Below are 929,339 nucleotides of genomic sequence, written 5' to 3'. Positions count from 1 at the left end.
AGTTTTGATTTAAAGAAAAACAAAAGGTTAAATAATAGGATGTATCCTAGTTTTTTAAGTTAAATAAATATTGAGTGTTATCTAATATTTAATTCTTGCTCAAACATGTTCACCGGACATCTTTAAGCAAATTATGGTAAAAAACATATCATTGCTTTCCATCTTGATTTACAGACTAACAGGCTAACAACTTGAGTTTTAGAAGCTCTTCAGGTAAAAAATAAGTGTAAACAAAAAGTTTTATTTCCACTCTAACGCGTTGACTAGACTTTAACAATCAATGCATTGTTGAAAACATACATATAATAACCATAAATTTTGATTTACAGGCTAATAAGTTTAAAACTTGGTTTTCTTGTAGTTGAGCGGTTCCACAGAAAATGACGACTTTTTTTTCCCAAATATTATTTTTATATTTTTTGGTTTGGATGAAATTTTGCACATGCTTTCTTTATTGACTGTTTAACGATAAACTTGCGACGATCGACGCGCCACCATATTTCATATAACGGAGGCACGGTGCCCCGACAGACCGTTATTATGTAAAAAAATTGTCCATCAAATCTGAGGACAGGGCTCGATTTCTAAGGTCATTCTGCACCTCTGGGCCAATTTTAAAAAAAAATCTCTAGGAGGAATCTCGAGAAATCTTGATTTGAAGTTTTTTACTAAAAAAAATCAATATAATCCATATAAAAATTTTGCAATAGCATTGAAAACCCTACAAAAACACTCAAAAAGTAGGTCAAACTGTTCTCAACTCGTATACAATTTTTACCTTTGATACAATTAGAAATATTTACAACTGGCTTAACTTGAGCCACTCCTTAAGGTGAAGATGAATTTCATTTCAAATTTTCAACTTTTTTTCATAGTTTACTGGTTTAAATATCATTGATTGTTGTTTTCTATGTTAAACCGATTGAAAAGTAAACCAAATAAATTAATAATTAACAATGTTGTTATTGAAAAAAAGGATCTGAGAATAAATGTAGCACAATAATGATTAGCAGATAAATCATGTAAATACTTTTAAAGCCAATTAGAGCTAGTATTACCGGTTGTTTCAAATTTTGAATGATTTGGGTACTCTGCTTTGCTCACGTTAATAACAGAATGATTATACGCCGATGTCCTCCACGGGGTCACTGAGCTTCACCTGATTGGTGCAACTTTTTCTTTCGGCATTCGTACTAAATGATTAACTCACTGAAGTTTGCCTATTTTATTCGCTCAATAGTTTTCGCTCCTGTTCTCAAATAAATGTGCTAAGGGAGCCAAGAATAAGCGTTTCATACATGGCAAATTGACATTGATGTTTCTTTTAGGCATGCTTGCATTCATCGTTGCTCTTTTTGCATTATTATTGAAAACTGATTTGGCTTTCGAAACACTTTTCAGTGTTGTACAATAAAGGATCGCGAGGTGTTTTAGCGAAGTTGTTAATGAAATTATGGATCTATGAAGTTAGATATGCCTTTATCAAGGAACAGTGTAGAAATGTTGTTTCCCTTTGCAAGTTGCGGTTCTCTAAGCTGGTTACGTAATCCGTAAAAGGAAATATTCGTAGCCAGAACACGTGTTTTTACTACAAGGGAAACATTATTATCATACGTCACAAGTGTTATATGGCTCTTCAACAAATTCATCCAAATCTTAATCAAGCACTGCTTCAGCACCAACACATCTGAACCTGCTTTTTTCTCTACATGCAATAATATACGTTTGGGTAGAGTAAATGGCATTACAAGCTTATCCTAGTTGTCCATGTTTGAAATAGTGAAACCCTTCTTTACTGAACTGCGATCGATTCCAATAAAGTCATGGTCTGCAAAATCAAGAAGTATATGCGACAAAACGCAATATTGAACAGTAAATTCAGAAACTCATCTCTTCTTATTTCATGTAAGTTATCAAATTAAAATAAGCTCGCTGTCTATAATTCTTATACTTGATTGTATTTGTCAACTTAATCCGCTTTAAGTCTTATTTTTAAGTCTTTGATACTACCTGCAACAGCTATTTTTTTTGGTACTGAGTCGAACGCGACTTTGAAGTCAATAAACAGATTGACGATGAATCCTGAAAATAATAAAACGAAGTAAATGGTTGCAGGTATATAGAGTGGAAGTACTAGTGATGTTGATACTAAAGTAGTACTTATTGGGGATTTGTTTTAAGTTGTTAAAGACTTTGTTAATCGTCCAACACTTGCTACAGTCAAACCTCCATGAGTCGATGTTGTAGGAACCATCGACTCATGGAACAGCTATTCTTTGGAAACCTGTTTGAAGTCATCATAGTCACCATGATTTTATGTTTCTAGTATGGTTCCATGAGTCGATATCGAGTAATGAAACATCGACCCATGGAGGGATGACTGTCGGTGTTCAGACAGAACTGACTAGATGACATTTTGGCCTTGCAAAGGTAAGTTAAGGACTCTATCAATTACAATATTTCCAATTCTATTTTGAAACAGATGTTTCTGCAAATAGATAAGTTCCATTATAACAGCAAAAAATGCAAATAATTAATAACATTCTACATTTAATAATTCACGTTTATCGAATATGACATCAATTGTATATTGACATTTATTACTTAGATTTCATTCTATTATACTAAGCTTACTGGCCTCAGCCTTGTAAAAATATACTTAAGCCACTCTGGTAAGTTAAGCCAGTTGTGAATATATCTAATTGTTACAATGGTAACAATTGTATACTTATTGAGAACAGTTTGGCCAACCTTTTGAGCGTTTTTGTAGGTTTTTTCAGTGCCGTTGTAAAATTTTTATATGGATTATATTGATTTTTTTGTAAAAAACTTCAAATCAAGATTTCTCGAGATTCCTCCTAGGGATTTTTTTTTAAATTGGCCCAGAGGTGCAGAATGACCTCAGGATGCGAGCCCTGTACTCAGATTTGATGGACAATTTTTTTACATAATAACGGTCTGTCGGGGCACCGCACAGTGCTTCGTCCCTTGGACAAAAGTCGAAAAATCAACTTTCATATTCGACCGAATCAAGTAGGCCATGATGTTAACATATGTTTTGAGCGTGTAGTACAGATATTAGAAAGTTCGTGCAGTTTTCAAAACAAACTAAAACACCACGTGTAGACAAGTTGTTTCATCGTTCTATATTATTCATTGATTTCGTGTCAATCCAGTTCCTCTACAATTCGCTTCATTCCCATCCTTATTATATTTTCAAAATGAAAATTGTTATGGACCGTATTGAAACAAGTATGTAGGAGTCATTCCATTCAATTCTCTATGATATATTTTAACAATTGTTGAAAAAGATGCTTCTGAGCTACATGCCTTTTAATACAGAAGAAAATTAAAACACCTATCTTCTTTTTGCCCATACAAAAAAGTACCTCAAAGTACCTTTCTGAAATCCACTTAAAATAAAATTTGAAGTATTTTTTAAATTCTGGAAGTGATTCCAGCTGCATATGTTTGCCAATTGTATGTCATCTTATGATTTTTAGGATATGCTGCCACAACCAACAATAAAGATTGTTTCGAGCAGTAGTTTTCTGCCGCTCCACCCAATCGGAAAAATCATGTTCTGAATTTCATGTACAGTTGCTATGGCACTGATTCTTTCTCCAAGATATTTGAGAACGAGCTAAAGACGTTTTGCAAAATAAACCAAAAGTGGGCTAAATGTGGAAGATCATACAAAATTTTCGTGAAGCAAAACTCCGACTGGTTACAAAAACCAGTTCAGCTCCCGCGCAATCAGGAAACTGACTATGCAGATATTTCCAGCTCGGCTGCAAAGGCTGGCATAGGGCCTCACAAACCGTTCAGTTAATGTTCAAGAACAACTAAAAAGGGACGTGTTATAGATCTTATCAACGAAGACCTCGCATTTGCTGACAATTTATCAAATTCTCCGAGTGGGGATCAAGTACAGGTCATGACTGCAGCACAGGCATAAGCTTTGAACATTGATTAAGATCTGTCGGAACGAAAGTTCAATTTGCTTCGAACCACTTTGAACGAATTACATCCGAACTTGATTCCTAGCCTTTATGCGTAAAGCAAGAGAAACAAAAAATAATTCCGAAACCGATTTCTGCATCAGAAACAGCTGCTACAGTCGATCTACAACAGCTCATGAATTGTACTGCATCCAGTATCATGAAGGATATCTCGTTGGAAGCTTCTACTGCTGTAGAACTGGTTTGCAAGTGGGGCTTCGATGGAAGTTCAGAACATAGCATGTACAAACAAACATTTTCGGAAGCAGGAAAATCCGATGAAAATTTGCTGATCGGAACCATTACGAATTTCAGTTGAAAATGATCGAAATAAAAGAAAATAAAACCCTCTGGTCAAACGACATTTCAATTTTCTTTTGAACCAATAATTCAGTTCTCGGATAATTAATAGCTCGTAAATGAATTGTGTTGCTTATAAAAAGAAACTTTATTCAACCTTTTTATTGGATTTCATTTTATTCATTGGAATAATCCCTACTTCAATATTTATATAAAAAGTTGATTATTGAGACACTTTTATGGTTACGCATGTCACATACATCGTTCATGCAAACAACTCAAGTATTTTTTCATGAATTTTTATTTTGGACATTTCTTCCAAGCGAGTACTGTTCTATGGTGTCAAATGTAAAATTTGACGTATAAGCCACTCATGCCATTACTGATGTAATATGTGTCATTTATGCCAATAATGAGTATTTTTTGTGTATAACGAGATCCTCCTCAACATCGTAGGGCAAAACCGCATAAAACATCCCGTTATGACTTTTGTCCCCAAGTTCCATACGTTCGAAGCACTGTGCACCGTGGGAGGCTATTAGAACTAAAGGCCCAAACGCAATGATAGCGGAACGGCAACGGAATGCGGTACCGGTTCGCCAGCATGAAGCACACCATCTCGACTGAGCTGACAACGAATAAAATTGAACAAACACTGAGTAGACAAGCTTGTTGTAGTTCAAGCTGGCGAACCGGTTCCGCTTTCCGTTGCCGTTCCGCTATCATTGCGTTTGGGCCTTAACTTGGAGGTGATGATTTGGAGGTTATTTGGTAAGTTGGAGGTAAAAATCACCTCCAAACACTAGCGATTTTGCGGTGGGATGTTGACGTTTGATCACGAATGCCCAAAAATGCCTTTTTGCATCATCGGTTCGCCATTTTGACTCTAGCCTAGAAAAAAATCCTTAATAATTTTCAAAAAATTATAACCCAAACGCAATGACAGCGGAACGGCAACGGAATGCGGAACCGGTTCGCCAGCATGAATCACACCATCTCGACTGAGCTGACAACAAATGAAATTGAACAAAATCTGGGTCGACAAGCTTGTTGTAGTTCATGCTGGCGAACCGGTTCCGCTTTCCGTTATCATTGCGTTTGGGCCTTCAGAAACGGTTTGACCGATCAGTTTGGTGTCTTCCGCAAAGTTTTAGGTTATTGTTATCTGGAAAAAATATACACTGTAAAAAAAAGTTGTATATTTTTATATTTCGAAAATAAAGCTTAAAAATCAATTTTCTCAAAAATCGTATTTTTCATTTTTTTTTATATGTTAAAGTAGACAAAAAATGGAGTCTTTTGCACAGTGGGTCAAGATGGAGAAATCATGGACAAAAAAGTTATGATTTTTTAAAGAAAGGTGAATTTTTTAAAATTGTCATAATTAACTTTTTAAATGTATTTCAACTCGATTTTACGTACGCAAAATTTACAACAAAAACGGTTTACGGGAAAATCAGCTTAACTTTTACCGTTTTAAAGATACAGTGATTTTAGTACAAAATTATGATATAATTTTCATTTCGAATGTTTTTAGAGGCTCATAAGCCTAGAAATTTGTTCATTGTCTAAAAGAGCAGATAATTTTTGACTTAAATGTTTTAAAACATATTGATTTGGTATTTTTTCTTGGTATGAGGCGAAATAAAAAATGTGTCCTGTAAAAATGATTTATTTATTTTTTTTTAAACGAAACACAACTTCAACATTCAACAACGCATGGCTACAAGGGCTAGTCTAGCTAAAGAGCGTGAACATCCTATAAAAACTGCCAAGGAATTCTTTGATTGGGCTCAAAAGCGAAAGGAGGAGCAACTAACACAAATTTTCTCTTCTTATGCAACTACAACAGAGTATGAAAAAATCAAGGAGCAGTTTAACGAACAATATTCGAAAGCAATAACTATTCAGGGAACACAAAAATACCATTCATTTATTCCAGTTTCCGTAGATAAAATAGAAGTTAGGCAATTTTCGAACTGTAATGATAGTAAAAAAATTGTAAACATTATGAAAAAGTAAGAAACCTGTATCAAAATAGGACGCTTCATCATTGTAGAAGAACATGAAATAAAATGCTTTCAGAAAAAAATATTCTTCATTTTATCAACTCGAAAAACATCCGAAAACAACCAAAAGTTGTGAATTTTCAGTAAATTTAATTTTAAAATCGCTGTATCTCGGAAACGGTAGCAATTAGCAAAATTTTCTCATAAACCTTTTTTGTTGCAAATTTTGCGTACTTTCATAAAATCGGGTCGAAAAGCATTCGAAAGGTTTATTTAGACCATATTGAAAAATCAACCTTTTTAAAAAAAACTTTTTTGTCCATATTTTCTCCATCTTGACCCACTGTGCAAAAGACTCCATTTATTGTCTTCTTTGAAAATTGAAAAAAAAAATCAAAAATACGATTTTTGATAAAATGGATTTTTAAGCATTATTTTCGAAATAAAAAATAACATTTCCAATAACAATGTCTTCATAATTTACTATTTCTTTCCAAAGATGGTCACTGAATTTCTACAAGAATGTTCATTCCAAAACTGTATGTCATTGCTTTATATATTGATTTTTAGACAAAGAGGTTGTAAATCTAGGGTTTCTCGTAAATTTTTGGTCAAAAATATTTAAGTGTAATCCAAAATAACTATGTCTGCTCATATATGTTCGTTGGACATGTACAAACAAATTGATATTGAAAAAGCTCGATATCATCGCTATTAATTTTGATATATATGCAAATAGATCGGAAACCTATAGTGTCTTGTAGGTTTCAGAGTAAAACAAATTTTTAGTGTAATATATAATTTATATTTCTACCTAATAATGCTCACTGGACTACTTCAGTCAAATTGATGTCAATAAAATCACATGTTATCGCTTTGAATTTTGTTTTATAAGCAAACAGTTTCAAATAAGCAGTATGTATTATAATTTTTTAGTAAAATATATTTTGAGTGTATTTAAAAATATCTATTTTTGCTAAAACGATTTCACTGCACTTCTACAAAAACTTTCATGTCAAAAAAAACTACACGTCATCGCTTTGAATTTCGTTTTAATATTAAATGCATTTTCTAAAAAACTAGGAAGTGTCTATTGCTAAATAACTTTGGGTAGACGCATTTATTAAGAACCAATTAAAATGGACGTTGATCTCGCATGATGCTTGGTTCCATTGCTGAAAGAATTTTCGAAAGCGCTTCAAAAACAACAAAGATATGCTTCGTCAAAGTTGGATTTCCGACTTTTTCAGGAGGCTGGATGTGCACAAGTAAGGTACCGTTTTGATTCATATTACGGACACTTAAGGCCTCAGTGAAGTATAACCCAGCAAAGAGCATACAAAATAAATCATTCTATATGATTGTTTAGCATTATCAAGCGTCGGAAACCCTTAACTTTCGAATGGTGGGTAAAGAATACACTTCCGCAACATGAATAATTTTAAATAAATCAAAATGTGTGGCCTTTTCATGATTCTTATTCCGGACGCTTACTCACTTTTGCCTCATATTCCGGACACTTTGATTCGAATTCCGGACTGCTCATGATAATCATTAATGGAAAAGTCAAATCATCAATTGGAATCGTCAAACCACTGAAGAGACATCTAAGGTAGTTGGACATTATAAATTTTCAAAGATATTTATTGAAAAAGCTTACTAAAACAAGTCTTGAAATAGAGAACTTTTGAGCGGCAAAAATTGAAACATTTCGTGTGAAATGTTTCCCATACAAAGTAGAGTGTCCGGAATTTGAAGCTGTCCGTAATATGAATCAAAACGGTACATTTAATCATGCTGTGGCGCCATCTGGTGAGTGAATTCCAAAATATAATTATCACTGAGTGGATGATATCAGGTCTATGAACAAATTCTCCAAACAAAACATCATTATATTTTGAGTCATTTTCAAGTTATTTGCGAAAATCACTGTCCTCAATTGAGGACGCTAGGTGTTCAGGGCATCTGTCATCAAAATAGGACGCTGGGCGTTAACAGGTTAAGTGACCAAATAGCGTTCAGCGCTCCATGGTGAACAATAATAGCAAAATTAACCCATATAGGCCTGAGTGAAAGCAAAAATACTGAAACCCTCACCGCTCAGAGAATACTTAACGTATTCAAATGATTTTTTGTCAGTTCACTGGCCCACATATCTAGTTCCTAAAAGTGGCCAGAGGAACTCGGAAATATTCCTGTGGCCGGAGTTATTCCGGTGGGTCACTGGGTCAAGTCGGGTAAAAAAGAACGATTTTTTTGGGACAAGCCAAGTTAGCTTTATTTATTTGTAATGGCAAACATTTTAATTTGCATAAATCATTAAGATCTGATAATCAACATCTCAACTGGAAAGTGTTTCACCGTTTGGATTGTACCAGATGTGGCTACTCGGACTCAATGCCTTGAAGAACCAGCTATAGATTAGTTGGATATTAAACCGTTTCAATTCTCTTGAAGTAGAGATCAAACATAGTAGTTAACTGAAATGCGTTCCCATAATCTTGAAACAGATGATTAGATACAAATTGGCCACCTGACCTGAAAATGGTCATTTGAATGATTAAACAAATGCAAGACAAATGGTTATCCAACTCAATTATTTCTCAAAAATTTTACGCGGATGCGTTTTACTTAATACTGCTCGATATAGTGGCCATTTTCGAGACGTTTCCGGAAATTATCTGTGACTTGAAATTTGCCTACCTACAGGGGTATAAAACCACGGCACCCTTATCACCCGACCTGACCCAGTGACCGGAAAAACTCCGGCCACAGGAACATTTCCGAAATCATCTGGCCACTTTTAGAAACTAGATATTTGAGCCAGTATACTGACAAAATATTATTTGAATTTTTTTAGTATTCGCTGAGCGGTGAGAGTTTTAGTATTTTTTCTTTCACTCAGGCCTATACGGGTTAAATGAACTAAAATATCCGTAATGCAAATATGAATATTTGATTTAATTTTGAAATTGCCAACTATCCCTTGCACTCAAAACCATAAAATCGAACAATATGGTGCGATTCACTCCCACCATGGCATTAGCCCTGAAATTTGTGACTCTTCTGCTGTTCGCCCACATCGAAGGACAACTCGTGCCTCATATCAACTTCTCCGATTACATCGCTAACATTATCACTCACTTTGCCCGTCTGGAGTCATCGCTGTTCGATTGCTGGTTCCTCGATGTGAACCATCAATTCGTAGGTGACATCGTGTCCTCACCCCGAATTGCTCACATTCCTAAAGTTCTAGCCAGTCTCCTAACGTTCAACGTGACCAGAACTATTGGAAAACCATCCATGGTTGTGCTGTATGCCAACGCCTATCTATCCAATCCCGTGGATTTAGTTGTGACATTGTACAATTCTATGATAATAGAGCATGACACCAAGTTTCTTGTACTAGCTGATTTTTCCAGCATTCCCGACGTTATAGCAATTTATTCGGCAATGTTCGCAAAAGTCGCGTGGAACGTCGTTTTCGTTCACATCATCTTTCAGCTCGCCTTGGTATACAATCCCTTTAAAAATACCGTCGTTTACTCCACCGAAATGAGCCCGGGAATCATGTTCGTCGATATGACCAGCAACCTATACGGCACCCAGGTCCGATATACCCTGGTCAGTAGCTCCCCATGGTGTGCCCTTCGAGAATCTCGCGTTGAGAATGGACTGGTCCAGGGATCGGTCGGTAATTGGGTAACGGAAACGTTGCGACACATCAATGGAACTTGGTACGGCGTACAACTCTATTGCAACCCAGCTATGGAAAGTTGCACGAAGCAGTATATATTCGATGAAGATGGGACTCCGTACGACTTACTTCTAACAACCATCTACTTGAGGAAATTTTTGTTGACCACACTTGATCTCACAGAACCGGTACGATTGGTTATTCTGGCACCTCGCGGAAGAATGTTAAAAATGTTTGAACTTTTCACGTACCCATTTGAGGAAGAGTTGTGGATACTGATCTTTGTTCTGCTAATAGCGTGCGCTTTGCTATCAGCAGTTTTTCCGAACCTTTTCCAGAATGACCCGTTTATGTTGTCCGTTTGTGGCTTCGAACGATACAGTTTACGTCTAGCTAAGCCTCACGAAAAAATGGTCCTCTTTTCGTTGGTTGTGCTATTCTTCTTCATCAAATGTGCGTACGAAAACAAGTTCATATCGCTGATGACGAGTTATCCGCGAGTACGTGATCCCCAAACTCTGGATGATCTTCGTCGAGCCGGAATCAACATCGCCGTTGCCCTTGGCAAGAATACCAATTTGGTGTATCATTATCCTGACCCTGAACTACGATCACTTATTGAGTTTGTCGATGACCTAACGATTCGTCCGAAAAAGATGGCCATAATGGCTGAGGTGCAGATGGCTCGTGTAATACTGCACGGGGATGACTACATCGATGAGACGACTGGAGATGTGTTCTTCATGCCATTGAAAGGATATTCAATAAATTTGCGAGTAAACTCAATTGTAACCGTTCCGAAGTGTCCGTATCGGAGCAAGCTCCGTGATTCGGAGAGAAGGTTTTTTGACGCCGGGTTGATGCAGTATTGGTTCGAAGAGATGCTGTACGAGAATATGGAATTCCGGAGGGCTTACGACTTCGCCAAAGTAAGGCGAGATGTTGATAAGGTCATTGCCGTTTCGGAACTGCAACCGGTTTGGATACTTTTGGCTGGTGGATGGATGATTTCCGTCGTTGTTATGGTTATCGAAACTATTTGGAGTTATTGGACGTATTCATTTTAATTGTGGGTTATAAACAACGTTCGTATTTATTCTCTAATATTCCCACTTCTACTTAACAACATTTCTACGCTTTTCCTTTTTCTCAAATGCAAAAAACGCCTGATTATAGATAGTCATGTCAGGTGCTAAATGATGCTACATACAAAACTTTCGTGATTAGGGATAGTGAATACCAGAAGAAATACCCTTGGCCTTATTCCTGCCTCATCATCGCAGTATCGGCCAAAGAACAAGCAATCCTACGAGATATTGGATCTACTACCCCGGTATTAATTCTGATTGCTTGCTGACAAGGAAGAGTTGTTTGTTCTTGTAAACTTGAGCATCTATTCCCCAAGTCCAGATGTCAGTGAACAAGTCTAAGGTAATTGGCACACTATGGCCATCCGAAAATCTACGGTACTGATATCAGTCCCAGCAAGCCAGTCGTTGTTCAATATCAGAACAGAAAAATAAACCAGCGAATACGAATTGAATAAAGAGCAAAGTTACTAAAATGGCTCAGTGAGTGTAACTGCAAATCTACATTGTAATGATGGTCTTGTTTCAAAATTGAAACGCTACAGGAGGTTAGCCAGGATCAATACCATCATACCATCTACCAGAACTGCGGCAACACACGTGAGCTGAGAACAGATTCCATAATACTGGAAGATAGGCAGAGGCGTCATCGGACGGTAGTCGATCATACAGAGAATGTACAAGTTGAGGATTTGAGAACCATGTTGTAAAAATAAAAACTGGATCTCATATAAGTTACTGGACCTTTCATCTAGGTGATCAATATCCTTCAAATGATTCCCTATGACCATTTCTGAGATTGCTTGATAATGAAGTTGATGAAGTATAACACTCAAATTTGACAGTTTATACACACATAAAAAAATACGGATTACGGTGAAATTTTACCGTAACCTCAACAGCAGAAGGTTCTGTGAAAAATCACCGGAGAATCTGCAAAATAATTGAACATAATCATTAAAAAACTCAAAAACGGTCCGACCGGGAATCGAACCCTCGACCTAGCGATCAGGAAGCAGGCTTGCAACCAATGAACTAACTTTCACTGTTTATAATTAGTGTGCAAAAACTGAAACAAAAGGAGCTCATGCCTGCCAGAGCAGCTGTCAAATCATTTCACTGCAGTTCGGTTAAAATAATGCTGTTATTTTTGAACTGATTGTATTTCACAGGGTTACAGAAAATGTGCTTGTAGAATAGTTGGGATTTGTCGGTAAAATAGTAGATTTCACAGAAACATCTGTGTTTTTGGTGTTTACAGTTTAAATTCGGTGATCTATTCCACAGGAAACTGCGATTTATGCAATTTATTTATTTAGAAGTGTGTAAGACCAGAGGCGCGTCCACGTTCAAAACCATGGGTAGGACAAACGCAAGCATTTTTTTGTGCACAGTTAAGCTGAGAAAAATCTTAAACCTGGGATGGAAATTGAAAGTTACTATATTTTGGGCGCCCAAATGCATTTTGGTCGGTTTTGAGTTGAGTTGAGGAAATTCTACTGTTTTCAAGCATTATAACGATATTTTCAGATGACTTTTCCGCTCAACCAAATAAAATAACAAAACTCTTGCAAGACTGGTTTGTTTTTTGGCTCCCATGCAATTTTTATAGAATGAAAAATTGCTGAAAAACTTCAAAGTAGGTTATCACAAAGCAAGGTTTTTGTCTCTGACACCTCTATACTTCTAACCCGTCATTGTCATGCCAAGAAGAAGAAAGACTAAGAAAGCTTTTCGTCGGGCTGGTAGCGACTGAGTGCCTTAAAAAAGGAAACTGAAGACCACTTGCCAAAATGAGACTTGAAAGGGACCAGAAAGAGGCAGAAAAGAGACCAAATAGAAATCAAGAAAACAAATTGAATTTAATAGGAGCCAGGAGATAATAGTTTAAATATTCATAGCATCAGAGCGGACATTTATCAAAGGTCTAAGACTTTCTTTTTGCGAATTGCTTGGGATATTACGACAAGTATTTGTGTAAGATGTGTTTTTTCATTTTTTTTCCGAAAGAATATTTCAGAAATCATCTGAATTCCTCCAAAAATTCTTGGACAAATTTTACAAGAACGTTATTACTTTCCAAGATTTCCCTGAGACACCCTCCAAGATTCCCGGTCAAAACGTCTTCTAAAATTCAATCAATAACTTCTTCAAAAAAATATAGGTATTTCCTTTAAAATTGTCTCTCAGGATCTACGTAGAAAAATCAACTAGGGATTTCTTTTAAGATATTTTAACAATTGCAAAGCAGCAAAGTTTTTTACCAAGATATCCGGTAAAATAAATCCGTGAGGTATTTCTAAAAAAAAATCCTAGAGTAATATCTGATAAAACTTGGGTGAGTTTTGAAGTCATCCTTAATGAACGAGAACCTCTGAAATAAATCCGGGACTCTTGAACAAATTTTAGAAGATTTCCTAGATAATTTGCTAAGTCAATAAAAACAAATCAATCGAATCTCAAGATAGTTTTCCGCAGGGTTTTCTGAAAGAATTTCTGGAACAACATCGGACAGAAACTCCATAGACATTTGTAGGATTATCGGAGGAATTATTGTAAGAATTGCTGTAGTATAAACTTGTGTGAAAACCTTAATAAACTTTTGAAGATTGCATGCGATTTTTTTGAGATACATTCAAAGAAATATTTGGTATAACTGTAGGAGTAATACTTGGATAAAAAGCTGGAATAAATCCTAGAAGAAAAAACAAAACATATTTGTTCGAAGAACATTTCAAGTAATTTTGGATTTCAGGGAAGAAAAGTGGATGAATTCTTGAAGTAGGTGTAAAAATTCTTGCAGGTTGTCTTGAAAAAAATAAAAAGAACCCTTAGGCTATACCAGATACTCTGAAATAATACTTTTTGGATTTCCTCGGAGGAAATTCTGTAGAAATCTGTGGAATATTTTATAGAGTAACAAGTGGAGAATTTGGTAGAAGGATTAGTGACAAAATATCTGGAGGAATTTCTAGGATAGTTTTGGAAAAAATCAAAGTTATATCTAAGAAAATTACTGAAGGTACCGGGTAGCTTTGAGTTCTCTAGGATTTCCTGGAGCAAATTTTAGAGGAGTTCTTCTAAGTATCTTTTGAAAATCGTAAAAAGAATTTCTAGGAGAAATAGTAGAGAAATCTCTAGAAGACGCTGGAAGAATTCTAAACAAAATCACTATGTTAATTCCTGAAGCTTCTTCTTCTTTCTGGCGTTACGTTCCAACTGGGACAAATCCTGCTTCTCAGCTTAGTGTTCTTATGAGCACTTTCACAGTTATTAACTAAGAGCTTTCTATGCCAATTGACCATTTTTGCATGTGTATATCGTGTGGCAGGTACGAAGATACTCTATGCCCTGGGAAGTCGAGAAAATTTCGAACCCGAAAAGATCCCCGACCGGTGGGATTCGAACCCACGACTTCAGAGACAATTTTGGTTAAAATAAATACTCTAAAGACCTTACATTAAAAGAAGAGACTCTTTAGTGACTTGAATAAAAATAGAGATCAATTGTATAAAAACAAAATTTAATACCAGTCCTGCCCTTAGGATCATTCAGTAGATCCACTTTTTTCTTATTAATATTAAAAATATGAATATCCTTCACATTTATATTCCTTCCAAATCAATTTGATTGAACAAATTTGACAAACATAGACCAAGCTGCTTGCCTTTACTACCAGTGAGTTTGTTCTGATTTTCTCATTTAATTCTAGATAAAAAATGGATGAACAGCAAACTTCAGATAGATTTGTGTAGTTTTTTTTGTTTGCACCGTAGTGATCCATCCAATCGTAAAAGTTTTAAGGAGAAACTGAAGATGCTTGAAAATGTTTTGTCACGCAGAAGCTCCACCAAATATTTTGCTGCAACTTCTTGAACAATTCTGCAAAACAAATCTTTCGAAAACATCGTTTTATTCTGCTCTAAATATATTTATTGATGATGCCACAAAATATCAGTAGGTTACTTCCAGAAATTTCTACGGTCATTTTGAATCAATTAAGAACTTATTTTTCTAATGGTTGAAGAAGTTTCTTGAAGCAATTATTACAGTTAGTTTCACAGGATTTCCTTTATAGATATTCTTAATCGTTCTTCTCACGAGCCATAACTTTTGGGATCATATACAAACATACCATACTTTACTTGGCATGAGAATACAATGAAAAACCTTATCATGTTTCCATCCTCCATAAGAATAAGTACGACGTTGATCCAGTTTCTGTTGATCTAGTGTTTTTGCTTTATTGTATCGTGGGACAATCCTTTGACTGTCCTACCCAGGTGTTTTCGTGCGTAGTACATGTCTTACCTGTCCTACCCACTTTCCGCGCCACTGTGTAAGACATATATTGGGCTGGTTTCAAGGAAGTTCCATACATAAACGAAATAATACACATCCCGCATAGAAAAATCCAATTTTCCGTATTGTCAAAACTATAAACTTCTTCCAACTGAAAATGTTAATATATCGCAAACTGTTGTCATTTTGTTAAACAATACGTAACAAAAATCAGTATACAATTAAGAACAGTTTAATTAATCCATTTCAAATTGTGACAATATATTAAACTACTCATATACTGTTGAACAATATGGGGAAGTAAATCTTTTAGAAATGGTGGAAACATTTATCGCCCTTTTGTCAAATTGTTTTCGCATTTATTCGGAGAACCACACTTACACACCTGCATTTTACTATTTAATACCAATACTTAACAGTTTGGCAAACTGTTACACAGCACGCTTAGATATTGTTATAGAGGATATATGGCTTTAACAAAATCATGAATTGAACATTATTTTATGCGTTCGTACATTTCGACAAACAATGTGAAATAACTTGTTTTTTTTTTTGTATTGCTGCTTATGTTTTAGTCCCGATAAGGGCCTGTTCACAAATTTCATAACGTTGAAGGGGTTGGGTGGGTATCTACAAAATGTTACAACTAATATAAAATTTACAAAATTTTCATACAACAAGTGTTACGAGGAGATGGGTAGGTGTCAAAAATGGTAATTTTCGTTATAAAATTTGTGAACAAACCCTAAGTAAAACGGAATTATGTGTGTTTTTTTTTTGTAAATTTAATTCGTGATGGTTCTGTGTACGTTGTTTTTAGCGTCCGATTCGATTTTTGTTTTGACAAATCAAACCGGTGTGAAAAAAAATCCGTCACCGAAATTTCAGAATTCAGCTATCTGAATGGGTTTGCTTGACCTCTGCATAATCGTAATCCATTGGTAAGTGCTTGTATTAATTGCCTTTAATTCTTTCGATTTTGTAAATTCATTCTTCTTCCCCAGAGCATTGATGATGCAAAAGGAAAGCAACATACGGGTGGTTCCTGAACAATCGCTTTCAAGTCACGTTAACTTGGCAGCTGCAATTACGGTAAGTAAATAACTTTGTAATATTCGAAAAGATTCTCAAATAACAAGTATCGATTCAACAATATCCATAAAAGGCTACGGAAAGATGTCACGGATGAAACCAACGCTGTATTTGGTGTCTATTCCAAATGTCCATATACACGATGATGGCTGTTCCGGTGAAGCGTTGTTAGCGATAGGAACGAAGATAACGATATGCTTAATGAGGGTAGGTACTTCAACTTTAATTTGTAAACTTCTTATATATTAACAAAAGCTCATTTTCATTCCCTACAGTGGTTTGCGCGAAAGATTTGCAATGTAGAGTCCAGCAAAAGCAGTTCAATACCAACAGAAAATCATCCGGAATTCGGATTCAATCATCGAACCCATCTACAAGCGCGAATTTCGAGCTACATATCATTAACATATTGGCGAAAATTATTAAAAAGATTTTGAAAGTAGTGCAGGTAACTCTAAAAAACATGTAATATTAAATCTTAAATTATTATTATCAGAAATGGACAAAAGTAAAAACATGGAATAAAACAAATAAAAATGAGTACCTACTTTCCTATTTTTTCGTTCCTCCGTCTATAGTTTTAATGTAAAGCAACAGTACAATATACAGTGTCCATACAATAACGCACCGTAAACATATTATTACACAAACGTTATTTCTCTTCATTCAATCTTATAGTTTAACTATTTTGAAACTGTTTCTATTACTGTAAATTTGTCGAAATATGGATAGTATATCGACCATTACGCAAATTGTGATGGAAAAAAATTGTTCGAGAAAATCGGCGTTTTCAAATAGTTACATAACTTAACCGCCTATTTCCCATATTGTACTTTTTCCAAAAACCATTCACCGAACTGTCAAAACCGTTCATGGTAAGGTGGACATATTGTTTTTTTGGGTGTTATACGAAATTATTCAGATACTGTAACATATGGTTCTGGATAGTATTGGAAACAGTGCAATTATGGTTCATATTTATGCGGGATGGCCAAAGCTGATCTCAATATATATTTTCGTTCTAATTTGACGTCCGTGGTCAGTTGAATTTGAGTCAGAGACGGGGTTGGTGGTCTGATGGCTACCGCTTCTGCTTCATATGCAGAAGGTCATGGGTTCAATCCCAGGCCCGTCCCTTTCCTCGTACTTTGTAGTTGTATATCTCTCACTTGCTTCTATCTTCCATTCTAAATATATCACACTCAAACTATTCGTTCATAGCAAACGCTAGAACCAGAGACGGACAAGAAACTGTTTCCCTAACGCTTCCTACTTCCACGCGCACGCCTTTCTTACGCCTGATACATAGGCAGTCTGCTAACCACAAAAGCAAACCTCTCTGCCATGCCTTTCCCCCAATCCATACACTCCCGCATGAACTGACGTGGATGCAGTGGAATATACGGTCTACGTGGGAGTCAGTTCAATGCATCATCAATTCCTCCCCCTTCCCCTCATTGGTCTGCATTCTGACGTGGCAGGTGCCATTGTTGCCTAAAAATAGAAGATCACCAGCACTTATACACTGAGGATGCCTGTTAGTCCCAAGCAGTCATTCGGTTGGTTCCTTGTGTAAGTGCAGCTGATCTGGCGATACTGGAGTGCATCCACGGGCGGCCAATCAAGCTCAAGCTCAAGCTCGTGGTCAGTTGAATTTGAGTCAGATTTTTTCTAATTACACCCGATTGTGTTTCTGCACATTTTTTTTTACAAAAAAAGTTTCCATACATTTTTTCTCGCCAAAACCATATTTTTGCATGAAACGTCGAGATATAGTGTTACTTTTTTACACGATTTTTGAAATTTTGAACTGAAAACTTTTTTTTTTTGCACGGTACGCATCTCCCGTGCAAAGACAGAATCGGGTGTAGTTGGGTTCAAGTTGATTCAAAAAGAAGTAAATGCCATTGTAACCCTATCTGACTCAATGACGCACTGGAATAACTCCGAACTGTTGAACATTTCAAAAACATGCATTGATTCTTAAAAAAAAAAAGATTCCCATTCGAGCTAAAATTAAGGTAAAACTGGCCGAAATGAATTTTTTTTTTCATTTGCTGGGTAGATGCGTGTTAAACTACCGTTCATCTCCAAATTTGACCGATTTTTTGTTCATAAGCCTATATGGATAGTGTAGTAAATAACCCAAGTAACAATATTAGTTTTACGAATTACTTCCAGGGCGCTATAAATAAACGCCCATAAAACCACGGTCAGGTACTTCTACCTTTATCGCATCCCCCAAAACCTCTTGTAGATTAGAACGTGACTAGTTGGCCCACTCTGAAAGAGGCTATGAAGTGCATATTTATGTCACACAAATAAAGCAAAATAGCATTTGTGGTAGCTCTGTTGAGGCCACCTGTTCTAGAAGAATGTAGCTTCATCTTGAAAATGATTTTATCGTAACGTCGATCTTGACGGATTTATTCCAAAATAAACAAAACAAAATAAGATTGAAAACACGTCTGTGATACTTAATTTCGTAGTGCTAGTTAAATAATTGAAGTGAATTATTTTGATATAGTGTTCAAATCATTAGTGCCGAGTGAGATTTACAGTGAAATGTGATGAAAAAGAAGTAAAATTGCGAGTGCTTCCTCTGAAAGCGGTATATTTCTAGTTATTTAGCAATTGCTAAAATAAACCGCCAGTGAGGAATAAAACATATTCATCATTTGTTGGTTTGATTGGGCAGTAATTGTGTGGTAAATTATATTTAGACAGTTTAATAATCATACCATAGCATCTTATGAGCGAATTCATGGAGATAATGTGATTTGAAAAAAGTGAAATTGTGGCAACCGGAGTGAAATTAATATGGCGGGACCATAATTGATTGATTCATCGACAAATGCTGTTTTGTCATCATAAATACACAAATAAGGGCACACTGTTATGATTCGGCATTTGTGGATGTAAAATTGCCTTAATAAATGCTAATCGACGATGATTCAGCTTTTTTTCGCATTTTATGGTAACTAAGCAGCATTCAACAAACTTTGACAGTTTGAGGGTGCTGTTTTGAAGAATCTATGCAAAAACAATGAAAACAGACATTCGTTTTGCGTTTTTCTATTCGGAATAAGTGTTTTAGAGTAATAACGCAATTTTTATAATGTTATGTTGGTGTGGTAAGTGATGAATTCGCAATGCTGATGGTGTCATCGCATCTTACGAGCCCAAATAATGATTTGGGAGGCATAAATAAGGTAAGTTCTCAAGATTCAAGTGGAAGTTAATCAGTTTAAAAGCAGCTTTTATGACAACAAGCTGTATTATATAAGTCTTTTATCATAGCCGTTGCAGGTAAGGGTTGTTCAGCCACGGCAAGCAGTTTAAATAAGGTATTTTATGCTGCAATAAAGCTGGTTTTGTAGCCACAACATTTTGACTTTGTATTTCGTCTCTAAAAGGTTTTGAAAACAACTAAGAGCTGACTTACAAAATATCATCTTTTAGCAACGTTAAATGTCGCCTCTAGTTGTTACAGCATTCACGTAACTGTCATAAAACATTAATAAATCCACACGAATGCCAAATTGCTGTGGAATTGTTACTTGGGAAGGCATGTTGAGAAATGCATTAAGCGTGCATTTCAACAGTTTATAGCTACCTCAAAATGTGTTAGAGTGTTAGATCCGTTTGAAATAGCGTTGAATAGAATTGATGATTATGATGACGAATGACTATAGCTGTGTGAGTGCATCTTGCATTGCAGATGAATGACTCGGTGAATGGGTCGTTAGAAGTTATAACTTAGAGAGAAAGAGGGAGGCGATTAGCTGTTAGTGTTCGTTTGGGACGAGATGTAGCAGAAATAGTTTTAAAAGTAGTTTTGTGAAGAGAGGTTTGCAGTGTGCGACAATGATTCATCGTTTTGAACGCGGTTGTTTGTGAATCAATTCGTTCTCTACAGGTAGGAATGTGTTTTCAACCCCCCTCCCCCCATGGTATGATTTTTGGTATGAAAAATAAAAATAAATTGTATGGCGCGTAAGAAATCTAAGACCCCCCCCCACTCCCCCCCCTAAACCCTTACGTTATTAATGAACAGTCCCATACCAGAAACAGATGAGAACGGCATCATCAACGAAAATGTGACCACCATCACTACAACAGCAGGAACACATAAATGTTAAAATGACCAAAACCAAGTGAAGCCTGCATTCAAAATGTACATACATCGCCTACATTGTTTTACTCTTTTACCCGATCATAAGCGATCGTGTGTTTAATGAGTATTATGCTTGTCCGCAAGTTTCCTTAATTTCGTTTGATGTTTTGAAAGCTTGTACCGTACACCCCCGCTAATTTGAACGGTACCTCATGCAAACCATCGGGGTTCATTTTTAATTTGAACATCTAGTCACCCTAGAAACGTGGTTCTGGTTACCTTTTCCCTGTTTTGTTTTGATTCTGCGTTCCGTTCCACAGCGTTCCATCTCACTTCACTCCGTTCCATGAGCTAAATGACGTTTGAACCATTTTTAATCTGAACGAAGTGCAAATTAGCGGGGTACAGATTAAAAAGTGTTCAGATTAAATGTGGTCAAACCAACGGAGGTATCCGGCACTACAAAGAAGTTCTTGGATTTCTAACAAGTCATTCATTGAACTCAAATATTGATGGTATACTATATACTATATACTATAGTATACTGAAAAAAGCCCGCAGTTGTAACAATTGTTATCCATAAAAACACCACAGGTTCCGCTTGTAAATTTGAAAGCTTTTATTTAAAGGAGTACATGAATATTCTTTAGCGATCGTTGAATTTAAAACCTGGCAGACATTATTTGTAAGACCCTATGGGGATATATGTATTTATTTTGTTTTTTTTTTTTTGAAAAAGCGAGAGACTTGTTTCCTACGGACGCCATTGTTGACTTTAAATACCGAGGTAAGTAAGCATATAGCTGACATATTTTTACACAAGCAAGTCTTATTTCTAGTCTGTTTCATATTTATTAGAGTGTCCATTTCCTGACCATTTTGCTCGTCCAGGGATTCAGGACAAAAATCGAAGCTTGTCCGAAGTATTTCTTAAATTTTCAATAAAGCGACATTTAACCAGTATTTTTGTTGAATTGGAAATTGAAAACTAACAGTACAATGTTTTTACAATGAAAAAAAAACAAAAGAATATGACTTTCCAAGATGAAATATTAATCATAACATAACTTTGATTCTTTTTTTTATTCTGATTGAGTAATCCAACAAAAATCAAAGCTAACCTTGGCTTATTAGCTAGGTGTTCATATTTTTCATATTCTCTATTACATAAATGAAAGGATGGTATAAATTGATGATAAACAGTCATGAGTAGTTGATCCGGCAAACGACGTATTGCTATCCAGTAAGCCGTTTAGAATGCTATGATGACTCCAATACAAAGTGACAGTTTTATTTTCATTTGTTTTTTTTTTTATACTTTCCCGGGGAATTTCTTGAGCTATTTTTTTCACACGAGCACGTCGGAACACTTGACGAACAAAACGGAGAAATAATTATTCAAATCCATTGACCTGTTCTCAAGCCAACACTTACAAACACCATTCTATTTATATTTATATAGATTTAAAAAACAAAACAATTTGCTTCAGACATTTATGAAGTGAACTATGAAGAACAAAAGAAACGATTTAAGATTTTTGAAGGTATTGTTGTTCATGATGCTAATAGTTAATTACTAAAAAATATTGACTGAAGTATAGATGTACATTTAGATTGGCTTTCTTAGCTTAGACTTTATTATTATGAAAATTTATTGGCTTTTTTCGGTGAATAACAATACCTATACTCAGAGTGAAAGGGAGTAACGAAAGTAATAAAATGACAAGATGGATAGAATCGCAAGCGAGCGACGAGAGAAATGCATAGAAGTTGAAAATTTGTTTTAACAGAGGGCCATATGTGTGAACAACACAATCGAAACGACAAATTTCAAAATGCGACCAGTTGAGGCGCGTCGAAAGTCTCACTGGCGCGATCCGGTTTGGTGGCGGTGCGACAATATATGGATAAAAGATTAGAAATTCATGAAGAATTTTGTGACGCTGCGAATTCCGGTGACAGCGATGAGGTGAAAAAACATTGTTGTGTGTAATAGTGCGATCAGCGAAGAATCGTTAGTGCGTGGTGGAGAATCAACGTATTTTGACAGCTACTAAAGGTACACAAAAACACTCACACAAATAATATATGTAGTTATTAAAATCAGTCAAATTTGTACTGAAATCGAAATAATAATTCAAATTATTCAAGTCGAGAAATTATTTAGAACGCGTTGTGAGTGAAAAACACTAGCAGCAAGTTCAACGATTTCCGCAGTGCCAGTTTTAAATAGTTTCTAACTAAAAAAGTGCTTAAAACCATCAAAATGCCAAAATATTATGTTCCGAAATGCAGGAGCAAATAATATTCGTATAAACCCTAAACAGAATGATGTGAGTTGGTTACATTCCATAGATTTCCAACAAATGGTTTGCAGAGAAAGCGGTGGCGTACATTTTTGGGCCAAATCGTAGGGTGTGAACCGTTTCACCGATTCGTTCAACTTTTAGTTAAAATTTTGACATTTCAATAATTGGTTTCCCCTGAAATAGTCAAATCGAACTTCGCGGTCGACCCATTTGAGCTTTGATAGTCGAGTGGCATTTTAGAACAAATTTATTATATCTGAAATATTGAAAAGTATTTCACTGAGAATGTGTCTGCGATCAATAATTATTTATTTTATTAACTGATTGCGAACCAAAAAACAAGCCAATGTTTTACTAGTTATTTTATTTATTTTATAAGATCAAAAAATATTTCATAAACACTGTTGTAAAACTTGAATTTATTGAGTATACTTAGCTCAATTCCGACCTAAATAATACTCTCACTTCTTTGTATTTGGGCCCCTCATGTGACCTGGGCACTAGCCTGGGACACGGTTATATGAAAAATTTAGATTCTCGCTCCAGTCCACTTTTTGGATTGCATTTAAGCCCCATAACAACTGTGTAAAATTTCAGCTGAACACAGATCTCGATAGGTATTCCTAAGATGGACAATATTGTCGAAGACCGCAAAGCAATCCGATGCTTGTGAAAAAAAGCTGTTAAACAAATATTATTAGGAAATTTTGCCCAATTTTGTTATAATTGTTATTCCTTCACGTGTTAATCAACGTCGCCTTGCTAATAGGTTTTCATTGAATAACTTTTTTCACAAGTTTTGGATTGATCAAATTTCCAAATTTATATCAAACTCAATTCCTGCATTCCGTATAAAAAGACCATCTATGTACGTATATTAAATACTAGTGGTCCCGGCAAACTTCGTCTTGCCATCAAGTAGGCTGTTGAAAACAACTACGAATCGTCCCATACAAAATGACAGTTCCGTTCACTCTCGTTATTCCGACTTTCCCGGTGAATATCCTGCAACTTTTATACACACAAACACGTCGGAACCCTTAACGAACAAAATGGAGAAGAATTATCCAAATCCGCTGACCCGTTCGTAAGCCATTTCGTGACATACAAACACCATTCCATTTTTATGTACCGTTTTGTCTCAAATTCCGAACAGACTCATATTCCGAACACTCGATTTTTGTATGGCAATTTGGCTGAAATGTTTCGCTAAAATATATCATCAAATTACTGGGAAATGGCAGTCAATTGCAATTCAATTTAAACGTCTTTCAATCTTTTTTCAGCCTCGGGAATAGTGATGATTCTCTAGTTCGAGACTTGTAGAACGAGCTCAGATGGATTTATTTGCGAAATTTTTCATTTGAATAGGATTTATTCGTGCTGTTCGGAATTTGAATCAAGCAAGGTGTTCGAAATATGAGACAGAATGCACACAGTGTTCGGCATTTGAATCAAAATGTTGTTGCATACTTTTACGTAAAAACAATAGTAAGCAAGTTTAAATAAACAATTTCTTCAGCAAACCTAACAGCTAACAGTCAGACTTTGTGAAGGAATTAAAATTTTCACATATATCAGCTAATTTATGCCTACCAGATGCATTTGAAGTCACTGTTGGCCTTAAGTGTTCGGAATATGAGTCAAAACGGTATATAGATATCCTGGTATATAAAATAATAAAAAAAACTCGTGGCTAGTTATTAGCTGAGAGAGGTATCGATCGTGATTAGAAACACGAAAAAATACTCCTCCCAAATAAAATAAATTCATCAAATGACCTCCCTCCCGGATAAGTAACAAATTATTCTGCCAAGCTATATATATTGTGTTATTTTTTATACCTAATTTTACCGAAATTGCATTAAAATATAGCATATGCCATACAAATTCGGAAAAAGTTCAAAACTATTTACTAATACTCATGCACAGCCGTTAATAGCATACCTTCAATAGCTGTCAATATACTTAGGTGGAGAATAATGTTGTTGTGTGTAGTTGTAAACGTGTATTCATTAAATGATGGCGATGATTACTAATAACACAAAAAGCTTAGGATGAAATCGTGCGCGTAATACGATGTAGCGTAGGTTTTGATTTGTTTATCATTGAATCAAAAAATCATAATCTTGGGTGCTAATAAGTGATGGGTTTTATATACTGCATGTTTATGAAAGTATTTATTGTTACCGGAGTGGAAATGACCATCTAAATCGTAAAACAGCTCGGCTGAATGAATGATGATGCAAAGCGATGATAAACTTTATGCGTTATATTTGCGTTTGTTGGTCAAGCGGAGTGGAGAAACCAAAGGAAAAAACAGAAATCAGGATGATTAACATACATGATGACGGAACGAAACTGAACTGTTTTTTCGGTTTTCAGGCAGTACGACAGATACTTTATAGTAAACGGTGGAATAGTTTGACGACATTGTTTTGAAGACCAGCTTCAAAACGCTACAAAAGGATAAAAACAAAACGGTGAGATCTTTCCATGATGGATTGTATTGTTCGATTTAATTTCCACACAGAAAAAAAATCTTAAATTTATGTGACACGTAAACTTTTATGACAATCATGTAAAACGAGTTATAAGTGAATATTCAACGATAAATATTGTAAACTGTCTCATTGCATTCGAAAATGCTTGCAATCTTCAGTAAAACTGGAACATTTTATGATCTTCTATCCAACATTCGCCAATGTTGCATGCTTTCTTGTATCTAGAAAGTGAAATTGCAAACAAGAATGCTCGGTTTACATGATTCTACGCTGAATATTCTGTCATATATAATGCACATGGATAAATCGACGGCCCGTCATATGATGTTGATTACTTATAATTGAATTTTCCGCGTAAAAATCATGTAAACCGAGCCGTTTTGTATGCAACATTCTTTAAGAGAAGACGTTTCGTGCTCAGTATTAAGGATTTTGCTAGCAATGTTGGATATAATAGATGTGTTTGTAGGTTTTATCATTGAATAATACATGAGAAATGGCTTTGTATGATTGAAGCTACAATTACGTTACGTGTAAATCTAAGATTTTTTTGATGTACAATATTGTATGCATTTTGGGTTGTGGTCTCACCCAAAAAGGGTGAAAAAAGGAGAAGAAAGGGGCACCGAAATAAAATAACTGACTCGGTTGATAGTAGCACAAATTCTGATTCGTTTATTATCTGCTCAGAGGTTTTATACATTTCGTTTGAAACTCTTTCTCTTGTTCTCACTGTTTATTTTCATGCAATAGCTCTAATCTCCTCACTAACATCATTTCACAGGGCACCCGATGGAAGCGAGATGGATAGGAAGAGTAAAACTGTCAACTTTATTCGCTAACATTTCGTGGAAAAAGGCGGGTTCTTTTCCCCATCTATTGTGTTTTCTGACAAGCCAAAGCTTGATTATACGACTTGTGTGAACTTACTTCTGGAAGGAGATGCCTTTTCCCTTGCGGGTTCTGCTTAAGTAGCCTGTACGTACGTATGGACCGTATTTAACGGGACAGTACCGTTTCCATCCCCTCGACGGACTGTCCCGTCGTTTTATGGAAAATGCTCGAATTGTTCCGTATTTTAGGAAATAGAGAATTGGCACATAATTTTCAACACCAGTAAAAAAATGAAAATAACAACATATCAAACAATTTAAGGAAATATTTCAGAGTTTATTGTCTTAGGGCCGATTTCTTCACTTTCGCTTAAGCCGTAAACCACGTTTACCCATACGATTAAACCAGGTTTAAGGCCTAAGCGATGGTGAAGAAACCGCTTATTACTCATCTATTTTCCAAGCAATTATAAGTTCCTCAAACAGAGTTAAACTTTATCCGTACATGCTTCTGCTTAACTTTTTGCGTTTTTTTACTCATATTTATTCCAAATTTTGGTGGATTTCCAAAATGCGGATCTTCATAAGATTATTATTCATACAATGCCTAAAATGAAAAAGAACAACTACACTCAAAATAAATCGGATGGCGGATTTCCCTCCTAGCGTATTAGGTGCTAAATCCACCTATTGATGGTAAGATTCGCCTCCTAAGCGTAGACGGGCAAACCCGTCAATTGAAATCGAGCACATTGGACTTGAAAATTCGAGCAATCTAAATGTTTACGCCCGACCCACACAATTGCACAACCAATCCGAAGCCGAATGATGGCATCGGAAACGCACACTTAGGCAAATGGTCACGCGACAAATGGATGGTGGACATGTCAGAGGAATGGAATGAATATTGCAATATAAAACGCTTTATATATTGCTTTTGTCACTACTCCCGTCAAGCCGTCGATAGGTGCGTAGAGATAGTACTGGAATGTGGATCTGGAGGTTCTTTGTTCGATTCCGAATAAGCATGGGCATATATTTTGTTTTTATATTTTGGTTTGTTAACAACATATTACATTTCCCTGGCTCATCACCCGAAAGGCTTTGGGGTTTTACATATTTCGACATATTGAATCCAACAAAAATAGTCTGGTTGAAAACCCCGTGTAACACCATCGTGACCTTCCCTTGTTAGCTACCCCATATACCCGATTGCCCCAAGGCTCCGCCACAAGAAATTTGCCTTAGACACCAAAATATGAAAAACAAAAAGAACCAAAACTGGATTCGAAACCGCAACCTTTGGATCCTCAAACATAATCCCACATTACACGCCCATCACAGCTTCTCATTTACGGAGTGCTCTACATCACACAACATGGAACCATCTTGTCACAGAGGACAACCTGCCAAAGGAGCAAAATACAACACCCGTATGAGAGCCAAGTGCGAGAAGGGGTGAGATGATATGTTCTATAAATATATTTAAAGTACCAACCCGGTGCTGCGGGAATTTCTTACTTATACCAGAGTCAAAATCTATATGTTTGTATATCTATATTAACGACAATGACTTATACATTTGCAGTGGAAATAGAATTTCATGCCGTGCGTGTTGGATTGGGTAATATATTAGGGAGAAACAAATAAACACACTTGACTTTAACAGTCGGGCGCTTTGTAAGCAGAATTTTATCGTTGACGTTTGCTGATTGATTTACTTTTCATTTATTTACATTTTGGTCTCCTATTAGTCGCATGGTTGGGGACGGTATGAGACTCCTCGAAGTAGGAGACCCAGGGTTTGTGGGATTCGATTCATTTGACGATGTAATCATTTTGTGCGGCCCGCGGAAGGTTCGAAGATTCTTTCCGTTGGCCCGTTCAATATTCTACCAACCCGAAATTAGAACATACTAAACCTACCGCCGTGCGGGGTGACATTGGGCCTAGGGGGTGACATTGACCGCCTCTTTCGATGCATCTTATGGCTAGCAGGAACGTCAAAAAACTAATGTATGACCATCTATTGGTTATTTATCACGTATTCTTTAAGCTTGACATATTGTTTACATTGTTCTGGCATTAGCTTGCTGTAAAAATATTGGCCCAAAGTCACCCTTATGGACCAATGTCACCCCGCCTTACGGTAATTAATTTTTAATTTAGTTTCAACCTAATATTTTGGTATAGTAATTATTTATATTGTTTTGTTTATAAACCTTCTTAGATACTAAATTAATTCTAATTCTCAATCTAAAATTATGAGTGTTCAACAATGTTTCTACCATGGCTTCTTTCGACATTCATTCATTTGTCCTTGAACATTTGATCCTTGACGGGATTATAAGAAAGGCAGGATTTTTTACAAAATCTTGAACAGGATTTTTTAAGAATTGTGGACACGATTTTCACGGATAACATTGACAAGATTCTCACTGAATGTTTAACAGGATTCCATAAAGGATGGTACACAAATTATGTCACGCTAAATTTCAGCTTTTTTGACCCCCTCCCCCTCCTTTGTCACACTTTTTGTATGCGGCCTCCGAAAATTTTGTAAGGCTTGTCACGCTTGGATAGACCCTCTCCCCCCCCCCCTCTTGGAGCGTGACATAATTTGTGCATGACCCCTAAACAGAATTTTCAACGAATTTAATACATAGGATTGTAAAATCCTGGGCAAGATTGCAACATAACGTTATGTAACATTTTGCCAGAAAACTAAAGGAATTTATAATAAAATTATGAGCAGGTTAATTTTGAAATAATTTTAGGCATTCCAGTTGGAACGGAACACTTGAAGAAAATTACTTAGTAAAAGAAGGGAAAATTTTGAAAGTGTACATCAAAAACATTATCGAAAGAATGGAAAATTGATTCAAATAATATTTTTTCAACATATCTCGAATAGATATCATGTGTTTGTTATAAAATTATTTATATAGAAATATTAGCAGGTTCTAAAGTAATGATAATTCTAAATGCGTTGCTTGCAAGATTTGATAAATCAGTAATGTATAAAAATGTTTATGTCTTAGCTTTATTAATTTTTGTCTAAGTGTAAAAGCCACGTAGGAAATTGATTGAAGTGAAATTATGAAATCTAATTAAGGAAGATTGGATTGAACAAATGTGTAGTGAAAATAAATCACTTTGTTCAGCAGAGTGTGCTACTACAGCCTTGACAATCGAAAAAGTGTCACGCTGTCGGCCGGAAGGTGAAAAATTTGATGCAATTGATTTTGCTCAACACGTGTGTTTCCAAGGAAACTGACTGTGATGACTTGTCGGCTTACTAGGAGAATTAAATATTTTGTTTAAATGCTATGGCCTGCTATGATACGTACATGGTATATGAAACCTTGTGAAGACAAAACTTAATATAATAATAAAATATAAAGCTTTGCTTGATATGCTACGTATTTTCCAAGGGGGAGTATCAGCATTTGTGACGAAACGGTACGAGAGGGGAGGGGGGTGTAAAAAATCAGTGAAAAATGCTACGTTATTTATGGACGGCCCCTAATAGAAAATTATAAACATTTGTATGAGAAGAAAAATTTCAAAGTTTGAGCGCTATTTTCTCAGTGCCTACTTTTTTCAATATGGGCCTTTATGGGGAGCATAAGTTGCTCTTAGAAAAACTTTCTTATCGAAAAAGTCTCCATCATGAAATTTTGTCCTGAACAACTAATTCCTATCACAATTCATAAATAATCAAAATTAAAAATGATAAAAAAGATTATTGCGTTATATAAAAATGTAATTTTGTTTTCATTTTTTTCATGATAAAAAAATCAGTATATATGTTCTATTGACTTCTCCAAACGGTTTATTACAATATCCCCACTGAACGTTCTGTTCTAAAATCAACATATCGGTGCCATAATTCTTAAAATAAATTGCTTGCAAAAACTCATAGTCAATTTGCAGAAGATGTTCTTGAGTCAAAATGATCGATTCATCTATAGAAAACTCTTTTACTATTATGCTAAAACCATGGTTAAAATTTAATCCCATATATGGGGCACGGTTTCTTATAATCGACTCATTCTGGGTAGCATTCATCAGCATTGGATCGATATATTTTTATCAATGTGAAAGTAGAACCGTGATCTTGTTTTCTTTGAAGAGCACCAGCAAAAGATTCCACAGAGTTTTCATGTTTTAAAGACTATTCATTTTATAAAGAGGACACCTTGTTTATGCTATATCTTTTTATCATGTATATAAAATTCCAGAGTTTTCTGTCTGTCAGTAACGCTTTGAAAAGTTTCATTGAGCAGCATACAACAGCAATTTAAGAGCACACTGTTGACTGTTGAAATTAAGAGCACTGCAAAAGTCCATTTGAATGTTACAACATTACAATAGGGTCCTAAAGCCCTGTCCCATTTTTAGTGCCAAACGCTTACGTTCAGGCCAAAAAAACATGTCTACTTAATTTTTTAATGTTTTTCATTTGTTTAAGTGAAAAAACATTTTTTTTATGTTTTCATAGATTTTGTCACACTCCTTGACTTGAACTCAAATTTTGGGTGTATTTTGTTTTCCGTGTCCCTTCCGAAATGTCAGATAGGAACAACCCCAGTGTTAAAAGTAAAACCCCTGTGATATTTTTGTCGACTAAGCAAACGTCAAACATGATCTCAAGTGTCAAGGTTCATTTATGGATCCAATTTTGAAATTAAAGTTTTAATGTGATATATTCGTTATTTGAGCGAGAAAATTTGCTAAAGTAGTTGCAGTAATATGATATTTCGTGTTATTTAATGAAAACAAGATTTCATTAACCATTTTAGGACCCTATTGCAAATTCTGGAGCACTATAACAGCTACTGCACAGGGTGTTCTAGAGTATTCCGGAGCTTTGTCCTTCCTAATTCGTATGCACGGTTAAATAATTAAATACTAAAAGGCTTAAAGCTTATACTAAAACCATATTCGGTCTATTCACCCCATGGAATGAATATAACTAAATTATACTCCCCATAGTATAAACGATTTTTATGAATCATAAAGCATAATTGCGCAATATTATTTAGCTATCATGATTTTTTGTTTACATTCAAACCCAATGGCCGGCCTGGAATATAACAATCAAATGAAGGAAATCAAACAAGTTGATAAAAATATAACATTTATTTCGTCAAAAACACATGCACCGCGTTACGGATTACCTCTAGCAGTCTACTACACGCAAACTCATAGATGCCATCTCGTTCTGTCACCAATGCCGTCCGGTAACATCCTGTAGACTACCGTCGTTACTCCATCCGAACACGTACGGAACCGGTTGTGGAAAGCGTCGAACAACGGCATCCACACAGTCATACGGCCAGATAGAATGTCCACCGGTATCCATCGTTTCACCGCGGAACGACCACTTCGTTCCAATGAATTACTCAGCTCTCTCCGGTCACTTTATGGCAAAGTTTGTTCGATTTCGGTTGACTGAAAAATCTCGACGTGGTCAGCGAGGAATAGACCTTATGTTTCCCAGTCAGGCTGTTCTGCCATTTTTCGTTATGGATCCTCGAGGCATCTGAATTTTCCAACACGATTCAGGCACACGGTTAGGTGGCTGAAATTTATACATTTTTTTACTATTTCTTTATAAACCTATTGGTTGTAGTTTTTATTACTTACTATAGGATACTATAGGTCTGAATTATCAATCTATTTATCTTAACTCCAACGAATCCAAGAAAAAACTCACATTGAAAGTTATTTTCTCGATGCCAAAGTTTGCAGCTGAAACTAAAAAAGAAAAATCGCCAAGTTCCAAGTATAGCACACAACAGTCAAAATGTACTGAAAATAATAATTTTCAAAAATGCATGGTAAAGCATAAAACATATGTTGATGATGCATACTTCATACGCTGAGCAATGTATAAAATTAAAAAATGCAACAGATGTGTTATATATTATCCTAAATAGTATTTCCAGAGTTCTCCGTGTAAAAGTCACGATCTTTTTATCATTGTAGTTTTTCGGTTTTATGAACTTGGAAGGTAATCAAAATGTAAACAAACCAACTTTATGCTGTTCGATCGCACTTAAATTTCGATGCATTACGGGTTTCGTCATTTCAATATAAGGTTCAAAAACAATTAAGATATATGCAAAGGAAAGATAAACATGAATGTGGGCCGAATATTCTAGTTATTTTAGTCGATGTTCCATGGTTCAATGTCGACTTATAAAGGCAAAATAAAAATATTTTTTTATGGAAACTATAATGGTCCCCTAAAAGAGCTTTCCAAAGCATTCCTGTTCGATGACTCGATATATTCATTAGTCGATAGTCCCCTAATTACAATTCGATTCGTTTTAAATCGTTGACGATCGCCATCGCAGCACAAAGATCTATACAGAAATTGTAGCACTGGTTAATCGGGATTTAATAGAATATTCCAGAATTTTCGCCCTGATTCTTCTCTCTAATTTATAGAAGCTTCTGGAACTTTTGAAATATTTCACAACAGCATTTAAGGCTGTAATTATTTCAGATCAGAATAACGGCACTATAACAATGGAGTATGGTTATAGCATAAACTTGGGCGATTTTGCGTTCATAAATATCATGCGTGTCTCAGCTTATTATTCATACACCAATGGCATATTTATCAACAGAGAAATTTCTCTGTCCATGTTATCATTTTGCAATTGAACATAAACATTATTAATCTTTGAAAGAGGTTTTTTCTTGAAAATTCTTATGGAACGTGACTAGCCACGCTGGGTTAGCTAGTTTATCAATGAAATCATAATCGGTTTTCTGTGCATCGTAAAACTATTATTTTCCTGTTATATGGAAATATAAGATCTTACAAAGAAGAAAAAAGAAGTTTCGACTAAAACTTCCTAGACAAGATGTTCTTCAAACTTAAACAATATTTTCCACATACCAAAAATCCGAATTTTTATGAATGAATTGTGTTTTGGTAAACTCAACTATTATATTTGGCTCCAGACCTACCAATCTTTGACCATTCTAAACATTGTTCCTTATTCGTGTGAATTATAATTATTTTGATGGCTTTTTTGTTATAACACCATCGTGCAATAATATAATAATCGAACGATACTGTATACAGAAAACCAACCCGGGAGCATCATGACAGCTGCAGTACAACGTCAATGTACCGAAAAATTTTGGTCCGTGGTACTGTCAAACTCAATGAAATCATGGAGTGCGCTCGAAAAAGGGCGTAGATTAGAATTACACTTGATAAAAAAAAAAATTATTTGGCATTTGTACTTCTTCTTCTTTCTGGCGTTACGTCCCCACTGGGACGGAGCCTGCTTTTGAGCTTAGTGTTCTTTTGAGCACTTCCTTAGTTATTAATTGAGAGCTTACTATGCCAATGACCATTTTTGCATGTGTATATCGTGTGGCAGGTACGAAGATACTCTATGCCCTGGGAAGTCGAGAAAATTTCCAACCCGAAAAAATCCTCGACCGGTGGGATTCAAACCCTTGCTTGGTCCTGCTGAATAGCTGCGCATTTACCGCTACGGCTATCTGGGCCCCTTGGCATTTGTAATATCATTATTATAACCCAGTGGTCACCAAACTGCGACGATCGGGAAGATTTTTAACGGTCTGCGAGCGGTTTTTGAGTAACCGTTCCTTTGTTTTTGAAATTATTTTTGAGTACTTAGTCATTCGAAACAAGGCAAATTTGTCTGCGTTCTTCTATGTCAGATATTAACCCCTCTACCGACAGCTACATTTTTTACCAAAAAAAAATATTCAAAAAGCGATAACCTTTTTTGTTTTTCAACATTTTTGCACCATTTTTTCACAAGCCTTCAATAAACTTTTTCATTTTTTTAATCTGTATCAGTATTGATCATTGGTCACATGGTTTTGACGATATTCAGATGTTCCTTGGGGGACCGACATTCCCCATATAAAATTTCTTCGACCGACATTTTGTTTTAGTCAATTTGTCAAAAAACTAAAATGTGGGCTTTACAATGTCAGGCTATAAGGAGCTCCTTTGAAAAAAACATACAAATCGATTGAATCATCTCCAAGAAGTCTGAAAATTACAAAATGATGTTTTTTGAAGTTTTCAAGATCTTCATACGGCCTGATTATTACCAGAAACAAAAATGTTTATTGCTCAAAAACGGTTGCACCAATTTGCTTAATTTTTTCACAACAGACTCTAATTAAAGTGTTGTTTCGAACGGTTGTGCTACTTTTCCCCGGATGTCAGTTCCCCGAATATCCCGTTTCCCTGAATATCCCACTTCCCCGAAAAGATTTTGGCACTCATATTTGTCATATCTTCATACCTATCAGGGCGGTGAACGTACTGGTCATCTGTTATGCACCTTCTTTATTCAATTAGCGGTTCTTACGACTTTTACCGTCTTCAGCATTTTTGGCAACATGTGTATAGTCGAAAATGACCAAATACCTCCTTCTTTTCATTGCTTATCATCCTTTCTAATTCACCATCCTGCCACTGAAAACTATTCTAGCACCTATTTGAACTGCAGCCACTTTTCGGGGAAATGGCATTCGATGAAACAACATTTGGGGAAAAGTAGCACAATTCGAACGGCGAATAAGCGATAATGAGAAAAAATCTATAGACTGAGATATTTACGTAAATTATGGCAAATGTTGGTCCCCCAAGAAATTTCTGAATACCTCCGGAGTTAGATGCTCAATGATTAATATCAACACAGATTCTTAAAATAGAACAAATTTTTGAGGGCTTGATGCAAAAATATCGAAAAAAAGTTATCGCTGTTTGAATATTTCTTTTTGATTAAAAACTGAAGCTGCCAGCAGAGGGGTTAATGATTATCAGTTATTTACGGGAAATTGACTGCAGTTAACAGTCTGAGATAATATCCAGCTTTTAATAACAATATTACATGGCGCAATTTAGGAAACTTGTACATTTTTCAATTTTATCTTAGAAAAATGGACTGCAGAGAAACTTGTACCCACAATGTGAAAGAAAAAAAATGTCCTCTTTCAGCACTAAGTTCCGATAACAATTTATGGGATTAAATTGAATAGCTCTTGTTGTACCTCCGGAGCGTCAATCTTACAGATTTTTAGTTGCTTAAAAAATGTTACAGCTCATACAAAATTTAAAAAAAAATATCATACAAAATGCATTACGAGTGGGTGGGTGGGTGTCAAAAATGATCATTTTTGGCGTTATGAAAGTTGTGTATAATGCGTAGTTCCTTACGAGATTTTCCGTTGGTGCGAGTGCTTTGTGGAATCTCTTTTTGCTTCGTAGTCACGAATCTTGTATTAGCGAAGTGTCACTTTTACTTGCGGAATAATTGAGTGGCACATTTTTCCGTACGGAAAAGTGACAGCTCCCTTTGATTTGTACAGCAGGCGTTACCGACGTTATGAAATCAGCTGTACTTCTCACCAGCGTACAACTCAAGTAATTTCGGTGGAGGAATCATTCCTTGACCGTCTCTTGTCCTATCCTTTTGCACAGTACTTATGATCAGCGTACCGGCCATAAACCCTAAGTCATGAAACATGTTCGCCAAAAACAAATGTAGGGTAACTGGGGGTAAAACGCGCCCTCTAAGGAAGCAAGCTATGAAGAGCATTATTATAAGCCATTTTTTATTCATTATCTCATAGACAAACATGTTTTCTATCAAATAGTGGAAACAGTCATCTATTTTTTTTTTCTGGAGTTAATAAATTAATTTTTACAAAATGCTTGCTTATCTGCATTTTTATTTTTTGCGGGGTAAAACGCGCCACCTGATCTCGGCGTTAGTCGTTCGCGCGCACGCATGCGCAATCATGCTTGCAAATACGTTGCATATATTAGGGCGTTTGATCAGATGTTATTGTTCGATTATAGTATACATGCTGATTCGAAAAATGTGCATTTGTAAGGTTCGAATTGGCACGTAACTACAGCGTGCCATTACATTTACTGGAATTTGAATTCAAACGGCTGTTTTGGTGTTATGAAATAGGTGTGGCCGTTTTGCCCCACGAGTTGATTGAAGTTTAAGTTCTTTAATACGCTTTTTAAGGTTGAATTCAACACTTTTTTCGCATGCAATACAAACTACGGGAGTGAACAAGTCGATTCTCGGTGATAATTTCAAAAGTTTTGTTGTTTATCGGCCTGAAAAATGGCCTAGAAAATAACACAAAATTACAACGGAAACAGCGAAAAACTTTTTTTCGAGTTTTTCACGATTTATGCCAGGAAAACACTTAAAAATATATCAAGAGAAGCATTTTAATACATTTTCCATTATCTCGGGTGAAAAACAGCGTCCCAAAGCACGTCGTTCGTTCAAAACAAGGGTGGCGCGTTTTACCCCAACGGCGCATTTTACACCCAGTTCCCCTACTATTTTTTTCCCGAAAAACAATACTAATAAGTCATTTAGTCCTTTCGTCGAACGAATTTTTGCGTTGTTTAGTTCATTTGGTGCTAAAACATGAATTTATTTTCGTTGGAAAAAGAAAATTTCAGACACGCTCTTATTTCATATCATTCCATTCGTTGTTTTGCATCCGTCAACAACGAAACAAAATCCCGATCTGCCATAGTGAAAAATCGTGCCGGCAGCGGTGGATGGCCCCATTGTTTACGTTGAGAATAGGTACGTGAAAATTGCTTTATCTGTCACTTCGCGGGGGGGTTGCAGAAAACCGATTACGATTCTATTGATATATTATAAAGATATAGCATGCACAAGGTGTCCACTTTATAAAATGAACAGTCCTTAAGTAAGTTCTACAATAGAGAATGTGGCTACTCTGGTAGGTGATAAAAATATACATTAAACTTGTTCAACATACGATGATTAACGCTTTACAGGAGACTTGGCTGTATATCTTTATTTTGCTGGGGATAACACATGTTCACATGTTTATCAATAGCATGAGCAATCATGCATATGAAACGTAAAACCAGATCGACTTTGGTTACAGTTCATTTCAGTAGGATGTTAGAAGCAGTAGATACATAATGTGCTAGTCAATTCGATGATCATGGTTCGAATCTGGCTTGCACCCTCTTGGTTTTTTGCGTATTTCCTTACTTCCAATACATGACTAAAAAAGGCATATGTGCGGAAGTTTTATTTTTTAATACATGTGTTGGTGATGCACGCACATGAAAAAAAAATACAGATTTGATATCAACCAGGATCAATCCATGGTCATGAGCGTGAGTACCAAAAACTATACCACAGAACTAAACCCGCTTGTTGGTATGCGTGGTGCAAAAAGCATATCAAGTTGTACTTCCCCATTTGTACCGTAAAAACTGCTCGACTCAATGACCGGATTACCTGCCTGTCAATAGACGCTCAAAAACGTCATGTCGCTCAGAAGAACACTTTTCCGCCATCAATAGACGCAGAAAACGCCTATAATGACGGTTTCAACTTTTGGGTGTATATAACTTGTAGGGGGAGATCCCCCAGTACCGGACACTTAAGCCACTAAATTCATAATTCGAAAAATATTGATTTGATGGGCTCGTGTTACCCATTTATGATAAATATTATCATTTTTATAGTGTACAAAAATAAATTTGCAAATATCAATATGAATTTTGACATTGAGTTTTGATGATGTACTTCAGTACCAAATTGATCGATCTTGAAAGGTGGCACCCAATACCGGACACGGTCTGGAAATGCCTCGAATTCTGTAAATTTGAACATCATTGAATGTGTACACTATAGAAATAGTTTATAATTACCAATTCAATGCAATTGCAACATTTACAAAAATAATTCGAGTTTTTCTTAGTTTGCAAGATGCCTATCAAAAACCTCTTTTATATATGATGAAAAATAGCACATTTTACGATGTTGTTATGAATGTTCATTCTTCTTAATTTTATTGCATGTTTGATACCATGGTCGACGGAACCCATGAAAAATGAAAGTATTTTGAGACACTGATACAATAATTACAAAGATATCATATAACAAATCAAGCTGTCCGAAACTGAGGGACAGGAGGTGCTTAACCAAAATTGTCATTTGTCCATATTTACTTCAATTATGGTACAAAATACATTCATACTATCAAATTAGGATTATGTTCGATCATGCTTGCGGGATCCAAAGTATTTTTTCATATTCAAAATAATTACTAAATAGGCTCAAAATTAAGAAGATACGTCAATTTTTAAAAGATTTCCAAACTTTTCTACTTTTTTAAAAAGGGATGCATATTTCAAGGATGTGTTGTTCTACGCAAACATTAGTCTACATAATAGCTTTCTTTTCTACTAATACACCATCTTGATTGGACCATGATTTCTCAATGTTTCGACTTTGTCCGGTATTGGGTGCTGTCCGGCACTGGGGGATCTCCCCCTATTTATAAAGCATTTTGTTTTAATTACGAGTTGAATAGTTCATATATTTTTTTAACATGTGCAAAAATATTATTGTTTCAAAATTATTTAAAAAATGTTGACAAGTCCTTTCCAAAGGTTTATCAAATGAGGAAACTTTAAAAATTTTAAATTAATTAACTCATAACGCGTGGTAAAGATGGACAAATTATGGGTGAAATTATGAAAAAAAAAAAACCACGTGCTCGGCTGGGATTTGAACCCAGGACTCTTGTATGCTAGACGAGCGCTTTACCAACTAAGCTATCGAGCCACTTAAGGGGGAAACATTTGGAGTAAACTACTTTTTATTGAAACTAGTTTTGATTTTACACAAATTTGATATTCTACAAAGTCTTCATAAATTTAGTTTTTAAGATAATGGTGCTGAAAGTTTCAAAATTTATTTAGAAATTACCGAAGTTATGGTGACTTCACTGAAGGCCATTTTTTTATAATTTGAAAATTTACCATCAAGACGCTTGCCCCCCTCTAAATCTTAATATTTTTGGTTCAAACTTTGAGGTTTCTCTTCTAATATGATTCAAATTCATAAGAGTACAAGAATGTTTGGTTTTTAAAGGTTTTGAAAAATAAGTTGCACCCTAAAAAACAGTAATGTGAGTAGCGAATAGGGGCATGTATGTTACCCATTCAAACGCAACTCTGAAATTCAAGTAATTCGATAATCGTGTTCCGTGGATTTTTCTTGCAAAGAACAATATTATGAATCAATTAACCATGACGTAACGCTGCAACTTCTAGGCTGGATTCGCACTTGCTGCAAGAACATGACATGGCACTTTTTATAGCCGAAATACTGCCATAATGAGATTGAATACAAAAAATATTAGATAAAATAAATGAAAACAAAATTAGGCAGCGTCTATTTATGACATAAAGTTAAAATGTACAATTTTTGACCGTTCCCTCCTCCGCAACGGTCTTTGCATGAAAAAATAAATTTTGTGTTTGAGCCGCAACGTTTGAGCCTACTCCCCCTACCCCTAGAGTGTAACGTAATTTGTGGACGGTGCCTTAGTCTGCATAAACTTAGTGGCGTTGTGTATTCAATTTGACTCTCTGCTATTCTATTTGTAACTGCAATTCTGTTCTCAGTGTAGTCTGTGTTTTTCTGCATTGGCCCTTTCAACAAGTAGAACATAATGAGTGACATTAAACGTCAGGGTTTGTCAACAAATACGAAATGTTACCAATACATAGAGGTCCCCAAGCAAACTGCCACGAACACCAACGCACAATCAATCTTACACAAGTCGATTTCCTCAGAATGAAAACGTATCGATGTTTGTTTGACGTTATTGAGCTTTTGGTCAACTACAGGCCAACAAGGAAGTGGTTGTTTTGCAGCAATTCTGTTTATATTTGGATTCTCACAGCAAACAAAAGCAATGTTGTGACAGTTCTCACAGCAAACAAAGAAATTTTTGTCAACATTGCACTACTACGCAGGCAACTGGATTGGTCTATAAACTAGTTTTTGCGTAGTTTTGGATTGCCGAAGTGAACTTTTTTGTTGCCGACAATAGTAATTGCATTGCCGATAAAAGAACAAGTGCCTCGTGATTTTCGTGAGGAAAAATAGAAGATTAAGAGAATAAAATAGTGTTTTGTGTATAATAATGAACAAATGAAGAGTGCTCAAGTGTAGTTAAGGTGTCTGCTGCTAATTGTTGTGCTCTATTGTTGCGTAAAATTGCCCTCTTAAAAGTTCCCCTACTTACGTTTTACATTTTTTTTCTCAAAACACTCCTTGCCTTTTGCTTTTATTTTTGAAAATAAAAAACACTGACACTGCAAGTGTCTTGCAAAAGGTTCACTTTATTTATAAAAAAACTCTGAATGGTTCGCCACTGTAAGTGTCGGCATAAATGTGCTCTGTGGTGAACCAGCCAACCACTTTTTTTTTCTTTTCATATGAGTAAAATATGATAACACATCCCAGATAAACTTCTAATATTCCATAATTATCATGACAAAGCGAGAATGCCTATCAGAATCCCAAAATTCCTACAGAGATATTGGAATACCTAAGAAAATCTGAGATTGTCAGAATTCATACGTGAAATTAAGAATTGTAAATTCTGTAGAATTATTAATACCTGATTTCCCACCGACACACAGGAATTCCCACGAAACAACATAAATATCCTAATGCCAAAATGGTTCTCCGACATTACCCGGAATGCAATTTACCGGAAGACCATTACCCGGAAAACCATTTACCGGAATGAACCATTTACCGGAAAACCATTACCCGGAAGGACCATTTACCCGAAAATTATTTCTCTATTTATCACCTTTTTCATTAACGTCCTTTTAACCGTTTTATGGTACTTCAGGTCAGTATTTTGACTTGAAATATTGTCAATGATCACCAACGATAATGAACAGGGGATGTTCTTCCTTCAAACCCATAAGTATTGAAGAGGAGTCTAAGATACTTCGTACTTGATCATGTCAATATGCACCATCTTCATATATTTGCATTTCATAGATGATTCACCCTTCTTTTAAAAATAAGCTTTTCTTTCAGCTTATCTTTCAGCTTGTCATAGCTAAACTGGCTAAATTGGGCTACAACTATGTAACTTTACTTTCGACATTCGACCGTCTAGAAGGTACTCCAAGTGTCCAAATGTTAATTAATAAGCAATGGTTAAAATTTTTAACACGATTGCCCGACCAGAACCACATAACATAATTATAACACATTCCTATCAGAAGCAGTTAAAAATAACAGAAGTTGATAAAAATTCGTTATCAAGATGGCTTTGTTCTCAGCTTGTCATATTTTTAGTAACACATTTATATCAAAATTTGTTATATTTTTGACATCGCATTAATAAGTTTGCTGCAAATAACATCCGATGTCAAAAACAGTAACGTAGTCTGCAATAATTTTGTTATTTTGTAACATCCTTGCAACACAGTCTGTAATAATTTTGATATAATTGCAACAGGGTTTGTTATATTTTAGTTTAATTTGGTGCAAATTTTGTTATTATTTTTGTTATTTTAACTACTAACGGTACATGTTTTAAAACAACTGGTGATATAAAAAAAAATTATATCAGGGAAACACATTCTGTTATAATCTTGTTTCTTCCGTCTGGTTGGGTGGTTGTGCTACTTTTCGCCGAGTGTCAATTCACCGAATGTTGTTTCTGTAAACGTCAATCAACCAAATGCAAATCCTTCGTATATCCCTTCTTCTAGAATAACCCATTTAAGGTCATCTGATATTCACCCTTCTTTATTTGGTTGGCGGTTCTTTCGAGTTCCACCGATCTCGGCATTTTTGGTAAAATGTGTTTAGTCGAAAATGACCAAATACCTTCTTCTTATGATTGCTTACTATTCTTTCTAGTATATTATACTGGATTCGGGGTACAGACATTCAGAGTTATGATATTCGTAGAAAAAAAAGCACAATCAAGGAAATTCAAAGGAAAATTAGATCTATTGAGGTTCAATATCTCGGAATCCAGAGATGGACGTCACAATGACTTTAAGTGTCCCTACTCTCGATCACCATGGCACTCTTAGTTTCGTCGTGATTTTTTAGATTTCCTCAAACCTAAAGACTCCCCTAAATCAAGGCGTTTTTCTTATGGCGACAGTGACATGCGCTGCATGCACAGTTTGATGAGCGTGTCTAACCCACAGCGACGCAATTTTGCAGCGATTTTCGTCGTGTCAGTCTAGATGGTTCCATATAAGAGTGCTTGCAACGACTCAACAACGAAATCACGTCGATTTTTTGTCGAATTCGCTTAAAAAATCGTGTTGATTTGGGGGAGCTTTAAAACTAAAATTAGAATTGCACTGTGCTGCACAGTTTTTTTTAAATTTTTTGATGCAATATTTAAATTGGATTCTAAACTGTTTCAACTGAAGGGGATAAGAAAACTATCATAAATTCAAACATTTTCAAATGCTGGGATGTTCCATTTACTCCAATGCACCCTACCTTAATTGATAGGCGATTTTTTCGGTTTATATTGACCTCGTTGATATTTGACATCATATACATATATATATATATATATATATATATATATATATATATATATATATATATATATATATATATATATATATATATATATATATATATATATATATATATATATATATATATATATATATATATATATATATATATATATATATATATATATATATATATATATATATATATATATATATATAATATATATATATATATATATATATATATATATATATATATATATATATATATATATATATATATATATATATATATATATATATATATATAAGTTAACTCCTCGAGCGGGAAGGAGTTCTTTTTAAAAAACTAAAACACTTCTAATTCTATGATACAACTGTCTGTATTCCTGATTTGGCAAATGGTTTTTATAATCTTCAACTGGCCCTTGACCTTGAAAGCATACTAATGTGGTGGCGTCGCTTCTGCTGATGCAATTTCCCACGCGTAGTCGTCAAACGGTTCTGCTTTTCGTCTCGAAGAACAATACTTTCTTTATCGTCACTTGTTGATCTGCCTGTTGATCCGCTTGCGATGATGATTCATGGTCACGGTCTTTCTATGCTGGGATCGATGGTTTGATGATCGGGGACTTGCGAATGTGTAAATAAAGTGTCAATCATTGTTGTGAACCATATTGCCTGTGATGATTACCATTCCTCTTGAATGTTTCTTCGTAATATGTCACATGGTAGATTATTTATGGGTTTGATCTGGAATTCGATCTAGGAATCTGGGATGTTTACTGAAAGTGTGTCGCGTAAGCGCATAATGAGTTATTTATGGTTTTGTTTACGGACAATCTCCAGATTGCGCAATTACGCATCTGCTTTCATTTCATAAGTGATTCATAAGTGAATCATTAGGTTGTTTATGATTTAATGCTAGGATACATGAGTTGTGGTAATCCTTTACATGGATAAGCCGTTAACTTCTCCCCCCTTTGAAAAGATTCGTCTCGAATCTTCGGTTGATTTTTTTCATTTTCAGTGTTATGTGATGATTTTGGGGATTCTTTTAGGCCATTCATATTTAATTTTATTGTTGTAGCATTATTTTTCTTTGATGAGAAATACATCCAGACTCCTAAACTGCATAATATTATTATTAATATTGTAAATCCACTAATTGCTGTGTTCCTTATGATGTTTTGATTAAATTGTATTTCATCGATGTGTTTGCGATTTTTGACATGGAACTTATGAAGTTGTAAAATATCAGGATGATCGAGAAATGATGTTTCATTGATAGCGATTCCAATGGTTGGAATTAACTTTGTTTCATCATAACCAATAGTTTTTCTGGAGTCATAATTTCCATTATTGATTGTTATCATGCAGTTGTCGAATGTTATTAAAAATGTTCCTGAGATTGTTCTGTTTGCCGTATCGCAACTAGAATATACCGTAATGGGATTCATAGCGTTTATTACTAACAATGTATTGGTGTTGATTCGTCGAATTTTTAAAGAATCTTCCAATTTTGTATATGGGCAACTTGCATTATATCCCCAAAGTGCGTTATGAATACATCCATCTTTTGTAATATTAATCAATGTTTGTTGATTGCAAATACGATATTGTTCGATGATTGGACAATGTTCTTTGGTGACGAATGTTGATGTTTCACTCGTAATGGCGATGTTGTAGTTTGATGCGATTGATCGATTTTTATATGGTATGCTTTCATAATAAACATAATTGAAATTTCCTTGTATAAATAAAGGTATTTTAACTATAAAGATTATCCTTGAATTCTTATGAAAAACTTCTATTTCTAAAAATTCATATACTTCATCTATTGTGGATATAGTAACATTTTGTGATTCTAACTTTTCTAATGCAAAATTAGTCTCGTTTGGATTAAGAATTATTTTTGATAAAATGCCTATTTTTGCAAATTGAATTGATTCAAATATATCTCTCATTTTCCTTTCTAATGTTTCCATATTAAATAAAGTATCATGAATGTGTTGCTTTATATAAATGTTTCTAGATTTTTCCTCCAAATTATTAAATTTTGAAAGTTTTCTTAGAATTACTGTTTGGTGATTATTAATTCTGTCGATCATTTGATTCATTTTATTCTCAAATTCCTTATTAATTTCAATTTGCCTCTCATTATTTTTTACCAGTTCATTTATTTTAGTCTTTGTTTGGTCCAATGAATGATGAATGTCTTTTAAGTCATTGTCGTCTAGATTTCCGGTAATTGATTTTATGAGTGTTCCGAGAGGGTTTAAAATTCCTCGTTTATTTCGTTTTATAGGTTTCAAATTATGAAATGATTCTAAGAGGCTTGCCATTCTTGCGTTGAGAATATCGTTGTATTCAGTAGTTGTGTCATTATGTTTGAGAAGTTTCAAAGTGTGCGTAAACATTTTTATATTGCTTTGAATTTTCTCTATGTCAATTTGATGAATATGAAAATGATATGATTTAATGATTTTTGTTTTCCGTTCTTTGAACGCAGCTATACCAGAATGCCGTGTTAAGTCAGTGATAGTTAAGCTTCCCATCGCTAACTGGATACACCTAAAATGAGAAATAATGTTACTAATTTGTTATAATAATTATTATAATATGATTTGTTTTAAAACGTTTAATTAATATTTTCGATATATCATCATTTTTATTGATGATGTTTTATATAATGTATCATCATTTTCATTGATGATGTTTTATATTATAATGTATCATCATTTTCATTGATGATATTTTATATTATCATCATTTGCGTTGATGATGTCCTCTTTTTAACCTAAATAAAGATAATTGATTAAATACTTAGAGATATGCATTTTCATAAACTTAATATTTTAATTTGTTTCGTACTTATTATGGTTTCCTTCTTCTTTTAATTTTTGTTTTATGTAATTTTCTCTGTTTTATATCTTCAAATGTCTTGGTTCTATCTTTTAATACTTTATCTTCAGTGAATGGATTTTTAATTTTACTTTTAACACCTTGTCGTGCGACATAAATTTCATCATTTGGCTTAAGATTAGGTTCAATTTCGCGTGTTCTATTATGATATGTTAGATCTGTGTTCTGTTTTTGTTTTAAACGAACGATTGCTTCATCATAAATTTTATTTCTTTGTGTAATAATATCATCAATATTTAAAGGTGTTTCTTCATTTTCTTTAATTCCAAAAAATATTTCAGAAGGTTTTAAATTTGTACTTGAATGAATTGTTTTATTATAATGTGATAAAGCTATTCTAAATAGTTCCTTTTTTGTAATGTCATCATATTTATCTTGAATGCATCTATAAATTTCACTTAAGGTCGAATGAAATCTTTCGACTATTCCATTCATTTCGCTTTTATTTGATGCTGTGAAGTACATGTTGGTTCCTAGATCTAATAGCATTCCTTGAATTTCAGGTGATTTTAGTGCTGGTTCGTTGTCACACACAATTAATTTCGGACTACCATATGTCGAAATAAGTTTTATAATACCTTTTCTGATATCCGGTATGGATCGTGATTTAATCGATATGAGCATTCCAAATTTAGAAAGTTTATCAACTGCAGAAAGAAAGATATTAGGCTGACAAATAAAGATGTCTATATGAACTATGTCCATAGGTTTCTTAGGAATAGGGGTTTCAGCGAACATAATTTTATAAGGATGTCGTTCGTATTTTGCTTTTTGACATACTTTGCATACTAAAATAAATTGACGAATTATATTTTTCATCTTAGGGAAATAATAGTTTCTTTGTATTTCCGCAAGATTTTCATCTATTCCTCTATGTGCTCTATTGTGAATAGTATCAATTACTTCATTTTGTTCCTCAAAGTATCTTAAATCGGTTAAAAACTTTTGAGAGATAAAAATTCTTAATTTTCTGTTTCTACTGAAATAATTTTTGTAGACTATTTGTAAAGTGTTTATTAAATTTTCTGGACAATAAATGCAATTAACTCGTGAATAATCAAGTTTTGTTTTGAAAATTCTTATCAAACAAGGAATTCCAAAGTTGATTTTTGTTATAGTATGACGAAATACTTTTGGAAAAACTTCTTCAAAGTTTTCATCTTCATTGTGGTCAATTTTTAAAATAATTTGGTTTGAAAAAGCATTTAGAGGTTTTTCTGTACACGGAATGTATTCTGAATCATCAGTATCAGCTGAATGTTGTGTAGTTGAATTAGATGATATTTCGTTGTCTTCAACATCATCATGTGCATTTATTTCATGTGGAATTCGTGATAAGCCATCTGCAACAACATTTTGTTTTCCGGCTTTGTATTGAATATCATAGGAGTAATCCATTAATGCAATCATCCATTTAGCAATTTTAGTTGATGGATCCTTAAGGTTCATGACACCTGTCAATGGTTTATGATCAGTAAACAGTGTAAATTTCTTGCCGAAAAGATAAGGTCTAAAATATTTTGTTGCCCAATAAATAGCAAGTAACTCTTTTTCAATAGTTGAATATTTTTCTTCATGTTTATTTAGTGTTCTAGAAGCAAATGCAATAGGTCTATCTTTTCCTATTGGGCCTTGAGATAAAACCGCGCCAATTGCATATTTTGAAGCGTCAGTTGTTATGTTAAATGGTTTATTGAAATCAGGATATTGGAGTACAGAACTACTGGTTAATATTTTCTTACATTTTTCAAAGGATTCAACAAATTCTCGTGTATGCACGATCTTTTCATCTTTTCTCAAACATTGAGTCAAAGGTTTTGTAAGTCGGCTAAAATCTTTTATAAATCTTCTGTAGTACCCTAATGTTCCTAAAAATGATTTAATTTCTTTTTCGGTTTTTGGAATGGGCCAATTCTTAATTGCTTCTATTTTATCTGGATTAGGTTTAACACCATCTTCATTGACAATATGTCCCAAAAATGCAACTTCTTTTTGTAAAAATTCACTTTTGTCTAACTGAACCTTTAAATTCGCTTTTTCAAGAGCTGTTAATACCGCAGCTAGATTATTGTAATGTTCCTGTAAACCTGCACTATAGACGATAATATCGTCCATGTAAACAAGGCAATTTACTCCAATTAAACCTTTAAGAACGGTATTCATAAGTCGTTGAAAAGTTGCAGGTGCATTTTTAAGTCCAAACGGCATTCTAACAAATTCATAATGACCACCGTCTGTTGAAAATGCTGTTTTTGGTATGTCTTTTGCAATCATTGCAATTTGATGAAAGCCTGAAGCAAGGTCTAATGTAGTAAAATATGTACTTCGACCTAATTTATCCAGAATATCTGTGATGTTTGGTATTGGAAATTTATCATCAATTGTTTTTGCATTTAATTTTCTGTAATCTATAACTATTCTCCATTTTTGTTGACCAGAAGCATCTATTTTCTTAGGTACTATCCATACTGGAGAATTCCATGGGGAACTTGAAGGTCTAATAATTTGTTCTTTTAACATTTTTTTAATTTGATTGCTAACTTCCTCTCTATGGCAATGGGGATAGCGATAACTTTTTTGATATATGGGCAAATCGTCTTTAGTGTAAATTGAATGTTTAACTTCAGTAGTGTTTGATAATGTTTCACCTTCAACGTAAAATGCTGATTGATGTTCTGCTATAATATCTAATAATTTTGTTCTTTCTTCGGAATTCAAGTGATCTAGTCTCAATTGATCGATAAGTTTCCTATATCTATTACTAATAGTTTTTCCATTTAAAAAATGCATGTTATTATGTATGTCAATTTGTTGAAAATTGTTTATTTCTACTTTCAATGGAAAGTCTAATGAAAAGAATTGTGATGCAATGGATCTATTTTCGACTTGTATAAATGCTTTATTTTGATGCACACGATAAACTCCTGCACAGATGAATAAATTTGGTAAAATTTCATAATCATATTCTATATAGAAGTCTCCATTTTCAGCAGTAATTGGGACTTCAATAGTACATATGCTTTGACCAGGAATTTCGATTGAAATAAGTTCTGGATATTTTTTATACAATTTGTATAGAAAGCCTGAAATATTCAATATGTTATTTTGTGCATCAATTAATGCTCCTACTTGTTGTAGTGTTTCATAGCCAATTAGGCCATCAAAAAATTTATGAAATTCAAATACATGAAACATAAATGTAGATTGAATGACTTCGGGAAATGGATTAAAATTTACATAATTGTTTATTACATGTTTGCCTGTAATATTTGTTATAAGTGCTGGAAAGGAAAGTTGTTCTGTTCTATTGACTAATCGAGGACTTAGATAATTTTTATTGGCTCCAGTGTCAATAAGTAATTTCACGTCGAATCCTTGTATTGTTTTCAATCTTAAGTATGGTATACAATTCAAGTTATTGAATCTTGATTGGGTACCGTCCGAAAATTTAGATTATCAACTAAATTTGGTTTCTGATCTGAGGTTTGTTCTAAAGAGTTATTAGTTGGTTGTTCAATTTTCTTAATAGGTTTTTCATCATTGTGACAGCGATAAAACTGTTCATATGGATTTTCATCATTATAATAGTGTTCGTAAGGAATATTATCATCCCAATATCCGTCGTTATTTTGATGATATGTTTCATATTCTGAGGGATCTTCAGTATTATGAAGTTCTTCAACATGAAATTTAGGAGGTCCAGTTTGTTGGAAAAAATTTTGTCGATTTTGTTGTGGATATGATGGTTTGAAATTATTTAAATTGGGTCGATTCATATAATTTACTCGTTTAGTTCGTATTGAACGATCTACTTCCATTGGAGCAGGCTTAGGTTGATATATGGGAAAAGGTTTTGGGGCAAAAACGTTTCTGTTGGGAACAGGCAATTTGGGAATGTTATCGTTAAAATTTCTTGTTTGTTGTATAGGCATTCTAGGATTTGGTGGTTGAGAATATGAAAAAGTAGGTTGATTTGTTTGCTTAGGAAGAGAAGGATAGAAGGGTGATGATTTTAATCCTTGTTTGGCCTGAAAATTTCGTTCTTCAACACATGCATCAAAAGCTTCTTTTAAAGTAGATGGTTTCCTTGCTCTAACATTTCCACCTATTGGCTCTTTTAAACCAGCAAGAAAAACTTGCAATGCGTTTTCCTTATGTGTCGCAATTCTGTCCGTTTTCAAATCATTATCCTGAATTAAAATATTTGTATTGTTGATTAAAAGGGAAAGCAAATTTTGAACCTGTCCATAAAATTTTTCAATAGTAGTTATTTGTTGTACCTGGAATAATTCACGCGTTAAAGTTACACAGTCTCGCTTATCGTTGTAGTAAGCGATTAAATTTGCTTTGATATCATTCCAAATTAATGGAGTTCCATAAATTTCAAGTATCTGATCTGCTTCACCAATAATTTTTGCACGAATGGATTGTAACCAAACATTAAAAAATGGAGTATTTTCTAATGCAGATATGAAAGGAAATAAATTATCTACTGATCTTATGAAATTATGAAGTTTCACGGGTTTTCCATCAAATGTTGGCAAATCTCTAATTGCTTGAGGAGTTTGCATAGATTTTAAAACTATTTCTGCTTGCTGAAACATTTGGGCTGTTTCTGCAGCATCAAGTGTTTCTCCGCTTTGAGCCATTTTGAATTTCACAAGATTCGAAGTTGATTTACAATCACTTGATTCACAAAACACAAAATTATAATACTATTCAAATACAAAATTATTTTTGGTTCTCACGATTTATTTTTATTTTTTCTTCTTGTTTAATTCGAGCCCACCGTTCTGTTTCACGGGCATAGAATTCTTTTTTCTGTTTTTTGGATAAATTGGCTGGTGTTTTACGGATTATCTTTTTATTTTCGATATCTGGAATGTATTCTGGTTGGTTCATATCATCCCAATTTTCTTCTTTCATAATTTTTAAAATTCACTCACTTTCTCGCTTAATTAAATAAATTCACTTTTCTTTCTCTCTTAAAAATATCACTTTTCTTTCATTCACACAACTAACAGATCACTGTTAATAAAAAATAAACATTCACTTTTTTGATTATATTTGGTTGTTAGAAATTATTTGGGTAACATTTAAATATTCAAAATTACTTACAAGAGTAGAAGAAAATGTCCCATGTTCGTTGGGGTTTCTTCAGTTGGTTTGTCGTTAGTGGCAGCTCCAGCGATTTGATACTTAATTTTCGCTTAAGTTTTTTCTTCACTTTCACTTTCACCACACTGACCGGTTACTACGCGACTGCGCCAGTTAACTCCTCGAGCGGGAAGGAGTTCTTTTTAAAAAACTAAAACACTTCTAATTCTATGATACAACTGTCTGTATTCCTGATTTGGCAAATGGTTTTTATAATCTTCAACTGGCCCTTGACCTTGAAAGCATACTAATGTGGTGGCGTCGCTTCTGCTGATGCAATTTCCCACGCGTAGTCGTCAAACGGTTCTGCTTTTCGTCTCGAAGAACAATACTTTCTTTATCGTCACTTGTTGATCTGCCTGTTGATCCGCTTGCGATGATGATTCATGGTCACGGTCTTTCTATGCTGGGATCGATGGTTTGATGATCGGGGACTTGCGAATGTGTAAATAAAGTGTCAATCATTGTTGTGAACCATATTGCCTGTGATGATTACCATTCCTCTTGAATGTTTCTTCGTAATATGTCACATGGTAGATTATTTATGGGTTTGATCTGGAATTCGATCTAGGAATCTGGGATGTTTACTGAAAGTGTGTCGCGTAAGCGCATAATGAGTTATTTATGGTTTTGTTTACGGACAATCTCCAGATTGCGCAATTACGCATCTGCTTTCATTTCATAAGTGATTCATAAGTGAATCATTAGGTTGTTTATGATTTAATGCTAGGATACATGAGTTGTGGTAATCCTTTACATGGATAAGCCGTTAACTTATATATATATATATATATATATATATATATATATATATATATATATATATATATATATATATATATATATACAGGTCGGACTCGATTATCCGGAGACTCGATTATCCGGGGACTCGATTATCCGGGATTCGATTATCCGGAATTTTAGACTCGATTATCCGGAATTTGGTTTTTGATGTTCTTGTTTTTCAATTTTCATGCATAAATCTGAGAAAATTTAGTATTGCCGTATACAATATGAATGATTTTGCAGTTAAGAACGTGTTTAAGAAGAGGGGGTTTGAAAAAGTGTTTTTTTGTGTATGCTGGTCAAAAATTTGTTTTTCTTGTAAAGGCCCGTACTGTTCCTAGAAAAAAAATTCTGCCTAAACCACCGCATCATATAAATAAAATAACGAAAAAGATAATATTTTAGTTCTTTTATCAAAGATTTCAATATTTTTCTTAGTGATTCGATTATCCGGAAAATTCGATTATCCGGAGTGAAAAAAAATCGACACTCCGGATAATCGAGTCCGACCTGTATATATATATATATATATATATATATATATATATATATATATATATATATATATATATATATATATATATATACATATATATATATATATATATATATATATATATATATATATATATATATATATATATATATATATATATATATATATATATATATATATATATATATATATATATATATATATATATATATATATATATATATATATATATATATATATATATATATATATACATATATATATATGTACATATATATATATAACACAAAAAAATGTTTAGTTTTATAGCCCAAATTTGAAGACATAGTTTTTCGATCTATAGGTAGCCGGATCCTATTATTGACATTTTTGATTCACTTCGTCAGTGTGGTTTTTCGAAAGCTACCTAATTCATATTTGGCTACTATGTGCGTCGTACTGTAGTGCTTCTTTTTGCAAAATTTCTGATAATTCTATTGAGAAAAACCTCCCTCCCATGTCAAAGTGAATCATGGAAGTGTCCAAGTAGCTCTGCACCATATCTGGCGATTCTTTTCTAATTTAATCGCAAATAAATGACATGTACAATTAAATTTTGGTATCATAATGTTCGTTGCGGCAAAGTGAGGCTATTCAGAAAGATCAAGCTGAAGTTGGTAGTATTGAATACCGCCGGTTCAAAATTATTTCTGGTTGGCAAACTTGACGACGTTTCAGAGCTGGAGTACTTACATACTTGTCAAACTATGAACGAATGTAAAAGTGGTCGATTGACATAGGCTCTCAGTTATTAACTGTAGAAATGCTACTAGAATAGCTTTGTCCTAGTTGAGTCTTAACGCCGGCATAAAGAAAAAAAAATTTTGGTCCATAGCTGTTTGAAGATGACTTCTGAAAAAGTGTTCATGGAAACCGAGGCAAGAATGTCCATGGTTAGCGTGACATAATTTGTGCTCAGCACCAATGAAAGAGAATAAATATTGTACACAAATCTAGAGGAATTCGCGATTAGGGCCTATCTGACAAATCGATAACAATGAGAAAATAATCAATGAAATTTTCATGTGCAATTTTAAATCCCAATTGGAGAAAATATACTCTAACTTTAACCTTTTCACATTAAAACATATTTCATAAACCAAGTTTTAAAATCCTCATCAATACCACACACATCTCCTACAATTCCCCTAGCTATTTCGTACTCAAAAAATCTTTAAAGGTTTCGCCTAAAACGTACTCGAGAATGCCAGTATCGCCCAATGTTATGAGCCTGTAATCGATATTATTTTCAGTGTCGCCTATTACTTTTGCGCCGTGTTTACATTCTGGTTTCAATTAAGCCCGCCATGTACGCCTTGTTTATTTTTTGTTTGCAGTGTCGCCGTTTACTCTCGCCGTGTTTTGATTTCGATTTCAGATGCGCCCATCACTTTGATAAACAAAAACACAGGCGTAACCAATAAAGTGTGTGGTTTGGCATGAGGTGAAGTTTCGTCTTCTACAAATTTGCGTTTTTTGAATAGTTAAATTATCGATAGGGGAAAAGTTCAAGTGCAGTGAATAGACAACCGACAACGCTATATTTTCCTAAATTGTGTACATTTTGTCAGTTTCGCCTGATTCGCGAATCTTTCTAGAAATGTACTGAAGAAGGTCGTCGAAAATGGGAAATTTGGCAATCCGGTAAATGGTTTTTTCGGGCAATGGTACATTCCGGTAAGTGGTATTCCGGTTAATTGCATTCCGGGTAATGGTATAGAATCGCCAAAATTCACGCGGAAATTACAAATTCCTACGGTCAGAATCTCAAGATTATTTTCAAAACCTCATAATTCCAATGGACATTTCAAAATACCTTTCGAAACTTGTCGAAATTCACGAAACTCGTTTTCCCATGATTTTTTTTTTCATTTAATTCATTTAAATTACGCAATCTCGAAATATGAGTGGCAACCTCTGGCAACCAGTAGCTTAGTAGTAAATGCTACCTTTATTCATACCAACGCCTTGTTTGTTGTATGTTCTAAAGATGTAGTAAAGTAAAATGGCACAGACATGTTGAGCATGAGCATGAGCATATATGACCGTACAATTCGTAGTTGCTACTCCATGATTGACCAGAGCAATCGAAGTTGCACAGGGATTTAGTGAATGGGGCTTGGGATTAGCTTACCATTCTTCAATGTGCACAAATCGAGAGCTCAAACTTTAGAAATCAATAACGGCGCCGGCCACGTCCTTACGGTCATCGGGGAAGGGAAGGAATGTTAGTAAGACAACCATTGGTTTTAGAGACCGAAGAATCTTCTGCATCTCCATAGTTGTCATGGGAAGGATATTGGGTTAGTGGGATAAGGTAAGGATCTGGGAGTCATCTTTAGTTGATGATGCGATCCTTGATATATTCACGCCTGACCGGATTCACGATATTACTCGATAAATGAATTGTATGCCGAACAAGTGTTCATCACCCGCCCCCGCAAGAGCAAGCAATGCGACCAAAGGATCAAACACTACTCTAAAGTAAAATGGCACAGACATGTTCCACATGAAGCATTTACTACCGGAAATGTGGTAAACTTAACTTTACTATATTTTATTCACATCACCCATTATTCTCAATATACTAGGTTCAGAAATGTAACAGAAGTGATTTCCCAATTGAGACTATGAATATTTGATTCAATTTTACTAAAAGCATCTTTAAAAGGTAAGAATTCTCACAGCAGTTAATGCTTTGATAAGACGCAACTCATTCCAACCATGGCATCCGCCCCATACTCAATGGTTGCTCTACTGTTCGTTCTTTGCAACGGACAAATTGTGCCACACACAAACCTCCCAAGCGCTATCGCTGACATCATCATTCATTTTGCCAGCCTGCAGTCATCACCTTTCGACTGCTGGTTCCTAGATGTGGAGTTAGAACTGATCGGGGACATAGTGTCCTCACCTCGAATCGCTCATATTCCCAAGGTTTTCGCTAGAATTCCAAGTTTTCACATGAACAGTACCAGGAAACCATCGATGTTGGTGATGTATGCCAACGCCTATCTGAATCAGTCGCATGATTTGGTTATGGCATTGTTCTTGTCTTTGTCGATGGAGCACGATACTAAATACCTTGTGCTAGCGGAGTTTTCCAGCCCTCAGGATATTGTAGTAATTTACAGTAAGATATTTGCACAAGTAGCTACAAATGTCGTTTTCATCCATACCCAAGTCAAGCTTGCTCTCGTTTACAATCCCTTCAAGAAGGTCGTCATTTACTCCGACAAAATGGACGTGGGAATCATGTTTGCCGACATGACCAGCAACATCTACGGCGTCCAGGTCCGATTCACGTTGATTGGCAGCTCTCCTTGGTGCGCCTTGCGAGAGTCTCGCGTTGAGAATGGACTTGTCCAGGGATCGATCGGTAATTGGGTAACTGAAACATTGCGACGCATCAATGGAACTTGGTACGGCGTACAACTCTATTGCGATCCAACCGTTAAGGACTGTACTCCGCACTACATTTACGACGAAGATGGCACTCCGTTCGATTTGATCCTGATCAACATGTACTTGCGACAATTATTGTTGACCACACTCGATCTCACAGAACCGGTTCGAACGGTCATCCTGGCACCTCGTGGTCGTATGCTGCAAATGTTCGAACTGTTCACGTATCCATTCGAACCAGAATTGTGGACTCTGATTATTCTACTGTTGATTGCATGCGCATTATTATCAACGGCATTTCCGAACCTTTTCCAGAATGACCCGTTTATGCTGGCTGTCTGTGGCTTCGAGCGATACAGTTTACGTCTAGCTAAACCATACGAAAAGATGATTCTCTTCTCGTTGATTGTTCTGTTCTTTTTCATCTCGTGTGCATACGAGAACAAGTTCATATCGCTGATGACGAGTTATCCGCGAGTGCCCGATCCCCAAACTCTGGGAGATCTTCGTCGAGCCGGAATCAAAATTGCCGTTGCCCTTGGTAAGGATACGGATTTGAACCGCCGTTTTCCGGACCCGGAACTGCAGTCGCTCATTGAGTTCGTCGATGACCTTATGCTGCGTCCGAAAACGATGGCCATGATGGCCGAGGAACGAATGGCTCGTGTGATCCTGTATGGCGATGATTACATTGACGAGGCGACCGGAGATGTTCTCTTCATGCCCTTGAAGGGATATTCCATAAATCTACGGGTGAACGCGATTGCAACCGTTCCGAAGTGTCCGTATCGGAGCAAGCTTAGGGATTTTGAGAGGAAGTTGTTCGACGCCGGGCTGATGCGTTACTGGTTTGAAGAGATGCTTTATGAGAATATGGAATTCCGGAGGGCTTACGAATTATCGAAGGTACAACTTCAAGTCGATAAGGACATTTCCGTGTCAGAGCTTCAACCAGTGTGGGTACTTTTGGCCGTGGGATGGATTGCATCTGTTGTTATATTATTTGTTGAAATTTTGTGGAGTAAGTTAACGAATAAAAACTACTCTTTTGCAGCATTTGAATAACCCGTAAATTAGTCTTCTAATTGCACAATATGCTCACTGCCCTAATATAGTGAACTGATTGAATAGCTCCCTCAAAAATAGCTAAAGCATTGTCTCCCAAAAGTTTTCATATACACAATACGTTTAAGTTTCCGTGCATCTCAATTTCACGAACCTGCTAAGAGAGGCGAGTATTTTCGTAAGCTACCAAACTGTCATCTTCAGGGGGTAACAAGAACAAATAATTTGCCAGAAACTTGCACAAGCAACCGATGAGTCGTATATATTATAGCGCACAGCGGGTCAAAACCTGCATTTAGGTAGCATTTAAAGCGCATAAACAGCAGTACAAGCGCATATCCTACCCAGACAACCAGAAGTCGCATGAAAGTTTACGTTACAACTCGTTTATTCATACTAATTACATCAAACCCGCAAAACACCGTGGATAAACTCGTCAGATTGATGACCTTCCTCGCATAAAACACTTCTTTTCTGAGTTCACTTGTACATTTTGTTTCGTCTCGTACACTCGTACAAACAAAATCGGATCACTCCGTAGCAGCTGTCAAATCAATATTTGTAATCATAAGTTAAGTCGGATAAGATCACAGGTTAGTTCGGTAGAAAATCTATACACTCGCATTGTATATTATTATTCATCACATAATGTATGCACGCATATCGCCTCCACTTTTGTACGTAGAAGGCCTTTTCGCGACATCTTATAAGTGAAATGTTGCACATATAAAGCCTCCAGGTGATTTCGTTATACATACATTTTGGTTGTCTGGGTACTGAATAAATGCTCTTTTGGGTGCTTATGTATTCGATAATTTTCACATCAACTTAAACCCACTAAAATGGAGAATTTCCAAAACAATGCCGAAACAATGGAGTTTGATGCAGCAGCAGTCGAGAACGCTAGCGCGTTCCAGAAAAGCGGTAAGGTGCCACGATCGCCGGTGCATACCACGGAGAATATACCGACGGCTAGCAGTAGCTCGAATCAATGTGAAACACAGGAACCACAAGGAGGATTAGGGATTCAGAGTCCAGTGTTCACAATCCAGCAACAACACTCAAGGAGGCCAACTACCTGAAAACTTGAGGTTGACTGAGGTGAAGAATAAGGTCGATGAACTCATCCAGTTCGTTAAGGACCGGCACAATGTGCATACTGTGATCAAGAGCAAGCTGACGAGCATCAAATCCGCTGTCAACGCTACCATGAAGGAGCAGGAAGCGCTGATGATGAGGGCAGAGTTTGCCGAAAAAACACTGAAGAAGGTTACGGAGCAAGCAGCGGCTGACAAGCTTAGGACCCCAAAGGTACGTAGTGACAAACCTACGAAGAAGCGAGATAGAGAGTCACCAGGAGAAGAGGAAGACCCAAAAAAGCAGCGCAACGATCAAGGAAAAAATGTGCCGAAAAAAGACGGGAATGGTGATGGATGGCAAACCGTCGTAAACGCCAAAGATAAAAAAGGAAACAGAATGAGAAGGTGGAGAAGAAAAAGGACGGGAAGAAAAAAGCGAAGCGACGCCCGCAGTGGCCGAAAGGGGATGCCAAACTTGTTAAGGCAAACGACCAAACAACGTACGCAGATATCCTTCCAAAAGTTAAGGACGATCCGAACTTGAAGGGCCTCGGAGAAAACGTGGTTAGGACGCGGCGCACCCAGAAGGGGAAATGCTGTTTGAGCTGAAGAGTGACCCAGCGATCAAGAGCTCGGACTATCAGGAGCTAGTCGCGAAATCTTTGGCGAACGAGGCGGCCGTTAGAGCACTTACTCAGGAAGCAGTTGTTGAGTGCAGATACTTGGACGAGATTACAACTGTGGACGAAGTGAGCGAGGAGCTGCGTAAGCAATGCAGCCTTGGTGAGGAGGCCATGGCAATCCGTCTGAGGAAGTCGTACGACGGCACACTGTCAGCGACAATTCGGCTACCAGTTGACACGGCGAACAAACTGGTGGAGAAAGGCAAGATAAGAATTGGCTGGTCGATATGCCCACTGAGACTTGTCACGCGAGCAGATAGGCCACCGATGCGTTGCTTCAAGTGCATGGACTTCGGACACCCGGCGGCGAGCTGTAAAGGCCCAGACAGAAACGAACTGTGCAGGAAATGTGGAGATAGAGGTCACTTTGGGAAAGACTGCAAGAATTGACCAAGGTGCTTGCTCTGCTCATCGGAGGAAGGAAACACCCATTCGACGGGTAGCTTCAATTGCCGCGCGTACCAAAAGGCGATCGCAGCCCAACAATAACGGAGGTAACGCAGATCAACCTGAATCACTGCGACACCGCACAGCAACTGTTTTGGCAGTCGACAACAGAAAGTAAGTGCGACGTAGCGATAATAGCTGAACTGTATCGAGTACCACTCAATAACGCCAATTGGGTGGCGGATAGCACAGGCGCAGCGGCGATACAAGTGATGGGTAGGTTTCCTATCCAGGAAGTGGTTGCCAGCTCAAACGCGGGGTTTGTGATCGCCAAAATCAACGGAATCTACTTTTGCAGATGCTACACGCCTCCAAGATGGACGCTCGAAGAATTTGGTCATATGTTGGAGGAGTTGACCGACGAGCTAGTTGGTCGAAAACCAATGCTGATTGGAGGTGACTTCAATGGGCCGTGGAGTGGGGTAGCAGGGTAACCAATGCCAGAGGTTACAACCTACTGGAGACTCTAGCAAACCAAGACGTAGTTTTGTGCAACGAAGACACCGTTAGCACATTTCGGAAAGACGGACAGGAGTCGATCATTGACCTAACATTTTGTAGCCCATCACTGGCGGGCAACATGAACTAAAGGGTAAGCGAAGAGTACACCCATAGCGATCACCTGGCGATACGCTACAGTATTGGCCGGCGGAACACTGCGGTAGTGCAGAGGAACACAATTGGCGACCGGCAGTGGAAGATTAAGGCTTTCGACAAAGATCTCTTTGTTGAGGTGCTTCGCACCGACAGCGATGCCCTGAACTTGGATGCGGTAAGGCTGATAACAGCGATAGCAAGGGCATGTGATACAACGATGCCACGGAAACGGGAGCCCCGCAACGATCGACGTCCCGCGTACTGGTGGAACGTGGCACTCAACGAACTCCGAGCTGCTTGCCTTAAAGCCAGGAGGCGTTACCAGAGAGCAACGAACGTAGAAATCAAAGAGGAGCGAAAGGTCGTTTTCCAAGCAGCCAGAGCTGCTTTCAAACGCGAGATAACACTGAGCAAGTCTGAGTGCTACAAGCAGCTGTGCCGAGAAGCTGACGCCAACCTCTGGGGGACGCTTATCGAGTGGTCATGGCAAAAGTCAAGGGTCCATCAATTCCGGTTGAAACGTGTGCTGAAAAGCTGAGGGTTATTGTCGAGGGTCTCTTCCCAACGCATGATCCGACACCGTGGCCACCCACACCGTATGTCGACGAGGAAGAAGCAATCACTGAAGATCGTCAGGTTTCCAATAACGAGCTTGTAGCAGCGGCGAATGCATTGAAGGTGAAAAAGGCCCCAGACCGGATGGAATACCGAATGTGGCACTTAAAGCGGCGATCCTAGCGTACCCGGATATGTTCCGGAAAGTGATGCAGAAATGCCTGGACGAAGGTGTTTTCCCAGATATATGGAAGATCCAGAAGCTGGTGCTGCTACCGAAGCCATGAAAACCACCCGGTGATCCTTCATCATTCAGGCCTATATGCTTGCTGGATACACTGGGCAAACTCTTGGAACGGGTCATCCTAAACAGAGTGGCTAAATGTACGGAGAGCGCGAACGGATTATCAGAAAGGCAGTTCGGATTCCGGAAAGGAAAATCGACGGTAGACGCAATTCCGACCGTCCTGGAGAGGGCCGAGAAGGCATCGAAGCAAAAGCGAAGAGGAAATCGTTACTGCGCCGTAGTTACGATAGACGTTAAGAACGCGTTCAATAGTGCCAGTTGGGAGGCCATCGCCACAGCGCTGCATAGAATGCGGGTTCCTGACTATCTGTGCCGAATTCTGCAGAGTTACTTCGAGAACGGCGGGAGTTCCGCAAGGGTCCATACTGGGTCCGACGCTGTGGAACGGGATGTACGACGGGGTCCTATCATTGGAGTTACCTAACTGTAATAGGCGAAACGCTGGAAGAAGTGGAAGTGCTAACCACGGAGGCAATGGGTACGGTTGAGAACTGGATGAATGCAGTCAAGCTGAAAATAGCCCACCACAAAACGGAGGTGCTACTAGTCAGTAATTGCAAAGCGGTTCAACACGCTGAAATTACCGTCGGGGGACATGTCATAGCATCACAGCGGTCACTCAGACACCTGGGCGTGATGATAGACGATCGGCTAAATTTCAACAGCCACGTCGACTATACATGTGAGAAGGCGGCAAGGGTGACCAACGCACTCACAAGGATCATGCCGAACGCTCATGGTCCGAGAAGCAGTAGGAAGCGTCTTCTGGCTAGCGTATTATCGTCGATACTGAGATACGGAGTTCCGGCCTGGGGTGCAGCACTGCAAACTAAGCGCAATCGGGACAAGCTCAACAGCACGTTCCGGCTCATGGCTATGAGAGTAGCAAGCGCATACAGAACAATATCGTCGGAGGCGGTATTTGTGATCACCGGGATGACTTCGATTTGCATCACCCTGGGAGAAGACATCGAGTGTTATCAGCGGAGAGGCACTAGACAGGTGAGGAAATTGGCGAGGATCGGCTCGCTGGACAAGTGGCAGCAAGAATGGGATGCCTCTGAGAAAGGTAGATGGACCCACAGACTCATCCCGAATGTGAAAGACCTGGGTAGACTGGAAGCATGGCGAAGTAAACTTCCACCTGACACAGTTCCTGTCGGGTCACGGTTGCTTCAAACAGTATTTACATCGGTTCGGCCACGCGCCGTCACCGTTCTGTCCTGTGTGTAGTGAAAGAGAGGAAACGCCGGAGCATGTTGTTTTCGACTGCCCGAGGTTCAACATGGAACGAAGCGCGACGGTGGCTGCTTTTGGACAGGACTTCAATGCAGACAGAATTGTAAGCAAAATGATAGGCGGAATCTGGTGGAAAAAATGGTGGTGGAGATAACATCTATCTTGCAGAGAAATTGGCGGGAAGAGCAGCGAAGCGAGCAGTGCCTGACATCGGGTCGTCGGGGCGCTAATGAACCGGAAGTCAACCCCCAACCGGAATCGTTTGACCGACCTCGGCACTCGAGTCAGCCTGACGAAGAAAGAAGAAGAAGATCTCCCCTGCGATAGCCGCCGGTAGTCGGGGCACCATCAGTGCGGACGTCTCCCCAACCGGTACTGGTGACAACCTCCGACGCCGGGGGAAGTCAGAAGGAGAAGGAAGTGAGAAGAGATGAACGATGACAGGAGACAGAAAAGCGGAAGAAGATGGAACGGCAGTCTGCTCAACATGCAAGAGCAAACCACTGGCAGACTGCGCAGAGTGCAAGAGCACAGAGCGGGCAAACGTCAAGAACGTGAGAGAAGTGCTGATGCACAGCCCTCCCGACGAAGTCGCATCTAGTCAACCCCCCCGCGAAGTGACAGATAACGCAATTTTCACGTACCTACTTTCAACGTAAACAATGGGGCCATCCACCGCTGCCGGCACAATTTTTCACTATGGCAGATCGGAATTTTGTTTCGTTGTTGACGGGTGCAAAACAACGAATGGAATGAAATGAAATAAGGGCGAGTCTGATATTTTCGTCTGCCAATGGAAATAAATTTAATAAAATCACCAAGTTTAAGCACCAAATGAACTTAAGAGCGTACCAATTCGTTCGATGAAAAGATTAAATGACGTATTAGTGCTTTGTTTTGCGGAAAAGTATGCTATAAGAAATTACTTAAAATACAGCCTAACTGATTTGTGGATCGCTTTTAAGAAGCGAAAAGAAAGCGCTGGCCGTAAAATAAAATAAAATAAAATATTGTGGGCCTCGTGGCCGTGCGGTTAGTGTCGTTAGGCATTTAAGCGCATCGTGTCATTGGGTGTGGGTTCGATTCCCGCTTCAGTCATTGAAACTTTTCGTCAGGAATGTTTCTCAACTGTGCCACTGGAGCATCCTTATCCATTGTCTAGTGTTAAGTTACATTCCGTGCAGCTAAATGGCTGAAGACGGTGTCCTTATCTTTTTATTGGAAATCGAATCAAGTCGAAAAGTGATATTTTTTTATTTGCAGTTTTTTTTTTATGCGGATTAGAACACTTTTCCTCATACTCACCACGAGAGGTCTAAGTTTCAATCAAATAAGCCTATGAACTAATATACGATGACGTCACGCTGCAACTTTCAGCGTGAAGAAAACCTTTACAGCGGGCGATGTATACAGAAAAATAAATGATTTCGTTGCACATTCATCCACGCATTGTTCATCCGATGAACATTCGTGTTGGTGTGGATGTCATTTTATGTAAACATATTTAGATCGGAAAAAATCAACAAGAAAAGTAGACCGTGGATAAGTCTATTGGCTGAACTATCCAGCTTTTTAAAAGCGGTAATGGCCGCCAAAAGTTAGCATACTTTCTGGTAGGGATCCAACATATTGACGTTTGGCTTTGTTCCGGTCAATAGGCAAATTTAATGCGCCACCATCATAGAGGTCGCTAGGGAAGAAGGAGAGAAATGTCATTGAAAATGTTTGTTTACGTCCAAAATTCAATTTTTTTACCCAAAAATTAGCTCATAATCAATTAATTATTAAACTATTTTCCATAGGCTAATATTTTCAAAGCTGAACGATCACTTCGACATCTGGTGGCTAGTAGGAGAACCGTCATAAAAGAGGTTGGGTTGAGAACGCACCATGTGCAGCATAGGAAGAAGCACACATATTACACTTTTTCTCAGAATAGTTATGCTGTAGACGATCAGAGAGCATTGAAAAACATGATAAACTTTTTTCCTTCCAAAATGTACAGATCCGGTCAGGGCTCATGTACGATTTGTGGGATAAAATTGGAAAATTGGTGTTTGGCTACATAGGTTATAAACTTCCGGATTCTTTGTTTGTGGCTAATTTTGTTGTGAAATCATGCGTATCGCAAGAACAAAGGGTCAAAATGATTACGCCAATGGAAAATAGTTTAATAATTAATTGATTATGAGCTAATTTTTGGGTCGAAAAAATGAATTATGGACGTAAACAAACATTTTCAATGACATTTCTCTCCTTCTTACCTAGCGACCTCTATGCTGATGGCGCATTAAATTTGCCTATTGGCATAATCATTTCGACCCTTTATTCTTGCGATACGCGTGATTTCATAACAAATTTAACCACAAACAAAGAATCCGGAGGTTTATAACCTATGAAGCCAAATACCAATTTTCCAATTTTATCCCACTAATCGTACATGAGCACTGAAGGATCTGTACATTTTCGAAGGAAAAAAAGTTTATCAGGTTTTTCAATGCTCTCTGATCGTCTACAACATAACTGTTCCGAGAAAAAGTGTAATATGTTTGCTCTTTCCTATGCTGCACACGGTGCGGTCTCAACTCAACCTCTTTTATGACGGTTCTCCTACTAGCCACCAGATGTCGAAGTGATCGTTCAGCTTTGAAAATATTAGCCTATTGACTTGTCCACCGGTGTGATAAATTCACTCGGTTAAAGAATTTTGACTTTTAAGCGGGTCACGTATCTACGTGTTTCGGTCAAGTGTAAAAATTCTTGGACTGAGTAAATTTAGTGCACCGGTGGATAAGTCCATATCAAGCGACCCAAGTCAAACGCCAGATCACTAGATCCCTTTTTGTAAATGTGGGCTAATTTTTGGTGATATTAGCGTTCGTAAAAGCGGGATACTTCATCCAATAAGCTTATCTGATTGAAACTTAGACATCTGGTGGTGAGTATGAGAAAAAAAGTGTTCAAATCCACAAAAGAAAATGTACTACGAGTTGATATAATCTCAGATTGATTTCAAGCTTATAACTACAATTTCCCATAAATTAATGATTATCGTAAATATCTAAGGGATGATTCAAATATTATGTAACGAAGAAATTTGCCAATTTAAACCCCCTCCTTCCCTGAAGTAACAGGTTTTATATGGAAAATTTCAATTTATTGTATGGACCGAAACACTACAAAATATCCCTTACCACTCCTTGTTGTGTTTGAACGAAATATTTGAACGATCCCTAACAAATTTGTCTTGCTTTGAATTGCCAAGTGGTCAAAAAATAATTTCGTAAACAAAGGAACGGTTACTATAAGCTACTTACAGCATGCGGACCACATCACACCACTATTCAAAACTCGCTCGTGGGCCATACAAAATCTTCCCGATGACCGTACAAATCCTTTTAGAGAATCGCTATTTGGTGATCACTCGTTTATAATGATGTTACAAATGCCAAACAAAAAATGTAAAACTTTTTTTATGTCCATCAAGCATGATTCTAGTTTACGCCCTATTTTGAGAACACTCCATGATTTCATTGAGTTTGACAGTACCACGGACCAAAATTTTTCGGTACATTGACGTTGTACTGCAGCTGTCATGATGCTCCCGGGTTGCATCTAGTGGAATCCGGGGGGATCCAGGCTACCGCCGAAAGTGAGGACTAGGTTTTAGTGGATAGGCACGCAAGTGAATCCCACACAGTGCCAATAATTAACAGGCCAGGTTTTTGAAACTTTTTTGATACCCCACTATAATAGAAAAAAAAACATCAACTTAAACAAGGCATATCATTTGAACTTCTTATCAATGATCGCGAAACGTGACTTGCGTTGAGTTATTAATAGTTGCCGACCGGTGCTAACTGGCGCCGTGACTACCTCTCTATCCCACGTTTTTTATTTATAAATTGCGGCAGCTAATTATATGCGTGTGAGGAATCAGCTGCCTTTACAAAACAGAATAATGATATTAGCACAAAAGTAAGCTTTGATAGTCGATTGAGTAGATCACCAACAGCGGCATTAATTGCACTTTAAACACCGACAAAGATGCTGCCTTCAAAAGTATCTTTTATGTAAATTATTCACAGAGATGAGTTAATTCACACACTCCCATAATCATTAAATTCGGAGAAATATAGCTTGAAATTAATTAATGAATACTTCAACGTGAATTACCCCTAAAATATGTTTAAGGTGGAAGGATTCTAATCAAATCATTGGCAAGCGAGTAGTAACATTGAATTGATAATCATCATCAAATTTATCGTAAATTTAGGGAAGATCTTTTGTTTTTTTTTTTGCTAGAGATGAACGACAGCCTAGCACCTCACATTTGATATCCGACCCCGCCTTGGACGAGTTGTGGAAGGAGGTACCACTTTTGTTGAAGCATTCCGCAAATCCAGCCGCTCGATTGCCACGTAAACGATACCAGCCTCCAACAACTTGCCCATCGTATCTAGTAGACTGGCCCAACTCAGTATGGGAGAAAAATAAAGTTTTATGATTCCACGAGGCACCCTCCAGGATTATTTTCTTGAGTTAGGGGAAGACTTCCTGAAAATTTCAGCTCATTTGGTTGTTCCATGAGCTGGCGCATTTGAATTGAAGTTAATATAGGATTTTCAGCTCAAACATATGGGAAACAACACATCATCTACTGTTTGGTTCAGGAAAATTGTTGATCGCGTTCAATTCAACCCAGAATCTCAAAAACACTACTTGATATCATAGCAAACAATATTGTAGAAGATTGTATCATGATTAAAATTGAAGATTTGATAATCTCACTCAATACTGCTTTGTATTTCTTCAACATTGCCTCTAAGCGCATCATAGCCACCTACGACGTAGGGCGAGCTGCTGCACGAGGTGCATGCATATAAGTGACTGTACAGGAGTGCTGCTCTAAGGCTTACATTCAACAACTGAAAAGGTAATGAAAAAGAGATTGAATCCAGATACAACCTTCTGCAATTATGTTCATTAGGGTATCAACTAGTGTATTTGTCATTCTGGGCTCCATAGAACGCTTTCAACTAGTATACGGAACAAGACAGTGACATAGGGTCAATTTTCAATATATTTGGAACGAATATCCCATACAAACTTCAAACTGAATGCGCCAGCTGGTGGAGCAACCAATTGAGTTGAAATTATGAGAGAGATTTTTTCTTACCATAAGACTCATATCAAGGGGGTGCCCCGTTGAAATTTACAACTTTTTTGTATAAGGGCCAGTCTAGTATCTAGTAGACAGATCGGTCTAAACGTCCCGTCTTCGTTAGTAACTCAAATTTCTGTCGATTCCACACATACATTGACCTAGGGGAACTTACGTATTGTCGGCAGCCTAAGCAGCTGAACTTTTAAGAAGGCAATTATACACAACAACAGAGCACAACAATTCGCAGGAGACACCTGACCTACACTTGAGCACACCTCATTTATTAATTAATATGCACAAAACACTATTTTGTTCTTTAAATCATATATTTTCCCTCACCAAAGTCACGAGGCACTTGTTCTTTTATCGGCAATGCAATTACTATTGTCGGCAACAAAATTGTTCCTCTTCGGCAATCTAAAATTGTACAAAAACTAGGTTATGTATTGGTAACTTTTCGTATTTGTTGACAATGCCTGAAATTGAACATCACTTATTATGTTCTACTCGTTGAAAGGGCCAATGCAGAAAAATACAGACTACACTGAGAACAGCATTGCAGTTATAAATAGAATAGCTGAGAGTCATATTGAATACACAACGCCACTAAATGTACCATTAAAATAACCAAAACAGCCGCTATGGAAAGCATAGATAGCGCCACCGTAGCCGTGTGTGTTTGACAGAACAGCAATGCTCTCACAATGTTAAATCCCATATACAGTGGCGCCTTTGTTTTGATGCGGTGAGCACTTGCAAAAACTACCTTCAATGGTCCATTTGTGCAGACTAAGGAGCCGTCCACAAATTACGTAACGCTCTAGGGGTAGGGGGAGTAGGCTCAAACGTTGCGGCTCAAACACAAAATTTATACCGTAATTTCGGGTGAAATTGATCATTTTTCACGGTTTTTCTAGTCTGTTTTCTAAAATGTTAACAATGCCAAACAACTAAATGTAGGAAAACAAGTACGATGATAAGCCTTACCGACTCATGTACCGAAATTTTCTAACAAATGTCATTTTAGTGTTAACAAATATCTCTAAAATAAAAAATCAGGGGATCACATTTCGGGGTGAAATTGATCACTCGTCAATGACATTATTGTTTGTTTTCAAAACAACTCTACATGATAAAATTGAGCTTCCTGAATCAGAATATGCTTGTCAAATTCTTAACGATGCAATATATAAATAAATAACGAATAGATAAATTTACAGAATTTCGCGGAAAACGCCTAAATGCATGCAATTTTCTAAGGAATTCAATGATATCTAACAGAAATTCAATTATTTCAACCATTTGAACTAATTGGTACGAGTTTTAGTTATGAAATCTGGTTTGTGGATATATCTCAAGCATCCTCACAAACTTTCAGGTTTATACCATGTTCAAATCCTTGCTTAGTAATAAAAGTTTATAGGTGTTTGTTAATACTGCACCGTGCATGATTTTAAAATTTTACATTATTTTCATAGTAATAAACATTCTTCAATGCAAAAAACTTCACAACACACAATTTGACAATAGTTACGACAAAAAACATTCATTTACTGCAGCTTACATTAATATTTATGCTCCATTACGTGTGATACAGGGTGTCGACTGCCTGGAAAAACCTGGAAAGTCAGGGAATGTCAGGGAATTTATTCCTGACCTGGAAAGTCAGGGAAAATCAGGGAATTTCACTTGAGGTCAGGGAAAAAATATCAATACTACAACATCAAACGAGTTTATTGTCTGCCAAGTAATTGATTATGCTGAATCAATACACCTTCAGCATGGCTTTGATTTGCAGCCGTAGACTTTAACCACTCGACTAAGGAACCAGGACCCAGAAAACTCTCCAGAAATTCTGAGGATGGTTCTCAAAGTTCCTCGATTATTTTTAGTAATCCAGAAAATCATTGAAAAGCAGAAATTTCAGGAATATCATTTGAAATAATCTTGATAATCTATTGACCAGTGGTAATAGTAGTAGGCTTGAATTTCACGAAAATCAAGTGACTCTTCCCAGTACAGTAGTTCAAAAACGTGAATCTCATCAAGTAGCCTATGTTGGGTGCATGCATTTTCTAAAACGTTAGTGTCATTGAAGGCTCTAAATGCGGGAAATGCAGCAGGAAATAGAACATTTTTCTACAGTAATTTTGGGTTGCCCTTAGCAATGGGTGTTTTGCAATTTTCAAGGCTTTTTGCAGTAGAAGCATTAACCTTAGAATGCTAATGTCGCTACTGTTCGTGTTACCAACATCTAGTTTGCCAGTTTGAGTACTGGTCCTCAAAGTGTCAAATAAATTTTAAAATCATCCACTATAACATGGCATCGAACAAACCATGAAAAGATACATTTAAAGGTGATAATAAACTAATTTAGTTTTGTGAGAACAGCGCCATTAGCGTTCTACTACTAATATTTCTATTCTCTTTGCCTACATGGGTTTTCATTGATTTTACCAAACCGGAGGCCGCCATCTTGGAATTCAAAATGGCGTCGAACATCGATTTCTGTCATCCTCTCGTCGCACCCGTTTCGAAAATACCCATATTGCATAGCTTTTCAACGATTGTCCTTAACCGGAGGCCGCCATCTTAGATTTCAAAATGGCGACGCGCATCGATTTCCGTCATACCATAATATTATCAATTGATAAAGATAGCACCTCTATCATTGCTATATGAGAGAATTCATGAGAATTTTTTGGGATAGGGATACTATCACTCTATCCTCTATCTCTGATAGATACCATTCTCTCAGTGATACTATCAGGATAGACAAGAAGTGATAGTATCATCTGATAGATAGATGATAGTATCATCGTCTATCGGATAATTTTGAAGCCTGCCTGAGTTCGCCGTGAAATATATTTTTGTTTTCAAATTTAGTTTTATAACGTAAATTTATGAATTTCAATCCTTTTTCTTGTGGTGAATTTTCATAAGGGTTTCCTATGTTTAATTAGGGCAAATTTAACGTCTCCAATTTAAAGGAAAATAATCAAATTTCAATTATATGTTCAGAATTTGCAATGAGAATACATGTTATTTTTTTTATTTAGCCGAACACGTCAAGTCAAATTGCGAAATTCGTTCAAAAATAAATGAAGACTTACGCATTTTTGGCCATATTTAACCCCCAACGGCGGTACTTGCACATTTGTTTTCAAATTCGAAAGGTAAATAATTTCACCGTGAATTGAACTATTCGCTGACACGCGAATGGCTCGACATGGTTGTGGTCTGTAAAGGTTGCTGCTCTTGAACGCTTTATCATCAAGTTATTACCGAGAGAATGAATGGTAACATTAAAAAAAATTCCGATTGCGATGTTCCACGATTTTTTCGGATTCGGATCAAAATCCAAACTTTGCCAGTAAAATTTATTTGCGTTCCTATAATTTTCAGTGTATTAGCAAATCAGAATAGGCCCTTTGCAAATAAATTGACTTATGACTTGACACAAAAACATCACGCTCTGATTGCCTGTAGAACAACAGGAGTGTTGTCAAAATAGTTCAACTATTAAAAGACGTATATTTTATAAGTTTCTCAGTATATTGAAGATTATGCACTACAATCTTTAAATAAGAAAGTATTAAAAGGCTCAATTGTTACCAATGCATGCTTTGTTACCTAATTCCAATAAATTAATAAGTAATGTTCGTTTTTTTCTGTGAATTTAAATCGTGAATAATAAATACACCGCAATGGAATATGGTTTTCTGGCAACTTGTTCCCGTAATAAAAAGTGATTGCCGAGGAAATCAAAATGCATTTATTTTAATTTGTGATTTAAAGCTTATAAATTAAGTATTTTCGAGTGCTTCATATACAAATCAAAAGTTCAATAGTGCATAAGTGATCGGTGCGTAGCTTTTGTGAAAAAATCGGCATTGGAGCGGAAAATTGGACCTTTCAAAGTGATGAGTTATTCTTAAGCTATTCTTGTGTTGTTTTTTTCGGCAGCTCACGAATGACGATAATTTCGGAAGCATTTGTTTCATTTAGTGATAAAACCCATGTTACATAATATTTTTGTGAAAGGTGGGATTTACATGGAAGATTAAAGTTCAAGGAATATATTGAGTACAGTGAAGGTAACTCTTCTTCCGTGGATAAGCTTTAACAAGGGCGATAAGTTAGTGCTGCCGAAAATACCCTCAGGGTGCCGAAGCCATCATTTACCCTATGTAGCGTTGCATTTTTGAACATGTACGGATCCGCATTGATTACTGTTTTAAGGGCAACATTCGGGAAGCCACAATTGTACATCATGTGACATCTACAAAAGTACTCTTCGCCCTGGAAGGTCGGGAAAATGTTCTACCCGATAGAATCTTTGATCAGCGGAATTTGAACCCATGATATTAAATATGTGCTTGCAGAATAAAATGTACGTTTATCGCCATGACTCATATAAAAAATGTTTTTTTTGTTCCAAAGTAACTGAACTTCATTTTTATTGCATCTCGGAAAATTGCATTACTAAGAGTATTTGATTTAGCATACTTCCCAGAACATAACCATGAGCCTGTGCCTTAAGGCAATTAACCATATTGCATTACAGGTTTGAACAATGGTGAATTTAATCCACTTGATATAACTACCCCCAATTATTGAGGTTGTTGAGAAATATGATCATCTCTACACCAATTATTCGGTTGGCGCCGCTGGACTTCGAGTGAACGATATGCCTATAATCAGTACTCGGATACTGATCGCTATCCGTTTATGACTTATTGTAGATGCTGTTTAGAATTAGCAGAAGATCACAGCCAGGAATTTGTTTCTTTGATCTAGTTGAGTAAATTACATTGAGAACTGTGCGAAATAGTCATACCTTTATGCGCCAAATCGCGCTTCAACATCGTGTTCTAATTTTTCACAAAACCAACAATAATTACTGATAATTGTCGCTCCGAGATGACTATAAAATACCAGGAATCTAGTCCGAGGACAGGATAGTTTGTAATCCGTCAGTGATCCGAGATGTCCAGACAGTTGGTTCCTTGCTTGGCTATTTTGACCGGCATTCTAGGGGTGGTATCGGCCCAGGAGGATTACTGCGATTCATCCCTGTGCGATCCGGGAGTGCAACATATCGGCTGCAACGCTAAGAACGAACTTTCGCCGGATTGTAACGAAGGCAAGAAGATTGAGCTGACCGATGAGCTCAAGAAGCTGATCCTGGACGAGCACAACAACTACCGCAATCAGGTGGCCAAGAAGGAACTGAAATGGTTGCCGTCGGCTTCCAATATGGTTGCGATGGTGAGTATTATCTGAGTTTCTTTGGATAACACAGTGGAACAAAAATATCATTTTGGCGTGTCTCAAGGATCAAATCATGTCTTCTTCTTGGCATTACGTGCTCACTAGAACAGAGCCTGCTTCTCAGCTTAGTGTTCTTATGAGCACTTCTACAGTTATTAACTGAGAGCGTTCTTTGCCAAAGTTGCCATTGTTCGCATTCGTATATCGTGTGGCAGGTACGATGATACTTTATGCCCAGAGAAATCAAGGACATTTGCATTACGAAAAGATCCTGGACTGACCGGGATTCGAACCTAGACACCTTCAGCATGGCTTTGCTTTGTAGCCGCGTTTTGAAAACGACAATGGATTTAGCAACCCTAAATTTTGTAATTAGCTGCATATTGGTGTTTAAGATTAAAAATGTTCCTAAAAGTAATCTTGAAAATTTAATTAATCTAGGACTGGGACGACGACCTGGCCTACCTGGCGGAGTTGAACGCGGATCGGTGCGAGTTCGAGCATGACCAGTGCCACAACACCAAGAAGTACCCCAATTCCGGCCAGAACATCGCTTCCTGGGCAACGACTGGCGATACGTACGAGGTGAAGGACACGATCAAGACGCTGATCCAGGAGTGGTGGGACGAACGTCACTTTGCTGGTCCCAAGCTGATCAAGAAGCTCTGGGGCAAATACAAGGCGTTGCACTTCACGATGTTGGTTCGGGCGAACGCCAGTCGAGTTGGATGCGCAATGGTCCAGTACAAGCAGACCGATTACCTTTGGGTTCTGCTTATCTGCAACTATTCGTACACCAATATGATTGGAACTACAGTTTATAAGGCTGGGGATGCGTGCTCGGAGTGTAAGTCGGGATGCGATAGCCAGTACGATGGATTGTGCAAGAAGGACGAGGCGGTTGATGTGGCTTAAAAATGAGGAAGCTCGCATGACATCATAATTGAAGACAGATAAAATTTCGGCAATGGGAGAGGTTTATATTCCATTATTATAAAAGAAAATTCCCCTATGCAATATACACATACTCTCCCCTACTCGATAATTCGTATCTCGATATCGAGTAAAGTAGAGAACCACAGTGAAAGCTGGGTTTTATGGATAATTCGATAGTCCCTTAGATCGCAGTTGCACTGATTTTATGTTCTGTATCTCGATACCAACCTAACTTGAAGGTCTCTTCAATATCAAACTACGGAGAGTTGCCTATATAGTGAACTGATTTAAGCTATTTTCAACCATTTCAAGCCATTTTTGGCTATTTTAAACCTTTTAAGGCATTATATCCATTTAGCCATTTTAAGCCTTTAAGGGCCGATTCCTTCACCCCGCTTAGGCCTTGAATCTAGTTTAACTATTGATTCTGATTTGTGTGATTCTGAAGAAAGCCATGGAATTTTGAAGACAAATCTTTAAGAGTTTTGATGAGAATCCTGATAGAACTCATATCGTGGGCCCTGTTGAGATTCTTATGATGATTCTGGAATGCTTCTGGACCATTCTGGAAAAATTCTAATGAGTGTACACTAAAACCTCAATTTACGAAGTCTTTTTTTACACTACCTCAATTTAAGTCACTTTTTTTACGCAGTGCGTAAATTGAGTTTTGACAATTCTGTGGGAAAACCGTTGGAACCCCATACAATATTGGTATTTTTGGAATAGGCACGATGAGGGGATGACGAAAATCGATGTCCGACGCCATTTTGGAATCCAAGATGGCGACCTCTGGTTTGGAGAATATTGTTGACTAAAATCGATGTCTGACGCCATTTTTAAATTTAATTCACCAAAACTTCTATCAACGAAGTCTGTTTTTACGCAAATTCAATTGACGTCACTTGTTTAACGAAGTAAATTCATGAACATCAGTACATTGATCAATTTGCTCATATTAAGGTGAAGTAGGCCGTCATTGAAATTTGTACCGGGCATCGATGATTGTGGCCAATCCGTCTCACGATTGCGAATTCAAGAAAATCACTAGGTTTTGCACTGACATTGCTGAAAATGTATCAGCATACTTTCTATATGTAAGCGCAAGTAGTGATACTTTTATGAATCAATATTACACGGTGCTCCCCTGACCGTTATTATCAGAAAAAAATCTCCATCGAATCTGTGCTCACCAGTCGATTTCTATAGCTAAGCTGCATGTCTGGGCTAAATTTAAAAAAAAATCGTAGGGCCCGTTTTTAAGTTACGCCCTTTTGAATGTGTAAGTCTTTTAATTCTAAGGAAATCTGAGATATTTAAACGAGTTTCCATTGGCCGTGATTATCAGAATAGATATAATATTAAAATTTAAATCAAAGTTGGTTTATAAAGTTATTTTTAACTTCTGGGAGGAGTTTTGAATGAGAAGATAGACGCTATTTGGAATTAGGTCCTTTTGGTAGCGTAACCACTGAAAACACTAATTTCCAATTGATTAATCAGGCATTCTTATACCTTTGAACATATTCAAATGTTTTCAATGGCACATTGCACTTATATGCCGCCAAAGTGTTTCACAATCAACTGATGTTCCTTAGGCTCAAGTGTTTTCAGGCATTACGGAGCTAATTTCATCATATAACCATATTAGTTCTTGTGGCACAATATTCTGGCTAGCTTGGTGAAGCCATGTACTCACGATTCAGATTATTTTACATGCAATTGATTGTTACCTGTTGTACACCGAAGCGAAGTACACGTCAACAAATACTTTACGAGCTAAGTTTTCGGTTATGAGTAGCAGTGTATGGAACAAAATAAAACTAACAACGTACAAAGCAGCGATACAAAATGGAAGAAAACAATGCAGTTTAGAATATCCGTTGTTATTTAGTTTAATGGAGTTCAAAATTGTTGCATTTACAGAGCTTAATTTTAAATGTTTGTCTTTGTCAATTTGGAAAACTTTGTGAAACTCCCAAAGTATGATTTTTTTGTGATGGGTCATAGCAGCTGGTGAGTCTTTACCTCACAAGCACAATCTGCGATCGAAAACAAATAAAAATTTACATGGAAATCTTCAGTTTGTGTAGGATTGAAACCATATTCTGGTAGGTAGACCAGCAGGTTATCAACAGGGTCACAAAACAATTTACGATTTTCCGGTAATCAATTTACGTAAAATCCATGAACAACTCTGTTTTAATCATATTTTATATATCTTTTCAAAATTATACCCCTTGACTTTTAATTCCATTACCCCGAATACACAAAGACCATCTCCGCAAGGTCCAATTTCCAGAATGGCATCACCATTATAACGGGACAATGTCATGCAAGGTAATTATATATTTGGGACAATATCATTCAGCGTAATAGAGCGTTCAGGGTGATGACACTCGGGTTAATGAAATTCGGAGTTAAGATCTAGAATCTTCTCAAGAGAGTTTGATTTTCAAGGGAGACATGTAACATGAAGCTCTGAAAGTGTAATGATTTTAAATTCAATGAAACCAAATAATGTATGTTTCTTACTTTTCTTAGGCGTATTTCAAGTACTGAGGCTTTCTCTTCACGAGCTAGCATGAGAATGGATTGATTGATTTATACAATTCTTTCACTATTGCATTTGTCAGAGCTCTTACATGCTTGTGTAATCGAAAATACCGGAGAAACCCAAAGGTAAAATTGTAGATTTTTGAAAAATATAAACCTATTAATGTATGCTACAAATGATCACAAAAGTATGGACAGTGGTCTAGAGTTATATAGTTTGGCCAATTGTGCATTACTCAGCAGTTGAATTTTATGCTCTGAGGCAGTACAAAATTGGCCGCAATAGCCGGTAGCTTCTGCTTCTTCTTATTGGCATAACGTCCTCACTGGGACAGAGCCTGCTTTTCTACTTAGTGTTCAATGAGCACTTCCACAATTATTAACTGAGAGCTTTCTTTGCCAAATTTGCCATTTTCGCATCGTAAATCGTGTGGCAGGTACGAACATACTCTATACCCAGGGAAGTCAAGGAAATTTCCATTACGAAAAAAATCTTGGACTGACCGGGAATCGAACCCAATCACCTCCAGCATGACTTTGCCTTAAAGCCGCGGACTCTTACCGCTCGGCTAAGGTAGCTAGTTGGGCCATAACAATATTTTATGATAATGACACGAAAATTGCTCCGTAATGTCTTACAGCGCTTGAGCCTTTGAAAATTGTGAAAGACTTTGGCGACATGTAAGTGCAATGTGTCATTGAAAATATTTGAACATGCTTAACGGAATGCCTGCTTAAAAGAATGCCTTTTTAATCTATTGGAAATTAGTGTTTTCAATGGTTACACTTCCAAAAGGACGTAACTCCAAATTTTGTCTATCTTCTCATTCAAAACTCCTCCTTGAAGTTAAAAATAACTGTATAAACCAACTTTGATTCAAATGTTAATATTATATCTATTCTGATAATCACGACCAATGAAAACTTGTTTAAATATCTCAGATTTGCTTAGAATTAGTGGACTTACACATTCAAAAGGGCGTAACTTCAAAACGGGCCTGACGATTTTTTTTAAATTTTGCCCAGACATGCAGCTAAGCTATAGAAATCGACTGGTGAGCACAGATTTGATGGAGATTTTTTTCTGATAATAACGGTCAGGAGAGCACCGTGATATTACTAAAGATGACTGAGTTTTATCACTATGAAATTGCAATCTTGATACAGAGGCTACCAAAATGAATGACGGACTACTTAGCCTTAAGAGTTTAGATTTTATGCTATAAATGAGAATCATCAATGTACAACTACTTAAGTTTGTAGATACTCAGGCCTATATATCGTGGAGTCCTCGGAAGTACAAAATCATCGACATAACTCAATACAACATTTCGTTTGCTAAAATGGACTGTAAGAGACCTTTGCAATATTGAAGAACTATCTATTGTTGATTGGTTGCGCTTGTATATCTTAATGCCCATATTCGATAGAAATCTTGGAGGACCAAGGGCATCCACACATATTCATACAATACAGTCAGTACAATGTCCCTATTTTGTCAGCCCAATGCTGCATTTAGGGTTGACAAAATTGGGAAAGAGCTTAAATCGGGGAAAAAAAATTCGACAGGTTTCAAGTTTTATTTTAACCTCAGGACTTAGCTCTATGATTTCGTTAATATAAACATTGTTTTTTTCTCCCATTTTCTATGTACCGTAATCCAAGGTAACATTGATGAGTTTCTTGGATAATCATTCAAAATTTCAAAATTTCTGTCTATAGATGATTGTATAAACGTGACCATGGTCATAATTGACTTTATGCACCCAATATTGCCAGTATAGACGTGTTTGCTTTTGTAGTATATTACACAACCTTGCTACTATGAGTACCATACCATAAGTATCATTAACTTTGCGCTCGTCGTCCATGATGCTGCTGTCACACACACTGATAAACAGGATTCGGTACCCAGGTCGGTGTGTGATCTCGTTCGTGGGAAGAGACACTTTTTGTTAGACTACGGGCACGACGAGACGTATTGTCACAATCTGGCGACGAAGATTTTGGATCGTAAATTGAAAAGCGTGGAAAATGTAAGTATAAATGGCGGAAAAAACTGGCTGATATGAAAAATGGAGATAAATGAGGATAATTAACGACCGGGAAATAATAATGAGTTTGTGAAAGATGGAAATAATTGTGCACTAAGTGGGGTTGGCGGAAAATTGAGGTTATGCATGGCGTGGGTTGGAAAAAGTGAAAATGTGCATTTACGCGAGGATTGATTGAATTCTCCAGATTGTAGGGTTTGTGGCGGAAGCTTGTGTCCCCCGGAAGAAGCAGAAATCGTGAGGATTTCTCTAGAGCATGGCGGAAAATGTAAAGTTCCCCTGTATACAAAGCAGAGACGCGAGGATTGTTCGAATTCTCCAGATGGAAGCAATTAATTGTGGCGGAAGCAATGTGGGTTTCCCTGGAAGTGGCAGAAATCATTAGGATTTCTCCGGTGCAGGCGGAAAATGAGAAGTTCCCCTGAAAAAAAAAGCGAGGATTAGTTGAATCCTCCGGAATAATTCGTGGCAGAAATCAAACATGGAGTCGACGGAAATTGAGTTTCCCGAAACGGCGAAGGTTCGAATTGGAATTTTGGAGAAATATTGGCTGCTGTGTGGAAGTGCTACTCAATTTCTAGCGTTGTGTACATATACAAACAAATTATTGGACACTGAAAAAAAAAATACTTTTAGTTTTCTAGTTCATTTAACAAGAAAATTAAAACGATATTTTTCTTTAAATCTTGCTTTCCAGATGCAAGACTCACGACCAGTTCCAGCATTCCGGTGCGACCAGATCGAATCTGGTAAGCTTGCCAAGGAGTGGAAGATTTGGAAGACAGCGCTAGAATGTTATTTTGCGGCGTACGACGTTACCGACCAGTACGCCAAAAGAGCTAAACTGTTGCATTTGGGCGGTCCGGCACTGCAGGTCGTGTTCAACAATTTGAAGGATCATGACCATGTCCCATTGGTAACTTTGGAGCCAAGGTGGTATGATTCTGCTGTAGAGAAGCTGGACGAGTTTTTCGAACCTCGTCATCAGAATACATCGGAACGGCGGAAGCTTCGCCTACTGAAGCAAAAGCAAGGGGAACGCTTCGCGGATTTTGTGATCCGACTTAAACAACAGGTCTCGCAGTGTGGATTCGAAAAGTATGGCACTGAAGTGAGCCACATCTTGAGCGACATCTACATGATAGATGCAGTGGTTGAGGGATGTTCCTCCAACGAAGTTCGACGAAGAGTGCTACTGATGGATTTGTCTTTCCCGGAAATCGAAGCTCTGGGAATTGCGCAAGAGAGTGTAGATCAGCAAATAGCGGAGATGGCGATCGGTAAACCGCCGGAGAAAGTTTTCAGAATTGAACAGCAGGGAAGATTTCGAGGAAAATCCACGGGGAGAACTGCGAAGCCAACCGAGAAGTCTTGTTTCAACTGCAGTCGGTTGGGACACTTCGCTGCTTCACCTGTTTGCTCAGCCCGCGGGAAACAATGCCGAAATTGCAAATGCTACGGCCACTTTGAAAAACTATGCCGGAAGGCGAAGCGATCGGCGGTTAAAGATACGGACAAACTCATCAGGGTCGTAGAAGAAACACCGCAGCAGGAAACGCTGAAAATGGAACAAGAGAAGCACGAAGCGAAGGTGTATTACGCCTTCTACTCGGGAAATGAATCTAATGTCATAACATGCATGATTGGAGGAGTTTCCTTGGAGATGCTGGTCGATTCCGGCGCAGATGCCAACTTGGTTAGCGGTGAGATGTGGGAGAAACTGAAAAACGAAAACGTGGCAGTGTTTTCATCGACAAAGGGAAGCTCTCGTATCTTGCCCGCTTATGGAAGTCAAGATCCACTCATGATCCTCGGTTCATTCGTTGCGGATATTGAAGTAGGTGATCAGCATAGTCGCGCGGAGTTTTTTGTGGTGCACGGAGGACAACGATGCTTGCTAGGCGACAAGACAGCTAAGCAGCTGGGGGTACTGAAGGTCGGGTTGGACATCAACAGTGTGGCGGTAAGTCCTTTTTCGAAGATGAATGGCATAAAAGCAAAGATCCAGTTCGATCCGGCGGTAGTTCCGGTGTATCAGCCGATGCGTCGAATCCCTGTGCCTTTGGAAGAAGCGGTTGACAGGAAACTGGATGAAATGTTGAACCGGGACATAATCGAGGTGAAAACTGGACCGACAACGTGGGTATCGCCATTAGTTGTAGTCGGAAAATCAAATGGAGAGCCTCGACTGTGCCTGGATCTACGAAGAGTCAACGAGGCTGTGTTGAGGGAACACCATCCGATGCCATCGGTTGACGATTACTTGGCGAAACTGGGGCGGGGACAGTTGTGGAGCAAACTCGACATCAAGGAAGCATTCCTTCAGATTGAGCTAGACGAGGATTCCAGAGACGCAACAACTTTCATTACGCGACGGGGTTTGTATCGCTTCAAGCGATTGCCGTTTGGCTTAGTTACAGCTCCTGAGCTGTTTCAAAAAGCAATGGATGAGACACTATCCGGTTGCGAGGGAACAGTCTGGTATCTCGATGATGTGCTTGTCGAAGGCCGAGACCTACAAGAACACGATCAGCGCTTGGAGCAGGTAAAGTTGTAATTTGATAAATCATAATAAAATCTCTTTTTTGTGATGGCAAATCCTGTTGTTTGACCTTTACTGAGCTTCTTCCCTAATACGCATTGTTGTTATTTCTGTCTTCCTGTCTGCAGGTCATAAAACGATTGAAAAACCGGGGCATTGAACTTAATTGGGAGAAATGCCAACTGCGAGTAACCGAATTGGACTTCTTGGGGCATAGAGTTTCTCGGGACGGAATTATGCCTGCAAAAAGTAAAATTCAAGCAATTCAATCGTTCCGTGAACCACAATGCGAAGCTGAAGTTCGCAGCTTTCTGGGGCTTGCGAATTATCTCAATAAGTTTGTACCGATGCTAACTACCCTTGATGAACCACTGCGCAGGTTACTACACAAAGATACTAGGTTTGAATGGACACAGGAGCAATCCAAATCGTTCAACGCCATAAAAGAAGCTATGGGAAGAATTCAAAATTTGGGTTTCTACCGAGTTGAGGATCGCACAGCTGTCATCACTGATGCGAGCCCGTATGGACTAGGTGTCATGCTAATTCAATTTGATGAAGCTGATAGACATCGAGCCATTGGCTTTGCTTCCAAAGCTTTAACCGATACGGAGCGTCGCTATTGCCAGACGGAGAAGGAAGCCCTGGCAATAGTCTGGGGCGTTGAACGGTTTCAATATTATCTCCTGGGAAAATCATTTGACATCTTCACGGACTGCAAAGCATTAAGTTTTCTTTTCTCAAAAAGATCTAAGCCATGCTCGCGAATAGAAAGGTGGGTGCTGCGCCTACAGGCTTTCGACTATAGAATTGTATTCATGTCAGGGAAACACAATGTGGCTGACGCCTTGTCTCGGCTGCCAGTACAGGAAGCAACACCATTTGATCCGTCAGAGGAAATTTTCGTGCGAGAGGTAGCCACACATGCAGCTAGTTCTTCGGCTTTGCGCTGGAGTGATATTAAGGAAGGTAGCCAATCAGACCAAGAAATTCAGGAAGTCTTGGAACTACTGGTCAGTGGAGAGACACAAAAGTTGCCAATCACATATCGCGTGATCGCTAGCGAGCTTTGTGAGCTGGAAGGGGTTCTTCTTCGAGGAGATCGGATCGTTGTTCCGGTTTCTCTCAGAAATAGAGTTTTGGTAACTGCTCATGAAGGTCATCCAGGCATTACGATGATGAAAAACCACCTGAGGTCTAATGTATGGTGGCCCAAAATGGATGCTCATGTGGCACAATTCGTGAAAAACTGCAGGGGTTGTACTCTCGTTGGTGCTCCAGAACCTCCGGAGCCGTTGCTGCGAAGCCAGCTGCCTAGTTCTCCATGGCATACGATAGCGTTGGATTTTCTTGGTCCTTTGCCAGAAGGACAGCACCTCCTAGTAGTAATCGACTGTTATAGCCGATTCATTGAGGTATGTGAAATGGATACAACCACTACCAGCGATGTCATAAGGGAATTATCCATAATGTTCAGTCGTTACGGAATTCCACTTTCCATGAAAGCCGATAATGCCCCTCAACTTAGTGGAGAGTGCGCTGAGTTGAAGGAGTTTTGCGACGCGAACGGTGTTAAACTCCTGAACACCATCCCCTACTGGCCCCAATCTAACGGGGAAGTCGAACGGCAGAACCGTTCGATTTTGAAACGGCTTCGCATAGCTCAAGAGCTTGGACGAGATTGGCGACAGGAGCTGTATTTGTACCTACTGACGTACCACTCTACCAAGCATACGACCATGGGCAAATCTCCAGGAGAGATTATGTTTGGCCGCCGCATTAAAAGCAAATTACCCACAGTTTCATCTTTTCAAGAAGATGCAGGAGTGAGAGAGAGGGATTTGGTAATAAAGGAGAAAGGGAAACTATACGCAGACAAAAGACGTGGGGCGATGGAAAGCTCTATTCAAGAGGGTGACCATGTACTGGTCAAACGGATGAGGAAGTCTAATAAACTTGATGCAGATTTCAGCAATGAAGAGTTTATTGTTCGTCGTAAAACAGGTACCGATACAGTGATCCAGTCAAAGGAAACTGGTAAGCAGTATAGAAGGACTTCAGCTCATCTTAAGAAGATTAGAGACCGTTCTGATTCATCTTCCTGTGAAGGACAACATTCCAAGCCATTGATGGATGTATATACCAGCCCTGCCAAGGACGAGGAACCTGTTGATTCATTTCCTGCACTAGCCAAACGATCGAGACAACCACCAATGAAGCATCGCGACTACGTGCCACACTAGGACACCTACAGAAGTTTAAATGTGTGTAAAATCCTTCATTAAACATGAATTCGATTACATGAATGAATAAAACTGTTTCGTTTGAACTAATTGTTAAAGCCCTTGTAAGGTATTCAATTTTCTTTATTCAAAGGGGGGATTGTAGTATATTACACAACCTTGCTACTATGAGTACCATACCATAAGTATCATTAACTTTGCGCTCGTCGTCCATGATGCTGCTGTCACACACACTGATAAACAGGATTCGGTACCCAGGTCGGTGTGTGATCTCGTTCGTGGGAAGAGACACTTTTTGTTAGACTACGGGCACGACGAGACGCATTGTCACAGCTTTGATAAAATTAATATAAATTTTAGGCTAACAAAATCGGGCAAAAAAGGATGCTAAAATCGGGGGTAGACAGAATCGGATCAAAAAGGGTGCTAAAATTGGGGGTAGATAAAATCGGGGGTAGAGAAAATCGGAGGCTGACATAATCGGGTCATTACTGAACACCCACAGGAATTGTAAGGGGCCTTTGGAGCATTTGAAAACTATCTTCTAATCACTTATTATGGCCGTAGATCCAAAGGCTTTTTTTCAATGGAGTCCTTGGAGCACCAAAAACATCCGTATAAATCAATAAAATATTTCGTTGTCTTAAAGGAATTCTTAAGAGACTGTGCTATATTAAAAAAATACCTATAGACCATTGATTACGTTTGTAGATTCAAAGGCTTATATTTAAAGAAGTATTTGGAGAACCTAGGATATCGGTACAAATTATAACAATATTCATTTTACTGCTACATATACACACTTAGATTTTTTTCACGAGCTCGGCTGTGCGAATCTCGGTTTCCCGAATTTAACCGAGACTCAGCTAACAAATTGTCCGGTTGCTTAGCAACGAAGCACGATTTACTGATACTCGGCTTTTATTTGCTGAGATCCCAGGAAATTTGTTTGCCAACTACTCGGCTGTGCGGATCTCGGTTAAAATTAGCCTAGATTCGGCATTCTGAATTAAGTGTGTAGATAAGGACCTTTGCCATATCAAAAAAGCATCTATTGATAATTGGTAACGCTTGTAGATCCTAAGACCTATATTCGATACAGACCTTGGAAGACCTAGGACATCCACACAAATTAATACAATACACTGTTTGCTCAACCATTCATTAGGGGTCTGTGGAGTATTTGAAAACTAACCTCTGATCTCCTATTACGGTCGTAGATCCCAAGGCCTATATTCAGTGGAGTCCTTGGAGGACCTAGGATATCGGCACTAATTATAAAAATACTCATTTTACTACGATGAATAGATAAGGACCTGTGCCATATCAAAAAAACATCAAAGGATCGCTAAATATGCCAGTACATTGCCGGTATATATTCCAGGAAGTTTTTGGATGAACTAGAACTCCAGTTGTACTCACTTTATTACCAAAACTTGGATCTGACAATACAAACGCTTCTTAGAAATATAACAATCTTCTAGGGTTCAGTATTGTGAGATATTCTTCTACATCAAAATGATAAATTGATCTCCGTTAACTCATGTAGATTCATGTATGTATGTAAGGGTTACCACTCATTGTTGCATGGCACAGCCGTTAGACAGTAGACTGTCCGTTTTATATGATGTTATCTAGTTGATAGTTTCAGATCTTTGCTATTATTTAAGGTTTACCTAAGGCATTCCAAAAATTATAACCTAGATACTGGTCACCGATCTACCGGTCATTTCATCATACAAAAGGATGTCTCAATGAGTGGGGTTTAAGGACAATCCCTCTATCAACAGTATGTTAGCGAAAAGGAGTTGGCAATTCCACTCTCTTCATCCATATTGCTTCAATTGGGTGTCCTGTTTGATATATGATATATGAAAATAACGATTGGTACTATTGATTATGTTTTGTAATAATTAATCTTACCATTAAATAAACCTTCCCAGTATAACGTATACTTGTTTGAATTCCATTTTACACATTTAAAACATTGATTTGTACTTACAATACCTTTATTCTGGCAATGCACAATATGGTGATCTTTTCTCATCTCTTCGTCAAGTCCAGCCATTCTGAATCGCTTCATTTCTCATTCCTTCTTTTCCATTTCCAATGTTTGTATCTCGAGTTTTGGTCCCCATCTGAAGACTCCCTATCGGAAATTTCGCTCTCCTCATTTTTATAAATTTCATCAAGCTTCTATTTAATCTTTTCCCTGTCTTTTGATAGCTCCTCCCAACTACTTCTATTCATATTCTGATACCTCTCAAAATCCTGATCTAATGATTTCAGCCATGTAAAAGATGGTCTGCCTTCTTTCTTTTTATCAAACTTCAATTTGTATGCTAACTTCAGCGGATGCTTTTTTTCTCTACGTCTTACATGACCAAAATAACTTATTCTTCCTACTCTAATTCTTCTGTTAATGGTTTTTCCGTCTAATAATTTTCTTGCATTGAATTTTAAGTCTTTTGGTTTCTTACAATATTGATAAATGTTCCTGAGTATAAGTTTTTCAATTGCCTATTTTTAACCTGCTTTTCTTAGTCATAACAGACACTTTAGTTCCGTATAACAACGACGGTGCTATCACGGTCTTATACATTAACTTTCCTAATCCCCAGCTTGGTTTAAAAGATTTGCAAAAATCTACTATTATCCTCGATGATTTTACTGCATTCAAACTTAACTCATGTAGAGTCATATGCCCAAACTCCAAAGAGTTCTTAGAAGACCTTAACTACATTTTGGCCTGATTTAGAACCCAATGTATTAATAATATGTTAATGATGCTAAAAGAGCATATTTTTTTTCTAAATAATATAAATTAATTTCATACAAGTAGACTCTAAACGCCACAACCTCGTTTTACGAACTGAGCTCCCTCGTTTTACGCACTGATTCAATTTACGCACCAACTCAATTTACGCACCCCCGATCTAGTTCGTAAATTGAGGTTATAGTGTATTGAAAGGATTCTGATGAGAATCCTGGAACGATACAGACGAGTATTCTGCATCGATGCTGATGAAATCCTGGAAGATTTTCGAAGCCAATCCTACGAAGATTCTGACAAACACCCTTAGAGGATTCTGATGAGTCTCAGGATACTCAGCATTCAGATGAATTTTCTGAGAGAATTTTTATGAGAACCTTGAGATGGTTATGATTAGAATCCTGAAAAAAAATCTGAGTGGAATCCTCGAAATTTAACCCGTTAACGCCCAAGGTATCTCACAATTGGAATTCAGCTCCGTTTTTGTTACTCATAGTCGTATTCCCATAAATTAAATTTTATTTCACCAAAAAATTTCAAGTCTATGGTGGGGATCCGAAAAAATTCTTGAAAGTGTGTCGTCCATATCTAGCTGTTCTATAAGTTTATTTTCGAGATTAATCAAATATATTTTCATGCAGTTCGACCCATTACAATGTAAACAAGTTGGAAAAAACTGCTGGTGAGGGGTAATTCATACATTACGTCACGTACAGAAAAGGAAGGAGGAGGTTACAATGAAACGTGACTACCCATATAAAAATTGAAATCCATACAAAAAATGTGATACAGAGGAAAATTGAGGAGGATAAATATGGCAAAACTTTGCGTGACGTAATTTATGGACGTACCTTGATTAAGAAATTGCAACATAAAGAATAAAAAAATCAGAGGCGAAAGGTGCATGTCAGAACTAAATCATTTAGTGACTTCAATTCATTTTTTTGCTCTACCACGTAAGTAAGATACAGACATACATACATTTCCATACATGTACATGTACAATAATGCACACTTAAGCCATTTATACCAAAAACAAAATAAAATCTTACATCAAATTTAGAATTTAGAAAAAAAAACCTACAGATGTTTCAGAATAGTCTTCAAAAAGATTATATAATTTGATTTGACCATGTCGCGAACGAAGCTTAGGCAATATTTTAATTCCCTTAGATATAATACAACATAGTATTAAGCAAACATGTAGTCTACAATTTGATTGACGAAATAAATAAATAAATAAATAAATAAAACTTGCCAGCTGATAATGGAAACATAACTATCAATTTTTTTTCTGGCTCAAGTTATCAGTATACAATGTGACTCTGATCTGACAATGATCGAAATTTATATTTGGCAATATCAGAATTTCGTTAGTGCTGATCAAAAGTTAGTCCTTCAGTCCAATGACAGTCAAATATTGGACTCCAACTATTACATGCTTTACAGTGAATATTTGAAGCCAACATTATTCGGCTATAACGTTTAAGTTACTGCATCACTGATGCATATAGTCTTATTCACCGATAGAACCGAATCCACGCGGTCCAAGCTTTTTGACACTAGAGCTGACCAGAATACCTGGGGAGCATACGGAAGCGTTTTTGTTTGTCACAATTTTTGGACCGAGTGAGTTCAGCAAGGAAGGCTCTTTACTGCTACCTCAACGCGTCGCTGGTTCTAAAAGGTAAACAGCCATACAAAACTACGACCAAACAATGGTGAAGCCGTAATCAATTTTCAACGCACTGCAGTTTATTACCTGTAATTTTGCGAATAATTATTTTAACTTTTCCACGTTTAAGTCATAAAACTGGTTCTGGACTTAGGTTGGCGGCTATTCAATTTTACTCCAATTTGACAGCCGCCCTTCACCATTGGAGTTCAGTTCATAGATGGATAAGTCAATTTGCCGTTTGTTTCGTTCTTCACTCCCTTCAAAAGATCTAAATGGTGTCAAGGTTCATCTAAAAATGTAAGGAGCATTGCATCCGAAATAAGCGATTGTTGCTCGAATCGATAGTAAGTATCCATTGTTTTGATCTAGGCAGACCAATTTCTTATAGGTTGTTTCCTTGATGTTTCGCACATAAAAGCAATTCCTAATATGTTTTTTTTTTGCGAAAATATCTCCTTTAGTTAATCATCGTTTTCGAAGATAGGGGAAGTCAGGGTAAAACCGACACTGTGGGTAAGATCGACACCCTTTGATTTTTCATGTTTTGAGCAGATTTTCATACAGTTTCCACCACGCTCTATCTTAACTTGTGAAATGTTGTGTTTCGAATGACATTACAACTTACGCTACCAATAAACTGCCGAAATAAACAATAAAATCATATTGGATAACATAGAAGCAACAGCAGTTGCAATATTTGGCTGTTATTCTTTAACTATTTCGCATGTGAAATTTTTTAAATGTCATTATTTGTTCTGCGTCTACATCATCATTTACTATTATTACGTTGATACAACATGAAGGAGAAATTATTTTTTGGTTTTACGACAGCTGAAAACGCTATTGAAAAATAAATGTCCACTCGGGGTAAGATCGACACTTTCATTTGGGGTAAAATCGACACCTTTCTTTGCTTCATAATCTAATTTCAGGGAATCTTTCTAATCGGAGGACTATCTCTGTAGTTTATGTGAGTCTTTATTTTTGAATTCCAGTGAAGTTCATGGATGACGAACTTGTTAACATGTAAAATATGACACTATGTAACTTGTTACAAGCTATCATTAAGTATTAAAAAAATATTTTTATGTTATCACGTTTCAACTTCTTTGATGAAGCTTGAAGAAAAATTTCTCATTTAAAATTGAAGAATTAACAGAATTTGAAATATTTTCACATAAATTAATCTTATTATTTATTTACAAAACAGTTTTTACTATCTAAAAATAATTACACTTTTCCGTTTTGTAAAAATAAAACAGTATTTATTTTCACAACTAATTATTCGCTACAACTTTATCTACGTAAACATTACATGAACACAAATTAATAATATCCATGTGTATTGACCCCAACTTTATAATCTTAGCATGAAACATTTGAGATTTTCACATTTATTTAGTGGATCTTTGGCCTCTCCTCAATAATTTACGTAATATGTGTATGATCCTTCAAAGGAAGGGGTCATAAATGTTGAAAGTCATGTTTAAAGCATTCTTTCGAATATGAAATGTGATGGTGATACTTACAACGTATAAATTTTACTCAAAGTGCATGTGTCGGTTTTACCCCAACAGGGTGTCGATCTTACCCGCACTCTCAATTGTCTCACCTAAAAATAATGCAATATCAATTTGTTTTAAATCACTATATAACCTTAATATATCATCCAGCGATTGCAAGGATTGATAGATTTATAACCAATATGTGATTCTACAACAATTTTGGGTTCGTTTAACAAGCTAAAGTACATAAATTTTATCAATAAGCTTAGGGTGTCGGTTTTACCCCGAATTCCCCTACCAAATTTTTCATCACTGGACTTCAATCATGACAATGACTTCCGAACTAAGAAGGTTTTAGGCGAATAGCTTTCTTTGGATTTAATCAGTAGACTGATATATAAGCGAAAAAAATGTGTGCCCAGCAGTGACATTTAGGTGATTTTCAAAGTAATAAGTTTCCAGGCAAATAGGTCTCATTCAGTTCTCCAACTTTGTCAAAAACACTAACTTTGTATCCAATCTCTAGATTGAGATAAAAGTAAATAATGTGTTTGTCTACTAGCGCCACCTTGGGAGAATTTTCCAAACTACTATGTTTCTGGGCGAATAGAATGAATGAATGAATTTTCTTTATTAGAGAGACTTTCAGCCCTTGGCTGGCGTTGGGCGAATAGATCCCATTCAACTGAACACTTTTGACGAAGATACCAAATTGGAGAGTTCATTTTTTTTCAGTTTCATCGCTGGACTGATATAAAAAAAATAAAATATTTGACCACAAGCGCCACCTTGGGAGTGTTTTCCGAACTAATATGGTTTTAGGCAAATAGGATTCATTTAGTTGTTCAACATTGTCCATGACACAAACTTTGTATCTAATCACTTAACTGAGATATTAGCTAATAAAATCTTTGCCCACTAGCGCCATCTTGTGAGTGTTATGAGGTTTTATGTGACTAAATATCATTTAGTTGTTCAACATTGCCGAAGACAACAATTTTGTATCTCATAACCGAACTGAGATGCAAGCAAATACAATATTTGCCCACTAGCGCAATCTAGTGAGTGTTTTCCCAACTAATAAGTTTTCGGGTGACTAGATCTCATTCAGTTAAACACATTTGTCGAAGACACCAACGTTGTATATCATCACTGAACTGAGATATAAACAATCAAAATGTTCGACCATTAGCGCCATCTTTTGAGTGTTTTCCGAATTTATAAGGTTCTATGCGAATAGGTATTATTTAGTTGTTCAACTTAGTTGAAGACATCATTTTTGTATCTCATAACTGGACTAAGATATAAGCAAATAAAGTTTTGGCTCACTAGCGCCATCTTGGGAGTGTTTTCCGAATTTGTAAGGTTCTATGCGAATAGGTATTATTTAGTTATTGAACTTTGTCAAAGACACCAATTTTGTATCTCATCGCTGGACTAAGATACAAACGAAGGAAATATTTGTACGCTGGAAAGTTGTTTCATATGTTGCTTATATATGCGACATTTGTTGGCGTCTGTGCGCCACCTGGCGAGTTAATTCTGAATTAAAATAGTTACCAAGTGGAAGTCAGCAGTCCTGTGATTAACTTTGCAGAAGACAGTTTTCTCCTAAACCTCTTTATTTTCAAGATATTTGCTCTACAAGTACTGTCCTATTTATAGGACGCTGGGCGTTCGGGGCTTCTGTCCTATTTTTAGGACGCTGGGCGGATATGGGTTAAAGAGAATTTTATAGAATTCTTGAGACGATATTGATGTAAATTCTGTGAGCATTTCAAAGAGAATCCTTTAAGTATTCTTATGAGAATTCTGATGCGAATTCAAGAGAGTTCTGGGGTGAATCAAAAGGAATCTGATAATAGAGAATCGTTAGAGGAATCTGAGGATTCTGATGAGAGTCCTAGATTTCTGATGCCAAACCTAAGTAGATTCTTACAAGTATCTCGAGAGGATTCTCCGAATAATATTTAGTTGATTCTGAAGATAATTCTGAGAGGATTCTGAAGAGAAGAAGTCTTTTTAAGCCATTTTCAGGCCATTTTGAGTTTGGATTTTTACTTCTTAACCGTTTAAGTCGTTAGGTCGTTTTTAAGTTTTTATGTGTATCAGCCATGTTATGCCGTGTTTAAGCTGTTTTGAATTTTGATTTTCAATTTTCGGATTTTGAGTTTTGAATCTGCTTCAAGCCATTCTAAGCCGTTTCAACCCATCTTAGCCATGTCGTGTATTTTTAGCCTTTTTAACCAACCCAGATTTTAACATTGTGAAATCGAATTTCGAAAATGGTTAAAAATGGCTTTAAATTACCTAAAACGGCTTAAAACGAGCTCAAACGGCTTGAAACGGCTAAAACCATTCGAAATGGCTAACAAAAATTATAATTCAAATCCCAAATCTGAAATTTTTAATGCAAAAATCGAAATTTGAAATTTAAAGCCGCCATTAACCATTAACGATTTTTGGCCACTTTTAAGCCAAATTGAATTTTGATTTTCGATAATCGAATTTCAAGCCATTCAAACTTTTTTGAGCCATTAGGGATCATACACAAATTACGTCACGCCCCAAGGAGGGATGGGGTCAGGCAGAGCGTGACAAGCCTTACAATTTTTTTTTTTGAGGTCTTGTATAAAAAGCATGACAAAGGGGGAAGGTCAAAAACGTTTTATATTTGTGTACCATCCCTTATAAACCGTTTTAAGTATATTTAAGTCATTTTTGATTTAAAATTTCAAATCTTTTTTTAACCACTCTTGAGTCATTCTAGCCATGACATTTTAAGCCATTTCAAATTTCGAATTTATAAATATAAATTATTAAATATATAAATATTCGATTTAACAAATTTAGATTTTATAATTTGAATTTCAAGCCATTTGGAAGCCGATATAGCCATTTAGTCGTTTTTAGCCATTTCATGCCATATTTATCCATTTTAGATCATTTGGAAGTTTTAAATTTCAAGCCATTTTAAGTCGTTTAACTATTTAAAGCTTTTTCTGACGTTGATAGTAGTTTTCAGGCCATTTTAAGTCATTTCTAGCCATTTCAAGCCACTTCTAGCCATATAAGAATATATCATGACAGTTTGAGAAATTTTAAGTTTATTTGAAATATTAACTTTTAGTTTCGAATATTTAATTATGAATTGTTTTTCTAGGTGGTCGATGATTTCCTTTTAAGCCATTTTAAGCAATTTTCAAATCTCAAGCAATTTGTATTTCGACGGAGAATTTATTGCTCAATGCAAATTTATGATTTTCTGCCTGATTGATAACTAATAAAACAATAGACACTTTATAAAAGGTTTACAGCAGTGTTAATGAACATTTGACCATAATTTGGTTGAAATCAGTGATAATCGATTACACGTGCTGTGGACACTTGGTAAGGAATATAATTTTTTTTGTCTACCCTTGTCTTTCGAGATGGTTGATGATTTTATTTATCTGTGACTCTGCCAGACGACTGATAACAACCTTATTCGTGGAAATGCTTCGGGTCTCATCGTACTTGGTTCAAGTACAAAACAATTATTAGACCACTTTATTCTCGACATGTATGAATAATTGAATATGGAGCTCGAAAAAGCATTACAAGTACTTGGAGGGATGTAATGATACAGCTGCGAACCGAGTTCTGAGGCGTGAAAATGTTGATTCCGTGTTATCTGTACAGATGCTACCGTAAAACAAAAGGTGCCTTGTCAAAATAAATTGAGCACACTTTTTTCGCATTAAATTTCATTAGCATCTGCACTTAATTACACCTGTTACAATAGGCTCAACTTATTAAAACAATGCCATCAACCGGATGGTCACAAAAAATGCACTCACTCAAATCATATGCATCAATTAAATTATTCCGACTGTTCGAAGCCGACAGTATCCTCTCTTCATCGAAGCCCTCAATCCAATAACATTAATATTGGCATCAGTGAACTCCAACAAAAAAAATAACAACAGTTTCCTCACACCCATCAACGATCAGCGATCAGAACCCAGTAATTAAATTTATCACGTTCAATCTACTGTATAGCTGGAATAAATATCATTTTTTTATGTTTTTCACGCACTCCCCTCATACACCACTACCACAAAACAGCGAGAACAATGATGGCGATTAATTCAAATTAATATCCCTTTTCCAGGCTGAACCCCTTTCCTCCCCTTTTCCAGCAAGCGTTAGTTTTTCATCAGTAAACCAACTCTTGATGTGCTTTTTCTGTGCGTGTTTTGCTCTCGCTCGTTATATGCAAATACGGCACATTATAATTTGTTCAGTGTTACAATATGTGTCGATTTAATAATCATTTGTAAAGGCAACTTTTTCCCTTAGTAGCGAATCATGATTTTAATCGATTTGGTAGCCGGTGGCAACTGGTTACCTAGAACTAGCTCACAAAAGTAACCAGGAGGTACTGTAGATTTGATACTCTACTCATTATGTTTCTCTCTCTTCAACCTAACTTCTTCTTCTTTGTGGCGTTACGTCCCAACTGGGACAAAGCCTGCTTCTCAGATTAGTGTTCTTATGAGCACTTCCACAGTTATTAACTGAGAGCTTTCTTTGCCGATTGACCATTTTTGCATGTGTATATCGTGTGGCAGGTACGAAGATACTCTATGCCCTGGGAATTGAGAAAATCTTAATTACGAAAAGATTCTCGACCAGCGGGATTCGAACCCACGACCCTCAGCATGGTCATGCTGAATAGCTGCGTGTTCACCGCTGCGGCTATCTGGGCCCTCAACCTAACTTAATCTAGGTATATAATGCTTTTATCGTGGCAATAGATAATTGCAACGATTTATGTATAAAATTATTAATAATTTTATTCGACATTTGTTCCAATATTTCAGCAATCGATATTCTATGTAACTCATTTGCACTATACCTCCCTCCCTAGCTTCAGAATCATTTTCAAAATTTTATTTTGAATTCTCTGCAGAGCTTTCATCCTGGTATTACAACAGTTAGTTCAGATTGGGGGATTTTTTTTTACTACCGTACAAATTGGGCCGAAGGGTCTCAGATTTTCACGAAACTTTTTCCACAGGCAGGGCTCATGGATAAATGAATAAAAAAAAAATTGAGAAAAATTCAGGGTCGCCTATTTTTCCGGAAAACTCAGGTGGAAATTTTTTGTTTTCCCATGACTTCCTTACTTTGAAAAATCATAACTCAAGAACGAAACATTGTAGAAACAAAATTTTTATATGAAAATTTAAGCAAATTTTCTCAGAAATCAAAAAAAAATTGAACTGGAAAAGTTTTCTACAAAATTTTCCACCGTTAGGGAAATTCATAAAGAAAAGCTGGAAAATCTATGCCCGAACTCGTGGAAAATTTTTATTAAAATATTTTTGAGAAGGAAACTTTATAAACTTCAGTTCTTGTAACTTTTAGGATGTACTTTTTTTTGTTCCTGAGTTATGGTCAATTTTGTGAAAAATGAGCACATTAGCCTTTTCTTTGAAAACCCATATTTCAATCGGAGCATCAGAAAAACAAGGTTTTTTTTTATCAAAGCAATTGCAAATTTTCTAAAAGATCTGAAAGAAACGATATGGAATTAGTTTTAATGAAGTATAAGTCGGATTGGATTGTATTTTTCATGAAACATTACACCGTTAAGCAAAGCTGAAAAAACTGTTTCTTTTCCATTCCAAGGGATTCTTTCTTTTCTATGGAACAAATAAAATTCTTTTTATATTTTTCTTTAATTTTATTTATTCAATTATTCAGTACATAACCTATATTTTAGCTTAAAACTATCTATTTTTTCAACCGGGAAGATTGCTTTTGGTTGCTACCACCAGAAGATTTTCGTTTCTTTGTAGTATTAAGATCAAAGCATGCTGTTTTTTCTTGGTTTTCATGTGCATCTGAGAATTCACTCGCAAAAATGCTTCGTTCGTCTTTTGGAATAAATGAATGATATTTTTTTGTCCCAGGAATTGGAACAAGGTTAGAAAATCTCTCCTGAAGTAATTTTTCAGCTTCTGAATAGTCATTTTCAGTTGCATAGATGAATTCCCAATCTTTTTTTAAATTGGGCTTTCACCTTTTGCGACACAGCCTAGTCAAAAAATTGTTTGGCGTTATTAATTTCCGCTGACTTTCTAATACTAGCATCTCTAGCCATTCGCTTAATATTGCCACCGATACCATCACATGGACCTTTTCTATGTGAGATTGGGAAAAATAATGTTAAAATCATTTTCATGGTTGCATACATTTTTGAAATTTGATTTATTTTTGTACTCTCTCCGCAACCATCAGAAAGATAAATGATTTTTTCAAGCTCAGGAAATTTATTTTTCAATCTTGAAATTAGTTTTGTTTGAAAAGCATAAACTGATGTCGTGTTATGCTTTTTATGTCAGCAATTACAACAAAATTTAAGACTTTGATTGAAGATTTGTCTTTGTAATAAATTACAAATGGATGTATTGTTACTTGAGGTCGTACAAGGTAATGGCTTTGAATGGAATCTTGTATCACGCACGAATAATTTTCCGCGAAATCCATCTGGCACATTATTTCTTTGTTTTCAACTAGTGATTCCTTTTTAGCTCTCAATAAATTTATTTTGTTTATCTACTTTGAATTGATGCACAAGAAACTTCTCTGTGAGATTTTTCATGTTTTCTATAAAATCATTTACATTTTCCTCTTTGTTGATAATTTCACAACGAGGAGAAATAATCCATAAACAATACTAAACTTCTTCAACGTTGTTTTCATCTAAGCGATTGGCAACAAAATCTAATTTCTTTAAATTACAATCCTCACAGGACCTCAAGTAACAATCATCTGTACTATCTGGACATATCATTTGACTAGTCAAAAAGGTGTTAAGTTTTTTTCTGTATTATGAACTTCAAAGCATTAGTTTTTTTTTCAATGCATACACCATGAATTTCATATTCTCATGTATCATGCAAACACAAACATTCATGGCCGATGAATCCTTTGTATAAACACATTGTTTTGGTTTAAGTTTCCAGAACGATGTGAATGAGACAGATTCCTGTTCACTCTTACAGGTTTCCAAATATTGTTTATATAAAGAATCCAAAGGGTCAAGCAAAAGGCGTTTTTGAACATTTTAGCGCACTCCATTGGGTAACTTAATAGATATGGTTTCTTTCAAGCCAGGAAATTACCGACTGATCTCATCCCTTAGGTAAAAATTTGAAACTATGTCTTGGACATCTGATCCATGCGAGGGTCGTCCTACTTTTGAAACTGGTTGAATCCCTAAATTGTATTTTTTTTTGATTCAGTTATAACGTGTTGAGACACGTCAAAATGAGCTTTAACTTTGACATATGACCAATTCCTAGGAAGTAATTTTAGAAGTTCAATTTGCTTGTCAGGTTCGGCTTTTGTAACAGCTGAGTTCAAATTTAATAAAACGGAATTGAAATCCTCTGTAACATCGACAATATTAGGCGGAAACCAAGTCTTTATTTTACTCAAAATTTGATTAAACATTTCGTCCATAGAAGCATTGCGATAGTTACTACTAGAAGCATCTAAACGTGAAGATTTTACTTGAAAAGAAATTTCCAAGAATTAATCAAGCTCTTGTATTTTTTGTACATTATTTATAGAACCAACTGACTCACCCGAGGAAGGAGTTTCCTTCGGCGACGCCAATGAAGATAGTGGTGAAACTTGTTCCTCAAACGCCATTGCTTCTAGAAGATCCGTTACGAGAGCCTTCTGGTCACCGGTAATGGAGCACTTCACGCAAATTTTCATCTTTTCCGTAATCCACCGAACTCCATTCGAATGAAGCTTACTGATGAGGCGTTGGCTGATCGATCGTAGATTTGTCCTTACTGATTTGTGGTCGTCCAGTCTGAAGGGGTTACAGCATAAAGAATTGTATTCGTAATATTGAACTTTGTCCATTTCAACAGCTCCGGGATAACTTTTTTCACTTGCACTTTCTCACTGCTCTTTGTTAGTTTTTGGTAAACTTATGATTCTCAAGCCATTTCAACGCTTTAAACTTAAATTGGTAAATACCTATTTGTCATATTGCCTACCCATTTATTGAACTGCCAATTTTGTAGTTACCTAACAGGAAATAATTGCCTACATTCTGATTGAAGAAAATTTTGTTTCTATGTAGTTTCGTTCTTAAGAAATTTTGTTTATGAACTTATAAATTTGTAAATATATGGTTCAAACAGCTCATCCTATCAATATTTGATCATGTTTTAGGAACGAAAAATGAGCGTATTGAAAAATATTGTAGAATTGGATCTTATTGATCGCTCTTTTCAAATATACTTTGTTTGAAAGCTGGAATAGCTAATCGGGTTTTCATTATTTGTTTCCATAAACAGTGAAAAATGTCCTGGGAAACCGATTCCATTTCAAAAATTTCATATTTTTGAGATAATTTGAATTCGGTTCGACAAGTCATGATGAGTCTTGATTCATGATTTTTAAACGAAAAGGCATCTATGGCAAATCTTTGCATTTTTTTACAAAATTGACCATAGATCAGGAACTAAAGAAAAGTACATCCTAAAAGTTACCAGAATTGAAGTTTATAAAGTTTCTTTCTTAAAAATATTTTTTTAAAAAATTTCCGCGAGTTCGGGCATAGATTTTCCAGCTTTTCTTTATGGATTTCATCAACGGTGGAAAATTTTGCGGAAAACTTTTTCCAGTTCATATTTTTTTGAATTTCTGAGAAAATTTGCTTAAATTTTCATATAAAAACTTTGTTTCTACAATGTTTCGTTCTTGAGTTATGATTTTTCAAAGTAAGTAGTGTCAAGGGAAAACAAAAAATTTCCACCTAAGTTTTCCGGAAAAATAGGCGACCCTGAATTTTTCTCAATTTGTTTTATTCATATATCTATGAGCCCTGCTTGTGGAAAAAGTTTCATGAAAATCTGAGACCCTTCGGCCCAAACCCGTACGGTAATAAAAAAAAATCCCCATTGGTACAGCATTCAACATGGCAGGCCTGAAAATTTGTTTGAAAATAAAAAGCTTATTAAGGAAAAAGGTTTGTCTTGTTTATGTATAAAGTGGATAAATAAATTTTATATACAGTCGCCTCTCCACATCTCGATATCGAAGGGACCATCGAGATAGGGAGAGATCGAGACATAGAACAAATTTTTAACGAATACTAGATTGAAAATCACTCCGTTGCCAGGAAAATCAATGACAAACAGATGTCATTTCGTCTTCGCAAATTGTTTTGAATCTCTAAAGTCTAGTCTAGTTACCTTTGCTAATGGGCATATCGACATACGGAGAGAAAATTGGGAACGAAAATCACATCGAGATAGGGAGGTATCGAGATAAGGAGGATATCGAGATATGGAGAGTGAAAATGTATGCAGAATGAAGGGACCGGAAAAATCATCGACATAGGGAGAGATATCGAGATGTAGAACATCGAGATGTGGAGAGTCGACTGTATTTGTTACATTTGGCTTGAATGCCCTCAATGTGATTTCTGAAAGTTGAATATTTTTATGTAGCATGAGCCCTAAATACTAAACTTCATCTGACCAACTTTTTGGAACTCCGCTCATCGTGATAACATGTCTTCTTAAAGGTTTCAAATAAAAAGCCCTTGATTTATGCGGGAATATTATATGTTGAGTTTTGGAAGCATTAGGAGAAATCTTCCATTTTTGTAAGTATGAAGAAAAAATATCCAAACTTGTTTGCAATCTACTACAGATGACACGCAGACTTAGTCCTTTGGCGCTTGTGTCATCCGCAAACAAAGATTTTTGTCATCTCTACGGTAACTCAGATATGTCTGATGAGAAAATATTGTATTAACGATAAATCTAACGTTCATCATAAACAAGTAATAAAATATTACAAACAAATCTCCACCTAAATCTACCTATAATTCACAACCGCAGCCGGCAAAAGTCAGTTTTCATTAGTTCGGAGTGCTCTTTATGCAATTGCTCCGATTTCCACACCAGTTCGGCATCAATTATTAAAGGATTCAGAGCTTGTATCAATGCTATCGTTAAATCAATCTCCTCGAGTAACAATTGCCGCGCCACACCACCATTCCCTCTGTTCGATCCCCATTCAGCGCCACAATTTATCATCGATCATCATAGCGAACTTTTTTTTTCAGCTTAGCTGCGGCAATATCAGTAGGCTTTGAATTTCCCGCCACACCCGGGCGGTTGCTGTGATTGAATCTGGAGCAGGGGTTTCTCAACCGTTCAGTGAGTGAACGTTATTTATCGTAACTATTGATGAATTATGTGTTGTGAAATTTTTTTTGCGTTAAATAATGTTTATATGAAAGTAATGTAAAATTTCAAAATCATGTACGATGCAGTATTGGTGAACATCCATTAACTTCTTGTTCTAAACAAGGATTTGAACATTGTATGAACATGAAAGTTTGTGAGGATGCTTAAGATATATCCACAAACCAAATTTCATCACAAAAACTCGTATCAATTTGCTCATTCGGTTGAAATATTTCATTTTCTGTTACATGGCAGGCAATTCCTTAGGAAATTGCATACCTTTAGGCATTTTCCGCGTAATTCATTAATCGCATTGACAAGTGATCACTTTCACCCCGAAAATAGATCCCCCGATTTTTCACTTTAGAGAAATTTCTTATCATTAAAAATATGTTATAATTTTGGATGGTTAGCATCCAATTCAACAAAAAAAAAAAAAAAATAACACAATTTCCTCTACGCTAATCAAAAATGAAACAAAATATGTTATTATTCAATAAAAAAATATAACTAATTATGGTTAAATCCAAAAAAGAAATAACCCATTTTACATTTTGTTATATTTTTTGATATTTTAACCAGGTCCGTCACACTCGGGCTCAGATTGGGTACCACTTCTAGTACTGCATTTGGTCCCTCGGTAGTGCAAAAGGTACCCAAGTTTGACAGATCGCAGTACACTTTGAACGGCATTTTAGATTACCTTATGAGCCATAAAATTTTGAGCAACTGCAAGGGACATGGGGGTCTTTAATTTGTCTTTGTTTTACCTACAAGTCAGCGTAAATTATAACATATTTATGAGACTCACCTTCGTGCTTGTTATCCTGCATTCAGTTGTTTGGCATTGTCAACATCATAGAAAACAGACAACCGTGAAAAATGGTCAATTTCACTTTAAATTACGATATCCAGGTTCTTACATATTCACGTTTGAACGAAGTATTGAACTCATTTTTGAATCACCCCTCGGCAAACTTTACTTCGGGAAAATCTGTCATTATAGTGCGTAGAACTATTGGAGGTTGTTGCAGCTATTCAGCAGCCATTCAGAATAAATCTGGACAAACATTTCAAAAGGGCACATCGACATTGGTAAACAATGGCTTTGCAAGACGCTGTGGGGCCCGATTCAAGTCGATCACACTCACCAATACCACTATCAGGAAGAGCTAACACTAATCTTCTTGATAGTGGTGTTAGTTTGCGTGGGCGGGCTAAGATGGACTCAACAGCAACGTTTCCAAAAAAAGGCTCAAGTCCTCTTGAGCCCTTTTCAAATGTTTGTCCAGAAATGTTCTTTTGCTTGATTGAAGAATATATCAGAGAAATTAACTTTACTTTGTCTTACTTTGTTTGTTACGAGAGAGAGCATTTGTCTATATATACAGTACTGGGCTTCAGCATCAACGAATTAAATTATTCAACCCGTAAAAGAGTGAGTGAAATACTAGAACTCTCCCCGATCATCAAATAATACAATACAGTGAACCACCGGAATAATTCCGGCAACATGACATGAACATCCTTTGGCCACTTTTAGTAACTATATCTGTGTACCAGTATACCGGCAAACAATATTTGCAATCCGTTAAGTATTTGCTGAACTGTGAGATTTTTAATTATTTTCTTTCACTGAAGCGATCGATTATGATGAAATTTTCAGGAAATTTCACTAATTGTTGTTCTAAACTCGCACCTGGATTTTTTTCCCGAAAAATCTTAAAATGATGAGTACATTCAATAAAAATCTCAATACTAATATATTTCGATATCAAAAGGTCCATATCAAAGATATGGAGATATCGAGACAAACAACATGTTTTGAATGAATACTAGATTGAGAAAGGTCTAGTTGTCAGGAAAGTAGGAAAAATAATAAACAATCAGACGTCATTTCGAGTTTCTACATGATTCAGAATTCCAAAAATCTGATCTCGTATCCTTCATAGCATATCGACATATGGAGAGAAAATCGGGAATAAAAATCATATAAAGATATGGAGATATCGAGATAAGGTGGGTATCTTGATATGTAGAGGGAAATTGTATGCAGAATGAAAGGACTGAAGAAATCGTCGACATGGAGAAATTGAGATGTAGAACATCGAAATATGGAGAGTCGACTATATTGATAATTAAGAAATTATGTAAACTAAACTACAAATTCCACACTGTTGAATTCAAGCGTAGCTTTCTTAAACTGTTCTGTTTCAACATGAGTTACTCCATTTATAGCAAAATGTTGTTTAGTTTTAATAGCAAAATGTATTTTTAAATATTCAAATCAAATTAAATTAAATTAGATAAATTAAAAAATTTGAAATGTCAGTACTTACGATAGAATAACACAGACAAACAGACGTGACACTCAGAACAAATTTCTTTAAAATCCATCGCCCAGTTTACACCATCGTCATCTGGTGAGCATGTTGCATGAAACACTGTGTCGTACAACAAGACCTGCATCTGGTGGTAACGTGTGAAACGTCAAATGCGAAGAAAAACGATACGTGTGCCTCTTGTTGTGAGATTAGTAACATAGCGAATTAGAAATAAACATTAAATGAGTGGTCGACGGAAATTTCATCAGTGTTACGTCTGTTTGTCTGTGGAATAACCATAACTTCCTAAATTTTCATCCAATTTTAGTCATCGACGAATCGTTTAATTGTATTTTCGTGATACTTTTAGTGTAGCTTGAATAAACATTTGGGAAGGAAATTACTTTTGCCTTAAATCGAGACTGAATGTTAAATTTTCGTACAAAAAAGCTGAAAAATTGTTAAAATAGTCAAAAATATCATCAAAACTATGAACCAGAAATCTTATATTCTGATGTTCAATTGCAAATTTAGTTGGTTTTCATTTCATTTTTTTTTTTTTTGCTGGCTGCTTGGGCACGTCAGGAGTTAATCATCAATATTAACCTCCTTTTCCCGAGCAGCCTAGATAGCCGCGTAGTGTCGGTAGCGGTTGTTTCAACTGGCTAAGAATTAACACTACGGACTGCCTGTTCCGGTGGTAAAAGTCCACCTCACAGGTGACCCCTAATTTATGGTGTGATGCGTACCGTGCCTAAGAATGAATGGTTAGGGGGGTCTAAATAAAACCTAACCGCAAACGGAGCCTGTGGGGTACCAGGGCGCCCTCCACAGTATTGAGTCCTTCCTGTGCTACCCGGAGCAATGGTGCAGGTGACCTTGTGTTTCTCCGAGATAATCGGCTGCCCTTCTTCAGTCTCTATCTTGAGGCTTAATAAGGGTGGGATTATGAATATGTTGACATTTAATTTAAATTATCACCTATATGGATTCGCATTATGCGTTTTACACAGTGTATTCTGTGCTCTTTTGCCTTTGGCGACTTTAAATAGATACCGATCTGGTTTTTTCGTTGCTGGTCTTTTTCGTGCTGAGATTGCAAAAAGCTTTATCCTGCCTAGTTTGGGTAGTGGCTACGGCTAGGTTAGCTCAGATCAATCTTCAGCATAAAAGAACAGCAACGATCAATCTTTGCAGACTCATGCAAAATGGTGCAGCCCAAGTGGCGCTAGTTCAAGAACCCTACTTTCGTAGAGGGAACTTCTATCTAGGTAACCTTGTGGACCCAGTTTTTGCTACTTTTAGCAAGCTTGAAATGGCAAACTCGCGCTCCATGCCCCGCGCATGCGTGCTCGTAAATAAAGCAATCGTTGCTACACTCATTTCTGAGTTGACGACCAGAGATGTATGTGCTGTCACAATTGATGTTTCTGTTGGTGACCTCAACAGGAAATACGTCTATTGTTCGGTATATTTACCACATGATGAACCATCCCCAACGGATGACTTCAAACGAGTTGTCGTATACTGCGTAACAAAAGGCCTTCCGCTGATTGTGGGCAGTGATGCCAATGCTCATCACATCATCTGGGGCAGCTCAGATATCAATTTGAGAGGCTCCAGTCTGATGGAATACTTAAGTAGTACAGACCTTGGATTACTTAACATAGGCAATCGCCCAACCTTCATGGTTTCTAATAGAGAAGAAGTGTTAGACATAACGCTCTGCTCGAATAGAATCAGTCACGAGTTGACGAATTGGCATGTATCAGATGAGGAATCATTATCTGATCATCGCTACATCTTCTTTGAACATTCAAATGTAACTGCGCAGACTTTGCGTTTTAGGAATCCCCGGTCAACAAACTGGGAACTCTACATTGAATTGGTTGCGACCAAATTTCATGGATATTCTCCGTCCATTGAAAATCCAAGTGATCTGGATGATGCCGTTGATACTACAACATCCTACATTATGGAAGCTTTTGAAGAAGCATGTCCTCTGCGGTCTGTAAAGACTACAAGAGGGACCCCTTGGTGGAATTCCGATCTGACTAGACTCAGGAAACAATGTAGAAGGAGTTGGAACAGACGCCGTTCAGCTGGATCAGAGTCGTTCAAGTCAGCTCGCAAGGCTTACAAGAAGGCTCTTCGTTCTGCTGAACGATCCGGCTGGAAAAACCTTTGTACAAATGTTTCCAGTTTGAGTGAAGTCAGTCGGTTGAACAAAATTCTTGCAAAATCTAAGGATTTCCAAGTGAACGAAATTCGCTTACCTAATGGTGACTTTACTTCTTCCGATGAAGAAGTTTTAGAATGTTTATTCAATACACACTTCCCCGGATGTGTGGACATAGCATCTACGGATGAACCAAATGTCTTTTCATGTAGTTACGAGTCTCTGGCCTCGGCTCGCAGTATCGTAACTACTTAATCGATTCAATGGGCACTTAATAGTTTTGCTCCTTTCAAATCTCCAGGAGCGGATGGGATTTATCCTGTTCTGCTCCAAAAGGGATTTCAGTCTATCAAACATGTTTTGAAAAAGCTACTTGTAAGCAGTTTTGCTACCGGGTACATTCCCAAATCCTGGCGTGATATTACTGTAAAGTTTATCCCAAAAGGAGGACGTGCGTCGTATGAGGAAGCGAAGAGTTTTAGACCAATCAGTCTGACCTCTTTTCTTCTGAAATGTCTGGAACGCATTATCGATCATCACATCCGTGATGTTTATTTGGCAAACATGCCTCTTCATGTGAATCAACATGCTTACCAATCTGGAAAGTCCACTGTGACTCTTTTACACAAAGTTGTATACGATATCGAGAAAGCATTCGCTCAGAAGCAATCGTGCTTGGGTGTTTTCTTGGATATTGAGGGTGCCTTTGATAACGTGTCTTTCGATGCCATATTGGAAGCCGCACGAAACCATGGGCTACCTACAATGATTACCAATTGGATTCATCAAATGCTCAAACACCGACATCTCTTCTCGACATTGCGTCAAGCAGCGATTCGAAAATTGAGTGTTTGCGGATGCCCCCAAGGGGGAGTCTTGTCACCACTTTTGTGGAATCTCGTAGCAGATACGCTATTGAGGCAACTCAATAATTGCGGTTTTCCAACATATGGATTTGCCGACGACTATCTAGCTCTGATAGTTGGTATGTGCATAAGCACCCTATTCGACCTGATGCAAAGTGCTCTTCAGGTAGTCGAGAGTTGGTGTCGCCAATATGGCCTTTCGGTTAACCCGAATAAAACATCTATTGTTCTTTTTACGGAAAGACGAAACCGCGATGGAATTCGACCTTTACGTCTTTTTGGCACTGAGATTAATGTGACTGATCAAGTAAAGTATGTCGGAGTCATTCTAGATTCCAAACTTTTATGGACAGCTCACATTGATTTCAGTGTCAAAAAAGCTTGTATGGCCTTCGGTCAATGCCGGCGAACCTTTGGTAAAACTTGGGGCCTCAAACCCAAATATATCAAATGGATTTACACAACAGTCGTTCGACCAATATTGGCATATGGATGTCTTGTGTGGTGGCAAAAGGGCGAAGTGAGAACAATCCAATCAAAATTGGGCCATCTCCAAAGGATGTGCTTGATGGCGATGTCTGGTGCGTTCTCTACAACTCCCACAGCAGCGCTCGAGGCCCTTTTCGACGTTGCGCCACTACACATATATCTTAAACAAGAAGCACTTTCTTGCTCTTACCGTTTATGGGTACTGGATCTACTGGAGAAAAATCCAATGAATCGTAGATCTACACACACTTCGTTGTTTCCACTTTTGGTGAATTGGGACAAAATTGTCCTTGCTCCAAATGATCTCACAATTGCTTGTAACTTTCCTTACAGGACATTTACCACACAATTCCCTTCACGGGAAGAGTGGACGTCTGGCTATTTGGAAAGAAGTATATCAAACAATATAGTATGTTACACTGATGGCTCCCTTCTTGAAGGTAGAGCTGGTGCAGGAGTATATTCTCGTGAGCTAAGGCTGAATCAGTTTTACTCACTTGGTAGAAACTGCACCGTTTTTCAGGCGGAAATATTTGCTCTTATGTGTGGAGTGCAATCAGCACTTCAACAGCGCGTAATGGGTAAAGCCATATACTTCTGTTCAGATAGTCAGGCTGCTATAAAAGCTCTCGCTTCGGTCGACTTGTTATCGCATGTCGAACTCAAATTGAGGAACTGAATTCAGTCAACTCTGTAAACCTTGTATGGGTACCTGGCCATTCTTCCATCGCTGTAAATGAATTGGCTGATGAGCTAGCTCGCGATGGAGCATCGCATGACTTCATTGGCCCTGAGCCGGCTATTCCAATTTCGAAGTGCTGGGTGAAGCTTCAGATAAACTCTTGGGCGGCAACTCAGCACAAGCAATATTGGAATAGTTTGGAGTCGTGTCGTCAAACAAAATTGTATATTACTGAGCCATCTCCAAAGGCGGCGAAGTATTTAACAAATCTGTCAAAGCAGAATTGCAGTCTCTTGGTCAGAGCGTTGACAGGCCACTGCCGACTCAACTATCACATGGCAAATATTCAGCGTGCTGACTCATTTGTGTGTGATAGTTGTGACTCCGATTATGGAACTTCGTATCACCTGATATGTAACTGTCCAGTTTTTGCGCAAATGCGATTCCAATTACTTGGTAAACACTTATTAAGTGAAACTGAATACAGGAGCCTGAATCTTCAGGACATCCTGTTATTCTTAATCCGCTGTGGTAATGAGCTATAGGCTCTCTTTACGCTCATGCGTTTTGCAGTGCCCTTTTTAGGGCGCTGTTCGAACCCATTGTGGTATGGAGCTACATGCTCTCATTTCGCTTATGCGATCTTCCCTCTTCAAGGGACCCCACTCCTATTTCCTCCCATCTTTCCCTTCCCTTTCCTCTCCCATCGGGTAGATGATGAAATAGGCTCAAATATGGCGATGGCACAAATCTCCCAACTGGTGGGGAACGTGCCTTTGGAGCCGGCCTTCTGATACCTGCATGAAACACTGTGTCGTACAACAAGACCTGCATCTGGTGGTAACGTGTGAAACGTCAAATGCGAAGAAAAACGATACGTGTGCCTCTTGTTGTGAGATTAGTAACATAGCGAATTAGAAATAAACATTAAATGAGTGGTCGACGGAAATTTCATCAGTGTTACGTCTGTTTGTCTGTGGAATAACCATAACTTCCTAAATTTTCATCCAATTTTAGTCATCGACGAATCGTTTAATTGTATTTTCGTGATACTTTTAGTGTAGCTTGAATAAACATTTGGAAAGGAAATTACTTTTGCCTTAAATCGAGACTGAATGTTAAATTTTCGTACAAAAAAGCTGAAAAATTGTTAAAATAGTCAAAAATATCATCAAAACTATAAACCAGAAATCTTATATTCTGATGTTCAATTGCAAATTTAGTTGGTTTTCATTTCATGTCAAAAGATTTAAAATTGGAGCTGTAGGTATCAGCATTTTAGTAATAAAGGTTTTTATTACAACTTAATATTTCAAAATACAAGTGTATCTCGATAACGGGTCTACTTAAAAATTATTGTACGACTTTTGTGGAATCAGCGAACAATTTAACATTAAAAATAGAGGTCGAATGGTACAGTTTATTAAATTTATTTAATTTTTAAACAAGTGTATTGGTGGTTCAACTGGGATAGTGAAGCATATCAACATATAATTTGTTCATAAAAACAAGGATATCTATTTTTCAAAAAATAATATTTGATTCTTCTATTGAAAGCATTTTGTTGTATCATATATTTATTAAATATTGTTGAACAGTAGTTGAACGATACAAAGTAAACCGTTTGCGATTGCGTTGATAAATAAGGCAAACAAGGTATTTATTTTATGAAATGAACTGTCAACTTTTAAGATTGCACTAAAACTTCAAACCCAAGTAACAATTTCAATGCTTTCTAGTCTTAGATGTTATTTATTGAGGTTTTATTAAAGATGCATTCAATTCTAACAGTTTTAATGAAGCATTGAAAAGAGCTAAAAGGTTTTTTCAGTAAAAGCCTCTCTAGAATGCTTTGTGTACACCTACAAGTGTTTATGTTAAAAGTTATTTGCCGGTCAGAATTGTTGATGACAAATTGCATTTTGAAGGAGCCGAAACCTGTACTTAAAACTTCATCTGGTTTGTCTTACAGAAGTCAATGATAAAACCCCTTAGGACTGCACTTAGTCATGTTAAAGACTTCTTAAAACTCAACTTTCCGATGCTGTGGAATGCGGTCTGCTTGTGATTACCAATTTCATTATGTCGATAATGATAATAAAGTAGACAATTATGAGTAAATCAGAACACGAAAATATAAATTACATATATCCTTCTCGTAGAATTATCTGACTACCGTGTGTAGCATTTTTTCCGTGATTGCTCAAACTTCCCGTTCCAATGGGATAAGTATGCTGCATACAGCAGCTGAGTTACATGGAAAAAACCTCCATTTTTCCGGCACTTCAATCACTTACCGTTTTCTGCATATATTCAACCGATCAACCACAGGTTTCAGCCTAACAATGAAATATTCTAGTAGAAACATAATTGGACACACAACGGAACGCATTGAGTTAATTAAATTGCATCACCGGCTTGCACTTCCGATCTGGTAACCTTTTTGACAGCACTGGCTTTATAGAGTCTATTAAGTTTTAGTCAATGCTCCCAAAAAAACAACAAGTTTTAGAGCAAAACAAATAATCTTATTTAAGAATATTTTAGCCAGTGAAGGACTTTGTGTAAGTTTTTTTAAGATCAAAAGCACTCGTTGATGATTTTATTGAACGGAATTAACATCAATTGATCTTAAACCGTCGCAAACAAGACCAGTAAGGTTTAAATAGATGAAATCCATTTTTATCGTCGCCGTTTTGGGTTCATAATTACATGATGTTTGGGAAATTTACATTTTTCGATTGATACGAGCATGAAATCATTCTGAAAATGTAATAGAATGGAATATTAGATAGGCAATTATGATGTCAAAATTGGAATGCGTTGTTGTAAATCAAAAAAATTTATGTCACTTCATCAGTTAATTTTCTTTGGCATGAATTTTACGTGATTGTAAGGAAATTAACTGCCAAGCAAAAAATGATTATTTTAATTTATTATTATTAATCGACAGACATCTTGATGGTTTTAATTTTAAAAAAGGTTGAGATTTATAAACAACTTATTTGATGGATCATAAGCTCTTAGCAATGGTTTTTTTTTTCCGTGTTTTAAGATATCGCAAGAGATTCATTACCGCTATTTGAACTTAATAAAACTTTATAATAGCTCTTATGGATGTTTAGCTGTTAAGACTAATAAGTTCTAAAATGAGTTTTAACAATATGGTGGTAACAACAGCTTGTAGTAAGTGAAAAAACTAAAAATGTTACTTGGGAAGGCACAAATCTGGCGAAAAAAGTATCCAACAACAGTGCACTTTTTATTTTGAATTTGTGCACTAGCAGAAAGCTCAAAATAAGAAGATCAGAAACGTTTGACAACTATTTCTCCAATTTAGTGCATTTGAACACGTGAGTAGGGGCACAAGTCGGCCATTGTGACAGCCATCTTTGGATTCCGAGATGTTTCACCTTAAATGATCAAAAATTCCTCGGGAATGTCAGATGACCTTAATATATTTCAAGTTTTTTACTGTTTCCATTCAACGTTCTTGATATTTGCAAAGTTTCATGGCGAAAATTTGAGGTTTTGAGTATAAGAACGACGTGAAGCTCCTGACTATTTTTTCAACGAATTCTTCCCACGCAAGAGAAGAAGAAGGCTTCGAAGTAACTAGTTAGTAACCAGATCAGTGAATTTAAAAGAAAATGTATCTTAATTTTATCAGAATTTGTAACAAATAACAACATTTGTTTTAATTTTTTTGAAGAAATTTGATTTTATGGAAGAAATTATAACATGATTAAAACAACATCAGATATAATAAAAAAGCTGTTCAAAAATGTGCTTCACTTGAATACATAATTATTACACAATTTGTTATGAAGGATTTGAGAGCAATTACCTACACGACAGAGTTGTTACAGATTTTGTCAGTCAGTTAGCGCGTTGTTTCTAACAAAATATGTTATGATTTTGGATGGTTAGCATCCAATATAACAAAAAATATAACACAATTTCTTTTACACTAATCAAAGTTGAAACAAAATATGTCATAATTTATTAAAAACATAGCTAATCATGGTTAAAGTGAAACAAAAAATTCATTTTGTTATTTTACAAAACTGAATTATAACAATAGTTATTCTCTCAGATTTTCAATAACAATTTGTTTTAAAAAATCTCATTGAAATCTAGAAAATATTTACCGACATTCAAAAGGTTCATAATAAAGCTTTGCTTTGAAATTCCATCGGAACTGGAGATCAACGGAATCTTAAATTTTTTTACAATGATTACAAAGATTGATTTTCAGAATTACAAATATTCACACAATAATTCGCAGGAATCCCTTCGAAATCTCATAGATTCTTACACAAATACCGTCTCAAAGATACCACAGAATTCCTATCGGTTCCTACCTGAATTCCAGAATTCCATAGGAAGTCTGAGAATCTAAGATGTTAGAATTCACACGTAAAATTCAGAATAACATTGTAAATACCTAAATTCCTTCCATATTCCCAAAATTCCTAGAAAATAACATAATTGTTTTTTTTTCAACCCATGATAAACATTTGTACTCACTGATGGCATTTTTGTTCTCTAGTTAAACGACGCATCTTATTACTGACATTTTTGTTTCCCTTCGGCAGGAGGTTTTCTGAAAGCAACAATTTGTCTCGTTTATAAGTGTAAAATGCACTACAGGGTTTCAGACAATTTGACTTTGAAAAACCCCTAATGTCAAAGTGGTTAATTCTACTCGTGCCTGAGTAGCTGTTTACCATACTTGCCCTATATGATTTTTTGTTGAATTCGGTCAAGATCCCTTTTTAAGTTCCTCATTGGACTATTAGAGGTGCATTTGATAGTTTCCTGATCAAAGAACTTCCACAAGTTTTTAAAAAACTCTTCTAGTTTCACAATTCGTGCCGATATTGATCATATTTGAAATGGTTTTGGAGATATTCCGATGTTGCTTGGGGGACTGACATTCTCCATACCAAACCCGGTTACCAATAGCATTAAGGACGAGATCATAAGTTATGCGAGAAACATTGATTTCAGGAACATCCATTTATAGGGATCCATCCACAGGATGTTTGTAGAATTTCGAAAAGGTTGGGAACCTCTGATCCAGAGTTCGGTAGGATGTGGGAGAATCTGATCCAGTTCATGCACGCGTTCCCGCCATCTTCCCATGATTTGGTTGAATCTGTCGAACGCTGAACACGTTTCGATTGATTCAAATGATTCTAATTCAGCCCCAGAATAGGGCGGGCATGGCGCGCGTGATGGAAACGTTCGAAACTAATTGGTCATCGTGAGATATTCGGAGCGGCATATGTAAAGTATACTCACACACACCGAGGACCCATTAGTGCATCGTTCGAGGATAATTATGCATATTGTGTGAGGTTAGGAGAAAAAAAAATGAAGATAACGTATCGCACCAACCATCACCAGTGGGAGTGTTTCTTCGGAAAAAAAAAGTTTGCGCCCTATAAAACAAGATGCTTTCTGATGAATCGGGTAATTAGTTCGGTGAGGGTGTCCCGAAGTGGGACAGTGCTGTGATTTGAGTCCTTGCGGTGAAAAGTGAACGGTCGAAATGATTGGTGTGGTCAAATGTAAGCAGAAGTGTTGTGTAGTTAAATGTTGATCCGAATAGTTTATTAAAAGATAAATAACACAGAAGAACAAAAATGACATTTATACTTGTCTCAAGGATCGTATTATGTGTTTCTAGTAGATTTGGGGTTGCTGAATCTGATGCCGTTCTCAGAAATGTTGCAGCACGTCACAATTTTTAGCGACAGGTCGCCAAAGTTGTACAAAACACTGGTTTAATTGATGTGTACATGAAATTAAAAGTATGATTTATCACATTTTTTTTGAGATCTAATCCGCAAAGCAAGCAAAATATGACTACAACTTTAATTTTAGATATATTTTGGTTGGAATTGCACGATTTATTACAGATTAAATCGATTTTTATAACATGCTTTTAATCTTCATATAAAATTGCTCACATCTCCTGCATGGAAAAATACATACTTTTCTAAACCATTAAAAAATAACTTTAGAGAAACGAAAGAGTTATGAACCTTGTTGATAAGTATTGTTATACACATGAAGTTTGAATTCTGTGGAAAATTAGGGAGATAAATTGCCATACAAGCTGGCAAACTTGCATGCAAGCTAACTGAAAAAAGTCAAATTTAGCATTCCCTTTGTATGCATGATTTCATTGATTTTAGGCTACACTCTGAAAGGATTTTTTTACATTCAGCATCAGTTGACAGCTCACTGCTACAGCTCATGTTCGAAAACAGTACGTACTACATGTTTGAAAAGTTTTTTTTATTCATATCATAGTATACATAACTTTGTTATTTTTCAACCAATTTTGAAACGTCTTACATCATTCCCTCCAAAATTAAATTTATGAATACTTTGTAGAACACTACATTTGTCTAAAATCAGAACTAGTTTTAGTTAAAAATAGTGTACTCCAATTTTTTCCACAATTTATTCAACAATTTTGAAAACAAAATTTTTTTGCAGATGATAAAAAATGTATGCATTGTTTAACTCGTAATTTAAATAAGATGCTTTATTAACTTTAGTTTCAAAGAAAAACATCAATTTTAAGCGAAAAAACTTAAATAATCCAAAGAAATCTATAAAAATCATGTTTTTCGGTAGTTTTTGTGTAATAATTTATTCAACCCCATATTTTAGAAAAACGTATTGTATGAACAGTTTGAAAACAACTAAATCGGTTGAGTATTTATGAAGTTATGGTTAAACATAGATGATTTTTTTAGTAAAACTGACGGAAAATTTGCAGAAAACTATTTTTAACTAAAACTACTTTCGATTTTAGGCAAAACTGATTTTGAACAATGTATTCTTAAATTTAATTTTGAAGATAAAGGTGCTAAAAGTTTCAAGATTGATTCGAAAATAACGAAGTTATGGTGACTTCACTGCATGCCATTTCTTATAACTTGAAAATTCACCTTCAAGACGCTTGCGCCACCTTTAAATCTAAATATTTTTTAGCTTAAACCTTGAGGATTGTCTTTAGATTTGATTTGAATTCATAAGAATACACGAATTTTAAGTTTTGAGATTTTATTTTTTAACGAGCAGCACCCTACTGTGGAAGTGCTCGTTGAACACTATCCTGAGTAGCAGGCTCTGTCTCAGTGTAGCCAAGGAGAAGTAGAAGATTTCATTCAAACATTTTTCCAGTAACACTTTCATAGATTTCTGCAGTTGTGACTCCAAGAGATCTTCCAGAGAGTGTAGAGTCCTGTCAGTTTGATCGGACACTTGATTAAAATGAAACTAATTGTTCAGACTGAATTCTTTCCATTATCACATTGCTGTTGTTATTTTTTTAATTACTTAGAAATTCTTCAACACATTTGTATCGGATATTTCTCAAAGAGTTTCATTAGCGATTACCATAGGATTTTGCAGATTGCATAGGATTTTGCAGATTCTTTGTAGACATTTTCCAATATATACAAATGTAATTGATTTTCCATAGAGAAACTCCTTAAAAACTTTTGGAAAGAATTCCTTGAGGGTTTCTACGGAAAATTTATAGAAAAATCTTTTAAAGGATTATAAAAGGTGTCTCTTTAATAATTCTTGCAGGTTAAAAAAATTCTGATTGAATTATCAAGATATGTTGAACAACATTTTTTAATGAATTCCTGGAAGAACCGGTGGAAGATAAGGTAGATTCAATTATGGAGATATCCTTGGAAAAATCATTTCATGAAGTAGAAAACGAATCCCCGAAAAAAACTCTTTTAAATTATTTCTGAATAAATCCATTGAACAATTCATGGTTGTACATTTGGAGTTCTGAACAAAAACTTTGGAGGCAATCCTTTCGATCATCCTTTAGAAATCACTTGGTGATTTTTCTATAACAGAGCTTCTGATGCAATCCCCGATGACATTGCTAAAATAGTTCCTGAAGAAATCTCTGAAGGACTGTGAACCGTTAAATATAGGTCGAATTATAAATAAATCAATTTAAGCAATCGTTAATTACAAATTCGTTTGTAATTTTTGATAGCTTAGTTCTAAATTACAAAGTTTTTAAATGTGAAGCTTTTCCTTAAAACGAAATTTGTTAACGGTTTCCATATATTTCAATAAACATTCGAAGGGTAGAACTTCCGTTTCAAAATGTTGAAATCAAAAGATCAACTCAATTCACATGTCACATCGAAAGATAGGATCATTTTAAAGATCGCTAACTTCTTCTCAAACATCTAGAAGAGAAAAAGCACAAATTTTTCACTTATGACGACAAAACTGGACGTGAAAGGTCACTCGAGTGAATATAAGCCACCTGAAGAGATCAAATATGGAATAAATGATTCACTCGGATTTTCCCCAGTACAAGTAATCATTATTAAAAAGAGAACCCAATCTGGCATTCTTCTTTTTCAAGAACATTATTTAGTGCACTTTAACAAAAGTGATCTAAATAATATGAGAGCTATGGAAAAAAAAACAAGACTTAAAAGTTTATAAGCGCAAATTGCAGTGGCATTCATAAGTATAACTTTTGGGATACTGCACTTAAGAATAATCCACAGATTCGTCCATGAATATCGCCAGAAATACTAACATGAGCCTTCTAAAACCTTCCAAAATATTAACAAACCATATGATTTGTTTTCACTGCATTAATTCTAAAATTAAAATTATTCAGCTAAACACTCTTTCGAAAATCCTTCAAATATCTTCCCCAGTCTGGATTTGGCCACTGGTGGTCCTGGCTGCCCTGAAGGAAGTCTACACGGCGGACTATTGCGACCCGAAAATCTGCTTTGGAGGAATGCAAAATATCGGATGCAGAAACAACGGCAAACTGAGCAAGTCCTGCCCGAAGGATGCCAAGATCATCGAAATGACGGACGAGCTGAAGAAGTTGATCCTGGACACTCATAACAACTACCGGAGCACGTTGGCTACTGGAGGGGTTAAATGGTTGCCCAAGGCCGCCGCTATGCCCACTTTGGTAAGTTTTGACATTTTACGATTACTTTATGATTATTAACATCATTTTTACGATCAGACTTGGGACGATGATCTGGCCGCCACGGCTCAGATGAATGCCAACCGTTGCGAAAGAGGACACGACAAGTGCCACAACACCCAAGAATACCTTAACTCGGGTCAGAATTTGAACTACATTGCGACCAGTGCTGATACGATCGACGTCAAGGATCAGGTCCCGAAATTGATCAGCAGCTGGTGGGATGAACGTCACGACGTCAACAAGAACATGGTCAACACCATGTACGATCCGGGCAAGAGCGTGATGGTGTTCCACTTTGCCGTTTTGGGCAGCGATAAGGTCAACAAGGTTGGATGCGGTATTGCTCAGTGGACCAACGAGAACGCCTGGCTCCAGATGTACTTGGTCTGCAACTATTCGTTCAACGACTTTATCGGCATTCCCATCTACGTCAAGGGTGCTCCGTGCTCCAAGTGTACGACGGGATGCAACCCCAAGTATGCCGGTTTGTGCAATGAGGACGAACCAGTTCCACAGTTGATTGATTATCCAGCTCCACAAGCTTAAGGAGGACCTGTTGAACATCAAAAGGGTACAATTTTTAGAAAATCATAAACGTTGTAATCAAAATTACTGACCCGAGGCACAACGCCGTGTGTTGAATAACAAATAAAATATTGGTGATTGGGACTTCCCTGTTTGATTGCAATGATTGAAGACTTTCAGGTTTACCTCATACATTGATCATACTGCAGTTTGTGGCATGATAAAAAGCTCTGTTTATGGTGAATAATTATTTATTACTAGTGGTCCCGGCAAACTTCGTCTTGCCATCAAGTAGGCTGTTGAAAAACGCTTTTGATCGTCCCATATAAAATGACAGTTTCGTTCGCGCTCGTTTTTTCAACTTTCCCGGTGAATATTCTGGGATTTTTATACACACGAACACGTCGGAACCCCTGACGAACAAAACTGAGAAATAATCATTCAAATCCATTGACCCGTTCGTAAGCCATTTCGTGACATACAAACTTCATTCCATTTTTATTTATATAGAAGATAAAGTGATCAAGTGATGCACTTCCGCACTGCTCTTCTACGCCTACTTGTCCCATGTTCTATGTAAACCTAAAGGATCGCGGGGCATCTGATGGAAACTGAAGCAGCCTAAGTGAAAAATGAGCGAAAACCAAAAGCATGTACTTTGATGAGGATTGGTTCAGCTGATCGATTAGTACGTCTATATTTTTGCTGGCAGCCCATTTAAGATGATTCAACAATCATGTCGAAACAGGACCATATTTACGCCTACGAATCTTATTACTCATGCTTTTATTAAGATACTTGCTGAATCTGCAAGCACAATTTGGCTTGATTTTGTTTGAGTTATTGGAGGAAAATAAGCATTGGTGTTGCTAGGATTTTTTTGGGGTGGTCTAGGGAGGGCCTAGTAAATTCTTGTTTTACGGAAGAAATGTTGGTCGCAAATTACTTTTAGTTTTGCAAACTCCGTTTTCGCATAGATTTGTATTGATTTCATTTGTATGTGATTTTTTCTCATATCGTTGCACTTCAATGATATTTGCAAATTTTAATTTTCACTACGGCATGTATTCATTATTTGTTAAATCCAAAACAAAATTTTTGGAGAATTCTTCCAAAAAACTCACGAGGAATATCTCTTGTGATTCTTTCACGAACTATTCAGGTATTCAACATCGTGCATTTAAAAGATTTCTCTGAGAATTGCTACGTTGGTTTCTTTATGAATTATTTCCGTACTTTTTCAGTGCTTCATTCAAGCGCTCCTTTACTTATAAACTCATGTTAAGATTTTAGATGAACTTAGCTTCAATTTTAGACATATTTCATCATAGTGCCACTTTTAAATGTTTTGTGAATGCCAATTCTGAGCACTTTTATTGCATTCAATGTTTGTTCTTCAAATGTACATCCTCTTACATTCGTAGGTTTTACAGATGTTCTGTTAATACAATTTATAATATTGATATTTTTGAAGCCAATTTGTAATTGTTAAGAAAATGGTCATCAGTAATAAGTAGCGTTGTATATTAGTAATGCAATACATGATTTCTGGTACATATACTCCTCACCATCTTATTGGAAATGAGCATAGAATGACCAGCCTGTCCAAATTATATGCATGTCAAAATTATATACGTTTCCCTAATATTATCTACTATCTCTCTCTCCTTCTATTACTCTCCAGTTACTTGTTTGCATGCCCTTGACAACCTCTATTGTACCATAGACTACTTTCAACACACAGTGATTCCATCTGTGAGTTGATAACTACTTTGTCAATACTACGTATACTGTAGTACAACAACCAAGAAGGGTTTCAGCCAGCAAAACAAATTCCGGTTACGATTGCTCGAGATGCGGAGCGATGCTGTGGCGACATTCTTTTACTTCATTCACGCAAGATCAAGCTGAGGTGGGCGTCGGTACCGTTTATCGTTAACGACAAAGAGATTTAAGTGCAGTTAATCAGGTAGACGGTAGAGTAAATGTTAGCATTACGATAGATTCTGACGTTGATTATGTCGGAGATGTGCAATCCATCAATCAACCCCTGATCGATTCGAGATTCCGTTTCATGTTCGACAGTCGGAGGGCACTGATCTTCCCAATCGTCCATCTCAGTTCCTCATCTTGGCTTTCTAATCTGCTATAATGATCTTGACGTGTGGAAGTTTTGGTGAAGGTCCTGTTACCTAAAGTGACGTGTTTATCAAACGCACATACCTATGAGCGGTTCCACGCCGTTTCGCAAACCCGATTATTTTTGTATTTTTTGAATCGCCTGAAAAGTTGCATACAGATTCTTTATGATCAAAAATGCCATTATGCACTTTCAGACCGCCATTTTGAACCTCGCCTTGTTTTTGAGAAGGGCGCATCGGGAAATGCATGGCAAATCTTTAAAAAACTGTAACTCGAAAACGGTTTGTCCGATCGATTTGAGATCTTGTACAAAGTTGTAGGTATTGCTTAGGACTATATGGAGAAAAATATGCACGGTAAAAAAAGTTACAGATTATTTGTTATTTCAAAAACAAAATTTTAAAATCAATTTTCTCCAGAAACGCAGTTTCGATTTTTTTTTATTTTTGGATATGTTTTAGGGGACAACTTATGTGATTTATTGCACAATGTTTCAAAATGGAAGGATTTTGGACAAAAAAGTTATGATTTTTTAAAAAATTACAGATTTTGAAAAAAATCGCAATAGAGGAAAACAATAATTTTTTATGTGATTATTTGAAAGTACAGAAAAATTGCAATCGAAAAGTACCTAGGTAATTTTTTTTCTAGGTTGCATCAATTTCGAGATATACTCATATTTATACAAAATTTTCAAATAAAAAAAGAAAAATTGGTCCTTTTCAAGCATATTTCGTGTTTCTCCATTCCAGAAAAAAAAATATTTTGATTGAGCGAATCGTAGCTCACGGTGTCTTTGTGGAGTAACTTTATTACAAAAAAATAGGGAAGTCTGAAATTTCGAGCTAAAAATAATTAGACTTTGTTCTTTCATTTGCGAACAAAATCAAAATAATCGGTCGGGGGGTCCAGAACATTTTTTTTATTTTGTGTGAAGTATTCATGGATATGTGTTTTTGTACCGACACACATTGCGTTGAACATAGATACGGGACAAACTGCAAGATCAAACTATTTGAGCACCTTGGCTTGGAAGGTAAAGTTGTTCTTGCTCAAAAGAGATGTAATAAGCATATATGACATATGATATACGCATAATTGCAAAATTGTCTCAAACGTCATTTTAGTTATTGTCCACGAAAGACCTTGAAAATCGTACTTAAATTGGTCATAATGATATAAGAAGTTATTAGGAAATATTTTTAATAGGTGAAGATGCATCGATATCAAACCTCAAATTTTCAAGAGCTTGTTAGTAGATTTGTATCTTGAGAACCTGACAACCTTTTGCGTTGAACATTTTATTGATTAGTCGCCACCAGCGAGTGACCAGTGAGTTACCGGTTGTCTGCTTCTCCAGACTTGTGCTTTTGAAAATTCGAGGTTTTGCTTCTATGTATATTCACACTTAAAATCATTGATAACCGAGTGTGTTGCTCGTTGTTATTAAGCACATAAGCGGACCAAAATAAAAACTGTCACCGCTGGGAGACAGAGGAGGATCTTCTCTTCGTCGTAGCATTGTGAAATAAAGTGAAAATCCATTCGTTTGCTCAGTAATAACACACTATGGCTTTTGGGACGAGATCATAAATTATGCGAGATTTCTCTTTTTACTCATAGGGGAAGGTACACAAATTATGTCACGCTAAATTTCATTTTTTTTTCGACCCCCTCCCCCCCTTTGTCGCACTTTCTGTATGAGCCCTCCGATAATTTTGTAAGGTTTGTCACGCATGGCTTAACCACCCCCCCCCCCCCCCCCTTGGAGCGTGACGTAATTTGTGCATGACCCCTAGATACAAAAGTGACTTATCCGCCTTTCAAACAACACAATTTCAATTATTCGAATTAACTAGTAGAGGGCTTCGCATGTGATAAACCTTGTTATAAGGCATGTGCTGGTTATAAGGCATGTGCAGGTGCTGAAAAATACGCTGATTTGGATGGTATTTGAGAAGTTTCAAATCTTATATTTTTTATGTTATTTTCTTAATGGCACAGTGCTTATGAAAAGATCAGAAACTAACAACATGAGGCTAAAATGGGTTTGGGGTTTTTGTACTTGTTTGCAGTAGTATAACCCCATATTAACCCCTCTACCGGCAGCTTCATTTTTTCAAAATGTTCAAATCGCGATAACTTTTTTGTTTCTCAATATTTTTGAAAAAAAATTCCACATTTTCTCAAAAAACTCTCTTATTTTCAGAATCTGTATCGGTTTTGAACATTGGTCATCTATATTCGAAGATATTCCAAAATTCCTTGGGGCACCGACACATAGCCATAACTCTCCTAATTATCTCTGGCTACAGATTTTTTCTCATTTTCGGTTATTCGCTTTTTAAAACTAAACTTTGATGAAAGTCTTTTGTGAAGAAATTAAACAAATCGGTGTAACTGTTTTTGAACAATGAGCTTTTATGTTTTTGGTACCACTCTAGCCGTAACGAGATCTAGAAAACTTCTTAAAGCATCATATTGAAATTTTATATGGGAAGTGTCGGTCCCCCAAAGAACACCGAAATATTTTTAAAACCAGTTGACCAATGGTCAATACCGACATAGATTCCAAAAGTAGAAGAGTTTTGAGAAGTTGTGAAAAAATGGTGGAAAAATATAGAGAAACAAAAAGTTATCGCGATTCAAATATATTTTTGTGCTGAAAAAATGAATCTGCCGGTAGAGGGGTTAAGCTAAATAATAGCAAACAAACTCATGAATATCTCTTCTGCTATCTGTCGAATTGAATTTCTTTCTTCAGCAAATGTCTTTATTATGGTTTGAAGAATGAGCTTTTACAATGGGATAATAAGTTTGTACTTACATTACAGTACAAGCGTGTTTGGAACATACCTCAAAATTTCTTCATAGTAATTTCCATATAAACCTACATTTTCTTCGGGCCACCTTAAATCACCACCTAGAAAGCTGCGAATTTCACAGAACACTATTTTTATAGTAAGGATAGTAAGGAACATATGTGAGATTGAATTCTCAAACAATTTTAATTTTGAACCGCCCTAATGTACATAAACACATAGACAGGCAAATTCAAACAAATGTGCAAGTCTCTCGAAATCAAACAAAAAAAAATTACTGTGGACCCCCCGGCCGATTATTTTGATTTGAGCAGCAAATGAACGCGAGAAACCTAGACTTTATTGTGGAGAAGTTTCAGACTTACCTATTTTTTGTAATAAACTTGTTCTACGAAACACACCGTGAGCTAAATTGTTTATCGTTTGATCAAACCATTTATGCTTAAGTATTGGAAAAAAGAATGCACGGTAACAAATATAAACGATATTTTCAAATGAAAATTTTAAGTTAATAATTCTTAAAAACCGCAACATTGATGGTTTTAATTTTTGGATATATTTTGCGGTTGTTGTAGGTATTGTTAAGGACTATTTGGAAAAAATATGCACGGTAAAAAATAATGACAGATTTTTTTTTATGAAAAAAATTAAAATCGATTTTCTATGAAAATACATCTGTGATTTTTGTTATTTTTGGACATGTTTTAGGGGACAACTTATGTGATTTATTGCACAATGTTTCATAATGGAGAAATTATGGACAAAAAAGTTATAATTCTATAAAATATTACAAATTTTGAAAAAAATCGAAATAAAGGAAAACAATATTTTTTATGTGTTTATTTGATAGTACAGAAAATGCATTAGAAGAGTACTTGAGTAAAATTTTTCTAGGTTGCATCAATTTCGAGATATACTCATACTTATATAACATTTTCAAATAAAAAAAGAAAAATAGGCCCTTTTCAAACATTTTCGTGTTTCTCCATTCCGGAAAATTTTATTTTGATTTCAACAACACAAACCAATTCAAGTCAAGTACACAACACTGAAGACGGCTTTACAGTTGAGGTTGAAATACGCGTATCTGTCGAAGGATACAATAGTAGAATTAAAAGGAACAGTACTACTCATCTTTTTGTATATTTACAGGCATTCTACTAAACAGGCTCCACAAGGGTTTTCATCACTTTTGCCTGTGTTAGTAGGTATGATGAACAAACACGTTTTTCCCATACCCATACATTTGGACATGGTAAATGAATAAAAGAAAAACGATGCTTTTTTTAAACGTACTTCATGGGTACAAAAATAATGCGCTATGTTGTCAAGTTTTATCACTGTATCAATCATCATTGAAAAAAAATGCGGTACAAAAACTTCGTGGTGTGAAGTACCTATGTAGTATATAAGGTAAGTCTGAAGCCGTGAGAGCATTAGTGTTGTATCAACAGTGATTGTTCAGGTGACGTTTATTTGCCTGTGAAATTGACGTGCTACGAAAGAAGATACAGCATTATATTGTGGATTAACAAGGCGTTTTACAGAGGTATATATTTTTGTTGTGCGTGAAATTGTACAAATATCATTTTTTCGCAATGAGTTATATCAGTTCAAGATGTAATAAAGTGTTCAAACAAAATTGTTCTAAACATTGTCGAAATCTTACGGAATATAATATTCAGAAATTCATTTTGTTGGGATTGCACAAAAACTTAACCAACTATTTTCAAGTGCAAAAACAGTTCAAGGCACTCAGAAATATCACTCGTTTATCCCTATCTCTGAAACACAAATTGAAGCAAACATTTTTTGAGCTGTGACGATAACAAGAAAGTAGTTGATATAATTAAGAAATAAAATTGCAGTTTATATATATATATACAAAAAAAAAACAAAAAAAAAACAAACCAATAAAAAACAAACTCCTTCTCCATGGTTGTACGATCTTGCCGCGATGAGAGGGCTTTACCCATTAGCCAGGCTTAGCCCTGGGGACCAAAGGCACACCGTTGTGATAGAATCACATTTTAAATGCCACGTTTAGATTTACCGTGTATATCTCGGAAGTGATGCATCGCAGCTAAATTTTACTTGAGTATTTTTCGATAGAAATTTTTCATATTTAAAAATATATAGTTATTTTTCTGTTCTCAAAAAAAACGCACCAAAAAAATCGTTTTAAATAAATTCGTTTTATTTATTTTTTTAAGTAATTTTTTTTACCCAAAACTTTTCGTTTTGAGGCATTGTGCGAGAAATTACAAACAATACGCTGCAAAACATATCCAAAAATTAAAAACATCAATTTTGAGGTTTTTAATAACAATGAACTTCAAATTTTCATATGATAATTTCGTTTATATTTTTTTAACGTGCATATTTTTTTAAATACTTTAGTATATTGGTTTTGATCAAACAATAAACAATTCAGCTACGATTCACTCAATCAAAATAAAATATTTCTGGAATGGAGAAACACGAAATATGTTTGAAAAGGGCCTATTTTACTTTTTTTATTTGAAAATTTTATATAAATATGAGTATATCTCGAAATTGATGCAACCTAGAAAAACTTTACTTAAATACTTTTCGATTGCAATTTTCCTGTACTTTCAAATAATCACATAAAAAAACATATTGTTTTCCTCTATTTCGATTTTTTTTTCAAAATCTGTAATATTTTAAAAAATCATAACTTTTTTGTCCATAATTCTTCCATTTTGAAACATTGTGCAAGAAATCACATAAGTTGTCCCCTAAAACATATCCAAAAATTAAAAAAAATCGAAACTGCGTTTCTGGAGAAAATCGATTTTAAAATTTTGTTTTTGATATAAAAAATAATCTGTAACTTTTTTTTACCGTGCATATTTTTCTCCATATAGTCCTAAGCAATACCTACAACTTTGTACAAGATCTCAAATCGATCGGACAAACCGTTTTCGAGTTACAGTTTTTTAAAGATTTGCCATGCATTTCCCGATACGCCCTTCTCCAAAATAAGGCGAGGTTCAAAATGGCGGTCTAAAGGTGCAAAATGGCATTTTTGGTCATAAAGAATCTTTATGCAAATTTTCAGGCGATTCAAAAAATACAAAAATTAAATTAAATAAAAAATCGTCGTGTTCGGTGGAGTTGCTCCTATATATTATTTTTTTTCTCCGGGTGTTTTAAGTATTCACATTGTAGCAACTCAAAACGTCCTGAAATGTAAGTCAAATCACAATATTTTTAAAATATTTACAATAAAATGAAAACATACATAAGTACATACATAAGCACGAATTCAAAACATTTCAAAACATTTGTGCAAGAAAATATTATTTAATAGGAAACTGTCCAAAACATAGCCCTTCTAGAGCAATTCTAAACTTTTGTCTCCCACGACGAACATTTTTGGCCCCATATCAACCTTTTCTTGTCTCATTTAGATCTTTCAAATGATATGAGTCATCCGTGTACACTCCGGGACCAAACCCCATACATTTTTGCCCAATCTCCTTTAAAACATTATATTGCTTTTTGGAAAAAATGAAGTTAAAAAACTATAAGTTTATAATTGCTATATTAGGCAGATATAAATATTAATTTTCTTTTATGTCGGAGATCACTTTAAAGCTACGAGGGGGGGAATTAAGTAAAGAACAAAAAAAAGTTTTTTAAGTTCTAATGTTTAACGATAGTTGTCGTCAGGAATATGATTTAACCTTACAACCACAAAAATTGAAATACTTATTAATGTCGAAAAATGATGAATATTTTTTTCTCCCCTTCAACATTTGTTGATTTTTGAAGGGGGAGGAGAGGTGACATAAAAAAATAATATTATTTGTATCAGCCTTATTTAACATAATGGAAGCAAAACTGGTCGATTTTGTTAAACTTTTTCACATCAGAATAAATTTCTGGCCGGACATTATACGTGTTGTAGTTAATGTAAAAATTTATCTAGTGAATTCTTGTCGCCAAACACTTCGAGTAAATTTGGTGCTTTGTGCTAAAAAAATAGAATTTTTAGAAATCGAATTTTGGGAAGTTAAATAATTGACAGTCATATAAATTAGACAGTTTCACAACAATCAAAATTTCTGGGATTCAACCAGTCACCCCATAGTCCTAGTTGCAATACTAAAACAAACTACCAGACACATTTTCATCCGATTTGGAGAAGATTAGGAGGTGCCTCAAGTCGAATTTGTGTTTTTTGGCTATTTTTTACATTAAAAATTTTTTAACGAGAATTTGGAAAAACAAAAATCAAAATAAATACCACTAGTTGAACGTGTTATTAGTACTTTACAACTTTTGAGAACACTGTATGCCGATTAGAGATGGTTTTGACCTCATAAAATTGATTTCTGTTCATTAAAGTACCTGTAAAACATACATTTCTCTACAGTTTTTTTTCTACAAGATTCTTAACCTCAGGCTCAATCATAAAAGTTCAACCGTAGTATCATTTTTGTATCCGAATTACAGATAAATTGCAAAAAAATCGTTGAAAATACGACATTCCTCATTCCCCTGCATTTAGAGCTGCTGCCAAATGGCGCAATTGCTGACATGCTACAAAATCGAACATAGTAGCTTTGCTTTTTCAATGATGGATGATGATTGAAGAAAACAGCTATCAAATGTCATTAACGCAATCGAGTTTCAAACAACATTCGCATTTGATGCCAAGCAATTACATATGTGATATAGTCCCGAGGTCAAGCTTCTCGACTACCGATCTAGAGGATCGGAGTTCAATTATGATTCTTTTTTGGAGTGAAACCAATGTTTATTATATGCAGCATAGAAAAAGGACTAAAGGCGCAAATCACTACTTGAGCATTTCTCTTCATTCACTTAGGAGTGGGAGATTTTTGTGAGTCCTATTGATTAAGGCTAAGTAGCCCGTCATTCGTTTTGGACGCAATGATGACTTTTCAGCTTGGATTTCAAAGTGATTAAACTCAGCCTTGATAGTTTATATAGTAGAAGCATTAACCTAAGAATGCTAATGTCGCTGCTGTTCGTGTTACCAACATCTAGTTTGCCACGAACTGACAGCGTGAGTACCGAGCCTCAAAATGTCAGATTAATTTTAAGAACCAAAACAACATCATGGTATAGAACAAACAATGAAAAACCATAATTTAAGGTGGTAAAAATTGAAATCAGTTTTGTGACAACTACGCCATTAGCGTTCTACTACTAATAATTCTATTGTTTATATTGACTTTAAAAAGTATCACTGTACGCGCTAACATGCATAAAGTATGCTGATACTTTTTCAGGTGTGTCAGTGCAAAACCGTTTGATTTTCTTTGGTTTGAAATCGTGAGATGAATTAGCAACAATCATCAACGGCGCATACCAATTTCAATGACGGCCTACTTCGCCTTAAGCCTCAGACACAAGATGCACTTTTGAACAATGAATCGTGATGAATTTTTTTGGCCTCAAGTCATTTGGTCCATGGCAAAAAACAACACTCTAAATGAACTCCCGTAATCAAACTCTAATCCTCAAGATCAGTAGTCGAGAGGCTTGACCTCGGGGCTATATCACATATGTAATTGCTTGGCATCTAATGCAAATGTTGTTTGAAATACGACTGCGTTGATGACATTTGAAAGCTGTTTTCTTCGATCATCATCCATCATTGGAAAAGCAAAGCTACTATATTCAATTTTGTAACATGTCAGCAATTGCGCCATTTGGCAGCAGTTCTAAATGCAGGGGAATGAGGAATGTCGTATTTCCGACGATTTTTTACAATTTATCCAGCCCTGTCGTCCTGCTTAGTCGCGCTTAGTCGACGACTAAGAAGCTTTTCTCAGATTTTTTTTTTACAATTTTCGCCCTGATTCATGAAAAATATAGGAAGATTGATAAATCATTGCGAGATCATTTGCATCCCTACGCCCTGTAAGGCATCAATAGACATTTTCAAGCTATATCAACGCCCTGTAGTAATTTGACTTTATTATACGTAGACATTTAAGACATTAGCCCTGGAATAAGCTGACTATATACGTGATAAGATGTACTTCAACGCCCTAAGGACATTATTCAACAATTTCAAGATGTATGAACGCCCTGCAGTTATCTGACCTTATCCTTCGTGGATCAGGTGAATCAGGACGCCTTGTAGAACATCAGTTTAAAATTCTATGCTGTATCAACGCCCGAGAATAATTCAAGCTAACTCTTCGTAGTTTAGGTGCATTTTGACGTCTTTTAAGATATCAATGAAATTATAAGCTGTATAAACGCCCAAAAGTAATTCGGCCTTATCTCAAGAAGACCATATGTACTTAACGCCCTGTATGACATCAATCGAAATCAACGCGCTGGAGTTATTTGACTTTGTCTCACGTAGATCATGTGCATCTCAATCCCCTGAGGACATTAATTGAAAATTGCAAGCTGTAGCAACGCCCAGGAGTAATTAATCCTTAGTAGATCAGGTGCATCTTAACGCTCTGTAAGACATCAATAGAATATTCCAAGCTGTATCAACGCTCTAGAGTAATTGTACATTATCCCACCAAGATCTGATGCATCTTGACGCCCTGTAGTGCATCAGTTGCAAATTATAAGCTGTATCAGTAATTTCACCTTATTCTACGAAATTCAGCTGCATCTCAACTCCCCGAAGACATTAATTGAATGTCCAAGTTGTATCAACGCCCTGTAGTAATTTGACCTTATCTTAAGTGGATCAGGTACACCTTGTCGCCCTGAAGGCAACTATTGAAAATTCTAAGCTGTATCAACGCCCTGGAGTTATTCGACCTTATCCTTCGTATATCAGGTGCATCTTGACGCCCTGTTCGACATCAGATCGAAATCATAGGGTGCATGAACGCCCTAGAGTTTCCCAACCTTATCCCACGTAGACCAGGTGAAAATAACCCCCTGTATGACATCAATGGTAATTTCCTAGTTCTTTTCACGCCCTGGAGTAAGTTGACCTTTTCTCCCCCTTGACCTCCTGAAGACAACGATAGCAAGTTTCAAGCTGTAGGACGTCAAATTGAAAATATGTGATATTTTAACGCCCTGGGGTAATTTAAATTTAATCTACGTAGACCAGATGCATTTGAACGCCCTGTAAGACATCACCTATGGAATAATTTGACCAGACATCACGTTGATCAGATGCTCCTCAACGCACTGAGGACGTTACTTGAACATTCCTACTTGTATCAACGCCCTTGAGTCATTTGGTTTTATCCCTTGTAGATCACAAGTAACTTGACGCCCTGTAGAGCATCAGTTGAACATTATAAGTTGTATCAATGTCCTGAAGTAATTTAATCTTATCCCACAAAGACCAAGTGTACTTAACGCCCTGTATGACATCAATCGAAATTTCAAAGCTGTATCAACGTCCTGGAGTAATTTTATTTCGACTCATGTAGATCAGATGCATCTTAACCCCCTGAGGACATTAATTGAAAAAATGAAAGCAGTATCAACGCCTTGGAGTAATTTATCCTAAATAGATCAAGTTGTATCAACAATGGAGTAATACAGTAATCAGGAGTAATTTGACCTTATCCCACGACGATCTGGCGCCTCATGACGCCTTGTAGGACATTAGATGAAAATTAAAAGCTATATTAACGCCCTGGAGTAATTTGAGCTTATCCCACGTAGCTTAACTGCATCACAACCCCCTGTAGACATTGATTAAATGTCCAAGTTGTATCAACATCCTGGAGTTATTTGCCCTTATCCTAATTGCATCAGGTACATCATTATGAACTAAGGACAACTATTGAAAATTCTAAGCTGTATCAACGCCCTGGAGTTATTCGACCTTATCCCATGTAAACAACGTCTAGTTGGCGCCATGTATAACATCATTTAGAACTTCTGAGTATTCATGCCCTGAAATTATTTGACCGTAACTCAGATCGCCCTGAAGATATCAATTAAAAAATTCCAAGCTGTAGCAAGGCCCTGTAATTATTTGATCTAATCCTGTGTAGACCAGGTGCATCCTAACGCCCTGAAAGCTATCAGTTGAAATTTCTAAGCTTTATCCACGCCCTGAAGTAATTTGGCCGTATCTCACGTAGATCATGTACATGCTGTTAAGCTGTATCAATGTCCCTGAGTTATTAAATATTACTTCACTGATTCTGCACAGTTCTACGTAAGATAAGGAAATATGATTCCAGTGCGCTGATATAGCTGAATATATGATTGTTTGTTGGACAACATAATGTACCTGATCCCTTGAATTTATCATAATCATTTAATAAATTCATGGTTCAATTATCTAGATAGATATTTGGAAAAATCACGTAGTCATTAAGACTACGGTTGAAAAATGTGTGGACAAAAACCAAATAACGTGGTTTATGTCAGAACTGATTTGTAGGGCATCAAGGAGAATTTCTGGTCAATCCAGATAAGTCCGCGACGGTGATAATTGAATACAATTGAAGGCGACCCAAATTCGTACTACAACGCAGAAAACAATAAACTCCTTAGTAGGAGTTGGTCATATTTCAGGTATGATTTTTTATCAAATTGTGTAAAGTAATTCAATACTGTATTGACAAAAATTAAATTGAAATAATTTGCAGAATGGGTCCGGAAATCTGGAGCCTTCTTGAAGTAGATATGCATTTTACCAACTAACTTTTGTGCGTGCCAACTCAAATAAAGGCGGAAATTATAACGGTTTAACCTTTAAAAAGGGGTTTTGGGGATTAGTATTATGAAAATATACGATATCTTAAAAAATTCTTAACTGAACTGAATAATTGATAGTTATCATCTCAGTTTTATAACAGTATTGTTCAAGTAAAATATTGCCCATATTGAAAGTTTCAGTGCCTGCTAGAATTGACTTTTGAACTGATATGAGGAATGACAATTTTAAGTGTTTTACCTCTAAAACTGTTAGAGTCGATGTTCCAATAGCCGCATAGCTAAGAACAAATATTCGTATAAACACTAATGCATTATTTTTAGATCATCTGAAAGCTTTTTATCTTGGCTTTGTGGAAAAAATATGAAAACTACGAAAACTCATATATTTATATTAATTATCGGTTGTGCCACTATAGGAACACATGTGCCTATTGTAGCATTATTTCTAATTTCTGTTCCTATAGTGGCACTAGCTTCACGGCGTAGGCAAAATACATATCAAAACCGTATTTTTGCAAAACTTCTATATTTTCCCTTTAAAGTGTGGATCAAAAACTTCTTTTGATGTAAAAAAGTTCTTAAATCATCAATTATTTTGTTTAATAAAAATAGTTTATCTTAGTAGTGCTACTATAGGAACAATAGGCTTACTATAGGTGCAAGAGAGGGGACACCGACCCTACATTTCTTTATTTTTGCGGGAATAAAGCGCCAGATGATAACAACAAGTTGGTTGAGGAATAAAAAATCACCAAAAAATAACGGAAGGTCGATTTTCATATCTGAATACGACATTCGAAAGCTATTCTATTCTATTTCACGTAAAAAATAATCAATGGATGATAAAATCATTGAATCTTCTAAAAAACCATTTCCTCCATTACTGGAACAGTGGTATTTGCTAACTTGTGTTCCTATAATAGTGGCTTACATTGATTTCCCGTTGAGACTCACTATTATAAGAACGTCCCACTATTATTGGTGCAAAGGAGCAAAAAAGTTAAGGTTTTTAATTGTTTTCTACTATTTTCTTACTGAAAAATCTTGGATAGATTTTTTTGTACGCATTCATATTATTTTAACAAGGGCCATGTTAGAAAAATACACAAACATATATAAATTACCTATAACACGTTTAGAACCACACTACCACTATTATTGGTACACACACTACCACTGGATCAGCCACCCTGCCATAGAATTGTATGGAAAAAATAATTCAGATGGCATAATTTGGAAATACTAAAAATTTTACAAGCTAGAAGAAATCAACATGGCGGAGGCACAACTTTCATTTTATTTTATTGGCAAATGCTATTTCTTCCATCATAGAGACATAAATAGGAGCATTACGTTGCGATTCCGTTTGGCATTGCCTTTGTACACAAATTAAAAAAAAAACCGCAAGCCTCGTTCAGATTTTTTTCGGTTCTTTTCATTATCTCGATCATACTTGTAAGTGATAAAGTCAAGAAAATTAGTATGATAAGATATCGGAATGAATCGGAACCCAGTATAACTTTAATCAAATTTTGTTTGTTGTTTACCTGTTGAGAATTTTGTTTAATGCTATCAGAGGATTGTACGACATTTCCCAAAAACCCATTCCCCAGAATAGGACATTCCCCAGAATGGAACATTCCCCAGAAAAAAAATATAGGAAATTTTTTGGCTGTTAAAATCCAGGTAAATGGTAAATAGTAAACACAAATAACTGGAAAATTTATGGAAAATCAAATTTTAGTTTTCATAGCTAAAACTTTTGTTTCTTTTTTTAACGACAAAACTTCCTGTTTGTTGCAGTCTTTTATTAACTAAATAAAGAATCTTCGAATTCATAAATCAAGAAATTCCAGTTCATTACAGCGCCACCTATGGTCGGAAATATTATTAGAACCGTTTGGTTTCATATATTTGGATGACTTTCTCCTTACAAACTTCAAGCTCGTAAAAATCCCTCCCCTGCTCCGCATCCATCCTCTATTTGATTAGAGTAGTTTTCCGTAAAAAGGAATCACCAAAGACAAAGGAAAATATCTAGTGTATGCATGTTTCATTATTCTTCATAATTACGAAGACAATAAACCTATGGAGAACAGCTAATTTTCAAAAGAAGGGAGAATATGCTATGAAAGCAAAAAATAAACACAAATTTCGCAAAAAATAAACACAATTTATTTCGTGAATATAAAGAATATTACAGTAATACAAATCACCTAAAATACAATAAGAAAAAACAGCCAATTTTAAAAGAAGGCAGAATAACTATGAATACTAAACAAATAATTTTTGAATTGCTTGGCTAAAGTTTGATCCTGAAACATAGTATGATATATGTAAGAGCAGTTTATCCTAAAGTTTTGCTACTTTTTTAAGAATGTCTGTTCCCCGAATGTCGTTTCTCCCGAACGCCAGTCCCCCAAATACTCCGTTTTCCCGAATTGCACAATTTCCCAAAAAAGTTTTTAGCTCTCATAATTGTCATAACTTTTTGTGCTTCAAGGTGATGAACGAACCGGTCATCTGATATGCACCCTTCTTTACTTGATTAGTGATTCTTCCGAGTTTAACCGTCCTTGGCATTTTTGGTAATGATCTTATAATCTATCAAATCTCCTTCTTTTGAATGCTTATCATTCTTGCTAGTTCAGAACCCAGCCCCTAAAGTCTATTCTGGTACCTGTTTAAACTGCATCGCTTTTCGAAGCAACGGGTCATTCGGGGAAATGGCTTTCGGTGAAACGGGTCATTCTGAGAGCTGGCATTCGGGGAAAAGTAACACAGTCATGTTAGACAGCTTTTAAACAGCATATTCTCGTTAAGATTTTGGTCGGGTCTGGCCATGAATCACGTAGTCAATTATTTTATATCTTCAAGACCACTTCATTCTCGCTGATCTTTTGGGCCGTAAACTTTGGCCAAAACCTTCCCACCCCATAAATGACCAAGTAATTTATGGGCGGCTTCTTAGATGGTTTGCCTGAGACAAGCAAACACTTAGGAGATTTTTTTGGACTCAACTTGTATTCGCTTATGATCCATAATGATGATTTTAATCAAATAATATTCTGCGTGAATTGATGTCAATGTCCGGGATTCGAAGCGTCTGGGAATTCAAATCAATTCGGTAAGTACATTTTTTTAACGACAAAAGACTAAATAAAACCCAATTTTTTTTTCTTCCCGCTCTGTAAAAATGTATTAAAATAATTCTGGGGAATGTCCTATTCGGGGGAATGGTTTTCTGGGGAATGTCCCTTTCTGGGGAACGGATTTCTGGGGAATGTCTCATTCTGGGAACGTCAATCTGGGGAATGGCGTTCTGGGGAATGCCATTCTGGGAAATGTCCTACAACCTATCAGAGAAAGCATAAAAGTACATATTGATGTTCTAATCAGTTCTAGTTATGTTTAACAAGTTCAATTATCGAATTATTTTTGGAACCAGTAGATTTAAACAGGATTAAGCTTCAACTCCAGGAACACGTGCAGAGGACGAGAGACTTCTGGCTCCACATCCCTAGAATAAAGAAAGGGAGATTGGTAGGTTGCAGAAGTACCGGGTGTGCAATGTATCCACACGTCATTATACAGATATTGTTCATCGATTTAAAAACTGCCTACGATGCATAGATCGAGACCAGCTATGGCAGATTATGCAAAAATACAGTATTTCTGGGCAAACTGATAATAATGATCAATACGACGATAGATTGAGTGATGTGCGTTTCTTGAATATCAGGGACACAGCCTCTCCGAATCTCGCTGTTCAACATTGCCTTAGAGGGTGTGATAAGAAGAGCGGAGACAAGCATTTTCATGTGACAGGTCCGTCTATGCAATAGTTTACATCGATGGAGCTGCGGTTCAAACAAGCTGTCATCTCCATAGAAGAACTCTAAAATGTTTTCGAATAGAAGGCTTTGCAGACCAACTACGGAGGAGTGTAGATGGAAGAAATAAGTAAGTTACAACGCATCGATTTGATTGAATTTTTGATTGAACAAGTAATGCATTACAATTGCCCATATAAAATTATGTCTCTGTCCTAGGAGGGACGATGCGCTAGAAGAATAAAAAATGATTGAAATTATTTATTTTGTCTGTTTGATAAAGTTAAACAGCTTCATGTTTCTTGATCTGGTATTGGATATTACAAACGACGTCATGAACACCTGGGAGTAGAACGGCCCTCTGAGCTATAGTAACGCCCTCCAAAAGAAATACGACTAAGTAGCTCAAATTTTACGACGACAGGGCTGAATTTATCTGTAATTCGGATACAAAAATGATGTACTACAATAATGTTCAGAAATGACAAAGGAATTATACTACGATTGAACTTTTATGATTAGGCATGAGGTTAAGAATCTTGTAGAACAAAAACTGTAGAGAAATGTATGTTTTACAGGTACAGTGGGATTCCGTTTTTAACATGCTCCGATTTTGGCAACAAAATGGATCCGTTTTTGGCAACATTTTTCAATACTATTAAAATTTGTAATTTTTTGTAAATATTATCGTGTTTGTTGCTTTAGTCACTTGAAAAGCATGTCAACTCCACACCAATTACATTCCAGATCTCCATTTTCGTCGTTGTTTCCCCAAATCTCACCAACTACTAAGGACTTGCGTACGCGCTTATTTACTTCAGAATTGTCATTGGTCATACATAGGCAACGTTTCATGACACCAATAGTCTCCACCAGTATCTCAACTTTAGACCAACTTCTTTTCATAGGCATTCATATTAAGTGACCAGCCCACTTGAGTCTGCCAGTAGGTGATACAATAAAATAAACACTGTTCTTCAGATTTGGAACAGCTTGTTCGAGCAAAGCACCAGCACCGACATAAGAGCAACGAAAAATCTATGACTAACACAGAGTTACAATCATAAATTTTGTCTCGCTGTATTTATTATTTTGGATTTACATACATTGCGTATGTAAAAACACACCGCAATAAAAGATACAAATATGTACAGCAAAATGTCGTGTATCATAACTTTTTTTTAAAGTTCATTAAATAACATGACAAATGCAAATACAGTCCAAACTACAATTTATTTTCAATAATACCATTGAAGCGTGCGATAAATACGACTGAGAGTGTTTTTACTTTTTGTTTATGGTATTTTGTGTGTATATTGATCTTTCTGCGTCAACTATTTAAAGCTACGTTCTCTTTTTTTTCTTTTAAGGCGTTAGATTTGTTATGAGACTATCCAGAATTCTGTATAAGATAATTAATCAAGGATACAAGTCTCAACATCATCAAAATGTTCCTTACGAGCTGAGTCTATGAGTTTCCTAACTGTACCCTGGAGAATCCTTAAGGGATTCTTCGTTCTTGTGGGACTTTTCAGAAATTTTAACGAATTCATGAGGATATCTGCAGATTCCAAGTGGACACTGAGAGCTTCTTGAGGGATCTTTAGAGTGTATAACTGGTTATGGAGGATTATGTCCATAATCTGGTGATTCCTAATAAACTCTAGGGCGTCCTGTAAATTTTAAGCGGGATAATGTGAATTTCTAGTAGTATTTTTAATATTTTCGGCGAAAGCTTGAGGATTTTGAAAAGATTCCCAGAGGAATTTGAGGTGTGCTAGTGGTAGCCTAATAATAATAAACTTTTATTTTTTTTTTTTTCATCGGATACTTGAGAATTTTTGGCATAATCGCAGCGGAATTCCAAGATGTTAACTCATAGCAAAATCCTTAGCAAGATCCTGAGAATGCTCTGCGAGATCCTACGGATGCTTGGCAAGATGCTTCAGACCTCAAGCGTTTTTTCTGTAGATTTCTTATGAGAACCTGAAGATTCCTATAAGGTTCTTGAGGTTTCATAACAGGATCCTGTAAATTTCAGTTGATTTCATAAGGCAGGTGTAAAACATATATCTAGCTGAATTAAAAATTATTTCAAGTAAAAATTAAGGTGAAGATGAATCGAAGCCAAACTTCAAATTTTCAAGAGCACGGATCTGAAGAACCAAACATCTGTTTAAGCTGAAAACTTAATCGATTGATCACTAGCTGGTGGTAAGCATAAATGGATGTTGGCTTCTCCATATCCGTGCTGTTAAAAATTTGAACTTTGGCTTCGATTCATCTTCACCTTAAATTTTACACAATTACAAGACATTTATGCATCTTCTCATGTTTATGTTTGCCCTTTTGATACTGTCAACCATTCATTATAAAATGCTTCACTTTATTAGAAACATAAATTGAAGGAGCAATTCTAAACTCACCGAATTTTTCAAATTTTACGCTAAAGTCCAAAAGTTAAACTGATTTTAAAGGTCATGCCGTTTTACAATACCCAGCGCTTTTGATTCGCAAATACATCTTTAACAGAAAACATTTTTTTTTCGTTTTCTCTCATAGTTTTTAGAAAATGTCCAGTTCTTCAATAAAAGTCACTTATGCGGTTATTGGTTTTACAAGGCCCTCTTATACAAAAATTATGCATAAAGCTTTAAAAAAATTGAAGACGTTGAGGCGTCAAAACGCGACCAGAAAATCGTTTGCCAGATTTAATACTACGGAGCTATAGATTCATAGCATAGTATAACCTCCCGAGAAAATGCTTCGAAGTGAACCTTTTCGAAGTCTCAACGCCTTATGATTCCATAAAAATGATGTATTAACATTGTAATAATGCTTTCAAAACCAATATTTTAAAAAGAAAATTTGAAATATGGGTTCCGATTTTGGCACGGTTCCGTTTTTGGCAACTGAAAATTTCAACTTTGTTGCCAAAAACGGAATCCCACTGTACTTTAATGAACAGAAATCAATTTCATGAAGTAAAAACCATCTCTAATCGGCATACAATGTTCTCAAAAGTTGTAAAGTACTAATAATACGTTCAACTAATGGTATATATTTTGATTCTCGTTTTTACAAATTCTCGTTAGATTTTTCTTAATGTAAAAAATAGCCAAAAAACACAAACTCAACTTTAGGCACCTCCTAATCTTCTCCAAATTGGATGAAAATTTGTCTGGTAGTTTGTTTTAGTATTGCAACCAGGACTAGGGGGTGACTGGTTGAATCCCAGATATTTTGTTTTTTTGTGAAACTGTCTAATATAAATATAATGTAACAACGATTGTACCCCGCTTGGCATTAAAGCCGTTTGGCGTCAGGGCATTAAAATTGTCAGAATGAAACACACCATATTACTGTGTTTTCTGCTTTTTGAAAAATTTGCATCGGATTATTTCATATCTAATAATGTGGCAATAGAAACGATATTAGGCTGCGTTATTCCAAAAAGGTGTAATTCCTCTCATAAGAAACACATTTTTACGTCGTATTTAAGCCAACCAATGTACTACTCCGGCACTATTAATAAAATAAATTTGTCCTCTATCCGATAGTGGGGTTAGGCTGTATGCAAGCACTCATAACTTAGGAAAAAAACGATTCATTAAACCAAAGAACTTTCATAGCAGTATTTAAAAGATTCTACAGTTGAAACAGTAGAAACTAATATACAAAATGTTATAAGGGGAAATTGCTAATAACAACATTAACAGCTCTGAGTGCGCATCGTACCTTCGTGCTGTGCGTACACGAATTCTCTCTGCTCTTGGAAGTTTTCTTAAAAACTACCTAAAGCAATAAAACAGTACTTTTCAGTGCTACATAAACAGTACTTTTCAGTGCTAAAATTAAAAACGGTACTTTTCAGTACTATTTTTTCTACTATTGATCCCTTTACGATCCTTGTTTGGACCCGTGCCTTCGATTTTTCGTTGGACCCGTTGGCGAAAGCTAGCGGTGGTAATCCTTCTTGGACACCGTATTGGGAAAAAACCTCTCGAAGGTCACGTCTTTCTCGTTTATTAACTAAACATGGTATCAACAACTAACAAAAGGAAGGGTGAATCTCTGAATTCACTACTTCCTTCCAAAAAAGTGGGTTTTAAAACTGTCACTACACGTGGCAAGAATGGAAGAAAGGACGTTTCCCCGGAATGCGAACTTTCTTCCAAGGGTGAAATGAATAATTGTATCGAAATGAGCAATCAGTTCGAAGCTCTAGACAAATTTTCCGAACACCAAATCGAAGCAGCCTCTAGCCCAGGCTCTTTGATTCAAGTGAGGAAGCAAAGAGTGCCGCCTATCGTGGTCAGTTGTTCCGAATTTGGGGGATTTAGGCAGGAGATCTTGAACTCCATTAGGGGAATCAAGGTTTTCTTCCAAATCGCAAAGAAAGGAGACTGTCGCGTTTTGCCGGAAACTCTTAAAGATCGTGAACTTCTTCTCAAACATCTTGAAGAGAAGAAGCACAATTTTTTTACTTATGACGATAAAACTGAACGTTTGTTCAAAGTTGTCTTGAAAGGTCTCTCAAGTGACTATAAATCACCTGAAGAGATCAAAAATGGAATAAATGATATACTTGGATTTTCCCCAGACCAAGTAATCATTATGAAAAAGAGAACTCAATCTGGCATTGTTCGGAAAGGGCTTTCTCAAGAATATTATTTAGTTCACTTTAACAAAAAAGAACTAAATAATATTGAAGCTTTAGAAAAAGCAAAACTTTTGTTTGATGTCCGTGTGACATGGGAACATTTCCAGAAACCTGGAGGAAATTACCAGAACCCCACTCAGTGCCGTCGGTGCCAAAAGTGGGGTCATGGTACAAAAAATTGTCGCATGGATGCTAAATGCATGATTTGCGGAGGTTCTTCTCACGCCAAAGACGTCTGTCCAGTGAAGGAAGATACCACCAAATTCATATGCTGTAATTGCGGGGCTAACCATAAGTCCAATTTTTGGAATTGTCCTTCACGCAAAAGGGTCATTGAGGCTCGTGCCAGGCAGATGAAAGATAATATCCGTTACGATAACGGTCGTTTCCGGAATTTGCCTGGTAGAGTATCGAACAATGCTCATTTTTCAGTTAACGATCGCTTGATCATGAATCATACCCATCAGGAAGATCATGCTCATTCACAAACTAATTTTAATCCGTCGGGTAGCCGTTCGAATCTTTCAATTTCGAATGTATCTACCCACGGTAAATCCTTTGCCGATATCGTAGCAGGAAATTCGAACTCCTCCCCTGTTCGATCCATGGGTACCCATTCTACTTGTTTTCGTTACAATCTTCTATTGTCACGATTAATGCGTTATATGTTTAGGTTAAGTTAGGTTAAGTATATTAAAAACGTTTTTTTTTTCTCTTATAAGCAGATGAAATCAACTCACCTGTAAAAAAACTGAACTGCTACGGCAAATGAAATGTAATATGTTGTTAACAAAATGTTAATTAAATCTTAAATTTGTTTTACCAAATTAGGATGATAGTGTTGTCTAATAACACAGAACACCTAGATATAAGAAATGAATGTAATGTTTGGAATGATACTAATAAAGAAATTAAAAAAAAAAAAAAAAACATTAACAGCTCTAATGTCAACAATCATTGAAGCAACGTCATTCAAAACATTGTTTAATTTATAAATAAAACATTATACATATTTCTAAAATGGAAGCTTTCAATAACATATATGTAAGGGCCATCCTTAACCGAGTAGTTAGAGTTCGCGGCTACAACGCAACGATCTTTTCTCAACGGAAATTTCCTTGAATTACCTGGGCATAGAAAATCATTGTACCTGCCACACGATATACGAACTCGAAAATGGCAACATCGTCAAAGAAAGCTGTCAGTTAATAACTGTGGAATTACTCATAAGAACACTAAGCTGAGAAGCAGGCTCTGTCCAAGTGAGGACGTAATGTCAAGAAGATGAAGAATATATATTATTGTTACAACTTCCCAAAAGCTTACAATTTTATAATCCATATGTTGATTGCAACATTGCAACCAATCATGAAGCAGTGATTACGAAGTGTGCCGTCAATCAATTCCAACCTCAAGCTCTAATCTCATCTGAATAATTTTAGAGCCTGATGGCGTTACAACATGTAAACCATCATATCAATGCAGAATGTTATCGTAGCACAGAATGATGAACTCGTAGGAAAATCTAAGCTTCTACCCATAACACTTTGCAGCCGTGTAATGATAGTAGCACTGAAGGGCGGTGTTAGCAAATCGAAAGCACTCTCCAACCGACAGACAATCAATCAAATTCTATAGTTCACAATTATGACACCGGCCGGTTGAATTTTCATTCCGCCGATTGGCCGGAGTTTGAGGGGGAGTGTTGTATGTAAAAGTCTCAATCACTACATCATCGTGTAGCATGGCAGCTTCAATTATTGAAGGATTAACACTCATTTCCATGTTATCGTTTAATCAATCTACTCGAAAAACAATTGTTTCGTTTTCATTCCCCGCTGCGGAACCTCTTGGCCCCTTTCACATGGGGAAGATCATCTGACGTTGGCGTCATCGATCATCACGCCGCGAACGACGCATCTCACTCTCACTCATTTTTCACCCCCAACAGCGATTGCAGTCAGTTTTGATTTTCCCACCAAGACCCTCTCGGATCGGCACGGTGCACAGTGGGAGATTTCGTCATTTTAGTGTTTTAAATTAATAGTGGCCAAGCGTTATGGCGTCTTTTAGAAAGTTTTTCAGTAAGCAAATGCGCTTTTTTGGTGTTTCAGTAGTTAAATGAATCTAGTTGAGTGTTTATCATCTTTTTGAAATTTTCATTATTCAAGGTTGGTGTCTTCACAAAAGTTCACATCTGTAAAAGCCACTAGACTATGAGGGACTGTTTACTAAGACCACAACGACCATTCGTCAAGAAAAGCGCATTTACTTATTGAAAAACTTTCTAAAAGGCACACCATAACGCTTGGAAGCATAGTTATAGCGCTACTAATTGAAAGCTCAGAAATGAAGAATTTTTTCCACTGTGCGACGTTGCATTTGAATTGAATGTGCACCGTGGGAGACTTTGCTCCAGTTCATGCAGCAACATACACACGCGTCACTTTTGCTTACACGCCTGGGGGTGGCGCTGGACGGAACTGTCGATCATGTAAACGACGAGCACACAGTCGTTGTGATTTGCATTTATGCACATTATGCGTGCGTGAGGCAGCGGCGGGCGTTGATTGATTGAAGGGGGCCGGTCGGAAGATGCGTGGAGTTACATTGATTCGGGCTAATTGGTCAATGATGGGTGTGGTTGCGGGGGGAGGCGGACCCTAAGCCCTGGATCACTACTAGCGGGGAGGGAAATAATTTCACATTGTTCAATGTGAGGAAAACGCACCGCCCGAATTGCGAGAACTCCTTTACGCGGGACGCTTTTTATTGGCACTATATAATGGGGTGAGTTCTAGTAGGTGGGCATCTTGTTCGGCGCGGGTTCCCCGATGTGGAACACAGTTCAGTGAGATATTTTTAAGCTTGGAAGAGTAAAAATTGTTTGTTTTGACAGTGAAATTCGGAGTTCATCAAAATGTTCGGAGTGGCCAAATGTAAGCAAACTTGGATTCGTCTTTTAATTGCAATCAGAAGCAAACTGATAATGTGACAATAATTTCGTAAAAAAAATAATTCAACTAGTGGAAGTGGAAATTTTCTCATCATACACAGTGACGAACCCATAAGCATATATAAAGCTTAATATTTTCGGTGTATAAAAGAAAATTTTACGACAACCAAGAATATTAAAATAAATTGAACATTTCAATTGAAAACTTTAAATCGAATCATAAGGAATGTGCAAAAAGCTAGCGATATGGCTCCAACAAGTGTCAAAAATATGTTGCATGGATTGATGATACGAAAAATACGATTAATATTTACAACTGAAATTGGTATGGATAAGGAATAAACGAGCTCACCGATTTTTTATTGTGTTTCTTTAACTGTTTGAAGCAGTGATCAACAATTTATGCCTTGCATGAGTTCGGCAAATGATACGAGAAAGATAAATGCTTTTTTTAACAAAAAGAAATGCCGAAAACTGTCAAACTGTAAGTTTTGGTTATAAATTTGTTCGAAACAGAAGAAAATATAGAGTTACAGTAAAAATTGCAACAATTCCGTAGGAAATTGACTAGGTATATTTAGGCTTTTTAATGAAACCCGTACAGTATGTATTAGGGTTTTGGTACCGGGAGTACCGATAACGAAAGTACTGGTAATACCGATCATTTTTTGGTACCGAAATACCGGTACCATTTTTATCTCCGTATATAAAAATGTTAGAAGCACGCTTATTGTTTGCATCTTGTTTCCGTTAAAAACAACATGTTTTGGAACATTAAGGAAAACCTGAGGGAGAAGTGATTGAACGGAAATGATTCATTGGATCATATGGTTACCAACAGGATTTACGAATTATCGATTATTGAATACAAATGACACTGCTGATGGCGAATATTCACAAAGTTTTCTGAACAACTAGGGATACAAATAAAGAAAGGTTAAAGGATATTGAAACATTTAAAGGTGCTTTATAGTACAATGATTGCATGAAATTCGAATTAATTCATGTATTACAAGTCTGTTGAAAGCAAAAAATTTATTGGCATTTCACGATGCAACATGTGCAACAATTCAAGCAACAGCCAGATGAACCTAGAAAGAACTTTCTCCGTGTCTAGATGTTTTGTAATAAAAATATACACACGTATGCAGTTAAACGTGTAACTTTTAACGTGCTTTGCATGGTTAACTTATTCAATTTGAACGATTTTCCGAACCACATTTGCTACAAAACGATCAACTGTGGATGGTTAAAGGATAGATTTGATGTGTTCCATCACGTCAGACAATGAATTTCAACACATATTTCTAGGTACTTCATGAGTTACAGTTAGAAAGGTTTACTCATTATTATTTTAAGCCCATATTTTATTAGTGTCAAAATTCATAAAAATGAAGAATAAGCTTCAACCAACTTGCGTTTATTGTCGACTTCGAAAAATTTACAATTTTTTTGTTCAAAACTGTATGCTTTATATTTATTATGAAAAAAATCTTCCAGTATTGGTATTTCACCGGTACTACCGGTACTGAGAGTGACAATACCGTAGACAAAAAGGGGTCGGTACTAGGGACCCTAGTATGTATTTCATTTCAATATAACTTGGAAAGTTAATGCATTGTGAAGAGTTTGACCATCATTTTTGGATTTAGAGTTCATGAAATTGATGAGTAATCTTATTTAAAAAATAAAATAATATTATTCTTACATAGGTGATCAATGTTACTACATATCATCAAAGTCAAAATGCCATTCCACACGCTTTCAGAACTTTCAAAAGCTTCCTGAAAACAAACTACAATAATTATGCATTAATTCATTTATTTATTCATTTATTTTAACCAATATATTTTATATATTTTAACCAAAATCCCCTTTGAGTGATTTCCTCTCGAAATCTTTCTCGAAGAAGTACAAAACCTCTTTATCTTTTCTTATAACGTTACAAAAAAAAAACAAAACTAAAACTAAAGGCTCATACGGTAGAGCAAAAACCATAACAGAGCCATATACTGCAACATAATGTAGATTTGAGTGTGTATTGATATCTTAAAAAATGGAATTAGGGAGGGGGTTAACTAACCATCATCGTGGTATCCAAACACCATCTTGATATCTGAAAATAAAAAAAAATACAAAAAAACGAGTATCAAACATCATATAAGATCTCAATAAAAAATTGATATAAGAGTTTAAGTATAGGGTTGTACTTGTACCCAATATACCCCGAATAGAAATTGGAATTGAATGACAAAAATTGATTATATTTTTAAATATTTTTTCTCTCTGTTAAACATATCTTGAAAATTGAAATACAATATGATCAATGTCTTCATACAAGATTCCACACTCACACAAATTGGAATCTTTAAACCCTCTACCGGCAGCTTCATTTTTTACTGCAAAATTCAAATTCAAATCGTTATAACTTTTTTGTTTTTCAATACTTTTGCACCATTTTTTCACAAGTTCTCAAAAAACTCTTCTAGTTTTAGGATCTGTGTCGGTATTGATCATTGGTCATCTGGTTTTGAAGATATTCCAAAATTCCTTGGGGGACCGACCCGTAACCAGAACCCCCCGTGGATTTCTCAGGCTACAAAATTTTTATCGCATTCGGATATTCACTCTTCGGAACAATACATTAATGAGTGTATGTTGTAAAAAAAATAAGCAATTTGGTGCTGCTGTCTTTAAGTAATGAGCATTTAGGTTTCTGGAACCACGCTGGTCAATTAAATATCTTACAAACTTCAAAAAACAACATATCGCAATTTTTAGATATCTCCAAGAATTCTTAATTGATTTGTATGATTTTTTCAGAGTAGCTCCTTATTACTTGGTATTATATAGCCCACTTTTTATTTTTTTGATAAATTGATCAAAAACAAAATGGCCGCCAAAGACATTTTATATGAAAAATGTCGGTCCCCCAAAGAACATCGGAATATCTTTAAAACCAGATCACCAATAATTAATATCGACACGGATTCCTAAACTAGAAGAGTTGTTTGAGAACTTGTGAAAAAATGGTGCAAAAATTTTGAAAAATAAAAAAGTAATAACGATTTGAATATTTATTTTGCGGTAAAAATTGAAGCTGCCGGTAGAGGGGTTAATATTGATACGATATAAATGAATGTTGTATGTATGTATGTATGTAGGTAGCCACCACCTTTGCTTGAGTCTTGCTCTGCTTGCGGTTCCACTCAACAGTAAGGTCAACATTTCATTACCAACCTGATTTCAACATAATGCTGTATGAAGGGCCAAAAGGGGGGTGGCGGACCCGTAAGCAGAAACACTTACGCGAAACCCGCGGGAAGTAGAGAATCTCCTTCCAACAGTGTGATCCAACAGATTGAGTATTGGAATTTGCAGTACTTGTCGAGCTTTCCACGGGATGGTTTGTTAATAGAAGGGCGCGTCAAATCGATTACAACTGTTGGAGAGAAAAGTGTTGATCGCTAGCGACTAACATTCTTCCTCCTGACTCCGATTGGCACTCCACTTCATTGTCCAGTTGCAACTTCAATGATGCCCTGATGCTCCCTCCCTTCCCCGTATATTGTCAATGTTATATAGTATAATATAATATGATATAAAAATAATATGATATATGTAAAACATAATAAAATATAATATAATAAAGCATAATATAATACAAAGAAACATTATGTAATATAATATAGTATTTATAATCTGCCAACCCAGTATCCTGAAAATGATTAAAGCTGTAAGTATACGCTGGACAGGGCATTTAGTAATTATTCCATATAACAATAGCGTAAAACCAAAGTTCACGTCACTTTCAGTAACTCCATTTCATTGTACTGTTGCAACTTGAATGATGCATTGGTACTCTTACTTACTTATTTGGCTTTACATCAATTATCTTGATAAAGCCTCGCCAACAATATTTCGCCAATTCCCTCGGTTCATGGCCGCTTCTCTCCATCCTCGACTGTGACCCACGCTCTCCAGGTCCTGGTGTACCTGGTCCATCCACCTAGCTCGCTGCGCCCCACGCCTTCTTGTTCCGACCGGATTCGTGGCGAACACCATCTTTACAGGGTTGTTGTCCGGCATTCTTGCAACATGCCCTGCCCAGCGTATCCTTCCAGCTTTAGCTACCTTCACGATACTGGGTTCGCCGTAGAGTTGAGCGAGCTCGTGGTTCATCCTTCGCCGCCACACGCCGTTCTCCTGCACGCCGCCGAAGATCGTCCTTAGCACTCGGCGTTCGAAAACCCCAAGAGCTTGCAAGTCCTCCTCGAGCATAGTCCACGCCTCATGCCCATAGAGGACTACCGGTCTTATGAGCGTTTTGTACATCGTGCATTTGGTGCGGGGGTGAATCTTTCTTGACCGCAGTTTATTCTGGAGCCCATAGTAGGCACGACTTCCGCTGATGATGCGCCTTCGTATTTCCCGACTAACATTGTTGTCAGCCGTCAGCAAGGATCCAAGGTAGACGAACTCGTCCACCACCTCAAAGGTATCCCCGTCTATCGTAACACTGCTTCCTAGGCGGGCCCTGTCGCGCTCAGTTCCGCCAACCAGCATGTACTTTGTTTTCGACGCATTCACCATTAGCCCGACTCTTGTTGCTTCGCGTTTCAGGCGGGTGAACAAATCTGCCACCGTTTCAAATTTTCTCCCAATAATATCCATGTCGTCCGCGAAGCAAACAAATTGTCCGGATCTCGTAAAAATCGTGCCTCGACTGTTAAGTCCGGCTCTCCGCATGACACCTTCAAGCGCAATATTGAACAACAGGCACGAAAGTCCGTCGCCCTGTCGTAGTCCCCGCCGAGACTCGAACGAACTGGAGTGTTCGCCCGAGATCTTCACGCAGTTTTGCACACCGTCCATCGTTGCTCTGATCAATCTTGTGAGCTTCCCGGGAAAGCTGTTCTCGTCCATGATTTTCCATAGCTCTATGCGGTCGATACTATCGTATGCCGCCTTGAAATCGATGAACAAATGGTGCGTAGGGACCTGGTACTCACGGCATTTCTGGAGGATTTGCCGCACGGAAAAGATCTGGTCCGTTGTCGAGCGGCCGTCGATGAAACCTGCTTGATAACTTCCCACGAACTCGTTTGCTATAGGTGATAGACGACGGAAGAGAATCTGGGATAGCACTTTATAGGCGGCGTTTAGGATGGTGATTGCACGATAGTTTTCACACTCCAGTTTGTCGCCCTTTTTGTAGATAGGGCATATAACGCCTTGCTTCCACTCCTCCGGTAGCTGTTCCGTTTCCCAGATTCTGACTATCAGCCGATGCAGACAAGCGGCCAACCTGTCCGGGCCCATCTTGATGAGTTCGGCTCCGATACCATCCTTGCCAGCGGATTTGTTGTTCTTGAGCTGTTGAATGGCATCCTTAACTTCCCCCATCGTGGGAGCTGGTTGATTTCCGCTGTCCGCTGTGCTGACGTAGCCATCGCCTTCGCTGTCCTGACCTTCTGTGCCTGTGTTCTCTGCGCCATTCAGGTGTTCATCGTAGTGCTGCTTCCACCTTTCGATCACCTCGCGTCCGTCCGTCAAGATGCTCCCATCCTTATCCCGGCACATCTCAGCTCGCGGCACGAAGCCTTTGCGGGATGTGTTGAGCTTCTGATAGAACTTCCGCGTTTCTTGAGAACGGTACAGCAACTCCATCTCTTGGCATTCCACCTCTTCCAGGCGGCGCTTTTTGTCCCGGAATAGGCGGGATTGCTGTTTCCGCTTCAGTCTGTATCGTTCCACGTTTTGCCGCGTACCATGCTGCAGCATTGCAGCCCGCGCTGCATTCTTCTCCTCTAAAACCTCCTGGCACTCCTCGTCGAACCAATCGTTTCTTGAGCTCCGTTCCACATATCCGACAACGCTTTCGGCAGCGTCGTTAATGGCTGCTTTGACTGTCCTCCAGCAGTCCTCAAGAGGGGCCCTATCGAGCTCGCCCTCATCCGGCAACGCTGCCTCAAGATGCTGCGCGTACGCATTGACGACATCCGGTTGTTTCAGCCGCTCGAGATTGTACCGGGGCGGGCGTCGGTACCGTACATTGTTGATGACGGATAGTTTTGGGCGCAGTTTCACCATCACCAGGTAGTGGTCGGAGTCAATGTTGGCGCCACGATAGGTTCTGACGTCGGTTATGTCGGAGAAGTGCCGTCCATCGATCAAAACGTGGTCGATTTGCGATTCTGTCTGCTGAGGTGATCTCCAGGTGTACCGATACGGGAGGCTGTGCTGGAAATAGGTGCTACGAATGGCCATGTTCTTGGAGGCGGCAAAATCTATCAGTCGTAGGCCGTTCTCGTTCGTCAGCCGGTGGGCGCTGAACTTTCCAATCGTCGGTCTGAACTCCTCCTCCTGGCCAACCTGAGCATTCAAATCTCCTATGATGATCTTGACGTCGTGGCTTGGGCAGCGGTCGTACTCGCGTTCGAGCTGCGCGTAAAATGCGTCCTTGTCATCATCAGTGCTTCCGGAGTGTGGGCTATGCACGTTGATTATGCTGAAGTTAAAGAATCGGCCTTTGATTCTTAACTTGCACATTCGTTCATTGATCGGCCACCACCCGATCACGCGCCTTTGCATATCACCCATCACTATGAAAGCTGTTCCCAGCTCGCGTGTGTTGCCGCAGCTCTGGTAGATGGTATGATTACCTCTAAACGTTCGCACCAATGCTCCTGTCCAGCACACCTCCTGCAGCGCTACGATGTCGAAACCGCGGGTCTTCAGTACATCGGAGAGTATGCGAGTACTTCCAATGAAGTTGAGAGATTTGCAGTTCCACGTACCGAGTTTCCAATCGCTAGTCCATTTTCGTCGCTGTGGTCTTTGCCGATTGTTCCGGTCCGTATTCTCTCGTTGACGTTCCTGTGCTGATGTGTTTTTACGGTTGGCTTGCAGGGCCTGACACCAACCCCCTAGATTTCCGGAGGACCATTCCCCCTAAATGTTCGGAGGGCCATAGTGCGCAGTTTAGCTTAGAGTCCTTCTCTGGCACTCGGACGATGATCAGCCGCCCCTGACATGGGAAACAGACGCTGTTGTGAGCCGCTCCTAACGTGGAGTACAGACGCTCCAGGTTTGCAAAAGCAAACCCCCCCTTCCCTGTCAGCATACGACCAAAGTTCCCACCGGGGGTTGGTTACCCGATCTTCCCCAAGGTTACTCGTACCCCGGCCAGTACCACGAGGAGGTAGGGATAGGAGTTGCTGGGCAAGAGGCTAAGGACCGCACAAAGGGGTCTATTTTATTCCTGCAGGTACACGAGGTACCAATGGTACGCCATGCCCAGCCATTTACCGCGCATTGGTACTCTGTCCCTTCTATTATATTGTCAGTATATTACATATGTTATATAGTAAATAGTATTTTAATATGAAATAACTTAATACAATATAATGTAATATCATATATAAAACATAATATATTATAATAAAACAAAATATAATATTATAAAATACACCAACCCCAGTATCCTGAAAATGTCTAGTGTACGCTGGGCAAGGCCAATATTAATAATTCCAAATAACATTCTTGTAAAAACAAACCTCTTTCACTGTTTTGTTTTGATTCTGCGTTCCGTTTTACAGCATTTGTCCGTGTTCAGATTAAATGTGGTCAACCCAACGGGGGTACCCGGTGGAATAAAATAATATAATAAAATATAATGTAACATTTTATAAGATTATACGCCGACCATGGTATACAGACAATTACTAAAGCTATGGAACGCAGTGGAATATGAGGATTGACAAGGCGCAACTGGTTCTGAAGAATGTATTATGTGGCCGAAGATAAAGGATGGCTGCCAAGATCCAAGTAAATTGGCTAAATATTGTGTATGTGATAATAAATCTTCGAGCTGTTTAGTAGAATACCTATAAGTAGATAAAAAACCGAATTTAGTACTATACCATTTAATTCCACTAGAGTTTGTATCCTTTGACAGATACGCGTATTTCGACCTCAACTGTAAGGCCGTCTTCAGTGTCTTGTACTAGACTCGACTTGAAGAAAACCATCGTATGCACACATTATATATTAACACTAGGTATAAACGTATTTCCCTACCCATTATTTTTTTTAACTTAAAATTTATGAGCTTTAGGTACATTCCATCCCTCTTTTGTTGAAACTTTAAATGCTGAAAGGTACATCACGGAAACGATTAGTAGGTACCAAGTTGAATAGCCATGTATTGCCGTTGCCGTTGTCTCTGTTGAGTAGCGTCGTAGGTACCTGTTTGCAAATTTCCAGACTCTCCGCCACATCCAGTTTCCAAGGAGAAGAAACATTTCTCAAAATTTTGATATCGGCCGTCGTAATTGTATGTCCTTCTGAAAAGATATGTTCTGCCACCTTAGATTTGAAATCGTATGTCATCCCCTTGTCTATCGTCTTCTGAGCTTTTCCTATTTCCGCTAAGTGTTCCTTGAATCTAACCTCGAGAGACCGCTTTGTTTGACCAACGTAGACCTTGCTGCAGTGGGAACAGCTGATTTTGTAAACACCAGCCTTGTTTAGTGTGTTTACCGGATCCTTGGTAGAGCCTAACGAAGTTCTAAGTTGGTTGTCTCTGCTGGAAAATACCAAATCGATTCCGAAATTCCTTAGCTTTGGGCGGAGCTGTTTGCTGATGTGTACGTCGTATGGGATGGAGACTCTCTTCATGGGTTCGGTGATAGGGGTTAGTGTCGTCAAAGCATTCCGAATTCGCTGTCTTTCCTTTTTGTCGATGATAGCTTTTATCGTCCTTTCCTTGTATCCGTTGATCCTTGCCGTCTCGTAGATATATTCCAGTTCCTTGGTCTTTCCGTGTTCGCTGAGGGGTAGAGTCTGCATCCTGTGGATCATGTGGTGAAACGCTGCCATCTTATGCTGGAACGAATGATTCGATGTGTAAGGGATAACTCGCTGGGTGTTTGTAGGCTTCCTGTAGATTTCGAAATTGTAAGTTGAACTTTCTTCCCTGATGACAAGTAGATCCAAAAATGATAGTTTTCCATCCTTCTCCTCCTCGTGGGTGAACTTGATATCCTTGTGTACGCTGTTGATTGTATCCAAAATTTTAGCCAGATCGTTCCGCTTGATAACGCTGAAAATGTCGTCGACATATCTCCACCATTTATCCGGTAATACTCCTTGTTTCTTTAAATTTTCCTCAAAATTCGCCATGAATAGTTCGCACAAAAACGGGGAGAGAGGGTTTCCCATGGGGGCTCCTGTCGTCTGTTTGTAGAAATTTCCTCGAAATTGAAAGTAGTTTTCGTCCATGCACAATCTTGCCAACCTCATGTATGTCCTGACTTTTCCTTTCCATGCTGCATCCGTCCTTTGGGGTAATAACCAGTCCTCGAGAAGATTTAGGGAATCCTTTACTGGAACGCTGGGGAAAAGAGCCGCTACGTCGAAAGAAACCATCGTCTCGTCATCCTCGATGTGTCCTGACTCTAATAGTTTCTGGGAGAACTCCTGGGTGTTTTTAACTGACCTAGTGGGGAATGGATTCGGCATACTCTGGAATTCCTTGACTAACCATTTCGCCAGTTTATGAGTGGGGGATCCGTCGGCCGAGATGATTTCTCGCATTTCCTTTCCTGGTTTGTGAATCTTCGGTAGTCCTTTAATCCGTGGAAGAATGGGGTTTGACTCTTTCAAACGAGCCTCGCCAATAATTGCCTTGCAGTCCTTCAGGGTTTTGTCCGTGAGCTTGATGAGTCCGGGTAGTGGATCCACTCTCAAATGTCGGTAGGGGCCTTCGTTGATCTTTTTCGCCACTTGTTCGTCGTAATCCGTCTTGTCTTAAAATTGGCTCAGGAATATCCGGAAGGATTCCCATTATTCCTGACCAAGGTTAAACGAGCGGAAGAATGCGAAGCCGACAGGAAGAACAGGCTACATCGGAAAAAACTAGCCTCCATGCGATCCAAGACGACGGAAGTTAGCTGCGTTCCTGCTCCGATTATAGAACCCATTGAAGATTTCGTAGTTAACCGTTCGACGCAGCAGTTCACAGTAGAGCAATTGACACACCTCAACAAGGGATTAGGATATGCGGTGACTACGAAGCCTGATGTGGAGAAAATAATCATAGACATGGAAACAGCAATCATCCAAAACGTACCAATAAAGGACCAGAACACAACGAGGAACATCGTAGCAAAGGCCATTACAACAGGACAACGAAGCAAGGCAGACAAGGACGAGACGAGGATCGTGAAAGAACTCAAGGATAAACCAGTATTCTACATCAAGGCGGATAAAGGCAACGCAGTCGTCATCATGGACAAGACGGATTACGACGAACAAATGGCGAAAAAGATCAACGAAGGCCCCTACCGACATTTGAGAGTGGATCCACTACCCGGACTCATCAAGCTCACGGACAAAACCCTGAAGGACTGCAAGGCAATTATTGGCGAGGCTCGTTTGAAAGAGTCAAACCCCATTCTTCCACGGATTAAAGGACTACCGAAGATTCACAAACCAGGAAAGGAAATGCGAGAAATCATCTCGGCCGACGGATCCCCCACTCATAAACTGGCGAAATGGTTAGTCAAGGAATTCCAGAGTATGCCGAATCCATTCCCCACTAGGTCAGTTAAAAACACCCAGGAGTTCTCCCAGAAACTATTAGAGTCAGGACACATCGAGGATGACGAGATGATGGTTTCTTTCGACGTAGCGGCTCTTTTCCCCAGCGTTCCAGTAAAGGATTCCCTAAATCTTCTCGAGGACTGGTTATTACCCCAAAGGACGGATGCAGCATGGAAAGGAAAAGTCAGGACATACATGAGGTTGGCAAGATTGTGCATGGACGAAAACTACTTTCAATTTCGAGGAAATTTCTACAAACAGACGAAAGGAGCCCCCATGGGAAACCCTCTCTCCCCGTTTTTGTGCGAACTATTCATGGCGAATTTTGAGGAAAATTTAAAGAAACAAGGAGTATTACCGGATAAATGGTGGAGATATGTCGACGACATTTTCAGCGTTATCAAGCGGAACGATCTGGCTAAAATTTTGGATACAATCAACAGCGTACACAAGGATATCAAGTTCACCCACGAGGAGGAGAAGGATGGAAAACTATCATTTTTGGATCTACTTGTCATCAGGGAAGAAAGTTCAACTTACAATTTCGAAATCTACAGGAAGCCTACAAACACCCAGCGAGTTATCCCTTACACATCGAATCATTCGTTCCAGCATAAGATGGCAGCGTTTCACCACATGATCCACAGGATGCAGACTCTACCCCTCAGCGAACACGGAAAGACCAAGGAACTGGAATATATCTACGAGACGGCAAGCATCAACGGATACAAGGAAAGGACGATAAAAGCTATCATCGACAAAAAGGAAAGACAGCGAATTCGGAATGCTTTGACGACACTAACCCCTATCACCGAACCCATGAAGAGAGTCTCCATCCCATACGACGTACACATCAGCAAACAGCTCCGCCCAAAGCTAAGGAATTTCGGAATCGATTTGGTATTTTCCAGCAGAGACAACCAACTTAGAACTTCGTTAGGCTCTACCAAGGATCCGGTAAACACACTAAACAAGGCTGGTGTTTACAAAATCAGCTGTTCCCACTGCAGCAAGGTCTACGTTGGTCAAACAAAGCGGTCTCTCGAGGTTAGATTCAAGGAACACTTAGCGGAAATAGGAAAAGCTCAGAAGACGATAGACAAGGGGATGACATACGATTTCAAATCTAAGGTGGCAGAACATATCTTTTCAGAAGGACATACAATTACGACGGCCGATATTAAAATTTTGAGAAATGTTTCTTCTCCTTGGAAACTGGATGTGGCGGAGAGTCTGGAAATTTGCAAACAGGTACCTACGACGCTACTCAACAGAGACAACGGCAACGGCAATACATGGCTATTCAACTTGGTACCTACTAATCGTTTCCGTGATGTACCTTTCAGCATTTAAAGTTTCAACAAAAGAGGGATGGAATGTACCTAAAGCTCATAAATTTTAAGTTAAAAAAAATAATGGGTAGGGAAATACGTTTATACCTAGTGTTAATATATAATGTGTGCATACGATGGTTTTCTTCAAGTCGAGTCTAGTACAAGACACTGAAGACGGCCTTACAGTTGAGGTCGAAATACGCGTATCTGTCAAAGGATACAAACTCTAGTGGAATTAAATGGTATAGTACTAAATTCGGTTTTTTATCTACTTATTGTGTATGTGGTTTTATATGGATAATGATGCAAAACTAAGTCAATAATAATTTTAAAAAATTATATTAACTAAAAACATAACTAATTATGAAAAAAATACCAAATCAACCGAAAATAAATAATAGTAAATTTTGATATAATATAGTATATCGCGTCCAACGTGTCCATACAACACGTGAGTTTGAACGGCTATTTAAATTCCACATTCTGTTTTATTAAAGACATTTATACAAACTCCTTCCAACGTGGTGATCCTATACTATGAATGTTGAAATTGAGAATACTTGAGAATATCATTGTAATTCAAATGGTATAAATATTATTATTTTGTTTATGGTGTATAAAAGTGTACCTTTTCATTAAAAAAAAAGTTCATATATCTACGCATAAGCCTGAAAATCTTTCTTCTCCATATGCTCCTGAAACAGAAGTATTGTGAAATCTGGATATTTTAAACTTTATAAAACAAACATTATATGTAATATAGATATGTGGCATCGTTCCAAATTACGAATCGCTAACACTGATCTATTTTGCCCCATTCCTCCCTTACGTAATATATTTTGTTCTGATTGTAGTGCCACCGTAAATTGTATACGATGCTTATATGAACTAATCTACGATGACGTCAAGCTGCAACTTCCAGCGGGAAGAAAACCTTTACTGCGGGCCGTGTTTACAAAAAATGAACGATCCACTCAATGTTCATCCTGTGAACATTCCTTCACAGGATGTTGGCCCGCATTTAGAGTGGAAAAGAAAATGAGAATCGCTAATACAAGAGGACCGTGGGTAAGTCCATATGTATTCTACGCCTCTCCGGCCGACAAGGTACCTAAACATACAAAAATGCTGAAAGAATGAAAGCGATATTAGCTTCCCACCACCATCAAACCGACAAAACAGAGAGCATCACATTGCAGCAACTACCTACATGCCCTACATGCATCAGCTCTGCAAAAGAAAAAAGATATTCAGACGAGCAAACTATCACGCACACCAATTGATTTTCTGTTTATCTACGTTTTAGCGAAAAATTAATGACGCTGATGATGATGATTATGGTGATGTGCAGGCGCAATCGTTGCGGGGGTTTGTCGATATTATACTAGTCATTTGTAATTTTGCGACACGCTTTGGAGATGTGCCCGCTAATACGTAAAAAAAATATGAAAATATACTTAGCTTCGGGCCTTCTATGAATTGACTGCCGTGCCATAAGCACTCCAATTCCTCATCTCCTAGACGCCAGGTACAGGTTTCGTAATCACGCTGCATTCATCGTGATTTCCACATACTGATACTTCACGCATACCCCCTAATCACTTCTTCCGTCATCTCTCAACCCAAACGGCGCAATATCTATGGATGATGAAGATGATGATGATCTCGCCACTGCACACATACTACAACCGTCACAACAAATAGCTTATATCCGCGGATGTTTTTTTCACTCTCACTAACAGCGCTCTGACGCCTTCAACCTCAATTTTTTCTCAACTTTGTTTATCACTTTTCCACATTTTAATCACGTTTATCCACACAAATTCGGTTATTTTCAAAACTTTTCATCTTTTTTACTGCTATCCAACTATGTTACACTATTCACAATCATACAATTAAACTTCATCAAAGCGAAAAAAATTGCTTTGAGGAACAACACGCACACACGACTTGATAGGTTGAGAGAACAAACCGAACTGTGACGATATAAATGACTGTTACACAAATAATGATTTGATATCAGTCGTGAAAAAGAGCAAATAAAATTTCTACTACCTGGTATATTCTTAAACCAAGGAAGTGACTGACCTTAGGACAAATTGAATAAGACCATCTTCCTTTATCGCTAGAATTCCATGTGTTAGATATGAATATTCCAATTTACAGTCACCCCACAGTTATGGATCAGCTAAGGATCATATTTTAGAATAAAATATGATTACAAATCATGGTGACCTTGTACAAAACAAAATTACCCGCCTGGCTATGCCGAATATAGTTGTTTTCGAGAAAACACATTAAAAATCTCGATTATTTACGAGGAAGTGTCGATTTCGATAGAAATTTCAAACGTTGTCCATCCCACAGATGTGGATCAGTGGAACAGGAGGGTCCTTATTATGGATCAAATCGACTCATATTATGGATCAGAACACTATAAAAGCAATTTATCTGTGAAGTAAACGAATGGTGTGTTAGTGATAGTATACGTTCCGGCGTTTCTTTCGGAATCGTCTTATTGTTGATTCATAACTGTGGTACGGGTTTCAATGCCCCACAGTTATGAATCAACGATTCTATGAATACGGATAACATTTTATTTCATACGAACGAATAAAATATGCTAGAAGATGTTATGATTGATTGCAATGCTGTACAGATTTATGGTTCACGTAGATAAAATATGTTCTGCGTAATTGCAGCTCTATTGGATGAGATATTCTCCGTTTAAGCCAACTTTGATCCATATCTGTGTGCTATCCATAACTGTGGGGTGACTGTAGTTTGAGTTCAAACCATATGAGCGGTTCCACGAAAAATCGGTAAACGATGAAACTCGACTACCTTGGATTCAAATGGAATTTTGCACATAGTTCCGATATGATAGAATAAGTTTTTTCGACTGGAGAGAACATTTAAAATCAAGAGTAACTTCTGATAAGGGCGTAAGTATTTTTAGCATCACCATTTAAAAAAAAAATTACCTCGTAAACCGTTTGTTATAGAGAAATAGTGTCTGAGGAGGGATGGTAGACAATCAAATAGGCTTTGTAAAAAAATATACACTGAAAAAAAAATACTTTTATTTTCATGAAAAAATCGAAATTAAACCTTAAAACACAAATTGCAAAAAATAGGTATCTTCGATTTTTTTTCAAATTTTTTGTGTAAAATTTCAATGTAAAACCAGATGTTTTAAGCACAGTTTCAACATGGTGCAATCTAAAATAAAAAAGTTTTTCTAAGAGCAACTTTTGGTGCATTTCTGAAAATTCAATTTCTGGCCATAGGAAAGACGTTTTGATGCTGTAATATGATTCTTCATCCAAAAACAATTCAAAATGCTTACAACAATGATCTTCCTTAAACTAGCCGTTTTCTAGATATTTAGGATTCAATTATATTAATATCATAAAACTTAAGAAAATACGCCCGTTTCATAAGTTACTCCAGATGCTCCACCAACAATGTTATGTTTATCTCTTTCCACATTAATATCCCATGTTTTAAGGGCAGTTTCAACATGGTGCTATTTAAAATAAAAAACATATTCTATGGGCAACTTTTGGTGTGTTTCTGAAAATTCAATTTCTGGTTATAGAAAAGGCGTTTTGATGCTGCAATATGATTTTTTATAAAAAAAAAAAAAAAAAAATCAAAATTCTAATATCAATGATCTTTCTATAAGTTACCGCTTCAAGATATTTGGGATTGAATTATATTAATATCATAAAACTTAAGAAAATACGCCCGTTTCTTACATTATTCCAGATGCTCCATCAACAATGTTACGTTAATCTCTTCCCACATTAATTTCCCATCTACTTTCTCTTTGACATTTAGACGGTTGGATGAACTGTTCGAAAAATACAGGATGATTGTTGGAATATTGTTGAGAATTAATATAAGTATTACCACAGACAAACAGACGTAACACTGGATAAATTCCCATCGCCCACGAATTTAACGATCAGTTTAAAATACAACAGTTGTCAAGTTCACAACCAGAGCCGCGCGCGTCGCTTTCCTTCGTGTTTGACATTTCACACTACCGCCACCTGTTGGACATGTGGCACAAAAAGTTATTCCGTTCAATAAGCTCACTAGATGGTGGTAGTATTTGTGGTCGAAAGAATTTTGTGAAAAATGTTCTAGGTGTTATTTCTGTTTGTCTGTGGTATTACGATGGAAGATGATGATATGAATGATGTTAAAGAAGGGAAGAAGGAAAAACGCCTTTGAACTTCTTAACCTTATTTATTTATTCTCACGATTATTGTACATAATTTTAATATTTTTATTTGTTTTAATATATATTGGTATAAAACAGATTTTAAATGTCAACTTATTTGATTATGTTTTTACTTTTCTATAAACATTATAATAACTTACTGCCTGCAGGATGCAGGATCGCACTTTTATTTACATTCTCGCACTTATGAAAACTGACTGCGCAGTCCAGTGGTGAACGAAATACCCAATAATGTGGTAAGAGATTAACGTAACATTGTTGATGGAGCATCTGAAATAATGCAAGAAACGGGCGTATTTTCTTAAGTTTTATGATATTAATATAATTCAATCCTAAATATCTTGAAGCGGTTACTTATAGGAAGATCATTGATATTAGAATTTTGAATTGTTTTTGGATAAAGAATCATATTGCAGCATCACAACGCCTTTTTTATAATCAGGAATTGAATTTTCAGAAATGCACCAAAAGTTGCCCATAGAAAAAAAAAATATTTTAAATTGCACCATGTTGAAACTGCCCTTAAAACATGGGATATTAATGTGGAAAGAGATAAACGTAACATTGTTGGTGGAGCATCTGGAGTAACTTATGAAACGGGCGTATTTTCTTAAGTTGTATGATATTAATATAATTGAATCCTAAATATCTAGAAAACGGCTAGTTTTAGGAAGATCATTGTTGTTAGCATTTTGAATTGTTTTTGAATGAAGAATCATATTACAGCATCAAAATCACCATCCTAAACGCCGCCTATAAAGTGCTATCCCAGATTCTCTTCCGTCGTCTATCACCTATAGCAAACGAGTTCGTGGGAAGTTATCAAGCAGGTTTCATCGACGGCCGCTCGACAACGGACCAGATCTTTTCCGTGCGGCAAATCCTCCAGAAATGCCGTGAGTACCAGGTCCCTACGCACCATTTGTTCATCGATTTCAAGGCGGCATACGATAGTATCGACCGCATAGAGCTATGGAAAATCATGGACGAGAACAGCTTTCCCGGGAAGCTCACAAGATTGATCAGAGCAACGATGGACGGTGTGCAAAACTGCGTGAAGATCTCGGGCGAACACTCCAGTTCGTTCGAGTCTCGGCGGGGACTACGACAGGGCGACGGACTTTCGTGCCTGTTGTTCAATATTGCGCTTGAAGGTGTCATGCGGAGAGCCGGACTTAACAGTCGAGGCACAATTTTCACGAAACGGTGGCAGATTTGTTCACCCGCCTGAAACGCGAAGCAACAAGAGTCGGGCTAATGGTGAATGCGTCGAAAACAAAGTACATGCTGGTTGGCGGAACTGAGCGCGACAGGGCCCGCCTAGGAAGCAGTGTTACGATAGACGGGGATACCTTCGAGGTGGTGGACGAGTTCGTCTACCTCGGATCCTTGTTGACGGCTGACAACAATGTTAGTCGGGAAATACGAAGGCGCATCATCAGCGGAAGTCGTGCCTACTATGGGCTCCAGAAGAAACTGCGGTCAAGAAAGATTCACCCCCGCACCAAATGCACGATGTACAAAACGCTCATAAGACCGGTAGTCCTCTATGGGCATGAGGCGTGGACTATGCTCGAGGAGGACTTGCAAGCTCTTGGGGTTTTCGAACGCCGAGTGCTAAGGACGATCTTCGGCGGCGTGCAGGAGAACGGCGTGTGGCGGCGAAGGATGAACCACGAGCTCGCTCAACTCTACGGCGAACCCAGTATCGTGAAGGTAGCTAAAGCTGGAAGGATACGCTGGGCAGGGCATGTTGCAAGAATGCCGGACAACAACCCTGTAAAGATGGTGTTCGCCACGAATCCGGTCGGAACAAGAAGGCGTGGGGCGCAGCGAGCTAGGTGGATTGACCAGGTACACCAGAACCTGGAGAGCGTGGGTCACAGTCGAGGATGGAGAGAAGCGGCCATGAACCGAGGGAATTGGCGAAATATTGTTGGCGAGGCTTTATCAAGATAATTGATGTAAAGCCAAATAAGTAAGTAAGTATTACAGCATCAAAACGTCTATTCTACGGCCAGAAATTGAATTTTCAGAAATGCACCAAAAGTTGCTCTTAGAAAAACTTTTTTATTTTAAATTGCACCATGTTGAAACTGTGCTTAAAACATCTGGTCTTACATTGAAATTTTACAGAAAAAAATTGAAAAAAATCAAAGATACCTATTTTTTGCAATTTGTGTTTTAAGGTTTAATTTCGATTTTTTCATGAAAATTAAAGTATTTTTTTTCAGTGTATATTTTTTTACAAAGCCTAATTGATTGTCTACCATCCCTCCTCAGACACTATTTCTCTATAACAAACGGTTTCCGAGGTACAATTTTTTTAAATGGTGGTGCCAAAATACATACGCCCTTATCAGAAGTTACTCTCGATTCTAAACGATCCCCAATTATATGAGATAATTTTCGTCTCATATACTTAATACATCTGCGCAGTTTCATCCAAATCGGAATGGTACATGTCAGATTTCAGCATTTTATGGACGATTTCGCGTGGAACCGCTCATATACCAAGATATTGATACTCATCAACTTGTTCAAGTTCAATTCCATTAAGGTACAAGTTAATAGTTATATTAGAATGTTTTCTTGAAAATATGATGTATTTAGTTTTTTGAACTGAAAATGAATATCCATTCTCATGAGCCCATGAATCAATATTATTCAAAGCACATTGCATAAAATGTCTAATAACTTCTCTATTTTTGACGCTAATAGAAATAACATTATCATCGGCAAAGTGAATCAATTAACAGCCATTTGGAATAATTGATGCAATATCCCTGGTGAACAAGTTGTATAAAAATGGCCTCAAACTAGATCCTTGAGGAAGTCCAAAAAAAAACTATATCTTGATATCCATTGCGAAAAAAAATTAATGATTTTAAAAGAAAATAAATTGTTAATGAAATTGGCTATCAATTTTTGGAAGTTTTAGATGATTCATTTTTTCGAAAAGTAATTCAATAAGTACAGAATCATAGGCTCCAGAAACATCAAGAAAAGTGGAAACTACATCCTGTTTTTATTGAAAGATAATTGAATTTGTGAAGCCAAAAGTGAAGCACAGTCATGAGTACCACGACCTCTTCTAAATCCAAATTGAGAAGATGAAAAAATGTTATTGTTCTCTGCCCATAATTTGAGACGATTTGATATCATTCTTTCTAAAAGTTTTCGTAAACATGACAACAAACTTATCGGTCTCCTACTATCAGCTTATGAAGGATCTCTACCAGATTTAAGAATACTGACGACCTTGATGAAACGCCATTCGTAGGGAATTATATTTTGAGATAAGAAATCATTATACAGTTAAAAAGACACTGACACGTAAATAAGTTTAACAGTTAACTCTCCTTTATTCAATATTGAAGGGACCATCGAGTTAGGGAGGTATCGAGTTATGGAAAACAAAACCAGTGCAACTGCGATCCAAGGGGCCATCGAGGTAGCCATGAAAACCAACTTTTACTATGGTTCTCTAACTCGATATCGAGATACGGAATATCGAGTATGGGAGAGTTAACTGTATATTGAAAGTAATTGAAGTTTTCCTTCATCAAATAAATATTTCAAAATAATATATTTAATGTTATCAATTTCTGGAGCTGTGTTTTTAGTAATTGATAATGTCAAATTAAATTCAGCTAATGAAAGTGGATAACAAAGTTCAAGAAAATGATTTTGACATCTATTTTTAAACTTTATGGATTTAGGAACAAAATCAGGGTAAATTTTTGATGCAAACTCCTCTATCCATTTTGTCTGAATATTTCAAAGCAGTAGGAACAGGGGCCCAGATAGCCGTAGCGGTAAACGCGCAACTATTCAGCATGACCATGCTGAGGGTCGTGGGTTCGAATCCCACTGGTCGAGGATCTTTTCGTAAAGGAAATTTTCTCGATTCTCAGGGCATAGAGTATCTTCGTACCTGCCACACGATATACACATGCAAAAATGGTCAATTGGCATATAAAGCTCTCAGTTAATAACTGTGGAAGTGCTCATAAGAACACTAAGCTGAGAAGCAGGCTTTGTCCCAGTTGGGACGTAACGCCAGAAAAAAAAAGGAACAGTTGAATCATAGTTTCTTAAATTTCTTGCATCTGACCACAAAGTAGATAATGATGTGTCCTGATCAAGATTTTGAACAACATTTTTCCAATATTTTTTTTTCTTGGATCATGTTAGTCGAATGAACAATGCTTCAGCTTTACAATTTAAAAAAAAAATAATGATTTCTGGAGTCTGATCTGCGAAATTTTTCAAAAGCATCTGATTTTGTTTTCAGAGCAATGGAACATTCATTATCTCACCACAAATATGGACGCTTTTTTTTTATTATGACCCACCAATTTTTTGGTTTGAGATTTACGCAAGCAATCAATTAGTAATTTTTAAAAATAAGAGGAATCTTAGAAATATCTGTGAAATTACACATGAAGAAATGATCAGAGGATTCCATAAAACAAACACATGACAGAAAACTTAAAAAAAAACTTCTTTGGCAATAATTCCTAGGCATACATTAGCTACAATTCTTTGATTAATTTATGATGGAACACCTATAAAGCTTACTTGGTAATGTCTTGGAGGAACTCCTGGAGAAATTTTGAATTGATTTTTATCAAGGAATCCTTCGAGATCCGTAGAGTGATTACTGAAGGAATCTATGTAAGCATTCTTAGAGTTATTGCCAGTCTTTTAAGCATCCCGAAGCTATATTGAGGTAACATCTAAAGGGATTCTTGCAAGAAATTTCGAGTTCATGGAGAAATCCGTGTATGTTTTCCAGGATAAATCTCTGAAGAATCTCTGGAACGTTCCGAGTTTAGTTGGTAGAAAAACTCCTGAAGTCTCTAGAGAAATACATAGAAGAATTATTGAATGAATTTCTGGATGAATTTCTGTAGGAATGCCTATAAGAATTCCTAAAGCAAGACTGAATTATTTTGTAAAACATATGTTTTGTACATATGTAATCGGCAGCTGATCGGTATATGGGGAGCCGCCGATACCTCAATCGGTGTCGGCGTGACGTAAAATGGATCGACGCCTCCAAGTTTTTTGAAAAAGTGAAATTTTTAGACACTGCACTATACATTAACAAAGTTTTTGTGTTTAAAAACATAGGATGTTGAACGGAAAAGCCGATAAAACGGGAGTGCATGGTAAAGTAAGGTGGGGCAAAAGTTCGACCTTAGTGGTATTATCAAAGTTTCCAAGAAAACAAAAGAAAATCTAGGAAAACAAAAGAAATGAAACAAATCAAATAACATACAGTGAACTTTCGAAATATTGGCTAAAATTTTGCTGAACAAACTTGTGTCAAAATATTTACCCATTTTTAGTTATAATAGTTTCAAAACTGATTGTCTTTGCCCCACCGGTGGGGCAAAAGTTCTATCTAGTGTGGGGCAAAAGTTCGCTGGCTAAAACACAAAATATCGATCTTTTTATGATAGACATACTTTGTACCAGCCGCAAACTTATGTTTGCCGAAAAATACACACTAAATTTTTAGCAAAAAAATTGCCCATAACAGGGTTGATTGTGATATACCCAAAAATAGTAGTTTTTCACAAAACAAAGTGGAAATATAAAATTTTGGTAACTTTTTTCGCACGATCAGGCAAATTTTGCTAATTTTGAAGATTATATGTGGATTTCAGACAATTTGCATATTTTTCCCTGAGTTTATACATTTGTCGAACTTTTGCCCCGCTGATTCGAATTTTTGCCCCACTATGGGCCAAAAATTGTTTCCAAGAATTTATGCAAAAACTAATACACTTCAAAGCATCCTTATGATAGGCCTAGAAGCGCCCTTACATCAAATATTGAAAAAGATTTTATCTTCATTTTGTTCCACGCATCGAAAGTTTGACCAAAAATTACAATATTCACGTTGAAAAACAACAAATAGCCATAACTTTTCCAAATCTCAATAAATTTTTATATTTGAAGCGAAAGTCTCTTACTTGAATAGCATTCCAACCACCACAACATTTATACATTTTGCTTTGAATTGAGCTAGAAATCTTAAAAAAAAACTCTTGCCCCACATTACTCTACTGTCATTTTGTACGGGGCGTTTCATGGCCTTGTTGAACAGATTGCAGTACCACTCGTAAAAACAAAATTTCCATGATCCCGATTTTTTTTTTAATTTAATAAAACAAATTTTACGTTGAGTCTTTCGTGCACTATCAATATTAAATCCTTATGGTTTTTCTTTAAGTATCTGCTGCAAATGACATCTATAAATGACTTCATGAGAACCCTCTTTATTTTCCCCAGTTTGGATTTGGCCATTGCTGGTCATGGCCTCGCTCAAACGAGCCTACACGGCCGACTATTGTGACTCGAAGATCTGCTTCGGAGGAGTGCCAAACATCGGATGCAACAACGATGGCAAACTGAGCAAGTCCTGCCCGAAGGATGCCAAGATCATCGAAATGACGGACGAGCTGAAGAAGTTGATCCTGGACACTCATAACAACTACCGTAGCACGTTGGCCACCGGAGGAGTGAAATGGTTGCCCAAGGCCGCCGCTATGCCCACTTTGGTAAGTTTTGACATTCTACGATTACCTTATGATTATTAACAGCATTTTTTCCGATCAGACTTGGGACGATGACCTGGCCGCCACGGCTCAGATGAATGCGAACCGTTGCGAACGAGGACACGACAAGTGTCACAACACACAGGATTATCTGAACTCCGGTCAGAACTTGAACTACATTGCGACCAGTGCCGATACGATCGACGTCAAGGATCAAGTTCCGAAATTGATCAGCAGCTGGTGGGATGAACGTCACGACGTCAACAAGAACATGGTCAACACCATGTACGATCCGGGCAAGAGTGTGATGGTGTTCCACTTTGCCGTTTTGGGCAGCGATAAGGTCAACAAGGTTGGATGCGGTATTGCTCAGTGGACCAACGAGAACGCCTGGCTGCAGATGTACTTGGTCTGCAATTACTCGTTCAACGACTTCATCGGCATTCCCATCTACGTCAAGGGTGCTCCGTGCTCCAAGTGTACGACGGGATGCAACCCAAAGTATGCCGGTCTGTGCAATGAAGACGAACCAGTTCCACAGTTGATTGATTACCCGGCTCCGCAGGCATAAGCAGAAGCAGCCGGACAGAACAGCATTTTAGTACTAGAACTAGATTTCCAAGTTATCAGCATGCCAAAAAAGAGACCACTGACCCGACACGTGGTAGCAATGTAAAGAAATACAGTAATTTCGGTGATTGGGAAGTTCGGATGATTAGTTTTTAATGAAAGAAACACCGCGCAAAATTCTGAAGATATGGTAATCGTTCACCCAAGAAAGCAACTCATCCTTCATCATTAATTAATTTTCCATAAAGAACAATAAATCGCGCTCGATTTGGCATTTGCGAAAACTTCCTCCACTTGAAATTGGTTGGAGCAGTTGATTTTGGCACTCATTATAAAACTTTTCTGATATTCCATTGAAAAGGAGCATCCGGTTAATTACCATTCTTCCATAAGGCAAGAACTCGAAAGCCGTAAATAAACAGGCTGAATTTTTATTTTCCGCTCAACCGAGAAGTGATTATAGAGCATTGGGCTTAATTGATTTATAATGGTTTGAACCCTGACCATTATCGTCAATTTCTGGACGGACTCGTTATTTGTTTGGAGCTGGGATAATAGAGCCAAATTAATTGACAAGATCAGAGATGTTATTCTAGCAAACTGCAAGAATGACAGAATACTTATGATTATCTAAATAACATTGTATTTTCTTCTTTACATAACATCTCTACTGGAACAATTCTTGCGTCTTAGCTCAGTTTTTGATGAACACTTCTACAGCTATTTACTGAGAACATTCTTTGTTTAAGTTGCCATTTTGATCTAGTAGGGTAAATGATGGCTTCGGCACCCTGAGGGTATTTTCGGCAACACTAACTTATCGTCCTTGTTAGAATTTATCTACGGAACAAGGGTTACCTTAAATGTACTCAACATGTTCCTTGAACTATAATCTTCCATATAAATCACATTCTTGACGAAAATATTATATAACATGGGTTTTATTATTAAATGAAATAAATGCTTACGAAATCATCGTCATTCGTGAGCTGCCGAACAGAACAACACAAGAACAGCTTAGGAAAAACTCACCACTTCAAAAGGTCCAATGCCAATTTTTCCACAAAATCTACGCATCGATCACTTATGCACAATTAAACTTTTGAATGGTCTATAAAGCACTCGAAAATACTTAATTTTTATGCTTCAAATCACAAGTAAAAATTAATGAACTTTGTTTTCCTCGGCAATCACTTTTTATTACTGCACCAGGTTGCCAGAAAACCATATTCAATTGCGGTGTAATTATTATTCACGATTTAAATTCACAGAAAAGATCGAACACAACTAATTAATTTATTGGAATTATGCAACAAAGCATGCATGGGTAATAATTGAGTCTTTCAATGCCTTCCTTATTTGAAGATTGTAGCGCATAAACTTCAAAATACTGAGAAACATATAAAATATACGTCTTTTAATAGGTTAACTATTTTGGCAACACTCCTGTTGTTCTACAGGCAATCAGTGGATGATGTAATTGTGTCAAATCATAAGTGAGTAGATTTGAAAAGGGTCTATTCTGATTTGCTCATACACTGAGAAGAATATGAACCTTAAAAATTACTGGCAAGGTTTGGATTTCGATTCGAATTAGCTGATCGAACCATATTCGGAAAGTGATATTCAAAAACAAAAAAAATAAATCCTGGGACATCGCAATCGGATTTTTTTTAATACACCCCAACCTCTTTTTACGACCGTTATCGGGGGGTCGTAAAAAAAATCTGGGTAATAATTATGTTTTTGAAAAATGCAACGTCTATATGCGGAAATACTGATTCGGGATATTCGGCAAAGTTGAAGCATGGGTTGAGAACTTTCCAAAATGGCCGTTCAAGTTTTCATATTTTGGTAATAGATGGCAACACTGCTCGATTGTTATCAAAAGAGCCAATTTTATGGGGGTGTGATATGCAAATATCAAAAAATTTCAAAGATGACGGTACCGAATGTTGACCAAAGTTGAAGGAAGTGTTGCGTGCTATACAGTCGGCCGAATCACAAATGTTCATGTGGCTGGCAGCACTGTTCATGAAGAATAAAGAAAAGATCAAAACCATAAAACTTGAGCGGAACAGAAGATTAGAATGCTTAGCAACATAGCAATACTCTTCAACTGTAATCCAGTTTTTCATGAAGGGTTCAAAATTTTGTCGTAGCTGGCAACACTGCTTAAGTGAAATTGCGTCACCGGCAGTACAAGTGTGCATGCAACTTTTGTTTTGCGGATATCTGATCACTTAGAAAGATGGCGTCTTTGGCAAAGTTGTTCATTAGCTCAAGCGCTATCATTATTAAAGCTATGAGATTCAAAATTTTGCCACCAGGCGACGCTAGTGAGCGTAGAATTTTTGTTTTGCGGATATCTCAGGATCCTGACCACTTAGAAAAATAACGCCAGAAAATGTTCAGAAGCTCAAGCGCTATCATTATAAAAACTATGCGATTCAAAATTTTGCCTCCTGGCGGCGCTAGTGAGCATGAAACTTTTGTTTTGCGGGATCCTGACTACATAGACATGGCGTCTTGGGCAAAGTTGAGCTTCTCAGCAAGTTTATCGAAGACGCCATCTTTCTAGGTAGTCAGGATCCTGATATATCCGCAAAACAAAAGTTTCATGCTCACTTGTGCCGCCTGGTGGCAAAATTTTGAATCTCATAGCTTTTATAATGATAGTCCTTGAGCTACTGAACAACTTTGCAGAAGGTGCCATATTTCTAAGTGGCCAGGATCCTAAGATAACCGCAAAACAAATGTTTCATGCTCACTAGCATCACCTAGTGGTAGAATTCCGCAATTCAGTGATGGTGGTGCTAGCCCTTGAACTACTGAACAATTTTGCTGAACATCATGATCCTCTATTTTGAATACTTTGTAAGATGTTGGTCATTTATAAAAACGGTCGTTAATCTAAATTTCGGTCGTTAAAAAGGGGTCGTAAAACGAACCGTCGGTAAAAAAAACGGTCGTAAAAAGAGGTTCATTCTCTCGGTAATAACTTGGTGATAGAGCGTTCAAGAGCAGCAACCTTTACAGACCAAAACCATATCGAGCCATTCAGCTTGTCAGTGAATAGTTCAATTCACGGTGAAATTCATGACATTAAAAAAAATGAAAACAACTATGCAAGTACCATCGTTGGGGGTGAGATTTGGCCAAAAATGCGTAAGTTCTCATTTATTTTTGAATAACTTTCGCAATTTGACTTGATATGTTCGGTTAAATATGAGAATACGTTGCAAATGCTGAACAAATAATTGAAATCTGATTATTTTCCTTTAAGTAGGAATCATTTGAAAATTGGCCCAAACTCACCCCTTCGAGAAGGTGACATTGGGCCAAACAAACTACACTCAGGAAAACGGACTATCGATAAACATAGGAACCCCATATGAAAATTCGCCACAAGAAATTGGATTGAAATTCATAAATTTACGTCATGGAACCGACAATTGAAAACAAAAATAGTTTTCGCGGCAACCTGGAATCGAACCAAGGACCTTGCTTAGTATTGTAACAAAAACTGCCCAAAAACATGATTTTTTTAAAGAAAAAATCGAATTTCTTTGGATTATTTAAGTTTTTTTGCCGAATGTTTCATACAAAACTTATGTTTCTAAAGCATTTTGTTTGAATTACAAGTTGAGTAGTGTATTTTTTTAACATGTGTAAATATATCATTGTTTCAAATATATTTAAAAATGTTGCCAAGTCCTTTTCAAAGGTTTAACAAATAAGGAAAACCAGTTTCAGCTTAAGAATGTTGTTTAACTGATAAAAATTAAAATGTTGAATAACTTGGTCAAAACAGTAAAATGCGGTGTATGCAAAGTTTGAACACAATTAAATAAGCTTCAAAACCATGCAAAAAGATTTGGAATCGGTTGAGTATTTATGAAGTTATGGTCAAACAAAGATATTTTTTCAGTAAAATACAAAAAAAAATGGAGTAAACTACTTTTTATGGAAACTAGTTTTGATTTTACACAAATTTGATGTTCTACAAAGTTTTCAAAAAAAAATTTTTTTTAAGGTAATGGTGCTGAAATTACCGAAGTTATGGTGACTTCACTGAAGTCCATTTTTTATAACTTGAAAATTCACCTCCAAGACCTCTAAATTTTAATATTTTCGGCTCAAACTTCGAGGTTTCTCTACTAACATGATTCGAATTCAGAAGAGTACACGAATTTTTGGTTTTGAGAACTTTTGAAAAATAAGCTGCACCCTAAATAGACTGTAGCGCGTGTGCGAGTAGCAAATAGGAGCATGCATGTAACTCATTCAAACGCAACTCTGAAATTCAAGTAATCCGATAATCGCGTTCCGTGGATTTTTCTTGCAGAGCACAATATTATGAATCAATTAACCATGACGTCACGCTGCAACTTGTAGGTTGGATTCGCACCTGCTGCAAGTTTATTACCATGACATGGCAATTTTTAAAGCCGAAATTCTGCCATAGTGAGATTGAATACAAAATTTATTCGATAAAATAAATGAAAATGAAATTAGGCAGTGTCCATTTATGACATAACGTTAAAATGTACAATTTTAGACCATTCCCCCTCCGCAACGGTCTTTGCATGAAAAAAAAATTGTGTTTGAGCCGCAACGTTTGAGCCTACTCCCCCTCCCCCTAGAGCGTTACGTAATATGTGGACGGCGCCTTAGTCTGCATAAATTTAGTGGCGTTATGTATTCAATTTGATTCTCCGCTATTTTATTTCTAACTGCAATTCTTTTCTCAGTGTAGTCTGTATTTTTCTGCATTGGCCCTTTCAACGAGTAGAACATAATGAGTGACGTTTAATTTCAGGAATTGTCAACAAATACGAAATGTTACCAATACATAAACTAGTTTTTGCGCAGTTTTGGATTGCCGAAGTGAACATTTTTGTTGCCGACAATAGTAATTGCATTGCCGATAAAAGAACAAGTGCCTCGTGACTTTGGTGAGGAAAAATAGAATATTAAGAGAACAAAATAGTGTTTTATGTATAACAATCAATAAACGAAGAGTGCTCAAGTGTAGTTCAGGTGTCTCCTGCTAATTGTTGTGCTCCATTGTTGCGTAAAACTGCCTTCTAAAAGGTTCAGCTTCTTAGGCTGCCGACAATACGTAAGTTCCCCTATATCATAATCATAAAGCAAACACGGTAATGCGTTAATCCCAATTTAGTCAAGGGAGTTACCATTACGAACTTTTCTGGATTGTTTGGGAATCCAACCTGGACACTTCATTGCTAAAGAGTCACTTACCTTATCATAATGCTAAGGAAGGTCTTAAAATTCTATGTAGGTATGCTAGCTGAAACCTTAAATCCTTTTTATTGATTGTATCTCATTTACAATGTTAATTTATTGCACCATAGTAAGTTAATTTATTGGCATAGTAAGCTCTCAGTTAATAACTGTGGAAGTGCTCATAAGAACACTAAGCTGAGAAGCAGGCTCTGTCCCAGTGGGGAAGTGACGCCAGAAAGAAGAAGAAGTTATTGCACCACAAATTCCCCATCAGCTTTACCAACAGTTTAAGAGTGTAGTTTGTTACGCTCTAGGAAATATGAGTATCGATGTTTATAATAAAATGAATTGCTTTTTATGTCCATAAATGGCTAGAACGCCATCGAACAGCAAATATTAAACGGATACAAACATGATAGGTTTGATGTTGGTATTTGCGGAACAAACAAATGCTGCCTCAGTTTGTTGTGATGAACAAATACAAAAAGCAAATCAACACCACAAACCAGTTGTATTATCATTTCTCTGACTACATTAAACCGAATCATGCGCCATGCACCAAAACGGTGTGCAATTGTTGCTTTACTAATGCACCGTGGTGCAAATGAAAAAAGTTTATGATGCAAAAACTGGAACAGATATCTTTTTGGACAAGAATGTAATGAACTTAAACCTACTGCTTCATTTCAAATGAATTACAGAACCGCCATCTAGTTCAATTCATAATTGAATAACGTAATGTGTCTGCCGTGGAAATCGTCTTAAATTTTGATCAGTGACAACCTGCTACTTTCCCAGCTTTGCAGTGAATGATGCTGAGACAAACCGATGCTAAACATTTTTTTCCCAAGAAGGCTTTCACATTGTGCAATCGAATTTTTGTGAATCTTGATCGTTTACTAAAAATAATGCTATGAAATTATTACTAACCGTTGCCTATATTCGTTTTATCCATTATCATTTCGGTCGCAGTCAGTTTTGATTCCTCTAACAACTATCGGCTCACCGTGATATAGTGGGTAGTCAAACTCTGTAATACTTCAACGTTATAATAGATTGTGCAATATTTGCCAGAAAACCATTCGCAAAAAATAACTCTGCACCAGAATGTACCGTTTATCAGAACACCATTTGCCAGAATGTACCATTCGCTAGAAAGTACCATTCTCCAGAATTATTTTACTTGTCGATTTTGAACAATTGATTTATGGTTAAATATCCTGGCATAAAGCCGTTTGGCATAAAGTCGTTTGGCATAATGGTCGTTTGGCATAATGGCCGTTTGGCATAAAGACATTAGGCATAATGGATGTTAGGCATAATATACGTTAGGCATAATGGACGTTTGGCATAAAATAACTTGCGCGTGTGTCATTTGAAACTCGTCTTATATCGAAAAATATTCGGGCCCATTTACAAATTCAATTACGCTGATGGGCGTGGGTATCTGTCCTTAAGGTGTGACAGCTCATAAAAAAGTGCGATGTTCATACAAAAAGCGTTACGAAAGGGTGGATTGATTGGCTGGTATTAAATGACTTTTTTCGGTGCTATGAAATGTGACGGAATGTTATCATTCTAAAATCCAGCTCAATCAATTTTTGTAAGTATCAATTTAAATTTGCGATGTGCAATCAAAGTGTTATTTGTTTCTAAAGATGTTTATTTTAATGAGTATATGACATTTTTTTGTTATATTTCTATTACATAATTGAGTTAATTCTAAAGAAGAGAAATCAGTTCAAATGAGTACCTTGAAGACAATAATCGAGAGGCAAGTCAAGAATTTATGTTACGATAGGTGACATTATCTTCAGCTATAATTTTCTGGTACCTAGTATGACAACTATTTTCTTGGCGTTAAATTGCTACTTCTAGTCTGCTCGTCAATTAAATGTAGTGAGAACGGTTCCTTTGCTACTGGTGCAAACAATTTTCGATGATTTTCAATAAATTTCCTCGATATTCGTCGAGTTTGAAAATTAAAATTTGATTAGATATTTATTTTAATTACAAAAGTCAAATTCAAAATCAACATAGCACAGTATCCAGCATTAAACATGGCGTGCATTTGGGAGAAAAATGATATTCCCAATGTTATTGCATAGAGCTCCAACAACTTATTTGATTACCCAGTGTTACTCATAATCAATCAACAGCAAGTCGAAACGAAAATTTCGGATGCAATTATTTACATCTACAATTCCAAAAACTATTAGAAAAAAAAAACAATAACAACATATATTGGAAGAAGGTGATTTCTCGAACAGTCTTTTCCTCCAACCATTAAATTAACCGTATAAGTATAAAGAAAAGCCTATGATTTGATGAAGGGAAAATGTATGATGGAAATATTAAAAGCAATAATGACATTAATGTCTCGAAAGAACAATAAGCTGTATAATAATAATAGAAGAAGGGAAATTTACTGATTAAGACATTAGAAGCACTAACTCCAATAATTTTGTTGACATCAAAACTATAAAGAACAGCCTTCAATTTAAAGAAGGGATAATCTCTGATGAAAAATTTGCCAGTTATATGTGTAGAACCAAACCCAAAAGATAAGCAACAGATCATGTACAGCGTCGTTCTTATTCTTGGCTTTCTCATTTGTGCACGATACACGATTATGCTTCATGGCCAAGAAAGTAGGAACCGAACTAAAATACCTTCAGCATGGCTTTGCTCTATGGTTAGAACTCACGCCACTCACGCCGAGGACCTGGGATCAAATCCCAACCCCGTGGTGACTATTATGACGTGAAAGTCCTAGTTACGACTTCCTTCGGAAGGGAAGTAAAGCCGTTGGTCCCGAGATGAACTAGCCCAGGGCTAAAAATCTCGTTAATGAAGATAGGAACAAATTATCAAAAAAGTCAATACACTTTTCCAGTAAACGATTTCTATTTTCATTTTGAAAATTATGCCTATCGTCCATTATGCCTATCGTATTTATGCCTATCGTACTTATGCCTAACGTCTTTATGCCTAACGTATTTATGCCTACCGTCGTGCACCCATAATGAATATCGGCGTTTTTGAAGCTTTTACCGAGATCAACACCACCGAGCCCATAGCAAACTTTTTTGGTAGGTTCTCTATAAGCGTGGTTTTCGGAGATTTTCCAAGCTATGAATGTCAAAAATTGGATAGCATTAGTAATTACTAAATAAAATTCGTGACGGGTCTGGTGGAAGATCTTTTCGGAATATTATTTTTTTCTATATCCCAGAACATAGAGTATCTTTGAGCTTGTTGCGATATACATATTTGAATATAGTAAATTGGCAAAGTAAGTTCGCAGAAATTAATAAAGGGAACGCTCATAGAATATTTCGCTGCAGATCAAGCTCTGTCCCAGTTTGGACGTAACACTTGATGAAAATAACTTGATAAAAGAAGGGAAAATTTATTTGCAAAATATGAAAAGCTCCAAAGATCTATTACTGCAGCATAATGAAAAAAAAAGCCTATACATGAGAGCAGATTTTTTTTTCGTTTAAAATGTTTAAGGCTCTAACGCATAAAACAACTTCTCACAGCATAACTCCAACAAACAACACATTTTTAAAAGAAAACATTCGTGGCAAAACTTTTCAACCATTCAATGTAAATTTATTAATTTTTGAACATCAAAAACACCGTCTATTATCGATAGAAGGGGAAATTTGTTATTGAGATAATATTTTTCCAGCATATTTCAAAAGGATATCATGCGTTTGCAAAAAAAAAGTTGAATATTGGCAGGTTCTTAAGTAATTATCATTATAACAGCACGTCTTGCAAAAATTGATAGACCAGCAAAATATAAAAATGGTTAACATTTAACTTAACTAAATAATAAAATTTAAAACAGTATAAGTATAAAGAACAACCTATTTTTAAAAACCTATTTATAAAGCGAAAAGACAACAACAATTGCGTTCAGAATCATCGAAGTGTTTGTGCTGCTCCAAATGTCGGTTCCCGTTATGCCTGTTCATCTAATGACCCTTTTCCCATGAATGCCATTTCCCCGAATGAGCGGTTTCCCTGAAAAGTGGTGCAGTTTAAATAGGTGCTATAATTGTCTTCAGTGGCTGGATAGTGAACGAGAAAGAACGTTAAGCAATCAAAAGAAGGAGGTATTCTGTCATTCTCGGTTATACACATTTTGACAAAAATGCTGAGGACGGTAAAACTCGAAAGAACAGCCAATTAAATAAAGGAGGGTGCATATTAGATGGCCAGTTCGTTCACCACCCTGAAATGTATAAAGTTACGACAATTATGAGTGCTAAAACTCTTCGGGAAACGAGATATTTTGAGAACTGGCGTTGCGGGAAACGACATTCGGCAAACCGACATTCGAGGAAAAGTAGCACAACCCATCGAAGTAACTGCAGTGAACGATGTCTCCATTCGCTGATAACATGAGCACAAAAATGTTATCGAATACCACCCTTTTGTCACTTGGAAACAATAAAATATTTTAAAAATATAGCTCCAAAGAACAGCCTATGTATATAAGAAGGTGGAATTTATTTGAATTTGAAATCAACGGTTTTTATATACCTATAATTATAGTTTCATCATATTTAGAAAAAAACAATCTAGAACGTTTGAAAGAAGGGTGAATTTGTGCTATTAAAATCTTTAGTGCAAAAATTTATTCCAATAGAGAAACTGATTGTTGAATAAAGTATAATATTGTATCATGACTCCATAAACAAGCGTGATATCATCAGAAAGATTCAATGGAAACGTAAAAAACGAATGTCATCTTAAGAAATTCTTGATTTCAGACTCATTATGCCAAACGACTTTATGCCAAACGGCTTTATGCCAAATGACTTTATGCCAAATGCTCTACCACCTCAAGTAATGTCTTGATAAAATGGACATACGGTGCATAAGCGGTTACCACCAATCTGGTCGCAAATGGTTGCAGCTGTTTTTATGCGCAAACAGGTAAGTTTCATAAAAGAACGCATGGAGGGATTTGGAGGAGAAACATTCTTTTCGGCTTAGTGAATGTTTCTATAATTTCGAGTTTTTTGAAATTGAGGCTGTATATCAGCGATGTAGCATCCAAACAAAACATGCAAATTTTTAATTTTATTTTCCAAAGAGATCAATTAAAACCTTATTAAAAGCCAGTGCCATCGATAGCGTACTTGCAAAGTATCGTTAACATTTCTGACAGCATAATGAAAGTGTTAAAAATGTTTAGATTTTTATGATTCATTTTGCCACTTAACTTATCTCACTTAGGTGACCCATATCGGAACGTAAAAGCAAGAGTTCAGCTAAAACAATCATAGAACCTTGTTCTATAAATATTTAACATGATATAATTGAAAAAATATCACGATATCGTTGAAGTCGAATTTTTGGATTTATGACCTATGGGGGAACCATTGTGCACCGCTTTGAACACTTCCTAAGGTGCCATTCAAATACCTGTTTTTCCTATCAAAAAAAAAAACGCTGAAAAGTTGCAAAAATGTTGTACGTAACTCGTTGCAGAACTCGATGTTTACAGCACTCGTCGTAATTACGACTCGTGCTGTAAAAATCATCATTCTGCAACTTGTTCCGTAAACTACTAATAGGAATGCTCTTAGATATATGTGGAAGTATTTTGAAAATCCTTGTATGAATTGTTTTGCAATGCAACCCATCTTATCGATATTACATACATACTTTTTTTCTTGAATTTTTCAAACCGTTAAAAATTACTTTACAAAATGAATCAAGACGCATTTCGGACTCCACCGTAGAAGAGAAAAAAAATGGAAATTTAATAGAATTCATAGTTGAACATTTTGAGCAAAATGGTGCAAATGCTGAGTATACTGCCCATAACTGCATATTTGTAACATTCGACAAAAGTAGGCATTGAGGATGTGGAATACCAAGTGTGTGATGAGATGAAACTAAAAGTTTCAAAAATTACCCTGAACTCAACAATACTTATTCGGGGCTGAAATTTTGTACAGAAAATAAGTCTGATAGAAATATAAGACCCATGTACAATCTTAATGTGACTGCTTTGCGATTACAATTAGCAATGTGACAAAGTTCATCCTTTTTTAATTTTCTTGAACAATCTCACAGATTTGAGTGAGTTGATCAAAAGTGCATATGATTTGATGGCTCTTCACGGTATTAACGCGAAATTGTCAAAAATGTCGATTGTGACAAATATGCCGTTATGGGCAAATATTGATCGTTTTTGCATGGAATTCATGAATGGTCTTTTGAGGCTGATCTTCTCTCTCTCTCTCTCTGATGGAAATCTTGGCTATCGGAGTTGAAAAAGCTTACAATTTTGAAATTGTTTATCGGCATATCGGTCTATTTTGCTCGAAGTAAGAGGGAGCATGGAGACGAAAGCAATGAATACTAGATGGATAGGTACCGTAAGGGAACGGCGAGACAAATTGGATTAGATGTTGAAGAGGGCATACCATATGAAACAGTATTACTTGAAACGTCACTTCCTTGTGGCTAACGTCCCCTATGGGAACGGCTTGGGTGTGTTTTGAGAATGACACTACCAAGACAGCCAAAAGGAAGGAGGTCTCAAGCGCCCTAATACTGTTTGGCGATCAAGCAGGTTCTATCGATCGATGGCTTATATTATTGGGGAATCATTACACAATCATGGATGGTTTGTCCATATCATGTGTATTTCTCCCCGATAAGCCACACACATGATCATTATTTATGAAAAAAAGATAAAAACGCAGTTCATAAATAATGATCATGTGTGTGGCTTATCGGGGAGAAATACACATGATATGGACAAACCATCCATGATTGTGTAATGATTCCCCAATAATATAAGCCATCGATCGATAGAACCTGCTTGATCGCCAAACAGTATTAGGGCGCTTGAGACCTCCTTCCTTTTGGCTGTCTTGGTAGTGTCATTCTCAAAACACACCCAAGCCGTTCCCATAGGGGACGTTAGCCACAAGGAAGTGACGTTTCAAGTAAAACTGTTTCATATGGTATGCCCTCTTCAACATCTAATCCAATTTCTCTCGCCGTTCCCTTACGGTACCTTTCCATCTAGTATTCATTGCTTTCGTCTCCATGCTCCCTCTTACTTCGAGCAAAATAGACCGATATGCCGATAAACAATTTCAAAATAAAATCATCACGGTCGATACCTTTGTATGTAAAGCTTACAATATTATGCATTTCAAACCACGGTGCAGTAATCACAATGTTAACTTTATTTCCACATCTTTCACTATTTCCTAATCTCCTCTTCTCTTTCCCAGTGCCAAAACACAAACAACAAATAGCAATAATTGAATGTGTTTGCTTTGCCGCTCTGCCATCAGGGATTAGGGTGAAGCAAACTTCTTCGATAGCTGTTGGGCCTATATGGATGAAATTTCTTCATCGAATACACGGAAGCGATCTAGATTCAACAAGATGATAGATAGGAAAACAAAAGTCATTCAAGCAAAGCACCCCACCCTGGCACGAAGCTGTGAATTACAAACCAAACACGTGTTCCGATTCCCAGGTGAGTCGTTGTTGCCTAAACATTATCGCGGAAAGTAATTTATGTACAATGCTCGGGCGTAATTAAAATGGGAATTTCCCATGCACTTTGATGCTTACTCACGCGGGATATAATTGCGTGGGGCGGCTAACTGTCGACGAAGGAAGTTCTTTCGAAATAGAATGAACTATAGACGTTATGTTCAAAGGGGGTTGTTATGCAGCTTTCATGTACCTCAGAGTTTCTTTCTCAAGAAATTGATCTTGGTCATAACAAACAAGATAGTGAAAATCGCAAAATATTCAACATGGGATCGATAGTTGCCATATTTGTTCATAAGGGAAGTACAACGAATTGTTTATCGTTTTTGTTGTCTCGGAATAATAGATATCACCTTTGACCTTCATATAAAGTATTTATGATTCAAATTCAATATATCATTAGATCGTTTTTTACCTACATGATGTGAAAACAGTGCTTCTTACGAATACGAAATTGAGAACTTCCTTTGAAAGGAAATCTGAAATACTTGAAATCTACATAATAACTTCCTTTGAACATATCGTGACTACATTTAACTGAGGTATCACACATATCTTTATATCTGCACCGATATTGACTGACCGTCTCGCGTCAAATTGACGAAACGCACTCTTCCTCCCTTAGATCTCCTTATCGATAACATCGCCGATTCCCTCACACAGCCCCGGATATTTAGTGCTGCATTTGCCTTCGCCGCATTTCGAGCACGGTTTGCCCTTTTTGTAGATGGGCTTCCCGAGCACGTTGGTGAACGAGTAGTTGCACACGTAGTACACGTAGTTGCGCTTGTTCTCCGGGTTCCAGTACTTGGTCGCGGCGCAACCCATCCTCGTGATCCGATCGTTGGCCATCAGCGAAAAGTGACCGATGTGGACGCTGCGGAAGAGAAAAAAAAATGGCATTCATGAATGAAAAGCGAAATGTTTGGTGTCTTTGATTTCTGCCTTCAGGCTAGTTGCTTTTTGGAAAACGGGATTGGAAATTGTGGGATGGCAAAAGTGTAGGGGAGATTCCATGGCAAAATTAATCGTAATTGATCACAGAACGGTTGTACGACCAATTAGATGTAAATAATTAGTCTGAACCCTATAAAAAGTTACTTTGAATATCAGGTCAGAAACAGCATAGATGTTCTAAGGCTTCAATACAAATTAAAGACAGCCCTCCTGCATCTGGTACACACATAAGCCATAAATCCATACTTGCCGATGAAGAGAAAACCAATATGAAATTTTCAAATTCATCGTTACGTAATAAACTAACGCTATCCTATTTCTAAAAGCTATAATACAATATTGAATTTTGTGCCTCTTCTCTTCAAGATGTTTGAGAAGAAGTTCGCGATATTTAAGAGTTTCCGGCAAAACGCGACAATCTCCTTTCTTTGCGATTTGGAAGGAAACCTTGATTCCCCTAATGGAGTTCAAGATCTCCTGCCTAAATCCCCCAAATTCGGAACAACTGACCACGATAGGCGGCACTCTTTGCTTCCTCACTTGAATCAAAGAGCCTGGGCTAGAGGCTGCTTCGATTTGGTGTTCGGAAAATTTGTCAGGAGCATTGAACTGATTGCTCATTTCGATACAATTATCATTATTATTCATTTCACCCTTGCAAGAAAATTCGCCGTATATCGAGTCAAAACCTGCATTTCAGTAGCATTTAAGGCACATGCACGGCTTTCTAGCATTAAACGACCTGCAGTAAAGACGCCTCTACTGCTGAATAAATGCTTTTTAAACTTATTGGTTACCTGGGTATTCTATCGAAATTTCAGTTTCTGTACTAAATCATGACCAAATCTGTTCCAACCGGTCTACACCCGATTCTGTTTTTGCACGGATTTTTTTTACACGGCCGTGCAAAAAAAGTTTCCATACATTTTTTTCCGCCAAAACCTTATTTTTGCATGAAACGTCGAGAAATGTGGTTACTTTTTTTGCACGGTTTTTGAAATTTTGAACTGAAAACTTTTTTTGCACGGTACGCATCCCCCGTGCAAAAACAGAATCGGGTGTAATTCGAAAATACATACCGTAAAACGGGGTAACTTTAATAGATTTTTCGAAGAATACTTGAATTTTTATGCATGCTATATCAAAGAATTATATTTTAAAACGTTAAAACCTTGTAACTGCATGTTATATCAAATAATCAACAGTTTTAAGTGAGAATTGAAATTTTGGCCAGCATTTGCATGGAGTGCAGCCACTGGGATCGTAGCAAACCGTGCTGTTCTTCAAATTTCCTGTCACGGTTTTTTCTCGCTGACGCGTTTTTGATTCGGCTGATGCCACTAATTTCGAAGTATGGACCGATGCACGAGTTCACTATTTGACGTTTGACCGGTGCCGAATTCACTGGTTTCCATGGTCACACAAATACACTATAACCTCAATTTACGAACTAGATCAGGGGTGCGTAAATTGAGTTGGTGCGTAAATTGAATTAGTGCTTAAAACGAGGGAGCTCAGTTCGTAAAACGAGGTTTTGCCGTTTGGAGTCTATTTGTATTAAATTAATTTATATTATTTAGAAAAAAATATGCTCTTTTAGCACCATTAACATATTATTAATACATTGGGTTCTAAATAAGGCTAGAATGTGTGCAAGTTAAGGTCTTCCAAGAACTCTTTGGAGTTTAGGCCTATGATTCTACATGAGTTAACGAAGATCAATTCATCATTTCTATGTAGAAGATTAACTCACAATACTTACAATACAATGTTTTCAAATACTCCACAGGCACATAACCATTTATGTGAGTTAACGGTGTATTGTAATAATTTGTGTGGATGTCCTTGGACCTCCAAGAACTATATCGAATATAGGTCTTAGGATCTACAAGCGTAACCAATTATCAATAGATTACCCATAACGCGGGTAGATCACCTTTTCGTGGTGCGTTATGGGGTAAAGATCTACCAATGAACCCTAGTCCTGACTGATTCAAACGAAGAGAACAGGATGCTATAGTAATCAAAGGAACACTATTAGTCCTTGTTACATTTTAACCCTTGTTAAAAGTGACAAGTCTCGGTTTTCCAGTAGCTGAGAATGACCTTGAGACAAGGATAAAAATGAGTCGAAATCAACAAGTTGTTTTCTAATCTTTTATTTATTGTTCTCTAGTTTGAAGAAGTAAGGACTAGGATTCTGATGCATGGACAATATGGGTGTCACTTCCCGACTTTATCAAGGGATCCGATTTTGACTGATAAAGGGGCGCGCCTGCGGAGAGTGTACCCACCACACCCTTCGAAGGGTTTAAAAAGCGGAACCTTTCAATTAGAATCCTTTCCTGTGATCAAGTTAGGAATGACAACTGTAAAAAAACCGAATACTTTATCACTTCTCGATAGTGACAAAGTAACACGACATGCACTACACAAAGGACACGGGATATACTACAATAGATCAAATATTGGTCGCAGTGGTTTATGTTCCGAAAAAAAAAATTATCAATAGATGCTTTTTTGATATTACACAGGCCCTTATCTATATGTAGCAGTAAAATGAGTATTGTTATAATTTGTACCGATACCCTAGGTCCTTCAAAGACTTCATTGAATAAAGGCCTTTGAATCCTCAAACGTGATCAATGGTCTATAGGTAGTTTTTTTTAATATGGCACAGTCTCTCAACAATTCACTTAAGCCAACGGTATATTTTATTGATTTATACGGATGTTTTTGGTGCTCCAAGAACTCCATTGAATAAAAGCCTTTGGATTCCCCCCTCCCTTATATTGGTAATATCGATTTTTAACACTTAATAAAAGGCATAGTCATTGCCCCCTCTGGCTATGCCCATGCGTGCATGACATCAAACATTATCATCAATTTTAATGTTTACGTGGTGAAACATAACGATAACAATTTTTTGACAAATTCAAAATAGGCTGACAAAATCGGGTCAAAAAGCTGACAAAATCGGGGTAGACAAAATCGGGGGCAGAAAAAATCAAAGGCTGACAAAATTGGGTCAGTACTGTATTGCAAAGGCCTCTTACCGTCCATATTAGCAAACGAAATGTTGTATTGAGTTGTGTCGATGTTTTTGTACTTGCAAGGATATATAGGTCTAAATATCTACAAATTTATATAGTTGTTAATTTATAATACTTATTTATAGCATAAAATCTAAACTCTTAAGGCTAAGTAGCCCGTCATTCGTTTTGGTAGTCATGTTGATTTTGCAGATTGCAATTTCAAAGTTATAAAACTCAGTCATCTTAAGCAATATTGATTCATAAAAGTATCACTACTTGCGCTAACATACAGAAAGTATGCTGATACATTTTCAGCGATGTCAGTGCAAAAACTAGTGATTTTCTTTAATTCGCAATCGTGAGACGGATTGGCCACAATCATTGATGCCCAGTACAAATTTCAATGTCGTCCTACTTCGCCTTAATATAAGCAAATGGTTCAATGTACTAATCCGTACTGATGTTCATGAATTTACTTCGTTAAACAAGTGACGTCAAATGAATTTGCGTAAAAACAGACTTCGTTGATTGAGGTTTTGGTGAATTGAATTTAAAAATGGCGTCAGACATCGATTTTCTTCAACAATATTCTCCAACCGGAGGTGGCCATCTTGGATTCCAAAATGGCGTCGGGCCTCGATATTTGTCATCCCCTCGACGTGCCCGTTCCGAAAATACCCATATTGTATGGGTTTCCAACGGTTTCCCCAACCGGAGGTCAATAATTTCCCACAGAATTGTAAAAACTCAATTTACGCACTGCGTAAAAAAAAGTGACTTAAATTGAGGTAGCGTAAAAAAAAACTTCGTAAATTGAGGTTTTAGTGTAACACGGCACCGCTCAAACGTCAACGAGTGAACCCTTGTATTTGTCCATAGTGAAGAGAAAATAGTGAATATAAAAGAAAATAGTTAATGGCTGAACATCTCTTCTCGTCAACACCTGGGACATTGGCAGTATTTCGGGTGTTATAATTAAGTGTGTTTTCTAACATAGAAACATTTAGAAGTCTCTATGGGCGCAAGGGTCTGAAGGCCATAAATAACTGATTTCGATCATTTTTCCCGTTCGTCGTTTTATTATTCGATGTTCTGAGTTACGACGTTTTTTCATTCGACAGTGGGTAGTTGCAACTGATGGTAAAAACCTCAGACACCTCATGCATGAAAAAAGAAACTAAAAAGAGATCAAACAGGAATTTAAAAAGAAATCAAAAAGAAACCAAAAAGTTGAAAAAAAAAAACTGATCTCAAAAAATGTCTTTATGTTAAATTCAGGTATTTGTCAAAAGTTTTCGTCAGGAGGCACTCGAAGATTTCTTCAATAATTCCTTAAGTGATTGTTTTACGATTTCTTAGGAATCCTTAAGATGACCTCAGAAAATACCAATACCAATACCAAAATTCCATTTATAATTTCTGAGGAACACATTTAAATATTTTTTACAAAAATATTCTCGAGAAAATTCTCCAGTCATCCAAAACTTTATATTATGATTTTGTGTTGTGTTTCCTAATATTTCGTCCAAAATCTACGTTAATACATCGATTTTGTTCTTCTTAATTCTGACATTACGTTCCTACTAGAACAGAGGCGGCTTTTCAGCTTAGTGTTCTTATAAGCTCTTCCACATTTTCCCATTCTTTTGGCAGACACGAACATACTTAATGCCATCAGAAGTCAGGAAAATTTCCTACCCGGAAAGATCCACGACATATGGGATTCAAATTCATGACCCTCATCATAGTTTTACTGAAGAGCTGCGTGTAGACCACCAATTCTGAATTCTCCCGTGCTAATTTAATACATATGTATCATCAAATAGATATGTTCCATTATCACAGCAAATAATGCAATTATTTTGATATTTCGAATACTTTGGGTATTATTCCTGAAACTATAAAAAACACTTGATCCAGTCAGTCTGAACACCGACCAATTTATTTTAGAACTAATTGCACGATTTTTTCAGAAATTTATCGTACAATTATTTGATAAATTTCTCCAGAAATTCCCGAAACAGTTATTCTGGGATGTTTCTAAGACACTTTCGAAAAAATAAATAAAAAAATTTGAAGAAATTTTCTTCAGAACATCGATTGACTGTGCAGGAACATTCACAATAATTAATTAAAAAATTAATTGGAAAATGTTTGAAAAACAACAGGAGTAATCTTTGTGTGAAATGCTTAAGATTTGTTTTTGAAGACATTAAATAAGGATCCCTTGTTATTGAGGAATTCCTGGAAGTGTTTTTATTTCCTGGAATAACCCCTGATCAAATTGGTTCAGGCATTGCTGAAATAAAACGTGGGTAAATACTTTCAAAAATCCACACGATGTGAGAATAGCATGCAAAATTGGCATAGGCACTTCTAGAGGAATTCTTGTAAGGTTTCTTGGAGAAATCCTTCAACCAATTTCTTCAAAAAACTGGATATTCTTGAATGACAACTGACAACTGAAAACAAGACATTTTGATTGTTTATAATAATTTAGAAAAAAAATAGCAATGTTTAGTCCAGGGACGAAAAAACTCATGCTCACTATACTCAATTCACTGACATTTATGCCACCATCAAAGCAACCGCACCACCACCAATATGATTGTACCAATGAAGATAGCACAAAAGTAGATGAAGAAAACAAACAACGATGCTCGTAAGTCGTTGGTGTTTTTGATGATCAAAAGCAGAAGAGTGTCAGTTTTAGGAAATTGAATATCAATGAAGTTCATATTAATTGAAAAAATATGCCGCTATACGGGTAATGAACGATCCGATGCGCGGAATCGATGATTTTGACGCGTCTTTAGTGTGCTGCGTGCAAAAATTATAACTTCTTGAAGCGAAATGTAAAAAATTCAAGCTGGTTTGAATGAATATCATTTTTTGTTTCCGATAATCACAAAGCGATTGAGTATCAGCAGGTTAACAGGATATGGGGCCCAGATAGCCGTAGCGGTAAACGCGCAGCTATTCAGCAAGACCAAGCTGAGGGTCGTGGGTTCAAATCCCACCAGTCGAGGATCTTTTCGGGTTGGAAATTTTCTCGACTTCCCAGGGCATAGAGTATCCTCGTACCTGCCACACGATATACGCATGCAAAAATGGTCATTGGCATAGTAAGCTCTCAGTTAATAACTGTGGAAGTGCTCATAAGAACACTAAGCTGAGAAGCAGGCTTTGTCCCAGTGGGGACGTAATGCCAGAAAGAAGAAGAAGGTTAACAGGAAACTGAAAATTTTGCGGCAAGCGCTTTGCCAATCTTTGTTGTGTTGTCAAGGTGAGGATAAAAACAAACAAAAATCAACGAAGATTCTACCGAGCAAGTGTCAATAAAGGCGAGATTAGATTGAGTATTTTCGTCCCTGGTTTAGTCAAGTAAATACATTCTCTTTTTACTGTTCCAGTTCAGGATAAGCTGTGGTATACCTACCCGTGTCATTTGTTTAGTGCATGTAGTTCTACTCCATTTCTTTTGAGAAATAATGAAGTAGTTGTTTTCAATACAATTATCATTTTTTTACCATTTTGAGTAGAGCCTTTTTAGAAAAAGATACCGCAATTTATACATTTTGATTGTTACCATTAAACTTTCAAAAACGCGCCCCTTATTCAGGTTCAGCCTTGGCTGGTTGAATGATACTGATTTTGACTATACATCGATACTCTAGCAGTCTAGCGTATCAAATTATTTCTTCAACTTATATGGTACAAAGAAGTTTTTTTTTGTAACTGTGAATAGGATTCAGCGCTTTTGACATTTAGATTCCTTGAAACAAGAACCTTATTTTAGAACTCCACTCATTCAGAATCGTTTACCTCCTCGATATTGAAAGATAAGCACTTGAACTTGAAAAGAACTTGTCTCATGAATTAAAGCCAGCCTCAGATGCTGAATGAATCAATCTTCCACCTCAACCTCCTCATCATCTAGGACAAATAGGTGGGTCTTAGTGGCTTGTTACTCTTATATACTCTTTCAACCGTAACTTAAGTATTCGCAAGAACAGATACATCAAGAGTACAATATGATAGATCTTACCCCGTAAAGCACCTCGAAAAGGTGCCCAGACAACCAGAAGTCGCATAACAGTTAACGGAAAAAGTCGTTTAGTTACACAAATTTCATCACACCCGCACTACATGATGGATAATATCGTTCGACCGATGAGTTTCCTCGCATAAAACGCTATTTTATGAGTTCATACGTACATTTCGTTTCGTTCCGTATACTCCTACAAAACAAATCGGATCAATCCGTAGCAGCTGTCAAATCAAAATTGTTATCACAAATTAAGTCGCATAAGAGTACAGACTAGTTCACAATAAAATTTACACACCCGCATTGCATGTTATTTTTCATCATATAAAATATGCACGTATATCGCCTCCACTTTTGTATGTATAAGGCCTTTTCGCAACATCTTGTACGTGAAACTTTGCGCATATAAACATCGCATAACGCAAAAGGTGATTTCGTTATGCGTACATTCTGGTTGTCTGGGTGATCTATACCTGCGTTAAAAATAAATTCTTATTATCTCAAACAAACAATATATGTTGAGTTGAAAACCTTGTTTTGGTTTTTGTCTGTCATTGTTCAAAACTGAACATGAGTTTTTAACTACAACTTCACAATTTTATTGGACTGGACTGTGAGGAAGAAATGAAGTGTAAATTATCATTTATTTAAACAATACTGAGCAATTCTCGCAGAAACCAGGCCGCCATCGGCACCCATCGTTAGAATTCCAATTTTATGTCACTGATCGCTAGTTCTCGATAAAACTTCTACTTCTCCTGTCGAATGATTCAAGCTTGGAGAAACGCACAAACAGCTGCTCCACTCAATATAGTTCTGAATCCGGACAAGTACCCATCCTTGCGGTTGATCATCACTGTATTTTGTATATTTTTTACACTAATTAACACAAGTTGTAAATTCTTCAGCCAGTCAATATGGCGACGATTGCTGATTTCAGCATAGACTGCCGAAGCTGCGTCAACCTCAGTCAGTGCTTATCGTGTAAATTTGTGCTTTTTGGGCTTGAGTAGTAATGCGGCGAGTGTAATTTTAATTTATTTATACGGGATCATGCATGTGCATTATACATAGCACAAATTTACATTAAAATCAAGACTACGCGTCACAACATTCCACGATTGGTCAAATTACGCTTTTGTTATTAGTAAAAACTTTTTTCTGTGTATTTTCTCAAATTGGTGTACCCCTCGTACGCCAGCTGGCTGAACAGTTTGCGAAAAAGCCCATTTTTCGATAAATCTTGGGTGTTTCTTCACGGGATATGTCCCATATTTTGCTTGGAACACATAGCAGACTTAGTGGCATCGTATAGAGAAAAGATATAGCTAGTTTTGAATTCTGAGATCACCATCAGAAAGCTGAGGAAAAATTGCGTAAGATAGGCTACAGAAACTAGGTGAACAATGGTATTTATCCTATCAAATGGACGATTTTCTAAATCATGTTATACGATTTTGACGTATATAGCGAGTGCAATCAATACAAAAATCTTTTTTTGTACTACAAAGAAACAAGTTTTCAACCTTTGGTGTTTTATTCGAGTCGAGTGAAGAATAAGAATATTATTTTGAGTGAAAAAATCAGGCGGCCATCTTGGATTTGACGCCATCTTGATATTAGGTAGAAGAATGAATTTTTCACCTTGATAGCACTCAGCATGTTGAAATTAGAGGTTATCAATAAAAAAAGGTTACGTATACTCTTCTTCTTTTTATTCTTAATTTTCCTGACGTTACGTTGCTACTGGAACCGAGCCAGATACTCAGCTTTATTGGTCATAAATCCAGGTTATTAAATAGGAATTTTCTTTTACAATGCGATTTCTGACAACAGAATAATTCTTCGACATATCTTTGAATTCAGTAATAATGAATAAATAAATTCAATAAATGAAAACCGTCAAAAAACATTGATTGTATTAAACAAACATTTTTTTTTTTACCATATGCATTGTTGTTCATTGAATGAAGTTTATAGATAGCACGTCGGGACATTAGTAAGTCTTGTGGTAATAGTTTTAACGTAAAACATTGACAAAAATACATTCATTCAGAATGGAAATCTTAAATTTTGAAGCAAAAACAACATCCTTGATTTTCTGAGCCATAAAGTACCGTTTTGAGTACCGCCCAACATGCATGTGAAATATAGCGAGATTGAAAGATGAGAAGCAGGTTTTGTTCTATGTGGACGTAATGCCGAAACGCAGGTGTATTATTTCGAGGTTGTAAAATCTGGCGGCCATCTTGGATTTCGACGCCATCTTGGTTCTTAGCAGTTGAATGATTTCTTACCATCTCAGTGCTCATCATGTTAAATTATGAGGCCTGTTCCGTCTTCGACCTTGGCGCACTGGTCAACTACGATTGAAACGACCGTTCTCAAATGGTATATTCCCAATTCGCGACTCCAGGGAGGATTCCACTGTCAGGATTGCACTTATAGGCGATTACACTGACTATTAGTCTAGCACACCGAATGGGAACTTCTTCCACCACACAATTGAACACCGTTTGTACAAAAACTAGAGCGTTTATTGAGGCGACTGGTTTACTCGCGCACTGACATGAGACTGACCATACTATCTATATCATACTGATCGTATACCTACATTCTCCTATCCCCGGGTGACCGGAGAGATGGGATGAGTGATCTGCTATCCATCTCTGCTGGATGGATGCTGCGAGAATGAGTGACCATCTCGCGAACATCAGTGTAGCTGATGATCGTTGCAGAGTGGGGTAAACTACTGTTATCGTGGCTTAAATTATACAATATTTTACAAGGCCTCCGTTAAAAAAACAATCAGATTCTATTTTTCTTATCTTATCTCAGCTGTTCAGCTGATTGTTCATTTCTATCAATGGTTTTAGACCAAATAAATGAAAGAAATAATGCTATTTTCAACTCGAAGATATGCAGAAGAATCATTCAGGTAGCAAATAAGCGTTAAAAATCATATTTGATAATTTGTTTTCAAAGCTAGTTAAACTGAGGGGCTGGCTCTGTTCCAGTAAGGACGTAACGTTAGGAAAAAGAAGAACAAGAAGAAGAATAAGAGTAACGGTAGCATTAAAATTCAACATGTTGAGTGCTGTCAAGGTGAAAACTCATTCTACTACTTAAAAACAAGATGGCCGCCAGATTTTTTCACTCAAAATATTACTCCTATTTTTCATCTGTCTCAAATAATTCACCAACGATTGAAAAATTGTTTCTTTGTAGTGCAAAAAATGATGTTTACATTGATTACACTCGCCATATACGTCAAAATACTAGAACATGATTTAGAAAATCGTTCATATCATAGGGTAAATACCATTGCTCACCTAGTTTTTGTAGCCTATGTTACGCAATTTTTCCTCAGCTTTCTGATGGTGATCTCAGAATTGAAAACTAGCGGTGCGCTAATGGTGAAAAAACGATTTTTCTAACAAAATCCAAAACGGCGGCCAAATTCAAAATGGCTGTCAATTTTTTTTCAACTTCAAATGAAAGCTATATCCTTTCTCTATACGATGCCATTAAGTTTGCTATGTGTTCCAAGCGAAATATGAGACATATCCCGTGAAGATATACCCAAGATTTATTGAAAAATGGGCTTTTTCGCAAACTGTTCAGTTAGTTGGCGTACGAGGGGTCCACCAATTTGAGAAAACCGAAAGGACCACCCTTAAGTTTTATCGAAAACTAGCGATCAGTGACATAATATTGGAATTCTAACGATGAGTGCCGATGGCGGCTTGGTTTCAGCGAGAATTGCTCACTGCACTATAAGCAGGCTTAGAGAAATATCAGTATGGAAACCAAAAAACAAACATTCTGTCAGTTATTGGTCCAATCTTGGTTCGCAAAGACGTCCCTCAAGTTACTACATGGACTACTGTATTATTCATTATGTACTGACTAATAATCATTACCAAACATTCAAACACTAATCTACTATTTTTGTTAAAAAAAAAGAACAAAAAAATGATTTATTTTTATAACAATTTAAAACAATTTCAAACTTGCTTTCGTTCTCTAGTAAAGTGATTACATTCTCAAATAAACTTAAGAAAAAAATTAGAGCATTAAAAACAAAACAAAAATGAATTATTGCTGTTTGCATTTGACGTGCAAATTTTGACTAAATGTCCTCCAAATGCGGTAACACAAACCAATCAAAGGACTCCTAGCAACGATTATCTAAATCACCGCTGACCTAGATAGAAAATCCTATCTTTGACATCGCATTTCTTGTGGAAAATCTTACCGCGTTTGGTGTTCCCGCATTTGATATTTGCATTTCAAACGCACATAGCAATAAAAACATGGTATTCACTTTCGTTTTTTGTGGTTCAAAATTGAACATGAATTTTCAAACTACAGTGAAACCTCCATGAGTCGATATTGAAGGGACCATCGACTCATGGAAATATCGAGTCATGGAACAGCAATCCTTTGGAAAGCTGCTTCTAGGGAACATCATAGTAACCATGAAATTTTGTTTTTAGTATGGTTCCATGAGTCGATATCGAGTCATGGAACATCGACTCATGGAGGTATCACTGTACATCTTTACAATTTTAGTGGAATGAACTACTGTATAGCTAAGAGCAGTAAGAGTCATCGGTACTAGAAATTTCGCCCACTTGCAAAGATGAATTTCATACATTTTTGTCCTCTTGGACCTAAAAATCACGAATTGGCCCACTTTTTTAAATAACTGCTCTAGAGACTACAAAGATTCCTATGCGATTTTACAGATTTTTCAAGAATTTTTCACACACTCCATGAGGAAGAGCTTCAGGAATGGTATACATTCAGTGACTCCTTCCAGGTTTCTCCTCTATAATTTTTCTTTCAATTCAAAAAATTCTCCACAATTTTTCAAGAGATGCTAGCTTCTGGTCCAGAATTCCTCCTGTAAATATTCCATCAACTTCTCAGCTTATAAATTTAAGACATACTAGAACACGAATTATTTCAATAAAATCACAATGGTTGATTCAAATTTTCATAGCCGCTTCTAGTAAACCAAACAAGGGAGGGGGTAGTGGTGATGACGTATGATTTTAGCTGGTTGTGAACCTCATCGGCTATTGAGGCTCCATAAAGTATGTAGTACTTCGAAAGACAGAATGCCAACTACAATCAGTATAATGCTGGTGTCCTTTAAAATCATTCGCATCCAAAAACTTCACATTGCTTCGATAGAAACCACCAAATTCAAACCCCATTCAAGCATGGAACGACCTGCAGAACCCCTCTCCCCCAACCGATACTCACCCCTCGCCCACCTTCCGGTACGAGTCCACCACGGTCTGATTGGTATCGACGTACTCCTGCCACCATTTGTTGGTCAGATCTTGAATGGCACGCGTCACTTCCACGGTGATGTTGTTCGGTTTGGACTTCCGGGCGATGTTCTGCCCGGCATGGCGATACTGTTCCGTGGCCCGACACTCGTCGTGGGAATACAGGCAGGTGCGCGTATTATACTCGGCTAGCTTGGCCAGTTCGTCGTTCCATTCCTGCCGAGAGGGGTAAAAGATAATCCAAATCAAAAACCATCGATACGGATTGGTTGGGGAAAAAGTGCAATGGTACCACTAAGGTGGTCCATTTTGTTTGGAAAAATCGACTTGTTAAAATCTTAAGTAGAGGGGTGCCCACTTTGCTCATTTGGACTACTAGAATCTACACATAAAATTTCAGTGGAAATCCTCATTTCTAAAGAGGACTAAACGATCATGAAATTTATGTTAAGATTTTATAACCTATAAACAAGTAAAAGGTACTAACTCATGAGATGGAATAAAAAATATCGCTTAAGATAGGTAGACACAACAGAAGAAAAACTACTAAACATAGGTGAAAAACGGTTCTAATTACAATTTCAGCCACCTATGGCTGTCACGCCGGGTGAATCTTCAAATCAATAATTGAAAAAAAAAAAAAATCATCGACTACAGTGCCATCTATGGTCAATAATGTGATTAGAACCGTTCTTCCCAAATATTGGGAAGACTTTCTTCATAAAATAAATTTGGCGGGTATAACTTAAGATTTTTCTAGTTTGATGATCATGGACCACCCTAGGTCCCCACCTACCAGAACGGCCATCCTTTCGGCCGAAGCGAATCCTTCCATCGTTCCATTGGCCAGTTCGCTTCTCAGACTGTTGTGCAAATCGAGAATCATTCCCCGCAGCTTGTCGTCCATTGGAATCACTTCGGTGTTCGGGGGACATGCCGCACCGAAATCGTCCGTGGCATTGCAGCCAATGTGCAGGTGATCGGTTTTGCACAGCAGGGGATCGCAATAGTCCGGTATCGAAACGGTCAGACCCAGACAGGAAACGACCATCAGCAGCACCAGACCTAGAATTACAAACCGATACACTATTGGACCATTTCAGAAAAAAAAAAATATCAAAAGCTCTATGGGGTTTCAGATGGTGTTTAAGAGCTTCGGTATCTTCAAATACTGATCTTCAACATCTTTTCACTAAAATATTTTGTGCAAAAATAAACTGTTTTTCAGGGGTTTTATCAGAACGATTTTTAATTTTGTTTAATTGTTTTTTGGAAAAGATAATGTATTTTAAAATTTGTGCAGGTGTTTTCAAAAACTACTGTGTTGCTTTTATTTTTTATGAATATTTCTGGGATTTTTTGCGATATTGGTTTTAGCAAATATTCAATTTTCTTGTCTACGAAACTTTTTGGAACCTATTGAAAATGAACATTAATATACTCAGTTGAATATTGAATCATTTCCCAAAATGTTGAAAATCACTTAAAAACAGATAAATTTGAACGATCTTCAACAAAGTTGTTCAGAAGTTTGATTAGTTATTGTGTCACAAAGGGGCGCCAGTGAGCATATAAAAATGAACATTGTATGTCAGTTCTATCTTGTGATCCAGATGAGATATAATCCTCGAATCTTTGGCAAAATAATTCAGAAGGTCGAGGACACCTTAAAGGTAAACTTATCAGTTGCTTATTTTCCCACTAGGTAGTACTAGCGAGCATGACAAATTGAGTTTGTTATACTAGTTCTATTTTATTATCACCAGGAGCGCCACCCGACGCATTAGGTTTCAGGCCAGCAACATCCTACTACAACTACGGACCACGCAGAGGCACGGTGTCTTTTTCATGTAACCTCATAACAAAAAAATCGGCATGTCTCAAATTTGGACCGATGAAAGGCAAGACCTTCCTCTTTCATTTGCTGCTAAAATCAAAATAATTTATCGGGGGGTCTAGTGCAACTTTTTTTTAAGTTTTGTTGATTGTAATATCATTTTACATGCACCGTAAATTGATAAATTTTGATGAGGTGAACTGTTGTAATGGATTTAGATGGAAATGGTGTAAAAATCTAGTATCAATAAATTGTAGATTATATTCTAGACAGCTCTACACCTAGACATTTACAGGCATGGGTCCGAGTTGCCTCTTCTTTGCTTCATTCATTGTTGAAATTTGCATTGCTTTTACAACTAAGTATGTCAAACAACCTTTTTTTCAATTTTAATTTGTAACTCAAGAGCAATATTCATCTTTCTGACTTGATTTAGGAACAAACGATCGAAAGACAAAAGGTCGAAAGGACAAAAAGTCGAAAAACAAAAGGTTGAATGACAAGGTCGAAAACGCAAAAGGTCAAAAGGACAAAAAGTTGAAGTGATTTGCATAATCGAAAATTTAATCATCTTTGAATAAAGATCTTCGACCTTTTATCCCCTCTTTATTCCTCTTCGATCTTTTGCCCTTTCGACCTTATGCCAATGACAGATGTAAAATAACACTTAATAAATCCAATATTCCAACCCAAATGCAATAGCAGTACAATGTTGACACTATTGTCCATGTGTTGGTTATGATGATTGACAGAACATTTCTTTTGTTTGCGATGGAAAAACAAACAGGATTGCTGACAAATATTTTAAGATTAGCCAGTCTAGGGCTGAAAATCTATTAAATAAAGATAAGAATATTAATAATAATGTTGGCATACATACACTTCCTTATTAAATTGATGGTAGAAAAGTGCTAATGAATTCAAACAAACATCGATAGGTTTAATTCATAACAAATCTACCTGTGAAAAAATGATGGTGTGATCGTGGCATTTTGCTTAGAGATCTCAAAAAATGCTGTAATGTTCAGTTTTAGCATAGTTTTATTAGAATTGTACGGAATTCTATAGTAATACATAAAACAAATAAATTAAATCAGCTTTGAAAATGTTACTTAGTAAATTTACGATTTTACTAGCTTAATAACGAAATCATACGAAGCTTTAACAAAAATCTCAGGCAAATCATAAGAGTAGGGTGCAAAACCATTTGGGCACTTTCATGATTCACGTTGGCATGGGGGGGGGAGGTTTTCGGCTGAATTGTCTGAAACTTTACAGTAAAATGCACTTCAGTACAACGCATGTGGTGACCAAATAGGAGCTCTGTAGCTTCCAAAAAAACCCCACTGTCCAAGTGAATCAAAAGCGCCAAGAATAGGATCCGGCTCCCTATCTGATTACTCCAAAAACGTTATGAGTTGGACACAACCCTTCCGGATCTCCTAGGGGTCATTCAAAACTTTTGTTTTCGTAAAAATAAAATCCCACAAAAAATAATAAGTTGTTTCAATCAAAAGTTACAATGATTTGAATTTTTAAATGGGTTGTAAAAGACCCTAGGTGCATACTAAGATAAAGTTATAACCCAAACTCCGTAAAAAAATATTGAAAAAAAAAAATGCTCCAGACCCCCCGACCGATTAGGGGGAGATCCCTCAGTACCGGACAGCACTCAATACCGGACAAAGTCGAAACATTGAGAAATCATGGTCCAATCAAGATGGTGTATTAGTAGTAATGGAAGCTATTATGGAGACTAATGTTTGCGTAGAACAACACATCCTTGAATTATGCATGCCTTCTTAAAAAAGTACAAAAGTTTGAAAATTTCAAAAAAATTTACGTGTTGCCTTAATTTTGAGCCTATTTAGTAATTATTTTGAACATGAAAAAAAAACTTTGGATCACGCAAGCATATTCGAACATAATCCTATTTTGATAGTATGAATGTATTTTGTACCATAATTGGACTAAATATGGACAAATCACAATTTTGGTTAAGCACCTCCTGTCCCCCAGTTTCGGACAGCCTGATTTGTTATATGATATCTTTGTAATTATTGCACCAGTGTCTCAAAATGCATTCATTTTTCATGGATTCCGTCGATCATGGTATCAAAGATGTAATAAAAATAAGGAAAATGAACATTCAGAACAACATCATAAAATGTGTCATTTTTCATCATATAAGAAAGAGGTTTTTTATGTACATCTTGCTAACTAAGAAATATTCAAATTGTTCTTGTAAATGTTGCAAATGCATTGAAATGGCAATTATATACTATTCCTATAGTAAACACATTCAATGATGTTCAAATTTACAGAATTCGAGGCATTTCCAGATCGTGTCCGGTATTGGGTGCCACCTTTCAAAATCGATTAATTTGGTACTAAAATACATCATCAAAATGCAATGTCAAAATTCATATTTATATTTTCAAATTTATTTTTGTACACTATAAAAATGATAATATTTATCATAAATGAGTAACACGAGCGCATAAAATCAATATTTTACGAATTATGAATTTAGCGGCTTAAGTGTCCGGTACTGGGGGATCTCCCCCTATTTTTGTTTTAGTTGCAAATGAAAGGGGACAATCATGGCTTTCTTGTGTCAAAATTTCAGACATGCCGAATTTTTGTTTTGAAATTGCTCTACGAAACACACCGTGAGAGGAACTACGCTACAGAGCTGATAGCCGTGCTATTCTACACCCTTAGTTAGGATGGATGACACCTCCCTGAAAAGATGAGTTGGTTAATGGTACGGTTGCCCCCTTCCCGTTAAAACCTTGGCAGGCCTCCAAGCACGTTCTAAAACCGCCACCTTAGCTGGTGGAGGGAGGCTCAGTTGAACCTTTCCTGACTTGCGTCGATCTGGCTCTGAACTTGGCACCCCATAAGGGGTCGGGTCAACCCTAGCATGGCGTCACTGCTTACAAACATCACCATGGGATCACAAAGGCGACTACTTACGACTGGAAAGGAAAGCGGCTTAGATGGGGACCTACTAAAATGGAGAATTTCTTAACAATACCAATACAATGGAGTTCAACATAGTAGGAGTCGAGGACACGAGCGCGTTCCAGAAAAGCGGTAAGGTGCCACGATCGCCGGTGCATATCACGGAGAATCTACCGACGTATATCAGTAAGCAATGTGAGACACAAGGACTACAAGGAGGATTGGGGTTTCAAAGTCCAGTGTACACACCGAAATCGAGTAGCAACGATGCTCAAGGAGGGCAACAACCCGAAAACTCGAAAAGGTCGAAGAACTCATCCAGTTCGTCATGGACCGGCACAATGTGCATACCGCGATCAAGGGCCAGCTGACGAGCATCAAATCCTCTGCCAATGCTGCCAGAAGCGTAGACTGTAGAGGATGAGAGTAGAGCTAGCTTAGGACCCCGAAGGTACGAGGTGACAAACCTACGAAGAAGCGTGGCAAAGAGCCACCAAGAGAAGAGGAAGACCCAAAAAAGCAGCGCAACAAGCAACCCCCCCCGCGAAGTGACAGATAACGCGATTTTCACGTACCTACTTGCAACCAAAACAATGGGTCCATCCACGGCTGCCGGCATAATTTTTCACTACGGCAGATCGAGATTTTGTTTCGTTGTTGACGGATGCAAAACAACGAATGGAATGATATGAAATAAGGGCGAGTCTGATATTTTCTTCCTCCAATGAGAATATATTTATTAAAATCACAAAGTTTTATCTCCAAATGAACTAAACAGAGCACTAATTCGTTCGGTGAAATGATTAAATAACTTATTAGTGCTATATTTTACAGGGAATAGAGAAATGTTGTTTAATAAAGCGATAATAGTACATTTGTTTTTGACGAGCATGTTTGATGGCGTATAATACATAAAAAATATTTCTTTGAACGGGTTTCAATGGGATTGCATTTTTTACATGAACAGTTAGATGAGTTATTCAGAACTTAGAATGTCTATACTAGTAAGAAGTTCAATATCAATGGAATATTTTCAATGAATGGATGGTGCTTATTTTTCTTATATTCATGAGCTTAACAATATACAATACAATATAAGTATATATTCTGGGGATTCAAGTAAATTTTGAAACCTTTTGGCCTGCTAAAATATTGGTTCCGAATTAGAGAAAACATCATTATAGGCTTATTTAAAAACGATCGTTCGAAGTGAAGCGTTAGATAAGATAACAAGAAAAGTCGTTAAATTAGTTTGTTTACATGCACACTTTTATTTTCGTTCTCAAAATTAACACGTTTTTCGTTTTGTATGTTGATATTTTCTATTAACAATAGCTACTAATGTCATTCTTGCTATTCATGCATTATATGCATATTCTGTATGAAATGAAACAACTAACCAAAAAATCCGGAAGATTGCCGCTCCGGAGGCACAACAAGTATCACTCAATATAATCGCATAAATTGTTAGTTAAACTTTGTGCATCGGAAGGAGAACTTTTTTTTCTTTCAGATTATGGATCGTTTGTTTCTCGACTACGTGCAAGTTTCATATGTGGCGCCATGCAATTTTGTGCTCGCAGCACTTATTTTTTGCGAATTTGAATACTTTTTCTCATACTCACCACCAGATGTCTAAATTTCTATCAAATAATTATTTTGGATGAACTGCGGTTTACGAGCAGAAATGGCCGCCAAAAGTAAGTTCACTTTCTAGTAGGGATCCGACAGTTTGATGTTTGGCTTGGGTCCGTTCACTATTAAACGACCTAAGTAAACGTCAGATCGATAGATCCCTACAAGACAAAAAACTAATCGTCAATTTTTCATAAACTAGGGGGCATGAGGGCATAATAAACACACGAGGCGAAATGAACACCCCTTTATTCTCTGAGAATATGAAAATTACATTCAAGTTTTACAGTATGAAATCTGTATTAGACCTGTTCATATTTGAAAAAATGTCTGGAAATCTTCCGGTCAGGCAGTATTCTGAACTCTCATGCTAAGAACAATGTCTGCTCAAATTTTCAGCTCATGTGATAGAGATTTCACTATGCTTCAAGTCAAAACTGTGTTTTAGGCTTATTTTAAGGTTTGAAAAATCATAACTCGATACTCATAAATCAAAATCAAAAGTAATAGTAACTATCTATTGAAAGCTAATTCTATTTTGTTAAAGTTTGTCAAACACGCCAATAAGATTAAATTAAGTTTAAACATCGTTTGATCGAGATTTGTTCTCCACAGTACCCAGAAATCACGGTTTTCTGAATATGTATGCTATAAAATACACACATTGGCATTATTTTTCCAGGCCCTAGTCAACAGGAAACAAACATAATGAATCTATGAAGTCTTTAACCATCAACAGCTTACATGTTGCTTTAGGAAATATATTACAATAAATGCCCAAAGATCGAACAACCCATCCAAACCTGATGATAGTTAAATCGTGCATGACACATGTACCTCGAATGAATGAATTGAACAAGTTAGCATTGCTTTTTCTTTCCGAGCAATGATTGTTTTGATCGTATTTCACTGACTATTCAGAACGATTTGTAAACAATCATTATCATCGACTGAGAAATCAGTGCTAACGTGTTCATTTTTTACATTCCTTGAAGCTCACGGTGGTGTTCTTGGCTCAGCAATAGCGGATTTAAAAATGTGCTTTCTAATTACCAATTTTTCACAATTTATTTCCGTAAGATAAAAGGTATCTTCCAACGGGATTGAGTTTTAGAAATACATAGCCATTATGTTCTGGAAATTCAAAATTCGAAATTTTAATATAGGTATGTTTTTCAGGGAGAACACTCCCTAAAAATAGTGATTTTCATGAACCTTGACGCACAAACCTCAACCAAACTATGTTTAACCCGTAGGCTACGGGGCTGACATACAAAATTCAAATTGCTCGTATTTGAGCATAACTCCATATTTTTTTATGAAATTTTGAGGATGGCTTCACTATTAGTTGTAGTTTCATAACTGATGGGAAGGTATAGCTCCGGAGTATTGTGGACACAGTTATTCCAGAACATCTCTGGGTCAGGTAGGGTAAAAATCACATAAACTTCCTTTTAGAACTCATTTATAATTTGGAAACGAAATGTTTTCATTCAAAATGTGAACAGACCCGTTATTTGTAATAAGTTACGAAAACCCAGGATATTTTTAAAATTTATAATTAACCTAAAGTAAGACTAAGGCCTCCAGAACATTCTGGAATTTTGCCATAATCAACACAGGTTCATAAGTTATTTTTTAGCGATTGATGTCTACGTTTGTTGGCTTACGGCACTCACTGAGCCTTAACAGACGTGTCCACAAATTTTGACAAGAAAAATGTTATTCGAAGTCATCCAAATCATCCTGGAATTCAGGTCCTTATGATCTACCAAATCTACTACAGTCTATACTAACCCAATTGAATCACATTTCCAAAGCTCTGAAGATGCCCTTAGAGATACTGCGATAGCAGATGTCGAAAACAAGTGAGAAACAGTACCAGTAGATCCAGTAGATATTGTAAATATTGTCATCAGAGTAATTTAAAATTCATAGTACCACCAATAAGCTTGGAAACAACTATTTTTATCTATAACGGAGATTTGTGATCCAGTATGGATATGTTAAAAAAAATTTATTTGAATAATAAGTTAAGTTGCGTATAGAAGTTGATGTCCACAACTTCAGTATGTTCTTGAGATTATCAATATTCATAGCAGTACACTCTTTGAACCACATGAAGCTTTATGGATAGGAACGCGAAAGTTTCAAGAGAATTGGGTTAGTATAGACTGTAGTAGATTTGGTAGATCATAAGGACCTGAATTCCAGGATGATTGGGATGACTTCGAATATCCTATTTCATGTCATAAATTGTGGACACGTCTGTTAAGCTTCAGTGAGTGCCGTAAGCCAACAAACGTAGACATCAATCGCTAAAAAATAACTTATGAACCTGTGTTGATTATGGCAAAATTCCAGAATGTTCTGGAGACCTTAGTCTTACTTTAGGTTAATTATAAATTTTCAAAATATCCTGGGTCTTCGTAATCTATTACAAATAACGGGTCTGTTCACATTTTGAATGAAAACATTTCGTTTCCAAATTATAAATGAGTTCTAAAAGGAAGTTTATGTGATTTTTACCCTTCCTGACCCAGAGATGTTCTGGAATAACTTTGTCCACAATACTCCGGAGCTATACCTTCCCAACAGTTATGAAACTACAACTAATAGTGAAGCCATCCTCAAAATTTCATTCAAAAATATGGAGTTTTGCCCAAATACGAGCAATTTGAATTTCGTATGTCAGCCCCGTAGCCTACGGGTTAAACTTGCTCCAATCATAAAACCGTGTTCAACAAAAGTTCGTACAATTGAATAAACTACTATGTAGAGGTATTTCCGATAAGTTTTAATGTTCCGTTCAGTAGTTATGAATTTTCAAAGCTTGAAAATAGTCCAAAAACACATAATTGATTTGAAGCACATCTAAATTTTCTCCAAATTGGGTCCTAAAATTTTTGATGAAATCTTGTTTTTATTTAATAACACGAAAGAGCATGTTACTCTAACTACTTTAGCAATTTTTCCCGCTCAAATAATGGCTATATCATGTTTAAACTTTAATTTAAAAATTTGGTCCATAAATGAACCTTGACACTTTTGATCATGTTTGACGTTCGCTTAGTCGACAAAAACACCACAGGGGTTTTAGTTCGACCACTGGGGTTGTTCCTAGCTGACATTTCGTAAGGGACACGGAAAACAAAATACACCCAAAATTTGAGTTTAAGCCAAAGGATGTGACAAAATCTAAAAAAATGTTTTTTGAGCTTAAACCAACGGAAAACATTAGAAAATTGAGTAAACATGTGTTTTTGGCCTAAACTTAAGCGTTTGGTACTAAAATTGGGACAGGGCTTTAGGACCCTATTGACTGAATTTTTGACCAGAAGTTCATTTTGACATGAAAAATCAAAATATTGGTTGACTGAGGAACTTCCAGACATTTGAATAGGTCTAATCTGTATGAACTCTTTGATGGTATAAAAGTTTATAGTTTGCTTAAATTATCCTCTGAAATTTGACTTCTTTTTTCTCAGCTTCAATTGGGTTATAAGCAAGGCGGTGGAAGAATCTAATTTTTGAACAAAGTATCTTACCTAGAAACTTTTTTTGCTGGTGTGGTTTTACCTTCTAATAGGTTTAACAGCTAATTATAATAAATTTTTCACTAAATTTCGCGAAAGTGTTCATTTTGACCCGATACTTTTTTTCTATCCTTGTTTTCTATCTCGTATTTTTGACATTTGAAATCATTTTTATCACCATGAATAAATGTAGCACGTCGTATTGATTACAAACTTCGAAAAACGCCGAGGGTAAATGAAAAACATTGCCATTATATGGTCTTAAAATCAGAGTGTCGTATTTCTCATGTATACCTAGATGAGCTAGTGTGCCATGCGATATTTCATATCGCAGTTCACAAATTATGTGAGACACGAGATGCGGATACGTACAAAATATATCTTAGTGAGCGAGTCTCATGAGACATCTCGTGAGGCTCGTCACATGCGCTTACTAGGAGAGTACATTTATGCAATTATGTTTGCCTAGTACAATAACCCCACGGAAGCATAAGATTTCGGTCTATGCCTATGCTTCTTCGGTGGCCAGCCCAAGTTTTTTAAATCAAAAGCTAGAATCTCAACAGCGTTGAACCACATCAGTCCTTTCAAACTGCCTGCAGGCAGTTTAAACCATGATTTGATCCCTTTCCATTGCTTTTGGAACCTTTTCCTGCGAGTAGAGTTACTGTGCACGTGCTGTCGCCTTAGGTACAGGAGCCTCTTTGCTTGCCAGCGCACGGGAGCGCAGTACATTGTGGACCTTTTTTGGTGCGCCTCATTTTGCTTGAGATGTGTCTCACTGCGGTCTCATGCGCTCCGTCACATGTGCTGTTTAAAATTCAGCGCAATAATTGAAGTGATTATAAAAGAGTTCAACGAGGATTTAAATTGTAACACTTGGATCGCGAGTCTTCGACCATATCATGTAGGCCATCTAGACACCTGCAAACGAGGCGAAGATAGTTGTAGAGGCTCTTCGTTACTAAGGAGTTGTTTCACAACTTGGATACCGATGGCGAGCCATAGCTCCGAGCAGCGCATGTGACGAGTCTCCCCGAGAGCACATCACCTAGCGCGCGCTTTTAGAATTTTCGTGAGCCTCCGTCTAGCGCAGCACACTAGGATTCCGATGAGCTGAGAGACGATTTGGTTGGAGGCTCGTCAGTACATTTATGTGCTTCTGAGAAATATGTAACTCTACCTGCGAGTCTCAAATGCACTGTCACATTGAGAATTTCTCATGAGACGGCGCATGAGCCAGTGCAGATGTGATCGTTTGAGCTAGTACATTGCTACATGAGATCTAATATAATGTGTCTCACCATAGCACGTGCTCAAGCGCGCGATTATTTTTGTGCGCTCATGGCAAGCTGATCTCAAGCTCTTGATATGAAGCGCGTATACATGATGTCTGCTTAAAATATGCATTTGCTTGATGTGTCCATAATGCTCCAAATTTCTCTGCATATCATAAATATCGAGCACCAAATGACCAAATGTTCGAAAATAATTCCAAAAACATAAGATTGGATACTATAAGGAACTTAAAACATGCGGACCACAATACGTCATTTTTCAAAACCCGCCTCGCGGGCCGTGAAGTCTTCCCGAGGACTGCACAAAACCTTCCCGGCGGTCACACTTTGGTGATCACTTGTTTATAATGATATTACAAATGCCAAACAAAAACTGTAAACCTTTATTTATTTTCATTGAGCATAATTCTAATTTACGCCCTTTTTCTGGCGCACTCCATAATTTCATTGAGTTTGACAGTACCACGGACCAAAATTTTTCGGTACACTGACGTTGTACTGCAGCTGTCATGATGCACCCGGGTTGGCAACAAGCAAGAAAAAGTTGTGCCGGAAAAGACGAGAACGATGTCGGATGGCAAACGCCAATGATAAAAAAAGAAACAGAAAGAGAAGGTGGAGACGAAAACAGACGGGAAGAAGTAAGCGAAGAGACATCCGTAGTGGGAGTGGTCGAAAGGGAATGCCATACTTGTGAAGGAAAACGACCAAACAAAGTTCACAGATCTTCTTCGAAAAGTTAAGGACGATCTGAATCTGAAGGACCTCGAAGAAAACGTGGTTAGAACGTGGCGCACCCAGAAAGGGGAGTTGCTGTTTAAGCTCACGTGTGATCAAGAGCTCGGCCTTTCAGGAGCTAGTCGCAGAATCTTTGGCGAACGAAGCGGACGTAAGAGCACTTTCTCAGGAAGCAGTTGTTGAGTGCGAATATCTGGACATGATAACAACCGTGGACGAGGGCAGTGCGGAGCTGCGTGAGCAATGCAGCCTTAGAGAGGAGGCCATGGTAATCCGTCTGAGGAAGTCGTACAACGGCACAATGCTCAATGGTCGGGCTCCATATAAAGGAGCAGCCAAAACTACCAAAAACTTTTTTGAGATTTTTATCATTTATATATATACTTCGTGTATTGTATTATTATGATTCTTAACTGAAATTAAACTAAAATTTGAATTTCTTTGACTTTGATGACGTCAAATTGGCTGAAGCCCTAAAATTGAAAAATGTTACAATGAAATAAAGCATAAAATTTATATTTCAGGAATGCAATATTTCCCCAAAGTTACGCACTATCTGAAAGCTTATAGTTCAACACTTTGATTTGGTTAAAGTTTCGTTACTATTCAATATTGCACTTTAATAATTTTAAACATGAAAAACAACTCTTGTCGCCTCATGTCGCCGCTATTTCGAATATTGCACATCAAAAAGCTTCCTTTGATCTTACAGAAAACGTTTAATTTTTTTGCAGAAATTTGCTGATTTCCAAGTTAGAGCTGTTTGTATATTGAACATTTTGACCATATTTTTCATATAAAGTTCATTAAAAATATGTTTAACCACTTTTCATATATATATTTTGATCAAACTCGAACAAATACAAACAAAATGTGTGCTTTCTGTCCGGTTCGATAGCATTTTTATATAATAAAAAACTTTTAAAAGATGTTACGTAATATAATTATTAACATATTACTTCGGAAACAATAAAAACACCAAATAACATACTCAGATTACATGTTTCATCTATTCAGGCGATAAAACTAGTTTTGGCCACTTTTTTTCCACTGTTTTTCGACCATTATGCACTGTCAGCGACGTTTCGGCTACCAGTTGACACGGCGAACAAATTGGTGGAGAAAGGCAAGATAAGAATTGGCTCTGAGACTCGTCACATGAGCAGATAGGCCACCGATGCGATGCTTTAAATGCATGGACTTCGGACATCCGGCGGCGACCTGTAAAGGTCCGGACAGAACCGAACTGTGCTGAAAATTTGGAGAAAGAGGTCACTCTGGGAAAAAGTGCAAGAATCGGTCAAAGTGGATCGGAGTGCGTACAGAAAAGGCGATCGAAGCCCAACAGTATCGGAGGTAACGCAGTTCAACCTGTGGCAGTCGGCAACAGAAACTAAGTGCAACGTTGCGATAATAGCTGAAATTTGAGGTTTGGCTTCGATTCATCTTCACCTTAATGGCACTTAACGTTCAGGGCGACTGGAACGATTGGCTCAGGACCGAGCCCAGTGGAGAAGAATTATCCATTCGGCGTAGATTCATCGTAGCGGATTGTAGCCCATCAAGTATCAAGTAAGTAAGTATATCATGTGGGATGTTGAAGAAAAAAAATATGAATAAGCCAGTTGTCACTTGTCTCAGGTCCTTACTGCTTACACAACTTTTTCCACAGTAAAAGAGTCGTATTCAAAAAAAAAAAAATCGTTCTACAGCATTCAGCAAAAACACATGTTCCATAATTATCATCAATTTATAGAGCATACTATTTTTTAAGCATGGACGTCCAAAAACCTGATTTTGAGGTTAAGTTACCAAACTAATACATTGCTCCGAAAGCGAAGTCTTCACCAAAATGCTTGGAATTTCATACTCTACAAATTTCCTAAAAGGTGACAACACTACTAGCATTAATTTTTTTTAATTTTTTTTTTGGGTGGCAAATAAATTTAGGTAGAACATTCAGAAATTATTTTTCGAAGACTCCAACTCACTTTAACACCATCCAAGAACCCATAGAGGTTTTGATCTCCATTTTCTAAAACGGTCCCATTATTCGACATCAATTCGGGTAAGGCACGACACTAACAAGCACATACACACACCACCACCCACACACTTACGGCCCACTCCGATTTCCATCGCTAGATTCGATTCCTTAAATGAACGTTAAACGGGGGTTGACTAGAGAGGCCGACTGAAATTCCGGGAAGCTCGTCGCCGTCGTCGGTTGATTATAGTTTAGGCACTGGAATTAGTGCGTTGATTGATTTGCTTCTTATAGTGCTTCCCACGTCCCAGCCACCCAGAAATGGGAGGAGGGGATAACCCCCTAGGAACCCATTGAATGGAAATGCCGGCCAGAAATCAAATCCGGCTGACTGAGAAACTAGATCATCGTCGTCTATCTATAGAGGGAAAAGGTTCTCACCATTGATAGACGCGACTACCGCCTGACGCATATTCTATGATGCCTCAGGTGGCGAAGCTTTTCGACACCTGCATATTCAAGTTGATCGATAACATGCCCAGACGTCTCTAGGCGGGAGGTTCGTGAAAATTAAATCTCAATGGAAGAAAGATGCTCCAACATGCTACCGGTTGCACTAAGCGAAGAAGTTCCAAACAAGCAACACTGATACGGGGATTAACCTCGGAAAGTTTTTTGTGCGAAGCAAATGGGATAATTTGAAAATAATAAGGTGTAAACTTGATTGAAGATTGCAATCGCGACGGATAACAAGGGCAGGTGACTGTTCACGTACTTATGACCGTAAATAATTGAAAAACAATGTTGAACTACTGGTGTTGAAATCGCGTGATCACGAACTGTATCGTTAACTGAAGGATATGCTATACCAAGGTAGAGCGGTTATATGGTAAGGCAAAGCACCAGATTAAAAATATGGGTTCAAGCATGCATTACAAAAGTTTAGGTCCACCCCCTCAGAAAAATCTTCTTCTTCTTCTTCTTCTTCTTCTTGGCATTACGTCCTCACTGGGACAGAGCAGTTCTTAGCTTAGTGTTTTATGAGCACTTTCGCAGTTATTAATTGAGAGCTTTCTTTGCAAATATTGCCATTTTCGCATTCGTATATCGTTTGGCGTGCACGATGATACTCTATTCCCAGGGAAGTCAAGGAAATAAACTTTACGAAAAAATCCTGAACCAACCGGAAATCGAACCCAGACACCTTCAGCATGGCTTAGCTTTGTAGTTACGGACTCTTACCACTCGGCTAAGGAAGGCCCCTTAAAACATACAATAATGTTTTGTCACATCTATTTGGAACTCTCTGTGGCGCATTCGAAAGGTAATGTGCCGAAGGTGTTTTGACAAAAAAAACTTCGAATTTCTTTTATAAATTTTAACTTATTGTGACATTTTACAGTAAACACTCTAAAAACAAATGGCTTATTTTCTCAGCATTGAATCGACTAAAATTTAATATCAATGCGTCCTCAAATCGTAATCTTGTATTCTAAGAAAATCACTTGCGAGAGTTCGTCGAAAAAATCTGAAAACAAGAAGTGTGAGTTCAAACTTTTGCACGGGAGTGTATTGTACTCTCGTGCTTTGTGTAAACAAATTCTTTCTGCTGACTAATGTTTGAAACTATATGTAGCAATAGAATAATACTCCTAAGTGCTACAAAAACAGTAATTTAACTAACAATTTTCAACATCCGTTTGGATTCCGTCTACAAGTTTTCCTGAAAACTGAAAACTGACACTGATAGCTGAAATCTTAAAGCAAAAAACTGAAAACTTAAAACTAAAAGCTGAAATCTAAAAACTGAAAAGTAAAACCTGAAAACTGAAAACTGAGAGTCAAAAACTTAAAACTTAAAACTTAAAACTTAAAACTTAAAACTTAAAACTTAAAACTTAAAACTTAAAACTTAAAACTTAAAACTTAAAACTTAAAACTTAAAACTTAAAACTTAAAACTTAAAACTTAAAACTTAAAACTTAAAACTTAAACTTAAAACTTAAAACTTAAAACTTAAAACTTAAAACTTAAAACTTAAAACTTAAAACTTAAAACTTAAACTTAAAACTTAAAACTTAAAACTTAAAACTTAAAACTTAAAACTTAAAACTTAAAACTTAAAACTTAAAACTTAAAACTTAAAACTTAAAACTTAAAACTTAAAACTTAAAACTTAAAACTTAAAACTTAAAACTTAAAACTTAAAACTTAAAACTTAAAACTTAAAACTTAAAACTTAAAACTTAAAACTTAAAACTTAAAACTTAAAACTTAAAACTTAAAACTTAAAACTTAAAACTTAAAACTTAAAACTTAAAACTTAAAACTTAAAACTTAAAACTTAAAACTTAAAACTTAAAACTTAAACTTAAAACTTAAAACTTAAAACTTAAAACTTAAAACTTAAAACTTAAAACTTAAAACTTAAAACTTAAAACTTAAAACTTAAAACTTAAAACTTAAAACTTAAAACTTAAAACTTAAAACTTAAAACTTAAAACTTAAAACTTAAAACTTAAAACTTAAAACTTAAAACTTAAAACTTAAAACTTAAAACTTAAAACTTAAAACTTAAAACTTAAAACTTAAAACTTAAAACTTAAAACTTAAAACTTAAAACTTAAAACTTAAAACTTAAAACTTAAAACTTAAAACTTAAAACTTAAAACTTAAAACTTAAAACTTAAAACTTAAAACTTAAAACTTAAAACTTAAAACTTAAAACTTAAAACTTAAAACTTAAAACTTAAAACTTAAAACTTAAAACTTAAAACTTAAAACTTAAAACTTAAACTTAAACTTAAAATAAAACTTAAAACTTAAAACTTAAAACTTAAAACTTAAAACTTAAAACTTAAAACTTAAACTTAAACTTAAACTTTAAACTTTAAACTTTAAACTTTAAACTTTAAACTTTAAACTTTAAACTTTAAACTTTAAACTTTAAACTTTAAACTTTAAACTTTAAACTTTAAACTTTAAACTTTAAACTTTAAACTTTAAACTTTAAACTTTAAACTTTAAACTTTAAACTTTAAACTTTAAACTTTAAACTTTAAACTTTAAACTTTAAACTTTAAACTTTAAACTTTAAACTTTAAACTTTAAACTTTAAACTTTAAACTTTAAACTTTAAACTTTAAACTTTAAACTTTAAACTTTAAACTTTAAACTTTAAACTTTAAACTTTAAACTTTAAACTTTAAACTTAAAACTTAAAAATTAAATATTAAAACTTAAAACTTAAAACTTAAAACTTAAAACTTAAAACTGTTTCAGTTCAGCTTTCAGTTTCCAGCATTTAGTTTTAAGATTTTAGCTTTCTGATTTCTCCTTTTAGTTGGCAGCTTTCAGTTTTCAGCTTTCAATTTTCAGCTCTCAACTGTCAGCTTCTTGTACTTAAGCTTTCAGTTTTCAGTTCTCTGCTTTCAGTTTTACTCCCAGTTTTCAGCTCTCAGTGTTCGGCTTTAATTTTAAAGCTTCCAGCTTTCAGTTTTCAGTTTTCATTTTTCCAGTTATCAGTTCAAAGCTATCAGTTTTCAGTTTCCAGTTTTTCTTTTTTCATTTTTTTTTAATACTGGTCGGACTCGATTATCCGGGATTCGATTATTTGGAATTTTTGACTCGATTATCCGGAATTTATTTTTTGATATCATTATTTTTCAATTTTTATGCATAAATCTGAAATAATTTGGTATTGCAATATACAATATGGAAGGTTTTGCAGTTTTGAACGTATTTAAGAAAAGGGGGATTTGAAAAAGTGTTTTGTTTTTTGTGTATGCTGGTCAACATTTTTTTTTCTTGTAAAGATCCCTAATTTTTCTAGAAATAATTTCTGGCTACGCCATCGCATCATATAAATAAAACAACGAAAAAAGATAATATCCAAGTTGCTTTATCGAAGATTTAAATTTGTTTCTTATTGATTCGATTATCCTCCGATTATCCGGAGTGAAAAAAAAAATCGAAACTCCGGATAATCGAGTCCGATTTTGGATTTTGGATTTTGGATTTTGGATTTTGGATTTTGGATTTTGGATTTTGGATTTTGGATTTTGGATTTTGGATTTTGGATTTTGGATTTTGGATTTTGGATTTTGGATTTTGGATTTTGGATTTTGGATTTTGGATTTTGGATTTTGGATTTTAGATTTTGGATTTTGGATTTTGGATTTTTAATTTTTAATTTTTAATTTTTAATTTTTAATTTTTAATTTTTAATTTTTAATTTTTAATTTTTAATTTTTAATTTTTAATTTTTAATTTTTAATTTTTAATTTTTAATTTTTAATTTTTAATTTTTAATTTTTAATTTTTAATTTTTAATTTTTAATTTTTAATTTTTAATTTTTAATTTTAATTACAGTGTGATTCCGTTTTTGGCATGCTCCGTTTTTGGCATGCTCCATTTTTGGCACCCCCCGATTTTGGCAACAAAATGGATCCGTTTTTGGCAACATTTTTCAATACCATTAAAATATGTAAATTTTTGTAAATATTATCATGTCTGTTGCTTTAGTTATTTTAATAGCATGTCAACTCCTCACAGATTACAAAATGGAGCTCTGCATTTTCGTCGATATTTCCCCAAATCTCATCAACTAATAAGGACTCACGTACGCGCTTATTTACTTCACGATGATTATTGATCATGCATTGACAACGTTCCATGAGGCCAATAATATTATTTATTTATTTATTTACAGCCTACGATTAAAAAAAAATCGCTCAGACTAATTCTTAAAATCTAATTCTTGATTTGAAAGCTAGTTTACTTATTCTAAATTCATAATATTGATTCACATCATTAAAAGATTGACAGCAAACATAAAGGGCACTATTCTGACCGTACTGCGTTCTATGCGTGGAGCGTCGAAAGAATTCCGTTGTGCGAGTAGTTCTTGCTGGGACATTAAAACGAAGTCGCGTCAACAATTCAGGACAGTCGATGTTGATCGTCATAATCTCCACCAATATCTCAACTAGAGACCAATATTTTTCTTAGGCATTCATATTGAGTGACCAGCCCACTTGAGTCTGTCAGTAGGTGATACAATAAAAAACACTTTTTTCAGATTTGGAACAGCTTGTTCGAGGGGCAGCTTCATTTTTCACCGCCAAAAAAACTTTTTTGTTTCTCTACTTTTTTGCACCATTTTTTGTGCAAGCCATCATAAAACTCTTCTAGTTTAAGAATATGTGTCTATATTGATAACTGATCATTTGGATCCAAAGATATTCCCAAACTACTTGGGGGACCGACGCGTTGCCATAACTGACGTTAATATCTCAGGCTACAGAATTTTTATCGTATTTAAATATTCACTTCATGAAATGATACAGTAATGCAAGTATGTTGTGAAAAAATGAAGCAATTTGGTGCAGCCGTCTTTGAGTTTTAAGCATTTTTGTTTCTGGTACCACGCTGGACAAATAAAGGTTTTGAAAACTCCAAAAACCCTCATATCGTAATTTTCATATTTCTCCAAGAATACTGAACCGATTTGTATGATTTTTTTTCAGAGTAGCTCCTTATTACCTGGCATTGTATTGAACACATACAATATTGTTGATCAATTGTCCAAAAACATAATGGCCGCCAAAGAAATGATATATGGAGAATGTCGGTCCCCCAAGGAACATCGGAATATCTTCAAAACTAGATCATCCATGATTAGTATCGACACTGATTCTTGAACTAGAAGAGTTTTTTGAGATCTTGTGAAAAAATGGTGCAAAAAAATCAAGTAGCAAAAAAGTTATCGCGATTTGAATATTTTTAGCGGTAAAACATGAGGCGATCCAGCATTCTGTACAAGATTGTTAATGGTCTCAACATAATCAAAATGCTCCTTACGAGCTGAGTGTATGAGTTTCCTAACTGTACTCTGGAGGAACCTTAGGGAATTATTGGTTCTTAGCGGACTTTTCAGAAGTTTTATCCAATTCATGTGGAAATCTGAAGATTCCAAGTGGACACTTAGGAGATCCTTAGAATGTATTATTGGTTATGAGGGATTATGTCCAAAAATGTTTCCAGAGGAATTTGAGGTGTGCTAGTGGTAGCCTAATAATAATAAACTTTTTTTCATCGGAGACTTGAGAATTTCCCTCCTAGCAAAATCCTTAGCAAGATCCTGAGAACTCTATGCGAGATTTTACGAATGCCTAGCAAGATGTTTCAGAGCTCAAGCGATTTTATGTAGATTTCTTATGAGAACCTGAAGATTCCTATCAGGTTCTTGAGGTTTCATAACAGGATCCTGTAAATTTCAGTTGATTTCATAAGGTAGATGTAAAACATATAATTGAACATTAAGTTGAAATTAAATTCTACAAAATTACAAGTCGCATTTATGCATCATCTCATGTTTATGTTTGCCCTTTTGTTTGCAGTCAACCATTCATTGTAAAATGCTTTACTTTATCAGGAACATAAATTAAAGAGCAATTCTAAACTTACCGAATTTTATCAAATTTTACGCTAAAGTCCAAAAGTTAAACTGGTTTTAAATGTTCATAAAATTAGAAAAAAAAAGCTCATGCCGTTTTACAATACCCAGCACTTTAGTTTCGTAAATACGTCATTATAAGAAAAAAAAAATTCGTGTTCTTACATAGTTTTAGGAAAATGTCTAGTTCTTGAATAAAGGTCACTTATGTGATTATTGATTCCACACGACCCTTTTATACAAAAAATATACATAAAGCTTCTAAAAATAATTGAAGACGTTAAGGCGTAAAAACGCCACCAGAAAAACGTTTGCCAGAATTATCATTTTTCATTTTTCATTTTTCATTTTTCATTTTTCATTTTTCATTTTTCATTTTTCATTTTTCATTTTTCATTTTTCATTTTTCATTTTTCATTTTTCATTTTTCATTTTTCATTTTTCATTTTTCATTTTTCATTTTTCATTTTTCATTTTTCATTTTTCATTTTCATTTTTCATTTTTCATTTTTCATTTTTCATTTTTCATTTTTCATTTTTCATTTTTCATTTTTCATTTTTCATTTTTCATTTTTCATTTTTCATTTTTCATTTTTCATTTTTCATTTTTCATTTTTCATTTTTCATTTTTCATTTTTCATTTTTCATTTTCATTTTTCATTTTTCATTTTTCATTTTTCATTTTTCATTTTTCATTTTCATTTTTCATTTTTCATTTTTCATTTTTCATTTTTCATTTTTCATTTTTCATTTTTCATTTTCATTTTTCATTTTTCATTTTTCATTTTTCATTTTCATTTTTCATTTTTCATTTTTCATTTTTCATTTTTCATTTTTCATTTTTCATTTTTCATTTTTCATTTTTCATTTTTCATTTTTCATTTTTCATTTTTCATTTTTCATTTTTCATTTTCATTTTTCATTTTTCATTTTTCATTTTTCATTTTTCATTTTTCATTTTTCATTTTTCATTTTTCATTTTTCATTTTTCATTTTTCATTTTTCATTTTTCATTTTTCATTTTTCATTTTTCATTTTTCATTTTCATTTTTCATTTTTCATTTTTCATTTTTCATTTTTCATTTTTCATTTTTCATTTTTCATTTTTCATTTTTCATTTTTCATTTTTCATTTTTCATTTTTCATTTTTCATTTTTCATTTTTCATTTTTCATTTTTCATTTTCATTTTCATTTTTCATTTTTCATTTTTCATTTTTCATTTTCATTTTTCATTTTTCATTTTTCATTTTTCATTTTTCATTTTTCATTTTTCATTTTCATTTTTCATTTTTCATTTTTCATTTTTCATTTTTCATTTTTCATTTTTCATTTTTCATTTTTCATTTTCATTTTTCATTTTTCATTTTTCATTTTCATTTTTCATTTTTCATTTTTCATTTTTCATTTTTCATTTTTCATTTTTCATTTTTCATTTTTCATTTTTCATTTTCATTTTTCATTTTTCATTTTTCATTTTTCATTTTTCATTTTTCATTTTTCATTTTTCATTTTTCATTTTTCATTTTTCATTTTTCATTTTTCATTTTCATTTTTCATTTTTCATTTTTCATTTTTCATTTTTCATTTTTCATTTTTCATTTTTCATTTTTCATTTTCATTTTCATTTTTCATTTTTCATTTTTCATTTTTCATTTTTCATTTTTCATTTTTCATTTTTCATTTTCATTTTTCATTTTTCATTTTTCATTTTTCATTTTTCATTTTTCATTTTTCATTTTTCATTTTTCATTTTTCATTTTTCATTTTTCATTTTCATTTTCATTTTTCATTTTTCATTTTTCATTTTTCATTTTTCATTTTTCATTTTTCATTTTTCATTTTTCATTTTTCATTTTTCATTTTTCATTTTTCATTTTTCATTTTTCATTTTTCATTTTTCATTTTTCATTTTCATTTTTCATTTTTCATTTTTCATTTTCATTTTTCATTTTTCATTTTTCATTTTTCATTTTTCATTTTTCATTTTTCATTTTTCATTTTTCATTTTTCATTTTTCATTTTTCATTTTTCATTTTTCATTTTTCATTTTTCATTTTTCATTTTTCATTTTTCATTTTTCATTTTTCATTTTTCATTTTTCATTTTTCATTTTTCATTTTTCATTTTTCATTTTTCATTTTTCATTTTTCATTTTTCATTTTTCATTTTTCATTTTTCATTTTTCATTTTTCATTTTTCATTTTTCATTTTTCATTTTTCATTTTTCATTTTTCATTTTTTCATTTTTCATTTTTCATTTTTCATTTTTCATTTTTCATTTTTCATTTTTCATTTTTCATTTTTCATTTTTCATTTTTCATTTTTCATTTTTCATTTTTCATTTTTCATTTTTCATTTTTCATTTTTCATTTTTCATTTCATTTTTCATTTTTCATTTTTCATTTTTCATTTTTCATTTTTCATTTTTCATTTTTCATTTTTCATTTTTCATTTTTCATTTTTCATTTTTCATTTTTCATTTTTCATTTTTCATTTTTCATTTTTCATTTTTCATTTTTCATTTTTCATTTTTCATTTTTCATTTTTCATTTTTCATTTTTCATTTTTCATTTTTCATTTTTCATTTTTCATTTTTTTTATCAAGCTCTTTAACTAAAAGCATTCTCTAAGATCTTATATATTCATAGCATTGTAGAATAATAGTTGAACGATGCACAGAAAACTGATTTCGATTATATCTATAATATTATAATTATAATTATATTATAATCTAAAAATAAAATAGATATAGCATAAACAAAGTGTCCACTTTATAAAATGAACAGTTCTTACCTGAAAATGTAGAGATAATTGAAAAAAAATAAATTGAAAGAGGTGAGAAACTGAAAGAAACAGTAAATCAAAAAAACTAAGAGAATAAAAAACATCAACAATAAAAAAGCTGATAAAAGATAAAGAAAATTGATGGCAACACTATATATACATTAGAGTGGTTCAAAAAATGGATTTTGCTCCACACCGCTCATTCGATTATAGATCAAATTCTGAGTGTCCTCCCAAAATTTGAGCTCATTTGGATGAAAACCGAGACTGCACAAGCCCTTTGAAGTTTATATGGGAATTACTATGAGAAAAGCAACCAATTCATTCAATCGGTCATAGTGTTTCCCCATGCGATCTTGGAGATTAGAGCTACGTTGATACTGTGAGATACATTCATCAGCTACAACTTTGCCGAAGACCGTTTTTAAATCTGACGCCTCAGTAATTAGTTATTGATTTATATCCAGTCACAAATTCTTCAGCAGTGTTCATTTAACTTCTGAACAGGCAACATTGCTGCACCTGGCGCGAAAGATAGCTTACACAAATCATGGCTAATATGTTTTACTGCATATATCCAGTGATGCCTGCAGAACAGCCCAATAATTGCCCAAGAATTGCTTGCTTTTCCCATAGTAATTCCCATATAAACTTTAAAGGACTTGTGCAGTCTCAGTTTTCATCCAAATGAGCTCAAATTTTGGGAGGACACTCAGAGTTTGATCTAGAATCGAATGAGCGGTGTGGAGCAAAATCCATTTTTTGAACCACTCTAATACAGGTCGGACTCGATTATCCGGAGTATCGATTTTTATTTCACTCCGGATAATCGAATCCTCCGGATAATCGAATCCTCCGGATAATCGAATCACTAAGAAAAAATTTAAATCTTCGATAAAAGAACTCAAATATTATTAATTTTCGTTGTTTTATTCATATGATGCGGTGTCGTAGCCAGAAATTATTTCTAGGAACAGTAGGGGTTTTTAAAAGAAAAAAAAAATTTGATAAGCATACACTAAAAAAAAACACTTTTTCAAACCCAAATACGTTCAAAACTGCGGAACCATTCATTTTGTATATTGCAATACCAAATTTTCTCAGATTTATGCATAAAAATTGAAAAACAAGAACATCAAAAACCAAATTCCGGATAATCGAGTCTAAAATTCCGGATAATCGAATCCCGGATAATCGAGTCACCGGATAATCGAGTCTCCGGATAATCGAGTCCGACCTGTATACATATTAAATTTTCAGTTTTCAATTTTCAATTTCTAGTAAATTTCCTTTTCCTTTCATTTATTTCTTTTCTCTTATATCTTTGTATCCAGTTTCTTCTTCAACAATTTTTCTAAACCTTTCTTTTCTCTCAGTTTTTTTCTTTGTTTCTACCTTTCACATCTTTATTTTACTCCAGTTTTTTGTGCGCATTTCCTCTTTCTGTAGTTTGATTCCAGTTAAATTTATGGCAACAAGTTTTTGCTTTATACATGTTTCGCACTACTCTCAGTACTTATTGAAAATTGTTTTGAAAACTTAAAAACAAAGTAGCAAAACACAGTTTTCAGTTTGAGAACTAACAGTAGTGCAAAAAATTATATAGGAGAAAAATCTGAGAAATATGAGAGATAGAAATAGGAAAATTAATGATAGAAACAAAAATTGAACCATGGGAAAAAGATTTTAGAGAAAATAAAAAACTAAAAGAAAAGACATGTTGCAAAAAAGAGAAGAGAGAGAACTGTGAAATGAGTGTGAGAATGATCTGAATGAAAATAATCAACGCTTGGTTTATGGAAAAAAGGTCGAAAGACAAAAAGCCGAAAAGACAAAAGTACAAAAATGGTTAGCTTGTTGGGAAATGTTTCCTTCTCTGAAAAAAGATTTCGACCTTTTGTCTCTTCTTTTTTGTTCTTCGACCTTTTGAAAAGAGAGGTAAATGAACAAAGCAAATCAGATAAGAAATTGAGAGTATATATTTAGCTAGTTGAAAGAGATGAATAAAAAGAGGGAACTGCTTGTTGAAATTTAGTTGAGAGAATAGAAAATTTCAACAACAACAACAAAATAGAATAGAAAAAAGAACTGAACAGATAAAAATAAATAAGAGAAAATATAGCTGAAAGAATAAAGATATTTTAGTACAGACAAACAGACGTAACACTGTCAAAAATTCAATCGACAATAGGAAATAGAGCAGAAGAAGATAGAGAATTGTAAAAATGAATCAAAAATCGATAAAGAATTTAAAAATTGAAACTAAGAAAATAATAAAAAAAAAGCTAATGAAGAAAAAATAGAGCACTAAGACGAAATAGTGAAGACAAGATAGTGAAGAAAAGGTTAAGATAGAGATAAAGAAATGAGAGAAGTCCGAAAACTCAAAGAAAAGGAACAAAAAGAACGCAAGAAAAAATACCGAAAAAAATGTTGTGATCACCACTGAGAGTAAAGAAAACTGAGTAATAAAGATGAAGAAACGGTAGAATTGTTTAAAAAATTCTTAAAATGTTTAACACAGTACAATTACTGAGAGAAGACTGAGAATTTGAAGGAAGGAGGGAATTGAATGGAAAAGAACACCAGAAAGATAATATTACACGAACATTATGGTGACTCAAGCATTGAGAGCGGAGAAAAGACAGTAATCTTAAAATGGAAAACAAAGCTTAAGAGGAATTGTGAAAAGAAATTTAAAAATGATTAAGAATTCGTAAACTAAAACAAAGAAAATAGAAAAAGAAATTGAGAGAAGATAGAGAACTGAGGCAAGATAGTAAAGAAAAAAGATAGAACTGTGAGGAAAGCTTAATAGTGAGAGTGGTCTGAAAGAAACGAATAAATTGAAAGAAAAGCAAGACTATGAGAGGAGAAGAGATCAGTCAGTGACCCCTTCTGGAAATGACACATTGCAAGATTAGATAATAACAATCCTTTAAAGGTTTTTTTCTTCGAATCCTCTATGTTTTCGATCATTTTGTTTTGTCTCAAGTATTGTAGGGCCAGTCATCATTGATCACCTCTCAGAAGGAAAATACCAGTTTTCACTTGAAAATAAATTGTACTAGTTTATTCAAATCGTTCAGATTAAGGTTTAACGTTCGTGCGGAAGCTGTCACCAAAATGAATTCCTGCAATCAGAAAAAGAAAAATCATCGTTCCCATTTGCTGACAGCCATTTGTTTACGGTTCCCATTTATTTTTTTCATTTAGCAGTGTTGTCACACTTCATTTTTGTTATTTTACTTCCACTACAGCAAGCACAGTTCAGTTGCAGCTTTCCAGCCGATTTTATTTTCCATTATCAAATGTTTTGCTTTCATTTTTTCCGCCTTCACGTTTATCCGAAACAATGATAATTAAACTTCACCTCTGCTCTGCTGCTGGATAGCACGTCCGAAATGGAATTCTATTTGTTTGCTCTAGCGATGACCGGTTCCAGCGCGTGTCATGCAATCATTCGGAGAGGTGAAGGGAGTAAAAGCTATGTGCGAAAAAAAAATGATGAGGGAAAACGCAATTCCAGCGAGTAACAACGTGCGAATGAGCGATGCACACGCATTCTGTCAATCATCATGCAACACGCTTTGACAGTGGCGCTCTTTTGCAGGAAAGCGATGAAGCGAAGATAACGCATTGAGAAGATTGATCATCGCTGTGGATGGCCAAATCTCAATCGATTTTTGACTATCTTCTCGATGCGTAGTCTTCGGCTGGATGAAAAGTGCAAAATTGAATGCGTGGGATAAAACGGAAGAGCGTTGATTTAAGCGTTAAGGGGGAAAATGCGGCCCGACCTCACCCAATCGGAAAGCTTGCATGTTATGTTTAAGTTTTGTTTTATGCTTATGTTGTGCAATATTCGTTATTTTTTCGGGAGTTGCATTTCTGCTGTTAACATCATCAGATTAATTATTCATTCATGGTTTACATGCTGATCTCGATATTTGTATCCTTTTTGGCCTACTGTTTGTTCAGTTTTATCTCTTTTTCATTCATTTACAAGAGCATGCAATTTTACTTAACCCAAATTTTAATGGAATCGCATTTTTAATTTTGTGTTTTTCTTTTTCGGTTTTTGTTTGCACTGGACGCCATCGCTCTCTTTATGTTGAGTGACTTTTTAATTGACAGTTGCTGCCTGCATACTGTGTGCAGCAGAGGGCATGTTTGTTTTCGAGTGGAGCGAAGGGCGTATGTGAAATTATTCTGCATACATGCTTCGGACAAATTAAAATTTCAAGCGAAACGTGTCTAATTGATAATTATTATGTTCGATTTCGTTAAAGCGGCTGCTATACATGCTATTTTAAAAGACATTTGTTTTACGTTCATGGGATTTATTCAGTTGATCAACACTACTACACAGCATTATCGTTTTAATCATTTAATTAGTAGACGGACATTTATGCAAGTTCTGCTTTTCGACATTTTGTTTAGGGAAAGCATGCTTTACAGTTGAGTTAAGATTCATTTAGATTTCACGTCAATTTAAATTCCCATCAAATGGAGGAGATATTTGTTTTACTGGAGACCATCCCTCGCATTTTCTCCACTACCGTACTGGGACTGGTCCCATCAATTTAGTCAATTAGCCACAAATAATATCTGAACTACGATTATTGACATTTATTCCAATTTCATATCGATTCATTTTCCAAAACTAATCATTTCCCAGTCCACAATCCATGCGGTAGACCCCAATTTCGCACTCTCGCTTCAACATTGTGGTCCTTGGTGCGATCGGTTTGTGGGTCATCCGCAACGAAACAAGCACTCATCATAATTAACCTTCATTTGAGGAGGGATGGAAGGACTGCTGCGGTTTTTTGGAGTTCTCCTCGGGGGAGATAAAGTCGTATGTACCGTCGATATTAATTTATGCCGAAAACATAACCTCAATCGGAAAACAACCTCCACCGCAGACCGAGGTAGACGAGAGCCAATCGAAGTTTCCCGGCTGTTGCGGTGACTGTAATTCGATTTCTGTGTTCGAAAGGGAAATTCGGAATGATGAGAGTGTAATATACACATACATGATTGAGTGATACGGGAAGGTTGTTTCGTGTTTTCATGAGTGTGATTGAGATGCGGCTTGAGAATTTCGGGTTTAATTAAAACAAATATTAAAGCCAACAGGAATCAGAAGTGTTTTTTGGACAAAATGAATAATGTAACAAAGTGAAATATTTCTTAATGATTTTAAAGCTAATACAGTCAACTCTCCTATATTCGATATTGATGGGACTATCGAGTTAGGGAAGTATCGAGTTACAGAACACAAAACTAGGGCAAATGCGATGCAAGGGATCAACGAATTAGCCATGAAAACCAAATTTTACAATGACTCTCTAACCAACGATGGAAAATAATCGACTCTAGCGACAAATGACACCGTATCTGAACGGTCTAAGAGTGGCGTGTTCTTGAAGCAGCGTAATTTTAACACCTCACTAGACGCGCGTGTTATAGATATAGGGAGCATCCATTGCACAGTTTGTCGGATGTTGTAACAAGTTGTGATTAGCGTGAATAGGAACGCATTAACAGAAATATTTTTGCCCAAACCATGCCCGATTGAGTTACAAAACAAAAACGGCAAAGGGTGATGTTCTAGAATCCATCATTTTGAGCTTTGATCAGTGAGAATCTACAATTTTCCCAGTATTGCACTGAATGATGCTGATACAAACCGATGCCAAATAATTCATTCCTTAAACGGCTTTCGCATTGATTGATAAGATTTTGATACATTTTGATCGGCTTTTTTGGAAATTATGCAATTAAATTGCTTCATGCCGTATTCTCAATTCGTCGTATCGTTTTAATTTCTGTCGCAATCAGTTTTAAGATTTGTCTCACAACTAACGGCTCACTGTGATATAGTGAGTGGTGAAAATACAAAATATCAACGCTATCATAAAATGTTTTACTAAGATACATAGATCTACGGGCATCTATTTCCATTCAGTCAGCATGATGAAATATTATCATTTCCTTTAAAATTCATTGTTTGCTATCAAATTTCAGTCCAAACTTATAACCACAATTCCTTTTGACCGAATAATCATGACAGTTGCTCACAGTACAGCGAAAAGAACACAATCAAAGGAATCGTTTTCTTCATCGAGCATCGCGCACAAGCTTTTTTTTCTCAGTACGACGGATTGAGCTTTGTTTACATTTCTTAAATTTCGTGAATTATAGATGTTTTACGGCGTGTTATTGGAATACAATTCTTCAGTGAAGAAGTACGAAGGTTTTCCATGGTGAAAATAAGTGCCCGGTGAAGTAAGTCACACAGGGAGGTTGGTTGAAACCTGAGAGAGACTCGCGAAGAGGAAAAATATCAACGTCATATGCAGCCCAGATTCTGCTGTCACGAAACGTCAAATGCAGCCCATCGATGTTATGGGTGAAAAAGTGACAAGATTGTATTCGAAATAAACTTTTATTACAAACCTCAGTTAGCGGAGCAAAGATGCTGATTAATCTTAATTCATCTTCGGTGTGATGCAAACTCAATCATTTTTTGCTGAGATGTTCATGTGCACGTTGGAACGGCTTGCGCATGATTGATGTAAACACTGCGTGGAATAAGAAAAAAACTTACAATCGCAGAAAATGAAGACCGTCTCCGCGTCTAATGAAAATTGACTGTACTGTGGAACCGCATGCGAGCAAGACTCAAGCTAGGATGGTGGCTACACAGGCAAACAGACGTAACACTTAAAACAAATCGATATCAAAATCATAGTCGAGAGTGCATGTAGGCCCAATGCTAAAATCACTGTGGTTGGCCGATTGACCAACAGATGGCAGTAGTGTGTTAACGTCAAACACGAACAAAAACGACGCGAGCACTGCAGGTGGTCGGTTGACCACCTACCATATATTCGAACCGATCGTTGAAAAGTTGGTCGATGAACAACGATGAGAGTGTGACGTCTGTTTGTCTGTGGTGGCTACCTACATACATCCATACATACATACCAGCGCACAGTGGTACCGCACAGTGGAGTAGGCTAAGTCCACCGCCGGGGACTAGTTGAGTAGATCGCGTTGTTGCGCCGGCAAATTATCGTCGGGGCGCCTGTGAACCGGAAGCTTCCCTCCACCGGAATCGAAGGACCGACCTCGGCATCTGCTCGGATAGCATCGGTTCGGGAGATCTTCCGCCGCCGGGGAAATTTTCGTCGGAGTAGGATAGATCCACCGCCGGGGACTACTCTGAGTAGTACGTAGCGTATCACCGGCTTGAGTCGTCGGAGCGCCAGTGAACCGGAAGCCATCCTCCAACCGGAATCGCTGAACCGACTTCGGCACTCCACCGGCCAGTATCGAATCATGAAGAAGCGCGTAGCCGGAGTAGGCTAGCTCCATTGTCGGGGACTAAGCCGAGTAGCATCGATCGTCACAAACCAGTTTTGGGTCGTCTGGGCGCCAGTGAACCGGAAGTCATCCTCCAACCGGAATCGCTGGACCGACCTCGGCATCCAACTGGTCAACAAGGAGAGCTCGAACAGCAGCAGCGGAGAACGAGGCGTCGTAGAGCAACGAGCGTCCAGTAGAAGATCAACAGAGCTCTGACGCGAGGCCAGCCCAAGGGAAGTATGCGTCGTCGCACAGAAAGCTGTCCAAAGTCCCGCCGAGATGTTCAACTGCCAATTGGGCAAAACGCTCCAACAGCGAACTAGCAGAACAGTTAGAGGCTGAGATTGAAGAAGTGCATGAGCACAGCCCTCCCCCGATGAAGTTGCCTAATGTAGTTCCGGGGGGGATCGAGGCACAGGAGCAGTAGAGAAAGTTTTTTAGTGGTTAAGCACGCCTAACGTGAGTCCCACACCGTGCCAACACACAACAGGCCTGGCTTTTGAAGCTTTTTTGTACCCTACTATAAAAAAAAAAAACCGTGGTAGGCCATAAATCGAAAAACAAAATGTCTTGGTTGTCATTCCTTTACCTTTTCATGGATCAATTATGATCTCAAGAATGTAAAAACATAAACATTAAAAACGTCTCTGTTTGATATGCATTGATGATTGAGTGTATTTTTCATGTATTAAAAATACGTTAAAAATTAGGCGATTTCGGAACTTTGTTTATTGTCTTCGCAAACCAGAATCAAACAATTTTTCAATCAGTTTAGATTTCAAAACATATATCCATCACTTCCGATACATTTTAGAGTGTTGTTTGACATCTAGGACTCAGTATTGATATGAGTAATGTGGATAGGAATATATTCACTTCGTAACTACATCACTTTATTTGTAGTACGTTTTTGAATATGTTCTTAATCACATTTAATCAAACTTCTGCTACCAAATGATCATGTTTGAGTAGGAAAATGAACTTGGGAGGTTATAGCTGCAAATATTTGCAAATAAGTTAGCAGCGTGCCTTCAAAGTTGTTAGTTTTTACCAATAAAGGCAATAGTGAAAATATTCATAGAATTTATTACATACCAGTATATTTGTAGCTATCTGGAATGAACATACAAAATAATGAAATTTTCGCTACTCATACTTCAATTCTATAGGAATGCACTTGCAACATTGTATATTGATTTAATTAGTAATTTTAGTGAGGGCGCTGAGACAATAAAATCCTATTAAATTTGTATTGGTAGAAAGCCATTCTAATATATATGACATGACTTCCTAAAGTGTGGGAGGAACGACATGAAATTGTTCTAGTATTTATTTTGAGCAACAAAACAAGATATTCAACAACATTGCAATAGCTATATATTCATCGTAAAAAAAATAAAACTGTGAGAAGCAACAAAATATTAACAAATATTGCGGGGAAATTTAAAAATTTGGATAGGCTCGCGGAAATAACGCACAGTGAGCTCCATTTGAAATGACATTTCTTTTCAACTGCATACTGCGACCAAAGAAAAATGCATTTCTTGACCATTTCTTGCAAGAAATTTTCCACGCAACGAGATAGGCGATTACTTCTCTGTTGAAGTGCTTACTTCGCTTATCTCCACACAGAACATAAGTCACACAGTGTGCGTTGAAAAACATCGTCATCTCTTCACTACACACCTTCTGTCACGCAAGTAGAAGCATTAACCTAAGAATGCTAATGTCGCTGCTGTTTGTGTTACCAACATCTAGTTTGCCACGAACTGACAGCCTGAGTACCGGGCATCAAAGTGTCAAATTAATTATAAAAACATAAACAACAACAAGGCATTGAACAAACAATGAAAAACCATAATTAAAGGTAATAATAATTAAAATCAGTTTTGTGACATCAGCGCTACTAGCGTTCTACTACTAATACTTCTATTGTCACGCATAAGACTGATCATGTTTTTGGAAAAAAGTTTTCCAATCCTATTCAGCTGGAAACCAGCTGGAAAATGGTTCCGTGAAAAAGGAACCAAGACGGCACAGAAAACTAGTTATTTATGGCATTTCGAGTTATTAATTTGAACACAACATTAAAGGTTCCTTTCTTTCAAAAAACAACGGTGGTTCACAATTTTAATCTGAAGGTATTGTATTGCTATAGGCAGGGATCTATAATAGCAGGTATACAACTATGCTCAATTGCCAACTTTCGCAGCTAGGTTCCTTATATCTATGGGAAGCATATTGCTCATCGGGACGCTGCAGTTGGACCGACATGAAGTTTGTAGTTATTTTCAGCCAGAATAGTATCAAAGTATAAAATATTAAATACTATTGTTGATTTTGGACACGGAAAGAGAGATAATTGCAAAATCGGTTTTATGCACATATAAAAGCATTCGCAATATGATCTCCACACCCTTATCAGAACTTTTGAAATGATATTAATAACGAAATTGCCAGATTAATCCTATTTGTCTGTTAAAACTCCATCGAGATTGATCGATGGAGTTTTAACAGTCAAATAGAATTAATCTGGCAATTTCTGATGATATTTGCCATCGGATATTGAGTGAAATGATTTATGACCGCTTTGTTGGACAAATGGAACCACTGTGCAGCGCCATTGTTGAATGAGCACCTTTCAAATGTGGCCCTAGAAGAAACATAAATAAATGGGCATCTTTCGGGCGGGAACTGGAATCAAACGGAAGACATATGATTCCAACAATCCAAATGGCTTATACCGACAAAAATTAGCTTGCTTTCATGTAAAGATCTATGGATCTGACGTTTGACATAGGCCTTTCCATGTGACAGATTCGTGTTTGCATTTGTTTACATCGATGGAGGACCGGTGCAAACACGAGACTGTTATTTCCATAGGAATCTGGGGTAATATGTATCCTTGAGGTAAAACTACCCACGCTGCTCTTTTAGGCTATTTGCTAAGTGATTGAGAACATTCGTTTTATCAAGGACTGATAGTAAATATCCCCAAAATACGATATGACAAGAAAAATTACACAAAAAATGTCTCAATTTTTCCAAAATATTCATAGAAACACCAAAAGGTCGCCCCGGGGGTGCATATTTTTCCAGATATCCTCAAGTCAATAATTTGACAAAATCAAGGATACCTAGGGTGGGTGTACGGCTGACAACTACCAACAATGCTCGCCTAACAATCATCTCTCAGGCGGGCCGGCCCAAACAGCACAGGTCGAAACGTGGGCCATGCCAGGCAACAAATGCTGATGCATTTCAACACTCAAACAGCAGGATGCCTAGCAGCGTTGTGAGCCAAATAAATACACCCACAAAATATGAACGGTAGGCGTACCTCGTTGCGTATACCCCCCTTGAAGATACCCAAGATAAGGCAAAACACTGACAATGAAAATGTAATATTATATTGATTCACATGAAAGGTACAAGAGACGATGTCATCAAAATAGTATATGGTTATATGATATTTGAAGATTCAATGATTTTGATTGACAGTGTTTTGACTTTGTTAGTGCACTGATGTGTTCTTAACTTCCATTTATTTAACCCGTATAGGTCTGAGTATCAGGTCAGAAGGCCGGCTCCAGAGGCACGTTCCCCGCTATTTGGGAGAGTTGTGCCATCGCCATATTTGAGCCTATTTCATCATCTACCCGATGGGAGAGGAAAGGGAAGGGAAAGATGGGAGGAAATAGGAGTGGGATCCCTTGAAGAGGGAAGATCGCATTAGCGAAATGAGAGCATGTACCTCCATACCACAATGGGTTCGAACAGCGCCCTAAAAATGGCACTGCAAAACGCATGAGCGTAAAGAGAGCCTATAGCTCATTACCACAGCGGGTTAAGAATAACAGAATGTCCTGAAGATTCAGGCTTCTGAATTCAGTTTCACTTAATAAGTGTTTACCAAGTAATTGGAATCGCATTTGCGCAAAAACTGGACAGTTACATATCAGGTGATACGAAGTTCCATAATCGGAGTCACAACTATCACACACAAATGAGTCAGCACGCTGAATATTTGCCATGTGATAGTTGAGTCGGCAGTGGCCTGTCAACGCTCTGACCAAGAGACTGCAATTCTGCTTTGACAGATTTGTTAAATACTTCGCCACCCTTGGAGATGGCTCAGTAATGTACAATTTTGTTTGACGACATGACTCCAAACTATTCCAATATTGCTTGTGCTGAGTTGCCGCCCAAAAGTTCATCTGAAGCTTCACCCAGCACTTCGAAATTGGAATAGCCGGCTCAGGGCCAATGAAGTCATGCGATGCTCCATCGCGAGCTAGCTCATCAGCCAATTCATTTCCAGCGATGGAAGAATGGCCAGGTACCCATACAAGGTTTACAGAGATGACTGAATTCAGTTCCTCAATTTGAGTTCGACATGCGATAACAAGCTTCGACCTTGAGTTGTCCGAAGCAAGAGCTTTTATAGCAGCCTGACTATCTGAACAGAAGTATATGATTTTACCCATTACGCGCTGTTGAAGTGCTGATTGCACTCCACACATAAGAGCAAATATTTCCGCCTGAAAAAGGTGCAGTTTCTACCAAGTGAGTAAAACTGATTCAGCCTTAGCTCACGAGAATATACTCCTGCACCAGTTCTACCTTCAAGAAGGGAGCCATCAGTGTAACATACTATATTGATTGATATACTTTTTTCCAAATAGCCAGACGTCCACTCTTCCCATGAAGGGGATTGTGTGGTAAATGTCCTGAAAGGAAAATGACAAGCAATTGTGAGATCACTTGGAGCAAGGACAATTTTATCCCAGTTCACCAAAAGTGGAAACAAGGAAGTGTGTGTAGGTCTACGATCCACTGGATTTTTCTCCAGTAGGTCCAGTACCCATAAACGGTCAGAGCAAGAAAGTGCTTCTTGTTTAAGATATATGTGTAGTGGCGCAACGTCGAAAATAGCCTCAAGCGCTGCTGTGGGAGTTGTAGAGAACGCACCAGATATCGCCATCAAGCACAACCTTTGGAGATGGCCCAATTTTGATTACATTGTTCTTCGCCCTTTTGCCACCACACAAGACATTCATATGCCAATATTGGTCGAACAACTGTTGTGTAAATCCATTTGGGTTTGAGGCCCAAGTTTTCCCAAAGGTTCGCCGGCATTGACCGAAAGCCATGCAAGCTTTTTTGACTTTGAAATCAATGTGAGGTGTCCATGAAAGTTTGGAATCTAGAATGACTCCGACATACTTTACTTGATCAGTCACATTAATCTCAGTGCCAAAAAGACGTAAAGGGCGAAATCCATCGCGGTTTCGTCTTTCCGTATAAAGAACAATAGATGTTTTATTCGGGTTAACCGAAAGGCCATATTGGCGACACCAACTCTCGACTACCTGAAGAGCACTTTGCATCAGGTCGAATAGGGTGCTTATGCACATACCAACTATCAGAGCTAGATAGTCGTCGGCGAATCCATAAGTTGTAAAACCGCTTTTATTGAGTTGCCTCAATAGCGTATCTGCTACGAGATTCCACAAAAGTGGTGACAAGACTCCCCCTTGGGGGCATCCGCAAACATTCAATTTTCGAATCGCTGCTTGACGCAATGTCGAGAAGAGATGTCGGTTTTTGAGCATTTGATGAATCCAATTGGTAATCATTGTAGGTAGCCCATGGTTTCGTGTGGCTTCCAATATGGCATCGAAAGACACGTTATCAAAGGCACCCTCAATATGCAAGAAAACACCCAAGCAGGACTCAGATAACAATTTGAAGCTGTTCAAACGCTTTTATAACTAATTCTATTCAACCTTTGTTTGAACAAAAGCTGTTCATAGCCTGCATACACTATTGTTCGGCTGTTAAACATCTGATTCTGGCGATTTTATTCAGCCCTAAGCTTAATTGAAGCTTCATGGAAGGCTGAATAAAGGTCTATCGTGCGCTTGTTCAACCCCCTTTCAATAACGATAATTCTATTTTTAGAACAGATGGCAGCCATCAAAAGCTTAACAATCGCTTATTTAACCATGATTCAACAGTAAACCAAAAAATGTTAAAATATGTACAGGTTCATAGTTTTGGATTTTATCAACGCAACTTACAATTTCAAACACATAGGGAAGATGTGTGCTGGAATTTAAAGATGAAGATTAGTAAATATTAACAATTGAGAATTGAACTGGGATCCACTGATTTATAACCACTTACCTTGACATCTGCTCCACATGAGACTGTACGAGCATTATCAAAAGCAAGGGAATAACTTATTGACTTGTCTGAAAGAGGGCTATGTTAAAGGTTGCATTGAGGCTGGAGAAGGGATATCAGTGCTATGCAAAAACACTTAAGTTAGAGTTTTGTGTGTTGTGATTGTAGTTTTAAAATTGAATTCTCGATAATCTTCAATTACTGCTGTTTAATCGTTGTCAACGAAAGTTGGTAATGATTACGATTCCGTACAATAAAATGAAAATGTGACAAAGAAATCTTTGTAAGCGAGTGTATTGTTTTATCTTGTTGTTACTCTAGCTCATGGATGCCGAATTCAGGTGTTTTTCTTCGACAAACGCTAGGCCCATGTGTGTTTAGGGCATGTCCGCTACGGGATGTGAAAATTTGTTGTTCGGTGAGTTCAATGAAACAGTTTTTTTTTAATAATTAATTTAGTGTTTTACCCAAACGCTGATGTGTATGTTTTTGACAACCTTCAGCTGGACAACTGTTCGACAATGGCTGTTGATTTGATTAAAGCTTTAAATAACATTCAATCAATATTATTCAAGATGGATGAATAAAAGATAAAATTGTAGATGGAAAATAGCTTGTTCAACTTGATATTCAGCTTTGAGTATACTGCTGTATAAGGGTGTTTAATAAGCTTTTCTTCAAATTATTATTCAGCTGTCACGGTGTTCAGCCTTGTACACCATTAATCAGCCATTGTTCAGCAAATACTCTTGTTGTTCAGCTTTCATTGTTACTTGGGGATTGCTTCTGAGCGAATGCTTTCTCGATATCGTATACAACTTTGTGTAAAAGAGTCACTGTGGACTTTCCAGATTGATAAGCATGTTGATTCACATGAAGAGGCATGTTTGCCAAATAAACATCACGGATGTGATGATCGATAATGCGTTCCAGACATTTCAGAAGAAAAGAGGTCAGACTGATTGGTCTAAAACTCTTCGCTTCTTCATACGACGCACGTCCTTTTTTCGGGATAAACTTTACAGTAATATCACGCCAGGATATGACAATGTACCCGGTAGCAAAACTGCTTACAAGTAGCTTTTTCAAAACATGTTTGATAAACTCAAATTCCTTTTGGAGCAAAACAGGATAAATCCCATCCGCTCCTGGAGATTTGAAAGGAGCAAAACTATTAAGTGCCCATTGAATCGATTCAGTAGCTACGATACTGCGAGCCGAGGCCAGAGACTCGTAACTACATGAAAAGACATTTGGTTCATCCGTAGATGCTATGTCCACACATCCGGGGAAGTGTGTATTGAATAAACATTCTAAAACTTCTTCATCGGAAGAAGTAAAGTCACCATTAGGTAAGCGAATTTCGTTCACTTGAAAATCCTTAGATTTTGCAAGGATTCTTCTACATTGTTTCCTGAGTTTAGTCAGATCGGAATTCCACCATGGGGTCCCTCTTGTAGTCTTTACAGACCGCAGAGGACATGCTTCTTCAAAAGCTACCATAATGTAGGATGTTTTAGTCTCAACGGCATCATCCAGATCACTTGGATTTTCAATGGACGGAGAATATCCATGAAATTTGGTCGCAATCAATTCAATATAGAGTTCCCAGTTTGTTAACCGGGGATTTCTAAAACGCAGTCTGCGCAGTTACATTTGAATGCTCAAAGAAGATGTAGCGATGATCAGATAATGGTTCCTCATATGATACATGCCAATTTGTCAACTCGTGACTGATTCTATTCGAGCAGAGCGTTATGTCTAACACTTCTTCTCTATTAGAAACCATGAAGGTTGGGCGATTTCCTATGTTAAGTAATCCAAGGTCTGTACTACATAAGTATTCCATCAGACTGGAGCCTCTCAAATTGATATCTGAGCTGCTCCATATGATGTGATGAGCATTGGCATCACTGCCCACAATCAGCGGAAGGCTTTTTGTTACGCAGTGTACGACAACTCTTTTGAAGTCATCCGTTGGGGATGGTTCATCATGTGGTAAATATACCGAACAATAGACGTATTTCCTGTTGAGGTCACCAACAGAAACATCGATTGTGAATGCACATACATCTCTGGTAGTTAACTCAGAAATGAGTGTAGCAACGATTGCTTTATTAACGAGCACGCATGCGCGGGGCATGGAGCGCGAGTTTGCCATTTCAAGTTTGCTGAAAGTAGCAAAAACTGGGTCCACAAGGTTACCTAGATAGAAGTTCCCTCTACGAAAGTAGGGTTCTTGAACTAGCGCCACTTGGGCTGCACCATTTTGCATGAGTCTGCAAAGATTGATCGTTGCTGTTCTTTCATGCTGAAGATTGATCTGAGCTAACCTAGCCGTAGCCACTACCCAAACTAGGCAGGATTAAGCTTTTTGCAATCTCAGCACGAAAAAGACCAGCAACGAAAAAACCAGATCGGTATCTATTTAATGTCGCGAAAGGCGAGAGAGCACAGAATACACTGTGTAAAACGCATAATGCGAATCCATATAGGTGATAATTTAAATTAAATTTCAACATATTCATAATCCCACCCTTAGTAAGCCTCAGGATAGAGACTGAAGAAGGGCAGCCGATTATCTCGGAGAAACACAAGGTCACCTGCACCATTGCTCCGGGTAGCACAGGAAGGACTCAATACTGCGGGGGGCGCCCTGGTAACCCACAGGCTCCGTTTGCGGTTAGGTTTTATTTAGACCCCCCTAATCATTCATTCCTAGGCACGGTACGCATCACACCATAAATTAGGGGTCACCTGTAAGGTAGACTTTTACCACCGGAACAGGCAGTCCGTAGTGTTGATTCTTAGCCAGTTGAAACAACCGCTACCGACACTACGCGGCTATCTAGGCTGCTCGGGAAAAGGAGGTTAATATTGATGATTAACTCCTGACGTGCCCAAGCAGCCCACATAATTGATTGAGAGCATTTTTTTGAAAAAATAAAACAGAAACAAAATAACAAAACACGACTGGAATCAAACAAACGATCTCTGAATTGTCAATACCACGCGCTTACCAACAGAGCTATTTTAGAATCATGAAGAAAGTGGGTTCATTTGCCAATACAAGCAATTATATGATGGCATTCGATGGTTGGTGCTAAGCAAGCGAATATACAGTAAACGCCTTCTTCTTGTGAGTAGCAGGTGGAATGAAGAAAAATTTGCTCGTTGACGATTTTGGTTTGAAGTTAGTCGAGCATTCTTTCCTCGATGAAGAGACGATGACCTGCCAGAGTTATTATACTGGATGACGATGTCTTTTTTTATTTCGTCATCGCACTGTGACGAATCTGACGATTGCCGGCCCTGAAATCAACACTCAAAGCAACCTTAGTCCTATTAAAATCCACCGGGGGAACTTCGATCGCATTGTTAGCCAGCTGTTTCAGACAAAACATTTGGTTTGAATCGCAAAAATACAGATATTTGAACAGTTTTGTAAATGAAACCACACAAGAGGGTCCATAATACGCATTTCCAGGTGGGTCCATAATAGGCACGTCGACAGCGAGCCGGATAACGTGTGAATCAAATGGAGGGTCCATAATACGCAACGTCAAATTTGTAAACATTCCTATTATGGACCCCGGGAAGGGTCCATAATTGGCATTCGGACAACAGTTTTTCAAATGTATATTTCGCTGGAAAAATCGAATGATTTAGTTTGTTTCATAAGCGTTCTATGAAGTAAAGATATTGAACTTGTTGTTAGACTCCACAAAACGTATATCCGTCTGAAGTATCATTGCAGAAAAGCGTCGAGAATGAATTTCAGCTACTAAGGGGTCCATTACTAGCATTGAAACCCTAAATGTTTTGAAAAAAAAAAAATGTTGTTCTATCTCACTGCTAGGTGGATCGATCAAAAAACTTTTTTTATCAGAAGATGCGCTTTAATATACTAAGAAACTTCTCCGAACAAACTATATCGCTAAAATTAACAGTTTGGGCGCTATTCAAAAAGCGCATGAAATCGACGAAATAAAACACAGTGCATTGGCATTAGTGATGCAGAGAAGCACGTTTATATCTTTGCACTATAATGGCACGCTATTTTGCATTGTTTTGCATTATATTGACATTATTTCACTACTGTCCTATATTACTTCTACTACTGCCCTATATGAGAATATAATTCTGTAAGAATGCCTTATTTATTATGGTGCTTACTTGTAACTTGGGTGTGTTCACAAAAACGAAGTTTGTTGCAACACCTCAAATCGTATTGCTGAGCCAATTATCCAAAATCTCAGTGTTTTCTTGTGGATGTGCAGAAGACTCCTCGGCTTCCATAAAGCAAGTCAATCGTCAACATTTCCATCCCATCCCCAAATCTACCTGCATTCTGACGCAGCCAGTACCGTTAATTTGGTTGTAAAATGAGAACACCTGTGCTTACACATTAAAGATGCTACTGATCCTGAGTAGCGTCTCTAGGTTCCCTCTGTAAGTACAGCTATTCTGGCGATCTGTAATGCTCATGCTCTGACTGTTATTAATCGCACATCTATGCGCTTAAAGCTATACAGCCCGTCGAATACTATATGATATGAACGACATGGAAAATAAAAATCGTATCCTCTCAGGAAATAAAATTATATTGCGACAAAATCAACTAAAAGTTCCCATTTTGATTGAATAAGTGGTCCCAGCGGAAAGAATTGTCATCACCAGAGAAATAAGCTTTATTATTGAATATGAAAATTGCCCATGTTGAATGTGCCTTCAAATCTACACCAGGAAACATCTACCCCATATCAAAGTGATTTTTTTCCTGCGAAAATAAAACAATAAGCCCAAGACATGGATTCCCTTCACTTCTGGGTCTGGGAAGGACTCGGCTCATGTTATGAGGGTATCGTATCCATTCCTTCCTATCCCAAACGAACCCCCAGAAAACGGAAACAGACCAAATAATCATAATTTTATTGCCACGGCGGGAGCAAAGAGCTCAGGTTTCGTAGAACCGTGAAATGGGGTTTCTCTGATAATGCGGGTAACTTTGGGAAATATAGAATAAACAACTTCACTACAGAGAACGAAACTACCAAAGCCACTCCGTTTTACGGTACATAACTAGGTTGGCTTACCGAATGGATAAATGGAAGACGACGGACAGAAGTCCGGGCATGTGAGACATAATAAACCAAAAATTGATCCACCGTTTGCCGTTTACGATGTGACAATGTGCTGTAATAAAATGATTCACTTGTCGCCCGGGTCGGCGGAGGTCGTAATCGCATAAATTGATGGTGTGCTGTTTTCGGTAAATATGATTCGATTTGAACCCCCGGCATGAACGTTGCTATGTGATATGATATACCCTAGTAAAAATTTCAAGATTCATTTACTTCGTCCACTGATGTTCTGTCGCGTGGATCAGCCCAGATGAGTGCTTGTTTCCTAGGATTCGACTCCCTTACCAACAATTTTCACTATTACATGCCTTTAGCTTAATCTCCATGCTCACATGCTTTTCTTTAAGAGGGAAACGGAATATTTTTTGATTACATCGAGAAGTTACAGTTTGCTTTAAAGTTTGTTCTTTAACAGTCAATTAGCTACGAGTTTTTAAATCTGCCAATCGGGATTAGTTTATCAATTCACTTTACGCTTACGTTTAGTTTTTATCTCTCGTTACATTTTAGCTGAGATGCACATTTTACTTGAACTACGTTTAACTACTTCAAAATGCAATCCAATAAAATCATCTTTGATAAGTGGTTTTCATGAAGGGTGCGATTTATTCGATTATAAGTACTTCTTTGGTTGATTACATTCAGTTTTTTTGTTTTGCGCTTATATAAAATTGATTCACTTGTGTTGGTTTAGATACTTTAAAAGCAATTTCCTTTATGATTGAGCTTTAAATCTTGTTCTTATTTTTCTCTCTTCCTCCCACTGTGTATAAAAGATATACTAGAATAATATTGCCCCGAACCTTGGTTATAAAATCTAAAAGTTCCGTATCAATTCTACTCAAACTACGCGCCTCCAATCAAACTCTTCCGGCGTCGCGTCGAGAGAAATTCCGTTCGCGCAGTTTGGCTTTAGTTTCAACAAGTTCCAGTGTTTTCACTATTCGCTATCAGATAAAACACGTACAAAAACACAATCGAAAAATAAAACTTTAAACAGTTTGACAGTCTAACATTTAAAAAATCTACCCCATCTGCTCATGTGCTCTCGCAGCGCCGCCATATGTTCAACGTTTCTTCAACTAATTAACCAACGGAAAACCGCTCTGCTTTGGTTCACGTTTTCTTGATTTGCTGTCGAGCTGGACGAGATTGGGAGTCTCGTCCACGTCTCGTCGTTGTGGGTGGTTGCATTTAGTTCACTTTTTGGTTTTCCTTTTCCATTTCAACAAGCTTTAAAACCCGTTTATTTATATAGATTTTGGGTTACTTTTTCCTTTCGTTTTGAAACCTGTTCTTGTATGTTTGTTTTGCTTCTTATATATTAATAGCTAGAAAGAATATGCTTCTGTTTCATATGAACTCTCTTTTTTTTTCTCTCTCTCTCTCTTTTGTTCCTCAACTTGGTGCTACAATTTAATGTTTTGAGTTTCGTGAGTTTATATTAGTTATTTTTGGTGTAATGTAAGGGTGTGTTTATTGTTTTGAAGGTTATACTTTCTGTTTTAAACGATGTGGTCTGTCTCTTCCGGATTAGCTATCATCGCCAATCTCTTGTTGTAGAAAATATGTCTGAAACGAGAAGAATAATGACGTTTTAATCACTGTTAAGGAGAAAGACATGTTTTCAATTGCATTGGAATGTGGAAAATTACTTATTAGGGTCGATCTACAAATTATAAGCATTCGAATACTGTTAATACATGCATCGTGATCTTTAGTCTGACTGATTATGCGGGCACTCTGGTGTCCGGACCACAGGATGTAAAAAAGTTTTTGAGGGCTCTCCCTTAACACCGAAAAAAAAATTCCTGTCAATATCAAATTCTTATTGTCCACCCTTATTTGTAGAAAAGTGAAGGAGTTTTTCAAATCAACATATATAATTTTCAACACAAGATTAGGCATTTATTGAAGATATCATTCTCGTAGAAACCCATAGACTCTAATAAAACTTCTGTGTTGCTGCTATAAAGAACTGATTGCAATCTTCTAGCTCACCGAGACTAGGGAAAGGTGACAAATACAGAACCGCTTACCTTAGATCTCGACAACTATTCACCCACGGTGGTACTTACAGGGGATAGGAAAAATGATTGAGATATGGGTTAGCTACAAGAATATCGAGCCCCGTGAGAAAGTATGATACAAAAGAGTGAGTGAGCTAGAAAAGTGAATCCCCTGAGAGGGTAGCTAACAGAAAACGAGTCCTCTGTGAGGATAGCTAGAAAAGCGAAGAGTACAGAAAGTGAGTCCCCGAGGATAGCTACAAAAATATGAGTCACCTGAGAGGGTAGTTGACACAGAACGAGTCTTATGAGAGGAAAACTGCACAACGTGAGTGCTCTTAACCGGTAACTGTCTTAGTTGAAAACGAATTTTCTGAGAAGGTAAAAGATAAAAAGTGAGTGTCCTTAAAGGGTAACTGGCAAAAACGCAGTTTGTCAATAGAGTAGTTACGAAAGGCAATTTTGAGATCGAATAAATGAATGGAGCGTCTCCAGATAACCAGAAGTCGCATAAAACTTCACATAATACAAACTACATCAAACCCGCAAAACACGGTGGATAGAATCGTCAGATTGATGAACTTACTCGCATAAAACGCTTTTTTTAGTTCATTTATACATTTTGTTTCGTCCCGTTAACTCGTACAAAGTAAATAGAATCAACCTGTAACAACTGTCAAATCAATCATTAAGTCGTTAAGTCGCATAATATCACAAGTTAGTTTGGTAGAAAATTTGTACACTCCCATTGTATGCTATTTTTCATCACATGATATATGTACGTATATCGCCTCCACTTTAGTACGTAGAAGGCTTTTTTCGCGACATCTAATAAGTGAAATTTTTCACATGCAGATCCTCCAGGTGATTTCATTATAAGTACATTTTGGTTGTCTGAGTCACAAACAGAACACCCTGAGAGGATAGTTGAGATAAAGCAAGTCTTCTAAAAGGGTAGCTGAAAAGTCTTGTGAGAAGTTAACATAAATAGAGCGAGTCATCTTAAAGGATAAGCTTTAACTAGTGAGTACTCTGAGAGGAACATTTCAATCACTTTATCGTTATGAGCCTAGAGAATTCTTTCCGATGTAGTATTTTAAAATACAGATAGCCAGATAAATACAATTTGAATGTTTAAAGAGTTTTCCACTACCTACTCATTTTTATAGGTGCAACCTATAACGTAAGAACTACACGACATTCACAAGACGCGACAGGAGACAAGACATAACAAAGCCGATTTGTAAGAACGATAAGTGTAATGTCTTGTCTCCCGTCTCGTCTTATGAATGTCGCTTTCAGCTGCACTTACACAAGGAACACCCTCAGTGTATAAGTGCTGGTGACCTTCTATTTTAGGCAACAATGGCGCCTGCCACGTCAGAATGCGACCAGTGCACAATGGTCGTGCTCCATATAGAGTAAGGTGGGGCAAAAGTTCGACCTTAGTGGTATAATCAAAGTTTCCAGAAAAACAATAGCAGTTAAAACAAAACAAATACCATACAGTGAACCTTCAACATATTGGCTATAATTTTGCTGAACAAATTTGTGTCAAAATATTTACCCATTTTTAGTTATAACAGTTTTAAAATTGATTGTCTTATTCGAACTTTTGCCCCACCGGTGGGGCAAGAGTTCGAATCTAGTGTGGGGCAAAAGTTCGCTGGCTAAAACACAAAATATCGATTCTTTTATGACAGGCATACTTTACACCAGCCGTAAACTTAAGTTTGACGAAAAATACACACTAAATTTTCATCAAAAAATTACCCAAAACCGGGTTAACTGTAATATACTCAAAAATAGCAGTTTTTCGCAAAACTAAGTAGAAATGTAAAATTTTGGTGACAGTTTTCACACGATCAGACTAATTTAACTAAATTTGAAGATAATATGTGGATTTTAGGCAATTTACAAATTTTTCCGTGATTTTATACATAGGTCGAACTTTTGCCCCGCTGATTCGAACTTTTGCCCCACTATGGGCCAAAAATTGTTTTCAAGCATTTATGCAAAAACTAATACATCTCAAAGCAACCTTATGATAGGTCTAGAAACGCCCTCACATAAAATATTGAAAAAGATATTATCTTCAACTGGTTCCATGCAACGAAAGTTTGACCAAAAATTACAATATTCACGTCGAAAAACAACAAATAGCCATAACTTTTCCAAATCTCAATCGATTTTTATGATATTTGGATTGAAAGTCTTTTACTTGAATAGCATTCGAACCACCGTGACGTTTATAAGATTTGTTTTGAATTGAGCTAGAAATCTTAAAAAGTAACTCTTACCCCACTCGAACTTTTGCCCCACTTTACTCTAAAGGAGCGGCCAAAACTACCAAAACACTTTTTTGAGATTTTTATGGTTTTTATCATTTTAAAATATACCTCATGTATTATATTATTATGATTCTTAATTGAAATTGAACTAAAATTTAAATTTCTTTGACTTTTATGACGTCAAACTGACTGAAGTCAAAAAATTGAAAAATGTAACAATAATATAAAGTACAAAATTCATATTTAAGGAATGCAATATTTTCCCAAAGTTACGCACTATCTGAAAGCTTATGGTTCAACACTTTTATCGAGCATGAGGATGGAAAAAAAATATTTGGTTGAAACTTTAATACTGTTCAATATTACAATTTAGTAATTTTGATGATTTTGAACATGAAAAACAACTCTGGTCGCGTCATGTCGCCGCCATTTCGAATATTGCACTTTAAAATACATCCTTAGAACTTACAAAAAACGTTTAAATTTTTTGCAGAAATTTGCTGATTTGCAAGTTAGAGCTTTTTGAATAATTCAACATTTTCATACATTTTGACGATATTTGTCATACAAAGTTGATATAAAATATATTTAACCACTCTTCATACATATTTTGATCAAACTCGTTAAAATACAAACAAATTTTGTGCTTTCAGCCAAATTTGATTGCATTTTAATAAATAAAAACTTAAAAAAAATAAGTTACGTTATATGTGAATAACCCCTTCTAAAACAATAAAAATGCCAAATAACATATTCAGATTACATATTTCATCGATTTAGGCGATAAAACTAGTTTTGGCCAAACTTCGTTTTTTTTCCGACCATTGTGCAGTGTGGGGAAGGTGGAGGAATTGATGCTGCACTCATACTGGCCCACTATAGACCGTGGAGTCCGACTGCATCTACGCCAGTTCATGCGGGAGTGTATGGAATGGGGAAAGGCATGACACAGAGTTTTGTTTTCGTGGTTAGCAGACTGCCACAACTACTGTATTCTAAACTTGTAACCAACTCAGTTATTGGGTCACCAAGTGGCACGGTAGCTTAGTTGGTAAAGCGCTCGTCTAGCATACAAGGGTCCTGGGTTCAAATCCCAGCCGAGCACGTGGATTTTTTTCATAATTTCACCCATAATTTCACCCATAATTTGTCCATCTTTACCACGCGGAATGAGTTAATTAATTTAATAACCATGCGGATTGGATTACCGATCAGCTCAATATAAGCGTCAATTTAACACTAAGTTTACTTTTGTCTTTTCAGGATCATATCAAGATTCAAGTTAACAGTATAACAGAAAGCGGAAGAATCATAATGAACCATGGAATTGATGATTCTGAAATAATTTCAAATTATGAATCAACAAAATCTTATACTAACTAACATAATTTTTAATAACATGCACTTTCTAAGAGTAGAGGAAGGGATGAATACCTTTTTGTCTCAAATTCCGAACAGACTCATATTCCGAACACTGGGTTTTTGTATGGCAACTTGGTTGAAATGTTTCGCTGATGTATGTCATCAAATTACTACGAAGTGGCTGTCGATTGCAATTAAATTTTAACGTCTTCAAATCTATTTTATAGCTCTGGAGTAGTGATGATTCTCTAGTTCAAGACCAGTAAGACTAGCTCAGATAAATTTATTTGCGAAATTATTCATTTGAACACGATTTATTCGTGCTGTTCGGAATTTGAGTCAAGGTGTTCGGAATATGGAAAAGAATGAACACAGTGATCGGCATTTGAATCAAAATTTTGTTCCATACTATAACGTAAAAACAACAGTAAACAAGTTTAAATGAATATTTTTTTCGGTACACCCAACAGCTTAGGGTTAGACATTGTGAAGAAGTTTAAATTTTCACAAATATCACCTAGTTTATGCCTATCAGATGCATTTGAAGTCACTGCTGACCTTAAGTGTTCGGAATATGAGTCAAAACGGTATATAAATTATGAGAGGTTAGAAACAGAGCATAGTCAAAACAAGAGATGTTACTAAGCCAACAAACTGTTTAGCTAGTACTGGAAATGAAAGCAAGGTAGGCGTAGTAGGCACAGGTTTGCGGAAGGAAAATAGAAATCAGTTTGTTGATGTATTTTGAGAAGAATACACATGCTTTTATAATGATGGAAGAAACGTGTTTATTAACCCTTTGGGGCCTGATTTTTTCCAAGAACTATTATACAGTTTTTTGAACGCCTTTCAATAGTTTTGGTGCTCAAAATGCTAAACATAACAAGAAATGATGACAAATATTTTTTTGGGAGGTGCTAGGTCTTCCAAACTGCTCTTGAGTTCATAACTTGAAGTCTATGCTTGTAATAACAACCTTGTTCATCATACAAGGTGATGAACTGTAATCTGCCGTATATTCTGAACCTTCTGAGTGTTCAGCAAATATTATCAGATCATTTCGAGTGTTCTAGATTATCTAACTTGTCGGGATGTTCAGTACATAAGATCTACAACGCGATGAGAGTCAGGATTTAGTGGTAATAAATTAATAACCCCGAAACGAAGCACTTCCGAAACATGGTGTATTCGACAAAGTTTCCAGTCATAATTAGCGACATCTATCTCCATAAATTATGTCACGCAAAAATATACTATTTCCAACCCCCCTGCTTTTCACCTTTTGTTTGAGAACAATTTGTGAAAACGTCAGTAGAGTCTAAATGCGTAAACGAGTAGAAACACGTTTTGAATATATGTGTTTGTCGACGAATCTTCTTCTTTTTTCTTGGCATATCGTTCCCGCTGGGAGGAAGCTGGCTTCTCAGCTTAGTGTTAGTTTAGCACTTCCACATTTATTACCTGAGATCTTTCTCAGCTAATGACCTTTTTGCATGGGTATATCGTGTGGCAGGCATGCACCCATACTCTGTGCCCAAGGAAGTCAAGACTCTTTCCTTTACGAAAAGATCCGGTAATCGTCATACAAATCTCGAGCTCTACTTCTTTTTTGCAATCGTGCAACATGACTATCCATGTAGAGGCGTCACTACTGTACTGTCACAGACAAACAGACGTAACACTCTTGAGAAGCTCATGGTACATGCGTTTAACGATGAATTTGAATTTCATTTGACCGACGCGATCGTTCCACCAGAGGCGCTAGTGTTCGACCGCTTTGACTTTTGATAGTGTACACGTTGCTGAATGATGCGAACAAAACTTACAGGCAATTCGTGTAGTAGTGTGCGTGTTAGGCAAACGTCAACTAAAAATCCATCATGGCAGACAGTGCTTCGCGCGGTTCTTGCAACATATGGCAGTATGGACTATAAGACTATCCATGAGGACACTTCGCGATTGGACTGACAGCTCAAAGTGCAAGCACAGTGAACACTAAACTTACCGAAATTTCGTCATCAGTGCTTACCAATCTCCTTTGTTCCCCAAGCGATGATTGTCAAAAATTCATGGTAAACAAAAAAATTAGCTGATCACAGCTGTCTCATGGATTGCCTTATTGTCAGTTAAGCACTTGGTAAACTCTTTGCCATGACATGAAAAGGCATGTGAAGCAGCGTTCTTCTTGACATAATAGGTATGTGTTACCAAGTACGAACATCAATTGTATTTACAAAACGTATTTTAAGCTACTTTTATACTAATTATTCTATTTGTCAGACTTCTGCATGATCAGGATGTTCTAGGTTGCCAAGTAGGACATTATGGCATACACCTAAAATTTTTCCCTGACAGGGAAGTATATTTGCAAGGACTTTTCCGAAGACAGTAAATTTTATTCATTGGTTATTTTATACAGCCATTTTCCAACTACGGTCATAAATGACCGTGCCGGCCCCAAAGGGAAAATTTTGATCATTTTAGCGAGTAAAGTTACTGGAACAAGGGTAGACCTGAAGTTCTGAACTCCAGGGTAAATTGGAGGGCCTGGAATATCACCAGCGTTCCTTGAAATAGCCAATTGTTCTGTGAGAAGGTTCAGTGAATATGGTAGATTATATAACTTCACTCAGTTTAGAAGGAAATATTATTGGAAAAAATGTAGACCTGAAGTTCTGAAATCCGGGGGAAATTTTGAAGGATCTGCAATACCTCAATCGTTCCTTGAAACAGCATATTGATCCATGAGAAGGTTCAGTCAACATAGTAGATTATATAACTTCACTCAGTTTAGAAAGAAAAATTACTGGAACAAGAGAAGACCTGTAATTCTGAACTCCAAGGTAATTTGGAGGGCCTGGAATACTCCAAACGTTCCTTGAAATATCTTTTTGATTCGTGAGAAAGGTCAGTGAACATTAAATAACTTCATCGTTTAGTAAGAAAAATTACTAGAACAATTGTAGATCTGAATTTCTGAACTCCGGGGTAATTTGGAGGGCCTGGAATATCCCAAACATTCCTTGAAAGAGCTTATTGATCCATGAGATGGTTTAGTGAGCATGTTAGATTATATAACTTCACTCAGTTTAGTGAGATAAATTACTGAAACAAATGTAAACCTGAAGTTACAAACACTAGGGTAATTTGGAGGGCCTAGAATACCCCAAACGTTCCTTGAATTAACCTATTGATCCGTGACAAGGTTCAGTAAACTTGGTAAGTTATATATCTTTATTCAGTTTAACAAGAAAAAATACTGGAATAAGTGTAGACCTGAAGTTCTGAACTCCAGGGTAATTTGGAGCACCTATAATATCCCAAACGTTCCTTGAAACAGCCTATCGATGCATGAGAAGGTTTAGTGAACAGGAAAGATTTTATAAATTCACTCAGTTTAGCGAGATAAATTTCTGGAATAAGTGTAGCCCTGAAGATCTGAACTCCAGGGTAATTTGAAGGGCCTGGAATACTCCAAACGTTCTTTAAAACATCCTACTGTTACGTGCGAAAGTTCAGTGAACATGGTAGATTATATAACTTCACCCAGTTTAGCAAGACATACTACTGACATAAATGTAGACATAAAATTCAGATTTCCAGGGTAATTTGGAGGGCCTGGAATACCTCAAACGTTTCTTGAAGTAGCCTTTTGATCCGTGATAAGGTTCAGTAAACATTGTAGATTATATAACTTCACTCAGTTTAGCTAGAATAACTACTGGAACAAGTGTAGACCTGAAGTTCTGAACTCCAGGGTAATTTGGAGGTCCTGGAATATCCCAAACGTTCCTTGAAATAGCTCTTGAGATTCTCAGAGGTTGGTAGATTCTATTTGAATTTGTTATGTTATTGTTTTTAACCCAAACAATTACTGTTACGGTTGTAGATTTCAAGGAGTGTGCTTCAGGACAGTTTGGACGTCCTTGAACATCCCAGGTCATAGCAAAGCAAGTGAAATAGTGTTTTTGTTAAAAGAGTAATTCTGTATTATCTATCCTGAACATCATTCATGTTCACAAACAGCATTGCACGCTTCGTATATACTTATAGTTAAATTTTCCAAACTTTAGGATGTTCAGGATGTTCTAGGTTGTCAATTAGGTCATAAAGGCATATACTCCATATTTTTCTCTGATAAAAGAGTATATTTGGGACAACTTTGCCGAAGACAGTATATACATTTGTTCATTGGTTCTTTTTTTACAGCCTTTTTTGTACTGCGGTCATATATGACCGCGCCGGCCCCAAAGGGTTAATCAGTCTTACTCGATAGAAAATCGAAAGAAAGCGTGATCGGCAAAGTGTGTAAACTCGGCTATGTAAAAAGGCTGGTCACAACAATGGAGTCTTCAGTAAAGTTGTTCTGAAGATGGAGCGCTATCTCATGAAACCTCATTTAAGAGGAAAATAACCGTCATCGTTTTACAAATTTTCAAAACCAGCTTTTTGGTTCAAAGTTGAAATACTCATGAAACTGTATCGTTGCATTGTACTTCCTATTTGTAATGCAATGATAGATTTTCATAAGGATTTCTTTGATTTTTTTAAGTGACACTAGTGTCCATTCAGAAAGATGCCGTTTTCGACTTAGTTGTTACTCAAGGGCTATCATTGTTTTATCCAATCTCCATTTCCAATGCCGAAATAAAGATAGCCTTTGAGCAGCTGAACAACTCTGCCGTAGACGCCATCTTTCTTAAGGGTCGAGCTGCTGAGATAATGTTTCATGGTCATTGGCGTCACTTGGTGGCAAAATTTAGAATCAACTAGCCCGGTCAATGATTGCTTATGGAACAACTTTGCCAAAGACGCCATTTTTATAAGTGGTCAAACTCCTGAGATATTTGAAAAACAAAAGTTTCATGCTCACTAGTGCCACTGGGAGCAACATTTTAAATCAACTGGCTCAAACAATGATAGTCCTTGAACAACTTTACCAAAGACGCCATCTTTCTAAATGGTCAGGCTCCTAAGATGTTTGCAAACCAAAAGTTCCATGCACACTATTGCTTTCTGGTGGCGGAACCCCGAAACGGAACAATGACCGAATGTCAGCCCTCTATCTCCTGAACAAGTGGAAAATTTCATGCATAAATTTTGCTTACAAATAATACCGAACTGGGCGCCAACTGACCCGACCGATCGCACTATGTGGACTGCCGAAGCGATTGCAATGCCAGATTTGCTAAGCCGAAGCTGATCGCTCTCTTGCTTGCCATGTGTGCGTTCGTGGCTGAAATGATGGCAATCGCTCTCTTGCTCTAGACCAAACTGGAACCACAGTGGAGATTATGGTGTTCTCATTCCATTCGACTCTCATTCGTGATGGTTGGTGCGGCAATTTCTATGATGTTTGTGTGCTTATGCTTATACTGCGTATGTTTTTCCCAATAATGCGGCTGGTTAATGAAGACAGGTTTAGGCAGGGGTATTCTAGTCACGACAGGCGGAGCAATATTTATCACGATGTTTCATGTTCTAACAGTATTTATTGTCGAATATCTCTACTGGCTCTGGTCATTACATAAATCATACTTAAATGTAACAAATTGTACAGATCAAAAATAAACGGATTCAGTAGCATCGATACTTCAAATCTGCCGAATGCCATGAAACGTTCCTGAAAAAACCTTCGTAGGAATAACAGGAACAATTCTTGATCGATTCTCTTGAAAAATTACATAAACTATATTTGACAGGATGCTTTAAGGAATATTTCGTATTGTACCTGAGTTCTGCTTAACGAATTTTTCGTTCTCGAGACTTTTGATCTGGTATATTTATAGTATAGCTCTGGTTCACCTTAAAGATATCTCTGATAGATTCATTTAACCAGGTTTTTACGTTAATTCTTACATACAATTGTGGTTTTAGATGACAAAAAATTGAATGAATGGAAAAAAAACATCCCACTAATAACTTTTTAGTTGCCTCATCCACCAGACATGCAATGTTACTTATATTTTCATGTTGGATTTATACTGGTTTAAATTGCCATCTCTTAAAATTATTCTTTTCTTTCGTACAATACTTCTCTAAAGCATTAAAACAATAGAGGTAATAAACTCTAGAGGAAGAATGTCGCTGGCGTCGCTGCAGAAACATCTTTTGCTGTGCGGAGATAGGCGGGGCTATAAATGTCAACACGAAAAAGTATGCAGTTTGACACTTATGTACCCGAAATGTTTCTGAGCGAGAACAAAGGGAACAGCAGCGACATTCGTCCTCTATAGTTTTCTATCTCTATTATTAAAACTAACCATTGAAAGCATTTTGGACTTTACAAAACTTTAATTTTGAGGTAAATAAAGTCAATAAATCGCCACAAGAGTTGGCAAATTTGCATGAAAATTGGCGGAAATCAACAAACAAAGCATTTTTAACAAATTTTGAAATGTTTGAAAAAGACAATGGATTATGCAATGGCGGTGTTTTGGTGCATCATACAAAAATTTGTTCCGCAGTGTCATTTGACTGAAATTTTCAACAGGTGAAAGAATGCAGTCGGATTCCCAAGCAGCACCCATTGTTACAACTAAGTAACAGCAACGACTACTTAACATGTTCAATAGTTACAATAGGAAACATTGTAACATGGAAAAATACTGCTATGTAACCGAAAAAGCGCAAAAAGTCGAGCCATATGTAACTTGTTGGTCGTTCACAACCCATTTATCCAAACTTTTGCGGATTGGGATACAATCAGAAGCAAAATTGTCATGACAATCACAGGGCACAACATTGTTGCAACCTTTTCAACTCGTGATTAATCATTTATTTTAAACACAAAACAAAATTTGTATTATGCATGCTGTTCGATAGTGTGTCAATGTTTACCAACACAGAGAAAGTTCTCGAAAATTGCATTGCGAAGCCCAGAAAATCGATCTTTGTCATATTCTGTTCAAGTGGTGATAAACTGATGTTGCGGAATAAAATTGTTGCAACAAGAATAGGAGATGACAATGTCTTAGTTGCTGGGTGTTGGGTGACAATTTATTCACTGGTCGTTACATAAGAAGTTTGCTGGCGACCGATATGCAATTTGTTGGTTACGCATGAATTTTCCTGCGACAAAATAATAGATACGGCGATGAATTTATTGTTTCATTCTGACAGTTTTGAAACCGAATAAAGATTTTGGAATTGAATGTCAACTAAAGTTATACGTACGATCTTCGAACGCGTAATTATGCACAAGTACATATTAAATTTAACATGCAGATATAAATTTATGGTGAAATCGATCATTTTACTTGCTTAAAACTGACGCGCTCATGAAACATCTCATAATTTTAAAATGAATTATACATGATACCTGGATTGCTTAGATAATATGCCATTATAACTGCCATACAAAATGGAAATTAACACTGTTACTCAAATCAGCAGTGTTTCCCATGTGTATTTTAATGTTTGTGTTTCCGAAATCACGTTTTTTGTATCCCACTGTTGGATTTTCTTGATTGCCTATCATAAATCGCCATTTAATTTCATCTTGCTGCAGATACACTTCCGAATATCTGTTTGAAGACAGCTAATCTAAAATGATGACAACTATAAAAACTATAAGGGTACATCCCTATGGGGTTGTACGAACTAGTGACGTAGGACCACGATGGTTAATTTAACTGAATTTGATGTCGTTCTTGTTGCTCGTTTTGACTTCATACTGTTTTCAGTGCTCGAAACTTTCGTAAATATTTATGCATATAACGATTTGCAGCCAAGTGTACGTTTAATCATGTCCCAAATGAACATTAGCTTTATCCGATGAATTCGTCATATTTATCTATGAAAATGTGAAATTTCACTTCAGGTTGTATGATCATTTTGAAATTATATTAGTAACCTCGTATGAAATAGAAGGTAACATTGGAGAGAAAGAACAGTAGTGATTGAGGCTTGTTCAGCATGCTGAAGCAAAATCAAAGTCATTCTAATTAAAGAATATTTAACAGCAATGTGTCTATAGTAAGTTATTCGAGGATTATAATGAAAGCTTCAGTCATCGCTTTGTTGATCCTATGGTTTGAGAGAAATATTATTCATCGCTTAGCAATGTGATAAATAAAGTCTGAAATATTACTCTGTTAACACATTTGGTGGCCCTGAAAAGAGCCAAAGGCTTTGTTAGCTCGGATGCTGTCATAGATGAATCGCACTACAGGATGTTATCAGTTGATTGCCATGGTTAAACGAAGAATCCCCAACGCAAGTGTAGAAATTTGTATAAGTTCTCTGCTTATAAGACGAACCAGGTTAATGTTTCGTGGTGTGGATGGCACAGATCAGCAACAGGTATTAGGGGAAGGGGTGGTAAAATGAACACCTTAAGGAAATTATCTTGTTTCTGATAGAAAAACGAGGAATTTGTATAGTTCTATCGCACAACATCAAAAATAGGGTTGTTATCTACAGCAGCCCCATGTATTCAGACTAATAGCTAATAGCTAAATTTTCACATATTTTCATCGCTATCAAAAAACGATGCAAATGTTCATTTTACCTGCACTATGTGTGTAAAATGAACAGCGGTTGGTGGTAAAACGAACACCATGCAAAAAACGTGAGCAAAATAAATATTTCTGAAAATTTTCATTGCCCCACCGAAAAAACATCCATTAATGATTGTAACCCATTCAAAAAGAATTCTAAAGGTATCAGATTTGACATCAAATCATAACGATATTCACCTCACTGAAAAATCTCAAGTCTTCCGAGCTAAAAGTTACGTCAGTTCTGATTTTCAAACGTGGTTTTCTAAAATCTTAGTTTCCATTGATATTTTCACTTCAATTGACCTACGTATCAACTCTAACACTCAGATTTATGCTCTAATTCGCCCGTGCGTGATAAAATTTTATCGAACTTTGTTTTTTTCTCGGTAAAAGGCACGGTGTTCATTTTACCACCCCTGTTCATTTTACCACCACTTCCCCTAGATCACACGGCTGAAGTCGAAATCTGAAAACGTAGCTTAAGTTTGAAATCTTGAGCGATACCACAAGCCGAAAGCTCGATTTGTCTAATAATAGTAGTAATGATGCCTAACGGGCTTGATTCTTGACTGCACCACAGATGAGTTTATCACGAACCGAAATCTCATAAACCAGATGCTGATCAACAGCTCAGCAGGCTTCTGGCTACGAGGTGCTCCTCGCTAAGCAGGTTCGGAGAAGCTCTTACCAGCTCGAAAGCAAAAATGGAATGAAACCGAATCCGTCGAAGGAAGCATGCTATATACCCTTAGATTAGCAGATTATGCTCCTCCCATTCGTGCTCTTCTCTTTCTAGTCGACCAATCTGGAAAATGGGTATGTGCCAATAATGTTTTGGGCTTAGAATTACTTGAAAATTGCGAAAAATGATAATGCGTGAGAAATTGATCAAACATGAATAGTTGGAATGCTTGACATTTACTAAATATTCTCTACTTAGCTATTGATAATCAATAGTTTTCTTTAGTATGAAAGTGAATTTCTGATTAATGGGTGCCAAAATGATGAAAATTGTTCAATCAGAATTTCTCTTGAAAACCATTCTAAATATGTCGCAATTTTGTTACATGTGATCATTTTCATAATCGAAATGCTCGGCAAATCAAAGACACTGTTGGAAATGATTGTGCTACTTTTCCCCGAATGTCGTTTCCCCGAATGTCGGTTCCCCGAACGCCAGTTCCCCGAATGACCCGTTTCCCCGAAAAGTGTAGCAGTTCAAATAGGTGCTATAAAAGTTTTCAGTGGCAGGATGGTGAATTAGAAAGAATGATAAGCAATCAAAAGAAGGAGGTATTTAGTCATTCTCGACTAAACACATGTTGCCAATAATGCTGAGGACGGTAAAACTCGTAAGAACCGCCAATAAAATAAAGAAGGGTGCATATCAGATGACCAGTATATTCACCCCCCTGAAATGTATACGTTTGTCAAATATGAGTGTCAAAAACTTTTCGGGGAAATAGTTTACAATCGTTGTGAAATGTTGAGCACTCACCCCGACGGCACAGCAGCAGCGTCCTAGAATAGTCTCAAATTGTCGTGCTATCAATTATTCATGACAAATTAAATTTTGTACGAAACTGTGAGATTGGTTGAGGAATATAAGATGTAATAAGGTCGGAAATATTATTCTTTCAACTCTTTTCCACAAATTTGATGGCCGATGGCTTTCTTAGCCTCGATGCGGTCACAGGTAAATAGCATTGCGGGATTGATCAGTTGATTGTCATGGTCCGTGGATGGCGCACAACAGCAACGGGTAGTGGATCACCGGGCACAAGGCGAAATCTGGAAACGATGCTCACTCTTGAAATCTTGAGCGATTTCATAAGTCCGACGCTCGATTCGCTGCTCTTTTCTCTTCGGATCAGCTTCTGGAATTTACCTCCTAACGGGCTTGCTTCTTGACCACCGACCACCAGACGCTGAATCGCTAGCTTGGAGGTTAGCAGGTGCGGACGTCGCTGCACAGGATCGGAGGAGCTCGTGCCAGCTCGGAAGTCGAAACGGAATGAAACCGAATCCATTTCGTTCGTTAAATTCATTTTATTTATAATTCTTTGATAGTTACAATGCTTCTACATTTCGAGTGGTTTTACCTTGGGGTACTTCATCTCTTCTTCTCTGGTCAATGGTTTACATTTGTTTTTTCAAATTGATTTTAATCCTAATTTTTCAACATGGCTCTTCAGAGCACTGGTATCTTTGAATTTGTTAATTTTAATATTCTACCTAACTACTTTTACTAAATTTAATATTCTAGGGGTGTGGGAATAAGTCCCTGATGGCCGGCTGGCCAGATGCACGGCAGGAAACTCTGAACCTATTGATGGACTCACCGAAGCGATCACTTAGTGTTTGGACGTCAGCCAGACGGTGGACCTCAGATGTTCGAGTTCTTGATGGAGTGTTCAAGATCATGCGAAGGAACTTGTTTTGTATTCGCTGAAGCTTGAGATGGTGAGATTTTGCGCAACTCTCCCAGACTGGCATGCCGTACTCAATTACTGGAAGGATGATTTGCTTGTAGACAGCAAGCTTATTCTTCAAGGACAGAGTTGATTTCCTGTTTATCAGAGGGTACAAACATCGCAGTAGGACGTTGCATTTTGTAACAGTTTTGTCAATCTGTTGTCTGAAGATAAGCTTGCTGTCTAGTGTCAAGCCAAGATATTCTGCCTCGTCAGACCATTCCGCTACTGACCCATTGAGGATGATTTTACAGTCCTCAGCCGGAACAAGTCTGGGGGATTTTGAATATGGGAATAGGATGACCTGGGTCTTCGCTGCGTTTACACAGATCTTCCAGCTGGTGAGGTAGTTGGTTAGAACATTCAGGCCTCGTTGGAGTTTGGATGTCAACGTTCGGGTAACCCTGCCACTATAGACGACTGACGTGTCGTCGGCGAACAGCGATAAGGTTCCGCCTTCTGGTAGTGGAAGGATATCGGAGGTGAAGAGGTTGAACAACAGTGGTCCAAGTATGCTTCCCTGTGGAACACCAGCAGGGATTTCTTGAGGTGAAGCGTTGACTCCATTAATTGAGACCTGGAATGTCCTGTTTGTCAGATAGTTCTGGATTATTTTCACCAAGAAGCTGGGAAGATTGTATTGGTGCAGCTTGTACACCAGGCCATCATGCCAGACGTTGTCGAATGCTTTTTCAACATCGAGCAACGCCATAGCAGATGATTTGGATAAAGACTTGTTCCGTCTGAGGACGTTAGCTACTCGGGTCAGTTGGTGCACGGTGGATCATCCGCGTCGGAAACCAAACTGTTCCTCGGGTAAGATGGTATTTTCTTCGGCAGATGATAAAAGCCGACGGTAGATTGATTTTTCAAAGAGTTTTGATAACCCCGAGAGAAGGCTGATGGGACGATAACTTTTTGGAGAGGAAGGATCTTTCCCAGGTTTCCGGATGGGTATAACTTTAGCTGACTTCCACATGGAGGGGAAGTAGCTAAGTCGGAGGCACTGATTGAAAATCAGTGCCAGATGTTGGTAAAACTGTGTACTCAAGTTCTTGAGTTCTAAGTTGAGGATGTTGTCGAAACCTGGGGCCTTCATGTTCTTGGCGGTTTTGATATAGGTCGACAATTCATCAGCTGTGATCTCCAATTCCTCCGAGAAGTCATTGGGGATCAGATGAAGGTTGTTAGCATGCTGAGCAACAGCAGCTTCATGCGGACTTACAAGATTAAGCCCAAGATTATGAGAGCTGATGAAGTGCCGACCTATCTCAGCTGCCTTCTCATCAGGAGTTATCAAACGATCTACATTGCTGTCGTTGCCGAGTGGAGTCAGCGGCGGAATGGGTCTTGGCTTGGTTTTTAGTATTTTGGTTAGTTTCCAGAACGGCTTAGCGCAGTCTGGGAGAGAACGGATCTTATTCGAAAACTCGCTGTTTCTGAGGTCCAACATTCTGGACTGGATGATTTTAGTCATTCGATTAACATCGGTTTTTAACGCAGGCAGACCAGTTCTCTGATACTGCCTGCGCGTAGTGTTTCGAAGCCTGATAAGATTTTTAGTGAGCCCATCTATGGTTAGAGTATTGCTTACCTGCCGTGCTGTTGGAACACACCGTTCCCTTGCCTGGGTGATTGCTTCCTCCATGGATCGCAGCTGCTGGTCGATGTCATCTGCAGACTCGGGACGCACCAGGTAGTTTACGCTGTCGTCAACGCACTGCTTGAATCGATCCCAGTCGACTCGGTGGTAATTGCGTCGGGTGAGTTGGTGCCGGTGGGCCGATGAGTCAACTTCCGCCACCACCGGGAAGTGGTCCGAGCTGAGTTCCTGGAGCGTAACCGGCTGGGTGATGTTGGTCATATTGGAGATGTACAGGTCTAACGTCGCGTGAGCCCCGGACCGGGTCAACCGGGTGGGACTGTCCGGACTCAGGATGCTGTAGTGGCCTTCTTCCAGATCGTTGCCCCAGATGGTGCCGTTTCGATTCCGCCGAGTGTTGCCCCAAGCTTGATGTTTGGCATTGAGGTCGCCGGCGATAATGTACTGTCCCTGCCGCCGAGTTAGCTTGATGATGTCTCTTCGGAGGGTTTTTGCTGATTCCGCCGTGGCTTGTGCGGGGCAGTATGCCACAATCAGGGTTATGTCGCCGACAGAGGTGGAGATTTCCACTCCAACGGCTTCGATTATCTTGAGCTGGAGACTCGGCAGCAGGCAACAGTTAATGTTTCGACGCACAGCGATGGCAACTCCACCCCCCCTGGAGTTCGTCCGATCTAGTCGAATGATGCGGAAACCCGGAATGAACACACTTACCTCGGGCTTGAGGTTGGTCTCCGTAATAAGCGCCACATCAACCTCCTTTTCCTCAAGGAAGCTGCGCAGCTCGATTATTTTGTTCGGTAGTGAACAAGCATTCCAGTTGACCAGTTTTACCCTAGTAGCCATTTTCAATGACGAAAAGGCCCAGAGTGTAGATCTGGTCGAACCGGGATTTGCAGCTTCGCAGGCGAGCCACAAGATCGCTGAATATCGGTGCGAGTTGCTCCGATGAGTAGAGGGGGGCAGCATCCTCAGGGGGGAGAGGTGTGTTGTCCTGACGATGAAAACCAGGGGGAGGTTGATGCCATTGGTTGATGGGCGGGGCCTGGGAGCACTGGGCCTTGCTTGGGACGGATGCTGCAGCCGCGACCAGTCGTTGTTGTGGTTGAAGCGGTGGAAGCACCGGAATTGATCGCTAAGGCTTCGGGATTTGGGGAAAATGAGCACTGGTTAGCGGCGGAGGTGCCACTGTTTTCCTCGGTTGGTTTTTGGTGGAGGCCCGTTGCCGAATCACCAGGAATTCAGCACGCTTCGGGCAGTTCTTGTCGGTTGCCCGGTGCTTCTCGCCACAATTCGCACATTTGGGTTGGGATTCTTCCATTTGGTCGCAGGCTTCGTTCTGATGGTTTCCACCACACGTCGAGCAACAGGAGGCCATCGAGCAATTTCTGGTACCGTGGCCGAAGCGCAAGCAGTTCATGCATTGCGTTACCTCACGGTGCACTGGTTTGTACTTTTGCCATTCGGCCACGCTACTGTTGATGATCTTGATTGCTCGCAGGTCCTTGAGTGTAGTGGAACCGTGCTCCAAGTGGACCAGATAGAGCTGGTCACGGTATTTGCGGGTCCTGTCGTGACGCGCGATCTTGTCCACCTTTACCGTCTTCAGGTCGTGGAATTCCAGTTCCTCAACGAGTTCGTCCACCGCCATGTCGTCGAGTCCACGTAGCAGTACCTTCAAGGGCTTGGTACCAGGCATATTGTGGGTGAAGAACTCCGACTTTCGCTTGGTGAGGAAGTCCTTCGCGTTGTCGAAAGACTCCTTCGACTCGAGCATGAGCTTGACACCCTCACTGCACAGGCGAAACGAGCCACGAAAGTACCCGTTTCTGATGCAGTCGCGAATTAAGGCACGCAGGTTCGGTGGATCTCCCTTCACAAAAATTGGCGGACACTTGCACTTCCGCTCTGGTTCCGTTGCGACGCACTGCTACTTCGATTTCCTCTTCTTAACCGCCACCGGGGAATTGCCGGCATCGCCGTCCGTCAACACCGAGTACATGTTGTTCGCGAACTTTTTCGGAGCCACTGTGTCGCTCGTGTTGCCACTCGCGGGACGCTTCTCACTTCCCTTACAACGCATTTCACTGCCACTCGCGGACCGACTCGAAATTCCACTCGCAGCTACGCCAGCCGCTGTGTCACCCATCGCGGGACCAAGGGAAAATCTCTCCAACTCTTCTCACACACTTTACTCGCTATCTCGCTTTTATAAGTATACGCACGTCCGTACTTGTCCGCTATCGGATACTGAATGATGAAACCGAATCCAACGAAGGAAGCATGCTATATACCCTTAGATTGGCAGATTATGCTCCTCCCATTTGTGCTCTTCTCTTTCTAGTCGACCAATCTGGAAAATGGGTATGTGCCAATAATGAGTTGGACTTAGAATTACTTGATAATTGCGGAAAATGATAATGCGTGAGAAATTGGTCGAACATGAATAGTTGGAAGGATTGACATTTACTAAATATTCTATAGATAGCTATTGATAATCAATAGTTTTCTTTAGTATGAATTTCTGATTAATGCGTGCCAAAATGATGAAAATTGTTCTATCAGAATTTCTCTTCAAAACCACTCTAAATATGACGCAATTTTGTTACATGTGATAATTTTCATAATCGAAATGCTCCCATAAAATATGACAAATCAAAGACACTGTTGGAAATGCCACTCTAGTTTACATTCGTTGTGAAATGTTGAGCACTCACCTCGACGGCACAGCAAGGCGTCCAAGAATAGTCTCAAATTGTCGTGCCATCAATGATTCATGACAAATTAAATTTTGTACGAAACTGTGAGATTGATTGAGGAATAAAAGATGTAATAAGGTCGGAAATATTAATCTTTCAACTCTTTTCCACAAATTTGATGGCCCTGACAAGGGCCGATGGCTTTCTTAGCCTCGATGCGGTCTCAGATAAATAGCACTGCGGGATTGATCAGTTGATTGCCATGGTCCGTAGATGGCGCACAACAGCAACGGGTAGTGGATCACCGGGCACAAGGCGAAATCTGGAAACGATGCTCACTCTTGAAATCTTGAGCGATTTCATAAGTCCGACGCTCGATTCGCTGCTCTTTTCTCTTCGGATAAGCTTCTGGAATTTAGCTCCTAACGGGCTTGCTTCTTGACCACCGACCACCAGACGCTGAATCGCTAGCTTGGAGGTTAGCAGGTGCGGACGTCGCTGCACAGGATCGGAGGAGCTCGTGCCAGCTCGGAAGTCGAAACGGAATGAAACCGAATCCAACGAAGGGAGCATGCTATATACCCTTAGATTAGCAGATTATGCTCCTCCCCTTCGTGCTCTTCTCTTTCTAATTGACCAATCTAGGAAATGCATATGTGCCAATAATGAGTTGGACTTAGAATTACTTGATAATTGCGAAAAATGATAATGCGTGAGAAATTGGTCAACAATGAATGAAAGGGTTGACAATTACTAAATATTCAATAGTTCGCTATTGATAATCAATAGTTTTCTTTGATATGAAGGTAAATTTCTGATCCATAGTGCCAAAATTATGAAAATTGTTCAATGGGAATTTCTTTTCAAAAGCATTCTAAACATGTCGCAATTTTGTTACATGTGATCATTTTCGTAATCGAAGTGTTCTCATGAAATATGGCAAATCGAAGACACTGTCAAAAATTCCACTCTAGTTTACAATCGTTGTGAAATTTTGAGCACTCACCCCGACGGCACTGCAGCAGCGTCCACGAATAGTCTCAAATTGACGTGCCATCAATTATTCATAACAAATTAAATTTTGTACGAAGCTGCGAGATTGATTGAGGAATATAATATGTAATAAGGTTGGAAATATTATTCCTTCAACTCTTTTCCACAAATATTATGGCCCTGACAAGGGCCGATGGCTTTCTTAGCCTCGATACGGTTACAGATAAATAGCACTACGGGATGTTATCAGTTGATTGCCATGGTCAAACGGGGAATTTGCTTATACGACGAACCAGCTAAATGGTTCGTGACGTGCATGGCGCACAACAGCAACGGGTATTGGATCCCCGGGCACAAGTCGAAATCAGGAAACGATGCTCACTCTTGAAAGCCTGTGCGATTTCACCAGTCCGACGCTCGATTAGCAGCATCTCCTCGGATCAGCAACTCTGGGGGCTTCTGGTTCCTAACGGGCTTGCTTCTGGACCACCGATCACGAGTCGAAATCTGGGAGCGCGGACATTTGCGTAGTACCATGTGCTTAGCGATGCCAAGTCAATTTTTCAAAAATCTGGAAGATTTTGAAAATTTGTCTGGAAAAGTCTGGATTGCTTATGTGCTGTATGAAGAACCTTACAAATTATTTACAAAACCTTACAAATTCATTACAAATTTTATCTGGATCTTCCAGATTTTGATGTAGGACTACGTCTTTGTTTTCTATATTGGGGTGCACTTTAAAAGTACGGAAAATGAGACATGTAACGAAATTAGGGGAGATTTTGAACGTTAATAACTCAGTTGTTTATGAACCATTTATTACGATTTTAGTATCATTCGATCAGAAATGTATCTACGCATCGTTAGTAATATATCCGATAAGTGTATTTTGTTGTTAAACTATTGAAAATTTGATAAATGTTGACCCCTTTCTTATCCAACCAATCACGTTCGAGCACTTTTCAACGGTGTCGCTTCCCACTATAAAAGCAAACGGGTCCCTGCTTCTTCCCTCAGTCTTCTTTTTGCGGTCGGACTGTGAACACGGTCGGGCGAGTCATTCTCGCTTTGCTTTTGCACCCGCGTCACAGTCCAATTTGTGTCGTCGGAAGAGGAAGACGCAAGATTGATTTGCGGCGGCGATGACGATGGCTTGGGCGCTTCTCCGAGCGGCAAACTACTGCTGCTCGGAGAAGCGTCCAAGCCATCGTCATCGCCGCCGCAAATTTATCCGCGCTCCCAGATTTCGACTCGTGATCGGTGGTCCAGAAGCAAGCCCGTTAGGAACCAGAAACCAGAAGCCCCCAGAGTTGCTGATCCGAGGAGATGCTGCTAATCGAGCGTCGGACTGGTGAAATCGCTCAGGCTTTCAAGAGTGAGCATCGTTTCCTGATTTCGACTTGTGCCCGGGGATCCAATACCCGTTGCTGTTGCTGTTTGCGGTGAGGATTTCCCGTTTGACCATGGCAAACAAATGATAACTTCCCGCAGTGCTATTTATCTACCATCGGACCTTGTCAGGACCATCAAATTTGTGGAAAAGAGTTGAAGGAATAATATTTCCGACCTTATTAGATCTTATATTTCTCAATCAATCTCGCAGCTTCATACAAAATTTAATTTGTTATGAATAATTGACTATTCGTGGACGCTGTTGCAGTGCCGTCGGGGTGAGTGCTCAACATTTCACAACGATTGTAAACTAGAGTGGAATTTCCGACAGTGTCTTTCGACAGTGTCGAAAATGATCACATGTACCAAAATTGTGACATGTTTAGAATGCTTTTGAAAAGAAATTCAAATTGAACAATTTTCATAATTTTGGCACCATGGATCAGAAATTTACCTTCATATTAAAGAAAACATCATTTTGGCACCCATTAATTAGAAATTCACCTTCATACTAAAGAAAACTATTGATTATCAATAGCTAACTAGAGAATATTTAGTAAATGTCAACCCTTCCAACTATTCATGTTCGATCATTTTCTCACGCGTTATCATTTTCCGCAATTTTCAAGTAATTCTTAGCCCAACACATTATTGGCACATACCCATTTTCCAGATTGGTCGACTAGAAAGAGAAGAGCACGAATGGGAGGAGCATAATCTGCTAATCTAAGGGTATATAGCATGCTTCCTTCGACGGATTCGGTTTCATTCCGTTTCGACTTCCGAGCTGGCACGAGCTCCTCCGATCCTGTGCAGCGACATCCGCACCTGCTCTGACCTTCAAGCTAGCGATCCAGCGTCTGGTGATCGGCGGTCAAGAAGCAAGCCCATTAGGAGCCAAGTACCAGAAGCCCCCAGAATTGCTGATCCGAAGAGCTGTTGCGAATCAAGCGTCGGACTTATGAAATCGTTCAAGATTTCAAGAGTGAGCATCGTTTCCAGATTTCGCCTTGTGCCCGGTGATCCACTACCCGTTGCTGTTGTGCGCCATCTACGGACCATGGCAATCAACTGATCAATCCCGCAGTGCTATTTATCTGTGACCGCATCGAGGCTAAGAAAGCCATCGGCCCTTGTCAGGGCCATCAAATTTGTGGAAAAGAGTTGAAAGAATAATATTTCCGACCTTATTACATCTTATATTCCTCCATCAATCTCACAGCTTCGTACAAAATTTAATTTGTCATGAATAATTGATGGCACGACAATTTGAGACTATTCTTGGACGCTGCTGCTGTGCCGTCGGGGTGGAAGCTCTACATTTCACAACGATTGTAAACTAGAGTGGCATTTCCAACAGTGTCTTTCATTTGCCATATTTTATGGGAGCATTTCGATTATGAAGATTATCACATGTAACAAAATTGCGACATACTTAGAATGGTTTTCAAGAGAAATTATGATTGAACAATTTTCATCATTTTGGCACCCATTTATCAGAAATTGACCTTCATACTAAAGGAATTTATTGATTATCAATAGCTAACTATAGAATATTTAGTAAATGTCAAGCATTCCTACTATTCATATTTGATCAATTTCTCACGCATTACCATTTTTCGCAATTTTAAAGTAATTCTAAGCCCAACACATTATTGGCACATACCCATTTTCCAGATTGGTCGACTAGAAGAGAAGAGCTCAAATGGGAGGAGCATCATCTGCAAATCTAAGGGTTTAAAGCATGCTTCCTTCGCCAGATTCGATTTCATTCCATTTTCGCTTTCGATCTGGTAAGAGCTCCCCGAACCTGCTTAGCGAGGAGCACCTCGTAGCCAGAAGCCTGCTGAGCTGTTGATCAGCATCTGGTTTATGAGATTTTGGCTCGTGATAAACTCATCTGTGGTGCAGTCAAGAATCAAGCCCGTTAGGCATCATTACTACTTTTATTAGACAAATCGAGCGTCCGGCTTGTGGTATCGCTCAAGATTTCAAACTTAGGCTACGTTTTCAGATTTCGACTTCAGCCGTGTGATCTAATAGCTGTTGCCGATGTGTGCCATCCACACCACAAAACATTCAACTGGTTGGGGATTCTTTGTTTAACCATGGCAATCAACTGATAACATCCTGTAGTGCGATTCATCTATGACAGCATCCGAGATAACAAAGCCTTTGGCACTTTTCAGGGCCACCAAATGTGTGTAAGAGAGTTAACAGAGTAATATTTCCGACTTTATTTATCACATTGCCAAGCAATGAATAATATTTCTCTCAAACCATAAGATCAACAAAGCGATGACTGAAGCTTTCATTATAATCCTCGAATAACATCCTATACACATTGCTGTTAAATATTCTTTAATTAGAATTTCCAATGCTACCATATATTTCATAGGAGGTTACTAATCTAATTTCAAAATGATCATACAACCTGTAGTGAAATTTCACATTTTCATAGATAAATATGACGAATTCATCGAATAAAGATAAGGTATATTTGGGACATGATTAAACGTACACTAGGCTGCAAATCGTTATATGCATAAATATTTATAAAACGAGCAACAAGAACGACATCAAATTCAGTTAAATTAACCATCGTGGTCCTACGTCACCAGTTCGTACAACCCCATAGGGATGTACCCTTATAGTTTTTATTACAGTCCTGAAAATACATCAATAAAAGAAAATAACCCCTCGAAAACAGTTCTAAAGGTTTCTGATTCGACACCATATCATTACGATATTCACCTTATTGAAAAACCTAAACACCTTCGTGTCTAAAATTTTAATTTCTGAGCGTGGTTCTGACTTCAATTTATCTCAGTGGTTCAATTTATCTCCGTATAAACAAAAACACTCTTATTTATACTCTAAATCATCCGTGCGTAATAAAAATTATTGAAATTTGTTGTTCATGCGTAACAAGTTCGGTGCTCATTTTGCCATCCTGTTCATATTTTCACTCCTTCCCCAATGACACATGGTAAACAAACTTCATGCTGTTACACACATGTGACTTAGGCTGTGAACCGTTTCACAAGTTCGTTTAGTTAAAATTTGACATTTCAATAGTTATTTTCCCCTCAAATGGTTAAATTGAACATCGCAGTCGACCCATTTGAGCTTTGACAGTCGAGTAGTTATTTCAGAACAAAGTTGACAGATGGTTAGTTATTCTCAAATTCACGGGAGCAAAAAATTACTTTCAAACTGTCAAGTTTAACCATGCTCCAGAGCAGGGTTATTTCTAACCGGAGGGGAAATAACTATCGAGCTATCAAATTTTAACTAAAAGTTAAACGAACTGATGAAACGGTTCACAGCCTTAGCAATCTGTATGTAACCTAGGTTGTTATTTGTTTCTTTGCAACCACAGATTCAATTTCAATGTAACTTATTAATTTTGACAGCTCTAGCCTAAGTTACATGCAAGTAATAATGCAACACCTATGTAATGTAAACAAAGCGTAAAATACAATGTCATAGCCTAGTAACCAAAATTCAAAACAGTCAATAATATATTATCTGAAATGCAACGGCAATGTAATGTTTTTTTTTCTAAAATATTGCATTTGTTACCAGTGCTACTTGGGATACACATAAACGAAATTTATTGAAGTAATCCATTGAAAAATAGCGAAGAAATGAACTTTAGAAAACTCTAAGTAGAATTACAGAAAAAATCCATAAGAAATCTATGGTTGAACTATTGTAAGATTATTTAGATTAATTTCTTGATTCATCCTTACAGGAACGTATGGAGTAAACCCTAAATGAGTCCTCGGAATGGCTCTTGGATAAGTGTTAGGAATGAATTACTGTAAAAAATTACTTCCTTGCTGAATACTTTGAAAAACTGCCTGGATAAGTTCTGATAATAATTACTGGATAAAATCAATGAAATAATTTGATATCGAATCTATAGAAAATATTCTGAAGGATCCTCTAGAGAAATCCCTTCCACCTCCATTTAGGGATCCTTTAAGCAATACCTAAATGTCTACTAAACCATTTTTTATTATTCACTGTAAATCATTGAAAGTTTCGAGTTAATTTATATTTGTCTATTTTTGTTTGTCCTTGCTAGAGAATTTAAACCAAAGCGTTAAACAAATGATTCCACTGAATCCATGTCCTTTATCTGACATCATGCCCCAGCTAGATGTTACATTGCAATTTCACCACGCCAAACATTATACATGCGAGATATTTGTAACGTTCAATTCACTTTTTCCACACAAAAGATTCATTCATACAATCACATCCATCCGGGCAATCGAAATTGTCAGATCGGAAAATCCCTTCCAATAAGTGACCCAAAGACCAATCGTTTACGTGCAAACCTACAGAGCTCGACGTTCTAGTTCGTCTTTTGATTGGCATTACGTCCCTACTGGGACAGAGTCTGCCTCTTAGCTTAGTGATCTTATGAGCACTTCCCCTGTAGTTAACTAAAAACTTTCTTTGCCAAAATTGTCATTTTCGCATTCGTATATCGTGTGGCATTAATCATACTCTATGCCCAGAGGAGCCAAGAAAATTTCCGTTTCGAAATCCTGGACCGACCAAAAATCGAACCCAGACACCTTCAGCGTGGTTTCACCATATGTAGTCTCAGATTTTATCACTAGGCTAAGGAAGATTCCTTGAAAGCGATATGGTCAGCACTGCGGAATGGGACTCACAATACGACGTCTGGCAATGGATCCTTCTCGCCGTTCAATTACTTTTGCGCCCTCGAACAAACCAACCAACATACATCCCAACCGGGGAATTCTGGGAGGGGAGCCGCAGGAACAACCGATACGAGATTTATGTACACAATTTATCCGATTCCTTATTCATGTGGTGTTGCATCGGCGCTCCGTTGTCGTCGTTGTCGGAAGGAACCGTTGAAGGTAGGTCAGTTATACTGTATCCTTATTCTTCTTTTCTGTTGACTGCATCGAAATAATAAAAAAGAAGCAACTCCACCGGGGAAAACTTGAGTCGTTTCACCTTCTTTGAGTTGGCTGTATGGTCATGAATGGGATTGTTGCATTCCGCTTCGGTATGGACTGGAACTCGGAAGAAAATCATAAAATTGAATTGCCATTGCATATTACCAGTTGAATGTGCTGTTCCTGCTGATTCGTGACGATGGGGAGCTATTTCATGAAGTTTTTTTTCCTTTTCTGCTCGTTATTCTACTTTTCAAAAAAAAAAAACTTGAATGGTACTTCAGCTTTCTGGGTGGTGTAAAGCGAGGATCTGGCTAGATGAAAGCTTTACTACAAATTACCTTGACTGAAAAATTGTAAATATTAGTGAATCTATCATCTAAGGCTCCATTCAGCTTTGAGAAAATGGATAATGTTGATAGTTACATAGGAATGAGCAACCAGTTCGGTATTTTAGACAAATTTCCCGTACATTAAATCGATGCAGCCTCTAGCCCAGCCTCTTTGATTCACGTGAGGAAGCAAAGAGTGCCGCCCTTTGCTTGGTCAGTTGTTCCAAATTTGAAGGATTTAGGCAGGAGGTCTTGAACTTCATTAGGGGAATCAAGGTTGCCTTCCAAATCGCAAAGAAAGGAGACTGTCGCGTTTTGCCAGGAGCACTTAAAAATCGCGAACTTCTTCTCATACATCTTGATCTGTAGAGGATTCAAAATAAAATTTTGAAAATGATTCTAAAGCTTTTCTATTGCCTTTATTAGTATTAATAATTTCAAATTGATATCCACAAACTACTTTCAGCATCATGGCTTATAAAGAATAACTGCTAAGTAGTATTTGGAAGAAACATAAATTAAAAAAATAATCAACACATTTAAAAATTATTCGCGAGCTCAGCATTTGAAAATGCTGAACTTACTCGGCTTCTACACATTTTGCTGAAAACTCAGCTGAAAAATAATTATTACCGAGTTTCGGCAACACCTGAAACTGAAATTTTGGTTAAATATAATTTTAACCCGTATCTCGGCAACACTGTGTGCCGAGCACCAACGTTAAAAATGTTTTCACCGACGTCAGTTGTCATGAATGCTGACATATCGGTTTCCCACCCATTTGCCGAGATTCTCAGCATTTTGTTTGACCATTCGCCATCTTGATTCCGGTCGTGTTTACGTAAGAAAAAGTCGATCGTGTTTACGTGAACAGAAATTGAAAAACTGTAATGAAAAAGTGAGAAAAAATGGACCAAATCCTGGAAACCGTAAAGCGGGAGGACGTAAGATTGTACGAGATCCTTAGCAAGTACGCCAATGTAATTTTTATTGTTGTTTTTTAGTGTTTAATGTCGGGCATTACGTGCTTTTTCTGTCACGTAGTGATTGTGGGGTACTTGACAGAATTTCAAAGGCACGTAAATAACCACATCCGGAACAGGCACTTTGACCCGGATGCTGTATTCTACGATTGCACCATATGAAAATGTCGGGCGAGGTATAATCATTTCAAGTCTTTAAAACGTCATATAATCCAAATGCATCCTTGTCCGCCATCTCCTGAAGTACCAGAGGCGAGTAATTTACTTGGGGAGATTGAAGAACCAGCTCAAAAGAAACGAAAATTTGTTAGAGATAACTCTGCTCCGGAATATGAAGTACAAACACCAGATTATTCTGAAGAGACTGTTTCCTTGGATCAAATTAAGAGATGTATTGCTCTTGGGATTTGTAGGTTGACAGCGGATGTTTCCCTGCCGCAGTCAAAAATAACGGACATGATAACAATGTGCGAAACTTTGGTTCAAATAATCGGAGAGTATTTTGAAGAAAATACAAAACAATTTTTGAAAAATCATGGTACTGATTTTGATGCCGCAGACACAATTTCTTTTCTGAATCAGTTTCACTTACCGGATTTGTTTTCAGAAGTTTCGACACTCTCGAAACAGACTAAATTTTTGAGTAAATTAACAACCAGTATCCCAGCTCCGGCAGAAAAAATGCTTCAAACGCGTGATGATATTTGACACGTTGACGGTATTCCTAGGAAGGTGAAAGTCAATGAAACCTTCATGTACATACCGATCATAGAAACGTTGAAGCTTATTTTCAGAAATCCTCAAAATAGAGAACTCATGAAAGATGACTTACCGGAAAACTCAACAGTTAAAGAGTACTCTAGCTTTCGATCCGGAGAAACATACAAAAATAGTGAGTATTTTGGAAGATACCCCGACGTTGTGCGTCTGCATTTGTACCAAGACGATGTGGAACTGGGAAATGCCCTTAGTTCAAGAGCCGGAATAAATAAAGTATCCGTATTCGATTTCAAAATCGAAAATTTCCCAAGCAAATGTAACAGTTCCCCAAAAGCAATATTTCCACTCATATATTGTACCTCAATAGATGCTAAGAAACATGGTTATAATAAAATCCTGAAACCTCTTATTCGGGACCTGAAAATGCTGGAAGATGGAGTAACAGTTTTCTATGGAACAGAAAAGTTTGTAATTCGAGCTGTAGTCACCATATTCTGCGGCGACACTTTGGCATGGGGCTCTGCACTGCATGGGATTTTGACGTTTACTGGCCTTGTTGTTTACAAATTTTGTGAAGGGGTGAAAGAGAGAGAAAGATTTTTGTGCAGAGCCCCATTGCATGAAGTCTTTGGATTATTAGGACCCATGGCCAACTACTTTTGTCGGATTTGTACCATACCCCGACCTGCTTTTCATCAGGACCCATTTGAAAGGTTTCCCCTGCGAACGAAGGAATGGTATGAGCTAAACTTGAGCAAAGTTGAATCAGGTGAAATAACCCCATCGGAATGTGGATTGAAGCAAGGTGGTTGTGTGTTGAATGAACTAAGTAATTTTCATATTACCGTAATCCGGGGTAACATTGATCATTTTTCTGAATGTTTCTTCAATATTTCATTTGAAAATGAAAATGTTGCAGGTTTTATATTTTTAAAACAAGTACTGCCACCCATAGCTCGAGACTATATACTGTATTTTGATTATTTAAAGATTTAAGCATGTTAAAAAAATGTTTTATACTATTTTTTGATTTAGTTCATATGGGGTAACATTGATCACCTATATAAACAACGTTCGGTAATACTGAAAATGTCGTTACTTACTTAAATCATGGCCCCTGAAGCTGAATATGAAGACCAAACGCTTACAAGTCATGTACTTTTTGAGTTATTTTAAAATTAAAAACACCTCGAACCACAGAATACGCCTAAAGGTAGGCAATTTCCTAAGGGAATTTTACATTCCTAACAGGAATTCGGTAATGTTGCCTAATTGAGCATACTTATAAAAGTTTTGACAACGGAATCGTTTTCGGCGATGTCATTTTTAGTAAGAACCACATTTTGCTCGCTTATATCGTTTGCAAAACTTATGTGAGACATGAATCTTCGGTAGTCTCATCCTTAACAATTAAAATCATTATTACGAAAAGTTGACAAATTTACGCATAAGGTAAACGCAATTTTCACAAAAATGTTAACTTTTATTAGCTTATGAATATAAGAAACAGAAACTCCATTCATGATATGGAAATTTTTCATCAATAAATGATAATACGAACTTTTGATGAGGTGAGTCATTCCGATCAATGTTACCCCGCTGATCAATGATACCCCGGATTACGGTACTCAAAATTTTGCGCTCGATACTATGCATGGCATTGCTGAAGGACTGGTTCCTACCTGGGAGGGAGAAACCAATACAAAATTTCTGTACGTCACAGCGAGCCGGGATTCCGCTGTCACGAACTGTCACTGTGAGCTCAGATCTCAAACATTGGACTAACATGAAAAAAGCGCGTAACTGATTAAAACACATTTTCGCATTTCATCAAAAGTGACAAAAATCGAATGAAATTCAATTCATGCACACAATGCAAGTAATGTCACGTGAGCACCTTTCAATCGGATTGAATATAAAGCATTGAAAAACGCATCATTTTACTTCTTCCAATAAAAATGAAAATTTAGTGCATGTAAAACTGTGGCCCTTTTCCCACGTTTGTCAGGAAAAATCGAAAGTACACAACAAAAGAAAACTAGCGATTTTCCTCAAGCCTGCCTTGATTGTTGTTGGCAAGCTGGAATTATCTTGCAGTTCAAACAAACATTGTTCTATATTTCGTGTGTAGTATCGGCGCCTCCCTCCCAGGTTCCTACCACAATACAATTGGTGCAGAATCATTATTATAGAAACAAAGGTCTAGGCATGAACGCAAACTTTATAAATCAACGCATTCATTCATTTACGTTTGGATATAATGACAAAAAGAATAGACCTTCACCCAACTTTACAGATGAAATGCTATCTAAGCCCGCATCACACAGACTGAAGCAAACTGCATCACAAAATCTTTTGTTACTTAGGTCATTTCCTTTTTTGTTTGGCCACAAAGTTCCGTCTGATTGTGAATATATGCGTATTATTGGTCATTTGATCAATATTACCCGAATATTAATGTCAACTGTTGTATCAGACCACATGCTGGCCTCGCTAGAAGAATACATAAGGCTGTATGAAGAACTTTTTTACGATTAATTCAAACGACGGATCAACAAAAACCATCACCTCGACCATTATGTGGAATGCATCAAGAAAAGTGGTAATATGAAACAGTACAACTGTTTGGTGTTTGAGCAGAAGAACAAAACTAATAAGAACCAGTCGGCAATATGCAGGAACTTCAAAAATATTTGCAAGAGCCTTGCCAAACCTCAATGTTTTAAAATGGTGGTGGATCTTCTCGATAATCCATTCTCAGATAAAATTACCTTCAATGGCGGTAAAATTGTTCAACGAGTGAATTGCCGTAGTGCATCGATGCTAGATGAGGCTGTTGCACATGTGTTTGTGCCTAGGAAGATTACCATCAACGGAATCGAATTTCGTTCGAATTTACTGGTTTGCATAAAAAACATCAATCTATATAAATAAAAATGGAATGGTGTTTGTATGTCATGAAATGGCTAACGAACGGGGCAACGGATTTGGATGATTTTTTCTTCATTTTGTTCTTCAAGGACTCCGACGTGTTTGTGTGTATAAAAGTTCCAAAATGTTCACCGGGAAAGTCGGAGAAACGAGAGTCAACGGAGCTGTAATTTTGTATGGGACGATTCACAGCCGTTTTCAACAGCCTACTTGATGGCAAGACGAAGTTTGCCGGGAACACTAGTAATGAATATTATCCTTCATATGGCATTATTGACGAGATTATTGTGATTGAAAGCCATGTGCATTTTTCAATGAAGTTATGCGATACTGTTGCCTATGATACATATTTGGAAGCATATGAAGTCTCCGTAGGAGGAAACCACCAGCTATTGTCAATAAATCACATTCATTTACACACCACCTTCTCCTTCAGGTCACCCTATGGCAGCAACATAAAGTATGTGTCCAGAAGAAATTATTGCCAGGATTATTGATTTGAAGTAACAATAGCACAATAGCATACATTAACTTTTAGTCATATACTTTCTAATAACTTATTACAATTTTAGTCAAAGAAGAAATAACCGACGAAGAAACGTTTTTGTTGCTCGACAATGACGATTTCAAAAGGCTTCAACTCACTAATAAAATGGTGAAAACCATTCAGAAATACCAAAAACTACTGACGAATGATCTGGAAGTCCAACCGATTGATGACGCGAAGGATGCCGAAGAACATAACGTTTCAACGTGCTCGAACCGTTCATCCGAACCAATCAAACTCGAGAAGGTATTGCATTGTAATTTGAAGCGTATAGTAGGCACTATTACTAACATTTATCTTTGTTTTTTTTTTTAAGGAAATAAACGTTGCTTTTCTTTTTTCACAAACTGAAGATGAACGAAACATTCAGGAGTATTTGACAGAGGGGACCAAGCCTACTGAGAAAATTATCAAGACTATCAATTGCATCCTATGTGATTTCCTGGCATCAAATTACGGCGTGTAAGTACCTTTTAAAAAAATCTAATGAATCTTGTTATTCATAATGTTTCGTTCCAGACGTGCATCTACATTCTACAAAGAAATGCTCGCTAGTTCTTTGGTGAAAACTTACCTTATCCTAGGATCAACGGTGACTGACATTCCTCACGTAATTTTTTTTTCATTAGCCTTCACACATACACTACCCGCCAATAGTATGGAATCGCTTGACCGAGTATTGCAACACTAGCTTTGAATATTGCAACTCCCCCTTAAAGTTTTGTTTATTAAATGATAACTGTAACTGTAACTAACTTACAAGCTCCGGTGTTCCTAAACATTTTGGGGTGTTGCAATATCGAACATGGGTTTCGCAATGCTCGTTGAAGCGATTTCATACTTTTGACCGGTAGTGTATACCTGAGCGCTGTAGATAATCATCGAGTGGTCCAAATAACTGCAAGATAACTGCACTAAAAAATAAGATAACTGCACTACATTTTTCACAGAATCACAACTGTATGACAAAGTAAGTGAAATTCTTTTTAAGATGTTGTTCAATTATTCACAATTTCACAACAATTTATTCATTTATTTGAGTAACTGCAAGATTTTATTTCTCTGCTTTCACTTCAATGCTAATTTATTATGACAGATCTTCTGCAGTGCGCACTAATGCAAAGTACCTTAATACGTAGGTAATACCGGATGCCCACAAATGGAAAACCAGTAATGAAGTTTGCTTCAAATTGCATGGGAGTAACATTTTTTAAATGAATTTTCAATGAATTGGACTTTAAACATGTAGTTTAACATAGTTATAGTATGATTACATTATTTTCTTCGATGTCCACCATAAAACTTGATAAGAATAATTACGAAATAAATTTAAAGTGAGCTGTTTTTTGCTTCAAACCAGTTCCATATGCAAATTTACTTATTGTTAATGTTGAGCTGAGCAAATTTAGCTGAAATATAGGACAGAATGGAAATAAAAATACTTCATTACTAACGCGGATTTTTGGGAATCCAGTACCTGTGTATTCATGTACTTTGCAACCAATACACGAGGGTAACGGGATGCACGGATAAATAAAAAAACATAAATTTTAAGTTTACTATATTTGCATGCGTTACATAAGCTTATTTTATTCTGCTCAAATATTAACTTTCACGGTTCTTTTCTTAGGCCTTATGGTTCCACAAAAAATGGTCGTGGCGAAGGACGACATGCAGGCAAAATTCACTACCGAATGGAATTGCTTGCTAAGAAATCTGAGCGCCGTGTTATTCATAGACAACACGCCGACAATCCATCTACATCAACTTCTAATGTGTCAGAAATTGATCAGGGCGGAATGAATATTGACGATTTGGTAATATATTTTTATGTTTATAGCTTATTTGTTATGATTGAAAAGTAAAACTCATTCTATATTCACAGGTTTACGAACTGCAGTTTGCTGTGCCTTCAGAACAAACTAAACCAAGAATTAAGGATCTGCGGAAACAAACTTTGAAATATCGTAACGAAAGGCGGTCTGAGGAAACTTTTTTGCAATTTATGGTGGACTTCCCTGTAGCGTCAGCGTTTGCTGGCGAATTGGTGAGTACATAATTTCATGGATTTTTTTTTTCAAGTCGTAATCAGTATTTTTTAAATTTTAGATTTCTCTGGATTTAGAATTGATAAAATCAGCTGCTGCTCCCTTCGAAGACACGTGGAATAATCTTCAACCTAAAATACTGGGCATGTACCGTGATGTGCACCGATACATCAAGAACGATATTATCAAAGCTTTGTCTGTCGTTCGCGATAAGAATCCGAATTACTTATCATTATTGCCGAAAAACTGTTTGAGGTTGGTGACTGCTACGTTGTATGGAAAGACGTATCGATTCCCGTTGGAAAGAATTTGCTCGGCGCTTTTATCCTGCTCTGCCAAGCATTTGTTGTTTTTGATGTGAAAAGTTGCCCTTCTGACAAGCTGTTTTATTCGTTTTTCTATGCATCCTGCTTCAAAATTGAAGCCCTAAGCACAACTGGAAATAAGTTTTTGAATCACTTGGTTTGAATGAGTTTGATGCCAACACAAGTTTGATCAAATAAATGAGATTTAGAGGAAAATTGAATCTGAAACGTGTATATATTATTATACTAAAGAATTGCGTTAATAAGGATCGTCCAAAAACCAGTTCTAGAGAGTAGAGGTGGGGTCACCTTTGGGCGGAGACCACAATCTACAAATTTGAGAATAGACAAAAGGGGTCATGCACTAATTTTGTCATGTTCTAAGGGTCTGTCCAAGCGTGACAAGCCTCACACAAAAGTTGAAATTTAGCGTTACATAATTTATGTACCAGCCTACAATGGAGAGGGGGGATTCTAGATATTAATAGATGAGATCGCGTGACTTATGGACAACTGCATTGTTGCTAGTAATGAAAAATACCTACTGCGCCTAAAAGTGCCTCAATAATGATTGTTTTTCATTTTTGCTGAGATTTCAGTTTTTGTAGTGCCGAGATTCTCAGTTGAACACAGTAGCTGAAAGCTCTTATACAAACCGAGTACCGATTGATTAATTTGAGCTCCCTGAATCCGAATAAGCTTGAAAAATTCTTAACAATGCAATATTTATATGAATAACGAATAGTTAAATTTCAAGACTTACGCCGAAAACGCCTAAATGTATGCAATTTCCTAATGAATTCAATGATATCTAACAGAAATTCAATTATTCCAACCATATGAGCTAATTGGTACGAGTTTTTGTGATGAAATCTGGTTTAGGGATATATCTTAAGCATCCTCACAAACTTTCAGGTTTATACCATGTTCAAATCCTTACTTATAAATAGAAGTTCATAGGTGTTTGTCAATACTGCATCGTGCATGATTTTGAAATTTTACGTTATTTTGATAGTAATAGACATTCTTTAACGCAAAAAACTTCACAAAACACAATTCTACAATAGTTACGACAAGCAACGTTCATTTACTGCAGCATACATTGATATTTGTGCTCCATTACGAATAAATAAAATCGTGTGATACGATGACCAATTTCACCCTTCTGATCAATTACACCCGATTTTACGGTAAATCAGTTAAAACGATTAAACCGAGATCACTGCCGAGCGCTCGGCTGTGCGGATCTCGGTTTCAAAAAACCGAGTCTCGGCAGATTAATCTAAGTGTGAATGAACAGCAATTTCTTCGAACCAAAAAATGAAAGCACAAACCAATTTGCTCAACCTTTTTGCGTTCGATTTCCTTAATTAATTTCCAATTCACGGTACAGCAGCGTCTCAAATGTTTAATTCTGGAAAACCGGTGCAAAGTATCGGTACCAATTTTTAACTTTCGCTTCGCTTTCGCGCCGAATGACGAAGTTCAATCCAGTGAGTGACTTTCTTTAAACACAATTGTGCCTGGGCGTCATCGAAGGGTCCCCATAGAGAGAAAGAGACTGACCAATCCGAGCAGAACGCGACACTATGGACAGTTCCGATTTAGTCTGGTGACCAAAAAGAATCCATGACAAAATATCGTAAGACAAAAACTCGAAAAAAAAACAGTAGGTCGAAAGAACAAAATAGAGAAAGACAAAAGATCGAAAGGACATGCTTGAAACTGATGATGCATATAAGCCACTTCTGCGATTAACGTTGTGAACACCATTAGAAGTATCAGAATTCACACAGCTATGAGTCTTTTTACGATATTCAAATATTTCCTGAAGTAATCTCTAGGTGTTATTGATCCCTCTACTCTCAGCATTTTTTCGACCATCAAAAAATTGCAATTACTCTTTTGTTTTTCTTTTATTTTCAACAAACTCTTTTTTTTTTAGAAACTGTATCGGTTTCAATCAACGGTAATCTAGATCCGGATAAATAACGATTTTTTTTTTTGGGAGAAAGTCCCGTAGCTAACAGAAGCGCGTCCACGTTGAATACTAGGACACATGTTGACAAATATTTTGTGCACAGTGAAACTAGAAAAATATTCAACCCTATGGCATCCTTGGCTGGAAATTTAAATAGTCTTTATTTTGGCACCAAACTCAAAGGGGTGTAAGTGACATTTCTGTCGGTTTTGAGTTCACTAAAATATTCTACAATTTCCGAGCTTTTTTTTGTGGTATTTTTAGCTGTAAGAAAAATATAACATAATTCTTAGAAGTTTGGATCGTTTTTTTTTTGCTCCCCTTCATTTTTTTCAACATGGTTTTGTCACTGGTATTTCTTTATGTCTAACTCTCTCAGTTTTTAGATGACTTGCTTATTTTTTTTCTGTTGAATAGTAGGGCAAACGCTCCCTTAGTGGAGGTAGCTCCAATAGTGGAGGTAGTGTGTTTTGGCATGTTTCGCGCTAATAAATGATTATGTGATATTTTTCTATTATGCACGATGAGAAAATGATACACGTAATCGAATAATATTCATGAAATTTAACCGTAAAACTATTTAAAACAATTATTTTGCTTAATTTTTTTGCTCCTTTGCACCTATAGTGGTGCATCAGTACCCATAGTGGAGGGTCCCATAAGAAATCAATGGATTGCGCCACTAAAGGAACCATTCTTAAAACATACCTCCACTAAAGGAACAGTGTTCCTATTATTGGTGCAAGGCTTTTTGCAGGGAAATTTCAAATGAATCGTAATTTTTATACATTTGAATAATAGAAGGATTAAGGATCTATCGAAAGCTACGTTAAAATCATATATTTCATGATTTTAACACCATGTTTTAGCAGTTTTCCCTTAGGTGCACCACTAATGGTACACTTGCCCTATTAGAAATTGCTGAAAAAACTTCAAGGTAGATTTTTTCAAAACAAGTTTTTTGCCTTTTATCCTTTTTTGTTTCTAGCCTCCTTATTTACATGTCAGTGATTACCAAAACACTAAGAATGCTTTTTGTCTTTGGTGTCCGGCCATTTAACTGAAAGGCGTTTGGCCGAACGCCATTCGGCCGAATGCCATTTAGTCGAACGTGTCATTTGGCCGAATGTCGTTTGGCCGAAATACAAAAAAATATCGAATTTCTCGACGGGACGTGATGTGGCGGGACGTTATATTTGTCGCAATACAAGTGTTCTAAGAGAATGATTAAATCGATCCTTTAATTCGGTACGAAGTTGTGGACTTCAACCATCGCTTCAAGACTCTAAACTGATGGTTGGTTCGTCTCTGGGTTGCTTAGGTTCAAAGTGTTTCTGAATGATTTCATCAAAAAAAAAATCCTTCTTTTAAACATAGGCTATTCTTTCGAGTTATACTGATTTCATTACTAGAAGCAATCATTTAGCTTATATTTTAATTTGGAATTTTACCTTCTTTAAATCATCAGCAGTTTTATGTAGTTATATTGATATAACGTGTATTTGCATTACACTTGCTTAAATTTTCATAGGAGATTTTTCCTTCTTTTGGTCATCTGTTGTTCTTTCAAGTGTGAAATATTTTTCATAGTAATTTGAGTTAGGGCTATTATAAATTTCATACCTTATCGAAAGTGACGATTTGTGATCGTAAAGTAAATTGTCACTCATGAGGCGACGATTTTCTTGCACTGTTTGAAAGTTGGCTTGAATATATCATTGTTTCTCCGTTGTGAAAAAGAAGCTAAAACTTGTTGTGGAAATGAAATAGTTTACTTAGTACGATTTGAGGGATTAAAGCAAACCAAAGCTGTAGATGAACGAAAAAGTCGAAAACCGTTCACTGCCAAATACTGACTACAAACGCAATGGAAAAACCTCTGCTGGCAGGTATTATCGCTAGCAGATATATGAATAATTGCTAACATTAAGGGTGTCCTTCTTTTAGCACTAACTATTTGTTAATTTATTTATTTATTTATTCACCGTCTTTGACTACACGTCACACAGACTGAAAACTTAATATCATGTACTTTTCTTTAATTCTATCTCTTATCCTATTAACAACAACATTTTTTGACACATTGAAATCGAACGAATCGCTGAATCTGTTGAATTTTCGTAGGCAAAAGTCAAGTGCATTAAAATGGCCATAATTCGTCCGATGGTGTGGTATTGTTAGCATCGAGGAGTAACGAAGCTGACGGGGTGGCACGTACAAAGGAATTTGTTCAAGGAGCACAGGGCTGTCGATGTTGCCCTGAATGATGTCGAAAATGAACACACACTACATCGAAACACGTCGTCGTGATAGAGTCTCCAAACCGATCAAGCGGCATCGGTCTGGATAAGGCGGAAGATGGACGGGATCATTCCACGGAAGATTGCGTAGTGCAAACCTAATGAATCTCCTTTGTACACGTTCAATTTTGAGAACCAGCGTAGAATAATAAGGACACCATACGGGAGCAGCGTGTTCAAGTATACTACGTACTAGTGAGCAGTAGAGAATTTTCAGTGCATAAATGTCTGTGAAATCTGCAGCATGCCGACGAATAAATCCTAGAGCGGAAAAGGCTTTGGCCGCGGTAACCCCTATGTGTTCGTTGAATTTTAGCTTTTCGTCGATGATAACGCCCAAGTCGCAGATAGACGTCACCCTTTGCAGAAGAACCGAATCGATTGAGTGTTCAAAAACGGTTTTGTCACTGCATCTACTGAAGGAAATAACCTTACACTTTGTACCGTTCACGCGCATTTCGTTATCACCGCACCATATCAGCAGCGTATTAACATCCTCTTGAAGTGCTACGCAGTCCAGCTGCAAAAATATTGTACGGTACATCTTCATATCGTCAGCAAATGATAGAACGAACGACGACAGTAGAAGACTTAAGTCGTTTACAAATATATTGAATAGCAGTCCAAAACGCTACCCTGAGGTACGCCCGATGTAATGGCAAACAATCGAGATCTCGCAGAGTTGATCACCACGTATGCGGTTTGGTCTGATAAATACGAACGTAGCCACTCTATGATCCAATCCGGAAATCCGATATGCTTCATTTTATTGACGATTGTAACATGTGGAACGGTGTCAAAAGCCTTTGCGAAATCGATATAAACGGAATCAACTTGACTTCTATGCTCCAATTCACGAGATGGTGTGGTAACGTAGGACATGAGATTTGATGTTGTGGACCTGCGTCTCATGAAGCCATGTTGAGTGTTGGAGATGATCGGAACTGCTACATTGTACAGTATGCTATGCACCATTTTTTTAAAAATATTTTGCTCATGCAGCACAGAATAGAAACGTCACGATAGTTAGAGACAGAACTGCAATTCCCAGATTTGTGAATAGGGACAATGCAAGCCTGTTTCCACAATGCTGGAAATGTCTTCTCACTGAGAGAACGATTGAAGATTTTGGTGATAGGGTCAGCTAACGTAATAGAGCAATTCCTTAACAGGAGAGGAGGAACGGCGTCTGTGCCCTGGCCTTTCGAAACATCGAGTTTATTGATAACTTCTAATACTTCGTTGCAGGAAAACTGGAAGCGGAGATGTCGATGATTGGGATGTGAGCGAAACAATCACGACGGGGAACAGTAGAAGCATTAACCTAAGAATGCTAATGTCGCTGCTGTTCGTGTTACCAACATCTAGTTTGCCACGAACTGACAGCGTGAGTACCGGGCCTCAAAGTGTCAGATTGATTTTAAGAATCAAAACAATATCATGGTATAGAACAAACAATGAAAAACCATAATTTAAGGTAATAAAAATTGAAATCAGTTTTGTGACAACTACGCCATTAGCGTTCTACTACTAATATTTCTATTCGGGGAACAGGTGCTGCTCTGCTGAATACACTTTCAAAGAATGACGCGAACAAATCAGAGGCTTCTTTGTTTGTACTTGCGTGGGAACCATTAAGATGAACATTGCTGGTGATGCGAGTAGTGCCTTTTTGTTTTTTCACAAAGTCACAGAATAACGAAGGGTTTTGTTTCAGTAATCACAAGCATTAAAATTGAAATTGGAATTTTCGATGAAGTCGTCAGGTTCAGATATCAACTCCTTACATTCGTCAAAGATTAAAACAAAGGGTATATGATGGTTGTCAATAGTTAAAAGTGGGATAGGTGGAGGAGTGAGGTCAAGATATTCTGGCAGACTAACAAATGCCAAGTCTAGCAACCTGTCGTTGATGTTTACGAGATTGTTGACTTGTGGAAGACCGATTGCAAACATGGCCTTCACAAGGGACTGTTCAGGTTCAGAGGAAATGTTTGATGGAATGTACCCGTTCATAGCGTCATCCAATTGCCAACGCAGATTGGGAAGGTTGATGTCACCAAGCGAAAGAATGATATCCTTTTTGGACGAGATGTTCGCAATGTGTTCAACCTCACTTGCATGATCAGAGTAAACATCGGTGGGAGAATTCGGGGGAAGATATACAGCCACGACATACAGTGACCGGTGTGGCATTTTCACTCGGATAGTCACTTACTCAAGATGTTCACAACTCGACAGCGGAACTAACTCGCATTTGAAGCGGCACTTAACGGCAATCAAAACCCCACCTCCTCTTGAATAGTGACTAGAAGAGCTGCTACGGTCGCATCGATAAAAAATGTAATCCGGCGAAATTTCTGCACTAGCGATGTCAGGTCAAAGCCAAGTCTCAGTGAAGACTAACACGTCGTAGTCGCAACTGGACAATAACAACCGAAGTTTTGATATTTTGGTGCGTAGGCCTCTCACATTCTGATAGTAGAGTGAGAACAAGTGTTTTCCGGGTGGTGCAGAGGATGTGCCATCACAGGTCGTTGGAGGTTGTGCGTTATGGTCTAATTGCGGCGTCGATGAAACACTAGAAGCAGCGGATGTTACTGCAGAGAAGTTGCTCAACATTGGACTGTACTTGCCTGCATTCACGATTCGGAAGACCTCCTCTCCATGCTCAAACACACGACCGGGATGACTGCTGAACGCTGGCAGGAGGGGCTCGACTGTGATGAGAGGATTGGAGGCTTCCTTTGGGCTAGTAGGCGACGTACATCCCGGTGACCACATCTGTGCTGGCAGTGAATTGAATTGATGCATGTCCGGTGAATTTACGTCCAATGGGCTGCGCTGGCATGCTTCACTAGAGGCGAAAGACAACGTGAATGGAAGGAAATTGTTCGATGCTTGCGTGTACTTGCCTGCGATGTCAATTTGGAAGACCTCCTTCCCGATTTCAAACACAGGACCGGGATGACTGCGGGTCGCTGGCGGGATGGGCTCGACTGTGATGAGGGGGTTGGAGGCTTCCTTATTACTTGCAGGCGTGCATCCCGGTATCGCGATGAACGATGGCAACTCAAATGACGTGAAAAGATCAAATGAATCGCTGGCACCGTGAAACGAATCAGTAACTGTTCTGCATATTCTATTGTTGTACTTGCCGTTCGTAGGATGTTGTAAGACCCCTCCTCCAATCCCACACACAGGACCAGGACGACTGATGAACGTTGACAGCAAAGGCGCGACTGTGGCGGGTGGATTTGGGGCTTCCATGGAGCGAATTTTATTGCGTCCCAGTTCCTGGATGATTTGATGACGATTTATTGCACAGTTTAAGTCAAGTTCATCACAGGAGTGTCCGGAGTAAGAACATCGCGGTTGCTTGGAGTTAAAAAACGTGCAACTTTTGAGGGTAGCTGAGATCGTTGAGCGCCAAAATCTTCAAATTCCCGAAACATAATACCTTCGGGCCAAGTAGCTGGGTCTAAGGCTTTGGATTTCAGATCCGCGCCAATTCCAATTTTATATGACACGAAAGTCAACGAGCTGATATCCTTTCCCTTTGGAACTAATTTGACAACAGTAGGGTCTGCTTCTATTTCCAAATTGGCTTTTACCATTGCCATTACAGCATCGGAAGAAACATCCGGTCGAATCCGAGATATGTAAAGCCAAAATTTGGTATCCTGTTGTTCGACGTAGGTAGAAACGGCGACTACGTTACCGACAGATTGTTTAGCGCCAGTTTTACAAGTCTCAGTTACACGAGTTTCATTCTGCTCCTCGCGTTTGCGCTTAAACTGCATGCATTGACTTACAACAGGCCATCTGCTTCGTGCGACTGGGGTCAAAGAAGATGTAGTTTTAGCGGCCATCTGTTGAATTTCCGTTCGGTGGTCGGTAATAGCGGTTGTCAGCGACGATAGTGGCCAATTATCGTTTTGTGGTACAGAGATTGCTCGAAAGTGTGAGTTTTCGAACAATTCCGCACATTTATCACACATCGAGAATAAATTCTCTTTGTGACATTTCTTACGTGCCATACAATTTATTTTTAATTTTCATTCAAAAAATCTTACCATGGGGGGAGGAGGGGGTGGAAAACCCCCGAAAATTGTGTTACGTAATTAATGGATCGCCCCTTATTGCTTCAGCACATTTGCCGCATGATTTTGCCATTTCTGCGTCCACGCGTATGGGATGTGAGCAAACGCCTTTAATTATGCACGTACGGTGTTGGAGAAGCAGACAAGCGTTTTGCGTGTGATGGTTGTTGAATATCCACAACGGCTACGGAATGCCGTGCAAGCTTGCGTGCAAAAATCAATTTTCAGTGATCACCGCAAGATGTCGCTGTTCGCAGAAAAATGGGCGTGGGTTGATGGAAGAGCTCTTAACTAAATCGCGATAAACACTTTTTAATAACACAAAACACAGCACTTTCAGGGCAGAATATCACAAAACTCCACTAATATGGGTCGAATAGTGCAAAACAGAGTCCGAAAGTAAACAGTCTATGAATTAACGACTAACATATAACACAAAAACACGAATTGGTTTGCAACGGTCAGTACCATGCATACAAGTGAAATCACCAGTAGTTCTTCAACAACTTTAAACTAACACTAAAGAGCTAATTATTCGTGTATCAATGGTGATTTATCCTTCTCTAAGAATAAACTGTTCTTTGAACTACCTTTTAAATTCATAACAAATGTATGCTAACCGTTGTTCGTAAATGATTTCAATTTTTGCCAAACGGCATTCGGCCAAACGGCATTCGGCCAAACGGCATTCGGCCAAATGTCATTCGGCCAAATGACCCTTTCGGCCAAACGGCATTCGGCCAAATGACTCGAAACCTTGTCTTTAGGATAATTTATTAGATCAAATTTTATAATCATTAATATTAAAAATATGAAAATTCTTCATGTTTATATTCTTTTAAAATCAGTTTTATTGAACAAATTTGACAGAAAAGACCAAAAATAAAGATTGTCCTAATGTCCTCCTCCATGTCTAGCTAGCTAATGAATGAACAGTAGAAAATCTGTGAATTTGCGTAGTTTATTGTTCTTTGCACCGAGGTGACCCGACTAATCACAAAAGTTTTCAGAAAAAACTGAAGATTCTTTAAAATCTTTTCATCGCACAAAATCTCCTTCAAATATTTTGCTGGAATTCTGCAAAAAAAATCTATCGGAAATTATTCTTAATCTACTCTAAATATGTATATGAATGATGTTGCACAATATCAGTGCGAATTTATTCAAATCATTTTTTCAGGAACTGCTTTTCCTAGTAATGTAGTAATTCTCCGATTGCATACTGAGAACTTTTATGTATTTGTTTTCACAATATTATTCCGATTGCTTGTGGAGGGCTATTTTTGAGTGAATAGCCCGTCCGATCAGAATACATAGTTGAGAAGATTTAAAAGCTTCCATTTCCGGCGACGCTCAACTTCTCCGTCACTGGGATTGGGCCCTCATAGATGTCTAGTATTTGGGTGGGTGCGAAGGTGATAGTCTAGGATTCATTATAAACGAGTTATAGGGAGTGCTGGGAGTAGAAGCTATTTAGGTGGCTATTAAAGCTCTTAGTTTTTTTTTTTACTAAAAACCGCTTCAAAAGTGGTCCCAATCGGGAAGAATTTATCAGAAAAGTTGTTCTACAGTTCTTTAGTGCACTATGAAAGTGAAAGCCATATTGCAGTGATCAGAGGCGCGTCCACGTTTGAAACCATGGGTAGGACAAACATTTCTCTAAGATCTAAGACTTTTCTTGAGAATTCCTCGTGACATTACGACAAGTATTATTGTACTTTTTTTTTCAAATTTGTCCTATTGTTCAGATATTACACCGGATATTTTTAAATAGTTCATGTAGTGATAATTTCCCAAGAAATTTCTCCACGAATTTTGTTTAGGACATCTAAAGAGTTCAACTTGGATTTTCTCAAAAAGAACCAAAGAAATTAAAATTCTCCAAAGATTAATTTAGAAATCATCTGTATTCCTTCAAAAATTCATTAAAAAAATTTTCAAGAAAGTCCTAACATTTCCAAGATATTATCCAATGATTTATCCATCGTTATCGCTGGCACATCACCAATATTTCCGCAGGATATTCTGTTTTTTTTTTTTTTGAAAAACTTTGGACAGAATCTTTATAGAAATTTGGGTAGGAAAGACCGGAGGAATTATTGGAAAAATTACTGTAGTATCAGCTGGTGTGAAAACCAAAATAAAACTTTTTAAGATTGCCTGAGATTTTTTGAGAAACTTGTAAAGAAATGTTAGGAAAAACTGCAGGAGTAATACTTGAATGAAATGCTGGAGACATTTCTGAAAGAAAGTAGATTTGATCAAAGAAACCCTCAATAAATTTTAGATTTCTGGGAGGTGACGTGGATGAATTTTCGGAGAAATGCACATGAACAGGTGAAGGAATTCTTACAGGGTTTATTAAAAAATAACCCTTAAGATTTTTTTTTAAAGAAAAAATAAATAAATAGGAACAATCTTTGTGAATTTTCTGGTAATAAATTCTGTAGAAACCTTTGAAGATCTTTTATGGTAACAACTGGAGAATTTGGTTGAAAGATTAGTAAAAAATATCTGGAGGAAGTTCTAGGATAGTTTTGGAAGGAAATTACTGAAGGTAGCTTCGGAGTTTTCAAGGATTTCCCCGAGCAAATTCTAAAGAAATTATTCTGAGCGTCCTTTGGAAAATAAGTGGAATAATTTGTGGAAGAATTGGTTAAGAAATCTATAGAAGAATCCATGAAAGTATTCTAACAATAAGTAAAATCACTACGATAATTTCTGAAGTTTTTCCTTGTGGAATCTAAGACGAAATTTTTGAAAAGCCTGTTGAAATCGTTATTGTCCATCAAAAGTTTCTTTGGAGCCTGTACAATTTTGCATCAGCATTCACTGTGAGCATAATAAGGAAAAAAAGAGACTTTAGACACCATTTTGGTAAAAATAAATACTTCAGATACTTTTCACAACAAAGGGACTTTCTAAAAAATGTATTCAAATAGAGACTAAATCTCTAAAAAAACATACTACCAGTCCTATTTCAAGGATCATTCATTGGATCACTTTTATTAGGCGGCATCCACAAATTACGTAACGCTCTAAGGGGAGGGGTGGGAGTAGGCTCAAGCGTTACGGCTCATACAAAAATTTGAATTTTTTCATACAAATAGCGTTATGGAGGGGGGAGGGGGTCAAAAATTTCAAATTTTAGCGTTACGTAATAAATGAACGCTGCCTTATGTGATCATCCTATAATCCTAGTTTTATTAATTTTAAATCGATTTTATTAAACAAATTTGACAAAAAAAATAAACTGCCTACCTTTACAACCAGTGAGGTTGTTCTAATATGCTTATATATTTCTAGATAACAAATGGATGAACATAAAAAATTTTATGAATTTCTGTAGTTTTTGTTTTCTTTGCACCGATGTGATCCTGCTGATAACAGGTTTCAGTTTTCTTGAGATTTCTTCGGAATTTCTGAAACAGTCAAAAACTTCTAGGGAGTGTGTTGTAGGATTTTTATACAAATTGCTCTGAAAATCGTCAAGAGATTCAGCAATGCTTTGATAGATTATATCAATAGTGATCGCATGTTCAGAAATCACTTGCACCATCGGACTCGTGCTGTGTATTTTTTTTTAAGAAACCATCCATTGATTCATTCAAAAACGCCATAAGGGCTTACTCCAATTGCTTTTCTAAAGGCTGAAGAAATTTTCTGTAGCAATTATTACAGTTAGTTTCCCAGTATCATGTGTCAGGTGTCATGCTTAAGCTTTACTTGGCTTGAGAACACCATGGAAAACCGTATCGTGTTTCCTTCCTCCATAAGAATATAGAGCTGGTTTGTATATGGAACAGATGATAAACAGTTTAGATTTTTTTTCAAGCTATCTGGTGATCTTGATTTTTTGTGGAATCGTGGGTAGGACAATCCTTTGACTGTCCTACCCATGGGCTTTTGTGCGTAGTACATGTCCTACCTGTCCTACCCACTTCCCGCGCCACTGGCAGTGATTCGTGCAAGCGATGAAAACTGCAGCGCTCGCTGGCAAATTTCAAGTGTTGTGGAGAAGTGAACAGAGGGATTATTAGTGGTGGAGCGGAGGGGGGGCAAAGATAAACCGAAGTGGTGGCTGACAACGCTAGCTGAGTGCTAGCGATAATCTCTCTCACAAACGGAGAAATCTGGCAGGTGACTACCGATACGTGAGAAGAGAATCTTAAAATCACTTAGCATAAAGTACGGTGCAAGAGAAAATTTTCAAAATATTTTGTTCTAGGAAAAGAATTGAAAAACAAAAATTTGAAATTAAATTCAGTGTTAGGCAGCACCATTGAGTCCAACGAATTGATAAATTTAGTCACCGAAAACATGGATGTAGATGATATTGGAGGTGAGGGATCTATCTCGTCTTCCATGCTAAACTCGGACGACGAGGATGATGGGGTTAATGTCACCATCCAGAGGATACGAAATAGTTATTGGACTACTTACGGGACATTGTCCGGCTAGATATCATTTAAAGAAGATAGGTCGAAGTCCAACTGGTATCTGTCGGTTTTGCGACTGTGAGATAGAGACATCTCAACACTTGCTTTGAGACTGCTCAGCGCTATTTGCTCATAGAAGACAGTATTTCAACTAGAGCATACTGAGTCCTTTTGAATTTGGCAAGAAAATCCCAATAATAAAAATATCGAGAAACAAAACAAAAGTTATCACGATTTGAATAATCTTAGTCCTTAAGTTTTCCTGCACCAAAGTTATTCGATTCAAACAAAGTTTTTTTGGTTAAGCTTTCAAATAAGTTATTACGACAATGGAGTGTTTTCATTCAACAAATGTAGTTGCATTGAATATTGTATTTTTCCTAAAAACTTAAATTTTGGATTTCTGCATCAATCAATCCACAAAGGGTCTTTCTATGATAATCGAGGAATATAATAAAAAATGCTTCTATGGAACGATGGACAAGTAAATCGTATCAGAACAAATTTATGTTCAGATTGTATGGCCACCTTATCGCCCATAGTGCCCACCTTAGCGCAAAGGACGTCAACGTTGAATGGCTCCCGGGTTGTAGCAATTTCCATTCACCGCCTCAAAGTGGGTTTATGGGGAGCTAGCTATCGGAGGAAGGTGCAGCGCAGGTATAACTACGATTCCATTCCGGTGGGTCTCTTTATGGTAAGCGTTGTGCGGCTTCTTATTCAACATCTACTTTCCGTTCGTTCGTCTATTGGCGAACGAAGGCGATTGTCGGAAGGCTGCAAGTGGCAGTCCAGTCAGGCGGGATTATACTTATAGAAAGTAGTGACCGGTGACGATGAACAATGGGTATATTCCAGGAAAAATGGTCAAAATTTCATAGGGGTCTTAGATGGCGTTTCAGCGCATATCGATCTTTAGAATATATTCTTCTAAACCTTCAGTTTTAAGATAATCCCAAAAAAAATGTTCAGTGTTTTCAGAATAGTTGTAGAATATCAAATTTGAAGCAATTTTGCGGAAGATACTTATTTTCTTTGAATTTGTTCTCAACGAGAAATCTTTACACTTTAGTAACATAACCTCAAAGTCAGATTCTGTGATTTTTAATACTTAAGTGGTTAAATTTCAAAACAATTTGTTCCACAAGCTAATTAATACTTCTATAATACCTTTTTCTACTATTTCTGCTGAATACACCATTTTCACATTTCTTAGAAGTATATTCAAGTTTGTATAACGAACTCTTTTGGTACTTTGCAATTTAATCGCATAAAAGTCCAATAAATAAATTTTAAGGGTTTTTCTTTACTCAACTAGAACCATTACTTCTTGAAAACTAAGTGTTAATTTAAAGTTGTTCACATACCAATTTTTTTGAACTTTTTTTTTGCTCGGGATGATTTCAAAAAAAAAATGGTTCAAAGATGCAGAAGAGCATTCTAGACATATTCTTTTCCATAGGTTTTGATCGTCTTTTTCTGAATTAGACCCATTGTGTGACGGCCTGACTGCAGAGAGCTACTTATGGGGACTGAGGAAGAAAGCTATTCAAATTGACGGTCCGCTTCAATGGCTAGCCAAGGGTCCATGGTGCAGAAAGGAAGCTGTTGCAATGAAATGTTTTCGAAATGACTTTCTGTTCAAAGCTAGGTATTATGATATCACTAAGCCATGCATGGCTTTGCGTGTACCTACATGAATGATGTGTAATAAAATTTAGCTCTTTCAATAGATTCCGATTAGTCCTCGATCCTATTTCAAACTGTTTGAACCTTTCTCAAACCAATAACCGCTTTTGGGTCCTTTCATGTAGAAAAATATTAGACATGAGTTTTGAAGAGAATACTGTCAAAGTTTTGCTCACCTGCCTGCTTTGAAATATATAAAAAAATGATTATATTTCAAGAATTACTTTTGTACTCACTCTGGAAGAAGCTTCCCAAGCTTCTTTGAGAAGCTTCCAGTTTCCCAAGTTTCTTAGATAAGCTTCCCAAGCTTCTGAAAGAGGTTTTCCAAGCATCTGAGGTAAGCTTCCCAAGCTTTTGAGAGAAGCTCCCAAGCTTCTGAGAGAAGTTTCCTAAGCTTCTGAGAAAACCTTCATAAACTTCTGCCAGAAGCTTTCCAAGCTTCTGGGAGAAGCTTTCCAAACTTCTGGGAGAAGCTTTCCAAACTTCTGGGAGAAACTTTCCAAACTTCTGGGAGATGTTTTCCAAGTTACTGGGAGAAGCTTTCCAAGGTTCTGAGAGAGGTTTTCCAAGTTTCTTAGATAAGCTTCCCAAGCTTCTGAGAGAGGTTTTTCAAGCTTCTGAGGTAAGCTTCCCAAGCTTCTGAGAAAAGTCTCCCAAGCTTCTGGAAGAAGTTTTCCAAGTTACTGGGAGGAGCATCTCGAACCTCTGGGAGAAGCTTTCCAAGCTTCTTAGAGAAATTTCCCAAGCTTCTTAGATAAGCTTCCCAAACTTATGGAAGAAGCTTCCCAAGCTTCTGGGAGAAGCTTTCCAAACTTCTGGGAGAAGCTTCCCAAGCTTCTGAGAGAAGCTTTCCAAGCTTCTGGGAGATGTTTTTCAAATTACTGGGAGAAGCTTCCCAAGCCTCTGGGAGAAGCGTACCAAGCTTCTGAGAGAGGTTTCTCAAGCTTCTGAGGTAAGCTTCCCAAGTTACTGGTAGAAACTTCCCAAGCCTCTGGGAGAAGCTTTCCAAGCTTCTGAGAGAGATTTCCCAAGCTTCTTAGATAAGCTTCCCAAGCTAATTAGAGAAGCTTCCCAAGCTTCTGGAAGAAGCTTCCCAAGCTTCTGAGAGAAGCTTTCCAAGCTTCTGGGAGATGTTTTTCAAGTTACTGGAAGAAGCTTCCAAAGCTTCTGGGAGAAGCTTTCCAAACTTCTGAGAGAAGCTTCCCAAGTTTCTGAGAGAAGCTTTCCAAGCTTCTGAGAGAAGCTTTCCAAGCTTATGGGAGAAGTTTGACAAGTTACTGGGAGAAGCTTCCCAAGACTCTGGGAGAAGCTTTCCAAGGTTCTGAGAGAGGTTTTCCAAGTTTCTTAGATAAGCTTCCCAAGCTTCTGAGAGAGGTTTCTCAAGCTTCTGAGGTAAGCTTCCCAAGCTTCTGAGAAAAGTCTCCCAAGCTTCTGGAAGAAGTTTTCCAAGTTACTGGGAAAAGCATTTCGAACGTCTGGGAGAAGCTTTCCAAGCTTCTGAGAGAAGCTTTCCAAGCTTCTGGGAGATGTTTTTCAAGTTACTGGAAGAAGCTTCCAAAGCTTCTGGGAGAAGCTTTCCAAACTTCTGAGAGAAGCTTCCCAAGTTTCTAAGAGAAGCTTTCCAAGCTTCTGAGAGAAGCTTTCCAAGCTTCTGGGAGATGTTTCCAAGTTACTGGTAGAAGCTTCCCATGCCTCTGGAAGAAGCTTCCCAAGCTTCTGGGAGAAGCTTCCCAAGCTTCTGGGAGAAGCTTCCCAAGCTTCTGGGAGAAGCTTCCCAAGCTTCTGGGAGAAGCTTCCCAAGCTTCTGGGAGAAGCTTTCCAAGCTTCTGGGAGAAGCTTTCAAAGCTTCTGGGAGAAGTTTTACAAGTTACTGGGAGAAGCTTCCCAAGCCTCTGTGAGAAGCTTTCCAAGGTTCTGAGAGAGGTTTTCCATGTTTCTTAGATAAGCTTCCCAAGCTTCTGAGAGAAGCTTTCCAAGCTTCTGAGGGAAGCTTACCAAGCTTCTATTAGAACCTTCCCAAGCTTCTTAGAGAAGGTTCCAAAGCTTCTTAGAGAAGCTTCTCAAGTTCCTAGAAGAACCTTCTCAAGCTACTAAAAGAACCTTCTCAAGCTTCTGAGAAAAGCTCCCCAAGCTTCTGAGAGAAGAAACTGCAAATTAATAAAAAGAAAACTCAGTTAATAACTGGTTCTTTTCTAGTTCATGCTGAAACCGTTTCCAAAATTCAGTTCCCAGTTCACTCTTCTGTGGTCTACTTTCACTTCAGAATCCAATCCAGAACGATGCAACGCAACGCCACATGACCCCATAAAAGCCAATTTACTCAGTCCAACTTCCGTCCGCATTCAAGCTTCGAGCATCATACTGAAGTTCGTAACGTACCGTGCCAAGGAAGGTACCACTTTCAAGATTACCATTTTCGATCCGATGGCACACTGAAGGAAACCGGCGACCACACGTTTCATTCGCTACAAAAAGTGCATTCAGATGGTGAATGAAATGGAAAATATTCATTCAATGTGTGAGCTCACATGAATTGCGGCCACCTTCGCCGGGAAGCAAAAATATGAATGACTTCGTTGAAGCGGGAATGGTTGCACAAAAGTCATAAAATAAGACCATTGGTCAGTATAGTGGAAACGCTGTGAGGCGATGAACATTTTGAAGCTTTTGCATTCAACAGTGATTTCATTCAAGATTCATGAGAAAATTAAATATTTAAATTTATTACATTACACGTTGGCCTGTGTACGCGTTTGAGCAAACACTATTTCTCAGAAAAGGTTTAGTTCCATTACAAGCTACTCTAAGTGTGCTTCCCAAAGGTGCGCTGATGCCAATATTAGCAGCACTTTCCAACCATGACCATCTCAAGGATTAGAAAACTTTTAGCAAACCGTTTGAACAAACTGCGGAGCACTTTCCACTAGAAGAAGCACTTCCAAGCTGCAACCGTTATCCCGTGCTTGCTGAAGTGCTTCCCGTGGGACATGAATGGAAACTTTGTCTTGCCTTTGGATTGGCCCCGGATCGGTTCCCTGATGGAGGTAATTAATCAACGTACCAGCTTCGTATATCTTCCCTGGCATGTTGGAAGGTGCGTGAGGAGGAAGCTAAAGCTCAAAGAAAGCAAAGTGGGTGATCCCATCTTCCAACGGTTGGTGTAACTTTTCAATCAAACTAAGATGTTCAGATTCTTAGGAAGGAAGTTGTTCCGTCGATCCACCTGACACGGTACGTGTAATCAATTTACGGTTAGTGTCTGTAAATTTAATTAAGACATTCTCGAGTGGAGGATTTACCGTGGCAAAGTACTGTTATTGAACGCATGATTGTCCTTTATTCCAAATGGGAAAACGCGATTTAAGATTATACAGGTATCCCTCGATTTAATGTACATTTTTATCTTCTTATTGTTGACAAAATCGAAACAGATATGTTATCTCACTTTTTGTTTTGCATTCAAGTTTTCTTGAGAAAGAAGCATTTGTAAATAGATATCGAGTTATGGAGAGAAATTTACATCTCACGTGACATCGACTTGTGGAGAATCAAGTTATAGAAATATCGACTTATGGAAAGCACGATGTATGGAAATATAAAGGGACTGATGGGAAAAAAGGACAGATGAGAGGACTGACAATCGAGTTATATATGGTAATTTGGATGTCAAACTTCATAGCTTACTTCAAGTATATTGGCCACCAAGATGACAGTTCCTGTGACTTCATTGTAAATAATGTTTGTTAAAAAAAGGAGATATATCAAACTCAGGGAGCTTCTTCAATTATTTTTCGATTTCTGAGTAGTCAATACCCATAAAATAAATTCGATTGACCAGGTCTGAATTGTTTTTTGGAAATGATAAAGTTTAAACTTTATATTTGCCAATTTGGAAGAAACTCAAAATTGATTCATGAATAATCGGTTGAGCGCAGGCCTTTAAATAAACGAAAACTACTCAAAACCAAACCTCTTCTCATAGTCTATTGAAAATTTCAAAAAAAGTTGTGCTTGATTCCGATTTATACCAATTAGTTTTGTAAATGTTGATGAAAAAGGAAGTGATGGTTATTTAATAACTGGGCAACGAAGCGTTTCCGGTATTTGGTGTCTTCGTCAAAGTTGTGTGGCTTCGTAGCCGTGCGGTTAGTGTCACCGAAGCATTTAGCCGCATCGTGCTAAGGAGCGTGGGTTCGATTCCCGCCTCAGGCCGAAAACTTTTCGAGAGGAATGTTTTCTGACTGTGCCACTGGGCGTTGCATGCTAGTCCGTTGTCTAGTGTGGTGCTTCCTTCAAAGGGCAAATAGCCCACTGGAAGCATTAACGTGTAGTGTCTTTAAAAAAAAAAGTTTTTTGTAACAACGACGACCATCTACTGACATATATGGATAGTTCGTAAATCGTCCGCGAAGATGGCGCCACAATCTAACATTTTACTGTGACGTTCTAGAGACTTGGCATGTTCGGCAAAGTTGTTCATTTTGATAAAATAAACAACTCTCTCGAAGACGTCAAAATTCCACAGCATACTGTTTTCGAGTTATTGACAAAATTAGAAAAAATTAGTGAAAAACGACTTTTTTCACCGAATTTGACATTTTTCCTAAGAACCATGTCAGATAATATTTTTTGCTGATAAATCTATAACAAACGCAAGCTTTGGTGGAAATTTTTTAATAATACGACGCATAAAACTTAAGAAATCATGAAAAAACTTGAAAAATAGAGCAATTTTTTAACCTTAATATCTCCAAAAGCGCAAAAAAACGCAAGCTCAAATTTTCAGGCAACATAGAGCAATACTTGATGAAACGGATGTCAAAATTCCAGAGAGGTATATTTTGGTGTTTTTGAGATTTTTTTATTTTTTTTACGGTTTTCTTTTTATTACGCGATTAATATTTTCGTGGCAAAAATTTAAGTGTATTTTTAAATTTGCCTTAAAATATACTTTATTATTTCATGCAATTATTATATCTGCTCACAGTACAAGCTGGCTTTGGATTTCATCTCGAATTCGTTGTTACAATTTTCCGGAAGCTCAAAATTTAAGCAAATCCGGTGATTAAACACATATTTAAGGTTAAACAACCTAAAAGTTCTCAAAATCGAATGAATCTCCAAATTGATACCTTTGATCTGTATCCTCTGATTCGAAAAATCCAAGGATCAACGCTCTTTCCGCTTTGAAACAAATATACAATCTCCGGACAATAGATCGTGCGCTTTTAAATTGTAGTATTTAGAGATATCGACATGAATATGCTTTAAAATTTAATTTTCCGTGTTAAAAGTAACACATTCACAAAATAACTTGCTCATCTCGTACCATGATGACAACATGCATACTATATAATTTGAATTATTGAAGAAAAAAAATATATACCCAGTTTTAATCTACACTTTCATCTACATTCCTCGATATCAACTCAAGGAACTGCTCTTGAACTGAATTTCATGGCTACTATGATGAATTTTTAAACAGTTTTTCGAAAGTATTTGTTCCATGACTCGTTATTTCTTAAAGTCGATCGTCCCTTCAGATTCCTCATGGAAATTAACTGTATTGGAGTAATAAAATCATTATAAAAATGAAATATCTCAAAAACATCGAAATATACCTCTCTGAAATTTTGACATCCGTTTGACATCATGATTTCTTAAGTTTTATGCGTCGTATTATTAAAAAATTTCCACCAAAGCTTGCGTTTGTTATATATTTATCAGCAAAAAATATTATCTGACATGGTTCTTAGGAAAAATGTCAAATTCGGTGAAAAAAATCGTTTTTCACTAATTTTCTCTAATTTTGCCATTAACTCGAAAACAGTAGGCTGTGGAATTTTGACGTCTTCGAGAGAGTTGTTTATTTTATCAAAATGAACAACTTTGCCGAACATGCCAAGTCTCTAGAACGTCACAGTAAAAAGTTAGATTGTGGCGCCACCTATGCGGACGACTTACGAGCTATCCGTTTATGTCAGTAGACGGTCCTCGTTGTTACAAACAAATTTGCCGAAGACACCAAATACCGGAAACGCTTCATTACCGAGTTATTAATTTTGTCCCGCCAGATTGCGTCCCTGGCCCATAGTGCACTGTTTTCACATCAAGTTAGTAAAAAACTTATAGGTGTCATTCGTTGTTTGACAATCACAAAATGTTTCCATTTACATTTATCTTTGGATTAATGGAAAAGTATTGAATTTAGGTCTAAAATTCATCAAATTTCATACACGTACACTTATTAAAAATCAAGCGTACAGCATCAAAACAAAATTTTAATTCTCTATTTGATTGCTGAAGTGCTTTATTATGATGTTCTGATATAGTAAAGTACATTTGGACAATTTGTTAGCAGACATATTTGAAACTTATGTTAAATGACAGTTTTTCATTGATTTTTGTTATAAAATCAAATAATTTAAACAATTACGTACATTTAAGTTATTGGATCCAATCTATTAATTATATTCGTGAGTTCTGAAAGAATTTTGGTTGAAATTAATTCAATTTACAGAAATCATTAACAGATTTTATCCCTTTTGAGTTCAGAAAAATGTTGTGTCGTAACTACAAAACTCTTTTAAAATAACATTTTTCATCAAGGTAAACCAAATTTTCATTCTTAACAAAAGGTAAAGGTTAATGTTGATCTTGTCTATAAAAATAATTAAAACTACGAACTTCGTTTTACAACAAAATACTCTACACTACGCTGTACATACATAACATACCTCCACATAATTGTTGTTATCTCAATATTCAATTACACTAGTTTACAACATTTCTGAACTTAGTAAGCTGAGCTCCATTTTCAATGTAAAATCGTACGCTGAATCCAAAAAAAATGTCAAAAAAATTCACAGTAGCACCGTTTTTGAGATACGCTCAATATTTGATTTTTTTGGTTTTTCAAAATAGTACATTTGCTAAAATTGATGTATCTCCGGATTTAGAGCACCAAATCTAAACTTTTTTTTAGCAAAATAAAGCTAATTAAATGTGCTTTCTACCGTCTGAACATCACTTTGTTGTGCAAATTACGGTTTTCTAGATATTTATGGCATAATCAAATTTTTTAGATATTTTTGAGTAAAATTTAACCAAATTTTCAACTTTTAGCTAAGTTTTAAGCACGATGCTGATGTTTTAAAATTCGTTTATCATGTTGAACTCAAGGTATGTAAAAACCAAAAGAAAAAAGTACCTAATGACTGAAATCGGTTGAAAATTGAAGATGTTATGGCATTTTTTGTAGAACACTTGAATTTTGAAGTTTTTACGATTTTCAAGCGATCTCAACAACATGAAGAAAATTTAATGTATTTTCATTTAGATTTGCTCAAACTTTCAACAGTTAATAAGTCTTAGTTAAGATTTAATGTTGTGTTATCAATCCATAATTTTAGATCACGACTAATCTGTAAAAAGGGCGTGTGTATTAACAGAGCTTCTACTTCACTCAGAACATAAGTTTTATCTCTACTTATTATCTCTACAACAATCAGTTCATTTCATATATTTCAAAGCTTCCTTTAATTAAGCTATAAATTCACATGTAAAAAATATATGTTTAAAAATGGTTGTTTGAATCACTCCGTCTGTTATGCTTGCAATTTGTTTCTCGAAAGAGAAACCAACAATAATCGCCCATCATCGCTTCATCCCAAAATCCTTGATAACGACGTTCCATTATTTTCATTTGCTGATGAAAACGTTCCCCGTGCTCATTGCTTTCGTCGCCGAGGTTTTCAGGGAAAAAGTTCAAATGCGAGTGTAGGAAATATATCTTCAGAGACATATTCACACCTGTTAAAATAAAATCTCGCGTTTAGTATCATAAGGGCGTAACTGCAGTGATCGATTTCTCTTCATCGATTTTCTCTTTAGCTAGTTACTTGGCCGAACGACTGTTTTTGACTGACATTTTTGACTCAATAGTAAGTATTCATCACCCTTTATCGCACAGAGCCGTAAAATGTTTCGAAAATTGATTGAATTTTGTGTATTAATGCAAAGAGAAAATCGACGAAGAGAAATCGATCACTGTAGATACGCCTGTATGATACTCAATGCGAGAAATGTAAAATTTTACAGCTGAAAGTAAATAAAACAAAACTTTAAAATTTACCCATTCTCTTGTAGTTTTTGAGTAAATCGGCTACAATTTCTTCATAGTCTGGGCTCCTGGTGTTCCCCAAATACTCCGCAACTACACGCTGGAACGATTTCCATGCTTCGGCTTCATGATTGTTCAATACGGTGTAGAAATCTTCATCGTTTAACATTTTTTTAATTTGAGGACCAACGAACACACCTTCCTTAATCTTGGCATCCGACAAGTTTGGAAAAATGGATTTCAGATATCCGAAAGCTGGTCCTTCCTTGTTAAGCGCCTTTACAAAATTCTTGAACAACCCAAGCTTTATGTGCAGTGGTGGGAGTATTATCTGTTCCTTCGCTACGAGAGGATGGCACCCTACATTCTCTTGACCAATTGTAAAAGACTTTCGTTCGGGCCAATTTTCCCGAACGTAATGTTGTTTACGTGCTCGGCTATCCCATTTGCAAAGAAAACACATGAACTTAGTATATCCCTGTTGCAAGCCAGTCAACATTGCAACAACTTTGAGATCTGAGCATATTTTCCAATTATGTTGGTTGTAGCATATCAGGTCAAGTATAAAAGCCATCGATTCGTATGATTCCTTCATGTTCACGGCATGAACTAGCGGAATCGAAGGCTTATTGTTCCCTTGATGCAGCAGAACAGCTTTTAAACTTAATTTACTACTGTCGATAAACAAACGCCATTCAGAAGGATCATATGGTTCACCGAATTCTTCAAACAAGCCTCTTATGTCATGGCAAAAGCAAGCACTGCCTTTTTTGGAAAAATATTTTCCAAATTTTTCATGACGCTTTCTGTAGGAAGTAACTTTTGTATCAGCAGAAAGAAAGTTTCGTTCCATCAAGCGCGATGTCAACAATTCTGATTTTTCTTTTGATAAGTCCAAGTCCCTTATCAAGTCATTGAGTTCCACTTGTGTAAACAGCATCGGCTTTCTTTCGTATTCCACATCGCTTTCATCAAAGGGTGGTTCGTCACTGTCATCCACTGAAGGCTCTCGTTTTCGCTTTGGACAAACAGGATAAGGAGTTAGTAAATAGCACTTGTTAGTCATTTGAATGTAGAAAATTAAATAATTATCTTTCTCCAGACATCCATCTAGCCAAGCATGTTTTGCACGAACTACACACAACGTTTGGAGTCCACGTTTTGTCGAGGTTTTTGGGATCAGTTTTGAAATAAAGCCGATACTTTTTTGAAAAACCAAAAAAATCAAATATTGAGCGTATCTCAAAAACGGTTCTACTGTGAATTTTTTTGACATTTTTTTTGGATTCAGCGTACGATTTTACATTGAAAATGAAGCTCAGCTATTAAAGTTCATGATTTTCATTTTTATTTGTAAACTAGTGTTATCTTTGGATTCATATGCAAATTATACTCAAAATAGAACCCTATTTTGTAGTTTATTAAATTTATAATTAAAATATACTGGAACACGCAGAGATCATTGATATACTTTTTACTGAATACATCCTGTTGTTTTCATCATTTCAAAAAACGAATGTGTTGCGGTTACGGCAATTTTTTTTTTATTTTATAAATCTCTATAACCATGTTTAGTAGTAAAATATAAGTATACAATTAAAATTACGCAATGATTTGATAGAAATATTAACTTTAAATTATGTATATCCATTCAGAAGCCAAACTGAGAGAAATTGACTGAAATTTTTGGTTTTGGATTTGTTATATATGTTATGTTACCTAAGATCGTGCAGTATAAGTTGTCGTTATCTACTCGTAGCTACTCTAAAACTGATTATAAGTTTTTTCACGGTTAATAGCTGGGCATGGCGCACCATTGGTACCTCGCGTACCTGCAGGAATTAAATAGACCCTTTTGTGCAGTCCTTAGCCTCTTGCCCAACAACTCCTATCCCTACCTCCTCGTGGTACTGTACTCCATGTTAGGAGCGGCTTACAACAGCGTCTGTTCTCCATGTCAGAGGCGGCTGATCATCGTCCGAGTGCCAGAGAAGGACTCTAAGCTAAATTGTGCGCTATGGCCCTCCGAACGTTTAGGGGGAATGATCCTCCGGAAATCTAGGGGGTTGGTGTCTGGCCCTGCAAGCCAACTGTAAAAACACATCAACACAGGAACGTCAACGAGAGAACACGGACCGGAACAATCGGCAATGACCACAGCGACGGAAATGGAATAGCATAGCATAGCATAGCATAGCATAGACTGACTGTACATGTCAATGGTTGCTACTCCGTGATTGATCGGAACTGGTAAGAATTGCACTACGATCCAAATGAATGAGGGATGGGAGTTTCCGCTTACTCTCAAAGTGCAATTTTAGCAGATCTAATATTATTGATCAATAACGGCGCCGGCCAAGTCCTTACAGTCAGTTGGGATGGGGAAGGAATGTTAGGGTGTAATGATTGTTGCTTCTAGAGACCGAGAATACCTCTGCATCTCCACAATCACCACGGGAAGGGTGTTTATTAGTGAGAGAGGAAAAGATCTGGGAGTCACCTCTGGTCGGTGATGCGATCCATGGACAAGGGGGAAATATACGACTTGTATTTAAAGCTAGTTTTGTATTTTTGTCTCGAGAAGTTTTTGGAAAAAATACGTCAACATCTATAATGTCGAACAATTCAAAAGACGTTTTTATTAATCGAAAACTGAAAATTGCATGTATATATTTTAACTTAAATGAAACAGGAATAATGCCAACACTTGTAGTGACGAACCATACATAGTTTGTTTGAAAATTACATATGAGTATTACTGTGCATTTTGTCTCAATATGGTAGAAGTTATAAAAAATACGTCAACATTCACAATGTCGAACAATTCAAAAGATAATTTTTATTAATGTCAAAAAGAGAAAAATATATGTATATTGAAATTGTATAAGAAAAAGCATAATGCCGACACTTTTGGTGACGAACCATACAAAGTTTGATTTAATATTACATAAAAGTTACGCTTTCAAGAAAAAATGTGTTATCAGAAGCATGAAACGAACTCACCAGTTGGTAATCCATTCTCGACTGAACACAAAACTGACACTAACAGCAAAACTTCATGGCGTACCGAAAACAAACCGTCTTGCTTGGGCCTTCTCAAATACCTACCCAGCAAGACGCTCCAAATCAGGGAAAAAAAAAATCTCCGGCGACGAAAACACGCGCGAAATCGTGAGTAAAATCTATCGGACGACGCAAAACCGAACTGTCCTGCTTGGGCCTCACGAAGCACTCTTAACTCTTAACAGCGACGGAAATGGAATAGCGATTGGAAACTCGGTACGTGGAACTGCAAATCTCTCAACTTCATCGGAAGCACTCGCATACTCTCCGATGTACTGAAGATCCGCAGTTTCGACATCGTAGCGCTGCAGGAGGTGTGCTGGACAGGAGCATTGGTGCGAACGTTTAGAGGTAATCATACCATCTACCAGAACTGCGGCAACACACGTGAGCTAGGAACAGCTTTCATAGTGATGGGTGATATGCAAAGGCGCGTGATCGGGTGGTGGCCGATCAATGAACGAATGTGCAAGTTAAGAATCAAAGGCCGATTCTTTAACTTCAGCATAATCAACGTGCATAGCCCACACTCCGGAAGCACTGATGATGACAAGGACGCATTTTACGCGCAGCTCGAACGCGAGTACGACCGCTGCCCAAGCCACGACGTCAAGATCATCATAGGAGATTTGAACGCTCAGGTTGGCCAGGAGGAGGAGTTCAGACCGACGATTGGAAAGTTCAGCGCCCACCGGCTGACGAACGAGAACGGCCTACGACTGATAGATTTTGCCGCCTCCAAGAACATGGCCATTCGTAGCACCTATTTCCAGCACAGCCTCCCGTATCGGTACACCTGGAGATCACCTCAGCAGACAGAATCGCAAATCGACCACGTTTTGATCGATGGACGGCACTTCTCCGACATAACCGACGTCAGAACCTATCGTGGCGCCAACATTGACTCCGACCACTACCTGGTGATGGTGAAACTGCGCTCAAAACTATCCGTCATCAACAATGTACGGTACCGACGCCCGCCCTGGTACAATCTCGAGCGGCTGAAACAACCGGATGTCGCCAATGCGTACGCGCAGCATCTTGAGGCAGCGTTGCCGGATGAGGGCGAGCTCGATAGGGCCCCTCTTGAGGACTGCTGGAGGACAGTCAAAGCAGCCATTAACGATGCTGCCGAAAGCATTGTCGGATATGTGGAACGGAGCTCAAGAAACGATTAGTTCAACGAAGAGTGCCAGGAGGTTTGAGGAGGATAAGAATGCAGCGCGAGCTGCAATACTGCAGCGTGGTACGCGGCAAAACGTGAAACGATATAGACTGGAGCGGAAACAGCGAATCCGCCTATTCCGCTCGACAACGGACCAGATCTTTTCCGTGCGGCAAATCCTCCAGAAATGCCGTGAGTACCAGGTTCCATTTGTTCATCGATTTCAAGGCGGCTTACGAGAGTATCGACCGCATAGAGCTATGGAAAATCATGGACGAGAACAGCTTTCCCGGGAAGCTCACAAGATTGATCAGAGCAACGATGGACGGTGTGCAAAACTGCGTGAAGATCTCGGGCGAACACTTCAGTTCGTTCGAGTCTCGGCGGGGACTACGACAGAGCGACGGACTTTCGTGCCTGTTGTTCAATATTGCGCTTGAAGGTGTCATGCGGAGAGCCGGACTTAACAGTCGAGGCACGATTTTTACGAGATCCGGACAATTTGTTTGCTTCGCGGACGACATGGATATTATTGGGAGAAAATTTGAAACGGTGGCAGATTTGTTCACCCGCCTGAAACGCGAAGCAACAAGAGTCGGGCTAATGGTGAATGCGTCGAAAACAAAGTACATGCTGGTTGGCGGAACTGAGCGCGACAGGGCCCGCCTAGGAAGCAGTGTTACGATAGACGGGGATACCTTCGAGGTGGTGGACGAGTTCGTCTACCTCGGATCCTTGTTGACGACTGACAACAATGTTAGTCGGGAAATACGAAGGCGCATCACCAGCGGAAGTCGTGCCTACTATGGGCTCCAGAAGAAACTGCGGTCAAGAAAGATTCACCCCCGCACCAAATGCACGATGTACAAAACGCTCATAAGACCGGTAGTCCTCTATGGGCATGAGGCGTGGACTATGCTCGAGGAGGACTTGCAAGCTCTTGGGGTTTTCGAACGCCGAGTGCTAATGACGATCTTCGGCGGCGTGCAGGAGAACGGCGTGTGGCGGCGAAGGATGAACCACGAGCTCGCTCAACTCTACGGCGAACCCAGTATCGTGAAGGTACCAAAGCTGGAAGGATACGCTGGGCAGGGCATGTTGCAAGAACGCTGGACAACAACCCTGTTAAGTAGATGAAAAAACCGAATTTAGTACTATACCATTTAATTCCACTAGAGTTTGTATCCTTTGACAGATACGCGTATTTCGACCTCAACTGTAAGGCCGTCTTCAGTGTCGTGTACTAGACTCGACTTGACACTGAAGAAGGCCTTAATTCTATTCTATTCTAAATTAATAATTTAAATGGAATTAAATGGTATAGTACTAAATTCAGTTTTTTCATCTACTTATAGGTATTCTACTAAACAGCTCGAAGATTCATTAACAACCCTGTTAAGATGGTGTTCGCTACGAATCCGGTCGGAACAAGAAGGCGTGGAGCGCAGCGAGCTAGGTGGATTGACCAGGTGCACCAGGACCTGGAGAGCGTGGGTCACAGTCGAGGATGGAGAAAAGCGGCCGTGGACCGAGTGAATTGGCGAAATATTGTTGGCGAGGCTTCATCAAGATAATTGATGTAAAGCCAAATAAGAAGAAGAAGAACCAACGTTTGTTGAGGAGTTGGAAAAAAAACCTGGAACGAACTCGATCATCGCTACCTTAAAAACCTAAAAGAAAGCATGCTAAAACGACTGCAGGCGATCATCAAGACAAAAGGAGGTCACCTTGTTTATTAAGAAGTTGACTTTATTTGGTTTTAACCGATTTTTCTGTTCAGTTTTGAAATTGATCTAATAAAAGTGATATCCATTAAATTGCCGTTTATTTTTGTTTGCGTATTAAAAACAACCAATAAACCAAAATAACACTGTTCGACAAAAAAAGTCGATATGAATGCACAGAGACCGGACACCCCGGGCTTGAAAGTATAAAAATAAACAAAAATAATGGCGTTTTCAGAATGTTCGTGTCTGCCCCAGGTCATTTTTAAAATATACTTGAACTTTTTGCATTTTTTATTTAAAAATCTAATCTAATCAATAAACAATGTAATAAGATTTGCAGGGAGCCCTCCCCCCTTTTTTGTACCCTCCCCATTTTTAAAGTATCGCAAATGATGGAATATTTGATATACAGGGGGTTGTCAAAATAACTGGGACAGGCAAAAATTGGGCCAACTTTGGAATGCTGTAACTTTGACAAAAATTGACCGATTTCAAATCTTTAAGAAGTAATGGACGGGTCAACTAATCTAGTTTTGAGGTGCATCCACGGAGATGAACTATGACCACCGGATACCGGTGATAATCCGGATTTCCGGAAGCATGTCTTATGCAGTAAAATTATGACGTGTTTTTAGCAAAGGTCTCGGCTAAAAATTCAAAATTTTACTACACATGAAGATAGAAGATCTAATTCTGAAGCGATTGGTGCGCCAAGTATTAATATTGGTCCAGAAACAACCAATATATGGCCATTTCCCCGGAATCGGTGCCGGTAGTGGATCCGAATTGGGATCAAACAATTTATTCACTCAAAATATGTCGCGCAATATTGTTTTCTCCCTAGCTTATCATAAAATACCCTATTATAAGTTGAAAATGAGTCTTGTACAGATTTGGCCACTCACGGCGCCGCCCAGTGCCCCGGGGGAACCTTGCATAGGGGACATTTCGATTTTGACACCAAAGCATATCATGCGACGGCTCATTCTTCATGTCTTGTCGTAAATAGGGCAACTGTAGACTCAAAATGGATAGTTGACTACAGTGACTACTTCCGGGACCACCGGATGTTCCAGAGGGAACCTGTAATTAGGGACAATTGAAATTGAACTCCAATACATATCGTGTGACAGTTCATTTTTCATGTCTCGTGCTAAATAGGGCTATTGTAGACCTAAAATGGATAATTGACTACAGTGGCCAATTTTGGGACTACCGGAATTTCCCGGAGGAACTTGTCATTGGGGACATTTCTGTTTTTACACCAAAACATATCATGCGACGGCTCTTTCTTCATGCCTTGTCGTAAATAAAATAACTGTAGACTCAAAATGGGAATTTAATTGAATTGGCCACTTTTGGGACTACCGGGTGTCCCCTAGGGAACCTATGATTAGGGACAATTGGAATTGAGCTCCAATACTCATCGTGCAACGGCTCATTCTTCATGTTTAGTCATGAATAGGTCAACTTTAGACCGAAAATGGATATTTAACTAGAATGGCCACTTTGGGGACCTCCTATAGTTCCCTAAGGAACCTATCACTTTTGGGACCACCGGAATTTCCCGGAGGAATCTGTCATTGAAGACATCACAGCCTCCCTCAGGAATATCCGGTGGTCACAAAAGTGGCCACTGTAGTCAAATATCCACTTAAGGTCTACAATAGCCCTATTTAGCACGAGACATGAAAAATGAACTGTCACACGATATGTATTGGAGTTCAATTTCAATTGTCCCTAATTACAGGTTCCCTCTGGAACATCCGGTGGTCCCGGAAGTAGTCACTGTAGTCAACTATCCATTTTGAGTCTACAGTTGCCCTATTTACGACAAGACATGAAGAATGAGCCGTCGCATGATATGCTTTGGTGTCAAAATCGAAATGTCCCCTATGCAAGGTTCCCCCGGGGCACTGGGCGGCGCCGTGAGTGGCCAAATCTGTACAAGACTCATTTTCAACTTATAATAGGGTATTTTATGATAAGCTAGGGAGAAAACAATATTGCGCGACATATTTTGAGTGAATAAATTGTTTGATCCCAATTCGGATCCACTACCGGCACCGATTCCGGGGAAATGGCCATATATTGGTTGTTTCTGGACCAATATTAATACTTGGCGCACCAATCGCTTCAGAATTAGATCTTCTATCTTCATGTGTAGTAAAATTTTGAATTTTTAGCCGAGACCTATGCTAAAAACACGTCATAATTTTACTGCATAAGACATGCTTCCGGAAATCCGGATTATCATCGGTATCCGGTGGTCATAGTTCATCTCCGTGGATGCACCTCAAAACTAGATTAGTTGACCCGTCCATTACTTCTTAAAGATTTGAAATCGGTCAATTTTTGTCAAAGTTACAGCATTCCAAAGTTGGCCCAATTTTTGCCTGTCCCAGTTATTTTGACAACCCCCTGTATATCAAATATTCCATCATTTGCGATACTTTAAAAATGGGGAGGGTACAAAAAAGGGGGGAGGGCTCCCTGCAAATCTTATTACATTGTTTATTGATTAGATTAGATTTTTAAATAAAAAATGCAAAAAGTTCAAGTATATTTTAAAAATGACCTGGGGCAGACACGAACATTCTGAAAACGCCATTATTTTTGTTTATTTTTATACTTTCAAGCCCGGGGTGTCCGGTCTCTGTGCATTCATATCGACTTTTTTTTGTCGAACAGTGTAATCTTTTCTTGTTTATCTTTTGAACGGATGTATCATAACGCCCAACTCTTGTGCATGTCTTTGACTTTTGGAGACATTTCTAAAATAATCGTGGCATGATTTTTTTTTCGCCGGTCACTGTATCTTTAGATCGTTTTGAATGAAATTATCACAGCGCTTTGGTCGTAATATGAATTTCAACATATATCAGTTTGTACTCCTTGATTTATGGCTAATCATTTCTAGATAACTAAGGAGTAGCTTGAGAAGATAAAATAATTATGTTGAGAATTTTTCCGACTTGTGGCTTCGTAGAAGTGAGGTTAAACTAAGAGTGATTTCTGGCAATTCATTGAGAATCGTAGGATGACCGAACGTTCCATATGTCGTTCATAATCGAACATGGCAATACATTTTTCCCGCTCATGGGTTAAGATTGGTTAGGTGTATTGTATCCCGAGTGGCGTATCAGGTATCAAGTATCAGAAGGCCGGCTCCAGAGGCACGTTCCCCGCCATTTGCGAGATTTGTGCCATCACCATATTTGAGCCTATTTCATTATCTACCCGATGGGAAAGGAAAGGGAAGGGAAAGGAATACCTTCTTAGGCGGTCATTAGATGACAACATTGTTTCATCGGATTTGAATACATCTTAATACATTTATAAATAAATGTTTGATTTTGGCGGCAGGAAAAAAAACCATTTGGACATGACCTCGAATAATCCGAAACACCTCCGGTGTCCGGAGGCCAATATGCATGGCCAAGTAAGTTCCTGAAACTAAACCGAATTTTCCCTAGACTACTTTCAGATGTATCAAATTTCATCCATCTATATAAATAAAAATGGAGTGGTGTTTGTATGTCACGAAATGGCTTGAGAACGGGTCAACGGATTGACGCAAGTTTTTCACTGTTGCACTCCACAAGCGATGCGACGTGTTCGTGTGAGGAAAAAGTTCGGGAAAGTCTCCGGAATAATCAGGAAAATGGGGGAAAACTAAGGTGTCATTTTGTATGGGGGATTTCTTGACGTTTTCCAACAGCCTACTTGATGGCAAGACGAAGTTTGCCGGGACTACTAGTTTTTAATAAAGTTATAAGCATTTGAAATTAGGCAAAATTTTGCCTACCTCAATCATTTTGCCTATCCCCTGTATGCGTATGTATCCTACAATATGGGACGAAAATTCCTGGAAAGCTTTTATTGAATTTTCTGTACTTTGTAAAAAATCGACATGGGACAATTATGCGTATAACGGAAGTGTACGCAATCGAGGAAACTATTTAAATTCATACCCCACACTACTCACCTCTAGTCTATCCTACTAACACAATGAAAGCAGTGTTACTTTTTGTTTCGTTTTTTTTCGTTTCCGGAGGCGTGAAAGTGCATAAATCACGAACCCAGCTTAAGCCCCCTGTAGGATGTTTTCCTTCTGCACCGAGCCGGTGCCGTTGCTCTGCAGCAGGTCCAGCGAGGGTTGCAGAATAAGCGGCGAGGTGATCACCTGAATGGGTCTGAAACGTTTGAAGAGGCCGTGAAATGCACTGGTTCTAGGAAAGAAATAGTGGACTTACTCTCCCATGGGGGCCGTCGTTCGGGATCCGTGCATGGCTTGAGCAGTTCGGGCGCGGGCAATCAGGGTCATCACGGTTCGCTTGGTTGGGTTCATACTGGAACGGGGTCCACCCAGGAGGGGCCGCTTGCGAGCTGCTGGAGGGGTGAAATGAGAAATGAAGCATAAATTAACTTCCAGAAGTCTTGTTCTGGAACAGAGTCTACGACTAAGCTTAGTTTTTGAAAAGTGTACTGGAATCTTTATCCACGAATTAAGACATGTGCTCGTAAATTGAGTTAGTTCGCAAAATTGAACCAGTTTGACAATAAGGTTTTGGATTGGAACTTATTTAATCGAAATAACAATGTGGGCACCCAGAAATGAGGACCCAGAACTTGTGAACTTGGACAGTATATTCCATAGTATTGGCTCAATTTATGAACTTTGTGAAAGAAGTTACGTAAATCGAATTAACGCTAAAAAAGGCTTCGTAAATTAAAGTTTTAGCGTGCTTTTTTGTCATATACGATATTCTGTTTTGGTTCAACTTACCTAAACTGACAGTTTTAACACCTCTTAACGCTGGATGAAGAAAAGCATTGGCTGACTCCACGAATGCTAACGTCTGGGCTTCAATGTCCGTCGTTGGCAGGGCTGAAAAGAAACATGCGAAAGCAAATTATCAATGAATGACATTTAAAATAACAATTAGAAAGATAGCATTTAATTTACAGCAGACCAAATTTAAAAACCTATTTCGAAGTTTGCACAAAACCATAAGACACTATCAAGATCGGAATAACTCCTAGTAACAAGCATGATGCAATTTGTAATCGTCTAATGAAGGAGACAACCCTGTGGTCAAACTTAATGCCATATCATAAATTGAACTTCTTGCAGCAACCACACGATCTGCTCCAAGCGACATTCCATAATACTCCCATAACATAGGTCATACCATCCCACACCTCGCTTTCCCTCCCCTCCCCCCTCACAGTGGTGGACAAAATTCCATTATCTCATAAAACTTACACGTTACAGCAGCATGTATTACACAACTCACCCAGGACTTTCCCACTTCATAAAGTGTACCGAAAAAGTGATAAAATGATGTGGAAACTCTCACCTTCATTAAGGATACCGACGATGCACATGACCCTCTCCGGGACCACCTCCTCATTCGATGCCCTGGTCACAACTTTTCCCTGTCGGAGTACGGACCAAGACGAACTGACCGACCGCAAACCAGGAATAACTCATTTGGTATGCAAACTATGCACTGCACTACTTTCCTCTTCAGTCGGTCACACAGTGTGCCCTCATGCTTGGCCTCATTTTGTCCGATGGGACGTGCTTGTCGTGTGTTAAACTTTTGTATTTTTTTTTTTTCAGTGAGATAAAATTGAGCTACGTGAATTTCTAATTGAAAAATTACGGTAAATGTGTAAACTTGTCGTAGTGCACAAGTTTACACATTTATCATTACATGAACACTTAGTATTTTCCATTTTTGAATACATGTTTATATTTTTTCAAGAAATTTTATGTCATGATACAGTCGAAGCTTGTTATAACGGCATTGCAAGGGACCGTCGTTATAGAGAAGAGTCGCTACAAAGAGTAGTTATTACAATAAAATATTGTTTCAAGCAACCAAAAATGTCGCTAAAGAGAGCTTTTGTCACTTTAAAAGTTGTCGTTATAACGAGTTTCGACTGTTTTCCCGCGGATACGATCCGATAAGGAATATTTAATACGAGAGAGATACGTTTTAATTCACGGTGTATTTCAGAATGATGTGATACATAATAATTTGGCCGATAATAGTCCTTTACCCTATTGTGTATTGCATGGAATTTCCCAGAAGTGTATTGTTGTATACAATAATGTGTTGTATCTAAACTGTTAAACAAATTGATGAATTGAATTTTCTGGAACTGTCAGACAATGATACAAGCAAGAAAGGTAAACAATAATAATGTGGTGTCGATCTAGAATGATCGTTATGGTAAGTAGATATTATGATGAAATTATAATGTTTTACTGATGTTTTCTGTTTTGTTTCAGGTATGCTCTACAGGTAAGGTGGGGATTTTTTTATTTCCGTACAAAGTGGGCCGAAGGGTCTCAGATTTTCATTAAACTTTTTCCACAGGCAAGGCTCATCAATATATGAATAAAAAAAAATTGAGAAAAATTCAGGGTCGCTTATTTTCCCGGAAAACTCAGTTGGAATTTTTTTGTTTTCCTCTGACACTACTTACTTTGAAAAATCATAACTCAAGAACGAAGCATCGTAGAAACAAGGTTTTTTTTATGAAAATGAAAGCAAATTTTCTCAGGAATAAAAAAAAATATTAACTGGAAACAGTTTTCCACAAAATTTTACATCGTTGAGAAAATTCGTAAAGAAAAGCCGGAAAAACTACGCTCCAACTCGTGGAAAATTTTCAAAAAAATATTTTTGAGAAGATAATTTCATAAGCTTTAATCACTGAAATTTTTGAAATGTACTTTTTTTTTCGTTTTTGAGTTATGGCCAATTTTGTGGAAAATGACCATATAAGCCTTTTCTTTGAAAACCCATATTTCAATCGAAGCATCGGAAAAACAAAGATTTTTCATCAAAGCAATTGCAAATTTTCTAAAACATCCGAAAAAAAGATATGGGATTGATTTTAATGGAGTATACGTTGGAATGGATGGTATTTTTCATGAAAAATTACACCGCTAAGAAAAACTGAAAAAAACTGTTTCTGCCTCAATTTTTCATTATACTGAAAACGGATTCATAAAACAAATAAGATTATTATTATTATTTTTTAATTTTATTTATGCAATTATTCAGTATATAACTTACATTTTCATCTTAATACTATCTATTTTTTTCAACCGGGAAGATTGTCTTTGGTTGCTAACGCCAGAAGATTTTCGTTTCTTTGTATTATTAAGAACAAAACATGCTGTATTTTCTTGGTTTTCATGTGCATCTGAGAATTCACTTGCAAAAATGCTTCATTCGTCTTTTGGTATAAATGAATGATATTTTTTTGTTCCAGGAATTGGGAAAAGGTTAGAAAATCTTTCCTGAAGAAATTTTTCAGTTTTTTGCTGCTTCTATGAAATTAATGTAAAATACTAGAATCATGTATTGAGAAAACCATCCATTAGCTTCTAGCTCTAAACAAGGATTAGAAAATGGTATCAACCCGAAAGATTGTAAGGGTACTTAAATATATCGCCAAACCAGATTTAATCATCAAAACTCATATCAATTTGCTTAATCATTTGAAGTTATTGAATTTCCATTAGACATTAGAAAATTCATTTGAAAATCGCCTTGGAAATTGTTCTTGGAATTTAATTATTCAATGCCTTCATAAATATTTTATTGTTAACAATTTGACAAGCATATTCGGATTAACAAAGCCCAATTCCAGTATGGCGGGGAAATTTAAAAATTTGGATTTCTTCGCGGAAATAACGCGACGATCATTAACTTAATGAGAAAAATGATTTCATCACAGTAACCCACGACATGTCAGTGAAAAATAATGCCTCCTCTATGGACCAATGCACGAGTTCACTAATTTGACGTTTGAGCAGTGCCGAATTCACTCGTTACCATGGTCACGTAAATAACACGGCACCGCTCAAACGTCAACAAGTGAACTCGTGCATTGGTCCATTGGTGCACTGTTCCTTTAGTTGCGGTATATTTTTAATTTGGGTTCCTATAGTTGCAATATTCGTTGATTTCTTATGGGATCCTCCACTTTAGGAACACTTCACCGCAACTATTGGTACAAGTAAAAAAGGTTTTAGCAATTTCAGTGATATTTCGTCAGTTTTAAAGCAATTTGAATGCTCTTTTCAACTATTCCGTATACCAATAGGCCAATACGTCGATTGGCAGTGTCGGTTCTGTAGCTAATGTAATAAAATCAATAAATTTGTATATTAAAAACTCTGAAAGTTTGCAAATTTGGAGTATTGCAGGTCAATCGAAGTACTGAAAGCTAAGATCCAAGTTTCCAAACTTTACCATTTTGTATGGAAAAAACCGTTTATGTTAAAGATAAATCTTAGAAATCGAGAAGTGATTCCCAATTTTCGAAAAATTTGTTCGAAATTCCTAAACACATTTCCTTATCAATGTGGAAAAAAACCTGCTCAGAGATTTCACCCCAGTAACTGGAAGAGTTAAGTTCAACGTACTCTTACAAATTTTCCCTCGAAAGTGTTTTGGTATGGTCTTGAGTAATTCTATCAAAACACAAAAAAGTACGACAACTTTTTCAGTTGCTCATTTCTTACTTCTAAAATCTTCATAGATTCGACTAGAACAGTTGAGCGTATTTCTTAACATGTTCTACCACATAACATGTGTTTCTGGAAGAAGAAAAAATCATTTCCTCCAAAAATGTTGCTATTGATTCAGTCAATAATTTCGTAAAAAAAACTCTTCTTCGTCGCTTTGGTGATGGACGGGAAAGCTGTTTCCAAATACATGTATGCGCCAGAAATAAATTCAGAAATAAATTTGTTCTTAAATTTTGGCAATTTGTTGACTCAATTATAATGTATTCTTGTTAAGGTCGTCAGCAAGCTGCTGCGGTGTTTTCATTACACCGCGCTGGCAGACGAACATGCTTCCGCACTTTTCAAATATACACTGTACTGTCCTTTCTCCATTTATTATGCCGACGCACTATGGCTTATCAGGTGGCCAATAATCAAAAAAGTGATGTGCCCCAAATTTCAATTCTTGTTCGCCATTCCATGGTAAACATGTCTGCTAAGAAATTCCCAAAATATTAGGGCATGATTTACATTGCACACTCAGATATGAGGTGCCAAAGTTGAGCCTATGGAGAAAAACTTGTTTTTATTAGAGTGATTCCAAGCAACAGCACCAAAATTTGGTAAATTTTTTAATTCATTTTTTTCTATTGAGCTGAAACTTTGCACAGTTTTCCAGTTCCATCTAAATCGTCATTTTCTGATATCAAATCTTCAAGTTGAGTCACGACTAACTTTTCAAAAGGGTGTATGTGAAAATGGTTCAAAAATATTCAAAAAGCTGCACAGCAAAAACGGTTCGTTCGATTGTTAGACAACTAAAGAAACAAAGTTAGACAACTAAATAAAGATTCCAAAAAAAATACACACAGTAAAAAATTTTTTTTTTTTGCATTAAAAAACATAATTTTTGACACAAAAACTCAAATATCTCAAAACCCTATCGGAATACTAACGTAATTTTTTGAGGAAAAACGGTCCATTATATTAGCTATCAACCATAAAAATTTGGTGATGGTAAATCAATAAACAAAAAAGTTATGACATTTCAAACATGTAACAATTTTCACATTTAATAGGAAAAAAAAATTTTTTTTTCGGTGTAAATTATTACGGGAACCGCAGTTTGTTGCTGATTTTATTGTTAAGGGCCTTGCGTGAATTAAACAAGTCGTTTTCATGTATTCATTAGTATTATGTATGTTATATGTATAAATATTATGTATATGTATAAATATTATATGTATATGTATATATGTATAAATTAAAATAAATTAACAGATTACACAAAAATATTTTTTTTTTTACCATGATATTTTTTTTAGAGTATGATCGATGAGTTTCTAAATGTTATATATAAACTTTAAAAGTTTTGGATTTGGGTATGCGTTATGAGATCATGAAAACATTTTATTAATACTTATTTATTTATTTATTGTTATTCAATTTTTTTACAATATCGAACACTTTTGCATCATTATCAGTACAGTTCTATATGCTTTAATTTTATTTTCTGACAATGGAATGAAACAGTGAAATTTTTGGGTTCCTTGGATCGTTTTCGCATTACACTGTAACCTCAATTTACGAACTAGATCGGGGGTGCGCAAATTGAGTTGGTGCGTAAATTGAATCAGTGCGTAAAACGAGGGAGCTCAGTTCGTAAAACGAGGTTTTGCCAATTTATCATTTCTATGTAGAAGAATGTCTCACAATACTGAACCCTAGAAGATTGTTATATTTTTAAGAAGCGTTTGTATTGTCAGATCCAAGTTTTGGTAATTAAGTGAGTACAACATGTGTTCTAGTTCATCCAAAAACTTCCTGGAATATATACCTGCAATGTACTGGCATATTTAGCGATCCTTTGATGTTTTTTTTTTTTTGATATGGCACAGGCCCTTATCTATTCATAGTAGTAAAATGAGTATTTTTATAATTTGTGCAGATGTCCTAGGTCCTTCAAGGACTACATTGAATATAGGCCTTGGGATCTACGACCGTAATAAGATATTAGCGGTTACTTTTCATTTACTCCACAGGCCCCTAATCATTCATGTGAGTAAACGGTGTATTGTAATAATTTGTGCGGATGTCCTAGGTCATCCAAGGACTCCATTGAACATAGGCTTTGGATCTACGGCCGTAATAAGAGATAAGAGATTACTTTTCAAATACTCCACAGGCCCCTAACTATTCATGTGAGTATGGTTTTCCAACGGTTTTCCCAAACCAGAGGTCGCCATCTTGGATTCCAAAATGGCGTCGGACATCGATTTTCGTCATCCCCTCATCGTGCCCATTCCGAATATACCCATATTGTATGGGTTTCCAAAGGTTTTCCCAAACCAGAGGTCAATAATTTCCCACAGAATTGTCAAAACTCAATTTACGCACTGCGTAAAAAAAGTGACGTAAATTGAGTTTACTGCGTAAAAAAAGTGACTTAAATTGAGGGAGCGTAAAAAAAGACTTCGTAAATTGAGGTTTTAGTGTATTATATTGCTCGCTGAGCTCTGATGCCGTTAATTCGTACTCTTCAGTAGTAGTAAAACAAAATGATAATTTTGTTAAATCTTCTTCTTTTCTGCGATTCGCCCAATCAAATAGTTCTTTTGCAGTTTTAATTGGATGCTCACGTTCTTTGGCTAAACTTGCTCTTGTGGCCATGCGCTTTATGGTTCCTCCAATAGCATCACAAGGACCTTTGCCATGTGACGTAGCAAAGAAATGCCATTCTGCATCAATTCCGTACTTTGATTTAAATTGACATAGGCTCGAAAAATTCTTACGGTTTTTGTACTGCGATGCTGCTCCATCAGACATGAAATATATCTTTCTGATTTCTTTATCCTTATCAACGCGTAAAAAGTTAATCATTTTTGCAATGAACAAATTTACAGATACTGAGTCGTGTCTTAAATCTTCGGAAATTACAATAAAACTAAAATGTTCAATTTGCGTACTTCCATTGAAATAAATAACAAATGGATGAATTGTAGCTTGTTGTACGTTCCAGTGATGGGACTGCACTTCATCTTGCAATACAAAGCTATAGTTTTCAGAAAAATCACAAATGACTAAAAATTCACCATCTTGTAATGTATTTTTCGTATTTTTTAAAAAGCGGGATTGCTCTGTTTTAATAAAGTCGTGAGGAATTAAACTTTCTAATTTCAAGCAAAAAAATGACACAAACTCATCTACAGGTTTTACAATAGTTTCTAGGTCACACCTATCCGTGGTCACCCATTGCTCAAATGATAACTGATCAATATAATTTTCTTCAAACTCAGCGAATAAAGTATTTTCCAATGATGAAGAATCTGGACAATCCGAACAAGATCGTAGATAGCAATTTGATGTTGTATTTTCACACAAAAGACTACCAGTTAACATTTTAATATCCTTTGATAAATTGATTCTTTTCAAACTATGTAAAATTAGGTTAATATTTTCGTGTGTTGTGCACACACAAACATTATGTGTTCCTGAATTGGATAGAAGCTTGCATTGCCTTGGACGAAGGCTTGCAAATGAGGAAAAACCTACCTTAATATTTTCGTTAATTTCCTTGAAGCGTGTATACTAGAGTGGTTCAAAAAATCGTTTTTGCTCAACACCGCTCATTCGATTCTAGATCAAATTCCGAGTATCCTACCAAAATTTGAACTCATTTGGATGAAAACTGAGACTGCACAAGTCCTTTGAAGTTTATATGGAAATTAATATGGGAAAAGTAAGCAATTCATTCAATCGGTCATAGTTTTTACCCATGTGCTCTTGGGGATTAGAGCTACATTGATACTGTGAGATACATTCATCAGCTACAACTTTGCTGAAGACCGTTTTCAAATCGGACGCCTCAGTAATAAGTTATTGATTTATATCCAGTCACAAATTCTTCAGCAGTGCTCATTTAACTTCTGAACAGGCAACATTGCTGCATCTGGCGCGAAAGATAGCACGCACAAATCATGGCTACTATGTTTTACTGCATATATCCAGTGATGCCCGCAGAACAGCCCAATAATTATAGCCAAAGTTTTACAACTCATTCAAAAATCAATAACTAATTACTGAGGCGTCCGATTTAAAAACGGTCTTCGGCAATGTTGTAGCTGATGAATGTATCTCACAGTATCAACGTAGTTCTAATCCCCAAGTGCACATGGGCAAACACTATGACCGATTGAATGAACTGCTTGCTTTTCCCATAGTAATTCCCATATAAACTTCAAAGGGCTTGTGCAGTCTCAGTTTTCATCCGAATGAGCTCAAATTTTGGGAGGACACTCAGAATTTGATCTAGGATCGAATGAACGGTGTGGGGCAAAAACGATTTTTTGAACCACTCTAGTGTATACGCTTCTTTCAAAGTAGTCATCATTAATCGTTTTTGGATTGCTTGACGCTTTCCATCTTTTTTTACAGATACATAATCTTTTTGGCCAGGCATAGCTCTACTTACTTCATCATCTTCAAAATATTGAATTATTTTTTCTTTTGTCTCATCTGTTAATGAAGTACTCGACCTAGCATTTTTGGTTGCAAGACAGTTATTTTTGAATTGTTTTGCCTCTTTTGCTGTATTTCTATTGGTTTTGAACTCATCAATGGCGTCTTGAATAGACCACGAGCTTGGCAGCATCGACAAAATCAATAATTTTTCTTTCCTTGTCGTGGCTAGATTCGAGAACCTTTCCTTCATATTCATAATTACCTCATCGTAGTCTGTATTTTCCACATCCTCAGGTCCTAATTTGAAGAGGTTTCTTCGTACAGCTTCGTTGATTTCACGGTATTTTTTCTCGGGATAATTGACGTAACCCATCTTCGTCCATTTAATCGGAGTCACTTTTATTCCAGCTATCCCTTCGTTGAAGCGTTCGATGTTGACCTTCTGGATGCACTCATCTTCTGATTGATTTGTTGAAACAGATGTCGCTGATGGTACCGTGGCAAGACTATCTGCACTTGGTACTTCTGGTAACTCCTCAGTTGTTGTCGGTGCATCTAGTAATTCCTCAGTTGTTGTTGTTTTCGAACTTCCTGCAACCTGATCCACCGATGATGTACAGATTGCCCGTTTGTCAACGTTTAAACGGCAGGACGTACAAATGCGTAAATTTGTATTCAATGTAGTTTGGTTTGACTTTATTAACGAGATTTTTAGCCCTGGGCTAGTTCATCTCGGGACCAACGGCTTTACTTCCCTTCCGAAGGAAGTCGTCACTATAACTTTTTACGTGACTATGTCGGGGATGGGATTCGATCCCAGGTCCTCGGCGTGAGAGGCGAGTGTTTTAACCACTACACCAGGTCCGTCCCCTATTCAATGTAGACATTGGAGCATAACCAGCCGCTTTCAGTTTATCTATGGTGCTTTTGGTGAGATTTCGTAGCTCTTTCGAACACTTTTTTTCTGCAAACGGCCTGCAACAGTTGAGAAAGCGACTACTCATGTTGCTCGTTAGATTTTAATAAACAAAATCACTTTTAAGTTTTTACTGACTAGTTTGGTGTCGTTTGCTTGACTGAAGAAAAATTTTACAATTAAATCTTTTATAACCATAGTGGTAGTATATTTTTAGCTTTTTCGTGAGTATGTTCATGGTATGTACCTATCATGTTTTTGATGTTGTTGAAGTTACTCGCTTTCTCCCAAATATGATTAACAAAGTCTATTCTCTACCAAGGCGGGTCTATACCCAGGTGTAATCAGATTTTAACTTTGTGGAGAAAACCAGCGCCGAGAAAACCGACCTGCTTTACGTATACTAGATCACCTGGGTATAGACCCGCCTTGTTCTCTACGAGGTAAACTTTTTGCAGGTAAACTAGTCGTATACCTGTATAGAAAACTTTTTTTGTAGCTTTTGTCTTCAATATTAGATTTCTTATAGGTTCTTTTATCAAAAGGTTTCAACACTATTGAGAGAATTTTTCTTCAGTTACGTACAATAAAAAATATGACACTATCAAGACTTTAGATCACAACACTGGATCGCGTCTAACTTTCTAATAGATGCTATAATAGTTATGAATAATTAAATAAAATATCATGAAAACAACTTGTTAACCTCATGTGGTACCCTTAACAAAAAATTCAGCAACAAACTGCGGTCCTAAAAAAATTAACAATGAAAAAAAAAAACAATTTTCACTAAGTGTCAAATTTGTGAAATATTTGAAATGTCATAACTTTTTTGTTCATTGGCTTACCATCACCAAATAGCTAATATAATGGACCGTTTTCCCTCAAAAAAATACGTTGGTATTCCGATAGGGTTTTGAGATATTTGAGTTTTTGTGACAAAAATGATGTTTTTTAATGCAAAAAAATTTTTTTTTACTGTTTGTATTTTTTTTGGAATCTTTATTTAGTTGTCTAACTTTGTTTCTTTAGTTGTCTAACAATCGAACGAACCGTTTTTGCTGTGCAGCTTTTTGAATATTTTTGAACCATACACCCTTTTGAAAAGTTAGTCGTGACTCAACTTGAAGATTTGATATCGGAAAATGACGATTTAGATGGAACTGAAAAACTGTGCAAAGTTTCAGATATTTTTGAAATGGTCGATCAGAATCGACTTGCATGCCTCCGTGGAATCCCTCATTAACAAAAACTATGCTATACTCAAATGAATATAACTTTTTTTCTATAATACTTACGTAAAATTTTACACCATTTGAAAGCTTACAAAAAAGGCTTCCTAGAAACAATAAAAAAATAAATAAAAAAAGCTTTAAAATAGTGGCTTTAGTGATGTTTTTTTACAAGGCGGTTTATAAAATCGAATAAGCTTATAGTTAACACATCGAGTCCTTTTTTGTCCCAAGTTGTCCCAGGCTTAAATTCAGTTCCAAGGGTACTTTGAGATGTAAACTAAAGGATCGTGAAGAATTTAGCTGCACAAATTTGCACTTTTTTAATTTAAGGCTTTTTGAATTTTTCCAATATTGTCAACCATTTTGTAATAAAAAACAGCTAAAAACTAATTTGGAAAATAACTGAATTTCGCTAAATCATTCACATCATCATTTCTATGTAAGTTTTAATATTTATAATGGTTTGCACAACGTTAATCACATAAATGGCTTATATGCATTATAAGTAACAAAGTTTAATACTTCGCTATAGGCCCTATTCAAAAATTAGTCTCGAAAACTTTTTTTTGAAAATAAAACATCAAATTTGTATCATAAAACTCATAAATACGACATGAGATGGAAAAAATATTTTTGGCCGCCAGTCTGTATGGAAACCGCCCATAGTGCAACGTAGCATAGACACTACTGGCAAAAAAAATACGAATAGCGGAAGGGTTGATCAGTACAATCAGTCCGATCTTTGTAAACATCATCATATTGTTCGTTTTGTTGACGAATAGATTGTCGTGCGAATTTTCAACGTGGGGAAATAAATACTAACACGTCAGTTTATATGGCGATTTAGCAGAAGCACGCACCTTGCATGCTATACACAATCCAACAGTGTACGTTACATGTGCGTTACGTGTTGGTTTTGTTAGCTCAACGCCATCCAATATATGGCAAACATGGTGGGAGAATATTTTGGTGGAACAAAATGTATTAGGTTGGAGGGCAAAATCCCCAATATAATAATTTATTGTTATGACATTTCAATACATATTATTCAGGTGGATTAACACATAGCACAAGATTGCAAGCAATGAGAAGAAGTAAATATGATATTGTATGGGATTTGAATATGAATAGGATAAATGAGTATCATTAGGGTACAGTAAAATCTATCTAATCAGTTAAAAATAAACCGCTTGAACTAAATCGCATCTCTTCGTATAATATATTCCCTATCGGATCGTATCCACGGACCAATGCTTCAGTTGTAACACCATAATTTGATTTTTGATCATCTTCAATGCAGTATATCATATTTCAAATTTCAATTTAATTGGTATTGCTCTGGCAATTCTTTTCGAGTTTTTATTTAAGTACTTTTCACACGAAAAACATTCCAACACAATTTATATTGAAACTTCAGGATGAATTCAGGAAGAATCTTCGATATTTTTTAAAGAATATTCACTTGAAAAACTATTAGACTAATTTTTAGATTAATTTGTAAAAGAATCCTCTAATCAAAGTTTTGAGAAATCTTAACGAAAAAAGCCAGCAATATGTATTTTTAGTTCTGGGAATAATACAGGCAATACTAAAGAATTGTTGATGAATGTCATGAGATAGTTTTGATATGTAATAGATAAGTATTCAACGAAATTCATTGCACTTTTTTAAATTATTCATTGTAAAAATTTATGAGGAATTGATGAAGGATTTGTAAGAGACATTTCCGATTACTCTAGAAAAACCTTAGGGGGAGTTTCAGCGAAACCCTGAAAGAAAAGCTGAGGATATCCTGTTGAAAGGTTCTGCAAGAGTGAATGACGTGTTTTTTTCAAAATTTTCAGGAAACCACTTGCACCTTCCAAATTTTTAAAGGAATTTCCTGACGGAAGCATGCCTGAAGCTAATTCTGAAACAATCATTGACAAAACTTCGGACAATTCCTGTGAGACAAATCAATAGAACCACGTTAGACGTGGGCTTCATAGCCGTGCGATTAGTGTCACCAGGCATTTAGCCGCATCGTGCTAGAGAGTGTGGGTTCGATTCCCGCCTCGACCGGTAAACTTTTCGTGAGGACTGTTTTCCGACTGTGCCACTGGGCGTTGCATGCTAGTCCGTTGTCTAGTGTGGTGCTTCCTTCAAATGGCAAATAGCCCACTGGAAGCATTAACGTGTCAGTGTCTTTAAAAAAAAAGACAAAACGAGAAATCTACGGAAATCATAAGAGTGTAAAAATCGTCATTATTGTGACAGACATCACATCTATGACACCAAAATATGGTAGGCTTTCCTGTTGGCTGCAAGAAGCTGAAGCTCAGGATAGCTTGAATCGGAACGATATGCGAAGATGTTATGCAACGGTCAACGCGCGCGGCCTAATACCCAGTGCCTACCATGTGCAATGATCGAAAGGGGAATTTGCCGACCAATAAAACGGCGGTGGCAGCCAGGTGGGAAGAGAACTTTCAGCAGTCATTGAACGGATGAAATGGAAATGTAGCGAGAAACAGGGTGAATTTTGATGACGACGGTCAAGCTGTGGACCCACCGCCCATAGAAGAGGTTAATAAGGCTTTCAGCGAGCTGAAGAACAGTTAGGCTGCTGGGAAGGACGAGATCCCGGTCGAGCTTCTCAAGCACGGAAATGAGCTGCTTTACCAATCGAGTACTTCTGAAGGTATGGGAGGACGAAGAAACCGGCTGGTTGAATGGACTCATACGCCTGATCTACAAGAAAGGGCACAAACTGGAGTGAGCCAATTTCAGAGACCACTAAACAAAGGAGCAGAATGATACTAGATAAATTCCGGGAGTATGAGTAACGGGCTCACCATCTGTTTATTGGTTTCAAAGTGGAGTATGATTCAGTAAAAATTAATGAATTGTGGCAGATCGTGTCTGAACATGATTTTCCGGCGAAACTAAGTAGGCTGATACGTGCAAAGTTGGATGGTTCGAAATCAAGTGTTCGGATTGCAGATGAGATGTCAACTTCGTGTGTCGTTGGACGGATTGAAGCAAGGAGACAATACGACCGGCAATGATGTAACGCTACGCTGTCAAGGCATCAAGGTGGGTAGGTGAAAAACGAAAGTGTGTTGCAAAAAGTGCATAAGCATGGACTGTAGTAGAGTCGTTAGATCATTAGGACCCAAAATCTCGAATGATTTGGATGACCTTCATATCTGATCACACGTAATTGGTAAGCAATGAGTTATTCTTACTTCGTAGGCATTTAAACAAAATCATTGTATGATGTTTGTTTATAACAATTTCCCAAGGTTGTTGCAGTTTTGATTTTTTTTTTCTTTTTCTTGGCATACGTCCCCACTGGGACAGACCTGCTGCTCAGCTTAGTGTTTTTATGAGCACAATCACAGTTATTAACTGAGAGCATTATTTTCCAAAATTGCCATTCTCGCATTCATTTATTTTGTGGCAGGAGCGGAGGTATTTTATGTCAAGGGAAGTGATGAAAATTTCCATTACGAAAAGATCCTGGGCTGACCGGGAATTGAACCCAAACACCTTCAGCATGGCTTTGCTTTGTAGCCGCGGACTCTAACCACTAGGCTAAGGAATTACACTGGAAAAATATAGCTAAACTATTTCACGGGGGTGTTCGCTCAAACACGAGCAATTTCAAATGTTCATGTCAGCTTGTAGTCTTAAATTAAATCGTCATTTGGATCACCTCAAACCGCCTGATAACGTTACTGCTCGTTTAACATCTCCATGCAAATCGTCGTCCCCGGAAGAGAAAGTTCTCTTTCGACATGGGAAAAGTTAACATCTTTATTGCCTTCATTGGCACATTTTATCACCAAACCGAGACATAGCCTTACAGCTTTCTATCCCTCTGCTACCGTTCCTAATACTCAAACCCCCGAGCAATTCACAGTGACCATAATCCCATCAGCCCAGCGTCCAACCGACTGGAAGTTCTGCGGTTTAGTTCGATCATCGTTATGTTCATGTGGTTTTGGCCGTTGAAATCCGCCCGAACAAGTGGACACATAATTTGAATCTCAAATCTTGCGGACATCATCAGCAGCAGCATCCACCCATCGGCGGAACGCTAATAATTGATCCATTTTCATCGACCCGAATGGCAAATCGCCAAGCAAACACCAATAAATTCTCGTTAGGGCTTCTCTGGTGTTCCCTTGTCAGGGCGCGTTGTCACCCGGCATGCAAACACTCGGCCGTCACCCAATTAACAATTTCAATTATCCCCACAGCTTTCAACGATGGCCGGAACGTGCTGGCTTGGTTGGCACGGTTCTCGCGGAAGAGGCCGACACTAGGGGAAATCTAGGTAAAATCGACACCCTAAGCTAAGGGTTCATTCGCAAATTCCATAACGATCAAAGAGGATGCTACTGATCCTGAGTAGCGTCTGATGATTCCCTTGCAATGTTCTTCCAATAACGGAGTAGCAACCGTGTACGGTTAATCATTCTTATGGTCATGCTCATGTTCCGCAAAATTGATTCTGATATCCACTGTGAAATGAGCGTACAATAATGAATGCAAAGATGGGGTGAGACCAATACTGAATGATATCTGCTTCAAAAATTAAAAGACAATAGGTGTCAGTTTTACCCTGACTACCCCTACTGGTCAGCCTGGGACCAGTCTTATTTGGCGGCGTGTACTCGGCGACGACGGTCGCCTAATTCGTACGGTCTTGTTTGTTTGAGCACGAATACTAATTAGGATTCATGCGACTCGAGCCAAGGAGGGCGCAGATGTGACATTTCCATGGAGCGGGAGATGGCTTAACAGTCGAGCGAACCCTTTATTGGTCCTGAGGGTCCGTGGGAAATGGCTTTTTCTGTCACGTGGTAATATCTGTCGTGTTGACCATAAGGTGCCCGAAAACTGAAGATAACTTCTACTTTGACGAGAGAATTAGAAATCATGTTTTTTTTAGCATTTTTTGTTCTCAATCTGTAGGGTAAGTGTTCCCTTAGTTGTGGGTGTTCCTATAGTTGCGGTAGTGCCGTTTTCACTGATTTTATTTCATTAGTCACAGCACCGACACTGCCAATCGACGTATTGGCTTGTTGATACACGGAATAGTTGAACACAGCATTCAAATTGCTTTAAAACTGATGAAATATCACTAAAATTTCTAAAACTGTTCTTGCTTGTACCAATAGTTGCGGTAAAGTGTTCCTATAGTGGAGAATCCCATAAGAAAACAACGGATACCGCAACTATAGGAACACAAATTAAGGGGTCTATTTTGTAATTCGTGCGAATTCGCGTGACTCGTCTGTAGTCATTGTCGATCAAAGTAAGCATGCATATTTCAGATGTCACCCGTTGACTCCCATAGTAATCCAGTCACATAGAGTGACAACTGTCGATAATCTCGAGTGACAGACCCAAGTCGAGCGAATTTTTTGGTCGACAGTGACTCCAGTCGCGTCTTTTTTGATCGACTCGACTTATAAAATAAGGCCCTAAAAATATACCGCAACTAAAGGAACAGTGTACCAATAGTGGAGGTATTATTTTTCAGTGATATGCCGTGGATTACTACGATGAAATCGTTTTTCTCATTAAGACAATTATCGTTTCTTCCCGTTACAACATTAACACGTGCATTAATTGCGTTTCTTGAATTTAGGCGGTTAAATGAAGTTCAATCGTGCTTAGTACCTCCACTATTGGTACATCTACCCTACAAAAATACTGAATCAACAATTTCACGAAATTTTGCAACAATTTGTAGTAGCGTTTCTCCATCTCAGCTTCTTATTATTAGGTTTTCATTCTTCGGTCTACTTCGTTTTTCGGTTTCGGTCAGAAGCAGAGCTGGGATTGGTAATAGTAGGGGAACTTACGTATTGTCGGCAGCCTAAGCAGCTGAACTTTTAAGAGGGCAATTTTACGCAACAAACGAGCACAACAATTAGCAGGACACACCTGAAGTACACTTGAGCACTCTTCATTCATTAATTATTATACACCAAACACTAATTTATTGTCTTAATCTTCTATTTTTCCTCACGAGGCACTTGTTCTTTTATTGGCAATGCAATTACTATTGTCGGCAATAAAAATGTTCACTTCGGCAATCCAAAACTGCGCAAAAACTAGTTTATGTATTGGTAACAACTCGTATTTGTTGACAAATCCTGAAATTAAACGTCACTCATTATGTTCTACTCGTTGAAAGGGCCAATGTACAAAAATACGGACTACACTGAGAACAAATTTGCAGTTATAAATAAAATAGCAGAGAGTCAAATTGAATACACAACGCCACTTAATTAATGCAGGCTAAGGTGCCGTCCACAAATTACATAACGCTCTAGGGGGAGGGGGAGTAGGCTCAAACGTTGCGGCTCAAACACATTTTTTTTTTCATGCAAAGACTTTTGCGGAGGGAGGAATGGTCGAAAATTGTACATTTTAACGTTATGTCATAAATGGACGCTGCCTAATTTCGTTTTCATTTATTTCATCGAATATTTTTTGTATTCAATCTCACTATGGCAGCATTTCGGCTGTAAAAAATGGCATGTCATGGTTATAAACTTGCAGCAAGTGTGAATCCAACCTAGAAGTTGCAGCGTGACGTCATGGGTAATTGATTCATAATATTGTGCTCTGTAAGAAAAACCACGGAACACGATTATCGGATTACTTGAATTTCAGAGTTGCGTTTGAATGGATTACATGCATGCCCCTTTACGCTACTCACACTACTGTTTATTAGGGTGCGGTTAAATTTTCAAAAGCTCTCGAAACCAAAAATTCTTGTACTGTTTTGAATTCAAATCATATTAGAAGAGAAACCTCAAAGTTTGAGCCAAAAATATAAAGATTTAGAAGGGGCGCATGCGTCTTGATGGTAAATTTTCAAGTTATAAAAAATGACCTTCAGTGAAGTCACCATAACTTCGGTAATTTCTGAGCAATTTTGAAACTTTCACCACCATTATCTTAAAAATTAAATTTTTGAAAACTTAGTAACAAATCAATTTTGTGTAAAATCAAAACTAGTTTCAATAAAAAGTAGTTTACTCTCAATGTTTCCTCATTTTACTAAAAAAATATCTTTGTTTGACCATGACTTCATAAATACTCAAACCGATTCCAAATCTTTTTGCATGATTTAGAAGCTTATATAATTGATTTCAAACTTTTCATACACCACTTTTCACTAAAAAAATGTTTTGACCAAGTTGTTCAACAAAAACTGCACAAAAACATGAGTTTTTAACGAAAAACGTCTTTTTTTTTTATTTTGGTCAGTTAAACAATATTTTTAGAGCTGAAACTTGTTTTCCTCATTTGTTAAACCTTTGAAAAGGATTTGTCAACAATTTTTAAATATTTTTAAACATTAATATTTTTGCTCATGTTAAAAAATATATGCACTATTCAAATTGTAATTGAAACAAAATGCTTTATAAACACACGTTTTATAGGAAAAATGTAATTTTTGGCGAAAAAACTTAAATAATCCAAAGAGATTCGATTTTTCTTTACAAAATCATGTTTTTGGGTAGTTTTTGTTACAAAACTAAGCCGAAACAATTTTTTAAAAATGTGTTGTATGAACAGTACGGAAACAACTATTTTTTGCTTCAAAAATATGTACATACAAATACTTGAAATCGGTTAAGTATTTATGAAGTTATGGTCAAACAAATATGAATTTTTCAGTAAAATGAAGAAAAACTTCGAGAAAACTACTTCTAACAAAAATTGTTTCGATTTCAGACAAATTTGATGTTTACAAAGTTTTCATAAATTCAATTTTGAAAATAATGATGCTTAAAGTTTTAGAATTGGTTAGAAATAACCGAAGTTATGGTGACTTCACTGAAGGCAATTTTTTATAAGGGGCCGTCCATAATGTAAGTTGAATTTTGCTTACTATTTAGAGCATGCGACTTACCTTGGACTCAACTCAGGGGCGCCTAGCTTCCCTAGCCGAGAGGATTCTTTCGTTGGGGAGAGGGGTCTCTCCTAACCGCCGCCGATCTCCACCGTCACTCACACTCACTTTCCCAGCATCCACCTCAACCCGTAAGGGGTGTCTCCCGGTGGGGAGGGATGCCGAAATGGTTTCGCGCGGGATTTCACAAGATCACAAGATACGGACCGGACCACCGCAGATATGGCCAAACTTCTGACCGTGGAACTTCTGGCCACACTCTGGGCAACACAATGTCACACACTGCCACGAGGTCTTCTCCCCTTCAGTGAGCACTATGACACTACTTGGTGTCTAACACTTCCCCCGGGGGCCAACTCAACCGATAATCTTGCCGGCGAGGTCACTGGTTCTTCTTCCACCTTATACCCGGTCAACTACGCTCCCAAAGAGCGGACACTTTCGTCTCCTCCGGACTTCACACGCGCTCAAACCACTTTTTTTTTTCTGGGTAATCTTTTCCGCACACACGACTGACTTGGTTCACGACTCAAACAGAAGAGACCTAGCTCGGGTCGCTTGGTCTCCTATGAACCCCCTAGGGCTCCGGCTCGTGTTCTCTCGGGCGGAAGACGACGCCCGAAGGATGGCATTTTTGCGTTCTTTGGGAAATTGGGTTCTGTCGGAGTGGGGTTGGCGTTTGCGGTACTCCGGAACACAAGGTTTCTATTAACAAATTTAACAGGTCCTAACTCCTAAACATTCAATAGTATAATAATGGATTTAATTATATGGGACATTTAGTTATAAATGTAACAATAAATGACGTAGCATTTTTTCACTGTTTTTTTACACCCCACTCCCCCCTCGTAGTATTTCGTCACAAATGCGGGTACTCCCCCTTGGAAAATACGTAGCATATCAAGCACCCCCCCCCCTCTCTATATTTTTTTCTGACTGGGTTGAAAAAAAAAATCAGGAGTTCAATACAAAGTTTGATATTAATTACTGACTGTAATGTAAGGATAATCTAATCTTACAGTTTGATATACAGTAGCGCTCAAAAATAAACACTTTTAAATAAACATTTTTCTGTTTAAGTTACATAATTTTGGTTTCCAGTTTCATATAGGCTAAATTATATTGCTTTTGCTGATGTTACCACGAAAAACAAGTTTACTATAAAAAATGTTTGATTAGATTGATGAAACTCGTTACTGTCGAGTTAGGGTGCAATATATTTATAACGAAATTTCTGTTCAATATATTATTTGAACAGAAATTTCGTTATATTACAGGATTGTTTTTTAGTTATTCGTTGTTAGGAAATAGATTTCAATGAAAATGATCAACAAAATATATTAATTTGAAATGAATCATTGTCATTATTATCCAAATTCAAATCCATTTAGCAATCAGTGGCCAGATACATAATGATACATAGATCTTAGCGATTACACTGCGGAACACGATTTTGTCTCAAGCACCAAAATACTGCTATTTACTTAATTTATGGTTGCTGAATCCATTGCCATTTACAGAAATATCATAGCACGTCTAGTTTTTAAGATATTGACTGTTGAAAATGCTAAATTTGACTATTTCAGCCAACTTGCATGCAAGTTTTCCAGCTTGTATGGCAATTTATTTGCTCATGGGTACAACAATCCTTATCATCAATGTTCATAATACTTCCAATGCTCAAAATTTATTTTTTGTTGGTTTAGAAAAGTATTGTATTTTGATTTATAAGAGAAACGAAGAATTTCAATTTTTTTGAAGACTGCAGGCATGTTGAAAAAATCGACTTAACCTCAATTTAATCGTGGAATATCGATCAAATTATATCTGAATTGAAAGTTAAAGTCATATTTTGCATGCTTGGTAGATAAAATCATAATATTTTTTGATGGACCATTGTTTAAATTTTATGGGTTTATTCATATATTTCAAAACGCCAAAAATGCTCATTTTCGATACCCACCCACCCCCTTGTAACGCATTTTGTATGGATATTTTTCAAATTTTGTATGAGCTGTAACCAGTGTTTTATATTACTTTGGCGGCCTGTAGCTAAAAATTATTTATTTATTTATTTATTGTGAAATAATCATCGAACAACATTGTCTACATGATCTACTTAATCTAAAGTTATTCTAACACTGCTAATATTAACGAGCATTACGGAGTCGATTTTTAAAAATTTCTATAGACGAGTCAAAATCAAACAAATAATACACTGAATTAAACACATTGCACATGGATCGTATAGGCTCATTAAGCCCGTAAAGTGTACGACGAGAAGGAAGGTACACAAATCCTCTAGTTCTTAACGGTCTTTCGATGGCATAAATCCCAATTGTTCCTAAAATCTTAGGTGAATCTATCTTACTAGTTAATAATTTAGCTACAAATAATGCTTTTTGATGGTTTCGTCTTATGTACAATGGTTCCATTCTCAAAAGTTGACAACGATCTTCGTATGGAGGCAGCTCAAATCTATTGGCCCAAGGAAGAAATCTCAAAGCAAACCTCACAAATTTCGACTGTATGGATTCAATTCTGGTTATCCAGTTACTGCTATGCGGGCTCCATACTATTGAATTGCTGTCCAACACAGAGCGGACAAGCGAGTAATATAAAGCTCTCAAACAATACGGATCGCGGAATTCATAACCGACACGCATTATAAACCCTAGGTTTTTGTTGGCCTTAGCAATTGTTTGGAGGTAATGACTATGGAACGTTAACTTTTTATTCAGAATTACACCTAAGTCCTTAATTTCAGATACTCTTGTCAGTAGCTGATTGTCAATACAATAGGGATATTCAATGTCATTTTTCTTACGACTAAAACTTATCACATAACATTTAGAAACACTAACAATAAGAAGATTTCGATTACACCATTCAGTAAACAAGTCAATCAATCGTTGAAGCTCGAGACAATCACCAGTAGAACGAATATGGAGGTACAATTTCAAATCATCAGCGTACACTAGCTTACAGCCTTGCGGAAGCAAACAGCACACGTCGTTGAAAAATATAGCAAATAATAATGGTCCTAAATTACTGCCTTGTGGAACTCCCGAAGTGTTACAAAACATAAACGATTCTGTGTCTCCAATTTTTACAGACAGCTTACGGTTGCACAAGTAAGATTGAAGCCAAAGAACAATATCGTATGATACACCTAGACGATCAAGTTTTGCTAGAAGAATTCGATGATCTATTCTGTCAAACGCTGCTTTAAGGTCGGTGTACACTGTGTCGATTTGCGCCCCTCCGTCCATTCCGGTCATGCAAAGCGAAGTAAACTCAAGCAAGTTCGTGCTTGTGGAACGCCCAGGGAAAAAGCCATGCTGCTCTGTAGCAATGTGCGGTTGCATTTTTCGAAACAACACCTCTCCCATCAAAATCTCGAACAGCTTAGAACCCGCGCACAGTGAAGTTATACCTCTGTAGTTGACGATATCTTTCTTGTCACCCTTTTTAAAAACTGGGAACATATACGAGCGTTTCCAGCATTCAGGGAATCTTCCACTCCGCAAAGAAAGATTTATCATCATACGCAATGGCTGGCACAGGGCTCCAGCACATTTTTTCAACATTACCGATGGAATTCCGTCTGGACCAGGTACAGATGAAGACTTCATTCCGCAAAGAGCTTCGAAGACATCATTATCGGTGAATTCCACAGCACTTAAACAAATAATGTGTTCAGGAACGTCGCGTAAAGCAGTTTCAATTTGTTGATCCGTAGCAGCATCTGGATTGAATACACTAGAGAAATGGTCGGCGAAGAGGTTACATTTTGCTTCGGTTGAGTTGGCAGTAGTTTCTCCAAGAAACATGTTAGTTGGCAGACCATGCTCACTACGCTTCTCGTTTATGAATTTCCAGAATGATTAAGGATTCCGTTTTAGCTCCGACTGCTTCCTTTCCACATACTTGGAGTACAGAAAACGATTATGGCGGCGGTAGCGGTTGCTAGCAGCCACAAAACAATGCTTCGTATAATCATTGCGTTCTCTGGAATATGCTTTCAGAGCAGATGCGCGTGCACGTTTCAAGCGACGTAAGTAGGCATTCGACCATGGTGGTTTGCAACGTGGTTGGACAACAGGGATATATTGCTCAAACATAGAGGTCACTGTTTGATTGAAGAAGCTAACAGCCAAGTCAATATCGTTCATGCTTTCTATTTGGGTCCAGTCGATATTCTCGTATGCGATATTAAGAGAAGCAATATCCGCTTTGTTGAAGTTGTACCGATTAACCTCAGCTGCATCCACAAACTTACACGGCGACGAAATTTTCAATACAGCTACAAGCGCAGGATGGTAAAGATCGGTTGATACATACGAATCTAGTTCTTCAAATACTGAACAATGTGTACTAGCATCTTCATTAATAAATAGTAGATCCAGTGTACGATCGCGAACGTTTGTAACAGTGTTCAACTGTCGCATATTATTGAAGGACATTCCGTCGACAAATTTCGAGCTGGCAGTATTGAAAGTACTTTTTTCGGCATCCAAGATAACAACGCCAGTGGGAGCCCTTTTTCAACAAAGATGAGGCTGATTGTAGTCTCCTAACAGTACATGAACATCGCCGTACCGCATGGCTGAAGTGACTGTATTAACGGCAGATAAGTGACGGTCGATTGTTGAAACATCGCTAGAAATATCCGGAGCAAGATATGCTACACCGATCCACAATCTCCTATTAGAGCACTGTAAAGTGATCCACAAATGTTCCAGGTCATCTGTTACTATAGGGGCAACATCGGAGATCAGCCGGTTCGATACAGCAATCAGAACTCCTCCGCCTCTGGATTTACCCGTGCTGACAGCACAACGGTCTTTACGGTATACGGTGTAATGATTTCCAAAAAACTGTGCAGAATGAAATTGATCGTTAAGCCAAGTTTCAGTTAACACTATGACATCATGGTCTGCTTCACACGTAGCGGTAAGAATATCGTCGGCTCTGCTACGTAGGCTCCTGACGTTCTGATAATAAATGCGAAGAGATTCTTCCGGAGCATCAGCATGACTTGAGATGGATCCGTTAGACAATGGCAGTAGATGGGCCGCCTGGAATGCGTTTACATTTAGGAGAGGTGCAGCATCAAGTCTAGCTTCGGCAGGACATATACTGTCCATCGAATTACCTGACGGAGCAGGAGTGTCGACTGCTTCTATTATTCCTGTACAGTTGCCTTCATCCTGAAGACCAGTATCACCAACGAGCATTGACAAAGCAGGGATAACTGCTACTGAACATCCGGCAGAACGGCAGCTTTCGCCAAAGGGATTTCGTGAAACTTCTTCGGATCCAGGGAGAGGGTCATGATCGGGCAATCGGCAAGTCATATCAATCTGTGAATCGCATTGACTTAAAACGGGCGCAGCATCTTGCCTAGCTTCGGCGAGGCATATACCATTCTCAAAATTACCTGACAAAGCAGAGGTATCAACTGCTATAGAACATCCAGCAGAACAGCAGTTTTCGTCAAAGAGGCTTCGTAAAACTTCCTCGGATCCAGGAAGAGGGTCGTCAGAATCGGGCAATCGACAAGTTATCTGAAGTGCGTTTAAATTCAGGTGGGGGGCAGTACCATGCCTAGCTTCGGCAGGCCATATACTCTGAATCAAATTACCTGAGAAAGCAGGAGTTTCGACTGCTTCTATATTTCCATCACAGCTGTGCTCACTGTTGTCGAGTTCTTCATGACAGGGCAATAGTTGCTATACCGAATAGTCGACGAAACTCTTACGCTGTTCAAGTTGCTTCTGGTACACCGGGCATGAATCGCTCCACGCAGCGTGATTTGTGTCAAGTCTCAGTTTGCGATCAGTGTTCATTTTCTTACAATTAGCACATTCTTTAACATTCGATTGACATTCGCTCACCAGATGACTTCCACTACACACAGCGCACTTCGGAGTTGCTGCCTTACAATCTTTACTCTTATGGTTGAAAGCACAACAATTGTAACACCGCGTCACTCGCAAGCCGTCTTTCACTCGACATCTATCCCATCCACAGTTCAATTTTTCTTCAAGCATGGCTTTTCGGAACGTTTCAGCATCGAGCTCAATGATTGCACTGACATTATTGAACCGCAGTTTTTCGTTGCAGTATAACTTGCACAGTTTGAAGTTTGAAGTGTTTTGATCAACCAAGGTTTCTTTGAGTTCCTGTTCATTCATTTCTTCGCTCATACCGATCAATTTGATAGTTGGTTTAATGCTTTCTCTAACGTTCACATCGTACAAGCCACCTATATTTTTCTCAACGTTTTCCTTTAACAATTTCACGCTTTGCTCATCTTTCAACGCAATCACAACTTCGCCGGATTTTCCACTCATCACCTTTTCAACGTTTAGCTGTCTAGCATCCACCTTCTTTCGCAGCTCAGCTCGTACATCTTCAACTTGCACACCTGCCTTAGGTTTCACAACGACCACTGGCTTTGGTTTCTGAATCGGCTGAACTTTCTTTGGTTGTTCCATCACTCTTTTTTCAGCACGCTTTTTCAACACTTCCGCAAAAGTTGATTTTGGCGTAACATCTTCCTCAACGCGATTCTCCAAATTGTCCATTTTTCTCCGTTTAGCAGACGAGCGTGTAACCATACGGTGGGATACATCGTCTTTTTCACTAAGAGCAGCTGCATCACGCTTATTCGCTCGTGCTAGTTCTTCGCACACGACTCTCTTCACAGTTTGATCGAAATTTTTCACGATTTCCACTACACCCGCGAGGTCTTCCAATTTCTTAGCAATTTCGTCCAATCGTTTTTCACTGTGTCTATCGTCGAATTCGGCAAGACTCAAACACGTATCGCATACGAACACAGCATTTCTGATCTTCCGCAACAGTATTATCTCCTCGTTCGTCGCATCGGGTAAACAGTGGATATGTATAGACAGTTTACAACGACCGAAGCATTCGACACTGGCGTCACTATCTCTGATCGGCAAAGCGCACTGCGCGCACGGTTGGCTACAGCAGCCGTGCTCACTCTCCTCTCACCATCCATCTCCACGGGCATGTCGCCCGGGCGAAAACAAACGATACAGGTTACAAACTAGCTTCAGTAATATGCTAATATGAATCACTGAATTTCGGGGTTTCCACTTAACGTATCACCTTGATTGCTTTTTAATTTTATGAGCACAATGCACAGTGGTTCGATCTAGAACAAATGTCGGACCAAACCTCAATCTCTCTTCAAATTAGCTGAAATCATACATTTGACATATTTTATGCAATATTGAACTATTATGGACTTTTATTTTCGATTTTTTCTTGTTTTGGACTGATAATTAGAATATTCAGGTTTGGACAATACATTTTCAACTTTCCAATCTTCCATACAAAATGGTCAAATTAGGCAGGCTGCTTTGCAGTTATTTATTGACAGATTGAAATGAAATTTTCACAGCATGCCAGGCATTACTTGAATTTCAACATATATTTCTGAGCAGTGATGCATTTTGAACTGAACGCGAGCCAAAACGGAACGGAGCAAGTTCAAATTTTGCACGAGAACGCAGTAGACAGTGAACTTGCGAGCCGGAGCCTGTCGCTGCTCTCGAACGGCCTGTTCAGATCGCAATGCACTACAATGGTAATTAAAGCATAGATTTAGGTATTTACTCGGAAAATATGTCTTGAATCAATAATAAAATCAATTCAATCATAAATGAATATTTATGTCTTGCTTTGTTCACCTCATAAACAATTTTGGCACGATAAGATGCCGTGAAATCTGTCAGAACAATCTGCGTTCAAATTTTTGCTCATTAGAGTTCAAATTTTTGAACTGAACAATGAGCAAGCCTACTTGATCGCTCCGTTCCAAAAAATGAACTGGAACGCGAACTGAACGCGTTCAAATGCATCACTGTTTCTGAGTAATTTTTCCATGCACAACTGCAATAGTGAAAACAACTAGAATAAAGCGCTTTTTTTGACAAAAAATATTAACTATTCATCCAAAGATATGGAAGCTCTATACAAAAACCATCATAAGTAAATATGTTCATCTCGTCATAATGACCACCTTATTTATTAATTGCGCATATTTTTTGCAAATTTGTAAAAAAAACACTACGATGAACTTGTGATTGGAAAAACCACTCAAAAATTATTGTTGAATTTCATGTGACGTTTGAAAAAAAAAATGTGAGAATTTCATGCACATTTGTCCATAAATATCTCAGATCTAACCCTGCCTTTATGCAAGTATTATCCATTCAATCAGTTTCAGCATGTCATGTCTTTAGCTTCAGTCTGTTATCATACTTGTTTTAATAGCTAAAGCAAGTCCATGTAGGGAATGATTTTTCCAATTTGTTTCATTTTATCTGGAGGCTGCGTTTCGAAGGAAATAGTTTCGTTCGACCATCTTAATAAGCCGATATAACTTGTGTTATTTTATTTAGTGACAGCTCAAATTTAAATTCAAGGAAGTTCAATATCCTAATAATATCAATTAAAGGTATAAACAATATTTAATTAAGGTATAACACCAAAATATTGCATACATAGAGGCCCAGAGAGTCCTAGTGGTAAACGCGCAGCTATTCAGCTAGACTAACCTGAGAATCGTGGGTTCGAATCCCACCAGTTGAGAATCTTTTGGTAAAGTAATTTTTCTCGACTTGCCAGAGCATAAAGTATCATCGTACCTGCCAGACAATATACACATGCAAAAATGGTCAATCGGCAAAGAAAGTCCTTAGTTAATAACTGCGGAAGTGGTCATAAGAACACCTGCCTTCTAAGAAGCAGGCTTTGTCCTAGTTGGGACGTAACGCCAGAAATAAAAAGCAGAAGAAGGAGATTGGAGCGAGTTTTTCGTTACTTCTCGGGACGGGATGCAATTCATGGCTACTGCGATTGCAATGCACGTACTAGCGTATTACAGGATTATTTTTATTTAATTAGAATTGCACTCCGTACACCTTCAAACGCGTTGAAAGTGGTCTATCGCAAGTTTTCGCAAAATAATTTGTACCCTACTTGAAAGCTCTTGTTTTTAGCTTTCGAATGAACTTATTCTCATCGCGGGCATTCGCGGGCTACTAATGTCTTAGGGTACTTTTATAGAAAAATAATATGTTTTTTGAACAATTTTAACTTTAATTCACTTTGTATGTATATAATGAAAATTTTTATTAGACTCAGGTGTGCTTTATGTATATACAAACAACTTCTCTAAAGATACCATTGCGGCTTAAGCTCTCTTTAAATTCATAAATAGCTTGTGAAAAATGGATCGTAAATATTAATTTTCTTGAAAAATCATGTCCACGGTCCACTCAAAGAGCTGTAAAAAATTCAAATTTCAATGAATCTGCTTCAAACTTTGGATTTGAACAACAGAAGTGTTGAGGAAGTCGGGAAAAATATTACTGTTCGGATAAAACAACTTTGATTTTTGAGGTTTTGGCCGCCCTCGGACCATTGTGCAATGTTCCCACAACACAAGCACAAACTTTGGATATTATTACGCGAGATTTACGCACATAAAACATAATTTTGGTGATCAGACAAAGTAAACGATCTAATCACACCGTAAGCACAGTAAAAAAAAAAAAAAAAAAAAAAAAAAAAAAAAAAAAAAAAAAAAAAAAAAAAAAAAAAAAAAAAAAAAAAAAAATAAAATGACGTGCTAGAACATTTCTGAGAACGGCATCATATTCAGCAACCCAAAATCTACTAGAGACACATAATTTGATTCTTGAGAGTGAATTTCAGAACATTTCCCAGCTCAACCTGGGCGTCCTCTTTTTAATAATAGAATTTCGCACTTCTAGCAATCAGAGTTGGGAAAAATTCTGAAATTCACACTACAGTAGCACAGCGAATCACAGTCAGCGGAGCTAGTGAAACTCACGTCTATTGCTGCTGTAGGCAAAATGCCTTGAAAATCGCAAAACATCCGTTGCTAAGGGCAACCCAAAATTACTGTAGAAAAATGTGCAATTTCCCGCATTACAGTCTTCAATGACACTACTGATTTAGAAAATTCATGTACCCAACATAGGCTGCTTGATGAGATTCACAATTTTCAACTACTGTATTAGAAGAGCCACGTGATTTTCGCAAAAACTCAAGCCTACTACTATTACCATTCCCAACTCTGCTAGCAATGCTAGAAATTTTCACCTAACCCGACTCTATGGGATGCTAATCGGGTTTAGCCTCTGTGGTTCTCAATCAACGGTCTATTATGGATGCACGTCTCGAGTGTGGTACAGAAAAGAAAGGGGAAAACGACTCTGTACCACGTCATCTCTATTTGACTTTAATTATAAGATCAATGCCTCCCCGGAACTACCTCATGATATTACTTCGGTGGGCTGAGGGCTTGTTGATGCCCTTATGCCTTTTTGTCCCCTCGTGCTCTATTCGGTCTGGCTGCGATTTGCCTCTGCCACGTCACCTATGTACCGTTTTGATTCATATTACGGACACTTAAGGACTCAGTGAAGTATAACCCAGCATAGAGTATACAAAATAAATCATTTTGTATGATTCCTTAGCGCTATCGAGCGTAGGAAGCCCTTATCTTTCGAATGGTAGGTAAAGAATACGTTTCCACAACTTGAATAATTTTAAATAAATCAAAATGTGTGGCCTTTTCATGATTCTTATTCCGGACGCTTCCTCACTTTTGTCTCATATTCCGGACACTCTGAATCGAATTCCAGACAGCTCATGATAGTCATTAATGGAACAGTCAAATCATGAATTGAAATCGTCAAACCACTAAAGAGACATCTAAGGTAGTTGGGCATTATAAATTTTCGAAGATATTTTTGGAAAAAGGTCACTAAAACGAGCTTTGAAATTGAAAACTTTTCAACGGCAAAAATTGAAACATTTCGTGTGAAATGTTTCCCATACAAAGTAGAGTGTCCGGAATTTGAAGCTGTCCGTAATATGAATCAAAACGGTACATTTCGTGGCCGCTATGTAAATGATAAATGCTTCCGTGCTTGTTGGTTCTCTGGACTTCACTGCGCTGCTGGTCATGCTCTTTAGGTGGACCGGTTGGATGCCGAGGGTGGCCTTGCGGTGGTAAAGCTAGCATACTCCGTAGGAGAATTCCCCATTGGAGGAGTATCTCCTGAAACTGGTAACGTTAGGCGTTGTTCTTACTCCGTTGTTGGCCGGTAGGCCCAGCGATTCCGGTTGGAGGATGGCTTCCGGTTCACTGGCACTCCGCCGACTCAAACCGGTGACTCGCTACAGACTACTTAGAATAGTCCCCGACGGAGAATCTATTCTTCTCCGACGAAGGTTTTCCGAACCGATGCTATCCAGGGAGATGCCGAGGTCGGTCCTGCGATTCCGGTGGAGAGAAGCTTCCGGTACACAGGCGCTCCGACGATCGTTTTCCAGTGCTGTTTCGCGATCTTCTCAGCTAGTCCTCTGAAGCTTGCCGGGCAGTCCTTCAGAACTGCCTAACGATATTTCTGTGGGAAAGGGTTTCTGTGTTCCTACGCTGCCTACGGTTTCTACACCTCCTCACCTTACAACTGCTTCCTTATCCTTGTGTTTCATACGGAAGGATTGGAAGAAATACGAACAACAACCCAACCACAAAATCACACCGACGGATGTAAGACTCTTGCCGAAAGCGACCCCTAACACGACCCAGCCTTAATAGCTACGCCACTGACACTGCGAGTTACCCTAATTGATGTGAGTTCCACCCGTGAGTACTCGTGAGAGATTCCTGCCACCATTGTCATCGAGGTACTCACTGGCACTCACCACAACAGTAACGAAACGATGAGTGCAGACGCGTCGCGAATGTTCCACGCCCGTCTGGAACACGTGTATGGTGAGAGCGCGAACATTCTAGAACGCGTGCCCGTTAATATAAAAACACGACCGTTCCGCCAGTGAGATCAGTCTTGTTTTAACCTTTCTCGCAAATACATTCGAGTGTGTAAAAAGGAAAGTGAACCAAGTGATGAATGAAAGTGTAATGTAAAGTAAAGAGCAATGTAATAAAGTGTACAGTGTATAGTGATTGAACGTGTTGAGTGAATTCTTTCATTCCGAATTCCCGTTCCACGAAATACAGTCCACCCGACCCGACCGGTAGTTCTATTTGATACTCCTGTCTACTTTTGGCTTAAGGGGTCTTGTCTACCGACAGATATTCCAGTGGAATTCTGCAAGCTATGTGCAGTCTTTGACTCCAGGTCGCAGAACTGGTTCGACAGTTTTGACTTGGGATGACGTTCGCACTGTGTTTCTTCATTCTTCGTCGTCTGACTTGTCGAGTGCCGAGGTCAGTTCGACGATTCGGGTTGAAAAGGTGACTTCATGTCCATTGGCACTCCAATGATCAATGACCATACAGTCAACAAACGATCGTATACGATACGGAATAAGTCTACAAAGGTGGAGGCGATGTAAGTACGTTCCACATGCAGCCTAAAGCTGTGATTACACAGTGCGTGCAATGCACGAACAATTGTGCAAATTGCACGAATGTTCGCGCGAACTGTGTAATATGAGCACGAACTACTAGCGAATATCTTTTAGAAACATATTCATGCATTCAATCGTGTTGGTTCGTCGAACTTGTGTTGCATAGCAACCATAGAAAGTTGTTTAGTGGGAATTATTCTTTCGCCATAGATTGCTAAATAATAACATTGGTGTCGGAAAGCAGACTTCGAAGATTTCTCCAGGGATTCTACCGGAAATTCCTCCAAGATAATCTCGACAGACATACAGCGGTTTTTCCAGGGAATTTTACAGAGATTCCTCCAAGAAGAACTTTCATTTGCAGCCCGATTTATTCAGACCGGCTCAAATGTGGCTCCAGGAGTACGTTAAACAATTCCTCCAGGAATTCTATTAGAAGTTCCTCCAGGATTTCATCAAGAATTATTCCAAAAGTTCTCTAGAGAGGAGGAACTCCTGCAGGAATTAATCCAGTGATTCCGCTATAGATTGCTCCGACAATAGTTTTATTGAGATTCATCCAAGAATTTCTTCAGCAGCTGGTACAGAGATTCCCCCAAGGATTTTTCAGATATCTCTAGTTTTTTTTTTCCTGGAGATTACTCGAAAGATTCCTCTTGAAAAATCTCTGTAGAGATTCTTGCAAAGTTGCCACCACAAATTTCTCCATCAATTCCAACAGCTTTTTAGGATTATAAAAGATATTTCTCTAGAAATTCCTCCAGGGCTACTTGCAGGGAGGTTCGAAATTACTCCATGAATAATTCCGTAGATTTTTTCATGAATCCATGCAGGGATTGTTCCAAACATTGTTCCAGAAATTTATGCCAGGATTTCTCCAACGATTATGCAAGTAATTAATTAACGAATTTCTCAATATTTTCCTTCATGAATTGTCACAGAAGAATTACTCCAAGGATTTTCGAGGTACCTAATTCTTTAGGGATTCACCCAGAAATCTTTCGAGAGAATTGTTCTGAATATCCATTTTTCCGAGGATTCCTCCAAGAATTCCTCTAGAAATTCCTCCGGAGGTTTCCCCATGAATTCCTCCATTTATTGCATCAGAAATAACCTCAAGAATTTATCTAGGGATTTCTCCCAGATATTTGATATTTTTGAAAGATTTTTTGGAGACAAATCTGGATAATATCCTTAAAAAATACCTGGATGGACTCTTGAGGCAACTCCCGTCTAGAGGAACCTCTAGAAAAAATATGCGAAAATCCCTGTTGGATTTCATGGAGGAATCTTCAAAACAAATCCTTAGTGGAACTTCTGTGAGAATCTCTGGTTTAATATCTGAAAGAAGCACTGAAAAAAAAAACTGGAGTCTTTAAAAGTATACCCGAGGAAATATCTTTAGGAATTCCTGAAAAAAAAATCTGGAACTACTTTTGGTGGAACCCATGAAGAGAGTTTTGTTGAATAATCCCTGAATAAAATCCTGAAAAAAAAAACATGTTTAAAAAATTCTCAAAAGGAATCCTTGCAGAAATTTTTTGATTTGAATCCCAACAGGAGTCTCTGCAAAAAATCTGTAGGTATCTCTGACTACCTGAAATTCTAAATTCTTGACGGAATCTTCGGTGGCATCTGTGAAGGCATCTTCGGAGGTATTCCAGAAGAATTTCTTGACTGTATAGACTATGCTGGAGGCATCCCTAGAGAAATCTCTGAAACATTCGTTGGAAAATTTGACAACTTTCTCGAGAAACACCTGTAAAAATCTTTGAAAGAAGCCCTGTAGAAAGTATTCTGGAAGAATCTCCGGAGAAGGAATCCCTGTTGGTGTCTCTAGAGAAATTCCTAAAAGAAAAGAAATGTTTGTTCTATCGGAACCGCTTTAGAAAATACTGGAATCTCTGGAGTAATTTATGAAGAAATCTTTGGAGATATTCCTGAAGGAATCTCACGACTTCTTTAATGCATTAGGTTTAAAAAAGTTTTTTAAGTGTTTGGTGGAATAGAATACTTGAGGAAAACTCTAGTGGTAAAGAATTTCAGAAGGAGTTTCCGCAAAAATTGGTACTGAAATACTTGTAATTTTGATATTTTTTATTAGTCGCACTTGACAAGTGTTGCTATTCATTTATTTACAATCGAAACAATACAAGAGAATTTTGGTAACTTATTTGTAAGGAACTAAATGAGTTTTTAAAAATAAATCTTCGAGCTGTTCAGTGCAATACCTATAAATAATACTCATATAATATAAATAATACTAATCATCAAGGCCCTATATCTATATCTCACAATCTTTCTACAAACTGTTTGTAGGTGATTGATGAATTATTACCCTTTGGATTAAGAAGTAAACTACAACAAAAGTATTCCACTTTCTAGAACTCTAAATTTCTTGAATGGTAAGGTACAACTTAGGTTACAACAGTCACCACGCGTAGGAGGGTATTCTAATTAAAACATTTTTACTACAATTTCGTAAAATAAAATAGGGGTAGGTGTTATTACATATTAGTTATAGAAACACCACACTCTTAAAAATAAAGAAAATTATCGTGGATGCAATTCTCGTTATTACTGAATGACACATGATGTAAGCGGTGAAACGTGCCCTTGAAGATGTACGAAACAAAAATGTAATTTTGAATCCATGGCATTTGGTCGAACGACATTTAGTCGAATGACGTTTGGTCGAAAATGTTTAATTGCAACAGAAAGCATATGGCGTTTGGTTGTGCCAATATTTCATGGAGAGGACAAGTAGTTGTATCTAAATAGTATGGAAATAAGGTATAACATTTGATCCGATTATCTTCGAGATTAGCAGTTTGCCATTAATACACAAAGCGATTGAAGAATTCAAAAATCAGCCATTTTACCTACAATCTATACGCAGTTAGCGAAATTTTTTTAATTTCATGGACCTTATTTTACCAACATATTAATCAACCTCTTGCGTTTTTGATGGGTCATGCTGCTTATTCATCCAGGCTTGTTCTGGGAGTCGAGATAAGCTGATTTTAAATGGAAGCAAGCCGACTTTCGTCACCTCAGTCAACTCGACTTCCCTTATCCGGTACATAGAATAAGCACAATTTTCTTGTTTATTTATTTTTTATCAAACTATACCTCATCGTATATATTCAAAGATTCTATTGCGGGGAAATTTAAAAATTTGGATTGCTTCGCGGAAATAACGCGCAGCTATCAATCCCCGCATAGAACAAATGAACCACAGCAACCGTTGAGGTTCTAAATACAATTCAAATCGTTGACAACTTACAGCATCTCGATTGGTGCAGTTCGGCATGTTGTTGGAGAGATTCTGCAAATTAAAAAAAACTCATGCTGGTTTGTAGTTGCTCGATTTTCGTAGACTACGGTTTTGCATGATACGGTTCAACTACACATAACTACGTTCAAGACCAACGTAGCTGGAAACCGTGGATAAAGTGTTTCCTACATCGGGAATTGTGTCACTATCCATTTTAAAGAATGATTCTCAATGGTTTCCCCCTCCAAGTAAGTACTTTCCATGTATGCGGTATACTTATTACTCACATGCATGCAGCTGTATTCACGATTGAATCATTTTTGAAAAAGATGTACTATCAACGAAAGCTAAACATTCCCATCAGTGGATACGAGTAACTGACACTGAAGAAGACTGCAAGTGGTAGTCGAAATACGCGTATCTGTCAAAGATAAGCATTTAGGAGCGGAATTAAAAGGTACACGGTACTCCATCTACTTTAAAGTTTCTCTATTTGAGATTCTGCTCAGAGGATTCGAACATTCATTAAAGAATTCCCATCAGCTCTTTAGGATGTAATGGCGCAATTAATGCATGAGTTCTGAACTAGCGGAATCTCCTCTTCATAGTGGTTCTCCACAAGTTCTCGTGTGACAACCGAGAGGGTGAGAGATTCAACAAAATTTGTCGAAATCATCGAATTCATTGTGACAGTTGATGCAAAATAAACAGCCATAATATAATCTTTAAAGTCATCGGTGACTATGATAATTTTGTTGGAAAATTTGGCAATCAGTAGCTCTAGATTTTCCATGAATCAAAATTTTTCTTGCAACGCGTAATACCACATCGTGGATCTTTCCGAGAAGTCCTCTAGAAATTCTTCCAGAAATTCCAACGTGAATTCCTCCAGGAATTTCTTCGGAAATAATCCCAAAATTTTTTCCAGGGTTTCCTTCTAGCATTTTTCCAGAAAATACTTCCATGAAGATTGGAGAAATCCGTAGATAAATTCCTACAGAAATACTTGGAAAAATTCCAGGAGTAGACCCAATAGGAACCTGTAGCAAAAATATTATGAAATCCCTGTAGTATTTTATGGAGGAATTCCTGAAATTCTTTGAGAATATTTGGTTAAATCTCTGGAAAAATCCTTGGAGAAATTATTGCCGGAGTTTTTGGAGGAATACCAAGGAAAATCTCTGGAGAAATTCTAAAAAGAAAAAACCCTTAGAACAACTTGTGGAGAAACCATAAAAAGAGGTTTTCTGGAGTAATCTCTGGAGAAATTCCTGAATCTCGGAAAATCTCGGAAGCATTTCCTGGATAAATTGCTGAAGAAGTCCTTGGAGACATATCTAGACTCATCTTTGTAGAAATCCCTGGGGAAATTGCCTGCAGTATCCTTGGATAAACTTCTGGAAGAATTACTGTAGGTGTTTTGCTGAAGAATGCTGTGTCTTTATTTTTCTGCAAAAATCCCTTAACTTAAACTATTAACGATTTATCGCATAATCGTATTGATTGAATGGAATCTGCAATCAAATTTATTAACGAAATTATTCGATTGAACAATTTTAATGCTAATCACAGCTCCTAAACATCAATACTTTGCATTTATATTATGAAATTATCTATTATCATCACAAAACTGCAGTTTCATTACAAAACTTGTAAAATATTTTGTCTGAGAAAATCATTCCGCTTCTGTCACAGTTCCGTTTTTCAACTGAAAATTGCCTATCGTGTTGATAAAAACGGATCATACCTGTACCTGCATTTTTCCTAGGGATTTCTTTTCCAGGACAAATAGCAAATCCCTGTAAGTTTTCATTGAAGAAGTCAATTGCAGGATTCTCTAAAATATCCTTTGAACATTTTTTGGAGGATCCTATGTAGAGATTTTTGTGAAGTGATCTCTGGAGAAATTTCTAAAGAGGAATCTCTGGAAATATTCCTGTTGAAATTTCGATAAATTGCTGAAGGAATCCATGCAGACATCTCTGGAGTAAACGAATAGGGCCCTATCGAAACTGATATTGAAATACGGTTGCGATCGAAAGTTTTTTTTTAGAAGAATCGCTAGAGAAATTGTTGTAGAAATTTCTGATGATAGTCTGGGAGGAATCCCTGGTTATATCCATGAATAAATCTCTGAAGGCGTCTATTTAAATCTGTATAAAATATCATGAATTTAGAGCTATCGTTTTATTTCAGTATAAGACGGTTTGAAAATGGTCACACCTTATAGAAACCGATTGCGGAGTGTTCCGGCTAAATCTAACTGTTGTAAGAGGACCACTCTTGATCTTTTTGTACATTTGAATGAATAATCATGAAACTTGATCCGTCGTATCATTGCGTATGAATTTTTTGAATATGACAACTACCAGTTCCCTCTAAAATAATTTTCAGGTACCAGTGCGCCCATTAAAAAAATATAAACAATCTCTGAAAGAATTTTGTTGTTTTCATTTTTGTTGAAGTACCCTAATGAAAATTTGAAGGTTTTTGTAGAGGAAACCATTAGGAAATTTCAGGAAACAATTCTGGAAGAAAATCTAAAGCAATGTCTGAAATAGTTTTTGAAAAAAAAAACCTGTAGACATTTTTAACGAAAACATTCAATAAAAAAATTAAGAACTTCAAATTGTTCAGATATGAAATTATTTGGGGATTTGCTTGATAATTATAAACTGTTCCAGTAGTTGATTGTATAATTCGTTTACATAAAAATATGAAAATTTCCAGTAAGTAATTATTGGCTTCCTTCAAACATACTTTTTAGTATTCCTTCTAAAGCAGATTTTTAAGAAAAAGATTGTTAAGGAAAATTCTCAAAATTTCCTATGGATTTTTTCCGGTATTACTGCAAGAAGCCATTCAGCATATTTTTCTCAGATTTTATTAGTTATTAACTCAAAATAAAAAACAATCAAGGAAAATAAAATATAAAAACAATCTTGACGATTGCTGGTAGTTTTCAGGTAATTGACTACGAATCCCACCAGGACATTTTCTTTTAATTTCTTATAGTATTCATCTACGAGTTTCAGGAGTTCTAACAGATTTTTTCCTTATTTTTTCTCAAACAAAATCTAGAAGGATAACTCCAGAAATTTATCATGAGTCCTTCCTAAAAGACTTTTAGTGAATACTTTCTCCAACTCTGATTTATTCATCTAGGAATTTAAAACAAAAAAACATCTAATAATTATTAGGATTGGAAAAATTCATCTTATATGTGCCAGGAAACATTGCTAAAGGAATCTTGAGAAACTGTTTAAAAATCTTCAAAGATTGTATAGAATTATTTGTTGAGAAAATGGTGAAAGAATTCCTGGAAGTACTAATGAAACGAAGAATTCCCCATAGGTTTCCAGGAAAAATTTTAGATTTATTCGGGGAAAAATATATTGAAAAATTTATAGAGTATTATATTTGAATCAGAACAAATACTTTTTCAAACTTATGAAGAAGTGCTTCAAGGAAGTTTTCTTCATAATTTCATAAAAAAATCTATATCAGCAATATTGATTCTCTATTCCAAATACAAATTACATTTTTGAACAGAAGCCTGATAGAGGTATTAAAATAATCGTAGAACAAAAACTTAAAGTAAAAGCTAGAAAAATTAAAAAATATACAAAAAATGATAAATGAGTAATTTTTGAAGAAACGATTCCTGAATTCCTGAAAGATTGTCATAAAATATGTAAATTCCCAGTAAAACCTGGAAACGCTGATAAAATTGAGCAAACAATCTGTATACGGTAATGGGAGGATATGTTACAACATTGACGATGTCCTCAAGGAATTTCTATGAATCGTGAAGTTCTTGAGTTTCCGATGAAGTCTAATCCTTGAAATTTATATTGGGTGATTCCTTAAAACAATCTTGCATGGATCTTTGGAAGGATTTGTATTCATCTTATGATGGGAGAATTCCTCGAAAATACTCCTGGAAAGATGACTTATATATTCTTGAGAAATATTTTCAATTCATATCTGAAAATAAAGAAAGTTTAGTTGAAGGAAATCGTTCAAAATAATATACTTTGTTAACAGCAACATCAGCAGCGACATTTTGACGATCAATAAGTAAACCACACATTGGTTGCTACGACCATCAGATATGGAACCACAGACTTGTTTGTTCGAACCGTGTAATATTGCAATTTTAGAGATAACTTTCCGTTCTACGGTTGAACAGAAAGCTACCGCAGCAGTCACATTACTGATTTTCACAAAGCATCATCGATCGGCTGCGATGATACCTTGGAAACCAGACTGATGATTGTTGTTTTCGGCTGTTTTTCAAAGCGTTGGACTCTATTAGCATACTTTGATTAGATGGTTGCGTTCAATGATACAATGATTCTCAAGGCTGCGGTAGAACTTTGACAGCTGCGGTAGAACTTGGCGGCTACCGCAGAACGGAAAATTTTCAAAAGAACCGTAATATATGGGCGAACAGTTCGTTCATACAGAACCTCGAACAGTTCGCGCGAATATTGAACGAATTTTTTGAGCGAACGTTCGTGCATTGTGCGCACTGTGTAATCACAGGTGGGGCAAGTGAAAAGTTTATTGTTTTGGACAATCAATCCAAAAACTAACAGTTACATTCACGATTTCTATTACTTATTATTCTTGTTACTTGAATTTTCTTCTGTTCAGTTATGTTTGTTGAAATGATTCGACAACATTATAACTGCAACATTTCCAATGTTAGTTCTTACATCATGGGACAGCAATTGCATTTCTGCTCTGGAGATTTTCCACCGCTCGTTATTTGTTTTTTTAAGAAAATCAGATATGACGTCGGATAACTCTTCTAAAGAAATCAAACGGAATCCTTCAATTAAATAATTAAAAACCTTTTTATATGGATACACCTATACCCCATTTTTATGTTTTGAACTAGCTTTACATAGACATTCCACGAGATTTCCGTGCGTACTCTTATATTGGAACTTTCCAATCAACGTCTTCCTTTTAATCGGCTTTCCGAAGTAAACATATTAATATCGTAATATTTGGCAACCTTATTTTTAGAGATGTTCCATGATTTGGCCATGATAATAGCATTTAACGCTTTGAGTATAGTGTTTCTTGAATTATAAGCACTTTCTGTTATTCTATGATAATTGCGAACCTTGTATACTTATAGCTACCTAGAGAGAAAACACAAATTCAATCTCTAATGAGAAACTTTTCACTTACCCCACGTGATTGGAAAATTGACGGTGTTTCAAATTAGTTATTTTTAGGTCTATGTCGAATTAAATCTAAGACTTTTTTTATTGCTGTTTAAAATTGTCAGAGGGGACAACTCTGAAGTGGTACAGAATATTTTTTTCCGTAACTTGTTTCCACTGAAAATATTAAAATAAGATTGCACGCCGCCAATTTGTTACGGAGTACCAGTTAACAGGTTAACAATATTTCGCTCTATTATGCAATAATGGTTGAAAAATCTCAGGAATCTCTTACCTATGTTCTGAATGGCCTCAACGGTTTACGCATGATTTTGAAACGTTAATTCATATATTCAGTATAATATACACATTGTTTCCACTTACCCCATTTACCCACTTGCCCCGCGGTACCTTATGTTCTAATTCCGGACACTCTACTATGTATGAGAAACATTTCACACGAAATGTTTCAATTTTTACCGTTTAAGAGATCTCATTTTCAAGGCTCGTTTTTATGAGCATTTTCCATACATATTTCTGCAAATTTATATTGCTCAACTGGCTTAGATGTATCTTTAGTGGTTTGACGATTTCAATTGATGATTTAAATTTGCTATTTATGATTTTCATGAGCTGTCCGGAATTCAAATCACAGTGTCCGGAATATGAGGCAAAAGTGAGGAAGCGTCCGGAATAAGGGCCCTATTTTATAAGTCGAGTCGATCAAAAACGACTCGACTGGAGTCACTGTCGACCAAAAATTTCGCTCGACTTGGTTTGTCACTCGAGTTTATCGACTGGATTACTATGGGAGTCGACGGGTGACATCTGAAATATGCATGCTTACTTTGATCGACAATGACTTCAGACGAGTCACGTGAATTCGCTCGAATTACAAAATAGACCCCTAAGAATCATGAGAAGTTCACACATTTTCATTTATTTAGGGCCCTATTTTATAAGTCGAGTCGATCAAAATGACTCGACTGGAGTCACTGTCGACCAAAAAAATCGCTCGACACGGCTCTGTCACTCGAGTTTTTCGACAGTTGTGACTAGATTACTATGGCAGTCGACGGGTGACATCTGAAATATGCATGCTTACTTTGATCGACAATGACTACAGGCGAGTCACACAAATCTGCTCGATTTACAAAAAAGACCACTTAAATTTGTTCATGTTGCGGAATCAAAATCTTTACCCATTATTCGAAAGTTAAGGGTTTTGAGGGCTCAATAACACTAAGGAATAATACCGAATGATTTAATTTATATGCCTTATGATGAGTTACACTTCACCGAGGCCTTAAGTGTCTGTAATATGAATCAAAACGGTATTTGGGCCCCTTCAATCGTCATTGGAATGAGAGTTAATTATTTCTACAAAAATAGCTTTTCAAATCATATGGCCAGGCTCTAATAAAGTCGCATCCAATAAAACCCCGCATTAGCCCAAAGCTTATTTCGGAGAACCACCCCGCTTAAACTTCATCTTCACCCACCTGCAATCCAATCAGCTGTAATTTCCACGCTAATACCTTTCCACCATTTTCCTGCACTTTTCTATACTTACAGTTCACAAAGTGATTAGCTGACGTCATGTTGACGTCGACTGGCATCAGATTGCTCATATCGGTGACAGTGGCCGCAGCTGCAACTGCTGCATCCGCGACTGCCGCCACCGAAGCGCTGCTCGACAGGAACTGCTGCTGCTGCTGTTGATGATGTTGGTGCTGGTGATGTTGCTGATGATGGTGATGGTGACTGGTGGAATGCTGCGAGGAGTGATTACTAGTGCCATCCGATCCGGACAGGACGCCCCCGCAGCCGTTGTTACCATTGCTACCACCCCCGACCCCGCTGTTGCTGTTGGTGCTGGTGCCATTGGATGTGATCGAATCGACTCCACAGCTCTGATGGTGCATCATCTCCGGATTACCACCGTTGAGACCATTTCCGTTCAGTGTCACGTTGCCGTGGGTTGTGCCGTTGCCAAGGTTGGTCCCGCCGACGTTGTGGCCATTGATAGTGGTGGTGCCGTTGCAGTTGCCATTAGTGCCATTGGATGCTGCGTACGATAGAGAGAGAGAGAGTCACAAATACACTTTAGATAAGGTGGATTTATTAGAAACGACGATGGGAAGTGGGATCTTGCGATCCAGAAAATCGGAACGGGACCTGGCTTTGTTGGGATTCGAATACGTAAATCCAAATCATCGATATGCACTCACCGTTCTGAGCCGAATTGAGAGCTTGCATTTCCCACATCTGCTCCTGCCGGATGTCGTCATGGTAGTCCTGCGAACAAAATCCAAAACCATTGGGAAACTGAATTAGTAAAATGAAACCTAGACGAGGTGAGGTGTTGAGAGGGTCCCTTCATTCGCCCATCCAAAAACAGAATTATAACTTCGAAATTTTGATCAAAAGATTTGCAGTAACGATGTGAGTTATGGAAGTCGAATTGAAATTCAATTTTTCGATTTACAATTCCGACCGCGTTATGATGCCAAATTCCCCGAACAAGCCCTGAGCTGGAATGGATGTGGATGAAGGAAGGTGGGGGTCTCTGTTCTTCAAATTGAACATACACGTCGGAGTGCAAATTGTAAAACCACTAACGACCATGTCGAGTCGGGACGCCTTGGTCTTCTTGGTTTTCGCCTAGCGTTCTCTTATTCCTGTCCTGGTGCAGGGATTAGATGAGTGTCAGAGTGTCATTACTGCTCTCGTATTGCTGGCGCGTGTTCCTCAGGCGAGTGTTTTGCCCCGAAGTAATTGAGAGCTGTGTTCTCTGAAAGTGCCGCCATGTCTGTACATGCTTCTTCCCACAGTCCTGTGAGGTTTTTGCGGTTTGACGGAGCTACACAGAGACGTTCAGTTTTTCGAAAAGTTGGCAAAACACAATTTCCAAACTTTATTTTAAGGTGACAAACAATGTCAAACATTCTTCTATAACACCAGATAGATAAGAATACATATGAAGGTTGAAAGAACTAACATTGAATTATTTATTTATAGTTGAGAGCCTCAAAATGTATAAAAAAACAACAATTTTGAAATAATTTTGTTATATAAGAAGAAAAAAAGTCCTCAAATTTTCCAAAACACTTTTCATAGCTAAACATAGTAAAACATTGAAAATTCAGAATTTTTACCACAATTTTTCGAATCTGAACCACTGTGAGCCACGTGCAGTGGAATGAGTGAACTTTATCCATAGTCTAGTTGAGCTGCAGATGGAAACCCTTCCTCGCATTGCCATCAGCGAACGAGCATTGAAATGTTATCCTTGGTCGGGACTTGACACGGACGGTTTTGTCAAGCTAGAGTCAAGGGGCGAAATGGTAACAGAAGGAAAGTTGTTCATTTTTCTTGCAAGCAAATTGATTGGGTTAAAGTTGATGCGACTTGGTGGGATTAATTCAGTTTTAAACTTGTTTAATGTGTTCTGTATTCTTTCGTTTTACAGTGAAACGAATGAATCTGCACTTGGAACGTGTTTCTGTTATTCTTCTGAACGATGTCTTTTAACTTATTATGCATTCTTGAGAAATTTTCTAGGTGGTTATAAAAACCGTTTCCGAATGGCTTTGAATGGTATTTCTTCGGGGAAAAATAAACTTTTTTTCTTAATATTTATTATGGTATGCAGAAGATTCATTGCAGATTTTTTTTTAAATTAGTCAACAGATTCATCGTTCCTCCAATAACTTCTCCAGGAATTATTTAGGAATTCTTTTGGAATAACACTCTAAGATCCCCCCTGGAATGTTTTGAAGAAATTTTAAAAGTTCTTCTTCGATTCAAGTAGAGGTACATCGAGTTTTATCAGTTCAGATCATATTCAATTAAATCATCGCAGTTTCATCAGTTTCTGTAGAAAATAATCCAACCTTTCAAAACTATACTCCTGTTATCCTCTAGACATTTTATAAGGAGTTCAGGTAGTAAATTCAAAATCATTACCTTCAAGAATTCTTCCAGGATTAACCCAATGAATATAAATAACAAATCCTACAGTAGGGGGAGATCCCCCAGTACCGGACAGCACCCAATACCGGACAAAGTCGAAACATTGAGAAATCATGGTCCAATCAAGATGGTGTATTAGTAGTAAAGGAAGCTATTATGGAGACTAATGTTTATGTAGAATAACACATCCTTGAAATATGCTTCTTCTTCTTCTTTCTGGCGTTACGTCCAAAACTGGGACAAAACCTGCTTCTCAGCTTAGTGTTCTTATGAGCACTTCCACAGTTATTAACTGAGAGCTTACTATGCCAATGACCATTTTTGCATGCGTATATCGTGTGGCAGGTACGGAGATACTCTATGCCCTGGGAAGTCGAGAAAATTTCCAACCCGAAAAGATCCTCGACCGGTGGGATTCGAACCCACGACCCTCAGCTTGGTCTTGCTGAATAGCTACGCGTTTACCACTACAGCTATTTGGGCCCCTAATATCTTCTTTATAACTAACTGATAACAAAATAAGATATCATTGAGGGTAATTGGCTGCATAATAAAACTTGATATCAATCTGTTTCAAATTATAACACAATGAGATATTTATATGATATTTTAAGTATGAACTTTTGTTATCACGCTTGTAGTGTTGCCTGCTTATTCAACCAAAATAAAAACAAACTAAGTTATCACATGCTTGTTGTCGGATAACAAAACTTGTTATCCCTTGTTATCTAAAATAGCAGTTTTTCGCAAAACTTAGTGAAAATGTAAAACTTTGATGATTTTTTTCTAGTGATTTGATTTTTTAAATCTGTTTGATATGCTTCAGTTAAGATTTTCCTACATTGACAAGCAAATATGGGAAATATTTCAAATTTGTTTTGGACTGTTATATAAAAATCTTCAGTTTTGATCGGGATACAGGTATTGTTAACGTATACCGCGATATCATCGATTTTTACGGTACATTTTTCTGGTGAATTTCGATAAAATAATTCACGGTGACTTCGACAAACGGAAAATATAGTTATCTCGCATTAGTTGCATCAATTGCAAATCCATAAGAGTTGGATTAAGCGTTAAAATAACAATTTTGCTTCACGGACGCGCGCGTCGGAAAAAAGCATTGCTATTGTATTAAAGGCAACCGAGACTGTGTATGTGAATATCGTACCCGAGCTGCAATTGATTCCAAAATTGAACACAAAATCGTGATTATCGCCTTCACTGATCTCTCTTGGGGTAGACAACAGGTGACTGTTGGGGATTTTTTTTTATTATCGTACAAATTGGGCCGAAGGGTCTCAGATTTTCATGAAACTTTTTCCACAGGCAGGGCTCATGGATAAATGAATAAAAAAAAATTGAGAAAAATTCAGGGTCGCCTATTTTTCCGGAAAACTCAGGTGGAAATTTTTTGTTTTCCCTTAACACTACTTACTTTGAAAAATCATAACTCAAGAACGAAGCATCGTAGAAACAAAGTTTTTATATAAAAATTCAAGAAAATTTTCTCAAAAATCCAAAAAAAAATATGAACTGGAAAAAGTTTTCCACAAAATTTTCCACCGTTGGGAAAATTCGTAAAGAAAAGCCGGAAAAAACTATGCCCGAACTCGTGGAAAATTTTCAAAAAAATATTTTCGAGAAGGTAATTTTATAAGCTTTAATCACTGAAATTTTTGGAATGCACTTTTTTTTCGTTTTTGAGTTATGGCCAATTTTGTGAAAAATGTCCAGATGTGCCATATAAGACTTTTCTTTGAAAAATCATAACTCAAGAACGAAACATTGTAGAAACAAAGTTTTTATATGAAAATTTAAGCAAATTTTCTCAGAAATCCAAAAAAAATATGAACTTGAAAAAATTTTCCACAAAATTTTCCACCGTTAGGGAAGTTCATACAGAAAAGCTGGAAAATCTATGCCCGAACTCGCGGAAAATTTTTATTAAAATATTTTTGAGAAGGAAACTTTATAAACTTCAATTCTAGTAACTTTAAGGATGTACTTTTTTTTGTTCCTGAGTTATGGTCAATTTTGTGAAAAATGACCATATTAGCCTTTTCTTTGAAAACCCATATTTCAATCGAAGCATCAGAAAAACAAGGTTTTTTTTATCAAAGCAATTGCAAATTTTTTAAAAGATCTGAAAGAAACGATATGGGATGGGTTTTAATGAAGTATAAGTCGGATTGGATTATATTTTTCATAAATCATTACACCGTTAAGCAAATCTGAAAAAACTGCTCTTGTATTTTTTGTACATTATTTATAGAACCAACTGACTCACCCGAGGAAGGAGTTTCCTTTGGCGACGCCAACGAAGATAGTGGTGAAACTTGTTCCTCAAACGCCATTGCTTCTGGAAGATCTGTTATGAGAGCCTTCTGGTCACCGGTAATGGAGCACTTCACGCAAATTTTCATCATTTCCGTAATCCACCGAACTCCATTCGAATGAAGCTTACTGATGAGGCCTTGGCTGATCGATCGTAGATTTGTCCTTACTGATTTGTGGCCGTCCAGTCCGAAGGGGTTACATTTATGCTTAATTGTATTCGTAATATTGAACTTTGTCCATTTCAACAGCTTCGGGAAAACTTTTTTCACTTTCCAAAAATTAATAACGAGGAATATACAGCTGATAGACAAAACTTGCACTTTCTCACTGCTCTTTGTTAGTTTTTGGTAAACTTATGATTCTCAAGCCATTTCAACGCTTTAAATTTGAATTGGTAAACACCTATTTGTCATATTGTCTACCCATTTATTTAACTGTCAATTTTGTAGTTATCTAACAGGAAAAAATTGCCTACATTCTGATTGAAGAAAACTTTGTTTCTATGTAGTTTCGTTCTGAAAAAATTTGTTTATGATTTTAAAAATTTGTTAATATATGGTTCAAACAGCTCATCCTAGCAATATTTGATCATATTTTAGGAACGAAAAATGAGCGTATTGAAAAATATTGCAGGATTGGATATTATTGGTCGCTCTTTTCAAATATACTTTGTTTGAAAGCTGGAATAGCTAATCGGGTTTTCATTATTTGTTTTCATAAACAGTGAAAATGTCCTGGGAAACTGATTCCATTTCAAAAATTTCATATTTTTGAGATTATTTGAATCCGGTTCGACAAGTCATCATGAGTCTTGAGTCATGATTTTTAAACGAAATGGCATGTATGGCAAATCTTTGCATTTTTTACAAAATTGACCATAGATCAGGAACTAAAGAAAAGTATATCCTAAAAGTTACCAGAATTGAAGTTTATAAAGTTTTTTTTCTTAAAAATATTTATTAAAAAATTTCCGCGAGTTCGGGCATAGATTTTTCAGCTTTTCTTTATGAATTTCTCCAACGGTGGAAAAATTTTTCCAGTTCATTTTTTTTTTGGTTTCTGAGAAAATTTGCTTAAATTTTCATATAAAAACTGTGTTTCTACAATGTTTCGTTCTTGAGTTATGATTTTTCAAAGAAAAGTCTTATATGGCACATCTGGACATTTTTCACAAAATTGGCCATAACTCAAAAACGAAAAAAAGTGCATTCCAAAAATTTCAGTGATTAAAGCTTATAAAAATACCTCCTCGAAAATATTTTTTTGAAAATTTTCCACGAGTTCGGGTATAGTTTTTCAGGCTTTTTTTTACGAATTTTCCCAACGGTGGAAAATTTTGTGGAAAACTTTTTCCAGTTCATATTTTTTTTGATTTTTGAGGAAATTTGCTTAAATTTTCATATAAAAACTTTGTTTCTTCAATGTTTCGTTCTTGAGTTATGATTTTTCAAAGAAAAGTCTTATATGGCACATCTGGACATTTTTCACAAAATTGGCCATAACTCAAAAACGAAAAAAAAGTGCATTCCAAATATTTCAGTGATTAAAGCTTATAAAATTACCTTCTCGAAAATATTTTTTTGAAAATTTTCCACGAGTTCGGGCATAGTTTTTCCGGCTTTTCTTTACGAATTTTCCCAACGGTGGTAAATTTTGTGGAAAACTTTTTCCAGTTCATATTTTTTTTTGGATTTTTGAGAAAATTTGCTTGAATTTTTATATAAAAACTATGTTTCTACGATCCTTCGTTCTTGAGTTATGATTTTTCAAAGTAAGTAGTGTCAAGGGAAAACAAAAAATTTCCACCTGAGTTTTCCGGAAAAATAGGCGACCCTGAATTTTTCTCATTTTTTTTTTATTCATATATCCATGAGCCCTGCCTGTGGAAAAAGTTTCATGAAAATCTGAGGCCTTTCGGCCCAAACCCGTACGGTAATAAATAAAAATCCCCTGTTGTCCAACTTAAAGTGTCCCATTTCCATATGGGAACTGAATTACCAAACAGATCAGTGCAGGAGGAGTAAAAATGCCCTGGAACAGCGGGGGTGACCCTGCAGGGGATGCAGGGCCCCGTTTACCAGAATACATGGACCGCAGAAATGAATTCGGACGACTTTTTGTTCTGCAGAAGACTGGAAAAGAAGTGAGTGATGGAAAGTTTCTTCCATTACCCGAAGACCATTGGTTGATCGGAACATCAATCGAGCAGGCGGTAGGCCAGATCGAATCAGCATATACCGAGGACCAGGGATCTCGCTACGTTTTACAAGTGCGTAATCCTACTCAAGTAGAAAAGTTGTTGCCACTGACGAGTCTGATGGATGGAACAAAAATATCGATCCGATACCACCCGTTGCTGAACCGTTGGAAATGTGTGGTCTCAACATTCGACTTGTTAAAGTACGAAAAATCAGTATTGAAGGAGAAGCTCGAAGCCCAAGGTGTGAAAGAGGTCAAACGGATAACTAGGAAACAAGACGGAAACATTGTCAATACTCCAGCAATAATATTGACGTTCGGCACAACTACATATCCCGCGCACGTGAAAGTAGAACTACTTTGTTTTCCTACGCGCCCTTTTTACCCAAATCCGACACAGTGCTACGGATGCTACCAGTACGGCCACGTAGGCAGACGGTGCCCAGGGCCCAAGAGATGCAACAACTGTAGTGACGAGCACGACACATTGGAAGGAACAGAGTGTGTTAAGCCTGCGTATTGCTGCAACTGCAAGGGAGAGCATCGACCTAGCAGCAGAAAGTGTCCAGTATATCGAAAGGAATGCGACGTGATTCGTCTGAAGGTCAGTCACAACTTAAGTTATGCTGAAGCTAGAAAAAGATTAGAAAATGATTCAGGTAGCTACGCAAAAGTAACAGCACAATCTCGCATCGATAATACCAAATTGGAGGCGCTGAAGGAATCGGATAGGAAAAGGACGAAGAAATTGCCAAATTAGTAGAGTGCCTGAAACAAAAAAGCCTCGAAGTAGACCAACCAACAGCCAAACTTACCAAAATGGAATCGTATGTCTCAAGTGCTATCTCTCAACAGACGAAGCCACAAACGGTTGCCCGGCAACAAAACACTGCTCCAAAGCAGGAAAATGTACCCAACTGCTCCGCAATCAATAACAGCCAATCGAATAAACGGAAAAATAATAAAAAAGCTGCATTACTTGCTCTAACAAATGATAAACGAAATCCCAATGAAATGAGCCCGCCTCCGAAAAGGACGATTCCCAGTTTCACACCAATAAGAACCGATGATGAAAACAACACGATGACGATGCAAGAGGAAACGGTTGAGATATTGGATGATGAAGTCGTTGAATCTAGTCAACTTTTCATCCAACGTATTTATGGATATCAACACAACCAACAATCTTAACGAAAGTAGTCCAACCTTCATCACCGAAACCTACCAAGACATCTCGACCAGCAATGACATCGACCGCTACAGGTTTGGTGGCGGCGAAAGTGCAGTACTTCCACCACTCCAGAAGGAGGGAGCGCAACTGGGTGGAGGATTTGTTCGGGACGCCATACCCCAACCCGTAGACAATGAATCCCCCAGTGCGGCCTGTCAAATCCGACCCAACACCAATTACTATGACTGTCCCGAAAATTTTATCAACATCGAGCGTAAGACAAGCACCAGTTTCCTGAACCCCGTTCCTAGATCATTCATCCTGCAACCACCAATCATCCGCAACAGCGATTCCATGGGTTTGTACAACCCTAGGCCTTACCCCACACTGAAACTGATCGAGATTGTTCCAGTTAATCCGGTAGCTGTAGGTGTGGGGGGCCTGTACCCCAAGGCAAGTACAACACACAACATACGTAGAACTAGTGACGCAGTTTTGCCAAAATTTTCAGCGACGCGATGCGATAGATGGATAGGAAACGGCAGCGATCTCCGCCGTCCTAAAAGTCACAAAAAGCAACCAGCATCACCTCAACCAGAATTATTCTCCACATCTCCAGCTCCAGTATCGCCCTGTCTCCATCACAATAGCCAGATAGATGACTCATCGTCGATTGGAAGTGGGAATAACAATAACCAACGCACTATTCATCACTCCAGCGACCCGCCTTATGTCCCTAATAGTGACATGCATACTCAAAACCCAACGATTCTCTCCACAGGGCAAAGGAACAACCTCAACAGTAATCGATGTGCTGCAATCCAATGGAATGTGAACGGTCTCCAAGAACGCTACGCAAAGTTACAGCTTATTGTCTCGAAATACTTGCCCACCGTGATAGCAGTACAAGAAACTCGCCTTTCGCGCTTAGATTTAATGAAAATTTTCCACCATGCCGAATACGTATGGTCAATCCGACCAGGGCCAAATTCAAACTCTCAAAACGGCATAGGTTTAGCCATACATAAGTCGTCATCTTGCAAGTTCTTGAAGCTAAACACGCCTCTTCAGGTAGTTGCTGCCCAAGTCAACCATCCGATTAGCGTAACGTACGTATCTGTGTATATTCAGTGCCACACCTGTCCGCGAGAGCTGGCAGAGGAATTAGACGCCTTGATCAATCAATTGCCTCGTCCTTTCATGCTTCTTGGCGATTTAGCAACAACAAGTGTGACGCAAAGGGGAAGGTAATTGAAGATTTCGTCACCGAACATAATCTTGTGATACTAAATAATGGAGAGCACACCAGACTAGATCCAAGAACCGGAACAACCTCAGCGATTGATCTCACAATTATATCTCATGATCTTGCATCTAAGCTTCTTTGGAAAGCAGAACCAGATACTCATACTAGTGACCATTTTCCAATTGTGATTAGTTTGCCTCTCGAAAATCCGAAATTTCACCGACGTAGACGATGGATGCACGATCAAGCTAACTGGGACGATTTTGAGGCTATACTACTAGAGCGCATTCCTAGAGAACATGATCCATCTATAGAACAGCTTAGTGAACAAATCATCTATGCAGCCGAGAATACCATTCCAAGAACATCGGGTAAGACTGGAAACAAAAGAATGCCATGGTGGAACAGTGATGTGCATTAAGCTATCAAAAATAGGCGGAAAAAGTTGCGAAATCTTAAGCGAATTGCCGACGATGACCCACGTAGAGAACAAGCATTGAAAGTATTTCAACACGCCCGCAACGAGTCAAGACATATCGTCCGTATCGCAAAGAAAACATCCTGGGATGATTTTGTATCTAGCTTCAACTCTCAAACCCGTCCAGTGAACTGTGGAGGAAACGCATTCAGTGGGAAACGTTACCAGCCAAATCAAGTGTTAGTTGTTAACGGTTCTGCCATCGAAGAACCGTCACTAATAGCAGAGCATCTAGCAGACCATTTCGAAAACATATCAGCAGCAACGATGTCAAATGAAACAATTGGACCTATAGATGAAATCTCATTCCATGATGGAACAAGCGACACTTTGAATCAAGATTTCACAATCGAAGAACTTTTCTGGGCATTAGACAAAGGAGGCAACACTTCTGTAGGTCCCGATAATATAAGCTACGCTATGCTACGCCATCTACCGTATCGGATAAAGCTCACGCTACTGGAAGGATTTAAGGTGATTATAAAACGAAGCCAAACTTCGAATTTTCAAGTGCACAAGACGAGAGTATCTGACAACAGTTCGCGTTGAAAACCAATCAAATTGCTTGCTTGCTGCTGCTGACCAATGGGTTAATTTTTCAACGCCGAGCGCTGTTTGGTTCTCAAGTCTTGTGCTCTTGAAAATTTGAGTTGTGGCTTCGTTTGATAATCACCTTAACCGGATCTGGAGCACTGGAACTATACCACTATCCTGGAAAGAAGGACTCATCGTACCCTTGCCGAAACCTGGAAAAGATCCAAAACAGATTGGAAATCAGCGTCCAATAACACTCTTGAGCTGTTTAAGCAAAACCATGGAGCGAATGGTAAAGTATATAGGAGACAATCGGCTATTGAATAACAACCAATTCGCGTTTCGCAGTGGCCGAGGAGTAGATACATACCTAGCTACATTCGAACGAGAAATCCATCCACCCTTCGACGGCGGTGAACACAGCGAGATTCTCACTATAGATCCTGAGAAGGCATACGATAGGGCCAACAGAGGAAAAATTGTGTCGAAGCTAGTCAACTGGGGCATTAGAGGCAAAACTTTACTGTTTGTTAAGAACTTCCTTACAGAGCGAAATTTCCGCGTCATTGTTGGAGATTCGCTTTCCACGCTTAAGACACAGAAGACTGGAGTACCTCAGGGGTCAATTCTAACAGTAACCTTGTTTATGACTCTTATGGAATCAGTTTTTGAACACATACCAAGAGGAGTTAAAATTTACGTCTATGCTGACGACGTTCTTATTCTTGCATTCGATAAGGATGCAAAAAAGAAACTTCAAAAAACCGCAACAATGCTAGGAATTTGGGCCAACACAACCCAAATGACTTTTTCTCCAGAAAAATCCAGTTACATGCATATATGTCGGAAACGAAAACACCCTGAATTACCTGCAATAAAGATAAATCAACAAGAAATCCCAGAATTGCAATGCACGCGAATCCCGGGAGTGCAGGTTGACAAGCGTCTTAATTATAAAAGGCACACTGCGGAAATTAGAAAATCTACGCAAAATATTGTAAACTTTATGAAGACGGTTGGCAATCGAATGAATGGTGGGACAAGAGAAATACTACTGCGAATAACTAAAGCTGTTCTACTCCCAAAAATGTTATTTGGAATGAGTCTCACAAGTTCTGGTAGCTGCACCAACCTTAAAAGTCTTCAACTTCTGTACAACGCTGCCATCCGCAACGCATCAGGAGTTTTCCGCTCTAGTCCAATAGAGTCTATTATGGTAGAATCTGGACAACTGCCGTTCAATCATGTGATCGTTAACACAATGATAAGTAAAGCAATTCGACTTTTGGAAAAGGCTAACATCTTATTCCAGAACCGTACTTCAGTCACACAAGAAAATGGAGATAACTTCCCATCAACTCAGAGAGCAATGGCTATGTTCAGAAACCTAACTGGAAAATCACCACCCTCTTTAGCATACCAGACGCGACTGAGAAACAGATCTTGGAACGAACCAAAAATAACAATAGACTGGTCAATCAAAAAAGAGTTCAAAGTGGGAGATCCGCCCGTTAAAGCAAGGCAATTGTTTTCAAATCTACTTCACACCAAATATGTTTTGTTTGAACACATTTTTAAGGATTAATGCTGACTCCGTAGGATTAGGTATCTACAGTGAAGCCACATCCATTAGCAAGAAACTTCCGCAGGAGTGCTCAATTTTTTCAGCTGAAGCAATGGCCATTCTATTTGCTCTGCGTAATGTAGTTGTTAACACAACTCCTTGCGTAATTTTCAGCGACTCTGCTAGCGTACTACAAGCAATATAAAAAGGGCACTCCAACCATGCCTGGATACAGGACATCGAAGAAAAACTAAAAGATAAATCTGTAACCCTATGATGGATTCCGGGTCATGTGGGCATTGTTGGTAACGAGCTAGCAGACCGTTTAGCCAAAGGAATGACCAATACTGAGGAGTTATCCTGTAACGTTCCCGGTAATGATGCAGTGCGTTGCTACAAACAAATATTAAGAGACCAATGGGAAAATCAATGGCGAAATAGTTCCGCATTCCTGGGAATTGTGAAGCCAACTACATCAGCCTGGCCTGATCGATACTCACCAACAGAAAGAAGGGCACTTAGTCGGCTCCGAATAGGACATACCCGCATTACACATGAACATCTTTTTAGCAGAAGTAGCAATATGTGTGAAACTTGTGGTGGACAGTTAACTGTTTCACATATACTCATAGATTGTAGAGCATATGAAAATCAGAGAAAAGATTGTGAATTAGCAAATACAATAGGGGAAATTTTAAGCTACAATGAACAAGAAGAGAAGAAACTACTGAAATTTATTAAAAATACGGAACTAAATAAGAAAATTTAAAATTATACACCATAAAGTCTAAGAATAAATGAAGTTTCCTTTTGTTGGGCGAATGACCATAATGGTGTAATCGTATTGGCTTTATGTCTTCATTGGCACAGAGCCTGCTTCTCAGCTGAGTGTTCTTACGAGCACTTCCACAGCTATTAACTGAGAGCTTTCTTTGCCAAAGTTGTCATTTTATACGGTCATACTCTATGCCCAGGAAAGTCAAGGAAATTTCCATTACGGAAAGATCCTGGACAGACCGGGAATCGAACTCAGAAACCTTTTGCATTGCTTTGGTTCGTAGCCGAGGACACTAACCTTTCGGCTAAGGAAGGCCGCTTGTTATATAAAAATCTAATGTAAATTATTCTGGAGAACCACAAATACTTGTCCATACAGACTCAAACTGTGCATCGCTTTATAACTTCTTACTTTTTATCAAACAGTGACTTCTTGTTAGCATTTCTAGACGAGGACACACTTTCGCAGTTTTTCTCACCCCCGGATTCCATCAAACGTCAACCGTTCGGACAAAGAATCCCACGGTCGATGTAATCTTTCCGGCTTTTTGTCAGCTTAGCAGATCTCGAGATTAGTAAACTTTTTACAGCCCACTCCTGCCGTCGGAAAAAGTAATGCGCAATTCATCTCAGAACTTGCCTGCTCTTATCGCCATCAGCACAATGTAGATGCGATAGTGACGACAGTCGCCGGAGTAGTCGGACGGCCATCTCATATTTTATGACCCCCTAAAAGCCCCTTTGCGTTTGACAGACATTGAAAGTGCGGACCGAAAGCGATGAGCACACTTCATCCAGATAGAAGACAAATTGGGCACTAGGGCCTCGGAATTCCCCAACGGATTAACACCCCTTGTGTCGCCACTCACCGTCAACTAACTATCCGTCCGATCCAGAAAAGGCTCCAACAACAGAGAATGGGTACAATGCCGGAATGTTCAAATGTGCGGTGAATTATTCAGTGGAAAAGTGTTCCTCTTTGTCATCCTCTGCTGTTGGCGTGGTTGGTCATCATCGTTTCTGCTGAGTGACATCCTCCACTCTTTGCCTCCTTTTCCTGATGGTGAGTACCACGATGATGCTGGTGATGATGATGAAAGTTTGCGATTTGCTCCCACCAGCCAAATGGCATCAATCTTGGCAAGTTGTCATCTCCTCTGTTTGTCGTTGAAGGAGGAATTATGATTGACGAGCAGCAGGGTGCAAGTAGTTTTTCGATCCACGACCTTACGGGAGGATGTGGATCTTTTTGCGAGTTTTGAATGGTGGGGGTCATCGCACAGTATAATGGAATTCCATTGTGTGAGAAAGATGATAGGGATGTCCGAATGAGTGATAGATTTTTGCGTTTAACTTTTTGTGAATCCATTTGTCTCAAATATCTACCTCTAGGAGCACTGTTTCTAAACAAAAACTGTAAACGCAAAAATTTTGTTTTATTTCACAAAATAAGGCATCCCTAGGAGAAAGGATATGGGAGAACATTTTCTGCAAGAATACACTAATCTTCACTTCGATGAATGGTTGTCATACTAGGGTTGAAATGATTAATTGAAATTTCCTACCCTGGCTTGAGCATCTCAGTTGCCAAGACGATTGAAACCAAATGATGAAATGAATACTTTTAAATAATCAAGCTAAAACGCCTTTTGGCTACCAACTGAGAAGACAGAAGCGAAATTCAATTGCTTTTTTCTAATAGAAGATACAAATAAACCAGAACTGACTTCTCGGAGCATAGAGCATCATCGTACCTGCCACAGAAAAAAGACTTGAAAAAAGACAAAAAAAGAAGAAGACGAAGAAAGTTCTTCAATACTGCACTGCACTGTGACGTCACGAATCAATTTTGACAGGTACTGGTCCTGTTGTTTACAGTTTGGACTTAGTACTTTTTTCGAATCATTCTTAATTTCGTGAAAGTTTGCTGCGAGGAGAGTTCAAATCCACTGCCGATACCCACGGATCGTATTATTCTATCTTCCTACCGTGGAAAATCGTCACCATCAGCATGCTGATGATAGAAATGCGAAGATGAAAAAATGATGGAAAAAACGACTAAGTCCGAAACGTAAACAACAGGACCAGCAGCTGTCAAATAAGTGAGGTTAGGCTCGTCATATGCAGCGCTCTATAAAACTTGATGAATCTCACATGGGGGCTCAACCGGGATCTTCCTCATGTTTCGAGTCGATTTGAGTGTGAAATTTGTGGTGAATGCTTAATTTGCAATTTTCTGCAAATGGCATACGAAAATCTTCGCTAAGATCGAGAGCGATCATAGCGTCAGATGCCGTGTGCGATGTCTGAGATAGAGACAAGTCTTCTCACCAAAGAGAACGTGGTTTCTGTGAGATTGGAGAATAGTTTCTATAGTGCTGTGTGAGGAAGAGTGTATTTCTGTGTTGGTTAAGCGGGGAAATATATCTTGCATCAAGAGTGAAAAGACGAGTCATTATGTTTGTGCGCAAAGTGCTAACGAGGCTGACAAGCCCACAGCTCTACGAGTTTTGTTCTGCGAGAAATTTGCCAACATCCGGCAAAAAAGAGAAATTGATCCGGCGCTCGTTGAGTTTCAGCGAAAACAGCCAAGAGGAAACAGTTCTCCATACTTGTAAAAGAATCATTACATCAAGTCCGAAGGCCGACGAAAAGTAATCGGAGTCGAACTGTTTTCTTGTGAGCGCATCGTCAGAGATGTCCATGACTGACTGGACGAATTCGAGGAAACAAGTGAAAATTTTGGCTGGAGTAATGCGCACAAACAGCTTTTTGCAATAAATACAAAAAACTGCTTATTGATTTCTCACTTTTGCTCTAACTTTACTGGGGCCTTCACTGCACGACGACACTAATCGCACCGCCACGAAACCCAAAAGTTTTGTTTGACCAACGGTGTTACGTTTGCACCCCTGTGAGATTTTGTTCGAATCCTAAATGAAGTTTGATTTTTTCTTAAAGCTGTCATATTTTGTTTCCACATGGTAGCTTTTCGGTTTCTAGGCACAACCTAGGACAGGACGTGACAGCTCAACTAACACTGCTCAGTTGTTTTTCAGTCGATAACCTTGACGATACAAAAGCCAGTGCTACCAGTATTATTTTTTAGCAAATCTTGTGAACAAATTAAATTATCAAGGCTCATAATTTAAATAAATTATCTCATTATGCGTGGTAGCGATGAATAAATTATGGGTAAAATTATGAAAAAAATCCACGTGCTCGGCTGGGATTCGAACCCAGGACTCTTGTATGCTAGACGAGCGCTTTACCAACTAAGCTACCGAGCCACTTGGTAACCCAAGAACTTTAATTTAATAACCATGCGGATTGGATCACCGAAAAAGCTTAATGTATGTGTTACTACTCATAATTTAATTGTTTCTTGCACGCTTCATACATTTAATGCAATAGAGGTAGTCCTTTATTAAACTCGGGTTTAAATTAAAAACTGACGATATTTTTATAGAAACTTGACACAACTTTCAATATATTTCTCTCAATTAGGTATGTTTTATTTATTTTTATAAGAGCACATGCGGTAAACTTAAAATCTTTTATAAATAGATTTCAAATAAGAAGATTTCATGTAAAAAATTTCAAATTTTTGATGAACACTTTACTGTAAGATCTAGCAACACGGCCGGGCAAGCAACAAAGTGCCCTGTTGCAATCCAACTCAATGAACTGAAAGTAGGCCTTTGCCTAAACGACCAATGAGAAGTGGTCTTTTTTTACAGTCAATTGGTTTCGTTTTTGTACTGTTCTGTCACGCCTTGTCTTGGGGCACAACGGATGACAAAATGACAGTTCACAATTTGGGTGGTTTCGGTTTATTGTGCACAGTTTTTTGACACTACTACAAAGAAGGCCATGGTGTGAAGATCAGGTGAGTGAGAAATCAGTGAGTGACAAATCTTAAAATAAAATAGTCTTGACACGCCTTAAAACCCCATTTGAAATTACTTTTGAATCCCAACCGGTGTTCTGTTCGAATCCCGATCGAGATTCAGTATAAATCCCAAACAGAATCTTTGTTTGAGTATCAAACGTGATTCTGTTAGAATCCCAACCGAAACAGCGTTCGACTCCCAACAAGAATTCCTCTTGAATCCCATCCAAGATTTTGCTTGAATCTCATAAGGATTCGGTTCTAATCCCAAACAAGATTCCCAAATAATATTATTCTACAAGCATTGTGTTCAAATCTGACCAGGATTTGAAAAAATAAAATTCCGACACCATTCTGATCGAATCGAATTTCAAAAGGATTGTGCTTGAATTGAATTCCTAGATTAGTATGTGATTAGAGTTTCCAATTTTCCCGGGATTTGATATCTCAGGAATCGAAAAATAAAATTACCATTTCCCGGGAATTCCCGGGATCCCGTGAAACTCTCAAAAACGTGAAAATAAAGCAAATTGGATGGAATTTTCGCTAGACTTCAAAACAAGACAGTTTATATCATCAAGCAAAAGTCCATGTGAAGCTTGTTCTCGACATCGTATGAAGGTTGGATAATATTTTTCAACATTGAATCAATCCTTCCGTGCACTAGAACAGAAAAATTACAAGAATTTTTTATGTTAAAAATTGTGACTGTTTTTATCCATAAAAAAATCTTTAAGTCTGCTCAATAGGGTCCTAAAGCCCTGTCCCAATTTTAGTGCCAAACGCTTAAGTTTAGACCAAAAACACATGTTTACTCAATTTTCTAATGTTTTCCGTTGGTTTAAGCCCAAAAAACATTTGTTTAGATTTTGTCACATCCTTTGGCTTAAACTCAAATTTTGGGTGTATTTTGTTTTCCGTGTCCCTTACGAAATGTCAGATAGGAACAACCCCAGTGGTCGAACTAAAACCCCTGTGGTGTTTTTGTCGACTAAGCGAACGTCAAACATGATCAAAAGTGTCAAGGTTCATTTATGGACCAAATTTTTAAATTAAAGTTTAAACATGATATAGCCATTATTTGAGCAGGAAAAATTGCTAAAGTAGTTACAGTAACATGTTTTTTTGTGTTATTAAATAAAAACAAGATTTCATTAAAAATTTTAGGACCCAATTAATGGAAAAGATCCCTCGAAAAATTCTATATTTCGTAAAGCATATAATCTTTTTTGGAGAAACATATCGTCCAAAACGATATCTATTCTATCAATCAGTGCTGTTAAATGCTGAAATTATGAAAAATTCAAATACTTATAGCGTACTTCCGTACGGAATAAAGCTTCAGCAAATATTGCCAACCGACCGGAGTTCACAAATGGTCACCGGAAGAAACATTTTCCGGTTTATTTTCTCACGGGGAAGGAAGATATTCGTAATAATCAATTGTTTAAGTCACGTGATATTCATGACATTTAACAGCACTGCTATCATTAACTATTTGACTACAGAAAAAAAAACAAAAAATCTCGCATAATATGAGATTACGCCCCAAAAGCCAGTATGTAGCTCCTTGTTTGTAAGCAAATGAATGGACCAGGATCATAAGGATCACCACTGGGAGATAGAGGATGATCTTCTCTTCATCGTAACATTATTGAGTATCGTGTAGATCCACTCGTTTGCACGGTAACAACAAGCTACACACTTGGCTACTAATGGCTTTTAGGGCGAGATCACAAGTTATTTGAGAAATCAACATCGAAATATAACTACAAATCTAGTGAGTGACAAGGAAATTGCGCAATGGTTTTAATTTAAATAGATTGTCAACCCTTTTTTTGCAAGATATACGGAAATCCCGAGAAATAGGGAATCCCGGGAAACAGAAAATCATTTTCCGGGAAATCTCATCCGTAAGGATTCACATCAAATCGATTTCCAACTGGATTCTGATTGTACCCAGGTCTGACACAATTTTGATCACATATAGGAATACAAGAAAGCATTCTGTACGGATCGAACCCTGAAGGATTCTGATCAAATTTCTCGTCTGAAAACTTTCCGAATAGAATATCGACAGAATTCCAATCCAATCGTATTCCGACATTATTGTGGTTGAATCGAATGTTAGAATCAAATCCCAACCGAATTCTGTTTAAAGAGATTTTACACAGATATTGTGACCAAATCTCGATGAGATTTAGTTGATATCCAAAATGTATCATTGTTGGCATGATTCATGAAAATTCTGATCTTTTACCAAATCCCAGCAGAATTCTAGGTCGTACGTTGAGAGAATACTCGAATACCCGAGTTCTTGCAGAGGTATAGATTAAAGTATTGCACCTTTCCATTCTGCCCTAATTGGTTATCTTTTGACAGATATGGGTATACTGACTACCACTTGCAGTCTTCTTCATTTTTTTAATTTTTTTCTTTAGCTTTAGTTTGAATTGTTGAATGCTTATGGCATATATCTTGTTTTGCCATCACCAAAGAGAAAAGGCACTAGAGAGCTAAATTTCCTCTACTTTTAGATTATTTTCACATAAAATATTTACAGTCAGGTCTCCTATTAAACGCTGTCACCCACTATACGCCCACTGCAATTTCTCAGCCCTCGTTCATCAGATTTAGGTGAAATTTAGTAGACGATAAGTTCAAACTATGTGTCATCTACGAACATAAAATCTCGCTCAACACCCACTTTTCCACGTCTCTCCCAGCGAATATAGTCTATCAGCTTGCAAAAACTGCAAGACGTCTATCTCGATAATTATTATCAATTTAGTAGCGCCTTTTGGCAGTGACAATCCTATTTCGAAGAAAATAACGACTTGCTCGTTTTGCTTCATCTTTTTTCACGCGTAACGACAGAACAAACAAACAAGACAAACCGTTTCTCCATTGACTGAGCCGTCACTCGATTTTCATACTCTAGTTGGCCCTAATGCCTAGTCCCCGGTAATTACGTGTCATCTCCAGATTATGGCGAATTTATCGCGTCTTCTCGGAGTCTTTTTTGGGGGATCTGTCTTCGATTTCTAGCCCCGTGGCGACACACGTGTTGCCTTGGCATCGAAGCCGACGAGTTCTTTCTTTCCTCTTCACTAAGGATGGTCCACCCACGCTAATTCGTCGGCCGGAGTCGATGATGGTTGTTTGTTCTTTTGGCTGCCGGGTGTTTCCAAACACCACTCGTTTCCCGGAAAATGGCAAGGTAGGCAGTCGAACCTAAGACCGTGTCGTTTGTTCTCTTTTTTCCCAGCGATAATGGCGCACAGTGGGACGAAAGTAAAAATAGACGGTCGAAAACTGGTCAGCCTCATGGAGCTGGTAATAGAGATAGTCGGGTTTCACATTTTACAAATCCGAACCCGATTCGAAACCCGAAAAAAATTGTGAAAAAAAACCTGGATAAAATCCGAATTTGAAAAATTTGGACCAAATAAATTTCCACACGAAATGTTTTTTTTTGGCACGGTGCCCTTAGAATGAAGAATAAGCTGCATATTGGGCTAAAATGCCTCCAAGGGGTTTTGACCATCTGTAATTAATTTCGTCCCACAGTGGAGGCGGCGCCATGCTTTCGACAGATTTTCAATTATTCCATCATTTGTTGTCGCCCAGGACGACAACCACGTTTGAACCGTCAGTATCGGAGTTTTGCTGGCTTATAATGGCCTAGCAATGTAGATTGGTGATTAGCTATCGGATTTGAAGCGGAAAAAATGCTTTGTGCGGTTAACTTCGGTTCGATCGTTAAAAAAAGAGAGATGTTCATTGCGTGAATCGTAATAATTTTAACGAAGATTTGACCAATGCTTGCAAGTTTGCTCGGCTCAAATTTAAAAGAATACCATAACTTTCTCCATAATAGAAGACTGAAGCTTTTTCTTCATTTTCCACATATTAACGCACAAAGTTATTGTTGTAGAAATTTGTACCGAACAGCAGCCATCTCGTCATTCTCATTCTACTTATTCTTACGCGTGACATTACGTCCGAAACAGACTACAGATCATCTTTCAGCTAACTTCTACGTTTTCACTAAAAATTTCCTGGACGAACCGAAATTCGAACCCAGCTATTCGCTAATCTGAGGAACATCGTCGACAATTCTTGGAGTCGTCTTCTCATCACGCCATTGAGATTATCGTTACAATGGCTCCGGGAAATGTAGTCATTAGTCCCAATTGACTCATAAGCATTATCTTCGTTTCCCTCTACGCCGCTTGTGCGTTTCCCGCAATTTTTGCCAACTACGAACTTGCCAATGGCTGTGGAATAATACGGCCTAATTGCATCAAACTAAAAATAACGAGCCCTGGAAATGTTGTGACTTACAAGAAGCTGGGCTATTACCGACAGCTGGTTTTGGGACCATTATTCTAGGGAAGGTATATTTTTGGCGTCAGCAGATTCTACATGATGTTTGTGTAAATCGAAAGCAATCATGTTAGGCCCAGACTTGTAGGTGGCATATCTTGACAGAGACCCATTACACTTTTTTTTCACTAATAAGCGGTTTCTTCACCACCGCTTAGGCATTTAACCTTGGTTTACGGCTTAAGCAAAGGTGAAGGAATCGGCCCTAAGTAACATTTGTACGAATGGGCTTGAGGTTCATTGATTGTTACACCAATGTCGCCAAATCAGCTGCACTTACATAAGGAACCAACCAGATGACTGTTTGGGACTAACAGATACTATCAGTGTATAAGTGCTGGTGATCTTCTATTTTAAGGCAACAATGACGCCTACCATGTCAGAATGCTGACCAATGGGGGGAAGGGGGAGGAGTTGATGATGCTTTAAAGGCTCCCCCAAATCAACGCGATTTCGTTGTTGAGTCACTGCAAGCCAATGTCATATATAACAGGTCCGACTCTTAGTATGTGTTTGCTTGTATTAGTCACGAAAAAGATGTAAACAAAACGATCAGCTGATGGTGACGACAAGGATGCGAAAAATTTTGTTAGCAGCTTTCGCAACGTGTCGTCATCTTCGGCTACTTCGTGAACTTTCGGCTCGCCGAAGTTGGCATTGCGGTAACACGTAACAATCAAAGAACACTTAGCAACGATGAACTAAACCACCACCGACCTAGCAAAAAAAAATCTGTATTTGATATCGCATTTCTTGTGGAAAATCTTACCGCGTTTGGTGTTCTCGCATTTGATACAAGCATGGGAAAATTCACTCACTCACCCGAACGCTACCGATAAAATATCAGCAAAGTATCTGCCGCCACCGAATGTTCAGTGACTGCCGAACGCTACTAACGTGAGCGCAATCCCGACGAATCGCAAACGATTGAGATAAACCGAAAATGAAAAGATATACGGAGCGGAGCCCCTATCCGCTCTTAAATGGGAAACACGAAAGAACGCATTCGCCATTCAATCACTGAATGCTTCCTGCGAAATGTACAGATTTTGCGTTCGCTGAATCATTTCGCCTTGTGTATTCCCAGTCAGTGAACGCTCTTCAGCTCTCAAACACGAATGCCACTCGTGCGGAATCGGAATGTAAAGAATCATTCGCTACAGCAATCGGATGCCTTCGGCACAAGGAGGCGGTAGTGAACCATTCAGTTGCCGCTTTTGTCTTACTTGTCGCTCGGCGAACAAGAAGAAAGCGCATTGGAAATTGAAACACTAAGCTTGCTTGGAGAAACGACAGTCTCGGTCTTGACCACTTGTGGAAGTGAGAGAGAGAAACGCAATATTCGAGTGAATGTTTCCCATGATTGATTTGATATTTGCATTTCAAACGCACACAGCAATACTAATTTGATATTCGTCCGCACCTCTAAATTGCCCATTGCACAGTGACGTCATCAGAAAATCGCTCTCTTTCCCTCTTTCGGGAAATATGAAAACAACGGTGCCGGTACCTGTCAAAGTTGACAGGTACTGGCACCATTGTTTTCAAGTTTTATTGCAGAGCAAAAGAGAGAGAATTTCGCCGTGAAATGCCTAAGGCATTAAGTTGTTTGGCATAATGGTCGTTTGGCACAATGGTCGTTTAGCATAATGAGTGACTTAGAATGAATATCGGCATTTTTTGAATCTTTTACCGAGATCAACACCAACGAGTCCATAACACAAATTATTGGTAGGTTCTCAACAAGCGTGTTGTTCGTTCAGAGATTTTCCAAGCTATAGATTAAACACGTGGTGGAAGATCTTTTCGAAATAATTTTTTTTTTTACATCCCAGAACATAGAGTATCTACGAGCTTGTTGTGCATATACATATTTGAAAATTGTGAATTGGTAAAGAAAGTTCGCAATTAATAGGTAATTAATGGAGCTCTGTCCCAGTTGGGACGTAACACTTGATGAAAAATGGTTGAGAGCTCTAATCCAAAGATCTATTATTACAGCATAATGCAAGAATAGCCGATATACGAGAGCAGATTATTTTTCGTTTAAAATGTTCAAGACTCAAACGCAAACAAATCTTCTCACAGCATAATTCAAATTAACAACACATCTTTAAAAGAAATTATTTGTGGCAAAACATTTGAACGATTCAGTAATAATTACAATTTTGAAAGTGTAGGGGGATTAGGGGCATAATGAACATACGGGGCGAAATGGACACCCTCTCAATATCTGATAATACGCATATTTCATCAAAAGTTCATTCACTGCATGAAATCTGTAATGCATTTGAAATGTTTGACGGTATAAAAGTTTATTTTTTGCTTCATTTGTTCTTCAAAATTTGACTTAAAATTTTTCTCAGTTTCAAATTGGCATATAAGCAAGACCGTGGAAGAACCTTATTTTTGAGCAAAGTAACGAACCCAGAAAGGTTCTTTTTAGCTATTATGATTGAGGGAGAGCCCTTTTGCATATCGGAATGATTGACAGTCATTGAATATATTGGAATAACTAAATTTCATGCAGGTGTTCATTTCGCCCCGATACCTTTTCACCAACCTTGTTTTCGACCCAATTTTCTATCTCGCTTTTCTGACATATGATATGATTTTTATCACTATGAATGAATGTGGCACGTCGTACTAACATCAAACTTGAAAACTAGCCGGGGGTAAATTAAAAATATTGCCATTTAATGGTCTTAAAACGAACATTTGCTTAACGTGTCCATTATGCCCCTAATTCCCCTACGTCAAAAACACCGTCATTTATCGAAAGAAGGGAAAATTTGTGATTGAAATGATATTTTTCTAGCATATCTCGAAATCATCAAGATCATGTGTTTGCTTTTATAATATGTAGATATATTAGCAGGTTCTCAACAATGGTCGGAAAAAAATTAAGTTTGTCCAAAATTAGTTTTATCGCCCTAATCGATGAAATATGTAATCTAAACATGTTATTTGGTGTTTTTATTTTTTTAGAAGGGGTTATTCAAATATAACGTAACTGTAAAAAAAGTTTTTTTTATTGAAAATTATGTCAAACTGGGCTGAAAGCACCATTAGCTATCGGATTTGAAGCGGATTTTGTTTGTATTTTGTATATTTTTTTTGTTTGTATTTTACCGAGTTTGATCAAAATGTATATGAACAGTGGTTAAATATATTTTAAATAAACTTTGTATGGAACATATCGTCAAAATATATGTAAAAAAGTGAACTATTCAAATATCTCTAACTTGCAAATCAGCAAATTTCTGCAAAAAATTTCAACGTTTTTTATAAGATCCAAGAATGCTTTTTGATGTGCAATATTCGAAATGGCGGGACATGACGCAACAAGAATTGTTTTTCCTGTTCAAAATCATCAAAATTAGTGAAGTGTAATATTGAATAGTATTAAATTTTCAACCAAATATTTTTTACTGCCCTTATGCTCGATAAAAGTGTTGAACCATAAACTTTCAGATAGTGCGTAACTTTGTAGAAATATTGCATTCCTAGATTATAAATTTTGTACTCTATTTTATTGTTACATGTTTCAATTTATTAACTTCAGCCGATTTGCCGTCATAAAAGTCATATAAATTTAAATTTTAGTTCACTTCCAATTAAGGATCATAATAATATAATACATTAGGTATTTTTTAAAATGATTAGTAACATTAAAATCTCAAAAAAGTTTTTGGTAGTTTTGGCCGCCCCTTTATATGAAGCCCGACCATTGTGCAAGGTTCTAAAGTAATGATCATTCTAACAGTACGGCTTACAAGAATAGATAAAACAGCAAAAAATGGTTAACATTCAGCTTAACTAAATTTTATCTTATAAAAGAAGGTGAAATTTATTTAAATTTTAAATTAACATGTTTATACCTATTAGGCACCTATACCTATTGAGGTTACATCGTATTTAGAAAGAATTATAGAAGGTTAAATAAGTGCTAAATATATAAAAATATTCAGTGCAAAAATTATTCAAATAGCGAGACTTAGAAGAAGAATTATCATTTGGAAAAAGGCCTTTTTATAGATAAATAACTATTGGCAAACACTTTCCTAATGTGCTCTTGTTTATTTAAGAGCATATGATTGTTGAATAAAGTGTCATTTTGCATCAATTGACTCCAAACTAAACCGGATGTCGTCAGAGGGATTCAATACAAACGGAAAAACGTGTGTCATCTTAAGAATCCTTGGTTTCAGACTCATTATGCTAAACGACTTTTATGCCAAACGACCATTATGCCAAACGGCGCTATGCCAAATGACCTACCATCTTATTGTCGCTGTCGCCGTTAAAATCGCGTTGATTTGGGGAAGCCTACTAGCTCTCATAGTTAACCGAATGTACCCCTGCATCTACGCCAGATTATGCGGGAAGTTGTAGGGGTGGTTAATTTACGCCAATGTATCAGGCGTATGAAAAGCCATGCTATGATGATGGAAGAATGGAAGTGTAGGTAAACTGGTTTTAGCAAATGCTATGAACTGTGATAGATCAACTGTGATATATGAGGAGTGAAAGATAGAAGCAAGTGAAAGATATAACTACAAGGTAAGAGGGAAGGGACGGGCCTGGGATTGAACACATGACCTTCTGTTTATGAAGCAGAAGCGGTAGCCATTAGACTACCAATCCCGTCTAGTGACTTTTGGCCGAATGAACTATTCAATCAAAAACCATTTCACGGAATGTACTACTTTGCGGGATTAAATCATTTATTGTTTTTATGAGTTTGTGAGTACTGTCTTGATATTTAAATCGTTCAAACGACAAAATGAGAGCAACTTTAGTAATCACATTTTTGCCATATCAAATTTCATTTTCGATTTGATCTCAAAATTTGCTCAGGGTTACTATAACTACTATAGGATGCCATACAAATATCCAAGTAGTTTATGTAATTATTCCACATGTTCTCCCAGGAGCTTTTACCAAAAATAGTTCTGGAATTCTTTTAGGAATATCTTCAAGATGTTTTTGAACACTACAAAAATTGGAAAATTCATACGAGGAATATATGACGAAACCTTCACAAAACCTGAGAAAATATGAAAACAAAACGAATTCTCCACGAATATCTAAAGGTGTGGTTTCCTGATGATGATGATTTTCTGACCTACGCCTATCCGGCTCTGAGCACGATGCTCATAAAGGACGGCGTCAACCCTAGCATTGCCTCCATGCTTACATGGATAATCATGGAATCATGAAAGGCGACTACGTACGGCGGTTGACGATAGCGGTCTGGAGGAGGACCCTGAGGAATGGAGAGTATAAACAACATCGGAGAAGACGTGGCAAATCCGTTCCGACACAGTATCGGTAGGATCGAAGTAGACTGATTGGTTTGTCTGCTAAGTGTGTCTGAACGCTATCAGCTGGTAGCGTGCTTTAAGTGTCTCGGGATTGATCATATTGCACGGTTCTGCATTGGGCCAGATAGAAGCAAACTGTGTAGAAGGTGGTAGGTCATTTGGCATAAAGTCGTTTGGCATAAATCCGTTTGGCATAAAGTCGTTTGGCATAATAGTCGTGTGGCACAATGAGTGTTGGCCTACCCTATTAGGCCAGCGCGCACGTCTATCACCATGGTCTCTATGTTGCTTGCAATCCCGCGTGCAAGACTGTGGCTGTGGTGATATGACATAGGAGTGACAGGTATGCGACCTGTCACCAGGTGAGTGAAGAACCAAAAGGACCAAGTGTTAAGGGAAAAGCGTGAATACGATTCCATCCTAAACTTAGCTTAAATCTAATGCAAATACCGGTGAATTTGAACCTAAACCTAGTGAATTATAAATACTGTATTACTATCTACTATTTACATGCTGAACTGGTGAGATTACCTACATGAATATTGTACAAAAAGAAACTTAATGCTAATCTTATACTAGGTAACCTAAATCGCACTACATAGTCATCCCTTCGATATATGCCCTGAGCATTCTACACTATATTACTACCGGTAAGATAAAGGCTAAAGAATAGCTTCGAAAAGGTAAATCTAAATATGTACATTTAATCATTAGATTCGTCCACCAAACTCGTGATTGTACATTCTATGAACACACATAAAGGGAACTAAACGTAAGTTGCCATTAACCTATTATAATATGAATTGGGCTGCCTGATATTGCGAATCAGTGGTTCACAAGTCAGCTTTCACGAAACATACGACTAAAGTAGTTCGTTGTTATTAAGTTTAACTATTATATCATCTACAGGAAAATTATATTCTCTCTCTATCTGTCGAACGACAATCGGATTACGCGTCTTCCTTTCGTTTCCAACTGAGAATTATAGTTTCGGAAAAGTCCCGTTGGATTAAATCCAACAATGAGTCTGAAACCAAGAATTTCTTTAAGTGACATTCGTTTCTACGTTTCTATTGATTCTTTTCGGTGACATCAGGCTTGTTGTGGAGTTTGATGTATTGATGCAAAATGTCACTTTGTTCAACAATCATATGCTCTTCAATAAACTTAAGCATATAAGGAAAGTTATAGTCAATAGTTTTTTATTATTTAACCAAAAATTACCCTACTTTCAAATATTAATTCTTCTTTTGAGTTCCGCTATCGGTAACTATATATTTACACATCTTTTAAATGTTCTATTTCAATTTTCTCAATATGATGTAACCATATTTATAGGTATAAAAACTTTTGATTTCAAAATTTAAATAAATTCACCTTCTTTTATACATAGGCTTTGAAGCTATGGAGTTTAGATACATTTTTGTTTCCAACTGACAAAAGGGCGACAATCGATAACATCGATGCTCAAGTTATCAGTGAAAAGAGAAATCGATTACTGCAGTTACTTCGATGGGTTGTGCTACTTTTCCCTCAATGACGGTTTCCCGAATGTCGTTTCCCCAAACGCCAGATCCTTGAATGCCAGTTCCCCGAATATCCCACTTCCCGCAGCCCTGTCGTCCTGCTTAGTCGCGCTTAGTCGACGACTAAGAAGCTTTTCTCAGACTTTTTATTAACGCCCTTTGGGACATCAGTTGAGAATTCAAGCTGTATCATCGACCTGAATTAATTTAACTTTGTTGCATGTAGATCAGGTGCAACTAAACGCCCTGTGTAACATCAATCGAAATTGTCAAGCTGTATCAACGCCCTGTAGTAATTTGACCTTGTCTCAATTAGATCAGTGGCCTTTAACGCCCTGTAGGATATCATTAAAAAATTACTAGCATATTCACGCCCTGGGATAGTTTGAACTATGTAGATCAGGTGCATCTTAACGGTCTGAAAACATCAATTCCTAGTTGTATCAACGCCCTGGAGTATTTTAACTTTGTTCTATGTAGATCAAGTGCAACTCAACGCCCTGTATGACATCAATCGATCAAGCTGTATCAACGCCCTGGAATAGTTTGACGTTATTATACACAGATCTTTTCGAAATCGGGAGCATCTTTATGCCCTGTAGAAAATCAATTGAAATGTCTCTGTATCAACGCCCTGTAGTTATTTGACCTTATTATGTATGTATATCAGGTGCATCTTGACGCTCTGTAGGACAACAATCGAAATTTTCAAATTGTTTCAACGCCCTAGTCTAATTTGCGAGACCTGGAGCATCTTTACGCCTTGTAGAAAATCGATCTGTATATACGCCCTGGAGTATTTTGACTTTGCCCTATGTAGATCAGGTTCATTTCAAAGCTCTGTAGGACAACAATTGAAAATTCCAAATTTTATCAACGCCGTGCAGTAATTTGATATTGTTTCACGTAGATCAGATGCATCATAACTCCCTGTATGAAATAAATCGATCCATCTGTGTCGACGCCCTGGAGAAGCTTGACGTTATTCCACATAGATTTTTGCGAGATCGAAATATTCATGCTGTATTATCGTCATGGAGTAATTTGAACTTATTCCATGTAAATCTGGTGCATCTTGACGCTCTGTAGGACATTAATTGTAAATTCCTATCTTTATCAACGCCCTGGCTCTATTATACACAGCTCTTTGCGAGATCTATAGCATCTGAAAGCTCTGTAGAAAATAAATCCAAACCTACGTGCTCCAGGGCGTTGGAGTAATTTCATGTATATTTCATGTATATCAGATACAACTTAACGCCCTGTAGGACATTTATTGTAAACTCTAAGCTGGATCAACGTTCTGGATTAATTTGACATTTTCCCATGTAGATCAGGTGCATGTGACCGCCCTTTAGGGCTTAATTTGATGATTCCAAGCTGTATCAACGCCCTGAAGTAAGAGTCCACAAAGATTTTGGCGAGATCTGAAGCATCTTTACACCCTATAGCAAATCAATCGAATTTTTCTTGCTGTATCTAACCCCTAGGGTTATTTGACTTTATCCTATGTAAATCATGCGCACCTCATAGCCCTGTATAACATCAATCGATATTGTCAAGCTGTATCATCGCTCTGGAGTAATTTGATTTTGCCTCAAATAGATGAGCTATATCTAAACGCATCATTTAATAAATTCATTGCTGTATCAACGCCCTGGAGTAATTTGTCCTTGTCCTTTGACGATTAGGTGCATCTTAACGCCCTGTAGAACTTCAATTGTAAATTACAGGATGTATCAACACCCAGGAGAAATTTGACAGTATTCCAAATAAATCAGGTGTATTTAAACGTCGTGTATCAAATTAAAATTGGTCCAACATCAATTAAAATCGGTAAGCTATATCAACGCCCTTGAGTAATTTGACTTTATCTCACCTTTATCTTTTTGGCAGATCTGAAGAATCTAAAAACCCCTTTGGAAAATCAATCGAAATTTTTCATGCTGCTTCAACACACTGATTTTTTTTTATCTTGTGTTATGTGAATCAACTGCATTTTAACGCCCTGATTAAGATCAATTGCAAATTCTAATCGGTACATACGACAAATTTGACCTTATCCTATGTAGATAAAGTGCGCCTTGACGCCCTAAATCAATTAAAAATTCCAAGCTGTATCGACGCCCTGGAGTAATTTGACCTTAATTGAAGAAGATTAGGCGCATCTTAACGTCCTGAAGGATACCAATTGTAAAATACATGCTTCTAAAACACATTAGAGTAATCTGACATTGTCTTATGTAGATCATTTGCATCTTAACACTCTGTATCATTTGAAAATTTCAAGCTGTATCAAGGCACTGAATTTATGTGACTTTACCCTACATAGATCAGCTGCATATTAACGCCCTTCATGGCATCAATCAAAAATGTTAAGCTTCATTAAAGTCATGAAGCTTGATCATGTCTCATTTAGGTCAGACCTGAGGACATAAGCTGAAAATTCAAAGCAGTGTCAACGTTCTGGAGTAATTTGATTTTATTATATGTAGATCGGCTGCATCTCGTCGCCTTGTAGGGCATCAATTAAATATTTCAAACTTTATCAACGCTCTGAAGTGTATTGACCTAATTCCATGTAGATCATATGCATATCAACGCTCTGTATGGTATGAATCAAAATTGTCAAGTTGTATAAATCCCTTGGAGTAAATTTTAGATCAGCTGCATCTTAACGCCCTCTATGACAACAATCGAAATTAACCCGAGCTGTATTAACGCATTGGAGTAATTTGATATTATCTCAGTAACTCAGAATCATCTCAAGTAACTCTTGAAGTTTGATGAGATACATGAAATTTTTAAGCAGAAAAAAATAATGTACCTAATATGTTCTAAAGACAATCAGTTTGTATTCTTGTTCATTTTGGGCCAATAGTTTTCATGTGATAGTGACGAAAATTCATTATCAAGTACGCATCAAAAACGGTATTTGCTGAAATGAGTTTGAAAACCTGCTTTAATGAATAATTATCAAGTCTAAAATCCACTAATAGATCCAACGCCAAACTACTATTATAAACAATAGCGTAATATTTTGAAATCCAGGGCAATTGTCAAATTTTTTGTACTTTGATATCACTTCAAGAGCGACATTTCATTTTAAAATTAAGCGATATATTTGGCTGAAGTTCGAACCTCTTGTTTAATCCAAAAATAAGGTTCAAACTTTCTTGATGTCCCGCTTTAAGAAACCTTGGGCAATTGTTCGTGAACTTAATTTTTCGATTCTATTTTTATATAAAATAATATGAGGGAATTTACGCATTTTCAGCATTCTAAGCCAATGCCGTGATTCATTTGTAATTTTCTCGGACATATGCAGACAAACTAAATGTTTGTTACGTTTATGTGCTGCTCAATCCTGTCTTGGATCAGGCTTGTTGAAAACTTTTTAGAAACGTTTTTACAATACTTCAAAAATTAGATGCACATGAAAACCAAGAAAATACAGACGCTTTGTTCTTAATAATACAAAGAAATGAAAATCTTCTGGTGTTAGCAACCAAAGACAATCTTCCCGGTTGAAAAATAGATAGTATTAAGATGAAAATGTAAGTAATATACTGAATAATTGAATAAATAAAAAAAAATAATAATCTTATATGTTCCATAGAAAAGAAAGAATCTCTTTTCAGTGGAATGAAAAATTGAGGCAGAAACCGTTTTTTTTTTCAGTTTTTCTTAGCGGTGTAATTTTTCATGAAAAATATCATCCATTCCGACTTATACTTCATTAAAACCAATCCCATATCTTTTTTCAGATGTTTTAGAAATTTTGCAATTGCTTTGATAAAAAATCTTTGTTTTTTCCGATGCTTCGATTAAAATATGGGCTTTCAAAGAAAAGGCTTATATGGTCATTTTCCACAAAATTGGCCATAACTCAAAAACGAAACATAAAGTACATGTCAAAAATTTCAGCGATGAAACCTTCTCAAAAATATATTTGGAACATAGTTTTTCCGGCTTTTCTTTACGAATTTTCTCAACGGTGGAAAATTTTGTGGAAAACTTTTTCCAGTTATTTTTTTTTATAACTGAGAAAATTTGCTTTCATTTTTATAAAAAAAAACTTTGTTTCTATGATGCTTCGTTCTTGAGTTATGATTTTTCAAAGTAAGTAGTGTCAGGGGAAAACAAAAACATTCCAACTGAGTTTTCCGGGAAAATAGGCGACCCTGAATTTTTCTCAATTTTTTTTATTCATATATTGATGAGCCCTGCCTGTGGAAAAAATTTCATGAAAATCTGAGACCTTTCGGCCCAAACCCGTACGGAAATAAGAAAAAATCCCCTTATCCTAAAACACAAATCAAACTGAGAAAGTATGTAGCTTTCATATGCAATAATTTTGGTCGATTTAAACTTGGTCATCTTGAATGTTATCAGAAAAAAATCACCATTAGTGCACCATTCGTTTTTAATTTCAACATCAAAAGCTAACTACCCGAGCAAAGTTGAATAGCAAAATGATAATAAATCTTGTTACCTGTTTATTTTCATTTGATAACTGATTTTGTTATGATCTTGGCGGAATTAACAGCCAACATAACAAAATTGAGAACTCAAATTTGTTTGTCAAAAAACAAATCAATAGTAAATTATGTTATCTTTGAGTTCAAGTTGATAACTAAATTTACAGTATCATATTTTTATGAAGTTTACGGTCATAAATCACGGACAAGTTATGGAAAGTGAGTGTTTTGGATTAGACTTATGCTACAAATAATTTTACAAAATTTTGTATGGCAACTTTGTTTATCAACACACACTTTGTTAAAATGTTATTGGAAAGAAGTGTGATAACATATTTTGTTATCAATCTGTTATCAATAATGTCTGTCACGAATACAATTATAACCAATTTTGTTATCATTCGGTTATCATTGATAACAGTGATAATGAAGGTAGCTATCATTTTGATATCATCCAGTTATCCGCCTTTGCTCGGGTAAGGGGTCACCCAAAAATGACATTCATCATTTGAGGGAGGACGATGGTCTACGAAAGTGTGACAGTGCTTTTATTAGGTATTAAAAGGCATGATAGAGGAGGGTGGGGGGTCTAGAAATCCCGAAAGATGATGAACGCCAAATTTGAAACTTCCCTAAGAAAAAACTGAGTTAGAACAGCTGCAAAAACTAGGTGAGCAATGGTATTAGTTGTTTGAAATGAACGATTTTCTAAATTTATGGAAACAACATATTTCGTACAACAAAGTAAAAAGTACTAAATCGCTGGTTCTTTCCTCGAGTAAACTGAAAAATGCGATTAAATTTTGGGTAAAAAATCTGTCGGCCGTCTTAATTTTAAGCAAAAGTATGAGTTACTTAGTATGATGATACTCATCATGTTGAAATGAAATAAAAATTGAGTTGAAGCAAATACTCTTCATTTTGAAAAACTATGTGAATTTTGATCATTTGTCCCTGGTTTTGAAGATATTCCGATGTATCTAGAGGTCTCGACATAATCCATATATTTTTTTAAAATTTATAGGTGTTTCTCCGTTTCACATTTGAATTGGAATGAGCATTGAACACAAACTAAACACGTGCAAATGCATATTAGTTTTTATGTGTTTGGAATGTATATTAATTTGATACAATTTTCGTGTGAGACTCCCTCATTAACGCCTGGGAGTACAACCGCCCTCTGGGCTATAGCAACGCCCTCCTCAAAAGGGAATGACTAAGAAGCTCAAATTTTACGACGACAGGGCTGCACTTCCCCGAAAAGTTGTTGGCACTCATAATTGTCGTAACTTTATACATTACAACGAACTGGCCATCTGATATGCACCCTTTTTTATTTAACCGGCGGTTCTTTCGAGTTTTACGGTCCTCAGCATTTTTGCCAACATGTGTATAGCCGAGAATGACAGAATATCACCTTCTGTTGATTGCTTATCGTTCTTTCTTGTTCACCATCCATCACCACTTTTCGGGGAAACGGGTCATTCGGGGAAATGACATTCGGAGAAACTTCGATGATTCTGAACGCAATTTTTTATGTCTTTTCGTTTTATTATGCCGCAATATTTTTTGGCGTCCAATCTCCTATTGGTTTAGTGATAAACTTTGCCTTCTTTTGAAAATAGGCTATTCTTTATATTTATACTGTTTTAATTTTTTTATTTAGTTAAGCTAAATGTCAACCATTTTTATATTTTGCTGTTTTATCAATTCTTGCTAGACGTTAGAATGATAACTACTTTAGAACCTGCCAATATTAATCATATTTCCATTTCGAGATAAGCTGGAAAAAATATTATTCCAATCACAAATTTTCCCTTCTTTCAATAGTAGACAGTGTTTTGATGTACACTTCCAAAATTAAAATTTAAATTGAATCGTTCAAGTTTTGCCACAAATATTTTTTTTTTCTTTCAAAAATGTGTTGTTCATTAAAGTTATGTTGTGAGAAGATATTTTTTTCCCTAAGAGCCTTAAACAAATGAAACATAATCTGCTCTCGTATAAGGGCTATTTTCGCATTATGCTGCAATCTTTGGATAAAAGCTTTTCATATTTTGCAAATAAATTTTCCCTTCTTCACCAAATAATTTTCATCAAGTGTTACGTCCAAACTAGGACAGAGCTTGACCTGCAGCGAAACATTCTATGAGCGTTCCCTATATTAATAACTGCGAATTTTATTTGCCAATTCACTATTTTCAAATATGTATATCGCAACAAGCTCAAGGATACTCTTTGTTCTGGGATGTGGAGAAAACTATTATTCCGAAAAGATTTTCCACCAGACCCATCACGAGTTATATTTAGTTAAACTCTCTAATGCTACTACAATTATTGACATCCATAGCTTTGAATATCTTTGAACAACCACCACGCTTATTGAGAACCTACGATTTTTTTCTGCTATGAGCTCGGTGGTCTCATTAATTGTTGCTTGTAGTGAATTTAAATGTTGGATAAGAAAAAAAATGATATTCTATATTTATGAATGACCCGATATTATTCAGTGTATTGTGAATAATTAAGTTGGAACACAATTGGAAAATGATATTGCACGTATCATTGCTTAATAATTTGTTATAAGGTCAAATACATCAAGGCAATGCATAAACTCACCTGAAAGGGTTAATCAATTCTCCTGAGAGGGTAAAGAAATTCTCCCGAGAGGGTAAATTAATTCCCCCGAGAGGGTAAAGTAATTCCCCTGAGAGGGTAAATGAATTCCCCTGTAAGGGTTATTCAATTCTCCGAGAGGAATGACGTGTAATGAATGAGGAGTTAGGAATAAAGAGCAGGGTTGTTAACGTTAATCAACGATAAACGCCGTTAACGTTGATTGTGCTCTGGATCAACATCAACGTCGTTGCGTTAATTTTTATGGTTGTTAGCGTCAACGTTTATGTATTTGCGTTGAATCAACGTCAACGATCACCGCTAACCCAAGCGTTGATTTTATGTTTCGTTTCTATGCTGATACCCCGTATCCATGGAAAATTGATTGAAAAAATCTAAGTTCACTGTGCACACACCCAACAATCAGCTTGTTTGAACGTCAGTTTGTGATTGCTTGAGAGAACTTTTACAAATGGCAAAGATTTTCCTAGCAATATTGTATCCGTCCTATGACCTCTCGCCGTTCCAACAACCCACAGCAATGGGCTGAAACCGTTACCAGAGACCGGCTTCCTTTGCCTCCAGCCAGCACACGGCATCCTTATTTTACCCATCCAACAACCAAATGTTTCTGAGTGATCGCCCCAGGATGACCCGACTTCTCAATTCTTCATACAAGTTGCCATAATACCCTAACATACCATAGCAGACAAAAGTTTTCATTGCAATCGAAAGTGGCAATGATCCTAGAGCAGATGTTCCCACTTCCGATATTGTGGAGTTCTAATATAAACAGAATTTTCCACCAAATCCGACTAAGAGAAAGTCAGTTCACATTCCATAAAACCTGCAATGAGATCAAGCTTTTTTTCTTCTTCTACATAATCGTTTCTGAACATGCCATGTTTCAGTGTCTGAGTTGAACAATCGAATACGACAACCAGTTTTTTTTTAGATATTAGAATCTTCAAATCGTTAACGTTACAAAAAACGCTGTTCGTTAACGTTATCGTTAACCCTCTAATACCCAAATTTTTATTTTCGATTTAAGTATTATTTTTCGTTATCTAAAATCGTTCTAAACACGTTTTGGGCAATTATTTATTTAAATTCGCAAATTTTTAAATTTTGGTTTTTGATTTTTATATTTTTTGTTTTTGAACATCCCTAGCTTTTTTAATTTTTTCTTGAAGCCTTTTCTAGTTGTTGATTTTTGGCAATAATAAAAATTTAAATTTTTACGACACTTTTAAAAACATTAAATTTTTTATTTTTTTTTTCGGAACGTATTTTATTTTCCGTGTAACTAACGGAAAAACAGGTTTGAAATTATATTAATACCACCAGGCTCTTCTTTTGTGATAGTTTGATCGTAGAAAAATATAAAAAGTATGATTTTTTATATAACACGTTAAATGAACCCCAGGCATTTGTAGGTTATATAAGAATGCAATTTTTCAAACAATTTCTAAAAATACAAAAAAGTTTCAAAAGTCCCTCCCCTTGGTTATGCGACCTTGCCGCGATGGGAGGGCATAATCCATTAGCCCATATGATGGAAACCAAAGGCGTAACCTGTAGTGGTGGTATCACATTTTGGCATTTTTTTGCTTAAAGCCGCGTCATAATTCATATGGCATAGACGCAATAATATCTCGGATGTGATCCAACGGACATTCTGCGTCATTGATAGAATTGATGCCCATTTCAAATAATTAATCTATTCGAAGTGGACATTAATACTATTGGTGACGTTCAGTTTGCCTTTTGCTAACCAGAATGATCCGTAGCCACTCTTACTATTAGCTAGCTAGATACATCGTGGTCATATACGACGTAGGGAATACTTAGGAACTCTTAGGAAAATGACTAGTAGATTCACTGAGTAGAAATGAGTGGCGACAATCTTATTTTAATATGTTTTTTACATTGCCATAATAAGAAATACCTCTTTTGTAACAGTGGTATAAATAATCTAATTCCAGCTTCATTTTCGCAAAATTTACAAGTAGAAAGTAGGCGTTGTGAAGCATTGCATTTGCCACCGAAAAGTGAATCTTGTAGGAGACTGTAATAGAAGCCTAAGGTAACTTTACTCTTCAATATTCACTATAAAAATGACTATGGAAAGTAAGACGCTGAGATCGATCATTAGGGTACACTTGCTAGTTTCGAAAAATTGTTGAACAGACAAGGAAAGCGACTTTTTTCTTTAAGGATATATGAACGTAATGACCAATAAATACTTATAACAACAAAAATGAAATTAACTAGAACTACTACTAAACAGCCTAATTTTGTTAAGACTTGACGACACTTGACATTTAAGACTCTAATCTTACGTAAAAGACAATAGTAATCAGAATAGCACTTGAATGACAAATTATTTAAAACCATTTCGACTAGACAGTATTAGTAATGCACTACTATTTCAAACAAATTCTAACGGAGCTGCTGATTTTCATAATGCTTCCTTTTCTCAGAAGCAAGGGAATATGGGTTAGCGTTAGCGTTAGCGTTAGCGTTAGCGTAGTTACGGTATACTTCGTAGATCGGATACTAACAACATTAATGTTTCGTTTGATAATCTCATCAAGACTGCCTTCAGGAACAAGGCTGGGGAATAAACCTTGAACCAATCTTGAATAATATTACCAAACGCAAGAATATTGCTATTCCTGGCCACGCCCATCTTTACCGTAACTTGGGATAAGGGAAGGAAATGTTGATGTAGCACTTACTTAATGAGAGGCCACCGACTCAGCGACGCCCTCATAAGTGCTACGGAGGTGGGGTTTGGGAGGGGTATAAGGTCACGTCTGGATTCGCCTGAGAAGCTGGCGATGGACCCAGGGCATTTGTAGTTTAATTGTTTTAAATTTAATCTTTTGATAGCCGGCAATCAAAAGAGAAAACATGTGTATTTAACTTTGGAGACAATTAGTTTTCTGCTCAGTATTGTATACAAAACAGAACCGATCCCTCCAGGGTCATCGGACAATTCTTAAAAAAAAAAAAAAAAAAAGTACAAACAAAGAACTATAAAAACGCGTTCTGAATATGTAAGCGGACAAAAAACTTGCAAGCACTACGCGCTCTCTAAAAGTAAACTGACCGGAACGGGCAAACCGAAAAACTGTCTGTGAAAACGAGCAAAAAAATCAGTTTCGTGACAACTGACATGTTGAAATGCGTTATCGAACACCCGGAAAACGAAAAAATACCGATTCTAGAAGTTTCGAAGCATCATATAATCAGACTAATTCTAAGATTCTATGCATAATAATAACGGAACAAACTCACCGGATTGATGTGTTGTAATTATGTCTGTCCCCTCCGGACGGAAAAATATGTTTCGTCTTGATACCATGGCAGCCAAATCCAGTTGAATCACAGCATCAGGAACACAAGTCACTCACTTCACTTTCATCTATTTTTATTATTTTTTCTCGTACATAACAATTATATTTAAACAATGAATATTTGAATATGAATTAGCAGAATAAAATTTCTGTTTTGACGGCAGAGAAAAATTTTCGCGTCAGAAGCAAGGGAATATGGGTACTTTTCAAAAACTACCACGTCACAATACTAATAAAAAAACAGTGTTCATGTGGGCGCCATTGCCTAGTCCTGGTAGAGGGGAAACATGGCAAAAGCCAGACCGAGGGTTCAGCCTTGACAAGTTAAGCTGTCAGGCAGCTCCAACTGAATACCATACAAAAAAAAAAAAAAAAAAAAAAAAAAAAAAAAAAAAAAAAAAAAAAAAAAAAAAAAAAAAAAAAAAAAAATTCTAAAAATACAAAAAAGTTTCAAAAGTCATAAAAAACTTTTCTAATATGCCTGTAATGAGTCAAAGTATAAGCCAAAAACTAAAACATTTTGATTTCCGAGCTACGAAAAAATATACAAAATTCCAAAGTGTACCCCGTCTAAAGGAGGGGTTGGGTATTAGAGGGTTAAATTGCTTTTCAACGCAATCAACGCAAGCTTCGTTAACCGTTACAGTTTAACGTCAACGGATTAACGAAACGGCGTTAATCGTTGATTAACGTTGAAAGCCCTGATAAAGAGTGAGGAATGAGCAATAAGGAGTGAAAAGTGAGGAATGAGGAGTGAATTGTAAAGAGTGAGGAATGAGGAATAAGGCGGCATCCACAAATTACGTAACGCTCTAGGGGGAGGGGGAGAGTAGGCTCAAGCGTTACGACTCATACAAAAATTAAAAAAAAAATCATACAAACAGCGTTACGGAGGGGGGGGAGGGGTTCAAAAATTTCCAATTTTAGCGTTACGTAATAAATGAACGCCGCCTAAGCAGTGTAGAATGAGGATTGACGAATGAGTGTGAAGAGCGAGAAACGAAGAATGAGGAGGAATGAAGAGCGAGGAGTGAATAGTAAAGCATGAGGAGTGAGAAGTGAGGCATGAGAAATGAGGTGTTAGTAAAGAAGAATGAGGAGTGAGGTGTGAACAGTGACAAGTGAGGAATAAGGAATAAGAGTTGGGAGTGAGGGATGAGAAATAAGGATTAAAGAATGAGAAATGAGGAGTGAGGAGCGAAGAACGAGGAATGAGGAATGAAGAGTGACAAGTGAGGAATGAGAAATGAGGAGTGTGGATTGAGGAATGAGGAATACATAATGAGGAGTTAGAGATGAGGAATGAGAAATGAGGAATGAGCAGTGAAACGTGAGGAATAAGAAATTAGGAGTGAAGAGTAAAGAATGAGACATGAGGAATGAGGAGTAAGAAGTGAACAATAAGAATGAGGAATGAGGAATGAGGAGTGAGGAGTGAAGAATGAGGATTGAGGGATGTGGAGTGAGGAATGAAAAGGAAAGAGTGAGGAATGAGGAATCAGAAGTGCTAAGTGAAGAGGAACGGATGAGGAATAATGAATGATTTGTAACGAATAAGGAAAGAGGAGTGAGGAATGAAGAATTAGGACTCAGATGTGAAGAGTGAGAAGTGAGGAATGAGGGATAACGAATGAGGTGTAAGGAGTGAGGAGTTAGCAGTAAGGAATGATGGGTAAGGAATGAGAACTGAGGAGTGAGGAATGAGGCACGAGGAATGAAGAGTGAGGCGTTAGAAATGAGAAGTGAAGAATGAAAATTGAGGGTTGAGGGATGAGGAATTAGGAGTGAAGAGTGAGGAATGAGAAATGAGGAATAAGGAGTAAGAAGTGTGAAATGAAGAGTGAGAAATAAGGAATGAGGAGTGAAGCAAAGGAATGAGACGCGAGAAGTGAGGAATGATGAGTGAGGATTGAGAAGTGAAAAGTGAGGACTGAGGAATGAGAAATGAGGAATAAGAATTGAGGAGTAAGGAATGAAGAATAAGAATTGAGATATGAGGGGTGAGAAGTGACGAATGAATGAAGTGTGAAAAATATCACTCCTTAGTAGTAAGAAATTATGAACGATGATTAAGGAGTAAGACATGAGGAGTGAAGAATGAGGAGTGAGGAGCGAGGATCAAGGAACGAGGAGTGAGAAATGAGAAGTGAGAAGTGTGCAATGAGAAATGATGATGATTAGAAATAAGAAGTGAGGAGAGATAAATGAGGACTAAGGAGTTAGGAGTGAGGAATTAGGAATAAGGAGTGAGGAGTGAAGAATAAAGAGTGATGAGTAAGAAATGAAAAATGAAGAATGAGGAATGAGGAATGATGATGATGACGTTGTAGATATAAAATTGTATCACATTTTTTGGAATATATGTATGTTAACTTTAATATGAAAGAACTCAAGGACAACATGAATTGAATGAAAGATAATATGAATTTATTTTTTTATTGAAAGATAATAGGTGAAACAATCTTACAATTATAAGAGCAGATAAGAAGGAGAATGTAGGGATTGAGAGAGGTACTACAGAAGATATCAAATAAGCAGAAGGGCATATAGTTCCAGTAACAATGAAAACCTTTGCAAACGGGAAAAGGCGTATGACACGTCAGTCTTGTAAAGTGTTTCGAGCGACGAAGTTGCGATAGAATTGCTCCTGTTGCAGTTCGGCTGATTGAGGCCATTAGTTTTGAATGTGCCGGTTCCTCCTTCCGGACACTACACTCCATACATAAAAAGAGTATGTATGCTTTGATAGATACGCGTATTTCGAACTCAACTGAAAGGCCGTCTTCAGTGTCGTGTACTAGAGTCGATTTAAGACATAGACATAACTCTGAAATGACATCGATGTCATTTGGAATCAATAGCAATGCATTTCGAGTTTCCATAAAATTAAGAACGTAAAATAGACTCGACAATGATTTCTACCAAAGTGAAGTATTCGATGGATATGGATACATACAGAGACATTTCATGGTCTTGCTTATTATGTAATGATCGGTTCAAAAAATTGGTAACGTTCGTCACATGTGACAAACATGTTTCCTCTGAGGTAAAAAATTATAGATCACATAATTAGATAGCGAATCTGCATATCTAGCTTTCGGAATGTATCAAGGATCATCCGCACCAAATGACTAAACCTGTAAATCTTACTGAACCTCCATCTACAGTGAGTCTACAACATAATTATGTGATACCATTCATCCAATCCAATTGCCCAACATATTCATCCCCGAGTGAGCTCAACACCAGCTGATTTATTGCACTGCCCGGCTTGACCAACACATCCAGCCAACCGGAAGAAGATTTAATCAATCCCACCCACAAGCAGCCAGTCGTAAAACAAACGCAAACAACCATCGCATCGGCCCTTCCAGTTTTCAGAGTTCCTACAGAGCACTAGGTACTATGATTCATTGTCCAAACGTCAAGTCCCGTTCGACCCAGATCCTACCACCACCGGCGACGACTCACAAGTTCGAGCTCCAGAAAGATGACCACACTCCGGCACAAACAGACACACACCGCCGAAGCCGTATGAATTATGCATGGAAGTGTCCATCCGCCTCACGTTTACTGCTTTTCTCGCTGGAGGCGGTGTCGGCAAAGGCGAAGGCGCACAGAATCCTGGATGTGGGGAAATCTCGGGATTTTGTTTGCTTTTGCTCACAGCCCGATCTCGTTGGGTTGCGGCTAAGAAAATGGCATTCTACGCTGATCTGTCCGTTCGTTTCTTGGATGACAGCAGAATGAAGTCATGTGTGAGAGTTATGCTTCCACCCTCCCCCGCAATTCATGAGTGCGGTTGAGTGGTTCAAGAGATTGCAAAAACAATCAGACGACTGCGAGGACAGCTTTGAGAGTGTGGTGGGTTTAACTTTAATGGTATCCAGCAAGATGGATGGAATTTAAAAAAATGTGCTGAGGTCATGTGGGTCAAATGTTTATACGAGTGGGGGTGTAAATCTGGTTTAAAGGCTATGAAATGAGAAACGACTTTAAAGTGTTGATGTGTCAGGGAACGTTTAATGTTTAGCTTAGAAATAAAGGCTTGTTATAAAGAAATGAAAACGATGGAACTGTGGTTGACATTTCCCGATTTAATTTACGTCATTTGGCTGGCTTCCCAAAAGACGAAAATCACATGATTTTTGGAGATGTGTAGCAAGGAATGAATTACTATGATAGCTAAACTACCTAAATTGGGCATTTTGAATAGATAATTTAGTTGATCTATTTCCGATCCGGCTTGAATTGGAATGATAATCTTTAACAAGTTCGACTTAGAAGATCTGTTCATAATAAACTTTGCATGATTATTATTCATTTGATACTAATCCAGTTAATCTTGTGGGTGTGAATAAATTTCCTCTCATTCATCGGCCTGTCTTCTTGCCATCATCACCATCTAAGCTTTGAAACTCTACGGTTAAATGTATTTCAATTATTTTCAACCCATTTGACAATTATGGAAAACTTTTCCCATTGAAAACCGTTCGACTGACTTCCTCTGTTTCTCTCATCCGAAGACTCAACTGCTTACGCTTTGAACACAAAACCAACCACAAAAACGTCCCCTCGACGATAATGAATATCCCTTCGTGCTCGGTCCTGCGTGTCAAACTTATAATTTCCGTTTATTCCGGCTGGATGATTCCGATTTATAATAAGCAAAGCCACCCACTCGATTCAAGTTGCCCGAAGTTGTTCCACGCGCCTTTTCCCCTTGCCATTCGGATTATTCGAATGGAACAAAAAATATTCGACACACAAAATGAGCTCGCTCCCCAAGACTCAAACTGATTTGAAAAGTTTGTCGTCATTCGGTTCTGCTTTCTCTGTACGGTCCAAAATCGGGTGAAGACAAACGGCTGTCACTGTTTGTCTTGCGTGGATTACACGATGCACAGTGGGAGATTTCGTCATCTTAGTGTTTTTAATTATGCTTCCAAGCGTTTTGGTGTCTTTTAAAGAGCTTTCTAATATTCAAATGTTTTTTTCATGATAAATTCACCATTTTGATCTAGCTCCTTGAAAGTGATATAGGAAATTTCAAGATGGCCATGCAATGCCCTTGGATCGCAGTTGCACTGGTTTTGTATTCTGTAGCTCAATGCCTTCCTTAATTGATGTTCCCTTCAATACTGAGTTATGGAGAGTTGAGTGTATATTTTGAAAAGTAACGAAGTAATGAACTTGGTGTCTTCAACAAAGCTTTTCCAAACAGCATTTTTACATCTTTTGTGAAGACATCGACGTTGTACATTGAATTACAAAAATGTATATCACTTTTAGGGGGATAGATTAAAATGGTGAATACATCAAAAGAAACACATTTACTCATTGTTTTTTTTAAGACACCATAACGCTGCAGCCTTGATTACACAGTGCGTGCAATGCAGGAACGTTCGTTCAAGAACATTCGTTAAAAAACATTCGTTCGATATTTGGGCGAATAGGGCGATATTCAAAACTGAAAAGGCAATAGATGGCTCTTTTTCAATGGTAGTAAAAACGAAATCCTGAAGCAAAGAAAGCACCACGGAAGATGAACTAAACACAAAAAGTTATGTATTCACTTTACACTTGATTTCTAATCACTATTTTTTTGATCCATTTTCCTAATTGCAAGCAATTTACGATTTTCATTATTTTTCATACGTTTTGACAGTTCTCCGACTACCATTCTTCCATGCGCTTGTGTTGGAGGTTTGAGAAATTTGAGAATCCAGCGTAGCGCGATCAGTGGGTGACATACAAACAACAGTGTCGTCGCTCGGCGGCCGGTAAGAGAAACTGAATGTTCGAAAGGTTGTTGTCTGTAATTTTTGCTGCTGGCGCCAACTGTTAGCGTTTGAGAACAAAATAAACAGTCATTACCCTATTGCTCGAAGTTCTTTAAGAACGAAATGTTCGTCCATATATCACACGGTTCGAACAAAGACGTATTTGGTTTACTTTTGTATTTTTTGATTTGGATGAAATTTTGCACATGCTTTTTTTATGCCCAAAAATGCCTTTTTGCATCATCGGCTCACCATTTTGACTCTAACCTTACTTTTGAGAAGGGCTAAGAAAAAAACATTTAATAATTTTCAAAAAAATATAACTTAGAAACGGTTTGTCCGATCAGTTTGGAGTCTTCCGCAAAGTTTTAGGTTATTGTTGGGACTATCTGGAAAAAAATATACACTGTAAAAAAAAAGTTGTATTTTTTTATGTATCGAAAATAAAGCTTAAAATCAATTTTCTCAAAAATAGTATTTTTGATTTTTTTCTATTGTTTTATATGTTAAAGTAGACAAAAAATGAAGTCTTTTGCACAGTGGGTCAAAATGGAGAAATCATGGACAAAAAAGTTATGATTTAAAAAAAAAGTGAATTTGTTGAAAATGGTCATAATAAACTTTTCAAATGTTCCGGTAGGAATTAGCAAAATTTTCTCATACAGTCGACTCTCCACAACTCGATGTTCTATAACTCGATATATTCTATAACTCGATGGATTTTGCAGTCCCTTCAAACTCCCATACATCATGCTCTCCATAAGTCGATGTTTCTATAACTCGATGTTTCCACTAGTCGATGCCACGTGGGAGGAAAATTTCCCTCCATAACTCAATATCCATCTAAAAACCCATTTTTATACAGGAAGACATGGACCATCTTTAGTTTGGCAGTGAATAAAGGACTTGCAAGTTGTAATAAAAGTTCAAAAACATGAAAATAAAAAAATAATTCTTTAGTAAACTTAAAGGATTTTTCGAATATTTTGAAAAAAGTGTACAAAGATATTTTTTCTAAATGCTATCAACAAAATGATATTGTCTGCTTGCAGAAGTGATCATAAAAGTATAGGAAATATAGAAATTTGAGCCTTTGATTTTAAAATTTTTGTTATCAGTATGTTCTATAACTCGATGATTCTATAAGTCGATGGTCCCTTCAATATCGAGTTATGGAGAGTCGACTGTTTATCTTTTTTGTTGTAAATTTTGCGTACTTTCATAAAATCGGGTCGAAAAGCATTCAAAAAGTTTATTTAGACCATATTGAAAAATCAACCTTTTTTAAAAAAATCATAACTTTTTTGTCCATGATTTCTCCATCTTGACCCACTGTGCAAAAGACTTCATTTTTTGTCTACTTTAACATATAAAAAAATAAAAAAATCAGAAATACGATTTTTGAGAAAATTGATTTTTAAGCTTTATTTTCGATATATAAAAAATTACAATTTTTTTTTTACAGTGTATATTTTTTTTCCAGATAGTCCCAACAATAACCTAAAACTTTGCGCAAGGCACCAAACTGATCGGACAAACCGTTTCTAAGTTATAATTTTTTGAAAATTTTTAAGGATTTTTTTCTTAGGCCCTTCTCAAAAGTAAGGCTAGAGTCAAAATGGCGAGCCGATGATGCAAAAAGGCATTTTTGGGCATAAAGAAAGCATGTGCAAAATTTCATCCAAATCAAAAAATATAAAAATGAAATTTGGGAATAAAGTCGTCATTTTCTGTGGAACCGCTCCGCTAGAAAATGTTTGAGGTATTGCTACATCGCATTTCTATACAATTATTCCTCAACATCTCTACAGCAGCGATATATGAATACATACAGCACATATGAATAAATAAATTAATGAGTCGTGTCGATCAAAATGATTCGGAACCAGCTAGATTAACAAAATGAGCCCCTATAACTTTCGATAATAACCGTAAATCAGTTCCAATAGAACTCCATTCCATAACTCCAGAAATTTCACTAGAGCCACCTCCAGGAATTTCTTTAACGATCTCTCTCCAAATTCTTCCAGAGACTTCTCCGGAGATTTCTCTATAGCACTTTCTACAGGCAGGGTTGCCACATATAAATTTGTAATTTTTCTTTCAATTGTCTGTATTTCTGTATCCTAGAACAAAATATCTGTATTTTAAATCGGTATGCTCCATAATTAAGCTAGAAGTTAAAATTATTCAAAACATTCATGAAAATACCAATCATTCCTAACTACATTGTGGAATTCTTACATCAAATGTTATATTATAAAGTTTTCAAAAATAGAATTTTTCATTTTTCTCAAAAATCTGTATAAATCTGTATAATTTGGGCTGAATTCTGTATACAGAATCTGTATATCTGTATTTTAACGAAAAATCTGTAATCTGTATATACAGATTCTTGGTCACAAAATATTCGAGAAAATCTGTAAAATACAGATTAATCTGTATATGTGGCAACCCTGTCTACAGGGCTTCTTAATGAAATTTTTACAGGTGTTTCTCTAGAAATTTGGCAATTTCGTCAATGATTATTCCAGCAATTTCTCTAGGAACCCTCCAGTAAAGTACCTATTGTGAAATTTTTTTTCCAGGGATTCCTCCAAAGATAGATTCCTTCAACATGTTATTTAGGTAATCTTTCAGAGATTTCTACAGATTGTTTTTTCAGAGGTTCCTTTGAGAACTTCTCTACAAGGATTCCACCTGAGATTTATCCACAATTTCCCCAGAAAATTCTTCATGGATTACACTGCGGAGAATCTATGACAAAAGGTCGAAGGACAAAAGGTCAAAAGGACAGAAGGTCGAATTACAAAAGGTCAAAAGGACAAAAGGTCGAAGAACAAAAAAGAAGGGATAAAAGGTCGAATATCTTTATTCAAAGCAGGAGAAATTTCCCACTATTAAAATCAATTTCGACCTTTTGTCCTTTCGACGTTTTGTCTTTCGACCTCTTGTCCATTAACCATTCACAAAAATATCATAGCACGTCTAGTTTTTGAGATATTGACTCTTGAAAATGCTAAATTTGGCTATTTCAGCCAGCTTGCATGCAAGTTTTGCAGCTTGTATGGCAATTTACTTGCTTAATTTACCTCAGAACTCAAATTTCATGTGCATAACAATACTTATCAACAAAGTTCATTATACTTCCGATGCTCAAAATTTAGTTTTTGTTGATTTAGAAAAGTTTGGTATTTCGCCATATAAGAGAAACGAAGAATTTCTTATGGAAACTGCGAGCAAGTTGAAAAAATCGATTTAACCTCAATTTAATCGTGCAATTCCAATCAAATTATATCTGAACTGAAAGTAAAAGTCCTATTTTGCATGGTAGGTAGATTAGATCATTTTATAGATATTTTTTGATAAATCATTGTTTGAGTTTTATGTAAACATCAATGAAACCAGTGTTTTATACAACTTTGGCCCAGCTAAAAATTGTGACGTGCTGGAACATTTCTGAGATTGCATCAGATTCAGCAACCCCAAATCTACTAGGGACACATAATTTGATTCTTGAGACACGCAAAAATGTCATTTTTGTTACGCTGCGTTACTACAGAAAGCACTCTTCACGGGTTCCTCCAAAAATAGTGCCAAGATTTTTTTCAGGAATTCCTCTCGAGATTTCTCTGGATAATTTTCTAAAGGCTCTGGTAAGATTTTATCTAGTGCTTCTTTCAAATATTTAACCAGAGATTTCTCCAGGGATTCTCTCAGAGATTCCTCTAGAGTTTTTTTTAAGGGATTGTCCATCAAATTCTACATGGATTTATTCATTTTTTCCAAAGGTTACTCTAGGGATCACTCTAGGAGTCCATTCAGGTATTCCTCCAGGAATTCATCAAGGTATCTCTCCAAACTTCAGGAAAGGAGTGTCTCGAAAAAAATCTTGAAGGAATCCGTGGATGAACTTTCAAAATATTTCTGAAGTAATTACTGGATGAATTCATAGGAAAATCTCCGAAGAAATTTCGAGAGGAACTCTTGCAGAAATCTCCGAATAACAATGACATTCAGAAAAATTCTATAGAAAAATATCTGGGTAATCTCCAGAATGATTCCTGGAGGAATTTCAAGAGTACTACCTGGGGAAAACCCTGCAAATATGATAATAAATCTTCGAGCTGTTTAGTGGAATACCTATAAGTAGATGAAAAATTGAATTTAGTACTATATTATTTCATTCCACTAGAGTTTGTAACTTTTGACAGATACGCTTATTTCGACCTCAACTGTAAGGCCGCCTTCAGTGTCGTGTACTAGACTCGACTTGAAGAGAAACTGAGAGGGAGGCACAGATACTACACACGAAATATGACACAACACTTTTCCAAATTGCAAGATATCTCCCGCTGACCAACGGCTATCAAGACTGGCTTGGGAAAAATCGATAGTTTTCTTTTAGGTTGTGCTATTTTTCCCCGAATGTCGTTTCCCCGAATGTGGTTTCCCCGAACGCCAGTTCCCCGAACGTCAGTTCCTCGAATATCCCGTTTCCCCGAATAACATACTTCCTCGAAAAGTTTTTGTAACTCCTAATTTTCATATCTTCATACATTTCAGGGTGGTGAACGTATTGGTCATCTGATATGCACCCTTCTTTATTTGATTGGCGGTTCTTGCGAGTTTTACCGTCTTCAGCATTTTTGACAACATGTGTATAGCCAAGAATGTCTAAATACCTCCTTCTTTTGATTGCTTATCGTTCTTCCTTATTCACCATACTGCCACTGAAAACTATTATGGCGCCTATTTGAACTGCTCCACTTTTCGGGGAAACGGGTCATTCGGGGAAATGGCATTCAGGGAAACGGGTCATTTGGGGAACTGGCGTTCGGGGAACCGACATTCGGGGAAACGACATTCGGGGAAAAGTAGCACAATCTTTCTTTTATTGTGTACCTTCGATATTTCTGGACAAACTTGGAAAAAGGGCCATAGTTTTATGTGCATTTACTTTTAATTTCGATTGGAATTAAACAAAAAGATGCGTGTTTCAATACTTTTTAATCGATCAAATTAAAAGGAGCTATCGTGGTTTTGGTTTTGGGTGTGTAAGAATTGATTTTCAAACGATTGTTGTCAACTTTTGTAAGGGCAGGAAAAAATCTCGCAGCAGCGTTAGTTTGGCGCAGCTCAAAGCTGAAAAGATCGTAGTTTTATTTAAATCTATTTAAACAAAGTATTTTCCCTTACATTTGGTATTGCCTACCGGCTTAGAACTCTACCCGATGACGCTTCTGGTCTGTGGCTTCTAATCCCTATTTTAAAGAACACTTCACTTAATTATTGTAATCGTAAGTAGAACAGTACTCATACCTTTCGCCACTAAATTGATGATTAGATTGGAGCGATTAAGACTGGTTTAGTATGTTTTGCGTGATTTCCGTATCTGTAGATTACAAGCCTAGTGTAACATAAGGGGATTCATGATAATGACTCGTGACGTTTTCAAAGAATTCTTACCGATATACTTTAGTTAATGAATTCACAATGATAGTAAATGTAGCCGACAAGTTAACAATGCCGTAAATAACTAGAATTTCAGAGCGATAGATTAATAGCAGATAGCAAATAATATTCGACACTTTCAATAAAGTATACGATCGTGATTTCACTTTCGCAGTTTCAACAATAGCTATTGTTCCCCTAACAGTCCCCGTTGTGCGTCCCACGCTCGATTGGATTCTGCACAACATCTGAACCCGTGCTGCCAGAACATCCCCCGCCCCGTGGATCGAGGGGAGGGTCTTCCGTTGATCCACCCAACTCCATCACCGCCAACTTCACGACAGGCCGTTTTAGCATACCAGACGCCGTTCGCACAATCGCTTGTCGGACTCTTCCATCGTTACCGCAGATGACTGCATCCACGATGCCTCTGGTCCAGGATCTTCGTTTGCCTTCTGCCACGTAAACCATGTCACCAACCTTCAGAGATCTCATTTCATCTAACCACTTGCTTCTTCTATTGATTGCTGGGAAATATTCCTTTGACCACCGCTTCCAGGCGACTTCCGCTAGTTGTTGTGAGCGTAAAAAACTGCTGCGAAGTGTCTGTCCCAGATCTACTGGTGGTTCTAGCGGTTCATGAGCGCCAGACGAACAACCAAAGATAAAATGGTTAGGCGTTAAAGCCTCTGGATTATCCAAGTCTTGTGGCATATAAGTAAGAGGCCGTGAATTGATCAATCCTTCCACTTCGACCAACGTAGTCCACAAGATTTCGTCAGTGAGTTTTCGTCCATCGTCCAACATTGTCATGGCTTCTTTGACACTCCGCACCATGCGCTCCCACACTCCGCCCATATGGGGAGCGGAGGGTGGATTGAACGACCATTTGGTCCTGGCATCAGTGAATGTACCGGCGCACTCTAGATCTATTTGCATCTGCAACTCACGACTGGCACCGACAAAATTAGTCCCGTTGTCTGTGAAGATTTGAACGGGAGATCCGCGTCTGCGTGTGAATCTTCGGATCGCCATTATGCACGATTCGCTAGAGAGATCGTACGAAACCTCTAAGTGCACAGCTCGTATGACAAGACACGTGAATACGGCCACGTACCGTTTCTCCTTGCGTCGACCGATGCTCACTTCCAGCGGTCCCATGTAGTCTATACCGACGTAACTGAAGGGTCGCACGTTCGGTGTCAATCGTTGCTCGGGCAGGGGAGCCATTCTCGGAGGACGAGGTTTACACTTATTTACCTTGCAAAACTGGCAATTGCGCGAGGTACTGTCTACGGCTGTTCGTAGATGTGAAATCTGAAACCGTTGACGAACTTCATTTACTACGGTTTCTTTGTTCGCATGACCGTAACGACGATGATACTCGTCTAGGAGGAGGCGTGTGATGTCACTATCTTTGGGGAGAATTATCGGGCATCTTGTGTCGAAATCAGCATAAGCGGCATCGACGGTTCGCCCTTCCATTCGTATGATTCCGAGTTCATCGGCGAATGGCGAAAATCTATACAGAGGGCTGTTTCTCTCCACAGCTATCCATTTTTCGATCGGTTGATTCCGGTTCTTCAGCAGAGTTCGTACTTCGTCGGGATAGTGCTCGCCCTGCACCATTCTCCAGAGAAACTGCTCTGCCCGTAGAAACTCCTCTTGTTTCAATGGTACAATAGAGGCGTTCAGCGAACACTTCAGCAACTTCTCCTGTTTCTTCGTCGCCCGAATGGTTTCTATCGGGCTTCTTGAGATACGTAAACGACAGTTGCCAATAAATCGGTAAACGTATGCCACAGTTCGCAATAGCACACTCCACTTTGAAAATCTACGAACATCTAGCATTCTACCGGGTAGAAAGATATGAGCGAGAAGGTAGCTTGAACGCAGTTCTTCCGCAGTGTTCGTCTTCACACGCTGACGCGGCCACATCTCTTCGGAGTTGTACAAAAACGCTGGACCTCTGAACCATCTACTGTTACAGTCAGGCTCGGTGTCGCGCACCCATTTCGTCAAGCAATCAGCTACGTTGTCTTTTGACGGTACCCATCGCCAACATTCCGTTTCGGTCAAAGACAGAATTTCCCCGATACGATGAGCGACGAACTGCTTATAACGCCTGAGGTCCGAGCGAATCCATGAAAGAACGGTCGAAGAATCGGTCCACAAATAAACTTCGTGAGGTTGTAAGGAGTGATTTGTTTGAACGGTGTGAAGCAATTTCGCACCTAACACAGCTGCCTCTAATTCCAACCGCGGGATCGACAAATGTTTAAGAGGAGCAACTTTACTCTTTGCCATAACTAGTGAGCACTGCACTCGTCCGGAACCGTCTACAGTGCGGAAATACACCGCAGCACCATAGCAAATTTCGCTGGCATCGGTAAAAACGTGACATTGCAGCATGGAGTGGGGAAGACGATTGGCTTCGATGAAATAGTAGCGTGGAATGCTCAGCTTGCTTATAGCGGGCAGCAACTCCACCCATCTGGTCCATTTCTCAAACTCTTCATCTCTCATTTTCTCGTCCCATTGGACCCCACTTCTCCATAGATCTTGGATCAAAGCACGTCCGTGGATCAGATACGGTGCTAATAATCCAAGAGGATCAAACAGGCTCATTATGATTTTTAGAGCAATGCGCTTCGTTGGGCGTAGTTCTCCTAATGTGTAGGGTAGCAACTGTTCCCCCAAATCCGTTGAAAATGTCATTGTGTCCGATTTCGGGTGCCATAACATTCCCAAAACTCGTTCCCACCTCGCTTCAGTTGTAGACTGCAGAGGACGCGGTTCGACAGTGGCACTCTCTCCGAGCTTCTTCAACACTTCTTCACAGTTGCTTACCCAATTTCTCATTTCAAACCCTCCACGGGCGTGGATGGTTTTTACTTGTACAGCCAGCGTAGCCGCTTCTTCGGGAGTATCGGCGCTGTCGTAATAATCGTCCATATAGGTCTTATTTTTAATTGCTGTCGCTGCCAATGGAAATTCATCTGCCCACTTATCGGCGTTCACTCGCAACACATGTTGAGCGACGCACGGTGAGCATGTGGCGCCGTACATCGCTACATCTGCGATGTACACTTCTGGGGGTTGTCGTGGATCGAAGCGAAACAAGAAGCACTGGAAATATTTGTCCGCAGTTCTCATCCGAAGCTGTAAAAACATTTCTCGGATGTCACCCCCAAATCCGATGCGCTTTTCACGGAATTTGCAGATCACCGATGGAAGGGACACTAGTAGGTCGGTGCCCTTTAATAACTGAGAGTTAAGGGAAATTCCATTGACTTGCGCCTTTCCGTCCCACACGAGCCTCTTCTTCTGTTTCTTTGGATGCGTCACCAAACCCAACGGTAGGTACCACACTTGCCTTCTGTTGATCTCTCTCAACTCTTCTTCGGTGGCTTTGTGAACGTAGCCCTTCTGTATGTAGTCAACAATTTGTTGATTTACATTTTCTCGCAGATCGGAATCCTTAGCTAATTGAGCCTCAAAACTTTTTAACCGCTTCATTGCCATGGGAAGGCTATCGGGAAGATCGATGTCGTCGGCTTTCCAAAGCAGAGCGGTCTCGTATCTCCCGTCGACAAATTTGGTGGTGTTTTCTAGCAATTCGCGGGCGCGTTTTTCGTCGTCTGATTCGAGAAAGGGAATTGCTGCAATCATCTTGTCCTCCATGATGAACTGCTGCCGAACTAGATCGTTCAGTTCCTTGTCCGCGCCGCAGTTGCACTCGTGTAGGTTCACGAATCCTTTCCTCGGTTGTGCGTTTGCTTCCGGACCATAAACTGACCAGCCAAGGAGCGATTTCACCGCAATGGGTTCTCCTGGTTGGCCGATGCAACTATCCAGTGGTGCAAACAGACTAAGATTTTCCAATCCTAAGAGAATCCTGGGGACAGCCTCGGTATATGACGAAACAGGGAGGTTTCGAAGGTGTGGGATTCTCTCGGACAGATCGTCGATGGCCAAGCTCTGACTCGGAAGATTTAGTTCTCCCACAGTGTGCGCATTTTTCAAAACGTAACGCTGCAGCTGTCCTCTTGCGGAAATTTCAAAATCCACTCTTTTAGAACTTTCCTCGTTCCTTTTCACGCTTGACGTCCATCTTAGTTCCAACGGTTCTGGAACGCCAGTTGCTCCAAGCTGCCGCGCTAAACTTGATTCGATTAGCGTCAAGGAGGAGCCTTCGTCTAAGAAGGCGAAAGTTTCGCATTTGCGGTTCCCATTGAACAGCGTAACCGGAATGATCCTAAACAGGACCGATCTTTGCGATCGCTCATGGGCGTTGCATTCCGAGGCTCGAAATTATCGCTGACGCTGCTCTTGCACTGGACCACGCCCTGAACTATGGAGTAGGGGGTGATGACGATCGCGGCAATTTCCTACGTTGCATCGAATTCTTGAACGGCATCTCCATTGACCGTGGTCAAATAAACAAATCTCACACAATTTATAACGATCGACGGCCTTAAGGCGAGCTTGTAGATCCAGTTGCTGGAAGCGTTCACAGTTCCGTACGCGATGATCGGTTTTACCACATATCGGACAAGGTTGTCTTTCCTCCCTGTGGTTTTGTACTTCGGCAGCATCTTCGTGGGAAAATACGTGTCCCTTCTCTTTTGGCTTATCCTTTTCGGTTTTTGTAACCGGGGTCTTCTGCTGGATTGGCGACGTGACTTCGCTAGCGTCATACACTAGTTCTTCCATGAATGCTCCGAAGTGTTTGAGAGTAGGTTCCGCGTACGCTCGCTTGAATCTCGCCCACTCGAGCTTTATTGACGCAGGTAGCTTTTCCACTAGCTCACCAAGTAGCGTGGGATTGGACAGGTGGCCTTTGAGGTTCGCGGCCTCTAAATGGTCGCACAGCTGTTGTACCGTTAACCCAAAGTTGATCAACGATTCCAAACGTTCTGGTTTCGGCGCTTCGGCACGCCGCACTTTATCTAGCAAATTCTTCACTAGGAGCTCAGGTCTTCCGTACAATCGCCGCAACGTTTCCATTATCGCATTCACGCTCTGGGGAAACATCAGTTTTGTAACGACGGCATCTCGCGCTGGGCCTCTCAGACACTCTCGCAAACGAATGATGTTTTCAACGTCTGAAAAGCCACACGCGACGTTGGCTGTCTCAAAGCTGTGGACGAAAATCGGCCACTCTTCAGGGTCGCCCGAGAATACGGGTAGCTTCTTAGGCCAGATCTGTCTCGCAGCTATCTGTTCACTATTCGGCCCCGCCCCGTGTGAAACAGGTTGTAACCCTATCGCCGCACTTTCCAGCTCATGCAACGACGGCGACTGGCTAGCATTTGATCTACCTGCATCATAGGGACGTCTGAAACGATTACCGTCGGACTGATTATGGCCTATAGCCATAGCGTCACGGTGGGCCCGGAGATTCGGAACTATTTCTGGATTGCCCAGAACTTCTTGCTGTCTCCGATCCACTTCCAATTCCAACGGACGCTGATGGTGATTCGGCCCTGCCAAATGGTTCGCCAAATTAGGCCACTCCGAATACTGCGACACACTTTTGTCTTCCTGCTTGCTCAGTTCATGCTGGCTTTTCAACCAGGCACTTGTCCTATCTTTCCTACTGAGCACGCTCGATTTGCGACTGCTATCATCGTCGGCTATCTGTTCCTCCAGCTCGAATTTCTCCCGCAAATATTTCTCCTGCATAGCAAGCTCCTTGGCCTTGATAGCGTGCTCCTGTTCCTTCAACTGCCTCTCTTTCTCCAGACGAATCCGCTCTTCTTCCAATCGCTCCCGTTCTTCCTTTAACTTCTGTTCCTCCAAACGTCGCTCGTCTTCCAATCGCTGCAATGCTAATTGCGCTCGATCTCTGGCGGTAGAAGTGCTGGATTTGGAAGATCGCATCTCCCCATGGGTCGATTTCTCAACAGCAAGAACTTCTGGATGTTTCTTTGGAGTAGTGTTGTCGCTAGCCGCAAGATTGGGAACGACCAAGGTTCTCGATTTTTCGGAGTTCTTCGATTTCTCCGAGGTCTTTTTCTGGCTGGCATTATTTGACTTCGGATTCTCACTCGATGCAGCACCGAGGACAGTCAAGCTCGCCGGCTGTTTCTTACCTCCTTTCTTTTTCGCTCCGGTAACTTCTGGATACATTTCGGGTGGGCACTTACAACATCTCCACGATCGTTGTTGGACTCCCGGTGACACTTTAGCACAAGTGTAGTGGTACCATACACTGCACCCGTCGCATGCCACCATGCCTACGTCGGCGGAATTCGGCTTATCGCAAGCACCGCAATCGTGGGCATCGCTCTCTGCTCGCATCACGGCGTCAAATCTTTGAGTTTGTAAGGGCAGGAAAAAATCTCGCAGCAGCGTTAGTTTGGCGCAGCTTAAAGCTGAAAAGATCGTAGTTTTATTTAAATCCATTTAAACAAAGTATTTTCCCTTAAATTTGGTATTGCCTACCGGCTTAGAACTCTACCCGATGACGCTTCTGGTCTGTGGCTTCTAATCCCTATTTTAAAGAACACTTCACTTAATTATTGTAATCGTAAGTAGAACAGTACTCATACCTTTCGCCACTAAATTGATGATTAGATTGGAGCGATTAAGACTGGTTTAGTATGTATTGCGTGATTTCCGTATCTGTAGATTACAAGCCTAGTGTAACATAAGGGGATTCATGATAATGACTCGTGACGTTTTCAAAGAATTCTTACCGATATACTTTAGTTAATGAATTCACAATGATAGTAAATGTAGCCGACAAGTTAACAATGCCGTAAATAACTAGAATTTCAGAGCGATAGATTAATAAGATAGCAAATAATATTCGACACTTTCAATAAAGTATACGATCGTGATTTCACTTTCGCAGTTTCAACAATAGCTATTGTTCCCCTAACAGTCCCCGTTGTGCGTCCCACGCTCGATTGGATTCTGCACAACATCTGAACCCGTGCTGCCAGAACAACTTTGTTGAAATGCAAAAAATGATTTTGATCAATTACGCGCTTTTATCAAGTTTGTCCATTTTTAAGATCTGGGCTCACAGTGACAGTTCATGACAGCAGAATCTCGGCTCACTATGACGTACATAAATTCTGTATCGGTTTCTCCCTCCCAGAAGAGAACCATCGTAAGCACACATTATATATTTAAAATAGGTACAGTCATAATTCCCTAATCTTTTTTTGGAAGAATCTTAATATATTTAATATCCTCTACAAATATCATTGGAGGAATTCGTGGAGGGAGTTGTTCTGGTGTAATATTTGCGGGAATTCCAGAAGAAATCCTTAACTCTTCAAAAATCCCTGTAGAGATTTCTATGGAAGAATCTTTGAAAAAGTCTCCGGAAGAATTCCTGGAGAAATCTTTGAGGAAGCATCATGAGAAATCGCTTGGAAAATCTCTGGAAGATTCCATGGAGGAATGCCTGTACAAGCTGCTGGAGGAATTCTTGAAGAAACATCTGGAGGAATCTCACTAAAATTATAAAATCTATGGAGAAAGCACTGGAGGCATTCCTGCAGGAACTCCTTACGAAACACCTGGTCTAATCTCTAGAGGAATCCTTGTAGATATACTGCTGGAGGAATCTTTGGAATAATCCTTGGTGAAATCCGTGAAGGAGCTTCTGGTATAATTCCTAGAGGAATTGCTAAAGGTACTCCTGGAGTCCAATTTGAGCCGAGCTGAAAAAAATTTTGGAGGTTATTAAATGTTCTTCCTAGAGGAATCTCTGGCAAAATTCCTAGTGGAATCCCTGAAAAAAACACTGGATGGATGGATCACTGTAGGCATTATCTTGGAGGAATTTCTGTAACATCCCTGGAGAAATCTCTCGAAGAGACTCTGGGGATTTTTTTTCCGACACCAATGTTCCCATTATCAATCTAAGTAGTTTGGTTTCCTTTTGTAGTAAACAACATTCTACGGTTGCTATGCAACGCAAGTTCGACGAACCAACATGTTTTAATGCACGGATATGTTCGAATACATTCGTGCAACTTGCACAAATGTTCGTGCAATGGACGCAACGTGCATTCAAAGCTTAGTAAGCATAATTGTGGACCCTTAAAAAACGCAACCTCCCACTGTCCGATGGGATGCTTTTGGGTTTCGCTGCGGGGGGCTTGTCAGCAAACTGTGAAACAAATTTCTTCCCTCCCGGTGTTGTGGGAAGGCGATCGGGGGCAACAGCTGACCAAGGATTAGACATCGTTTGTGGCACATCTTCAAGTGCAAGTGGGTGGTCTTGTGGAGGTTTATTGATTTTGCCCTTCACCGATCCCAGAACTTCATATTTTTATGGTCTGCTTCGCTGTACTCATTAATTGAAGTATTCAACCGTCGACAGGAAACGATCGAATTCCATTTGCATTTTTTTGCGTAAGGAAACCCAATCGATTTGTTCTCAATTTCTGCTTCAGTGGAAATTCAGGCAAGAGCATTCATTACGGGTTCTCGAGAGGGTCGATTTCACTTCTTATTGGAAACGTTTGCGTCTGATTTCCTAGAAGCGAAATTTCAATCAACTGTAGTTCTTGGGAAACAGAAATTACATTTCGGGTTGCGCCTGCTTTAATTTTATTAAATTACCCTTACGCATCACTCAATCCTTCGCTGTGAATTGATTAATGAAGCTCATATGAAAACATCTCAAGCCTTTTTGGTCCCAAAAACTCAAACATTCCCTTATTATTCAAACTTACGTAACAAGAAAACTTACAGGTACTTTCTTCCGCTTCGCTCAAACCACGCGAGCCTCATTATCCGAGGCATTTGTTTTTATTAACATGCCTTTATGGCGCGTATCTCGTCTCAGATTGACGGCACGGAAGAACAGTTTTCCGAAGCCTCATGAAGCGCATAATTCGGTTTTCCTGTTGTTCGTCGTGAAGTGCCCAAAATTATGATAATCCATCTCGCGGTGGAAGAAAAAACTCTACCAGCACGTGCGGCGACTGGTTCTCGAGCAAAAGCGACATGAAAAATTCATAAAAGTAGAATCCAATAAAGTATACGGGCTCGAAGACGACGCCGACGATGATGATGAGTTGCCCCGCCCCAAGCTGGCACATTTTGATGAATGAAGTTTTTAATGAGTGATGATTAATTCGCTGTGAGCCGACAAACATACCAAACAGGATTGAGGAAAAAGCTTGGAGATAGAGATGATGAATTACATATTACGGTGATATGTAAAGAATAATATGGGATTTTTTTTTTGGGAAAAGCTCTGGAGCGCAAACTGGAGCAATCTTTCATAAAGGTTCGACTCAAAAATGTTGTACTAATTTAATGATCATGTTTTCGAAGAAAATCTAGAGGCTGACTTCATTAGGACATCATTTTCCTCTTCTTTTTTAGGTAACTCATAATTGAGTATGTGTATGATTGACCGCCCGCAGTTGCTACTCCGGTATTGCAATAATAGATGTACTCACACAGGGAACCCACATACGCTACTTGGGAACAGTAGCATTCTCAATGTTCTTCTTCTTTCTGGCGTTACGTCTCAACTGTGACAAAGCCTGCTTCTCAGATAAGTGTTCTTATTAGCACTTCCACAGTTATTAACTGAGAGCTTTCTATGCCAATTGGCCATTTTTGCATGCGTATATCATGTGGCAGGTACGGAGATACTCTATGCCTTGGGAATCGAGAAAATTTGCTTTACGAAAAGATCCTCGACCAGCGGGTTTCGAACCCTCGTCCCTCAGCATGGTCATGCTGAATAGCTGCGTGTTTACCGCTACGGCTATCTGGGTCCCTAATCCTCAATGTTGCTCTCATCATTATTACAAACAATAACGACGCCGGCAGCACCCGAATGCAGATCAATTTGGGAATGGATGGGAATGTTGACTTGTTATTTGCTTTATGAAAGCCGAGGAGCCCTCTGCACATCCACAAGAAAACACTGCGAGTTTGGACATGATAATTGATTTCACGAGCAAATACACGGATGACCGATGCCGATAGTGCTGTTACTACGTTAAGCGGACACGATCCTTATTTCATTGCTTGCCCACAGGAGCATGCGACCAATTCAACAGATCAAATACTACTCTCAGACGCTTAGCCACATTTGGGACAGGTATTTACTGGAAGCTATTTTTGCATATTGGACATTTTTACCCTTCTTACAACCATAAGAAGGGTATAAAGATCGCTTGAAAAACCGACTTTTGATCCGAGGCCCGGAGGGCCAAGTCTCATATACCAATCGATAGAGCTCGACGAACTGAGCACATGTCCGTGTGTGTGTATGTGTGTGTGTATGTGTGTGTGTATGTGTGTGTGTATGTGTGTGTGTGTGTTACAAAAAATGTCACTCAATTATCTCAGCCGTTTGTCAACCGATTTAAACACTTTTAGCTCTAAAAGAAAGCTACAACATTCCCATAGAAAGCTATTGAATTTCATTGCGATCGGACATTTCGTTACAGAGTTATGATTCAAACAGTATCGTGAAGTACTAGAAAAAGCATATTCTAATATTTTCGACTGTCTGCATTTTGATCGATTTCTCGGCCATTTTTTTAACCGATTTAAGTTCTTTTATCGGCTAATGAAAGCTCTGACATTCAATCATAGGCCTTCAAATTTTCATTGAAATCGGATTACTAGTTACAGAGATATCAATGGAAGAATTTTCTAAGGTACTGGAATTTTTTTTGTTCTAAGATATTCAACTTTTTACATTTTGATCAATTTCTCAGCTATTTTTAATCCGATTTAAGCACTTTTTTCATCGATTGAAAGCTCTGACATCATTCACAATCATACTGCAATCGAATTATAAATTTTAGAGATAAAAATATTTTTTTTTTTCAAAAATCTCTAAAATTCCCCTTTTTTAATTTAAACCTGCACCTAAATCTTAAAAAAAAATCGCTGGCAAAATCATTTTAGGACATCAATTTTTCATTTTTCGATATTATTGTACAGGATGGCAACATGGGTTTATAGACCCTTTTAAACTATGATAAAAAGCGTATGAAAAGTTATAAAGTTTGATATCCGCCAGGACTTTCTCGCTAACCATTAAACTATTAGAGCAGATAGAACATAGTCACAAAATTCTAATGTTTAGTTATACTGATACAAGGTTCCAAATGAATGATGAATAATAATTATCTCAAACCTGTATGGAAATGTAAGAAGGGTTCAGTCTCACCATCGGTGGATTAAGTCAGGTTTTTAATTCAAATATCGTATAGCAAGCGTAAAAATGGTTCGTAACCTGCGAAATCGAGAAAAATTTCGAACCCAAAAGATCCCTGACAGAACTGATATTGAAACTCACAATCCTCGGCATTGTCTTGCTGAACATATGCGCGTTCATCACAGTGACAATTTGAGTAATAAGCAAGCTGAGGGTCGTGGGTTCGAATCCCACCGGTCGAGGATCTTTTCGGGTTGGAAATTTTCTCGACTTCCCAGGGCATAAAGTATCATCGTACCTGCCACACGATATACGCATGCAAAAAAATGGTCATTGGCATAGTAAGCTCTCAGTTAATAACTGTGGAAGTGCTCACAAGAACAAGCTGAGAAGCAGGCTCTGTCCCAGTTGTTACGTAACGCCAGAAAGAAGAAGAAGAAGCTCGCAAGGTCTACAATAGTATTCTAAGATAATGTTTACAACCCAAGTAGCACTGAAAACAAATCCAATATTTTAGGAAAATAAAACAAATTACATTGCCGTTGCATTTCAGATAATTTGTAGCATATCTTATTGATGATTTTCAATTTTGGTTACTTAACTATAACATTGTAACTTACGCTTTGTTTACAATACATAGGTGTTACATTTTTACTTGCATGTAACTTAACCTAGAGCTGTCAAAATGAATAAGTTACATTGAAATTGAATCTGTGGTTGCAAAGGAACAAATAACATGCTAGGTTACATACAGATTGCTAAGTCACATGTGTGTAACAGCATGAAGTTTGTTTACCATTTGTCATAGGGGAAGGGGTGAAAAAATGAACAGGGTGGTAAATGAACACCGAACTTGTTACGCATGAACAACAAATTTCAATATTTTTTTTACGCTCGGATGAATTAGAGCATAAATAAGAGTGTTTTTGTTAATACGGAGATAAATTGAAGTTAGAACCACGTTCAGAAATTAAAACTGATGTAATTTTAGGCAAGGAGATGTTGAGGTTTTTCAATGAGGTGAATATATCGTAATGATATGATGTCGAAGCAGAAACCTCTAGAATTGTTTTCGAAGGGATTATAATCATTCGTAGATGTTTTTTAGGACTGTGATTAAAAAATTCAAAAATGTTTGTTTTGCTCGTTGCCAACATAAAATGAACATTTCCATAATGGCTTAGTCTTAATTCGTGTCGCTGCGTTAGTAAACATCTCTGATGTTGTGCGATAGAACTAGTTATAATTAATAACAAATTAATAAATGAAGGACAATTTCTGCGAGTAGACATATCACAGAACATCGAGTTACATTTGTAATATTTTTTTCTACTTTTTTGGGGAAAGTCAATCTTTGAGCCGAAGACACGGATTGACGAGAATTTGTTTAAGGAGGCAGGATCCGTCATCAACTCGATAATTTTCAAATACAGTTTTTCCGTTCAAATTCATGAATATATTCATGTGTTCACTGTATTTTATTCTCCAACCGAAACACAGTGACCACATTTTCGACGAGTAAATTTCAGTTTTGAACAGAAAAATGGCTGTTGAAGTTTCAATGATTACGATGACGGATCCTTAAACGTTAAAGTATTTGGGTCCTCTAGACAATTCGTAATCAAACGTCAACATTCCACCGCAAAATCGCTAGTGTTTGGAGGTGATATTTACTTCAAAATTTCGAAATCAACATCTCCAACTTAGTTCTAATACCCTCCGTCCACGAATTTTTGTGGCGCGTCGATCGTCGCAAGTTTCTCGTTAAACAGTCAATCCCGTAAATGAATGTAAATGTGTTTTGTTAAGCTTAATTACTTTTAGACGACAGCAGTTAGTGGCTGTCTTCTTTGTTGAAATTTGTTCTGGGATTCCAACTCCCACAGGGTCCACTTATGCACTGTCATAGTTTGAATTACGTGCAATAGGTATGTTAAATTTGTCCTTGAAAAACTTATCGAAGGACCTAAAATTTAATCAACTCGTGGGGGCAGAACCCTTACCCCTCTATTTCATAGCACCAAAACAGCTGTTGAATTCAAATTCTACCAAACGTAATGTCACGCTGAAGTAACGCGCAAATAAGAACCTTACAAATGTAAATTTTTCGCATTAACATGTATTGAACAATAACATCAGAACAAACGCCTGTAGGTATGCATTATATATTCAGAATCGATGAAGATAAATCACTCATGTAGTTAGGCCCTATTGAAGTGACAGCACGTTTATTTTTTCCTAATTTTAGACCCACCTTCCCCCTAGTAGTCATTTGTCCATACACAAAATTTACAATTTGTATGGACCGTGGTCATTGGGCAAAATATCTCCCCTCCCCCAATAAATGACTACGTGGTTTATGGATGACCCCTAAGCACGCATTTTTTTAATTGATTTATTAACCTTAGAAATACTCAAATGGATGGATGTTGTTTCTACTATTTGATAGAGAACATATTTGTATATCCGATTATAATAAAAAAGCATGTTTCTCACATCTAAATCGCTATTTTCCTTATCATGGGCATATTATCCTCAGTCCCTAATATTGGCACAAATTGCTCAATTTCTAAATTCAATTCGTTGTTTCACCTCAGCACGCAAGATTGCATTACTTCCTATCGTCTTGTAGTGAAAAATTGTAAACAAACCCGCATCTTGTCACCTTTATTCACAGAAGAGAGGATCGATGAAGAGAAATCGATCATGCGACTTGTGCCCTTATTATAGCACACGCTTGAATTTGCCTTCTTTCGAGCTATTTGAGCCATTTGAGCACGTCACAAACCATGTGCTTTATTGGACGGAGCATTTAATTTTCATACTTTTGTAAGGTTCCAGTCAATTGGCTTAGGGGTTTTTTGCACATTATTTGATGATTTATCGCAAATTCATCGTTTTTCCCATTAATAGCAAGCGATATCGTTTAGGTGTTCATTTTAATACCCCTTCCCCTATTGACAGCAATGTAATTTATTGGCAGTTTCAGTATAGTTACACATCAGTTTCAAAATAACAAACAAGTGTGACAAACAAGTAACTTGCTGACAGTGGTCAACACTACATGTCAAAAAATGTCATACATATTGTGAATTTTGATATAAGAACATTACTATTTTATGACTAGTTATTGTTTTCATAGATATTTTTCCAGTGATTAATTAAAACTGTTAAATTTACAATTTGCAACCTCTTCAACAGCTTTTCAATAGTTTTCATCATTTTAAATTGGCTGTCCTCAAACAGTTATTCGGAAGTGTTTCTGCAGCAAGATGATATTAAATGGCTATTTATGATAGGCAACCCAGAAAAACCAACTGCGGGACACGAAACAACGTGATTTTGGAATCACAATCTTCACAAACAATTAAATTAAAATGAAAACCACTGCTGATTTGAGTAACAGTGCCAATTTCCATTTTTTGTATCAATTCTAATGGAATAATATCTCAACAATCCAGGTATCATGTGTTATTCAATATAACATTATTATCTATTGTATGAGCGCGTCAATTTTGAACAAGTAAAATGATTGATTTCACCACAAATTCAAATCGGCATGTCAAATCTATTATGTACTTGTGAATAATTACGCGTTCGAAAATCATACGTATTACTTTTATTCACATTCAATTCTAAAATGATTGTTCGGTTCCAAAACTGTCAGAAAGTAACAACAACTTCAACGCCGTTTCATGTATTTTGTCGCAGAAAAACCCATGCGTAATCAACAAATTACATAGCAGTCGCTCGTAAACTTCTTATGTAACGAACAAACAAGTTACATACGGCTTGACTTTTTGCGTTTTTTCGGTTACATAGCAGTATTTTTCCATGTTGCAAATGTATCATATTGTAACTTTTGAATATGTTAAGTAGTCGTTGCTGTAAGCTACTTGTAACAATATGTGCTGCTTGGGAAGCTGTTCAATGCTGTACAATGGCCTTCACCGAATAGTTTCCATTAGTACGGCTTCACACAATATCTTATTTTGTGTTGTCCTACTTCGAGATTTTTGGAAAGACAAAACACTTTTCAATCACCGTATGAAGCTTACCTACCGAATGAGTTGATTTATTTTAGCATGTAGAGTTTAATGAGTGGAGAGAAAACGTTTGTAAAAATGTAATGCGCAAATTAATACAGTTATCTCATGATATAGGGCGTGCTTCATCTACGCAGTTTCCATGTAGGGCAAATTCAAAGGTTTTCATGTAGGACGAAACTTCATTACTACACGCAAAAAAATTGTGCGGTAAGAACTACTATTTTAGGGGGTTAAGTTAAGCGCTCGCACCGGCAATTTTCAGCAGAAACATGTTTGAGAATTCAATCTTCCATATGTTCCTAACCATCCGTACCATCCAAATAGTGTTCTGTGAAATTGTCAGCTTTCTAGGTGATGATTTAAAGGTGATCTAAAGACAATGTAGGTTTATATGGAAATTACTATGGAGACCTTTTAAGATATGTTCCAAACACGCTAGTACTGTAATGTAAGTACAAACTCATTATCCCATAGTAAAAACTCATTCTTCAAACCTCATTTCACAGAACACTATTTTTATGGTAAGGATGGTAAGGAGCATACGGGAGATTGTTTGTTCAAACATTTTTAAAATTTGAATCGCCCTAGTGAGCATGCTGTTTTTGATTCGCGTGTATCTCAGAATGCTGACTTCCTAGAAAGATGGTGTTTTCGACAAAGTTGTTCAAAAGCTTAAAGACAATCAATTTTCGCCATCAGGTGGCTCTATTTAGCAAACTATTTTTTTATTCGCTATAATTGCCTCAGGAACAGGATGGCGTCATCGACTAAATTGTTCGGTACGCCATCTTTTGGAACATTAGATTTTCAATTCTGTTACTAGTTTAGAGCTAGTGAAAGTACAATTTTTTATTCGTACAGTTTTGAACAAAAAATTTGAAACGTTTTTGGATTTTCCATACAAAATGGTCAACTTTAGGGTTAGATCTGAGTTCTCATTCAGAAAACAAGATCAAAAACACTGTTTTCAGTAAAACTAAGGACCCCATGGCACCAGGAAAGCGGAATGGGGTATACTCCGTAACATGTGGTGCGGCCGATGGGAAAGTCTACATTGGAAAGACGAAACGCATGCTGGAAGTGAGCATTGCAGAACACAAGAATGACAGCAAAAAGAGGAATTAGATTAGATTAGCATTATTATTGCAGATTAGCAGTGCACACGATCGAAGAAGGCCATGTCTTCGATTTCGAAAAAAAAAACGACTGTTTTGAAACGCATCGAGAACCCAGAGACCAGGATGATCGCAGAGGTCTATCAAAACGCAGGGAGAAAGAGAAACCGTAAACCTGCAAAGTGAGTGCGGCAATCTCAAATCCACGTATGGCTAGTCTGTGAGGAGAGCCACATACACAGACGACTGAGAGAGGAAATATTGACGAAAAGGAAACTGGGTGATGAGCAAGGTGCGCTCGTGAATAAGGGTTCTGGGAAAACCGTTAGTATAATTGTTACAGACCAAGCTGTAAGGTTGTGTTCAGCATGTTGTAAGTGTTTATGTGAAAATTGTAATGTTCGTTTTATTGTTTATATTGTAAAAAAAATGTAACTGTTAAATAATGTACGCAAAAAACGCTGTTTTTGTCTGTTGTCACCGAAAAAAGCCAATTTATAATACCGTACAACGGGGTATCTTTGAAAATGCGGGTAACTTTGATAGTGCGTTACCCACCACATACTACACCAAATAACATAATTTCTGTTGATCGAATAAGCAAAACGAATGCAAAACTAAAGAATATTAGTATGACACTTCATGTTAGAGCTGTTTTCATTTGAATTGCGAGCATTTAAGGCTGTTACGGGAACAAGAGGCTCGTAGCCGAATTCTTTGAGCAGATCGCAAACTCAATTTTTTAGGTGCGTGTAAGCTATAAGCTGAAGTATATTTTATTATATAATAACAGTATGAAGTAACATGATTTTACTTACAAAATTCGGTTTTGAGCTCGTTTGTGTTTGTTCCGTAATTGTGCTTATTCACCTGTGATTTAGATTTAGGTTAGAATATGATTTATTTAGTTCTAAGTTCAACTTACGGTCTGTGATTAAATCTGTGATACCCGCTTAGGTTAAGTAGGCTTAAGTTCATCGTATCATTAGCTTTAAGATTTGACTGTAACTATTCTTGATAATTCAATAACTAAGAGTTTACTAAATTTTCCCTATTGCTCATAACTTTGATCGCACAGTAATGCTGCATTGACACTTATGACACAATAAAATTTATGGCATTATTCTTCAGCTGCCCTTCACTGTCATTATTAACAGTTTGTGGCAGTGCTGGCAGCAACAAAGGCTTTATATACGAATTTCAAAAATTGAAACGATTTTAGCATTTTCGAAAAGCTTACGAACAGTCTGTTCTACGGTCACTATTTGATGTAGTTTTAAATAGTTGGTCAATTATCTTTGACAGCCTACTTATCATAGAACTTGAATATGGTCTCAAATTTCTTAGCGAATATCATTTTCACAAACTGGGACCATTTTTGTAATCTAAGTCAGATATTTCCATATAACATTAAACGCCTAAAGGTATGCAATGCCCTATAAATCTTACGTAATTCATTCAATTGTGTTCGATTTATACTCCATTATCAAAGTTACCTCAAAACAGAAAGCCGACTTTCGATTATATGAAACATTATATATTCATTCAAAATAAATCTTTTGGCAATCTATCAACTGCAATCGATAGCTAGGATGCCAGTACTTGTTTTAAAAATATAAACTATAATTCTTTGAAACAGCATGCATAAATATTCTAGTTTTCTTCGAAAAAACTATCAAAGTTACCCCGTTTTACGGTATCAAATTATATCTGAGTTGTTGAACCGATATTAATGAAATTTTCACAGTTATTCAGACAAATTCTAACATTTTTGTTGATTATTTTTAAAATATCATTGCAGAAGTTCTTTCAAAGATTCCTGGAATTTATTCCTCCACTTGCAATGTGCAACAAGTTGACCCCGGGAGAAATGCTCAGTCCCAGTCCCAGAAGAGGACTGGCCTAACCCTAAGCAGCTGGTCAATAGCCAACGGCTGCTTCCGGGGTGGGCACCAAAGGCCTTCTTCTGTCTCCCGGGTCCCAGGGCGTGTTCAGTACGGGAGAGCTTCGGATGTGGAGTCCAACAGAAATGGAATGGAATGCAACTTACATCAATTTATTGGTCACTTTCGGTGCCGGACGGCGTCTACGGTGGCGAGGATTCACCCCGTTTGTTCGACGCAGAATATGGCCGGCTCTATGTGGCGGACTGCACAAAGGGATGCTGACGCGATGGGGTATCGTCAACACGTTTGGCTAACGCCAACGGGTGGCTGCATGCGATAACTCCCGGGATGTCTCCGCTGGCGGACAGGTTAGCGTGTTCGTTAAAGGCGGGCGAAGCAGTCTCCGGCGACCGATCTACAGGCGAGTGTCGACAGTAGCCGTAGTCGAGGGGCCGGCCGGCGGGCCTGACGATCGCAGTGGGTTTACCGTTCAACGTGGTGGCTCTGAGGCAGTGCTGGATTGATGGGCCTCAAGAACAGGGCTTGGCACTCCGCTGCTGGGGTTAGAGCACCGTGCTCCCAGGATGTCACCATGCGACATGCTTGGTTAAGGTGCGTGGGGTACCAACCCTGATTTTAGGTCGGCTTACTGGTTGGCTACTCAGATATAATGCGGTCGACCAAAGTTACACCCACTAACTTGGCCACCACTAGCTGCTGTCACTTACCACGAGTTAAATCGGTAATCCTTCTCCAAATCGGACGTCTTTCCCGTGTGGGAGTTTTCTCTCAACTCTCGCCTCTCAGCTTCATCGCATCTTAGCAGCCCCAACACATACATTTTCCCCGTATTGCTGCTGCGTGTTCCCCCATCCCACTGTGTTTTATTTTCTCGTTTTCATGCGCTAACCGTTGATTTTAGCGATATAGTTTGTTCGGAGAAGTTTCTTGGTATATTAAAGCGCAACTTTTGACGAAAAAAGTTTTGTGATCAATCCACCTAGCAGTGAGATAGAAAAACTATTTTTTCAAAACATTTAGATATACATATGGTGTCTTCAGCAAAGTTGTAGAATTGGCAATTTGAAACAACTTTGTCGAAGACACAATTTTTCTATCTCTTATACTTTTTGAGATATATGCTGTTGTATGTAAATGACCCCTAAAAATCATATTTTTTACCATAACTTTTTTCCAAAAATTTTAACATATTTTGTGTTTTCTACAAAGTTGTTTGTCATAGAAAAACCCGTATTTTTGCTCAACATAGCATCACCCTATCTTTTTAAGTAACAAAGTTATTCATGAATTACTCTTTTTTCAAGGGGTAGTTTAGGCCTCTATAACTGGCTTCGGCGCAAAATGGCGCAGACAACTCTAACAAATTATGAAAGAACCATATCTCCCCTTTCGGCTGTTGATAAAAGCTTTTGTCTATAAGCGTCTTTGCATGAGTTTTTACTATCAAACAAATAAGCCTTATTAAAACGAATTCGACTAATAATTATTTTACTTTAAGAGATAGAGAGGAACAATGTTCAGCAAAAACACGCGTTCTAAGATGTTTAACAACTTTATAGAAGACATGAAAAATGTTAATGTCATGTAGAAATAATTAACTTCGATGAGGGAGTGCTTTGTGAAGCCCAAGCAGGACAGTTCGGTTTTGCGTCGTCCGATTGATTTTGGTGACGGATTCGCGCGTTTTTGTTGCCGGAGAATTTTTTCCCCCTGTTTTGGAGCGTCTTGCTGGGTAGTGCTTCGTGAAGCCCAAGCAGGACAGTTCGGTTTTGCGTCGTCCGATTGATTTTGGTGACGGATTCGCGCGTTTTTGTTGCCGGAGAATTTTTTTCCCCCTGTTTTGGAGCGTCTTGCTGGGTAGTGCTTCGTGAAGCCCAAGCAGGACAGTTCGGTTTTGCGTCGTCCGATTGATTTTGCCGACGGATTCGCGCGTTTTCGTTGCCGGATAATTTTTTTCCCCCTGTTTTGGAGCGTCTTGCTGGGTAGTGCTTTGTGAAGCCTAAGCAGGACAGTTCGGTTTTGCGTCGTCCGATTGATTTTGGTGACGGATTCGCGCGTTTTTGTTGCCGGAGAATTTTTTTTCCCCCTGTTTTGGAGCGTCTTGCTGGGTAGTGCTTCGTGAAGCCCAAGCAGGACAGTTCGGTTTTGCGTCGTCCGATTGATTTTGCCGACGGATTCGCGCGTTTTCGTTGCCGGATAATTTTTTTCCCCCTGTTTTGGAGCGTCTTGCTGGGTAGTGCTTTGTGAAGCCTAAGCAGGACAGTTCGGTTTTGCGTCGTCCGATTGATTTTGGTGACGGATTCGCGCGTTTTTGTTGCCGGAGAATTTTTTTTCCCCCTGTTTTGGAGCGTCTTGCTGGGTAGTGCTTCGTGAAGCCCAAGCAGGACAGTTCGGTTTTGCGTCGTCCGATTGATTTTGCCGACGGATTCGCGCGTTTTCGTTGCCGGAGATTTTTTTTCCCCCTGTTTTGGAGCGTCTTGCTGGGTAGTGCTTTGTGAAGCCCAAGCAGGACAGTTCGGTTTTGCGTCGTCCGATTGATTTTGGTGACGGATTCGCGCGTTTTCGTTGCCGGAGAATTTTTTCCCCCCTGTTTTGGAGCGTCTTGCTGGGTAGTGCTTTGTGAAGCCCAAGCAGGACAGTTCGGTTTTGCGTCGTCCGATTGATTTTGCTGACGGATTCGCGCGTGTTTTCGTCGCCGGAGATTTTTTTTTTCACCTGTTTTGGAGCGTCTTGCTGGGTAGTGCTTCGTGAAGCCCAAGCAGGACAGTTCGGTTTTGCGTCGTCCGATTGATTTTGCCGACGGATTCGCGCGTTTTCGTTGCCGGATAATTTTTTTCCCCCTGTTTTGGAGCGTCTTGCTGGGTAGTGCTTTGTGAAGCCCAAGCAGGACAGTTCGGTTTTGCGTCGTCCGATTGATTTTGCCGACGGATTCGCGCGTTTTCGTTGCCGGATAATTTTTTTCCCCCTGTTTTGGAGCGTCTTGCTGGGTAGTGCTTTGTGAAGCCTAAGCAGGACAGTTCGGTTTTGCGTCGTCCGATTGATTTTGGTGACGGATTCGCGCGTTTTTGTTGCCGGAGAATTTTTTTTCCCCCTGTTTTGGAGCGTCTTGCTGGGTAGTGCTTCGTGAAGCCCAAGCAGGACAGTTCGGTTTTGCGTCGTCCGATTGATTTTGCCGACGGATTCGCGCGTTTTCGTTGCCGGAGATTTTTTTTCCCCCTGTTTTGGAGCGTCTTGCTGGGTAGTGCTTTGTGAAGCCCAAGCAGGACAGTTCGGTTTTGCGTCGTCCGATTGATTTTGGTGACGGATTCGCGCGTTTTCGTTGCCGGAGAATTTTTTCCCCCCTGTTTTGGAGCGTCTTGCTGGGTAGTGCTTTGTGAAGCCCAAGCAGGACAGTTCGGTTTTGCGTCGTCCGATTGATTTTGGTGACGGATTCGCGCGTTTTCGTTGCCGGAGAATTTTTTCCCCCCTGTTTTGGAGCGTCTTGCTGGGTAGTGCTTTGTGAAGCCCAAGCAGGACAGTTCGGTTTTGCGTCGTCCGATTGATTTTGCTGACGGATTCGCGCGTGTTTTCGTCGCCGGAGATTTTTTTTTTCACCTGTTTTGGAGCGTCTTGCTGGGTAGTGCTTCGTGAAGCCCAAGCAGGACAGTTCGGTTTTGCGTCGTCCGATTGATTTTGCCGACGGATTCGCGCGTTTTCGTTGCCGGATAATTTTTTTCCCCCTGTTTTGGAGCGTCTTGCTGGGTAGTGCTTTGTGAAGCCCAAGCAGGACAGTTCGGTTTTGCGTCGTCCGATTGATTTTGCCGACGGATTCGCGCGTTTTCGTTGCCGGATAATTTTTTTCCCCCTGTTTTGGAGCGTCTTGCTGGGTAGTGCTTTGTGAAGCCTAAGCAGGACAGTTCGGTTTTGCGTCGTCCGATTGATTTTGGTGACGGATTCGCGCGTTTTCGTTGCCGGAGATTTTTTTTCCCCCTGTTTTGGAGCGTCTTGCTGGGTAGTGCTTTGTGAAGCCCAAGCAGGACAGTTCGGTTTTGCGTCGTCCGATTGATTTTGGTGACGGATTCGCGCGTTTTCGTTGCCGGAGAATTTTTTCCCCCCTGTTTTGGAGCGTCTTGCTGGGTAGTGCTTTGTGAAGCCCAAGCAGGACAGTTCGGTTTTGCGTCGTCCGATTGATTTTGCTGACGGATTCGCGCGTGTTTTCGTCGCCGGAGATTTTTTTTTTTCACCTGTTTTGGAGCGTCTTGCTGGGTACGTATTTGGGAAGGCCCAAGCAAGACGGTTTATTTTCGGGACGCCAAGAAGTTTTGCTGTCAGTGTCAGTTTTGTGTTCAGTCGAGAATGGATTACCAACTGGTTAGTTCGTTTCATGCTTATGATAACACATATTTTCTTGAAAGCGTAACTTTTATGTAATATTAAAACAAACTTTGTATGGTTCGTCACTATATGTGTCGGCATTATGCTTTTTTCTTATACAATTTGAATATACATATATTTTCTCTTTTTGACATTATTAAAAATTATTTATTAAAAAAATCTTTTGAATTGTTCGACATTGTGAATGTTGACGTATTTTCTAAAACTTCTACCATATCGAGACAAAATGCACAGTAATACTCATATGTAATTTTCAAACAAACTATGTATGGTTCGTCACTACAAGTGTCGGCATTATTCCTGTTTCATTTAAGTTAAAATATATACATGTAATTTTCAGTTTTCGTCATTAATAAAAACGTCTTTTGAATTGTCCGACATTATAGATGTTGACGTATTTTTCCAAAAACTTCTCGAGACAAAAATACAAAACTAGCTTTAAATACAAGTCGTATATTTCCCCCTTGTCCATGGATCGCATCACCGACCAGAGGTGACTCCCAGATCTTTTCCTCCCTCACTAATAAACACCCTTCCCGTGGTGATTGTGGAGATGCAGAGGTATTCTCGGTCTCTAGAAGCAACAATCATTACACCCTAACATTCCTTCCCCATCCCAACTGACTGTAAGGACTTGGCCGGCGCCGTTTTTGATCAATAATATTAGATCTGCTAAAATTGCACTTCGAGAGTAAGCGGAAACTCCCATTCCTTATTCATTTGGATCGTAGTGCAATTCTTACCAGTTCCGATCAATCACGGAGTAGCAACCATTGACATGTACAGTCAGTCTATGCTATGCTATGCTATGCTATGTAGAAATAATTAACTTCGATGAGGATTATGTTAGAATGATACTTGTATGTTTGAGGGAGGTGTACTTTAATGCTTATTTGAAATTTTTGTTTACAACGAACTTCAAAAACCTAAACGATTCAGTTGTGTAAATTTGGATTAGGGTCGGAACCCCTCCCAGCATTATGTTTTTTTTTTCATTAAACACTATAACAAGTTTTATTGCTTTTATTCTAAATAAATAAAAAACATTTTTTTTAAATATTGTTGTAATTTTGAAATTTTATTTCATGTAATATATTTGAGTCCACTGTGTGTTCCTTCAAATCTCTCATTCGACAGGATTGGTTTTTGAAATATTTACGATTCCACATGTGATAAATACAAAGTCGTCCAGGACAGGTACCAAATTTATATCAATTTTGTCGTTGAGAATACCAAACTGCTTATTCCGTTGAATTGCCCGTTCCTCGTGGACTCACGCAGAAGCTATCGATACATTTTCAGTTGCATCCAACGGACTCAATTGAGTTAAAGGAGCTCTTAAGAATGGTGGTCTAACCAATTTCACGCCCCTTTTTTGGCATTCTTCATCGATCAAGAAACCCTTATCTGTCATAATCGATTCTCCCACTTTGATTTTGTCCAGAAAATTTTCTTGAATGACGATTTGCTTGTCTGAGCATTTTCCACCATACCCACGACTAATAAACGAAATTGTACCCCCAGGGGTTACTGCAATTAAGTATTTGGCAGTTCCCCGTCCCTTATAATGAGAATAAGCGTTAATTCGACAATGTAAGCAAGCAGGTTTCTTAATTGCAATTTCTTTCCAATCTAAAACTGCAACTACATCCTCGTTAGTCGGTCGAAAAAAGTGAGGCATGTTGTTCTTAATTTGTGTTTGAGTTGGCCAATACACAAGAGCCATGCATACAGCTTTGATCCAAGGTACTGTTTGATAAAATATTATCGACACAGTTTGATAATGCAAATTGAAAAGTGGTTCCATACAAGAGAAAGACAAATTAGTCTTCAATTTAATGAAAACCATCAGTATCCGCTCCCGTAAGAGTACTGTAGAATAGCTGCTGGCTTTGTAATTTGAAAACGACCTTATGGATTGCTCGATCGTGTCCAACATCTGAACTGAATTCAAGCCTGTCCATGAATTCAACTCTGAATCCGTTTTGAATATAACAGCCATTTCTCTTTGACATCCTCGAAACAATTTGTCCATTTCCAGCGTATCAACTTGAACAGCAGCTTCTGTCGTGGTTGGCGCCTCAATTTGTGCCATCATGGGTGGACAGTTACTGTCGTAGAAATCCGCAGTCAATTTATCGGTGCTTATAAACTTCTTTTCTTGTTCTCGTCTATGCATTCTAGCAGCACGATCTTCATATTGCTGTTTCTGTTTAGCGCTCTGTTTTGGTTGGGGCAAATTGATGTCTGGAATCGCAGAACTCAACAGGAACATTCTGTCCGTCTTTCGATTTAATGCTGAAAACATTGTTTCAGAATTTGTACCTGGGCTTTTGAAGTTTGAAATGCTAAAATGCTAACTGCACACTCTTTCCGTAGGCGCTGGTTCATATTTCAATTTTAACCGGCGGACCCACTCTTTCCAACGTTGTGTTTCGTCTTTTCTGGGGAAACTGTGGAAGGATACACATTGGCCATACCGAGATCTGCAGCATGGAACAGCACAGACCGTTCTATTCATACTATTCGATGAACATGGGGAATCGGTATTCTTCTTGGCCTGCTTCAAACTACAATCCATCCTGTCGTGTAATGTACAAATTCAAATGTTAGCATAGATGCCGTGTAAGATAACATTATTGTTTTTCACTTTGTTGCAGTTTTCAATTGTTGGTTGTTCTTTTTCGTTCAACTTTATTAAAATTAATTCACCCACCTTTTGAAAATCCATCAAGTGTCGCACTTTCTAGAGCCTCCAAACCAATTGTAAATCAAGCTCGGAAATTTTAAGTCGACCGGAAAAAGATCCTTCAGATGTTAATTATTCATCTCCTTGTTAAAAAATCTCCGTTGAATTGCCGCAACTATTGTAAAACTGTGATTGAAAAAAGTTCTTCTTATGCACCTTTTGTTTACATATCAGTTCACGCAAAATCTCAACTAATGTAGATGTCGCCACCGCGGCGCTTTCAAAGCGAATGGATCAGACAAAAAGTGACCCGGCAAACACGGCTTCTTATAGGAGCTCGTTTGTTTGTAGTTGTGTGACTTTTTTCATCGTACACGGATGTCACGCACACTAAATGTCTTCTTCCTCACCTAGGTATTGACTGTTTAACGATAAACTTGCGACGATCGACGCGCCACCATATTTCATATAACTGAGGTTATTAGAACTAACTTGGAGGTGATGATTTGGAGGTTATTTGGCAATTTGGAGGTTAAAATCACCTCCAAACACTAGCGATTTTGCGGTGGGATGTTGACGTTTGATCACGAATATTTCGCGCAACAGGGAGTGAACTGCACTTTTTCCGTTCACTCGGTTCAATTCGTTGTTCTTTTGCGAGCCGCTGAGCCACTGAACTGGTCAAAAGATCCGGTTCACTGAAATGAGCCGTTTTGCCCATGTCTAATGGCATGCAGTATACTCCATCATGAGCACCACTGGTGTAGAATGTTGGATCGTTTCTTAAAAATCGAACGCCAGACCGAGTCTCTATTGGCTCGCTTCAATGACCTTATTGAGAATAAAGTGTAGCTTGACGTAATAAATTTCAAAAAATACCACAAAAGTCATAACTTGTTGCTTACTTTTTGATTCCATTGTTGAGGTATGCCTTTATTTACGCAATGTATGTTATTCTACAAAGAAAAGAACAGTGCGCTGAAAAGGCGAGACTAATTTTATTATAGATACTCTGTGTAAGTCATGAACTTTGTGTTGCTCTTGTGTCAATGATTTTGCCACTGTACCCTGTGTGTGGGATTCCGCCACTGTACCTGAATAAAATTCTGATAGAATTTCTGGAGAAAATCATTTAACACATGTAGCTATTTTTGATGTAACGTCACGAGACATCCCCATAGAAACTTTTCGAGAAACCCTTTGGGAGATATGTTGTCGGATTCTCTGGGAAATCTGAGCTATAAACGAATTCAACAATAGATGAACATAAAAATAATTATTTTCAATCACAAATCACATAACATATGTGGAACTCGGAAGCCACAGCAAGTTGAAAAGTTGTACCCACTTTTAGCTGCTGGCAAGTGGTATATCTAGTATAGAAGACATCGAACTGTCATTGCCAACGGTAAACAAAAATCATATGATTCGAGCAATAGACCAGTTGCTGTAAAGATGGCAGACATTATGATCGGGGAACGCTGAAATTGTTAATTGTTTTCTTTCATAATCTTCAATATTCAGGTTTCATAACCACAGAATGTGATCTCATCGAAAACATTATTTCCTGTCAAAATAATTCCTGTTTACTAACATAAAAAATCTTTTGTTTTTCAAAATCCTTCCGTTCATTCATCTAAAAATGCTTTATGTTAGAAACAACAAAGATAGCTTTTACATTGACTCAATTATCTCGGATATGAGATGCCGAAATCTAATTCTAAAGCTGTACCAAAAATAATTATTTCCATTCTCTTTGTAGCCACTCTGAAATATATGTTATCTTTGATTTATTTCAATACAACACGCTAAACTTGTTCCGCTCAAAAATGGGTACCGAGCGCTCAAAATCGGCCTCATTTCGTGCAGCACATATTCAGTGCAAAAGGGGCTGACACAGTTTTGTGCAAACGGTGGTGAACAAAACTGAATTAGTGAATTACGCACAAGAGAGGAACGCTTGCAGAATTCGCTCTCATATTTGTTTTGCTTCTGAAAACATACAGTATTGGACAAAACATTTGCAACTTTTTCGATTTTCCATACAAAATGACCAACTTTGGTAAGCTATATCTCGGTTATTTATGGACCGATTTGAATGAAATTTTGGAAGAAGATCAGACTTTACTTGAATTTCAACATATATTTTTGCGTGATTTTTCCAACCACAAGTTTAAGAACAGTAACGGTTTGACTAAAGTTAATTTTTTGACGATTTTTTATAAATGACATAACCAAACACGTTGAAGAAATAGCTTCATGGTATCTTCTGCAAAGTTGTAGATTTTAACGAGATGAACAAGTTTGCTGAAGACAGTTTTTGTGTGGGGCTATCAGATTTTGAGAAAAATAGTTTTGAATTTTTCGTCGAAAATTACACTTTAGTTAAACCGTTATTACTTATAAAGTCGTGATTGGAAAAATTATTCAAAAATATATGTTTAAATTCAAGTTATATCTGATGTTCTGTGAAAATTTCATTTGAATCGGTCCATAAATAACAGAGTTCGAGCTTACCAAAGTTGGTCATTTTGTATGGAAAATCGAAAAAGTTGCAAATGTTTTGTCCAATACTGTACAAATTTTAAAGTTTTTCAGGGATATTTTATTCGAATAGCCGAAGCGGAAGCATATGGTGAAAATTTTCGCATTTGCGATCATCTTCCGGCTTTTTGCTAGAAAACTCCCCATTAGACCTGTTCATATTTGAAAAATTGTCTGAAATTCTTCCGGTCAAGCAGTATTCTGAATTATCATGTTAAGAACAACGTCTGGTCAAATTTTCAGCTCATTTGATAAAGATTACGGTATGCTTCAAGTTAAAAATGTGTTTTTGGGCTTATTTTAAGGTTTGAAAAATCATAACTAGCATGTGGGAAATCAAAACCACTTGCTATTACCACTATTTGAAAGCTAATTTTATTTTGTAAAAGTTTGTCGAAGACGCTAATAAGATTAAATTGAGTTTTAACATTGTTTGATCCAGATTTGTTCGCCACAGTACCCAGAAATCACAGTTTCCTCATTATGCATGATATAGAAAACACACATTGACATTTTTTTTAAAAGCCCCATTCAACGAGAATCAAACATAATGAATCTACGAATTCATTGACCATCAACTACTTACATGTTGCTTGAGGCAATAAATCACAAAAAATGACCAGAGATAGCGAGATGGATCAACTAGGTCCGAGCTCTAAAGACAGCAAAGAAAAAAAAAAATGCCCAGAGATCGAACACAGCATCGCAACCTGATGAAAGTTAAATCATGCATGACACATGTACCGACGATTGAATGAATTGGACAAGTTAGCATTGCTTTTTCTTTCCATGTGATGATTGTTTTGATCGCATTTCACTGACCATTTAGAACGATTTGAAAACAATCATCATCATCGACTGAGAAAAGGCAGTGCTAACGTGTTCATTTTTTATGTTCTTTGAAGCTCACGGTGGTGCTTTTGGCTCACTCGCAGCGGATTTGCAAATGTGCTTCATAATTACCTATTTTTCACAAATTATTTTCGTAAGATAAATGGTAGCTTTGAACGGGATTAACTTTTAGATATGCATAGTCATCATGTTCTGGAAATTAAAAATCCGAAATTTTCATACAGGTATGCTTTTCAAAGAAAACACTCCCCGAAAATAGAGATTTTCAAGAACCTCGAGACACAAAACTAGACCAAACTATGTTAAAACTTACTCCAATCATAAAATTGTGTTCGACAAAAGTTCGTAGAATTGGTTAAACTACTGTGTAGAGGTATTTGCGATAAGTTTGGGTGTTCTTTTAAGTAGTTATGATTTTTTAAAGCTTGAAAATAGCCCAAAAACACATTATTGATTTGAAGCACACCTAAATTTACTCCAAATTAGCTGAAACTTTGACCAGAAATTTATTTCGACATGGAAAATCAAAGTATTGGTTGACTGGGAAGTTTCCTGACATTTTTGAAAATATGAATAGGTCTACTCCCCATCTTACCAACGGCCAACGGATTACTGCATTAGTTGCCTCATTCTGTGTTGTTTGAACATATGCGCTGTGTAGAGCTAGTTTAGCGTGAATGTCGATTGATGTATTGGTGGTATAACTCTTTTGACATTTCGATGTCCTTATACCAGCATGCAAATACTCCACTGCACTGTGACGTCACGCATCCATTTTGACAGGTACTGGTCCTGATGTTTACAGTTTGGACTTAGTACTTTTTTCGAATCATTCTTAATTTCGTGAAAGTTTGCTGCGAGGAGAGGTCAAATCCACTGTAGATACCCACGGATCGTATTATTCTATCTTCCTACCGTGGAAAATCGTCACCATCAGCATGCTGGTGATAGAAATGCGAAGATGAAAAAATGATGGAAAAAACGACTAAGTCCGAAACGTAAACAACAGGACCAGCAGCTGTCAAATAAGTGAGGTTAGGCTCGTCATATGCAGCGCTCTATATTAAAGTGGGTATCACTTCTTGAGCTCGAATTCTACTTATGTTATGTGCACAAATCTTAATATTTGTTGAAAGTATATTGATTAATTTGACAAGTCACATATCGATTGTATGTGGCTTAGCGGCACACACACATCTATTTTGAAGGGCCCTCAAATCTAACTCCACCCCGGGCCCCAAAATCCCTAGCTACGCAACTGGCATAGGGCGAAATGGGATGCTTGTAGATTTGGCGGTCGTGGAAACGATATTCAAGGAATCAGTATTTAGAGAAATGTAGCACAACTCTGAAACCAGTTATGTCATTCTATTCGGGCCCATTATTTGATTGTCGGTCTTCGCTAACATTTCCGAAATTATATGAGACTAATCCAAAACACCACTGTTTGCATCGTTTTCTTGGAATAAAATCCACATTTTAAGGCCATTTAAAGTGCTATCTTGCAATATTCACATTCCTTAAATTTGCGATTTTTAAATCGTGTCGAAAAGACAATTGAATAATGGACCTGGTTCACAACGCCATTTAGTATAGAGAAAAAGGAATCAGCACCTAAGTTCTTCCAAGAATTTACTTCGTAGCATGGAAATGCTTATCCGTTCACAAGTTCATCAGGCAAGCATTACGCAAAACATTGTTGGATTTCAACGGAAAAAATAAAAAAAATCTACGAGTTCAACTCCAAATCTTGTAGCGGCAACTTTATGGCAAACATATTTTGACATCGTCTGGCAAAATATACAAATTGAAACGGAATTACTAGGAATGATTCCATCAGTCAGCCGGGTCAAGTAATTCCATCAATTTGTATTGAGTCATGCTTCCCTGCATGCAAATGCGGTAGGGATAAACTTCAAATAGGGTAAATGATGGCTTCGGCACCCTGAGGGTATTTTCGGCAACACTAACTTATCGTCCTTGTTTAAATTTATCTATGGAACAAGAGTTAACTTCAATGTACTCAACATATTCCTTGAACTATAATCTTCCATGTAAATCACATCTTTCACAAAAATATTATATAACATGGGTTTTATCATTAAATCAAATAAATGCTTAAGAAATTATCGTCATTCGTGAGCTGCCGAATAAAACAACACAAGAACAGCTTACAAAAACTCACCACTTTAAAAGTTCCAATTGTCAGTTCCAATGCCATTTTTTTCACACAAGCTACGCACCGATCACTTATGCACTATTCAACTTTTGATTGGTATATAAAGCACTCGAAAATACTTAATTTTTATGCTTTAAATCACAAATTGAAATTAATGCACTTTGATTTCCTCGGCAATCAATTTTTATTGCTGGACTAGGTTGCCAGAAAACCATATTCAATTGCGGTGTATTTATTATTCACGATTTAAATTCACCGAAAAAATAGAACACAACTAATGAATTTATTGTAATTAGTCAACAAAGCATGCATTGGTAACAATTGAGCCTTTAAATACTTTCTTATTAGTAGATTGTAGGGCATAATCTTCAATATACTGAGAAACATATAAAAGATACGTCTTTTAATAGTTGAAATATTTTGGCAACACTCCTGTTGTTCTACAGGCAATCAGAGGATGATGTTTTTGTGTCAAATCATAAGTGAATTGATTTGCAAAGGGCCTATTCTGATTTTCTCATACACTGAGAATAATAGGAACGCAAATCTTTTTTTATTGGCAAAGTTGATCCGAATGGATCGATCAATATTCATAAACCAGAAAAAAATCGTGGAACATTGAAAACAAATGTGCAAGTACCGTCGTTGGGGGTGAGATTTTTGAACAAATTTCGCAATTTGACTTGATGTGTTCGGCTTAAAAAAAAAATATTCTCATTGCAAAAATATATTTCACGGGCAGGCATCAAAATTATAAGATAGACGTTGATACTATCATCTATCTGATAGACAACTGATACTACCAGTTCAGCCAGATGATACTATCACTTCTTGTCCATCCTGATAGTATCAATGAGAGAATGGTTCCTATCAGAGAAAGAGGATAGAGTGATAGTATTCCTATCCCAAAAAATTCTTATGATGATACTATCAGTACAACATCTCTCAAATAACAATGATAGAGGTTCTATCTTTATGAATTGATAAAAATAGAATAAAAATTGTTGGACGATGGGTATAGAAAATTAACTAAATTCCATATTTAGCAATCCAATGTGGCGGCTTCAGGAGTGTAAGAATTGTTGGCAACCCATGCAATATGGGTTTTTTCGGAACGGGCACGATGAGGATATGACGAAAATCGATATCCGTCGCCATTTTGAAGATGGCGGCCTCCGGATAAGTAAATTCATTGAAAACTCATGCAATATGGGCATTTTCGGAACGGGCGCGACAAGGGGATGACGAAAATCGATGCTCGACGCCATTTTGAAATCCAAGATGGCGGCATCTGGTCAAGGAAAATTGTTGAAAACCCATGCAATATGGGTATTTTTGGGACGGGCGCGACGAGGGGATGATTAAAATCGATGTTCGACACCATTTTGAAATCCAAGATAACGGCCTCCGGATTAGTAAAATCATACCTCGATATAACGTAACCTCTTTATAACGTAACTCAATATAACATGAGCAAAAACATGATTTATGAATGATTCATGATTTCCGTCATCCCCTCATCGTGCCCATTCCAAAAATACCCATATTGAATGGGTTTCAATTATTTTACTAAACCAGAGGCCGCCATCTTGGATTTCGAAATGGCGTCCGATATCAATTTTCGTCATCGCCTCGTCGCGCCCGTTCCGAAAATACCCTTATTGTATGGGTTTTCAACAATTTTCCTTGACCAGATGCCGCCATCTTGGATTTCAAAATGGCGTCGAGCATCGATTTTCGTCATCCCCTCATCTTGCCCGTTCCAAAAATACCCATATTGCATGGATTTTCAAGAAGGCCGCCATCTTGGATTTCAAAATGACGTCGGACATCGATTGCCGTCATTCCCTCGTCGTGCCCGTTCCGAAAATTTCCTTGAGAACATACCTTGATTTATTTTCATTGGCTTTCTCCCATTATGCGCAAGATTTTGGTTTCAGTATTTGTATCAATGATAGGATAGATAGGGATAGCTATAGAATTTTGCAAATAGTATATTTTTACCCAAAGATAGATGATAAAGATATGCTTGAACCAACAGTGATCAAAAATGCTGATAGTATCTCCATCCGTCTATCAATTGATAGAGATAATATAGTCTATCTTCTATTCATCATTTTTCAAGAAGTGATAGTATCCCTATCACTACCCATAGTGATAGTATCATGTGATAGTATCAAAAGATAGACGTGATAACGGTAAATGAGAGGAATAAATTTGAAGCCTGTTACCTGCAATCGAACCAAGATCCTTGTGATCGATAGGCTCGTGCGCACTCCCCTCGTCTATCGGGTTTATGGACAAAAGGTTGAAGGACAAAAGGTCGAAAAGACAAAAGGACGAAAATGATTTGCTTGGTGGGAAATTTTTCCTTCTTTGAAAAAAGATTTTCAAGCTTTTGTCTCCCCTTTTTTGTTCTTCGACCTTTTGTCCTTTAGATCTTTTGTCCTTTCAACCTTCTGTCCTTTCGACCTTTTGTCATAGATTCCGTATATCGACGCCTTGATGTGGGGTGATGCTTAAACGATAAATGAAGCTTTCGTATTGCAATCGTTCCATCTTTCTTAGGGATGATACACAAATTATGTCACGCTAAATTTCAACTTTTACGACCCCCTTCCCCCCCCCCCCCTTGTCACACTTTTTGTATGAGTCCTCCGAAAATTTTGTAAGGCTTGTCACGCTTGGCTTGACCCCCTCCCCTCCCCCTTGGAGCGTGACGTAATTTGTGCATGACCCCTTAAGGCAAAATGTATGAATTTCTATTGTCCAGATTGATATGCAATAAGAACAAATCAAGAGAACCGTGTTCGACCATTCCCCCCTCCGCAACGGTCCTTGTATGAAAAAGTAAATTTTGTGTTTGAGCCGCAACGTTTGAGCCTACTCCCCCTCCCCCTAGAGCGTTACGTAATTTGTGGACGGCGCCTTAGTCTGCACAAATTTAGTGACGTTGTGTATTCAATATGACTCTCAGCTATTCTATTTATAACTGCAACGCTGTTCTCAGTGTAGTCTGTATTTTTCTGCATTGGCCCTTTCAACGAGTAGAACAAAATGAGTGACGTTCAATTTCAGGCATTGTCAACAAATACGAAAAGTTACCAATACATAACCTAGTTTTTGTACTTTTTTGGATTGCCGAAGAGAACAATTTTGTTGCCGACAATAGTAATTGCATTGCCGATAAAAGAACAAGTGCCTCGTGACTTTGGTGAGGAAAAATAGACGATTTAGAGAACAAAATAGTGTTTTGTGCATAATAATTTATAAATTAAGTGTGCTCAAGTGTAGTTTAGGTGTCTCCTGTTAATTGTTGTGCTTTGTTGTTGCGTAAAATTGCCTTCCTAAAAGTTCAACTGCTTAGGCTGCCGACAATACGTAAGTTCCCCTATAAATGATCTCATTGTCCACGGAGATTTTACTTCATGAAAAGATAAAAAACTACAGAAGAATAAACAAAGTCTGCGAAGTTATCACGATTGTTGCTAAACGAAGATAGGCTGGCCTTCAGTGATTAATGGATGTGAAACTGAAAATCGTATGGATGGCTTAAAAATGGGTGTTCTTCCCCTATTTCAACGTTGTCGATTCAACCCAATTTTAGAGTTCAATGATAGTCATGAACGTTTGCATGGATAATGAAGTTTTGTGAAAGCTGTGATAAACTATTGATTTTTTGCCAAGTATATCATACATAGTTCGACTGTACATGTCAATGGTTGCTACTTCGTGATTGATCGGAGCTGGTAAGAATTTCTCTTCGATCCAAATGAATAAGGGATGTGACTTCCCACTTTCTTTCGAAGTGTACATTTAAGCAGGTTTCATATCATTGATCGATAACGACACTGGTCCTTACAGTCAGTTGAAATGGAGAAGGAATGTTAGTGTGTGATTATTTCTTCTAGATACCGAAAATAACTCTGCATTTCCACAATCATCACGGGAAGGGTGTTTATTAAAGATGGAGGAAAAAGATCTGGAGTCACCTTTGGTTGGTGTTGCGATCCATGAAAAGAGGTGAAAATCGACTCTTACTTGAAACTAGTCTTGCATTTTTGTCTTGAAAATATATTACTAGAAAAACACTTATTGGAATGAACCATCCGTTGTTTGTTTGAAAGTTAAATAAACGTGAAATTGCCATGATAAAAATGTGTTTTCATAAGCATGGAACGAGCTCACCAGTTGACAATCCATCCTCGTCTGAACACGAATATCATTTCGCACTCGCATAACGCAAACCGGACACGATTGATCTTGATTCCGTCGCCCCACAGGAACATGCAACAGCATCAAAAGACCACACACTACTGATGGATTCCCCAATACTTTTTATATAATTTCACGATACTTTGTGGCACTTAAGGTTCGTGCATTTACAAGAACAAGGCAATTTTCTTCCGAATGGATTACAAATCTAGAAAAATAAAAACATTCGTGTTTTCATTTTGCAAATTACGATAAATGGACGTTTTTATTTTTCATAATTTGTTGATCTAAAGGGAAAAAGTTAATTTGAAAGCATTGACAAATGCTCCATTCTTACTAGAGCCTTAATCAAGGCAAATCGGACACGATTCCTGCCCAGTAAACGAATCGCTAAGAATACGACTAATTGTGCAGCGAAGCTTAATTTTTCTTATTAAAGTGATGTAGCGTTCCCCAAAAAACGCCTTTTCACTAGACTTTTTCCCACTGCATAAGATGCAATACAATTTTCACCATCCTTCTTCCCAACTTCAAATCCGGAAACGATTCAAATTTAATTAAGCCTGTCATTTTGCTGGGATTAAAGCGGAATGCTCTTCAATCTTTTTTCACCCAAACTTTTTCTCAGCTTAAGCATGGACTAAAAACAAGTGCGGGAAAAAAATCTCTGCCGGCGAACAAAGGAAGCAACTTTGGAAACTGCTCTTCACCTGCACAGAAGCGCGCACGTTGAGGTTGAGATGGCGGTCTCACCTGCGAGGTTGAAAGTTTAAAGCATTTATCTAATGAATTATGAAGGATCGGCCCGAGCCAGGGGACGATGGAAAAAAAAACGTCTTCATGCTGAGTATACTTCTTTCACGGTGTGTCTAAAATCCTTGATTATGAAAAAATAACCACCAATTCTGCACCCACCATCCAAAAGATATGCAACAGCACCAAAATTTGGTAAATTTTTTAATTCATTTTTTTCTATCGAGCTGAAACTTTGCACAGTTTTCCAGTTCCATCTAAATCGTCATTTTCCGATATCAAATCTTCAAGTTGAGTCACGACTAACTTTTCAAAAGGGTGTATGTGAAAATGGTTCAAAAATATTCAAAAAGCTGCACAGCAAAAACGGTTCGTTCGATTGTTAGACAACTAAAGAAACAAAGTTAGACAACTAAATAAAGATTCCAAAAAAATACACACAGTAAAAAAAAAAAATTTTTGCATTAAAAAACATAATTTTTGACACAAAAACTCAAATATCTCAAAACCCTATCGGAATACCAACGTAAAACGGTCCATTATATTAGCTATCTACCATAAAAATTTGGTGATGGTAAACCAATAAACAAAAAAGTTATGACATTTCAAACATGTCACAATTTTCACATTTAGTAGAAAAAAAAAATTTTTTTCGGTGTAAATTATTACGGGAACCGCAGTTTGTTGCTGATTTTATTGTTAAGGGCCTTGCGTGAATTAAACAAGTCGTTTTCATGTATTCATTAGTATTATGTATATTATATGTATAAATATTATGTATATGTATAAATATTATATGTATATGTATATATGTATAAATTAAAATGAATTAACAGATTACACGAAAATATTTTCTTTTTACCAGGATATTTTTTTTTAGAGTATGATCGATGAGTTTCTAAATGTTATATATAAACTTTAAAAGTTTTGGATTTGGGTATGCGTTATGAGATCATGAATTTTATTAATACTTATTTATTTATTTATTGTTATTCAATTTTTTTACAATATCGAACACTTTTGCATCATTATCAGTACAGTTCGAGTATAGTTTTGCTTTAATTTTATTTTCTGACAATGGAATGAAACAGTGAAATTTTTGGGTTCCTTGGATCGTTTTCGCGTTATTATATTGCTCGCTGAGCTCTGATGCCGTTAATTCGTACTCTTCAGTAGTAGTAAAAGAAAATGATAATTTTGTTAAATCTTCTTCTTTTCTGCGATTCGCCCAATCAAATAGTTCTTTTGCAGTTTTAATTGGATGCTCACGTTCTTTGGCTAAACTTGCTCTTGTGGCCATGCGCTTTATGGTTCCTCCAATAGCATCACAAGGACCTTTGCCATGTGACGTAGCAAAGAAATGCCATTCTGCATCAATTCCGTACTTTGATTTAAATTGACATAAGCTCGAAAAATTCTTACGGTTTTTGTACTGCGATGCTGCTCCATCAGACATGAAATATATCTTTCTGATTTCTTTATCCTTATCAACGCGTAAAAAGTTAATCATTTTGGCAATGAACAAATTTACAGATACTGAGTCGTGTCTTAAATCTTCGGAAATTACAATAAAACTAAAATGTTCAATTTGCGTACTTCCATTGAAATAAATAACGAATGGATGAATTTTAGCTTGTTGTACGTTCCAGTGATGGGACTGCACTTCATCTTGCAATACAAAGCTGAGTGAGATTTCGTAGCTCTTTCGAACACTTTTTTTTTCTGCAAACGGCCTGCAACAGTTGAGAAAGCGACTACTCATGTTGCTCGTTAGATTTTAATAAACAAAATCACTTTTAAGTTTTTACTGACTAGTTTGGTGTCGTTTGCTTGACTGAAGAAAAATTTTACAATTAAATCTTTTATAATCATAGTGGTAGTATATTTTTAGCTTTTTCGTGAGTATGTTCATGGTATGTACCTATCATGTTTTTGATGTTGTTGAAGTTACTCGCTTTCTCCCAAATATGATTAACAAAGTCTATTCTCTACCAAGGCGGGTCTATACCCAGGTGTAATCAGATTTTAACTTTGTGGAGAAATCCAGCGCCGAGAAAACCGACCTGCTTTACGTATACTAGATCACCTGGGTATAGACCCGCCTTGTTCTCTACGAGGTAAACTTTTTGCAGGTAAACTAGTCGTATACCTGTATAGAAAACTTTGTTTGTAGCTTTTGTCTTCAATATTAGATTTCTTATAGGTTTCTTTTATCAAAAGGTTTCAACACTATTGAGAGAATTTTTCTTCAGTTACGTACAATAAAAATATGACACTATCAAGACTTTAGATCACAACACTGGATCGCGTCTAACTTTCTAATAGATGCTATAATAGTTATGAATAATTAAATAAAATATCCTGAAAACAACTTGTTAACCTCATGTGGTACCCTTAACAAAAAATTCAGCAACAAACTGCGGTCCTAAAAAAAATTAACAATGAAAAAAAAAAAAAAAATTTCACTAAGTGCCAAATTTGTGAAATATTTGAAATGTCATAACTTTTTTGTTTATTGGCTTACCATCACCAAATTTTTATGGTAGATAGCTAATATAATGGACCGTTTTCCCTCAAAAAATTACGTTGGTATTCCGATAGGGTTTTGAGATATTTGAGTTTTTGTGACAAAAATGATGTTTTTTAATGCAAAAAAATTTTTTTTTTTACTGTGTGTATTTTTTTGGAATCTTTATTTAGTTGTCTAACTTTGTTTCTTTAGTTGTCTAACAATCGAACGAACCGTTTTTGCTGTGCAGCTTTTTGAATATTTTTGAACCATTTTTACATACACCCTTTTGAAAAGTTAGTCGTGACTCAACTTGAAGATTTGATATCGGAAAATGACGATTTAGATGGAACTGAAAAACTGTGCAAAGTTTCAGATATTTTTGAAATGGTCGATCAGAATCGACTTGCATGCCTCCGTGGAATCCCTCTATACAAGCATTATCTTCGTATATTAAGAAATGTTTCATAGAGGAAAATGAAAATTGTAGTGATTTGAAGATTGAGAGCTATTTCCAAAGGATATTTTCCTGTTAAAAAAAAATCCATTCCGCTGCACAGGGTTTGATTTCTGTGCAAATTGAGAGTATCTATCACTAATCGCTTTCTGTAATAATCATGATACGCTGCACATTATGAGAGTCTGTTTATCGTCTACTGCTACAGCTCCGATTATATCGGGGAGAAAACAGTGCTTGATAAAACTCAACTAAACAAACTTCACCTGAGGGACACGATTGTTATAGGATGTTTGGGGATGGTTTATCATGTCAGTAATGAAAAAAACCTCTCCCCAATGAGTTTTGAATTCACGGAGAGAAAGTTTGGACAGCATTTTTTCTTAATGCAGAACTGATGGTCATTTTTTCATTTAGTAACGGTTTCAGACCCACCGTGGCTTTCGAACGGGGGGCGAAATGGCGGGGTTCATTCGTTGATAACGTAATATGGTCTTACTTTTTACTGTGCGATTTTTCAGACATTCTGGTCGATGGCGGAGTCGAAATTTTTTCTCGTCTGCTTCGTTTCACCTGTTTTCCGGGGGTGGCGAACGGTTCAAGTGGAAGATGTTGCAGCGATTACTAACATTGCTCGAGGCTTATGGATGTTCGCCGCTTTCACCCATGGCTCAGTCAAGTGTGAGACCAGGCACCGGAGTTGAGCAGTTAGCAGTGAGCAGTGGGGTGAAAAGTGGCGAGTGGCTTATCGCAGTGGAAAAAGGTTACGGCCTTGGGTGGGGTGGTTATGATGTATGAGTCTGTTTATCACACCGAAGTGCGCGCCATAAACTGTTCTTGGGAACCCTTCGTCGAAATGGGAGTTTGATGATGTTGGATGAGTAAATCTACTTCTTCGGGGAAATGTTGGAAACTTGAAGATATTGAAGATTTCTTAACGAAAGCAGATTTGTTTCATGGTGAATCTTCAGATATCAGATACCCATTGCAAAAGCATGCTCCTGTTAACCCGTTAACGACCAATGATCAATTTTAAGATCACCCAAGTAACACCGAAAACATCTTTCTTGGCAGAAGATACAAGAAATTGTTATATAGGAGTTTTATAGGTGAAATCCATAACAGCGTTGGTCATATTAAAGTTATAAAATAGTTTACAAAAAACATATTTTGCCCAAACTTCAAATCGAGGAAGTCAAATTTCCTAGGTGAAATTAAAGCTCGTTGAACGTTAATATAACTTATATAGGACATACGACGCACTTTTCAGCTCCAATCAATAATCAGCTTTCCAGATGCATTTTACAAGAGTCAAATTTTTACAACGTGACCTAGTACGTACACTAAAACCTGCACCTTTTACCCACTCCCATTTGCGATGTTTATTCCAAAATTCTGATGACTCTGCCTCGCGATGGCAATCGAAGATTATCTTCAGATGGTAGTAGAACAACATACCACAATCTTTTAAAAGCATGCTAAAACCTGCTATAGTTTTACTGTAAGATCTGATGATGGATGCCGGCATACTGATTCTGTGAATCATGCTGAAAACAGAAACTACACAACAAACACAAAACTACACTTCAGAATCCGCGGCATTTAATCGAAAGGCAAGCGTTCTGGTCCACCAATGGCTTTTCTGGAAACGGCAGCTTTCTCTCGAGCTAACAGATATAATATGAATTATTTGCCTGTGTATTACTGTGTTCCATCCTTGGGAACAATTGACTATGTTCCAATTCATTGAATGTCTATTTACTGCAAACCTCAAAATTTCTCTACACTTCACATCTTCAAAATTTGTTTAGGAGACGTAGATAATTTTTTCACGCGCTTACTGCAAATTTATTTGATAAAATTCGAGCCGTTGTATGAGTTGAATTCGTCATTATTGCTGTAATATTTACAAACAAATTAAGTTTTGACGTTTGATTTATTTTGATTTGAGAATTTGAGAAGATGCTGTTATAAAGTTATAAAGGTGTTATAATTTCTATCGTGGTACAAAACAATAACTTATTCGAGAGTAGTTTGTGAACATGCTCTAATGATGTGTTATTGACGTATGTTATAAGTATTTTTATATTATATATACCTGTTATTGAGCTGTGAACATCTAAATCCAAGCAAGTTTTTATTGGTTAGACTTGATACATACGACAGCAGCGGCTAAAAATTTGAAACAATGCTACCGAGTTAGAAATGCCATAAATTTTAGATAAGGGATTGGTTATGCGGTTTGGATGTTGAATAATTTTAATCAAGAAGCGACGAGTACAATTTAAAGTTAAAGGAATATATTATTAATTTAATTTAGGTGCCCTGATAGCCGTAGCGGTAAACGCGCAGCAATTCAGCAAGATCAAGCTGAGGGTCGTGGGTTCGAATCCCACCGGTCGAGGATCTTTTCGGGTTGGAAATTTTCTCGACTCCCAGGGCATAGAGTATCATCGTACCTGCCACACGATATACAAATGCAAAAATAGTTAATTGGCAAAGAAAGCTCTCAGTTAATAACTGTGGCTGAGAAGCAGGCTTTGTCCCAGTTGGGACGTAATGCCAGAAAGAAGAAGATATTATTAATTTGGATATATAACTCATACATATTAACCGCTCTAAATATTTTTTAACGTCACTGTAAGCTTCGTGCCATATTGTTTTTATTGTGGATCAAAACAAATCTAACCAAAAAAAATACTTTGGCATTTTTTTTATTTCGGTTTCCAATTATTTTACTGGCGCATGAATTACTGGAGAGTACAATTGAAAGTTGCACCATAGATCTTAAACCGCATTGGAAACATGACGACCATTGTTAAATATGATGCTTTATTTCATCATTTAATGGCTTGATTTTCATTATTTGATGATTTGACATAATTAAGAGTCTCCATTAATGGAATTATTTTTTGGGGTCTTGAACCTAGCCATAACAAATCCAAACATTTTTTTCTCCAATCACGTGCAAAACAACGTGATAAGAATTGGTTGTAAATAGTTTGGTATACAAATGTATTTTTTTCAGGTTAAATCACTTGAAAATAGCTACATTACAACTAATACATCATGCTATTATATAAATGTATTTTGAGAGTTATATTACCTGCATTATACTTGATTACAACATATGCAAGTAGTTGGAATATGCATGTATTTTGTCAATGTTTATTGCTGTCAAAAAACTTTATTATAGCTTGTTACTGTTTTATACTTGATTGATATTTTTATTATGTTGAGAGTACGTTTATAGATCGTTGATTAAACAAAATCTTAGTTCTTCGATTATATTACGAGACATCTATAAGATGTTATATAAGCCGCCATGTTTTGCGCTTTTTAAGCTCTAGAAGTGTTTGATTTTTAGTCTGAAATGCTAGAAAAATACAATCGAACATGTATAAATTGTGAGTTTTAAACTATTATATAACAAGGTGTGTTACTTGGGCAGTTAGTAGTGAAAACAGTAAACCGAGCAAAAAGCAGGGTATGTTCGTCGGTTAAGCTCTTCGGAGAGAACTTTGAATAAACCGACGCGTGTTGGACTCCTTCCTTAGCCGAGTGGTTAGAGTCCGAATGATACAAATGCGAAAATGGCAAGTTTGGCAAAGAAAGCTCTCAGCGAATAACTGTGGAAGTGCTCATAAGAACACTACGCTAAGAAGCATGATCTGTCCCAGTGAGGACGCACGCTATGTCTGAACCAGACGATTATAAAAATCGAATGTACAACGGATTTTTTCTCGCTAGAGATCAGTAATTAGTCTATACTTTCATAATCGGAAGGTTTTAAAATATTCTATTGGTGAAATTTTTTCCATACATTTTGTATGGGCTGAAATGCGTCGAAAACTTGATTTTCATGGGATTTAGTATGAAATATGGCTAAAAAGTGGAAAAAATCAAAATTTCACCGATGGAATATTTTAAAACTTTCCGATTATTAAAATATAACCCAAATACTTAACTCTAGCGAGAAAAAATCCGATGTACATTCGATTTTTATAATCGTCTGGTTCAGACATAGCGTGGGACGTAAATGCCAAGAAGAAGAAGAAATTTTAGGCTCCTGGCTCGTAAACTGCGGAATGTCAGCGTGTACGTGGCAGCTATCCAGGAAATACGCAGGCTGAAAACCGGAGAACTCGAATTTCCAGCAGTGGATCCCATCGCCAACACTTCATTAAAGTACCAATTCTTCAACAGAGCGGCTACAAAGCAGAACGTGGAGTTGGCTTCATAGTGATTGGGATGTAGATGAGCCGAATTATTCGATGGAAACCAGTTAGCAACCGAATCTGTGCGTTGAGAATGAAGGAGATGCCATCAGCTTTTGGGACCCTATCCATGATGCAGTGACCACAAAGGTGAGGGATGTGATTAGCTTGGCACTGATCAACAACGAAGGCGAAACCACTGGTTCGATGAGTCACATATGTGAAAACTGTCGCCAGAAGTCATTTGCTCGTGGTTGGTATCTGGATGAACAGAGAGTGGTAAGCGAGAGCTGAAGAAAAGCGAATCCACATCAAAAAGAAAAGCAGCACGAAGAAAGTGTGGTAGCTGAATCTCAAGATAGCATGAACCAGTATGGTATGTAGAGATTTCATGCAACGATCAACGTCGAGCGGCACAATACCGTACCAGTTCCTGATAGATGCAGGAGGGCAATTTTCTGACCAATAAAACGGCGGTGCCTGCCAGTTGGAAGAAACACTTTTAGCAATTGTTGAAGTTAAAAAGGCTGTCCTTGACTGAAGAACTGTTAAGCTGTTGGGAAGGACGGTATGGAGGAATGGAAGGACCAAGAAATGATTAGTGGTCTATTGGATAGCCTTTTACTCCCAATGTACAAGAAAGGGCATAGACTAGAGTGCGTTATAGAGGGATAATCTTCACGCATTCTGTTTAAAAAATTGAGACCGCTTGAGGAGTCCTTCGTCGACGAATGCCGGGCTGGTTTTTACTAGGGTCGATCGACAACGCACCAGATGTTTACCTTGCGAATGATATTAGAGGAATTCCGAGAGTGTAACTTTCAGATTTACCATCTCTCTATTGATTACAAGGCAGCGCACAATTCAGTGACAAATAATGTCTGAACGTGGTTTTCCGGCAAAACTAATTAGGCTGATACGTACAACGCCGGATGGTTCGAAATCAAGTGTTCGAATTGCAGATGGGGTGTCAATCTCGTTTGTGACGTTATACAGATTGAAGCAAGTTGATGCACATTCGAATTTGCTGTTTGACATTGCATTCGAGGGTGCTATTAGGACATCTGGCGGGCAAACAAACTGCACTTTCATCACACGTCTGCAAATGCTCCTTGTCTCTCCTCAAGAGAGACACAGCGAGATAGGACTGACCATTTATTCTACCAAAATGAAGTACATGATTGCAGGTAGAGAAAGTGGTAGGGTTGGTGATGTTAGTGCTGAGGTAGTGTTTGATAGGGATGTGTTTGAAGTTGTTGAAGAGTTTGTTTTTTCTTGGAACACAAGTGATATGTGAAAACAAGGTTTCCAGCGAAGTTAATATATTGATTCTTTCGGAGGCTCTCTACGGGCGCGAAGCGTGGATGTTGGAAGAAGCAGACCGGAAAGCCTTCAGTGTTTTCAAGCATAAGGAGTGTATCGAAAAGTAGTCGCAAACATTCAAAACGGTATATCTCAGAGCATAGTTCATCTTTTTAAAAGCTTTTTTAACGCAAATCTTCATCATGTCATCAAATTTTGAAGCAACTAAAAAAATATTGAATAATATGCAGTCCTAATATAAATACAACGAGGTTTATAAAGCATAGACAATAAAATCTTGCACAAAATTACATTTTTGAAGTGTCTTCTGAAGATTCGATGATTTGTATTGAACAAAATGTATATCAAACAAAATAGGTTGAAAAGCTAATTCTATCGGAAAATATGTTTACTTCACACAGCACGTTAAACGGATTTCAAAAAAAATAAATTATTGCTCTAAGAAAGCTGAATTATTGGAATAAGGTCGGTTTTAGAAAGTCACTTTTGTATAATCAACTGTTGAAGCTCTGTCATGTATTGTGTCAATTATATAGAGTACATTTTTTTGCTTATGTTACTTCATAAATATGCAAAGAAACTTTTCCAATCAAAAAACATTTTTTTATTCGTTACAATCGTTCGATACAGTGAAACCTCCATGAGTCGATATTGAAGGGACCATCGACTCATGGAAATATCGAGCAATGGAACAGCAATCCTATGGAAAGCTGCTTCTAGGGACCATCATAGTAACCATGAAATTTTGTTTTTAGTATGGTTCCATGAGTCGATATCGAGTCATGGAACATCGACTCATGGAGGTATCACTGTATTACCATTAACGTGTAGAAAGAAAAAAAATCAAAAATCGAGGTCCTTAAAAATCGACTTTTTTCGATTTTTGTATTTGCTCTTAAATGCTTGTTTATGTATTTTTCAAAAAAAAATTTCACACTATGTCATGGGAGTTGTGGCACAGAATATATTAGCATGAACAAAAACCATTTTTTCTTAAAATTTTACACATTTATTAACATATCATTTTTTTCAGAGGTGCGCAAGATTTTCATCGACATCTGTTAGTAATTTGCAAAATTATCATACAAAATGCCACTTTATTGAAACAATATCACCGCATCATAATTTTTAAATACATTGTAAAGCATTTCTGATCAATAAATTGTTTGTAGGTTGAACCCAATATTTTTGAGACTGTTTTGAATGTTTGCGACTACTTTTCGATACACTCCTTAACGTGCTGCAGAAAATAATCAGTGGAAAAAAAATGGTGTGTGGCGCAGATCTATATAAATAAAAATGGAATGGTGTTTGTATGTCACGAAATGGCTTACGAACGGGTGAACGGATCTGGATGATTCTTTCTCCACTATGTTCGTCAAGGGTTCCGACGTGTTTGTGTGTATAAAAATCCCAGGAAATTCACCAGGAAAGTTGGAAAAACGAGAGTGAACGGAACTGTAATTTTGTATGGGACTATTCATAGCACTTTTCAACAGCCTACTTGATGGCAAGACGAAGTTTGCCGGGACCACTAGTACATGAATAAATACACTGACAAAGAATTAGACTTCAAGGTCGTATGTTATACTCACAAATTCGCGTAGTACAGAACATATGACTCGAGGATAGTTACCATATGGTTTTCGTCATTTACTTATATGTTTATCAACATTATATTGTCATGCGAAGTAAAACATGAATGCCTAAGGTTTAAAACATGAAATCCGACTGCTTTTCTTATGGATACGAAATGTCTTCTTCTCCTTCTTGGCATAACGTCCTCACTGGCATTTTCGCATTCGTATATTGTGTGGCAGGAACGATGATACACTATGCCTAAGGAAGTCAAAGAAATTTCCATCACGAAAAGATACTGGACCGACTGGTGATCGAACCCGGACACCTTCAGCATGGCTTTGCTTTGTAGCCGTGGACTCAAACCACTCGGCTTAGGAATGCCTTTAATATGAAATGTAGAGCCTGTAAATAACCATGAGTGACAGAATATTAATGTCGTGAGCAGGCTTGGGAACTGTGACCACAATTTGCCACAGTTCATCGATTCTGCCAATCAACCAAAACACAAAGCAGCAGCAGCATCAATACCATCAGGTGTTGCGCTGCCAACGGTTCACACACTGCTTGACTGTTTTTGTCTCTCCTCTATGACCGTTTTCGGGCAGCCATTCCAAGGTGAATGATTGAATAAAATGTTAAAACATTCAATCGCTAATATTTCGCTTGTGTTTTCAACTTATTGAAATCTATTAGCGCTAACAACAAGAACACAATCACGCCGTTGCGATACAAATAAACAAGTTCAATTTTATGCCGCCTTTATCGAGCAAAAATTCAAAACCCCGAAAACTGAAAAAATCGTGTTACCACTGTGCTCGAGTCATTTCGCATTCGGGTTTGAATAAACGTTGGGAAGAAGAAGATTACAGTTTTGAAGAGCCGTGACATTTTTTTTGTTTTGAGCTGTCATGGTTTGTTTTGGATTTTGATGGTCGTGTAGAAAAATGTGAATGTCGAGGTGGTAAATGTTTGCTACAGTACATTTCCCATCCCTGGTCGTGAGATTAAAAGAAGGAATTTGGTAGTAGGCACCTCTGCTTGCAACAATTTTTACAAACAAATGAGCCAGCAACAAGCGGGCACCGCAAATTCATAATAAGCCTGGGAGAAGCATATACCATTTCATACAAAGCTGAAAATAAGGAAAATATGTTAGTGAAATCCGATTTATATCCTAAACCCTGCATTTTATTCAAAGTTGAAAGTACCCAATTAACCACAAGCCCGCTAATTCGCCTTTTTGGGCTAATAGGGCTATTATACGGCTAATATAGGGCTTGTGAGCTCTAGTATAGCCCTATATTAGCACGGAAGGCGAATCAAAGTGCTATTTGGTTACTTGGGTAATACATTGTTTATTTAGAAAATGGCAATGTACTCCTCTTATTGCAGTCATCATGTACTAATGAAAAAAAAATTGGATCCGCAAATTTTCATCACATAATGATCATGATATAAGATAACCATTAGTATAAAACACTGAGTCCGTGTTAGGTGATTATCTATGCCCCCTTGTTTGACGCATTCGAATATGAAGGGAAAGGCTACTCAAACTTATGTGTAAAAAATATGGAAGCCAGATTCGATTATCCGGCATTTTAGACTCGATTATCCGGATTTATAATATGTTACATTAGTAATATGTTAATGATATCAAAAAAGCATTATTTCTATAAATAATAAGAATCAATTTCATACAAGTAGACTCCAAAAGGCAAAACATCTGTTTACGAAGTGAACAATCTCGTTTTATGCACCAATTCAAAAATCCCCCGATCTAGTTCGTTAATTGAGCTTACAGTATATCACTTTTAGATGTCCAAATCCAAATTTGCTATTGACGGATTTCACGCCAACTCGACAAAGGGATTGGCAGCACCCCTTCAGAATTCAATGAAACTTTCTGGGTGTTAAGACTATGTGAAACCAAGATACTTTACATGCTATGTTTTTTCAAAATCGATCTAGACTAACATTTGGAAAGGGTCAAAGTTTTTTTTTTATAAACCCGTATCACTCAAAAACGGTATGACCTACAAAAAAGTGTTGTATGGGGGACTGTCGTGAAATTTCCTGAAGTTTTAGAAAAAATATTGGAAAAATAAAAAAAAACATTTTTTGCACTGAAAAAAAAAAAAGATTCAAATTTTAAAGTCGATTTAAAAAAACGGACATTTCAGATTTTGATCGTTCTCAGGCAAAAAGTTTCGCAATTAAGTTTACAAAAAGTCGTCCATACATTACAAATTGGGCATATTTAAGGGAAAAAAGTTTTTCTAACAACGAATTTTTCAAGTACAAAACTGATTTTTTTTTTTAAAGGTTTTGTTCTAAACCGTCAAATATGATCGTGTTTTCAAGTGATAAATGAGTTTGAATCAGAAAATAGATTGTATTTTTTTATTGAGAATAGTTAAAAAAATGGGATTATACAATGATTATGTTTTTTATATAAAGGCAATCAATTCCTCTGCCTATGTTTTCGCCTCTGCCTATGAGAAAATCAACTCCGTCTAACAATCTGATGGATATTGTATGGTTTGAAAGATATCACAACAGTATTGCAAACATTGAACAGTAACAACATTATCCATACCCCATTAAATTCTCTTCTAGAAAAAGTTTTGTGAAAAAAAATCTTACTAACATACTAAGAAGATTTTTCAGCAATGCCTCACCACCGATCGCTGTATAAGTTACTATAATGAAGCTTGTTGAAAAATTTGTTACGTATTTCGTGGAGAAAATTGATAAGCTCATAACTCATGATTTTATTTGCAAAGAACCGTCTTTTTTTCTACGAAACTAAAAATACTCCTTAAAACGAGGTGAACTACTGGTAACACTGCGGAACTCGTTTTTGTCTCCAGCACCAGAATACCACTATTCAGTTATTTTTATGTCAGATGGAGCTGCAGGTCATTATAAAAATAAAAAAAAATTGCCAGCTCATGTAATTTCAAGAAAATACATGGATTGGAAGCAGAGTGGCACTTTTTCGCCACATCCCACGGCAAAGGCCCATGTGACGCTATTGGTGGCACTCTCAAGCGATTGGCAAAAAGAGCAAGTCTTGCAAAAGACAATGGAAACACAATCGCAACTCCGCGAGATCTATTCGACTGGGCAGTGAAACAAACTGATACATGTATCACCAAAATAAATTTCTGTTATATATCTAATGAACAATATGTTAAAATGTCAGAGGAATTGGTGGAATTGTTTGATAAGGTTAAAACTGTCCCTGGTACCCGAAAATATCATTGTTTTATGCCTATTAGTGATACACAAATTGCAGCCAAACGGTATACCAATTCAGAGGATGAACCAAAAATATTCAATTTATTCAGTAAAGCCCAACAATAATGTAAATATTCATGTGCAGATACTACGTTTCAGGATATAAAGCAGTAATAAAAATAATAAAACAAATATAATCTATTTTGTGATTAAAACTCATTTATCACTTGAAAATATGATCTTACTAGACTATATAAAGCGAGATAAAAATAGAATAAAAAAATCATTTTGGACTTAATAAATTCGATGTTAGAAAAACTTTTTTCTTTAAAATATGCCCAATTTGCAATGTATGGACGACTTTTAGTAAATTTAATTACAAAACTTTTTGCTTTAGGATGATCAAAATCGGAAATGGCCGTTTTTTTTAAATCGACTTTAAATTTTTGAATCATGGTTTTTTCAGTGTAGAAAATGTTTCTTTATTTTACCAATATTTCACGACAGTCCCCCATACAACACTTTTTTGTAGGTCTTACCGTTTTCGAGTTATACGGATTAAAAAAAAAAGTAAAAAAAAAAACCTTTCCAAATGTTAGTCTACATCGATTTTGAAAAAAAAAACAAAATATGCAAAGTATCTTAGTTTCACATACTTTTGACATCCAGAAAGTTTCATTGAATTCTAAAGGGGTGCTGCCAATCGCGTGTCGAGTTGGCGTGAAATCCGTCTATAACTTAGCTGTTTTGCCTGCTCGGGATGTAATCTCATAGGTTCCTGCTGGACTACACGACATATCATAGAAGTTTTCACGACGTGTTATTGAAGTTTACATGACATAGAATGTAATTATCCACGCTCCAATTATGTGCACCATATGTCTCAGAGGTTTAACCTTGTTGTTCGAACTATGCAGAACACATTTAAAGAGTTAACGAAGCAGAGTTGTTCCATGTTAAAATCTTCATATATCATATGATACAACTTCCAAAAGCATGCTTCTTTAAGTCAAAACAAACAAGAACATACATACAAGCCCCCTAAATCTGACACTAATGAACTGAAATCATTACCCATCGTGTCCCGGTCTCATGTTTCCCGAAAAACAATCCCAAAGCTAAATCTCAATCGGATCGACAGACAAGTGATAGCATTACTCACCGGCACCAGAAAGCGTCGAACCTCGGCCAGGGCATAGGCAATGCGGGCGTGGGCTTCAGCCGGGGCTGTGTAGGTCGAAATCTCGACGTGAAGATCCTCGGAAAGATGTGCGTATCGTGGGTCGCCACTCAGTCGCAGTTCCTCTTCCTGTGGGTGTGGAATGAATGAATTGAGGAAGGAAATAAATAACGGCAGCAACATTAGAAAGCATTTAAAGAACACTTTGTGTTTAAACAAGAAGTATTTAATGAAAGATTTAGACGCAAGCAACACTTTAAAAACCTTTTAGCAATTAAAAATTCATAAAGAGCACTAAGTTATATTTTCCGGTAAATCGATAAAAATACGCAAATTATTTGTAAGGTCAAATTGTAACTATGTACTAAAAAATTCTGAAAACGCAAATAAAAATTTAATTCTGTGGTTAAAGAAAAAGGAGCTAATAAATATTGTAAAAGCTGATTGCTGTTTCTAAGTGTTTAAGAACCATTTTATTTTTATTTTTGATGAATGTTTCTTATATATTTACGTTTTTTCTTGAAAGTATTATATGTATTCTCAAATACTGATTCTTGTTCTTGTTACAGTTTTGACAGTTGTCTCGTCAATACATTTATTTTTCAACGCTATTTTGGAATTTTTAATTGCTAATTTAACATAAATTGCTAATTTCTCATTGTTTTGTTGACAGTTTTTGGATAAACTAATGACAGTTATGGTTTTCCTAGAGAATGATAATATTTCTCCCATTAAATAACATGTTGGAGTCTTCGCGTCCACCGCCCCCAAACGGAATCAGACGGCAATGGAATACGAACCTTCTTACGATCCCGCATTGAACCCTTGCCAAGAACTGCCATTTTGCACATCGTCTCCTCCTGCAGCCGCTTCAGTGAGTTTCCCTTCGGGCCCAACAGCTTGCCAACAAAGTTGAACTGAAATGAAAGACGGAAAACAGTCAGAACATCAGATGAGGTGCGTGGGGGTGTTAGGTGGTTTCCACGGGAATCGTTTGCCTTTGGGATGCGCGTGTAGGGAAAGGTTAGAGTGTGGCGAGAATCAATCAAATTTGATTGATTCCGGGAAAAATCGTTTCCCTAATATGCCCTGTGGTGTAATTGAATTATCAAATGTGACAAGGAAATTGCTATGGAAGGAATGTTCGATTTGAGCCATTTGCAATCTGATCTGTAAGTTTTTACTCTAGCAAGGTTTATGAAGTAACGTAAAATCCGTAACATCGTAGGGTATCCTTCCTATTATGGAGGACTTAAGCACGGTGTTAAAATTAAAATCGTATTGCAGTGTCCAAAATCTAAATATTATGGTATTTTGCAATGTTAAGTGTTAAAACTATCCTTTATCTGGAGTATAGTGAAGTAAAAAAGTATTTTTTGGAATCATTCATATATTTTTTTGACATCAATCTGAAGCTCTTCCTATGTCCTATTATTGCGATATTTTGTCCTATAATTGCGGTAGTGCCGTCCTATTATTGCGGTATACCAAAAATCATAGATTTTATTACATTCAATATACATTCAATACCACACAATGTTCGAGCATTGAAATTATGCTTCCTCCATGTTAATGACACTGCACGGTACTATCAGTTTTTGTGACTTTGGACCTATCTAAGAGGAAAACTAATTCATTACATTATGTCACGATTCGAAAACAAATCAACAGAATCGAATGATTTTCTGCCGGTTTCGTCTCCTCTTTCGTCGTAGGTGGACTATGTTAAAGTGAATAGACAAGGTTCTTCCATCTGAGACCACTAGTCGCTATATAATTAATGAATTTGTTGACTCTAGTATAACCTACAATTTTGATGCTTTTAAAAATATTTCCCACTAGCAACACAATTTCAAAGGATTGCTTCCTTTTGATCATCTTATACCTTAGTTGTTCAACGTATTTTTGGCATGTGTTCCGATTTTCAATCAGTTTACGTGATTTTTTGGTAAAACACTGCGTTTATTTGCAGAATATTTGTAAATAAGAGGAACTACGGGGTAAAAATAAACATAAACCTTTTGTTTGACTAAATAAATTTATCAATAACTCAAAATCATGTCCCTAGTTAGTATCTGAATAATATAATTAATGTTTCCAGCAATAACATTCAAAATGGCTTATGAAATATCGAATTTTACATACAGATTTACAGATACCAATATAGGCAATACAATACAATAATAGGCAAAAAGCTATTTTGATTGTCCTATTATTGCGGTATATGCTTTTTCTCAAAAATATAGAACTTTTATTCAAAATTCAATATCTATCATGTAACTACATCCATACTGAACTGATATACCAGCTACATATAATTGTTTTGGTTCTAAACTTAAAAATTAAAGCTTATGAAAACCCGCCCGTAGATAGAGAAACTGGTTAAAAATATAGGCTTTTCTTGATGCATCATTTAAAACTGTTCTTCCAACGATCAAAATCGTTTAATTTTTAAAGCATACTATAAGCTTTCATCATCATCAATAATATCCATAGAAAATAGAGTTTTCGATGAATAATGAGGGTTTAATTCTTATACCGCAATAATAGGGAATACCGCAATAATGGGCAAATTACCCTAACAACCGTGTCCCTACATGTCTAATCTAATATGATCTAATCTAATGTAAGTACTTGAAATATTGAAGAGCATCCTGGATATACTCGTATTTTCTTGTCAGCATTAATTTTCTTCTTTTCGGCATTACGTCCTGCTGGGACAGAGCCTGCTCCTCAACTTAGTGTTCTTATGAGCAGTTCCACAGTTATTAACTGAGAGCATTATTTGCCAATGTGTCCATTTTCGCATTCGTATCTCGTGTGGCAAGTACGATGATACTCTATGCCCAGGGAAGTCAAGGAAATTTTCATAACCGTCCGTGAATTGAACCCAGAAACCTTCTGGTTACAGAACGCCCAATTTCTTGAAAAACATGCCATGAAGATCTGCAGAATCACATAAGGATAACTTCGTATCACCCTAAAATCATCAGATTGTCTACAATGTGAATCCCTACCATCAAGCTTATTGGGCGTCCATCCATGACTGTTAGACTCTCTTAAACTCGTTTTTCTACCGGGAAAAGCATCTCCTTGTGCAACAGTCTCAGTCAGCAGTCAGTCAGTGTAGGCGTCTTGGTGTGTTTGAAGCACAGTTTCCACGCGTGGGTTTGATGGCTCAGTGCATACGAATACCCACCACCACCACCACCGTGAGAAGAAGACTGTGAGCTGGAGCTTTATTAAAAGCTTATTTTTTGCCATATGCACAACATCGTAAAGCGTAAACAGTGCCAAGTGGTTGCGACGACGGCGGAACCGAAGAGTCAAAGCGATTGTGTGTGAGCTGTTGCTCTTCTCATACGCAGGGCTGGTAGATGCAGTAACCTAAGAGAGGTTTGCCAGTAATAAAATGTTTTGTTTGAAATATAAGAATGCCTTTAAGGTTGTTTCGTCTACCAAATATAACACGAAAAATATAGAGTTGTTGAAATAAGATCATTTTTCCTAAGAAAGATACTTTAGAGATCATTTGGCCAAAAAGAGACTTAGGAGACCATCCATTGAAACTAAAGACTTTCAAGAGACTTGTATAAAAATCGAGGTCAAGTCTCTAAAAATAGACCTGCTTCCAGCCCTGCATACGTGAGTACGCCCGAAGCTTCCTGAGGAGGATGAGAAGCTGCAAAGAACAACTCAATTACTGCCAGTCTTCATGAGATCTTGGGAATAAACGAGTGCAATTAATTCGAGACGACGCGACGGAGGCGGACTTGGAGCAATATGTGGCGCTTGTGGATTCTGGTGGGAGCAAAGCATCTGTGTAGAATCAGATATTATCCTTTGGCTCATCTCGGGTCCTCCGGACGACTATGAGCGACGACAAAAATGATGAGCTGCATATGTGGTAAAAACCGGATGGTATGTTGCCGCAATTGCATTGTTAGCAACACGAAGTAAGGGAAAAATCATAAACATGATGACGATGGTTCAAGCGTGCTTTACAATGGACAATGTGGACTGAGGGATGAAATGAGTTTGCGGAAATATTGCGCTGATGGATATTGTTCCGGAAAAGCGATCCGACTGACATCTATTAAAAATATTAGAAGGGAGAGGTGGTGGTAAACTCGTTGACAAAATAAGCTTTAGAGAGCGAACATAAATTTTCATAAATTTGATATAAATGCCAAACATCGCACTAGAAATAATTTTCAAAGCAGTCTGTACTGAAATTTATTTGAATACTGAAACTAAACTCAATAGAGATTCAAACTTTTTGGGTTATCGTAATGATTAACTGGATGGAGCATGTGGTGGAGTTGCTATCATCATTCCTAGGCGTATAAAGCATCAACTTTTTTCGACATTTGAAACCAAAGTTTTTGAAACTTTGGGTGTCTCTATTGGAATACATCTTGGTGAATATACTTTCATAGCTGCCTATTTTGATTCTGAACAAGTCCCTGTTACATTTCAAATATCTCATAAAGCGATTCTCAATCCTATCTGCTTCATTTTCAATTATTTTCGAGCCGACTTGTATACATATGAAACATACTACGATAGTAATCTTGATATAACATTTCTTTGCAAATAAATCTTGATATTAACAATGCGCTCGAAAATTTAACAATTTTTTATTGTTGAAGCATGGGGCATTGCAATAGCAAAATGTGAAGTAATTTTCGAATCAATTACTAAAGACGATGATCTTAAACTCTTTAACCGTCTTCAAAACGAAAGGAAGAGGCACAATCAATGCACTCGCGATCGTCCTATCAAAATCATATGGCAGAAAATGCAAATAGGAATAAGAAAATGTTTGCCTCAATTACGTAACAACAATTCTGAATACACAATTATTTCTCAATTGAACCCTGACTCTAAACCTTTTAGCAAATTGGACGAACTGGCAACACTGGCGTGTAGTTGATACGTCTGCTAACGATACGCAATTTTAATTAGTTTTAACAGAGTGTAATTTGATAGTTTAAATCCTTTTAATCTCACATTTGCATCGTGAGTATTGGCATACATACTATTCTGAAATCAGTAGCTAAAATTGTGCTAAAATAGTCATGTCAGATAAAACTTAAAATGCATGATACTCGGTTATGAACAGAGATAGTCATTGGTTGTGCTGTGGTAATGTGTAGAGTTGGTATTGTTGACTGCTGCTGTTGTTGTTGCTGGATGGATAGTCGTATGCCTTGTATTGGGTTAATTAATTAAACTGAAATTTGTGTATGCGTGCATATATTATTCAGATTTTGCACACAAAGTAGTTTCTGCTTCTACCTTTTAAGTGAAATAGATGACTCTGCCAGATAGATTTAGCGAAAATTAAGCGAACGGGCGTCTTGCACAATCTAGCCGTTGGTTCGCGCTAGGTGCACTGGTGCTGTAGTAGTGTGAATAGTAGCACACCGAGTGTATCTGTTCAATTATTGTGAAACGAAAACGGTTGCGTACAAGTCTTGTACGTAAGTTTGAGTAGTTCTCACAGGGTTGACAGATTTTGCAAAATTTGAATTAACCAACATCTTATAGAGCTTATATGATAAATCCGTTGAGTAGCAAATAGGTTTATTATTAACTGTCCGGTAATTCAGACGTAGCATGTTAGCAGCAATATAATTATGTGTATAAATGTTCGTACCAAATGACTTTTCTGTTTGTATTGCTGGGTCTAATTGAGCTGCTATTCTTTCATGTTTTGGTCCAATATTGTAGTATACTGAATTCTGATTTTTGCAATTGAGTTTATTCAAAGTTGGTGTGTAACGGTTATTTTCCTTTTACATATATTTATTTTAGTTTTCGTTGGAATTTGATTCTGGATCTGTCTTAGCATAGTTGTTCTCATATTCGGTATAATGGAAGGCGTAGACAGTATTTGCGTCGAATGCAACAAAGTAGAGAAGGATGCTGGCAAGCTAATTACTTGCATGTACTGTTTTAGCGAAGCGCATTATAAATGCCGTAATCTTGTCGATAACGCAGCATGACGTATCAAGGATAGGATGTATTTTTGTTCGCATAATTGTTCTAGCATTTATCAGCGCATCACTGAAATGCAGATACAAAAATCGCAAATTGTTGAAACAGTAGCAGCTGAACTCAAGGGAGCGGTTTCAAATGCTGTTTCTCTGGAAATGAAATGCGTTAGAGGTGAGGTGCATCAAATCACCACCGCGATTTAAAAGTCACAGCAGTTCCTTTCTGACAAATTTGATGCAATTGTGTCAGATTTTCAAGAATTAAGGAGGGAAAATAAGAATTTGAAGCAAGAAATTGTTAAGCTTAAGCAAACACACCAGCACATGTCAAAAATAGTCCATAAGCTCGAACACGATGTTGATAAAACTAACCGTAAGGAAAATTGAAACAATGCTATTGTTCTAGGGGTACCCTTCTCTCCAGACGAAAATACATTAGGAATTGTTCAAAAAATTATCGACTGCTACGGTTGCACTGAAAACAACGATATTGTGTCAGCAAACAGGCTTGGCGGCAAAACCAAAGCTAGAAATTCCTTGATTCCAATTCCAGTAGTTTTCCAGGATAGAGATTCAACAGAAGCCGTTTTTTCGAAAAAGAAAAATTTCGGAAAACTTAATTCTACTTCAGTTGATGCAAACTACGTTATCAATCGAAAACCGACTACAATTACAATGCGGGATGAACTAACTCCGCTGTCGTCAGAATTGCTGAGCGTAATGCGGGAGCATCAAGATAGGTTAAATATCAAGTATGTTTGGTCAAGTAGAGATGGTAATGTCCTAGTCAAGAAAAATGAACATTCTAAACCGGAATTAACCAAAACACGCGATGATATAGTTGATCTTATTAATCGTTACACAAATAAATCACCGGTTAGAACAACCCCTTCGCCAAAAAAGAAATGTACAAACGTCAACAGTAATGTGTAATTCTTTAAAGTAATTTTAAATGTTGTGTGTACTTATAATAATTTGTTTTCATAATGGATGGTTTAATAAATGTTTATCATAATTGTACTGATGCTTTTAACTTAAAGTATTCTCTTAGTGTGGACAATTATCTTCGAATCGCTCAATGGAACATACGAGGCATGAATGATATGCAAAAGTTCGATAATATTTCTCTATTCTTAGATAGCATCAAAGTCCCAATTGATGTGTTAGTTGTTGGTGAAACGTGGCTCAAATCAGATAATTGTGCGCTATATAACATACCAGGATTTAAATCTGTTTTTTCTTGTCGTACTGCATCGGCGGGCGGCCTTGCTGTATATGTACAGGTAGGAGTAGTGTTCAACGTTTTGAAAAACATTGAAACTGATGGATTTCATTTGATCCATATTGAAATTAATAAAAAAAGGGTTCCGTAGTGAAGTGATTGCATTATACAAACCGCCATCTTTTGACTTCAATCGATTCCATGATGAAATAGAAAATATTTTATCGATTCATAATCCACTTCCTCGATTTTTTGTCGGTGACTTGAACATTCTCATTAATTTGTTGTTCGATACAAAAGCCTTCTTGAGTCCTATAATTACGCTTGCTCGAATACACTCGTGACTCGACCAATTAGCAATAATATTTTGGACCACTTTGTATGCAGGAATGATGATTTAGGAAGTATAAGAAATGATACCATCTATACGAATATTAGTGATCATTTGCAAGTAGTTTCTTCAATAAAAATCAAGAGTTCTAAAGAATGCACTATGCTCACAAAGAAATTTATTGATAAACCAAAAACGCAAGAGCTGTTTAAAAACTTTTTAGAACATTTTAATCTTTGCGGTGACGCAAACAATTCAATTTTGACCATAACCACTACCTACAAAAACATATTGGCTCAATGTACGAAAACCAAAAGCGTAAAAGTAAGCTTCAAACCTCAACACTGTCCTTGGATTTACTACTATTTATGGTAATGGATGAAACTTAAACAAAAATATCTCAAAAAAGTAAAAAACAACCCCCACAATAATCATTTGAAAAATCTGCTGCAATATGTGTCCAAAAGAACTGATGATGCTAAAAGGAGGTGTAAGAGCGATTATTACAAACAACTGTTGGAAACATGCAAAGCTTTGGAAAAAATTGAACGAGGTCATGGGACGTTCTAAATTAAAGACTCGCTTGGAACTAAAAGTAAATGGTTGTTCAATATCTGATAATTCAGAAGTTTGTGAAGCATTCAATGATTTCTTTTCAAAAATAGGGAAAAATCTTGCCGACATAATACCGAAAAGTGATTCCAATCCTTTAAGTAACATTAATCGATTAGAACCCTCAATTTTTCTAAACCCTGCAAATGAAATCGAAGTATTCGGGATTATAAATGAACTTGATGCAAATAAAAGTAGCGGTCCTGATAACTTCCCAACTAGCGTCGTCAAGGCTTATATCATTATCTTTTCAAATATTTTTGCTCAACTTTTTAACCAAATATTAGAGCAGGGAATATACCCGGAATGTCTTAAAGTTGCAAAAGTAACTCCTGTCTTTAAATCCGGTGAAGCGTCTGAGCCTAGCAATTTTCGGCCCATTTCAACTTTATCTGTTATCAGTAAAATTTTTGAAAAAATGCTGGTAAACAGGTTAGTAAAATTCATGGATAAGTACAACATATTATAGAAATTTCAATATGGCTTTAGAAACGGTTGCAGCACCTCTACAGCGATAGTTAAACTTGTCGATTTATCAATTGACAAAATTGATAACAAGTGTGTTATTGGTGGTCTTTTTATAGATCTTTAAAAGGCATTTGACACCCTAAATCACAATATTCTTCTGCAAAAATTAGAATACTATGGAATACGAGGTGTAGTCAATAATATCATTAAGAGCTATTTGAGTGACAGACATCAATTTGTAGCAATTGAGGACTTTCGAAGTGCTTTAAAGACGATCAATATTGGCGTTCCCCAAGGCAGTAATATAGGCCCTCTTCTGTTCCTTTTATATATAAATGACCTTGGAAGACTACCTTTAAAGGGAATTCCAAGACTTGTCGCGGATGATACAGCAATTTTCTATCCTAGTCTGGATCCTTCTGCTATCATTCCGAGCATGAACAATGATCTACGCATTCTTATGCGGTTTTTTAACTCCAATTTATTGTCACTAAGTTTAATGAAAACAAAATATATGTTGTTTCATTCCCCAAGGAAAAAAGTTAACTTTGATATAAATCTTTGTATAGGACAGACCGTAATTGAAGGAGTGTACAATTTTAAATATCTTGGCTTAGTATTAGATCCGTCACTTTCATGGGGTATCCATATTGATCAAATTCAAAGAAAGGTCTCATCTCTTTGTGGGCTAATATATCGAGTGAAACCATTTATTCCTCGTTATGCACTTCTTAAATTTGATTTTGGATGCGTACATTCTCATCTCCAATACCTCATCATCGTTTGGGGTCATGCCTGTCAGTCTAAATTGGAAAAACTGCAAGTTTTGCAAAATCGATGCTTCAAAATCATTTATTCCTTACCACGACTAAATCCTACCATTCAAATCTATACAAGTTTACCACATAGCGCTTTACCTCTATGTGGCCTTTGTGACTTACAATCTTGTTTGTTTGTTTATGATATTATAAAAAATCCTTACATGCATACTAACTTGGTATTACCTGCTAGATCCCCCAGCTACAATACAAGACATGCAAGTAACCTGGTCAGATCTAGAGCCTTAATCTGTCTCGGTCAAACATGGATATCAGTCAACGGACCTTCTATATACCGTCAAACGGGGTACCTTGCAACAGCGGTGTAACTTGCAACACATCGACACATACACAAATTGATGAATTTTGCAACGTTATTGTTTACTTTTATGTTTGGACATCTGAGCTGTCAAACTTCAGTGTATGTCAACGAAGTGTAGTGCAAATTTCGCAGCTCTGTTTCATTTAGTTGTTTAGCTGGAGGCCAAATAAGTAGATCCTGTTTTTCCGACAAATAACAAGGTATGATATCGTGCTTCGTTGTTCTCAGAAGTTAAATGCATAAAGTTCAACAATACCACGAATAGATAGGACACACAGTAGTGAACAAACAAGCATACTAAAAAAATTTCCGAAGATCTCAACAAAGTTCAAAATTATGTAAAAATTGCTTCTGGTTCACTCTGTGGGGTAACATGCAACAGCGTTGATTTTTTGTTTTGTTTTTGTTTTCTTTACAGCTGTGAGAAAAACATGCCCCGAAACAGCAAAAAAGCACCCGGGAGCCGTGCCTATGCGAACTTTTCGGGGAGCAATTTGCAAATGGCAATGACTGAAGTTAAAAAGAAAGGAATTAGCATCCGTGAGGCAGCAAATAAGTACAGTCTGTGTCATTCCACGATCAGCCGGAACATGAAAAAAGATAAACCTTATCAGGAACGGTCCTACGGCAGACCTACGGCTCTCACAGCAGGGGAAGAGAAGAGGCTCGTTGATGGCCTCCTGTTGGCTGCCGAGTGGGGGATGCTTATTGATCGAACCGAAGTGCGGACCGTAGTAAAACGCTTTCTTGACAAGCAAGGTCGAAAAGAAACACGATTCAAGGACAATCTTCCCGGTATCGACTGGTGCATCTCGTTTTTGAATCGGCATAAGGAGCTGAAGACTCGTTGTTGTGAGAATATTAAGAGGTCAAGAGCAGCTGTGTCGAAAGAGCAAATCGGGAACTATTTTGATAACTTGGAAGTGACGTTGAAAGATGTTTCCCCGGATGCTATCATCAATTACGATGAAACGAATTTGACCGATGATCCAGGTCGTTCTCAAGTCATCGTGCGTCGTGGAGCCAAACATGCAGAACGAATTATGGACTCTACCAAAACCAGTACGTCAGCAATGTTTGCCGGGACAGCATCGGGTAAGGTACTTCCTCCATTCGTGGTGTATAAAAGCAAGTTTATCTACGACACGTGGACTGAGTACGGGCCTACAGGAACTGTCTATGACTGTTCCAACAGCGGATGGTTTGATAACTATCTGTTCGATCAATGGGTTTTTAAAATTGCTCTGAAACATTTCAAGGATGTCGACTCAAAAGTTGGGGAAACTGTTGCCAAGTTGCTCATCGGAGATAATTTGGCCAGTCACCTCTCAATTTCAGTGATCGAAGCTTGTCGAGATCACAACATCCGTTTTGTGTTCCTGCCTCCTAACAGCACACACATTTGCCAGCCTCTAGATGTTGCATATTTTCGGCCGCTTAAGATCAAATGGAAGGAAGTGTTGGCTGAATACAAGACCAAACATAAGGGAACGGTTCCGAAATTCCTTAAAAAAGCCCTCGATAGAATGGACAAGGCCAGCGACAATTTGCGGGCAGGATTCAGAGCATCAGGTATTTATCCGTTGAATCGTTTTCAAGTCCTTAAGAAGCTGCCATCGACTGAGAGCGAGGCAGGTAAGAACGCAGACGAGTCGTGGTCAGCTGCTTTCGTCGATGTTCTAAAAGAAGCTCGATTTGGAAATGAGTCAGTCACCCAAAAACGCAAGAAAAGGATCCAAGTTGAACCTGGTCAGACCGTTAAGGTTGAGAATATTCCTTCATCAACGAACAAGCAGTCCAGCAACGAAGATAAGAGACCATCTACTGGCAATGCAAGCAAGGAGGATCCTTTGTTGATTCCAAAAAAGGAAAATGAACATCCACGGGCTGGAAATAAACGTAAGAAGGCGGGAAATGGAAAATCTAACAAGGATCGTGTGAAGACAGATAACGCAGCAGGAAATAAGAAACTGGTGACAGCAGCCCCAAAACGCCCAACCAAGAAACCGAGGATCTGAATGGTTCAGCCTTGACACGTACTATAATTGGAAATATTCTTATCCCTTTTATTTGAATAAAATGAATTCGTTTGTTTTTGTTTATTTTATTATTATTCATTGACTGATATGCTCATCCCTGGGAGTTTTTGCTAAAAGATTTTAATATTAGTATGGTACATAACTTCTTTGAAATAGATTCCCTCTCCTCTTTGTGTAATAGAACTGTGTCATATTCTTGGCATTTTGATTCACTTCGGAAGGGGGTTTTCCAAAAGCTACTGAGCTCATATCTGGCTACAATTTGCATCGTATTGAAGTGGTTCTTATTACGAAGTTTCAATAGCGAAAAACCGTCCATGCCAAAGTGAATCGTGGAGGTGCCCAAGTAGTTATTTACCATACTTTGTGCGTGGCAGGACTGAGCTTACTATAAGTTACGATAGGGGCTGTCCATTAATTACGTAAAGGATTATGGGGGAGGGGAGGTTGAGATTCCTTACATGCCTCACAAATTATTTCTAATTTTCAGACAAATAATCTTCTATGGGGGGAGGTGGGGTTGAACAACCATCAAAATGGCCTTACGTAATTAAAGGACGGCCCCGTATATATGTATTATACCGTATTTATGGTAATTATTCATTTTCTAATCGTATTGAAAACAACTTTCAATAGAAATAATAAAGAACTGCAATCGAAAAGCATTTTCTCGTATTGTTGCATGTTACCCCATATGTGGGGTAACTTGCAGAACGCATGTTTTTGAATTTTTCTGAGTAAACAAAGTACGATATATGGAAAAACAGTGTCCCACAGTTTTAAACTAGCCGTAATTAGTGTACAACACATTTTTACTTTTCATTGAAAGCTGAAATACTTTGAGAAATATTCAATTGAAATCAAAAAGTGTTGCAAGTTACCCCGTTTGACGGTACAACAAAATGCCAACGCGATTGAAAGCGATCAACAATAGAATTTTATTTAAAACGAGTTTAATACATTACTACAGATCCAAAATCAACACATTCCTGAATTGATTTAGTATCAACTGCCAGTTTTCTGATCTTTTCATTTAATTTATAGCACTCTGTTAAATGTTCTATGTATGTTTTCCTTAATAGTGTATAATTATATTTTTAGATTAAACTAATTTAGTTTCTAATCTGGGATCCCTTAAAAGGAACAAAGTTCCACTGGGCATCCCTAGATATATTTAGTATTTTTGTAGTATTCATCACTTTCGTTCACACACCAATGTAGTAATGTAAAAGTAAGTGTAATTATTGTAAATTTAGATGAGTCCACTACCAGGGGGCTCGATGTAGAGCTTTTTGGTGTGGGGGTTAGTGGTAAGCATAAACAAAATATCTCCCAATTTTGAAAAATAGAACTCAGAAACGAATTCCGGTATTGAAAAAGTTATGTTATTACAAACTAATTGCGAAAAAATCTTTATTTGCGACTTGTGGTAGAGTTAATGTTTATTAACCACTAGTGGACCCGGAAAACTTCGCCTTGCCATCAAGTAGGCCGTTGTAAAATGTCATGTACATAATGGCACATTAGTCTTCTCCCAGTTTCCCGATTATTCCGGACACTTTCTCGAACTTTTTCCTCGCACGAACACGTCGCAAGCCTTGTCGAGTGCAACAGTAAAAAACTTACGTCAATCCATTGATCCGTTCTCAAGACATTTCGTGACCTTAAAACACCACTCCATTTTTATTTATATAAAAGATAGTCAGATTATCTCGCTGCAGGATTACTCTACCACAAGATTCACTTGACCAATTCGTTCCCTTAATGAAGGTATGGCCGTTTAACAAGGTGATGGTTAATCGCAGAGATTATGATTGAAAAATAATCTTTAACTTGTGTATTTTGAATCACACGCTTAAGACCTGTTGATATTTTGCAGATCTAATTAAGAAAAATGTTTTGACATATTGAAGTCAAAAATTTCAAATTTCGAGTTATCTAGTTGCAGCATCAAGGGGACGAATTGAGAATCCAGATTCTCAATCAAAATAACAATATTTACACTTCTTTGTGAACTAATTTTGAATTGAGGTGATATTCGACCACTCATCAACTTTAACGTGTAATAGATTTGATTCGTTCTAACAAGGCGCTTTTCAGCAAATCTTGCTCTTCTAAAAAAAAACATTCGACAGTATCTGGCATAAATACTTGATTGTAAAATTAAAAAAAAAACTTTAATTTTCCAGCATATATAAAAATCTAAGGTTATCTATCAAATCATACCCTTCTGGTGAATTATCAGATTTCCAAATCTGACCTCTTGTAAGAATTGGTATTCCTCATTGATAGCAGAGAAAACTCGACTGGTCAGGTAGAGAGCTTACACAAGAATAAATTTATTTCAAATCATAAATCGCAACGCTTACTATGCACTATGGCTTATCAGGTGGCCAATAATCATAAAAGTGATGTGCCCCAAATTTCAATTCTTGTTCGCCATTTCATTGTAAACATGTCTGCTAAGAAATCCCCAAAATATTAGGGCATGATTTGCATTGCACACTCAGATATGAGGTACCAAAGTTGAGCCTATGGAGAAAAACTTGTTTTTATTAACAAAAACTATGGTTTACTCAAATGAATATAACTTTTTTTCTATAATACTGACTTAAAATGTTTTTACACCATTTGAAAGCTTACAAAAAAGGCTTCCTAGAAACAATACAAAATAAAAAAAGCTTCGAAATAGTGGCTTTAGTGATGTTTTTTTTATAAAGCGGTTAAAAAAATCGAATAAGCTTATAGTTAACACATCGAGTACTTTTTTGTCCCAAGTTGTCCCAGGCTTAAATTCAGTTCCAAGGGTACTTTGAGATGTAAACTAAAGGATCGTGAAGAATTTAGCTGCACGAAATTGCACTTTTTTAATTTAAGGCTTTTTGAATTTTTCCAATATTTTTAACCATTTTCTATTGAAAACAGCTAAAAACGAATTCAGAAAATAACTGAATTTCGCTAAATCATTCATATCACCATTTCTATGTAAGTTTAAATATTTATAATGGTTTGCACAACGTTAATCGCATAAATAGCTTATATGCATTATAAGTAACAAAATTTAATATTTCGCTATAGGCCCTATTCAAAATTTAGTCTCGAAAACTTGTTTTTGAAAATAAAACATCAAATTTGTATCATAAAACTCATAAATACGACATGAGATGGAAAACATATTTTTGGCCGCCAGTCTGTATGGAAACCGCCCATAGTGCTATGCTAACATCCCCCCCTAAAGCCTGATTTGCTGCTGAAAAGAAATCGCCAAAGAAATTTCTCGCCGATTCCTTGCAGAAATTTTCTACAGCGACTCCCGTTTGAACTGACATCTCTTTTCAACTGCGTACTGCGATCAGAAAAAAGCGCTTCCTTGATCGATTCCTTGCAGGAATTTTCCATGCATCAAGATAGGCCAAGAAACTACTTGTCAGCAGCGAATTAGGCCTAAGCCTGAATCGTGAATTTTCGTGAGCCTCCGTCTAGCGCAGCACACTAGGATCCCGATGAGCTGATGGATGGTTTGGGGCGAGGCTCGGTAGTACATTCATGTGCTCCTGAGAAATATGTAACTCTACTTTAGAATTTCCGCCGCTTGACGTTCGGATGTCACGTAGACCAACTTGATGGTTTTGCCTTCGATTTGCCCCCGGACGTAGTGATGCCTGATGTCAGTTTGTTTGCTACGTACCGAGTTGCCAACTTCACGTTCCGCCAGATTTATAGCACTCTTGTTGTCGCAATGGATTACCGGAGCACCGTTCGTCCCATGAAACTCGCGCAGAAATCCTCTCCACCACATGGCCTCTTGTGTCGCTGTAGACAGAGCCATGCACTCCGCCTCGGTTATCGAAAGTGCAAGGGTAGATTGCCTCTTCGAGTTTCAGCTAACAACGCCACCAATCTTCAAGAACGTGTACCCGCTCACAGACCGTCTTGTATCGGGATCGTTACCCCAATCAGCGTCGCTGTAGCCGTCTCTTTGGTCCGTGTACACGTCAACTATTCGTGCCTCGTACCTTTCAAGTACCGAAGTACCATCTTGGCCACTGTCCAATGCGTCGGTCCAGGGTTGCTGCAAAAGCTGTTGACCAGACTTACCGCATAACTGATGTCCGGCCTGGTACATTGCGCAACGAACTGTAATCCGCCAATGAGTTCTCTGAACGTTCTTCATGTTCTCCTTCACTTCTTCATTTGCAGGGCACATTTCCCTGGTAAGCCGCAAATTCATATCGAGAGAAGTTGGAGCAGCATTGCAGTCGACCGTATTCAACTTCGCCAACAGCCTGTCGATGTACTGTTCTTGGTCGATTGTCACAACGCTGTCCGATCTGATCACTCACAGTCCCAAAACCTGTTTGACCGGTCCCAGAACCTTCATCTTGAACTCTGCACAAAGCTGCGGCCTGATCTGGTTTCATTGGAAAGAATCAGGAAATTGTCCACGTACATATATTGCGATAATGACGACCTTTCCTTCCACCACTCGATAGTAGACGCACGTGACATACTTGGATCGCTTGAAACCCATTTCCTTGAGCTTCGTGTCTAGCTTTCGGCTCCATGGACCAATGCACGAGTTCACTCGTTGACGTTTGAGAGGTGCCGTGTTATTTATGTGACCATGGAAACGAATGAATTTGGCACCGCTCAAATGTCAAATTCGTGAACTCGTGCATTGGTCCATACTCTACTGGCTTGCTTCAAGCCGTACAGCGCCTTCTGAAGCCAGCAAACCTTCCTCGGTGCTCCGTCGTTCAATGGAGCCATCCGCGTTCCTCTTGACATTGAAGACCCATTTGCCTTTCAGACTTTTTCGCCCTGGGAGCAGATCGTCCAAATGCCATGTGCCGTTCTCGCTCAATGCACTCATCTCGCGCTCCATCGCTTCGATCCAACGATCTCGATCGTACCGCCCCAACGCTTCCTGGGCGGTTTAAGGACATATCTCCATGAGTACCAAAATGGCCCTTAATATGGCACCTTACTCCCCCCTTCACTTTCCGCTCCCTCCTCCCACGCTTCTCTCAGTGTTTTCGGGAGCGATCACAACAAATGATTATTTGAAGTTACTAACCTTATTTAGAGGGGTGGTTTCTTAACTGAAAGCATCCCATAATGTATTTTTCACAAATTTTCGGTTTTTAAATGCAAACACGTAGTTATTGCTGTGATTTGTGTTGAAAATTACCACGCACTACCGAATGACTACTTCTTCATGCACCGAGATATTGTTTGCTGGCTTTTCGGTGCCCGTTCAAAAACTCACTTTTAATCGTATTTCTACTCACCGTAGCACTTCAAAAAATTTAATGCAATACTTGAAACACTTTGATTTTTCACGCACAATGCTCCTGGGAGCAATAAATCACTTATATTAGTCAATTTGTGCTCGAAAACAGCACCGGAACGCGACTGTGCCACTGGGCGTTGCATGCTAGTCCGTTGTCTAGTGTGGTGCTTCCTTCAAAGGGCAAACAGCCCACTGGAAGCATTAAGGTGTAGTGTCTTTTAATTCGCTGAGCCAACATTGTTTTGAATCGGATGCGCCGGTCTCACTGATTGGAAGTGATGTCAGTTTTTATGTTTGGAATTAAAATTGTTTGGATGTTCATACACTTCCTAAAACCACGTATTTTACAATTTCGTAACACTCAAAAGGTGTACAATGTCACAATTGTTGCAAAATATTTTTATGCGTGAGAAAAATAATGTACGACGCAATTTAACAGCAAAAATGAATATAAGATATTATACAGTACAATTGACTGTAGAATTCAAATGCATACTGATGGCATTTTTCTCCGTCCGTGAGAAGCGAGAGAAGAGAGGAAAAAACTGCCAAAAAAGTAAACAACACACGCATGGTGTGAAAAATGCTTATAATTTTGGTCAAAAAACATGTTTTCACTACCAAATTAAATAAATTGTGATTTTGGGCTCTTATGAAGTTGTTGATGAATTCATATCGACAATTATACTTTTGTATGAAACGTGTGCTAGTAATACTGCCTACATAATTCTGTGGGTGGAGGTATACATGGAACATGATTATTTTATTTTTGGCCCACGCAAATTAAATTGTGCTCCGCCTTGTTGGGTGGCTCGAAGAGGTGCTTTAGCGGGTGGCTCGAGTGGGTGGCAACATTATGTTTACGTGCTCAATGAACTTTCACCTTAAGGTGCAAGAAAAAATGAAGCAAATGTCAAAAATTAAAAAGCAGTCCTTGAAATTAACAAATCAAAGAAAATAAAAACACACAGCCTTTTTATTTTTCAAATAAAACAAATATGTGTTTTATTTTATTTTTATTTTTTGATTTGTCGATTTTAACGGCGAAAACTGCTTTTTCACTTTTGACATTTGCTCCCTTTTACTTGGGCCTTAAGGGCCATTCTCTTTGCGCAGTGCCAGGCCGGGGCCAAGTCCGGGAAATTTGTTTTCATGATGCGAGATTTCACGCACAATACGATAAAACTGTCAAATGGTTCTGTTATTGAAATAGACCAGCAGATTGAGATTCATGTTTTTTTAATTATGAATCGTGGTTTACGGCTAACCAGCCGGGTGGAAGTTTAACAACTACCGAAAAGCTAAACATTACATATAATTTGCAATTGGATTAGATGGACAAATTGATGTGAAGATTTGCGAAAAAGTAACACGTCTTCTCAGTGAGAATCGAACTCACGACTCCCCGATCTCTAGTTGGGGCGTGTTACCACTACGCCATGAGAGGACTCATGAACGCAGAAGTTAACCTGAATTCGATTTCAGCTCAATAATCACGTGGTCCTTTTTCGCAAAGTGCACCTCTTTCGGAAGAATTAGATGCCCATCCAAACACAACGCTTTCTCTATATATCCAATGCCTAGCCCGAGAGCGCATTGTTTATGTAATATTTAGATTTTCGGTAGATTGAGATTATTAATAAGGTTCTGATATAAATGTTACTTTGGAAATTCATTTATTAGGATAGAAAATTCGGTGCGTTTATTTCGCATTTCTGGAACACTATTTTCTTAATAAGATTTTTTGAAATGTTCCGCAATGTGGCAAGAAATATCTAGTTATTTGATTAGGTCAACAAGGGACTGGTTGTGGAGGTCAATCTATGCCTAGTTTAGTAGGAGTTCCTGGATCAATCTGAGCTCCATTACTACTGGATTATATAAGGATGGCATACAACTTTTCTGAGATTTTTTAAGTGAAACTTAGTTTTTTTTATCAAAAAACATGTTTTTTATTTTTGGTGTACCAGTAGACAATATTCCAGTTATACTTTTAGGCATTTCCGCAGGTACCATTCATCATCTAGAAATTCTACAAGAAATTAATTGAAAATTTTATTCAAAAATATTGCTTTGAAAATATTACCTTTTTGATCCTGTAATTCTTGCAATGATTCTTCCATAAACTAATCAAAGTTTTTCTCGAAACAAACATTCAAGGGTTCTAAGTATCGCGCATTAATCTAACATTACTACATATCACAGTCATGAATTTATCAGGATAGCAATCAACAAATTATATAAAATCATACAAAATCATTAAAGGTATAACACCATAACGAACAATGAAAGATCATTTCGATTAATTCTTCTGCAATCCACGTTTGTAAAAACAAAATAACATTATATTTTTTCTCAGGATTCCGCTAGTGTTTCTCCAAAATATTTTTTACCTGAGGTATTTCTCTACGAATTCCCAATAAAATATATTGAAGATTTCTTTCAAAAATTTATCCAAACAGTATCAGATATATTTCAAATGATTTCTAGTGTTTTTATTTTCAGAATTCATTCAAAAATACTCCAGGGATTACTCCAGAAATGCTTCAAAAAATTTCACAAAGGAATGTCTCGTTAGTTGAGATGTAAAAAATCCCTAAAAAAATCTTTCTAAAATTTGAATTTATTGATTTCTTAACTAATTTTATGACCTTTTATTTTAAATTATTGAAATTAGTGTAAGGAATTATTTAAAAAGTGTAAGGAACAATTGTGAAAATTTTTGAAGTAATTATCCTAAAAAATCTAGTTTAAGTAAAAATTGGGAAGCAAAAAAAAACAGTTTGAAACTATTTTTGAAATGTGGCGAACAATATAAAAAAATAGAACTCTTATATAAGAAATAACTTGTAGTATGCATGGAGTTGTCATTGGATTATTTCTAGATATTTTTCCAAATGACTTACTGAATGATATTTTGAACCATTTTTGTAAAATTGCAGAGAGAAATATCTGGAAAAATTTTGCCCATCGTATTGCAACGCTCATAATTTATTGCAGCGCCCTATTAGGTTTCGGTGTTTCAAAGTGCCATAACAATATGATTATCAAGATATTTTTTGAAAATAATTAACTTGAGCCACTGGTTTTAAGTATGAGTTCAAAAATATTTTTCATGGCTTTTCCTCGGCTAACGCAATTCTAAACTTACTTCCTGGCAGAATATTCGAAGTTATCCATGATGAAATTTCATGAAGTATTCCTGAAAATGCCGTTCGCATAATAGATGCCAAAGTTTCGCAAGAAACCTTAGGAAATTTCTGTAAAAAATTGGGGAAAAACTCTATAATGGTTTTTCGAATAAAATATTACAAAAATGGTTTTTGAAATTATTCCTTGCGGTAATTTTGAATGAAAGCCTAAAGATTATGAGTGTTTGTGCATTGTTGTCAAACAATATTTCCGAAATAAAATAATTTCATCCGGAAGTTCTGCTCCTACAATTCTTCTAAGGATTAATCCAATAATTCCACCTACGATTCCTCTGAGAATTTTGCCTGGGGTTCCTCCGGGTGTTCCTCCAGTGATTCTTAGAATACCTCTAAAGAACCGCTTTCTGGATTCTATGAGTCCTTTCAGGGATTCTTCAAATGAGTCCTTTCAGGGATACTTCAAATGATTCCCTTTAGGGATTCTTCCAGAAATCCATTCAGGACTTCTTCCAGGAATTTCTTAAGGATATCTCTTGGAAAATCCTGCAGAATATTCTTCACAAAATCCTTCAGGGGATCCTGTATGAATTGCATCGGTGCTACCGCCAGGAATATCTCCAATAATTCTTTCAATGATTCGCCTATTTATTCTTTCAAAGGTTCCTTCCTGAATTCCTCATTACATTTCAGGATTCCCTGAAGGCATTCCTCTCGAAATTAATCCAAGAATTCATCCAGGATAGCCTCCAACAATTTTCTCCTCTATGGTGCTTACATAGAATTTTTTTCCAGTGATTCCAACGGAAACACCTGAAGAGACTTTTGCGGTATGGTATTTTCAGCGGTTTTTGAAAAAGAATTCAGTGATTCCTCTAGGTAAACTTAACGGGATTCCTCCAACTACATATCCAGGATTTTCTTCAGAGATTTCCTCCTCCAGAAATTCCTCCAAAAACTCCTACAGCGTGTTCTTTAGGGATTTTCTTCTCCAGGGATTTCTCCAGGATCTCTTCCAGGGATTCTTCCAAGATATTCCAGGATTGAGGAATTTCCAGTGATTACTCCAGAGTTTTTTCTATGAATATATCAGGATTACTTTTCCGATTTCTTTCCAGAGATTCCTTGATACATTCTTCCAAAGATACCTTCACGAGTTCCTACAGCAATTGCTTTATGGAGATTAAAGTAATTCGTATAAGGATTTTTCCACTCGTTCCTTCAGGGTATCCTCCAACTTCTCCTCCAGGTATTCTTCTGGAAATTTCTCCAAGAATTCCCATAGATTTTCCCCCGAGCATGCAACAGTTTTCGTTAGAGAGTTCTTCATGATTTGAACTCCTGGAGGAGTTCCTGAAAGAACTCCTGGAGGAATTCCTGAAGGAACTCCTAGAAAAACTCCAGGATTCCCATAAAGGAATTCTTGGAGGAACATATAATGGAACTCCTGAGAAAATCCCTGGAGCAACTCGTGGAAGAGTCCTTTAAGGGATATCTGGAATCTCTGGAGAAACTCCTGGATGAATGCTTGGAGGAACCTCTGAAGGTATATTTGGAGCTATTTCTGCAAGAATACCTGGAGGAACTCCTGGATAAACTCATGGAGATATCCCTGGAAGAGCTCCTGAAGGAATATTTGGAGGAATTCCTTGAAGAATATTTGAAGGACTACCGAAAATAATCCCTGAAGAAACTCCTGGAGGAAACCATGGAGGAATAGTTGAAAGAGGGGGTGGGACATTTCGCATAAAGACGTTTCGTATAAGGACGTTTGGCATAATAGACATTTGGCAGAATCAGAACTATATGCCTTTTTTAAAATGCTACCTGTTCTTGCATGAAACTGCTTTATGCCAAACTTCCGTATGCGAAGCGTCCTTATGCGAAACGTCTCTATGCGAAATGGGTCACCCCCGTTGAAAGAATACCTTGAGTAATCCCTGGAGAAACTCCCGAAGAAATTTCTGGAGGAATTCCTGAAGGAACTGCTGGAGGAGTATTTGGAGGAATGTTTGAAGGAATACTTGGATTAATCCCTGGAGAAAATCTTAGAAGAAACCCTTGAAAAGTCCTGGAGGAATTATCTAGAGAACTTTTGGAGGAACTCCTGATGGATCTCCTGAAGAAACTCCTGGGGGAATATTCGGAGGAATACCTGGAGGAACTCCTAGAGTAATCCTCGCAGAAACTCCTGGAGTAATTACTCAAGGAATTCCTGAAGGCATATTTGAAGGAACGCCCAAAATAATCCCTGAAGAAACTCCTGGAGAAATCCGTGGAGAAACTCCTGGAGTAATTGCTGAAGGAATATTTGAAAAAAAAAACTTTAAGTAATCCCTGGAGAAACTTTAGGAATAATTCCTTTAGGAACTACTGGAGGAATATTTGAGGAATTTCTGGAGAAATAATCGAAGGAATACCTGGAATAACCTCTAGAAAAACTCCTGGAGGAATACCTGAATCAACTCCTGGAATAATCCCTGGAGTAATCATTGGAAGAATCCCTAACGGAACTCCTGGAGAAATCCCCGGAAGAACTCTTGGAGTAATCCCTGAAGGAATTCCTGAAGGAACTTCTGGATTAATTGAAATATCGCCGGTGAAACACATATATTTGCTTTTGTGTTTTTTCCGCCACACCATGCTTGCAAATTATCATATGAAATTTTCTTTCAAACCGCTAAAGAAATTGTGCCGCAGTTATCTCCAGAATTCAAAGTGCATACCTATGGCGACTTTAATCAGCGTAATGCTGATTTTATTCGTGATTCCGAAAACGAAAATGTTCTGCTGCCGGTTGTTGGTGAAAACGAATCAATACAACTTATTTTTGAAAGAGCTGCATTTTTAGGTTTGAATCAAATCAATCATGTGAAAAACCGACAAAACTGTTATTGGGACTTCTTATTCTCAAACATAATGGAAGATTTCTGTGTGAACTAATCTCTTACTCCACTGGAAAAATGAAGCTTTTCACACAGCTGTAGAGTACTCAATCTTTGTTCATAATCATCATTATTCCGACTACTATGACTTTGAGAATTTCTTTGATTATAAAAACGCCAATTGGGTCCTAAATTTTTTTAATGAAATCATGTTTTTATTTAATAACACGAAAGAGCATGTTACTGCAACTACTTTAGCTTTTTTTCCCGCTCAAATAACGGCTATATCATATTTAAACTTTAATTTAAAAATTGGGCCCATAAATGAACATTCACACTTTTGATCATGTTTGACGTTCGCTTAGTCGACAAAAACACCACAGGGGTTTCAGTTTTAACACTGGGGTTGTTCCTATCGGACATTTTGGAAGGGATACGGAAAACAAAATTCACCCAAAATTCGAGTTTAAGCCAAGGGGTTTGACAAAATTTAAAAATGTTTTTTTGGACTAAAGCCAGTGGAAAACATTAGAAAATTGAGAAAACATATGATTTTGACCTTAACTTCAACGTTTGGCACTGAAATTGGGACAGGGCTTTAGGACCCTATTATAACGGAATCAAACAGAAATTGAAAAGAATAGATTGGCAATCTGTTTTGAAAAATAAGGAAGATTTAGAGTATGCAGTTACGAGTATTTATTCAATTTTGTCGGAAATTATACAGATGGAAGTTCCACTCTTGCGGAGACGTCGTAGGAATGGGTCAAAAATCCTGTTTGGATTAATGAGCAAATAAAAAAATTTAAATTAATTCACATTGAGGGCATTCAAGCCGAATATTACCAATATATAAAAGAAAATCAAAACCTTGTCTTAAGAACAGGCTTTCGATCTTCAAACAAATTTTCGGGTCAGTCATGTTGTGTGATGTATCAATATGGACTACCTGTTGTAATACCAGGAAGAAAGCACTGTAAAAAAAATCAAAATATTTTTTTGGAAATAATTCCCCCTCCTTAGTAAAGTACTAATGAATTATACAGAATTTCCAATGTTGAAACACTGGAACAATTGTTGAATAAATCTATTAATAATTTTGGACAAAAATTGTTGGAATCTTCTATTGCTACGATGAATGCGTTGTACGTTTAGGTTATGTTAATTTAAAGATTTTTTTCTCTTATAAGCAGGTGAAATAAACTCACTTGTAAAAATTCTGAATTGCTACGGCAAATTATAATTTTAACAAAATGTTGATAATATCTCAATTCAGTTCTGCCAAATTGGGATGACACTGTTGCCTAACACAAAACACCTAGATAAAGCCCACGAAATGGTTTGCGATGTGCGAATATTGCTTTTCATTGAACATGGCCATAAACCCGAATTGTTTAAATTGCAACCGGGAACTCTAATCCTAAAAAAATACCACTTAAGCTAAAATTTTTCTATCCCCCGATAAAAACTGCCACTGCATAAACGAAGGCTTAAACCAAATAATCCCTATCCAGACAAAACCCCCGGTCCTGGGAAAGGGATTTCGAATCTACCATTACTTTGCCGGAAAACAACTTTAGATTTTTACGGTTGGTTGCTGACTAGTCCCGGATTGGGAAAACCGCCAACCAGCAGTAGAACCCGAAGGCGGCGCTCAGTGGGCATATTTTGTCACCATTTTTATTATCGCCTGGAGAGGACACATTTTGCGGCAGTTTTCCGCAGATCTGCTCCGATAGATTTCCCGGCTTGTCTTTCTCCACCTTTATCGTCGTCCTCGTCGTTGGCTGTCGAATCCCCGGGGAAGTGTGGAAAAATTGGATCACTTTGGGCTACGGGTTTTCTTTTGGAACAATACAGAAAGATGGGGATAAAAATTCAACTTTAGTGGGTTTTTAAATTGACCCAAAAATTCTTAAACATTTAATACCGAATCAATTCCACACAATGGTCATTCAACATATTGTCCACAATTTCGCTGAACCAACATGTACAAATATATTTGCTTTTTTTCAGTAATAAGTTATTACAAAATTGATTATTTTAAATAAACTATTTCCTCATGAGTTGAGTCGGGTGAGCCGAATGCGAAAAAGTTTTAAACTATTGGTCTAAGAATGCTATTTTGAGAAACACCAGCTCTTCATTGAAGTCTTTCAGGGTTGAAGTTCTGATCATTAACTTGAAGTGCACGATTTGACAGTTACCTGTGGATTATTCTGGCAATGTATTTTGGAAAATCAACGTTTTTTTTTTATTTCATGATCAAATGTTCACGCCAAACACTATCGAGAGTTTTATAATGTCTAGAAAAGTTGAATAGAATTCAGAACTGTTGGAACGAATCGAATTTGTTACACGTAAAAGTTGATGAGTGGTCGAACGTCCATGTTGGAATCTGTAATTTGTAACATTTGTTTGAATGGAGATAGAAATCAGGAAAAGGAACTATTGCCACTTTAGAATGTTTGCCCCATCTTCCTCTACCAAGTGTTGCTGAAGCTCTCAGCCGGTGCCCAGTGGGAGATTCTGATTTTTTATTTACAGATTGCGTGCGGGGAAACCAGAAGGGCTCACGAAACATCCTTTTAAATTATCGTTCATCATGTTGCTGTCTAAGCGATGATCGGGGAAAGGGTCCAATCCTCACACACAGTGCCAAAATGGAGTTCACTTGGAGGAGGAGTGGGATGGGTTGAGGTTTGAATTTTTCGTTTTACCGTTCCCCAGGGTGCTGTCTGAGAATTAATGGTGAAATTCCCTGCTGGTATGCCGTCCAGTGTGAGAGATTATTTCGGAATGATGAGAATTTGGACAATAGTTTTTCATTTGCAGTTACCGTAATAATTTCAATGTCTTTGAGTCTGACATACAAAGAATAATTTATACGCATCTCAATTTTAAATCTAAAGAAACGACTGGTGGAGTTATACATAAATTTTTCTCCAGGCATTTTAGATTACGATCAGCGGTATTTTTTTAGTGTGAAATGCAAACTTAGCACAATTGCTTTATTATAAATAACAATTCAAAACATCTCCAGCCATAGACTGCACAGATTGACATCAACAAACCATATCCTTCGCGAAGCAAACAAATTGACTACATCTGTCGAAAATCGTGAATGAACTTGTAAACAACTTCCTGAAATGCGAAATTACAATGTAACAATCGATGAATCCAATGCGACTTTTCTAACTTAGACAACTTTTTTTGCAACAAACTTGCAAAAATTTAATTATACATTCGATTTCTAACACCGTTCGTTCGCAAAATCGTGCCCTCCACAATCCGACTGGAACTGGACTGGTGTCAAAAGATGTGACCGCCGACAAACTCACAGCAGCAATAATCGTTACCGACACCTGCGACGAAACGTGGCATTCCAGCCTGGCACGTCGCTATCGTCCAGCCATATCAGAAGCCAACACATTTTTTTTGCCCACAATCCGATTGCTGTACGGAGAGGTTGGATGGACAGGTAATTGATTACGATAGAGGAATGTGGTCACGCTAGATGTGCCGGAAAAAACTCTGGATGTGGGCTTACAAAAGGTTTGTCTCTTATAAGATAGTGCTTTAGGTTATGATAGCTGCTTAGAAGTTTTTAGATATTATATTAGCAAATATTATTTCTGACAGACATAGAATTATGAATTATGAAAAGAATAAGGTTTGTTGCCAAAATCCCCTAAAATCCAACGGAAACCAAATATCCACAGGTAGATATCATCAGCTCGCTCATTCGAAGAGACACGTGAAGGATTCTCGCAAATATTCCGCCGCCTACTACGTTTGGTGATTTCTAAAAACCCATCACTGACCGCCCCCGCCCTCCACCAGGGGGGAAGTCTGACACGGGAAGCGTGACTTTTCGTCAAGCTCGGATAGGTGAAGCCTGCTCGCATGTCTATCCTGATAAATGTTTGCACGTTTCGCACGTTTTCCTGATAAATGGCACCACATTTATCAACGATTTTTCCCTCCGCCCATCGCCGGAAGTCAGCTCACGGTGTTTGCAGTTGTCGTTATTTTGGTGCCGTTAAAAGACAAATTTCCTAAAAACTCCCCCGCAGCCAAAGCACGGGAATCAATATCGAGAGCGGCGCATCCGGTGTCTTATTCCGGTTCTGTTTAAGCATCGATGCTCTGACATGGGCGTAGTCAGCCTGTTCACCAAGGGAGCAAGTCGATAGATTCGTTCCTTTTCATCGGAAATTTCAGCCTTAACAGTTATTGAAATTGGATTTTAGAATTACACACAGTTGCTCCAGGAATTCTCTATTATTTCGCTTTTTATATAGACTCCGCAATTATTGCATTTTCTTTCAGGAATAAGTCCCAAATCCCCGTAACGCGAGTGGATCAACTTTTCGAGGTGCGTTACGGGGTAAGATCTACCATATTGTACTCTGTTGTACTTAAAAGTTACGGTTTGAAGAGTATAAGACAGTAACAAGTCAAAGCGGAAAAATGACTCAATCAGCATCTGAGGCTGGTTTCAATTCATGAGACAAGTTTTTTCCGCGTTATCTTTCGATATCGTGGAGGTGAACGATTCCGAATCAGGGGAGTAGCAGATCTATTTCCTTCTGAAATAAACTTCTTCTTTCAAGGAATCTGAATGTCTAATGGGATGAAACCTGTTCACAATTACAATAAATTACGCTAGAGTAGGGTAGACAGTCGTCGACGTCAAATGGAAAAAGTCGGCTACGAAACTAGAAGAAGCATCGTCATCGTCACTCAACCAGCGTCGAATGACGATTTGCCGCAGGGATCCGGTCACATAGGCTCGGCGTCGTGACGAACAAACACGATTCCTTTGTTATGGGTGAATCTTCGTTCGAGAGCACTGAGCCGACGCAAAATATAAATCGTGTCTTCGACAACATAAGAGGATTCTTTGAAAAAATAAAACAGAAACAAAAAACGTCTGGAATCGAACAAATGTCTTCTGAATTGTCATCTTCACGCGCTTACCAACAGAGCTATTGTAGAATCAAGAGGAGAGCGGGTTCACCTGTCTATATAAGCAATTAGGGGAAGTGTGGGTAACACCGACACTGTGTTTAAGCCCGACACCCATGGAGTTTTACTAGAAAACAGTATACCAGAAACTTTTAAACCACATGCAATCTTAGTTTATGTCATTATTGCCATTTTGAGAAACTTAACGCCCATTGTGAACTGTCAAATGTGATGAAAGTAAACAAAACAAGTTTGCATATCGCCGAAGCAGCACCGGATGTAATTTTCTGCTGGTGGAATTTAAGCTGTGAATTGGAAAATAAGTGTAGAAGTTCAGTGTTTTCGTACACAAACGCTTATCTGAGTTGTTTTTCATCATTGGGATTGATTAAAACGTAAGTTTGACCAATAATACTACAGTTTTGGTGTTTTGCCTTTTAAAAGCGTCATTTGGGTAAGACCGTCACTCTTCGAGTGGGGTAACACCGCTATGATCTTTACATTATCATATGTTTCTTATATCTACAGATGCCACGTAACTACAAACGAAAAAGCACCCGTGGAAATTGGACTCCGCAGCAGCTTACCCAGGCCAAGGATGCAGTGGATAGTGGAATTTCCCTTAAAGCTGCTTCCAAAACTTTTGGAATTCCTAGGAGTACGCTACGGGATCATGTTTTGGGCAAGGTGGCAACATCCAAATTGGGATCTCGAGAAACGGTTTTCACACCGGAACAAGAAGCAGAACTTCTGCTGCACCTGCATGACCTGGAAGCCCGTTTCTACGGAGTCACAATGGACGATGCAAGGGCGCTAGCTTTCGAGCTAGCAGAACAGAATAAAATAACACATCCGTTCAACAAAAAGAAGAAGAAGGCAGGGCGTGAATGGCTGACCGGATTTTTGAAGCGTAATCCGACACTTTCGTTCCGAAAAGCAGAACCCACATCGGCCGCAAGAGCCAGAGGGTTCAATAAAGTATCGGTTAATTCTTTCTTCGATATGTACGAAGTCGCTATTGAGCAGAAAAGGTTCCGGCCGGAATGCATCTATAATGTCGATGAAACAGCAATTTCTACGGTGAGATGAGCTGATGATTTGGTTTTAAAATATGAATACTGATGAATATTCGTTCCATTTAAGGTTCCCCCCAATAAGAAGAAGATAGCTGCCCGCAAAGGTAAGAAGCAGGTTGGAATTATGTATTTCATCTGCGGAACGAGGAGAGACAACTACCGTTGTAATGAGTATGTCGGCGAGTGGTCGTTACCTTCCGCCATTCGTCGTCTTCCCCCGAACTCGAATGAGTGATGCTCTCAAGCAAGGAGCACCAACAGGAACAAAGTTTGCATGTAATCCATCGGGATACATGACCGTAGAGATGTTTGACACCTTCTTCGATCACTTCATTGAGCATGCTCATGCTTCAGCATCGGATCCTGTACTGCTGTTGGTCGACGGCCATAGATCAATCCAGTTGCCTGCGTAGAAGTACAATGTTGACAACATTTTCTTTGTTTGCTGTGAGAACTGTCACAACATTGCTTTTGTTTGCTGTGAGAATCCAAATATAAACAGAATTGCTGCAAAACAACCACTTCCTTGTTAACCTGCCGTTGATCGAATGCTCAATGACGTCAAACAAACGTCGATACGTTTTCATTCTGAGGAAATCGACTTGTATAAGATTGATTGTGCATTAGTGTTCGTGGCAGTTTGCCTGGGGACCTCTATTCGTCGCATACCAAAAACCTGGCTGTAACAACGAAAGCGCGGAAGAACAATGTGACCATTCTTTCCCTTCCACCGCATTGCAGTAACAAGCTTCAACCTTTGGATGTTTCGTTTATGGCTCCATTCAAAGCAAATTACTCCAATGCCGCCGATGTTTTCCTACGATCTAACCCAGGCCAAGTAATCGGCCAATACAACACAATGCAGCTTATGGGAACCGGTTTTGAAAAGACTGCTACAATATCGACAGCCGTAAACGGATTCAAAAAATGCGGATTATGGCCATGTGATCGAACAGTTTTCGATGAAAACTCATTCGCACCGTCTTTGGTCACAGACCAAGAGTTGCCGAACGCAACAACGGAATCCACTCCAGCGTGGCAGGAAAACATTGCGGATCCATCGACGGCATCTGGAGCAATTAACGAAAGCATGGATGAAAGCCAGAAATCTGCGGAATCGTCCTTTACGATTCCACCAAGCAGTATTCTGCCTCTACCGAAGATGACGGGTCCACGCGTTACAAAACGAAAACGCCGAGTGGAAAAGGCTGAGGATATAACTTCAGACGATTATCGTCAAAGCCTGATTGATGCCAAAGCTACGAAAGATATTGCGTCCATCAAGAAAAGCAAGAAGGCGGCTACCAAACGAACCTCAAAACGACAAAAGGTTGACAGTGCTTTGGAAGATTCACTGTGTGATCGTTGCGGTGATTGCTTCTCAAACTCTTGTAACGGAGACGGATGGATAATTTGTACGACATGCAAAAAATGGATCCATAATGAATGTTACGAGGGCTCTGATTTGATTTGCTTTTTCTGTTCTTAGTAAGTTTTTTGCTGTCACCCCAGCTAAAGTCCAGAAAGTCCAGCTATGAAGTGATTTTTTTTTAATTCGTTGAACTCATTTTTTTTTGTTATATTCTCAATAAGCTTTTATATTTTGCTTGTGGGGTTTGAGCTAAAAGTTAGCTAGCCCGTCTTGCTAATATTTACTTCGAATTGAACTCGATTTATTTTCAGGTTTATTTCACTCAAATATCTCTGCAAATGAAATTAATAAAATTGAAGCCATAAACTGTTTAGTTTGTTTCCTTTTTATGTAAAAGATCCAAATTGAACCCTTATCTACATATATTCTCTTGTTAAATACGCATGACAAAAGACTAATCAAATGACGACATTTCTGGTACAAAATTGGTTGAATGACAACAAAAAACCGCATTGTGTGGCCGTACCACCCATCGTATTATAGGGAACGTATGATTTGACAACCGCTTAAAGCAGCCGCAGTTTTCAGTACCTGTTCCAAAATCCCATAATAATCAAATTAGGGGTCGTCCGTAAATGACGTAGCATTTTAGTGGGAGAGAGTTGTCTCAGATTTTGTGACCGGTCATGTCATTGGTATAGGAAAGCACGCTACAAGGGGGCATGGGGTCTAAAATCTTCGAAAAAAATGCTACGTTATTTATGGATCGCCCCTTACAACGCATCTCAAGTTATTGAAAGTCATTGATAATGTTAAAAAATGAACAGTTAAAATGATATAATGAAAATCATCTTGGGTGACGGTGTTACCCCCTTGAGTGACGGTGTTACCCCCTAGGGGTGGCGGTCTTACCCACACCGAATTGTATAATTCTGTTTTTACTAAGTTTACAAAACGTACCTAATTTGTCAAAATAACCATATTTTTACAGTTGTAATGTACAGATTCCATAGCTTGTACCTATACAAAGAGCCTGCGTAGAAAAAGTAGTAATTATTGCCTTCCTATATTTTTAAACAGCTCTAAACCTTAGGGTGTCGGTGTTACCCCCACCTCCCCTATGTGATGGCAATCGTTATTTGGTGCGAAGCACGCGAATGTACAGTGTGTACTTGTGAGTAAAGGTAACAATCGGAATGAAGAAAACTTTGCTCGTTGACAATTTTGGATTGAAGCTAGTCGTGAATTCTTCCGTCGATGACGAGATGACGACCTGCCAGAGTTATTATACTGGATGATTTTTTTTATTTCATCACCAGACGAATCTGACGATTGTCTGCCCTGCGCTAGATAAGTGGCCGAACCTGAATGAGGGCGCGCTCTTGAGAGTTCAATGGTGACAAACTTTTTTCTCCAAACGGTATAAATAGAGGTATCTTTTTCTAGATAATTGTATAAAAAACGACTACTTCAATATTTTTCAACAGTAATGGACATGTACTAAACAAAAGAACACGGATACACCACAAAAGATAAAAAAAATGGTCACAGTGGTTCGAGAAGTAACGAACATTGTTGTCGACAATACCTTCAATGGAGTTAAAAGCATTTCGATACACGATTTCGTAATACTAAATAGTTCTATCCTAACAAACAATTTTGCTAAACATATTGGCTCAATACATCCGATAATAATAACCGATCTAGTGGGTCACCGAATTCAGTGAAAATTTGCTATTTTGTTCCTTATTCAAAATAAGGATACACGTGTATCTGGATTTTTTTTTATTAAAATGACCATTTCCAAAATAGGGTGACCAGAAAAATTGCGATTTTGCAAAATAAAAAAATATTAAAAAAATCATAACTTTTGACCCGCTTGACAGATTTTCAATTTTCTTGGACGAAATGAAAGCTAAAAATTTTGACTTTTTATGATTTATATAAAATTTCACAAAAAATGTTTTTTTTTACATAGGAAAGTCAATAATTTCCGATTATTCGTGTTTTGAAGGCCTCGGGACCAAAAGGGCAATTGCTGTTCTCATTTTTTCATGAAAGTTCAGTAAATTTTACGTTCACTGTCAAATTTTTAGCAATGTATGTTTTTTAGTTTTTGAGTTATATTTTTTTTTGAAAATAAAAAATAATCATCGGCACACACTGTAGGTCTCAGCGGAATGGATTTTTTATCTAAAAAAATCATAACTTGAACAGCTCAACTGATTTTCAATCTTTTTTTTTTGGAATGAAAGCTTAAAATTTCAACATTTCAGAAAGAAATATAAAACTCTTAAAACTTTTTTTTACATGGAAAAGTATAAAAAATCCCTCAAAAACTAGATTTTTTTTAATATTTTTCATGTAAAAAAAACATTAAACGAGGCCTTTAAGGCACAAAAAAACGGAAATTATTGATTTTTTTTATGTAATAAAACAATTTTTGTGAAATTTTACATTTTTCTTGAAAAGTCAGCTTTTATTTCGTCCAAGAAAATTGAAAATTGGTCAAGCGGTTTAAAAGTTATGATTTTTAAAAGAATAAAATTTTGCAAAATCGCATTTTTTCTGGTCATCCTATTTTGGAATTGGTCACCCTAATAAAAAATCCAAAAACACGTGTATCCTTATTTTGGATAAAGAACAAAATAGCAAATTTTCACGGAATTCAGTGACCCACTAGATCGGTTTTTCATGGATTGGCTCAGATATTCATTTGCATCGTAAAATATGAGTTGAAAATATTTGATGCTCACCAACACCTCCTAGCGGTAAAATGTCTAATATGTTAGCGGCTTTGTACTGCCGTTGATCTAACGTACAAATTTATCGAGAACAACAGCCTTCAACCGAAACTACATTAGCCAATATTTTAATTTCAAATTTTCAATGCTCACTAGTGCCTCCTAATTATAGAATTCCGCACTAATTAAACATGTAATATATAGTCCTCAGGGCTGGATTTACAAATGTGGGGGCCCCGGGGCCAAAGTCTTGTGGGGGCCTTTTCCTCAGAAAACTTTTTTGATAAAATTGAATATAAGGTTTTTAGTTTTTGGTAATTGAACTGAATATAAGGTTCCAGTTACCAGGAATTATTTTTGTATTGCTTCAAAATTATCATAAACGTAACTTGAGATCAGAATACTTAAAGCTATTGAAGAAAAATAATAATAAAACTCAACAACTAAAATAGTTGTGATTTGATATATTTTTTTATATTTTGTTAGATCTCTTAGCTATTTAATCGATTTGTTTTTTTTTTACATTTCAAGAAATAGGTACACCGAATATCGTAGTGATTTAATATACATTTGAGAGTTCATTAAGGTTTCAAGATGTATGCATATTTTTCTAAGATCAATGGGACAAGTATATTTCAAAAAGATGACACACTAATTTTTTGAATCACATTGTTTTTGAGTGATTCAAATTGTTTAAATGGCTTTAAGGCAACTTAATCCCATTCATCAAAATTCGAATTGATTATTTCAATTTGAGTTTGTCTTGTGTATGATTCTATGCATGCTATAAAACATTTGACTTTTACTGTGCGCCCTGTTTTTAAGTTGCCCGTGAGAGAGAGCGAAACAGCACCAACACACGGCGCACAGTAAAAGTCATGAGAACAAAAGAATTTATGGCACGTTCAGAGGCTCATAAAGCAGCAGCAGCATCAATACCATCAGGCGTTGCGCTGCCAACGGTTCACACACTGCTTGATTGTTTTTGTCGCTCCACTATGATCGTTTTCGGACAGCCATCTCGAGGTGAATGATTGAAATAAAATGTTAAATAATTCAATCGCTAATATTTCGCTTGTGTTTTCAGCTAATTGAAATCTATTAGCGCTAATAGCAAGAGCACAATCATTCCGTTGCGATACATATAAACAAGTTCAATTTCATGCTGCCTTTATCGAGCAAAAATGCAAAACCCCGAAAACCGGAAAAATTGTGTCACCCCTTTGCTCGAGTCATTTCGCATTCGGGTTTGAAAAAACGTTAGGAAGAAGAAGATTACAGTTTTGAAAAGCCGTGACATTTTTTTTTGTTTTAAACGGTCATGGTTTGCTTTGGATTTTGATGGTCGTTTAGAATAATGTGAATGTCGAGATGGTAAATGTTTGCTACAGTATATTTCCCATCCCTGGTTGTGTGCGTTTTAAGAGCAAATCTTGTCTGACTGGGTTTCAAATGCGGTAACACAAAGTAATCAAAGGATGCTTAGCAACCATGATCCATATCATTGCCAACCTAGAAAAAATCAATCTTGGACTTCGCCTTCCTTACCGCGTTTGGTATTCCCTCATTTGATTTTTGCGTTTAAAACGCACGCAGCAATAAATCCCGACGAATGTTTCAAGATCACTTTAAATATTTTGCAATCTTGGGTTGATACAAAGTTGGTAGATTTGTTATACAGTTAAACCATCCATCGACATTAAAGGGACCATCGGCTCATAGAGACATCAAGTCAAGCAACAGATTTTCTTTGTTAAGTTGTTTTAAGGGCCCATCATAGTAACCATGATTTTTTGTTTTCAGTGTGGTTCCATGGGTCGATATCGAGTAGCGGAACATCGACTTATGGAGGTTTTACTGTAGTTCTGAAATATGCCATAATAAATATTTTACTTAATATTAGTGGGGGGCCCGGGGGCCATGGCCCCCTTGGACCCCCCCCTAAATGCGGCCCTGATAGTCCTCAACCTACCAAACAACTTTGCCGAAATCGTCCACTTTTTTTTCTGAGAAGATTTGCCGAAAACACCAATATTTCAATAATACAGTAGGGTCCCGCTTTTGTCAGCTCCTCGATGAATTTTATGGATGTGAAGGACATGGGCGTAGCTCTGTTTTTTCATCAGGAGGGAGAAGAGCTGCCCTTACAATTTCATTCTCAAATTTCGTGCTGAAACGATCTTTATACACTTGCCTCTGGGATTTTTTTTATTTCCGTACAAAGTGGGCCGAAGGGTCTCAGATTTTCATGAAACTTTTTCCACAGGCAAGGCCAGTGCTGGAAAAGTTCGCATCACGAAGCAGCTCACGAGTGTATACCAACGCATAACAAACATCACAGACTCGGGATCTGGCTAGGTGTGAGTAAGCCCGCACCCGTCTGCTCGGGAGAACATGTCAAAAGAAATAGCAACAAGCTCGCGAGCGTTTACTCGCGAGTAACCGAGCAAGGTGTGATTTATTATGGTTTTGACAGACAAATTAATTGTATAACCATCATATCGATAGTAAACTACTAGTTTGTAGTCAAAAGCTCTTGAAAACCATAAATCTCGGAGGGTAAGCAGCTTTTTTCCCAAAAGCACAATATGACTCTGAGCAGCTCCGAACACGTTCGCGAATCACTTTTTGCTTCAGTTACTCGGGAGTCGACAGATGCGAGTAAGCCAGCGCTCTGACGCTCGGGAGCGTTTGGTTTTGTTTTTGTTCCAGTTCAGATGAAGCGTTCGCCACTTTCCATCACTGGGCAAGGCTCATCAATGTATGAATAAAAAATTGATAAAAATTCAGGGTCGCTTATTTTCCTGAAAAACTCAGTTGGATTTTTTTTGTTTTCCTCTGACACTACTTACTTTGAAAAATCATAACTCAAGAAAGAAGCATCGTAGAAACAAAGTTTTTTTTTTATGAAAATGAAAGCAAAATTCGCTGAAATTTTTGAAATGGTATTTTATTTTTCGTTTTTGAGTTATTGCCAATTTTATAAAAAATGTGCAAATGTGCCATTGTGAGCCTTTTCTTTGAAAAATCATAACTCAAGAAAGAAGCATCGTAGAAACAAAGTTTTTTTTTATGAAAATGGAAGCTAATTTTCTCAGGAATAAAAAAAAATAACTGGAAACAGTTTTCAACAAAATTTTCCACCGTTGACAAAATTCGTAAAGAAAAGCCGGAAAAACTATGTGCCAATTAGTGGAAAACGTACGGCCCAAACCCGTACGGAAATAAATGAAATCCCCCTATGCACCCTTTTTTCATAAATAATAAAACTATGCACCTTACTTTTTCACCGTAAGCAAAGAAAGGTTCCAAACGCATATTGATTAACGTTTTGGAAGATAGTCCTCAAAATAAAAATCTATAGATTCGATTCGTAATGTTCTCTGAATGTACTGTAGTTTCCTTTGATCGTCAATTTTTCTCTGATCAGTAAGACAACCGGACTCAACCTGAACCCTGGACTAGGATTTCTAGTTGTACAAGACCGTTGAATTATCTAAGAATTTCTCCAAAGTTTCTAAAAAAATATATGAAAATTCCTTTAGGATATTTTTTTGAATTCTTTCAAAACGGCATCAGTAATTGCCTCGAAGCTCTTTTTGGAAATTCTTCGCGTTTAATTCATAGAATGTATCAACTGGAGATTTCTATATAAATTTTTCTAAAAAAAAAAAATATTGAAATTCATCCAGAAGTGTTCTGAAGCTTTTTAAACAATTATTCCAGTCATTTTACAGGTATTGAATCAAATTTTATTTTTTCAGTTGTGAAAACCAAAGAAAACTTGTGAAACTGTCTTTAGTTTCCGTATTGTTTGTGTTCTTAGAGGTATTCATAAATGGCAATCGATGAAGTCGTGAATAAATATGTGAAAATAGTCCTATGCCTATGGGACGATTAAATGCTTAAAAATGGTATTAGTGAAATTCCTTGTCGAGTTCTTGAAAAATCTCGTTTGATGATTCTTAGCAATTTTGTAAAAAATAATCAGAAGTGAAATTAGAGGAGTTTCTGAAGTAATCTTCATGACAGCTTTGAGAGAAATTTTGATATTATCGAAAAAAAATTTTATGAATCCTATGTAAAACTCCATTATGAATATTCTAAGAATGTTTCATCAAAATGTAATTTAGAAGGGGTTCTTCCATGAGCTTATGGAGTTATTCAAAGCAAAATCCCAATAACACATTAGGAAGCGAATTTTAAAGGAATATTTCGATATATTACTGAAGAAAACCCCGAATGAGTATAACAAGGAGTTAAAATAATTGAAGTCATTCATTAAAAAATATAATTACCGTAATTCGGGGTGTAGTTGATCAGTGGGGAGAAGTTGATCATTCGCGTACCCACATGTTTTAACTATCAAGAGAGCTATGATTCGATTTCAATTGGCACAATTTCTGTGACGTCGTATTACCTGATGGCTGCTCTTAATGTTCCTTAGTTCGGGATAGTTATACCATGGAAAAAAACAGATTTATTTTTATGAAATGTTTGATGAACTGTTAAAAACACCATTTAAATAAACTGTTCTATACATTCCAGATATGATCTATGCATCCAGTTTTAAATTTGCTTAGTGGATAAACAATCCTGTTCTGAGTAAAATATGTATATTTTTGTGCACGTGTGCTAATTTCAAAGAAAATTGCATACCTTTAGGCGTTCAATGTGGTGTGTTCCGTAATTTACAACATTCAAATTTAAAATTGACCGATAAATCATTGAGTTGTAAGATTTTTGAGACTTGATCCAGATTCAGTGACCCCAAATTTAGTGAATAGCATATTTCTTTATTTCAGGAAACTTATCGCAATAATTGATCAACTTCACCCTGGAATCAAAAACTTCACTTTTTGATTTTTTTTTAAATGATTTTGTTATTAAGTGAACATTTCGCCGAAATTTCGTTTGCATGATTCGATAGACGTCCAAACAGTACATGTTTTAAAAATATTTGGATAATAATACATAAGTTCTACTAGGAGTTACAGAACAGAATCGCTCAAAAGTGACCAACTTCACCCTATTTTACCGTACTCAATTGGAATTTCGGGTGTAGTTTCTGGACGAATTCAAGAGGGAACGCATGAAAAAATTTAATCTTTAACGAATACTTTGAAAAATCTCTTCAATGTACCCAGTATGTTTCTGGAACAATTTATAAAATTATTTCCTGAATAGTATCGAAAAAAAATGTTTCATCAGAATTCCATACAATATTTTTGGAGTAGTGTTGAAAAAAAATCTTGGAGAATTTCACTCGAGATCTTGTGAAATTCGATGTCGACTGCTCGTCAGTAAATATCTTTGTAGAAATCACAAAACAGATCTTGCTTCAGTGAAGTACATACACCGTGTCCAATATATTCTCATACACTTTTTCTTTTCTTTGGTATAACTTTACTGAATGTAGAATAATCCTATATTGAAGTATTTCATTGTAGTCTGGTAGTATTATACTAACGTAGAATAGCTTGTTTTATGAATAAGAAAAAATAATTGCTATGATAAGTGATGAAATGTCCATTGAAGTCGTGTTTTGCACTTAAAATGAATTTTTGTTCATATTGGTCTGGTTTACAAAGTGATAATCAGAGCATTCACAAAAAAGTTTCAGAAACTTTAAGTTAATCATATTGCGTTTTGAATAGATAAATATTGATAAAATTTGATAAATATATGTGCGATAACTGCAGATTGAAATTGGGCTCTGCCTATGAGCGTGCCGCTGGAAATATTTTTCGTAAATTCGTAAGTTGATAAAATAAGTTTATAATTGAAATATTTCCAAAATATTTCCTGTAGTGAATCAGTATTATAACCACTATCAAAAAATATTATCACCAATGATGTCAGTTAGACCAACGCAAAGTAATGTTGTCTCGAATTTGTATGAGAATATACTGGACACGGTGTAATCAGAATAATGTTTATTTCCTCATCCTTATTTGACACTCTTCTCTAGTCTACTTGATTGCATGAAATACCACAATACAACATCTCTCCTTTTTCCATAAATCGAAATTAATAATAAATTAAATTTACACAATCATAGACAGCCTAAGTATTACTGAATGAAGTAATTTCCATAACTTAAGAATATACATTGTGAACGATTCGCTGGACGAGCCATCCGTATGTTGTCGCTTCACTTCTAATGTGCATGGTATTTCGTATGTAACGCAACACGGTCCATGTATATTTGATATCTAAATGAAGAAGGAACCAATTATTGAAATTTAACAATATATCAACAATCGTCAGTATACTTAGCCTCTATTATTCCTTATTTTCTCACTTTTGGCATTAAAACAATACGTTACCGAATAAACCTTCTGATTACAGCCAAATTATAGGTTGTCCTTAGTCTATTCTTCTTTCTTGAATCTCGGATGTTGTAACGCCTCATCTTAATATGTTCCGTCAATCCAGGTAGTATTCTACTATAGAAACTATAAATAATATTTTTTTATTTTACATTGAAATTATATTAAGAAATTTATCATACAAAGTTATATGTTGTCCCTTTATCACTAGATGAAAAGTTTATTCATTCTATGATAGACTGGACTGCTAAATGGACTGAGATGAATCTACTATATCTGGTCTTTTTCTTTTTAGATAGACTGAAACATTTTGTTTCCTGTGCATATCCCTTAACAATAGATGAACTGAAGATATACTTTCTACATCTCATGGTAGACTGGACTGCCAGAAAGACTGAGACTGATCTCCTACAGCTGGTCTTTTCAACTGCAGACTGGAACATTTCTGTTCCCTATGCATATCTCTTTATCACTTATTAAGATGGACTATAGATCTTCAGGCTTCCTTCATCAAGTGATAAATTATTAGTACGCCAAATGAACTGAGTATTACTCCTTCATTTTGGTCTTCAACGGACTGGTTCCATCTGCAGCACCCTTCGTTCACGACAATGGACTAGGATTCGTAATCCCCTTCATTCCGTCATTTTTTTTCAACTCCAAATAGACTAGGATAACTTTATTCCCTATACTTGGATACAGAAACGGACCAAAACATTCACAATGTTCCCTACGTTTCTTACTAGGAATTAGACTAAAGTTCTTTGAACCTCCTATAATTCCGTATGACAGTCGGGAATCCATAATTCCCTTCAGTGACAGGTGGATTTACCTCAATATCTTAATGATAGTATGGGATGATACTTTTCCAACAATTAATATTTAGGTCTACAGGCTTTTCCATTCCAGTATTTCATTTTCAACTAATTAAATGCTTATTTTATACTGACATCATACCTTATATACTTTGCATCGTGGTCTTGAAACTTAGTTTTAATTCGTTCGATCAAACATGTACACTACCCGTCATAAATACGGACTCACTAAAATAAGTATTGCAACACTCAGCTGAATATTGAATCACCCCCAAAAAGTTTAGCATCACCTCAAAACAGGTAAATTCACATTGCTATATCTCGAGATCTTTACGACTTGCAAAGAAGCGATCTTCAGCAAAGTCGTTCAGGGGATCAAGGACATCCGGAAAGCAAATAGTTTAGTTCGCGATTTTGCCACAAGGTGGCGCTAGTGAGCATGTAAAATTGAGCATTTTAAACTATTTGAAAATTAAGTGAATCAGATCTGAATCACTTTAATAACAAGTGAATCAAACCTGAAACACTTGAATATGACATGAATCAGACATGAACCACTTTAAGGTGAAGATGAATCGAAGCCAAAACTAAAATTTCCAAGAGCACAAATCTAGAGAGTTAAACATCCGTTTAAGCTGAAAACTTAATCGATTGGTCACCACCAGCTAGTGACCAATCGATTAAGTTTTCAGTTGAAACGGATGTATGGTTCTCTAGATTTGTGCTCTTGAAAATTTGAGTTTTAGCTTCGATTCATCTTCACCTTAAAATGAGTAAATAAGCACTGAAATACTGAGACGTGAATTAAAATAAGCTTCAATAATTAAATAACGAGATGAAGCAAAGCTGAATAATTATAGTCTGGGGTGTACGACACCTGCATCAATTGAATATGAAGTAACTCAGGCACGATTCACTTGAATATGAAGATGAATCTTGGTATCAGATGAATTGATATGGAACTAATTATCCCTAAAACATTTAATATGAAGTAATTAAGATCTAAAACCCTTGAATATGAATGAATTGATAGATTTGAATCACTATAAAAACATTTGAAAATGAAGTGAATCGAACCTGAATTATTGAATATAAAATGAATCAGTACTGCATTCTTCAAAAGTGAAGTGTCACATGAATTACTTGTATATGAAGTAAATCTTACCTGAAACACTTGACTATGAAGTGAATCAGACATGAATAACATGAAATTAATCTCACCTGAAACACTTCAATACGAAGTGAATTGGACATGAGTCACTTGGAAATGGAGCTCATCAAATCTGAAACACTTGAATATAAAGTGAATGAGACCTGAATGCCTTAAATTAACTCCAAAAATCGAACATCAATCACTTCGATATAGAAATAATCAAACCTGAAACATCCGAATATGAGTGAATCAGATAAGAATCACTTGGATATGGAGCGAACTGAATCATTTGAATATCAAAATTATCAATTCTGAATCACTTAAGAATAAAGTGAACCTGACGTGAAACACTTGCGGGTATGAAGTGAACAAAACTTTAATCTTTTGAATATAAAATGAATCAATCCTGAGTCACTTGAACATGGAGTGAATTCGACATGATTTTTTTTTTGACTCCATATTCAAGTCAAACCTGAATTACTTGAATATAGAGTGAATATAAAGAGAATCAGATATCAATAACTTGGATATGAAGTCAATCAAACTTGAACCACTTGTATATGAAGAGATTCTATCTATTAATAATTTGAATATGATGAATATGAGTCCTGACTGAATCACTCGCACATAGAGTAAGTAATTACAGCATCACTAGAGTCAGATCCGATACACTTGAATATACAATTGATCACTTTAATTTAATATGATTCTGTCCCTAATCACTTCAACTTTTAAATGCCAAATGCCAAAGTCTTTCTGTACAGCATTCAGGAGATACTTTCTTATCAAATTCATAAGATTCAGGTACAGTCATCGCTCCAAAACCAGAGAACAAGTTGGTTTTCATGGCTAATCTGGACCATAGTAAAATCTAGAGATAACCTAATCTCATTTAAACATGATCAACAGCGCCGCATGATGGTAAAATTAAAATTCAAACTGTATCCTGGATGCCCTTGACATTCTGAACAACTTTGCCGAAGAATCAAACATTCTATCTCATCTGGCTCAAAAGATAGAATTTGTTTCATATACTTAATTAAATATGCGTATTAGTGCAACCTAGTGACAAAATTAGGAACCAAACGGTTTGCAATTCGGATGTCCTTTACTTTATGAAAAACTTTGAGGCAGACTCAAACTTTCTATCTCTTGTGGATCACAAGCTAGAACTAGTTTGAAATGCTCAATTTTACATGCTCACTAGCGCCACCTAGCGGCAAAATCGCGAACCAAACTATTTGCTCTCCGGATGTCCTTGATCCCCTGAACAACTTTGCTGAAAATCGCTTCTTTGCAAGTCGTAAGGATCTCGAGATATAGCAATGTGAATTTACCTGTTTTGAGGTGATGCTAAACTTTTCAGGGTGATTCAATATTCAGCTGAGTGTTGCAATACTTATTTTAGTGAGTCTGTATTTATGACGGGTAGTGTATATAGCCTCATGGTCAATAGTGTGTCTGATTTTCTAAGTTTTAGATGTTAAAAGCTAAAATTCAACAAAATGTTAGACCAATACATAATTTTAAGTTGAACGAGTGAATGTCCCTTTTGTTAATGTATAAAGCTCCAAACATTTATTTAAAAGTCAATAGTTACTCGCGTCGCTCGCATACTTTTTGTTCTTATGTGATATTTACTAACTTCCACATTCTGATGCCAGTGTATGCATTACTAGTCATTCATGTTTTACTACAATTTATCTGTGCTACAATTATTTGGTCTTTAATTTTACATCTGTTATCTGTGATTAAACATTACCGCTTGAACATTTCAATGCAGAAATCAACTGTTTGTTATTCACGCATTTATAATGATTTCTGCTTCATAGCATTTCTCCTTAATAACTTCAACTTGGAACAGTTACAAATTAAAATTATTAATTTTAAATTTGATACGGTAAAATTATTTATCTTATATTAGCAGTTTTTTTGTCAATGTTTTTAGATTTATTGCGGAACTTTTGATTTTTTTCCGTCCAGTGGTAGCTGCAAATTTAATTGCATCATTTAATCAATCAATTGCAGAGCATGCTTGTAAGGTACAAATTGTGGAAAAACAGCAAAAATAGCAGTCATTGGCGTGGTTTCCAAAGTATCATCATAGTTAATCATCGATTTCTTCGTGAAAATCAGTAGTCAGCTGCGGTAACTCTCTGTTGACCCAGAAAATGGAAAGTTATCTCTAAAATAGTAATACTGTATTTAATTTTATTACAGCACTGTTATACTGGCTAATACATAAAACTTTGGTGGTCATTTCACAGTTTTCAGTACTGCTTGTTATGATTATTCATTGATTAATTGTTTATAAAGACTATTTATTTCTGTTGTTGTTTTACAATTTCAATAAATATGTAACGTTAAGTGCAAGAAAATATATTTGTTCATTATTCTTCGAAAACAACATAGACTTGAACAAAGAACTTGAATAAATAACCTTTTTATAACCTTTGCATATCCTAATGTTTATTTAAGGGCACAAACCTCTTGTTTTATTTTTCTATTCAATAACAGTACAGTAAATCTGATCAAATAAAAATCTTTATTATTTAAATTTTCATAAAAATTACAAATGTTTTAATAAGGCTTATAATATATTTATTTTTTATTTTCGAAAATCAATGGTTGCGAGTATTCCTGCAAACAATCTAATATATATGAGGACAAGTTTTCGTAAATGCCAAAACATCAAATAAAACAGTTTAGTTTCAAATAAACAAACATGTTATAGTTGTGAACATGCGACTGTTACAATATCAAGCAAATTAGATTGACTTAATGTTGTCTGAATAAATCAAACAAGATAAAAAAACAGTACCAATTTTTTTCACCTCATTCTTTTATGTTACCTCTTTATATAATCATGTTTTAATTAAAACCAATGATTACTTAATGCACATTAATTCAACACCAATGGATATTGCAATTGATATATGCTATTAATAGTTTATGCTACGTTTTCGCATTTATGATAGATTGTAATTAAAATTGGAAAATCATTTTTTTGGTTCTGAACTGGTTTTTAAGATCCTCAGTAAGCATTGATTTTCGTAAAATATTTCTTATCGCTTGTTTATATCTAATTCCTTTTTTCTTCAGATTTTCTTGAACCAGGAGAATATCAGTTCCGGATAAAATATACAGTTATGCTCAAACTAAGTACAATTCTGTTAAAGATGCTCATAATAAATTTATCAACACGTTCACGAATAAAATTATAAATTTTAATAGCCTTACGCTCATCACTATCTTACCGTTCGTTTCAAATTTGAAAAGAAACCAAGTTCTTACGCTTGAGACGAAATTGGGATATTGGAACAGCAGAATTTATTACTATTGCACCCGCGTAACGGCGAATAACTGTACCGGAAAAACAAACCAAACTCACAACTCTCCTCTCACTTGAATTACTGCTGCGCACAGCCAAACGGTTATCCTCAGGGACTACTTTCGGTGCGTTTTCTTCTCGTTTTCAGACTCACCAGAATCTTCTTAATCTCCTCCTTACCGTTTTTTTTCATTTTTTACTATCATTACTTAAAACAAACTTTTGTACTTTATACTCGTCGCCAATGTAGAAATCACAAAACAGATCTTGCTTCAGTGAAGTACATAATTAGAATAATGTTTATTTCCTCATCCTAATTTGACATTCTTCTCTAGCCTACTTGATTGCATGAAATACAACAATACTACAATCTTCATTGCGGGCTGTTGATAAAACCTTCGAACAATTTCTGGCAAGATGTTTTGTTTGTAGATGATTTGTAGATCGCGACTACTGCCAGCTGACAGCTGGCCGGCGATCGAGAAGCGAAACTATTGGTCTATGTTCAGCACTTCTGAACGATATGATTTAACGAGTCTGGAAAATATAGTTTGGTTAGATGCAGTGTTGCCATGTATACTTATTTACAATTTTAAAATCGATTGTTCATCGAATGAGTAGGTATTTTTTTTTTGTTTTTTTTTTATTCCATCGTGTTTATTAAACATCGCGTCATAAACACTTAACTCCCCGAGGTGTTTTGAACCAATCATAAGAAATTGCGTTTATAATTCGAAATTCTAAATTTTGCAAACAAAATTCTAAGCAATTTCTCGATTTCGTGTTGCCAGTTCAACGTTTTTAGTTGAATTGTTACAAGTAATATCGCATCATGATAGCATGTTATACATCAGAGGTGTTATAATATAAAAAAATATTTTAGTGTACCTATCAAGCTAAGTTTTATGATGCAGTGTTGCCAAATATGTGGATTATATCTAGAAAATTGAAATTTTGCTTAAATTCTAATTTAAAATCCAAATGAAGACCAAACGATAAAACATCTTTTTATTATTTATAAGTAAGAAATTCTTCTTACTTAGCCGAGTGGGTAGAGACCACAGCTACAAAGCAAAGCCATGCTGAAGGTGTCTGGGTTCGATTCCCGTTCGGTTCAGGATCTTTTCGTAATAGAAATTTCCTTGACTTCCATATACGAAATGCGAAAATGGCAATTTTGGCAAAAAAAAGCTCTCATTTAATGAATGTGGAGCTGAGAAGTAGGCTCTGTCCCAGTGAGGACGTTAATGCCAAGAAGAAGAAGAACAGCTTTTGAATTAGCATAATTTTGAAAGACCAAGTGTAAATAGAGGGCAGGTCTCAGCGAGGATAACTCCCTGGCAAATGGAAAAATGCCAAGCTTTTATCAGCTTTAACTTCTATCTATTGTTTAAATATCTTGCTTATCCTTCATCAGCAAACTTTTTGTGAAATTCGTTTAGAGACCATCATTCTGGTCCACATAATAGAAAATTCAATTCTTGCCAATGAACAGTTTCCACATAGACTTTCCTGGGTGATATTTGAGGTTATGTTAAATCAAATTTTGTGACGAAATCTTCATGGATGAATTCGTTTTGCAACATCTTTGCATATTCTTTTGAGTTACATAATAGGTCTTTTGGCAGATTTCTCTAGAGGTAACCTGCGGATTAAAATATTGATAAAACCTTTTAATGAATTCTGGTTGGTCTTTGACTGAAAATAAGGTTATGCTGCACTCCAAAGACGACTCAATAATTCAATCCGGACGTAATCTTTCTATATACACCTAAAAGCTGAAGACAGTCTGCTCTCCCTGGCTACACCCATATGCTCTGAGCTCGGGGATGAGAAGATGTCGACAGGCACCGATGATGTCCTGGATCGAGGAGAAAACGTGGCTCATCTAATCCAATGTGATGCCACAGGCAAAACGTGCAGGAAGCTCAGTGGGAGCTTTTGCGTGGGAGGATTGGTGGGTGGACATGCGAAAAAGTTTGTTCCACAAGCGACGCGACGTTTAAAAACGAACTTTATTGATCCCCCACTTCGCATATTTGCCATCGAGAAGAGTGAAGACGGTTAGCGGTTCAATTTGATGCATTTTTATTGGTTTAATTCGGGGAACGACGCGGGTATACTTTATGCAACCACTTTGGGGTTTTATGAAGCATGTTTTATGATCAACTCGTACGCTGGCATCTTTATGGCAGTTACGCTTGAATTACCCTGTAATTGTTGGAAGCGACTGTTGTTATAAATTTTGCAGTTGCATTAGGGAATAATGGTTCCTAACAGAAAAGTTCAGATGGATAGAATCACAAGCACTTCAATAAGATTGATTTATTTGGCGCCGGAAGAATATTTTGAGATTGATCCCAAAAAAAATCACTTTTTCATGAACTACCCTACTCTGAATCAATAAAAATGTTAGTTAAATAAAAGGTCAAAAGTAATGTGTAAATTAAACGAATATTTCAAGTTGTTATGAGGGCTGATGGACCACAAATATTCATTAGAAGGTTAAGCACCTTATTCAGGTTAATCATTTCGGTATGAAAAGCAAGTGGCGCAATTCAAAATTTTTAAAGTAACCCAACAGAAGATACTAGTCTGTGCCACCCTTCGTACTCCAACAAAGCAGAAATAGACTTTTCAATTTTCCACCTGACTTGGAGTTCAAACCCTTATACGCTGCCTTCTCAAATAATGCCCCAACAAGAAAAAAGCTCCAAACTCATCTTCCCATTCCTGACCTCCTCGAATTCCTTTTCGTCGTTCCTTTGAAGCCGACTGGAGAAAGCTAAGAGGAGGATATTGCCTGACGAAGTAGAATACACCAATCGGGTATCGTCATTGGCAGATCCTTTACGGCGACCCTCCCTTTCCGGAGAGGTCCAGTTTGCTTCCCGAAAAATTTGACAATCGAGCAAAGATGAACCATGCTTGATTGGGACTGCTCCTTGTGACCGTTTCCTCTTCTTCTGCGACTCAAGTGGTCTGACGGAATGGACTAACTTTTTTCATTCTTTGAACCGAGGATACAGGTTCAAACCACCAGGCGGTCACAGAAAACACCCGGAGTGGTATAATGTCTGAAAATCCTAAGTAAAAAAAACCTGTGCGCTCTACTCTCTTGCCCAGGATGAAAAACAAAACCAACCAACGCATTCCGACACAGGCGATGAGGACATCAAAGCAAATTTCCATCATCTTCATCATCATTTCGTTTAGGGATTTTTTTCATGCTCAAGCTACTACGTATCTTGACTTGGTCTCGATGATTGATAGCCTCACTTACTGGCTTCTATCGTTCTCCGGGCGGCGGCGGTGTGAGTAACTAAGTGTAGGGCATCAACAGCAGTTAGGAATATGGCATTCGGGCTTACCTTGGGATGATCCCGCACTGGCACCTGCACCCGGACGGCGATTTTGATAGGTTTGTCCCGGGTGATGTCCAGCATTTTCTTCTTTTCGTGTATCACTGAGGGGGATCCTGTGGAGAGGGGGGGAGAAGAAAATATTTCGAATTAAATGCTTGCAGAGGGGCGGAAAATAGATGGTGGTTTGATTGATATTGATGACATTTACGACAAATGGTGAGTTATTAATAGTATTGTTCGTCAGAGGAACCGTTCTTAGCTTTGCTGCAACGAAATAGCCACAAAGCAATAGCGTGTACTTAGTAAACGTGCTCCGGTTGACTATATTTTTGTACTACAACAGCCTAACAGCAACGATTTTTGTCTAAAATTATAATAGAGAAACTTTAAAGTAGATGGAGTACCGTGTACCTTTTAATTCCGCTCCTAAATGCTTATCTTTGACATTTGAGATTCTGCTCAGAGAATTCGAACATTCATTAAAGAGTAAAATTATAACTAATTTCATTCAACACTTATGCCAATGTTTCAACATTATTGGGTATTCTATGTAACTTATTAGTAGGTACTATACAAAACAAGGAGCTTCAGATTCAATTTCAAACCTTTATTTTGAATGCTCTGCAGAATTTTCTTCCTGACTAAAAAAATGTATAAATATCAGAAGCTTGCTCTTATGACACAGTTTCAGTTTTTCGTTGATAAGTGGATACAGTCATTTTATAAAGTTATTTATTTAGTTTTACATCAATTAATTTGATAAAATCTTGCCAACAATATTTCGCCACTTCTCTCCATTCTCGACTGCGACCCACGCTCTCCAGGTTATGGTACACCTGGTCAATCCACCTAGCTCGCTGCGCCCCATGTCGTCTTATTCCGACCAGATTCGTGGCGAACACCATCTTTTCAGGGCTGTTGTCAGGCATTCTTGCAACATGCTCTGCCCAGCGTATCCTTCCAGCCTTAGCTACCTTCATGATACTGGGTTCGCCGTAGAGTTGAGCGAGCTCGTGGTTTATCCTTCGCCGCCACACTCCGTTCTTCTGCACGCCACCGAAGATCGTCCTTAGCACTCGGTGTTAGAAAACCCCAAGAGCTTGCTAGTCCTCTTTGAGCATAGTCCACGTCTCCTGCCCATAGATAACTACTGATGTTATGAGCGTCTTATACATCGTGTATTTGGAGCGGGGGTGAATCTTTCTTGCCCGCAGTTTCTTCTGGAGCCCATAGTAGGCACGACTTCCGCTGATGATGCGCCTTCGTATTTTCCGACTAACGTTGTTGTCAGCCGCAGTAAAGATTCGAGGTAGACGAACTCATCAACCACTTCGAAGGTATCCCCGTGACACTGCTTCCCTAGGCGGGCCCTGTCGTGCTCAGTTCCAGCATGTACTTTGTTTTCGACGCATTCACCATTAGCCCGACTCTTGTTGCTTCGCGTTTCAGGCAGGGGAACAAATCTGCCACCTTTTCAAATTTTCTCCCAATAATATCCATGTCATCTGCGAAGCAAACAAATTGTCCGGATCTCGTGGAAATCGTGCCTGAACTGTTAAGTCCGGCTCTCCACATGACACCTTCAAGCTCAATATTGAACAACAGGTACGAAAGTCCATCGCGCTGTCGTAGTCTACAGCAGTTTTGCACACCGTCCATCGTTGCTCTGATCAATTTTGTGAGCTTCCTGGAAAAGCTGTTCTCATTTTATATTTTCATAGTTCTACACGGTCAATACTGTCGTATGCCTCTTTGAAATCGATTAACAGATGGTGTGTGAGGGCCTGGTACTCACGGCACTTCTCGTCGAACCAATCGTTCGATCTGCGTTTCACATAACCGACAGTGCTTTTGGCAGCGTCGTTAATGGCTACTTTGACTGTCATCCAGCAGTTCTCAAGAGGGCCCTATCGACCTCGGCAGCCCTCATCCAACAACGCTGCCTCGAGATGCTGTGCGTGCGCCTTGGTTACATTGGGTTGTTTCAGTTGCGCTTGTACCGTGGCGGGCGTCGGTACCGTACATCGTTGATGACGGATAGTTTTAGGCGACGTTTCACCATCACCAGGTAGTGGTCGGAGTCAAATATGCGATTCTGTCCATAGTGCACCATAGTGCACAGTTTAGCTTTAAGCCCTTCTCTGGCACTCGGACGATGATCAGCCGCTCCTAACATGGAATACAGACGCTCCAGGTGTGCAGAAGCAAAAGCAAAAGCCAACCCCCTTCCCTGTCAGCATACGACCAAAGTTCCCACCGGGGTTGGTTACCCGATCTTCCCTAAGGTTAATCGTACCGCGAGGAGGTAGGAATAGGAATTGCTGGGCTGAAGGCTAAGGACCGCACAGAGGGGTCTATTTTATTCCTTCAGGTACGAATATTATTAGTTGAGTTTTGGAAGTTTTAGGAGAAATCTTCCATTTTTGCAAGTATGAAGGAAAAATATACGCATGCTTCGCCTCGCAGTAAATCAAGGAGGGGAACAGTGAAAGTTGACGCTTGGAATGACTTGGAATGCCTCGCGATCCCCTTTTCAAATGAATATATCTACCAGCAAATTGGCGAGTACCAGGAGAAGACGTATGTTCACCGAGTGACTGCAGACGAGCTTGCAAATGCTGATCCCAGATGGACATGGTTTCTTCCGCTAGGTGCTGTGTGCAACCCTAAGAAATCAGAAAAAGTGCGCTTGATGAGGGATGCAGCATCAAAAGTAGACGGGTCATCCTAAACATCCATGCTACTCCCTGGTCAAGACCTCCTGGCATCGCTCCCTTCCGTGCAGTTTCGCTTTCGACAGTACACAATGGTGACGTCAAGGAGATTTTTCAACAGGTACAGGTCATTGTGCGTGACCGACCGGCACAAAGCTTCTTGTGTCTTGAAAATCCCAGCAACAAACATAGCGTGTTCATGATGGACGTTCTAACCTTCTGGGCCACTAGTTCTATCTCATCCGCCCAGTTCATAAAAAACTGTTTTGCGCAGGAGTTCACCGAGTGGTACCCAAGGGCCTCGGAAGCTTAGATAGTTCAAGACCAACAATTGAAAAGGCCTCAAGTCCAAAATGTAAACACATTGGTTTTCTGCTGATTTCAGTGTATAAGAGCCTATTCTTACTAAAACATACAATAGTCATTTAAAAATACCGTAATTTCGGGTGAAATTGATCACTTTTCACTGTTTTCCATGTCTGTGTTCTATGATGCTGCCAAATCCAAACAACTTAATACAGGAAAACAAGAACGAGCTCATTGGAGGCTTCATTGGTTTATATACTCAAATTTTCATATAGTTGTGATTTTAGTGCTAAAAATCGTCTCTAAAATAAAAAATCAAGAAATTCCATTTCGGGGTGAAATTGATCACCTGTCAAAACAATCATTGTTAGTTTGGAAAACAACTTTACTTATTTAATTTGGGGCTTCTGAATCCAAATATGCTTACCAAGTTCTTAACAATGCAAAATTTATGGAAATAATAAACAATTAATTTTCATCAATACCGCAGAAAACGCCTAAATGTAGGCAATTTCCGAAGGAATCTTCTAATACCTATAAAAATTCAATTATTACAACAAAATAAACAAATTGGTACGAATTTTGATGATAAAATTCGTTTTGGAGATATATTTCAAGCATCCTTACAAATTTTCAGGTTGACTCCATGTCCAAATCCTCGTTTAAAACTATAAGTTTATTGATATCTGCCAATACCACACAGAACACGATTATGGAATTTTCTATTATTTTCATAGAAATAAACATTCCTTAACACAAACAGCTTCACAACATGCAAATCGATAATAGTTAAGACACACAACGTTCATTTACATAGGTTGCATTGATTTCTGTGCTCTATTAGAGGGAAATAAAATCGTGTGACACAGTGATCAATTTCACCCTACTGATCAAATTCACCCGAATTTACGGTATGCATAAAAGTTGAAAAAATAACATTTTTCTAAAAGGCCCCATCTCATTTTCCGCTAACCGGGATATTCATCGCAAATGCGGCCTTTTCTCAAAAAGGCCTCATTTCTATATCTGACGGAAACAAAGTTGAGGCCTGTTTAACAAGCATCAAAATTGCAATGTAGATTGCGAAAAACGTTCCAAATTCACTAAGTAGATGCACATTATACTACGGAGCGACTGCTCCTTGTATTATTTTATACAGTGGTTGTCTAAACGGCGAACATTATCAAGTTTTCCGTCGGGTTCCTGTAGACTGATGTAGTTTGTATCATAGGGGCTGTCCATTAATTACGACAATTTTCGGGGTTAGATTTTTTGCATGAAAATGAAAAATAAATTGTATGGCAAGTAGGAAATCTCAGAACCCCCCTCCCCCCATAAACCCATACGTAATTAATGAATTGCCCCATACTACCTAATAATACCTGTGTCAGTCTGTCTGTACTTCACAAATTATCAACAAAAACATGATTTGGTTTCAATTGCATGAAAAATGACGTTCAATTGCAATATTATTTCAATTGAACCAATATTTCCATACATTTTCTCGACGACAAACTCGCGTAGCACATACATAATGTTCATGGATGACGAAGGCTTCAATCAATCACATATCTCATCAGCGTCGGCTGGCGTCTATGGGCACAAATGAAAAGGGCTGCACAGCTTTTGGTGAAATAAAAGCCTCATTTCCTTTGTCTCGTTTTTTTAGCAGGATTTTTTGCTAAAATGATAGTAATGAATATTCATAGCTATAAATCAGTTTATCCATCGACTTTCTGGACGATAAAATAACATACAATGCTTAAATTCACAATTTAAATTTGATTTATTGTTTGACAAAACAAAATTGCATTTTTCTCATTGTTTACTTTTTGGAGATGAGGCCTTTTGAATTGTTAGTCTTGAGTTTTGAGTCGACCGACGAAGCAAATTCAGTGGCGAGCGAAGTAAGGAGGCTTAGAGCTGCGGAATTGGGCCTGCAATAAAAGGACAGCGCCACACGGGTAGAATTCAGAACCCAAAAACAGCAAAGTTTTTTGCTTGAGTGGCCATTGAATATTGGATAGTCGTTCGTACTTGCTTGTACCGGTCTTCGAAATCAGTGATCACTTCCTCTTGTCGTCGTGGAACGGTGCATGGAACAATCGCTATCACCTTGCTGTGTTCAGCGCAAAACTCAGCGTGAACGTCTTCAACGTTCTTCAAGTACGTCCTGAGTCGAGGTAGACTCATCTGATTCTTGGCGGCAGCAAGTGCCCTTTGCACTCGTTCTAGTTTCAAGCTCACATGAGTTCGGAGGCGCGAAGGCGACGAAAACTCTTTCAGTATGTTGGAACCAGTGGCATCGGTCGTATGATGCAGCATTCTGATCGTTCGGTTTAGCAGTTCCAATTACTGCTTTACTAGTGGATCTCATTTTCGGCGTAAATCAGCAAAACTGTGCTGCCTAACGTCATCCTACTGCTAAACGCTTTGAAAAAGTGGCACAAAACCTGTCGAGGATTCGTGTTGAGCGGTGAAATGAATGTCTATGGATGGGTACCCCGCAGGCGTGTCAAATTATCGGCGGCGATAAAAGAACAGCTGAGTCTTCTCGTACTACACGTTATGGTCAGAACACCACTGGAACGTGTCGAATTGGGTGGCCAAACAGATACTTCTCCTCTGCGAAAAACGTCCCGGTATGGGTACCACGCAAACGTGTCGTATGAGCGGCGATGATAGTGATCCTCTCCTCTCGGAATGAACGTTTGGGTTCACAACCCGGCAAACGTGCCGACATTGTGGCTGTGTTGTTGGATGATCACTTCCTCGGACGATCGGTACACGTTGTGGTCAGCGCACCCAATAGACGTGTCGGCGGCGATGACTAGAAGAATCCTTTCTGTAATACACGCTCAGGTCTGGGTCACCACGCAAGCGTGCCAGAATAGCTCTCGACAGTGGATGTGTCGATTCCTTTCTATGGCGGGCGGCGCTGGATCCGGCTCCGGACGGGTCGGTTGGACTGTATATTTCGGATGAAGGGAGTCCAAGGATTCATCAAGTTCCTCCAGGGGTTCCACCAAGAATTCCTCCAAGGGTTCCAAGGGAATTCTTTCAGAGATTTCACTTGCAATTTTTTGAGAATATCCCCCAGGATCTTTCGGTATTTCTCTAGGGAATAAATTCTTTTATAAATTCCAAAGATTCTTCCTTGTATCTCTGAAGGAACCTTTCGAGGCATTCGTCCAGAATTACTTCAATAATCTAATATAAATTTCTCCGAGGATCCCTAAAGGAATTTATCCATCAATTCCGTACAGTGTTTCTTAAAGGTTTTTTTTCCTAGGAATCTACCAGAATCTTTAAGAAACTCCTTCAGTGATTGCTTTAAAAGTTCTTCCAGAAATATAATAAAGAATCTCTCTAGGAAATTCTCTGGAAGTTTCTCCAATGATTTCTTTGGTGATTTCTCCTAGGAATTCTAAAAAAAATACTCCAAGGATTTTTTTTCAGAAATAAAAAAAAATATTTTAGGTCTACTTTAGGGATTCATCCTGAAGGCATTCAGAGAAATGTGTTGTTTGATCCTCTGAGTAAATATCAGTTGGAGGAATTTCTGATAATCCTGAAGCACAATCCTAGTAACATCTTTGAAGTATTTTATGGATGAACTTCTGGCGAAACTCTGGTAGATTTTTCTGGAAACTCTGGTGATATTCCCAGTGTTAACTCTAGAAGAACTACTTGTGAAATTCCTTAAAAAACTTCTCCCGCGAAAAATTACAGGTGATATAATTAGGGAAAATACTGTTGAAGTATCTGAAGGAATTTCTAGTGGAATCTATATAGGAAATTGTGGTCAAATCGCATAGGAAATTCGTTATTGGATCATTGGAGTTCATCTTGGCAGCATTCACGAAGGAACCTCTGGTGAAATTCCCAGTGCAATCCCTTAAGGAATTCCTGTTTTGAATCCCAAGAGGAACTCCTGATAAAGTCAATGGATAATATACTGGTGGATTAAATGAAAGAACTTCCGATGGAATCTCTGCAGAAACTCCAAATGAAATATATTGAAGAACTCCTTCGGATGGAATCCTTGGAAAAACTTGAGTAATCATTGATGGAATCATTAGAGAAACTCTTGATAGAATCCCATAAGGATTCCAGGTGGAATATCTAAAGAAAATGCTAATGAAACCTCTGAAGGAACCCTTCATGATATCCCTGATGTAATTCCCAGAAGAGATTCTGATGTTATCCCTCGAAGAAACTTCTCATGTAATTCCTGGAGGATGAAGGTAAAATCTCTGAAGAAACTTCTGATATAATCTCTAGAGGAACTCCTGATGGAATCTCTAAGGAAACTCCTGTTAAAATTTCTGAAGAATTTAATTATAATTCCTTTTTATACCATCAGGAATTCCTTGATGGAACCCTTGTAGGAATTTCAAAACGATATTCTTGCACGAACTCCAGATGAAATCATTTGAGGAAATCCTGTTAAAATCCCTTGAAGAACTCCTTATGAAATCGCTACAGGAACTACTGATGAAATCCCTGGAGGAGTACCTGATAAGATTCCTGATGGATAGAATGCTAAGAGAAATTGCTTATGATATCCCTGGAAGAAATCCTGATGGAATTCGTAGAGGGGAACTCCTGATATAAACTCTGGAGGGACTTCTAACAGAATCTCAGAAGAACTCTAATGGTAGCCCTGAAGGTACTCCTGATACAATCCCTATTGGAACTTCTGATAGAATCCCTGGAGGAACTCCTGATGGAATCCTTTGAGCAATATAAGGAAATTGTTGAAGGAGCTCCTGATAGAATCATTGAAGGGACTCCTGATGAAATCTCTAGATGAACTCCTCATGAAATTTCTGAAGGAACTCCTGATAGAATCTATGGAGGAACTCTTTATGATATTCCTAGAAGAAGTATTGATGGAATACCTCGAAGAACTCCTGATATGATCTCTAGAGGAACTCCTGATAGAATCTCTTGAGGAATTCCGGGTGAAATCTCAGAAGAAACTCTTAATGGAATCCCTGGAGGGACTCCTGATGAAATCTTTGGAGGAAATCCTAAATATATTGTTGAAGGAGCTCCTGATGGAAGCAATGAAGGCATTTCTGATCAAATTCATAGAATAACTAGTGATGGAATCCCTCCTAGAGGAACCCCTGATAGAATCTATGGAAAAATTTCAGGTGGAATCTCTGAAGGAACTACTGATGTATTCGCTGGAGAAACTTCTAATGGAATTGCTAGAGGTATTCCTGATGGAATCCCTGGAGGATTTCAGTTGCAACTCCTGATGGAATCCCTGAAGGAATTCCTGATGGGATTCCTGTAAGAATACCTAGAAGAATTCCTTATGATATCCCTAGAAGGAGTCCTGTTGGAATTCTTCAAGGAATTCCTGATATAATCTCTGGAGGAACTCCTGAATGAATCTTTGGAAGAAATTCATGTGGAATCTCTGAAAGATCTCTGGAGGAACTCCTGATGCAATCCCCAGAAGAACTTTGATGGAAGCCCTAAAGGTATTCCTGATAGTATCCCTATAGGAACTCTTGATGTATGCCTTAGAAGAATATCTATAGATATTCTTGCAGGAGCTCCTGATTGGAGGGACTCCTGATGAAATCTATAGATGAACTTCTGATGGAACTTGTGATGAAATCCCTGAAAGAATTCCTGTTTCTGGATAGAATCCCTAGAGGAATTCATGATAATATTTCTAGCAAAAAAATGATGGAATTCCTCGAGGAACATCTGATTCAATCTCTTGAAGAATTCCAGGTGAAATCTCAGAAGGAACTCTTGATGGAATCCCTACAGGAGCTCCTGATTCTCTGGGGGAACTCCTGAAGGAACCCTTGGGAGAATTTGTGAAGATATTCTTGAAGGATCTTTTTATGGAATCATTGGAGGAATTCGTGATGAAATCCCGAGAGCAACTACTAACAGAGTCCATGGAGGAATTCCAGTTAAAATCGCTGAAATATCTCCTGATAGAATCCCTAGACGAACATCTGATGAAATCCCCAGAAGAACTCTTGATGGAATTCCTAGGGGAACGTCCAATGGAATCCCTAGCGGGAGTCCTGATATAAAAAAAAACTCTAAAGGAACTCCTAAATTAATCCTTCGTTAAATTTATGATTGAATATTTACAAGTTCTCCTGATGGAATGCCTGGATGAAATCGTGTTTAATAATAACTCCTGATTCTAGAGGCCTTTCTTAGCCATGCGGCTAGAGTCCGCGGCTACAAAGCAAAGTCATGCTTAAGGTTTCTGTGTTCAATTTCCGGTCAGTCCAGGATCTTTTCGTAATGGACCTTGACTTCCCTGGGCAGAGAGTATCATTGTACATGCCACACGATATACGAATGCGAAAATGGCAACACAGTTAAAAACTGTGAAAGTTCTCATTGAACACATTATAACTGTTAGCATATAGCTAACTGAGAAGCAGGCTCTGTCCCAGTGAGGTCGTAACGCCAAGAAGAAGAAGAAGAACTCCTGATTCTCAGAGGTATCCCTGATGGAATCCCTGTAGAAACTCCTGATGGAATTCCATGAGAAATTCCAGGTGAACTTTCGGAAGGATTTATAAAAGAATTCTTATAGAAATTTCTTGTTAAATTACTGGATAAAATCTTGATTAAATTTCAGGAAGAACACCTGGTGGAATCATGAAGGAATTTTGGTAGAATTCCTAAAGATATTCCAAAAGGTTTACCTGGTAAAATTCCTGATGGAATTTCTGTTGTACAGATCCCGGTACAATCCCTGGATGGATTTTTTTAGTTTAATTTTTGATGGAATCACAGATTAAATTGCTGATTGATTCTCTGAAGATATTTCTGGAAAAATTGGTAGAGGAATAGATAAAGAATCTCTGGTGAATTTGCTAAAAAACGGTAAGAGATTGTTGGAAACGATAGTGAAATATATAGAAATAACTCAATAGTGCGCATTTGATATGGCACCGACGCTGCGTAAATTCACGCATTTTGACTTTGCACCCATCTGCATCGGCAGTTCATGGGACGTCGAAGCTTCAATTTGACATGATCCCTACAGACGGTACAATCGGTTCGTCAAACATTTGGCTCCGCCCACCGGTGGTTTGAGCAAAATCAAACTCGTTTGATTTTAGCGAACCGATTCGTCAACCGTCAAATCGGTTTCACAAACTGTCAAATTGGTTCGTCAAGCAGCATCACACACGGTCAAACATAGCACCAACATGAGCATCAACCGGGGGGGCGGAGTCAATGTTGGTCAAACCGTCTGAGCGTCCGTGGGGTGTATAAGTTCTATCAGAAGCTCAACGCATCCCGCAACGGCTTCGTGCCGCGAGCCGAGATGTGCAGGGATAAGGATGGGAGCATTCTGACGGACGAGCGTGAGGTGATCGAAAGGTGGAAGCAGCACTTCGACGAACACCTGAATGGCGCTGAGAGCACAGGCAATGAAGGACGGGACAATGGAGGAAATGCCTTCGGCAGTACTGCGGAAGATGGAAACCAACCAGCCCCCAATTTGAGGGAGGTTAATGATGCCATTCACCAGCTCAAGAACAACCGTAACTATTGGTACAAGTGAGAAAAGTTTAAGCAGTTTTGGCGGTGTTTTATCAATTTTGTAGCACTTTGAACGATGTTTTCGGTTATATCATGTATCAATAAGCCAATACGTCGATTGGCGGTGTCGGATCTGCAGTTAATTCAATAAAATCAGTGTAATGGCACTATCGCAACTATAGGAACACCCACAACTAATGGATCAATTACCCTACTTATACTTTGGCTCTTTTACTCGTTGTATATTCGAGGCGGGTTCTAGAAGCACATGGAATGTTTTAGAAGCGCGTCCGCGGTCACTCACTTGTGGTACTGGAACTCACGAGATCACATGGTAACTCACGGAGTTCATTCGCTCACTGTGGGACCTATCGCCCACAGAGGCGTCGGCAGGACGGGTCGTGTAAGGTGAGTGCCACGACTTGAAGGTTTGCACTACGTGTGTTGGACGTTGAGTAGATGATACGAGAACATCTTAGTCAGTTTCAATATTACTCTTACGGCTCGTTCCGTACAGCCCGCATCCATAAATGACGTAGCATTTTATGGCCAATTTTGTGGCACTCCCCTCCCCAATCGTAGCCTATTTTTTATACCTAATACATGATCCATCATAAAATCGTACTTTCCCCTCCCCATATAAATTCTACGTCATTTATGAACAGTCCTACTTTTTCGGGTAACTGTTTTCAAACTGCTATTCTGTAGAATTCAGAAGAAAGAACTAATCGCCCTACTGCATTGTAAACTGTTATGAAAATCGATTGAATTTTGAGAACTGGTCCAAAGAAAAAATTGACGAAGAGAAATCGATCACTTTGGATACGCCTGTATGCTACTAAACGCGAGAACTATTCTAAACAATGTTCAAATCTGACAGACACTATCGTTGTCAGAAGTTCAGATATTATTTGCCAGTGCAATTAAACATCTATCCTTCACGGTAAATCAACGAAAATCGTTCTCTATGTGGTCCTCATTGTCTACTAATTATCAAGTTTGATATAACAATTCTACAATGTCTGGATATAAAAATAATCTGGGATTATAACTTGCAGTATCTCTGTCTGTTTATCGATTTAAGGGCAGCGTATGTCTGAACATGACTTTCCGGTGAAGCTTATCAGGCTAATACGTCCAACGCTAGATAATTCGAAGTGTCAAGTTCCTGTGTTATGTGGATTACGGTTTGATGCAGGGGATGCACTTTTGCATTTACTGTTCAACATTGCACTGATGGTGTAATTAGTTGATCTGGCGTGAAGAGAAACGGTACTACAATGTCATAGTCTTATATGCTCTTCAGCTTTGCAGCAGACGGTTTGAAGTTCATTAGAGTTGTTTGCTGGACGACGAGAATAGGCCATCAACTCTAACAAAACAGAGTACCTACATAATTAACCAGTGCACGAGTTCACTAATTTGACGTTTGAGCGGTGCCGAATTCACTGGTTGCTATGATCACATAAATAACACGACACCGCTAAAACGTCAACGAGTGAACTCGTGCATAGGTCGATTGGTTCATAACAAAGGGAGAAGCAGGCCTTGCGATTCTTGGCCAAACGAACTTTTATCAATTCTAGCATTTTACTTGAAGTCTTAATCACATTTCAGTAGTAAGGTTTGAACTTTTAGATTTAAATAAACGAAACCCCGAATTTAAAAACCATTTATTTATTCATTTATTTATTTATTTATTTCGTCAAGCATAGATAGACTGCATACAATAATTACAATAATTTCTTACATGCTATGGATCACTTCTATTGTTCCTTAGGCGGCATCCACAAATTACGTAACGCTCGAAGGGGGGGAGGGGGTAGGCTCGAGCGTTACGACTCATACAAAAATTAAAAAAAATCCATACAAAAAGCGTTACGGAGGGGGGGAGGGGGTCAAAAATTTCCAATTTTAGCGTTACGTAATAAATGGATGCCGCCTTAGTCGTATTTTAAGCTGCTCTTTGGACATAGTAATGCCAATGAATTCGCAATGTACATTATACTGACACATCATACGGCTCATTGGTCCGTTTTGAGCATAATGCGTTCTGCATGATTTTTCAGAAAATAATATTCTTGTTCTTAAATGCCGAGAGGGTGTGTAGAAGTTTAGTTGAGAAAGAAGTGCAGCAGAGTCTACACGGTTAGAAATAATTGTAGAATTAGAAACAGTTGAAATCAGTTTGAAATAATAGATGAACTTGAATAACGAGAACATCAAATTTTCAGTGTGGTGAACTGTGATATAAAGCGTGCTTTAGAACAGCGAGCGATTGAATGGTCTAAACTTGTAAGCTTCTGCTCTGGATGATGTTCTAAACGTAAGCTTCTGAACTGTAAAGTACAGCACTGCATTTTAAACGTGAAAATTTGCAGTTTTTTGAGATAGATGTTGTGAAGAACGTAATGCTTTGAGTAGTGCTCGCGAAGTTCGTAGTTCCGAAAGAAGTGAATAGATTTTTAGTGCGAATCCGAATTCTGGTGAAATTATGGAGACTTCCTGTCATCCTGTCATTCTGGAATTCTTCTGCTTCGCTAGAAAATATTTACTTCCATAAAGAGGTTCATGTCGTCTGCATATATAAGAAATTTTATTTTTCTAAGTAAAAAGGAAATGTCGTTTACATACAAAATAAAAAGAAGTGGGCCTAAATGAGAACCTTTGGGTACTCCAGAGGTTATAGAAATGGGTGCTGATAATTTATTTTGAAAGCGCACTATTTGTTTCCGATCTGATAGATATGACTGGATCCAACTCAAGAGTCCTGGCTCAATTCCTATTTTTTGCAATTTGAAGATTAATAATGGTATGTCGATTCGGTCAAATGCCTTACTGAAGTTGTGCTTGCCATTGTCCATAGCGTTGAGAATGAAAGATACAAATTCTAGCAGATTGGAAGATGTTGAGCGGCATTTAAAAAATCCTCGCTGCCTACAATTTGGTTTTTGGTTTTTTACTTACTGGAAAATTTTGTCGTTTACGAGAGATTCGAAGAGTTTGGGGATACAGGAGATAATGGCAATTCCGCGATAGTTCCGTATGTCAGATTTTGTACCTGATTTGAAAACAGGCACCAAATATGAGCATTTCCAAGCTTCTGGGAATTTTCCATTATTTAGAGACATGTTGAAAAGGCGTTCTAAATTCTTCTGAGAGATTTTTGAAGAACACGGGTGCAATGCCATCCGGCCCTGCTCCCTTTGTTGCTTCCAGGTTTTTTAGTGCCGATAAGATTTCTTGTTGTGATAGTTTTTCAATAGATATACTATTAGAAATTTCTGGGAAAAAAGAAAAGAAATTGCGGTCACGGTCTTCTTCAGAGTAGGTGGTATACACTTCTCGGAAGAAATCTGCAAAGAGATTGCAGATATCGGAAGAGTTTTCACCTACGTTTCCGTCAAAATGCATTCGCGAAGGGAAATTGCTACTTTTTAATTTTGTGTTTACATAATTACAAAAGTTTTTAGGACATGATTTGACTTCGGATTCGACCTTACGATTATATTCTTCATGTGCGGAGTTAATGGCTGAGTTGAGTTGGTTACATATGTCATGATAATTTTGTAAGTTTGTGGCAGTATTTTCTTTTTTGTATAATTTATGCGCTTCGTAATTCGTTAGAGTTTGTAGTTGAGGTAGGAATACGCGTATCTATCAAAGGATACAAACTCCGGCGGAATCTAATGGTATAGCACTAAATTCGGTTTTTCGGTTATTTATGAGTATTCCACTAAACAGCTCGAAGATTCATTATCCTTCTAGATTTTTTTTTTAACCAACGCATATACATGTTCAGCCTTTTTAGAATCATGAAACATCAAGGCTCTGTTCCTGGTGGAAATGCATAAAGAAGATTTGCACTGATAAACAGAAGAGTATTTCCCACGGGCATAAACAACACGTGCCTCTGTATCGGCAAACGATAGCTTCGACTTTAATTGGATGCACCCTCTTTCATTTGATCGATCAATACACAACTCTTTCCTCAGATTTCTCCATTCATCCGTCAGGGGAATCAATCTCGCACCATTGACCACCGAAAATCACCAACCAGAAATGGTGATACATCATCACACAAGCTACCCACTGACTGTCGGAAAAGGGGCATGTCGAAGGATTGATGGAACACTGACTGACACAACTGCCAATTTGCTCTGATTCATAGAAAACAAGCGCTTCAAATTTACTTGAATTTGAAATCAAGAGAGGGTAGCCTTTACGTGTTACATGAAACCCGTGCTTCATATCATATAGCATGATATTTTCAAAGTTTTCATTTGATGCGTCTGGATCCAAGGGTTTAAGATACCTTAGCAAGTGTAGTATTACATTTCAAGCATTTTACCTAAATCATCAGGTGAAGTGGAAGAGAGCTGAAAACCATAGAAGCACCTATCCATAAATAAAATAAAATCTTTACTACTTGCACCCCTTTGAGTCCAACTCAACTCAAAGTACGGAAATCAACTTCCACTCGGTTGTGCGCTCCGTTGGAGTGTAAACTTTTTACGGTTTTAATTTGTATTGTCTACGCTTCGTAGGTTTCACCAAAAAAAAAAAGGGAACGATATGCGGAAAAGGCACTCATATTAAATCGCAATGTATTATTTCGACTGCGTCTGCAAAAGGTACCCAAAATGGAATCAAAGGGAAAATATCACCGTTCGTATGGAGGGAGTGTGTGTCCTTTGTTGTTCCATTTCAAAGTCACTGCTTGTGAAACAGAACCGTGACAATACATTGGGATACAATTGAATCTGAAGCTCATAAATTGTACCATCATACTAGATATCGCTGAAAGCGTCCAATACAACTGAAACAATTAAAATCGTCTCAAATCTGTTCAGGAGAAATCACTTAGCCAAATTGTGCGCAAAACATGAACCTATCCTGAAGAATACCTTCAGAAGGGCTTTGCGTAAACCTATATAAAAACGAGAAAATGACAATCATTGCCCCGAGGCTATACTTTGCTGCCACATCGTCTCATATCGTCATGGCTATGATTCTTCCGAGAATATGCGTATAATTTGCATGAAAAAAAAAAAAAGAAAACGAACCTCCCTTGTGACTCCTACGCGTTCTGCTCTTATACTAGCAACATTGTTGCTGATGCAGCAATCCAAGTGCCTTGTATCGTGTATAGGGCAAAATGGTACAAAATGCACTCACGGGGGAAAATAACTCTGTTTTCATTTATTTTCACAATACTCAACATGTACAAAATATTTCAAATCAATTCATTGTTAGTTAAATATCACTCCTAAAGCATTATCCTTCACCATTAGAGGCGAAAAAAATTAAATGATTAAGAGCTCTATAGTAAATATAAGAAATGCCTACATATTACAACTTTTTCGCAAATCTTCACATCAATTTGTCCATCTAATCCAATTGCAAATGATATGTAATGTTTAGCTTTTCGGTAGTTGTTAAACTTCCACACGGCTGGTTAGCCGTAAATCACGATTCATAATTAAAAACAAGTATAAATATTATACTTAAACAGAAATTCATTACTTATGTTGAACAGATCTCAAAATAAGTTTCCATCAATATCAAGAATGTTGATACTGTCAGTGTCAGTTCTCTTTTTTCTGGTCCCTTGATACAGAATAAGCGGGAAAAGCTAAGCATAGGATAGTTCAGAATTGTGAAAATAAAATATCAGGAAAACGTAAAAAAAAAATATTTCTCGAATATGACTACACCCACCACCGTTAATGTTGCGTTAAATAAATCATCTTAGTGAAAAGTAGTACACAATAAATGATGAGATTCAATTTTGGCTAAATCGTCCTCAATAAAGATCGAATTAAAAAAAAATCCAGTTAAAATCAATACAATTTGAATGATTGAGACTTGGATAGCAATAGTACAGATTGAATATAGGGAAAGTGTACCAGTTATGGTCATAGTGGTTCCCTATTTGGCCATATGTGATATTTCGATAACCTTGACATTTTTAATGTTTTCAAATGTTTTAACATCAAGAAATATCCTTTATCTTACTGCTAAAACACACCAAACTTTTCAAAATGTGGAGACATTAAATTTATCACATATGGCGAAATAGGGAACCACTATGGCCATAACTGGTACACCTACCCTATTTTTATTTTTATTTTGCTGCAGATATTTCAATTTAATTAACTTGAACAACAGTCGGTATAGTAGCAACAAGAAAATCGATTCTGGTTTACTGCTTCGTGATTAAAAATGAATGAACCTTGTCACGAGGGCAAAGTAACAGCATTATTTTCATCGAACTTCTGTGAAATAATTTGGCAGCCGCTCTGGCAGACATGAGCTCCTTTTGTTTGAGTTTTTGCACACTAATAAGTAGTGAAAGCTCGGAGTTGTGTTTGATAATTCGACCTTGACGCTTGCCACTGCGGGGCGTAGTGAAATAAAATCGTTAGTAGTGTTTGATCTATTGATCGCGTCGCTTGCTCTTGCGTTGGTGAGTGACGAACATTTGTTGCTAATTGCTGTGTAGCAACTACGAATTGTACGGTCATCTATGCTCATGCTCATGCTCACTAATAAGTAATGAAAGTTGGCTGTGTGGCAGCAATCCTGCTTCCTGGTTGGTAGGTCAAGAGTTCGATTCCCGGTCGGACCATTTTTGAGTTTCTGTTTATGATTTTGTATAAGGATTTTTTTAGATTGTTCAGTGATTTTTCACTGAAACTTCAGCTGATGACTTTACGCTGAAATTTAACCATAATACCTTTATTTAAAGGTTGTGAGCCTTCCCTAAGGTTAATATCTTAGTCCCTTGCTTTATAATTTCAATGTTCTAAATATTGACAACAGTATGGAAGAATTATGCACGCTTAGAGAACTTGCTGGTGATGCTATAGTCTCTGTAAATAGCCACCATGTGGAAATCTTACAAAGACCATAGCTAAATTACCTTGATAACCTATCTACTTGGGCTAGTAATTCAGGGTTCGGGGAAAATATAGTTGTATTTAAATTCTGTATATTTTAGTCAAAATCATTGTTTATTCTAAGCTCTTAGAGAAAATTGCAATATTTAAACGAAACCATGGGGGGTAAATGACTGGACAATGCGTACCATTGGTACTTCGCGTACCTGCAGGTATAAAATATACCCCATTTGTGGTCCTTAGCCTCTTGTCCAGTAACTCCTATCCCTACCTCCCCGTGGTGCCGCCTGGGGTACGAGTAACCGTAGGGAAGATCGGGTAACCAACCCTGGTGGGAGCTTGATCGTATGCTGACAGGGAAGGGGGGCTCCTCTCTTCTGAGGGTGTAGCTTATCAGAGCGTCCGTTCTCCATGTTAGGGGCGGCTCAGAACAGCTTCTGTTCTCCATGTTAGGAGTGGCTGATCATCGTCCTAGTGCCAGCGTGGGACTCTGAACAGTGCTGTGCACAATGATCCTCCGGTGAGACAGGGAGTTGGTGTAGGCCTTAGAAGCCAGCCGTAAAAATCATCAGTACAGGAAGCATACAATGTAAATTCGGACCGGAACAATCGGCATAGACCCAGGCATCGAAAACGGACTAACGATTGGAAACTCGGATCATGGAACTGTAAGTCTCTCAATTTCTTGGGAAGTACCCGCATTCTTTCCGAATTATTGAGAGTCTGCAAGTTCGACATCGTAGCGCTGCAGGAGGTTTGCTGGAAAGGGTCGACGGTACATACGTATAGGGATGGTTATACCATCTACCAGAGCTGCGGCAACAGACATAAGCTGGGCACAGCTTTTATCGTGATGGGCAAAATGCAGGGGCGCGTGATTGGGTGGTGACCAATCGACAACAGAATGTGCAAGTTGGCCGTTTCTTCAATATCAGCATAATCAACGTGCACAGCCCTCACCTAGCAAGTGACGATGACGATAAGGACGCTTTCTACGGGCAGCCGGAACGTGAATACGACGGCTGCCCAAGCCATGATGTCAAAATCATTATCGGAGATCTCAACGCTCAGGTTGGCCAGGAGGAGGAATTTGGACCGATTATAGGGAAGTTCAGCGCTCACCAGCGTACGAACGAAAACGGCCTTAGACTGATTGATTTCGCCGCCTCCAAAAACATGACCTACTTCCAGCACAGCCTCCCGTATCGGTACACCTGGAGATCACCCCAACAGACTGAATCGCAAATCGACCACGTTTTGATTGATGGAAGGCACTTCTCGGACATTATCGATGGCAGAACCTATCGCGGCGCAAACATCTATTCGGACCACTACCTAGTGACGGTTAAAGTGCGCCAACGACTCTCCGTTGTGAACAACATTCGGTACCGACGCCCGCCACGGTACAATCTGGAACGACTCAAGCTACCCGAAGTCGCAACTGATTACGCGCAAAGCCTTGAAGCTGCGTTGCCGGAAGAGGGAGAGCTCACCCAAGCCCCTCTTGTGACTGCTGGAGTAGTCTCAAAGCAGCCATAACATGGGGTAAGACACTCATTAATATAAGTATTAATATCCGTTAATACGGATTAATATTTATTATTTTTATGATATCATCAAGATAGCTACGATTTTCCTAAAGACATCTGACAGAAGTACCTTGAATTCAAGTTAATGTAGTGGGCTTATAAACAAGCGGCTAGGGATCGTGGCTTTTATGTCTTGCGGATCTGACATACCACAGGAGCCAAAATGCATCGGAATCGAGTTGCGGAATGATCTGTAAATCGTAGGAAGATGTGAGGAATGGATTACAATGGAGTTTCATCGAATGTTATAGGAACTTTAGTTGGAGTACACTGCCGTTATACGCATAATTGTCCCATGTTCCAAAATATGCAATCAAGAAAAACGCGATTAAAGATTTTAACACATTTAGGCCTCGCATTAACCAGGTGTGTGACTTTGAGCCAAGATTTTTACAGCAAACTAAAACCCGAATAATAAAAACAATGTAGCATGTTGCAAGAATATGTTATAAATAGCCACTGAATGGGCATGGGTTGGTTTTTTGACACCCACATTAGCCATGAGATGCATCGAAAAGGGCGGTCAAAGTCACCCCCTAGGCCCAATGTCACCCCGCACGGCGGTAGTATAAAGAATAGCGTGTTCATTAGAGTCAAGAGTTTGTGTTATGGGAAAAATGTAAATTTAGCTACGAAATTCACAGTGGGACTGTTATGCCTAGAAATACGGGGTTTTTGGTGAATTTCTACGCATAACAGTCCCACAGATAGTAGTGATCAATTATGTGCTAAGCATACTGCTGTAGATGACCGTTCCTATGTATATATTGTACCGAATGTAGAGGACTTATATCCTCAAGACTATGTTAAGGCACCTAATGAAGGCTCAAGTGACATGTGCCAAACGGAGCCACGTGTAGGGAAGTGAAGAAATACGATTTTATAGTTTGGGATGGAAAGCAAAGTTTTCTGTTTGTGTGATAATGAGAAAATGTATGAGTTAGTCAAAGAAAGAGTGTTTGAGTAAGTTAAAGAGTTTATATGATGTAATAAATTCCTATATCGACACTTCCAGCTGCAGGCTTGATAGAAACTCATCGGTGAATTCAAGGTTATTTAGCGGAGTAAATATCCATCTCAAAATTCAAGACACAAATATTCACCCGATTTTACATTTCTTTGGACTTGGTTTACAAAATCATCGCAAATTAAGTTAAAGAACCGCCAACATATTTGTCTCTAGCACCGAAGAACCAGTTATTATTTATTTATTTTATTAGAGAGGCTTTAAACCCTATGGTTCATTCACCTCTGTTATTTTACAATTACAATATATTATAGTCTATTATACAATTGAATATCCTTAAGAAACGATATTAGCTTATTTTCTTCTCTTCTATCATTACTCAATGCTACATCAAATCTTTCACTTATTTTAAATTTGTTCCTTGCCACTTTAAAGTTAGGACAATCAATTACAATATGTTTTACATCTAAAACCGCTTCACAAGCATCGCAATTGCTAACATTTTTGTTTTGTAGTAAACTTTGTTTGGTTAAGCGTGTATGATTTAAGCGACAACGTGATAAGATCCTTTGCTCTTCCCTTCTTGGCCGGTCATTCCATTTATATACTGTTGGTTTAATGGTTTTTAATACATGATGCTATTCAGAATCCCATTTGTGTTGATGACTTCTCCAAATTTGTTTCCGGACTTCCCTAATAGCATCAATAGCAGGAATGTTAGAAGTCAGAAATTCACTATTTCTTCCCAAATTGGCGGCGCGGTCAGCCGCTTCGTTGCCTGATATCCCCACGTGACTAGGAATCCAACATAGGACAATCGGCTTGTTACGCATTTTCTGCTCTACTAACTGTAGGAATGGATGATTCAGGCTTCCTTTTACCATTGCCGACAAACAACTGGCGGAATCGGAAAAAATTACTGTTGGTGAATGATGTGTATGATCAATGGCTACTGATAACGCTGCAGCTTCTGCAGTGAATACACTGCATGCACGTGGAAGTTGATTGTTTACTGTTGTGTTGGGGCCTACAACTCCTATTCCTACTAATCTCCCCGCTTTCGATCCGTCTGAATACAGTTTGTGATGATCATTGTATTATTGTTCGATTATGGATAAAGCTTTCATTCGGTTAACGGCTGGTGTTTCAGATTTGTCAGTTATATTTCGTACAGACCAGTCAACACTTGGTACAGATTTGTTCCACGAACGGCAGCCAACCCAGAGCAGTTTCTCAATATCCGGTATATTCGAGCCAGTCATTGCCGTAAATACTTCTTTGGCTTCAGCTTCCAAGATTGTAATAGTGGTATTAGGTTTTTCAGCTAATTTGCAATATCTTCGGACCAATGTTTCAACTACTTTACCATCGAAAGATAAAACGCCTGCTTCAATTGCGGTAGTTAGTCCTGGTGTTGTGCAGAAAGCCCCTGTTACAATTCTTAATATTTTGTTATATACTTTGCTATACGGTTTTATGCATTTAGTCCCGAATAACTCAATTCCATATAAAAGCTTTGATAAACATACTGCCTCACCAATTCGTCTAAGCGTTGTACGATTAGCTCTGAAGCTAATCGCTCTAAGAAGATTTACACGATTTTTCATGCTCTGGATGGTTTCACGGAAATGTTTTTGAAATTTCCAGCTGCTATCTATAGTAACTCCAAGAATCTTTGCTACTTTCACATCCGGAATATTTATGCCGTTAATATTGACTGGTTTTCGTTGACCTTTCCATCGGTGATGTCGATGACAAATATGAATCATTTTCGATTTTTCTGCAGATAGAGAAAAGCGTACCTTGTGAAGCCATCTGCTCACATTTTCAATAGCAACAGCTATTCTACGTCTTGCCCATCGGTAAGATTTACCAACGGAGATCAATACAATGTCATCGGCATACAGTAGACAATACACGTTTTTTGGTATGTTGTTAAAAACACCATTAATAGCAATCAGAAAGAGAGTTACGGCCAACACAGAGCCTTGCGGGACACCATTGGTTTGCATTCGAACTGAACTCCGGTGATCTCCAATTGTTACCTGAAACTCTCGTTCATTCAAGAAACTCTCTATACAAGCTGTCATTCTTGTTCCGACTTTTAAGTCTCTGATGCTCTTCATTATGTGTGGACGCCATGCCTGATCATACGCTTTCTTGATGTCCAGAATGGCAACATCACAGTGCTGATCATTTCGAAGGGCATTCTCAATTATTTCTCTAAATTGTGCAAAATAGGTTCCAGTACCTTTACCAGAACGAAAGGCATGTTGATTGGGGTGCAGAAAACCTTCACTTTCAAGGAAGTTGACAAGTCGCCTATTAACCATTCGTTCATACACTTTGCTGACGCAACTGAGTAAAGATATTGGACGAAAACCATCTGCTGCACGATAAACTGATTCTGATTTTGGAATAGGAACAACTATTGCTTTTTTCCAGTCCTCAGGAAAACGTCCTTCTGCCCAAATATCGTTGTATGCCTTAAGAAGTGCAAACTTACCATTCATTGATAGGTTGTTGATCATGGGATAACCAATCAAGTCGTCTCCAACGGATTGTCCCTTAGCAGCTTTTAAAGCATCCATAAGCTCTGCTATAGAAAAATCCTCATCTAATGGATAATCTGGGTTAGTTGACCGGAGTGAGTGAGTTTCTTCTGAGTAATAATCGTCATAATCATCATTACTTGATATAGAATCGATTTCAAATCGGTCAGCACTATTTTCTTCAAATTTGTTAGCGAGGATATTCGCGACATTGTTAGGATCCGATATATGTTCTCCATCAATAATCAAACTGATATCGCTTCTTTTGATTTTACCACACAATCTTCCGTAGTTTTCCCACATTAGTTTTATGTTTGTGTTTGGTGTAAAGCTTTCACAAAATCGTTTCCATGAATCTGCCTTAGATTCATTAATTGTTTTCCTGGCCAGAGCTCTTGCCAATTGAAATTCCCTAAGTGCACGAGGCCTTTCCGAATTTTCAACTGGAAGTTTTTTCAGTTTTCTCAAAGCTTTCCTTCTTTTCTTAACAGCATCATTCACTTCATTATTCCACCATATCATAGCTTTTCTACCAATGTTTCCGGATGTACGAGGAATAGATTTTTCAGCGGCATCGAAAATTTTGTTTGAGAGGAGTTCTATGGAATAATTTGCGTCTTGTTCCAACGAATTGTCAAAATCCTTTTGAAATGATGACCAGTCTGCGTTATCATATATCCATCGTCTAGGTTTTTTCATTTTTGTGTTCACAATGTCGAGGAATGTCGATACATACATATGATCGCTCCCTCCCGTGTCCTTGCTAGACTCCCAGAAAAGTCTGGGAACAAGGCAGTTCGATGCGATCGTAACATCAATCGCAGTGAATGTTCCGTGTGAGCCGCTGACGAATGTGGGGGATCCATCGTTAAGAACTAGCATATTGTTGTCGACGATCCAATTGAGCAGGGAACGTCCTCTCGATGTAGACCTGGAACTACCCCAGGCCTCGTGAGCGGCGTTGAAATCCCCACCAATGAGATACGGCGGTTTACTGTGTTTCATCAGGAGGTTCAAGTTGTTAATGATTTCGCTGTTAGATGCTCCAATCGGGAAGTAAACGGATACAACGGTAATATTATAAGGAGAGCCAAGGATTGCAGCACAGATAGGGATTGTTGTAGGTAATTGAATGAATTGATGCGGAATGTTCTTCAGGATACCTAAGCCAGCATACCCAGCGCCATTAGCAATGTTTCTGTCGGCAATATTCCAGTCATATAACCCTTTGAGGATGTTTTCCGTTCTATTGGTTTTCAGCTCTTGAAGCCCTATGGCTAACGGTGGGTTAAGTTCTATAATTTGACGAAGTTCCGCGTGGTTGCTCCACAACCCGCGAATATTCCATTGGAACCAGACTTTTTTTCGAACCATGTTTCGAGAAGTGGAGTTTCCATTGGTAGATGAGTCTGAAAAACGTTTCGAAACGGGAGAGTGATCTGCTCGGAGTAAAAAATTCGAAGATGTGCTACTTGCCTGTGGAGAGGAGTTGTCCACGCTGACTGCCGCCGAGGGCTCATCGGGCAATCCCGGAACATCCCCGGTCAGGGTCAGCGTGGAATGCTTCGCACTTGGCGAATCACGGTCTGGCGGAATACTGCAGCAGGTTTCTATCGTAGCTCGTCTTTGGTTATCCTTGGATGGATGGGAGGTTTGATGTCGGCTATGAGTTGGCATTTGATGTTGTCGATAGAAGCAGTCGTAGATGAAAGAGTCCGTCAAAGCAGGTGCAGGTAATGCGTTGCAATTTGGTTCGGCCGAACCCCAGGAGAACGTTTTAGGAAAGGAACTTGAATAGGTTCTTTCCTTGTTCCCCCAGGCGTTCACTCCTTCGATCAGGAGGGGGGAGGTTACTTTCATCTCTCCCTCCCCACACCGCATGCCCGCTATGGGCAGAGAGGAATGTGTTTCGCAATTTATAGAGGAATTTTCGGTGCGTGGTATCAAGCGAGATTCATAATCGGGGTCCTTTTCCATTTCAGAGTCATGGCATATGTTTTTGGGCGTGAATTCAAATTTATTTTTAAAATCTTTTGTGAGATGTTAACGTTTGGATTTGGATGACCCCCAGTGTTGTCATTTTCCTCTGTGTGCGAAAGAGCAAGTGTATTCATACACACACTCATTTTTGTCAAGTCAGAGCTCTACTCACTGTTTTATAATCACCACACGTTCTCCTGTTGTGTTGTGGCTAAGCACACTGCGATGAGCGTCTTATTCACCCTACACAACAGCTATCTTCAGAGCGACATGAGTGCGCTCAAAATTCTCTTTAGTGAGTGTGTGTTGGTTAACTCTAGTGAACTCTCACAGTGAGCGCAGCAGAGCTTGCTCTGCGGTGTACACTAGCGTGAGCCAGCCAGTGAGAAAGTGAGATGATGGAAGTTCACTTTTTTCTACCTCATTCTAAACATTGTTTTCGATTGTTCAACTTATTTTTTTTCACGTTTTGCGGTTGAGGATTTATTTTCTTTTATGTGAAATTCTCATACTACTGGGATAAATGCTAAGTATCAAAAGACCGATAACAGAAATCAAAATGCGAACCAAATCTCAAAATCTGTGAAGAAAATCAAAGCCAATTCAAATATGACGTACAGTTGCTTGCAATCGCACTACAATTCCTGTTAAAGACCTGTATTATTTTGAGCATCTTCAGTAGTGTTACCAATCGTATGGTGTTTTCTACTATTTGAAGCACTGCCTAATATAATCGTAGTTTTGCGAGGAAAGGTCTCTCACAACGAGCTGTCCGAAATTTATTAGCAAGTCTTAATTAAAATATTACGTACCGTAATATTTGATCATTTTTAATTTTTCCATCCCATAACTTACAGTCAATGTTATTGTCAATCTAGTTCAATCAAGAAAATCAGGTTTTCTCTTAACCAATACGTGAAGAAGCGCTGTGTAGGATAACTCCAAGTAATATGTTCCAACGGGGCAATAGGCCCCATTTCATTTCCAAGGAATTTAGGCTCCTTTTACACGTAGGGGAAATCAGGGTAAAACCGACACTGTGGGTAAGATCGACACCCTTTGATTTTTCATGTTTTGAGTAGATTTTAATGCAGTTTCCACCACGCTCTATATTTACTTGTGAAATGTTGTGTTTCGAATGGCATTACAACTGACGCTACCAATAAACAACAAAATCATATTGGATAACTTAGAAACAACAGCAGTTGCAATATTTTGCTGTTGTTTAAGAATATTTCGCATGTGAAATTTTTAAAATGTCATTATTTGTTCTGCGTGTACATAATCATTTACTATTATTAGGTTGATACAACATGGAGGAGAATTTATTTTTTGTTTTCAAGAAGCGGAAAAGGCGATGGAAAAAAAAATGTCCACTTGGGATAAAATCGACACTTTCATTTGGGGTAAAATTGACACCTTTCTTTGCTTCATGATCTAACTTCAGGGAAGTCTTGACGGAAGACCTTCTCTATAGTTTATGTGAGTCTTTATTTTCGAATTCCAGTGAAGTTCACGGATGGCGAACTTGTTAACATGTAAAATATGACACTATATGACTTTCCACAAGCTATTATTAGGTGTTAAAAAAAATCTATGTTCCACTTTTAAACTTATTTGATAAAGCTAGAAGAAACTTTTCTCATTCTCATTGAAGAATTAATAGAATTTGAAATGTTTTCACATAAATTAATCTTATGGTTTATTTACAAACCATGAGGTTCGACAGTTTTTATTATCTAAAATTAATTACACTTTTCTGTTTTGTAAAAATAAAACAGTATTTATTTTCACAACCAATTATTTGCCACAACTTCATCTTCGTAAACATTCCATGAACACGAACTAATCACATCTATGTGTATTTACCCCAACTTTATAATCTTAGCATCGGACATTTGAAATTTTCACATATATTTAGTGAATGGCCTCTCCTCAATAATTTACGTAATATGTGTAAAATCCTTTAGAGGAAGGGGTCATAAAAGTCGAAAGTCATGTTCAAAGCATTCTTTTCAATATGTCATGTGATGGTGATGTTCACTACGTACAAATTCTACTCAAAGTGCATGTGTCGGTTTTACCGCAACAGAGTGTCGATCTTACCCGCACTCTCAATTGTCTCACCCAAAAATGACGAAAAATCAATTTGATTTAAATCACTATATAACCTTAATACATCATCCAGCGACCACAAGGTTTGATAGATTTATAAGCAATATAAGCCCAGATAGCCGTAGCGGTAAACGCGCAGCTATTCAGCAAGACCTAGCTGAGGGTCGTGAGTTCGAATCCCACTGGTCGAGGATCTTTTCGGGTTGGAAATTTTCTCGTCTACCCAGGGCATAGAGTATCTTCGTACCTGCCACACGATATACGCATGCAAAAATGGTCATTGGCATAGTAAGCTCTCAGTTAATAACTGTGGAAGTGCTCATAAGAACACTAAGCTGAGAAGCAGGCTCTGCCCCAATAGGGACGTAACGCCAGAAAGAAGAAGGAAGTGTGTAGCGAAATGCACCTAATAAATTATTTCTCGAAATGGAAAAATATTTAAATATTTATTACATTCTGGTTGCGGATAATAATGATGCCTACCGTCTTTATTGGAATAAGCTTTTCATTTTCAAGAAATTCAAATCCCACATATAAAATAAAACCATTTAACTTCTGCTGATTAACTGGTCGGTGTTCAGACGGACTGGGCCAAGTGTTTTTAATGGTATCAGAAATAAACATACCCCAGGCATTCGAAATATAACAATATTTGCATCTGTATCCAAATCCATCAAAAAAATATCTTTATAACGCCTACATATCATCTAGTCCGATCTGTCTGAACATCGACCAATTGTGGTCCCGAAAGAATCAGATAATCCATTGAAGTTTTTTTTCGGATTTATTCATATGCACACTGTGTCATTGTTAGAAAATATTGAAAATCATTTTCTATAATTTGCCATATGCATGTTGGGTTGAATGTATAGTTTTTTTATTTTGTTTTAGGAACTTTGAGAAAAAATGTTTTAGGCTCCTAGGTGGCACTTACGTGTTAATTTTTGCACTATTTTTTTTTATTTTCTAGCGCAGACGCCGTGTGTAAAAAACATACGCACTTGGTATATTTAGATTTTTTTTTATTATTTTTTAGCATTGTTCGATCGATTCCATTCAAATGTCGGTCTATGTAATCTGAGAAAATATTTAACTCAGTTGCATTTGAGTTGCATCTACACAGTTAATCGAAGCCTGGCTTCACGAGTTTCCTCAAATGCTGATGGTTGATAGTATTTGTATACTATACTAATATCTCAGCTTATTCACTAATTGACAATTCACATTTTGAAATTAAAAATAATGAAAAAAAAGTATAAAATTAAAAGCAACCAAATATTGCACCTTATACCATTTAAAAGTCATATTGAAAATAAACTTCATCGAAAATTTCGTCATTAGCTTTGACGAACAAAATCGTTTCAAGTGTAGGTGCTCCTAACCTCATGCGAGTCTTTGTCAGAACAAGCCCAAGTCCATTGAACGTTCGTTCAACTGATACTTGCGTACAAGGTAGTTGACTAACAAGTATGGATAGTTCGGCAAGTTCTTTGTCCTCACTCATTTTCGCTTCCCACCATTTGATAACATCGGTTTCCAACGGAGCATACATTTCCAATGGGATCTTCCGAATTCGATTCTCTATGTCGCCAACCTCTGGAGGCTTTTGCTGTCGATTCATCGAAAGAAGTTTTTCAACTCTAGGAAGGGTTTCAGATGTAGTGGATGTTGACGGTACATGATTGTCTTCGGCGTTTACATTTTCTTTCACCACACTCCGGTACGACTTCCATGTTGTCATCAAATGTCGCTGAAAGAGATGTTACTATAGTAAAACATCAGGCAACATATAGAATACGATTACAAGAAATCAAATAACTAACAAATAACTTGAAATGGTTTAATTGTTTAGAAGTAAATTACAAGTGCAACTTCAAAATTCCGAAATGTTCCACAGTTTTTAATTATATTTGTGTTGTTTTCCACCCATTAGCAATACATTTTTCAAATCTCTCCCCTTCCATTGTAAGATTTTTTTATATTAGTAATAAAAATAAATTGTATGGCGCATAAGAAATCTTAAACCTTCCCCTCCACCCATAACCTCCACACCCCATATAGTTCATAGTTTTCTTTTGCTAATCACCTCCCACGATAACAACGAATTTTGTTGAAAAAAAAAAAGAAAAAAAAGTGTTTGATTCCTGACTTTTTTAAATCGAACACTCGACACTGAAGAAGTCTGTAAGTCACAGACGCAATAGGCCTATGTGTCAAGATAAGTAATATATTAGATTTTAAAGGTACTTGCTCGCCTAACTAGTGATTTTTAGTATTTTCTTTTTTCTTCCTCAGTTATTATCAAGGTGTATATACTTGAATGTAATCTTACATTTGTAAAAATCTGAATGTAAGTGTAAAGCTGTGAACAAAATAACCCACAACATAAATTTCTGGGAAATACAAGGTACAGACATATGGACAGATTCACTGCATCTGTGCGTTAAGGTTGATTGTCGGTAGCGTAATTTTGGCAGCGGAATCATTCCCTATATTAACCTCTTGATTATGTGTGTGTAGAGATAAATGACCTTCGGGTTAAAGTCCCTTCCAAACTACAACAACATATCTTGATTATGTAACGGTGTGGAACAAGCACGGCTTCTTAACCATTTCAACGCGTAGGTACCTATTTTTTCTTTGAAAGACTGAATATTTCTATTAGGTTTAGGAAAACTTTTATGTGTAATATTATCATTACAAATATAATATGATATATACGAATACATATAATAAAACTAACTTACGATGGCTATTTCCTTTTGATCTTGCGACAATAATGGTGGTTCAAAACAATTTAAACGAGGATCGACGAACAAAGCAGCAAGGAAGGCTGGGTTATCGAACCACATATGTTTTCTGTTTTCCAGAGCGGCGAGTAGTTGATTTCCCAAGGAGTCGTTCATTGCTGTAAGTTCTAAGCAGCATTCTTTCCAGTAGAGGAACATTTTACCACACGTGAGAGACTCCTGTTGGATCCTTTTGGTCAGAAGATATAGTGGAAATGTTGCCTTTACGAATCGATCAACGGATGCCCAAAATTTCTCATTGAACTCACGTTGTAGGTCAGCTGGCAGCAGTCCCTGTACAAACTTTTTCTGATCGCACATACGAGCTACCATTCGGTGGGCTGAGCCCCACCGTGTTTCGCCATCAAGGATTGGAACATTTCGTGTCTTGTCCAATTTGTAATGGGTAGCGTAAGGCTGGGTTTTCAGAATCTTAACCAGTTTCCGTACTTTGGCTAGAAATTTTGCAACAGGTTTCTTCTTGATTACGTCGTACACTGACAGCTGAATCACGTGTGCAGCACATTTGACTCCGGTCAAATGAGGTTGATCAATAACTGGGAGATCATCTTCAGGAACTTCTTCGAAGAAAGAGTTCTGATCGTTGGAGAAATTAAGGTATTCACTGTCGTCGCTGATGTCTTCGGGTGCATCGTCCTCCCTGTGGTAAAAAGTAAAACCTTGGATATTGATCTCAGTTTTGCAAATGCTTACAAAAACAGTTTGAACCCAAAACCAGACAAATGCCCATAGCAAAGCTAGCTTTTTCTGGAAGAATGCCAGGAAGAAACTTAGTGTACTTTGGTTTTAATTTAATAAGTACTGTCAAAGTTTTCAATAACCAATGGATTGAGAATCTCACAACGGATAAGGAACCTAAGTGTTAACTCCGCGAAACGATCTCTCAGGGGCTGTACTCCTGCAAGTACCTCTAAACTCATTGTGTGAGTCGAGTTCATGCAGCCTAGCGCGATGCGAAAACAGCGGTACTGAATGCGCTGAATCTTTGATATATGAACAGTTTTGTTAATGAAACCACACAAGAGGGTCCATAATTAGCTCCAGCTGGGTCCATAATAGGGACGTCGGCAGCGAGCCAGATTAGATGGGAATCAAATGAGGGGTCCATAATAGGAATCGTCAAATTAGTAAAAAAAAAATCAGGAGGGTCCATAATAGGCATTCGGACAACAGTTTTCCAAATGTGTATGTCGCTGGAAAAATCGAATGGTTATGTATGTATCATAGGCTTACTATAGAGTAAAGACATTAGGGGTATTCACTTAACTGCGTAATTACCCCGGTAAATCGTGTAAAGTTGGTAATCTTAAATATTTCATGACATCGCATAAACCGCGAATGAAACATTTCAGATAGTTGGAAAATAACATCCAAGAACGCCTTGGAGATGATAACAAATGTCAACAAAATAATTACGAATTTGTTTCCCGAAATTTTCACCTTCTAAAGACTATGAGATTTAGAAATTCAATTGTTTTACAACTAAAGTTCGTAACTTCTTATTTTCATTACAGTGGGAAGATGCTGGAGGGTAATCCAAGATTCCCAGAAAGACACAAGCTTTAGTCCCTTGATGAAATGCTGCTAATCGATTCGGAAAGACTGAGTGGAAGCAGTTGCAGATTTTCCCTTGTAAAGAATCAATGTCCAGTATCTGCGTTATTCTCAGATACTGGACACTGATGTTTTTTTTACAAGGGGGAAAACTGTAACCAGACCTTGAGAAGGTGTCAGGATACCGCACCAACAACGACCCACTGAAATCAGTTCATGCACTGTTCGCCAGCAATTTTCGGTTAATTGCTCAAGTGGTGTACAGAATGCATAGACATTACCCTTGCCCTCGTACTCTTTTCTCCCCGGACCCACAATCACGGTATTACTTCGGGGAGCTGGACATTGGGGGTGTGAATCAAAACATATATAAGAGTTTTTTTATCAATTCGAGGCAGCATTAGTGAGGTTTCTGGGCGAATTCGATAAGAAGAACTGTTTATATGGCTTTTTGGAAGTCCTCGCCGCTCCACTAGCGTGCGAATTATAAAAGGTTCTCAACAAAAGGGACACAGTCATCAATCGTTTATGTACATTCAGATTATTTATTTTACAAAACAAATACTTTAAGGAATCATCAATGGGAATAAGATCAATCAGCAGTCATTAACCAACCGGTAACCGTGCTACGGTTATTAGCAATGAGCAACAGCAATCACACATTACTCGAACTCCATTTTCCATTTTGTTTAAGGATTTACCAGCTCTTATTCCGTTGAATCTAATCCATTTCTCTGTAGGATCTTAGGTACAGCATAGCATAAATTTAACACAAGCAATTTAATTTAATACATTTGCTCAAGCATTATAAAAAAAGAATACCAAAAAAACAAATTGGAACGCATCTACAAGAAAAAAAAACTCAAGTGACATTTCTCTATGTCCTAAGCGAATATTTCACATGAAATGTTTCATTCCAGTGAATACGCAGTTTACGTTTTACGCAACTTTAAGTGAATACCCCTATTGAACTTGTTGTTATACTCCACAAAGCGTATATCCTTCTGATATACCATTGCGGAAAAGCGTCGAGAATGATTTTCAGCTACTAAGGGGTCCATTACTAGCATTGAAACCCTATTATAAATTTCGCGAGTGAATGAGCGATTTTTCAAAATTTGTCATTTTTTGAGTCGATTTTTTAGCGATGGGGTGAAATGAGCACCCTATTTTTGGTAGGGAAATTATCTCATATAATCTAAACATTAAATTATTTTATTCACTACACTTGGAAGTTATATCTATCCAGCTTTTTACGAGCGCTAATGAGCGCCTCAAGCGAGCTCGCTTTCTGGTAAGGATTAAACAACTTGACATTTACTTTGGGCCGCTTGACAGCTAATCGATAAGTTTGATGATCGAACTAGACCTATCTTATCGATTTGCTGTCAAACGACACAAGCCAAACGTCAGATTGCTTGAACCATACCAGAAAGTGAGATTACTTGTGGTGGCCATTAGCGCTCGTAAAAAGCTGGATAAACATTCCGTGCAGAAAGAATAAATTTGAAAGAACATTATAACAGTCAAACATCATCATTCTAAAATAATGAAATTTGCTAGAGTCATTCGGTGCAATATGGGCAGTCTTTTTGGAACTTAATTTATTTATTTTGCTTTGAGTTTAGAACACTGACTTATAGCATGCTTCATTTCCTTGTTAGCTTGTGAGCTGCCTGCTGTTTCAGATGAAATTTCAAGAATTTATGCAGTTTTCATGGAGTGCTCATTCCACCCCATTGGCCAAACCGGCCCGACTACCCCTATTGCCCATTGCATGGTAACGTCATCTCTTTCCCTCCTTCGGGAAATCTAAAAACAATGGTGCCAGTACCTGTCAACTTTGACTTTGTTTTCAAGTTTTGTTGAAAAGCGAAAGAGAGAGAATTTTGCCGTGAAATGCCTAATAGACTAGTGATCCTTTATAGAGAGATAAGCGGAAGTAAAATGGAATGATTCAGTGCGCATCGTACCTTCGTGCTGTGCGTACACGAATTCTCTCTGCTCTTGGAAGTTTTCTTAAAAACTACCTAAAGCAATAAAACAGTACTTTTCAGTGCTAAAATTTAAAAAAAACGGTACTTTTCAGTGCAACTAAAACAGTACTTTTCAGTACTATTTTTTCTACTATTGATCCCTTTACGATCCTTGTTTGGACCTGTGCCTTCGATTTTTCGTTGGACCCGTTGGCGAAAGCTAGCGGTGGTAATCCTTCTTGGACACCGTCTTGGGAAAAAACCTTTCGAAGGTCACGTCTTCTTTCGTTTATTCATTAAACATGGTATCAACAACAAACAAAAGGAAGGGAGAATCTCTGATTTCACAACTTCCTTCAAAAAAAGTGAAATTTGAAACTGTCACTAAACGTGGCAAGAATGGAAGAAAGGACGTTTCTCCGGAATGCGAACTTTCTTCCAAGGGTGAAATGAATAATTGTATCGAAATGAGCAATCAGTTCGATGCTCTAGACAAATTTTCCGAACACCAAATCGAAGCAGCCTCTAGCCCATGCTCTTTGATTCAAGCGAGGAAGCAAAGAGTGCCGCCTATCGTAGTCAGTTGTTCCGAATTTGGGGGATTTAGGCAGGAGATCTTGAACTCCATCAGAGGAATCAAGGTTTCCTTCCAAATCACAAAGAAAGGAGACTGTCGCGTTTTACCGGAAACTCTTAAAGATCGCGAACTTTCTCTCAAACATCTTGAAGAGAAGAAGCACAATTTTTTACTTATGACGACAAAACTGAACGTTTGTTCAAAGTTGTCTTGAAAGGTCTCTCAAGTGACTATAAGAGATCAAAAATGGAATACATGATTTACTTGGATTTTTCCCAGACCAAGTAATCATTATGAAAAAGAAAACCCAATCTGGCATTGTTCGGAAAGGGCTTTCTCAAGAATATTATTTAGTTCACTTTAACAAAAAAGAACTAAATAATATTAAAGCTTTAGAAAAATCAAGACTTATGTTCGATGTCCGTGTGACATGGGAACATTTCCAGAAACCTGGAGGAAATTACCAGAACCTCACTCAGTGCCGTCGGTTCCAAAAAGTGGGGTCATGGTACAAAAAATTGTCGCATGGATGCTAAATGCATGATTTGCGGAGGTTCTTCTCACGTCAGGGACGTCTGTCCAGTGAAGGAAGATACCACCAAGTTTATATGCTCTAATTGCGGGGCCAATCATAAGTCAAATTTTTGGAATTGCCCTTCACGCAAGAGAGTCATTGAGGCTCGTGCCAGGCATATGAGAGATAATATCCGATACGATAACGGTCGTTTCCGGAATTTGCCTGGTAGAGTATCATCGAACAATGCTCATTTTTCAGTTAACGATCGCTTGATTAGGAATCATGCTCATTCACAAACTAATTTTAATCCGTCGAGTAGCCGTTCGAATATTTTAATTTCGAATGTAGCTACCCACGGTAAATCCTTTGCCGATATCGTAGCAGGTAATTTGAACTCCTCCCCCATTCGTACTATGAGTACCCATTCTACTTGTTTCAAATCAAATGTAAAAAAACCTACCGGTAACTCCTACTCTGCTTCTTCGTCTACCGATAATTGTAATGGGAAATCATCAAATGTACCCACTTCAAGTGATATGTCTGCCTCAGATTTTAATTTTCTAACTGAACAATTGAATCTAATGATTGATGCCAATGTTCAAAGCCACCACTATGACTGAAGTAGTCCAAGTAGGTGTAAAATTTACTAATCAAATTGTTATTGGATTACGTTTTTCTAATGGATCCAAATAATAATTTAAATATTTTAAATTGGAATGCTCGTTCTCTGAATGGTAAAGAGGACGAGCTGTTTAATTTTCTTACAGCTAATAACGTGCATAAAGCAGTTATTACTGAAACGTATTTAAAACCTGGATCTAAACTCCAAAGAGATCCGAACTTGTTTGTTTATCGTACTGATCGACTTGATGGGGCAAGTGGGGGAGTTGCAATCATCATTCATAGGCGTATAAAACATCAACTGTTTTCGTCATTTGAAACTAAAGTTTTTGAAACTTTAGGTGTTTCTGTTGAAACACAGTTTGGTAAATACACTTTCATAGCTGCCTATTTGCCTTTTCATTGCTCTGGACAGCAAGTTAATTTGCTCCAAACTGACTTGCAAAAATTGACTTGCAATAAGTCAAAAATTTTTGTCATTGGTGACTTTAATGTCAAACATCGGTCATGGAATAATTCTCAAAGTAATTCGAATGGCAGAATATTATTTGATGAGTGCTCTTCAGGATATTTCTCAATTCAATACCCTGATAACCCTACATGTTTTTCCTTTTCTAGAAAGCCATCTACGATTGACTTGGTCTTAACCGAATCTAGTCATCTTCGTAGCCAATTTGTTACTCATGCTGATTTTGATTCTGATCATGTCCCTGTTACATTTCAAATATCCCATGAAGCGATTCTCAATCCTATCAGCTCCACTTTCAATTATTTACGAGCCGACTGGAATTTATATGAAACGTATGTTGACTCTAATCTGGATGTTAACATTTCATTACAAACTAAACTTGATATTGACAACGCTCTTGAAACTTTAACAAATTCCATTGTTGAAGCCAGGAGCATTGCAATTCCAAAATGTGAAATCCAAATTTGAATCCGTGATTATAGACGATGATCTTAAACTCTTGATCCGTATTAAAAACGTGAGTAGAAGGCATTTTTTGGAAATTATCTAAAATCTTGAAAAAACCTCAGAAGCCAATACCGGCATTGAAAGAGAAAAACAAATTATTACTAACTTATTGCGAAAAAGCTTAAAAACTTGCTATGCAGTTTGAAACTGCGCACAATTTTAATTTAGGACTTACTAGTCCAATTGAAAATCAAGTTACTCAGGACTTCGAAAATATTCTCAATCAAGAGAACGTTTTCGAAAAAAAATTTTGAAAATGATTCTGAGGCTTCCTCTCTGGTATAGTACCAATGAGTTACATAGAATATCGAATGTAGAAATATTGGAACAAACGTCAAATAAAATAATTAATAATTTCAGGCAAAAAGTTAGGTTAAGTATATTCAAAACGTTTTTTTTTTCTCTTATAAGCAGGTGAAATCAACTCACCTGTAAAAAATCTGAACTGCTACGGAAAATGAAATGTAATATGTTGTTAACAAAATGTTAATAGAATCTTAGATTTGTTTTACCAAATTAGGATGATAGTGTTGTCTAATAACACAGAACACCTAGATATAAGAAATAATGAATGTAATGTTTGGAATGATACTAATAAAGAAAATAAAAAAAAATGGGAAGATTTGGCAACAACCCAGCAGTGCTGAGTTTGCTCGGCGTCGAGAGTAATATTGTAACATGAACATGACTTCCTCATTGCTAAAAAGTTTTTTTTGTTTCGTCATAGATCTTTGAGCTTTATTTCCAAATTAATAAACGGCAGAAAAAATCAGCAGCTATATTTCGCATTGAGAAAAAAAACAAAAAAGGAAAATATTTCATATTTTTTGCTTCATGCAAAATTACTTTAACCGAAATAATTTCAAGCGGATTACATTACTCTTCAAGAAAAGTTCTAAACAAACATAACGCATGTTCATTTCGAATCTCTCTTATAAAGGATTACTATAATAGACTATAGAGTGACAAAGAGTGAAATACAATCGGATCGGCAACACTAAAATTTGTGATTTCGTCTTCCGGTTGTTGGCAACAGCTCCTGAAGATAGCATTTCAGAAGACTTGATAAATTTTTTTGAATACTATTAACACGCTAAGCAAAAGCTTTCAATCAATATTAAGCTGTCAAATATTAAAAAAACAGTGTTTTTAATTTTGGTTCCGGAATTCTTAGGTGGTCATAGAATTGTTATCGGGGGGCCTCCAAGTTAAGGGGGGGGGGTAAAGAACACTATTACAAAATAAGGCACGAAAGAGCTAATATTATGTTTTTATTATTTCTTCTTGAAAATTTCGGGGTTCCTGTGAATGTTGTTAAACCATTTCGAAGTGATTTAATAAACACTAAACGATTTATGCCTATTTGCGTCGTAAAAATGTCAAATAAATAGAATTGTATTGCTTCTTTAAAATTTTGTAAACTACATTACCGGATAGTGTTTAAAACGTATAACCATAACCCTCGTTTATCTTTTTGCACGGGGGATACGTATTGTTAAAAAAACTTTTCCGTATGAAAAAAATCCATACAAAAGGAGAATAGAGTGTAATATTAAAAATGAGAAATACGAGAAAAATATAAGGCAAAGAAATTATTTGCATGAAATGTCATATGATTTGAAACAAAAGTTCAAAAATTGCTTGGTGAGACCCCTGAACAACTTAAAAAAAATTGTTTGTTCTTTGTTATATGACCATATCTTTCATTCCAGAGTGAAACCTCCATAAGTTGATGTTTCATGACTCGATATCGACTAATGAAACTGTACTAAAAATAAAATTTAATGGTTACTATGATGGTTCCTCAAACAGCTTTCCAAAGCATTTTTGTTCCATGACTCGAAGTTTCCATGAGTCGATGGTCCCTTCAAATATCGACTCATGTACTGTATTCCAATACTGATTTTTCTCTGGGATAATATCTTATCTTCAAATCTCGCATACTCTAAGATAACGCCCTAAAAGCCATTGGTAGCCACGTGTGTAGCTCGTTGTTTCTGAGCAAATGAAAGAATAAGCATCCAAACCAACATAACGGGCAGGTAGATAATGATCCTTTCTTCCCCATAGCGTTGTGAAATAACATGAAAATCCATTCAAATGCTCAGAAACAATGAGCTACCCACATGGTTACCAATGGCTTTTAGGGCGAGATCAGAAGTTATGCGAGAAATATTAGGAGCACTCATAGAACTGTTCGGGTTACGTCTGATAGCATAAGTGGTTAAAGTTTAGGCTCTCATGTCCCACCAGCCAGGTAACTGGATTTAGCAAACTAAACATTATTTGTGGCAACACTCTAAGCGGCATGTTGGAACCTTGCCGAGCGCGCTAAGTGTTATTAGACCACTAATGTAGTTGCATGAAGTGGGTGATGAGGTACATAAGTAACGTTACAGCCAGCTTAACCATTTTGTTGCATCGAAAACAGCCCTTTAGATTCTACGAGCAAAAATATTGGAATACCTTTCAAATCGTCCGTTTGCAAATGATAGCTCAACTCGAAATCATTAAACGAGTGTGATGCAATCTATTTTAAAAATTTCAAATTATATATATTATTATTATTTAAAATTTAGAAACTATAGAAGAATTCAACTTTTGATTGATTGGATTTTTATTTTGTTTCGATTCAACATTTTTGGATCTGAATAGAATTGAGAAAGTGCATATGGGAAAGAACACCAGACATTGAAGCAAGCTCTGTTCCAGTTGGGATGTAACACCAGAATAAAGAAAAAGCAGATATGATTTCAATCAAATTTCATATGCGATTTTATAAAGATTGGTTTCAAATTTGTTTACAATAGATTTGTTTTGATTCGATTTAGTTTAGATGTGATAAAGATCTAACCTTGATTCAATAATTTCTCAAATCCCAATTGATTCAATTTTATTTCGACAATTCTACTTCAAATTACAGAGAATCTTTTGTTTTTGAAAGTTTGCGCGACTAGCGAGGGCATAAAGTTTGCATGTTTGCAATATATATTTGTTGATATATAAATGCAAATTGAGTCTCAGAGGGTTTTGCATTATGTTACGATTCAACCAAAAAATAAACAAATACAAAATCTGTTTCGTTAGGGAGGGGAGATCTAGAATTGGAAATTTTTGCATTTCGTAATATTTCAATCCTTAACAACTGTAAAAGTGCTCATAGAACACTAAGCTGAGAAGCAAGCTCTGTCCCAATAAGGATGTAACGTCAGAGGAAAAAAAACAATTTTGTTACCATGGAGATACAAAAAATATGTCGGATATGTTTCCAAATTAAGAATTATATTACATGTGAACAACACATAACACCAATTACAGTATTGGACAAAACATTTGCAAATTTTTAGATTTTCCATACACAATTATGATAGGCTAGATCTCTGTTGTTTATAGACCGATTTGAATGTAATTTTCACAACACGTCAGATATAACATATAATTTTGATCGATTTTTTTAATCACGAGTTCAAAGCAGTAACGGTTTGACTTAAGTAAATTTTTTGACAAATTTTAATAATTTACGTAACTCAAAAAATTGAAGGAATAGCTATATGGTATCTTCAGCAAATATTATATTTAGACAATATAAACAAGTTTGCCGAAGACAGTTAGACAGTTTTTGTATGGTTCTTTCCTATTTTCAGATAAATCGTTCAAAATTTTTCGTCAAAGAATCACTTTAGTCAAACCGTTATTGCTTTCGGACTCGTGATTGGAAAAATCGCTTGAAAATATATGTTAAAATTAATGTTATATTTGACGTGCTGTGAAAATTGGAATCAAATCGGTCTATAAACAACTGAGATAAAGCCTATCAATGTTGACCATTTTGTGTGGAAAATCGAAAAAGTTGCAAATGTTTCGTCCAATACAGTACATAAAAATACTTACGAAATCGACGGCTGTTCCTCCGCGGGAAGAAAACCCTCATCTTCACCTTCGCTTGTTCCGTTCTCAACAACTTCATAATCCATCTCGGATGAATTAAGTTCTTCTTGTTGCGCTTTGCGCATAATGTTAGCCGCTTTCAAGAAGTTTTTCCCATTGTCTGTGGTGATTGAATAAACCTGCTTTAAGTCGACACCGAATTTGTTTAACACTTTCACTATGTCGGCATAGATGTTTTCGGCCGTATTTTTGTCTATTCGTTCCACCATGGCAAGGGTTCGGACGACTATCTTGCCCCGCAGAACATATTGGCTGTTGATGCTCAAAACCGTTCTACCCTTCCGGGAGGCCAAATCGGCTTTAACACAAATGTATTTACCCTGCATTTGGTGGGTAATGAAGTTCACCATTCTGGCCTCAACAGCACTGATATACGGCACTACATTTTTTCGGCTTGTTTGCCCTAATTTCAGCCCCGATTCAATGGCACCCAGAACATCACTCACATATTTTTTCGAAAAAAAATTGAGAGAAACGGAACCGTCTGTAATCCATCTCACGATGGATGAAATGTATAAATTTCGATCTAACACAATATGTACACGGCTAGGCTTCACCGGTACATCGCCGTCGATCACTTCTTCGTTTTCTTCGTTGCAAACGACACCCGCATCAGCCGCTTCTTTTTTATGCTTGAGAAGCAAATGGCGGAGCAAATTATATGTCGTTACGCATTTGAACGGCTTTCCGGCATCCCCGCACAATAAACACCATGTCACAGACAACTCTTTTCCTGCATCATTGAGCACTTTTTTCTTGCTGAAGAATTTCTCCACTACGTTCTCGCGTTTCTTTTTTTCCGCCATGTTTTGCTTCGATTGCGATCACTTTTCAAACGACACAAGAAACGACACGCTGCTCATTACGCGACAAATGCCGGCGAACTGATTCCACTCTTTGCATACATTTGCATGCATAGCGAAGAGCACCCCAGAGCAAAAAAAAAACGCTCTGAAGTGGACGCACGGCAGTGAGCGCTTATGTGTGGTGAACTGTCGTAAACACTACAGTGAGCGACCTGAGGTGCGAGGAAAGTTCATTTCTCTTGTGAGGTGAGTTTATTTCTCACTAGGTTTTAGAACGCACCAGCACTCGTGTGCTCTCGCATATTTTGATTCATCACAGCAGACATTTCATTCGTCTCTTCGGTGGAGCGATGCATGCATGCGGAGAAAGAACGATTATCTCGCACACTAGTGCACATTTTCAGTGAAATGACAACACTGATGACCCCAATTTTCGTTTATATTGAGTCATCCGAAAAGTCGGCGAAAATTGAGGGAGATCGTGGAGGTGAAAGAGATTTTGCGTGGTTTTGCTTAGTCGGAGTTTTCTTCGAGTTTGGTGAGTTCGGAGGGGACATCAGATTTCTTTCGGATTTTCTTTTATTACTTAATTGATCATAATCCATTTTTAGTTCGGTAGTAGAAGTTTTTCCACTCTTTTTGTTACCATTGCTTTTGATATGCTTGTCGTGATTACTGTTTTCAGATTCGGCTCAGTTATCGGACATATTTGTTTAGGGTTTTTTCAGGGCGAGTGTTAGTCTTGGTTAGCGTAGATTCATCGATTTTCGGTTCATTATCTTTAGAGCGCAAGTTCTCAACAAGCTTTCTAAGTACCTCCACCTCCTTGCGTAGATGAGTTATGAGGTGATCTTTCTCATCTTCAGTGGTTTGCTTTGTAACTGCCGAATAGGAGTTAGAGTTGCTGTTAAACAAAGATCGTGCTTCTCCAAATGACAAACCCTGATCAACCTTAATCTTGATTATCTTTTCTTCGTTTTTGTAAACCGGACAATCTCGCGAGCTAATCACGTGGGTACCTTTACATTGCTTACAGTAAGGATCTCTTCGACAAGGAGCAGGGTCGTCAGCACCATGTTGCTGAGAACAGCGAAGACAGGTTGCTTCGAACTTTGATGGATCACAGTTCTTCTTGGAATGCCCATATGTCCCACATCGGAAGCAGAGCAGAGGAGACGGATAATAAACTCTTACCTTGACTCGAATCAGACCAATGTAGATGAAATCCGGAACTTGTGTAGTGGAAAATGATAGCACTAACAGTGGGAGATTTTTGAAATTATCACCATCGCGCTTACGAATTCGACGAACATGTACCACTCCTTGAGATGAAAGTTCTTCAAGGAGGAGCTCTTCTGTGCAATTAACCGTATCAGGGTCGTAGACAACACCACAAGACACGTTTAGAGTTGGATGAAAAACAACCTCGACAGGTGTATCGTCAATTAGTTTCTCGATTTTCAACAGAGCATTGCGGACGCTGATTGATTCGGTGCGTAGTATGTAGCGAGTACCACGTGCCTCTTTTGTCGTTGACAGTTTTTTCTTTTGTTCCAATCCGATCGCTGCTTGTACTGTAGCCCTGATGACGAACGCTTTCGTTGAAAGTATGGGATTGTTGATGGCATTTGTTTTAGGATCCTCCTTCAAACGCATCATCAACGCACATGTCTGTCCTATATCATCACTCGATCGCATCCAACCTGGTAATTTTGTTCCAGCCGGGTCATCCGGAGGCTTTTTGTGGCTCATCTCACGTTTTATATAGGGATTGAATCCCTTTGTTTCACGATGTTCACACCAATAGAAGCACCAACGATCTTCTCTATATACCACTACCAAACACTCTCACTACTGCACAAATTAAAATTTCCAGGTGGCGGAGCACCAAACAAAGCAAGTTATAACAATAGGTAGTCAGAAGCAATAACTACTTGGGACGATAGCGAGAACCCGTCCGATCGCGTCAAGCACTTTCGACAGAATGAAGAACCAGTTATCCAAAATAACCAGGTCATCCAAAACCTCTTGAACTATTCTTCTTTTGACTTGATTTGCAAATTCATGAAGTTTGGGAACTAAGTTTCAGAACCGACAATTTAGTGGCCATTTCCCCCAGGAAACCAGTAATTCGGAACAATCCGACATGTGGTCAAGTCATTCAAATACATCTGAACCACCTTTAGTGAAAATTGATATGTCGCAAGCCAGATTTCATATTCGCCAATATAATGGCCACTTCCACCAGTGAACCGGTATTCGGAACAACTCAGCATGTGGCAAAGTCATCCAAATGATGGTCGAACCATTTTTATTTAGACTTGGTTTGCTAAATCATGAAGTAGATTTGTCGCAAGCCATGGACTCGAAATTAAAGTGGTTACTGATTCATCAAGTGGGATTACTTCAGTGCTCCCCGCGATGAATTCAAAATTACGGTAAATTTCTAATCGAAAAACGGATGGGTAATAATATTTTGATATTGAAAATTTCAACCAAAATTGACGTTGGGGTCGCATGAATGATGAATGCATCCCGATAATACGAACACATAAAACAGGTTGTGTTCCACATGGGATGTAAAGCCAACGTAAAAAGATATTCAAAAAGTTTTTCCCAAACTCCAGCTAAATAAAAACTGCCTACTGAATATTTTGTTCGAGATTAGCGCAGCGAATTGTATAGTGTGACAGTTATGCGTAGAAATACAGTAGTGGGACAGTTATGCGTGGAAATTCAACGATGGGACAAATTGACTTGGCTTGCTTTTCATTGAGTTTTCGAACAAAGTTAATATGTGGTTTGTGTTTTCTAAAACTATACGTAGAAATAAACTGTTTGATGACAAAAAGTCAAAATGCACAAAAAGTAACATGGGACAATTATGCGTATAACGGCAGTACAATCCTACAACAAAAATAAACATTTGCTGATATGGTTCAAGTAGAATTCTTCCTTCTATTAATTAAAACAAAATATCAAAACACAATGTAGTACAGAATATTTGAAAATTATTTACTTCATAAGTTCGTACTACAACAAATATCTGCTTTTCAAAATTGCACATCCAGCGGCAGTCATGTTGAACTATTTCCAAGCAATGGGGAAGTGAAAGTAGTTGACAAAACCAATCTTTTGGTCCTTCCCGGAACCAATTTCGCATCCGCACTATGCACTACAGTTGAAAGATGCAGCCCGTACATCACATCGAGTAACTGCACTAATCAGGACGATATTTTCCCCTCCTATTGGACATTCGATTCTGTTCTACTGTTTAAATTTCCCAAGCGATGCCGTTGCTGGTTGATGTGCATTGGTTCTAACTGCAAAAGACGAAAATTCGATCTTTTTGTTTTACTATACAACATCAAACTTACGAGAATTGTTATTTCCAAGGCTTCTGCTAGATAGGAAAATAACCATAACCATAACCGAAATAGGTAACCGTTTCCAATATATTCTTGGAACAGTTTGTCTGTTTTAAAGAATGGTAATTTTCTATACGGGAATCAACAAAACTTGTTTTTCATATAAATAATCAATTTGCCTTGGCAACTCCGGCAACAGGCAAACAGTAAAACTCCATGCATACTTGATAATCTTCTTAACATCAATATTAATATTATTAATAAATATTAATATATTAATACTGGATCTACCCAGTCAACATTTTGGTTGGTATATTTTTTGCTATACATCATTATATATGAATCAAATCACTCGTATAAAATGCATGCAAACGCTATATACACACCAAAGTGGAGGCCATATACGTACTTCCCACGACTTTTTCAGAATTTCCATGGTCAGTTATACGATGCTACAAAATTCCGATAAAAATAAAAAAAAAAGTTTCCAGTGAGACTCGAACACCAGACCTTTGAATCCCTAACCCGGTACCACACCACTGCACCACAGACTGCTTCATGTTTGAGGTGTGATTATTTACCAATATGAAATGAAGTTAGCTATATAGCACACACGCTTTGTTGTTTTTCGAAGCCCACCGCCAGAAGATACCAACCTCGGGTGGCAAATTTTGCTAAGTAATTGCGATTTCATTTGATGCAAGTCTGCATTGATATATGATCTGTCAATTTATACAACTTGACGCGATTCTAGATTATACTATTTACGGCATGATTTGTTGTCAACAAAGTATGTCGGCAATGAATAGTAGTGGAGAATTATATACAATTTCTGTTAATATTTATTCGTTTTGATTTGTCATATTGTGCGTTTCTGATTTTTGCCATATGAATATGAGATTTTTGGCGCACATTCTTATACGATACGTGGTTCACTGGGTAGTGTCCTGCCCCATGAGCCCTAAACAACGCAGCGGAAGGTGCCATTGGGTTCGTGGAAGCAAATCGACGGAATGGTTGGTTCGACGAGGAGTGTCAGCCGGTTTTGGGCGAGAAGAATGCAGCGCGGGCGATGATGCTGCAGCAAGGCACCCGTCAAAACGTGGAACGATACAAACAGAAGCGAAGACAGCAAATCCATCTATTTCTTTTTTTTTTCTTTTTTTTTAAAATACAATTTACACAGTCTTCAGCACATAGGCTGCACAGACTGAACGATCACTAACATTAGGCAACGGACAACACGAAACACCCAGTAGCCCAGCGATGAATTTTTCGTTTGACGAAAAGTTTTCACCGACTGGAGCGGGAATCGAACCCACACCCCGTGGCACAATACGCCTAGATGACTGACGCCGCTAACCGCAAGGCCACGAAGCCCATAAAACGCCGGGATAAAACGCGTCGCCTGGAAGAGTTGGAGTGCGAAGAGATGGAGCAGCTGTATCGTTCACAATAAACACGAAAGTTATACAAGAAACTAAATGCATCCCGCAAAGGCTTTGTGCCGCGAGCCGAAATGTGCCGGGATAAGGATGGAGGTATCTTGACGGACGAACGTGAGGTGATTGAAAGGTGGAAGCAGCACTACGATGAACAACTAAACGGCACAGAGGAGGAAGATCAAGACAGCAGAAGGAATGGCTTCATCAGTACGGCGGATGAGGGAGACGTGCCAACTCCCACAATAGGTGAAGTTAAGGATGGTATCAAACAGCTCGAGAACAACAAAGCAGCTGGAAAGGATGGTATTGGAGCGGAACTTATTAAAATGGGCCAGGACAGGTTGGCCACTTGTCTGCACCGATTGATAGCCAGGATCTGGGATACAGAACAGCTACCGGAGGAGTGGAAGGAGGGAATAAGTTAGAATGTGAGAACTATCGAGCTATCACCATTCTTAACGCAGCCTATAAAGTGCTTTCCCAGATCATCTTCCGCCGTCTATCGCCACTGGCAAGCAGATTTGTGGGAAGTTATCAAGCCGGTTTCGTAGACGGGCGATCGATCAGACCAAATCTTTATGTTGCGGCAGATCTTCCAAAAGTGTCGCGAATATCAAGTCCCTCCGCACCACCTATTCATCGATTTCAAAGCGGCCTATGATACCATCGACCGCGAAGAGCTATGGAAGATTATGGACGAGAATGGTTTTCCCGGGAAACAGACTAGACTGATCAAAGCAACGATGGATAGTGTACAGTGCTGTGTGAAGATATCGGGTGCATTATCGGACCCTTTTGGAACACGAAGGAATATTTGAACAATTTTTTGTTGGAATTGAATGCGAATTTTCTGATGAAATTCTTCAAGGAATTCTTAAGACGGGAATCCGTTAAGTCGATCCGAAATGAGCCAGCCTCGGGCTGCAAATCTCGTTAATAAAGATAATAATAATAATAATCCGTCGGGGATAAACCAGCCTCGGGCTGAATTTCCCCATAATACAGAGCCAATTAATTAAATTCATAATCCGTTAAGTCAATATGATGAAATTTTCCTAGAAACTCTTAGAGGAATCTTTGAAATTGTTAAACAAAAATCTAGTGGAATCCCAGGCAACATTTCAGAAGAAATCTTACAAGTTTTAAACATGAACATCAGGAGGGTTAACCTGTAGAATTTTTGGAATATTCCTGTCGGGATTATTTTAAGAATGTGTTTTAAGTTTTATACTTGAACACCAGATGAGTTAAGATCAGTCCATGGAGAAATCTCTGGAGGCATCCTCAGAATGATTCTAGTTGAAATCCTGAAGAAATTTCGATATCGATTTATGACTGTATTCAGTGATAGCAAACGCTTGCATTGCTTTGATTTAGTATTGGTTGGTTTTTGAATCTTGAAAAATGTTTATTGCAGTTCATAAACCATGTTTTTAATAAAAATGTGAAAAATAAATAGGAGCCAAAAAAAAGTTACGTTATATCGAGGTAAAAATTACGTTATATCGAGTTACGTTATAAAGAGGTTACGTTATATCGAGGTATTACTGTATTAACCCTTGATGGTTTTTATTATCGAATAGAAGGAAACTGAAAATTTCAGTTATAAATCTTACGGAATTTGTGATTGTCTGACATTTCTTCGAATGTCAGAATAACGTTTTCCTGAATAAACTATTTCCCCGAAAAAAATTGTATATAATATTCATTCCGAAAGCTATTCATGATAGGGAAGGTGTACCAGCATTCGCTACCCAAGATTATATACCATTTTACGACATATATGGATGCCAATTGTTTAGTGTTTGCTAAATTGCTTTAAGATGATATGGAAACATTCTTAGAAATTTCAAAATTGGCTCAGAAAATAGAAGAAAAAAAACTTTTTCCTCAAAATTTCTGCTCCTTTGCATCTTGTTTCGCCATGGTGTTCCTGATTTGCCACACTCCATAATGAATCAACTGGTGCAAGTGGTCCATTATTTACCACCCCAATTTTTAATACAAAAACTCAGTTTCTGATTCGTTTTTTATATTTTTCCTGCTGAGTATGGATTGAAAGCTTTTGTTCAACCTATTGACAGTAGTCAAAGGTCTTTCGATTTTAATAAACAATATTTTTCCTTAGGGTGGCCAAAATTCCCCTATGGCTACCAGAACTGATGTAAGGCTAGATGTATTTTTGTTAAAATTGTTATAAAATCTATGTGTTTAAAGTTCACAATTATATGCCACGTACATTTTACTTAAAACAAAATATAAATCGTAAAACCCTGACAAAACGAGGCAGTTTCAATAAAAGCGATATGTTTTGCATCCAGTTGTTTGGTTTATAGACATTTGACCGAATGGACGTTTGGCTTCTTTGCCTTCATAGAATAATAGGCTATTCTTTTAATTTATAATGTTCCAGTAATAACAAGTACTAAGCTGATGATATGTGGATTTGAATTTTCTCTTCTTCTAGTGATATTCTGTTCTTTAAAATTGTTTTGCCATAAGAAGTTGAGTCATAATATTTAGTGTGACGTAAAGGACAGTGACAACAGTAAGTTCATTGAGCTTTAGTACGTTAAACTAGATATATAATCTATTGTATCTTGCCCTTGGAGTTTGGAGGGTGTTGATAGAATATAATTTTAAGATGTGTTGTTCGATATTCACTCCATAATCAAATTTGTAATAAGTATCGAAATCCAGAACTATTTTAATGATAAATATTTGAATTTTGAGGAAACATTTTATCCAGGCAGCATAGAATTTACAAATTTTACCATATACGTACGGACACTAGCATCATTGAAACATAGACTCTGTTGGGGTTTGTAGGTTCGTGGGTTGAGTTTTGCCTTTAATACCAGAATTCCGTAGATCCCTACGTTGTGTGCAAATCGATCCTTTTCTTTCCTAACTCCAACAACTTCAATCCTTCGAATCCTTCCACTCCTAGCACTCCTTGATCCCGTCACTAATCCTTCCAAAGTTCTTTCCTTCACTCCAAGAACTCCACTTATTATTCCGATATTCAAAAGCACTTTATATTTCCGATTAATTTACACTTTGACTTTTTATTAACTTCGAGCGCGATAACTTGCAACCTTTTTATTTGCCTTTCGATTGGATACTGATTGTGGTTTTCTTCTGTACATACTATCGATTATCTTAACTTCGTGTTCTGTGTATGTATGCTGTGTGTAGTTCTACAATTCGCAGTATTTAGTGTACTTGTGTTAAGTTTATAACAGTTAGGCTAGGGTGATACGTGTTGCATGCTAAGTATAATTTTTAGTTCAATTAAGGATTTAAATTCATAGGTTTAAATTATTTCACTACTAACACTAATCTTTTAACAGCTAACATTACCGGCCCCCTTGAAACTTGTTTCAACTCAATATTACTAACTTGTTTTAACATTGCTAATATTACCAGCTAATCTTCAACATCTGTGTTGTCTTCGATGGGTAATGGGCAAATTCGGTTGACAGGACGCCTGTATGTTCCCTTGGTCGTTTGTATGGTGACAACTCTTATGACTCCATCTGCTCCATGATGAACTTCGGTGATCCTCGCTAACGGCCATTCGAGAGGAGGTATGTTGTCTTCTCGAACTACCACGATGTTCCCGATGCGGATAGGAGTGGGTTGAACATGTTTGCTCGCTTGTTGAAGTCCCGTGAGATACTCCTGGCTCCAGCGTTGCCAATAGCGTTGAAACATCTGTTGTCGTTGCTGATAGTGGGTTAGGCGGTTCGATGGTATGGCTGTCAGATCAGGATCAGGAAGGGCTTTCATGGAAGTCCCGATCAAAAAATGGGCTGGGGTGAGGGCATCTATATCAGAAGGGTCATCTGATAATGGCGATAGGGGTCTTGAGTTGAGGGCGGCGGCAATCTGCACCAATAGAGTGCAAAAATTTTCGTGGGTCAACTGGTGTGAGCCAATTTCCTTTTTCAGAGCAGTTTTTGAGGAGCGGACAGCTGCTTCCCACAATCCGCCAAAATTGGGAGCTCGAGGGGGTATGAAGTGCCACGAAATTTCTTGCTGCGACAGTTCAGTCCCAATAGCGGTCTGACCCGACTTGCTGTGCAAAGTTTTGTAGAGATCATGCAACTCATGCTTGGCACCTTGAAAGTTTGTCGCATTATCGGAATGCATTTCTTTCGGACATCCGTGGTGGCCGATGAATCTGCGAAGCGCTGAGATGAATCCAGCCGAAGATAGGTCCATAACAAGCTCAAGATGGATGGCTTTTGTTGTGAAGCAAATAAACACGGCTATGTACACTTTATGGGGAGCTGCTCGTCGATGCGGGGGCTTTAAATAGAAGGGCCCGCAGTAGTCAACGCCAGTTATCAAAAACGGTCGTGCTGGGCGCACTCGGGCTGACGGAAGCTGCCCCATCGGTTGTTGAATAGGCTTGGGATCGAAACGGAAGCAGCGCTGGCATTTTCGTAAAACAGAGGTTACAGCTCTTTTTCCATGTATAGGCCAGAACTCCTGCCTTATTACCGCTAGTGTTGCTCGATGTCCTCCATGGAAAATTTGTTGGTGATAATTTTCAATAATCAGGCGAGTGAAGATGTGAGATTGGGGAAGTACTGCGGGATGTCTGGTCGTGTAATCCGCAAGGGAGTGACGAAGACTGCCGCCAACCCTAATGATTCCATCTTTGTCAATGAAGGGCCGAAGAAGCTTTAATGATGATTTGGGTGGAACTTGAAACCTCTTCTTCAACGATTTAATTTCTTCTGGGAACGACTCTTCTTGAACCAAACGCACTAGAAGAGTTTTTGCGGCAGCGATTTCTTGTGTTGAAAGAAATAATGAAGTATTTCGTTGTGTCGGACGCCGGCAGTTGTTCATAAATCGCAAGCAGCGAGCCACTACTCTGACGAGAGGAAGTAGCGAAGATCGTAGGGAAAAGATGAAGTTTGGCTCCAGTGATGCAGTGTTAGCTTGAACGACGATACGTGGTTCCAAATCCATTTCAGGTGGAAGAGCTTCAGAGTACTCCATCAGCCATGAAGCAGGTGCCTCCTTCAGCCAGACAGGTCCACTTTTCCATAGATCATTCTTTAGGAAATCCTCAACAGGCATTCCCCGAGAAACAAGATCAGCGGGGTTCTCTTTTCCCGCTACGTGTTGCCATAGATGCCCGTACGTAGTCGTTTGAATGGTGGAAACGCGATTTGCGATAAAGGTTTTCCACGTATTTGGCGGAGCTTTCAACCAATGCAAGACAACGGTTGAGTCCGACCAGAAGAATGACTTGACGCTGTCCATCGCAAGGGCCATGGTGACTGTTCGGTAAAGACGTGCAGCTTCTCTAGCTGCGCAAAGTTCTAATCTTGGGATTGTCAGCCGTTTCAGAGGAGCAACCCGAGATTTAGAGGAGAGCAGCTCTATGCGTACGCTGCCGAGTGGATCTACAGAGCGAACGTATAAACACGCTCCGTACGCAAATTCTGAAGCGTCGGCGAAACAATGTAGCTGTACGTCGACGTAATCCGTAATAAACGCAAATCTGGGGATGCTGTATTCAGCCAGTTTAGACAAACGGCCATGGAAGTGCATCCATTTCTGCTCTAACTGCAAAGGCACCGGAGAATCCCATCCGGTTTGAAGTAGAGCCAACTCCTGCATAATAATTTTTGCTGTCACTACTACAGGAGCGATCAATCCAAGGGGATCAAACAGTTTGGCTATCGCTGACAAAATTCTCCTTCTTGTCCATTCTCCTCCATTATCATCCACACTGAATAGGAACCGTAGTTGATCGGCTTTCGGCTCCCAAGTAATCCCCAAGGTTTTGATTTTTTCATCGGGTTGTAAATCAAATGTAATGGAAAGATTAGTTCCCAACTGATCCACGGGGATACCAGCCAATACTTCAGGGCGATTAGAACACCATTTCCGTATGGGAAATCCTCCCTTTGCCATCAACGACATTAACTCTTCACGAAGACTGACGGCATCCTCTACGCTAGCTGCTCCTCCAATATAGTCGTCCACGTAAAAATCTTCTTCTAAAGCGCTTTTTGCTGGAGAATCCATGGATCCTTCGTCGATAGCAAGTTGTTTGAGAGCGCGTGTTGCTAAAAATGATGATGGTTTCAGCCCGTACGTCACCGTTAGCAGTTCGTAGACATTGATTGGTTCCTCCTTGGAGAAGCGAAAAAATATTCGGAGACGAAGAGGGTCATTGACATCCTGAAGAACCTGCCTGTACATTTTCTCCACATCTCCTACAAGCGCCACTTCGTGTTTACGAAACCGAACTAGTAGATTCAGAAGATCGTCCTGAATAACGGGTCCTTTTAAAAGAATATCGTTGAGTGAGTATCCGCTATCCATTTGTGCCGACGCATCAAAAACGACGCGCACCTTGGTTGTGGTGCTCGATTCCTTCAATACCGCGTGGTGCGGCAAGTAGAATGCCTTCGGTTGATCTGCCTTGTTTGAATCAGCATCCAGTTCTCCCTCCGTAATTCTTCTCATGTGTCCCATCTCTAAATACTCCTTCATGAAAGCATGATACTGTTCCTTCATGCTCTGGTTCCTTTCTAATCGGTTCTCTAATTTCCGATACCTATCCAGTGCCAATATCTTTGAATCCCCCATCATTCGCTCGAAGCCGACATGCTTTGGCAACTGAACAATGTATCGCCCATCCTCCGATCTTGAATGCGTATGCTTGAAATCCTCCTCACAGTCCTGTTCTTCCTTGGACCAATCCGGTTGCTCGTCACAGCTCTCCACTCTCCAAAACTTTTCGAGTAATTCCTCGAGGTTTCCGACGGCAGTTGCCGTACAACAACGAACCGATTTCTCTTGCTGTAGACTAGCGTCTCTGCCGGCTACGATCCATCCGAATACCGAATCCACGAGTACTGGTAATTCCGGCCCCAAAACAACTCGCTTCATCTCCCTCTCGTATAAGAAACGGAAGAAATGTTCAGCCCCAAGCAGCAGATCGATGCGACCGCTGACATTGAATTGCGGATCTGCTAGCTGAAGCTTATCTGGGATTTTCCAGTGGGAAACTGATACCGTTGTTGAGGGCAGCTCAGCAGTCACACGTTGCAGAACCAAGAAATCCAATCCGACCGAAAACTTCGTTATTCGAGAGCTAACCGTTGCGCTAACTGCATGCTTCGCTGTCGATTCCGACTGCCCAACTCCCGTTATGGGGACACATATTGTTCTCCGCTTCAGTTTTAATGCTTGACAGAGCCGCTCGCTCATCACGTTCACCTGTGAGCCGCTATCCAGCAGGGCACGAGCTAGCTGCTTGCCACCATGCTGATCGCGTATCGATACTACAACTGTAGACAAGAATACACTGGAACTGAAACCTCCCTGCTTCGTTCCAATGCTGTAGGATCCAGCAGAAGAACTTTCCAGTCTTGGGAACTGTGACCACAATTCACCACAGTTCATCGATTCTGCCATTCCACCAAAACACAAAGCAGCAGCAGCATCAATACCATCAGGCGTTGCGCTGCCAACGGTTCACACACTGCTTGACTGTTTTTGTCTCTCCACTATGACCATTTTCGGGCAGCCATTCCAAGCTGAATGATTGAAAAAAGTGTTAAATCATTCAATCGCTAATATTTCGCTTGTGTTTTCAACTAATTGAAATCTATTAGCTCTAACAGAAAGACCACAATCATTCCGTTACGATACATATAAACAAGTTCAAATTCATACTGCCTTTATCGGGCAAAAATGCAAAACCCCGAAAACCGCAAAAATCGTGTCACCACTGTGCTCGAGTCATTTCGCATTATGGGTTGAAAAACGTTAGGAAGAAGAAGATTACATTTTTTGAAGAGCCGTGACATTTTTTGTTTTGAACCGTCATGGTTTGCTTTGGATTTTGATGGTCGTGTAGAAAGATGTAAATGTAGAGGCGGTAAATGTTTGCTCCAGTACTTTTCTCATCCCTGGAACTTTCTATTGCTTCTTCTTGATTTTCCTCCACCATCTCTGCTGCGACATGCGATCTAGCTGCATCCTGTCTTTTTGCACCGTTTGCCGAACTATTGAAATCATTATCTTTACCGCTGCTGCTACCTCCACCGTTTGCTTGAAAGCCAGGATGAATGAGGGAGTTGTGCTTTTTGCCACACGTTCTGCAGTTGAATTTGGAATTACAATCTCGTACCCAATGACCAGACTTGAAGCAGTTGCTGCATAACCGTTTGCTATTCACGAAATCCAGTTTCTCCTTTAGCCCAAAATTCTGAAACTTGGAGCACCGTACCAGATAATGCTGATCGCCGCAACATTGGCATACGGGATCATTCCTTCCACTTTCCACGGACGTATGTACAGCGAACCGCTCCCGTTTCACTGTAACTTTCGGTGCTACACTGATTTCCTTACTACAGTTCGATTGTACAGCGTCCAATACCCTCGTTCGTTTCTCCAAAAAGTCCACCAACGATGCAAAAGTTGGATCCCGCAAGGAGGCAGCGTGGTCCTCCCAGAGCTGCAACGTGTGTGTATCCAGCTTCGAGCACATCCAGTGGACGATCATCGCTCCCCAATGCTCCGTTTTCTCACCCAGCTGCTTCAAGATCTTCAACCGTTGATCGAACTCATCCACCAATCCGTGTATCCTTACCGCCGATTCCTTCTCAATCTTTGGAAACTCCATAAATGCCTGAAGGTGACGCTTTTTCAGCAGATATTCGTTGGAATAACGCTTCGTAATGGTCTCCCATGCAATGACGTAATTATCGTTTGTGATCGTAAGTGACTCAATCAATTTGGCTGCCTCCCCTTTCAATGCAGATTTCAAGTAATGGAATTTCTGCACATCACTAAGCTCATGAGAATCATGAATCAACGATACAAAGGTTGACTTGAAGGAGAGCCACCCTTTGTAATCCCCATCAAACTCAGGCAACGAAATTTGTGGAAGACGAACCCCTGTGTGCATCCCCAATGCACTGGTGTTCCGAAGGGAATTATCCAAATTTGGCACTGGTTGAGCAGGTGCCAGTTTTGCCAGTAAGGCAGCCCGAATTTCATAATACTGCCGCTCAAATACAGCGTACGCGTTGTTCGTCTCCTGTTCCAATTCGCCTTCTGTGTCTAGCTCACAAATTTGCTCCTGCAACTCATCAAATTCCTCCCATGCTGCCTCTAATTTGTCCAGCCTAGACTGAACTTGCCCTTGCTGCGCTTCTGGATTATAACTATCCAGAAACTGAACATGTCGACGCAGAGCCGCAAAAAGGCGCTCGCGTTTCTTGATTTTGTCTTTAATTCCTCCAGCCATACCCACACTATCAGATCAGGCAAACGTGAAGAATCCAGGGACCGAGAATAATAAACCAAAAAGAACCAGGAAGTACCGCCGATATGGTTGTACAATCAATGGACAGCCACTCACCTGTGGCCTGTCCAATTCAGGCCTTGTATAATCAATGAAATCGCCCAAACTCCGGCCCTGTGACCCAATAGTATTTGTAGCTGATCCTTGCGATTGATCCCAGTCCAAGTTATCTAGGTCGATCGATCCGTTACCGCTTCCAACAGCCTGTAGCCTGTCTACAACAGGCCTTGTTTATAAAATATATTTCGCCTCACTCCGCCCAAAAATGTATGCGCAATTTGAAGTAAACCACTAAACGCACCCCGTATGACGAATCCAAAGAAGGCTCAATATTCGCTTAGCCCGTCTCGTGATTGCCAAACCTTTGCTGTCTGTAGGTATAGATATAGTTGCCTTCCGTTGCTCCTATCCACTGGTCAGCGCAGCGCAATCTCGTCCAAGATCGAGCCAGACGTAAACAATCCAATACACCGACAGCTCAATTGACGAAAGTCCCAGCAAGCACATGAAAGGGTGAAAGAGAACCAGAAGCACCACAACGATAAGGATATATACTTGGACAGGCACTCACCTGAGGCCTGTCAACAATAGGCCTTGTATGCTGTGTACCTCAGGATCTAGATGTAAACAACGGCATGGATGTATACCGTTCCTCGTAGTCCCTAGTAGTACTAGTAATCCGACCAGTCACGTGCTCCAACAACGAGTCCAACCGAATCCAACCGACGTTGCAATGTATGCACGGCAATCGATCACAGATCAATCCAAACTCGGCTCTATCTATTCCAAACACTATCGCGCGCTGGCCAAACACTTCGCATACGACGATCCAGTCCACAACGGTAATGTTGTTTATCCCCCGTGCGTGGTGATTGTCGAACCAACTTCACTAAGCACCTCGCAGCCGTCGTAGCAAGACGTGGATACAACGATCACGTACCTCACAGGAAAGGAGAAAGAGAATCTCGGTAGCACCACTCAATGGATTTTAAGGAAAAGGAGCGCCACTCACCTGTGGCCTAACTCAATTAGGCCTTGAATTATATTATCAGCTAGTATCCCACAGTGAGTCTTGCTAGCGAATCCGTTTGGTGATATCGATGAGAGAGAGACCGACTTCACAAGTGTTGAAATATTTCCGCTCACAAAACTTCAGCAAAAATGGTTTCGTTCCATCCAAAGTCCAAATTCCATCCAACAATGGCCCAATTGTCCTCACGGGCAATGACGCTTCCAACTCAACCGCTGATCCTGGTCACGGCACCAAAATGTTGGGGTTTGTAGGTTCGTGGGTTGAGTTTTGCCTTTAATACCAGAATTCCGTAGATCCCTACGTTGTGTGCAAATCGATCCTTTTCTTTCCTAACTCCAACAACTTCAATCCTTCGAATCCTTCCACTCCTAGCACTCCTTGATCCCGTCACTAATCCTTCCAAAGTCCTTTCCTTCACTCCAAGAACTCCACTTATTATTCCGATATTCAAAAGCACTTTATATTTCCGATTAATTTACACTTTGACTTTTTATTAACTTCGCGCGCGATAACTTGCAACCTTTTTATTTGCCTTTCGATTGGATACTGATTGTGGTTTTCTTCTGTACATACTATCGATTATCTTAACTTCGTGTTCTGTGTATGTATGCTGTGTGTAGTTCTACAATTTGCAGTATTTAGTGTACTTGTGTTAAGTTTATAACAGTTAGGCTAGGGTGATACGTGTTGCATGCTAAGTATAATTTTTAGTTCAATTAAGGATTTAAATTCATAGGTTTAAATTATTTCACTACTAACACTAATCTTTTAACAGCTAACAGACTCCTTTGTAATTCGTAAACAAACTATACATGATTAACCAAACCCAATCGAAGTTATGGTGAAAAGTGAGCTGTCGTTCGTTTTTCAGTGAGCGAAGTTTTAAATCTGTAAAAATATGCTGTTGTGCTCAGAAGCCACGTTAAGCAACGTAGAAACAATAAAACAAGAAAAATTATATCTCGAATGTTCCTTCAAGCTACTTTTAAAAAGACGTAATACCAAGCGTAACCCAAGTGGGCTTCATGGCCATGCAGCTAGTGTTTAGAGCTAAAACTTAATTAAGCTGAAAACTTTATTGATTGGTCACTAGCTGGTGGTGACCAAACTATTTAGTTTTCAGCTTAAACGGGTGTTCGGTTCTCCTCTTGAAAATTTGAAGTTTGGCTTCGATTCATTTTCACCTTAAGCAGGCATTTTGAACCATCTTCCCCTTTCCTTAGAGATTCAACGAAGCACGGCAAGCACTCAGCAGGCAGGCAATGTGCATCCGTTTATTTAGCTCCCAGCCAAAGCGTTCGTGTCACAAGTTCAAGTTGCTGGGGCTCCAGTTTTGTAGGAAGCAGATAGAGACATCCGCCCGTTGAGATGGTAGCTTTTTCCTTCAGTTTGTCAGGCGGGCTTCACGCATCACTTGCAAATGGCAGACGGATCGTGTCAGGGAGCTGGCATATTGTTTGCCGCAGGGTATATTTTAAATGCAGATAAGAAGGGTGAATGCATTTAATTGTGACGTTATTATCTTGATTCATTTTACAGTATTTTTTTTTTTTCAATTCAAGTGTATCAATCGTGGCGGCAGATATCAGAAAGCCATATCCAGTGGCACGTCATTTGGGAACTTGTGGCATTATCTTACCTGATGTAATTTATAAGGATATAAGAATAGTTTTTACAATATATCAATAGTAATCCATCAGAAGCTTCCAGAAAACAAATTGTTAAGTTCACATGTATCATAAATAATACAAATATGCAAAATGTGTCTCAACATTTTTTTTTTTTCAAGGTGTTCTGCGTAATTCAATTTGTTCTGGAACATCAAAGTTAGAATATATGTATATTTTAGAAATTGATTCTTGTAATAGTTCGCAGTGATTTTCTGTCCAAAAAGATCTTGTAACCAATAAGTAAAATGAATTCACCGCCTCAAGGCTCACGTTATTGGGCCTCTTATTCGCTCTAATGGAAAACAATGCAAGACAATTTACAAACCAATGCCATGGGGCACAGCAACAACTACGGCAGTTAACCGTCGCTTGAGCATCGCAAATGGTCTTGTTTGTGATGATAATAGTTGTGCTGCTACGATATCGTCACCAGCCACACTAACTGCCGTGTTTTTCCCCCTTACTGCCATCAGCATCAGATGCATAAACATGTTCGCGTTCCCCACTGATTTGCATTGCAAAACTTGGGGAACCGTTTTTCACTGCCATTTGGAATGAGTGCTGCTGACTCGGTATAGACTCGTGAAAGGATATTAGGTAAAAAAGCATTGGTGGTTTACTGTTGATGGTTTTTGCAAATAGCTTCGGGTGTTTATGTTGTTCCATACCTCTAAACTCCCAAGATCCACCCTCGAGGGATTGACTGAATAGTTTTACCTATATTTCGGAAACAGTTTCCGCTGTTTCTCGCTGTTGGTGACACTGGTACTATCACGTTCTGTTTATGGACGTTTCTGTTTCCATGATCACTTAATGGTTGCATACCCATTTCTGCCTAAAACATTTTGAACGACTTTTATTAGTCTATTCCGTTGCATTTTCAAAGGTTTCCTAACTCTACGAAAGAATTTCTTTATATTCCGATTGGCATTTTCCTTCAAAACGTAATGATGCTGTAAACGTAACGACTGACAAAGGAATTCTGTTCCTAATTTTGTAGATATTTTTCTCGAATTCCAGCCGGCAGCTCGTCAGGGGCAAGCCTTAAACATGTTAGCCCGAAAAATTGAATCCTTCCTCCCGACGAGAGCAGCTGTGACTGTTGACTGACAAACCGGTGAGTAGAATGACAATGATTGTTGCCATTTTTCCGCCTCTCATATTTTACCCACCGGAGAGCTGGGAAGCAGTTTCCGTGAGGCCTCAGGAGGATGCTCCCTCCTTCTCAAAGCTCGTCTTATCTAGTTGATGGATTGTCGTTTAGCAAAAGAAGCAAGGCGATGGAATTTAGCTTTTTTATTGTTGAGGCGCGTCTTGAGGCTTACCGGTTATTTTTCATGGAAATGGCCGTGTCATATTTTTGCTGTTTCTTTGCCACGGGAAGGACAGGAGGCATTTCTTCAGGAGGAGCAGTAGTCGTCAAGGTAGCTGTTCGGAATCAATGAGTCTTTTCAGCGCGGGAAATGATGTACGTAAATCATCACTCTTGACGTCGGGGAGAATTGTTTCGTTTGCTTGTTCGGTCGTTGTTTCGAGCAATTCGAGTGAAGTGAGATATTTTATGCTTCAACTTTTGTTCTTTTGGTAAAAGTTCTCAGTTTCAGGAATTTGAAACGCTGTTTGAATTTTGATGTTTTGATGTATTGGTTCAGATTGATTATATCGAAATCGTTTGCAGAACGTTGTGCGGAAAATATGACGTTACAGGAATTTGACAAATTTATATCCAAGGAATAAATAGAATTTCAATGGGTATTTTTCTGTCACGGATTTTTAGGCTGATCGTTCAACGCACAGCTAATCAACAAGACAAAGTTCAGGGTATCTGGTTAGAAGTAATGCATAATAATGAAAACTTTCTCGTGTTCTTAGAGCGTCGAGTGTCTTCGAGCATTCTTAGTAACAACAGTCGTTTCCAATTTCCTGAAAGTTGAAAGGTGGAAAGTATGTGTTTCACTGTCAATGCCGCACAGCATTCGAAAAAATAAGGGACGGTGAATATTTGATTACTACTTCAATATTTTTGAAACCGCATTGTTATAGCGCTTCATATTAATAGTACCGTAATCCGGGGTAACATTGTTCAGCGGGGCAACATGGATCGCAATGCCGCTCCTCGTAAAACGGTCTATTTAACATTTATCGATAAAATATTTTCAATGCATGAATGGTTATTTCCTTCCTTCTATTCATGAGCTAATATAAAATAAGGTTTTAGCAAAAATTAAGTTTTGTTAATTTTCAACTTTTGTAAACAATGATTTTCATGATTATGAACGCACAAAGAATCATGTCTCACGTGAGTTTTGAAAACGATATGAACAGAAGAAACACTAGTTATTACTAAAAATGACACCATTGAAAACGATTCCGCAATATGACTCTGATCAGCTCCGTGCACGTTCTCGAATCACTTTTAGCTTCGATTACTCAGGAGCATCACAAATGCGAGTAAACCAGCGCTCAGACGCTCGGGAGCGTTTGGTTTTGTTATTGTTCCAGTTCAGCAGAAATGTTCGCCACTTTCCACTTTTCACTGATAATCAATCGATAAAGTTTTCTGCTTGAACTGCTATCTAGTTCTCTATGGCTTCGATGCATTTTGACCTTAGACGGAGGAAAATCCAAATAAATGATTGAGTTTTTTTTATCTTTTCAGTTGATCAAATCAAATCAAATCGATTTATAGTCAAGTTTTTTCATGATAAGTGTAGAATGTGTGTCTGTTCAAGATATTTTAGAGTTAGCTCGCGATTTTTGAGCGTTTCTGGTAAACGTAATTTTCTCTATGCGATTGTGAAGAAACCTAGATTTCCCGAATTAATTTCAAGAGCTTCTGACTGAGTCCGACAATACTGATAACACAGCGCAACAAAAATGTCATTTTTGTGTGTCTCCAGGATTAAATTATGTGTTTCTAGTAGATTTGGGGTCGCTCAATCTTATGCCGTTCTCAGAAATGTCCCAGCACGTCACAATTTTTAGCTACCTACCTTGATACCTTGATGGCTACAGCGTAGTATCACGCCATTGCCAGGCGTATTGTAGAGCTCCATCTTCGTCGGTCTTGGGCGAAACTTCTCCAGTTGCCCCGAACGTTTAGGGTCGCCAGGTCCTTTTCCACTGCGTACAGCCAGCGTATTCGTGGTCTTCCCCGAAGCCGCCGACCTCTACCTGGTTCTCTGCTGAATATTATTTTCGCAATTTTTTCTTCCGACATTTGAACTAAGTGACCAGCCCACTGAAGTCTGCCGTATTTTTACACGATTGATAATATTCGCATCTTTGTACACTTGATACAACTCGTGATTCATGCGTCTGCGCCACACACCATTTTCGAGTTTCCCACCGAGTATTGTCCGCAGCACTTTACGCTCGAAAACACCGAGAGCTTTCCGGTCTGACTCTTTCAACGTCCACGCTTCGTGCCCGTAGAGAGCCACCGGAAGAATCAATGTTTTATAGAGGGCGAATTTTGTTTCGGTTTGCAAGCTGCGGGACCTAAGCTGGTTACGTAGTCCGTAAAAGGCCCTATTCGCAGCCGCAACACGTCTTTTCACTTCGCGGGAAACGTCGTTGTCACATGTCACAAGTGTTCCAAGCTAAACAAATTCTTCAACAACTTCAAACACATCCCCATCAAACACTACCTCAGCACTTACACCACCATGCCTGACTCTATATCTACCTGCAACCATGTACTTCGTTTTGGTAGAATTAATGGTCAGGCCTATCCTCGCTGTCTCCGGCACGAAGGCCTCTTCCACTGACCTGCGATCGATTCCAATCAGGTCTATGTCGTCCGCAAAGCAAAGGAGCATGTGCGACCTTGTGATAATAGTGCCATTTCTTTGCACGCCAGATCTCCTAATAGCACCCTCAAGTGCAATGTTGAACAGTAAATTCGAAAGTGCGTCTCCCTGCTTCAATCCGTCTAACGTCACGAACGAGGTTGGCACCTCGTCTGCGATCCGAACACTTGATTTCGAACCATCCAGCGTAGCATGTATCAGCCTAATTAGTTTCGCCGGAAAACCATTTTCAGATATTATCTGCCAAAGCTCATTTCTTTTCACTGAGTCGTACGCCGTTTTGAAATAAATAAACAGATGGTGAGTCTGCAAGTTATACTCCCGGAATTTGTCTAGGATCATTCGCAAGCTAAACATCTGGTCCGTTGTCGAAACCAGCTTGGTATTCGCCGACGAAGGACTCCTCGAGCGGTCTCAGTCTGTTAAACAGGATGCGCGACAGAATTTTGTACGCCGAATTCAGCAGGGTAATTCCTCTATAATTGGCACACTCCATTCTGTGCCCTTTTTTGTAGATAGGGCGGATGAGGCCATCCAACCAGCCTGTTCGATAGCAGAGATGAATTGAATGAGTCATTTTGCGTTTGTCTTAACTTTGGATGTATTCGCTTTGGTGGTTTGAGTTACAATGACCTTTAGTACAAATTGGAGCAGTATTTATAGCAAACTTGGATGTTAGTTCCGTTGTTTCTGGACTACTAGGACAGCTGATTGGTACAATAAACATAGTTGGTTACTGCGATGCAATAAGCAGGAACATACTACCTCGGCCCGAGAAATGGTTTATGCTAGTGGTGGTTGCACAATCTCTTCAAAAGGAAGTGTTAATATTTTGGTGATAGGTCGACGTAATGTAGTTCCATTGCTGAAAACATTAATGACACTAACTGATTTATCCATTCCTGGGTATACGGCAGAAGTACGTCCCATTCTCCAGTGTAATATTGGTTGGTTTATGCAATACTCCAGCTACTACCCATCCCAAATGGGTATCGCGCAGTTGTGGAAGATTCTTGGAAAGCTTAATGAATTCAGGTTTCAGAAGATCGAAGAACAGTTTTGCTCCAATCAGCATGTCTACCTTATCGGGTGTATCGAATTCAGGATCTGCTAGTTGGATTTCGTTGGGAATTTTTCAATTCTTCGTTGAAATTTTTGATGTTGGAATTATTCCAGTCGCTTTTTCTGATACTAAGCATTCAAAAATTGCTTCATAGTTACTAGTACGGGAACGAATTTTCTCTTCAACTTTATCACGTGCAAAACTTTTAACTGCATTTATTCCAGTGATTGGGACATGAGTGCGTTTCTTTTGGATTCCAAGAAGATTTTCCATTGATTTGCTTATAAAGTTAACTTGTGAGCCACTGTCCAACAAAACACGGCAGGAGTGAGGCTTATTGTTCTTGTCGAAGACATTTACCATGGCAGTGTGCAACAAAACGGTTTTTGTTGTTTGAGCATAACTACAAGAACAAGTTGTGGATACTGGATGTATTTCTTCCGAATCAGATTCTGTATTATTAGGATCATATTCAGATTCTGGAGAACAAGACCTGTATTGCTTGTGAACCGATACATTAGATTTTACATCTTTCTTGACTTTATCATTTTTGTTCACATGGAGGATAGTGTGATGACGTTTATCATATTTGCGGCATTTTTGTCTGATGAGCATTCTCTTAAAAGATGTCCTTTTCGTAGACAGTTGAAGCAGACTTGAGTTGCTCGAACTTTCTCAATTTTTTCCGTAGTAGATAAAGCAAGGAAGCTTGAACACTGATAGTTTACATGGTTTCCATTGCAGAAATCACAGGTGAACTGGTATGAAAAGTTTTTTGCTGCTGCAAAGTTATTTTGAGGTTTCAATGAATTGGAGCTTTGTTTGATTTGAACAATTGATGAATGGGATGATATTTCACAATTCTCTAAAACTTGACAACGGGATTTGAGAAACTCTATTGTTGGTTCATACTTTGGTAGCACACCTTTCTTTTGAATTGACTCCCAAGCTCTTCGTGTTGCTTTATCCAGAGCATTTACGATTAGATAAACGATTATGTGTTCGGATATTCCTGTAAATTCTTGCTTGCTTATGATACCTAAACTTTCCACATGACGTGAGATTTCATCAATCAACAATCGAAGATCCTTGCATGATTCTGATGATATTTTCTTCAGCGTAAGTAGTCCATGTATGTGAGTTTCCATGATTACTGGTTGGTTTTCAAAACGTTCCGTTAGAATATTCCAGGCTTGATTATAATTACCCTCGCTCATAATTTTTGCATCAAGAACATGTGCAGCGGATCCAAGTAAAGCTTTATCTAAATGATATAGTTTTATTGCATCTGAATCCAGCGATTTCTCCATGAGATCTTGAAAAATAGCTTTAAATTTAGGCCAATTTTCATATCTTCCGTCAAAGGTTGGAATAGGTACTGTTAAAGGTTGTTGTTGAACGATTATTTGAGGTGATGGGTTGCAAGATGAATTTCTATTTTCTTTGGCGAGAAAAATTAGTTCTTCTATGGCGGTAGAACAATAATTGTAAAGCTCTTCAAAGGCAGCGAAAACTTTATTTTGTTCGGAAACAGCTTCGTCAGGTACTAGGATCAGTACGTTGTTGTGTGCTGAGTTAAATTCATCAAAGGCAGCTGAGAGTTTTTTTGAAGTGACGTTGAGTTGTGGTAGTCCCATCAAGTTTCTTTCTTCTATCATTCTTTGTATTCCCAAAACAGACTGCTCTACTTTTTTGCGCTGACGAAAGTATCCTCTAAGTTGCTTCATCATTATTTCATCTAAATTTTCTTCCCAGGTGTTGAAACCATGAAATGAATTTGAGCTTATTGGGGTTGAATTTGAAAGTATTGGGGTTGATGGTTCTACAGATTGCATAGGAATTGATCGTTATTTTCGCTCACAGCAATTGGTGGTTCTTGAGTAGGAGGTTTCTTGGTACGAGGCGTTCGTCTAGTTGGCATCTTTCAAGCGATGTGGTTAGTGCACCATGGTTGGCTGATTTGCATGGATGGACTTGACAGACTGGACGGACCAGACTTACTGGACGCACTTGGACGGACTGGCTGGACTGGACGGATTGAACGGACTGGAGTGACTGGACGGTTTGGACGGACTTATGAACTTGACGGACTGGACGGACTGTATGAACTTGATGGACTGGACGGACTGGACGGACTGGACGGACTGTATGATCTTGACGAACTGAACTGACTGTATTGGACACACTGGATGGATTGAGCGGATTGTACGGACTTCACGAATGGTTGAACAAAATACTTGATCGTGTGTTTCAGTTTGAGAGGTTAGATAAAGATTTTTGAACAGTTTGGATAAAAGTTTTTGAACCAATGATTTTTCTTTAGACTTCAGCTATGAATTTATGGCTTTTAGATTCAAAATTCCAGAATAATCAGGGCTAGTGTTTCGAGTTTTGAATTCGAGAGTTGGAATGGACTGAATTAGAAGTTTCAAATTGCTTCTGGTTTCTTTGGGATCCGGTTCGAAGGACCAAATTATGTTCGATAGCAGAGATGAATTGAATGAGTCATTTTGAGTTTGTCTTAACTTTGGATGTATTCGCATTGGTGGTTTGAATTACAATGACCTTTAGTACAAATTGGAGCATTATTTATAGCAAACTTGGATGTTAGTTCCGTTGTTTCTGGACTACTAGGACAGCTGGTTGCTACAATAAACATAGTTGGTTACTGCGATGCACAGCCGGTGGGCAATTCTTCGTCCTCCCATACCTTCAGAAGTACTCGGTGGATCGACTGGTATAGCTGCTCGCTTCCGTGCTTGAGAAGCTCGACCCGGATCTCGTCCTTCCCAGCAGCCTTACAGTTCTTCAGCTCGCTGATAGCCTTTTTAACCTTTCCTATGGTTGGTAGGTCCACAGCTTGATCATCGTCATCTATGTTCATCCTGTTCCTCGTCACATTTCCATACTCACCGTTCAACAATTGCTGAAAGTGCTCCTTCCACCTGGAAGCCACCGCCGTTTTATCGGTCAGCAAATTCCCTTCTCGGTCATTGCACATGGCGGGCACTGGTACGGTATTGTGCAGCGCACCATTGACCGTTGCATAGAATCTCCGCATATCATTCCGGTTCATGCTGTATGATTTATCAACCTTTTTGTGATGTATTCCATCAAGCATGCAAAATAGGACTTTAACTTTCATTTTAGATATAATTTGGTTCAAATTGTACGATAAAATTTAGTTTAAATCGAATTTTGCAACATGCTCGCCGTCTCCATGCAAAACTCTTTGTATTTCTTATATGGTAAAATAAAATACTATTCTAAATCACCAGATAATAATTTTTGAGCATCAAAAGTATTATGAACTTTGTTGATAAGTATTGTTAAACACATGAACTTTGAATTCTGTGGCAAATTCAACAAGTAAATTGCCATACAAGCTGGCAAACTTGTATGAAATTTGGCTGATATAGTCAAATTTTGCATTTTTAACAGCCAATATCTCAAAAACTTGAAAACGACAATGGATTCAGCAACCCTTGATTAAGTAAATAGCGATATTTTGATGCTTGAGACAAAAACGTGTTCTACAGTGTAATGATTAGTGGATCGTTTCGCTTCCTCATTTGAATCTAAGAGACTGGGCTAGAAGCTGATTCGATTTGCTGCTCACGACATATGTCTAACGCCTTGAACAGATCACGCATTTCGATTCTTTTTTAAATATTTTTTAATAAATATTCAATTTTGCTGCCAACAGGTGCGTTGTCTGTATACAGTAGGGTGCCAATGAAAATCGATTTTTCGAATTTCTAAAAATGGTAGTGCTCAAAAGTTTTGTCTCCTCGAAAAAAGTCCCCATGCAAAATTTGAGCTCAATCGGACTTCATTAAGTGGACCCCAAAGCGGTCAAAGTTTGGCTTTTTTGACCCATGAAAAATCTCCAAAGGGGGTGAAATTTCCGAAATCGATTTTTTTTTTGATACCAGATGTCTTAGAAATGCATGAAACGTCGAGATCTGGTGTTATTTGGAAAAATTGTTTTTGAAAAAATCGACCTTTTGGGACTTTTGAGTTGGGGGAGTGAATTGAATTTGAAATGAACAATTTGAAGTCAATTGCTGAGAAATTCAAGGCAATAGTATTGAAACATATGATTGTTGGCCACTGAAACCATATTATATGTGATATTTCATTAGGGTGGTTCATTTACTTTCCATTAGGGTGGTCCTTTTTGTTAAAAAAAAATATAGAATTTTAATTGAATATTGAAGACAATAGTATTTGACCATCTCTCACATTACCGTAAGCCATTTTCTACATTTAATATGTGGTATTTTATTAGGGTGGTTCACTTATTTTCCATTAGGGCGGGCCTTTCTGTCGAAAAATCATAATTTGAATGGGATATTAAAAACAATAGTATTTTATCACCTCTTTAATCATCGTAGGGCATTTCCTTCATTAGATTCGTGATATTTTATTAGGGTGGCTCACTTATTTTCCATTGGTGTTTGCCGAAAATTAAAAAAAATATCAAGAAATTTTGAATTTGAACCTTTTTTTTAGCACAATAGTATTTTAACACCTCTTTTATAATCGTAGGCCATTGTCTTCATTTTTGTTTTGAGAGGCTTTAAATTCCTCTGAATTCATGCGCCTCTAGTGCCATTTGATATGCGACATCATCATAGGACACTGTTAACATATTTCATTAGGGAGTTTCTCTCATTTTCCTTTAGGGTGCATCATTTTTCGTATAGTTTGAAACCATGATTTCTCGCAAAAGTCTCGTCCACTTTCCTTAATTATGGTGTCATTGTAAAAATTTCAACCTTAATATCTCAATACAGACCGAAAGATTATGGTGTGGACTACTATATAATATTTGCGTAATGTTCGACGAAAAATGTCTAGGTAACTTAGTTAACAACAAAAGAGTTTTCTAGAAAGTTGTTAGAAAGGTCCTTTTGAAAAGATTCGCGTGATTTTCATTCGGAATGCAACACTTCACTAAGCTGAACCAGTTCGGAGTCTTCGTCTACAAAATCCGCTTGCTACTTCGTGATTTCAGATGCACTCATCTCAGAGATCAAGCATTGAGCCTCAGTGACCTTTCCAATTTAGTTTTGCAAATTCCGAAGGAAATTTCAGAGAAAATTCTGAAGGAAATTCAAGAGAAAATACCGAAAGTAATTCCAAAGGAAATTCGAACGGAAATTCCAGAGGGATTTATGAAGGAAATTCCAGTGGAAATTCTGAAGAAAATTCCAGTGGAAATTTCGAAAGAAATTCCAGAGAAAATTCCAGACGAAATTTCTCAGGAAATTCCAGAGGAAATTTTGCAGAAAATTCTAGAGGAAATTTCTCAGGAAATTCCAGAGGAAATTCCGAAGGAAATTCTAGAGAAAATTTTGAAGGAAATTCCAGAGAAAATTCGGAAGGAAATTCCAGAGAAAATCCCGAAAGAAATTCCAGAGGAAATTCAAAAAGAAATTCCAGAGATAATTTCGAAGAAAATCCTAGGCGAAATACGGAAGGAAATTCCAAAGGAAATTCAGAATGAATTTCCAGAGGAAATTCTGAACGAAATTCCAGAGGAAATTCCGAAGGAAATTCCAGAGGATATTCCGAAGGAAATTCCAGAGAAAATTCCAAAGGAAATACCGAAGGAAATTCCAGAGGAAGCGAAAATTATAGAGGTACTTCCGAAGAAAATTCCGAAATAATTTCAAAGCTTCAAAAGAAACTCCAAATGAAATTCCGAATCAAAATTAGCATGAAGCTCTAAAAGGAATTCCGAAGGAAAATCCAGAAGAAATTCCAAAGTAAATTGCAAAGTAAATTTCGACAAAAATAACGTAGAAAATTTCAAATCAAATCCCGAAGGTAGCTTCGAAAGAAATTCCAAACAAAATTCCAAAGCAAATCCCGAAAGAAATTCCAAAGCAAATTCAAAAGGAAATTCCATAAAAATAAATCCGAATGGATTTTTGAAGGATGTTCCAAAGCAAATTCCAAAGAAAACTCGGACGAAAATTGCGCAAAAAATTCCAAATGAAATTCCGAAGCCAGCTCTAAAAGAAATTGCAAAGGAAATTCCATAAGAAATTTCAAAGGAACTTCCGAAGCGAATTCCAAATGAAATTCCGAAGGCAATTCCAGAAGAAATTCCGAAAGAAATTCCAAAGGAAACGCCGAAGAAAATTTTGAAAAACTGAAGAAGGAAATTCCGAAAGTAATTCCAAAGGAATCCAAAATAACTTCCTAAAGCAACTTATTGAAAGAAATTCATGAAGAAATTCCAAAGGAAATTCTGAAGTAAATGAGATATGAAGTTCCGAAGAATACAAAGGAATTTTAAAGGATACTCCTAAGAAAATTCCGAAAAAACAATTCGAAGGAAATTCTTAAGTAAATTCCGAAAAAATTCAACGGAAATTCCGATGAAAATTACGTAAAACAGTCCTAAGGAAAATTCCGTAAAAAATTTCAATCAAAACTTCTAAATAAAATTTACATACGAAATTCCAAAGGTTATACCAAAGGAAATTCCGAGGAAACTCTATAACAAATTTGAAAGTAAACTTCAAACGAAATTCCGAAAGAAATTTCAAAGAGAATTTTGAAGGAAGTAATAAAGGAATTCCAAAGGAAATTCTGAAGAAAATTTAATAAGTAGCCTCAAAGAAAACTACAAAGGAGTTTTAAAGGATACTCCTAAGGAAATTTCGACGGGAATTCCAAGGTTAATTCAGAAGGAAACTAAAAAAATCCAACGGAATTTCCGAAGCAAATTTCAGAGGAAATTCTGACGAAAATTGCGTAGAAAATTCCAAAGCTAATTCTGAAAAAAATCCAAAGGAAATTCCGAAGAAAATTCCGTGGAAAATTCCAAAGGAATTTCCGAAAACTCCATAGGAAATTCCATAAAAAAATTCTAAGCAAATTCCGAATGAAATTTAAACAGGAATTTCTAAGGAAATTTCGAAGAAAAAATCACAGCTCCAAAAGAAATTCCAAAGGAAACTCGATGGAAACTTTCAAAATATAAGGGAAATCCCGAAAAAAAATTAAAAAAAAAAACTGAATAAAATTCTGAAGCACATTCCAAAAGACATTCCGACAACAATTCTGAAAAATATCCAAAGTATATTCAAAAGGGAATTTCAAAGGAAATTCCAAAGAAAATTCCAAAGCAAATCCCGAAGCAAATTGCAATGAGAAAAGGAAGTTAAAAGGAAATTTCGTAGAAAATTTCTAAGGAATTTTCTATGGAATATCCAAAGCAAATTTGTAAGGAAATTCTCAAGAAAACTCTGTAGAAATTCCAAAGAAAATTGTAAAGGAAATTTCTAAGAATATTCCGCACAAAATTTGAAATGTCTCAAATGAATTTCCAAATAATGTTTCGAATACAATTCTGAAGGAAGCTCCAAAGATAATTACACAGGAAATTCCGAAACAAACTCTAGAAGAAATCCGGAAGGAAACTCCAAAGAAAATTTCAAATCAAATTTCAAAGGAAACTCAAAAAGAAACTCCGAAGTAAATTCCGAAGAAAATTCCAATGAAAAGTTCAGAATGAAATTCCGAAGGACACTTCATAGGAAATTTCGAAGGAAATACCACAGAAAATTCAAAAGGGCACTTCTGAAGATACCGAAGAAAATTCTACAGGATATTCCGAAGCAAATACAGGATAAATTTCCAATTTTGATGAAAATTCCGTAGAAAATTTCAAAGGAAATTTCGTAGAAAAGTCCAATAAAAATTTTTAAAAGGAATTTCGAAGGAAATTCCGATTAAAATTCCAAAGGAAACTCCAGAGAAAATTCCGTTGAAAACTCCAACGAAAAAATCCATATGAAATTCCGACGAAATTTCTGTAAGGAACTTTGTTACATCGTTGAAGAATAAACGAGAACTGATTGGAAAAACTGGAATTGCCTACGTTGTCACAACCAAATCGGGTGTACTATAGCAAGCAGAAGCCAACGCTCCTGCCCAAGGCTGAGAATCTCTTTTGAAAACATAAACTAAACACTTTTGTTGCCCTTTATTGTCGCCCACCAAGCTATTGTCATAATTTTAATACGTCAAAAATTATTTCATTCCTTTTATATCTGTATTTTGATTATGGCAGTTAGAGTTGTGCTTTACTGAATTCACTGATTATTGTTATTGGAACGTTTTATTTTAACTATTCAAAAGAAAACCTTAATGAAAATATCTTAACGAAGAGCTGCATGCCAATGAAGAATCATGATTCAAAACTATACAAACAAAGTTGATTTTTTAGATCTGTTGAGAGCATTTTTTTTAATTTAAATTTCAGTTCTGTAGAAAACTATGAATCGCAGAATAATTAACTGATATGCTGCAGTGCAACCGTTGTGTGGTTTATGAAGGGTTTCTTGGAAAATGTGCTTCCAAAATGAAGCAAATGTTAATTTTGATATCAGACCTCATTTTATGCCTAACATTTACAGAGCAATTAAGTATTTATTAACATACAAGCAATCAGCCCTCCACAGTTCTAACAGGAAACCCTACGTTAATGAATATCATTATGTGAAAATTCTAAAATCGATCGAAAACACTGATTGGAAGCCATCTACAGTTCAGTATCGCATCACGGAGCAAATTACCACGCTATTCCTGAGTTCACCATATGTTCAAAAGAAACCCCAGCTTTCACATCCACCTACACCTATTCCAACACGTTTCGCTACAGTTTCTGAAACGACACAATTCTTTGTTACTCTTATCGCGTGCCTTCGAGCAAGAACACGAAATAAAACCCAAATGAAAGAACTCCTCAACGAGCGCAACCTCAGCAGCTGCCTGTTTGTCACACCCGCGGAAATGCTGACACTCTAGTATTTAGCATTTTCCGCTTCGAACCGAATGAAAGCGTTTCCAAAGTAACTTGAACCCCTCCCCCATAGAATCCTTCTCGTTATCCATTCAGTAGTCATATCTTCACCCGACGACGAAGAATGTTTTAAGTAAGTAACTGTGGCATTTTGCACTTTCATCGCACAATGGTTCATATCCATTCAAATGATGGGAAAAAGTCCTGGAATTGATTTCTTCTGTCCCAATGAATATGTTTAACTCTTTTTGGCCAGATTAAGGCCTGTCTAGGTAAACCTAATTTCATGGTCAACTTTTATGTGAGCAGAAATTCCAAGCATATTAGTCACGTGCTTCAAGATATTTTAAAAAAATCCTTATTTTTCCAATCTTTTTGAAATTCAGGAAAAAGGTTCGATGATCATGTGAAAATATAGAAATAGTATTTAAAAATTAACGCAAATATATTTTTTTTGTTTTTCTTCGTTACGGCATCACTGTGATTAAGAGTTAAGTAGAAAGTGTGAATATGCAATCCGTTCCGATTTTAGCTTGTACTGAAGAAAAAATATATTCAAAAAAAGAGTGACACCTCGTATCTATGCATTCATGTGAGTGGGGCAGTATGCGTGGCTGAAGTGGGAAAAAACAAAATTTCCTTATTTTGCTGCTCGAGATGGTTTCAGCGGATTTTTTTGGTGCATGAGTGAGGAGTAAAATCTGTGCTTTCGGAAAGACAACTGGGACCTTTCTCAGAAGATGGGAAAATAACAGTAATTTAGATGTGCAAGCATGATAGCTTTTCCATTTTAATGTTAATATCTCTTTACGACAATTTGAACAAAATTAAAGACATAGAACAATATTTTTAAAACTATGAGTTTCACAAGTTCAAAATCATAGAAGCAGATTGACAAAAATCTTCAAAATCAATCATTTGTTCACCACCATGCTATTCTGCCAAAATGCTGCAGAGCTTCCGTTAGAATTCCAATTACTATTCAAACTCAATTGCAATCTGGATTCCGTTACAATCCAGCGTAGAATTTCATCAGAATCTCGCACCGCGCTTAGGATTCCTACAAAATCTCGCTCCCATATGGAATTCTGATATATTTTCAATATAGATTCCGGCACCAATTAACATTCCTTCAAACTACTTCTTAACAATACAATAGAATACCCAAATTGGGATTCCAACAAAATCCCGCATGAAAATCTGACATAATCTCACCTGGCATTCCATCCGCATCTTTATTCAGATTCCGTTGAATATCTGCATGAAAATTTGTCAGTAACTCATTTGGGACTTATTCACAATTCCTCTTGAGACTTATTTACAATCTATCTCTGGATTAAAGCAAAATCTTACTTGGGTTGCCATCAACTTCAGCAAGGGATTTCTATTAAATCTGAAAGAGGCTTTTGCTAGAATTCTACATGAACTCAGAAACAGAATGTCAGAATTATACATGAGACAACATGCTTTGGATTCCGAAAGAATCCCGCTTAAGATGACAACAAGGTCATGCTTGTGATCCGTGGGATTGCGACGGAATATGGCTTGGTATTTCGTAAAAATCCTGCCAGAGGCTTTGTCAAGAGCGAGCAACGGCGCTTAAACCTAGGATAATCGGCCCGGAGGAATGGTAAAAATACCTTTCATCTCATCAACTGAGCGGCATTAACTTTCTCAACGAAGTAACTCTCAATGATTTTAGAAATCTTCTTTGAATCTTTGGGAACTTCTTAAAAGTTAATTAAAATTTCTACTAGTTTCTTGAGTATCCTTGGGATTGCGGCTCCAAAATATCTGAAAAATTATTGAAAACTTCTGATGTTTTCTAGGAAAACTATAAACATATCTTCATTGCCCTACGAACAGAGGGGACCATGTGGGGTAGTCCCCCCCCACCCTCCAATGATTATCCGGAACACCTCCCCACCCCCCACTTTTTGATGAAAATACAAAAAAAAAAACGTTTACATGAATTACGATACAAAATATTCTGAATCAATTTACATTACTGTTATTGATGAAAAAAAAAAACCTTCAGCAGTAACATTATTTTATTTTGCCAAAAATACATTATTTTGAGGAGAGTTCTACTTTCTAAGATATCACAAAGAACATTTTTTCAATGCAATCGTTTTTAATGGCGTAAGAAAAATGTGTGGGATTTTAGGAAATATTACTGTACAATCGACAAGCATTACGCGAAATACTATTTATACAATAAATAAACTATTTTTCTCTCTTTTGATTGCCGGCATCCAAAAGATTAGATTGAAAACACTTAAACAACAACAAATGCTCACCGTCTATCGCCAGCTTTCTAGGAAGAACCCTGACCATATACCTCCCCCAACCTCCAACTCCGTAGTACTTATGAGGGTGTCGCTGAGTCGGTGGCCTCTCATTAAGTAAGTGCTACATCAACATTTCCTTCCCCTATCTCAAGTTACGGTAAAGATGGGCGTGGCCGGGAATAGTGATATTCATGCTTTTAGTAGTCTTGTTTTTGATTTGACCAAGGTATACTCCCCTGCCTTGTTCCTGAAAGCAGTCAGGATGACATAATTAAACAGAAACATGAATGTTGCTAATCTAATGTTTTTTTTAAAGAAGTCCTGGAAAATTTGTGCTGCGAACTTTTGAAGTTCCGATAGATTTTCTGAAAGATTGATTAGAGGCCTCTGAAGAGAAACATTGAGAAGAACCTCAACGGCAAAGTTGGAAAAACTGTTGGTAAACTTTCTGAAAAATGTAGGACAGAATCCTAGCATGCTGATATTGGAAACAATTTTGGAAGTACTCCTAGAATTGTACTGTACTATTTCTTGTAGAAGGTCGCAGTAATTATAGGAAATCTTTAGCAAGTTATTAAGGAACAACTGAATGATATTTCAAACTGAGAATTGTAGTTTATATGTAAGAGTTACTTAGAGGATCTTCCTGGAGAAATGTTCGAAAAAAAAAAAACAGTTCGATAGAGATTCTTTATTTTCGGGCAAGATCAGAAAAAAAAACTACAGGAAAATTTAAATAGCAATTACTTCTCCTGGGAATGATTTTCTATGGGAATGCCAGGAGAAGCTAAGTGAAAACTTGGAAAAGAGTTCTTAAAAAGCACTGAAAAGCAGAGATATAAAAAAAATATTGCAAACAATTAAAATCAATTTAAATCTATACAAACGAAATATGTGAAATTTTTTTACCGACATTACTTTTTTAAAACAATAATTTGTAAGGCCCACTCCAGGCCTCCTCCAAAAAAAATCCTAGCTACACCAAAGCATACCTTGGGACCCTTTTGATATCACTCGATCTGCAACCAGTAAAGGGGCTTAAGGACATTAGGAACTAAAAAAATGTTTACGTTGTTACTGGGCGACCCCTTATGTTCAATTTAGACCAACATACTTTTCATCAGAATTCAATAACGAATCTATGCTATAGTAACCTACCTGTTGTAACCGAAACCCAACTGATCAGCCAAACTTGAGCCGCACCGACAAATAAACACTATTGTAAACACCGTCCGTTAGCTACAAAAGTTGTTACCAAACTGATCGAGTTGTTTTGAAAACTGGCTTGTTTCCCACCGTTCTCGTTTCACCCGTTTTGCCTTTTCGTTTTCTTTCGCACGTTGTTTGACATCTCTTGTACACGCTTAGCATAATACAAGCAAAATCGAAACAATTTACTCTATTTTTTTTATTTCAACCTATAACAACTCTATTCGCCGCATTCGCTCTCTTCTCCACACCTATGATAATAATGTAGTTAAACTTAATAAAATGGTTTCTTACATCACAATCCAATCCAATCCAATCCAAATCCAATCCAAATCCAATCCAAATCCAATCCAAATCCAATCCAAATCCAATCCAAATCCAATCCAAATCCAATCCAAATCCAATCCAATCCAATCCAAATCCAATCCAAATCCAATCCAAATCCAATCCAAATCCAATCCAAATCCAATCCAAATCCAATCCAAATCCAATCCAAATCCAATCCAAATCCAATCCAAAATCCAATCCAAATCCAATCCAAATCCAATCCAAATCCAATCCAAATCCAATCCAAATCCAATCCAAATCCAATCCAAATCCAATCCAAATCCAATCCAAATCCAATCCAAATCCAATCCAAATCCCAATCCAAATCCATCCAATCCAATCCAAATCCAATCCAAATCCAATCCAAATCCAATCCAAATCCAATCCAAATCCAATCCAAATCCAATCCAAATCCAATCCAAATCCAATCCAAATCCAATCCAAATCCAATCCAAATCCAATCCAAATCCAATCCAAATCCAATCCAAATCCAATCCAAATCCAATCCAAATCCAATCCAAATCCAATCCAAATCCAATCCAAATCCAATCCAAATCCAATCCAAATCCAATCCAAATCCAATCCAATCCAAATCCAATCCAAATCCAATCCAAATCCAATCCAAATCCAATCCAAATCCAATCCAAATCCAATCCAAATCCAATCCAAATCCAATCCAAATCCAATCCAAATCCAATCCAAATCCAATCCAAATCCAATCCAAATCCAATCCAAATCCAATCCAAATCCAATCCAAATCCAATCCAAATCCAATCCAAATCCAATCCAATCCAATCCAAATCCAATCCAAATCCAATCCAAATCCAATCCAAATCCAATCCAAATCCAATCCAAATCCAATCCAAATCCAATCCAAATCCAATCCAAATCCAATCCAAATCCAATCCAAATCCAATCCAAATCCAATCCAAATCCAATCCAAATCCAATCCAAATCCAATCCAAATCCAATCCAAATCCAATCCAAATCCAATCCAAATCCAATCCAAATCCAATCCAAATCCAATCCAAATCCAATCCAAATCCAATCCAAATCCAATCCAAATCCAATCCAAATCCAATCCAAATCCAATCCAAATCCAATCCAAATCCAATCCAAATCCAATCCAAATCCAATCCAAATCCAATCCAAATCCAATCCAAATCCAATCCAAATCCAATCCAAATCCAATCCAAATCCAATCCAAATCCAATCCAAATCCAATCCAAATCCAATCCAAATCCAATCCAAATCCAATCCAAATCCAATCCAAATCCAATCCAAATCCAATCCAAATCCAATCCAAATCCAATCCAAATCCAATCCAAATCCAATCCAAATCCAATCCAAATCCAATCCAAATCCAATCCAAATCCAATCCAAATCCAATCCAAATCCAATCCAAATCCAATCCAAATCCAATCCAAATCCAATCCAAATCCAATCCAAATCCAATCCAACCAATCCAATCCAATCCAAATCCAATCCAAATCCAATCCAAATCCAATCCAAATCCAATCCAAATCCAATCCAAATCCAATCCAATCAATCCAATCCAAATCCAATCCAAATCCAATCCAAATCCAATCCAATCCAATCCAAATCCAATCCAATCCAATCCAAATCCAATCCAAATCCAATCCAAATCCAATCCAAATCCAATCCAAATCCAATCCAAATCCAATCCAAATCCAATCCAAATCCAATCCAAATCCAATCCAAATCCAATCCAAATCCAATCCAAATCCAATCCAAATCCAATCCAAATCCAATCCAAATCCAATCCAAATCCAATCCAAATCCAATCCAAATCCAATCCAAATCCAATCCAAATCCAATCCAAATCCAATCCAAATCCAATCCAAATCCAATCCAAATCCAATCCAAATCCAATCCAAATCCAATCCAAATCCAATCCAAATCCAATCCAAATCCAATCCAAATCCAATCCAAATCCAATCCAAATCCAATCCAAATCCAATCCAAATCCAATCCAAATCCAATCCAAATCCAATCCAAATCCAATCCAAATCCAATCCAAATCCAATCCAAATCCAATCCAAATCCAATCCAAATCCAATCCAAATCCAATCCAATCCAAATCCAATCCAAATCCAATCCAAATCCAATCCAAATCCAATCCAAATCCAATCCAAATCCAATCCAATCCAATCCAATCCAAATCCAATCCAAATCCAATCCAAATCCAATCCAAATCCAATCCAAATCCAATCCAAATCCAATCCAAATCCAATCCAAATCCAATCCAAATCCAATCCAAATCCAATCCAAATCCAATCCAAATCCAATCCAAATCCAATCCAAATCCAATCCAAATCCAATCCAAATCCAATCCAAATCCAATCCAAATCCAATCCAAATCCAATCCAAATCCAATCCAAATCCAATCCAAATCCAATCCAAATCCAATCCAAATCCAATCCAAATCCAATCCAAATCCAATCCAAATCCAATCCAAATCCAATCCAATCCAATCCAATCCAAATCCAATCCAAATCCAATCCAAATCCAATCCAAATCCAATCCAAATCCAATCCAAATCCAATCCAAATCCAATCCAAATCCAATCCAAATCCAATCCAAATCCAATCCAATCCAAATCCAATCCAAATCCAATCCAAATCCAATCCAAATCCAATCCAAATCCAATCCAAATCCAATCCAAAATCCAATCCAAATCCAATCCAAATCCAATCCAAATCCAATCCAAATCCAATCCAAATCCAATCCAAATCCAATCCAAATCCAATCCAAATCCAATCCAAATCCAATCCAAATCCAATCCAAATCCAATCCAAATCCAATCCAAATCCAATCCAAATCCAATCCAAATCCAATCCAAATCCAATCCAAATCCAATCCAAATCCAATCCAAATCCAATCCAAATCCAATCCAAATCCAATCCAAATCCAATCCAAATCCAATCCAAATCCAATCCAAATCCAATCCAAATCCAATCCAAATCCAATCCAAATCCAATCCAAATCCATCCAAATCCAATCCAAATCCAATCCAAATCCAATCCAAATCCAATCCAAATCCAATCCAAATCCAATCCAAATCCAATCCAAATCCAATCCAAATCCAATCCAAATCCAATCCAAATCCAATCCAAATCCAATCCAAATCCAATCCAAATCCAATCCAAATCCAATCCAAATCCAATCCAAATCCAATCCAAATCCAATCCCAAATCCAATCCAAATCCAATCCAAATCCAATCCAAATCCAATCCAAATCCAATCCAAATCCAATCCAAATCCAATCCAAATCCAATCCAAATCCAATCCAAATCCAATCCAAATCCAATCCAAAATCCAATCCAATCCAATCCAAATCCAATCCAAATCCAATCCAAATCCAATCCAAATCCAATCCAAATCCAATCCAAATCCAATCCAAATCCAATCCAAATCCAATCCAAATCCAATCCAAATCCAATCCAAATCCAATCCAAATCCCATCAATCCAATCATCCAATCCAAATCCAATCCAAATCCAATCCAAATCCAATCCAAATCCAATCCAAATCCAATCCAAATCCAATCCAAATCCATCCAAATCCAATCCAAATCCAATCCAAATCCAATCCAAATCCAATCCAAATCCAATCCAAATCCATCCAAATCCAATCCAAATCCAATCCAAATCCAATCCAAATCCAATCCAAATCCAATCCAAAATCCAATCCAAATCCAATCCAAATCCAATCCAAATCCAATCCAAATCCAATCCAAATCCAATCCCATCCAATCCAATCCAATCCAAATCCAATCCAAATCCAATCCAATCCAATCCAAATCCAATCCAAATCCAATCCAAATCCAATCCAAATCCAATCCAAATCCCAATCCAAACTCCAATCCCAATCCAATCCAAATCCAATCCAAATCCAAATCCAAATCCAATCCAATCCAAGATCCAATCCAAATCCAATCAAATCCATCCAAATCCCAGATCCAAATCCAATCCAAATCCAACTCCAAATCCAATCCAAATCCAATCCCAAATCCAATCCAATCCAGATCCAAATCCAATCCAAATCCAATCCGAAATCCAATCCAAATCCAATCCAATCCAAAATCCAAATCCAATCCAAATCCAATCCAAATCCAATCCAAATCCAATCCAAATCCAATCCAAATCCAATCCAAATCCAATCCAAATCCAATCCAAATCCAATCCAAATCCAATCCAAATCCAATCCAAATCCAATCCAAATCCAATCCAAATCCAATCCAAATCCAATCCAAATCCAATCCAAATCCAATCCAAATCCAATCCAAATCCAATCCAAATCCAATCCAAATCCAATCCAAATCCAATCCAAATCCAATCCAAATCCAATCCAAATCCAATCCAAATCCAATCCAAATCCAATCCAAATCCAATCCAAATCCAATCCAAATCCAATCCAAATCCAATCCAAATCCAATCCAAATCCAATCCAAATCCAATCCAAATCCAATCCAAATCCAATCCAAATCCAATCCAAATCCAATCCAAATCCAATCCAAATCCAATCCAAATCCAATCCAAATCCAATCCAAATCCAATCCAAATCCAATCCAATCCAAATCCAATCCAAAAATCCATCCAAATCCAATCCAAATCCAATCCAAATCCAATCCAAATCCAATCCATCCAATCTCAATCCAAATCCAATCCAAATCCAATCCAAATCCAATCCAAAATCCAATCCAAATCCAATCCAAATCCCAATCCAAATCCAATCCAAATCCAATCCAAATCCAATCCAAATCCAATCCAAATCCAATCCAAATCCAATCCAAATCCAATCCAAATCCAATCCAAATCCAATCCAAATCCAATCCAAATCCAATCAAATCCAATCCAAATCCAATCCAAATCCAATCCAAATCCAATCCAAATCCAATCCAATCCAATCCAAATCCAATCCAAATCCAATCCAAATCCAATCCAAATCCAATCCAAATCCAATCCAAATCCAATCCAAATCCAATCCAAATCCAATCCAAATCCAATCCAAATCCAATCCAAATCCAATCCAAATCCAATCCAAATCCAATCCAAATCCAATCCAAATCCAATCCAAATCCAATCCAAATCCAATCCAAATCCAATCCAAATCCAATCCAAATCCAATCCAAATCCAATCCAAATCCAATCCAAATCCAATCCAAATCCAATCCAAATCCAATCCAAATCCAATCCAAATCCAATCAATCCAATCCAAATCCAATCCAAATCCAATCCAAATCCAATCCAAATCCAATCCAAATCCAATCCAAAATCCAAATCCAATCCAAATCCAATCCAAATCCAATCCAAATCCAATCCAAATCCAATCCAAATCCAATCAAAAAAAACCAATCCAAATCCAATCCAAATCCAATCCAAATCCAATCCAAATCCAATCCAAATCCAATCCAAATCCAATCCAAATCCAATCCAAATCCAATCCAAATCCAATCCAAATCCAATCAAATCCAATCCAAATCCCAATCCAAATCAATCCAATCCAAAATCCAATCCAATCCAATCCAAATCCAATCCAAATCCAATCCAAATCCAATCCAAATCCAATCCAAATCCAATCCAAATCCAATCCAAATCCAATCCAAATCAATCCAAATCCAATTCAAATCAAAATCCCACTTTTCACAGTGCTCGGAAAACTCTTTTCCTGGCAGTTTGCATTCGCTTTGGAAAACTCTTTACCAATTTCGGCTCGGAATACTGTCTTTCCGGCAATTTTGGATTCATTTCGGAAAACTCTTTTTCCGGCAATTTGGATTCATTCTTGAAAACTCTCTTTCTGGCCTTGGAGAACTCTCTCTTCGTAATCCACTTTTCACATTGCTCGGAAAACTCTCTTTCCGGCAATTAGGGTTAATTTTGGAAAACTCTCTTTCCAAAATCCGGCTCGGAAAACTCTCATTCCGGCCTTGGAGAACTCTCTCTTCATAAACAACATTAAACATTGCTTGGGAAACTCTCTTTCCGGCAATTAGGATTAATTTTGGAAAACTCTCTTTCCAAAATCCGGCTCGGAAAACTCTCTTTCCGGCCTTGGAGAACTCTCTCTTCATAATCAAAATTTAACATTGCTTGAAAATTCTCTTTCCGGCAATAAAAATACATTCGATGTTTACCTCCTGAAGAGATAAACACAACTTACCGTTTACCGATTGCGCCATGTAGTAACTGAAACCCAACTGATCGGCCAAACTTGAGCCGAACCGACAAATAAACGCTATTGTAGACACCATCCGTTAGCTGCAAAAGTTGTTACCAAACTGATCGAGTTGTTTTTCTTTCCCACCGTTCTCGTTTCACCCGTTTCGCCTTTTCGTTTTCTTTCGCACGTTGTTTGACATCTCTTGTACACGCTTAGCATAATACAAGTAAAATCGAAATCAATTTACTCTATTTTTTTTTATTTCAATCTATAACAACTCTATTCGCCACACTACCTACGCTTTACAACGTGGTTGATGCATGTACAAGTTTCTATGTAGTACAAATTATTCTATTATTATAAACTTAATCTTTTTCAAATGTATTTTATAAAATTTTATAGTATTTTAATTATGGACGAGTTCGTCTTCTCTTATAATCTAATAATATTTCTGTTGCTCAGTCATTGAAATATTAAACTATGTTGAATGTATTATTCTTTCAAAATACCATCGTTCTTTTTATATACAGTACTGGACAGAATAAAGTACGTATTGGTCGTTTTACATTTTTAATGGTCAAATTTGGAGGCCTGGATCTCGGCTTCTAGAGCTTCAATTCACCTGAAATTTTCACTGCAGTTTGTAAAGAACTCGAAATTCGCTCAGTTGTAAATTTACAAAAAAAAACAAATTTTTGAGTTATCACAGATTTTTTTTTACAAAATTGGTAATATTTTGGATAAGCAGTAATTTTCATATGAATATGTTAAAAGCAATATCTTCTTCTTCTTTCTGGCGTTACGTCCCAACTGGGACAAAGCCTGCTTCTCAAATAGCTCAAATACGGCCCAAATAGCCGTAGCGGTAAACGCGCAGCTATTGAGCATGACCATGCTGAGGGTCATGGGCTCGAATCCCGCTGGTTGAGGATCTTTTCGTAAAGGAAATTTTCTAGATTCCCAGGGCATAGAGTATCTTCGTACCTGCCGCACGATTTACCCATGCAAAAATGGTCAATCGGCAAAGAAAGCTCTCAGTTAATAACTGTGGAAGTGCTCATAAGAACACTAATTTGAGAAGCAGGCTTAGTCCCAATTGGGATGTAACGCCAGAAAGAGCAAGAAGATGTGGGTAAAATGAACATCATACAAAATACGTGAGCAAATCAAATATTTTTGAAAATTTACGTTGCATTTCCGAAAATATATCCATAAATAATTGTAACCCATTTAAAAGTAAATCTTAAGGTATCAGATTTGACATCATATCATAACGTCATTCACTTCACTGAAAAACCTCAAGATCTCCGTGCTAAAAGCTATGGTTTAGGGACAAAATGTCGAAAGACAAAACGTCGAAACCCATAACGTCGAATGCCAAAATGTCGAATCCCAAAACGTCGAAAGGGACAAAACGTCGAAAACAATCATTTTTTATGCAAAGGTTTTGGAATCAAAGATGACTATTACGTTGCCAAGGAAAATATGGTTGCGATGCGAACGGCGTTGAGTACTGCAAAATTTGCAATTTTCATCAAAGTAAGCATGGGATAAATTTTGAGAAAAATGTCAATCTTACAACCAGTTAGGACCAGAGAAGAAGCACTGCAGCACCTCAAGAGGAAGACTGAAAATGAAGCCAGAGGTAGGTCTTTTTCATACTATTATCATTGTTACATAAAAGTTTGGAGAAGACCAAGCTGTTAAGCATGTTTTTGCCTCACCTCTAGACTCACTTAACGGCAGAGGAAATGAATCTTGAGAGCAGTTCATTATTTATCTTTTTTCTGTTCTACGTGGGCATACGAAATCTTTTTTACCACCAGATGCATCAGAATGTGGGAACTCCAACAGTTTTCTATATTAAGTGCGTAAGCATTTAGCCGTTTAATTTGTTTTTAATCTCAATAAGCTTTAATGTTTTTTATTATTAAATGAATATTTTTCAGTTTACTGAATTTTATAAAATCCTTGCAGCACCTCTAAATTGAATTGGATTTCTGGTTAACTATCTATTGATAAATAGTGTATTATTTATTCTTTTAAAATACACTCATTCTTTTAACAAATTAGTGACATAAACTTCATAAAATTAACAACTTAATTTTTAGGAATTAGTAAATTCTTTATTCTTCAGAAATTTGCTCGTTTTTCTCTCGAATAGGAATAGTTGACTCGAATAAAATTTCGCTTTTCGGAAACAGAATTCCTTCATCAGGATATCCAGTAAGTTTTTAAATATGTTCTATTGGAGTATAGTAGTCTATACTTAATAAACTTTATGAATTCCGAGCTAAATTTTCAAATTATTTTTTTATTGTTGCTTCCGAAACCAGATACGAATTATAATTTCACGATGTTAACACTGAAAAAGAATATACAATACTGGACGGAATAAAGTACACATTGGTCAACGTTCCATACAAAACGGTCAAGTTTGGAGACATGGATCTCGGCTTCTAGTGTACAGTCTAGTGAAATTTTCACCGCAGCTTCAAAATTCAGAGCTTTTTATAATCAAACTTTTGAGTAATTACAAATCTGCAATTTTGACTAAAACAATAAAAGTCTTGAACTCAAAATAGTTTGGAAAATGGAAATACTTAGAGTTATATGCCTTTTTGCAAAAAAAAAAAAATATTTGATGAACCGCACAAGTTTGTAGAATAAGATTTTTGAGTATGACTGATTGTTTTCAAAATGGGAGATTTTCAAAAACTTAAAAATTTTGTTTTTATTAATTATTGTGATTTTCCAATACAGTGAAACTCATATTATTTTGAACTACGTTGAAAATTTCATGTTAATGGGACCATTAGAAGCCGAGATGTTTGAAAAATGGCCAATTTGTACTTAAATCTTTTCAATGTGAATAATACTGTTTCAACTACTCAAAACATTCTCTAGTAGTTGGATTTTACGTTACATTTTTATATTTAACCGTTTTCTTTATTAATCGAATAAGTCGACATTTTGTTAGATGTTACTCATATATTTTTCAACGGTCTGTTCTTTCGACGTTTTGGTTTTCGACGTTTTAGCATTCGACGTTATGGCATTCGACATTTTATGTTTCGACATTTTCCCAGTGAACCACGTATCGTATAAGAATGTGTGCCAAAAATCTCATATTCATACGTCAAAAATCAGAATCGCTCAATGTGCCAAATCAAAACGAATAAATGTTAACCCGAATTGTATATGATTCTCAACTACGATTCATTGTCGACAAACTTTGTTGACAACAAACCATACCGTAAATAGTAAAATCTAGAATCGCGTCAAGTTGTATAAACTGACAGATCATATATCAATGCAGACTAGCATCAAATGAAATCGCAATAACTTAGCGAAATTTACCACCCGAGGTTGGTATCTTCTGACGGTGGGCTTCAAAGAACAACAAAGCGTGTGTGTTGTAGAGCAAACTTCCTTTCATATTGGCAAATAATCACTCCTCATTCATGAAGCGGTCTGTGGTATAGTGGTACGGTACTAGGTTAGGGATCCAAAGGTCTGGTGTTCGAGTCTCGCTGGAAACTATTTTTTTTTATTTTTATCGGAATTTTGTGGCATCGTATTGCTGACCATGGAAAGTCTGAAAAAGTCGTGGGAAGTGCGTATATGGCCTCCACTTTGGTGTGTATATAGCGTTTTCATGCATTTTATACGAGTGATTTGATTCATATATAATGATGTATAGCAAAAAATATACCAGCCAAAATGTTGACTGGGTTGTCTTTCGACTTTTTGTCTTTTCGACATTTTGGCATTCGACGTTTTGGCATTCGACATTTTGTCTTTCGACGTTTTGTCTCCCAACCAAAAGCTATGTCATCTCGTGTTTTCAAACGTGGTTTTATAAAATTTTAATTTTCGTAGATATACTCACATTAATTGACCTCGGTATCAACTCAAACACTTCGATTTAAGCTCTATATTGTCCGTACGTGATAAAAATTTATTGAAATTTCTTTTTTCTCGCTAAAAGACACCGCCCCTGTTCATTTTGCCACCAATTAACCTAGCGATAACTTAAAGTATATATTGTGAATTTTTTTGCTTTTTATATATTCTACACTATTATATATAAGTATAGTTCAATTACTTCTGAGCCTTGGTTAAAATTTCAAGGAGAGCAGGCCGTTAGACCGAAGGCCATTAGGCCGAATTCCGTTAGGCCGAAAAGGTCGAAATTATATGTTTTACCATTTATCACATTCATCAGTGTGTTTCCTTATTTTAAACTAAGGATGTTCTTTCTAGTTATATTTCACATCGGATATTGTGGGCTTCTAGGTAATGAAAATTTTCCTGACCTAACAACTAAACACCCATTTGACCATAAATCTCTTTCGGCAGCTCCTAGGTAACGTTAATTACCCTGACCTTACAACTAACAACTCATGCGATCTAAAAATTCGCCTTACGATTTATTGGAACTATCGGCTATTTTCGGCTCAATTACCCTTTTGGCCTAACGGCATTCGACCTAATGGACTTCGGCCTAATGACATTTGGCCTAACGGGAAAATCGGAGCGCTATAATCCAAGATCCAGGCCACCAAACTTGACCATTTTGTATGAAAAATAGCTTTTGCTACTTTATTCCGTCCAGTACTGTAACTGTTGATCTTTATCCGATCCGAGAATTTCGATGGACATGGCTTCAAGAGAATGATTTATACGATGTTTCGTCTGTAGGGCGCGTTTTCATACTCATAGTGAGCAAACACATGGCTTTGATAACAAAACGATGGTTTTGTTTTATAATAATTAATTCAATAAAAATATCCAAACAAGAGAATTGTGTTTGGGGGACGGACCTGGTGTAGTGGTTAGAACACACGCCTCTCACGTCGAGGACCTGGGATCGAATCCCATCCCCGAGATAGTCACTTAAAATTTTAGTGACGTCTTCCTTCGGAAGGGAAGTAAAGCCGTTGGTCCCGAGATGAACTAGCCCAGGGCTAAAAGTCTCGTAATAAAGATACAAAAAAAGAAAAGAATTCTCGCGGAACATTACTAAAGGACCTATGTACAAATGAGAGATTCTCTCCTCTCTCGTTCTCTTTCGATTATAACAGTGGAACACTAAAGATTTTGGGAAGTTTTTCACTATAGATCGAAAGTCAATTTCCTTGACTAGCGTTTCATACAAAAAACGCAACAGAAGAGGTTAATGTGACACAGTTATTAATTAAAGAGAAAGTAAACAAAGAGAACCTCTCAATGTTAGATAGGTCCTTTAGTAATGTTCCGCGAGAATTATGTTTATCATATATATCGCGTGAAGTGAGACGAGCTGACATAGGTGACAAAAGTTGATATGCTTTCATTTGAGATCAGCTCATCGCGATTCATACGACCCGCAGAATAAGCTTGAATGAGAAAAATGGCATTGAGTAACGTCACCAATCGTCAAGCGTTGGGGTAGTCTGGGTGATCAACTGGAATCCCAAAATACTTGGGAGGTTGAAGATTATTCAAGAAACACCAGTATACCAATGCAGATTTCTTGCATTTTAACATGTTGTCCTAGCATATGCAACCTCCAGTAATATGACCTACCAACCATACATGCTTTTCGCTGTTTTAATGACTCAATCACTGTGTGTATTAACGTCAAAATTATATTCTGTAAAATAATTTGAAAAATCCCTTTTCGAATAATTTTTCGACTAAACATCCTTTCAATCAAATATCATGTGCTTCTTCATCGAGGACTCTAATTCATTATTAAGAAAAATTTGCTTCTTTAGCAACCCAATTTAGCGTTCTCTATTTTTAGGAAAATACAAGCTATATTTTTGAACAAAGATTTATGCTCCTTTGATTTTATTTTATTAATTTTTGGTTCGATAATCAATAATATTAATTTTAGTTGTGTGATGTGTCTCTGTTCCAGTGTATCTCTAAAAAGTGTAAATTAGCATCTATTGCACGTCATTTGTTCTAAAAAGAGCGAAACAATGGCTTCTATCACCCAACAGCACGATATCATTACCCAATTCAAAGCGATGTTCACATCTTTTCCCGCTGACTTCATTGGCCCAAATCAAATTATGTTACCTTCAACCGAGCAAACAAGCAGGGATCTAAAAATGATCCAAAAGGATTCCTCTGGTGGCGGCACACATTTTCCGCCCGGGAAAACACGTTTTAATTACATCCTAATTGCAAGCCAGGATGCGCGCACCACTTGTCGATGATGGCACCCCCCATCGTCCCTTTTTCCCTTACAGTTTTTGTTTATCTTCCTCTGACGCGCTGTTTGCCAACTATTTTCCCCTTCCGGGGTGACGACGAGGCGGACTTCAAACCAAGCCACACTTGAGCGTGTGAAAGCATCAGGATTCTCGGGATTGCAGTCTTTTTATTTCTGCACTCACTTGCGCGCTAGATCTTGTTCGCTTTGGTGCGGGCGCCAATTGAAGGCGTCAGGAAGGCATTCCCAGGAGAGCCGACGCGACGCTGGTAGAATTTCCAACATTCCATATGGGCGTCAGAAGGAACCAGCGGTGTGAAACACGTTTTCCGCTTCGTTTGGCGCGAACGGGAGCCGAGACTTACACGGCTAAATGATGTTGCCACTCTCTAATTGAGTGCCGGGGAAATTGCCGACAAAGTGCCGCCATGGTACATATACACTTCCTTCCTGCTGTTGGGGCGCGAGAAACAAGTGCCAGAAATTAAGCCCAAATTGAGTTTTGAAAATTTAATAAAATTTGGAAATAATTTAAAACCGGCTTGTTTGTCTGCAAATTGAAGTAGTCTCTTCCTCCTGATGACCTGGATTACATAGCCCGGAACATTGTAATTTGATGTGCTTCTCGTTATTATTGAGATCCAATCATTGCTCCCTTCGAGGATCATCTATTGCCAGTGGGAAAAAAATCCCAATTTTGTTAAGAAGGTCAGCTCTCGACCATTCGATTGGGCACTTCAAGGAAATCTCAGCACAGGAAAGTAGAATTTGATGACCCTCGCCGAAATCGAGAGCCTTGACCGAATCGTGAGGGCGTCAGCCTAAAATAATCTGATTCAATCAGACTCTTATCAAGGGCGTAGCAAAACATTTTATGGGAATTTTTGTTTGGAACCATTTTGGGTATCTTCCATGAATAATCTCAACATTTTTTTAGATGCTTAGAGCAATGCCTGCAATAAAATTATTTAAGAGTTTTAAAACGATATCTGTATTCATTTTCAATTACTTACATGAGAAAAATCTGCAAGGTATTGATTATAATGGTTTCTCATTCTTGGCGAATTTGCTAATCAAAAATAAACTGAATTAGTCTTGTGAAGCATTCTAGTATTCTGGAATACCCTCAATAATTTTTAAGGGGTTCCTCCTGAAATGCTTCCACTGTTACTAGCAACAACATTTTTAATAACAGAAAATATTTACGTTATGATAACTTTTTTGTTTTTCAATATGTTTTGCACAATTTTTTCACTTATTTTTAAAATACTCTTCTTGGAATCTGTGTCGTTTATAATCATTGGTCATCTGGAGCGGGGCCAACGCGTAGCCATAACCCACTTCAATACTCTGATGACATAGTCCACTTTGAAACAATACATTATTAAGAGTCTGTTGTGAACAAAATAGAGCGATTTAGTGCGACCCTTTTTAAGAAATAAGTATTTATGCTTGGTGATCACTCTGGCCGTATAAGGATCTGAAAAAAATCGTACTCTAAATTTTAGATTTCTTGGAGACAATTCAAACAATTTGTATGATTTTTTCAGAGAAGCTCCTTATTACCTGACATTTTTTAGCCAACATTCTTCTTCTTTCTGGAGTTACGTCCCCACTGGGACAGAGCCTGCTTCTCAGCTTAGTGTTCTTATGAGCACTTCCACAGTTATTAACTGAGAGCTTACTATGCCAATGACCATTTTTGCATGTGTATATCGTGTGGCAGGTACGAAGATACTCTATGCCCTGGGAAGTCGAGAAAATTTCCAACCCGAAAAGATCCTCGACCGGTGGGATTCGAACCCACGACCCTCAGCTTGGTCTTGCTGAATAGCTGCGCGTTTACCGCTACGGCTATCTGGGCCCTAACATATCATATTTATGAAAAATTGACATAACACAAAATTTCGATTGTGGGTCTCCCACACGATATGTCTAAACCAGCAGATTACGCAAATCGAATGAACCTCGGATTTTTTCCGCTGGATTTCAGTAATCGGGTTATATTTTCATAATCGGAAAGTTTTAAAAGTTGAAAATCACGTTTTCCTACCCATTTCAGCCCATACAAAATGTATGGGAAAATAATCACCGATAGAATATTTCATAATCTTCCGGGAAAAATTCCGAGGTACATTCGATATTATTATAAATATGCTAATATGATATTATTATAATTATGCTGGTTTAGACATAGCGTGTCCCATGAAACAACTGAATATATTAAAAACCAAATGACCAATGATCAATATAGACGCAGATTCTGAAAATAAAATAGTTATTTAAGCAACAAGTTGCAAAATGATGATTTTTTCAGCACGAGTCGTATATTTCCGACGAGGCTTGCCGAGTTGGATAAATACGACGATTGCTGAAAAAATCAAGTTTTGCAACGCGTTGCATACAACATTTTTTGCAATTACGAAAAATGCCGTTTGAGTTAGATCATGTCGATATATTTCTATCAGGTAGGCTGTGATATGACCGTAGACATGAATGTCACAACTTTTGACGCATATCCCGAACTTGTATTGTATATTGTGAATGGACAAGGTAAGACGTCACATGAAATATTCTTCTTTGTTGTACATTAGTTTCTCATATGCCACTCTTATTACACAAGCCGTGTAGGAAAAAAAAATCCGATCATTTTGGGACCAACTCAACTACGGTCTCCACATTCACTGTACGAATCGTCCCATAAAGTTCCCGTCTTTTTTTTTTGTAAACTTACATATTCTACTGCCCCATAGAGAGGTATCCAATTTCAACTCAGAATCACTCACAGTCAGCCAGCTTTCGTTTCTAAATCCGAATCTACAATTCGAAAAAGTATATTCGGTTCATCATACGAATGCAGAATCAGAACCTAAGTCATTGAGAAATTCAGAACAATTAAATAAATAACGTATGGATGCAATCCAACGTCATTTTGATAACTCCCAAAACAGTACTGAAAAGTGCTACTTTTCGATATTGATATTAGTGCTGAAAAGTAGCACATTTCAGCACTGTTTCTTTCGGTAGGAAAAGTAGGCCGTTATGTTGTCCATTCTCTTGATAATATGTAGGCTAATTTGCAACAGAATTGCAAAAAAGTGTTTTTGAGATTTTTTTTTTGGAAAAAATAGTGCCTTAAATCAAGAAACAAAATAATTATCATGGTTTTGATATTTTCATGATGAAAAAAATAAACTGCTGGTAGAGGAGTTAATTGCGCTTGTGTTGGATTGGGCATTCATTTATTCATTTATTTAGTTAACATCTACACAGATAACACTGAGTCAACAATTTCACGCCACAATACTCGGTTCGTGGCCGCATCTCTCCATCCTCGGTTCTGCCCCACACTCGCCAAATCGATACGCACTTGATCCGCCCACCTAGCTCGCTGCGCTCCACGCCTTCTTGTACCAACCGGATCCGAAGCGAACACCATCTTTGCAGGGTTGCTGTCCGGCATTCTTGCAACATGCCCTGCCCATCGTATCCTTCCAGCTTTGGCCACCTTCTGGATACTGGGTTCGCCGTAGAGTTGGGCGAGCTCGTGGTTCATCCTTCGCCGCCACACACCGTTCTCCTGCACACCGCCGAAGATCGTCCTAAGCACCCGACGTTCGAAGACTCCAAGTGCTTGCAGGTCCTCCTCGAGCATCGTCCACGTTTCATGCCCGTAGAGGACTACCGGCCTTATGAGCGTTTTGTACATGGTACATTTGGTGCGGGCGTGAATCTTGTTTGACCGCAGCTTCTTCTGGAGGCCATAGTAGGCCCGACTTCCACTGATGATGCGCCTCCGTATTTCACGGCTAACGTTATTGTCAGCCGTCAGCAAGGATCCAAGGTAGACGAACTCGTCGACCACCTCGAACGTATCCCCGTCTATCGTAACACTGCTACCTAGGCGAGCCCTGTCGCGATCGGCCCCACCAGCTAGCATGTACTTTGTCTTGGCCGCATTCACCACCAGTCCAACTTTTGCTGCCTCGCGTTTCAGGCGGGTGTACAGGTCTGCCACCTTTTCAAATGTTCGGCCGACGATGTCCATATCATCCGCGAAGCAAACAAATTGACTGGATCTCGTAAAAATCGTACCCCGGCTGTTAAGCCCGGCTCTCCGCATAACACCTTCTAGTGCAATATTGAACAACAGGCACGAAAGTCCATCACCTTGTCGTAGTCCCCGGTGGGATCCAAACGAACTGGAGTGTTCGCCTGAAACCTCCACACAATTTAGCACACCTTCCATCGTCGCTCTTATCAGTCTCGTGAGCTTCCCGGGAAAGCTGTTCTCGTCCATGATTTTCCATAGCTCTACGCGGTCGATACTGTCGTATGCCGCCTTGAAATCGATGAAAAGGTGATGCGTTGGGACCTGGTATTCACGACATTTTTGGAGGATTTGCCGTACAGTAAAGATCTGGTCCGTTGTTGATCGGCCGTCAACGAAGCCGGCTTGATAACTTCCCACGAACTCGTTTACTACGGGTGACAGACGACGGAAGATGATCTGGGATAATACTTTGTAGGCCACATTTAGAATGGTGATCGCTCGAAAGTTCTCACAATCTAACTTGTCGCCTTTCTTGTAGATGGGGCAGATTACCCCTTCCTTCCACTCCTCCGGTAGCTGTTCTGTTTCCCAGATTGTGCCTATCAGCCGGTGCAGACAAATGGCCAGCCTTTCCGGACCCATCTTTATGAGTTCAGCTCCGATACCATCCTTACCAGCAGCTTTATTGTTCTTGAGCTGGTGAATGGCATCCTTAACCTCCCTCAAAGTGGGGGCTGGTTGGTTTCCATCTTCCGCAGTACTGACGAAGGCATTTCCTCCGTTGTCCCGTCCTTCATTGCCTGTGCTCTCAGCACCATTCAGGTGCTCGTCGAAGTGCTGCTTCCACCTTTCGATCACCTCACGCTCGTCCGTCAGAATGCTCCCATCCTTATCCCTGCACATCTCGGCTCGCGGCATGAAGCCGTTGCGGGATGCGTTGAGCTTCTGATAGAACCTACGCGTTTCCTGAGACCGGCACAGCTGTTCCATCTCCTCGCACTCCGTCTCCTCCAGGCGGCGTTTTTTCTCCCGAAAGAGGCGGGTCTGCAGTTGCCGTTTCCGTTTATAGCGTTCCACGTTCTGCCGGGTCCCTTGCTGCAGCATGACCGCCCGCGCTGCATTCTTCTCCTTCAAAACCTCCTGGCACTCTTCGTCGAACCAATCGTTCCGTCGACTCCGTCCCACGTACCCGACGTTGCTCTCAGCTGCATCGTTGATGGCTGCTTTTACTGTTCTCCAGCAGTCCTCAAGAGGGGCTTCGTCCAGCTCACCCTCTTCCGGTAATGCAGCCTCGAGTTGCTGCGCGTATGCCGCTGCGACATCCGGTTGCTTGAGCCGCTCTAGGTCATACCGGGGCGGCCGTCGGTACCATACGTTGTTAACGACGGAGAGTTTTGGGCGCAGTTTGACCATCACCAGATAGTGGTCGGAGTCGATGTTAGCGCCACGATAGGTCCTGACGTCGATAATGTCGGAGAAGTGCCGACCATCAATCAGAACGTGGTCGATTTGCGATTCTGTCTGCTGTGGTGATCTCCAGGGGTATCGGTACGGAAGGCTGTGCTGGAAGTAGGTGCTACGAATGGCCATATTTTTGGAGGCGGCAAAATCAATTAGTCGTAGGCCGTTTTCGTTCGTCAGCCGGTGGGCGCTGAACTTTCCAATCGTCGGTCTGAATTCCTCCTCCTGGCCAACCTGAGCGTTTAGATCTCCTATGATGATTTTGACGTCGTGGCTTGGGCAACTGTCGTACTCGCGTTCAAGCTGCGCGTAAAAAGCGTCTTTATCACCATCAGTGCTTCCGGAGTGAGGGCTGTGCACGTTTATTATGCTGAAGTTGAAGAACCGGCCTTTGATCCTCAACTTGCACATTCTCTCATTGATCGGCCACCACCCGATCACGCGCCTCTGCATATCACCCATCACTATAAAAGCTGTTCCCAGCTCATGTGTATTGCCGCAGCTCTGGTAGATGGTATGGTTACCTCTAAACGTTCGCACCATTGATCCCTTCCAACACACTTCCTGCAACGCTACGATGCCGAATCCACGGTCCTTCAGCACGTCGGCGAGTATGCGTGTGCTCCCGATGAAGTTGAGAGATTTACAGTTCCACGTACCGAGCTTCCAATCGCCAGTCCCTTTACGTCGCTGTGGTCTTCGCCGATTGTCCCGGTTCGTATTCTCTCGTTGATTATTCGTTGCTTGATTTTTTTACGGCTGGCTTGCAGGGCCTGACACCAACCCCCTAGATTTCCGGAGGACCATTCCCCCTAAATGTTCGGAGGACCATAGTGCGTAGTTTAGCTTAGAGTCCTTCTCTGGATTGGACATATTAGAAGTTAAATTGAGAAAAAAAACTCGTTCTAAGATGACATTCGAACCCACAACTCCTGTATGCCAGATACACTTTTGTAGGATCTGCTAGAAGAACCTCTGAAAGAATCGTTGAAGCATTTGTAGGTGAAAACTCAAAATGAACTCGAGGAATTAACTTGAATTCACTGGAGTAGTCGCTGCCGAAATTTTTCGAAAAAATATTGGCACAATCTGCTAGAGCAGTGATTTCCAACATTTTAGAAGCTACGACCCCTTTAAAGTTTTTCAAACATCTCGCGGACCCCAAAAAAATTGAAATCGAAGTTCATGGAGAGTGCCATAATATTCAACCAGATGCACCCAAAACTCACGTCTATAATCCACCACATATAATGCAACAACCTCATAGCAGGGTTCCTATGATCCTCTAGAGACCATAGGTCCTCTGATAATCTAGTTAAGAATTTACACCTTTCCAATAGTCTGATAAGGAACTTTCTAAAAGATCTTTACAAAATCTAACAAAAAAATTTGCAAGTCAGGTAGTTGGAAAGATTTCAATTTCCCACAGTAATTCAAAATATTATAACACAATTTCAACGATTTTTTTTAGAGATTTCCAAAGATTCCACCAGAGTCCGCTAAGTTCTTGCGATGAAATTTTACAAAGATCGATACGAAATCAAATATCTCACGGAATTTTTCGAAACGAAACGAAATTTTTGAATTTGTTTCGCGGAATACACGTTTGTCAAAAGCTGGAAATTTGACAATAGGCATAAAAACGACTTTTTAAATCCTCTACTATATGGAAACCTTAGCGTTGCTCAGCGGAATCCTTACATGTCTTTTCTGTTTGTTTGAAAACTTCTTAATAACTTTATAAGGTTCCATTTCAACATATCTGACACACAAGGCAATGAGTGGGTTTAATTTAAATGTAGCCTCAACTAAGAAGTGGGTCGAAAAGCAGTTACAAACATTTAAAACAATCTCAAAAATATTGAGAGGAGTCCAAAATTAATTAGATTTTTAGAAACGCCTTACAATTTTTTTTAATCATGTGGATATGCAAAACGTGGAATAATGATATTAAATTTTTTTTTTGCTGTGCTTTATGCTTTGTTGCTTGAATGAATGTGATTGGGGACACAAGTCGATAAGTGATCATGAAAACACTAAACTGAGAAGCAGACTCTTTCCCAGTTGGAACACAACACAAGAAAGAAGAAGAAAAATAAGTAGAACAGAGGAATCACTGGAATATTTGCTTTAGTATTTGCTGGAGTATTGAAATAAATTAAATTTTAAAAAAATCCATCAACACATACCTAAGAAATCAATCAAGATTAATTTAAAAAAAAACCGCAAAAGTAATAAACTCCACACTTAACCAGGATTGCCTGTTGGGGTAATTTAGAAGTTCCTAATAAGTTTTCTGGAAAAGATTCGCATAAACTGTGAATTAATTCTTGGAGGGATCAAATCTGGATGAATGCAAACTTTTAGAGTAAACCTTGTAGAAAATACTGAAGGTATTTCTATTAGTTTGTAAAGCAAATACTGGAGAAATGATCCTATTCCAAAATCTGTGAAGGAATACCTGGACGATTTCTGGAAGAAACAAGGATTGTTGATATTATCTCATTTTCAGATTCTTTGTTTAAAACAGACTACAAAATCACTTTTCACTGAATTTTGAGCCTCGAGAGTATTTTAAAATATATTTGAAAACTTCGAAAAAAAAAAAGTTTTGAACCTGGACTACATAGCATAGATGAACCGCAAATAAGATTGACAAGTTTACCCATGTTCGTTCAGACAATCCGTCTTTCAATGAGCTAAATTTAATGTTTGGCTTATTTTTTTTTTTCTCGAGATCTAGATGTGCGAAAATTGAAAAAAAAAAAAAAATATTGCGCTTTTCTATTGTGAAATACCCTAGGTACCCCAGCAAACTTGAATCTAAATCTGGAACCAATTTTGATGGTGCTTGCAATGCATGAATCAAATTTATAACTGATTTGTGATTTTTACTAAAACAGATCATCAAAATCGATCGAAAGATGGCGAAGCTAGAGAATTTTGAAACTTGATGTCGGTATTGAAAAGGTTAAGACCTTTGCCTTGCGGCATTTGGCTTTCAATACTTGTAATGATATATTATCAATATTCGCATTTTTTTTTAATTTAGGGTCGTGAGGAAATTATGTCACGTTATAAGAGGAGAGAGGAGTTGGTGGTGTGGTACAGCGTGAATAAACCTAGATTCATTTTTCGATATAAAATAATGTATGCATCTTCCTTGTTTAAGGTGAATATAAATCGAAGGCATACCTCAGAATTTCAAGAGCACAAATCTATCGTACCCGACAGTGGTTCAAGCTGAACACTTGATCGATTGGTCATCGAGTAACCAAACGATAGAGTTTTCAGCTTGAATGGACGTCTGGTTCTTTAGATTTGTGCTCTTGAAGATTTGAGGTGTGGCTTTGGATCACCCAAATCAACGCGATTTTTACGGCGACAGCGACAAACAATCGCTGCGATTTCGCTGCTACATGTAGAGTTTTATGACTTAACAACGAAATCGCGGAGAGCCTTAACTCATAAGCCATTTTACGAAGCCTGGTCAAATGACAGGAGTTTTCGCGATGATGATGGTTGATGACTGTGCGCATTTCTAGCGTAGCTTTTCATCCAGGCGAAAACATAAATGGAGAAAAATTATTAAAATATTTCTGATCACAAAAGTGCTTTTTTATGTGCAATATGGGTAACAAAGAGGTAGCTGGTACAATAACTAGGTGTAATGTTGCAGTAACGAACATTTTTGGATCTCATTTTTGTCACTTTCTCCATGTCCTCGTTTGGTAAGATGAGGCGTTATTGAAAATCACGCTGGATTTAATCCCAGGTCTCCTGTCAATTGACGCCGTTGCGGCGATCAGCTGTTCCGAAACGTCTCGTAAAATGGCTCATTGATGCGTGCTATGAGTTTTCTATTATATTCTCCCGCTGTTCTTATGCAGAGTTAAAAGTGACGTCATAGCGGGAAAGCAAGAGAGAGAACTAATGCGCGCATCAATAATCTGCCCCACCTGAACAAATCCAGAACATCAGGGACTCACGCTCCGCAGATTTTTTTTGACATTTGTGTACAAACAATTTTCGCGATGTATTAACGGATTTGCTCAAAAGGACACGCGATGTTCCCCGGAGGAAACCGTGGTTTTGCTCTCTTAATTCTTATGGAAGATAACATTGCGGTAGCTCATCCAACATAGTTGGTCCTTTCCTGGGCTATTCGCCGCGAGAAATTTAGGGCAAATGCAGCGTTGCCAACCTTCCAGATTTGTCTGGAATATTCCAGATTTTTGAGGCCCCATTTTACAAAAATCTGGAAGATCCAGATATAAATTTAAATGAATTTGTAAGGTTTTGTAAATAATTTGTAAGGTTCTCCATGTACGACATTCGCGATCCAGACTTTTCCAGACAAAGTTTCAAAATCTTCCAGATTTTTGAAAAATTGACTTGGCATCCCTGGGCAAATGGGCGTTTTTGGAAACTTTACAACGGCAGTGCAGTTTATCATATCCTGCGGACCAGTCAATACTACAGTCATCCCACAGTTATGGATAGCACACAGATATGGATCAAAGTTGGATTAAACGGAGAATATCTCATCAAATAGAGTAGCAATTACGCAGAACCCATTTTACCTACGCGAACCATAAATCTATACAGCATCGCAATCAACAACAACAGGCTTAAACACATTTGTTCCATTCGTAGGAAATAAAATGTCATACATATGCCTAGAAGCGTTGATTCATATTTGTGGGGCATTGAAACCCATACCATAGTTCAAGCGTGTGCTAGAATAAGGGCGTTAGTCGCATGATCGATTTCTCTTCAACGATCCTCTCTTCTATGATTAAAAGTGACAAGATATCCATTTGGCAGCATTTTCTCACCTCAGGACGCAAGATTGCATCGCTGCCTAGCGTCCTGAAGTGAAAAAATGCTTACAAGCTCGCATCTTGTCACCTTTATTCACAGAGGAGAGGATCGATGAAGAGAAATCGATCATGCGACTTACGCCCTTATTCTAGCACACGCTTGAGTTATGAATCTAAGATAAGACGATTCCTAAAGAAACGCCAAAACGTATGATTTCACTAGCACACCATTCGTTTGCCTCGCAGATAATTTGCTGTTATAGTGTTCTGATCCATGATATGAGTCGATTTGATCCATAATACGGACCCATTTTTGACTGTAGCTGCTAGGAGTGGAAGCAAACGCTTTGCTTTTTTTTGTTCGAAATTAAACTCGAATTTCGCGAAATTCCGTTTTATTCCGTTTAGTTTCAATTTTCCGTGGAAATATTTTAACAATTTGGCGAAACGAAACGAAATAGCAAAATACAAATTTCGCCAGTGCGAGTTCCGTGGAATTCCGCGGAATTTCGTTTCGTTTCGCATTTGACGGAATCATTCGATATTTCGCATACCCTTAACTCAGAGCCACTTCCTGGCTTTTGGGGTAACGCTCCCAGCTCCGGATCTGTGTTCCTGCAAAGTCAACGAACCACGCCTCCACCCCCGGATGGCATGACGGAAAATAATCAATCAACTGACATCTCTAGTCACCAAGATGCAGATGAGGATCATGCAGATGATGCAATTCTGTGTCCGTTGCAACATTCACCCTCAAATTGCTTAATTGGAACGCTCACTCTGTGGCGAAAAAAACAGCTGGAAGTCATCGACTTTCTGAAAAAACACTAAACCGACATAGCGTTTCAAATCGAAACTTATCTCAAACCGGACAAGAACATCAGCTTCCCGCAACACACCATCGTCCGACTTCATCGAGGTACCGTCAAACGGGGTAACTTGCAACAGGGGTGAAACTTGCAACACAACGACATGTAACTGAATTGATGTTTTCTAAAGCATTAAATTAAATTGTTCTGATTTGTTTCACCGGTCAATGACCTTAGGTATAAAACGATAAGTTTTGGTGAGGATTTTGGTATTATTTCTACTTTGGTTGGTTTGCTGGAGGAGAAAATCATATCACACGTTTGATCGTATAAAAACAAGGCGGAAAATCGTTCCTAGTACCATACAAACGGGTTATAAATATTATTCTAGGTATTTGCTTTTCGCTACAGTATTTAATAGTGTACAAAATCACTATAAAAAAGTTTTGTTAATTTCACGTTTATACACTGAAAATAATTGAAAACGTTTTTGACTACCCTTGCGGGGTAACTTGCAACAGCAATTTTAATCTCAATGGCAAGATGTTTTCTGCTGCTTGTCATCAAAAACACATGAAAAAGCAAGATTGACCATTTATTTGTAGAATTACATTAAAATGGTGAAACCTCAACCAACTTATTAAACGTTTGGTAGAAAAAAGTAACATTAATCGCATTATTATTGGAATTTATTATATTTTATTCGTGAAAACTATGATTAATTTGAAAAATATGTTTCAAATGTAACTTTCAGATCTGTCATTATGAATTGTTTGCATGAAATATAAATATAGCTATTTTCAATGACCAACAGTGGCCATTTCAAGATATGCGATCAATATATGATACGTTGCTTTGGTTAAAACATGAATGAAAAATATCTTATGTGAAGCAAAACCTCAAAACCATTGCAGTTGAATAAAAAAGTAGCACTAAAACTTTTAAATGGCTTTCTACTAGCCGTCAAGACTTGTGATTTGCTAAAAATTTCCACTTTTGGAACAAATGAAATACAAAATCAATCGATTTTTTAATCGTATATGGTCAATACTCATAGTTCGATCAAAAATAATGATTTTCCTAAAATGATAGTACCTAGTTTCTGTTTATTGTCATGTTTCTACTGCAGTTAATTATTTAATGATTTAAAAAACGGTATTGAAAACATTTTTGACAGTAAACTTCAGTCTGTATTGTGTGTTGCATGTTACCCCACATCAGGGGTAGCATGAAAAAAGCATATTTTCAGCCTCTCCTGATCCCAGGAAAACAAATTTTAATAAAATAAATACCACATGGCATTCTTTACGTAGCGATTAGGATACCAGATTGTATTTGGTTCATCTAAGTCCTTAAAATTTTCGTCCAAATAGATTTGAAGTTGAAAAGTGTTGCAAGTTACCCCGTTTGACGGTAACCAAGTGTATATCGGGGTCGTAGCCATCGCACTAAGGAAAGGCCTCGAGTTCAAGATTTTGGCGGACTTTCATTTTTCTACAATTGATGCTGCTGGCGTCGAGCTGGCTTACCCCGACGGCCTGAAAATCAACATCCAAAGGCTGACCCGCTGGAGTAGCAACTTCATCATCGCTGGTGATCTGGATGCCCGCCACAGTCTGTGGGGCAACATACGGAATAACAAGAATGGTATGGTGCTGGTTGAGGACCTTCAAGCTGGCCACTATGTCATTCTCCATCCAGACTCACCAACGTGCTTCTCACCAGCTGGCGTAGGTTCAAAGCTTAACAGCGTACCTTCATCGACCTACCATCTGACCACCTACCGGTGGTCTTCAAAATTGAACCAAGCCGTCAACCTACGCCAACAGTGTCACAGGCGTAACTACCACCGAGTGAACTGGCCACGACTGAGTCATTGAAGACCGCATTTTTGACGACCCTCTCCGCTGACAACGACGGACTAAATCGAAATCTCGCTCAAGACATCGGTGATGCTGAGTAACGGTTCATCCCATCTACGCCAGTGACACGTAAGTTTGCAAATATTGATATGGAAACAAAAAGAATTATCTCGCTCAGGAATGTCCTTTGGCACCAGTTCCAACGTACGAAAAATCAGAGCCGGAAAGTTCTCTACCGGAAGTTGAGGAAGATTATCTCAATCAGAGTTCAGAAGATTAGTAATATTCAACCCCAGACGGACATTCGCAGTATGCTACTCGAAGCCCTTCTGGCGACTCACGAAAGCCTTAAAAACACAAGCCCAAACCCATCCTTCCACTAACCAGTGACGAGAAGGTCCATCTGTCCTCTGGGGAAAAAAGCCAACTCTCGCTCCAAAAATTTTCTGGCTTCCCACAACCCGAGTAGCGACACTGTCAGCCCGATGGAAGCGCCGGTGTTTGATAGTGTTTTTAAACTCGCTAACTCGCCAAATGAACTCTCCGATGAGCAGCAGATCTCTCTGGATGAACTTACCATAGCGGTTGAATCTTTGAGGAACATGAAGGTCCCTGAACTTGATGATGTCCTTAAACACCTCGTTCCGAAAGCCCTGTCGCTTCTCGTTAGCATTTACAACCATTGCCTAGCGATTGGATACGTCCCATCTGCTTGGAAGCGATCTAAAGTGGTGGCCATTGCCAAGCCAGATAAGGACTCCACCAGTCCTGCGAGCTACAAACCGATCAGTCCGTTTTTCTCGATAAGCAAACTCTTCGAAAAGCTAATATACTCCAGGCTTCTGCCCCACACTGAGGCCAACATACTTCCGGAGGAGCAATTTGGATTCCGCCAAGGTCACTCGATGGTCCTTCAGCTCCAAAGAGTGGCGGATTCCATCAATCAATCGAAAGCGATCTCGAAGACGACAGTCATGGCCCTGCTAGAAGTCGAAAAGGCTTTCGACAATGTGTGGCACGACGGCCTGATTCACAAACTCATCCAGTACAACTTTCCGGTGTATCTGGTGAAAATAATACCTCAAGTCGGTGTTCGCAGTGTACTTTCGGATCCCTATCCGATTCCTCCGGAGTCCCCCAAGGTAGCATTTTGGGACTCCTGATGTTTAACTTGTACATGGCTGACGTCCCTCCGCACCCAGCAGGAGTCTTCTTGTCGCTACTTGCAGACGACTCAGCTATCCCCTACTCTTGATGCACAGGAAGAAACTGCAGCCATTCCAGAACAAATTCCTCACAATCATCTTGAATCTACCAACACGTACGCGCACCACCGAGGTCCATCGGCTGGCTTACCAAGGCGCAGTAGAACAACGAGTGGCTAAACAATCTGAACGCCGTAAGGTAAGAGCACAAAACTCCGAATACGATTCTATAAGAAATCTATACCCAATTTTGTAAATAGTAGGTTAAAGGGGCCAGATAGCCGTAGCGGTAAACGCGCAGCTATTCAGCATGACCATGCTGAGGGTCGTAGGTTCGAATCCCGCTGGTCGAGGGACTTTTCGTAAAGGAAATTTTCTCGATTCCCAGGGCATAGAGTATCTTCGTACCTGCCGCACGATATACACATGCAAAAATGGTCAATCGGCAAAGAATGCTCTCAGATAATAACTGTGGAAGTGCTCATAAGAACACTAAGCTGAGAAGCAGGCTTTGTCCCAGTTGTTACGTAACGCCAGAAAGAAGGAGAAGAAGGTTAAGGAAGTTAGGTAGCATTAAAAAATAGAACAAAAAGCGTACAAAAAAGTACCAAATGGAAAGCAGTTAATTTGTAAACCTTTGTAGACCGAACTAAGCTGATCAATTTAAACTTAAATTAAAAAATAATATTTTTTCATTTATTGCTTCATTGCATTTTTCATCCAATAAACGCATCTCACTCCGAGGATCTGGGATGGAATCATATTTCCGGTAGTATCTTATCACGTTAACACAAATGTAACATGTTTTTTTTCGTAAAGCAATGAAAAGCCATTGGTGCCATGATGAACTAGCTGAGCTCTTAAAACCTTTTTAATTAAAATGATAAAAAAACAAGTTTTTTTCGGATTACAATAGAAGTTTCTTTTCAGAAATATTTAGAAAAAAAATCATACAAAAATTGCTTAAAACATATCTCCTGCAGTTCATACTCATAACTGGATGGACTATCAGTGACGATATTCCTGAAGTAATTCTTGGAAAACTCCAAGCTCTCAATTTCAAAAGATTTCCCAGGAGCCTACGTGAAGAATTGCCTTGAAGAGTCCTTGAAGGTTTTTTAGGCAAAGTTTTGAAAATTTTTTGCGATGCCCGTTGATGAAATTGTCGGTGCAAATTTTGAAGGAATTATTGAAAGATTTTTCGAGAAATTTCCATAAGTATTCATTGAGAAGTTGCTTAAGGAGTCTCTAGAGGAAGAAATTTCCTGAAGGAAATATGGAGTGATCCCTGGAGGAGTCGTTGGAGGCATTCCTGAAGCTCTGTCAAGTGATCTAAGGAGGAATTATGGAGGTAAATCTTCGAACGAATCCCTGTAGACATGTCCGATGCTTCTAGGAGTTACACACAGTGTTGTAAGCAATCACGGTAGTCGACAAGTTTTCTCTGATATTCGGTAGCGCTTCTCTTTAACATGCACAATACGAACGTTTGAACGAATGTCGAAAAGAAAAATGTCAATTGTATGCCACTGACCACGATAGCTTCGCTAGAAACCATTACGGTTTTGTTTGTTTCTGTTCTGATTTCACTGTATGGTGACACACATAGACATAACAGGCAAAATCAAACAATTCATATTGTTTATGACCCGATGTCTGAATTTTAAACAAAACTCATGATTTATCCAAATGTCATCGTGTCAGGCGACATTCAGTTGACACTTTTTTGTGTTTGTCAACGTTCATTCTAAAGCTCATGCTGTGACTGCTGACCATGGCAACGAAACGAACGTCGCGCAAAGTATCGAATGTTTACAGCACTGGTTACACACAATAATTTCTGCATGTATATTTTCGGACATGGTTTCAGGAATTTTTGCTATAATTTTATATAGATTTCTTCTACAATTTTTACAAAATTTTATGCAGCGTTAAGGTTTCTTAAGGTTTTTTTAAGGTTATTCCTATTGGCTTTACTCCAGATACTCCTTCTAGCAGAGGGTTACACATGATAAAAATAATTCTTTCACAAACCCCTCCAAAGATTTTTCTTCATAAACTGTAGAAATCACATCAAGAATGCTTCCGGTAAATATTTCGAGATTTATTCCAAAAGTTTGAAATTGAATAACTTTTAAAACGCACCGCATGAATCTCCACTAGAATTACTGATTTTTTTTAAGCTGCCATCATTCAACTCAACGTTTCTCTTCCATATCAGGAGTAGTTCAAGCCGATAAAACTAGGCATGACAAAATATCTCCTGTGATGCAAAAATAAGGCGAATTCTAAGTTTTTCTGAAGAGTAAAAATTGAATTCAAAATCACATCACAAATCCTAAAACGATTCAAGTAAGAGTGCATCGAAAACCGAGGATTTGTTTCTGGTACTCTTTCTCTCTTGCTGCTATGCTCATCTTTATCAAGTCTTGTGCTCTTGATAATTTGATGTGTGGCTTCGTTCTATAATCACCTTAAATGAACTCTTGAATGACCCGACGGAATAAAACAGGCCTCTCGGAGTTATAATGGCTTTTGTTTGATAGATTTTTTCTCTATTTTTTTTTGTGCCGCACGCTCATTTGTCGTTGCCTCTCTGCTTAGTATTTTCCACTAACTCACAGAGAAGCAAAGACAGGGCGCTGCTCTATAGAATGTGCGGTGATGTTGAGGAGTATTATCAAGCCTGGAAAAAACTAACAGTTTTTGCGTCCATGATCATCAATGTTTCGCAAATTGCAACAAGCTTGATAAATAAAAGCAGCGAGCGAGAGCCCCAAAGAGAGAGCGAAGATAAAACCCGTTTTTCTCGCTTATTTACCAACGAAGTAGCTGTTTCATTTTACTGATATGACAAACAATTTTCAAACATCCTATGGAAATACTGCCAATCAATTGCATGTTTACATGGATATTACCATCCACTGTTATTCCCCCGAACAAATTAGAACTGTAGCAAAGATAATAAACAGACTCTCATTATGTGTTGCGGATCATGACTGTTACAGAGATCGATAAATGAGAGATATTCTCAACGCTCTTTGAATTCAATCCCTGCCTCTGGGTACGAGGAGGCTAATGAGGAGACTTCTGTGGAGTCCTATGTGTAGTCTTTTGTGGAGAATAATGTAAAAACTCCTTTGGAAATTTCTGTGATGCGTTCTTAAGCGATTTCTGGGGAGATTAAAACTCTCATAGAATCGTGTACATGTACTCTACACAATCTCAGGATACATTAACGCAGAGTTTTAGGCAGCGTTGTAAGAAACTCAAATTCTCATAACTTCCGATTGATATTTTTCATGCGTGATTCGACAATCACGCAACTCAACAGACAAAAAATCATCAGGGGACGGACCTGGTGTAGTGGTTAGAACACACGCCTCTCACGCCAAGGACCTGGGATCGAATCCCATCCCCGAGATAGTCACTAAAAATTTCAGTGATGACTTCCTTCGGAAGGGAAGTACAGCCGTTGGTCCCGAGATGAACTAGCCCAGGGCTAAAAATCTCGTTAATAAAGATAGAAAAAAAAGAAAACAAAAAATCATGGATGAGTTGGCTCACCTGTTTGTCTCATTGTCTCGTATATCCACAGTTTACTCACACATAGCAATGGCTTGTTGTTAGTCTGGTGGAATTACTGTAATCCTTTCAAACGTAAACAACAACATTCGGTTTTAACGAGTTTTTGACGGGCCTTATGACTGAATCGTTTTTGCCCAGTAAACACAAACTCGTATACGATAGCGAATAAGAGTACACAAGTGGAGGCGATATACGTACATGTGCCGTTAGGCTGTATGCACAATGTGCGTATATCGCCTCCACATTTGTACTCGTATACACTATTATATACGATCGTGTGTTTACTGGGTGATGGCTTGAGTGCGATTGAATGATTTTGCACCAACAACTCAAGCATGAGATTTGCGATGCAGATCTCTGATGAGTTTGCTCTCGCAGGAGAGCCCTGAGATGATTGAGATTTGAGTGTCAGTCTGTCAACACTGGTTTAAGGCTGTGTTCTCATGAAAATTATGCAGATTTGTCCGAATTTTTGACAGGATTGCGCAAAATATTATTCAGGATAATCATCGCTTTCGATATAATATACAGGAATTCCTAGTTAATTTTTCGCATTATGCTATGTGCGTTTCTGAATGAATCATGAGCAGGTTTCAACAAAATACTGAAAAGGATTCTCACAGGAAAAATGAAACTTTTTCATGGTTCTGATTGAATTCTTGACAAATTTTGACAGATTTCTGTACAGGACCGTTGTATACTGTTGGACATGAGTCTCCCAATATTCAGAACATGATTCGAGAAGAGCTCTAGGCTGGGTTTTCAACAGAAACTAGGTGAATTTCTGACAGAGTCCTATGGAAAGTTGAGGCATAATTTTAAGTAATGAATTCAAAGGGTGAAACACCTCTGTTTTAAAATATCAATGAAATCCGTAAAGAAATACGAATATATCTTCTGAAGTAAATTATATAGGATTAAATCACAAATTTGTTCACTTTCATTTATTTAGTTTCAAAATTACTTGTTTTAGTTGAAGAACACATTTCCTGCGGAATTTATGAAGTGAATCGAACGGTAAATCGAAAGAAATTTGTTACTCTAATGGTAAGATTCTTGAAAGAAAGGCGTAACGAAAGAAAAAATGGACAAATTTTGTAAGATGGTTACGTGAAATTATAACATGCTGTTTTTAGTGAAAAAAAAAATTGTTTCTTATTTTCAAAATCTTTTGTTAACAGAATACACTTGAATTTTATTACAGTGAAACCTCCATGAGTCAATGTTCCATGACTCGATATCGACTATAAACCAAATTTCATGGTTGCTACGATGGTCCGCTCAAACAGCTTTCCAAGGAATTCGTTTCCACAACTCGATATATCTATGAGTCGATGGTCCCTTGAGATATTGACTCATGGAGGTTTCACTGTATCAATAAAATCAATAGAGAGGTTGAACGGCTCATTGTTTATTTTGCATTTCTTAATGACAAAATCTGCAGAAAAAAAAACAAAAGTGTTAAATCTCAAATGATTTCCTATGTAATAAAAAACAAAGGATATCAGAAAGCAAAGGGAAAGAAAAGGGCTTTCTCCAGAATATTATTAAGTTCACTTTAATAAAAGTGATCCAAATTATTTTAACGCCTTAGAAAAAGCAAGACTTATGTTCGATGTTCGTGTGGCATGGGAACATTTCCAGAAACTTGCAGGAAATTTTCAGAACCCCACTCAGTGCAGCTTCAAATCAAATCGAAATACCCATGCTTATGCCACCGAATCTTCATCAACGGAAAATTCTAAAAGAAAATCATAATCATGCATGAAATGATTAATGCAATGTTCAAAACCACTACTATGGCTAAGGCAGTCCAAGTTAGTTTTAAATTTAATAAAAAAAATTGTCATTGGATTACCATTCTATAATGGATGGGACCTTCCTTAGCCGAGTGGTTAGAGTCCGCGGCTACAAAGCAAAGGCATGCTGAAGGTGTCTGGGTTCGATTCCCGGTCGGTCCAGGATCTTTTCGTAATGGAAATTTCCTAGACTTCCCTGGGCATAGAGTATCATCGTACCTGCCACACGATATACGAATGCGAAAATGGCAACTTTGGCAAAGAAAGCTCTCAGTTAATAACTGTGAAAGTACCCATAGAATACTTAGCTGAGAAGCAGGCCTACCCCTCCCCTACCTTGTGCCTACGCCACTGACTCTTCTGGCTACTAAGAAGTGAAAAATAGAACCAAATAACATTGCCTTGGAGATCGAATTCCACTAAATTGTTTGTGGGACCTTCAACAAGTTTTTTTCCCCTGTTGTTGTTCGGTTCGTTTCGTGGAAAACCGCAAACACAGCTTTTCCATTATCCCATAGCGTCGTCGACGGCTATCGTTTGGCTGGGTTTGCGTGTGGCAGACACAGGCAAATTTGCTGCCACATCAGCATGTGGTTTAATTTTTCTTCACATTTGAGTTGACATCGCATCGCATCGTCGTCGGTATGCTAATCAAATGGTGGTGAGGAAGACAGGGTGGGGGGGGGCTCGATGTTGCGGTGGATGTTTTCGACAGCCATTACCTTTGTTAGCACTTTAAATCAGCTGGATGTTTTTTGAGGACCTCCATGAAAAACGAATAGACTTGTTAAATAAAAGTGAGGACCTTCAGTACAATTGCATTTTTCGTTAGAGAGCAGATCGATTTGACATATATCGTGTTCGTGTCGAAAGCTCAATAAGATTCCCGAGGGATGTACGTTCTGGGTGAATAACAAGAGAAGCTGGATAGAATACTGCATACGTGATAAGTCGACAATAGAAGCAGAATAGCAGATGAGCCTCACTGACAGATGATGCATATTCATTGAGACCGAAACCAAAGAAAGAGCGATGAATGGAAGAGGTCTTGTGGGAGACAATGACTTGCATGAATTTTCATCGAGAAGCCGTCGAAATAGGAAAGCATTGCAACAAATTGATTTGATGCAAAACAAACTTATTAAAATAGAATTGGTATTTTTCAAAGTCAAATTCCTACTCCTAGTGGCAAAGTAGAATGAGCCTGCGATTAGTTTCACGTTTGCATTGATAATGAAAATATTGAAATTTATTCTTTCATTCAACTGACATTTTCTTCTTCTTCGTCTTCGCATTATGTCCTCACTGGGATAGAGCCTGCTTCTCACCTTAGTGTTCTTATGAGCACTTCCATAGTTATTAACTGAGAGCTTTCTTTGCCAAAGTTGCCATTTTCGCTTTCGTATATCATGTGGCAGATACGATGATAGTCTATGCTCAGAGAAGTCAACGAAATTTCCATATCGAAGAGATCCTGGACCGACCGGCAATCGAACCCAGCATGGTTTTGCCTTGTAGCCGCAGACTCTAATCACTCGGCTAAGGAAGGCACCTTAATCTGCTATGCAGGATACTTTGAAAAACAACAGTAAACTGTGTAGGGCGAGATGACAATAGTGTGTTTGTGTCGTCTCGGCCTGATCATTGCTCGCTGATCAATCATAGTGGAGTGGATTACAAAGGAAGACGTGTGTTCGCTTCCGAAGTGGTTGTCTGCATGATGGAAGATTTCGGGAGATGGAAGATAAAGTTTTTCAACCAAAATACTTCTTGCGGAAATCACCCATTGCGTACTGCAATAAATAAAGTGCGACCGAGACGAAGCAAACCAAGATGGCTGGTAGGTATTGACTGTTCAACGAGAAACTTGCGACGATCGACGCGACTTAATTCATAAAACGGAGGGCAATTCTAAGCGGTCACATGCCTAGTTTGGCCAATTATTGGGTATGTTCCTGATTCACCGGAAGTGACCTCAGAATCCTGGCAATGTTTGGCAATCTGTACGAAGTGTTAATATAGGCAAGAAGCAAGTTCTTACAGCAACGTTAAGGCTATTTCATGAAGTTTGAGCAGTTGCATGCCTAGTTTTGAGCTTCATCAATGTTTGTCTCCTGGTTCACCGGAAGTGAACATACAACCCAGCCTTGGCAATATGGTAAAATAGATAATATTGAGAGTTGATGTCTTGCATTCGCTCTTTGAAATGATTCCATGACGTTCAAGTAGCCGCAAATGTTGCTTCAGGTCAAATTTACATGTGTTCCGTGGCCTCGGCTCCAACTCGGAAAATACTTCCGGAACCAGGTTCCGGCTTTCATCCCGTGCAAAAATATAAACCAAATTATGTATTCTTGCCTTGGTTCGTTACTTAAAGTCTAAAAATGTTCAAAACTCATCGTTAAACATTGGTTTCGTTGTTAAAGTTGTAAAAAAGTGACTAGGGAACACTTATATCCGGTTGATAAACATGTCCTGACCTGAATTTCCGGTTTGAAAACACCACTCGCAGGAAGTCTATTTCATCCCATCGATCATAGTGAAAACCGCATTTCGAATCGAACTTTCGACCTCAAGATCATGAATCTTTTCCTCTACTGACTACTCTACCAGCTCTTCGAACAATTGCTTCGACAATCCACTATATAATCGACCACATTACCTGTTAATGTAGGCTTGTTGTTTGTTACTTTACTGCACCCTTCGGTATACAAGCTCGTTACTGGCGAAATTAATCCACACCTCAAATAACCTAAGTTATTGCAAAAACTTTCGCGCAACAAATGAGAAACGCCATTTAAACGGACAAACTGTTGCTGGAACATGTTTTCGTAGTTACATGGTGCGTAATGTGAAGCGCAACTATATTGCAACTGGATTAAAACAAACTTCTAGCTATACTTGTTTTTAATTATGAATCGTGGTTTACGGCTAACCAGCCGAGTGGAAGTTTAACAACTACCGAAAAGCTAAACATTACATATAATTTGCAATTGGGTTAGATGGACAAATTGATGTGAAGATTTGCGAAAAAGTTACACGTCTTCTCAGTGAGAATCGAACTCACAAGTATTTATCGAGCAACGGACTCATGTTCCGTAACCGGTCGTTTGAGAACGTCGCGACCCATTGGAAGCCCACACAATAGAAACATCAGCCAGTACAGTTGCTGGCTAGTGTTGTGTGCTATTTCATTACCAAAAAAATAATGCGCTCTCGGGCTAGGCACTGGATATAAATAGAAAGCGTTGTGTTTGGATGGGCATCTAATTCTTCCGAAAGAGGTGCACTTTGCGAAAAAGGACCACGTGATTATTGAGCTGAAATCGAATTCAGGTTAACTTCTACGTTCATGAGTCCTCTCATGGCGTAGGGGTAACGCGCCCTAACTAGAGATCAGGGAGTCGTGAGTTCGATTCTCACTGAGAAGACGTGTAACTTTTTCGCAAATCTTCACATCAATTTGTCCATCTAATCCAATTGCAAATTATATGTAATGTTTAGCTTTTCGGTAGTTGTTAAACTTTTAGCTGTCAAACACGTAGTTAAGTGCAACTTTTGCGCAACTGGGATGAATCTTCTTTAGTAGTGGGCAATGAAACGGAACTAGATGCAATAAACTCAAGTTGCGGATGCTTTAATTTTTTTTCCAATCGCGAGTTTATAAGTAATAACGGTTTGACTAAAGTGTAATTTTTGACAAAAAATTGAAAACTTTTTATCACAAAATCTGATAGCCCTACACAAAAACTGTCTTCAGTAAACTTATTCATCTCGTCAAAATCTACAATTTTGCTGAAGATACCATGAAGCTATTCCTTCAATATGTTTAATTATGTCAATTATTAAAATATCATCAAAAAAATCACTTTAGTCAAACCGTATTACTGCTTTTCAACTTGTGTTTGAAAAAATCACTCTCAAATATATGTTCAAATTCAAGTTATGTCTGATATTCTGTGAAAGTTTCATTCAAATCGGTCCATAAATAACTGAGATATAGTTTATCAAATTTGTCATTTTGTATGGAAAATCGAAAAAGTTGCAATATGCAACGGAACTGGAACTAAGTATGTTACAGATGGCCATCATTTTTAGAATGCACTTCTTGAAAGATGTTTCGCGTGTTACTTGGGAGGGTAAGTGCGCGTTGTGAGGACCGCCACCTTTGACTAATAGCGAGAAAAATAGCGAGTTGGGAGGACCGCTTGAAAATTGCCTAGTGGCGAGTTGAGAGGACCGCTGCGATTGGAAAATAGGTTAAGAGCGTGTTGTGAGAACCGCCACCTTTCACTTATATTGTAGAGCGAGCTGAGAGGACCGCTTTTGAAGAGATTTGTAGCGAGATGAGAGGACCGTAAATAGTAAATAGTGTAAGAGCATATTGTGGGGACCGCCACTTTCCAATAATAGCGAGTTGGGAGGTCCGCTTGTAACTTGATTTATAGCGATTCGAGAGAACTGCAGACATCGGAAAAAAGGTAAGTGCGCGTTGTAAGGGTCGCCAATAATGCGAGTAATGCGAGTTGAGAAGATCGCTTTTGAAGAGATTTGTAGCGAGTTAAGAGGACCACAGAAATCATTAAAATAGGGCAATAGCGCATTGTGCGGACCTTTGAATAATAGCTAGTCTAGAGGACCGCTTGTAAATTTATTAAAAGCGGATTGTGAGGACCGCTACGATAGAAGTGCGTGCCACCTTTTATGAGTATTGTTATGTTATGTATAACGTAAGAATAGGGTGAGTACGCGTTTTGAGGACTGACATATTTGATTAATATCGAAGTACGCAGTGGTCCTCTTGAATAAATTGATGGCGAGTTGAGAGGACCGTTAATAGCGGACAATAGAGTAAAAGCAGGCCCAGATAGCCGTAGCGGTAAACGCGCAGCTATTCAGCAAGACCAAGCTGAGGGTCGTGGGTTCGAATCCCACCGGTCGAGGATCTTTTCGGGTTGGAAATTTTCTCGACTTCCCAGGGCATAAAGTATCATCGTACCTGCCACACGATTTACACATGCAAAAATGGTCATTGGCATAGTAAGCTCTCAGTTAATAACTGTGGAAGTGCTCATAAGAACACTAAGCTGAGAAGCAGGCTCTGTCCCAGTGGGGACGTAATGCCAGAAAGAAGAGAAGAAGAGTAAAAGCACATTCTAAGAAGCACCACCATGAACGAATAGTGGAATGCACAGCGAATTGAGAGGACTGCCTGTGCATATTGTATTTATTTTTCAAGGTTTAGAATGCGATTGTACCTCGTTTGGCATAAAGTCGTTTGGCATAATGGTCGTTTGGTATAATTGCCGTTTGGCATAATGATCAACTTAGAATGAATATCGACACTTTCGAAGCTTCAACCGAGATCAACACCACCGAGCTCATAGCAAAAATAGTAAACAGTCAAAGAAACACATAGAATATTTCGCTGCAGATAAAGCTCTGTCCCAGTTTGGACGTATACTTGATGGTAGAAGAAGGGAAAATTTATTTGCCAAATATGAAAAGCTTTTATCCAAAGATCTATTATTACAGCATAATGCAAAAATAGCCTTTATACGAGAGCAGATTATAATTCGTTTGAAAAGTTCAAGACTCTAACAAATGAACAACACGTTTTTGAAAAATAAAAAAAATTGTGGCAAAACTTTTGAACGATCCAATATAAATTTTAATTTTGGAAGTGTACATTAAAACTATCGAAAGAAGCGAAAATTTGTGATTGAAATAATATTTCTTCTAGCATATCTAGAAATGAAAATATGTTGAATATTGGCAGTCTTTTAAGTAATTATCAATTTAATAGAACGTGTAGCAAGAATTGATCAAACAGCAAAATATAGAAAATGTTAACATTTGGCTTGACTAAATAAAAAAAAATTAAAACAGTATAAATAAAAAACAGCCTATTATTAAAAGAAGAAAAAATTTATGAATAAACCGAAAGAAGATTGGACGCCAAAAATTATTGCGGCATAATAAAACGAAACGACATAAAAAATTGCGTTTAGAATCATCGAAGTGATTGTACTACTTTTCCCCCAATGTCGTTTCTCCGAATGCCAGATCCCCGAGTGACCCGTATCCCCGAAAAGTGGTGCAGTTTAAATAGGTTCTATAATAGTCTTCAGTGGCTGGATGGTGAACGAGAAAGAACGATAAGCAATCAAAAGAAGGAGATAATCTGTCATTCTCGGCTATACACATGTTGGCAAAAATGCTGAGGACAGCAAAACTCGAAAGAACCGCCAATTAAATAAAGAAAGGTGCATATCAGTTGGCCAGTTTGTTCACCACCCTGGAGTGTATAAAGTTACGACAATTAAGAGTGCCTTAAACTTTCGGAGAAGTGGGGTATTCGGGGAAATGGCATTCAGGAAATCGACGATCGGGGTAACGACATTCGGCCCCCACTTTGTCAGTTGGAAACAAAACATATCTAAAAAATATAGCTCCGAAGAACAGCCTATATATGAACGAAGGTGAAATTTATTTAAATTTAGAATCAACAGTTTTTATACCTATAATTACGGTTACATCATATTTATTTTTGCTAAAAATATCAAAATCCTCAGCGCAAAATGTAATTCCAAGACCGGAACTCAAAAGAAGAATTAATATTTGAAAGAAGGGATATTTTTCTGGAGAATTAATAAAATACTATTGGCCATAACTTTCCTAATATGCTTTAGTTTATTCAAGAGCATAGGATTGTTAAATAAAGTGACATTTTGTATCAATTGACTCCACAACTAGCATGATGTCATCAGAAAGATTCAGTAGAAACGTAAAAACGAATGTCATCTTAAGAAATTCATGGTTTCAGACTCATTATGCCAAACGACTTTACGTCAAACGACTTTACGTCAAACGACTTTATGCCAAACGACTTACCACCTAAGAATGCGGTCGCAGCTGCAGAAGCTGCGATCATTCGCACGGCGAAAAAAAACTGCCCATAACAACTTAAAAAAACCTTTTTCGATTACTCAATTCAAAAACAACGAAGTAAAATCACAATGGTTATTTATGTCAGAGTGAAGTGCTACAAATAGTAATTGATGAGAATGCAACAGTTTCAGTGAAATTAGAACAACTGAAGTATAATGTGGTGTAAAGATCACTTCTCAGTTGCATAGCATTTTGCCATGCAACTGAGCATGGCTCAGTAGCCTGAGTTATCCGCAAAACAAAAATTTCATGCTCACTAGCACCGCCTACTGGCAAAATTTTGAAATTTTTGACTAAAATAATTTTAGTCCTTGTGATACTGAACAACTTTGCCGAAGACGCCATATTTCCAAGTGGTCAGGCTACTGAGCTATGCGCAAAACAAAAAATTCCATGCCCACTAGCGCCGCCTGGTGACGTAATTCCGTATCAGAATGACCACCACATGTCAACCCTTGAGCTACTGAACAACTCTTCCAGAGACACCAGCCTTCCAAAACATCAGCGTCTAGAGATATCATGTGTTACAAAATTTTGCATTATTACCCCTCATGGTTCATATAGTACTTACTTGATACTTGATGGGCAACAATTCCTTGCTATTGCGTTGAATCTACGCCGAATGAAGAAGTCTTCTCCATTGGACCCGGTCCTGGACCAATCGCTTCCAGTCGCCCTCAACGTTAAGCGACCTTAAATCCTCCTCAACTGCAAAAAGCCATCTGGTGCGCGGCCTTCCACGGATGCGACGGCCTCTCCCTGGTTTTCTGCTAAATATTTGTTTAGCTTGACGTTCCTCCGACATGCGAGCTACATGCCCAGCCCACCGCAGCCTGCCGTGTTTTATACGCTTAACAATATCCATTTCATTATAGACTTGGTATAACTCGTGATTCATGCGACGCCGCCAGATGCCATTGTCCAATTTACCGCCGAGTATTGTTCGCAGCACTTTACGTTCAAAGACCCCAAAAGCTCTCCGGTCGACCTCTTTCAACGTCCAAGATTCGTGGCCGTACAGAGCTACCGAAAGAATTAGAGTCTTGTACAACGCGAGTTTGATCTTCGTCTGTAAGCTGCGGGTCTTTAGCTGGTTACGAAGTCCGTAAAAAGCCCGACTCGCAGCTGCAATACGCCTTTTAACCTCGTGGGTAACATCATTATCGCAAGTCACTAGAGTTCCAAGGTACACAAATTCTTCAACTACTTCAAAAATATCACCACCTATCACCACCTCACTACCAACATCACCTATGGGCCCACGATGTCTACCAGCGACCATGTACTTTGTCTTTGTCATTGACAGTTTCATAGAATCGTCGCATATCGTTCTGTTCCATACAGTTATGCGCCTCGGATATTACGTTCTCATCAAACTCTTTTTTCTTCCTGCGATGGATTCGCTTTTCGGCTGATCTTGCTTCCCTGTACCGCTCTCTGTTCAGCCAGGTACCAGACACTAACATCCGACGTCTGGCCACGTTCTTCTCATCCGTCACCCTCTGGAACTCCTCGTCGAACCATCCGCTTCTGGGGCGTCTTCGAGCAGTACCTATCACTTCTCGCGCTGTTTCACTCACCAATCCATGGATTGCATCCCATAGATTGTTGAGGTTTTCGCTCACATAGACCTCACTTACCCGCTCGTCCAGCTTTTGGTGGTATTCAGCTGTAACACCGTCTGCTGAGAAGCGCTGGATATTGAATCGCATTGTTCGCTGTGGTCTTAAATTCCCGGCAGTTGATAACCGCGCTCGAATTTCACTTACAACGAGGTAGTGATCCGAGTCAATGTTAGGACCCCTGAAACTCCTCACATCGATGACATCTGAGAAATGTCGGCCATCTACCAGAATATGGTCTATCTGGTTGCAAATATCACCATTTGGATGCCTCCAGGTGTGCTTCCGAATATCCTTGCGTGCAAAGTAGGTGCTGCAAATGGCCATCCCCCTGGCAGCAGCGAAAGTCACTAGTCGTAGGCCGTTGTCATTGGTAACGGAGTGAAGACTCTCCTTACCGATGATCGGACGGAAAAAGTCCTCTCTTCCGACCTGCGCGTTCGCATCTCCGATAACGATTTTCACGTCGTGTTTTGGGCACTCTCCATAGGCCTTATCAAGGCCTTCATAGAACGCGTCCTTCACGTCATCAGGTTTGTCGTTCGTCGGTGCATAGATGTTGATCAGGCTGTAGTTGAAGAATTTGCCCCGTATCCTCAGTACACAGATTCGTTCGCTAATCGGTTTCCACTTCATAACGCGTTTCATCGGCTTCCCGATCACTATGAAACCGTCTCCATGTTCTGCCTTATCGCCGCCGCTGTGGTAGATGTTATATTTGAACGTAGTGTTGGCGATGGGATCAACCGCCCGGAATTCACGTTTTTCAGATCTAGGCCACCGCACTTCTTGAATGGCGGCCACGCCCACTCCAACCTTCTGCAGTTCACGAGCCAAAAGGCTCGCTCGTCCGGGTTCATTTAACGTCCTGACATTCCAGGTACCAACCTCACCTATGGGCCTGTAGTCCTTATTTCGTTGCCAGGTCGGTTGCCGAAAATATCGTTCGTTATTTCTTCTTTCCGGGGTTGCGCTACCTACATCACGTTGATGGGGCTGCCACCTTAGGTTAGTTGACGTGATACAACATTTCATACTCAGCCGCTGGATACCAGAACAGACGCTGTTTGAGCCGCACCTCCTGGTGAACAGACCGGGACGCACCTCCTCACTCTAGCTGATGTCAGAAGGACAACAGTGCCCAGGTTGCACTACCAGCTAAGTACGCAACCCTTAGCTGGCGGTCTTTGTCATCGTTAGACCTGAGGAAGCGTGAGGTAGGGACTTTCGAGGATTAGAGCTACGTTGGACGCTCCTTCCTGGTTGTCGAATCACCATTTTACAACCCGGTTCATATAGTGTAAATCAGAAAAAGCGCCCCTACCGGCCAAGTTCTTAACCAAAAGGATGATCCTCAACTCCTAAAGGTAGATCGTACTTAGCACTGAAGCTTCGCCGAAGACAGTTCTGTGCTATCTCTTTTGTCAACATCCCCAAAGTGATGACATCCCATAAGCCCTGTGTCTCCTACAACGCTCTAGTGTGTTTTATAGAAGTGCTCGTAATAGGAGTGCGCGTTAAAGGAATGCGTTTAATAGGAGACCCGACTGTACGTTATTTCATAGTCTATTTTTTATTTCTCCGGAGAAAAGAGGGATGTGTGGGGCGAGATGACAATAGTGTGATTGTGTCGTCTTGGCCCGATCGTTACTCGCCAATCAATCAGTTATAGTGAAGTGGATTACAAAGGAAGACGTGTGTTCCCCTTCCGAAGTGGTTGTCTGCATGATGGGTGATTTCCCACTTACATTTCAATGTTACACGTAAACAACCTTACATCCATTCATAAGTCTAGGAATATCTTAACTCCGCTAAATTTAAACTTTCTAAAAAAATTGGTTTCTGCAGGCTGTTGTTAACATCATTCCATAATACGACTTCATCCTAAATATCACCATTCGAAGGCGATTTCACGCAAGTAATTCCGCTTATCGGTGCGAATAACAGACATTAATCAACAGCAAATGAGCTGAAACGAATGCGGAGCTACAATGAGACGGCCCTCAGCTACATCATTAACTCTTATTGGCTAGACACCATACTGAAAGCCGTGCGAATCTGCAAACGCATGAAGCTCTTACCCGGCACAATGATGATAGGACAGAAAATACGTCGGTATAGACATGGAAGAGTAGGGTGTTCCAGAAAAAATGAATGTTTTAAAAATAATGGTGAGATAAGCATATTTTGCAATCTAGGTCTGAGCACAATGACTATCCGAACAAAAATTTTTGTTTTTGCAGGGACACCCTAAAGGAAGATCCAACCGCCATTCATGGCACAGAATCGCAAGCCAGCGAATATTCCACTTATACGAAAATTATCACGAAACGCCCCGGCTCGAAAGAATATCGACTGTGCTCCCTAGGAAACAGGCTGTCCTTCCGCATCAGAAAAATGACGGAAACCAGGTGAAGCATTGCTGCCGTCTCCGCCTTCAAGTCTTCCGAGGAGAGAAAACTTCTCCAGGAAGCAAATCTCCCATTCAAGCGGTATCTTTATGGCGCTGTTTTCTCCATTGCTAACCCAAACTTCCCAAGCCAAGCTGTCCGTGGCTTTCCCACAAGTTCGAATGAAGAAAGTTTTCCTGCTTGACGGGGCGTACCGCCGCCAGTCTTTCGCGTGGGAAAGTTTCCTACAAGTGCAACCTCTACCCCCTCTCCCGCATCTTGTGGGAGAAGCCATATGCAAATTTCGATACTGAGAATCTACTGTCAAGGGGATTTTTTCTTCGATTCCCGGGAAGAAAAATTTGCTTAAGAAGTAACCATCACCGAATAAACAGCAGGGCGGGGAAGTGAAGAAATTGAAAAGATGCTTTCGTTGGGTGATAAAAGTTTATGGTGTTATTGGAAAAAAGGGATGGTCCTGGATATTAGGTCTTGCAAACTAAGTGAGAGTGGAAGTAGATTCGGATGTTGTTCGAACGTTAAAACGAATGTGAGTTAATGTGTGTAATTATCGCGAATGGATGATCCGAAGAAGTCTTTATCAATTTCGAACACGCTTTTAACTTTACCTTTTTGCTGAGAGTAAAAAGATAGTATTTCAGCAAATTTGGCCATCAATGGATTGATCACTAGAGTGATCTTGTGTCGGAGATTGGCAGAATATTATTGGTGGTTTCAGTTGATTATATGTTAACATATAATTTGTTCAAAAAATTAGGATTTCTGTAATGCGAAAAATAATGTTTGACTTTATAGAATAGTTGTTATTAGGAGTTTTTGAAAAAAAAAAAAACTATGTAGTTCTGGAACCAGAAGCATTTTTAAGATCTCAAGAAAGATTGACTGGACTTTGATGATGATAATTGTGTTTCGGCTTTCAGTCACGAATTAAGCGTTGATTATTTCAAATCATTGCCAACGTTTCGATCCAGTTGTTGGGATCTTCTTCAGGGCTTGATATTTCGACAAGACGACAAGTTGATTCATATCGAGCCCTGAAGAAGATCCCAACAACTGGATCGAAACGTTGGCAATGATTTGGAATAATCAACGCTTAATTCGTGACTTTAAGATCTTATATTTTCGTAATATCATTGAATAGTAGATGAAGGATGCACAGAAAACCAGCAACGATTCAGTAGGGCGATATTTAAAACTGAAAAGACAATAGATGGCGCTTTTTCAATGGTAGTAAAATCGAAATCCTGAAGCAAAGAAAGCACCACGGAAGATAAACTAAACACAACAAGTTATGTATTCACTTAACAATTGATTTCTAATCACTACTTTTTTGATCCAGTTTCCTAATTGCAAGCAATTTACATTTTTCATTATTTTCCATACGTTTGGACAGTTCTCCGACTACCATTCTTCCATGCGCTTGTGTTGAAAGTTTGAGAAATTTGAGAATCCAGCGTATCAGTAAGTGGAATACAAACATCAGTGTCGCCGCTCGGCGGCCGGTAAGAGAAACTGAATGTTCTAAAGAGAACAAAATAAACAGTAATTACCTTATTGATAAACAAAAAAGGTATATCATGAACACTTATAAAATGAACAGTCCTCATTTAGATAACCCCTTGTATGTGCGAATGAAAGGCAAAGGAAGGAAAATAATGATAAGAAGAATAGTAATAAGAAACATCAGAAGTGGAGAACACATTACGATAATATTGTCTTTGGATGCCATGGCGTTATGGTTCGCATACCAACTTGTTTTAAATAATAAATGGAGAGAAAATGATAAAGATACCGTTATCCGGGGGCAAATTTATCACTATTTTACAACTTTTTGTTGTATTATCATTCGGAAATCGAATATAGTAAAAAAAGAACTAAATCAGTACTTTATTTATCTTTATCAGTTTTTACTAAGTTTTCTACCGAAATTTAACGATATTTCCACTGATTTCCACTCGTTTGACAAATCGTGCACAACCGACCGAGGGATTCCCACTCAATGTTCATTTTGAAGATCTGCCTGATACGCCTAAATGTAGGCAAATAAACACATTATTTGAGAATAAACTGGTTTCTGAGCAAAACACTATATTTGCTATAGGTATGTTATCAAAAATGAGTTCAGTAGTTCATACTTAAGCTACCACACTATTTTAAATACTCAAAGTTGGCATGTAGGCATAGCATCAGTGGATTGTTTAGCACGCACATTAACAACTGTATTGATTATACTCTCAAAAATTGTAAATATTTCTATGCAAAACTGACCCTAATAAAAATGAAATACCGTAATCCGGGGTATCATCGATCAGCGGGGTAACATTGATCGGAATGACTCATCTCATCAAAAGTTCGTGTTATCATTTATTGATGAAACATTTCCAATAATGAATGGTGCTTCTCTTTCTTATATTCATGAGCTAATAGAAGTTAATATTTTTGCGAAAAATTGCGTTTACCTAATGCGTGAATTTGTCAACTTTTCGAAATAATTATTTTAATTGTTAAGAATGACACTATCGGTAATGCATGTCTCACATAAGTTCTGCAAACGATCTAGGCAAGGAAAACGCGGTTCATACTAAAAATGACATCGCTGAAAACGATTCTGTTGTCAAAACTTTTATAAGTATGCTCAATTAGGCAACATTACCGAATAACTGTTAAGAATGTAAAATTCCCTTAGGAAATTGCCGATTTTTAGGCGCATTCCATAGTTCGAGATGTTTTAAATTTTAAAATAACTCAGAAAATCAATAACTTGTAAGCGTTTGGCCTTCATATTCGGCTTCAGGGGCCATGATTTGAGCAAGTAACAACATTTTTAGTATTACCGAACCTTTTTCACATAGGTGATCAATGTTACCCCATGTCAGCTAAATTAAAAAAATCACTTTAAACATTTTTTGAACATGCTTCATCATTTCAATAAACAAAATACAGTATATCAGCCATTTCATGAAAAACCGATCTAGTGGGTCACCGAACTCCGTGAAAATTTACTATTTTGTTCCTTATACGAAATAAGGATACACGTATTTTTGGATTTTTTTATTAGGGTCACGGTGTCTTTGTGGAGCAACTTCATTACAAAAAAATAGGTAAGTCTGAAATTTCATACTAAAAACAATTAGATTTTTCTCTTTCATTTGCGACCAAAACCAAAATAATCGGTCGGGGGGTTCAGAACATTTTTTTAAATTTTGTGTAAAGTGATTATGGATATGCGTTATTGTACCAACGCACATTGCGTGGAACGTATGGAGGTACGGGACAAACTGCAAGATCAAACCATTTGAATACCTTGGCATGGAAATTAAAGTTGTTCTTGGTCAAAAGAGCTGTATTAAGCATAAATGACGTATGATATACGCATAATTGCAATATTGTCCCAAGCATCAGTTTAATTATTTTCCACGAAAACCCTTGAAAATCGTATCATAATGATGTAAGAAGTTATTAGGAAACATTTTTCGCATAACTTATGATCTCGTCCTAAGATGAAGATGCATCGAAGTCAAACCTCGAATTTTCAAGAGCACAAATCCAGAGAACCAGACAACCTTTTACGTCGAACATTTTATTGATTGGTCGCCACCAGCAAGTGACCAGTGAGTTACCGGTTGTCTGCTTCTCTAGACTTGTGCTTTTGAAAATTCGAGGTTTGGCCTCTATGTATCTTCACCCTTAACCCTCTAATACCCAACCCCGCCTTTAGACGGGGTACACTTTGGAATTTTGTGTATTTTTTTGTAGCTCGGAAATAAAAATGATTTTATTTTTGGCTAAAACCTTGACTCATAACACGTATATAAGAAAAGTTTTTTATGACTTTTGAAATTTTTTTGTATTTTTGAAAATTGTTTGAAAAATTGTATACTTATATAACCTACAAATGCCCGGGGTTTATTTAACGTGTGAAATAAAAAATCGTACCTTTTAAATTTTTCTACGATCAACCTATCACAAAAGAAGAACTTGGTGGTATTCAAATAATTTCAAACCTGTTTTTCCGTAAAATACACGGAAAATAAAAATATTTCCAGAAAAATATAAAAATTTAATATTTTTAAAATTACAGTAAAAATTTGAATTTTTATTATTGCCAAAAATCAGTAACTAGAAGAGGCTTCAATAAAAAATTAAAAAGGGTAGGAATGTTCAAAAATGAACGCGAGAGACCTAAATTTTATTGTGGCGAAGTTTCAGACTTACCTATTTTTTTGTAATAAAGTTGTTCTACGAAACACACCGTGGGTGACCATTTCCGAAATAGGGTGACCAGTAAAAACGCGATTTTGCAAAAATTTTATTTTTTAAAGGTGAAACAGTTTGGAATCAACTTCTAAGATTGCACTAAAACTTCAAAGGCACAAATCTCGCGAAAAAAGCTTCCCACAAAACTGCACTTTTTATTTTGGCTTTGTGCACTAACAGAAAGCTTAAAATAAGAAGTTCAGGATCGTTTGTTATCTATTTCTCCAGTTTTGTGCCTTTTAAAACGTGAGTAGGGGGAGAAGTCGGCCATTGTGCCGACCATCTTTGGATTCCGAGATGTTTCACCTTAAAACATTACAACTTTTGAACCGTTCAACTGATTTTCAATCTTTTGGGACAAAATGGAAGCTAAAGACTTTGACTTTTCAGGAAAAATAAAAAAATGTTTTTTTACATAAAAAAAAAATTCAATAATTTTCGTTTTTTCATGTTTTGAAGGCCTCGGGACCAAAGGGGCTATCGTAATTCGGGGGCAAATTGATCACTATTTCACAACTTTTTTTCATGTTCTCCTTTGGAATCCATTCTTCTTCTTCTTTTTGGCGTTACGTCCCAACTGGGACAAAGCCTGCTTCTCAGATTAGTGTTCTTATCGGCACTTCCACTTCCTTTGGAATCCAAAAATTGCTAAATTTATTTCGGTAAAATCAGTACTAAAGTGATCTCTATCAGTTTACGTTATCAATTTTTTATGAGATAAAATTTAACAATTCATAAAATTAGTTTTAATATCAAAAATTGAAAATAACACATTGGGGCAAAATTAATCATTATATAATAAAGCATATTTTGGAATGTAAAATTTTCCTGTCTACTAAATTTGGGTCTCCTGAATCTGAAAATGATGTCAAAATGCTTACAACTCGTGAATATCATCATTTTATTGCAAAATGAAACTTTGTAAATCTGCATTAAACGCCTAAATGTATGCAATTTCCCTTGAAATAAGCACGTTAGTCACCAATAAACGATTTTATGAGCAAAAAACTATTTTTGTAATGCTGTAAGATTTAAAAAATGAGTTCAGCAGTTCACACTGAAGCTTGCACAACATTTTTAACACTCAAAGTTTACATGCTGGCTAAGCACCAACAGATTGTTTAGTACCGACATTTCCAACAGTATTGCTAACACCTTCAAAAACTGTGAATATTTGTATGCAAAACTGACCTTAATAGAAATGAAATATCTTAAAATCATCATTAGACAACTATAAACTAGAAAATATGGAATGTCAGTGATGGCAACGAAGCATTAAGCATCTTTGAAAGAAAATGCTATTCGGAACCGACCTGATCAAACTCACCCCAGTGATCAATTTGCCCCCGGGTTACTGTACTGCTGTTCTTATTTTTTCTTGAAAGTTCAGACAATTTTACGTTTACTGTCAAATTTTCAGCGATGTATATTTTTTAGTTTTTAAGATATATTTTTTTGAAAATAAAAAATCAGTAAGCAGATGAAAAAACCGAATTTAGTACTATACCATTTAATTCCACTAGAGTTTGTATCATTTGACAGATACGCGCATTTCGACCTCAACTGTAAGGCCGTCTTCAGTGTCGTGTACTACACTCGACTCGACACTCGACTCGAAGTCGAGTCTAGTACACGACACTGAAGACGGCCTTACAGTTGAGGACGAAATACGCGTATCTGTCAAATGATACAAACTCTAGTGGAATTAAATGGTATAGTACTAAATTCGGTTTCTTCATCTACTTATAGGTATTCTACTAAACAGCTCGAAGATTTATTATCAAAAAATCAGTAATTTTTCATCGGAACACACTGTAGGTCTAAGCGCATTAGAATTTTTATTTTTAAAAATATCATAACTTTTGAACAGCTTAACCGATTCCCAATCTTTTTTTTATGGAATTAAAGCTTGAGATTTCAACTTTTTAGACAAATTGAAAAATCCAAAAAAAATATTACAAAATTATTATATTACATGAAAAAATATAAAGAATTCTAGTTGTTTTCAGAAATTTCCATTTATTTTAATGTAAAAAAATACTTTTTCAAACTTTAATATTTTAATGAAAAGTTGAAATCTTATGCTTCATGCTTAAAATATTGGAGATCGGTTGAGCTGTTCAAAAATTATGATATTTTTAAAAATAAAAAAATCTTAAGTGTAATCTCAGTGTGTGCCGTTGAAAAATGAGTGATTTTTTTTTTCAAAAAAAATATATCTCAAAAAACTAAAAAATATACATCGCTAAAAATTTGACAGCAAACGTAAAATTTACTGAACTTTCAAGAAAAAATGAGCACAGCAATAGCCCCTTTGGTCCCGAGGACTCCAAAACACGAAAAAACAGAAATTGTTGATTATTTTTCATGTGAAAAATAACATTTTTTGTGAAATTTTCTATTTTTCCTAGAAACTCAAAGTCTTTGGCTTTCATTTTGTTCCAAAAGATTGAAAATCGGTCGAACGGTTCAAAAGTTATAATATTTTTATAAATAAAAATTTTGCAAAATCGCGATTTTTCTGGTCACCCTATTTCGGAAATGGTCACCCTAATTAAAAAAAAATCCATAAATACGTGTATCCTTATTTTGGATAAGGAACAAAATAGCAAATTTTCACGGAGTTCGGTGACCCACTTGATCGGTTTTTCATGGAATGGCTGATATAGTCTCGAGGTATGGGTGGCAGTACTTGTTTTAAAAATATAAAATTTGCAACATTTGCATTTTCAAACGAAATATTAAAGAAACATTCAGAAAAATGATCAACGTTACCTTGGATTACGGTAGTTCAAAATCATAACTAAACATCTATAAGCTAGAAAACATGGAATGTTTGTGGTGCCAACTTGGGAGGGAGAAACCAATACAAAATTTCTGTACGTCATAGTGAGCCGAGATTTCGCTGTCACGAACTGTCACTGTGAGCCCAGATCTCGAACATTGGACTAACATTGAAAAAGCGCGTAACTGATTAAAACACATTTTCGCATTTCATCAAAAGTGACAAAAATTGAATGAAAATCAATTCATGCACATAATGCAAGTAATGTCACGTGAGCACCTTTCAACTGATTGAATATAAGCATTGAAAAACGCATCGTTTTACTTTTTCCAATGAAAATTAATATTTATTGCATAGAAAACTGTGGCCCTTTTTCCATGTTTGTCAGGAAAGATCGAAAGTACACAACAAAAGAAAACTAGCGGTTTTCCCCAAGCCTGCCTTGATTGTTGTTGGCAAGCTGGAGTTATCTTGCAGTTCAAACAAACGTTGTTCTATATTTCGTGTGTAGTATCAGTGCCTCCCTCCCAGGTGCCAACTAAGCCTTCAGCATCCTTGGGATGAAATGCTTTTTGGTACCGAACTGATCAAATTTGCCCCCGTATTACAGTATCTAATTTCAGACCAAAGTCCTTTAAGAATATATATATTTCTATCTGTCGCTCAATGAAGTCTTCTTAAGCCTGATTTGCTGCTGAACAGGAATCGCTAAAGAAATTTCTCGATTCCAAGCAGAAATTTTCTACATCGCCTCCCATATGAGCTGACATTTCTTTTCAACTGCGTACTGCGAACAGAAAAAAGGGCATTCTTGATCGATTCTTTGCAGAAATTTCCAATGCATCAAGATAGGCCGAGAAATTACTTGTCAGCAGCAAATCAGGCTTTAAGAAGTATTAAGTGGAGCAATACAAGCTTTCACAAGAATTACAACTCAAACAATACGAGAAAGCCAATTTGACTATTTCGAACGGTTTCCGACGAATTTATCACGTATGGATACGACTCATCATTATTCAAACCCGCTGCAACGTGCTCCGCCGCAATCAATACGAGCTGTAGTACTAAGGTACGTCACTCGTCGTCACTGCTCATCACGTGTTCGAGATGACGATGAGGCGAAGACGGAAATCGTTATGATTATTTACATTTCCTCGTAGCCGGTCGGAAGCTTACACAGAGGGTCCTGAGCAAATATTGAAATGTGCTGTTCCGGCCGCGCAACACACACACACACACCACTTCATAGTGGTTCGATTTAGAGTAAATGACGCCCAAAATATTGAACTTTTATTTAAAAGGTTAGCATACTCATAGCGCAACTGATTTCAGTTGCGTTATGACTATTACCAGCGTGATGCCTATTACGATTAGAAATTACAAATATTAGTTTACGGAATGATGATTTTTACAGCACGATTCGTAAATTTATTTTACGAGGCTTGCCGAGTAGGATAATTACGACGAGTGCTGTAAAAATCGTGTTCTGCAACGAGTTACGTACAACATTTTTTGAAATTTCGTAGAAGACCACTTGCAGATATCAGAAATTATATAGGAATGCATTCACCATCATTTTACAATTTCTGAAAAATTGTTGTGTAATGATTCATTACGCAACTCAAAACAGTTGCGTAATGAGAAATCGTTGCGTAATGAATCATTACAGCACTGGTGTCAGTTGCGTAATAACTATTCCCGCACTGAATACTTCAGTGCGAAAAATAGGCCGTTTCATGACAGATTGACATGATGAAAAACAGCCTATTACGATGAGAAATTGCGAAAAAATTATTACCGTTCGGAGAAAACAGTAGAAGCATTAACCTAAGAATGCTAATGTCGCTGCTGTTTGTGTTGCCAACATCTAGTTTGCCACGAACTGACAGCGTGAGTACCGGGCATCAAAGTGTCAAATTAATTATAAAAATCAAAACAACGACATGGTATTGAACAAACAATGAAAAACCATAATTTAAGGTAATAATAATTAAAATCAGTTTTGTGAGAACAGCGCTTCTAGCGTTCTACTACTAATATTTCTATTGAGAAAACTACTTTGATTTTTGAGGTTATTTTTTAAACTTCCTTTGAACCATTGTGCACTTGAGTAGAATTTCCCGGTATGATTGGTAAGCTTGGAGAGTGTCGTCCTACCAGATCCTCCAACAGTGCCAGTAAATCCCCGGACTGATGGAACTGGAATCGCTTTTGTGTACACTTCTGACTTGGAAGTGAACGCTTCGGATGCCCCACCCCCCTTCCCCACTACTAGTCCTCACCAAGGGCAACGAGATGGGAGGTTACTCACAAGATGTTTGCATTTCGTGACAAACAAGTAGGTCGAAGGCTACGTTTGGTCTCTCTTTTGTGCTCATCAAGCGGACTAGCTGCCCTGTCCGTGTGGAATTTAAGGCCAACGGAAAAATTGATGTCGTCGTCATCGCTGTTTTCGCTGGTATCATTTGTAGCAGTCGATTCCAGTGAAGCTTACAATTCTGAAAAATAGTCGAATTTCTTCGGAATTGCAAATTACTGAAACAGCGCGTATAAGTTATATGCTTACCAAATTTCGTAGAATGCATCACAGAACCTAAGGATGCCATCAGGCTATTGCTCAATTATTGTTTATATTTTGTGTGTGTGTGTTTTTTTTAATTTTGTGATATTTTGTTGGTTATTGAAAAATATAGGCGAAAGATTTTAAATTTGATGAATCAAAATGAAATTGAATAATAAATTTCGCCTCATTAGATTCCGTAAAACACTGCTTCTCTGAACGTAATTTGAGAGAATCACTCAAAAAATCGCATTTCTCCAAGTCCAAAGAAAGCATTCAAGCTTCTCCATGTCGCTGCTGGTCAAGGTGCAGAATATAACGCTTTAGTAAACCGCACATATTTCCACTTGCATCAGCTCTCAAATTCCACACCAAGCTTCTAGATCCCTTTTCCCACTCATGAAGGTGGTTAACTGACTCACCTGAGCTGCTGTTGCTGTTGCGCGAGGACCGGTCATCATGAAGGACCATACTGTTCTTCAGCATCCCATCCATTACGGTTGGAATTTCCATCGCTTCTCGTTCCACACGCTTTCCGTTCCGTTCAGAGGATGGTTGGTTCGCGTCGTAGATTTGCGCACCTTGTTTTTTCAACCAAACGATCCTCTAGTCAAGAGGACGGACACAGCTGGTGGTTAAATTCCACAATTCAATCGCACTTTTTGCCACACACACACACTGGTTATGATTGTTTCGCAACAAAATATTTCAACTGGCACTTCTCACACTTTTACCCTATGAATTATACAGTGGTGGACATTCGTTTAGGAGAGTCTCTAGAAAGGATGAGAAATTCTTAGATGGTAATTTTTTGGTCGTTATTATGTTATTATTATAGTATTTCATGAGTGGGTTATTTGGTTCACATAAACATACACTGAGGGAAAAAAGAGACTCAAAAAGCAGCAAATGTTATTTTTGATCGAGACATTTGTTTAGCTGAGCTGCAATTTAAAATAATATTTCATAAAATTATATAATATTTTTATGAATATTTTGAATTGTTTGCTGTTTTTTTATGGTAAAGAGGATGACATGTTTATTTTTCTAACAGTCAATATTTTACAAATAGCAGTTATTTCTGACGCTTATTTGAAACCTGGATTCAAATTCAAAAGATATCCAAACTTTTTTGCTTATTATAATGATTGACTGGATGCAGCATGTGGTGGAGCTGCTATTATCATTCATAAGCGTATAAAACACCAACTCTTTACGTCATGTGAAAACAAAGTTTTTGAAACTTTGCGTGTTTCTGTAGAAACACAGCTTGGCAAATATACTTTCATAGCTGCTTATTTGCCTTTTCAATGCAATGGGCAGCAAGTAATTTGCTTCAAACTAACTTGCGGAATTTACTCACAATAAGTTGAAACTTTTCAGCGTGGACAGCGGTTCGCTCTCCGCGCCAACAGTGGTCACCATCGTTATCGACGCCAGTGTTGGTTGGTGGCAAGCAGAGCAGAGAGAGTGAGAGATCAACTACACAAAACACGCGCCAGCGAGCGGTCGTTCACCACTTGCTACCTCTCCCCACGCGTAGACACCCATCGGTTGCAGAATCATCGACGACGCCTGCGTGGATAGAGTAATGCAACCCACAGACGCTCAGACGGTTTGACCAACATTGACTCCATCCCGCAGTCAAACCGACTTCTGTTGATGCAACCGATTGACCGACTGTCAAAGTTTGTTGCAGCAACAAGTATAGTTTGTTCACATGTTTGAATATCGGCAAGTCTAGTGGATATGTGATTGTTATTTTTTCGGCTGTAGGGAGAATATCTCTATGATTTTTGGATAATAATCTCAGTAAGGAAGAGCAGAACTTTCAAAACTCAATTACCGGGAATAATTGTTCAGCCATTCCATGAAAAACCGATCTAGTGGGTCTCCGAATTCCGTGAAAATTTGCTATTTTGTTCCTTATCCGAAATAAGGATACACGTATTTTTGGATTTTTTGATTGGGGTGACCATTTCCGAAATAGAGTGACCAGAAAAATCGCAATTTTGCAAAAATTTTATTTAAAAAAAAATTATAACTTTTTAACCGTTTGACCGATTTTCAATCTTTTTGGACGAAATGAAGGCTAAAGATTTTGACTTTTCATGAAAAATATAAAATTTTACAAAAATTGTGTTTTTTACATGAAAAACTCAATAGTTTCCGTTTTTTCGTGTTTTGAAGGCCTCTAGACCAAAGGGACCATATTTTCTGAACTTTCTAGAAAAAAATGAGAACAGCGATATTCTCATTTTTTCTTGAAAGTTCAGAAAATTTTACGTATACTGTCAAATTTTCAGCGTTGATGTTTTTAGTTTTTGAGATATATTTTTTTGAAAATAAAAAATCAGTCATTTTTTATCGGCACACACTGTAGGTCTCAGCGCATTAGATTTGTTATGTTTTTAAAAAAAATATAACTTTTGAACAGCCTAACCGATTTCCAATCTTTTTGTATGGAATGAGAGCTTAAAATTTTAACTATTTAGACAAAATTGAAAAATCTGATAAAAATATGTTTAAACGTGGAAAAATATAAAAATTTCTAGTTTTTTTAGAAATTTTCATTTGTTTTACAGTGAAATTTTTTTTTCAAAGTTTTCTGTTTTTTTTCTATTTTTTCTGAAAAGTTGAGACCTTAAGCTTTCATTCCATAAAAAAAGATTGGAAATCGGTTGAGATGTTCAAAAGTTATGATTTTTTTTAAACATTACAAATCTATTGCGCTGAGATCTACAGTGTGTGCCGATGAAAAATGACTGATTTTTTATTTTCAAAAAAATATATCTCAAAAACTAAAAAACATACATCGCTGAAAATTTGACAGTTTACGTAAAATTTTCTGAACTTATAAGAAAAAATGAGAACAACAATAGCCCCTTTGGTCCCGAGGCCTTCAAAACAGGAAAAAACGGAAACTATTGAGTTTTTTCATGTAAAAAACACAATTTTTGTGAAATTTTATATTTTTCCTGAAAAGTCAAAATCTTTAGCCTTCATTTTGTTCAAAAAGATTGAAAATCGGTTAAACGGTTCAAAAGTTATAATTTTTTTTAAAATAAAAATTTAGCAAAATCGCGATTTTTCTGGTCACCCTATTTCGGAAATGGTCACCCTAATCAAAAAATCCAAAAATACGTGTATCCTTATTTCGGATAAGGAACAAAATAGCAAATTTGCACGGAATTCGGAGACCCACTAGATCGGTTTTTCATGGAATGGCTGTGTTATGGATAAGGAATTCAAGATATAATTCGCACGAAGCATTCCGGGAAAACTCTAAAGTTATGAGGGATTTCTGTCGGGGATTCTGAGCAGTCATCGATAGGAATAGCTATAGGATTTGTTTAAAACATTCTATCCAGAATTTTTTCAGTGGTTTCCTCTAGTTAATCTACTTTGAAATTTCTTGGATTCTTTGAATTATAGTAGGAATTCCACCAACAATTGATCCTGGGATTCTACCCGGAATTAGATCAATAATTCCTCTATAAATTTATATACAGATTCAACCAGAAATTCCTCCGGGTAAATCCATCAGGTATAGGTATAGTTAGCATTCTTCCAGAGATTCCTTCAAAGGTTCCTCTACAAATTATTCAGGATTTCTACCACTAGTTCCATCAAAGATCAATTCATTTTTTTTTATTTCTTCAGTAATTCAGCAGGGCCTACTCCAAGGCTGCCTCTAAGAATTTTTCCAGAGATTGCTATAACAATTTCTACGAAAATTCCCTCAGGAATTCCTCTAGAAGTTAGTTCCATGGATTCTATCATGCATCACCCAGGAATCACATCACGAATTCTTTCAAATACTTCTCAAGGGATCCCTCATGAAATTCATTATCAGAAATTCCCTTAAGAATTTCCCCAGGACTTTTTTTCAGTGCTTCTTCCTAGAATTCCTGCTTCAATTACACAAGGTATTGCTTCATAACTTCCACCAGGAATTTTTTCAGCGATTTTTTCCAGTAATTTTTCTACAGATTCCTGCAGGGATTTATTCAAAAACTTCCAGAGGAATTTCTTCAGTGATTCATTCAGTGCTTCCTTCAAGAATTTTAATTTATTTAAGAATTCCTTCAGCGAAACTTCAGAAATTTCTAAGCATATTCTTTAAGGATTTTTTCCTGCGATACCAACGGGATTACTCTAAAAATTATTAAAGCGATTGTTCAAGGAATCCTTTCCAAGAAATTAATACAGGAATTCCATAAAAAAATCCATCAAGAATTCCCACCAGGGACGGCTCCTATCAAAAATCTTCCAGTGATGCTTATAGTGATTTCCCTAGTAACTCCTCAACAGATTCCTCTAGAAAATCCTTCAGCAATTTTCTGTAGAAGTTTCTTACAAATATTCTACAGAAATACATGCAAAGATTTATTCTAGAAACTCTTACAATGATTCCACCAAGAATTTCCCCAAGGATTAATCAAGGAGTTCACTGGAGGAACTTTATCACCAGGGAACTTCATGGAGGCGATGAGAAATATTGGAAAAGAATTCATCAAAACTTTCTACACGGGATATCATCAGGAATTCCTTTAGAGATTCCGCTTGCAAATTTTTGTCCCGAGATTTCTGCAGAAATTACTTTAAAAATGTACCGTTTTGTCTCAAATTCCGAACAGACTCATATTCCGAACACTCGGTTTGAAATCCGGTTGAAATGTTTCACCAAATAACAAGGAAATGGCAGTCAAGTGTAATTTAATTTTAACGTCCCCAATGTAATTTATACCGCGGGAGTAGTGGTGATTATCTAGTTTGAGACCAGTAGAACAAGCTCAGATAAATTTATTTGCGAAATTATTCATTTGAATACGATTTATTCGTGCTGTTCGGAATTTGAATCAAGGTGTTCGGAATATGAGACAGAATTAACACAGTGTTCGGCATTTGAATCAAAATGTTGTTCCATTCTTTTACGTAAAAACAATACTAAAACTAATTAAATCAACATTATTATCGGTACACCCAATAGCTAATAGTTAGACTTTGCGAAGAAATGAAAATTTACACAAATATCAGCTAATTTATGCCATTCAGATGCATTTGTAGTCACTGGTGGCCTTAAGTGTTCGGAATATGAGTCAAAACGGTACCAAAAATTTGGTCATGGCTTCCTAAAGGGATATATCCATCAGTTCCTTCCAGTATTTCTTGAATTATTTGAAGAAATTTGAAGAATCCTCTAGGAACTCCTTCAGGGATCCCTTAAAGAATTTCTGTTTTAAATCCTATGAGGAACTCCTGATAGAGTCACTGAATGATACACTGGTAAATTCCCAAATTATTGAAGTCCTTATGAAAAGTTTCTGGTAAAATACTTATAAGACATTTGTAGTTAAATCACTGGAGGAATTTCTGAAAAACCTTAAAAATTACCTGAAATATTCCGCGAGAAATTTCTTGAAAATTCCGGATGAAGGATTCTGCGGATTCCTCACAATTCCAGAAGAAATCTCTTGAGTAATTCCGGTGATGAAATCCTTGTAATAAATTTCTGGTAAAATCCATGGACGAATTTCCGATAAACCTCGAGAATCTTTCGAGATATTCCGGGAGAAATTTCTTAAGGGTTGATTCTTTGAGGAGCTTCGGGAGGAATTCCTGCATTAACCAAAGGAGAAATTTCTTTAGGAATTCTGGGAGGACACTATTGAAGAGTTCCTGCAGGAATCTTTTGAAGAATTCCTTGAAAAAAAATCCTGGAAGAAAATTTGGGAAGAATTCCTTAATACATTCCGGGACAAATCCATAACTGATTCCGGCCTGATGGAACCTAGAATAACCCTAAAGGAATTCCTGAAGGAACCTTTAGGTAATAAATTTCCTGATAGAATTCCTGATAGAATCCCTGACAGAGCTTCTAATGGAATCCCAGAAGGTGTTCATGATGGAATCCCAGGAGGATTTTAAACTGAAATCTTAGAAGTATTTCTAATAAAGCCCATGGAAGAACTTCTGATGAAATCTCTGCAGAAAATCTATGGGAAAACTCCTGATAAAATCCTTTGAGAAACTTCAGATGGAATCATTGCAAAAAAATACCGATGTATACAAGCGTCAATTTTATTCCCAAAATAAGTTTGTTTTCTGAATAATTCAAATTATGCTGTTTCTCCATAGAGCAGCATATTCACTGCCTTCTGATTTTTCATGTTTTTTTAGGATACCCAGCTCGAGATGATTTCTCCAATGAGAATTCTCTAAAGAGACTCTATAATATCCGAAAAATAATTGGAAAAGTAGACAAAACTTCTAGAGGAATTTCTCAAACAATACATAGCGGGGATTCTTGTCAAAAATAAGGCTGAACTTTCAAGCAGTTTCGGCATAGAAAAGTTTTCTTCAGATGAATGTCAGAAATTTAACCTGGTTTTAAAATATGTAAAATCAATCCATCAAAAAAAATCTTTGGTTGATTTTGATTAATTTTTTCAGTATTTCCACATGAATAAATTTACTGATTAATTTGATTAAGTTTCTACAGATTTCAACCAAATTTTCCAGAAAACTTTTCAACATTCCTTATAGAATTTTACTATAATCGAATTTCTCAAGGAATATTGAAGGGTAGCTTTAGAAATTCTGCAAATTTCTTGGAAAATAGTCGAATTATATTGTCGGATTTATTCAAAGCTTCATTCCTTTTATGACTACTTATTATTGGTTAATTTATTCCGGATAATGTTCCCGGAAAATGTTCCCGGATTTACCTAGGAAAATCTTTCAACAGTTCAGTTTTCAGTCAAATCTAATACATTTTGCTGAAAGTTCTACTAGAAATTCTTCTGTGAATTTAATAAAACAGTTTTCCCAAAAAAATTATTACAAATTCTTCCGCAAATTTCATCAAAAGTTCTTAAAAAATGTGTCCAAAATACATCACAAATTACGTCAAAAAATCTTCTATGTTTTTTTTCTAGAAATTTTGCTTCAAATCCTCGGATTATTCCAGAAATGGAAAGAAAATTGTTTTTGGAATTTCTCTCGCCTTCGAATCTTCAAAGGAAATTTGTTGAAAAATCCCGTAAAAAAAGATTTATTTAGATATTCATAAAGAAATTTTAATTGATCTCCCATAAAACACTTCTCTGGAAATAATTTTACCAATTAGTCGGTGTTCAGACAGATGGGATTAGATGATAATTTTCAAAGAAGATTCTGATAGAACTTCTTAAAAAAATTGCTTTAATTTGTAATTTTAATTTTAACCTATTTGTAATTTTATCAGAGAGGTTTTAACTATCCTGTAAATTACATAGAGAAAAGATTATAAATTATCTTTCATTTCAATGTTGTTCGTTCTACCTGCTTCAACATTTTGTTGTTTTTCCTTCCTTCGCATGACGCTTTGAGGAACTTCGCACAAAAATCATTCCATACTTCAAAAAGAAACATTTTTAAGAATCTAAAAAAAAGGTAAAATACAGAATTCTTAAGCGTATGGTTCCTGATTTCTGAAAGGCCATAAGGAATTACTCAACTTTTTTTTAAGTAATGCAAAAGCTTCTCCAAGTTTTAAATTCATTAGAATATTACATTATAAGTTTTACTACACTACATCTTCGGTAATATTCTTAAAAATACCGGCAATATTTTCGCGTTAAACTTCTACAGTAGTCCAAAAAAAATCGATGAAAAAAAGTTTGTTTGGAATTTATAAAGGTAGGGAAAATTTATTCTCTCTGCATCAATATGTTCACAGTTGTTTGAAACTTTGAAGTTCATACAAAATATTATCTATGTTTTTAGTTACATACACATTCAGTATAAATTCCTTCCGTTTTAACACCAATCGTTTTCTATTGAAAAGACGAAGAAAAAGAAACAAAAATGTTTGTAGTAAATCCTTCAAGGACCTTTTAAGCTCTTCCTCTGAGGTTTATTGTCAACAAGTTTCAGAAATTCTACGGTTTAATCTATGACAGGGATTTAGTTTTGTTTTTCGAATTATATTAAAGCTGCAATCCCAGACAACCAGAATGCACTTATAACGAAATCACTTTTTGCGTTATGCGATGCTTATATGTGCAAAGTTTCACGTATAAGATGCTGCAAAAAGGCCTTATACGTACAAAAGTAGAGGCGATATACGTACATATATTATGTAATGAAAAATAGCATGCAATGCGAGTGTGCAGATTTTATTACGAACTAATCTGTATTCTTATACGACTTGATTTATCATATCAAAAAATATTTGACAGCTGCTACGGATTGATCCGACTTACTTTGCACAAGTATACGGGACGAAACGAATTGTACATATGAACTCATAAAATAGTGTTTAATGCGAGGAAACTCATCGATCAAATGATTTCACCCACCATGTAGTGCGGGTATGATGCAATGTGTACTAATAAACGACTTTTCACGTAAACCGTTATGCGACTACTGGTTGTCTGGGATTGTTCCTTCCAAACCTTTTTTTGTATACGTTTCTTCAGAAAACTGGTGCGTAGAGAAATTTGTGAAGCAATCGCAAAATATATTTAGATTTTCCTGCAGTAGTTTTTAAACCAAAAAATTTTAGAATTTGGGCAAATTTTGAAATGTTATTTATGGAAGAATCTTGAGATTACCATTCCGAAAAAATGAGCTATTTCTAGAGCATGAAAAAATACTTGATGAATATTCTGAAGAAATTTTTCGAGAAGTTCAAGTATCAATTGCAAAATCTAGTAAATCTGATGAAAAATTTCTTCAATAAATTCCCAAATGAATCGTTAGAGCTGTTTAAAGCAAAAAAAAATCTCTGGAAAGTACTGAGATGAATTTTTGGTAAATTTTTCGGGAGGATTCTAGGAAAACAATAATACGGTTCTCTAAGAAATCCCTTAACGATTACTGGAAAAAACTTAGAGTTTTTTCACTGATGAGTTTTTGAAAGAACAATTGAACGTATTCCGCTAGTAACTTTAGAGGAATATTAGGATTCCCAAAATACTTCTAGTTAGGCATTTTTGAAAACATAAAAAAAATATTTTCGTGAGAGTTTTTAAGGAATGTGGGATGTTGCCCCTTTTCTTTAGAGAAATCTAAAAAAAATAATTATTTGTGAAAAAATGCACACAGATCTGCGTAGAACTTCTTTGAGAAATCATGAATAACATTTTCCCAATTGAATTCTTTTTCATTGCTCATGATATTCAAGTGGAATATTGCGAGGAAGCCTTAGAGTAACACCTGGAAGAATCTTTTCATTTGCAGCAAGTCTGAATAATTATTTTGCTTCGATTTTTTTTTTGCTTCAACTGTTGGTTAACTCTCTGGAGAATTCGTGTAATAAATACTTGCTTGGTGATCTTGAAGACATTTTTGGTGAGACTCTTTGAATTTTTAATACCAATTTTTGAAGAAACCCTCAGTATTTTCTGAACATTCTTAACAAATTATTAATAAAAAACTAGAGGATACTTTAAACTTACAATTGCAAGTTATATTTAATAATTACGTACAAGGCCTTGCGAGATAAATTATTAAAAGAATTTCTAAAGCATTCTCTGGTGGAATTCTTTAAGAGATTTATAAACAATTCGATTTTTCGAGAAATTCTATGGTGAAATCAAAGAGTCTGGGAATGATTTTCTGTGAGATTCCCAGGTCGAACTCAGTGAAAACTTGTAAAGGAGTTCTTAAAGAAATCACTGAAAAGTACGAAAACAATTTATGAAGAAATTCCCGTACTAGTTCTAAAAGGAATCTCTTGAAAGCACATGGTTGATTACCAGAATACATTGTTGGAGAACCACAAACGACATTCCTTGTGAGTTTTGAAAGAATTCTTGAAGAATTTCCCACTGGATTACAAAAAGAATGAATCTTTTCCGTAACGAAAATAAAAATTTACAAATATCATTGGCACATCAATGAGACATAATAACAAATGAATAAAATCAATACAAATCTGTTAAAACTACGAAATTTGTGAAAATCTTGTTATTGCGACTGATATAATTTCTGTTAAACTAATTTTTGCCAGGCCCCCCCCCTAGGCCCCCTCGAGCAAAAAATCCTAGCTACGCCAATGAAGACTCAGGGGAATTCCTGATAAAATTCCTACAGAAACTTTGTATAGAATAGGGATTCCAGAAGGAATATCTAAAGAAAATGCTTATAACATCCCTGAAGGAACTCCTTATGAAATCCCCAAATGAACTCCTGATATGATTTCCAGAAGAACTTCTGATAAAGTAGTTCCACACTCTTAAAAATAATGAAAATTACTCTGGACGTAATTCTGGTTATGACTGAATGACACATGATGTAAGTGATGGAACGACACAAAAACGTGTCCTTGAAGATGTATTGAACAAAAAATGTAATATTACATGTTAAAGGACACGAAAACCATGGAACTGTGCTCGACATTTCCCGAATCAGACACTAACATATTTGAAATTGGACATAAATTAACGTCATTCGGCTCGCTTCTTTTATGTGCATCCCAAAAGACGTAAATCACATTATTTTTTGGTACTGTGCAGGTAAAATCTCTGAAGAAACTTCTGATAGAATCTCTGGATTTTTGAAGTAACTCCAGATAAAATCGTTGGAAGAACTCCTCAGAAGAACTCTAATGGAAGCCGTAAAAGTAGAAATCCCGAGCAGAACTCTTGATGGAATGCCTACAGAAACTTCCGATTGAATTACTACAGTTACTCCTGATGGAATCCTTGGAGCATATTTTGATGGAGTTCCTAGTGGAATTTCTGAAGCAATTCCTGGTAGAATCCTCACAACAATTTGAAGTTCTTCTGATGGAATCCTTGGAAGAACTTTTTGAGGAATCCCTAGAAGAACTCCTGATGGAATCCCTTGATAAACTCCTGGTGGAAACCAATGAGCAATTTTAGGTAAACTTTCAGAAGGAATTTCTAAAGGAACTCTCACAGGAATTCAGAGTTAAGTAAGTGGACAAAATCGTGATTAAATTTCTGGAGGTACACCTGGTCCATCATTAAGGAATTACCGTTGAAATCCATGAAGGCATTTTGGTATCAATTTTGAAACCGTGCCTTTGAACAGATAGAACTGTTGGTGGATTTGCTAAAGAAATAGGTTAACCCATATAGGCCTGAGTGAAAGAAAAAAATACTAAAACTCTCACTGCTCAGCGAATACCTAACGGATTACAACTATGTTATGTTAGTATACTCGTACACATATCTTGTTTCTAAAAGTGGAAAAAGGATCCTAAAAATGTTTCTGCGGTGGAAGTTATTCTGGTGGGTCTCTGGGTCAGGTCGGGTGACAAGAGTACTGCGCTTCTGCGCCCCTGTAGGTAGGCACACAAAACACAAACATCTTTATGTGCAATCCATGTGTGCCTTTTAGTCTGGTGTATTTCAAATGGACACCAATAATCAGTTCGTGTTCAAACTTCGTTGTGATCAGACGTGTATAGAGTGAGCGCACAAAAGTATAGATCTGAAGGTGTTTTCAAAGTTGTATTGTTCAGCTTATTGCTGTCGAGGTGTAGTGTGAGAAGGCTACGAATAGGAAAATGGCAGATATGGAACTGAGAACAAATTCTTTGAGGCTGCGCTCTGAGCGAGGAGACCCGGAACCGACGGACATGGATATTTTTTCCTTTATGAAGGAAAAAATGGCGTTGAAGTGTGACAGTCTACTGTCGATGTATAAAGAAAAAAATGAGATGTCGGTGATCATTAAATTCAAGAAGGAAGAGGACGCACAGCGGGCGCTAATGCGTTTGTCCAGTGTCATGGAGTTTCACTACAACAAGTACAACAGAGTGCTAATGTGAAGCTTTCGATGGCAAACGCCATTGTACGATACATTCGGCTATTCAATCTCCCGCCGGAGGTGGAAGACCTGGAGATTCAAAAGGTCATGGCTAAGTATGGAAAAGTTATTCGGATGGTAAGGGAAAAATATGCGGAGGATACTGGTTTTCCAATCTGGACATCGGTAAGAGATGTATACGTCGAGCTCAAGGACAACGTTGAAATTCCCGGTACTGTACTAGTCAAGAATTTGCGTGCCCGGATTTTTTATGATGGATTGATCAACAAATGTTATCGGTGTGGTAGTACTGATCACATAAAAGCCGAATGCCCACAACGGAAAACGGTGAACGATCGTCTCCAGGCAGCAGGGCCGTCGAGCTACAGTGACGCACTCACTGCTGGAGGAAGATGGACGAAGAAGCGAGAGCCAGCACGCACAAATGAAGATGTTGGCAGCACAGCAACGCACTCAGGAGAAAATCAAAACGTACAACTACATTTCGCGTCACTGCCGGTGGCAGCAAACTACCATGCGCCACCGTCGGATCATTCAACGAAAGCGAAAGAGAAGGAAGAGAGACAAACCATTCCCGGCTGCAAGATGACGCTGTCTCAACGTCAAGCGATGCAGAGCGAAGAGAGAATCAGCGAGCGTAGCAGTGAGAATACAATCACAACGACGAACGATCAACCGTGCGTTCCCACCACTTCTACATGTGGCGGAGGTGTGGAGCGGGGCGATGGTGACACACAAAGATCGGAAAATGAGACACCAAGCGTTCCCAACACAGCAGCGGGCGAGCAATGGAAGGTAAAAACAAAACGCGGCAGGAAGCAGGCAGGGAAAGAGAAAGGCAGAAAAGATTCTGAATCGGAGCACTCAACAACGGAATCGGATCATCAAATCGACAGCAATAGACAAAGCGGATGCGGGGCAAAGGGGGTGACGACGAGAAATAAAGCGAGACAACAAAAGAGATGTAAGGTAGGTGAAGTTTCCGGAGTATTGGATGCATCACAGTTCAGCGAGAGCAGTAGTCAGGTTGAGACTATGGAAAAGATGGTAGCGAGAGTGGTAGAACATTGAAAAGAGAGCAGTTTAGAATAATATAACTGTAAAATGAATCATGTAATGAATGTAGGAAGCATTAACCTCAACAGTACTACAACGATTGTTAACAGGTACTTGTTACGGGACTTTACTTTCAACAATGACCTTGATGTGATTTTGTTACAAGAAGTTTGTTCTACGAATTTTTCTTTTGTTCCATCTTATATTCCGTATGTGAATGTGAGTGAAAATGGTTCTGGGACTGCCATTCTGAATAGAAATACATTTGAAGTGGGACAGCCGTTGCTAAGCTTGGATGGAAGAATATCTTCTGTAATAGTGAACGGGATAAATTTCATAAACATCTACGCCTTTTCTGGATCGAACCGTAGAAAAGAACGGGAAAACTTATTCTTAAATGATCTTACTCCCCACCTCCGCAAAGCGGGCATAACTGCTAATGTTGTAAGTGGTGACTTCAATTGTATTGTAGATGAGACTGATTGCGTTGGGGAAAACAAAAACTATAGCCCGGGGCTTACAAACCTCATAGATTCGTTCAAATGGAAAGATATAGCGCTGGTTCTTAAAAAGAAAGAATTTACTTTTCATCGTGGATCGTCAGCTTCCAGGCTTGATAGATTTTATGCATCGGTCAGTATCATGGACCGTGTGAAAGGTTTCAAGACAATTCCGGTACCCTTTTGAGACCACTGCGGAATTGCAATGAAAATAGGAATTTGTCAAAATACGATAGTTTCCAAAGGCAGAGGATACTGGAAGGTAAATAGCACAATTCTCATGGATGATGATGTAGCCCGAGATTTTGAAAATAACTACGAGATTTGGAAGCATAGAAATCAGTATGTACATAATAAATGCGAATGGTGGAATAGTATATTTAAAACTAAGTGTAAACAGTTTTATAGAACTAAGAGCTGGGAGCTAAATAGCAGGATTTTTACAGAAAAAAGCTACTTTCAAGGTAAGTTGAATGAATGGATGAACAAGCAGAATAAAGGTGAGGACACTCTTCTTAATGTTAGAATGGTCAAATCTAGGTTGCTTGAAATAGATATCAACAGATTGAAGCATTTGGGAAACACCATGAATGAATTTACATTGGTACAGGGAGAGATGATCAATATATATCAAATTGCAGCTCAGATCAAGCGTTCAGAGCACAGTAGCGGATTTAAATTATCTAAAGATGGTTCCATGATTGTGGATATTAGAAAACTAAAGAAAGATGTTTTCGAATATTACACAGAGCGGTTCAAAATGGATGAAAGTGCAGGATTTCCAAACAACATCAATGATCCCCTCAACAGTATTAACAACTCACTGAATGATGACGACAGAGAACACTTAGCGCGGCCAATCACAATTATTGAATTGGAAAGGGTACTCAAACTTTGCTCGAAAAAGAAATCGCCAGGCCCAGATGGATTGACCTATGAATTTTATTTGAAAAATTTTGATGTTATTAAGCAGGACCTGCTGCAAATTTTCAATTTTTATTTATCTGGCACCTTTTGTCCCCCAAAAGGCTTTTCAGATGGGATTATCACACTTGTTCCCAAGAAGGGAAGTAACAGTAGGTCATTAGATGATTACAGACCAATTTCTCTAATGAACTGTGACTACAAGCTGTTTATGAAAATCATTGAGGAAAGAATCTCAAATGTTTTAGATAAACTACTCTCTGAGGGACAGTCTGCTTGCGTGAAAAACAAATCTTGTATGAATAATTTGAAAGATCTTCGTCGAATGCTGACTAAATCTTGTGAGAACAAACGATTCAAGGGTTGTCTTGTCAGTATTGACTTGAACAAGGCTTTTGATGGAATTGATCATGAATATTTGTGGAAGGTTTTGGAGAAGTTCGGCTTCCCCCAAACAATTGTTCAATGTATTAGAAATGTGTACAGTATTGCGGTTTCCAGAGTCCAGATCAATGGATTTCTTACAAATGAGATCAAGATAAACAGCTCTGTCAGACAAGGATGTCCCCTACATATGATTCTTTTTGTTTTATACATTGAACCATTGATAAGAAGAGTTTCAGAAAGTATAACAGGATTTCTAGTTTACGATAAATTTTTAAAAGTAATTGTTTTCGCTGATGACTTTAACATAATTATTAGAAATGACGATGAGTTTGATCAACTTTTGAGTATATTCGATGAATATGCAATACTTGCTAAAATAAGAATAAATCTGAGTAAATCTGAATATATGAGATTTAATCAAGTAAGAATGGGACCACAAAAGATTCGAGAAGTAGATAGCCTGAAAATTTTAGGAATAACGTTTTATAGAAGTTGGTATTTGACGGTAAACACTAATTATAATAGAGTGATAAATAATACAAAACACTCATTGAGTAGACATTACATAAGAAATTTGAATTTGTATCAGAAATGTTGGATTTTAAACATATTTATGCTATCAAAGGTTTGGTACTTAGCACAAATTTTCCCTCCCTTAAACAAACACATAGCGCAGCTCAAATCTATTTGCGGAAAGTTTTTATGGAATGGGTTTTTCTTTAAAATCGAGAGAAACCAGAGGTATCTTGATTACATGAAAGGAGGTTTGAATTTAATTGATCCGGAGGCGAAAATTATACTTTATTTTTGAGGAACATCCTGTATAACCCAGATAGAGGTGATACATCAGTAGAAGAAAAATATTTACTAGAAATGAGAGAAGCACAAACACAAAGACTAACAAAAAACGCAAGGGAATGGATTCAGGAAGGGAAAATGTTGAAAGAACGATTTAATTATAACAGTACAAGGCATTTGTATAATTATTTTGTAAGTTTGAAAAACTGCACTCCTAAAGTAGAGCAAAACATTGATATCAATTGGGCAGAAATATGGGAAAACATAAATATGATATTTATTTCAACCGACATAAGATCAATGGTCTTTTGTTTTGTTAATGACATCATTACAAATGGCAAGAAACTCTCGGCTTATAACATTCGCAGTAGCCAAGGGAATTGTCGCAGGTGTGGAATCGCAGATAGTAATTTTCATCGATTAAAAGAATGTCCAGAAGCGAAGATCATTTGGGAATGGTGCAGTTCGATTGTTCAAACGCGTTGTAAAATAAGTGTAGTTGATTTGGAGGATCTTCTTCCATTTTCGATATGTAAATCATCGCAGCAACAAAAAACTGTTTTGTGGCTGACCATGAAAGTGATTTCATTCAATTTGACATTTTCAGAACCATCACTATTTGCTTTCAAAAAGGAGATAAGGGAAGGAAGGTGGAACAACAGAAAATTTTTTGCTTCGGAATTCGGATCAAATTTGAACATATGCTAACTGTTAACAATCGTAGATGTACTTAAGTTAAGTAGTATTAAGCAAAAAGAAGTTTGTAACTCGAATCCTGTTTCAATATACAAAAAAACGCAAACCAAATAAACCATATTTTCGGACCTGTGGAAAAAAAAATTAAAAAAAAAATAATCTAGCATCTCCGACGTCTTTCCACCTCAAGGCCTACCCGCCCGACTCTAGCGGGCCTTTTGCTGTTTTCTTTTAACCCAAAGGCAAATACTAATCAGATCAGTAAGGTTCTGACTAAGCGATTCTCGTTCGTTGTCGCCATTGACACAGTAGGTTCCAGATCTTTACACTGAAGTGTCTCGTTTATCTGCCAAGTCATCGGGTCTAGATTGCGGGAGTGGTCACCGACCGTATGACCGTCGAAGAATTGATGCAGGGTTGTGGTCGCTTCAAAAACCCTGCTCTCTTATCTGTCCCCACACTGGAATGCAATTGCAATTTCTCCCTGGTGTGAGAGAAGAAGATTCCTTCTGTGTGACCTTTCCGGACCGGTTTGCTGGATTTTATCATAGTCGTAACACTTCGTTTACCTGTTCAGTTGTACTTACCGAATGAATTGCTTCAATTGCAAGGAGCTGGGCCAAACTACCCAGTATTTCTGCAATAAACCTTGCTGTGCTTATTGTAGGGAAAAACATGTGGATGGTGCATGTAATACACCGCCAAAATTATTTTATTGCAACGGAAGTCTGCCCTCGAAAACTGCCCGATGTACGTACGCGGGCAGCAACATCAGCGACGATCTTAAGAGCAGCGTTCTCTGCTTTTTTTTGTCGAGTTGTTGAAAAAGGTTGCGCCGTCCGCAGAATCACAAAACATCTACTTTTCTATGCCTCTTGATGATCAGGGCTCCGACCCTGATATTAGTGAAGGGCTTTCCTTTGTTTTCAAGGGTACAACGAGGAAGCGTGTGAGGCTGCAGAGACCCACAAAAAAAAACCTCTAAATCTGCCTAGCAGTGACCACCCACTAACCGTTCACCTCCTAGATTCAAACTCCAAGATGGAAGAGACTTTTCGCCGCTACCGGGAAAATCGAAAATTTTAAATATTCCAAAATGTCAGACTACTCAGCTAAAAGAAAGTGCGCATTCGGAGTACCTAGGGCAACCTCAGGGCGTTTCAATGTTTACGCTTTTGGCATTTGGCAGTGAAGAACATTGTCATGTGTGACTCCTCTTTTGAAGCAGCTGGCTTCTAGAATGTCTGAGGCTAGATCCTCAGTGTCGCCTCCATATATCTTCTTCCGAGATCGGCGATATCTCGCAGAGATATCTCTCACATCTACTCAGTTATGACCGAGCCACGGGGATTTCAACTCCCACGGTACAGGCTTGGGGGAACTGTATAACGACCACCGATCAACGTTGATATATGACCTCTTCGACGACTTCAATATAACAATTCTCAACACTGGAGAAGTTACACGAGTGGCAACTCCAGCTCAAGATGGAAGTCCTAAGGATAGCCGTTTAGACCTATCAGTATAGTCCAGCTTGCTGGATTGTTCATGGAGGGTAATCCAGAATCCCCATGGTAGCGATCACTAACGGAATAGAACTCTTAAGTGTAACTCGGCAAAGCGAATGTGTTGATCAAAAATTACATTTGGTGGGGTTTGGCTCAAGTTTTTTTTTTTTAAGTGTATGTGTAAACGTGGTATTTTGAAGAAAAAATGCAACTCGACTAAACAAATGTCAACCACTGTATTTCCGTTGGTATCACTTACACACCATTCACCTGTTTCGCACCCCTTAAAAAGGGCACACGTTCGAGTTATGCACGGGTTAAAACGTGTGAAACCCGCCGGTCCCAACAGGCTACTAGCCACGGGAAAAAGTGGGTTAGGTTGCTAATGGCTACCCAGAGCGTGAAGAACCCCACCCAACCGCACTGTTGAACTAATTAGCCTGTTGCTTTGATGCTTCTGTGAGTCAGCAGGGCTAGCTTTTTGATTTCGGTTCAGCCGACACGAATCAGAGTGATGCAGGCGCCAGACGCGTGGTTAGGGAACCTTCTGTGCAAGGATTACAGTCACGTTTTGCGTATTTTCAATCAAGCTGTACCTAATGAGTTAAAACACGTTCCAGGTGCAGAAAAGTTGTTCTTGGTGGTTGGAAGAGAAACTATTAATCCATTACGCAGAACTGTGATTATGTTTCTCAATGCTGGTGAGATTCCGCGATGGGTATTATGTTACAGATTGTTGGACTTGGGAGAACAGTGATCTCTTCAAGATGAGATCTCAGTTTTGATGGAGATCTGAAAATAGATGGCAATGAAAAAATACAATAAATGAGAATGCAATAATGTCAAGAGCTTTATAAATAATACAAAAAGTAAAAAAAACTCATTTGAATTTAATGATGTATATTTTCTTCATAAGTCTTCTTTTTCTTTGCTTTACATCTCTACTTGGACAGATCTTGCTTCTCAGTTCAGTGTTCTTATGAGCTCTTCCACAGTTAATAACTGAGAGCCTTCTTTGCCTAAGTTTTGCATCCATTTTCCGTTCCATTAACATATTTCAGCACTAGTCTGTGTCTCCTTCCCATGACATAATTCGAACAACGCATACATCCTAAACTAATTTGACGCAATTTGCACAATTAACGCCGGTGTTTAGCCGAATTGAAAATCAATTTCCGTTGGATTATCACTGGTATTATCCATCAGCAGCAGCAGCAACATCCAGGCTTGGTCCACAGGCATGCTCAAGCAAATTTATGCATAATTAGTGGATCGTATTAAACTGGATGATAGTTGGACAAGTGCACCGATGGTGGTCAAGTCCAAACGGCCCAACCGAACAGCGATATTGAATTATGCGTCGGGTCTCGTCACATTAAGCCCTCGATTGAGGTACTGTGAGAATTTCCACTGGGAAAATTATCCACCGAACCTAATCTAGCATATCCTCTTTAAATTTATTGGATCCAATTGTTGCAAATCCTTGACTCAGAGTCGGATCCAATTTTCACCCCGGGCGGATGGAATGTGAAGCTGGAATGCGAAAGAAGAGAACGAAACTTCCGTTTGATTAAAAAAGACGACTACTGACCTTGGATCGGTGCTTTTTTAGATCGAGCGGAATAAGGATTTCTCCAATTGTTTGATGCTTGTTTTAAGACAATGCTAACTTAGGGTAATATTGTTCAAATTGTCAACTTAAGCTTAGTCGCATTCTATGGAGATATAGAAAATTAACTTTAGAGGATCCCGAAGATGTTTCATTTTTTTTGAGTATTGCAGTTGATGCGATAAAATAACAGTAACGATGTACACTGAAACCTACATCGAGATAACTTTAATTTAAGTAAATTCTGTTTACGTAATTCCATCTATGCATGTTTTGTAAATTCTGACATTATTCCAAATCAAACAAACATCTCAAAGGTTGCTACATCCTTTGCGATGATCTAAGCTCTGTTTTCTTGAACTCCCAAGCATTATGGAGTATACAGGGGATAGGCGAAATGATTGAGATAGGTAAAATTTTGCCCTAATTCAAATGCTCATAACTTTTTGAAAAATTGATGAAATTAGATGCATCTGGAAGCATTTGACGGCAAATTTGGTCTAGTTTCAGGAGTTTGCCTGGCCATGCATATTGGCCACCGGACACCGGAGATGTTCCGGATTTTCCGAGGTCATGTCCAACACACCTTTTTTCTGTCGCTTGTAATTTTGTGCGGTGTGACGTTCTATGGATGTTAACATTTTTCCAAGAAACTAGATCTAATCGAAGATTGAATGCAGGTGGACTCAATAAGATTCGTTGGAAACGCAAGAACCGCAAGGATAGCTATCATGCTTATTTCACCCAAACACACATTTAATCAGTTTTTTTTTCATATGATTTTTTAAATTATACGCAGGGAAACCGTTTATTGACTTTTGACATAACGTTTTCTCAGCTATAATAGCCTAGAGATGGGGGGAAAAGAAATAAAACAGACCACACGGATACTCGGATTATACAATTTATCAGATTTTTTACGTACAGTGACTCAACCTCATTTTCGTACGGGGCACTGTTTCCATATCGAGTAGGTTTAAAACTAATAAATGATTTACGGACTTCGATATACTTTATCAATTACGAAGGTCGTAGGTGTCATCTATTACTCGGCAATCATAATCATATTTATTCATTCAAATCTTTAGAATAATGGAAAAGTATTGAATTTGTGTCTAAAATTAAGCCAATCCCATATTCGTACAGCTTACAAAAATCAAACATACAACATCCAAAACTAATTTTTTATGTGCTAGATGATTGCTCAATATCTTCATTACGTTGTTGAGATGTATTAGAGTACATTTGGAATAAATATAAGCGGACATATTTTAAACTTAAGAAAATTTAAGAAAAATACCTCTTTTCCAATGTTTTTTGCTAAAAATAATCTAGTAAGTCGAAAAATAACGTAATTTTTCCAGGTTCACTTCATTAACATTTATTATTACGAATACTGAACGAGTTTCTAAATTTTATAATCAGTTTTAGAGTACTTACGAGTGGTTATCGGTATCTCATACTTCACAATCTTAGTTAATATAACATTTAGAAAAAATCTGAAACCAAACATTTTAGTCAATTACTTTCAGTTTGGCTCTTAAATAGATGTACATAATCCATAGTTAATGTTCCTTTCTAAAAATTGCGCAATTATTATTTTTATTTCATATTTTACTACCAAACATTATCATAGAGATTGATAGAATAAATATTATTGCCGTAACCGCAACACATGCGTTATTTGAAATGATGAAAACAACACGTTATATTCTAGTAAAAAGTATATCAATGCTCTTCGCCTACTCGGAATATTTTGTATTTTTATTATAAAATAAATAAACCGCAGAATAGGGAGTTCTGTTTGATCTTTCGACCTTGACACTTGCTTTTCCCGGGGCAAGCGACGAGGGCAGGATCAAACATGTCGCGCGTCGGTCTCGTAAGTGAAAAAGTGGCGTGATCGGTGAGTTCGGGTGAAGAAAGTGAAAAAGTGCCGCGATCGGTTAGTTCTGTTTGATCTTTCGACCTTGACACTTGCTTTTCCCGGGGCAAGCGACGAGGGCAGGATCAAACATGTCGCGCGTCGGTCTCGTAAGTGAAAAAGTGGCGTGATCGGTGAGTTCGGTTGAAGAAAGTGAAAAAGTGCCGCGATCGGTTAGTTCTGTTTGATCTTTCGACCTTGACACTTGCTTTTGCCGGGGCAAGCGACGAGGGCAAGATCAAACATGTCGCGCGTCGGTCTCGTAAGTGAAAAAGTGGCGTGATCGGTGAGTTCGGTTGAAGAAAGTGAAAAAGTGCTGCGATCGGTTAGTTCTGTTTGATCTTTCGACCTTGACACTTGCTTTTGCCGGGGCGAGCGACGAGGGCAGGATCAAACATGTCGCGCGTCGGTCTCGTAAGTGAAAAAGTGCCGCGATCGGTTAGTTCTGTTTGATCTTTCGACCTTGACACTTGCTTTTGCCGGGGCGAGCGACGAGGGCAGGATCAAACATGTCGCGCGTCGGTCTCGTAAGTGAAAAAGTGCCGCGATCGGTTAGTTCTGTTTGATCTTTCGACCTTGACACTTGCTTTTGCCGGGGCGAGCGACGAGGGCAGGATCAAACATGTCGCGCGTCGGTCTCGTAAGTGAAAAAGTGGCGTGATCGGGAGTTCGGTTGAAGAAAGTGAAAAAGTGCTGCGATCGGTTAGTTCTGTTTGATCTTTCGACCTTGACACTTGCTTTTGCCGGGGCGAGCGACGAGGGCAGGATCAAACATGTCGCGCGTCGGTCTCGTAAGTGAAAAAGTGGCGTGATCGGTGAGTTCGGTTGAAGAAAGTGAAAAAGTGCCGCGATCGGTTAGTTCTGTTTGATCTTTCGACCTTGACACTTGCTTTTGCCGGGGCGAGCGACGAGGGCAGGATCAAACATGTCGCGCGTCGGTCTCGTAAGTGAAAAAGTGCCGCGATCGGTTAGTTCTGTTTGATCTTTCGACCTTGACACTTGCTTTTCCCGGGGCAAGCGACGAGGGCAGGATCAAACATGTCGCGCGTCGGTCTCGTAAGTGAAAAAGTGGCGTGATCGGTGAGTTCGGTTGGAGTAACTGAAAAAGTGCCGCGATCGGTTAGTTCTGTTTGATCCTTCGACCTTGACGCTTGCTCCTGGGCAGTGCGTCAAGAAAGCCCGAACAGTTTTTTTTATTCTTTTTGGGTCGCGCGCTTATTTTTTTTTCCTGAGTGCTTTTTTATAACCGAGCAAACGAGTGAAGCCGAAAGTGGATTGTGGCTGCTCAGTCAAGGATAACGGATCAATTGGTGAGCTCGTTTCATGCTACTATTTCTAATCTATAAAATATATGATTTATCAACAAACTATGGATGGTTCGTCACTGTGAGTGTCGACACAAACTCTGATTCATGATTTATTTATGTTTAACATTTTTTTTTTTTCAGAACACCTTTTATATACCTTTATTTTTGTAATTAAAAAAAACTTTGAATGGTTCGACACTACAAGTGTAGACTTGCGAAAGGTTCACTTTATTCAACAAACTTTGGATGGTTCGCCACTGTAAGTGTCGGCATAATAATAAGAGTGTTCTATGATGTCCCAACCAATCGAGTTTTTTGTTTCTTTTCAAATGAGTAAAATATAATAACACATGCTTTCGTCCTGACAGCTGTAGGAATGTTACATTTAGGTATTTGTTCAACAAACTTTGAATGGTTCGTCACCTCAAGTGTCGGCATTATTTTCCTCTACATAGAAATTGTTCATATCAAATGAAAATATTATATTTACGTATAAGTATGTATATATCTCACAAATCATTGTTTATCATGGTCTAATCGCTTATCAAAGTGAATCCTATGACCCAACGATCCTCCCCATTAACAAACATCCCTCCCAGTAGCCTTTGTGGAGATGCAGAGGCAAACACGGTCTCCAAAAAGCAAAGGTTACACACTAACATTCCTTCCCCCAATCCCACCTGACTGCAAGGACGTGGCCGGCGCCGTTATTGACCCTGTATAAATAGAGGCACTGAATTATGCACACTGAAGAAGATTATGGCCAATCCCAGCCGAACTTCTAGTTGATTCTTTGTGCATTTTCACTGACTTCGGTCAATCACGGAATAGCAACCATTGATATGTGTAGTCAGTCTAAGCTAAGCTAAGCTAAGCTAGCTAAGCTAAGCTAAGCTAAGCTAAAATAAATAAACCGCAGAATAGGGTCATATTTTGAGTATAATCAGAATAAGAATTAAAAAATAATTGAATAGTGGGATAACATCAATCATGTGAAGGTATGTACAGCATAGTGTAGGGTACTTTGTTGTAAAACGAAGTTCTTAGTTAAAATTCTTTCTGCTGACAAGTTTGAAACTAACCTTTTACTGTTGTTTAGAACAAAAATTCGGTTTACATTGTTTGAAAATAACATTTCAGAAGAGTTTTGAAATTATGACATAATCATTTTCTATATTCAAGGAGGATAATTTTTTTAATTAATTTTAACCAAAACTCTTTTAGTGCCCATGAATATATTTTTTAGATTGAATTCTACAACAAAAATTAACGCTATTGTTAGAATTATTGAATTTTATAGCAAAAATCAATGAAAAATTGTATTTTTTTTATTTACCTAAGTTTCATATATGTCCGCTTATAAATTGTCCAAATGTACTCTACTACGTCCAAACAACGTAATATAGTACTTGAACAATCAAATAGAGCATTAAAATTCAGTTTGGAATGTTGTATGTTTGAGTTTTGATAGGTGTACGAATATGGGATTGGGTGAATTTCAGACACAAATTCAAAACTTTTCCATTAATCCAAAGATGAATGTAAATGAAAACATTTTATGGCTGTCAAATAATAGATGACGTTTATAGCCATCAATATAGATAAAGCATTTAAAACTCAATATATCATTTCATAGTTTTTTACTCACTTGATGTGACGCCAGTGTCCCGTACGAATATGAAATTGGGCCACTGTAGGACTACGTCTTTGTTTTCTATATTGGGGTGCACTTTAAAAGTACGGAAAATGAGACATGTAACGAAATTAGGGGAGATTTTGAACGTTAATAACTCAGTTGTTTATGAAGCAATTATTACGATTTTAGTATCATTCGATCAGAAATGTATCTACGCAACGTTAGTAATATATCCGATAAGTGAATTTTGTTGTTAAACTATTGAAAATTTGATATTTGTTGACCCCTTTCTTTTCCAACCAATCACGTTCGAGCACTTTTCGACGGTGTCGCTTCCCACTATAAAAGCAAACGGGTCCCTGCTTCTTCCCTCAGTCTTCTTTTCGCGGTCGGACTGTGAGCACGGTCGGGCGAGTCATTCTCGCTTTGCTTTTGCACCCGCGTCACAGTCCAATTTGTGTCGTCGGAAGAGGAAGACGCAAGATTGATTTGCGGCGGCGATGACGATGGGCGCTTCTCCGAGCGGCAAACTACTGCAAATCGTCGCCGCCGCAAATTTATCGGCGCTCCCAGATTTCGACCCGTGATAAATTCAGCATCGGCGGTCAAGAAGCAAGTCCGCTAGGAGCCAATTACCAGAAGCCCCCAGAGTTGCTGATCCGAGGAGTTGCTGCTAGTCGCGCGTCGGAATCGCTCGAGATTCCAAGAATGAGCATCGTTTCCTGATTTCGACTTGTGCCCGGGGATCCACCACCCGTTGCTGTTGCTGTTTGCGTTGAGGATTTCCCGTTTGACCATTGTTATCAAGTGATAACTTCCCACAGTGCTATTTATCTACCATCGGACCTTGTCAGGGCCATCAAATTTGTGGAAAAGAGTTGGAGGAATAATATTTCCGACCTTATTAGATCTTATATTTCTCAATCAATCTCGCAGCTTCATACAAAATTTAATTTGTTATGAATAATTGACTATTCGTGGACGCTGCTGCAGTGCCGTCAGGGTGAGTGCTCAACATTTCACAACGATTGTAAACTAGAGTGGAATTTCCGACAGTGTCTTTGATTTGCCATATTTTATGAGAACACTTCGATTACGAAAATGATCACATGTAACAAAATTTCGACATGTTTAGAGTGCTTTTGAAAAGAAATTAAAGAGTTGTTTGTGTAATATTCCCTAATGTGTTTACCACATACTTGCTATAATCTCTTAATTCATCATACAGCATCATACAATAATTGATTTATTACGAATAATTGACAATACGGCAATTTGAGGATATTTCCGAGGACGCTGCTGCAGTGCCGTCGGGATGCAATAACAGCACAATGTTCATCTTGTACATCCCTTACCCAGACATCAGTTTCATATAGCCTATTTCCCAGATAAGAAAACGAAGAATTTGAAAGGAGGAGCACCACCTGCTATTCTAAGGGTATAAAGCATCCCTTCTTCGTTGAATTCGGTTTCATTCTGTTTTCGCTTTCGAGCTGGTAAGAGCTCCTCCAAACCTGCTCAGCTCCTCGCTACCAGAGGCAAGCTGTTTGTACGAGATGGCTGAAGAAAATCGACCAAAGCCGCTTGTTGAAGCGCACATCGTCATTAGCACCGCAAATCTCATCGGGCGAGGAGGACGCAACCATTGCGCCGTCAAAATGTGTCCGTGTTACGCAAATTCAACAATTCAATCGGCCCTTTCCAGAGCCAACAAATGTGTCAAAGAGTTAATTGTGTAATATTTCCTAATGTGTTTACAACATACTTGCTATAATTTCTTAATTCATCTCATAGCAGCAAACAATAATTGATTTATTACGAATTATTGACAATACTGAAATTTGAGGATGTTTCCGAGGACGCTGTTGCTGTGCCGTTGGGATGCAATATATTTGCTATTGTTACGTGGTCCTACGTAACCAGTTCGTACAACCCCATAGGGATGGCTCTACCCCATTTGGCATAATGCCATTTGGCATAATGGCCATTTGGCATAACGGCCATTTGGCATAACTTGAAGAATACATGTTCACAAAATGTTTTTCTTCACTCTGGACTTGTTCATGACCTGCTCGAACCAATTATATGTCATCTTCAACTCTCTATCCTCTTGTATATTTTCATCCATGAACATTTATTTGAAGCGTATACTTAAATTGGTATTATCTCTGTCTACGTGGCTTATGCCTCTTTGAAGGTTAAATAATCATAGTTTGACCATAACATATTTTTTTTAATATTCAGAAAAATTATCGACTGCCACGCTTGTAGCTGTGAGTACTCATTCGTATCGTATCTCGTGAGGAGCTTAAAATTTGGCTCCAGATAAAGCATGAGATCTATTTCTGACCGTGGCTTTAGTGCAAACGCAGTTATATGAAACCTGGCTTAGTAGTCTGCAATTAAACCGCAGCAAAACAGCGGTAAATACTGCATTCACATCTGGTTGGGTTTCTATTGCGTGTTATTTTTTTAGGAGAGTGACGAATGCCTCTTACAGACAATTTTTTTTTTGAACTCTTTAACATGCAAGCATAGCGCATAAGGTTCAAAATTCACTTCATATTTGAATTGCTTTTTCGTAACCTTTGGTAGCACATAAATTAATAAGCATGGTTAGTTTGAAGAACAGCCAACTTTTGAAAGAAGACAAATTTCAAGAGGGGTGCTTTGCCTTATAGGTTTCGCCTTCTTTCGCACATTAGCTGTTCTTTTAAGTGTGCAGCATAGTAAATCTTAGATACATCCTGACTGATGTTCATTTACATCGAAGTGCCTTGCTATAAAATGTATGTTTCTCTAAACTGCAAACTCGAAAGAATAACTCATGTAAGCAAGAAGGTAATATATTGGTACACAAGGATCAATTTAGATTAGTAGAATTGATCATTGTGTACCAATATTACACAGTTAAAGACACATTTAAATTCCTAAAAAAAGTGAAACATTTTGGCTGCGAAGTTTTCCAGGAGGCAGTGCGAGACTTACTTTTGCAACTTCAATTCCTTGTTATACATCTATAACGAATACGTTAGTCTTAAAGATTCCAATTAGGAATACGGTTGAACGGTGCATACGGCAATCGGAAGCTAAAGGAATTAAAACCTATTCGTTCTTGTAGTCAAATTGTGCGCAAAGATCTGGTTCGGAGTTTGTGTTTCACCACACTAAAACTTGGAAAGCTTGCGTGTGATGCTGTATTGGAATGTTTTACCTTGTTTCAAATTCTGAACATTATTGAAAAAAAAAACTGTTTAAGTTCGAGTTTTCAGAATATGAGGCATGCTAGGAATTTGTTATAAAACGGTTTTTCTATACTAAACGACTGCGAAAGCAAGTCTCCAGCGATATTTTTTGGCTTTGCTGATGTTTTTATCAAGGGATTGTCTACACACCATGTGATCATTCTTTTCGGATTTTCAAAACCCCTGGCTTCAGAACAAGGCTGTCCATAACTATTTGATATCGCCTTAATATACTCTTGAAAGAAAGCAAAATAAAAAATATATATTTTTTGGTTTCTAAATTGGTCGGCGTTAAGTCAGAGTGGACCAAGTGACATTTTTGATATTTTGAGAAAAATGGGTTTAAAGTCTAACGCTCTGTTATTTTTGAACACGTTTAAATTTTGGTTCAATATTTCTACACGTCTTTATGTTACTTTCAAACAATATAATGTGATGTGATAATCATGAAAAATCATAATCCAAACCTATAATAGAACGATTTTTTGATGGACTATGTGTACTTGGTCCACTCTGACTGAACTAAAGACCACCGTTTAGTGAGTTGGTTCACTCTGACTGAACAATTTCTTGGAAAATAACAATCATTTAATGCTTGCATGGTCAAATTGGGTGCATATCTATAAGATAAACTAATTATCAAGACCCTTCGACACCAGTATCGTAAATTCTTAAATACTCCATATAGTAAATACCAAAATCGGTGACATTAAGGTTTCGCAGGGTCAGGGCATTGAAGACCAGAAAAATTCAAATATGGGTTCAGTCAGAGTGGACCAAGTGAAAATCTTGAGTACCGACCAAAATATGCTGGTCCAATAAGCGGGACCTAGGACATGCCATACATACACCATAGATCTACCGTAAACTTCTATTGGACTCTGAAATTGACTCAAAAAATACAGTAATCAATCATTTTATTGCTTTTTAACACTTGGTCCACTGTGTCTGCACAGAAGTTGTTGCAATTTCTGACCACCCATCCAAATATGGTAAATGCTCAAAAATCAAAATCAAATGCATCGAATTAAGTAATATTCATAAATTTCTATTGATGGATAAGTAGAAGAATGATTCGATGTCGAAAAATCTGACAAATCTCCTGAAATGTTTTTCATTTCCTCGCATTTCTCAGCGCGCTGATCATTTTCGCTGTTATGGTAATAAGCACTTGGTCCATTCTGACTGCACACTTTTATCGATTTTTGTTGATCATCCAAAGTAAATTTATTACATATCTCTCGCAGTTTTCAGTATTCTTCAAATTTGATCAAAGTGTAACGGAGGTAAGGTAATTTCGCAGCAAATGTGAGAATAATCCAATTTTCCCAAGTTTTGTACTTGGTCCCCTCTGACTTAACGGCGACCAATTATGCCAAATGGCCGTTATGCCATATGGCTATTATGCCAATTGGCCATTATGCCAAGTAGCGTTATGCCAAATGGCATTATGCCAAATGGCTTTATGCCAAATGGGGTAGAGCCCATAGGGATGTACCCTTATAGTTTGTTGATAGCATTTCTCATGTGATATGCAGGGAAACTGTTTATGAGTCATTAAAATAACATTTTCTAAGCAATAACAGCCTGAGTATGTAAGTGCTGGTATTGAAACAGACCGCACGGATAGCTACCACACCCATTTCACCCAAATTCTCCATTTTAGCACCGTTTCTTGTAGAATACAGTAGTAAACATCTCAATGTAATATTGTCCAAAACTGGAACAAAAAAAAATATTAGCTTGATCCCTGCTTACGCTTCTACTGCAAGGAAGTATGTCGAACAAACCCTAACTACCATGTAAATTGTATGTTTATTTATTTCAGGACTCGCCCAACCAGTGCTCATCGGATGCTTAATCGTTGCAATTCATACTCACGCAAGATCAAACATTTATAATCTATAGTGTCTATCTAAGTACTCCTTTAAATGCAGGACTTCAAATCGACTCGCATAATCGATGACGTTACTATCGTTAATGAATAAGGCTTATACTCAAACAAGCTCAAACAAATATATGCTATCGAGATTCAAAATCAACAGTTGTTAACATTTATACAAAAGTGTCTTTGAATGAAGGCCTTCATATCTACACTCGTAACTAGAGGTCTTTCGAAGGTTTATGAATAAGGTACATACCCAAGCAGACTCAAACAAACATATTCTATTGAGTTTGGAAGGTTATCCTAAGGTTATCCTAGATCTCCATTGAGTCTAGGTCTTCAGATCAATAAACGAAATCAGTAATCTGTTGACAATATATCAACAAAGTTTACATACATTTGGGCTCATACAGATCTGGTAAACCAAGGCTAACATTTTCCAGTAATCATTGAAATCATTTGACTAAAGGGGTCTACAAGCGTAACTTGTATCCTCTCGGACGTTAACTTCTCTGTCGGCAGCTTAATATTTAACCGCAATAATAATATTCAAACCTCGATAGCTTTTTAGTTTCTCAATATTTTTGTACCATTTTTCAAGTACCAAGTACACCACCATGTACCAAGTTCACGAAGACCTCTTCCACTTTAATAATCTATGTCGATACCTGTCATTGATGATTTGGTTTTGAAGATATTCCTATGTTCCTTGGGGGACCGACGTTCTCCATATAAAATGTCCAGGTGATAACTTACTTCGAAAAAAAAAACCATACAAATCCGTTAAGTATTTAGGGGATATCCGAAAATAACGATATGAGGGAATTTCGTAATATCTCAGGAACCGGTTGACCAATGAACAATATTGACACAGATTCTAAAACTAGAAGAGTTTTTTGAGAGCTTGTGAAATAAATGGTGCAAAAATATCGAGGAACGGAAAATTTATTAAGGTTTGATTGTTGCGATTCTTTCGAATGTTTTTAAATAAAGTTCATACCCAAGCAGTCTCAAACAAAAATATTCTAAACAGTTTGGCATCTAACGGCTTTCTAGAGTTTTTCAAGAACTCCGTCAACAGTTCAACATACGCAGCCAGTAATCTTCTGACAATAGATTAAAAATGTTAACACTCATATAATTCTGGTAAACTAAGTTTAACATAGTTCCGTAAGGCCTATATTCGAAGTAGTACTTTTTTAAACTTGAACGGTTATTGAAGTCAAATCTTGAATTATATCGTTATGAGCATATAAGGGTATAGACGTTGTTCATAAACCTTCGCTTGTAGATCTGCAGACCTGATCTCCCGGAGTTTTAGGCTGACTTAAATCAAATCATCAACAACGATCGAAAAATTCTTCTAAAATTCTTCTTTATGATTAAATTTACGTAAAATTAATTTTTCGTACCTCACACCTATTACGTAAAAAAAGGTTGTAAGTGTATCTCCTACCCGACAAATAAAACAAAATTAAGCCCTGAAGCCCATAGTCAGGTGGAACGATTCAGTTTCGTTTGTATCGCCTTGAGAAGCTATTTATACCTTTATTGGAGGAAAGAATCTAACATAAGGAGCCGGCTGTTGTGATGTGATTGACATGTTTGGATACAATGTTGTGGCGCCGGCTTGTTAGGCTCGATTGTGATTATGAAAGTCTTTAAAGGCATCATTTGGTAGAGAAAAATCTGATTGGTTTGGAATTTATATGAGCTACACTTAAATGCTTTCGAATAGATACTATTCATTTTTTTACTTGATTTACTTTTTTACTTTTTCTCCAAAGATTACCTCAGCTCATTGAATTGAATCGATTGATGTATTACTCTCATCTACCTGGCGAAAAAGTCAATGTTTTACCCTGTTGTTTCATACCTCATAACCGAAAGTTGTATTCAAAAATTCAATATCATCGAAAGGTTCTGTTACCACTCTGCCAAAGTGACCCTCAAAACAAATTGTTAGCCCCTCTTAGCCAGCTAGACCGACCGACCGACCGTATTTGTAATCAATTCTGACCGAAAATTCCCATCCTCCAACAGGGTAGCATTCCCAAAACCTCGGAAGCGTCCTCCGACCCAACGCATTTCATTACATTCCTTGCCTCTCGCCCGTTGGCAATTGATTTCCACAACTTTCCATTTCCGGTTTTCCGGCCGCTGCTATTTCCCCTCGGACCATTTCACTGCCCACTTCAGTTTCGTTTCCCCCTTCCAATTTAGGGGGTAATTCCTTTGGTCCTTCGACAAAGCTTCTGTTTCTAGATGACAAAAGGATGGACCCATTCCGATGCCGCAACCGAAAAAGGGAGCCAAGCGCAAATTTAATTTAGTCCCATCAGTTTCAAATTTTTCCGTCGTTCCTCCGTCGTCGCACAGGTACCTTAGCTGGCCAAATATCTCCCACAAGAGCAATTTATCATATTATAGGGCGCTTTCCGCCGGTGTTCTGGCCTTTTGTTTGGGCGGCGAAAGAAAAAAAAATGGTTGAAATCCGCTTTGTTGTCTATGGTCGAGTTAAACTTTGAAGTGTTTTTTGGATGTTTCCCAGAAGTTGTAGGTATTGAGCTTCAAGGTTCACTAGATCGTAACATTTTAATATTATTTTTACAATTTCTCATCGTAATAGGCTTTTTTTCATCTTGTCAATCTGTCATGAAACGGCCTACTTTCCTGCACTGAAATATGCAGTGCGGAAATAGTCATTACGCAACTGAAACCAGTGCTGTAGTGATTCATTACGCAACGCTTTTTCATTATGCAAGTGTTTTGAATTGTGTAATGAATCATAACACACCATATTTTTCAGACATTTTAAAATAATGGTGAATGCATTCCGATATGATTTCTGATACCCTCAAGTGGTCTTCTATCAAATTGCAAAAACTGCTGTACGTAACTCGTTGCAGAACTCGATTTTTACAGCACTCGTCGCAATTACCCTACTCGGCAAGCCTCGTAGAATAAATTTACGACTCGTGCTGTAAAAATCATCATTCTGCAACTTGTTCCGTAAACTACTATTTCCCATTTCTGGGTATAACAGTAGCACAATTTCGCTTTAATGTATGACATTTTAAGCAATACATTGTATGAACTTTGCGTAACTTCACATTAAGCTCAAAAAGTTTCTGAAGGGATGAACGCTTCAGCGTGACTGTGAAAGTGGTCCAGTTTTTAGTTGATTATATCCTGCTCCCGTTCCGCCTTAAACCACCCAGTGCCTATGATACGGTGAACGAAACAGTGATTTGAAGTTTTATCATTGAGTTACCTGAATATCGTTCGCGATCGTCTGCTAAAACCTATATTTTCGTCGCGATCAACGATAGCGTTCCAAGCTAGCCCCCTTCAGAATATTATCTTTTTGCTTTCGTTGTTCAACGTCAAAATTCAACAAAAGCTATTGCGTTATGAACCAAAACAAATCAGCAAAAACGAATCCACCGATCACCCGATCGGTTTCTACATCGTCTGTGTGCAGCGAAGGGAACAATAACAAACGACCAAGGGATGACGACGATTCTAACTGCGATATGCTCGAAAAAATCCAGCAAATGTTCTCTGCTTCTAATGCTAAAATAGAAGCTAAAATTGAGGCCAGCAATTCCAAACTCGAGAGTAGGATTTCCGCCGTAGAGAACCTGCTGTTTTCTTTGAAAGCTGAATGTACGACGAGCATCAACAATCTTTCGATGGCTGTTACGGAGGTTCGTGCGGAGATTGAAAATACTGCCCAAAGGTTGGACCGTTTCGAGAAGGCCAGTGATCTCATTATCTCTGGTATTCCCTATGCTGTCAATGAAAATCTGGTGGAGTCGTTCTACAAGCTTGCCGCGATCCTGGGTTACAACGAAGTGGATCGACCCATAGTGGACCTCAGACGGTTGATGCGATCTCCGATTCCAGTCGGGGCCACTCCACCAACTGTTTGCCAGTTTGCATTGAAAAATGCAAGGGATGCGTTCTACGGACGTTATCTTAGAATGAGAAATTTGTCGCTACGTCATCTGGGCTTCGATAGTGATCAGAGGGTGTTCTTGAATGAAAATCTCACTAAACATGCCAGGGATATCAGAACTGCTGCAATTAAGCTGAAGAAACAAGGAGTTCTCAAAAAAGTTTTCACACGTGATGGGATTGTATTCATTCAATATGCTAACGGATCCAATGCAGAACCAGTCGTCGATTGCAAACAACTGTCAATTCCGCAGTACTCAACCCTTTCCAAGTAGTTATTCGCTTCCTCCCCTCAGTTATCCGTGCTTCCTTTCATGAATAGTCCATGATTCCAACCACTCCTGAAAGTTAGTTCTCTTTGAAAACAACCTTATCCAAATAGTTTTTCTATCCTTAATCTTCTTCCATGACTCTTTCCTTTGGTTATTCCTTTGACTCCTTCCACTCCTAAAAGTCAATGCTGTCATCAGTAATCTGTTGCTGTTGCTATTGGGAACGTGGCTGCTGTTGTCGAGAGGACGTTGCTGTTGTTGTTGAAAAAGCGCTGTTACTGTCGTTGAGAGGATGTTGCTGCTGCTGCTGCTGTTAGGAAGGCGTAAAAGAATATTGTTGTTTCTGTTTCTCTACTTGCACACTGTTGGTGGTATTAAAAGTAATAGTTTGAATTGAAAGGGAAAATAATAATCAATGAATTATTACATATAGCTAAACACTGAATCGCAAACCTCAATGTAATGTTAATGTTAGTAAATAGTAAATATTCTTTTTTGTTGTTCAATATTGCATGTGGGTTGGGTTCTTTTAGCGGATTTTCTTCAAAGCGGAGTTGCACCACTACTTTTGATAATGGATAATGTTCCAGATGAAAATGCTTCTCTGAACACATTGATACCAAGGATTGTTATGAATGCTGCATTGAAAAATGATCACCTAAATGTCGCTCATATCAATGTACAAAGCCTAATAGCCAGGAATTTTACGAAATTTCATGAACTTCGAATGAGTTTTTCCGACAGTAAGGTTGACGTTATATGTTTCACAGAAACATGGCTTAATAGCACTATCAGTGATGCCATGGTTCATATCGAAGGGTATAAATTAATTCGTAATGATCGGAATAGACGCGGTGGAGGTATTTGCGTGTATTTGAGGAAAAGTTTCAGTCATCGTGTAATAGAAAAATCGCAGTTTTTGGATAACAATCACGGAGAAATTGAATATTTAGTTGTGGAAATCAAAAATAGAACGGAAAAAGTCCTACTTGGAGTGGTTTACAACCCTCCCAATAATGATTGTACTGACACTATAAGTGATTTACTAGGAAATTTAACTGTGCGATATGAAAGTACTTTTTTTATTGGAGATTTCAATATAGATTTACTAAATTCCAACCGTTCACGAAAGTTTAAAGAAATGCTAGACAGCTTGTCATTTGTTTGTATTAATGCTGAACCTACCTTTTTCCATAGAACTGGTTGTTCTTTACTTGATCTCATTCTAACCGACTCTCCAGAAATTGTCTCAAAACAAGATCAGCTCTCAATGCCAGGGGTTTCCAACCACGATATGATATTTTGTTCGATACGATTAACCCAAAAAAATGCTGAACCTGTTGTCACTTATCGTGACTATGTTAATTTCGATTCAACTGTATTGGAAGCCGCTTTTTACAACATTGATTGGGATATTTTCTTAAGTATGACTGATCCTAATGATTTGCTTGATTTCATGAATTATCATTTACTTTTGCTCCATGATAATTATATACCTTTAAGGTGCAAGAAAAACAATTCAACCCCATGGTTTAGTAATGAAATTTCTTCTGCAATTGTTAACCGTGACTTAGCGTACAGGATCTGGAAACGGTCCAAAACAGATAACAACAGAAATAATTACAAAAGACTAAGAAATAGAGTAAATACAATGATATCTCAAGCTAAAATCAATAGTGACAGACTCAAATTCAATGCCAATTTACCCAGTAAACAGCTTTGGAACAGTATTAAGAAATTAGGAGTTACTAAAGATTCTGCTTTTTCAAATGATGATTTTTCAGCTAATGATATTAACGACTATTTCACCTCAAACTTTTCGAATGATGCTTCATTTGAATCAATAACAACCAATTCACAAGGGTTTAGCTTACTTCAATTTTCGGAACACGACATTGTTAACAGTATTTTTTCAATCAAATCAAATGCAATAGGACTTGATAATATACCAATTCAATTCTTAAAACTTCTATTACCCTTAGCTTTGCCAATCTACAAGCATCTTTTCGACTCAATAATTATAAGTTCAATTTTCCCAAGAGCTTGGAAAAGTGCTAAGATTATTCCTATTAAAAAGAAAGCAAATTGTTCTACAATTGGTAACCTTCGTCCGATTAGTATTCTAAGTGCATTTTCTAAGGTTTTCGAAAAGTTAGTAAAATCTCAAATTTCTAAACATGTTGTTGATAATAATTTGCTGCACCCATTTCAGTCAGGATTTCGAAGCAATTTTAGTACAAATACTGCATTGATCAAGGTCCACGATGATATAGCCCATGCAGTGGATAAAAGAGGCATAGCTATACTTTTGCTGATTGATTTCGCCAAAGCATTCGACCGAGTGTCGCATAGTAAACTAGTTAAAAAATTAACAAATCTGTTCGGATTTTCTCAGTCAACTGCTAATCTTATTAAATCTTATTTAACGGATAGATATCAGGCTGTATTATATAACAATGAGTTGTCATCATTTAGTCCAATTAGATCTGGAGTCCCTCAAGGGTCCGTTCTAGGACCTTTATTATTTTCCTTGTTTATCAACGATCTTCCAAATACCTTGCGTTTTTGTTCGATTCACTTATTCGCCGATGATGTCCAAATCTATTTTAATATGACTGGGAATTTCAGTATGGCTGAGATAGCCAGGAAGATTAACCATGACTTGAATTGCATCCTCCAATGGTCGATAAATAATTTGTTGGCTGTAAATCCATCAAAAACAAAAGGTATGATTATATCAAAACTCAGAAACCCTCCCGTACAACCAGAGCTTTATTTTGATGGTCAAAGAATACAGTTTTACGACAAGATAGATAACCTTGGGGTTATCTTTACATCCAACTTGTCATGGGATGCTTTCATCAATTCCCAATGTGGAAAAATATACGGTTCACTGAAGAGGTTGAACACTGTGAGCAGGCATTTTGAAATTTCAACAAAAATCAAACTTTTCAAGTCGTTGATACTTCCCCATTTTATGTACGGCGAATTCGTTTATAGCAATGCATCTGCTGCTTCACTCAATAAATTAAGAGTTGCTTTAAATTCGTGTATTAGGTATGTGTATAATTTATCTAGATATTCCAGTGTTTCACAATTTCAAAGTTCTTTAATCGGATGCAAATTTGCCAACTTTCACGCATATAGATCTTGTATACAAATGTATAGACTAATCAAGTCTAAGGAGCCGCCATATTTATTTGATAAGTTGCAATTCCTTAGGAATACCAGAACAAATAGCTTAATTATTCCTCAGCATTCAACATCATACTATGGTAATTCAATGTTGTTGAGAGGCATTTCACTTTGGAATAGATTGTCACCAAATCTGAAATTATCCAATAGTTTAAATAGCTTTAAAGAGGGTTTGCTTGAAGAACTTGAACGCATGCAATAGATGAATTAATCATATGATAAACAAATTCAGAAACTTTGACTTAGAGTAAATGAATTGTTTGTAAAGCTCACATCCACCACAGTGTAACATTAAAAAAGGACTTATCCTTACGTTACATAAATCGAAATAAATAAATAAATAAATAAATAAGCTCAAATTTTCTGTTAAGGTTCTTGCTGTTTCAGTTCATGATCTTTCTTCTTTGCTCTTTGTCTCGCACTAGGCTTCTGTCTCTTCCCTCTGGCTCTACATAAATTCTGCCCTGTATTCGAAAAGATTGTATAAGAATTTATGACATAATTGTGCATAATTTGGTCATGAAACTAACCAATTTTAGCAAATCGATGGAAACCAGCAGTCCCCACTTTGAGAAACTGAGAATACTGAGAGAAAATCGCACTCAGTCGACGACTAAGAAGCTTTTATCATCAGACGTTTTTTTTAGAATTTTTCACTTAAAGTCATAAACAAAATATGATAGAGCTCAACAACAATCTAACGCCCCATAAGACATCAATCAAAATTTCCAACCAGTATCAACGCTGTGGAGTAATTTCACCTAATTTAATTTAGAATATCGATCGAAAATTCCAGGAATACTCAACCGCCCTGGAGAAGTTTGACCTTATTCCACGTAGATCAAAATTGAAAATTCCAAGCTGTATCAACGCCCTGGAGTAATTTTACTTTGTCTCATGAAGATCCGTTGCATCTTAAGGCTCTGTAGGACATTAATTGAAAATTAAAGCTTCATTAACGCCCTGGAGTAAATTGACCTTGTTGAATGTAGATCAGCTATATATTGACGCCCTGAGGGAAAATTGTCAAAAGGCCTAAACACCCTTGACAAATTTGAATGTGTCTTTCGTAGATTAGGTGCATCTTAATGCCCTTTTAATTGAAAATTCCAAGCTGTATCGATACCTTAGAGTAATTTGATCTTGTTTCATATAGATCAGCTGCATCTTAACATCTGCAACTTAGGACATCATTCAAAAATTTCAAGCTGCATGAGCACCCTGGATAATGTTAACCTAATCCTATTTCGATAGAGTACATCTCAACGCCCTGTAGGACATCAATGGAAAACACCAACCTTTGGTAACGCCATGAAGTAATTTGGCCTCATTTTGCGTTGTTCAGAAACACCTTAACGCTTTGTATGACATAAATCGGTCAAGCTATATCAACGCCCTGGAGTAATTTGACCTTGTCTTACGTAGACCAAGTGCATCTTTATGCCCTGTAGGACATCAATTGAAAATTCCATGCTGTATCGACGCATCGACGAGTAATGTGGCCTAGTGTCAGGTAAATCAGCGTCATATAAACGCTGTCTTCAATATCAATTCAAAATTCCAAGTTCTTTTTACGCCCTAGAGTAATTTGACCTCATTCCATATAGATCTTTGCAATCGAAATTTCTTAGCAGTACCAACGCTTTGAATAGTAATTTGACTTTATCCTTTGATCAGCAAGTGCATCTTAACTGGATGACATCAATCGAAATTGTCAAGATGTATTTATGCCCTGGAATAATTTGACCTTGTCGTACGTAGAGCCAGTGCATTTTAACGCCCTGAAGGATATAAATTGGAAATTCCTTGCTTTAAAGACGCCCTGGATTAGTTTGATATTTTCTCAAGTTTATTAGGTACAGCCACTTTTTTTACGCTCCCTCTTTTTGCGCCCCCTCCATTTATGATACAAATTCCAACTTACGCTCCCTCTTTTAACGCTCGAAATTCCAAATAACGCTCCCTCTTTTTACGCTCCAAAAATTCCATTTACACTCCTGCCTGATACCCACGAGAACCAATTTAGCAGCGTATTTTTGGAACGGGACCGATGAGTAGATGCCGAAAATCGATGTCTGACGCCATTTTGAATCCAAGATGGCGACTTCTGGTTTGGGAAAATCACTTGAAACCCATGCAATATGGGTATTTTTGCTACGTAACCGATTCATAGATGACGGAAATCGATGTCTTACGCCATTTTGGAATCCAAGATGGCGACTTCTTAGGTTTTAATCAATTTTACCCGTTCCAAAACCAAACCGGAACTCGCCATTTCAGATTCCAGAATGGCGTGAGACATCGATATCCGGCATATACTCTTCTGTCCAGTTCCAAAAATACCCATATTGCATGGGTTCCAAGTGATTTTCATAAACCGGAAGTCGCCATCTTGGATTCAAAATGGCGTCAGACTATGGTTTACGTCATCCCTATTGATACCCTAGAGAAGTACCACGGATAAACCCCACCTCTTCGCGAAACTTCTCGAGAAAAAACGATAAGCTATATTATGCCTCTAATTCTTTTTACGCTCAAAATTCGAACTTACGCTCCCTCTTTTTACGCTCCGCTTTACAACTGACGCTCCCTCCTTTTGTGCTCCGATTCTTTTTGCGCTCCCCCTGTTAGAGGCGTAAAAAGAGGTTTGGCTGTATATCTTAACGTCCTCTAGGACTTCAGTTGAAAACATTCCATCTTTGTCAACGCCCTGCAATAATTTTAGGATATCTTTGGTGAATATTAACGCCCTGTTAAACTCAATCAACGCCCTGAGGTAATCTGACACTATCCTAGGTAGATCAGGTGCAACTTCCATATTGATCAGGGGCATCATAATGTCCTGTATGACATCAATGGAAATTTTCAATCTGTATCAACGCCCTATAATAATTATTCTTGCCTCATGTAGGAATTGTAGCTCTATAATCTTGTGTCCCATTGGACATCAATTGCACATTCTGAGCAATATCAACGCCCTAAAACAATTTGACCTTATCCTTTGTAGATCAGGTTCTTCTCAACGCCATGTTGGACATTAATTGAAAGTTCCAAGCTTTACCAACATCCTGCAGTAATTTAACATTAGTCCACGTAGACGAATTGACTCTAAACGCCCTGTAAAAAATCAATCAAATTTTCTAATCTGTATCAACGTCCTGGAGTGATTATACCTTGTTTCACGTAGACAATGCCTTGAAGAAAACCAACTAAATTTTGTTCGCTTTATGACCTTAACTAATGTACATATATCAAATAAGAGTAATCAAATGAAGGATCAATGGTGATAAACGCATTGGATATGCCGATCATTTGATTTATATTGATTAGTTCTCTCCGGTTGAAATGTGTGTTATACGTTGTTCTATAATATATATATTTTATTCCATATTTTTTACAGTTCCCCAAATGCCATTTTCTCGAACTACCCGTTTTTTCGATAAGTAATGCAGTTCATTAAGGTGCGATAATAGTCCTCAGTTACAGGATGGTGAACTAGAAAGAACGCTTAGCAATCATTGTTGGTTATTTTTGACCTTTTTTCAAATATGATATGGATGGTGAAACTGGTAAGTTCACTACTCTGAAATGTTCTGCCACTTAGTGAATACATTTATACAAAAGGAGTGGTTAGTGAAGTTTACATTTATACAACAGGAAAGTAAAGGATTTTTCAGGATTTCTTGAGCTATTTAGATTACTTATCTGATGGGACAGGATATCCAGATCTGTAACGAAACTAAACAGAAACACAACGAGAAGAGGACAATTTGAAGGGGAGAACGAAATACAGGGAACGAACGACAATCAAGCTCGGATATTGATACGCTTCAAAAACAGGTAGATAAAATTCATATATTTCAAATCAAGGCCCACCAACACTTCCCTGACAGGTTTCTGCTGTTTTCCTCGAATCAGGAGAGTTTCAGTCAGTGCAGATCTAATGCCACGATGCTCACCGCATCCCCATACGACATGTTCGATATCCTGGTAAGCTACGCCGCAAACTTACATATTGCTTTCTGAGAGCCCAATACGATGGGTATGCGCGTTTAACGAATAGTGATTGGACATAAGCCAACACATTACACGAATGAAATCACGGCTCATGCCCAACCCCTTAAGCCATGGTTTTTTCGACACCTGTGGAAATATGGAATGCAGCCATCCACCCATTTCTCCGTCTCTCCATTTGCCAGCTGATCAAGGTCTCCCGACGGGCCAATGCAACAAAAATCATCGAAGGCGATTTGTCGCTCGTAAACATCGCCTTCTTTAGCACCTACCTTAGCCAGAGAGTCCACTTTCTCATTGCCCGGAATGGAGCAATGGGAAGGGACCCAAGCTAGGGTAATATTGTGAGACCGATTTGATATAGTACTCAATGAACTTGGGTTGTTAAATGGTGAGTCGACAACCAGGAAGGGGCGTCCAACATAGCTCTGGTCCTCGCAAGTCCCTACCTCACGCTTCCACGGGTCTAACGATGACAAAGACCGCCAGCTAAGGGTTGCGTACTTAGCTGGTAGTGCAACCTGGGCACTGTTGTCCTTCTGACATCAGCTAGAGTGAGAGGGTGCGTCCCGAGCGTCTGCTCACCAGGAGGTGCGGCTTAAACAGCGTCTGTTCTGGTATCCAGCGGCTGAGTATGAAATGTTGTATCACGTCAACTAACCTAAGGTGGCAGCCCCATCAACGTGATGTAGGTAACGCAACCCCGGTAAGATAGCATGATTGTACGACATTTCCCAGAATGACGTTCCCCAGAACGACATTCCCCAGAACGCCATTCCCCAGAATTGGACATTCCCCAGAAATCCATTCCCCAGAATGGGACATTCCCCAGAAAAAAAATAACAAGAGATTTTTGAGGTGTTCAAATCCAGGAAAATGGTAAATAGTAAATAGTGAATGCATCTAACTGGAAAATTCGACGAAAACCATAATTTAAAATAGGTAAAACATTTTCGTATTGTTTTTTTTTTCATATTTTAAACGGTAGGACTTTCGGTTTGTTGCAGTCTTTCATTTATTGAATGGAGAATCTTCAAATCAAAAATTCTTTAAAATTAACCACCTATGGTCGGAAATGTAATTCGAACCATTTGGACGATTTTTGTATTTTTTGACGATTTTCTTGTCGAAAAAGTTAAAATTTAGCGTGACATAATATGTGTACCATCCCTAATTATTTAGACAATAAACCTAGGAAGAACAGCATATGTTCAAAAGAAGGGAGAATATGCCATGAAAGCCGAAAAACAAATTCCATTAATTTACTTTGTGACATATTACACTACACCAATCTCCCTTTGAAAGTACAATTAGAAAGAACAGCCAATTTTAAAAGAAGGAAGAATAACTATGAAAACAAAAAAACAATAGCTTGGATCAAGTTTGATCATAAAACACAGTATGGCATATGTAGGAACAGCTTATGTTAAACGGTTGAGCTACTTTTCCTCGAATGTCGGTTTCCCAAATGTCGTTTCTCCGAACACCAGTTCCCAGAATGCCAGTGCCCCGAACAACCCGTTTCCCCGAATAGCCTAGTTTCCGAAAAGTTTTTAGCTCTTATAATTATCATAACTTTTTGTGTTTCGAGGTGGTAACGTACCGGTCATATAATATGCACCCTTCTTCACTTGATTGGCGGTTCTTTCGAGTTTCACCGTCATTGGCATTTTTGGCAAGATATATTTAGTCGAGGATGACGTTCAAATCTATATTATCTTCTTCTTTTAATTGCTAATCATTCATTCTAGTTCAGCACCCAGTCCTTAAAGACTATTCTTGCACCTGTTTGAGTTGCATCACTGTTTGGGGAAACGGGTCATTCGGAGAGGTGGCATTCAGGGAAATTATATTCAGAGAAACGACAGTAGCACAATTATGAAATTAATTAAGACACAATTCAGGAAATTTTTAAACAGCATTTTCCTCCTAAGATTATGGTTGGGTCTGCCGATAAACTACCTAGCCACAAAACCACCTATTTCCCCCTTCGTGATTTTTTGACCGTACAAATTTTTTGAAATTTGTATGCCACCCCCCCTACCATAGAAGACCAAGTGATTTATGGACGGCAGCTTAGATGGTTTGCCTGAGAAAAAGGAAGCAAACACTCGCCGTTCAAAAGATTTTTTAACTCAATTCCGATTTTATTCGCTTGAGATCCATAATAATGAATTTGACAAAATAATATTTTGGGTGAATTGACGTCTGTGTCCGGAATTCGAAGCTTCTGGGAATTCGAATCAATTCAGTAGGTACATTTCTTAACGACAAAAAAAACTAAACTACCAATTTTTTTCCACTCTTTACAAACGTATAAAACCCATTCTGGGGAATGGTTTTCTGGGGAATGTCCCATTCTGGGGAATGGATTTCTGGGAAATGTCCCATTCTGGGGAATGGGTTTCTGGGGAACGTCATTCTGGGGAATGTCGTTCTGGGGTTTGACTTTCTGGGAAATGTCCTACAACCAGATAGCATACCGACTTTCTCACCTACCACAAAAAATGGAGAAAGAAGAAATAACGAACGATATTTTCGGCAACCGACCTGGCAACGAAATAAGGACTATGAATGGAAACTTGGCACCTGGAATGTCAGGACGTTAAATGAACCCGGACGAGCGAGCCTTTTGGCTCGTGAACTGCAGAAGGTTGGAGTGGGCGTGGCCCTCATTCAAGAAGTGCGGTGGCCTAAATCTGGAGAACGTGAATTCCGGGCGGTTGATCCCATCGCCAACACTACGTTCAAATATAACATCTACCACAGCGGCGGCGATAAGGCAGAACATGGAGTCGGTTTTATAGTGATCGGGAAGCAGATGAAACGCGTTATGAAGTGGAAACCGATTAATGAACGAATCTGTGTATTGAAGATACGGGGCAAATTCTTCAACTACAGCCTGATCAACATCTTTGCACCAACGAACGACAAACCTGATGACGTGAAGGACGCGTTCTATGAAGGCCTCGATAAGGCCTAAAGAGAGTGCCCAAAACACGACGTGAAAATTGTCATCGAAGATGCGAACGCGCAGGTCGGAAGAGAGGACTTTTTCCGTCCGATCATCGGTAAGGAGAGTCTTCAGTTCGTTACCAACGACAACGGCCTTCAACTAGTGACTTTCGCTGCTGCCAGGGGGATGGCCATCTGCAGCACCTACTTTGCACGCAAGGACATTCGGAAGCACACCTGAAGGCATCCAAATGGTGATATTTGCAACCAGATAGACCATATTCTGGTGGATGGCCGACATTTCTCAGATGTCATCGATGTGAGGAGTTTCAGGGGTCCTAACATTGACTCGGATCACTACCTCGTTGTCAGTAAAATTCGAGCGCGGTTATCAACTGTAGCGAATTCAAGACCACAGCGAACAATGCGATTCAATATCCAGCGCTTCTCAGCAGACGGTGTTACAGCTGAATACAACCAAAAGCTGGACGAGCGGATAAGTGAGGTCTATGTGAGCGAAAACCTCAACAATCTATGGGATGCAATCCATGGAGTGGTGAGTGAAACAGCGCGAGAAGTGATAGGTACTGCTTGAAGACGCCCCAGAAGCGGATGGTTCGATGAGGAGTGCCAGAGGGTGACGGATGAGAAGAACGTGGCCAGACGTCGGATGTTAGTGTCTGGTACCAGGCTGAACAGAGAGCGGTACAGGGAAGCAAGATCAGCCGAAAAGCGAATCCATCGCAGGAAGAAAGAAGAGTTTAATGAGAACGTGATAGCCGAGGCGCAAAACTGTATGGAACAGAATGATATGCAACGATTCTATGAAACTATCAATGGCGTGCGGAGAAAGTTAGCGCCGTCTCCCGTCATGTACAACGACCGTGAAGGTAATTTGCTGACAGATAAAACGATGGTGGCTGCCAGGTGGAAAGAGCACTTTGAAATGTTACTGAATGGAGGGAACGATAGAGTATTGGAGAACAGAATGAACATCGACAACGACGATAAATTCCGGGTGTACAACTTGCAGACTCATCATCTGTTTATTCATTTCAAGGCGGCGTACGATTCAGTTAAAAGAAACGAGTTGTGGGAAATAATGATGGAACATTGCTTTCCGATGAAGCTGATTAGACTGATTCGGGCAACGTTGGAAGGATCGATATCAAGTATACGGGTTGCGGATGAGATTTCCACATCCTTCGTAACCTTAGACGGATTGAAGCAGGGCGATGCACTGTCAAACCTATTGTTCAACATAGCGTTAGAAGGAGCAATAAGGAGAGCTTGTGTGCATAGGAATGGCACTATTATCACACGTTCGTACATGCTCCTTGGTTTTGCGGACGATATATCGACATAATCGGGATTGATCGCCGAGCCGTGGAAGAGACATACGTGCCTTTTAAAAGGGAGACAATGCGAATTGGGCTCATTATCAATACCACGAAGACAAAGTACATGGTCGCTGGTAGACATCGTGGGCCCATTGGTGATGTTGGAAGTGAGGTGGTGATATTTTTGAAGTAGTTGAAGAATTTGTGTACCTTGGAACTTTAGTGACTTGCGATAATGATGTTACCCGCGAGGTTAAAAGACGTATTGCAGCTGCGAGTCGGGCTTTTTACGGACTTCGTAACCAGCTAAAGTTCCGCAGCTTACAGACGAAGACCAAACTCGCATTGTACAAGACTCTAATTCTACCGGTAGCTCTGTACGGTCACGAATCTTGGACGTTGAAAGAGGTCGACCAGAGAGCTTTTGGGGTCTTTGAACGTAAAGTGCTGCGAACAATACTCGGCGGTAAATTGGACAATGGTATCTAGCGGCGACGCATGAATCACGAGTTATACCAAGTCTATAATGAAATGCATATTGTTAAGCGTATAAAACACGGCAGGCTGCGGTGGGCTGGGCATGTAGCTCGCATGTCGGAGGAACGTCAAGCTAAACTAATATTCAGCAGAGAACCAGGGAGAGGCCGTCACCTCCGTGGCAGTCCGCGTACCAGATGACTTTTTGCAGTTGAGGAGGATTTAAGGTCGCTTAACGTTCAGGGCGACTGGAAGCGATTGGTCCAACACCGGGTCCAATGGAGAAGGCTTCTTCATTCGGCGTAGATTCAACGCAATAGCAAGGAATTGTTGCCCATCAAGTATCAAGTAAGAACTTCATTTCTTGTACATTGCCATTTTGAAATGCCGAATATGAGAAAAATTTTGTAATTTGAGACAGACACAAAAACGTTTACAAATAAACGATATGATGAGGTTTTTGGATTGGCACCAGACGAATCTTTTTACACTGGGATGGTAGGTTCTACAATACTGAGTTTATTTCATGGTTTGAGATACCTTTTTCATAGGTCACATCGTAGTAGTATTAGTTCTTAGACTAGAGTAAGGTGGGGCAAAAGTTCGACCTTAGTGGTATAATCAATGTTTCCAAGAAAATAATAGCAGATGAAACAAAACAAATACAATACAGCAAACTTTCAAGATATTGGCTATTATTTTGCTCAACAAACTTGTGTCAAAATATTTACCCATTTTTAGTTATAACAGTTTCAAAATTGATTGTCTTAAGCGAACTTTTGCCCCACCGGTGGGGCAAAAGTTCGAATCTAGTGTGGGGCAAAAGTTCGTTGGCTAAAACACAAAATATCAATACTTTTATGCCAGTCATACTTTAGACCAGCCGTAAACTTATGTTTGCAGAAAAATACACACTAAATTTTCATCAAAAATGTGCCCAAAATAGGGTTAATTGTAATACACCCGAAATATAGCAGTTTTTCGCAAAACTTAGTGGAAATGTAAAATTTTTGTGACATTTTTCGCACGATCAGGCAAATTTTGCTAAATTTGAAGATAATATATAGATTTCAGGCAATTTGAAAATTTTTCCGTGAGTTTATACATGGGTCGAACTTTTGCCCCGCAGATTCGAACTTTTGCCCCGCTATGGGCCAAATTTTTTTTCCAACCATTTATGCAAAAACTAATACACGTAAAAGCATCCTTATGATAGGTCTAGAAACGCCCTTACATAAAATATTGAAAAATATTTTATCTTCATTTGGTTCCATGCATCGAAAGTTTGAAAAAAAATTACAATATTCACGTCGAAAAACAACAAACAGCCATAACTTTTCCAAATCTCAATCGATTTTAATGATATTTAGAGTGAAAGTCTCTTACTTAAATAAAATTCGAACCACCATGACATTTATGAGATTTGTTTTGAATTGAGCTAGAAATCTTAAAAAGAAACTCTTACCCCACTCGAACTCTTGCCCCACTTTACTCTAAAGGAAATAGTCCTACAGCTTATACACTATATATAACGCATTGTTACGATATATTCAATTGAAATAACTCGATAATTTATACTAAAATCAATTGATTAATAAACTTCTTCTGAAATTGAGTACCGTAAAACGGGGTAACTTTGATAGTTTTTTCGAAGAAAACTTGCATATTTTTGCATGCTGTTTCAAAGATTTACAATTTATAATTTTAAAACAAGTACTGGCATCCTAGCTATCGATTACAGTCGATAAATTGGCAAAAGATTCATTTTGAATGGATATATAATTTTTCATATAATCGAAAGTTGGTTTTCTGTTTTGGGGTAACTTTGATAATGGAGTATGACTCGAACAAAATTGAATGAATAACGAACATTTGTAGGGCATTGCATACCTCTAGGCGTTTAACGTTACATGGAAATTTCTGACTTAGATTACAAAAATGGTCCCAGTTTGTGAATATGCTTTTCGCTAAGAGATTTGAGACCGTATTCAAGTTCTATGATAACTAGGCTATCAAAGATAAGTGGCCAACTATTCAAAAATACATCAAATAGTGATCGTAGAACAGATTGTTTGTAAGCGTTTTGAAAATGCTAAAATTGTGTAAATTTTCTAAATTCGTATAAAAAGCCTAAAATGTTCTTGATTCAAATGAAAACCGCTCTTACATGAAGTGTCATACTAATATTCTTTAGTTTTGCATTCGTTTTGCTTAACTGATTAACAGAAATTATGATATTTCATTTAGTATGCGGCGGGTTACGCACTATCAAAGTTACCCGCATTATCAAAGTTACCCCGTTTTACGGTACCTTCTTTATAAAATTGACACATGTAAAGAAGTCGTGCCTCTGTTAGTACGAGTTGTGGGAAATTTTTCAACCGAATAATGTTTTAGCCCATGTACGTGATTTCTTCGTTCCATATTGAAATGGAACACAAACAAAACACGTTCAAATGCATATTGGTTTTCGTTTGTTGGGATTGTATATTGAAGTATATGTGATATTCGTAATTGTTATGCATTGAAATGTTGCAACGGGTTTTTGGTTTTCAGTCTATACAGATCATAAACAGATTCCATTTGATAATCTGTATAGACTGAAAGTCGACACAATCTCCGTCACATTCTATCTCTATGTTCAATTTTTTGTGATTTTTGTGATACTTTTTTTAAGACGACATCATTAACGCCTGGGAGTAGAAGCGCCCTCTGGGCTATAGCAACGCCACCCTTCAAAAAAGGAAGCTCAAATTTAACGACAACAGGGCTGGCTAGTAGATTTTTAGTTATGATTATCACGGAGTTTTTGGCTGACCTATTACATTTAGACAATTTAGCATATACACTATCCGTTGAAAGTTTGAAATCGCTCCACTGAATATTGCAACAACACTAGGTTTGAATGTTTCAGACTTTCGATAGCCAATTCTAAGTAATTTCTAGATCTATCAACTTTGTGAAGTTTGTAATAAACGATCCCAAACTAAGAGAAAACTCCAAGACTTAAACTCACATTGAAACATTTTTACCGCCATGATACATACAGCAATTTATCGTCAAAAATCCTCAGCACTTTGTTCGTCTGAAGCTCCCATATAAGTTCACCATGTACGGCACATGGAGAAAGAAGGGAGCTGTGCTATTGCAGTAATTTGTTTTTGCAACAACTGTTGCCACCCCGGAGCAATGCTTATTTTTTCAACATTTAAATTATGCATCGCCCCATTCCCGTGTGCCCCTGAGTGCAATGCATGTGGGAGCGCACATCAACCGTGAGAAGGACCAACTTTTAATACCACCAAATTGAGTGTAACCAATGCAGCTGCTTCCGCCGAGTTTTACCTGCACGCTGCATACATTTAGGCTGGCTGCAGCTTTTCGGCTACTCGGAAACCCCCCTCTCATAAGAGCGCAATATGAAAGTAGTGGGAGTGTGGGCATGAAGTTCCATTGCAGAGCGCCCATCGACGTCATCGTCACGATCGAATTGGACATTTTCGCTGCCGGGTAACAACCGATTCTGCTTCGGCACTTTGAGTTACAAGACCACCATCATCATCGTCAGTGAAATGACCAACAATGCCACCTATCCTGATGCTGGTTTCCCGAACGACGAAGGCTTTTACAGGCGTCCTTTTTCCAAAGCGACTTTAATTATGACGTTGCACGTTAGGCCACCGCCGCCATCGCATCGACCGGATGCGAGCCCGAAACTAAGTTACTCTGGCAGAAAACCGCAGTTTGACAGAATGGGTATAGTTCGGGGTGGAACGAACCCGTAAACGGCTTTCTCAATGCACACTGGTCGTGTGAACAGATTAACACCAAAAGAGTATTTTAGAATGGAACTTTACACAAAGTTTTTTTTTGTATTAGTTCGGCCAACTTTAGCCAACTTTGCTCTATATAGTAATTATGACTCCAGAGGCACGTTCCCCACCAATTGAAAGATTTGTACGATCGCCATAATTGACCATATTTCATCTTTTATTCGATGGGAAAGGATATGGAAGGGAAAGTTGGGAGGAAATACGAAGTTCGATAAACTAAATCACAACTATCACACACAAATGAATCAGCACGCTGAATATTTGTCATGTGATAGTTGAGTCAGCAGTAGCCTGTCAACGCTCTGACCAAGAGACTGCAATTCTGCTTTGACAGATATGTTAAATACTTCGCCACCCTTGGAGATGGAAATTGGTAATGTACAATTTTGTTTGACGACACGACTCCAAACTATTCCAATACTGCTTGTGCTGAGTTGCAGCCCAAGAGATTATCTGAAGCTTCACCCAGCACTTCGAAATAGGAATAGCCGGTCAGGGCCAATGAAGTCATGCGATGCTCCATCGCGAGCTAGCACATCAGCCAATTCTTTTCCAGCGATGGAAGAATGGCCAGGTACCCATACAAGGTTTACAGAGTTCACTGAATTTAGTTTCTAAATTTGAGTTCGACATGCGATAACAAGCTTCGACCTTGAGTTGGCCGAAGCAAGGGTTTTTATAGCAGCCTGACTATCTGAACAGAAATATATGACTTTACCCATTACGCACTGTTGAAGTGCAGATTGCACTACATGCGTAAGAGCAAATATTTCCGCCTGACAAACGGTGTAGTGTCTACTATGTGAGTGAAACTGATTCAGCCTTAGCTCACGAGAATATACTCCTGCACCAGCTCTACCTTCATTAAGGGAGCCATCAGTGTAATATACTATATTGTTTGATAAACTTATTTCCAAATAGCCAGACGTCCGCTTCTTCCGTAGAGGGAATTGTGTGCTAAACGTCTTGTAAGGAAAGTGACAAGCAATTGTGAGATCACTTTGAGCAAGGACAATAATTATGTCAAATTAACCAAAAGTGGAAACAACGAAGTGTGTGTAGATCTACGATTCACTGGATTTTTCTCCAGTAGATCCAGTACCCATAAACGGTAAGAGCAAGAAAGTGCTTCTTGTTTAAGATATATATGTAGTGGCGCAACGTCGAAAAAGGCCTCGAGCGCTGCTGTGGGAGTTGTAGAGAACGCACCAGACATCGCCATCAAGCACAACCTTTGGAGATGGCCCAATTTTGATTGGATTTCTCTCACTTTACTCTATTTCTATTGCCACCACACAAGACATCCATAGGTTCCATATTGGTCGAACAACTGTTATGTTAATTCAAGCATATCGTGTGAGGTCCCAAGTTTTACCAAAGGTTCACCGGCATTGACCGAAGGCAATGAAAGCTTTTTAGACTCTGAAATCAATGTGAAGTGTCCAAGAAAGTTTGGAAACCAGAACGACTCCGACATACTTTACCTGATCAGTTACATTAATCTCAGTGCCAAAAAGACGTTAAGGTCGAATTCCATCGCGGTTTCGTCCTTCCGTAAAAAGAACAATAGATGTTTTATTCGGGTTAACCGAGAAGCCATATTGGCGACACCAACTCTCGACTACCTGAAGAGCACTTTGCATCAGGTCGAATAGGGTGCTTATGCACATACCAACTATCAGAGCTAGATAGTCGTCGGCAAATCCATAAGTTTGAAAACCGCAATTATTGAGTTCCCTCAATAGCGTATCTGCTACGAGATTCCACAAAAGTGGTGACAAGACTCCCCTTGGGGGCATCCGCAAACACTCAATTTTCGAATCGCTGCTTGACGCAATGTCGTGACACGCAACCTTTCCTGGCTGCGTTGAGCTTCTGCTAGAACTTCAGCGTTTCTTCGTACAGCAGCTCCATTTGCTGACATTAAGTCTGTTCCAGGCAGCGTTGACGGGTTTGCTGCTTCCGCTTCAGTCTGTATCGTTCCCCATTTTGTCGCGTACCGCGCTGCAGCATTTGTTCGCGTTGCATTCTTCTCCTCCAAAAATTCTTAGCACTTCATTTCAAACTAACCATTTCTTGCACTTCAATGGCTTCTTTGACAGTCCTCCAACAGTTTTCATGAGGGGTCCCATCGAGCTCGCCCTTATACTTAAAGAAGCTGCGCGTACGCATTGGCGACATTTGGTTGTTTTAGTCGCGCTGAATTGTACCGAGGTGGGCGTCGGTACCGTACATAGTTGATAACGGATAGTTTTGGGCACAGTTTCACCATCACCGGAAGTGGTCGGAGTCAATGTTAGCGCCACGATAGGTTCTGACGTTGGCATTGTTGGAGAAGTGTACAAAAAAATTAAACACACAGTGTTTTGCTTAGATTATTTATTTTACTGATATTAAAAAGCGATCACTCTGTACATATTTGCGTCGAAAATCGCAAAACATTCGTTGTTTGTCGTTCAATTAACGAAAATATGATAAAAACTTCAGTGACGCTTACAACGACCTTGCGAACATGAGCAGCACTGGCTATCCTTAGCCTAGTGGTAAGGAGTCCAGAAAGCCGTAACGGTGAACGTGCAACTATTAATCAAATGATAATAAATCTTCGAGCTGTTTAGTAGAATACCTATAAGTAGGTAAAAAAACGAATTTAGTACTATACCATTTAATTCCACTAGAGTTTGTATCCTTTGACAGATACGCGTATTTTGACCTCAACTGTAAGGCCGTCTTCAGTGTCGTGTACTAGATTCGAGTCGAGTCGAGACACTGAAGATGGCCTTACAGTTGAGGTCGAAATACGCGTATCTGTCAAAGGATACAAACTCTAGTGGAATTAAATGGTATAGTACTAAATTCGTTTTTTTTTCATCTACTTATCAATCAAAAACAAGCTACGTGTCTTAGATTCAAACCCCATATTGAGGATTTTTTCTTTAAGAACATTTTTTCGACTTCCTAAGACCTCCTAACCATGGGATCACAAAGGCGACTATTTCAGCGGAGATGGACCAATAAGAGATGATCAACCAAAACAAACAACTAGCGGAATGCGAAGAAGAGGCTTCTGGACCTATCAATAACCGGCTAAGGTTCCCGCCAAGGAAGGAGGCGACCAACATCAACTTAAGTGAGAACAGTGTGGGCAAAAGCCTAGACACTGTGACGACGGCAGGCACTGGCCGCTCCAGTGTAACATGTGAGGTCACTGATGGCCCGGGACTTATCGAGGCCATGGATCGCAATATGGAATACCGTAAAACGGTTTATAGTTTTTCTGAAGAAAGCTTGAATATCTATGCATGCTGTTTCAAAGAATTATAGTTCATATTTTTAAAAAACAAGTACTGGCATCCTAACTATCGATTGCAGTTGATAGATTGTCCAAAGATTTGTTTTGAATGGATATATAATTTTTCATACAGGGTGTCCGCAAATTATCCGTACAAACTTTGAAGACATGGCTCTTTACAATCAAGCATAATAAATTCAATATTCTTGCGTGGTTTTAAATATTGGCTTATTATATTCTTAATATGTAAGTTTGACACATTTTCGATTTCAAATAATTGCAAAATCAACCCAAATGTATTGAGGTGTCTTAAAGGGAGCTGTTTTCCGAGCTTTGTGAGCGTTGAGAAATGTCCATAGTACTCACTGGATTTGAAACGTACAATTTTCTATTTCCAGTCTAGCTTGAAGCCACTAACCTGTAGATTACTTCAAATAATAATAGGACGTTTGGATTCATCTCTTTTAGATTTTAGGGATAAGATATCACCAGTATGACTAGCGGCCCTCAGGAAAAACGGCTCCGAAAAATTTAAATTTGACTATCTCAGTAACAAGCAAACATTTCGAAATTTTTTAAAGTTGTATTTTGTGTTAACATATAAATGTATTATCAAAGGTACATTGACATTGATTTTTTATTGTTTTCAATGCGAGATCATCTTTCCAATATTTTGCTGTTCGGATATTTTGCGGACACCCTGTATATTCGAAAGTCGGCTTTCTGTTTTGGGGTAACTTTGATAATGGATTATAAATCGAACAAAACCGAATGAATTACGTTACATTTATAGGGCATTACATACTTTTAGGAGTTTAACGTTATATGGATATTTCTGACTTAGATTACAAAAATGGTCCCAGTTTGTGAAAATAATATTCGCTAAGAGATTTGAGACCATATTCAAGTTCTATTATAACTAGGCTGTCAAAGATAAATGACCAACTATTCAAAACTACGTCAAATAGCGATCGTAGAGCAGATTGTTTGTAAGCGTTTAGAAAATGCTAAAATCATATCATTTTTTGATATTCGTATATAAAGCCTCAAATGTTCTCGATTTAAATGAAAACAGCTCTTACATGAAGTGCCATATTCATATTCTTTACTTTTGCATTCGTTTTATTTAACCGATTAACAAAAATTATAATAATTGGTTTAGTATTTGGTGGGTAACGCACTAACAAAGTTACCCGCATTATCAAAGATACCCCGTTTTACGGTACCTCCTTAAAATGCGGGTAGCTGCTGAGCAACTTGATGTCATCATCGAGTTTAATACTTGAAATCAAGTCTACTGAAATTGCGACAATCAATCCTAGCTGCAAAGCAAGACTACGAGAAAACCAAGGAATAACTTGGCAAGGAAGAAGGCAAAAGAGACACTAAGTCGTGTCAGCCCGAAGTGTTTTCCTTCACAGGCAACGCGATTATATTCGATGATATTATTCGACACGCGATGGACCTTCGGAGGATGAATACATGGCGAAAAGACGTATGGTTGCTAAGGGAAATGTGACCTACGCGGCCGTCCTCTAGTGCGGAAAAGCTGACACGAGCCAAGCCCCGCGATCAAGAGGACATGGTAACAAAGGAGAGGTCAACACCAAGCCTAAGGCCAAGAAAAAGGGGCCATGGGATAACCCGAACCAGGCAGTGCATCCACAGGAGTCACGGGCGCAAGACAACAGCATCCCGTGGATACGAGTTGGAAATAAGAAAAAAAAAAACAGAGGAACCCGAAAACGGAGCCCAAGCAGAATGGTAAACTAAAAACAGTAAAACGTAGAAATTTAGGCGAGGCCCTCATCAAAACGGAGGAAGCGAAATACGCCAAGGTTCTGAAGGCGATGTGATGTATCGACGAGGTAAAAATCAGGATGAGGTCACTGATACAGCGGTGGTCTCGGCTGCCCCCAAAGAGCAGTGCAACATCGACGTAGCCACTAAGGCCATTTGCCTGAGAAAGGGCCCGCAGGGTTCCCAGGTGGCGTCGATCAGGTTGCCGGTTGCAGAGGCCTCAAAGCGAAGAACTTGGGCATCAAAGTAGGCTGGTCGGTTTGCCGGTTGAGCATACAAAGGCCTCCTGAAGTTTGCTTCAAGTGTTTTGGGAAGGGCAATAAGTTGTAGAATTGCAACGGTCCTGACAGAACTAAGATGTGCAGAAAATGCGGCACCGAAGGCCATAGGGCAAGCAATAGTATGCCTAATATGTGTTGACAGAGCAGACAACGAAAATGGACCCAATGTGCGGAGTAGCAAAGCAGCCAAAACGGAAGTAACACAGTTGAATTTGAAGCACTGTGATGAAGCGCAGCAGTTGCTTTGGCAGTCAGTTTCGGAAACGAAGACCGACGTGGTGCTACTATCGGATCCATACCGCATACCCGCCAACAACGGGAACTGGGTTGCGGATAGGTCTCAACAGCTAGCAGCAATAGGGACGACAGAAAGTAGTCTCTACCTCAAACGACGGTTTTTCGATAGCAAAAATCAACGGCGTATTTTGTTGCAGTTGTTACGCGCCTCGAAGGTGGTCGATTGCAGAATTTTCCCACATGATCGACAGGATGATAGCCGAACTACCGTTTTGATTCATATTACGGACAGCTTCAAATTCCGGACACTCTACGTTGTATGGGAAACATTTCATGCGAAATGTTTCAATTTTTGCTGTTCAAAAGTTCTCAATTTCAAGGCTAGTTTTAGTAAACTTTTTCCATAAATATCTTTGAAAATTTATAATGTCCAACTACCTTAGGTGTCTCTTTGGTGGTTTAACGATTTCGATTGATGATTTGACTATTCCATTAATGATTATCGATAGCGCTAAGGAATCATACAGAATGATTTATTTTGTATGCTCTATGCTGGGTTATATTTCCCTGAGTCCTTAAGTGTCCGTAATATGAATCAAAACGGTAGCTATTCGGCAGCCAGTATTGATAGCTGATGACTTGAATACGTGGGCAGTGGAGTGGGGTAGCCGCTGCACCAATCAAAGAGGCCAGCTATTGTTGGAATCTCTGGCCGCATTAAATGTAGAGCTGGCAAATGTGGGTACTAGAGTGGTTCAAAAAATCGTTTTTGCTCCACACCGCTTATTTGATTCTAGATCAAATTCTGAGTGTCCTCCCAAAATGTGAGCTCATTTGAATGAAAACTAAGACTGCACAAGCCCTTTAAAGTTTATATGGGAATTACTATGGGAAACGCAACCAATTCATTCAATCGGTCATAGTATTTGCCCATGTTTTCTTGAAGATTAGAACTACGTTGATACTGTGAGATACATTCATCAGCTACAACTTTGCCGAAGACCGTTTTCAAATCAGACGCCTCAGTAATTAGTTATTGATTTATATCCAGTCACATGTTCTTCAGCAGTGCTCATTTAACTTCTGAACAGGCAACATTGCTGCACCTGGCGCGAAAGATAGCACGCACAAATCATGGCTACTAAGGGTATGCGAAATACCGAATGATTCCGTCAAATACGCTTCGAAACGAAATTCCGCGGAATTCCACGGAACTCGCACAGGCGAAATTTGTATTTTGCTATTTCGTTTCGTTTCGCCAAATTGTTAAAATATTTCCACGGAAAATTGAAAACAAACGGAATAAAACGGAATTTCGCGAAATTCGAGTTTAATTTCGAACAAAAAAAAAGCAAAGCGTTCGCTTCTACTCCTAGCTACGGCCAAAAATGGGTCCGTATTATGGATCAAATCGACTCATATCATGGATCAGAGCACTATAACAGCAAATTATCTGCGAAGCAAACGAATGGTGTGCTAGTGAAAGCATACGTTTTGGCGTTTCTTTAGGAATCGTCTTATCTTAGATTCATAACTGTGGTATGGGTTTCAATGCCCCACAAATATGAATCAACGCTTCTAGACATATGTATGACATTTTATTTCCTACGAATGGAACAAATGTGTTTAAGATGATTATAAAACGAAGTCAAACTTCGAATGTTCAAGTGCACAAGACGAGAAAATCTGACAACAGTTCGCTTTGAAAATTAATCAAAATGCTTGCTTGCTGGTGGTGACCAATGGGAACTTCGAAAAAATCACGTGATTTTACGTCTTTTGGATGCACATAAAAGAAGCGAGCCGTATGACGTGAATTTATGTCACATTTCAAATACCACAGCGTCTAATTCGGGAAATGCCGATCATAGTGACATCGTTTTCGTGTCCTTCAACGTGTAAAATTACATTTTTTGTTCAATACATCTTCAAGGACACATTTTTGTGTCGTTTTATCATTTACATCATGTGACACTCAGTCATACTGTGAATTACGTCCACAGTAATTTCCATTATTTTTAAGAGTGTAGATTTTCAACTGCGCAGCGCTGTTTGGTTCACAAGTCTTGTTCTTGAAAATTTGAGGTGTGGCTTCGTTCTTTAATCACCTTAAGCATGTTATTGTTGATTGCGATGCTGTATAGATTTATGGTTCGCGTAGGTAAAATGGGTTCTGCGTAATTGCTACTCTATTTGATGAGATATTCTCCGTTTAATCCAGCTTTGATCCGTAACGCCCATTTGCCCTAAATTGGGTCCTAAAATTTTTAATGAAATCTTGTTTTTATTTAATAACACGAAAAAGCATGTTACTGTAACTACTTTAGTAATTTTTCCCGCTCAAATAATAGCTAGGATCATGTTTAAACTTTAATTTAAAAATTTGGTCCATAAATGAACCTTGACACTTTTGATCATGTTTGACGTTCGCTTAGTCGACAAAAACACCACAGGGGTTTTAGTTCGACCACTGGGATTGTTCCTATCTGACATTTCGTAAGGGACACGGAAAACAAAATACACCCAAAATTCGAGTTTAAGCCAAAGGATGTGACAAAATCTAAAAAAATGTTTTTTGAGCTTAAACCAACGGAAAACATTAGAAAATTGAGTAAACATGTGTTTTTGGCCTAAACTTAAGCGTTTGGCACTAAAATTGGGACAGGGCTTTAGGACCCTATTCCTCGCGGCGAATAGCCCAGGAAAGGAACAACTGCGTTTGATGAACGACCGCAATGTTATATTCCATAAGAATGAAGAGAGCAAAACCATGGTTCCCTCCGGGGAACATCGCGTGTCCTTTTGAGCAAATCCGTTAATATTTCGCAAAAATTGGTTGTACACAAATGTCAAAAAAAAATCTGCGGAGCGTGAGTCCCTGATGTTCTGGATTTGTTCAAGTGGTGCAGATTATTGTGCGCGCATTAGTTCTCTCTTTTGCTTTCCCGCTATGACGTCACTTTTAACTCTGCATAAGAACAGCGGGAGAATAGAAGAGAAAACGCATCAATGAGTAAAGGATCTCCGCGATTTCGTTGTTGTGTCATAAAATTCTACATGTAGCAGCGAAACCGCAGCGATTGTTTGTCGCTGTCGCCGTAAAAAATCGTGTTGATTTGGGTGATCCAAAGCAACACCTCAAATCTTCAAGAGCATAAATCTAAAGAACCAGACGTCCATTCAAGCTGAATACACTATCGTTACTCGATAGCCAATCGATCAAGTGTTCAGCTTGAACCGCTGTTGGGTACGTTAGATTTGTGCTCTTGAAATTCTGAAGTATGCCTTCGATTTATATTCACCTTATACAAGGAAGATGCATACATTATTTTATATCGAAAAATGAATATAGGGGCTGACCATCAATTATGTAAGGGTTTATGGGGGGAGGGGAGGTTTGAGATTTCTAACGCGCCATACAATTTATTTTCAATTTTCATACAAAATATCTTACCATGGGGGAAGTGGGCTTTTAAAAATCCCAAAGAATGTCTTACCAACTCCCTCTATCCTTTTATAACGTGACATAATTTCCTCACGACCCCCAATTAACAAAATGCGAACATTGATAATATACCATTACAAAATTCTCTAGTTTCGCCATCTTTCAATCGATTTTGATGAATTGTTTTAGTAAAAATCACAAATCAGTTATAAATTTGCATGCACCATCAAAACTGGTTCCGGATTTAGATTCAAGTTTAGTGGGGTACCTAGGTTATTTCACAATGGAAAAGCGCAATTTTTTTTTTCGATTTTCGCACATCTAAATAACGAGAAGAAAAATAAGCCACAAAATATTTGCGGTTCCTCTATGCTATGTAGTCCAGGTTAAAAACTTTTTTTTTTTGAAATTTTCAAATATTTTTTAAAATACTCTCGAGGCTAAAAATTTAGTGAAAATAAGAGTTTTAAACAAAGAATCTGAAAATGAGATAATATTAACGATCCTTAATTCTTCCAGAAATAGTCCAGAAATTCCTCCACAGATTTTGGACTAGGATCGTTTGTCCAATATTTGCTCTACAAAATAATAGAAATACCTTCAGTATTTTCTACAAGGTTTACTCTAAAAGTTTGCATTCATCCAGATTTGATCCCTCCAAGAATTAATTCACAGTTTATGCAAGGCTTTTCCAGAAAATTTATTAGGAATTTCTTAATTAACCCTAACAGGCAATCCTGGTTAAGTTGCTGTCGCAATATTTCTTGGAGTTTATTACTTTTGCAATTCTTTCAAATTTATCTTGATTGATTTCTTAGGTATGTGTTGATGGATAATTACAAATTTAATTTAATTCAATACTCCAACAAATACTAAATATTCCAGTGATTCCTCTGTTCTACTTACAGGGGGTTGTCAAAATAACTGTGACAGGCAAAAATTGGGCTAACTTTACCGTTACTCTGTGCAATACAAGACATGAAGAATAAGCCGTCGCATGATATGTTTTGGTGTAAAAATCGAAATGTCCCCAATGATAGGTTCCTTAGGGAACTACAGGTGGTCTCCAAAGTGGCCATTCTAGTTTAATATCCATTTTCGGTCTAAAGTTGACCTATTCATGACTAGACATGAAGAATGAGCAGTCGCACGATGAGTATTGGAGCTCAATTCCAATTGTCCCCAACCATAGGTTCCCTAGGGGACACCCGGTGGTCCCAAAAGTGGCCACTTCAATTTGATTCCCACTTTGAGTCTACAGTTACTTTATTTACGAAAAGGCATGAAGAAAGAGCCGTCACATGATATGTTTTGGTTTAAAACAGAAATGTACCCAATGACAGGTTCCTCTGGGAAATTCCGATGGTCCCAAAAGTGGCCAATGTAGTCAAACATCCATTTTAGGTCTATAATAGCTCTATTTAGCACGAGACATGAAAAATGAACCGTCGCACGATATGTATTGGAGTTCAATTTCAATTGTCCTTAATTACAGATTCCCTCGGGGACTACCGGTAGTCCCAAAAGTAGTCACTGTAGTCAACTATCCATTTTGAGTCGACAGTTGCCCTATTTACGACAAGACATGAAGAATGAGCCGTCGCATGATAGGTTTTGGTGTCAAAATCGAAATGTCCCCTATGCAAGGTTCCCCCGGGGCACTTGGCGGCGCCATGAGTGGCCAAATCTGTACAAGACTCATTTTCAACTTATGTTTTATGATATGCAAGGGAGAAAACAATATTGTGCGACATATTTTGAGTGAATAAATTGTTTGCTCCCAATTAGGATTCACTACCGGCATCGATTCCGGGGAAATGGCCATATCTCGATTGTTTCTGGACCGATTTCAATACTTGGCCCACCAATCGCGTGTAGTGAAATTTTGATTTTTAACTGAGATTTTTGTTAAAAACACATCATAATTTTACTGCATAAGACATGCTTCCGGAAATCCGGATTATCACCGGTATCCAGTGGTCATAGTTCATCTCCGTGGATGCACCTCAAAACAAGATTAGTTGAGCCGTCCATTACTTCTTAAAGAATTGAAATCGGTCAATTTTTGTCAAAGTTACAGCATTCCAAAGATGGCCCAATTTTTGCCTGTTCCAGTTATTTTGACAACCCCCTGTGTTTTTCTTCTGTAAGGCATTTCTAAAAATCAAATTGATTTTGGGCTCCTCTCAATATTTTTGAGATTGTTTTAAATGTTGGTAAGTGCTTTTCAACCCACTTCTTAGTTGTAACATTTAAATTAAACCCACTCATTGCCTTGTGTGAGTGTCAGATATATTGAAATGAAACCTTATAAAGTTATCCAGAAGATTTCAAACAAACAGAAAAAAGTCTTACCAAAACATGTAGTCATTCCACTGAGCAACGCTAAGGTTTCCATATGATAGAGGATTTGAAAAGACGTTTTTTATGCCTATTGTCAAATTTCCAGCTTTTGACAAGAAAAAAAAAACTTAAACGTGTATTCCGCGAAACAAATTCAAAAATTTTGTTTCGTTTCGAAAAATTCCGTGAGATATTTGATTTCGTATCGAGTTACACGAAACATTTTTAAATTTCGTTTCGTTTCGTAATTATCAGCGCAAGATATTCCGCGTATCGTTTCGTTTCGTATCGAAATGGAAAAAATCCATATCGCATACCCTTAATGGCTACTATGTTTTACTGCATATATCCAGTGATGCCTGCAGAGCAGCCCAATAATTATAGCCAAAGTTTTACAACTCATTCAAAAATCAATAACTAATTACTGGGGCGTCCGATGTGAAAACGGTCTTCGGCAAAGTTGTAGTTGATGAATGTATCTCACAGTATCAACGTAGTTCTAATCTCCAAGAGCACATAGGTAAACACTATGACCGATTGAATGAATTGGTTGCTTTTCCCATAGTAATTCCCATATAAACTTAAAAGGGTTTGTGCAGTCTCAGTTTTCATCCAAATGAGCTCAAATTTTGGGAGGACACTTAGAATTTGATCTAGAATCGAATGAGCGGTGTGGAGCAAAAACGATTTTTTGAACCACTCTAGTGGGTACAGTGAGTACCTTCTGCAGAAATGGTGCAGAATCGATTATCCACGTGACGTTTTGTAGTTCTAACCTTTTAGGTATCATGATACGGTTATACTCATAGCCATCATCATTCGGTTCGCTATAGTATAACACTAAGTCCAAGGTTGGCAAATAGCGTGCTTCGACGGCGAAGTATTTACCGAAGTCCTGAGGCGAAGGATGAAGAAGTGGCGAGGATGACAAAGTCGTGAAATCATTCGCATCCAATAAGGCACCGGGGCCCGATGGTATCCCGAATGTTGCCATAAAAGCAGCAGTCAATGCGGATCCGGATATGTTCAGAATCACGATGCAATGCTGCATATATCAAGGAATCTTCCCGGATTTATAAAAATTGGTGCTACTACTAAAGGCGAGGAATCCACCAGGTGACCTGTCGGCGTATAGACCTATATATCTACTAGATACGACGGGCAAGTTATTGGAGAGGTTGATCCTCAACAGGGTAGTACCGTATACGGAAGGATGTTAGACAGGCCAACCAGTTTGGAAACAGGAAAGGTTAATCTACTCTGGACGCTATCCAGTCGGTCATGCACACAGCTTAGGTGGCAATTGAGCATAAAATGAGTGGCACTCATTACTGCGTGATTGTCACTCCGGATGTGAAGAATGCGTTCAAAAGCGCAAGTTGGGAAGCGATAGTCCACGCACTTCACCGCCTCAAAATACCGGTGCAGTTGTGTTAGCTTCAAGAAAACTACTTTGATGGTATAATTCTACTGTATGACACAGAGAAGGGGCAGAAAACTGTTCGAATCACCGCGGGAGTATCTCATGGTTCAATCATGGCCCTGATGTTATGGAATGCGATGTACGATGACGCACTGAGGCTGCCCCTTCCTATGGGTGTTAAGATAGTTGGCTTCGCCAACGATATCACCCTAGTGGTCTATGGTGAATCGATGGAGGAAGTAGAGTTGACAGCAGTGCACTCTATTTCCATAGTTGTTCAGCTGTTGAGATTACGGTGGAATTCACCGATTTCCGGTAAAATGAGCTCAGTGTGATATAAATAACGTATAGATAGAATCATGTGCTTAAAAGTAGCAAATACATACCGACGGTTTCCAAAATTTACCGTGTGCATCATAGCCGGGATGACGCCCATCGTGCTCATCATTAAGGAAGATGTCCAATGCTCCAACAAAAGAGGTACCGTAAAACGGGGTAACTTTGATAATGCGGGTAACTTTGATAATGCGAGACTCTCAACATACTAAACGAAATAACAAAGTTCCCGTTAATCTGTTAAGCAAAACGAATGCAAATGTAAAGAGTATTAGTATGACACTATATGTTAAAGCTATTTCCGTTGGAATCAAGTACATTTGAGGATTTATATGCATATACGGAAAATTTATAAGATTTTAGCAATTTCGAAATGCTCTCAAACAATCTGTTCTACGATCACTATTTGATGAAATCATAATGAATACGTCACTTATACTTGATAGCCTAGTTATAGTAGAACTCGAATTCGGTCTCAAAACTCTTAGCGAATACTATTTTTACAAACTGGGACCATTTTTGTAATCTAAGTCAGAAGTTTCCATACAGCGTTAAACGCCTAAAGATATGCAACGCCCTACAAATGTTCTGTAATTCATTCAATTTTGTTCGAGTGATGCTCCATTATCAAAGTTACCCCAAAACAGAAAACCGACTTTCGATTATATGAAAAATTATAAATCCATTAAGAATAAATCTTTTGGAAATCTATCAACTGGAATCGATAGTTAGGATACTAGTACTTGTTTTAAAAATATGAATTAAAATTCTTTGAAACAGCATGCATAAATATTCAAGTTTTCTTCGAAAAAACTATCAAAGTTACCCCGTTTTACGGTACCAGAGGAGCCCACAACGCTGGTCCATTGTAACATTGATTAAGTCGGCTAGGAGAAGCAGTTTGCCTAGACGACATCTGCTACATATGTTAAGTGTTCTATGCCTGGCCCATTCCCGACGAATTCAGATTAAAAAAAAGTTTTGCCTAACGCAGAACACATTGAAATAAGAAAAAAAATAAAATGATTGAAAACAAAATATACAAAATCATTTTCAAACACAGTTATTGTCTGAAGTTTCGTTCTCAAGCTCTGAATGTATTTTCCCACGTAAATCTGCATTCTAGACCATAGTGCAACGAAAGTGTTTGTTGCTGCAGCCCAAATGACCGAAGCAGCTTTGGGCGCACCTGTCCATGCATAGCTGATAGCCAGGGCGAAACCACGTGAAGCGTAAAGACCTCCTAAGCGAAGGTCACTATTTCCCGATGCGCAAATGCACCGAAGGAAGAGTAATGGAGGTTTACCGATTTTGCGACACACCGCGAGAGCGCTCCGACGCGTTGAAAGTAAACAGAGCTGAAAACTTTTACCAGAATTGCACTTCCAATTTATATCCATTTAAACTTCCAAGTCCCGGTGCAGCATCGGTTTTTGCCGTTACTGCAGAGATTCACGCTCCTCGCATCTCGTGTCGACGATATAGAAAGTGTAGGAGGGGAGGACTCGCATCGTTTCCTCGCCCATGTCGTATTTAATTTCGCAGCAGCAACTTACGGGAATAAGCCTTGGCTGGCAGCTCAGTTCCCGTTTTCCTACGTTGGCAATTGTCTAGGGAAATTTATTTTAATTAAACTTTTGCACCGACGGTGAACCTGAATTCGATTCGATTTGGATCAAGGGAAACTTGGTAATGTAATCCCAGTGAAGGAGTAACTGAAGCTGATTGACATACAGACGTTTTTTTTTATTGTTTTTCAAAATTATATGATAATCTAATTTACAAAACGAGAATTGAGATTTGCATATCTTTTCTTAGCCGTGTGGTTAGAGTCCGTGGCTACAAAGCAAAGCCATGCTGAAGGTGTCTGGGTTCAATTCCCGGTCGGTCCAGGATGTTTTCGTAATGGGAATTTGCTTGACTTCCCTGGGCATAAAGTACATCGTACGTCTGCCACACGACAAACGAATGCGAAAATAGCAACTTTGGCAAAGAAAGCTCTCAGTTAGTAACTGTGGAAGTGCTCATAACAACATTAAGCTAAGAAGCAGGCTCTGTATTAGTAGAACCTTTGAGCTAATGTGAGCTTTTCTTATAATAAATAGATAACAAAAAAAGCTTAAATCTATAATAGGTCAAATGGGTTTGAAAAAGCTTTTATTTTATGCTTTTCAAAACCAAATTCAAATGATGGCAAAACATTAAGGAGCTAACACACCGCGCTCGCGTGTACTTGTTCGTTTTCTTTCCCACCAAACGACATATACATTCACCTACAACCCCACTTGTTGGCCGTAGGCGAAATCCAATTTTCACCCAGTTTTTGCACAGTACACTCTCTGCGCGGGGTGAAGTAGGCAAGGATGAAAGCCAAACATAAACCAACTCATTCTTGTTTGTGTTTGATTCCACCCCACAAAGTTTGGTCTGTACTCAATAGGATATCATATGGGGTTGTGGTAGATCCACATTATGAGCGTGTAGCTTGGTTTTGGAGCAACATTTTTGCTTTCCCGTGGAGGAAGTAAGTTGCCCTGAAAGAGCTCGTCAGATTTTATTGCATTCCGTGTATTTAGACACACCATTTCAACTTTTATCTTTAATTCCAAATGATTTATATCAAATCATTACCGACATTTTTCTGATCAAATGAAATCAAATTCTAAGAAGAAGACGCTGCTAGGTGGATTACTTAGATCTGACATCAAAGTTTGATCCCTTGTTAAATCCGCACAAATTGTACCCACTAATGTTTCCAAAACATCTTTTTATTTCTGGCATTACGTTTCAACTGGGATAAAGCATACTGCTGAGCTTAGTGTTCTTTGACCACTACCACATTATTAACTGAAAGCTTTTCATTGTCTATTGATCATTTATACATATGCATTTGGTGTGACAAGTTCGATGATACTCTATTCTATGGGAAATGGAACAAATTTCCATCCAGAAAGCATCTTTGACCAGCTGGATTCGAACATACGACCCTCAGCATGGTGTTGCTAAGAACCACCATGGCTTTTCATTCCCCCACACGTGAGAGAGTCTTAATCGAAATGAATTGTCTGTTCTGTCATGGGGCTAAACGAGGGAAAGCTGTACTCGAAAATTTTCCGCAACAATGGTTTTGTTGATTAAAATTTCTTTTTGTCGGAGAGAAACGAGCTGAGAGGGCTATGGCTTTCCAACAAATGATGACATGGGGAATATCCCTGGAGCAGACAAGGTACTCGAAATAATTTTCGACTGTCGTAGTGCTACGATTTTGTTGAGTGGGTGAGTCGTTATATTCCAGATGTACCGTTTTGTCTCAAATTCCGAACAGACTCATATTCCGAACACTCGGGTTTTGTATGGCGATTTGGTTGAAATGTTTCGCTGAAATATGTCACCAAATGACATGGAAATGACAGTCAATTGCGGTTCTATTTTGACGTCTCCAATATTATTTATCCCGTGGAAGTAGTGATGATTCTCTAGTTTGAGACCAGTTGAACAAGCTCAGATAAATTTATTTGCGAAACTATTCATTTGAATACGATCTAATCGGACTTTTTGGAATTTGAATCAAAGTGTTCGGAATATGAGACAGAATGAACACAGTGTTCGGCATTTGAATCAAAATATTGTTCCATGCTTTTACGTAAAAACAATACTAAAACTAATTAAATCAACATTATTATCATTACACCCAACAGCTAACAGTTATACTTTGTGAAGAAATTAAAATTTTCACAAATATCAGCCAATTTATGCCAATCAGAAGCAATTGAAGTCAAACGGTATAACGATGAATTGGTTTAAAACTTTTTGAATTTTTTAAAACAAATTGAAATCCATGACAAACCTTTATCTGAAATTACAGCAAACATTCTGTAAAATATATTCAATTGTTCTATAGATGACTGCCTAGATGCTGACCGTCAAGAAGCTGACAGTGAAAAAAATATAGTTATTTCTTCTGAGAATGCCTCCGGTGCTTCCTCCAGAATTACAGTAGAAAAATTAACCCTAGAGCTCCCAAATGTTATTTTCTTTGTATTGTATTTTTATAATGTTTATCACAAGAATATCTTCAGGGTGCATCTAAGAGTTTCTCCAGAAATTCCACCAGCAAATACATCAGATATTGCTCCAAGGACTAAATCTATCAGTAGCACTATCATTGATCATAAAACAATTCCTCCACGTATTCCTGCAGATATCTCACCAGAAATTTCACCAGAGATCTTCAGAGGGATTAATTTTTAGTATTATAAAGATGGGAACTCCTTTAAGAAATTCTAAGGAGAATTTTCGAGGCAATCTTTGATTAATTGGAAGTGAAGAACTAGCCTCACGTAGAGTAGATTTGAGTAATCAGTGACTCTTTTACGTATTTGTGAACATTTTAAGCAGAATCTCAACGAAGAGAATCAAAATAGGTTTGTATGTTTTGATCCTTACAAATTCTCCCTTATTACTAATCTTCTGACCGAAATGCATAGTTCGACTACCATTTGAAGTTTTCCTTAATATCAGTTACTCACATCCACATTGTTAAAATACTCAGTTCTTTTCTTGACCCTGATGACAAATGAAAAACAAACAACAAAGCAAGCTAGTTCACAACGATTAGTCCCAACTTTGGCGGATAGGGATACAATCAAAATCAAAATTGTCATGATAATCACATAGTGCTTTTCATCTTGCGATTGAACGTTTATTTTAAACACAAAACCAAATTTGTTTTCCGGATCCTGATCGATAATATGTCAATGTTTATCAACACGGAGAATAATCTTGCACACCTACCTTGATACCTTGATGGCTACAGCGTAGCATCACGCCATTGCCGGGCGTATTGTTGAGCTCCATCTTCGTCGGTCTTGGGCGAAACTTCTCCAGTTGCCCCGAACGTTTAGGGTCGCCAGGTCCGCTTCCACTGCGTACTGCCAGCGTATTCGTGGTCTTCCCCGAAGCCGCCGACCTCTCCCTGCTGAATATTATTTTCGCAATTCTTTCTTCCAACATTCGCACTAAGTGACCAGCCCACTGAAGTCTGCCGTATTTTACACGATTGATAATATTCACATCTTTGTACACTTGATACAACTCGTGATTCATGCGTCTGCGCCACACACCATTTTCGAGTTTCCCACCGAGTATTGTCCGCATCACTTTACGCTCAAAAACACCGAGAGCTTTCCGGTCTGACTCTTTCAACGTCCACGCTTCGTGCCCGTAGAGAGCCACCGGAAGAATCAATGTTTTATACAGGGCGTATTTTGTTTCCGTTTGCAAGCTGTGGGACCTAAGCTGGTTACGTAGTCCGTAAAAGGCCCTATTCGCAGCCATAACACGTCTTTTCACTTCGCGGGAAACGTCGTTGTCACATGTCACAAGTGTTCCAAGCTAAACAAATTCTTCAACAACTTCAAACACATCCCCATTAAACACTACCTCAGCACCTACACCACCGTGCCTGACTCTATCTCTACCTGCAACCATGTACTTAGTTTTGGTAGAATTAATAGTCAGGCCTATCTTCGCTGTTTCCCTCTTCAGAGGCACGAAGACCTCTTCCACTGACCTGCGATCAATTCCAATCAGGTCTATATAGTCCGCAAAGCCAAGGAGCATGTGCGACCTTGTGATAATAGTGCCATTTCTCTGCACGCCAGATCTCCTAATAGCACCCTCCAGTGCAATGTTAAACAGTAAATTCACAAGTGCGTTTCCCTGTTTCAATCCGTCTAACGTCACGAACGAGGTTGACACCTCGTCTGCGATCCGAACACTTGATTTCGAACCATCCAGCGTAGTACGTATCAGCCTAATTAGTTTCGCTGGAAAACCATTTTCAGACATTATCTGCCAAAGCTCATTTCTTTTCACTGAGTCGTACGCCGCCTTGAAATCAATAAACAGATGGTGAATCTGCAATTTATACTCCCGGAATTTGTCTAGGATCATTCGCAAGCTAAACATCTGGTCCGTTGTCACGAAAACCAACTTGGTATTCGCCGACGAAGGACTCTTCGAGCGGTCGCAGTCTGTTAAACAGGATGCGCGACAGAATTTTGTACGCCGAATTCAGCAGGATAATTCCTCTGTAATTGGCACACTCCAGTCTATGCCCTTTCTTGTAGATAGGGCGGATGAGGCCATCCAACCAGCCGGCGGGCAATTCTTCGTCCTCCCATACCTTCAGAAGTACTCGGTGAATCGACTGGTAAAGCTGCTCGCTTCCGTGCATGAGAAGCTCGACCGGGATCTCGTCCTTCCCAGCAGCCTTATAGTTCTTCAGCCCGCTGATAGCCTTTTTAACCTCTCCTATGGTCGGTGGGTCCACAGCTTGATCGTCGTCATCTATGTTCATCCTGTTCCTCGCTACATTTCCATTTCCACCGTTCAACATGCTCCTTCCACCCGGCAGCCACCGCCGTTTTATCGGTCAGCAAATTCCCTTCTCGATCATTGCACATGGCGGGCACTGGTACGGTATTGTGCCGCGCACCATTGACCGTTGCATAGAATCTCCGCATATCATTCCGGTTCATGCTTTCTTGAGCGTCAGCTACCACACTTTTTTCGTGTTGCCTTTTCTTTCTGTGGTGGATTCACTTTTTGTCGGCTCTCGCTGCCCTGTACCGCTCTCTGTTCTGTCGGGTACCGGCCACAAGCATACGGCTTCTGGCGACATTCTTTATGTCTGTCACTCTCTGGCACTCTTCATCGAACCAGACATTTCGTCTTCGTCATTGACCAGTGCCGATTACTTCCCGCTCCGTTGTTGTCACAGCTTCGTAGATAGGGTCCCACAGGCTGTCGACGTTGACTCTTCCCAACTTCTCGTCTAGTTGCTGACGGTATTGCGCAGCTACCCTATCAGTCGACAAACGTTGTATATTGAAACGCAGCGTTCTGTTTGTTGTGGAATTCGTGACGATGGATAACCGGCGCCCGAATTTTAGCTACAACGAGATAATGATCCAAGTCGATATTAGGGCCTCGGAAGGTCCTGACATCCATGACATCTGAGAAATGTCACCCATCAACCAGCACGTGGTCTATTTGGGAGCAGGCATCGGCACTCGGGTGTCGCCAGGTGTGTTTGCGGAAATTTTTTTGGTGAAGTAGGTACTGCTGATTGCCATCCCTCTAGCAGCAGCGAAGGTTACTAGCCGCAGGCCATTATCATTGGTAACGGAATGAAGGCTTTCCGTTCCAATGACGGGTCGGAAGAAATCTTCTTTCCCGATCTGCGCATTTGCGTCGCCGATGACTATCTTGACGTCTTGTTTTGGGCACTCTCCGTAGGCCTTATCCAGGCTCTCATAGAACTCATCCTTCATGTCATCGGGCTTATCGTTCGTTCACGCATATATGCTGATCAGGCTGTAGTTGAAGAACTTGCCCTTCATTCTCAACACACAGATTCGGTCGCTTACCGGTTTCCCCCGAATAATTCGCTTCATCTGCTTCCCAATCACTATGAAGCCAACTCCACATTCTGCTCTGTCACCACCGCTGTAGTAGATGTGGTACTTGAATGAAGTGTTGGCGATGGGGTCCACCGCTCGGATTTCGCGTTCTCCGGTTCTCGGCCAGCGTATTTCCTGGATAGCTGCCACGTTCATGCCAACATTCCGCAGTTCACGACCCAGGAGCCCAACATTCAAAGTTCTCACGTTCCAAAATCCAACTTTTCAGTCCTTTATTCGTTGCCGGGTCGGTTGCCGTAAAATCAATCCGTTTGCTCTACTTTTGCCTTTCTTGGTTGGTGAAGAGTCTTCGATAGGCCACCTAACCAGGGTTGCGCTACCTACATCGTGCTGCCTCCTCGGTACTGACACGATACAGCAATGTCCGTTTGTTCTTTACATGATGACCACGGTTCGGCCAAATGACCCTTTCGGCCAAATGGCGTTCGACCAAACGGCATTCGGACAAATGGCTTTCGGCCAAATTACCCAGAACCTTCTGTCCAGATTATTTTAAGTTAGTCATAATTGTGATGTACAGATCAAAGAAGGTTAGAAGGAAAAAGATAATCGACTCTTGTCTTTTCAAGGCGACATGAACAGCGAAACTTTGGAGAGTCAATACGTAACATTCTCTTAGTGGCTACCAGATGTCGAAATGTTCATTTATGACATTCAGGCTTAAACAAAGATACACAGCTCACACGGGGTTGTTCAATATTTGAAACCATCACTGAATGGCATACAAGGAAGAGAAAAAAAAACAGCACTGGAGCGATTTTTCAGCATGTGCAAAAATTACACAAATTTTTGTATTGATTCAGAAGAGCCTAATTTTAAGTGAGTCGTATTAAATTCTGACAATCTTTTTTTTATGCGTGTTGGTTTTGATTTCATTCTCATGATTATCGATTTCCAAATTATTCAAATGGTGCTTTGCTTTCAGCCGAAAACAGTATTACGCGCTTTTCACTCAACAGATGGACTTTCAACCATATTTGTGTAGATATAATGTTGAGCTATTCAAAATATAGAAAAATCTTCTTTATATTTTAGTTCATGTAAAAATATTAGAGAAACCTTCTATTGATTTTTAGAAAAAGTTTGCACTGATATTTACAAAGTATTCTTGAAACTGATTTTAATTTGTATTAAATTCTTGATTTGCTATAAAAATAGTGTCCCAAAGTCACCCTTTAGACCCAATGTGATCTAAAACGACGGTACATCATATGTTTAAACGTTATTTTGACGTTGATTATTTCAATTTTTCTTGAATATCTTTCCGGGAAACGGGGTATTTCAGATTTTTTTTTTAAGGTAGTGGGTCATTCCGGAAAATGGGGTATCCGGCAAATGATTCCCGGGAAATGGCTTAGAACCTGACACATTTATTAAATTTAGCCGGTAGTACGAGAGGTGCGGGATGTGTCAATGCGTTTGTTCGACGTGATATAAAATGCTTCAAATGGTGTTATACAATTATTTGTAGAATCATTTGGAAGTGACGAGTCCAATGCTTCTGCAGTTTGTCAACCGATCTCATTTCCAATCATGAGTGAAAAAATGAAATTATTTTAGTTTATTAGTGAAATTTACTTTGGGATTGAATGATCTATTGTGTCACTGAGTGGAACTAGTAGCTTAGTGGTAAAGTACTCGTCAAACATACTTAAAGTCGTAGGTTCAAATCTGATGTAGCTTTGTAGACATTTTCACGTGTCTAACATTTTTTCTATATTTTTTTGGCTTGAAATTAGGCTGATATAACTACTAACTTTTTAATATGTTCAACACCACTTGCAAGGTACGAGAGGGAGGAGGGGGTTAAAAAATTAATAAGAAACAAAAATAATATTATTTTGAGATTTTATACTCAACGTCAATCTTTGCACCTTTTTGTTTTGTAGTTTGTATCGTCATTTAAACTGTTTTTCACTTCAAAAACTTCAAATACCTAACAGAGGTCAAGTGGTCAAGAGCTTTCTTCTCCCTTTTAATATGTTCGACTTTTTGAAAGGGGATGGAGGTTAACATAAGACAAATAATATATGTATTGGCCATATGTTTTCTGTCTTACAGAACTTTCGACAAAAAAAAAACCTTTCCTTCCAAAAATTTGTTATTAAAAATGGTTCAATCCAACAATTTTGTTTTTACAGTCCACTCTACAAAATTCGATATTGAAGGGACCATCGATTTAAGGAAATATCGAGTTACGGAACACAAAACCAGTGCAACTGCGATCCAAGGGACCATCGAGTTAGCCATGAAAACCATGTTTTATTATGGTTCTGTACTACCCATAACTGCATAACAGTCACATTCGACATTTTTGTCGATTTCAAGTTAATACAGTGGAGAGTCCTCAAATGATAAATACTTTCGATCAACTTACTGAAATCTGTGAGATTGATCTAGAAAAATCTAAAAAAATACCAAGTTGTTTTGTCACATTGGTAATTACAACCGCATTGAGATTATAAATGAGTCTCGTAATGTAATAGTAATGAAATTTCTACCAGAATAATTTTCTGACTATTTTCCTAGTTTGCGATATGAGTTGTACAAAACATCAGCCTCAAATAAGCACTTTTGAGTTCCTGGTAATTTTTAGAAATTTTAGTTTCCTCCCATACTGCCATAAAATGCACACTTTGCATTCAATTTACTCAATGCCTACTTTTGTCGAATGTTTCAAATATGCAGTTATGGGCAGTGTAACTCGGTATCGAGATGAGGAATATTGATTTAGATAGAGATTACTGTAATTGCAACTAGCTATTTAACGAAGAATTTAAAATAGATTCCGCTCACCAGAGAAAAGCTTTTGGCAGTGGTCAGATCTTCCCGACCACACCAACGCGATTGATACTGACCAAAGACACTGCAACCCACATTCGGTCACCGTTGTGCTTGGTTACCAGTTGCCTGGTTTGCCTGACTCAACTAATTTCGAAAGCTTTAACTTCTCACCCATAGCATAATTTCCACTGCAAAAGGAATGTGTGCTCTACACAGGCTACACATACATTTGCTTCTTGCTTGATGATTTCCGGCGATCTTTCGCTTCCCTGACGAGAGCAGCGTAGGGGATTTACTTTCCAATGAGTTTCAGAAGCAAGTTGGGTTGGGTTCCTTTGTTGCATTCGTTCCCATGACCACTGTGGGCGAAGAGGTCGGACTCATTGCTCTCACTTCTTCCCACGGGAGAAAGGAAATGGGTCGAGTTGGCCGTGTGCTTTGAGTATTCTCACTTTAATGACTGCAGTTTTAAGTGGAAATGTTCTATTCCGCGTTTTTGGAGCTTGGTGATGCATTTAACAAAGAGGATTAAAACACACATTTCGTTGCGAATAAACGGAAGTTTGAAGCTACATTAGAACTTTCGGAGCTTATGTGCCACTTGAAATGGGAAATCATAGCTATATTTTATAAATTATTCAAGGTCATAAGCAGTGGGTGAACTATCACAAGTGTTGCCATGGACCCATTGAATATTTTCACGACTATATTGAAGTTATTAATGAGTATTAAATCACACCATGATGTAGAACAGCTCACTGTGAATATAAGCGAATACCATAGGGGACCAAGCAAATCCAAAGTTATCTGTCAAATCGTATATTTCTGGTTAATTATAAGAAATCCAATACTGAAAGACTTCCTGTAAGAACTGGTGCACGGTGTCTTTGTGGAGTAACTTTATTACAAAAAAATAGGTAACTCTGAAATTTCGAACTAAAAACAATTAGACTTTGCTCTTTCATTTGCGACCAAAATCAAAATAATCGGTCGGGGGGTCCAGAACATTTTTTTTTATTTTGTGTGAAGTATTCATGGATATGTGTTTTTGTACCGACACACATTGCGTTGAACATACATACGGGACAAACTGCAAGATCAAACCATTTGAACAAGGAAGGTAAAGTTGTTCTTGCTCAAAAGAGCTGTAATACGCATATATGACATATGATATACGCATAATTACAAAACTGTTTCAAACGTCATTTTAGTTATTGTCCACGAAAAACCTTGAAAATCGTACTTAAATTGGTCATAATGATGTAAGAAGTTATTAGGAAATATTTTTAATAGGTGAAGATGCTTCGATATCAAACCTCGAATTTTCAAGAGTTTGTTTGTAGATTTGTATCTTGAGAACCTGACAACCTTTTGCGTTGAACATTTTTTTGATAAGTCGCCATCAGCGAGTGACCAGTGAGTTACCGGTTGTCTGCTTCTCTAGACTTGTGCTTTTGAAAATTCGAGGTTTGGCTTCTATGTATATTCACCCTTAAAACCATTGATAACCGAGTGTGTAGCTCGTTGTTATAAAGCAGATAAACGGACCAAAATAAAAACTGTCACCGCTGGGAGACAGAGGAGGATGTTCTCTTCGTCATAGCATTGTGAAATAAAGTGTGAATCCATTCGTTTGCTCAGTAATAACAAGCTATGGCTTTAAGGACGAGATCATAAATTATGCGAGATTTCTCTTTTTATTTGTAGGGGATGGTACACAAATTATGTCACGCTAAATTTCAATTTTTTCGACCACCCCCCCCCCTCGTCACACTTTCTGTATGAGTCCTCCGATAATTTTGTATGGCTTGTCACGCATGGCTTAACCGCCTCCCCCCCCCCTTGGAGCGTGACGTAATTTGTGCATGACCCCACAAAGTGACTTATCCGCCTTTCAAACAACACAATTTCAGTTATTCGAATTAACTACTAGAGGGCTTCGCATGTGATAAACCTTGTTATAAGGCATGGTGCCCCATGGTGCTGAAAAATACGCTAATTTGGATGGTATTTGAGAAGTTTCAAATCTTATATTTTTTATGTTATTTTCATAATGGCACAGTGCTTATGAAAAGATCAGAAACTAACATCATGAGGCTAAAATGGGTTTGGGATTTTTGTACTTGATTGCAGTACCATAACCCCATATTAACCGGCACCGGCAGCTTCATTTTTTCAAAATATTCAAATCGCGATAACTTTTTTGTTTCTCAATATTTTTGAAAAAATTTTCCACAACTTCTCAAAAAACTCTCTTGTTTTCAGAATCTGTATCGATTTTGAGCATTGGTCATCTATATTCGGAGGTATTCCAAAATTCCTTGGGGGACCGACGCATAGCCATAACTCTCGTAATTATCTCTGGCTACAGATTTTTTCTCATATTCGGTTATACGCTTTTCAAAACTAAACTTTGATGAAAGTCTATTGTGAAGAAATTAAACAAATCGGTGTAACTGTTTTTGAGCAATGAGCTTTTAAGTTTTTGGTATCACTCTAGCCGTAACGAGATCTTGAAAACTTCTTAAAACATCATATTAAATTTTTATATGGGAAGTGTCGGTCCCCCAAGGAACACCGAAATATTTTAAAAACCAGTTGACCAATGGTCAATACCGACATAGATTCCAAAAGTAGAAGAGTTTTTTGAGAAGTTGTGAAAAAATGATGGGAAAATATAGAGAAACAAAAAAGTTATCGCGATTAAATATATTTTTGTGCTGAAAAAATGAAGCTGCCGGTAGAAGGGTTGAGCTAAATAATAGCAAACAAGCTCATGAATATCTCTTCTGCTAACTGTCGAATTGAATTTCTCTCTTCAGCAAATTTCTTTATTATGGTTTGAAGAATGAGCTTTTACAGTGGAATAATAAGTTTGTACTTACATTACAGTACAAGCGTGTTTGGAACATACCTCAAAATTTCTTCATAGTAATTTCCGTATAAACCTACATTGTCTTTGGGCCACCTTAAATCACCACCTAGAAAGCTGCGAATTTCACAGAACACTATTTTTAAAGTGAGGATAGTAAGAAACATATGTGAGATTGAATTCTCAAACATTTTTTAATTTTGAACCGCCCTAATGTACATAAACACATTGATAGGCAAATTCAAACATATGTGCAAGTTTCTCGAAATCAAAAAAAAAAAAATTACTCTGGACCCCCCGACCGATTATTTTGGCTTTAGCAGCAAATGAACGCGAGAAACCTAGACTTTATTGTGGAGAAGTTTCAGACTTACCTATTTTTTTGTAATAAACTTCTCTACGAAACACACCGTGTGGTGTACCTCAAGGCAGCATTTTGAGGTCAATATTATACAATATTTTCACATCTGATATGCCTAAGTTATCACAGGGTTGTCAAAAATCTTGGTTTGCGGATGACACAGGCCTCTCTGCCAAAGAACGAAGCCTGCGTGTCATCTGTAGTAGATTGCAAAAAGCTTGGATATTTTTTCTTCATACTTGCAAAAATGCAAGATTTTTCAATACGCTTTCAAAAGTCAACTTATAATATTCCCACAACCAAAAGCTCTTTATTTGAAACCTTCAAGTAGACATGTTGTCACGATGAGAGGGGTTCCAATAAATTGGTCAGCTGTAGTTAAGTATCTAGGGCTCATGCTAGATAAAAATGTAACTTTCAAAAATCGCATAAAGGGCATTCAATCCAAATGTAACAGATACATAACATGTCTGTATCTGCTTATTAACAAACATCAAAACTTTCTCTTGAGAACAAGCTTTAGATCTGCAAACAAATTTTTAGTCCAGCCATGTTGTATGCTGTACAAATATGGCCTAGCTGTTGTATTAAAAAAAAAAAAACGATCAACTGATGGAACATACACTTCGTAGTTGGTACTCCGTGATCAATCAGGATAGTGGTATTTGCACAGAGAACCACTCAGATGGGAGCTTGGGTTTTAGTTTTTTACCATCTTCAATGTGCAATTACACTATCCTTGATATTTCTAGATTGATAACAGCGCCGGCCACGTCCTTATGCCCATCGGGGATAGGAAGGAATGTTAATTGGATAGTCGTTGTTACTAGAAAACCGGAGGATCTCCTGCATTTCCCACAGCTACCTTGGAAGTAGGAGTGTTTTGTTAGTGATGGACGGGGGTATTCGACCGTATGGATACCACTGTGGTAAGCGGTTAAGTCGATTTATTCAGTTCTAGCGATAGATAGAACTGATAATGTTTGCGTCATAACGGCGCAGAGAGACAGAGAAAGATAGCTATCAGGTAGAACGTTACAAAGATGAGAAAGGGACGGGCCTGGGATTGAACCCACGACCTCCTGCTTGAGAAGCAGAAGCGATACCCAGACAACCAGAATGTACGCATAACGAAATCATCTTTTGCGTTATGCGATGTTTATATGCGCCAAGTTTCACGTATAAGATGTTGCGAAAAGGCCTTATACGTACAAAAGTGGAGGCGATATACGTGCATATTTTATATGATGAAAAATAACATGCAATGCGAGTGTGTAAATTTTATTGCGAACTAGTCTGTACTCTTATGCGACTTAATTTGTGATAACAATGTTGATTTGACAGCTGCTACGGATTGACCCGACTTACTTTGTACGAGTATACGGAACGAAACGAAATGTACGTATGAACTCATAAAACAGCGTTTTATGCGAGTAAACTCATCGGTCGAACGATAGCATCCACCATGTAATGCGGGTGTGATGAAATTTGTGTAACTAAACGACTTTGTTCGTTAACTGTTATGCGACTTCTGGTTGTCTGGGTAGTCATTAGACTACCAACCCCGTCTAATATGGCCTAGCTGTTGTAATACCAGAAAAATAGCTCTGCAGAGGATTCAAAATAAAATTATTGAAATGATTCTGAAACTTCTTTCCTGGTATAGTACCAATGAATTACGTAGAATATTCAATGTTGAAACATTGGAACAAATGTCGAGAAAAATTGCGAAGAATTTTAGACGAAAATTGTTGCAATTTCTATATAGGTATTAAGGTTTAGTTAATTGAAAGTTTTTCTTTCTTACAAGCAGGCGGGTCAAGTCACCTGCAATTAACCTTCATCCGGCCAAACACACTAAAACCTGCATAACTGCATATAACTGCATAGATGCTTCTCTCACTGTCATCGGACGGCGAGACAATGACAGAAGCTTTTTTCAAATTCTCCTTCATTTTTCTGTCGCTACGGCTTGTGATGGAATTGCAAACTTGACCATTTTTATTTCATTATCAGATATGATTGTTATTTATATCGCTAGAATCGTGAAAGAATATCAACTTTACTTATCAAACACATTTGCTTACCGAAATTTTCCAAAATGAGATAGAATTTTTAAAAGCAAAACAACTTCAAAATTACTCTCATGAGAGCCCCGTCATTGCGACCTGACGGAGTGAGCACTTGAAATATAGTTTCGCCTAATGATAGTGAGAAGACTGGTTCCGTCAGTGTCGCAAGCGGGTCATGATTCTTAACAGCCCTGTTCAGGATCCTTATGAGCTAGACAGTTGGTGTCTTCGGCAAAGTTGTTCAGTAAAACGAGGAATACTTGGCACTGAAAAATCTATTTCAAAATTCATCCGCTAGGAGGCGCTGCTTACATTTTACTTACTTTTCATAAATTTTCCATAACTCAAGATCCTTACGAGCTAGACAGAAGGTATTCTCGGCAAAGTTGTTTAGTGGACCGAGGGCTATCTGGCAGTGAGAACTCTGTTGAGGAATTCATCCGCTAGGTGGCGCTAATTACATACTTCTGAAATTTTCTATATCTCTAGATCATGATGAGCAAAAAAGTTAGAGTCTTCGGCAAAGTTGTTCAGCAGAACGAGGGCTATCTGGCAGTGGGAAATCTGTTTGAGAATTTGTCCGCTAGGAGGAAATAGTAACAACTATTTATCAACCCTCTTTGTGTTCAGATCCGGATAAGCTAGAAGGTTGCAGTTTTCGTCTAAGTTGTTCAGCAAAAGGCTATCTGGCAGTAAAAAATACGTTAATAATGCCTCCATAAATTTAAAAAAGTTAAGTGTGAAAAAAATGTTTGGGAGTTCGTTCGCTACGTGGGGCTAGTAAACAATTTTCTTCAAATCTCTGTATTTTGAGATCCTGATAAGCTAGAAGGATGGAGTCTTCAGCAAAGTTATTTAGCAATTCAATGAGTATCTGTTGGTATCATATTCATTAGGGAATTTAATCGCTAGGGGGTGCTTGTAACAAGCTATCTTCAACTTCCTGTATTTCCTGAAGATCCTGATGGGCTAAACGCTTGTTGTTGTCAGTAACTGTTAATTAAAAATGTGATTTGTGACGTGAACGATTTCTTTTCTTTGATTTGCTTATAGTCCTGATAGGCAACACTGTTGATGTTTTCAGCAATGTTGTTGAGAAGATTATAGTAGGTTTTATTTGCCAATGAAAAATCTGATATTGTAACAATTAACACGTCTGTATATCAAGGCTGATAAGCTGTCTTTATTAATGTTCATACGATTAGGATTTAGTCTCAAATCTAGGATGTTGATAAAAATCAAATGTCTTCAGATTCTATTCGGTGGTGCTTAAAACATTTTTCAAAATTCTGATAAGCTGTTGGCGTCATTTCACTATGGTTCAGGAATCTGTTTCACGCGGAAAGATGCATTTTGAGATTTAGAATGAAACATTAGACGAAAACGGTCTTCTACAAAGTTGTTTGAATTAGTAAGGTCCTTTGTTTGGTGTTATTGAAAGTTAGGGTGGACCACATCTTCATAGAAACTGTGTAACTAACTTTCTTATTTGTAGAAATTATATTATACATGCTTCATTTCAGGGTGGTCCACAATATCACACAAATCATATAATCAACTTTTTTAATTGCAAAAATACAGGTATATACTCTTAGGCAAAGCGGTAGAACTTGCAATTTTGATCAACTTTGCCAAAAAAAGTTTTTCTGTAGCTCAAAATTTGACCAATCTAGAGCGTTTTTTTTTCTAATCATCGCAGGGTGGTCCAACAAAAATAAGTTTTTCAACTCTAGTTTTTTAATATAAGTTTCTCGTCAAAGTCGTCTAAGAACGACTTTTTGAACTTAAGAAAACGCAAATTTTCATGCACAAAGATTGTTGATATCTATTTTAGTTCGAACGTTATTAAAGTTTTTGTGAAAAAATATATTTATTTTTCAAGATATTTTATTAGAGTTACAAAAATAACACATCTGTAATTTTTTGATATAATATACAATTTTATTTTCAACGTCAAAAAGTATTTTTTATGTTTGCCCCAACCAGAGATATTCACAACAAAAGTAGGCATGTTTTTGAGAGAAAAACAACAGTAGTAGATAGCGAGTTTCTTCACTCACCAAATCACGCATTTTTCAAAGCTCTAAAAGTGTTTCATAGACTACTTTGATGAGAAATATCAATTGAAAACTCTAGAGTCAGAAAACCGGTTTTGTTCGGACCACCCTATGTCACCGTAGGAAAATAGCTCTAAATCGGTCAATTTAAGAGATACAAAAAAAACTTGTTTGGCAAAGTTGTTTGAAATTGAATGCTCTACAACTTTTCTGATGCATGTATAATATAATTTCAACAAATAAGAAAATTAGTTACACAATTTCTATGAAAATGTGGTCCACCCTAATTTTCAATAACACCAAACAAAAGGCTTAACTAATACAAACAACTTTGTAGAAGATCGTTTTTGTCTAATGTTTCATTCCAAAGCTCAAAATGCATCTTTCCGCGTCAAACTGATTCCTGGACCACTGTGCATTGATGAAAATGTTAAGACGGGTAAAATCATACTCCGACGAATTTTTTTTAATTGTTTGCGCATTTTAAAATTATGCCATTTACTTTAGGGGTTGTCCATAACCCGAGTAACACACATGTTATAATTGATGCATATCAACTCTTATATGATAAAATCTAGTCATATAAGAGTTAATATGCATCAATTATAACATGTGTGTTCCTTGGGAAACCACGTGGTCACTTAGAGGAGGAGTCTGGTCAATGACTACGGTTCATAGAAATTTCAAAATTTTTGTATGAACAAGAGACCACAAGGGGGTTGGGAGGGGTTCTGACATCTAAAAACAAATAACAACGTTGTTAATGGACAAAAAAATGTTCAGGCGGCAAAGATAAGATAGGAAACTGTGTTCTGTCAACAAAACGTCTAGACAGTCAAAACGTGGTAGGGTTACTTAATTTTGATTCAAATTATGTACATTTTATGATGACAAACTAGGTGTTATGAGTGTTTAGCAAAGATACTTCAAAGCTCAAAGTTGATTTGATCTTTAATTTATCTTACGATGGACATTTATTTGAATTACAATTCAATTCCAACAAACAAACATAGTAATAATCCAAACTATCAAGTGAAAGAAATTCAAACAATTTATTAACCTTCGGGCTGTCGCGCTGTTGTACTTTGTATAACAGTTTTGATTTAAATGCTATCATTTTGTAACAAATATATCTATCGACACCAAACCAAAATGTATTCCTCAAGAATCTTCTTAAGAACAATACTCGACAGTTTTTATTCACAGTATGGCCCTTTATAATACGGTAAACCCAGACAACCAGACAATGAAATCATCTTTTGCGTTATACGATGTTTATATGTACAAAAATTCCGTATAAGATGTCGTCGAAAGGCCAAATGCGTACAAAAGTGGAGGCGATATATGTGCATAATTTATATGATGAAAATTGACATACAATGCGAGTGTACAGATTTTATAATGAACTAATCTGTAACCTTATACGACTTAGTTTATGATAACAAAGTTGATTTGACAGCTGCTACGGATTGATTCGATTTCCTTTGTACGTTTATATGGATCGAAACAAAAAGCTCTGATGAACTCAGAAAATAGCGTTCTATGCGATGAAATTCATCAATCAAACGATTTCATTCACCATGTTGTGCGGGTGTGATGTAATTCGCACAAGTAAACGACTTTTTACGTAAATTGTAATGCGACTTCTGGTTGTCTGGGAAATCAACAAATGTACATGGAAGTCGCATAATAATGAACGCACTATATACGGTTCGAGAAAACCACAGTTTGAAATCGGTTTATCTCAAAATCCAGATAATATAGAAACTTGGAGTATTTAGTAAAGTTGTTCTGCAGGTGAAGCGTTATCTGATGGTACCTCATTTAATTCTGAATTTGACCGCTAGGTGGCAGTAGTGGGCATGGAAGTTTGACTTTTGTTTTGCAGATATTTCAGGATCCTGACCATTTAGCAGGTTGGCGTTTTCGGCAAAGTTGTTTAGTAAGTTAAGGACTATCATTGTTCGAGCCAGTTGATTCAAAATTTTGCCAGTAGGCGGCGCTAGTGAGCATGGAACTTTTGTTTACAGATATTTCAAGAGCCCGACCTCTTAGAAAGATAGTGTCTTCGGCAAAATAGTTCAGTAGCTCAAGGGTTATCATTATTAAAGCCAAGAAATAGGATATTTTGCCACCATGCGGCGCTAGTGAGCATGACATTTTTGTTTTGCGTATACTGCAGGATATTGACTTTTTAAACAGGCACCTACGGCAAAGTTGCTCAGAAGCTCAGGAACTATAATTAATTTACAAAATCTCGGACTTTATGGATTAAACAAAGAAACAATTTAAGCTACTGAACAACTCTGCCGAAGACGTCATCTTTCTTGGTAATTAAGCTCCTGAGATATTTACGAAATAAATGTTTTAAGTTCACGAGCGCCGCCTAGTGGCAAAACCCGAATTTCTTGGCTAAGACGTCATCTTTCTAAGTGGTCAGACTCCTGAGATATTCGGGAAACCAAGAGTGTTGTATAGAGTTTTCAATCCCGGGAACATTTCCCGGGAAATGAGATTTCCCGGGATTCCCGTTTCCCGGGAAATGATTTCCTGTTTCCCGGGATTCCCGTTTTTCCCGGCATTTCTGTATTTCCCGGGTAGTTCTATTAAAAAAGGATTGACTATCCATTTTCAAACCAAAACTATCGTATAATTTACTTTTCATATCATTCTAACCAATAACCTTACTAGATCACTAGTTATACTTCGATATTGATTTGTTGTTTTTTGTAATCAAATAGTTGTTGAAAAAATGATTAGCTCTTTGACGATATGTTTTTTTTTTCAAAATAGATTATATGAATAATTGAAGGAATTTTGGCTTGCAGTCTTAAATCCTTAATTAAAACAGTGTTTTTCTACTGTCCGACGTTTCGGCAACTGTATTTTGCCTTCTTCAATGGGAAAACTGAAAATTTGTTGTTACATAATAGATAGTTTACATAGTTCTTGTCTTGTGCTGTACTTACTAGTGATCTGTTTATCGTCAATAATGTCTGTCTTAACATATGTCCGTCAATCTGTCGTATTCGTATCACTGTTTTGTTAAGGAATGGTTTAAAATATGAATATAATATAACAAAATAATTATTGTACTAACGTGTCATTGAATAATTTTTACTTATTTTGGTCTATCACTGTTGGTTCTAGGTGCACTCTGTTCTGTTTACTGTGGGGTTCTGTTAGTTTGCCTATGTCTATTTTTGTGTTGTGACTGTGTATGTATTTTATTTATAATTTCGGTGTAATTTGTGTTGAGTCCTTCTGTATCTGTTCGTTTGTTTACATTTGTTTCTTCGTTGTGTATCCAGATCATCTCTAAGAATGGTAATGTACTTTTCTTGTGTGTTTCGTCTATTATTGTTGGATTGGTGAGATTAAATCTATGTTTATAGTCAATACAATGAGCGATGAGGGTTGTTTTCTCCCTGAGAGCGGTCACTGTTTCATCTGCGTATGAGTGTCCAGTTGTGAGTAGTCTCTCAAGTTTGTTTTGGTCACTTTGATGACCACACATTCTTGTTTTCAGGAGATTACTCGTCATTCCTGTGTAGGTGCCATCGCAGTCTTTGCACTGCAGACGGTATACTACGTTGTGTCGGTGGTTCATTGGCAAGGGATCTTTGATGCGTGTGTACAGGTTACTGATCGTGTTGCTGTTTCTTGCTGTTACGGATATGTCGGGGTAGTTCTTTTTTATTAGTTTGATGATTCTGGGTGTTAGTGCTGCGATGTACGGTAATGATCTGTATACGGTTTCAATGTTGCTGTATTCCGTAGAGGTGACGGTATCATTTCGCTGGGTGCTGTTTACTCGGGCTAGACATCTGTTGATTAGGCTTGTGGGGTAATCGTTCATCAGTAGGTTTGTTTTTACTATTTCTTGTTTTTCAACGTCGGTCAGGTTGGTGGACAGTGAGTAGACACGATGGATGAAGTTGTGTACTACGTTGAGCTTTTGGTTCATGGGATGCATCGAGTGGAAATTTAGCATTCGGCCGGAGGCAATTGGTTTGATATACCATTGAGTTTTTATCGTGTTATCGGGTTGTCGGAGGATAGTCAAGTCCAGATAGGGGATCTTGCCATCAGACTCTTCTTCGTATGTGAACTGTATACTGTTGTGGTATGAGTTGAAAACTTGTAGTACTTCATGTAGTCGGTCAGCTTGCACGATGAGGAAGAGGTCATCTACATACTTCTTCAGGACTTTGATGTACTTTCCTATTTTAAGCATGACATTCGTGATGAGTGTTCCCATGACCAAGTCAGCTAATACAGGGGATAAAGGATTCCCCATGGCAGCTCCAGAGATTTGTTCGTAGTACTTGTTTCGAAAAACGAAGTAGCTAGATGACATGCAGAATTCCACTACTTCTAAGAACAGATCCAAACATATCGAAGTATTAGGTTGGATTCTGTCCCAGTTGTTTATGATATCACGTCTTACTAGTTCCCGTGGAATGTTAGTGAAGAGTGATACCACATCAAAAGACACCATTACAAAACCAGGGGGAATTTCTATCGTGTTGATGTACGTACAGAAACTATTAGAGTCTCTTACGTTGTGTTCGGCATCTATGACTGATTGTAGTATGGAACATACGTACTTGGATAGGTGGTAACTAGGGCTTGTCATTCCAGGGACAACGGGTCGGAGTGGGAGGTTGGGTTTATGTGCCTTAGGCTGTCCGTAGATGCGTGGACAGGTGGCGGTGGTGGTTTTGAGGGTAGCGGCAGTACGGTAGTCGATCAGCTGGAGGTCTTGTAGACGTTTTACAATTCTGTTGTTGGTGGTTTGGTGTACGGATGTGGGGTCTCTTTTTAGCGGTTTGTATGTGTTGGTATCACAGAGTCATCTTTCTAAGTGATTCCATTTTTGCTTCGTAGTCTTGTTACTTCATAATTACAGTACGGTTGCCTTTATCAGCTGGTAGTACGCAAATTTCTGAATGTTCCTTGCTTTACAAAATATAAGATTTTTCGAGGGATCATCCATGGATTGAGTACGCTCATAAAGTTTTCATGTGTTTAACCGTCACATTTTCCATCGTTAGACTTTAGTTGATTTTTTTTATAGTGCTTGAAAGGTTTGATTTAATATTGGTACAGGTCAGACTCGATTATCCGTTGTATCGATTTTTTTTTCACTCCGGATAATCGAATCTTCCTAATAATCAAATCACTAAAAGAAAAAATTAAATCTGCATTTAAAGAACTTAAATGAAAACTTAGAATATTATCTTTTTTCGTTGTTTTATTTATATAATGCAGTGGCGTAGCCAGAAGTTATTTCTAGGAACATTAGGGTTCTTGGGAAGAAATTATTTTGACCGGCATACAAAAAACCTCTTTTCAAACCCTTTTTTTCATCTACATCCAAAGCAAAACCATTCATATTGTATATTGCAATACCAAATTATCTCAAATTTATGCATAAAATCTCAAAAACAAGAATTTCAAAGAACAAACTCCGGATAATCGAGTCTAAAAGTCCGGATAATCAAATCCCATATAATTGAGTCCGTCCTGTACATATTATTTGAGCTTCATACCATTTGTCAAGAATAATCTCCACATGGACTCAATATCATAATATGTGTTGTTCTGAAGCCTAGCGTACATAACGAAATCAATAGATTTTTTTGAGAAACATAAATAAATTACTTACAAAAAAGAGAATGTAGGTACCATACAAGTTTACTGTTATAAAAATATATAACAAAAATACGAATAATTAAAAAAAAAAATCATCAAATTTACTTTATTTTCATTTTTTTTGAAAATTTCCCGGGATCCCGGGATCCCGGGATTTCCCGGGAAGTGGCAAATTTATTTCCCGTTTCCCGGGAAATCAAATCCCGGGATATTTAAAAACACTAGTGTTGTACAAAGTACAACGCGCGACTACTCGCGTTACAAAAATTCGCGCGACGACCGAAAGGTTAACGGTTTAAGGGGCCTTCTTTAGCCCTACAAAGCAAAGCCATGCTGAAGGTGGAAATTTCCTTGACTTCTCTGGACATAGAGTATCATCGTACCTGCCACACGATATACGAATGCGAAAATGGCAACTTTGGTAAAGAAAGTCCTCAGGTAATAACTGTGGAAATCCTCATAAGAACACTAAGCTGAGAAGCAAGGTCTGTCCTAGTGAAGAATCAATGATTCAACTTAAAACTGTGGGCATATTTTAAGTGATACGGAGCTGTGTTTAGAATCCCATTCTAGCCAGTTCTAGGCTTTTTTTCTTTCTTTATTAGTCAACTGGCTGTTTTGTATGTAATACGTTACATGAACTCGTTTACGTTGGTTCTATTTGAATGCCTAAAGATTGTTTCATTTTTGGAAGGGTTTTATAGCTAATGGAAATTTGTATAAGGCATATAGTTTTAAATAACTATTATCCTTTATTATGCAAATGTATTGCACTCATCGAGCGTTATGCTTAATATAAAGTGACCAGATATTTAAGACTTCAATGCGGGACACCAATTATAAACTTTTAAAAATTAGTGTAAATAACATTGAACAGTACTCATTTTCTTATTATTAATTTTTAAAATGAATAAAAAAACTCAATGTACAGAATTTTTTGCGCTTTTAATCAAAATTCAACATTTATTTTCATAACCTGTTGTTTGTTCGATATTGAATACATAAAGAATAACATGCGTGAAATTGTTAATCCAGTGTTCTCTATTATGATGTTACCTAAATAAATTAAATGCATAAAGAATAACAAAATGAGTATAAATTGAGATCTGCATTATGTTTTATTTTCCGAGCCAGAATTCTGAAAGGTTTTCAACCAGTATGTTGTCAGCTCTTTAAACCAGTTCCAAAGACATTGAGGCAAAAATGTATGATTTTTTCGAACTTGATCCTTTTAAGATTCTGGACTGAATATTCTAAAAGAAAGAATCTAAATCTAGAATGGTTCACATTTAGATTCGGTGAGTTAGTATGCTAAACAAAATCCTCAGAATCTTGAATTGAATTGGGAAAATCTTTGCATGAATTGAAAAAAAAATATCTTGAGAACAGAACAGACACAAATTATTGGAAGCTTCTAAACAGAATCAAGAAGAAGTTTCAACAGTGCCAAGAGAAAATCCTGAATTAAATCATGAGCTGAAAATATGATATATGTTGTTCCCTATCCTGTAAGTATTTTGATCAACTTTGGCTAAAACATTGTGAAAATGTCTACCCATGAACCTAGCCTGGGACACGGTTGTATGAAAAATTTAGATTCTTGCTCCAGTCCACTTTTTGAATTGCATTTAGGTCCCATAACAACTGTGCAAAATTTCAGCTCGATCGCAGAAACTATATTTTAGCGCCAGCCGTTCAAAGTTTGTATGGGATTTACTATGGGAAAACTTACTTTTGCGAAGAAAAATCGCCAGAGGTCGCCTATTGACCTCTATAAAAAATCTGAAAACAGATCTCGATAGGTATTTCTACGATGAACAACATTGCCGAAGACCGCAAAGCAATCCGATGCTCACCCCAAAAGAAAAACAAAAACACATGAACAGTAAAGTTCATTAATATTCCTAGCAAAACTATTTCCAATGATATTTCATACATTGTATCATCGAACAATCGATTGGGTGTTTTCATTTTATCTCTCGTGGAGTTGAAAAATTTTGGATTACCATATAAATCTGATTGCTGTGAATCTTAAATATATCTTCAAACTCAAAATCTGCATAGTTAAAAATTATAATGAGTCCACTAAAAAGTAAGTAAAAACTTGCCTAGTTCTAAAATTCAGTTGATCAAGGTAACGAATCACCAATCAGATTGTACACTGCCATATAACACTCGCGCTTCTGAACAACTTTGCTGAAGATACTAGCTCATCAGGATCATGAGTTATAAAAAAATTAAGAAAAAATGCTACTACCGCCACCTAGCGGACAAATTCCCAAACAGAGTTTTCACTGTCAGATAGCTCTCGGTCCACTAAACAACTTTGCCGTAGACATCAACCGTCAAGCTCATAAGGATCCTGAGATATCCGTTGCAGGGATGATGTGGCCAATTTTGGTATCCCAAGACAATCCGGAATAACTCCGGAACCACCTGGACCATATTTCCAAAACATTCTGACTTTAAACTAGAAGAGTTTTTCGGGAACTTCTGAAAATTTCACCAAAATCCATTAAGAAAGTTATGCAGTTCCTAGTGTGTTTTTCAGCATTAAAAAGTATGTTGGCTGGATGAAGGTTAATATTATAAGGTACTGTTGTGACCTACCGTATGTGTTCCAACCGTTATTTTTGGTGATTGAATCCAATGCCCACTGCTGGTGACACAGTTTGGCCCCGAAATCTCCTTTCTCTTTTACAGGTACAACGATGACGATAGCAACAACGGGGACGAGGGTTATAGAGCGCTGCATATGACGAGCCTAACCTCACTTATTTGACAGCTGCTGGTCCTGTTGTTTTCGTGTCGGACTTAGTCGTTTTTTCCATCATTTTTTCATCTTCGCATTTCTATCACCAGCATGCTGATGGTGACGATTTTCCACGGTAGAAAGAGAGAATAATACGATCCGTGGGTATCTGTAGTGGATTTGACCTCTCCTCGCAGCAAACTTTCACGAAATTAAGAATGATTCGAAAAAAGTACTAAGTCCAAACTGTAAACAACAGGACCAGTACCTGTCAAAATTGATGCGTGACGTCACAGTGCAGTGGAGTATAGTGTCGACGCTCCAGGTAAGTATGGTCGTATTCCGGTCCGAAAAGGTAAGTAAACCACTTTTAACAATCACACAACATCACTTTATTATAAACGCCTTTATTCACAGTACTACACTACTTCTACACTAATTTCTTTATTAACTATTTCTTCTATAAATTACATTATGTCTATCTGTTACGAAGGTCGAACTATAAGTAAGCACAAAAAATGAAATCCCTTCTGCTTTTACGTTCGTAAATACATAAAACATAAAGAGAAAAGGACAAATAGTTTCAGTGTCGAGTGGCGGTTTGCATCTCTCTTTCGTAATGACGTTCAAAGCATAAATTTTAGTTGACCTAATTTTCGCCTCTCTCTTTCTCGTTTTCTAAACCTATAAACGGAAAGGGAAAAACTTACAGATGTGCTGGAAAAACTCCAAATTAATAATGTCTGAAATTCTTGCGTCAACCATCATTGAAACGTTCGCTTAATAACGATATTTTTTCATAGTTACAGATTGAATGGTTAAGGTACTGTTCCTTATGAATTCAACATTCGTCTCGAAATGGATCACGAAGGAATCGAGCACATGGTTTAGTAGACGGGGAAAACTCACCAACCCTACAATCGTTCTTCTCGGGGCACAGTTTGACTTCCACCCGGCTTACGATACGCCGATGATGGCTATAGTATTGGTTGGCCGGAACCGGCCGGTCTCCGACATGGAACAACTTTCCCGCATCGAATTTCAAATTACTGTCTGAGAGAGCGTGCGAGAGCGATATGGTGGCGGCGGCAAGGAAAAGGCCAAAGTCCCTTGACGGGGCATAAATTTCTATTTTGCTTGCGATGGAGAATACTGGTTGGAGTTCTTCTAGTGTTCTTACGCCGCCGCGCGATCGGTTGCCGAGGTTGGAAGATAAATGGATGGTACTTTTTGCTGTAATTGAGCAAGATTTATAATGTTTACTCTCGAAAGGCGAATAGTGGTAGAAATAAGGTTGGTAAGGAACAGTCTCCTGTTTTGATCGAATGTGTTGGCAGTTCTTATCGTAAATCAATGCCTGCAGCGAAATGAATCAATTGGACACTATGGATTGATGGTAAATCAACCAATATTTACAGGAATGGCAAAAACTAGCAGAAACATACTGAGAAAAGCACAGTACGGGAGGACATTTGAAAGAAGTAAAAAATAATATAAGTCTGTCATAGTAAGTCGAGTCTAATGCGCGACACTGATGACCTTACAGCTGATGTCGAAAATCGAACAAAGTAGGAACAAATCTTAAAAGTGGATGAAAAACTTGTCTAGTGATGGCACGAAAATTGGTGCTCTTCATTTATCACTTACACATTACAGTTTAGTGTCTAAAAGGAGAAAAACAAAACTATAAAAAAAAAAAACAAATTGTTGTAAGTGTGGAAGAACCACAGGGCAATCGAATTCAGTAACGTCCTTGTGAGTTCCGTATCACCCACAGCAGAACGTTTGACGTAGAATGAAGAAACGTCAACGTATGATGAGATGGCAAAATAGAAGCTGTTGACAGAAAAATTTGGTTGGACTAGCGTCGGCAGTTGAAAAAAAACTATAATACAGTCTTAAATTTGCAATTTGCTTCAAGTAAAGGTAAATTTAATATTCTAAAAGGTTTCAAAAGTTTTATTATTCCTAAATTTATTATAGTTCCTAGAACGAAAAATTACAGTACGGAAGAATACGGCGTTGAATATATTCCGTCAACAATTTTCTTACAAGTAAGACATGCAATATAACCTAATCTTAATCGAACAATAAAAGTAATGAATTTGTTATACCTAGGAATTATATTAGTGGCACACAGTAAAGTGCATCAAGAAAATCGAGTAGTTTCGGTAGCGTCGAGATAAGCACGAAAATGTAAGTTTTTAGATGTAAAAATGATTAATTGAAACTAAAATCCTTAATAATTACAGCTTTAAAGCTACAATGGCTGCTAAAAGAGCGTGTTTCTCCTACCGATCCGAAACAGTAAGTGATTAGCTTCAATGCATTCATTTTTAATTTGTTCTCTTAAATCATGTGATTATATTCGTGCTATTTAAACTATCTGTATGTGATATTACATAACATTCCGGACGCAATTGAAGTGTAGTTAAAAAGATGTAATATCACAGTTTATTTTTACTACATCAATGGGCCTTGATTATATTATTTCCCTAGCTGTTTAAATTATTAGAACAAGACTGTACTGTTGAAGCAATATCCAATTCTGCAACCTACTAAAAAGAAACATTAACGACCCTATCAACAACCCATATTCTCTGGCCGGTACTCTTCCAAGAATTCCAACTGAAACGTGCTCCTGGGACCTTAATCCAAAAGCATTAACCAAACATCCCCCTGAGCACAATAATCATCAAACCATCCCTGGAAAGTAATGACCCACTCAGCACCCTCGAATTTCGAACGTTTCCTTAACCGTCACAAATTGCCATTTTATTATCAAATAAACAAGCAATCAACGGAAGGTACCTAATTGTGGGCATGAAATCCAGCACCCACTCAGAAAACCCTCCAACCAGCTGGAGTCGTCATTGGCAACTCAACCTACAAAAAAAACACAGCTCTCGTAAAATTCACCCTGACGACGACGACGACACAAACGGCAGCCAGAAAGAACGGAAACATATCAAATCACATTTTCACCGAAGGTTTCCAAAAATTAAATTACAATCCTCTTACTTCCAATTCCTCTGCCATGGGCTTCTTCCACATGGTTGCTCCAGCTGGCACAAATTTTCCACTCGAAACTCAGCAGCTCGGCCTGTTCGTTTCTGTCCCGTGCTTTCACAGACAGATGCTGCTTCCCTTGTACCACTTAACTTTCAGAGGACGATCCATCACGTAGTTTTATTTTTCTTCTTCTCGGCATTACGTCCCAATTGGAACAGAGCATTATTCTCAGTTTAGTGGTCAATAAACACTTCCACAGTTGTTTTTGTCAAAGTAACTTTTCTCGCATTAGTATACCTATAATCCTGGAAATCGGTTCCAAAATGGCCAAATAGGTCCCAGGCTTTGCAGCTCACCCATAGAATGTAATGACTTTCAATATTACGAAGTTTGAGGTGTCGCATGACAATGTTTACTGATTTTTAATAATTGACTCCCAACCAGTTCCTCGGAAACCCGGATACCGGTTTCAAAAAGGCCAAATGGGTTCTGAGCTATGCAACTCAGTCATAGAATGTAATCATTTGAAAAATCATAAAGTTTGATGTGTCGCATGACATTGTTTACTGATTTTCAATGATTGACCCTGGAACCGGTTCCTCTGAAACCCGGATACTGGTTCCAAAGTGGCCAAATGGGTTCTGAACTGTGCAGCTCAGTCATTGAATGCAATTATTTGAAAAATCATGAAGTTTGATGTGTTGCATGATAGTATTTACTCGCTTCCAAAAATGGCCCCGGAACCGGTTTCCCGGAACATCCGGAAATTGTGATCCGCGGCATGCAATGACCATGATGGCCTTGTAGACATCCGTCCTCATCGTTATAGAGCTAATCATTGCAAAAAATCAGCTGATTTCATATAGCAAATTCACTTTTTCGAAAGTGGCCATTTCGAAACACCCATTTTGATTCCGGAATAACTCCGGAACCAGGTGACCAATCCTAAAATTCTGTCCAAGCCCTCAAACTAGAAAGATATGCGCTTCTTGTGTCAAAATTTGGTTTAAAAATATCAAAAAACAAAAAAGTTACAGCCCAAAACGTGTTTTCCCCAACACTCGTTTAGGGGGGTTGGTAATGGAAGGGTTAACGAGATTTTTAGCCCTTGGCTAGTTCATCTCGGGACCAACGGCTTTACTTCCCTTCCGAAGGAAGTCGTCACTGAATTTTTTTGTGACTATCTCGGGGATGGGATTCAATCCCAGGTCCTCGGCATGAGAGACGTGTGTTCTAACCACTACACCAGGTCCGCCCCCTAATATAATCAAATGCTTGCAATAACTGGTGGTGGAATTAAAAAATGTCTTTGATTATATCTTTTTAGGTTATCAAACCTTTCACTTATGATTTTTTCGAACTGTCGGCTCTTGCATTGAGTCTTGAAGCGGATAAACTTGTGAAAGAATACCTGGAATGATTTCTGGTTGTGTAGGGGAACATGGTCCAAGACACACTGATGGGGTAAAATGGCTCACCTCATTAAACCATCCCTACAGCGTTTACATTTGTATTCTTTGCCAAAAGATATTGAAATATGTTCTCCTAAGATATGCCGCTACAACCCTTAAACATAAACTCATAAATTTTTCCTTAAATTCCTGGTGAAATTCAACATTATTCACTTTTTTGCCTAAATATTAAGGTTTTTCGATGATTTTACTATCGAACGAGCGTTTCCATACCACAGAGCAAATTCATGGAGTAACATGGTTGCTAACTACTAGTTCTCCATACTAAATGGCATTCTACCCCACCCATTCGGTCGTTTTGAACCACCCCCATTTTTCAACCAACTTTTCTACACGATTTAAGACCGTTGAAAAAATTCAAATTTTAGAAATGTTTTCAATGTGGTAGCTAGCAAATATTATAAAGTTACTGTTAGGACTTAGAATAGTGTTAAAAAGTAGATCTCATTAAGAGAAAACGACACAAATCCTTAAAGTAGCATTTTGGACCATTTTGCCCTACTTGTACAAGTTTTTAGTTGAGTTCTTCGAGGAATTCTGATAAGAATGAAGATATTTTAGGCGAATCTCTTGAAAAAAAAAACGCTTTTTCCTTCAAACACTCTAATAATTATGCCTTCTTCCGGAAATTTCTCCAGAATTTCATCCGGGTATGCAAGAGGTTCCTTTAAAGATATCTTCAGAATTTCATCCAATAATTCCATCAAGAAATCCTCCAGGGTACTTAGGAGGAATTTTTGAAGAAATATCTGGAAGATTTCTCGTAGAACTACCTGGAGTAAATCCTGACAAAGTTTCTAGAAATATCAACGGAAGAATTCCTTCAAGAACTCCTACGGGAGTTTCTTTACGAATTCCTCCAGTGTTTCTGGAATATTTTTTTAAGGGATTAGTTGAGTGAAAAAACTTTTGGAGAAATTACTGAAAAAAAAAAAACTCATGGGAGAATCCCCTTTGTGAAGGAATACCTGAAAAAAAAATCCTGGTGAAATTCATAAAGGAGCTCCTGGAGGAATTTTGGAGGATACTTCTGGAACAATACTAGAGGCATCCCTGAAAGAACTTCTAGGAGATATTCCTGAAACAACCCTGGAATTATTCTTGAAGAAACTCCAGGAGAAATCTCTGAAGGAACTCCTGGATGAACACCTTAGGGATCTCTTCAAGAATCGAGGAACTTTTGTAGGAATCCCTGGAGAAACTCCTGGAGGACTACATGGAGGACTTGCTAGACGAATTATTATAATAACTCCTGAAAGAATTCATGGAATAATTCCTGAAGGAACCTCCACCAGGAATTCTTGAAAGAACTCTTGGAGGAAGCCCTGAAAGGAGGAATCTTTAAAGAAACTTCTGTAAATCCTTGGAAGAACTTCTGGAGATATTTCTGAAGCAATTCTAGAATAATTCCTGAAAAAACTCCAAAAGAAATTTCTGAAGGAACTCCTGGAAGAATCCATAAAGGAAAATTTCTGGAGGAACTTGTTAAGGAATCCCTTAAGGGATGCCAGGAGGAACTTCTGGAAGAACTCGTTAGGGATCTCTAGCGGAGCTTCTTAAAGAACCCTTCGTGGAACTCTTGGAGGACTGCATGAAGAAATTCCTGGACAAACTCTTACAAAAAACCCTATAAGAATTCCTGAAAAAACTCTTGGAGAAAGTCCTGAAGGAAGTGGTAGAGGTACTTCTGAAGAAATTGCTGGAGGATACTCCTGAAAAAAAATCCTGAAGGAATTCCTGAAGGATTTTCTAGAGGAACTGCTGAAGTAATTCCTGGAAGAATTCCTGAAGTAACTTCTGGAGAAATTCATGAAGGGCCTCCTGGAGGAATATTTGGATGATCTCCTAGAGGAACATCTGGAGTAATCTCTGGAGAAACTCCTAGAGGAATTCTGGGAGGAACTGCTGGAGGAATGCCTGAAGGCACTCCTAAAAGAGTTTCTAAACTAGCTCCTGAAAGAATTCCTGAAGGAAATTTTCGGAGAAATTCCTGAAGAAACTTCTGGATTGCTTCTTGAACGAACTTCTAGAGGAATTACTGAAGAATTCCTGGAGAAATCCCCAAGAAACTCCTGAAAGAATTTCTAAAGAAACTCCTGAAGGATTTTATAGAGGAACTCTTGAAATAGCTTTTGAAGTAACCATTTGGATGAATTCCTGAAGGGCCTCTTGGAGGAATGTATGGAGGAAATCCCGAAAAAAAACTCTGGAAGATTTCCTGGAGAAATTCCTGAAGGAGCTTCTGAACGAATTTCTGGAGCAATTCTTGGATGAACCACTGGAGAAATTCTTGAAGCAATTTCTGTAGGAACTCTTGAAGGAATTCCTGAATATACAAATGAAGAAATTCCTATAAGACCATATGGACCAATACCTGAAGAAACTCCTGGAAGAATTCCTTAAGGAACTTCAAGAGGAATTCCTGAAGAATGAAATTTGAGGAATTCCTAAGAAACTTCTGGAGGAATTCCTTAAGGATCCCTTGGATCATATGTTGAAGGATTTTTAGAGGAACTCCTGGAGGGGTTTCTGAAAAATTTCCAGTAGAAATAGCTTAGAGAAAACCATGAGGAATTTCTGAAGGAATTCCTGAAGAAAATCTTGGAGCAACTCCTGAAGGAAATCCTGGACTAATTCCTGCAATAAACTCCTGGAGGAACTCGTGGAAGAATTCATGAAGCTACTCCTAGAAGAATTTTGAATGAACTCCTGGAGCAATTCCTGAAGGGACTCCTGGAAGAATCCATAAAGGAATCCGGAAGGATTTTCCAGAGGAACTTCTGAAAGAGCTCCTGAAGTAACTTCGGGATGAATTCTTGAAAAGCTTCTTGGAGAAATATCTGGAAAAAACCCTAGAGGAAATTATGGAGGAACTCCTGGAGGAATTCCCGAAAAAACTCCTGGAAGATTTCCTGGAGAAATACCTGAAGGAGCTACCGAAGGAATTTCTGGAGCAATTCTTGAAGGAAATCCTGGAAAAATTCCTGAAGGAATTACTGTGTGAACTCTTGGAAGAATTCCTAAATATACTCTTGGAGGTATTCTTGAAGGACTATCTGGACCAATTCTTGAAGAAACTTTTGGAGGAATTTCAGAGGGAATAACCAAAGCAACTACTGAAAGAACTCTTGGAGGAGTTCCTGCAAGAACTCAACTTCTTCAGGAATTTATAAAGGATCTTCTCGATCAAATTCTGAAGGAGTGTGTAGAGGAACTCCTGGAGGGATTCCTGAAAGATTTCCAGTAGGAATATCTGAGGAAACTTCATGAGGAATTTCTGAAAGAAATTTGAAAGGAATTCCTGGAGGAACTCCTGAAGTAATTCCTGAAGGAAACTCCAATTCCTGGAGAAATTCATGGAATAATGCATGAAGGTACTTCAAGAAGCATTCCTGAACGAACTCCTGGAGGAATTCCTGAGGAATGAAAATAAGGATTTCCTAAACAACTTCTGGAGGAATTGCTAAATATACTCCTGAATCGAATTCTGAAGGATTTTTAGAGTCCAGTTTATTAGTCCAGTTCCTCTAAAAAATCCTTCCTGAAAGATTAGCAGTAGGAATATCTGAGAGAACTCCATTAGAAATTTCTAAATAAATCTTTAATGAATTCCCGAAGGAACTTCTGGACCAATTCTTGAAGAAACTCCTGGACCAATTCCTGAAGAAACTCCTGGAGGAGCTCGTGGAAGTACTAATGAAGGTACTCCTTGAAGCATTCCTGAACGAACTTCTAGAGGAATTCCTGAAGGAACTATAAGAGGAGTTCTTGAAGAAACTCCTGAATGAATTTCTGGAGGAACTCCTTTACAAATATCTGAAAAAAATCCTTCAAGAATTCCTGGATAAACTCCAGGATTAATCCTACGAGGAACCTCAGCAGGAATCCGTAAGGTAACTTCTGTAGGAATCTCTAAATAAATTCTTGAAGGAATATCTAAAGAATCTTCTCAACAAACACCTGAAGGAACTCCTGTAGGGATTTATAACTCTTTTAGTCTCAATCACAATTCATGTCAATATGTCATGCGCATTTGTTTGCATTATTATTGATACAGAAATGTCGAAGAAATGATTTTCAAAATTATATTTTAGCGCATTTCCCAAAAAAATGGAATGAAAATCTTTGAAATAATAATTCATAGGATAATTTTCATCCTTCCTAACATTTCAGGGAATTAAAAAAAATCAAAGGCAAAAGTTTTGAAGAAAATGCTAAACATAGAGACTGTGCACAGTATTCTTTTTAAATGTTTAAATTTCTAACGAAATCTTTTTGAACTATGCTATCAAAATTCTAAAGATTTGTCAAAGTAAGTTTGAGTTTTGATGAAATATCATAAGAACGTTGCCAAAAAAAAAATCTAAATATTTCTAGCGATTCTTCATTCTCCATTTGGATTATACATTTATTTCAAAAGGACTTTTCCAATAAATTACTCAATTCTTCTGCTTGAGATACTTTGCCAAATATTCCCCTAATAACTTTAACTTAAATGGATTCTCTCCCGTTAGGCTGAATGCCGTTAGGCCGAAAGGGTAATTAGGCCGGAAATGGCTGATAGTTCTAATGAACCATGAGGTCTAAAAGGTAACTAACAGGGATAGGTCAAGATGATTTGCATTACCCATAGAAGCCGCCTAATAAATGTTCAGGTCCAATGGATTGATAGGATAGATTAGGAAAATTTGCATTGCCTAGAAGGCCACAATATCTGTTGTGAGATATGTCTAGAAAGGACAGTCTTTGATTGAAAAAAGGAAAAAACGCTAATGAATGTGTTAGCCATTTGAAATAGTAGTAAATGAATAAATGTTATTTCAGCCTAACAACCCTTCCGGTCTAAAGGCATTCGTCCTAATGGTCTTCGGTCTAATGGCTTTCAGCCTAATGGAAAATTAAAAAAAATCTTGTGCAAAGAACCCTGGTTTTACTTAGACTGTATTTCCATACTAAACTTCTGGAAGGAGAAGTTTTCAATTATACTGTGAATCATATAATAAGATCATCATACGTGTTATAAAGCCTTCCTTAGCCGAGTGGTCGGCCGAATCCGCGGCTATAAAGCAAAGCCATGCTGAAGGTGTCTGGGTTCGATTCCCGGTCGGCCCAGGACCTATTCGTAATGGAAACTTCCTTGACTTCCCTGGGCATAAAGTATCATGGTACCTGCCACACGATATACGAATGCAAAAATGGCATCTTTTTCAAAGAAAGCTCTTAGTTAATAACTGTGGAAGTGCTCATAAGAGCACTAAGCTGAGAAAGCAGGCTTTGTCCCAGTGGGGACGTAATGGCAAGAAGAAGAAGAAAGACGTGTTATGAAGATCCCTCTTTTACCATCATCAACTCCCGAATAGATTCAGAAACCACCAAAAATTTTCTTAATATATTCAACAAAATCGATTCGCAAATAATTATACATTGCAATTACTTATGATCTGGATACGGTTGAATTGATTTATTTTAAAAAATACTTTATTTTAAATCAATTCTGTCAAAGGCATTGAGAAAATGGGCTGTGAAGTTTTCAAACTCGTTTTCCATACGAATATTCAAAAAATTCCAGAGGATCGGAATGTGTACTTAAAGAAACTTTCACAACTTGCTTTTCACTACGATATCTTTCCGAGAAAAATATAAAGATGATCAAAACAAGTTACATTTTTGTGTTCCACGGTGCGAAAGTCTGTAGTGGGGCTGATATGCGATTACTTTTCATTATGGCACAATTAGACTTGCTGTTTTTTCTTAATTTTTCCGAACAAATCATATTATTTTATTAGTGCAGCTGAAAGAGCATTGGAAGAGATGTTGAAAACTGAACTCAACTCAATTTTGGCGAAAATGCAGATGGGACTGACTTGCGATTCACGGCAGTACATGTTTCCACCAAATTGTTTGAGTGAGAATTGTACTATCGACCATTTGAATGGAGTGCGGGGTGAAACTCCTGCTCCCCTCTGACAACGCCAATGGAGCTGTACTATACTAACCGCGAAGAAACCATATCGCTACTATAGGCTCACTATTATGGGTCGTACACTATTAAGAACCAATTCCATTTCTATTTCATGTGAAACAGAGGGACTAATAATCGTGACTTAGTGTGACCAGTGTACTTATTACGAGTCGCCAAAGGTTAACCAGCACAGAATACACTGTGAGGAACGCATAATGCGAAACCGTATAGGTGATAACTAAAACTAAATAACATTTCATAAAACATAAATTTCAATCCTCTTACTTTCAATTCCTCCGCCGTGGACTTCTTCCAGTTGGTTGCTTTAGCTGGCATAAATTTTCGACCAGGCAACAGCCTGCCCGTTTCTGCCCGGTGCTCCCAAACAGCTGCTGCTCCCCTGATCTCACTTAACTTTCCGACAACGTTCCGTCACGTAGTCTCGTCGCTGTCTTGCGTAATATCCTTTTCCACCACTCTGACTGAGTCAGAACCTCAGGGAACTCTGTGTGTGTTTTACCGTTGTTGCTTTCTCACTGTGCTTCGTCAACAAACCACTTCTTTCACCGGATGCACCACAATCTTAACCCGATCTGCTTCCCGTCCCTCACTGGTAACCGTAATCGCACGTTCACTCCGGTGAGACACTGCCTCGGGTTGGCCTAGTTTCCACACCTTCGCTTCTCCACCCACACTTGCAACCGAAATTCGGGCTGCAGAATTACACTTTTACACTGGCTTCCAACCGATTTCCCTCATGCAAAAACTGAATGAATCAATTTCCGCCCGCTTCGACGCCTTCAGGGAAAACTTCCTTCCCACGTAGATGTAAACGTCGTTTGAGTAACAGCTGTGACAAGTTGGTTGAAAATGTCACTCCGCTTCGAATGCCGCACCACACAACTTTCACTGTGTTAACTTGCTACCGAACTCACTTACGGATGGTCCTTCGGTTCCACACAAATCCCCTCTTCTTAAAGGACACTGTCCCACCAAACCGTTGTGGGTCAGGTTTTCCGTTTTTTTCTGTAGGTCTTCCTCACAACTTTTTCAACTGTTCAACTCAAATGATGGTGCTTTCACCTGGTGACACACTTTGAAGAGGCCGAAAATCTTCCTTCCGAAACGCTCCGATGTCCAAGATGAACTGACTGGCAGGATGCTCCGAAGGTGATGCTTAAGCCCCAACGGATTCCATCGAATTGTGCTTTGTTGGGGGTGTTTACAGTCGGGATGCTGTGGAAATCTCTCGCTGATGGTCGGCTCTCGCTCAAGGATTGGGGTGGTGAGTTTTTCCCGACGGTGGAATCCACCACAGCACCCACTAACGGCTTCGCAACGTGGGCACATCTACATAAAATGAGAATTGAGGGATCTTTGGGATGCTGGGAGAACGTCTCTCCTCTCGAGCTTGACAAGCTCTCGAATGGGAATGAGAATGTGATAATTTCACATTGAGATATTCACCTCACCGCCCACATGATTTCCTAGATTGTAGCAGTAGGATAAAATACAACGACTATAGCCTACCGGTTATTACACTTGTAGTTGGGCAGACAATGTTGTTCGAAGCAAACAGCTTGTTCACAGTTATATCCACATGCCCGGCGACGTGTAGTGAAATGTTTTGTTGATTTTGCGAGGATATCCGTTCCAAGTATGCTATGAGGGTAACTCCGCACGCTATGTCTAAACCAGCAGATTATGCAAATCGAATGTACCTCGATTTTTTTTCCGCTGGAGTTCAGTAATTGGGTTATATTTTCATAATCGGAAGGTAAAATATGCAATCGGTGAAATTTTTATTTTTTTTCCACTTTTTAGCTATTTTTTCATATACCACATGAAAATCAATGAAAATCACGTTTTCCTACACATTTCAGCCCAGACAAAATGTATGCAGCCCTGTCGTCGCAAAATTTGAGCTTCTTAGTCATCCCCTTTCGAGGAGGGCGTTGCTAAAGCCCAGAGGGCGGTTGTACTCCCAGGCGTTAATGAGGGAGTCTCACAAGAAAATTGTATCAAACTAATTTATATTCCATACACATGAGAACTAATATGCATTTGTGTTTAGTTTGTGTTCAATGCTGATTCCAATTAAAATGTGAAACGGAAAAACACCTTTAAATTAAAATAAAATATGAATAATGTCAAGCCTTCTAGGTACATCGGAATATCTTCAAAACCATGGACAAATGATCAAAACTCACACAAACTTCATGCAGAGTATTTGTGGCAACTCAATTTTTATTTCATATTTCAACATGATAAGTATCATCATACTAAATAACTCATACTTCTGCTTAAAATCAAGATGGCTTCATAATACAATATGGCCACCAGATTTTTTACCCCAAATTTAATCCCATTTTACAGTTTACTCTAGGAAATAATCAGTGTAAGTATTCAATCTTATTACTTTGTTGTACGAAATATGTTGTTTTACTAAATTTAGAAAATCGTTCGTTTCAAGCAAGCTGATCTAACTCAGTTTTTTCTTAGGGAAGTTTCGAATATGACGTCCATCATTTTTCGGGATTTCTAGGACCCCCCCCCCCAAAGCCTAATACATAGACTGTTACACTTTCGTAGAACACCCTCCTCCCTCAAATGATGAATGTCATTTTTGGGTGACCCCTTAGTTAGCTTTTTGATGGTGACCACAAAATTACCTATAAACGAATGGTGCACTAATGGTGAAACATTTTTTTTCTGATAAAATTCAAGATGACCGAATTTAAAATGACCAAAATTATTGCACATGAAAGCTACATTCTTTCTCAGTTAGATTTGTGTTTAAGGATATATGAAAAGAAAGATACGTGAAAAAATACCTGAAATGTAACAAAAAATGAGCTTTTCTTCAAACTGCTAGCTAGCGTAAGAGGGATCCACTAACAAGCCTGCTTCCCCCTGACGAGATTTCCGAACAAACAATTTCGCCAGGATGTCATTGATTGAAATAAATACGCCTCAAAATGCGGCTTATGTGGAATTGTCGAACAGATTTGCCTGCAGTTCTTATGGGAAAGGCTGCCGAAAAAAAGAGGATGCCGAAAATAGCCACAGTTACATGTGATATTTTTTAAGTATTGTAAAAACGTTTCTAAAAAGTTTTCAAGAAAATTATAAACTAATCGTGGCATCGGCTTAGACCGCTGAAAATAAATAGATTCCCTTATATTATTTTATATAAAAAAAATCGAAAATTTAAGTTCACGAACAAATGCTCAAGGTTTCTTAAAGAAGGAAATCTAGAAAGTTTGAACCTTATTTTTGGATTGAACAAAAGGTTCAAACTTCAGCCAAATATATCGCCTAATTTTAAAATAAAATGTCGCTCTTGAAGTGGTGTGCAAAAAAATTGACAATTAATCTGGATTTCAAAACATTACGCTATTGTTTATCATAGTAGTTCAGCGTTGGAACTATTAGAGGATTTTATAATTGTTAATTATTCATTACAGCAGGTTTTTTAAACTCATTTCAGCAAATACCGTTTTTTATGCGTACTTGATAGTGAATTTTCGTCACTATCTTTTCATGTGATAGTGACTATTGGTCCAAAATGAACAAGAATACGAAATGATTGTCTTTATAACATATGAAATGATTTTTTTCTGCTTCAAAATTTCATGTATCTTATGTATCTTCAAGAGTTACTGAATTCAACACAATTTTTGTTTTCACACGGAAAAGTGATTTATATACCAAAAGAATATCAGAATTTTAGAATTCAGTGGTGACAAGGTCACCAGCTCGGAAATTCCAATTGATTTTCTACATGGCGTCCTGATTACTTCAGGGTGTTCATATAGCTTGACAATTTCGATTGGTGTCCTACAGAGCGTAAATATGCACGTGATCTATGTGGATCAAGGTTTCTGCAAGGCGTTGATAAAGCTTTGAATTTAAAATTATTGTTCTACAGAGAATAAATATGAGCTATCTGAGGTAATATCAAATTACTCTAGTGCGTTAATACAGCCCGGGGTAATTTCGATTGATGGCATAGAGGGCGTTAATATGCAGCTGATCTAGAATTTACTCCAAGGCTTTTATACAGCTTGACAATTTTGATTAATACCATACAGTGCGTTGATATGCATATGATCTACGTGGAATTAGGTCAATATACTTCAGAGCGTTGATACAGTTTGAAATTTTTATTTGATGCCCCCCAGGACGATGAGATGCAGCCGATCTTCAAATAATAAAGTCAAATCACTCCAGAACGTTGATACTGCTTGCAACTTTCAGATCATGTCCTACAGGTCTGACCTAAATGAGACATGGACAAACTCCTTGACGTTAATGAAGCTGAGCAAGTTTGATTGATGTCATAAAGGGCGTTAATATGCAGCTGATCTATGTAGGATAAGGTTACATTACTCCAGGGCCTTGATACAGCTTGAAATTTTCAAATGATACAGAGTGTTAAGATCGAAATGATCTACATAAGACAATGTCAGATTACTATAATTCGTTTTAGAAGCTTGTATTTTACAATTGATATCCTTCAGGGCGTTATGATGCACCTAATCTTCTTGAAATAAGGTCAAATTACTCCAGGGTGTCGATACAGCTTGGAATTTTTAATTGATTTAGGGTGTTAAGGCGCACTTTAACTACATAGGATAAGCTCAAATTTGCCGTAGGTACCGCTTAGAATAAGCAATTCATCTTAGTCAAGGCGTTAAGATGCAGCTGATCCACATAACACAAGGTCAAGTAATTTCAGTGTGTTGAAGCAGCATGAAAATTTCAATTGATTTTACAAAGTGGTTTTAAGATCATTCAGATCTTGCAAAGATATAGGTGAAATAAAGTCAAATTACTCCAGGGCGTTGATATAGTTTACCAATTTTAATTGATGTAGGAAAAATTTTAATTTGATACAGGACGTTCAAATACACCTGATACATTTGGAATACTGTCAAAATTTTCCTGGGTGTTGATACATCCTGTAATTTACAATCTACGGTGCGTTAAGATGCGCCTAGTCGACTAAGGATAAGGACAAATTACTCCAAGGCGTTAATACAGCAATGAATTTATTAAATAATGTCCTACAGGGCGTTAAAATACAGCTCATCTACTTGAGGCAAAATCAAATTATTCCACAGCGTTGATATAGCTTGACAATCTCGATTGATGTTATAAATACAGGGCTATGAGGTGTGCATGATCTACATAGGATAAAGTCAAATAACCGTAACGGTTTGATACAAGAAGAGAAATTCGATTGATTTGCTATAGGGCGTAAATATGCTTCAGATCTCGCCAAAATCTTTATGGACTCTTACTCCAGGGCGTTGATAAAGCTTGGAATTATCAAATTGAGTCCTAAAGGGCGGTTACATGCACCTGATCTACATGGAAAAAGGTCATATTAATCCAGGGCGTTGCTCCAGATGAGAGTTTATAATTAATGTCCTACAGGGCGTTAAGTTGTATCTGATACACATGGAATAAGCTCAAATTACTCCAAGGTGTATCAACGTTTTGGAGCACGTAGGTTTTGATTGATTTTCTACAGAGCGTTCAGATGCTCTAGATCTCGCAAAGATCTGTGTGGAATAATGCCAAATTTTTCCAGGGCGTTGGCTAGGAATTTACAATTGATGTCCTACAGAGCGTCAAGATCCACTTGATCTACATGGAATAAGGTCAAATTAATCCAGGACGTTAACACAGCATGACAATTTCCATTGATTTTCTACAGGGCGTTGAGATGTTCTAGATCTCGCAAAGATCTATGTGGAATAAAGTCAAGCTACTCCAGGGCGTCGACACAGATGGATCGAATTATGTCACACAGGGAGTTAAGATGCATCTGATCTACGTGAAACAATATCAAATTATTGCAGGGCGTTGATAAAACTTGGAATTTTCAATTGATGTCCTACAGAGCGTTAAGATTAACCTGATCTACATAGGACAAAGTCAAAACATTCCAGGGCGTATATACAGCTCGGAAATTTTGATGAATTTTCTACAGAATGTCAAGATGCTCCAGATCTCACAAAGATATGTGTGGAATATATTCAAATTAGTCTAGGGCGTTGAATCAATTTGAAAATTTCGATTGATGTTCTGTCCTACAGAGCGTCAAGATGCGCCTGATATACATAATAAGGTCAAATAACTACAGGGCGTTGGTACAGATAAGAAATTTCGATTGATTTTCTACAGGGCATAAAGATGCTCCCGATCTTGCAAGGACCTCTGTGGAACAACGTTAAACTATTCCAGGGCGTTGATACAGCTTGATCATTTGATGTCATACAGGGCGTTGAGTTGCACCTGATCTACATAAAGCAAAGTCAATATACTCCAGGGCGTTGATATAGCTTGTAGTTATTAAATGATATCCTACAGGGCACTAAATGCAACTGATCTAATTGAGACAAGTTCAAATTACTCCAAGGCGTTGATACAGCTTGACAATTTTGATTGATGTTACACAGATCGTTAAGTTGCACCTGATCTACATGCAACAAAGTTAAATTAATTCAGGTCGATGATACAGCTTGAATTTTCAACTGATGTCCCGAAGGGCGTTAAGAAAAAAAAATCTGAGAAAAGCTTCTTAGTCGTCGACTAAGTGTGACTAAGCAGGACGACAGGGCTGAATGTATGGGAAAAATTTCACCGATAGAATATTTTGTAACCATCCGATTATGAAATAATAGACCAAATACTGATATCAAGTGGAAAAAAATCCGAGGTACATTCGATTTGCATAATCTGCTGGTTTAGACACAGCGTGCTCCGCTCGCTGGTTACTGTTGATTGGAGGGCATTGAAATAATGTTCATGTCGGCTCCATCCCATTACTCCAAACGCCATTACCCCGAACGCCACTACCCCGAACGCCACTACCCCGAATGAGCCATTACCCCGAATAGTATGAGATACAGTACAGTATCTTGTTTTGCGTGCAAAAATGCGTCTCTAATGAAGGCTGGTAATTAATGGCATGTAAAATTTGTCGGTAAAATGTTCATCATATATTTTCCCTTCTTTCATATATTTTCCCTTCAGCTATTCTTTCGAAATATCTTGATGGCAACTATATTCTTCCCATTTTTTCTGAGACAGTGCCTGTTTATCAGCTCAGTGGGCACCTTCGCAATTCATGGGTTCATTCACAAATTTCATTTCGCCAAAAATTACCATTTTTAACACCTACCCACCCCGTTGAACTTTTTTTGTATGGAAATTCTACATATTGTGTAACGTTTTGAGGACCACCCACAAAATTTTTTGCTCCCTTCAGCGTTACGAAATTTGTGAATGGGCTTTAATAAAATAAGCCTTTTATTGACTGAAAGGAATTCGAATCCATAACCCTCAATATGATGTTGCTTAACAGATGCGTAATCACCGGTATTTGGACTTGTTGGAGGAGTTCATATTTCAATTTTGTTTTTGAACAAATATTTTTCTTTCTTATAGGTTATGTCATAGCGTCACGTTGTTACAGTGATCATTCACGTCATAGCTGCAATTATTTCACCAGAAATTTACCCTTCTTTTTTAAATAGGCTGTTCTTTCACGATTTTGTTGGATAAGCTAGTCACTAATATTTCCATATAGAACAGCTTTTTATAAAGGAATATATCTTGAAGGCATTCACTAAAGTGATTCCTGCTATAATTCTATTCGGAAATTTTCCCTTTCTTTTATCTTCTTGTATTAAAACAGACAGGTCTCTTATGGATTTACTCACCACTTTTCTGCCATCATCATTTCTTCATTATCTTGAATAAAAAAAAAATATTTTTTTTGTGTTTATCTCACAGAAATTCAAATTAATTATCCCAAAAATCAACAAAAGTTCTTACTGTAGCGTCAATCAGAGGCCGCCGATTTTTCTAACATGTACAAGTGTACAAGTTCGATAGCGGAACGGTCGTCTATTAGGTTGGTTTTTAGGCGGGTTCCATAGAACAACACTTGCAGCGACTATCTCAGGGTGAACTTCCATTACCATCGTTTACGAAACAAAATCTTTAAGAAGATCTTAATCTTAATGCCCGACACCTATAAAAATGAGTAAAGGAAGTGGCTACCGACGTCCAATAAGAGACTTTACTACATCCTAATTTTGTGCATATTATAGCTATCCTTCTCATAATAAATTCATCCTTCTTTTCGAAACAGGCTGTTCTTCAGAGCATTACAATGTGGCTGTGTGAATCTTCCCAAAATTAGAGGACAAAACTTAGTGTGTTAAAATATTTGCTGAACAACTAGCTGCTTTTTTATCTTCTAATATTTGAAAAATACATTTTTGACCCAAACTCGTGAAATACTCAAAAGGAATTGTACAATTATCTCCCCACTCTCTAACTAGAATATGTCTCAAAATGTTATCCATTCGGGGTAACGGCGTTCGGGGTAGTGACCCATTCGGGGTAGTGGCGTTCGGGGTAATGACCCATTCGGGGTAATGGCTTTCGGGGTAATGGCGTTCGGGGTAGTGGCATTCGGGGTAGTGGCGTTCGGGGTAGTGTCATAGAATCTTCATGTCAATAGGAGAAAACTAGTTTAGGCTGGTGAACCCAAGAACGTCTGCAAGAAGAACATTTAGATAAATCATTTCGTTTGTAGTTCATTATCTTTCAATTACTTATTTAACAGTCATCTTCATTCGTTATTCTTCTTGTATTACTCATTTTCAAATACACCCCAACCTCTTTTTACGACCGTTATCGGGGGTTCATAAAAAAAATCGGACGTAAAAAAAATCAGGGTTATAATTATGTTTTTGAAAATGCAACGTCTAGATGCAGTAATACTAATTCGACACATTCGGCACAGTTGAAGCATGGGTTGAGAACTTTCCAAAATGGCCGTTCAAGTTTTCATATTTTGGTAATAGATGGCAACACTGCTCGATTGTTATCAAAATAGCCAATTTTATGGGGGGTGATATGCAAATACCAAAAAAATTAATGACAACGATACTGAATGTGCACCAAAATTGAAGGAAGTGTTGCGTGCCATACAGTCGGCCGAATTACAAATGTTCATGTGGCTGGCAAAACTGTTTAAAAAGAATGAAGTAAAGATCAAAACCATTCAACCTGAGCGGAACAGAAAAATATAATGCTTAGCAACATAGCAATACTCTTCAACTGTAATCCAGTTTTTCATGAAGGGTTCAATTTTTTTTCGTAGCTGGCAACACTGCTTAAGTGAAATTGCGCCACCAGGCAGTACAAGTGTGCATACAACTATTGTTTTGCGGATATCTCAGGATCCTGGCCACTTAGAAAGATGGCGTCTTCGGCAAAGTTGTTCAGTAGCTCAAGCGCTATCATTACCAGGTGGCGCTAGTGAGTACAACACTTTTGTTTTGCGGATATCTCAAGATCCTGACCACTAAGAAAGATGGAGTCTTCGGTAAACTTGTTGAGTTGCTCAAATTTGCCCAAGACGCCATGTCTATATAATCAGGATTCTGATATATCCGCAAAATAAAAGTTTCATGCTCACTAGCGCCGCCTGGTGGCAAAATTTTGAATCTCATAGCTTTTATAATGATAGTCCTTGAGCGGATGAACAACTTTGCCCAAGACGCCACCTTTTTGAATAGTCATAATCAAGAGCTATCCGCAAAACAAAAATTCTATGCTCACTAGCGAGGCCTGATGGCGGAATTTTGAATATCATAGCTTTTATAATGATAGCGCTTGAGCTACCGAACAACTTTGCCGAAGACGCCACCTTACTCAATTGATTAATAGTCATAATCTAGAGCTATCCGAAAAACAATAATTATGTGCTCACTACCTCCGCCTGGTGGCAGAATTTCAAATCTTATAGCCTTTATAATGATAGTCCTTGAGCTACTGAACAACTTTGCCGAAGGCACCATCTTTCTAAGTGGTCAGGATCCTGAGCTATCCGGAAAACAAAAACTCTATGCTCACTAGCGCTGCCTGGTGGCAAAATCTCGAATCTCTTGGCTAGAATAATGATAGTCCTTGAGCTACTGAACAACTTTGCCGAAGGTGCCATCTTTCTAAGTGGCCAGGATCCTGAGATATCCGCAAAACAAATGTTCCATGCTCACTAGCGCCGTTTGGTGGCAAAATTTCGAATCTCATAGCTTTTATAATGATAGCCCTTGAGCTACTGAACAACTTTTATAATGATAGTCCTTGAGCTACTGAACAACTTTGTCGAAGACGCCATCTTTCTAAGTGGTCAGGATCGTGAGCTATCGGGAAAACAAAAATTCTATGCTCACTAGCGCCGCCTGGTGGCTAAATCTCGAATCTCTTGGCTAGAATAATGATAGTCCTTGAGCTACTGAACAACTTTGCCGAAGACGCCATCATTCTAAGTGGCCAGGATCCTGAGCTATCCGCAAAACAAAAGTTTCATGCTTGCTAGCGTCGCCTGTTGGCAAAATTTTAAGCCTCATAGCGTTTATAGTAATAGCGCTTGAGCTACTGAACAACTTTGTCGAAGACGCCATCTTTCTGAGTGATCAGGATACTGAGCTATCCGCAAAACAAAAATTCTATGCTCACTAGCGCCGCCTGGTGGCAAAATCTCGAATCTATTGGACAACATAATGATAGTCCTTGAGCTACTGAACAATTTTGCCGAAGACGCCATCTTTCTAAGTGGCCGAGATCTTGAGATATCCGCAAAACAAAAGTTTCATGCTCGGTGGCAAAATTTTGAACCTCATAGCGTTTATAATGATAGTCCTTGAGCTACTGAACAACTTTGCCGAAGACGCCATCTCTCTAAGTGGTCAGGATCGTGAGCTATCCGCAAAACAAAAGTTCTTTGCTAACTAGCGCCGCCTAGTGGCAGAATTCCGCAATTGAATGACAATTAACTACAGAACAATTTTGCTGAACATCACGATCCCTTATTTGGAATACTTTTTAAGATAATGGTCAATTATAAAAACGGTCGTTAATCTGAATTTCGGTCGGAAAAAGAACCGTCGGTTAAAAAACGGTCGTAAAAAGAGGTTGGAGTGTAATTTGAAGACATATTCAGCAAAATATTTTAGGCTGTTTTTTTAGAACGATCAATGTTTATCTTGCGACAAATTCCGGATATAAAATTTTCAAACTCACCACCATGTTTATTGAATTCAAGGTTGCGTTCAAAATGTTGTGAAGAGAAATGAGTTAGGCAGGATAATGATAGAGCATGGTTTTCCGACGAATCTGATTAGACTGATTCGTGCAACGTTAGATGAACAGTAATAAAGTGTGCGAGTTACGGACGAGATAGATTGAAGCAAGAAGATGCGCTTCGAACCTTTTGCGGTACCATCTTCACACGGTGGGTGACATATGCTCATAGATTTTGCAGAGCAAATAAGGTACCGTAGCCTGCAGATCAAAACATATTCGCGCTGTACAAGACACCAATCCTTCCGGCTGCTCTATAAGGCTATGGATCCTGGACGTTTGAAGAAATCGAGCAGAAACCATTTGTAGTGTTTGAGCGTAAGGGGCTTAACAATACTCAACTGCAAACAAGAAAATGGCATATAGCTTTGCATGAATCATAAGTTCAACCACAAATATAATTAAGAGGGAATATTCAAGCATGTACATTGTACAACACGGCAGGCTGCAATGGGCTGGTCAGGTGGTATAAATGTCAGAAGAACGACAGGAAAAAACAATACCGGATACCCCCGTTGGTTTAACTACATTTAATCTGAACACTTTTAAAACTGTACCCCGCTAATTTGCACATCGTTCAAATTAAAAATGGTTCAAACGTCATTTAGCTCATGGAACGGAGTGAAGTGCGATGGAATGTTATGGAACGGAACGCAGAATCATAACAAAACAGTGAAAGAGGTAACTATATACACGTTTCTAGGGTGACTAGATGTTCAAATTAAAAATGAATCCCGATGGTTTGCATGAGATACCGTTCAAATCAGTAGAGAATCCAAACGAGACCGTTGAATGCGTGGTAGGCTGCGCACATGTTGGCTCTTTGAAGTTGAGGAGAACTTAAGGGCACTGAATGTTCAGGTATACTGGAAGCGATTAGCTCAGGAACGAGTCAACATTGGAGAAGAATTCTCGCTCAACTTTTCAAAGAAACCTATCTAGCATTGAGATGCGCTCTTTGTTTGCTTTCTCTTTAATCAATAACTGAGCCACATTAATCATTTGTTTTGCGTTTTTGTATGAAACGCTAGTCTAAAAACACTGTCTTTCGATCTATACTGAAAAACTTCCCAAAAGGTTTAGTTAGTTTAGAAAAATTGTACAAATTTCAACTCGACTAAGAAATTTCGTTTAGATTCGTGTATCAAAAAACAACTTTGACAAAACCAAATGGGAAAACCTAAATTTCACATCATCGAATTCCGTAGAATAACGATTCAAAGGTTATTTGATGAAATCATTCTAAATATCGCATACCCTTAACAATTGTCTTTTCTTCAATTCATCTTAACATTTAGTTTGTTTTAAGAAAAAGATGCGCGCATATGCAAATCCCATTTGAGGGTATTGAGTCTAATGACAATCATAGTAGAGACTTCCTGATGAAGGTTATAGCGCTCCATAAAGAAAGCTTGTGACGTTTTCTTGGTATTGCAAATTTTCATTTAATCTTTTTCAAGGCATTAATTTTCAATCTATTCGTTACTACGGAATCCGTAGTATCGTAACATGCTCTGTCTCTAATTTATATGTTTTTGGTAGGCGGAAACATGCATTATTCCAAACATGTAACGACTCAAATGTTTTTTTTTTTTTTTTTCCTGTTCGGAACATAAACCACTGCGACCAATACTTGATCTATTGTAGTATATCCCGTGTCCTTTGTTTAGTGCATGTCGTGTTACCTTATCACTATTGAGAAGTAATAAAGTATTCGGTTTTCTTACAGCTGTAATTCCTAACTTGATCGTAGGAAAGGATTCTAATTGAAAGGTTCCGCTATTTAGACCCTTTGAAGAATGTGGTGGGTACACTCTCCACAGGCGCGCCCCTTTATCAGTCAAAATCGAATCCCTTGATAAAGCCAAGAAATTACACCGATATTGTCCATGCATCAGAATCCTAGTCCTTACTGCTGCAAACTAGAGAACTAAATAAATAAAAGATTAGAAAAACAAATTGTTGTATTCGACTCATTTTTTTTTTCCTTGTCTCAAGATCATTCTCGGCCACTAGGAAAACCGAGACTTGTCACTGTCAACAAGGTTTAAAAATGTAACAAGGACTAAAATTGTTCCTTTGATTACTATAATATACTGTTCTCTTCGTTTGAAGCAGTCAGGACTAGGGTTCACTGGTAGATCTTTACCCCATAACGCACCACGAAAAGGTGATCTACCCGCGTTATGGGTAGACTCAAATGTTGCTCTATCGCTGTTGTTCGTATAGGATGATTGAAAAAATGATCATGAAATGAATTATGGAACAGTTCCCCCAGATTTTCAAAATATTCTCAATCAAGAGATCATACATTTGTTCGAGGGTTTTATTTTGAAGATAATTCAAGTAACCACTAGCCCACTAATTCGCCTTTTTTGACGTAAGGGGCTACACATTATGATTATTTCACGAGCTCGGCTGTGCGAATCTCGGTTTTCCGATTTTAATCGAGGCTCAGCTAACAAATTGTCAGGATGCTTATCACCGAAGTACGATTTACTGATACTCGGTTTTTATTTCCTGGAATCCCAGGAAATTTGTTTGCCGACAACTCGGCTATGCTGATCTCGGTTAATATTAGCTGAGATTCGGCATTCTAAATTAAGTGTGTAGTATACGATCAATGTAGGGCATGTCTGCTCTATAATACCCTTATGTGAGCATGCAGGGTGAAATAAAATGACAATTGGTAACTTGGAAAGTAAGCCAATACACTGGATTTACTCTGGACGAAAGTTATTGCAAATCCTGAAATAATTTGTAAACTTTACCTCAACGTTCCAGAAATCATAAACACAACTAGTTAGAATTTAAATTGATACTGCAAATGGGTGATAAATCGTTAACAAGCATCTTCTGTCCAGCATCAATCGAGGCCTTTTTCCATAATACTTATTATTTATTATAACCCTAAAACATAAAAGATTCCCCTAAACAGACAGGGCATCAACCCTCATCAAAGTCAAATTTAGTGGAGATTTTCAATGAAAAACTCCCCATCCTGTTTGTGAATGTCTGCGGGTCATCGTGATAGACGTGTGTCCTGTCCAGCTAGGATCCAATCACTTCCACCTACGACGATAACCTCCAGCAATCAACCGATAAGATACGGTCGCCATGTCTTCCATCTCGGACACAGCTTACCCCATCACAGTTGCCATCATCATCGCCAGCCAACCCATCAAAATTGATAAGATTGAGGTTCCGAATTTATGATATCGAACGATTTCGCTACGGTCTGGTCCTTTTACGGTGCACTCTCCTCAGCAGCCCGAAAGGACAGCAGTCTAAACGTCGCATTTTCTACAAAGTAATTCGATACGAGGATCTGTCGGAGTGAAAATCTGAAAATTGAAGATTCCTTTGCCGACCGTTCCCCTAACAATAATAATCCGCTCCATCCATTGGCGAAACCAGAGGGGTTACGTTTGATATGAAGATCAATATTTTGTTAATTTTTATTAATGTCAAAAATCAAATATTTCGTCAAGAATCTGCAAGGAATTTGCCTAAAAATATTATTTTAAAAATCACAAGAAATCTGCTAAAGATCCTGCCAGATTTATTACAAGTTATTCTAAAAAGAGTCCATTTACCAAGGGAAGATTATGGGTTTTTCAAGATTTTTTTTAATATTTCCAAGAATTTTTCATGCTTTACTGCAGTTTTACCCGGAGTTTTTTTATTTTTCAAATATTTTGAATTCCTTCCGAGCCACGCCCATGGTGCTCCATCAATGTTTGATGAAGGTTCGATTGTAAAATTTACTGCCTCCGCTTTGATAACGATGATTTCGTCTAATTTTGGCTCAATTTCTCGGATCCCTATCGAAGGCGCGTGGGTGCTGGGCAGAGCAACAGATGAGCTTTCGAAGTAGGCCACAAAACCGGTTTCCATCACGATCGGTAAACGAGCCTTATGCCTACTGAGAGTGCTTTCCTGCCTTCTGAGTTGATGACTTGTCTTGTTGTTGTTGGGTCACAAGTGCCAGACAAAGCACACAGATGAAGTGTTTTCGGCAAAACGGTGATCCCTTAAATTAATCAACGTCTTCTTGTGCTAGAGGGTGTTTTCCACTTCAATCCGTTCCACGGTCCCACATCATTTCCGACATAGTGACACACTGTCTCGCAATTACTTTCACCCAAACAGACAAACACTCGCAGGGGACTTACGACGAGACACCGAGTCGTGTGCAAAAGGGTTTCCAAGAAATGGTTCCATCAAACACACAACCACTCGAGAAATCTTCGGCTGCTTGGTCTGGGGGAACATTTTCATGACGAAAGCAATGAAACTGAGACTTTCGAAGGAATTTGTGGGAGCAGTAAAAGTAGATTCCTTGTGGTATTCGGATCCGGGTCTGTGCTATGAAAGAAAGAATGGTTACGACGAGGAAGATGAGCTCTCGAGATAATCAATAATGACGAAATGGAGCAATTGTTGCTTGTTTGCGGTCACTGGGAGTGTAGTTTTAGTTAGTTTTGGTTTTCATTAGGTTACCATGAGATAATTTCCTTCTGTATTTTATGAGGGATTCCACGGAGGCATGCAAGTCGATTCTGATCGACCATTTCAAAAATATCTGAAACTTTGCACAGTTTTTCAGTTCCATCTAAATCGTCATTTTCCGATATCAAATCTTTAAGTTGAGTCACGACTAACTTTTCAAAAGGGTGTATGTGAAAATGGTTCAAAAATATTCAAAAAGCTGCACAGCAAAAACGGTTCGTTCGATTGTTAGACAACTAAAGAAACAAAGTTAGACAACTAAATAAAGATTCCAAAAAAATACAGACAGTAAAAAAAATTTTTTTTGCATTAAAAAACATCATTTTTGTCACAAAAACTCAAATATCTCAAAACCCTATCGGAATACCAACGTAATTTTTTGAGGGAAAACGGTCCATTATATTAGCTATCTACCATAAAAATTTGGTGATGGTAAGCCAATAAACAAAAAAGTTATGACATTTCAAATATTTCACAAATTTGACACTTAGTGAAAAATTTTTTTTCATTGTTAATTTTTTTTAGGACCGCAGTTTGTTGCTGAATTTTTTGTTAAGGGTACCACATGAGGTTAACAAGTTGTTTTCATGATATTTTATTCAATTATTCATAACTATTATAGCATCTATTAGAAAGTTAGACGCGATCCAGTGTTGTGATCTAAAGTCTTGATAGTGTCATATTTTTTATTGTACGTAACTGAAGAAAAATTCTCTCAATAGTGTTGAAACCTTTTGATAAAAGAAACCTATAAGAAATCTACAAAAAAAGTTTTCTATACAGGTATACGACTAGTTTACCTGCAAAAAGTTTACCTCGTAGAGAACAAGGCGGGTCTATACCCAGGTGATCTAGTATACGTAAAGCAGGTCGGTTTTCTCGGCGCTGGTTTCCTCCACAAAGTTAAAATCTGATTACACCTGGGTATAGACCCGCCTTGGTAGAGAATAGACTTTGTTAATCATATTTGGGAGAAAGCGAGTAACTTCAACAACATCAAAAACATGATAGGTACATACCATGAACATACTCACGAAAAAGCTAAAAATATACTACCACTATGGTTATAAAAGATTTAATTGTAAAATTTTTCTTCAGTCAAGCAAACGACACCAAACTAGTCAGTAAAAACTTAAAAGTGATTTTGTTTATTAAAATCTAACGAGCAACATGAGTAGTCGCTTTCTCAACTGTTGCAGGCCGTTTGCAGAAAAAAAGTGTTCGAAAGAGCTACGAAATCTCACCGAAAGCACCATAGATAAACTGAAAGCGGCTGGTTATGCTCCAATGTCTACATTGAATACAAATTTACGCATTTGTACGTCCTGCCGTTTAAACGTTGACAAACGGGCAATCTGTACATCATCGGTGGATCAGGTTGCAGGAAGTTCGAAAACAACAACAACTGAGGAATTACTAGATGCACCGACAACAACTGAGGAGTTACCAGAAGTACCAAGTGCAGATAGTCTTGCCACGATACCATCAGCGACATCTGTTTCAACAAATCAATCAGAAGATGAGTGCATCCAGAAGGTCAACATCGAACGCTTCAACGAAGGGATAGCTGGAAAAAAAGTGACTCCGATTAAATGGACGAAGATGGGTTACGTCAATTATCCTGAGAAAAAATACCGTGAAATCAACGAAGCTGTACGAAGAAACCTCTTCAAATTAGGACCTGAGGATGTGGAAAATACAGACTACGATGAGGTAATTATGAATATGAAGGAAAGGTTCTCGAATCTAGCCACGACAAGGAAAGAAAAATTATTGATTTTGTCGATGCTGCCAAGCTCGTGGTCTATTCAAGACGCCATTGATGAGTTCAAAACCAATAGAAATACAGCAAAAGAGGCAAAACAATTCAAAAATAACTGTCTTGCAACCAAAAATGCTAGGTCGAGTACTTCATTAACAGATGAGACAAAAGAAAAAAGTAAGAGGTTGTTTCCGAGATACGACCGCCAAGTTGACGTTGGATAACGTTAGCTTCTTCTATTTGCTGGCTTGAGACAGTCACAAACTTATGAAACATTTCTTTTGCTAAAAATCCAATTAATTTTCACACTATTTGTTGCATGTCAATTCTGATTTATTTTAGACATTGTGTGTTAATACAAAATAATCACTTTACATATATTCAGAAGCTTAGGCGATTATATTGAAGAATTGTTTTTCAAATGTATTAATTCAAAATAACTCTTTTTCATTGATTTTGTGGCCCTGAAAAGGGGAAATTAGGGAATATTACACAATCAACTCTTTAAAACACATTTGTTGGCTCTGAAAAGGGCCGATTGATGAATTGTTGAATTTGCGTAACACGGACACATTTTGACGGCGCACTGGTTTCAATCCTCCTCGCAAGATGAGATTTGCGGAGCGGATGACGATGTGCGCTTCAATAAGCGGCTTTGGTCGATTTTCTTCAGCCATCTCGTACAACAGCTTGCCTCTGGTGGCGAGGAGCTGAGCAGGTTTGGAGGAGCTCTTACCAGCTCGAAAGCGAAAACAGAATGAAACCAGATTCAACGAAGGAGGGATGCTTTATACCCTTAGAATAGCAGATGATGCTCCTCCTTTCATATTCTTCGTTTTCTTATCTGGGAAATAGGCTATATGAAACTGATGTCTGGGTAAGGGATGTACAGATTAGCATTATGCTGTTATTGCAACCCGACGGCACTGTAGCAGCATCCTCGGAAACAGCTTCAAATTGCCGTATTGTCAATTATTCGTAATAAATCAATTATTGTATGATGCTATGAGATGAATTAAAAGATTATAGCAAGTATGTGGTAAACACATTAGGGAATATTATACAAATAACTCTTTAAAACACATTTGTTGGCTCTCAAAAGGGCCGATTGAGTTGTTGAATTTGCGTAACACGGACACATTTTGACGGTGCACTGGTTTCAATCCTCCTCGCCCGATGAGATTAGCGGTGCGGATGACGATGTGCGCTTCAACAAGCGGCTTTGGTCGATTTTCTTCAGCCATCTCGTACAAATTAGGGAATATTACACGGACGGTGACGGCTGTGCCGCTCGATCTAATGAACCAGAATGACCGCGCTAGCCTCCCGCATGGCAATGACAGCGGAGCACTGGCTGGTAGCGACGATTTCTGGCCGAAAACGATTATGCTGGCTGGTGCACTCAAATGAGCGGCTTCAGTTGCTGCGGCTCCGAAATGCGTGGTTCTTCAGTTCTAATGAGTGTTGTATTCGCGTCCTATTGAAAACTGAACTGAGGACGCGAATGACTCTCGAAATTTGCTCGCCGACCGTGTTCACAGTCTGACGGCAAAAAGAAGAATGAGGGAAGAAGCAGGGTGCGGTGCGCTTTTATAGTGGGAAGCGGAACCGAAAAATGTGCTTGAACGTGATTGGTTAGATGAGAAAGGGGTCAACGTTTTACGATATTTCAATAGTTTGTTGCTAATAATCAATAGTGTCCTGCATTTGGATCGACGCGTAGATAAATTTCCAATCGATTCATGGATAAATATTGAAAATCTATCGATAAATGACTGAGTTATTAGCGGTCAAAACCTGACCATTTTTCGTTACATGCTCAATTTTTCGTTTTTCTGAATTGTACCCCCATATGTTGCCGTAAGACGTTATCGAACGTCAAAATAATTCAATATTTTGAAGACGATGAAGTAAGTAGAGCTATGCCTGGCCAAAAAGATTATGTATCTGTAAAAAAGATGGAAAGCGTCAAGCAATCCAAAAACGATTAATGATGACTACTTTGAAAGACGCTTCAAGGAAATTACGAAAATATTAAGGTAGGTTTTTCCTCATTTGCAAGCCTTCGTCCAAGGCAATGCAAGCTTCTATCCAATTCAGGAACACATAATGTTTGTGTGTGCACAACACACGAAAATATTAACCTAATCTTACATAGTTTGAAAAGAATCAATTTATCAAAGGATATTAAAATGTTAACTGGTAGTCTTTTGTGTGAAAATACAACATCAAATTGCTATCTACGATCTTGTTCGGATTGTCCAGATTCTTCATCATTGGAAAATACTTTATTCGCTGAGTTTGAAGAAAATTATATTGATCAGTTATCATTTGAGCAATGGGTGACCACGGATAGGTGTGACCTAGAAACTATTGTAAAACCTGTAGATGAGTTTGTGTCATTTTTTTTGCTTGAAATTAGAAAGTTTAATTCCTCACGACTTTATTAAAACAGAGCAATCCCGCTTTTTAAAAAATACGAAAAATACATTACAAGATGGTGAATTTTTAGTCATTTGTGATTTTTCTGAAAACTATAGCTTTGTATTGCAAGATGAAGTGCAGTCCCATCACTGGAACGTACAACAAGCTACAATTCATCCATTCGTTATTTATTTCAATGGAAGTACGCAAATTGAACATTTTAGTTTTATTGTAATTTCCGAAGATTTAAGACACGACTCAGTATCTGTAAATTTGTTCATTGCCAAAATGATTAACTTTTTACGCGTTGATAAGGATAAAGAAATCAGAAAGATATATTTCATGTCTGATGGAGCAGCATCGCAGTACAAAAACCGTAAGAATTTTTCGAGCCTATGTCAATTTAAATCAAAGTACGGAATTGATGCAGAATGGCATTTCTTTGCTACGTCACATGGCAAAGGTCCTTGTGATGCTATTGGAGGAATCATAAAGCGCATGGCCACAAGAGCAAGTTTAGCCAAAGAACGTGAGCATCCAATTAAAACTGCAAAAGAACTATTTGATTGGGTGAATCACAGAAAAGAAGAAGATTTAACAAAATTATCATTTTGTTTTACTACTACTGAAGAGTACGAATTAACGGCATCAGAGCTCAGCGAGCAATATAATAACGCGAAAACGATCCAAGCAACCCAACAATTTCACTGTTTCATTTCATTGTCAGAAAATAAAATTAAAGCAAAACTATACTCGAACTGTACTGATAATGATGCAAAAGTGTTCGATATTGTAAAAAAATTGAATAACAATAAATAAATAAATAAGTATTAATAAAATGTTTTCATGATCTCATAACGCATACCCAAATCCAAAACTTTTAAAGTTTATATATAACATTTAGAAACTCATCGATCATACTCTAAAAAAAATATCCTGGTAAAAAAAAAAATATTTTCGTGTAATCTGTTAATTCATTTTAATTTATACATATATACATATACATATAATATTTATACATATACATAATATTTATACATATAATATACATAATACTAATGAATACATGAAAACGACTTGTTTAATTCACGCAAGGCCCTTAACAATAAAATCAGCAACAAACGGTTCCCGTAATAATTTACAACGAAAAAAAAAATTTTTTTTCTACTAAATGTGAAAATTGTGACATGTTTGAAATGTCATAACTTTTTTGTTTATTGGTTTACCATCACCAAATTTTTATGGTAGATAGCTAATATAATGGACCGTTTTCCCTCAAAAAAATACGTTGGTATTCTGATAGGGTTTTGAGATATTTGAGTTTTTGTGTCAAAAATTATGTTTTTTAATGCAAAAAAAAATTTTTTTTTTTAACGTGTGTATTTTTTTTTTTTTGAATCTTTATTTAGTTGTCTAACTTTGTTTCTTTAGTTGTCTAACAATCGAACGAACCGTTTTTGCTGTGCAGCTTTTTGAATATTTTTGAACCATTTTCACATACACCCTTTTGAAAAGTTAGTCGTGACTCAACTTGAAGATTTGATATCGGAAAATGACGATTTAGATGGAACTGGAAATCTGTGCAAAGTTTCAGCTCAATAGAAATAAATGAATTAAAAAATTTACCAAATGTTGGTGCTGTTGCTTGGAATCACTCTACTTGAATTTAACAGTCCTTGTTGAGTCAGTACTCATGATTTTTGTACTGGCTTCAAGTATGCTCTCGAAACTGACAACTCCGAATAGTTAAATATTAAAATAGATAAAATTTCAGATTTCAGAAACTGTTGCTAATAAAAAGTAATTTGTACCACGAATCCTTGAACTACCAGAACATATAACCCAGCCCGACAAACAAGATGAGACAAGATTCAAATAGGTAGATCTTACCCCGTAACGCACAACGGAAAAGTCGATCAACTTACTTAAACGGATCACCTTACTTACTAACTTATTTACTTACTCACTTACTTACCTACTAACCTACTTACTTACTTACTTACTTAATTACTTACTTACTCACTTGCTTATTTACTTATTTACTTACTTACTGGATTGCGAAATAGTGAGTATACAGCACTTCCTCCGGGAGGTGACCGAGTTTCTAGTCCATTTGACCAAAAATTCAAGCACGGTCTACCTAGGCGGGGTTCCGTCAGTGGCCTCTGTTGATTTTCTACAAAAAACTAAATACATACATACTGTATCTGCAAATAGCCCTGAACAAGTCACCTGGTCCGCTTTCAAAGTGCTTCAGAGGACTGAAGTGTCAACCGGCACATGAGGATGGATGCCAGTAAAATCCTTACGATGGTATACTGGTCACAGCACAGAACAACGGACAGGACACGGATTACGGATTGGATACGTCGACTAACAGTCGTGGGCTGGCAATGTACTCTACTGTTCCCTGAGTAAGGATAGGTGACACCATTTTGAAACGGCGATTAGGACTATTAGGAGACTGCCTTCGAAATTCGTCACCAACCCAGTGGTAGGCTCAGATGTAACATTCCTGACTTACGACGATCTGGCTCTGAACACAATGAAGGTTGTGAAGGAGTGTGCCAACCCTAGCATGGCCACCCTGCTTGGGATAACCATGGGATCACGAGAGGTGATCATATACAACGAGTAGAAATAGCGGCCCGATGTGGGGACTAGCGTTGGGCGATTTTAAATCGATGTTCTGAAAATCGATGTTTTCATTCCGATTAATCAATTTCATAATTTTTAAATTTAATTCGATTCAAATCGATTCAAAAACATCGATTCAAAGGATTCGATTAAATCGGTGAATCGATTCGGCAGTTCAGATTTGAATCGATTCAGCAACATCGATGTTATAGACAACTTTGCCCAACGCTAGTGGGGACCCAATCGAATGGAGCAAATGAACGATTTGGATGGAGAATCTAGTGGCGGCAACCCAGACGCATAAAGCGAAAAGATGCAGAGATCGCCAGTGATACCATAGACGATAGCAGCCAGCACTAACAGATGCAGCACATCGAGTGAGCCACCGGGAAACCAGTGGGATGCAAGCTTTCTGAGTCTAGTGTTCACATCAAAGTTGGAAAGTAGCACTGTTCAAGACGGCTGGCAGCATGAGAAGTCGGAGTTGTCGGAAGTAAACAGGAAGGCCAACGAACTCTATGAGTTCGTCAAGGCTGATCACCAGCCAAGTCCGCCGTTACAGCCGCAGAACGCGGACAGAAGGAATTGCGCATCAGAGCGGAAAAATCCGAAAGACATTAGCTGTGATGTTAAAGTCACCAAAATAGCTTTGGTGAGCGAATTTGACGGATAGCGCCGACAATTTTTGTCGCATAGGATTCATCGAATGTAGCGCGGTTGTTGCACCATGGCTAGATTCATTTCCCGAGCGCGTGCACGGAAAGAAATAACAATTGTGATTTAAAAAAAACAGTAGCGGAAAATCAACTGATGATCATTGTCGTTCTACTTAATAGTACACGGAAAAAAATTCTGTGGTAAAAATAACTATTTTAGCTGACTACGCCCATTCTTAAAACTACCATGGAAATTCAGACCAATATACTATGTTTACGGTACACCCCACCGCATTACTGGTAGATTTGACAGAAATAATTTACAACAATCTGATTTCAACTACAGACATGGTAAAATCAAGCGCATTTCTGGTCTGCTGAAAATTGCCGGTGCGAGCGCTTAAGTTAACCCCCTAGAATGGTAGTTTTTACCGCACAATTTTTTTGCGTGTAGTAATCCTTTGATAATTCAAACATTTTAATAAAAATAAAATGCTTTTAGAAGTGCGCAGCAATGCTAAGTCGGTCTGATGTATTCTGCGCAGTTCATATGTATTTTCCACACGATCCCAAACTGGATGGCGTACACTCAGCTTAAGGTGATTATAAAACGAAGCCAAACAAGGGCACAAGACTGGAGAATCTGACAACAGTTTGCGTTGAAAACCAATCAATCTGCTTGCTTGCTGGTGGTGACTAATGGGATACATTTTCAACGGTGAGAGCTGTTTGGTTCTCAAGTCTTGTGCTTTTGAAAATTTGAGGTGTGGCTTTGTTCTATAATCACCTTAACGCAATTTATAATTAAGTATTGAGTTGTAAATATTAGTATATATTAGTTGTGTTGCTAGAGGACATCTTGAAAATTCACTGAGATTCTTTCAGAAACCCTTCTGAAATTATTATATGTAGTTATTTCTTTGATCGCTCTGATTTTTCCAATAACCTCCTTGGGACTTCCTATTGGACTATCCCAGAAACCCATCTTGGGTTATTATGGAAATCCTTTCAGGATTCTGCTGTAAAATTCTGGAATTCTGCCGTAAAATTCTGGAATTCTGCCGAAAATGATTTAATGATTGCTTTCCAGTGTAATGGAATCTATTTTAAAAATCTGGGTTCGGGGATTCTCACAAAATTTCTCGGGATTTCTTCTGGAAATCCAATCAAAATTATTATTTAAATTCTGATATTTTCCTCGTAATTCTTCAGTATTTCTTCCGTGAAACTCTTTGAAAGTTCTTCAAAATCCCTTTGAGATTCTTTCCGAAAAATGTCTTAGATTATACCTATTATTCTAGAATACTCTCGGAAAGACGCCTGAAACTATAATCAAAAAAATCTATTATTTCACTTCACTTTCTTCCGTGCAAATTCTTGGGATTCTTTCGGAAATTCCTCTGGAATTCTTTTGTAAATCCCAATGGAATTCTCCCAGAAATCCCTGTGGAATACTTCCGAAAATCCTGCTAAGAATCTTCCAGATGACGGGGATTTTTTTAAATCTTTATTTATGGAAATCATCCGAAAATTCCTCTGTAATTGTTTGTAAATCCTCCTTATATTCTTACAGAAATCCTTCTTATATTCTTACAGATATATTGCTATTGATTTTATTGTTTCTGCCTGAGATAATTTTGTATATCCAGAATTATTCCGAAAATTCCTTCGTGATTCTTTAGAATTTTTTTCTAAGATTTTTTGAGAAAAAAAACTCTGTGATTCTTCTGGAAATTCATAAGGAAGTGTTTTTGATTTTTTTTCGTGATTTATCATTGATTTTCCTTGAAAATTTTCTTAAATCCTTGGCAGAATTTTCTGAAAATCCCTTTTGACTTTAAATGGAAATCCTCCAAGAAAACTACCGGACAGTCACTGGGACTTTAAAAAAATACCTATGAGATTCTTTGATTACTGATTTCTTTTTCTGAGCATATTTTGAAAGTGACTTTTAAATGGTTCTGGAAATTCCATTTGAAATTATTCCGTAAATCTTTCTGGAGCTCTTCTGGACATCGTAATTATTCTGGAAAATATTCATGAAATCGTCTGGATGTCTGTGACTTTTCATTGAATCTTCAGGGGCTCTTGCGAAATAACTTCTGGGATTCTTTTGGATATCACTGTAAAAAAACATTCAAAATCCATTCGAAATTCTCCTGAGATTGTGTCAGGAATTTACGAGAATCCTTAAAATAATTCCTTTAGAAATCTCCCTGATAATATTTTAGTGATTTCTCTGTGGTTCTTCTGTAAATCGACCTGGGATTCTTCCGGAAATCCTCCTTATTTCCAAAGCAATTTCCAGAAGAATTTTCAGAAGGATATTTTTAAGAATCCTGTATATTTTTCCCTAAGAATCTCAATGTATTTAAACAAAATACCAGGACAATTTACGGTTCAATCCCACAAAAACTTCCGGTGGAATTCTTGAATGCTTATCATTCAAGCAGAATTCCAGTCGTATTTCCGGATGAATTTCGGCAGGTTTTAAGGAAGAATCCCAGCAGAATTTCTTGAAAAAATCCAGTAAAATTTCTGGAAGAATCTTTGAAAGATGTTTTGAAGTCCTCCAGCAGGATAACAGAAAGAAATCTGGGGGTATTGTAGAAGAATTTCCGAAAGAATCCTAGAGAGATAATCGAAATAATAACAGTTTTCTTGAAAAATTCAGGAAACTCCCAGAGTCTAGAGGTAATTCGGGAAGAATTTCTGCAAGAATCCTTAACAGAAGGATTTGAAGGATCCTCAGAAAGATTTTCGAAAGTATCCCAGAAGGCTTCCCGAAAGAATGCTAGAAAGATATCTGGAAGATTTCCTACAGGATTTTTGGAAGAGTCCCAGACAAATTTCAAGAATATGGACGTAAAAATCTCAGTGGCATTTCTAGAATAATTTCAGAAAGATTTTCGGAAGCATCCTCGAAAGTATTCTAAAGGGATTCCGAAAGCATCTCAGGTGATTTCCGGAAGAATACCAGAGGTATTCTAATAATAATTCCAGAAGTATTTCCGGAAAAAGGCCAGAGTTATTTTCGGAGGAATTCTCGACGAATTTGTAGTAGAGTCGTAGTACATTTTTTGGCAAAATCCTCTAAAAATATCCAGAAGAATTGCATCAGGATTTTTGTTAGAATCTTCCATTGAATTTCCGAAAGAATCTTCGAGAATTTCGATTCGAATTTGATTTCCAGGATTTCAAAAGTAATCCTTAAGGAGATAAACGCAAACTCACATACAGATTTATGCAAATATTCCAATAAGATGTCCAGAAGAACCACAAAAGATATCCGAAAGAATCTCAGATATAGTACCGGAATGCTAACGATGTTTTTTAGATGAGTTCAAAAGCGATATCTGTAAGTATTCTGTGATTTCCAGAAGAACTTAGGGAAAAATCAGAAATAATCTTTAGATTTCCAGAACAATCCCAGAGAGGTTTTGAAGGGTTCATAAGTGATTTAAGGAAGAATTCCAGGAGGGAAATTCCATAGAATTCTGGAGTAATTTCTGGACCAATGTCTTTTTATATGCTGTATCAATATTTACAAGTAATTATAATAAATAAGTATTTATGGAACAATAACAATTTTAATTTATCGCCATAATTGAACGACAATTTTAATTAGAATGTGCATCCACCACATCATCCCTCTCAGAAGGATTATGATTCTAAATATTTTTTTTGCGGTGATTCAGAATTGTAATCACATACTAGTTTAATTGTATGTGGTGTCATTCAATATTTAAAATAAGATTCGTTAAGCCGAACATGTTGATCCTTCGACATGAACCAACGAGCATTGCTTGAAATAATGAGATTTTTTCGATTACTTTGATTACTGATTTCTCTTTCTGAGGATCTTCTAAAAGTTACTTTCAAATGATTCCGAAAATCCCGTTTGAAATTATTCCATTATTGCAGAATCTTTCTGCAGTTCATCTGGACATCGGAATTATTCTGGAAAATATTCATGAAATCTTCTGGATGTCTGTGAATATCCTTTAAATCTTTCAGGGATTCTGGCGAAATAACTTCTGGGATTCTTTTGAATATCACTGTAATTTGGATTTAGAATTCTCATGGGATTATTTCAGATATTAACGATAATCCTTCATACAGAAGTGATGTTTCTGTGAATCGCCTTGGAATTCTTCTGGAAATCCTTCTATAATCCCAAAACAATTATCAGAAAATTTTTCAGAAGGATATTTTTAAGAATCTCAATGGAATTTCTGAAAAATACCAGAACGATTTACGGTTGAATCTCACGAAAACTTCCGGTGGAATTCTTGAATGATATCCGGAAGAATGACAGTCGTATTTTTGGATGAATTTTAGCAGCAAAATTTATTGAAAAATTTAGAATAGAAAGATATCCGAAAAAAAACTCCAACAGGATTTTTGTAAGCGTCCCAGGAGTATTTCAAAGATATTGGCGTAAAAATCTCAGTGGAATTTCGTGAAGAATTTCAGAAAAATTTCCGAAAGCATCTCAAGTCATTTTTGGAAGAATACCAGAGGCATTCTCATAAAAATACCAGAAGTATTTCCGGATAAAAATCTAGAGTTATTTTCGGAGGAATTCTCGAAGAATTTCTAGTAGAGTCGTACATTTTTTGATAAAATCCTCTTTAAATATCCAAATGGATTGCATCAGGATTTATGGTAAAATCTTCCATAGTATTTCGAAAACAATTTTCAAGAATTTCAAAGAATTTAATTTCCTGCACGCAAACAAATTTTATTGTATAATCTACCGAATCCATGGTAGAATTAAGAACTGCACCAACGATTTTCAACCGACTACAAAAATCTGTTAAGTTTACTATAATCTGGTACAAATCACTGAGCAGTGCAGTAAATATGACCATGTCCATAGTAGCATCCACTACAAAGCATTGTATTTCGATCCGTGACACCCACCGTACAACACAGTGTGGTCAAAAGTACAATGCGAAACTTGTCAAATCAAGCATGTTTCTAGTCATAAATACTGCAACTGTTGTTAAATAAACCGAATATATTTTCTAGTGTAGTGATGTTGACTATGTTTTGGTAGAGTTGACAGAATAATGTAGTCGGTTGAAAATCGTTGGTGCAGTTCTTAATTATACCATGGATTCAGTAATTTCAACCATAAAATTCGTTTCAGTGTGGATTTCAAAAGTAATCCTTAAGGAGATACACGCAAAATCACATACAGAGTTCTGCAAAAAAATCCAAAAAGATGTCCAGAATAATCGCAATGGGATATCCGAAAGAATCTCAGAAGTAATACCGGAATGGTAACGTTTTTTTTGGATGAATCCCAAAGCGATATCTGGAAGAAAATTCAGAAATAATTTCAAGATTTTCAGCAGAACAATCCCAGAGAGGATTTGAAGGATTCATGAATGATTTAAGGAAGAATCTCGGGAGACGCTCCCAAAGATTTCTAGAGTACTTTCTGGAACATTTTTTTTCATATGATTTATATATAAAAATACTTTGATTCAAATATATTTCTTGTGTAGCATTAAGTTTAACTACAGACATAGCTCGTAACATCAATAATAAATGAAATTTATAAATCTTTTAAACACATCCAAATTAAATAACAGTTCAAAGAGTAAAATACAATTCTCATGAGTTTTTGAGAATCATATGGTCGGTGTTTAGACAGACCAGACTAGATGAATTTTGGAGCTCTAAGGATACGTAAAGAACTCCATCAATTTTAAATCTTCCATGTTATTTTGATACAAATGTATCATCAAATAGATAAGTTCCATTATTACAGTAAATATCTATAATATTTTGATGTTTCACATGTTTGGGGTACATTTTTCTTACTCGATTGAAAAAAACACTTGGTTCAGTCTGTCTGAACACCGACCATATCTATGTTTGCTATTTGATATTTAAATACTTGAATTGTGCTGTATCAATATTTACAGGTAATTATAATAAATAAGTATGTATAGAACAAAAACAATTTTAATTTATCCCCATAATTGAACGACAATATTAATTAGAATGAGCCTCCCCCACATCATCCCTCTCAGGAGAATTTTGATTCCCAATATATTTTTTTTGCGGTGGTTCAGAATTGAAAATATCAAAAGTCTATTGTAATCACATCCTTTTTGTTCAATTGCATGTGGTGTTATTCGATATTTAAAATAAGATTCGTTAAGCCGAACATGTTGATCCTTCCACAAGAACCAACAACAAACATTGCTTATGTTAAGAGATTTTATCGTAATGCACAACCAGCCTAAACGTTCTTCCCCTTTTGTATATGTACTAATTATAATTTCAAATTATTTTAATTAAATTAGTTGTGTTGTCTACTATTGTACACGGCAATGTGTTTCAAAATAAGTGGAGCTGCTTTTAAAACAAACTTTAACATCGATCAACCAAACCATAGAATATCCAATAGCGAAAAAATAATAATAATAATAACCGATCATTGCAAATCGAGCCGAACTGGCGCTCTTTCCGTGCGCACGCGCTCTTTCCGTGCGCACGCGCTCTGTCCGTGCGCACGCGCTTTCTGCAGAGCTGTCAAACAGACTTTTGTGCCTTCCTTCTTTCGCTCTCCTTCAACTCAACAACTCAGCACGATCCACCTCGCGGTGGATTGGTGAGCTGTCTGGTTGTTGCAGATGAACACTTATCGTGTAGCGTGACATCATCATTGACAGTAAGCGTGCAACTCACCAGACAAACGATAGGTGTAATTAACAACTGGACTATTGATTCCAGTGTATGCCACAGCTGTCTCACAGGATACGACCACCCGCTCGGAGAAAAGAACGAAGGATACACAAGGAGAACAAGAAAATCCCAAAAAAACAAAGAAGCGACACTGAGTGCGTCAGCTAGTAGAATGAAGGCGCACCGTGGAAAGCCAGCAGGAGAAGAATGCAGCACGTAAGGAGAGGAATTGAAAAAGAGAGGAACCGAAGAAGAAACAAAAGCGACGGTCACCTGAGAGGCTCAAGGGCAATGCTCTTGTCATTTAGGCAAGTGACAAGACAACCTACGCGGCACGATTCTCAGGACAGTGAGGGAGGATCCAGAGCTGAAGGAACTGGGTGAAAACGTGGTGAGAACCGGTGACCCGTCAATCAAGAGTTTGGCCTGCCGGGAGTTCGCGGCGAAGCGCTGGGCAACGAGGCAAGTGTGAGAGACTTTTTCCAGGACGCAGTGATCTAATGTAGAGAACTGGACAAGATCACAACAGAAGAGGAAGTATGCAACCTGGAAGAAGCACCGCAGCCTATCGGGCTGAGGAAAGCGTACGGAGGTATGCAAAAAGAGATGATCCGATTAGCAGTCGCAGCAGCCAAAAAACTCGTCGAGGCTGGTAACGTCAAGGTGGGGTGATTGATCTGCCCGCTGAAACTGATCCCTTAGGAGACAATTTCGGTGGAGAGATGCTTCAGATGCACGGGTTTTGGCCACCGAACACTGCAGGAAATGTGGTGAGAAAGGTCACGTTGGCGGGGACTGTCTTAAGACACCGAGGTGCATGCCGTGTAAAGCGGATGATGGTAACGCCCATACGACGTGTAGCTTCAAATGCTCCAAATATCAGAAGGCGAAGACAGGCCAGTAATGATGATGAAGATAACGCTGGTGAACCTTAATCTTTGTGACGCCGGACAACAACTGTTGTGGCAGTCGACAAAGGAAAAGTGCGAAGTTGCGATCATTGCAGAACCGTAGTAATAGGCCGATTCCGCATCCAAGATGTAGTCGAACGCTCATACGAGGGTTTCGTGATCGCCAAAGTTAACGGAATCTTCGTTTGTAGCTGTTACAAAGAGGGTAGGGAGTTTGCAGCCCGTCGCAGATCAACAATATGAACTGGAGAGTAAGCCACCCACAGTGACCATTAAGCGATCCACAACTGCGTTGACCAGAGAAGTTGTGCAGTATGGAAGAAGAGGAATGGTAGAACGTAGGTGAAAGACGAGGCATTTCGACAAGGATCTTTTCGTCGAAGCACTCCGAGCAGTAAGCCACGCCCTGAACATGGATGCAGGAGAGTTGACAGAAGCATTGGCGAGAGCGTGTGTCGCAACTATGCTGAGAAAATTGGAATCAAGGAATCAGCGACGTGCTGCATACTGGTGGAACGACAGACTCAGCACCCTCCCTGCAGTTTGCTTAAGAGCCAGAAGACGCGTGCAGAGTGCTAGATCGGAAGTCAGCATGGAAGAGCGTAAGGTGACCTACCGGTTGGCCAGAGCCGCGTTCAAACCGGAGATTGCGACAAGTAAAACGAACTGCTACAGGGAGTTGTGCCGGGAAGCAGACACAAATCTGCTTGGGGCAACGCCTATCGAGTAGTGATGCCGAAGGTCAAGATGCATGCAAACTGAAGTTGATAGTGATATCCAAGTTTCTAATGCCAAGCTGATAACGGTTGCGAAGGGATTGAAACTGAGCAAAGCTCCCGGTCCAGATGGTATCCCTGAGGGAGCGGTAAGGGCATCAATCTTAGCGTGTCAAGATATATTCAGGACAGCGTTACAGAAGCCTATAGCGGAAGGCTGCTTCACAGACAGATAGAAGGTGCAGAAGCTGGTGTTGCTACCAAAACCGGGAAAACCGCCAGAAGATCCTGCTTCATATCGACCATCATGCTTGCTGGATACTCTTAGTAAACTTCTGGAGAAGGTCAGGCTGACGATCTACACGAAAGGGGAGAATGGATTGTCGAAAAGGCAGTTCGGATTCCGGAAAAAGGCTTCGATGGTGGATGCTATTCAGACAGTCATCGCGGAGAAAGCGTCCAAGCAGAAGAGGAGAGGTAATCGATAATGCGCAGTGGTGACGATAGATGTTAAGAACGCGCTCAACAGTGCCAATTGAGAAGCTGCCTTCGCAGCCTTACACAGAATACAGGTCCCTGAATATCTGTGTTAGGTTCTGCAAAGCTACTTCCAGAATCGGGTACTGGTTTACGACACAAACCAGGGATGGATGTCATCCAAAGTAACGGCGGGAGTTCCACAGGGATCCATATTTGGTCCATTACTGTAGAATATGATGTACGATGGAGTGCTAACCTTGACACTGCCGAATGGAGTCAGGTTCGCAGATGACGTCATTCTTGCGATAACTGGCGAGACTGCGGAGGAGGGGGAGATGCTAACGGCGGAATCGCTAGACATCATTGAACTGTTGAAGACTGGGGTCAAGCTGCAGTTGGCTCATCACAAAACGGAGGTGGTGCTGATCAGCAACGTGGTTCAACAGCTCGAGATCAACGTCGGCGGACACGCAATCTCATCGAAGTGCTCTCTAAAGCACCTTGGAGTAATGTTCGACCACAGACTAAACTTCAACATCCACGGACCACAACAGTACGAGGTATCTTCTAGCGACCGTATCATCGTCCATATTGAGATACGGAATCCCGGCTTGGGCTGCAGCTTTAAGTTCCAAACGCAATCGAGAGAAGCTGGCTGCAGGTGGCGAGTGCCTACCGCACTATATCGTCGGAAGCAGAGTGCGTTATCGCTGGAATGGTCCCCATCTACATCACTCTGGCTACCGCCAAAGGGACACAAGGAATGTGAGGAATGTCATCAGAATGGATACAATGGCGAGGTGGCAACAGGAGTGGAATAACTCGTAGAAAGAAGGTGGACGTACAGAATAATTCCTAACGTGTCATTGTGGACGTCGAGAAAACATGTAGAAGTCAACTTCGTCCTGACTCAGTTTGGTTAGGCCATGGATGCTTCCGGAAATTTCTGCACAGATTCGGACACGCAAAGTCTACACATTGTCCGGCCTGCCCAAATATCGAGGAGCATGTTATATTCGACTGCCCTCGATTCAGGGATATACGAAGCGAGATGATGTCAAAAGCCGCAAGCGTCCTAAATCCGGACAACATCATGCAGAACATGAGCCAGCATGAAATCACTTGGAGTGCGATAAACAGAGGGATAACGCAGATTATGTCGTCGCTGGAAAGGAGATGTCGTGAAGACCAGAGAGCTCTGGGCCACGATCGGAGTAGGATTGATCCTCCGTCAGAAACTAGATCGAATAGAGCGAGCGTAGCGTAGTATCGATAATAAATCGTCTAGGCGCCTGCAAACCGGAAGTCATCCTCCAACTGATCAGAGTAGGCTGAGTTCACCGCCAGGGTCAAGCTGAGTGATTCACCTGTGAAATGGATGTTTCCCTCCACCGAAATCGCAGGAGTGAACTTGGCATCTGCCCGGATAACATCGGTTCGGGAGATCTTCCACCCCCGAGGAAATGTTCGCCGGAATAGGATAGATCCACCGTCGTGAACTACTCTGAGTTGTACGTAGTGAATCACCGGCTTGAGTCGTCGGAGCACCAGTAAATCGGAAACCATCCTCCAACCAAAATTGCTGGACCGGCTTTGGCACTAAGTTACTTACTTACTTATTTATGTTTCAATATTTTGGAGGTTTCAACTAGTTGGAATTATGTAAGAACAAAAAAAAAATTCAACAAAAATGTTAAATTAAGTTTAATTTCTGAATTTTTCATCATGAAAAATTAAATATTTTTTATTTTATATCTTTTTCTTGTACCCAAACGGTTCACTTCAAACTATTAATAGAACATTTATCTCTTAAATAAAAAATTTCGATGCTACATTTTCACTTAAATTGCATACAAAAATTCATAGACCATTTATAGAAGTTATTCTTGAACCAAAATGATGGATTTATCGATGGAAAACACTTATTTCAATGTAATTCAACTGTAAATCCACCAGGAAAGCAGAGAAGAGCCCAACTTTACCACCAAGAGCACAACAAGGTTTCATTGTCAGACGAAAACCTCCCTCACAATGGAACAGAAACCATCGAAAAATTTACGTTTCCCAGAAAGACAATCCATTGCGAATGAAACATGGTGCCCATTTGGTGGATCATTAAAATTTAATTCAGCATCACTTTTGCCATCACCACAGCCACCGCAAAGAGGCCACAGGAGATGAACATCACGCCCATACGATAAATAATTCAATATCAAAGGCTCACACACACTCGTTGAAGTCAAAGCCAATGAACGGTTAGGGGGATGAAGGCCAAGGGCTGAAACAAATATTCACATTCAACAAATCGTATGTACAATTCCGAGTCAAGCTGGAGCAAAAACCAGACAGTAATTGTAACATTGTTGAATAGTGTGCCCCATGTCCTAGTTCCTGTCCTCCTAAGGAGTGTATCGAAAAATAATATGGATATTAATGATTTCATTCACCATTAATGTTGATAATATCCTTCCGAAACAGTCCCTATCTCTACAACAATTTGGAATCATCGTTTTAATTAACGGCGATGATCGGTGCAATCAAATGCAGGACCAGTCATCCCACATGTAAATTTGGTCTTGTTCCGGACTAATGAATCCCACAGGAGTCGGTCGGTACTAGTCTGTGGGGCTTCACAGATAGGAAATAGTTTCGGCTTGACCTGGATATATGCAGTCGTCAATGCACGAGAGTCCTGGAAGAGATTCACTGACGCAAAACATGTGTTGACATTTCCAATTTTAGGAGATGTGATCAAATTTGGCTCAATGAATGATGAGTTTTATATGGTGTAATTTATATTTAGGCACAGCAACGACTTGGGGATGAACCTGCCTGCCTACAGCAGAAAATCCCTCCAATAAAGAGTAATTCAATTCATTCGTATGCATTTTTCGACTATAGCTGAAAGAAGGAACAAACGAATAGACCACGCTAACTTCTTCTTATTCTTATTCTTCTTCTTCTTCTTCTTCTTCTTCTTCTTCTTCTTCTTCTTCTTCTTCTTCTTCTTCTTCTTCTTCTTCTTCTTCTTCTTCTTCTTCTTCTTCTTCTTCTTCTTCTTCTTCTTCTTCTTCTTCTTCTTCTTCTTCTTCTTCTTCTTCTTCTTCTTCTTCTTCTTCTTCTTCTTCTTCTTCTTCTTCTTCTTCTTCTTCTTCTTCTTCTTCTTGGCATTACATCCTCACTGGGACAGAGCCTGATTCACAGCTTAGTGCTCTTTTGAACATTTCCGCAGTTATTACTAAGAGCTTTCTTTGCCAAATTTGCCATTTTCGCATTCGTGTAAGGTGGTATGATTATACTCTATGCCCAATCAAGGAAATTACTATTATGAAAAAATCCTGGACCAACCGGCAATCGAACTCAGACACCTTCAGCATAGCTTTGCTTTGTAGCCACTGACTTCAAGCACTCGGCTAGGGAAGGCCCCAGACTACGCTGACAACCTCTCAAAATTTGCTCCAACCTTAATACATTAAGAAAAAGTTATACATTATGCATTCAAATAAAAATGGTCACTGACTTTGGAACTACCTCGAAAACCAAACAAAGCTGCCTTTGTGCATCATCGGTTCACAATTTTGACTCAAGCCTTACTTTTGAGAAGGGCCTAAGAAAAAATTCCTTAAAATTTTCAAAAAATTATAACTTAGAAGCGGTTTGTCAGATCAGTTCGGTTTTCGCATAGTTTTTGGTTATTGTTGGGACTATCTGGGAAAGAGTTGCGTTTGATCTTCCGACCTTGACGCTTGCTCCTGCGGGGGCGAGCGATGAGGGCAGGATCAAACATGTCGCGCGTCAGTCGAGGTAAGTGAAAAAGTGACGTGATCGGTTAGTTGTGTTTGATCTTCCGACCTAGACGCTTGCTCCTGCGGGGGCGGGTGATGGGGGCAAGATCAAATATGTCGCGCATCGGTCGAGGTAAGTGAAAAAGTGAAATGATCGGTTAGTTGTGTTTGATCTTCCGACCTAGACGCTTGCTCCTGCGGGGGCGGGTGATGGGGGCAAGATCAAATATGTCGCGCGTCGGTCGTATAATGAAATGACGAAGCGCCGCGGATCATTAGTAGTGTTTGATCTATTGATCGCGTTGCTTGCTCCTGTGTGGGAGAGTGATGAACACTTGTTCGGGGTGCAATACGATTATCGAATTATTTCGCGAATCCGATTAGGCGTGATTATATCATGGATCGCATCACCAACAACTGGTGACTCCCAGATCTTTACCTTATCCCACTAACCCAATATCCTTTCCATGACAACTGTGGAGATGCAGAGGTATACTCGGTCTCTAGTAGCAACGGTTGTCTAACTAACATTCCTTCCCTTCCCCGATGACCGTAAGGACGTGGCCGGCGCCGTTATTGACTTAAATTTTGAGCTCTCGATTTGTGCACATTGAAGAATGGTAAGCTAATCCCAAGCCCCATTCATTAATTCCTTGTGCAACTTCGATTGTTCTGGTCAATCACGGAGTAGCAACTACGAATTGTACGGTCATCTTTGCTCATGCTCATGCTCATGCTCATTGTTGGGACTATCTGGGAAAATATATACACTGTTAAAAAAAATGTTGCAATTTTTTATATTTCGAAAATAAAGCTTAAAAATCGATTTTCTCAAAAATTGTATTTCTGATTTTTTTATGTTGAAGTAGACAAAAAATGAAGTCTTTTGCACAGTGGGTCAAGATGGAGAAATCATAGACAAAAAAGTTATGATTTTTTAAAAAAAGGTGGATTTTTCAAGATGGTCATAATAAACTTTTTGAATGTTTTTCAACTCGATTTTATGAAAGTACGCAAAATTTACAACAAAAAAGGTATACAGGAAAATCAGGCTAACTTTTACCGTTTTGAAGATACACCGATTTTAATACAAAATTATGATATAATTTTCCATTTTCGATCATTTTTGAATGTTTTTCGAGGCTTATAAGCAATTTGTTCATTGTTTTAAAGAGCAGATAATTTTTGACTAAAATGTTTGAAAAAATATTGATTTGGTAATTTTTCATGGTATGAGGCGGAATAAAATGTGTGCCCTGTAAAAATGATTTATTTATTTTTTTTACGAAACACAACTTCAACATTCAACATTGTGATATTTTGATATGTGATTATCAAGAAAATATGGAACAAAATGTTAAAAGTCAAAAAATAACAAAATAACGAATATAAAGCAATCTATACGTGGAATGCATTTATATCGATTTAAGATAATTAAATAAATTCATCTTCGGTAAGTAGGCCTTGACCGGGCTACAGGTCTTTTTTTTCTGCGCTTGTCAATTTTTTTCTACTTTCAGGTAAATTTTTACCCCGGAGTTTTGCAATTTGGATTTCGTGTGTAAAGCATTTGAAGAGAAGGTGTAATTGGCGTGCTGTGCTGTTGGGAAACTTCAGATAGCAAGACTCTTCATAGGTGTTGGTGTTTCAGCCTTTTTGGACTACTTTTACTGGTGTTGCCGAAGTTAATTGAAGCCTTATCCGAATTTGCCGCTCAAGAGTTGTAAACCAAGGATTTGGATTTCAATTTTTCGTTACTTTTGCTGTTGGAGTTTCGTTCGCTGCAAAACCTTGAGTATAGTTTTATCTTATTTATTTATTTCTTTTCCTTTTCTTGTATTTCTCGTTAGACATAGTTTTTAATTTCTGTGATCAGTTTTCATTATGGAAACTGACGGGGATGAGGGGGACCCTAAAGAAAATACTGATTGTTCAGAATCCACTTCCTTGACCAAGCCTTTTCGTGTAAAAGTTTATCCCTCTAGTTTTTCTGGGCCTTTTGTCGTATATTTCCGAAAAAAGGAGAAACCCATTAATGTTTTACTGATTTCCTCGGAGATTTATAAAAAGTATAAATCTGTGAAGGAAATCAAAAAACTTTCTTTAGATAAATTGAGAATAGTTTTTGGATCACGAGATGAAGCTAATGCTCTCTTGGAATCCAAATTGTTTTTTAATTCCTATCGTGTGTATGCGTCTTACGATTCATGCGAAATAAATGGAATTATATATGACGAATCATTGAATTGTGATGACATTAGGAATCATGGTTCAGGTTTTTTTCGGAACAAATCTATTTCTCCTGTCGAGATTTTGGATTGCGTCCGTTTATCGAAATTATTTATTGATGGTAATAATTCCAAATATGTACACTCTAATTGCATAAAGATTACGTTTTCTGGATCTGTACTTCCAGATTACGTAAATGTTGATAATGTAATTTTTCGCGTGAGACTTTATTACCCAAAGCTCATGCATTGTGACCGATGCCTTCGTTTTGGTCACACTTCAAATTTTTGTTCAAATAAACAAAAATGTTCAAAGTGTGGTGAATTTCATTCTTCATCCACTTGTAAAAACCTATCTAATTTGTGTATTTATTGTAAACAGAAACACAATTCTTTGAAAGAATGTGCTGTTTACATTGAAAATCAATCAAAATTCAATCAAAAAATTAAAAATAAAAATATTCTATCTTATGCAGAAGTAATGAAATCGACAGATAACATTACTTCCGCAAATACTTTTGAAATTTTGTCAGATGATGACGGTGTTGCTAACCAAGAAAATTTTGGCAATTATGTTTACAAACCTCCTAGCAAAAGAAAAAGATCGAACAATAAAACTTCTAACAATCATAATCAATTTTTTGAACCTCAACCGTCTACTTCTTTTGATGTTAGTTTTTCTCCTTTAAATGGTACTAATTCTTCTAAAAACATTCCCGGATGTCATAAAATAGAGACAGATCCTACATCTAACAGTAAAAATCAAAATACAAACAATTTATCGGAAGAGAAAGCAAAAGAGGATACTGATAATTCTATTTTGAACATTTTAGAAGAAATAGTAGATTTTTTGGGATTGAACGATTTTTGGAAAAAAATAATTAAATTATTTTTAACTATTTTGGCTACCTTTTTAAATAAATTGAATTCTTTTGGTCCTCTTTTATCTTCATTTTTCTCTCTGTAATGGCTTCAATTAATTTAAATAATATGAACATTTTACAATGGAATTGCCGTAGCATTATTCCAAAATTTGATAGATTTAAAGCTTTGATTTGCAGTTATAATATAGATTTGTTTTGTTTAAATGAAACCTGGTTAGATTCATCCAAATTCTTTCATGTTTCAAAATTTAATATAATTCGAAAAGATAGAGATTCTTCATATGGAGGAGTTCTTATTGGAATTCGTGATGATATAGAATTCAAATATTTAGATTTATCAATGCATTCACAAGTTGAATATGTTGCTATTTATATTAAAAAAGAAAAGTGTGAATTTTCAATTATTTGCTTTTGTATTCCTCCAAATTCTACGTTTTCTTTATCGCAAATCAAAAATATATTGAATGAAGTTCCTCCTCCATTTTATATATTAGGCGATTTTAACGCACATAATTTTGCTTGGGGTAGTAACAAGACGGACGGTAGAGGTTCATTGATTATGGATTTAATCGATGATTTGAATTTGCATATCCTAAATGATGGATCTTTTACTAGGATTGTTGTACCACCAAATCATCATTCATGCATTGACTTGTCTTTATGCTCTAATAGTTTATCTTTAAAATCTTTTTGGAAAACTATTGACGATCCTAATGGTAGTGATCACTTACCAATTTTAATTGAAATTCAAAATCCTGTTCGTGGTAAATTAGTTAATGACTCTAATCTTCCTGATATATGTAACAATGTCAATTGGACGAAATTTACTGATCTTGTATCCTTTTCATTAATTCATCTTATTGATTCGGTATCTCCAATTGACAATTACAATAATTTTTCAAAATTAATAATTGATTGTTTACTCAAATCACAAAATAAAAAAAATGTTTCGCGATTTATTAAAAAAATCGCCCTTCTTTCTGGTGGGATAATGAATGTTCCATTGCTTTGAAAACTAAATCTGATGCTTTTAAATTATTTCGTAAATCAGGCTCCAGAAATCATTATTTTGCATATCGTAAAACTGAAGCACAATTCATAAGACTAACTAAATCCAAAAAGAGAAATTATTGGAAAAATTTTGCTCAAAATTTAGATAGAGAAACTTCTTTATCTACCTTGTGGACTGTTGCCAGAAATCTAAGAAATTATGATCCCGCCGTTCCTACTGTTTTAGAATATTCAGAAGAATGGATACATGAGTTTGCTTCAAAAATTTGTCCTGATTTTGCCCCACGTTCCATTAAATTTAAAAATAGTTCACTAAATTATTTTCCTGAGCTTTGTTGTCCATTTTCATTACCTGAGTTCAATTGAGCATTATCAATTACTAAAAATACTGCCCCAGCTGCAATTTCTCATACAGGTAATTGGGAGACGAAAAATTTATTATTTTGAAAACTGTTAGAACTGTACGCATTTTCAAGAAGTCTTTTAGCGAGCATCCAAGCAGCTGGTTTTGTAAGTGTCTAACACTAGAAAAACGTGAGAGATTGAAGACGTACCTGACACAGCTATTAAGAGCAACCCGTAAACGATCGATGGATCTTGCAGAAGCGTTTAGTAAAAATTCCGCTCCATAAATGAAATGAGGCAAGACAAGAGATTTAAAGAGTTTCAGCTTAATATCCCTACTTAGCATGCTTGAAGACAATTTTAATTGACGTAAGCTACCATAAACTTTACTACAAATGTGATTAACCTGACTATCCCATTCAAGATCACTTGTTAAGACAAATCCTAAGTTAACTACCCTATCGACATAATCAATTAAGTCTCCACCAAGAAAAATGAAAGGCTTTGGATCACTTAGTCGCTTGCGAGTAATACAGATTGCTTTTGTTTTTCCAGCATTTATGGGAAGCAAATTATTATTGGACCAATTCAAAATTCGTTGAAGATCAGCATTCATCATTTGAACTAATTCATTTATATGCAAGCTTGAAGAGCAAATGTATAGCTGTACATCATCAGCAAACATGTGTATCTGACAATGCTGAATTACTGATGGCAAATCATTTATGTATAGTGAAAACAGCAAGGGCCCCAGAACTGACCCTTGTGGAACTCCACTAACTATATTTATGGACTGGGACAAAAATCCATCTATTGACACACATTGCGTCCGGTTTGTTAAGTAAGATTGAATTAAATTGATGGCACTTCTCGAAAAACTAAAGTTATTAGAAAGTTTACGCAATAGTTTGTTGTGGGATACCCGATCAAATGCTTTTGAGAAATCTATCAATAACAGAAGAGCAATTCCTTTTTTATCAATCTCCTTATGGATGTCATCATGGATTTTTAGAAAAGCAGTAGTAGTATTATGTCCTGATCTGAATCCGGATTGAAAATCACTTAGCAAGCCGTTATTTTGAATGAAGTATAAAATTTGTTGTTTCAAAAGCTTTTCAAAAACTTTTGAAAGAGCAGACAAAATGCTTATAGGGCGTAAATTAGACAAATCTGAATTGTGTGGCTTTTTTCTAATCGGTATAATTTTTACAATTTTCCATGAGTTCGGAAATTTTTCGGAATCAATACACAAATTGAATACATAACAAAAAATGGGCGCCATCATTGGGGAATACTATTTTTAAAAAGCGTAATGGTATTTCGTCCAGTCCAACTGCGTCTGATTTTATTGAATGCATTGTAAGCCAAATCTGATCAGCTGTGACATTAGAAAACGTAAAACCATTTGCATTGAGAGGAGGTACAGGAAGCGATGATTCACTATTTGTGAAATTTGCTCCAAAAGAGGCATTGATTTCATCAGCAGAATTATTGAACTGATTATTACCTAGAGTGGAATTGGAAACCCCAATTGTTTTCAATTTTTTCCATAGAGTTTTGCTAGAACTGGTATTATTTATTGTCTCACACGTGTAGTTTTTCTTCGCAATGTTTATTAAATTTGTAACTTTGTTTCGCAATCTCTTGTACTGATTCAATGTCTCCGTCGATTTATGGCTTTTCCACGATTGATATGCAATATCTCTTTCAATTATAGCATTCAAAATACTATTATTGAACCATGGGTTAGTTTTTGGTTTAGAAACGCGAACCGGAACACAGTGATCGAGTAATTTTAAGAGGCATTGGTTCAAAAAATCTAAAGCTATATTTGGATCGGTCATGCTATACAAAAGTGACCAATCAATTGATTCTACTGCTGTTTCAAGTATCGAATAATCAATTCTATTGAAATCTCTGTAGGTACGGGTAACCATATCACTCTCATTACGCGAGATATTCAACGACCCAAAAATTATGTCATGTCTGGAAAAACCTGGTGATGAAACTTGGTTGAACTTAAGTACAAAATCTGGACTACTAGTAAACATAAGATCAATAAGAGAACAACCTGAAGAATAGTAATGAGTTGGTTCAACACTAACACAATTTAGACCAAAGATATCCACAACACTATTCAATTTAGCCGCCAAGGTGCTGTTTGTTCTTATATCAATATTGAAATCGCCAAGAATTAACGTTTGAGAGTAATTCACAAATGATTCCTGAAGCCTTTCATAAATGATTTCGGAGCAATCATTTCTTGGTGGATTATAAACAGCACCTAATAAAAACTTTTCATTGCCATAAGAAACTTCTAGAAAAATATATTCAACACGGTTGAAGTTATCAATCAATGTTGTGAATTCAGATCTAGATAGCATTTTACACTTCAAATAATTTCTGAAGTATACACAAACACCTCCTCCTTGACTATAAACACGATCATTTCTAATCAAATTATAACCATCAATTGCAATTACTTCGTCAGAAATAGTATTATTGAGCCAAGTCTCAGAGATACAAATTATATCAAGTTTACTATCTAACACAGTATTTTTAAGTTCATTAAATTTACTTAAGTGACGTGCACATAAGCTTTGAACATTCAAATGACAAATGTTCAACTTATCTGTCAGTAAAGCACAATTCATAACAATTCGAGGAATATTAGAGGAAACACTTGAATTTGCAGGAGCAGCTACTCTATCATCCAACATCTAAAACAATCATGAAACCAGGATTGAAGCGAGAAAACAACACCCGTCCCAAAGGAGAATCAGCAAAATTGTAAAACATTGAGCGAGGAATTAAACTACAATTACTATCATGATTACTTATTATTATCATTTTCAACGATCAATGGTTTTAGTTGAATGAACAGGATGCAGCAGAAATAAATCGCCAGACCAGTCATTGGCCAGAAGATGTATTATCAGCAACAACAGCAACAGATCAGCAACAACAGCAGCAGCAACAGTTTTTGAAGCAACAGCCAGCAGCATGACTTTTAGGAGGGAAGAATACATGGAGTATAATCAGGAGAGGTTTCAAAGGAGTACAGTGAAAGGAGTAGAAAAAACTTGAACGGTAGGGTTCTTTTTATTTACTTTCAGGACGGAAGAATTCATGGATGCAACGGGAAAAGATTCATGGAAGCTTTAGGTAGGATTAAAAGAATATTTATAAAGGAAAAGGAATTTATAACGGCCCAAGTTGATCCAGGGAGTCGATCATTTGAGGTTCAGCTTTCGCATCGGATTTCACAAACACAGCGCCGTCTCTTGTGTAAACAGAGTGTAACTTGCCAGACTTTTTTAGATTGATCGCTTGGGTTTTGATTTTCCGACCCAACTCCGTTAGATTTTCGTTCAAATACACTCTGCTATTAACGTTGAAACCAATATGCTGCAACGACAGGTTACGGGCTTTCAAGTAACGAATGTAAAACTCGTCTCGTACAAACTTAAACGCAAACTGCAGCGCGATAGGTGGTGTTGATCCAGGTTTGATAGGGATCCGAGCAAGACGTTTAGCAGTAGTGAGAGGCACATTATCTTCGGTATAACCCAATGCAGCAGCAATCATGCTCACAATGCGACTCAAATTTTCACCAGCGACATACGGAACTCCAGAAAGAAGGAGATCGTTGGACCTTTCAGCATACATGATTCGTTCACGGTCCAAAGCAACATCGGAACGAATTTCACTGACAGAATCCGATAGCTGCTTTACTTCGGAAGTACATTTCATTTTGAAATCCTGAATGTCGGCACGTAGCGTAGAAATTTCGTCCTTCAGCTTGCTGGTACTTTGTTCGATGTTTTTATCGGTTTCATCAAACCTAGATTGTAGCCGCGAAAATAGATCATCTAAAGACTCAACTCGTCCATCTCCTCCAGTCGACGACAGAGATGATGTTGACTTCGTTCTTTCCATTGTCTTCACAGATTGAGTGAGTGACTGTTGTTTACCATTCCCCGATCGAGTGTACATATCGCTTGACGGCGGATGAACCGGGTAGGTACACAAATGGTAGCTTGCGAAGGTTGTTTGGATAAAAAAGTTTGATAACGTTCCAATGTTTTTCGGCCTTCAAACTTAAGCACTTCATTCACTACAGTTTCGCAATATTCTGATTGATTAGTAGCACGCCAAAGTAACGATAAAAAAAGAATAAAAACAGGGTTTTTTCAACTAAAACGCAGGACTAAGAGGTTCACTCGTTATCCACGCACATCCCTTCAGAAACACATCTTTTCGAGAAAGCATTCGAACATTTCCATTAATTTATATCTTAATGGAATCGAAATTGAACAAGTTGATGAATTTAAATACCTTGGCATATGGTTTGATTCTAAATTAAATTGGAACTTTCAAATTAAACAAATTCAAAAAACATGTTCGAAACGAATCAATTTTCTCCGTACTATTACAGGTACTTGGTGGGGTGCTAATCCATCTGATTTGATTACACTTTACAAAACTACTATTCGTTTAGTAATGGAATATGGTTGTTTCACTTTTGGAAGTGCTGCACAAACACATTTTATCAAACTTGAAAAAATACAATTTCGTTGTTTGAGAATTTGTTTGAAACTTATGAATTCAACTCATACTCAATCAACAGAAATATTGACTGGTGTTGTACCACTTAAAATTCGATTTCAAGAACTGAATTGTAAATTTTTGATGAATTGTTTATCAAATAATCATCCAATTATCAATATTTTGAAGTCCTTATTCGAGATTAACCCAACGAGCAAAATATTGGAATCTTACATTCATTGCTCATCTGAAAATATTGTACCAATTTCATATAATACTTGTTTTAATTATGAATCGTGGTTTACGGCCAACCAGCCGAGTGGAAGTTTAACAACTACCGAAAAGCTAAACATTACATATAATTTGCAATTGGATTAGATGGACAAATTGATGTGAAGATTTGCGAAAAAGTTACACGTCTTCTCAGTGAGAATCGAACTCACGACTCCCCGATCTCTAGTTGGGGCGCGTTAACCACTACGCCATGAGAGGACTCATGAACGCAGAAGTTAACCTGAATTCGATTTCAGCTCAATAATCACGTGGTCCTCTTTCGCAAAGTGCACCTCTTTCGGAAGAATTAGATGCCCATCCAAACACAACGCTTTCTATATATATCCAATGCCTAGCCCGAGAGCGCATTGTTTTTTAGGTATAGGAATAGCACACTACACTAGCCAGCAACTGCGCTGGCTGAGGTTTCTATTGTGTGGGCTTCCAATGGGTCGCGACGTTCTCAAACGACCGGTTACGGAACATGAGTCCGTTGCTCGATAAATACTTGTTTTAATTATGAATCGTGGTTTACGGCCAACCAGCCGAGTGGAAGTTTAACAACACAAAACAATGCGCTCTCGGGCTCTGCATTGGATATATATAGAAAGCGTTGTGTTTGGATGGGCATCTAATTCTTCCGAAAGAGGTGCACTTTGCGAAAGAGGACCACGTGATTATTGAGCTGAAATCGAATTCAGGTTAACTTCTGCGTTCATGAGTCCTCTCATGGCGTAGTGGTTAACGCGCCCCAACTAGAGATCGGGGAGTCGTGAGTTCGATTCTCACTGAGAAGACGTGTAACTTTTTCGCAAATCTTCACATCAATTTGTCCATCTAATCCAATTGCAAATTATATGTAATGTTTAGCTTTTCGGTAGTTGTTAAACTTCCACTCGGCTGGTTGGCCGTAAACCACGATTCATAATTAAAACAAGTATTTATCGAGCAACGGACTCATGTTCCGTAACCGGTCGTTTGAGAACGTCGCGACCCATTGGAAGCCCACACAATAGAAACCTCAGCCAGCGCAGTTGCTGGCTAGTGTAGTGTGCTATTCCTATACCTAAAAAACAATGCGCTCTCGGGCTAGGCATTGGATATATATAGAAAGCGTTGTGTTTGGATGGGCATCTAATTCTTCCGAAAGAGGTGCACTTTGCGAAAGAGGACCACGTGATTATTGAGCTGAAATCGAATTCAGGTTAACTTCTGCGTTCATGAGTCCTCTCATGGCGTAGTGGTTAACGCGCCCCAACTAGAGATCGGGGAGTCGTGAGTTCGATTCTCACTGAGAAGACGTGTAACTTTTTCGCAAATCTTCACATCAATTTGTCCATCTAATCCAATTGCAAATTATATGTAATGTTTAGCTTTTCGGTAGTTGTTAAACTTCCACTCGGCTGGTTGGCCGTAAACCACGATTCATAATTAAAACAAGTATTTATCGAGCAACGGACTCATGTTCCGTAACCGGTCGTTTGAGAACGTCGCGACCCATTGGAAGCCCACACAATAGAAACCTCAGCCAGCGCAGTTGCTGGCTAGTGTAGTGTGCTATTCCTATACCTAAAAAACAATGCGCTCTCGGGCTAGGCATTGGATATATATAGAAAGCGTTGTGTTTGGATGGGCATCTAATTCTTCCGAAAGAGGTGCACTTTGCGAAAGAGGACCACGTGATTATTGAGCTGAAATCGAATTCAGGTTAACTTCTGCGTTCATGAGTCCTCTCATGGCGTAGTGGTTAACGCGCCCCAACTAGAGATCGGGGAGTCGTGAGTTCGATTCTCACTGAGAAGACGTGTAACTTTTTCGCAAATCTTCACATCAATTTGTCCATCTAATCCAATTGCAAATTATATGTAATGTTTAGCTTTTCGGTAGTTGTTAAACTTCCACTCGGCTGGTTGGCCGTAAACCACGATTCATAATTAAAACAAGTATTTATCGAGCAACGGACTCATGTTCCGTAACCGGTCGTTTGAGAACGTCGCGACCCATTGGAAGCCCACACAATAGAAACCTCAGCCAGCGCAGTTGCTGGCTAGTGTAGTGTGCTATTCCTATACCTAAAAAACAATGCGCTCTCGGGCTAGGCATTGGATATATATAGAAAGCGTTGTGTTTGGATGGGCATCTAATTCTTCCGAAAGAGGTGCACTTTGCGAAAGAGGACCACGTGATTATTGAGCTGAAATCGAATTCAGGTTAACTTCTGCGTTCATGAGTCCTCTCATGGCGTAGTGGTTAACGCGCCCCAACTAGAGATCGGGGAGTCGTGAGTTCGATTCTCACTGAGAAGACGTGTAACTTTTTCGCAAATCTTCACATCAATTTGTCCATCTAATCCAATTGCAAATTATATGTAATGTTTAGCTTTTCGGTAGTTGTTAAACTTCCACTCGGCTGGTTGGCCGTAAACCACGATTCATAATTAAAACAAGTATTTATCGAGCAACGGACTCATGTTCCGTAACCGGTCGTTTGAGAACGTCGCGACCCATTGGAAGCCCACACAATAGAAACCTCAGCCAGCGCAGTTGCTGGCTAGTGTAGTGTGCTATTCCTATACCTAAAAAACAATGCGCTCTCGGGCTAGGCATTGGATATATATAGAAAGCGTTGTGTTTGGATGGGCATCTAATTCTTCCGAAAGAGGTGCACTTTGCGAAAGAGGACCACGTGATTATTGAGCTGAAATCGAATTCAGGTTAACTTCTGCGTTCATGAGTCCTCTCATGGCGTAGTGGTTAACGCGCCCCAACTAGAGATCGGGGAGTCGTGAGTTCGATTCTCACTGAGAAGACGTGTAACTTTTTCGCAAATCTTCACATCAATTTGTCCATCTAATCCAATTGCAAATTATATGTAATGTTTAGCTTTTCGGTAGTTGTTCATATAATAGTTTTTATAATTTTGAAATTAATATTCACACTTTTCAACCTTTGATTGATTTTTCTCTATTCCATGAACTGAAACAAATTCCAAACCATCTTTATTCTTCTTTTGCCAATATTTTATTTATGCGTAAATTTGATGGAATTACTTCTTCACAATTTTATTTCACTGATGGATCTTTAGCTCAAGGTATCGCGGGTTTTGGAGTATACAATGAATTTTTGGCTCATTTTTTTCAAATTAAAATCTCCTTGCTCCATATTCATTGCAGAATTGATTGCATTATACTTTACCTGTAACTTGATAAAGGATTGCCCACCAAATGTTTACATTGTATGTTCTGATAGCTTGAGTTGTCTTCGTGCTTTGAGTTCCATCTCTTTCAATTTCAAAACTCATCATATTTTATTCATGATGAAAAAAATATTATTCAATTTGCATAGTCAAGGATTTATCATTAAATTTGTGTGGATTCCTGCTCATTGTAGAATATACGGTAATGAGCAGGCTGATTCATTGGCTAAACTTGGTGTTGATCGGGGTATAACTTATGATCGTGATATTTTTCCTTCTGAACATTATACTAAATTAAAAATACATTCCCTTGATAATTGGCAAACTTGCTGGAACTCCAGTAATAAAGGAAGATGGTGTCATTCAATTTGTCCAAAAGTCAATCATTTTCCTTGGTTTAGAAATATACCAGGATCCAGAAATTTTATTTGTACATTTTCGCGATTGATTTCAAATCATTATATTTGTAACAATCATTTATATTGTATCAATATTGTAGATTCAAATTTATGTGAATGTGGTGAATCTTATGAAGACATTGATCATATTGTACTTCAATGTTCTAGGTTCATTCTACCGAGAAATAAACTATTTAATAATATAATAAATTATGGTCATCCAATTCCTGTATCTATTCGGGATATACTGGGTACAAGATGTTATCATATACTTAAACTCATATTTGGTTTTTTGAATGAAATCTCATATATTGTTTGATACTCGTGCTTTGTGTGTGTTTTTTATTTTTATTTTCAGATATGAAGATGGATTCTTTTTTGGCAGACCCCCTCCCTCATCCTGTTTTGGAAGTCAACCCATACTTCATTTAACAATGGATTCATGTTGCAGTTTGTGGCTCTGCTATGGTCATATTTTTGCCGTATGAGCCTTTAGTTTTAAGTTCATGTTTAACTTGTTTTGTAATGTTGTATGAAAAGATGAAGAGGTTTTGTGCCTCTTTGAGAAAGATTTCGGTACGAAATCACTCAAAGGGGTTTTTCCCTCTTCCAAAATTTTTGTTAAAATAAATAAATAAATAAATAAATAAGATAATTAAATATTTCCATTCGAAAACAAAATCTTTATGAGTAGAGGAGTAACGTGCCCAGTTGTCTCACACAAATATACCTGATGTTTTCTTAAAGTACAGCACGTTGGTATACTTTTGTGGTCGGATAGAAACGTACCTAATAGTTGATTCAAGTACCCATGTTGGTATAAAAAAGAGCTGATGCAGCAAAGACACAAGCAAGTGATAATCAAGTGAAAAGTAAAAGATAGCTTAGAACAATGAAGTATAAAATGAACACCATCAACAAAGGTTGTGTAAATGTGTTTTCAAAAAAGTGTTCAAAAAGTTACCGAAATCTCACGGAAAGTAATATTGCCAAATTAGTTGAACTAGGATTTGAAGATGAAAATCAGCTGTGAATTTAAAATTAACGATTGGCCAAAAGAACAGCATTATCAAGCAGTGATGACTTATCAAGTAGTGAAGAGGAAGATGTTTGCATGGAAGAGGAAACAATAGAAGCATCTGCATCAGCAACTTCAATTGAATGTTCTAGTAAGGAGACATTAGAAGCAACGTCAGCAACATCGATTGAGATAATGGATTCCAACGTCCCTGAATACATCCGAAAAGTAAATATCGATATTTTCAATGAGTCAGTATCAAGTATACTCGTAGCGCCAATCGATAAGACAAAAATTAGTTCTACTAAATATGTTACGAAAAAATATCACGAGATAGTCAACAGCATTAGACAAAACATCTTTGCGCTAAATCAGGGAACACAAAAATACCATTCATTTATTCCAGTTTCCGTAGATAAAATAGAAAATAGGCAATTTTCAAACTGTAATGATAGTAAAAACCATTATGAAGAAGTAAGAAATCTGTACCAAAATAGGACGCTCCATCATTGCATAAGAACTTTTTTTTTAAAGCACTTTGTGCTCGTGGCCAATACTGTGCCGGAATCATTTGAACTGTAGCTTCTTTTCCGATACAGATCTATTTTTAACTTATCTATATTTTTTACATCTGCTTTTCACTCTCTCCTACTCTTTTACTCTCACACCGAGCAGGTAGGAGAGCGCTCTGCTGTTAGTGAGGCTAGCTGCCTGCGAAGAGGGTCAATTTGTCTCAGTCACCATCTGATACTGATGGAGGATGGATGTGCTCCCCAAAGCACGGTCCTCCGTGAGGCGTCTTCTGGTGGTTGGACGGGTTTTTTTGTGGAGGGGCTGGGAATTGAACCCATGGCCTTCCGCATATGAAGCGAAAGTGTAGCCTCAAGGCTACAGACCCCCCTATTCTTTATTTTATCAACTCGAAAAACATCCGAAAACAGTTGTGAATTTTCAGTTAATTTAATTTTAAAATCGCTGTATCTCGGAAACGGTAGCAATTAGCAAAATTTTCTCATATACCTTTTTTGTTGCAAATTTTGCGTACTTTCAACCGGGTCGAAAAGCATTCAAAAAGTTTATTTAGACCATATTGAAAAATCAACCTTTTTTTCAAAAATCATTACCTTTTTGTCCATGATTTCTTCCTCTTGACCCACTGTACAAAAGACTCCATTTTTTGTCTGCATTAAAATATAAAAATATATAAAAATAAAAAAAAAGAATTTTTGAGAAAATGTATTTTTAAGCTTTTTTTTCGAAAAAAATAAAATAAATTACAACATTTTTCTTACAGTGTATATTTTTTCCAGAAAGTTCCAACAATAACCTAAAACTTTGCGGAAGACACCAAACCGATCAGACAAATAGTTTCTGAGTTTTTTTTTTTTTTTTGAAAATTAATAAGGCTTTTTTCTTAGGCCCTTCTCAAAAGTAACGCTAGGGTAAAAATGGCGAACCGATGATGCAAATAGGCATTTTTGGGTATAAAGAAAGCATATGCCAAATTTCATCCAAATCAAAAAATACAAAAGTAAACCGACATTCGAATTCAAATGGAACCGCTCCAAACAAACTTGTTTGAAAATATTTACCCATATTTAGTTATAACAGTTTTAAAATTGATTGACTTGAACGAACTTTTGCCCACCAAGTAAGGAACTCCCCAAGGAATTCTACCAAGATTCTTCCAGAATTTGTACTAGGTAATCTTCCAGTAATTCTTCAAGTAATTATTCAAAGGATTTTTTTAGAAACACTATCAGAGTTTCCTCTGAGAATTCTACCAGGGATTCCTGCCAGGATGATTTCAAAAGAATCTCCAGTTCTCTAGCATTCTCCAATATTTCTTCCCAATGCATTCACCATAAAGTTCTAAAGTGACACATATCACTATAACTATTAGATATAGAAAAAAATGATGTTCTACAAAGTTTCCATATTTTCTATAATCTTCAATATTTTGAAAGCTATAGAATTTGGCGCTTAGGACACTTTTGCATATAACGCGCCTTGGCCAGACAAACAAATGTTCAGAAGACACCAAAACCGTATCTCTTATATTTTTCAAGTTATTAATTTATTCCACTTAATTTTGTTCCGTGGACCAATGTGCAATATTCCTCCAGATTTTTCAAAAAACAATTCACACCGTCTTCAGCCAGCGATTACTTACATTAGGCAACGGACAGCACGGAACACCCAGTATCCCAGCGAAAGAAATTTCGTATGCCGAAAAGTTTCCTCGGACTGGAGCGTGAATCGAATCTAAGCTTCATTGCACTCACTGTATGCCTAAATGAAAAATTCCCACATAAATCCCTCCAATGACACTTTCAAAGATTTCTCCAGAAATCTGTAAAAGGATGCAAGCATGCATCCTGCCAGAAAATTCTCAAGTAATTTCCCCTATGACCCTTTAGTTTCATCTTCTCTAAAAACAACTTTTGGCATTCCTTTTATTTTTTGCAGATATTCACTATAGGGACTACAGGGATGTCAGGATTTTAACTGAATCCCATCGAAAATTTCATAAGAAATTCCTTCAGAAATTAAGAGGCTTCGGATACCTTCAAAAATTCTTTCAGAGATTTCTCCAAAGGTTGTTTCAAAACTCGAATCTTACGCGCATTCCTTTAAGCTTTCAATGGTTTCTCCAGGGTTTGTGACAGGAATTTTCATGCCATTTTTCATATGACACTCCTGACAAAGTTCCTCTTGGGATTCCTTCGATACTAGCGGTTTTTTTTTTTGTTTGTAAAATCCTCTTTTTATGGCTTCTTTTTATGAAGTCTTCCTCATGGAGGTTGGATGTGTATCGCTGAATGTTCATCGCTTTTCGCTAGGCGTAGATTTGTTACAGTGTCGGAGTAATTTGATCTTCTGTTGACTTTCAACAAACAACCAGATTGTGCTCATAACACTTTTCACGTTATGCGATGCATATATGTGCAAAGATTCCGTATAATATGCCGTCAAAAGGTCTTATGCGTATAAAAATGAAGGCTATATATGTGCATATTTTATATAATTAAAAATGACTTAATTTACGATAACAAAAATGATTTGACAGCTGCTACGAATCTATTCGGCTTTCTTCGTTCGTATATACAGAACGATACAAAATACATGGATGAACTCACAAAATAGCGTCATATGCGAGGAAACACCTCAATCAAACAATTTCTTTCATCATGTTATAAGGGAGTGATATAATTCATACTAATAAACGACGTTTCGCGATAATAACTCCTGGTTGTCTGGGACGGCGACACAAAGCCAGACAGTTGGATTAGTCGTGACGGCAGGCGCATGCTACTATTAATCTAAAGGTGTTTTGTTTAACTCCAGAATCACGCTGACGAACACGTAGGTGGAGAGAAACGGCAAAGATTTGGCGTCATGACTAAGAGCTTGGTTGATGGTAGTTCAGCGTCGTTGACCGCACAGGCAGTGATGAAAACTTGTTATTGTTCGTTGCCGTCACTAATAGACTGTCAAAACCGGTTAATAATAACAACTCTGCTCTTAAGATTATTTCAATATTTCGGTCGAGGATTTCTTCAGATCTTTCCAAAAAATCATTCAGAGATTCCTTTCGACATCTGGATATCTTCCAGCGATTTTTCAAGGGGTCCACCAGAAAGTTTGCAAGTTTTTATTCTTGAGCTCAGAACATTTTTCACGGCTGTTTCGCCAGAAAATCTTCTTGAGATTCGTCAAAAAAAAGTTTTTGGAAACTCTGGAGGGTTCTTTAGTCATAAATTATTCCAGTAATGACTACTACTTTTCTGCGATTCGTATATAAACTCCTCTGGAAAGCATTCCCTTCGTATGGATTCTGGCAAGATTCCTCGTAGAATTCCATCTACTATTTCTCGAGTGATTTTTTCAGGAATCTCACCAAAAGTAATTCCAAGGAATCGTTCTTTAATACTTCATTTCCTATGCCATGTCCTCAGGGATGCTTCTAAATATCCCTCCAACAAAATTTTAAAACGGTTTTCGGAGGAATCCCTGAGAATATTATTACAAACGTTTCTGAAAAAATCCTTATCGAATCCATGGGGAAAATCCTGGAACAACTGTTGTATGAATCCTTGGACATATGTTGAATGAATTCGTTGATAAACTACTGATGAATTTTATACTTCGAAGAAGGTTCCACTAGAACGTAGTTTTTCAAACTGTGGGTTGCGACCCCCTTGGGGTCATAAGCTGTTTTCAAGGGGGGTCGCGAGACAAAAAAAATTATTGTTGTCTTTCTAACATGTGTTCAAAAGCCACTTCAACCTTCATAAAACGAAACCAATTTACGTTCATCAAAATCATTCTCTTTTATTTGGCATTATATCTCCATAGACAAGATTTTTTTCTTTTTAGCTTCTTAGTTCTTCAAAATTATCAACTGAGATCTTTTTTGCATGTATAAAGGTCCCCAACTACGGACATTTCCATCAAAATGGTTTCTGGATCAACCGAGTTTCGAACCCAAATACTTTAGCATAGCTTAACCTTGTTGTCATTGACTTACTCACAAGGTTAAGGAATAAATATTAATTAGGGAAATTGTACCAGTTATGGCTATAGTGGTTCCCTATTTGACCACATGTGTTTTCTCGAAAATATTCACATTTTGAAAATTATTGTGTGTTCAAACATCAAGATTCATTTGATATCAAACTACTAAAACACAAATTTTAAAATAACCAAATTATCACGTACGGCGAAATAGGGAACCATTATGTCCACAACTGGTACACCTACCCTATACAAAATTGGATGGATTTACTGGAGTTCAAGGGTATCCATGATGATGAACCGGTTACCAAGCATAGGAAAATTCACTTACTCACCCGAACGCTACCGTTAAAAAAAAATAGCAAAGTATCTGCTGCTACCGAATATTCAGTAACAGCCGTATGTTATAAGACTGAGCGCAATCGCGACGAATCGCAAACTATTGAGATAAAGAGAAAATCAAAAGACTCACGGAGCAGAGAGAGAACCAATCCGCTCTTAAACATGAAAGAACGCGTTCGTCATATTGTAAGGCGTGTAAAATACGGCAGACTTCAGTGGGCGGGTCACTTGTTGTGATTATCGGAAGAAAGAATTGCAAAAATAATATTCATCTGGGAACATTTGGGGCAAATGGAGAGGTACCACCCAAGACTAACGAAGATGGAGTTTTACAATACGCTTGGCAACGGCATGACGCTACTCTGTAGCCATCAAGGATCAATTTTATACAGGGTTTCGTTAATATTAATTTAAGCGAAAAGAATGAAAATAATCTGTTCATAAATGGATTTGTGAGAGCGGTTCAAAATCATTGGTCATGTGTAACTTTCAAGTAGCACCGCTCACAGAGGTTTGAAAGTTTCTGTTGACATGGATAAGAATTCAAGAGAACCGATGGTTCATTCAAATTGTGACAAGTCTCCTGAAACATACCCAAATGTCTCTATGTTTATCCAAATGGTGGAATGCTCACTTGTTTACTAATCATTTTTCAAGTGGGAAATGATTCATTTTCTACCTAAACCACATAAACATGTATGAATACGAGATATCTAAACCTCTGAATCAAAGCATTAAAGTGGACTTTTTTCTCCTGTGGCAACTGTTTTCACTCCAGTGATCAGGAGTGCACCCTCTTAGCTCTCCATAAATGATAAACGATGAGAACCACTCTTCGAAGAGCTGAGCAGAAATAAAAAACACGCTGTCAAGTTGATGATCCTACCGTGTTTTTTTCCTTTTCGATGTGCTTTTCCGACGACCATACGATAAGAATCTTGTTTACGAGATGTGCAGATGACGTCTCTTATCGTCGGTGGAGCATCAACAGATGGATAAATTTCAAAAAGGTGGAAACCGTTCAGCGTTTTTGTCCATCGAGCCGAGCCGACCCGGGTCAAAGGATGCGAAATCGCTCAATTTCATGGGTACTTGTTTCCGTGCTTGGCGGAATGCTGATGCTCTTAATTATGCTGTTTGGCTTTGAGTTGTGATGAAGTTGATGTTTCGAGGAATAAGCAGCGGCCTTGAAAAATGCTCAACGTATCACGCTAAACTTTGTGTCTTGAAAAATTAAATATTCATCGATTTCAATCAACTTGCTTGCAAGTAAAATAGCTTTTTAACTTCTTCCGTCCAATATGAAGAAACGCTTACCATCGTGACATGGCAACGTAAAGGTTAAACTTTGGAGGATTTTTCAAAATTTTAGATAATTTGTAAGGAATACGAAACTTCTGTTCTTGAGATGGGACGTTTAGACATTGAATAACGAAATAGTGATCACCCTGTAGAGCGGTAATACTCTGATGAAAGGATGATGAAAGCAGTTCGTTTGACTTTCCGGCATCATGCCTCATGCATAACTTCCAAATGGAGTTAAAGATAACCTCGACACTTTTGCCACCGTTTACCCCACAAGACAATTTCTTTGCCGCATTTTCAAGACCCGAGGGTGCAAACGCGACTTTAGAAATGAACTAACTTAGTTCCCACGACTCTACGAGAGCTACGTTTCCAACCGACTGCCTCGGTAGCTCTGATGATTCTGCTGAAATACCTCCTGCCGTGTGGTAGCATTGTTCACGTCTACAAACTATAACTGAGTCAAAAAGTTATCCTTCTCCATATGCACTCGGATGACACATGCACATCACGAACATATCCTTCCCAGCTTTTCTCATATCAGACTGGCACGGTGCTCCCCAAACCGTTGTTATCAGGAAGAAATCTTCATAAAATCTGCATTTTCATGGGTCAGTCGTTTGGAAGTTACACTTTTTAAACAGTTCTTCATTCACAGTAATAATCAGAAAAAAATTACCTTTAGAAGGCGTAACCATCCCAATCACTTATTCTAAAAAGATTGAAGAAGCATTTAAAATCGTCAATCATGTGCTAATTTTGTCAAAAATAAACTGCAATTCAATGATTTTCCATAGAATCATGCACTTTAAGGCAATAAAGGGCGAACACGAAATTGTTGCGACACCGAAAATGTCATGCAAATTTTCTTATAATGTTTAGAATCAAACCAAAATTTTAGGGTAGTATTATACATATATTTACTTCAAAAATAAAAAAAGGAGTAAATAGATGGAGCCTTGAGTGTAAAATTGAAGGCATTTTCGCTTGATGCCTTCCATCAAAGCCTTTACAGTGTCATCCGGTACCAGATTCTCAGTTTTTTTTTTTTTCATTTTCTTAACATGTCCTTCTCGTCTTTGACTGTCTTCTTGCTCTTCCGAAGTTCCCGCTTAATTATTGCCCAATACAGCTCCACCGGGCGCAGCTCTGGACAGTTTGGCGGATTCACGTAGTTTGGAACAAAATGGACAGAATTGGCCTCATGTTACTCCAGGACACTTTTAGAATAGTGGCATGATGCCAAATCTGGCCAAAATAGCGGAGCTTTGTCGTGCTGCTGCAAGAACAACAAAAGGCGCTTCTCGAGGCACTCAGATTTGTAGATCTCGCCATTTACTGTGCCGTTTGTCACGAAAGGCTCACTCCTCAGTCTGCAAGAGCAGATGACCTGCCATATGTAGTATGTGGAGGCGAACTTCGACATTTTCTTCTTCTTAAATTTGTCGTCCACGTCGAACTTGCTCTTGCCGGTGAAAAACTCAAACCCCGGAATTTGCTTAAAATCGGCTTTTATATACGTTTCGTCGTCCAGCCATGTTTTGTCAGCATCTTCTCGTAGAGCTTCCGTGCCCGAGTTTTAGCCGTGGATTCTTGCCGCTCATCGCGGTTTGGGAAGTTCTGTACCTGCGACATGCCGATCTTTTTAGCCAAATCACGGTTTGAGACGTTGGGATTTGCTATAATCATCCGCTTCACCTTTCCCTCCGTCTTTTTGTTCTCCGGTCCCGGTTTTCTTCCAGCTCCTTTGCCGTGGTCCAACGTCAACCGCTCCTGGAACCGCTTCAACACTCTGGAGACGGTTGAATGGTGAATGTTCAACTTTTTTCCCAACTACCGGTGTGACAGGTCAGGAAATTCCAGTTGTTTGGAAAGAATTTGTTCTCTCAACGCGTTGGTTCACCTCAATTTTCATTGAATCGAAATACACAGTTTGACAGCTTGTAAAAAATACACATCAATGAGAAAGTGTGCAAAATTTGGTTGATTTTTACCCAATGGTAGAAAAGTTATACCCTGTTGAATGTGTCGCAATAATTTCGTGTTCGCCCTTTACTAAATGCTATCTATTCAGGGAACTTTTATTGGAGTTGCAGTCTGTAGAAATCGAGAGCTGATTCGTATCAATGTAAATTGTCAATTGCTTGTGGATTTTATGACAAGTATGCCAAGCAGTTCTTGGGTAACCTTAAATATTCGTTGAACCCAAATCGTAGCAGAGTATAGTTGAAAAAAGCCAAAATAGGCATCACCTTCGTTCATAATCCTTCGAAAGATCCATGGCTACGCCTGTAGATCTGAAGGCATGTAACTAAAGAAGTTCTTGTATGATATTAAACGTCCGCTGTGCACAAAACTTGACGGAATACATTTTGATAAGCATAAGAGGGTAGACGTTCGAGAGATCAATAATAACGCTTGAATATTTAAAGGCATCGAGTTATACAAAAACGAATCATGTACGCAAAAGCCCTCACTAAACGTTTCCATTTTGAGTATCGGCTGAAGTCTACCAACTGTTCCATCATGACTTCTCGATGCACCACACAAGCACGCAGTTCTTCGGCAGTTTCCGAGTTCTGTACTGTAACCTTCTGCGGCTTTTTTTTTTGTTTCGACAGCCATATTTTGTTTCGATGGAATCCAACGCCAATCTTCTGCATTCGCCTTGGACAATATCTCACCTACTCGGAAGGCTACAAACTGCCGGTAGCGGCTATGATCGTATACGGGCAAGTACTGTTTCCGAATCTGTTCACAACACTTGACGAACTATAGGGAGTGTATGCAAATCAACAAAAGTCCGCAGCATCCTAGGAGGGCTCCTTGTAGCTCCAGTCTCGCGATAATGAGAGCCTTAAGCGGTGCTACTTTCGCCTTACTCATCACGAAAGCACAGTAAACTTTGTTGTCAATCTCCGCTCGAAGATAAGCAAAACAGGCATATGCATTCTCACTTGCATCGGGAGATATGTGGAGTTGAATTTCCCCAATCTGCGTTGACAAAAACCCAGGGAAATACGAGCGGCTGATTCGGATTCTTGAGAGCTCCGCAAATCCAGCAGTACAACGTCACCCTTTTTCCTGGATTACTGCAGAAACCTCTTCGTCCCAGCCACTCTGCGTCCTCCAAATATCCTGAATAATGGATCGACCGTGTATCAGAAAATTGGACATCAGTCCCAGAAGGTCGAAGATGCTCATGACGCATCGTAGCACGTTGCGCTTTGTTGGTACCACTTTTCCTACATCCATATCCACTTCGAGGATGAATTGATCATCAGTTGGAATCCATGACATTACTACAACTCACTCCGTATTGGGTCTGAGCTCCCCACCTGAAAGGCTGAGTTGGATCTTTACGGTATAGAAATCTCTGCGAGTGTGTTTCATTGGCCAAGATGCGAAACTGATGCATAAATGTGCCACTTGACCTGCAGCCTCAAGATGGTCGCAGAGATTCTGCACAGTTATACCACATGAGATTAATGTCTCTATCCTACCCGGCTTTGGAGCCGGTACCTCCCTTACTTCATTTGATAAATTATGAATGATAAGCTCAGGGCGCCCGTAAAACATTTAGTGGACAACATCTGAGGTACACACGCCGGTAGCTGACTTTTAACTGCATCGTGTGCCTAACCTTGTAAAGCTCGTTGCAAACGCGCCAGATTTTAGGTATCAGAAAAGCCACACGCCGTGGTTGAGTGTATGCACTGTAGAAGATCGACCAATCGTCCGGATCTCCTCTAAACGGTGGTAGATCTCCATTGGCGTAGCTAGGATTTTTTTTTGGTGGGGGCCTAGGGGGGCCCTAACAAATACTTGTTTTTCAAAAGTACTGTCAACAGCAATAAGTAGGACTTTCACAAATTTCGTAATTTCAACGGATTTTTATTTATTTATTATTTTTTTTTATTTCACGGCACATCAGTGATATTTGTCATTTTCAATTTTCACAACGGAAAAGATTCATTCTTTTTGTAATCCAGTCAAGATTTCTAGAAATAAAAAACTTACAAGGAGTGTCCTTTCTGATTCTTCCACGAATTTCGCAAGTACTTAAACATGTGCTTTGAAGAGATTTCTCTGAGAATTCCTACGGAGATTTGTTCATGAATTGTATTCGTAGTTTTCAGTGCATTCTTAAAGAGCTTATTTATTAGTTTTCACTGAGTTTGTCCTGGGATTCCAACGGATAAGCATTTCCAGACTTTCTGATCTCACCAGAAAGTTTCTCGAACAATCCAATTGCTTAAAAAATCTCTTGAAGAACTCCGCCAGAAAATGCATTAGAAATTCTTTTAATGATTTCTCCTGGAAAGTCCTCTACGTACATCTCAATTGTAAGCTCAAAGAATCCTCCAGAAGTTCATTTATAATTTGTTTAGGATTGTTAGAAATTACTTAGAATTTCTCCAAAAAATAGTACAAAAAATCTAGGAGTCTCACCAAAAATGTCTTCAAGATCACTTAGTTAGTAATCCCCCGCAATATTTTTTTTTTATTTTCCAAAAATTTTAGCTCTACCATTCCTAGAAAGTTCCTAGCGGAATACGTTCAACTGTTTCTTCACTCTTCCGCGAAAATACTCAAATTAGTTCAGAAATTTCTTAAAAAATTATATTATTGTTTCCCTAAGATTATTTCGAAAAAATTACCAGAGATTCTTCTAAGTATTTTCAGAGATTTTTTTCTTTACATTTTCTTTACCCAATTGGAATTTTCAAAGAAAGTTTTCATCAAGGTTACAGTTCCATCAAGTATTTCTTCGGGCTCTAGAAATAACTCCAATTTTTTGCAAATGGTAATCTCAGGATTCTTCCATAAATAACATTTAAAAATGTATCCACTATCCATATAAAATTTTTTCAGTGATTGCTTTACAAACTACTCCTTCGAATCACTCCATAAAAAATAAACATACAAAAAAAAATTGAAAGAACTTTTTAGGTATTTTTTTTTTTTTTTGAATAATTGCAGCTTCAAAATAATTCGCGAAAAATTACTAAATTCCTGTCGTAAAATTCAAGTAATATATCGTAGATTTTCTGAAATTTGTTGACAATGTATTTCAGAGAAAAAATGTTCATGCAGGATTTACTACAAAAATTCTTGCTCTTATTCCTTCGTCTTCTACAACAGAAAATTATTGGTGTTAAAGTGGATGGAATTTCAACTGAACGTATTTGTTACTAAAATCTTACATAACATTTTGTATGAACTCGACAAATCCATGATACTATGTTGAACATAGTTACCCCTCTACCGGCAGCTTAATTTTTTACCGCTAAAAAAAATATTCAAATCACGATAACTTTTTTTGATTCTTGTTATTTTTGCACCATTTTTTCACAAGATCTCAAAAAACTCTTCTAGTTTTCGAACATGTGTCGATATTGATAATTGGTCATCTGGATCCGAAGATATTCCAAAATTCCTTGGGGGACCGACGCGTAGCCATAACCCACGTAAATATATCAGGCTACAGAATTTTTATCGTATTCGGATACTCACTCCTCGAAATGATACCTTAATGCGAGTATGTTGTGAAAAAATGAACCAATTTGGTGCAGCCGTCTTTGAGTAATGAGCATTTATGTTTCTGGTACCTATCTGGACAAATAAAGATCTTGAAAACTCTAAAAAACCTCATATCGTAATTTTCAGATTTCTCCAAGAATACTGAACCGATTTGTATGATTTTTTCAGAGTAGCTCCTTATTGCCTGGTATTGTATAGTACACATTTTATTTTTTTGATAAATTGACCAAAAACATAATGGCCGTCAAAGACATTTTACATGGAAAATATCGGTACCCCAAGGAACATCGGAATATTTTCAAAACCAGATCATCAATGATTAATATCGACACGGCTTCTTAAACTAGAAGAGTTTTTTGAGATCTTGTGAAAAAATGGTGCAAAAATATTGAGAAACTAAAAAGTTATTGCGATTTGAATATTTTTCTAGTGGTAAAAAATGAAGCTGCCGGTAGAGGGGTTAATGTAGAGCCCATTTTCCTAACTTTAAAAATTCCAAGCAAACTTTTCTGGGTGTATTATCGATTTCGTAGTACTGTAGAAATTTACGCGAAAATATTGCCGGTATTTTTTAAGAACATTACGGAAGATATATTTTGGTAAAATTCGTAATGTAGGATTTTAATGAATTTAAATCTTTGGGTAAACTTTGCATTACTTTGAAAATTTGTTGAGGAATTCCTGATGGGCTTTGAGAAATCCAAAACCATACGTTTAAGAATTCTGCATTTTTTAAACTATCATAATTTACCTTTTTATAGATTCTTTGAAATGTTGGGTTTTTTTTCTATCTCTATTAACGAGATTTTTAGCCCTGGGCTAGTTCATCTCGGGACCAACGGCTTCACTTCCCTTCCGAAGGAAGTCGTCACTATGACTTTTTGCGTCATAAGTTGGTGGTGGGATTCGATCCCAGGTCCTCGGCGTGAGAGGCGTGTGTTCCAACCACTACAGCAGGTCCGCCCCCGATGTTGGTTTTTGTAGTATGGAAAGATTTTTGTACGAAGTTTCTTAAAGCGTCATGGAAACGAAGGAGAAACAACAAATTGTTGAAGCAGGTAGAACAAAAGATGGGCAATGGTACAATGAAAATTAAGTTAAGGACTGTTCATTTTATAAAGTGGACATGTAAAATCTCCCTAATAAAGCTAATAATAATAATAAAGTGGACATCTTGTGCATGCTGTATCTTTTTAATTTATCAATGAAATTTCAAGCGGTTTTCTGCACATCGTTCGACTAGTATTGTACAATGTTGTGATAATGAAAATTCTTCAAAATAATTGAATTTCAAACGAATATGGCACAACGATTAGAACGGTCGATTTTAGGAGGTTATCAATATTAATGATAGTTTGGAAAATTCGTCAATTTATATTTTTTATTTTCAAAAAAGGCTTGTTCTTCGAAAGCATTATCAATCAGAAGCCTAATGGAAAATATCAAGCTATTTTTGGAACAACAATTTTACAGATAGAATAAAATCATTTTTCCCCTTTATTTTTTAGAGAAAACAATTTAAAATTTGAAGGGAACCTATATGAGTAAAATGTTTTTATTAAAAGTATGTTCTGACGGAAGTCCTAATATGTATAGTATAAATTTGAAGTTCGCATTATCATTTATTGATGGAATATTTCCAAATCATGAATGGCGCTTCTCTTTCTTATATTCACCAGCTGATAAAAGTGAAGATTTTTGCGAAAATTGCGTTTACCTTATGCGTAAATTTGACCACTTTTCGAAACAATGATTTCAATGGTTAAGGATGACACTACCAAACATTCATGCCTCACATAAGTTCTGTAAGTGATATGAGCAAGGAAAATGCGATTCTTACTAAAAACGGCATCGCCGAAAACGATTCCGTTGTCAAAACTTTCATAAGTATGTTCAATTAGGCAACATTACCAAATTACTTTTAAGAATGTAACTTTCCCTTGGGAAATTGCCTACCTGTAGGCGTATTCCGTGATTCGAGATGTTTTTAATTTTAAAATAACTCAAAAAGTAAATGACTTGTAAGCATTTGGCCTTCATATTCGGCTTCAGGGGCCATGATTTTAGTAAGTAACGACATTTTCAATATTACCGAACGTTGTTTACATAGGCGATCAATGTTACCCCATATCAGCTAAATAAAAAAATCACTTAAAACATTTTTTTAACATGCTTAAACCTATTAAAAAAACAAAATAAAGTATATAGTCACGAGCTATGGGTGGCAGTACTTGTTTTAAAAATATAAAATTTGCAACTATTGCATTTTCGAATCAAATATTTAGAAAATATTCAAAATAATGATCAATGTTACCCCCGATTACGGTATGTATCGAACAAAATTGAATGAATTACGATAATTTTGTAGGGCATTGCATACCTATAGGCGTTTAACTTCATATGGAAATTTCTGACTTAGATTACAAAAATGGTCCCAGTTTGTGAAAATGCTCTTCGCTTTGAGACCGTATTCAAGTTGTATGGTAACTAGGCTGCCAAATATAAGTGGCCAACTATTCAAAAGTACATCAAATAGTGATCGTACAACAGATTGTTTGTAAGCGTTTCAAAAATGCTAAAATTGTGTAAATATTTAATATTTGTGTAAAAAGCCTCAAATGGTCTCGATTAAAATGAAAACAGCTCTTATAAGGAGTGTCATACTAATATTCTTCAGTTTTGCATTCGTTTTGCTTAACCGATTAACAGAAATTATGATATTTCGTTTAGTATGTGGTGGGTTACACACTATCAAAGTTACCCGCATTATCAAATATACCCCGTTTTACGGTACACGATTTTGAAAGTATGAGACTTTTTAGTAAAACTACCATAAACATTAAAATTTGTACTTAAGACTATGGTTTAACGCACGATTCAGCTCTCGTTTGTACAAATATAGTTTCTTTAGTAAGCCAAACTAGTTTTGAACACGCTTTCTACTTTTCTCTTTTGCTGGGAGTGAAAGGATGGTGTATCAGCAAATTTGGCCATAAATGGGTAAATCACTTAAGTTACCTACTGTCAGAGAATGGTGGAATATAATTGATTTTTTTAAAGCTATACTTCCAGTGGGATAGTAAAGAATACAAACATACAATTTGTTCATAAAAATTAGGATTTTTGTTTTGCGAATAATAATGTTAAACTTTGACGAACAGCAAAAATTTCCAGAAGTTTTTTAACTAATTTCCTCCGAAGATTCGCTGGCAAGAGACATTCCAAAAACAATTTTCTTCTCAATTCTTGAATAATCCGGGGACTTGAAGCAAAATTTCTAGAAAAGGAAAACATAATAGAATTTTTGACGCAATTTTTTAATGTATTTTAGGAATATTTCTCAAGGGTTTTTGATAAACTTCGTGAAAGAATTAGTAATCATTTCTTTTGGAAAACTATTTGAAGGAACAGAAGAATTTCCTATACAACTTTCAGCGAAATATCTCAGTATAAGATTTAACAGAATCAATTATTTTTTAGAGGAATGCTGAATTTTTAAAAGATTAGGCAACATTTTTTTTGGTAAATCCGGGATTATAATCCGGAATCAGTTTTCTAACAAATAGTAGACATAGAACAAATGTCCATCAGGAGGAAATTGCTTTGAAAGTCCCACAATATTACTCGACTAATTTTCAAGAGATTTTCAAAATTTCTGAAGCCACCTTTCAATATTTCTTCAAGAATTTCATCATACTAAAATTTCATAAAGAATGTCGAAAAGTGTTTTGGAAAATTTTACTCTAAATCTGTTGGAAATAAATCAAACAATTTATAAAATAATAAGTTTTCATGGAAAAATATAGTTTAAGCAATAAATTTATTCATTCGAAAACACTATGGTCGATTTTGTTACATTATTCCAAACCAGGATAAAACTCTGTCATTCATTTGAAGAAAACTTGGCCATGCCGATTTTTTTTTAAAGTCAAGCCTTATTTTTCTACAAAAATTCCCGCTATGTACTGTCTGAGAAATTCCTTTAGTAATTTTGTATATTTTTCCAATTTTTTTTTCGGACATTACCTTGAGCAGGGTATCCCCCAAAAACATGAGAAATTATAATACAGTGAATATGCTGCTTTATGCTGATATAGCATTTATTTGGATTATTTAGAAAAAAAAAACGAATTTTGGGAATCCAATTTCTCGGATATTGCCTTTTTTTTGTACCGTAAAACGGGGTATCTTTGATAATGCGGGTAACTTTGATAGTGCGTAACCCACCACATACTGAACGAAATATCATAATTTCTGTTTATCAATTAAGCAAAACGAATGCAAAACTAAATAATATGAGTATGACACTTCATGTAAGAGGGGTTTTCATTTGAATCAAGTACATTTGAGGCTATTAATACGAATATTAAAAGTTGACACAATTTTAGCATTTTCGAAACGCTTACAAACAATATGTTGTACGATCACTATCTGGTGTAGTTTTGAATAGTTGGCCACTTATCTTTGACAGTCTAGTTATCATAGAACTAGAATACGGTCTCAAATCTCTTAGCGAAAAGCATTTTCACAAACTGGGACCATTTTTGTAATCTAAGTCAGAAATTTCCATATAACGTTAAACGCCTAGAGCTATGCAATGCCCTACAAATGTTCGTTATTCATTCAATTTTGTTCGACTCATACTCCATTATCAAAGTTACCCCAAAACAGGAAACCAACTTTCGATTATATGAAAAATTATGTATCTATTCAATATAAATCTTTTGGCATTCTATCGACTGCCATCGATAGCTAGGATGCCAGTACTTGTTTTAAAAATATAAATTAAAATTCTTTTAAACAGCATGCATAAATATTCAAGTTTTTTTCGAAAAAACTATCAAAGTTACCTCGTTTTACGGTACCACGATATTTTTTGCAACGGAAATGTCGAAAAATTGCGCTTTTCGCAAACAACAAGAAGCTATTTTTAACAAATAACCATTCAATCGACGGCCGGACGGTTAAGATTTCGGTTATCGCGCGATTCACCGTAGTCAGAACCGCCACGCTGATGTTGTATAAGACAAGCGAGGTTTCATCACTATAGATGTTCAACATAAAATAACGTCACTATAGAAGAGATTTTTGTCAATAACAAGAGTCGTGTACATTGAATCAGAAGATTTCGCTTCATGTTAAATAGTTGTTGTTAAAATTTTCATTTTTATTATCATCAAAATTTCTGTGGGGGGCCTGGATAATTCTGGAGGGGGGCAGGCCCCCCTGGCCCCCCCTGTTCCTACGCCATTGTAGATCTCGCGGCATCACCTGGCGAGCCAAAAGCTGGTGATAAGTCGACCCAACAGGCGCATACGAATTCACGAGAGTGTTTGGCTGCCCGGCGTATAACAGCTGACCTAGGAGAGGTTGCTGACCCGAAACAGATGGCTTATTAAAGAGAGGCAGTTATCCAGGGACAGGCGGCTGACTTTGAATCGGTGGATACCCGGTCTTTGGTGGTTGATATATCGATGAAAAGAAAGGATCATATATTGCTCAAACCCTGGTGCCCAAAACGATTGCCTGCAAAAACGTTGATGACACGGAAGGCATTGTTGACATTGGTGCCGAGGTCATATAGGGTTGCACGGGTACCGAGATGGGAGCATACGATGAACTGGCCAGGTTGTTTTTCATTGTTCCGGATATTGTCGTGGACGTTGAATTAAACGAGGCTGCCACTGATGCAGGAACCTCTGTCACAACTTGATGTATGAGTAACAGGTTCATGAGCTGATTGTCCACCCTTTCCTACTCCAGATTCTACGACTATCGTAGACATCGTCGGTATTTCCAGTTCTCCACTTTGCAGAATCTGACCTCAGACCTTCGGAATCGTTGACTCTAAATGTTGCTTCTTCCTTGCCAGCTCCAGCATGTGCTGAGATTTTATTTCCTGTTCTAAGCCTTTGTCTTTTCAGAGAACTGTGAGGAACATCTCCCGATTGGGCTGATAACACTATCGCCTACAGCTAAAGCCGCAGCACCAGACGACATCGGAGTATTCGACACCTTCTCTAGCCCAGCAGTCACAATTACCAGTGTCGACACTGAAGGGATCACCAGGGTTGTCGTCAGAAGTAGAGTTGACACTCCCGCACATCCGTAATGGATCCACTCCTCACAGGCCGAACATTGGGCCATATAGTCCAGACTGTTGAACTGCCTGCACACTTTGCAGTCATTACGCTCCGTCTCTGGCATCGCGGACTTAACTTTGAATTTTGTTGGATCGTTGAACAGTGTTCCAGATCTGCCTCCTAAAGACGTTTTTTTTACCATTCTACACAGTTCGAACGAAACGTGTAAATTTCTGAGACATATGATGCACATAATTGGAGCGTGGAAAATCATGGATATTTACATGATATGTCATGTAAACTTCAATTATATGTCATGTAACCCATCAGGATTCTGTGTGGTTACATGACATATAATACATTTTTACATGATTTCAGACTAAAATTTACATGACGTCATGTTTACATCGCATAAATGAAGTTTACATGACGTGTAATCTTCATTATTTTTAACTGTGTAGCTGTGGAAGAGCATTTTTTTATTTGAGTGTTTTCAATTTACAATTAATTAAAGTGACTTTAACCCCTCTATCGGCAGCTCCATTTTTTACCGCTAAAAAAATATTCAAATTGCGATAACTTTATTGTTTCGTGATATTTTTGCACCATTTTTTCACAAGATGTCAAAAAACTCTTCTAGTTTAAGAATCCGTGTCAATATTAATTATTGGTGATCTATTTTTGAAGATATTCCGATGTTACTTGGGGGACCGACATTCTCCATATAAAGTTTCTTTGGCAGCCATTTTGTGTTCTTGGAGAAATCTGAAAATCACGATATCAGCGATGAAGCTGCCGTTAGAGGGGTTAAAGTTATTTTTCCCATCAAATAAAAGCAATTGAATTTAATTCAATTCCATTAACGTTTTGCTGAAATTTACTTAAAAATCTTTTTAAATATCGCGATCCATTACGTTAATAGAGATTTAGGTGTTTTTAAGATCAGTACTTCTGATGGTTATGCGTAACTCTTAATTTTTATGATCTTTTGATTCAAAACTCCCCTAGAGGTAACCAATTTTGATGATTAATTTAATCAAATAATTACGGTCAACAAAGAAACTGTCTGAATATACCTGATTTCTTTTGAATTTGTGCGCTTTTACTTTCAAAAGGGCGTGATTTTGAAAAGGACCCTACATTTTTTCAAAATTCTTCTTAGACTAGTGAGCTCAGATTAGATGATGATTTTTTCTGATAATAACAGCCTAGGGAGCACCGCGAGACCGCTCCATGCCCTGGGAAACGGATACCTGCTGATGAGAAAAAGATGTCGTTTTTCGTAGAGGGCACCCGAAGTTTTCTTTGTGTTAACAAAGTGCAACAAAGTATCAGCACGACAAACGTATAAATTGGAAACGTCTCCCGGAAATGAAACATCACTCGGCACAGCCTGGGACAAGTTTGATTGGCAGGTTTCAAGTTTTTTATTGGACCACCGAATTCTCCCTCGGCAATTGAATCTCGGGCTGGGCCGGGATTTTATTTGACAGGCGGCGTTTCTTCGTAATTGGAAGCATCGAAGCGCGGTTTTGGGTGTTCGGTTCGGTTCGGCAATTAAGGCCCAATTTGGAGGCTCGAAACCACAGCGGCGGCGTGGTTTGCGAGAACTCTTGATAAAGTAAATTAATCCCTGTCAGCCGTTACCGCGCGCGGCCGGTATCGAAAGCTATTCCCGCAAATTGGTTGTCTGTCCTACATTTCCCCGAAAACTATTTTCCAGAAGGAATAAGTTCCCCGAAAAATCGTAATGTTTTATACATAGTGAAAACGATTCATGGCTGTCAAAAATAGTTGACATGCTAACTGGTGTACTTTTAGATGAAAATTGGATAAATTACATGTGCAAAAAGTAAATGATGTTCAAAAGGATGTGTCACGTGCATGAATCTCTAAACTATATTATAGAATTCGATTTTGAGATAGTTTCACACGAAAAAAGCACATGTTTTTTTTTCGAAGCGGTATTTTTTGCATATTGGTGATTGGTTTGCGGACATTTGGCCGATTTTTTCCGAATACGCTGTTTTAATGAGTTTAACTATATCGTCAAGAATAGTTGATGAACTTTTAAAAACTTCATCAAAAAGTGATCGTGGAACCGATTGATTCGAAGCGTTTCAAAAATGCCAAAATCTCATAAATTTTAGATATGTGAATATTAGGCCACAAATGTATTCAATCGCAATCAAAATTGCTGTGACATGAAGTTACATACTAAAACTCTTGACTTTTGCATTCATTTTGCTTAACATGCTTAACTGATTAACAGAAACTGTGTCATTTTCTCTAGTATGTTGTTGGTCCCACACTATCATAATTAGACAAATCTGGAAAATGTTTTTGGAAAATGCTTTCGAAGAAACAATTTGCTTGGTTTTCGGAAGTGTCTTTCGGTAAAAAACAATTTGAGAAAATATCGCACAGTCCTCCGGCAAAAACCGCACTTTATTAATGAGCGTACCAACAACCGTGTTGACGGCCAAGACGCCATTAACTGCCAGTAAGCACGTAATTATCAGCGATTATAGTGATTATTGTCATCGTCTCAGGGCAAGTGTCACCCACCGAAAACTGGCGAGGGTGGAAGGATAAAGTGATGGTCGCACCGATTGCAGTTGACTTCCGTTAAGGGGATTATTTTTCGATTAATTTTCATCGAGATAATCCGATTAGAAGCACGTAGTTGATGACTTCTTCGTAACTAATTATCTCAGGGGAATTTGACTGCTTGATGTTTTAAGCGTGCACAAAAAATGTAAATAGTTGTTTGCCATGTACACATATTTTTTGGAGAATACGCACATAAAACAGTGATGTGGACTTGAAGAGGTTGACCTTCTACATGTGGATATCGTATTATAGACACGATAGTTCTACAGTGCCCGTTAAAGAAGATTTCTTCCAACCCGTCATTGGAACGGAAAGCCTTCATTCCGTTACCAATGATAATGGCCTTCGGCTAGTAACCTTCGCTGCTGCTAGAGGGATGGCAATCAGCAGTACCTACTTCGCGCGAAAGAATATCCGCAAACACACCTGGCGACACCCGACTGACGATGCCTGCTCCCAAATAGACCACGTGCTGGTTGATGGGCGACATTTCTCAGATGTCATTGATGTCAGGACCTTCCGAGGCCCTAATATCGACTCGGATCATTATCTCATTGTAGCTAAAATTCGTGCACGGTTATCCAGCGTCACGAGTTCCGCAACACACAGAACGCTGCGATTGAATACACAACGCTTGTCGACTGATGGGGTAGCTGCGCAGTACCGTCAGCACCTAGACGAGCAGTTGGGAAGAGTCAACGTTGCTGGAGACGTCGACAGCCTGTGGGACCCTATCCACGAAGCTGTGACAACAACGGCGCGGGAAGTGATCGGCACTGGTCAACGACGAAGACGGAACGACTGGTTCGATGAAGAGTGCCAGAGGGTGACAGACATGAAGAATGTCGCCAGAAGCCGTATGCTTGTGGCCAATACCCGACAGAACAGAGAGCGGTACAGGGCAGCGAGAGCCGAAGAAAAGCGAATCCACCGCAGAAAGAAAAGGCAGCACGAAGAAAGTGTGGTAGCTGACGTACAAGAAAGCATGAACCGGAATGAAATGCGGAGATTTTATGCAACGGTCAATGGTGCGCGGCACAATACCGTACCAGTACCCGCCATGTGCAATGACCGAGAAGGGAATTTGCTGACCGATAAAACGGCGGTGGCTGCCAGGTGGAAGGAGCACTTTCAGAAATTGTTGAACGGTGAGAATGGAATTGTAGCGAGGAACAGGATGAACATAGATGATGACGATCAAGCTGTGAACCCACCGACCATAGGAGAGGTTAAAAAGGCTATCAGCGAGCTGAAGAACTGTAAGGCTGCTGGGAAGAACGAGATCCCGGTCGAGCTTCTCAAGCACGGAAGCAAGCAGCTTCACCAGTCGATCCACCGAGTACTTCTGAAGGTATGGGAGGACGAAGAATTGCCCACCGGCTGGTTGGATGGCCTCATCCGCCCTATCTACAAGAAAGGGCACAGACTGGAGTGTGCCAATTACAGAGGAATTACCCTGCTGAATTCGGCGTACAAAATTCTGTCGCGCATCCTGTTTAACAGACTGAGACTGCTCGAGGAGTCCTTCGTCGGCGAATACCAAGCTGGTTTTCATGAGGGCCGTTCGACAACGGACCAGATGTTTAGCTTGCGAATGATCCTAGACAAATTCCGGGAGTATAACTTGCAGACTCACCATTTGTTTATTGATTTCAAGACGGCGTACGACTCGGTTAAAAGAAATGAGCTGTGGCAGATAATGTCTGAAAATGGTTTTCCAGCGAAACTAATTAGGCTGATACGTGCTACGCTGAATGGTTCGAAATCAAGTGTTCGGATCGCAGACGAGGTGTCAACCTCGTTCGTGACGTTAGACGGGTTGAAACAGGGAGACGCACTTTCGAATTCACTGTTCAACATTGCACTCGAGGGTGCTATTAGGAGATCTGGCGTGCAGAGACAGTAGCGTAGCTAGGGAGGTGCGGTGGGTGCGGCCCGCACCGGGCCCCGAGTTGATAGGGGCCCCAAAATCGTGGTAAGAATTTCAGTAAATATTATGAATTTGATTTCTAGAAAACCAACAGGGTGACCTTGATCGGCAATGTAAGGGGGCCCCACGATTAATGGTATAAATAGCCTAAACAGCTATTTGAAATTCATTCTCGATAACTCGGTGTAATTTTGTAATTCAGACGGATCAACCTATATATGCGGGGCCCAATCGTATGTGGAACTGATTTTAAGGTTATGTATGTTACAGACCATATCCTTTACAAACCGTTTTTCATTTCAATTATAATTAAGAAACAATAAATCACTTATCATATTCGGGACCAATTTTATAAACATTAAAAGCTGGTAGCAAATTTCTTTTTAAAAGTTTAGTCTCTATTTGAATGCAAGACTTTATGTTTAACGCAAGTGCATTTTAAGCAAAATGGTCGTTAAATTTTCATAATTTTTTTCTTTATTCTGCTTGCACTGAACACTGCTTCCAGAGGTTTCGGAAAGACCTTCAGAAACTGTTACGTAATTTTTTTCACAAATTCATCAAGTTTTTTTTTCAAAATATTTTTTAGTGATTTCTACAAAGATTTCTTCAGGTATACTTTTGGAATCTTCTTCAGAAATTTATCTATTGATTCCATCAAGCCTCCTAAAAAATCTTCCAGCGTTGTTTAAAGGGATGGTTACAGGAATTTCTTCGTAATTTTGTCCAGGAAATCCATTAGTACTTCAACATTTTTTGACTGCATTCGACTCTCCACACCTCGATATTGATGGGATCGAGAGATCGAGATCGAGATTAAGAACATATTTTCAACGAATACTAGATTGTTAAAATATCCATCATGCATAATCACTCCTGCAGTTCTTCCTAACAGTTTCTCGAGTATTTTCTCAAGTAATATCTTCATGTTTTCTTGAAAAGTTCATCTGAGGTTTCACACCAGCTACAGTAGAATTTCTAGTAATTCCAATAATCGAAGCAATTTGCTTACGAAATCCTTCAAGACTTCCTCAAGAGCCCAGGAGTTCTTTGTTTGTGAGAGTTCATCAATGGTTACTTTCCTTTGGGAAATTTATCTAAAAACTTCTAGAATAACTCCTGAAGAAATCTTTGAATCAATCTCTGGAAATATTCCTGAAGGAAATCTCTGGAGGAATTCTGAATGCTAATTCTGAAGGAATTTCTTTAAAATTCCTGGAGAAAATACTAGTTGTACTCTTAAAAATGTTGTGAATTGGAATCTTGTTGCGAGTTTAAAGAAAATGATGGTAATATCATTGGATACATTCCTAGAGTACTTATGATTTTCTTGAGAAAAAAAAACTGAAGCAATCTTCCAATAAATTCATGATGAAATCTCTGAGGTAACTTCTATGATTATCCCTAAAAAAATTCTACGTTTAATTTTTGATGGTATAAAACGGAATCCTTAGCAAGTTCTCAAACATTATAAAATGAATTCCTGAAAGAAATCATTGGAGTGCATTTTGTAATTTATTTGAAACGCACTCTGGGCAAATTCATTCATTTTTAAGGCATTTCTTTCATCAAGAAGTTTAAAATAAATCCCGATTAAAAAACTTAAAAAGTTTACAAATTTTCCTAGAATACCAAATAAAGCTGTATGTGAATGATTGTTCTCTGGTCACTTCGCCAGCTAATATTTCTACTTCCATGACAATTAACTGGAAGTCACCACGATAATTTCCAGTAAACTGATGTATTTCTGAACAACAATTAAGAAAAGATGAATTGTAGGCTCCTTAATTGTTATTTTTGGCGTCACATTGCCCAACTACTCCAACTGGCCCCATGTTCTTAGTAAACCTTATGCATAGTGGGACAAATATGGGTAGAACGGTGGTATAACAACAAATCAACATAAGTTCCCTAACTTCAGACATAATTCTACAAAAGCTTTGTTTTTATCGTTTATTACAACAGTCGATTTTAGCGCCTTACATTTTAATGACGTTCACTTTAATTTTGAGGGCCCCTAAATCGAGCTCCGCACTGGGCCCCAAAAATCCTAGCTACGCCACTGTGCAGAGAAATGGCACTATTATCACAAGGTACATGCTCCTTGGCTTTTTGGACGATATAGACCTAATTGGAATCGATCGCAGGTCAATGGAAGAGGCCTTCGTGCCTCTGAAGAGGGAGACAGCGAGGATAGGCCTGATCATCAATTCTACCAAAACGAAGTACATGGTTGCAGGTAGAGATAGAGTCAGGCATGACAGTGTAGGTGCTGAGGTAGTGTTTGATGGGGATGTGTTTGAAGTTGTTGAAGAATTTGTTTACCTTGGAACACTTGTGACATGTGACAACGACGTTTCCCGCGAAATGAAAAGACGTGTTGCTGCTGCGAATAGGGCCTTTTACGGACTACGTAACCAGCTTAAGTCCCGCAGCTTGCAAACCGAAACAAAATTCGCCCTGTATAAAACATTGATTCTTCCGGTGGCTCTCTACGGGCACGAAGCGTGGATGTTGAAAGAGTCAGACCGGAAAGCTCTCGGTGTTTTCGAGCGTAAAGTGCTGCGGACAATACTCGGTGGGAAACTCGAAAATGGTGTGTGGCGCAGACGCATGAATCACGAGTTGTATCAAGTGTACAAAGATGCGAATATTATCAAGGAACCAGGTAGAGGTCGGAGGCTTCGGGGAAGACCAGGAATACGCTGGCAGACCACTATGGGCGGTTTCCATACAGACTGGCGGCCAAAAATATGTTTTCCATTTCATGTCGTATATATGAGTTTTGTGATACAAATTTGATGTTTTATTTAAAAAAAAAAACAAGTTTTCTAGACTAATTTTTGAATAGGGCCTAAGGCGAAATAATACATTTTGTTACTAATGATGCATGTAAGCCATTTATGCGATTAACGTTGTGCAAACCATTATAAATATTAGAACCCATATAGAAATTATTATATGAATGATTTATCGATATTTAGTTTTCCTCCGAATTATTTTTTAGCTGTTTTTAATAGGAAATTGTTGAAAACATTGGAAAAATTTATAAAGCTAATACCGGGTACCCCCGTTGGTTTGACCACATTTAATCTGAACACTTTTTAATCTGTACCCCGCTAATTTGCACATCGTTCAGATTAAAAATGGTTCAAACGTCATTTAGCTCATGGAACGGAGTGAAGTGGGATGGAACGCTGTGGAACGGAATGCAGAATCAAAACAAAACAGTGAAAGAGGTAACCAGAAACACTTTTCTAGGGTGACTAGATGTTCAAATTAAAAATGAACCCCGATGGTTTGCATGAGGTGCCGTTCAAATTAGCGGGGGTGCACGGTACTAATAAAGCTAATAAAAAAAAAAATGCAAATTTGTGCAGCTAAATTCTTCACGATCCTTTAGTTTACATCTCAAAGTACCCTTGGAAATAAATTTTAGCCTGGGACAACTTGGGACAAAAAAGTATGGGATGTGTAAAGTTTTGATAAAAAATCATATATAATTTTTTCAGTGCACTGCTAACATTTGTCCGACCTAAAGTGACAATTTTTATTTCATTTAATTTTTCTAAGATAGCTTTTTTAATAAGCTTTCAGACAGCGTATAAATATCTGCATAAAATATTATGATTATGCAGTATATTGTTTTCAACGTGTACCTTGTATTTGCACTGAGTTTTTTTATTTTTCCCAAAAAATCTAACTTTGACATACTGTATCAATTAAACTATAGAAGATCTTGCTCTGATATTCCAGGAATATCTTAATAGAAATGTTTACTATGGAATGATGTACAAGAAAAACCTATCAGAACAAGTCATTTTTTCGATTATTGGCCACCTGATCGTCCATAGTGTGTACGCAGTGGAAGAGGACCTGGCGACCCTAAACGTTCGGGGCAACTGGAGAAGTTCCGCCCAAGACAGACGAAGATGGAGCTCTACAATACGCCCGGCAATAGCGTGATGCTACGCTGTAGCAATCAAGGTATCAAGGTAGTTCTACATGCCATGCCAAAGAAGTTTATAGTAATAAGAGCGCCCGGGAATCAAACTAAGACATCTTCCGCATGTCTTTGTTACTACAAGGCTAATGATATCAAATGTTACCTTTGGTAAGATAGGATGGTTCGAAGACTGTTAGCCACTAAAAAAGCAGTTGATGGTTACCACCAGTCACGACCCTAGCTACCAGTTGTGTACCTTAGCAACCTACTTATATATAAGACATCAACAACTGTGAAAACATAGTCAGTTTGTACCCATCCATCCTAGAATAAAGATTAATTACCTAGAAGTACAATATTTTGGCGACGAGTATTTTTAAGAATGCAACGCTTTCGAGGAAGAGCTGAAGTTTTTATTAAGATGCCTGGATCTGGAAAGGACGATTTTAAAGAAATCTACTGGCAATGCCGGAAGTACGAAGACGGGTTTGCTTAAGGACGGAGCGAAGTTGGACGATGCGGCAAAAGTGCGGTTGCTGATGAGAAGACTCAGCGTGACGGTGCACGACAAGTACGTCAACTACGTGCTCCCAGAGCACCATCGTGAATACTCGTTCGATGAGACGGTGAAGAAGCTGAAAGAGCTATTCAGTGTTCGAGTCTCCCTGTTCAGCAAGCGGTACCAGTGCTTCCAGCTCACGAAGAACGACGCTGGGACGGTCAACCGATGCTGTGATGACTTCGAGCTCAGCAAGATCAGTTCAATCAGGCTTTTCACCTGTGGGCTCCGATCATCGAAGGACGAAGACGTCAGAACGAGACTACTATCCAAGCTTTAGGCCAACGCGGCGGAAGAATGCACTTTGGAATCACTCATCACGGAGTGCCAACGTTTGCAAAACCTCAAGCACGACACAGCCATGGTGGAACACAAGAAATCGGTGAGTAAAATCTGTGCAGTCAAGCAGAAGCCTTCGCCGATGACATCCGGTTCCAAAGAAAAGAAGAAGACGAAGTCCGGGCCTGCACCTACAGGAAGCACGTTTGTCGGGACTGAAAGCAAACCGGCCACAAAGAGGGGTATTGTGACAGCTACACATCGAAGGCAGCGCTCAAGAAGGAGAAGGATGTGAACGGCATTTTTTCTTTCAACCAGGTCAGCTGCTCTTCAAGAAGGAAGTTCCTAACGGTGGATATCAACCACTATCTGCAATCTGCAATAAGGTCCACGTTGCCGCTGGTCACGTCAATCAAATCCAACGGTACAAAGCTGCGTATCCCGAAGTATTCAAGCAATGCCTCGGGCACTGCAAGAAGATGAAGGTCCGACTATATCTCAAGCCTGCTGCCAAACCCGTTTTTAAGCCGAAGCGCCCGGTTCCTTTCACGTATTGAGGGAAGCAAAGTGCAACATTCTGCAGTCGGAGGTCAAGTATCTGGCGCATATCGTAGATGAGAACGTTCTCCATCCAGATCCATCCAAGGTGGAAGCTATGGTCAAGATGCCAACGCCCAAAGATGTCACAACTCTACGTTCGTTCCTTGATGCGGTAAATTTCTATGCGAAGTTTGTTTCGGAGATGCACCAACTGAGGCGGCCACTCGACGTGCTGCTCAAGAAGGTTGCCAAATTCATTTGGACCATCGAGTGCCAGAAATCTTTCAAGCGATTCAAGGAGGTACTCCACTCAGATTTGCTGCTGTAGTACTACGATCCTACATTGGACATCATCGTTGCTGCCGACGCCTCGCAGTCCGGAATCAGCGCCTGCCTTCTACACCCCGGTTCTCCGATGGCTCGGTCAAAGCCGTCGCACACACTTCCTGCTCACTCACCTCCACGGAGGCAAATTATGGACAGATCGAGAAGGAAGGTCCTGCGCTGGTGTTTACCGTAACGAAATTCCATCGCATGCTGCTAGGACGCAAGTTCACCCTCCAGACAGATCATCAGCCACTCCTGCGGATATTCGGACAGAAAAAGGGAGTTTCGGTTCATACGGCCAACCGACTTCATCGTTGACCCCTGACGCTTCTGGGCTACAACTTTGACATCGAGTACGTGTCCACCACTCAGTTTACAGATACAACGACGTTCTGTCTCACCTCATCGACAGTTACATTAAATCGGAGGAGGATTTCATTATTGCCTCGATTCAGCTGGAAGACTGCATCGAGATTCCATTCCAGGAAGCTGCCAGTAACATTCAAGTCGATGCGCAATGCTACTCTCCAGTGTCAAATTCTCCAAGAAGTTATCCAGTACAACCAGCGTGGATGGCCCTCCAAGCTCGATGACATCGCTAACCCTGAAGTTTGGCCGTTCTTCGCTCACCGAGACGCACTATTGGTAGTGAAGGGCGGCATCATGATGTTTGGTGATCCCGGACAGATTTCGTCAGCGGATTTTCATGCAACTTCATCGAGGACACTCGGGAATGGAACGGATGAAAGCTATTGCGCGTAGCCACGTGTACTGGTCGAAGATCGATGACAACATTGCTGATTTCGTCAAGAGATGTGAAAGCTGTGCCACACATTCGAAGATACCGTCCAAGGTTCCACTACCGTCGTGGCCGATCGCTCAATCTCCCTGGGAGCGTATTTTTTCTTCTTTTTTATTTATGTTAAATCTTTCTCTACAAAACGTTATAATACTTCTTACAACTACTTACAGTACTATTTACTTTACAAAATATTTTGTAAGTAACCTACATAGTTTCCGATTGTTCTCCCTTCAAAAAAGACATTTTACCAAAATGCATTGAGAGCAGAACCAAATTGTTTCACTAAAAATTGTCTATTATTCCATCGAATGTTTCGTAATCGCCTGTGATAGTCAAATAAACTGCCGTTTTTGAAATGTTTAATGTTGTAGCTAATGGCTTCTCATACTATGAAAAGCAATGCCTTTTTATTATTACATTTATCTACTGTTTCATCCATCAAAATTTGTTCAGGAACGCTATACTTTAATTGATTTTTTCAGCTATATTCACTATCCAACTCCAAATGTTTTTTGATTCTGTGCATTTTTTAATTCTATGAATATTGTAATCAATTTGTCCACATTTTACACACCAGTAATTTTCTAACCCATTTATTCTATGATTGTACATTTTAACTTTATTGGGAATTATGTCATTAAACACTTCAAAGAGAACAGGTTTAGTCTCCGAAGAGATATAATTTTACTAATGTTTTCCCATACTTGATTTTACCCTTCACATGGATATTTCCTTTGTATTGTATTTATTTCATCCAACTTTCTTAAAAACAAATTGTAATTTTTTACACGAATCATAAAAGGGATCATTCATTAATTCTTTTGCTTTTTGTATCAACCTTTAAGTTTTACTTGTAACATTTTTCAAGCCGGAAGTTTGCAGGAGAAAATAGTTTTTACCACTTTCAGAATTTGTCAAATTGATAAGACAATTTACAAATAAAGCTTTTGTTTTACTTTCAACATCCACCAGATTTAAACCACCTTCTTCTTGTGGTTTATATAGCTGATTTCTTGATACTTTGTATATGGGATTCCTAGCCCAGAAAAACCTTCCAGTTATTATTATGATTTTTGCTACATGTTTATTTTCAATTGGCAAAATTTGAGAAATGTCTTATAATTTTGAAAGTATGAATACATTTAATATCCATGTTCTTTGAACTAAATTTAAGTTTCTGGAAAAAATAATCGCTAGAGAAGCTTGAATTTTCCTAATCAAATCTTCATAGTTACTAGAAATCATAGGTTTATAATTGGTCTCAATAATAAATCCCAAAATCTTAATTTTCGTTTCTTCTTTAATCTGACTTAGACCCATTTTACATCCATTGAATCTCAAAAATCCTGATTTGTTAAAATTCATCTTAATTTTTGCGAATATTGAAAAATCTTCAATCAATTTGAGAATCAAGTCTAGCTCCTGTTCGTTTCGCATTACTAAGGTTAGATCGTCCACGTAACCAAATATTTTAAAAAATCTTTCTCCAATCAATATTCCATTTAAATTTTTGTATAACGTTCTTATCAGAGGCTCCAGATACAACGAAAACAAAATCATAGACATCGGACATCCTTGCCTAACGGATCGTCTAATTTGAAAAGACTCAGACAAAAAACCATTCACCAGAACTCTGTAAGATGCATTTCTGTACATTAGTTTGATCATATTGATTACTTTTTCCGGAACTTTGAAAACATCGAGAATTTTCCATAAGCAACTGTGGCTTACTGAGTCGAAGGCCTTTTCTAAATCAATAGTCAAAAGTACGAATTTGAACTTCTTCGATTGTTGTGCTTTCACTACAAGACTCCTAATAGAATCCAAGTTATTAATACATGACTGGCTTTGTTTTCCTGCCGTTTGTCCTACATCAAGTAGAAAATCCATAATTTTTGAAAATCTGCTTGCAATTATTTCCATTAAAATTTTATAATCCGTATTCAAAAGGCTAATAGGCCTAAAGTTGTCTAGATTTGAATGATTACCTTTTTTATAAATTAGAGTAATAATTCCTGAAGAAAAGTTATCCATTGGTTTCATTGAACCAGATAAAAGGTCGTTGAATAACTTCAATAAATCCCCTTTTAACATTTCAAAATGTGTTGCATAGAATTCGTTGTTGATCTCGTCCGGACCGGGGGATTTCTTCTTGGTGGCATTCGTACTAATCGTTTTTAATTCGTCTTCTTCGATGCTGTCAACTAAATTATTCCGCTTATCTTCATCTAAACATTTTTCGAGCGATTTCAATGCGTCAAACCCATCGTAATCGATGTGGAGTTCTCCATTATCAGTGAAACTATTTTTGAAATATTCATAAGCTGCTTTTGTTGGTGAAACTTCCTTATTGCCATCGGTCCCTACCGTAAACGATGCTGAACTCTGATGTTTCATGTTTTTCGAAACTTGAAGAATACTAACTCTTTCTTCTTCTAATAACGCCGCTTCATCACATCGGGTTGGATAATATTGAAGACGGTTTTGCTCGATTTCTAGAATCCTAGATTTGATAACTCCTATTTCAGTATCTACATTTTCTCCAGCTTGTTGTTTTTCAATGCAACGCATAAGCTTTGTGTGTAAGCATTCCTTGATTATTGAAATATTTTTATTGAAACTGACAGATTTCGACTTATAAAACTGTCCTACTTTTGCTTTAAAATCAATACTCCGCCATTCTGAAAAATTGTTAGTATACTTTTTCCTTAGTTTTAAATTTTTAATACTCTAGTTCAAAATCATTGGATACAACATCGTCCTGGAGAAATGCTGAATTAATTTTCCAATATCCACGTCCATGTGGCATTGGAGATTGATTGCTATCTATGCTGAACTGAAATCGTATTGCATGGTGATCGGAGAATGGAACCGGGACTGTCTCAAACTTCGATACTCTTTTAATAAAATCTTTATTTGAGTAGAAGCGATCCAACCGTGAGACTGATTCGTTTCTCACAAAGGTGAATTTTCTGTTGGAGAACTCATTACATTCCAATTTCAAGTCTTTCAAGTCGAAAAGTCCTACTAAAGAACGCAAGCCATGACAAATATTGTATGCGCGGTTCTTGGTGTCTCGTTCATCAACTACACAATTAAAATCTCCCCCCAAAACATGATTCTTAGCTGTAGTTTTGTTGAAATGTACCGCAATCCTATTGCGGAAAAGGTCATCTCGTTCGGCACGTTATTGGCTGCCGGAATGTCCATAAAAATTTATGAAATTTACATCTCCAACTTCCACTGATGTGATTCTGCCAGTAGGGTCAAACAGTGGCACCGTTGGCCCTAAAGATTTTCGTACGAGTTTTGCTGTTCCTTTGTTGAACTCACTAATGTTAGTATACGCCACGTATTGTGATACAAACGAAAAATTTTCGAAGTGCACTTCCTCAATGAAAACAATGTCCAAATCAGAGGCAATCACAAAGTCTTTAAGCAGATGCTTTTTCGAAGCGATTTCCAATGCATTGATATTGATCGAGGCTACTTTCCTGATGTAGTTCATCGTCAGTGAGATATCAGCTTACCTTTTACCCCCTAGTTTCCCGTTCGGATTTTTTTGAGTGACCGTGCTCCATTCAGTCCGGTCTTTCCCATTCTTCCCTGCTTCCTTGTCCTTCGGTAGGTTTTGGATAACCTCCAAAATGCTCTCATTCCCCTAGATCCCGCGCTATCATTCTTCTGTCGTTTCGGTAAGCTTTTCAGCTTTTTCGCCCTCTCCTGCTCATCGTTTGATTCATCCGATGTCGACCGTAGCGCTCTCAAAGCACGTTTGGTTCCATTGCTTGCCTCGTCAATGGTTCGTTCGAGCTCCATGTCGGTACTTTGCTGGTCATCTGTAAAACTGATTTCTCCCTTGCACGCTGCTTCCACTTTGTCATCTGGTTTGTCGGCTTCTTTCGCTGGATCGTTTGAGTCGTCGTGGGGAATAACCTCACTGCTTTCAATCTTCCTTGCCTGCTCTAGCCGTTGCGCCAAAAGGCTACTCGCACTCGCTGCCACATCTGAATACGACGTATGCCCAGCCTCATTGGAACTGTTCCCCTTTCTGAGTTCCGCAGCAGCTCCCTTCTGCCCTTCCTGAAGCTGAGGGCAGTTGACTTTCAGGTGATCATCTGCCTTGCAGTGAAAACATCGATTTTTGAAACCCTCGTAATAAATCCTTGCCTTGCTGTTCCGGATGAACAGAGATGCTGGGATCGGCTTCTGAATATCCATATATAGGGAAAATGTACCAGTTATGGCCATAGTGGTTCCCTATTTGGCCATATTTGAAATTTCGATGACCTTCACATTTTTAATCTTTTCGAATATTTTAACATCAAGGTATATCCTATATCTAACTGCTAAAACACACAAAACTTTTCAAAATGCGGAGAAATTAAAGTTATTACGTATGGCGAAATAGGGAACCATTATGGCCATAGCTGGTACACCTACCCTACCCCGCAAATACCGGAGTAGACATCAAATTCACACTCTGGGGGAAATTTTTCCCTCACTTGCTTCCTGATTTTCCCATATCGTTCCAATACCCTTCCAATGTCATCATCGCTGACATCCGGAGGGAAGTTGAAGATTCTTACGTACTTGTACATTCCTCCAGCTACCGCCATCTTTACCTGCACCGTCGAGCCGTCATAGTATTCGAATGTGTGTATCTCTCCATTGTACAACACTGCATCGTTGAAAGCCTCTGCTGTTTTGAATCTGATGTAAATGCGTTTTTCATCTGCATTCCTGTAGCACGTGTCCATCATCGTTCGGTCTGCGGTCAATATTTTGCCAAATCGACTCATCTCGAACAGAGATGGTCCCATGGCATCCTTTGAGAACTCAAACACCAACGTATTTTTCTTTGTTGACTCCATTTCTTCTGCTCAATACACAATTGAGAGATCCGTTTTATTATTATGAACAAAGACTATTGTTCACACTTTGCACAAAAAAACTACCAGTGATTCGTCTAAGCGTCCGCTTCTGATGAGATCTACTGGGCAACTGGCAGGCATGGGAAAATCAGTTCACGTTACATTCATTTTGCACTCCTGAGCCAACGTGTCTTACCTGTGAAGCCCGATCACAGCAACACTACATAGAAAGTGTCGCGCGTTCATCCCGAAGAGAGAAATAAAATGCAGACAAGAAAAATTAACCAACACTCTCTGATGTGTGCGTTCATTTGTTGATTCATTCGCATCAATATGAGTCGCGCTGCGAATGTATCTCAACACAATCACAAGTGAATGCAATCTTTCATTCTCCGTGATTCTTTCGGGAACGTTCGTTGGTCGCGCTTTGTGCTGGCAGCTGACCGATGCAAACAAAATAAATTAAAACTACTCTTCGTATCGAATATGTCCACTGTCCAGCTTCTAGTTACTGGATGGGGGTGGACAATTAACAAGCAATTGTACACAAATTACGTAACGTATAAAGGGGGTGAATTTTTCGTTACTGCTGTTATAAGAAGGGTCAGCGTTTCGTAACCAATTTACACAACTGGTGATATAAACTTCTACAACAACAAAAAGCAGGCTTGGCAGACGAGAGGAAGATATGTTGTTTGAAGCTAAGAAAAAATTACACCATGCACGTATCCTTTTAGGCTGTGAACCGTTTCACCAGTTCGTTTAACTTTTAGTTAAAATTTGACAGCTCGATAGTTATTTCCCCTCCGGTTAGAAAATAACCCTGCCCTGGAGCATGGTTAAACTTGACAGTTCGAAAGTTATTTTCTACTCCCGTGAATTTGAGAATAACTAACCATCTGTCAACTTTGTTCTGAAATAACTACTCGACTATCAAAGCTCAAATGGGTCAACCGCGATGTTCAATTTAACTATTTGAGGGGAAAATAACTATCGAAATGTCAAATTTTAACTATTAGTGAAACGAACTGATGAAACGGTTCACAGCCTTAACATAAATTTGCAAAACGAAGTAAGGTATTCTTGAGTGGGCGTTATGAAATTATCAAGCAGGGGGGATAGGGGTTTGAACATAACAAAAAGAAAAACGAAATAAGCAAATTGGCCAACTGCGATACTTTTAAATTTTGAGTTTTTCGCTCACGAAAAACGGATTTTCTTGAAACCCATGCATCGGAGCTAGATCGAATAGGGTGCTTTTTGTAGCACACCAAGCTTCGCAGTCTAGCACTCTATGCCGGGCGTTAGGTTTGAAGCTAAGTATGCTGTTCCGCTCAAGAAAAGTAAAAATTTCTGCCCAAGAAATGGTCAAGAAATTTCCTACAGTGAGCTCCATTTGAATTGACATTTCTTTTCAACTGCGTACTGCGATCAAAGAAAAATGCTTTTCTTGAGCATTTCTTGCAAGAAATTTCCCACGCATCGAGATAGGCGATTACTTTTCTGTTGAAGTGCATACTTCGCTTAACGCAGAAAAATTGATTTACGTGATTCGTTGGTTCCGGATTTAAAATGCAATTGCGATATGAAAGTGTGTAACCATCATCGATCATATTTTTACACATCAGCATTCTTTCCAAATATCACATAAGTTTTTGTAAATAACGAATCTTAAAAATCTGAACAGTACCCCCAGACGGGACTACTTTTGATTCTAGGGCGGACACTCACGTTTTGGTTTTATTTGCAACATAAATGTTGTGTCTTTGGCACTTTTAACAACCAACATATGCTCTACAATCAGTCATGACCCAATTTGTTTTTGGAAGAAACAGCCTAATAAAAATCGATTTCTGATGAATAAGGACGCATTCAGATAGCAGATCTGTTTTTAATGCTTACCAAACCCGACACCATTCCGATATTTTTCAAGCCCGAATTCGACCATTACCCGATATTTAATTTTTAGCCTTTCAAATCCGACCCGCTCCCAAACTGAACAAAATAAAATTTTCAAACTCGAACCTGACCATCATCTCTACTACCTACACTGAGGCAAAAATACTTAGGTTTTCCATAAACCTAGACTTATGAACCAGCCAAATTATGGTTTCATTGCACGCTTAAAATTTTTGAAAATGGGATCATAAGTTTCATAAGTGAGAGCTTTGAATTCTTTAACAACAATTACTTGAAATATTTATCATAGCAATCGCTAGAAGATCTACTCCGCTTTCGATGTTGGCTACAAGTTAATCGAAAACAGATCACATGTTATCGAAACATGTCAATTTTTGTGCACGCCTGAAATTTAAGGCGAACAACATTATCGATTGATAATTCAATTTGAGTTATTATCATTGCGTTTATTACCGAATTTCATTGATTGACTTATGAAATTCATTACTGAAATTCTTCAACAAAATCATAAGTAAAACTTACAAATTTCAACAATAATCGTTGTGGCGCCAAATCATAATTATTCCTTAAGAAACTATTAAGTTTTTTTTTGCCTCAGTGTATGTATGTAACGCATCATCAGCTGCACAACTTGCGAAATCAAACAGCAATGCTATGGATCGAAAGAATGAATGCAATTTCGCATTCAGTTGCGAACCAAGAATTGAATCACTTGTGAATGTTTGAGCGACAATCCTGCGATCCAAAACAAACAAGCGAACTACGATCACTTTGATTCATTTCTTTTTGCGTTAGTCATTCGCTGTTCTCATTCTTTCGGTAGTTCATCTGTATTCAGAGTCGTAGTGTTCCACTGGGAGAGGAATTATGCGACTGCGAATGAACAGCTGGAGCCTGACAACACACTGAACGGATTCATAAAGAAGAACGTGAATGAATGACTTTTCCCATGCCTGGCAACTGGTATTCATATCGATTTCGCTGATAAATCCCCCCCACTCCCTTTGTAGTACACGCCTTCACAAAGTGGCCGGAAACTCGTATCGTTCGATCCCCGTCAACATCTGCAGTAACTGAGTCCCTCGACAAGCTGTTTGAACGCTTTGGCGTTCCCGATATCATTGTTTCCGACAACAATACGCAGTTCACATCAAAACAGTTCGCAGCTTAGTGCAGGAAGAACAGAATTCAACATTTACGAACATCGCTGTACCACCCGCAGTCCAATGGCCAGGCGGAGAGATTTATGGACACCTTCAAGAGGTCGTTGCGCAAAATCAACGAGAGGGAAAGCATCCCAGAAGCACTCCAGAAGTTTCTCCGGGTCTATCGAACCACTCCCAGTCGTGTTCTGAATGGCAGGACTCCATCACAGCTAATGCTTGGTCGCAACATGAAAACGGTTCTCGATCTCCTCCACCACGACCAACCCAAGCGAGTGGTCCTCAATCAACACCAGGATGATCAGTTGAACCGGAAGCAATACGCAACTCCTCGTGACTTCCGAAAAGGCGACATGGTCTACGCCAAAGTCTACCGCAGCAACACCAAGTGGCAGTGGGCTTCGGGCGTATTCATCAAAGTCATCGGTAAAGTCAACCACAACGTGCTACTGGCATGACGGAAGAAGCTCATCAGATCGCACCCCAACCAACTCAAGCATCATTCCAGTGATGCAACCAACGGCACAGCACGCCGCACAACAAGATCAAGCCGAGCAGGAACCACTTCCTGTTTCCATCCATAGAATAAAGATTAATTAGAAGTACAGTCGACTCTCCACTTCTCGATGTTCTACATCTCGATAGCTCTCCCTATGTCGATGATTGCTTCGGTCCCTTCATTCTGCATACGATTTCCCTCTCCATATCTCGATATCCTCCTTATCTCGATATCTCCATATCTCGATGTTTTCTTGTTGATTTTTTGTTCCCAATTTTCTCTCTATATCTCGATAAGAACATCATTGGCGTAGCTAGGATTTTTTCCTGGAGGGGGCCTAGGGGGGGCCTAGAAAATTCTTGATTTACCAAAGTTATAATCATGATTTTCGCAAATTTCGTAGTTTGCGAAAATTTGCGTTGATTTTATCTGTTTGTGTTTTTGTCTTATATCAGCTATTATCTCTGAATATAAGTAATGCTTGTAAATTACATTTTTCATTACGGAAAATTTGACACGAATGCCACACGTATGGTAAAGTGTCCTCAATAAATACTAAAAATAATAATAATAATAATTACGGAAAATATCAATTCCTTGTTTAATCCAGTAAAAAAATCCTTCAAGAATTTTTCCAAAGAACTTACGAAGAATATCCCTTGGAAGTTCTTGCACAAACTTTTCAAATATCGGGGATCTCTTCATGAACTATTTCCGTACTCTTCCAGTGCAAGAACGCCTTTACCAGTTTTCACTTAGTTTTTGCTGGGACTCCCACGGAATAAGTAGTTATTATTAAACAGATTTTTCACGGAGTTTTTTTAGGCTTTATAATCTGGAATTTTTCGAAGAAACTGTATCAAATTGCTCAAAAGAAGACATCAGAATTTTAAACATTTCTTCATGAAGCTAAACTACGTATTTATCACACATAAGTTTTAATTGTTGAATTTATCATTAAGTTATTCATTAATAATGTATTGAGGATTTTCTGAAAATACTTAGGATTTTTCCCAAGAAATATTACAATAAATACTACCAAAATTGTGTTCAAAAATCTCTCTGAAATTCTTAAAAAGAGGATTGCTTGAAAAATTCACAGCAAAACTTATTGATTCTCTCTTGATTTCTCCTAATATTCCGCATGGTTTTCATAAATAAAGAAATAAGATTTAACTGGGAAAATGTTCTTAGTGATTTCTCAGAGAAGTTTTCAACAAATCTATCTGCATTTTTTCAAAAAAAAAAATTGTCTAAGTGTTTCATTAGATTTATCTAAAAATCAATTTGATATTAATCCCCGAATTCTTTACCCATATTTTTTCAATTCAATCATTTCAAAGTTTTTAGTGGAATGGGTTCAGCTATTCTTTCATAAACTCTTCCGTGCAAATATTCAAAAAAATTTCGAGAAATTTGTTCAGAGATTTCACTTTTTTTATTATTAAAGTTCAAATTGAATTTGGAAAAATATTGAATTCTTATCGGGAAACTCAAGAATTAAATGTAGAATTTTTGAAACATTCTGACGTCCTGACGATGTTACTCACAGGAAAAGCTTTGGCGTTTTTTGTAGGATTAACTATAAAAAATCTTGTTAATTTTTATCGTCTTTATAATAGACAATGGTTTATGCTAAAACAGATGGAATATATATGAAGGTGTTTGTATCTTACATTTAAGAAAATTTTTCGCATGAACTCCGAAGCTTTAATAAGGCAGATTAATCTAAAAACTTTTATCTATTGTGGTAGAACTTTAAAAGTTGAAGGTGAAAATATTGGCGGTTCTTATCAAGAACTCTGCTTAAAATGTTTTATAACAAAATTCATAATTTAAAACTTGGAGTAAATTTTTGCATAACTTTGAAATTCGTTGAGGAATTCCTGATGGATTTTCAGAAATCAGGAGCCATACGTATAAGAACTCTGAAAAATTTAAAACTCCTGGAATTCATTTTTTTCCTTTAGATTCTTAAAAATATTACTTTTTGGAGTACGAATTTTTGTACGAAGGTGCCTAAGAATACGTCATGTGAAGGAAGGAGAAACAATTTTAAATCAGATCGAAACAACCAAATATAAGTGATTATCTTTATTTTTCTCTAGAGGTGAATCAATGGGCTGGATAAATAAACAATAAACTGAAGGATAATCTAAATCGCTCAAATCATATTTAAAAAAAACACAAATTTCTCCAGGAGCTCCATCAAAATCTTCAAAATTAAGCCAAAAAGCCTCAAGGATTTCCGCCTTAAAAATGTACAAGAATTCAATTCTAGAATATATATTTTTTTGCAGAATTAATAAAACAATTTCTGAAACATTGTTTTAAGGAAGATCTTCACAAATTTCGTCATCTTAATTAATCCCTGCCCAGTTATTTTGCTAAATTGCTAATTTTGGAAGTAAAAATATGCCTGGGATTTTTTAATAAACTTCTTCTGGAGATTCGAAGTCAAAAGACATTCCAAAAATACTTTTCGTATATAATTCCTGTATAAATTTGGGATTAGAAGTAGAATTTACAAAAAAAAAAACAAAGGAGAATTTGTAACGCAATTTACAATGCATTTTAAAAATATTTCTGAAGGACTTATAATGAACTTTGCGAAAAAGTTTTTGGTAACTTTTTTGGGAAAACTAGGGTCATTTACGGCTTCGGTACCATTGGACTATTATCGGCAACCAAATTTCAAATGCCAGATACACATATTTTTTTCTTCAAAACACATCAATGAAAACATTCAGATGTTTCTTTGTTTGGTCAGCTTCCCGTTGACGAGATTGCCGAGACTGGACGAACAATTTCACCATAGATGCCATCAATTCAAATGAACACGCCTCAAAGTGCGATTGATTTGGAGATTTGCCTACAATTCTTATGGAAAATCTGCCGAAGAGGATATTTAAGGCTGCCGACATTAGTCACACGGATATTGGTTGTTTGAAGCGTTATAAAAAAAATTCCAAGAAGGGTTAACAAGTCTATCGGTGTGAATTGATAGAGGATTGAGCAGCGCATACATGTAAACAGGCAAAAACGTAATTTGTCTGCTGATGTTCGCGAAAATTGCAAAAGAAGCGCGACATCGGTTTGGACTGCCAAGAATACGTAAATTCCTCTATATGAAGGAATTTGACAGAATCAACGATTATTTAGAAAAAAATGTTAGGGCAAAGTTTGAACTTTTTCAAGGTTTAGCAATTTTTAGCAAATCTCAATATTATTTGATTACTTTCTAAAAGATTTGAAGCAAAAGGCATAAACCACTCTTCGATATACATTAACGAATTTGATCACTAAAATTCTTGAGACTGTAAAAAACTTACTTGGTAAAACGTAGTTTAGAGATAAATTAAAAAGTTCATTCATACGAAAATATTAAAAAGTGAACAGAGAAAGAACATATTGCTGAAATCAAAAATTATGGCCGATTTTTTTACTTTTTTTTTGAAGCCTTAGGTAAGTTCGAAATTCTTTGAAGAGATATGTTTTGAATTAGGCCTTGTTTTTCGCCAATAATTGCAGCTATTTTACGTCTTAAAAGTTTCTTTAGTAATTTTGCCTATTTATTTCTTTGCCGAGACCTTTTTTATTATTGAATTTCTTTAAAGAAATCTTATGGGGACATTCATCATCACCGAACACCTTGATCAGGGCACCCTCCAAGAACACAGGAAATCGTAATTCAGTTAAAAGTCTACACTATGCTAGAACATTTGAAATAGTATGGTTTGTCCTACTCAGAAAATACGAATTTATGGAACCGATTTTCTAGGATCTTCTTCTTCTTCTTTTTGGCATTACGTCCAAACTGGGACAAAGCCTGCTTCTCAGATAAGTGTTCTTATGAGCACTTCCACAGTTATTAACTGAGAGCTTTCTTTGCCGATTGACCATTTTTTGCATGCGTATATCGTGTGGCAGGTACGAAGATACTCTATGCCCTGGGAATCGAGAAAATTTCCTTTACGAAAAGATCCTCGACCAGCGGGATTCGAACCCACGACCCTCAGCATGGTCATGCTGAATAGCTGCGCGTTTACCGCTACGGCTATCTGGGCCCCACAAGCGTCATTTTCTAGGATACTGACGCTTTTTAGTATCACAGTATTTTGAAACGGAGATGTCGAGGGACAGCAGGACGATTAATTTTTCGATGGTCACACAATTCAACGAATTCAGAACCGCCACACTTATGCTGTGAACGACAAGCTAGGTTTTCCCACTATTATTAAACAAAATAAAAGAACGTAACTACTGAAGAATGTTTTTCAATAGATTCCGAAGATTTTACTTCACTTTAGAATTATGTAAACATTTTTTTTTTCATATATATTTTCATTCAAAATTCTGGAGGGGGCCTGGAAGACTCTGGGGAGAGGCCTGGCCCCCCTGCCCCCCCTGTTCCTATGCAAATGAAGAACATTTTAAAGACAATTTGGAAATTCGAAATGAAGTTCGTTTTTTTTTTTTTTCCTAGTAACGGAGTGATTTTCAGTCTAGTGTTCATTAAATTAATGTTATTTGTCTCGATCTCTCCCTATCTCGATGGTCCCTTCGATATCGAGATGTGGAGAGGCGACTGTACAACAAAGACACAGCTCTTATTTTCAATTGCATCAATCTGGAGAAACAGACACGTTAACGCTGAAAATCAAAATTGCACTAGCGTTCTTCAACGACAATCACCATAATGCCAAGCGACCTAGCGTTATTATCACAATGTGCAATACCTCGGATTCATAGCTTCCAAAAAGCGTTACGTTAATTAATCCGATGAAATATTAATGAGAATGGTACGTATTCGCCCTGCTGCATCCCAAGCATACTGTCGAAGACAGGTTTATAGGTTCACCAGTAACGAGTGGGTACTAATGTCGTGTCGTCGCCATTGTGCGACGAATACTTGCATAGGGCACCCCCGAGGATATGTAATGATAGCTGGTTTCTGATTCCAATAGTGGTGGTATGAAACCACCACAATGGAGAAAGTTATGGTAATTATCTTCGGTTTGAAAACCCGTCGCGACATAAATATTCATCGTTAGCAGATGTAGTCGGGTGAGACAATATACGGATGTTTTCCGTCGATCGGAGGAGAATGAGTACTTTTATGTTCGTGATGTGAGTTCATAATCACACACGAGTAGATCGAACAAGTTTTCCATTAATTACAAAAACAGATCAGGAATTGAATAGTTCTATCACTGTGCTTGAAACTGTGTGATTAGTTAGCAAGTCATCTCGTTCCAACAAAATGCGTTGAAATTGTCCAAAAATTTTACTTCGTCATAGAACTTAGAGGTTGAACCTCCAAATGATAGTTGAAAATGTTACAAACAAACTTTTGTATGAAAAATCAAGTTTTCTTCCTTTTCCTACTTAAAACGTTTTACGGGACGTATATGAAACAATATCTCGAAAATTCATTAACTTCTAAAACGTTTTTCGATGATCAATAGAATATTTATTATCTATTGTCCAGAATTGTGTTTCACCAAACGAGCATTACTAATATAATTGTTCTCGAATCACCCATCATATTTTTAAGTTTCCAGTTTAAACCGTCGTTAATGGCACTTCAACGGCATCATTAACGTGTTAGCTACCCTGGTTATTAGTCACCCACGCAGTGCTGAGCTCCGTTTCTTCTTTTTATTTTCTTCCTGCAGCCAACGCAATGACTTACGAGGAGCAGAGAGTGCATCCTTAATGGCTTCATCAGTTTCATCCTCCATGAAGGCCTTGCTCTTGTGCTGTCCGTTTTTTTGAAAGCTGGCAAAAATCCAATTTGCAATCTGAGTTTTAAGTTGAAAAACAAAGTCAAACGTACATCTTCAATGTCAAAAAGTCACTAGAAAACATACTAGACTTCAAAAAGATTTTATTTCAACCTGTTTGGATGCTATTTATTTTGTAAATTTGAGTTTTTTATTATTTTTTCTGGTGTATAACTTATTCTTGCCTAGAATCTGCATCCCTAGGTGGAATTTTTTTTTCATGATCCTTATTAGTGTCGTGATCCTAATAAAACTAACTAGTTTAGTGAAAACCGATTTTAATACTGCAATTTATTCGATGTTTGATCTATGACACTAAATCATCACTTTTAGTGGCTAGGAATAGTAAATTATTGAGAATGCGGAACTTCTGCCATGATCCTTCCGTCCTGGACCACTGTGCGGCACGTGGGCGAACAAAAGCACCCAAGGGCAAGCATCAGGCAGGATCGTTCCTTTTGGCGTCATTTGGCGTCTGTTTGCTGTCGAGGCGTCACGTGCGAAACGAGACAATGTGGGTGACAGCAAAGTGTTTCTTTATTGCTGTCACTAAATTTGATGACGCTCTCGATTCTAAAGGTCGTTGCCAGATGAAAATTGTTTAAAATAAAGGATTATTGGGTATTAGTCAATGGCATATTACTCAATTTATGATCGATTGAAATAGAATCCATTAGAAGATTGAGTCGTGGATTAATTTCTGATAATTGTTTTAGCATTCAAATATCGCTGTTTTATTTATGAGTTAGAACTTTTAAGCATGAAACAGTTGACATCTCATTTATGCTGGAGTTAGATAATCATAATATTTTTATTTTGAAAAGTACGATATCTTGCGTTGGTTGGTTTCTATCGGAATCTTGGAAAGATGTTTGATGTACTCTTGGCAAAGTTTTTTAGTGGACTCCGAATGATCTTTGAAAAATTCCTTCCTTTATCTGTGTTGGATTGCGGAGAAAATTATTGGGTGTGTCTTTCAAGGATGTCTGTTTATTCATGACTAATATTTGAAAGTTTCGTTAAACTGTTGTTTAGAGATCATCAACTTTGGGATCCGCGGAAAGTTTGTAAAACTTCGAAGGAGGTCGCAGCTTCAAAAAGGTTAAATACCACTGTTCTATAGGGTTAAACGATGGTCTAAAGAGACTCTAGAGCGGTTCTACGCCGTTTCGCAAAACCGATTATTTTTGTATTTTTTGAATCACCTGAAAATTTGCATACAGATTCTTTATGACCAAACATGCCATTATGCACTTTCAGACCGCCATTTTCAACCTCGCCTTATTTTTGAGAAGGGCGTATCGAAAAATGCATAGCAAATCTTTAAAAAACTGTTACTCGAAAACGGTTTGTCCGATCGATTTGAGATCTTCTACAAAGTTGTAGGTATTACTTAGGACTATATAGAGAAAAATATGCACGGTAAAAAAAAGTTACAGATTATTTTTTATTTCAAAAACAAAATTTTAAAAGCGATTTTCTCCAGAAACGCAGTTTCGATTTTTTTTTAATTTTTGGATATGTTTTAGGGGACAACTTATGTGATTTATTGCACAATGTTTCAAAATGGAAGAATAATGGACAAAAAAGTTTTAATTTTTTTTTAAATACATATTTTGAAAAAAAAATCGAATTAGAGAAAAACAATATTTTTTTATGTGATTATTTGAAAGTACAGAAAAATTGCAATCGAAAAGCACTTAAGTATTTTTTTTCTAGGTTGCATCAATTTCGAGATATACTCATATTTATATAAAATTTTCAAATAAAAAAAAGAAAAATAGGCCCTTTTCAAGCATATTTCGTGTTTCTCCATTCCAGAAAAAAATATTTTGATTGAGCGAATCGTAGCTAAATCGTTTATCGTTTGATCAAAACATTTATGCTTAAGTATTGAAAAAAGAGTGCACGGTAAAAAATATAAACGATATTTTCAAATGAAATTTTGAAGCCAATAGTTCTTGAAAACCGCAACATTGATGTTTTTCATTTTTGGATATATTTTGCAGTTGTTGTAGGTATTGTTTAGGACTATTTGGGAAAAAATATGCATGGTAAAGAATAATGACAGATTTTTTTAATGAAAAAAATTAAAATCGATTTTCTATGAAAATGCATCTGTGATTTTTATTATTTTTGGACATGTTTTAGGGTACAACTTATGTGATTTATTGCACAATGTTTCAAAATGGAAGAATTGTGGACAAAAAAGTTATAATTTTATAAAATATTACAAATTTTAAAAAAAATCGAAATAGAGGAAAACAATATTTTTTTATGTATTTATTTGATAGTACAGAAAATGCATTGGAAGAGTACTTAAGTAAAATTTTTCTAGGTTGCATCAATTTCGAGATATACTCATACACATATAAAATTTTCAAATAAAAAAAGAAAAATAGGCCCTTTTCAAACCTATTTCGTGTTTCTCCATTCCGGAAAATATTATTTTGATTTCAACAACACAAACCAAGTCAAGCCAAGTACAAGATTTCATCAAAAAAGAGCTAGCTACATTTTTAAATAACACAAAAAACAATTTAATAGAAGGTAAATTTGTTGATATTTGTGATTTTTCGGAAAACTACACGTTTATTCTTCAAGATGAAGTTCAAAGCCAACATTGGAATGCTCAGCAAGCTACTTTGCATCCGTTTGTAATATATTATCGTCAAGATGGCAAAGTCAATCATTTCAGTTTTGTTGTAATTTCAGAAGATTTGCGCCACGATTCTGTATCTGTCAACTTATTCATATCTAAAATGATAGATTTTTTGCGATTGGATCACAAATTAACTGTCAACAAGATATATTTTATGCCTGACGGAGCTGCATCACGGTATAAAAATAAGAAGAACTTTTCAACTCTTTGGCAATTTAAAATCAAATGTGATATAGAAGTTGAATGGCATTTTTTTGCAACATCACATGGAAAAGGGCCATGCGATGCCATAGGAGGGACACTAAAACGTATGGCTTGCCAAAGAACGTGAACATCCGATAAAAAATGCTAAGGAACTATATGATTGGGCTCAAAATCGAAAAGAAGAGCAGCTTACACAAATCTTCTTTTGTTATTCAACTACTGAGGAATATGATATCATTGCACAAGAACTTAACCAACTATTTTCAAGTGCAAAAACAGTTCAAGGCACTCAGAAATATTACTCGTTTATCCCTATCTCTGAAACACAAATTGAAGTTAGACAATTTTCGAGCTGTGACGATAACAAGAAAGTAGTTGATATAATTAAGAAATAAAACTGCAGTACAAATATTAAAAAAAAAAAAACAAAAAAAAAACAAACTCCCGCTTTATGGCTGTACGATCTTGCCGCGATGAGAGGGCTTTACCCATTAGCCGGGCTTAGCCCTGGGGACCAAAGGTACACCGTTGTGATAGAATCACATTTTTAATGCCACGTTTAGATTTACCGTGTATATCTTGGAAGTGATGCATCTCAGCTAAATTTTACTTGAGTATTTTTCGATAAAAATTTTTCATATATAAAAATATATAGTTATTTTTCTGTACTAAAAATAACGCACTAAAAATATCGTTTTACATAAATTCGTTTTATTTATTTTTTTAAATATTTTTTTTTATCCAAAAATTTTCCGTTTTGAGGCATTGTGCAAGAAATTACAAACAATATGCTGCAAAACATATCCAAAAATAAAAAACATCAATTTTGCGGTTTTTAAGAACAACGAACTTCAAATTTCCATTTGAAAATTTCGTTTATATTTTTTTACCTTGCATGCTTTTTTAAATACTTTAGTATATAGGTTTTGATCAAACAATAAGCAATTCAGCTATGATTCACTCAATCAAAATAAAATATTTCTGAAATGGAGAAACACGAAATATGTTTGAAAAGGGCCTATTTTACTTTATTTATTTGAAAATTTTATATAAATATGAGTATATCTCGAAATTGATGCAACCTAGAAAAAATTTTCCTAAGTGCTTTTCGATTGCAATTTTTCTGTACTTTCAAATAATCACATAAAAAATATTGTTTTTCTCTAATTCGATTTTTTTTTTCAAAATATGTATTTAAAAAAAAATTAAAACTTTTTTGTCCATTATTCTTCCATTTTGAAACATTGTGCAATAAATCACATAAGTTGTCCCCTAAAACATATCCAAAAATAAAAAAAAATCAAAACTGCGTTTCTGGAGAAAATCGATTTTAAAATTTTGTTTTTGTAATAAAAAATAATCTGTAACTTTTTTTTACCATGCATATTTTTCTCCATATAGTCCTAAGCAATACCTACAACTTTGTAGAAGATCTCAAATCGATCGGACAAACCGTTTTCGAGTAACAGTTTTTTTAAGATTTACTATGCATTTTCCGATACGCCCTTCTCAAAAATAAGGCGAGGTTCAAAATGGCGGTCTGAAGGTGCATAATGGCATTTTTGGTCATAAAGAATCTGTATGCACATTTTCAGGCGATTCAAAAATACAAAAATTAAATTTAAAAAAAATTCGTCATGTTCGGTGGAATTGCTCTCTATACAAATTCAGCAAGATGCCATTTGAAGAATTTCAGCAACATTATTGGACATTATAAATCTCTATTTCGTCATGCGTGATATTTATAATGTTGTTCAAATAGTTTGAGACCAAACAAATTTTGATGATTAAGCATTAGAAAAAAAAATAATCAAAATGTGATAGATTTCGAGAACATGCATATGGCCAAATAGGGTACAACTATAGCCATTACCGGTATTTGCTGAAAAGCTTCAGTAAATCCTATTAGAGTTTCATTATGTTTTGCTGAAAATTTTAGGGCTCATTTACAAATTTCATCACGCTGAAGAGAGGTGAGTGGGTGTCTTCAAGGTGATACAGCTCTTAAAAATATTCTTATTAAATGAGTCGAATAGCCATTTTGGCGTCATAAGATTAGTAGATGGACCATTAACTTGAAAATTAGTAAATTAATCCTTTAGGGACCGTCCATAAATGACGTAGCATTTTAGGAGGGAGGGGGGAGTCCACGACATTGCTACGAACCATGTATTAGGTATGTGAAAATAGGCTACGATGGGGGAGGGAGGGGTGTAAAAAATTGGCCAAAAATGCTACGTCATTTTAGACGGTCCCTTACAGAAAAAATAGATTACTACGAAAAGTAAATGATTTGGTGAATCTGCAGGAAATACACCTTCATCAAGGTCTCATCATTTCTACAGGGAATTCTACGGAATTTTTATGAAGTTCCAGGGGTTCAAAAAGTTTTTTTTTAGATCCAAGCTAAATAACAGGGATTCTCAAGAAATTTCTCAGAATTTGCAGTGGTTCCCAAAGGTCTTCGTGGCATAAAAGACCACTGAGAGCCGCTTGAGAATCTCTTGGAAATTTCTGGGAACCCCTCGGAAATTGATCTCCTTTAAAGCACGAGGAAGCGTTTTGGAACCTTTCGGAACCCTTTCAGACAGGGTAAACTCCTTGGAATCTACTGGAAGTTTCTTGTGTAACTATCAGACGGCAAAGAGTTCCTGAACACTTCTTATAAACGTGATCATTAATTTTTAGAAAAAAAAATGGCGCCTGCCTCGTCAGAATGGATACCAACGAGGGAAAGACGGGATAATCGATGTTGCATTCGAAACTGCCCACAGTCGACCAAACATACCCCTGCATCCAAGTCAGTCTCTGCGGGAAGATATAGGGAGTAAGGTTATTTGTAGGCGTGCTATAAGGAAGGAATGTAAGTCTCGGGAAAGGGTTTCTCGTCCGTCACTGATTGTAACGATTGCTATGAACGAAAAATTGTGGAAAATACAACTACAAAGTACGAGGAAAGGGACAGACCTCGGATTGAACCCATGACTTTCTGCTTATGACAACATTAGACCACCGACCTCTTCTAGTATCTGAACACTTCTTATAAATTCCTAAAAACGAAGAAATCCTAGAAAACTTTTTGAATTCCCTTGGAAAGCTCTAGAAATTCTTAGAATATCTCTTGACCCATGGAATTCCTTAAATCGATAGAAATTACTTTAAACACCCCTGGAAAACTGTTCGAAGCCTTTGGAACTAGGAACAATGAAGTAGATATGACATCAAATTTAGTTCTATACCATTTCATTTCAACTAGCAAGATTGAAAGACACTGTCTTCAGTGTCGTGTACTAGACTCGCTAGGACGAACTCATTCAGCGATTCCTTCATGGATGTCTACAAAGAATTATTCATGAATTTCCTCAAGATTCAAAATTGTTCAAGAAGAAGAAATTTGTTCAACAATTTCCTAAGGGAAATTTCAGGGATTTCTCCTGGATTCCTTCAGTAAGGAATCTCCACTCCTTGGTATCACTCTAGGGATTCTCTAATCTAGAAATCACTCTAGGAATTCTTAAAAAAAAATCAGGAAGTTTCTTCTGGTATTACTCTAGTACATTACCTAAGTGAATTTTTCATGTAATACTTTGAATGACTTTACTCATTTTTTTCGTGAATTTTCACAAAAAATACGCTAGAGATTCCATGTTCAGTAGACTGATGCAAATTTTGAAGTTTTTGCTCCCCTATGCTTAAACGATGTCAATTATGATGAAAATGATCCTCCCAAAATTTGAAGCGATTCGGAAGAAATTTGGTTGTGCACACGCTATTTGAAGTTTATATGGAAATTACTATGGGAAAGGCAAACCATTTGAGTTCAGTCCTCTAACTTCTCGTCATAATAATCTATGGAAAAGTAAACACACTCATCTCATGTGAAAACTTCCCAGCTACAACTTTGCCAAAGACCATTTCGATTAAACGTAAGGATAATTTGTTATTATTGATAACAAAGTCTAAATCATGCTGAGATGATCATTCAATTACATTCAGAGCAACACTGCTTTTTTGCTGTAGAACATAGTAGCCTGGATTACTTTGATCTATTCATCCCGCCAGGAGTACCACTGTTGCCTGCTGAACAGTTGGTGAAGCATGCTACATGCAAACCAACTTTATGATGATGAATAACAATTTATCCTGACGTCCAATCAAAAAGTGGTCTTCGGCAAAGTTGTAGCTGGGAGGATTTCACATTAGAAGAATTTGTTCACTTTTCCATAACATATTATGACGAAGAGATAGAGAGCCGAAAACAAAAGATTGGCGTTTTCCATAGTAATCTCCGTATAAACTTCAAATGGCGTGTGCACAGTCAAATTTCTTCCAAATCACTTCAAACTTTGAGAGGATGCTATTTACCATAATTAAAATCGTTTAAGCATAGGGGAGCAAACATTTCAAAATTTGCATCACTCTAATGTTCAGCTAGCGGTTCCTTCAAAATATCGCCCTGAGAAGTTCAGAGGTAATCTTATCAGAGTTGTCTTGTAGAAATTCTTCAGAAATTTCTCCTAGAATAGTTCTAGAGATTCCCCCAGCATTCTTTTAACAAAATCCTTCAGGAATTAGGAGAACTCTATGTGGATTATTTAGGAATTACTCCAAAAAATCATCCATACAATTATTCACAGATTTATGCAAGAATTTCTTTGAAGAAACCGGTTGGGATATATCAAAAACAATTTGTCAAAGAATTTTCCAGAAATTATCCTATGGTTTCTCATCGAAGGAATATGAATAGGAATAGGAATAAGAATAGGAATAGCAATAGGAAAAGAAATAGGAACAGGAATAGGAATAAGAATATGAATAAGAACAGGAACAGGAGTAGGAATAGGAATAGGAATAAGAATAGGAATAGGAATAGGAATAGGAATAGGAATAAGAATAAGAATAGGAATAGGAATAGAAATAGGAAAAGGAATAGGAATAGGAATAGGAATAGGAATATGAATAAGAACAGGAACATAAATAGGAATAGGAATAGGAATAGGAATAGGAATAGGAATAGGAATAGGAATAGGAATAGGAATAGGAATAGGAATAGGAATAGGAATAGGAATCGGAATAGGAATAGGAATAGAAATAGGAATAGGAAGTGGAATCTGTTTCTGTTCGGGATGAACCACTGCGACCAGTTTTCTTTGATCTTTTGTGGTATACCCGTATCCTTTGTTTAGTGCATGTCGTTCTACTCCATTACTATTGAGAAATAATGATGTAGTCGTTTTTTATACAAATATCATTCTTTACCATTTTGCATAGAGCCTCTTTAGAAAAAGATACCGCTATTTATACCTTTTGGAGAAAACAGTTTGTCACCATTAAACTCTCGAAAGCGCGCCCCTTAATCAGGTTCGGCCACTAAGCTGGTTGAATGATACTGATTTTGACCATGCATCGGTACTCTAGCGTATCAAATTATCGTTTCTACTTATAAGGTTCAAAGTCGTTTTTTGAAACTGTGAACAGGCTCCATCCCATGAAACATTTAGATTCCTTGAAACAAAAAGCTTATTTTAAAAGTTAAGAGGTCTGCTACTCCACTGATTCGAAATCGTTTCCCTTCTAGATATCGAAAGATAAACTCTTGAGAGAATCGCTCACGTATCGCTCTCTGTAACTATCATAACATGCTGCACATTATGAGAGACTGCTACAACTTTGATCAGATTGGGGGGATAGTAGTGTATGAAAAAACCCCTCTAAACATGCTCCAAGCCTGGGGGACACTAATGCTATTGGAAGTTCGTGGATTGTTTATCGTGCCAGTAAAGAAAAATACCTATCCCCAACGGTAAACAAGCGAGTAAAATAGGTTTTATCATTGCTCTCTCTTTGGGGCTCTCGCTCGCTGCTTCCATTTATCAGACTTGTTACACCTTGCGATACAATGACGATCGTGGACCGCAACAGATGGGATGTTTTTCTTTGCTTGCTTTGATCGTGCTTCATACTCAAATGAGAGCGAATTCTGCAAAGCCTGCTCATGAGTTGAAACCAACCTCAGATACTGATTGAGCCATTTTTTAACTTCGACCTCCTCATTATCTAGGACAAAAAGGTGGGTTTTAGTGGCTTGTTACTGTCTTATACTCTTCAAACCGTAACTTATAAGTATTCACAAGAACAGATACAACAAGAGTACAATATGGTAGATCTTACCCCGTAACGCACCTCGAAAAGGTGATCTACCCGCGTTACGGGCAAGGAAGTGGAATAGGAATAGGAATGGAAATATGACTTGGAATATGAATAAGAATAGGAATAGGAACAGAAATAGGAATAGGATTATGAACAGGAATAGGAATAAGAAAAGGAATAGGAATAGAGATAGGAATAGGAATAGGAATAGGAATAGCAACAGGAGTAGGAACAGGACTACGAATAGGAATAGAACAGGAATATGAATATGAATATGAATATAAATATGAATAAGAATGTGAATATGAATATGAATCTTCAAACAAAGCATCGTCCAATGTAATCTGCAAGTTCCTTCGACAATTTCTTCTGAACACAATGTTTTATGCCAGAAATTGCCGCTGAATATTGACAATATCTTTCAACTATGAGTGACGACAAGCAAGAACGGCATTGTCGTGCCACTGGCAGACTTTTCAACTACCTCAAGAAGCCATGCAAAGAAACGCACCCACCTCAAGCCACATAGAGTTCACACCCGCGACGACAATTTAGTCGAATACTGACAGGAAAGCGGGGGTTTGCTTCTGCAAACCTGGAACGTTTGGGCTCCATGATAGGAGTGGCTCACAACAGCGTCTGTTCCCATGTCAGGGACGGTTGATCATTGTTCGAATGCCAAAGAAGGACTCCAAGCTAAACTGTGCACTATGGCCCTCCGAACATTTCTGATAAACATTCTATATAGCGATCCATGGACATTTACAATTCAAAACTAGTTTTGACGTCTTTCTAGCGGCTTAGTGCGTTTATTCAATGATTTAACTGGTAAAATTGTGTTTTTCAAAAGCTATCCGAAATTTGAATCAAAGTGTCCGAAATTTAAGTGTTTGTAAGGCCTGATTACGTTGAAGTTTCATACAAAACGGTTCAATTTATATGTTTAACGATTAGTTGTACTTCACTGAAGCCTAAAGTGTCTGTAATATGAATCAAAATAGTACAAATCGGGACACTCAACGAAGATCACAGCGACGAAAGGCGACTTCATCTGGAAGCTCGGTACGTGGAACTGTTAATCTCTCTCAACTTCATCAGGAGCATACGCATACTTGCTGATGTGCTGGAGAATCGCGGATTCGGCACCGTAGCGCTGCAGGAAGTGTGCTGGACAACAGCAATGCAATGGTGCGAATATTTAGAGTTAACCATACCATCTATCAGAGCTGCGACAACACACACGAGCTGGGAACAGCTTTCATAGTGATGGGTGACATGCAAAGGCGCGTGATGGGGTGGTGGCCGATCAATGGAAGAATGTGCAAGTTGAGGCTCAAAGGCCGGTTCTTCAACTTCAGCATAATAAACGTGCACAGCCCTCACTCCGGAAGCACTGATGATGATAAAGACGCTGTTTACGCGCAGCTCGAACGCGAGTACGACTTCAAAATCATCATAGGTAATTTGAACTCTCCGGTTGACCAGGAGCAGGAGCTCAGACCGACGATTGGAAAGTTCAGCGCCCACCGGCTGGCGAACGAGAACGGCCTATGACTGATAGATTTTGCTGCCTCCAAGAATATGGCCATTCGTAGTACCTATTTCCAGTATAGCCTCCCGTATCGGTGCACCTGGAGATCACCTCAGCAGACAGAATCGCAAATCGACCACGTTTTGATGGATGGACGGCACTTCTCCGACATAACCGACGTCAGAACCTGTCGCTTCGCTAACATTGACTACGGCCACTACCTGGTGATGATTGAACTGCGCCCAAAATTATCCGTCATCAACGATGTACGGTACCGACGCCCGCCTCGGTACAATCTAATGCGACTGAAACAACCGGATGTAGCTAATGCGTACGCGCAGCATCTTGAGGCAGCGTTGCCGGATGAGGGCGAGCTCGAAAGGGCCCCTCTTGAGGACTGCTGGAGGACAGTCAAAGCAGCCATTGACGACGCAGCCGAAAGCATTGTCGTATATGTGGAACGGAGCCCAAGAAACGATTGGTTCGACCAGGAGTGCCAGGAGGTTTTAGAGGGAAAGAATGCAGCGTGGGCTGCAATGCTGCAGCATGGTACGCGACAAAACGTGGAACGATACAAATTGAAGCGGAAACAGCAAACCCGCCTATTCCGGGACAAAAAGCGCCGCCTGGACGAGGTGGAATGCCAAGAGATGCAGTTGCTGTACCGTTCTCAAGAAACGCGGAAGTTCTATCAGAAGCTCAACATATCCCGCAAAGGCTTCGTGCCGCGAGCTGAAATGTGCCGGGATAAAGATGAAAGCATCTTGACGGACTTGACGAACGGACGCGAGATGATTGAAAGGTGGAAGCAGCATTACGATGAACACCTGAATGACGCAGAGAACACAAGTACTGAAGGTCAGGACAGCGAAGGCGATGTGACAGACTTGTTCACCCGCCTGAAACGCGAAGCAATAAGAGTCGGGTTGGTGGTTAATGCGTCGAAAAAAAAGTACATGCTTGTAAGCGTGTACGTGAACGTGTTCGTCTATAGAGTAGCTCGCTGCACTATCAACGCTTAAAATTTGGTGATTTGTATAGGCCGACTGCGATACAATTCGGAGCATTTCATATCACATCGTCGAATCATCGAAGAATGAACCACGAATGCAACATGACTTGCCCAGCGTATCCTTCCAGGATACTAGGTTCACCGTTGAGTTGGAAGAGACTCAACGGTGAACCTAGTATCCTGGAAGGATACGCTGGGCAAGACATGTTGCAAGAATGCCGGAACAGCCCTGTAAGCGCAGTGAGCTAAGTGGGTTGACCAGGTGCACCAAGACCTGAAGAGCGTAGGTCGAAATCGAGGATGGAGAGAAGCGTCCATGAAACAAATAAATTTCCGTTCCATTGTTGGCGAGGTTTTAACAAATTAATTGATGGAATATTGAAACTAAGCGATAAATGCTACAGTGCCAGGTCAACTCAAGATACAAGAGACTCTCCGGCTACTCCAGAGTTGGCTAGCTACTGGATAGCCAAGGGCTCTTTCGCGATACAAAATCACCAAATGGAACTTTTACGTTACTTACACTTTATTTATGAAATTACCTGATTGTGACGTGTGCGTGTTGTTCTGCATTGTCAATTTCAGTGTCAATTTGTTAATTATAACCTATTCCAATGGTTGTACTGGTACATGCCGCTGCCTTCTGATGTTGGGTGGCCGAATGGCCAACACAGCGACACCAAACCTGCTGTGCGACCGGAACTATCGCCGGAATGGCGAAGTGGGTAGATGTACGGGCAGATCTCCAGTCTTTTTTCGAAATTGTCAAATTTAGCTCATCCTCAATTACACCCTACCCTACTAACATAATATCCCTATTCCTTGACGTCTATGAAGATAGTTTGGGTTACCTGTATTTACTTAAGTATACGTTAAACTAACGTTCCTTCCCTTTCCTCAGCGATTGCTAGGACGTGGCCAGATGTACAATGTAAAGCTTGTTTTGTTTATATCTTTTATGTAGAAAAATAAGTTCATCACAAACTTTTTTTGTGACAGTTCATATAGATTTCTCAAAACCGATATAGTTGAGCATTGTTCAGCTACCCACGATTAGTTCAGTCGTTAGTGCTATCCCGAGCAGAAGAAAATAGCTACTGAATACTAAATTAAAGTATTCCATACCAGATAATTTCCAATACTTACAATCTAAATGATGTATGAATGAGCCCTGCATAACAGATAAAATACCTCGAATAATATCTCAGGCATAATCTATAAACACCAAACTGATAATTAGATCAGGTATTGTAATACCTCAATAACACATGATGGATTTTCAAATAAAAGTGAAATTTTTCAATTGTTGTTCAATACGTCTAGCAGACCTCAATAGCTGTCGAATACCTCAATGAAATATTTTTAATTGTTTCTAACATGTTTGTTCAATACCATTATAAAACCAAATTGAATACATTGAAAAATGTTGGGAACTCAACCTTTTCCAAAGATTATCTTTTAAAAATCGTTATGACTTCTAAGGTCAAAGCTTTTAATGTGTAAATTTTTGTGGCGTGCTGGAACATTTTTGAGAACGGCATCAGATACAGCAATTCCGAATTTACTAGAGACACATATTTTGAAACACATAAAAATGTCAATTTTGTTACACTGTGTAATCATCTCAAGGTTTCGGAATTGTGATAACAGAAATTTTTAAACTAAATAAGCATTTTTTTTTTTATTAAAGCCCCTCGGAAACATATTCCTTTCCACAACAACTCAACAGCTGAAGCTTGTTGAAGTTGTTCTCGTCGGATGCAAACAATGCCATATTCGACACGCTCCAGTAACAGCTGCACTCAACATCAGAGAACTTTTTTTTTCTCTACTATTACTTCCCTGCTCAGGACTGCCGATTGGAAACTGATCTGGGAAAAAATCTATCTCCGCCCGAAGGAAATGGAATCCTCTGCTCTTCCACCGCGGAAGCCGAGGTCGGGAACTATCATTGTATGCAAATTTTCTGCAAGGTTCCGCATTTTTATATTCCCACTTCGTGAACTTTCTACTGTTGCTGACTGGTGGTGTGCACAAACATTGACGTGCAGATCACGGTCGACGAGTTTTCACGTCGTTACTGGCATGTGTTCTGTGCAGGGGAGGTTAGTGTTATGTTTGGATATTATTCAGATAGTCAAAACAGCAGACAACGGTCGGCTACCAATCTATTGCTTCTGTTGCACCGTGAGAACAATGACTATCACTGCTGCCTTCGGAGCAAATGTTTATGGATATAGTTGCAGAGCAGAGTTTTTCTCATATATTTTACCCTGTTCATGGTAGATATCTGCATTTATCAAATCTTTGCCTCTCCATTAACGGAATCTACTATGATATTTTAAAATATTTCATGTGTATTAATTGCCATATATTTAAACCGTATTTGTCAATTGCAACTATTTACTAAATATTTTTCAAGAATGGCAACCCATTGTTTTATCTTTTTGCTGGGAAAATATGTAGAAAGAATGGGTTTTGTGTTTAAACGTTTTATACTATTTTCAACCATTTACATCCTGGCTGTAAAGACGATGTTGGACACCTAAAAATGAGCAGTAAGTTGCTTATTCTGCAAAGTTATAATAAGTTTATTGTACAATTAAATTAATATGTTTGGTATCGAGAAAAGATACCCTGCAAAATTGTTTGCTTTAACTCAACTATACTGCTAAGTATAAGCAAGGATCTAAGCTTTCTTCTGAAGAGAAAATAAATGAAAATGAACCCGGAGGATCTAGTATTGAAATATCTACCTTTTTTTAATTTCAACAAATACATTATCTAATAATAACCCGTGATAACTCGAATGAAATGTCAAAGACTCCGTCTTTCAATCATCAGCAATCTCAATGAATGAAAACCCATATGAGAAATTCTCGCTGAAACCAGGCCGCCATCCTTAGAATTCCAATTTTATGTCACTGATCGCTAGTTTTCGATAAAACTTAAGGGTGGTCCTTTCTGTTTTCTCAAATTGGTGGACCCCTCGTATGCCAGCTAGCTGAACAGTTTGCGAAAAAGCTCATTTTCTTGATAAATCTTGGGTATTTCCTCACGTGATATGTCTCATATTTCGCTTGGAACACATAGCAAACTTAGTGGCATCATATAGAGAAAGGATATAGCTTTCATTTAAACTTGAAAAAAAAAAATTGACGGCCATTTTGAATTTGGCCGCCATCTTGAATTTTGTTAGAAAATCGTTTTTTCACCATTAGCGCACCGCTAGTTTTGAATTCAGAGATCACCATCAGAAAGCTGAGGAAAAATTGCGTAAGATAGGCTACAGAAGCTAGGTGAGCAACGGTATTTACCCTATCAAATGAACGATTTTCTAAATTATGTTATACGATTTTGACGTATATGGCGAGAGCAATCAATGCAAACATTATTTTTTGTACAACAAAGAAACAAGTTTTCAACCGTTGGTGTTTTATTCGAGTCGAGTAAAGAAAAAGAATATTATTTTGAGTGATAAAATCTGGCGGCCATCTTGGATTTTGACACCATCTTGATTTTAAGTAGTAGAATGAATTTTTCACCTTGATAACACTCAGCATGTCGAATTTAGAGGCTACCAATAAAAAAGAGGTTACGTATGCTCTTCTTCCTATTATTCTTCATTTTCCTGATGTTACGTCCCTACCGGAACCGAGCCTGATACTCAGCTTTGACAACAGAATAATTCTTCGACATATCTTTGAATTCAGTAATAATGAATAAATAAATTCAATAAATGAAAATCGTCCAAAAAGATTGATTGTATCAAACAAACATTTTTTTACCACATGCATTGTTGTTCATTGAATGAAGCTTATGGATTCCGCGTCGGGACATTAGTAAGTCTTGTGGGTAATACCGTTCTGATTCGAATTCCGGACAGCTTCAAATTCCGGACACCCAACATTGTATGGGAAAGGTTTCAATTGAAATGTTTCAAAATTTGCCGTTCAAAAGTTCCCAATTTGGAGACTCGTTTTGATATAATTTTTTCATAGCAACCCATGAAAATTTACAATACTCAACTAGTTTTGACGTTCTTCTAATGGCTGGTAGTGTTTATTTTACGATTCAACTTTTCCAACTTTGCTTTTCACGAGCTGTCCGGAATTTGAATCATAGCGTCCGGAATAAGGAGCAATTGTGAGGTGGTGTCCGGAATAAGAATCATGGAGAGGGCACATCTTTCTATTTATATAAATTTATTGAAGTTGTGGAATTCAAATCTTTAATTAAAATTCGAAAGGTAGGTGTCCTGATATTATGATAACGCTGAGGAATCGTATACATTGATTTAATTTATATGCTTTCAGGTGACTCACACTTCAAAGAGGCCTTAAGTGTCCGTAATATGAATCAAAACCGTATCTGTAGTTTTAACGCAAAACATTGACAAAAGTACCGTTTTGATTCATATTACGGACACTTAAGGACTCAGGGAAATATAACCCAGCATAGAGCATACAAAATAAATCATTCTGTATGATTCCTTAGCGCTATCGAGCGTCGGAAGCCCTTTACTTTCGAACGGTGGGTGAAGAATACGCTTCCGCAACTTCAATAATTTTAAATAAATCAAAATGTGTGGCCTTTTCATGATTCTTATTCCGGACGCTTCCTCACTTTTGCCTCATATTCCGGACACTTTGAATCGAATTCCGGACAGCTCATGATAATCATTAATGGAACAGGCAAATCATCAATCGAAATCGTTTAATCACCAAAGAGACATCTAAGGTAGTTGGGCATTATAAATTTTCAATGATATATATGGAAAAAGTTTACTAAAACGAGCCTTGAAATTGAGAACTTTTGAACAGCAAAAATTAAAACATTTCGCGTGAAATGTTTCCCATACAAAGTAGAGTGTCCGGAATTTGAAGCTGTTCGTAATATGAATCAAAACGGTACATTAATTTGGAATGGAAATCTTAAATTTTTGAATCAAAAAACATCCTTGATTTTCCGAGCCATAAAGTATCGTTTTAGTACCGCCCACATGCATGTGAAAAATAGCGAAATTGCAAGATGAGAAGCATATTTTGTTCTAATGTGGACGTAATGCCGAAACGCAGGTGTTCATTTCAAGGTAGGAAAACCTGACGGCCATTTTGGATTTCGACATCTTGGTTTTTAGCTGTTGGAAGATTTTGTACCATCTCAGCGCTCATCATGTTGAATTATGAGGCCTACGTTAAAAACCAATCAGATTCTATTTTTCTTTTCTTATCTCAGCTGTTCAACTGATTGTTAATTTCTATCAATGATTTTAGACCAAATAAATGAAAGAATTAATGCTATTTTTCAACTCGAAGATATGCAGAAGAATCTTTCAGGTAGCAAATAAGCGTTAGAAAATCCTATTTGATAATTTGTTTTCGAAGCAAGCGAAGTTAAGTGCTGGCTCTGTTCCAATAGGGACGTAACGTCAGGAAAAAGATGAACAAGAAGAAAAGTAAGTGTAACGGTAGCATTAAAATTCAACATGTTGAGTGCTTACAAGGTGAAAACTCATTCTACTACTTAAAACCAAGATGGCGTCGAAATCCAAGATGGCCGCCAGATTTTTTCACTCAAAATAATACTCCTATTCTTCATCTATCTCAAATAATACACCAACGATTAAAGACTTGTTTTTTTGGTGTACAAAAAATAATGTTTGATTGATTGCACTCGCCATATACGTCAAAATAGTAGAACATGATTTAGAAAATCGTTCATATCATAGGGTAAATACCATTGCTCACCTAGTTTTTGTAGCCTATCTTACGCAATTTTTCCTCAGCTTTCTGATAGTGATCTCAGAATTCAAAACTAGCGGTGCGCTAATGGTGAAAAAATGATTTTTCTAACAAAATTCAAGATGGCGGCCAAATTCAAAATGGCCGCCAAAATTTTTTCGAGTTTAAATGAAAGCTATATCCTTTCTCTATACGATGCCACTAAGTTTGCTATGTGTTCCAAGCGAAATATGAGACATATCACGTGAGGAAATACCAATAATTTATCAAAAAATGGGCTTTTTCATAAACTGTTCAGCTAGCTGGCGTACAAGGGGTCCACCAATTTAAGAAAACAGAAAGGACCACCCTTAAGTTTTATCGAAAACTAGCGATCAGTGACATAAAATTGGAATTCTAACGATGGGTACCGATGGTGGCCTGGTTTCAACGAGTATTGCACATATAATTTTAGAATCAAGAATGTAGATTTGAGCACCTCTTAATTTCGCCTTTCTGTTCAGAGCGTTCGAATACATTTAAATGAGTCATATTATTCGTTTAAATTCGAAGATATTATTGTAGATATCGTCATCGAATATATCATTATAAAAATTGTTTAACTGTGTGCCATGTAGCAAATGCAATGCAATTATAGATCCCCCAGGAATTATTCCGGAGATAACTCCAGGGATCGCTCCAGGAATCTCATCAGGAATTCATCCAGATATTCCACAAGGAATTCCTACAGGGATTCTACATGATTCCTCAAGAGTTTCTTCGAGGGATACCCCCTAGGAAAATCGCTACTTGAAGGTTTTTGCCAAGTAACCGTTGAGGGATTCCCCCGAAATTTCTCCAGAGGCTTTCTCCAAGGTTCCCTGAAGAATTTCTCTGGATATTGCTCCGTAGATTCTCCCATGAATTCCTATGGATTTCACCAGAAATTACTCTGAGAATTTCGTCAAGGATTCCTCCACAATTTACCATTCCTGGTACAATTTACCATGAATTGCTCCAGAAATTCCTTTTCTGAAGATTTTTTTTAGAAATCCCAGGATTAATTCCTGGAGACATCCTTGGAAGAACCTCAAAAAATATGGAGAACTAACTGTAGGATTTCATAAAGGAATCTCTAGAGTAATCCTTAGAGAAATCCTTGAAAGAATCTTTAAGAGAACCCCTTGAAGAATTCTTGGAGAAATTTTTGCAGAAGCCTCCAGAGGGATACTTGAGGAGCCTAATTATGTGAGGAGTAATTACTGAAAAAAATCCCTGGATGATTTTTAAAAAGAACCCATGCAGATATTTTTCTGGAGTAATCCTTGGATCAATTCCAAAGAAAAGGCTAAATAAATCTCTGAAGGAATTTTCCTAGAGACACACTGCAGACACTCACTCTAGAAGGAATCTCTGAAGATTACCTGGGAGAAGCAATAAAGGATTACCTGAGTAAATTAGTGAGGAGATCACTGGAAAAAAAATGTGCCACTCCTAGAGGTCGCTGAAATCTTCTTTTAGCATGAATATGTTGATTTTAGAATAGCGGAAAATTCAGAAAATTTTAGTTTATTATTTATATTCTCTACATAGCAATCAAATCCGATGCTTAATTAAATGATCTTCCAAAGATTTCTAAAGGAATTTCTCTTAATCTCTTAATGAATTTAATCAATGATTCATCATCAGAGGGCAATCCTCTGGAAAAAAAAGCCTATATAAAGATTCCTACAGGCAGTGTTTGGATTTCGATCAGAATAAGCCGATCGAACCATATTCGGTGAGTGTTACAGTTCGCGAACCATAACAGTTTGTAGCACATCGCATTCGGAGAGCCCTATGAATGTAAACATTCACTCTCTCGTTTGCTACGTGGCGCGAGTGCGTTCCAGTGTAGCAACTCTCACAGACTGCAACAGTATCGAGAAATTCGTGTGATTTATGTTTTGCATAAAATTGGTACCGTTTTGATTCATATTACGGACAGCTTCAAATTCCGGACACTCTCGTTTGTATGGGAAACATTTCACACGAAATCTTTCAATTTTCGCCATCCAAAAGTTCTAATTTTCGAGGCTCGTTTTATTAGGTTTTTTTTTCCATAAATATCATTGCAAATTTATAATGCCCAACTACCTTAGACGTCTCTTAAGTGGTTGTACGATTTCAATTGATGATTTGACTGTACCATTAATGATTATCATGAGCTGTCCGTAATTCGAATCAAAGCGTCCGGAATATGAGGCAAAAGCGAGGGAGCGTCCGGAATAAGAATCATGAAAAGGCCACACGTTTTGATTTATTTAAAATTATTCAAGTTGCGGACGCGTATTCTTTACCCACCATCCGAAAGTTAAGGGCTTCTGACGTTCGATAACGCTAAAAAATCATACAGAATGATTTATTCTGTATGGTCCAAGCTGGGTTATACTTTACTGAGGCCTTAAGTGTCCGTAATATGAATCAAAACGGTAATAACTTTCATATTTACTGATAATGCAGCCTAATTCTAATCTATTGGATCATTGAACATCCCTCTGGTTGCAAACAAAACGCAGAAAATGGAAAATATTCGCCTCTGTTTCTTGATCAGAATGAGAGTGGGTCAGCGAATGTTACAAGTGTTGACACACAGTGATCGGCGCCAAACAGTGAGTGGTGTGTGTCTGTCTTGTTTATGTGCGTGCATGGCTCGTTATCTTCCACGAACGGTAAATGTCATGGGTATTGCATGAATGTAGGCGAATAAATGGGATGAAATTATGGCTCGTATGATCGTTAAATTTTCCAAAGCCTGCCTACAGGCATTGCTCTTAAAATTCTTGTATGCCTGTTTCCAGGAATACCCACAGATATTTCTTGACGGGGTTTTCACGAATTGTTCCAGAAAATACTCCAGGGATTATTCTGGGGCTTTCTCGTGGAATTTCTTCAAGGAATTCATAAGCGATTCATTCATATATCTTTTTCTAGGAGTTTCTCCAGGAATTCATCCAAGGATTCCGGGATATCTGCGAGTACTAATCCAACAAATCCTTCAGGAATATCTTTAGGGCTTCTTTTGGAAATCTTTCCATTTATCAAGTACTCTGCTGTTGGTTCTCCAATATCTCGTATAGATATCTAATAAGGGGTTCTTCCATGTATTTTTACTGGGGTAGCTCCAGCAAATCTTTCAAGGATTCCTACCAGAAAGCTAGAATTCCTTCGAGGACTCCTCCAGGATTTTTCTAAAGGTAACTTCAGATGTCAAGAGAGTTATTCATGGTATTCGGCAAGAATTCCTCCTGCAATTTATAGAGCTTTCCACTAAAAAATCTTTTAGAGATTCCTCAAGGAACACCTTCGGGGATTTCTCCCTTAATCCTGCAAGAATTTCACCAGGGACCGCTCCAAAAATTCCTACAGACTTTTTTCTAGCAAACTGTTAAGGCATTTCTCCAGGATTTCTTCCCGAGATGTAACCAGAGCCTCTAGCTTTTTCTATTGGGATTTCCACAGGGATTCTTGCAGGGCTTTCATCTGTGAAGGAATACCTAAATTAATCCCTGGAGGAATTGATAGAGGTATTCCTGAAAAATAAAACTTTATACAAATCTCCGGAAGAAGTCCTGGTGGAATCCCTGTATATTTTTCTTGGAGAATTTCTAAGGGAATTCCTAAGACAGAAAGAACCCTGAAGGAACTATAATAAAGGAGCCTCCAGAAAAATGTATGAAGGAGCTCCTGCATACATCAATATGGAATCCATAGAAAATCTCTCGCTTCCTGGGTGAATTATTTGGGAGAACCATGGGTGATTCAATAATTGAATCTATGAAATAATTTCGTTCACAAGTGGACGGATATGTTCTTTGAAGGAAGTACCAGTGACACAATCGGAAAATCTTCCTCACGAAAAGTTTTCCGGACTGGAGCGGGAATCGAACTCTCACTCATTGCAACGATGCTGCCAAAAGCTGAAAACACTAAAGGAATACCTAGCGTAATTCCTAGAGAAGTACCTGGAGACATTCCTGGTGGAATCCCTTGATCCTTATCTGAACTGGTCTCAGAAACCTGGTTGCGATAAAAAGTTCAGCCTCAATTCTAATCATTTATGCATAATTTTAATTTTTTTGTGGTGCCACTGCTGGAGGTCGCTGAAAGCGAAAATGTTTGGAGGGAAAAAAAGCCATAAAAAGTCAGGATATTTCAAATTTTTATCTCTTTTCTTTAGAACTTTAGAGCTTTTTTGCAGTGTCGATTGACCAAAATGCACGACGATGATTAGAAAAAATCTTAAGGCTAAGTAGCCCGTCATTCGTTTTGGCAACAATGATGACTTTTCAGCTTGCATTTCAAAGTGATAAAACTCAGCCTTGATAGTTTATATTGACTTGAAAAAGTATCACTGTACGCGCTTACATGCATAAAGTATGCTGATACTTTTTCAGCTGTGTCAGTGCAAAACCAACTGATTTTCTTTGATTCGAAATCGTGAGATGAATTAGCAATAATCATCAACGACGCGTACAAATACCAATGACGGCCTACTTTGTAGTATGTGTCTCATTACTTTTGACTAACTTTCCAACTTCAATAAAAAATATTTTTTCTGGGAGCCAGTGTGTATTTTTAGATTTCTATATGGATCCTGGGATTCCAGTGTTAATGCTAGTATTTCAGTATGGATCCTGTGTCCCCAATGTGGATCCTGGCATTTCAGTGTGGATGTATTGATTCCAGTGTGGATCCTATGATTGTAGTGTGGATTATGACATTTGAGTGTGGATCCTGGTATTTCAGTGTGGATCGTTTGATTCCCGTGAGTCATTGGAATTATAGTACAGAACATGGGATTTCAGTGTAGATCCTGAGATTGTAATGTGGATCGCAACGATACTAGTGTGTATCCCAGAACTCCTGTGTGAATTCTAGTATTTCAGAGTGGGTCCATTAGTTCCAGTAATCTAGGGATTGTTGTGCAGCTCGTCGGATTTCAGAATGAATCCTGATACTGCAAATTGGATCGAAGGGTGACAGTGTGAATCTCGGTATTCCAGTGTGGATCCTTGGATTCCAGTACGAATATCGGGATTCCAGTATGGGTACTGATATTGCAATGTGAAGCTTGGGATCTCTGTGTAGATGCTGGGAATCCAGTGTGGATCTTGGGATTACAGTGCGGATCTTGGGATTTCAGAGTAGATTCTGGATTTCCAGTATAGATTCTGGGATTCTTGAGTAGATCTTATGAATCACAGGATTTCAGTGGATCCAGGAAGCGGTCCTAGGATTCTAGTGGGGAATTTTTTATTTCCGTGTGGATCCCGGTATTCCAGTGGGGATTCTGGAATTACAGAATGAATACTAGTGTTTCAGTATGAATTCTGGTATTCCAGTGTGCGTCCTGGGATTTCTTTAAAGACCCTGGGATTCCAGTGTAGATACATAGATTTCAATGTGGATACTGATGTTCAAGTATGAATTCTCTAATTCCAGTGTAAATCTTGGTATTCTATATTTCAGTATACTGGATCCTGATATTTCAGTATTGCTCCTAGGATTTCAGTGTGGTCACGGTGTCTCTGGTAGAACAACATTAATATAAAAAAAATCAGTATCGCTAAAACATTCATCAAATGAAGGCTTAGGCTTTCCCCTTTAATTTGAGACCTGTTTGGAAATGTTCTATCGGGGGGTCCTGAACATTTTTTTCAAAACAGTAAAATGCTGTTTTTTCATTACTGATTTCAAAATTGTGGTTCACACAGTCATTTTCTTTCATGCTTATCTAGGTAGCCATGAGAAATTTTACTTCAAATCGTTAACCAATTACAAACACGACATATCGATAAAGTAAATACTGTTAGTACGGTTTACAAATGCTCACTATTGTACATTACTACAACTCTAGGAGCTGTCGATCATATGCTTCGGAGTTCTCCGGAACCTGAACACGATTCCAAGCAACTTTGAAATTGTAATGCACGGTTTGACTGGCTTGTTTCCCGTATTTGCTCAAACCACTTGCTGTGATTTTACAAAACTCCGGGATATGATAGCGCAAATATGGAACTTCAAGATATTGGGTTAGCCTGCTTCAATCCACGTTTTTGAAAAGTTCTCAACCTTTTCTGCAAAATCATCAGCCAGACTCATTTGAAAACAACTTTTATGTAATTGAGATTCCACTGTAGATCCCAGGATTCCAGTGTAGATCCTGGATTTCAAATGACAATTCTGGTATTCCAGCGCAGATTCTGGTATTCCACTATTGATACTGGGATTCCAGTGTGTATTCTAGAATTCCATTGAAGATCCTGGGAATCCAGTATGTATTTAGGGAAATTAGTGTTAATCCTGGGATTCCAATGTGAAAGCTAAGAATCCAGTGTGGATCCCAGGGTTGATGCAATGTGGATCCTAGGGTTTCAGTGTGGATTCTGGGTTTCAAGTGTAGTTTGTTATAGTTCACTGTGGATACTGGGAGTGTTGTGCGGTTAGCAGTGTGTCAGTGTGGATCTTAGGATTGTTTAGGATTTTAGTGTATATCCCAGGATTCCAGTGTGAATCCTGGTATTTCATTTTGGATCTTGGGACTGTGGGTCGTAGAAATAAAGTGTGAAACCTGAGATTTCAGGGAGGATCTTTAGATTCCAGTAAGCCTTCGGATTCCTGTGTGGATCTTGCAATTTGAGAGTGGATCCCGAAATTGGGACATGGCTACTTGGTTAACAAAGTGAATCCTGTGATTCTAGTGTGGGTATGTGGTTTTCATGAGGATCATGGAGGAATTATGTGGGAATCCGGTAGATATTCTTTGAAAATTCTGTGGGAACACTATGGAAACCTGGTAGGATTTCTATTAAAATTCAGTGGTAAACCTTTAAGAGTCCTATGGGAATAAAATGGAAATATCTTGGGAATCCTGCTGTATGCTTAGTGGTTTCTAGTTCGACAAAATATGATCATATTTGTGAAAATTTTATAAGTATTCACCTCGAAACCGTTTGATCCTGACGAAACTGGAGTTATACAAAAGAGGAGAATGTGGGTACTGCGGCTTTGTGTGGATATGTGTGTGTGTGTTTATTTGTGTGTGATTGCGCTTCGATGCCTACTGGTTCCCCAATGGCTTGCTCAATTTTCACCAACTAATTAATTTCAATCTTTTCGCTCCCTTGCGACGCCTATCCACCTATTCATTTCAATATTTGTATAAAAAAATCTTCTACAGACTTCCTTTACCTTTGAGTTGCATCACCGATATAGCCATAACAAAGAATATGACTTGTTTTTATCTATATGTATAATAACATGTTATTACCTAGGGGGTGCGGACTAGAATATTTAAATTGTTCAAATTAAACACAATCTTTTCCACGAGTGCTAACCATTGTTTGTTTGCTTGTCTCGCAGGAAACCACATCCAAAGTGCACTCCTAAAATACTTCACACAAAGTATCAACAATACAATGCTGACGATTTTCTCAATAAACAAACTTTATCAGAAATTTTCTGGCCTTGTGTTAAAAAGAAACATATGTATTTGAGAAAAGTTGTAAGAGAATTATGCATAATTTGAACCATGTAAAACTCTTTTTTAACAGTTGGCAGTCTATGGGTTATATAAATTGCATAACATTTTTTAGCGTGCCAAAATCATGACCAAACATTCCTGGGCATACTCGGATCATATTTACGAAAAGGTTTGTTTGACAGCAGCCTGGCTGCTTGTTGATTTTCATTTCGCATCCCCCAGGTTATTACCATTTATTTTACACTGCGGAACACGTTTTTGTCTCAAGCAACAAAATACTGCAATTCACCTAAGTAAGAGCTGCTGAATATGTTGTCGTTTTCAAAAATATCATATGTTGAAAATGCAATATTTGTTGAAAATGCAATATTTGACTATTTCAGCCAACTTGCATGCAAGTTTTGCGGCATGTATGGCAAATTATTTGCTTAATTTGCCACATAATTCATACTTCATGTGTACAACAATATCTATCAACAAAGTTCATAATACTTTTGATGCTCAAAAGTAATTTTTGATCGTTTTAAAAAGTATTGTACTTTGCCATATAACTATGGCTAAGCGAACTGTAGCTTAAAATTGTGACGCGCTGAAACATTTCTGAGAACGACATCATATTCAACAATGCCAAAACTTCTAGTGACACATATTTTTACCCTTACACAAAGCTGTCATTTTTGTTACGCTGTGTTATGATTATCATGATATCTTGACATTTTTGAATAGGCCTTCACACATTTGCGAAAATAATTAAGTACTTTTATTTTTTTAATATTTTGTATGCATACTGTGTACTGTAAAATATGTGACCGTTGATTTCCATTCAAATTACGGTTTAGCATTCTTTTATCATATTATACACCCGAAAGAATCAGAGGATTACTATGAATGTGGAATAATTCGGGCGTTAATGGATCAATTGGTCGGTGTTCAGACAGACTGGACCAAGTGATTTTTAATGGTTCCAGAAAAAGGTTCCCCATGCATTCGAAATATTAAAATATATGCATTATTCGCTGTATTAATGAAGCTTATCTATTTGAGGATACATATGTATCAAAATAGCAAAGGAAAAATTAGAATTGATGGAGTTCTCAACGTATCTTTATAACGCCAAAAATCATCTAGTCCGGTCTGTCTGAACACCGACCAATTGGAACCGGAAATATGAAGCATACAGTTTATTAATAGTTTGTAGTTTTTTGACATAAGAATTAAAGCTTTTAGATAAGAACACTACTGCTCAGATCATATCACAAATTCGAACGTAATTCCAGGAAGAAAAATAAGAACAATGTTCAATAAAAATGATTATTTGATTCATTACATACATTTCACAGACTATGATGAATCACGCAGCACTAACTATATATTACGAGAACTTTGACAAAATTGAACCAAAAAATTAGATACAAACATCTAAAATGTGGAAACATGTTTGAAAATTCCCTCACGTTTAAGTACTTGCGCTAAGATATATCTTCAGCCTGCATCAAACAACGTTTTTGAACATGTCATTGTAACAAGTGTGCTGTGAACGCTCTTCCCTTAAGTGCCCTCAAAATATGAAGCATTGGCATAATGTGGATGCAACTCTGTCTAAACGTAGCTACACTTGTTCCACTAAATTCAAGTTCTCTCGTCTTTCAGCTAAAAGTAATCGAGAGTGCAAACGTTCCCTGTGATGTGGGGAGAGAACTGTTTTGAATCAACCTAGATTCAAAGCAACATTTTAGAGCTGGTAATATTTTTAAAATATTTCAAAAGTCTGCACCAAAATCCCTCCCAACGATTTAATTTCCATTCTCTTGAAAATTCATCCTGACTTGTTGGGAAAACCCGCATTCAAGCCACGCCACAATCGAACTTCCCGACGTTTAAAACCCGGAAATGGAAATCCAACCCGACCGAGAGCTCGTGGGCTTTGATCGGCAAGCTTTACCCCAGAGTCGGTGCAGCTCAGCATATATAGGTGAATGCAAACACCGGGATTGAACTTGCGATTGATCTCACGAATTTACGTTCCCACCAGACGAAGGCGAATCGAATGTAAAAAACCTGACTTAATCCACCGATGGTGAGACTGAACCCTTCTTACATTTCCATACAGGTATGAGATAATTATTATTCATCATTCATTTGGAGCCTTGTACCAGTACAGTGGGGATTCGCTCGTTGGGGTTCCGCTACATGGAATGACTCGATGGTTGGATGTTCGCTGGTTGGAAAATATTCCAACTAAAAGCACTCAAATGTCAACAGAAAATGTCAAACTGACTTTGACGTCTGAGTTTCGTCGCTTTGAAGTCTCCATATATAGAACAAATGCGTATGTATATGTGCGTTTTGTGGCGATTTGCTGTCCAGATGCGTTCGTGTGGAGCATTTTCACCAGCTGTCAGTCTTTCCTACTAACGGGTCGGATTCGCTAGATGGAAGGCAGTCGTGTTCGAACCAGCGAATCCCCGGTGTATAACTAAACTTTAGGATGTTGTGACTATGTTCTATCTGCCCTAATAGTTTAATGGTTTGGAAAAAGTCCAGGAAACTGCACGTCAAAAGGCGGATATCGAACTTTATTAGTTTTCATACGCTAATTATCATATTTTAAGAGGGTCTATAAACCCATGATGCCATCCTGTAAAATAATATCGAAAAATGAAAAATCGATGTCCTAAAATGATTTTGCCAGCGATTTTTTTTTAAGATATATGTGTAAGTTTAAATTAAAAAAAGGGAAATTTTAGAGATTTTTGAAAATAATGATTTTTATCTCTGTAATTTATAATTCGATTGCAATATGGTTGTAAATGATATCCGAGCTTTCAATCGACGAAAAAAGAGCTTAAATTGGATTAAAAATAGCTGAGAAATTGATCAAAATGTAAAAAAAATGAATATTCCAGAGAAATTTTTTTTTTCCAGTACTTTAGAAAATTCTTCCAATGATATCTCTGAAACTAGTAATCCGATTTCAATGAAAATTTGAAGGCTTATGATTGAATGTCAGAGCTTTCATTAGCCGATAAAAGAACTTAAATCGGTTCGAAAATAGCTGAGATATCGATCAAAATGCAGACAGTTGAAAATATTAGAATATGCTTTTTCTAGTACTTCACGATACTGTTTGAATCATAACTCTGTAACGAAATGTCCGATCGCAATGAAATTCAATAGCGTTCTATGGGAATATTGTAGCTTTCTTTTAGAGCTAAAAGTGTTTAAATCGGTTGACAAACGGCTGAGATAATTGAGTGACATTTTTTGTAACACACACACACATACACACACACGGACATGTGCTCAGTTCGTCGAGCTCTATCGATTGGTATATGAGACTTGGCCCTCCGGGCCTCGGATCAAAAGTCGGTTTTTCAAGCGATCTTTATACCCTTCTTATGGTTGTAAGAAGGGTAAAAAAGGCGAACATGCAACGGAAACGCCAGGAGGCAATGGAAGGTCAAACATGGAGCCGCATGGCTTCCGGCAATGTATGTAGCATGGAAAAACGAGCATGTTGGTAGGTATCCTATATCTATCCTGGTTGAGAGTTTGCACGAGGCAAACAGCTTGATTCTATGTAACAGTGAAGAGGGCTGTTGAACGTTGATGGGGAAACATCCGGCACCACCCACCGGTTGCATATGAGGCGCGTGGCAAAAATAACAGGGATCAATTGCGTGCACTTATGACGTTTCAATTTGTTTTTCTTTTTGAAAAAAGTGCAATGAAATGCAATCTTTACAAAACAACGTTTAACAAATACTTCAGAAAACCATCAATAGTTTTATGACAGGCTGTTAAGCTTATCTAATGATTCTGAACCATGCTCAAATTAAAGGGTGGGAAAAGGAGGTAAATGCCCCGTCTTGTGTAAAAATTCTCTAAACTTTTTGAAAACTGTCATAGCTTATAGAAAAAATATTGTCAAAATGTAAGTTTTGATGTCATGGAGTGATTTTCAAATGATTGATGAAAGCTATAATGTTCTCATTGAATACTGAAATAGCTGTAAGTAAATGAGAGTCCTAGTATCTGTAAATAAATTAAAACTGTTAGTATGAACCATTTGGAATAGACCTGGTGTAGCGATTAGAACACACGCCGAAGATTTGGGAGAGTCACTCATTACAAAAGGTAATAATGACGGTTTCCTTCGGAAGGGAAGTAACTTACCTTACCTTTGAGGCGAAGGCCTGTGTGGCCTCTGATGTACGTAGGAGACGTTTCAATTCGACTCGATCCATGGATGCTTGTCACCATCCATGCATTCTGCGAAGGGTCCGCAGATCGATCTCAATTTGATCGGCCCATCTTGCCCGCTGAGCACCACGTTGTCTTGTGCCGGTCGGATTGTTTTCGAGAACCATTTTCACTGAATTGTAATCCGAAATACTGGTTGCATGTCCGGTCCACCGCAACTTCCCAATTTTTCGAGATGGTGGACAGTTGGTTCTCCCAGAATCTGGTGCAATTCATGGTTCATTCGCCTTCTCTACGTTCCGTCTTCCATCTGCACTCCGACGTAGATAGTCCGTAACACCTTCCGTTCGAAAACACCAAGAGCGCGTTGATCCTATGCACGTAGTGTGCATGTTTCATGCTTCTCTGAATTTCTCTGTTGTTGTCGTTGTCGGCGGTCACTAGTGAGTCCAAGTACACGAATTCTTAAACAACCTCGATTTCATCACCGTCGAATATGAACTCGAGGGGGCGTGCCGTATCTTATCTTTAGCCACTCTCTATCATGTACCTCATCTTCGACGCGTTGATGTTCAGTCCGATTCGCCTAGCTTCAGCCCTTTGTTAGCTGGGTCTACGTATCTGTCATCATCTTTCATGCTTACCATATTTGGCTTTAAATCAATTATCTTGATAAAGCCTCGCCAACAATGTTCCGCCAATTAACTCGAATCGTGGCCGCTTCTCTCCATCCTCGACTGTGACCCACGCTCTCCAGGTCCTGGTGCATCTGGTCAATCCACCTAGCTCGCTGCGCCCCACGCCTTCTTGTTCCGACCGGATTCGTAGCGAACACCATCTTTTCAGGGTTGTTGTCCGGCATTCTTACAGCATGCCTTGCCCAGCGTATCCTTCCAGCTTCAGCTGCCTCCACAATACTGCGTTCGCCGTAGAGTTGAGCGAGCTTGTGGCTCATCCTTCACCGTCACACGTCGTTCTCCTGCACGCCGCCGAAGATTGTCTTTAGCACTCGGCGTTCGAAAATCCCAAGAACTTGCAAGTCCTCTTTGAGCATAGTCCACGTCTCATGCCCATAGAGGACTACCGGTATTATGAGTGTTTTGTACATCGTGCATTTGGTGCGGGAGTGAATTTTTCTTGACCGCAGTTTCTTCTGGAGCCCATAGTAGGCACGACTTCCGTATTTTCCGACTAACATTGTTGTCAGCCGTCAACAAGGATCCGAGGTAGACAAACTCGTCCACCACCTCGAACGTATTCCCGTCTATCGTAGCACTGCTACCTAGGCGAGCCCTGTCGCGCTCGGCCCCACCAGCTAGCATGTACTTTGTCTTGGTCGCATTCACCACCAGCCCAACTTTTGTTGCTTCGCGTTTTAGGCGGGTGGACAAATCTGCCACCGTTTCAAATTTTCTCCCAATAATATCCATGTCGTCCGCGAAGCAAACAAATTGTCCGGATCTCGTGAATATCCATAGCTCTATACGGTCAATACTGTCGTATGCCGCCTTGAAATCGATGAACAAATGGTGCGTAGGGACCTGGTATTCACGGCATTTCTGGATGATTTGCCGTACAGTGAAGATCTGGTCCGTTGTCGAGCGGCCGTCGATGAAACCTGCTTGATAACTTCCCACGAACTCGTTTGCTATAGGTGATAGACGACGGAAGAGAATCTGAGATATCACTTTGTAGGCGGCGTTTAGGATGGTGATTGCACGATAATTTTCACACTCCAATTTGTCGCCCTTTTTGTAGATAGGGCATATAACGCCTTGCTTCCACTCCTCCGGTAGCTGTTCCGTTTCTCAGATTCTGACTATCAGCCGATGCAGATAAGCGGCCAACCTGTCCGGGCCCATCTTGATGAGTTCGGCTCCGATACCATCCTTGCCAGCCGCCTTGTTGTTCTTGAGCTGTTGAATGGCATCCCTCACTTCCCCCATCGTGGGAGCTGATTGGTTTCCACTGTCCGCTGTGCTGACCTAGCCATCGCCTTCGCTGTCCTGACCTACTGTGCCTGTGTTTTCTGCGCCATTCAGGTGTTCATCGTAATGCTGCTTCCACCTTTCAATCACTTCGCGTCCTTCCGTCAAGATGCTCCCATCCTTATCCCGGCACATCTCAGCTCCCGGCACGAAGCCTTCGCGGGATGTGTTGAGCTTCTGATAGAATTTCCACGTTTCTTGAGAACGTTACAGCTACACCATCTCTTGGCATTTTTTTTTTTTACCCGCCACTTTCCCCCACACCAAAAAGCTCACGTGTAGCTTCCTGGTAGTGGACGCAACTATCTCAGCTCACTCTGTGCAGCACGTGAACAATAAAAAACTAATGAAAAAACAAGCTAAACATGAGCTGAGATTGAAATTAACGTTAAACTTGATTTTAATTAATTTAAATAGAATTACATGGCGTGACATCCCAGTGGAACAAATGTTCCTTTTAAGGGACCCACTTATGATATAATTACTAATTAACTTTAAACAAAAAAAGAAAGATATTTAAGAAAAAAAGAATTTAATTAATCTATGATTGATTTCTGGTAGTTGACATATTGCTCAAAATACGAATATTATTTTTTATCCAAGAATGTCGTGAAGATTTAGTTTTAAGTATTGCTTTAGCTTTTGTTTGAAACTATTTCGATCGCTTATTTGTTTCAAGTAATCCGGTAATTGATTGTACAAATTAGGACCAATGATTGAAATTCTTTTTTGACCAAACATTGTAAGTGCTCTATTTTGATGCAAATTATGTGTACGTCTTGTACGATAGCCATGGGATATTGAAGGTAGTTGAATATTATGATGAAAAAGATTATTGTGCAGAGTGTCATGAACAAATATTAGAGTCTGAATTTTACAGAGACTGTGAATTGGAAGGATATTGTGAGAGACATCAGAGTAAAGTTGAAGAGTGGGAAATAAAAACGGTTTGCTAAATATCGTTTTCAAACATCTATTCTGGAGAGTTTGGAGCTTTTTCAAAGAAGACTTCGAGGCACGACCCCATGCTATAATTAGATAGCTCAGGCGTGAGTGAATATGAGCAAAATAGAAGTTTAAAAGTATTCTGCGCGATACAAAATGACTTACTCTTCGCATAATTCCACATAGCGATGATACCTTTTTTTCTACATTTTTAATGTGATTTGCCCAGCTTAGGGTAGAATCCAGCATCAAACCTAAGTATTTAAATGATGATACTTGTTCAATACAGGAAGAGTTGAGTAAGACTTGGTTTCGTTGTTGAAAAATCTTTCTAGATGAGTGAAACATCATATATTTGGTTTTCATTACATTTAAAGAAAGTAAATTAGAAGAAAAATATTGCGACAGAATACTCAAATCTTCGGTCATATGCTCCACTATTGCATCTGCATCTAAGTGCGGATAGAACAGAGCTGTGTCATCAGCAAATAAACGTGGTGTTCCCTTTAATTGCAACCTATTTAGGTCGTTCACGTACAACAGAAACAATAATGGACCAATATTGCTACCTTGAGGTACACCTACCCCTAAGGACTTTAACGGACTCTGTGAGTCACCAATTGTGACGAACTGTTTTCTATCTTGCAAATAGCTGCGCACAATTTCATTTGCTATACCTCTAAATCCGTAGGCCTCCAATTTATCTAAGAGTATTGCATGGTTCAATGTGTCAAAAGCCTTGCGTAAATCTAAGAAGAGTGCACCGACGATTTGCTTTTCATCAATCCCCTTTATTATATCGTCAAGCAATTCAACAGTCGCCGTAGCTGTACTGCTGCCTTGACGAAACCCATATTGAAAACTGTACAACACGTTGTGCTGTTTAAGAAAAGGAATAAACCTGTTAATAAGCAATTTTTCTAATATTTTATTAAATATGGATAGTGTTGAGATCGGTCGGTAGTTGCTTGTATCACATACATTACCAGATTTTAAAATAGGAATGACTCTAGCAATTTTTAAACAGTTGGGATATGAGCCAGTTTCAATAATTCTATTGAAACAATCAGATAGTATTCTGGAAAAGTGATCAGAATTGCTTTTGATGAGATCAAAATTGATTTTATCGGGCCCCGGAATTTTTTTACGCTCCAAATCATTAATAATCATTGTCATTTCATTAGCTGTAGCTGGATTCAAAAATATAGAACTAGACACACGTCTTACATTTGAAAGTGGGTTCACTCCAGCATGCACCTGAATGCTATCGGCTAATTTTTGGCCTATGCTCGAAAAATAGTTGTTGAATATTTCACTAATTTGTTGATCGTCAGTGATTTTTGCACCATCTTCAATTAAGGTAATTTTATCAGTTTTAGCATCTTTCCCAAAAATGTTGTTTATGTGCTTCCACAACTTCGAGTGTGGTGTATTGTTTAAAATGTTGTCGAAATACAATTTCTTGCATTGCTTCTTCGCTATGGTAACTTTGTTCGAGACGTGTTTTAGGAGATCTTTTAGATGTATGTCTTGTGGGTTTCTTTTAACTCTTTTGATGTAGTTATTTTTAAGCTTTATTAACGACCACACATTGAAATTCATCCAAGGACAAAAACTGTTTTTAGTGCTTACATTCTTGGTAATAGTTTTGGAATATTTCACAAGTTAATTCTTATAAGTAGATACGATATTTTCAAAACAAAGGTTGACATCTGTTACTTCACAAACACTACCCAGAAAATTATTAAATTTGACAGCAATTTTTCGATGGTCTACAATTGCTTTTGAAATAGTTATTTTTTCTCTTTTGTCAGCTAATTTAAAGGAAGCGATGATCATAGAATGATCACTTTCACAGGTCGAGATTGTGTCATTCCTTGAGTTCTGAATGTCATTTAATCTACAAACTACATGATCAAGAATGTTCATGCTGATCGGTCTGGTAGGCATTGTATTTGTGCAAGCAAATCCATACGACTCGAGCAAGGACATGTATTTGAGAACCACGTTATTATTATTTGCATTAATAGGTATATTAACGTCACCAACAAAGAAACAAGAGCGGTTATGATTTGAATTATCAAGACAATCTTCTAATTTATTCATAAAAACATTGACATCAAATGACGGAGGACGATAGAAACCATGGACATCATACATACGGCCATTGATTGCAAGCTCGACAGAGATATGGTGAAATCCATCTGAATGAACGTTACGCACTGGAGTGAAGGTGATATCGGTCCTGATGAACATAGCCAATCCACCATTGAAGTTATCTCTGCATGAAAATACAGAATTAAAGCCAGGAATATAATACAATTGTTTGTGTTCCTCCTTTACCCATGTTTCTCCTATAACGATAACATCGATTGGCACATTGCATTGGTCTAACGTTTCTAGAATTGTATCGAACTTCGCAAGGTCATTCATACCTCTAATGTTCCACTGGAAAATACGTAAGTAATTGGTATTAGACTCCACGGTATGAATAGATTGATTGAATTCATCTATATTATTGTGAGAAAAGTTATCTTCGAGAGCCATTTTAAATAAGAAGTAATAAAAAGAAATACATTAAAAGCTACACATATAGAACTCACATAAAATGTTTATCCTGTCTCTCGCTTCTTTTGCGCTTAGGAGATGGAGTTACGTGTGAAGATGAGTTGGATGCGCTCACATTCACGAAACAAGCCAGGTCATTCCTATCCCTAATAACGTATGGTTTTGACTGCTCATCTTTTTTAACCAGAATTATTCCGTCCCTTCCAGCCCAGACGTATTTTAAATTTAGTTTATTTTGCAAACTCCTCAATTCATTGAGTGGTGTCAATTCATCCCGAATAGCAATATTCGTTGGCTTTCCGTTCATTACCATTGACTGGTCAATGGATGATGACAAAAGCTTTCCAAACTTCTTTAAAAACGATTCGAATAGGCACAAGTTTGTTTAGAGCAGAACTAGAGACAGAAACTCGAGAAGCAGATATTATGGAATCTGATTCAAAATCAGCTCCGATGCATTCGGCTACTTTGGAGACCAATTCAGGTACACATTCATTGGCATGCACTGGAATGCCAAGAATAACCGCGTTGTTCGATAAGGACTCCTTGTTGGTCTTATCGCAATTGATTTCCAACTTATGAACAAGGGTCGTCAATGAAGTATGCGACTTCTGTAAATCTGCAACCTCAGACTTCAAACGATCATTATCTTTTTTCAAGTGCTGAACATCGGACACAATACCGTCGAATTTCGAGGATAGAAATTCTTGGGATTCTTCAATGGCTTTGACAATCGTATTAACTTCAACTTTTACATCTTGGAGCTGAGCGGATACAACGTTGGTGACTGTTTTTTTTCAATTCAAATTTCAGCTCATTAATCATTGTTGTGCGTTCATTTTGCATTTCCATGATTTTTTTTGTAGATTTCAGAACATTTTGGCGAGCAAAATTACAAATTTTCTTTGATCTTACGAACAGCAAAACCAACTATGTTGCGGCATTTATAATGCGCGCTGGAAAAGCAATACAGGCATGTTGCAAGTTTGTTAATGTCATCTTCCTTCTTTTTGCATTCAACGCAATACATATCGTTGTCTAGATCATCCGTCATTCTTGAACTACACTGGTGACACAAGAAAAAATAAATAAAAATAACAAAAATAAAAATAAATAAACAAATTTAATTAAACTACAACACAGCAGAAATTATGTACAGGTTAAAAAATACACATATCAGTAAATATAAGCGTGCACACGTTAAAACAGATTAAAATCAATTACTGAGACCCTTCAATACAACCGAAAAATGAGAACTATGCGCATGGATAATAAATATAAGCCAAGCATACGATAAGCGGTGATGTATGACTCTCAAAGATTCGCCCAGAGTGGCAAGGTTCACATAAATCTACTTGCGCAAGAGGAGTTGTTCATTCATCAAATCGTTCTTCCCAACTTCACCGAATTCTGCAATCCTATACCGCAACCACATGCATACCTACTCGCTATTTGAAAATAGGAGTAAACTGCGACGATGGCCCTTGCCGTAAACAAGCGAAACCACTATACAGTGTGCTACTGATGGATTTCTCCAACTTCGCCAAATTCTGCAGTACTAGATCGCGACCAACTTGCTTACCTACACGCTATGGATATAGATGCACTCAGCAATGGCCCTTGCCATAAACAAGCGAAACCACGAGTGTGTGCTACTGGAGGGCGTACTAGATCCACCTAAACAAATCAAACAAAAACTCTTGCACTTTCGTCTCACGGAACTAAGCACTGCCACTTAGACAAATAGTGAGTGACTCAGATCACAGTTCACCATCACAGTACCAACACGAAATACGTTCATCAATATAAATAGCCAATTGAAGAGAATAAAGACAACTGATGATCACAACGGATTAAAAATTCAATTTTTCACGTTCATGTGAGCACAAAACTCGTATTACTCGAATATGGAATAAAAGAACCGGCACTAATATCTACTTGTTGACAAAAATAACAAATTAAAATCGAATTTATCACTACTAATTAATGAAATGAAATTCACAATATAGCACAATAGAACCAGCTACCAGAAACAGTGCTGCCAGATTTGAATTTCACCTCTTCCAGGTGGCACTTTTTGTCCCGGAATAGGTGGGTTTGCTGTTTCCGCTTCAGTCTGTATCACTCCACGTTTTGCTACGTACCATGCTGCAGCATTGCAGCCCGCGCTTGATTCTTCTCTTCTAAAATCTCCTGGCACTATTCGTCGAACCAATCGTTTCTTGAGCTCCGTTCCACATATCTGATAATGCTTTCAGCAGCGTCGTTAATGGCTGCTTTGACTGTCCTCCAGCAGTCCTCAAGATGGGCCCTATTGAGCTCGCCCTCATTCGGCAACGCTGCCTCAAGATGCTGCGTGTACGCATTGGCGACATCCGGTTGTTTCAGTCGCGCTAGATTGTACCGCGGCGGGCGTTTCTCCATCACCAGGTAGTGGTCGGATTCAATGCTAGCGCCACGATAGGTTCTGTTGTCGGTTATGTAGGAGAAGTGCCGTCCATCGATCAAAACGTGGTCGATTTGCGATTCTGTCTGCTGAGGTGATCTCCAGGTGTATCGGTACGGAAGGCTGTGCTGGAACTACGTACTACGCAAAGCCATATTCTTGGAGGCGGCGAAATCAATTAGTCGTAGGCCGTTCTCGTTCGTCAGCCAGTGTGCGCTGAACTTTTCAATCGTCGGTTTAAACTCCTCCTCCTGGCCAACCTGAGCGTTTAGATCTCCTATGATGATTTTGACGTCGTGGCTTGGGCAGCTGTCTTTATCATCATCAGTGATTCCTGAGTGAGGGCTGTGTACGTTTATTATGCTGATATTGAAGAACCGGCCTTTGATCATCATCTTGCACATTTTCTCATTGATCGGCCACTCGATCACGCGCCTCTGCATATCACGCATCACTATAAAAGCTGTTCCCAGCTCGTATGTGTTGCCGCAGCTCTGGCAGATGGTATGGTTACCTCTAAACGTTCGCACCATTGATCCCTTCCAACACACTTCCTACAACGCTACGATGCCGAAACCGCGGTCCTTGTCGGCGAGTATGCGTGCAGCCCCCTTGATTTCTGGACTATGGTCCGTGCACAGTTTAGTTTAGAGCCCTTCTCTGGCACTCGGACGATAATCAGCCGCCCCTGACATGGGGAACAGACGCTCCAGGTTTTCAGAAGCCTGTTGAGAGTGTACCCACCACATTCTTCAAAGGGTATAAATAACCGAACCTCTCAATTAGAATCCTTTTTTGCGATCAAGTTAGTAATTACAACTGTAAGAAAAACGAATACTTTATCACTAATCGATAGTGATAAGGTTGCACGACGTGCAATAGACAAAAGACACGGGATATACTACAATAGACCAAATATTGGTCGCAGTGGTTTATGTTCTGAAATTTAAAAAAAAAACCTGTTCAAATTCGTCCCAATGATCAATTCGACCCCGGATCACGGTATTTGTATTCAAGCTTAATAAAACAATCGCAAAAAGTTAATTCAATAATTCAGATTTATTAGATTCCATGTTCAACACAGAACAAACAAAACGAACCGAATGATTCAATTTGTTCCCTGAATCTCGAGCGTTGTCGCCTCTGTCATAAGCCGTGGCACACAGAACCCATCTCACTGCGTGACTTATCCGTCTGCGATGGGATGCTGCAGAAATTCACACCAGTCAGTGGGAAGGTATCCTCTTCATTTTCTTTCCATCTGTAGAGCTGTCTCATGAACATAGCATTAACGCACACCCGATGACAGCTAAGCTCCCCCATCACCGAGAGGTCTCGGAGCCCTTCGCAAAGACTAAATCCGCTGGTTAGCAGGCAGGAAAAAATTGGATAACTGTTCAGTAGGGTGCGGTTTATTTTTCGACAGTTCTCGGAATCAAAAGGTCGTGGGGTCTTCTGAGTTCAAATCACATTGAATGAGAAACCTCAAAATTTTAGGATTTAGAAGTGGTGCAAGCAACTTGAAGGAGGTTCATTTTTTCAAAAACATAAAAACTTTTGTAGAAAATAAACTTTGTCTTCGTTAAAAGCAATTTTCTCCAAATGTGTCTTCATTTTAATAAAGAATTCGATCATAATTTCATCCAAGCTCAACCGATTCCAAACATAATATATATGTTTGACAATAATTTGTTTATTTTTTTACAGTTTGAATAAAAATATAATAAAAAAATGTGATTTAACAAAACTTCCGAGAACCATGAATTTGAACAAAATTTTACAAACTTTTCGTATATTTATTTATTTATTTATTTTGGTAAAAGATTCAAAATTGCTCAGAAAATAACAAGGTAACGTAAATTTCACTGGGGGGCCTTCCTTAGCCGAGTGGTTAGAGTCCACGGCTACAAAACATAAATAAATATAATAATAAAAGCAAAGCCATGCTGAAGGTGTCTGGGTTTGATTCCCAGTCGGTCCAGGATCTTTTCGTAAAGGAAATTTCCTTGAATTCCCTGGGCATAAAGTATCATCGTGCCTGTCACAGGATAAACGAATGAGAAAATGGCAACTTTGGCAAAGAAAGCTCTCAGTTAATAGCTGTAGAATTGCTCATAAGAACACTAAACTGAGAAGCAGCCCTATGAGTCCATCAAGATGAATAAGCGGGCTAGTGGTTACATGGAGACTTTCAGTGAAGTTTACTTCTTCTTCTTCGTTTTCTTGGTATTACGTCCTCACTGGGACAGAGCCTCCCTGGTAACATTGACAGCTGAATAACGGCTTATTCAGCTAAAATTCAGTTTATACAGCATTATTCAGCTGAATAAGCTGTAATTCAGCTACCAATGTTACCAGGGAGGCTCTGTCCCAGTGAGGACGTAATACCAAGAAGACGAAGAAGAAGAAGTAAACTTCACTGAAAGTCTCCATGTAACCATTAGCCCGCTTATTCATCTTGATGGACTCATAGGGCTATTATACGGCTAAAGTAAGATATCTCAGCTCTTTAATTGCCTTATATTAGCACTCATGGCGAAATAATGTGCCTGTTCAGGCTTACCAACGATGACGCCAACTGCGATGCTAGAGCAAACAGTTCCATTTGGTCAGTTGAGTCATAGGGTAGGTGTACCAGTTATGGCCATAGTGGTTCCCTATTTCGCCATACAAGATAACTTGAATTTATTCACATTTTGAAAAATTTTGTGTGTTTTAGGAGTAAGATAAAGGATGTATCTTGATGTTGAAACATTAAAAAATATTAAACATTTGCTAGTTTTAGAAATTACACATATGGCCAAATAGGGAACCACTATGGCCATAACTGGTACACTTTCCCTACTTTGAAAATATACCCTCAAAATCAAAATACCTCCAAGTCATAGTATTTTCGGTTCAAACTTTGAAGTTTATCTTCTTATTTGATGTGAATTCAGAAGAGCACATGAATGATTGGTACTAAGATTTTTCGAAAATAGGTCGCACCCTACTGCACAGTGACACCAGTCCCATCAGCGTACACGCTGCTAGCCGAGCGTTGTCCTTTGTAGTTTGTCGGTTGGTGGTTTCGTTTGCATTTGCCAGCCATCGCTAGGGGATTGTTCTGGCCGGTGGACGACAGGACGGTTTTGAGTGATAAATTAACTTTCGGGAAAAAGTGAAACTTTTCGGAGTGCAATGGTGCCACGTTTTTTCGGTACTCGTAACGTCAAAATGAATCAAATCAGGGGGAAAATTTGTGTAATTGGAGTATGACAAGTTTTTTTTCTGTTTCATATGGTGCAGAATTTGAGCTAGGGCAAAACCATGGACTCAGTTTCATAGGTCCTTGTTGATCAAGGAAGCTTAGACCGGAGACTTTGTGAAATACGTATTACAAATATTCACCCTTTTCATCTGATCATGCCAGGGACCCAGATAGCCGTAGCGGTAAACGCGCAGCTATTCAGCATGACCAAGCTGAGGGTCGTGGGTTCGAATCCCACCGGTCGAGGATCTTTTCGGGTTGGAAATTTTCTCGACTTCCCAGGGCATAGAGTATCTTCGTACCTGCCACACGATATACACATGCAAAAATGGTCATCGGCATAGTAAGCTCTCAGTTAATAACTGTGGAAGTGCTCATAAGAACACTAAGCTGAGAAGCAGGCTCTGTCCCAGTGGGGACGTAAACGCCAGAAAGAAGAAGAAGATCTGATCATGCCGAAATAATACCACTTCAAAAATTTCAGCGATAAAAGCTTATGAAATTACCTTCTCGAAAATATGTTTTTGAAAGTTTTCCACTAATTGGAACATAGTTTTTCCGGCTTTTCTTTACGAATTTTCTCAACGGTGAAAAATTTTGTGGAAAACTGTTTCCAGTTAATATTTTTTTTATTCCTGAGAAAATTTGCTTTCATTTTCATGAAATAACTTTGTTTCTACGATGCTTCGTTCTTGAGTTATGATTTTTCAAAGAAAGTAGTGTCAGGTGAAAACAAAAAAATTCCAACTGAGTTTTCCGGGAAAATAGGCGACCCTGAATTTTTCTCAATTTTTTTTACTCACATATTGATGAGCCCTGCCTGTGGAAAAAGTTTCATGAAAATCTGAGACCCGTCGGCCCACTTTGTACGGAAATAAAAAAAATCCCCATATCCCATGAAGCGATTCTCAATCCTACCAGCTCCACTTTCAATTATCTAAGAGCAGATTGCAATATTTACATACGAAACATAAATCAATAGTTATTCAAGTTTCAACATTTCTTTGCTGACTTAACTGAATCGGCTTTAGGACATTTCGTCGAATGACATTTGGTCGAATAACGTTTGGTCGAATGACATTTGGTCGAAAGTACATTTGGTCGAAAGGACGTTTGGTCGAATGGACATTAGGTAGAATTACTTCGGAACATTTATTTTGGTCGAATTACATTTAGTTGAACGGAAATTGGGTTGAAAGCTTATTTTCAAATGGTTTATTGAAAGATGAAATTGATTATCGTTTTCTAAGTTTTGCAAAGTTGGTAAGATAACGTCTTCTTTTGATTAATCGGAATTATTAACTGTTGTGGATTAAAAAATGGGATATTTTATGTAGTCTTATTTTTAAATTTCATACATTTTTTAATTTGTGATTTTAAGTTATGCCAAAATCTAGGATTTCGATGATTATTCAAATGAAATGGTTTTTTTGTACATTTACTGAAATATTTAGCTCTAGTGAATTTATTATTCTTTGAAAATATTATCATTCTTTAAAAAAAACTGCTCAACAAGTTGTTTTATTACTAAACGATTTGAACATTATGTTTTTATTATGAATATTTTTTTTTTTGAAATGTCATCATTCTTCGAAATAAACTGCTGATCTTTATCTGTTTGAGGCATTCGGAGAGAGTGCTCGGGTTTTTTTTTTTGAATTCCGGGTCTAACGGCTTACGGTCGTGGGATTTTTGAATGTGGAAATAAGAATTGAACGGCGGAAAAATTTGCTTCAAGGAAAACATGTTTGGCAAAGTGAATGTTAGGTGTCGGTAACTCTACTTATTATCAATTGACGTATTGTGATTCCCAGCTTAATAACATTTCTCAGGCAAATATATGGCTTTACTGACAGTATTGATGACCTCGGGTGAATAACAAAGTTTGCAGTAGAAGCTTTGGATTATTAAAAATGAAAATTGTGCTTATTTTGTGTATCGGGAAAGAGAAGACGAGTTGACTGAGGTGACAAAAGTTGGCTTGTTTCCATTTAAGATCAACTAATCTCAAATTGCGACAGAAAGCATATGATATTTGGTCGAACCGACATTTCATGGAAGGGATAGCGGTCGAATCTAAATCGTATGGAAACATAGTTTTACGTTTAGTCTGACTATAGTCGATAGTAGCATTTTGTCGCTAATACAAGGAGATTGAATAATTGAAAAGTATCAGTCATTTTACTAACAATCTCTATTCGATTAGCAAAATTTTGTTATTCAATTTGATGGACGCTCTTCCAACATATTGATTAACCTCTTGCATTTTTAATGTTTCATGCTGCTTTTTCGTTCAGGCATGTTCTGCAATTCGAGATAGGTTGATCTTGAATGGAAGCAAGCCTTGTCTCCTCAGCTAGCTCGTCTTCCCTTACATAGAATCAGCACAATTTTCATTTTCAATAATTCAAAGCTTCTACTGCAAACTATGTTATTCACCCGAGGTCATCAAAGCCATATATTTGCTTGAGGAATTTTATTAAGCTGGAAGTAACAATAAGCCAATTGGCCATAAGCAGAGTTACCGACACCTAACATTCACTTCGCCATAAAGGTTTTCCCTAAAGCATTTTTTTTCTGTCGTTTTAACTATGAATTCCGCATTCAAAAATCTTACTCACTTCCGTAAGCTGCAAGACCCGGAATTCAAAGAAAGATCCCAACCACTCTCTCCGAATTCTTCCATCAGATGAAGATCAGCAGTTCATAACAAAGAACGATGACATTACAAAAGAATAATAAATAATGCAAGCATTATACACTTAAACAGAGTGTGAGAGTTCGGTAAATAAAATCACCGAATTTGGTCTGTAATTAACTTAACTACAGATGGTTCGGTAATCAAGCAATTTTTGACAGCAAAACTACTAAATTTCGGTAAATTGACGTGAATCTGTCATCAGTTTTACGGAGGAGTCTGTAATTCCCCAGAATTACCGACAATGGTGAAACATTTAACAGATGCTTCGGTAATCGATCTGTTAGTTTAACGAAATCGGTAAATCTGCAAATTGACAACAACGTGATGTCATGTGTTTTTTTTTTCTGGTTGGCCTTCGGAAGCTGCAAACATTTTGCGTAGAAACTTTTACGATGAAGGTAAGGTAATAATATTTGTACGTTTTATATAGAAGTAAACCAAATTATTTGCAGTATGGCTGCTAGGAACCATCATGCACAACCACTTTTCCAATTTGTCCGTCCCGTATTGGTAGCAACGCAGGCAGCTTTCCGCAACAACAACAATGGCCCTATCTTCAGACTTGTATGGTCCCAGAACTACCCGTGTCGTAACGCAGCTCAAACGTAAATTAATATCTACTTAGCAATCATAAAGTAGGAATAAAAATTATAAGGATGATTATGTGATATTTTGTCTAGAAAAACCAACCGGTAGTCATGGATTACAATTTTTCGGTAAAAATTACCGAACATTCGGTAGTTTTGACAGCTGCGCTCAAAAATTCAAATTACCGAAATTAAACGAACTGATTACCGACCGTTCAGCTGTTGAGATTTCGGTAAATAAATTACCGACTTCGGTGGTCTGAACTAAATGTGTATGTTCACAGCGTTGAGTAATAAAATGAAAACTTGTTGAGCAGTTTTTCAAAGAATGATGATATTTTCAAAGAATAATAAATTCACTAGAGCTAAAAATTTCAGTCAATGCATAAAACAACTATTTCTAAAAAATTCATTTCATCAAAAGATGTCTAGAATTTGAAAATAAGACTACAAAAAATGTCCCATTTTTTGATTCAACAACAGGTATTGATTGAGATTCCTTAAAATAATACATTATCTCACCAACTTTGCAAAACTAAGAAAACAATAATTAATGTCACCAAGTGATATTTTAATAAACCATTTAAAAATAAGCTTTCAACTAAATTTCCGTTCAAATAAACGCCATTCCAGCAAAAACAGTTCCAAATCAATTCGACCAAATGTCCATTCGACCAAATGTCCTTTCGACCAAATGTACTTTCGACCAAATGTCATTCGACCAAACGTCATTCGACCAAATGTCATTCGACGAAGTGTCCTAATGCCAACTTAATTTGATATTAACAATGCTCTCGAACCTTTAAGGTATGGAGGGCGGGAGCACTGGCTGAGGGAAAGTTGTGCATTTTTGACGTGGTGTTCGAATGGTGAAAAAAGTGGAAATGTCAAAGTAAAATCGACGAAAAACATATATCCGAACGTAGAAAAGAGCAAAGTCGCGAGTGCAAGTTAAATTTAAATTGGAAAATATATAAAAAGTTAATAATTTAAGATTTTAAAAAGTGGAATTGATGTGAAAAAAAATGATCGATGACAGCATGCGCGGGGGGAAGTGATACGTGTTTGAGTGAACGCGGTAGTGGTAGTGAAAGTGATGTGGTGTGAGAGATGAACGTGTGGAGAATTACTGCTTGCGAGGCTTACCCACACCAACAGACTAGAGTGATCTCTCGGAAGGGGGAAAGAGAGGCGGGTATGAGTAAGATGATGGTACGATTAAAAAACTCGGCATGTACAATAGTGTTCAATTGGAGTGTTGCAAATTTGATACAGTGCCCGTTTGATTTTGGCAACTTTACCGTTCGATCTTTATTTCGAGAAGCCCAGCAAGCGGGTACAGTTTTCGCATGAACAAAGTATTCTGGCCTTTTTTTTCGATTGTCGAGCAGTGCGCTTCGAGAAGACCAGCAAGTGGATCCGATTTTCGTACCGCCCTATCGCAGGAGTGGGAGTTTGTTGTTTTCCCGAGTTTTGAACAGTTCCGTAGTAACTTGCATGAATAATACTCTATAGTTAACGGTGGAATAGTTCGACGACATTGTTTTGACGACCAGCTTAAAAATACTACAAGGATAAAAAAACCGGTGAGATCTTTTCATGATGAATTGTATTATTTGATTATATTTCCAATCTTTTATGCATTTTGGGTTGGGTGGGACCATCAGGGCACCCGATTGAAGCGAGATGGATAGGAAGAGTGAAACTGTCAACTTCCTGTTGCCAACATTTCGTGGAAAAAGGGCGGGCTCTTCTTCCCATCTATTGGGTCTTTCTGACAAGCAAGGGCTTGATTGTACAACTGTTTGTGTGAACTTACTTTTGGAAGGAGATTCTTTTTCCCTTGCGGGTTTCGCGTAAGTGTCTCTGCTTACGGGTCCGCCATTCGTTTTTGGCCCTTCAGTCATGAGTATGATTGAATACAAATAGTCATACAATCTTGATCAAATTGTTTTGTTGGAACAGGCCATTGCTACCGGTGGATACCTTGCTACAATAGATGGCAGCTTATATCATCATCATCATCAACAATGCTCTCGAACCTTTATCAAATTCCATTATTGAAGCAATGCACAGTGGTCCAGGAATCAGTTTTACGCGGAAATTATACTTCAAATCGTAATGTTTTTCGATTTTTCTGATTGTTATGTATTGAGTATGGGAGACTTAAAAATTTGCGCCAAATGATCCACTTGCCCCACCATGGTGGGGTAAGTGGATCACCATTAAAAAAATCTGTTCTCGAAACAAATGTAGTGTGATTATGTTTAATAAGAATGATATTACCCTCGTTCTTGTTATTAGTGCTAGTAATGTTACATTTTAATTCTTTAAAATTAAAAAGTATCTTTATTTAATCAAGATATAATAAAAAATATGTATGTATTAGTTCATACTAATTTGGACAAAAAAAAAACATTGTAACTAGAAAAATTTGGAGAAAATTCATCCATTTATACGCATAAGTTATGCAGAAGTATTGTAGGATTATTCCTTACGATATTTTCGAAAAACACTCTTGGTTTAAAATATTAGTTACATTTACTTTTGAATACCAAACTGAAATCCTTCTATTTTATTTATGAATATATGTGTATCATCTGTCTAGAACAATTTATATGGTCAAATAAGGTACGATACTATGCTTTCGATTGGAAAATTAGTATATTTTGCTCTGATACAACTAAGCTTAGATAAACCACGAAAAGTTTCGTGTAAATATTGAAATTAATATTCTTTTTAAATTTTTGTTTATACCTGAAAGGTTAAAAGAGCTTTTAGGTGGAATAATTCAAATTTTCTATGGTCAATTTGACAAATTCAAGCTGGGAACGGAACAAAATAAAGGAAAACAACATTGTCGGATATTAAAGCTTATTGAATTTAACGTAAGCAGTCTGCCAATAGATGATAATTATTCTTGATCCACTTACCCCACCCCATTAAGAAGGAGGGGTAAGTGTACCATGTCCAATATATTTGTATTTATTTATTAAAATGACATATTTTTCATTGTGATTCATTCAATTAGAACTAAAATGCTCACCATGTGTCGAAACAAATAATATAATTCGGTTTTACACAGAGAAACAATGGATTTTTGATTGATGGAAAACAATTTTCAAATTAATTACTTTTTTCAGCTAACAAGTTTGGTTGTGTTAGTGTACGTGTAGTACCAGTTTTGCAATAGTATCAGTGTGGGCGTAAGAATATAACCTAAAAAGAAGCTATGGTGCGAAAACTTTCAACATATTCAAGTATTTATGCTTAATATTGACAAATGATCCACCTACCCCACTGATACACTTCCCCCACTGTACCTTATACATGCTTCAGCAAAGTTATAGACCATTCAATTTCAAGCAACTTTGCCAAAAAAAGTTTTTTTGTATCTCTTAAAGTGACGATTTAGAGCTTTTTTCCTGCAGTGACATAGAGTGGTCTGAACAAAACTGGTTTTCTGGCTCTAGAGTTTTCAATTCAAATTTCTCATCAAAGTAGTCTATGAAACACTTTTAGAGCTTTAAAATATGCGTAATTTGGTGAGTGAAGAAACTCGCTATCTCCTTCCGTTTAGGAGTTATTGTTGGTTTTCTCTCAAAAACATGCCTACTTTTATTGTGAATATCTCTGATTGACGCAAACATAAAAAATATCTTTTGACGGCATTCAAAAGACAAATTAAATTGTATATTATATCAAAAAATTACAGATGTGTTATTTTTGTAACTCTAATTAAATGCCTTGAAAAACAAAGGATTTTAAGCAGAAAAACTTTAATAACTTTTGAACAAAAATAGATATCATCAATATTTTTGCATGAAAATTTGCGTTTTGTTAAGTTCTTATAGTCGTTCATAGACCGCTTTGACGAGAAATCTGAAATAAAAAAGATAGGGCTCTAAAACTATTTGGAAGATTATAATAGTATGTATTCTTTATTGTTTTGCATTTTGAGCATGGAAATGAAATTTTAGACAAAAATGAGCTTCTACAAGATTGTTTCTTAAAAATGTTTTACTTTTAGCAGTTGAAAACGAAAAACGGATGTTTAAAAGTATTAAAATATTTGTTGATAGTCAACGTATGAAAATAAATGCTCTTATTAGTAATATCAGGAGTTCTATAGTAGTTAAATAAGACAACACGCGCTTATATCTAGTAAAAAAAAGAATGAAGGAATAGTTTTTGGCATATTTTCCTGACAAATGGAAGGCTGTATCACTTTTAAAACCGGAAATAAATTTTGCCAGAGCATCTAGGTATCGTCCCATCAGCTTGCTTTTGTGTATCAGTTAACATAAAAAAGCTATTTGGAACAGAATGACACATCAACAAAAATTTAACTTTGTAAATAAACAGTACTTGTAACAAATTCGATTCCATCCAAAAAATCTGAAGGCTATTCTACTAGCCTTGCTGTTCTTGACATAGAAAAGGCATTCGACAGTGGTGGGCATGAATGTATGATTAAAAAATTAAAAAAAAAAACTTCAATTTTCCAACATACATTGCTAGAATAATCCATTTATCTGTCAAATCGAACACCTCAAGTTAATTGTCAGAACTCTAAGTCTGAGAGACTTTCTGTAAGAGCTGGTGTTCTTCAAACCAGCATTTTACAGTACTAGTGGTAAAGGTACTTTCTTCGTCATACGATAACGGATTACAGATTCACTTACATTAAAGTGCTTACAATTCTCATTCCGTGACCTTCTCTGAGGTAGACCAAAATCAGTTCCATCCAGTCCTGGAACAGAGCAATCAATCTGCAGATTGTGACCTCTCGATTGACTCGATTACCAGAGCTTTCAGAAACCGCCAGTTGTGGCAGTCGTCCTTCTCGTGTTCATGAATTAATTCTCGGACAGTCTGGCTATAAGATATTCTACATGCAGTTCGCTGTCGGCTGTCTTGTTGCTCAGAGTCCAGTCCATCGAAATTGTAGCTGTTAATCAATTTGGAATCAAACCAAAAGCGCTTCCAGATAATTATATTGTGGTCCAACAATACTGCTCCTTTCGCCCCGTACTGCTACTACTACTAGGGAGAGTGATTCCATTCCCAGGCGAGAACGTGATTAATGGGTAATGACCCTTTTCGCCTTCGGAGTTTGCTGCTCATGAGTTCTCCAGCACAATGACTCTACCGCCATCTCCAACCCCATCATCATCATCGACCACAACCACACGGGCGAATCTCGTATCGTGGTCACGTTTCTATGGTAATAACTCCGTGCCATCAACACGGAAAGGCTCTTCCTCCTGGCACTGCTCTAGGTGATCTCTCGAAGTCGACAGCGTCGATGAGTTCAAGTCCATTAGGGTTTGTTTCCCGGGAAAATAGTGCAGACAAAGGGTTTGTCTAGCCATAAAACGTCTTCGAGTTTATTGGATGCCCGGGTGGCATCAGAAGTTTCATCTTGTATGTGGGGCAGTGGTTGTCTTCAAAGAGACATAAAGAAACTAGTTGAAGTGTAAAATTGTTGTCACTCCGAACTAGGAGGATAAGGACGTGCTTGCGGTGCACTGGTCAAAAGCCAAGTGTTGGGTTATGTATTCTAAACTGACATAAGAATGTCAGACTAGCCGAACATCAGTTCAATTATAAGTAAAACGACCATTACTCACAGGAATTCAAATAAATACTTCTAACCGTCTTGAACTCAACATGCAACCAACAAATGATAGCATTGCAATGCGGATATGACGTGGATGTTAAACATGAAAAGCAATTTGTCGTGAACACGCTCGTCATCGTCCGAGAGGAGAAGATTCATTCTCCACTAATCCTTCTGGTTGAGTGGATGAATTTTTAATCGCAATGCTCTCCTTATGAAAAATTGCTAATTGAAACTCGCTGAACTTTTGCAACGATCCATCTTAAGGGTTCTTGGAAACGAATCAAATGTAAGTGGATTTGCAAGAGATACAACATCGCAAACTACTTTCCCGAAGAGATCGCAATGAATAGCAACTGGACCCGCTGCTGTAATCGCATTATGTTTTATGATCTGTCGCCCTGATTCGTTTTTTCTGGGTGTTTTTTTTTTCTTTTCTGTTGTTGCTTGCTTCCACTCCTACGATTTCGTGTATTCTTCCTTGACAAAAGCTTATTTCGCTATTATACCTACAAGTGGGCGAAGTGGGAGAAAATGAAAGCTTCCTGTCCGTTCGTTTCATACCATTCTCACAGTTATGTTTGCCAGTCTCATACAACTTAGTGGTAACGAAAGGTTATGGTTTCATGATTAAAGTGAGCTTTAGATCATTTTTCTAAAGTTTAAAATCAGAAGAATCAGTTGATGTAGGATTTTATAACATAACATAATGACGGGGTTGGGGGTCTAATGGCTACCGCTTCTACTTTTTAAGCAGAAGGTCATGGGTTCAATTCCAGGCCCGTCCCTTTCTTTGTACTTTATAGTTGTATCTACTTGCTTTTTTCTCCTTTTAATCTATCGCACTGTATCTATTCGTTCATAGCATTTGCTAGAACCCAGAGAAGGGTAAAAAAAAGTTTCCTTACGCTTCCATTTTTTTCAACATTATAGCACACCACTCCTTACGCTTAAGGCTCTATCTATACCTTTCCGCATGAATTGGGGTTGGTGCAAGGCTATATCTGGTCTATTGCGGGCCAGTTTTAAATGCAACAACAATTCCTCCCTTACCCTCATTGATCAGCATTTGTGGCAGGCGCCATTGTTATATGAAAATAGAAGATCACCAGCACTCATACACCGAAGGTGTCTTAGTCCCAAGCAGTCATCCGGTTGGTTTCTTGTGTAAGTGTAGCTGATCTGGCGATACTGCAGTAGCAATCACGGAAGCCAATCAAGCTCAAGCTTTTAAAACATAATTTCCCCTTTCTTGAATTGAACTCAGTTATTGAATTTTGCATTGGTGTAACTAGAATGTTTTATTTTTCTGAGGGTGGCCAAAGGAAGAAGGATAGATAGTTTTGTGAATTTCTGTAGATCTGTCGTTTTGTCCCACATCGTAAACACATTTTCAGAAGTTTTCTCAATTTTTCTTTGAGGATTATCTTCAGGAGCGACTTTAAACTCTTTCAGAAAAATCTTTTGCAAATTTCTCAAAATAATCACGAATTTTCTTGATAATTTTCTTTCAGGGATCTGTCCCAGAGAGATTCATCTGGGACCCATTAACCAATGTTTCCTCTCCCTAATCCGTTTGTTGCTTTAAGAATTTTCTCAAGATTACCATCAGAAGTTCTTCAAGAGCTTTCTTCAAAAAAGTTCTCAAAAACTCTGTTATTAAAGCAAAGGGATTTTTCATAGTTTTCTCATTGATTTTTGTTTGGTATATACAAGAATTTGTTTGCCAGAAAACCGTAAAAAATTCTTGCAGGGTTTTTTTCTTTGAGAATTCCTGCAGGGATTTCTACAGGATTTGTGATCGAATAGACATAACAGATAAAAAAATGGCTACATTGTTTTAGAAGCTTTCTACTTTTCAAGTATGAAAATTATAGGGAAATTTTGACAGCAAATTCTTGAGAAATATTAGGAGGATTTTGTAGTGCTATTTCTGAAAAAGTATTTTTCCGACAGTATGCCTTGAGCAACATCAATAAAAATTGAAACCAGAAACATGATAAACTTCTGACAGACTGATCTAACATATTTTGGTGAAGCTCTTGGCAATATATCTGGCGAAATAGAGTTCATAATTATTGAATCAAATTAATCAGCAGAACAAAAACGACTATTGTGCTATTTCTGTTCTGCTATGAAATGCAAGAAAATCGTGCAGTGTCTTACAAATCCAATTATGTGTCTTCAGTAATTTTGAAGTTCCAGTATCAGTTGCTACTCTCAGAAATGTCAAATTTGTTTAAAATACTAGTCTTAAAGAATTTCGAATGAAATTTTAAGTGTGATGTATTTATTTTTTTATTTTCAATTTTCTCCCCGATAATGAAAAATAGCACTTAAACTTTTGCATGAGACAAGTTTTGATTGAAATTGCTCGATGTAATCCCAGTTAACACACCATCGTATTTGATGGGATATAAGAGTGCAAATGTGGAGGCGATATACGTACATCTTGCATGCAGCCTTATGGTGCATGTACGTATATCGCCTCCACATTTGTACTCTTATGCGCTATCGTATACGAGTTTGTGTTTACTGGGATCGAATTTTCAACATTTTTGCAACCTTCATACAAAATATTACCAATATTTGCTTATCTTTTTGCATCTCTTTAGTAATGAAATTATCAAAAACTTTGTTGATTCATATAGCACTGAAAACTGATTTCTGACTGCAGATTTATCAGCAAATAATCTGTTAAACTTGAATACAGGTTAACTAAAAGCGAAAGGAATAACATATTTTCAAAATTGAATGTCTCAAAAACTGGACGTACTATAGCAATTCTAAAAACGTCAATTGATTCAGCGCACGGTGGTTCATTTACCGTTATTATCAAGTAAAAATAGCCATGAAAACTTTTAAGACCAATTCGTTCATACAATTGTTCTACTCTACACCTTTGGAGCGATTTTCATAAACAAATCTTCAAACGAAATATTATGTTATGCCCCTTTGAAAGTGTAACCATCAAAATCGTTGATTTTTACTACATTAACGTTGTAATTTAATACCGAAAAACATCTAAAAAAACATTTCCATTACAATAAATAATAAAATCTTGTTGAAGTTTATCCTAATAATTTGTTGCTTTGCAGGCTCAAGTGCTCAAATGCATTACGGAGCCACATGATAGATGAGAGATAGAAGATAGATGATAGAAGAGAATATATAGAAGATAGAAAATAGAATTACGCTTGTATTAAAATAGATATGTTATGAGTGAGATTCTTCTAATTTTTCTTCTTGGCATTACGTCCTTACTGAGACAAAGCCTGCCTTTCAGCTTAGTGTTCGATGAGCACTTCCACAATTGTTGAGCTGACAGTTTTCTTAACCAAAGTTGCCATTTTCGCATTCATATATCGTGTGGCAATTACGATGATACTTCATGCCCAGGGAAGTCAAGGAAATTTCCATTTCAAAAAGATACTGGGCCGACCGGGAATGCTTTGTATCTGTGGACTCTAACTATTTGGCTAAGGTAGGCTCCATATTGAGTGAGATTATGGAAAAAAATGACATGCTTAGTTGACAATGAGTAAGTTACTTTAGTTTTTCGCAACTAATATTATGACTTGATACACCATACCTCTTATCGTAAAAATAATCTAGATGTGGAAATATTGATATGACATAATCAGCAAAGTTGAAGCAAAGATTGAGAAAATTCCATTCCATTTCATTTAAAATTTTATATTCTGAGGATGACAACACTGATCAATTGTTATGAAAAGAACCAACTATGTGGGGGTGTTACATGCCGATATCATAAAAATTTTAAAGATAATGATACCGAATGTTTATCTAAGTTGAAGAAAGTGTTGCATACAGTAGGCTGAAGCACAAATGTTGATATGGCTGGCAACACTACACTGCACATTGGTCCCAGAGCCATATCTAGGAAGACAAAAATGATTGCGCCTAAACCGTCAATTTTAGATATATGGTGTCTTCGGCAAAGTTTCTCCATATTTTTCAGAATTTTTTTTCAGGGATGTGAAATTAGGGTGGCCCACATGGTTTACGAGATCAGCACATAAACTTTTTTGCTGACGCATTTAGGACTACACAATGTCCTACAATGTTTTAGAACAACCGATTTGGAGCAACTTTGCCGAAGAACCCAAATTTCTATTTCTTATGGTTCGCGAGTTATGATTTTTTTTAACAAAAAAGTTAGGGTGGTACTGAAAAATCAGTTTTTTCTTGATAACTTTTTATACGATAATATCTCGCAAAAACTTTGTTCCGAGCACTTTTAGAACTTTTGATTGCGAAACTTTTTGCCGAAAAAACTACTGTTCTATCTCTTATGGTTACAGAGTTATCAGAAATTTTCTTCGAAAAAATGGTTGTTTTCAAATGCCGATATCTCAGAAAGGCGCAAACGGATTTTCAATCTTTTGTCGGCATTAGAAAGATTATTTCTTTCTCTGTTTATGGTGAAAAAACTGTGAGGACGTTTTTTGTTTGAAAAGATTGATAGAATTTTGAAAATGATATGTTTCCAACCGAAAATTGTCCATAACTTGAAAAATATTTGAGATAGCTCTTTGGTGCCTTCAGCAAAAATGTGCAAAGTTCTGAATGTGCTTCATACAAGGTATTCATGAAAAATCAACGCTTACACATATATTCACCATAAACCAAATTTTATATGGTAAAGAAAGCGAAAAAAGAGATATTTGCTAGAACAATCGAAATAACTGTATGTATGTCATTTAAAATTGAATACACATGTATTGATATCGATCATAGTAAGCGGAATCTAAGGAGTTGAAAAAAGTAAAATTATTTGCTGAAGCAAGTGATCAAGGCCCACTTTCTGGTTCGTTACCTTAGACAGATATTTGGGATTTATATCTGGCTCTTGTTCAAGATTCATGCATTCTTCAACAGGCGAATGCTGCCCCGTTATAGCAGATTTATTGGATTTGATTGAATTGAATGGGATAAGTTGGATGCACAGATAGAATAATTGCAGATACTTCTATACTTCTATGGGAGGATATCATGGGAAGTAAAGTTTTGGTAATTTGAAGGAATTCTTCAAAGTATACGTTTTGTTATCGTTTGGGGTTGATAACATAATGAACGGAATTGGTATTGAATGCATGACCTTCTGCTCAGTAATCCGAAGCGGTAGCAATTTATAACCAACCACGGCATAGGTTAGCTGGACAAACATTATGTCGCGTGAAATAACAAGACACCGTTTATGGATTAATGTTCCATGGATCACTGTTAAAACTGCTTCAGCAACTAACTTTCCCCAACTCCAAACATTTCCCTTACTGTGATCGATCTTATTTCATTACATATATTTTCAATTTAAAATGACTTCACATACAGTTATTCTGGTTGTTCCAGCAAATATCTCTTATTTCGCTTTTTTTACCATACAAAATTCGGTTTATGGTGAATATATCATAAAACAATGATTTTTTTATGAATACTTTGTATGAAGCACTTTCAGAACTTTCAATTTTGCACATTTTTGCTGAAGGCACCAAAGAGCTATCTCGAATATTTTTCAAGTTATGGACAATTTTCGGTTGAAAACATATCATTTTCAAAATTCTATCAATCTTTTCAAACAAAAAACGTCCTCACAGTTTTTTCACCATAAACAGAGAAAGAAATAATCTTTCTAATGCCGACAAAAGCTTGAAAATCCGTTTTCGCCTTTCTGAGATATCGGCATTTGAAAACAACCATTTTTTCGAAGAAAATTTCTGATAACTCTGTAACCATAGGAGATAGAACAGTAGTTTCTTCGGCAAAAAGTTGCGCAATCAAAAGTTCTAAAAGTGCCCGCAACAAAGTTTTTGCGAGAAATTATCGTATAAAAAGTTATCAAGAAAAAACTGATTTTTCAGTACCACCCTAACTTTTTTGTTAAAAAAAATCATAACTCGCGAACCATAAGAGATAGAAATTTTAGTTCTTCGGCAAAGTTGCTCCAAATCGGTTGTTCTAAAACATTGTAGGACATTGTGTAGTCCTAAATGCGTCAGCAAAAAAGTTTATGTGCTGATCTCGTAAACCATGTGGGCAACCCTAATATAACATCCCTGAAAAAAATGTCTGAAAAATATGGAGAAACTTTGCCGAAGACACCATATATCTAAAATTGACGGTTTAGGCGCAATCATTTTTGTCTTCCTAGATATGGCTCTGGACCAATGTGCACTGTGGTCCAGGAATCAGTTTTACGCGGAAAGATGCATTTTGAGCTTTAGAATGAAACATTAGACAAAAACGGTCTTCTACAAAGTTGTTTGTATTAGTTGAACCCTTTGTTTGGTTTTATTGAAAATTTGGGTGGACCACATTTTCATAGAAATTGTGTAACTTACTTTCTTATTTGTAGAAATTATATTATACATGCTTCAACAAAGTTGTAGACCATTCAATTTCAAGCAACTTTGCCAAAAAAAGTTTTGACCGATTTAGAGCTTTTTTCCTACGGTGACATAGGGTGGTCCGAAAAAAAACTGGTTTTCTGGCTCTAGAGTTTTCAATTCAAATTTCTCATCAAAGTAGTCTATGAAACACTTTTAGAGTTTTGAAAAATGCGTAATTTGGTGAGTGAAGAAACTCGCTATCCCCTTACGTTTAGGAGTTATTGTTGTTTTTCTCTTAAAAACATGACTACTTTGATTGTGAATAGCTCTGATTGGGGCAAATATAAAAAATATCTTCTGACGGCGTTCAAAAGACAAAATAAAATTGTGTATTATATTAAAAAAATTACAGATGTGTTATTTTTGTAACTCTAATAAAATGTCTTGAAAGTCAAACATTTTTTATCACAAAAACTTTGATAACTTTTGAACTAAAATAGATATCAACATTCTTTTTGCATGAAAATTTACGTTTTGTTAAGTTCTTAAAGTCGTTCATAAACGACTTTGACGAGAAAATAATATTAAAAAAACTAGAGTTGAAAAACTTATTTTTGATGGACCCTGCGATGATTAGGAAAAAATGCTCTAGATTGGTCAAATTTTGAGCTACAGAAAAACTTTTTTGGCACAGTTGATCAAAATCTCATGTTCTACCGCTTTGCCAAAGAGCATATACCAGTATTTTTGCATATAAAAAAAGTTGATTATATGATATGTGTGATATTGTGGACCACCCTAGTTTCAAATGACACAGTATGAAAGCTTACATATTTAGAAACAATTTTGTAGAAGATCATTTTTGTCTAAAATTTCATTTTCATGCTCAAAATGCAAAATAATAAAAAAATACATACTATGAAAATCTTCAAAATAGTTTTAGAGCCCTATCTTTCTTATTTCAGTTTTCTCGTCAAAGCGGTCTATTAACGACTTTCGTGACATACAAATACCATTCCATTTTTATTTATATAGATATCTTTTTTAGTTCAAAAGTTATTAAAGTTTTTCTGCTAAAGATCCTTTGTTTTTCAAGGCAATTTATTAGAGTTACAAAAATAACACATCTGTAATTTTTTGATATAATATACAATTTAATTTGTCTTTTGAATGCCGCCAAAAGAAATATTTTTATGTTTGCCCCAATCAGAGATATTCACAATCAAAGTAGGCATGTTTTTGAGAGAAAACCAACAATAACTCCTGAACGGAAGGAGATAGCGAGTTTCTTCACTCACCAAATTACGCATTTTTCAAAGCTCTAAAAGTGTTTTATAGACTACTTTGATGAGAAATTTGAATTGAAAGCTCTAGAGCCAGAAAACCAGTTTTGTTCGGACCACCCTATGTCGCTGCAGGAAAAAAACTCTAAATTGGTCATTTTAAGAGATATTAAAAAAAACTTTGTTTGGCAAAGTTGCTTGAAATTGAATGGTCTATAGCTTTGCTAAAGCATGTATAATATAATTTCTACAAATAAGAAAGTTAGTTACACAATTTCTATGAAAATGTGGTCCACCCAAATTTTCAATAACACCAAACAAAGGGCTCAACTAATACAAACAACTTTGTAGAAGACCGTTTTTGTCTAGCGTTTCATTCTAAAGCTCAAAATGCATCTTTTCGCGTAAAACTGATTCCTGGACCACTGTGCACTGTTGAAGAAGAATTAAACGAAGTTTAAAATAATTTAATTTGAACGGAACAAAAAAAATCGAATACTCGGCAAGATAGGAATACAAATGTAAAATCATGTCGTAGCTGGCAATACTGCTCAAGTGAAACAATAATAATCAATGTATCAAATTTTCTGCATGTTACTGAAGACGAATCTTGACTAAAACTTAAGTATGCATATTTTGTTACATATTTAGTTCGGTAAAGCGAAACACAAACATATTTGCTGGCAATACTGATAAAATGATAAAGTCAGGTCCCCCAATAGACACATGGTTGGAATTCGCGTCATATGAGACCCAGGGCTTATGAGATTTCATCAATTTAGGGGTGTTGTTGAATATCTCGTATGCGTTAATAGATAGCACAGTACTGTCCTAGGCGAAATTACAGGGCTTAGTAAAACTACCTTCAGGAGTTGAGGATCATCATTTTAGTTGAAAACATGGCCTGTAGGGGCGCTTTTTCTGACTTGCTGTGTCTTCGAAAGAATTGTTCAGTAGCTCAAGGGCTGTTACGCGGTGGTCACTCAGATACGAAATTACGCCACCAGGTGGCGCTAGTGCGCACAACACTTTTGATTTGCACATATCTCAGAATCCTGACCTCTTGGAGGGATGGCGTCTTCGGCAAAGTTGTTCACGTCGCTCAAGGGCTAGCATTGTTTGAGCCAAGAGATTCGAGATTTTGCCACCAGGTGGTGCTATACAGCATGGAACTATTGATTTGAGGATAGCTCAGTAGCCAGAACACTTAGAGAGATAGCGCCTTTGACAAATTTATTCAATACTATTATTTTTGTAGTCCAGAGATTTGATATACTGCCACCAGATGGCCACCCCTGAAAGGGGTGAGTGGGTGGTCTCAAGCAGAGTTTCCACTCCCGGGAAATAAGATTTCCCTAGATTCTCGTTTCCCGGGAAATTATTTTCTGTTTCCCGGGATTTCCGTTTTTCCTGGGAAGCTCTACTTTTATGAAGAATTGATCACCTGTAGTCAAATAAAACCATCAATTCTCGAATACTTTTTCAAATGGACGTAAGTCGCAAAATATAGAAAAACGGATTTTCCGTTACATACGATTACAAAAGCAGCAAAAACCATGCTCATTTGAAGATTTCAATGAAAACCACACAACGACGAAACATCATTATTATTTCTTTCGAGTAAAACATTGGTTACACACTTTTGGTAACAAATTGACGAATCCACCAAAACAAATAACAGCATAGATACGCTCGAACGAAAACAGCGAAAGTATTAACAAAAACAAACATTAATACTGATCGACTTTCGTCGGATTGATGTCTGCTGGCTGTTGTGTTTGATTGAAACAATATTGTGAAACAAAACAGAAGTGAAATTAAGATTATGTAACGCAGCGAAACGTACTTACAACCGTTCAGCAGCTTAAGCGCCACTCCCTGGACTAGGGAGACTGCTGACGTGCGTCTGAGTCCGGCTGAGACTCTTATCTGAAGGCGGGTAAAAGTAGTTCAAACACTCTCGTTCACTGTAACCACCCAAACATAAAGCAACAATACTATAGGAAACCCTTTGAACCCAAATGGAAATCAATCATCAAACAAACCGATCAAAAATTCAGAATAAAATCAGAAAATGTTACCATTTGACCAAAGAAATTAGATACTATTAGCCCAAACGGCCGCTTGTATTAATCTCTCTTCTATTTTAGGGGCATACATTTATTGAGGGGCAGATTTCCTAATTCTATCCTACCTTAGCTTCTTTGCTAAACCTGGCTGAGGGTGGTGAACTCCCACGACGCGTCAATCGTTCGGCCGATGTTCCTCGTTGGCGATCGCATAAAACTATTTCCAGCTGGATGATCTGTTCGAAGGTGTCTGGACAGTGGCTCCCAAAACCACGACGGTTAGCTTGCCTAGTGCCCACTCCGTGCTCGAAAGATTCAACGGTTGGCTGATGAACGCTGAGATTAGGCCGAATAGCAGAGCCTTCCGTTCGAGCAGATTTTCTTGAGTGTCGGATTGGTGTAAGCGTTGCGCTTGGAATGAACGCACAGCGGCAACCGAAACGTTGGAATCGAGCACTTAACAGTCACGGAATTTGGGCGTCGAGCACGTGGTTTCTAACGACGGTTTCACGCTGATCAGCTTAAGCAGTGGTGCTTGAAACTAATTGGAAGCCACAGACACGTTTACTGAAGCCACAGATCACACCGACGTCCTACGGTTCGGGCGAGGTAGCACGTGGTATTGTTCTTAGACGTTGAGTCCGCACCAGCACCCCACGTTGAGTAGGGTGTCCTGTTCAACGGGATGTTAAAAGCTAAATATACGCCTAACAAGCGATTTCAAATGCTTACCTAAGCCTGTTTAAACTTGGTCACAGCTAACCGGTTTACTAGGCAACAAAAATGTGCTTCAACGTCAAATTGTCTCAAGAGCTAGATATAAGATTATAACACTTTATAGAAGTTGTTGGATAAATCACTTTAACTCACTACTTACATTGCTTCACTCTTCACAATAATATAAAGTTTTGCACGTGATTTAACAATTTAATAACTTTCCGTTACTATCTAGTAGTACTTAACACGTCTGGCTTTAACTAAGAACTCTGCTCAAATGGCGCATTTGTCCAATTGAATAGGCTATTATACCCATTTGGGTATAGAATTTCTAATACAAGAAAAAGCAATGGAAAACTACTCGGCTGTTTCCCAGGCGGCAAAGAGTTTCCATGCAAATTCAAATAAGCGCATTCGATCACTCCACACAATCCATATTGCTCGAGTACAATCGAATGAACGTTAAATCGGTTGCAATCGTACGCTCGAGTAGTCGCAGTGAACACATGGGTGGAACTCAAAACAAGTGCGCGAAAATTAAGCTATCAGAAGTTCTCCTATTGTCCGTTAGGTGGCAGCACAAGTTTACCAAAAGCTCACGTTGTGAAATAGTGAATGAAATTTAGGAAACCACTAGGGTGGCACATATTTTTCGTTACATTTCGCCCATTCTAACTTTATAAAAATTATGAAATTTTTTAATTCTAAAAAAAAATTTCATAATTTTTATAATATTCTGGTATAAGCCCATAAAATATTAAATATTATAATTATTTTGACGTATTTTTTTTTTTTTTTTTTAAATGCTCTTATTTTGACTTTAGAACATAGCAAAACAGTTAACGGCACAATCCAATCTGGGGTCAATTGCTTAGTTCAGACCAAATCTAACTCTAACTTTTCTAAACTGATTCATGATCAGCGTATCGAACTTATTTATTCACCTACTGACTTCAGATATATCTGAAAATTTATTCTCGTTTTCCGACCAATTAACTCCAAACATATTTGGAAATTATTACTTTATTTATCAAACCGAATTACTTTCGATAATAATCGAAAAAAAATAGCTCGTTACTTTCAACGAGATTTTTCTTGCCTACCCTAATCTACACCACTTTAGAGCGAAAGCTTTCATTCGAATTCAAAATATCGCCTGCACCTACTTTTCGAACATTGACTCTGAATAGAACTGTCAAACGGAACTCAAGAGTTGAAAAAAAAAGAAACAAAACTGATTTAGTGAAAAGGCATGGAGTTTCAAATGATCTACGAAAGCGGAATTTTCCGGAATTTGGATGCTTATTTACTGAAAAATGGATTAAAAGGAAGGATTTATGGTGAGTTTATGCGTTGGAGATAAAATGTATGCGGAAGGCTGCTGAAATATTGACAAAATATTTGGAAAAACAAGTGTAAACGAAAATGGATATGGTGCGCTGCTCTGTAATGCTGAATCACAGGGAGAGCTTTTGTATATGCTGTAGGGATTCTTTACAACTGGGTTTGGTCAACAACGGAGGTAATACGTAGTAACTTCTCAACGTTGGACTGATTTTTGAAACCACGAAGGGTGTTTTATTGTAAAATCTGGTTTATGTGCTTTGCCCTAAGCACCGTCATAGCTTGACCAATTAGGCTCGCTTGAGAAAGGAGCCGTGGTAACTACCAGTTAATGGTTTCCCATTTAAATCTTCGAGGAGATAAACATTGGAACCAATTACTTCCCGAACACGTACTTTACTGTACTTGTTCGCAAATTTGCCCACAAAGTTTTTAGATTTATCTGACAGATGAACCTTCTTTTTGTAAACAGTGTCGCCCTTATTGAAATGCTGTTTTATGTTAGCTCTCAAATTATAGCTGCCGCTATATTTTAGGTAAGCCTTCATGAGGTTTTCCCGAACGATTTGGTAAAGTTTTTCCATTTCTTGACTGCGAATTTCGGGCTTTTGGTCTAAACCTGTGTGTGTACGACGTAGGTGCTCATATTCTTCGCCTGTACTGACCATATTTCTTCCAAAGGTGATAAAATAAGGAGAATATCCGGTGCTATCGTGTACACTTGTGCGTATAGCCCGAGCTATGTAGTGTACTGATTCATCCCACTCTTTTTGGTCTATCCTTTTATTTAACGAGCATCGAATCGCAGTCACAATGACACGGTTAACCCTTTCTGTAGGATTAGGGCTCGGATGATAAACCGGTAAGCTCCAATGTGTAACGGCATAGTGATGAAGGAGTTTTTGAAACTTCTCCGACTTAAAAACTTGTGCGTTGTCTGTGATACAGGCGGCAGGTGCTCCGAATAAGTTAAAAATCATATTTTCGACAAAGGCACACACGGCTGGGGCTGTCGCCGTGCGTAAACACTGCACCATAACAAATTTTGAAAAATAGTCGCACACGACGAGTATCCACACATTCCCATTTTTCGTACGGGGATAGGGGCCCAAGAAATCCATGGATATTATCTCCCATGGCCTGCTACAGGATTTTGGTTTCCCAGAGAGCGGAGTTACGTTAAGATTAGGCACTTTAGATTCCTTGCAGACTTCACAACGAGTGCAAAATCGCTTTATCTCCGTGGCCATCCGCGGCCAATAGAAACGTTCCCTGACTTTTGCGAGTGTTTTAATTGCGCCGAGATGTGCTTCGTCATGTATTGACTGAATCACACCCATCCGTTCCGCTTGAGGAACAACATATTTCCACCGGAAACTAGGGTCTTCGGGCAGAGTAGAGTTCGTAAGGAATTTATAGATCTTCCCATGAACAATTTTAAAATCAGGATACTTCTCGGGATGTGTCTCAATCATTCTGCGAAGTTGCTCAATGTACGGATCGGGTAAGGACACACCTAATGAACAAACTGCTCGTGATAGTGCGTCAGCGGGAATATTCTCACTTCCCTTTTTGTATTGAAGTACTATGTCATATTTTGCCAACTTCAAGGCCCATCGTGCAATACGTGGGGATTTGCTTTCAATCGACATGCTTTGTAGAAAAGTCAAACTCATCGCATCGGTTTGAATGATGAACGTTTGACCCTCCACGAAGTGTTTAAAATTTTCGATGCCCAGAAGCACAGCTAGGCATTCCCGTTCGGTTGCGCTATAGCGTTTCTGAGTAGCCGACAATTTCTTGGAAAAATAAGCAATTGATCTTCGAACTCCTTCCAACACTTGGGTGAGGACAGCACCCACGGCATGATCGGAACTATCGGTTTCGATCACAAAAGGTTTTCCGAAGTCTGGGTTGGCGAGAACTGGGGCGCTGACTAAAGCACTTTTTAGGTGGTTGAATGCTACGTTGGCCTCTTCGGTCCAGGCGAATTTTCGACGATCTTTGCGTAACAGGTTAGTTATAGGGGTAGTGATCTGTGAATAATTGGGAATAAATTTCTGGTAGAAACCAGCGAGCCCGAGGAGCCTCCTGATATCCTTTACTGTTTTAGGTACTGGATAATCAAGAATCGGTTGGATTTTACTAACATCCATGGTTAATCCATCTTCGGATAAAACATATCCCAAGTAGCGTATTCTTGACTGACAGAACTTACTCTTCTGTAGATTGATAGTAAGTCCCGCGGCCTGCAACCGTTGGCCTACTGTTTCAATGAGGCGTAAGTGCTCTTCAAAACAATTTGAGATGATTATTATGTCATCCAGGTATACGTAAACTTGAGGCTCTAAGTCATGACCAAGAACTCGCGACATCAACCGAGCCATGGTGGCTGGTGCGTTGGTCAACCCAAATGGCATGACAACGAATCGAAATAAACCTTTATTAGTTCGGAACGCCGTCTTATCCTTTGCCGACTCTTCCAACGGGACTTGATAATATGATTCGGATAAATCAATTACCGTGAAATACTTTGACTTTGGGATTCGTTGAAGTATTCCCATCATATTGGGGAACGGAAATTCATCTTTTTTTGAACACTGATTTAAACGTCGAGAGTCAACCCGAGCAGAAGAAAATAACTACTGAATACCAAATTGAGGTATTCCATACCAGATAATTTCCAATACTTACAACCTGAATGAGGTATGAATGAGCCCTGCATAAGAGGTAAAATACCTCAAATAATACCTTCTGCATATTCTACAAATACCAAGCTGATACTTAGATCAGGTATTGTAATACCTAAATAATACTTGATGGAATTTCATATAGGGTAGGTGTACCAGTTATGGACATAGTGGTTCCCGATTTCGCCATACGAGATTACTTGAATGTTTTCACATTTTGAAGGATTTTGTGTGTTGTAGTAGTAAGGTTTAAGATATATCTTGATGTTTGAACATTCAAAAAGATTTAAAATTTGAAAGTTATCGACATTTCACGTATGGCCAAATAGGGAACCACTATGGCCATAACTGGTGCACTTTCCCTAAAAGTGAAATTTTTCAATACTAGTTCAATACCTCCAGCAGTCCTCAATAGCTGTTGAATACCAAAATGAAGTATTTTTAATTGTTTTAAACATTTTTTCAAATACCATTATAATACCAAAATGAGGTATTGATAACTGAACAATACCTAATTCTGGTATGATACCAAAATATGGTATGCATAAGTTATTGACAAGTTATTCTTTCCTGCTCGGGAAGGCAGATCCTCCACTTCCCACTCGCTTTTTTAACCGGGAGTAGTGGATTAAGAAAATCCACTGCACCGAGGCATTCTTCGATAACGCCAAGTTTGCGCATTCGTTCGATCTCGGCATCGATCACAGATTCTATCGTGGGAGACCAACGATAATAAGCAACTTTTTTCGGTTTTGCGCCTGGTAGTAGTTCGATATCATGTTTAATCATATTCGTTCTTCCAAGATGTCCTTCTTTGGTAGCAGGTAGATACTGAATGGACTCAAAAAGACGCTGTCTTTGTTCGTCACTCAGCGAATGTTCAGTGGTGATATCCGAAGGCGTTTTGATAGTGTTCTCAGGAATTTCGATCGTGGGCATTTCTAGACTTGCGTCCTCGACTTCAGAATCCTTTCGTAGATTTGGGCTCTGATCGGGTGCGAGATAAAAACAGATGTGTTCTGGTTCCCCGTAATAACTTTCAGCAAAATAGAATTCCAACCCGTTTAAGCTAGCTACGGTTCTGTTTTCTGGGCTAGGAACATTAATAGTCATATTTTTGGGCGGGGCTAACTGGAACCCGAATTGATTAAGAAAATCCATCCCAAGTATTAAATCTTTACTAATTTCGGGGATGACTAAGGTTGGAACCACATGAGTTACGTTTTCGAAAGAGTAAGGGACATTGACGTATCCCAAACATTGATACGCCGTACCGTCCGCTGTGGACACTTTGAGAGCAACGGGCTTAATTTTAAGTCCTAATTTTTTTATGACATCCAACGAGCTAAGAACTGATACACTGGCACCTGTGTCTGCAAGGCCTTCCAGTTCTTCGGTGAGGATGCGTACTTTAAGATGAGGACATCGGTTTACATGAGTTTTTATATGATACACCCCTTGGAAGTGTTCATAGGAAATGGGAATCTTTTCATCATCCGGAGGATAACGATTCCCCAAATCATCCTCGCTTATTCGTTTTTTTCTTTCTCCTCTTCCGAAGAAAGATTATGTTTATTAGGGCATCGGAATGCCGTTGTATCTGCCTGACCGCATATATGGCAAAAGATCTTCTTGCGTTGATCGCAGTCTCTCCACATATGTCCCTCTTGCTGGCAGTTCCAACACATTAGGTTGGATGTTTGGATGTCCCTTTTAGGCTCATTGGCAGCCTTAGATTTGATTCCTGTTTTCTTCGAAAGCCACGCCTTTTTTGATTGCAGAGTATAAAGGAGTGCAGGGTCCTCTACTTCAGGCTCATCTTCCAACTCGTTAAGATTCAACTGGTTTACCACGGGTTTAGGTGGACCCGAAACATGGTACAAGTTGCTTTCCAATGCATCAAACTTGAAACAAAGCTGAGCCAGGTGTTCAATGGACTGGATTGGTTCTAGGGCCAGTCGTCGTTTATATGAAATCTTCATATTTTCGACCACCAGCTCGAATTTTTCCTGCTCGCTCATTTTACGAATCATTCTTTGCGCTAACATCTCCATATCAGTTAGATAAGCGCTGAACAGTTCGTTAGGCCTTTGTCTGCGATTTCGCATCTCTTCTCGGATCAAACGATCCCGATTCGGGTTATCGTATCGCATTTTGAGATACGTCTCCAGAATCTCCCAAGAAAGAAATTTTTCTTCATAGGTGGTATACCACACATAGGCTCCCTCCTTGAACAGAAGGTGGGCGTGCATTCTCAGATCTTGCTTACTGATCGCATAAGATCGACAAAGGATGTCAATCTGACGCAGAAAATCTGTAACCGGTACGGTATTAGTATCTCCTGAGAATTTAGGCCACTTTTCGATTATTGCGCATTGCTGGTGTGGTTGTCTACGACCCGAATATCCAAAACTAGCATCTCCCACAGAAAAATCATTTCTGGGTGCTCGGTAATCCCGAGGCATCTGATAGTTTCTGGCATCATCGAGAGGCGTTCCGGTAGGCGCAGGATACTGGTGCTCGTTGCCAAGGAACATTCTAGATGCTGTGTACCCTTGCGCTGCACGATCCGGTTGCATCATTGGCATAGGTGGAACCGGTTCATGAGGCGTTCTAGCTTGACTCCGCGAATTAACGTGTTCTGAATATAAACCTTGGGGATTCATTTGAAGAGGAGGGGCGGGTTCGTAAAATGCCCGTTGAGAAGTAGAAGCTTCTCTTCCCTGGAGGAGTCGTTCGGCTCCTGCGTCATTCAATCTTACATGAGTAAGATGGTCAGAAAGACGAGGAAGATCACATTCACCTGTCCCTTGGTTTTGTCTTTCTTGTTCAAGAGCTTCCCGTACTGCGCGACGAACCAATTGTTCGACTTCCGACACATGAACATATTCATTCATATTACGGTTCAAAGCTGACACCGCTGGTGCCGGAAGGTTTCTTAACTCAGGTCTGGCCCTAGGTGTAACCCCGTAGGCACTATTATTAGCTCCTTGTACGGTCGGTACTATTTTCTGATTCTGAGTAGGCTCACAACCACTACTTTGAAACTGCGGGTTGTCAAAATTGAAATTGTGTTGACGAAGAATACTGGAAAACCCCTGAGGTACCGAAGGATCGGTTTGATTCACCGGCGGAGTTTTAAAACCCGAAACGGGGTTGAGGACTTCAGGTCTACAAACCTCATCAACATGCTGAGCACCTCTCAGAGAGTGGGACGCAAATCCCGGAGGAGGTTGAGATCGCCTTGGCGGTGCGGCCGCGCCAATCTGGGATCCGAATACTGTGTCATCGTGGACGGAGTGTCGAAGATTCAATGGCAAACTAGTGGAACGATTGTCCCACTGGCCTACATTTGGATCGGCTTCTCCTCCTATTGCTCCTTCACATAAATCTGGATCCACACCAGAAGACATTTCAACATTTCGGTCCCCCATCGTACCCGTGGACCTACCCGGTTCGGACAGAGTCCCGATCGGTTGAATCTCGCGTCGAACAACCCCACCAGGAGGTAGAACTGGTTGGTTGTCGACGGAATTTTCCTCGTGATTGACAATTTCCGTTGCCAAAATCTCGCGTTCATGGGACAATCCATAGACCATTTCAAAGTTAACGTCGAAATACTGTTTTCCCATTCGCGAAATCAGGTCTAACAACAACTTTTGATTTTCCGTTTGTGTGGCATCCTTAGGGATATAACGCCGGACTCGCATGTGGTAGTGGACCAATCTGGATAAACAACCAGCGAGAAGACCGGACGATAAAAGCAACCCGATTCTATGAAGCTGTCGAGGTAATACTTCATACTCGGTCGCCATCAAATGATCAGCGATTTGCTGATTATACTCATTTTGTCGCTCACGAAGCAAGTTACGCAACGTTCGGCGACGGGATTCTAGAGGACCATCCGTAGGAACTCCTCGAATCCTAAGTTCATAGTTGAGTTCCTCCTCCTCTAGATCATTAGTGTTTATTCGATAAAAATCCATAATAAAGAATCCAGCAAATACAAAATAATAATACTGATAATAATAATCAAAATATAGTAATAAGAGATAATATGAAATGAAAAACAAAGACTAAACATTAACTAAGCTACAAACCAATTCAATCTTATTCTACTAAGTAGGTACTATTCCGAATTCGAATTCAATCCACTATAAATTACTTTCTTAACCTTAAACAACTAACAACCGACCCAAGAAAAGATAAACGTAAGAAATGATTTCATTGATTAAAATCCAATTCAGTTCCAACGGTAACCACTTTAAAGGGCCCCACGTTGGGCGCCAAATGTAACGCAGCGAAACGTACTTACAACCGTTCAGCAGCTTAAGCGCCACTCCCTGGACTAGGGAGACAGCTGACGTGCGTCTGAGTCCGGCTGAGACTCTTATCTGAAGGCGGGTAAAAGTAGTTCAAACACTCTCGTTCACTGTAACCACCCAAACATAAAGCAACAATACTATAGGAAACCCTTTGAACCCAAATGGAAATCAATCATCAAACAAACCGATCAAAAATTCAGAATAAAATCAGAAAATGTTAAATTAATTAACTCATTACGCGTGGTAAAGATGGACAAATTATGGGTGAAATTATGAAAAAAATCCACGTGCTCGGCTGGGATTTGAACCCAGGACTCTTGTATGCTAGACGAGCGCTTTACCAACTAAGCTACCGAGCCACTTGGTGACCCAATAACTGAGTTGATTACAAGTTTAGAATTCAAATCCCTACAGACCACGTGGACCCCTTTCATAACCAATATCCATCCATCTCTTGTTCCTACACACGCGGAGCGAGCGAGTGCGATTTATTTAGTGTTGAAACTGTTTGCCTATCGTACCTACATCGCTTCCACAACAACTGTATTGTGGAAGAGTAAAGATGTGGGAAGGCTATCAACGTGTCGTTCTCACTCAAGTGACGACATGACTACTACAGAGAGGCAGTACACTCTAATATAAACTGACACTTATATTGAGCTGTTCGGTAATCCAATCCGCATGGTTATTAAATTAATTAACTCATTACGCGTGGTAAAGATGGACAAATTATGGGTGAAATTATGAAAAAAATCCACGTGCTCGGCTGGGATTTGAACCCAGGACTCTTGTATGCTAGACGAGCGCTTTACCAACTAAGCTACCGAGCCACTTGGTGACCCAATAACTGAGTTGATTACAAGTTTAGAATTCAAATCCCTACAGACCACGTGGACCCCTTTCATAACCAATATCCATCCATCTCTTGTTCCTACACACGCGGAGCGAGCGAGTGCGATTTATTTAGTGTTGAAACTGTTTGCCTATCGTACCTACATCGCTTCCACAACAACTGTATTGTGGAAGAGTAAAGAAGTGGGAAGGCTATCAACGTGTCGTTCTCACTCAAGTGACGACATGACTACTACAGAGAGGCAGTACACTCTAATATAAACTGACACTTATATTGAGCTGTTCGGTAATCCAATCCGCATGGTTATTAAATTAATTAACTCATTACGCGTGGTAAAGATGGACAAATTATGGGTGAAATTATGAAAAAAATCCACGTGCTCGGCTGGGATTTGAACCCAGGACTCTTGTATGCTAGACGAGCGCTTTACCAACTAAGCTACCGAGCCACTTGGTGACCCAATAACTGAGTTGATTACAAGTTTAGAATTCAAATCCCTACAGACCACGTGGACCCCTTTCATAACCAATATCCATCCATCTCTTGTTCCTACACACGCGGAGCGAGCGAGTGCGATTTATTTAGTGTTGAAACTGTTTGCCTATCGTACCTACATCGCTTCCACAACAACTGTATTGTGGAAGAGTAAAGATGTGGGAAGGCTATCAACGTGTCGTTCTCACTCAAGTGACGACATGACTACTACAGAGAGGCAGTACACTCTAATATAAACTGACACTTATATTGAGCTGTTCGGTAATCCAATCCGCATGGTTATTAAATTAATTAACTCATTACGCGTGGTAAAGATGGACAAATTATGGGTGAAATTATGAAAAAAATCCACGTGCTCGGCTGGGATTTGAACCCAGGACTCTTGTATGCTAGACGAGCGCTTTACCAACTAAGCTACCGAGCCACTTGGTGACCCAATAACTGAGTTGATTACAAGTTTAGAATTCAAATCCCTACAGACCACGTGGACCCCTTTCATAACCAATATCCATCCATCTCTTGTTCCTACACACGCGGAGCGAGCGAGTGCGATTTATTTAGTGTTGAAACTGTTTGCCTATCGTACCTACATCGCTTCCACAACAACTGTATTGTGGAAGAGTAAAGATGTGGGAAGGCTATCAACGTGTCGTTCTCACTCAAGTGACGACATGACTACTACAGAGAGGCAGTACACTCTAATATAAACTGACACTTATATTGAGCTGTTCGGTAATCCAATCCGCATGGTTATTAAATTAATTAACTCATTACGCGTGGTAAAGATGGACAAATTATGGGTGAAATTATGAAAAAAATCCACGTGCTCGTCTAGCATACAAGAGTCCTGGGTTCAAATCCCAGCCGAGCACGTGGATTTTTTTCATAATTTCACCCATAATTTGTCCATCTTTACCACGCGTAATGAGTTAATTAATTTAATAACCATGCGGATTGGATTACCGAACAGCTCAATATAAGTGTCAGTTTATATTAGAGTGTACTGCCTCTCTGTAGTAGTCATGTCGTCACTTGAGTGAGAACGACACGTTGATAGCCTTCCCACATCTTTACTCTTCCACAATACAGTTGTTGTGGAAGCGATGTAGGTACGATAGGCAAACAGTTTCAACACTAAATAAATCGCACTCGCTCGCTCCGCGTGTGTAGGAACAAGAGATGGATGGATATTGGTTATGAAAGGGGTCCACGTGGTCTGTAGGGATTTGAATTCTAAACTTGTAATCAACTCAGTTATTGGGTCACCAAGTGGCTCGGTAGCTTAGTTGGTAAAGCGCTCGTCTAGCATACAAGAGTCCTGGGTTCAAATCCCAGCCGAGCACGTGAATTTTTTTTCATAATTTCACCCATAATTTGTCCATCTTTACCACGCGTAATGAGTTAATTAATTTAATAACCATGCGGATTGGATTACCGAACAGCTCAATATAAGTGTCAGTTCAGAAAATGTTACCATTTGACCAAAGAAATTAGATACTATTAGCCCAAACGGCCGCTTGTATTAATCTCTCTTCTATTTTAGGGGCATACATTTATTGAGGGGCAGATTTCCTAATTCTATCCTACCTTAGCTTCTTTGCTAAACCTGGCTGAGGGTGGTGAACTCCCACGACGCGTCAATCGTTCGGCCGATGTTCCTCGTTGGCGATCGCATAAAACTATTTCCAGCTGGATGATCTGTTCGAAGGTGTCTGGACAGTGGCTCCCAAAACCACGACGGTTAGCTTGCCTAGTGCCCACTCCGTGCTCGAAAGATTCAACGGTTGGCTGATGAACGCTGAGATTAGGCCGAATAGCAGAGCCTTCCGTTCGAGCAGATTTTCTTGAGTGTCGGATTGGTGTAAGCGTTGCGCTTGGAATGAACGCACAGCGGCAACCGAAACGTTGGAATCGAGCACTTAACAGTCACGGAATTTGGGCGTCGAGCACGTGGTTTCTAACGACGGTTTCACGCTGATCAGCTTAAGCAGTGGTGCTTGAAACTAATTGGAAGCCACAGACACGTTTACTGAAGCCACAGATCACACCGACGTCCTACGGTTCGGGCGAGGTAGCACGTGGTATTGTTCTTAGACGTTGAGTCCGCACCAGCACCCCACGTTGAGTAGGGTGTCCTGTTCAACGGGATGTTAAAAGCTAAATATACGCCTAACAAGCGATTTCAAATGCTTACCTAAGCCTGTTTAAACTTGGTCACAGCTAACCGGTTTACTAGGCAACAAAAATGTGCTTCAACGTCAAATTGTCTCAAGAGCTAGATATAAGATTATAACACTTTATAGAAGTTGTTGGATAAATCACTTTAACTCACTACTTACATTGCTTCACTCTTCACAATAATATAAAGTTTTGCACGTGATTTAACAATTTAATAACTTTCCGTTACTATCTAGTAGTACTTAACACGTCTGGCTTTAACTAAGAACTCTGCTCAAATGGCGCATTTGTCCAATTGAATAGGCTATTATACCCATTTGGGTATAGAATTTCTAATACAAGAAAAAGCAATGGAAAACTACTCGGCTGTTTCCCAGGCGGCAAAGAGTTTCCATGCAAATTCAAATAAGCGCATTCGATCACTCCACACAATCCATATTGCTCGAGTACAATCGAATGAACGTTAAATCGGTTGCAATCGTACGCTCGAGTAGTCGCAGTGAACACATGGGTGGAACTCAAAACAAGTGCGCGAAAATTAAGCTATCAGAAGTTCTCCTATTGTCCGTTAGGTGGCAGCACAAGTTTACCAAAAGCTCACGTTGTGAAATAGTGAATGAAATTTAGGAAACCACTAGGGTGGCACATATTTTTCGTTACAATTATTCAATCGGAATTCACGAGTCAAGATCTATTCTATGCCGATTAAGCTCAGAAGCTGATAGACGAATACGAACGCGCAATTTGATGAGAAATGGGGCCCCACGAAAAAGCTCAGCCCAGCAGAAGTTTAAACTTGCACTAGAACATCCGGTTCATCTGAATGATTATAAATTTATATCTAATTGAGTCTATAAATTTCGTCCCACAAACATTAACATCCATGCACAAATTAGCGTGCCAAGCCTTACAAAATTTTCGGTGGTCTCATATAAAAAAGCAAAGCAAAGAAGGGGGGGACATATAATAATTTGTGTACCATACCTTTGCTTACGGATCCACATCGTCATGCGTTCGTCAAACTCAAATAAATAGGAAATAAGTTCCTCCACTTGTTCCTCCTCCGCGTTTTGGGAACCTTAATGTTTTAGATGGCCAAATCCATGACGATTGACGATGTTTCCCGCCGATATTTTGCCGATGTTTTCGTCGCCACAAATGACACGGCCTTGTAAAAACCACTAAGCTGGAACTTTTCCGTTACCGTTCCCGTCGATCGCTGTCGTGTTCATTGGATCGGCTACGCCTGCGATAGTCTTCGCTGCTGGTTGATTTTTTAGTGGTGGTGATCCTTATCACTGCAGCTCGAGTCGAGTATCTCTGTTGCGTGATTTTGACCAGAATCGCCTATGGGAATGATTCCGTGAGTGAGACGGCGACCGGAAAGGAGGCAAATCTGGTTTGGGACTATTGATATAAGTATCTATTATTTTCTAGAAAACAATGGATCAACGATTCACTTACCTTTCGAAGATAAAAAATAGAAAAATAGGTTCCACTTCAAAGTAACTGAAGACTTCTCAAAAACTCACTTGGTTTATTCAAAACATTCGAACCCGTTGTTTATTTTAAGGTATAAACATTGCGGTTTTTTGTTTGATTTCCGTTTGTCGTAAGTAATGTTTACTGTTGGGATACCTTCAAAATTCGTTCCTGTAGTTGACCTTCAGTTGACCTTCTTGGGTTGGTGATTGGGTTATACGGTCAGAGTTGTTTCGGGCATGCAAGGACCTTCCCGGGCCGCTATTCTTCGCCATAGGTTTCTTCTACTCATTTAGTCGCACAACACACATTTTACAAGGAACACAACTTACAAAAAGGCACTTTATTTAACTTAAATAACATTTAATCGTAACTTATAAACACACAACACAAATATCGTACGGAGGTTCGCCCTCCGATGACCGATCGCGAGCAGTGGTAGTGGACAACTGACTTCTCTCGATCTCTCCGCTACGTTCTGTCCAGTCCAATGCTCATATGGGTATGGGTAATCTGAGTGACCGCTTGAGTGATCAATACGGATCTCGCCTTGTCCGACAGATTCCCTTGCTTGGCTGCGTTCGTTCAGGGCAGATACCTTGTTCGTCAACATCCTCACCCACCCTGAAGTGTCTCGGGAACTTCTGAAAATATACAAGAAACACCCCTTTCGACGCACTGGATATCCTCGGAAGACATTCTACTGCAACGCTCCGTTATGGTCATCAAGCTGGTAAAAGACAAATTTTGTTGATCGCTCTCTTCATGGTTCCGTTGGCGGTCTTAAGGGTAACTACCCTAGTCACACCATCAGCTCCTGGATGAAGTTGGATAATTCGCCCCATCTTCCATTTCATCGGTGGTTGTAAACTGTCTACGATGACGCAAAGACTACCTTCAACTATATCAACAGCAGGTTTCCAATTTTTGTTTCGGGCTTGTACTGCCCATAACTGCATATTTGTAACATTCGACAAAAGTAGGCATTGAGTAAACGGGGTACCAAGTTTATATTTTACTGCAGTATGGGAGGAAACTAAAATTTCAAAAAATCATTAAGAATTCAAAAGAGCTTATTTGAGGCTGAAATCTTGTACAACTCATACCGCATATTGGGTGAATAGACAGAAAATAATTCTGATAGAGATTTCGTTGCTACTACATTATGAGGCTAATGTATAATCTCAATGTGACTGTTATGCGGTTACATTTGCCAGTGTGACAAAACAACTTGGTATTTTTTTCGAATTTTCTAGAACAAACTCACAGATTTTAGTAAGTTGATCGAAAGTATTTATCATTTGATGACTCTCCCCGGTATTAACTCCAATTTGTCAAAAATGTCGAATGTGACTGTTATGCAGTTATGGGCAGTGTAATTGCGACAAGTATTCTGTTCGCCAGCGTCTCCAGAAATCTTGCAGTTGACGTTGTACTAGCTGCCAACGATCTAGCCGATTCAACTGAACCGAGCTAAGGTCTGGATCCGGCAATGTTTGTAGGGATCCACCAGTGAGAAAATGCGCTGGAGTCAGTGGTTCAAGATCTGTTGGATCATCGGTGATGGGAGTTAAAGGTCGCGAATTGAGGCATCCTTCGACTTGAGCAAGCAGAGTACGGAAATCTTCTGCAGACACCGGATTTTCGCCTAGAACACGAAGTAGATGGTATTTCGTTGACCGCACAGCAGACTCCCACAAGCCGCCAAAGTGGGGAGCACCAGGTGGTATGAAATGCCACTGTACGCTTTCACTACAGCATTGGTTGGTAACAATCTCGCGATGATCCTGATTTTGTAGCAGTTTGCATAATTCCAACATTCTATTTTTAGCTCCAACGAAGTTCGTGCCATTGTCCGAATAAATATCGGTGCACCTCCCACGTCGCGCGAAGAAACGTCGCAGGGCTTGGAGAAAACATTCGGTTCACAAATCCGAGACATGTTCCAAGTGTACAGCCTTTGTAGCCATACAGACAAACACGGCGACATATGACTTAATTGCTGCTTGACGTCTCCCTGCCTTGATATAAATCGGACCGAAATAATCGATGCCGGTTTTTGAGAAAGGTCGTGCGACGGTTACTCTAGCAGACGGGAGTTCGCCCATTTGCTGTTCGATGCGGGAAGGTTTTGCCCGAAAGCAACGTTGACAACGATGAACAATCTTTCTGGCGCCGTTTCTACCACCGAGCGGCCAATAACGTTGTCGTACGGTAGCAAGAAGAAGTTGAGGTCCGGCATGCAGCATCCTTAGATGATAGTGTCGGAAGATCAACTCGGTTAGATGGTGTTTCGCTGGTAATATCATTGGGTGTTTCGCTGACTCCGGACTGTTCGAGTGACTCAACCGCCCACCTACACGCAGAACACCGTCTTCAGTGATTCGCGGGTAGAACCAACGCAACGGCGAGTTTCGAGCAACAGAGTGACCTTGATTCAAAGCCTTAATTTCCATGGGAAAATGATCCTGCTGGACCTTACTTACTAGTAGCATTTCGGCCTGTTGCAGTTCTATAGTGGTTAAAAAACCCTTCTTGCGCTCATCATCGTGTTTGAGTATTGCGATTAATCGTAGCCAGTAAGCAGTAGATCTAATTAGCCTATTATAGTCCGAAAACCTTTCAACGAAATCCGAAACGAATGAAGTCTCCTTTGCTGTACACGAAGCGGAAGTTTTCCGCATCTCCTGGGGTATTTGGTTTGGGATTGGGTTTGATTTCCATTCTTCCTTGGGTGTTTTCAGCCATTTGGGTCCGTTCCACCAAAGTTCATTTTTCAAAATTTCGTTTGGGAGAATTCCACGAGAGATTAGATCTGCCGGGTTAGTTTTACCCGACACGTGACCCCAGCTATGGCCTTCTGTTATAGCCTGAATCTTGGCAACTCTATTTGCCACGAAAGTAGTCCAGGTTCCAGGAGCAGACTTGATCCACTGCAGCACACATGTTGAATCTGTCCAGAAGTGAATGTTAACATCTATTTTCATAGCGTTTGACACCTTTTCCCAAAGCTGTGCAGACAGGAGTGCTCCACACAACTCTAATCGTGGTAGGGATTGAACCTTTAGAGGAGCAATTTTCGATTTCGAGGTAAGTAGATGAACGGTAACCGTGCCATCTTGTTCTTCGCTTCGCACGTAAACCGTGGCACCGTAAGCTACCATCGACGCATCAGAGAAACAGTGAAATTCTACTGATCGTGCCTTAGGTGGAATAACGCAACGTGAAACTTGAATCGTATTCAAAAGTGGAAGTTTTTCATGATAATTCCGCCACTCCTCACCCACCGTTTGCGGCAATCGTTCGTCCCAGTCCAATTTGCGATCCTTCTCATTTCCCAGTGTCCAGAGGCGCTGCATAAAGACCTTCGCAGTCGTGATCGTTGCACCTAGCAGCCCTAGTGGATCGAAGAGTCTGGCGACGATACTCAACACGTTTCGTTTCGTGAAATGCTGTCCCTCAACAAATGGTGGAATATTGAATTGAAATTTGAAGCAATCTGCATTGGGAAGCCATGTTAGTCCCAAAGTTTTGACTTCTGCATCTCGGTCCCAATCGATTCCTTCGACAGTAGGTAGTGCCAAATTTTCCTCAGGAATGTCCTTCAGCACTTCTGGACGATTAGACGCCCACTTTCTCAGTCGGAATCCTCCGCTTAGCAGCAAATCGTTGAATTGGCCACGTAGATCGATAGCAGGCTCCACGTCGTCTGCTCCGGAAATTACATCGTCCATGTAGACATCCTCGTCAATGGCCTTCGCGGCCAATGGAAATCTTCCCCTTTCATCTTCAGCCAATTGTTTGAGAGTACGAGTAGCTAGGAATGGAGCTGACTTCGTACCATAGGTAACCGTGCTAAGTTCATAGGTTGCAATATCCTTAGCCGGTCCAAACCAAAGAATACACTGTAGAGGTGAGTCGTGTTCGTTGACCCAGATCTGTCGAAACATCTTTTCTACATCGGAAACCACCATAACCTGTCTGAACCGGCTCCGAAGAATGATCGACCTCAAATCCTGTTGTACTATAGGTCCAGCAAACAGCGCATCGTTTAGTGAGATGCCTGTAGACGTCTTGCAGGACGCATCAAACACCACCCTGACCTTAGTTGTGGTGCTTGACTCCTTTATAACAGGGTGATGTGGCAGGTAAACTCGTTTGACTGCTTCATCGCTGCTCACCACCCTTCGCATATGGCCTAGTTCCAAATATTCGGCCATAAAATCGTAGTACTGCACCTGAAGATCCGGGTTTCTTGATAATCTCCGTTCCACGCTTAGGAGTCGTTTCTCTGCAATTTCCCTTGATTCTCCGAGCTGCTGCAAGATTTGCTCATCTTTGGGAAGAGTAACGGTGTAGCGACCATCTGCTTCCCTTCGAACTGTACGCCCAAACTGCTCCTCACAGCGCGTTTCCTCCAGCGAATAGCTATTGACGGCTCCCACTTCCTCGCAGGACCAAAACCGTGACAATAATTCCACCAAGTTATCCGAAATTGCAATGTTGCATGAAAATCGACCTTGAACTGTACCGTCCACCGGTGGGTAGATTTCACCGGATACAATCCATTCAAAAACTGAATCTGTGAGTGTGGGCAGGCCTTCACCCAGCGATATTTCCTTCCCCGACTGGAAGAAACTGAAGAACGCTTGAATTCCCAAAACGATGTCCACCTTTCTGGAACGGAAGAACTCTGGATCCGCTAGTTCAACTTCTTGTGGTAGATTCCACCCGTTGATCTTCACCGTAGCAGTAGGCAAACATGCTGTAACATTCGGCAGGATTAGAAATTCCATGGAGGGGCCCAGATAGCCGTAGCGGTAAACGCGCAGCTATTCAGCAAGACCAAGCTGAGGGTCGTGGGTTCGAATCCCACCGGTCTAGGATCTTTTCGGGTTGGAAATTTTCTCGACTTCCCAGGGCATAAAGTATCATCGTACCTGCCACACGATATACGCATGCAAAAATGGTCATTGGCATAGTAAGCTCTCAGTTAATAAATGTGGAAGTGCTCATAAGAACACTAAGCTGAGAAGCAGGCTCTGTCCCAGTGGGGACGTAACGCCAGAAAGAAGAAGAAGAAATTCCATGGACCTTGAATACTCCGATGTTCGAGACTTGACTGTAGCTTCAATCTTTCGTGTAACTCTCGTATTTGTTTGCCCAACTCCTTGGATTGAAATGTCGACCTTCTTTCCAGAAACCTTCATCAACCTACTAAGGCCTTCCGAAATAAAATTGCATTCCGAACCAGAGTCTAGTAGGGCACGAGCGGGATAGCGTGATCCTTGATTGTCTTCCACAAGAACAATAGCAGTTGCAAGGAGAATCTGAGAAGACGACATGTTGGCCATATTAGATGACATTGTTCCCGATGAAGTCTGTAGATTTGAAACTGATGAAAATTGTGCAGCTCCTTCAGTCGAAATTTCAGCTTCATTTGAACTGTGGTGTGAACTGCGTTCCTCGGATTTGAAGCACATTACGGTATGATGCCTAGCCTTGCACTTCCGACAATTGTACTTCGACGAACACTCCCTTGCGATGTGACCTCCTTTCAAACAGTTGCGGCAAAGAGAATGGCTTCGCAGAAAAGATTCCCTGTTGGACATCGGCAACTTCAGAAAGGTAGGGCAGATGTGCAATCCGTGGACTTCAGAACAGGACGGACATTTTGAACTATTGGACTGTATCGCATTGTGACTAGCTCTTTGAAAGAAAGGTTTACGCTTATTCTGTGACGTAGAGTCATTTCTCGTTTCTGTTTTCATCGGCAATGATTCCAGAATTTGAATTCGTCGTTGAAGAAAATCAAGAAGATCCTTGACAGTGTCCTTGTCTTTAGCAGACGCATATTCCTCCCAACCACGTCGAGTTGTAGGATCCAATCTACAACTGAGGAGTTCCACCAACAATAAATCCTTATATTCAACCGCCTTAACTACTTGATTACAGATTCCTTGGCCAAAAAGGGGAGTTTTAGCAACGCCTGCACTTGCCTTTTTCTCAAAAGTTTGCTATTATTGTATCGTTTAAGCAACGTATCCCAGGCAATTTGGTAATTGGCCGCTGTGATCTTTAGAGGATCTAGTAGAGCCTTGGCCTCTCCTTCAAGACAACCCTTAAGGTAGTGAAATTTCTCAACAGGTGGTAAATCTGCCTTTCGGTGAATCAGGGAAGTGTAAATGTCCCTGAAGCTCAGCCACTCATCAATATTCCCATCGAAACACTGTAGTTTTATTTGCGGCAGACGAACATGGTCCACCGCACCATGTAGAAAACTTTCATCTCCTCGATTGGTTGGAATTTGAGGATTAACACCGCTTAACTCGTTCACCTTGTCCAATAAGAACGATTTCACATCGTAAAAACTAGCTTCGAAGTCAGATTGCTCCTTTAGGAAACTATCGCCCTCCTCAAATTCCTCTTGTGCTTGAATATCCCAACAAGTCTCGTTGATAGACTGCCACAACTCATCGAGACGTGAAATTCGAACATTGATCTGACTGACCGTTACATCTTGCTTCATCTCACTCACAAATCGTCGAATATTGCTGAACGTGGCGCGAAGTCCTCTTAATCTCGCCTTCAAAGTTTTCAAGTCCTTGGATGCCATCGTGGAGTCTCGCAGAAGTTGGATTCCAAAAAGCGAAAGGATACGTGGATGTAGTTTCAAAAAATGTCTTGCTTCGGCTGAACATATACAGTTCACCTCACCTGTGAGAGAAAGCAGTATCACTCCCGAAGCCGATCAAGTCCAATATTGAAACCAGCGATAGCCTTTCACGTGTATGCGTAATGTAGTAACGCCAAACTCCAAATCGATCCAGTGACAACAAAAAAAAAGGCAGAAAAGGGCGGATGTAGTATGCAAAAAATGTCAACTTCGGCTGTACATATACTGTAAAGCTCACCTAGAGAATTACAGATTACGCCAACAGCCAGATTCGCACGTCACATTCGCATTCGATTAAAGCAGCACATTTAAATTCGTCTCGATCAAGCAATCCAGTGCATCAGAGGAGAAAAAACCAATGTAGTATCAAAGCTTCGGCCAGTGAAGCATTTGAGTATAGGGCTTGCGTCCGTAAGAAATTTAAGCCAAATTCCGTCGAAAAGGGTAAAATTTATTGTTGTGGAGCATCAACATAAACCAGCTTCGGCTGGGCATATATCTAAATGTAAGTTTACCTGACAGACAGGACTATGCAGCGTTGCCCAAGCTCGAATGGTGTCGTCGATGTCCTCTAGCTTCCTTCGATCCCGTTTAGCGGTCGTTCACCAGATCGTGGCCACATTCACCATAAGTCCACATCGATTGATCGGTTCGCTCGCACATCGATTAGCACACCGGCGGTTGTTTGAAGATCGTCCAAGGGGAAATAGAAACCAGATCGAAATGGTGGTGTTAGAAAACTGAAAGTGGGCTTCGGCCAGACATATACTTGTTCTAACCTACCTGACCGGTGGTAGAACAGCACTAAGGCCGTCTACGTAGTCCTGAAGATCCTCGAAATCCTCGAAAGGCGTCCAAATTCGACGAAGGTTTGCTTGAGACTAGCAACACCACCAGCCTATCGATCCTAATCGGTTGTCCTCCAGAAGCTCGGAATGGCACGGCAGACCAATGGGGCAATGTCTTGCAGTTGAATCAGCCAGTCGTAATGGCGATGATCGTATGCACCGTGTCCTGCGATGGCGCATATCCTTTATGTTGCATAAGATGTTCTATGATGGCGAAGATCCTTTCAGGTGGAAATAATGGGCCTTGATGATGGCGCGCACTCCTTCAGCTTGTAAAAGCTTCCTCGGGCCTTGCGCGATGGCGGAATTAGCTTCTAGGTCCCAACCAACGATTCACCGGTCGATAGAATCCGGCTCGAAGGACCAGTTTATGTTGGGATACCTTCAAAATTCGTTCCTGTAGTTGACCTTCAGTTGACCTTCTTGGGTTGGTGATTGGGTTATACGGTCAGAGTTGTTTCGGGCATGCAAGGACCTTCCCGGGCCGCTATTCTTCGCCATAGGTTTCTTCTACTCATTTAGTCGCACAACACACATTTTACAAGGAACACAACTTACAAAAAGGCACTTTATTTAACTTAAATAACATTTAATCGTAACTTATAAACACACAACACAAATATCGTACGGAGGTTCGCCCTCCGATGACCGATCGCGAGCAGTGGTAGTGGACAACTGACTTCTCTCGATCTCTCCGCTACGTTCTGTCCAGTCCAATGCTCATATGGGTATGGGTAATCTGAGTGACCGCTTGAGTGATCAATACGGATCTCGCCTTGTCCGACAGATTCCCTTGCTTGGCTGCGTTCGTTCAGGGCAGATACCTTGTTCGTCAACATTTACATTTGCAAATTGACGGAACATTACGACGTAAGCAAACATGCAGATGTCAAAATAACGTAACGCTTTGACGAAAGTAACGCACATGCTTTCAGCTCGATTTATGAAAATGGCTTATCTCGGTTTATGGTAGCAAAACGTGGTAAAGTATATTTCCTCAAAAAATCATAATAATTTCAAATAAAATTTTAATTATTATCAGTAGTGTGGTAAATCTTTTATGAATTATATATGAACGACATATTCTCATTGAATAAAAATGATTGGGCCTTAAATAGGAATTAACTTTAGATCGAAAATCTTCGAAGTTGATTATCTCAATAAGAAGTGAAAGGGACTTACGTCTATTTGAAAAATTGTTCGAGAATTTACTATTCATAGCATAAAAAAGAAGAAAAAAGAGAAATAACCGCACAATTTTACTGGTCTTAGAAATATGAATAATTTCAAAAAACTTCATCACAGTAGCTTGATTTTCATGTTCTTAAGGATTTCCCGAGATCTCGGGATTTTCCGGGAAATTACAATTTTAGTTCCCCTTTCCCGGGAAGTCAAATCCCGGGAAAATTGGAAACTCAAACCTCAAGATGTTAAGCTCAGGGAAATTTTTCGAAATATTCATGCAACATGTGTTACGAGGAGGCGCCTGAATGTCTAAAATGGGCATTTTCTGCGTTATGGTTTTTGTGAATGAACCCTAAGCCATGCTCGCTAGTGCCACCTAGTGGCAAAATTTTGAATTGCATGGCTCGAACAATGATAATCCATGTCTTACTGAACAAGTTTGTCAAAGGTGTCATCTTTCTAACTAGTCAGGATCCTATGAAACAAAAAAAATGATATGCTAACCAGCGTCGCCTGGTTATAAAACTCAAATCTCGTGGCTCTAATAATGATACCTCTTGGGCTACTGAACAATTCTGACATCTTTCGAAGTAGCAGGATGCTGAGATATCCACAAAACGAAAATGCTCACTCGCATGGTGGCAGAACTCCGAATCTCGTGACTTTTGAGATGATAGTGTTGAGCTGCTGAACAACTTTGCCGAAGATGCCATATTTCTTAGTTTTCAGGTTTCTGACATATCAGAAATAAAAATTTTGATGCCCACTAGTGCCGCCTAGCGGCAAAATTCAGCATGTCAATGACCACCGCACCACCACCCTTAATCTACTGAACAATTTCGCTGAACATTATGACCCTCACTATTAAAATCACTCTTTAAGATATTGATCATTTATAAAAACGGCCGTTAAGGCTCAAGAATCCATCATTCAATTATCAGCAATCATCAAAAATTAAAAACCAGTTTTTTCGTTCAAATTTCAATCGATCCTTATGAAAATCTATCATCGTATTTCAGATAGCATGTGCAATGCAATGATAGATTTTCTTGAGCATTGCTTCGATTTTGAGCAAAAAAACTGGTTTTGAAAATTTGTAAAACAATGATGGTTATTTTCCTCTTAATCTGAATTTCAGTCGTAAAAGAACCGTCGTAAAAAGAGGTTGGAGTGTACACTTAAACCTCAAATTACGAAGTTATTTTCTACGCAAATTCAATTTACGTTACTATTTAACGAAATAAATTCAATTCACGAAGTGCGTGGATTGAGTTTATACAATTATGTGATGGAAAGTCCTCCGGTTGGAGAAAATCGTTAGAAACCCATGCATTATAGGTATTTTTGGAACGGGCACGAAGCTTGTAGATCCTTGATAGAGATCTTGAAGGACCAAGAATATCCGCACGAATTGATACAATACACCGTTTACTCACACGAATATTTCAATGACTTTAAGGTGAAGATGAATCGAAGCCAAAGTTCAAATTTTCAAGAGCACGGATCTGGGAACCAAACTTCCGTTTAAGCTGAAAACATAATCGATTGGTCATTAGCTGGTTGTGACCAATCGATTATGTTTTCAGCTCAAACGGATGTTTGATTCTTCAGATCCGTGCCCTTGTAACTTTGAACTTTGGCTTCGATTCATCTTCACCTTAATGTGGTTAGGTCCTTGGAGGATTTAGGATATCTTTACAAATTATAACAATACTTGTTTTACTGCTATGATTATATAAAAGCCTGTGCCATATAGAAAGGAAACATCAAAAGATCGCAGAATACGTCAGTTTATTGCAGGTGTTTCTTCCAGCAAGTTTTTGGATGAACTAGAACACCTGTAGTATTCTCTTAATTACCAAAACTCGGATCTGACAATACAAATGATTCTTCAAAATATAACAACCTTCTAGGGTCTGGTGCAGTGAGATATTCTTCTACATAGAAATGATAAATTGATCTCCATTGACTCATGTAGAATCATATGCTCAAACTCCGAAGAGCTCTTGGAAAAACTTAACTTGCAGACATTCTAGCCTGATGAGGAACCATCATTGACATGTAATGATACTCAGATGTAGACTCTTAAAGGCAAAACCTCGTTTGACGAACTAAGTTCCCTGGTTTTACGCACTGATTCACTGATTGATTACGAACCAATTCAAATTACGAGCCCCTCATCTAGTTCGTAAATTGAAGTTACAATGTGTGAGAAAGTCTGCATGTCCGCCAATATGAATAAATCTACTTTTTCCCTATCATAATTCTTTGAAGATTTTAGCAACCGACTGGGCCTAGGTGGAACATGCAAAAAAAGCAAAAAAGGCGGCCGTTTCAATAGGAAAAAAAGCCGACTCGTCGCCTCGCGGATTTCTTATCTATGGGATCGTGCGAATATTTGCACGCTTTTCGGTGGGGACTTTCACTGAAAGTATCCCACAAACCCGACGGAAAAAATAAGCACACGTCCATGAATGAGTCTGGAGGGACGAGAAAAGACCTGGAAATTATCACGAAAACAGGTAGCTGAGTGGTTCGCCTTTTGTCCTGTCGTCGTCTTCCTAGGGTTTATTACGTTTCGCGTTTTCGAGCAGAGTCCAGATGAGAAAGCATCTTGCGCTTTGTGCTCGGATAATCTTATTGTATTACATCTTATCAGTGAGTATATCAGGCGATGGCTCGTGCGGTGTCTCCATTAATTCATCGGTCACGATTCAGGTGGGAGGGACCCGGGCGAGTGAGAAGTGGTTTTCTTGCAAAATTTAATAATGCAAGTGAAATACGATCGCACTGATAGGTACCCGATGCAGCACCTTTGGAGTGATGTAATTACCTCTGAGGTCTGGTTTGGAACTGCCCCCTCGTTCCAGGAAAGTGATCTAACATTTATAGTTTATTAAAATGAACTGTCAGTTTCGGTCCGATCGGAGGAATCTCTTGTGCAAATCGAAACCCATAAAGTTGCCACATTGTAAATTCAAAGCTTAGGCTGGCAGTGATGCCAGTGTTGTCGAGATTAAATGTTGGGAATTCTTTGCACCAAAGATCAACGATGCTTAATTCTTGACGATGAACCTTCGTTAAAAATCTTTATTTAATTAAACAACCATGGCCCACAACATTTTATCACCAAGCAATTAGAAACCTGACATCACTGTCGACGGTGGATAGTTGGGATTCTCTCTCGAGGCGAAACTATCCGGCTATCAAGTGACAATACCGAACAGAGATGGCAATCAGATGACTCCTTCGGCAAACCGAACCAGGACAGGCCAACACATGCTTTAAATATTAATTTTCCATATCTGTAGGTAGCATGTCGTATACCGCATGAATTTATGATAGCAATTTACTTCATACATGATGAATGGCAAGGAGGTGGGTTCTTCTTACTGGAACCTGATGGGCATGCTTGTTTCCTCCATAGGTATGACGAGTGGTGATGGTAGCCTGGGGAATTCCTGAGGTAGGATGGGATGTCTTGAGTAAATTGACCTGACTCGATTGCGTGCTCAATAATTTAGTTCAAAATTCTGAATGATGGATGTAGTTGTCATAGTCCAGCCAACCTCATGAATGGCAGATCAGTTGGGGGCATTTCGATGTTTTGATTAGTATCATCTATGATCGAAAGTAATGACCATCGTGAGACCGAGATGCAAACATTTTCACTGAGTAGGTATAGCCTAATGATTTCTATCACTTTGAAAATAACTAGAAAAAAGAACTACACTTTTTTTAATTTATGGAGGGGTTATTAGAGTATGTCTAAGAAAAACTATCAATCGATTCACTCCATGGTTAATCTAGATTTACGAACATCGTAAAAAGATAAGTATTCTGAAAATAAGTTATAAAAACGAATGAAATTCTGGCTCAGTTAAAAGAAAAACTTATTCGGCGAGAGTTGGCTTCCCCATTATTTCTCAGCGCTTTTATCGAGAAACTTTCTCGAAAATTATTTTGCACCGAATTATCACTCACGTTGATTTATGCGCGCTTTCGCTTCCTAATTATGTCGTTTGCATAATGAGTCATGGCATGGTGCTTTGCTCGCAGAAAGTGAATCCTTTGGTTCGCATCTCGAAGACCGAAACGGAAAATATTTCACCACAGTCGCGAGATGATGGATCGACGTTGGTAAAGTTTCTGCTCGTTGAAACGTCTTTAAATCGTAATAATTCAAGTTTTTCATTCTGGGGTAACTGAAGGGTAACGGAATGGGACTTGTCAAATCATTAACTGAAAAGACACCAGCTCATATTTGCGACTTTAAAACGACAGGAGGTCAAACAAGCCAAATTGAGTTGAGGTTCTTATCAATAAATGAGAGAATAAAATTTAAAGTTTGAACGCTTTATAAATTCAATTAATTTAATTTTCGATAGGTATAAGAGTGACAAACTTGTCATGGGCGTAAATAAACGATAATTAAATAAATAATAATAATAATATTAATAAATATGGTGCTTCATACTCTTAAGTACATCCAGAAAGTAGCACAACTTATTACAAAATTAATCTCATTGTAGCTATTACAACAATGTAAGAGAAATTTATTCAAATCTCTCAGTTTACATGATTTGAATACATCTCAACGATGTCTCTCAATGATTGAACTTCTTTCGATTGAATCACAAAATTGAATCGCAAATTGTCCAACCATGTGGAATCCTTGTCCATTTCCAACAGACGCTACGCATTGTAAGTAACACCATCCCAAGTTTCCAATTGAATTATTAATGCTACGAGTACGATGGGAATAATGTCCCAACAAATCAGTACTGGTTCATTACCCGACGGGCAGAATCTATTTGTTGCAATGAACGCAAGGAAGGTTGTATTTCTTGTCCATTCCAATGAACCCTTCATTATGGTCGTTCACTAGCACACACACAGGGAATATTCCGGTATGCATAAAACATGACCCTCATTGGAAAGTCCATTTATTCACACCTACGTATCTCTAGGTTTGAACAGAGGGCCTGATCAAGTGAGTGTGGTAAGATTTCAATTTTCTCAATACTTAATACGAGTAACTATCAGAGGAAATAAACTCTAGAGGAATTAAATGGTACAATGCTAAATTCTGGTTTCATTTACTTACAGGTATTCCATTAAACAACTCGAAGAATTATTATCATAATAGAGTGTTTATGAACCTTCTACCCTCAGCATGGCTTTTCTTATGCCTATTTTCTGGCTTTCGAGCTTCTATGCATTCGACTTTTCGATTCCTGACCTCTAGTTTATTGAATTGAATTATTTTCAAATTATTGAATTTGTGTCTTATCGACCTTTTGTCATAGTTTCCTCACAATTGTCGTATAATTCTACACATCGCTACGATCTTGAATGCAAATATCTTTTTCGAATCGGGTCATGGTTACCTTTATCATACTTGCTGCAGAGGAAATGTAACCATGCGTGGGACTAAGTTTATTACCTTATGAATCCTTTTCACCTTTTCTCTAAAGCTAACTGCAAACTGGCATCCTCATTCACTGTTCCCTATGCAACTGTAGAGCCTGGCTATTTGAAGCCGCTCATGGCGTCTTGTATGTATATCATGTATTTAGAGTTGTTGACCGCTGAAAGGGGTTGATTATCCGCTTGTGAATGTCTTTAGAGGTGGAGTAGAACATTCGAGCAAACTAATGATGAATGATTTTTTTTTTCTTTGTCGGGTGTTGAATCACTGCGTCCAATTAACTTGAACTATTGTGATATCCCCTTTTACTGTATGTAAAGTACATACATCATCCAGTGACATGTATGTCACTAAATGATCTATGTACTTCTGAGCTCATGAACACCTCATTATTGAGAAATAATAATGATGAATGATATTAAACGTGGATTTTATTTACCCACAAAATGATCTGCTACGATTCTATTAAAGTGTCAGAACGTACCCAGAATATGGGTCACCACATTGGCGCTCTGAGAAATTGAATGCACGAATGCAGAAGACACTCAGAATGTCCTTGTGCAGAAGGTCACTTTCTAGGGCAAAGCTTTGCCCCTCTATCGGAGTGAATTAGATGACATCGACGGTCGTTTGGTTTTACGAGCTATTACCTCACCACGGGAAGATTTAATTCGCAAAAAGCGCACAATGCAACTGAACTGACAATGATACGCAGTTCAGTCAGTTGATGGCAGATAGTGAGCACTGAACAAAAGGATTCGGTGTTTATGGCTTCAGCAGAGGTTTACAGTTGAAGTAATAGAAAAAGTAAAGTCAATCGCTTTGAAGACGGAAGAGAGTGAATTAGAGGGAGAAAAGCGTACATAAAACATTTGAGTAAGTACCTCTGAAATAGTCAACGAAAGCATGGGTGTCAAGTTTTAGTCAGGGTATATCGGAATTGGATGTTTGGACCCGTGGAGAGTTAATCGTCAATGTCAATCGATTTGAGACTAGACTAGGACTTGATTTCATCTAAAGAAACTCTTGAACATCTCTTCGTTCTGCTGAAAAAGCTCTGAAAAAACCTAAAGTATCTTTTCAAACAACTAATGTTTTATAGGAACCTCTTGGGATCTCCTAGTAATTGAGAGGATCCTAACGGAGATTTTCAAAACCATGGGAATGTTAGAAACCTAGGGACTTCTGTAGATTTTATGGAAATCTTTTTGGCAAAGTTCCCAGTGTATCTGAGCGATTATTTCTTTGAAAATATTAAGCAATCTCGCAATATAGATCCTAAGACCAGTGGATACTTAAGAAATTTTCGGGGATTCCAAATGCACTAACCAGTTAGGAGTTTTTCAACTGGTTTCCAAGGTTTTAAGTGGTCTTAAATAGGTGCTTAGTAATTTATTAGGTTCCAAAAGGGTTTGTAAAGAATTTTCATAGTTTTCCTGGCCTTCACCAAGTATTTTCAGCAGTTTTGAGTAAGTTTCCAATGCAGTTTTTTGAGGGTTTGTAGAGATTTCAAATGGTTTTTTGTAAAGTTTGTTAGAAGAACTCATGAATACTCTCCTTCCATTGATCATCCAAGTAACTTAATTCATATCAACTCAATTATTGTACATTCTCTCTGAAATAAATCTACTAAAAATCGGGCTCTTCTAGACCAAAACATCATATGTGTTATTTACAAAGAAATTCTTAGAATTCGCTTCGTGGAGCTTCTCTTTTATGAGTTACTTCAGAATCATCTTCAGAGAATTTACCAGGAGTTCTACTTGTGATCAGGGCCGGCCTTACAATTTCATTTCATTGAAAGCATTTTCAGTCGCCAGCTGACTGACTCAAGCTTGCCTTTCAATTGAAACTCTATTGACTGTTTAAGGCTAAGTAGCCCGTCATTCGTTTTGACAGCCATGTTGATTTAGCAGTTTGAATTTTCAAAGTGATAAAACTCAGTCATCGTAAGTGATATTGATTCTGAAAAGTATAACTACTTGCGATTCCATGCAGAAAGTATGCTGATACTTTTTCAGCTATTAGCCTCAATCATCGATGCCCAGTACCGTCAAACGGGGTAACTTGCAACAATTTTCAACTTCAAAGCTATATGGATGAAAAATTTGAGGATTCCGATGAGACAAAAACCATCTAGTATCCTAATCGCCACGTGAAGAATACTACGCGGTATAAATTTTATCAGTATTCGGTTTTCTGGGATCACGAGAGACGAAAAATATACATTTTTCATGCTACCACTGATGTGGGGTAACATGCAACACACAGTGCTACCTGAAGTACACTATCGAAAACTTAACCTATATCGTATTATAATGATCATATAATAATTTTCTGCAGTAAAAGTATGAAGATAATTAGAAACGGCTACTGTACTCTTACAAAACTAATTATTATTGATTGGATGATGAGTATTAAACCAATTTGATTGAAAACTTCATTAGTATTGCATGGGGTGTCCACACGGGGATATTTTAGCATATTATAAGTCTTGACAATAATTGGAAGACCATTAAAACGATTTGATGCAACTTTTCTACAAATACAATTGTAGTTTAGGATATGCTTCACATAACTTATTGTTTATACAAATTCAAATCAAAGCGACGTATCACATATTGATATGTATATTTTAAAATGGTCTCTATTGATGTTCTAAAACAACTTTTAGCATACTTCATGCAGAAAGTCCCCAATGGCAGATCTGCAAGTTAGTTTTTGCACAGATTTTCATTTGTTTTTTTTTCATTATTTTCATGGATAAAATAAATCTAAATCTAATAATAATGCGATTCATGTAAATTTTTCAATATTTACTAAACGTGTATTAAATTAATTGCGGTACAAAAATTTTAAAGTTATTGAACAAATTTATGTTCAATTTTGCCTTTTCATGTGTTTTTGATGATAAACGGCAAAAAAATATCAAACAATTGAGATCAAAATAGCTGTTGCAAGTTACCCCATAAGGGTAGTCAAAACGGTTTTTGAATTTTTATAGTGTTTAAGCATCATATTATCAAAACTTTTATATTGTCAATTAGTACACTACTAAGTACTGTAACTGTTAGCAAATGCCTCGAATTACAAATTTAAACCGGTTTTGTGGTACGAGGAACGTTTTTCAGCATTAATTTCATGCAATTCAATGTTTAATATGATTTTCACCTCCAGCAAACCAAGCAAAAAACAAACAATACCCAAACCCTTGCCAAAATCTTCTGTTGTATACCTGAGGTCAATAAGTGGCGGAATAAATTTTAAAAATTAAACTCAATGCTGAACGAAACGATAATTCGGTTACATGTCGAAGTGTTGCAAGTTTCACCCCTGTTGCAAGTTACCCCGTTTGACGGTACCAATTTCAATGACGGCCTACTTCGCCTTAACGAGATACTTGCTACGATCGACGCGCCTCCACCATTGATCTAACGGAGGGTATAGAACTAAGTTAGAGGTGATGATTTCGCAATTTGGATGTAAACATCACCTCCAAAAACTAGCGATTTTGCGGTGGGATGTTGACGTTTGATCACGAATTGCTTCGTTTCAAACCGACAAACCTTTTCTTTCATCACAGCAAGCGTAGTGCTTTCGTGCTGCTTGTGTATCGCGCGTCATAAATCTGAGCTCCACCGCAGCGAGCTGGTCTTTCAATCGGTAGTCTCTAACTTTAGGCACAGACAAACAGACGTAAGACTTAGAACATATTTCGTTAAAATTCATCGCCCAGTTCACACCTCATCATCTGGGGAGCATGTTGAACGGATTACTGCTTCGTGCAAAAAGACCTGCACATGGCGGTAGTGTGAAACGTCATACACGGAAAAAACGATGTGCGATGTTTGGAACATGACGAATTTGAGTTAATCGTGAAATGAATGGCAGATGGAAATTTCGTCAGTGTTACGTCTGTGCTTTAGGAGTCAATCAATTTCAATGAACGACGTGATAGTTTCTCCTTCTTAATGTATTACCTAACAAAGTACATACATTATTATTGCAAAAAATAAACATTTAAAATTCAATTCTAAACATTTTGATTGATTTCAATGATATAAAATGAAACGAAATTTTTAATCTTTTATTCCGCCCTTCTTGTTCGTTGCTTTCAATCGAGCAACAAAACGAATGAGTGTGGAACGAAGAACGAAGCGCCGCAGTTGTTCGTCACCATCGAGACGACACAACCAAGGCTTCGTGTTTCTCTTAATTCTTTCCAAAATGTAAGTTCTCAACACCAAAAATTCGTGTGCTCTTATGCATTCAAATGGCATTAGAAGAAGAACCTCTAAGTTTGAGCCAAACATATCAAGATTTAGAGGTGGCGCAAGCGCCTTGAAGGTGAATTTCCAAGTCATAAAAAATGCTTTTCAGTAAAGTCTTTATAACGTCGGTAATTTCTAACCAATTTTAAAACTTTTAGCTCCATTATCTCCAAAGTTATTTTTTTTTAAATTTTGTAGACCACCAAATTTGTCTTAAATCAAAACTAGTCTAAGTTAAAAATAGTTTTCTCCAATTTTTCTTTACTTTACTCAAAAATTCATATCTGTTTGACCATAACTTCATAAATACTCAACCGATTCCAAATCTTTTTACATATTTTTGAAGCAAATTTAGTTGTTCCCAAACTGTTCAAACAGCACATTTATCTAAAAAATGGTTCAAACTTAGTTTTGTAACAAAAACTTCCCAGAAACAAAATTTTTTAATGCAAAAGCCCCATTTCTGTGGATTATTTAGGTTTTGTTTTGCTAAAATTACATTTTTCGTATAAAACTTAAGTTTATATAGCATCTTGTTTCAATTACTGTGTATGTATTTTTCAACATGAGCAAACATATTTTTGTTTCCAAATTATTAAAAAAAATGTTGCAAAGTCCTTTTTTTGTAAAAAAAAATGATGAAAATGATTTTCAGCTTTAAAAATATTGTCTAACTGACAAAAAAAAACTAGCGTTTTTTGTAAAAAAAAAATCATGTTTTTGTTAAGTTCTTGTTAAATAACTTGGTCAAAACAATTTTTTAGTGAAATTTAATGTATGAAAAGTTTGAAGACAATTAAATAAGCTTAAAACCATTCAAAAAGATTTGGAATCGGTTGAGTATTCATGAAGTTATGATCAAACAAATATATTTTTTAGTTAAATGAGGAAAAACTTGAAGTAAACTACTTTTGATTGAAACTTGTTTTGATTTTTGATGAACTTGATGTTCTACAAAGTTTTCGTAAATTTAATTTGAAGATAATGGTGCTAAAAGTTTCAAAAATTGTTAGAAATTACCACTAAATCTTAATATTTTTGACTCAAACTTTGAGGTTTCTCTTCTAATATGATTTGAATTCATAAAAACACACGAATTTTTGATTTGGAGAACTTTTGAAAAATAAGCCTTATTTGTGATTCTATCAAAAACACAGCGTAACAAAAATGACATGTTTGCGTGTCTCAAGAACCAAATTATGTGTCTCTAGTAGATTTGGGGCTGCTGAATCTGATGCCGTTCTCAGAAATGTTCCAGCACGTCACAATTTTTAGCTACAGATCGCCAAAGTTGTACAAAACACTGCTTTTATTAATGTTTACATGAAATTTAAAGTACAATTTATCATACTTATTTGTAATCTAATCCACCAAACATGCAAAATAGAACTTGAACTTTCATTTCAGACATAATTTGATTGAAATTGCGCGATTAAATTTCGATTAAACCGATTTTTTCAACATGCTTGCAGTCTCCATACAAAATTCTTCGTTTCTTCTATACGGCAAAATACAACAATTCTCTAAACCATCAAAAAATAACTTTTTTGTATCGAAAATAATACAAACTTTAATGATAAGTATTGTTATACACATAAAGTTTGAATTCAGTGGCAAATTAAGCCAATATATTACCTTACAAGCTGGGAAACTTGCATGGAAGTTGGCTGAAATAGTCATTTTTTGCATTTTCAACAGTCAATATCTCAAAATCTGGACGTGCTATGATATTTCTGAAAACGGCAATGGATTCAGCAACCCTTAATTAAGTGAATAGCGGTATTTTGGTGCTAGAGACAAAAACGTGTTCCGCAGTGAAATTCACCAAGGAATTCATCCTGGGAAGTTATTATTACATCAGGAGAGCTTTAAAAGTTTTCATCGAACAATCGTGTAAGAATTCCACCAGGAAATCTATCAAAAGTTGCTACAGAGATTCCATCAAGAGTTCACACAAGAATTCCATCAGTTGTTCCTCTAGGGATCAGGAGTTCTTTTAGGGATTTTATCACGAGTTCGTCCAGGGAGTATATCAGGAATAGTTCCAAAGATTCTATCATGAATTCCATGAATGATGCCATCATTCTAAAGATTTCATCAAGAGTACTTCTAGAGATATCTTCAGAAGTTCTCCTTGGGATGCCATCAGGAGTTCCTTTAGGGATTCCATGTGAAATAATTCCAGGTACACTCCAACCTCTTTTTACGACCGTTTTTTTACCGACGGTTCTTTTTCCGACCACTTTTTTACGACCGAAATTCAGATTAACGACCGTTTTTATAAATGATTATTATCTTCAAAAGTATTCAAAATAGAGGATCATGATGTTCAGCAAAATTGTTCAGTAGTTCAAAGGCTAACATATGGTGGTCATTAAATTGCGGAATTCTGCCACTATGTGGCGCTAGTGAGCATATAAATTTTGTTTTACGGATATCTCAGGATCCTGACCACTTAGAAAGATGGCGTCTTCGACAAAGTTGTTCAGTAGCTCAAGGACCATCATTATAAACGCTATGAGGTTCAAAATTTTGCCACCAGGCGGCGCTAGTGAGCATGAAACTTTTGTTTTGCGGATATCTCAAGATCCTGGCCACTTAGAAAGATGGCGCCTTCGGCAAAGTTGCTCAGTAGCTCAAGCGCTATCATTATAAAAGTTATGAGATTCGAAATTCCTTACCAAGCGGCGCTAGTGAGCATAGAATTTTTGTTTTCCGGATAGCTCAGGATCCTGGCCACTTAGAATGATGGCGTCTTCGGCAAAGTTGTTCAGTGGCTTAAGGAATATAATTATTTGAGCCAAGAGATTCGAGATTTTGCCACCAGGCGGTGCTAGTGAGCATAGAATTTTTGTTTTCCGGATAGCTCAGGATCCTGACCACTAAAAAAGATGGTATCTTCGGCAAAGTTGTTCAGTAGCTCAAGGACTATCATTATAAAAGCTATAAGATTCAAAATTTTGCAACATGGCGGCACAAGTAAGCATGAAACTTTTGTTTTGCGGATATCTCAGGATCCTGGCCATTTAGAAAGATGGCGCCTTCGGCAAAGTTGTTCAGTAGCTCAAGGACTATCATTATAAAAGCTTCTTCTTCTTTCTGGCGTTTACGTCCCCACTGGGACAGAGCCTGCTTCTCAGCTTAGTGTTCTTATGAGCACTTCCACAGTTATTAACTGAGAGCTTACTATGCCGATGACCATTTTTGCATGTGTATATCGTGTGGCAGGTACGAAGATACTCTATGCCCTGGGAAGTCGAGAAAATTTCCAACCCGAAAAGATCCTCGACCGGTGGGATTCGAACCCACGACCCTCAGCTTGGTCATGCTGAATAGCTGCGCGTTTACCGCTACGGCTATCTGGGTCCCCCCATTATAAAAGCTATGAGATTTTAAATTCCGCCACCAGGCGGCGCTAGTGAGCACATAATTTTGAATCTCATAACTTTTATAATGATAGCGCTTGAGCTACTGAACAACTTTGCCGAAGATGCAAACTTTCAAAGTGGCCAGGATCCTAAGATAACCGCTAAACAAAAGTTTTATACTCACTAGCGCCGCCTGGTGGCAAAATCTCGAATCTCTTGGCTTTTATAATGATAGTCCTTGAGCTACTGAACAACTTTGCCGAAGACGCCATCTTTCTAAGTGGTCAGGATCTTGAGCTATCCGGAAAACAAAAATTCTATGCTCACTAGCGCCACCTGGAGGCAAAATCTCGAGTCTCTTGGCTTTTATAATGATATTCCTTGAGCTACTGAACAACTTTGCCCAAGACGCCATCTCTCTAAATGGCCAGGATCCTGAGCTATCCGGAAAACAAAAATTCTATGCTCACTAGCGCCACCTGGAGGCAAAATCTCGAGTCTCTTGGCTTTTATAATGATATTCCTTGAGCTACTGAACAACTTTGCCCAAGACGCCATCTCTCTAAATGGCCAGGATCCTGAGCTATCCGGAAAACAAAAAATCTATGCTCACTAGCGCCGCCTGGTGGCAAAATTTCGAATCTCATATTTTTTATAATGATAGCGCTTGAGCTACTGAACAACTTTGCCGAAGGCGCCATCTTTCTAAGTGGCCAGAATCCTTAGCTATCCACAAAACAAAAGTTTTATGCTCACTAGCGCCGCCTGGTGCCAAAATGTTGAACCTCATAACTTTTATAATGATAGCGCTTGAGCTACTGAACAACTTTGCCGAAGACGCCATCCTTCTAAGTGGCCAGGATCCTTAGCTATCCACAAAACAAAAGTTTCATGCCCACTAGCGCCGCCTGTTGGCAAAATTTTGAACCTCATAACTTTTATAATGATAGCGCTTGAGCTACTGAACAACTTTGCCGAAGACGCCATCCTTCTAAGTGGCCAGGATCCTTAGCTATCCACAAAACAAAAGTTTTATGCTCACTAGCGCCGCCTGGTGGCAAAATTTTGAATCTCATAGCGTTTATAATGATAGTCATTGAGCTACTGAACAACTTTGCCGAAGACGCCATCCTTCTAAGTGGCCAGGATCCTTAGCTATCCACAAAACAAAAGTTTCATGCCCACTAGCGCCGCCTGTTGGCAAAATTTTGAACCTCATAACTTTTATAATGATAGCGCTTGAGCTACTGAACAACTTTGCCGAAGACGCCATCCTTCTAAGTGGTCAGGATCCTGAGATATCCGCAAAACAAAAGTTTCATGCTCACTAGCGCCGCCTGGTGGCAAAATTTTGAATCTCATAGCGTTTATAATGATAGTCATTGAGCTACTGAACAACTTTGCCGAAGACGCCATCCTTCTAAGTGGCCAGGATCCTTAGCTATCCACAAAACAAAAGTTTCATGCCCACTAGCGCCGCCTGTTGGCAAAATTTTGAACCTCATAACTTTTATAATGATAGCGCTTGAGCTACTGAACAACTTTGCCGAAGACGCCATCCTTCTAAGTGGTCAGGATCCTGAGATATCCGCAAAACAAAAGTTTCATGCTCACTAGCGCCGCCTGGTGGCAAAATTTTGAATCTCATAGCGTTTATAATGATAGTCATTGAGCTACTGAACAACTTTGCCGAAGACGCCATCCTTCTAAGTGGCCAGGATCCTTAGCTATCCACAAAACAAAAGTTTCATGCCCACTAGCGCCGCCTGTTGGCAAAATTTTGAACCTCATAACTTTTATAATGATAGCGCTTGAGCTACTGAACAACTTTGCCGAAGACGCCATCCTTCTAAGTGGTCAGGATCCTGAGATATCCGCAAAACAAAAGTTTCATGCTCACTAGCGCCGCCTGGTGGCAAAATTTTGAACCTCATAACTTTTATAATGATAGCGCTTGAGCTACTGAACAACTTTGCCGAAGACGCCATCCTTCTAAGTGGCCAGGATCCTTAGCTATCCGCAAAACAAAAGTTTCATGCTCACTAGCGCCGCCTGGTGGCAAAATTTTGAATCTCATAGCGTTTATAATGATAGTCATTGAGCTACTGAACAACTTTGCCGAAGACGCCATCCTTCTAAGTGGCCAGGATCCTTAGCTATCCACAAAACAAAAGTTTTATGCTCACTAGCGCCGCCTGGTGCCAAAATGTTGAACCTCATAACTTTTATAATGATAGCGCTTGAGCTACTGAACAACTTTGCCGAAGACGCCATCCTTCTAAGTGGCCAGGATCCTTAGCTATCCACAAAACAAAAGTTTCATGCCCACTAGCGCCGCCTGTTGGCAAAATTTTGAACCTCATAACTTTTATAATGATAGCGCTTGAGCTACTGAACAACTTTGCCGAAGACGCCATCCTTCTAAGTGGCCAGGATCCTTAGCTATCCACAAAACAAAAGTTTTATGCTCACTAGCGCCGCCTGGTGCCAAAATGTTGAACCTCATAACTTTTATAATGATAGCGCTTGAGCTACTGAACAACTTTGCCGAAGACGCCATCCTTCTAAGTGGTCAGGATCCTGAGATATCCGCAAAACAAAAGTTTCATGCTCACTAGCGCCGCCTGGTGGCAAAATTTTGAATCTCATAGCGTTTATAATGATAGTCATTGAGCTACTGAACAACTTTGCCGAAGACGTCATCTTTCTAAGTGGCCAGGATCCTTAGCTATCCACAAAACAAAAGTTTCATGCCCACTAGCGCCGCCTGTTGGCAAAATTTTGAACCTCATAACTTTTATAATGATAGCGCTTGAGCTACTGAACAACTTTGCCGAAGACGCCATCCTTCTAAGTGGCCAGGATCCTTAGCTATCCACAAAACAAAAGTTTCATGCCCACTAGCGCCGCCTGTTGGCAAAATTTTGAACCTCATAACTTTTATAATGATAGCGCTTGAGCTACTGAACAACTTTGCCGAAGACGCCATCCTTCTAAGTGGTCAGGATCCTGAGATATCCGCAAAACAAAAGTTTCATGCTCACTAGCGCCGCCTGGTGGCAAAATTTTGAACCTCATAACTTTTATAATGATAGCGCTTGAGCTACTGAACAACTTTGCCGAAGACGCCATCCTTCTAAGTGGCCAGGATCCTTAGCTATCCGCAAAACAAAAGTTTTATGCTCACTAGCGCCGCCTGGTGGCAAAATTTTGAACCTCATAACTTTTATAATGATAGCGCTTGAGCTACTGAACAACTTTGCCGAAGACGCCATCCTTCTAAGTGGTCAGGATCCTGAGATATCCGCAAAACAAAAGTTTCATGCTCACTAGCGCCGCCTGGTGGCAAAATTTTGAACCTCATAACTTTTATAATGATAGCGCTTGAGCTACTGAACAACTTTGCCGAAGACGCCATCCTTCTAAGTGGCCAGGATCCTTAGCTATCCGCAAAACAAAAGTTTTATGCTCACTAGCGCCGCCTGGTGGCAAAATTTTGAACCTCATAACTTTTATAATGATAGCGCTTGAGCTACTGAACAACTTTGCCGAAGACGCCATCCTTCTAAGTGGCCAGGATCCTTAGCTATCCGCAAAACAAAAGTTTCATGCTCACTAGCGCCGCCTGGTGGCAAAATTTTGAACCTCATAACTTTTATAATGATAGCGCTTGAGCTACTGAACAACTTTGCCGAAGACGCCATCCTTCTAAGTGGTCAGGATCCTGAGATATCCGCAAAACAAAAGTTTTATGCTCACTAGCGCCGCCTGGTGCCAAAATGTTGAACCTCATAACTTTTATAATGATAGCGCTTGAGCTACTGAACAACTTTGCCGAAGACGCCATCCTTCTAAGTGGCCAGGATCCTTAGCTATCCACAAAACAAAAGTTTTATGCTCACTAGCGCCGCCTGGTGCCAAAATGTTGAACCTCATAACTTTTATAATGATAGCGCTTGAGCTACTGAACAACTTTGCCGAAGACGCCATCCTTCTAAGTGGTCAGGATCCTGAGATATCCGCAAAACAAAAGTTTCATGCTCACTAGCGCCGCCTGGTGGCAAAATTTTGAACCTCATAACTTTTATAATGATAGCGCTTGAGCTACTGAACAACTTTGCCGAAGACGCCATCCTTCTAAGTGGTCAGGATCCTGAGATATCCGCAAAACAAAAGTTCAGGAGTTCCTTTAGACTAGAGGTTCCATCGAGGGTTCCTTCAGGTAGTTCACCTGGAATTTCTCTAGAAATTATATCAGGAGTTTCTCCAGGGATTCCATTAGGAGTTCCATCAGAAATTATATTTGGGATTCCTACAGGAATTCTATCAACATATTCATTAGGGATTACATTGAAAGTTCTTCCAGAAATTTGTTCCATAAGGTTATTCATTGTGGATTCATTCTTGAATTTATTAAGAGATTCGATAAAGAACTTTCTACCAGGTTCCATCAAAAATTACGCTCAGAAATTTTTTACGGAAGTCTCTCGAGAAATTCTTCAAAAGAGTCTCCCGGAATTCATTAAAGGATCGTGGAATCAACCAAGAGATGCCTGCCAAGATTCATCACGGAGTTAATCTTGGAATTCTTCAAGGGATCCCTCCTGGAATATCTCCAGGTGATAACAGGAATTCATCTAGCGATTTTGTTAGAAATTTCTCAAAAGGATTTCACAAGCAATCAAATAATCAACCGGTATTCCCTCCAGTGAATCTATCACGAGTTCCTCCTGGGATTCAAAACAAGATTTTTTTCCCAAAACAAGAAATACCTCACATAAATCCACCAGGAATACCTCTAAGGATTCCAAACGTGAACTTCACCTTGAATTTCTTTTTTTTTTCTCCAAGGATTTTATCAGAAGATCCTCTAGGGATCTCGTCAGGAGTTTTACTAGGGATTTTATCAGGAGTTCCTCCAGGCATGTTATCAGGAATCGCTCCAGGGATTCCATCAGAAGTTTCTATAGGGATTACATCAGAAGTTCCTTCAGGGAATCCATTAAGAGTTCCTACAGGGATTACATCAGAAGTTCTTCTAGGGATTACAGCAGGAATTCCTCTAGAGATTCCATCAGGAGATCTTCTATGGATTTTATCATGAATTCTTCCATAGATTCCATTGGAGTTTCTTTATAAATTCTACCTGGGATAACTACAGGAATTTTATCAAGAGTTTCTCTAGGTATTACATCGAAAGTTTTTCCTGGGATTATTTCATCAGCAATTCATCAAAAGTTATTCCAAATACTTCTAAAGATTTTATCAGGAAATCCTCCTGATATTCCATCAAGATTACCTACTGGTATTCCAACAGAAGCTCTGCCAGGAATGCTTCCAGTGATTTCTAAAGATTCCTCTAGGGTTTTTTTGGTTCTATCAGGAATTTATTAAGAGACACGATTAGAACTTTCTACTAGGTTCCATCGAAAATGTCACGAAGAAATTATTTGAGGAAGTTCTTCTAGTGATTACAGCAGTAGTTTCTCTAGCGATTCCTTCAGGAAATCATTTACGGATTTTATCAGGAGTTCCTCCAGAGATTCCAACAGGAGTTCCCTCAGAATTTTTACTTGTGATTCTTACATTGATACTATCAAGATTTTCTCTAGAGATTACATCGAAAGACTTCTATGGATTCTAGGACTTCTTCTATAAATTTCGTCAGGAGTTTCTGCAGGGGTTTCATCAGAAGTTCTCCTTGGGATGGCTTCAGGATTTGCTTCAGAGATTCCGTGTGAAGTTCTTCTAGGGATTCCATCACAAGTTTCTTCAAGGATTCTACCTAGAATTCCTCTGAGGATTGCACCAGTTGTCCTTCTAGCAATCCCATCAGAATTTTCTTCGGAGATTTCAAGTGGAATTATTCCAGAGGGTTCTATAAAGAATTTCTCTAGGAATTTCATCAGCATTTTTTCAGAGATTCCACCTGGAATTACTTCAGGCATTCTTTGAGGCTTTCCTCCAAGGATTCCATCAGAAGTTTCTCAAGGCATTCCATCAGGAGTTCTTATAGAGATTACAACAGAAGTGACATCGAGGATTCTTTTATGAGTTCTTTCCGAGATTACATCAGAAGTTCTTGTAGAGATCACAGCAGGAGTTCCTCTAGGGGTTCTATCAGGAGATTTTATCAAGAGTTCCTCCAGGGATACCATTAGAAGTTCTTTCAGAAATTCTACCTGGGGGCCCTACAGGAATTTTATCAAAACTTTCTCTAGAGATTATATCGAAAGTTCTTTCAGGGATTCCTTCAGATGTTTTGCTAGGGATTCCATCAGAAATTCTTCCATGGATTCTTTTAGGAAAACTTCTAAAGTATTCATCAGGAAATCCTCCTAACATTCCATCAAGGTAACCTTCTGGTATTCCAACGGAAGTTCTGTCAGGAATACTTCTGAAGATTTTTTAGGATTCCTCCAGGGTTATTCTGGGTTCCATCAAGTTATTATCTACTGATTCCTCCCGGAATTCATTACGAAATTTGATTTGAAATTTCTACCAGGTTCCACCAATTCCATTCCACCATTCCTCGTGGAATAAGTCAAGGGATGCCTCTTGAAATTCCTAAAGGAGTTAATCTCGGAATTCTTCAAGGGATTCCTCCCGGAATTCCTCATTGTATTTCTCCCGGATTAGCTCCAAGGATTCTGAGGGTTGTTAGGAATTCCTTTAGGGATTTTACCAAACTTTCTAGTACAGATTCCACTACTGGAAATCCTCAAGAGATTCCTTCCGAAATTCCTAAAGTAATTTAGCCCGGAATATCTTCTGGCAATCTCGGGTGTAACCAGGAATTTATCAAGGGATTTTTACAGAAATTTATTTTAGGGTTTCACCGAAAATTAATAATCTCACCGATATTTCCTCCAGTAACTTTATCGGAAGTTCGTCCAACGGTTCAAAAAGGAATTCCTTCAAACTTAAAATCCCCCACATAAATCCTCCAGGAATTCTTCTTAGGATTCCACCAGCGCTTTCTCCACTAAATTCATCTGCAATTCTCCCAGACAATTTTCCAGGATGTCCATCAGAAAAACCTCCAAGAAGAGCCGCTGAAATTCTCAAAGGGATTTCACTAAAAATCCACAGATATTTTCGGTAATTTAACCAGGAATTTAAGAGGTTCATTCATTCTTATAATCCATCAGAAATTGTTCCAATATATTCCCCAAGCATTCAAAAAGAAATTTCTCCAGGGATTCGACACAATTTCCTATAAAGTTCTTTCCAGTTATTCCTTCAGAGACTTCACCGGTTTTTTTTTGTTTACAGGGAAACCTCTATCAGTCGCTTTCCATAGTATTCTTTTTCCATGACTCGATATTTCCATAAGTCGATGGTCCCTTAAAATATCGTCTCATAGAGTTTCGACTGTATTTCATTAGTAGTTCCTCGAGAGAAGGTTTTTTTTAAGGAATTTAATTGGGAGTTCTTCCAGGATTAGCACTGGGAATTTGATCAGAGTTTCAGCAGAAAATCCACCAGAAAAGATTTTACCAAGATTTCTTTATTCAAATTCATTCAAAGTTATCAGGAATTTCTCTAGGGAATTAACCTAAACTTTTTCCAGGTGTCCACAATTTTGTTTTCTACTGAAAAACCACCGATATTTTGGCGAAAAAATCTGCCAGGAATTTCTCGAAACATTCAACTAGAAATTTTTCCTTCTCTACTCTAGATATCCCATCAGAAAGCTTCTACAGCATTCCAAAAAAAAAAGTTCCTCCAGTGGTTCCACTGATATTTTTTTTTTTCTGTCTTTATTAACGAGATTTTTAGCCCTGGGCTAGTTCATCTCGGGACCAACGGCTTTACTTCCCTTCCGAAGGAAGTCGTCACTATTACTTTTTTGTAAGTGACTATCTCGGGGATGGGATTTGATCCCAGGTCCACGGCGTGAGAGGCGTGTGTTCTAACCCCTACAACAGGTCCGTCACTGATATTTCATCAGAAGATTAAACAGAAGATGCATCCAGATAAAACCCCTGATTTTTTTTTTCAAAATTTCTTAAAAATCCATAGAGCAATTTCTTGAGAAATCCTTAGAGGAATCACTAAGGAAATTGCTGTAGAAATTCCTAGAGAATACCTTGGAAAAACTCCCAAATATATCATGATAGAAACTTCAAGAGAATTCCCTAGAGAAATTATTCCAGTAAGAACTCTTAAATGAAGGAATTCTTAAAGGAATCTCTAAGGTAATTCTTGATGGATTTTTGGAAAAATTTCTGCATTCCAGGAGGAATAAATACATTTATAGGATACATTTATATCCTCCTATAAATACATTTATAGGAGGATACATTTATAAATTCATTTTAAAAATTCTCAGAAAATCCTGGTAGATTCTTGAAGAAATTCTAGAAGGAACGCCTCATCTCTTCAGGGATACCAGGAGAAATGCTTAGTGAAAACGCTGGAGGAATTTCTTATATTTGTTGAAGATTTCTTAGAAGAATCCTAATAGTACAAAAATTGCAAGCGGAATCTTTGAAGGAATTCCTTATGGAATCCCGTGAAGGAAGATTTGACGATTTCTTTTACAGAATTTCATGTTGAATCCCAGGAGGATTTTTTGGTGGATTTCAAGGAATAATTCTTGGTGGAATCCCTGGAGGAATATCTTGATGATTTTTTAGAGAAACTTTGGGTAAAAATACTGCAAGATTTTCTCGAGTGAATCTCTGCAGGATTTTTTGTTGGAATTCCTGATGGAATTTCTAGTGAAACTCATTTATTAATCCCTGGAAGGATTTCCTGGAATAATTAGATAATTAGCTATGAGATTTTCTGAAGAAAACTATGGAGGAATTTCCACAAAAAATACTGAAAGAATTACTGGAAGAGATTACTGGTAGGTGAAACTCCAGGTGGGAATCCCTGAGGATTTTTTTTGGGAGGGATTCCTTAAACAATCTTTTGAAAAATTTATGGAGAAATTCGTGGTAGAATCGCAAGAAAAGAATCTTCTTAGAAATTCGTAAAGTTATTGCTGGTGAATTCTTGAATCATACTCTGGAGGATATTTTAGTGGAATTCTTGAACGAAGCATTGAAAGAATTACTGATAAAATCCCTAAGGAATTTTACGGATAAATCCCCGGAGGAATCTGTAGAAAATTATTAGAAGGAACGGGCGGAAATCCTGATGTTATTTGGAGCAAGCCCTGAAAAATCCGTGGTCTTCGGAGGGGCTTTCTTGTGATAAATTTCTTAAAAAATTCTTATTGGATTTCTGGAAAATTTGTGATGTACATCCTGGAATAATTATTGATGGAATCTTTGTAATTCGGCACAAATATGGCGATGACACAATCCAAGCAAATATATGGCACTTTAATTCGCCTTGCGTGCTAATGTAGTGCTGTTATAAAACTGACATGCTCTATATTAGAATTAAAGTACCTCTATAAGGCCATAAAGGCGAATTGGCTAGTGGTTAAGTGGGAAGTCTTCCAATTGACAGGTAATGTGCTTTCTAACCCAAGTAACACCAAGCCAATTCAGCAATTCACCTTTTTTACTTATAGGGCTAATATAGAGCATGTGACTTCTGTAACAGCACTAAAAAAGCAGGAAGGGCGATTTAAATAGCTGTTTGGTTACTTGGAAATCAATGTGGAGAAAAATCAACCATTCCGTTCAAAGTAAATAAGTATACCACGATGGTTTAAGTTTCTCAAATGTCTAGGAAAGTTCCTTAAAAACCGGCTTTTAGATAAACCACATTGACATGATAAAGCATTTTATAAAATAATAGTTCCGGAAAACCCAAATGGTATCGATTGAAAGACTCCATACGTGAAAAAGCACATAATACACTGTGTTGAACACACAATTAATATCAATTTTTTTAACATTAATTCATGTTAACTAACACAGTACACATAATCCCGTCCATATTTTGCCCATGTATGAGACTGAAAGGAAGCAATTAATTTTCTCAGAGAACTATAAAATTACCTGCACTAGAGCTTTTGATCATCCAGTATACAATTCGATTGCGGTTAGATTTGATTATCTCAACAATCCTGTTCTGTCGTTCGATAGTTTTGTATTGGGTTGAGTTATATTAAAAAGCGGTTTTATGGCTCTAGTGGCTCATAAGTTTTGCCATAGGTAATTTCTTTGAGCAAGATGAGTGACTATGTAATGCGCATAGATGTAGGTACAGAAACTTAGACATGGTGTATACAAAAAAGCTCGCCAATTCATCATTCCGAACTCGTATCAATTGAATTACAGTTTTCCACATTCTGTATACTACAGAACACAAATCTCCTGAGTACCCCAAATCCTTTCCTTTGTGATGTTAATATATACGTCTTCGTTTGACGCGATCTGCGTTACAAACGGGTGAAAAGGCGGAAGGAGAAGATAGCAAGCTCCCACTTGGACGCTGCTATTTTGCGCAATTTGCAACAATAACCCCGTTGTAGACAGCAGCGGCGGCCCTATCAGATATCGTTTTTGTATTCTTTTGCTTGAGGTGCTCTAAAGCTCGGAAAAATTTCCCAGGTGGTTCGGAAAATTTATGGCTTTTCGGGCAGTAGTATTTCTACCTTCCCAGTGCTTAACGGTTGGCAACATTTTCGCGGCAGAAGCAGACGCAAAGCTACCGAATCCTCATGTTCGACGGAATGTAAATGTAAAGGATTCAGAATTATTCCACGTTCAAGCAACGGCCTATTGACAATGGTAATAATTTTCGGCTCGATGGTCGTTCATTGTTTGGTTGTTGTTTTTTTATGGTCACGCTGGGAATGGCACCCAGGCAATAGATGTTTCATGAAATTTATTCAATTTCACGTTAGGGTTCGCTGAAAGGATATGTTATCAATCTTCAATAGTAACTTCAGGAATGATAACTCTATTGCAATTAGCGAAATTGGAGGCTAACTTCTGCGTCCATGAGTCCTCTCGTGGTGTAGAGGCAACGCGCCCTATCTAGTGAACAGGGAGTCGTGAGCTAGATTCTTACCGAGAAGACTTGTTACTTTTTCGCAAATTTGTATATGTAATGTTTAGCTTTTCGATAGTTGTTAGAATAGATTAGTGAGAGGCTCAGTTATTGATGGACGAGAAGAATGCCTGTCAATGTTTAAAAAGTCATCTTGAAAGGTTACACAAGATATGTTGTAAATCTTTGAAAGATTGATAACACCATTGCGATTGATAAGATTGAACCGTTCTCAATCCCCATTTTGAAGGATTGGAATTTAAAACACGGATCCTCGTCTTTCCCAGACAACCAGAAATCGCATGAAAGTTCACGTTATAACTCGTTTATTCATACTAATTATATCAAACTCGCAAAACACCGTGGATAAACTCGTCAAATTGATGAGTTTCCTCGCATAAAACACTTTTTTTCTGAGTTCATTTGCACATTTTGTTTCGCCTCGTACACTCGTACAAAGTAAGTCGAATCAATTCGTAGCAGCTGTCAAATCAACATTTGTTATCATAAGTTAAGTCGCATAAGATCACAGGTTAGTTCGGTGGAATATTTAAACACTCGCATTGTATGTTATTATTCATCACATAATATATGCACGCATATCGCCTCCACTTTTGTACGTAGAAAGCCTTTTCGCGACATCTTATAAGTGAAACTTTGCACATACAAAGCCTCCAGGTGATTTCGTTATGCATACATTTTGGTTGTCTGGGTTGCTAGCCCTTTGGTCGTACCAGCTGCAATGGATAATTATTCAACGCCTTGACAGAAAACAGCTACCAAAAAATGGACCACCACCAACGAAAAATGTTGTCCATTTCTCGGTGCCCCACTGTGACCGTCGAAACTGGTCTGCATTTTTCTCCGGTGAAAGTTTTGCGGTTTTTCCGGTACCAACAGTTGTGTTCTTGTCTTCGTCTGCTGTGTGCTATTTATAGTATAGCAACTAAAACAAGGAAACACAAAAAACTAGCTCGTCCAAAAGCGGATGGGCGAAATTAATTACCAGCCCCTGTGCGCAGATGGTACCTGTCAGGGCTGTCCTGGTGGAAAATGTTGGTTTTTATGGATTTGAAATATCCTGACACTAACATTATTCTCATTTATCAACCGTAATGGGCATCTTTCAGAGAAACAACCAAAGTGATCTTTATTTGACAGAAAATTAGGTATTTTCCAAGCTGGAAGTTCCAGCTGTGTCAAAGACGAAATAAAATCGTGAATATCCTTTTTGCAGATGTCCATAATTTTATGACGCAAGAGGTATAAGAGAAATATTTGGAATTCTGTGAAAAGTGTACTGCGATCTGTAGTGTACGGAGTGTAGAACCAAATGTAGTAGAACATGTGGTACCTATTCTAAGTCTGACTCCCATGTCTTTATTTCGTCTTAGGCTGTATGATAATTTCCCTCCAGAGGAATGATCCACCTGTTCATTTCATCACAGACGACATCCTTCGATGGCACATTCATCAAATGCTCGCATAAAAACATCAAAGATCAAAGCATGCACTGGATATTTCCATCTCAAAGGCATACCTAATGCCATCATGCTTGCGTATCAATATTTGCAAATTAGATTAATACCTATCCTTTTCTCGGAGAAAGATATTTCATCCATATCATCAAAGGGAAAGCTAAAGTAAGTTGCATTACACATCCCCCCATGCGAATATAATATGGAATAATGGGTCATTTAGCGTTGCGAGAATGGCATTGCTCGGGAAGATCAGTCCGCAATATGACGCATTCAGTTATTTTCCCTCTAATAAATGTTCTTGAGCAACAAACTTCTTCGTGGTATCATCATTACGAAGAAAATTCCATCTTGGTGAGATTATACCCGATGTTTCAGATTCTAAAACCAATCCTGAAAAAAAAAAAAAACAAACATTTGAAAAGGGTATATTGTTCTTGGGATGGCAGAGTAAATATAGCGTAATCTGCTTTAAATGATATTTACATTCTTCAGTTCAATGATTTCTTTCCGGTCTAGGTGACAGAATGTGAAATTTACTAAAGAGCTCCAAAATTTGAAATGAAAGATATGTGTAGAAGGTATTATCTGGTCTTATAACTGTTTTCAAACCAAATTACGACATAAAGCCGGGGTTCTGCTAAACTGCACCAAGTGGCAAAACCATTATTTTGAGACAATCAGCTTCAAAATCCACTCGGTTGCAAATTGATCGCAAAAGATTCTTTTTAAAATTTAACCGCTCACAAATGACCAACAGGGTCCAATAAATAACTCAAAATAAAATATACAAGAAAATGAATACATATCATCCATGTCAATAGATTTCAGAAGAAAATGGTTTTTAGTTCGGTATGGTTGAATGTGTTTCGTGATTTCCAGCAAAAAAGGAAAAAAATGAAGGAAAATGGTTCATATCACCAGCACACATGTTGAAATGCATGTCTCAAATGATTATGCAGTACTAATGAGAAGGAATTGTAATTTTCCAGAGGTCTTAGGGGTGGTCCATTAATAACGTAAGGGTTTATGGGGGGAGGGGCGTTTCGAGATTTCTGATGCGCCATCCTAATTATTTTTGATTTTCATGCAAAACATCTTACCTTGGGGGGAGAGGGGGGGTCGAAAAACGGTCAAAATTGTCTTACGTAATTAATGAACAGCCCCTTGTCACAATATAATGTTGGGGAGCAATGTGTACGATTAAATGGTACAGGCCATCATAGAATATGTCTATTCTTTATGGCTAATATCCATTTCAATAAAACTTAATATGGAACCAATGCCCTCAAACGTTTAAAGATTCAGAAGAGACAATAATGCTGTAGTTAAAAATATGATGATCCGAAAAAATCATGAACATAAATTGACGCTTATATTGAGCTGTTCGGTAATCCAATCCGCATGGTTATTAAATTAATTAACTCATTACGCGTGGTAAAGATGGACAAATTATGGGTGAAATTATGAAAAATATCCACGGGCTCGGCTGGGATTTGAACCCAGGACTCTTGTATGCTAGACGAGCGCTCTACCAACTAAGCTACCGAGCCACTTGGTGACCCTGTTTAAATTATTCGTTATTTATCATGGGGAAAGGTTATGCGCGTTGATAGACATCATAAAAGATTATTTCATTTGTAATTTAGAATGTTATATCAACTAGCTTTGTTCAATAGATCTTCATTGTTTAAAACAAGTTATTAGTTTGGCCAGTACCACGTAGTAGGGTAAATGTTGACAATAAAGGAAAAATATGTTAATTCTGCCCGATTTGACAAATTGACCGGAACTAATTTACTAAAATAATATTTTATACTACGTACATCTTTATAACAGTACACTCTGCCATAAAATTAACAACTACAAAGAAAACAAACCTCTATGCTCACTATCAACGCGCGCAGTGTAACTTGTTACTAGTGACTTTTCGTACTCACGAAGCGTGCACTAGAGCAGCGAGCTCGATTTGCGCGCGGGTGTCATGTACACCTGATACCTTCAAGGTCGTTAGGAGACCACTTAGCGTCCACGTAGGGACTTCAAATTTTACATGATTTTTTTTACCAAAACGAGCACTCTACAATGAGGAACTTATAACATTTCGCATTTTCGAAAAAATAAGGGACAGCCTAATGTACGTTTATGTTGAGAACGGGTCAACGGATATTCATGGTTCTTCCACAGGTGGAATGGTAAACGTTAGCTTTATGTATTTTTTTAGAATAGTTAAAAATGGGAAAAACAACTTACAGTGGAAGACTGAAACTCGTTCATGCTGAAAATTCGTACAATTCATACAAATTGTATGAAGACTAACTTAGTTTCATTTATTGAGTGTACGTCATAAGGCCGAAAGGGTCGTTAAGCCGAAATAACATTTGATCATTTAAAGCGAAAAATATTTATTACTATTTCAAATGGCGAACACATACATCAGTGGTTTGGCCTTATTTTGAACAAAGGCTATTTTTCCTAGTTATATTTCAAAGCGGATATTGTGGGCCTCTAGGTAATGCAAATCATCCTGACCTAACAACTCACAACCCATTTGACCCAAAAATTCATTCGGCGGCTTACCTACATACTCACAACTCATTGGATCTTAAAATTCATGCGCCTTACGATCTATCAGAACTTTTGCCCCACCTAATTTATGTCAAACAGTAGTTCGTTGTTGTTCTTCAGGTTATTAATACATTAACCCTTCTACAGGCAACTTCATTTTTTACCCCAAAAAAAATCAAATCGCGAAAATTTTTTTGTTTCTTGGTATTTTTGCACCAGTTTTTCACAAGCTCTCAAAAAACTCTTCTAGTTTTAGAATATGTGTCGATATTGATTATTGATCATCTGGAATCGGAGATATTCCAAAATTCCTTGGGAGACCGACGCGTAGCCATAACCCACGTCAATATCTTAGGCTACATAAATTTTATCGCATTCGGATATTCACTCCTTGGAACAATAAATTAATATGAGTATGTTTTGAAAAAATGAAGCAATTTGGTGCTGCCGTCTTTGAGAAATGAGCATTTATGTTTCTGGTACCACGCTTACCAAATAAAGGTCTTGAAAACTTCAGAAAAAAAACCCATATCGTAATTTCTAGATTTCTCCAAGAATACTTAACCGATTTGCATGATTTTTTCAGAGAAGCTCCTTATTACCTGACAATATATAGTCCACATTTTATTTTTTTGATAAATTGATCAAAAACAAATTGACCGCCAAAGACATTTTGTATGAAGAATGTCGGTCACCCAAGGAACATTGGAATATCTTCAAAACTAGATCACCAATGATTAATATCGACATTGATTCTTAAACTAGAAGAGTTTTTTTTTTTTAAGAACTTGTGAAAAAATGCTGCAAAAATACCAAGAAACAAAAAAGTTATCGCGATTTGAATATAGTTTTAGGGGTAAATGAAGCTTCCGGTAGAGTGGTTAAGTACGAGGAATTGGACAATTTGTACCAAAATTTCCACTTATCCCACCATGGTGGGGTAACTATGTCTTAAAAACAAACTTTTACTTTAAATTAAGTAACTCATTACGCGTGGTAAAGATGGACAAATTATGGGTGAACGAGCGCTTTACCAACTAAGCTACCGAGCCACTTGGTGACCCAATAACTGAGAACCGTCGCACGATATGTATTGGAGTTCAATTTCAATTGTTTCCAATTACAGGTTCCCTCGGGGACATCCGGTAGTCCCAAAAGTAGTCACAGTAGTCAATTATCCATTTTGAGTTGCCCTATTTACGACAAGACATGAAGAATGAGCCGTCGCATGATATGTTTTGGTGTCAAAATCGAAATGTCCCTTATGTAAGGTTCCCCCGGGGCACTTGGCGGCGCCATGAGTGGCCTAATCTGTACAAGACTCATTTCAACTTATAATAGGGTATTTTATGATAACCTAGGGAGAAAACAATATTGCGTGACATATTTTGAGTGAATACATTGTTTGATCCCAATTCGGATGTACTAGCGGCACCGATTCCGGGGAAATGGCCATATCTTGGTTGTTTCTGGACCGATCTTAATACTTGGCGCACCAATCGCTTCAGAATTTGATCTTCTATCTTCATGTGCAGTAAAATTTTGATTTTTTAACCGAGATCTTTGCTAAAAACACGTAATAATTTTATTGCATAAGACATGCTTCTGGAAAACCAGATTATCACCGGTATCCGGTGGTCATAGTTTATCTCCGTGGATGCACCTCAAAACAAGATTAGTTGACCCGTCCATTACTTCTTAAAGAATTGAAATCGATCATTTTTTGTCAAAGATACAGCATTCTATAGTTGGCCCAATTTTTGCCTGTCCCAGTTACGTCAAAGAAGCACACTGTTTATCCGTTGTGAAAAAAGAAGTTAAAACTTGTGGTTGCTAGTACTTTGAAATAATTAACTTAGTACGATTCAAGGGATCGAAGAAAACCGATCCTGCAGAAGGATGAATTAGTCGTAAACCGTTTTAGTCACTGTTGAAAGCTAACTACATATGCAATGCAAAAACCTCTGCTGGCAGCTATTACCGCTAGCATGGAAGTAAAAAATAGCCTACATTTAGGATGTTCTTCTTGAAGCACTGACTGTTTCTTAAACTAACAATAAAGAGCTAATTATTTGTAAATCTATGATAATTTATCCTTCTGTAAGAATAAGCTGAATAAGTTCATTAGAAATGCATGATAGCTATAGTTCTCTGTAGTTTTCGATTTCGGCCAAACGGCATTCGGCAAAATGACGTTTTTGGCCAAACGGCATTCGGCCAAATAATATTTGGTCAAATGACCCGGAACCCTTTGCTATATACGACAACAGAGTGGATTTAAAAAAGAGTGGCGTCAATGTCAAAATTGGAACAGCGGCGAACTGTCATTTCCATACAAATCCGCGTTCCAATCGAGCAGGAGACCTGTCAAAATTGGAACAAGACGTCACTCTTGTTTACAGGCACTCTATACGACAATTTTCGTTATATTTTTTTAATAACTTAAATATAGGACCAAAGCAAAACAGTTCGAAGGTTTTGTTTTCCAAAAGTCCGAAAAAACGTTCGATCGTCGTATACTATGGAGAAAAACATTCCACCTTCGAAAATCACACTTAATCGTTGAAAATATTAGTTTGTTTGGTATCAGAGAGTGGAAGAGGTCTTAGAGAACGTGTTTGTGGGCCATGGAGTATTTGCATCTAAAGGGTTTGAAGTGCCTCTATTTTTTGATAGGGTTCAATAAAAAATATTTACAGATACCTATTAGAGTTTTTTGAGGAGGAAGTTTGTTCCTTTGGTTAGATACAATTTAGATCAATACTGGCACATAGGTTTTTAGCAAAACAGAACCGCTTATCACACTTATATGCAGGTTTAAACACGGCTCTTCAAAATGTGCCGTTTATTCTAAAATATAGTTAAGTCTCCAGCACTCCGTGTCTGTGAGAGTTTCGCCCCATCGTTGATGTTTTAAAAATTTCCATTACAACGATGTGGAACTCGATGACTGCATTATAAAATTTGAAGGTATGCTTCTAACTTCTCAAAGTAAGGAGAAAGCCACAGATAAAAATCATGTTCAATGTGAAAAATAGAGTCCCAACAGATTAAACAATACAAGCAATGGATAACAATTTTGTTTAATATATATTTTTCAAGTATATTACTATATACGATATTACTATTTGCGCATTTTTTCTGGGTCATACTGTATAAAACTGTTTTCAATAATTGCCAACTGTTTCAATAATTGCCATCGAAGCTGCTTTTCGGGACACATTATCTTACATTCGCTAATGTTTGCAAAGAACATGGCACAAGAGGGCGTAGAAGGGCAATGTATTTCTCAGTGCCAGTTTTCTTTTCAAATCTAGTGAAGTATTTTTACAACCAGAAGGATACAGACATGTCCCAAGTAAACCAGTTAATTCGCGCGTTTTTACTTATAGGGCCAATATAAGGCATATCAGCCGTCTAACATTGAATATTAGAAAGCACAGTGAGTTATAGAGCTATTTGGTTGTACAGAAAAACTAAATTCTAACTTTGATAAATTCAACATCCTTCCATCAATGGAACCGGAAACTATTGAAGCTCAATGTCCAATTTACAGTTTTCAGTCTATCCAAAAAGTTTAAGCAAGCGGCACAGCCTAGATTTATCGTGAATTCGTGAATAATTAATAGTGGACTATCAGCTGGAAAATTGCTTCATGGAATATTTGAAATGTAACAGGGACATGATCAGAATCAAAATCAGCGTGAGTAACCAGTTGGCTACAATGGTGACTAGAGTCGGTTAAGATCAGATCAATCGTTGAAGGGTTTCTAGGAAAGGAAAAACAGGTAACAGGTTGATGTTTCATACGCTTATGAATGATGATAGCAACTCCACCACATGCTCCATCCAGTCGAATATTATGATAAACAAAACAGTTTGAGTTTGGATCCAAGTTTCAGTAATAACTGCTTTATGTATATTTTTGACAGCTAGTTGCTTGTCCTCTTTACCCTACAGGAAACGAACATTCCTATTCAAAATATTTAAGAAAATGTTCGGATCCACTACAGCAGTGGTCACCAAACTGCCGCATGCGCCCCTCAACCAGGTTTTGTGCGGCCCGTGGAGGGATTTTGCATATTGGAGTAGTGTGGCCCGCATGTTGTGATTTTAGAATTTCAAAATTTATAATTTGTAAAGTCTAGCAATCTTTTCCTGTAGTGGGCCATTCAATTTATTTTAAGATTTTCTTCTCTGTCATGTGTTGAGCAAGGAAAAAGAAATGGATACAGTTTCTTGTTTCTGGAGTTTGTTCAGAACTCAAAGTTTCTTCAAATACTGATATCATCTTTTCCTCAAAACACCAAGTGGTGCATTTTTCAAAGTTCAAGAAAGAAAGTGGGTTGTAGCGTCACTTTTTTGTAAATATTATTTTAAGATTTATTCAATATAAATATAGATGTACATAAATTGTTATATAATTATATTGTTTGTTCATGTTCTTCAATGTAAATTTATTTTTCGTGTTAATTTATTTTGCATTTAATCATATATTATTCCATTGTCAAAATTAATAAACTCAACAGTTCACTTAAATATATGCGATATTCAATATCATAGTTCAAAATGAAATGCACTTTTCCAAAACCGCATACAAAACTTGCATACAAGTCGCCTTCTACCAATACTATATCAAATAAAAGTCCCTGTCGCCTTACACACTACACCACGAAACACGAATAAGCCTAAGGTTCAAAGTTCAAACTCGAACGTTAACGATCGTTATAAATAGATCGGAGTCCAAAAATAGACGGAACGATACAGTTCATTCAGATGGAATGGTAGCGAAAGAGATAGCGCTTCAATCGGTTCTCATTCGTTGTTGATGAGGATCGTCGTTTGGAAAGATCGTGATATTACTTCGGTGATTTTACGTACTTCCATCCACGAAGATGTAAAATCACACCTTATCTGAGGACTTTCAGAATCTCTACTCGTCCATTTTGATCTGGACCGTGGAAGAGGCGAGACTGCGTGAATAATCGTTAACTGTCGCGGTGTGTTTCATTTGGTAATAAATTAAAATGTGAGAAGTCTTGTAGATTGAAATTAATGTTACTTTTTGTTCCTTTTCATTAGTCAAGTAAAGTTCATTAGCCTAAAGCCAAGAAGGTTAAGTGCGGTCAAGCTAGTTTGTGTGTGCGTTTGTGAATAAGAAAAGGTATTTTTTTTTTTGTGTGGAGGTTTTTTTTGTTAATGCGTCGAACAGCCGTTCGACGGCTTTTTATTTAGGATCGAAGTCTAGCGATCTACGGCCCAAGCTCGGCATACCGCATCCACTTGATAAACGCTGCTCTTGACCCCACGCTTCAGCGCTCAAAAGTCCCGGTTTGAGGGGAAAGCCGGAAGGGAACAAACCGTTCCGACAGAGCGGCCACCATTTCTATTACCTCGTGGACAGGCCACGTGTGAAGCCTCCGACGATCCCCACCGTCGTCAAGTGCGTCATCCGTCACCGACGCATGTGATATCCGGCGTGCGACACTTCATCAAGAGGTAAATCCAAAAAGTCGCAGTTCGTTGCTGTATTTGGGGTGGTAGTCGCAATACCACCATCGTCGATGCGCTAAATTCGGAATCCTGCTTTGCCGTCGCATTCTTCGTCCGGCATTTCTGCTTTGCCGGCGCATTCATCACCGTCACTTCTGCTTTGCAGGCGGCCTTCATCGCAGCAAAAAAGGGTCCATGAGTAACAAACCAAAACCATGCGTTGAACTCCACACAACTAACCGAACTCGGAAAGATGAAAGTGATCGTTGAACATCGATAGAAGTAGGGTAGAAAAACCGCACACACATTAGGGAAAGTAGGAAGAAGAATGAAGAGGAAAGGAACACACAATCTATCTATACAAATAAAAATGGAATGGTGTTTGTATGTCACGAAATGGCTTACGAACGGGTCAGCGGATTTCGATAATTCTTTCTCCATTTTGTTCGTCAAGGGTTCCGACGTGTTTGTGTGTATAAAAGTTGCAGGATATTCACCGGGAAAGTCGCAATAACGAGAGTGAACGGAACTGTCATTTTGTATGGGACGATTCGTACTGGTTTTCAACAGCCTATTTGATGGCAAGACGAAGTTTGCCGGGACCACTAGTTATAAGCATAAGCATAAGCATAAGCATAGATGACTGTACAATTCGTAGTTGCTACTCCGTGATTGACCAGAACAATCGAAGTTGCACAGGGAATTAATGAATGGGGCTTGGGATTAGCTTACCATTCTTCAATGTGCACAAATCGAGAGCTCAAATTTAAAAGTCAATAACGGCGCCGGCCACGTCCTTACGGTCATCGGGGAAGGGAAGGAATGTTAGTGTGACTACCGTTGTTACTAGAGACCGAGATCACCTCTGCATCTCCACGGTTGTCATGGAGAGGATATTGGGTTAGTGGGATAAGGTAAAGATCTGGGAGTCACCAATGTTTGGTGATGCGAGCCATGATATAATCACGCCTAACCGGATTCGCGAAATAATTCGATAATCGCATTAAACGCCGAACAAGTGTTCGTCACTCGCCCACGCAAGAGCAAGCGACGCGATCAAAAGATCAAACACTACTAGCGATCCGCGGCGCTTTTTCATTTCTCTGAGCGAGCGACGCGCGACAAGTTTGATCCTGCCCCCATCGCCCGCCCCCGCAGGAGCAAGCGTCAAGGTCGAAGGATCAAACACTACTTACGAACCGATCACTTTTTCACCGCTTCACTACCGACGCGCGACATATTTGATCCTGCCCTCATCACCCGCTCCCGCAGGAGCCAGCGTCAAGGTGGAAGGATCAAACACTACTAACGAACCGATCACTTTTTCACCGCTTCACTACCGACGCGCGACATTTTTGATCCTGCCCTCATCACCCGCCCCAGCAGGAGCAAGTGTCAAGGTCGAAGGATCAAACACTACTCAATTCAAAAGATGTTTTTATTAATGACGAAAACTGAAAATTACATGTATATATTTTAAATTATATGAAACAGGAATAATGCCGACACTTGTAGTGACGAACTATACATAGTTTGTTTGAAAATTACATATGAGTATTACGTTGCATTTTGTCTCGATATGGTACAAGTTTTAAAAAATACGTCAACATTCACAATGTCGAACAATTCAAAAGATAATTTTTAATAACGTATAAAAGAGACAAATATATGTATATTGAAATTGTATAAGAAAAAAGCATAATGCCGACACTTATAGTGACGAACCATACAAAGTTTGTTTTAAAATTACTTAAAAGTTACGCTTTCAAGAAAATATGTATTATCACAAGAATGAAACGAACTCACCAGTTGGTAATCCATCCTCGACTGAACACAAAACTGATACTGACAGCAAAACTTCTTGGCGTCCCGAAAACAAACCGTCTTGCTTGTGCCTTCCAAATACCTACCCAGCAAGACGCTCCAAAACAGAAAAAAAAATCTTAGGAGCCGAAAACACGCGCGAAACCGTGAGCCAAATCAATCGGACGACGCAAAACCGAACTGTCCTGCTTGGGCTTCACGAAGCACTACCCAGCAAGACGCTTGAAAACAGGAAAAAACAAAATCTCCGGCGACGAAAACATGCGCGAAACCGTGAGCCAAATTTATCGGACGACGCAAAACTGAACTGTCCTGCTTGGGCTTCACGAAGCACTACCCAGCAAGACGCTTGAAAACAGGAAAAAAAAAAAAATCTCCGGCGACGAAAACATGCGCGAAACCGTGAGCCAAATTTATCGGACGACGCAAAACTGAACTGTCCTGCTTGGGCTTTACGAAGCACTACCCAGCAAGACGCTTGAAAACAGGAAAAAAAAAATCTCCGGCGACGAAAACATGCGCGAAACCGTGAGCCAAATCTATCGGACGACGCAAAACCGAACTGTCCTGCTTGGGCTTTACGAAGCACTACCCAGCAAGACGCTTGAAAACAGGAAAAAAAAAATCTCCGGCGACGAAAACATGCGCGAAACCGTGAGCCAAATCTATCGGACGACGCAAAACCGAACTGTCCTGCTTGGGCTTCACGAAGCACTACCCAGCAAGACGCTTGAAAACAGGAAAAAAAAAAATCTCCGGCGACGAAAACATGCGCGAAACCGTGAGCCAAATTTATCGGACGACGCAAAACCGAACTGTCCTGCTTGGGCTTCACGAAGCACTACCCAGCAAGACGCTTGAAAACAGGAAAAAAAAAAAAAAAAAAATCTCCGGCGACGAAAACATGCGCGAAACCGTGAGCCAAATTTATCGGACGACGCAAAACTGAACTGTCCTGCTTGGGCTTCACGAAGCACTACCCAGCAAGACGCTTGAAAACAGGAAAAAAAAAAAAAAAAATCTCCGGCGACGAAAACATGCGCGAAACCGTGAGCCAAATTTATCGGACGACGCAAAACTGAACTGTCCTGCTTGGGCTTTACGAAGCACTACCCAGCAAGACGCTTGAAAACAGGAAAAAAAAAATCTCCGGCGACGAAAACATGCGCGAAACCGTGAGCCAAATCTATCGGACGACGCAAAACCGAACTGTCCTGCTTGGGCTTCACGAAGCACTACCCAGCAAGACGCTTGAAAACAGGAAAAAAAAATCTCCGGCGACGAAAACATGCGCGAAACCGTGAGCCAAATTTATCGGACGACGCAAAACCGAACTGTCCTGCTTGGGCTTCACGAAGCACTACCCAGCAAGACGCTTGAAAACAGGAAAAAAAAAAAAAAAAAAATCTCCGGCGACGAAAACATGCGCGAAACCGTGAGCCAAATTTATCGGACGACGCAAAACTGAACTGTCCTGCTTGGGCTTCACGAAGCACTACCCAGCAAGACGCTTGAAAACAGGAAAAAAAAAAAAAATCTCCGGCGACGAAAACATGCGCGAAACCGTGAGCCAAATTTATCGGACGACGCAAAACCGAACTGTCCTGCTTGGGCTTTACGAAGCACTACCCAGCAAGACGCTTGAAAACAGGAAAAAAAAAAAAATCTCCGGCGACGAAAACATGCGCGAAACCGTGAGCCAAATCTATCGGACGACGCAAAACCGAACTGTCCTGCTTGGGCTTCACGAAGCACTACCCAGCAAGACGCTTGAAAACAGGAAAAAAAAAAAAAAATCTCCGGCGACGAAAACATGCGCGAAACCGTGAGCCAAATTTAGCGGACGACGCAAAACTCAGTTTGCCGGGACCACTAGTTATGAATAAAAACCTAGGTTATCAAATTTGAATAAATTTCTAAATGTTTTTGCTGTTCACAACCAAATTATGTATTTTTGTAATATGTTAGTGCTTTCCCTGTAACAGTTTTTTGGTCTTCGAGATTTCTCACGTTTCGCGTCGTTCTACCTGTTTTTTTTTCTGTTTTTTGTACGCCAGGGTAGACTGCCTGGGAAATCAGTCTCTCCACTCACGTGTCTGAAGCGGACAGGGAAATTTGAATAAGTGAGTTCTTCCAGTGATGATACTCGTGAGTGGTGTCTTTTTTCGGTAGAACGACGGTCAGCATCAACTATTTTTTTGAGAATCGCTTAAGGCGACCTCTATTACTAAGAAATCTCGATCCACTATACCTTTTGAGTTTTCTGTATCGTTTCCTAAATTGCTATTTGGACTCTTATAAAACAAACCCGCCCTGTGGTTGGGTTTCTTGCCGGGCAAACATAACACGACAGACGGTCCTCTTCGGAGGTAGCGCTAAAGCCGTCTGTTTTTTGAGCCAGGGAACGAAACAGGAGACGGAAAACCTTTAGCCGTATTTTACGTGCTACAGGGTTTTTCAAGTATTTCTTTTTTGGTTGTACAATTTCGCTGAAGTTTTAGGTTATCTGTGGCTAAGGATTTTATGATATGGAGGTTAATTGTTGTTATTATTCTAGTGCTGTAATTATTCTATTCAAAACAATTTTAAAGATCATAGAATTTTGTCAAAGCTAGTTAAATCTTTTCGCTTAAGGGGGCAGGATCCGTCGCTGATTTCGGAATTTTCAAAGGCAGTTTTTTCGTTCATAATTAAGAAAATTTACAGGAAAATGTGTTCACAGTATTCTACTCTCCAACCGAAACACAGTGAACACTTTTTCATCGAATAATTTTTAGTTTAGACCAGAAAAACTGCGTCTGAAGTTTCGATGATGACGATGATTACGATGACGGAGCGTTGAACGTTAATCTGTTGAATCGGTACTGGATTGTTTATCTCATGATGATTTACTTCCGGAAACCCTATGCATAGCAAACATTTCTTAAATATACATTACACGTGAATTTTCATGACTGTCATATAAAACGAGTTATAACTGAATATTCAACGATGAATAATAACTGTCTCACAGCATTCTGGAATGCTTCGGTCGATTAGGTTTGAGCCTAACATCTTTCCTGAAAAAAAAATAAAATAAAATAAATGTATGCTGCGGCATATCTTACGCATACAAGATAAGCTTCTTCTTAAAAATGAAAAGACTGCCCCGGGAAATTCCCTGAATGACAAGTTTATCTAAACACAAATCTGCTCCATTGATCAAAACCGGAACAGGTAACAACAGCGTATGGCCCGTTTCTGCACGACAAACATCCTCCTAAATTGGATACATTTTGCACTGAATAGCCCCAGATAGAAATGTGTTCACAGGCGCCAACCCGACATGATTAATAGATGAGTTGCAAGGGAACTCGGTCCTCTCTCGACACCGACCGATTTGTATAAATTTACCGAACAAGTGTTTCGGTAATGGATCGCTACACATGTCAAAATGAGGAGAATGTTTATCACCTTCGTTGGGAGTGAAGAATTGTGTGCTAGAGAAAGGAATAGTCTTGGCATAGGCAAATATTTTGAACGAGTATGGAGTTGTCTAACAGACTGATGTTGAGCAATTAATTTTTCAGTGCTATGACTACAGTTTAAGCTCATTTACACTGACGAAACAGAACGTATGAGAGGCACATGATTTTATCATTGAATAATGACATAAGAAGTGCAGTGGTCACCCACTACTCGTTACGCTTGTAGACCTTAAGACCTGTACTTACAGGAGGTTTGGACAAGCTTAAATAGTCGTTGGT

At 37.9% G+C, this 929,339-nt stretch overlaps 5 protein-coding genes, 1 long non-coding RNA gene and 2 other non-coding genes across 11 annotated transcripts; 4 read left to right on the top strand and 4 right to left on the bottom strand.

The window, feature by feature from the left end:
* The first annotated feature begins 16,205 nt into the window (after nucleotides 1–16,205).
* Nucleotides 16,206–17,018, top strand: LOC110678736. Its single transcript, XR_002501892.1, has 4 exons — nucleotides 16,206–16,338; nucleotides 16,402–16,489; nucleotides 16,563–16,696; nucleotides 16,765–17,018. It is a non-coding gene; the product is annotated as an uncharacterized LOC110678736 (long non-coding RNA).
* A 54,366-nt stretch (nucleotides 17,019–71,384) lies between these two features.
* On the top strand, nucleotides 71,385–72,854 carry LOC5575399 (venom allergen 5). Its single transcript, XM_001661869.2, has 2 exons — nucleotides 71,385–71,878; nucleotides 72,323–72,854. The coding sequence occupies exons 1-2, from the start codon at nucleotides 71,597–71,599 to the stop codon at nucleotides 72,794–72,796; spliced, it is 756 nt and encodes a 251-aa protein (XP_001661919.1). The 5' UTR covers nucleotides 71,385–71,596; the 3' UTR covers nucleotides 72,797–72,854.
* Nucleotides 72,855–110,448: 37,594 nt separating this feature from the next.
* Nucleotides 110,449–114,673, top strand: LOC5575400 (venom allergen 5). The gene is made up of 3 exons (XM_001661870.2): nucleotides 110,449–110,558; nucleotides 113,715–113,983; nucleotides 114,041–114,673. The coding sequence occupies exons 1-3, from the start codon at nucleotides 110,540–110,542 to the stop codon at nucleotides 114,548–114,550; spliced, it is 798 nt and encodes a 265-aa protein (XP_001661920.1). The 5' UTR covers nucleotides 110,449–110,539; the 3' UTR covers nucleotides 114,551–114,673.
* A 24,779-nt stretch (nucleotides 114,674–139,452) lies between these two features.
* Nucleotides 139,453–163,080, top strand: LOC5575401 (venom allergen 5). Its single transcript, XM_001661871.2, has 3 exons — nucleotides 139,453–139,592; nucleotides 162,110–162,378; nucleotides 162,437–163,080. Exons 1-3 carry the CDS (start codon nucleotides 139,574–139,576, stop codon nucleotides 162,944–162,946), a joined length of 798 nt encoding a protein of 265 aa, XP_001661921.1. The 5' UTR covers nucleotides 139,453–139,573; the 3' UTR covers nucleotides 162,947–163,080.
* A 12,821-nt stretch (nucleotides 163,081–175,901) lies between these two features.
* LOC5572260 (venom allergen 5.02) lies at nucleotides 175,902–203,358 on the bottom strand. The gene is made up of 4 exons (XM_021850583.1): nucleotides 203,218–203,358; nucleotides 189,883–190,151; nucleotides 189,058–189,302; nucleotides 175,902–176,620 (listed from the first exon to the last, which is right to left on the bottom strand). The coding sequence occupies exons 1-4, from the start codon at nucleotides 203,234–203,236 to the stop codon at nucleotides 176,365–176,367; spliced, it is 789 nt and encodes a 262-aa protein (XP_021706275.1). The 5' UTR covers nucleotides 203,237–203,358; the 3' UTR covers nucleotides 175,902–176,364.
* Nucleotides 203,359–231,620: 28,262 nt separating this feature from the next.
* On the bottom strand, nucleotides 231,621–717,079 carry LOC5572262 (KH domain-containing, RNA-binding, signal transduction-associated protein 2). Of its 4 annotated transcripts, none has more exons than XM_021850429.1 (12): nucleotides 716,178–717,079; nucleotides 634,854–635,386; nucleotides 617,361–617,714; nucleotides 489,516–489,622; nucleotides 442,010–442,126; nucleotides 441,192–441,338; nucleotides 341,982–342,048; nucleotides 341,324–341,818; nucleotides 300,555–300,656; nucleotides 300,022–300,157; nucleotides 299,754–299,961; nucleotides 231,621–232,609 (listed from the first exon to the last, which is right to left on the bottom strand). In XM_021850429.1, the coding sequence occupies exons 3-11, from the start codon at nucleotides 617,449–617,451 to the stop codon at nucleotides 299,853–299,855; spliced, it is 1,371 nt and encodes a 456-aa protein (XP_021706121.1). In that variant the 5' UTR covers nucleotides 617,452–617,714; nucleotides 634,854–635,386; nucleotides 716,178–717,079; the 3' UTR covers nucleotides 231,621–232,609; nucleotides 299,754–299,852. The 4 variants fall into 4 exon arrangements, with proteins under 4 accessions (XP_021706121.1, XP_021706124.1, XP_021706122.1 ...); XM_021850432.1 differs by having other exon boundaries at nucleotides 617,361–617,673; XM_021850430.1 differs by having other exon boundaries at nucleotides 635,191–635,386.
* Trnaa-agc lies at nucleotides 357,253–357,324 on the bottom strand. Its single transcript has one exon. It is a non-coding gene; the product is annotated as a tRNA-Ala (tRNA).
* A 200,110-nt stretch (nucleotides 717,080–917,189) lies between the features above and the next one.
* Trnaa-agc lies at nucleotides 917,190–917,261 on the bottom strand. The gene has a single exon. It is a non-coding gene; the product is annotated as a tRNA-Ala (tRNA).
* Nucleotides 917,262–929,339: the final 12,078 nt, after the last annotated feature.

Source organism: Aedes aegypti, chromosome 3, assembly GCF_002204515.2.
Source record: "Aedes aegypti strain LVP_AGWG chromosome 3, AaegL5.0 Primary Assembly, whole genome shotgun sequence".
Lineage (NCBI taxonomy): Eukaryota > Metazoa > Arthropoda > Insecta > Diptera > Culicidae > Aedes > Aedes aegypti.
This window is presented reverse-complemented; position numbering and strand designations above follow the sequence as displayed.

Coding starts and splice junctions, on each gene's coding strand:
- LOC5575399 (XM_001661869.2), top strand. CDS start 71,597: ATGTCCAGACAGTTGGTTCCTTGCTTGGCTATTTTGACCGGCATTCTA. Junction 71,879..72,322: donor CTTCCAATATGGTTGCGATG/GTGAGTATTATC, acceptor TAATTAATCTAG/GACTGGGACGACGACCTGGC.
- LOC5575400 (XM_001661870.2), top strand. Junction 113,984..114,040: donor CCGCCGCTATGCCCACTTTG/GTAAGTTTTGAC, acceptor TTTTACGATCAG/ACTTGGGACGATGATCTGGC.
- LOC5575401 (XM_001661871.2), top strand. Junction 162,379..162,436: donor CCGCCGCTATGCCCACTTTG/GTAAGTTTTGAC, acceptor TTTTCCGATCAG/ACTTGGGACGATGACCTGGC.
- LOC5572260 (XM_021850583.1), bottom strand. Junction 189,303..189,882: donor CCGAAAGGATGGCCGTTCTG/GTAGGTGGGGAC, acceptor CCCTCTCGGCAG/GAATGGAACGACGAACTGGC. Junction 176,621..189,057: donor TACCGGAAGGTGGGCGAGGG/GTGAGTATCGGT, acceptor TCTCTTCCGCAG/CGTCCACATCGGTCACTTTT.
- LOC5572262 (XM_021850429.1), bottom strand. CDS start 617,451: ATGGAAATTCCAACCGTAATGGATGGGATGCTGAAGAACAGTATGGTC. Junction 442,127..489,515: donor CAGTGCGGGATCATCCCAAG/GTAAGCCCGAAT, acceptor CTTTCATTTCAG/TTCAACTTTGTTGGCAAGCT. Junction 441,339..442,009: donor CAATGCGGGATCGTAAGAAG/GTTCGTATTCCA, acceptor CCACACCCACAG/GAAGAGGAACTGCGACTGAG.